Source organism: Zalophus californianus, chromosome 9, assembly GCF_009762305.2.
Source record: "Zalophus californianus isolate mZalCal1 chromosome 9, mZalCal1.pri.v2, whole genome shotgun sequence".
NCBI lineage: Eukaryota > Metazoa > Chordata > Mammalia > Carnivora > Otariidae > Zalophus > Zalophus californianus.
In genome coordinates, this window is record NC_045603.1 from 117,516,024 (window position 1) to 118,669,456 (window position 1,153,433).

Consider the following 1,153,433-nt stretch of genomic DNA (forward strand, 5'->3'; position numbering starts at 1 on the left):
GGATACATATGTATACCATATATATATGCCATCAAATTATCCATCCTTTGACAATTTGATTTTTACCCTACATCATTCTTTTGATATAAATTGTTATACATTGATGTCGTTAGTCATTTATTTTAACTGCTAAATGGATTTGCACTGCCTACATAAAACCGAATTCATCCATTCACCTACTAAAGAACAGGTTATTTCTACTTTTCTAGAAAGGTGTACTTTATACATGTCTGCTTATATATAATAGACAGAGCTTCTCTGGCCGGACATCCAGAAGTAGATTTTTTGTATAGTAGAATATGGGCATCTTCAACTTTCTGAGCCAGTGTCCTAAAAAAAATGTACTTTCCAAAGTGGTTATTCAGTTACTCCTCAGCACATATTTTATTGGGTGTTTAGTATATGACAGGTCTGTTCTAAGCTCTAGGGATATAGCAATAAACAGAAGACTTATTTCCTGTCCTTCTGAGGTTTACATTCTAAGCCGAGAAGACCGAGAATAAATAAAAATTTAAAACACCAGATGGCAATTAGGGCTTTGAAAAATTAAAGAAAGTATAAGGGGTGGACAGAGAGCAGTTGGGCTGGGGTGGGCTGAGTAAACATGGCAATATTTTTAAGCAGGTGGTCAGGGAAGACCTGTCCAATAAAGTGAAGTTTAAGCAAGAACCTGAATGAAATGAGGGAGAGAGACCCGGGGGGCCTCTTTGGAGAAAGCATAGTCTAGGCTGAGAGACTAGCAGGTGCAAACAGTAGGTGAGCTGCGGGAGAAGTGGGAACCAGCCTGGTGTGTTTGAGGAACGGCAAGGAAATTGGTACCCTGCAGGAGCAAATAGCCAGGAGGTAGATCAAACAGGGCAAATGTAAACTACGGTAAGGACTGTAGCTTTGTATCCGAGTGGAATGGGAAGCCAGTAGGAGGTTCTAGAAAAAAAAGTGACTTTTAGGACTTAGGTCCTAAAAGGGTGACCTTGGCTCTGGTGTCGAACAGCCCTAGAAGACTGTCATCATAATCCAGGGGACAGATGGATATGAGTGATAGCTCTGGAGGTGATCTGATTCTGGGTATAAGTTGATGTGAGGGCTGCCAGGGTTTACTGATGACCAGACGTGGGGAGTAAGAGAAAAAGGGCTTAGGGCTGCCTTGGATGTTTTAGTCTTTAGCTGTAGAAAGAACAGAATTACCACTTAATGTGGGAGGAGTAGATTAGGGTCTTAAATCTGAGACCCCTACTGGATGCTGAGGTGGAGAGAACAGTCATTTCCAATTTTTGCAGACAACGCAGGGTTTGGGACAAGTAGTATTGCCAGTGACTGGTTTTATGAATTTATTATTTCCCACCTGCAGTGTGTAAGAGCTTCTGTTTTCATCAACACTTCAACACTTGATGTTATCAGACTTATTTTTGCCAGTCTGATGGGTTTGAAATGGTCTCATTATCATTTCAATTTGCATTATCCTGATTCCAGTGATAGAGCATCTTCTATTATGGTTAGTGGCCACATGTGTTTCCTCTTTTGTGAATTGTCTGTTTATCTTTTCAATTTTATTTATTGGTTTATAGGGGCTTTTTATAAATTCTCAATATTAATCTTTGGTGGGTTCTATCAGTTGCATATCTCTTCTGCGAGTCTGTGGCTTGTCTTTTCGCTTTATTTCCAATTAGTTACTCAACCATCCTGTCTTAAATAATATAGGATTATTATTTCTATAAACCCCCATAACCAGTGAAGGAATTAGAGCAGTTAACACTTTCTTCCATTTCTCCCTGTTCCACCTCTCAAATGTTTCTGTATGCTCATTTTTGTCCTACTATATTATAGTTACCATATTATTACTTCTCACTGTAGTACTTTTCTTTCAAGATTTATGACATGTAAATTTTGTACCATCACAATAATAATCCCACTCTTTCAGCTGAAGCTTGTCCCTTCCATATGTACTCTAAATCACCCTTCAGTTGTTTACACAATCATATCATATAATTGCTTTGAGGACAGGTGATATGTTTCCCAGCTCTCTACATATTTGAGAGTGTCTTTCTGTCTTTCTGCTGCTTTTAAATGTGGATGACTACATGGTCGTGATCTTTAAGTCACATTCTTTTCTTTTTTCAAAACTCTTCTCAAGTCAATTAATGCTGACAAGAGTTCTGAGGTCAGTAGTGTTTTTCCTTTGGGTCAGAGGTCAGCAAACCTTTTTCTGTAAAGGGCCAGATAGAAATTATTTTAGTCTTTGCAGGCCCCATGGTCTCTGTTGTGATTACTCAACTCTGCTATTGTAGTGTTAAAGCGGCTACACACGTGTAAACAAGAGTGTGAATGTACTCTAGAAAACTTTATTTACAAAAATAGGTAGCAGACCGGATTCAGTCTGTGTGCCATAGTTTGCTTTTAGATGATTCACTTCGATTTGCTTGTAGGTTCTTTTTTATACTCAAAGTTTAATAATTTTCCCCCAAGTACTTATTCTCTGTTAATAATTTTGGAAACATGGTTAGTCGTTCTCATCTTTGGAATTGCAATAAAGTTTTTGCCTATCAGTTAGAACAAAGGCTAAGTTCCCATACCAAAAAGATCTTAAAAATACCATGGTCCTTATGTAAAGGAGTGGTGACATACAAAATTATGCCTTTTTTAGGTAACAATGCAGTAGGCAGTTGAGGCCTGCTGCAATGTCTTTGCCATCTGCCACAGGTGACTTTCCTCTCTGGGTCAAAGGCACATGGGAGTGTTCCCAGATAAAAAAAATAGGACACCCAGTTCAACTGGAATTTCAGATCAACAATGAACACTTTCTTAGTATAAATATGTCTCATGCAATAAATGAGATATACTTACACTAAGTATTTTTTCACTGTTGGTCTGAAATTCCAGCTGAACTGCGTACTCTGTTTTTATTTGCTACCTCGAAGCAACCCTTATCTACAACCACCAGGAAGGAGGAGAAGGACTTGGAAGGCACAGGTCCAGTCCTTCTAAGAGAAGACCTCCGGAGTAGCAGACACTCCTTCCTGCCCACATTTCATTGCCTAGAGTTTAGACATGTGGCCATACCTACTTAGAAGGAATCTTGGGAGATGTAGTCTAGTTTGTTGATCATGTGCTCAGCGAAAATGGTATTGTTGCAGAAGAAGGCGAGAACAGCTCTTAGGGGACATTTAGTAGTCTGCCAAGTTATATCCTCAAATACTTTCTTAGTTTCATTAGATGTAAAGTCTTTGTTGGAGACATCAATTTCTCTAAATTTGATTTTTGCTCTTTGTCCTCCATGTTTCTCGTCTCTTGTCTGATTACTTTAACTTCATTGTCCTTTTTCTCTGTATCTGATGTGCTTTCAAAAAGGTTATCATCACTGGGGCGCCTGGGTGGCTCAGTCGTTAAGCATCCGCCTTCGGCTCAGGTCATGATCCCAGGGGCCTGGGACGGAGCCCTGCATCGGGCTCCTTGCTCCGCGGGGAGTCTGCTTCTCCATCAACCTGCTGCTCCCCCTGCTGTGCTCTCTCTGTCAAATAAATAAATAAAAACCTTGAAAAAAAAAAACCCATGATTGTCATCCATCCCACGATTTTTCTGCCAGACATCCCTTCTTTTTCTGTCTCATTTCTAATCCATTTATTACTTCTACAAAGGTATGATTTTTTTCCTTCTCGATGTCTTTCCTTAGCTCTTCCAACTCCTTTTATATCTCATTTATTCTCTTGTCATTTCACTTTTAATGTATCTTATTTCTTTCAGGGTGTAAAACATTTGTCGCAATTTTTTTTCTGTTTATTATAAAGGGTGAGTTGTTTTCTATAATAAATCCTTTCTTTCTCATTTGATTAATATGCTCCTTTATTTCATCTTCTCTACACCCCCCCCATTTAAAAATGTTTACATCAGTCTTTTAATTTTCTTCCCATCCATCTTTGATCAGGATTTGCTATTTAGATTTTCTCTTTACATAAAAGAGAGTGGAGGAATTACTTTTGAGTACCTTGGACTTCCTGTTAGATCCAGCCTATGAGGAGCTTGGAAGAAAGCAAGAGGAGGGCTCATGAAATGTAATACAAGATTGGGCTCTCATGGTTGCAAAGTCTATTTTTTTTTTCCTTTTATGTGGCAATTTTTTAAAATTAAAATTTAATTGAAAAAATCTTTTAGGAGAAAAGTTATGCAAGCCTGCATCTTTCATACTTAAGCCCAGATGTGAATTGCCACATATTCCTTCAATCTTTCCTGTCTGGAGGAAGAACTCTTGGTTGGTTGACTTTTGGATTAGTAGGGAATGCAGGCAATTACAGGAATAGAGGAATGGATTCTACAGTGCTAGAGAATATTAAAGGACACCCAAAGTTTTACTGAATTAAGTAATGGAGAGGTTTTTAGATGTCTCTCCAATTTCTGCTCCATGAAGATGAAAGTGAAAGCTAGCTCATTTTTTTTCATTCTGTTGAAAAAGGTTTGGTTGCTCGGGATTAGGTCTGTAGTATCAAAGTCAATTGCCAGCACACTTTCTTAGAATGGTTAGGACTTAGCTTTCTATTCCAAGATAATAAAAGCATATTTCAATTTTCCAGTAATATGGCTTTCTACCCAGATTGCACGGTATTTTCACAGGATGTTCTAGCTCATAAGTAGTTGGGTGGGTGGAGACATTTAAAAAACGTGTCTCATATTTTAAGGAAAATTGGAATGCTTTTAAATGAAAATCACGATTCTTAGGATAAAATAAAAATGTATATTTTTATGCGTGTTTTTTTTAAAATATAGAAATACAATCTTAATAATGCTGTTGAATATGACTACTGTACCACTGAAGTTTAATTATGGAGATGCTGGTGCTGAAAAAGAATTTGAATCTAGAAGAAAATGTTTGATACAAGATTTTGGATAAACTATGGGCTAATATTGTATAGTAACTGACAAAATGCAAGTGACCTTAACTTTTGGCATGGTGTTGTGGCCAGAAAAGCATCTCAGTCACCAGAAGTGAAGTTAAGTAGAGATAGGATGTAGCATTTCTGGAAGTTGAGGGAAGAACTCTCTTTTGGACAACTCTTATAATTTATACTCTCCATTTTAAGCATATGCACACAGGCGTGTACACACATATTCTTGCACTCTGGAGAGTTGCCGGTCAGCCAGGAATTTCTTGAGGTATCACTATTTCTCAGTAATAGTGACACAACCATCATTCCATTCTTGAATCATTTTATAGTGATTTCTGTGTGTGAAAGTTGTAGTAGGTATTATGGGGGTCTGAGGAGAAGTAAAAGCCCCAGGAATCCTCCCCAAAGAAGTTTAAAATCTAGATAGAAAGGGAGACAATATTCAGTTACAGTTAAATGATAACATAAGATTGTTTATGATCAAGTAAGTAATTCATAGTAACAAACAAATAAACCAAAAAGAAAATCCCAAGCAGAATACTAGTCCAGGGGAGGAAAAGACCACAATAAGCTGAGGGCAGGGAAATTATTCAAAAATATCTATTGTATGTGGCAGTTTGCTAGGCCCTGTATACATTGAATTAAGTAGCGTCACTACCCTTTAGGTTAGAAATTAATAATTGATGATAATCATCCTGGGGACAGAAAGAATGTCATATATCTAGCTAATGCAGATCATTAAATTAGTAAATCATTTACATTATTATTGTAAAATAGGTGAAGAAAGAAGAATCTTAGAAATCTTGTTTATTATGGAAAATTACTCCGTTCTCTTGATTACAGTAGTGAATGCCTTGCTAGAGAGGTGTGTTTTCTGGGACTGTTCAATTCAACATGAAAGTCTTTTTCCAAGAAATATTAGCAGGTAATGTGTTTTTTACTGTTGTATGAAAAAGAAGGAAAAAGAAGTCCTAAAACTGAAAAAATGCTAACTCTTCTGAGGGTCATTGGTCTTAACTGCCGCAGACACATAGTTTTGCAAATGCTTCATCCCAAATTACACATTTCATCTGTGAAATTCACTGGCAAACACTTGTGCCTCCTAGAATTGCCAACTTCTATATTCAGAGTAGAAATCCTCCATAGTTTATAGCAGAATGACATTAGACCAGGGGTTAAGACACTTGGTTCTATTTCTGGCTTCGACATTTTTCGTTGATCGTGGTTCACCAAAACAGTATTATTATGCCATTAACAAAATCAAAAGTTATGTTTTAAGGATATAGTTTGCATCTTTAGAAATGTCTTGCCTACCTTGTCAGCATCATAGTGTACAAGATGGTCTTGTAGTTGTTATTAATATAGCTGTCTTAATTTCCCTGAGATTATTTCAAGGGAAACTCTAAGAAGCTAGGTTATTTTTTTTTTTTAAGATTTTATTTGTCAGAGAGAGAGAGAGAGCACAAGCAGGGGGAGAGGCAGGCAGAGGGAGACGTAGGCTCCCGCTGAGCAAGGAGCCAGATGTGGGACTCCATCCCAGGGCCCTGGGATCATGACCTGAGCTGAAGGCAGACGCTTAACAGACTGAGCCACCCAGGCATCCCAAGAAGCTAGATTATTAATTAGCTTTGCTCCAAAGAGGAAAATATTAGCTTTTCAAAGTAAAACAAAGGTAGAATTACTGTTAGCTCTTGCTTATCCATGATATTTAGGATAAAGAAGACTATCAAGATATCAACTGTGAAACCCACAGTTAATTCCAAACCTCCTTTCAGTTTACAGTGGTCCCCAAACCCATTGTTTTACCAAATATCTCACTGGAGCAGTTAACAAGTAGCCACAGGATTTAAGTTTGGCTCCTTTTCCTTTCTCTTGCCCTCCCTCTGGTGGAGGTGTTAATGAGTGAAATGCCGAAGATGGGCAGCTTGAAGGGAGCTCCAAGGGTTTACATTCTCCACTAATTACACCATCAGCCTTTGGAATGGCGAATGACTCGCTGATGTCTGCCACTTTATAGATGCCCAGATAGTGTCCACTTTGGTCTGCTTAGAATACATCTAAATGAGAGCTCAAACCGATAATAAAATATTATTATAGCTCATGCCTTCAGAAAGGAATTGACCTAATTTTTAGCTGGGTTAAAACGTTCCTAGTAAATAACAATAAAATAAAGAGTATGAAGAGTTCCTAGTTGGGGAAACAGGATACACACCTGCTTTATAATAAGACGGTAATCAGAATAATGTTTTTACATTTTGAAAGTTCCTTCACTTGTATTATCTAGTTTGATGCTCTCAACAGCCCAGCTAGCTTGGGAAGGTGCTGTCACAGAGGTCCCAGGACAGGGCCCAGATTTCCCCAATCTTAGTTCTGTGCTACTGTCTCTGTCCATTCAGATAGCCTCATACACATAGATACATATGATAGCAGTTTATCATAGTGATTCTTAAAAATATTCCCAAATTTTAGAACATCATGATCATTCCCATCCTAACAGAAATAAGATACATATAATGGCAACTTCTCATTATGGCTCTTAGAAACATTCCCCAATATGGAACATCATAATCATGCCTAACCCAGAGGTAAGATTAAATTAGTTACCCACAAAGCACAATAATTAGGACACAGTAAGCTAAGTAAAGGTTAGTTAATGTTGTTATTATTGTTAAAAAACATGGTAGAGGTAGTACAGTGTTGTGGAGAAAAGCATGGACTCTGGAGCTGACCTTCTGGGCTTATTCCTGGCTCTGTCACACAGTTATCTCATGAAGTTGTGTGTAGAGCTCTTGGAGGAACACCTAGCACAGAGGCCGTGCTATATAGATGGCAGTCAGTATTATTACTTGATAGCTCTAATACTTATACACGGAAGTAATAGTTTGCCTTAACTCACAAGGTAGATTGATGGAGCTAGACTGTAATCTTGAGTCTTCCATTTACCTTTTATAGAAATGTCTTTCTAGGTTATGTTATTTTCCTACAGTTTCTAAAATGTGTTTACCTCCTTTTATGTCTCCATCCATGGCCAATATTTACTCTCCTTTACCAAACTGAAAATCTTTTTCAAAATCAACATTTATAAAAATTTCCATTGCAAAAATCTTAACCCTAGATGTCCTCAGCTATGAAGACTCAGTTTAGCCATGCATGCTCATTTGCATTTGTAAGGAGCTGTTTTGTGCTTGAAATTGTTTTTTCTTTCTGGACATATTCTATAAGCCCACTAGAGGTACACTACTTGAACCCTGCATGTCTTTTCACTTCTTGTTAATTTACTCAACAGTATCTAGAACTGGATACTGCTATAGCTCAGTGGGCTATTCAGTAAATTACCAAATGACTGGCAGGCATTCCCTCTATTTTCTCTCTCCCTTTCTTTCTTCTTTCTTTCTTTTTCTTTTCTTCCTTCCTTCCTTCCTTCCTTTTTCTTTCTTTCTTCTTTTTTTCTTTCTTTCTTTCTTTTTCTTTCTTTCTTTCTTTCTTTTTCTTTCTCTCTCTCGCTCTCTTTCTTTCTTTCTTCTTTGTTGTTGGCTGACTAGTTTTGTCAGGGGCTGTCACGAACATGCAAATTTCATGGCCATACAAATATGATCCAGTCAAAGTCTTTCCTCTAATCGAGGCTGAGGATTTAGTTGTATATTCTCAATTCTTGACACCTTCCACTCTGAGGAATATTAAAAACTAAGGCACAGGTATTCAGGCTCCAGGGAGTGTGTTTTTATTTGTTTGTTTGGTTTTTTCCTCATGGAGAAACAGGACCCCAGGCAGCGGGCGGGGAGCAGGGGATGGGGAGGTGTCTTAAAATCTTCAGGGGGTAGTGTGGTAAGAAGGAATAGGTAAGCAGACCCCGTAGCTTCTTGGTTTTGTTCCCTTTTTTCCCTCAGGATGGTGGTGGCAGCTGATCAGACACAATAGCTGGCAGTCCCCCGCTGGAGTGAGGATACAAATGACCCTCAACAGCACCAGCAGGAGGACTGGGAAAGAGAGTAGGGGTGTGTCTGGGAGAGGGTGAGGATGAGGGTGACAAGGTGACAAACGCCGCCGCTTCAGCGGGCTACCCCACTCCAGCCCGGGGAGGATGCGAGCGGGTCGGTGAGCCACCTCCCCGGGGGTGGTGGGGCGGGGTGGGGGGTGGGAAGGGGAGACAGAGGGGCGGCGGCTTTTCCTACCAGGGGAGGGGCAAAGGGTGGAGGGAAGCCTGAGTCAGCAGCCCCTGATTGGCTCGTGTTCTCTCGTCGCGTCTCCGGATTGGGCCATTTGCAGCGGGAGATGTTGTGAGGCGCGGCGGGGCGGAGCGAGCCGCCCGGGGTCTGAGGCAGGCCCCGGAATGGGTGGGGAGGGGCTGCGGTTGTGCTCTGGTCCCGGAGCCGCTGTGACCTGTAGAGTGGAGCGGCGCAGCCACCTTTCCTCGGTTCCCGCTAGTCGCGCCGACTTCATTCAACTGTCTGCAGATTTAGAAAGGAAAAATAATTGAATGAACAACGCCTCGCTGCGACCCCCTTTCCCCAACACGAGAAACTATTTTGCTGTTGGGCGTGAAAGGACACTCCCTTATTATCTTGAAGTCGCACGTCGCATCGCCGCTTTTTTCCTCTCCCGCAGCCAAAAAAAAAAAAAAAAAAGCCAAAAGCAAAATATATCGCCAAGATCTGTTCCCCGCAGACTGGGACCTGTGACCCTTCAAATTCGCGAATCCAGCCATAGCATTGTCCCCCTCTCCGCCCCTGACAACCAAGCAGCTAGTCTTCTTCCCCAGTAGAAACCTCGGTTCCTGGCCGCTCCCGCTCTGCGTTCGGCAGACTGGAGAAGGCAGGGGAGGTTTTGTGTGGGCCTGATTTTGGGGCCGGGGGGTGCCGGCGGGCCACTGAGGGCTTGTAGGTCGGAGACGCCTTGGGAGGGGGTTGGCGAGTACCCCCTACCCGGGCTAATCCCCCTTCTCCAGCGTCGGTTCCCGGGACCGTATTATTCAAGACAGAAAATATTCAGCCTCAGAGCCTCCCCTGGGGAGGGGAGGGGAAGGAGGTGGAGTGGGAGGAGGTGGATCCAGGGAGGAAGAAGCGAGAAATCCGCCCCCGGGAAACAGCTCGGCGCGGCAGCGGAGCGAGGCACTTCTGTCACTTGGCGATCGCGGGCGCCCGAGCGCGGCCCCGGCCCGGCCCGGCGAGGCGAGGGGAGAGTCCGGCGGCCGCCGCCCCGCCCCACGCCCTCCCGCGGCGGCCGAGAGCCCGGGGCCGGCCGGGGCAGGTCGCGGCGGTGCCTGGGAGCGGCCGGCCGGGGGCGGCGGCCTCGGAGCGCGGCGGCGGCGGCGGCGGCGGGGCAGCGCCGGATCGTCCTCCTGCTCGGTCCGGCTCGCGCCGGGCGTGCGGGACGCGCTGCCTGGGGCCGGCCAGCCCCGAGCGGATCCACTCGCCCCCGCTTTCTCCGGTGCGTGTCTGTTTTACTTTCCGCCTTAGCCGAGAGGGCTCAGCGCCCGCGGGCGGGTGGAGAGCCCGGCTCGCCGCGGGCTCCCTCCCTTCCCGCCACCTCAGGCCACCCCGCCCGGCGCTGGCGCGGGGCCGGAGGGAGCCCGCGGCGGGCACCCGGCGGGGGCGGAGGGGCCGCGCCCGCGTGTGCGGAGCGAGGGAGGGCCGGAGGAAGGAGGGAAGGGCACAAAGGCCGGCGGCGGGCGCCGGGGTCCGGCCGGCCGGCCGTGGAGGAGGGGCGCCTCCCGTCCGCTCATGAATATTAACCGAGCCTGCGGCCTAGCGCGTCCCGGCCGGGCCCGGCGCCCGGCCCGCGTCCCCGCTCCTGCTCGCCGCCGCGCCTCGAAACCTGGGCCAAGCGGGCTGGGAAGGGTAAGCCCCTCGTTTTTTGTTTTTCCCCCGGGTCTCCCGACACCTTGTTTTAAAAGTACATATTTGGGTCTCCCTTCCCGGGAGATCGAGATCACCGACCCGCCTCTGGAAGGGGCGGAGGAAATAGTGGTAGGTGGGTGGTGGTTTTCTTTTTCCTTTTTTTTTTTTTTTTTTTTGTCTTCCCTAGGTGGCCCCAGGGAAAGGGAAAGATAGTGTGTCGAATGGTAGTTTGGGGAGCAGCAAGTAAATAAAAGTTGCCCGGGCTGCGGCTTCATTTCTGTCGCTCCAGAATAATGCCCCCGAGAGGGAGTTGCGCCCGGGTCCCACCCGCGGCCGCGCACACCTCCCCGCCCAGCCCCGCCGCGGGCCAAGCAAAACAGCCGCCTCCTCGGGGGCAGCCTCCGGGCGCAGGGGCACGGGTGCGGGCGCCCAGACTCACCCCGCCCGCCAGCAAACGCCGGCCGAGCCGGCGCTGCCCGCCTCCGAGGCTGGCTTTTTGTTTTTATTTTGGTGGGGGGTGTAGGGGAGTGAGCAGGGTTTTTGAAAAGTATTCCATTTTAATCTCGTGGGGAGAAAACTTCCGTTAAGTGTACGTATCTGGGTGATGCCCAAGAGCCTATACACTCTCTCTACTGCCCAGAAAATACATTAATTAAAATGCACTTGAAAAGGGAATTTTTTTTTCCTGAAGGCTGCACACCAACCAGGCGTGTTTGACGCAACCACCGTGCAGTTCCGATGCTTCTCATTTTTTTTCCTGATTTATAGGTTTTTCCTTTTTTCTTTCTGTTTTGTCTGGGAGGATTATTTCCTCTTTGAGTGCGTGAGGTTCATCAGCAGGGACCGAATAATCTTCCTAAGTGTTGGAACCGCGAACTTGGTGTAGACTTGTGGCAAGGCTAAGGTCAGCGTCTGGAGAAAGTTCATGCCCTTTATTCCCTGTTCCAGGAGAGATCTCTTTGGGAGCTGACGCTCGAGCCTTCGCGACCCACTCAGATTCCTCTTGGTCACGGAGTAGCGCTGGGAGGAGGAGGGGGACCGCTTTCTGCAGTTGGCCTCATTAGCTGCCAAGAAGACCCGTCTTCTTTGTTTTTTAAGTCTCGAGAAATGGACGAAGACGGTGAAGTCAGTTGAAGTCCGAAGAAATCAATCAGGGCGTTTTTGAAGGGGCCTCATAAAAACATTTCATTCCCCAGGCACATTACTTGTTTCACCAGCCCTGCACCTCCTCGGAGCCTTGTGTGGAATTCTTCCCTTTTTGGTGTGTGGTGGCATTCCGCCCCCCCCCCCCCCCAATGTGGACTCCAAAGGGTTGGTCCCTTCTTTGTAATTTGAAATGAAATGATGGCCACACGTCGGACTGGTCTACCGGAGGGAGATGGTGACAAGCTCAAGGCCTGCGGGTCCCCCACCTGTGAGGTAAGCACAGAGGCAGCATCTTTGGGCCACTGTCTACAATGTGTCCTGCCGGTGGGGTGGGGTGGGATGGGGGTGGGTCAGCTGCCATGGGCCTCTGGAGAGGCTTTGGGGCCTTTGGGCTGATTTGTGGGAGTGTCCCAGCTTGACCCTAGGGCGGTGCAACCTTGCCCATTTTTGTTTCCAGGAACTTCCAGTGATTCTTCTGCAAGAAGGGTTTCTTCACTTTGAAATTCCCCATCTTGCCCATGCATCACCTCAGAGTAGGGAATTCTCCCATTTCAGGTGACTGGGAATACTGCAAGTGTCTCTCTTTTCCTTCAGTTCCCATCCTCCGGTAGATTTGGAGTTGGGCAGGTTAGGGGATGCCTTTGTGCATTTTGTGGGTATGTATGCAAGATTGGCTACCAGAGGTGGAGAGAGGGCAGCTGGTATGCTTGTTGTAACGGGACCTCAGTCTCACTTTGGCTTTGGTGGGTATTCTGGCTTGCTGTTGATGTGGATCTCTGCTCTGGGTAGAAAAACAAGTCTTTTCCCGTGGACAGTTTAAACACAGCCCTGAAAAACAGATTTATAGAGTTGTAATTCCAACTCCCTGAAAAATCTCCTGACATTACTCTTCTTTTATTTATGCCCTTCTTTTCACTGCTCAGAAGTTCTGTGAGCTGCCCTGGGGTGTCAGGTGGCTTGCATTACCTTTAGACCATCATCTTTGGGAGGGCTCAGATGATTATATGCCAGGCTTCCTGAAATTTTTGAGCAGGCAGGACAGAAATCAGAAAATCCATTGATTTATGACACCCATATGCCCTGTTGCCTCTTATATTCTTTCTTTTCTTTATATATGTGTGTATATATATATTCTCTATATGTTATATTTCATTCTATAATGACTGTTTTGTGTTTACTTGGTTATTGGTTTCTGTAATTTCCTTGCTAAATGTACTAAATATTGTTACCCTTTAAACTTTACTTTTGAGCCATCTATATTTTTATTGAAGGATTGAATAGATTATAGTAACATCCCCCAAAGAGGCTTTACTCTCACTATTTCTTTTGTACCTTGTAAGTGTTAAATTTTTACTTCACGGCCATCGAAACAAGGTCTAGTTCTTGAGGGTGTGAGTTTTGGCATTTTAATAAAAATGAGTCAAGTTAAATTTTTGTTTTTAAAGCATGCAGAGAAACTTGCCTCATGTAGCTCACTTCATACTGGATTAGAAAGTTTATGCAGAAAATACAGGGAGGTGGGTACTGTACAACTCCTTGGAACTAGAAGTTTACAGTTAGAATCAGTGTTTTACTTTTTGACACCTGTAAACACCTGCTTGCAGGTAAAAACGTGATTAAGTATAACACCACAATCCTCTGATCATGGTAAACCATAATAACTCCTTTTGGAAGGCCTACCTCCAACTTGGTGATTGCTTAATGTGTATTGTAGTTACATAATAATATGTACTGTGGTCCCAAAGCCTCATTTGTCTTTGTCTTGTGAATACTTTAATTAGCATGCTATTTGCATTATATTTGCAAAAACAGTATTATTTGATTTTTTTTTTTTTTTTTGGTCATTTAAGGGATCGCCCCAAACCAAGAATTTATAATAGATACATCTTGTCCTTGGCTAGAGAGCAGTGTTTCCAGCTGCAAACTTCCTTATATTAACACTGACAGTTACGTATTTTTTTAAGGGCTGTGAAATTTGTTTTCATTTGACTGTTACTGCTGGCATAGGCATATTATTTGTAGTTTGGGGACCAAGAAAACATTATATTGCCTGTATTTTGCTCATTTAAAGATGATACACAGAACTTGAGTTTGGTATTAAGCTATCATATTGTTTGGATTTTTAAAGAATAGGTAGGTATTTTTTGCATAATATGTGGGAATGGAAATAAAGGGGCTGTATGCGGTCAGACAGCGTTTTAAAATCTCAGCTTAAGGAGTAATTATTGCCTGTTTCATTGTTGTGTATTTAGCTCTCATTGATACTTCTGATGCACTTTAAATCTTGTGAATATTTATTAGTGATAAAGAGAGAGTTACCACTGGAATACTTTGGGTTGATACATATTTAAGTCTTGGAACACTGCACTTAATTTTTGTGTTTAATTTTATTATAAGTATTACATTCTAGAGTTGTATCTTGGGATTGTACAGTTAGGATGGCATAGTTCTATTCATGCAGAGTTCTAGACTTTGCATGTCTGCAAATAATCGTATCATTCACTCTGAGCTGGTAAGTGTGTTTTGGTGTGTGCCTGTGTACAGTCTGGTCTGTGAAGTGTTCCGACATCTCACCTTGAGTGGCTTTGCTCACAAAATCGCTTAATTTAGACCCTGAATCCTTGGTGATGTGATCACCCCTTTCATATCCTATAGAGCTCATCCTTCAAGGTTCAGCTTGCCTCTTTTTTTTTTTAACCAAAGGTGAAAACTTATTCCTCAGCTTTTTAGACCACATTATTTTTCCCTTTTTTTTTTTAAGATTTTATTCATTTATTTGACGGAGAGAGTGAGCGCACAAGCAGGGGGAGAGGCAGAAGGAGAGTGAGAAGCAGACTGCCCCCTGAGCAGGGATTCCCTACACAGGGCTGATCCCAGGCCCCCCGATCATGACGTGAGCCGAGGGCAGATGCTTAACCGCTTAACCGACTGAGCCACCCAGGCGCCCCTATTTTTCCTATTTCTAATATTTATTTTACTTTTTATCTGTAGGCAATAGTATTGCCCAGTAATAGAATTTTTAGCACTTTCATTGTCTGTTGTTAAAACAGATGTGTTTACTGATGCTAATCAGTATAATAAGTAATTTATTTCATTTTATGTCTGGCTTCTTCATCTAGACTAAGATTATCCTATGACTAAGTATTATAGCTGATGAAAGATAATTGTAGGTTGACTTTGGAATAATGTAAGTAATACAGCAAGGCATTTTTCTGTGTATGAACTCATGAGGATTCATACTTTTGCTTTTCTTTCTGGAATACTGTGCACTTTGCTTTTATCCCAGACTCCCTTGTTCCTCCTCAGGCGCTCTTCTGCTCTCTCTCCCTCTCCCTGGGGTTCCTCTTCCTCTCTGCCCTTTCACATTGGCTCTATGTAGAGCCAGGCTTTTGCCATTCCTCTTCTCTTTTTCACTCTCTGGGTTTCATTTTACGCTCTCCCATGGCTTTAATCTGCATGCTGGGGACTCCAAATTTAGAGCTCAGTCCCAGGTTTTGTAGTTGATCTCCAGACCTATGTAGCCTTTTGCCTATTTACTAAACAGTTGTTTTGTTTTTTAATTGCCCATGGGCATTTCAAACTTAACAAATTCTCCTCTTACCAGCAACCTTCCCCTCTTGCTTCTTTTAGTGAGTAGCACCGCTATCTCCTTATCTGTCCTGGTCACACACCAGGTTATCATCCTTGACCCTTCTCTCTCCTCATTCCTCCCATCCAAAGTCCTGTCGAGTCTGCATTCCACATCCCACCGCCACTACCTGAGTTCAGGTCAGCTGCATCTCAGTGTTGAGCCACCGGCCAGCCAGCCTTCCTAACTACTTTCCCAGTTGCCCAGCCTTGAGCAGCACTCTACCCCTGCCATAGTCACAGTGCTCCTCCTGAAATCGAAGGCCGATTGTTCCGTTCCCCTGTGTAAAACAATTTTCTGGCTTCCCATTGCCTTGGGGATAAAGTTCAAACTCCTGAGAAGTCTGCAAGGACAGTAAATAATCTGGCCCACCCTTCTCCTACACTTCCTATGCTGTCCATTCCACAAGCCTCTCCACTTCGGGTCCTTGCAAATGCTGTTTCCTCCCACCCTTCCTGCCACCTGCCCCTCCTCCACCCCTCTCTCCTCCATGCCTGATTTTCCTCATCATTCTGGTCTCTTCTTCAACATCACTTCCTCAGGAAAGCCTTTCCTGACTCCAAGACGGGATTAGCTGCCCCAGAGCATTATCCCAAAACACCCTGTACTTTATCAGGAATAGTGCTTGCAAGTTTATTTATTTCTCTTCCCCCCCTGGACTGCAACCCCCGTAAGAACAGGCACCATGTTTGCTTCTCCTGTGTCGGGCTCATAGTAGGTGCTCAGTAAATAGTGTTGAATTAATGAATATGTAGGAAGGGCTTTAATTTTTATTCACTGTTCACTTAGCTTCAGTACCCGGTACTGTCTTGATTATCCGCCTACCTCATTGATCTCTCCTTCTCACTTCTCAGTACCTGGATTTCCTCAACTTTCTGGCCTGCTAAATCTTCATATACATCAGAGTTTGACCCTCTTTTCTTCTCTCTGTGCTCACTTTCATGACTTTAAACATCAAGTATATACTGATAATCCATATTTATGTCTATACATTTGTGTGTGTGTGTGTGTGTGTGTGTGTGTGTGTGTGTGTGTGTGTGTGTGTGTTGTCTCCACCCGTTTGGTCTCTGTATCCCTTGAATTCAGATTCCTACGTCCACCTGACCACTCAGTCTCCACTTGAGTAGTAAAGGGGCATATCAAAAACCGAACTCCTGATTCTCTACATCTCCTCCTGCCCACCTTCCTAGTTTTCTCCTCCTCTCCAGCACTAGCACTCCTGCCTTCCGGGTCAGGCTTCTTGGAGTGATCTTTGATCTCTCTCATGCATACCATGCAAATCTGGTTGACTGTCTCACAGCTTCAAGTGCTTGCCAGCCTCCAGTCTGTTCACACAGGAACCAGAGTGGACCTTCTGTAAATTGGAGCGTGTCACTCCTTTGCTCACAGTCCTCAGGAGGCTTCTCATTTCCCTCGGGGTTAAAAGCCGAAGTCCTTCCGTGCCCGGCAAAGCCTTGCACAATTCGCCCTCCCACCTCCCGAATCTCACCTCCTGCTGCTCTCACTGTCCTTGCTCTGTACTAGCCATTCTGGACTCTTGTGCACACACACTGAGTATGGCATCCCCCAGAGCCTTCCCGCCACTAGCTGTACCCTCCACTTGGAGCTCTGTCCCCGCTCAGGCATCCCCAGGGCTCGCTTCCTCATCTCCTTGAGGTTTTGGCCTTGAGGTCACCTGAGTGAGGCCTTTGCTGACCATTGAGTTGATTGAACCCCTCTCCCCTTCTCCCGCGACACAACCCGCCCTCCTTCCTTGCTGTGTTTTTCTCCCCTATTACTCTCCCTGTGACATGCTTATCCATCTGATTTTGCTTATTTGTTCGGGCAGATCATATATCTAAAATAAAAGTGCTAAGTGCAGTTCGTTTTGTTCACATGGTATTTTCTGTGCCTAGAAGAACGCCTAGCCCATTATTGGCCCACAAATATTTTTTCCAATGAGTGAATAATGAATCAAGACTAAGAATGTTACATTAAGACTAAAATGTTACTGAATTTGTATATGGGTACATAACATGTGAATACTTAATGTAGATTGTACAGAAGTGTGTAGGGTATGAGTATTTTGTCTTCTAGACCTCCGTTTCCATTAGGACTGCTCTTCACGTCTTTGGTGCCTTTTTTCTTTGCATCTTTCCTCCCTTTGGGAAGCTGGTAACCAAGTAACAGTAACCCAGTGTGTAGCACACATGTATGAAATAATTTGCACTAAGAGGTGAGATAATGGTAATTAACACACCAGTGGATGGGGAATCAGGCTGGTGGGGAAACTATAAAAAGATAATATGCCTGTATTGGTAAAATTTTTTTTCTTAAAATGAATGGCTAATGTACTAATGTTCTTTATTAAATATCTTGTAATATAAACATTTCATTACAAGTTAAAAATGATCACGACATTGATTATGACAAAATGTTAGCAGTTGTTAATTCTAGATGATGAGAATTTGGGGATTATATTATTTTTGTATTTTCTCTTTTTTGCTTAATTCCAAAACTATGATAAAAAGACACCATTTACAGATTTTTAAAAATAGGCAATATGTTACTAGTCTTGTGGAAATGTGGTTTCTAGAAAACCTACACTGCTTAAAATAATACTTAAATACTTTTTGAAAAGGATACACACTACTCAAAGCAATACTTGAGTATTTTTTTAAAAGCATGTGTTTTTTTTCAGGGGAGGCTGAGGATTCATTCTAGGCTCGTTGTACTACCATGTAATCTAACACTATTATTTAACTTTAAACATATGTTCCTTTGTATACCTGAGTCTGTATGTCAGAATACCATTGCATGTCAAAAGCTTTATGCTGCGGGTTGGGATTAAAGGTGAAGCCTGCCAGAATTCAGACTAGCAGAAGCAGCAGCAGGTATGAAGTGACATTTCAGCAGAAGTCCCGATTTGAATGGATTGGGTGGGACCCTGTCGCTAGATACAGGCCATCAACAAATGAGTACCCCTGGCCGCAGAAAATTTCTCCATACATTGTCAGTGTTCCTTAGCATTCATTTTTCTAAGATAAACATTTTGTGAGGTCCTTATTCCTTGGTTACAGAATCTCTGATCCTTTCTTCATTTCTTTAGTTTTTACCAGGTCAGATAATTCTAGTATAAACGTGATAATCCGTTTCTTTTGTTCTTTGCTTTGTGAAGGGACCTGTCATCTTATGATAGTTAACAATATGGTGATTTCAGCGTGAGCAATGCTAGTGTGGGTAAAGACGCACAGATGCGTTACTGAGTGCAGCTACTTTCTGTTACAGAAAGACCATATGGGAGGCACTTGTTTTTCTTTCTGGTTGATGTGATTAGATTAGTAAACAAAAAAGTTATTGGACTTAAAAATTGTCCTGTTATTTATCTAATTTTAATTGACCATAAATAATTAAATATGTTAAATCTTATGAGCCTTCTATATGTTCTGTTGGTTTGGAGTAGGAAGACATCTTCATGTAAAAGCTTCATTTTGGATTGCTTCCACCACAATAGTTTTTTAGTGAAGCTTCATATTCTTAAAAAAATTGAGTATTGTGCAAATAGGTTATTTCACAATAAAATCTGGAAGATGGCCTTTTGTACTTCTAAAATCATCTGAGAGACAAATGGATACGCTGTACTTTGTTTTAAAAACTAAATGTAATGGAAATTGCTTTTTGTAAGTCCTCTTTTTTTGAGTTATTTATTAATATGCAAGGAATCCCATTGTGTAGATTTGTGAATAAGGGAATAGATTGAGAACCCAAATTTGATATTTCTGAATGCTCACCTACCTTTGGGAAAGTTTTTAGGCAGACCAGAGCAAGCTATTATTATCAAAAAATGGCAAGTTAAAGAGTGTATTTACTTTTCCTTAGTCACACTGGCTGCTCTTGAGTCTTTCATTTGATACTGGGCGTGGTCTTGATTCAGAATTGGTTTCTTCTGCCTTTTCCCCTTGTCGCACACCCCTCTTCTGGATCCACATCTGGCACTCAGCAATAGTGCTACATATGGAGTGCTGCTCCTGATTCCGCAACTTCTTTTTCCTTCTTTTAACCAAGTGAGGACATAGTCTCAGTCTCTTGACTTACACTCTTGTTCACTTCATTAATCTTTCATATATCTTGACAGAACGTCTTAAGAAAATCAAGATGTTCTTTTTTCTTACAATGTGGAGAGTATCCTTAAGTATCAATAGATAGAAAGCTGGATTTGTGATTACATTTCTCCTGGATATGTCTTATCTCCTATGATCTTGGGGATTAATAGGCATCATTTTTTTTTTAAGCCTCAAGCTATCTAGGCATCTTTAATCCCCAGAAGTTTGCTAATAAGTAAAGATTCTATATTTAAAAGAACTTGTGTTAGCTTGGTCAGTGAGCCTTACTTTCTCCTCTGGGTTCTGCATATCGGCTTCTGGAAACATACCCACCTAGTGAATGTGAAGGGAAGGAAGTGCTCTGGGTACCAGTTTAAATCAGATATTTATTATAATGCTTTTAGGAAATGTTTTCAATTTACTTTTTTTTTCATTTAATGATATATTATAGACACTGTTTTCTGCCCATAGGGAAGATATATACAGTTGACCCTGAGCAGCACAGGTTTGAACTGTGTGGGTCTACTTACATGTGGATATTTTTTAACAAAAACAAGACAGTACTGTAGATATATTTTCTTTTCTTTATGATTTTGTTAATAACATTTTTTCTGTAGGTTACTTTACTGTAAGACTACACTATATAATACATATACAAAATGTTTTAATCAACTGTGTGTCATCAGTAAGGTGTCCAGTCAACAGTAAGTTTTGGGGAATAGAGAGTTATACAGAAATTTTGAACTATGTGGGTGGGGGTCAGCACCTCTTCTGTACATGTGGGTCTCTCTATGTAGATGGATAGTGGATAAATAGACATATACACACTTAGACACACACACGTATGTATATCTTAACCAATTTTGTAAATGGAGGAAAAGAAACTTAGAAAGCACTGTACAAAGGTATTATTTTTTAAGATTTTTATTTATTTATTTGACAGAGAGAGAGAGACAGCGAGAGAGGGAACACAAGCAGGGGGATTGGGAGAGGGAGAAGCAGGCTTCCCGCTGAGTGGGGAGCCCGATGCGGGGCTCCAATCCCAGGACCGTGGGATCATGACCCGAGCCGAAGGCAGACACTTAACGACTGAGCCACCCAGGAACCCCTGTACAAAGGTATTTTTAAGGATTGTAATATGGGAAAGAGATAAGATTTATTTTGTATGGCTATGAAGGACAGAGCTAGGATCAGTGGATAGATAGATGAGCCAATTTATTCAGCTCAGTATTCAGAAGAAAAAATTTTTTAATAGAAGGTAACAGACTGAATGTGTTCTTTGCAGATAGGTTGACCTTCACTTGGGGAATAACAGACAGAATTCCTGTGTTGGTAGGAATTTAAGTCAGGCAAATCTGGGTGATTATTAGACTCACTTGGACAACTTATAAAACCACAGATTCTTCTTTCCACCTTTAAGCTAATGAATTAGAATCCCTGGAAGTGAGACTGAAAAGCCTTAACTTTTAAAAAGATCCGCTGGTGACCTTCCAAGTTTGAGAAAAACAGGACTAAAAGACATTCATAGCTCCTTCCAAAGTCTGAATTCTTACGGTACCCTGATTTTGAAATTTTTCTGACCAAATTGAAATCAGTGTAAAGAAAAAAGGCAAAAATATGGAGGGAAAGTTTAAGTGACTAAACAAGTGAAAATTTCAAGATTAAAATTGTAATTATTTTTCTCCTATTTGTAATCATATGTATTTCTACATGTCATTAGTATTCCGAAGTAATATTCTTCTCGGATAAAATAAACTTTATGTCAAAGAGCACTTTTAAAATTCAACAGTGATACGTGTCACACATTTTTGTGTGTATGTTATACTTTGATCAAAAGTTAACATTTTTAAAGCGATAGAGCTCGGACTCTGGTCATATTGAAGCTGTAGTTACCTTTTAGCTGTATTATAAAAGTCATTTGTTTAATGTCATTTACAGAAGCGTATATTTAAGCAAGTAACTGTTAGAATAATTTCTCTAGTGCATCTTTTAGTCATTTGTTCATGTTAACTATCAAGAATAGGAAAAGTTACAATGGAATAAAATATGTATATACTTATTCTCTCTCTGTATGTGCCCTTTCATATTTGTCATTCATATATATATATATCTATGGTGCTCTTAAGTATACATTATGAAGGGTTTCAGAAGGTATTCTGACGTAATAATAACAAACAAATCATCAACAGAAGAATTCTCTCTACATACCCCCCCTCATCTAACACCAGCAGCTCTCCTGTCTGTCCGTTGAATCAGTCTTGTCTTTCAATCTCATGGAATGTGAGATACACTGGATAACACAATGCAAATACAATGTAAGCTAATTACAGAGTCCACTTGCCAATTCTGCAAAAGAAGCAGGATTTCTTGAAGTCATCGAAAGTGATGTTGGAGAAGGAGCAAAGCCACTGGCAAGATAGGGAGGATCTGGCAGAGTAAGACCAGTAAGCAAAATGAAGAAGGCATAACTGAGGTTGATAGGCATCTCAAGAGAGAATGATTTGAATTCAAAGGATTAAGAGAAGCCTTTGAGAAAACTGTGATGGCATATATGCGATGTATTTCTTGTCTTCTAGGAAGTGATGTTTAGTTTAGACCCCATGCTTGAATCTGTTTCAAGAGACACTAAAAAGCAGATATGACTATATCAATAGAAGAAGGAATGGCAGTGGTGAATGGATTTCTTTCGCTTTCTTTTCCTAGGATAAAGACAGTGCCTCTGAGTTAATAGGAAATCCCAGCTTCCCTAGTTGACTTGGATATAAAGCTGTTTAAACAGAGGTCCAGCGCTGCTTCTTCAAAGTTCCTCCTGTTGTACTAGGTGTTAGACACCCAAATATTTTAGAGTTCTGAATATTTTACATGCCTTTATTGAGGTATGATTGATATGTAAAAAGCTTACATATTTAATGTGTACAACTCTGGGTTTGGGGATAAGTATACACCATGAAACCATTCCCTCCATGAAGGCCATAAACATAATCATGACCTCAAGTTTCCTCTTGCCCCTGTATTAATGTTACTGCAATTTTTGTGTGTGTGTGGTAAGAGCTCTTAACATAAGATCTACCCTCTTAGCAAATTTTAAGTATACAGTATTGTTAGCTATAAGCACTAAGCTCTGGAGTAGGTCTCCAGAATCTTGCATAAGTGAGACTTCGTACCCTTTGACAATCACCTCCCCATTTCCCCTACTTCCTAGCCCCTCGCAATGTACTCTCTTCTTCTGTGAGTCTATTTCAGATTTCACATATAAGTGAGATCATATAGTATTTATCTACTTTTCCATGACTTGCTTATTTCACTTAGCATAATATTCTCCAGGTTCACTCATGTTGTCACAAATGGCAGGATTTCTTTCTTTTTTAAGTCTGAATAATATTATCTTCGAGATCCTGATTTCAGTTCTTTTGGATAAGTACCCAGAAGTGGGGTTGCTGGATCATATGATAGGTCTATTTTTACTTTTTTGAGGCGCCTCCATATAATGGCTCCACATTCTCAGCAACAGTGTGCCAGGGTTCTCTTTTTTTCCCCCATTTTCACTAACACCGTTTGCATTTTTTTTTTTTTTTTTTTAAGTAATAGCCATTCTAACAGGATGAGGTGATATCTCACTGTGGTTTTGGTTTGCATTTTCCTGATGATTAGTGAGGTTCAGCACCCTTTGCATGCGTATTGGCCATTTGTGTATCTTTGTAGAAATGTGTGCTTAGGTCCTTTGCCCATTTTTTAATTGATATACTTTTTTGTTTTGTTTTGTTTTTTTTAGCTGCCTTCATTTCTGCCTCTCTCTAGTTTTGGCTGCCTAGAGCACCAGTAATGCCTTAGCAAAATGTGCAGTTGATTAAAAATCACACTAGTAGGTACAGTTACACTATAGACTTAGTGGGAGAGACTAAGTACGCCTGGAGCCTTTTTGGGGTGGTATGAGCCAAACTAGAATCCCTAGATGAAGATAGTGACAGAACTTCATATTGTAATCATAGTTTATGGTTACTAGAACTGCATCTGCTCTAGACAAGAGATAATGCAAATTGTCTTCAGTTTTAGGTGAGGAATTTGGAAGAAGAGTCATTTTTCCCTATTTAATCCTTAGCTTCTGTCACCACTCTTGGCTGTCTCTGTTTGATCATAATCTGGTATCAACTCTTACTTTAAACTAGTTACTAAAATATTGTGTTTGGATCAAGTGGGATCTCTAGGAAAAAGGTTGGCAGATACTTAAGGCTCTGAACTTTTCATATATATTCAGGATGCATAAGGATACCAAAAACGCATGGCTTAGAAAGTGGATACTACTTGATTTTGCCAAACTGTGGTGAAATGTTTAGCATATTTTTGACAGTGTGTCTTTTCTAGTTGGCTTTGAATTGACAGCCGACCAGATAGTGACTTTATGTCAGTCTCTGAAAAGGATTTCAAACTTTAGAATTCAGTTCATGTGATTAAGAGGGAAAACATAAAATGCCAATAATCAGGAATAAGAGGAGGCATCATTCAGAGCCTGCAGACATTAAAAAGATAAAAAGGGAATATTATGAACAACCTTATGTCTGTGAATTTGACAATTTAGATGAAATGAGCAGATTTTGTGTAAGGAATCTGTACCCATTCAGATCTGTTTGTGTATATAGGGGGAGTGGGTTCCCAAACCAAGCCATTCTCCAACATCAGCTGGGTATTCTACCATTCAACTCAATTCTGACACTGTCTACTTGGAGATAACAACACCATAGCATCAGATCCCACAGATTGAGGGCTCAGTCCTATAAGACTGCCCCCTCACCCTTTAGCCACCAATTGCGAATCCAGGTTTGTTGCCTGATCCACCAGCTGTAGATGGCTGTAGATCGGAGGTTCCAACCACCCCCTCCTTGAGTTCAGTTAATTTGCTAGAGTGACTCACAGAACTCAGAGAAACATATTACTGACTAGATCACTGGTTTCTTATAAAAGAATGTAACTCAGGAACAGCCAGATGGGAGAGAGGCATGGGGCAAGGTACTGGGAAAGGTGTAGAGCTTCCATGCCCTCTCCAGGCACACTGCTCTCCCCAAATCCTCTCGGGTTCAGCAGCCTGGAAGCTTTTGAACCCCATCCTTTTGGATTTTTATGGAGGCTCCATTACATGTGCATAATTGATTACATGATTAGCCATTGCAAATGATTTGAGCTCCAGCCCCTTTCTCCTCCCCTGAGGTCAGAGGGGTGGGATTGAAAGTTCCACTCTCTAATCATAGGTTTGGTTCTCTTGGCAACCAGGCCCTATCCTTAGGTGCCGTCCAAAAGTCACCTCATTAACACAACAAAAGACACCTTTGTTGCTCTTACCACTTAGGAAATTCCAAGGGTTTTAGGAGCTCTGTGCTGGGAATGGGGATGAAGACCAAATATGTATTTCTTACTGTAAATCACAATATTACACCTTGAGAGATACAAATTACCAAAACTGCCTCAGGAGAAAGAAAAAAAAAATCTGACTAGTGCCATATATGTGAAAGAAATTGAATTTGTAGTTAAAAACCTACCCACAAAGAAGACTCCAGAACATGATGGCAGCAATGACATATTCTATAACATGTTTGAGGAAGAAATCATACCAATTCTATACAAACTTTTAAAACGAAGTGGAGGGAACATTTCCCATCTCCTTTTTATGAGGCCAGTATGAGCCTGGTAATTACCAAACAAGAACATTATAAGGAAAGGAATTCAGACCAATAACCCTCATGGTTGTAGATACAAAAATTCTTAAAATGTTAGCAAGTTAAATCTATCAATATATGAAGAGGATAATAATGTCATGATTAACTTGAAGTTATCCCAAAAGTGAAAGATTGTCATTTTAACATATTAATAATTAACAGTTTAACAGGATACAATAAAGGAGAAAATTCATATGATCATCCACTCATCAGTAGATGCAGAAAAAAGCATTTGACAAAATTTAACACTCATTCATCATAAAATCTCTCAGAAAACTGGGAATATAAAGAAATTTATCCAATCATACTTGGAGAGATATTGAATACTTTACTGCTAAGGTCAGGAACAGGGTGAGGGTGTCTGCTCTCAATACTTCTATTCAACAGTATTATGGAGTCTCTACTTAATGTAATAAATCATGAAAAAGAAATAAAAGGAAGGAAGGAAAAAGGGAAGGAAGAAGTAAAAATCTTTATTTGCAGACAGTGTGATTGTGCACATAGAACACTGTAAGGGATCTACCAAAAACACTTCTCAGAACTAGCAGATTTTTCATAAGATACAAGGATACAAGGCTACTGTACAAAAATCAGTGTATTTCTATGAAACAACTGGGAAATGAAATAAAAATAATACCCTTATTATTTTAACAGATGGAAGACAGCCTAAATAAATGGAGAAATATACTATGTTTATGGATTGGAAGACTCAGTATTATTAAGATGTGACTTAGCCACAAATTGCTGTATAAATCCAACTCAATTCCAATTAAATTCCAGCAAGGTTTAACAAATTTTTTTATTAGAAATAGATAAGCTAATTCTAAAATTTATTTGGAAATTCAAAGGACACAGAGTAACCAAAACAGTTTTGAAAAAGATTAGTTTTATATTATTTATATTATTATTTTATAATATGCAAAGCTACAAAAATTAAGATAGTATAGAATTGGTTTAATGATAGATACATGTAATAACGGAAGGCAGTGGAGAGTTGGGATACTCGTGTAAACATGATCATTTGAATTCAGTGGGGTGATTTGAGTGGTACTGAACAAGTAGATATCCATATGGACAAAAATGAACCTTTATGTCTACCTTACATTACAGAAAAGTTAACCCCAATTAGATCACTGACATACATGTAAAAGCTAAGACAGTAAAACTTCTAGTCAAGAACAAAATATATATGACTTTGGGGGTAAACAGTGAGTTCTGAGACGGGACACAAAAAGCACTAACCAGAAAAGAAACAAAAGGATAAATTGGATTTCATCAAAATTAAAAACTTGTGCTCTTTGTGAAACACCATTAAGGTGAAAAGTAAAGCCATAGGTGGGGAGAAAATATTTATAAAACATATATCTATCTGATCAAGGACCTGCTTCCAGACAACCCAGTTTTTAAAAAGGGTAAAAGTTGAACTACATAAAAGGAGATAGATGAATTGTGTATCAGCACATGAAAAGATGTTCAGTAGCATCAGCCAGTAGGGGAAAAAATGCAAATTAAAACTACAGTGAACTACCACTGTACTACCACTAGAATAGCTAACATTAAGAAGAATAAAAATACAAAGGGTTATTGGGTATGTGGGGCAACTGAACTCAGACATTGTGAGAGGGATGTAAAATGACATAGCCACTTAGGACAATATTTTGGCAGTTTTCAGAAGTGAAGCATATATTTATTATGTGGCCCACTCCTAGGGACTTACTCAAGGGAATTGAAAACAATGTCCACAAAAAGATTTGTACATGAATGTTCATTAACAGCTTTTTTTTTTTAAAGATTTATTTATTTATTTGAGAGAGTGAGAATGAGAGAGAAAGAGAGAGCACATGAGAGGGGGGAGGGTTAGAGGGAGAAGCAGGCTCCCCGCTAAGCAGGGAGCCCAATGCGGGACTCGATCCAGGGACTCCAGGATCATGACCTGAGCTGAAGGCAGTCGCCCAACCAACTGAGCCACCCAGGCGCCCCTCTTTAACAGCTTTATTCATAGTATTCCCAAATTTGAAACTGCCCCAAATCCATCAACAGACAAATTGTGGTATATCCATGTAATGGAATACTACTCAGGAATTTAAAAAGAACAAACTGTTGATATACTCAGTACCATGAATGTATCTCAGAATGCTAAGAAAAAAGCCTGAGTTGGAAGAGTACATGATTCTACTTACATAAAAATTGCAGAACTGAGTAAACTAATCTATAGTGAGAGAGAGTAGATCAGTGGTTGCCTGGAGCTGGGAAGCTTTGATTGCAAAGAAGCATGAAGGGAGTTGGGGAGATGAAAATGTTCTTGATTATATGGTGGCTGTGGTTCTATGAATGTGTACAGTGGCCAGAATTCATTGAACTGTACATTTTAAAGGGGTACACTCATATATAAATTAAACTTCACTAAAATTTATTTTAAAAAAGACCAGTTTGACCACACCGGATTTTGGTGAAGATGTAGAGCAACTGGACCTCTGATAGATTGCTGATGGGAGTGTAAAATGGTACAATATTTTTAAAAGTTCACCATATACCTACTTTATGATCTAGCATTTTCATTCCTACATAATTACTCCCAAGGGAAATAAAATACATGTTCACACGAGAGACTTGTTTAGGAATGTTCCTAACAGCTTTATTCATGATGGCTTCAAACCAGAAACAACTCATTGTGTATTAATAGGAAAATAGATTTTCATATATTCCTACTGTGGAATACTTTTTGGCAATAAAAAGCAGAAGATTATGTATACATGCAGCAATACGGATGAATATTAATATCAATAGCAAGATAAATGAATATTACCTCTGGGGGTAAGGGAGGAGACTTCCAGAATGACTAGGAGGACACACAGGAAACTTCCTGGGGGTGATAGAAATGTTCTGTCTCTTGAGGTTAGGGTGAATTACTTAGATACATGCATTTGTAACATATCATGAACTGTATACTTAAGAGCTATGCTTTATAAGTGTTAAACATTGTGCGCAAATATTTATGCCCCAATTAAAATATATGAAAAATACGAATTAAAAATTATATAAAACACTGCTCACTTGAGCAGCACATATACTAAAATTGGAACAATACAGAGAAGATTAGCATGGCCCCTGCACAAAGGTGACACATATCATATTTTTTTAAATGCAAAACCAGGAAAAAAGCCAAAATATAATGAGAAACAATGGACAAAACTAAGTAATGGCTGACATTAAACACCTTGGCTACTACTGGAATATTAGTTTTGTCTTCTCTCACTCTCAAATCCTCCAACTTTATACACACACACACACACACACACACACACTTAAAGATTTTTATTTATTTATTTGAAAGAGAGAGAGCACGAGCAGGGGGCAGGGTCAGAGGGAGAGGGAGAAGCAGATTCCCTGCTGAGCAGGTAGCCCAACGTGGGACTCGATCCCAGTACCCAAGGATCATGACCTGAGCCAAAGGCAGGTACTTAACCAACTGAGCCACCCATGTGCCCCCCTCCCACTATATTTTTTAAAAAGAAGGAAATCAAAATACTTTTATCTTCTGTGATTTCTAAGATCTAATTTCAAAGCTTTTTTTGAGAACGGTCAGGGAGAGAGTTGCTGTACCTTTCAGAAAGTTGCCTTCTTAAAATTTTAATTTATAGCTCTAATATCATATGTTAGATCATATCATTGGACTTCTCTCATCCTCCTAAGTAGTTTAGCAAAATTCTTAAGTTTTGTTTTTCGATAGAGAACATTTTTAATTTTTTTCCTTAATTGTAGGTAACATTGAAAACATATATAATTGAATATGAAAAATAGTTGAAAAATTACGTGTTCTATAGATTTTAAGTTACAAAATGTTGATATGTCTTGGGTTTAATGAGACTGGCATACAACTATTAGGCAATTTAATTTTATCTAAGCCTTTGATTCTTTTGGAAGCCTACCTAAATAAGTAAACTTCTCTGAATACAATTTGTAAAAAAAAAAAAAAAAAAAAAAAAAAATCGTAGTTGATTTGTTTGCTTATGAAGGTATTATACTTAATTACTATGGTACTAGATTCTTATGTAGGTAAAAGTTGTAACATTTCCCTTAACTATGACAAGTAATTATATTTTTTTATTGGTTCAGAAATTCTTGATTAACTTTTTTTTTATTGTGGTAAAATACACATAACATAGAATTTATCATTTTAACCATTTTTACATGTACAATTAACTGTATTAAGTACATTCACAGTATTGTGTAATGATTATCACTATTTCCAGAACATTTTCATCATCCCAAACAGAAACGTTGTACTCAGTGACTCATAATTCCCCATTCCCCCTAACCCCTAGTAGTCTCTATTCTGCTTTTAATATGCATTTGCCTATAGTAGGTATCTCGTATAAGTGGAATCATACAATAATTGTCCTGTTGTGCCTGGCCTATTTCACTTAGCATGAAGTTTACAAGGTTCACCTGTTACAGAATGTATCAGAACTCATTCCTTTTTATGGCTGAGTAATACTCTTTTGTTTGTACGTACTATATTTTGCTATCCATCTGTTGATGTACACTTGGGTTGTTTTCACCTTGACTATGGTGAATAATGCTGCTATAAGTATTATACCTAAGTTTCTGTTTGAGTCCCTGTTTTTTTTTTTAATTTTATTTATTTATTTGAGAGAGAGAATGACAGAGAGAGAGCATGAGAGGGGGGAGGGCCAGAGGGAGAAGCAGACTCCCTGAGTCCCTGTTTTTAATTCTTTTGATTATATGCTCAGACATGGAATCGCTGGGTCACATGGTAATTCTGTGTTTAACATTTTGGGGAACTGCCAAACTGTTTTCCACAGTGGCTTACTATTTTATATTCCTACCAGCAGTGTATGAGCATTGCAGTTTCTCTACATCCTCATCAGTACTTGTTATTTTCCATAGTGTCCTTTAATGCATAAATTTTTTTTTTTAAGATTTTTTTTATTTGACAGAGACACAGCAAGGGAGGAACACAAGCAGGGGGAGTGGGAGAGGGAGAAGCAGGCTTCCCGCTGAGCAGGGAGGCCGATGCGGGGCTCGATCCCAGGACCCTGGGATCACGACCCGAGCCCAAGGCAGACGCTTAACGACTGAGCCACCCAGGTGCCCCTAATGCATACAATTTTTAATTTTTATGAAGCCCAATTTATCTTTCTCTTTTGTTGCCTATGCTTTTGACATCATAAGTAAGAAACGGTTGCCAAATCCAAGGTCATGAAGATTTTTCACAGTGTAATCTTCTAAGAGTTTTATAGTTTTAGCTCTTAAATTTAGGTCTTTGATCCATTTGGGGCCAACTTTTCTATACAGGTATGATTTCATTCTTGTGGGTATCCAGTTTTCTCAGTACCATTTGTTTGAAAATCGATCCTTTCCCCATTGAATGGTCCTGGCACTGAATTGAAGATCAATTGACCAGATATGTGAGAATTTATTTCTGGGCTCTCTGATCTGTTCCATTGTTCCATAGATCTGTACTATGCTACAGATTATTGCAGTTTTGTAGTAAGTTTTGAAAGTGGGGAGTGTGAGTCTTTCAACTTTGTTGTTATTGTTGTTTTGTTGTTATTATTATTTTTTTTTAACATTACTCAGTTCTCATCGCGAAAAGTGTACTCTTCAATCCCCCTCATCTATTTCACCCATCCCCCCCCCCCCCATTCCCCTCTGGTAACCATATATTTGTTATCTATAGTTAAGAATCTGTTTCTTGGTTTGTCTCTCTCTCTCTCTTTTTTCTTTGCTCATTTGTTTTGTTTCTTAGATTCCATGTATGAGTGAAATCATAGGGTTATTTGTCTTTCTCTAATTTTGCTTAGCATTATACTCTCTACCTCTATCCGTGTTGTTGCAAATGGCAAGATTTCATTCTTTTTTATGGCTGGAATAATATTCCATTGTATATATATACCACATCTTCTTTATCCATTCATCTGTAAATGGACACTTGGGCTGCTTCCATAATTTGGCCAACCTAAATAACGCTGCTATAAACAGAGGAGTGCATGTATCCCTTTGAATTAATGTTTTTGTATTTTTTGGGTAAATACCCAGTGGTGCAATTACTGGATTGTAGGCAGCTCTGTTTTTAACCTTATTTATTTATTCATTTATTCATTCATTCATTCATTCATTTGGCTCCACACCTAATGTGGGGCTCGAATTCATGACCCTGAGAGCAAGAGTTGGATGCTCTACTAACTGAGCCAGCCAGGTTTCCCTATTTTTAAGCTTTTGAGGAACCTTCATACTGTTTCCCACAGTGCCTGCACCAGTTTGCGTTCCCACCAACAGTGCACCAGGGTTCCTCTTTCTCCACATCCTCACCAACACTTGTGATTTCTTGTGTTTTTGATTTTATCCATTCTGACAGGTGTGAGGTGATAGCAGATTATACTTTTGATTTACATTTCCCTGATGATGAGTGATGTTGAGCATTTTTTTTTCATGTGTCTGTTGGCTCTCTGTCTGTCTTGTTTGGAAAAATGTCTGTTGATGTCTTCTGCCCATTTTTAAATTGGATTATTTGGATTTTGGATGTTGAGTTATATAAGCTCTTTATAGATTTTGGATACTAGCCCTTAACTGTATATGTGATTTGCAAATATCTTCTCCCATTTAGTAGGCTACCTTTTAATTTTGTTGATTGTTTACTCCACTGTGTAGAAGCTTTTTATTGTGATGTAGTCCTGGTGGTTTATTTTTGCTTTTTTTTTTTTTTAGGATTTTATTTATTTATTTGAGAGAGAGAGACCACGAGTGGGGGGAAGGGCAGAGGGAGAAGGAGAGAGAATCCAAACCAGACTGTGCACTGAGCGTGGACCCTGCCACAGGGCTTGATTCCATGACCACAAGATTACGACCTGAGCTGAAACCGAGTCAGACGCTTAACCGACTAAGCCACCCAGGCGCCCATAGTTTTGCTTTTATTTCTCTTGAGATATATCTAGAAAAACTTTGCTATGGCCAATGTCAGAAAAGTTACTACCTGTGCTCCCTTCTAGGATTTTTAGGGTTTCAGGTCTCCTATTCAGATCTTTAATTCATTTTGAGTTTATTTTTATGTATGGTGTAAGAAAGTGGTCCAGTTTCATTCTTCTGCAGGTATCTGTCCAGTTTTCCCAATACCATTTGTTGAAGAGACTTTCATTTTCCCATTGCATATTTTTTTATGGTGGTGGTTTTGCTTTTCTCCAGATAGTGTTAACAGGCAAGGTCAGGAAAAAGTGAATTTGTTTCTGTTAGATTAACTGTGTATATTTCTAGAAGACTTTGTTTGCCAGATGGTCTCAAACCTCTAGTAGGAAAAGAGGCCAATTGGATTTTTTGGTTTTAGAGCAAAAATATAGACCATCAGAATGGATTCCTAATAGCTGGAAATAAAAGAGTAATTAAGTCTTCGCAAAGGGTGATATGGTTGTTAAAGAGCCATATAGTTTATACTTGTTTTGCCTAAAAATATATAATTAGTTATAACTATAACTATAAAAATAGTTAATTAGCAGCCCTTTGATCTCTAGCTTGGGATATTTATTTGTCTCCAGTTTTGAGTGTCACAGTCTTTTAATATTCTTTATTCCTGTTGCACTTTAGGTATTTATACTATTGACATTTACTAGCCTTTTATTTAATCTTAATATACTTTTGGTAAGTGCTAGGCTGTAATGTCTGTTTCCTGGAAACATACAGTGAGACAAGTAGATTTTAGATAACTTTTTAGGGTTTTAAGAGAGAACACTGAACCCTTATTAAGTACCTTAAAATTTTTATTTACCTCATTTAATCCTGACAGCCACCGTAAATCATATATAAAAAAGAAATGTTTTTCTGAAGAAAAAGTTCATTTAAAGCTGAATGACTGTGATGGGATTTAAAGTACATATACTTCTTCCACATAATGTCTTACTGTTCAACATGGAACATTGACTCAAAGCAAATGGCAGGTCCATCGTCCCTTGAGTATATGTGAAGTCTGAAGTGTTTTCATGTCTTTTCATGCCCATTTTGCCTGAAGTGCCTTTTCCATGTCTTGTCATTTAGGTAAATCCCACACTTCTTTCAAAATTTGGCTCAGATCTTACCCGCTTGTAGAGCTTTCTTTGACCTTAGTGACCTCAGGTGAAAAAGATGGTCCCAGTTCAGGGTTGATGGTCTTGCTTTCTGTGGTCTTCTTCCCCCGTTCTTTTTTTCTTTTGGATTCCTGCTGTCTCATTACCCTTATTTCCAGTGCTGTTTGTGCAGATCTATAATCTGTTATCCAAAATTCTTGGGTTTTTCAGATTTTAGAAATGTCAGATAATGCAGGTTCTCTCAGTAATTTCTGCTGAAAATGTATGACTATTTATCCTCTGGGGAATAAATAAAAGCTTAGACAGAGCTTCGTGTCAGCTCAGGTCAGGGCAGGTTTTGCCATCAATGAGTTAGAAAAATATTTCAGGGATCTTTGAATTTCAGAAGTGTCAATATGGGATTATAGACGGGTATTAACTAATTTTTTAGGAGTATAAACTGTATGTTGGGAAAGGAGTTCCACCTCCTTTCAGAGGTGGTCTGCGTGTGTATATATGTATTTATGTATTTATCTGCCTATCTGTCTAGTATTATTAGCTGGTAGGTGCAAACCTACGTCAAAGATTTCGATTCTTAGAGTAGCTCCAGTTCTATTTTTGACCAGTGGCAGCCTCTTCATGTTTTCAACTGAGTCTTTTTTTTTTTTTAATATTTATTTATTTGAGAGAGAGAGAATGAGATAGAGCATGAGAGGGGGGAGGGTCAGAAGGAGAGGCAGACTCCCTGCTCAGCAAGGAGCCCGATGCGGGACTCGATCCCGGGACTCCAGGATCATGACCTGAGCCGAAGGCAGTCGCTTAACCAACTGAGCCACCCAGGCACCCTCAACTGAGTCTTTTAGACATGAGCCTGATTGTCTTTTGTCCTTACTGTCAAGTGTGGTTTTCTAGCTCATCTTTTATGTATATTTCCTGCCCAGAACCTAGAATCAGCCATTTCTCTAAGAAGTCCTGCTTTCTTTTACTGGCGAATGATTATTTCGAGATCACATCTAGATGTTAGGGGTGTTCCTTGCTACTGGGTTGTAGTTGTTTATGGTCCATTTTATGTGAACTTTTAAATTTTTTTATTTTTATTTATTTTTTTTAAGATTTTATTTATTTATTTGAGAGAGAGAGAATGAGAGAGAGCACATGAGAGGGGTTAAGGTCAGAGGGAGAAGGAGACTCCCTGCCAAGCAGGGAGCCCGATGCGGGACTTGATCCAGGGACTCCAGGATCATGACCTGAGCAGAAGGCAGTCTCTTAACCAACTGAGCCACCCAGGCGCCCCTGAACTTTTTTATTTTGAAATAACTTTAGACTCACAGAAAAGTTGCAATATACTACAGAGTTGCCCTATATTCTTCACCCAAATTTCTTTAATGTACATCTTAAGTAACCATAGGACAATTATCAAAACCAGGAAATTAATATTGCTACAGTATTATTATTGAATTATACACTGTGTTTAGGAATGATTTCTAGAAGCTTGATTATAGGAATGATTTATAAAAGCTTGATTATAGTTGGGCCTTTAGTCTCTGAGTCTTATTTATTTATTTATTTTTGGTATGTACTTCTGTGCAGTTGTTCTTAACTCGTAAGGTCTGTCACTCACCTGGGAACTTTTGAACATCAGATGCCTGAAACCTTTCTTTCCCCTCTCTGAGGGGAATTCTGAACTTTTCAGAATCTCAAGGTGGAGATAGAATAGATGGTGTCAGTGTAGTATTGGGAATTTTGCTAGAATCCTGCCTGCTCCAACAGCTAATAGAATCATTGAGGAAGGGAGCAATTTGTGTTTTTGCTCACAATTGATAATAATGGCCCTTTGGTTCCCAGGATAAAAGTTCATCTATCTTAAAATGACTCACATTTGATGTTTCCAGTTTCAGAGATTACTGTTATGCTTAGAATTGTCCTTCCACTTTATTAACGCATTCAGAAAATATTTATTAAGTACCTTTTAAGTACTAGACATGAGGATGCACCAGTGAAGAAATACAGACATGGTCTGGTCTCTGCCTTCATGGATCTACATGAATAATGAGAAGGTCAAAGCATTGAACACATAATTTTAATAGAGTACAATGAATATTATTTTAGGAGAAGAGCAAGGAGTTATGAAAACATAGAGCAGACAGATCTCACCTAGTGTAGGGATCAGGGAAAGTCTTCCTGGGAAGATTGTGTTGAGCTAAGTCAGGTAGGAGTTAGCTGGGTAAAAAGAAGAATCTTCTGGCAGAGGAACAACCTTAGTCTCTGGATTATGCCTAGTGGTAACAGCTGGGGTGAATTTCTAGTATCTTTGCTGGAGAAAAAAGTACAAGACCAAGGAAGGAAAAAATGTAGAAGTGAGCAGCAGCCTTTTTTGAATCTTTTCAAAGCATTCAGGTTTTCACAGAAATACCGTCTCTCATTTTTACTCATATTTCATCAGTCTGTATATCATCTAAGCTACGTGATAACAGTAACACAAGTAAAACTGACATAAAGAGGTTTGCAAAAATAAACTGGTTGTGTCAAGTGTGGGTCTCATTTGGTGGCAACAGAAATAAGTGGCTAGAGACTGTCTTCCCAAACGTCAAGAGTTGAGCTTGCCATGGGCTCAGCCAGTGTTTATGCAACAGGAATTGAGAATTTTGGTTTGCCTGGCAAGTCATTTAGGCAGAGGTCAACTAAGCCAATGTCTACTATAATTATAGTTTGGGGAATAGATGAGCTCATTGAAAGAGATGCGAGGAGAGGGCCAAGGTCAGAACTCTTAGGGAACACCACCAATTAAGGGAAAGATAGAGGAAGGAGAACGAGCTAAAGATTTCAAGAACTAGTTTAAAACACGCATTCCAGGAGCCTTTGAATCTCATCTTCATGCTTGGACTCTGAGCAGTCTTGCAATTTTGTTTTGTGTTTAGCCCGGCTTTTCGCAAACTTATTTTGCATTGAAAAACTTTTTTCACTTAACTGATTCACATTCTGTATCCTAATAGAACAAGTAGGAACATTTTTTGGGAAACGCTGCCGTAGGCAGAAAGGGGCAAGGAAGGGATTTAGGCGGGGTAGTCATCGGATTAGTTTGTACTGTCAGAGATTCTTTTGGTAGTCCTCTGGAGGTGAGATTCCAGAAAGGAGTGAGACAGGGTGTTTGGGAGACCAGCTGGAGACCCTCGAGGTAGTCCAGGAGAGAGTTGATGGGGATCTGAATTTAGGCAGTGACAGTGGGACTGGCAAAGGGAAGGTTCACTCCACGTTTCCTTTTTTTTTTAAGTATCTTTTTTTTTTTAAAGATTTTATTTATTTATTTGAGAGAGAGAATGAGAGATAGAGAGCACGAGAGGGAAGAGGGTCAGAGGGAGAAGCAGACCCCCCGCTGAGCAGGGAGCCCGATGTGGGACTCGATCCCAGGACTCCAGGATCATGACCTGAGCCGAAGGCAGTCGCTTAACCAACTGAGCCACCCAGGTGCCCCCACTCCACGTTTTCATTGAAAAGACAGGATTTGGTGACAGATGTGAGTGAGAGGTAAGGAAGAAGGAAGGAGTCTAGGATGACTGGTTTCTGTTTCGGTGACTAAGGGGCTGAATTGTGCTGCCATTCTGCAGAGGAGGGGCTACGGAGCTGGTGCGGTTTGTGAGAGGGGAAGGTGAGTTTAACTGGGACATGTGGTGTAAGGTATTGAGATGAATGTGCTTATTAACAAGAGTTTAGACATGCAGATTTGGAGCTTGGGAGAGAGGGTGGGGCAAAAGAAAGGTTTGGAAATAATTCATAATTATAAAATCATGGGTCTGGAGGGTGACATCGTCTAGGGACAGCATAAGAAATGAGAGGTAGAAAGAATTCTGATGTGGACAGTAAGGGAAGCCCATCTTAAGAATATGAATAATCGTCACTTATCAGGTGTTTGTTAGACACTGTTTTTCTTTTTTTAAAGATTTTATTTATTTGAGAGAGAGAAAAAGCACGAGTGGGGTGAAGGGCAGCGGGCCAAGCAGACTCCCCACTGAGCGGGGAGCCCCATGCAGGGCTTGATCCCAGGACCCTAAGGTCGTGACCTGAGTCAAAGGCAGATGCTTAACCGGCTGAGCCACACGCCCCAGGTGCCCCAGTTAATGTTATTTTATTCCATACTAAAACCCCCCCTGAGGACAGGTGTTACCTCCATTTTACAAATGAGTGAACTGCAGCTCAAAAGTTAAGGTCAGCTCCTGGTCATATATCTGGTAGGTAGCAGTTGAGGAGGTGAAGTCTGTCTTATTACAGTCTAGGCTCTCTTTCAAGAAGGAATGGTTAGAGAAGTAGGGAGAGAACCAAGAGAGTCGTAAAAGGTACCCAGGACGAGAGGGAACTTACGGAGTTGTTAGCCTGTGAGATGTACTCAGAGATGAAGAAAGGATTCAGGGATACCCCTCAGATTGAACAAAGTCTGAGGGGCACGGGTGCTACGCCAGCTTTGCATCGGGAGCTGGTTTGTTGTGGGATGCGGCCAACACTGATTTATTGTACCACCTTCCCAAGTTGTATCTTCATTGACTATATAAATGCTAGCCTCTGGTTTCCAGAAAGAAGGAGAGAGCCATCATCTTTTTAAAAACGAGATGATAGTAAATATAGAATAAGGCTTTTGTGAAAAGTCTTCCCTTCATGATCTCATAATTTAAATGTACCGGTGTTTGGGAAGATGATGTAGTTCTGCCCATGAATTATTGCCGCTTAGGCAGGAAAGGGAGGGGAAGATCGGATTTGCAGCTCCCATCACTGCAGGGCTCTGGTTAACGGCGCTACGGAGCTGACAGGAGCTGAGTCAGAGGAGACATGCAGACTGTGCTATAGGCAGCCATGGCCCAGTTCAGGATTTTCGACTGTATGGTCAACCAGAATTGGAGCTTATTGTGCAATCTGTACTGTGCATGGAGCGGTCAGGTTTGTTTGATAAATATATATATATATATATATATATATAAATATATATGTATTTTTGCTTTTCAATTAAAAACTGCTATAATGTATAGACCAGAAAAAAAAAAATCAGTGAGAATGCTGGATATAACATCAGTGTCTTCCTATATGTTGAAATACTTGCTTAATATGGAGTATCTCGACTCTGATCATCTGAATTTCTCTACAGGAATTAAATTAACTCTTCAGTTGCACAGATGAGACTTTGTTTGTAGAGCTTTAAGTGGTGGGGGAGGGGTAATTAGAATGAATTACTTAAAAAATAAAACTAGGAAGAATTAAAGCAATAAAATTGTAAAACAAAGTAAATGTTCTGTATTTTTAAAGATGTTTCATATTATGTTTATAGGAAGGTAGGCAAGATTTTGGAAGGAGTTGCTTTTTAGCCAGCTTTTCATCTTCAATGAAATATGGTTCTCGATTTCTTTCACTATGGGATTAAATGGAAGTTCTTTTTTGAACTTATTCTGTTCCTGGACAGGCTTTTAGGAAATAGTTATTTTGCAATAGAGAAACTTTGCTGGGTATATTTTTTTATGATGGTTGTCATATGCTTTTGAATTTCCTTCCCTAAGAAGCAAAAATTCTTATTTCTCCCTTCAACCTTCAGTCAACTTTGTTATTATCAGGTGCAGACTGCTTTTTTAAGTCATAAATAACATCGTACATATTCAGCATAATAGCTTCTCTCACAAAACAGATACCCAATGGTAGCTTTGTTCTCGTTATCAATGAATCTTTAAAAACTATGAATTAGTTACCTTGTAGGGTTATTAATCACTTTGTGGGTATTCGTTTTCCTTATTTAAAAATGTTCTTTAGTATTGTTTGAAATTTCGAAGAAAAGCTAAAATACTGAAAGTAGTGAATGATAAATGAAATGTAGGCCCCCCCGCCCCCGAAACACAGCACCGTTTCTCAGTTCTCCCATAGCCATGGCATGAACAGAAGTTTATGAGACATGGATTTAGTTCCAAGTAGGACTTTTGGGTCTCTAGTGCTTTACTTTATGTCCTATTCTGTCTATTCAGGAATGGTGAAAGGATATTTTCATAATTCAGTTTGTGTACAATAGACTAACATATCAGAAATTAGAGATGGAGAAGGTCATTTAGTCTGTATTTCTTCCAGCATAAGATTGATTCCTCAGTGCACTTTCTAGTTCTCTCCTAATGGATTTACATTACCGTAAAAATATGGATTTTGAATGGCTACTTAGAGAATAAAAGAAGATAGATACTGCAATTATCTTTGCATGTAAAATTCATAATATCAGGAACTTACCAAAGCTGAAACTTAAAAAAAAAAAAAAAAAATCGAGTACTTAGGAACTGGTTTGCAGTTATTACTAAACTTATTAGGAAACTTTCTAGTTTGAGGTCTAGGACCTTGTCAAGACTTCGTTCTGGCTAATCCCAAAGGAATATTTGAGTTGTGACAGAATCTAAGGATGAGTTGATCCAGTGAGCCAGCAGTAGAAAGTGCTTTTGGACCTGCGTTGGCTTGGGATTTTGTGGGATTGCTGTGGCTGCCTTCCCTGTGGTTTACATTCAACAATAGGCCATTTAGTTGCTGACATCACTCAGAAGAGTTTGCAGAATTTAGCATAAAGTAAAAATGGCATGCGATCACGTCTCTTGGGGCCTTTATGCCGGCACTTAAAATATTTGGTGGAAGATACAAACTCATTGCTTTGGGGGCAAGGAGGCAGGTTCCTTAAGAGTGAATCAGAGAGTTGAAAAGAATCCGGTATAAGACAAGAGGGGCTGGTGGAGACTGTGGCAAACTGGAGAATCAGCTTCGGGAGATTGATGCCCTGTTGGACCTCCTATTGTCCAGTCATTTAGTTTTCAAGAGGAACTTAAATTTTTTTTGTGACTTCATCCTAATTTTTAAGTGTTGGGGACACATTCAAATTTTTCAAAATGCCAGGATCTCAGCAAAATACATCTGTGGCCAAATGTAGCATGAGGCTTCCAGGTGTGTAACTTCTGGTTTCCAGAAAACTTTAGGGCAGAAGTTGATTTTATTTGAGTTTTACTACTAAAGCTAAGCAGTGCCCAGGGATGCTGCTGGAAAGTTTATGATAGGTAGGTAGGGAAGTGTGGGAGAGAAATAAGGAGTAAAGGAAGAGGCGGGGTAAGGAGCAAGGGAGGCAGACTGAAGGAGCAGCAGACCCCATAAGTGATGTGATGGGAATGGGAGGGCGCCACAGTTGGCACGGTTCTCAGTTGGCACTTCTTGGGCATACCGCTGGGGAATTCTGATCGAGGGTCTCTTATTTATTAAATATTTATGCACTGCTGTAGGGAGGCAGCATAGTGCTATGGGGAAGAGTATAGACTTTCATGCCCCAGAGTTGGATTCAAGGCCCGGTGCTGTCCCTGGCTCTCTGATGGCCCCAGCGTTACTCACTTACCTCTTCTTTTTCATCTCTTGAGTACCTTCATTGGTGAATCTTTAAAACGCTTGAGGATTAAATCCGATGACCTGGATCCCGCATTTAACACAGTGCCTGGCACCATGGTACTTAATAACGTTTACTATACTTATTAGTATGTCCTAGGCTGATGCATATGTATAAGGGTGATATCGTATGAGATCCATATTGGAAATAAAAAGATGGGAGTAAAGAGGTCCCATTAATTTAATTTTTTAAATTATAAGCAAAATTATAAAAATTGGAAAATATAAGTTGATTTATAGTTCAATTACTCAAGTACAACTCTTGTTAATATTTTGATATGTTCACTGCAGTTTTTTTCCTGCCCGCATAATGCTGGTTTCTTCTGTGCATGTGTATTTTAAAAGTTGTAATCATAGTATGCACAAATTGTGACATCATTTTTAATGACTGCATAATATGCTAGCTAGAGAAAAAATGTATATCTAATATAATCATTAAAATATCTTTAATGTTTATTATCTATATATAGTACATTATCACTATAATGTATTTAATATTTTATATATTACACTATCAATATATTTAGTCATTTAACTGTTGCTGGACATTTAAATCGCTTCCAGTTTTTTGCGATTACAAATAAAATATGGTGAATACCTTTGTAATTAAAACTGATATCCTGTTTAGGATTGCTTGCATAGGATACCATTTCAGAAGTGAAATTACTGGGTCAGAGTGATAATACTTTATTTATTTGTTTGTCTATTTATTTTTTAGGGTGATATACTTTTAAAGGATAACTTTTATGAAATACATTTCTATATTAAGAGATACATTATCTTAGAGAGTGGAGTGTTCATGAGAGATGAGTGATTTTAAAATTTTATAGATTATAATACTGTCAGTTCCCATAACACCATTAGGAAGAGCGGACCCCGTGTTTCTCTCTTTTTTCCGCCTTGGTGTATGAAATTTCAAACATTCTAATCAGTGTTTAGAACCAGACGCTGAATGTTGGGTGATAGTGGAGCTCAGTCATACAAGAAGTTGGGCAGTAAGTCTTCACGTATATGACATATCTGATAACCCAGTTCTTAGTTTTCCCTCAGACCCTGTGACAATTGATATTGCACGGCCACATATCTAGGGAACTCCGAAGGACTACTGGGAAGCGCCAAGTGTGGAAGACCCTGGCATTGTCATCCTCTGTATACATTTGTAGAGAGCCTACAGTCTGTTTTCAGCTCAGCAGCCAGTCTGATCCTGCTAAACACTGGAACGTGTTACTCCACGCAAAGCCCCCCATAGACGGCCTGAGTCAGTCAGCGTAAAAGCCGAGGGCCCTGTATGATTTGCCCCACTCCGTTTCCACGGACATCACACCCCCCCCAACCCCCGTTTTCCCTAACCACACTGGACTCCTCGCTGTTTCAGTCCCAGGGCCTTTGCTTACTGTTGCCTCTTCCTGAAATGCTTTACTCCCAGACCTCTGCATGGCACGCCTTTTCATTTTCTTGAGGTTTTTACTCACATGTCCCCTTCTCAACGAACTGTTCTGTTCAAATTCGTTGTAAAATGTTACAAAGGGAAAAATAACCATACGCTAAAGAAGATACATTTTTTTCTTTGAAAGAAGATTGTAAAAATGATTGGAAACTTTATTTATTAGAAATAGTCATTCCGTGTAAGTTCATTTCAGGGAAGAAGAGCCAGAGGAATCTTGGATTAGATTCTTTGAATTGGAAACCAGGAGGTGGCCATACTGACGACCCAGGTGTACATTTTACATTCCTTCCTTGGGGAAACCAAATGGAAGACAGAAAGAGAGGCTACAGAGAGAACTTTTTTATTTTTATTTATTTATTTATTTATTTATTTTATTGCTCCTCCCTTGAAGCTCCTTCCTCTTCTCCAGCTCCTGTCCTTGCCCCTTTATTGTTAAGAAGCAGTTGGTAGGCTGCAGCTCCCTTTGTCCCTTCCAGCTGTTAGAACAAGTTTCTGCTTCTAATACCAGTTGAAGGAGTTTAAATTGATAAGCTAGGAAATTGGGAGTAGGCTTTTTGACACTTAAGGTCCCTTAAATTCTTGCTACTCTTTAAGTGTGATCCACAGACCAGTAGTATCTGTAGTATCTGTATGGCCGGGAAGTATGTAGGAAATGCAGATTTTCAGGTCCCACCCCAGACCTATAAAATCAGAATTTGCATTTTAACAAGATCCCCTGGTGATTGTCCTATACATTAAAGCTCTGCCTTAAATGATGGAGAGAGTTAAATGTGGTTTTGTTTTGTTATGTCTTTTTTTTAAGAGATGCTTAACTGTTTTTCTTTAAATATTACTTGATGTTGTATATTCCTTTAAAAATTAAGGGAAATGTGGGCGCCTGGGTGGCTCAGATGGTTAAGCATCTGCCTTCGGCTCAGGTCATGATCCCAGGGTCCTGGGATCGAGTCCCGCATCAGGCTCCCTGCTCCTTGGGAGCCTGCTTCTCCCTCTGCCTCTCTCTCTCTCTGTCTGTCTCTCATGAATAAATAAAAAGTTTTTAAAAAAAAAATTAAGGGAAATGTAAAGGATTATGGTGTTATCACTTACTAGATTATTTCAGTAATTATACTTATAAAAAACTCTAAGTGGTTAATTGCTCCTTCTTTTGTTTTTTTAACCAGGGAGCCTGAAAATGCGGCTTCCTGGTTAAGGACCCCAAGGGCTTAGCTTTGCTAGGCAGAATAGTGTAAATTGACTTTTGTCTTGGCTTGACCTCCAGGACAACCCTCTGTGCGGCTCTGTGGCATGCGTCTGAGTCATCTCTGTCCTCATTATGCTCCCTGCTCCCGTCCGTACAAATGGCCTTGTACTGGATGTGCGTTGGAGCTATCAGCCGGGAAGTAACCCAGGAGAAACTTGTCGGCCAGTGGGGGGAATAAGGGACTAGCAGAAACACTTACATGTGTCGGGATACACTCACCTTGCCACAAAGCACAGAGGGCTGACTTTGTGCAGGTAGAGAGGCTGGGAATTGAAGGAAGGAGACCTCTTAGTTATCGTGGGGGGAAATCCAAGCAGACCATGGCTACATTTCCGTCAGTAGGGCTGAAGAACCACTGACCTAAAACTTCAGAACTGTGGCTATCAGAATTATTGGTCTAAGGCACAGAAGGGAAAAAAACAGCTCTATGCCCTATGCCTAGCTCCGTAACACCGAGCCCCTAAAATGCTGAACAGTGTCAGAAGGAGCTTTAGGTCAGTGTTGCTTGAGAGAGAAAAATAGCTAACGTTTAGTGGATACTTACCGTATGTATGTCAGATACTTTACGTAGTTAACCCCCTGTAAATCTTTACAACAGCCCTGTCGAGATATGATTTTCACACTGCCACTTTTACGGGAAACAGATGAAACAGGGGGTTAAGTCACTTGCCCAGGGCCACACACAGCTAAGAAGCTGCAGAACAGGATGCGGCCCAGGGAGTCAGACTCTGGAGCTCTTGCTCTTCACGCCCACACTCAACTGCCTCTTTCCTGAAGGATATCATATAGTGTTCAGTGCATCAGCTTTCAAAACTGGTTAACTCTAAAGCTGTATTAAGAACGTAAAGTGACAAAAATTATGTATGTATATATTTTCAGTTGATGGCCAATTTCAGGAGTGATGGACAGGAGTGGACTGAAAAAAAAGGGCTAAGAGGAGTAGGGAGAGGGCAAGAAAGGGGTAGGAATGTCTGGAATGATAGATACACGGTACTGGGGGGGCGATAAAGGGCTAGAGAGAACAGGGTAAGACAGGTAAGAACACAGAAGGAGGGAGAACTGGGTTCTGCAATAACTATTGGTGGCTGTGAGTTTTAGGTGCCTTTTGTCATGTGGGTTAGCTGATAAGTCACTTAGCTCTTCCTTTGTTCTGATACTGAAACATTAGCGTTGCTAATACGCATGTTCGTATATGAATATACTTTGAGTTGGTGACCACGTTATATAAGCGAGGTAATTGTAAACTGAGCCTCTGTGAGCAGAGCTTAATGTTGTCATAAAGTTTTAAAAAGCAGCAGCATCATTAATGTCATTTAACAATATGCGTAATTGCTTCTGAGCCGAAAAGTGGTTAAGTTGGAATGGTAAGCAATTAGTTTAACTATGTAGTTCCTGTCGATGGTTAACATTGAGCCAGCTGCCTCTGGATCAGTAACTAGAGGGCCCAGAAGCAAACTCTGTCCTGCCCATGTTTGGCCTAGATACTCTGCCTGGGAGCTCTGGCTGCTGTGTCAACTCAGGTTTAAATGAATAAGAAAGACAAAATGGAACTCTCTGAAGGAAAAGACAGATTTGTAAAGGACAGACTAAATGGTGTATGGATGAATGGAATGGCAGACTCATCTGTTTTGGCCTTTTGATGATAGTTGGACTTGATGACAAGGAGAAAAGCACTAAAAATAATAGCTTTTGAATGTCACTTTTCCCCACTTTTGGGCAAAACCATTGGCTTGAGAAGCCGGATGGTCCGGTGCAAAGAGCGGGCTTCGGACTAAGAGTAGAGGCTCCTGCATGCTTGATGTGCTCTGCCAGGGCTTGGTTGTGTGATTCTGAACAAATCCGCTAATTCTCTGGACTTCAGCATTCTTATCTGCAGACTGATTAGGTGATTCCAGGGCTGCTTTCTTCCAGTTCTAACAAAAAGTGATTTTTCGAAAAGCAAGATATGTCTTACATGCCGCTATAGATTTGAGGAATGAAGTTTTAGCTCCTGTGTTGTGCCAGGTTTATTCAGGATTGAGGGGGAACATTGCTTATGTAGGGTACCATTCACGGTGACTTGTAGTTTAGGTGATGAATGGGAAAGTCTGTCATTTAATACAAACTTAACGGTAGGTGCATTGAAGTGTGCGGTACCCACTTTGCCCAAGGGTGTCCAAACAGAAACAAATGCAGGAGCTGTAGAATGTCCTAGTTTTACCAACACAGTGCCTTAGAATTTTCCCCCCAAAATGCAATACATAATCTTCTCAGACTCTAGGTTGAAGAATATAGTGTTCAACGTTTCGACTTTTAAAATGGGAATTATAAAGCTGCATTCATAATGTGGAAAAAGCATACATCCAAATGATGGCTGATTTAGGGAGTACTGGAGAAAATGTTGCCTGAACAGGGAATAATAGGAGCAGAGAGAAGAAAAGGTGGGATGGGAAAGTGGGGAGAGAGACGGAAGAAAAATAAGAAAACAGAAAGCTGAATAGGGTCTCTCTCTTTTCTTTTCCTCTTGTGGGAAGGCATCCTTTCCTTTATTGCCCCTGTTGTCACACACCCCCTCTTGCCCCTTCACGCATCTTCCAGCAGCTAATAGCTTCAGCTGTCCCCCTTCGCTGCCTTAGTGCGGTTTGTCTCTCTGGGACATTACTCCTGTCTTCTGCAGGGCCGGGTGAGAGCCAGTGACGGATGGCCCCGAGGACCAGCCTGTTTTATCACCTGTCTCTGCAGATTCTGGGTTAGGCCCCCTGGATGCCATTCTAATTTTGATACTCATTCCTGAATTTCTCTACCTTGACTCTCAAAGTTAAATGCTGCTGCCTGGGCTCTGCTGTTCTGTGATCCTGTCATCCTCCTTGCTCCTTAAGAAGCCCAGGTCTAGACAGAACGCGGCCTGCATGCGACAGACGGCGCCACGCTGCCCCGAGGAGCTGATGATCCACCTGCATCAGTACCGTCTCAATTGCCTTGGTAAATGCAGTGTCCTCGGGCCCTCCCAAGGACCATGGTCAGCTGGTTGGTTTTCTGGTCTGACCCATTAGACCCGTGTAGCATGCCCAGTTCTCTGGCCTTGAGATCCACCCCTTCTGTCACAATCGGCGGTTCTAGTATCTCTATTTCATTTAATATGGGATATCACGTCCGCCAAGCTTTTCGGAGCCATCCCTGTAGTGTATCCCAGCCTCTACTGTCTTATTCCTTGCCTCAGTGTTAAATCCTGTGTCAAATAAAATGCCTCATCTTAACCATTATCCAGCTTCCTATGCTACCCTTGATCTGACACCCAGCTCGACTCTCCCGGATAACCGTGTATATTGGCCTGTAGCTCCTTTGGCATATAATCCTTTCTCTTTTCTTTTCCTCCCCCCGCCTCTTTTTTTTTGAATCTTATTTTTAAGCCTTATTAGTGGGACCAGAGCAGCTTTAGTCTAGAGCTAATTTTGCCCCATTGGTGAGGCAATATACTTGGGAGCATTTTACCTGGTGCCCATGACTTATGGGGTTTTCCCTGCTCTGTCTGGTTGGGAGTTGGCACTCTTCCTGTCCCAGTGGGAGCTGCAGGGGTTGGTCCCTCCAGTTATTCTCCTGGCTAGTCTCCTCATAAAGGCTCATTAGTCCTAAGCTGAAGACTGGGTGGAGAGGGCCCGGACGGAGCTAGCTCCCCGCGAACGTTCAGAGCTCCCTCCCTGTGCCACTTTCTTGTACTCCTCCCTGTGACCTCTGGCCACCATGGGTACAGTGAACTTAGGGAGGCCACCAGGTGTGCCGCGGCCTTGACACTTTCTGTGTGGTACACTAGGGCAGTAATGCTCATTTTTTTCTAATTCTTTTTTTTTTCTCCCTGCAATCACTGTCCTTTGTTGTCTGATGTCCAGTGTCTGGGAAACCATTGTTTCATGTATGTTGTCTAGATTTTTAGTTGTTTTAGGTAATAGAATGTGTTAGTTATCTACTGTGGAGAAATAGATTACCTACCAAATTCAATGACTTAGAATAACAACATTTATTATCTCAGTTTCTGCTGGTTAAAATTCCAGGCGTCACTTCACCAGGTCCTCTGGCCCAGGGTGTCTCAGTGTCTTATGAGGCCATGCACAGGGTCAGCCAGAGCTTGCCTGGGGAGGGATCTGCTTCCAGCGCACTCACGTGCTTGCTGGTGGGATTCAGTTTCTCACAGGCTGTTGGGCTGTGAGGGCCTCCGTTCTTTGCTGGCTGTTAGCTGGAGGCTGTCCTTGGTTTCTTGTCACCTGGGCCTCTCCACAGGGCAGCTCACAAGATGGCAGCTTGTTTCATAAGAAGGAGCAAGGGAGAAGAGCTGGCGAGAGGGTGCGGGCAAGACAGAGGTCACAGTCTTTTGTAATCTAATCTTGGAAGTGACATCCCATCACATTTGCTGAATTCCTTTCATTAGAATTCACCAGGTCCGGCCCACACTCAAGGGGAGGGGATTATCTGTAGGCAAGAACGCCAGAAGGTGGGGATCACTGTTCTCTTTCTTCTTTTGTCTTTCTATAGTTGGGATTGATTATAATCCATTTCAGAATTGGTAAATATGTTGGGGATCCCCCCAAAAACCTCCTGGTTTGATGATGTGCTCAGAGGACTTACGGGATTCCTCATATTGCAGTACTAAACTGTGGTTCATAACAGCCAAGTACACAAAGCAAAATGAGCAAAGGAAAAGGCATATGGGACAAAAAGCTCAGAGAAAACCACACAAGCTTCCAGGAGTCTCCCCAGTGGAGTTAAACACGATACACTTAATTCCTTCAGCATCAAAATGTGATAGTATGTGTGAAATGTCTATCAGGGAAACGCATTTAAGACAAATGACCTTCTGCCTGGCATGGACACAAATTCCAGACTCCCAGAAGGAAAACGGGTATTCAGCATAAACCATGCTGTTTGCAGACACAGGTTAGACACAGTGAACCACTTTTATCAGTTAGGGAATGGTGGGAGCCCCCTCCTGGAATCAAATACTCAGATGACAATCCAGGACCTACCTTGTTAAGCAGGCCTCTCTTGAGGATGGCAGTCTCAGGCCTGCTGGATTAACTCTTTTCTGCACAGGAGGGAATGGGAATTTATGTTAAGCTTACCATAAATAATGGTAATCAGTCAAAATACTTTGTTAAATTGATGATTCTGGGCCTTCACCTAGCAGTGAGGAAGAAGTGATGCTTTTTCAGGCCTTGAAATTAAAGGAGCTTAATTCAGGCAGTAATCCTACTGTGTAGCCAGCTTAGAAAACAATGAAGTTTCAGTGGTGCATTGATGTACATCCGTTGCTTCCACAAATATTTATTGAGTACCTGGTTTTTACCTGGCTTCTGTGCTAGATATTAGCTATAAAATGCTGAGCATGTACATCTGTGTTCTCGGAGATTATAATCAAGTAGGGGAGACAGATTTAAACAAATAAAATAAGTAATACAAATATAAATTAAGTAATTACAAATACAAAATTTCCTTTATGGGAAAAGAAAATACTCATTTTCTATTGATTGAATACAGTTTTTTTATATGTACCTGCTTTGTGCTACTGTTCTGGTGTGAACAAAACAAAATTCCTGTTCTTATGGACCTAACATTTTAATGGTGGGGGCGTGGAACAGAAAATCAGTCAATCGATCAATCAAGCAAACGTGTTTCATATTGGGATAAGTGCTATGAGGAAAAATAAAGGAGAATGGAGTGTTGGAGAGATAGATAAGGTGGTCAGGAAAAGCCCCTCTGAACAGAGTAACTTCTCTGAATAGATGATGTGTAGGCAGAGTCCTTAAGGAATTAAGGAAGCAAGCCATATAAATATCAGCACTCAGGTAGAGGGAATTGCAAAGACAAAGCCCCTAAGATGGGAAAGAGCTTGGTGTGTTTGAGACTAGTGTGGCAGGAGCTGGTGAGCAGGGCGGACAGGAGGTAGGGAATTAGGTCAGAGTCCTGTCCAGGACCAAGGTCATGGAGGGTCTGTAAGAGTTTTGGATTTCCTTTCCAAGTGTGACGGGAGGCCTAATGTAGGGTTTTTAGCATGACAATAACATAATCAGATTTATGTTTTCACAAACATGTAAACATTTTAAAAAGAAATATAGCAATACACAGCATGCATAAATCATAAATACATAGCTTGATGAATTTTACAGAGTGATCACACCTGTGGATCATTGACCAGATCAAGCTATAGCATATTATCAGCTCCTTAAGTAGCCTCTGTTATGTCCCTTGGGGTCATTTTTCTCTCCTTTAAAGATAATCAGCATATATTGGTTTGCCTGTTTTGAATTTTATGAATGCTGTCACATCACATTGTGTGTACTCTTGTGTTTGACTTTTTTTACTTAGTATTATCTTTTATTTATTGATTTACTTTTTTTAGAGAGAGAGGGTGTATGTGCGGGGGGCTGCTGGGGGGAGGGGCAGAAGGAGAGAGAATCTTACGCAGGCTCCACACCCAATGAGCAGCCCCACATGGGGCTCGATCTCATGACCCAAGACCATGACCTGAGCCGAAATCAAGAGTTAGACACTTAACCAACTGAGTCACCAAGGCACCCCTACTTAGTATTATCTTTGAAGTTCATCCGTATTGTTGCATTAGCTGTAAATTTGTAAAATTTTATTTATAGTATTTCATTGTATGAATATACCATTTTTTATTTATCAATTCATTTGATGGACATTTGGCTTGTTTCCAACTTTTAGCCTTTACAAATAATGCTGCTATAAACGTTTTTGAACAGTTTTATATGTGTGGATTTCTGTTGAATCTATATCTAGGAGTGAAGTTACTGGGACACAAGATATACACATTTTATGGCCAAACTTTAAGAGATACTATAAGCAGTTTTTCTAAGTGGTTGTACCAATTTATACTCCCATCAGCAGTATCTGAAAATTCTTTTTTTTTTTTTTTAAGATTTTATTTATTTATTTGACAGAGAGAGACACAGCGGAGAGGGAACACAAGCAGAGGGAGTGGGAGAGGGAGAAGAAGGCTTCCCGCCAAGCAGGGAGCCCAGTGTGGGGCTCGATCCCAGGACCCTGGGATCATGACCTGAGCCGAAGGCAGGTGCTTAACAACTGAGCCACCCAGGCGCCCCAGTAGCTGAAAATTCTTGTTACTCTACATCCTTGCCAATAATTGTCAGTTAAAAAAATTTCTTTTAGGTATTTTGGTGTATGGTTAGTAGTATCTTATGGTTTAAATTTGCATTTGTCTGATGACTAATGAGGTTGAGCATCTTTTCTTAGCTTATTGACCATTTGGATTCCCTCTTTTGGAAGTATCTGTTCAGATCTTTGGCCCATCATGCACTAGCTCTAAGAACTTGTTACATAATATCTTTGAGTGTACAGTTAAAAAATCCATAAAAATGGACTAATGTCATCCAATTTTCAGTTCTTTGAGTAGTTTCTATCTGAATAACCAAAGCAAGTTAGTATCAATCTCAGGCCTTCATTTGTTAGAAGTCCTTAAGAATCACTTTTTTTTTTTTAAGATTTTATTTATTCATTTGAGAGAGAGAGACAGAGAGAGCAAGGAACAAGCAGGGTAAGGGGCAGAGGGAGAAGCAGGCTCTCCACCGAGCAGGGAGCCAGACACGAGGCTTGATCCCAGGACTCTGGGATCACGACCCAAGCTGAAGGCAGACGCTTAACTGACGGAGCCACCCAGGTGCCCCCTTAAGAACCACTTATTAAATACTTTACTCATTGACACTGTCTATTTGAATATAAGATCCTGACAGAGAGTGAGTGGTAAATCGGTTTTGAAAAAATAGGACTAGTTTATAAGAAGATAGACTCTTATTTCTTCCTGTGGAAATTATTATTTAGTCAAAATTTGAATTACTTCTACAACAACAGTACCAATATCATCAACAAAAATCTGGAAATTGATTTGGGAGATGGTCCAGCCAGGTAGTATTTAAAGAAATGCCCTGTGGCATCAATGCAATTATAAACACCTGCATTATAACCAAAGCAAAGGCGTGTAAAGGGAGTAGAAAGCCCTTCTTTTTTTTATATAATTTTTTATTGTTATGTTAATCACCATACATTACATCATTAGTTTTTGATGTAGTGTTCCATGATTCATTGTTTGTGCATAACACCCAGTGCTCCACGCAGAATGTGCCCTCTTTAATACCCGTCACCAGGCTAACCCATCCCCCCACCCCCCTCCCCTCTCGAACCCTCAGTTTGTTTTTCAGAGTCCATTGCCTCTAATGGTTCGTTTCCCCCTCCAACTTACTCCCCTTCATTCTTCCCCTCCTGCTATCTTCTTTTTTTTTTTCTTAACATATATTGCATTATTTGTTTCAGAAGTACAGATCTGTGATTCATCAGTCTTGTACAATTCACAGCGCTCACCATAGCACATACCCTCCCCAATGTCTGTCACCCAGCCACCCCATCCCTCCCACCCCGCACCACTCCAGCAACCCTCAGTTTGTTTCCTGAGATTAAGAATTCCTCATATCAGTGAGGTCATATGATACATGTCTTTCTCTGATTGACTTATTTCACTCAGCGTAACACCCTCCAGTTCCATCCACGTCATTGCAAATGGCAAGATCTCATTCCTTTTGATGGCTGCATAATATTCCATTGTGTATATATACCACATCTTCTTTATCCATTCATCTGTCGATGGACATCTTGGCTCTTTCCACAGTTTGAAAGCCCTTCTTTTAGTATATAATTCCTTTGTGGTTGTTCAGGCCAATTTGAATGAGTAATGTTTCTTACTTCTAACATAAATTTTTAGTAAAATTTATGGTATGTTGGATTTGTATTTTTTATGAGTATTGTATGTATTTTATAATACTTTAAGATCCTCCTTGTATGATATGCAGCTGGTGTATATGCCTATTTAAAAATTGTAACAGTTTGGGCGCCTGGGTGGCTCAGTTGGTTAAGCGACTGCCTTCAGCTCAGGTCATGATCCTGGAGTTCTGGGATCGAGTTCCGCATCGGGCTCCCTGCTCAGCGGGGAGTCTGCTTCTCCCTCTGACCCTCCCCCCTCTCATGCTCTATCTCATTCTCTCTCTCAAATAAATAAAATCTTAAAAAAATAAAAAAAATAAAAATTGTAACAGTTTGTATTTTTAAATGGCTGTAGAGGCTTTAAATTGTTTTATCTTTGCTTTTCTGAGACACTGTTAAATCATTTCTGTGTTTGAGCTAATTAAAGGACTTTTTTATGTGAAAATATTATCTATTAAAAATGATCCATTTTATATATGTAGTTTCCAGAAATATGTTATGTTGAAAGGCAGTTATATTTATAGGTCATAAGTTATGGAGTGATTAATTTATTGCCTTCCAAAAGACTTTATCCCAGGGTTCCTTTAAATAGGAAGCTCTACCAGTGCCTCTAAAATGTGGATAAAATACTTGTTAATATTTAATCATAACTTTTTGTGAACAAATTATAAAAGAAGGACCTCTTGCATTTGGAATTTTTTTATGTAGCTGTGTTTTTGAAATAAATAAAACACAATTGAGTTTGACCAAGAAATAGTGATGCATTTGAATGGACCATTACTACATTAGGAATTGGATGGCAGCCCACTTGCTCCATCTCTAAGCCCTGTCTTGCCCAGGGGACTATGGATGCTGTTAGATCACGTCATCTTGTTTCCTTTGCTGGACCTTGCAACTCAAAGCTGGATGTCTCTGCCTGAAGTTAGGGTACATCCCAGTGCTCAGATTGCTCTGAACCTGAGACAGTTTGGCTCTCCTTCCCTGAGCGCCTTGTTGTCTACTCTTTGAGATCTGGGGTCTGTTTCCCCACATGGTCGCTTCTGAGTTCCTATGTATTTTAAGCTCTCTTTCTAGCTCCTGGGGATTTGGCTTTGATTTCTACAACCATGGTTTAAGCTATTACTGTCAACCCTCATTTATAATCTTGTGTTCTGAACTCCAATGATGACATATTCTTTAGTAATTCAGTCTTAAGCTGGAGATTCTGTATGTTTTTTCCATTGTTATTTATATCATAGGTCTTTAAGAATAGGATGTTATATGCAAAGATGTTTAGTCTTACTACTAATGAAAGAAACAAAAAATTAAAACAATAAGAAACATTTTTCATTGTAGCATATTTGGGAAGATAAAAAAGTGACTACCCATTGTCTGCTGGAATATGGATACTGCAGGCTCAGATGTTGTCAGTGGGTTTGTGACTTTGTTCTCTGTTTTATAGATAGCACTTTGAAATTTTTTATGTAAAACTAAAACAAACAGTTTGAACCAGCAAATCCATTCTTAGAAATTTACCCTAAAAACTACTCATGGTTTTTCATAGGGATTGTCTATAAAGTGGTTGTAATAGTAATAATGCTAATACTAATAGTGGAATAAGAAAGTTTAATGAACAGCGTACAAACCTAATAAATAAAATAAATAAATAATAAATAAAATATGGTTTATTCATGTAATGGAATATTATGCAGCCTTCAATGTGCAGATAAATATATTAATATGGAAAGACATTCATAACATATTAAATAAAAATAAGTAGATTTGAAGAGCATTTTTCTAAAGTGTATATTTGTATATATTTACTTACGAAAAAGTCTGGAAGGAAATATATACACCAAAATATTGATGTCAGTTTTCTCTAAAGGAGGAATGGTAGATGAGTGAAATTATTTTCTATTTGCTTAGCTTTATTTTCTAATTGCCTTTAGTAAACAACACAGTGTTTAATAAACATAAATTATGAAAGGAAAAAGAAAAATAGGTTACCCATTAGCTGTTATCCCCAAACTGCTAAAACAGCCTATTAGTGGTGTAGTGTAGTGGAAAAGTTCCAGGATTAGGAGACTGGAAACATAGGTTCTGGCCCAAACTATGTCACTAATTAGCTATGAGGCCATCGGCAAGTCTCTCCGGGCCTCAGTTTCTGTATTTGTGAAATAAATTGGTTGAACTAGATCTCTGATTTATAAGCTCCTTAACAGACTATTGTAGTTTCTGTAGAACTAGCAGAATGGAGCAGGTTTCTGTACAAACTCTCCCTGCCCTTCTCCCCCAAACAGAGCAGCTCTATATATTTTGGTATTCTGTTTTAGGCTACCTTTCAACCAAAGGTAAGGGAAAGAAAAAAAGTACCCTATTTCTAAGATACAGTAATTCTAAGTACTTTTTATGCTACTTCCTTTATGCTTCACACCATCTTTCTATTCACTGGTGTACAAGTTCTTGGAGGGCAGATCTTACCTTATGTATCAGGATGCCCTTGCGCTCCTGGAAATAGGAGACTATGATAGGCTACATTCATTGAGAGCTAGTGAGGAAATGAATGCTTCATGTCTGATGTGATATTGTCTACTTCAGTTTGGACCCTAATGAATAGTTTGGGTCACCAGTAATTGTGTAACTTTTGGCAAGTTACCTAACCCCTTTGAGACTCAGTGTTCTATTTTATGAAATATGATGAATGATCAAGTTGGATTATATTAACTATGTTTCCTTCGAGCCCCATCAAATTTTGTGAAATTATATAGTCTCCGTAGTTCAGTCTAATGAAGTTGAGTCAACTACTAACATTAGTTGCCAGTGTAGTATCACTGATAATCCTAAATTAACTTAGATTTGGAAAATTTATTTGTATGTACATTTAACAAGGTGAGTCCCTGACATTCTAGATCATTATAGGGCTTCATATAGTAAAATTACACGATATGGTTTTGACCTTCTATACCTATGTCTTCTCTAGCCTGTGTACATGCTCAGAATTACTTGCATCTGCTCAGAGGGGACTGCATTATTCATTGATAGTTAGAATGAACTGAAATTTAAGCTTAAATTGGAGATTCCTGTCTGCCCAAAGGGTAAGGATATAATTGTTTTTAACCTAAAAATAAAATCTGTTCTCTGATTCAGAGTAAACAAGATTTTATTCATATCAAAAAATAAGTAGCTTCTGAAAATAACTCATGTTAATAAAGCTTCTTTATAAGAAAATATGTGTAAAAATAGACATCTGTATTTGAGTTTATGTGTATTTCTCTATCTTTGTCTATTTGATATGAAATAAAGCTGTATGCATTTACTGTCTCACTTGAGAAATGGGAAAAAAGTGAACAGGAGCAATTCCACAGCAAAATTTTAAAGTAATCATTTTATTTTATATTATTCCTGTTTTATGTAAACTCTACTCATTTAATTCTTTCTGCCAGGTTTTTGCTGGGTACTAGAATAAGACATAGACCCTCTCCTCAGGAAGCTGCTCAGTGATTAAGAAGACAAATATATAAACAATTATAACATGGTAGGCTATGTTCTACAGTAAGGGCGCTCTGTAGGATAAAGAGCCTGGGAAACTGCTTCAGATTACTGGAGTACAGTGGTTGGGGAGTTCTGCTGCGAGGTACTTTGGCACTGACAAGGGAGTGGACCATTTGGCACAGATGGAATTTTCAGAATACAACCTGTCAGCAAGGTACATGCTACACCACACTGAAGGCTGATGGGAGAAGTTATTAGCACTCATAAGCTTGTTCATTATAGAAAATCTATGAGTTGTGTAGAAACAAGAGGAAACTGGCCCTAGATTCCAAAGACTGTGTGTGTGTGTGTGTGTGTGTGTGTATGTGTGTGTGTGTGTTTAAAATAATTTTTATCATCCTCTGACTTTTATATCTTACTTTTTTCCTTAATGTTGTATTTTTGGGCATGCCGTTCATTTCCTATGCCATTAACAGTTTTTCATAAGCATGACTTCAGTAGCTACATCATGATTTTATTTAACCGTACCTTTCTGTCACTCTTGTTGGGCATTTAGTTTGCAGTTTGAGTGAATGAACAGCTTATTATATGAATCTTTGCCGTTGTCTCTTATTATTTTGCTAGTGATTAGGTTCAAAGGTATAACATTTAAAATATTCTTGATAAATATTGCCGGGTAGGTTTACAGAAAGGCTGTACTCCCGGGTAGAAGTGTATGGGAATTTTCATTTGATTCCTTCTACTATAACGCTGTAGGAGCATGTTGTTGTTTTGTTTTGTTTTGTTTTGTTTTGTTTTGTTTTTGTAGGTGGGAGGGGCAGAGGGAGAAGGAGAATCTTCAGCAGGCTCCACGCCCAGCGGGAAGCGGGACATGGGGCTTGATCTCATGGCCCTGAGAGCATTACCTGAGCTGAAAGCAAGAGTCAGACACTTAATCGACTGAGCCACCCAGGCGCCCCTGTTTTTAGTTTTTTTTCTGATCAATTTTAGTGTAGTATCTTTTTTTCCATGTCCTTCTCTATGCGGAGAGAATATTGTTAATAAGAGCCGTAACAAAACTTTAGATTAGTGAAGTAATTCCCATCAGAAATCCTTAGCAGAAAAGTGTTTTGGAAATTCAGGATCTTTCCTTTATGATTTGAAAATCTCATGAAATGAGAATTTAGTAACTGATTAACTTCATGTTTAAGAAGACAATTCTAGCAGTATAGTACTGTATTTGGAAAAGAGAGAGGTTTGTTTCTTGCCCTAAATGATCAATTCTGTCCTTGCATATTTATGATTAATAGATATTTTCTGGCAAAATAGCGGCAAATGAGGAATGTAACTAAAACTATGTTCCTTGATTTTGGTAGATATGTTTAAAAGGCAATGGATTATAAATTTTCAGTAGAGCTCAGATAGGCTTTGATGGTATGGGCAAAATGCTGGTCCTTGTATAAATTGTTTTAAACTGTGAATATTTGCGTGATATAATGCTCTTGTTTTATTGTTTAGATGTGTGCTAAATGTGATTGACCACTACCGTATTCTTTTAGCTGTGCATTTAGTAAATGATTTATTTCTTTCCATTCTTTGGTTCTCTCCTGCCTTTAGGGAGTTCTATATTTATTAAAATGCAGGAAAGGGAAAAGCAATTAAGCAGAAATTTTAGGAGAAGTACATGATTCTGTGCTCTTTTAGCTAAATAAACAAATAAGTTTATGTAAAGCAGATATAAATAATTTTGGCATTCCAGTTATCAGTCATTATTTGGTATAAATCTGTTCATACTATGCTCAGAAGGTGTTCAACAGTCAAACTGATAAATTTCTGTGAAGTATCATTTTTCCTGGGTATTCAGTTTGGAATTTTGCTTTCTGTAAAATCTAAGTTATCTAAGGCTTTATTAAAAAGAAAATGCTTGGGGGTGCCTGGGTGGCTCAGTAGGTCAAGCCTCTGACTCTTGATTTCAACTTAGGTCATGATCTCAGGGTCCCAAGATCAAGCCCTGCATCATGCTCTGTACTTGGTGGGGAGTCTGCTTGAGAGTTTGTCTCTTACTCTGCCCCTCCCCTGTTCTCTCTTACTCTCAAATAAATATTTTTTTTAAGAAAAGAAAGAATATGTTTGAAGTATATAGCAGGTCATTCTTCTGTATGGATTTAAGTATGCCATGTAACGTAAGGAGAAAATTTTAGTAGATTAAATAAATACTTGAGTTAGTTTAATATGTACTTAGTTTTATTTGCTATTAATAAATGGACTGATGAACTTTTTAAAAAATGAAATATTATTTAGAAGTCCTGAGTATTTTAAGGTTTAGCAAACATTCTTTATCTCAAAAACTTAGTCCCAGGTAAATAATTCAAAATTTCACTGGAATATATAAGAATCAGATTGGGTTATTTTACATTTTTGGATAGAGAGCTGTTTTTTAGAGAAAAAATCTCTACAATTGGAGTTTTATGTTTTATGACTGTGGGAAAGTCACTTTACTTCTCTGAGCTTCATTTTTAAAAAAACGTAAATTTATGCCTCTCAGAGTTGTAATAATAATTAAATATGGCGACACTGACAACACATGGGTGAGGCTCTGTAAATGCTCACTAGATGTTAGTTGAACTTTTAGCATCATTTATTCTCATATGTAACTGTAGTTAATATTTGAAGAATTTTTGGTATAATGATGTATTTTTAAAGATTTTATTTAAGAGAGAGAGCACATGCACTCGCAAGCAGGGGGAGGGGCAGAGGGAGAGGGAGAGAGAGACAAGCAGACTCCCCGCTGAGCATGGAACCCGATGGGACACGGGGCTTGATTTAGGACCCTGAAATCATGACCTGAGCCAAAATCAGATGCTTAACCTACTGAGCCACCCAGGTGCTCCAAAGATGTATCTTGAAGTAGAACTATTTCCACTCTATAAAGTGGAATTTAGGCTTTCATTTGTTTAGGAAACAACCCTGCAATGTGTGCAGTGTGTACAAAAATACTTTATAAAAACATTTTTCATTTTATTTCTTTTTCTTTCAAACTAAAGCCATAAATATTTTTTTTTTAATGAGAGATGAGTTTTAAATATTTCCAAAGATAGCACTAGGAGAGTACAAGTGAAACTTTGAGGGGGAAATATTGAGCAAAGTCTGAGTATGTTCAAAGGGAGATAGTCTCCTAAACCATACGTTTGGTGAAGTAGGCTGATAGGAGTAAACTATGGTAGTCTGCTTATGGCCATTGTCCAGATCAGATTTCTGAATTACACATTGAAATTTACTATATTAATAACAAGCCATCTTCTGGCATTAAGTTATAAAGGTAAATACCAGGTAAATACCATAAAGAAACCATCTAAATAGTATGTAAACCTATGTAAATGTCTTAAAGAAAGCAGGTAAATCCTGTGTAAATACTTTAAAGAAACTATGGTATAAAGGATGTCCTTCCAATGGGGAGATGTTCTTAGAGGCTTTTTTTTTTTTTTTTTTTACTGTTACAGCAAAATAACTGGGAAAAGCCCTATTTCCATTTATAGGATAATGATAAATAAATAAAATGTGCTATATTCACAATGGAATTTTATACATCAGTGAAAATCAGTGAACCACATCAGAGATTGGGTAGCTGTTCATCCACCCTTTTCCTCCTCTTTCTGGCCAATAGTTTAGTCACATTCCCCAGCCTCCCTGAATTTCTTTGATGAATATTTTAAATAACAGAATTAGAAAGTAATGTCAGAGACTGTTGAAGAAGAAAAAAATAGATGCAGAAAACATGTCAGTTAGATTCAGTCATACTTGCTTCTGGAATCAGAGTAGTAAGGAAGAATTCCTTCAAATTATAAAGAAAGTTTTACAAATGCCAGATGACATACAAGAATTTTCATTCCAGGTATTATTTTGAAAGTGATTTCTCTGTTTTAGCACACGAACTCAGACTTTTCCCCTGTTATCATGAAGACATTTTTTTATTAGTCAAAAGGAGAACCAAGGGGGGGAAATTAAATAAGTGTTATCTAAACCCATCAGCACTACTGATAAAACAACCTAGAGAATATACCCAGGAAATGGGTCTGAATGGGTCATTGGTTATGAAGAGAAGTATATTCTCATTTTTACCATCTTACCATTTTATGAGACTGATATTATTGTTACCAGGTTATATGTGTTATAAGTAAATTAGAAATAACTTTTCAAAGTCATAATAGTAGTTTAAGCTATTAAAAATTTCTAGAAATTTCACAACATTCTTTCCACTTTTTAAATTTATTTCAGATCTTAAAATAGCTATCTTTTATGAGAGCGAAGTTGTAAAATTGAGGAATTAAGAATTTTTATCATTGAAATGTTGGGATCTGAAAATCAGAGAGAAAGAAACTGAAGTGAGAAAAGTGCATCTAGGTAAAAAATTACATTAAAAACCAGAACTCTGAACAGGAAAGGAAATCACACACAAAAAAATACTAGCTGACTCAAAATAATCATAAATGAAACCATTTAGGCACAACAGCAGAAAGGATCCATATCAACAATCAGCATAGATAGGAGATACTATAGGAATGTCCAAGTAAATAATAAACTTAAAAATTAAGAGTTATATTTTAAAAACTAAGTCCAAGTGTTTAATTTGAAATATTTTAGACTAAAGTCATCTAGATTTTTCAATTTCTTTGCCATCATCTTTTATCTCTGAAATAATAAAATATCTACTGAAAACTAGAATTAATTGTTAGAAGATCACATCTAGATACATCTAATATTCAACATCAGAGTAGTTCCAATTGTTATCCTGGATTGGCAAAAAAACAAAACAAAACAACTTTAGGAGAACTCTATAAACAGAAGCTGTAAGTAAATAGTTGGCAGGCGTACTTAGCATATAAAAAAACTATTCGAGTCTTTAGCTCAATTGGAATTTAAATAAACCCCTAAAAACGCCATATTTCCACGTATGTTGAAAAACTTTGCATGTCAAGGTAGCCCAATATGTGAGGAATAATTCTTTATAAGATTAACTCTGTGGTATTAAGACTATAGAGGAAATACTTTAAAAAATAAGCAATATCTAGGGGTGCTTGAGTGGCTCACCCAGTTAAGCATCCAACTCTTGGTCTGGGCTCAGGTCATGATCTCAGGGTCATGAGATTCAGCCCTGAGTTGGGCTCTGTGCTGGGCATGGAGCCTGCTTGGGATTCTCTCTCTCCCTCTGCCCCTTCCTCTCCCGCTTGCGTGCTCTCTCAATGAATGAATGAATGAATGAATGAATGAATAAAAATAAGCAATATCTAAATGATCATTGTGGTTTCCTTTCTGCTCATGACATAGAGCAGAAAGAGTAGACTAGCTCTGTCACTTACTAGCTGTTGTTTTTGACTGTTTACTCAACCACTGTGAACCCATTTCTCCATCAGACTTGCTGTGATGTATGTAAAAATCTAGTAGGAAATTTAGTGGATATTCAAGATTTTGTTTTTCCCTTCGGACAAAACTGTTTTATATACTGTTCTCTTGAGTATCTGAAAAGTGTTTTCATGTACATTTTTGAAACAAACCATTACCTATTGGTCACCTCTGTGGGTTTTTTTTAAAAACAGTTGTTTAGTGCTTAGTATGTGTGACATACTGTTTTAAACACTTTATAAACTTTAACTCATTTAATCTTAAGAAGCATGTGAAATAGGCACTATTATTATCATCCTCATAGTAAAGATGAGGCACTGAGGCACAGATATGTTAGAGAACTTGCCCAAGGTCCACAGCTAGAGAATCAAGGACCCAGGTAGACTGGCTCCAGAGTCCTTACCCCCCTCCCCACACACACATGCCATCTCCCTAAGTGATGAAAGAAAAAAACATCAAGCCAGATGACAGCCTTAACTATGAGAATGCTTCAAATATGTAAAAGGAAAAAAAAAATCTAAGGACGCAGACGTTCAAATCTTGTGTTTTCTCAGCAAGTGACATCTTAAAAAGGCTTTGCTTCAGTTTTAAGAAGTCTGGCCCTAAAATAAGGAAGAAAATCTTACTTTAAACAACTGGTACTAGTAACATTGTCAGTGGTAAGATGAAATAAAACATTTTCAAAGAAGTAGGAGTAGGGCTCATAATCTTAGGTATATGGTAGAGTCTTTTAGGGTTAATACAATATGAATGCTTTTGTATGCTTTATCATGAATGATTCCTGGAATATACTAGGAAGCTATCTCTCTTCTACTTAAAGTACAAGTAGTTACCACAGATAGCTGAGGGGTTATGTATTTATTGTGTGTACAGGCATTCTTTCATACCTCTCATGTTTACTTTGATGACAGCCCAGGATAACATTTAGACTTTGTACATTTAACCTGAGCTTTTTAAAAATATCTTTATTGAAGTATAATTTACATACTGTAAAACTCACCTACTACTGTAAGTGTACATTTCAATTGTACTGAATTTATACAACTGTGAAGCTTTGATCACAGCCTACTTTTAGAACATTTCCATTATCCTAAAAAGTTCCCTCGTGCCAGTTTGCATTCTGCTGTGTGAGGTTTTAATTTCCTTTATTGTTATATGGTTGTTTCCCCCTTGTACCTTCTTTCACTCCTTTAGGTTGCTTTGTCTAATTGTTATATCTGGGTTTTATGGAGTTAGTTTTTGTCCTTTATTTTGGCTTCTTTTAACCTTGAGTTATTATTTATTCAATCAAGTGACCTTGTTATGAAGTCTTTTAAGGGGATCAAATGACAGTTCCTAATCCACAGTAATTTAACTGCTATTGTTCTAGTCGCTTTTTTACTTCTTGCATCTGATGCTGTTGGTACATGGATTGGTGCTCACGGTGGGGAGGTGAGACATGTGGAGAGGGGCATGGATTAGGGGTCTTCTTAGTGGAAGAATCTATAACTGCTGTGTCCTTCACTGTGTGCCGTGTTTTCCCTTATAAAATGCAACAGATCAAATGGCTCTGTGGGTAAGTAGAAGAAAGAGTAGAGAAGGCACATATGTGTATTTCTTTTCATCTTCTCTTTCTATGCGGAAAGAAGTATAACCCTCCCTTTTGTCCTGTAGGGAAAAGATAGGAGGCTGGAGAGGATTCAGTGTCATGTTCTGGGAAGATGGAATAATAGAAACAACAGAACTGTGTTGCATTCAAAAAGTCTTAAAAGTTTGTAGGGATCAAAAGAGAAATTGCTTATTCTTATTCACTCGCCATTTTAGTGAAGAACTCAGTAGAACAAGACATAGCAGGCTTAGTTCAGAGCTTGAAGTATGAAATCATAATACAAGAGGGTTATCTCTATATTCAAAGGAAAAGAAAAGAAAACTTGAATATATTTGGGAGCTGTGGGGCCAAGTCATAATAATGTACTCAATATAAAATTAAATAGATGTACAATTTTTAAGGTGCTAAAGTCGGAGTCCTGCAGGAAAATGAAATTTAAAAATATAATAAATTAGATCAAAGAGCTATTGGGGAGAAGAATCTGTGCAGGCTACAGAATAAAAGAGATGAAAAATAATATGACATAGAGGAGATATTCTAGCTTCAGATTCAGGAAATCATGATTTTAATTCTTACCCCGATATTAACCAGCAGTAATCTCAGATAAATCATTTAACTAATCTGGGCCTCAGTTTCCCCATGTGTAACATGAAAGGGTTTATTGATCTTAAGTCTTGAAGACTTTTGTACTTTACAATTATATAATGAGATGGCAACACATGAAAAGATGTTGATTATTAGCCATTAGGGAAATGCAGATTATAATCACAGTACCTATCACTGCACACCTGTAGCAATGGCTAAAATAGAAAATAATGACAGTACCAAATGCTGTTGAGGAAGCAAAGAAACTAGATCACTCATACATCCTGGGAGTACAAAATTGTATATTCACTCTGGAAAACAGTTTGACACTTTCTTACAAAGCTAACCATTGCAGTTACCTGTGACCTAGCAGTTGTGCTCTTGGACATTTATCCCAGAGAAATGGAAATTATGTTCACACAAAACCTGTACATGAATGTTCATAACCTGTTTATTCATAGTAGCCCCAAACTAGAAACAACGGAGATGTCCTTTAAACAAACTGTGGACATCCATACCACGGAGTACTACTCAGCAACGAAAGGGATGAGCTGTTGACACATGCGGCAACTTGGCTGGGTCTCCAGAGAATTATGCTACGTGAAAAGAGCAGTCCCAAAAGCTTACTGACTATATTATTCCATGTATATAACCCTTGAAATGACAAAATGATAGAAATATGGGAACGGAGTAGTGGTTGCCTAGGGTCAGGGACTGGGTGAGGGGTGAAGGGCAAGGAGGGATTTGCTTATGAAAGGGTCACAGCAGAGATTCTATGGTGATGGAACTTTTCTATCTCTTGACCCAGTGGTGAATATACAAACCTATACAAGTGATAAAACGGCAGCGTAGAACTGAACATAAACAGGATACGAGTAAAACTGCTCTGGATAAGATGAATGGATGGTATCCATGTCATTATCTTGTTGTGATATATACTATAGTTTTCCAGGATGTGACTCTTGAGGGAAATTGCCTAAGATTAAGGAGATCCCTCTGTGTTATTTCTTACAAACACATGGGAATCTATAATTATCTCAAAATAAGAAGCTTAATTTAGAAAACAAATTATGTATATTTTATTTACCCTCATATCCTCACTGGGTAGAACAGTGTTGGATACATAGTAGGTACTCAGTATTTATTTACTGAATAAATTAGGGGGATGACTTGTGTGCGTGTATAAAATGATTCTCTCATTTTGATTCACAAAAGGAGGATCCAGTCGCCACTTAAATCTTATTTGGGTAATTCAGCCCAGAATAATAACCTTTATCCTGCAGATTTTACCTAATCATATGATCACTTTGAGACTCAGCTTGACTCTCCCATGTTGATGTTTGCTGTTACTTCCTCTTTCTAGCAAAATCCCTAACTCCTAGAAGGAAGGATAAACTAAAATTCATTTATGATAAATTAGCTTCAAATGCACAGTCTTCATAGATGGCTTCAGTCTTGATTATGGTAGCTGATAAGTCTTGAAGTCTTGTACTGCAAGTACACCAATTTTGTTCTTTTTCAAATTTGTTTTGGCTATTCGGATTCTTTTCATTTTGAAGTGAATTTTAGAAACAGTTTGCTAGCTTCTAAACAGAAATCTCCTGGGATTTTGACTGGGATTTCACTGAATTTCTAGATCAATTTGGGGAGAGTTGACATTATAGCAATACTGAATCTTCTGAATCATGAACATGGTATAGCTTTCCATTTATTTAGATATTCTTTTAATCTCTCAGCAATGTTTTGGAGTTTCAGTTAATAGGCCTTGCAAATCTTTTGTCAGATTTGTCCTTATTTTTCATATTTTGAACTGTATTTTAAAATTTTTTCAGGTACCATTTGCTTATTGTTAGTATGTAGAAATACAGTTGATTTTTGTATATTGCCATACTACTTTCCTTTACATTCCACTGAGTAGAACTTGGTCATTGCTTCCCTCACTGCAAGTTTGGCTGGAGAATGTTACTATCTAGCTATCTTTCCAGAAAGAAAAGAAAATGAAATTAATAGATAACTAGTAACAGTCCATATGTTGATTATGTGATGAAAATATTCAGGATTTAGAAGTCTCTTGGATTTATTTTTCTCATAGTACAATAATTTTTTTCTCGTGCAAAAAATTGCTTTCGGGAGCATTTTTAAGTTCCAACACCTTCATATGAAGCAAATCATTGTGAAGGAATAGATAGGTTCACTAGTGAAACATAATAAAAAATAAAAGTTAAATTAAGCACATTCAAGTATTTGCTGTTTGATAAAGGTGACATTTCAAAACTGCTGAGATGAACTTGGAGTTGTAATTTAATATGATATCTTAGTAGCAATGCAGACATAAGTTTGTGAGATGCCTATTAGATTGGAAATTGGGGGTCACCTGTCTATAGATGGAATTCAAAGCGTGAGACTGGATGAAATCACCAAAAGACAAGTAGAGCTAGAAAAGTCCATGGACTAAGCCCTGGGTATTCCTAAGTTCAGAAGTTTAGCAGGTAAAGTAGTAACAAGGAAGACAGAAGAAATAGACCATGAGTTAGGAATAAAATCAGTATGGAAAGTCAAGTGGAGAAAAATTTTCAAAAAGGACAGAGCTATCCTTGAGCCAATTGATACGTCACCCAAGACAAGAACTGAAAATTGATTGCTCAGGTGAGCAGTGTGGAAGCCATTGGTGGCCTTGACCAGGGCTGTATCAGGGAATTGTGGAGACAAAAGCCCAATTAAAGGGGATTCAAGAGAAAATGGGAGGAAAAGAATTGGAGAGAGCAACCATAGTCAACTTCCAAGGAATTTTGCTCTAAAGGATCAGTAGACAAACTAGGTGGTAGCTGCAGAGGGCTCTGTGGTTCCACGATTTGTTGTTGTTGTTTTAAAATTAAAGAATTTATAAAATGTGTGTGTGCTGATAGGACTATAGCAGAGAAAATAGACGATGTGAAAGAGAAGGGAGAATTGTAGGAACCACATCTTTGACTATTAAGAGGGATCTAGTACACAAGGAGGGGCCCTAGAAGAAAGGGCCATTGGAGCAGGGTTGTCACGGGAAGGAAGGTAAGAGAACATGGACCCTGCTGCAGGTGGTAGTTGGATAGATGTGGCAAGTGATTAAGTTCTCATCTCATGCCTCATGTTTTTTCAGTGTAATAGAAAGCAGGGTCATTAGCTGCGAGTGAGGATGGAGGAAAAGGAATGAAATAGTAATCTAGCATGAATGGGCTGGAGAGAACTGTATTATTATTGACAGACAACACTAAAAGGCTCCCTTGAGGTTAGCGGTTATGAACTTAGAGTGAAAACAGCTTCGTTTGTTTTTTTTTTAAAACTCCACTCATGTTCAGGTGTCTAGGTACAGGTCCAGAGTAGACAGTGTTAATTATTTATCCAGCGTTAGGTTTTGTCACGCGACTTTGTGGAAGTACGAGAAAGGCAAAGGAGTGAATTGAAGCTAGCTTACCAGCGAAGTGAGAACATGGGGTGGGTGAGGGATAAGGAGGAGGTGGGAGGGGCAGCCCCAGATTGCAGATTTAGAAGAGCTGAGGAATGAGAGGGAATGAAGAGTGGGATCTTTGATTTGAAACTGCAGAGGGTTTTCAGTTATGATCAGATGAAAACCAAGAGTGGAGGAGAGGAGATCAAAATACTGGGTGGCCAGGAGAGTGGAAGGATTATCTAGGTGGATACTGAATTTGTGCTCAGAACTTGAAGGCCTTGTCTATTAGTTTCTAATTATCTTTTGTCTGTTGGACTCTGGTAACAGTCTTAGTGTTCTTACTTAGTAAGAGTTACATGTCTCTTTCATAGTTTCTGTTTTGTGAAACTAATGTTAGCTTCATTCCTTCTAATGCATTTTAAATTTTAGCCATTGCATTTCTAATTTCCAGGAGCTCTTCCTTGCTTCTGATTAACTTTCATAGCATCCCTTTCTAGAAAAAAAAACTTAATTTTTGATGATCTCCATGATTTGTTATAATACAAAGAGTCTGATTTTTTTTTCTCCCTTAGGTTTGTATCTGCGCTCAGGTTATTATATTTTTACATGTCATTTTTTTCTAAGTGACGAAGTGTATTGAGTTATCGAGTTAACTTTTAAATATCTTTTTATTTTAGGTATCAAAAAGTAAAGATGGAAAAGAACAAAGTGAAACTGTATCACCGTCCGAAGATGAAACATTCTCCTGGCCAGGTCCCAAAACAGTTATGTTGAAAAGAACATCTCAAGGCTTTGGTTTTACATTAAGGCATTTTATTGTTTATCCCCCAGAGTCTGCAATTCAATTTTCATATAAGGTAAGAGAAATAATTAAAGTAACTTGAAAAAAAACCCCACAAAATAGTTCTTCTTTTTTCTTCTGTCTTCTTCTTGTCTTCCCCTCAATCTCCCCTCCTGTCTTGTGTAGGAAAGCTCCATCCTTCTGGGAAAGGGCGTTTAATGAGATTATTATTGGCACACTTTGGGGAGGGCGGTTTGAATTGAGTTGAGCCTTGCTGTGATTTCACTAGAGTTTATAAATAAGTATTCATATATGGATATATTTTTTTACATTGTAGGATGAAGAAAATGGCAACAGAGGAGGTATGCTATAAAAATTTTAATTTTTCTCTGAATGTTTTTCTACACATCTTTCTGTTCTTTAAGTAATAATAAATGAGCTGATACAGTTTTTGAAGTCCAAATGTGTAACTGTTAGATGCGAGAGTCATAGAAATCAAATAATTTTACTGTCAACTTCAGAGTTCTATGGATCCCATCGGCTCATCATGATTTGAACATGCGATGACTTTATTGTTATTAGTATTTATGTGGGGGAACATAAACGATTCTGAGGAAACTAATGCTGATATTTTTATTTAATTAGTAATCTAAATTTAGTAATTCTCTTAGGTAAGAAATGCTGTGTGTTTTATCTGGTAGATTTATTGACCCAAATATTGAGAAGTAGAGCATTTTGGGTCTTGTAGTTAATCTTACTCCTGACTTAAGCATTATATTTAATGAGTTTAACAGGAGAATCAGGCTGGGGATAGGGGTATTTCTTAATAACGTCCACGTATTTTTGTTTTAATTTTATGTGACCTCTAATAAGCTAAAATTTACATATAATAAAATGCACCCATTTTAAAAACTTTTATTTCTAGATAATTTGAGACCAAAAAAAACTTGATGGAATAAGCACAGTTTCCATATATCTATACTTCATTTGACTTCCCCTAATGTCCAACAACTTGCATAAGCATGGCACAGTGAACAAAATTAAGAAATTAGCATTGATACAATACTGCTCTCTAAACTACAGACTTTATTTGGGTCTTACCAGTCTTTCCCCTCACGTCCTTTCTCTGTTTCAGGATTCCACTTTGCTTTCGGTTGTCCTGCCTTTTCAGTCTCCTCTAGTCTGTGACAGAGCCTCAAGTCTATCCTTGTATCTCATGGCCTTAACACTTTTGAAGAATCCCAGTCAGTGATTTCATAGATTGCCCATCAATTTGGCTTTGTCTGGTGTCTTCTCATCATTAGCTGGAAGTTACATATTTTTAACAAGAATACCATATTTGCACCTATTTTAAGTGTATAGGTGCCTTTCAATAAATACATAACTTGTGAAACCACCATCCCAATCAAGATATGATACCAAAAAGAACCTTTCAGTAGAATCGCTATGTTTTACGCCTGAAACTAATGTAACATTATATGTTAACTATATGCTTCAATAAGAAAAAAAATAAATAAACCTTTTCATCATCCCATAAGGTTCCCTTGTGCCCCTTTGCTGTTCCTAGACGATCACTAATCTGCTTTCCATCACTGTAGATCAGTTTTGCCTCTTTGAGGGTTTCTTATACATGGAATAATACAAGATGTATTCTTTTGTGTCTTTTGCTTGGGATAGTATTTTTGAGGTTCCACCACATTGTATGTGTAGGTACTAACAGTGCTGTCTTTGTATTTTTTGCTGAGTAGTTTTCCCTTGTTTGAATATACCACAGATTGTTTATCTGCTCACCTGTTCGTCCACTCAACTTTGTAATCCCCATATCTGATTTGAAGTCTCAGAATGGTTATGCTGAGGGTTAAATGAGAGGGAAAACCATTTCCTTTAGCATTATCAGAAGTCATCTGTGAGTGTAGGACCCTTCAGAGTTGTCTCTGTTGCAAGAAGGGCCAGTCTTGTATCACCATCTGTCATACGCTGGGGTTCAGGATGAATTCCAAATGTTACTTGGCACAGGTTAGAAACAGGTGTTAGTGAGGAAAGGGAAAACTTACAAAACCAGTGTCAGCAAGAGAAAAGAGGATGAGGGTCCTCTGTCTTCGCATCATCTTGCAGAATAATGTGCTGGTGCCTGGGCGGCCTACGACACACAACATCTAGAATCTCATGCCTGTCTTGTTCTGCTCTCCATTGGGAGAAATTTTCTTCTAATAAATGTAGAAAAACAGTTCTAAGACTTTATGCAGGTTATGTATCTGACATAGCTCACTGAAGTGAGTGGGTTTAGTTACTTGCTTTGACTAGAGAGAACAGACTGAAACACTTGGAGGGAAAACTAGATCTAGGTCTAACAGGAGCATGTTTGGAGAGGAGTGTTCTGCTGGGGGAATATTACAGTTTAAATACCTATGTTATTTATTAATGTTTACCTAACCTCATTCAAAAAAGGGTTTGTGTCCACATGAGAAATACATGTATTGTAATAAGATTTAAAAATAAGATTAAAAAGTTCCTGGTGAAACAAAAATGAATTAAACTGACTTTTGGGGAGATTTACTGCACATAAATGTGTGCTGTAGATCCTATACTGGGTTATAAATTTGCTTTTGAGCTTTTCTGGTGGCCAAAGAACAAACAAAAATATGGTTAGTTAAGGATTCACATTATCTATAAGAAAACAGCATCCTGTTAGCACCGAGGCCGAGAGAGATTTCCCCTATGTGCCCTCATGATGGAAAACAAAAGAGTAGTACAGTAGATAATATCCTTAATCCCATTCCTTCAGATGACTGTTTTTTTAATGTATCTTCAGTGTAAGGTGATTTCAAAACCCCAAGGTCCAGTCTCTTTAAATAAAGGGCTTCTCAGCTGGGGACAGCTTTGCTCCCCAGGGACACGTGGCAGTATCTGTAGACGTTTTTGGTTGTCCTGATTGGTGGTAGTGGGGACGGTGCTACTGGCATCTAGGGTAGAGGCCGGAGATGCGCAGAAAATCCTGTAATGCGCAGGTTAAATTGTGTTCATCGCCTGGTTGAAGACTTAATCCATGCCAGGCATCATAGTATATGTTACTGTCCTATTTCATACTCAAAGTAATACTGAGAGATGTGAGACAGTATCCCCATTTTGTAGATGAGGAAACCCAGGCTGAGAAAGATGTGAAATGACTGGCCCAAGATCACACCGCTGAGGACCAGAGCTGGACTCCAGACCAGGTGTCCTAAGTCCACCTGCATTTAACTCTGCCACCCTACTTCTCTTTATTTCTTTTCTTCATTTATTTTTGTTTAAAAATAATGCTGTCTTTTGGGCCGCCAGGGTGGCTCAGTCGGTTAAGTGTCCAACTCTTGGTTTCGGCTGAGGTCATGATTTCCGGGTCGTGAGATCAAGCCCATGGGTCAGACTCCACGCTCAGCAGGGAGTCCGCTTGACGGTTCTTTCTCCCTCTCCCTTTGCCCCTCCTGCTCACACGTGCACGCTCTGTCTCTCTCTTTCTCAAATAATCTTTAAAATAAATAATGCTGTCTCTTAAAAAACAGTTTGACTTATGTAAAGTTAAGAATTAGTGGATGAAATAGGATATATTTAGTATGGTATGAAATTATTCTGTGATATTTCTCTGCCCTGAGAAAGTTAAAAACAAAGAAGTTTAGGGGCACCTGGGTGGCTCAGTCGGTTGGGTGTCTGCCTTCGGCTCAGGTCCTGATCCCGGGGTCCTGGGATCGAGCCCCGCGGTGGGCTCCCTGCTCCGCGGGGAGTCTGCTTCTCCCTCTGCCTGCCTCTCCCCCTGCTTGTGCTCTCTTGCTTGCTCTCCCCCCCCTCTCAAATAAATAAAATCTTAAAAAAAAAAAAAAGACGCTTGCTCCATATTTGTCGTATTTGTGGATACCTAAGGACAAAGAATTCACATGAAAGTCAGGGATATCCTAAGTTTAGAAGCCGTGAACATTTATGGGAGCAGTCATCACTTATTACTCAATTCTGAACACCTGGCTAGCAGTGGACTCGGAAAGTTCATTGAGTTTAAGGAATGCCTAATGCTCTGCCTCCTTTGCCTCCCAGGACCAAGGTTTGCTCTTGTCATCCCAGTTGGTAGTGGGGTCACGGGTTAGTCCACAAGAGGCCTGGTTCACCAAAGTATAGCACTCATAATACCATTCCAGGGCGCCTGGGTGGCTCAGTCATTAGGCATCTGCCTTCTGCTCGGGTCATGATCCCAGGGTCCTGGGATCCAGCCCCGCATCTGGCTCCCTGCTCCGCGGGAAGCCCGCTTCTCCCTCTCCCACTCCCCCTGCTTGTGTTCCCTCTGTCGCTGTGTCTCTCTCTGTCAAATAAATAAATAAAATCTTGAAAAAAAAATACCATTTCAACTCAACCCATCAACCAACCATAAGTACATATTTTATGTGAAAACATTTCCTTTATAAATCATTTTTGACAATGCAGCCTATTTAGAGACAAACGACATTTAGTTTATTATTTTAATTCAACCAAATGTTAGGTTTTTTATTTTACAGTTTCATTTTCTCTTAAAACTTATTTTCAAGCCTAGTGAGATTACGAAATCCTTTTATGTAAATTTTGTTTTAATGAAATAGAATCGCAGCCTCCAGTGTAATGATCCAAGTCAAAGCCTAGAATCACTGGAGAGGAAGTAATTGCCAGAATTTTATTCAAACTCCTAAGAGATCCTGTTATAATGCCAAAATTCTGTGAAACAGTTGAAAGGGTTTGTTTTAGTGCTCTTTCCTTTTGGCAATTTAGTGGACTCTCTTTTGCCACTTACTTTTCTGATTATTCTCCTTACCCAGCTCTCCCATCCTATTGTGTTTCTTATATACTGTATATGTGTACTGTCTTGTGTTTTAAAACTATTTTTTTCTTGTTGATTAGCTTTCTGTATTACGGTGAAAGTAATATTTACAAGAAAAAGGCCATCAAAGTAGAAAAATATTTCTTGATGATAATAGTTGCTCGTAGATAATTGCTGTCTTGCTGCTGTCGTGTTGCCCCTTAAGTCTCTGGAGAAGATATTCATAAGTAATGAAAATAAGAACAATTGAAAGTTTGTAATTACGATTTTTTCTTTTCTACTTTTTCTTACTTACTCCATGTAAGTAAGCCCATGGGTCAGACTCCACGCTCAGCAGGGAGTCCGCTTGACGGTTCTTTCTCCCTCTCCCTTTGCCCCTCCTGCTCACACGTGCACGCTCTGTCTCTCTCTTTCTCAAATAATCTTTAAAATAAATAATGCTGTCTCTTAAAAAACAGTTTGACTTATGTAAAGTTAAGAATTACTTTTCTACTTACTCCATGAGTAAAAATTCTATCTCAGTTTAATTGTGGGGCCATTTCCAGTATATTAAAATGTGTTTAACGTTTTATTGGGTGCTCAAGTAACTGTTGGAGTTCTGCTTTGGGATTAAAATCTATCTTTAAGCATTAAAATAGAAAAAAGTAACTGAAAATATGATAAATTTTCTCAGTAGTAAAAATTTCCTTTGTGATTGCAGTTGTTTCTGACTGGACAGCTCTGTAGCCTAGGTTCGGGATTTTTTTAACCAAGGCTCTTGTAGTGGCAAGAAAAAGAAACTTCACGAAGCACCTCAGGAAAGATGTATTAATTCTAAAAAACCAACAGGGCATCTCCAAATTCAATGTCAAGAGCAACAGGATACCTGGGGAGCCACAGGCACCAGAACTGGGACCTGGAAGGCTACTAAATGCCAAGAGTAACAACAGAATCTTGGCTTTGATCTTCCAAAGACCCAAACTCTGGTATTTACTGGAGGATCTAAATGACTTTCATAGTTAATTTTGATTATACCTGATTTTCTCATGAGCTGACATCTGTATAAGGTACAGCCTTCACTGTATCTTCTTTTTCCCTTCCTCTCTCATCATAATACTTCCAGATTTCTGAGAGCAAAATCTAATTGGGCCAGTTCATCATTTTATGCCAGCTACACAGTACCCAAATGCTTAGAGACCAAACATTCTTCCATTTAATGAACAAGTCAGTTCTGGAAAGCTGAGAAAATTGGGTGTATTTTATGCCACTGATTTCCATTAATAGGCTGAAACCTGTTCCCTCAGAATAATATAACACTAAAAATGGACCTGAAAATTTGTTGTAAGGGGAAATTCTTATTATGGGCAGGTCCATGGTCTATAGTGTGGAATGGGGCAATAGAAGCATGTTTCGTTATTTCTGTACTGTAGCAATACTAAGTGAGTTCCCTGGGTCTCTACTGATGTCTTTGGGCATTAACTAAACCCCTTGGGGCCCATTTTTTAACTATATTGACAGTTTAAAATGATTTGAGTGTCTCTGGTAGGTAGGTAAATATACTAATTAGTTATGTATTTTTATTAATTTTTAATACCATTCAGTAGACTATCCACAGGTGTCTTGACATTATCTTGAAGATACCTTAGGAAGTAGAGATGTGATGATGTCCAGGAAGGAGGAGGAGGAGCTGTTGGCAGTGACGGCAGCTGACTGACAATGTGCCAGGCACTGTCCTGAGATTTTGCAGGGATTAACTCATCAGCCTTCTGGGGTGGATAGTATCACCGCCAGAAGCGGAGGCGGGAAGTGTTTAAGTAACTAGCAAGGGACAGTCTTGGACTTACAGACTCAAGCCATCTGGTTCTAGGGTTTCCTCCTGGTTTCTACCATGGCTTCTCAGACAATTCTTTACTCTCATAATTCATCCTTGGAAATGTGGAAGAAAGGGGGTTCTGTTCCCCTGAAAGGTAAGGAGTCTGAAAAGATCGTAATTCAACTTTTAGATACAGTTTTGGCTAAGCTAGTATTAGCATTTCATACTTGTTCTTTAATTTTCTTCTTCATCTTCCTAATTGAACATGTCCTATTGGCTTAAGTCTGTTCAGCACCAAAGGATACAGCACCATTGCTTTATTATTTGCAGTTCATTTCCATCTTTGATGTGGTTAATGGTTTTGATACCTATGCACTTTATGACTGATAGAACTGTTTTTGATATTTTTCACTTATTTTTACGAAATGGTAAGGGCATTCATAGGTATTTACCAAAGATAAATGAAACATTTGCCTGCAAAAATGTTTATGCCGGAACATTCATAGCTGCTTTATTCATAATCAGCAAACACTGATTCAATCTAAGTATTCATCCACATATGAATAGATAACCCAATTGTGATATATCCATGCAGTGGAATACACACAGCCTTGTGGATCAATCTCCAAAACCATTTCTTATATTGAGGTGAAATTCATAGAATATAAAATTCACCATTTTAAAGTGAACAATTCATTGGCATTTAGTACAGAATTAAAGGACATGTATGAACATCTCCCACCTCTGTGTAGTTCTAAAACATTTTCATTGCTCCAAAAGGAAGCCCATTTCCATTAAGCTGTCATTCACTGTTCTCCCCTCCCCAGAGTCCTGGATAATCACCAGTCTGTTTTCTGTCCCTTTAGACTCACCTATTCTGGTATTTTATATAACTTTTTTCAGATGGCTTCTTCATTTAGTGTAATGTTTCTGAGTTTTGTCCACGTGTGGCAGATATTGGGAATTCATTCCTGGCTGAATAATATTCCCTTGCATGTAAAAACCACAATTTGTTTATCCATTCATCCGTCGGTGGACATTTGGACCGTTTTCCCCCTTTTGGCTACTGTGATTAGTGCTGCTACCAACTTGCGTATGCAAGTTTTTGTTTTGAGTCCCTGCTTTCATATCTTTGGGGTATATATCTAGGAGTGGGATTGCTGTGTTTTATGGTCATTCTCTGTTTAACATTTGGGGAACTGCCAAACTGTTTTCCACAGCAACGGCAACATTTTTATATTCCTACCAGCAATGTGTGAAGACCCCGATTTCTCAACATCCTCATCAATGCCTGTTATTTTCCATTTTTGAATTATGGCCAACCTAGTGAATGTGAAGTGGGATCTCATTGTGGTTTTGCTTTGCATTTCCTTAATAACTGGTGATGGTGAGCATCTTTTTATGTGCTAGTTAGCCATTTGTGTATCTTCTCTGGAGAGATGTCTATTCAAGTCCATTGCTCGTTTTTTTTTATTGAGTTGTTTGTCTTTTTGTTTTTGAGTTGTAAGTGTTCTATATATATATTCTAGAGAGTAGATTATTATCAGATATGTGATTTGCATATATTTTCTCTCATTCTGTAGATTGTTTTTTCACTCTCTTGATAATGTCCTTTGATGCACAAAAGTTCTTAATTTTGATGAAATCTAATTTCTGTACTTTTTCTTTTGTTGCTCATGCTTTTCCTGTCAAAAACATTTTGATGAGTGAAAGAAACCAAGCACAAAAGAGTACAGACTGTCTGATTCCATTTGTATGAGAGGAAAGATAAATCTAAGCCAATTCATGGTTGCCTGACTTGATTGGGAAGGCACATAAGGGAAGTCTCCGGCACAATGGAAATGTTCTATATCTTGACTGTGGTTGTAGTTACATGGGATTATACATTTGTCAAAACTTAGGAAATGAGCACTTAAAATGGGTGCATTTTATCATACATAAGTTACACCTCATCAAAGTTGATGTAAAACAAAGAGAACATACACAACTTTAGTTAGATTTTCCCACAATGTTTAGCTGTTTCAACCAGTGCAGCTATGAGCATTCTTATACATGTATTTTTGGGCACATATGTGCTTATTTCTGGTGGTTATGTTTATCCAGGAGTGACATTGCTGAGTCATAGGTATGCACACAGTTATATTTAGTAGATATTGCTAAGTCTTTTTTCAAAGTGATTGTACCAATTTATGTACTCAGCCTTAGGGTGTGAGAGTCCCAGTCATGGCATATCCTCACTAATATTTAGCACTTGTCAGTCTTTTTAATTTTAGTCATTCTAGTAGGTGTACGTTGGTATGGAATATGGGTTATTTTTAATTTTCTTGTAAACTAACGGGCTTGATTACCTTTTATTTGGTTGTTAGGTATCAGTGCTCTTTTTAAAGAAAATATGTAAGAGTTCTTTAAAATATTCAATGAGGATTTTGTTAGTTATATCTGTATCAGATATCCTGCCTTTCAATGACTTGCCTTTCAATTTCTTATTAGTAATTTTGATAAAGGGAAGTTCCCAATTTTAATGTAGTCTAAACTGTCGGTCTTTCCTTTTATGGCTAGTACTTGGAGTCCTAACTTAAGAATTTTTTCTACTGTATGGTCACAACAGTATTTTCCCTGTTATCTACAGGATGCCGAATTGTATTATCATACACAGTTAAACCTAGAGTTTACCTGTAATTGGTTATGTTTACGTGTAGTATGAAGTCAAGATTAATTTTTTTCCCATATGAATATGCATTTAACCCTGCACTACTTAGTGAAAGTCTGCTCTTTTTACTGCTCTGTAATACCACCTTGATCATAAAGTATCTGTATATGTGTAGGTCTGTTTCTGGACTTTTCCTCTATTCTAGGGGTTGGCCTGTGTCTCACGTCTGTATAGCTTCCAAACTAAGAACAGTTCTATATTTTTAAACAGTTGTTTAAAAAAAGAATATGTGGCAGAGACTGTATGTGTTCTGCAAAGCCTAAAATATTTACTGTTTGCCTCTTGACACACACAGTTTGCCAACCTCTGCTCTATTCCATTGGTCACTTTCTTTGCGGCAAGATTGTGATCTTAATTACTCTAATTATTATATAATAAATGTTGCTCTTTGGTAGAGTAAGTCTTTCAGTTTTTCCTGATTGGATTGGCTATTTTTGTCCGTTTGCAATACCATAAACCTTTTTAGAATCAGTTTTTCAGTTTCTACACCTACAAAAAAATTCTGCTGGAATTTTAATTGGTTTTATATTAGTTACCGTATTTGATTATTTGAAAACATGTGAAATAATTGAATCTTCTAATCCATGAATGTTGTCTATCTCTCCCATGAGTAAGTGTTGAATTTTTCTGCATCTTTTGGCATAAACCTTTTATTTTTTTCCTTTAATCTCTTAATATAGTGAATTATATTGATTTATTTTTCCAACTGTTAAGCACTGTGTTACTGGACCAAACCAAGTTTCTTCATAATATGTGAAACTTTTCACATATTGCCAGGTTTGGTTTCTGTTGTATTTAGGATTTTTGCATCTCTGTTCAGGGATTGCCTTTACCTAAAGGTAGGCCTTAGTCTCTTTAATGTTTGGCTTAACAGTTCGAGTTCTCTGAGAAACAGATGCCAAAACAGGAACAGATGGCAAGACAGCATTAGACATGCCAGAGATTTATTGGGAGAAATGCCTGTGTGAAGGATGAAAAAGAAGGGAGCAGGGAGATGCAGGGGAAGACTTCAGACCACACTGCAGGTCTGACATATGTGAAAGAAGAGAGGGAAGGGAGGATTTGGTAGGAAAGATGCCAGACTGCAGCACAATGTAAGGAGGTCTCTGCGAGGCCACTGAGGAGCTCCCAAGCAAACACTGCCCTTGAACAGAATCCTGCTTTGGGCCAGAGTGGGGAAGTGTGGCCTCTGTGCAAACATGGTGGTGGATCTAAAGGTTGGGCAGCTGGGGCTGTCATTCAGCTGTGCTCCCCACAGCACGTTCTCTCGAAGGAAATCTGCACAGCACACCTGCATGCTTGACATGCTTGGGCTTTCTCTTTTTCACCCCTACTCACACAATGTAGTCCTTTGGAGGCCCCATCTGTAGTGTTTTCCAGACCCTCTTCCTTGGCTGGCCTCAGATACCCATTTTTGTCCTCCTGGCCCTTTGAGACCGATGGAAGTTCTGTGCAGCTCCTTAGTCTCTCAGCCAGTACCTTGGAAGCAGAAAGAACCTCAAGGTGAAAAGCAGTGCAAACCATTGAGCTCACCTCACTGGACTTCCTTCTCTTTGAGATCTTGTCCCTTTGAGTCCTCGTGCCTTGGAGGCTTTCTGTGCCTTCACACAAATGTTACCTGTACTTAGTCCAGCTTTTCTGGTTGTTGCTTATGAGTGGAAAAGCTGATTCTGAAACAAGGTAGTTCACCATCGTTAGATTTGGAAATTTTTGTCTGTTTACGTTTAATATAATTAATAACATTTATTGTTTAATCTCCTTTATTTTGAAGTTTCTGTTTTATTTTGAATTTCTTATATTTCTTTTCTCTTTTAAGATTAAATAATATATTGCAATTCTTTAGTGGTTATCCTAGAAATTATAATATGCAAGTTTATCAAAGTCTGGTGCTAATTCATATTTTATTCTCTTCTGAAACAATATATAAGGACCTTAGGACATGTTAGCTCTATTTATCTTCCCCCTACTTGCAAGTTACTTTTATGTTATGTTGCAGTCTCTTGGGGTTTTTGCTTGTTTTTTGTTTTTTCCTGAAAAATCTTTGTTTTGCTCTCATTTTTGGAAGAGATTGTTGTTGGCTACAGAATTCTATGTTGATATTCTCTTCCAACATATTGAAGTTGAAATATCCTGCTCTCTTTTGGCTTATGTTCTTGCTAGTATGAATTCATATTTTGGTTTATTGGTTTTTTGAAGGCAAACTTTATATCTGCTGTTAAGATTTTCTCCATATCTTTGGTGTTTGGCCATTTTGTAATAATGTGTCTTGGTGAGAATTTTATTTTTCTTGCTTGCAGTTCATTGAGCTTCTTGTGTCTGTTGATGGGTGTCTAGCATCAATTTTAGAAAATGTACAGCTAGTATTTCCTCACATATTATCTGTCTTTCAATGCTCCCTTCAATTCTTCTGGGATTCAATTAAACAAATGTTAGGTGTTATTATTCTGTCCCCCATGTCTTCTAAATTCTCTATTTTTTCCTCTTGTTTTTTCAGTTCTTCCTTAGCTGCATTTAGATGATTTCTTCCAATATATATCTAATAATTTTCTTCTTAGCGGTTTGGGTTTTAAATTTTGATTGTCAGAAATTCTTTAGGGTAATGCACCAAATTATACACAATTGCTTCTTATAGTTTTCTCTTTATCATGTTTAAGCTTTTTTTTTTTTTCTTCCTCTTCTTCTTCTTCTTCAAATATAGTATGCGGAGTTGTTTTATAATCTGCGTCTGGTAATTCCACTATCAGGAACCTTTGTGGGCCTGTTTCTTTTTTTTTTTTCCCCTGCTGGTTCTAGGTCAGAGTGAGTTTTTTGTTTTGTTTTGTTTTGGGTTTGTTTGTTTGTTGTTGTTTGTATATTGGACTATTTTGCCTTTGTTGACCTGCAGAAATTATTACGGGGAATTTTTTGAGATCTAGGATGAAAAAGTTGTTTTCAAATAGATTGGTGTTTGTTTCTATACAGAACCAGGCAATTATATGTTTAGCCTACAAGTCTATGTGAAGTTTGGTCCATAGTCACTTATTAGAGATTGGTTTCCTTCCCTTTTCCCCCCTTACCTTTCTTAGCACCCAGGTAGCCTTCGGGTTGGTGGGAGCATTATTTCTAGTTATCCTTATTATTAATGTGGGAGAATCTCCTAATAGATTCATAACTAGATAGGACTTGGGTTTTTCTTCTGCTTGCTGGGTGGAGAAACCCTTAAAATGGAAGGAGCTCATGTTCAGTAGCCTGGACATAGATTATGTTATTGATATTAATAGTATTTTGGGATCAACTTTCTAGCAGCTAGGCTTACATGTATATGCACTGTGGTCCAGATATAAATTATGCATTTCCCTGTAAATAGTTCAATTTGTTAGTACATTGATACTTCATTAGAAGTCTGCTGCCCAGGTATTTGTCTTATTAAAATACCTTTATATCCTGTCATCATAGATAAAATAAAATTACCAAGTTATTTGCAGTTTACTGTTATGGGCAATGTTTCCTAATATAAATATGTGTAAGCTTATATGCATACACATATACACACACACATACATACACACACATATATACACATGCACACCCATATACACACACACAGATAATAAGTGATTCTACATTTTGCTATTAACAACTTAACTTCAATATATTTATTTTATTCCTCTCCATTTGATAGGTGGGAAAATGGGAAATGAGGGCTCCTGGATCATCTTCTGATAAAATAGGACACGGCCAAAACACTGGGGAACCCCAGAAATAAAGGACAGTGATGGCAAGGATATATGTAAATTTTAAAACAATGCTGTGTAGTTTTTGAAAAGATTGAAAGAACTTGAAACTTTGGCTTGCCAAAGAGATTCTGAGGGCAAGAAAGTGATAGTTCCTCTCACAATGTTGGGCAGCGTACCTTGTACAAGATGGAATAAGTAGATTGTTTGATGCTTCATGGTTAATTTCTCTCATTCTCTTCCGGCAAATCCCTACTCATATTTTGGAGACAGTTAATTTGAGTGATTGTTCCTGCTACGTGATAAACAAGCAGAGACTTTCTGCCTCCTGCTCTACCTGATCCTAGGAGATGATGATAGCAACACAGATCTGATATGGGAAAATGCAGAAATGAGAGGCGCGATTATACCCCTTACCAAAAACTCATCATCAGAGTATGCAAACTGAAGTTTTCCCCCATACGTAGACTATTCATTGCGTTTATGAAAACTGTTTTTATGTATTACTTTAAGAACAAAGATCATTAAGGAAAGAAATTGTCTTCAATTGATGAATTTTCAGTGCCTAGTAAGTACCTGGGAGGAGCTCAAATGTTGTTGAATCAATGCTTTGAATAAAGGGAGGCACCACCACCTTAACTTGGCCCTGTTCCAAAATGACTGTTCCCAAAGCTGCACAACTCAGCACGTTCATGTCTGTGCCTCCGCTGTTGAGGAAGAAAATTGTCTCCTACCTGCCTTCCTTCCTTTCTTTCACCTTCCTCCCTTTTAACATAAAGCGTTAGAGAGCTTATTTCACCTAGCTGCTAAGTGTGTAAGATGGAGCAGTAGCAACAAAAATATAGTCATCCTGGACTTCAGTAGGAATTTGGGAAACCTCTTTGTAAAGTACACTGGTCAGGTGGTCAAGTTAGATGAGAGTTAAAAAAAAAAAAAATCTAACTCACTTTTAAAGTTCCAGGAAACCATTTTCACAGTTATCTAAAGTGAAAGGAATTTGATTGGATTAAGTAGGCACTGTCAGAAATCCAATTTTTTGGAGTTGGTTTTAAGACTTTGAAAGGCATGAAGTTACTTCGGCAGTCAAGAAAATAAATGCAATTTTAAGAGTTTCTGGAAGCGTTCTAAAACCTTTAAGAAATAGGAAATTTAGGGTCTCAGGGAGCTAATTAGGGATAGGGCTATAAAGGTGAAAAAGTCAAGGAAAGTACATGATTGGAGTAGTCATGTTCTAGGCTGTCCTCTGGAAAAACTTCTCTATAGAAAATGTTGCAGAGGTGACCCTGTAATTAGGTGTTTTTGAGCTCTTTTCCCAGCTGCTGCATGACTTAAGACCTTGATCACAGACACCATCTGACTGGATAGTCCCATTTTTTTTTTCCCCTGATCTCCAGCTTGTCTACATTCAAAGTATGTGATTCATAGATGCAGTTACTAAGTTAATTGTGATAGTTATGGTCCCTGCTTTCGAAGTTTAACATAATTTTCCAGAATAGGAATATTTGTATAGGAATGCTACGTACATTAAATCTAGAAATGGGTTTCCTGTTAATTCATTCACTTAGCAAATATTTGTTGAGTCACTGCCACAAGCAAGTCCACTAATCTCATTGCTGGGAAGGGAGCAGGAGGGCCTTTAACCTGGCTTTCTTCAGGTAGTTGTTCAGGTGTCACCTGTTAGAGAGGACTTGCCTGACGTGTCATGAGAATAGTCCTACAGCCCTGCCTTTCACTCTTAACCCCCCTTCCCACTCTGCTTATTATTCTCCCTAACGCTTATCACCACCTCTCATACTACTTATTTCTTCTTGAACATCATCTGCCTCAATTGGAATGTAGAACAGCAACTTTATTTTATTATTTTGGCTTAAAGCTCAGAACAGTTCCTGGCATGTATACATTTAACGGACGGATATGTAAGGTGAAGGCCCGGCTTCAGGGAGCCCCCACCCCGATGGAGGATGAAAGTGTCAAATAATCACGTATGTTCAGCAGCAGAGGCGAGTACATTGGTGGTGGGCCACAGCACCGAGAATCATCACCTAAGCACCAGGGAAGGGGGTCTCAGGTGGGATGTCCTTGGTGCTGTTGACAGACGACTCGGATTTCATCAGAAGGAAGGAAAACCAGTGTTCTAGAATAGAATTCAGAGATATCTGGTAGTTATATTTGCCCAGAGTTGCTGGTTGGACTCAGGGGTGGATTTTATGTCACCAACTCAGGATGATTTGTGAAGTTATGCTTAGCTTCTCTGGCAGGAATGAGTAGATAGATGGAGAGGCCATTAACTGCGGGGTTCTGGAGGGGAAACATACCCACCTCCTTCCTCTGGGGAAAACAGGATTAGTTTGGGATAAGTTGCATTTCTGATGCCTGTAGAATGTTCAATACCTAGTTAAGAATTTGGATGTGGATCCCATAGGGAAAAGTGGGGTTGAAAATAGATTTGGAAGTCATTATGAGATATGCTATAATTAAGTCCTAGACATAAATGAAACCATGCCCAGCGAGCATGAAAACATAGAATAAAGATAGGACCCTAGGGAAGATAACATCTAAGAAGGTCAGAGAAAGAAGAATCAGAAAGGAAGTCTGAGAATAAGTTTTGGAAGGTCTGAGGACAACCAGGGGGAGTTGATGACCTGCTAAGTAAGAAGTGATCATTTCTAAGGGGGGAGTGGATAACTTATCATTTGTCATAGAAATTCCATTTGGATGGGGACTAAAAAGCATACTGTTAGACCCAATTTGACAAGTAGCAAATTGGTTAAGTTACTGAGAAGAGTTTCAGTACAGTGAGCAGAGAGGGGCTACGGAATCCAAGTCTCGGTGGTTGGAACATGTATTAGAGGAGGGAAACTGAACGAGGATGAGAATGGGGCGGGTGGGAAGTTTTGCCCTGGAGGGGACACTTGTCAGTGTCTGAGAAACCCTGAATTTAGAAGTAAAGAAAGGAGAGTGTAGACTGTTCTTCAAGAAGTATGAAAAGGAAGGAAAGGAGAATAAGTGATGATAGCTGCATGGAAGGACAGGGAGAAGTTTTGCTGTTCTTTGAAGTTCAGGAAGCTTTTGTCTGTCTCTCAGAACATGTATGCCTGTCCAGTGGAGAGGAGAACAGAGATTGACTGAAGTTTTACACATGAGAGGAGACCGTAAGAGACACAGGGTCCTGAAGAAGGCCGGTAACTAAATCCTTACTTGAGGTAGAACAAAAGGAAGCAAGGATGGGCAAAGATAAAAAAAAGGATACAGCAGTGGAGGTACCGTGCCATCAGAGACAAGGCCGTCCCAAGAGTGTGAGGAGGTCAAGGTGGGATTAGCGAGGTCAGGAAGATCATTCAAAGTTTGAAACAGCTGCTTTGAGGGAATGGGGATTAAAACATAAGCAAGAGACTTTAGTGAGCAGTATTAAGAACTTAGCTGAACTTGGAAACTATAAATCAGTGGGTTAGGTGTTGTGCAGTTTTTATTCAACTAAAATAGCAGGACAAGAAGAGGAACAGAATGGGCATATGGACAGAATGCTCCATAGTCGGGAGATTGGCAAATTGAATGCTTTAAAAGGTCGAGGGAGGAAGGAGGTTGAGGTTGCTGGTGGATCTTGTTGAAATATTGAGTGATGGGTAATCTTAGTAAGAAAGAAAGTGATTTCTGGAGGGAGCCTGATAGGCTTGAAGAATAGGGAGGGCTAAAGGAGGTGGAAGGTCTTGATGAAAGTGAGGGGCGAGTTGAATTAGTTAAGGGGTCCAACAGTGGTAAGGTCAGAGATGGAAAGATAGTTGCTTGTGGTCAGAACACTGTAACAAATTTTCCTGGGTTTGTGGAGAAGTTAAAATCTAGCACAACAGGAATGGCAGGGCTGTGAATCCACACGTGAGACATACTTGTGAAATTCCTGAAACTTTAGAGAGAGAGAAAAAAATGATGCTGCATAAACTTCAAATACTCCAGAAGGCAGATCCCAGGACTGTTTTGTTCATTGCAGGATAATCGGCACTGGGCACACTTACGAGCTCAGTAAATACTTGTTGAATGAATAAGACTCTTGCAGAGTCTTTCTGGCCCAAGGAGGTTATCATGCCAGAAAATTTTGATTCATGTCTGACACCTAGTGGTATTTTCCTCAAACTACTATTAAGCGGCCCCATTTCCCTTCTACTATTTGAGGGAGACTCTAAACGTCAGTTACAGTACAATAGCTTTGTCCTAAAACAAATCTCCAACTTGGTTTTGGGCAGTTTTACCATTGACATGTTCCAGGGCTGTCATTTGAATAGGTCGGCAGTAAATACTTATTGATTACCTACTGTGTGCCAGGCACTGTTCTGTATGCTGGAGTTTTTCACGTAGTGTACGTTCTCCTGCACGTGTGACCTCACTGAATTTGAACACGTAGGCAGAGCATTCCATTGGGAATGGTTAACTTGATGGGAAACATAATTTAGGGTTCTGTTGTGATTTCACATTTGAAACCTTTCTAAATTTATTTCATAGCTTTTGGTGCTGTCATTTCTACATCGTGACATACTGCTTTTCATTAATGTTAAGTAGGCATTTAGGAAGATGAAAGTAGAAGGCAAGATTGCGTTGGTTGTCAGTTTATACTTATCCACACTGGAGAATACCACATACTTTGGAGAACTATGAGAAGGTTTTGTTATCTTTCCTTAAGAAAGAGTAAAGTTCCTATTTTTTGGTGATGCATAATGAAGTATTTAAAGTATTTATCCGTGTCCCTGCCCTCTCCCTGTCTCTCAAATAAATAAATAAATCTTAAAAAAAAAAGTGGGGGAGGTGCTTGGGTGGCACAGTCAGTTAAGCATCAGACTCTTGGTTTCAGCTCAGATTTGATCTCAGGGTCGTGAGATCAAGTCCCATGTCAGGCTCTATACCCAGCATGGAGTCTTCTTGAGTTTCTCTCTCCCTCTTCCTCTGCCCCTTCCCCCCTTCACACTCTCTCTTTCAAATAAATAGAGAAATCTTAAAGCATTTATGAGTGAACCGACATGATATGTGGGATTTGCTTTAAAACACTTTGGGGAAAAAAGTAAGTAGGAGTAAAACAAGATTGACAAAATTTTTGTAATTATTTAAGTTATGTTCATGGGGACTTATTCTGTTTTGTCTATTTTTTGTGTACACTGGACATTTTCCATAATAAGAAGTAGGCAAAAATAATTAGCTGGGTATGGGTTGAAGGAAAGCTTATCATGATTAAGTTAGAATATGGTCTGCTTTTTAAGATTTAACATTTTTTAAATTTTATTTTGTTCCAGCTGATGTTACTTGAAGATCAGGTTGAGTAGAGAATATGTGTTTGCTTATAATAGATAGAATTTGACTGAGATCCAATAGGCGACATTCTACAATGTCCAGAGGCTATTGGAATTTTGGGTTTGAAGCTCATAATTTTTGGAGCTATAGGTTAGAGGCTTGGGAGATGTAGTTTTAAAGTATTGGCCGTCACACTGGAAATGAGAGCATCTTTAGTAGGAATTTGGGAATACCTAGATTTAATAAACTGGCATATATTTTTTTTTAATTAGTGCTTCTGCCATAATCAAAGGAAATGGAGTACTCAATAATCTGCCATACCAGTCTTCTTAAATTGGATGCTGCTTCACAATGATACATCTCTGTTAGGCTCTTAGGATAATTTTGTATGCCATCAGCAAACCACACCCCCAAAATAAAGATTAGAAGTCTGTTTCCAACAATTAAAAACAGTTATGAAATATTTCAAGCAAACAAAATACTGGGGAAAATGTATCTTCCAAATGCTTGCCACCTGTCTTTATCATGTTACTATTTTACATCTTTCCCCCCAATACTAATCCCTCCCACCTCCCACCCCGCCCTGAGACATAAATGATTATAAGTACGGTTAGGGCCGTTTTATACCACTCCTTCCCTCTTCTCCTTTCCCAAAGGTAATCGCCAGCCTGAGTTTGGTGTTTATTTCTCCCCATTTATTTTCTGCCTTAAAAGAGTCACAATTCCTAACTTTTGCTCAGTAAATTCTTCTCCATGCCCTAATTTTTTTTTTCCTGTGGCAATCTATTACCCATCAAAAAGAAGTTGAGGTCATTTTTCATTATTTAGATTTAACTTTGATGTCTATTTCAGTCTGCATTGTGGTTTCACTTATTTTTGGTCTGAAAACTAAACATCAATTTCAATAAGCTATTTAATTGATTTTTCTTGAAATAATTAATGCTTTGAGCTTTAATGCTCCATTATGTGATGTGTCTCTTTAGTTTTCCACCTTTGTGGAGAGTATCCTTCTTCCAAGGCTTATATAACTTTCCTATGAAGCACAGTTTAATTTCAGTGGCTTTCTCTTATATAGATTTTTTTTTACAACAAAGATATCAATTAAAAGAATACTTTTAAAAATTAACTGCCATTATAAAAGAGAAGATTGGTTCCGTTTAAAAAAATTGTTTAGTAGCATCTTCAAGAACTCAGAAAAATTTAAAAAGCTTAATCTCAGTGACAGCCATAATTTTCTGTTGCTTTGTTTTTGTTTAAAACATGGGATGGTATTTATTTGTATAAAGTATATATTTTTTTCACTCTGTTAAGAAATATTTTCCTCTTGTCCCCAGAACTATAGGATTCTCTGACTTATACCTATTTCTCCGTGGATATTCATTACAGGGTCCTCTTTATAAGTGGCATACTTCAAAATTATCCCCTCCCCCCCCTTTTTTAAAGATTTCATTTATTTGAGAGAGGGAGAGAGCGCACAAGCACAAGTTTGGGGGAGGGGCAAAGGGAGAGGGAGAAGCAGACTCCATGCCAAGGCGCGGGGCTGGATCCTAGGACCCTGGGATCATGATCCAAGCCAAGGGCAGACGCTAAACTGACTGAGCCACCCAGGTGCCCCCAAATTGTCACTTCTTAATCCATTTGCTCGAGTCTGCTTTTATTCTAAGTTTAGATTTTGAAATAATTTAAATGTTGCAAGTGATTTTGGCTTTAGCATTCTCTATAGAAGAGGGTCATGCAGATTTAAATAATCTTTCTTAACTGACAAAGCCCACAGGCCCTCTGGGTTTGACACCGTTTCTTACTTTTGTCTACCTTCTTTTCTTTAGAGTTCTTTAGTCTTGGTTTATATTCCTCAATTTCCTCATATTATGACAGTTATATTTGTAGAGATACTCTTTCAACCAGTATTTAATTAAGCATTTGCAGAGTGACAAGCACCCTGGCCTCATTTATCCCTGATCCATACGTAAACCTTCTAAGTTTGTTATCAGACGAGCACAGTAATAACGTTTATTAAATACCTACTTGTATTAGACATTATATAAGCATTTTAATGGATTATCTCTTTTAATCCTCACAACAACCTTGCCAGGTGGGAATACACTACCATCATCCTCATTGTTCAGAGGAGTTAACTGGAACACAAGTGAATCATTTGTTTAAAATCACTTGGAGGTAAGGTTGCCAGATAAAATACAGGATGCCCAATTAAATTGAATTTCTGAGAGACAACTAATTTTTGCAACATTTGATAACCCTCCTTGGAAAATAAATGGCAGAGCTAGGATTTTAAACCATGTAATCTGTTTAAAAGGCCCAAGTTGTTAGCGTTATCCTGGATATGGAGAATAGAAGTCACATCGACCTGGATATTCATCCAGTATTTGGATGGCAACTACTGCCTACACGTTATTTATTTGTTTATTTATCTTTTATGCATTATTTTTCTCCCAACTGATTATATTTACTAGAATGTAAAAGTATGTGCTTTTTTTTCTGATTTCAAAGTAATATTCAACTTCCAGTAAATTCATATATGCTGTCTCTGTCCTCTTGTTTTAAGTCTTTACGAATTGTATGTTAAGTAGCATAAAATGGAACGTGTTCTGTACCTGGTCATTTTAGCTGTTGTCATTTAGCCATTTAGATTATTCAGATTGTTGTCTTTACTTCCTTTTCTCAATATAGAAAGATTTATCTGTGTGTGCTAAAAAAGACATATTTTCCTTTTTTTTTGACAGGGTCAAGGAAATGACACTTGAATAAGGTGTTAACAGTTCTTTGAAGCACGTCCTATGTATTCTCAAAAAAAATGAGAAATTATAGAACATGGATGTAGAATTAAAAGAGGCTTTTTACTAAGAATTGCCAGGGAAGCTATCTGGCCCTGCCAGATGATAATACAGGAAAGTAAGGAATTGTTTTTCCCTGTGAATTACCACAGTTCAGGATCAGACTTTTAGTTTTGAATATCCAGAGATTACTGACTTAAAAAATTAAAGACACAGGAAATGGAATAACACGCATTTTAAATTTGATATTTTTGATTTCCAATTCCAGTAGAATATATTAAAAAGACACTTTGCAAAATTATCCTTTCTTTAAAAGTTTTTGAAAATTTTTTAATTGAAGTATAGCTAACAGAATATTATATTAGTTCCAGGTGTACAATATAGTGATTTGACATTTACATACATTACGAAATGCTTGCCATGATAAGTGTGGTCACCATCTGTCACCACACAAAGTTATTACAATATTATTGACTGTATTCTCTATGCTGTATTTTTCAGCCCCATGACTTACTTATTTTATAACCGGAAGTTTCTGCCTCTTAATTCTCTTCACCTATTTCACCCATCCCCCAACCTCCCTCCCCTGTGGCAACAACCAGTTTATCTCTGAATTTACGTTTTCTGTTTGTTGTTATTTAGATTCCACATATGAATGAAACCATGTGGTATTTGTCTTTCTCTGACTTTTAAAGAGAAGACGCTCTTTTTTAAAATTTTTTTATTTAAATTCAATTTATTTCACATACAGTGTATTAGTAGTTTCAGAGGTAGAATTTAGTGATTCATCAGTTGCATATAGCACCCAGTGCTCATTACATCATGTGCCCTCCTTAATGCCCGTCACCCAGTTACCCCATCTCCCCACCGACCTCCCCTCCAACAACCCACCTCCCCTCCAACAACCCTGTTTGTTTTCTATGGGTAAGAGTCTCTTATGGTTTGTCTCCCTCTCTGTTTTCATCTTATTTTATTTTTCCTTCCCTTCCCCTGTGTTCATCTGTTCTGTTTCTTAAATTCCACATATGAGTGAATCATATATTTGTCTCTCTCTGACTGACTTATTTTTCTCTTAGCATAATACCCTCTAGTTCTGTCCACATCGTTGCGAATGGCAAAATATCATTCTTTTGATGGTTGAGTAATATCCCATTGTGTACATACACTACATCTTCTTTATCCATTCACCTGTCAGTGGACATCTGAGCTCTTTCCATATTTTAGCTCTTGTGGACATTGCTGCTATAAACCTTGGAGTGCATGTGCCCTTTGGAATCACTATGTTTGTATCTTTTGGATAATACCCAGTAATGCAGTTGCTGGGTCGTATGGTAGCTCTATTTTCAACTGCTTTCCAGAGTGGCTGCACCAGTTTGCATTCCAACCAGTAGTGTAAGAGGGTTCTCCTTAAGAGAAGACACTCCTTAAAATTAATGAACCGAGTGTTTAACTCAAGACTTAGGGTCAAAGAATATGAAAATTAGAAAGTATATTTTTTGGTGAAACCTGCCTATAATTAAGGGATATCAATTTTCTGTTGTCCAGAAGGAATTGGATAATATCTAGGCAGGAATAGCAAGTCAGATTTTAGAGAAAATTCAGAAAGGAAAGTGACAACAAGAATCAAAAGTATAATTCTCAGCAGATATGATAATTCTTGCTGTAAGATTGGCCCCTATTTTAATCTGTTCCACCTTCATATGTTTTCAGGCATAGTGTATTGAAAGATTTGTAAATGGCAGATTGTCTCTGATTTTATCATGGCAATCACTGCAGAATTAATATTTCTTTTATAGAAATTAAAATTATTTTGGACTATGTCTATTATGTATAAGTGAAATTTTCTGTCAGAATTTTCAGAATTTACTGCATTGCCACCCGGCCAACTTTTAACTTTTTTATAGAATTCATTAATGTCATTTACATTTAATATTTTTAAATATAAGTATGCTATAATCACCTTTCGGACATAGTACACTAGAAGACATTAATGAGGAAAGTGTTTCTTCTCTTTTATTATATAAATCTGTTATTATATAAATTCATGAAAGCAATGACTTGATTCAGTGAAACTTATTAAACCTTCAAATCTCTAGCTTAGAAAAAATAGACGATTTTCTTTAAGTGCCAACTCTTGTAAATGGTGAGTTGGCTACAGAGAGACCTAGCCTGATTACCAAAAGTAATTGCATTTTAAGTGACTAATATTGAAAAGAAAGCCTTTTTCTATTCAGAGTAATTATAAGTGACTGTCTACTTGTATTTAATAAAGCTTGACAAATGAATAAGTAGTTAAATTATTTTTGAAGTTACTGGGAACACCATGTTTGGATTCAGACTTGGGTTCAAATCCCTACTCCATCTCTTCATAAGTTACTTAGTCTGTTTCCTCCTACTTACAATGTTAATCTTAGGATCCTAAAGCCCATCTTGAAGGCTTGTTATGAGAATTAAACTAAATAACAAATTTATTCATTCATTGAATATTTATTGAATGCCTGTTGTGTACTAGGCATCATTCTAGGTACTCTGGATATCAGAGAACATGACAAAAATCCCTGCTCTTCATTTTAGTGGGAGGGACAAACAACCAAAATGCAAGCAAATAAAAATGCAATTTTAAGTAGTGAGTGATACATCCTATGAAGAAAAATAAAGCCTGGCACATACAAGAATTTTCTCCCAACTTGTCATTATAATTTTCGAGGTAGGGCAAAGTCCTTGTCCATCTTGGTTCAACAATTAACATGTTGCTGTATTTGCTTTATCTTTCTATCCACATGTGTGTGTATCCTGCGATGTGGGTATCTAGGTTTATTTATTTCCCTCAAACCATTTGAAACTTAAGTTGTGGATATAATTACAATTATAGAAATACTACAATATAATACAGTAATATAATCATAACAATTAGTCTCTAATTACTTTAACAAACATCTCTTAAAAATTAGGACATTCTTGTTTATAGTAGGGATTTAACTAACATCAGTTCTCTTTTTTCCTCCAAAGCTTCATGGAGAAAGCAGTCATGGCTATCTGTCATAACTAATCATTTAAGCACTATGAAGAGTGGAAATGTATATTTACTGAGGAATTACAACTGGAATAACCAGTCATGTGCTATGCTGAGTACTTTCACATGTTATCTCATTTAGTCTTCATGGAAACTCTTCAAGAATGTAAAAATATAGAATAATTATCTCTTAATATAGAAGAAAAAGTAATAGGGTAAAAATGTTTACTTAATTGCAACTGGACTATCAAGTGGCAAAGTGAGGATTTGGATCCATATCTACTGGCTTCTAAAAACAAGCAATTTAGGGCGCCTGGGTGGCTCAGTCAGTTAAGTGTCCTACTCTTGATCTCAGCTGAGGTCTTGATCTCAGGGTTATGAGTTCAAGCCCTGTGTTGGGCTCCATGTTGGGTGTGGAGCCTAGTTAAAAAACAACAACAACAACAACAACAACACACACAACAAAAACTTAAAAACAAGCAATTTTCACTATATCTTGTTGCATTATAAGTGATCGAATTAGCCATTCACTGCTTTAGAGGACTTGAGTTAGCCATTCACTACTTTAGAGGACTTCTTTCAGAGTAAATAGTTAAGTATGTAAAAGGAGCTACTGATGTATATTTCTTTAAGAAATTTCTTTTGAGCCACCTTTGTGATATACCATGTTTCTGCCCAGCATTGCAATTTAATGAGTATTATTATATTATTCCCTACAAATATCTGCTATATTTTCTCAGTCATGTTCTTTAAGAGTTAGGGCTGTGTCTCCTACTTCAGTGGTTCCCAAACATGAGTGTACATCACAGTCACCACCAGTTTCTGATTCAGTAGAGCTTGAATGGAGTCCCTGAATTAGCATTTCTAACACATTCCCTAGTTATATCAATGCTGCTGGTCTGGGGACTACACTTTGAAAACCACTGTCTACCTCTTTGCCCTTCCTCCCACCACAGTCCTCATCTTGGTGCTTATCACTTAGCTTAAATGCCCTCTCATCTGGGAATCCTTCCTTGACTTCTGTTTTATTGAAACTGTTGTTCTCAAATGTCAGTGTGTATAACAACCATCTGGGAGACTTGTTGACAAAGCAGATTTCTTATTGAACTCTGAAACACTGATTTTTAGTAAGCGCATTTAGTGTTAATGCAGATGATCCACGGCTAGCAGTTTGTGAAATATTGGCTTACAGAGTTGATACGTGCTCGTCATTGCCATGACTGTATGTCGTATTTGCCCATGATTGTTTTTTATACCATAGTGCCATTTTTTTGTGTGTATGTCTCTCTCCCACTAGAGTCCCTAAAGGAAAAGGACTATGTCTTAGTCATAATTATAACTTAGGGCTTAGCACAATGCAGTGTTAAAAAGCAATAGAGTGAATACTGTCTGTGTAATCTAGCTACGTGACCTTGAAAGATTTAATCTCCCCTAGCCTCAGTTTCCCCTTTTATGCAATAGTGGTAGTAAGTAACCCGTATGTGCTATGGAATTAGCTCTCAGGGTTTGTATAGTCTTTAGTGTAGTAATTTACATACAGAATGTTCCCACCAAATGGAGACCGTTACTGTTGTGGTGCTGGTTGTGTTACAGAAGAAACAAACTAATGTTTGAATTAATGAAAACTCCTAAGTTATGATTTTACCATCCAAATTCAGGATATGTGTTTAGCACTCCATTAAAAATCTTGTGCTTAATTGTCTAAAATATCATTTTCTATTTTGGTATTTTAATGAAATAGTGTGAAGTAAAATCATGCCTTGGGCTTTTTCTCTCCCGTAGGAAAACAAAGAAATCGCTTGGAACCAATGGATACCATATTTGTTAAACAGGTTAAAGAAGGAGGACCTGCTTTTGAAGCTGGATTATGCACAGGTGCTGATATTCTTCTTTAAACAATACCTTTAAATTTCTTTCTTACTTCATTTCTTCCTTCTTCCGTATTTCATTTTCCTTATTTTTCTTTATCTCCTTCTGTATGTTTTTTTCCTATGTCTTCACATCAGTTTTTACTATTTTTGAGACCTAGTTAGCTTTATGTTTCTTGATACCCAAATGGTTTGGACAGAAATAACTTAATATAAATTATAAATTAGGAGCACTTTGGTTACCACGTAGATAGTGGACTCTTGGAGGCCCTTTTAAAAGCACCTATTTTACATGCATTTAATTTTGACAAGGATTACAAAATAGCAAAATGATGAAGATATTTATTGACATAATTGAAATAATCTTGGATCTCTAAGTTCTCGAAGTGCCTTATCTGCCAGAGATGAATTAATTTGCACTGTGAAGGGTAACTTAAGTCTCTAACAACGCAAGGCAAGCCCTCCTGCATCTGTAGGTATCTCTGGATGTGGTCTGGTAGCTATTCTAAAATATTTTGTGATATGTGATTTTAATAAAACCTAAGTAGAGATTTAGTTTAGTTTAATGCACACACTAAAATAGTTACTCTTTTGTTTTTGAACATGAAATAATTGGGAATTAGTGAAAAAGTATGTTTTACTGCCTTTTGAATAAAATGTAGTGTTTTCAGCGATAAATATTGAAAGCAGCGGATGTCATTGCTGATTTACTAGGATGCGCTATTTATTATCTCTTTTGTCGTGGTTAATGTAAGCCTAATTGAATCTCATTAACATATACATAATATGTATATTGGTGTCCATATTCCATTACCTAGCTCGTATCACTTTTCATATTCTAAGCCTCACAAGGGCAGGAAGATGTGGGGATGCTGTGATAAGTACACCGAAAATACTTTTTATTTTTCTATTTTCCAGTTTTTCCTTATCTTTTTTCTCTCAGTCTTTTCCTTTCTGCTCCTGAGTTCTTATTGGTAATCCAAATGCCCTTTTCTTTATTAAAATGAAGAACAAGTTAATATGCATAAAGTCCGAACCATGTGCATACCCATATTTCAGTTCTGTAATATAGCACTAATGAATAAACTAAATAGGTTGGGAAATCAGCCAGACTAATGGTAGAAGACACCAAGGTAATAAAAACAATCAACTATTTAAGCCTGTTGAATGATGCTTTCCTATCAGAAATGACAGGGTAGACAGAGGAATAACCAGGAGTTCTGCAACTCAGAAAACAAACGATAGGGGCATAAATAGTATAGAATAGTATAGCCCTGGTCACTTGGTGACTATACCTTTTGGAGTTTCTAAATTCATTATTGTCCAGGGCTCCTAAGACATAGCTATATTTCATCAGAAGCTGTATGTATTAGAATTTAGATTCATATTTGTGAAAGATACATTAAAAAACAGCAAGCAAGAATATATAAAAAAATAAATACATTACTCAAGAAATATTTCAAAAGTAGTCAGAAATAACCTTTTAAGGAATTCCTCATGTGTTTTTTCACTCTTCTTTGAAGGTGATCGAATTATAAAAGTCAATGGAGAAAGTGTTATTGGAAAGACCTATTCCCAAGTAATTGCTTTAATTCAGAACAGGTAAGATTCTCAAAATATGATTAGATTTGGCCAAAGATGGGTATTTATAAATCAGTGGAGCAAGTAGATTCAATATAGTACTGTCTATATTCTGTAACGGGATGGGGAGCTGTGGGACTTTCCCTTCAAGGGGGTAATAATTTGAGAATTGCCAAGGATACTACCTGATTATAGCTTACTTGGTGCTTTGCTTCAGCAAATCTATCAGATTTGTGATCAAAGTCCTTTAGAATCTGAAAGCAACATATTTTAGATTTACTATAAGTTCCTCACTTTAGTTTGAAATGACAATGAAATTTATAATTTGTTTATAATAATAAAATAAATGCATATATAATTTATTTTAAAACCTCTTACTCAGATATCTTTAAATACTTTATTGAATAATACTCTTGGCTCAAATTTATTCATTTGTTTTAACAAAGACAGCAAGAAATTCTCTTTGAATTCATCTGTCTGCCTACGTTCTACAGAGTGATAGCATTTTGAGTTCTCAAGGCAAATAAATATGAACAGAGTAACTGTGAGACCTTAAAGATAACTTAGTCCTACTTTCTTTCTGTCTACCACACACCTGGAAAATTTTTCTTAATTATAAATAAAGAAATTGAAAGCCAAAGTGGTTACCATATTGAAGTCCTGTCAAGAGCAGGCCATGACTGGAGTCCCATTGTCCGGATCATCCCTTTGTAATTAAATTGAAGTTTATTATTTTCTGAAGACTTTTATCAAGTTCCTGTAACTATGTCTAAAGCAGTTCATGCTATAATCTAAGTTGTTTACACTAATGCCCTAATGCATTGTCATTTTTCAATTAGATGTGATTGTGATTTATTGCTGAGTATTCTTCTTACTGTTTTATTATATAATGAAATTCTTAGAGAAAGCAAATCTTAAATCTTGCCTCTAATGTTGGATTCTAGGTGTTCCTGACAGTGATCCCTATTTGATCTTAAGTATTGGAGAGAACAGGGGACTGGTGAAGAATTCAAAGCCACTCCAGAGGCAGTGGGGAGATAACCTAAATTTTTATTCCCTTAAAATAATTTAGATCATCATAGATACACCGATATGTTTTATCAACCTGTAATTTAAGGATTTTTTTTAGTGTATTTGTTAATATCTCTTCTTGAAAAATAGTATTTTCCCAAGTAACCATCACTTAATCTTTGTTTTCCTCAAAATCCACATTAATTTTTTGTTACTGGTGCAGTTTATCTCTTGGAGTAGTAACACTTTAGAATGACAATCTTGATTTTTCAGCTGATAAAGCAATTTGAAAAATAGAGAAATACTGTTTTTTCATTATCTTATTTTCTTTTAAAAAATTGTGTTCCTTTTGTCTGCAGTTGGTAGCAAATGGATAATGCAGCACAAAGCCATTGAGATTCTGCAGTGTATTAATGTAAAAATGTATCCTTGCAGAAGAATTTATCTAAACATCAGTATGTATTTTCTACCAACTCTAAATATTGAAATACAAGTACCTACATCTTTTATTAATAAAATTTATTTGAACCTGTGGTTCTTACGGTTTACTATTCTGAGCATTTATGAACCTGATGATAAGGTTCAAATCTAACAAAAAGTGACACCAGTAAAATTATTAGGTTTTGTTTTCTTTTTTTGTTGTTTGTTTCTTAATCTCTTGATTGTATTGGGGGAAGAAAAAATCTGATATTGTTAGGTTAGATACTGAATCACTTGATGGGGATAGTCCACTATCCTTGCCTTTTCTAAATGTAACTCCAGATCACAAGACTCAGCATAATTTATCCCTTTGTACTTTTTTAAACTTAGAGAAACTTCTCTATCATTTTTAACAGGACATTTATAGTACCAAAATAAAGTGAGACTTTGAGCTATTTCTGTAAGGGCTCTAAAATTAAGTCAGAGAAGAAAGCAAATAGTTGAGATGCTCTCTAGTGTGCAAAAATGAGTCATTTTGATAGTTGTGCTGGTGAACTCCGATTTCCTTCACTTCTGAGGCCAAGAGGGAATATTTCAAAATTTAGATGTTTAATATTACTTAAAATGTTAAATTTGAGCGTTCTTCGGTTATTTTCATGTGAATGTATTTTTAACTTGATAAATAGTGCAAATATGTGGTAAAAATTTATAATTTTTTCTGTGACCTGAATTAAAATAATAAATATATACTGAAGAGTTTGTTCCAGGAGTATAATACAAGTAATACACTTCATGTTCCTAAATTAGAAATATGTTATAAAGAAGATTTGCCTGCTTATGAATAGCTCAAACATATGTCAGGATGCCTTCTTTCATTCATAATTAGCTTTATATATAAAAGTGACTTCTTTTTATTTTAATGATTTGGGCTTGAAAAGTAAAGATTAAAAAAAAACAAACTCATAAACAAATGTAAAAAATACTTCTGAGCTAACTATATTTCTTTTGTCTTTTTGATACACTTTCACCTCCACTAAAATGATTTTTATATTCAATTTCAGTGATACAACATTGGAACTTAGTGTTATGCCAAAAGATGAAGACATTCTCCAAGTGGTAAGTTTTATTTACTCAAATATGCATTGTTCTGTAGTCTCGAATGTTAATAAAGATCCTTTAAAGATGGAGGGGGACTGAATATAAGATTCTAGGGGAAAAAAAACCCCGCTGGTTCATTTAGCAGAATCTGGGATTCTTGACATTTTACCAAAAGACAAGTAAACAAACAAAAAAACTATTTGTCAGTTTTTACAATTAAGTGACATAAGAGTATTTTATGGATTTGACAGTGAACTTCTGTTGTTGCCATTTGGAATGAGATTCCTAAAGAGTTTGCCCCGATGTTGCATCCTAGGTAGTCCTTTGGCCAGAAGCCAAAGCTCAGGGTACAAGGGTATATCCCCAGAAATTAGAATCTTTTTTTTTTTCTTATGAGAACAAATTTTATGAAAGCTGTTTCTTAATTTTTCAGTATGTATGACTGTAAATTAACCCACCAAGCAGTTTTGGAACAGTATCAATTCATTCTATTAGAAGTAAGGTTCACAGTGAATGGAGTCTATACCTTAAGGGAGAAATATGTCAGGGTCTTCAAGAGGAGATGAAACTATATTGAAGACTTTAGCATTTAGCTTAAATTTTCCCCTCATTTTTAGAGAGAAAATGAACAGAATTCTTAACTCCTTTGTTGAGCTTAAACATTGCTGAAAGTAAAAAGACAGTAACATACATAAATTTCATTCAAGAAAATAGTACTTTTCCTCAGTTGACATTGTAGTTCAGTAGAATCAGACAGCATGAGCAAAACTTTTCAAGTAACACATGAAAGCTGACCACTCGATCTAAGAAATGGCAGTGGCCACTGAAAGTTGTGTTTTTTTAAATTCTTTTTAGCAAATAATTGTTCTGTTTTGTTTTTTAATTCGAGTACAACAGGAAACTCATGGAATCTTTGTGATGGGAATGGAAATGGTAATCATGTTTTTCATTTGTAAGGCATTAGTTTGAATTTAATTCAACATAAGTCCTAAGTAATCTTCTGTAAACATTTTTTTCACAGAAATATCACTAAAGCTGATCCTCATGATTCAGTGTATTCATATAAAGTATAATTAACTGAAATCCATGGAGATCCACCTTGTGTTTTCAAAGCATGTGGATTTTATTTAGGAATGGCTTTTTAGTGCTAACAGATTACCCTTCTTAAGTACACAGTTGTTTTGTCATTGGGGCATCTCAACAAGGAAGGTGCAACTCTCCAGGGTAGTTTTCCTAGGCAGAGAGAGCTAGTTGTAGAGTACCTGCTCTGATAATTCAGCGGTTGCCATCACAGCCGGCTGTGTGGTTGATGAAGAGTAGTGGCCCTGGAAGCAATCATTGTCTCATTTCATGATCAGTGGGAAAGAAGGTTAATTCGTCTGTCATGTTATAGTTTAGTTATGATACATATATTTAAAACAAAGGCAAAATACAAAGTGTTGCAAACACAGGAAAAAATTGGCTCACTTGAGTGGCATGAGCACACAGATCTTCAGAGTTCCTTAGTAAAGGGTTTTAGTAAAATTGTAACAAAATTCATTTTTCAAACATGTTATTTGAATTACTTTAATCTTAAGAGATTACAAGCATATATGCCCTTAATGATAAAAGAAAACCTCGCTTTTAAACCCAGCCTTCATTCATATTTGAACGCACTATAATTTATGAGACAATCAAAGGAGTGTATATAATTAATGCCTACTATGCATTGTTCCTAAAGGACATTAGGACCTGGCAAGTTCTTTTCTGCATCAGTGTTTTTAGCTGGTTCATCTATGAGTGTCATTTCTTAAAGCTATTATAAAACGCAAAGAGAATGTGGGAATTCAAAAACCATATGCAGAAATTCTTCACTCTAACAGACTCTAGGGTTAAAATGTTCTGTAAGGGCCTTAAGTATTTATGTTGGTCTGTTACGCATAGTATGTGCTTTTAAAGACATATACTGTGAGGTTGAATATTCATTGTAAAGAAAAAGTAAACATGATCATTTGTACAGCCATTGTAAAAATTATTTACCCAAGTGGAAGCTTCTTGTAGTTTGTATGTGTTTAGTCTGGGCAATGGCAGGACGGTGTGTCCATGGACTTTTCTTTTCCTGAGTGATGTGTGCACCAGACTGTTCTAGAGGTGCTCAGCTCATCCTTGAGAGGTGACATGGAGAATTTAATTTGGTTTAAAGTTTGACTCATGTAAGGATAAGTATATAATAATAAATTTCTAATTACAGATGATAGTGATAAAATATTAAAAAACATGAAGTAAAATTAAGAATAATTCATTATGGTACTAAACTAGTGCTGGTAACAGTGCTCCTGTACGTGGCAGCTTCATTTGCTAAACCAACATATATTTTCTAGATTAACAATGTGAGTAGTATTACATTCATTTTTAGTCATTTTTGACAGTATTTTATAACAATATTTTAGACTCTGATATCTTAGACAGTTTCATGTTTTTAAGGTATTATTACAAAAGAAAAAACACTTTCTATTCCATTTTCAAAGAAACAGAATGGTTTCCTCACCCTTTCAAATGTTGGCTGTGCATGAATGAAATAGCCACCATCTTGGGGCACCTGGGTGGCTCAGGGGGTTAAGCGTCTGCCTTCGGCTCAGGTCATGATCTCAGGGTCCTGGAATTGAGTCCCATGTCAGGCTCCCTGCTCAGCGGGGAGTCTGCTTCTCCCTTTGCCCCTCTCCCCGCCTCCCTCATGCTCTCTCTCTCACTCTCTCTCTGTCTGAAGTAAATAAATAAATAAAATCTTTAAAAAAATTAGCCACCACCCATCAAGTCACCCAAAGAGCGATGCTGACTAAAGAAAACCCTTCCTCGAATGGGCTCACGATAGAAGTAGACATGGCCGTTCTTTTTAGTGGATGCATCACGATATTTTGTTAAGCAACTGGCTCAGTGGACTCAAACTTGAATTTTCAGTTGATGAGTTCTGAGAGCTGTAGAGATTGTTGGGTGTGTCTAGTGTTTGGCCAGGGCACTCTGCGCCTACTTCGTGCTGTTCTGTGTCAAACACAGCAAAGCTAAACAGCTTTTCTAGGATGACAGGGAAGAAGGCAGTGGCACCTGGACTTGACCCGAGGTGGGTCTGAGACTAAAGCCTGTACGTTGAACTAGACCACAGTCCTTTACTGTCATCGGGTGTAGATGAGGAGTTAAGTGCCTTAGCACAGTCACCCTGTTAGTCAGAGATGTTGTTCTAACTCATCTCTGGACTCCGAGTCCAGTGCTCTGCCACTCTGTGGATGTTATATAAATTGGAAAATGTAATTTGATCAAAGTTTTTCTTTAGATTTATTAGAATTACTTTCAAAATAATTATTTAATATGTTCCATAATCAGTATAATACTGTATTTAAAATTAGGTAGCCATTTGCCGAGTGTGCATGAAGGTGATCCTGCCTAGAGTAGGGAAGCAAGAGTAGGAATTCTGGAGGGCTCTTTCATATTTTGCGAGTTTGCATTTACTTTGTTCTTTTTCAAAATCGATTTTTAAATAATTATAAGAATAGTTACTGCTTGATAGAAAAGTTACAAATAATTTAGAAAGCTATAAAGTAGGCATACCATCCCCTTTTCCCACACCCCTCTGTGTCATGTTTGGCATGTATTTTATTATACAGACAGACATGTAATTATTTTTTATTTTATCATGAGTAATGGTATTAAATTAATAGATCAGCCTGTTAAAGGTGAAATGGTAGGGAGAAATTTCAATCTTACCAACTTAGTTATTCTGCAGGGTCTTTTTTGTGCGGTTTTTTGTTTGTTTTTACCCTTTATTAGACAATAATTATGTAATAATAACAGTATTATAGTAGTAATAGGCATGGTAATCGTGATTTTGATGCAACTCTACTAAAACTAAACTGGAAGATTTTTTTTAGGATTAAGTTACTGTTAGATACTATACCTATAATCAAGATCCAGACTGTTAATGTTAAATTTTATTTAATATGCTCTTTAAAATTTTAACTGCAAATGCAGAATTCTTTTTTTTTTTTTTGTCTTTTAGAAAGAAAGTATGTGAGCAGGAGGCGGGGGCGGGGGGGCAGAGGGAGAGAGTGAATCTTAAGCAGGCTCCACAGCCAGCGGAGCCTCACCTGGGACTCCATCTCACCATTCTGAGATGATGACCTGAGCCGAAATCAAGAGTCAGACTTATTTTTTTTTAAAGATTTTATTTATTTTTAGAGAGAGCGAGCAAGAGCAGGGGGGAGGTACAGAGGGAGAGAGAGATTCTCAAGCAGACTCTGCGCTGAGTGCAGAGCCCAACTCAGGGCTCGATCTCACGACTCCAGACGAAACCAAGAGTCGGTCTCCCAACCGACTACACCACCCAGGTGCCCTGAGAATGAGGAATTTTTAAATAATTAGATAAACAAGCTTTTTTAGTGTTCATGAACTGTGAGAATATGTAAGGAAATTCAGTAATGCTCTTGAATGAATTATGAATTCATGTTTTATTCATCTCAATTATATCTGCTTACGTTAGACAATAATACTGTCTGCGTAGGATATTCTGTTTAGTCTGCTGTTAATGCATGGGCCATGTGTATGTGTGTATGTGAGCACCCACTGGGCATAACTTTACTCAGAAGTGGGGTCCCACGAATATAGGCTATTTAGTATTTAGAGCTGTTACATAGGGATCTTAGAGATGTTTGAAGTATGTCAGATATTTTTTCAAGTTTTTCATAGTTCCTGTCATACATATACTTTTATTATCCCCAAATTTGAATAAAAGAGGTATCTCTAAATTATTAGTTCTAAAACAGTACTTCCCAGCAGAAATTTCTAGTTGTATTAAAATCCCTTCGGAAAAAAATGGGTTCTATGGCCGAATAAGCTTGTCATTTCCTTTTGAATTTTAACAACCGACATGAATGTAGTAGAGGTTTTGAGAAGTCAAGAAGCCTGCCAATCAGTTCTTCGCTACATCATTGAGCATAGAGAATGCTCTCTTCCTCCTCCCTTTTGGGCGATGCTTAATAAAACTGCACAAACACACTGTGGGAAATGCTGTACCAGAGTGTTCACTCATCCAGACACAATTTTCCTGCTGTGGAAAAGTCTTGGTGTGACTACAATCAGCATCAAAAAGATAGTCTTGTTATGTCAGTGGCATGGAACCCAACATGTATATTTTGACTGACTGTATTCATGCCTTAAAAATATTATGGCATGCATGTTTTCTTTTGTCTACTCATTCAGCTTTTCCACTGCATTCTGGCTTATGTTTTATAGTATTCAGTATAAGTTTTAAAGAATTCCTCTGGAAGTAGTATGTTTATGTCCATTCAGTCATCATTTTCTTAAGCCAGTAACACAGGACAAAAGGTACGGGAAAAGATCTTAATTTTTGAGTGAAACATAGTTAATCAAACAGTCATCCTCTCTCTCCAAATCATAGTGTAAAGACAGTTCCAGTCAGCTGACAGCTTGTGGTTGTGCTCTGATTTACAGGGGAAGGAGGAGGTTGTACTATTTTAAATGCATAATAGAGCATTCGGTTCGTCATCTGGAAGCAGAGATGGAAGAAGCTCAGGGGAAATGAGAGACATCAATGTTGCTCTTGTGGAAGGGAAGCTTTGGGGCACATCATCAGACAGCAGTGCAGAGTGAAGAAAATAGCCATTAGGAAAGCCTGTCACCAGATGTATTTTGCTTTCAGAAATGGCAGACACCCCAAATAAGAACCAGATAAAAGCCCGAGAAAAAGATGCTCAGAAGGATACTGAAGTTATTCTTTCTGCTCCACTGCCCTTTACTTCTCTTGGTACCTTCCAGAGAAATCAGTATAGATGTATTTTTAGCTTGCTGTTTCCAGCATCAATATGACAACATGATTCTGTCTTTATATCAGTAAGCAGCTTCTACTATGTTTTCCTATTTTCTGCTAGCTACAGTTTACAAAGGATGTCACAGCTCTGGTAAGAAATGCACAGAAGCCATTTCCTTGCTTTTTAAGTTCTGTTCTATAGAGATTTGTAATAAGCCAACCTATTAAAACTGTAAGTTTGCTTAGAGAAACCCCTCCATAGTGTGATGTTAATCTTACTAATTAGCAGACTGTGTTTGTGATATCTGATTTTCTTTATTTTTGGTTCTTACGTTTGGTTTCTTTTGAATCCTGTGCATAACTGGTGTTAAAACATAACATCTACCTGTATGTGGATTTTTTTTTTCTTAAGTATCTCCCCCTCTCTCTTTCCCTGGTATTTTGCTGTTATGTTGTGGCTGCACTTGAGCTTTGCAGGCTCTCTAATGCAAAGACAGGATATGATGATAGATGTGAATTAAGCTTGTTTTGATTAAGGGAGGATATGTAACATGATACCACACCTCACTGTCTCAGATGCTGACATTGTCCTCAGTTACTATCAATTAGTTCTGTTTTATTGCGTCTTTGTCTTTAATTTCAGTTATTTTGAAGTTTTGAAATACATTGCTAGATAGTTTCATAAATAATGGACAAAAAAGAATTTGAGCTGCATGCCTGCCTGTTAGTTATAGAGAAATGTCTCCTCCTAATAAGTAAAAGAGACCAAATAAATTTGTGCAATATAATTTTGCATTAGGTTAAAATAAAAAATAAAAATTATATACAGAAAGATGAATTACTTTTTTCATATTTTCATGCCTTTAATTTTCATGCTCAATTTAAGCATGCATGTTTTCTCTTATTTTTAAATATTAAAATATTTAGCATGGTTTAGGACTTAATTTATCAAAATGGCTTAGTTTTAAGGACTCAGTAATCATTAATTGATTAGACACTGCTCAATATGTCACATTTAATTTATGCCAGCAGTAGTGCTTGCAGTAAAAATGTATTTGGTTAAGATTTTTAATATCTTCACCGTCACTCTGGCAGAAGATCAAAATGTTCTTTTGCTGGGATTTATCAGGCAGCCATTTACCTGTCAAATGCTGAAAGATCATAAAACTTGAATGGGGAAGATTTTAGAAGCCACAAGGCTATCTCTAATTGGCTGGGGGAAAAACTGGTGTGTTTCAGTCCTTTGAGAAAACAGGCAGTTGTAATTTATTTCTGTTGCAAATTCTACAATGTATTTGATTTCTGAAAGACTAGCCCTTTTCTAAACTGTGGAGCATCCTTATGTTGTGTTTGCATGCTTGCTTTAGCGAATGTCGTTTAGGAATCAGGTAGGGCACAGTAAAAAAAAACAGCAGTCCATTGCAAGAATGGAAATTGTTGTTCTTCTTATGACTCTCAAATGACACTTTTTTTCTCCTTTCCACGTAGGCGTATTCTCAAGATGCCTACCTGAAAGGCAACGAAGCCTACAGTGGCAATGCCCGCAATATCCCTGAACCTCCACCAATTTGCTACCCCTGGCTGCCATCTGCCCCTTCAGCCATGGCACAGCCAGTTGAAATATCTCCTCCAGATTCATCATCGAGCAAACAGCAAACCAGTACCCCAGTCCTGACGCAACCTGGCAGGGCCTATAGAATGGAAATCCAAGTGCCTCCGTCACCAACAGATGTTGCAAAGTCCAACACGGCAGTGTGTGTTTGCAATGAAAGTGTAAGGACTGTCATTGTACCTTCTGAGAAGGTTGTAGATTTGTTAACTAATAGAAACAACCATACAGTTCCTTCACATAGAACCGAAGAGGTGAGGTATGGCATCAACGAGCAGACCTCTTTGAAAACAGTGTCAAGAACCACACCACCATCATCCTCGATTCCCGCTGCCCATCTAATTCATCAGACTGCAGGCTCCAGGTCATTGGAACCTTCGGGAATTTTACTTAAATCTGGCAATTACAGTGGACATTCGGAGGGAATCTCAAGCAGTAGACCGCAGGCTGTGGATTCGCCTTCTGTATCTGTTAATCACTATTCTCCGAATTCCCATCAGCACATAGACTGGAAAAACTATAAAACTTACAAAGAGTATATTGATAACAGACGATTGCACATAGGTTGTCGGACAATTCAAGAAAGACTAGATAGTTTAAGAGCAGCATCTCAGAGCACAACAGATTATAACCAGGTTGTACCAACCCGCCCTACTTTGCAGGTACGACGTCGAAGCACCTCTCACGATCGAGTGCCCCAGTCTGTTCAGATCCGGCAGCGCAGTGTGTCCCAGGAGAGACTGGAGGATTCTGTGTTAACGAAGTATTGTCCACGAAGTGCATCTCAAGGAGCACTGACCTCTCCACCTGTTAGTTTTAGCAATCATAGAACTCGTTCCTGGGATTATATCGAGGGACAAGGTGAAACCTTAGAAAACGTCAGTTCTGAGAGTCAAATACCCGATTCAAATGGAGAACGAAAGCAGACCTACAAGTGGAGTGGATTTACTGAACAGGATGATAGACGAGGGATTTATGAAAGACCTAGGCAGCAAGAAATTCACAAGTCTTTTCGGGGTTCAAATTTTACCGTGGCTCCGAGCGTTAATTCTGATAATAGGCGAGTGCCCGGCAGAGGAGTGGGGTCTGTGTCTCAGTTTAAAAAAGTGCCACCAGAGCTAAAAACACTGCAGTCCAGCAGAAACTTTCCAACCACTTGTGGAATGTCACTGCCTCGAGGTGTTTCGCAAGACAGGTCACCTCTTGTGAAAGTCCGAAGTAATTCTCTGAAAGCGCCTTCTACACATGTCACAAAACCATCATTTAGCCAGAACTCATTTGTTTCTGTCAAAGACCAAAGACCAGTAAATCACTTGCATCAAAACAGCCTATTGAATCAGCAGACATGGCTAAGAACCGAAAGTGCCCCTGATCACCAGGTGGAGACTGGGAAACCCCCCACTTTATCTGGAGCTCCTGTCAAGCCTGGCCCTCAGACAGCTGACAGCTCTGGCGCTTCGGATTTAGAATTATCCGTCACTCAGAGAAATCACGACTTAAATCTACGAGAGACTGAAATTCAGGAGTCAGATACTTTAGATAATAGAGAAACTGTCGTCCTAAGAGAAAAACCTCCATCCGGTCGCCAGACGCCACAGCCTTTAAGGCATCAGTCTTACATCTTGGCCGTAAATGACCAGGAGACCGGATCAGACACCACCTGCTGGCTGCCCAATGATGCGCGCCGAGAGGTCCATATAAAACGGATGGAGGAACGGAAGGCCTCGAGTACCAGTCCACCTGGGGATTCCTTGGCATCCATCCCCTTTATAGGTGAGCTCATGTGTCGTCAGTGGCTACTGTGTCAAATATGTTACAAATCTTTCCAGTAAGGTATTATTTTTAGTGGCAACAGGCACAAAAATTTTATACTGATTTTAAAACATTTGTCCTCAATTTCCTGAACTGGGCTAAATAAAGCCAGAGCCGTAAGCTTTTCCCCTCAAAGATTATTTCAAGTGACAGTTTTCCTTTTTTATTTTAATGTTAGGTACTCAATGCCTTTCTTTTCTTTTTTTTGGATGAAACAAATTTCCACTGTCTGGGGCCAAGGGACCCAGCAAACCAAATGGTACCTAGTTGATTATCCATCTGAATCAAAAGCCAAATAGAACAGTTTTAATAATTAGTAATCGGCCTTTTATTTAAACAGTGCTTTTGACTTTATTATTTCTTGTTTCTTTGGGCTGAATGACTAGACCTCTTCATTGTCAAGTTTTACTTTGTCTTAGAGTAAATCTTAGGATAGAGTTGGAAAAATCACTCAAATTACAAGCTTGTGGCCCAGAACAGCTGGTATATTTCCTGAGGCCTGAGACTGCTCCCACACACCCCAGGTGTATTCTCCACAACCGGCCAGTGTGGTGGTTTAAAAATGGGAATCAGATCATGCCGCTCCTCTGACCAGACCCTCTGTTTACTTTCTCCGTTACCCAGAATAGAATCCCAAATCCTGCCGTGGCCTGCGGGGCCCTCCATGAACTATGCCCCCCCAACCCCGCTGCACCTCTCTGAGCCCATCCCCTGTCTTCCGTGTTTGTGCATCCCATCTTCAGCCCATCTTCAGCCGCCCTGGCCTGCTTGCACCTGTGGAGCCTGCCAAGCATGCTTCAGGGCCCTGGTACTGCCAGTTCCCAGCCCTGGAACACATTCCACAGAGTCACAAGACTCTCCCTCGGGCCATTTGGGTCTGTGCTCAAGTATTGCCTTATCAAGGCGGCCTTTCCTCACCAGCCTATCTACAGTAGGTACCCCACACACATGCATGGCACCTGACATTCTCTGTCCCTTTCAGCCACTTTATTTCTCTTCATATCACTTGTTTCCGCTCGACGTGTTTTATATTTTTTATTACACATTTCTCTGCAGAGCTAAAATATAAGTTGCACGAGAGCCAGGCTTTTAGATCTTTTGTCCACTTCGGTAACCTTAATACCTAGACCACTGCCTGGCATATAGAAGGCACTCAGTAAATATTGCAGTAAATATTGGTTGAAATGATAAGCTAATGATAATTTTTGAGATGATGGTTAAGTGTCTAGCAAAATCAAAAGTTCTCATCATAGTTACTCTGCAGCTCCAAAACATAATCCGCTCACAGGATTATCGTATGTGTCCTTAGTTTTGCCTTTATTTAATAATGAGAAGTTTAAGCTGTAGAGGGGTTAAATAACTTCCCTAAAGTGACACAGTTAATAGACAGTAGAGACTGACACTTCGCCCGCTGATTCAGCCTCCTCCCGGAGCACAGCTCTGGAAGGCACCATGAATATAGATGCATTGTGAAGATCACCCCCTGGAGTTGTGGGATGCAGGGGCCTTCTCTTGAGGCCAAGGCCGTACTCATCCTCACCCTGTTACCCCATGAGTTCATGCAGAGTTCTCCATAATTTTATAGTCTAGTGTGCCTCTCTTTGAGCAACATTTCAAGGTTTTTCTTTCCTAGAGAAATTTTCTAAATCTACTGAGCTATTGGGCTGTCAGGCAACACTATCAGAGTCAGCTTTTGAGAAAGTTCTATGTAACTTACGTTTTTTATAAATATGATATATTCAAGTTGTAAACATTTGTGGGGAATCTCAACCTAAATTGTACTCATATGTATCTCCATACCCTTAAATCCAAGCTCAGAGAGTAGAACTTTGCCATAAATGGAATCTTATACATCATCTAGATATTTTATAGAAAGTAACTGAGGACTAATGATTGTTCTATGATTTTTTTAAACATAAAAGTCCCTACAACCTGTGACTGTATTTGATAAGCCTCTGAGATCTTGCCAGAATAATGGCATCATATTTTCTTCCTGCCTAATAAGAGCAATATAATCAGATTATATTGGAGTAATAAAGTGCTAACTATATCTGTTAATATTTCTTCCTAATTATCTGTCTATCCTTTGAATAGATCAATAAGTCAATCATTACTAAAGAGAGAACATTAGCTAAAGTATAAAATAAAAATGTATCTAATTCTGTATCCATATAGATTTAGAGAAATGACTAAACTATTTTGTTTATTCACTAAAAATGAAAATGCTCACTTCCTAGTTCTGATCAGATTCTACATTAAGTACTTCTCAGGACAATTTCGTATATACCTCCTAAAACCTTAATATATAGCATGTAATTACTGTGGTATGTCAGTTATACCATTACCAGTGGAATAGGGCAGGATAAAAACCTGAAATATAAACACAGAATTTTTTCACTCTGTTACCATATGTAAACATTGTCCATTGATGTAAGCATTCTTAAAAGTTTCTAGGCCCTCAGGTGGAATAATGCCATGCCTCCTGAGTTATTACAGCATTTTAATGGCTCTTATAAAATTGTATGCCATTTGAAGTAAAGGCATTGGAAAGAATTTTAGTATACTTGCCTTTTTACTGTGAAAATCTTTTAGCTCTTTGATTAACTAAAATCCTTTAACCTTGAAGTCCAAAAAATACTTATTAGACACTGTGTTGTTGAATATGTGTAAACAACCAGTCAATAAAAGAACTTTAGATTTCATTAAGTATAAGTTCCATAATTTAATCAATATTGAAATCCTTTTATTATTGAGCTTCAAAGTGTTCTCTGACCCGTAGGTGTTTCTCTTTCCAGTCTATTTTTTAAATTTTATATATATATATGAAATTTAATTATATATATATAACATATATATATAAAAGTGGGATAAACATCAGCATTGAAATGGAGTAAAAGAGACTATTTGCAGTGTTTCCCGGTGTATTTTCTAGGAACATTAATTCCATTTGATTAAGGAGAAAAAAAATCAGTGATCAAGTAAATTGAGAAATGCTGGGCTTAAATAAATAAGTTTTGTTTGTCTTTACCAAGGGACTCTTAGAATCATTAACATGCTACTAGATATTTTGTAGGTTTATTTTCTTTTTCTTTTTTTTAATTTAAATTTTTTAAAAAATTTTATTGTGTTATGTTAATCCCCATACATTACATCATTAGTTTTTGATGTAGTGTTCCATGATTCATTGTTTGCATTCAGTACGTGCCCTCTTTAATACCCATCACCAGGCTAACCCATTTCCCCACCCCCCCCTCCTGTCTAGAACCCTCAGTTTGTTTCTCGGAGTCTATAGTCTCTCATGGTTCATCTCCCCCTCGGATTTCCGCCCCCCTTCATTTTTCCCTTCCTATCTTTTTTTTTTTTTTTTTAACATATAATGTATTATTTGTTTCAGAGGTACGGGTCTGTGATTCATCAGTCTTACACAATTCACAGCGCTCACCATAGCACATACCCTCCCCAGTGTCTATCACCCAGCCACCCCATCCCTCCCACCCCCCACCACTCCAGTAACCCTCAGTTTGTTTCCTGAGGTTAAGAATTCCTCATATCAGTGAGATCATATGATACATGTCTTTCTCTGATTGACTTCTCAGAAGTATTTGACCATGAATCCTTTTCTTAAGAGGATCTCTGTTTAATATATCATAAAACACACTTCAGAGAATATACTTTATGCTATCACATGGAACATTTAAATTAAAGGGAAAGAAATTAAGGTTGCTTTTGTATTATCACATTCCAGAATCTTATATTCCGTGATTTTAATAATTATTTTTTTGTCATTTGGAAACATTTTAGATTAATGCAGGAAAAAAAAAAAAAAAGAATTAAGTGCCTTGGCTTTATTCCCAAAACACCAGAGAATGGAGCCAATTCATTTGTTTAGTTATTTATAATACAGAGCAAATGGTATGTCTTACAGAAAGAAAATTTTCCAGCATTTTGTTACACATTTAATGTCTAATACTGCTTTTGGTTCACAAAGATTTAGAGAAATGAAAATAAACCATTTTATTTGTTTTTAAATTAGGAGTATCAGTCATTGACAGTATTTTGTTTATCCCCCACAGGCAGTTTATAAAGCATCATAGTAAGTACTGAAAATAAATTTTTACTTCTTTTACGTGTAAACACAAAACACAAAATGAGTAATGAGTTCATAAGTAATTTGACATTTAGTAGCAGGATTTAAGATGTGTTCTACAATCTGAACTTCCTCCATTTCTTTTACTACTCTTAAAATTATTAATATAAAGAAACTATAGCTGTATCACCCATGCTCAGATTTCGTTTCAAATTCATTTTCCTCCTTTTTTCTTGCCATATTTCTAATACTCCTTCTTGTTCTCACCCCAAAGTTGGCCCATATGCATGTACTTAGTCTTAGCCTATGTAAAATTGAATTAGGTTGGTACAGTCTTATTGGTCCTGCCATTTTAAACCAACTTACAGGTTTTAAAGCTTGTGAGATATATACCTAGATTACAGTGTCTGAAATTTACCCAACAGCAATGGGAGTGGGTGACGGTCCCCTTATTCCCAGCTTCTTCCTCTGGAGGCTCTAGTCTCCTAATGCCAGCTGTGATATTATAGGCGGTGCACTGAGTACCCAGCCCCTCTTTTATACTAATACGTACTGAGTCTTTCTACAAAGCAACTGATCTATAAAGACAAAAATTACGCTCATCATCTTACAGTCTTTTCCATATACCAGCATTCCCACAAGATGTGACTCCGTTGGCACTTAAACTTAAAGATTTTTGCTTCTGTTGAGTAATGATGTGGAGTTCATTTTTAAATATAACAACGACAAAATCCCCAAACTTTTGTAGTATTTTATAACCTAACAAGTGTTTCATGTACCAATCCTCATAACAGCCTGGTAGGGAATTTAGGTCAGGAGTAAATAACCCACTTTATGGATAAGGAAAATTAAGTCGTTTGCTCAGGGTCTCTCAGCAGGTAACTGACAGAGTTGATTATCTGCTGGCTCCGAATCTCATATTCTTTGGACAATGCCCCCAAAATGTGCTAAAGTTCAAATCCTGGCCTTTTACTCTTTTAAAGCTTAACCTAAAAAATAATTCTACATTCTTCTTAACTCAGACTTTCCAAGATTGAATTAGCATCTTTTCAATAAATAAATGTTTGTGTTCCAAGTTGGTTCACAGTACTGTTCATCATGGAATAATTTTAGATGCCCATTTACCTTCTTTTGGTAGTAGCATTAGCTTTTAGCCTAAAGTATTTCAAATTTATCTACAGCACACCTTGTAGAATACTGATTAATTTAGGGGAAAAAATTTAACTTAGCACTGTGAAAACTACAGAATTATTTCCCTAAAGTTAGACTTTCTCGATTTTCAGCTAGTTCTTTAATGTTGAAAACAGATCTAATAGTAACTACACTCTCAGCTATATCTGGCAGTTTTTAAAATAAATCCAAACCTCAAAAGCCCCTTAACAAATCCCTGGTTTAGAAAAACCTACAGGTATTTTAAATTACTACACAAATGATAATTTTGCACCTTTAGTGGATTGATTATTGCAGGCCTCTTGATTAGAATTGACCTTTCTGGGGCGCCTGTGTGGCTCAGTCGTTAAGCATCTCCCTTCAGCTCAGGTCATGATCCCAGGGTCCTGGGATTGAGTCCCACATCGGGCTCCCTGCTCCGCGGGAAGCCTGCTTCTCCCTCTCCCACTCCCCCTGCTTGTGTTCCCTCTCTCGCTGTATCTCTCTCTGTCAAATAAATAAATAAAATCTTTAAAAAAAAGAAAAGAATTGACCCTTCTCATCCAGATTCTGTACTTTATAGGTAACAAATTTAATATCCAGGAAAACTAAGTGACTAAGTGGTTCTCACATATTCGAACAAGACAGGACCCCCTGCTCATCTTCCCTATTCCTAATAGTTTGCTTATTTTCTGTGTGAAAATTAATCATTTGAAAGAAAAATTGGTGAAATTGGTGCCTCATGCTTATTGACTGTTTTTAAAGTCACTGTTGAATTTCTTGAAATGAATACTTCCAGCATTTGTCAGCTAGCAAGCGGGGTCCGTTTTCATACCCACGTGCCCCCCCCCCCCCCCCCAGCCCACAAAATCTTAAAACCTTGAGTTAACTCATCTCATCTCTGGGACTGCAGAAATTCAGCAAAGTAACTGGAACCGTTATCTGTGGTAAATCTAAAAGTAGTGCTCCCACTTGCCCTCTTTAAATGTAGAGCACCTGCTGTGCGAATGTGGTTAATGCTGTCTTGCCATCAGGCTGACTAGCCCCAGCGCTGACCACTTGACTACACACGTTCCTGCTTCCAGTCCAGTTTCATCTCCCTCCTTCCTAGTATCTACTGTCACAACAGTTCCTCTTGGATTTACAGCCCCGTTCCCTTTACTTCAGCACCAACTGCCAATTGGTTATGGCAAGCAGGCATAGAGCATTCAAAATTCTCCTCACTTCCTAATCTTTTAAAAAATCATCTCTCTCCTAGGAAGATAGAGCATTGGATTTTTGGTGATGAAAATAACCAAATCTCAAAATGACTTTCACAAAGCCAAATATTTACCTAAATGCATGTTATGGAGCTGATTAGTAAAGAAGCTTGGCCATAATAAGTCATATTATGATAATGAGTTGAATTATTATAAAAAATGGGGATGTTTGAACCAGGTGATGGTAGCCCTTACCAGTTTATATAAAAGTTAATAGGACCTACTGTTTCCAGAGCTCTGTTTATAATTAATGAAGAGTTTCAGTAAGTAGAGATCTGTCACTTGATGATCAGAGAGAAGCACATGTTAATATATTATTGGCTTATTTTTTAAGCATTCTTTCTAACCATACCTTTTAAATTTAAGGTATGTGGAGTTTCTTGAACGTGTCATCTTTATCAACCTCAAAAAACCTGATGTTCGGTAACTGGTATTGATTGCTATTAGTAAGGTTGAGTAAAATTTGCCTAGGTAGTTCAATTTTTTAGAATGACTTCACTTCATTGTGGTTACATTAGATTAAAAAAAAAACCCTGTGGTATTACAAAGATTAATCAGTTGTTACTTGTTAGTACATAAGAAAGAGCTTATGCTTGCCTACTGGAAAGAGAATTCAGCCTGATAACAACTGCTGTCCATCTCCTTTGGTTTAAACTGAGTGTAAGTATCTCAGAAGGCAAGTAAAAAGACAGTTTTCCCATTTGAATTTCTTTTTAAGACAAAGAATCCATTAGCATTATTTTATTCTCCTTTTCCTTAAGGACAAGGAAAAATCTCAAAGATTTTTAAACATGTATTTTGCTTGAGGTATAGATTGACTTTCTAGGTCATTTGTAGTGAATGTCCCTTTTTGTGGACTTGGAACAGAAGCAGTTTGTTCAATCCATAGTTTTAGTAAAAATTATACACACACACTCATGTTATTTTGGAAATATGCCCATTGAGGGGTTTGAACTCCCAATCCTGAGATCAAGACCTGAGCTGAGATCAAGAGTCGAACACTCAACTGACTGAGCCACCCAGGCACCCCTTCCTATACACTTTTACATTAGCCACCATTTCTTCCAACTTATACAGATTTACTCCTCCCTTTGCAACACACAGTTTATTCTACCTTTGAATAGTATGCTGTTAACATTCCTTAAATGATAGTGTAATTTGGGGAGGGGTTAGGATTACCTCTTCCTAGCAGAAGTGAAATAAAAAGCAAAGGTACTTCAAGGAACAGACTGTTTAGCCATTGTCTATGCCAAAAATTACAGTAATTTCACAGAGTTTTATAAAATTATTCTCAACTATAATTTTAAAATACAAACTACGTTGATGTCATGCTTTCTTTGAGTAATTATTTGAATGGTGAGAAAAATTCGTCATAACCCAGCTCATTTTAGAAGAGGCCTGTTGTGCTCTGTTCTAACCTGCAGCAGTGGACTGTAGGTCTCCTGAGGAGTAATGCTTGTTTGTGAAGGGGGGGCTAGAAACACACTGTGTTCTACTTTTGTGCTGATTGGAATTCTCTTGGTTACAAATGATACAGAGTTTTTTCTTATTAGCTCATGCCAAAAAGGAATGTTGGCTCACAGTGAAGAAGTTTTGGAGTAGACCTAGTTCTGTGCATGGCTGGATCTGAATACTCAAGTGATTTGGCATCAAGATTGTGTATCTTTTTCTCAGTTTTGCTTTCTTCATTCTCAGATACTTTTTCTCCACATGGTAGAAAAGATGGCCGCTGGCAGCTCAGTTTACTGATTTTTATAGTTCTTGTTCCCCAAGGGAAGGGAAGAGAAAGACCATACTTTTTTCAGTATCCATATATGAAATCTGATGGAGAGACTTATGACGGGTCCTGACTGGATCATATTCCTTGCCCTTGGCCAGTCACCGTGGACTCAGTGCGTGAGGACCCTGTGAGGGGTCAGGCCTGGCGTGCATGCCCATCCAACAGAAGGGTGAGCCCTCTGGTGGCCCCGCCGTACCCCAAAGATAGAGATGAGCAGCTAGCAGCATGCGTTCTCTGCAGTCATCATGCAGAAGATGAAGAGGAACAAAGAAGATAAGAACATCATGAGATGAAAATATCTGCCAGGTTATAAGATGAAAAACAGCTGTCCTGTTTTACTTGGTTTCATTGTGTTATTTCATTAGTAGTCAGGTTTTCACAAGGTTTTTTTTTTCCCCAACATTTTTATTAGGCTTCCATGATTTGTCTCTTCATGTATTTCGCTCTTCTTCTGTTATGATTTTAGTTGTTCCTATTTATAAGAGCTCTCAATATATATTAGGGCTTCCATTTTTTTCTTTGTTGTTTGAAAAGTAAGTCTAAGAGTTATACATAAAGTTTCACAATATGCTTAATTGATTTTCTACCTGTCTATATTTTTCTTTTTTTTTTTTTTTAGATTTATTTATTTATTTCAGGGAAAGAGAGAGAATGGGGGGAGGGGTAGAGGGAGAAGGAGAGAGAATTCCAAGCAGACTCCACGCTGAGCAGTGTCCAGTGCAGGGCTCGATCCCAGGACCCTGAGATCATGACCTGAGCCAAAACCAAGAGTCGGATGCTTAACTGACTACACCACCCAGGTGGCCCTATATTTTTCTTGATTTGTGAAATCTTATAGATGTTCTGTTAGAATTTTAGTTGAAAGCGATAACAGTGAAAATTTTTTATTCAGATATGAATCATCAGCTTAAACATAATAACTTGTAGTATTCTCCCTTTGGAAAAAAATCCAAATTGAAATACGGAGTGTGTATTTTCTTTGAGAATTAGTTCTTTATCTATTTTTTGGAAAACAGTATTTTCCAAAAATAAAATAAAAATTTGGGGCACTTAGGTCTGTCTTTTTTTTACAGATTAAGAAACAGTGATCACTTTGAATTTGAGTATATAACAATTTCAGTGTCCTCTCCACCTTTTCTTTATTGTGAAGAGCTATGGGGCTTTTAGTGACTAAAGTAAATTAAGGCCTCAAATGTTCAGTCAGCCCTTTGATTATGTAGTTCAGTTTACCATGAGGGATTATGCCACATGATAATAGCAAGTCTACAGCCTTGATAGTTCATAAATGTGTTCTGCATGCATAACTTAACATCTTAATGTAGTATGTGACATGCCTCAGACAAAGATGATTGGTTATTTTCATCTGGCAGAGTATTTAAGTTTGATTATTAAAAATATAGAAATACGTTGAAAATCTGACAGCACACTGGTTTTCTCTTTGGACAACTAGATAGTACACATTTCCTTAGAGTGGAAAATGAGATATGCCTGAATTATTCTTGTTTGTACATAATCTACATATTGGTAATAATGAAAGCATATGTTAAAATTAGGGTTTTAAAATTCCTACTAATATTACAACAACAATGGTATTTTTAAGACAATAAAAAATTTCTCACATTTTTATAGGGAATGAAGAATTGGTTTTATTAAAGTATCTACATAAATGTGAGGTAGTGTAATTCTTTGTATTTTAAAAAGTATAGCTTTTCCTTGTCTCTCTTTAACATAGTAGTAAATATATTTATTCTAAAGAGTGCAACAGGACTGAAGTGTGTGAGCACAGGGTACTAGCCTCCCACCCAGGCCTCTCCATTCACCCTTGCTTACTGGAGCAGGTGGGTGTCTATTCCAGCCCTTTTTGCACACATAGGCTTAAAGCAGAGATTATTTCAACCCAGTGTAATACAGAAATTTCCTCCAAAATGTAGTAAGTCAAAAGAGATTGAATGCATACCTCTAGGAAGTCCAGAGTCATAAGAAAAAATTACCTTTGAAAGTTTGTTTAATATTTAATCCATGAACATTGTGAATTTCACTCGGTGATATTTAATTTTAAATAAATAAATGTAGAAATGTTTCAAATTACTTTGCAAGGCCTAAAATTGTCTTGAAAGGTTTCTCCCAGGGCATCTCCTAAGCACTCTTTGACACAAGTATTACCCACCACTGTTGGGAATGTTTTCTGTACGGAAATTTCTTCCTGCGTTAATACTCTCAGTACTGCATACACCAGATGATTTCTAAAGAATACAGTATTTTCCCATTCATAACCATGCATCTGAATTCATAACAGTTTGGTGGCCCACGCCGACCCCAGAAGACCCAACTTACTTCATACACATGTATCATTTGAAAAAGTTGGTTAATTTGTGGTAATTTACATCATAATGACAGTTTTAAAGAATATTATAATCTTTAATAAAATTAAATTTTTATCCTTATTCAGTTGACTAAAAATTATCTTCTTTTGAAAAAAGGAGTAATTGCATGCTCACCAACATAGGATATTTAATTGTCATATACTTAGTAAACTTGATTCATAGAGAAATTTTAAAAATGTTTTCTAGTGCTAAAATATAAAGAGCTGCTTTTAAAAACTTTGTAAAAACATAAAATAAGCTTAAAATAGTCAGAATTTACAGATTTTAGCTATAAATGTTGTAGCTTTGTTATCTTGATGAACTAACAATGACTATTATTAGTCATCTTGATGAAAATGCTAACCATTAAAATGATAGAGCATTCTTAGAATTTGGTCAAAATTAAAATAGTTTAATCTTTTAAATCAAGAAATCAAAAGCCTGTTTCATCATTATAGTATATTCTTTATAAAGGGCTTTGTTATGATTTTCTAAGACGTAGGGCATTTGATTTTAGGGAATATAGTTCTGGTATACTATTAAATTATAGTCTCCTGGCCTAGAATATTAGAATTTAGACCATTGATGTTTTTTATAAGAGTAAGAATTTTGAACAGAGCTATTACTCACCAGTTTGGAAAACAAATATAATTTATACTTCTAGAGCAAAAATTCTGGTATCAGACTCTCTGGGTCCACATTCTGTCCCTGTGGCTTGGTAACTTTACACAAGTTACTTAACCAGTCTGTTTTGGCTTCTCCATCTGTAAAATAGTACTTACTTCATAGGATTTCTTACGGATTAAATGAAAAATATGTTTAAAGTATTTAGAACAGTGCTGGTACCTACTAAGCTCTGTACATATGTTAGCTAGTGTTATTACGTATGCATGCATATGGCATTTCTGCTCTTGACAGATTGTGACAGGCTTTTGAGAAGCTTAAAATTCATAACATCTAAAACATCTATATTTCTACAGGGGTACCAGGGCATCTGCTCGAGGGGGCAAGTGGGGATTTCTCCTCTGGGTGAGGGCTGACATTTGCTTGGGGAAGAGGGCATGTATTCCAAACTACCGGTGGTTGTCTCAGTCCATTTGGGCCACTGAATACCGCAGACCGGGTGGCTTAAACAATAGCCATTTATTTCTCCCAGTCACCTTGCTTAGCTTCCTGAAATGAAGACATTTACAATTGGGAAAGTAATTCTTTTAGGGTGATTATTGTTCTGCTTTTATAGCTTTAGGTTCTGAATACCTGTAACTTTGGTATCTTGATTATCTGTTAGTGAAGTTATTAATTGTTGGTAAAGAAGCAACTTAATTTCTTGGACCACATTCTCAGAATTATTTGGAATTTACGAGAGTAATAACTGTATAAGATTTTTAACAGACAACTATGTTATTTATTGGTGCTTTAGTGGCTAAGTGTTAAAATCTGTATCTTTTTTTTTAAATAACGAATATTGATTATTAGTAATTAGGTCATTTGGCATTCTGATTTGTTTTTCTTTTTCTTAATTTTTTTTTTTTTTTAAATAAGCTCTAACCCCATTGTGGGGCTTGAACTCACAACCCCGAGATCAAGAGTCACGTGCTCCATCGACTGAGCCACCAGGCGCACCACCAACATTTATTTTCATTTTATTTTCTAGATGAACCAACGAGCCCCAGCATTGATCATGACCTTGCACACATCCCTGCTTCTGCTGTCATCTCAGCCTCCACCCCCCAGGTGCCCCAGGCACCCTCCATTGCAATGGTCCCACCCAGCCTCACCACGTCGGCTCCTTTAATTCGCCGCCAGCTCTCCCATGACCAGGGTATGTTCTCGTGAGTGGCTGTGCAAACCATCTCTCTCTCAGTTTTCCACTTAGAACGCTGTGACACACTGGGATCTCCTTCCTATGAAAACGATCTGGAAACCACTCGCAAAGGTCTACATGTTGGCTTTTAATTACAGAATCTGTGGGACCTCCCAGCCTGGATGCCCAGCCCAGCTCGAAGACCGAAAGATCAAAATCCTATGATGAGGGTCTCGATGATTACCGGGAAGATGGGAAATTGTAAGTCTCGAGCATATCATTTCATTTATTTATTTATTTATTTTTAAAGATTTTATTTATTTATTTGACAGAGAGAGACACAGCGAGAGAGGGAACACAAGCAGGGGGAGTGGGAGAGGGAGAAGCAGGCTCCCCGCGGAGCAGGGAGCCCAATATGGGGCTCGAGCCCAGGACCCTGAGATCATGACCTGAGCTGAAAGCAGATGCTGAACGACTGAGCCACCCAGGCGCCCCTCGAGCATATCATTTTAAATATTTGTTTGTGGGTGCTCAGCATGACTTTGACATATAAAGACTGAATTTTAATGATTTCTTTTATACTTTTAACTTTATATTAGAAATGCAAATAAAAAATAAAGTTGTTATTCCATAATATATTCAGGTGAATTTTTTAAAATTAGTATTTAAATATCAGTAACACATAAACATAATGCAAAAAATATGTGTATTAAACAATGACTGCTACTGGAAGCTTCTGGCCACCAAGGTCTCCTCTCAAACATATAACTTTGTTACTATTTTCTAGCTACTCTCTGCATAAAATCACATGTACACGTTTTAGGTAGCCTTATGTACAGAATATGTGTACATATTCTAATTATTTTTATAAATAAATGATAGATGCTGGGCACACTGATCATGGAGATCATCCAGTGTGTGTATTCCTGGCTCAGCTTTTTCATGCTTGTTTCATTTTCCGCTGAATAGTTGTACCAAAATATATCTGTCATTCTATAGTCTATAAGTAGACATTTAGGGTGATTGAATCTTATGCACTGCAAACAATACTTCAGTGATTATATTTGTACATAGTCCATTTAGTATATAAGTGAGTATGGCTGGAAGAAGGATTGTTACATCAAGGGAGTATGTATTTTTTATTTAATACACATTGTTTGCCGCTCTCCATAAAGCTTATACCAAATCACATTCCCACCAACAATGCACAGAAGTCTCTGCCCCTCACCGGCCCAGCATGTTATTTAACATTTGAATTTTTGTAAATCTAATGGTATCACATTGTGGGGATTTTTTTTTTTTGAAAATATCTTATTAATTGAATATCGTTTCATACATATTTAAGAGATATTTATATTTTCCTGTGAACTGCTTATTCATATCTTCTGCCCATCTCCCTACTGCTCTTCCTTACTGACTTCTGGGGGCTCTTTATATAAAGGAAACTAGCTCTTTTCTGAGATAAGTGTTGCAAGTCTTTTCCCAATTCAGTATTTTTCACTGGATTTTCCTACTTTTTTTTTAAACTGTGCAAAAATAAACTTTTTCTTTGCAGTTAAATTTAGGATATTTTTTTAAACGGCCTCAGATTTTGAGTCATATTGAAAAAGCCTTTCATCCAGAATTACAAAAGTCTTCTGTGTTTCCCTCTCAATGTTATGTTTTTCTTTGTCTTTTGTGTGTGTGTGTGTTTACAACTTTGATTCATCTGGAGTTTATTTTATTCCAATTAGTGAGATAAAGGGCCAGCTTTGTATTTTCCAATGTCTCTCAGTTGTCCCCAAAGCATCTATTGAATGTTATATTTTTCCCACTGATATTTCATCTTTTTTATATACTAAATTATTAAATATATTTAGTTTTATTTTTAGCCTCCATTCTGTTCAGTTGATTTATCTGTCTACTCATGTACACCAGATTCTGTTCATTGTAGTGGTTTTATAATGTTTTTATTATCGACGGGACCATTCTCTCATTACTTTATGTTTTTTCTAAATTCTCCTGGCTATTTCTGTTTATTTCACTACTTCAACTTTTAAAGTCAGTTTTCTAGTTCTTAAATTTTTATGGATAGTGTTAGTGACAGAGTGTTTTAATTTATACAATTAAGGAACATTGACATTTTATGATTTTGAACCTTCAGAGAACAATTTGTCTTTTTTTAATCAGTATTTTTGTATAGATTCTCTGAAGCTTCCATTCAATGATTATTTATAGTCCAATAATAGCAGTTCTTCCTGGACCAGCTACATGGGGGAAGTTTGTGTGGGGTGTGTCCACGGCAGTGGTCCAGACTAGCAGGAATTGTTCTGATGATGCAGTGTTGAATTTGTGAGCTCTTTTAGCCTTTACTTCTTCCTCACTAAAAAGATATCATAACTGCCGCATTTCAGAGTCTATTTCACCCTGCACCAACTGCACACTGCTTCCTGCAAAGATGACTGTGTTTCCTCCTTCGTTTTTATACTCCCTGATAGACGTGGTGCTGAGCGAGGCTCCTGTCCCCAGCTCTGGCACCCTGTTTCCCAATGTTCCAAACGGGAAAGTTTTGATCTTCAGAGGGCAGTGCACTGCAGTTTTGTCTAGAGATGTGCAATGAGCGGTGTCCCATCTTTCTGTATCCCTCCTTTCCTTCACCGCATTTAACCACCCGTCTTCATGTACGTGCATCCATTGCTGTTCAGAGTTACAGGTGTCTCCTGATAGTGCTGGAGATGGAGTTTGCATAGCTGTTTCTGGCTATCTTGTTTGGGGTGGTTTGAAAGGGGAGGGCAGTGCCATCCTCAGTCTCATCTTGCAATCCTAAATTCCTTAAATTGAATTTTGAATTAAAAAAAATAAATCTTTGTCCCCTACAGTTAAATTGTTTTGAATAGTTAAAGCGAACCTATGTTCAGAAGCCCTAAGCCTTTTCAGTGGCAGCAGCTGGTCTCACACCAAAGCATCCCAAATGTGGTTGGCAGGAGGAGTGGTGGGCCCAGACTGGCCCTCACTACGCTCTCCCTGCAGCATTGTCCATCGTTATTAATATTGTGGAAGCCCTTTAATAGAGCATTGCAACTATGGTTAACGAATCATTTATTCTAAAGCTCCATGTTTAGCCTGAGTAGTTTTTTCTTTCATCTAAAAGGAAGGATAAAATCTGACACTTCATGCAGAGACAGTTTAAATTTACCAGATCCACTAAGGAAGCTTTGATCGTGGAATCAAAACTTTAAGTACTTGCACAGTTAGCTGTTTTTCTCATTTGCATGGCACAGTGAACATTTAACATGGTAATGGTGAAATGTCAGCTTATCATTGACAGGTTACTTGTAATGTTCAAATTGTTTTTATTTCTTTAAGGTGTGTTACACACTTATTGCAAATATTTACATACTTCTTGCCAACAGGTCCTTCAAGCACGTCTCTAGCCTGAAAGGAATCAAGGTTGGTATTCAATATTTTTTAAGTATCAGCAAATGATAAATGTTTCTATTTACCTTAGATTATTACTTTGGCTCATTATAGGGAATTATTTCTATTATCGTATATTCTGTCAATTTCAGGTACATTTGGAAAATAGTGTTCTTTTCTAATTTCTAAACACATTCACAAAGTATATAATACTTTACACACATTAATGCTGATTTTTCTCACTTCATCGGTCTATGGCCAAAAATCTGACTACCCAGCAATCCTGTATTTGTTGTATGCTTGTTTTCTCTCCTCAAAATTCTTACTTCAGGCCTCCCCTCCACCTTTCTCCATGAAGTCCACCCCTGTCCTCTCCCATCGAGTCCTCCCTCATACTTCATTGAAAACATACACCAAAGGCTGTTAGACAGGAATTTCCTTGTTTTACATTCTCCAAAAATGTCAGCCATCTTCATTTGTGCCCCCAGTTTCTGCCCTCCACTCTTAGCGTGAGTGTCTGTACTTGGAACATGATCCTGTGAAAAACCTACATCCACATTTCTTTGATTCTGTCACTTAACTTTTTCAAGACCCCTCTCCTCTCTGCAAAATCGCTTTTGCCAGTGGCTCATTCACCATCACAGAAGCACATTCCACTATGTACTATTTTTTAAAAACCTCCCTTGAATCTACATCCCCCTCTATTTCCTATGCCTATTTTCTCTTCCACTCTTTTTTTTTTTTTAAAGATTTTATTTATTGATTTGAGAGAGAGAATGAGATAGAGAGAGAGAGCATGAGAGGGGGGAGGGTCCGAGGGAGAAGCAGACTCACTGCTGAGCAGGGAGCCCGATGCGGGACTCGATCCCGGGACTCCAGGATCATGACCTGAGCCAAAGGCAGTCGCTTAACCAACTGAGCCACCCAGGCGCCCCTTTCTCTTCCACTCTTCACAGCAAAACTCCTTGAAAAAATTGTCTATAGTGTCCACTGCCTCACATCCCGTCTTTCTCAACCCACACACGCCAGAATGACACTGCTCACACCAAGGTGACCAGGGACGTTCAGGTTCCAAAATTAATGGTTGTCTTCGATTTTTCACTTCTTTGACCTTTCAGTAGTCTCCAACACAATTTCCCATTCCCTTCCTAAAACATTTTCTTCTGCTGGTTTCCATTTCTGCCTCTGCCTAATTAAAATGGTGGAATGTCTATAACTGGTTCTGACCCTCTTTCTTCTCTATCTACGCTCATTGCCAACATGATCTTAACCAGGGGTCTCCCAACGTTTATACTGCTGGCATTGGCCTCTTCCCCAAGCTGCAGCTCACGTAGGCTGTTGTCTTTATGTGGGTGTTTAATAAGCAATCACGATAATGGCCAAAGAGATCTGGATTGCCCCCAGACATGTTTGTCCACCAGTTTTCCCCATCTCACTAAATTCACTTCACCCAGGTGTTCAGGCCCCAGATTTGGGCATTAGCCTTGTGGCTTCCTTTTCCTCCCTCCGTCATATCAATTATTATCCACTCTACTTTCAGGACACACCCTGAAGCTCTACATTCCTCCGTCTTCACTTAAGTTAACTTTAGTCCAGGCCACCATCAAGCCTCACCTGGATTCCTGCAGTAACATCTCTTCTCACGCTGGAGAATCTGTTCTCCAGGTGACAAGCAGAGTGACTTTTTTTTTTTTTAAGGCTTTGTTTATTTGAGAGAGAGAGACAGCAAGAGAGGGAACACAAGCAGGGGGAGTGGGAGAGGGAGAAGCAGGCTTCCCGCAGAGCAGGGAGCCCATTGCGGGGCTCGATCCCAGGACCCTGAGATCATGACCTGAGTCGAAGGCAGACGCTTAACAACTGAGCCACCCAGGCGCTCGCGGAGTGACCTTTGAACTGGAACCTGATTCATCACCTAATCGCTTCCCAACAGGCATCCTACCATGTCCTAAAAGACCCTAAACAATCTATTCATTAGCTGTTTCTCTCACACTGAACAGTGAACATTTAAAATTATAATGGGTAAGGGGCACCTGGGTGGCTCAGTTGGTTAAGCATCTGACTTCGGCTCAGGTCACGATCTCAGGGTCCCGGGATTGAGCCCCATGTTGGGCTCCCTGCTCCGCGGGGAGCCTGCTTCTCCCTCTCCTCCTGTCCCTACCCTCGCTCATGCTTTCTCCCTCTCAAATAAAATCTTTAAAAAAATGGATAAAATAAAATGATAATGGTAAACATACTTAATTCATTAGCTATACATTCTCCCTGAACTTTTCTTTTTCCTGACCTTTCATGGATGGCCCCTTTTAAAATTTTTCCTCCACATTTCATCTTAAATACTCTTTCTTCAGGAGGCCTTGCCACAGCGCCCCCAACTTCTAGCCACGACTCAAGTCATTTGTTAACTGCGTCTCCTTGTTCCTTTCCCAAATGGTACTAATCACAGTCTGATCATTTTCTTGTCTTTTTTATTCCGATTTGTCTTTCTCACTAAAATATGAGCTCTTGAGAGCAGAAAATTATACTATTTCTGTTATTTTTTAATGATTAAAAATTCCTGCAGACAACTTTTTAAAAAAAATGGTGGTAGTCAACTCACTTTAAAAAAAATAAATAAGACCAGAAATTTTTCTCCTGTAATTGATAAAGGTAGTATTTTTTCAAAAATAACCCTTCATTTGGAACATTAAAAGTGTCTTTTTCAGCAAAGCAATTTCAATGTGCAAATGTTGATAAAGGAAAAAGCTGGTGTTTTACTATATTTTCTTGGTCTTTTCTGTAGATCACAGACAGCCAGAAGTCGTCAGAAGACTCTGGGTCCAGGAAAGATTCTTCCTCAGAGGTTTTCAGCGATGCTGCCAAGGAAGGGTGGCTCCATTTCCGACCACTTATCACTGACAAGGGCAAGGTAGTGCGTTTTCTCAGCTGCTGCGGGTGTATGAAATGCAGCCCCTGCAAAATAGCACATAAAGTCTGTACAGATAAAATGGCAAATTACCCAGAAGAGAGAATGGAAAATATCACTTCTAAATAGCTTTTTCTACACAAAGGAAAAATTATTTTTTAAAAAATTCTAATCATTGATATAATTTTATTTTTTTTGTCCTATGTATTCAACTGTAAATGGAATATACAGTCTTATATTTTGCCAACAAAAAGGAGAAATCAAGGTATTTAGAAGGAACTCAGCTTTTTTTCTTAAATAGTTTCTTAGCCATAGATTTTCACAGAGTCTTCCTTTAGGAGTGGCAGTTCTTCATATTAATAATTTAAAATTTTTAATTTAGCTTTTCCCAGTTTTTTTCATTTAAATTGCCTTTATAATTTCCTCCTTTCACTTTGTTTTATAAATACTGCGTTATATAAATGAGTATCACAATATTTATATGCTTCATTAAGTAGATTTCAATACAATAAAAACTTTGCCATAAAATTTCTTATAATATTTGGGCAGATTATTTATAAAAAAATTTTAATACTGTCAAAAGAGTTTAATTTTTAAGAAAACCCACCTTGGATATGGATATTGTTGCTTGACCATATAAAGTTGATCAATTTTGTTAGTTTCATTCATGACTTGTACCTGTTTTTTGGGATCTCCTTATGTAGTTGTTTGTCATTTGCATGATCTGGGACTTGTCTTAAGCCTTACTCTCACTGAGAAGATTTTTCGGACGGATTTTGTTCTTATTTTCTATTCTCTTAGCATTTTTATATATTTTATAAATTTTGCTACTCTTCTTTTACCTTACTTTATTCAGTTTATCTTAACTACTTTGTTCATGAACAATACATTTTTTTCCCCAACCAGATTAAAGTTGAGATTTCACCCTCCTTGATTTTGATAGGAACACCTTGCCTAGCTTGGTTTATGCTCCAGTGTTTGTCATTCCTCTCCTAACAAACGTATATGATCGTGAAGCAGACACCCGCTATATCCACTGGGTGTACACGTGTGTGTGTTAACAGTGTTGCTTGATGTGTTTATCATGTCACCAAGAATGAGACAAACATCAAGTATCCCTGAACTGTTTCATGTTTCCCAGCGAGTTGGTGGAAGTATTCGGCCGTGGAAACAGATGTACGTTGTGCTTCGAGGCCATTCGCTTTACTTGTACAAAGACAAAAGAGAACAGATGACTCCATCTGAAGAAGAGCAGCCTATCAGCGTCAATGCGTGCTTAATAGACATCTCTTACAGTGAGACCAAGAGGAAAAATGTGTTTCGACTTACCACATCAGACTGTGAATGCCTATTTCAGGCTGAAGACAGAGATGACATGCTAGCATGGATCAAGACCATACAGGAGAGCAGCAACCTCAACGAAGAGGTGTGTGCTCAAAGTGATGTTGATAAAACCAGATTCTTTCATCACTTTTTTCTTAGGAAGACAAAGAAATCTGATACATTTGAAAAAAATTAAAATAGGCTGTTTCCACTTGAAAAATTTATCAAAAGGAAAACTCAGGTGTACCTCTTTTATATTATTTTCACTTATTTGAAAGTCACATTACTGAACTACGAAAATAGATAATTCATATATTTTGCCTATTTTCTCAGAAGCAGGATCAGGAAATCCTAGGTACTAGTCCTGGTCATTGCCTTTATGATTAAATCATTCCAGATCTGGTTCCTTATCTCAAAGACAGGATTATTGTGGGGCTTAAGTTAGAGTGAAAATATTTATCAAAACAAATTACTATGTAAATGCAAAGGGATAACAAGTATGAGGATTTTCCTTCATGGAGACACTTAGCTGAGAATAAATAGAACTTGCTGTAGTACAGTTACTGGCTTCTCAGAAAACCTGCATTGTCAGAAATCATGTGAAAAGCCAGTTTTTCTTTTTAATAGGGAATGTTTAGGGACTTGAGAGTTTCTGGCTCACAGATATCAAGATATTTTTTTACAACAGGAATTTCATTGATAATGCAGTATTTCTAGTGTATGTAATTATAAACTTGACAGAGCACATCTGGCAGTGATGAAGTCTAGCTTTTGCTCAAGAGTATCTTTTCATATCATTAACACAGTTTTTCTTACATGTTGTTCTCACTTTTTGTGCTCATTGGTATGGCAAAAAAAGCACACAACATTCTTTTCCCCTAACTCACGGGACACAGGGACACCCCTATTAACTGTAAGGTTATGCAAAGTATGTTCTCTAATATAGTCATTTCCACTTATATCCAATTCAAATTATGAAAACTTAGGTCATAGGTAAAATGACTGTGCCTTTTTCTCTGATAGTTTACAACCTACCATGTTTGTGGTTAAAAAATTAACACCAGATCCATGTCAATACAATCTTTGTTCTATAACCAGCACTGTAAAGAGGGCATCAGACCTGAATTTCTTCAAAGCAAACAGGGAAAGTAAGAATATTTTACATGAATAAGTCTCAGCAACCATATGAATGTGTCCTATTACTGTCATCACCATTTTGCAAACAAGGACAGTGGCAAAGAGAGGTTATGTAATTTCCATACGGTCACACAGCTGGTAAGTGTCAGGGCTAGGATTTAAACCGGGGCCTGCGATCTCACTCTAGATCTTAATCTCTCACCTGGTAAGTAGGAAGAGTATTTGAACTCGAAATGGTTTAACTCCAAAGCCTATATTTGTAAATTTTATTATTCATTATAATCAAAATGAAACAAACAAAAAAAGTTGAGGATACATGTCAGTGTATAATTAGAACTGGTAGAAAAAAAATCTTCATGGTGAAATCCGAGTTTACCATATAGCATTATAGAAGTTAATCTGTTGAGGTTGAAAAGCCCAGTTTTGAGCTTTTTCTCTTCTGATAATCTAAGTGTGCCACTTCTGATACTAAATGACCCTCTGTCTCACTACTCCTATAAATTCATCATTAACAGATTTTGACAGTATTTTTCCATCTTTTATCCAACTGTATTATTTTGAAATGCTGATCATTCTTTCTGGGATTAAAGAAAAAAACTGGCCCGCTGCTTCCCAGTCGTTTATAAAAAATGTCACATCAGGAAGTTTGAGCACCTGCTGCTTGCTGGTACTATTCTAGGGATTGTGGGGGTACAAAAAATAGAAAGCTCTTTTGGCAGTAGGTGGGGGGGCACTTGGATCATTTCCCGCATAGTGATACTGGATGGTGATGGGGAACAGAGATTTTAAAACATATCCATTGAGAGTATAAGAACTGTCCTAGCTAAGCAGCACAGTACAATAGAGAGCCTCAAAAAAGTAGGGATCCCGACTTACGTTTCAAACTGACTTTATATTCTTACCTCCTGTTTCTTCTGTAGGACACTGGAGTGACTAACAGGGATCTAATCAGCCGAAGAATAAAAGAATATAACAGTCTGATGAGGTGAGAATCCCACCACGCCTACAAGTTAATTCTGGATGTAAAATACACAGTTGTTAAGAAATGTTCATTTCTTTCAGCAGCAAAGCAGAACAGTTGCCAAAAACACCTCGCCAGAGTCTCAGCATTCGGCAAACTCTGCTTGGTGCTAAATCAGAGGCAAAGACCCAAAGTCCACACTCTCCCAAGGAAGAGTCAGAAAGGAAACTTCTCAGTAAAGGTACTGATGTTAGTGTTCCTGGATAAATTTAACAAAGATGATGGGTTAAAGTTGGGATTTTAAAGGTATTTCATGGGGCACCTGGGTGGCCCAGTTGGTTAGGCATCCGATTCGATTTTGGCTCAGGCCATGATCTCAGGGTCGTGAGATGGAGCCCTATGTCGGGCTCCATGTGGAGCCTGCTTAAGATGCTCTCTTTCTCCTTTTCCCTCTGTCGCTCCCCACTCTGTGTCTCCCCCGCACCCTGTCTCTTGCCCTCTGTAAAAAAAGTTAAAAAAAAAAAGAAAGGAAGAAAAGAAAGAAAGAAAGGTATTTCATGTTTTTCTGTACCATTTTTGCTGACCTCAGCCCATCGTGCGCTAGCTCAAAGGTCACCTTGGGCCCAGTCTAGGCTAATGGGGCTTTCCCTTAAGATGAGTCTTTGTCTTCAATAAAGATGAAGTGAAGGAGAATATACATCTACATAAAAGACACTAAAATTTAATGCAGAGGATCGAGGCACTGTTATTTTGAGATAAAACCATCATGTTTCCTTTTGCTAAAATCTCACTATTAAGATGTCACATTGATCCTATTTTCTTGACTGTTTTAAAGAAAACCATGGTACAGATTGTAAAACGGTAGAAAAGCATAACTGATTACATTAAATTATATGGGAGGTTAAAAGGAATGCTGTATTAGGAAGAGAATATAATACAGTATTTTGATAAATATAGGATCTATCATTTATAGTATAGGACTCTGATGTATATCAATCTTGATAAAGGCCTTTTAAAGTCATGATATAAACATGCTTGTTTCCATTTTCTTCTTCTTCTGTCTTTTTTTTTGCATAACAATCAAAAGATGATACCAGTCCCCCAAAGGACAAAGGCACATGGAGAAAAGGCATTCCAAGTATTATGAGAAAGACATTTGAAAAAAAGCCCACTGCTACAGGAACGTTCGGCGTCAGACTGGATGACTGCCCACCAGCACATACCAATCGGGTAGGAGACCCCAGCCGCCCGGACTCCCTCCGGTCATTAGTTCAGTTGTAGGCATTATAGGACCTGAGGACACAGCCCCTCAGATGACACAGAGTATCATTAATCTGCTGAGTATAATTCTCTTCATAGCCCACTCCCTCAGCATTGCTGACCCGTAAGGGTGTGTTGAACAATTTTATATATAATGCTCTTTTTCTAACATATTGACTCTGAGATAGAGTAATGATTCATCCATTAGGAATGTATCTGAAATGCTAAGAGTTCATTTTCAAATCACGTGTGTTTCTGCTTTTAGCACCTTAAAAGAAGGATGAGAACAGGAACCTGATTAAGAAAGTGTAATAAATGTAAATGTGCATGTGTGCGCGCGCGTGTGTACACCGTCCATGTTAGGATTCGTGTCATGAGTTGCTTGATGTTATTCTCTCCCCTTCTTCTCCTTTGGACTTTATTTCCCTGTATTCACCTGTGCTATTCCCACATTTCTCGTTACTTCAGACTTGCCTCGTTTCCTCTTCGACGTTCATCTCCCTGGGCACCCTTCTCTCTCTGTCTTGACCTGTTCTCCTCCCGCTGTCCCAGATCTCTCTTGCTGCTTCTAATCTATTCCTGGTTCCGCAATGTCTATATTCTGCATTTTCTCTCTATCAAATAGCAGCAATGTATGTATTTCCTCTTGGATGGAAAGGGCCTCTTAGCTGCAATATATATCTGCTAACAAATATAAACATTTGTGCTGTATTAAATAAAATATTTATTTCTTGTTTTGCAGTATATTCCATTAATAGTTGACATATGTTGCAAATTAGTTGAAGAAAGAGGTCTTGAGTATACAGGTATTTATAGAGTTCCTGGAAATAACGCAGCCATTTCAAGTATGCAAGAAGAACTCAACAAGGGGATGGCTGATATTGACATACAAGATGATGTAAGTGTGTTTATTTCTATTCAAATACCAGATTGGTGGGTTCCCCCCCCCCCCCTTTGGTGGTATTGACTACAAAAATGCCATGTTTCTATTTTGTACACCTAGAAATGGCGAGATTTGAATGTGATAAGCAGTTTACTAAAATCCTTCTTCAGAAAACTCCCTGAGCCTCTTTTCACAAATGGTGAGTGAACTCCCACAAAAGATACCAGTTGAAACAGTTTAAAATTACATTGTCGGAAAGCCATAGAATATTAATATTTTGTCAAAGAATGCAGGAGATTTTGTTTAGTTGTTACTTCTCTATAAAGCATAATTATGGCTATTTTTTGGTCATTCAGATTTTTTTTCCCTCCGAATAAATTTCAATGAAAAATGAGAATTTATAAAATTATTTAGGTTCAGTAAAACATAAGTTATCCTGTTCATCCATGTTTGCTTGTCAAGTTAAAAATATATTATTATTCTCTGTCAAAAGTGTTCAGACATAATAAAGTACAGTTAGTAGAAAAACATTTTTTCAGTCAAGCCAAATATTTAACTTATATAAGACACTGTTCTTGATGTTGTTGGGGGACAAAAGAGAGTGGAGACTATAAATATGGGACGGTACTCTCAGAGAACTCACATTTTAGGGAATTTTATTTGATGATAATAAGGCTTTGGAGGGTCATTAAAAATGATAGCTGTTTTGGAGACTTACATTTCAAAGGCCGTTTGGGGTCATTACTACATTTAAGTTTTTGTATTGGGTTTTGAAGTCAAAACTTAAAGGAAATCTCGATCACAACTCACCTAAGCAATTTAAGATAAACTTGTTTTATTCTTCTTATTGTTGTTGTCAGATAAATATGCCGACTTTATTGAGGCCAATCGTAAAGAAGATCCTCTAGACCGTCTGAAAACATTAAAAAGACTAGTAGGTATTATTTTATATTTTTGGAGGTGCAACTGAAATTCAGCCTCTAAATCCATAATGAAAATAATATGTTTCAGATTCATGATTTGCCCGAACATCATTATGAAACTCTGAAGTTCCTTTCTGCTCATCTGAAGACAGTGGCAGAAAATTCAGAAAAAAATAAGGTGCGTAAAGTACATATTGAAGAGGTGTGTTTTAGGGGCTTCCGTTTCAAAGATACATGTTGTTGCTTCATGTCAGTTAAAATAACGGTTATAATTCAACAAAAGCTCTAAAATACACCCTGTTGGCCAATGAGCCCCTCTAAAGATCACTCTTAATAGCAAAAGATCCCATATTATCATTTGCCACCATTTTTAAAAGACATTTCCTTTTACATTTATCCAGCAAGAAAAATGAAAAGTAAAAAATTTTACTTCATTTTTCATCTGTACATTTGCTATACTTTCGCACAATACAACAATCAAAATGTACCAAACAGTATACAGGGAAAACTGACAGACATTTTCTTTTTTGTTTTTCAGTTTTAAGCAGATAAGATCTTCTTGTTTGTTTAACAGCATCACATCACTTTAGTCAAACACACCAAAATTTGTTATCCATTAATATTATCTACTACTCAGTTCATGTTCAGTTTTTCCTGATTGATTTCAAGATATGTCTTTTCACCCCTGTTTGTTTAAATCAGTGTCTAAATGTGTGTGTTTGGTTGACATGTTATAATCTTACCTTTATATCATTTTTACCCGTCATTGATGATTGTTGCCTAAACCTGTGATATCTTCAGAGGTTGCAAAACAGTGATTTTCTAAATCTCGGGCATTACTTAAAAATATAGAAACAAAGTCATTTTGGTTTCTGGAGAAGAAAAAAAAACAGAGTACCACAAGCTCAGGAACACTGATGGCACCTTTTGCTAGGGGTCATGCCTGCTGAAGGTTGAGCAAAATGCATTCATTCAGGTCAGTTTAGAGGTCAGTTTAGTGTCTGCCATGTTCCAGAAGACAGTTGCTCATAGCTATAGTAAGGCTGGAGTATGAGAACGGGATCAACCCCTATTATGCAGATTGAGAAGTTTACAAGCAATGTTATAATATCCTTTAGATTCTCAATTTCCTCAACAGTGATAGGGCATAAAAGGAAAAAGGAAAAAAAGCGAGTGAGAGAAAGAAAGGAAAAAAAAAAAAACTATATCAATTAATTGTACTGTTTCCAGAAGTTCAGTAGGATCCAAAAAATTCTCAATATAGTTATAGCTGAAATATTTTCTAATTATTTCAGCATTTCCCAAAGTGCATTACATCGTTCATCACTTTTGCTGGTTGTTAGCAGTACAGGGGACATAGCATCTGATGGTCTAATTAGTTTAGAAAACGGTGAATTAAACAACATGTAACGGGGTTCTTTACTGTAGAATTTTTTTCGTGGCTTTACCATATGAACTAACACTGTGACTCTTGAGGAAGTGGCTAAGGGATATATATATATATCCACTATACTTGTGGAACGTCTTTCAAAAAATACAGTTTGCCTTAAGTAATTAATGAACAAATAAACGGTGCACTATTTATGTTATTAGTTTTATGTAGGAGCCAGCTAAAAACTCTATACACTTAAATAATAATGTGTTATCATTAGTCTACAAACTTAAACAAAATCATAGTAGACAAGAACCTAGTACAAATTTTGCGTAAGAACTTTGAGATGGATTTGATTTTGTGAGCCACTTTTACCAGTGTGGATGTAGAAATAAGATGCCATCTTCCAGAGGGAGAATAAGAAACATGCCTGTGTGCCCAGTTCAAGTCAGCCCTTCCTGCAGTCACATTTTCTTTCCACTAGGTCAACTGTCTGTGAAAATACAATGACTTTGATCACAATTTCTCCATATATCTCTGTCGTAAGCACAGGGTAATGATTCATGTATTACAATAGTTAACACACTAGATTGCTTCAGAATGGGAGATCTGTGCATTTTCCACTTTGCACCATACCTAAAATATGTGTGGGCATGTGCATGGCTCCCCCAAAATAGTATAAGTAGTGTGGTTCCCTAAACCAGTTTGACTTTTTGAGTTCTGCAGTGATCCCCCCCCCGCTGCTGTGGTATGTTTTCAGTGTTGGTTGAAGTTATTTGACATTTTAATCAAATCCTGACTTCAAAATATCATACCAGACACTATAAGATACAACAAAGGAACACAAAGGATCTATACTTTTGATAATTGTGTAATTAAACAAGGAATACAAAATACCGTGGAAATGAATGTCCAATATATCGAGGTGTTCAGATTGGCACAAGGATAAGCAAAGAGCTTTGGAAGTTTTTATTGAAGTAAAAATTGGTCAAAAAAGAATATTTCTGGACATTAGGTTTTTAAGTATTAGCACTTTTGATGTACTATGGGGGCAAATTTGGAAAATGTTACGTGTCTTTAAGTGTTTTTTTCTAGTTATTTTTGGGTTTTTGTTTTTTGTTTTTTGTTTTTGTTTTAGTTTTTGAGGGGAAGAGGGTTGCCCTAGTCTTTTGTGAGTTTTTTCCCTTTGATTTTAATATTTTTGTCAGTTACTGCAGCTCTTGCAATACTCATTTTGAACCAGATCAATTGCTTGAAACCAAAGACTTCATGGAAAAAATGAATGCCAGTTAAGCACGGTACATTGTCATTAAAGCGGGAAAAAGATGTTAGGTGTAGATTAGCTAATAGAAAGCCTAGCTAGGAAGCATTAGTTTTTTTATGCACAATCGGTCAACCGTTCTTCTTTGATTTCTTTTTCATCAAAAGAACCTTTCAGAAATAAAATGCCAGACACGCCAATGGGAATTTAAGCCTACTTTCTTAGGAAAAATTCTGATATCTTTCAATAACATCCTTTGTTCCAGATGGAACCAAGAAACCTAGCAATAGTTTTTGGTCCAACTCTTGTGAGAACATCTGAAGACAACATGACCCACATGGTCACTCACATGCCAGACCAGTACAAGATCGTAGAGACACTCATCCAGCATGTAAGTTCAGGCTTCGTCTCACCAAGAAAATACTTTTTTTGTGAGTAGCTGGTATTTGGTAGGACAGAATTTGGTTATAATTTTTTTCTCTAAGAAAACTACTTTTTTGTTTCCTATATTATCCTCCAAAAGATAGATATATTCAGGGGGTCCTTTAGTTTCTCTTTTCACCTTTTTTTATTTTAAATTTTAGCATGACTGGTTTTTCACAGAAGAAGGTGTGGAAGAACCTCTTGTAAGTATCGTCCGTCAGCCTTCGTACTGACTTGTTTTCATTCGGGACACACCTCCTGATGCTCCAACAGCGTCAACTTCCTGCTTTGTGTGCTCTTGTCTGCTTTGCACCCCGGAAGCAGGTCTATAGCTCCTCAGTTTCTGGTCGAATGAAAATACAAGTATGATGCTTATTTTGCAGTTAATGAATGACATGTAAACCATGTAAGAAGTTAAGCAACTGTGTTCCACTCAGTAAATGTGTCTTTTACTAAATGTTTGAATTTTAAAGACAGTGTCTTTGAAGAGATGATGAAGAGATCTTTGTTTATTAACCGTAGACAACAGTGCAGGAGGAAAACACAGTAGACTCACAGCCAGTGCCGAACATAGATCATTTACTCACCAACATTGGAAGGACGGGAGTCTCCCCGGGAGATGTATCAGGTAACTCTTGCCTGGGCAGTATTGATCTCTAGGTGAAGCTAAATTCTTGTAACATGAAAGAATGAATCAACCATAAGTAACGATTCACTATGATTTTTTTCCTTCTCTTCTCCTCCTCCTTTTTGTTTTGTTTTTTTTTTTCCCCTTTCTACTAATAAAAAACGGAACCTTCCTTTTCTGATTGATCTTACCTTCCGGTGACTAATGCCATTAGCAGTGCATGGAATTTTACTGCTTGTCAGAATGGAGATCTGAGGGAAATGAGCATGCAAACCACTGTTTTGTTCTTTTTTTTTTTTTTAATTCACAGTTTCCATGTAATAGTCATCACAAGGTAAAACAGATACATGCTACTGAATATGTGGTTGCTGTGACGGCAGAAAGTACGATCTAGACTGTATAAGTGGTTCTTACTCTTGAGCTCGATGTTCTGTTTAGGAGCAGCAAGTGAAGTATGTCGAACTGCTGATGGGCGCCATTTTCATAAATACAGTATATTATTTGTCACTAAAGATGTCACAGTAAAAATCGACCTGATTTGACATTTTCTTTCTGTTTTCTCCTGCCGAACGGTTGCACTAAATCTAGCATGTTGTTTCACACGCTGTTCTCCCTTTGTCTCTAGTTCTGGTTTGAGTCCTAAAGGGTTTTTTCAGCACTCACTGATACAGGCAAATCTATACTGATGTTGCGCAGGCGAAGTGGGAGGAGTCTATCACACGGTAATGTCGCTAGTGGATTCTGTGGTGGCCCTGATGGACAGCTGGAGCTGTAGGAAGAAGGAGGATTGCTGTCCACACTGTAGCTGCCTTGTCTGCAGAAACCCCCGATTCTTGTAAATGCAAACACGGTTGATCTGTGGTGTAAATTTTCTCTTAAAGATTATTGTAAACAGATCAATACTACTTTCTTAAAAGTTTTTCTGCTGTTTCTTGTTATTTCTGAAGCAGACCGTGAGGAGAAATAGCATGGTATGGTCTACCAGTTCTTAAAGTCATAAAGCATTTAGCCATGTGTTCAAAGGGGCGTGGCATGGGGCTCAGCTCATTAATTTGGAAAATCCATTTCCCTCAAGTTGAAAGACGAAATTCCACAATTGGTCTTCTCCTGAATAGTGCTAGCCCCTTCCTACCCTCTTTATAATTGTATAATCTGAGTTTTTGCCAGACAGTGAAAATTATGGTCTCCATTTTTCCATTTCCATAATAGCATTTGTGATAGATAACTACAAAACTGGTAGCAATTTAACCAAAGTAGTCAAAAGGATCCCTGCCTGCACGGATATGAAACTGGGGTCTAAAGCGCAAAGATCAACATTATTGAAAAACCAAAGTGACCTGGAAGCAGGGTTACCTAATGCATCCAGATGCATGCAAGTATATGCTTATAAAATTTGAGTTTGACAGTCTGACAAAAATCAGCGTGAACACACCGAGTATGAGTGTCTCAATTTGTAGCTAGGACAACCAACCGTCTTTGAAAGTTCTACATTGTGTATCAGTTTCAGATACAGGATGTGGTACATAGTACAATTCTTAAAAAGGTCTTCAATCTTCTTTATGGCTAGATTTAATATTTAGAAATCTTGATAAACACCAGTGTTTCTGTTTTTGTTTAGTACAGGGCTCCTTTGCCATTCCTTTCATTGAGCTGATTCTGCCTACAATTCACAGCATCCTTTCATGGCGGTGGCTTTCTGTGGTGCAGCTTGCATCTTTGTGAGCTCTGACTATCCACTGTGTTCTCTTGTTCTGTTTGAGTTTTGCTTTCTCATTTCATTCTGTGCCTGTCTTTTCCATAAGTTTTGCATTGTTTGTTGAAAGCAGTAAAGATTGACTAATACTGACCGTGTTTTATTTAACTTCTTACAGATTCAGCTACTAGTGACTCAACAAAATCTAAGGTAAATTGTTTCACACAATTCTGAACTATTTGACAGTGGGGGAGTTTCCTTTTGGCTGATTGTTACAATTAGGATACAGGTGCCTCCCTCTCAACAAAGTCTTTGAGAGGGAAAAATGACTTCTTAGACTGTGGTAGAACTCTAGACTGAGTTGGAATGTTGGGTTTTTCTCCACACAGTTAGCCTAATACAGAGGAGTAGACACTTTATTCATTCTTAAATATGAACATTTTCTAACATATACAAAAGCAGAGAAAGAACATTTTCTCACATATACAAAAGCAGAGAAAATGGTATAATATGAGTCTCCATGGAACCATTATCCATTCTCAACAGTTAATATATGGGTGGCCATCTTGTTTCATGTACACTTCACCTCAGTTCCCTCCCCCTGGACTACCTTGAAACAAATCCCAAGCATCATACTTCACCTGTAAATATTTCAATAGTAGTATAGATTTCATTACCACTACACATTCTTATGAAAATATATATTCTTGCCTTCTTTTCAGGAAAATCAGTATTTTTACATAATTTGTATTCCGTTGACACTACCAATTACACGTTTTGAGTAGTTCTGAGAAGTTCTTACTCTTAGAAAGTTTATTAATCCAATTTGTCCAAACTTTGATCTGCTGAGACAGTAGCAGCTAGAATTGTCAATAAATTTCTTACAACTTCATTCTGTTTGGAAATGAGACATATATATCATGCTTAAATATCATAATGAGGTTGTATATGATTAAATTATAATTCTTGCAGGAAATTTTAGAAAATATTCCAATCATACCATATCATTCATTATCACTTACCTTGTGATTTTTACTGGCTTTTTGCCCCAGCTTTTTATTTTGAAAAATTTTAAACCTAGAGAAAAGTTACAAGAATAAGAGTTAACACCCAAACCTTTTGCCTTAGATTCATCATTTGGTAAATCTTGATATATATAATTTTGGGGGGTTGACTATTTGAGAATTACTTATAGACATGGTAACACTTTACTCTTAACTGCTTCAGCATGCATACATTGAGTTTGGGCGCCGTTTTCATAAATACAGTATATTTGTCACTATAGATGTCACAGTAAAAATTCACCTGATTTGACATTTTCTTTCTGTTTTCTCTTGCCGCCCTAATGTCTGGTTAAGTAGCGGTTTTCAGAACAGGGCATTCTGTATAATCACAGTATAATTATCATACCCAGGTATTTAACATGAGTACAGAACATTACTATTTGTAATGGAGTTTTTACACAAATTTCCCCAATTGTCCCAATAATGTAAATGTAAATTGTTTTTTATTTTCCTATACAGGATGAAATTAAGGATCATTCCCTACATTTTATTGTCATTTTTCTTCAGGGCTGCTTTAATCTGGGACAGTTTCCTTTTCTTTCTTTCTTTCTTTTTTTTTTTTTTTTTTGCATCAGAAGATTCCAGATTTCGATTTCGATTTGGAGTTGAGATTTCAGACCTGTTTGAAATTTCCTCCTACCCTCTTATTAGATGCGTATTTCTTAATATGTCTTAGTCTGTCTTCAGCAGAAGGTGTTAAAATGTGATAACCAATTAGCAGTGTACTGGATAATCAGGAAATCCTTTCCTGCTTGTAGAAACAAAGCTCTGTTAATCTGCAATTTCATTTTGGTGAATCCTATTTACTACAACAGCATAAATTTTTACTTTTTCAAGACTTCAATATAGTAGTTTTAGTTTGTCTAGGATGTTTATGACCGTAGAGAAATCTACTTTCTGCTTCTATTACTCAGCATACTTCCTGACTTCCTGCTTGTCTGTGGTTAACCAGCAAGTGGTTATTGACTCCTACCACCACCATTCACTTAGCAGATAGGCATCATGAGCAAACTAATTAAATAGTTGTGATCAAGAACCTATTATGCATAGCTAACGAAGCCAGTAGAGTGCACTACAACTTTATCAATGATAGTGCTTCTGTGGTAAGGATTTAAGATATTTAATTGACCTTACGTTCTTTGAATTTTCTGATTTTGTTGTTACCTTGACATAAATGACCCATTACCAACCTGATTTGCCTAAGGCAAGTCTGAAGATCCAGTCTGGCTGAACTAATGGAAAACCAGAGAGTTCCTTAGTGAGTTTATCTGATACAATTATGTGTATCATTCGGTGTCCGTAATTAGAAAGTTGAAGTCAGTCATAAAATTATAGTAACCTATGTCCGGGTATTATACTCAGCTGTGTCAGGATATTAACTCTTAAACCTGTGTTCCAGATTAAGGAACCTGAAGAATGTGGAGCATCACAGAGGCAGGGGAAGTCAGTAGATGCAGGGAAATTAACAACAATAGAAGCGCTAGACAGCTCTAAGCACAAAATATGTTTCGGAGAAACAGATGTGTATGAGCCGTGACATAGCAGCTAGGTACCACCAGCTGCCAAGAAACGGAAGTAGTTAAGTGGAAATAATTTACCTCGTGAACAGGTTACAAGGAGGTATAAAAAACTATGTTCTGTCCGTGCTTCTAGAGCTTTAGTAGAGTTAACGCAGTAAGAAATGTTTGGGGGAGCACCTTTTCAGAAGAGGAACTCAGTAATGTCCTTGTGTTCACAGTCTCATTTCTCTAATTTCTCTCAGGGTTCTTGGGGATCTGGAAAAGATCAGTATAGCAGGGAACTGCTTGTGTCCTCCATCTTTGCAGCCGCCAGTCGCAAAAGGAAAAAGCCAAAAGAAAAGGCCCAACCCAGCAGCTCAGAGGACGAATTGGACAATGTATTTTTTAAGAAAGAAAACACAGAACAGAGTCACAATGACATTAAAGAAGAATCCACAAAAGAGAGTGAGACGTTGTGCAGAAAACAAAGGATCACCATTTCCAAAGAAAACAATGCCAAGAAGGACCCCGGTGCCCCGAAAGACGAGAAGACCCCGCCCCGAAAGGAGAGCGCCCCGTCGGAAGCGCCCTCCCCGCCGCACAGGGCGAAACACAGGCGGTCACCAACACTGAGCTGTCGCTTCCCTGCGCTGAGAGAGAGCCCTGGGTCGCCCGCGACCCCCAAGTCCTCCCACTTCGAAGAGACCGGCTCCGACTCTGGCACTTTGCTTAGCACTTCCTCGCAGGCGTCCCTGACCAGGTTTTCCACGCAGAAATGCACCAGTCCAGAGACTGGGCGCGGCGAGTTTTTGGCCGCCGTGAGCACCATCACGTCGGATTACTCCACCACCTCGTCCACCGCCTACCCGACCAGCCTGGACGGCAGCCGGCTCAGCCCCGACGTGCGCTCGGTGGCCGAGAGCAGGGGCGACGAGGCGGACGACGAGAGGAGCGAGCTCATCAGCGAGGGCCGGCCGGTGGAGACGGACAGCGAGACCGACTTCCCCGTGTTCCCCACGGCGCTGACCTCAGACCGGCTCTTCCGAGGGAAGCTGCAAGAAGCCAGGAAGGCGGGCCGCCGCAATTCGGAGGGCAGCGAGGTCAGCTGCACCGAGGGCAGCCTGACGCCCAGCCTGGACAGCCGGCGACAGCCCTTCAGTTCCCACAAGCTGATCGAGTGCGACACCCTGTCCAGGAAGAAGTCGGCCCGCTTCAAGTCCGACAGCGGCAGTCTGGGGGACGCCAGGAGCGACCGGGAGACCCCCGCCATAACCAGGGTGTTCGACGTCATGAAGAAGGGCAAGTCCACTGGGAGTCTGCTAACGCCCACCAGAAGCGAGGCGGAGAAGCAGGAACCCACTTGGAAAACGAAAATCGCAGATCGGTTAAAACTCAGGCCCCGGGCGCCGGCCGACGACATGTTCGGCGTGGGAACCCAAAAAGCCAGCGGAGAGGCAGCCAAGCGCAAAAACATCAAACGCCGGCACACACTCGGAGGGCACAGGGACGCGCCCGAAATCAGCGTTCTGAATTTCTGGAAGGCGCACGAGCAGGGCGGGCAGAGGGAAGCTGAGCTCTCCGCGGTGAATCGGCTAAAGCCGAAATGCTCCGCCCAGGACCTCTCCATCTCCGACTGGCTTGCCAGGGAGCGCTTACGCACCAGTGCTTCTGACCTCAGCAGAGCAGAAACGGGGGACCCCGCGCCCGAGAACACCGGCACCATCGAGAGAGCCACGGCCGACGCACCTTGGTCTTCTCAGCCCGCCACGGGCGGTTCTCCCGGTACCTTGGCTCCAGCCACCAGACCCCTTCTTTCCATACCACCACAGTCACCCGACCAAGTCAACGGAGAAAGCTTCCAGAACATGAGCCAAAATGCTAGTTCTGCAGCATTATAATGCCCAGCCTCATAAACTATCTGAAGCCCGAGGCAATAAAGCACAGTTTCATCCCTGTCTTTAAACTGGGGCATGTCCACTATAGCAAATAAAAAGCTACTGTTACACGTTCCAGTAACTCTGTAAATATTTTCTTGTACCAGAATTGTTATTATGCAGCCTTCATTTGGGCTGGTTTCATCATTTTGCACTGTGGAATAGCTTTACAGTGCATTACTACAGCCAGAAGAACATATATATATATATTTAAAAATATATTGGATAGTTGTACACAAATGAGCAAGGTATTTGTTGCAACTTACTACACAGTGTATACCCAAGATTACTGAAGCAAATAGCTGGCATAAGTGTGCAGCAAATTTGTTCTTTTGGTTTCATCACTAACAAAAGTGCCTCATCATAAACATCCATTTGGTTATTAGGGTGCCATATTGTTAAAATTAGATAACTTACATTGAATAAATGAATGCATTTTATTGGTAACAAATTTCATTACATTTACCAGTTTTAACACAGGTGGATACGGAACTTGCATTCTCTCGTCATTCCAGGTGGATCTCTGAGTTTTATATTCAAACTTTTAATACAGTTTTTGAGTTTTGTGTGACTTGAATTTTTAATCTTTCTGTAAAATACGTAACTTAAATGAACATATTATATGTGTATCTTTTCTTCAGATACCAGATTTGATATAAATGTTGTAACATAGGTGTGTAGATAGTGACCTGGATGGAACTGGCTTCTTTATCGAGAAGAATATAATTCTGCATGAGGACTTAATGAATCCAAACCTGTGTCATGCCTGTGTGCATACCCAATTAAACACTGGAAATAAAAATTGTTTTGGTGAACTTGGCGTGGCTTGAGACTTACTGTAATATATTTTTAAATGTTATCCATTTATAACTGCCTTAATTGGTCCTGATTTAAAAAAAAATATTACCTACTCTGGGGGCACCTGGGGGGCTCAGTCAGTTAAGCGTACAACTCTTGATCTCCCCTCAGGTCTTGATCTCAGCTCAGGTCTTGATCTCATGGTCGTGAGTTTGAGCCTGGAGCCTACTTAAAAAAAAAAAAAAAAATTGCCTACCGTATTTGTGTATTCCATCTCTCCTTTTTTTTTTTTTTTTTTTTTTTGCTATGGCTGGGCAGGGATCTCTTATAAATGTTTACAGTGGACTAACCTCACTTCTGTACACAATAATTTTTAGCTTTTCTTTTTTTTTATTATGTTAACGTTAATCCCCATACATTACATCATTAGTTTTTGATGTAGTGTTCCAGATTCATTGTTTGCGTATAACACCCAGTGCTCCATGCAGAACGTGCCCTCCTTAATACCCATCACCAGGCTAACCCATCCCCCACCCCCTCCCCTCTGGAACCCTCAGTTTGTTTCTCAGAGTCCATCGTCTCTCATGGTTCGTCCCCCCTCCGATTTCACCCCCTTCATTTTTCCCTTCCTGCTATCTTCTTCTTTTTGTAATATTTAGCTTTTCTAGCTAAAATAATGTGTTGTTTACTTTTTGTTGGAGATAGTAAGTGAAAAGAACATGCATTTGGGAATCAGACTGACTGACACTTCCTAGATATGTAAACTTGGACAAATTATTTAACTTCTCTGACTTTAGTCTTTCGTATAAATAATGATGATAGTATCTGTTATAAGGGTTATTGGATTTAAATGAGATACTATTCCAGATACAGTGCCTGCCACACATGACTTGCAAAATATGTCAAACCTGTTCTAAGAAATAATGGGTACTTAAAATCTCAGAATGGTAAGCCTTGGAAGGGCCTTGAAAATAATCAAATCTAGTGGTTTTCAAGCCTGCCAGACCCAATATTCTCATTCTATAAAGACTTTTTTAATTTCTCCTTTACTCTTCTGAAGTGAAATTCACAGATAATATAACCTACCTGTTTAATAAATCTACATGTAGAATATATACTTTATTCAATATAGTATGGAATGTCTATAATTGTCTTACTATTATAGAAAAGAAATAAAAGGAAAGTGATTTATAATAAAAATGTTTTAATATGTGAAGGAAGGTATTTGCACCAATATACAGAGTCACTAACAGTGCAATAACTTCATGTCCCATGAATAGTTTTGCGACGTGATTTTCTTTAAATGATGGTAAATTCCTAGTTTACGTGGTAGGTGCATTACCGGAAAAGCCAATGTGTTATTAAGATCATCAAAAATACTGGGGCGCCTGGGTGGCTCAGTCATTAAGCGTCTGCCTTCGGCTCAGGTCATGATCCCAGGATCCTGGGATCGAGCCCTGCATCGGGCTCCCTGCTCGGCTGGCAGCCTGCTTCTCTCTCTCCCACTTACCCTGCTTGTGTTCTCTCTGTGGCTGTCTCTCTCTGTCAAAGAAATAAATAAAACCTTTTAAAAAAAATCATCAAAAATACTTTCTTATATGTAAAAAAGAAGTTAGGTTCAAGGCTCAAATATATTTTATTCATCTCTGCTCTTATATTTGTTAGCTTCAATTTTCTTTGGATCCTGAGACATTTCCTAGATCATTGATTTCCAGCCTTTTTTTGTTTTTTGATACTTTCTTTTTAAGAGGCTGTTTTATTTTCATTTACTTCAAAAACATTTTCTAACTTCAGTTGTGACATTTTTTTAACCTGTGAGTTATTTAGATGTATATTGCTTAATTTCTAAACATTTGGAGGCTTTCTAGTTTATCTTTTAAAAAAATTATTTCTAGTATAATTCACGTGATTATCAAACATACACTGATAGTTTTAAGCTGTTTGAAATTAATAGAGACAGGGAAGGTTGGGTGGCTCAGTTGGTTAAGCGTCTGCCTTCGGCTCAGGTCTTGGGATCGAGTCCCACATAGGGCTCCCTGCTCAGCGGGGAGCCTGCTTCTCCCTTTGCCTGCCGCTCCCCCTGCTTGTGCTCTCTGGCAAAAAAAAAAAAAAAAAAAAAAATTAATGGAGACATCCATTATGTAAGCCAGCATATGGCCAGTTTTTATAAATGTTCCATACCCACTTGAAAAGAATATGTACTCTGTGACTGGCTGCTTTATTATGTTGACTGGGTCAGGTTTCTTAATCATGTTTTTCAGATCTCTTATATCCTTATTAGATTTCTTACTTGGCTCTCATCATTTCCGGAGAGGTGATAAAGTCTTATGCTATGATTACAGATTTATATGTCTCTTATTTGTCAATTTTTTCCTTATACATTTTGAAGCTAGTTTACTAGGTGGACATAAATTTAGAATTATTTTATCTTCATGGTGAATTGACCCCTTTTATCATTATGAAATGCCCTTCATTATCTCTACCGAAGCTGCTTGCATTAAAGTTCAATTTTATATATTATTGTGACTGTACCAGTTACTTTTGGTTAGTGTTTGCATAGTAAATCTTTCTCATCCTTTTATTTTCAACCCTTTTGTGTTTATATTCAGTTTTTCTCTCTTATGGCAGCATATAGTTTTTTCAAATGTAGTCTGATAATCTTCATCTGTTAACTGAAATATGTAATCCAATTACTTTTAATGAAATTCCTGATGTATTTGGATTCATAACTGCCATCTTAACATTTGTTTTCTACTTGTCTCACAAGTTTTATGCGCCTTTTTCTCTTGTTTCTTGCCTCTTGAATTAATCAAATATTTTTGTTATACCATTTTCCCCTTCTATTAGCAGGTTACTTATTTATTCTTTTACTATTCTTTTAGAGATGTTCTTCACCTAATAGAACCTAATTTAAATTAAACATTTACTGCTTTCCACATACTGCTTATTATAATTATATATATCTCCATACCTTGTAAGACATTATTTTTACTTTTACACTTGAATATTCATCTGCATTTACCAACAATGACCATTTCTACTGCTCTTCATTCTTTCCTGTATTTCCACATTTTTATCTGCAGAGTTTCTCTCGTTCCTGAAGAACTCTTAATTATTATGAGGATCTGCTAGTGAAGTCTGTCCGCCTATGTGTGTTTGGAAATGCCTTTATTTTGCATTCTTTTTCTGAAGGCTGTGCTTACTGCCTATAGAGTGCTGGGATTTTCTTTCAGCACTTTAAAGATGTCATTCTGTTTTCGTCTGGTTTCTGTCTTTACTGTTGAGAAGGAAGCAGCAAGTCTTCTGCTGCTTTGAAGGTAATTGTCTGGGTCACCCTACATTTGCAGGCAGGGACAGAGCTGGTTAAGGCAGGATCGAAGTCTCTGTGAGACTGGGTGTATCTCTGGCTCAGCCCCTCTCCTAAGGTGTTAACTTTTCAGGTATCTCAGTATTAGGGTATTTCCTACGGCCCCTCTTCCTTGGCATGTCCTGAACACCGCTGTTTGTCACCTTAGCCCTTTGAGACTGTACCCAATGCACCCATCTGTTTTGCAACTTGCTTTCAGCCTCTTAACCTTCTGCCCTGAATGTATTGGCAGATGCCTTAAAGGTAAAACCACCAAGTATAGCGTTCTCCCCTCTATGATTCACTTTTCTCGGGGATTTTGTTTCCTCAAGTCTTAGCTTACTTGGCATCCCGCATCCCTGCACACCTTTTTACTTATTTACTTCGCCACCCCCACCCCAGCCCAGGAAAATTGAGGAAAGCCAGCTTCTTAGCCCCTGTCCCCCAGTGCTCAGCTTTCATTTTGCCTCCCTGTCAACTGCCTTGACAGCTCTCCCGTTTGTTTGCTTATTGACTGACTGAATGGTTGATTGTATTTTCTCCAGCTTTTCTCATTATTCTCAGTACGGGTGTTTGTCAGCTATGAGCTATTCCACAGTAGTTGGAAATAGATGTACCCTAAACTCAAATCATTATAGATAGGTTCTTCACCTACACAGTGCCAGCCGGAACGATAAAACCCGCGTGAGATACAAGCTAACGCTTTATCGTGTGGGAATTTTGACACTGTCTTACTGGAGCCTCCAGGGTGAAGTTATGTTTATTCTAACAATAAAGGAATATGTACTGATACACTGAAATAGTAAAACAAAGTATTTTCTAAAGCCTTAGAAACAGTGGATCTAAAAGCACCCAGATCACCAGGTAAGCACCTCTTAATCTGATTTTCATCAATTTATAGTCATTCCAAATGCCCTCAACCTAAGTTACTCTGGTCTCACTTCAGTAAAAATGTAATGGTTAGACTAGTTTATCTGACAGGTATTGTGTCTAAATTTTGTTTCTACTTTTCGATGAAACTTCTATGGATTTTTTTGGTCTCATTTTGAAAGTAGTTTATACTGCTTTACTGAAAGCATTTGTTTTGGGTTCGTTTATTGAGAGACTGATGAAGTGCTCACTGAAATGCAGTTTCTGCCCTCTTACGGAGTAGACAGATGGGAATACGTAATTCCATGAAGATGCTGAAGGTTCCTACTTCTTGATTTTTTTAAATGAGATCATATTCTTTAAGCCTTACTTCAAACCTACCTGGAATGCTGCATTGGATGTTCAGAGTACCAGCGTACAGTCATGACCCGATGCTGGCCAGCTGTGTGACTTTAGGCAAGTTACTTTACTTCTCTGAGCCTCAGTTTTCCCACCTGTAAAAACGAGTTAGAACAGACGATCCTCAAGTAATTTCAGCTCTGCTGTTTTGATTCTTCTGGACACTCTAATGCTAGAACCTTGTAGACACAGCAACATTTTTTTATTTTTAAAAGAAGTAGGAAAAAATATTGAAAACAGAAGAATAAGGGGCACCTGGGTGGCTCAGTTAAGCATCTGCCTTTGGCTCAGGTCATGATCCCCGGGTCCTGGGATTGAGTCCCAGGTCAGGCTCCCTGCTCAGCGGGAGCCTGCTTCTCCCTCTCCCCCCTGCTCATGCTCTCTCTCTCTCTCTCTCTCTCTCAAATAAATAAAATCTTTTTAAAAAGAAGAATATGACACTTTTTTTATATTGCCCAGAATGAACAAATACTAACATTTTGTAATATTTGCATCAGCTCTTTTTTAGCAGGATAAATATTTCTGTTAAGTTTTTATTCCACTTTGTTACCCTTTGCACTCCCCTGCCCTTCTCTCCCTGTAGACAAACATGAGCATATCTTCCCAGGCACATTTTACTTTTATTATATACATAACCATAATTATGACAGTGTTATATTTTTAATTTACAGAAATCATAGCATAGTATCTAACTTGCTTTTTTTCACTTCATATGTTTTTGAGATCTGTCTTTATTGAACCGTGTAGCTCTATTCTGTTTTCCCATTTTCTCTGGGGTGGGCCTGGTGTTTGAAGGGCTTTCTTTGTACCCGCCTCCTTGTGCACACATACAAAGTGTCTTAAAGCCGCTGGGTGGCTACTGTGCCCCTTTTCAACTTCACAAGGTTTTGTCAAATTAATCTCCAAGTCAACGCCATCAGCAATGTGAGTTTTCTCGTTTTTTCACATCCTCTTTGATGCTAGATATTTTGGGGGTTTAACTGTGTTGTTTTGGAAATGGTTACCTGTGTGGTGATGTCTGACTGGTGCGCCTTTCCTACGTTACTAGTCAAGAGGGTGTTTCTGTTGTTGGCTTTTTCTCAGAGATCTTTATATAATCTGGATACTAACCCTCTACCTGTGGTGTAGATTTCAAATACCTTCTTTCGGTTTCAGTTTTTAAACTTTAAGGTAGTGGATTGTGTATTTTAAGTGTTTTATTTAATCCGAGTTACTAGCTTTTATATGTACATGTTGAGCCCCACCAAAGAAACCCTTCCACACCCACTGGCATCAGCTGACTTTGTTTTCGGATAGACTTAACCTGTGGTTTTCAATTTTAGGGGTTTACGTATCTGAGATTTATTTAATGGATGATGTGAGGTAGTATGACATTTTATTTCTCCTATGGTAGTTATTGCTGAGGTTTTTGCTACAAAACTCCAGATACACAGGAATTCCTTTTTTAAAAAAAATTTTTTAAGTATAGTTGACACACAGTATTACATTAGTTTCAGGTGTAGATCTAGGAATTCTTAAACAAGACAACAAAATGTCCCAACTGGTCACTTCACTGTTGCAAGGTGAAGAAATTGCACCCCGCCAGCAGGGATGATTTAGCAGCTTGTTTTGTGTCAGAGAGAACAGTAGGAGCTATTTGTAACATGGGCAACTCAGGTGGCTCAGAAAGGAAGTAGAGCTGGGGGAGGGAGCGGAACACCTGCTCCGTGCTCCCCCCCAAGCCCCGGGCCTCACGGTGACAACGAAGGTGAGGGCTAGAACGGTATTTTACAGGAGTAAAGTTGCCTTCTTTAGCTAACAAGGTTTGCCTTCTTAGCTAAAAAATGAGAGAAAGCGTAGTTCAAATACTGGGAAATGCAGACAGAGGTTTATCAATTGCCCGCTTGGCTATGGGGTTCCTAAAGATGCTTTCTTATAGTGAGCAAAAAAAAAAAAAAAAGATGTCTTGAAGCCTTTACCTTTTGAGAATAGGATAAAGATGACGGGTATGAGAACCTACCAACAGAATTGAGCAAAACACCAGGGTGCTCACATGCCGGGTGCTGAATTTCATAGAGATTAGCCAGCATTAGATTTTGAGATGTGGATCCATTTTTTCCAGTAAGTGAAATTACTATGCCCCAGTTCTTGACTGTACTATTTCTATACAGATGTTTGGGTAATTTTACAGTGATGTTCACAGTTTCGTGGTGAGTTTTTAAATTTATATTTTGAAATCAATCTACATTTTCTACAGAATTATCCAGCAAATATTTGAAGATCTTTATCATGTCTCCCAAACCTTATCTCTTTCCAAGTCTTCTAACTGCTTACCATGGAATAGTGGTCAAAAGTTAAAAGGAGGTGGATATTATGTCCATATGAGGAAGAGAGTTCTAATCAGTTCTAATTGTTTAAAGGTGAATTGAGTTGACTTGACAAAGTATAAAGCTGACCCCACCGCTGACAGCAACTCGGGTCCCCCACCTCGAACCCTTCATGTTTCGGGTGCATTAGCAATGCTGGATTGCTCTCCATTGTGTTTCCACTCAGGTTCTGGTCGTTGGACTGACAGTTAAGTAGAAAGTGGATTTTGGAAATAGGTTTTGGGCAGCAGGCTCTCACAGACGTGGTATCCTCCTTACTGAATGTTGTTCACGGAGAGTCCAGGACCTACACTCCCCTTTCTGCTTAGATCTTACCTGAGCAACTTGGGAAGCGTACCTTAACGGTCACTACCAAGGATGTTTGTTCACTTGAAGAAATAAGCAAATTCTAACATCCCGAAAAAAAATCCTATCTACTACTGCCTTTAGACTGTAAGGGTTTTCTTCTATCCATAGGGAATGATTTAACCTTTCTTTCATAGAAAGACATCTAATTCCAATTTAAATTCTTACATGCTGGCCATTCTGTAAAGCAATAGAATATCACTGCATCATGCTTCTTGTAATATTTATTATGAGTTTCCCCTGATTTGGCTGTGAGCTTCCTAGCATTCTGGCAATTCTTCGGACTTCAGCAGCCTCTGAAGTCTCCCTTTAACAATAGAGCTCAAGGACCGCGTATGTATTCCAGTAATCTCGTGCTGAATGATTAACCACTCCAGAATGCCACGGCTTAAACATAACAATGCTTAAGATGCTCCTGTATGCTTGTGTGGGTTGAATAGGTTCAGCCAGGCTGTTGCCGGTCCGGCGTCAGCTGGGGCTGCTCCCCTCTGAACACTTAACTGGGCTCCACATCGGAGAGGGCTCACTCACGGCTGTCAGCTGAGCTGGCTCTTGGCTGGGAGCTCAGCTGCACATGGGGACCAGTCTATGCATGGCCTCTCCAAGTGGCTTGGGCTTCACACAGCATGGATGCTGGGTTCCAAGCAGGAGCATCCTGACAGCAAGGCGCTCTCAGGACAATGGATCAGAAGCCGCAAGGCTACTCGTGACCTACCCTCAAAAGCCCAGAACATGGCTTCTGCTGCATTCTGTTGGTCAAGCAAGGCACCAAGTCCAGACCAGATGCAAAGGGAGGGGAATCAGAATGCACCTCTCAAGGCAAAGGACAGCAAAGTTTTTGTGACCTTTTTTAATCGAACCTAGTGAGCACTTTTGTGTGTAAATTCGTATCGCTGGCTTATGGCATTGCTATTCTTTTGCCTTAATGTTTCACTTTTGCTTTACTGTTTCACCTACCTACATCCTTGATTTCCTCAAATACTTATTTAATATTAGTATTCGTATTTTTGAACCCCCAAAAGATATTTTCTATAAGCAGCAAGACAGACAAACACAGTTTCCAGAATCACCCTTCTAGGCCCCTCCTCCCCCACTCACACGTTTCAAATCATAAGCTGGCTCTGTTTTCGTCTTCCAAAACTGAAAGCCAAGTAAGGATCTCGGAAGCAAATTCCCTCAGTAATCTCGATCTCCTTGCAGATCCAGCGAAGGTGTGTGACTTAGCTAAGAAGGTTTGCCTGCTAGACGACTCAGGATAAGCTAGATCAGGCTGCAAGAGGCAAATAAAAGCTCAGTGGCTCACAACAAGCAAGGCACTGTGTCAGCAGTAAAAAGAACAGGGCAAACTGCCTTGGCTGGAGAGGCCCTCGCTCTCAGTGGTCAAAGCTAGAGGTGCTCCTGGCTTCTACAGGGCGAAGAGGTCTCATCTCCAAGTGGGGCAGTGAACACCCTACCACTCGGCACTTGTCTTGTGTAGCTCATTACATCCCCGGCCGTGGTACTAATGCTCCCACCTGCCCTATGAGAGACGGAGTTTGCCGAAGGGGGAGTGCAGTTCCGAGCCTGAGGTTGTTTCAATAGAAATAACGGCCGTATTAATTTCCTAGCTTTGCTGTAACGAATCAACATAGACTTCGTGGCTTAAGACAACACCCACGTTTTCTTTCTCTTTCTGGAGGTCAGAATTCACTGGGTTAAAATCAAGGTGGCGGCAGTGAGGCTGCGCCCTCAGAAGGCTCTAGGGGAGAATCTGTCCTGGTCCCTTTCCAGCTTCCGGAGCTGTAGCCCCTGCATCTGCAGGCTCACAGCCCCCTCCTCCAACTTCCAAGCCAGTGGCATGGCACCTTGCTTCAGCTGTTACACCACCTTCTCCTGCAGTCTCCCTGCCTCTCTCTCAGAAGGACACTTGTGATTACACTTAGGACCTATGTAGAAAATCCAGGATACTCTCCTCTTCTCCAGATCCGTAATTTAATGACATTGGCAAAAATCTCTTTTGCCCTATTAAGGTGACATTCACCATTCAGGTTCTAGGACCTGTATGTCTTTGGAGGCCATTATTCAGCCTACCACAACTGTGGTCGACGAGACGGTTTTAAATGACTATATTCTAATGACATGCTTTTTTTTTTCTAGTATAGAATAACCTTAAATGTACCTAACAGAAGGAAGCAGGGGCCAAGAACTTGACTCATGCCTATTTTCTCCATTAGGCTTAAGAAGCTAAATCTCTATAACATACTACCATGGCAGCAAGTATGACAGTTCTGGAGGGAAGAACTTAATGGGCAGCATCAAAACAGAGTTCCAGCTCAATAGTGCTTTTCTTCAGCACTTCATTGGCCCATACGATGATCTTTGCAGCATTTCTCAACCAGAATTTCTCATCTGAACCACAGAACACAGAAAATGGGTTGAGTAGCAATTCTCTCAAGGTTGGACGGTACATGTCCGTACCATTCTAGATTCATAAAAAAGAAGTCAATTCATTATGCACTACAGATGTCTTAGGTTCATCTCACACACACACACACACACACAGTTTAAGATTTTATTTATTTTAGAGAGAGAGAACATGTGCACATGAGCAGGGGGAGGGGCAGAGGAGAGGGGGAGAGAATATGAAGCGGACTCCATGCTGAGCACATAGTCTGAGGTGGGCTCGATCTGAGGACCACGAGATCATGACCCGAGATTATGACCTGAGCCAAAACCAAGAGTCAGTTGCTTAACTAACTGAGCCACCCAGGCGCCCCAATCACACACATATATATTTAAGCAAAAGCATGGCACAACACACTTGTCACCAAGACCACAGGGCTAAAGGGCAGTATAATGTAGAAGTTAGTGCCTGGGATTCTGAGGGCTGGCAGACTTATTATTTATTTTTTTTAAGATTATTTATTTATTTATTCATTTGACAGAGAGAGAGAGACAGCGAGAGAGGGAACACAAGTAGGGGGAGTGGGAGAGGGAGAAGCAGGCTTCCTGCCGAGCAGGGAGCCCGATGCAGGGCTTGATCCCAGGGCCCTGGGATCATGACCTGAGCCGAAGGCAGACGCTTAATGACTGAGCCACCCAGGCGCCCCCTGGCAGACTTTAAGTCCTAGCTCTGCCGCTTACAAATAATAATAGCAGCTACCAAGGATTACGTGAATTAACGTCAAGCCTTACATGAGCTAATGTCAAGGCTTAGAAAGTGCCTGATGCATTGAAAGTGCCATATATGTTATCTACAAAACTAAGCCTCACAGGGTGGAGGTCTTTGTTTGGTTAACTGTTGTGTTCCAGATGCCTGGAACAATGGCAGGAACAAGGTGGACACACAAAATCTTTGTTAAAGGAATGAAGATCTTATTGAAAGCTTAGACTGAGGGAAAAAATATGGTTAGAAGTAGGATTATCATGTAATTTATTATCCAATGCTGGACACTTTTCTGAGTAAAGGATCTTGATCCATGTGGCATTGATTTTTGTGTATGTTGTGAAGTAAGGATTTATATTTTTTTATCCTATGGTCCCAGTACCATGTACTGAATAGAAAGCCCCATTTCCCCACTGATAGGCAACACCGACTCTGCCATATATCACATTCTTATGTGTGTGTGGGACTGTTTGGGGCTCACTATCCTATCCGTTGGTCTACTCTAGTCCATAGGTCCTGACTCCTACATACTTTATAAATCTTGATAGGAAAGTTTCCCTTCCTGATTCTTCTTATCCAGGCTATTTGAAGTACAATGAGATTCTGCATGAGTTTTATAATTCAATGTGGTGTTGTCTTTCATTTTTTTTCTTTCTTTTCATTGGGTGATATTTTATTCTATTTTTAATTTCTCAAGCTGAATGCTTAGGCTAGGGAGCTTAGCTCATTTATTTCAGTCTTTCCTCTTCTGTAAGGTAATCATTTAAAGTTGTAAATTCCTCTCAAAGTGGTATAACTTATATCAAATACATTTTAATGCTAAGTATTTTTATTTATTTATTTTTAAAGATTTTATTTATTTATTTGACAGAGAGACAGCAAGAGAGGGAACACAAGCAGGGGGAGTGGGAGAGGGAGAAGCAGACTCCCCGCTGAGCAAGGAGCCCAATGTGGGGCTCGATCCCAGGACCCTGGGATCATGACCAGAGCTGAAGGCAGACGCTTAACCAACTGAGCCACCCAGGCACCCAAATGCTAAGTATTTTTAAATATTCATTATGATTCCTTCTTGACACATGGGTTGTTTAGAAGTATGTTTTAAATTTTCCAAAGATATAGAGTTTGTCTAACTTATCTTTTTGTAATTTTTTCCCAAATCTAATTGCATTTGGTAGAGTATGTGGTTTATGTGATCCTAGTTCTTTGCAACTAGTTGAGGCTAGTATGCAATGTTTTGATTAATGTTCTATATGTGCCTGGAAAAGATGGTACTCTCCAATTGCAAGGCACCCACCATTCTATGTATGTCCACTGAGATTTTCAAATCTATACCATTTCCGATTTGGGGAATTCTGTCAATTACCCAAGATGGCTGCCCACTGCATTGATGTTATTTGTCACTTTCTCCTTCTAGGGTCTTTTGTTTGTTGGTTGGTTGGTTTTGCTCTTGGAGTCTTTTTGTGTCATCTTACAAGTTTAGTATTGCTATAACTCCCTGCCTCTCCCTCGGAAGGACATTTGTGATTATACAATGATTAAAATTTTATCATTTCCTTGTGATGTTTGTCATCTCTATTTTAACTTAAATCCTGTTTTGTATTTTGTTTTATATTAATACAGCAACCCTACTTTTGTTCTGGTTTGTATTTGCTTGGTATATTTTCCCCATCCCTTTATCTTTCACCTTTCTATGCCTCTCTCTATTAAGTCTGTCATAATGAGCACACAGTGCACTTTCTTCCCTTCCCTTCTTCCTGTTTTTAAATTAGTCTGATGAGCTCTATCATTTCACTTCTACAATTAGTATTTTTTACATTGCTGGTGCTTATTGATTTGTTTCTATCATCTGTTGGTTTTAATTGGCTTAAATCATCTATTGAATTGCCTGTTTTTTCTTGTTTTATTTTACCTTTATATCCTCACCTTAATTTGGATTGAATGATATTTTCCTCTCTTTCAATTTTCCGCCTACATCCTCTTAGTGGATTCCCCAGAAATATGCATACTAAATAAATTTAAATACTAAATAAATATTTAGTATGCATACTAAATAAATTTAAAGTTAATCAACAGCTGTACTTTCCTCCCGAGCTAGTCAAAGATCTAGGTATACTTTATTTCCAGTTGTCCTATCCCAACTTATATACTATCTTTTCCAGAACTTTATTTTTAACTCCATAAAGTGGACATCATTATTGTTGTTTTATAATGTCAATGCAATGCTGAGATTTATTTCCATATTTGCCATTTTCATTGATTACTATGCCTTCTTGCACTGCAGGCCTATCATCTGGGATCATTCTACCTGAGTTAGATATTTAGATCCTTCAGAAGTTCCTGTAGTGAGAGTTGGTTGGTGATGAACATTCTCAGCTTTTATTTATCTTTAAGTGTAATTATTTTGCCTTCACTCAGGAGAGATTGTTTTGCTGGATATACAACTATAGGTTGACAGCAGGATTTTCCCTCAGGGTCATGAGATATTAACCCATTCTCTTTGGACTTTGGTGCTGCTGTTGGGAATCAGCAGTCGGTCTGGGTCAGTGTAGGTAATCTGTTATTTTTACTCTCTCACTAGCTTAAGATTCTCCTTTTGTGTTTGGTGTTCTGACACTTTGCTACAATGTGTCTAGGTATGGATTTCTTTTTTCATTTTATTATTTTTTAAAAGATTTTATTTATTTATTTGAGAGAGAGAGAGAACAGAGGGAGGGGCAGAGGCCAGAGAGAGAGAGCGAGAGAGAATCTCAAGCAGATTCTGCTCTAAGCATGGAGCCCGATGCTGGTCTCGATCCCAAGACCTGGAGATCACGACCGAAGCCAAAACCATGAGTCAGATGCTCAACTGAATAAGCCACCCAGGCACACCTAGGTATGGATTTCTTTTTATCATCTTACTTAGAATTTGGTTCTCTGAAACAGAATTGACATCTTTCATCCATTCTATAAAGTTTCTCAGTCATTTCTTAATATTTGCTCTCCCCCTTTGCTGTATTATCTCCTCCAAGAGCTCCTATTAAATGTCTGTTGAATGAACGCACTCGATGCTCCCTGTCCCTTGCCTTCTTGCTCATACTTTATGCCTCACTTTCTCTCTGTTGCATCCGGGTAAGAGGCTACTTTCAGAGCTACTTTCCAGCTCATGGTTTTACTTTCAGCAATGTCTAATCTGCAGTGTTGTTTGTCCATTGGGTTTTTAATATCACTTTTCTCTCATTTTTAGAAGTTCTGGTTTTTTTTTAATTCCAAAACAGCCTACACAATGTTGAACTCCCTTTTTGTTTGAATCACATTTTATGCTTTCTTTTATTTCTACAAACTATTAAGCACATTTATTTTAGCATGAATTCAGGAACCGAACTCCCTGGCTTCAGATCTGGATGAATTTGAACAAGGCACCTAACTAACTTCTCTGTGTCTGTTTCCTCACATGTGGAATGAAGGAAATAATAATCCCCATCAGGTCTGATTCTCTTCTTCTTCCTCTTCTCCTCCTTCTCCTTCTTCTTCTTGAGATATAATTGACATATAACATTAGCTTCAGGTGTACAACATAATGATTAGATATTTGTATATATTGTGAAATACAATAAGTCCAGTAAACATCTATCACCACGCATAGTTACAATTTTTTTTTTCTTTTAAGATCTACTCTCAGCAACTTTAGGTCTGATTCTTTAATCTGACTCTTGCCTACAGTGATTGTTTTTTCATATGATAAAGCATACGTTTATAATTTCTATTCATCTAAATCACAATAATAGATTAATAATTTTATCATTATGGTCTTTGTGCCCAAAAGGTAAACATTTGACGAAGTGCATCCAGTTCAATATACCGAAGTGATATTTTGCTATTTTTGAGAATTCCCAAAGTCTGCTTTTCTGAGTATGGAGGAGGAGGAATCAGGCATTTTGATGCCCACTTACTCTGTGGCTTTGAAGGTCAACGTAAGATTCCTAGGAGCTCATAGAGTCACAGGAGCCTCTGGAGAGTTCTCTTAGAGGAGCCCTTACCTTAAGAATCAGAGAATAAAAGTCTATCAATAAGGAAAACCAGCCAGAGCCACTGTGAGGCCAAATGACCTAATATTTCACTTTTCTGTAGTTAATCGCAGGCTCCAAAAAAAATCAAAACCTGTTAACCTGGGCAACGAGCTTGACATTTTTAGACTATATTGTTGACCAACAAAATCAGGCTCCCTCATTTCATTTTTCAAGCAGCTGGAGAGAGCTTTAAATTTGTAATTTGTTCATTATCTGTATTCATTTTGGCCAAAGTGAAAGATTTGAAGAAACCTATTAAAATTTCCCTTAGGCTGCGTTGACATTTTTACATTTTAACATTTCAAACTTTTCCTTCGCATGAATTCTTAGGAGAAATATCCAATTATTTTCTTCCCATTTACCATGATGACCTGTTCTGAAAAGCTAAATAGAGCCTGTCAGGACCCCTTTGCTGTGGAATCAGGAGGGACGGAGACCAGGGCTTTGATTTCCAGATGCTCTCGGTGCCTGGTGGTTGATTAGTATTGATTAGCACCACTTCCCATCCCCATCCTGGGAAAACATCATTCGAACAGAGAAGGATTCATCCCCAGTCAAAAAAGGAATGAACAAGGTAACCTCCCTGTGTGTCTAGATTTCTCACCGGGGGCAACAGAACAAAAACTCAAACCAGGTAGCTTTGCAGACTCAAACACAAAAATAGAAATATGACTGTTCTTTTCCTATTTCTTTTTTTTTAAATAAATGCTATATTATATTTCTAGGATAGGTAACATTTTTAATATTGGGAAACAGTAATCTTCCCATTCCTCCAGCCCACCTGAGCAGACATCATGCAAACAAAACTTAAATCTTGACCTTGCCGCTTTAGCCATCGAACTTCCTTGCGTACCTTACCCCGCTGTGAAGCCTCTGTAGACCGAAGGACCGCGCCATAGGCCAACCCTGCTGAGCTGTCCCCCTGAGCTCTCCTCCTATGCAAGCTTGCCTCCCGTTTCAAAAGGGTGCCCTCCAGCCACGGCTCCTGATTGCTTTCTCAGCCTGCTCCTTACCTAATTATTTTCATCTCATGTGGTCTTAATGGACTGATTGCTAGCCTGTGGCCATAATAAGAATGGTCAAGGTGAACAAAAAGAGATATCACATAAACATCCAGATTTTTTTTGAAAACTGGAAGGCCCCACCAGTCCCACATTCCAGCAGACTAGAGACGGGGTCCTTGCCACCTGTAGACGGAGCTGGTGCTCTCCGGCCCACCCAGGCCCCACTGCCTGCTCCCCCCTCCTGCCCAGGCCCACAGCTGGTGCTGCAGTCTTTGCTGGAAGCCCGAGTTACCATCCTGACTCCAGGGTCAACTACATGTCCTGAATAAAGAAGCTACAATGCCTTGGCCTCTCTCTCCAGCCCCAATCCCAGAGTCTAATCAGGGATAAGAAAGAATAGAAAAGGGGTGCCTGGGTGGCTCAGTTGGTTAAAGGTCTGACTTTGTCTTAGGTCATGATCTTGGGGTCCTGGGATCGAGCCCCGTGTTGGGCTCCCTGCTCACTAGGGAGTCTGCTTGTCCCTCTCCCTCTCCCCTGCTCATTCTCTTTCTCTCTCAAATAAATAGATAAAATCTAAAAAAAAAAAAAAAAAAAAGAATAGAAAAGACCATTGAAGAGGGAGCTCTTTTGACGAGCATTTCCCCGAAGCCCAACCGCCTGTCTCCACCACACGAAGCTAAGAGCTCACAAGAAGTGAGCAGAGACTGGGGGTCAGGCAACCTCCGTTCTACATGTTTTCTATGCATGAACACACTGATCCTCACAGTCGCCCAGGGAAACAGATTGTGGCACCGTCTTGCTTATTTCCCAGCATCTGTCTGCAGACGGCACTTCCCAGCCCCTCTCCCAGCCAGGGGCAGCCAGATGACGAAGTTCTCGCCGGCTGTCCAGAAAATGCAGTTTACGCAACTTGCAGCAAGTGTCTTTAAAGGGAGGGGCAGGTGCTTCTACAAGCTTTCCTCTTTCCACTGTTGGAAGCCTGGAGCTCCAGAAGCCCTCTTACACCACCAGGTAACCCGGGACAGCGAGTCTCGCGTGGTGGAGGCTGGCACGGGACTCTGTGGACTGCCACACCCACCGTGGCCCCTACGTCTGGGCAGCGTGGACACAAGAGGAATACACTTGTCTCTGGTGTAAGCCATCTTATTTGGGCTTTTCTATCACATGCAGCTGAACCTCCTCCTAGATGATACAGGAGCATCCCATCCCTCTCTCACAGGTGAGGAGATGGAGGCAGAGGTGTTCAGCCACTGGTGTAAGAGTAGGCAGCTAGGAATGACAAGTGGTGTTCCATGCAGGTCAGATCCCCCCAGTGTGCTCGAATACCTAGCAGTGGCATTCCAATCCATCAAGTCAACCACAGTGGTTCCGGTTTTTGTTTTAGCAACACAGAATTTTAGAAGTTATAAGACTCAGAGATTTCGGGGCGCCTGGCTGGCTCAGTTGGTTGAGCATCCGACTCTTGGTTTTGGCTCAGGTGATGAGATCTCGGGGTCGTGGGATCGAGCCCTGCATCAGGCTCTGCGCTCAGCGGGGAGTCTGCTTGAGATTTTCTCTCTCCTCTCCCTCGGCCCCTCTCTCCCCGCCACCTCATGCTCTAAATGAATAAATAAATAAATAAATAAATAAAATCTTTAAAAAACAACCTCAGAGGTTTCTTTCCCTTTATAATTTGCACAAAAGTAAATGCAAACATCACGTTAGTATTACGCGTCTGAATAAAATCTGCTAGCCACTTGAGGATTTTAGATTGCAGTGTTATCAGAGGTTTTTCTAAAATGAGAGAATTTGCTGGGTGAATGAAGTTTGTCAAGCAAGTATAGAAGACATAGAGAACACAACTTTGGATTGTTTAAATACTTTCAAACATACAAAATTTAAGCATGATTTTAATTACTTGCAACTTTGGTTGCTACTGCTTTAGTTAGTTGCAATTTTTCAAACTACACAATACCGCCAAGCTCAATCCCTATTTGAAATCCAAACAGTCACTCCATGCACGCAATTTTTCTTTTTTTAAAAAATTTTTTAAAAGGTATGTATGTATGTATGTATGTATTTGACAGAGAGAGACACAGCGAGAGAGGGAACACAAGCAGGGGGAGTGGGAGAGGGAGAAGCAGGCTTCCCGCCGAGCAGGGAGCCTGATGCGGGGCTCGATCCCAGGACTCTGGGATCATGACCTGAGCCGAAGGCAGTCGCTTAACGACTGAGCCACCCAGGTGCCCCGTGCATGCAATTTCTTAAAAACAAGGCAGACAGACAGAGTGTGCCACAATCTGTAAAGATTAGAAGTGAGCCCAGGGCCATCATTCCCTTGCCACATTCTAGGACAATCTCTCTTGTTTTCCTCAATGCTTTTTCACTGACAATCCTCCGGCTTTGCAGATGTCCCCTGGATTCTTCTTGTACTCGGGCTCTCTTTCCCCTTTGGTGCTTCTCAGCTCTGGAAGCCACCACTGACGTTGCTGCCACTCTTCCTGACTTCAGAGCCACACTGGCCACCATGACATCACCCCCGGCACCTCTGTTCTCTTCAGCCTCCTCCCCCCCTCCTCTCCCCCATCCCTGGAATAATGGCCACCGCCCCCCAGGTACCATTTTCCAGCCCTTTTCCCACTGAGAAGGATAGGAGGAAAGGCCTTGGCGGAAGTAAGCTGATCTGGTCCCTTACTCAAGGCAATGCCTGGTCTTTTCCAATTCTGTGGCGGGAAGATCGCCAGGCAGAGAGCCATTTCTATTCCCGTGTTTCAGTGGCTGTCACTGAGAGGCGGGGCGGGGGGGCGGGGAGCCTGTGCTCCCAGCGGCCTGCACTGCCTTCACATGCGTGTAAGCTTGCTTGTCAGCTGGGCTGCCTGCCACACAGGTCTCTATGAGGGTGTGTGCTCTTCTTCCCAGAACAAGCTGGCTGTCAGCACCACAGGGCTTACCAGGAAAGGACAGTTCTGGCGGTGACCGGAAGGGGGCGCAGCTAGACCTCAGGGGTGGCAGATGGCATGGTCACCCCCAGAAGGGCGGTTCCTTGACACAGCTGGGAAAGTGTCAAGGCATTTGCTGGGAGGTCTGTCCTCCTTTAGGCTTTGGTGTGCCTGAACTTGAGAAAGTAATTGAGTTAATGTTTCAAAACCTTGGTCTTGCAGTTAAAAAAATAAAAGTGGTTGTTTTTTTTTTAATATTGTCAATTTTTCTCAGCGCCAGCAGCATCTGGTGTTGCTATGGCAACAGAATGAGGGGGGGGGGGGAAATGTGCTTGGTGCATACTGTCGATGGGATTCAGAGATTTTCCTCTTCTGAATCTCATCCACGGGCAAGCAGGATATTTTAATTTTGCAGAAGGCAGAGGTGGAACAAAGGGTTAGGAGAAGTGAGACTCTGGGCCACATGGAAACACAGTCTCCACACATCTAATTAGGCACCGATGGAGTCCTTCTTCCTATTAATCTCTGCGATCTGTCCCTTTAGTTGTTGTGGGCCCTCGAAAGACTGAGCCTCCACCCCCTTTCATCCCTACCCCACTTCCAAAATGGTTTTCAAGATGCAAGTTGTGTCACTTTCTTGTTTAAAATACATGAACATGGGTGCCCGGGTGGCTCAGTCGGCTACGCGTCAGCCTTAGGCTCAGGTCATGATTCCAGAGTTCTGGGATCGAATCCCACATTGGGCTCTCTGCTCACTTGGGAGCCTGCTTCACCCTCTACCTGCTCCCCCTGCTTGTGCTCTCTCTCTCTCTCTGTCTCTCAAATAAATAAATAACATCTTTAAAAAAAAGAACTGCCTTAAAAAAATCCACGAACACTTTCCTTTTGCCCACAAAGAAAATGACTAATTATGTTGCTTAGTATGCAAGACTTTTCTCATTACGGTTCCACCCTACTTTTATGACATCGCCTCTGCTCCCTCCCTAAGGCACCAGCCCAGCCAAATATAGTTTTTCCTTGCCTCGCTTCTCCGAGGGCACTAGTTTTCCTCCCCTGTGGGTGGGCGAGGGCCGTCCGGCTCCGTGCTGCCACCGCCCCATGCACCGAACCCGCCCTGCCGTGGTGTGTGTCTGTTCGTCGTCCTGCCTTTCCTGCCAGATGCTGAGTTCTCTCTGAGGACAGCCTTGAGTTTTCCCCCACAGGATCTCACACAATTGCCAGATAAGGAGGGACACCACAGAGCTGGTGACATTGCAGGTTTTGTGCCCTTGAGGCAGGTCAACGGTGCGGGAGGCCACACACTCTTTTAAGTCCCAAGGGTGATTTTAGGGGGCTGTGGCCAGGGCCTCCTCAAGGGCAAAGAGCCAGAATAACCGGAGGCTGGTCGAGATGAACTAATTATTAGACAAAACCTCTGAGCGCAGTGTCCAGGATCCAGTCTCCCCCTTCACCCCACAGGCTGCTCCCCAGGCTCCGCCATACCAGTCCTCCCAAGATGGCGCCCTTCGGCCGCATGTGTAGCATGAGGTACTTTATCCACCTCTTCGCCTCATGACTTCCGGCTCACCCATCAAGACTCTGCTTACTGCCCCTCTCCATGGAGCAGTTTCTGTATCTCGGGGTTCCTACAGCATTTTGGAGAGATCTCAAGACCCCAGGTCACACTGGGAAGAGATGATTCTCTTCTAGGCGAAGGGAATATTCTCAGGTCACCTGGCCCTCAACTCCCGGCCACACATGACTCAGAAGAGCAGGTCACATCCCACCCCGGGCTGATGAGGGAGGCCGGAGGTTCCAGTTAAGACCCTCGCGCTTCGTCCCCACCCGCCGCGGAGAGCCCGGCAGAGGGCGCAGTGCCACCTGGTGGACCGTCCAGGTAGCGCAGCCCCTCGTTACCTACGCGCTCGGCCTCTCGGGGGAGCTTCTCCAGCGCGCATGTGCCGGGCCTCCCCCCGCCCCCACCCCGGCCTGTGAGGTTTCCACGCCCCACGGCTGACGTCGCCTCTCTTCTTTCCTCCGCCGTTGGAGGCCACCTGGCCGCGACGGGGACACCGCAGGCGCCGAGGGGTCCTGGCTTTCACACCGTGAGCGCGGACATCGGAGGGCCTGGACGAGCCAAGGGCTGACAGCGGCACTTCGAAACGATGTCAGGGCAGTTGTCCACCTTTTTTTGGTAGCGCGTGAGCCCTTGTTACGGAGGGACATTCCCGCACCTCCCCCGCCATTCTCACGACAAGCGTTACCAAGCTGGGAGTGCCTGATCCACAGAGGCTGTCTTTGCTTTCCGCCACGGGGCAAAAAGTGTCCTTTTGGGGGGGGTGTAGGAGGTGTTGTCAGGGGCCGCTCAGCAGAGCCCTATGGGCCCCCCTAAAGAATTTGGATTTTATCTAAATGTACCTGGAATGATCTGTGGAGGCGAACAGGCGGAAATGTAACAGGGATACATTTTGTGTGCATTTGGGAGCCTCACCCTCATGACCTCATCTGACTTCATTCTCTCCCACCCTCACATGGAGGGGGTTCAGGCTTCAATCTCTGAGCAGTGGGGGGCACCCACTTTCTGTCCACGGGTCCTGCCCTGCGAGGCTTGGGAGCCGACCCCTGGATGCTGGGCTCTTCGCGTCCCCGCTGCCCTCCTCTCCCCTTGCAGTACTAGGAAGGGAGAGTCAATTTTCTCGTTCCTTAGGGGACCATCACTTTCCCCCCAAAGAGGAGTAATGAGAGGTCGTGAGTGGGTCGGAGAGACTCTGCGATGAGGGCCAATGCCACCTACCTCACACTTCCTGCCGGGGCCACGGCTGCACGCTGCTGGTGGGTTGTGCAGTTCTAAAACCGTGGCCAAAACAGATGAAGAAGTGGAGAGATGGGGTGAGAAGCAGAGCTCTCGTCAGTCCCTTAGAGGAAGTGCCAGGCATGGCCACCAGGTGGCAGCAGGTGAACAGTAGTTTGCTAAGACCATGCAGACTCCGGGACTACTACATCCTCGCTCTGGGTGACGTGAACGGTAGGACCAGCATGAGCTTCCCACTCCCTCTCCACCAGCCTGTGTCTCCACAGAGGAGCATGGTCCTTCGTGGGTTTTAGCAGGTCCAGCGCTGGGCCCCTCCGTGTGAACGCACAGACATTAATCCCTGTACTTACTGATTGCGCTGACCACTCACACCACCGTATAATTCTGACTCCCCTAAATGCAATGAAGAAGAGGGTGCTCCTAGCAGGAGCCCTGATCCAGACTTCCCGGAGAGGGGCCCTGCAGAAGGGCAGAGAAGAGCATGGCCTCTTCCTCTGGAGTCACTCTCTGAAAGAACATTCTTTCTCCAAAGAATGTGGAAAGTGTGTCAGACCTGGCAGAGCCCTTCCACTGCGTGATTCTAGTCCTCTGTGGAAATGGAGAAAGTCTGATTGCAGTCACTATACAGTGATCTATTTATTCCTGGAAGTCTCCTTCCCTGACTCCACTTCCAGGTTAGTGAACTCTTTTTGATGAGTAAAATATACCCTCTTGCTTTGGTTTTCTCCAGACGTTGGGGCAGAAAACACTTCTCAAGGTACAGGAGGTAGACAGGGCCCTCTGCTTCGGAAAGAACAGGGACCCTGCCTGGGAGGCCCTTTCTGTCTTAGAGGAGACCAGGGGTATGGAGGCAAGAGGCGCTGAGGCCCCACACTCTCGCGCTGGGGAGTGCAGTCTGATGAACACTAGATCAGCCGGGGAAAGACCCCCAGGAAAGGGAGCGGAAGCCGGTGGGCTTGGAGGGGTGGGGGGTGACAACCAAGAAGGTCTTCTCTGAAAGAAAGAGAGAAACTGGGGGCCGGGAGCTGGGCTAAGGTGCTGGGCCACCCTTCAGGGACAGACTAGGGGCTCTTGGGAGGGGAGAAGCCCTCTTGGCGTGGGCCTGGCTCTGCCTACATTTCTTCTTCTTTTTTTTTAAGATTTTATTTATTTATTTGACAGAGAGAGACACAGCGAGAGAGGGATCACAAGCAGGGGGAGTGGGAGAGGGAGAAGCAGGCTTCCCGCCGAGCAGGGAGCCCGATGCGGGGCTCGATCCCAGGACCCTGGGACCATGACCTGAGCTGAAGGCAGACGCTTAACGACCGAGCCACCCAGGTGCCCCTCCGCCTACGTTTCTAACCTAAATCTGGGAGACTACACACCACCCTCTGACCTTCTCACCGGACCGAGGTGGAAGTAGGAGATAGGCTTCTCCTGCTTGGTCCTCCTCTGCTCACCGTGGGCTTCTGTACTCTCCGCCCTGTCCTCAGATCCCGTATCACTCAAAGAGTTTTCATACCTACGTGCGTCACCCTCCCACGGGTCTCCTCCCCAAAAGGAGTGGTTCTGCACTTTGTTTTTGCTTTTCTTTTTGCTTATACTATACGTTCATGATATTGCAAACGGAGACCTAGATGCACCATTTGAAACCCATCACTAAATTGGAATTCACCATCAGGTGGGACCTCTGTAACAAGGGCACTTGAAATGTCTCATTTAACCAACCATTAGGAACCATTGTGGGGACTCGGGGCATCTCCAGAGGCTAAGGGAGGAGGTACAGTGTCATGTACCTTCACTCCAAAGGCACTTGAATACTCGAATTGTTGGCTACCTGCAAACAAACAAGCCCTAAGTGTAGCCAGTGTTGGGAGACCCGGCAGCACTGGAAAGGTCAAAACACGAGCAAAGCTCTAGGTCCACCGAGCCACACTGTCGGTTGGGAGGGAAAGACGATGTCCAGTAGTGAACTGGTTTGTACTGGTGACTTTCCAATTTAAACAGTTGGAAAGTTCGAAAAAAAAAATTGAAATACTTTTCAAGTTTGAATCTGCTATCTTGGGGTAATAGTCACCTTTTATTTTTAAGAGACAACATCTTCTCATTACTTCTGGGGCCGCTGCATTCTAGTGTGAGACCCAGGTTCTCAGCCCTGGCTTCCCATTAGAATCGCCTGGAAAGGTTTGATGATAATCCCCTGCACAGACAGAGCCTTTGTCCTCCCTGATTTAGACTCTCTGTGGGTGGGACCCAGGTCCCAGCCTTGTGATCACAGGGGGCAGCCAAGTTTGTGAACCTGGAACACGAGGAGAGTTTATCCCAAATGGAAGAGCGGGCTTTCTTAGGTTCTTCTGCTGCTAGGGTGTATCCCACTGGCCATCAGCCTGTTTCCCCCACTTTCATGTGAGGTGGGAGAGGAGATGGTGTCTGTGGCAAGGCAGAGTTCTGGTTCTAAATGACTCAGCACCTTGCTAATCCCAGAGCTTCAACGTTTAGAAGAGAGAAATCCATCCCCCCCCCATCTTCTTAAGATTTCCTGCCCCTTTCCTCCTTACAAATGCTTAGAGGTTGGGTTTCTTCTGTCGTTAATCACTTGCTCTTCCAGGCATGAATGGAGGGAGCATAAATGTGAGTATGGCTAGAGGTTTCGGGAACAAGTTCCAGAAATGGCAGGCCATTCAAGTGGACCCGAGCCCCGAGTGTGTCCCCTAAGTGTTGCCATCTTGTGGAGAAGGGCTCACTGGGCTGGAACTTCATGGCTGGATCCTTACCGCCCTTGGGGTTTGCCCGGACTTTTTCAGCAATGAAGTGTGTGTTCCTTACTACTCTATGCCCCGTGGTTCTCAGCCAAAGCAGTTCTGCCCTTTAGAGGCAAGTGTAGGTTATTTGTGGAGAGCTTGGAAGTTGTCCCAGTGATGAGGTGTGGCGTGGGTGTGGCCTGCCGTGGTCGGCCAGGAACGGCCCCCTCCAGCAGAACCTGGTGACGTCCCACTGAACATTCATGTGAGTGAAAAACCTATTTACAATGATCTGAGCCTTCAGGCCAATTCTGCTTTACAAATAAGCTTTTGGGCATTCTTAAAATACGCAAAAAACTTTCCAAGAAGGTGTAAAATGAGGGAGAATTTGCTTTGAAGCTTCAGAGTCATTCACTCTCTAGGGGAGAAGTCACATTAACAAAGCGTTCTTGGGGTTTGAGTCTCCAAATGAAGCAAATGCATCTGTTGCTGTGTTCTGTTCATGCGTGTGGCCGCGTGATGGCTTCGTTATATAACCGACGGGGCACTAGATTGTTTTGCTTAGTTTTTGAAACTACGTGAGTAGGTAGGATGTATCAACAAGAATTTTATTTCCTACAAAGCATTTGTAACTTAAAAGGGAGCACAGGATCCGGTTAAGACTGAGACCCTCATCCTCGCATTTCAAAGACTCTCTGAGGGGCTGAACTGCCCACTCGCAAGTCCCGTGCCTGGTGCCTGGGATGTGTCGGGAAATAAAACTCCTAGAAATGCCTTTGAGGGGCGCTTGGGAGCCCTTTAGGTCCGGGACTGAGTGGAGAAGGTGCTGTAGCAACCAGGTTCTGCCTGGGCAGAGGACTGAGGGCGAGGGAGAGGCGTGGCCTAGCGGAGTGTAGGCGGGGCAGGGGCGTGGTTTGAGTGGGCGGGGCGGGGGCCTTTCTGGCAGGTGGGTTGATTTCCCTACCGTCTGGCCCTGGTGCTTTCGGGTTTTCGTCCACCTGCTTAGGGAAAAAGAAATTGGTCATCCCAGGTAACGACCCAGCTTCACCTGCCTTCCAAGTGACGCTGGATGAGAATATTAACCCCCTAAGCTGAGTGCTTCTCTACCTGCCCATTTTTGAAGGTGAGGCAGCCAAAATTTGTCATGACGCCTAAATGAACGAGTTTTTGTTTTTGTTTTTGTTTTAAAGATGCTCTATCGTTTGGTCCAGGAATGAAAAACTGCTTGGCAAGTCCTTTCGGAGACAACCTGAGGGTCCCCGATCCCAAGCAGAACGGTCAGATGCCTATACGTCCGCCTCATCCCAAACGCGCGCCCTGTTCCTTTTCTCTCTTACTCAGCCCATTCTCTACAGCACGACGGGGAAGAGATAATGACAGTAATTTTTTCACAAGGTTTTTGTGAGGATTAAAAGGCGGTATGTGCAAAACCCTTCAGCATAACCTGGCCCATAATAGGCAGCAGATGGCAGTTATTGTTGATGTGTTCACAGGCGTGAGGACCAAGGACTTCCCCATCAGTGCTAGGCAATTAAACAAATTAAGCATTTTGTGTAAGTCTAGGAATGCACTGGAAGCTCCCCCGCCTTCTTCGTGCAGTGTGTCGAGCATAACTTGACCTTCTAACCTCCAGGTCATCAGGATGAGCTTTTGTTTTGAGCTAGATGGCTGTGAGCCCTGGCAGATCTGGGGTTCCCTCCTCAAAAGTGCTCACATGATCAGTTTCTTTCTTTGGGACATTATCTTCTCAGGAGCATAGATCAGAGCTCACTGTTGTCTGTGGCCCAGGGTGTGTTTCCCCAACAATGTCACCTGCTTGCTTCTGCAAAATGACCTCTAGAATTTTTGGTTGAAGCAGTCCGCATTCCTCCACTCCCTCCAAAAAAGCTTCTTGGTTGCTCTCAAATGCTTTCGCATTTTCAGAGCCATGGAGAGGGGAAGAAGTTAGTTTGAATTACAGAGTGGGGCACTTGGGAAGCAGACTGGGGACAGGCATGGCCAAAGCCGCTTTGGGAGCCCAGAGGACGTGTCTCCTTTTCCTCACGGGTCTTGCCCCTGGTACTCAGCTTAGGGGTGGACATCAACTCCTCCCACCATTTGGGGAGTCTGGCTGGGGTGATTTGGGGGTACACCTTCTCCCAATCCTGAAAACGCAACCTTGCAAAAGGACCACTCTTTCGTAGCCGTGATTCTAGGACCTTGGCTTATGTTGCAAGACGGTGTCAATCTTTTGTTTTGCTTTGGAAAGAGTCGGAGTCACAGGTAGCAGTGAAAGAAAGGCAGTCTCTTTAATGCTGCAGCGCTATTAAAAGTTCTGTATTGTACCAGGGAGGGCCAAATGCCATCACCTCGGTGAACCACCTCTCCTCTGGACTCCCGCTGCCCACCGTTAGGTTCGTCTGACTTCTCCGCCTGCCCATGTCTGTGCCACCCCTTCCACAACTAGATGGAAGCCTTTTAAGAACAGGAACAGTGTCCAGTTAATGAGTATAGCAGTGAGAAGGCCAACAGTCCTAACCTTTATCGAGTGTGCATCTGTGTCAGGCTTTTTTTCTTAATTTTTAAAAACATTTATTGATTATTATTTTTTTTGGAGGGAGAGAGAGAATCTTAAGCACACTCCACACCCAATGTGGAGCCGGATGAGGGGCTCAATCCCATGACCCTGAGATCATGCCCTGAACCAAGATCAAGACTCGCACACTTAACCGTCTGAGCCACCCAGGCGCCCGTCAGGCTCTGTCTTAAGAATTTTCCACACATCGAATTTAATCTTCTCAACAATCCTATGAGGTAGGTTCTGTTATTATTCTCCACTCACAGATGAGAAACTGAGGCATGGCCCAGGCTGCACAACCAGCACACAGCACGGGCTGATGGATTGTTGAATGAATCTGAGAAGCCCCTATGGTTTATTTCCAAGAGTATTTTTTTCAGATGCAACAATCTGTTAGTTGGATGATGAGCTTCAAAGATAATGTAGCGAGAGTCTAATAGTGGTTGAACAAAATCTGAAAACCTAGCAGCTCCTACCCAGCATCACCCATTTTAGCTGTTAAAGGAACCAAGGTGCCTTTCCGTTAAGTGTTGTCAGAGGCAGCCCGCACACACCTGGACTCAGTTTCCCTCAGTTTCCAAGGTCCTGAGGAGGCAGGCAGCACTTTGCTGGGTCTCAGGGTTATGCCTGAGCTGTGTTGAGTTGTTCCTTACCCGGGGGACATGTCCCATTCTTCATGACATCGGCTGCAATTGACCATCCCCTGTAGAGCCCTGCCAGCACTCTGGGAAGTTGGAGGGTAAACTGAGGATGGGAGCCACCACCTGTGGTTAGCTGCTTACAAAGAATTCTCAGCTTGTCCGTACAGAGGAGCAAATAAACTGGTGCGAGTCAGCTGGTTGCTGTATGTATTTTAACATAGTTGTTGAGTTGTGATGGGACATGATTGACGTGTTGCAACATTTTAGGCCTACAAACTCTAAGATGACGACTTTCCGAGCCCTCCCTGAGACCTGTGATTACAGTTCATATGAGGAGAGACAGAATATACTATTTCTGATGAAGGCATCCCAGCTCTGTACACTTGAAGCTGAGGACCACTAACAACCAGGTGCTAAAGTAATAATAATTTACCCTTTACATCAAACCAAGTTAAATATTTTGGAGGCAAAAAACAATAGGCAGCTCCCTGAGACTGTTCCTGTTTGTGATTCATAATTTTGGTGTTATTTGCACTAACTGTTCTTCCCATTTTTCAAATGAATACACAGAGTGTCATGTTGACTCGCATGGGTCTCTCTACCCGGACGGTATTTTTTAAAATTGAGAACTCCAAAAGATGACAGTGACAATGATGGTTTATTTCTACTTTACTTCTACTGGAAATTAAAAAAGAGAAAGTAACACGAGCCCCTCTGGTCAATGAGGGTGGAAACTTTGTCCCCAGGTTTGCTTTCTGGTAGGCAAGCCTTGGGTAAGCCGCAGAGATGAGTGTCAACAGGTTACACCAGAAGGCACCACGCTTGCAATGCATTTATCAGGAACTCAGCATGACTCAGAAAACCAGTTCGTGTCCGGTTACACGTCACCGACAATGTCCTCAAAACCCAAACCATTTAACTCGGTGATAGTTACGCTTGTTCTCTGACTAGGAAGTAGTTCGAGGGACGACGTACAAAAAAATAAGCATGCAGCCCTTTATTTAGTTTTGCAAAGTCTCTGCTTATAGTTCTGTATATTACATGACTGTGTTATACAAATACATTTATTTACAAAAAACACTCCAGCTGTGCAAACTTGTTGCTTTTTAAAAATGTACGGGGAGCCCCCATTTCTGCCCATCCCGAGATAGAGTTTTAAAGCATGCATAAAAATTAACTTTGGTGTGGGAAAACTACTCTGTGCTGTCACATCCAGTATTTCTGATGTCTATTTATATATGTACAAAAGTTGATCAGTTGACAGAACCGTACAGAAGTGTACATGTTAAAATCCACAATGCAATAGTGTGGGTTGCCAGGTCTCTGAAAACAAAGGAAGGGGTTCGATACTGCAAAGAAAGCAACTAGAGAATCCCAATATGTTAAAAAAGAAAAAAAAAAACCGAAAAGAAGAGAAAAAAAGAGAACGAAAGAAAAGTAAAGAAAGCTCGCTTGCTTGGGCTGCAAATCATCATACCTAATTTTCATGGCAGTGCAACAGGACTGATAAACTGCCTTCTACACGCGCCTCTGGGTTGGCTTGTGCAGAAGTTCAAGGGCATATTGTCTAGCACACTACTTTCACATGTACAATGCTATAGTATCAAAATGTTTTTGGCAAAAAGGATCTCGAAAGGAACCATGAAGTTCTGACAAAAATAGAAATCTGTAATAAAGCTAAATAACACTAAAATAAAAGGAAATATTATAGTATCTGTTTTACAATTTGTATAGTCACACTTGTGTATTTCTCTGTTCACGTCTAGTCTCCGTAATGAAAAATATTTTTGTACAAAACATACTAAAATTCTGGAATCATACATGTTTTACATGCTGAATACATCTCCCCCCCCACCCCGCCCAGTCTCACACTCACTCTTCTTTCCTGCCAGCCACTCTTTTGATAACACATGCTTACTTCATGTAACAGGTATGGAATAGAGACAGTAAACACTGTGTAATTACAACAGCAACAAAGTAAAAACAACAAAAACAAAAACAAACGAGCTTTACTGAAATCTATTCATCCAGTATTTAGCACATACTTAGCATTAAGCCTCACAGTACAGCAATATGGTACATTCTCTTGTGAAAACAGCTGTTGAAGACTGTTGAAAAAAAAAATATATTTTTTTTAAATGTAACTCCGACTTGTGCCTAACAGGATTTGGCCTTTAAGAGGTTTCCTTTGCTGTGGATGGGGTGGCTTTGCTTGAACTTCCATTCTGTGCCTTGTAGCTGGTGAGGCCGGGAGTATGGATGGTCCTGATGCTCTTGGCACCTTGATTCAGTGACGTGGGGGAGGCGGGGGAGGGCGGGGAGGAGGAGGAGGAGGGGGGGGAAGGGGCTGCTCGGCCGTTTTGAGTCTGCAGCGAGAATGAGAGATGGTGGCCTTTACCTGCATGAGTGAGGCTCTGAAACTTTAAGGAGCCATTAGAGACAGAGGGGATGAGGGAGGCAGAGGGGGCGGATCGTCCTGTCTGGGGGCTGAGAGGGTTAGAAGTAACCGATGGTTTAGTAGTAGGTGGAATAGGCAAGTTAGAGCTGTCGCCACTAGCAGAGGGCAGAGAACTGCTTTTCCCAGAGCTGGGAGAAAGGGCTGGAATCTTAGAAGCAGGTAAGGAGGGGAAAGTAGGCTTACAGTCCCCACCAGCTTTCTTAGCACTTCCATTAGCCTGTGAATAAAGATGGCGGGAGACAGTTTGTCAGAGAGCTGGTAACACGATCGATCCAGAGGGTCTGGCAACACAGCCCTTCTGAGAATCATTAAATCACAGAGACCAAACCAAACCGAACCAGTTCAAGGCCTGAGCTAAGTCCCGTTGTGCTGTCCTGGACCTGGCAGAAACCCCCAAAGCACAGAGCGCAGGATGTGCAGAAGAGGGAGAAAAAGGAAGAACAGGTGTCGTCGGTGAGAACAGGCACATGATCCCACTCCCCGTTCCCAGGTGCTAGGCTGGCCATGCGTCTGGGTGCTCACGGGGGTGGGGGTGGGGCTGGGGCATCGTGATGGACAGTTAATGTGCCTCGAATGCAATGCAGTCAGCATATCCGTTAGTACTGGTGACTTTCAGGGGAGGTCAAGGACAGGGGTGCCTCGGTTTCCCAAGGGGTTCTGATGAGCGACTCCCTTCACCAAAGAAAAGCCAATGGGCCTGGCACCCCGCGTTAACAGTTAAACTTTGGAGTCACATAGTCGTAAGCATGCAAAAGCGTGGTGGAAAGTTTAACAAAGGTTTTTTTAGACTTTCTTCATGCCCCAGATCCCGGATGTCTATGTAAACCGTATCTCACAAGGAAAACACAAGATTTGGTATAAACTAAGTCAGCAACTTGCTTCTTAACCGCAATAGCGTCCATCCGAAATTGGGTTTAAGGTAAAACTACCTGACGATATTGGCGGGGATCCTGCAGTTTGGATGGCTTGCCAGGCTTGTCCAGGCTTCCGGGTCTGCTCTTGGAGCTCATGGGGACCGGCATCCTGCTCGTCTGTGGGGTCCCAGCGGAGCCCTGGGGGAAGGAGCAGCGGGGCAGGGGAGGAAGAGAAGGAGAAGCACATGAGTGGGTTATCGCCGAGGGTCTCCCGCTGTGTGCAGAGAAGGTCAACGTGAGAAGCCACAGCCCTACATGCAGGACAGATCTAGGAGACGGACATCAGGAGACACCACTGGGGTTAATTTGAAGAATCAAACAGAATAAACTGCTCCACTACTGATCAAACGGATTTTAATGTGAGTATCAGAGCAATCATTTCAACAGCAAATGACCGGCCCAGCATCCTTGCGTTTACCCAACACCAATCAGCAACAGAGATAAAAAGAGAATCGATTAGCTGTTAGACACCTAGTTGTTGTTTTGAAGGTGAGGGAGAAAGTGTGAGAGAAAGGGATCGTGGAGAACAGACAAAAACAAAACAAAACAAAAAACAAAACACAACGAGCCACCTGAAAGGAAGCAAGTCAATCACAAGACACCTGTTGCTAATGGTGATTATGGCAGATGTAAGAAAGCAGCTGGGTCTTTTCACTTTCCATCAGACCAAGATACCTTACGTGAAGCCGAAGGTACGGACGAGGGGGGCTCTGGGGCAGTGGGAGCTTCATCCAGAACTAGCAGGGAGCGGGGAGAGGCCTCTGGGGCTATGTGGGGTGAGCTTGCAACAGAATCTCTGTTGGAAGAGCATGAAGCGTCAACTAGAGCTTTTGGACTCATTTCACTGATGGTGGTTTCAAGCTGTTTAATAGTTTGCTCCAGGCTGTCCAGCGTCCTGTAGGTATTTTTTCGAATTTCATCAGTTCTGGAAATCAGGGCTGGGCTCTCTGGACCGGGCGGCTCTGGTCTCCGAAGCATGCTTTTGGGGGTGTCTTCGGGTTGAGACCGAGTTATTTCAAATCGCTTGGCTTCCTTGTGCTGCTTCAAGGCGCCGTCTTCCTCCTCCTCCTCGTAGACCACCACCTGCAAAGTCTTCTTCCCCGTTTTGGTTCCTGTGCGAATCGCCTGAGTGAGAGCCGCCAGTTGCTTTTTCGGGAATTTGAACTTGAACTTCTTCTTGGGGTTTTCAAACTGGTCATCTGTCCCGTCGCCCTTGCTTTCTGAACTTGGAGAATCTGCTTGGCTGAACTTGCCCCACTCCCTTTTATTCATTTCCTGTCCTCGTGATGCGTCAGCCCTGGCCGACAGGCAGTGCGGCTGTAACTCCCCGTCAGCCTGCCGCGCCGGTCCAGGGCCGCCAGAGGCCACCTCTTCGGGGAACCTTCGGGAAGCATTGTTCTGGACCCCTGGGTCTCCGTTTTCCTCTTCTTCCTCCTCCTCTATCTTTTCCTCTGTCATCATTCTCTCTAATTCCTCATCGCACTCCTCGAATATGGTCGAAAGTCTCTTATACGCAGACCGGATGTCCATGGGTTCGTCAAAGATGATGATAACTGGTTTCTTGTCCAGGCACACGACTGGCTCTTCGTTTTCAGTTCCTCCTTGTCGGGAAGTTGTCTCTTTTTTGGCATCAATATTAACCGTCTGTACATCTTCCCCCTTTTTGCTCACTATGTCTCGGACCTCCCCACTGGAGAGAACCTGGACTGCGGTTTTGGTAATCATGAAGGCAATGTTGTCGGGGGTCGCGTTTTCCTCAGTGGGAGAACTCGGGGTCGACTCCCCATCCTCGCTGAGGTTCACGTTCACATGCCGTGCCCCCTTAGGTCTCAGAATGACCTGGCCGAACTCTGTCATGGGAACCTCTTGATCTTGAGTTTTGACATCACATGAGCTCAATTCAGTTGACCTAGTGGGAGAGTGAAGGTCACACCTATCTGTATTTTCTGGTCCTTCTAGACTCATCATCTCCTTTGTCTTTCCATAATTCATCTTCTGATGCTCAGTGTCACATAGAGGGTGCTGTGGTCCTGAGCTCTTAGGTCCTTTGTTTATTTCAACTTCCAATGGACTAGTGCCAGGGTAGCTGGAGTTGACCTTAGACACATTTTTCTGGGAGTAGTTTCTACTGTCTCTAAATAAACTCTTGTTGGATATGGAATTTTCCTTCTTTTGGATGTCTGTTTTGTACTCTAAGGTTCTTGATGCATCAGAAATACCATTCCCCATTGCTGTTTCCCACTTAGGATGGTCAAGAGGTGCTAGAGCCCCTGCGGTAACCTGAGAGGGACAATGAAGGAGGGAAACCACACACATTAATCAGAAATGGATCTGCAAAAGAAGGGAATTAATCTGCACAGTATCATTTGGAACACAGATCTGCTAAACTCACCTTTCGGGATTCCATTTGGGGGCCATTTTCATATTCAACATCAGATTTCCGTACGTCTTCATGGAAAAATTCCAAATTCTGGTAGAACAGTGTAGGACATGTTACTCCACAAAACCACATCCCCCCAAGGTGGACTATCACTAAATTGTTCCTTTAATTTAACACTTCCAAACCATGCGGGCCAAGCACATTTGTTACACACTAGTCCAAAGCCTATATAGCTCTGTTTACCTTGGGTTGCTTTGTTCTCCAACTTCCAAAAATGCCCTGTGTTTGCACAAGACGAAAATCTCAATTAGCAAAGTATTTTAAGTGTTTTGAATTCTGTGAGGGAGCAGTTAAGAGAATAAAGGGACCGATTCTGTATCAACACGTTCTCCTTCCAGCATCTGATTGTGAGCCTAGCGGAATCTAACACGGGAAGAGGGGCGTGGCGCTGTCGAAAGCACAGTATCTCAGCAGGCAGAAGATTCTCATTCTAATCCAGACCTGCCACTTAACTGTGTTACCTTCGCTTTTCTGGGCCTCAGTTTTCTTGCTTATAAGCCGAGGAACTAGACCAGGAGATTTTTCATGTCCCTTCCAGCTAGGTCTTTCAGTACTATCTCTGCTTCTCTTGCGGAAACTGTCCTATAAGGACTCTGCATTTGTTGGGTGTGGTACTTGGAGATGAAAAAATACCCCATAATTATTCCCCGGTCAAAGGGCAGACTGAAAAGGGACTTGCAGTTTTTTACTTGGACTCGCCACGTAACGTGTCACAACAACCTTTAAACTAACAATACCCAAGGCGATCATCAAATCCAAATTCAGAATGGTAATGTTGCCAAAATGTCTAAACATTTCCAAAGCAGACATGTGAGACTAAAATGATGGCCGTGACATCGTAATTCAGCTTTTAGTCTCTAAATCCTCCGACACGGAGCGAAGGTCCATTTCTGAGGCTCTCACCAAGATTCAGGGCGTGAGAAGCCAGCGGTGAGGGCCGGGTGTGGACAGTGCTTGACCAGGCAGCGTGGCCTTTTCCGGCACGTGTGTGTCTGTCCCCTCGGGCCCTGCCGTGATACTAACACTAGCCGTGTCTCATCATTTCCCAGGCACTGCTGCCTTCTCTTCTTGTTGCCGAAGCCCGAGAGGAGGAGGCGGTGATAGATGGAGCACAGTCCCAAGGAAGTTGTTTGGTGAAAGCAACGACACCGTAACAAAGCACAATAACCAGGCCCCGCCAAAGTCAACCCCGAGCAATCCCACCCCCTGTTACAAATGGAAAGAGCATCCAGACATCTTCAAGGGGTAACACACAAACAACAGAGTCAGTATTAATCACATGGAAACACCGTACAGGATACAAGGTACGTTAGCTACCCAACACCTGCCTCTTTCATTTGCCCTCGTCCCAGTAAGGCCTCCAAGTATGTGCAACGATTCAGCTGGTGGGGTTGAACAACGTCATGTCTAAGGTGGGATTTTAAACTTGGGTTATTAAACAACTAACACATCCAGTAAAAATGTCTGAAGAAGAATAAATGAGGTCTTGACCCCAAACATGGAGTTAGCGTACCATGCTAGGACTCGAGTGAGAAGTTACCCATGAACTGGACAAGGAATTGACATGTGTGACACCCGTGCAGCTGACGGGTCAGGTTGGCCTCTGTTCTGGTCGGTCCCAGCCCATGCCATACCCATTGTTAAGTATTTCAAGTGTCACCCGGGAACATACACATTTTAAAACGGATGTAGTAGCAGGCATACTCCGATGAAAGCCACTAAGATAAAGATGTCACAAGGGTAGGTTTCACATGACCTGTCATTTTTGTCACTGGGCTAGAAAAAAGAATGAGTGTATCAAAGCAGGTGCAAAACCCAAGTTTTCCAGGGTAGCTTGGTCACAAATGTCAGGTAATCTCACAATGACATCTTAGATACGCTCTCAGATGGCCAAGACTCTGTGTAAAAGGTAAGTAAGCCTCTTAATATCTGCTTATATAGGCCCTTAGGTTTGGATTGTTCAGACAACTGTGTAGCAGGCTCAAAATGCATATGGGCAATCAACCAAAATCATCAGAGACATAGTTATAGGAAAACTGCATACAAGTGAAGTACTTACTAAGCTAGCGCTTCATGACAATAGGAGAAAATTTTAAAAAAATATTTGATTTATAGAAGAGTAGATGAATAGACCACAGAGAGGTTAATAATGATACAAATTTGAGGACAAGTCCGATACTCATGGTTATTATGAAACAGGTCAATCTCCTGAGTATAATGATCTACAATAAAGCACTAATGTCCCTCCAAGGCTCTTACTACAGACCTGCTTATCTGAGGAACTCGACTGAGATGAACGGAACCGGAAGGATATGGCTTTCTAATCGCAGGGCAAGAAATCTCATGCAACTTTTTCGCCAATTAGCAAAATTCTGTGAGACAATGATTGTCCCTAGAGGGATCTTCCAGAACTTCCCGGTTCCCAGGCAGCACTTTGGCCAGAAACAGTCCCATTAGCCCAGGCATGCCCTGTGACCCAGGGTCTGCGACGGCCTTTCATGAGCTGGTTTTAATAAGGCCACGTAGGGCAATCCCAAGAGCAATGTATTTCCAGTATGGTGTCACATGGGTTCAATCCAAATTAACAGGAGATTTTCTTCATGAGAAAGATTTATCAATAATAGTCTCATAACCTCTGCTGGTGCACAGAAATTCCCCCTCACCTGGCCTGTAACAGTTCTATACGTCAGTTATGTGGCAGATGCAGTTTGCAGGAGGCCTCGTGATGGCCGTGAGACAGGGAGGAGGAGCACGGCCTCCCTGGCAGGGCCTCACGGCTGGGAGCTACAAGCCCCAGGACTGTATCTCTTGAAGGATTATGTTAGAACAGCCCTCTGACTTGGGATCCTCTATCTCCCATCACTGAGCTTTCTTATACAGGGAATGAGGTACCCACCTGGTGTCGCTAGTAGGCTACACGGCGGCTGATTTGTTTGACTTTATCTAGGGGATGCTAGAACCTTCGATTTCCGAAATAAACGTTCCTGGCGAAAAATGCTAGGACTTGAGTTGGTCATGATGTCCTGGTGTGTAAACAGAGGCTTCCTTCAGATAAGATGGCTCTATATCCAAAAATCTAGATGCAACTTAAAGAGTTGACGTTCAGACAATCAGGCCAAGATCCTTTCCCTAAAGTACTTAGGTAATGACAGCAAATTTTGTTTCAGAGCCTGGACATCTGTCTTGAAGCCATCAGGATGCCACGATGTGTATTAGCACTAAACCCAGACTGGACTTACTGTCTTGCAAGGTATAGTTTGAGAATGTGTAGTACCTAACAAAAATTCTGTCTGGCATTCTCGAACATGTGTGCAGATACATATGTGTACGTTCCCATGAGGACACACCTGTGGATGGTGGCAGGCATACAGCTCTGCCGTGGGTTTTCTTCCCTGAATCCAAGGTTTGCAGCTACTTCTGATGTAGGTGTGTTGAACCTAGAAGATCTATTAAAACTTGGAAAAAGTGCTACACACTCGACTGATGTTTCTATTTTTTCCCCGGAGTTCTAGAAAAATCTTGCAAGGCGTACGTATACTCTTCGGTTTGGGAAGATAATGCCTAAAATGCTGCACAGACTATTGCGTGCTGCATGCAGGAACACTGAGGTCACTGATTAATCTCCGATTAAACCTAAGGCTGTGTCTCCATTAGTTTAAAAAAAAAAAAAAGGCGAGAGAAAAAAGAGAGGGCACAGAAGGACAAACACAGGAGCGGTGTTAGTGTCAGGGCTAGGAAAGAAGGACCATCGGCCTGGGTGGCAAATGTGTCACCGCCACGTTACCTTCTTCTCCTTGGGTGGGACCGTGGCCCCCGGCCTAGTGTCTTTAACGTGACTGTCAGCCCGGCACTGCTCGGCATGACTGTTTGAATTTACATCCATAAAGGAACACTTCTGGAATGCCTGAGGGATTAAAATACTGAGGTTAACCGGGGATCCAGGTGCAGGGAGGAGGAAGGAGGCAGGAGGCAGAATCCAGAGACACGGAGACCTGAGCCCAGGCCTGCACGCAGGTCACACGGGGCCAGGGAGGCAGTGTCTGCGAAACGGGCTCTGCATTTGGGCCTCAGGGAGCAAAGCTGAGGGCTGAGCCAGGGGCAAAGGCTTCTTTCCTGTCTGCGCCCAGCAGGATTAATGGACAGAAGCCTTGAAAGGAATGCCCTTTCTTCCAGAACCTGATTTACATGTAATAGGGCTTCTTGCTTTGACCTTTAAAAAAATGTTGAATTTATAATTGAATTAAAACAAGAAACTATCTTTCTTTTTTCTTGGTCATTTTCTTTCTTTTCTTCTTCTTTTTTTTAACCAGCTTTCTTGAGGTCAGAGAAAAAAGGGCACAGAATATTGCAAACCTCTCAATCGTACAACAGAAGTAATCCTTACCAATTTACTGTCTGCCGTAGTGAGGGACTCCCATCCTCTGAGGGGTTCTGAAGTGCATTAGAATAAAGTGATGATGCTCTTTAGCACCCGGGGGGATTCTGAGCGGCCTCGGGGTTGCCTAAGCCTCTAGCCCTGTCCGTGAAAACTATCTGGTTTGGTTCTAGGAGCCCACGTCGGCTCACGTGAACATGGGGTGAGGAAGGCCAGTTCTCAGACGGACAGAAAGCACAGACTGTATCTCTGGGGCAGAGAGAGGGAGGGACAATATGATCGTGAAAGCAAGAAAGATGAAGGACCCCAGTGTCCAGCTTCTTGAAATCAGTGGTTCTCAACTCAACTACATGTCACCTTGTTAAAAAACAATTCTGTTACCCAGGCATCACCCGGAGAATAATTCATTCAGAGGTCTTTTTTTCTTTTTTAAAAAACTCCCCCAAATAATTTGAATGCGCACCTGGGACTAAAGACCAGTTATTTAAATGAAAAAAATCCCAAATAATTGCGTCGTATTTTCTTAATGTCAAGTATGCTCCTTTGGGAAGAACTCTGTAGGCAGAGAGAATAACCCATGCCCGCACCGAGCTGACCATTTCAGGACGGGTCCTAAAATATAAATGAAGCCAATGCCTGGGGCCTTGCTGGCCTGCTCTCCCCCTACTGCACTCGCTCTCCCCGTGCCTGAAGCGCTGGCTCCCCCTTGCAGTCCCTCAGACACCCCAGTCCTTGCTGGCCCTGGAGATGCCCACTAAGGCCACTCGCCATCTCCACTGGGCTGTCAGACCATGGACTTGGGAGCCTGTGGCTTCTTCTGATGCCTGGTACCCTGGAGCAGAGAGGTGCCCCACAGTTTCATTCTGGAGGTTGCACCTGCTCCTTGTCCTGCCTGGGGGCATCGAAGTCCAGAGCCTGCGACTGACCTTCTGAGGCAGCAGGTTGGGTCCCTGTCCCCCGCAGGAGAGCTGCCTGGCTTTGGCTAAGTTAGGCTTAGAGCACTTTATTCACCAGTATTACCAATACTACAACAAGGAGCCAAATACTCCAGCCTCTGAAAACTTTCAGTCAAAGAAAGCATCCGCGGTATGTAGGCCTCAGTGGAGGGAAATGGTCTCAAGCCACGAGCTCGAAGAAGCTGGAATAAAGAGATGACTTCTGATTGGGGGCTAGTGAAGGATTATTCACAAGCCTAAAGTCTCTGCTTCTTGGATTAGTAGTGACTGCTCACCTTGCACGGATTTAAAATCACCTACTGCTTTGTCGTCCATTTGAGCCAAACTGGGCCGTGATCAATTCTTACCATGCTTTGGGGCAGATGCTATAATGAATGGTCCCAGAACCTGCCTCCACATCTTCGGACAAGGCCCGATCCCCCAACAACCAGCAGGCTTGTCATTGCCAGTGTCCTCAGCCAGGGGGTCCTCACTGGATCACTGAGTGACAGACACCTCCACACTCTCAACTGTTGCATGCGTCCCTAACCTTAGCAATCTATGGTTCTTACGAATGACACTCTCTAACCATTCAGAAAACCTGTCTGGAAGCTGACTGGTGGGAGGGATGTCCCAGGCCAGTTTGGGAGTTTTAGTGAGGCTCGGAAGGGCTCACCCATATTCATAAATCAACCCAGCAGCCCTGTGAATCCAAACAGCCCGATTTTGGCAGTTACCACCAAGGAAAAACAGAACTGCCGCGGTAGAAATGACACGGTTTGCAAGTCTCTCTACTCCACGTGAAGAATGTGGATCTGTGGGGCCTTCACAAAAACCACGAGTACACTGGTGAACAGGCAACATGTTTTGGAGCCCTACGTGGTTGTGGTCTGACCATCTGACCATCCAAGGGGGGGAAAAAATCCTACAATAAGTATGGGTCAAAGTGAAATATTCTACGAACAGACTTTGGTCTGGGAATTGTGCATATGTCTCTGGTTCGAAAAGTTCTTAGAACGTACAACCAAGGTAGATTCACAGCCATGATTTGAATGTGGGATAAGCTTTGAGTCTAGTTTCTGTACCCCATCCTTAATCCTATGGATGGAGTCTGTCAATTAGTTAAAAAATAAAAATCCAGAACTAATACATAAAGTATCATTTCTCAAACAGGCCAAAGAAAATGGGAATCGTTCAACTTGTCAGAATATTTGAAAAGGTGACACTGACACCGAATGGGAGCCTGATATGGAGAGCAGAAGGCCTAAGGGCAGCCATTCGAGTATTAAAACCAAAGGATGGGACCCCACTTGAAGTGGGCCTTAGTCAGTCCTTAGGAAGACAAGACAATGGCTGGTATTTCTGATCCCTGTCTTAATTGCTTTTGAAATGAAGCCGAGTATTAAGACTAAAAGCAAGGAAAGCAAATCCTCTCAGCCAGAGCTAGGAAAACTTGCAATTGATCTTCTGTATAAACTTCCCGAGCTATTTTGTGAAATGATCATTCCTTACACATGTCATGAGGTACCCCGAGAGCCTAGTTCAGCGCCATCTTGGAAAAGTGGAAGCCAAGGCCAGAAGATGCAGCTTTTGGGGCCTAAGTCCAAAGGCTCCTGGCCAACCCTCTCTAGCTAATGAATCTGTGAGAGACACAGCCAGAGAGTCCTAGATATGAAGGCAAGGAGCCATAGTCAAGTCACCTCATCCACGTACCTGGAGTTCTGCCATTATTTTGTCTCCTTCCTCTTCTTCCTCCTCATCCTTTGAGGAGGAGGTAGTAACTGGTAGTGGGGATGGGGTCCAGGCAGAAGCAGGCTCCTCTGGACATTTTGTGGCTCTAGCCTGGGGGCTTGGTACAGCATCTTCACTGCTTGCCTGTGGAAGATTCAAATCACAGATACTGGCTTAACCCCTGCAGGTGCTGGTGAAAAGAGGGCCAATCACGAGAACACACGTTCCCTTACTGTCTGGTGCGTTGGCTTCCTAACTCTTCAAATCGAGTTCAAAGACTATAATATCCCCTTGCATTTAGTTTGGGTTTTTTGGTTGTACAAGCTGTCATTTTGGTGAATGGATTGAAGATTTTTAATAAAACTGTAACTACTCAACATTTGGTGCCTTTAAGAAAGGCCCGCCCATGCTACATCTCCTCGGAAATTGTATTTCACATTTAGCACAAAAGACAGAACTTGCCAAGTGAAATGGAAGCGGGAGCTCATTGAGCATCTTTCTGTGCAAACTCTCACTCCTATGTTAGCTAATCTCACTTAGCTTTGTAAGATGGTCTTTCTTTGGCTTCCTCTTCACCCCTCATTTTCAATCTTATGCCGCCTTGCTGGGGAAGTAGCTTGGGATTTGCATTTTACATTGTTGCAGCTAGAAGTCAAGTAAGGATAAAGCTCGTAGTGCTGAGTCTAGTCCAATAACACCAGCTGACATTTTCCCATCTGTGGGGCCTTCCTGTGATGTAGCTTAGTCAATTCTCTCCTTCTCTGCCTTACTACTTGTTGTGTTCTAAAGGAGAATAGAGAGAACCTTGTCTAAGGGTATCATTTGAATCCAGAGACCAGTTTACCAGCGCTTAACCCATCAGACCTTAGCAGTGGTGTTCTCCTTCCTGCTGGTGTAGACCACGTCGCCGGACCTCGTGGTGGTGAGCCCTGATCCTGGCAGGTAGCTCCGCCGAGGGGGCGGGGGAGGAGGAGGTGGGGACTTACCCCCCAGCTTGTCCAAGTCTTGTTCTGGATTTGGAGAGTCTTCTGGAAAACAGGGTATCATTGAAAAATAATCTCTTTGCAAGATAACGTCCAGAACAGTGTATTTCTAGAAACTCGATGCAATCTGACTTAAACATTTCTCTAGTCTCTCCCTAGTGTGATGATTAAAGGTATGGACCCTGAAGCCTGACTGACTTGAAATCTCAGAAAGATCCTGCACAAGTTCAATAACTTCTCTCTCTGCCTCGGTTTTCTCATCTGTTAAATGGGTATTATTATGATCTTCTCCACTGGGGTCCTGTGAGGATGCAATAACTTAATATCCGTGAAGCATGTGGAACAGTGCTTACTGGCTTATTGTAAATGCAATGCAAGTATGAGCTCTCTTTATTCAACAAAAAAATCTGGGTATTCCTTGGAGAGATGAAATATTGGAGCCTAAAGACAAATCCAGGGGTACCTGGGTGGCTCATTCAGTTAAGCAGCCGACTCTTGGTTTTGATCTCAGTGTTGTGGGATTGAGCCCCACATTGGGTTCCGCACTCAGCGTGGAGTCTCTTTGTCCCTTTCCCTCTGCTCCTCCTCCTGCTCCCTATCTCCAAAATAAATAAATAAAGTCTTAAAAAAAAGACCAATCCAGAGCCCCCCGCATAGCCTCTAAAGCCTCCATCCCTCAAGTCTGAAAGACAGTGTGAGCAGGAAGGGCTGGAGCAGGGGATGCTAGAAGAATCTGGCCACTGAGGGCCAGAAGGCAAGTGGGAGGCAGACGGAACAAAGTCAGGGAGAAAGTGGATTTTTGGTCCCAGTTGTGTGATTGGAAACGATTCTTTGCTAATGAAAGGAGGCAGTAAACACAGAACTGCAGAAGTATAAATGAGGACAGACACCAAAGATTAGAAAATGCAGATATCTGATTAGCATTCTTCAGAAAACTGCCCCCAAAAGGCACTTAATAAAATTTAAACGGTGGGTCCCATTCCTGCCTTTATCAATATTCCTCAGCTCTGCCCTTCACCAGCACTCAACCCAAGAGCTCACTAAAGCAGGAGAGCCAGAAATTCATGGTCCGGAGCTTCCAAGTGGGCTATGCCCCAGGTCTCTCTAACAACAACGTGCCCTCCTTGGAATGTGTTTGTCTCTTCTGGGCAACCTAGTCAGAGCTGTTTGAGGAGTTTCTACTTAAACGTATAATAAGGATGTGGGTAAATCATCGGGGTGAAATGCCCACGATTACGTGTAGTGGACGGTTTTAGTCTCATGCATGAGGGTGCCGGCTACAAGGCCCAAGCAGCACTGGGCCACCTGGCTGGTGCCTAAGCCAGCAGCCCGGCCTGGGGATGGCCTCGTCAGCTTCGTGGGTCCCTCCAGGGACTGGCACAGGCTGATGGGCCCCAGAGGAGGGCCCAGGTCTCCTCTCCTGTGTAACGACAAAGACAGGCTCTTTGTTTTTTTTTTGTCGTCGTCGTTGGTTTTGTTTTTGTTTTGTTTTTTTAAAGATTTTATTTATTTATTTGAGAGAGAGAGAAATATCGAGAGAGAGAGAGCGTGAGCAGAGGGGAGAGGGAGAAGCAGGCTCACCGCTGAGCAGGGAGCCCGATGCAGACTCGATCCTGGGATCATGACCTGAACTGAAGGCAGATGCTTAACCCACTGAGCCACCCAGGCGTCCCCAAAAGACTGCCTCTTTGACCAGCTTTGGTGAGGCTCCTCTGAGCCCTTTTCTCCATTAGGTTTGCCCTTGGTCAGCTCAGCCCAGTTTTAGCGAAGAATTCTACTAAGTCAATTTAGCAAGAATCCCCCGTTCTTGATATCTGATTGGGTTCTTCATTCCCCACCCTGGACATCCAAGCCCTTGGCCTGCCTTTAGCAAGAACCTCCCTATCCTTGATATGCTGCATTCAGAGTTGAGTTCAATTTCTCTCCCCCACTGCAGTGGTCTTGAATCAAGTCTTCCTTGCTCTTTTTAACACATAGCTCTGAGAATAATTTTTCTTTAACACAGAATGAGGCTATAGTCCCTAAAACTTTCCACTGATGTTTAAGAGCTCTCAGTCCATCCCCTTTATTGAAGTAGTCAGTGCACACAAGAGGAAATACAAAAAAGTTTTTTTTTTTTTTTGAACCCTCGGTGTAGAATTTTACCTCATTAGTAAACACAAATAAAAAAAATAACATCCATGCCAAATAAGTAACTCCCTCCCCGAGTGTCCTCAGCCCCAGTTTTGCAGTGTTTAGTTCCTAGTAAAAGCGTTTGGGTGTTCCTACATCTGAGCGTCGTGTGGCTTTAGTGCATTTGAAGTGAAAGCCTTTTGGGGTTGTTTGCAAACAGCCGTCTGGTTCTCATCATTGTGTCCACGGTCCCCACCTCATCCTGGGACCCTGTTCTCCCACAAGGACCCTTGGTGACCAGAAGCCCAGCCAGCCTGCAGGCTCCTGGATGAGGGAAGAAGCCTTGTGTATGGCAGATGTGTCTCGAGGGTGATTAGGCCCAAGGGCACCTGGTCCCTGTGCCAGGACCCTATACAGGTCACTTCCCTCTGGTCTGGTTTTGCCCCAGGTCCTGCCTTGATGAGCACCGTGTAAACCTCCTTGTGTTGTGATAATCGGGCATTAAATGACAACTCTGGACAAAAAAAAAAAAAAAAAAAAAGTGATAGAAACCAACGTTTGCAGGTAACGGCTTGTACCCTTATGCGTTTCTGGTAGCCTGTACATTAGTGGACTCTTTCTGACAAGAAATCAGGCCACGTGTTAAAAAAACCAAAAACAAGGGGGCATCTGGCTGGCTCCGTCAGTGGAGCGTGCGACTCTTGATCTCAGGGTCGTGAGTTCAAGTCCCATGCCGGGTGTAGGGTTTACTTAAAAATAAAATAAAAACAAAAAGAACAATAAGAGCATTTTAACTGAGTGAAAAATACTTTGGAGACTAATTTCTTAAAAATACTTCATGCAATTTTTTTAATCTGAAGGAATAAGAAGCCCAAATGTGGTAAATTAACAAAATTTAGTGTTATTATTTTTGCTGTATAATCATGGAGAAGGAATGGTTCTATTTATAACTATTTTTTATAATTTACTTGTGATTCTAAAACATCCAGGGACTATCTGACAAAATTAATAAAGGAAAGAGCCAAATTAGGCCAGATAGAAACGGAAGGGGATAGATCCTTACCCATGAGAAATTCCTCACGGGAACTCTGGGAGAAAAGCCGTCTTGGGGAGAGCAAAGACGCCCCTCCCAGGCCCCTTCCTTCCTAGGCACGTGCTGCCTCACCCTCCAGGTCCCTAAACAGGCCTCACGCAGCCGGCAGGTGGGGAAAGGAGGTAGAAAAACTTAGCACGGACTGATGGGGAGAGTTTCCGTGAGTGGGATTTTAGAGGAGTTTTGGGGAAGGAAAACCTGAGACAGGGTTTCAGTGGTTATAAACTGTATCTACTTTCATGTTCCTGGACATGCGAGTCAGGATGGCGATTCCTTTTCAAATTAATTTTAGTTCCTGGACGAGGCATCACTGAATGTGGCTCCAAGACACTGGGCTGCAAGTAAAATCATGTCTTTGTACACAGCTCTGAAATCAGAGTAAGGTGTGGTGCTTGTTGGTTGGAGATTTAGTAGGCTGGGTTTTCTAACAGTTATTTTATGTTGTTAGTGACACATTGATGCTTAACTTCCAGAGTTCAGTTGGTTTAATATAGAATCTAATAATTTTAATTTAAAAAATACAATTTTGCCTTATGATCTAATATCCCCTTGGGAGCTCATAAAGGCTGGCATTTTCTTCCTGCAGCATATGAAAAGCTCTTACTTTAAATGCAGCCCTCATAGTCTCCCAGCTGGTGCTGTGAAGTGTCATAAATTCATAGGAAATATAGAAGCTAGGGATCTAAATTTTACCTTACTGGGCACTACTCTAGGGCCCTAACACAGAACACAGTTTCCCTACTATGGTTTTGGTGAAAAAGTAAGAGTGAGAATCTAGTGATACCTGAGGATTTGTTCTTCCAGTTTCACAATTTTATAAAATTCTTGAGAAGTGAGAGATTGGTCCTGTTGGCCATCACGTGCTTAAGTGGGCAGCCAGCCTGCTCAGCTCGGTGAGCACCTCACCTGAAAGTTCGAGCTTGTCTCCTGGGGCATCGCCCTTTGGGTGCAGGCCCAAGGCTGGTGGCATCTCCAGGTTTGGAATTGACTTCATGATATTGGCCTGAGCTTCTTCTAGTAGCTTCTCAAACTCTTTCCCGTTATAGTGGTCCAGATTTTGCCTTTTCTCTTCCCATTTCCTTTCTGCTTTCTGAAGGAAAATCGCAAGTGAAGGAAGTTTAGCAACCAGAGGGAAAGCTAATTAGGGATTTCATGTCGGTGTAGGGGGGAGGTGTGACACAGGTAAAATGTTGACAAAATAAGGCTCTGGTATGTGTGCTGAGGGACATTTTTGTACCTCAGACCAACCTGCCTCTGTGCTCGCTGCCACGTAAGCCCAAGTGATTGATATTCATTCACAGAGAAGCAAGCTCAGAAACCCAAATTCATTCATTAACTGATTACTGAGCATTTATTGCTACTTTCCCAATAGTAGTAAAAAGGACACAGGGATACGCTTTCAAAAGTATGCATCCCATAACCAAGTTTCTGTTCACGAAACTGAATTTTCATCATAGAGGAGATGTGCAAACGGACAAGAACAAAACCAAAACATTCATTGGGAACAAAGACTCCTACACCTCCAGTCCACGTCTGCCTAAGAATTGCTATATGGCCTCTGGGTCAAACGTTCTTACATATAAAATGGGGGTTATTTAGATTACCTCTAAGCTCCACCAAGTTCTACAGTAGGGAGAAATACAAGAAATGCATTTTTAAATACCCATACATTTTTGAAAAGAACATTTTCGAAAAGAACATTTTCCTGTGATTTTTGGGGCAGCGCAGGAATCATTCCAGATGGGCCGAGGGGAAATCAGCAGCAGGATTACTAGGACCCCACAACGTAAGAATGGGAAAAGACAGAGGAGATCGCTTTCTCAGCACACTTTACATAGGAGATGCTAGGGCCCAGGGAGACAAGGATTTGTCCAAGAGTCACGCTACGTAAACCCGAGTCTCCGCCATCACCATCCTTACCAACCCCTCCTCCGCTTTCTTTGTCCTTCCTAGCATTTATTATCACCTGGCATACACTGGTTCTCGATCTCTCCCTACAAGCAGGTACGTTTCTTGAAAGCACGGGTTTTGTCCCTTCAGTTCACTGCCTGCGCCAGAGCCTGTAAGGACCTGGTTGTGAAGGAAGCTCCCCCTCATTCGTCAGCAATGGAGTGGGCAGAAAGGCCCAGGCCCCCTTTCTGCGGATCGGGGCATTTTTAGAGATGACTCGCAAGTCAAAACTTAAAATACACACACATCAATGATAACTGTGCCCAGTGGGTTCTCAATAGATATCTGTTAAATAAACGGGTCGTCCTACTGACATCATTTCCATATGGACACGTACGAAGGGGCAGATCCACTCATTCTCAGGAGGAAACGGGCTTCCAGGCTGCGCCCCTGCCCCACAGGGCAGGAGAGGATCGAATCATCGTCAGGCAATCACATTTCACCCCTCCTGTGAGATGCATTTTGTGAGTGGCTGACTTGGATTAGGGCACAGCTACTGACTTGGGAGCAGGCAGAAGCTACCTAGCGTTCAGAGGCCTGGTTGCCAGGACCGCGGCCGTGGCCATTTGAAGAGGTTATTTGTCTCTTGAGACCTGCATTATCCACCGCCGACCTGTGAGAGAGGCAGGAGGGTCAGGGCCAGGGTCCGGGGTAAGGAGTGGAGGACACGAGGGGGCAGGAGGAAGGAGGCAGCAAGCTGTGCTACTCGGGCATGGACACCAGCTCTTAGATAAAAAGAATCTTTAAAAACATGGCCTGTTTTCTGTTCTGTGATGTTAAGGCCTAGTTTTCTCTTTCCATTTTGACAGTCTCTGCCTTTCATCCCGAGATGAGGCTAACTACTTCCTATCCCGCACCCTTAATCCTAGACCCGCCCCCTTAATCAAGTCTGTACATTGTTTCAGAGTGATTTTCTGAAGATGCTATTTTTTATCGCCGGTCCAAGCAGCAACATTTTTCTGGATGCCCACACCATGACCCTGAGGCATCTCGGACTGCCCTGCAGCCTGTCTTGCCAGCTTCCTCTGCCCTGTCTTGTTCCCGTTACACAGGTTTCCTCGTGTCTCCCTTTGCTCCGGCTGTCCTCTGCCCCAGCCCGCCCTCACCACCCTGGTCGGCTCACCCAGAGTCTACTGATTTTCCAAGACCACTGGCAAACCCTCCGAGGGCCTGCATGCACCAGGGCTAAGCCTGGGCCCGCACGCACTGGCTGGGGAGCGCTGACTCACATTTCTCCCCAACTGCACGTTCCCCGACATCCTGCTGTAACTTGAAATCAGTGATCATGGGAGAATACACCACAGAAATGGGCAAAGTCTACAAATCAGGGCGTTCCCCCCCCCACAAGAGAGCCAGTGTTTAAACACTTCCCAGCACACCGGGGCTTCACCTTCCTACTCTTCTTGAAATCCGATGACCTTTCTCTTAATCTGGCCACTGAAACCCATTTTTAGGGCTAAAAATCTATCTTGGAGATAAATGTTTATATATATTTGACAAAAATTTATCTTTGATACATATACACGTGTACATATTATCTTTACAACCAGACGATAAATCTTCGAGGGAAAGGACCAGGTGTTATTCCTTTATGGGGCTACGAGAAAGGGAAATAGGACCCTACCTCAATAGATACCGCCCTATTCTTGGCACTCACGCTGTGGATTTCCTCGATGAACAAGCTCTGCATGGTGGAACCGTTCATGGGCGTCTGTGGGGACTGTGGAGCCTGAGCGGACAGCAGAGCGGAGGTCCCTTCCTGAGCGGCGGCTGGAGGGCTGGCCGGGTGGGGACCGGTCCCTGCAGGCAGATGGTGAGCCGGGTTCAGCAGGGCGGCAGAGAGCTGGGAGGGCTGGATGAGCACAGGAGAGCTCTGTGCGTGGTGAATGGTCAAGGGCACCACTTCCGACTTCACGTCGCCGGGGACTCCTGCCACGGGGAGGGGCTGGCCCGAGGTGTGGGGTGCCTCCTCCTGGTTCTTCAGGACTTCGGCGGCCGTGGCCTTCTCCATCGCCACATACTGAGCGGCCTGGGCTGCATCTGTACCTTTCAAGAGCCCGTCGGTGACGTGTCTGGGAGAAACCAGGCACAGCAACATTAACTCTTAAAATGGGTAGCTTCCATTTTATTTTTATGGCGTAAGCTCGAACGGTGTGTTATCCCAAAGCCAGGCAAGCTATTCTTGCAAAATTAAGACATTCAAAAACCCAGAGTAGCAGCTCAGGGTTGGGGGTTTCCATAGCAACTCCCTAATGCCCTCCAGCTGCCTCCCAGCTGGCTGATAGCTGCGTTCTCAGTCCTTCCCTCGCGAGATGGTCTGTCTCTTGCTTTCCACTAGCGCGGTCTTGCCCAGCCGGATGCCATCCTGTCACTATTTGTGTGGCGGTGCACAGTGAACATGGGACTCTAACAATAACTCCTGTAGCCAATCCTGGCTGGACAGCCCCTCAGGGAGGCTCACTTCCAACCCCCAAAACTTCCTGAGCCCTCCACGTTCTCCTCCTTGCACTGCCAAACCCCCGGGGAGGGCAGTTCATACAGCTAAGCCTTGAAAAGCGGGGGTTTAGGGGTCCTGACCCCCTACCCAGTTGAAAATCCACGTGGAACTTTCGTTGCCCCCAAAAAACTTAACTACAAATGATCCACTGTTGACCAGAAGCCTCACCTACATCATAAACAGTTGATTCACATATAGTTTGTATGTCATCACTGTATTCTTACAATAAAGAAAGAAAAGAAAATATTAAGAAAATCACAAGGAAAAGAAAACACATTTAGAGTACTGCCCTGTATTTATCGAAAAAAATTCCTACACAAGCAGACCCATGCAGTTCAAACCCGAGTTGTTCAAGGGGCAACGGTGTTCTCATTCCTTGTGCCTGCTCGTCATGTGGCTCAGCCTTGTGTGATCAGGCTTCCCCACCTGGACTCGACGGCGCCTTTCTGCAAGGTCCACAGTGACTTCAAATCTAGCAGCTGGGTTGGTCCTCGTTGTCCTCTGCTTTTTGGGGTCATTTGATGCCATTTGTCGATTTCCACCCATGGCGCAGTGGAAGGGACACGGCTTTGGGCTCAGCCAGACCTGTGCCTGTATGTCATCAGTCCTGCCACGTTCTGGCTATGATGTTGGGAACCTTAGATTTCTGAGCCTCAGACAGTTTGCTATAGAGTGTAATAATGATGAGGACGAGGGCAGGAGGATGAGAATGCTTCCTAATGCCTTCCTCGGGGGTTACTGTTAGGGTCAATGCAGTTATGTGTCAGACAATGTCAAACTTGACCGATAATCTTTAATCGGTGCCTCGTTTTCTTATTAAAATGTTCTCTCTTTTTTGTTTTGGAAAGGAGACATTGCATTTGGTGACTCTCCTCTGCTACTCCCTTCTGTTTCTTTTACCAACCCTGGATCAGTAAAACAGATCCCCAAGGATCTGTCCCCCGCTTTCTGTCTCATGCTACCGTGCCCTCTCCTTCACTGCCACTAGTCATCTTCATGAAGGCAACTTCCAGTTCTAAATCTCTCCTCCCACCTGCCACCCACGCCCCCGAGGTAGGCAGCACTGCGTCCCAAATGCTGTCTCTTGAACTTCGGTGCGCATTGCTCCTTCTAACTGAAGGCATCTGTGCTCCTGAAGGGAAGGAGGCTAGTAAAATATTGTGATCTATTCTTCAACTTTGAAGTGTTCCTGAAAAGAGCCACCTTCAAACGATTTTTTTAAAGAAATGTTTACTAGGTTTACTAATCTTAAGCCCTAGGCTGTGCCCATCACAGCCAGCCTGTGTTGAAGAATCAGGAACCTCCAGTCATAGTGCAATAGAATATTTGGGGTGGAAGGAGTCGCTGTCTCTCCTCAGGACGTTTCCCCACCCCTAGGGGAGGCCCAGTTACCTCCGCAACATGGTCAAGGTGTCGGTCATGCTCCGCACCCTCTGCAGGAGACTGTCCAGCCTGTGGGGCTCCTCCTTCAGGAACCGCACGGCCTCCACTTCTATGCGCAAGATGGCTCGCATCTTGTTTTGTAAGGTTGGAAATTCTCCTGCAGGCCAAGAACAGATGGTGAGTTGTAGCAGAAGCAGAACGAGGAGCCCCCACCCTGCACGCACACTGGATAGGCTTGGAAGCGTGGGGTTAATCGGCCACCGTGCTCCACACACATCTTCAGGAGGCAGACACCTGTCAGAGCTGGGTTCCACGTGACCTCGGGCAAGGGCAGGGGTCCTCTGCGCCTCATTTCCTGTCTGCATATTTGGGATAAAGGCAACTGTCCCTCAGGGTCATTTGTAATGAATTTGGCACCGGTGCCCTGGCACATTGAAAGAGCCCAGTGGAGAAAACCTGTCATTAGTATCGTTTAGTCCTAAGTCTCCTGGCACCCACTAAAATAGAAGGTCCAGTAAACAGGGATATTTGCCTATTTTGTTCAGTGATGCATCCCAAGTGCCTAGAACAGCGCCTGGCACACACAGGTGCTTGATGGCTACTTGTATGCACGTATGCATAAATGAACGAATCCTTCACTACTGGACAGATTTTTAAACACCCCAGGAGACAGGCTTCGGACTTCTCCCTTCAAGGAGGAGGCTCACCTTTCAGGGTAGCTACAGCTTCTCCCACTTGCCGCAGGAGGAATGCCCCGTCTTCCACATCTTTTAGAGTGACCGCTCGGCTGGCTGATGTAGAGTCCTTCTTCAAGTCTTCAACAAAGTCTTCCAGCTCACTGTGAGGGGGAGGGCAGAAGCAAACCAGCAGATGGGAGTGAACACCTTTTGTCCCCAAAAGGGACAGCTGCAGTAGCAAAGGGCTCGTCCCAGTCTCCCCTGGCCTTCTGCTAAGATGGCAGCTCACAAGGGTAGCTTGGTTTGGCTTAAATATTCTGCTGAGGTGTAAGGCAGGTGCAAGGAAGTTTTCCCAGGGCCTGTTCATGGGGACGGCCACGTTGGCCAGAGGGAAGATGGTGGCTGGTTGGCAAAGGCCCATTCTTTATTTTCGGTGGGGATGCTGATGCCAACTAAGGGAGGAGTATATGCACTTTGTAACGTGACAGAGGGGATTGAGAGTGCGTGCTGTAGCGGGGCAAAAGGAGGGGTCCCGATCGGGTTATAGCGGCCTGCTCAACTTGGAACTTGATATTTTGGGCTGGATAATTCTTTCTTGTAGGGGCCTGTCCTGTACACTGTAGGGTGTTCAGCAGCACCCCTGCCCTCTACCCACCAGACACTAATAGCACCTGCTGTGAGCCTGTGACAAACAAGGATGTCTCCAAACCCTGGGAAATGTCCGTGGGGGAAGGTCGGGGAGGGGAGGAAAGCAAACTTGCCCCTGTTCGCGAACCTCTGGCTTACAGTGAAGATCTCATCAGTAAGGACTGACTTTCTGCTCTAAGCTACAGAGGGAAGATGATCAGAGTCTGACTTCTGGTGTGTATGTGTGTGTAAGAGGGTGTGAGAGAAACGTGCACGCACACACACACCCTCTAAGGTACTGCTAGAGTTCCAACAGAACTGAATGAAGGTCTTCCAAACCAACCAACCAACCAATCCGACAATATCCTGTCTCCTGGGCACATTAATAACTGCATCCTAAAAACGTTTGTATCACTTCAATTTGCCTGTAAATCTGACAACAGAAAACGTCTCTTAAGGTGGAGGAAAAGGATGTTGAGAGATGAAAAGCCACTAGGTGGCAGCAGGTGACCAGCATTCCACCTGCCCGCGGCGCAGGGCTTAGAGCAGGTGGGGAGCAGAGAAAGATGACACAGTGGATCTGCAAAACAAAATGGCCTGCCCAGAGCCTTCCTGCTAAGTGGGCGTGCAGACGGGGGTTTCGGGGGTTTCGGATGGCACAGCCACTGCAGGAGGGATTCAGGCAGGATGCGATGTATATTTCACAAGGACCATGGGGCAAACAACAAATTCATCCACCGTAGAAAAGTGGGGTTTTTGGTGACGTCTTTCATTCCGTTATGGCAAATGGACCCAAACTGCCTGTGATCCCTTCAGAAGAAATGATGCAACTTCAAAACCAAAAGGGAAAGCCTCATCTGCTCCCTGTCCACATTTGTGAACTATGGAAAGGTAGCCGGTGTTTTCTGAACCCACCCACAGCAAATTTCCTACAGGTACCACATCCCTGAGGAGAGACTGTGTGCCATCCCTCATAAGAGCTCTAAAACTGGCACCTCTGTGTGGAAAAGTTATTTTCCATTTCATCACCAAACTGAAATATTTTAGTGTGCAGTCCAGTCCTTCCAAGTTTTGAGGGAAGAGCTAAGACCCAAATGTTATCACGGTTCCATTAACAACCCCAAAGCCTGCCAGGCTGCAATTAATACTCCTAGGGGCTATCATCTGACCAAAAGTCAGTCTGCCCAAAATTCTATTTTAGTCTCTTCTACACAGTGTGCCTCTTGGATTTCATAACTCTGCACACAGGAGGCCCTTAAATGTCACAGCTTTTCCTTTGTTGGTCAAAGAATATATACAAAAGTCTATTGATATTATTGTATACAACAATGTCACTTCTGTTCATATGCTTATGGTATCTGTTAGAAAGCAGTTGCATCAAATTTGTTCATTCACAGTGTAACATCAGCGAGCTAAAACGAACGCTGAAAACAAATTTTCAATATTACATAATCAATACGACTTGAGATGTGAACTCTGCTCAAAGGAATGCCAGATGTTCACGGATGCTGTGGTTTATATGTAAATCTGTTCTATTTGTGTAAGTTGCTTTTCCTTCTACCTTAGTTAAAAGGAAGCATCAATTTGTTGTAATATATTTCATCTGACTATTATTAGAAGAGGAATGATCTTGATTCAATTGCTCTCCACAGTTCTAGACCCAAATTTCATTTTTCTGCCATCTGAATGGCTCATCAGTAACTTACCCCAGCATGACGCCCAAGGGAACTTATTTTCGTGTGTGTGTGTGTGTGTGTGTGTGTGTGTGTGTGTGTGTGTGTGTGTGTGTGTGTGTGTGTGTGTGTAAGGGAAGAGCAGGGAAAGGGAGGGGAGGGAGAGGAGATAATTGTTTTCCTAATGTTCCAGAGTTGAAATTTCTGGCTGTCTTTTGTAACCTGCGCTCAACCGCTACTCCGATCCCTCTGCATTTCATTTCTCTTCCCTTTCCTAGTTCTACTCCATGATTCAGGCCTTACTGACTTTGGACTGGACTGTTACGCGCTTTCAATATGGCTTCCCCGATGTTTCCCCCTCCATCAGTCCTGCACGTGATCACCAGAGGGACCTTTCTGAAATAGAGCTCTGAATTTGCTATGTCCTTGATTAAAAAACTTCACTGGTCTCATCAGGCCGGCAGTAACTGTCAAATGTGAAGACACTTCAGAGTCTCCCCTGTAGCTTTGTAAAACACACATTCTCAAGCTCCATCCAGAGAAGTTCTGAATCTGGGGTTGGACCCAGGAGCTTCCATGAAAAGCCAGAGATCCAGGTTTCTGGATCCAGGTTTTTATGTGATCTTCCAATCTCGGTAAATACAGGCCCCACAGACGTCGAGCAGGCATGCCGGGCTGAGTGTGGTCTCAGATATGGGCAGTCACCAAACAAGCAGCAATGGCGTTACCCAGATACGAGACCTGATCGAGCATCTTGCACCCCACTCCTGCCAAAGCGGATGAGCCACAATTCTCCAAGGACACCTTGCACCTACCTTCCTGCTCCTGAGACGGGCTGGTTCACAGGCTCCCTCTCCCTGGGAGCCCCCCACCCCCTGCCAGCCTCCACTGATGGAACCCCACCTGTCCTCCAGGCCATCCTGGTTCAGTTTAACAAACCATTTGAGACCCCACTACACACATGGCCCCCCGCCCTGGGCCTGGGGGCACATGAAAAATAACTTATTTCAGGTTAAATCTTCTTGATCCCTGGGGCCCAGAGGGATCTCTCCTTTGTGGAGGTTCACCTGGCACCTGTGAGTCACCTGTGAGTCACCTGTTTTGGTCCATACACATACTCATAGGTTTGGCTTCGTGAGATTGGAGCCCCTCATCTGCTCTGTGCACGGCTTACCCGTGTGCGGCCACCCACAGAGTCCTCCCCACCATACGTCCCCCATTCTGCCTCCTACCTCACTCCTGGGCGGGGCTACTAGTCTCAGGCTAGTATTGACATACTAAAGATGCTTTTTCTAGGCCAGAAGCAAGACTCACCTCAGCTCCTCAAGAAACACAATTTTTAAAAGAAGAAAATTTCCTTTTCCATAATTTAATTGGAAAATCGATGAAATATTCTTAAAAGGCTATGTATTTTTACAGAAGGTTTCAAGAAGAATCTTAACACCAAGATTTAGACAACTGGGCTGTCACAAAAACATTTCCGACAAGCAACGGCCTCATCGCCTCACGGTGGGTGATCAACTGTCTACAAATGCATGAACTACATAAAATTTTGGAAGCAATTTTGAGATGTTGGTGAACGGTGGCCAAATTCCATTTTTGAGGAAAGTAAGAACTCTGATTTTTTTCCCCCTCTGGACTGCTACTGAGAGGAATATTCTATTTTTAACGAGACACGATGGGTTGGCATCTGAGGTGGTAGAAGCTCAAGTATCAAATAGGTGATAGAAAATAACTTTCCATCACGGAGACTTCTGGACCTTCTGCTCATAAGAATGTGAACGTTGCTTCTTTATAGTCCCAACTGGGTAGATTTAAGAAGTGAACTACCGACAGCAGGAGAACCCAGAAAAATTACTATTCATGATACTAGAAGGTGAAATCATTCTATGATAAATCTTCATTGCATAACAAAACATGTATTACCATAAAAGATGGGCCTGCCCTAGTGACTGGGGAGTAATTAAACTGCTCATTTCAATAGTGGGACTTGATAGATGCTTTCAATAACAACCTCACAGAAGATTGATAACATTCAAGGAAGCATCTTTCATTCCTGGATCAGACATACTTTACATCTGAATTCTTCTTTTGCGCTTCTAACTACAGTTGAATAATAGGAAGATAATTTTAACCCTGTTATTTTGGCTATTAGTTTTCATTTACTGAGATTAAAGGCAGACTTCCCATTTACCACTGGGTCTTGCCATTTGCTTCCTTCAATCTGATGTGTCGCTGAGCCCTACACAGGAGCATGGTGCTCAGGCTTTTAAAGAGATGAGCGCAGGTAAACTTTCTGGGTCTGGATGGAGGGGCGCTAAGGGTCCACGGATGCCCAGAATGGGCAGAACTCTAACTTGTATACAGTGAGTGCTCAATAAAGAGAACAGGAGAGATCACCATGGAGGAAGGGCCTCGTCGTCAGCAACACGCAACAGGTGCATGGCACTCACCATAGCTTCTTGACGATCCTCTCCTCCTCGTGTAGGTATTTCTGTCTCTCCTGTTCCACCAGGACGCGCTGTCGCTGTACGGGGTCCTCCAGCCTCTTCATTGTTTCAATCACTTTGCCACTGATTTCCAGCTCAGCCTTCTTCATCATCGCCCTCAGCAGCTCTTGGTTCTGCAGCTGTCGGACAAAAGAAATCAACCTCAATTGGCTGCGCCGGCCTGACGGAGTATACAGCTGACTGCCTGAGTCTTCCTTCAGAGGCGGGTCTGGGGAAACAGCCCTGCAGCTGAGTATTTATTGCAGTGAGAAAGGGAAGGAAGGGACAATTGGATATAATATCCCTAGTTCAACCGCCATCTGAGGTTTGGACGCCAACTGACAACCAGACGTTCGTGTCTCTGTCTGCAAAAAAAAAAAAAAAAAAAAAAAAAGGGAGCCTTTCTAGACTCTGGTCAGTGCCTCATGGACATCAAGCATAAACTCTCATTGACATGTTTTTATAGGGAGCAGCTGAAAGCACCAGCTTCAGAGCCAAGCACTTGTTTTGGATGGTTCTGTAGATCTGTAAATGCGCCTGGGAATCATTTGCAAGCCCCAAACTGAGACACAGAACTGAGCGTGTGATAACGCAGAACCCAGCGGCCCAACGCACCCTCCCTCCTTGAACCCATGTGACCTTAGAAACATCACTTTCTCTTCCTTTGTGCAAGACTTCAGCTGCAAGAGTGGAACGTTTAGGAATATGGTTTATGGTGTTAGGAGAACATCTGTAACGTTAGGAGAGGTACTCCCTGCACCAAAATATTTCTTCCTGCCTACTCTGGCCTCCTCCCATCATAGTGTCTGAAATACCCTTATTACTTGGTCTTTTAGATCTCCAAGATTTTTTTTTTTTAAAGATTTTATTTATTTATTTATTTGCCAGAGAGAGACAGCGAGAGAGGGAACACAAGCAGGGGGAGTGGGAGAGGGAGAAGCAGGCCTCCCGTGGAGCAGGGAGCCCGATGCGGCGCTCGATCCCAGGGCCCTGGGATCATGACCTGAGCCGAAGGCAGACACTTAGCTGACTGAGCCACCCAGGTGCCCCCAAGGCTTTTTTTTTTTAACCTTTGACCCCCTTCACCCATTTCTCACACCCCTTCCTCTGGCAACCACCAATCTGTTCTCTGTATCTATGAGTTTTTTTTTTTTTATTCCACCTATAAGAGAAGTCATATGGTATTTGTTTTTCTCAATTTGACTCAAATGAGGTATTTGACTCATTTCACTTAGCATTAAGCCCTCACAGTCCATCCACATTGTCACAAATGGTAAGATTTCATTCTTTTTTATGGTTGAATAATATTCCATGGTATATACACACCTAATTTTTTATTTTTCTCTTTAAATTTTTATTATTGAAGTAAACATCCAATGTTATATTAGTTTTAGGTGTACAACACAGTGATTCAACAATTCTATACACTCAACGCTCAATACAGTAAGTAAGTGTAGTCAACATACGCTATTATGACAGTATTATTGACCATTCACCCATTGATGGACACTTTTGTTTCCATAGTTTGGCCACTGCAGATAGTGCAGCAATGAACATGGGAGTGCATATATGTTTTTGAGTTACTGTCTTTGCTTTCTTTAGATAAATACCCAGAAGTGGAATTGCTGGGTTATATGGTAGTTCTATTTTTATTTTGAGAAACCTCCATATTGCTTTCCACAGCAGCTACACCAATTTACTTTCCCACCAACAGTATATGTGGGTTCCTTTTTCTCCACATCCTCGCCAACATTTTTTATTTGTTGTCTTTTTGATACCAACCATTCTGACAGGTGTGTGGTGATATCTCATTGTGGTTTTCATTTGCATTTCCCAGATGGTTAACAGAGTTGAGTATCTTTTCATGTACCTGTTGGTCATCTGTGTCTTCTTTGGAAAAATATCTATTTAGATCTACCCATTTTTAAAAACTGGACTGTTTGGTTTTTTTTGGTATTGAGTTATACATACTCCGAATACTAACCTCTTATTAGATACATGATTTGCAAATATTTTGTCCCATTCAGTAGGTTGCCTTTTCATTTTGTTGGTGGTCGCCTTTGCTGTGTAGAAGCTGTTTACTTTGATGTAGTCCCATTTTTTTTGTTGTTGCTTTTCCATTTGGTGTTAGTTTCAAAAATTCATTGTCAAGACCTATGTCAAGGAGCTTACCGCCTATGTTTTTTTCTAGGAATTTCATAGTTTCAGGTCTTATGTTCCAGTCTTAAATCCATTTTAGAGTTAAGTTTTGTGTTTGGTGTAAGACGGTGGTCCAGTGTCATTCTTTTGCATGAGGCTGTTCAGTCTTCCCAGCACCATTTATTGAAGAGACTGTTCTTTCTTCATTGTATATTCTTGGCTCCTTTATCATGAATTAACTGACCATATATGTGTGGGACCATTTCTCTGGGCTCTGTATTCTGTTCCATTGATCTATGTGTCTGTCTGTATGCCAATGCCATTCCATGTTGATTATTATAGCTTTGCAATATATTTTAAAGTCAGGGAGTGTGATGCTTCTAGCCTTGTTCTTTCTCCAGATTGCTTTGGGCTATTCAGGGTCTTTTGTGGTACCACTTTGGATCAAACCTCAAACCCTGGCTACTATGAGACTTTGCCATGTTACTTAGCCTCACTTGGTCTCCATTTCCTTATCTTTAAGGATGAGGATTCACCTCCCTTACCAGAGCTAGTCTGAGGGTTAAAGAAGATACTGCTTGATATAGAATAGGTACTCAACAAATGTAGATTTGGCTCTGGACTATTTGAGTGTATCAGTTAAAAGAGAATCTGTGTCTGTCTTGTTGATACAGGTCCATATACCCAATATCATGTAATCACAGGCCACTAAAACATGGTACTTGATGTTGATGGTTGCAATGATAATGATTCCAGATGAGCTCAAGGCTCTTGGCAATTTACTATCTTTCCCTGGATTTTATGTAGGCTGCTTGCATGCGTAATACCACAATATCCATATAATTTTCCAGAGCACTCTTGTTTCTTACCCCAGAGAGTATACGATCTGTGGTTTGCATCTGGCTTCATAAGAATCTAGTCAAATACCTGAATCCTGTTTTTAAGTCCTGTTATTAAGTATTTCTCTGGGGCAGGGCAGTTTTCTGATAGCATATCCAACAAGTGAATTTATTCAGTCAGCCTCAAAGACAGTAGTTACATTATACCTATTATATTCTACCTGAAGTTTCCCTGAAATTTCAATTAGCTGTTATTGGTTTCTTTTGTTTTCTGGTTTCATGGACTGTAGGACAACTATCATACCTCCTGGGGAGTGACGTCTTGTTCATTATTTGTTCAAATGCCATCTGACCATGCTCATGCTACCTTCAACTCAACACTTCATTATGTCGTCCAGTTTTGCTGAATAAAGATAAAACATTTCAAAACCAGCAACAAGCAGAGCCACCATCCTGTTCAGGCACCAGCTCTGTACTGATTACCTGGCCATCCAGAAAGAGATTGCCTGCGTCCAGTTTCTGGTTTTACCCCTTAGTAGCCATGTGACCGCGGGCAACTTATTAATCTCTCTGTGTCTATCCATAAGAAGGGGCAATCATCGTTCATATCTCATAGGCCAGTAATGGAGATTCAGTGAGGAAATAAAGTGCTTATCACAGGGTCTGGCACAAACCTGGCCCCGGGGGTGGGGCCTGCAGTTTTGTCTGGGAGGGAACCAAATAAAAATGTGCCACTCTTGGGTTACCTCCTCTGAATGACTCATAATTATGCCCTCATTGCTTTTGCTAATAATGTCTTTTTATTGTGGTCTTAAAAACAGCCAGGATATTGCAGAAAGTCACCATGTATGGAAACAACGCACGGAGGGCGAGTCCCTCCCTTGCTCTCTGCAGCTACAGCTCTGCCCATGAAGCACAGGGAAGTCTGGCCCTTTCCCACATCACCCGTGTCCTCACATTACAGGTAGCCGGCCATCCCTGCTCTAGCCACACCACCGTCCTTTCTGTCCTTCTGACTGGCTGGTCTCCCTTCTGCCACAGGGACTTTGCACCTGCAATTTCCTCCATGTCGTTAATTTTTGCTCTCCACAGAGTCTCCAGGACCCAGGGCCGCTCACAGCAGGTACTTGATAAATATTGATAAATGCATGAATTAGGCAGTAATGCTGATAATAATGAACAAAGAAGAATCCGAAATTCCTTCCTCGATGGTAGATGTAAGGGCTGACCCATGGGCTCAGATATGCCTTGGACTCAGCTCTCACTCCTGCCCTACTCTGACAGCAACATTGACAGCTACCAAAATGACGCGCTTAAATTCAGTGCCATGGGTCAAATCCTGCGGAGCTATTTCCTTCGAAGGGGTGGGGGGATGCAGGGTCACAGGTATGCATGGGATAAATAAGTAGATGATTAAGTGTGTTGAAAAGTGACTGACACCTGGGTCCTATCCCCCTGAGAGATTCTGATTTAATTGGTCTACTGTGCAGCCTGGGCATGGGGAATTCTTTCAAATTCTCAGATGATTCTGATGTGCCACAAAGGGTAAGCGTTATGGCCTAAGAAAAGGACTCTCGAATGGATAGATGATGTCACCATGCCACGAGCTCTGTACACAGCTCTGTGTCCCAAACCCTCCCGCCAAATCTCACAGACAAGCTCCAAAAAAGTTATGGTCCCATTAGCAGTGGGTATTCACAGTGGCTATTACGCTGGAAATTATTACTGGAATATTTAAAATTCTTAAAATTGAAATCTGGGAGATGGGCAAAGTGAAGCCCTGAGAGGTCACGTGACTTATTCTGGGTCCCTTGGTAATTAAGGGCAAAATCAGGGTGGGAACCGAGTGTTTTTAATTCAACCCGGTAATTTTTCAAGCACCCCAAGTTGCTCCTCTCACAAGGCAGGGACCTGTCTGTTTTATTCCCAGCCACAAACCCAGTTCCTGGCACACAAGAGGTACCGACCACATATTGGCCGTACACATGAATCTCAATCGAACATTACTCATAAGCCTACAGACCTAGCAGAAGAACACAACTGTATGTAATATTCGAGTTACTGGACTGGTAACATGGCAGACTGCATACAAATTATTCCACTTGAAGAGGAGGTTTGCCTGGAGCTCTGGGTTACATGATCCTCCTTCCAGAAGGAGGGGCTCACCAGAGCCAGCTGGAGGGAATAGCAGAGTGCCGGCCCCCCAGGCAATGGTGCGTTAATTGTGAAGGAATGAGCATGGGCACAGGTTCTCCTTCTATTTTCCTCTAGTCCCCCACCCTCCTGCCTGATGTTCTGGCCACTGTCCCCAGGACTCAGGACGCCCCTGTTCATCCGGCACTGTGTGAAATGCCAAGCTGAAGGCAAGATGCAGATCCACACCTCTCTCTAAATGCTTCAAATAAATTAGTCATTAGCAGTTCATATTATTACATGTATTTTTGCTTAGCAATGATACCTACGTGTCAATTAACTTAAAAACCCCTATATTTGATAGTTTACAAACAATCAAATATACCCATCTTAAGGGCACACGTCAGTGAATTTTGACAAATGTATAAACCAATGTAACCACCATTAAGAAGACAGACAGCATTTTTTTTTTAATCACCCTAGAAAACGCCTTCATGACCCTTGGCAACCAGTCCCCCCCAGCCCCCGGCCCCAACAAATCACCAATCTGTTTTCTGTCCCTAAAGATTAGTTTTTCTTCTTCTCCACGGACACATACATGAAATGACACAATATGTAGTCTCGTGGGTGTGGCTTCTCCTTTCAGTATGTAGTTTTTGAGATCCAGTGTGGTGTTGAGTGTCTTAGTAGTTCATTTTTGTTAATGCCGCATGGTGTTCCATTGTGTGGATAAATCAACTGCATGGATTTATATTGTATGTACTAACATTTTTATATGTTTGCATATTGCCTTGATTCTGGTGATCTTGCTTTAATTCACTTATTTCTGGTAGCAATTTTTGTAGTCTTTTTGATTCTATATATACACAACCATGTCATTTGTGAGTAAAGCCAATTTTACTTTCCTACTTTCTTTTTCGAGCCTTACTGCACTGGCTAGGATCTTCAATACAGTATTCAATAGAAGTGAGAGCAGCCTTCCTCGTTCTTGTTTCTGATTTTATGGGAAATGTGTGTAGTGTCTCACCATTAGCTGTGTTTTCTGTAGGTTTTTCAGACACCCTTTATCAGGTTAAGGAAGTGTCTTTCTACTAGAGTGCTGAATGTTTTTATCATCAGCACTGAATTTTGTCACATTTTTTCTGTATTTATTGAAATGATAGGATTTTTTTTCCCATTAATAGGGTTAAATACATTGATTCTTTTTTTTCTCATATTAAAACAATCTTGCACACCTAGGATAAAAACCAGGATAATATATTATCCTCTTTATATATTGCTGGATTCAACTGCTAATATTTTGGTAAGGATCTGTTATGTATATTTTCATGAGGGATATTGGTCTATGTTTTCTTTTCTCACAGCAAATCTTTGACTGGTTTTGCTCTTAGGATATTGCTGGATTCACAAAACCAGTTGGGAAGTGTCCTCTAGTTTCTGGATTTTTTTTTTTTTTTCCTTTCAATACTGTAAAGATGTCATTCCATTGTTTCCAGACTTAACTTCTGTCTTTCAGGAGAAGTGGGTGTTAATTCTTATTTATATTTCTCTGTAAGTAAGGTGTCTTTTTCCTCTCCACCTCTGGCTACCTTTAAGATTTTCCTATTAATTCCTTTTTTTCTCCCCTGGCGGTTTGTTGAACTTTTTTGGTCTGTGGATTTACAGCTTTCATCACATTTAGAAAAATTCCAGCCACTATTTCTTCTAATGTTTTTCTCTTTTCCCTGGACCACTTAACATTGTTCCACAAATCATTAAGTTTTGATTCATTTTTCTCCAGTCTTTTTTTCTTTATACTTCAGTGTGAGCAGTTTCTATTGCTATGTTTTCAAATTGACTGACTTTGTTTTGACAATAATAAATCTTGTATTAAGTCCATTCAGATACTGTGTTTTTCAGCCCTTGAAAGTTACACTTAGATTTTTTTTTATATCTTTCCTTTTCTTGTCTCATTGTGTTCATGTTTTTCTTTAAATCCTTGAGAATAATTATTATAGCTGCTTTAAAGTCCTTGCACTGTTCTTGTTATCCCTGCCATTAGTGGCTGCTTTCCATCAACTGATTTTTCTTAAGGGTATGGATCACATGTCTAGTAATTTTTGATTGAGTGCTGGACAGGCAGTTCTGGATTTTGTTTTCCTTTACTGATGGAGTTGCTCTGGCAGATGGTTCAGTTACTTGTGTATCATTTTTGGTCTTTAGGAACTTGGTTTTAAGCTTTGTTAGGGTGAATCTAAGGGTAGTCTTTACTCTGGGACTAGTTTAGTCCCAAGACTGGAACACGGTTCTTCTCTGATCTCTACTGAATGTCCCAGGTGACCAGTGAAGCCTCTTGACTCTTGCTTGTCAAAGTATGAACATCTTCCAGCCCTGTGTGAGCTCTGGGGACTTTTTAGCTTAGAGCCTCCCATTCTGTTTTTGCCTGGCTCGGTGGTCTTTCTCACTACACATGCTTGGTTTATTATCCAATGACAGACCACAGATTTATATAGTCTTTTCTTTGCAGAGCTTCCTCTTATTTGGTATTCTATTCCACAAATTCTAACTGTTTCAGCTCTCTACAGTTTGACCTTGTCTTCTCAATTAGGTGGTCGGTGCTCTGCCCGGTCATTCCTTTCTACACCATGATCTGAAAGTGCCCCGGGGCAGAAAGCTGAGTCAAGTGTAGGTTTCACTTTCTTTGTTTCTATTCTCCCAAGGGTTACAATCCTGTGTTGTCTATTATCCAATGCCTAGAAATAGTTGTTTAATATATATACATTTTTTATTTTTCAGTGTTCTAGTTGTCAACAGTGGGAAGGTAAGCACAGTTATGGTTACCCTCTCATTCAGGAAATACTAATTTATTATAAACGCTATGCCTGGACATTTTTATAAAAATACTCAGAAAGAATGTTCTTAGCCATTAAATATTTAATTAAATAACTTGTCCCTATCAATGTCCAGAGACTAGGGAACTACCTAAAACTAATTCCACCCACCTCAAAATGGACATGTACCTCACATACTAAATCCTGATTTCTTGGGTAAAACCTAAGACTATGACAGTGTCATATAATGGGACTGATTTTCTGTCCAGCAGTGACACTGAACCGTAGTTGTAGCATAAATCAGGAAGTTTCATGATGATAGCCAGACCCCAGAATGACTCCTGACTACCTGGTTAAGTTCCCTGGGCTGCAGGGAACAACGTATAAGATACTTGGTCACGACCACAGGTTATCTGAGAGATGACTCCCCATCTTAGACAGCCTCTGTGTGAAGGTCTATCCAGGGCTTGGTGAATTGTATGGCACTGAACTGGTCCCATTAATTATTTTTGCCCAGTAGGGAAAAATAGATCTGCTCAGCATAGGCCAAACTCTAGCATGCTTTTCTCAGGGATGCACAGTCCCATGATCATCTTTTTTGGATGTCAGAAGATAAATGAGACTCTGGCACATTTTTATGAGGCACTATCTTATTTAAAAAGACACCTTAAGATAACTGTATTGAATTATATCATTTCAAATACGAGGTCTCCGTGTACTGCTATGTTTCTTTTTTATGTTGATATTTTACTTCCTTCCTCTCTTAGGAAAGCATAGCAAATTCTCAGTAGTCTTAAAGGTTCAGAATAACCCCATTTTTTTTTTTTTTAATCAGGAGGCAGAATAAGGAAATAGGAACCAAGGGGGGGCGGAAATCCTGTGAGAATTTGAGAAGTAGGGTATATCCATTCTGTCTTTAGGGCAAGTCTCATCTGGCCCTCACAGAACTTGTACCGTATCTTCTAGAAGCTTCTCTCTCCCCTCAGCCCACAGACAGGGACAGAACTGCAATCACTTTGGTGGATATGGGATTACTTTGGGAAAATCCAAGTACTGTGGCATTTTGGAAAAAAAGATGTAGCTCATCATTTAGGAAAAGTAAGCTTTTTCTAAATCACACCAGAAAAGGTAATGGATAAAGATAATCATCTTTTGAAAGAAACAATTATTAGGTACAAGACCTTCACCTGTCCCTTGTCCATTGTTGCCAGCTAAGTGCTGACCCAACTTTTACCTTAGAATGGGAACATGACAATACGGAAGTTCTATACAGCTCTTGTATCTACTATAACTGAGGACAGAACACATCTCTTAGCCACTGGGAATGGGGTCCATCATCTGAAGTCAGGGTTTTGATGTCATCAGGTGTGTCTTTCATACTTACAGGGTGGTGGGTACGCCATCTGTTTCTGCTTCCCCCTTGTGATAGCTGAGATCTCAATATTTCTAAGAGGCATCTCCAAGGACTGAGCATTCATAATACCCACGAGAAACAGTTCTTATCCCAGAACATTCTAGAATCACCAGTGCCTGGCCTCTGGTTCACAACAGTGAAGTTAGACTCTAGCAGTGGTGCTCGGGTACCGATATTTTTGTTAAGGGCGTCAGGTGATTCTAATAGGTAGCCAGGATTGAGTACCACTCTCTTAGACCAATAATTCATGTGAAATTGGAGAGCAGGGAATTACATGAAGAGAGTTTTAGCGGTCTTCTTCATCTTCTGCTTAGGCTCCTTTTGCCTCCCTTGACATTCTTTTTGCCCTATTTAAACTACCCATCCCACTGTGTCCTCATCAAATTTCTCTTCCTGAGAATAATCCATCAATTCTGAAAATAAAATGTTCAAATAGGATATGCTCTACAGTCTAGGATTTTCCAGTGATTTAATTATCTAATTACTGGAGCCGGCTGCCAAGCACAAAAGATTTCATTCAGTTTCACTATTTTATAACACAGTTCAAAGAACATTTGAATTTCTAATTCAATTTTTGTTCTTTGGAGACTCTTCCACAGAGTTTCGTATATCTCTAATGATAGTTCCATTATTGGACTTATAATCACTTTGGAGTTGCACTTCTTTTTCAGTGTATAACACATATGCCGAAGGAAAACTGGTGCTGAGATGGCTTAATCATTCTACACTGTTTTTGTCTTAAATAGATAGACTCCCCTGACTGAAATGACAGAGGCCTGCCAGACGGGAAAGCTGATGGGGACACGGAAAATACAAAGACCAAGGTAGAAACAGCAGCCACCAGTTGGGAAACAAAGTGTTTAAGCTTTCCCTATGCCTCTGCTCTTTTAGAACTGCACGAACTTCAAAGCTCAAGAGCACATCGGCTTTGTTCTTTATACCCCCAGAGCGAGAGAGGCTGAGCAATCCTGGGGCAATAAAGGAACCTGTGTGGTTAAGATAGCATTCCCAGACCTTGACCAAAGATCCCGCATTGCTTGAGGAGCGATGATTCTGAAACCGAGCCACCACAGTTCAAGGTATGCCCAGAGTGGTGGGTTGTGGGGAACCACCCCCCAACCCCTCACCGGCCAGAGAACCAAATAAGGCCAGGGTGCTGCTACGGCCACACACATCAGCCTCCATATCGAATGTGCCACACTTCAGAGAAAGCCTGGTACTTAGGCTAAATCAATTCCACCTCTCCCCCCCCAATACCAACACCTGCTCACTTTGGAAAGCACAAAGATTTAGGAATTCTTTTTCTCGTGAGGGTCCAGGGAGGAGCGATAATTTCCATATGGCCAGCAGGTGGCACTAATGGGCAGAAGCAGCGTGAAAAGGGGCTTACCCTCCAAAAATCCCAGGGAAGAACCTGGGACCCGGCAGACCCATTCCGGCCAGCACATTTGTCGTTTGACCTGCAGGGTACTAAATCATTGGTTTTTAAATTACTTCCCAACATTTTTTAGAAAGAATACAAAAATTTCATATAAAACCTCTATGTCCAGAAAAGCCCTGAGCTCCAGTGCCGTTGGGTTGCGAACTGGCTGGAGGAAGCGGTGACTCTCCTTGAGAAGGGCCAACCTGCCATTGTCCTTCCTTCACTTGTTAAGTTGCTGCCTGGACACTGTGGGCATTGGACTTTGTCACCCTGGCACACACCCTCAGCCCGATCTGTACGCTTCCCTTCACTGCAGAGGGTCTTTGAAAATGCAAAGCAGGGAGAAGCAAATGGCGAAGGATGGGGAACGTCAGAGATGACGCGATTCAGAAGAGCACTGAAATGGCTTTGCGGGATGTCTAAAGTAGCTGGGGTGTGGCCTGAGACACAGCAGCCTTTGCGGACCTGAGCCCTGAGCAGTGTGGTGTGTACCGAGGGCCCTCACAATCCATGATCGGGCCCCAGGGCAGGGCCCTCAAGTTGCTGCCTTTCTGTTTGTTCTCTGGCACGTAGAGGGCAAAAGGAAATCACCATCTTAGCTTTCATTAGGTGGTGAAAAATGTAGGGCTCAGGCCATGAGTGAGCCGAAGGGAGAGAGAAACTGTGGCAGGAAGCCCTTTCCATGCTGCACCTCCCTTACCAGTTCCCGTAAGGGAGCTGAGGACGCCACCTGTTTAGATGATGAGCTTCCTGAAGTCAGGAAGATGCCCGGGTGTAGACTAGGCCAGCACTACATCCCTGATGGTCAACCTGCCCCAAAGGTAGGGGGCATGAGGCTGACACAGGAAGCATCTCATAAAGGTCTCATAAAGCGATCTCATTAAGAAATGCACGGCCCCAGCTCCTTATACCCAGAACCACATTGATACATTTTTCTGCTTCATCAGATTGATGGGACAGATTCACCAAGACTGGTGACACAAAAAGTCATTTTCAAAACCTCCCTTTCGATTCCCATGCAGTTCATATATTCCCCAACAATGGAAAAAGGTAAATATTATGCAACACACTCTCCAGATAAAATGCAGATGTGTTTCTCAACAGATCTTCCACGATGGCTTCTTTTCCTTATGAATTCATCTTCTCGTCTAAATTCCTATTTCTAAAGACATCATAGCTCCTTGCAAAGACAGCATAGCTGCCTGGCACACCTTCGCGCACACTCACTGTGGAGGACAAGGAGCCAAAACACTTGTAAGCAGGAAGTCTTAACTGGCTACTAGAATGCTCCACAGGCTCCTCTCTTTCCAGCTCTCCTCCAGAAAAACAGATGTTTAATGGTTTTTTCATTTGTAAAAGCATGCCTAGCTTCAAGAAGTGGTTATAGATCGACTCAAGTTGTGGTGGAAGGCTCTAGACCAATTTTATGTATGTGAGAGAGGAAACCATGGCTTTATGGGGATCCTCTTTAACGTCTTCAGTTTGCCCTTAGGAACAAAGGGTAGAGAGAGCCCCAGGAAGGTGCTGAGGGGCTAGGGATGTTGGCAGAGGTGAACAGGGGGGAGAAAGCAGATTCTGGGGAACTAAGACAAAGGACATTGTCCGCACGGAACTCGGTGGGTACCTGGAGCTGTCGCATCTGCTGGAGCTGGAGCCTGAGTTCGGCCACGCTCCGCCTCATGTCAAGCAGGCTCATGTGTATAGCTGAGGTGCTGGCAGGCAGGGGCTGGCTGGGTGGCCCCGAGGACTCCAGGGCGCCGAGAGTCTTGCCTCCAGAAACATGGAGCGTTCCTAGGAGAAAAGAGTAGCCAAGAACCTAAGTGTCCCAGGAAGTGTAAGCTCTGAGTCCCATCCCGATCCCGATTACTGGTAACTCCTTCAGTATGAAAAAAGATTTTTAATTATGTTGGTCCTCTAAATAGCAAAAAAAGAAAAGAAAAAAAGAATTGGGTTTAAATTATGGAACATTCATGCAAGGTTAGAGTATGCAGTCTGTAAATGTCATGTTGTGGAAGGCAGAACACAGAGCAGTATGCCACATTAAGGAAGCTAACTTCTATCTATCTATCTATCTATCTATCTATCTAAGTATACAAGTTTGCACAGAAAAGATTAGATGTATATATAACAAAGTGTTAACATTCTTTCTGGTGGTATTCCATGAGTCATATATATATATATATATATATATATATATTCTTTTTTTTTTTTTTCAAGTAGGCTCCACACTAGGCATGGAGCCCATTGCAGGGCTTGAACTCATGACCATGAGATCAGGATATGAGCTAAGATCAAGAGTTGGTTGCCCAACTGATTAAGCCACCCAAGCGCCCCGAGTTTTATATGTTTATATTACGACTTTTTGCATTATTAAATCTGCACATTGAATATCTGTAGTTTTATAATAGAAAAATAAATTCTTTAAGTCTGGGACCTAACTCAGGGTGCTTCCACGACTACTTCCTGCAGGCAGATGTATCCGGAGAACATGCACTTAGTTCTGGGCAGATTCAGCCCCATCACCGAGGGGAAAGTAATAAGAATGGGGTACTCTCATGAATCCCTTTGGGTTTTCAGACCAAAGGAAGCAGGACTTCTGCTCACATCTCCTTTAGTGAGAAAATCAAGCATGGTTCAAAAATTCTCTAGGAGAGGAATCAAAAAAGGCAGCAGAAAGAAACTCTTCCTAAATAGTTTTCTAGCTGCCATAAACTTGTGCTCCTTGGGTCCAACTTAAGCAAGCCTCATCGATATCATAAGTCCATCTGGGAAGGGCCTGATTCGACCAAGTATGCTTCAGAAAATGCCTCCAAAAGATCCCAAGTAGCACTTACAGGATTGGCAAGGTAGAGGAATCAAAAGGAAGTGCCATTGTCTTTATAGGACAATGGAATTCTCCGCAAGAGGCCTCCAGAGTAGACTCTGAATTTACATTACACACACACACACACACACACACACACACACACACAAGCACACACCCTCTTCTGGTTAGCTCTCTTTTCTGTAAAGGACAAAGTGGAAGGTTTGCAATAGGGTGGGCAGGCCTTCCAGGACTGAACCCCGTGGCTACTTTGCATACTCTAAAGTGGAAACGCACAGTGGCCTCTCTTTCCATCTGGGCTCAGCACCCAGGGAAATCCTTCCCCTGCGCACACAGCCCAGCCAGCCTCAGTGGCCCTGCTGCCGGGGGCTTGCTGGCATGCCTACGAGCCAGGGAGTGCTCACAGCTGTCCTCTCACTGGCTCCCAGCAATGTCGATGGGTGCCGATGGTACACCAAGTTCCTCACCCTCCGAGAACCAGCTTCCCAGCCCTCTCACGGCCCCCATGGGGCAGTCAGGAGAACAGAATCGCAAGCATTTTAAGGATTTCCAAAGGGACCCCAACAGGGCAGACAAAGAGCTGTTTGTTATTTGTACGAACTAATTGGCCACTCCTATCATCACAGGGCACGGCTCTGACCAACGTTTGGCTGCTCCCCCTGAAATCGAAATCACCCCCAGAAGAGCAAGATTTGCCATCTCTGCAATGGTCCCAAAGAATATTCTCCAACTGTGAAGGTCTTTGGTAAGAGAACATCCAGTCACATTCCCAGTAACCGCAGCATGTCAAAATTAACGAGCACCTTCGAGATCTAGGATTCCGAGGGCGATAACAATGAATTGGAAGTTTTCCTTTCAGAATCAGGCCACTTTAGCATCGCTTCACACCCACAGGCAGAGGGTGGACGTGCACGCCAACACACATGCATGCTCGCACACACGCACGCACTGACCGCATACGACATCAGGTGCACGACAAATGAGACCATCGAGGTATTTCTCCAGTGAAAATTACACAGGGTTCGCTAGCTACCTCCCATTTGGTATTAAGAACTGTTCTGCTGGGGGCGCCTGGGTGGCTCAGTTGTTAAGCGTCTGCTTTCGGCTCGGGGCATGATCCCAGGGTCCTGGGATCGAGCCCCGCATCGGGCTCCCTGCTCCGCGAGGGGCCTGCTTCTCCCTCTCCCACTCCCCCTGCTTGTGTTCCTGCTTTCGCTGTCTCTCTCTCTGTCAAATAAATAAATAAAATCTTAAAAAAAAAAAAAAAACTGTTCTGTTCTTCAGCCAAAGGAAGGCACACATTTCTTCTATATCCCCTCTTCTCCTTTTTTTTTTTTTTAAGATTTTATTTATTTGACAGAGAGAGACACAGCGAGAGAGGGAACACAAGCAGGGGGAGTGGGAGAGGGAGAAGCAGGCTTCCCGCCGAGCAGGAAGCCCGATGCGGGGCTCGATCCCAGCACCCTGGGATCACAACCTGAGCAGAAGGCAGACGCCTAACGACTGAGCCACCCAGGCGCCCCTCCCCTTGTCTCCTTCACACGGTGAGAGCAACAGGGCACCTCTCAGACCTTCCACGTTAACAAGAGACCTGAATCTAACATACCATCTGTTAGAGCTGAATGCCGATCACTGGTTTTACAAAGTTATCTTTCGCCACCAAACTTCTTTACGGAATCTACACTCATTTGTCAAATCTCTTCACCATCTAATCTACTACATCTAGTTGCTAACTCCATCATTCACTGGCTGGCTCTTTGTAAGACAGTCAGTGGTCAGTTGTCAACCCAACAGATGCGGGGCCGACCTGACATCATCTCCTTGGTGTGACGCGAGGCTTTGTCCCTCACTCCCTTCTTTCTCAGTTGATTTTAAACTCTCCTATCTCCATTCTTTTTACCTCTCTGCTGCTCCATCTTGGACATAGTCTTTTGTTCAGTTCTTCCTCAGCCAGTCCTTTAAATCCTGGTGTGTTTTCCTGGGAAGCTTGTCCTCTCACTGAACATGTTTTCCAGGGAGGTCGCTTCTACTACGACCACTGCGAACATCTCCCACATCTTTTGTCTCCAGCATCCAGGTCTCTTCAGATGCACATACAAAGACCTTGACATTGACCCGGGGCTCCTCTATAAGCAGGTCAAAGTCATTATTTCTCTTGCTCTTCCCTAACCCACTTGCTGTCTCTGGAGGCCTAATTTTAGCCAGGGGATTATCCACTCAATTATTTAAATGAGAATCTTGGAAATTATTCTCAGGATCCAATTCCTAGTGGTGTGACCTTGGGTAGGTAATGTGACCTCTTTCTCAGTTTCCTTATCTGTAAAGTGGGTCAATGGGCTATTGTGTAGGCCAATGGAACTAACACCTGTGAACTGCTCATCCCAGAGGCACACGGAGAACCTGCCCAGTGCAGGTAACTCTGATTATTTCCCTGAGCAGAGTGGGCAGGGGGAGCCTCAGCCAGCCTCCTGTCCTCACCTGGGAGTTTCAGCAAGTGGAAAAGCTGAGGCTGTGGCAATGGGCTGAGGTCTAGAGGCAGGGGCCCCGAAATCTAAGGACGGAGCTGAATTCAGTGGGTGGGAACCCTGAGTGTGAAACGAGTTCCCCTTCAGACGAGATGCACGGGAGCTGGGATGTGCTCTCCACACCCACACGGGAGGCGCTCGCGTTCTGCTCCCAGCATGCCCAGACGAGTCTGCACAACCTCACTCCTTTCTATGCACGTTGCCCTTCCCCCTCTCTCCTCCCAGATCTGCCTTAGGTCACGTACATTGTAAGATGAAATCTCATTAATGCAAATTTGATGTGAATTTAATGCATCCTGTCATGATAGAAAGAACACAGGCTTGGGAACTGGCGGTACTAGCCGTGACTCCCACTAGCGGTGTGGCTCGCATCTTCCTTAAAGACGTGGTACGTCTTTGAAACGGGATGCTTCTTCTGTCCTCTTATATCCACCGTAAACCCAATATTCCTAAAGTAACAGGAAATCTGGTTTTGCCTTTTTTATTTACCCTTGGCCCAAAGAGCTCCTTGATTTCTCTATAATTCCATGGACTTGTCTACAGGAGGAGAATAATACTATCAGTCTGGTAGCTTACTTCCTAGGATTCTGGAAGAATTAATACATTTTGTGCACTGTACAAGGCTGCTATGGCAACGAAAGCCCCGTGGACCACGTCTAGCTGTGACACATGAGAACGAGAGAGACCCAACTCAGCAGGGACATGGAGAACGACACATGTGCCATTGCCGGTGGCATCACGAACCGGCTCAGCCCTTGCGGAGGAGAAAACTGGCAGCATGTTGCCCATGCTACTCAAGTTCATCCCTCTGGAATTACTGATTCCACTTTGGGAACTACATCCCAAGGATATCACACCTGCTCCTTTCCCCTTGCTCCAAAAGAGACAATTACAAAATTTTTTACAACAAAGAAATGAAACAGCTTACGTATCTTTAAAGAGACTGGGGCACCTTAACACAAAAGAATGAGGTAAAGTGACAGGTGGGGGGGATGGACCATGTGGGTGTGTGTCCTACGTGCGGACACGCGTTTAGTCTTCTCATCTGGACATGGGAATAACAACTGTATCCATCCAGGGAAGATGCATCAGGAGTTAATGCGTTCCGGCATGAAAAGCACCCAGAACAGTGCCCGGCATATAGGAGACACTCACGAAATGTTTCCCTCGATTATGATGATGATGTCACCCAAAGTGAAAAGGAATAAAAGGAGAATGTAAAAGAGCGTGCGCATCTTGATTAGAACAATGGGCGCCTGGGTGGCTCAGCTGGTTAAGCGACTGCCTTCGGCTCAGTTCATGATCCTGGAGTCCCGGGATCGAGTTCCGCATCGGGCTCCCTGCTCAGCAGGGAGTCTGCTTCTCCCTCTGACCCTCTTCCGTCTCGTGCTCTCTATCTCTCATTCTCTCTCTCTCAAATAAATAAGTAAAATCTTTGAAAAAAAAAAAAGAACAATGGTATGGGTACTTAGTATTCCTAGAATAGAATCCAGAGGCATGGAAAGTTGTAGCTTTCAGTAGGCACCCTTTGTTCTTGCTGGCTTTATTACGCATAATTGACATAGAACACTGTGTAACTTTAAGATGTACTATGTGTTGATTTGATGATATACTTATATATTACAATATGATTACTACCGTAGTGTTAGCTAACACACCCATCATATGTCCTATAATTGCCATTTCCTTTTTGTGGTGAGAACATTTAAGATCTACTCTCTTGGCAACTTCCAAGTATAGAGTTGAGAAGTGTTCTCTTATAATCACAATGCTGTGCTAATATTAGATCCCCCAGAACTTGTTCATCTTCTAATTGGAAGTTGACACTTTTGACCAACACCTCCCCATTTCCCCCAGCCTTCAGCCCTGGCTGACCACCTTTCCACTCTCAGTTTCTGTGAATTCAATAGATTCCTCCCCCCGCCCGCCTGCCGTACGTTCATAATAGATGAGAAAATAAATGAATGAACAAACATCTCCCAAATAAACTGGCAACTGGTCTGAAGCCAAGTTTAGCAATTTCCACGAAATAATTCTCTGGCTTCAGCCAAGGTCACTGATTGATTTCTAAGTAAACCAACAAACCCGATGAGGACCGGAAACGCTGGATGCCCAGCCCTGCTGGCTTCACAGCTGAACCGCCTGTCCTTAGCTAGGGCGGAACCAGGTCTACCAGAGGTCTCAGCAGCAGCCCCAAGCTCTGTCCATTCCACCATGCTGTGTAACATGCTGTGGCTTCCCCAAATTAGGGGTTTCACCCAACTGGCCACATGCTTCCTGTGTAATTCAGTAGCTGAACATGTCCCTGGTAATGATTTCTATTTCTAATCCAACACAAGGGAAGATCTCATATTCTTGAGAGGAGGCCTGCCTTGAGCCTGCCGCATAAGACAGACATCAAATATACCTGGATATTGGTGAACTCCATTGGGAATATCCCTGGGGCTTCTTCTGCTGGCGGGGGGGGGGGGGAAGGGGGGGGAATGCTGGTATTTAAGAAGCTGGCCTGGTCCAAGCATACCTTCTCTTCCCACCTCGACCACTGTCTCCCTTCCGGTTCGTTCCCATTCTTTAGGTGGGCTGAGGTCCTTCCTCGCCGTAGAACCTTCCAATGGCTTCACTTTGCACTTAGAATAATATCTAAATTCCTTCCCACGGCATTTACACACACGTCCCTGCCCCCCCCACCCCCACCCCCGTGATTCTTCCTCCTCCCTCACTCACCTAAGTAGTGCCATTCATCCTTCGGGCCTCAGCCTGTCACTTCCTCATGACAATGTCTCGGTCTAGGCTGGATCTGTCGGGTAAACATTCACCCTGCACTCCTTCTTACCACATATAATTACTTGTTCTGTATCTGTTTCCCCTGCAGCCTCAGGAATTCTAGGCAGGCAGCCCTGTCTGAATGATGCCCACTGTCCTTGCCCTGTGCCAGGCACATATATATTTGCTGGATGCAGGGCCATATATGTAATAAATGAAAGAAGAGTCAATGAATGACTAAAGACTGAATGGAGAGGACCAAAGGGCTTAGGCCACACCCCTGCCCCCTCTGAATTAATTAATGACTAGTCTGGAATTTCAGCATGAAGCAGGGAAGGTGTGGTGGTGTGTGTTTGCGGGGGGGGGGCGGTTATCCAGAAAGCCTCTGCAATCACACCAATTAGGCGACTTAGAGAGAGGTTCAGTGCTCGGAAACCAGTCAAAGCAAATCAAAGGCAGCCCATGGAGGCTCTGAAGAACACTTACCTGCACTATCTGTGTGGCTCTTATTGGCTGTGGTTTTCATCATTTTCTCGCTGAATAAAAGAAAAAGAGAGTCAGCTAGACAGTTTCCAAAATGCTTTTTTTTTTTTTTTGCCCCTTCCATTCACTATTCTAAGCAATTAGTAGCAGCTAGTGATGGTATCAAGCAATGAGGGTATTTTAAGCATCAGCATCACTACTGGCCAGGATGGGAAGAGGCTTCCCAGGTGTGTATCTGCCACTGCGGGTGGAATGCAGCTGAGCAGCGCTCATGACTCTCAGATGGGGCGGACGTGGAGACGGGTGGATGGCGCTCGCAGGCACGGCGCGGTGGTCCGTGAAGCCACATGCACTGGGAAGCCCGTTTACCCTTCTTGGGCCAAAGCGTTACCTTCGACCAAGAATTACCAGAAGGAAAAAAACAAACAAACAAACAAACCATGATTCATAGAGATGGGGATATTGTCAGCCTTGAAATGATTACAAGAAAAACGGATTTGAATGAATGGATTATCGTCATGATTAAAGAGAAACAGATTGAATTATCTTTCATTGGTTTGCTTTCTTCTTTTTACCTAGACGCATCTTTGCTATTACTTGTAATGGGCCCTTTAAAAAGCGCCGACTGAACAAGGCCAGTTAAACTGGCAATCTGTTTCTCCATGGCTTGCATCCTCTCTCTGTAAAACAAGAGAATGGTTTGTTAAAGCTATATTGACTTTCAGACTGGTTTGTCTAGGTGAATGATCACCTGAGGGTTATAAAATGCACCACCCGGTAGGCTGCCAAAGTTCACCCCATCCTGGCTCGCGGAACGTGAAGAGCCTACAAATCCCTGCTGGGTTCAAGATTCGATGATCAGAGTTTAATATTAACCCAATGATCTCCTTGAAAAAAAAAACAAAAAACCAACAACAACAAAAAAAACAAAAAACACCAGACAGACGAGTGAGCACAGGCCTCCTGGAAACTGAGAAGTGCCTCCTTCGGAAAGGACTCTGTTTGCCCAGAGTGTTTTTGCGACTTTCTGCTCTGCAGTCGCAATTTTCTCTCTGGCACCAGAGAGGAGTGTCCTAGGCTAGGCTGTGGCCCGGTGGCCCAGACTTCCAAGCTGTCCTTGTCGGCTGGGAGGCTGCCGCCTGGTTTTGGTGTCAGTGATGGAGATGTTTGCCGAGTGTGGAGTGCTAACTGTTTCATAGCCCAAGAGCGATGCAAATGGGTGTCTCCGAAGGGAAAACAGGATTGGAATCACTGTCTGACTTGGGGGAAGGAGATGCTCAATCGAACGTCATAGGTACCTTAACCTGGGGGCTTTCACAGGATCCAGCAGGAAGACAAATATCCCTGACAACTTGACCATCTCAAGACACAAGGGAAAAATCCCCCCAATTAGGTACTAGATACTGCGCCTCTCTGTTCAGGGCTCTCTGAGGCTACAGCACAATTAGTTTGGCTTTTCATATAGGCTCACATTTCTGTGTCCCGGACAATGGCAGTTTTGCAGAACTATGCCCATTATTTTCATCACGTGATAAAAACGCCACCACAACATAGTGACTCTCCTGACTGAGGGTGAGTGGGCAGCACGAATGTCACTGCATGTGAATTCAATTACGCTTATGTGGTAGTTTAGAACAAGGGAGAGAGCGGAGAACAGTTTGAATGGGGGGGGAACCTCAACTGCCAGTGTAACCCCTCAGCAGGTGTCACGGCAGGGGTCGGCTCCACAGAGAAGTAACCCCACTCTTCACCGCAGGCCCCCACCCCACAGGCCCCTGGGAGTGTTAGCAATGGTGATTCCTGTACTACAAAGACTATATTCAGACATTGTGGCTTTTAAACACAAGCCAACATCTTTATCTGGTACCCCATGGAAAAAATCATGGCAGTCTGTTCTTTCACTAGAAAAAAAAATAACTGGTTAAGTTGGACTTAATTGAGAGATGATGTATCTGTATCTCAAACTTCTCAAGGGTAATTTTGTCTGTACACAAACTTCTGGCCTTGCGAGTAAAACCCTTAGTGCCATATGAGACACTGAGCTTAATTTCACAATTATGAGTTTCTGACTTCACAATTCCATGCATTTTCGTTAGTTTAAAACGGATGGTCTGACACAATCTTGAGTTTCTTGGATGTAAGTCATGCAGTCTGAATAGTTGCAGGTTGTGAACACAGTAAGGAAAAAATATCCAACTGACACGCTAAATAAATAGTATGATCTCTCTGTTCTACTGGTCGGGGGAGAAGAAATTGCAAATAGAGTGGAAATTCCATGGAGTGACTTTCCAGTTGCTTCCAGGCAGAGTAGTAAAGGCTAAACTTCTGAGCTGCACAGTGTTTTGAGTCTTACGTGTGCTTTTGGCCTCCTCTCTGCCATAAGACAGTCCATGTGCCAAACAGAGAACTTAGTAAGAAATTCTAATCAAGAAATCAGGTTAGTAAACTTCCAATGGAAATCCCACGTTTATCAGACCCAAGGGGCAAAGAAAAGATGGTGGTGGTCGATCATGCTGCCTGCCATGTGGGAGACACAGAGTTAGACAAATGGGCTCTTGGGAAATGAATGGCACCCCCGGAGATCTGCTGAGCACCCGAAGAAAGCTGCCTAGTGCCCCCATTCTTCCCACCATAATGCTGGAGTCAAGCTCATGACCGAGTGGAGGGGCATTCGGAGGCCCCTGGGATGGTACTAGTTCACTGCTCTTATTCAATCCTAGGCAAATGCAAAGGATCCCTCCCTCCCTCCCTTCATCCCTTACTTCCTTAAGTGGCATGACATTTTTAGAGTCTAGGCAGCTTTGGTTAGGAAATGGCTTAAAGGAGTCTGTGAAGCTGGAGTGTGGGATAGGAAGGCACGGTGACAACCTAACCAGACACAGACGACAGTAATGTTGAGAACGAGGTAAATCGACGACTATAGAGAACCAATGAGAATCCGACAGGAGGAAATGGCAGAAGGGATTCCAACATTGGCTCTAGGTGCAACCCTGATGAGGGCTCAGTCAGTGGTCTCTCTGATCACTCTCTGGTCAACAGCTTTCATGACCCAGTTTAACAAAGGAGAGCAACAGCATTAAAAAACCAAGCAAACCACCTGAATCATTCCAGGGTCAGAACACTGCTCTTCAAACTGACTTGTCACCATGGGTCCTCTCCATGTGGGCGTCCATAGGGCTTCATACATGCCTTTGGCTTTGTCCTCAGCTCAATGGGGACTTGGCTTCTCACATGGGCTTCCCCGGACAGTGGTTTTAGGATGCAGACAAACACGACACCCAAATCTCCCTCCACTCTTCCTTCCTCATCAGACATGATGTTGACATAATCACAGAACTGCCTGGAATAAGAGTTCGGATGCTCTGGAGCGAAGCCCTATACTCGGTGCTATACACACACACTTGGTTCTCCCTTTCTCTCTCTGAGGATGGTTGTGAACACTCCCTGTGTGACCTCCTTTGGGCTATGTCACTGGTGGGGCCACCGGGAAGGAGACATGATTTGTCAGAGCCTTGAGCATTCAGAACACTTGAGCCTGATGGCCGAGGGGGGCCAACTCTCCCCCATTGTCCAGGGAACAGCGGGGCCTGCACATGGCCAGGGCACGTGACCATACACGCGTGTTCCACTGCCTCGGCCAAAACCACTTGACAAAAATACAATTCTTTTGACACATGGTAATGAGAAATCTTTTCCCTTCCTATTTAATCATCAAAGTGTTTCTGGTTTCAGGATTCATTTGAGGGAGATTATCTGATTTATAAATTCATAAATAAGATTGTCTTTCCATTTCATGGTTGGTAATCTGGAAACAATTTTATGGTTTAACTAAATTACAGCAACTGGAAATTTATGCAGCCTTCTCCCATGATGAAATGTTATGAAGTACGTTTTAATGTGAAAAGGAAAAAAGAGAAATGCAGCGGAAGACGAGAAATTAAATACGACCCTGTCATTTCGTTGCAGTGGCAATCCTGTATGATAACCATCAGAATATTAGAGGTGCTTCAGCCAATTCTTGCTAATATTGCTTGGCTTAAGGTATTTCAGAACTGGTCTAATTACTGTTGAAAAGATGGTTTAAAAGTGATTTCATAAGCCATTTTGTATCATTCCATAAACCATATTTATGTGATTAGTATGTATGGTTAACTAGTCATTTAGTGCCATAAGTCAGCCTGGCTGAATGCATGTTCTTGGGGCCCAAGCATAATATTAATAAAAAAATCCAAGTCCAATCCAGGGAAAGTGCTGATTCCAGTATTTGAATTCCCTCTGTTACAACCAGCTTTCCTGGCAAGCCCGCATCCTCCTGTGATGCGGTGGTCCGCTGTCTTCAGAGTGCAGGGAAGGAAAGAGTCTGCATTTGTGGGGAATATGTTCATCCAATAACTCCATTTATCCAACTTTTGGATTCAAGTTTTCACCTTCAACATTTTTTGACTAGGGACTTGTCTCTGTGCTGACCAAGGCCTCATTAAACCCAAATTAAGTCCTTATCATTGACTATCTAAGTAAATTAATGGCTATTAAAAAACAAGTCCACGCCATAACAACTAGGAGACTGGAAATTCTATAATGAATCCCTAAAGATATGTTTTTAAATATCCAGAAGAAGTGTCAGGGAGCTGAGGGAAACCATTCACCCGAGCTGCAGTGATAGGCCCTGGGGCGTGGGGGGGTGGGGTGGCATTCGCCTTCCAAACCAGTTACCAACGCTGAAACCCACTGGTGCGGGATAGTCAGTAATGCCGATGGTTACAGGGGGCTGGCCTTCAGGGAGTGCTTCCCAGGGGGCCCATCAATTCATTTCCAGTTCTGATATTTTGTGATTTTTTTTTTTTTTTTTTGGTCTGGCTCCTGCTCATTCCCTGTCATCTCTCTCCCCCCAGAAAGTCATAAACGGCCGACAAGTCATCAGCAAACGTTTTAAAGCACTTACCATGTGGCTAGGCACAGAATAAGCTGCTGTGGACACGGCAGTGAATAAAGTATCATTCCTTTCTCAGAGTCACTTTTTTTTGTTTGTTTCTGGGAGAAAATCTAAGTGAACTAAAACCCTTTAGTCTTGGCAGTGCCAAAGGCATTTTCCAGAATTGATTAGCGAACAGGCTTACAGCTAGGCTGTAAGGCTTGTTTGCGCATGCCCTGATTCTCTGGTATGGGGGGGCGGGGGAAACCAAAGTAATTAAAGTCTGTTTTCAGAAGAGTTCAACACAACATTGGAATTCAAATGATCTGAATTTGTGGTAAAGCTTCAAATAGGACTCTGAGCAACGAATTTTCTATTTCTGCCCGATGTTAACCTATTGGTGAAAGAAGTGTATAACTAAAAACATTCCTCCGAAAACTCCCAATCAATTTAACTTCTCACTGAAACGTCTAGATTTATTGAGGAGACACTTGTGGCGTGGGCAGTAACTGTGGCTGCCGTGTTTTTTATACGCACTAAGGTCGCACGCGACCACGTCTGGCATTTTTTCTTGTGTTCTCAGTCCTTAGGCAAGAACTGGATACAGAGGGTCATGAAGAAATGTCATTGATAACACCGACCTTGAAGGCTGCTATCTCCCCCCCACCCCCACCCTGTCCTCTGCTCATGGAGAAGGAAGGCTGGGTATGTTCTATGTTTCCTATTACCGCTTCAGCCCATTGTTCTGTCCGGCCGCTCAACATCTGCCATCTTCTGAATTCTGACTTACTCATCCGCAAATGCCCTACCAGCATCTCGGTTATTCCCACATCCTTGGAGGACTTCAGCATGGAAAGCCGGCCTCCGCTCTGTCACATTCCAATTCATCAACTCTTAGAGCTTCAACATCTGCTCAGGTAACCCTTTCAAAAGCTGGCCATTACAAGACTCTCGACTCTTCTTCACAGACATACTCTGACCTTCAATTCTTACTCGGTATGGTTGTACTGCCTAGATCTGAAAGGTCCAGGTTTTCCCCGAGTCAAGAAAGAAACAGTGACCAAAGCAAAGATGTTCACCTGGAATGCTCTGTATTTTACTGAAGATAAGCTCCTCTAACGATGTCTGTAAAGAAACAGGCGAAAAATGGAGCCCCATTTATAAGGATTCGGGGAAAAAAAAGCTATTTCTAATCTTTCTTCATAAATTCACTGAGGCACTGAGAAAATGAAAGTTCATGATGAGATGTGAAGAGAGAATGCTGTGTTCTTGGAATAAATAGTTCTTCACATATTAGCTTGTAACTGGTGCCATTTCCCCGAAAGGACTCATGTGACATTTGATTGCCAACAACTTCAGCGATCACTTCTGTGTGAGCACTGTGATGGGCACTGAGGGCAAATGCTACCGGTCTTTCTTGCTGACCCCAGGCTTCAGATGACCCGGCTGGGGGGTGGGGGCTGGGCACAGCTGGCTGGGTTCTAGGAGGTGTGTCTACTCCTAGTGGTCAGGTGCCCCCGGACGACGGACACAGAGGGTCAGCTGGGCAAGAACAACTCCTGCTAGAAGGAGACATGTGAATGAAGCCAAAAAGGATAGGATTTAGCAGAGGGAGAGGGGGAAGAAGAGAGAACAGTGCTCTAAGTGGAGTCTGAGGGCAAGGGCAGAGGAATTAGACTAAGAACATTTCATGGGAACAACAATTCTGGAGCAGGAATTAATCTAGATTTGTTCTCTGGCTCCAGAGGTGGGCAGGGACAGGGTAGGGAGACCAGGTAGGAGGCCACGGTCGCAAATCAGGTAAGAGGGGTGGTGGCTCGCCCCCATGTGGCATCAGGGGAGCCCGAGAATGAGGGCTGGAGTCAGGGACAGCATTCTCTGGTTGTCCAAATGCGGAGTGTGAGAGACAGCAATCAAGAGGACACCGAGGCTTCTGACCCAAGTAAGGGATGAACGAAGCCGTCGTGTCTGAGATGCATACCTGAGACAAGAAGATAGCTTCTCCAGACACACGGGGCTCGAGCTGACCCGCAGCCGGCCACAGGGAGAGACAAAGCTGCACTCCCATGCCACGTCGTGAATGTCTCCGAGCCACCGCTTCCTCAACCGTCCAAGTAGGATAACAGCCTTCCCTGTCCCACGGGGCTGTCCTCCCACAGAGGTGTGTAAATGAGGACGAGGGAGAAAGTGTACGGCCAAGTACATTATCACCTGTGGGACATGAGGGATGTGCAAGGCTTCCTTTCCTTCCCCGCGCTTCACCCATCCAACAAATATTGTTCTGGCATCGACTGTGTGCCAGGCACAGATCCAGGAGCTGGGGATGTGGTGGTGAATAAAGCGAAGGGCTTGCTCTCATGGAGCTTACATTCCAGGGGGTGAAGGGAAGGGTACAGCAAACGGAGGAAGTGGAGAGATACATGTATGTAAGCATATAAACAAACATGTATGCTCTTATACAGAAACAGGTATTTAATTATACCATTCTGTGTGTGCGTGTGTGTACGTGTGCGTGTGTGTGCAGATAGCCAGTAAAGGCCTCACTGAGCTGACACTGTTGGAGTAAAAGCCTTGATGTTGGTGAGAAGCCAATAATCAGGCAGGCAGTGGGCCGAAGAAGAAGGCACGAGGCGGAAGAAGAGCAAGTGCGAAGTCCTGGAGGTAGGAAAGGCCCAACACGTTCAAACACAGGGAGCCAGGGAATGAGGAGCTCGAGACCGGTCACGTAAAAGGCTGAATGAACTTCTGGCACGCAGAGGAACCGGGGCCTTCAAAGGTTGGCACCCCTTGTTAAATAGAGGTGCCAATTTTCTTACGCCCAACACTCCCAGAGTATACCATGTCTGAAATGCGGCCAGACTTAGGATTCTAAAATTACAGAATTTTCTGGTTGGAAGGAACGTATTTAGGCCCCACAGTTTGCCTTTCCATTCTGGGTTAGTGATCTTGACAAGCAGAAAAAAAAAAAAAAAAAAAAAAAGGCGTGGCAGGCCCCACAGGTCACGTTAAGCTCAGCCGCACCCAGCTCCGTGCTCCCCGGAGAACAGTCATGCCTTGCTGTTCCAACAGCATTCTGCCCAGCACAGCAAATGGGCCTGGGAGTTCTCCAGGCAGCCTCAAAGCTAGTTCACAACTTGCTTTCCGGGTAGGCTGTTCTGGCTGGGACCAGAATACAGTCCCAAGTCAGGCACGAGGACACGCAGTCTCTCAGATCCAAACAGCCAGATCCAGTGGCCCTGCAGAACGGAGCCATGGACTGCTCTTATTTATAGAACCTTCCAGTTCACTTTCCAGTTTATACCCATGTTCATTTAAGCTGCGCAGAACCATCAAGAGGTCATACTACCATCCCCCTGTTACAGCGAAGGGCATGGAGGTTTAGCTAGGCGGAGGCTCTCCCAAGGACACACAGCGAGTTCACCTACAAACCCCCGCATCTAGTGCTCCCTGCCTCACATAGTGACTCACCATCTGGGGAGAGGCGCTCCATTTCCCAGGAGACGAGAAGCTTCACTCCCCAGAACGAGCCTACACCCTGGCTTGTGCAATCACCTATTTTGCATTTTCTTTCTCTTCCCCAAGGGTAATGTTTCATATTCATGCTCTGGAAGTGACATCGTGGATTTTGTACAGGTACAAACCAGTATGAATAGCCGTTCATTCATGTTCCAGCTACCTGACCAGGGGACCGTCATTTACCTTCCAACAAGAGATGGTGTCGGAGGTCCTACGGGAGCTACGGAAATAAGCTCTCCACTCCCACCTGCTTTTGATCTGGAAAACCTTAGCGTGAACTCAAAAGATACCAACTCAGGAGAAAGAAGGAAGACAATTCCTATAGTTGGCCTCACTCGTGTCTTTTTGTATTTTGTCTTCTTAGATATTTGGGTTTACTGGAGGAGTTAGGGACATATTGTTTTTATTACAAAGAAAATTTTGAAACAGTTTGATAGTGAAAACATCATTTGGCTGGAGGAGCTCCAGACACTGGGCCCTTGGGAAATCTCCTGTTTCTCCTGTAAAGTCCGCGATTAGCACAATGGTCTCTAAGACGCCGTCAGCTCTGAGGATGGCCGGGGAGGGAGAGGAAGTATTTACTACTCTTACCAGTTGGCCCTACACGAGTGTAGTGGGCAATACAGACTTTTGAAGACCCGCAATTTTTGAAAGTTTGAATTAATGCTTAGACCTGGCAATATTTTTGAATCACTTCATTCATGAAAAATAAAACTCGGAAAACTCAAGTAAAGACAACTGTAAATCTCCGTCCCAAGAGAGGCTAAAACATGGCCTGGACATCATCACATCATGAGGACCCAGGATCATCCAGCTCCTGGGCCATCGGGCTACTGAGAGGAACCCCATCTTCGGGCCGGGTGGTAACCACACGGACTCTACACTGAGCTGCTCTTGCCATAGGTCAAGGAGGCAGAACCCATCCCTGAACGTTTATTCCTCTTCTCTTTGAAGAAGGCAAGGGAAGGGGATTATCTGAATCGCACAGTATTTAGGTTACTCTGGCTTTGCTGCTGGCTTCAGACCTAAGGCACGAGATTGACAGCACCTCGTGAATATTCAAAGGAGATACAGGGGTGCATTTTAATTTCATCTAATTAGTGACAGATGATGGCTTTCCCTTTTGAGAAACTGGTTTGCTTAAAGTAACACAGACCTTGTGGCATCCATTCCACCGGTATTTCCGATAGACTATCCCTTGTGGAGGAGCAGAACTATCTTCATACATTTGTCAGTTGGTTAAGTATCATGTTTACCAGTCAGCTCTTGCCTGAATCTGGCAGCCTAAGAAGTGACACGTGAATATTACTTGACCATAAAGTTAGATTCCGGGGCATGAAGTAATAATTTAATTTATCGGCACTGACTTGACTTCTGAGACGAGAACTTCCTATCGAGGTGCCATGTGTATAGTACCAGAATGGCAGAAATACAGCAAATTTGGGATAGAGATCAGTCTGTCTCTCCAAATGACATCCTTTGATTTCACTGTGTATATCCCTTGAATTGTAGTCCATCCCGACATTCTCATGAAAGCTCCCAGACCGGCGCCAAGATCGGGAAAGGGCTCTTTTTTTCTGAATTCATAGCAACTACCGTCTGTATCACTTCTTTTGAATTAATTATGTACAAGCAGTCCCCAGATTATGACAGCCTTGTAATTGAAAAGTTTACTTGTACTTTCATTGTTTAGAACTTGGAATAAATGGTGGTTGGGTTTCCAGCTGGTCCACGGAAGCCTCTTCAACCTACAGTGTATTATTAGTGCGATCATTGTTCCTCATTGTTCTCAAGAAAAAACGTGTCCTGACTTTCCAGCTGGACGTGGAGATGTGGAGAACAGATCTCCCCCCTGGAGCTCCAGCCTCAGGGAGGGACACTTCCCCCCCTTAGTGACCTGCCATGGTGTCCTCCCTTCTCTCTGCTTCGCTAGGAGACGGTGACAAGAAGAGCATCCCTGGGCTTCACCCATGAATGAAATCCTACTGCTGTGGTTGTTCCTACGAAACAGCTGTTAAGCCTACATTTTTAGTTCAGAAGCTTCCTGTCCTTAACCATGGCATCACTTATAGGTTTGTATCATGCTTTTAATGTTTTATGACTATCTTCCCAGTTTATATCCCTTGTGCGTGGGGACCACATCGAGGTTTCTCTGTACGCTGTAAAGCATCCAGCCCACAGCTCAGCACTTAAGAGGGGCTCAATAAACACTTATTGATTCATTATTAGAGCTACGTGGGAAAGCAGAGCAGACAAGAGCTGAACCAGTCAGGCACCGTTAGGGAGCAAAACCGATGACCTAGTAATGTCAGCGCTACCTGGTTAGGCACTGATCTCTTGTTTAGTAGACTATTTTGCTCAAAGTAGGAACACACAACTACTTACCATATGGAACATACAGCACTTAATTGTAATGAGTTGTTCCAGCCCATGAGGTAGGTGCTATTATTATACCTATTTTACAGATAAGCGAACTGAGGCAGAGATGCAGTAACTTGTCAAAGGTCTCCACTGCTAGCAAGTGTTAGAACTGGGACTTGAACCCAAGCAGTCTGGCTTTGGAGTTCACGTTCATAAACACGGCGCATTGCTGCCCCTCAATAAACGGCTGATCACAGATGGATTGAATCAAAGGTAATAACAGCAAGTTCTCAGAATAATGAAGTTGCTTTACCAAGAGGTCAAGGGCACAACTGGGGTAACGATTGTCAAGATCCATCTTTTAAGAATGTCACAATTTATATTATTTGAGTGTGGGCTACTCTTTCGCTTCTCTACTTCATTAAGTAGAAGAAGTCCAAATTTCCTTTAGAGCGGTGCTTCTCAAACAGGAGCATTTGCGTCTGTCCCCCACCACAGGGGGTGCATTTGACAATGTCTGGAGACATTTTGAATTGTCATGACCAGGGCAGGGTTGGGGGCAGGTTGCTACCGGCATCTTAGTGGAGAAGAAGCTGGAAACACCACTAAACATACTTCAAAGCACAGGAGAGCCCCTCCGCCTGACAAACAATAAATTATCCGGCCCAAAATATCAATAAGTGCAGAAGTTAAGAAACCTTGTTCTAGAAAGATCCCAAGTCTAACCACTTAGGAAGGCCTCTGATGTGGCTCACTTTTGACTATACACTCAGAAAAGGAAAAAAAAAATCATTAATTTTAGGACAAAGCACAGTTTGAAAAGCTTCAAAGGTCTGCCAGTCACTGAACATTTTTCAATGACATAAATCTGAATTTAGACTTTCACTCAATCGATTGTTCAACCAAGGATGCATCCCACCCCTCAAAGCTACCAACAGAATAACATGTAATCCTCCTCCAGTAAGAAAGTGACTTGATGAACAACAGTAGCACGCAGGCTTCCTCCTGTATACAGAAGCTTCTTTCCTCTTCTGGGGGGCTTCTCTAAATTGGAGAATTCTTAGAAATTATGATGTGATCTCATATGGCTTTTCTTTCTCCAGACAGAGGTGCCGAGGCAAGGCAAGAATTTGCTCCCCAGTGGACTCTTGACTCATTTGTGGAATTTAGCTATCGTAGATGTGGAATGATGTAAAAATATGATCTCAGTTCAAGTTTACCATGTCTTGAACAACATTACATTAGGAGGAATCTGTTATACATTTGGAAAGGGAGCTATTAGTCACTTTGCAATGAGCATTCTTGAATTTCAATAAAGATATTTTACATTATAGGATCCAAACTATAAATAGAAAGTAGCAAAACATAAATGTCCTAGATTTTTACGATTCTTAAGGGCTGTTTTATGTGCCATGAATAGAAATAACGATGCTATTTAATGAAGGAATTTTGTAACATAGGGAAGACAGAGCCTCACACACTGAGTCATCTGTCACACACTGTCCACCCCCCCCACCCCCAGCACTCCCTCACAGCCACGTGGGCCATTCTCTTCTTGGGTTCCCAGCTGAAGGAAAATCATCTGGATAAAGCCACCTTCTCACTTGAGATCATTTTCTTTCTAGAAGCTCAGATATGAGAATTGCTGTCTTGAAAAAGTCGAAGTGGCTATAATCTGCTCCTCTAACCCCCAAATCGATGGCCATCTTGGGAGGAGAGCCCTACCGTCCTCTATGTTCTACTATACACATGATTTTTTCCCAGGTCCTCTATATATAATCTGTCATCACTAGATGCTTTGTGGAAACGTCTTTGTAAGACAAGAGAAGTCAAATGCGCTAGATCAAGGCACATGACTAAATACAAGGACCAAGATGAAATTACTTCATCTTTAACTCTTCATTTTCAAGTCAACAGCGTTGTTATAAAATCATGCTCCCCGCCACCCCCACCGCCCCCCGCCCCCCGCCAAAAAAAAGCTACCGCTGGAGGTTTCCTAAGTACAGATGGGAAAGAAAGAATTTTTCCTCTCTGATTTCAAACATCCTGCAGTTATTCGGGCTATTTCTTCTGAACAGCACCTGAATCCAGCAGGACCCAGAAGAAAGCCGTGCTATGGATTTCTCAGTCCCCCTCCTGCATTTTTGTAGCGTCACATTTTAGATGTAAAATTTCACTTGAGAGTTTCGTAGAAAAAGCATTCTCAAGATTTATTTGCTGTTTAATAGTACGAAAGGGCGACAGAAATTGGTTTGGCGCTTTATAGGGCTCTGCACTCAAAAGGTAGACTTTTAGGGGTTGAACTCTTACTCTTAAAATACACCAATTAACTGTATCTAAGATAACAGCATGGCATAGGCGCAAACAGTGGGCTCTGATTTTGTGCTTCAGTAATTGTTTCTGGTGCTCTTGTTTTGAAAAATTTTTCTTTGCCATAGTACTCGCATTCATTTTTCAGAAATGAAATCTATCAGAGATGCTCTTTCTTTCCCCATTGCTGCGCACTTGTGCTAATATACTAGCTGGAGCAGTATATTTTAAATGGCCTGTATATATTTAGCAGCATAATTATGCAAATGCTACCATGTCTATGACTGTAAATATCCTTCAGGAGCAGTTACTTAGCATCGAGTCCTGAAACAATTTCTTAAGAATTCTGGTTGAAGTGCTCAGAATTCACCCCTAAATTTACTTCTCTGCTGGGTGAAGGTGTGGCTCACAGGTCTCCCTCATCAGGCAGAATATTGCACAATGGTAAAAAGTATGGATTCTTTAATAGATACGGACATTCTATGCCACTCACTGGCTCTGTGACCTTGAGGAAGTACTTAACCTCTCTGAGCCTCAGTTTCTGCATCTGTAAACTAGGGATGATGAGGGGCACCTGGGTGGTGAAGTCGGTTGGGCGGCCAACTCTTGATTTGGCTTGGGTGGTGATCTCAGGGTCCTGGGATCCAGCCCGGCATTGGGCTCCGCGCTCAGCTGGGAGTCTGCTTCAGGAGTCTCTCTCTCTCTCACCCTCTGCCCCTCCCCCCCATGTGCTTGCTCTCTCTCTCTAAAATAAATAAATAAATCTTTAAAAAATCGGGATGATGACAGTACGTAGATGATACTATCTCTTTGGCAAGAAATGGGCAATACTGGTTCTAATAAAGTGCTGTGTCACTGAATATCCAGATTTTATTTCTCACATCCCTTCTGAATTCATTGATGACAACAGGTAAAATGCTTAACCTCTTTCAGACTCAGTTTCTTTGACTAGATTTTTATTATGTTGGCTTCTTTCAACCAATTTAGGCTAGATAAATTTCCTCTATCAAAATTAGCTCCCCTATTACCATATGAAATTTGGAGGGTCTTTAAAATGCACTGGGCTGGTAAGTTACACGCAAAAAAGGATGTATTAGAAAAGAAATTTAAATACTCAGAGGGTCTCATTCCCCAGAAGATTTTTGCTGATCTTAGTTACCACTCCTGAATGGGTATTAAATCTAAACCATCCTATTCTCATGCAAATTCAATGCTTTATCACCCGAGATGACAGAGAGTGACACATTCTTTCCATTTCCCAAGGCCAGATGAGAAAGCAAAATTGCACTCCGTAAGGAAAAACACAAATTGCCATTTCAGACGTTAAAACTTGAACCACTCACTCCTTCTTTTCAGTGGCAGATCAATTATCATGAGCTCCTGATCTATCTGTCCAAATGGTTTCTGCTGATCACAATTTTCTTGCCTTTTGTTCGGATTTACACTAACGATGCCGCTGTTCGACCCACGCTCTGCAGGCCCACACTGAGTGCGGTGTGCGTCTGCCCCCCTTTGGCACGGGTATTGGTCTGCGCCACTTGACCCCCATGGATTCAGAAACTCTTTGCAGACCAGGATGGCCTTTGATCCTACTCTGTGGCTTCTCCGTGTTGCCCGGGGGGCTCTTCCCTTGGTTTGACCCTGCAGATCAGCCCTCAATCACTCACAGGCACAGACCACCCTGGGCTGCCCTCACCACCTTACCTGGTCTCTCTATCTTTGGGTATGGTAGCCGTGCTGTAGGCAAACACTTGCTTCTCAACTAGAGGAGGGCCGAAGTCCACGATGCTGGCTAATCCTGGAGTGGTCCGCGGCTTTTCAATGTACACCAAGGTGCCTGGCTCCTTCTTGAAGGTCTGGCGGCTCGGGGAGGCCCGATCTGGCTGCAAGGTGTGAGGGGGCCCATGGGCGTTATGGTGGGCGTGCATGTCTACCATTCTCAGGTCGCTGACTCGGTGAGGAGAGGCGGGGGGTGTTTTGGAGCCCAGAGTGGGCAAGTGGCTATCTGGATATTTCCTCGATTTCTGTCTGTACAGCGACTGCTCCATATGCATTTCCGCTTGCAAAGAAGGGTTGCAGTAAGCACTTGCCGAGCGGATTGCTGTGCGGTGATACGCAATGATGTGATCAGGGACATCTAGCGGGTGTCCGCCATGGGAAGAGGCTATGCTCATCCGTCCCTCGTGATAAAGGTAAGGATCAGTATAGAAGCCCTCATTCCGGTACATCGCAATGTTCTTGCCGCTCATGTCTTCATCCGGCTTTACATCTCTTCTTTCCAAAATGGCGCTCGGGCTGGGTGAGATGGATCTGGAGACTGGCAGGCTGGAGAGTCTGTCCCTGGGGATGGTGGCGTTGCCAGGAACAACCAGGGGGCGGGTGCCCCCATAAGGAATTCTGGATGGGGAAGGAGGCATGGAATGGGGTACAGGAGTGGACGGTGGAGAATTTGGAATGGCATGGGGTGGATGAGCTGTGGATCCAGGTCGAGAGGCACCAGGGCCATCTCCTCTTGCATAAACAATTTCTCTCTGCATCTGAAAATAAAACAAGAAGTTAGAAAATCTACTTTGATATTCATGTTTTTAGAGAAGTCCCAGGGTGAGTGTGGCTTTCCTGCGGCAGGAGGCTGAACGGCCCCTCCTTCAGCAGCGTGTCCACACTCTGATCTCCGGAACTGATAACTACGTCACCTTCCATGGCCGGGGGGGACTCTGCAGATATTCCTTTGTAAGAATACTGAGCCAGGAAGATTATCCTGGGTCATCCAGATGGACCCAATGCTACCAAACTAACATGTGGAAGAGGAAGGAGAGGGCCAGAGTCAGCGAAGGAGGTGTGAGGACAGCAGCTGGGTCAGAGAGAGACTGAAAGATGCTCTGCCACTGATTGTGAAGCTGGAGGAAGGGCCCAGGAGCCCAGGGATGCAGGTAGCTTCTAAAAGCTGGGAAAAGGAAGGAAATGGACTCTCCCTGACAGCTTCCAGAGCGAGTGTGGTTACTGCTGACACCTTGATATTAGCCTGTAAAACCCACTCTGGACTTTTGACGTCTACAACTGTATGATAGTGGTTTTAAGCCACTAAGTTTGTGGTCGTTTGTTACAGCAACCACAAGAAACCCCCAATAAAGAGCTCGACATTGTGAGGTTTGGGGAAAATAGTGCAGGGGTTTAAATTTTTCAGGTCATAGCTTCTCTGAGACACTCAATAAATGTGGGTCTAATGTATGAAAAGTGCCCAAATCATATTTTCTAAAATTTCTCCTGGGCATATTTTCTAACATTAGCCCTGGAAAATAGTTAAAAGCATCTTTCCCATCCTTCCAAGCAGATGCAATCTAGGGACATGGCCAGGGAGGGTAAGAAGATGCATAGGGAAAACTTGGAGGTAAGTTTCATTCATGCACCAACTCTTCACTTGAGCCTAGGAGAAACCAGCTCCAAGACACTGGGAGACAATAATGATCTGGGAGATAACTATGCAACTGGAGGAAAAATTCATAGTGGGGAGAAAAACTGGAAGGAAATCTCAGGCATGGTGGAGAGAGGGAAACCTGAGGAGCCTCTCTGGGGCTGCCATGTCATAAGGAGCCTGATGGAGTCATCCGTCATAAGCCAGCTACTTCTTGCCCAGGCAGCAGTGACTTCTGGGCTGTGTCATGAGCATCCAGTTCAGGAGAGTGAGGACTCCCGCGGGGTCTTTCACTAGCTATCCTTTGGAAGAAACAATGGCTAAAGAATCAGTGACTCGAGAATCACAGACACGGAGAACAGATTGGTGGGTGCCAGAGGCAGGATATTGGGGTTGGGTGAAATGGGTGAAGGGGCTCAAAAGATATAATTTGCAGTTATAAAATAAAATCTCATGGGGATGTAATGTACAGCACGGTGACCATAATTAATAATACTGTATTATATATCTGAAAGTTGCTAGAGGAGTAGATTTTAAAGGTTCTCATCCCAAGAAAAAACGTGTAACTATATATGGTGATGGATGTTAACTAGACTTATTATCGTGGTGATCATCTGCAATATATACACATATTAAATCATTATGTTGTACATCTGAAACTAATATAATGTTTTTGTCAATTATATCTCAATAAAAAAAGAATCAAGTTAATGGGGCAAGGGGAAACTAATTTGCAATTACACTACTGTGTGTAGCAAGGGGCAGTTAAATAAAGAAATACAGATTAATTCAAAGTGTGACTATCTGATACTTTTTGTTTTGGTTAAAACCCAAGAGGGTAATAACTAACTCACTGAGCTTCTCCAAATGGCTGCAGGAGAAAGGATGGACAGCTATAAGAGGAGCATTCCCATCCAGACCTTGGGAGATGTGACAGACAGGGAAAGCATGAACGGGTGGGGGGGTGGGGGGGTGAGGCAGGGGCACGAGGAGAGAGAAGGTGGGTTCTAGTGAACAAAAACCGAAACAAGCAGTCAAGAGACCCATGGTGTGAGTGATGGGGAACGAGAAAAGAAAAAGCGGGGCAACGGGAGAAGGCTGAAAATGAAGCAGCGCCCACCGTTCTGAATACAAACCAATTCCTTATTTTACAAATTCATTCATTTAGCAAGCAATATTTACCATGCACTTGCTAAGAACCACGAATTGTTCTAGGATACGGTTCTGACCCCAAGTTCCTGCCCTTGAGAAGGTACATTCCTGTGTACATCTCTTAGATGCACATAGGGGAAGAAACCTCAGGAATCCCACAGCTTCCTTATCTCGTCTCTGGACGACTCCAGCAGTGTAGAATCCCTAGCCTGGGAGTTTTACACATCATGGTGGATTTCATCATGGAAAAGACCAATTAAAAAAAAAAAAAAAAGGCAAGCAAGATGCACATACGTAGCAACCAAAAGGAGCCCTTTCAGGGTGTTTTACCTGAGCACCACTGAATAGGCTCCTGTCCCCTTGGGAGGCCAACCATTTCCGGGGACCCGAGTATGCGTGCTCTTCGCGCGCAGTTACAATTTTATCTTCATTAGCCCCACATCCCCAACACACGCACTCCCACGATAGCCTAATCTGTGCCCCCCCCCCCAAATCAAACTTGGGCCATCCTTAGGCTGTCACCCCTGGGACTCTCTCCCTATATCCTGGCTCCTGTGGATCCAAACCAAGGCTGAGGGTCAAGATTGAGCCACAGGTGCATCTGCTCCACATGGCCCAGCCCCGAGGCTCTAGCCCACATGGTCCTCTCTGTCCTCACTCACTTGACACCCTCATGACTCAGATGCTCAGGCCTTAGACCAGGAGGGCAGTCCCAAGGTCAGTGTGTGATGGTACACCTGATTCTCCTCCCACAATGGCTGAGCAACCATACGACAGAAGCTTTGCAGCAGATCTGCACAGATCCTCTACACACACCCTTTATTCCTTCCTATCTTCCACAAGGCAAGGCTCAGTGAAAAGAAATGTGGTAACAAGGCAGGGCTTCACAGAGCATAAAATACAAGAGGGACTGGCTTAGGCAGCAGCACATGTCTGGCCAAATTCCCCATGCCATCAGACCACGCAATGCAAGATTCAATCCAAGCGAAGGTAAAGATCAATTCATACAGATTCATACATGTGTATAAGGCATAACACAGTGCTCAAGGCAAATCAAGTGCAACAAACGGTAGGTATTATTGTCACCATTGATATCAATTAAAAAAAAAAAGGTTTCAGATGTCTAGAACCCATTTAGGATAAACAATAATTCAAACTGCGAGTCCTCTTTATCTGGCTTCAGATTACATCAGGATTTGGGGGATCCTGAGCCCAATTAACACACAGTGAATGCCCCCCCCCAACTTTTCTGGCAAAAGAGTAGGAAGACATATTAAGAATCTGAGTAGTACAGAACTGTCTAGAAGGATAAAGAATATTAATGAAAGGAGAATGTAAAATTGATTTTAATTAATGAAAGTTGAGTACATTTCTTTTAAAACAACTGGGATGCCTGCATAGATATTAAAACAAAAAGATTTGCTGATGTGAAAAGAAATGGCTGGGCGGTACATTATAGAACTAACTTTCAAAATAAAACACAAAAAAATCTCATTGGACTTTCTTGATATCGTGTATAGATGAATTCAGAAAGAAATGTAAGAATTAACAATAATTCTGATACACTGTGCACTCATACGGGAATGCGGGCAATAGTCAAGATATTTAACATCCAGTAGCTAGTATTACATGGGTACCAACCGAGCAGAATGGGACTTTAGCCAACAAGGATGGATCCTAGCCATACACAATCAGCATCATGTATCTGATGGTAATGCTGCTTATCAGCCTTTGCCTGGTCCACTTTAAACTAATCTCGCCATCACCCAACAGGGTCACTGAAAGAATCACCATCCACCTGAGTCATCCACAATGGACGTGAATGCAAGCACTCAGCTATGACAGAACAGGCGGATCTCCATCAATCCGGGTGACTTGGAGGTTGGAAGCCTTTGGAAGAATTCTTACCTTGCTTTGCCAAGCTATGACTGACTTTCCAGGACTGAGTTTTAAAAAAGAACCCATGATAATTTCATCCTCAGCTCTATAGAGAGCCCAGAAAGAGAATGACACGATGTTTCCATTATACAGTGGGAAAATGTTTTAAACCTACGACAGTGAACCTTTAAAATCTGAAAACCTCGGTTCATACACTAAAGGATATGGATCGACCAAAGGCGGTCACTCTTAAAACGAGGGATGGGGAGATGGAAGATGAAAAGAGAACCTTTTTCAAGTCTTCACTGTGATTTCCCAAGGAGACCACTTGCTATTCTAATAAAAAGTAGGCTTCATTCATATACTCTGGGAGCTATTCACTGTCTGGTTGACAATTAGGATGATGACTAAGATTCTATGATACATAGTTTTTAAAAGTTTCAGCCTTATATGCTAGTGTTCTTCCCATGGAGATACCTTCCTGCAATCAGGCACCCACACAGTTTTGTTCTGTTTTGTTGTTTAACTGGTCTTTTTTTTGGCCAATGAGTACAGAAATGGCATTAAATGCATATTGAGTTCTTCCTGCGCTAGTCCTCAAAGTCAGACCTCTTAGGGGAAAATTATATCCAACTTTAAAGAAATTAGTAAAACACACACACACACACACACACACACACACACATCACACACAGTTCTTACCCACCTTAATATATCTGCCTCCCTTCTCCCACTAGTCTCTCTGATGTCACTAATCTTCTCCATCATTTCTCTCAAAATATCTGGATACGTTATGTCACTGACACTTTTGTCACGGAAGATTTCAACACTAATGTCTTTACGTGAGCCTTGAAGGATTTCATTTTACAGCAAGAAAAAGAGAACCGAAACCCAAGAATAAAGGTTCTTTTAACACCTTACCAGAATCCAACACAGATCTCTATTTGCCCGCGCCTCGGCCCAAAGAAAATGCTCATTATCTACACTAGACACAATGGCAATGTATGAACTAGACTGTTCTCCCTCATTCACCTACTTTGGAGGGCATGGTCTCTCCCTCCTACCATGACCACCCAAACCCCTGCTCCCTCTTGGTTGAGCGCTTCGAGTTCTTGTAAACAGCAGAGTTTCTTCCAGAGCTCAGCACCGTGCCTTTGGCTGAGAGTCGCTCTCCCTGCCCACAGCACAGACCTCAGCAAGCTGTCTGGCCCATACTTCCTAGAGGCCAGATAAAATCTGGGGCAGTTTCAAATTAATTATCTGAAATTGGAGTTAGGAATCCTAACATATATCTATATTTCATTTCTCCAAAACCCAGTGAGTTAAATCAAACATTGCTCATTTAGAAGTTTCTTGAATGTAAGGTAAGAAGGGGCAAAAATCTTAGAATTCTTTCTGGAAAGAAAAAAAAAAAAAACCTAGCATGCAAAATGTTTATTTCAAATCATTCTGGGAAACTGTCTCATGTAATCATGTCTCTGTGTGGACTATTTAAAATATATATATATTCTTTGCGGAAAGGGAGTATTATGCACAGTTTATTATATTTCAAACCCCACCCTTCCAAGTCTAGAATTTGTAAACATACCACTCAGTCAGACCACACAATGAAGTAACCAGACAAAACTGAAAAGGATTCTTATGAGACTCTTTCATCCTCAGAGAATTAAAGCCACTTACTTTGTCTTAAGGAAATCACCTGTATTACTAACGCCGTGAAAAAAAGCACATTGGCTCAGCTCCCAATTACGCGAGTCCTTTGTTTGCTGGCTTCATCTAAATCCTCAGTTCCACATTTGGATATTTTGGACAGCTTTCTCTTCAGGGAAGAAATCGCAAAGGCCACAGATCCTAAAATGTTCCCCGCTTGAGTGTTTACAACCAGTGAAGACCATTTTGTTTTACCCAGTCTTCCGAGTGAGACTGTCACAGGCGTGGATGAAAAGTAGTCCTCCCCATGATAAGCCAATTTCTCCTCCCCTTGGAAATTAGTCACTGAGTAACCTCAGCTCACATCCAACCACAGGCTACCTCATGGGTGACTCAGGCCTTTAACAATTGCTTACATGGAAAACACACACACCAACGAACAACCTCTGAGAGGCTTAGGTAAATGGGCTAACAGTGAAGGAAATACTACAAACCAGATTTGACCCAGGCAAACAGGATCCTTCCCAAGCAGACAACCAGCCACCGCAAAGGCGGCAGAAACCCCAGTACGCTCCTTACCACGTTGGGCCACCTCTCAGATTGTGTTCTGCTGGGAAAATCGAGATAGACCAGCACCCCAACACTCATCCCCCGGCCAGACTTTTGAAGTGGGCGGACTGGTGAGCCAAGGAAACACGAGCCTCTCCCCCTGGTTTAGACGAGCAGAAAGAAAACAGAAGGGTGATGAAGGCGGCTATTAATTAACCAGCCTGGTTCTACCAAGCTGAACTTTGGGTGGCAGCCACGCAGCAGCCCCACACTGCACCACGCCAGCAGCTACTGCAGTCCTTCTGGGACACATACCTGAAAGGAGAGGGAAAGGAAGGTGGGGGATGGGAGCGCGGCCAGGAGGGGATTCGAGAAGGAGACCAGAGGCCCGAGCCCGTGGGCCCCACCCTCAACAAGGCGGAGGAGGGGAGGCTGGGAGCCCTCTCCAGGGACACCGCTCCCCAGGCTACTGATGTCAATGCAGCCGTTCCCTCGAAGGGGGGCCGGCGCGAGAAGGTGCGAGAAGGTGCGTGTGCCCGACAAGAAGTGGCTTGTGCCGTGCCGAGCAGAGGACAGGCATTAACACGTTGCTAACAAAGGTGAGGGAGGAAAAGCATTTCCGTAGCTAGCGGGCAGGCTCTGCGCCATCACCAAGCCTCTGAGCCCTCAGGGACCGAGTGGGGAGCCAGCGCCGGGAGACGCGCGGGGCTGGGCTCCCACTGGCCTCGCGCCCCAGCCCACGACCAAGCTCTGGGAAGCCTGCGCATTTTTCAAACATTTTAAGGCTTTGCGAGGCTGTTCTCGCCGCCCCAGAGAATTCCATGACGTCTCTCAGGTTCAAATCTCATCGGCCGCGGGGCAGGCCTTCTTCAGCAACTGTTTACTGCGAACGAGCGCTTTGTGGTTCCGAAGGGAGGGGGACCGCGGAGCGCGGGACACCGCCCCCCTCCTAAGATGTCTCCTTAGAAATGATATTTGGACGAGGTGGTTGCAACGGACGCCACCGAAGAGGTGGGAAAAGAGCGGCAGGAAGGTGTGAAAACCCTTGTTTGGATTTTTGGATCGCAGCAGCCAGGGTTATGTGATTTCTCACCAGCGGACCGCAAGCACACACCCTCGGCCCCTGACGCATCTGGCATGCATTCGGCCCGTGTGGTTTCTTCAGCCAAACACACGCTTTCCAGGAAAGGGGGGTGTCGGGGCTCGTCTCCCTTGTCTGATTCAGCCACGATCCCACCCCTACCACCACGTCGCCAAAGACCCTGTTTTATGGCCTAAGGCGTCCTAAGCGGCGTGGCTCTCATACTCATCGACCTGCCTGTAAGAATGAATGAACAGACGCGCAGCGCCGAGGTCACGCTGGCCCCCCGAAAACAGACGCACCGCGCTCCCACCGCTGTTTCCCCAAGCGCGTCACGCCCGACGCAGCCCAGGAGCCCAGGCGCACCGCGGGAGAGACGGGGGGGGGGGGGGGAAGGGGGGGCTTCCGCGGACCGTGCTGCCACGCAAGTCAGGGGGCTGCAAGGCCAGAGAAAGTCCGGCTCACCTCTCCCTCTCGTCCTTCCTGTCCTGGTCAGAGCAATTTCCTTTCACCTCCCAAATGCTTCAGGGCACGGTCTGGAGACCGCACGCAGGGCTTCGCCATTAGGAGGGCTGTAATTCCCAGTCAGGAGCTGGAAAGCGGGCCCAATCCTGCGGTGAATCAGGATGAGTTACGCCCTCTGGTAAGAAGCACGCAGGTCATGCTAGAGGCCGGGGGCGGGAGGGAGGGGGGAGGGCTGTCACCATCCTGAGGTCCTAGAGTCCCAGCTGGGGGACCAGGCAGGCTAATTTCCGGGGCCATATGCTGGTGCGGGTAGAGACTCGGCTTCACCTGTCTGGCTCGTGCTCTCCAGAGAACAGCTCTCTCAGCCTAACTCCCCAGGAAATTTGGCTCAGTCTGGGTGTGGCCCACCACTAATTCCCCGCACGCTGGGCCCTCTCTTCACCAGACCCTCCCCAGCATGACCTACCCTGGGATGCTACAGCCTCTGTGAATCTGTTCTTCCCAGCGGTGTATTAAGTGTTCTACTATCGATTCTCCTTCTTCCTTCATTAACTGGCACCATAAGCAAAGTGGAAGCAATTTATTTCTTTTGAGTTAGTATTCAAAAAGAACATGCTAGTAAATATTCAGCATTACCTCAACAGGAAATAATTTTTATGCTCTGGTAAGGTTAACAGTCTTGTGAAATTTATTTCTATTTCCTCTCTCATTCATTTCTTTATTGGCTTTTTTTAAAAAAATTACATATGATAAAAGGAAATCTAAAATGTGCTTATAAGCATGAAGATGGCATTGTGAAGGGAAGTAATTATGGTGTCGGAAAATCTCAAGTTCATCTTGCTTACGCTGTTAAAATTGGACAGACGGTCATTTGTGAGGTCTTAGCGAAACTATTAATGTTTCATTTGATCATAAATGGAATGTCTCCCAGACACGAGACAGACAGACTGTTGCCAAAATTATTTAATTCTCAGGAAAGAGATGGTCCAGTCATCGGTTAGCTGATGGCTATATTTAAAATGAGCGTTATTCCCACAAATATTTTGACACGGGAAACTCCGCTGAGCTCTCCAGTAAAGCAGACCTGGCTGACTTAACACTGTACCCAATGGCGATTAAAGATGCGAGTCTGGAAGAGACTAAAGTAACGTTAAATAAATCATTTAACTTCCAAGCCACAGTCAGTAACTATGTGGAGCTGCAAGACAGATAAAAGAAAAATGTGCTTGTCTCACCGATACTCAATCTTGTTCTGGGATACTCCTGTATCACCCAGGCCAAGAACAACCTCCTTTTGTACCTAAAATAGTTAGTTTGTAAAAGGGTATCTTCTTTCTACCACTTGTTACAGATAGTGCAAATAACTTCTCGAGTCTCATCTCCAGGCCTCTGCACATCCCCTTGGTAATGTATGGACACTATTCTTTTATACAGGACTCCCTTTTGGAGCTTCTTGATTGTTGCTAGTGGTTAAGTCGTTTCTGTCACCCAAATACAACTTTTCAGTGCCTTCGACTTTATTTTTCCTTTTACGACTGTTCTCTAAACTCCTCTTTAGCTTGTCAACATGCACTCTGCAATATATAAGACATTGCTTTGTTTATGGACAGCATTTCTTGTTCTATAAAGGATTTTAGATGGTGAGGCACACTCATACACATGATAATCACCCGGCAGTTTGCAGCTCACACAGGGCTTTCAATTGTGATTTTATTTCAAGGGCCTCAGAACTCCGTGAAATACATAGGTCAGGTGTTCCTATCCCCGTTTGATTGGTTAGGAAATGGAAGCATAAGGAGTTAAGAACGCTGTCCAAGGACGCCTGGCTGGCTCAGTCGGGGGAGCATGCGAATCTTGATCTCAGGGTTGTGAGTTCGAGCCCCATGGTGGGTGTAGAGATGACTTAAAAATAAAATCTTAAGAGAAAGAAAAGCAAGCAAGCAAGCAAGCAAAACTTGCCCTATGTCACATGGCGACAAAGCAGAGAAGTAACAAGAATGCGCATCTTCAGCCTCGCCACTGTGTCGCTGCTTCTTTCACAGTGTAAGTGCGAAATCCCATGTCCTCCAGGACACTGCGAGCTGTTCTGAGAGGAATCCTGTCGCCCCCAGCCCCTCCCTGCAGGGACTACTAAGGGTTCATCTGCTTGAGCTCTGACCTTCAGTGTGCAGTGTGCTGAACTCTGCTGGAGAAGCACCTCACCTGCATCCCTCTCTGATCCAGATTTTCACAGCAAAGGAAAAGAACAGGAGACATCTCAGTGGGCTTAGGATCTAATTATCCAGACGCTCTCTTGATTACTATTAGATTTTATCTACTTGCCTCAAGATAAGTTACATGTAGGGGCGCCTGGGTGGCTCAGCTGGTTAAGCATTCGTCTCTTGATTTTGGCTCAGGTCACGATCTGGGGGCGGGTGTCGTAGGATCGAGCCCCATGTCGGGCTCCCCACTCAGCAGCAAGTCTGCTTCTCTCCCTCTCCCCCTCTAAAATAAATAAATCTTAAAAAAATGAGTTACATGCATGTTAGTACATATTATGTTTATATACATTACACTTCCATATACTTATATATTCTGTAGCGCTAATTATCACTATGTAGATATCACTATGCCTCATATGTTACACATATATATGTGTAAACATGTACACACACACACACACACACTTCCATTAGTCATAGACGCCAGATTACTTATGGGACAAAATGTCTAGTCTAATCAAATGATTAACATTCCTCACCACTCTGACTTCCACCCCAGCGCCAGGTGCCATTCCTGGGACCACACCTCTCAGGAGGTGCAGTAATCACTGGAAGATGCACTACGATCCTGTTACTATATCCTCTGCCCCCTAACCTTTCACTAGGGAAACTAATCGAGTTGATTATGTTATTAGGTGGAAAAAGTTGATACAACACTCTATAGCTTTAGGATGGTCCCAACAGTGTAAGAAGTCTTTTAAAAAAATATTTCAGTTTAATGCTGTAACACCCCCTCACCATATCTCAACTTAAACAGCAAAGTGATGACAATCTACGTAGGATTTTAGGCTCTACAGCCGCAGCTTAATGACAGGTATTTTTTCAGTAGAGAAAATGGTGGTGAACAAGTTGATGAGTGGAGGATGTCGAGCTGGAAACCAATGGTCCTTCACTCCCGGTCTGTCACTGTCCTGTCACATCCCGAGACTCCCGTGGCGGTGTCTGAGCAGTCTTCGTGTTCTAACACCCAGTGTTCCCTGGTAGGTGTCACCCCTTGGGGTCCACTCCGTGTCCCTCTGCACCTCTCTTTCTTTCCTCACAGCTTTTCTAGAAATGGACCCTGCGGACCCAGGTTACAATCAAGGCCCTTCTCACGGCATCACCCCCCCACCTGTTTTCATGTCAATCAAAGCAGGACACCTGCTGGCTCTGTGACCAAGTAATAGAACAAACACACAATACGAGGTGAGTTACGTCAGCAGAGCTCCAGTTTAAAAGGGGATCTTATAGGTAGCCTCTGATGAGAAGTTTTTTAGTTGTGTTGTTATTTTGACCTTCGGCTGAACAATATTAGCTAATGTGTCAAAGGCAGCAAGAAGCACGGGAGGGAAGAGCCCCAGAGGATTACACTGAAGGACAATAATTCACAAATCCACCAAGTTCAACTCGCCCTCAAAAGAAACACGAAAAACAACAATGCAGATCCAGCTCAAAACAGCCCGTGTGCCAATTCTTCGTGGGTTCAGAAGAGCCAACTGCTCTTCTTGCAGCAGCAACTTTCAAAACCAGAAGAGGTTCCATGGGTATTCCAGGTGTACCGAATGTGTGAACTGAGAAACTTCTCTCGTGTCAGACTGAAAATAGATACCATCTGTTGCACAGTTACAGAGGCTCATCCATTTTCCCAGTTCTCAGTAGTTATGGAAAAAATCTAAAAGATTTCAGGTTTATAAATTAAATGAAAAAAAAAAATTAAATGAATAGACCTTTGAGAACGCATCTGTTTTCCTTGGGTTTGACGGGAGTCTCTGGCAAAGAACATGAGAGTACCTGCTAATTTGGATGAAGCCAGTGGCCCTGAATGCCCCCAATTCGGGGTGTCTTCCTGCAGTCCATGCAGCATGGTGGAACCTGCCTTCTGATCCAGATGTTAACCTCAGGTTCACTATATATATATAAACAAGAAGTCTGATCTAGATGGTCTCTAAACTATCCCATTCTGTGACCCCATGGAATAGTTACCGAATAGCCCTAGGCATTCAAAGCCCGGGGTTAAGGCCAATGAGGGAACGAGGATCTTTAAGACAGACTTCTTACATTTTTAAGAGCTTACATTCTAGTAGGGATGATGAGGCATGTACCTGAATATTCAAAATCAGACAAAGCAAGAATAACTGGCAAGTGTTAAATGAGTGCAATACACAGATACTCTCGGAATCTGTACAAGAGTAAGATTCTTCTGGCTGAGAGTTGAGGAACACTTCTCCGAAGAGGTGAGATTTAAATGAATCCATAAATTATGAGGAGAATTTCAGGAGATAAGGAAGAAAAAGGTTAGGTAGTCCAGGCAGGAAGGAAGGCATGATTAGAGACAAGAGCGATGGATGCCAGGTATGCTGGGGGAACGGGTAGGCCTCTCACCCAAACACCAAAGGGTTCTCCAAAGTCAACATACATCAGAATCAGCCCGAGCACTTGCTCAAACACAGACGAATGAGCCCCATGTCCAGAGTGTCTGATAGAGCAGGTCTGAGAATTTGCAATTCTAACAGGTCCCCAGGTGCTGCGGAGCTGCTGGTCCCCGGAACTTCTTTAAGAACCACGGCTCTAGGGAGCAGAGGGGAGTGGTAAGCTCACATCAAAATCTCCATTCCACGGTGGGTTTGGTTAAATCCTAATTCCGAAAGCTGACCTTACTAAACTTTGGGTGGCGATGATAATTACCTAGGATTTCTCTATGAATAAATATTTTCATTTAAATCTGCCCAGAGAAGATGGAAAGATAGCGAGGGAACTGTTTGGAAACTTCCTATTTACCAAATGCTTTCCGCAATTACCTCATGTAATTCCCAGCAGATTCCCACCAGATGAACATTATGGTCCCCATTTTACAGATGAGGAACTGGGGCCCAGCGACATCAAGAGTCCTACCCAAAGGCAAGTAACAGGGCCAGGATCTATGAAGGGCCAGAAAAATGTTATACTGTAGCAGTAAGAAATCAGTGTAGAGGCTTGATCGTCTCTGAACCCTCTTCAAAGGAAGGCAGCGGGTCTAGGACCACTGAGATCAGTATTCTTTCCATCTCAAATCAGGTTCAGAAATACCTGAACAGAGTCATTGGTATTGAAGCTTGCAGAGACACAAGAGAACAGTAACGTGCTCCATTTCAAAGGAATACCTTCGTGTTTTCAGTTCAAATATCCCGTCAGCCAGCAAGCCAGTGGACATGGCTCGGAAATCTGAGATGGTCAGCAAAACCACCACTTCTCCTTATTTGGAGAACTAACAGCCTCAAAGACAAGCAGTTTAGGAGTCGTGCATACCCCGAGGCTGGGCTTGGCAAGCCTCTCCGCCCACGCCCTGCTCGGCCTTGCCCTTGCTCGACAGCTGGGGGAGGTTAGCCAGCCACTGCAGCTTCCCCACTAGGTTCCAACGCCGCCCGAAGCCTCCTCCTCGGAGATGAGATCTGCTTCCCCCCGTGTCCCAAGGACGGCCGGACTCGGAGCATTCCTACACTCGAGGGCAGCCCTGCATTCCCGAATCTGAGTAGCTCCCGAGAAACAAACGTAGGGCTACCAGCTCAGTGACCCCACGTAAAGAAGTCACTGTCTAGGTGACAAAGTGCCCACCTCGGGCCAGGGGGCAGACACAGTCTAGTTGTCCCCGCTCCCCCAAAACACTGAAAGGAAAGAATCCTCTGCCACACAGGAGGCAAGGCAGGGGAAGAAAATGCTCTGTAATCTGTGGAGCCTTTCAAAGCTCATGACTAGTGGCCGGAGCGTCCAGCTCACTTCAAGGAGAAACAGGCTCCATCCAGGTTGACCCCCAAGGAGCTCATCTTCCCCCACGGCCCGACCCAGCCTCAGGCTTCTTCTTCTTCCTCTTCTTTGCATTAGCCTTTCCCTTACTTGTCTTCCTTTGAAGAGCGACACGGGGACACACTTTCTCCCAGACAGGATAGGAAGACAAGGGTGAATAAACAGATACGGAGTTTCTTCCCATTTGCGCCATGAGACACTGGCTTCATTCTGATGACCCTCATCATCCTCAACTTGTCCTTCAATAGACTGCAGTCTACAAACTGGTTCCCCGCCCCCCGCCCCCCCAGACTGCTTAAAGGTCGAATCACCCTCTTCCATCAGCACTCCCCCCCACGGTGGTGGCCAAGGAAGGCGGTGGGTTGTGAAGGAAGGAACACTGGATTATGAATGAAAAGACTGTTTCCCCTCTGAAGAGCTCCTTGTTTGTGGTCTCACTGCCATGACCGTGGCTCTGCCTCCGGACTTTTCCGAGCCTCTGGTTCTGCTGCTATGCGGCTTCAGGAACACCTTCTGGGCTCACCCTCCTAGTTCTGTGAACTTCAAGTGAGCTGAATCATTCTTGTATGACTCTCGCATGCGGAGAAATGTGATCGGCATGGGTTCTTATTAAAATCGCTCACAAGCTGTGCATGGGCTCACTCAAATTGGGGCAAAATGAAGAGAATGGATAATATTCACTTTAAAATATTCATAGGAGCGTGATGAGAAGGACACACTCTCCTTTTGAGAGGCAAGAGCTCATGGGAAGATAGAACGGATTCTGAAAGTAGGAACGCCATGCTGTATGATATTCTAAAGACATATCCTTGAGAAAAAGGTCCAGTTATACGCTGTGGGCTCCCATGCAAGAAAGTGCTTTTCCTCATTCCCATTCCCGAATTGGCGATTCTGGAGCCAGATCAGGCAAGATGAAAGATTTCCAATCCCCTTTATAAGGATATGACAAGTATACCGAAGTATCACTTATTGCTAAAAATTATGGGATGGGCGATTACCCGCATCTCTGCTTTAGCTAAACACAAGTTTCTGGACGCTCTTAGAATTTCAATTACATTGTCCATTCTAGTCCTGTCCCACATTTATATTAAAAATAGTAAAATCTGTGTGCTTTAGGATAGCTCCTTGATAGAAAAACATTTAAAACATTTATCTTGCCGTACTGCTCAAAAAATAGTTTTTGGCTTTTCTTTCTCTCCCTCTTTTTTTTTCCCTTGGTATAGTGAAGTGTGGCAATTTACTTATTTGTTTTTTGCAAAGTGTGATTTAATGTAAACGTAGAAATGCTGTTTATTGAACTTACATGTCGAGATGGCCTTACACATACGTTCACTGTATCTACATTTAAAATGCAAAAAAAAAAAAAAGGTTTGGGTGCTTTTTTTATTATTAAGATGCACTATATATAGAAGCTCCTATCTCTGGATAAAAATTTTCTGTCAAAATTTAAAAAAATATCAGAATACCACATTTGACTAATTTTTATGCTCTAGTCACAGAGTGATACTGAATAGAAACTTATTAGCATTTCACTAAATTTCTTCAGATCATTGTTACGAATAATAAAAATACAGAAACATTTTAAAACAACATATTTCAGTCTTAAAATGGTCAGATTAACATAATTATAGCCTGAGGTGGCCAACAGTGGCACATTTCTCATTTTCATGAGAATGCAGAGGTTCTCCCAGATCGCAAGCTAATAGGCTCCTTGGTCTAAATATATACAATAAAATCTAAAGCAAATTTCCGAAGCATTAAGATCGGAACCCTGGAGATATCTAGTAAGTAATTTGCACCGCAGTGGAGCAGAGTTTTTTGTTTTGCTGTTACACAGCTGCTAGGAAATATATTTTTAGATTTGCTTTTAAAGGCAAGCAAAAATGGTATCCACTGTGTAGATATGTATCCAGAATGTTCCCGCAGTCCCTACTGCAAGGGAGTCCACCATGTACACAATGTTCTCTCCGTCGCCTTCCTTCTTGTAAGTCAGTGCAAGAACCGTCCTAGATGCTCACCCTAGACGAAGCTATCAGACCCTGACCATGACACCCAAGGCTTTGGAGGCTTGCTTTATGAAAAACATTGAAGTTTAAACAGGTCCCTGCTAATTCTGAATTACCTCATCATTGACATCGTTACGATTTCTTATTGCTGTTTGGGTTTTTGTTTAGCGGCTCTTCCTGTGATATCAAGGGCAAATGAAAATGTACCGGTTCAAAGAGTTAAATCAGAGCAAGGAAAAGCATGAACTCCGATTTCATAGGAAAAGAAAAAAAAATGTAAAGAAAGAAATCAAGTACATGTGTCCATCAACCAACTGAGGAAAACATATTTTCTGTATTTCAGGAATATGGAGTGAGTTAGTGCTGCTCCACAATAAGGAAGGCATCCTCCAGCTTAAACGCACCCTGGACAGTCACACCTTTTATCTGGAGAGGCCTCAAATAAATAAATCTGCACAGAAATAATTAACAAACAGCTCTTCTTTTGGGCCAAAAAACAAGGTGCTGGAGTTCTTGAGAAGCCTTAAACAAGAATTAGTTTTGATTCTGACGCTGAAACGGCTCATTTTTCTCAGTGACACAATCTTTAATGACATTTTGCTCTGTCTTCACAAGCCCCTGACTGATCTGTTGTCTTAAAGCCTTGGTTTTTACACTGTTCACCACTTTGGCCATTTCCTCACACCAACTGTGTTATTACGCCTTTAATGCTTTTCTTTAAGTCAAGTTTAAATTGACTTTTTTTCTTTTACTTCCTGTGATGAAGCAATAATATTCATTAACTCTCAATTCTCTGTGCTACTTACTTCTCTATTACTCATGAATACATTACGTAATTATTAAAATTTAAAAACCTTTTTTTCTACGTGCCACCGAAAATTACCGGTTCCGAGTGAAAAACAACCTCGAAAGTCATCTGAGCAGTAATACGTTAATGTTTCAAGCAATGTCATGGCAGGGGCCATTTTCCTTAGCAAAGAGGCTGACTTTTAAAAATGATGTTATAATACTACACAAGCCTTTTAAGCCAATATGTATTGTTTTATTCAAAGCATCTCATAATTTGAAGCAGCTGCTGTTTTTCAGTTGACTTGATGGCTTATTCCCCTTCAATAAAAATACTGGATCATCTAAATCTGGTTAGTTCACAATCCATTTATTTTTGGTCCAGGCCCATGCACTTCCAATTAATGAGCCCCGGTCCCACCATAGACATGTGCTGCGATGGAGAGGAGGGAAGCCCAGCTCTACTCATCTACAACAATGGCTGGCTATGAGAAGGCAGACAGACAACGTTTTCTGAGATCAATCAAGTGGGACCCAGAGGGGCCAGAACGAAAGCAAGCAGGGAAGCGGTGGAGATGGGCAAAGGCTGGCCTGAGGGACAGGCGGCTTGGGCTCTGGGCCTATCTTTGTCCCGCCCTTATTTTGTGATCTTGTCATCTCAAGTCATTCCAACCATGCTAGGCCTCCTGAGTCTCACTGACAGGCGAAAGGTTATAAAAGATGATGTCTAGGACCTTCTTTCCACCTCTGAAACCCCACGATTCTAAATAAGTCAGGCCTGTTTCTTGAGGTTGCACCAACTAGGTACCTCCTAGTCACAAATGTACAGTAGCAGAGTCTTGCTCCTGCAAATTATGCGCAAGCAAAGGAATCACTGACCTGATGGGGAGAAAAGCAGGGCAGAGAGGAAACATCTTACCACCAGGTGATATGTACCTTAAAAACATTTGTCTTCTCTGTAAAAAGCTAATGTGTGCCCCCCCCCAAAAGAAATTTAAATAAAAGTAACACATACTCACCTGAGGAATTTTAGAAAAAGTGTAAAGAGAAGAACAGTCATCTGGAAACCCTCTATAGGGCAAGATCCTGGACAGAGGGAGCCTGCCTGAACGGGATCAGAAACAATTTCCTAGAGTCTGAGTTACCCTGATGGGGACCCACAGAGAGGACAGAAAAACAAAACCCCAGGAAGAAAACAGCATGTAGGTGCAAGGGTTACAACCTGAAAATACCAGGACATATGCTCCCAGTCAAAGGCAATTTCCGCTAACATGTGTATTTACAAGAGCCAAGAAAAGGGATGTGGTTTGGATATCAAAGGGCAGGGAGTGTGGGGTAAACCTCTCCCGAACTCTCCAGCGCTGGCACAGAGCTCTTCGGGAATGACCCCACTACCTGCCAAAGGAAGGTCCCATTCCAATGGACTTTCAGTTGAGTTGGTTGGTTCACCAGCCCTGGATTTTATGGAGAAATGGGGTTGGACGCTAGCTGTGTTCATCCTGAAGCCCAAGCGCAGGGCTGCGATGAGCAGCTGTATCTCCTGTTGACTCTGTTGACAATGATTATTTCGCATCACAAGTCACCGGGATGTTTCTGTGGCCGAGTGGATGCCTCAGTCTCTGGGAGGGGGTGGGGAGAGCCCCAGTCCCTGGTCCCGAGGGGGCTCCACCAGCTGTGCTAACTCCAGAACCCTCCACCTTTGACGTTATTCCATGTTCTTCCTGTCCTCCCCCGCAATGGCTCTGCCGAAAGTCTGACAGGCTGGAGCCTGACATGTAGGCAGTTCTCTATTCAAAGACATTTTCTCACTTCCAGATCGAGCTCACGAGTAAGCTCCCCGCTCTGGGGCCACGAAAACAGTTTTCCAGCGACACAGCACATGAAGCAAAGAAGGAAGGAGCACAGAGGAAAGGGTAGTTTGCCTAAAACTCTCCCCACGATATGTACTGTTTACCATTCTCATTTGACGCCGAGGAAGTTGTCATCAAGTCTCTGGAAAGACAACCAGTCTGATACCAGGTTTTGGATGCTACACTGTATCTCAGCCAACCAACCAACCAACCAACCAACCAACCAACCAACCAACCAATCAACCAACCAACCAACCAACCAACCAATCAACCAACTAACCAACCAACCAACCAACCAACCAACCAACCAACCAACCAACCAACCAAAAAAAACCCCTCCAAAAGTGTACAAAATAATTTCTCGAGTCAAAAAAGCATTGCTTATTTGTAATTATTCCTTTCAAATTAAGTTGTCTGTATCTGATTCCAGACTTGGAGCTCCTGGCTACTGGTAAGAGAGTTGGCCTGGGTTTGAACTCCAGCTTTGCTACTTGCTAGTGTGTGATCTTGTTACTTAATTTTTTGGCCTCGGTTTTCCAATCAAAAAATGGGTCTAACTGTACCTATGAAGTCGAGTTATTCTGATAACTACATGAAATAATACATATTATTGAGACCACATTAGATAACAACTTTTCATGCACATGAACTCATCTCCGAATTGGGATAAAGGTATTCACAGGAATATGGATAAGCAGATCCATGCACATGTGAACATTTAAAGGGAAACAGACTGATTTAAAAGGACACTGCTCTACAGAATTCCTTTTTAAAAAATGCAAAATATTGTGACCTAACTATTCAAGAATAAGACAAAATAGTCATCTCAAGTACATATAATTTCTGCCAAAGCCTTTTTTCAAGCAGTCATTAAGCCTGACAAAATAGGATTATATCTATTATATAAAACTGCAGAAGTTTTAAATGTTACTCATAAAGCTTACAATATAAAAAAGTCAAAACCGAGACACAAGAGCTATTTGTAATTTAAAATTGAAAGTGTGTTTCACAAGGAAAAAACAACAAATAATTTTCCCTAGGATGTTGAAGGACACATACTCAGGTCCCCCTCCCACTGTTATCACATCTTCAAATTTTCTACATTTGTTTCAGAAACTAAATGCCAAGTCAACATCTTCATGAAAACACCGAAAATGGTCACAAAACACATCAGTGAGATCTGCACTAGCAGATAATGCTGACACCTTAAATCCTTTTTAAATTATAAGGTTACACAGAAATTATCACAGGATTTATAGATGGAAGACAGCCGAACAGAATTTAAATGGCTTTTAAAAAACAGACTATCGCCAATCACAAAGAAGTCTCCTTCTAAGCAGTGTGTTAAGAAGTGAAAATTAAAAACCTGGAATTTTAATTCCTCACTGAATTGAACTGAAATACGGAAGACCTAACTCAGTTGAAGGCAAATGTCCCACAGCATGACAAAAACAGTCTGAAAATTGTATTTTGTTATAAAGGTACAGTTCTTACCTTACATCTTCTGTGACCCTTTCTCTTCTAGAAGAAACTTTCTAGACTTGCAGAGACCTTGAAACCACCCATCTCTCGAAGGCTTCCAGCTCTGCCTGTCTTTATGGTGACTAAATGCAAGGCTTGGGGTTTTTTTTACAGAAGGAAGCTTTTAGTCAAAATATGTGGTTTAAAGGAGCAGTATCCACCCTTGTTAAAACCATTTCACGGACATTCAGAGGTTTTGTTTCTACTCTATGAAAGTTGAATCTGAGTAGGAAGGCATTTTTCCTGTCCCGGAAATCAGCATAACTAAAACCAATGCTTAGCTAACGAGAAATGTTTCTTCCATGTGTTCCGTCTGGCAGAAACTGCAAGCCATATCAAGGAAACACGTGATGTTTATAAATACAATATGGCTCATGTTGTCATAACCTCTCAATGACAAAAAAAAAAAAGTGCAAGGAAAAGCAAGAAGCCACACAGCAGGAAAAATGAGATCTGTATCACTTGGAAGCTGCTTATCAGATGTGCGTATATTAGCCTTTCTTGCTTCTTAGAAAATAAAATAAAGTCTAACTGGAAGCAGCTAGGGAGGGAGAAAATATCCCCTGTGTCCTGGATAGCCACTGTATTCAAATGTGTTTGCCTCGCTAATCATTTCAAGACGAGTAATTCCTTACCAATGGTAACATAAACATCTTTTTGCCTGTCAAAAAAGCATGATATAAAAGGGGCATGATTAGATACATCACTCGAGTGAGTTCCCTTGTGTTAACTCAAGCAAATAATAGAACGGAGGCAAGGATTTCACAGAGCCTGGAACCGACGTGGAGATATCCAGATGTCTGTATCACGACTGGTTATGCACTTGTGGATTATTGACTTCGGACCTTCTGCTGGATTCGAAGATGTGTGAGGGCACTTACCACACTTGCTCACTATTGTATCTTCAGAATCTTGCACCAAGAGCCAGAATCAGAGGAAGGGTGCGGGAACATAATGGTTGGATGAGTGAACCAGTGAACCTCGGAGCTACGTTAACTCGTCTAAAGTCATCAGTCCTACTTTGTGAGTTTGGAGTATTTGGAGTATCCGATAGGAAAACACTGACTAAACTCAATCTACAAGTAAGATTTGTCCAACTGAGTTATAAATACAGCAAAACAAGATCTGTCTTATTTAATTTAGTATCCAGAGGTTAGCTTACTTTCTACCACAGGTGAATTTAACTCCTGAAAAGAAATTTTTAAAAAAGCAGATATGTATGCTTTTCTGACAATCACTTGTTTTAATCTGACCAATCTGTTATTCTCGTCTTAAACTTGAGGGTTACTAACTGCTGTAAAATTATATTGATAGGATGGGGAATTTGTTAGGACAGACAGATACTCTTATTTCTCATTTTGGTCAGGAACTACCACCGAGATAAGCTCGGGAATGTGTTGCAAACTCAAATGTTCACATTTATACTTACAAATCATTGTACTGATCTCAGCAAAGAGGGCATTAACTGAAAGTCTGCGACAGGAAAAGTGCTGAAGTTGAACCTCTTTTTTATCCAGATAGTTAAGGAGAATTTGCTCATTGTTGGAGGGAAACACAGGGAGCAAGAAGATGAACTGAATGGGAACTTCACCCCAAAAGAAGCTAAGGGTTGAAAAGGAACTGAAGTTGTGTCCATGGCAGGCAGGAAAAGGTGAGTGGGCCAAGGGAGGGAGGTAGACAGCTGTGGTTCTGGGGAGGTTGAGAGAGGCTTGGAAAAGGGAGGAGGTAGGGGAAGTCTTGATGAAGATGGTAGCTTTTCAGTTAGGTCTTCACACATGGGTGGAACTCGGGCACTGATGATGAAGGCAGCAGAGTGGGGAAGGACAGTCGTGACCCCCAAAGGGAGCAAGAAGGCCAGTTCTTGGAGTTGGCCTGCCTGGCTCCCAATCCAATTCCACCACAGAAGAGCTGTGTGGCTTCGAGCAAGTTTCCTAACCTCTCTGATCTTCAGCTTCCACATCTAAAACCGGGGATAACAAGAATTCCCCTCACACTGGGTTGTTTTGAAAATCAGACGAGAATGAATACAAGCACAACGCTCAGTGCAGAGCCTGGCCTGGATGTATATTTTGAATGTCAGTCATTAATACCATGGTCACTGGTGGTGGGTCAAGGAAGAGAACCGTGAATGACTGAAAGAAGATTAGCTAGGAGTATTTCCAGAAACTTCCATTTCTATGGGATTCTCATCTCTGCCATTTCTTTTTATTTTATTTATTTATTTGAGAGACAGAGCAAGCACAAGCAGGTGGGGGGGCAGAGGAAGAGGGAGAAACAGACTCACTGCTGAGCAGGGAGCCCGATGCAGGACTCGATCCCAGGACCCTGGGATCACGACCTGAACTGAAGGCAGACGCTTAACCGCTGAGCCACCTGGGCGCCCCTCTTCTCTTCCCTTTCTCTAGGGTTACTTCATCCCTCCCCAAATCCCAGAACCCTCCTCTCAACCAGAACACTGCCCCATGGAGAAAACAGCTCTAAGGCATAGACATTTAGGCATACATACGAAATGACACATATACTTCTTCTTCTTTCATTTTTTTAAGGGGGGCGGTTGGGGGTATCTTTTTAGCCCGGCCAAAAGAGAACAAAATGGAACTAAGTTAAATATAAAAAGCTGCTATGAAATAGACACCTAACAGAGTTAAGAAGTGAAACAAATATTAAGAAAGGATACTTTATGGGCTCTAAAATTTCATCAGGAGCATCATTTCAAAACTTGAAAAACTTTAATAGAAATATCAAGGAAGGGAGGCTACCGCTGAATGGAGAGAATCAGAAAGAACTGGGTTCAAATCCAATGTCTGACATTTACCAGCTGCGTGGGCCTGGGAAACACTCATTGGCCTCAGCTGCATCATCGATAAAAATGGAGTCAGTATACCTCCTTGGTGGAGTTATTGGCTAATCAGTACGTAAAGTATTTAACACATTGCCTGCTGCGTAGATACAAAAAGGGCTGTTGTCTTACATCCAGAAAGACAATGGTCTAGAATGAATACTACTTGTACTCTGCCTCCTGACTCCACAGAGAAATGAATAGAATTCACAGAAATCATTACCATCTTGCCCCCCCCAAGTCAAAGTGGAGCATCTGACAAAAAGATGAAAGTAGGAAAACCAAAAAGAGAGGCCAGGAACGAAGCCAACACACAAAATACACGCCGCGAAGGCCTGTACGCTTGTTGTGGGCGGGCCACACGTTTAATTCTAAGCTTTAGAGTAGCAACACAAAGAGGGAAAATGATCACTTTCAAGATTCAAAGTGTCCATATGACAGAAATAAACCAGGAAAAGTGCAACTATTTCTGGTGATGAGAACAGAGAGATATTTTTACAGTGGGCTCTCATTAATGACGGAAAACGAATAATACAGCAATCGCGGCACTACGGTTTTAGTAGTGCATGCGTGCTGGGTTTACGCTCACCGTGGGTAAGACGTCGCGGCCGACTTTGGGCAGGATGCAGAGATGAACACGAGACGGTTTGCGCCTTTGCAGAATTTACAGTCTTGCCGATGAGATGCACATGCATCTAAATGGTTATAACACCGGGACAACGTGCCACATGCCCCCAGAGGGGAAAGGTGAATTCTGCCAGAGCATTAGGGGAAGCTTCGTTCAAGTAGGTGGTCTTTTATTTGGCCTCGAATACAAGTTTTTATGTTTTATCATCTCAATATGGAAATTTTCAACCATTCGGAAACAGAAGAGAAAATCTGATGAACTCCCATCATCCATCTGTGACATTTTTCAGCAGTTTACCAATTTTGTTTCACCTATGTCCGCTTTTTTGGCTTACTCTGCTGGGGTGTTTTTAAGCAAATCCCATTCATTGTGTCATTTAGCCTCTAAATACTAAGTCTTGTTTTGCAAAACATAATCACCAAGCCATTATTTTACCCAATGGAATGACCAGTTATCCCTTAACATCACCTGATTCCTTTTTTCTTTAAAGGTTTTATTTATTTACTTGAGAGAAACAGAGAGAGAATGAGTAGAGAAGGGCAGAGGGAGAGGGAGAAAGAATGTAAAGCAGACTCCACACTGAGCACAGAGCCCAACTCGGGGTTTGATCCCATGACCTCAAGATCATGACCCGAGCCGAAACCAAGAGTCGGACACTTAACCGACTGAGCCACACAGGTGCCCCAACATCACCTGATTCTTAACCCATGTTCAAATTTCCCAGAGTTTCAAAGATGTCTTTGACAGCTGGTTGTTCCAATCAGGATCCCAACATGGTGCACATGACCTGGGAAATGTACAGTGTCCCCGCCCACTTTTTTTTCAGGCCAGCGGTTTATTGAAGAAATCGGGCAATTGTCCTGTTGTATGTTAGATGGAAGGAATTTCAAAAGTCAGATGTTTGGGGAGGGAGAGGGCACTTCGGAAATCCGGAGCAAGAACTGTGAGGTGGCTCTGCTTGGGTGCTGGGATGCAGATGATACTGACCATCAGCCTGTGCTATTCTTTGTGTGTTGGGACGATGGGCTTAGGGGGATGGCTTGGGAAGCGGTTTTTGGACTGGGGTGAGGTGAGTTGGCAGCCTGGCTAAAGGCTGTTGCATGACTGATAGCTAGAAAAATACTGAGTGCTAGAACTAGAGCAGCAGAGCAGTGTTGCTAAGAGCCGGGGATCTGGAGCCCACCTGCCTGGGTTCAAGTCTCAGCTCTGCCACTCTCTAGCTGTGTGGTCTTGGGCAAATTTCTTAACATACCTAAGCAACTGTGTTCTGAGCTGTCGACAGGAGGGCTTATACCAATACCTGCCTCAAAATGTTGACTTTGGGATTAAATGAGATCACTCGTAAGAGTGCTTAGTAAAATACTCAAAGTTAGCTGTCCTGAGAACAGTGTTGCAGGCAATGGCAGAAGGGGCATCCGTAAGAGGCCTCGCCAAATGGCGTGGACCAGCTCTGGTGACTGGGGGATGTGTTCAGAAACAGGAGTTAGGCAATCAAAGAATCACTGATAACTCAACTTTTTAAATCTCTTCTTCCCCACCCCTCAAAATGCACACACACACCCCCTATCAATGTCACTCTACCTTGTCTAAACACAGAAAAAGCAAGCAGGAAAGGGACTTCAGAGGGAAAAAAAAAAAGATTAGATTTTTTTTTTTCTTCAATGGGATACAATGGAAACATTGGAAGAATATCCATGTGGAGACAGCCACTTGGAAGATGAACACTGGGCTGTTGAAGTCTAGAGAAATGGCAGAGGTGGGGTTGTAGTTCAAGGGTCATCCACATTGGTGTAACGGTTAAGTCAGCAGTAAGATAAAAACCACAAGTGAAAGGATGCAAATTAAAAAAAAAAGCAAATTCACACACACACGCGCGCACGCGCGCGCACATGTGCACATTGGTGAAGTCCACCTGAGCACACTGAAGACCATTTAGGGGCAGGAGAAAGAAGACTTAGTGAATGAAGCAGGCTGAGATGTGTTTGAACGTTAAGTAAGGCATTTAGAAATGGCAGTGTAAATAGAAACCAAGGTTTCTAAGGAGACCATTCATGGGTGTCAAAGGCAGAGCTGAAATAAAAGAGGTCTGGGAGGCAGTGACTGATTGTGGTATTAGGAAGTTATTTAACATGGATGTCCAGGCCTGGGGAGGGTGTTCTAAATGCAAATCTGGGAGCTGTCCTATATAAGTACAAATGAAAGACATACAAGAGGGAAAGAACTGAGTGATGGGAGCAGAAAATCTCAGGAAGTCACCTCAAAGTGTGCTGGAAGGTGGAAAAGCTCCCAAACTGCGAGAAAGCCTCTGGGTTTTGTGAACAGGAAGTCCCTGGTACCCTCTGAAAGCCCCCAAATGGAATGGCTTATCTCTGAGTTGTACATTTGTGAGTGACAAGCCCTGTGAGTGCATACATAATTCTGCAAGAGGGCCTCTTCCATATGGTGAGCTCAGTCCCTTGGGAACTAAACTGCAAAGCTACTATCTAGTTTTGTAAGGAAACAAAAGTCACGTGATTAAATTAGCTCGGGGAGATTGGCACCCACGTGCAAAGAATCAGGAGCCGGGTGTGCTCCGTTCCAGAAGAGCACCGCACGTCTCCGTCCACAGACGAGCCTCTGAAATGCTCAGCTAGACACTACCTGAAAACCTAGACACAGGTTTTCCCCACCAGGCATGTATTCGCTGCAGGCTCTGGGGCCCACAACCTCCAAGGTAATACTTCTGTCTAACAGGCTTCCTGAGTAACACCACTGCCATCATAAAATTGCTCTGGCGAACTGACCGGTGTAGATTCAGAGTGTCCCATTTTCTTTGGTTTCACAGGTTAAGATCTTCAATTCATTGTTTAAGGACAGTCTCAGAGGCCACTGAAGAGTTCCGGTTGTTGCCATTTTTGCGTCTCTGCTCCATCCAACCAATGTCTTTCCTGCTATGCGTGTTTACGGGTAACGAGTGGGCAGCAGGACGGGCTGTCCCAGGCTGCGTCTGGAGGCTGGTGGTTGAAGGCGAATGACATCAGGCGCGGGGCTGCGTCCCTGACTCAAGCGAGTAGTTATCATCAAATTCCTTCACGGCCACGGGCACATTGCAAACATACAGAAGGAGGGAGCTCCCCTAAACCCACCATGCGGCTTGGTTTAGTCTACAGCCATTGATCCTTGCTCTGTTCTCTCTTTCTCTTGTTCACCATAAGTGATGGGGGAAATGCAGCTGGGCTCCAGGCCGGGCTCAGCCAAGCCTCCTTTCCTTTAAAGGCAAGGCAGCTACATTCGTGGAGAAGGAGAGAGAATGTCAACCTCCACAGCCAAAAGGTGAGGCTGAAGGAATTCCATGTCTGTTAGCTTCTGGAATCTGTGACTAGGGGCCAAGTCACAAATTGCAGGCATGATCACACCTCATTGGTTTTAAAAACCACGTTCTACTTCTCGTGTCTAAGTAGTCTTCTTGGAAACCTAAAAGCGTGTCTGGGGGTTGGATGGTGAACATTTGTTGTCTTGTGATCTGGGGACAACAGCTGATGTCCTCACACAAAAAAATGCTGCTGGAAGGAGGCTGTGGGCAACACAGAAAGATCGCTAGGGTCTGGTCTAAAAGTAAAAGCAGAGCAACTTGACGGAAACCCATTGCAAACGTTCTGAATTCTAACAGGCTTTGTCCATATGGTTGATATTTGAGTTCTCTACGTGCACACTGCTGGTCCTTATGTTGGTACCACATCTGCTTAAGAGTTAAAACAGGTGTCCTCCCCAGCCATAAACAAGACTTTCAGAGGCGATGCTGGGGCCCCTGTGTGGGCTCTACGTAACAGAAACAGATCTCTGAGCGCCATGAAACTCCAGTTCGAAGGCTAGACATACCAAAAAAATAAAGATATCCAGGAGAACAAAGACTCTTAAGAATGTCATTAAGAAAGAATAACGAAATAATAAAAAGCAAGGGTCCTGTAACATTCAGTCCGTGTTTCATGATCAGCATGACTCAATCTGTCTTCACGTGGTGCTGCTTTACATTTAAAGTGTAACTAACTAAAAATAAGCCTCAAAATCCTAGATTTGCTCAAGTAGCAACACAGCCCTCACTTCAAATCGCAAATCATTTCTGACATAAAAAAAAAAAAATCGGCAATTGAGGACGTAAGAGGCCTTTCCCTCCCAAAGTGCGGGCTCTGATCCCACAATGTCATCACTCATATTCCAGTCCAGAATTCCCTAGAAATTCTTCCAGCACTTTCTATCAGACCTCCTGGCCTCTTGGTCCTAAACTCACACACCGTGTAGGGTAGGCAGAACAATGGTTCCGCCAAAGATATCTGCTTCCTAATCCACCGAACCTCTGACTGCACAAGGAAGGGGGATTAAGGTTGCTAATCAGTTGACCTTAAGACAAGGAGATTATTCTGGGGCACTGGGTGGGCCCAGCATAATCACAAATGTCCTTAAAATGTGGAAGAGGGAGGGTTAGAGATGTGATAAGGGAAGCCGGGTGAGAGAGAGGCTATTTGGCTGAGTCTGAAGGTGGAAAGAGGGGACCGCAAGGTGAGAAACCTGCCTGATCCCTAGAAGCTGGGGGAAAAAAAAGGAAACATTCTCTCTAGAGCTCCCAGAAAGGAAAGCTGATGCTCTGCTGCTGACCCCTTGAGTTTACAGCCCACTGAGGACCATGTGGGACTTCTGACCTTTAGAACTGTACGTCTGTGTCATTTTAAGTCAGGAAACGTGTATTAATTTGTTACAACAGCGATAGCAAACCGACCCATCCTGTCCGGGAAGCAGAGACAACCTCATCTCGGGGATGCAACCCCGATGCTAGGATAGGCAATGCCTGGGGCTTCTTTAGCAAGAAGACCTATTCATTTACTTTTCTCCCAGTTAAACTCCCAGCATCCAGCAGAGTGCTAGTCCTCAGAAAGGATGGTTATAAAATGGTGCAGCATCTTCTAAATTTGTGTGTGTGGTGGGGAGGAGGTACAGCTGGAGAGCAATGTAGCACTATTGTTAGAAACTCAGTCCCTTTTCTAGCGAACCTGCCTTAATATGACTTTAAAAATCTGTCTTTTCTGTTTCCCTGTTCTTTTCTCTTCAAAACACCCCTGGGTGCTTTGAATGTTTGGATAATCTTCAGCGATGATCTAAAGCTAGAGAATTTCAGCTGCCACATCGTGCAGATTTTTTGGACAATGCCTTCGACGGGATTCAGATAAGGTTTGATAATATTTAATACAACAGTCGTGAATTAGCAGGTGAAAAATTTAATGAGAATGCTAGGGCTTGCTTGGAAGAGCTGATGTAAGAATATTAATAGATTCTACATGGAATCGTACATGGGTTTTTTGTTGTCGGTGTTTGTAACTTAGTTTTGTTTTCATTAGAGAAAAAAATAGCAAGAGATCCTCTGAATAGGTTAATGCATATGGACCAAGGATGCTTTTAGGAAAAAGATTTTCAGGATCCCCTTGGAGTGAGGACACAACTCAACTCCATGCTTAGAGATAAATGAGGATGCGTCAGGCCCTATTTCAGCCCATCTGCCCCAAATATCCGGGAAATCTGATTTCTTTACCAAGGCACAAATCATGAGTCATCAGACAAGATGAGCGGTGAGAAGCCTTAAAACCCGGTGGTGGGATGTGACTGCATCAGGAGACACTGCCAGAAAATGGGATGGCCTGACCTATCGAATACAATTAAAAATAGAACAGGAACACTTACCCTCATGTCTCCGTTCACAGTTTTCGGTGTGTGGTTGAATGCATGTGCGGGGTCCTTGTTGTACACTTTGAGGAGCGATCTGTCCTGAATGTTCCTGGAATCAAAAACATCAATGACTATGGCAGATGAAAGGAGCCTTACTTTGGCCATTTCTTTTGCCTGCCCTGCAGAATCAGGTAAAAGACACCAACAGACAATTCAACTGTTGTCTACAGTCAACTGGGCAAAAAGTTCTTTCACCATAAAATGGGCAAAAATAAATAAGGAAAAGGAGAAAAGTGACTCCAGCTTTTCTTGCCCGTTTTTGTTCCTCAGGAAAGTATTCGTCTTTCCCTGCAGTCCTCCACCCACAAATATCAGTTAGCGTGGACTTTCTTTCAAGATCTGAGCAAGGAAAGCTAACACTTTCAATAAAGCTCCAATCCTTACACGACGTTCAAAGGGATTTGGTTAATATTTAAATATTTAATAGTTTACTTTGCCCAAACACCTGGTTTTCTGCTTATCTCATGAGTGCACACAAAGGAAAATGGTTTTTCCTTCAAACACTTTCGGCAAGGAACAGAAAATGTTATTTGCAGTCCGGGAAGAAAAAAAAAAAGTACCACCAAGATCAAAACGAGCATCTTTACGATGCCTTTTTTCTCCTTCCACAGTGGCTATTAAAAATACTCGTCTACGTACAAGTGGGCTGACTGGACGTGCAGAGTGTTCAGAAGGAATAGCAGCAGATCGAGTCTTCTGCTTGTCTCTTTCTCCTTCTGAGCCCGGCACTTAGAGCCCGGGAGTCGGTCATACCGCAACAAAGGACAGAAACCCCACATCTTGCTCAGAGCCTACCTTAGAATTATTTAAGAGCACAGGAATGTCTACGAAGTCCTTCTCCCTCCACATTCAGCTTTCATCAGCAGAACGGCCACCCCAAGCACTGTCAGCCCCGTCTACACTGCGTCCTTCCAATGCCGGCGCGCGGAGCTCGGGGATGTGTGTGCAGGGAGAGGCATTCCTTTCCTCCAGGTGCAGCCACACGTTCTGTGGGCTGATCGCAATCTCTGGGATTACTGGGTTATGTTTTGTTTTAAACGGAGTGGAGGATTCTTGGACTAGTCTTGCTTCCCTCCTTTAAGTATCTGTCAGTAATGGCTTTGAAGCAATGACTAGCCCAAGCTTGCAGGGCTGCTCCAGACTTCAAGGAGCTCGTTACGAGCCGGCGTACGGGGGAGCATGCAGCCCTTGTTATTAAAGGGGCTAGCTTACTATGAAGGCAAGAGCTCACAGAAGGTGAGGACATGGGGATTCACTAAAGGGACCCGCCCTCCCAGCTCCCGCTGTGGCTTTGTGGGGGGGGGGGGGTCACAAGTGACAATATGAAGAAAATGAAAACCTTACTTGAGCAGTGAACAAAACTTAGTGTGATTCTAAAGGTATTTAAAATACATGAAGTTGGTTTATGATTAATTTAGAAACAGGCTCATCCAAGATGAACCAACAGTAAAGGCCCAGACTGCATTTACCATGGCAACATTTACAACACGGAATTTCAACCTGAACGCTCCATAGCATTTCCCTAAGGAAAATATGAAGAACCCAACCCAGTGACGAAATAGTTAAATGTTTAACCAGTACACTCTCACTTCAAAAACACTGGATGTGAAAGGAAATTTGTCTCTGGGCTCAGAATATTGAAGCCATTGTCTTCAGTGACAATCTACATGGTCCACTTGTGGAGGGGAGAGAGAGAATCTATGTAATGTTGGTGGTGAGAATTTATTCTACCATTCATATAAAATATAATTGAGACATTTTATGCATTAAGCAAAGAGACAGAAGAATTCTTTGGAAAAGACAGACATAGGATCACCTAGCATAAACATTATATTCATCACCAAATAAAAACACTTCATCCACTGAAATATTTTTAGATCCATTTTCATAGGTAAATCAGAATACTGAAAAGTAAAATTAGCGACAAACTTATAAATCAATGACTTTCCCATTAAACATTTTAAATTAGATTTTAAAAACGACTTTCACAAATGTAAACATATTAACTGAAAATTATTGATGTTGAAAGAAAGGGTCCTGTCTTCTCTCAAGCACTATTTTCATCTGTTTTATCAACTGACTTTGCATCAAGGAGAATCATCTCAGTTCGAAAGTTGGGGGCACCTTTTCCCCTTTACCCTCCCTCCCATTTCTCTCTCCACAACCTCCTGTGACACTCCAGAAGAACTCCTGAAGGGAGCCCTAGCAGTAACACTTTGAGGTTTGGGAAAGGCTCTAGAAAATCATGACTCTATGCAATTTAAAAATGCTTGCATGAAAAAAATAAGTAAGTAAAAATGTTTGCATGGGCTGCGAGACAGTGGGGTCCAATTGTTCCTAATAACCTCATCAGGCTTGAGCTCCATAATCAAAAGTCACTTTATGCAGTTTCATATGGATTTATTATTACCATTTCTCTTCAGTCCTCTCACTGCAAAACACGGAAATTCAAGAAGATAGCTGTAAAACAGCATGCCCCTGTGAAAACGCTACATGGGACTATATGACCACAAACATACTCCTTAGATACACAATGTGATGACTTCATGTTTAAGTTCATGCTCTGTAAATTCCATTCTTTTTTGTGTGTGTGTGACAGGCTGATTAATAATTTATTTCAAAGAACAAACATGAATTTTCTGATACCCATGAATATTTAAACATGCTTTTTAAAGGTAGCAAGGTGGTGCAACAGACGTAACACCTATACCTTAGGGCATGCGTCAAACTTTGAAAGCCCTAAATTACTCATATACCTTGGCACACGCCTAAGTATGTCATTTGCGATCATTGTAAGATATTTATCAGTTCACATTTGTTATGCACTGGAGGCATACTGTTTAAAAGTGGTTTCTATTAATTTCCTAATGAAGAAACAGGGCATCCTGCTCTCCCCATGGGGAAGGGATCCCAAAGTCCAAGTTGTGGACCAGATCGGTTGGGCAGGGAATGTTCTGAGGGGATAAAAAAAAAAACTCCTCGCAAAAGGATGTGGGCAGTCAGGTCTGGGGCTGCGCTGGGAAATGAAGTGGCTGTAGGATCTTGAATAAGTCCCTTAACTTTTACGCATCTGAGTTTCCGGTCCCATAAAACGAAAGGGCTGAATTAGTCACTCAATACTTTTTAAGTTCTAAAATGTCTATGAGCTATACTAGCAACGCCTTGTTTGTGCCAATTCAAGTCTGGTTTGTCAGGCTGTTTGGCTGGGAGAGATCGGATGGGTCCCGTCTGCTCTAGACACAACACCATCATGGTGGATACAGATGCTTTTATTTCTGCACCCCTGCAGTAGCATGAATCCACCTGGCCTCATTTGAGGGTACATTCTCCTAGGGGCCCCGGAGAAAGCCCACCTAGAAAGTGAGATTTTTTGGTAAGGCCAGCTATTTAAGGAAAACATAGAGACAGAGAATGCTTCTCAGCCTCTTCTCTTATGGACAACAGCATTGGGTTCCCTGCTTCTACTCTAACCTGTTGGTGTAAATAATGGCCCAGTGGGATCACTACCTAACACGTTCAGAGTCTCTGTGAGGGAAAAAGCACTTGAGAAGGAGCTGGGAAAGTTCCAGTCACAAGCATGGCCTTATGATGTTGATCAAGCCTCTTCACCACCTTCTGGGCCTCAGTTTCCCCAACTCTTAAACAGTGGATTGGTTACTTCTTATATTCTTCTCAGAGGTAATAAGCAAAGATCTATGTGGGACAAGTCTGTCCTCACTTTTGTAAACCAGACCTTGTAAATGGATTATAGAAAAACAGGTCATGAATTCACACCTGGGTGAGATAAGCCTGCCAACCAGGGTAACAGATAGCTGTGCTTCCTTCGTGGGGACATGGAGAGATGAGGACTCACTACACACCAGAGCAATGCTAAATGCAGTATGGTGGACACACACACACACGCGCGCACACACACACACACACACACACGACATCACTACCTACCTTACATCATTTAGTTCATAATAGACATTTCTGCTTTCATCTTTGATGTAAATGGCGACACTGGGCGATTCTAGCATTTTCATGGTGAGCTGCTGTGGAAAGGCACTTACGAAGAGAGCACGGATTGTGTCTGCACTTGTGATTTCATTCGGCATCCTGAGCTGCTTGGTTTCATCTCCATACTGGAGATAGAGAACACCTGCATGCAAAATGAACACAGTTATCAGTCCCAGATCAAGACTCACGCAACATGCAGCAAAAGCTTAGCCACTTCTGTCTTAACACAGGCAGCAATGGTCAGGACAAGCTTGGAAAGCGTGTAACAAGAGATGTTCGTTTGGAATTTCCAAGGAATGCACTTTCTGGTTATCACAAGAATACTCACTTTTATTCTTTGGAGTCCAGGCAGGTGTTAAAAAGGCTAATTCCCAACTATTTTAAAACCAAAAGGACAAGAAGCTAACCTCTGGTAGCCTAAAGCAAAAGACAATACTTTATTCCCTTGAAAGGTATATTTAGGAATTTGACCCCATAGGGTGATTTTGCCCATGTTTTTCATTAGCTAACAACACAATCATTATAACGATGGGTAAGCTATATAGTTTAAGTCTTTGTAGTCCATTCAGAGACATTTTAAGTGGAAAGGCTACAATATTTCTGTGGCTCTAATACATATTTATTGAATGTTTATACCAAATGAAACTATCTACAAGAAAAGAATCTGACACCGCAATGTTTCAGAAAGAAAATGGAACAAGTCAGTTACATAAAGAAACACAGAAGCACAGGATTGTAGAATTTTAGAGTTCCGGGGGGTGTATGGCTTCCAATGAGCCATACTGCCTAGTATCCATGACCCGGGGGAGTGTAGTCCCTTCCCACATTGACTCTGGGCTTGGCCATGTGACTTGTTTTGATCAACGAGACATTAGCAAGTAAGATGCAAAATGGAGGCCTGGTAAGTGCTTGCACCCTAGACCTTGACCTCTTGATGTGTGGTCTTGGATGCTCCCTCACAGAACCAAGCTTCTGTGAGTCCATCTGAGCCACATGAGGAGGCCGCATGAAGAAGAATGAAAGCCCTGACTGACGGCCCCCACTAAGCTTCCATTCTATAGCCAGCACTACCGGCCAGTCATGTGGGTGAGCCACCTTGGGAGGAGAATCCCCAGCTCCAGGTGACCTGCCCCAGCTGCCATCACATGGAACCAAAATGTGATGCCCCCTTCCAAGCGCTGCCCAAATTACAGAATAAAGCCGGTAAGTAATTGTTGATTTAATTCACTATGTTTACAGTCACCTGTTATGCAAAAATGTATAACTGAAACAGGGTATCAAAGATCCTGACATTTAATTTGAATCCACTTCTTGTGAGAATCTGCTGAAGACAGACTAATATCACTAGAGTACGCTTTGGCAGGAGAGACTCAAAAAAAGAATAGAATATGACTTCTGGTTACAATAAGGCAATTTAGGTAACAAATTTATCTCTATCTCCTCCTGAAATTCCATTAAAGTGACAATGAAGAATAAAAAAGCACAAATCAAAGAATTAAAGGAACGAGAGAGGAAACAGTACCAGACAAGAAAAGGCTGACACCTGAGTCTTCAAGGGGGAGAACTCCAGATAAAACATGCAGGGCTAGGGAAGCTCCAGAAGCAAGACACCAGCTCCCTCTGAGGGGAGCAGTGCAGACTGAGTGGAAACCATGAGGCCTGACGGAACCTTCTTTTCTTTCTAATGGTTCTGCAACCTGTCCGAAGCTTTCTATCCCACTCAGCCAACTGACTCTCCACATCCACAGAAGAAGACCAAAGAGCCAGAACCAAACAGACTACATTCTGGCTCACCAGGCACAGGGCAGGGTGGGTGAGGTGCCTTCTCACAGAATGTTTGCAAAGGGGTGACCCTCAGTCAAGAAACTGGAGGAACCCCTCTAGGAAAGTTGACTGGCCTGTGAGAAAGGACCAATAAATAGATTTTTGAGGGTAATGCTCAAGTTCTGTTTGATCCTCATTGTGAAGTGGCCCAACCCATATATGAAAGCTTCCAGTTAGTATGACCATGCCTCACTCACGCATTTGCAGCCTACCCAGAATTAACAGACATTTCATTCAAGCCACTAACATGAGACACCAAAATAAACAGAAAACAGAAACTCAGAAATGATGAGAGAGTCCAAGAAAAGGGGAACATTTGGAAAGCAAGAGCAAGCTCTGGGAATCATGAGAGCAGGAATTAAAAATTCAGGAAGGAAGAGGGGTGCCTGGCTGGCTCAGTCAGTAGAGCATGTGACTCTTGATCTTGGGGTTGGGCATAGAGTTTACTTCACTAGAAAAAAAAATTCAGGGAGGAAGAAAAAGTTGATGAAATCTGAGAAAGTGGAGCAAAAAGACTAAGGAACAGGAGAGAGTGAAAAACAGTAAGAAAAACAGATAATTATTTCAGAGCATCCCAAGTATTACTAATGGGAATTTGGGTAAAAGAGATCAGGAAAAACAGAAGATTTACAAAAAGCATTATAAAAAAAAAAAATCTCCCCCAAACTGAAGGGCCTGAGATCAGAGACTGAAAAAGTTTATGAAATGCACAACATAATCAGGCTGGACACTGAGGCATCCAGACGGCAGGGGGGAGAACAGAAGATCCTCCAAGTCCCCAAAGGGTTGGGCAGAAAAGCCACAAACAAAGGAGTGGGAGCCAGAAAGGCATGAATTTTCTCAGCAGCAACCCAGAAACCAGAAGACAATGAGAAATAGCTTCGAAAATCCAGACAGCAATATTTTTGATCTACATCTATATTCATCCAGACCATCCTTTAGGTTTTTATGAAAGTCGGCTTCTCAGTGAGGCCTTCCTTCACTACCTTTGTCAAAATTTCAGCACCCATTCTTCCAAATACTTCATACCCCCCCCTCGTTTCATTTCTATTCCTCAGCATTTTTCGCATATACTATAATTCATATTTTAACTCTTGCTATTGCTTATCATCACTTTCTTCCTTTAGACTGTAAGCTTCATGAGGTCAGGGATTTTTTTTTTTTTAACTTTTTTGTTGTTGTTGTTCAACCACAGTACCCTGAGCACCTGTAGATACTGCTTGTTACACAGCAGGTTCTCAATAAATGTTTGTTGAGTGAATGATTTATCAGTCAGCCAAGAGGAGTGTTCATTTCGGGTCTATCCAAGCTACTTCATACAGCTTGGTAATCCTGTTCCCGATTTGTATACACATTAGAAATACTTTCTGAAGTGGCTGTTTCCTTGATTGGAGTCGTCCTTTTTTTTTTTTTATTATGTTAATCACCATACATTACATCATTAGTTTTTGATGTAGTGTTTCATGATTCATTGTTTGCGTATGACACCCAGTGCTCCATGCAGTACGTGGCCTCTTTAATACCCATCACCAGGCTAACCCATCCCCCCACCCCCCTCCCCCTAGAACCCTCAGTTTGTTTCTCAGAGTCCATAGTTTCTCATGGTTTGTCTCCCCCTCTGATTTCCCCCCCTTCATTTTTCCCTTCCTGCTATCTTCTTCTTCCTTTTTTTTTTTTTTTTTTTAACATATATTGCATTATTTGTTTCAGGGGTACAGGTCTGTGATTCAACAGTCTTGCACAATTCACAGCGCTCACGATAGCACATACCCTCCCCAATGTCTATCACCCAGCCACCCCATCCCTCCCACCCCCCCACCACTCCAGCAACCCTCAGTTTGTTTCCTGAGATTAAGAATTCCTCGTATCAGTGAGGTCATATGATACATGTCTTTCTCTGATTGTGGAGTCATCCTTTTGCACTGAGCATAAGCAGCTAAATTTCCCCTCGGAGGACATTCGGATCCTCAGCTTCTTCAGGGAGCTAGTTTTTCAAAATATCCACGCTGTTACACGTTCCTCAGACTCCAGAAAAATCCTTTCAAGTCTGTCTGATCACAGATCTTGCCAGTTTTTGCCCCAAATGGGAGATGCGGTGACTGTCCCACGTGATCGGTGATGCCACAGCTAACGGCCCAAACTACTCTTGAGGTCTGGGCCCTGACCATGCCTGGGCGAAGCCCCTGCCGATGGGCCACTTACAGCCTCACTACCGTCAAATATCACAGCCTCATTCCACCCAAGGGGCCTGGTTTTCATTCCTGCGTCCGCATTCTGTGCATGCGTGTGCTTGAAATCGAATTTGTAGACTCTGAGTGAAAAGAAATTAAAAAAAGGGGGCCAAAATGACGGTTACCTCAGGGTCTGGCTGGTACAGATGCCTGCTGGGTACACAAGTCCAGTTACAGATTGTGAAAATCCAGAGAAGACGGGAAAGATGGCTTTACGAACAGAGGAGAACAGTTTTCTACACTTGCCTCAGTTTGCTTTCTCAATTCAGGAGAGGTATTTAGAAATGCTTAAACTCAGAAGGAAATCTCTTAATATATGATGGCGGTTTATTGGCTCAGTGATGAGATTCAGTTCGCTCTGGCATTCTTTCCTAGCTCTGAGCGGTGCAGCCTGCTCCAGATTACGGGGGAAGTCTGAAGCACTTTGGCTCATACTGTCCCTTTTTATGAAGAAGGGAAGGGGACAGGGAAATGCATTTATAATGTCTGCTATGTGTCAGAAACGGTATGCATGGGTTTCACTTAATCAGCACAGCATCTCTTGTCAGGTAGGTATTATGGCCCCATTTCACAGAGAGGGAAAACAAAGCTCAGAAGGTCCAAGTAACTTGCTTAAAGTAAAAGCTAGTAGATCGCTAACTAGCTTATATATCCCATTCTGTGCATCCACAGAACCGAGGGTCTCTCCCTTGAAGCCTGTGGCCTCTGAAATCCTGCACTGAGCCACACCCATCTCCTCCAACCTCCCTTTCTGGACGCGCTTAGCTGTCCTCACACTTTTTGCCTGACTGTCTGCTTTGAAGATGTCGAAGCACGTGCTGAGGGGAGTGGGGGGTAGGCACAGAGCTCTGGAAGCAGCAGAGTGTTGAAATGAACCTCAGGACACTTGGAGCCCCTCTGAGAAGCCAGAATATTCAACAATTCTTCCACCTCAATGGCCCTGCAGAGGCAATGTGGATTTTTCACCAAGAACTCTTGATCACATTTTACCAAAAAAGTACACTTGGCAGGTCACGCTCGTGTGACACATCCTCAGAATCTTCTGGATCTCAGAATCAGTTCCAGAACATGGGACATCTTTCTCAAATATTCCTTACTTGATATGGTGTGCAAGAATTTTCACACTGTCACCTGGCTTGGACTGAATGTCTGTGTGTCCCTCCCCCTCCCAATTCTTATGTTAAAACCCTAACCCCCCAGGGTTGCTTTTCGGAAGTGGGGCCTCCGGGAGGTAATTCAGTCATGAGGGTGGAGCACCATGATGGGATTAGTGCCCTTCTGAGAAGAGACACAAGACAGTTTATTTTCTCTCTCTGCTCTCCGTTTCCCTGTGGGGAAACGAAGTGAAAACCGCCATCTGCAAACCATGAAGTCAGCCCTCCCCAGACACCAGATTTGCTGGTGCCTTGGTCTTGAACTTCCCAGCCTTTGGAACATTGAGAAATAAATGGTTTTAAGATGCTCAGTCTAGGGTGGGGCGCCTGGGCGGCTCACTCCTTTAAGTGTCAGACTCTTGATTTCAGCTCAGGTCATGATCTCAGGTTCCTGAGATGAAGCCCTGCATCGGGCTCCACAACCAGTGGGGAGTCTGCTTCTCTCTCCCTCTGCCCCTGCCCCCATCCATGCTCTCTTTCTCTCTCACTTTAAAATAAATAAATAAATCTTAAAAAAAAAAAAAAAAGATACTAAGTCTAGTTAATTTGTTATACCAGCCTGAATGGACCTGTCTCCTATTCCTGCCTTATTATCCCAAACCATGCCACATTCCCATGGCACTAGAGTTGTTCTGGAAATCCTGCTGTCCTGTGAACTTAGCAGGCACACTTAACACTGCATGCTGTGCCATCACCTTGGGTGATCTCTCTGCCAGCTTGCTTGGCCTGCACATGACCTCCTCTGAGCTATTTCCCCCACCACTCCTCCATCACTTTTCCACTAAGGATTGAGGAATTAATTTTTCTTGCATAAGTCCTCACATCGCGTTTTCCTGAAATTGCACGCATAGTTTTTAATTCCGCAGTATGATTAGCTGTATTCATCAGATGGGAAGATAGTAGAATATTAGGCACAAAGTAGATGCTCACGTATCTTTTAGCTGAAAAAAATTTAATTCTCCCTGTACTGTGGCCCAGTTAATATGTATGCTTGCCTTCTGGCATGCCTTCTACCACCTCCCCTAAATGACATTTTCCACAGGTAGGTGATGGTGACAATTCCAAATGACTTAAATTCCTCAGTTTCCCCAAATACAACTTAAGATTATGCAGATCAATATTTGCATTACGACTACTGCAAATGGCTAATGCCTTAAAAATATTAAGAGCTCTTATAGTACCTTCTGGTAGGAAACACACTCTTCAACTTACTAAGAAAAACATAAGTACTAAAATATTAACATACCTTCTTATACTTATCAAATTGGCAGAGGTCTTTACAATACAATAAACAATGCTGACAAGGGTCAGGAAAATGAATTTTCTCACATACCACTGTTGGGAAAATAAACTGACACCACTTCTCTAAAGGGCTACTTGTTAATAGATGTCAAAAGCCCTCTGAATTACACACATGGTTTGAGCCAGTAATTCCATTTGTACACATTTATGCACAAAGATATAGTGATGAGGATGCTCAACAGAGCATCATCTCTAAGAATAGTATGGGGGAATCCCAACATTAGGGGATTCATTTAATAAATCAATTCACTTAATAAATCTATTGACTGAATACTACCACTGTTATTAAAAGCAATTCTAGGAGAAGATGAGAAAAACGTTGTATTTTGTTAAGTGATAAAGTGTACTACAAAACAGAAAGGAACTTGATTTCCCCCTGATGGCAGTGATGGGTCCAGGTTTTGTATGGTCTGAAGCTTACACAGTTTTGAGGGACCTCTTTAAGAACAATAGTACAAGTTAGAAACATAAAATTCAGTATGAAAGTTAATTATTTGCCTGGTTCCATCAGGCTCATGGTAAGTCTACCTATTTGATGACTGTACACCAACATGACAAGACTGATTGTCTTTGGGTGATAAGCTCATGGTTGATAATGTTCTCTACGATTTTCTGTATCTTCTATTCTACATTTCCTAAAATAACTATGCTTTGATTTGATCATTTGAAAAGATAACCTCCACAGATCTAAAAAGACTGGCCAATTAGGGATTCTACTCAGTAAACTGAGTAATTTTTTTAAGCCAAAAGAGATGGGCTATGGGAGGCTGCTCCTACAGAAACTTACAGTGGAGTTGGCAGAATGTAAATTGGCATCTGAAATGGGAAAGACATTGGTACTGAATATAAACAAAAGATTCCAGTATAGTTAACATACTGGTGTACCCTTAAGAGACTGAATTCAAGAGTCTTTGGATTTAAGACAAAATGAATTGAGGGGGACCTGCAGGGATGCCTTCTTTCGTTCACTACATAAGCCTCTACAGTGTGCCAGGGCCTATACCAGGAATGGGAGGTACGACGGTAACCCTCTGGTCACCCTCTGTGTTCTAACCCCTCCAGCCATTCCATAAACGACACTGTTCTTTAGAAGTTAGCAATTCATACTTCACACCAGCTGACACTCTGTTTCAGACATAGCAGCGATTTTAAGACAAGTCTGCATGTGTTCTTTGAAAAGCTCAAGCATGCCCTCAGATGTCAGTAATGTTTTCCGTCCCGGAGAAGACCCATGCTGCTATGTCCCTTCCTATGGAGTAGCTTTTCAAGGAGGTGACAAAGCAGGCTGGTGACAGTTCCTTGTGAGGACGAACAAGATAAAAGAAAATTCATTCTCTATAGAAAGTCTGGATGCTCTTTAGTTTTGGAATAACCTGACTCTCAGATTTCAGTGTCTTTGTTTTGAGTAAACACCAAATCTTTGCGTCGTTATTTGGAAATGATGGTATCAATCAAACCTTTTCTTATTCCATCCAGATACCTGATATTTAAAGGCAATGTGAAACTTCGTTAAGTCTGTTAGCTAATTTATCTTCTAATAGTTATACTTGAGGAACTATGGAGACCCTCTGAGAGTCCCTATGGGAGAATCTTGATGAAAGGCTGAAAAATTCTAGGGAAATAAGTTGCAATTTTATGCCAAATTCTGGTTTAGAATGTGCTCTAAAGACCCTTAATTGTGGACCCACCTGTGTTAGCATCATGGAAGAACACGTTAAAGCAGTAAGTTTGTTGCAAGTTGAATGACAGAGTCTCGCCCCCTCAACAACCTGACAGACAGCAGTCACTGGACAGAGATTCTGCTTGGAGGCACTCATTCTTGACACAAAGTCTTATTAGGTTAGCATGTGACATGATAATACCATTGAAGTGAGCATCCCAAGGCATTTCTCTAAAAAAAATGCCTTGAAGAATCTGTTGATGACTTCTGGAATTCAAACTGTGTTGAAGTCATGAATGTGTCTGATGCTGATTTCTAGTACTGGGGCCATATTCATTCCCAGGGCATCTTACCGCCGTTTTCCATGGATAGTTACAAACGTGTCTGTGAAGAAGCTATAAAGCAAAGTCACTCAAGAACTTGCAGCCCAACGTCAACGGAGTCAATCATTTAATCTTAAAGGTTACTCCGCAATTAAGGCAGAAAGTGTACGAAAATGCTGTTGAGAAACACTATAATTGAGTATGGGTACCGTACAACTGTAACTGAATTCTCTCTTACACTTAAGGTGAGCTGTCAGTTAAATTAAACATCACGTTGTCCATTCATTTCATAAACTAGTATTCATATGAATAATAAAGTAGTAAGAGGAGAAACTTCAAGTTTAAATGCAAACCCCTAAATAAAATATTAGCAAAACCAACCTAGCAATGTATGAAAAAGTACATCACGACCAACAAGAATTTATCTCAGGAATATAAGGACTAGATAGTCTAGTCCTAATACAGTCTGCAATCAGAAGTAAGTAAAGAGGTGCCTGGGTGGCTCAGTCAGTTAAGCACCTGACTCTGGATTTCAGCTCAGGTCATGATCTCAGTGTTGTGCGATAGAGCCCTGAGTCCTTAGCATGGAGCCTAAAGCATGGAGCCACTATTAAAATTGTCTCTCTCCCTCTGGCCCTCCCCCTATTCGCACTCACTATCGCTCTTTAAAAAAAAAAAAAAAAGGAAATAAGTAAAGAGAAACTATATATGATAATCTTGACCGTGTCAGAAAAATGTTAAGAAAAATCCAAAACACATTTATATTTAAAAAAAAATTTAAGAATTAAAGAGAACTTTCTTAACTTGGTGAAAGGTAGCCAACCAAAAACCTCAAGGAAGGGTAATGCTTAATGATGAAAAATGAGAAGAATTCTCTTTAAAGTTAGATTTTTGGGGGGGCACCTGGCTGGCTCAGTTGGTAGAGTATGCGACTCTTGATCTCAGGGTTCTAAGTCTGAGCCCCATGTTGGGTGTAGAGATTACTTAAAAATAAAATCTTTAAACTCAGGTTTTTTTGTTATTGTTGCATCTGAAGTCAGTCTGACTAGCATCGTTAATACAAGAAAAAGAAATAAAAGGCATATGAATCAGAAGGGATAATCAAACCTGTGATTATTTTCAGGTGATCTAACAGAGAATCCATGGAAACCTGCAGACACTGTTAGAGCCAATAAGGATTCAATATGACGGAATGATACAAGATCAATATATAGAATCAACAGCAACCCCAAATACCAGAAAAAAATAGAGAATGCAGTTTAATAAAAATATAGAGCAACAACATGGCAATTTTGAAGAGCAACAGTAAGAGGGAGTCCTTGTTCTACCAACTATCAACACTATTAAAACTGTGGTTTGGGCACAGGGATAGAACAAACAGAACTATGGAACAAAACAGCCTGGAAAAAGACCGAGGTTTTATGAAAGCTTGATATATGACAGAAGGGGTGGTACAAATCAGTGGAGAACGTAACAATAAAAAAAAAAGAAAAAAAAAACAAATCAGTGAAGAGATTACTGTTTAATAAATAGTATCAGGAAGACTGGTTCTCCAAATGGAAAAATAAAAAACAAACAAACAAAAAACCAAAACAAACAAAAACCTTTCCTTACACCATAAGTAAAATAAATTGCCGATGGACTAAAGACCTGTATGTGAGAAGTTAAAACTGAGATTTGAAAAACAAAACAAAACAAAACAAAACAAAACAAAACAAAACATGGTGCTGTCTCCCAGCACATCAGTATAGGGACTTTTTAAAAGAAATAAAAACCAAAAGCCACAAAAAAATCTGCTTAATGACACTACATTAAAACGGATATTTTTACTGTACGAGACATTATCAACAAAGTAAGGAAGACAAACCACAGTCTGGGAGAAGTTATTTACAACTCGTATGCTCTACCAAGGATCAGTATTCAGAATAATTAAAGAACCTTATAAATCAATAAGAAAATAGAAAATGGAACGGGCAAAAATAGATATCCAAAACTGGACACAGAAAGGCAACTCATAGAGAAAGAAGCACCAGGAGCCGATAATCATAAAAGGCCCAGCCTCACTATTCATTATGGAAATAAAAATGGAAACAATGACATACTATTTCATACCCAACCCAGAGGCAAAAGTCAGTAAACCCAAGAACTTTAAGTACCGGCAAGGTCACGGAAATTATAGTCTGCTACTCAGTGCTGGTGGGAGACCTGGTAAAGCTGAAGACGTGCATCCCGACCCCCGGCTACTTCTTTAAATTATCCATCAGAGAGAGAAATCTCACATGCAAGCCCTTGTTCTAGGATGTTCGATGCAACACCACTTCCCACCAATTTGTTCTCAGTGGTTTATTCATACAATGGAACAATAAACAGCGCTTACAATGAATGAACTAGAACCACATCTATCAACAGGAATCAATCTCAGAAACATAATTTGAGGGGATACAGAAAGTTACAAAGGATACATACAGTATGTTCCCATTTATGTAAAGTTTTATAACACACAAAAATAATAGATACTATTTATGAATAATACCAGTAGAAGCACCAAAACCCTCAAGACAGTCACATCCTCCAACTTCAGCATGGAGTGAGCTCTGGGAAAGGAGGGGAGGGAACGGAGATGGAATTTTACATTTTAATTCTTTAAAAATGCCAGAGGGCTGAAGCAATTGGAAAGAGAGTTTTCCTTTTGGGGGCACCTGGCTGGCTCAGTCAGAGGCGCATGTGACTCTTGATCTTGGGATCATGAGTTTGAGCCCCATGTTGGGTGTAGAGATTGCTAAAAAGAAACAAACAAACAAAAAACTGAAAAAAAAAAAAAAAAGATAGGTTTCCTTTTAAAATTTGACAGGTACTGGGGCGCCTGGGTGGCAAAGTCGGTTAAGTGTCAGACTCTTCGTTTTGGCTCAGCTCATGATCTCAGGGTTGTGACATCAAGCCCCACGTCGGGCTCTGTGCTGATTGAGATTCTCTCTCCCTCTCCTTCTGCCCCTCCTGCATGTGCTCTTTCTCAAAAAAATAAATGAATAAGTTTTTTAAAAAATCTTAAAAAAATTTTTTTACAGAAACTTATAGAGTGTTCGCCATGCGCCAGACCCTGCCTGACCTTTTCAAATATTAACTCCTTTAATCCTCTCTACAGAGGTGATATTGTAATTATCCCCATTTCACAGAGGAGGAACACTCAGGTAAGAGAAGTAACTTGTGTGACTCTATTAATGACCGTAACCATTTTATGCTGTCTCTTAAATGTTAAGCAGAAGTATCTGTTTAATTTTGGTAATGTTTATTATATTATGTTTTCTGTCCTTTGCCATTCAAAAAAAACTAAAATATATATGTTTGTGTATATATATGAATGCCACGTAATGCTATCTAAATGGTGTCCTTTCCACAGAGCACCCAGGAGCTTATACCTGGATGTAGTTCTGGAAATTCAGGAAGTTTTCCTTGACTTGTGATAAAATGATGGGTACGGAAATTCTATAGTACAAAGCAAAGGATAAAGGCCACAAGAGGAAGAAGGAGATTTTCTTAAAGGTAAGAACAAAAGTGTAAAAGATGGTAATCATGGTCCCAGAAAAAAATTAATTGACCTTTCAGGGATATGAAAAATGTGACTTTTACAGTTTCCAATGCATGTTTTCAAGGGATCAGAAATATAATTCAGAAAAAAACCTAGAACCACCCCACTGGGAGATTTATAGATCCTGCATTTTCTTCAATCACAGGCACACAGATCATGGACATTAGTAAGAAACCATCTGAGTTAATCTGAAACTTTTTTCTTCTCTGCTAAATTATTAACATTTTACATAATAATAACTAGCAATTATTATGGATGAATATATCTTTAGAAAAGTTTTCAGTATGAAATTCTAGTTTTTATGTTATCTACATGTAGATTAAAAAAACCCACCAATATATAGTGTTAATTTTATTATTCAGAATTTCTTTTATTTTCTGTGAATATTATTTTGCTTGAAAAGGTAACAACCTGTTTGGTCCTCAAGCTGGCGGAGAAAGACATTGCAAGATGTTGATAAGATGAGCCTCTTTTCTCCCCTCATAAGCAAACCCCAGCATCACCAGGAATTTCCAGAGGAAACTTTCCAGGTAAATGGGAGCAATGTTGCTTCTTAATACTCGGACATGCTAATGGCAATCAAATAAAAACCATCCTTTGATGACAAATGTCATAAACAAATGCCAGTAGACCCAATCTCTAGGATCCCATTCCCTAGGGCAGACTCCCTCCTTTTTGAAACTCATGTTTAAAAAAGTAGGAAATGGGGGATGCTCGGACCCCGAAGAGCCTTGCCTTCTGGTGCCACCTCTCCCCACGTCTCTTCCCTTGCTGGCCCCCTTTCCCCGGCCGCACCCCTTGGTCTCCTGCTGAAGTCCAGGCTTCCACAGGGGCTCCCGTCCCCAGCCAGGCTAGTCTCTGTCGCTCTGTGACTCTCATGGACTCATCCACTCTCTACCAGCTCAGGGAAATATTTTGGGGGAAAAATGACCATCGGATAAATCAGTAAAATCACGCTTTGCCACCCCGAGGTCTCGGGATGCATCCGCTCATGTCACCGGGCCCAAAAAGAGGGAGCTGCCTCAGTCAAAGGGTGACGCTCTGGCCACAGGCAGCCACTGAGGGCTATTCAGGGATGCTCCTCCTTGCCCTTCGGCTCCCCGGGTCCGCTGGAGAAGGCAGAGCAGGGCGTGCGGCCAAGCAGGAGGGCGAGGCGTGCACTGGGCAGAGAAGTTGCTCCTCTTCTGGGCTGCTTTTTTCTCAGCTTCTTCTTAGGTTGTCTGAGGGGGAGGCTCAGAATTCTTTTCCAGAAAGTGGTGAGAAAGAGCGTGTGGGCAGTTTGGGGGAATTCATATCTCACTGGCCTTCATTTGGAGCTCTTAAAAAAAAAAAAAAAAAAAAAAAAAGAACAACCCAGAATTGCTGTTTCTCCTTTATGACCTCGAAACATAAGGCAAGCCACCCAATGCCAACTCTCATGGGAATGATCGACTTCCTTCATGTTTGTGATCAGATTCCACGGAAGTGTAGGGCTTATGTGCCTAAGTGCCCCTGCCCTGGGCACTATACTTCAGAGCTTCTCCAGCTCCAACGACAGGTGCATGCACCCCAAGTATGGAGGGGTGACGGAGGCACGGCTGTGTGCAGGGCACATGGAGGGCACTCATCCACGTGGGTTGGTCATGGCTCATGTTCGCACTGTGGCAACTAGGCCGAGGCGGGGGCTGCTACGGGCTGGGGGTGGGGAGGGCCTTCTCCATCTCGTGATCCAGCACAGAACTCTTGTGAGCATTTCGGAGAATGCTAAAATCCAATCTAGCTTTCTCTGTGGTCACAAACGTATATTTATCAAAGTAGGAGGATAGAACATATTTTACCTAACCATTTGCCAGCTTGATTTACAGCTTTAAAAATATTTAGACAGATGGTCTATGAGCCCCTCTGCTCCTGCCCCAAGCAGGCTGGAGTGTGACCCAGAAAAGATGAGACGCGTTTCCCCGATATCGGCTTCGAAGCGAGGGACAGGGCCTTCTCTACCTTCTGGCATTCAAGTCGGTATGCCGTCCACTCTATCAACAGGTGATTTTATATTTATCTTTTGAGTAGTCCTAATGGAAGCAGGTACCCGAGTGCCCTCTACTTACTTCTTCAGAGATTCGGTTACTTTATTTTTGGCTTTATGTTGGTTGGAAAGGAGTCACGCCGAGCTGCTTTTAGTATCTGCACATTTTATGCATCGGTGAACTGCTTTGGGTACTATTTAAGTTTTAAAGGTTTCCTATTACTATTACACGCTAGTTCTTCTGTTATTCATTCGCTACCTGATTCCTCTGGGCTTTCAGTTGACTTTGCCAGGGTGGCTGTAAAGGTCCCCTCCGCCACGACAGGCCACAGCCATCCTGTGGACACTCCCAGACACATCCAGCCAGGCTCCAGCCTCAAGTGGGCAGTGACGGAGCATGAGGCGGGGTCAGTCTGTTCCGAGGCTTGTCCCTGGCTTCCTGCCCACTCTTCCCCCCCAGTGTCTTCCCCGCGGCTCCAGGATCGCTCCTCCTGTGTCCTCGGGTCCACGCCAGAGGGTGTGGATCTTCTGGAAGCCTCTGTCCTTGCCCCTCTCCACACCCTGCCCCCGTGGGGAGATCTGGAATGTCCTCTCAGCTCCGGCCAGAAGAATAAAGGGGCCCCCGAGAGAGCTATTTCTTAGGAGAGTCCAGAGAGATGGCAGTGCGAAGGCCCCAAACAAGCCCCCAAGGCCGGGGAAGAGTGCTCAGGATCAGGGTCGTGCACACAGGGTACGTGAGTGGGAGAGAAGCTGAGACTGGTCTACCGGTCAGTGTTCTGATCTAGCTCCTTTGGTGGTACCTGCCCTGGTGGGGAAGGGGGCTTTTCAAAGTGTTTGTCAGGCTTATCTCATTTGCCCCAGGCTACCCTTATATGCCATTTTCTGCTTTAAGAGCAAGTGGGAAAGGACAGAGTTGCTGCTGGGGGAATTCCAGGTGCACAGGGTTAAGGATATGACGCTCTCCCCGCCCCCCCCCAGGCCCGCCCCCCGACACTGCCCAGCCCCCAGCGCGCAGGGGCTCTAAGGAAGGGACTGGCACTGGGTGCTAGGGGCCATGACGTCCATCTCCAGGACCGGGCTCTGACAACTGAGCTTTCTAACTGCCCTCAGAAGACCCCGAAAAGACGTTTTATTGTACCTTCACCTTCTGTTCCCCTCTGGTACTTTCTGAAGAGGCGTGGAAGAGACATCACACAGGGCTACTTCTCCCTCCCCGTCTCCCTTTGAAGTTGCAAGGGCTGCCTTTTAAGAGCAGCTTCTGTTCTCAACCACAAGATCACAATAAAGAACAAAAGTCTGAGGGTGGCTAAAGCAGCTCTGGGAGTGGTGGGTGGGGACCGGCCGCAGTGGCAAAGCTTCCCTGCTCAGATCCCTGTCCCTGGGCATCCTGTGTCACTGCCCATATAATATCATGCCTACTTCCAGATTCACCATAAATAACCCTTCACCCTCTCTCCCCACTTTCAGAGGTAAGAGTCCCCCCTAAAAGCCCCAAGATCAAAATGCCAATTGTTAACATTCCTACTAAAGGCATCGAGAAAGAAGCCATGAGCCCTGTAGCACCTGTACCCGCTTGGTTAGCTAAGGAATCAGTCAGGCCAAGTCGCTGTCCGGGGCTGCCCTCCTCGTAACATGCACTGGACACGTGGAACATACCTCTCGCTAGAGGAAACCCGGAGAAACAGGACCCAGCCCAAATTACTACCACTTACAGGCACCTGGGCGTTCTCTTGGCTTTATTTTCTATAATAGCAATTCACGTGGTATATAAACATTATGCTTTAAAACAATCGGAAGGGAGAGAATAAGAGACTCTGTCACTTTGCCACAGCACGAGTGACTCAGCTTAGGTAGTGCGCTTCTCCGAGTTAAAACAGTTGAACTAAAAGTGGAGCAGACTGATCCTTAAGGGAAAGCTTTAGGAACAGAGAAAGTTCAGGAAGCTCGGGGCCGTTTGAGATTTACAGAGCAGGGGCACGGTGCTCACGTCAGTAGAATCAGTATCATAAACGAGATTTCATTCACTCAAGAAATATTTATGGGGTACCTGCCACACACTGTTCTGAAGGTTGGGGATCTAACAGGAAGCTCAGAGGTCTTAGCTTCTACTGAGGTACGAGAGACAATAAGCTCATAGACAGGAAAGGGTAGAGTGTGCCAAGTAACAGAGAACCAAACAAAACAGGGTGTGGGGGACAGAGAGCCTGGGGGTGGGCGTGGGTGGATTGCTGTTTTATGCACAGTAGTTGGCTGTCCCGCTGGGAGATATCTGAAAGAAATGGGGGAGCCGGTCTTGGTCTTGCAGATGTATGGGCGAAGAACAATCCTGGCAGAGGGAACATCAAGTTTCCTCGAGGCAGGAGCATACCTGGTGTGTTCCAGGAACAGCAACAGGCTAGTATGTTTGCAGGAAAATGAATGAGACGGGGAAAGGGATGAGGGGAGACTAGAAAAAAAGCAAGTGGTCCGGCCGCGTGGACCCTTGCACTCTCAGTGAGCCGGGAGGCTGACAGAGGGCTCTAAGCAGATGAGATTTCCTTACCAGAGTTGCTGGGTTGAGAAATGAGTACCAGGGACAAGGACTAACAGGCAGGAAGCCAGGAGGGAGAGGGTAGTGGTTTGGACCTGGGCAGAGTACTAGAGATGGTGAGACGTGATCAGATAGCTGGACATATTTTGAAAGTAGGGTGAATAGGATTTCCTGACAGATTAGGCATGAAATGAGATCAAAAGAGGAGTCAAGGCGAATGGCAAGGTTTTGGCACGAGGAGGATGCAATTTACCGAGATGGGGAAGACGCTGGAAGGACTAGGTTTTGTGAGGGAGAAAGAGCTCAGTTTTGGACCTGTTATGGGGGAGATGTGACATATTAATCTGGACTTCAGGGGAGAGGTTTGAGCCAGCGGGGTCATTATCATTGTTGTGGACTGAAGGTTTGTGTGTCCCCCCCCCCCAAATTCATATGTGGAAGTTCCAACCCCCAATGTGATAGTATTTGGAAGTGGGGGCTTTGGAAGGTGATTAGGTTTATATGAGGACATGAGGGTGGGGCTCTTGTGGTGGGATTGGCACGCTTATAAGAAGAGACACCAGAGAGTTTGCCCCTTTCTTTCTCCACGTGAAGGCACCAAGGAAAGGCCATGTGAGGACATACAGGGAGGGTGGTCATTTGCCAGCCAGGAAGAGAGACCTTACCAGAACCTAACCATGCTGGCAGCCTGATCTTGGACAAACTTGTCCAAGCTTGATCTTGGACAAGCTTCCAAGCTTCCAGAACTGTGAGGAAATAAATTTCCATTATTTAAGCCACCGAGTGTACAGTATTCTATTATGGCAGCCCAAGCTAAGTCAATCATACAGGGGGACATCTGGCACCATGGGGCTAGGCCAGACCACCTAGGGCACTAGTATAATTGAGAACAGATGAAATCTGGGGGCTGAGGCCAAAGCTTACAGGTGAGAAAATGAGAAGGAACCAACACAGAAGACTGAAGAGGGAAAGTCAGTGAGGTAGGAAGATTGCCGAGTTAGAAGTGTCCAGGAAACCAGGGAAAGCACATGCCTTAAGGACAGAAAGTGGTCTAGCGTGTCAGGCGCTGACAAATCAAAGGAGGGCTCATTCACATGTGGGGGTCCTGGTCACCGTGACCAGAGTTGTCTCTATGGAGTGATGGGACTGAAGGTCTGAATGGGTGGGTCCAAGAGAAACCTCAAGAGAGGAACTGGAGACAGTGCTTAGAGACAACTCTTTCTGGTCATTTTGTCATAATAGAACAGTAGCCGGAAGGGGATTTTGTCCAATATGCGGAGCTTAAGCTAAAGCATTGGGTAATCCAGTCTCAAAATAGTCCCAAATGATTGCTGAGGACTGACAAGCAAGTCAGATGAGGCACAGCTCAAATGCCATCAGTAATTATAGAAATATTTTTAGAAGGTTCAGATTTCTTTGACCAAGTGTTTTTGCGGTATTCTTGCAATCTAAATGGAAAATTTTAACAAACAAAAAATTGCACAGGATCTTTCTTTTAGAATTCTGCAGACACAAATAAATTTTGGTCACAGTGATGTCTAGCAATCCAGCTCGAGCTTGTTCCTTTGCAGACATTAGTAACCAGTCCACTACAATGACTTCTCTGGCTTTATAAGGCACACTCTGTGCATGAGTTGGATGGTCCTTCCATGGTCTCTGTGCTATGCTTGGCCAGACGCAAAAGCACCAGTTTCGATCAGCAACTTCCTACTGATAGTATCTAGTCTCCAAATTCCAAAGAAAAACTAAAACGTTTCAATATTCACAGTTAGACGCAAGGAAACATACTAGTGTCTATTGAGATGTGAGACACGTTGCAAATGAAAAAAAAAAAGATCACACTGGAGTTTAAATTTTCCATTGTTTTCTTTCTCTCTGCCAGAATAAGGTTGCCTAAAATTAGTGATGCTTGCAAATATAATGAAAAAGGGTCCCGATTTAAGAAAATCATATATGTGTATGTATATTCACACACATACATATGCATGTACACACACATAATTTCTCATAATGGATAAACCAAGGAGTAATTATCAGTATTATGAAAGAATTCACCAAGCTACTCTTTAAGCAGCAGTTAGTATCCAAATGCACCTAGATTCACAATTATAAATTATTTGACCAAGGGTCTTGGGAATATAAGTGCAATAAAGGGGATAAACCAATAGATTTAAAAGGTAAAGATTTAGTAATAATTCAAAACAAAAAAACAGTCTTAAGAATCTCAAAAGTAGTATGCTTTCCTTGCAATACAAAATACTTGTGCATTTGTTCTGTTTATTCGAAAGTTAGGCTGACCTCTATCTCTGTACCCCTCTGTGTCAACGGATAGTAAGTAGGTACTCAGTAGCACACAGCAGGAAATTTTTTTGAACGGAAAAATACTGATCAATTTGAGAGCAACTGCTTTGTCAGGAACAGACTTATTAATTAAGGTGTGGCCCATTTGACCACAATAGACAGAATTTCAGCGCTAACTTAACCTGACATGCACATTTTGCTGGTATCTTTACTGGTTTCAGTTCTATCAGTATTGTTTTCAAAAGGTGGTGCCCCTCTTTCCTGGTAAATTAAAAAATAAACAGAAAACAGTGAGTCCTATATAGGTCAGAAGACATTTTAATGTACCTTATTCACAAGACAGGAACAGAAAACATGCACAAAGGACTTCGAGAAACACATACTCTTGCTAGTTTGGAAAGAAAAAAAAAAAGAGTTATAATTTGCCAATAAAAGATGGAAGGAAGAGAAATGTGGCTTTTATGCTGAAAAACAAAATTCTGGGGTTATCCAGTTTCTCATTCCTCTGCCAAAACTGCTGCTCTCAATGACCTCGGTCAAATCATTTAATTCTTTCAATTTGCTCATCTAAAAATTCTGTAAACCTGCAAGTCCTCAAATATTATCCAATTATTTTTGGTAATTTGATTTTTACTGAATGTAGGGGATGGAAACTCATATAAGTGATAGAAAGTACCCCCAAATGGTAGAATCAAAGGTCCCTTTTCAACAGAGAGGCATACATAAATAAATGTTATAGTAAATTGGGTGTTGTTACTGTTAAACACCCAACTCTCATTCGTCACCTGGTGGGCAGCGCAGGGAACCGGAAGAAACCCACCAGTGTGGGGTCTGGTCAAGCTTGGTAGGTTACCTAACATTTTTTTTTTTTTTTTTAGAACAGCTTTATTGAGGTAAAAGAACACACAATATATTCTATGTATTTAAAATGTAGGAATTTTGTGAGCTTTCATATATGCACACACCCATGAAACTATCACTGCAGTGAAGATAGTGAATATCTGCTTAACCCCCAAATGCTCCCGTGTGCCCTTGGTAGTCCTCACCATTGCCCAAGCAACCACTGACCTGCTTTCTGTCGCTGCAGAAATGTCTTTGGGATTTGGCCCATTCTTTATAGATGTTAAGTGTAAGCAAAGAAATTTGCCCCCCCCCCCCCAACTGTTTCCTCCCCTGCCAGGATTCCTACTTCATGGGATTTGATAAGACAGTAAAAATGCTTTGACAGTCACATATAAACTACTGTACCATCCCCTCCAGTTAAGTAGTTTAGTTAACATATATTTATTGAGCATCTACTATATGCAGGCACCATATCAGGAGCTTGGAAAACAGCAGTGAACAAAATAAGACACCTGTTCTTATGGACCTTTTATGCCAGTTGGCGAGAGACAAGAATATGTCAATAAACAGGTGATCACATACTATGTCCAGCAGTAATTAGTCCACTGTGGAGAAATAAGGCAGATAAGGGTAAACCGAAAAGAAAAGAATGGTGGATGGCCTTGTACTTTGAATGAAATGATGGGCCATGGAGCACAGGGAACAGAAGAGTGCTGTGATGTGACTTAAGGGTTGGAATCACCTCAGGCTGCTCTATGGAGACCACTGGGGGCAAGAGGGGTAGCAGGGAAACCAGGAGGAAGCGACGGCAGTAGTCCAAGCAAGAGGTGGTGGTGCATTAGGAATGGAAGAGGTAAGAAGTGGCTGGGGTCTGGATACGTTCTGAAAGTGGGCCAACAGCTCATGATTTCTTTTCCCCCCAGAGGCTTTACGAATGCTTCATAATGACAATGTTCCCTAACTTATGTAGTACTTACTACAGTACAAGTATAATACTGAGCAATTAACACGCATTAACTACTTTAATTCTCCCAACACTATGAAGTAGGTTCCTACTTTTATACCCATTTATATATAAGGAAACTGTGGCAAAGAGTAGTTAGGAACATGACCCACATCACATAGTGGTAGGTTGACGGAGCTGCTATATGACTCCAGGCACTCCGGCTTCAGAGTCGACGCTTTAACTATATGTTATATCACTTCTCAAGGTTACTGTGTAAGAGAAATAATAAATATTTTGATCCAGATGAACCTCATCTCATCAAAAAATTGAGAAACAAATATTATGATGGTCATTCACTGAAAGCTGAGGGTCTCAAACAAAAATTTCAGAAATAACCTTTTTATCTTTTGTGAAGAGCAAGATAAGCCACTTTTCATAGGTCCACTTGGATAAGGTCAAACTACCTGGCCACTATTCACGACCACAAATACATTCATGGTGAGCGCTGTTGACGGCTGCCCTGAAAAGGCACTCGACTCCAAGCATTTGGAAAAGCACTGACTATAAAATGGGGGCTGGGCATGAAGGATTCACAGCATTAGGGCCGTAACTGTCTGCCTTCTGATGAATTTTTTCTTTCTGATACTTTCTTTTCTGGTTTTTCTTTAGTATAAGAATAGCTATCTTCACTTTATCAAGAGCCAATGGTCCCCTACTTCACCATCACTAAGAATTTCTGGGAGACATTTCTGCTTTTCCTATTTCTCGAGTGCTGGATCTTCCTCTCAGGTCTCCTGGGAAACGGGCCGGGATTTTACGGACGAAGAAATTGAGGCCTAGGAAGAATAAGAGATTTGTCTAGGGTGTCTTGAGTTAATTCCATGACAGAGCTGGGATGGTAATGCTGAGATCAGAATGTTCCCCATGTTTTTATAGAAGGCTTTGAGCTCAGCCTGTGACAGGTGCTTCTGCTGTTTCATCAGATGAGTCTATTGTACAAGAGCTGGGCAAACACAGTGTGAAGTCTGCACACAGACGGGTGGGCAATCACACATGTTTTTAGAGTTTCGGGCTACATTTTGCTTAATGCTCTATTTGGGCGTACTTCAATACTTCCTGCCAATGCAGAAATCTATACACATTAGGGAAAGTTGGATTGTTCAGTAATACACCTGATTATAATTCTAACTTCAGGAGGCAACACATTTCAAATCTTTTTCTAGAACATCCGCTATAGTCATCCTAAGTACAACAGATGAGACATAAAATCTTTTATGAGCCAGTAAATAGAAGCTTCTGCGGCACAATGTTTCAAGTAAAGATAAAAGTACTCCTTCTTTTCAATCCTATAAAATGGAGAGCTTTAGTCATTTATTCCTGGCTAAAAGAAGGAGAAAAAGCCTGAGAGATCAGAGACAAATCCTCAGGTTTCTTTTATTCAAACCTGTCAACAAACACGAGCAACAAAGCCCGGACACCTATTACCGATGTGTCCGTGACTTCTCCCTGCCTACTCTCTGGACATGGGTGTGTGAGGATGCATCAGGACAGACATGGGCTTCAAGATCTTTTTAGCATCGGGGGAAACAGAAACAAGATTTACAGATGGGAAATTAACTAACAGTTGGAGAGGCTGGTGTTTTCCTTGATCTTCAAAATGTTACCTCCTTTTTCCCCATCCACACAGGATAAAATGAAAAAAAGAATTCATCTCTAAGCTCATTGCTTTCCTAAGAAAACACTAAACTTGAATGTTAACTGCTGCCCTTCATTCTCCCAGGTAACCTAACTAGTTGAACGAGCTCCTGTGACACACAGCTTCATGATGACTCTTCAGGGCTGACAAAGGAAAAGGCAAGATATGAAAGCTTTCTGTTTTGCAGTAAATTTTGCCCAAAGCTTGGACGAGGAAATGCGAAGGGTAAGACAAACGCTTTCTGTTTTGCCCACAGTTCGGAGAGGGATACCTATTGCAATCCATATAAGGTAAAAATATTTCACCTTCAAAACACACTGCAGGCATTCTCTTTAGAAAATTAATCTATTTCGATATTCATTTCGCATCACAGGGCATCATGGAATTAAAAGAACACAGGCTTAAGGTGTCAGCGAGCGTGGGTTCAAACGCAGGCTTCACCACTTACTGCCATGACTGTCGGATGTGATGCACCCCCAGGTAGCCAGTTTCTTCATCAGTGAAAAGGGGATCACACTGCCTTCTTTTAGGATTATAGGAGCAGTTAGTGATATCGCTAGGTTTCCAGACACAGAGCAGGTGTTCCACAGATGATTTTAGTATGAATTAAAATAACTTTGGTTGGCTTAGATGTCATTCTACCTTTTTTATCACAAAGACATTTCAAACATATGGTTTTCTATCCTCCCTACACAATAAGAAGATTTAGAATGCTTTCACTCTCATCACCCTCTCCGGTCTTATATGGTTTCCAGCCGGTATTTTTATGTTACCTTGCTTCTAACTCCCTTAAATGATTCATTAGGACTGATGCTTGTTTAGATTTTACCAAAAAAAACCCACACTTACCAGTTTATCTCCTCACCATCACCGCACACACTTGACCGCCTCCCTCCTAGGCTCATTACACTTCTTAGTAAAGTATGTATTTTTTGTAGCCTTTTGTTCGGAAATAATTTTAGATTCACACCAAGTTGCAAAAAAAATGTACAGGGAGGTCCCATGCCCCTTCACCCTGCTTCCAACAATGTTGACATTTGGTGTAACTATAGACAATAACAAAGCCAGGTCATTGAAATTGGGACAACGCGCAGAGCTTACTCAGATTTACAGAAGCACTGATGTGTGTGTGTGTGTAATCCTATAATATTGAACTGCATGTAACTACTACCCCAACACTGCTAAGTAATTGTACCACCATAACAAGGCTCCCTCATGCTACCCCTTCGTAGTCACCACCCCCAAAGCCCCTGGCAACTACTAACCTGTTCTCCATCTCTGTAATTTTATCTGTATGGCGTTTTATATAAACGGGATAGTACCTTTAGAGTTTGGGGGCTTTTTTTTTTTTTTCTCTGCATAATTCCCTTCAGGTCCAACCAAGTTGCTGTATGTATCAGTATCTTATCCCTTTGATTGCATTAGAATTCCAAAGCATAGATGTACCACATTTGTTTAACTACGCACCCAATGAAGGATGCTTGGGTAGTTTTCAGCCTGGGAACATTCATGTGCAAGTTTCTGGGTGAACATAAGTTTTCATATTCCTGAGATAAATGCCAAAGAGTGCGATTGCTGGGTCATATGGGAAGTCCATTTTTAGTTTTAAAGTTAACTGTAAAACTATTTTCCGGAGTGGCTGTACCATTTTACATTCCACCAGCAATATGAGTGACCCACTTCCTCGGCATCCATGCCAGCATTTGGTGTTATCATTATTTATCATCCTAACCATTCTCACATGTGTGTGGTGATGTCTCACTGCGGTCTGAATCTGTATTTCCCAAAAGGCAAATGAACATATTTTCCTGTGCTTATTTACTATCTGTATATCCTCTCTAGGGAAATGTCTCCTCCTGATTTTTTGTCTATTCTCCAACTGGATTGTTTGATTTTTTGCTATTGAGTTTTGAGAATTCTTTATATATTCTAGATACTAGTCCTTTGTTGGTTATGTGATTACAGAGATTTTTCACCCAGACTATGGCTTGTCTTTTCATCCTCTTAGCAGGGTCTTTTTTGGATGAGGCCCATTTTATCAACTGTTCCTTCTATGGGTCATGCTCTTGGGGTGATGGCTAACAACTCTTCACAAAGCTCAAGGGCCTAAATAGTATTTCCTATTATTTAGAAGGTTTCATAACTTTGTGTTTAAGCCCGTGATCTATTTCAAATAAACTTTTGTATAAGGTTCAAGACTTAGATTAAAGTTCTGGGTTTTGCCTGCAGATGTCCAATTGCTCCAGCATGATTTGTTGGAAAACCTATCTTTCCTCCATTGAATTTTGCAATTTGGCTAAAATCAGTTGGGCATCATTGTGTGGGTGTATTTCTGGGTTCTCTATTCCATTTCACAGACACATGTGTCTATCCCTCTGCCCACCCACACAGTCCTAATTAATGTAGCTCTATGGTAAGACTTGAAATCAGGTAAACTGATTCTTCCCTCCTTATCCTTCTTTGCCAAAACTGTTTTAGTTATTCGAGTTCCTTCACCTTTTTAATATAAGTTTTAGAATTATCTAAAAAAAATCTTGCTGTGATTTTGATAGGAATTGTTTTAAACCAATAAATCCATGTGGGGGAGAAGTAACATCTTTACTTTGTTGAGCTTTCTAATCTATGAAAGCAGTATGTATCTTCAATTATTAGGTCTTTGGTTTCTCTCATCAGCATATTGTAATTTTCAGCACGCAGATTTCCAATATACATGTTTTACTAGATTTATACCTAAGCGTTTCATTTTCTTTGAAGCAGTTATAAGTGGTATCGTGTTTTTTTTTTTTATTTTGCCTTCCATTTGTTTGCTATTAGAACACAGAAATGCAATGGATTTTATGTGTTGATCTTGTATGTTCCGACCTTGCTAACTCACCTATTACTTCTATGAGGTGGGTTTTGTTTTTGTTTTTTTGGTACAGTCTTTGGGATTTTCTAGTAGATAATGTCATCTGGAAACAAAGACAGTTTTATTTCTCTTTTCTAAATGACATGGCTTTGGGGTGCCTGGGTGGTATAGTCAGGTTAAGCATCCAACTCTTGGTTTCAGCTCAGGTCATGATCTCAGGGTCCTGGGACAAAGCCCTGCATCAGGCTCCGTGCTCAGCATGAAGTCTGCTCGAGATTCTCTCTCTCTCTCCCTCTGCCCCTCCCACTCATGCTATGTCTTTCTCTCTAAAATAAATAAAATCTTTTAAAAAAATGGCCTGGCTTCTATTTATTTTTCTTGTCTATGGCACTGGCTAGAACTTCTTGAATTATGTTGAGTAAGAGCAGTGAAATTGGACAGTCTCGTCTTGCTCTCGATTTTAGAGGGAAAACATTCAGCCTGTCATCATTAAATATGATGTTAGCTATAGGTTTTTTGTAGCTGCTCTTTGTGAGACAGTTCCCCTCTATTCCTAGTTTGCTGAGAATTTTATTTTTTCAAATAATGAATGGGTATTAGATTTTTTTCAAATGCTTTTGATGTGTCAACTGATGTGATCATATGATTTTTCTTCTTTAGCCTATTGATATGGTAGATTATATTGACTGAATCTCAAATATTGAAATGGCCTTGCATACCTGGAATAAGTCACTTGGTTGTGACATATTATTAATTTCATACACTGTTGGATTTGATTTTCTAATATTTTGTTGAGGATTTTTGTGGGAAATACATATGCTACTAGTTCTTTCAGCCAGAGTTCTGTGAATTCTAAATTCTCTTCATTCTGCTTATTTGAAAATGTCTTCTTTTCACCCTCTCTCCAGTAATAATTTTGCTGGTTAAAGAAATATTAGTTAAAAGTGATTCTCCCCCAGGATTTTGAAGATATGATCCCATTGTTTCCTGACTTCTGGGCTTATAAAAGTATGCTGTTGTCAAGTTTTCTTTTCTTTTTAGATAACCTGTCCTTTCTCTTTGTCTGCTTTAAAGATTTTCTTTTGACATTTGATGTTTTGAAGTTTCCCCACAGCGGGCCTATGCGTAGATTTTTTTTCTAACTCTTGCTTGGGTTTTTGTGTCGTGTTTCAATTTTAAGGCTCAGGTCTGTCTACAATTTTAGAAAAATTCTCATTTGTTATATCTTCTACTATCATCGTCCCCCAATTATTTCTAGTCTTGTCTTCCGGAATTCCTATTAGACACAGGTGGTCTTGGTTGTCTTATCCTGTCTCTGAACTGCCCTTCAACGTTTTCTTTTTCTTTCTTTTCTTTTTAATTTCTCCTCAGATTGTGAGATTTCCTAAGATTTATATTCTAGTTGATGATTTCTCTCTTCAGTTGAATAACCTGCTTTAGGAATTTCAGTGGTCCTGATCATTCCTATGTAAATTTATAGGTTTGGCGTGGTTGTCACTAATATTGTTCCACAGAAATATTCTACTTCTCCTCTAGGCACATTGCTGGCTTGCACTTTCTTTGTCCCTTTTGAGGTTGAGCACAGCCTTGTGCTGACTTTTAGCTGAAATATCCCTGCTTGCAGAAGCCTTGAGAGCCAGAGTAGGACGTGTCATGCTCCCTTTTCTGGCTTTAGTGATGCATTGAAATGAAGCCTCTATCAGCATGGGTCCCTGGGTGGCTATGATCGGCAGCTAATTCTGCACTGGACATGCAACTCAAGTAAGAAACAGACAATGGCAGTGATAAGTGCCACTGAGATCTGGGGATTGTTTGTTACCGCAGCATTACATAGCCTATGCTGACTGATATATTTGGGGATTCCTCTCGGATGCAGCTATTATGAGTTCAGGCTCCCTCCATGTGAGTGGTTCATAAACACCTTTTTCCTTCTCACCCAATGCTCGGGTCAGAAGGCAAACTTCTCTGTTGTTTTCCTGGGCTGCAAGGAAGGTTTTTCCCCTACCCCCATCCCATTTTAATAAATGCCCACCTATCTGGACCTCTAGCCTAGTTTTGTAGGGGCCGTTAGTCTATTTTTCTGTTGCTGTGTAAATATCAGAGTCCTAGCCCAAATGCCTGCAACCAGTACCCACTTCTGAAATATCTATGCTCACTGTCATTTCTACTTTGATATCCTTCCTCACTTCTGGAACCTAGAGATCTCCTTTATTGTGAACTCAGCTATGTATTAATTTTCTGTTGTTAATATATTTTATCTTATGCTTCCATGTGTTTGTAGGAAGAAGGGGACTGTTGGCATTCTATGCTCCTTAACCTTTGCCATATTGCTAGAAATCTCCCAAAGAATCTCCCTATAAACTTAATTCCTACATGTTCTGGACTCTTTCTGAAACACTACCCACATTCAACTTCACATCAGCTGTCTTCCTGCTGGGATGCCTGGGTCACACCCTTAATGCTGTGGAACAGAGGACTTACAGAGATGGATCCAGATAAATACTCAACTTGGGAGGGGAGATTAGAATTTAGAGACTGATGTCTAACAATCAAATAGGGAGGGAACACCATGGATGGGGTAGTTGCCTGCAGGGGGATTCCAGAAATAATACAGACTAAAGGGTAATTTAAAGGCACATGACTCAATGGAATGTTCCTCTGCCGCAAAAAAAAGAAGGAAATCCTGTCATTTGCAACAGCATGGATGGATCTTGAGGACATTATGCTAACTGAAATAAGCCACACAGAGAAAGACAAATACTGCATGGTATCACTTATATGCGGAATCTTAAAAAATAAAAAAAAAAAAGCCAAATTCATAGAAACAGAGTAGAAAGTAGTTTCCAGGGGCAGAGGGTGAGGGAAATAGGGAAGGATTGGCAAAAAGTATGAACTTTCACCTATAAAATATATAAGGTCTGAGGATCTAATGTGTAACATGGTGACTACAGTTAACAGTGTGTTGTGTAATTGAAATAAGCTAAGAGGGTAGAACTTAAATGTTCTCACACACACACACGAAAAGATAAATAAGTGACGTGAAAGATGTATTAATTACCTAGATGGGAGGGAGGAATTCTTTCACAATCTATATGTATATCAATTCATCATGATACACACAGTAAATAATTTACAATTTTACAATTTTATTTTTCAACTATACCTTAATAAAGCTGAAAAGAAAAAAAAATACAAAGGCATGTGACTGATGCAGGTAGCAACAATCAGCCAGCCTAAAATGTCATTACTGTAAAAATAACTTGTAACCAAGTAAGGGGAAATACAATGTGAAAGGGCAATGGTGGGGCATTTATTTTGGATCAGGAAAAAGTTGAGGTGATCCCTTTCATTAACTTTGTGAGTATATAAAGTTAGAAGCTAATATATCTCTGACAGGAAATGTTTTGACTTTCACCATTTTGATGTAAGTATTTCTAAATGAAATCCGTAATGTCCTACCTGAGAAAACAAAAGATGTAACTGGCATTCTGATTTATTACGCACCTCGCCATTATGAACATAGGGTTAACTGACAGGGTACTTACTATGTGCCAGGTGCCACATTAAGAGCATTGCCTATGTGATCTCAGTTGGTCTTTACAACTATTCTACAGGTAGGTATTTAGGGAAGGGGTTCAGGAATGGAACAGCCTGCCCAAAGTCACATACCAGGTAAGTAGTGGAGTCCTGAGGAGGTGGCCCCCTCCCCACACCAGCCACTTCTGTGACACTCAGTGTCCTTTGCTGAGGGGGAGAGGACGCCATAGCTACAGCTTTGACTAGCACGGGACAACGCTGAATACGGCAAACAGAAGCCACCCCTGGGGCTCCAGCCCAGCTTCTAGAGGAGTAAGAGTGTTCAAGGCCGGGTATCTATTATTCTGGTTACTGCCCTCATACAAGAGCCGTCCTTTTTTTCAAACAGCCCAACTTTTATTTATCACTCAAAGTCCAATTCAAAGGCTACTTTTCATTAAAAACCTCCCAAGTTACCAAAGTTGGAATTCCTTTCTATCTCTTTTCAGTATAGTGTAGTAGTTAAGCATGTGGGGGCTGGAGACAGCCTGCGGGGGTTCAAACCCTGGCTTTGCTGCTCAGTGTATTAGATACGGCCTGGCAGAGAGGAAGTGTTGGTTGGCATAGAGTCAGTGCTTAGCAAGCTTTAGCTACTCTGATGGCGTCTGCGTTCATGCTTTCTTATCCATATGCCACCTCCATTAGAGCACAAACTCCTGGATGGCAGGAAGCCATTTTATTCTCATTTCCAAACACCTGCACGATCCAAATTCTTCTGCTAACACCTTCATCTCCCTAGACTGTTGCAAGACTTCTAACTGGTCCCCCGACTCTGCCCATGCCGCCTTTAGTCTGTGCCAAACCCAGTAGCCGGAATCCAATCTTTAAAACTGAAGTGATGTCACTGCTCATAGTTCTCCAATATGGCCGTTTCCATTCCGATGTGGCCACAGCATGGCCCAATCTTTGCTGCTGTAAAACCCCTAAGTTACCCAGTCCCCATTGTCTTTCCAACCTCATTCCCTATTCCTCTGTTGCTTTGCAACTCCAACCCCGGTGGTCCCCTTGCTGTTCTGTGAAGGCTCCAGGCGTGCTCTTGCTCAGAGCCTGGGCGCTGGCTGTTTCCTCTGCCTGGAATTCTCCTCCCCCGGATACCTGCGTGGCTGACATCCTCACACACTCCAGGGCCTTGCTCAAATGCCATTTGCTCCGTGTTGGCCTCCCTGTCCATCCTTTTTAAAAACAGCAGCTCTCACAACTTCATCTCTTCGACACTCCCTGTTCCCATGCCCCATTTTATTTTTCTCCATAGCATTTAGACCATCTATTACAGATTTTATGTGCTTATCATCTGCCTCCCCCAACAGAATAAAAGCTCCAGAAGATCAGAGGCTTGTGACTGTTTTGTTGATTGCATCCAAGACTGCCTCAGTAGGAACTCAGTAAGGATTTGTTAAAAGAATGATATTCTTTCTTCCTACCTAATATAGCACATGTGCCCTGTGGGTACTTAAAATGTATTTGTTACATTGAACTCTTTTACAAAAGGCTCCTACATTACTTGATTTTTCTTAGGAAGGCAAATGGAAGCATAGGAGAGTACATTAACTCCAGAATCGTGCAAAACCAACCCAACTGCTGAACCAAAGCATAAAGCATCTTGTTCAAAGGAACTCACTTCCTCAGGAAAATCTTCAGCTGCATTGGCCTCATTCATTTGCCTCTGCCTTGTCAACACCAGGAACAGGATCAGTATCCAGGTGCCAACTGACCACGGCTGGGGCTGAGTTCCCCCGGGGCAGACAAAGACAGGACACAGGCAAGGGAACTACCTGAATTCCAGAAACGGGATGTCTGTACAAAGGGGCGTGGAGTCATATGAAAAGGTCAGCCACTCTTCCATTTTTGAGTCTACCTAAGCACGTCAAGATGGTGGACGAGAGGGTAGATAAAGGTGGTTCAGGGATCAAATAGGGATCAAAAATAGGGAATGGCAGAGAGTTGAAGGTGAAGCCGACCTAGTGAACAGGTTGCTCTGCAGCTCACGGCGGGAAGGATGTATATTTCCAGACCTCCTGTGAGGGCCGTGCTGGTGATGTGTGCTGGGATTAGATACTCTAGTTTAAGGACATTACCCAGGAGAGACATTTCAAGCCTCCGTATTTTCCTAACAAAATATAATACCTACTTCCCATCCCTTAGTGAGGACTGATTAAAATGCCCTCATGTGGGGCGCCTGGGTGGCTCAAGCTGGCCAACTCTTGATCTCAGCTCAGGTCTTGATCTCAGGGTCGTGAGTTCAAGCCCCGTGTTGGGCTCCATGCTGGGTGTGGAGCCTGCTTAAAAAAAAATGCTCTCATGTGGAGCTACGATGTGAAGATGCTTTCCACCTCTCCTAGGGCATCCTATGACCCTCATTTAGTGATCCACAGCAGCAGAAGCAGCCCTTGGGAACTTGTTTAGAGCTGCAAATTTTGGGGTCCTGCTCTAGATCCACTGAATCAGAAACCCAAGAAGTAGAGCCAGAAATGTGTGCTTTCACAAGGTCGCTGCTAATGTTTGAGAACCACTGTCCTCCGTGAGAAGTGTCATGAGAAAGAATGCAGGAGGGTAAGTGGATAGAGACCAGCAGGGTGGGAAAGCAGATAGAGACCAGTGCGGGGGTGGGGTGCTCTCTTACTCGGGGGAGGGCTCTCTGATGAGCACCATTTGAGCAGAGGTCTGAGTGAAGTGTGGAGGGGGCCGTGCAAATATGGGGGTGCCAGGAGCGAGGAACTGGACCCAGGCAGAGAGTAGCATGGGCATAGTTCCTAAGGAGGGAGACTGGACCGCTGGGACCGCCGGGGGGCAGCATGTATACTTTTAAGTCCTTACATGGTTACCATGTGTCTTTAGTTATACTGAAATTCCCTCAAACACAAGAACCAGATTTCATATATTTTCTAAATAACTCACCAGGGTACCTTTAACAGTGCCAGAAACTGAACAGATTCTTAATAAATGCATAAATACATAAATGGAGGGGAAAAAACTGGGAAGTGAGCAAAACTCGTGGGGGGAAAATGAAAGACTTATTTTGATCATGATTAGCTTTATGTTACTGGGAGACATGTAGCCAGAGATGTCTGAAAGCCAATTAACACCTCAGAAAAATTCTGAAAGTGAAAAGTTGGCGGGAATAACATTTTTAATGACAGTCACCAAATTTTCGAGCACTCAAACTCAGCGTGATGAAATTAGGAGCTTTTCTTGATGAGATACAGTTATATCAGTTTGATGTCAAACGACTTTCATTTCCTATACTGGAGGATGGGGTTTGGGAGACGCCAAACAGAAAGTAGTAACAGTAAGTTGAACTGGTACCGAAGGTTTTTCAATTTTTCCTTACGATGCTGAGAAACCAAGTTAATGCACTGTGCAAAGGTTGAAGAGGCTAAAATAAAACCGAACTAAAACAGGAAACTTGACAAACCTAATTGTTCTGTCTTGAAGAAAGAAACACTTAAAGTTTGTGGCACCTGCCATAAGGCTGACTGTCCCTTCAAATGGGAAAAAAAGTAGGAAGGAGAGAAGGGTGTCCCAAGCCCCTGTATCAGCTGCTAGGCGGCCATCACAAAGTCCCACAGACTGGGGGCCTTCACCATACAAGTTTATTTTCTCACAGTTCTGGAGGCTGGAAGTCTGAGATCAAGGTGTCCGCAGAGCTATTCCTTTCTGAGGCTTCTCTCCTTGATTTGCAGGTGACACCTTCTCCCTGTGTCTTTGCATGGTCTTCCTCTATGTCTGTGTCCTAACCTTCTCTTCTTATATGGGGGGCCGGGGGGGGAGGGAGGGAAGCGATTCGGCCAATAACAGCCCCTGGGAAAGTGGTTCAGACCGACAAGAAGCTAAGGATCATCATAGTGGTGCCTTGGGGCTCGCTGGGCTGGCTGTCATGCTCCAAAGCAGCTTCTGGATGGAGAGTGAGGCCACTGGTGGTCCACACAGAACATCATCTCCAGACTTTGAGGCTGTTTAGTTGCAATCCCATATCCCAGAGCTAACTCAAGAAATCTGGATGGGACTTCACCGGTTCCTTTGCCCAAGGAGACATATGTCTACGCTACATTGATGCAGAAGGGGTACCTTCCTATGTTCTTACACTCTGCCTGAAATATAAGAAGCTGCCAAAAATCTGTTTCCAGATGTCAGCGGGCAGCCCTCTGGAGGCCACTTCGGGAATGACAGCACCAAGGATGGAGTTCTACTTCGGTGTATGACAGATCTTAATATCGTTTTTAGTATTTCATAGAATATTCTTTAAAGGCTGGTGCAAAAAAATGTCTGGGAATTCTTATAGAATTAGATGAATGTAAAGGGTTATATTTGAAAGTCAGTTTTTAAAGAACAATGAACTTGGCAAGAAACTTTTAAGTGTGCAATGAATCTTGCATTTACCAAAAAATAGCGAGACTGAGCCCACAGATTTTTACATTGAGTTTTCACGGCAAAGAAAACAAAAGAGACATATTAACAAAAATCTTTTCCCCCAAACATAGTTCAGGCAACATCTCTGAACGGCTCATCTCTTATTCCAACCAAACCATGGCGGAGCACATTGGAATACATCACCTGAATCCAGATACTCCCAAACTCATTCCTGGAGAGAATATGGAGTAACAGCCAGTGTTATTAGGACACATTAAAAATTTGGACTTTTGTCTCCATGGGAGTGATGGGAGAGATTCCTTCTCTAAGTCTCATTTGTCATTCAAGCCTTCGACAATGACCGGCCCCTCAAATTTTCCTCTCCAGCTGCAATCACCCACCCTGACGAGATAATGAGTAGTCAACAGCCAGTCACCTAAGAGCAAGGTCAACTATCAAGACTGTATCAACTCACCCTGTGTATCACTCTAGATCACCAGAAACCTACAGAGTCCAAGAAAATGTGCCTTCTAACAACATGGCTTCATACTGGGTCCTGGGATTTTGAAATTTTACATAAAGGTGTAGCTATTTGAAAAAACCTTTTTGTAAAACAACTGTTATTAAATACAACTGTCTATTACATAACATGTTGTCAACACCATTAAGATGCAGGAGTTCTCGGGTTATAATGCTTTAGACTCTTCCTTCTAATGAGCTGGTATAGACCTCTTAAATAATGGAATCCATTTGACTCACTACATTTCCCCTTTTATCTTCTTTTTTGTCTTGGCTGCAATTATAGCCATTATCCCCATCTTAATTTTTCTGGCACACATAGTGAGCCCAATTGCTACTTGTGTTAATTCTTGTTTTAATGGTTCTTATATACTTTTATTGTCTTTGAATGAGCCAAATCAAATCTATTTTGAATGTAGAGAAGTATAAATAACAGATAAAACTTGCCTTACTTTCTTCTGTTGCCTTATGAAACTTGACAAAGGGTTTGCTTTTTTTAATAAGAGTATTTTTTATATCAGAAAAGAAAGCAAAAACATCATCTAGGTGTGTGGGTTAGGGTGGGGTATCACAGCTGTGACAGAGAGAAAGAGAGATCTCACACCGGCTTACTGACAGCTTGAGTTCCTGAAATAGCTCTGGAAATTGAAGGCACCTTTCTAGTGATCTAACCCCATAGCTCCACCTGCAGTATCGAAATGTTTTATGTAAACTTTACAAGAAGGTGATCTGCCAAATCCAGGTTTAGCAACACCCCAGCTGTACAGGGGGAAACAGAAACAGCAGATCCCAAGTCTTCTGCAGGACCCCTCAATGTTATGACCTAACCAACGACAGACCCTATGGAATCATGGTGGCGCTGGTCTGGGGGGGCTCTGACTCTGAGAAGCAATCACATCTTCTATTCACCTCCGTTGATGTTTTTCTTACCAACCTCCTATCTGCAAAGTACCCTCAACATATTGTTCAAGGACCTAAATCTCCTCAGGTAGCCTATTAACTAATGCTTTCTTCAAAGTCTGAGAAATCTATTACAGGGTTTCAACCCAGGAGTTAATAGCTAGAGATTTCTAAAGACACCTGATGAACTTTATTTTTTAAAATAAGCACAAGGGGTGCCTGGGTGGCTCAATCGGTTAAGCGTCTGACTTTGGCTCAGGTCATGATCCTGGGGTCCTGGGGACGAGCCCCGCATACACTGGCCTCCCTGCTCAGCGGGGAGTCTGCGTCTCCCTCTGCTCCTCCCCCCGCTCATGCACGCGTGCTCTCTCTCTCAAATAAATAAAATCTTTTAAAAAATAAAATAAAATAAGCACAAACCAACCATGAATCTACACAGTAATCTTTTACAAGAACATTCTTTCTTAAGGGTGAAATGAGAGCCAAGAGGGTATAAACTTGGATAAGTGTACTCCCCTCTTTCAGAAAACCTCATATATGAAAACTCAAGCTTATAAAGGAAAATTGGGAGTGACTACTTGCATCGCAAAACCATGCTTCACTATACCAGAGGGTTTCTTTTTTTTTCTTTTTTTTGGGGGGGGATTTGATGTCTGATCGTATTTATTTGTCACTCATAGAAAATCTCATTTTTGACTGGACTCAGACTTAGACGTAGAAGCTCTCAGAGAGGACAGCCTCCGTCTCTTGGCAATCTGTTCCTGGCGTTTTTCTTTGGCCTCCTTCATTCTCTTGGCCAAGAGTTTAGCATATTCCGCAGCCTCTTCCTTATTTTTCTTAGTGCGCTGCTTCTTCAAAGCAATACGCCGCCGTTGGTGCTGGAGGACACGTGGAGTAACAAGACGCTGAATCTTAGGCGCTTTGGTTCTAGGTTTCTTCCCTTCTTTGTTTAGGGGCTTTCTCACAACATACTGGCGGACATCATCTTCTTTAGAGAGACTGAAAAGTTTGCGGATTCTGCTGGCTCTTTTGGGCCCCAGGCGACGAGGCACAGTAGTATCAGTGAGTCCAGGAATATCCTTCTCCCATTTTTTTACAACGACCAAGTTGAGAACACGGAGATTGGCATCCACAATGCAACCCCGAACAGATTTGCGCTTTCTCTCTCCAGTCCGCCTTGGTCTATAGCAGGAATGCCCCTTACTCAGCAGCAGGCGGACACGACCATGGGTCAAGACACCCTGCTTCATGGGGAAGCCTTGTCTGTCATTGCCACCACTGATTCGGACCACATAACCCTTCCATTCTTCACCCAGAGCATCAGCAGCAACTTCTGTGGCCATACGCTTCTCATAAAAGGTACGAAGTTTGCGTTCATCGTCCACTTCAATGAGTTTCTGGCAGCCAGTAGCTGGGAAAGAGATGTTCAGCTTCATCCTGAAGCAGCCTACCACCTCCGAGGCGCCACGAAAAAGAGCTATACCAGAGGATTTCTTGAAATATTCCTTTCTGTGGCTAATTCCCAGCCCCAAACCCAGTTTTTTTTCTTAGCTTAAAGACTGATTCCGTTTACAAAAAACTACGTTTCGTGACATTCATTACATCGAGTGCAAACAAACTAAGAGGCAATCCTTGTGAGTCCCCCAGTATAGCCAAATTAAAGTACTCAAGGACTTCTGTTGTATAGAGGCAATTTCTTCATCTTTCCTTCCTTTTTTCCCTTCCCCCATGCCCCGGTCTATTTAATGCTTTTACTCTGTGTGTGTGTGTGTGTGTGTGTGTGTGTGTGTTTGTGAGCAGTTTAGCATAGCTCATTTTCAAATGAAATCTTATGTAAAGCTGCACTATTTCGTGAGAAAACACCACAGAACTCTACAGTTCTAAGAAACAGTCGAAAAACCGTATCTCCAGGTCATTCTCCAGTTCACTGCCAAGTCTCTAGAAGTCATCAGTTTGTACCTACCGGTCTTTGTATTTCCTGAAACACACAGAACAGGTGGAACCACATTTTCTACAAATATAGGAAATCAGTTCCTTTGGATCAGGCAGCCTTCAGTTGCAGAGCCTGAACCGACTCCGGCTACTTTAAGCAAAAACAGATTTGCTAAATGGCTTGCACGATCATTGGGCTGACTTTTCACCACAGAACTGGGACACGGCAGAACCTGTTTGACAAGGAGGAAGTTTCCTGCCTCCCTAGCCCTCTGTAACTCCGAAGCCTTGCTGCCTTGAGCAGGAAGCTAGCTATTCTAGGGTCAGAGAATCAGGCCCCACTTGTGCCCTTGGCACTAGAAAAATGGGTGCCTTGCACTTTGACTCTCAACGCTAGTTTTAGTGACTACACCCTGGGACAATGACCAAGAAAATCAAAAGCCTCCACAAATGCCTTGGTTCCTACTTTGGGAACTCAGCGCATTTGACATTCTAGAATGACTCTGCATTCCAGCCCAGGAAGTGAAGGGAAGGCACGCTGGAAGGCTGCAGTGAGCAATGCCAGTCAGCCACCGGGCCCACTCATGCCTGTGCACTTGGTTCCATGCTAGAGAAAATACTCTCCTGTGCTCACACCCCAAAAAGATCAGGAATGCACCCCAAACCTACTGACCTGCTACAAAACTCTCTTCTGTAAATTTTTGTTTTTATATTACATTTCAATCACTCCTGGCGCTTAGAAAAACACATTTCATAAACATTGCACTTATTCCATAGAGCAATGTTTCTTTTCACTTGTCTGAAATTTATTTCTCTTTTAACTGTCCAAGGGCTAACCTTTCATGCTCAAATCACTGAGTCCTCAAATGTGAGTCTTAGCGTCTCTGCCCCAACTCTTCTTGGCTTTCTTCTTTGTAGGATGGGGGTGATTTCCTCAATCCTTTACTTGTACAGTGCACAGGAGGGGAGATTGTGGCAAGCATGAACCTTTCTCCCCCCCTCTCCCCCCCCCGCCAAATTGTTCTCAGAGAATGATCGCCCTCACTGTTACCATTTTGGAATAATAGAAGAACAGACACGGAGATGCTCAGCAACTCACACGCGCCGAGAAAATTCTCCCTCAATTAGTCTAAAATCCTCCCGAGCCACTTAAAGTCATTCTTGTTTGTTGAGGCTGAGTCTTTTAAGAGGCAATTTGTTACAGAAATGGAATGGCACCACCTCTGGCTGCCGGGCTGGTATGGGTTGGTCTCTTTTCTAGAGCGAACCATTCAGAATCCGGTCAACAAAGGCATCTGGCTGCAGCCAGAAGGAAGTTGCTACTGCTGTTCTTGTTTTCACAGGAGTTTTATTTTCAAATTCCTGAGGGCACACAGAAGGGTGGGAACATCTTGTGGCTCCCCTTTCTGCAAAGCCAACTGTGGAGCTGCCAGACCCCAGCCCCTGCTGCTGGTGGCATTCCAGTCGGGCATTTCCAAGACGGCCGTGATGAAAAGCCAACGACTCCATCATTAAGACCCAGACCTAGTATCAGCGGGACATTTTTTTTTTTCATGGAAATGATTTCTGAAACCAAACTCTACTGCAAAGCGGTTTTGACTTTATTTTGTAGACTTCCTCTTGCCTCATCTTCTCTATTTTCACTGAAGAGAGCAGGAAGGAGAAGCGGCGTCAGTTCCACCGAGAAAGATCTCATCTGGGCTCCGGGTGGGTCGTGTGGGTGGGGAAGGCACCACAGCAGGATCACTTGAGCATACGGAGCTGGGACCTCGTTGGAAGCTGGTCATGTTAATGAATCGGAGACCCTGAGCACATTTCTCTCTTCGCCTCTCTGCTTTGTAAATCTCCAAGAGTGGCTAACTTTGCCCTGGGCTTGGGAAAGGACTTGTGGGTTTTGCTGTCACTTGGCCAGACCTGCGGTCCCAGAGTCCCCTCCCTGATAGGCAGCGCACATCCTGCACGCAGGGACAGCGTCACACAAACACCAGCGATGTCTAACTTCTCTGTGCTGAGCAACGCCTTGTGCCCACCCCGCCCCCTTCCCCCTGCACCGCCTTCTCCATACAGATGGTGTGTGCTACGCCTGGGGTGACACGCGGGTCAGCCACTGGCGGGAGGAGAGTGCAGCACGGTCTCAGGTGCAAAACTGAAGGGGCCTCCCAAAAGTGAGTCATCAAGCTAAATAGTATTTTCATGTGATATTTCTTAAAAATTAAATGCCAAAAATCCATCATGAACAAACTATGCAAGTTTTAAATAAAGACAGGATCAACAGAGCTTCGGGAGAGATCTTACAATTCTGCCGATGAACAGAAAATGACAGTGTCCAGATCCCAAAAATTACGTGGGGCTTCCAAATGGCAGCGACAGTGGGTGTGCAGGAGGTCGCGGCTCAGTCCCCCTGCTGGGGCAGGTGGAGTCATAGTGGTGTTCCTCTGTAACTGCTGGGGGGCACCCACTGCTCCTGGTTCTGGGCTCTCTGGGGAGCCTGCTCTTCTCCGGAGCCTGTGTGTGCATATTAAATAAATGCAGGCACACTCGGGATTTTCCAGAACACAAAGCTGAGCACGGGCCCCTGGCAGGGAGACTGTGTTTAGACTCTCCCTGGCTCACACTTTCCTGTTTATTTCCCATCCCCGGCTCAACTGAATTACGCCACAAGGCCAGGTGCAGCCAGGAGGACATTCCCGAATTGGCCACAAAGAGGCGGTCAAGGGCAGCGCCAACCCCACTGGTCCCAACCCAGCCGCATTTCTTGGAACCATGGATCCTCTTGCGAGGGCAAACTTCTCATTCCTCTCCTCTCTGCTCGCCGTATCCCTTCGTTTCTGCCCAAGAGTTATAAAAATCACAGGCCCAAAAAGTGCCTCGCAGAGCTAGAAGAATAAACACCTTGGATACTTTTTTAAAAATCTGCTGTGACTCTGAGCTCACCAGAACTTGCACAGCAAGGTGTGCTCAGTAAAACTCCAGAGCTCTGCAGAAGCGCAGCCACTTGGTGAGGAAACACCAGCCACCCTCGCCAACCCGAGGGCAAGGCTGCGACCAGCTCCGGCAGCCTCTCTGCCCCAGGCTTCTTCCTGAACTGTCTGATCTACCTGCACGGCCCGCCGCGCTCGGCTGCTGGAGGAAACTCCTGCTGGTGAGACAAAGGAGCTGTTATCCCACAAGCTCAGTGATCCCCAGGTATGGGGGGAGGCACCGGGGCATTTATTCTTATCCTCATTTTATTTTGCAAAGCACAGCCAATCTTTTCAGGGACCCGAAGCTCCCTCATTTCCTGCAAAGCACAAAGGAGAAATTCCCCTCCCGGACTGGCTCCTGCTCTCGCAAGCTGAGTGGGGCAAAGAGAGCACAGAGCTCTGAAATCCAGATGGAACGCCCCAACCTGGGGATCCTGTGGTCTTGACCCTGTCCTGGCCCAGGATGTTACTGGGGGTATCACACACCCCTGTGTGTCTTACTCCTTCAGTTGTATAGGAAGAGAAGAGAAACTGGAGGCCCACTTCTGCCATCGAACTATGTGACCTCAAAAAACAAAAACAAAAACAACCCCCCCCCAAAAAAAACAAGAAAAGAAAAGAAAAAAGCAGATTTCTTTGTGGTTTTCTTCGAGGACCCTGGATTATTAACCTAAAAGGATCTATATAAAATTTAACGTTAAAATGTCACATTGATAATACAAATAATAATAGTTTGGGGGTTTCTTTTTTTTTTTTTTAAGGCCAGCTAGGAGGATGTTTGCAACCAGTCTTCTTGTCATCTTCAACCAAGCGAACAAAATCAGCATTCCTCCCCCCAAAGCTTTTACTGCTCTTTTCCCCTTCAAGCAAGGCATTTGCTAGGTTTTATGTGGCATCATTTTGCTGTCTTGTGCAGGGGCCAAACCCCGAAGCCTCCTGTGGGTTGATCCTGTTCCTGTCCCTTCATACCCCGTGCGTGACCCCATCTATCTGCAAAAACAAGTACTGGTGTGGAACCTTGAAACAGCAGGTTGAGCTTATGAAATCGGCAGAGAGGTCTAAATCCTTATGATCTGTACATTTTGTTAAAGGGCCCAAACATTTTTTTTAAAAGCAAAGCGACCTAGAAATTGAATTTCCAATATAAAAAAAGAAAATGGTAAGTGGTAAAGGCAGAACAACAGAATCCTTCTGCTTTCCTTAAAAGCTTGTTGAAAGGAAAAGCTGTAGCAAATTGCATGCCAAGCCCCTCTCTCCTTCCTTGGGTGGTGGGAATATCCCTGTGTTTATAGCCCCACAGCCAGCCTGGATGTGCTGTTTTTTCAGCTTGATGTTCAATTAGTCAAGTTTCTTAGTACTTGCGTTTTCACAAAACAAGATCTAATTAACATTTGGACGCAGGGGTATAAAAATACATACATGCAGTAAAAAAGGGGCATCAGAAACTGCCCTCTGAGGCTTACCCAGAGATCTTTCTTTCGTCTGGTTGGTCGACCTCACCACGGGAAGGCTCGCTCGAGTTCGGCTGCCTCTGGAAAAAGGACTCGGAGCTTCTCCCTCAGACATGGCTTCCAAAGAATCACCAGACGTCTCTGATAAATGCTCGACAGGGTCGCCCAAACTGGGAGGTTGGGGACTATGAGACAGTTTGGGGCTTCTTGTCTGCAAAAGGCATGTGAAAGAAAAGTACGAAAATAAATGACTATGAATTATGCAGAAAATATTTTCAATGCCATCAAGCCCTGCCAATCTGGGCAAACAATATGGCAGGGGAAAAATCCGTCGGAAGGACTGGACACAGAAAACTGAAGATCCAGTGGGTCAAAGTATCAGTTGTGAAAGTTACTGGAAAAATAAAAAAACAACTATATTGCCCCTGAGTATTCCATTAAGATTTTTATCACTGTGCATCTACTGTACAAATACCAGCTTGAACAAGCAGTTGAGGACAAGCCACACCATAGGAAAGAATAATGGCAAATCAATTCCTTTGGCCTGACAAATTTTAACGGCTGTTATGACAACCGATGGGATTGTGCACGTTTATATATACCTAAATGGATGAGGCACTCACACCACAGTAAACTGAATACAACCGGTCCTTCAAAGTCATCCATCAAGACTGTTTCCAAAATCAGTAAACCAAGATTGTAGGGAGACATTTATATCACAGTTGAATTTCTTCCTTCGAGCCAGAAATCCCATAGGTAAGATTATGTCTAGCTTCGGTTATTACTTACTCTCCAGTCAGCAGAAAGTATCTAGAATAACTTACACACACACGACACATAACTGAATTCTTAAGTTATCTATACTGTAATGGCAGGAAATTTTATGTGTAAAATGCTCCTGATCATTCATGTCAAGATCATTCAACTTCGAGAACATTCCTTGAACATGGACTACTGGTTGAACATTGTGGGAGATGGAGAAAAACAGACAACAGGTTGCCTGCTGGCAACGAGTTTCAGAACTAATTGGTGCAATAAGTGAAGAGCACAAAATAACACAAGATAGTGGATAAATACGTGTAAAGTAGGGACTGTGTGGGTACATCCATTCGTCCTTCCAACAGACACGTACTGAGTACCCGCTATGTTCCAGGCACTGGTACTGGGGCCAGAAAGATGCAAAAAAGAGGTGTCGCCTTGCCCTCCTGGTGCTCACAGTCTAGTCAAGGGACCAACACTGAATACAAAGTGAAGGTGTGGTGAGAGTGTGTTAACTCCGACTGGCAGGGGTGGGGTGCTTGAGTGGAGAGATGGGAAGACTCAGAAACTGTGTTCTCAAGAAAAAGGGAAGCTAGGAGCGGATAAGCCAGAGGGTAGGGATAAAGAGAGGGAAAGGCATTCCAGGTGGAGGGGACAGCAAGTGCAAAGTCCCCGATGCAGAAAGAAGTGGCAAGCAGTGGAGGCTTGCAGGGGCTTGTCCAACAGAGATCAGATCTCACAGACTTGGAATCAAGGTGAGGGTGCTCAACTGAATTCTAAGGTACCAGAACTCCAAGGAGGTATCTGAGACATGGCAAGAGGTGAGGGGGCCAGGATCAGATACATTTTTTAGAGGATCACTCGAGCTATTTTGTGGAGGTCAGAGATTATACCCATGAAAGATCAGAGAAAGGGAGTCAGCGAAATTAGGGGATTAGGCTGAACGAACATGTGATCTGAGCTCTCCCATCTCGAACTGCCCACCGTGACTGGCATTACCTGATCCCGGGCACTTTCTGGAAGGCAAACTGATCGGAATGAATCAGGCAGGTGAGTTTTCTCTTACTAAGTAAGATGCCAAAGGTGCTGAGGGGCTGGTGCTGGGCTACAGGCAGTCCATGGTAGCTAGTTTTTTGGTTTGTTTGCATTCCTTAATTTCCTTTAAGTCCTCCTAAGGAGGCCACTGCATTTTGCAGTTAAGCACCATTTAACTCTCAAGGCAGGAGCAGCTTTGTGGGGGTACCACCTATGCCCCACACTTAAAAGGGTTCCATGCTTGGTTTCATGCTCTACTGTGGCTGTCTTGAAATTCTTTTTATTTTAGAGAGTGAGAGAGTACTTGGGGTTGGGGGGGCATTTTGAGAGGGGAAGAGGAGAGAGGGAGAGAGGGAGGAAGAGGGAAAGAGGGAGGGAGGGAGGGAGAGAGAAAGAGAATTTAAGCAGGCTCCATGCTCAGCACGGAGCCCAATGCAGGGCTCGATCCCATGAGCCTGAGATCATGACCTGAGCCGAAATCAAGATTTGGACGCTTAACCAACGGAGCCACCCGGGTACCCCTGTCTTGAAATTCTTAACGATTTTTGGAACAAGGCACACTGAAAAATATGTAGCCTGATATACCAGGGAACCCTTTTAAGGAAAGAATGATCAGCTTCTTTCCCCTCTCTCCTGCTGAGAGTACAAGGAGACCCTCTTGGCAGGAGCACTATTGCATTATCTATACCCTCGCTCCTGGCTACAGCTCTCAGCTCCTTTCCACAGAGGAAAACCGGAAAAGATAGATCTGTGCATAGATCTGTGCACTCCCTTAAGTGGGGGACGTGGCTTCAGGGAGAGGACCAACCTGGTTGCTCCCTACGAAACTCTCAGCTCAGATTACATGGCAAAAAGGACACCCGTTAACAGTTAAATTGTCTCTTTGGGTTAATTTTTCTGCGCAAGCCCCCAAAACTGGTTGATTCTCAGATTTATTTTCCATTAAGTCTGCTTCTGTAATAAAGATTGGGATTGGGCTCTGGCACTCGGTGAACATACTACTTGACTAGAAAAATCCCTCCATCACTGCCTGGCCCATCGAGATCTAGATAAATTCACAGGGTCTTCAATGAAGTAGCTACCTGGTTGCTACATTCAGCAGAATATCAAGGGAAGATGTCTTCATTCGGACTTAAAAAAAAAAACAAACAAACCTACGCACTCATTTTAGCAAAATAGCCAAGAAATAATATTACTTTAAGCAACAGGGCCACGTTCCTGGCTTCTGCTGTTTTGGTCATCCCTGCAGCCCATGGCAGATATAATACATTTGATGAGTTGTCATTTTCCATTGCAAAAGGCAATAATCCTTGAAGAGAGTCAGAATCAAATTTCTGCTTCTCGTTCAGGGTCACCGTGGTGGTAATATGTATAAAAATAGAGTTGTACTGGCTAATCTTTTTTTTTTTAACTTCCTGTACACAGCTACTTCGTTCCAAATATAAATTTCCCCTCTTTTTTTCCGTGTCATTCACTTCCCCCCTGCCAACTATCATTGCAGATTAGCAGTCTCCTCATAGGGTCCCCTCCCCCGAAGCCAGCTTGCTGCTGAGACATCATATAGTGCAGAGAAGAGACAGTGGAAATTGCTGATAATAACGAATGTCAGCTACCCTGTGATTTGCTATATGAGAAAAGAAAATGCAAACGGCATTTGCAACAGGGACTCTGCACTGAGCACAGTGCCAGGCTCCCGGGGTTAGAAGCGTTGCATAGGGTTCTTGAGCTCCTAATGCACTGAAGGTATATTTTGGGGCCAAGGATAATCCATGCATTAACAGTTGGACAAAAGAGCTGAGAGGTGTGTCACTGTGAGCGCAGAAGGGGTTTGGGGGCAGGACTGCTGGAACTGAAGGGTGGGTCAGGAAGGGGGGAGAACAAGGGTGAACTGAGCAGTCACACACCCATGTTCTCAGGTCTCTGTGCACTGGGGGGAACCCAGGGGGAGAACGCGGGACAACTGCTGGCCTCTCAAGGGACATTTTCCCCTGTCTCTCAGCTGAGCTAACAGATACATCATCCAAATCAGTGGAGTACCAAGTTGTCTCTTCCTATCGGCAACCTTGGGGCAGGATTTTGCCTCCTGCTAACCTCTTCAGCAATACCGAATATGTGAAAAAGCTTCACTTTTATTATTTGATTGATGCTCAGCAATCTTTCAAAGAGTTCCCGCCCCCAAACAATGTCCTCCTCCTCTGTGGAATTCCTCCCTGCCCACTTGCCTAAGCCCCTGAAGCCCCATGTCCCATATGGTGGGGTGAGGGGGAGGGCATACATTGCAGCTACCCGGGACACTCCTAGTTTTGCACCTGTTGTCCTAACGTCATTATTCGGAGAGACCCCCTTTTACTCTCAAGCGTATACTGGTTTGAGCAGTTAAGTGCAGAGTCACCGCGCCCAGCCCAGCTGGAGCTGACTGAACCAAGCAGTGGCCACACCTGATCTTGACTGGACCCATTATATTCTCTCCCTGAAAAATGGAGACCTGGGACAGAGGAGCTATTTTGTGTGAGGTCATATGAAGTCGTGGCTGATGTGGACAGGGAATGTGAAACAGAAAGAATACAGAGAACGGATGGGGCAGATCTGTTCAGGAAAACAGAGATGAGAGATCCCCATGACCCGGAAGATGGAGAGGAGCTACCTGGGCCACTGGGCAGCCCAGTTCTTGATTCCAGCACACTGAGGGGCATTTCCCATTAATTCCTTTCAATTAATTCCATTTTTGTTCTTAAACTGGTTTGAGATGACTTCGTGCCTTGTAAGCAAGTCATCACTGACACAGACCAATTCTTAACAGCTCCCCGCCTTGAGCTGTTACGATGCTGGCACATTTATAATATTAGCAATAATACACATATTTCACAGATGAAACTCTCTTTAAAAAAATATGGGGGAAATTATGATGTAGGGTTACTAACATGGTATTTCGCAAAGTTGGGGGCACTCAAATATGTCCTCTCTACTGAAAATTTTACTATGTATGGTATCATTATTACATGGGAAAGGAGATACTTTAATTAGCAAAAAAGGGGTGTGGGATACTCACACAATTTCAGATTTGGCCTAATAAAAAAGTCTTTACGTTGGGAGCTATTCTCATTTTGGCTCAGGCGAAGCCTTTTTCTCCATCAGGCACTGTCTACAGCATGGCTTTTGGAGCCTTTGCCCCAAGCTGCTGAGTGGAGAGCTGCCCCTCCCCGGGGAAGACACGTGGCCCCATGAACGGTGGAAATGCTACGTGAGCCAGAGGAGCACGACTCAAGGGTTTGGAAGGCTGGATTTCCCTCTGCGCTCCATGGGGACCCAGGATACCAACCCATCTCCTTTTGTTTCCATCACAACTTTCTAGATGTTTTCCCTAAATCCCCAGGTGGCCCCTAAACCTATAAACCCAAACAGGAATTCCTTTGGGGTCATGCACCCCAAGGGGTGGTTTGTGTAAACCAGGTCACCTGAACTCCCTTCATCCTTTCCAGCCTTCCCTTCTTCAAAGAGGGCTTTCTATCACCAAGAGATGCTGGGGTAATAGGCCTCATGCAGGTCTCCCCTCTGCTTCATCTGCAACATGTGCAGACTGGTCCTCTTGGAAGATTCTCCTCCTAATGAAGGGATAAGGGGAGAGAGCCTGCCGCTCCAAGACTGACATACGGCATTCTCATTTAAACCTCACCGCAACTCATGATCCTGGTCGCCAATGAGAAAACAGATTGTTTAAGCAACTTGCCTGAAATTCTAGCAAGTGAAGGAACTGGGGCCGCGTCTGTAGGATTCCAGAGCTGACAGTCAGTGGTAAAGTCATTTATTTAAGTGGGAGTCTATGGACTAAGGACGAAGATTTCATAACTGCGACATACACACCACACAAAGAAGAAAAAACCACGTCACCCAGGTCGTAGTATTTCTTTCAAATTATCTACCCTACTGCACTTGCTTGGTAGAAATATGCGGCTTAGCTACAGCATGACGACCAAGGTTTCTACATTTCTGTCCTCAAATGCATGCAACATAGTTGCACAGCATTAATTTTTAAAAGACTGCCATACTTGCATTTTATCATCATGAACAAATATTTGCTGAAATGTTTGCCATGAGCGTTATGCTGTACTAGGAGATCAAATTTATTCTTATTCTTTGCAATGCTGTTGGTATTTGGAGACCAAAGCCAAAGAGAAAAGAAAGGTTAAGCTAGAGGCACTGATGATGTGCTTTCATTCCCATTCTTTGGAACCCTTAAAGTGAAAATTGAAACACTGAGGTCCAAAACACGAAGCCTGCAAACGTAGCTTTACGTAACATGGTAGCTGTCGGGAACCGTGAGGTGTCTGGCTAGCCAGCTTATACACTGCACTTCAAATTAGGTTATCTTTTGAAAACAAAACTCAACGTTGCCTTACAGAAGTTTTACCTCATTCTAATTAATTTCCAATTTCCACAGAGGATTCGGAAATAGGACGCTTCTCACATGCGAATGTATCTGGGGTGACTCATTATCCTAATACAGTTGACTTTTTTTTTTTTAAAGATTTTTATTTATTTACTTGTGTGTGAGAGAGACAGAGAGCACAAGCAGGGTGAGTGGCAGGCAGAGGAAGAAGCAGACTCCCTACTGAGCAAGGAGCCTGAAGTGGGGCTTGATCCCAGGACCCCAGGATCAGAACCTGAGCCAAAGGCAGACCCACTCACTCCCGAATTTTTTTGATAAATATGGTACAGTGCTGTAAGTGTATTTTCCTTTCCCCCTGATTTCCTTAATAACATTTCCTTTTCTCTGTATCGTGAGAGCACTGTATATAACACATATAACATATAGAATATGTGTTACTCGACTGTTTGTTATCGCAAAGCTTCTAGTCCAGAGTGCGCTCTTAGTGGTTAAGTTCTGGGGGAGTCAAAAGTTATACACTCACTTTTGACTGTGTCGGGGGTCGGCGTTCCCAACCCCCACGTTGTTCAAGGATTAACCGTACTCATTAACTGAAATGGTTAACTTAATCACGATAGTCAGACACTTTAATCCCATTTCTTGTACTTAGGAAGCTTTCGACTCAAACCTGGTTAAAATTCTGACTTCAACTGAAGAGAACTTTCTAGGTGTTCAGTACTCTTGTGAGAGATTCAAGAAACAAAATATTAGAAGTTAACAACAATGGATCATCCCCGGACTTCTGTTTACTCCACCATCCCTGCTCCACCTTGGCCTCAGGAAAATTAAGAGTTGTCACTAAGTTTAAGCGTCTCCTTTGCTTAGAGTCCTTTCTACAAACCACTGTGCAGTCCCTTGCCTCTCTTCTTTGCCTCTCATTTCCAAATCCTTTTCTTTTCCAAATCCTTTGCTTTTCCTTCATTTAAGTAATATCTATGTCCAACATGGGGTTCAAACCCACGACCCTGACATCAAGAGTCGCGGGCTCCACTGACTGAGCCAGCCAGGCGCCCCTCCTTGCTTCCAAATTCTAAAGCCTCTGCTGGCTTTGGGCCTGGGGATGGGGAGAATGACAAGAGCTCTCCTAGGCATATCTGGCTTCCATCCTGCCTCCGTCCTTACATAAACCCAAGGCAGGCGGCCGCATCTGTCTAGGCTGACATCCTCTCCCTTTAGGTGGCCCACCTGCCACTCTCAGCTGAGTCTGGGACCCACAGCCAGGTGCGTTTCAGAAGCAGCAGGCCCTGGGCTCCGCAAGGCTCCTTGGCTCCTTCCCACCACTTCTGTGGCGGATGGCCAGAAAAGCAAAACCCAGGCCACTCTCTCCTCAGGGTCATTCTTCTGCTGATGGCCAACCTGGGGAATAGGCAGAGGACATCCACTGTTCTAGATGACAGGTGGAGGTAAGCACCAGAATACAAATGTAAGAGAGAATTACTTGGTTTTATAACAACGGTGAAACCTTTGGGTGGGTCTGGTGGTAAAGACTTAGAGGGGAAGAAATCAGCTTTTATTTTTAATAGAAAGCTTGAGTGCAAGCAGTACATGGTCCTGCTATGAGTATAAACACACACAATTGACTGTTTAGTGCCTAGCTGTGTCCCATGCAAGGAGCGTGTGGACACACCCCAGCTTTACCCGTGATCAGGAACTCCTGGGCCTCACAACCAGAAAGACAGATCGGCACAAACCCCACTTTAATGCCAACACCCAACTGTGCATACCTGAGATTCTCAGAAGTTTCTCCTGTCTCAAGTTTAGCTCTGAAAATCAGTATTTCCCTTCCTCAGCTCGGACGCTGGGGGACAGCATTTTCTCGGGGACTTATTTTGATGAGCTCCCCTTGATAAACTGAGTTCATACCCTGTTTCTTCAAGGTAGTATTTCAGCCCCTTCCTCCCTCTTTCCACCAAAGGAGTACCCAGACATTTTTCATGATTTTCACCTGTGAAAACAGAAAGCTGTTTGGTCTGGAGGAAAATCAGACGATTCAGCAGTAGAGCAGAGTACAACTGTGTTTTTTGTTTCCACATTTTCCTTCCCTGTGTGTGTTACTTCATTATCAGATCAGAAAGGTGAAAAGGCAGTGATCAGTGATGCCAAGTAGTCACTGCCCGCTGCCTTGCGGTCTGGAGCCAGCCACAGGCACCCATGCGGCGAGCCACGCGGAACCCCTCCGCCAGCCGCCTCCCACCATGCAAAGCCCCTTCTACAGATATCAAGAAACAAATGACGAGGGCACCCGGTGCCGAAAATGATGCTTCTTCATTATTTAAAGAAGCACCACGCTACATAGATACACGCCTTCAAGCTATTTCTGTGTCGGATGACTCTTTTGAGATATTATTAATTTATCATGTCCTCGTAGTTGTCAGCAACAAACAAACAAACAAAAAATCATGGAACATCTAATCCTAACCCCTATTTCCTGAAACAATTGCCAAGCCTTTGTGTCCTAAGGTCTTCCCAGGGGAAGGTCTGGTAACAGTGTCTTTATGATACACAGGCCACCAGGAAGACCCTCTCCCTAGATTGGGCTTAGGAGGTAAAGACGTTTGGAAAATAAATACGGTGGGGTCCTCCCACCTCGCAATGGAAGAGGAGAAAGGTTGCTAATTGGGCAGGAAAAAGCGGGTGAATGACTTTGCAGGGCCAACTAGAGAGTGCTAGTTTTGTTGTTGCTGGTGGTGGTGGTGATGGCCAGGGTGTTCTTCAAATTGTGGAGACCTGGATTCCGTTTACAAGGAGTGGCCCCACTGGGCAGGACGGATGTGTGGCATGCTTAGAGTGGCTGAAATCGGTGCCCACGCTTAGGAGGCTTGGCAGACAGCCCCATGAGCCCACCTGCAGACGGACTGCTAGAAGGCCGTTTACTGGGTCCCAGGAGACTCAGAAACCTTGCCCAGTTTTATGGGACTAGATGCTCTCCTTAGGATTTATGACCCCAAAGCGATGAGAATAAATTTCTCAATAACTGCTGAAGCCAAGCCAGGTTAATTTGATTTGCAAAAATTAGAAAGGTGATACTTCCTGCACTAGTGGGCTGGGGAGGAAATCTGTAAAGATGACACCTGAAATAGAGAATAAATAAACCTAGAGTCACACGGAAGGCTCACTAACAAATTACCATGGAACCAAACCATGGACTATTATACAGTCATAATCAGGGTCTTTTAAGGATTTTTTTTTTTACATATAACTTGAGAAATGGAAGCAATATACCCAAATATTAGCATTGGATTTCTTTATAGGGTAGTATCATGAGTAACATACTTTCCTCTTTACTTCTCCAAAATGAGAACAGACTGCTTTTGCAAATCAGACAATTACTAAATAAGCATATTTTTAAAGAGCAGATCAGAGGAAGAGAAGACTATTTCACAAAACATTTAGAATCCAGAGAGATTCTTGTCTATGGTGACCTGAAGATACACTCCTGCTCATTCCTGTCTTCTCAAGGGCATCCCGTATGATGAGGTTCCAGGTAGAAGGACTCATCCTTCTAGATGGTCCCTGAAATTAGGACAGGAATTCATGGCGGAAACAGAGGGAATGAAGACACATTTCCATTTTCATGCCATGCAAAATTGTGCAGGAATCCAGAACTGCATGGATTTCCACTTCCAAAAAAGATTACAGCTAAGGAAGAAGAGCCAAAAGCCATCCATTACATTCTGGACATGCAGATAATGAGCTTTACCTTTTAAGGAGACAAGATTCTCACATCTGTTAGCTCTTCCCCCGCCCCCCAATCTGTTGTTCTGACACCATTACCAGAACTTTAAAGCTCTGATTAAAAAATGACTCCAGGTAAATTTTAAGTTTTAGCCATGTTTTACAGTCTCTTGAATATTTTCTACATTTCAACCCCTTCACAGTACGCGGATGATCTGTTTCTCATTTTTTTCCTTGAAGACAGCTGTCTGTGCCTAGAGGAATAGCTAAAACCAGTTACCCTGCAGATGGGCCATGGGCCCCTCACAGGTCAGTGTGGGGGGCAGCCTTTGTCACTTTCAGGATTAGAGGCCAACCCGCCACCCGGCTGCTTGGTGTCCTACCTGTAATATGACCCAGACTCACTTTCTGAAGCAACACCTTGAATTGGCTGTTCTCGGACCTCCCTCCAAAGCCGGAAGGAGACCAAGACTTTTGAAAGAAGATAAGGACGAGCTGGCCTCCCTGCGTCTTCAGCGTTCTTCCATGGGGATAGAAAGTTACACCATCAGCAAGCACTAAATCTGGATCTCGTTAGCTCAGCCCTCAACCCCTTTCAGACACACACTCCTGCAATTCTTATTCAGTGTCCTGCTTTCCTCGAGAAGGAGTTGATACAAAATAAAAGGCCAACTGAAGGATACGGCTGTTTCCTGTCTCTTGCGTGGATGGATGCCCCTCTTCCGAAAGCATGGTACGTCTACAATTTCAAACAAGGAAAATAATTTCACCTCCTGAAGGAGTAATAAGTAGTACTCTATGCCATAACGGGAAGGGTGTAGAACATATACAAAGTGTCGCATATATCAGAAAGGCTGACGGTAAATTTAATGTTCAAGCCAATCACAGTTCACTGTACCCCTACATTTGTCTCGTCCTCCTCTGAGGTTTTGCCTCTGGATTTTAATTTATCCACCTAAGGTAGAGGTCTCCTTATCACAAGCTGCCTTGAATCAATCACTCAGTCTCTCTCTCTCCCGCTTTATTTTGCAAGAAGAAGGTGTGCCTTATAAACACACACGTTTCACAGGCTGGGGCTCCTGCCATCCTTACTGGGAGAAGCCTGAGTGAAGCAGCAGATGCCATTACACTTCCGAGAGCCAGGAATGCACTTAAAAGGCTGCAGGATAAAAGGTGTCCAAGTCAGGTCTGCTGTTATTATGGTGATGAAAGGGAAGGGGCCTGCTAGCAGGCTTTGAAATCGCAAGTAAAAGACAACCAGCACAACACAGAGTGCTAAACAGGCCCCAGAGAAGGCCTCCTAACAAAGCCATTTATAAGTTCATCCCCACGCCCAGGCTGCAGTGGGGCCCCTGCAGCTGAGCTGTGCTGTTAGGAAACAAAGAGGCCTTCCCTGCTAGCCGCGGCCCCTCCTGGGCCTGTCCTGGGAGATCTGAAGGTGCCCCCACCACTGTGAGGAAGGCCCCAGGTAGCTAGGCCAGGGTGGGGGGGGCACTGGGGTGCCTGAGGCCGCCATGCTTGTGCTTGTGGCCAGACCCTCTTGAGACATCCTGAAAGGAGAATTTGCTGAAACTTTCCAACTCACATTCACACACACACACACACACACACACACCCATCACACCACCATCCCTCCATCACCACCACCAGCTGCCCTCCCAATGTCCCTGGAATGCTTTTCGAATGAAAAAAGACCTTTGAAAGTTCTAACTTCAGGCTAAAGGTTCTTTTTCCCTCTAGAGCTGCCCTAGGAGAGCACATCAGGGTTTGGGAAGATGGAAGACAAGATTTAGCATGAGACCCTTTTCCTTTTTATCACACTATTCTTACAGAATCTGCGCAGACTCCAATCCTGCTATGCACGGGCAGCGCCACCCCATGTGAAGGCTCTCTCTTCTACAAAATAATCAGAATATCTACTTGATGTAGTTGTGGTGAGGGGTCACTGAAAAATAATACACAGGAATCTATCAACTATAAATGAGGGTGGTTCTAGATGTGGTCCTGCGGAGGTCCCTTGGCTTGTGGGTTCCTGCGTGAGAGGGGAGAATACGACTAACCTTTTTCTGTGTCCACCCTGCCTGATGTGGGTAAATGGTTACTTCCAATTTCCAAACGGAGAATTTGACATCCTCAGAGGCCGAGCGTGACTCCTCTACCCGAGAGGAAGATCATCAATTTCCAAACATTATACATCCCAGCCCTCCAAAATACACTACTGTCATTATAACTTGTGTATAAATGCTTAAAAAAAAAGCCCTTGAAAAAAATTCTCAAATATCCCATTATTGGCTGATATATCACAAAAAAAAGTTGGTGCTGAAAATTGGTTTTAAGCGTAAGAAAAAAAGAATAGTGAGGTGGACCCCAAACTGCACGATTTGTGATGGAGAATCCCACATCGTGAAGTCAAATCTCTGTTCTGAAAATAAAAAGGCACAGTGAAAAACGGCGGCCGATAAAACTGTAAGGAGGAGCCACGTGGCATTCTCCTCCCTGTCTGCACCCCTATTTAGTGCACAACATGCATGCAAGGAAAGAACCAAGCTACCTCTCTTTTCGATGAGCTACAGAAATTACAGAAACGTGAAAACGGGGGCACCTGGGTGGCTCAGTAGGTTAAGCATCTGCCTTCAGCTCAGGTCATGATCCCAGGGTCCTGGGATCGAGTCCCGCGTTGGGCTCCTTGCTCAGCTGGGAACCTGCTTCTCCCTCCCCCTCTGCCACTCCCCCCGTTTATGCTCTCTCTCTCTTTCTGACGAATAAATAAATAAAATCTTTAAAAAAAAAAAAAGGAAAGGCGAAGAACTTAGTGTGGTCACTGAGGGCTGACTGAATGGGAGGGAGACCACTTTTGTACAAAGGCCAGTCTGCTGGATGCTTCCTAAGCACTGCAAGTTGAAGGCCTCACAGCAGGGAACAAACGCTTCAGACCTGTGCATGCTCAGGAGACGAGAAAGAAACAGGCCACGTTTGCGGGTACAAAAAGGGTGTGGATGGCGATGTGCCAAAGGGTCAGTCGGCACAGTGTCCAACACCGAGCCAGGTATGTAAGCCCTGGAAACTCTCCCCACCCTTTTCAGTTCTAAACTGACCCATCATGACCTAGAGAACAAGAGGATTGTGGGTAAATAAGGAATATGCTGAAAGCTGGCTCTGGGACCAGACTGCGTGGGGTCAAATCCCAACTCTGTTATTTATTAGAACTATGTGGCCTTGGGCAAGTCATTTAACTTCTCTGTGCCTCAGTTTCCCCATTTGTAAAATGGGCACCACAGCATGCCCACCCCATGGGTTGCTGTGAGAAGTTCATACTTGTAAAGCACTTGTAACAGTGGCTGGCACACAGTAAGTTCTAAATGAATGTGTCCGTTCCTTTCATTTTTATTATTAAGATGCACGTCCGTAAAATGGCCTGGACCCGACACTGGACGTGGAGCTGAGGGAAGGAAGAGCCATAGTGCTCTGAGGTAATCCGAATGATACAGCTTCTTTTCGACAGCCATGACTATTGTGCCTCAAGCAAGCTGGGGAGGAGGGGGTCCTGATGGAGAACCCCACTCTTCAGAGGACTGTGCCATGATCTCTGACTTACCGCTGCATCACTGCCCATTCCACAGCCCAATTTGTGGAAAGTAAATGAAATATTTGGAAGCAAGCATGCAATGAGTGTTCACCTTAATATTAACTCTCACAATTAAAACACACACAGACACACACACACACACACACGTTTCAGAATGCGGCAAGCATTTGGCTTTGATGGGTTTAAGTCAGGGCTTGGGGGAAAAGGGCAGCCGATCGGGTTTAGTGGCGGACGCTGATTAGAATGCCGCACGCAAGGGAACGCAAAGGCAGGAGGTGAGGTACAACTCGATGCAGAGAAAGAAAAGGTGGAGTACTAACTCGCTGAGATGATTCAATTTTCATCAGGTACCTCTGAATGTCAAGTTCTGCCTGAAGAGAGATCAGCATGCACTGCAAAGCCTGCGTGACAGGAGAAAAAGAGAGAGAAAAAGACAGAAAAGAAAAAGGGTGAAAACATGAAGAGAAAAAGAACAGGTGGACCAAAACGGACTGACCACCTATTCATTCATGAGGAAAATGTAGCACAGTTAACCCCTGTCCCCCTCAAGGAAGGAGAAAATGGTGGCAGTCCCAACCTTATATTTCAGAAAGAAATGTTGAAAGCGAGCAATGAGTTTTCCCTAAAATATCTTGCAACAGGCATATCTAAATTCACCTTGTCATTTGAGAATCTGTCACTTGGGCCGATTGTCCTGAGGTTGTCCCAAGGCTGCGGGGAGCTCCGGGAGCTTGCCGAACCAGACTGAAATACCTTCCTTAGTCTGAGTGCGGTTGGGTGGGGTGCCCAAGCCCGCCATCTTGATTGGCACCGGCCACTGGGCTTCTCCACAAAGACTGGCCTGTGAGCACAGTGCTCTGCGCCTGTCCTCTGCCACGCAGGATGACAAGACTCTCGTGATTAGACCCAGTATGAGTACTTACAGGAATGGAAGGCAGGATTATGACTGAGCGAACCAATTTCGTCACCGAAACCTGGGTGATCCTGGAGCATGTGTCTTCGGTTTACTCTGCTTCCCGGGCCAGTACTTAAATATTTCAGTTGTCATTGATCCACGGATTAGTTTTTGGACTTTATTTTTTTTAAAAGACCATGATGGAAAAATATTTTTTGTGTTTTAAAAAATGAAAATTTCCATAATCCTCATGAGCAAATGACTTACTCTTGAATCCAAAATCAGCCAGTGAGAATTGAAAGCGGGGTCTCAGAGGCATATATCCATACACACATGTTCACAGCAGCATTATTCACAAAGGCCAAGTAGTGGAAGCCGCCCAAGTGTCCACCAACGGATGAGTGGATCAACAAAAGACGGTATATACGTGTCACAGAACATTATTCGGCCTCACAAAGGAAAGAAATTCAGACACATGCTACAACATGCACGAGCCTTGAGAACACTCGATGAGGTAAAATAATCTGGACACAAGAAGACAAACACGGTTAAGAGTCCACTTATAGGGGGTGCCCAGAGTAGTCAATTCAGTGACAGAAAGTCGAATGATGGGTGCCGGGGGCTGGAGGAGCGGGGAATGGAAAGGTGTTGCTTCATGTGGACAGAGCTGCAATTCTGCAGAATGAAAAGAGTGCTGGGGATTGGTTGCACAACCCTGTACATGTTCTTACACTAGCGAACTATACACTTAAAAATGGCCAAGATGGTAAACTTTATGTCACGTATATCATACCACAGTGAAAAAAGAAAAAAAAAAGGGAAAAGTCGGCCAGTGAGATTTCCCGGCTTGACGGCTTCATCATCCATTACTTACTGCATGTGCCTATAGATATCTCGGTATAAACCACCATCATGTACGGAGCCTCTAAACCTCGTCATAATCGAATCACATAGTATCCGTGATCCATCCCACCGTTGTAGATACAGAAATAATATGTATATATAATATGTGTATTTCTTTTATTTCTGAATAATTTTATATTATTTAGAACCCCGTTTCGCACATATCTGACACAAATCTCTATAAGAAAAAGAATAGGGGCGCCTGGGTGGCTCAGTTGGTTAAGCGTATGCCTTTGGCTCAGGTCATGGTCTTAGGGTCCTGGGATCAGGCTCCCACGTCAGTGGAGGGTCTGCTTTTCCCTCTGCCCCTCCCCGCTGCTTGTGCACTCTCTCTGTCTCTCTCGCAAATAAACGGATAAAATCTTGAAAAAAAAAAGAACATTTGAATACGGATGGCGACATCCCAAAGCCAAAAGACAGGTCTCCAGATAAGAACGGTACTAAAGTAGTCTATCCAGAATGCAATCAAAGGTGGGACATAAAAAAGGAAAAGAACTCGAAGGGACTTTTAAGAGAAAAGAAGAGTGACATCATGAGAAGAGCTATTAGCTGGACTGACTTCATAAAAGCCCTTTGCTGGGTGAATATATTCTCCTTAGAAAGGTGAGGCTTCCTGTAGGGGCTCCAATTCTTTACAGGCTTCATCAACTATGAAAGAAACCCCCCCCCCGAAGTGGATCACAAATAACAAAGCCCCACAGGTGCATGATAAATAAATGTGCAAGATAAAAACAGGATGATAGATTTGAAGAGCTGCTGTGGACAAGCAAGGGGAAAGGGTGCAAAAAACCCAGAGCTGGTAGCACAAGGACACGGAGAATAAAATGGGCTGAGGGCAGAGAACCCAGGAGAGAGAGACAGCCCTGCTCAGTGCCGGGGGTGGGGAGCAGGAGAGGGTGGGGGAGACCGGCACCTCAACAAAGAGGCTGCCAGGAGGGCAGAAACCCCAAGCTCTCTCCGGAGGGGGACTCTCAGCAGAGGAAGCTGCCACAGTAATAACAGAATACTCGTACAAAGGCGGACAAGGAACATTGTTAAAGCAGCTGCGCTACGCAAGAAAGGTCTGAAGCTCGAGAAAGTTGGGGGAGAAACACAGGAGAGGTCAAAGGCTTTGAGCTTGGGACGAACACCAACTCCACCGGTTGCATCTTTTCCTGCCTTCACTGACGGAGGTCAAGGAAACACAGAAGCCGGGAGAATCCCTCTGCATCAGAACAGGAAAGGACCCTGGGGTGCTGGAGAGGCAGGAGGCCTTCCTTTCTTAGAAGATGCAGAAGCTCCTACAGAAAAGGGGCTCCAGGAACTCGAGCTCTGGAATGACAGGTCCATTTTCTCAGGATTACAAAATTAAACTCACAGAAAACCTCCTCCCTTCTCGGCAGGCTCCATACCTGTGTGAAATGTTTGGAGCTCTACAGGTTTTGAGCCCCCCAGTAAGCAAGCAGAGAGGGAAAACCGGATCTTATTAGGCCACTCACATACTCCGGTTAAATCAAGTGTGTAGAGCTCGGATGTCTGATTTATAGATTTGACCATAAAACAGAAAATTGTTCCTAAAAAAGAAAAAAAAAATCAATGCGGGTGGGGAAGGAGCGTCTACGAGTCACTTCGGAGAATTTTAATGGTGATCAGTCGTTTATGGACATCAGGAGGCTACATCAAGCTAGGGGAATGTGCCTGGGAAAACGCAAGCCTCACCACCTCAAGGAAAAAGCTGTAGCAACAATCATAATAATGCCATGAAAATTAAACGGAAGGACATTTTGATTATTTCCAAGACTCCTAATAAACCCATGGCTATCATTAAGAGGAAAATGGTCGGGACGCCTGGGTGGCTCAGTCGGTTAAGCTACTGCCTTCAGCTCAGGTCATGATCTCAGGGTCCTGGGATCGAGCCCCGCATCGGGCTCCCTGCTCAGTGGGGAGCCTACTTCTCCCTCTCCCGCTGCCCCTCCCCCCCACTCATGCTCTCTCTCTCAAGTAAATAAATAAAATCTTAAAAAAAGAAATAAAAGAGGAAAATGGTCAAGGGAGACTACAGAGGGGGTTGCTCCAAGGAAGGATGCTTGAGATCTCTTCCAAAGACTAAGTGCAGCAGGAAGAGAAAGAGGTTCAAAAGTTTCCTCCCTAAGAATACAGACAGTGCTGATGAGCCTGAAAAGGGCAAACAGGAATAGCAGATACTGAGGAGATGCTTTTTGCTCTGGGTCTTTCTGAGTTTTCTAGGGTAACGATAATTACACAATAATAATAGGAAAAGAGAAGAGTATTGGTAAAGGTGGCAAAAGGGAAATGTAGGTCCCTGGGGAGTAAGAACGAGAGAGAGAGAGAGAGAGAGAGAGAGAGAGAGAAAGAGAGAGAGAAAGAGAGAGAGAGAAACCATAAAGGACTTTGGAGATTTGCCAAAACTGAAAAGCTCGCAAAGGTTCTGGTTTTGCCCAGAAATTGAAGATTTGCTGATACACTTTCCTTCTAGTCAACTGTCGACTAATCGGGAGCAATTTAAACAGTCTGAATACTAACTGTGGTCAAAGAAAATGTATTCATGAAAAAAAATGACAAGATCTTGTGAAAACATGTCTGTATTAGGAGTTCCCCAGAGTTTGTAATTATACAGTAATCACCGAGCTGTCCACCATATCTTCTCCTAACAAGAAGATCTAATTGCCAGAGCCTTAACTTAGAATTTTCTTCTTGTTTCTAAATTTATGGACCTGTACTTCCTCTTCCTCCTCTCTTATTGCCAACACCCTTGTTCTTTATTTTACCAATGGAGAATCATTAGTATTAGTTTCCACTTAGTTCAAGATTCAAGGGATGCAAAGGGCTATTTTTATCTAATTTCTGAAAGCCTTCTGTCTCCCTGCTTTTGAAACCACAGAGCAGCTACTTCATTTCTGTAAGCCTGACTTTGCTTATCTGGAAAGTGAGGACAATAATAGTATTTACTTCACATAGTTGTTATGAGGATCAAATGAGATCAAGGCACGGAAACCAAGAGGCACAATTCCTGGCACAGGCCAAGAATGCAAATGCTGGGAACTTGAAACCTTTATTAAAAACAACTGCATTCCCCCAAAGATGCTTTGCTGACAATAACGAGGCAATAAGTCTCTAACGCCTTAAAACTGTGCATATCCTTCTCATTCGGCCATTCTATTTCAAGTAACTGACTTTAAGGAAATAATCTACAATAACCCACAATGGAACCAACCAAACTAAGCAAGTACAAACAATGATGAAGGAGCAGAGCCTGTAACAACACAGAATGAAATTCATACATATAATTCAGTGGGAAAAATCATGGTAGGCAAATGGCGTGTGTTTGGTTTTCCTTGAGTCTATATTCCTGGAAAAAAATAGTACACCAAAATGTTAATCCATGTGGGCTGTCAGATCATGATTTTCGCTCTTTATCTGTTCTTCTAGCATTTCTAGAATACACATGTATTACTTTCGTACTAAAAAGAAAAGAAAATATTTTTCAAATCATCCAGGATTTGGGATTTGTGCTTGCTTTTCTGATTCATGTCTCCTTCCCCCAACATGAAGCACTGATTATGGTATAAATAGCTACAGACAAATTTTAAAAAAATCAGAAAACAAGATTTTATTCATCTGATAGCCTTAAAAGTGGGAAGAACAGTTAAGATCATGTCTAAACGCACAGCCTTTTTACCACTAGTAAGCTTGTCAGCATTTTTTCTCATGCTGACTATGTATCAGTCGCACCACGAGGGGGCACCTTGAACTTAACGAGTACCATAAATGCAGTCCCTGGCATGAGGGAAGGAAGCCGCTGAAATCCCAAACTTGGGAGGAAACAAGACACACTCCACGCTGAATGGCTTTGACTCAATCTTCATCTCTTCAAAATGCCTCAGAGTTCCTTGTATAGTGCACTTTGGCTGTATGCAACCAGTCAGAAAAAACTACAAGGGGGCGACCGTTTGTGTTGTTAACACCAATGACAGCAGTGAGCTGATTTCTGCAAGTCGAATGAAGCTGCCACTGAAGAAAGAAAAATGAGTAGCCCCCATGATGCAATACTAAAGAACACAACAAAACCAAATGTTGGGGTAACTGTCTTAGAAGTAATTCTATCCTAAAGACACACAGTTCTACCAGTAACTTGGGGACCAAAGCAATTTCAGGTTATCTGGGGTAAAAACGAAAAGTTAACTCAGTTGAGAGACCCAACTGTAACATAATTCCTTTCTAAAAATGTTTAAAATATTAAAGATGGAATAAAACCAGGTAGCCTTGGGGCGCCTGGGTGGCTTAGTCGTTAAGCATCTGCCTTCGGCTGAGGTCATGATCCCGGGGTCCTGGGATCGAGCCCCGCATCCGGCTCCCTGCTCGGCGGGAAGCCTGCTTCTCCCTCTCCCACTGCCCCTGCTTGGGTTCCCTCTCTCACTGTGTCTCTCTCTGTCAAATAAATAAATAAAAAAAAAAAAAAAGCAAGTAGCCTTGTGAGACTTTGTGAGTCATGGTCAGTGTTATAGCTGATTAACAATAACCTTAAAACATAAGATAAAGTCTCAGGGACTCTCAAGAGTAAACAGACCAAAAAAAAAAAAAAAAAAAAAAAGGCTGCAACATCTCAAAAAGAAAAAGATTCAGGGTAGAAATCCTAGGAATTTCAAATTTCCTGAGAATTCCAAGCAATTCTACAGTGAATTTAGGCCAGTGATGGGGGATATAACTTTTGGAAAGAGAGAACTAACCTTGAGCCTCAAGTTCAACTCTTAACGTCTTGGGCACCTCACCTTGGAAATGCTGCCGTGGTCATGGGTCATGTGCAGTTTCCTCATCCTTAAAGTGGTAAAAATAGTAATAATAATATTTGTATTACAGTTTTGTTGTATGAAATGAGATTAGGTCCTGAAAAACGCAAAATCTGCGCCTCGCATTAGGATGGGCACACCTCCTGTGCTGGTGTTCTCGGCACTCCAACGGAGGTAGGGAGTCTGTCAACTTATGCATACAGTGGAGTGCTGGCTTTCAGAACAGTGGGTTTACATGGTTACACGGTTACACGGTTATTCCTACAACCTTGCCATGGCCTGCAAAAGCAGACTGCAAGGTAAGCAAGGAAACCTGACCTACTCCAGGTAGACATCGGAGGGTCCGTGCTCCAGCCACACCAATGTGTTTGTGGCCAGTGTTCCGAATGGGGCAGCCCATGGCCCAGCAGCCGTGAAAGACTGTAGTATTAACCCTACTCATTCTTCAGTTCTGGAGTTTCCAAATCCACCCTTCTTAACTCACAGTATATGAGATGAAACAATACAACAGACCTTTGAGAGATCTGTAGAGATTAGGTCTCATGCAAAGGGAAGGCATAGTGAGGATAAACAAATGCAGCGGCTGCCAGTTGTAAGATGACCGATGGCTCACTAAGCAGATCTCAGAGGGCCTTCCTAAGAGGTCCTTCCTCCACATTTCCGCTTAACAAAGAAGGAGAAGGAAGCGCAGTGCCCCACATGGTGTTAGAGAAAATGTTGGGGAGGGTTAAGCCGGGTCAGCTCCACAAGGGTGACAGATATCTTGGAACTGCCCCAACCAGAAGTAATCTCTGGACCTCGGGATGACCAGTTCCTTGAGAATTCTGCCTATTTTTCTTCCATAGCACTTAATGCTACCTGACACACTAGATACCTCACGTACATGCTTGTTTCTTATCTGTGCCCCTTTACCCCCCAAGTAAGCACCAGGAAGGCAGGGATGTATCTCTCCAGTGCTCAGACTTTACTTCCAGAATGAACAGAAAGGCTGGAAGGAGGCACTGGTGCTCAGGGAGGCTTGGCTTTGGCAGCCGGCTTGATTTGAGGGCTTACCTCCTGTCCCTAAACTATCTCAGGTCCGAGGAGCCAGCCCAGAAACTCCCCAAAGCTCACATCGGCCTCTTCAGCCAACCCGCGGGACTGTCCCCAGCCCCTGCTCATGCTCCATTGAGAGCATTCCAACCCAACACCCTGACTTCCCCCACGCTTTAATGCTTCTTGGCTACTCTCACACCTTCTTGGAAGGAGGAAAATCTCCATCTGATATGGAATTTCTGTTTGGCAGGATTTCCCTTCAGTTTCCACCAAAACCCTCCTCCCCTGAACACTAAACTCAAGGGAAACAAAAATAGTCAAAACTAAAAAAACAAGGGGCTTCTGAACCCCAGATTTCTATTTCTCCCTTATTATTCCGAACCTTTGTGATACACTCCACCCTTGCTTCAAAGGCTATTGCTGCAGGGAAGTGACACTTCCTGCTTGGGGGGGGGCGGCAGTGCCCGCTGACACCTGCCTCAGTTAGGCCATGATCTGACCAGGCCTTGCTTTAGAAGCAGAAGTTGTTGCACTTGACGCGTAACTAAAGGTATGAATTTTAATGGGGGGGGGGGGAATAACTGAATTTTAATAGAGAAAAAGGTAGGATAAAAAATGGATCGTTTACTGAAACCAGTCAGGAATGCACTGCACTTCAGATTCTCCCTCTTCTCCCAGAGAAAATCGTCACAGAGACTAGAATCTCTTAGATCTCGACCAACTTGCCCCCGAAGCAAGGTGATTCACACCACCCAGACCAGCTGAAGGATGCCTCTGAGCATCCTGTCTTCCTCTACCTACAATGGGGAAGTACTGGTCTTTTCACACAACATCTACTCCAGAAGTTTCCATAATGGTTGGAGGTGATATGAATGGGGCGTTTGCAGAATAACGGCTGACATCACTCTATGAGGGAGATGTGAGGCTCAGTGGTCCAGAGAGCACTGGGCAGAGAGTCCGAGTCTGGGTTGTAGAGGTTTCTCCGGGCATTCATTGTAACTTAGGCATCTGTCTGGTCCTCAATTGCCTTACGTGTAAAATGAGGCGTTAGATTCAACCTCTATGGCAGACCTTAGCTTTGGGTTGCCCTAGGGGCATACTGCCTCCTAACATCCTTGGCCACACCAGAGTGCTCCACTCCTAGTCATCACTGAGGAAGGCGTAGCGGGTAGGGCCAGAGCTCCAAGCACAGGTGGGAAGAACCTGGGTACAAAACCTAGGTTCAGCACTCGTTCACTGTTCTGCTTTGAATGATTTACTAAGGCTGACATTAGGCTTTGTATTGGGCCCGTTAAACCACTAAGGTTCACTTCCCACGCCTGCAAAATGTCAACAACCATCCCGCCTCCCTCACAAAGTCACCAAGAAGCGCAAAGGAGGTAAATCGGACAAAAGCACTGTTGAGTGTGAAGCTCTAGTAATAATAAAGCAGTGGTGTTTTTCTTAAGGAGAAGGAGCTGCAGGCATGCACACACAGATCGCAGTTCCTAGAATGTTCTGCTGCTAAAGGATGAGGTCTGGCTCTGTGCACTCCAGGCCGCTTAGCTGCAGGGATGGCAGACCTTCAACACGCAGCTTCAGCTGATGAGCAAATAAGAATTATGGTGGCAAATGTTAGCATCCCCATCCCCAGCTGGAGGCCTGGGTCCTAAGACCGGCTGTCCTGAGGCCCTAAGGCCCACCTGCCTGTGGGGCTGCCACGTCCCTGACCCCAAGGCACATTGATATTTTGATCTCCAAACCTCTATTGCCTCAGGTGTGCTGAGCTCCATGCACGGGGCTCAGCCAACCCGCCCGCCCTCTTCAGCCCATGCTACCCAAGAGCTCAGTGCTGGAGCCTGGCCTCATTTCCCACTTTCTGGCCTATCATTCCCCAGAAACAGCCAAATATACTTTTGGGGTTGAAAATTATTGTGAAAGCTCTAAGTTTTATTGGGATAAAAATGCCTTAATACACAAATACTCTTCTTGACAGTTCCATTCACTGCTAACATCAATTAAATAAGCAAATGGTGCCATTTCTTAAATTCAAAGATGGATTGATATTATTTAAACAGACAAGGGCCATCATCAGTTGCTAGTTTGTGTGATAAAACATTATAATTATAATTATAATTAATACAACATAACTGGGGCCATAATTACAAATTAGTATTTTTAACATTGCAATTAAGGAAAATAATCTGTGGCGGGGTGAAAAGAAATTAAAACAACCAGCTATAGCTCTCTAGCCTGATTTTGAAGCTACTAGAGTTCATACATTCTTCCAGCTGGAAGAATACTATTTGTTGTCATTTTTAATATCCAGGTAAATTTTTTGTTCATAAAATAAGTGAAGATTTCAATCTGTTGAAACAACAGGCTGGGTTCTAGGAGTTCGTGTAATAGGCATCCCCTGATAACAATGAATTAAAATAGAATGTGTGCACCTAACAATTCAACGCTAAACAGACTTTGCTAATTGCCTGGAAAGAGCAGGAGCAAAAAGTTGAAAATAGTCTCTAAGTACACGAACAGCCTCTGGCCCTACACTGAAAAACTGAGAGAGCGAGAGCAAGAGAGAGAAATGAACCCCTCAGCAAAATTAAAAGTCGTATAGCTCCTGTTTAGCATCCTCAGTACGGAATTTCTGGAGCTGCGGTACAAATCACAGTTCGAAAATGATCAGCAGGGCACTGGCTGGGGCCATTAAAAGGCTCTCAAAAACCAGTTAAGATTTTCAACTGTCCTTCCAGGAGAAGTGCAAACTAAAGTTCCTGCAGAACCTCCCAGACACTCTTCCCCTCAAAACTTCACAGAAATAAGTTGGAAATATAGGACGGAACCAACACAGTGAGGAAGACATTGACAGAGAAAGGAAAACGAAAATTGTTACTTCACAAGCAAACTACGGTGCCATTGTGAAGGCGGTGTTCCACCAGAAGCAAGCTCCAAATGGGTGTTGGGGTGACACTAGGAGTTACCAGGCATTTCCAACTGGACCGTCTACCTAGGCGGTCCCATCTCGCATCCTAAAGGACCAGCAGGCAGGTGCAATAGTGGAATGTCAACCCCATGGGGTAAAGTGGCTTTCTTTCCCTCCTCTGAAAGACGTCTGGTTCAGCAGTTGTGAGGTGGAGTGAGGGGAAGAAGCGACCCTCTGTGAGGGAGCAAAGAGGGTTCCGTATCACCGAGATGAGCATTCCCTGTTGGTCTGAGCACAGCCCACATGGAACATCGCTCTCCTCTTCCATCTGGAAGACCCGGGAGGCCGCTGTGGGTCTGAGGCTGATACGGAGGTAATATAGGATCATTCTAGAGCTTTCAAGGAGGTCTTGACACTATTTTCACCCTTTAGTACTCACTGTAGAACCCCACAAGAAATTGGCCAGCCACCAACCTCCCACCCCCAAATCCCTGCAAAGCCATACTCCCTCTTTTGGTGTGCACGCTCAGGCATGAGGGTCTAGGACGAAGTTGAGAAGATTACTCATCATTTTCAAACTATTTGCTCCACGGTATTTTGACTCTTAGCCAGCAAGGTCTGGCAGGGAACCTCCCTCTTTTTGACCCTCTGACGCCCCACTCATAATTTACCAAGTATCATGATGACCTTCTCCTTCCTTCCCAAAGCTAATAAATCCTACTCGCATGTATGCACAACAAAAGCACAGCATGGTTCCTCTGCCTCTGGGAATGGAATGCAGTCTTTGAAGGCAAGAGTGCAGAGCAAGAATAACCTCGATTCTTCGTTTACTCCTACTTGGACAATGACCATCTCAATATAAGGCTGACTTTGAGATGTCACTGAAGAGCTTTCAGATCCAGCATGGGGGACAGAGTTTAAACAGATAGAATATTTGACTGGTTGGCATGAGAAAGCATTATATTTTCAATGGAATGGTGGTGCTCTGGCCACCACAATCTAAAATAGGCAGATTAGAGCCCGTTTTTGAGAAGGGTAAAGCACCGTTTTTAAGTTGATACTTCAATTATACACACACACCTTGCAATTAATGGCATGGAAATGCAAAACTATGATGTGGCCCATGATTATTCCATGTGGAACGCTGGAAAGAAGGCCGACTTTCTATGGATGCAATCTCTCTTTCAAGCATTACCTCAGTGAGTCACCTCTCCTCCCCATTCATAATGCAGTCACCTCTCCTCCCTCATTCACAGGTCAGCTGAAGAGACTTATGGGGCAAGTGTAATCCAATGTTTGGCTCCGATGCAGATCCGTTTACTGCCCTCTTTCCCAGTCCAGTGGAGCAAACGGTGCTGCAGAGGGGGAAGGCAGGCTTTGACTGTCCACACAGAACAGTCATGCTGATGGCCAGCACTCGCCGCCCTGGGATGAGGCAAAACAGCCCAGCTGGGCAGGCGATCCATCCCAAGGGCGACCAGAAGGCCCATTCCTGGCCCTGGGCTCTATTACACCCCCAGGCAGGAGAGCACAGGTCTTCCATGTTACCAGCCAGCAGCATGTGTAGACTCTCTTCCTTTTTATTAACCACAAGGACAGGGTCAGCTCTGTGAGCAGGCAGGATAGTGGCTTGTGGTTGGGCTGTGGGGGAAGAGGGTGATTTCATGGGAACTAAGGAGCCATCTTGTTCCAGGAACACTACACCAGCTGACTGCAAATCCACAGCTCCTTGATTAGCTAAGCAGGGGCTTTGGGCTGACTCCATTATTAAAAGTACAGAGACCCCTGGGAGAGATACAGCAGCAGGCTTATCATATAGGCTTAGTATCAATAATTTAGTAGAGCCTTTGTAGAGAGGAGATTCTGATAGGATGCAAGAAAAGGGATCCAGAAATGAAATAAATTGTGCAAAGGCAACTGTTCCTTACCTCACTGTTTTTCATGAGTTCATGAGCCTAGGCACAATGTGAGGAAAAATCCTGTATTCTCACTGGCTCCCCAGCTCCCCCTCTCCTACGGGACGAACCTCCCATTTCACACGGAGCAATAGGCTCAGACGGTGGTTGAGACTCTGCTGGTGTGTCCCCTGGGCAAGAGTGGCGGAGCACACCTACACTCGCCCAACACTGTCAAATGACCAAGCAGTCATGAAGACACATCCGATGACCTTAGATTGTGCTGGGAAGGGCATGGTTAAAGAGACTTCAAGAACTCTAGAAAAGAATGAAGCCCAAGGCAGGGAAGAAAATGAAGACTCTAGAGGGGAAGAAAGGAAGCCAGAATTGGATTCCAAAGTCACGTATCTACTCTTCCAAAAAGTAACAGTTGAAATAACATGGCCCATTAGGTATGATCAACCATAAAAGTCACCTACCTACTGTCAGCTAGGTCCAATGAATATTGGAGGACGGGATTTGGAAACAAGGCTCTATGAAGTTCCTTTTGTTTCTATCACTTCATCTCATGCTCACATGAGTAAAACTGAGACTCACTAGCATACTAGAGGAAATACATATCCTATTTCAAGGTCAACTACTAATGGCTAAAAAGAGCTTATTCCATCCCTCCAGAGATGTCAAAAATTAAATAATGGAAGCAGAGTTCCCTTGATTCTCCTCTGAAGGAGAGTTTTTCTTAATTACTGGTGTTTTATGGCTTGGGTAGTCTGAACTGGTCATGAAAATACATCAAAAGTCTGTAATCAACACCAAGAGACCTTTTAAAAATACTAACAGGCAAGACAGGTTTATCCACTTTACTGTCTCTGAACTAGAACACAATACAAATTAATCTTTACATACGATGGAAATCACACTAAATATCTTTCTTGGTTAGTTCAGGATCTAAATCGGACTGCCTCCCCTCCCCTCCCCCTAAGTTGGTGAAGACTCCCCCACAGCTGCTACTGGAATTACATGATATGGAAGAATAATATCCTTCAGTGTTGATGTCATCATTGTTTAGAAGCCAGGTCACAGTTTTAAAACCAGGAAGCATCTGCAGCATATAAAATTACTTTTAACTTCTGAGGCTTCTAGGCCTAAAGCCAAAAGGTAATGAGTTACCTCAAAAATATTTTCTTCTCTTTCTTTAAAAAAAAATTATTTGGGGGCTAAGGGGTGAAACAAAAGCCATTTCCACCACCCTTACTCAGGGGTGAAGGGTAACCACCCAATGTGCCTGCCTTTCGTCTCTTCATTTTCTGTTCCCTGCCTTTTCCTCCAGGACCAGAATTCTTTTCATGCCCCCATTCTGCATCCTCTCAACATCGTTCCCCAAAGGCCTGCTCTTCAGCCCGGGGCGCTAAAGCCGTTCTGAGTCCACAAGCTTTTCATTACTGCTTATATTTCTTTTCTGCTGACCATGATGCACATGAACTTGCCAACAATCTCTACTCAGAAGAGAGATTCTTTTTAAGAAGAAAAATCATTTGGTACTTTATTTCTCCATGAAGCTCTCATAATCAAAAGAAGTGCAATGTGTCCAGCAAGTGACTCATTTTCTTTAATGGCTTTCAGACATCGGCATGCACATTTCAATACCGAAGCAGAGACGGTAAGACTGCCTCAGGTTATACGAGGGACGCTCTGTATCAGTGTGTCTGGTAGAGCAAGCTGAGAAGGAGCAGGTGCCTGTTTTGGAAAGGGCACAGGCTTGTGCTAGATATACTGTCTACCAAATAACAGCCCAACTGAGCCTCAGTCTTCTCATCTGCAAAATGAGAATACCACCACGTAGCATTTCAGGGAGGAGTTCTTACAATAACTTTCAGGCCCGGCACATGGTCCATGTTCTAAATATTTTTGATTTGCTCATTCTCCAACCTCTCTTCAAATATCCTCCTAGAATACACACAAATAGATGGTAGGGTTCCCCAGACTAGGGGGGAGCTGTTTTCTATATTACACACTGGCTGATTCTGGCAGTCATTATTTTTTTTTCTTTCAAATGACCAAGGTTACATGTCCTTCACAAAATGCGAAGTTAATATTCGCCTAGTGATAATCAACATAACCTCCTATAAAAATGTGAGACCCCAGATTACTCTGCATGCTTGGATCTACACTGTGGGAGCACTAACTTGCTCTGAACACCACCTTCTCTTTGCCAGAGCTTCACGTTTCTCCCTCAAATCTTTGCTCTTCACTGAACTCACTGCTCCCAGAACAAGTATGAGAATTCAGTCTGCTTATTCTTGAGATCTCTTAACTTAGATTTTTCTGGTTTCCATTATCTACAAGATCATACAGAACACGCAGGAGGTAACTTTTGTAATATGTGTACAATATCTCTTCTTTTACTCTAAGACCTCACAAAAGTCTCATTTAAAAAAATATAACTCCCTTTATCTTTAGGTAATTTTTACCAAAAAATTCAAGATAATTTTTAAAAGATCTCTTATATCATAAATACAGAGTAAAAAAGAAAGAGATAGCTGCTGTTGAGTATATACTCAGAGCTAAAAGTCTATTCATTTGCTATACTCTGCTAGATATGATGCTATTCTAAAGCTACTGCATCCACTAACAATAAAAATGGCAGGGCGCCTGGCTGGCTTAGCTGGTAGAACATCCACTCTTGATCTCAGGGTCATGAGTTTGAGCCCCACCTTGGGTGTAGAGATTACTTTAAAAAAAAAAAACCCAAACAAATGAAAGTCTTTAAAAAAAAAAATGGCCATGCACTTACATACTTGTAGTTATTTGTGATTATCAGGCTACCCGCTATGCCCCCCACAAAGTTACATATAAGTCAAACAAAATTTTTTTTAAAGATTTTATTTATTTATTCATGAGAGACAGAGAGAGAGAGAGAGAGAGAGAGAGGCAGGCAGAGGGAGAAGCAGGCTCCCAAGCAGCAGGGAGCCCGAGGCGGGACCCGATCCCAGGACTCTGGGATCATGACCCGAGCTGAAGGCAGACGCTTAACCATCTGAGCCACCCAGGCACCCTAAGTCAAACAAATTTTAACGGAATTATAGTTTTTTCATTTCTTAATTGGTTAAATATTAGGATTATACTAATGCTTTTATTTTCCTTTGTAATTTATTTTCAGTTAAGGTTTTACCATTTAACGTACAGCTGTCAAATAAGGTCTATTATGTGAATATTGAATATTGAAATGAACTAAAGTAACTTCTATTTTTGAAGTAAATCTACTGGTGATCCTTTTAGGATAAGAACAATCATACTCTAAGTACCTCTTCGTTATATGGACATTTTCTTCAGGCAAGGAATGATATGCAAATAGCATATGCCTAGGGATAGCATCCTGTTCATTCACCTCAAAACTCAAGGCATTTCTTCACAAAACTGAAATGGAATTTGGTTGCATCTTTGTGTCTTTTTTAAAAAATCAGTACTCTCTCTTTTATTCTACTCTATTTTTTTTCATTCTCCCTACCTTCTGCCAATGGAGTAATCCCCAGCTATGAAAACAAATGTTTTAAAAACAAAAAAGCTGTGATGTAAAGCCTTATGGCTTTTTCCATGGCATGATCCCAATCACTCATCTCCTGCTCACCTAGTGCCAAGAGTGGTCAAAGCTGGCATGTATGTAAAAAATAAATGTACCAAGTTTCCATTTCTTTTTTCCTCTGCGAAACGTGAGGAAAGTGTTGAGTAAGGAAAGTACTCCAGGGCGAGAGGATGTGAAATAATCTAAATGACTCCCCTTTCTCCCATTTTCCGGACCTTGGAGTGTTTATCCAGCATAGCCTCTGAGACAGTCTGGTGAGAAAGATCACGTACTGTGTCTTTAAGGAAATAAATCCATATCCCAAGCTTAGAGGACTGAAAATGTCCATGAAAAACACACCTTTCTGGACGCCAGGTACAGGGAAATCAATTCAGGAAAACAAACATCTCTTACCAAGTGGTTTCCACCTTTGTCCTTCAGCTTTTTTTTTTTTTTTTTTTTTTGGATCCTGCAGCTGCCTGAACTTGGAAGTGGGAAGATGTGAAGTCTCAAGACTAGCGATCAATTGTTGTAATTCACTTCTCAAGTGATCATTTCTACTACTATTAACACTCACTAAGCCAAATCACAGTTATCAACAACAGTAGAAGTCTAACTGGGAAGTATTTTCAAATTTTAAAACTATTTTGTTGAGGCATACTCATGTGGGAAATGGTAGCACGTGTACATTGTATTGATTAAAAGTGAAAAAAAATCCGAAGTCCATTGACAGATGACTGGACAAACAAAATGTGGTATATCCACACAATGGAATAGCACTCCGCCCTTAAAAGGAGTCCTTAGAAAGGAAGGACATTTGGGGCTAAACCTTGAGGACGCTTATGCTAAGTGAGGTAATAAGTAAGACACAGAAAGACAAATACTGTATGATTTCACATAATGATTTCACCACTGAACTGTACACTTAGAAATGGTTGACGGTAAAAATTTTTGTTGTATTCATTTTACAATTTACAATAAAAATCGTATTAATAAAATACTGTCAACAGTCAAATAAGAGAGCAAAATAAAGTGAGTAGAAAGAACAACTCCTAGCCTGGGTTCTCTACAAAGAATCTAAAGATATGAGGAGGGCTCAAACGGCAAATTATTTTTAGCATATCATTTGTGGTGCGAGGGTAATTCCTGGCTTGGGTATTCAGTCAAAGCTAGGTCTTATCCGAATGGCTCTCTCCAGAGAGGAATGGCTTTGGACTCAATTAAATTTGAATGAAGATCTTTGCCACATTTCATTTCACCTAATGGTTGCTTTGGTATTTTCCCAATCTTCTGATTCCTTGAGCTATTTAACCTCAAATGCTGGACTGTATACAGATGCCCTCTGGCAGGCTCGCTGAGGTAGACTGTAGGTGGTCTAGGCTGTCTTTTTTGTTCAGGGAGAGCCTTCTGTGTAGGCAAGCACTGCTGTATTCCTACCAAGTGGGCAGCTCCACTTGAGGCTGGATGCTGAGGAGAGGTCAAGCCAAGCACTCCAACTTTCGCTCCAGTGCCTTCTGCCATGGCTTTTCCCAAGTCCCTGCTTAGGTACTGGAGGAAGACATAGCTGTTCATTTTCCGTCCTAATGTCAGTGAAGAAACCACTATGCTTGGTGTCTCAAGTGAGTAGGACTGCAAAAACTTTTTTCATATTTGAAGACAAGCCTGTAGAATATACCTTTTTTTTTTTTTCACACACCTACATTGCTTCTCTGACAGGATCTGGGACAAATGAGCGCCTATGTTTGTTCAATTGAAAAGAAACAACCAAACCGCCCATTCAGCTCAAGATGGATCTACCGCCTGCACAGTTGATAACTGATTCTCTGAGATACTCTGCGGAGTTGATTCTGAAGTAAAAACAGTTCTTAATTGTAGCAACTCATTGAATCCACAATCAGTTTTAACTCAAAATAGGACCCAGGGCACAATCCTACCATTAAACATATGAAGACAGAAAGAAATCTCATTTATTTTCTCTCCACATAAATAGTAAGGTTCCTCCTTTGAAATACAACATGTACAAATAAGGAGATTTTAAAACAGAGACCATTTTCCGACCGTGTTTAAGCACAGATCTGTGAAAAATAACAAGTTAGGCTCCTATTGTTGAAAGTTCATCGTCTTTTAGAAAATACTTAATTAGTACAGGGAAAAAAAGATCCTCCACTATTCACATTATTAACTAAAGGAAGGCTTTAGGTTTCCACATTCCCCAACAATAAGATCAGAACAGACTCTTGGATTCTACCCCAAAACCGCAACTTCCTGCTCTACAAGATTTACCTCAGAAAGTGAATAGGTCCCAACTGCTGCCAAAGCAAAGATCTTTATATAAAATCAATCAGATCAGGACAACCCATAACTCTATTTGATGTGCCACATACTAAAAGACAGAGCACAAGAAATACTAATACTTTTCTGACTGATCTCCTATAAATGCGTGCATGAATAGATACCATAATGTTTTATTTATGGACCGGTGTCACAGAGGTGAGATTTCCAGATACGATTTAAAAAACATCTTTTTGCATGCTATTTTAAAAATAATCTTGTTTATTTTTAATTTGGCACATAGTCAATCTTTTTAACCTTAGTATAATAGCAAAAGTTAATTTTTTCAGATGACACACTGTCATCATGAACATGAGTAAATAGAGAAAATTGAAAACAGACGTCTCTTCATTAAGTAGGCACTAACCAGTGTGCCTATGAACTGAGCAGAACAATGGCTAATCTTCCCCTTGCTTGACTCATGTCTGAAATTACAGTACCTCAAACATACTGGAATCAGAAAAGGGAAGCACAGTTCAATGGAACCAAACATAGAGCTCAGAAATAAACTCAAATACAAACAGAAATTTGGGTCTCACAGGGTGGCATTTCACATCAGTGGGGAAAAGATTAATTATTCAGTCAGTAGTAATGGCACCGCTGACTAGCCACTTGGAAAAAGAAATAAAGCTGAAACCTTATCAAACTTCCTACCCCTAAAATAAACTTCGGATGGATCAAATAGTGCAGCCTAAGAAAGTTAAACTCTCAAAGTGCTAGACTAAAACACAATTTTGTAGTATGTAATATCTGAATGCAGAAGGCCTTTTGAAAAACACAACTCTAAAAGGCAGAAATACAAAAGGAAAGATTTCCAAATTTGATTATGTGAAAATTTTAAATTTCTAAGGGAAAAAAAAAACACTTCACAAACTCCAGACAGACCAGAAAAAATATTTCCAACAAGTATGATGGAAAGTTAATCCCTAATTTATGATGCAATCTTGCAAATCAATGTAAAAGAGTAATCATCCAATTCATAATGGACAAAAGCCCACACTGGAACCTTATTCACATACAAAAATCAACTATAATTAATAGGAAACTATACCTTAACATCATTTATTTAAAAAAAAATCAAAACAATGAGTGCCTTTTTTTCACTTACCAATATCCAAAGGTTTTTTTTTTTTTTTTTTTTTTAAATTGGTATCCAGGGTAGCAATAATAGAGAAAATAGCCTTCTTACATGTTGCAGGGATATCGACATTGGCACAACCTTTCTGGTAGAATTTGTAAACATGTTGAACAGTCAATTTTACTTACAGCAATTAACCCTGGTAGAATAGCTGGGGGTAAAAACCCAGATATATTAACAGGATGTTCAATGTAGCAGCTTTGCGTTCCTGATAAAGAGAACAATGACCAAAACGCAGGTGTTGCAGGTTGAGAAAAGTGGAAACAAGAGAAATGATTATTTGATTTGCATAGGAGATGGATTTAATAGTATGATAATCTCTACAGTGGTACACAACATAGTAACTAAGGAGTTAGATCTGTATGACCTGACGGGTGTGTTGAAGATGCATCATTAAAGAAGGCGGAAGGCACAGAACACCCATACATTCTGATCATTTATATACATGTAAAAAGAAGCTACATATAGTTCTACTGGAATATGTATCTACCATTTTGGGAAAGGACCTGCCAAGTAACTATTAATAATGCTTACTTTTGGAAAGAAGGACTGAGAATTTAGAGTAGAAGCTTTTAATTTTGTGGGTGTGTGTAGAGTGTATGAGCTGAAGATTTTACCAGGTACAAATATTACCTTTAACTTAAAATTTTTAATTAAAAAAGTGGTCTTTTCAACCACCTTTTCTGTCATCATAATGTTCTACAAAATTCATCAAGTATGTGGGATAGGTGGTTGTCTCTCTAAAATGCTTAGGCTTAATGGCAGTCATTTGTTTCTGGACGGTCCTTTTCCCACATCTGGATTTATGGCTACATTCCAGATGTTTTGGGCTGTTGTTCTCTGTGATTGTGGCCTGACCGTATTTGTATACAGAGCCCACCAGCTCCCTGCATGTCCACAGTGGGTGGTGTTTCTCAAAACCAGCTGACTGCCTGAAAAGGCCACAGTCCTGTGCCTTGAAACATAACTTCATGCTAGCAAAAGTGATCTGGCAGACCTCCTTAAATTTTAATTATCTGTCCAAGATCTGTGTCTGGCAGTGCTTTCAAACAACATCATTATTATAAAGGACAATCTCTTAGGAACAAATAAGGGTATTTTTACTCTATGCAACTATCTTTTTTTCAGAGTCCCAGAATGCTGACGCTAAAGGAACCTTCAAGGCCTTTCAGTTCGATCCCCACATTGTAGAGATTAGAGCTAGACAAGTTAATTAATTGCCTTATCTAAGGTCACCAGTTAGCAACTGGTAGAGCCGGTGGGAAATCCTAGATGTCCTGAATACCAGTTTCGTGCTTTTTGCTCAAAAAACCACATTGAGGAACTCTAAACTACAACCTCAGCTCACAAAAATAAATAGTAAAGGAGCCATATGACATGACAAAGAGTATGAGAGGCAATATACTTTGTTTTCTTGATTCAGTTTCATAAAATTTTCCCAAGTTGGGTTCAGACAGGGGAGATGCTACACGTATCTAGAACTGGAAGTAATGAAATAAACATCAAATCTCCACTGAAAAGGAAGCAAAAGGAAGACTCAAGTCCAGATTGTGATGAACAAAACGAATTTAAATGAAAACAACTTTGTGAGGTCTCTTTTTTAGGGATGGAAAAGAAGGACTCATCCTGGCATGACAGCCTTCCAACTGATCCCGACTACCATCCCTGACAAGGGGTTTAGTAAATATTTTGCTTACATGCGGAAGATATGAAAAAGGAAATCTTATGACATGCAACTGCAGGAAGCTTCCAGAAAGACATTAAGAGAAGAGTTCATTTGCAGGCTGGGGCACCAAGTCCCACTTTCACCCAGGAAGAATGCATCTGTTGGTTTTCCTTTCACACCTCGATGGCTGATGATTTTGACAGGAGCGGTGGAAAGGGACTAAGCAGCTCTAATCCATGTAGACTTGGAGCCTATTGAGCACAGCACAATATCTACGGGGAAGGAAAGAGCGAAGCAATCAGAGGAAGGGATTTGCATTTCTTAGGATGACACGATAGAGAACTATCTCCACCTAACATGTGTCAGACACATTTACAGACACACACTGCACACACGCTCAAGGAATTTCCCACCACCAGAAAGCTAGATGGAAGGCTGAGTGTTTCTGCTTACTTGAAAATAACTTCCAAGCAAATTCTGTGATTCCTTGTGAGGTCGATCTCTCAGAAGAGAAGAGCATTCAACTCAACGCGAGGTAGTTAACTACAGACGGTGGCCGTTTCCAGCCAAAGCAAGCTCTCAGAGTAGACTTCACGGGGAGTCAGTCTGCTCGAGCCAGGGGTGCCCTCCCTGGCCCCCACCCCCGGATGGGGGGATGGGCACTACAGGGATGGGCAGGGAGAGGTGGGGGCTGGTGGCACTAAGGACAGGAGAGCAATCATGGCAGTATCGGCTTCATGTGCCTCCCGGTCAGAGGCCGAAGCAGGCAGTCCTCCTACTGACCCGATCCCAAATGCCTGGAGATCAAGTCCCTATTTGCTTCTTCTTTCCTTCTATGTAGAACTGTACAGCCTGCAATAGGTTTTCTTCCCTGACACCATGACTCTAAGATACCTTGGAATCAGCTATACGTAACGACAAACTCTAAACAATCAACCTGTTTTTCCGGCAAGCAAGGGAGAGTGGGAGAGAAAATGGAGTCAGAGGGGGAAAAGAGAATCTGTTTTGTGAGACAGCTTTAATGTTGGCTCTGGCGGGATACTAAGTTCCATATGTTAAGAGATGTCACCTCATAAGCATGACCCCTAAGTGCAATTAAACTGTGGAAAATACTAAGAGTGGCAGACAGGCCTGAGTGTGACACTGAACCAGAACTTTCTCAGCGGGCCATCCTGAGTGAGCTAACCAACCTCTGCAGGCCTTCATTTCCTCTCCCATAAAACACTGATAATAATACCACTGAAGAGTTATGAAGATTAAAATGTGAAACGGATGTAAAGCACCTGTCCTCGCTCCCAGCCCACAGTAGTTAGTAAACAAATAGGACCCAAATTCCTAACTACCACCTCACCCTAGAGGTTGCCATTTTCTCTTCACCTGGTAACTCAGCGGATCCGTGTAAGGTTGAATCCAAGGCCCAAACATGCTACTTTGGCCCTAAGAGAGTAAGTCCCTTACAACGAATGGCATGAGATTTCCTTCCATTTCGAAGGCAGGTTTTCTTTAGACTGAAATTAGATAATACCGAGTGAATTATAAATGAGGACTTACTCGAATGGCCAAAAAGTGGGTGACAGTACCCACAAGGGGGAAAAATATACTCAGTGACTGAACTGCAGTGATTACAACCCAAAAGAAACATATTTTCTGTGCTAATAAAGGGATATCTAAAAAGAGGTGAAGTAGAGATACGTAAGAAGGTACTTCAGACAGCTATTTGAAGTTATGTGTACCCGATACTCATCAGGTCCTCGCCCATGTAGCATTTTAGTCAACCCACACAATGACACTGAGAAAAATATGGTGTCTTCAATTTTACAGGTAAGGAAAACAAACCTCAAAAACTTGTTTTAAAAAGCTGCTTCAGGCATAAATCTGGATCTACATGGGGGTCACTTTGACTCAGTGTTTTTTCCTTCTCTATGTAAATGGAATTTATTCCAGAAACGTTAGTTTATATTTTTCTCTGTGTCCTTCTATAAGATAGTTTCAACATGATTCTGCTAAGATGAAATTCCCCTTTCTTAAGAGTCATTTGTATTAAAAGAATCAATTGTACCTAAATTTCACAGCCACAAGAAAAGAACCAAGGAAATAAACTAAAAATGCCTTCAATTGACAATATTTCAAAAGGAACATGTATTACTTCTAGAATCAGGGGAAAAAACATATAAATTTATTTTATATGAAAAGAAAACTCATTCCAGACAAATTTTAGGTTCGACACAGGGCAATATCTTGAACGCCAAGGTCAAAATTGTAAAATATGCTCCACATTTTAAAAACTTGACAGCTGCCTCTCTTTGAAAGATTAAATTCAGCCCACCTCGAACACATGAATAATTTCACGAGGTTCTTTCCAGCATGTCCACATCCTATAGGACTTGAAGAGTACCTGTCAGTCTTCTAGAAGGACAAGGCTCGTTGATATCATTTGTTTCAGGGCTGCTTAGGTGTGATCCTCCAGGACTGGGGGACTTGGGCTGAGAAGACTGCTTAAGGTCCAGATCCCCCATAATGGGATGTTAAGTATTCTAAAAGGTACAAAGGCCCCGCACTACAGACACCAGGATGACCCGGGAAGGTACCCTGTAGGAAGCCTTGACAGAGAAACTAGATAATTACCCACACTGGGACAAATACTATTCCTGACTTCTGGCCTACAAAGGGACTCCAGGGGAATTGAATGAAGCTGGTAGGATGTTGAGACTTATGCCGGATTGGGCATTTGTCAGTTGCCTTCTAGACTACAAACTCACTTAAGTGAAAAACATTTTCAGGGGGATTACAATGCGTCATCTATTTTTGCTGAAACTGGCAACAAGTCCAGCAAAGAGGCAAATGCAAAAATGTTCAGTCTGAAGACTAACATATTGCGATGTGTCATGCTCCCAGGAAGTAAGGTACGCATGGGCAGTCCAACCCAAGGTGGTAAGCCATAGGTCATAGAAGAAATAATGTCATTTATTGACAGTTTCAATTTTCGAGACCCCTTTCCAAGCATCAAAACTGCGTTCCATCGTTATCAAGAAGACTCTGCTTTCCACTAAGAAATAGGTCATGAGACATAGTAGTATCTTTCAAAAATGCATTATTTGTAAATACATTTTTAAGTTACTGAGTCAAATAAATTAATATTAAAAATTATTAGAAGAGCAACAAAAGGAACAAAATAATACTATGAAATCTCAGAGTTTGGCTCAGATGACGATTAACAAGTCCCAAGTTTTTCAATAGTGTATTAAGCACTACTGAAAATGTTGTCAATTACTGCTTGGTTCACTCAGTAATCCTGAAGTAAAAGCTATAAAAGAATCAACGTGAGGCAATGCTTGCTGTGTTTGCTATATTCTAGAAGAAGCAACTGAAGACAGTTATGCTTGGGTGGGTAACAGGAGCCTTTTATGGCAGACTTCTGTCTATATAAATAAACACTATTATTTTAAAATAATAGTTTTGTATTATAGTAAAAATACATAACATAAAATTTACCATTTTAACCATTTTCAAGTATACGATTCTGGCATTAAGTACATTCACATTAAGTGTAACCACCACCACCATCCTTTTCATCTTTCCCAGATGGAACTCTTTCCCCTTTAAAAAATATTTTCCCCATTCCCTCTTCCCTTAGTCCCTGGTGATCAGCATTCAACTTTCTGTCTCTATGACTCTGACCACTCCAGAAAATGCATAAAGTGGAACCATACAATATTTGTCCTCTTGTAATTGGCTCATTTAGCATAATATCTTCAAGGTTCATCATGTTTTATCATGTGTCAAAATCTCCTTCCTTTTCAGGGCTGAATAATATTCCATTGTAGGTACACACCAAATTTTGCTTGCCCATTTACCCAGCGATGAACACTAGGGTAGCTGCCATCTTTTAGCTACCGTGAATCAGGCTGCTATGAACATGGGTGCACAGATACTTGTTTGAGTCCCTGCTTTTACTTATTTTGAATATATACCCAGAAGGAACTTTGCTAGGTCACATGGTAATTCTATGTTTAATTTTTTGAGGTACTGCCATAGCATTTTCCATAGTATCTACACCATTTCACATTCCCATCAGCAATGTCCGAGGATTCCAATTTCTCCACATCGTGTTGAACAACACTATTATGATTGCGCGCTTTCTCTCCCGGTCTTTCTCAGTTCCATCTCTCTCTCTTGCCCTTCTTGCTTCTTTCTTTCCCTTCTCCCTTCCTTTAAATAGCCATCCTAATGAGTGTTAAGTACTATCTCACTGTGGTTTTAGATTGCATTGCTATAACAAGTAATGATGTCCACCATCTTTTCATGTACTTATTGGACACCTGTATGTCTTTTCTGGAGAAATGTCTATTCAACCTAAAACATAGTAAAAAATAATACATTATATGTTAAAAAGAAAAAAGAAGAAGAAGAAGAAGATAGCAGGAAGGGAAAAATGAAGAGGGGGAGACGAACCATGAGAGACGATGGACTCTGAGAAACAAACTGAGGGTTCCAGAGGGGAGGGGGGTGGGGGGATGGGTTAGCCTGGTGATGGGTACTAAAGAGGGCACGTACTGCATGGAGCACTGGGTGTTATGCACAAACAATGAATCATGGAACGCTACATCAAAAACTAATGATGTAATGTATGGTGATTAACAGAACATAATAAAAAAAAAAACATAGTAAAAAATATCTGTTTGGTCTCTTCCCCCTGCTTCTGTCTAGAGCAATTTCCTAAGTGATAAGAACCGTAAGAGCCTTCGCTATAATATTTGGTTTGTGTCCCCAGCTCCTGAATCAGCTTCAGAATAATAAACATTATTCATCAAAAGCCCCTTTCAACCACACCTGAGTTATGTTAATGAGGTGATTTTGGAAATCCCCTAGGATGACTGCCAAAGAAAACAACCTTGCAATTAGAGAAATGGAACTTTCAGTCCCACCCCTAACCTCCATGGAAGGAAGAAGGACTGAGGGTTGAATTTTTACCAAAACCAATGATTTAATCAACCACACCTATACAATGAAACTTCCATAAAAAACCCCAACCAACGGAATTTGAAGAGCTTCCGGGTTGGTGAACAAGAATGCATTCATGTTCCAGGAGGGTGGCACTCCACAGGGATTAAAGTTTCTGTGCTCAGGACTCTTCCAGACATCACCCTGTGCATCTCTTCATCTGTCTGCATATGTGTGTCCTTTAATATATCCTTTATTACAAATTGGTATTAGTAAGTAAACTGTTCCCTTGAATTCTATGAACCATTTTAGTAAATTATCAAACCTGAAGAGGGGAGCATGGGAACCTCTGATTTGTAGTAAGGTCAGATAGAAGTTGTGGGTAATCTGGAACCCACTACTTGTGACTGGAGTCTGAAGCAGGGGGCAGTTTTGTGGGGCTGAGTCCTTAATCCATGTGAATTGCACTAACTCTAGGCAGTTAGTGTCAGAATTGAGTGAAACTGTAGAACAAGCATTTAGAATCTGAGAATTGCAGAATAATTCGATATAGAAAAACTAACACATCTGGTCAGAAGTGAATGAAGTATTGAGAAGAAAGTGTTTTTCCTTTTATAAGTCCTGTGCGCATTTTTGAATTTTTTTTAATTGTTGTTGCTGTTTAGTTGTAGGAGTTCTTTATATATACTTGATTATCAACCACTTTTTAGATATATGAATTGCAAATATTTCCTCCATTTTCATGGGCTGCCTTTTCATTCTATTGATAGTGTCCCTTGTTGTACAAGTTTTTAACTTTGAAGTCCAATTCCTTCTTTTGTTGCCTGTGTTATTGGCATCATATCTAAGAAATCATTGTTAAATTCAGTGTCATGAAACTTCCCCTATGTTTTCTTCTAAGAGTTAACAGTTTTAGCTCATATGTTTAGGTTTTTGATCCATTTTGAGTCAATTTTTGTACATGGCGTAGGCAGAGCTCCCAACCTGTGTATGCTGAGTTTTCCCAGCACCATTTGTTAAAAGATTGTCCTTTCCTCATTGAATAGTCTTGACACTCTTTTTGAAAATCATTTGAATAACAATTTCTTAAAAGGCATTTTCTAAGCAAGCAACTCTGTTAAACTGATAATAGAGTCTGCGCCATTTCTTTAAGCAAAATGTCCCCTGACCTTGATATTTAAGTATAGGTACTGCAGTAAGCATCTGTGGTCCTCCTACCATGCATGAACCAGGCCCTGGATAAACACAGCACTGAACAAGAGGAGATCACAGTTACTCTTGCTCATGTTGTGAAGGTTGAGAAAGACACAAAAACCCACACTTAAGATCTTTTGTGCTAAATGTAAGATCAGGAAGTCTGCACACATTCTAAGAGGAAACAGCAACACTCTACAATGCTTGTTTTGTAGAAAAGGCATTTGCCAAATACAATTCTTAAAGACACCTAGAAAAAGGCAAAATTAGACAGTAGAAAAACTTTTGAATTTTGTGCTCTCTGAACTCCATATTCTTCATATGCTCTCTTTCTTGTTAGAGGCCAATCACCATGGTGCCAGGTGCCCCCATGAACGTACACATTTAAAGCATACAACTTAATGGTTTTTAGTATACTCATAGGATTGTCAACAGACTTATAAAAGTCCTCTGATTGTAAACTGACATGGCAGTTTATTTCAGAAAAATTTTATCACCCTAGAGTGAAACTCCATGCCAACTGGCAGTCACGTCCCAGCTCCTCTTAACTTCCTCAGCCTTAGATGATCACCAATCTACTTTTTATCTCTATGGGTTTGCCTGCTTTGGACATTTCATATTAATAGAATCATATAATATGTAGTCCTCTGTGACTGCCTTCTTTCACTTAGCATAATATTTTCAAAATATACCCATGTTGTGGCATGTATCTGCACTTCATTGACTTTTTTATTGCCCAATATGATTCTATTGTATGGATATACCACCTTTTGTTTACCCATTCATTAGCTGATGGACATTTGGGTTATTTCCACTTTTGAGTAATTATGAATAATGCTGCTGTGAATAGTCACGTGCAAGTTTTTCTGTGGATTCCATTTGCATTTTAAAAGAAGATGATTAGAGAGGAAGTTCTTTGATGCAAATGACACACAATTCCAGCAGTGTGGAGTTCAATAAGATGCCCAAGATTGAGAAATACATTATGATGCTATTCCAGTGCCCAAGAAATCATTCCAAAAATGGCAGCTTTCTAAACCATCCTTCTTTCAATATCATCATTCCATTCTACAAATATTACAAGTGTGTACCAGATAAGGTGTTGGAACTGGAGTTACAATGGTGAACAAGATAGACATGGTCTGTTTACAGAGCTGAGAGGCACCAAGTAGAGTGTTGATTTTTTAATCTTTATTTATTTATTTTTAAGTAATCTCCATGCCCAACGTGGGGCTCCAACTCATGATGCTGAGATCAAGAGCTGCTGAGCCAGCCAGGCGCCCCGAGAGTGTTAATTAAGCAAGCAAATATAAAAACTTATACACACTACCATAAAGGAATTACATGGTAATTAGAAAAGAGCTAAACACACAGTTGTAGTAGGAAGAGGAAAATGCCAATTTAAACTTTTTTACAGAAGACTAAGTCCTTCAAGACAAATACAAGTTTCAACATACAGCTGAAGGAGATCAGAGGGCTCATCTCCTTCATTGCCTACTCTAAGTCCAAACTCAAACATCTTATAAATGTCTAAAATGTATTCATCCCCAAAATATAATTGCTCATAATTTTAAAGATCTCTAGGAAGGAGACACACATCCTTCCTCACTACCTTACCTCAATGTTTAATAAAGGCCACCTATCTTCTTCTAAATCCTTTCCAAATCCTTTATTCAGGTAAGTCTTTGCCCTCTTAGTCTGTCATCAAAAGAAATATAGAGCAGATATTACCATTGTGCTTTTAGGATTCCTTCTGATACTTAACATTAATAACTTATCACTCAACATTTTTCCACATTGAATTCAAGTTTTGTTTTACCTGGAAGCCTTATTTTCGCAACCTGTTGACCATCTTCACGATGCTTTTCAATGTTTCAAACCATCCTTTACGTAGAGCTAAGACTAGATTCTTCTTTACCTAAGGATAAGGCCAGAACTTAGTACAAAGTACTTTGTTGCTTGACCTTGTAGATTGGCCTGTTGATTTTGAGCTTTATACCCACAAGGCCTTCTCTTAACTCTACTTAGAGGACAGTAGGTCCAGAAAGGATCAACTTCTAGGGCCCCAAAAAGAAACCAACTCAATACTGCTTTAGGGAAAAAATGCCACTATCAGATAAACTCAAAACGTTTGTATGCCTTCTGAGCATGCATTCAAATTATGATCATATCATCATGAACCTTACATATAAAAATGTAAGCATTTTCTTATGCCCCACACCCTTCTGCCCTTGACATTACCTTCTACTACTTTTTTTTTTTTAAGATTTTATTTATTTATTTGACAGAGAGCTAGAGAGAGAGCACAAGTAGGCAGAGTGGCAGGCAGAGGAAGAGGGAGAAGCAGGATCCCCGCCGAGCAGGGAGCCGGACGTGGGGCTCAATCCCAGGACCCCAGGATCATGACCTGAGCTGAAGGCAGCCGCCCAACCGACTGAGCCACCCAGGCGCCCCCTTCTACTACTTTTTTGACCATGCCTCCAAACGGCCACAATCATCTGACTTAAATCCTTCCCTCTTCCCCATCCCCACCAACAGCCTGGTCATTTTGTGTGTGTTTCCTGCACATCTATAAAACATTCTATAGCACACTGTGACTAAGCACGAGATTTAGTGCTGATCACTTCAAAAACATTTCTTGTGATGACCCTGTAGACCATAACATCAATTCCTAATTAAGCATACTTCCAACGTGTTGCAATGAGGGAGCCCCTCATAGAGTTTTACAGTATAATCACTTGTTTGAGGTCCCGTAAGCGTGATCAGTGGAGGACTGTCGTCAGCCTTCCTAAAATCACTCTAGATCGCTTCTTCCACTTTCCCTCAGCGTACTGGGCTGCCGCTGCGTCACACGGAGAGACCGCATCAGTCTGACGGAACTTACTTTCTTTCAAACCACACTGGTTATATATACCTGCCGCCCTTCTGCCTGCAACGTGTTTCCAAATTGATTTGCTGATGCTATCCGATACTTCTCCCCGAATCCCCCATTTTCTTCCAGGTCATAAACACTCTCAGATGTGTCATCTCAAGGTTCTTCTTCTTCCATGGTAGGAAGAAGAAATGACATATTGCTTCTGTTCCAGTTCCATATTCTCTCTACAACCGGTGCTCTGTGAGGGTTTCATTCGGAACAACTGCTTCCATATTCATCGGTGCCTACAGATTTTAATCTAAGTAATCTGCTAAAATAGAATTGGCCAGGTCTTCTCACAATGTTGCTTCCTCCCCCTACTCCCAGTCAACACTACCAGACTTTTTTTTAAAACAAAGAAGTTTTGCTTTTGAAAAAAACAAAACAAAGCAAAACAGACAACTTGACCCTATTGCTGTCATTTAAAATCGGCTCCCTCCTTTACCCAACAGAGAGACGACATTTCCCTGTCCTGTCGCTTCTGATGTATTTAAAGAATGTCTCCCTTGATGTGTTTTTGAAGATTGCTTCTCATTTCCTGCTTGAGCTTTCCCGATTTTCCTCTGCTGCTATTTTTTTGTACTCCTCCTTGGCCCTCTGCCATCCCCCCCCCCCCCCCCCCCCGACTTTGTTGTTGTAGCATTCTTGCTCTTGTCTCCCGGCTATTCAAGCAGTTCTTTGTTCCTCCTGTTGGGTTTCCTCCTACCTTCCCTACCTTAGTTAGAATGGCCTTTCATTGTTTCCTTTACCCGAGTTTCATGAAAGCATAGTCAGCACTTTCCTCGTAGATGCCTGAAGTCACTTCACAAATTCAACTTCATTAACTCGACTTTATCTTTTTCGCCACTGAAGATCCTGAGAAATACTACCATCTTTCATAATTGATACCAATTGAATTCCTACATGTGTAATAGTGAATTTCAAATATGGCCTCCATCCTCTTTGAATCTTCTTGCTGTCCTCTCCAAAAGGATTCCCAGTTTCTCTGGCAGTTCGTTTCTAGAAGGTAGAAGAGGGCACGGAGATGCCTAACACCATCCAGGTCTTTGACTTGGTTAGATGGTCAGAAAGTCTGCCCACGGCTTCTCTTAAATGAGAGATCTACATAAAAATTACTTGAAAGGGTTCCCTTTGCTCTTTCTAAGCTTTTACTTCTGAAATCACAAACTTCCTAATAATGATCTCCTTTTATGAACTCTTAAATGACAAAAAGAACTGTGCGAATGGTGACACACCCTTACTTTTCAAGTCCCCACCTATTCTTCAACAGTCCACACTTTTGAATTCTGAGGTAAGTTATACATTAGACAAGTCAAGCAGGGTCTAAGTCAAGAGGAAGGAATTCCTGGCCCCCATTTTTCCTTATTTCCTATACTTTAGGCAAACTCATAAAACAGTGCATCTGCAGAGCCTCCTGCCACTATGATTTCTTTGCTGACGGTGGATTCTCCGAACCTGTTCAAGTTCCTTACGGTCCTTTACTAATGATCAAAATATAACCTACCGACTACTAACTGATTCCCAGTAAATAAAAAATAAATAGATACATTGACATCTCTGTGGGCTAGGGCTGTTTCACTGCTCTGTGGCCCAGTCTGGGTCACACACAGACAAAACATTAACACTCCGCCTTCAAAATAGGGTGCACCATGATAGTATTTAGCAGATGAAGAACACTAGGGCCCAGAATCCTGGGAGGAAGGAAACAGCAGCATACATGATTACACTCTCTGGAACTAGAGTTTGTTTTTCTTTTTTTTCTTTAAATAAGCTCTGTGCCCAACCTGGAACTTGAACTCACAACCCCAAGATCGAGAGTCACATCCTCTACTGACTGAGCCAGCCAGGCGCCCCAGGAACTACAGTTTGCATCCTGGCTCTGCCATTTGTTAGCTGTGATCCCGGGCAGGTCATACATATCTTCTACGCCTCTATTTCCTCATCAGTAAAATGGGAATAAAAAACCGAATTACATATCTCAAAGGGTATTTGAGAGGCATTAATACATGTAAAGCACGTAGGACTCAATAAGCCATTCCAAGTTTACACAGAAAGGGTAGACTTTACATCAATTAATAAGAGAGCAAAAACACACTTAAAATCACACAGGTAACCAAACTTGGGGAGAGACTATTAAACATCTCATGTATGTGATATGCCAAGACTGGTCTGAGTATCACAGTGATGCTAGCCTGTTGAACTTATATTTTGGAAACATCCATATTTGGCATCTTATCTAACTTTGCGAAGACAGCACCCATGAAATGGTTTTCTAAAATGTTGACAACACCCAGGCTAGTTCTCAACAAAGGATAAGCAATACCAATTTGGAAGACTACACCTAACTTGCATCCATTCCAATAAAAATGTGATGAGTTTGCACTTTTTATCTTATCTTCCAGAAAACAGTTCAAAAACAAGTATTTTATGCTGTCTTTTGAAAATTACAAGCAGCAAATATAATGTGATGAAAAGAAAACCAAACGTGGTATGCACAAAACATTTCCAACAGGGACAACAATTTATCACCTTTCTTTTCCTAAATGATGAAGCATCGTTTATAAACCATCATCTGTTTCCTATCATTCTCTTCCCTAGTTAGCATCAAAACACCATTCTACTTCAACAGTCCTTTCCTCTGCAGAAGAACTTTAAGGGCCAGTATTAATTCATATAATTGCAAAAGGGACCAAAAGCAATTTAGATTTCCATTCTTTACTGGAAAATAAGAATGCCACAAGCCTTTTAGTGCCTAGCCCCGTTGAGAAAATGCAAAAGCGTTAAGAGTAGGAAAATCCTTTTTTTTTTGAGATAATGCATGACTGGCAAATCAAGAAGCATGACATTTAATAACACAGCACCATTCACATCTATTTATTTTTGGTAAGCAAGTCCTTTACACTTTCAGATTTGAGAAATGTTAGAACATACTGGAAAAAATGAATTATACAACTACAACACCTGGGTTATGAAGAGCTTTTGTCCATTTTTCTCAAACTAGGTTACTTCAAATATTTGTATTTCATGAGCTAGGCCAAAGTATTGTGCCACCAAAATTGCAAAGTAGCATTCTTTTTAATTCACAGAGGGTGAGGGAGCAAAGGAAGCAAGCAGAATTTTTGTGATTTAAAGTTTTATCCTCTAAGATGTTAATTTCAATATCGTGGGTGAAATGAATGGTCTTGGGAGATATAATGAGTAAAATGATAGCCTGTAGGAACCTTTACAACTTACAACATTTAACAACGTCAACACATCTACTTTTCCAGGTATCTGAAGCCCTCATAATGGCACTTTCTTCCATACAGTTCTGGAACTTTCTGTAACAGAAACGATGCTCCCAACAAAGTCTTAGCTGGGCAGGTCATGGCCCCTTTAACTGGTTTACATACAACTTAAGATAGTCTTTTTCTGGGGTTCATTACTGAGTTATCCATAATATAAATGTGAAAAGATTTTAATGTCTAATAATAATAATTTCATATATTAAAAAAATTAACACAAATACCTTACAGCCATTAAAAATAAAATGGCAAGACATTATGTAATAGAAACTATATAAAAATCTGCCAAAAAATGAAAGACATTTCTGTCTGTCTGTAGGATAGGGTTTTTAAAAATGCTTTCTGAACTTCCTGTAATGGATGTGATTTACTTTAAAAAAAAAATGATCTCCAGAGGACTAAATATTAATCCTCATCTTTACTTACGATTTACTTTCAGAATCAGTTTAAAAAGAAGTTTTAAAAAGGGACTTTTAAGAAAAATCTATTAAAAACAACTGAGCTTCTAAAAAATTATGAACCCCAAATTGAATAAAGGCTGATAAACAAACCAAAAAAACCTTCTGACAGCTTTCAAATGCTAACACAATCTATGAAATAGAAATCCTGCTACCAAATTTTCCCCACGTATGAGAGTTTGGCTATTGGACCTATAGACATGCATCCTTCCCACCGCGCCCCGCCCCCCCCACCATGAGCCCTCAGGACAGCTGGCTAGGCTATAGGGCAGAGTTTAAACAATGTAGTCATATAGTCAGATGGAAGGCATAAAGATTCAGCCAGTCAAAAGCACTTGGCTGACACCCCCTTTCCATGACTCTTTGATCCCATATCAATCCTAACCTTCAATCCCAATCTCCTTCCACTTCATGGGCTCACTGTCCTTCATGCCTAACTTAGATTCTGTGGTCCAACTTTATGATCAATTCCTTGCAAATATCTTCATCTGCCTTGCCTGTCTTTTCCACCATTGCGCCAACCTGGCAACCAATATAGGTTCAGCCTAACTAACCATTTACAACAGAGCAGCTAAAATTGCAGGAGGGGAAAACACCCCACACAATCCACAGCTTCATGGTCTTATCTTAAATTCGTTACTGCAAATCCCAAATTAGCACTCAACTCTGCAAGATGGTTCTTCTACACTTTCCTTGTTATTTCGCGTTATAATCTTCTGGGATGACCAACTATTTCATAGCTTTCCCTCTCTCGTCAAACTTCCAACATACTCTTCTTTCTTATCCTCTAATGCACCAAATTTACATCCCTAGGTATTATGCCTTTCCTCCTCTTAAGATGGAAAAGTCTCTGCTCCTGGGGCCAGCCCTTCCACTCTCCAGTCCTTTGTCTTCCTCCCACACTTGTCCCCCTTTTTCTCTAGATCATTATCATGAGCATACAAGCTTGCCTTAATATTGCTCATCTAAAAATGATCGTTTTATGTTCATGTTTCCCTTTAACCATACGATGCAATAACACATATGAACATATATGCAATTATATATATGTACACACACACACACATATATAATAGATTAAGTGAAACCAGAAATTTTAGCTATGTTGAAGATGACCTACCCTTCAGCTCTAGCTCTAACTACATGAAAACCAAGCACTTTTCAGAAAATTACTTAGCTGGAGAATATGCTATTTCATGAACAATGTAACATAGAAATGGAACGAGGCTGCATACAGTATGAACAAAATTTAAAACAAAAATGGGAGTGTCATTATTTGGTGTTCCCAAAGGAGGTTTTTCCTTTCAGGTTCATTGGTGTGATCATTTAGAGAGAGCAGTTCTCTCTCAAATGCATGGATGCCTTGATGGGTAAATCTTCTGAGAAGGAGGCAGGACAAGTCCGTGGGGAGACTGGGAAAGGCACCCTCTGTTCCTGCTGGGTTGATGGGTCTAGGAAGAAGGAACAGTGGTATTCTCTTAGAAAACCTCTTGAGCAGGCTTGGGATTTGGACCTGCCTGCCCCCCCTAGGGATGCCTGCGAAAGAGACAATCTTGAAAGATCCTGGCATACAGAGTGTGCCTGAAAAGAAGACTGGAGGCGACAGCCCATGACTTATGAGAGACAAGAGACCTGCAGTCCAGACAAGGGACGAGGGGAAGAAGTTCATACCCTGGGATTCATCCTTATGCCAACTCCTCCAAATTCCACTTTAGGGAATAACGTTCATTGCTAGGATAAATGGCTTTTGTTAATAAAAGGATCACTAAAATTTAGAGCCAGTTTTTCAGGCACATGTAAACTTGGTATAACAAGTTCTACAAATAACACCTGTTATTTACTATATGCTGCTTTTTATTTCAAGGGTCCTGTTTTCTCAAGCAATGTACCGAGAAGTAATCCAAGAGTGTGCTGGGGAGGGAGGTGAGCGATAACCTACTCTTGTTACGGACAGCCACAGTTGTAAATCGGCAATGCAACCAACTAGAGTGGGCACGAGACTTAACCACTAAGCTCAAATAATTCTATGAACTCTGGATTTGAGGAACAAGAACCCTAAATTTAGTCCTACAGAACCCAATCCAAAGAGCGTAAACTCATACAAGAAAATGGCACAGGGTAAAAAGACGACAAATAATCGAAACTGAATTTAGGAGAGAAACCAGCAAATTGGCCAATTTCTTCATTGTCTTCTCTTCATCACCCCTCCAAGGTGTACAAACACGTTCATACCTGTCCCTGCTTACCCAGGTGCAAAGCAAAACTTCCGCCCCATTACCTTCTACTCTGTTTTCCTCACTCTGCATCAAGAGCATCATTTTCTCTAATCTTATAGCCAGATCAGACAAATCAGTGAATTATAGGATCAACTGGCTGCTTATAATTAGCCTTGCCTGAGAAGTTTAAGAGAATCCATCCATACTGGAGTGTAAATGGTGGCTGAGAAGACGTCTGGAGGCTAAGTTGCCATTAAACAGCTGAGACCTTGGCTGAGAGCACTCTGTTCTCTCCAGGGCCTCATCTATAAGTTGAAGGGCTGAGACTGAAATGACCTTCCTGCTCTCATGCTTAGATGCCCACCCAGGGACCAAACACACCCTTCCTTCTCCACTTATCTTATTTCCAGGTATTCCCCCTAATAACTCCCAATTTATCCATAACTCCAGGAACTGATGCCAACAGAGAGAGTTGAGATGCCACAGCCTGCCTGAGCTTTCCTCCTTGAATCCATGAGCTAAGCTCCAAACCCGAAAGGGAAAAGAAAATCCCCAATACAAAACACCACCTCCAAAGAACTTGCAAATCACTGCCCCGCACATGTTGAAAGAATGAAGACATCAGAAAACTGAGCTTCAATTTAAATGTACTGCTTATTTCCAGGTGGCTTTGGTATTGCTCTTTGATAAATGGAAATGGGATTATTTGAAGCTGAGAAGGTAACAGCCGACCAGCACCTCAATGGTCACTGCTTATACCTTCTCTAGCTCAAGTTCCACACAGTCCGTATCTCAGGGGTCGAGCTCATGATCAACCTAGGAAGGCAAGGCTCTTTTAAACAATCCTGTAATAAAAGCAACTGTAAGCATTATTATGAACACATGATAATCTTAGGCTCCTCTCCAAGATGTTAGCACAAGAGCACTACAAGTTTGCAAGACCTGACAAGACCAGCATACAAACAAGTATCAACACCATCTTTTTAAGAAGTGAGGGTCTGAGACACAGAGATTACTGAAGAAGCAGAACTACAAAACAAACAACTAATGAGCCACTGTTTGGGAAGTCAAATCCAAGAATGCTTACTACCACTCCCACTTTGGGCCCCAAAGCATCCATATTTTCCTTTCTCTATTTGCAGTGGCTCCTTAAGATCTAATGCTTAACTTCGTGACATTTTATTACTTATAATAAAATTATTTACATTTTATGACAAAAACCATTATTCCCCCTTTGGTTCTCAGGAACTTTTTGTTCATAATTTTAATAGTAACTAAAGCACATGAACTCTTAGGTACTAAGAAGTACCACACACGTGCGCACGTGCGCGTGAGCAAAAAGCCATTGTCATTTGACAATCTTGATGCCACACAAATTTTTCTTCCAGAGAAAAACATTCAGTCTATACTTTTTTCCTTCCTCGCCCAGCTGGATTTTACAATAGCATTCTAAAGCAGATAGAAGGCTAGTGACCAAAAGCCAGAGGGTTGATTAGACTGTTTGCAATCTGTATGTCACAAATAAAGGACTATTACTGAAAAGTAAAGGTCACCCGAAATGAATTGCATTCGATAAAGAGCTTGGGTAGGGATACCAGGGCTAGCTATTATTGATTGCCATAAAATTCCTCGCAAAAGGAGAAATGCTGCCTCGTGAGGGATTTTTCAGGGCATAGAAGGATTTACTCAATTGAACTGTGGTTTGTCCTACTTGGTGAGCCGCTGAAGCATGCATAAAACTCTCTGTACAGGTGTTATCAATTCAATGGATACACAGGTCACTCCATTAATCCAATGTTCGATAAGGTGCTGCTGGGCCGGGAGAAGTCCAGGCTCATGGAAAAACAAAAGGACGGAAACCACGTCCACATGTCATAAATAAAAGCAGGAAGAACCACTGATAAGCCACATCACCAAGTTGCTCTTGTAAGCATCGAAACAAGTTGTTTTATGGAGTCCCGAATCGCTGAGATGGAAAGCAATATGGTCTGCTCATGTGGGGCCTCTCTTCTATCTCTGCTTCACCAGAGCAGATGCATATCCACTATGGTCGAGATTCTTCGGCATGGCCAGCCAGACAAGACCCAGGACGGAGCTGGTGCTTCCTGGTGGCATGACGGACATCTATGGACTCTGAGTGACTTGTAGGATGGCAGCCTAAGTGTGACTGAAAGACCCTTTGGCCCATGGACACAAATTATTCACACCACCTGAAAGTTCCCTCACTGGAGTCTTTGGCCAAGGCAGGGTGCAAGGCTCTTCTTACTTGTTGTAGAAACTTCTCCCTGCCCCTTGCACTGACATCTTGACTTTCCCAGTGCTTGGCAATCCCCTCGCACTACTTGGCAGAGTGGGCCTCCCACTACTGACTGTACCCTTGGGTCTGATCGCTCCAGAGAGCACCCCAGGCTTTTGGCCAGAGTCACTGCAACTTGGCGCTGGCTGCAGATTAAATGGGACTGAATTTCTGTGGTAGAGCCCATTCCTCTATAGTTTTGCTTTTTCAACTGTGGTAAAAGGAACCTGATATACAATCATCATCATCGTCCACTTCAGTGGCATGAAATCCATTCACATGGTTGTACAGCCGTTACCTCCATCCATCTCTAGAGCTTTTGCCACGTGGCAACACTCAAACTTTTCGCCCATTAAATAATTATTCTCTCTTACCCACTCCCCGCCAGGCCCTGGAAACCACCATTCCACTTTCTGTCTCTTTGAATTTCACTACTCCAGGTACCTCATGTAAGTGGAATCATACAGTATTTGTCGTTTTGTGACTGGCTTATTACGTAGCATAAGGTCCTCAAGGGTCATCCGTGTTGCAGCATTTGACAGGATTTCCTTCCTGGTTGAGACAGAATATTATTCTGTAGTAGGGATGCTGCACACTGGCGTATCCACCCTTCCATGTGGCTTATGTCCACCTCTTGACTACTGTGAATAATACGGCCATGAACATGGGTCTACAAATATCTCTTCCAGTCCCTGCTTTCAGGGATGCCTGGCTGGCTCAGTCAGCAGAGCATGGTAGAGCTGAGTTTAAAAAATAAAATAAAATAAAATAAAACAAAAATACACATTCAACTTTTTTTTACAAGTCCTTGCTTTCAATTCTTTTGGTTATATCCTGAGAAATGGGATTGTTGGGTCAGAGGGTAATTCTGTTTTTAATTCTTCTAAGGAACCACCACACTGTTTTCATAGCAGCTGCACCATTTCCTCTGTAACTAAGATGATTCTTAGCGACTCCGGCGAGAATGAGAATGTAGGGAACCAGTGCTGGGTCCACTGGAACCATCTCCACCCCACTCAGGGAATGAAGGGAGACTCGCCACTGGTTCGTGTTTTTGTGTTTACACAGTAAAAATGGCTGTGCTTTCTCAGTCATCCAGTGCTTCTGGTTATTCCAGTAAATGGACAGGTGCTGTGGTGCAAAGAAAACTGCCCCAAGGCATACTTACCATTTAATATGAGCCTCCTGAAGACAATACTTTACCCAAAATGGAACAGAAAGTGTACACCAGGATTAGGGAAAATTTTAAAATGAGCCGTATGCTTTTGGAGTCATATTTCAAAAACGGCACTGCCAGCCTAAGATCTAAATTGTTAATTGTACACAACAGACTGAGGAGAAAGTAATCAGCACCAAGCATATAACTTACATCCGTGATTAGCCATTCTATGTCTGATTTATGGCTTTTGGGTAGATGGATACCAATTTATTTTTCCTCTACAGGGCTCCATGCATGAAGTGTAATTACAAATTTGTTTGCATTCGCTGTGGTGTGGAATTAAAATCATAACCTTCTTGGAGACCTGGAATATAGTATGCTTTCTTGTCCTTCAGTTTTTCCTTAAAATAAAAATGGATACCGGACAGTGTTTTATATTGGACCCAAAAGCCCACTGGTTCCAGCCACATGATCCTCAGAATCACTGCCTCTACCTGAGAAAGATCCAAGATGACAGTAACTGCAGAGAATCCAGAGTTCCATATGCTTAATGGTGTCGCCTTTTCGTTTGGTCACGCTCGATCACACATATGGGCTTTAGTTTTCACACAGAAACATTTTGCCTGAATGTACAGTTAACAAAGCTGGATATCTGAGTTTCCTTGGAGGTAAAATAATTTCAAAACGCCAAGCCCCTTCAGGGGCTCTGGCCAACACCAGGGGTTTTGGGGCTGGCTTGAGAAACTTTGGCTCTGAATGAAAGCAGGGCCACACGCCGTCAGGGCAGGCCCCTCTTGAGGGCCCGCTGCTGGGGTCCTGGCCGAGTGCTGCACTAAGGCTCACGGGGGTGCTCGTCCTGGCTCGGCCCACCTGTGCCAATCTCACGCCCTCCCCAAGGCCGCTCCAGCCCCGCGTCTCTTCCACCTTCTGCTCTGGGGCTCCCGGCCTTGGCTTCTTTCCACCGCCTCACGAGAGGGCCTTGGGCAAACCCACTTTACACTATACCTCCCCAACTCCACCGAATGTTTCATGAAGAAAAGCAAACCTGGAAAGACGTATTTTCTGTCACTCTCTTGCTTTAGTATCTGCCCCTACCTTTACTGCCTTCCACAGCTCAGTGCCAGAGCTCAACAGAAACATGGTGCGTGAAAAGGAAAACCAACCCAACAAAAAAGATGGGCCGTGTGGAGTCACGGGAGAGCTAGACAGCATTTTTTACATATATACACAACGAGGAGATACAGATTTTTAAAAATTGGGAAAGAGAGAAAGGTAAATGTATTACCTCAGCCCCACTGTCCCAACTCCACCAACCATGTAAGATTCATCTAGATTGATTTATGAGCTGTAAACATACTTCCCTTGCTCTGCTCAGCTAGTATCCCATTTTTCTCCCCGAGTCTCTAGATTCCCTTTAGTCTCCTCTCAAAAGCTCCTCTTGTGCTGCCTCCTCTCCCTGGAGCTCATCTCTGTTCTCTCTGCCAGAGTTAATCTATCCCCGTGACAACAGCCACCACCTGTGCCTGCAGTTCCCAAACCGTGTGCCGAGGTGCCCTGGGATACCACAGCGAACTCACAAAAGCACTGAGGGATATATTAAATTTCTGAGGGAAACACGGCCATATTTGATTCTTGTTGGACACTGTGAAAAATACTAGCTTGAGGTAGTTCACAGTGTCAACATGAGATCACCCACATTCCTTTGAAAGATACCGCCTTTACAAAGTGGGGTTCTCAGAGGTAGTCGTGATAAAATACTGTACAAAAATCAGAGTGGAACAGGAAATGGGGTCCAGTCTGGTTCTAAGGTTTGAGAAGTTGTGCAGTGCCCAGCATGTGCGTACAACCCACATGTTCTGTAAGTGTATCAACTGGGGTTCTCCAGAGAACCAGAACCAACAGGGTGTGTGTGTGTGTGTGTGTGTGTGTGTGTGTGTGTGTGTGTGTACACAAAGAAAGAGAGATTGATTTTAAGCAGTGATTCTGAGAATCATGTGGCTGGAACCAGTGGACTTTTGGGTCCAATGTAATGGCATGAAGATGGTGCTTCATGCCATTAATGGGGACAGGCAAGTCCAAAATCTGCAAGGCAGGCCAGCAGACTGGGGACCTAGGGAAGAGCTGATTTTTGCAGCTTGCATCTGAAGACAATCTGGAGGCAGAATTCCTTCCCCTTTGGCAGACTTCAGAAGTTATCTCTTATGGCCTTCAACTGACTGAAGGAGGCCCACTCACTGTATGGCGTTACCTGCTTTACTCAAAAGTCCACTGATTCAAATGTCAATCTCATAAAAAAGAAAAAAATGCCTTCACAGGGCGCCTGGGTGGCTCAGGCGGTTAAGCGTCTGCCTTAGGCTCAGGTCATGATCCCGGGGTCCTGAGACTGAGCCAGAGGGCGGCAGGCTCCCTGCTCAGCAGGGAGTCTGCCCCTCCCCCTGCTCATGTTCTCATTCTCTCTCTCTCTCTCTTAAATAAATAAAAATCTTTAAAACAAAATAAAAAATAAAAATAAATTAAAAATACCTTCACAGCAACATCCAGACTGATGTTTGATCAAATATCTGGTTACTACGGCCGAGCGAAGTTGACTCCTAAAATTAACCATCACTTAGGAATGAAAAATACGTATTTTTTTCTTCCCAATTTATACAACTGTATCGTTAATCAGCCACTAAATTGTTAGGACATAAACATTTATTGAGTTGTTTGGACTCTACTACTTAATAAATGGAACTGTTAGGTATTTCCTTCGGCCCACAGGCACTGAGAAGGCCATGAACAGAAAAAGCTCAAGAGCGTCTGACCTGTATGCAGATGCCTGCAGCCCAGCTTGTCTTCCCAAATTCTCTCTTCGTTTTTTTATTCCCAAATTCTTGACATGCACATTCTACATGCTTGTCAGTATGCATCTATTCTAAATGCATTTCAATATGCATGCATATTCCAATGCAATATATTCCAAAGAGAGGAATTCCCAGTTACCTTCCCTCCGATGTTCCAAACTCCGTTTCTTATTTTCTCTACCGAACCTACTTCAATCTGATTTCCAGAAATGTATTTTTAATCTCACCCACCCCTCCTCCCCATTAACCACTGCCCTCTGCCCCACCATGGAACTCCTCTGAAACATAATGCAATAATTCTTACCCATGTGATATATGTTATTATAGAAATAAAATTATATGTAGACAGATTAAAGCCCCTGTCACAAATTACGGGTTCGTAATTTTTCAGGGGGAAATGTTTTTATTTTTAACTTCTCCCAAGTCTTCATATTTAGAAAAAGCAGTCAAGATAGGGATAGGAAAAGCACACCGCCCATGGATAAATTAGTATGTTTTGATAAGGGAAATTCTCCTTGATTTGAAAAAACAAAACAACACTTCCTCTAATGAAACATTTTGTAGGCAGACATTGCATTAAAATAAGTCTTGATATGATGAGGCCATCCCATCATAATAAACTTGAGCCAGCCTCTGTCCTAAGGATGAGCTCAATCCCACCCAAAGAGCTGGGTATGTGGCTGGCTTAAAAGACAAGTGTACCCTTGACCTTATAGGGCAAAAACCAGGGGCAGAAAATGTTAAAAAAAATTTCATGTATCTATTTCCCCCCAAGAACACATGCACCTAAGAGTAACAGATAGCTAGCGATCACTGCGCAAAGCACTTTGACTGCAAACTCTCTTTTTCACTTATTTCTCATAATTAAAGCTGGAAACTGCTAGAAGTTTTTCCCCTCTATTATTTCATTTTTGTTGGCAATATCTGCTCTATTGAATAAAGATGCTGCTCCATCATGCAGAATAATATTTATGTAACTGTATTCCTGAGATACCGAGGCAATGTGATTTTCCTCTCTCAAGGAGGGGAACTCGTTATTCATTAAGGGCAGTTGCTTTGCCATGAAAAGAAGCCAGCCCATTCACACGGGGCCTCCGGCTCCAGCTGAGTGAATGCTGCTATCACCAGCCCTCCAATACCTATGCGTGTCCGCAGCCCCGTGGAGAACTCAGGATTCTAGCGAAAACAAACATCAAGAGGCTAGAAAAAAAATGACAGCTCAGGAAAGGTCCATACAATATGTGGTTAATACTAAAAACCAGCAACTATGATGATTTGAACGTATTTATCTAACAGAAAAACAAGTCCATGCTATGAGACTGACAATGAAGGTAACAAAATTAAATAAACTCATAATTGGGGGTTTGGGGACAAGCAAGAAATCTGATCTAAAAATACATTTGACAAAAGAACGGTACAGTTAAATGTATTTATATTTCTCTGTGAGAGTACTTTCTCAGAGTATACATTTTGGGCCAATGAACTCAGGGAAAATCTATAGGCTAACTTATGTATTGTAATTTTGGTACATGAATTTCCCCACTGGTCAACGTTTATAATAATTTCTAATTCCAGCACTTTCTAGACTACACAATCTTACCGGCCCCCCAGTCAGAATAAACATAACCTGAATTTTCCAGCACTATTGCTAAAAATAAAAGGACCACCCAGTGAGTATCTCTCACTATCATTAAGAACTATTTGAACAGGCGGCTTTCTTTAAATTCATTCCATTCAAAGCCTTCAGAAAATTAGCAATTCTCCATGGAAGACCACAGAACGTTGGAACCAAAAGGGGTATGCGGGCATCTAGTCACTGGCTTGGAAATATACTATTTTTTAAAATTTGAGTTGTAAAGCCTTTCTCCTGATAGATAAAAGTGGTGACACCCTGCTTAAAAAAGAAGGTGACAGGCCAGGGGACAGAGGTGAGGACCCTGATTTCTAAGCCCGCCCTCGGTACTGGTCTGCAGGAGCACAGAGCCACTGAAGGGGAATGAGACACACTCTGAAACCATTCTGGGGTTCCTTTCTAGGAGCAGAATTTCAAGAGCCAATAAAGTCACCTAGGCATGGACATGGAGGGTTTTGGAAACAAGTCCACTCCAAATGGTAAGATATGTTTAGAAACATTCAGAATGTCAACCACTTAATAGTCTGAAATGTGATGCTGAAGTTTATGGTCAAATCCATTATCCCACAGAGAGTGACAATTCATCCCCATTTGCTTCCCCAGTTTGAAAACTGGAAGTCCCTCATCTTGGAACCCCTCCGTGTTGGCAAATGGAGACAGGCCAGTTGGTTACCCTACCGTCCACATAAGACTATAGTATGTAGCAGGTGATCTCACTTTGAAGTGACTCAAAGCACAGTAATTCGGGAAGAGATAAATACCCAGAGTGAGGAATACCTATGGGGGTAGACACATCACCCGATGCAGGGAAAGGAAATCTGGTGTTTCCAACATCATCCTGGTGTTTAGTGAACATATTAAAAGCACAGCTAAAGCTGTTCTAGACTGGGCTCCAAGTTCATCTTCCAGGTAGAAAGAAACAGCTTACGTATATAAAGAAAGAGATTCTAGCTTAGCAGATTAACTATCCTCTTTATAATCTTCATTATAACAGATCTTTTTCTGATAAGCTTTTTTTTTTTTTTTAAAGATTGTATTTATTTATTTGAGAGAGAGAGAGTGCACAAGTGGAGGGGTAGGGACAGAGGGAGAGGGAGAAGCAGGCTCCGTGCTGAGGGCCCCGGGATCATGACCTGAGCCGAAGGCAGACCCTTAACCAACTGAGCCACCCAGGCGTCCCTTGATAAGCTCTTTTATCCGCCTCCCCAATACTGGATAATATCAAGATAAACTTCCATCCACTTACTTTAAATGATCAAAAGTCAGAATCATCATAAATAACAAAAAAAATGTGAGCATAAACGGATAGCATTTCACTGTTCTCGTCTTAAAAAATATTTAGCTCTCATTCTGGCAACAGTGAGAATTACAATCACTTCCACCAGTGACTTTTGTACTTGAAAACATACTAAGGCTCAGAGCCCAGGAGCGGGAGATCTGGCTGATGTACTGGACCAGCCAGGGACAGGAGTGAGTCTGTCTCCTTTGGAAGGAGAAAAGTGCTGTTTTCGTGATTAGTCAAAACTCCACCTCTTGGGCGCCTGGGTGGCTCAGATGGTTAAGCGTCTGCCTTCGGCTCAGGTCATGATCCCAGGGTCCTGGGATCGAGTCCCGCATCGGGCTCCCTGCTCCTTGGGAGCCTGCTTCTCCCTCTGCTTCTCTCTCTCTCTCTCTCTCTCTCTCCCCCCCTCTGTCTCTCATGAATAAATAAATAAAATCTTAAAAAAAAAAACAAACTCCACCTCTTTCCTTTCAGGTAACTTCCAACACTCAGAATCCCTCTCCAGCAAACAGGCAGAGAGTCATGTAGCTTGCCCCGTGTTTCTAGCTCCTTGAACTAGAGGATTTCCATTTCTGAAGCCGAAGATCAGACAAAGACAGGGACCTCCTATTTGTGGGGGAAATCCTGTGGGAAATTCTTGGGCTCTTTCCACTCAGTTTGGGCCTCAAATTTCATCCTCCCTTTGTTTTAAGGTAGACACATTTCGGTGCTCCTGGTTGCTACGGACCACCTCCTCTTTGTAAGCTTCTGGTACCTTATCCCCCCAACCTTGTCCACGCCCCTCCTTTCTCTGTGTCAGCTTTCCCAAGATGTCTCAGGGCATCGTCTCAGGGTCCCATGGAAGACCCCCATGCTAGAGGTTGTCAGCCCCGAAGGCTAGGTGGAGAGCCACCCAAAAGATACATGGGGTCTTGGGCCAACAAGGGGTTTATTTGGTAGCTGGTAGTCATCATCGAAGATCACATCCAAAGGAACTATCTGATGCTCTAGGACAGCTGCTCATGCCACACCTATGCTCACGGGACCTGTTCAAGTGCTGTCTTGGACAGAGCACACAACTTTGCTGAGCTGAAGGTTATTCCTCAGCAAAATGGTCCTTAGCCACTCTTATCTCAGTCCACACCATGTTCTGAAAATGCTTAAATTTTAGGCAGAACTGTTGCCAGAGCCTTAATGGGGCTAGTCCTCGGCAAAGCCATGGAATTGGTTCTCTTCATTTTACAACATGTCAGTAGAATTACACTAAGAACTTCGTGAGAGCTAACAAGGCAACACAGATTTCTTTTTTAAATGAAAGAATGGAATCATAGGTGTTTTGGAAGCGCTCTTGCTGAGGATTAAGTTGTGTTTCAGAAGTGAGTAAGACTGGCTCCCTTGATCCATGGGGGTGCCTGGGTGGCTCAGTCTGTTAAGCATCTGCCTTCGACTCAGGTCATGATCCCAGGGTCCTGCAATTGAGCCCTCCGTCAGGCTCCCTGCTCAGCGGGGAGTCTGCTTCTCCCTCTCCTTCTGCTGCTCCCCCTGCTTGTGCTCTCTTGTACTCTCTTTCATTCAAATAAAATAAAATAAAATAAAATAAAATAAAATAAAAAAGATCCGCTCCATTGATCGCAAGGATGCCCACCAAAATCGTTACCAGCCATTCTATAAGCCAACACCAAGCTCTAATATCGTCGCCTATCTTGAGCCTGTCAGCAATTCCAAGCCAGGCGTTGTCATCAGATGGGAAAACACCCATCTAAAGAATCCTCTCTTACAAGACAGTTATACCAGCTTTCTGCAATCTCTCAACAGTCAAAATAAACACATTTCTGCAGGTGGTATCCCAAAGAAGCAAAACAATCATTATCTAAGACCACCCTCCTCTGTAGGAGGGCATCTGATACAAAAACACACAAGACTTTCATATCGACTGCATACTGAAAAGCCCCATTTGGCTCTAAACCCAGACAGCTTTAGCAGCACAACCCACTGATATTTCCACGGACACCCTCCCTTTCCTCTTAATTACACTGTTGATGAGCCTCACACTCCACATAATGGGCTCTTCTGCACACAGCCACACTGCTCCGTCTCAAATAAGAACACTTGATCACCTGGCTACTCTTCCTAAAACCTACCCATGGGAGCTCACTGTCTCGTATTCATGTCAGTGGCTGTCAGTGAACAGAACTACTTCATCGTTAGCTCTGCTGACAACCTGGGCCCAATCACCATCTCCAAAGAAACAGTCGCAAGGCTACTTTCCCAGGTCCCCTAAGCATCCAGAGCAAAACTGCAAAATACGTCCCCCTCTCCTGTTGATTTTCCTCAAGAGGTTCATCGGAGGAGGTCACGGTGGAAGCGGGGGCGGAGCGAAGGGGGACGATGGTGATGCAAAATTCTTCTTCTTATGTTCTTGAACCAATGGATTGTTCACCAGTTTCCATACCTGCTGTCTACTCAAAATAGTAATTTTCATCCAACCTATGATTTGAGCTTCCTTTTTCATCTTCCTATAGCAGAAAACACATTCAGCCTTCCAGGTATTTCTACTTACATCCATTTTTCCTGAAATGACTTATGGATGCCCTCCCTTTGCCCCCTACTATGCCGTGCTCCTCCCCTTCTTGCTTTTGTGCAGAAAGGCTCAGAGAGCTAGCAGGCATCTTGGGCATCAGTAAGTGTCCTTGAAGAGGGGGCCCAGATTCCACAAATAAACTGTCATGCTGCCATCATCTGCTTCTCCTCGTGTCACCTTATGTATCCAGAGAACCTAACACTGGCCCAGGGAGGAAAACAAAATCCCGCTGCCAAAGAGTCCACTTTGCTGGGCAGGGAGCTTCCTATCCGGGGGTCACAGGGCCCGAGAGTCTCACAAAACCAGCTGTGGAGTTGCTCTCTTCCTCCTGTCTCTGCTGCCGAGCTGAGTTTAAGTGTCCCCCTGTCAAGCCTCTCTCTTTTCTAGTCTACAAGAAGCCGCCGCTTCAACCAACCGCATTTCTCTTTCATCTGCAGAGAGTAAAGAGAATTTTTTTCTTCTGTAACTTCCTGGAAGCGCTATTATTTTATTTATTTATTTATTTTTTGCCAGTTGACAAAAAGTCCCCGAGTGATTTATGACACCCTGTCTCTGGATCCGTCCATATCTCTTAGTGAGATAAGGAATCTGAACTCAAACTCAGAGGCCACCACTGCAGTACCGCCCAACAAGGGATGAGTTATCAGGGTTTGCAGGCAATTATCCCAGGTAATAAATAGAAATAGTTGCGTAGAGCTGAAGTCACGGGCTAAGAAAAGTACCGTCGTCAGTGTCACTGATCCACTCAGAGAGCAGCTCCGGACGGCTTCCTTGGGTCTTTTGCCCACCTTATCACTGCTTCCCTAGCAAATACCGGAAAGCACACAGTGGCTACTCAAACATCTGCTCATGCCCTCTTCCAGTATTTCCTGCTGGACTCCTGCATGCAAGGCAAAGTGTGAAGCTCGGAGAGGAGTCCAAGACCCATTTACAGCCCTCGAGATGCTCAGAGAATAGCTGGCCAAAGAAAGGTTCCTTTGTCCCCCCTCCCAATACAAGCCAGTCTCACTCATTCTCTTAACTGTCACAGGGCACAGGCCAGGACCCAATGCATAGCTGATCCTGGGGCCACATTATGCACACAGAGCCCAGAGCTCTGAACTTGGACTCACTGTACAACCACTCCCAGAGAGCCCGGGGTCCCCTGTTATGATTTCTGGCACTGGGAAAAACAGCAGTTTTTGACTTCAAGGAGACCCCTGCTCAAACTTCAAATATTTAAATTGTTAGTAGTAACTGACATGTGAATATTTGACAATATTCAATTACGCCCTAGTTCATGAAAAGGGCTGAGTTTTGGAGGAACTTTTAGAATGAGGTCCCTGAACTGAGGAATACTCCACTGCATTCTGGTGACCTTGCTTAAAAACACAGAAACCAGAGAGGAGGATGCCTAATTTGTGATTTGTAACTTTGGGGTATGTGATAGCTAATTTTACGTGTCGATATGACTGGGCCACAAAGTGCCCAGACAGTTGCTCCAAAATTATTCTGGGTGTGTCTCCCAGGGTGTTCCGGGGGAGATTACATTTCAATCCGTAGACACTGCTCCCTCTACTGTGGGTGGGCCTTATCCAATCAGTTGAGGGCCTGAACAGAACAAAAGGGCTGACCCACCCCTAAGCAAGAAAGAATTACTTCCTGCGTGACTGCTTGAGCCAGGACATTGGTCTTTCCTGCCTTTGGACTTGAACTGAAACATCAGCTCTTCCTGGGTCTAAAGCCTGCTGGTCTTCAGACTAGAACATATACATATTTCTACACAAGTTATGTGTGTGTGTATATACATGTACACTGTGGATCGCACAGTGTGATATAGTAACACCTGTCAGACCACAGAAACCTGTGTGTGCATGCGTTTGTGCGGAATCTGTCGTGGTCCACCGCTCTATGGGATAATACAGAATTTGGTAACCCCACACTCAGATCATACTGATTTCCCCAGGGCACTGAGGGCATACTCTTTTTTTTTGAGAGAGAGAGAAAGAGAGAATCCCAAGCAAACCTGACATCAGACTCCATCCCACGACCTGAGATCACGACCTGAGCTGAAATCAAGAGTCTGATGCTCAACCGACTGAGATACCCAGGCGCCCCTATTCCCTACTCTTAAAACTAGGATTTGTTGTTTTCAGCTTTTCCTCCAATAACTAACATATTCCCTGTTTTTTTGACACCACTGTTATTCAGTCACTCATTCACTCATTCATTGACTCATTCATTCAACAAGTACATTATCCTAGACATTATGCCTAAGACAAAAGAAATGAAGGAGTCGCAGGCATCAACTGACATTTATCAGACACAACCAAGAACTATTTCAGAACCCCGTTTCTGAAAGAGAAAGACAAAGGGGATAAAAGAAGTCACCGTGTGGATGTTTATGATGGATAAGCACAGGTTTTTCTGGCTGGATTCAGTATCTTTACCCTTTTCAGAGAACAAAAGACAAAGCTCAGGGCCCATGTTTGGATTAAACCCTAAGAAAGTTGATGACTTGCCCTGTTCTCCATTCAGTAGACCTCACCTCATTCTAAAAGGGTAGGGGGAACCGTCTGTGATTTTGAACTTGGCCTTCGTCCAGTTGTCCAGACCACCCTATTATGGCTTCACTGAGTCAATTATATTAGCTTCACAATTCCTTTGATTCCTTTCCAATCTAAATTCCCCCTTTCTAGGGGGACTCAGGACGGTCTAGCCAGTGTATTATCTCACAGCGTATGGAATTTGGAATGGTATTTCCATACAAGGGCCATACACATTCCTTCTCCAGGTTCCCTTCTGAACCACACGTGCTATCAGTTAGCACAGGAGGCTGTGAAGGGACATGGCGGAGGAAATGATGGGGAAGAAGAGCCAAGAGTTCAAAAGGAAGGCTCCTCATTGCCTAGCAACAAAGAACATAGTCCCCAAACAATAGTTTTTACATATAATAACAGATACAATAAATTGGTTTATTGTACCCAATTATCTTAGGCTATAGTTTTCTTTCTCTGACGATTTTAGAGGTAATTGGACAGTGAAATATGGCTGCCGAGAGCAAGAAGGCCTTCTGATGGCTCAGGAGGTGACTTAACATTTCTTTGTTTCCCTATCAAACCACTCAGTAGTTACTCCGTCAGGTACACGGGAGGTGAGTCTCTACTGTGAGGGAGAAAGCCTGCCTGCCCCGGCGTGCTGGGCAGGGATGTAAACCATTCTGTCACGGCAGGGAGGAGGGAGTGTGGGGTCATGCAGTGTTTCCATGAAGGCGGTCCAGGTCTGACAGTGGGAAGCTTGACACAGGAAGTAACACCATGGGCAGCCACATCTTTCAATGATTAATAACACCCACCATCCACCCCTGCATGCTCACGGATGTAGGCTTTATAACGTAAGAGCGCTCGGGAAGGAGCTCCACCTCAGGCTAACGAGAAAGAACTTACATTCACTAGTCAGTAAAGGTTTCATGCAGGAGACTTGTGAAGAACTTCTAAAAATCTAAAAGGTGATCTGATATTTTGTAGGACATGCATCTATTATCAGAACATAGAACCTGAAAGAACTTTCCACTGACAAGGGAATAAAATAAAGTAAGACTTTTAAGAGAATCGTCGACATGAAAGTTGCTGCCCAGCAATTAGACAGCGTGGGCCTAAAAGGGAGGGGAACAACAGAAATCAAATTATAAAATCTATGCCAGCTAGTGCCTGGCAGGTGGCTGACAAACTCCCGCTGTTTGGACAACAAGCATGAGGAATGCAACACCAAGTATGCAAAGGGGCGAGGACGCTCAGAACATTTCGACAAGGGACAGACAGACAGACAACTGGATTAGCGAGACCAGAAACGTCACATTCCAAACTGTGGAAGACAAGATGTTCCTTTGTAGGATACCAGCAGAGAACAGGAAGTGAAAGGGGAAACTTGGCATCAGGGCGACTGACTAAGGCCGCGTTATTTTTATCACTTGGAAGATGCTGCCGCCAAAAGTTCTACCTTCCACACACATAGGTGATATGCACCCAGCCTTCCCTGACCCATTCTGTGGCTTCAGAGAATAACCCCTGGGACGGGATGCTAGCTGCATTGCCTGAAGGGTATGCAAAGTTGGTATTTTTTTTTTTTCTTAATAAAACACAACTAACATAGTACTTTCCTGGAACAGTCACAAGTTGGTTAGCCAGAAAATTTTAACGACCAGCTAAAACAACCAGAATCTGAAGGTAACTCTCTTCTCTTTGTAAAATTCAACCGTGGTAAAACCAGTGGCACCACAAACTCTCAAGTCCATGTAGAGGACTTCCCCAGGACGCCATTTTTGACTTACGTCCTCGTTGTGCTTTCTCCTTTCCTGGGGTGATCTCTTTCATTCCTATCTAGATGCTGAAGACTTCTAAACACATTCCAAACGTGTTCCCACAGGTCTCAGCTGAGCCCCAGAGCTATATTTCCAGCTGCCCAAGGGATGCTCCATGGGCTCCACAAGGAGGACATGTCCAGACAGAACGATGACCCCCTAGTCAACCTCTACCTAACCCCACCTGCTCCTCACCTGGGAATGATATTGTCATTCATCCAAGAAGATGCTGGAATCCAACCTGTAACATATCTCTCGAATATGGCGTTCTCCTCCCCATCACGAATGTTTCTGCTTTCATTTAGTTAAGTTTATTTTATAAACATCGATACAGCGCTGACTGGGCCAGTCACTGTCCTAAGAACTTTATGAGACTTTCATCCTTTGCCTTCATCATCAAGAACCCTCTCACCAGTATCCCTCACCTTCCATCTGTTCTTCCTATGGCAGCCATAGCAGCTTTGCCTAAAAAAACCTATCTCGTCACAGTACTTCTAGACCCTTCTGACACTCTTCATTTTCTAGACTACTTGGCATAGCCCATGGCGACCTTTACTACCTGCCTGTCACCCGTTCGCTCTGCCCCATGCTGCAGCCACACCACGTTAGACACCTGCCTTCTCTTCCTTCTGCCCATGAGGCCTTTCTCCACCCGGGACCCCCTCCATCCTGTGCGGCTCAACCTGGTATAAAAAAGTCTCCTGAGAGAAGCATTTCCAAACTTCTAAGAGGAGCTGCCTGGAGGGCCCCAAAGCTGATACTAAAACCCCGAGTGGACCTAAAACAAAACCCCACGTGAAGACAAACGGAAGGGTGAACAGAATGGATGACAGTTGCAAGACTTTTCCTAACCAGATGGGCAGGCCAAAAACCAAAAAAACCGGGAACCTAACACAAAATCGCAAGTGCTGGGGCCGTGGCAAACTGCACTACGTCTCCCGTGCACGAACGAGGGGTGGGGGCGGGGAGGATGACACAGCTGTAGCCACAGAAGCAGCTGTGGAGTCAGCCAATTCGGGCGAGAGAGAGACACGAAAATCAGGGAACGATGATGTAGGCTAATTCTCTTGTATTTGGTCTGAGTACTCTCCAGTTCCCTCTTCCAAACCTCCTGTCAGCATCATTTCCGGTCCTACCCATTTTCAGCGACTTGCATCCGGCCATTTTCTCCCCAGTCGTCTTTTCTCCGCTTCTACGGATGACCATGAACGAGCACATGGAGACTCAAGCGAGACCGAAGGCCACTTTCTGAAAAGCCCCCGCATTCGAATCTGAATTCTGTTCAATCAAACACGAGCGATGGGTGTCGTGCGCAAGAACCTCCACCAACTAAGCGGAGAAGACAGAGATGAGGCAGCCATGAACCTAAACTCAAGGACTCGTGGTTTTGAAAGGGAGGCTCGCAGCCAACAGCTTTGGGGGTCCAACAGGCACTTCAGAGGTAGCACGTCCAAAACCCAGCTGGAGCCTGCCCCCCTCACACTCGAGCCCCCGCTCAGTCCTCCCCCATCTCCCTAAGTGACAACACCTGTCAGCCGCCAAGGCCACAAACCTTGGTTGCAATCGTTCCTGATGCCCTTTTTCTCTCAAGGCCCTTTACGGTCAGGGCAGCACCAGATCCCGCCACTCCATGAACAAGATCTGCGACTGCTTCTCACCCCGGAGGCCACCACGCTAGTCAGGAACCCTGCTGCCTCTCACTAGGCTACTGAGGAGCCTCCTCAGGGGTCTTCCTGCTTCCAGGTTTCACCTACCTGCTCAAGAGTCATTCTTTTCGAAAACAGTACGCAGGGCCTCAAAACCGCCAATGACCTCCCCTCTTTAAGGAAAAACTCAAGTATTTGCCCCTGCCTGCTGGCCCTCCCTCACCTTGCCCAGCTAAGTCCCCAGCGCCGCCCCAAACCGGTTCTGCCGTCTGCTCCAGCCACACTGCCTTCGGGGCACCCTGTCCCCCAGACGCCCCTGGGGAACATCCACCTCCGGGCCTTTGCCATCTCCTCTGCAGACTGGCCTCTTCCTCTGCCTGGGCATCCCCATGCCCGCCTGCCTCCCTCCCTTCTCCCTGGGCTCTGCTCAGATCTTCTCTAGGCAAGCAGCCCAATCTCTCTACATCCCTTACCCCCCGCCTTATTTCTGTTCACAGCCCCGAGACCACACGTACTATTTTGGATTTGTTTATTGTTTGCCTGTCTTCCCTGAAATGTTAGTGCTAAGAGGGCAGGTACTTTGTCGTGTCCACACCTACACGTGTCCTTATTTAAATATATGCTGAATAAATGAGGGGCTGGAGGAGAAGCAAGACATGTACACAATAACTGTAATGCACATAATAACTGTAATGCAGAGCACAGGTACTTCATTTAGGTAGGGATTCTTCATGCTACAAAAAAAAATCCTTTGCCTCCCCTGAAAGCTTCTTTAAAATAAAATAATAATAATTACCTCCTCTCTCTCTCTCTCTCTCTCTCTGTCTCTCTCTCTCTCGTAGAACTCACATGCAACTCCGTAAGTAGCGCATGCATGAGTGATATCTGATTAATCATTCCAAAGTCACTGCGGAGTATCTGACAGGCAGTGCACGAGGCACGCAGGAGAGGGAAAGATCAACCAACCAGTCCTCCTCTGCCTTCAAGAAGTTTATACTGCATTATATTCAGGAAGATAAAGCATGAATATAAAAGATTGAATGTGGAAACTCTGTTGCCTTTTTTGCAAGCAAAAAGGCTTCTGGGAATTCAGAAAAGGGCAAATAACTTCCGGCTGGGGTCATCTCGGGCTGGCTCCATTTTCCGCAGTGGAGAGGGCAGGGCTTTAAGGAGCAGTGTGGAGAAGACCTAGGACTATCTGGAGAGTGGGAGTGGAAGGTGCTTACAGCACTGAGGACTCAGCTGGGCATGTGGTGCTCTGGTGCAGACTGCAATTAAATTCCAATTTTCCAGATACTGAATACCTAGATCTGGAGTCACTCAATCTGCTTTACAACCAATTTATATTAAGAAAGAGATGTGAAAGGTTAATACCCTTAATATTAAATGCTTCGGGAAATGTTCTGGTCATTTCTAGGGCCCTTTTTTTTTTCGTGTTCTTAACACTTTATTATTTAGTGCATTATGAAAATGTCACTGATAAAAAAATAATGACCTGGGTCTAACTTTAACACACCAAGACCAAAGCAAACTGTCAGAGTAGAGGGCATTGTCTGCCCCAGATGCACTGGATGTTACTGTCCAAGATGCTGAAGCTTAGAAGCAGCCTCAAGAAGGTAGATGCCTCCCAAAACACACACAACAGCTTAAGGGAGCCATGCACAAAATGCTAAGAGCGGCCTTCGTCAGAACAGAAGAGGGATGGATTTCTAGCACGCTTAAAGACAATCACGCCAAAGACAAGAATGGGAGGAACTTCTGCAACCCCTTTGGGACAAATGAATAAAGAGGCAGAGAAGAAGAGAGGGGAAAATGGACAGAAAGGTTAGAATAGACTCAAGGGGCCACAAGGTCACCTTTTTTAATGACAACCATTTAACGTTCAAAAGAAATCTGAACTAGTTCTTCCAAAAGCAAACTGACTAAGCAGTGAGCCCTTTGCACTACAGAGCAAGGATTCCGTTCAGTCTTACCATTTAAAAGGAGTTTTAATGCAAAATACCTAACTCCCAGGGTCTTACAAAGATTCTCCATTAACCTCCCCCCCCCCCACCATGTCCTAGGGAGGAAGGTGAATAGGTGGCGACAGATCCCTATTTGCGTGGCCTCAGTAAAGAGCTGGTGACTACCCTCCCCCACCCACCCCCACCCTGTTAAAAATAAATCCTTTCTTAAAAAGACCTGAAATAGTTGGGAAGTCCATCCTTCTTGTACCTGACATTAAACTAGTGAAGAACCCTAGCAGAAAAGTTGGCACTGGATTCAAAGTTTGCCTAGGTTCTGGGGTCATAAAGAGAAGGGAAACAGAAAGGCCTCGGTGGGGGAGGGAAGCCGGGGTGGGAGGAGGCATCTCCTAAGGAGCTGACCAGTGGAATCCAGAGACAAAGCAAGCGGAGCTGCAGGATGGAGCGCGGGCACCCAGGGGGTTCTGGGATGATCGAGGGCTGCCAGAGAGTGCGCCAGGGACACTACTTTTTCTCATCTCCTTTTCCTGCATACAACTGCAGGGACTGGTAAAACAAAACAAAAAAGGAAAAACGACTAACTTGTGCCGAAGACACTGAAGCTGCCCTGGAAAAGTCACAGGATTTCTTGAGGCCTTGTAGGATCTGTGTGATGTTTGCTGGAATCTGAGAGAAGGGTCCCACACGAGCAAAGCAAGAGTCTAGGGGATTTTCAGGGGAGAGAGTGGTTCAAGTCAGGAGTTTTGCCTGCAGTTGGCTGGTAGCGTCCTAATATCCTAAAGGACCTGGATTTGCGAGCCCCGGCCCAATCAAGCCCTGAGGAATCCTAGAAAACCTGGCCAAATTCTCTGGAAGCCAGTGATCCGGCTTCTTTATCATCCCATTTTCACATATTAGGGTTATTTATATTATACACACATATATAAATTACAAAAACATATATATTTACAAATATAAATAAAATTATCTATAAATAATATATATAAATATAAAATATTATTTATAATTACGTTTGCACCTCTATACCAAGTGTTTCAAGGTCATTATCTAGATCTAACGTCCACTCCGACCCTGCAAGGATCCCCAGAAGCCTGAGTTCAGAAGGTTGACCAAGGCCACCCAGTAGTAAGTGGCAGGGGAGAGCTTGGCGCTCGAGTGTGGTTACCTTAGAGCCTAAGCTCCGTCCCTTCTGCCCAGCCCAACACACGCATCCCCTGCGCAGTAGCCCCAATCCACGCTTCTCATCACATGGGTTGTGACTCTTCCTATGCATACACCCTGAGCCTGAGCCTTTACTTCTCCTATCTTTAGACAAAAACTAACAAGGCTGGTTCTCAAACCTATCGGATCTGACACCTCTTTTAATATCCTGAGATGTAATTAATAAAAAACTTGCCTAGTCACATACATTTAAAAAAAAATCAAGATCATGTCCTAACTGTTATATAAAGGAGAAACAAAAGGGAAATTTATAACAAATAAGATGCACTTCGATACACAAATACTCTGATACAACTACACCAGAAGACGTAAGAAGGCAGATGCTTGAACCTCTAGGTAAGATCAGAGCGAATTCAACAGCTACGCAGGCAGAGTGATAGGAGCGATGACATTATTTTTCTGAAATAAACATACGGTAAAGTTCTAAACAAAACAAAAAGAAGCGATATCCTCTCAATTAATACGACGGTTGCCTTCCTGGAAAATTCAGCATGTATTTAAAAAAAAAAGAAAGGAAACCATATATATGTATGTGTGTTTGGTTAGATTATAGGAATATAAATCTTTTTTCACCCCAAAAATGTCTAGCTGGATGCTCTCAAGCTGTGGCCTCCTACAAGACCACTCCTCCCAGTGCGAGACAATGCACTTCGTTGCAGGGCACCCAGCATCCCTCGCTTGGACTCCTGTGACAGTGTTACTCCCCAATTATTCTGACAAGCAGTGGTGGCCCAATAAATTTCCACCACCCACTGGGTGGTACTTCCGACTGCTCTAAGCTGTAGGCGAGACTCCTCCTTCCTTTACATGGTCTCCCTACTCTCCTTTTATTCCTGGACAGCTAAGGATACTGTACTATCAAGTCTTCTAGTGCTTGAATACTCCCAGCATATTATACTGTCATCTCCTTCTGTGGTTATTAGCAAGTTATATGTGAACTGGATCGCGCAGCTTTCCAGGAAATGACAGAGAACATCCTCCTAACCTGTAGCTGCCACTTACTTGGTCCCAAAGATTGTAGCTGCTAAGATGACAAAAGCGACATGCCATACAAGTGCTTATTTTCAGAAGCTAGCAATTGTTTTTTGCACATAATCTATATTTGGACCCAATTAGCAAGTTTCTCCTCTGCACTTCTTCCCCTACGGCCCAATACTGACCTACAAGGGGACGGAGCAAAACAGAAACAAAAACGAAAAGAAAAAAACCTCAAAAAATGACCTGGAAGTAGCAAATCAAAGATTTTAAAAGGAGAAAAGGGTCTGCATTGGTTTAAGGCTGAAACTGGTCACAGAAAAACAATGTATGCCAGGTTACATTTTCTACGTCTGATTATGCGATAATCTTCCCATAACTCAATGATAATGTCAGCTCTTAATGTTATTCATTTATTAGTCATTCAACAGATATCCATGTAACATAGAGGGCTTCTGGAATTTTCATGTGCATTGTAACCACCTTGGGGCCTTGTTACAATGTGGGTTCTAATTCACCAGCTCTGGGATGGGTGGTGAGATTCTGGATTTCTAACAAGCTCCCAATGTGACGCTGATGCTGCTGGTCAGCAGACGACATGTGGAGTAATGAGGCACTTCAGAGAATAAAATAATTAAATTAAACATGGACTCTGCCCGCAAAGAACTTACATTTTAGATAAGGGGATATATGCCTTTCAAATAAACAGAAGAGTTATGTGCTGTTAAGACCCATGTAACAGGCAAGGTGTGATTCAAGATCAAAGACTGACTCTTGGCTGGGGGGTGGGTGGGTGTCTTGGAAGACATGATGAAGGTGACTTTTCGGCTGCTTCCTTAGGGAGGGCAGATTGGTCATGTAGCCATAGGGAGGGAAACGGACCAGTGTCAACTAATGGAGAGAATTAAAAAGCGTGCCCTGCTCAGGTGAAGAGGGAGAAGTCTCATTTGGAAGGAACGACCGTAGATGTGAATAAAACAGTGGGAGACGGGGTTTAGAAGTCGGCCTGAGAGAAGTCTGGGAAGCACTCAAGACACTGAGTATGTGACCCCAAAATTCGCCACTTTGGCATGTGGACTAGTTTAAGCTGAAGGCAATCAAAACCCAGCAGACTCAGAAAAAACTTCTACCCTTCCCTTAACTATCTAAAAGAATTCAGATAGGGGACCTGTACCAGAAAAGGAGCTATTACCAGAGATAATTTTTTTTTTTTTTTATCTGAATGACCTATCTGTATGGCAGGACAAACATCTAATTACCAAACATCTGCTTTTCTTATCGTCCTGTGAATCACCCACCCAAGCTTTGAAGGCCCGAGCCCCTATCTCATTTTTTAGCTCAGGATGGCATATAAGCCTCCATTGCCTAACTTGCCCTTGGGTCTCATACTTTTCACAGGGCTCCCGTACATTCATTATTAAATTGGTTTTCTCCTGTTAATCTTTCTTACGTCAATTTAATTAATAGACGGGCCAAAAGAACCCAGAAGGGTAGAGTAAAAATTTTTTCCTTCCCTACAATACCCAGTCAGGAAATGGAGAACTGAGCTTAGGCCAACTACCCACAGAGCAGCAGGAGGGACAGAAGGAAGAGGCAGAGGAAGAGAAACAGGCTGACAGACCACTGAAGAGGCTACTAGAAGAATCCAGGAGAGAGAACATGAAAGCCTGAAATAGAGACAGTCATAAATCTTTGATAAGAAAAAAAAAGAAAGCTGAACCATTTATATCTTAATTACCTAGACTGGGTTTTACTTTGAATAATGATCTACTTTCTGATTTGACAAGCAAAGGACATGCATTTCTTAAAAGGGTCTGGAAAAAAACTGATAGAGTAATTAAAAGTTACAACATGATGCTCTCGGAGTGCTCACTTCTGGAATTCTGTTGTAATTTGTTTCAGAGACGTTAGAGTGAATTTAAGTTCGCTGTAAATGAATAATGTCCCACCTTATACAAAATACTCATTCTTCATTTTCAGAAGAGGTGGTCTGAGCGTCATTAGCCACCTTTCCTCTTCCTCCAATTCTGGGTGCTGTGTCAGTTTCAGGTCACCCCAGAAAGACATCTATTTCCAGAGGAAAGTATCTGGCTCTGAAACAGATTATCAGAGGCAGCCTCCAAGACATTTGTTTACAGAGTGGTAGAATGCAAGGTGTTCCAAGGTGGAAAATAGTACAAGTTTAAATACCCCAAGGCAGGTAGAGGATCAGGTAGGGTCTAAGTGATCTGATACCCTAACACTGTGGGCCACATCCAATCTGTGCCCACCTTTTGAATCTTAAAAGTTTCAGACCCCTGACTCTCCCCATCTCAGTGGGAGACAGCAGAAGCCCCCGAAGTATATGCAGCAGACCAAATGGAAGGTCTTAAAGTTTCCATGTTCCTTTCTGAATCCTAATTAAGTGAAAATTCTTCTAAGGAATAATTTCACTCCAGAGCAGTTTGGTGAATTGTACACTGCAGCAGAACTCTGTTCTGTTAAGGAAACAGATGCACCGACTGCACTTCTGTTTACGAAATACATATTCAGTAGTCTATTTCCTCCTCGGGGTGCGTGTCGATAACGGCCATTAACGTGCACAGCAAACGTCACACCCCCTGACGGATGGGGAATGTGCCAAGTCAGTTACTCAGTCTCTATCTCATTGATATAAAGAAAAAACAAGAAAACTGGAGTCTTGAGCTGACTGACTATTAAAAGAAGTATAGCGCTGAGGAGGCAATCACATTAAGCCCTGAGCTGAGGGAAACTAGTGGAGGCAAAGAGTGAAATGTACATGGGCCAAGTTGGCAAATGTGGAGCCCCAACGTGGCCAGTCCCACCCGTCCTTTGGTGGAAGGGGATTATAGCAAGGGCAGCTGTGGGGGACTCTTCTTGCCACAACAGGCCAGTAATGGTGGCCAAACAGATCTCGCGTGGGATTCTGTGTCCCAGATGTTAGTTTCATTACCTTATTAATTGAAGACAGCGCTGATGATGATGCAGTCTAACCGAAGAGCAGACAAGAGAGGGCTTCGGAGTTTGAAGCACACACACTAAACATTCTAGAGCTCTGAGCCCCGTGGCACACGCTGGGGGTGGAGACCAAGGACAGAAGCTTTCAGGCTAAGCTGCTCCTGACGGCGGCCAAGCCCGGCAAACACACTTGGTTACAAGTTAGAGGAAAAGTCCCTGAGTATGTCTGTCATTTCCTGGGTATAGGACAAAAGATGCAAAATGCCAGGTGCTTTCCTCTGATGTGTGGGCAGGAACGGGAGGAGAAGGGGGGCAAGGAGGCTGTGAGTTCAGGGTTAGCCAAGGCAAGAGAGTTCATCTGGTTGCCGCCATTACAAAAGACTTCCTTGAGCATCTACAGTCGGGTGCATTCTGAAGGACAGCGGGAAGCAAGTAGGAGTCAGATTTCTGATTCATAAGATGCTACAACTGAAGACCTAGATGTCTGTATATTTCCAGAGATTCCTTAAATAAGAGTATTTTAGACCTTTTTTTTGTTTTGTTTTTCAACCCAAGGCGTCCCATGCATCTCCTCTCCATCCACCACGAAGAACACTGAGAAGTGGTTGCACTAGGCAGTGGCTCACACTCAGGCTGCAAATCCTAAATGTTTAACTTGACTCAGACTTTGATCTCTTTAAACAGTCCGCCTCAACCACGAGTGGTAGTTTTTCCTTATCAAGAAGATAGAGCAGGGACGCCTGGCTGGCTCACTCGGTGGAGCATGCGACTCTTGATCTCAGGGTTTTAAGTTCGGGCCTCATGTTGGGTGTAGACATTACTTACAAATAAAATCTTAAAAAAAAAAGAAGAAGAAGAAGAAAACAAAGCAGTGCAATGGATTTCCCTACTTTTGGAGTCAGCACATTAGCTACAAAGCAAAATCTGTAGCAGATATGAAGTGCGCCATAAATAGTCTGGGGCAAATGCTGCCAGGGTTTTAAGACGCTATCAGGGTATGTTTAACTCTTGGTAGAAACGTAAGAACACTCAGCGCTTCCCCCGCTTCTCCCTAACCTGTTCACGGTTACACAGAATAAACTCCTTGTACTTTTGACAAGTGAGGGCATTGGACTTCCTTTAGAGCCAGAACCAGGGCACCTGGGTGGCTCAGTTGGTTAGAGCCAGAACCACAGGGGCTTGGGGAAAGTGTGCACAACCAGCCTGAGCTGCCAGAGCAGAAGAAGGGGTTTGGGCACCGGCAGAGTTTGTGACCAGAGGAATACAGTGGCTGATACTGAGCTTCAGGTTATTATTGATCCAAACTGCTCCAGTTAAGTTCCTGGGCCCATCTTCTGGAGTTTTCCATCAGTTTAAACGTCTATAGCTAACCCTGGTGACATTTCAGCCCTAACTCCAAACTAATCAGTTTATTCCTTTGGGATCCCCCTTTTTAAATATCACCATAATAATCCAGAACAATTTTGCCTTGTTTTGACTGTTTTATTTGTTCACGCATGTCTCCTTTAATTTTCCAGTGAGCTGTTTGTGATTAGAAAAGCACCAGAGAACTCACCAAAGCAGCTCTGTGACAGTGATTCAAGTATTATTTAAGTCTTCAAACAAAATCCTCCAATGTTGTTTCAGTTGATTTCAGGATACAGACTCTCCAGGCATGCCACAGAGGTAGAGATCACGTATTTACTGTTTTACCCAAGGCCCTGCGTGTGTGTGTTGGGGGGGGGGGCGGAATCTGACATGTAGCCAGAGTCTTAGACTTTTGGGATCCCTTGTGTTTAAATAATAGCTCTTGATTTGAAAAAATCTGCAAAGGAAACATAATCCTTAACAGGGTTCTTTTTCAAATTGTGGTCAAAAAGCCAGATGCGATAGGTTAATACTGTTTGTCAGTTCTGCAGTAGGACACAGAAATGGTGCCGTTTGACCAAAAGCATGCTTCTGATAAAAGCTTGTAAGTGGACAGGGACACAAGTCACTGTCCCCACAGACTGCCCTAGAAATGTACGCACACGCCAAAGAGGAACGGGAGGAGCAGAAGTGAAATAGCTGGCCAAAGTTCTCTAAGAGAAAAGCTGGTGGGAATCTCCCATGGGAGAGGAGGCTCTGAAAAGTGCCCCCGGTATATGGCAAGAAAAAGCAGACTGGGTCTCTCTGTCCACAAGACCACCTCAGGGGGCTATACTTCCTATCCCAACAACCACTGCAGTCAATGCAGGAGGAAGGGTATGACATAACTTAATATATAACAGAAGAACCTAAATAAGTGACAGATGGAAAACAAGCTTTAAAAAGAGAAAACAACTTGCTATCCCTGCTAGATATATTGTACTCCACCAGCCCTCCCCCGCCTCAAAAAAAAGATCTTAGGAGAGACAGATACCTGTTCATATTATGCTTGGTTAAAGCTTTCTTTCTGTTATATTACGGTGGTAGGCTGAAACTCAGCAAAGGAGAAAGAACCATCTCCTTTTTTGTTTTTGTTTTTGAATCTATAAAACCCCACCTGAGAGATGAATGACAGAATATTTACAGGGATCGTTTTCAGGATACTTTAAGAATTCCAATAGGCTCTTATTTGGGGGCACTTTCGACCTTTTCCAAAATCCTCAAATCCATGCTGAGAAACTGTGATTAAGTAAGAAGCTTTCTTCTACAGAGGAGCACATTCCACACGTTACACTGATCTTGACTCCACTGTTCACAGATGACCTGGGAGCTCCCCTCCTACCCTCTGTCTTTACTCGGATTTCTGCCACCACCCTGGGCAGCTTCAGGGACCTGAGGACGTGCCTTTCACTCCTCCTTTGGCCACTTACCTCAGAGTATCCTTGCCTGCACTCCATGGGCATTCACAGCCATCCCCTGGACCTTGGCATTGCTCACAAGTGCTGCTCCACGTCTGAAATCTTTAGCCCTACTCCTCACTTCCGATCACAAGCTTCCAGTTCTCACAACCCCAACTCTACCCACATCTTGTCTCTCTGTCCCCTTGCTGTCACCTGCCCATTCCCAAGTAGATCACGTGTCATGATCTATCACTTCCCCACATTTCTCTCAAAACTTTCAACTCCTTTGACCTCTTATCCTTTCCCAAAGCGACACAACCACAACTCTGCCTCCACTCAGTTCTGGATCGACCTCCTCTGTTCCTGGCCACTGCCAAAAAAAAACCTCCTCAGCTTGATGCAAGGTGCCACCACCTACCTGTGGTCTCTAACCTTGGCTGGGCTCACCCGGTGGCTTGGTGATGATCCTTCTCCACATTCTTCTCTCCTTCACACACACACACATACACCCCACTCACACCTTGTCCGTTCTCTTCAAGCTCCTTCCTCACCAACATCCTCTAACACTCTCAGGAGAAGATCTTCATGGAAAAATCCAAGGCAGGCAGCAAGCCTTCTCCAACTCACCACACTGCCCCAGACCAGCTCATCTGTATTCAGCCCCAACCTCCAGTCTTCTTTCACTGACAGTGGAAAAGATCTTTGCATCCCGCCTCCTCCTCCTTCCGCCCCTGAAAGCAGGTCCACCTGCCAACTTTCTCCAGGCCTTCAGGCTCTCTCTTCCCAGGCTTCCTTGGGGACCACACACTTCTCCTCTCTCCTTTGGGGAACTCCTTCCTTTCACAGTGAGGCATCCAGAGAGAGCAACTATATTCCCCACTTCACCTTCCCCTGGAGATGTCCAGCAATTCCTGACCCACCGCCCCTGTCCCTCAACTAAAATGGCTCTTCCCACGGTTGCGTGACTTCACCAACGCTGAACCCAACAGTGATGGCCATATCCTCACCTTAACGCTGTAATATTATTTTGTTTATGTTAACAAATATTAATTTATAAGTAATTGACTTTATTAAATATTAATTTATATTTGTAATAAATAAATTAATGCCAGGCTTAATCCTGCTTATAAACTTGGAAAGGGATGAGGGAAATAAGAGCCAGTGGAGAGAAAGGGGTCAAGAGTAAAAAAAAGAGTATACAGACATGCCCAGGCAAACAGTAGGGGATTAATACATGGCAGCTATCTAAGTGTGAAGAGCATTAGAAGCAATTTTTGTAAAATGAACCTCAAACCCTCCTCATGGACTTGCCTAAAATGCAAATTTGATCATGTCACTTTCTTAATGATAATCTTTCGTTGTTTCCCATTGTCCGCAGGAGGAAGTCCAAGATTCCTTTTTTTAAAATTTTTTATTATGTTAATCATCATACATTACATCATTAGTTTTTGATGTAGTGTTCCATGATTCATTGTTTGCGTATAACACCCAGTGCTCCATGCAGAACGTGCCCTCCTTAATACCCATCACCAGGCTAACCCATCCCCCCACCCCCTCCCCTCTAGAACCCTCAGTTTGTTTTTCAGAGTCCATCGTCTCTCATGGTTCGTCTCCCCCTCCGACTTACTCCCCTTCATTCCTCCCTGCTGCTATCTTCTTCTTCTTCTTTTTTTTCTTAACATATGTTGCATTATTTGTTTCAGAAGTACAGATCTGTGATTCAACAGTCTTGCACAATTCACAGCGCTCACCATAGCACATAACCTCCCCAATGTCTATCACCCAGCCACCCCATCCCTCCCACCCCCCACCACTCCAGCAACCCTCAGTCTGTTTCCTGAGATTAAGAATTCCTCATATCAGTGAGGTCATATGATACATGTCTTTCTCTGATTGGAAGTCCAAGATTCTTAACGCGACATACCTTGTACTGCACTGACCCAGCCCCTGCTCCTTCACGTCCCAGTAACCCCCACTGCTCATTAAACTACTTACAGGCCCCTTGGACACACCATGATCTCTTTGCTTCCAACTCACTCTTTTGTGTCTGGCAAACTCTGACTCATTCTTCAAGAATCAGCTTCAGGGTCAGCTCCTCTGGGCAACCTTCCCTGATCCAAATTGCCTCCCATCTCCTTGCTCCCTCCTGGGTTAGGTGCCCTACCCCTCGGGTGTTGCTGCACGTTCTGTCCCCTGAGTCAACACCATGTCCTACATAACAATCTTGTGCTCTCTCTCCCACATGCTGAACCCTGTCCATATTTGCAGTTCCATTTGCTGGGCCGTGGTTGCTGTCCAATATATACATTTGTTGAAGGAATGGTAAACAGAAATAGGACTCGGACAAAACACTGTAGAGTCAGCTACCTTGTACGGATTGCAGTGAATGTAAGAAGGTAAAGCTAAATGCTGGCCTAGCCCTGGGAGTTAAGCCCATCAAAATCATGTCCCTCAGTTTACAAATCTGTGAAATAGGAAAACACTTGGTAATATACTCTGACATTTTCAAAGTAAATAATACACAGAAAAAAAGGGACCAATATATGTGGTCCAACCTCCGTCCCAGCATCTCTCTTTTCTTTTTTTTAAAGATTTATTTATCCATTTATTTATTTGAAAGAGACCAGGGTGGGGGCGGGGGGCAGAGAGAGAGAGAGAGGGAGAGAGAGGGAGAGACAGAATCTCCAGCAAACTCCCACTGAGCGGGAAGCCCGACTTGGGGCTTGATCTCACGACCCTGAGACCATGATCTGAGCTGAAATCAAGAGGTGGACGCTTAACCGATTGAGCTACCCAGACGCCCCCAACCCAGTATCTTCCAAATAAGCAAGTCATCTTGGCAAATAAGTAATGAGAGGAATATGGGGACTAAGTAACATGGCTTTTATATTATTTAAAACTCCTGCAGTATTTTCTAGATGAGAATAAATGCCAAAGGCTGGCTAAATTTCAACTGGCAGGATTATATGCTGCCAACTCACTTCTTCTGCAGGTGTTCAAAATTGACCTGAAATACCCCTCCAAACCCGGTATTTCTCTGAAGGCTACTAAATGCCAGAGTTCACACTTAAAAAGAAAAGCAAACAAACAAACAAAAAACTTCTCACATTATTGAGATACACTTTATACATCTGAATTCTAAACAGTTCGGAGAATCGAATTATGGTTTTATTTCATCAATTCGCTACTCGTAAAACTTAAAGCAATTCATTGATGACAGAAAGAGAGATGTGAGATGAAGATATCAGAGGTCAGATGTCTTATTCAGTTAAATCATGAACAAAGCAAATATTTTCTTGAAAACCGTTAAGCCACTTCTACTCACAGACTAAAAAATCCTTTTAACTAATTTCTTTGATTTCAACAAAAGCCATTTCCATATTCACAGCAGGAAGTTACAGAGTTCAGGCTATAAGCATGGAAGAGTATAGTAATTTTTTTTTTTTATAATGAGCTTGGGGAAAAATAAAGAAGACAAACAAGCTTCCCCCAAAGAAAAGTGCCTTTAATTGCATCTACAGTAGTTGTGATTATTTCCTGTAATTAAAAACTTGATTTGTCAGCCAAAGTCTTCTCAAATATGAATGTGGTCGTTTTTAACTCACAAAAGTTGTCAGTGACCTAAGCATCCTAAGTGAAACCAAGTAAGAAAAACTTCGGAGAGGTAAAGTGCAGGCTGCTATTAAATCCAAATCCATAGGCACAGACTGGGGAATTTTGCATTATTTGATTGCATCAAATACAATCCCTGATCTTTGGCATAAAGTGAAATAAATAGGCTGACCAGGTAGGTCTTTCAATTGGTGGTAGGTAGAAAAATCGAGAGAGCGTGGGTGGTTTTTATTCATCAGTGCTTCCCTTCCTGGAGATAACAGAATGACTTGGTGAGAAACTACATAACAGAACCTTAGTGCTCAAGAGTCTGGAGTAACACAAAATTACCCCAAATTAAGATTTTTTTTAACATTCCCTCGGAGAATGCAAAACTGTCTCAGAAAGACTTCTAAAGTCTCTAATCCCAGAATCAGCAAAGGGTGAAGAGGATATTAAGGGGATAATGTCCTTGAAACTTTCTGCCTCATTTCCCATCAAATTAAATCTATAATAATACCTCCCATTGAATCTTCCTTCCTGAATTGTAAACTTCTACAAGTAGGGTCGTTGTCTGGCCCATCTGATGTGTGCAAATATATATATATATATATATATTGGTTGAAACTAAGTGAATAAATCTTCTAACCTGTACTAATGGAGGAAGGGTAAACCTTATTCTAAATTGGTAAGAAATCTTGTAAAATTAAGAAGCTGATGATAGAACTTAAGGTCTCTTAAAATACACAGGGTATTTTGGTTGTAAAAAATAAGTAAAATTATACAGAGAACTCTCAAAATTCAACATTAAGGAAAAACAATTAAAAATGGGGGAAAGATCCACACAGACATCTCACCAAAGAACATACAGATGCTGAATGAGCATACTGAAATTATGCCCAACAACGTTTGTCATCAGGGAACTGCAAATTAAAACAACAACGAGATACTACCATGCACTTATTAGAATGGCTAACACACAAAAATCTGACAATACCGACTGCTAGCGAGGGGATGCAGAGCAACAAAAACTCATTGATGAATTCAAAATGGTACAGCCGTGTTGGAGGACAGTTTGTCAGTTTTTTACGAAGCTAGACACAGTCTTACCATACAATCCAGCAATCTCCACCCTAAACATTTACACAAATGATTTGGCAGCTTACGAACAACTGTACAAACAACTCCTCACTAATGTTGATGATAGCTTTATCCATAATCTCCAAAACTGGAAGCAACAAAGTTATCCTTCAGTATGTCAATGATACCGTGTACACTCAAACAATAAACTGTTATTTACCATATAATATATATATATAATATATAATACACCATATATGTTATTACCATATAAAAAGCTATCAAAGAAGCAAAAAGACATGGATGAATCTCAAATGTATAATGGCAAGTGAAAGAAGCCAGGGTAAAAAGGCTACATGGGGTACGATTCCAATTATATGACATTTCAGAAAAGGCAAAACTACAGAGATGATAAAAAAAGACCAGTGGTTGCTGGGAGTTTGGCCAGGAGGGAGGAGAGCAGAACAGGTAAAGCACTGGGGATTTTTTTAAGATGGTAAAACTACCCTGTAGGATACTATGATGATGGGTAACATTACCCTACACATTTGTCAAAACCCACAAAACTTTAAAGCACAAAGGGTAAACTTTAATGTGTATAAATTTTAAAAACATCATTTAGGAGTTTGGGAGACCCCAGGATAAAATACAGAATGTGACAAAACAATCTAACTGCATTACAAATGCAGGAAACAATCTCACTGAGGGAGTGGGGGAGGTGCTAACCTAATTAACTTTGGGAAAGAGTGAAATCCACAAAACTGAAGACAGAAGAAACTGTACATAAGCACTGTACTCTGGTTGATAAATTCATTTCCCTAGGGCACTGGCTAACATTCTGATACCATTAGTCATGTATACTGGAAGTGAACGTTCAAGTAAATGAAGGACAGATGGTGGGAGGAGGGTTTCTCCCTGTTGGAGTGGAAGGTTTATAGATGATCAAGGGGAAGAATAATCCATGTGGTAATGGATGACAGTTGGAAACATCAGTATGAACTCATGTTTACCTTAATATCTATATAGATGATTACATACAGATATGTGTATATTCATGGGTTAATGTCCACACATATATTTCCCTGCTATGTCATGAAGAAACCCTAAAAGAAGCAACCCCCCAGGAGCAAAAAGCAAACCTTGGTCTCTAATACTATATTCCAATAAAAGGAACCAGAATTCCTTAGCTGGTTCCAGGACGGTGGCAGCAAACATATAAGATGAATCTGGAGCTTCTTTTAGTGTCATAATATAAAGAAGTTCTCAAAGCGCGCACGCGCGCACACACACACAAACACACACACACACACACACACACACACACAGGGATAAGAGTCTATCAAAGGAACACAGAGACCAACTGAAAGAGCTCCCAGTGGCCAAAGTTGGAACAATTTCAGCAACACAAGGTAGTATTAGATTAAAACCCAAAGTATAAATAAATATCCATGAGTCTAAATGGATATAAATAAATGATTAAATAAATGAAGAAGAAGAGACAAAGTTCTCATGCAGAAGAAATACAAATAATGTATACAGATAAATCAGATGACCTCGGGCATGGTGATGGCTTCTTAGATGTTACACCAAAGGCATGATATATGAAAGAAATAACTGACAAGCTGGACTTTGTTAAAATGAAAAACTTTTGCTCTGTGAAAAACAATGTCAAGAGAATAAGAACACAAGCCACAGACTGGAAGAAAATATTTGCAAAAGACACATCTGAATGAAGTACTTATTATCCAAAATATACAAAGAACTTCTAAAACAACAATAAGAAAACAGATAACCCAATAAAAAATGAGCCAAAGACTTAGACAGGCAACTCACCAAAGAAATGACACACATGGCAAATAGCATGTGAGAAGATGTGCCCCCTTGTGTGTCATCAGAGAATTGCGATACCATGACACACCTATGAGAATGGCAGAAATCTGAACACTGATGACATCAAATGTTGGTGAGGATGTGGAGCAACAGGAACTCTCATTCATTGCTGGTGAAAATGCAAAACGGTATAGCCACTTTGGAAGAACAGTTTGGCGGTTTCTTATAAAACTCAACAGACTCTTAGAATATACTATAGCAAGTGTACCCCTTGATATTTACCCCAAGGAGTTGAAAACTTATGTCTACAGAAAAACCTGCTTATGGGGCACCTGGGTGGCTCAGTCAGTTAAGCGTCTGCCTTGGGCTCAGGTCACTGTCCTAGAGTCCTGGGATGGAGCCCCACATTGGGCTCCCTGCTCAACAGGGAGCCTGCTTCACCCTCTCCTTCTGCCCCACCCGCCACCCACTCGTGTGCTCTCTCCCTCTCTGTCTCACTCAAATAAATAAATAAAACCTAAAAAAAAAAAAAAAAACCCTGGTTATGGACATATACAGAAGCCAAAACTTTGAAGTAATTAAGATGTCTTTCAGTGGGTGAATGAATTAGTGAGCTGGGGGACATCCAGACAACGGAATTTTATTCAGTACTAAAAAAACTGATCTATCAAGCTATGAAAAGACATGAAGGAAACTTAAATACATATTACTAAGTGAAAGAAGCCAATCTGAAAAGGCTACATACTGTATAATTACAAATATATGACATTCTAGAAAAGGCAATGTTATGGAGACAGCAAAAAGATCAATGGTTACCAGGGGTTGGGAGTAGGGAGGACAATGACTGGGCAGAAGACAGAGCATTTTTAGAGCAGAGAAAATACTCTATATTATCCTGTAATAGTGAATACATTTCATTATATATTTGCCCAAACCCTCACAATGTACAACACCAAAAGCAAACCATAATGTAAGGTGTGGACTTTGGGTGATTATGATGTGTCATTATAGGTACATCAACTGGAACAAATGTACCACTCTGGTGGGGGATGTTGACACTGGGGGACGCTGTGCATGTGTGGGGGCAAGGGAGATATGGGAAATCTCTGTACCTTACTCTCGATTTTGCTGTGAACCTAAAACTGCTCTAAGAATTGTCTTCATAAGAAAAAAACAAATTCTGGGACGCCTGGGTAGCTTTGTTGGTTAAGCATCCAACTCCTGATTTCAGCTCAAGTCATAGTCTCAGGGCCGTTCAAGCCCCATGTTGGGCTCCACGCTCAGCCGGGAATCTATTTGAGATTCTCTCTCTTTCCTGCTTCTGCCCCTTGTCCCCCCACTCAAATAAATAAATAAGTCTTAAAAAAAATTTTTTTTAATGCATCAAACATGTCTTGTTTGAGGGAGAGTACACAAAATACCTGACCAGTACTCCTCCAAATCACCAAAGTCATTAAGAACAAGGAAAGTCTGAGAAACCCCGTGACACCCCACAAACAAACTAAAGAGACATGATGGCTAACCATAACGTGGGACCCTGGAACAGAAAGAAGGTGTTCGGTAAAAACTATGGAAAGTTGAATAAACTGCAGACTACAGATAATAATATAATAATAATATATCAACCCTGGTTCATCAATTGTGACAAATGTACAATGTGAGATGTTACTAATAACGGGAATCATGTGGGGGGCATATGGGAGCTGTAGTACTTTGTAATTTTTTCCATAAATCCAAAATTATTCTAAAGTAAAAAAGTTTTTTAAAAAATATAGAAATCAAGTTTAGGGGCACCTGGGTGGCTCAGTTGGTTAAATATCTGACTCTTGATTTCGGCTCAGGTCATGCTCTCAGGGTTGTGGGATCGAGCCCATCATCAGGCTCCATGCTCAGTGGGGACTCTGCTTGAGATTCTCTCTCTCCCTCTGCCTCTGCCCCTCCCCCCTCAAATAAATAAATAAATAAATAAATAAATAAATAAATAAATATTTTAAAAATATATAGAAATCAAGTTTTGAATATTACTTGTTTCCTACTAAATATTGTTTATTGGCAGTCTAGTTTTAATAAATTAAAAATGTTGATTTGAAATAAGCTATCAATGTACCAATCTAAGGAATATTGTCCTTCACATGTATTGAGATTATCCTATTTGAATATATATACAAATTTCTCTCAAATATTTGCTAACTTTGTTTTCCTAAACAGAAAAATATACATCTAAATTGAAAGACTATAATTAGATTCATTCTTCTATTGAAATAGTTCATGGAGGGGGTCATTTTCAACCCAGAAAGCAGGCAAATTTCAACTTAAGGGGTGAGTTCAGTACCTTTCATTTTATTTCATAGCATCCTGTCACTTCCCAGCACCCCACCAGAGAGGTGTATTTGTCACAGCCGATGAATCTACACTGACATATCATGATCAACCAAAGTCCAATTTTGCACCCCAGACTATTCCAGAAGTGGCAGCAAAGCAAAAATATTCTGCTTCTTTTGATTTTGTTACCTTCTTGCAGACACTGTTTTGTCCTTAAAACATGGAACCTCATTACTTGCCAACTCAGGCAAGTCATGGTCTTAGTCCTGTTTACAATTCATTAGCATGATGGGGCGCCTGGGTGGCTCAGTCAGTTAAGTGTCTGCCTTCAGCTCAGGTCATGATCCCGGGGTCCTGGGATAGTCCTGCACTGGGCTCCCCGCTCAGCAGGGAGTCTGCTTCTCCTTCTCCCTCCTCCCCAACCTTGTGCTCTCTCTCTCACTTGCTTTCTCTCTCAAATAAATAAAATCTTAAAAAAAAAAAATTCATTAGCATGAACCACATGCAACTGCAGGTATTTGCCTGTTTTTGACATGTGTAAACGTCCATGTAAATGACTTCAACATTCCAAGTCAGTCACCAGTGGCCAATGATTTAATCGCTCATGCCATTTAATGAAGCCTCCCTAAGAAAATCAAATCATAAAAACCCAAAAGGAGGGGGTCCAGAGAGCTTCCGGGTTGGTGACCCAGAACCCTTCCCCTTGTCCCTGTGCAGAGCTCCAAACTCCATGGGACAGAGCTTCTTTGTTCCAGATCTCTTCATCTGGCTGTTGATCCATGGCTTTTAATATACTCTGTGATAAACTGGTAATCCAATGAGTTCAAAAAAAAAAAAAAAAGCATTCCTTTCTAGAGAAGCGTCAGTATGATCAACTTGAGCACAGAGAAACCACATCTACCTCCTCAAACCTATCCCCATGAGCCCAAACTCTCCATCATGTAAAAAACGATAAGGGCCCACATGTCCATTTTATCTCAGGGAGTCATTTCTTCACCAAAATGAGTCTTCACTGAGCCTTGCATACCATGAATTTTCAAATTAGATTTTTAAAAAGTCAAATATCAAACCTGGAGACTCAAATGACAGATTTTCCTTAGAACATGAAGGCTGCAATCACCAGATGAACTTGAGCCTTCTCAATACCTCTCACCATTTTTTCTGTCCACTAGTAATACTATTTTCCCTTTTTTACCATAATACCATGTTTAGCACACAACTTTTCCCTCTGGCACTAAACAAAGAAGCAACAGGCTTTAACTGGAGTTAATTGGTGACATTTCATTTTTTTTTAGATTTATTGCATTTTTAGTTTTATGAGTTTTCACATAAATTTCAGATTCTTACTGACTCTAATTTAATGACTTTGTCTAAATGTAATAAAGTAAATATTTTAATAGCTATTTATATTTAATATGCAGAATTCATAAGCCTTTGGTTTGGAATATCTTTCTCATATGCTGTTTTGCAAAAATCCTTCATGCCTTTCACAGACACTTAATTTTCCAGATAAAATTTTCCACATACTCATTAATCAGCAATTCCTCCCAGTTGAATGGTAACAACTCCACTTGATTAATATTGTGGATTGTACAGTGATGTGTTAAACACAATTATGACTGAGTCAGACATCATCGATGCCAAAGGACTTCGAAATCAAGGATGCTACGATGCTCTGGGTTCCAGCAAACTATATAATGGACACTGCAAATTTATTTTGGTGCATCTACAAAACACAGATATAAAGGACTGGAAGGAGAAAGGGTAAGTCCCTAATTCCAACTCTGTCTTTTCCCCAATCAACACCATGAATTTGAGCCCATCCCCAGCAGATTCAACTGTCTCAACTCTTCATTAGTGATGCCTTTGCATGCAGCAATCTCCAACCTCTTTTTTTTTTATTTATAAACAAAGAAGTTGGTGGCCAATTGATGGAAGTGAGTATCTATCTAGTATGACATTGTAAAGCATGCTGGTAGTAACACCCAATTCATTTTACAAGGAAAATCTGGCTGTTGGAATTAGCAGACTCAAAAATCATTGCGCTCTGGTTCAATCCTGATCTTCCAGAACATACGTCATAGCTTGAGCGAGCATTCGTGTTTTACATTAGCCCGTGCCCACCTATGTGTGATGGAGCCAGGTACTGCACTGGTTCCTGTTATATCAAAGTCATATATTTGAGGGAGTAAAACCAGGAGCTCATCCACCTACAGTGGTAAATCCTTGAAGGCAGAGATTATGCAGTAGTTTTCCTACTGATCAGGGGATCATGGGTCCCCAGGCACATATAAATTATGTGCCTAATTAATGCTTTCTGATGGAGATGGTGACAGTCATGACAGGCTACATATCCAGCTGGGTTTCTCAACTGAATGGAAACAAACAATGTAATTGTCCATCACAAGTTAACCTGGCATCTCTAGTATAAGTGAAAAAGAAGAATTATAATTATTCTTAAAGGTGTTATGACAAGGTTATTGTACAGTTATTACTCGAAGACAGTCTCTAAAGTTGGCATTTGCTAGGCATCAGCAAAGAGATATGAGCTGAAATACAATGAATTTTCAGTTTTAAGAGGACATGAATGAAGTTAAAATTGTGTATCCCTTATTTTGATGACTTGAGGATGTGCTTAAGAAATGTCGACAAATTTAAAAGGTTAGAGTGTGCCAAAAGATCCCACTTTTGTCTAAAAATATCTGTGCATAGATAAAATACCAAAAATTACAAACAAAGATGTAAACACGGATTATTTCTTGGGGATGGGACTAGGAGGGAATAGTTTTCATATTTTTCCAGCATTTTAACCAGAATAAAGAAAATTTTAAAAATTAGTATTTATGCCATTCCACAAAACCTGGTGATGTCCCCCCTAACAAAACTGACCCTTTGGATTTAGTACAATTCCTTTTGAAAGGCATATTATGTTAGGCAGGATGGATCAGAATAGAAAGGATGCACACTTAGATACAGAGTGTGGGAGGGTCAAAATCAAACCCTCACATCCCCAGCACAGGCAGATACAGAGTGTGGGAGGGTCAAAATGCAAACCCTCACATCCCCAGCGCAGGCAGATGCTGGTAAGATGACCAATGGCTTTCAAGAAAGCCCACGGCATTTCAGTATTCTGTCCAGACGGAACTGGCGAATTGCTCCCATCTATGGTATACGAGCAGATATCCTAAAGTCCACAAAGCTGCCTAAGGCTCTAGAAAGAGTGTGCATGGCCTCTTAGTCACCAGAGCCTCAAACATAAGTAAAGGATGTAGCACCACCTCATCTCCAACCTGTTTATTCATCTCTAATTGTATAAACCAACACCGGCACTATAACTTAGCAAGATGTTAAATCCCTTCATGTCATGGTGCCATTAACTTGGAAACTGAGGCACAGTGGGGGATTAGGGCACAGGGCCTTCTAGCCTCAGTTACCGTGCTAAGAAATTAAAGGGTGTGTTGGACACAGCACTCATTGTATATTCTTGGCTTTCTCTGGGAGATCTAGATCATTAACTGTGCCAATTTCCTCTGCAGAAACTACTTTAAATAAAGTGTCTCAAATAGAAATGCAATTTGGAGATAATAAGATAAGAGTCAGTTTTTCAAAGACGGAACATAGTTTTCCCAACGTGCATTTTGAATGGCTCTGTATAGCCTTTCCTGACCCAGGGACTGTAGCGCAGCCTTTCAAAAATGTTAAACTGAACACCAGTGAATGCTGAGAAGTCTCCTTTCTTGTGCACACAGAGGATGTATCCTTGTTGCTAATCATACAGGAAATCTTTGCAAAGCTGAGAGGTGAACATAAATGCCAAGAATCCCAAACATTAATTTTGATTCCTGTACCCTTTCTGCAAACCTGGAGAGCTCAGAGGTTTAAATTAAAATGTCCTTCATATTATCGAAGAGAACGCTTATACAATTAGAAACAACTGTATTTACCTACAGAATAAAGCCCTTTTGGTTCCATTTTACTTGCGAAGTAAGAGATGCAAGTGAGGCATGACTAGGAGGGCTCAAATCGTACATCCTGAGAGGTAAATTTCACAATCCCCTAAAGAACAATGTTTGATCGCCGAGTTCTTCAGCACTTAGACATTAGATTTGCTAGTGCTGGGCCTTGATCTATGCAAATAATTTCCCTCAGAAATGTCTTACTTTCTTAGAATATGCTGTCTCTATAAAGTCCTCTTCACTATGTTTCTACTCATGAAAATTTGCTCTACTGAAATACAGTTTTTGGTTTTTTCCTAGCCAACAAAACAAGGTAGAAAATTCCCTAACCTTTCTGTTTACCTTTCCTGGCTGATCAGTATAACTAAGCAGAAGTGGCAGAATGCAAAGAGATCTCTGAGAAAGTTTTCAGCTTTTCTGGTGGTGCCTCGCTGTGTACAGGGTCTGTCCTACGACCACATCTCCTTGCTCTGCCATTCCACAAAAATGGCTACCCCATCCACTCCGCCCTGGACTTCAGATGATCTATATGTAGGTGACTCTCAAATCAATCCCTCTAGCTCACATCTGTCTCCTGGGATTTACCCTGTGCTGTGGAACTGCCTAGTAGACATCTCCCCTCCAGTGTCCTATGCAATCCCAAACACAGCCAAAACCAAATTCCTTTTCTACTTCAACCTCTCAAACCATTCCCTCATTTGTGAAAGACACCATCATCCACCCTGATGTCTATGCTAGAAACTGGAGTCACCTGACTCCTCTTTCTCTTTCTTCGAGCTCACCTCCATTCTCTCTCTACCCACTTCCAACAGGGCCCTGATACCCATCACATCCTGTGACACCTGTGCTCAGTGCCTTGAACCTTGTTCAGTTCCACTGAAGACCCACGTTCTTTTCCCTCCAGGCCTCTGCATTATGTGCCTGTGTCCCTAGAAGCCCAGCCCTCTCTCTCCTCGCCTGGCTACCCCATCTTTCTCAGCTCGGTGGATGTGTTTCTTTTTCAAGGAAAAGTTTCCTACCCCACAAGTATGGCTTAGAAACCCCTTCTATGTGCCCTCATGTTGCCAACTTCTTCTTTTATCCCAGAACTTCTCACAGTCTATTTTCACTACCTGTTTGTTTGTTGTCCCACTAGACTGTAAACACCAGGTTACCCTGTCTCTTTTATTCCTTTTGTCTCCCTAGTGCCTAACATAACACCCAGACCAGAGCCAGCAGCCAAACATTCATTGAAAGGATGAATGAGACTCAGTATAAGGGTGCTGCCATTTACCTAATGCCCACTGCATGGCGGCAACCTGCCAAATGCTCTGAATAATCTCTCATCCACATGACTCTGCAAGCTCTGTATTATTTTTGAAAATTTTACACATGAAGGTCAGCAGAATTAAACAGCTTTCTCTAAGTCACGCAGCTCATAAGTGAATTGCAAACCAGGTCTGCACAGTTTCAAAAATTCCTGCTTATCTCCCTGCAAACACTGCCTCTCTCTGCGTGCACAATGACCAGAGTTCCTATGCTTCAGGCCTCCTGGGGTCATTCTAATCCATCTTCTACCTGACAGTCGTACACAAATGAAGACTTCCCAGATGCTGCCGGGTTAGGTTGACCTTCGCACGCCCACCGTGGCTTGAACCCCCGCGCTTCTCCATGGTGCGTGCAGCCCTCCCCAGAGTGGCTCATCAGGGTCCTGCTTCTCCTGGCTGTTTTCACACAGAGCCAAAGAGACAGCGTCACCACGCTTTAAAGCATCTCACCCGTGTCAGCTTCCTTGACCGCCAAGACCTTGCATCAACAGGACAAAAGGCAGAAACCACAGAAAGCCACAGAGATAGTAGGTAGGCTTCCGCCTGACGAGTGCAGTGCCTCCCCCACTCTGCTGATGAGGCTTCCCTCTAGAAGGGAGACCTGCTACAGACGGGCTGGCTCCATTGCAGATGGGATCCACTCCAGGTCTACCTCAGAAACATATGAAAAATCATAAATTCAGCGGCGCCTGGCTGGCTCAGTCGGGAGAGCATGTGACTTTTGATCTTGGGGTCATGAGTTCGAGCCCCACGCTGGGCGTAGGGCTTCCTTAAAAATAAATAAATAAATTCGGCAATCCGGAAAAGGCCATTTCCTGGAATGAACAAATCCAGGCTAAGAGTGGATGTGGTCTCCATTTGAAAAGTCACCCCCTTTTAATCAGGTTAGAGTTAAAACTTGGTTTGAAGGAAACGGAAGATTCCCAATCCGCAAAACCAGGGATGGGATTGTAAGGGAACAACACATTTGAATATTGGTTGAAAAAGTTTTTGAACAACTCAAACCCAGATTTCCACAGGATTTGGTAGCTATCTCAGGAACAGTAAGGGATGCTCTCAAACCAAGGAGAACTAGATGGAATTTTAAGTCGTGCTGTCTTTTACATTTCTGAAAAGACCTTCTTTTCTCAAAGGATATCAAAGCCGAAATGCCATGTGATTTCCTTTGTGTTTCTGCGATCTGTTCAAATGACATCAATAAGATGGATGAGCAGCAAATAGCATCTAACTCCCTTTGTACTATTATTAGAATAACATGTAAAATCATACGAAATGAAACAACCCTGATTCCAATGACCTTGCAGCCCAATTCAATCACAGTTTCACTAAAGGAGAGTAAATCGACAGCACTCAAGCTGTGGAATTTATGAATTAGATTCAACCTCTCTTCCATACTGGAGCAGGCCTGGGTGGACAGAGAAATGGGGAGGACTGGGGCAGCATTTGCCTCCCCCTTAATATTCATGGTAACACTGTCAAGTTCACCGGAGGGTTGAATCTGAAAGAACAGATTAGAAAAGAATATCCCAAAAAAGCCAAGAAGGCAGAAGGGATGGGCAAGGCTCCTGCTGTAGTCTGCTCCCGTCACATCATAATTGCAAATAAACTCTACTTTGGAAAATTCAATCAAAAATCAAATTACACTGATGCTAAAAATAAACAAGGCCAAGAGCATCAATCTCACCTGTATTTTTTTTTTCCTGGTCAAAAAAAATTTTTTTTATTGAGGTATAACTGACAAATAAACTTTTTAAGATATTTAAAATGCATACATCATTCATTGTAAGCATTGTAAGCAAAGGCTTAATGGGAAGGAAAGCTACTAGAAACTACTGTATATTATACAACCAATCCTCATTATTCACAGATTCTTTATTTGCAAACTCGCCCACTTGCTGAAATTTATTTGTACCCTCCCCACATGAATAACCTCAGCACCTCTGCAGTCATTTGCTGGCAAGCAAAGAATGAGCACGCCCCTAGCTGACGTCCAATGAGGCCACATTCCGCCTTCTTGTTTTAGTTCTCATACTGTAAAAAAAAATCCTTCCCCCAGACCATTTAGTGCCATGTTTCCCACATTTTTTTTTTTTTTTTTTGGAGATTTCACTATTTAAAATGGCCCCCAAATGTGCTGCAGCTTTGTCTGGGTTCCTGTGTGCAAGAAGGCCACAGGTTCAATGTTAATGAATCACCGATGCATATGACATAAGGTGGTTTTAAACAGAAATACATATAAAACAAGGCTTTGTGTTGACCGGTTGACAAGAATGTTGCGACCGGAGGCTCACAGGAACCTAACCTTGTATTTCCCCCTAGGAAATCCAGTATTCTCTAATAAATTCAGTATTCACCTATCCAGTGTCTTTAGCCGTTTATAAAACTAACCACTGCAGATAACAAGATAACATAACTACTGCAAATAACGAGAATCCACTGTGTCTTCAAATTATAGCAAAAACATCACCAATATGTAAGACAGCTCTTTTTGGAGGGGGAAAAGCCAAGGATATTTACAGGTAGTGGGGTCATCTTTTTTACTTTTTTGCAGACTTCCGAATTTGACAATTGCTGACCACTGGCTTATGTTGGATACTCTAAACTGTGATGTTTTATTAGAAATCAGTCATAATTGTTATGATTAACGCCTAGACATAAAGTATATTTTCATCTTAAACCACCTGTAAAATGGACTTCCTCGAAATGAGAATGTCACAGGTGTGATACTCATAGTCCCTGGGGAGTTAAGGCGTCCAGACCTCAAATCCAGTCTTACCTACTCTGCAGATGAAGACTAGGCCATGCTCACTCTGCAAAGCTGCTCTTTACCTAAAGCAATAGGAAATGTTATTAGGCCGCTGCTTCAACCAGGAGCATTATGCTTATTCCATCTATTATCCAGTCTAGGCCATGTGGCCTTTGTGATCCAAGGCCTATCTTTTCATGGAAATCTAAACTTCAACAACCAGGTTATTAGAAGAAAACCAGACAAATCCTCTTGACGTAGACTAAGAATCAGTTCTTTAACACAATGTTAACACCTTTGTCGCCATTTACGTTTGTCTGATTTGGGTACCGCTTTGTTAAATGGATTTCCAAGGTTTTTAAAAGAAAGCAATATTTGGGTTTTCTTGTCACCACGTCTTAGAAAGCATTAGTTACTCCCCCCAAATTACCCAATTATATTGGACCAATCTGAAAATAAGCATCAGTCACCTCAGGTCTTCCCCTGACTTTAAAGTTTCTAGTTATTTACATAAGATTAATTCACAGATACGTGAGCTGTCAGAATTACTCTTGATGCTATGTGGCGCACGAGCCATTACCTTATTATTTATGAGATTTCAACAGTTTTGTTTTTTTTTTTTTTTTTTTTTGGTTTAGGATACATATTTCTAATTCATTTGTACTGTATTGGAAATTTGGCTGCACTAAGTGCCTGCTCCAACTGAGCTCAAGATCTTACATTTTTATGTTTGGGAATATTATCCACATTCTTAAATTGAGATAAGGATGAGACACCCCCAGGTCACCCTCAAAGACAATGTGGGGTTCTAATTAAGGATGTGGTGTGGTGTCGACAGTAGTACCCAGAGAAAAGCAAAGGGTCTTTATGTGGGATCCTCATTGCGTTGGGATAGCAAGCTGGATGTGAGAGATTCTGCCCATGTCATTTGCCTCAAGTACTCCAAAAGGAAGAACCTAAAAGCAACCACGAAAGGGAAGTTGCAAGGGTATAGATGGTTAATGCCTCCCCTCGCCTAAGAATGCCTCTAGAGAAAGGGGAATGGGAGAAAGAGAAATACTTAACTTGGTGTTTATTTTTCAAGTGTTCTTCCCTGTTCACACTTTGCAAAAGTTAGTAAGAGTCTGATCTCTTGATAGGAACCACAGGGAACTTTACCAGTTTCTCAGCATAATTCTTACTGTCTCGGTCTCTGGAGTTGGGCAAAACGAGGCATCTTACACACACAAAAATACCAGCTTCTCTCTCTTATGTATTTAGTGTGGCTAAAATAATTCACTGAACTTGAAATAATTTTTAATATTTCTTGCTTCACAAAGGCTGCTCTCCATAAATAGTCAACAGACCAATTGTCTAAGGGGCAGAAGGGTGTAGACTTTTTACACAATGGGAGTCCCCTGACATTCCTCCAGCAGTCAGAGACTTCTTTCTCAGAGCCCTCATCCCAGAGAAAGAGTCAGACTGGAAGCTATTCCCATGTTTGCTCTTTTTATTAAGACTTCTCAAAGAACACTTTATTTGAATGTGCATTTAGAAGAAAAGGAAAGTTAAGAATTTTTCCTCCAGGCAAATAACTCATAAGGGGGAAAAAAAAAAAACCCTTCAACATGATTTATTTCACAGGGATCACTGAGGAGGGTGTGGAAACAGATCTCTGATGAAATTCCAGGGTGGCTGTTAATGGTTGCCTTGAAGAAAAAATAAGTAAAAAAATTTCAAAGACAATTATTAAATAAATCCATTACTATTGTAACAGCTATCTCAATTTGGCTAGAATATGGCGAGACCTTGTGGATGTGCATTCAATTTGACTGGAATTGGACAGTCAACCTCAGTATTTTATTCTCAACAACAGTGGAGCGACTTGGTGAAGGCAGGGTTTCCCAGAACGTGGCTCTGGAAATTCATGCTCTTCTCAATGGGTTGCTCACTCAAGGAATTTTGGAGTTAAATAAATCTCAGACATCGTTTCCTCCTGCATACAACCTGAGCATCTTTTCCAAAAGATAAGATTACCAAAACCAAAAAAATTAAGGGACTGAGGTCACACATCGAGGTGGGAATAGGATTGGGCTAGACTGGAGGCCCCCCAGCCCCCACCCCCGCCTGGGGCTCCTAGCGCCATCTTGGGCCTGAAGTGAGCATCGCTGCCATCCCAAAGTGGGTAGTGACCTTCCTGGTGGTTCTTCCCTGTCTAGTTTTACTGCCTAAACACCTTGCATCTGTTGCAGGAATGGGACCCTAATCGTGTGGCGAGAAAGGAGTAGGGGGCCAGAGAGAACTTCTAATGTCACCACTTGGCTAAGGTAGAAAAATGCCAGGTTAGCGCCCCACCCCAGGCCCCCTCCACATACCCATCACCGCCATATTTTTAACTCTTGTGAGTGTCCCCACGAACCCTGGTCTCTCTCTGTTTCTTGTGGCCAGCCTAAAACAGAGGTGAGCTCTGCATGAACCTGACAGTGAGCACTCTTTTGTCCGGTGTGAGGGCAGGTCACGTTTTTGAATGAAACAAATGTTCATGGAAGAGGCGGAGGCAGGAGGTAGCCGAGGAAGAAAGACAGTTAGAATGAGACACGCGCAGGGGAAAGTTTGTTGAAAGGACTCCGTGAGAAAAATTTCATTACCCCTATTCTTAATTCCCTAATCAAAAGCAAGTAATAACTGATGGAATGGTTGTCCTTAGCACCAAAATTCGCACCTGTGATCTGGAATCTCAACCAAGATGCAGACAGTGTGCTGGTTATATTGAGAGATCCTCCCAATACCTACTGCCTCTCAATATCATTCTTAGAGAAGTGATTACACAACCCCATTTAACCGGAGCGCCTTATGGAGATATGTGTTAATATTTTCCCCTTCAGGATGACGTATTTCTATGTCAATCAAAATAGATAATAATCCTAGAATTAAACGGCATTTTTTTTTTGTAATTTTGATACCAAATGGAAAAAGAAAGCTTCAAAAGTGCTTTGAGTGGAACCCAAGTATGAATGAAAGGAAAAACGAAAGACAAATTAAGAATATGCTTTTTCCAATGACACTGAACCTCAGTCATTTTCTCCATGAGGATTTGAAAACCCTGTAATTCTCATAGAAATCTGGCAATCTCACCCATTTTCCCTCAGAAGAATAAATAGAGAGCTATACATTGTGGCTTGTAGTTCAAAGACATATGGCTTTAAAATGGAGATGGGTGGTGGGGGGGTGGTACATGCCAGGATTCTCTTGTGTACCATCAAAAAAAAAAAAGAAAGAAAGAAAGAAAGAAATCTAAGCTACACTTCTCAATGCAGTAGCTTCATTTACCCCCTTTATTTTTCATGCTTGTTAACTGGCGAAAAGATGAAAATAACAAAAATGCCATTCTTTGTGCAATTTAGTGACAGTGTATTCTATTTCAATGGAATGTGTGCGCATGAATTGCCTTCACAGTGATGGAGGAATGGTCTGGAAGTATTTTAGCACCCGCTTGTAACAGGAGGAGAGCATCATCAGAACCTGGTAAGTGGGTAAATGTGAACCGCCTATTCGTGCAAGTGTCACAGAGCTGGAAGAGACGGTGCTCAGCAGCCACATGTACTCTTTACCTCAACAACAATCTTGGGTATTGATCCAGGATAATCGTTCAAAATGTGAAAGATTTACTCAAAAAGATGATGCAAACTGATCGTTCTCTTTCGGAAATGAAGGAATGTATTAAGGATTTTCCATCACCGACACCTCCCTTCTGGAGTGAGGGAAACAGAGCAGCCCAGTGACTTGGGGAGACCTGGAACCAGAGCTTAGCAATCTAATTCCATCACCTGCTGCTCTCCTCCCCGCCACCCACTGCAACACCCCAAGCTGGGGGACACTCTTCCTTACTTGCACGGATTTGGGTGTGGGTCTATGGCAGATCATGAAATGAAGGGAAGAGACAAGGGCTACTCTCACCATCTCTTACAACCACAGAAGAGAGATTTATTATTTTATATAGCATGGGGCCCCAAGCTTTGGGGGAGGGACGGTTTGGCAGTCTGCTACTCCTAAAAGGGCCCCTTGATAAGTATCTGCATTGTCTGAACATTATCACAGAACGTGAGGTAACTAAACATAACCTCTGGTGGTAGGTTGCACAGAACGAAAAGACCAAGGGTTCTTTGTCCCAATTTCTTTGAGAGAAAACCAACGCCATGCATTTTGCCTTCCGTGTGGTAAGCCCTGAGTGAGTGAGTGCTCAGACCCAAATATGAGCTTTCGTGTTTCTGCCAAAGTACAATTTGCTATAGGCTTTTTTGATGAATGTTTAAAGCAGTCCTTTATATAAATGGACGAATCTTGGCAGGAGGTTAGCAAGTCAATTAATTGGCAGGGAGAACGTGCAGTGCAGTTTTACACCTCATTTTAAAGAGGAATTTCAGTGGTAACAGGTTGTTGACATATTGTACACAGGGAACTGTTAGTCTGTCCAGTTTTATGAAAATCCAATATAGGAAATTGGATCTTTCTTCCCAAATGAACTAGGGAGTGATGACTTGCCGCAGAATCCTTCCCTGTTCGCAGACAGCATCTTGTTTCTGCTTTTGTTTTTTTAAATTGTGTTTCTCCTGGTAACTCACCATTAGACTAAGTGCACTGATGATTAACTAACAGCTAGCGAAGGAAGCTTTAGGGCAGGAGAAGAGAGCTAAAGGGTGAGCTACCACTGCCAATTACAGGGTAACCAGAAAGCAGACCATCTCTTTAATTAAATGTAAGATAATGGGAATTGCGTCTGATTTACGAAAATTCAACCTACATCCAAATTTCAAGGCTCCCTCTATTGCGAAATGTTAGGCAGACCATTCAGCGGCGTGCGCCAAATATTAAGTTCTTTCTACATCAACACATGCCAAGTATCATGCCAAGATGAAAGGAAAACAGGTCTGCTTCAACAGGTGCTTTTTCTCTCTTTAAATCATTCTCAAGCATATTAAGCATTAACTACAAAAATAATTTGGACCGTTTAAAAAAGCCTACTTAGCTATATTAGCAGTCTATCATGCTTTTATGATCAATTCAAATACCCCTGCTTTCTGAAGCGCTTCTAGGTTCTCTCACCCAGGGAGAACTCTCCTCCTCTGGGTTCCTATAATGCCTTACCCATATTCCCCGCAGAAGATTTACTCCATCTATCGTGTGTGTGTGTGTGTGTGTGTGTGTGTGTGTGTGTGTGTGTGTGTGTGTCTGCCTGCCACTAGACTGGAGATCCTTAAGAACACAAACCATCTTTATTAATCTTTATGTTCCCATGAGCTTCGTGAATTCCTGGCTCTTAGTGGATGCTTAATGAGAACTGATTATTGTATTTATAAAGAAGAGGAAGAGCATCAAGTTTAAATAATTCAATGTCATTGTTATCAAAACTGACAATTTCTACTCGAAACTCCTCACCTCCAAATACACCTAGTTACATGATCACAGTAGCATCCTACCAGGGTTTTCCTTTGTTTGTTTTGATTCCTGTCATCCAGCCCCAGGGCGGGGAGTTGTTGATGAACAGCATGATCCACTAAAGTAATGGTATCAGAAGAAGAGAAAAGATGAAGGAAATATCTGGACAATCAACAAAAAATGATCAGTCTTTGATCCTATTAATAAGGTAGGAAATCACTTTTAGGTTGGTGTTCATTATAAACAAACCCCTTTATGGTGGGATGTAGTGTTAATAATGGGGTTATCTAAAGTGATCCAGCAGTCAGGGTGACGCTCTGAGCCGGCCCTCCCTGCCTGCTGGCATACCTGCTTCCACCCTCCTTCCCCACAGTGAGGAACCTCCCCCCCATCCCCTCTGCAGCAAGTTTCATCATCCTCATCTGCACAAAGGAAAGGGAGAGAGTCAAGTGACCTTTCTGCTCTGAAATTCTCAGAAAGAAGGAAGGCCCCAGTCAACTCAAGCTGGGACCAAGTTTGAACACCCACAGATGTGGGCCGTGTGTTAGCATCATCCTCCAGATGAGGAAGCTGAGGCTGAAGCTGCTCAGAACTGAGGAGTCCCTTGGGTGCTACGGTTTAAAACCAAGTGAAGGAGCACGATGTTACAAATAACAATGCAATCTCAATAATAAGAATAAAATTTGGGGGCGCCTGGGTGGCTCAGTTGTTAAGCCTCTGCCTTCAGCTCAGGTCATGATCCCAGGGTCCTGGGATTGAGCCCCGCATCGGGCTCCCTGCTCAGTGGGAAGCCTGCTTCCTGCTTCCCTGCTTGTGTTCCCTCTCTCACTGTGTCTCTCTCTGTCAAATAAATAAATAAAATCTTCATAAAAAAAAGAATAGAACTTGAAAATTAAAAAGAAAACAATCAGTCCTATTAAGGAATACAGGTAGGGGCGCCTGGGTGGCTCAGTCGTTAAGCGTCTGCCTTTGGCTCAGGTCATGATCCCAGGGTCCTGGGATCCAACCCCGTATGGTGCTTCCTGCTCTGCAGGAAGCTTGTTTTTTTTTTTTTTTTCCCACTCCTCCTGCTTGTGTTCCCTCTCTTGTTGTGTCTCTCTGTCAAGTAAATAAAATCTTTAAAAATAAAAAATAAACAGTACAAGTATCCTGATGAGCTGAGTAATGTATAGAATTGGTGAATCACTACATTGTACATCTAAAACTAACATAACACTGTATGTTAACTAAAATTAAAAACATAATAAAAATATTTTTTCTAAAAAAAAATTCAAGTCTTCACATATCCACAGATTCAGAATTGAATATAATGTGGCTTCCAAGGTTCTGCATAAAACAAAGCGTCTTTTGCCCTTTTTCCCTTTGGATTTGTACTTTCTCCTTCCTGTTCTCTGAAGATCTCTCTGGCTTTTGCTTCTTCATACTTTCCCAACTCCTTATCCCACGCATGGACAATGTCAGTCCCCCGAATTTAACCTCCCTAATCTTTCCTTAACACTCACCACAGTTGTAATTATTTCATATTTGATTCCCCCCCGTAAGAAGATGGAAACCATCTTGCTCACTGTGGTATGTCCACGCCTCGCACTGTACCCAGTAGAAAGTACACACTCACAGTGAATGCAGGGAAAAGGGGAAGGAGGGAAAACATACCTTTCAGAGGGAGGAAGACAGGCGAGACCAAGACATTAAGATGGGAAACAGACAGCTATGGCTGGTGGGCCAGTGTCTCTTCACCCTCCACTGTTCCGACTGAGTTGCTTCACCAAAGAAGTCTTTGTTCAGAGTGTCTTGGGATAAAGACAAGAACTTCAGCAAGAAAGCTAAGGGGAAGGCTGAATACGCAGCAGTGCATGTTGTGGGATTAAGGAGTGTGGGCTAATAGGAGGAGGAAGGTCATGGTGTTGTCAGTTAGAAAAGATTTTTTAAATATTTTCTAAAGGACCATACTCACACATTGCGGCTTTACCAGGATGACCGTTATTTGACCCGAATGCAACGTAGGTGGATCTGAGACCATGTATAGGATGAATTTAAGCATTACTTATGGTCAAAGACATGAAGTCTTCAAGTTTAGATAAATTATGAAGGCCATGGCACATGTCTGTATTTTAAATTATCAAGACCAACACAGTAGTAAGTCCAGATTAAAATAACTTCAGAAAAACTTTGATGATACATGTGTCAGATATCCGCTTTCCATTTTTTTTTTTAAGATTTTATTTACTTATTTCAGACAGAGAGAGAGAGCGAGAGAGAAAAAGAGCATGAGTGGGGGGTGGGCGGGGGGGCACAGGGAGAAGCAGACTCTCCGCTGAGCAGGGAGCCTGACATGGGGCTCGATCCCAGGACCCTGGGACTATGACCTGAGCCGAAGGCAGACGCTTAACCGACTGAGCCATGCACGTGCCCTGCCGCTTTCCCTCTTCTTTACAAATCCCCCACATTGTTTTCATACTACAAGTCTTATCCCAGCTATCCTGTGAAATAAACCTTCGAAGGAAGAGACAGAAACATGTTATCGCCCACAGTTCAGTGATTTCCTGGAATGTTCTGGGCCACTCCTTTTTTGTGTGTGCTTTTCTCTTCTTCTTCTTCTTCCTTTTCCTCCTCCCCCCCTTCAGCCCCCTCCCTCCGCCCCCTTCCCTTCTTCTTCTTCTTCTTCTTTGAACTCTAAAGCTGGTATTACTAGTTCAACACACTAATACAAACCTCAACTTTCATCTCCTTATACAACTGTGGAAATCTGGTAAAATCTGAACCCGTCTGCTTTGGTTCCTTCTTGACTACTCCCTTCCCAAATAACCCTTCGGGTTTGTGTTCACTAACAGATCCTTCCACAAGGCAGCTTTTTCCTGTCCCTCTCTATGCCTCAGAAATACAACAAAATAAGGAGAGACTGAATTTCAAGCACTCCAACACAGTTTTGACCTTTATTGTGTATGTTCTACCTGGCCCAGAGATTTATTGTGTATGTTCTACCTGGCCCCAGAGAAAAGAAAGACAAATCACTCTATACTTGCCCTATGGATCTGAGGTGTGTGATTGAGAGTACATCTAGCACTAGATCTATAATTACCCTACAAAATTATAAATACTCCCCCCAAACCTACTATTCAGTGGACAAAAAAAAAGGGGGGGAAATATTTTCATAATAAAAATGTTAGAGGCTCCACACAGAAATGTAAACGTATGTTCATTCAGTTAGGTAAGGGCAGTCAGCAAGTCCAATCTCAGAGAGAAACAGCCTTTCAAACCTGAAGAACTAAACGCACTTAAGTGGTTGTTAGTCTCACAAACACACATGGGAAACAAAAAACGAACTATCTTTGGCTGGCAAACGAGGTATTGAGAGATTAAAATGCCTTATCAGAGTCAAGATGAGTCAGTGATGGCAGAAGTGGCAGGACTTTGGCCTTCAAAAACCCAGAATCCCTCCTATATGACACTTAAGACACCACCCAGCCTCTCCCGGAGGGACCGAAACCCAGGCAGGAGGCGATGCAGTAGCCTGATGTGGCAAGCGTGTCCCACAAGAGCTAAGCACAGTGGAGTGACCCAAGTCGTGCCCCCCTCCCCCAAAATGGCCTAGCATTTGGCACATTTTCAATTCTCAGCTTTGGGTGAAGCCCTTGCACGCACATGCGTACACTCGCATATCGCGTATGTCTGGGGCAGAGAAGCAGGAAGACCAGAATGGGTGACCTCCGCACAAGGAGGTGCCGAGACACAGACAGAAGAGTATTCCTCTCGGGAGCACTTTTTATGTGGGTGGATCTTTGCCCTGGTCCACGATATGGAAGTTACTCAAGAGTACTTTCGTAAGGTGTTTCATCTTCAAGGAAGCCACAGGAAGAGCTCCCACTTTCCCTAGCCCCTTCAATTAGGGCTTCTGTGAACATGTACTCTTAAGACTGATAACCACCCAGTCTCTAAAACAGCCACCACCTACCTACTAATTGGTACCAGAGGTCACTGTTTCGTCACTACTTGGTCAACCAATATTTCACCTTAAGGTCTTGTTCTCTTTGCGTGGCTCTGCACTGTGAAATAATGTCCAAATCCTCTTCAGGGCAACCCTTTATGTAGTTCAGACAACAAACCCGCCACCGTCAGCCTTCTCTTCAGCATGAACCCATTTCTTTCACCCTCCCATTACTCTAGCGTTTGTCGCCTTTTCCTCCCTGAATCCTCTGTGGTAACTACAATGGGCCTGAAGACAGTGACAAAGATCCAATACGCTGTAATGATTTTGTATGTTGATTTTTCCCCCATAAACACACAAGAGTTCGGGGAGCTTCATTCTCCCATGAACCTGGATCCCTGTGTATCAAAAACTGGATTCTCAAGGGCCAAACCACTCTATCTACTCTGTCTTGGCTCAGTTGCCAGAAGGAGCTCAGGTCTCTAAATTTACATTTTTCCCATGGCTTAGCTCAGGCAAACATCCTTTCCATGCAATATGCATGGTAGCAGAACCTGCAACTCTTCCCGGCCACCAATTGCCCCCCAGTCGATCTTCAGGGTCTTGATTACAGTAACCAGGCTTACACCGCACCCCAACCTCCGCACAACAGCTCCACCTATCCCTCCTCACCGGCAGAGTCTGCGACCCCTCCCCACAACCCCTCACAGACCACTTGAGAAATTTCTTCTTCCTGCCCCATCGTACAACCCAGAAAAGCCCTTGCTAGGAACACAGCCTCTCCACCCACAGCAGAGGTGAAAGAAAACCCTCTCAGGCCATCATGGCCTGGGAAACAAGTACTCACTAAGTCCCGAAACAGCATTAGAACCCAGAACCCATTTCCCATTGAAACAACAGAAAAATCAGAGCACAGTAGGTCAGCAAATTCCCAGATTAAAGGAACTTCTGTAGGACTCTAGAACGTGGGTGCCGAATTCCACAGAACCGGCTTAGAAGATAAATTTTTATAGCCATAAACAGTCATTTGGGATAGGACACACGTACAGTGGCAGAAAGGTATTGATACATGGTTTCCGTGGCTCTGAGACCACCATTTGGAACTGATGATATTAAACAATTACTTCATATGACCTATAACTCTCTTTTTTGAAGATGCATTTTGACGCTCCCACCTCCAATACTATAAACCTATTGTTACCTCACCTTTCCTCATGAGAGTCCTAGGGTGGACATCTCTATTCACAGAACAGGTGAGGCAAGACAAGCAATAGGATAGTCCAGTATTCAACAATTTCTGGTGAGTCTAGAGGAAAGGTAGTAGTCTAGATAAAGCTGTTGGCAGACTATTCTATATCTCAAAAAAATTTTTTTTAAGATTTTACTTATTTATTTGCGAGAGAGCGAGCGAGTGCACATGCGAGTGCACACATGAGCATGGGGAGGGGCAGAGGCAGAGGGAGAAGCAGGCTTCCCGCCGAGCAGGGAGCCCGATGCGGGGCTCGATCCCAGGACCCTGAGATCACGACCTGAGCCGAGGACAGATGCTTAACCGACTGGGCCACCCAGGCGCCCCTATATCACAAAATTTTTTCAAAAATTAAATATGCTCGTGTCTTTTGTGTGTGCCGACTATGCAAGTCAAATGCTGACTGTAGCTTGAATGAGTACTACTGGAGCTAACGAGGACTTTGTTTTTTCATGGTATCTTTCCTAGTCCGAGGGTCCCTGACTCCTTTCGGGGAGCCTTTCTGAGGAACATGTATGCAAACATGCTGCCTAAAATGTAACTGCTCCTCTTTGCATCTCCCTCCTAACCCTTCAGAGAAACGACTCTCCTCTTCATTTTTGCAGCTCGCACAGCACACATGTGAAATCCAGGCCTAGGACCCTACAATAAGAGCACTTTGATTTAAATTACCGTTCCTTCCCGCTCAGGCCCTCACAGCCAATGAGGCCTAAACCCTTCTGCTTTCTTTACAGGGTGAGAAAAACAAACCCGAGGAAGGCCCCTCGGTTTCCTGCAGGGGACAGAGCTGCAGGTCGAATCTTAAAGCCATGGGAAAATTCTCAATTTAGACACCTGAGCCCTGCTGAGCAACTGAGCCAAAACACAGACAGAATGGTTCAGCCTTTCAGAATCCAGTTTCACAGGAGAAAGAATCTCAACACTGGGGTGTGAGTGTGTGTGTACGTGTGCTGGGGGTTGGGCCGGGGGGGCAGGGAAGGAAGTGGAGGTTTGTCTGCTTTTCCTCCCATGCTCTCATTCCTCTCATGTTGAGGGCAGCGGGAAGCACTGAGAACATTCTGCATTATGCCTGGACGTGAACCCTCTGTATACGGAGGTGGGACCCCAGCAAGGGGGCCATCACCAGGCTACCCGGTGAGGCTACCATCTTCAGGGGTGCGCAGGCTCTTGGAAGAAGGGAATGAGGGTAACAGAGAGTTCAGTTCCAGACTCCAGGACTTTCCAGAAGGGGCCCCCAAGTGGGGCCCATTTTTAGCACTAAGTAGTTTGACCAAGTTCCTATTAGGGTAATTCCAAGTGATTTGGCAAGTATGCTTTCAGTTAAGAAGGGCTATGGAACAGCCAAAGTTTAATTTGTGAAAAAAATCTGCACTCTCACTTTCCTATTGAAAGACATACTCGCAAACACACACAGACAGACTACTCTATTTTTAAAAATTACCAGCATCTCTTGCACAGTACATTGATTACTGACTTTAGCTGGAAATCTCATCGCAATTGAACATGGCAGAGAGAGCTTAACTCCCCCCACCCGCCCCTTTGCATCTGCTAGAATCAGATAGTGGTTCGTCTTTAAGAGCTGCCCCTGAGCCCTGGGCTTTAAGAGGGAAAACAGCTTGCTAGAAAAAGCTATCACCGTCGTGATGACACAGTGCTGATAGGCATCTACAGGCTCATTAAAATGTAAGCCCCCGGATGACAGGAAATGCTTTTCAGCATTGTTTGCAACCTGGGCTGGCTCCAATATTAGTCTCCAGAATGCCTGACTTCAACAGACACAGGTCCCCAATGTCAGCCTGGATCTTTCCCAAATTAGCTTTTTCTCATCTGGCTTTTACTGGGGCCACTGTTGGCCCCAGCTTTTCACAGCCAGTCAGGATTTCAAGTATCTTGTCCCATGGCTGTCTATGTGTGTTTGTGTGGGTCTCTGCATCTGGAGTTTGGACAGCACGGTAAATAATCAGGTATAACATTCTCCTTTTCACCGATAATCACTTTCCTTTCCCCATCCCGAGCCTGTCCAGCATATAGCACTTGTCAGAAGTAATACTCATCACTGGAGTTTTTAACGGAGTGCTATCTGGGCACTGGGCAACATGCTGTCTGGGAGGGAACACCACTCATCTCCTCCAGGCTACCTGGCGTGGTCCACTGTAGGAAGAGCAAGAAGACGAGGCAGGAGCCCAGCCAGGCTGGGCGTGTTGGAAATCAGGACACCAGGATAGAGGAGAGCTGTCGGGGGGGGGGGGGTGTGCCCAAGCCACCCAGAACTCCTAACTTACCCTGCCTTACCCAGAGCCTTCTGCTCTTCCTCAAAAAAGCAGCATAAACCAGCAGCGGGGAGGCTACTCTCAGGAAGACTGACATGACCCTGAATAAGTCACCTACGTTTTCTGGTCCGAGGGATCTCACACGTCCTTTGAGGATGGCTGGATATACCCCGCGGCTCCTGTGTTCTCTGAGTCTGAGTTACATTTTGATCCGAGTGAGTTTTGATACACAGCTCAAGACTAGGGAGATTAACCAGGTGGTAGGTAACTCAAGAGGAAAGGGTCTTGGGAATGTGTGAGGGCATCAGGAACCTAGTCCAGGTTCTGACTGGCTCAGGGGATTTCAGGGTGTGGCTCCAGGGCGCTCCCCATCCCATGCCACGCTGTCCTCCCTAAGAATGAGCCTAGCAACTGCTTGCCAGCCACTTCTCCAATAAATGAGATCTTCCTTTTCACTTCCCCCTAGACCCAAGTTTTAAGAAGCCACTAGAAAACCAGGTAGAGGGGCGCCTGGGTGGCTCAGTCGGTTAAGCGTCTGCCTTCGGCTCAGGTCATGATCCCAAGGTCCTGGGATTGAGCCCCAGACCCAAGCCCGGCATTGGGCTCCCTGCTGAGCAGGGGGTCTGCTTCTTCCTCTCCCTCTGCCCCTTCCCTTGCTCATGCTCACGCATGCGCACTCTCTCTCCCTCTCAAATAAAATCTTAAAAAAAAAAAGAAAGAAAAGAAAACCAGGTAGAAACTGAAGGAGCTTCTCCAAAATGGAATGCTCTTACATCCTCTCTTCTGGGAGGGACAGAACTAAAGTCTCCACGTGGAGGTCATTACCCTGTCCTTCCTTATCATGCCACCAATGCCATGACTGTGCCCTTCCTCACCTTCCTCCACTCACACCCTCTTTGAAAAAAAGGTTTTGCTGACCATCTTGGGTAAATACACTTATATGTACCCAGACACCTCTGTTCTGCCCAGTCCAAATTTTACTTCATGTTAATGACCAGAATCTGTTTTCTCCTGCCTGGGAGCTTGGGAGCTTGTGTGTCTCGTCCTGTAGTGATTCTCCACCGACCCAAACTCTGACCTGCTATCAGCTCTGTATCACCTCAGCCCAAAGAAGTCTGAATGAAGCACGCCAGGCCAGGGAGTCGACGTCCAAGGCTGAGAAAGCAGAAGTAGTCTAAGCCGAAATGTTCCAAGGCTCACGCACAAAACAACACACACACACACACACACACACACACACACACACACACACACACACACCCCAAATCCTCATATTGCCAATCATTTCTATTAAAATTTCAAGTGCAGGCTTTCTGCAATCACAGTTGGTTCAGTTCTTTCAGGAAAATTCCTTTTTCCCCTCCATTTTATTCCTACACCAAACTCTACCACTGTGATACATTCCCTAAGGTCTCTTTTTAGAACCTCCTAATTCTGGCGGCAGGACATCAGCACATGAAATAACAGATCAGATACAAAGACTCATCAAACGAATTACCTGTCCTAGGGCTTTTCATTTCTGAAGCCTTTTTTCTTTCAGTGGGCTCCAGCCCATGTCTCTGTGCTCCCCCCACTGTCTGAAAACGTCTTCCTCCAGGGGAGGAAAGCTGGTCAACTTCTCAAGCCCTGGGAAGAGTGGAGCTGTCTCCCGACAAAGCGCTGCAGACTCCCTGGGCAGACCCACAATGTCTCCGAGGAGGAACTCAGCCAGGAAGGAACACGACAGGACATGCCAAACCTCCTCCACGCTTTGAAAAGGTGATCCAGACTGGTTCAGAAGCAGCCCTGCCTGTTGTTAAGAGACTCCTAACCAACATGTTAAGGGGGAGGCAGGGGGGGAAGGCAGCTTTTTTGGTTTCTGACAAGATTCTTAAACCTGGAAGCACTTTGGTTTTCTAATCTTTGTGCCCCTTCCAAATCAGGATCCCCAGGACTCATCATTTGAGGGCCCGGCGCTGTAAGATGGATTACACCTTACCTAGAGACGTTCTGTATAATCAAAAAAAAAAAAAAAATGCTTCCTGCCTTTCTCCAGAAAATGAAGAGGTCTTTCAGAATAAAGAAAAGCAATTTAATTATCATTAAACAACGTTTAACTGCTGGGGGCAATCATCCTCTGCACTGAAGCATAATTTAACTTAAAAGAAACCACAGTGACCCACAGCCCTCTCTGGCCCTCACTTGACAATCAGTGGCCAGGAGCTGCTCAGGGCAGGCGGCCAGCAGGTGAGAAACCCCAGGGAGGAACGGCAACCCCCAGAATCGTGCCACTGCTATACCTTGCTCTTCTCTGCTGCGCTGCAGAGCCCCCGACAGCAGAAACTCAGGGCTCCACCTTCCTTTCCAGGTCTTTCTCCAGGAGGGCAGACAGACAGCTCCATATCGAGACGGGCAGGTGGACATCAGCAGTCACCTGCTCGGCCCCCAGGTGGAGGGACCTTTCCCCTCCACGCTCAGCTTGCCTTCAGCTGGGCCCATCCTTCCCCAAAGCTGGTCTGGCACACCCGAAGGACACAGGCCCAGGATGTGCAGTGTGATTCATGGATAGAAAATACCGGTTTTTCACTACTACGCAAATGCAGCCTGGGTGGGGTTTAGGTAAATCCGGATGTGGACACCGAAAAGGAGGGCAAGAATGCTCCTCTTTCCCGTGTATTCCACGCGGCCCCCACACCTCTCATTAAGAGGAAACTCGAGTCGCCCTGGGTGAGAAGGGGCCAGCAGACATTTGGGCGGCTGACGTCCCCGTACACTTGCAGATTAAAAAGAGACCCATCTGCGCTTAGTTCATACCAAAACTTATTTCTCACATCATGAGGTGAAGACCAAACGGCCTGCTGTCTCCACACCAGTGTTTGCTCAAATTGATTCATCCTGAAGAGAGTGCAGTCATGGTGAATGCCTCTCTGCCCCATAACCCACCAGGCCTGCGCTTCTAGAACAGAAGAAGAACGAAAGGGGTGGGGGTGGGGCTATGATATCCGAATGCTTGAGAACCACCCAGAGAACATGCCTCCAATTTCCTGATGGCACGGCCTGTGTCACCTGCCCCATGGGACCGCCCTCAGAGCCTGGGCTCCAAAGAACATGTGCTGGTGTGCAAAGGTCACTGGGTCACTGGGACTCAGAAGCCTGGATCGCAGAGCGGCCCTGGACCTCATAAGCTGTGAGGCTGACCCAAAGCACAGCCCCTCTCTGAAGCTGTTTTCTCACTGGCAAAATGAGGGAGGAGAATGCTATCCACTGACCTCTCTGGCATTTCCGAAGTTTTTTGCAAGCAAGTCCACACTGAACAAATGCCCAGCATTAAAGGCGCTGGGGGGACCCGCATCCTGTACACGCCATGGGCACCCAACCTCAGCTGGGTGGGATGGGAAGGCCCAGCCCGAGCTCCGAGCAAGGGGAGAGCTGCCGGTGGGCTCCCCGTGGGAGCTGCTGGATTCACCTGCTAACAACATCTGACCTCGAATCAATGACCACAAAATGAAAAACACTGGGTTGGACTGAAATATAAATCAATGATTTCTTTTTGTGATTTGCAGCAGATGAAAAGGCAAAGGTTACATGTATCACAATGCCCCTGGGAAAAGCCCAACTTGGGGACTTAAGACATGCTTATCCCATTTCAGACACTGTTGCATCGACTTAGACCTTTTTTTGTGGTCAAGATGAAACATTTTAGTGGATACTCTGAATGCCTGAGACCTAATGGAAGTGTTAACAATTAGGGAAAAAAAAAAACAAACCAAAAAGAAACAAAGGGGCGCCTGGGTGGCTCAATCCGTTAAGCGACTGCCTTCGGCTCAGGTCATGATCTCAGGGTCCTGGGATCGAGCCCCGCATCAGGCTCCCTGCTCGGCAGAAAGCCTGCTTCTCCCTTTCCCTCTGCCTGCCCCTCTACCTACCTGTGCTCTCTGTCTCTCTGTCAGATAAATAAATAAAACATATCTTAAAAAAAAAAGAAGAAAAATACCAGCATTTGGCCTTTGGGTTAATGACAAGCACAATGGCTTTTTCTGGACCCCAGGAGTGGGGACCCCTGGTGAGCAAGTCACAGATTCTCAGGATTCTGTAAACTGCCTCTACTGGGGGTTTCCACAGTGACCATCTAGCCCTGGAGTGACAAAGGACACTTTGGGGACGGTCACCGGGAGAGGGAAAGGAGCCTGAGGGCTTAGTTAAAAGCCCCCCCCCCACCCCTGCAAAGGGGCTTCCATGTAAAACAATGTTTCAACAAAAGCTAAAAATATTCTAAAATGTTCTAAACCCCTTTGCATTACACTAAGAATAAAATCCAAATTCCTTTTAGTGGCTTACTAAGCACCCCCCCCCACCTCTCCCAGGCCACCTGGGTCTTAGTCCTTCACTGGACAAGCCCCTTCCTGCCCTTGGGGCTCTCCGCGCTTAACTCCTCCTCTTTCTGAAAGCATGCTGCCCCTGCTTTGTTTGCCTGGCTGTTCGAGACTGGCTGCCTCTCACAAAATCCTCTTCGCTGCCTTCATGGCACGTGTTTCAGTACAAAGTCATCCGGACGTTGGTTTTCTCCTGGCTTCCCCCAACTAGCACCCGAGCTCCGTGTAGGCAGCAGGGCTGTGAGTCTGGCCCAGGGCTGTCCCCCCGGTGCCCCTCCAGGACCCGTCCAGACCAGAGCCTTTCGGGGCTCAGTGATGAACGGCAGTTCCTTCTCTCTAACTCTGGTGACCCCATGCAGCTGTACACCCCTTATGCTAACCGAAATTACCTTCTGCTCACACTTAATTCAAACAGCACTTTCACAGACTTAATCTTCAAAACTACACTCTGACGCCTTTTCATGGGTTGCTGGAAAGTCTCTGGCTCTGGACCTGTTTGCCTTTAAGTCACTGAGTAAGCCTGGACTCGTCAACTCTTGGCTTTCGATTGCTCTTCCAGAAAATGAGGGTGTTTCCGGCCGCAGGTCCAAGGCCCCTCCCACCTTGAACAACCACGAACATTTAAGACCCCGCTTGGCAGACACTGATCCTTTCTCACAAAATGCTTTAGATGTTTACATGATAGCTGCTTCCATGTAAGAAGCATACCAAGCCAGATAGTGGGTTAAGTACTTCTCATATTCTGCCCCAACCTGTAAACTACCTGGCTGCAGAAATGGAAGATTCTTTAGACTGAGTGACTTGCCCAATGACCACAGAAACAGTAAGTGGTAGAACCCGTTTGGGAACGTTAAGTCTGTCCAACAACAAAGGCCAGATGGCAGCCTCCTCACCACAGGGCCTCATGGAGAGCAGGCCTACACACAAGGCCAGGCTAGCTCCCACAGGAGTCAGGCGGGTAAGGGAGACAGGTGTGGGATACGGAGTAGGGGTGCCGAGGGGAACCTGACAACCAGAACCCCGCCATCTTAATGGGGCAGCTGCAACTTAGCTCTCATACAACTTTTGCCAAAGAACCTGGAGCCCAGTGTTTCCTGGGCATCTGATTTTTTTTTTTCCTCCCTCAAAATGTAAGAAATTTGATTCTTCTGTTAAAACTCCCGATTCTACAAAGTTCTGGCGGCTTATCAAGAGATGCAGAGGCCACGGAGCAGGCCTCTCTGGAGAGTGGGCGCCCAGGTCTGGCGCCTCTGATCTACACTCACTCGGGCCGGCACAAGGAATTACCTGTGAAAGTTGCCCAATCTGTCCCTTCAATTCTCGTAAGACCGTTTGCAATCACACGGAAAAATAATGGCAACAGGAATGCAGTGCGTTTGGGGGCTATTACACAGAACAGCATTTTGTGAAGCATTTTCTATGAACCACTAAGTATTCTTTCTCTGGGGTGAATTCTAAAGGTCTGCTCCCAGAGCACACTGAGGGTAGAGATTTGATCAAGGCATGCAGCTTGGAAGAAGGTTGCTTAATAAAGGCATTCCTGACAAGTTAGCTCCAGGCCTGACTTAAGAGGGATTGCTCCCAAGGAGCAAACCTACTGTTGTTCCAGCCTCCTCCATGTCCTCGAGTCCACCCTTTGGGGTAACACTGAAATGGCAAAAAAAAAAAAAAAAAAAAAAAGAAAGAACGAAAGAAAGGGAGGAGGTACATACGAGGACTTAAGGCAACAGAGGTAAGAAGTAAATCACTCCCTGCATGATTATGTTGTTTGGAAATCCATCCTCATAAAATGAACAACAGTTTTCACAGTGATCACCTCAGGGATCCCAGGAAAATGCCGTCAGCCTGAGTCACAAGTGCTCTGCTGCCTGGAGAGCCAAGCTTCTAGAATCTTCTGAGCTTTGGTTTCCTTATTTCTAGGCATGCTTTCCTAAGGGATCTTTGGGAGGATTATACAAGATAATTTGTGTGAAAGTTTCCAGCAGATAGCAAGTAATCACACTTGTGGGCATTCTAGTTCTTATCTGCAGTGGTTCTGAATGCATACAGACAAATGGTTTACTGCACTGTGTCAGGATACATGATGACATTTGGGACTTGGAGGTACCGTGTATGTCTTAAAAAGCCATGGGTATTAAATTTGGGGAGGAAGGGAATACTGTATGTACCCCATGATATAGGAAGTTTGGTCCATTTTTCTAATGCTATAGAAAAAGTTCAATTAGCCTTGTAAGTGACGTGCCACCACCTGGAGGCTATAATAATTATATTACCTATAAAGAAATTGCTTAAAAGAAAGAAATCGCTTAATCACAGCTTTCCTTGTTTTGCACATCACAGCCACAATCCTCTTAACTTTTTTTCCTAGCATAGTTATTTCTCTTTATTTTTTTTAGGTTAACCAACTAATGTCAGATGTTTGTTTATTCACAAAATACCACATTAAGAGGCATTTGTTTTATATTGGTTCCCTTTTGCAAACATTTGCAGTTAGCTACAGAACTGAGATATTTCATGAATTAAAAAAAAAGATTATATCTAGGGAAAAAGTGAAGTTTCAAAAGCAGCTTTTGAGAGGGAGAAAGGAAGAAAAAAATCTAATTGTGAAAAATATGCACCAATTCGCGCAAAAGGAACACATAAATCTACCACCCTTGTGGCTTAAATGCATTCTGTGCATCTGAATTAAAAAGGATTTGGAGTTTAAAATGTCTAAAGCTTTCTTCAATGATTTGAGAGTATAAAAAGTGTCATTTCTTTTCTTTCAAAAGGTATCCTGTGACAGTATGTCTTCTAGTCTTGTCTTGCGGTAAAAGAAGTCTTTACAAATCTACATATTCTGTAGATTTTTCACTTAGGAAACTGAATTATAGTTCTATAGTTACAGACTTAGCATGAAAGCTGAAATACCCTTTATCCAAAACTGATCCCCAGCAACTCGGCTAGGGGTGAGGTTTAGTTATAGAGTACACTCATGTGAACTTGAAGTGAATGTTTTGACAATGGATCTGAGGATGGCCTGACCCAGGAGGGTGAATTTACTGCTTTTGTTGAAAAGTAGCGCCTGGCTGGTTCAGTTGGAAGAGCATGTGACTTGATTCTTGATCTCGGGGTTTTGAGTTCGAGCCCCATGGTGGGTGTAGAGATTACTTAAATAAACATGTTATTTATTTATTTTTTAAAAGATTTTATTTATTTATTTGACAGAGAGAGACACAGCAAGAGCGGAAACACAAGCAGGGGGAGTGGGAGAGGGAGAAGCAGGCTTCCCGCGGAGCAGGGAGCCCAATGCGGGGCTCGATCCCAGGATTCTGGGATCATGACCTGAGCCGAAGGCAGATGCTTAACGACTGAGCCACCCAGACTCACCAAACATATGTTATTTATTTATTTATTTTGTATTATGTTCAGTTATATGCAACTAATGAATTGTTGAACGCTACATCAAAAACTAATGATGTACTACATGCTGGCTAACTGAACATAATAAATAAATACACTTTGAAAGGAAAAGAAAAGTTTAGGCAACTTAAATATATTTAATCCAAATACCCCTGATAGCTCAGAACCAGCATTTATTTAGAAAGGTGGGATCCTGACTGGAATAAACTAGTTTAGGGAAGATTCTGTTAGAAATGAGACCTGTTCCCATAAAGAAGAAGGAAAAAAAAAAGAGATCACTTCCTTCTTCAAGGGACAACTACATCAAAACACAAATACGCTCCTGGGCTGGTGTATGAGACGCAAAAGGTCATTTTCTCAGACTACATGGAAACTGCTGGCTGCCTCTGGGAGAACACAAGCTATGCCATGGGGCAACCGTTTCTGTTGGAAACTGGTTTTTAAATTGTAAAGTGTGATACGTGTATGATAAAACTATGAATAGTAGGGAGGTCCAGAAATTCAAAATAAAAGCTTCTTTGGGTGCCTGGGTGGCAGAGTCGGTTAAGCATCCGACTCTTGATTTCAGCTCAGGTTGGGATCTCAGGGTCGTGAGATGGAGCCCCTCATCGGGCTCCCCACTCAGCGTGGAGTCTGCTTGTGTCTCTCTCTCTCTCTCTCTGCCCCTCTCCCTGCTCCTACATATGTGCTCTCGCTCTCTCTCTCAAAAAAAAAAAACTTTAAATAAATAAGTAAATAAATAATAAAAGTTTCCCCCCTCCCACTAGTTGCCCTCTCTGATTTATTGGGCATTCTTCTAGAAAGTGTTAATGTATAGATAAGTACACAGGAAATGCATATGCTTTTTCACACACCTGGGATCCAGCCTTTTGAAAATAAAAGGGATCATGCTCTCTGTACTGCTCTGTAAACTATATGGCTTATTTAACGTGACTTGGTAATGTGTTCACACTTGCACATAGGGTCTATTTCACATACTGTCACGAGTACAGTGGGTTGTAGTAACTGAATGTGCCGTAACATACTCTCAAAGACTCCTGTTGACTTAACTGGTGAGTCTTTTTGAGAGAAGATTAGACAGTACCTTTCAACGCTAGTAATCCTGGTAAACTAGCAGTAGTAAATTAGTAATTTGACAGGTAGGAGTTTGTTCTTCGTATTTGCTGGCATGTGCAGAGATACAGAGAAGGCCACTGCAGCACTGTTCATCAAAGGGAGAGAAAAAAAAATAAGCAACTGAAACAGCTGCTTAAAGGGGTCAAGTTAACGTATTATGGAGCCACTGCTATCTTTGCTCTGAAGAGAGAAGAGTTTTAAACCAGAGTTTGTGCTATTCTCATCACAAACACAGAGACACACAGACACACACACACTTCACGAAGAACAAACTGAAAATTGTCCTTTATGAGGCGGTCAGCCAGGGTTGCCTTCTTCTGCGGTCTTCAAACTTACCCTGAAAAGGGATTCGAATAAAGCGACAAAGGTGAAGGGGGTCCATGCAACCTATCCTTGCGCAAAATTCAAGCAGATGATTTAAAAAAAAAAAAATTGTTCCTCTGGAACAAACAGGAGGCTGAATGATGGCGGTGGCATGTGAACCGTACTGGTGACAACTGTGAAAACGTGATCTGACACGCGAGTGTCACTGTGAGGGGCGTTTACCAAGCTTCTTAATGTCAAAGACTGAAAATGACCAAGGGTCCATCCGAATAGCTGTTTTCTTAGCCCTTCCAAAAAATACGTGGGGCAGCAGCCTGCTTTGCTGGAGTGGCAAGAAGACAAAGAAGGTCCTTTCTGAAAAGTGTGCAGTGCCACACGATGGACCAATAACATCTCGTGCGGGGGGACATGGCTCTGTCTCGTACCATCCGAGCCAAGCGCAGAGCAAGGCAAACAGGCAGGGAAGATCCACGGCTCCGGGGACAGTCCCACCACTGGGTTTATGGGGGCAACGTGAGGACGTGCCTTTATGAACCTCTGTAAAACCAATGGTGGGAAACAGCATTTTCACTTCCGTTGCTTAATCATGAGCCAGAGGACAGACAGGAGCAGAGGAGTACCAGGCAAAGGAGCACAGGGGTGTGAAGTAAAACCACACTGGAGACTCCCGGACCTGGAAGCCACAAAAGCTACCACCACCTCCCTTCACTTTGGACTGACTGTACTCACACCCTCACAAAAAAATCATCTGTGCATTCCTTTCCAGATGATCTCTATTCTCTACATGGATAATACTCTACGTGCGCTCTTTTCAGGAAGGTAAGTCGTTCAAAATTCTTCCTGCTACCTGTACATTTGTGGTCTGGAAGTTAACGCAGCAGAGCCCCCTGTCATTAGGATTAAGTTCAGCCCAGTCTCCATCCTTTGTTCCTCCCTGGTCCTTCCCCCCGCATCTAAGCTTGCCCTGAATTCCACAGGTACCACGGCCTCTGGTTGTTCAGATGCCACACAATGGTCATCACAAACCAAGGAGAACTCGTTTTGGTTTTATAGGGGATGCCAGATTTAGCAACCTCAGACTTCAAAAAGGAAAAAAAAAGCAAAAGCTAAAACAAAAATTCCTCTCTCAGAAGGGGATCGATATTGGAATGAGCGCGCAGGAAATTCCACTCTGAAATACGGAAGGGCCAAAATTCGTAGGCAGAGTCCAGCCATGCTGCTTCACCACTCATAATAAAAAACATAAATAGAGACAGATGGCGGCTACACTTGTGGTGTGGTGAGCACAGCATAAAAGCAGAGGTGTCGAATCACTACACTGCACTCCTGAAACGAACGTTAACAACCTGTGTCAACTATACTTAAATAAATAACTAAATACACGCACACGCTCTCTCTCATGCACACTGAAATTTGGCGGGGGGAGGGGACCAAAAGGTTTGGGGATCCCAAACTCAGGTTCTCTGAGGAATTTCAGCTTCCACTAAATTACATTTCTACCTGCCTAAGAGAAAGTTAAGAAAAGAAAACCAAAAGGGGAACCTGGTTGCTGGAAGAGGGAAGCACCTTTCCCATTCCACGTGCTCACCCCTCAGCAGCCACACACCTGAAGAGAAGCCACGTCATCTGAGAGGGCACCATTTCTCAGGTTGAGGCTTTTAAAAAATAGATGTTTGAAAACTGCTCCTGGCCAGTTTCAAACAGGAGCATTTCCAATGACGTTATATTGACATACAGCAGTGACAAAAGCCTGAGCTTTAAGCAGCTACTGGATAGTTTCCCTTTCACTGAGGAGAACTCTAGGATGGATCAGGGCTGGAGGAAGTTCTACCTCCATTTCCTGAACTGGGAGCTTGCAGTGTCTTTCTTTCTGAACCAATGATTTCCATGGAAATTCCAAAGAAAAATTTTTAAGAGAAAAACATTATTTGAAGACCACTAACTCCTTTACTAAGAGGATTTTTAAATTTGGGTGCTATACTTTATTTGGAATATGAACAGACCCATGTACGGTCTTCAGAGGGAAATCTGTGCTACTAATAAGTAATGGAGGCAGGACTCGAACCCAGGCAACGTGGCTTTTGAATCCCTGTTCACCCAGCCCCTCTGACTCAACGGACCTTTACTAAACCCGCAAGATGTAAAACACCCTTCTAGATGTAATCACTGCTTCTTAATCAACAGATAATCTCTGAACAATGCAACAATTAAGTGTAATAAAAAGCTTTAATTGACTTTTAAAAGTTCATTAAAAATAGGTAGAAAAATGTAGAAAAATATGCAGTAGTGATTCTGAGCCTATTTGGAATTTTGGCACCCTACATCTGTGTGATTTCATGACTCTTTTCTACCTTCATCTTGCTGCTTTGTGGTTCATACTTGGAACTGAAACTCTGAATGAAATAAATATTTGCTTTCAGACTCACAGATCTGCCCTTGAGATAACCAGAGCTTTTCCGGATGCCCCAAACCAGTGCTGGGAACTGCAGGCCACAATGCAGTCTGATGACCGCATTTAATTAACTTACTCATTGTCTGGCACAGAATGAGCTCAGCCTCAGCAGCTCGGAGATCAGAACGCCGCCTTTAGAATCCCACTGGATGAGCTACCCAACATTCCTGCTAAGAACCCTCTTCCAGGAGTGTGGGACCTGAACAATCCTGAGCAGTCTGATATGGAAAATTTGGAAAAATTGGAAAAGTCATCAGGAAAACCCTGGAACTAATAGAGTGTTTTCCCTGGCTAGAAACAACTGCTGCTAAAAATAACACAATGAAAAACATATTTGTCTCTTACATACAATGGATGTAGAACATAATTATGGGCTGTTCTGGTCTGGGATATAGGCAAGGGAGGGAGCTGCCAAAGTCTAGAATACAAAAGGAGAAAAGACATTGTGTCCAAACCCTCGCTCCCTGTGGCGATTCCCACAGCCCCTTGGTGACTTGGTTTCCTGCTCAGGATATACCTGTGACAGCAAAACCTGACTCTTCTTGGGGCAGGTAAGAGTTACACCTGTAAGTCTTCAAAATGACCTGCGCTCCCATCAGCAGGTGCCAGCAAAAAGTAAATCAATATAACTCCTCTATGCCTAGAAAAAGAGTCACAAGCATAACTAATACAAAAACATGGATATCCCAACTCCTCTGATACGTTCACATTTTCTACTTTAATTCATTTATAGAAATAATTGTTGCATCTGGGGCTTATCTCAGTAGCACATTAACTTCTTCCTAAACCCCTTGGATGAGGAAAAAAAAATAGCAGAAAACGTAGAAGGATAGTTCATTGTGTTGGAGATGTCCGTGCCTCTCTGAGCTGTGATCTCTTCGTCAGTAAAGTAGGACTAGAAAGAGTCTGCTAATCTTCCTGGACTGTTGCAATACGATGACGGCTATAAAAACACTTAATGAACACTTGGGTTCCACATAAGCAGTGACTAAGAACCACAGCTAACACGTGCAGCAAGAATTCTGAGAGCCACACTACGTATTTTCTCAGTCAGTCCTCACAATGCTGCTGTTATCACCCCCATTTTATGGAGCAGAAAACTGAGGCTGAACGACGTGAATTTACTTTCCCAAAGTTAACATGGGGAGTAAATGGTAAAGCCAGGAGTCAAAAGCCAGGCGTTCCAATGTGAGGGGCACGGCTCTTTGTCAAGGGGTTCCACGGTGACTTGTGGTAGCCGACCATCCACCGCCAAGAGCAGCTCTAGGGCTAATCCACATGATCGGGCTGCAAACTCTCAAGGGGTTGGCATTTAGAAAAAGATTTTGCCGGCCCATCTGCTCCTAAGTAGTCTGGGTTTCAAAAGCCCAAATTCCCAAATCACAGGTATCTTTCACTTATTCTTAACTCTGCACCTGAACCTTCAAGATTGTTTTTCATTTCTTTTTGAGCTTGGTGGACCAGACTACTCGCATCGCAGCCTGATGTCCCCAGACTAACCCCTGTAGGTCAACTTTGCAGGAATCCAGCTACCTTTAGTGATCACTATCACATCCATATCTCTGGCAAGACTGTTGACTCTGTCTCACTAGGAACCGATGCAAACAGAAAAGCCCCGTCCCACCACAGCGAGGCTGCCTTTTGAAAGCATGCTTTCAAAACTACTTTTATCAACCATTCCCCCTACCCTGGAAACCTTTACCTGTCTTCTTAGAATTTACAAATCCTGCTTCTCTTAAGTCCAGAAACTCTGATATCTCAAACAGGATATTTTTCTAGTCTTGTAAAATGCCTCTGTGCGAAAAGTACACAGACACCCTTAAAATGAAAAAGTGCAATGTTCGTGAAAAGTTCTGTAATATTCCATAGGTTTTACCTTTGGCATTTTACAACTTGAAAATGCAGAAATACACGTAATCCCAATTTCAGGTCTGGTCTAGGAGTCAAACAAGAAAAAAAAGAAAAGAAACCAACATCTGGGACTAATCCACAAACAGAGAGTACCTCCGACTGTCTTTCTAACCCTTATCTACAGACTTTATAGCATTATTTGCAGGTCATAATCAGCATAATGCATCACTTGTTTTTCAGACCTCTTCAAAAACCTCAGTTCATTCAATAAAAATGTCCTGAAAACGCAGCCCTGAAACACGAAAATTTGGTGTGGGAAAGCAGCACTTACTGATTTAGTTCTTCCTGCCAAGGGAACAATGCAGAGAAACAGAACTAGGTGCTTCCAAATAATTTTTGGCAATAACTCAGAAGAAAAAACAAAACAAAACAAAACAACCTCATATTTACCTGTACCCAGAGCTCCACAGGTGAAGCAGCAGTTAAAGTAAAAATATCTAATTCGTCTTCTGGAAGCTTCCGTCTCTAATGGACTCCAGGGTCATCCTTCCGAGCTGTCAGGTAAACCCCCCTCCATGTCTCTGCTGTTTTCTTTTTGCAGTTTTTCCCAGTGAAACTCTTGTCATTTGCATAAAGCCTACTTCTAGCCTATAGGACTTTTTGAGTAGCTACTTGTTAAATTGGTTGTCTTGACATGCTCTTTCGAGCATGACATCATAAATCTCCATGGAAACCTTAACCCCACCTGCCTACATGCCAACGTTACCTGTCAGGCAAAGACTTAAACAATCCTCCAAAATTGTTCATTAATGAAACCTTTTTAGGGGCTTTGGATCTCTGCACAGTATAATTTGTGCTGTTGGCAGAAAGTTAGCCAAGAACCATGGCTTCATTTTCAAAGCCTGAGCTGTTTTGCAGAAAACAATGATCAAAATTATAGGCATTCGTTAATCTGCCCCTCCCTGTCTAACAATGCACTTAATCGGTTAAAGAAAAACCTACAGTGGCCCATATACCTCTCTCTGCAGAATGAAGTTAGGCTGAAAACGGAGGGTTTGAAAAACTTTCAACTGATACTTCTAAGGTTTTTTCACTCTCCAGCAACCCCCTTCCTACTTTTTACCAGCAAAACTTGCAAAACAGGTTCCTTGCTGGAATGCGTGTGTGTGTGTGTGTGTGTGTGTGTGTGTGTGTGTGTGTGTGTGTGTGTGTGTGTGTTTGCATTTTCTCTTGGCCTCTGTGGTTGCAGAGGAGGTAGGAGGTGTTGAGCATTTCTTAACTCTTTGGTAACATACTCCTATCTTTCGGCTATTTGTTCTAATTTACATAAGTTACCAGAATAACACTGAAATCGGTCAAATCAAATTTTATAGAATCCATAACGTTCACATAAAGCTCTGGACAAATTTCTGCTCAATTTGTGCCCAGCCCTCTTGGTGACCCTGGGCTCAGCACTCTTCTCACCTCTAACTTTACTGCAGACACACCTTGAAATCCCAAGTCTAAGATTGCTGACCCTGAGGTGCCAGAAAAGTTTGAATGGGACCTGGTCCAAACCTGCGACACTTCACAATGATGTTACCACGGAGTTCTTCAGCGGGGCTGGGCAGGGAGCTGGGAAGCATCTGAAGGCGGCCTCCAGCAGAATCCCCTACCACGCTGCAGAATCCCATAAGCAGCAGCAGAGGGAAGGAAGTGCAGCCTGCTTTAACTTGCCACAGAGCCTGCTGTAAGGTACAAGAAAATCAGCAGCATCTTTGAAAGGTCAGAGAGCATACTTTAACCCCCACACATGGCTGAGCCTACCCAGATGTTTGCAGAGAGAGCATTCATAGGTAAAAGCACTCCGAATGGCTCTTTTCCTAGAAAGAATTGTAAATGCTCCTGATCCCCTCCTCTGACTATTCTGAGAGTTTTGCATTGCCACAGTTCACAGTCAACAGATGGGACATTACCTTCCAAGGGAACCAAGAGCTATCCCGGTTTAATACAGCAGCCTGAGTTGCAACACTCCTTGGAGGCAAGACTATTGTCAGAGATTCAATTACTGCCTCTGTAAGATGAAAATACCTCCAGATGAAGCCCACGCCTGTGCTCTACCTGGTGGGGCACAAACACAACGTGAAACAAACAAAAACGAAATATAACCAGATAGAGGCTCTATTCCGTGAAATCCACAGACGGGATGGAGGCACTATTCAATCATAGTCATTCCTCAAAGTTCCATTAGAGAGGGGAGCGTGCGGAAGTTGCTTCAGCAGTCAGAGAGGTTCTAAATTATGCCAAAGCTTCCCTTTGGGTTATTTAGGAAATTACAGTATCTCAGCTTTTACCTACTGAGTTCAAGCTTAGAAAAGCGAGTGAGTGAGAACAGTTGGAATCTGAGAGTCAGGCAGGCAAATGAAGAGAGTCACAGAAATAACTCAGATGTGAAAGCAACCTGGTTAACCCGAGGGTCCGCAGGCAGGCAGAGGTCAGCACCAAAAGAAGAATCTGTAACCAGCAACGACATCATCACGATCACGGGGAATCGTGACAGATTTAGGGTGGGGAAAGTTTGGAAGGACAACATGGGCTGGGCAGAAATGCCAAAGCTTGCTTAGAGGTGACCAATCCGGTAATGATTTCTCCTACTGTCCCCAAATGAGGAAAATGTGCAACTGGACTGGAAGAGCATCATGATTTGCCCAACAGCAACCCAGCACCACACCGACCCAGTCAGAGCTCAGTAGGGGCATGCAGAGGGGCTATTCTGTTTCTAAATTTAGCCACATCAGAGGTATCCACGATTCACTTGGATAGCAAATTAAGATTCTTTCTCTTGAATTTGTTTCAAGAAAACTTTTATAATAGATATAGAAACTGCTTGCTGAAAAAGGCCATGAAAATATAAGACAGTGGAAGAGGTTGGGTTATGGCCTGAGTTTTTGTTTCTTAAAAAACAAGAGTTAGAAGTTTCACGTGGAAAAGGGATGCTTCTCTAGGTAGAAAAAGCAATACTTTTATCATTAAAATAAGCAATCATTACCTCATTTAAATCTCATGACAAAAGATGATATATGGTTATTAGCCCCATTTAATAAATGGAGAGAGGGAGCCTCAAGAGTTTAGGTAATCTGAGTAAGTTTACACGCCTACTAAGTGTGGGAGTGTCCATTTTAATCCAGGCAGGTAGACCCAAGATTGGAATCCAAAACACATGTGCCTAACTGCTGGGCATGTGTCATTCTGGTTTAATAAAATTTAGTATCCTAATGGTTAATTAGGATCCTAAAATCCTAACTAACCTAAGCCATGCTAAGAGGATTTTTTTTTTTTTTTTAGTAGACTGACCTGAAGGTACATATTGGACCACAAAGGGTAAACAGAGACCTTCTGCAGATCCTCCCAGATACACCGGCTGGGCGCTGGAAGGGTCCAGACTGAGTGGCCCATGAACACAGCAGCACTGGTAGAGAGGTGCATTTATTTAGCTTCAGGCTGTGTGGAGGACTGCCCACAGCAGGATTAATGGGCCACAACTTGTGACCCCAGGACAAACAGACCACTAGCATGCAGATAAGGCTAATGAAACAGCAGACTCTCAAGAAGGATCTGCAACCTAAAGTTCTGGTCTAAAGAAAAACTGACAAACATTAAAAAGAAAAAAAAAATCAAGTACCCATTTCACAAGTCAAGGACAGATGGGATGCATCACCAAAAGAATAAGGGCACTTTGATTTCTGAATAAAACAACGAAGGCCAACTGCGGTAATTCCCTAAAGCTTGAACGTTGGCTCTATTTTTGTTTGTAGTCATTGTTTGCTTTAGAAATTATCCATCTACATTTGGTCAGCTTTTGCTACGGTGCTGGTTAATTTCATGTGTCAGCTTGGCTAGGTTGTGGGTACCCAGCTGTTTGGTCAAACACCTGTCTGAATGTTGCTGTGGAGGTATTTTTTTTAGATGTCATTAACATTTCAATCAGCAGGCTCTGAGTCAGCACACTCTGACCAGAGTGCGTGGGGGGGGCCTCATTCAATCAGTTGAGGGCCTTAAGAACAAAAACTGAGAGTCCCCGAAAAAAAATCTGCCTCAAGACGGTAACATAGAAACCCCGCCTGAGTTTCCAGCCTGCAGATCTTGGACTCAAGGCTGCAACATCTACTCTTCCCTGAATTTCCAGGCTGATGGCCTGGCCCTACAGACTTCAGACTTGCCAATCCCCACAACTGTGCGAACCAATTCTTTAAAGCAAACTAAATCTCTCTCTCTCTCTCACTTTTGCTCTGGCTCTTCCCAACCTATTGGTTTTGTTTCTCTGGACAGCCCCAACTAATAGACCAGGTAATGCCAATATATATCTCCAGTCCTCTCCTACCTCCATATTGTTGTCTGACACTCATTTTTACTTAGAGCACCCACTGTCATTTCAAATATGGCTTGTCAAGACTGAAACTTGAGTAACTGTTTAGATTTTACTGAGCATTAACTGAATTTAATAAAGAAGAGACATACTTGCTGTCAAATTAAGATGAAGAAATATAATGCAGTTCACCGAGTATTACACTAAATATCAATGGACTGAATTCCTCCATTAAGAGACAAATAAATTGGGCTAAAAAAGCAAAACCAACTTATATGTAATTTCTAATCAACATACTCATTAATAAAGAAAACTTGAAAATACATGAGTAAGACATACCAGACAAATGCAAACAAACATAGAGCAAAAGTGACAATATCAATAATAAGAGAAGTTAAAAAAACACTAAACAGAATACAGAGGTCATTTGATAGTGTAAAAAGACAATTTATGAAAAAGGAATGATCATCATAAATTTGTTTGCAACAAATAAAACAACTAAAAAACTATAAAGAAAAATTCTTAGGAATGCAAGAAGAACAGGACAAAAATATGTTGATAGTGAGAGACTTTGTGATACTTTGTTTAAAACTGAACAGTGCTGGGGCACCTGGGTGGCTCAGTCGGTTAAGCATCTGCCTTCAGCTCAGGTCATGATCCCAGGGGCCTGGGATCGAGCCCTGCGTCAGGTTCCCTGCTCAGCAGGGAGCCTGCTTCTCCCTCCCCGTGCTTGTGCTCGCTCTCTCTCTCTCTCTCTCTCTCTCTCTCTCACACACACACACACACACACACAAATAAATAAAATCATAAAAAAAAAAAAAGGAAAGGAAGAAGGAACAAAGTAAGGTGGGGGAGGCACAGAGGGAAGACAAAAGACCCCAACGATGGAATCCGTCAGGAGTAATGACAGCGCGTAGAGCCCGTTCGTGTCTCCAGACCACGCGCTATCCCTGCACCACCACCGCATCCACACGGTCCTCTCCCTTCAGCATCCTGGTGTTGTTTAAGATTGGTGACTGCCCCGGCTGTGACCTCAGGAAGTGCTCGCACATTCCGTTAACCCAAAAATATTCCTTGGGTGCAAGGCTGACACCACTAACTGCAGTAACCTGCGTCCACCCCCACACTGTCAAAATCAACGCCTCGGTTCCAAGTTCCAGGCGAAAGCCCCTGAACATGACCCCCTGTTCACGACCCACCTCCACACCTGCACAGCGGCTGGAGCATATACCTCGGATTAGGGGAAGGAAGAGGAAAGGACAGGCCTGACCAAACAAAGATGTCAGGAGGGGAATGCAAAAGGACACTGGCGCTAACCTCTGACAGCGCTTCAAAAGGAAGACCCTACAGAATTTTGTTGGAAAACCCACTGAGCTCCACACCAGATTTTTTTCCTCCTAGTTCCATCCCTATCAGCTGATCCAACAGTTAACACCGTGGTGCCCCTTTCCACCCACTCCTCTTGCGACAATGACTCCCGTGCTTCCGTGGCCGTCCGCTAGTCTTTGAGGGGTTCCACACAGACGGACAGATGACACAGACAGCTTAGTGACATGCGCAAGGTCCGGGTGCAGGGAGGAACTGAGTACGTGGGGTGCTCACTGGGTATCCTCACCTTTCCCACAACCCCAGCTGCAGCCCTTTGTACCTTCGTCCCTTTCCAATCAGACACCAAGTCCTTCCCATTCTTCTTCTTCTTTTTTTTTTTGTAAGATTTTGTTTATTTATTTATTTGACAGAGAGAGAGACAGCGAGCACAAGCAGAGGGAGAGGGAAAAGCAAACGCCCCACGGAGCAGAGAGCCCACCAGTGTGGGGCTTGATCCCAGGACCCTGGGACCATAACAGGAGCCAAAGGCAGACAGATGCTTAACCGACTGAGGCACCCAGGCGCCCACCCCTCATTCCCATTCTTCTTTCGAATATCTGAGGGGGCATCCTTCCACACTGGCTGAGCTCCATTCCCGAAGCCACTACCCTGGGCCTCAGCACTGCATCCTGGACTCGGCAGCCACTTCCAGCTGGTACCCAGGCTCTCCTTCATAGTCCCTCCTACACAGCACCCAGCAGCTAGCTAGCCTTTCGACTTTGCTGTTATTCTGCTTCTCAACTCAAGCCTGCAAGGCTGCTCTGCATCTGCCAGTCCAAGCTCTCTGCTGACTTTCAAGGTCCAACACAACCTAGCCTTCCTCCACCTGACGTCACTGACCTCCCCCTCCTCCGAATGACACTGCCACCTCACTTCCCCTGGCCAGCCCACTGATTCACAAGGGACCCTATCCTTGTCTCCACATTGCCTGTCGCCCCATTCCATCACAACGCACCCATGGCTTCATCCTATTCATTCAAATCATAATCCATCAATAGCCTCGCTGAACACCTACTGTGCCCTGGGCAACGAGGAAACAGACCATCACGACAAGTCTCCTGCCTCCAGGAGACCTCTATCTTTCCAAGAGACACCATTTGAATTTTGATCTCCATGTGAGATCTTCCCTCTCTGCTCTCCCAATGCTCTGGGCTCCAGCAAGATGCTGCTGCTGCTGCTGCTTCTTCTTCTTCAAGATTTTATTTATTTATTTTGAGAGCGAGAGAGTGAAAGTTAGAGCACGGGACGGGGGGGGGGGGGGGGGCGGTAAAGGGAGAGGGAAAAGTGGATTCCCCACCGAGCAGGGAGTCGGATGCTGGGCTCGATTCCGGGATCCTGAATCCCAGGATCCTGAAATCGTAACAGGAGCTGAAGACAGACGCTTAACCAAAGGAGCCACCCAGGCGCCCCTGAACTCCAGCAAGGTTCTGAGGTACATACGGCCATTTCCTAGTGTGTCTCACAAAATAAGAGTCCCCGGAACAATAATTCTGTGGTCAAATAGGCTTGGGAAGCATTACACCTTTCATTCCTCACCCACCTGCTCCCAAACCTCCAAGTGAGATTTACAATGCCTTGTTTAGCATATTAAAAGATCCGATTGGCCCTACAGTGTAGAAATTCATTTAACTTTGGTTAACCAAAAATATCCCCAAATCAGAAACCCTCTCTCCATTTCCCAACCAGCTACTAACAGCCTGAGGACCTAGGATTCCACGGAGCATATTTTTACAAAATGCTGGTCTAGATCATTGCCCATTTGAACGGACCCTGGCACATGCTGCCCTAATGGGTACAGCCCTCATTTCTCAGTGATAAGGCTCTCCTTAATGAAAAGGGCTTTGACAGGCATTCCACAGTTGCTCTGTATTTGATAGGATGTATCATCTCATATAATCCTCCCCACAATAGTATTGTCGGTCTCATTCCTGCAGTTACGAAAAAGCCTCCGGAAAACAGATGATTCACCTACACTCCACAGCTAAGAGTGTCCCAGCATATAAAAAACTCAGTCATATCAGACCCCAAAGTTGGTACTCTTCCCACTAAACAGATGGATCCTTGGCTGGCCAGGTATTGTGCACTCTATACATACTGCCTGATGTCGAGCCCATAGTGTAGGTCGATGATAAACTACCATCTGATTGAATAAATGCAAGAAAACACCTGCAGGAAGGATGATTAATGGCAAAGACGTAAGCTTGAATCGTGAGAAGCGGAAGGACAATTTAGACACTCGCAATATGAGTTCTGCATCGATGTCCTGGACTGAATCGCACTGGTCTTTTTTGGGTTCCTCAATCCTGAGGCAGTTTTCTTCGGTTCTGCTGATCCAGATGTCTCCTGCCACCGCATAGCTACACTTTGGTTTCTGACTCCCTTTGCTGTCCACCTACTCCCAGACACTCCTTAGCAGGTTTTCCAGCAGAATTTTATTTTGATTTTTTTCAGAGCTCCTCTTAATATAGCACTGTTCTCCTGCTCTTCCATAACACTAATTAAAATGAAAGCTAATGCAGAGGTTGGTGCTACCCAATTAAACATGGATCAAAAGCCATGTGTTATGAATGATCCCCATTTAGGAGTCTTTTTCTCTTTTTCTGTATCCTCTATGATTAATGTCAACTTCAAGTCAATTCTGCAAGTAAAATTGCAATCTCTTGAATTTAGTCTTTTTGATCACTGAGTGCCCCCCGCCAACAAGATGTCCTACTATGTAATATTCCAAATCTTCAGAAACGCACCTCCCTCCCCTTTAAGACACAAATTCAAAATATCAGATCTCTGGGAAACATTTCCAGCTAGCTCCTTCATCTGGTCCCTTGAGTAACATCATCTGTTAAGTATTAGACTGTTCTTTCTGCTTATTTTTTCCCCATTGTTCTTCATCACGCCCGAATTCAGATGACTATTGTTTCTGATCCTATTCCGACTTCTCTTAGACGTAGCAAAGATCTGGAACTTCTGAGGATCGTTTTTTTAATACCGAGTCTTTCAATGTTATCATGGTCTTTATTCACAGACTCCAGCATTTCATTAAACACACACTCACAGATACGCTAATATAAATCCTCTAAAGGCAACTTGTAATCTTCTTACGACACCACGATCCTTCCATTCGGAGGTGTGGCTCTGCCAGTAGTAACATCTTCTCAACATTTACGCCACGTAGGTCCTTATCGCTATTTACCTCATTGTTTCTTTGGTGCCAAATGCCTTTTCTTCCTGGAATCACTGAAGAACAATCTAATTAGGAGGCAGGCATTTCAGCCACTCTAGGATCACCACCAAATGTCATATACTTCCTTGCCACTGGGCCAAACTGGTCCCCCCATTCTAGTCCTTCCCCATTTTCCTCAACATTTTATATAAATGTCCTTCAGTTTTGCCATTCATCAGAGACATGGTGTGACCTGGAGGTAAAAAGCAAGAACTCCCCCCCCGCCCCCCCGCACCGGCCAGATCACAGGATTTAAATCCCAGCATTGCCACACTGACGTGCTGTGTCACCTTGAACAAGAGCTAACTACACTGTGCCTTGGTTTCCCGTTCTGTTGAGGAGGGTTAATTTCGCCTGCCCTGCTGTGCTGTTGGGAGGATGAAATATGCCAATACGTGCAAAGAGCAATAGTGTCACAGTTTTAGCTAATGCCAATAATATGTTCTCCTTGCAGCCTTTTCCACTTTTTCACCACTGTAAATAGTGGTTGAGAAAACAGTGCTAAAGAAATGCTGAACATCTAGCTAACATTCTCCACGTTCACGGCCATCTGCATAAGGGCATTTCTGCCCCCGTCCTACTATGGCTTGTTGGGAGTACTTGCTCCGTATATATTGTATCAGATTTCTTAATTGCCAAGAAATTGTTTCCTTTCCCTTGAGGTTTAGGCAAGAAATTGGTCTGTGAACACATACTCCGACACTGGTTCAAACAGCTAACTGGTTCTCGCTACTGAACGTGGCTATACTCTCACCATTTTCCTTTTGGGATCAGAATCAATTAATAGCTTCAAAGAGGAATTTCTTAGCTAGGTCTATTCCTTTAGGATAATCTTTAAACCTTTCATTTATGTATTTACATATTGACAAAACACGTATAATTGTTAAAACCTGCCCCCTCTACAACTTTAGCTTCCTTATCCACATGTTCACCATGGCCGAAGGCTTCCACTAATGACAGTCTATGGTCTTAGTGCCCCTTTAATTCTAATTCCCCTCACTTTCCAGGCTTCACTGACACACATATCCATGAACGCAGATGCCTATTTGGGAATTTCGAACATTTCACCTACATAGGGTGATTGGGTTAGAACAAATGTGATAGAAAAAAAGTCTGATTGGGACGCCCGGCTGGTTTAGTCTTTAGAACATGTGACTTTTGATTTTGGGGTTGTGAGTTTGAGCCCCACAATGGGTGTAGAGATTACTTAAAAATAAAATCTTTTAAAAAAAAGAATAAAGTCTGAATAATTTGGAGTTTTCATACATGACAGAGGGACTACATCAATTCCCCAAGATATCCACTGATACCCTGAGATCTACTGCATGAGGAGTAATCCAGTGCGATTGAGACTCTACTATAATACAATGCAGTTCATCAGAAGTCAAAAAATGCCACTACATATAGGTGTAAATATGTGTTAATCCATTTATATGAGATATAAATGTGACCGATGCTATCATACAGAGAAGTATAAAGTGCTATGTATGGATGTACTATGTGCCAGTAAAGCCATTTGGGAAAGTGGATATAAGAAAATGGGGGAATTTCTTTCCTAAACTAGATTCCACATCCAAAATCTGGGTAAATCAAACATCTGAGTAGAACCAAGATGCTAGAATAAAGGGCAGTGACATATGAGTCAACATATTTAAGAGCCTGTGTAGAACTGTTCGCACTTTCTCCCATGCCTGGAGACTTGGAATCTATGTGTTAAGACAGCATCATCACATGATGGAGGTAGCCCGAATCACTAAGTCACTGTCAGGACAGCTTCTCTGGAGAGTTGCCAAAACAACCAACACTGCATGTGTGAGAAATGAAACATTTTTGTGTCATGGCACAAAAAGCCCCCACGGGGCTTATTTGTTCTGCAGCATAATCACGACCACCCTGACTAATACATCAGTTTAAAAGTATACATCTCCTATTGGCTTCTTTCATGTTACGACTCCCATTTGAATGGGGCTGGCTAGCTACTGAAAATGAGCAAAGGAGGAATCAGCAGAGGCAGCTCGCACCCTCGTCTCTGGTTTGTGACATCAAATGCCCTCTCCACAAAAATATGTTACTTGCTTGCCCTAAAAGTGTGTCACCCTCACTCTTCAGTTTGTGGCATTCAACGTCTGTGGGGCACACAACAAAGCCCTTTATTTTATTTTATTTTTTAAGATTTATTTATTTTGGGGGGGAGGGGGCAGAAAGAGAATCTCAAGCAGACTCCCCACTAAGCACTCAGCCCAACTCGGGGCTTGATCTCACAACCCCAAGATCACAACCCAAGCTGAAACCAAGAGTCAGCCACTTAACCAACTGAGCCACCCAGGCACCCCAGCAAAGCCCCTTAAAACACAGGCCTTCTGTGACTGGATGTGTTGTGATCTGGTAATCATTGTCTCCTCTCTTCTACTAACTCTTTTCCATCTGGAAAGCTTCACCTGTTGCAAGGTGAGGACAAGATCATACAAATTGTCGGTAGCAAACCTCCCTCCCTCGACTCTGCTTCTACTTTCTACATTCTGTCTACACTGGGCCTCCACAAAGACATTCTCTAGTCTCCCAAAGCCATTCCATGGGTCCTGATCATTTCCTTGCTTCATTCAAGATGGAGTATGTTTCCCTCTCGCTTTCCACTGTTAATACCCTTAACTTTTTTTTTTTCAGTGACTTTTGAGGGAACAGGAGTAAGAATGCCTTTATACTACCAACTTGAGGTAGTGTTTGCTTCTCGAGTGTTTGATTCTTAAGACCTGCTCTTCTGATTCCAAATGCAGTTAAGACTTCTCTTGTTCCCTGTCTTAAACTGGGCAATTTTCCATGATTCTTGATAAAATCAAGGCTATACCTTCTGAAAAGGAGATGTCAGTCAAAAGAACAGATAATGCTGAGTCTGACCCCAAGCCTACAGTTCCAAATTCCATAGAACAACTCTTCACCAATATATAAAGTTTTCTTGGAAGTTGTTAAAAAGAGTAGAATGAGCCAGAACTTGGGGTACTTATGAATAAACAGTCTGGTAAATATTTTCCTTCTTTTCATTTTCACAATTGGTGGCATGTATTTCAGCACCAGAGGCCCTGGACTGTGGTAGATAATGGTAGTGGGGCCAAAGGAGCACTGAGAAAACGGCTCCAGTGTTATTTGCAAACAAGCACAAAGGCGAGTCTGGTTGATGAGGAGGCACCAGGGAGCCCTGAGGGGCACTGAGACAACACGACAACCCTGGCCTGAGGGAAGGCCTCCCAGCCTTCCTGACCCCGTATCTGATAGTTTTATTGTTCCCGTTCTTATCTCCTTATTTGAGCCCTCCACAATGTCTTGTCAAAAGGAAATCTACCTTCACCTCTCGCTTACTCTCTGTATTGAATGGAAGAACACAGTAAACTTTCAAGGTAAGACGTATTACTTTTTCCTTCTCAAGTTCCACTACATTAGATTTAAGACTACACACAAACGAATTGTGACCACAAAGCAGGTACTATAGAAATTCTATGTGTAACTGGAAATAAAAATTGAAACATTATTTGCAGAAAGGTTTCTGAGACTAGGAGTGGAAAGCTGGTTTCTGTCGGTGACCGTTAGACGGACGTTTGTCTGTTAGTGAAGACATACAAGAAGAGCTTTTCCAAACTGTGTAGTTACACAGTGACCATGACTGAGAGCTTGCTGAACCAAAGGCCTTTCTGAACTCAGAGCTACTTCAAAAAAGTAACTGCCTTTCAATGTAAAATAGATACAAGAATCTATTTTCTATGGTTATCTCATATGCTCTGGAATTGAATAAGATTTATCTTTTTAATTTTTATTATTTTTTAAAGATTTATTTATTTGAGAGAGCGCGAGTGTGTGGTGTGGTGTGTGTGTGTGTGTGTGTGTGTGTGTGTGTGTGGTGTGTGTGTGTGTGTGTGTGTGTGTGTGTGTGTGGTGTGTGTGTGTGTGCTTGTGCTGGGGGAAAGGGCAGAGGGAGAGGCAAAGAGAGTCCTAAGCAGACTCCTCTCTGAGCACCGAGCCGAAACAGGCTCACAACCTGAGCCAAAACCAGGAGTCGGATGCTCAACCAGTTGCCACCCAGGGACCCCAAGATTTATCTTTTTTAAAGAAAGGGCAACGGAATGTCTCTACTGCTTGACCTACTGTAATCTATGTAATTTTGTTACCAAAACTTTAGAAAAATTAAAGGTGGAGGAAACAAACACCAAAGTCAGTAACAAATAGAAAGACCATGGACTTGAGGAACTGTGACCTTGGTTCAAATGCCACCATTTGACTTGAGGGAAATTACTTATCTTGTCTTAGCTTCTTAGGCTCAGTCTCTTCTAACTTCCCAAATTGCAAATGATCTCTTAATTCTTGGATTCTCCACCCATCTTTATCACTCAAATGGGAACCAACTTTATCACTCAAATGGTACCTATCACATTCGAAATACATTGTCTCACTCATCATTCATTCATTCATTCATTCAAAACAAATTGATCATGCTTCACTTAGGTTGCATACTCCCTTAAATGCTGACTTCACAAAAGTAATTAAAACAAGGTTCTTGCCCTCCAAAAGCATATTCTATATGGGAAAGAGAAAGACAAAGTACAATAAAAGCATGATTAGATTACTACAATATAGGTACTGCAAGATGTTATGACCAACTCAGAAGGTGTGACATTTGGGCCAGATCTTGAAAGATCGGTATCTGTACATGAATGCCTTATTTCTTTTACTGACTTGATGTCAGGGACCATGCCTCAACACGCTTTTACCATGGTAGGTGCCAAATAAATATATATGGGATGAGTAAGTGAAAGAAGTCCAAATTTTAACCTTTTAATGACAGAAACATACAAATACGTTTCAGAAATATAATGAAAGTATGCTCTGACAATGGAAAAAATAATCTTCAGGTATTCAAATACGTGTTGGTAAAAATGTAAAATGAATTTAAATACTAGTCTGCAAAGAAGAACCGCTGAGACTCTTCTTTTGCAATACCATAAACCAGAATATTGTAATGCTGGGAGCTGCCACTGAAACAGTAAGAAGATCCATCACTTTCTTTCTCCGTACTTTGTGGTACTGGTGTTATTGTCCTTTGACAAATGAGGGACCTGGAACAGAAGCCATTAGCTCCAATCATACAATTAGCCCATGGTGGAGGCTGGATTCCTTTCCAGCCCTGCCTGGCCTCATTGTCAAACACCTAGCTGCTAGGTGATGTAGCTTCATACTTTGATTGCCCCACACAAGCATCAACTCTGGGGGGTCAGTACCATTACAGCTCCTACTATGCAGATAAGCATTACGCTGCAATAAAGGTCATCTGCATGACAGTAGAAGGGAGTTAAGGAAACCTCTTTTCAGTAATTCAGACTGGAGAAAATTCTTGACTGACTGACTTTCAAAGGCTCAAATACAAGTTTTCAACCATGACTCTCCCAGTGTTTGAGCTCAGATTTTGAAATGTAAGATATGCTCTAAATTTTTCTTTGGTTTAATCCCAAGGGATTGGAATCTAGCTTCCCTCAGTACCCAGATAGTTCATGTGAAATGCTAGATGCAGCACGGTTACCATCTTACTCTTACACTGCCCCAGCGGCATTCTTTTCATTAAGGCCACTTCTCTGGGAGGCAGCCAGGAAAACAGCCACCAGAAGAGTATGTGGTATTTAGAACCTCAATATTAGATTAAAGTGGTCGGACGTGTCTATTTGAATTCCTCCTTATGGCTGGTCATACGATCTTCCAACAAAGGAAGCCGAGAATAATCTACTTTAAGGTCAGGGAGGAACAAAGGGTGTCCTGGAGAAGACAAGAAAGACGAAACATACAGTAGGAGAAAAAGAATGGAAAAGCCAGAAGATGAAGGGCTGTCCATAGGAATTTCCCAAACCATTAACTGCCTGAGCTTATCTCTGATGTTCACAATGCTGATCAGGGTTCATCTGCAACCCAACAATGGAAGGAACAAACGTATACACAAATCCACGCATCAGAATCTTTCCCCCTTTAAATAGTCAGCTTGGAATACCCAAGAATTCATCCTGAATTACCCAGCAAAGGGACAGCTGACCACCCATGGTCAGAAGACACCTGTGGCGGAGATGTATGTGATAGGAGATCAGAGGTGGCGGCCACTAAGCCACAGTCATTATTCCCTGTCATCTGATCCCATGCACCCTTCAGGTTATATTTAGGCTCCCCATGTGAGAGTTTTTAGCCAAAGCCCTCATCATCACGGCAGTAGCAATAATTATGAGCTCACGAATAATAACAGTAATGATAATAACTAAAATATTTTTAACATGGAAAATTTACCATTTTGAAATACTAATTTCTCACTTTCTCAGCAAAATGAATATATTTCTCACTTTTAAAAAATACATTCTCCCTCCTCATTCAATACACTATCAATTTCTTAACCTCCTTTACCCTCACCCCTGTCCCCATAGTCACACACACACACACACACACACACACACACACACACACACACACACACACACACACACACACACACACACCCTCACCATGTCCCTTACACCCCATGTACAGACTGTTGGGGAGGAAAAAATTTCCTTTTACCCTTCCAAGTTTTTTGGCTGGTAAATTGATATAAGGCATATTAACATGGAAAAAACAAAGTTAATTATGTATGTATGGGAGCCCCATAAGAATATGAGACCCAAGGACATGAGGGTCAGTTATATGACATCCTGAGCTAAGGGATGGAGTAGGGGCTTGGGGCTTCAAAGGGGAGGAGGGTGATTCACAGGACAATAAGAAGAGATGTTCGATAATCAGATGTTTGCTCTGCTGTACAGATAGGTCTTTCAGAGAAAAAGTAATCTCTGGTAATAGCTCTTTTTTTGAACCAGGCACACTATCTAAATTATTTTAGGTCATAACAACTTTATCCTCAATTATTATGCTTTTCCTGGTAACCTCCCATAACTGACTCCCACCCCCAACATCTTCTTTTGTCTTTAGCTGAACATGGTATTTAAGGTGATGGCTTTGGCCATTCTGGGGAGTTACTCAGTTTTCCTGGGTCTCTCCCATGTACACACAGGAGGTATACATATAATTAAACTTTTGTTTGTTTTTCTCCTGTTAATCTGTCTTATACCAATTTAATTATTAGATGAGTCAAAAACCTAGAAAAGTAGAAGGAATTTTTTTTTTCACCATACTATCTGCTCTATAGGCAAGGATCAACTTCCAGAACAGTGGGATAAACAAGGATTCTGAACTCAGACTTAACCAGATTCAAATTTCAACGTTTCCTTAGAAAACTGCATGATTGCAACTATTCTAAGTTTGAGTTTTCTCCATCTGAACCACTTTGGATAAAGTATGGTGTCTCATAAAAACATGACACATGACATATAGATACTGACTCTACTAACAATGAAAAAACAGGGATATTTTTATATATGTCAATATTATCTTAATAAAACTATGGGACAAAAGTAAGTAAATAAATAAAATAGGGTATATTTTCTATATACACTTGAAATGAAAAGAGTCATCCTTTTCTTAATTACTAAAGAATTTATCTGCTGTACATCAACCAGGATTCCTGGTTCTTCTCTCCTCTTCTGGGTCTGCCGCCTTTTGGTAATGTGAACAAAAAGCCAACATACAGTCCATAAAGCTCATTTTATATTTTTAGGCACTTTAATAAAGATTTCGGAGAAGAGAAGGTTGAATTTAAATGCATAAAATGAGACGGAGGATGAAGCAGAAGTTCAAACTATTCAGGCTAATGCCAATTTCCATTTCCACGGATGACCAAAAGCTGAGTTAGTTAGACATCACTTTTGTAGCCAGTTAACTGGCAAGTCATCTGACTTAAAACACTGAATGTGCCTCTCTACCTGGAGTGTGGAAACCAATAACAGCCCACCCTCTTCCCCGACCACATCTATCGCGGAGTGGGCTCTGTTTCCTTTACCATGTTCTCCATCCTCAAAGGTCAATCTGATAACATGCCAGTGAGGGCTACAGAGGAGGCCTCCCATCCCCCGTGACCCCCAAACTGCACTGTCTGCTAAAAAAGTCATTGAACATGGCCGAGAAACAAAAACATCCCAAGCCACAGCTGGGTGACAATAAGTATAGCTGTCAAGATAACCTGGGAAAACAGGTAGCTAATGGCAGCAGAAAGCCAAGAATGCAAAAGGGAAACATCTGTGATTAAAAGAAAAAAGGAGAGAGAGCAAAAGCAGAACCCTAACGTCAGCTTCCTAAGGAAAAGGCATTTACCCTAAGTCTCTCCCTCTGTGCTCCACTTTACCCTCAAAATGTATTGATGTATGTATCCATGTATTCATTCACTGTGCTAAGCACTCAAGTGCTATCTGAGTGCACAGTAATTGATCCGAGGCTTCACTCGGGAAAGTAATAGCCCCTCACTGCTTGCACGTCAGATGTAGCTGTGGCTGAACATCGGGACACTCCTTTTGGGTGAACTGCATGCTCTCTGGGTCTCCCCTCTCTGGCATTCCGACAAAGAGAACTGAGCTTTCAGGTCCAACCTGCAGGCTGCCTTCTCCTCCCAAGGCCCAAAAGAAATCTGGAACAACCCAAAGGCAGGCACAATCCACTCAACTATTTCTTCCCCTTTGAACGGCCGGTCACTTTGCTTTCCCTCGTATTCATTTCAGAATGAGCTGTGCATAGCGAAATGGGGACCTGTTCCTACCTGGTCTCTCAGCCTCTCTTGGTGGCCCATGATTGCGGTAGCATGATGTGGGTATTTCTGCTTCAGATGTTCCAGGAAAGCTTCTCTCTTCCTGTCCATCTCAGACGTTTGCATTCCCAGGATTTCTTTGGAACTTCGGGGCCCACCTAGAGTGTGTCTCCTTGGGATATTGCGGGAAGACCTAGAAACTGAAACACGGCTGTTTCCATTAGAAAGGCGTTCCTTGGTTCTGCGGCATTCTGCATCTTCTAATGACGTTACATGTAGATTGCTTTTTCCTTGTTCTGAAAGACAAAAAGAACAAAATACAGTTCACAATTAATGATCTCACTAGAATCTCATTTACAGAACACCAAAAGGGTTTGTGGCGGCGGTAAATGTGTAAGTGTAACCTAACAGACTTTTTTTTTTTTTTTCAGGCAAGAAGGGAACAAAAAAAATCAACAATCAAAGGAAATACGAAAAATCGCACTAAAAGGAAAAGTTGCAGAAAAAAGTCGGCTATTTCTGACTCCTTCCCTGAGGTTATTCAAAACGAGAACACTTGGTCAGACTAGTTTGCAGGCAACTTACCCCTTACCTTCATCTGTAATTATAGAAAAGTTAACTCCAGTGGTTCTGATTATTTCTTTATTTTTAATTACAATTTCATGCTGGTAACAGGACTTTTATATTTCTACAATCTGAAGGTGGTTTCTGAGACACTTATTTCATCCCAGAGGCCAAAAATAGCTATTATAATCACGGACGTGTGAGCTGCCTAAAAATTCCAGTCCCCCCTCCCATTAGAACAAAGCAAACAAGCATTAGAATATTATTAGGTTAACATTATTATCAGGTAAGAATGGAGGGGATGTGAAGGCTTAGACATATTTTATGTGAAGTGGACTTTAAAACACACAGTGAAAAGGGAAGAGATATGGTATGTGTGGACGGCCTTGACCTAGACCCTTGGCCTTGACCCTGCCTCTGACCTGGCCTTTAAGGGACAAGTTGATTTCTACATAGAAGGGAGCAAGTGAGCCAGACAATGACAGTGTTTCACCTGCAGGACCTGGATAGGGAATCCCTACTCATTCTCAATGGTTGGCAAATGGGGTGTCGGGTTCACATATTACAGTTAACTGAAAAAAAAGGCACTTACTTCTTAAAAAACGAGACCAGAAAGAGAATGTTATGAACATTCAGATTCTCTTCATGAGGAATAGTTCTTACATCCTACACAGATGCAGGCAGAACAGAGTGGCCCTGTTCACTGAATTCCTGGGGAAAAGCCCTGAGTGGGGGTCTCGGGAGTTCTGCCTTTCACCCTAGACTTAGATGTCTCTCAGCCTCACCGTCTTCATTAATAAAATGAGGATGGTGGACTAGTAATAGGTATGCAGTCTTCCAGCTCTACATCCTTTAAAATCTACTCTAATTTATTTTTTAAAGAAGTTTCCAAGATGTGCTCATTTGCTAACTATGTATCCTGAAAAATTATGTGCAGAAAAAGAAATCCAATATTTCAAAGTTCTAGACTGGAGTCTCAGATAGAGAAACAAGACTTTACACCTGCGATATCCAGAGTGTCCAGTTGATGCATAAACTAGCTCATCTAAAGGCAACGCCACCAACGCATGCTCCACCTCACTGTCTAGAAACGTCTCTCTATAGAACTCTAGGTACAACACCCTTTGGTTAGGCATAGAAAACATTTTAAACTCAGGCTGGTTTTCCATCCCTAGAAGAGTGTTCTGGGAATAATTCTTCTTGTTTTCTCTTCACTTCTCGTTACCTTGCTAATTATAGCATCTCCATCAGACACCGATGAGGAAAAGGGAGGGAAAAATAGCCAAATTGGTTAATTCTCCTACTTTTCATTAGTTTCAGCAGTAAATTTAGAAGGGGAAGAAGATGGAACTATCGATTAGGAAGATATTGAGGAATTAACTGTATCCTTTATTTAGGTTGCCTTCTCATTGCGTGGACTCACATGACGACTACCTTTTCTGTGGTGTCTCCTCGAATAAAACAGAGTAACAGGATCTGCTGAATGAAGCTAGATGCAGAAGACGCCATATGTCAGGCTGGTAAATACGCGTGCAATCTGGTTTAGCTTTAGCTTTTGGAGTGTGTATGTGTGTACATGAGTCTTGTATTAGCCAAAAACCTGTATACTTGGCATAACACTGTTGACTTTTATACAGATTCTTACGATTACTTTTGACATCATTAACATATTTTTAAAATTATCCAGGACAGCTAGATTAATTAGCAGGGTTGAATCTCTGGGAAGGTCACTCCTTCACACGGGCACACACACAGACCCCCAGATGGCGCCTCCCATACCAGCAGGGGCAGAAAGGTCCATTCTGCCTTGCTCTGCCACACAGACTCACAGGAACTATTTTGTTTCATCCAAGGATCCTCAGAATAGGTCAAGGCAGCCAGAACAGTAGCCCCATGGAGACTGAAAAGAGTTCCACTTTCTTCCTTCAGATAAATTGGGAAAGGAACAGGAGGGGGAGGGGTGGCGTTCAGAATCCATCTTCTGTCACCATTCACCTTTGAGCAGCTCCGACTTGCTGACTCTCTAAACCCCTATTTCTTTTCCTAACACTTTGCACTGGAAGGTCATGTCAACCTTACGGTACTTTGCCGTTTTTTTCCTTTCTTGTGGATTCTTCGAAACTGTCTCCAGTTGCTTAACAAAGTTTAATGTGACTTGGAGGAAAGCAGCCAACAGCACCAATGGCTAATGCACCGATGACCAGATGCACCGTCCCTTGGCGGACATCCAATCGCCGGCGGGGCTCACTCTTCCCCGTGTCTCACCTTCTCGCCCTCTACCGCCCTCAGCTATGGGCCCCATCTGTTTCCCATCCCACCACCAGGCACCTGTTCCACCCTCACAGGCACCGCCGACCACAACCCACCACCACTTTCCACACGAAGCCACTTGACCACGCATCCCAGTCACTGGAGCCTTCTACTCAGGGAGGCTCAGCTCCTGGGAGCTGCCAACTCCCAAGCAGGAAGTAGAGGGGACAATTCCACCATTCCCGTCTATCAGGGAGAATGTGACCTCTCGGCTGAGGAGACCAACTAAGCAGGGATAGAAACAAACAAGAGGGGACCAGGCAAAGGACACTGAGTCACAGTTCCACAGCCGTGGAGCCAGGGATCCGAGTCCCGGCCGATTCTCATTATCCACAATGCCATCAACACAGAAATACAGCTCTATTTCTCGTCTGGAACGCGCCTGGGTGCTAACATTTAAGTATGGGTGTGAACATTTAAGTATGGGTGTGTCTAGCGGCTTGCTATTCTGGGAATCCGTGTCAAACAAATAACGAAGCTGTAGCATGAACACACGGCTTTCAGTTTCCCCTTCCTGCCGCTCCCAGCCTCTGCCCAGCCCAGGGCAACTCCTCCTTTGTAGGTCACTCTCAGCAGGGCAAAGAGCAAAAGAGGAGCTCCGCGCAGAGAACAGCCCCTCCAACATTCCCTGGAGCAGAAGTAGGGGTGAGGAGGGCAGAAGCGCCCCCGAGAGAGAATTTCAAAGGCTTCCTGGCTGAGATGCAGCAAGTTATCCTGCAGGCAGAAGACCACGGGAGCTCCGATGGCTTCCGCCAGGTCCGCTGACTTCCAGCAAGGGGTCTGTGACCTTGCATCATTTGGACATGCCATGCCCGCTTTCTACCTGACAGCCAGCAACGACACTTCCCTGAGATTTTTACTCCTGAGCTAAGACTAGGTAAGCCACAGCCTCTTTGAGAAGGAGTCCCTCGCTTCCTTATAGTGGGTCCTGGTTAGCTATCTCTTAGGGGTAGCTTTTAAAATTGTGCCAAGTTCCTCTCTGGTCATAAGACCATCGTGAGGAGTTGCTGTTTTGTCTGGCTGTCTATTCGGACCTACCGTGGCAGTGACGCCGTTCTGTCCTTCTGTATCTTCAAACTATAATGTCCTTCTGCTGCACACATAGAAAGACTGTATTTTCCAGGATCCTTCATCCAGATGGGGCCTCTCGTACTAATTCCTCTGGTCAATGCAAGTCAGGTGAGACACCTTTAGTCCCAGGCCCCCAGACTTCCTGAATAATCGTCCATGCTCTTTCTCTTTCGTCTTTGGCTTGTTGAATGCAATAGCTCCAGTGGAAGCTGACAAAGCCTTGGGGAATGGGGTCCCAGAGTCAGCCTAAAGATGGGCCCCCAGGAGATCCACCTGGCCAGGAATGTCCGCATTCCACTGTGTTCAAACAATTAACATTGACTGTGCTAAACCACAGAGATTTCAGGGTTGTTATAATTAGCCTATCTGACTAATATATATCACATATTCTGCTGGGGGCCCACAGGGTTCCTTGGTTGGCCAGTTCTCTTGTTAATATCCTACAGATCACCACCATACACGAATTGGCACAGAAATTGCAGCTGAAATCAGACCATGATAACGATTCACCTAAAAAGCCTGAAAAATTAAATAACTGACAAAGAAGCTTTCTGGTACAGATTTTAGACGAAAGAGGAACAGTCCCTCTGCTCCCCCCAAAAGTATTCTCATCTCAAGTGTTGGTCAGATGATTCATTCATTCATTCTTGAAAATATGTATGAGTGCCTGCTCCGTACACTAAAAGGAGTTAGGAAATGTAATGAAGTTGTGATCAAGATAGACATAATCTCCTTGCCTCCCAGAGGATCCACATTATAATTAGGGATGCAGACAACAAACAAATAATACGTAATAAGTGCTCGGGAGGATAAAACAGGTAAGGGATAGACTGATGGGGCAGTTTTAGAGTTCTGAGCAAAGACGTGAGTATCTGGGATTCCCCAAGCTTGCGCTCCGTGGGGGCTGCCAATGTTATTATTTTTTTTGCAAGTTTAAGGGGTACAGTTTGATACATTTATATACTGCAAAATGATTACCCCCCTCCCAAAGCAAATACTATCTTGAAACATTGGTGAATCAGGGGTTGGGGGAGGCAAGCAGGTGGACTGATAACACTTCACCTGCCCAGGGGTTTCAAGAGCTCAGGGGCCTGAGGAAAAGCAGACACCTCGGGGCTGCTGTGGGCTGATATATATCCCAAGGAACACCCCAGGATCACTCTGAAAAGCCCCTGGCCTTCAAAGGGAGTGTCAGATTTTTAGACTGCAATTCAGCCAATAACTACTGAGTGCCTACTCTGCACGGTGCACCTCAAGGTACACATTCACACTGTTGTTGATCTAAGCAGGCTGCCTATTCAGCCATGGAAGCCTCATTGATTAGAGCTATTCCTGAGGCAACCATATGCCCCAGTTTGCCTAAACAGTTGTGCGTTACAAGTGCTGTCCCAGCAAAATTATTTATAGGGTGCCTTTTCACTCTCAAAAGTGTCTCCGTCTAGACAGTAAGTTTACATGATCACCCAAGGGATCCTTATCTATAGTAGATTGGCAAACTCCAAGCCCTCAAGTGGGATCATTAGCCTTTTGTTCAAGAAATATTTATTGAGTGCTTTCTACGTGCCTGGTGCTCTGTTAGGCGCAGGGAATGGAAGGATGAAGACTACCCGGTCTGCCCTGGCATACTACGCTGTAATTGAGTGAAACAGATACAGAAATGAATACCATCAAGAGTGCCAGGCTGGGAGTGGGCATGGGTTATCATGGGTGATGTGAGCAGAGGCCTGGCCTCCCTGTATGGTCCTCATGCTGACCGAAGACCTGGAATGGAAGCCATTCTCCTTCACAGCCTTGCTTCACCCAGAACTCAGTGGGACCCTACACATCTAACCTGAATACTTCTCACCCTTACAATCTCTCCAGCCACCCCTCCCAATCTCCCTGACCTCTAAATGCTCAAGCGCCCCAGAGCACACCATGACCTGTACACACAAACCCAATCCTAGCAGATCTGCCACTGACCCTAGACTTTTCTCCTCAATTCCAGTGGAGAATATCCACGCGGCAATCAGCATCCCCCTTTAGATGTGAGATAAACATCTCCATCCTAATCTATCCAAAGGACTTCCTGTTCTCCTCCTCCATTTCCAAACCACAAACACCCTCTCCTCTCAGCCGCACTCAAATGCTTTCCCATTTACGTAGATGGCAACTCCATTCCTCCGGCTAGGCAGACCAATCATTTCTGAAATCATCTTTTGACTCCTCCTTTTCTCTTATGTTCCACATTCAATCCCTCAGCAAATTCTTTTGGCTTTACTTTCATTATACATCTAGAACCTGTCTTCTTAACACCACTTGTCCTACTACCCGCTGGTCCAGGCTTCTGTATGGTTTCCTACAGAAGCCTCTGAAATGGCCCCCCTGCCCTTCCCCTACCCCCACTTGGCTTATTCTCAGTATAGCACCCAATAGTTCCCTTTTATATAACAAGTCAGACGGGCTCCCTACCTCCTTTGAAAAAAAAAGCTCAAATCTCTGCCAGAGTCTCATAGCCCCGTGTGATTTGGCCTGGGATTACCTCTTAACCTCTTTTCTCCCACCCTTCTCCCATGTCCTTGCCGTTCTTCGAACAAGTTCTTGCCTATTGCCTCCCTTGCCTCTTCAGATGTTTATTCAAATATACACGAGTGAAGCTCTCCCTGATAACCCTATCTACAGTTTCACCTGCAACCATACGTACTCCCTGTTCCCTTTCCCTGCCTATGTTTCCCTATAGTCTGAATTCCATTTAGTAGAGTTGCTAGATAAAATATGAAATGCCCAGCTAAAATTGAATTTCAAGTAAACAATGAATAATTTTAGCATAAGTATATCCCAAATATTGCATGGGATATACTTATACAAAAATAATTTATTCGTTGCTTATCTGAAATTCAAATTTAACTGAGCATCCTGTATTTTTATTTGTTAAACCTGGCAACACTGCCATCTAACATGCTATATATTCTGCTTATCTGTTCATTGTCTCTCTCTCCCACCCCCTTCCCTCCAAACTTGGCTCTTAGAACCTAAGTTCAATGAAGGCAAGTATTTTCCATCGACTTTGTTCACTGCTGGGTCACCAGCAGCTAAAACAGTAACTACTACATTAACAGATGCTCAATATTCATTGAGTGAATAAGTAAATAAAGTGATCACACTCCCTCAGCCCAACTATCTCCAGCCTCTGAAGCATCTCTGAATTGCCGTGGTAGTTTGGAAAGTTATTTCTTAAATTGGTCCCACTAATTGCTCCTCTAGATTCTGTGTCATTTATTTCAACTGAGGCCCAAAGACTGAATCCCTGCTATAGGATACTGTCCTAACAATTAAGGGAGGGAAGGAAGCCTTATCTCCCACCGGACCCCACCGACCAGGCGCCCTCAAGGAAGAGTGCTCTGTTTTAGAAGCACAAACAGATACCTAGACTGATGGCTGTAAAATGGGGGCTTCTCGGGGGTTTACTAAGCTTAAGGTTTCCTGAGTTTCACCGGGCGGGGGGAGTTAAGGGGGTAAGGGGGATGGGGGTGTTCTCTCTCTTGTAATTCCTTTTTCTTCAGTCTAGCTTAGTTTTGCATTTTCAGTGTGGATGAGTCATTTGTTACTTCCCTTTTGCCTTTTTAAAACACACCTTTTCCCCTGTGCATAATCCCTACTCCCACGCAGAGCACTGCAGCCCCGCAAGCGCTTCTTTCAGTTCCTAACTGGCCCCTGGATGAACCTGGGGTACGGTGGGCGGGGATGGTTTCGCATTGTGCGGGTTTCGGAACATGCTGCCTATATGATACCATATGATAGGCTCTGGCATCATAGACGTCAGAGACTGGAGAGCAGAGAAGTTCTTTCTCCACCCAACGCCACTGTGAAATTTCTTTGGAACAACATAAGCTTCTGGAAATTCCCTACGGAAAAGACAAGTCTATCACAAACACAATTAAAGGAAAACTGCCTGGAGAAAATTTACCAAAATTGTCTAACAACTCCCAACTTTTGAATTAAAGCATGCAGAGATCCACACAGTCCCATCTATCATCCGGATGTACCCGTGCTCCCCTGCTGTTCCGATCTGTAAAATAAAACATCTCTACACTCTGTAATTTAACCCTAAAATTCCGCCAAACTTGCGAGCAGCATGCCTTTGCCTCATGGGATCCCCCAACCAATGAATGAGAATGCTGCCGTCCCAGAGACAGCTTCCCAGAAACAGCTCCTCTCTCCCACGGCTGGGGCAGCGAGTACGAAAAGCTGCTTTCAGCGATCTGTATTTTGTCACTGCCTAGAGACAGAACACATACGGACTTGCTCACTGTGCCACACATGGGGCATCCCCACGCCACTTCTTTGGCTGCTTAAGAAAAGCCTGCCTGAGATAAAGTCAGACCCAAGAGATCACAGCTCTCCACGCAGTTCTGAAAACGCACACCACCCCCCAAGAAATGCGCGTTCTCTCTGCCCTGCGCCGGCGAGGAACCCGCGTAACTGTAACTCCATCTTTGAATGAGTCTGTTACTTACCCTGCTTCTGTCTGCCGTCTGCTGAGTGAGGAAGGCACGGCTCACATTTCGGGCTTTCATTTTCCTCCATTGTCCCTGCCTGCGGCACAAGCTCCTCGCTGCTCTTTAAACTTCAGAGCGCAGCTCGGAAAGCTCCCAGAAAGCGCCTGGAAGGGGGCCCGGCGGGTGGGGAGGAGGGGACCGTGCGAAACCCCACCCCAAACTATTCTCCACTCCGGTGCAAAGTCTCTCTCGCCCGAGAAAACTGCATTCCAGCGTCGGGCCGCCCCCCGGCCCTCCGGCCCTCCGTGCCTGCGTCCCCGCGTCCGCGCGCCCGCCCGCCCGCCGGACTGTCCCGGAGGAAGGCGGGGGGTGAAGGGGGGGGAGGCTGTGCTCCCCGAGCCGCCCGCTGCCCCTGCCCCTGCCCTGGGCCAACCCTGCGCCGCGCGCGCCCGAGGCCCCAACAGGTGATGGGCTTTCTGACCCAAGACCCAGACCGCCTGTTTGCACCGCTGCAAACCGCCCAGATTCCGCAGCCGGGGGCAGGAAAACATTTCACACGGGATCACCGGCAGGCACTGAACGCCGGGTCTCTGGTTCCTTTAATCTCAGACACAGAATGAGCCTCCCAAATAGGCTGATAGACGCGTTACTAAACAGCCAACTGCTGAACATAGCAAATTTCGGAGAAATCCCTTAAAAAAAAAGAAAGAAAGAAAGAAAAACAAAGGTGTATGCTGAATATTGTTAAGTAAACACTTTCTGGCACTGTTTAGAACCTGATTAACACATACAAAGAGGTTGTTTACTTTTCACACAATTTCAGTCACTTCAACTGAACTTTAAAAAGTTTGTGCTCATTTGCCTGGGCTTTGACTCCGCCCCTTTCCCCCAACACACACACACACACACACACACACACACACACACACACACACACACACACACACACACACACACACACACACACCCTTGGTCACAAATCTGAAAAGTAAACTAGTAAAATCAACCTTCTGAAGTTCTCAAGTGAATTACTTTAAAAATATCTGAAAGGCAATAAAATTGCTTTTCTTTGGATGGGCAGAGTGGCATCCAGTATACTCTTTCTCCTTTTAAACTATGTACAAATATTTATTTTGTTCTTTACCCAGTCCTTGAAAAACTGGCAAATTTCCCAGAAAGTGAAAATAGGAGGCAAAATGTCCACACACACACAAAAAGATGGGAAAATAACCTAAGCAACATTAGCTCTGCCATCCTAGCCATGTAACAGTAACACAATCACTAGTAGGAAGAGTGTGGTATTTTCATCTGCAGCGGCCCCAATCACTTGAAGGGAAAAAAAGAACAATGGTTAGCCTGCTGACTATACCTTGACCCAGTTGAACCGGCCACTCGGGCAAGGTTTTAGATTAATTTAGATCAAGAATCCACCAGAACAATGGCTGGCCTATCCTCCAGATTCTGACCTTGAGTCACCTGTGTGTTTTGGCAGTCTGGGGGACATATTTTGGCCATTTAGGGCAAAACGATGTGGAAGCCCCTAAAGGACAAAGGATGTAGACGAAAAGGAAAATGACCATGCCAGAGAGTGAGCCAAACTCACGTCAGGAAGGGAAGAAGAGACCTTGAAACCCCTCACAGGATTTTTCTTGAAAGGCAAGAGGTGGTGAATCTTCTAGAAAGTTAGAGCCACGCCTGGCAGCGTGCATACAGGCAGTTGAGTTGACAGAGCTCAAGGTCTCCGTGACTTTGCAACAGAATTACCTGGTAATCTTGCTTTAAGGAGGAACTAATCTTACACAGTTTCTGTACTGATTTCCCGCAGGCAAATGCCAGATGAATCTTGTTTTAACCTTACTGTTCTCTCAGATACAAAATGTTCAGGAAGGAGGGATCTGTGTTCAGCCCCCAGGTCCAGATTATCCTGATCCTTGTGTATTGTGTAGTTGTCTGCAAATTATTAATGCCAGAATTGATTGGGGCGGGGGGAGGAGAGGGAGAGAGAGAGAGGAGCCAATTCCTAGCAGCTCCTACCTGACACGGTATAGTGTCAAAAGCCCCAGGATGCAGGAGACAACAGCGTACTTTCAATGGCAGTCCGTAACAACCAACAGCACCCAGCCTGCTGGGAAGCCTTTTCATCCAGGCTGGGAAAAAAAATCCATTTTTAGACGTAGATTTTGCTTTCCTGGGGCTGTTTGGAAAGTGTGAGGGCAGCCCTTCAGGGCCCTGTTGATCCCCAAGCGGGCAAAAGAGGGGCTGCTCTCCCGCCAGTTCTAAACTCTGGTTAGTTTCCAGCCGGCCCAAGGAAGCCCTTCTGCCCACCATGTGTTCCAGGGGCTGGGACCCTCCCCTCCCCCACCGGCAAGGCGGATGGCAGGCCGTGTAGATAGTCCTCCAAGCAAAACTCTTTGTGGAATGCACAAAAGAAAAAGGCATTACCAGTGAAGAGAATTAACATAAATCATTAAGGACCATGAAATCTAGACACATATTTACAGTAAATCATGTTCTCTTGAATAGTTAAACTTTCTGACCGTTCTATGGGGGAAAGCTTCTACCAGACTAGTTACTGGCCCTTTGTTCCTTCTCCTTGAGAACAAGAACTGAAAACAGTTCGAGAAAGCATTGTATTAATGCCTTGGCACTGGCTATTCCGTAACATCTCTCTCCAGAGCACACAGACCTTACTAGGACCTGATTACCAGCTGATTGTCAGCTTCTCTGAGAGGGGTCTCTAGAAAACACTGTTTTCTGCAATCTCCGTAAGCTCAGTAACTCAGATCTTCATGAAAAATACTATTATTGTCATTGCTGTTACTGTGGAAATGTTCTTTCTGGAAGAAACCCTATTTGAACTAGAAGCACACCGTGCTTTTAGGTTTAATTTAATTTCTAGGTTTAAAAATTGCTATTGCAAACCAATCTGCCTACTGCCATACTTTTGAAATTTGCTGTGATAGGCAGAGGGAAAGCGGGAGGAACTTGAAATGTGATTTTCCTGCAGTCGTACAGAGGGCTACAATAATGATACCAGGGGGCTAAACTTTCAACTCCATTTCTGTTAACCAGTGAAGGCGCAAGACTATTTATTGGTTAATGGCTCCATGTGTTGGCAATTCATGCCTCAAAATGAGCTAACACACACACAAAAAAGTGTCATTTCAAAGGAAACACAAGTGATGGAGATAAGGGAGCTAAAGGGTGATTTTGCAGGCGGAGCTAACCTGTTACAGAACTGGACCACTACTGGTTCTGATAACGCTGGTTCTAGACAGCCGCCCCAATGGGCGTTCCTCACAAGGGTCAGAAACTATTGCATGTGACTTCTTAGCAGGCCTATTTAATTACAGCATGTCAATGTCCTTGATGTAAGCTCTTCAAGGGAGGAATTGCTAGCATCCAGTGTTCGTGGAATTGTGCTGATACGTTTCAAATTCTTTTTTATTTTAAACCCTATTAAGAGCAAGAGAGCCGGGCGCCTGGGTGGCTCAGTTGGTTGAGCGACTGACTGCCTTCGGCTCGGGTCGTGATCCCAGAGTCCCGGGATCGAGTCCCGCGTCGGGCTCCCTGCTCGGCGGGAAGTCTGCTCCTCCCTCTGACCCTCTTCCCTCTCGTGCTCTCTATCTCTCATTCTCTCTCTCTCAAATAAATAAATAAAATCTTTAAAAAAAAAAAAAAGAGCAAGAGAGCCTACCCTGATCGGACAATCAGGACACGAAAGAAATAATTCATGCTTGCGGAAGCCATAACATGTAATTTGCAAAGGCACTGGTAACTGAACGGAAAACGACACAAAGTCAGGTGAAAAACAAACCAAAAATGTTTCAACCCGAGCCCCCTCAGGCCTTGATGTGTTGTTACACATCCCCTTTCCTAAGCGAACACTGCTGTGCTTCACCATGGAGTTCAGAAGGAAAAGACTCTTGCAAATTGGGAAAACATTTGCTTAAATGGATGATCTGGTGAATGAAATGTAGGCTCTCCCATCCTACCCTTGCCAGCAGCGTGTCAGCTGGAGAGGGCGACCTTATTCTTTAACTATAAACCAGAGCACTTGTGACAGGGAAAGGGGACACTATTCACAATCGCAACGGGACAAGATGCAGAAACCACGACTGTCCCTGGCTGGGCAGCACAGATGGTCACCTATGCGTGGCCCAAGATAAGCCCCATGTGCTCCTCAGGTTTCCAAATGCAAAATGAGCATAAGTAATGCTGTTCGAGGTTCCCTACGAGGAGCTTTAAGCATTAATTAAAGGTGTGAACCTCGTCCGAGCTGTTTCACAAGCCCCATTCCCAACCTCACATCAGAGAATACAAATTCCACCATAGGATATTCTGTATGATTCACCCATCCAAACAGAATTTTCCTTTCTGCGTTAAGGGCAAAGATCTCACAGATGTGACCAGAGAACCATTTATATCTCCGGCATTCTCTCCAGAGGGTAACCAATCTTCCTGATCTTACTGGAGTCCTTAAAACCCCAGCTGCTCTGAGGAGACCGGGCCAAACAAGGAAGAAGAAGTGAGTCGGCCGAAAGCTTCCCCCACTACTCTAGTCTATTTCGATGTCTTGGAACTTTCTTCCCCTACCCCATAAAACTCTTCAGGCCATTATAACTAGGAACTACCCTCAGATCCAATGTGTTAATGCTTTAAACGTATTTGCTTGCTTTTCAAGAGAATCCATTGATGTTCATTTTTATCGGGGTTTCTTTTATCTCTTTTAAGTTGGAAGATGCTGGAAAGCAAAGACCACGTCTGCCAAACGGTGTAGCCGGAGCTGCAATGTGTGAAGCATGTCATGTGAAGCATGTCAGAAACCAGCGCTCAGCTCTGACTCGGGTGGGCACTTGCAGACCAAGTCTGGATCCCAGGTGGCAACTTTTAAGTATTGCAACTTGTATAGATAGGTTCACCCCTCGCATCCCAGAGCTGGCTAAACCATGACATCTTCTATTGAGTTCTTAAAGGCCCAGGGTGGAGCCCACGAGAATGTGAGCGCTCCCACAGATACCAGCACCCTGCTTGTTCCTTGCTTTACCCAGTGGTGCTAGAGTGAACCCTTTCATTAGAGAGTATTTGGTGAGGCCTCACTGGGGAGGCATTTCCCTGGCCAACTTCTGTCCTTGGGCTTCTCCACATGCCCTGCAAAGCTGTAGTGAGCTGTTGGGGGGAGCAGATACTAGGGGGAACCAATCACAGGGCCAGAAAATTGGGATCAAATGTTAGCTTCTATTGCCCTCTCCCATTTTGCAGATGAGCAAACTGAGGCCCGGAGAGTTAACGCCAGTCAGCCTCCCTCGTCAGCCATCACTCTGTTGAATTTGTTTCATGCTTAGGATCTTTTGTACTCTTTTCTCACAACTACCCTAGGGGACCCTTCAATTATTCTCATTCCTTTTGCTCTATTGCAATGGACAATACAGTCACGGTTGGTCCAGGGGAGAATAGACCTATTTTCTAAAATCCCTCTCCCCTCAACCATAGGATTGGGTCTGGTATTGTTTCGGGGTCTTTGCTGAACAGGCCACAAGGCATTAGGCATTCGTACCTTCTCTGCTCATTGAGATGCGGCATGCGCTGTGTGTGATGGGTGCGCTTACCCGTGTGCTGGTTCTATAATCCCATGGACATCCCAGGTACCTGGGGGCAGGGCTTCCTCCAGGAGGTGCGGCTGGGACCAGCCAGCAGAGATAATGAAGGCGAGCCTGGACATGGTGTGATAGGGGAAAGAGCCTGTGAGGTGAGTGGGGGTACAGGCATGGTCCTGTAGGCTGGGGGGGATGGAGTACAGTAGAGGTGGGGCGTGGGGGCTATGACCTTGGTACAGCAGAAAGAGAGGTCTAAGACATGCCTCCTAGGGGCCTGAAGGGGGACTATTCTTCTTGCTGCCCCCTGAAGCCTTTGCATTCCTTGCCCCCCGCCCCCGAAACTCAAGAGCTCCTTGCCTTCCCTACCAGGCAGGGGAGAAACCTGTGCAACTGCACTGATTGTGTCTATATGCTTCTCTGCCAAGTAAACACTAACCTAGACTTTGTTTCAATCACGCACCTAGTTTTTTTGCTTTTTCGTGTTTTCTTCAGTTCTTCGTTTTAGCGAGTAATAGCCACAAACGTTATTTGTGAGAGCCGCAGACAACAAAGAAGGGAAGGGTCAGTGCAAACCCACTGCCCTTCTATCTCACCCCCAGGAGGGGGGTGGGGAGGGGGACCCTGCAGGGGCAGGGGTGCTCGGAGGGTGGGCCACTCTCCAGTTTCTCCACCAAGCCCCCCTCAGCCTCAGGTTTTATGGGCAATTCTTGAAAACCAATCACGGGCTTCAGAACTTAAGTATTTTTACAGTGATTTCATTTTTTCCCACCCCATTTGAGGAGAGGGGATAAGTTAGGTCCCTTTGCAGATGAAATAAAACAGTTTTCATAATGAAGGACCTAATTTCAGGAGCCAAGTGAGAGTTGGAAGAAGACTGGGGCCATTTACCAACTGTCCTGTGGCTTTGCTTCTCCCCGCCGCCCCCGCCCCAGGTGAATTCTGTGTTCCCCCATGTGCTACTAGAGCTTAACATTTTCTTTCCCGGATTATACTGCTTTGCTTTTGAAACACATTCTTTCTCAAACTTTATAATTGCTCAACTGGGCAAGGTTTTAGTGGGATAAAATATTTAATTAGAGGTTGGGCCAAGTTTTCCACAACACTCTGTGAGGAGTCTAGCTTATGTGAAGTGACTGAGTTCATGAAAGCAAAAGAATAAGATGGTAAGTAGTTTCTACCTGCTCCTCCACCCCAACACACACCTCCTTCCTTCCACACACACCCCCAACCCATGTGCGTCAGAACCCAAATCCTTGGGGCGCCTGGATGGCTCGGTCGGTTGAGCATCTGACTCTTGATTTCAGTTTGGGCCATGATTTCAGGGTCGTGGGTTCGAGCCCCGTGTCAGGTTCGACGCTCAGTGGGGAGTCTGCTTGAGATTCTCTCTCTCCTTCTCCCCTTCCCCCCCCCGCTTCTAAAATAAATAAATGAATCTTAAAAAAAAAAAAAAGCCCAAGACCCTAATAAGTTGCAAACTAGTGTAGTAAAGTAGGCCAAGGAGGAACTGATAAAATCTCCAGTGTGCCCTGCTCAGGAGCCCCTTCTGAGGAAGGGAGTGGGGAGCTAGAGCTCTCTGCTGGAGAGCTCAGGGAGCTCTGGGCTGAAGAGGGGCTCAGAGACCAGTCAGATCTTCCCTCTTCTTTCTTACAGAATTTGAATGAGGTGTAGAGAAAAAGGAGTTACGGTGACCAACAGGCCAGGTTTGCCCAGGACTTTGGGTGTTACCAGGATGCAGAAATTTCTTTTTTTTTTTTTAAGATTTTATTTTTTTATTTATTTGGGGGGGGTGGGAGGGGCAGAAGCAGACTCCCTGCTGAGCAGGGAGCCCAATATGGGGCTCGATCCCAGGACCCTGGGATCATGACCTGAGCCGAAGGCCGATGCTTAACCCACTGAGCCACCCAGGTGCCCGTGGATGCAGACATGTCTAAGCTAAAACCAGGAAAGTCCTGAGAAATCTAGGTGCAGGTGGTCACCCCAGATACTGACAGTATGGCAGCCAAAGCAGAGCCCCACAAACAGGTATTAGCCAAGAGGCAGCAAGAGAAAGGGATGGGGGGAGGGAAGGTAAAAAGGGAGGGAGGGGGAGTGCGAGCCCGCGCACACTAACGATGGTAGAGAACGAAGCTGGCAGGGATGCAGCTGAGTGAGGGGCAAGCACAGGTTTCTGTTGGTTTCCCAGAGTGGCTCCAGCTCTATCCTCAATGTCAAAGGACCATGCCCATCTGCTCAAGAGGTCTGGGAAAGCCACTTCCTAATCTTCCTGCTTCCTCATATAAATAATAACCCAACCTATGGGTAGGCCTAGTCCTTGTCATCTGAGGAGGTCACGGCCTGTGAAAAGCAAGACACTCAAGTGGAGAGTTTGCAGAATCACTTCTGAGATAAATAATAAATATGGTTCATCTTCAAAACACAATGTTCTTTGGCCTACCCTTTTCAAGATTTAAACTAAATAGTTCATAACTGCCTTTGCTTGCAGGTTTTTGCAGTAAAATGATTTATTTCAACACATTCCAAAACTTCTAAAGATAAATTCATGTAGACTGGATTCAGGAAAAGAAAAAAAAAAACACTAAGGAAAAGGAAACTGAAAATTACCTTGTTCAGGTCAGTGTTTCTCAAACATCAGCAATTTGTTTTCTGATATCAAGTTGCTACACTTTATACTAGGATTGACATAATATTGACTCACTTAAAAAATTTAAGCTTTTTCTCCTTGATAGTATTGTTAAAATTATGGGTTCGATAAAACAGTGATATATCTTCTTACTTTTCTTATAGTATAGGAAGTACATAACTCTTTTTAAAAAGTAAAATATTTTGTTCTTGTCATTGCTTTATAAGACACTGCAGTCTGGAGAACATTGGCTTGGTGTTGGTAACCAATCCATCCATCCCATCATTCACTCACCCTTTCTTTTAAAAAAAATTATTGAGCACAGGGGGCCCTGGCTGGCTCAGCTGGGGGAACATGTGACTCTTGATCTCACAGTTGTGAGTTCGAGCCCTGCGTTGAATGCAGACATTACTTAAAAATAAAATCTTTAAAAAAATTACTGAGCACTAATTTGGCACGCGAGGATGCTAAGGATGCTGGCATTAATAAGACAAGCCATAGGTATGTGAATGTTTATCATTGCCCGGTGTAGTATTTATCGGCTTATGCATGAGCCCCTCTCATGAGATTGTGAAGTCACAAAGGAGTAAGACTAGCTTTGGTCATTTTGACACCCCAGCCCCTACCACAGCTCTGCGCGCACTGAGATGCCGAGTAAATGTTTTTTGCCTGGTGGCATCAATGAAGGAATGATGAAACCATATAGACTAAGAAGATAATGTCTATGTTCACTTAATCAGAGAAAGAAGAATAGAGCTCTAGCTGAGATATAAACAAAAAGCAGAGAAGGAGGAGTGGCCACGTTGGTCAAGAACAGGAAAGCTTGGGAGAAAAGGTAACGTGTGGTCTCAAAGCACGAATAGAGTTTCACCAGGTGCATCCCTGGGGAAAGAGCGTTTCAACCCAAGGAACCTCAAGTGCAAGGGCCAATACCTCGAGAGAGTATGAGTGGGGCGTATGTGTTTGGGAGTATGGGGAGAGATGGGTTGTGGCAAATAATGGCAGAAAGTAAAGACATTTTTAAAAAAAAATTGATGATGGGGATCGGAACTGGCAGAAGATGGATAAAATAAGCAAGGGCCAATTTTGAGGGTTCTTGCATTTCAAATGAGAAGTCGAAATCGTATCCAGTAGGCGACGAGGAATGAGTGGACCAAATCTGTGCTTTAGGAAAATGATTCTGTTGGCACAGTGTTGGCTGTACTGAATGGGGGGCAGGGGGAGGGCTGGAGGTGAGCAGCCGCGCCTTTAGTTAGGAGCTGTGATACACGCACTGTATTTCACGGTGTGTGTCTGCTGGGAGTCACAGTCAATGTCCCCCCCATTACTCCCTCCCGCCTTCCCCATGTATTTGCTCACAAGGGCAGGTGCCCTGCCACCTGCCACCCCGGTTTAAATATTCTCCCAAGTTCAAGCTTATCCTTTACACTCAAGTCCGAGGCACTTTTGCACAGAAATCCTGTGGACGATCAAACCAGCATCTATGTGTGTCCAATTAGAGGAAAAGATAAACATCACATGTAGCCTGGTGAGCTAAAAATAAAAAGATAACAACACAGAGGCAGGCAGCTAGGAATTAACAAAATGCTGTTTCATTCAGGTTCTCTATTTACGCAGAAACCACCTTATGCTCACACTCGAGCTGTGTGATCTTGGATGAGTGGTGATTTAACTTCTCTGGGCTTCTCTGGGCCCTGGGGTTTCTCATCTGTGAAATGAAGGCTCTAGGCTACAGACACGCGGACACTCCTCTCAATCATAACCTTCTGTCTCGGTTCTTCTAGAGCTTTGCGGAGGAGCCCGGTCCATATGGGTAAGGCGGGGGAACCCAGGCTGGGGACCGTTCCCTCCCCAAACAGTGCTGCCATCCCCTACCCCAACCTCACTAATGGAAGGGAAAAGAGGGTTACCTATGTTTATTCTGTGTTCTTCCTTCATACAAATCCCGACTGCATAGACAAGGTCTATGCTTGAAGGTCAGGGGAAGAACACACTTTAGCCGCTTTGAGCTGCTACTATTTCTCAAAGAATGTCAGTGCGGACGGGGCACAGAGTCTGGAGTCCAAGCCCAAATCCTGGCCTCCAAGACCTTAGGGTTGCCGGGAGGAGGAAAGGAAGACCGTACCCAGCACATCCTTAAGTGCCGTGTAAGTGTGGTGAGTGAATAGAAAGAATAACAGGATAGGCGGTTCTATCCATGTCGGTCACCACATGACCCCCCACCCTCTACTATCCCAATGTGGGTCATGATCTCTAAGGGATCCAGATGTGTGATTAAAGCTGTTGGACGTAAGTCGGTAGTGCCATGGCTGGACAGATGCGCAAGGGCCCTTAGTATTCATCAGCTCACTCCCACGCGGTGATATGTCCTCTCCACTTCACAGGGTATTTATCTTGGCACTTTTATTCAATGTCTGCAGTGCTCTACACGAAAATAAAATGCAGTGACCTCAGTCATCTAAACATAATAGATCTGGATGAGGCATGCCCAGTGGCATGAAGTTTGCAAGACTGGTTGGGAAAGTTAAGTGTAGGAAGCATTGGCCAGGGAAGATCTTGCTCCCTCAGAAAGACGGCAGGGGGGGGGGCGGGTTTGGGAATCCCCACTCTCACCCCATCAGTAACATTTCATGAGTGGGTGAATGAATGAATGAACCTTTGCAACCAAACTATTTCTTCTATGTGCAGGTTAAAATCCAATTGAACACAACGCCCAAAGGAAATTAGCCAGAGAATGCTACACAGCTGAGGCATGGGGGGAGGGGTGGGCAGGAAGCCTCTGGAATCTGATGAGCATATTACAGTCAATACAGCTTCATGACATGTGTAGAATGGGGTTTGGTATCCTCTGGGCTCGGGTTTTATGAAGGAGAAAACGAAAACCAAGAGAGCACAGAAGTCGATGTATGTGTTTGGACAGTCATTGAACAGGTCCACACACCAATTCAGGGCACCCACAAGACACTAGCAGGGACAGGCAGAGAGGGATGATGGAGTGATGGGGGTGTGTGGCTAGACAGGTGACAGTTCCATGCATTCGACGCACAGAAAGCTTGAACTTTATCCTATAAGCACTGTGGAGTCATGAGCAGGATAAAAACAGCAACGGTATGGTCGCATTTGTGTTTTAGATTAATTGGGTGGAGAATGGATTTGAAAGAAGCAGGAAAAGGGACTACACTCAAGTGTCCATTGTCCTAGTTCAGGAAAAAAGATGTGAGAATCTGAACTAAGGAGTTGGGGAAAATGAAAAGACGAGGCAGATTTGAGAAATACTCAGGAGGTAAGCTTGGAATGGTGTACAGATTAATAGAATCTGGGGTGGCAGAAGTTGGGAAGATGACCCCATGTAGCTAAACAGCCTCAGATGACACATCAACATCTCACCGAGGTTTTTAGGTGGATTTAGTTTGGTCAGTCCTACCACTAATAGACCAAACTATTTCCAAAACAACTTTGTTGCCCAAACAGGTTACTGTTGGTGTATTCTTTTAATGTCAGGAATGACATTGCACATTCTAGGAAAACAAAAAGAAGTTAGTATTTTGCCAAGCCTCTCTTTTTTCCCATAAAGTTAGGAATGAATGGTTCTAGGCCCATGGCATTAATTTTGTATTATATGCAATCTGATTGATTACTATGTGCAAAATTGTAAAGAGCTGTCAAGAAGTCCAAAGACCATTTATCAAAGAGACATTGTATGTATGAGTAATAAAGCAAAGATGTGGCAGAAAAATTAAAACTGTGTTACTCATGTAGAACCTTTTACAAATCTAAAATTCCTGTGCCTAGTGATGTGTTCAATTGGCCTTAGGTACAATGTCTAGAACTCTGCCAAGTCCTTGGTTTAACTCAAAATCATCATGAAGTATGTTGTTATGTTTTAGGTGTCATGCCCAGCACCCAGCACAGTGCCTGGCCCACAGTTGGCACTCCAGGAACTTTTTCTGGTAAATGAATGAAAGTAAAGGTAACCGTGGACAGATTCAGTCCCGGGGAGGTGGGGGGTGTGGGGGGTGGGGGGTGGGGAGTGGGTGGGTGTGTGTCAGAGACCTGGCCCTGGAGCATGCTGAAGAAGCAAGAGGGCCACAGGAGAACAGCAAGCATTCTCCATCTCTTTCCTGGACCCAAGTGCCTCTTAGGCTGGGTTTAGGATCCACCTGCATCTGCACCTGCCCCTTCTAGTCTCTTCCTTAATCACTTCACTTCCTGAGAGTCAAAGCAGTCCCAGGGGAGGACAGAGTTGAAGTAGGAACTCAAATGCCTGTTTAGGCTTTCGGCCACTAGAGGGCGAGAGAGTCAAAAGCCTGCTTCTGAATGTCAATGCAGCTCCGCAGGGCGGAAACTTCCAGGCTTCCTATGTAGCATCCTTAGCATTTCCTTTTACTAATAGTCCCCCCAATCCTTGGTACAGCAGGACTTGTAGTACAATTTCACCCCTGAAAAATTGGAAATGTCCACCTTTGGCAATCCTTTCCTATTTTTTTTCCTAATAATAATTTTAAAACGAAGACAGAAAACAATCAGGCAAATTTCCTAAGACTGACCAAGCAGGACTTGGTAAGGCCACTACCTTGAACTGACAGCACCCGTGCAATCGCTCCAAAGCTGTGAGTCCAGATGCGCAGCTTAGAGCAGCCAGGAGGTATGCCCGGAGTCCCTATGCATCAGGTAAGGGCACCAGGTAAGATACAGCATGCCCAGTTAAATCTGAGTTTCAGATAAATAATGAATAATTTTTAAATATAAATCTCCTCCAATCAGGGAGGTAATCTGTTATTTTTATTTGCAAAATCTGGCAATCTTCCCTGCATGGGGCCCTAGGGTGCTTGTTTTTCCTGGAAAACGTCTGGTGACATTCACAGTTCCGCCTTCCCTCACTCCATCTCCCGCGTTTGGAACATTCTAGCATTCCAGTGTAGTGTGTAGGGGATGGGATGGGTGATTTTCAGAGGGTGCCAGAAGGGAGGGGACACATTTGAGTCACCTGGTGGGGAGGGGGGGCTCACTCCGAAGGTTCCTCTACATGAAAGCAAAAGCAAGGTTGGAAAACACCACTCCAGATTACCAGCCCCTTGGGGGCGGGGCGTGGATTGTGTTTGTTGCTCTTCTTTGTGTCTTCTCTGCCTAGGACTCAGACTAGCTCCCAGCAGAAACTCAGCACAGTTACGTATTTTTTGCAAAGCCCTAACTCTTTGCGCTGCACCCCTCTCCTCCTTTTCCCTCCCTGCTTCTCCATTTCTTCACCTACACCGTGGAGGAGAACGCTCATTTGATGACTTGCTGTCATCAGGTTTTCTGCTCCCTCTGCCCTCTGCAGAGAGCAGGAAGTCACAAAATTGGGAAATGCTGTGAAGCCCATAGTGTACACAGTGCTGATGATCCCGGAGGGATAAAATGGGTGGAGAGAAAGAACAGGTATGTTAAGACTGGGGCCCCTGGGTGGCTCAGTGGGTTGAGCATCTGCCTTCGACTCAGGTCGTGATCTTGGGGTCCTGGGACTGAGTTCCACGTTGGGCTCTCTGCTCAGTGGGGAGTCTGCTTCTCCTTCTCACTCTCCCTCTGTACTCTCTCTCTCTCAAATAAATAAATTAAATTAAATTAAAAAAAAAAAAACACAGGTTGCCTGTGCTAAGGACCAAGTGAGATCGACAGACACCACATTTGAGAATTGAGCAGAGGGTGAAAGGCCAGGATTGGCAGGGAAGTTTCACAGAAGGGTTGGCAAGTTATTTATAGTCTCCTTGGAGATGATTTTTAATAAAAACAAATAGCCAAGTATATAGCACTTCTTCCTTCAGTCCTTCAGAAACATTTGTTGAGGGTGTCTTCTGTCCCAGGTCAACTAGGGAATGATGCAGGTCAAGCATGAAATGTCCACAGTTTAATTGTAATTGCTCACAACAAATGATCGAGTTGGCAGGGGGGCACTCATTTCCCATTCCTTGACCTTCCAGAAGGACAGATTTCCCCCCAAACCTTCTTACCCCTCCCCTTACCCTTTCCAAGAAGGGCACAGTCCAACTCACTCTCTCTCTCTCTCTTTCTGTCTCTCTCTGGGCCCCCAGGTTGGGAGGCCTGTAGTGGTCCACATGTATCTGGAACAAGTAAGAAAGTTAGCTTAGGGTTGCCTGGGTGGTTCAGTTGGTTAGGCGTTTTGCCTTTGGTTCAGGTCATGATCCCAGAGTCCTGGGATTGGGGGGGAGCCCTGCATGTCATTGGCTCCCTGCTCAATGGGGAGCCTGCTTCTCCCTCTCCCTTTGCCTCTTCCCCCACTCGTGCTCTCTCTAATAAATAAATAGAATCAAGAAAGAAAGAAAGAAAGAAAGAAAGAAGAAAGAAAGAAAGAAAGAAAGAAAGAAAGAAAGAAAGAAAGAAAGAAAGAAAGAAAGAAAGAAAGAAAGAAAGAAAGAAAAAGAAACTTAGCCTAATTCTGGGGTGTACCCTACTGTTCCCCTGACCCTAAACTATATTTTAGCATTGACTTTATCAAGTAACCAAACTGATGTTTTAGTCTCTTCCTTTGTCTTTAGTTTACCTCTTAATTTGCTCGGAACTTGGAGATAGGGAAAGTGGTATTGTATTGGGGGCCTTTTTAAAACCACAACCTATCCCCTGGTATGTGGGGATCATTGTTCTAAATTCTTTCCATATTTACTTCTCACTATGTCCGTAGGAAGAAAGTTTCATTATTATTACCATATTTTTTTGCAGATGAGAAAACAATACATTCATCAGTGGCAAAGGTCACACACTTAAGGAGGGGAGAAGCCAGGATTCAAACTCACTGCATGGCTGTTGAGCCCAGGAACTACCTCTAGGCTTTGCTGCCACTGCAAGGCTTTGTTTTGTGGTATAATCCTCTCAGGCTTTTCTAGCCAAGTTATTTTAAATTCTCTTTAAATCAACAAACCAAAGTCCATGTGTGTGACTATTCTTTTTGCTAAATAAACGCTGAAGGAGAAAACACCAAGACAAAAACCATGCCCTTGCTGAGAGCTAAGATCTGCTCCAACACCTCAAATGTTAAGAATCGAACACTTTTTCTCATCTGTTGTTGACATAGGTAGGGCTATCTGGATTAGTGCACCTAGCGGCTCACTTATTTCCTCAAGGAGAGACAATTTAAAACTATCGTTCTTGTTCAGGTTAGATAGCAGCAATTTAGAGAATTCTCCCCTCTAGCTAAGGGAAGACGAGCATTAGGTGACCTGGCCACGGAGAAGATGAAGAAGTCCTTAATACTGTGTTTATAACTCAGCAGGACAGATGGCAAAGCATGTGGCAGCAAAGACCCTACTGTGTGCACAGGAACTCAACATTTGGATCGTTTGGACCCTGGCATAAAATCTTATAACAGACATTGACTGCTTCAAGGCAAATACTCTCTCCGGAGAAGTCACAGGATTCCGATAAAACCAGAGCTATTAAGATTTGTCTGAGGCAAAAATTTACCTGAGGGGAGTTTTGAAACCAGAACCTTTTAGCCACTTTCAACAGAAGCTTCCAAGTTCTTGCTGTAAGCATCGCCCCCGCCATTGTTCATGTCACTTCCGGTCACGAACCCAGAACGACCCCATTGGACCTTATGCTTTTCTCCAGTCCATTAGAGAGCTCGCCAGTCCTAATCTGGGTGTGACATTTAGCTCGGGGTTAGAGGACCCTAGCACGGCCCCACGTCACCTGTCTCAAATGTGCTTCTCTTAGAAGTCTGGGCCTGAACAAGGGGGATGTGGAGCACTTAACCTTGTGGGAATAGCTTTGGAAAATAAGGTCACAATGATTATTTCATGCCTTGGACTTTGATCCTCATCTGGACTTCTTTTGCAGGAATTTCAAAACCATAAATACTTCTCCTGGATGGAGAACTTTCCTACTCTGCCCATGAAATGTTTCTAACTCTCACCCAAACCAGTCGGTAAGAATGCGGGTGTTTAAGTCACATTAAACGGAGTAAAATGGTGCTTTGAGAAAATAGACTCCATGGTGTAAGGTTGCCTGATAACTTTTTTAAGAGGACAGTGTGAGAGACCTACTTCCTTGTTCACTCTTTCCTGGCCATGAAATTGTGTTCATCAAGCACGTAACTGATATAGATTATACATTGTTTTCCTATAGATGCTATCCATATGGTAGCTAATTGGAGAGTTCTGGCTGGCGTTTCCTGGAGTAGATGCCAAAGGATGAGAAGATGTTAAGAAAATAACTAGTCAGCAGCCTGCCTACCCTTAAACATGACATTCTCAATGGCTTGTTCTAATTCTGGAATTCCTAGATAGCACTGGGCTCTCCCAGGACATATGGAGGAATGGGGGAAATCTGTGGGTAGGAGAAACTTCTGGGCTCCTTATGTTTGTCAACCAGGGCAATCCTGCTATGGGAAAGCTGGAAAGCTAACTTCTAAAGCTCAGTGGGAGTCCAAGGCTGCTCACCATTCTACTCTGAGGTAGGTGGTTCAGCGCCCCATGCACACGAAGCTACTGGGGAAGTTCAGGCTCTAGAAGTAAGGAGAAACGACTGCAGCACAGACCTGTAGGCCAAACCTTCCTCCTCTAACTATTTTACTATTTCTGGGTGGGAATATATATGCATGTGTGTATGGGAGAGATGGGACAAGATTTTTAATTGTTATATTCGTTGTGGAAATTTTGGAGTTTCACACAAAGGCAGTTACTTATTGTCTAGAGCTGCTACCTAGATTTTGGGTCACATTTTCAAAGTATTTTTAACCAAAATGGTTTGGGTTCATCTCACAATCTCTCTATTCCTTCAGTCAAGCATTTAGTAGTAAGAACAGCAGTGATTTAATGAGAGCATACTTTGTCTCGGGATTTATGTTGAACACTTCCATGTATTCCTCTCAACAACCCACTAAGGTAGTATTCTTATTTTCCCCTTGTAACAGAGGAGGGAAATGAAGCCTTGGCGAGTCAACGGACAAGTCCAGAGACACACACAAACGTCAAGGGTGATACCAGGGTTTGCAATCAGGCATTTTGATTACAGAGCCTGTGCTCCCAGACAGTCTGTTGGACTCCTTCACTGAGGCTCAAGAAAAATGTCTGGTCTCCTTGAGGCTGGAGGGGATGACCTGAAACACCTATTTCAAGAGCTGAGTCTTGGCGATCCCTGTATGAACACACACTACAGTGGATTCCTTAAGCCTTCACCTTGATCTTCCCTTCAGTACAAAGAACAATTGTATTTTAGTTAGAAGGCACCAAGAATAAGCTAAAATAGGCAGTGGCTTATTGAACATGGAGAAGAAATTTCCCAACTTCAGTTCTAGTCAATTCTACAAACAATTATGTAATGACAAATAGGCATCTGGCACTGTGCCAGACATATGGAGATTCAGAGATACAAATGAGGGGCCCTTTAAACTTGTGGTTTATTCAAGATTGAGATCCTAAGACCCCTGAGGATCCCCACTGGCATGCTAGAAAGTACTTGAAACATTATTATGGCTTATCTCTCTTGAGGCTTCAGTTTTACTCAAAGATTGGAGATAAGGTGCGGGAATTAAGCTAAGTAATGATAGCTAAGTGATTTAGACCACTTGCCACAAACATTTAAAGCAAACACAGAAATCATGGAGTTGAATAAAAATATTGCCTTCTTTTAAAGATAAAGCACAGGACTTCAAAGAAATTGCATGCATGAGGTCAACCCCCTCAGGGCTACACCCTTGAATTCCCAACCTTACTTGTTCCCTTTTCTCGGCTCATAACAGGCTGCTTCACAATGAAGTGGGGACAGGGTAAAAGCATAGAATGTATTAGTGAAGGGAGACAGACACCTATAGACAGTGGTATTTTCTAGAAACTGAGAAAGGAATCATGATCTAGGAGGCAGGGTAGAGGGTGAAACTGTGAGGAGCTCACTTATGGTTAGTCAGCTATACAAGTTATATGAACAAACGTAAAAGAGGAAAAAAGGAAAAAAAGGGGCTTGATGAAGCCATGATGTTGTGGCAAGGAAGGAAGCTCAGGTTAAGGAAAATTTGAGTGAAAGATTGGATCCCTAATCAAGTCTTCAGAAATCACTTATGAACAGATCCTAAGGACATGAGCTGGGCTGGTGGTTCAGGGTTGTAATGAAAGTTTCAAAGGCACCTAAATAGAAACAGCTTAGATATGAGGCGAGGTTGGAAGAGGAAAAGAGGAGAGATGATGCTGGAAGCACAGTCTGAGTCAGAGAGTGTATAGTTGGGGAAACAAAGTAAAATGAGCTGGGGGTGGGGGGCAGTGAAACTGAAGAAGTAAAACTCATAGCCAAGGAAAACGAAGGAGATCCAACTTCTAAATAACAGGCATCTCTGGAGAAACCCAAGTAAGAGAAGAAGATATGATTATATCCAAAGCTAATTCAGGAAGCTTTCCTAAAATAAAAGACTTGAATCTACAGATTGAAATATAGACGAAGACAAAAATGGATACAGGTCAAATCATACAAGGAAAAAGGTCAACTCTGGAAGGCAGTGTGTAACAGTAAAAAGTCTTCAGAGAGGTCAAGTGTGACTCAAGAATTTTACACTTCACATTGTCATTCAAGTAAAAAGGAAAATGATTTTCAATTTAAGAACTCAGAAAAATAATTTTTGTGAGCCCTTTGAAAGAAATATGGGACCTTTCGGAGAAATATTGCAAGACCAAACCCCAATCATCCAAGAGAGGATTTAAAAAACCGGAGGAAGGGGTTGCCTGGGTGGCTCAGTCAGTTAAGCGTCTGCCTTCCACTCAGGTCATGATCCTGGAGTCCCAGGATCTAGTCCCAGAATCGAGCTCCGTGTCGGGATCCCTGCTCAGTGGGGTGCCTGCTTTCCCCTCTCCCTGTGCCCCTCCCCCTGCTTGTGCTCTGTCTCTCTCTCAAATAAATAAATAAAATCTTTAAAAAATTAAAAAAAAAAAAAGCTGGAGGAAAAGGGCTGCCTTGAGGACAGAACACATTTAGTACTAAAACAAAGACAACTGTAGAAATTATAATTTCAGAACTTAAATTTTATGAACAATGGCCACTTAAATCGAACAATATTGCTCACATGTATTGGGAATAGAGAATAGAAGTTAGACTAGTTATGTTGATCTCCTAATTCTTCAAATGGGGGGTCAAAAGGTATTCCTGAAATGTGGTAAATCAGGTAATAGAAGTATGAATTAGTATTCTCACTTTTTTTAACCTGTGTGCAGGTTACTTATTAAAATAAATGAAGAAAAAAATAACAACAACAGAAAAAGAATAACAAAATAACAGATAGTTGCAACAAAAGAAAAGGTCTTGCAAGGAGGATACTACAGAACATGTCTTGGAAGAGATTGGTAGCAAGCATTGATCAACCAAACCGTGGAAAGGAGTGGTGACCTGGTAAATGCACTTGTAACTTACCTCAACTGGAATTCCTTATGTTGCACGGTTGACACGAGGCATATCTTTTTGGAGCATCAATACTGCTCAGATACCGGAATGTTACCTGTGGTTTTATAGGGTACTCAGTGAAAGGAGGAAGACTTTTACAACAGTGACAGTTGGGAAAATGGTGATCCCAAGAGTTCACTATTTAGCAAAGAATTTCCCCTTTCAGATCAATGATAAATGGAAACAGAGATTGGAAAGGGAGCCTCTTCCGGAGGGTCTCGTCTTTCATTTCAGGTCAGGCTCTTAAGATGGTGAAAACTCCTACTTCGGTGTTGTGTGTCTTTCTCTTTCTACGTACAGAAGCACTTACTTTAGAAATGCTACAGATATCTGTTTATACAGATATAAACTCTATTGTAATAAGAGAACTAGCTTTTTTTCCCCTGAGATAATAGTTTCTGCCCCCACATTAGCCAAGACCAGGATTTATCACCAGCATGTCTGTGATTTCATAGTGTGAATGATTATCTGGGGGGCCCGGGCCCCAAACCTGGGAGTGACGATATACAGGAAGAAGAGCAATCTTCTGCTGCTCCTGGTTTTAAGTCTAATATGGCCAGCTATGGGGTCAACTTTCCTGTTTCTATCAGACACTCTCTGTTGACCAGTGACCTCCATGTTAGCTGTAAGCCGGCACTGGGAGTCTCATGCACAAGAAAGAGGTGTCGCTGCATGCAAAACCGTACATAACGTTGAGTAGAGGACCAGGCCCTTGGAAGGTGCTTAGCAGTGTGGGTGACAATGTGAACATACTATACAAAAGGTAGCCCATTTGCACTAGCAAAAAAATCTGGGCTTTCATAAACATCTCTTGGTGAGAAGGATTTTGCTAGGTATACTACAAAAAACAAAAGCAAAACAAAACAAAACCCAAACTCTCATATACACCCGTATGCGTGCACACACACACACACACACACACACACACACGAAAACTATACCATCTAAAATGAACATCTGTTATCACAGCTTTTCCTAAAAACAGATTAAGGTACAGCTGTCACATGAAAAGTGAAAAAGGGGAACATCTTCCCATTTTACTCAGAAGGAATTTAAAACACCTCCCATTTATTAGCCAGCAATTTCACTGGGATTCAGCCCATGTCTAATGCCACAAATGAAAAACCGCTCTGTTATAAACCAAACATAAATACTCCACCAAGCTTGGAATGTCTCAGAGCTCTAAACACAACACACATCCCACACTTCTTTTGGTCCCCACTCATTGTCCTCTGTTTAAAATGAAGTGTTTGTCATGGAAAGAAACACAAGACCCAAGACCGGCAAAGAGGCAGGCACCCTGCCGTGCAGGGCTCTCGTGGGTGTGGGTGTCACTCAGAAAGGGGCGATTGCCTTGTGAGAGGGCCCAGGGGAGACTCCTTTTGAGAAAGATGGTGAAGAATGCAGAAACTATGTCCTATAAGAAATGCATCTGAGGGAATTGGAGACATTTAGTTTGCAGAGGAGAATGCTTGAGGAGATGCGGCAGTTGTCTTAATACATTTGAAAGGCTGTCACACAGAATATAGAATAGGTTTATTCTGTGTTGCTGAGAGGTGCAGAACAAGTGTCAAGTGTCGGCGAGTGGGCTCATTTTGATTCGTTGCCGAAAAGATATTCTGTCTAATTAGATTTAGTAACACAATTAGTTTATTCTTAAAATAGAGGGGGAGCTCCCTGCCACTAAGAATAACCAAGTAGAGTCAAGCTGAGCATTGCTCAGGAACTGTGGGGAGAGGTTTCTCACACTGAAATGTAGGGCCAAGCCAATGGCCATGTTTTTACATTCTGTATTCAGGCTTGGTTATAAAGCTTTTTATATCATTTTTGAAACTTTGAGAACAATGACTGGGAGTAGTTATTTTTAGGACACAGTGATTTCGCCACTTTGCTTCTTTATTCATTATTCTCCTTTGGGGAGATGAATGGGAAGCAAGTGATGAACAGAAAAACGGAAGGAAAATCAAAGCAAGAGGGAGAAGAGAATCCACAGCTTTCTATGATCTGCTCTTTCTTGGAAATTAGGCTACATTGGAAGAGTCATATCAAATGTAAACCATGGCACACCTAGAGTGCACTTTCATCAAAGACCCATTCACCCTTGCAAATAGTTCTAAAATTTCTCACTGGATGTGAATTTTCACCAGCAGCCCTGCAATGTCCGTACAGAGCGACAGAGTTCTTGTCTTCACTTGTCCTCTTCATGGAAGTTCTCTGGTATCTTCCAGTATGTCTGAGCTCATCCACAGCTGGATGACACAAGCTGTGTTTACAGATTAACTTGAAAGACTATGCATACCTCCACTAAGCTCCCCTCTCCTCAAATAAGCATAAATACATGCAAAGAACCCCATTGACCCAACCTACTTCCTAAACAAAACCAAATTCAAACAAACAAGCAAACAGAGCCATCATCATCTCCTTATAGAAAAGAGTCACTTTTGAAGATGGGTTTTAAAAATACAGAACTGTGAACTCAGCTTTATCAAGTAAATAAGAAAAAAACCCCCACCAAGACGGATCAGCATATATGTGGTCTTCTAACGGAATCCCCATTGGTGCTAATCTACATTTCACAGTTCGTTCAAAGCCCACTTAAATCCCATTTTTTCCATGAGAATTATGAAAAAGTCCATGGCAGTTTCCACCTGAATGTTTCATAGGTACTTCAAAATCTCTGCATACAGAAACGGACTTGTAATTTTGTCCTCACAACCTGGTCCTTTCTCGGGGTTCCATGGCTCCAATCACTGTTACCAAAACAAGAATGAAAGACATCCTTGACCCCACCTTTGCTCTCACCACAACCTGCAATGAATACCTAAAGCCCGCCTCATCAATCTCCTATGTACCCTTTGAATTCATCCCACCAGTACTCTGGACAAAACCGTCATCACCTCTCTCCCGGACAATTACAAAGCCTTCCCAGCTAGTCTTTCCAGGTACACGTTTGCTCCAATCTAGAGGTGACATGATCCAGAGGACAAAAGTGATCATGCTGCTCCCCTCCCATGGCTGCCCTTAGGATACGTTCCAAACTCCTCAGCCTGCCCATAAGGCCCTGCACGATCTGACCACGCGTTACTTCTCTAACTCTTCCTCTCTCATTTATGCCTGGACGCTCAAGTCCTTAGCCAAGTCCTCCTCCTCAGGTCTCAACGCCATCTCAGCAGGGAAGCATTCTCTGATAACCTGTCACCGCCACATCTGGCCCCCTGCTTCAACGCTCCCACAGTTCTTTTCATCTCACCTTGCAACCCACATCTTACTTTTAAGTTCTTCTTCATTGTCAGTTTCCCAAAGGAGGCTAGAAATTCCTAGCTAACAGGGACCACGTCTGCCTCCATCGGTGCCGGATTCCATGTACCTCACACCTAATTTGTGCTTGAATCATTGTTGAATGAACACACAAACGAATGAATGACGTGCTGTATAAATCGATGATTCACAAACTTCTCTATGCAGAAGAATCCTGGGAAGCCAATTTAGCAGATCCATGATCCGCCCCAGGAATGTACCTTTTTGACAAGAGCTCTGGAGGATTTTGGGCCAGATTTTCCTTGGCTCACACTTTGAAGAACAATACTCCAGGATACAAAGAGCGGGGGTGGGAGGGGGAGAGAAGCAGAATTGAGGTTAAAGAGACAAACGGAGCACATAGAAGATTTATGTGATGGTTCAAACAACCGCTGAACATCTGAAGGACTAAATGATAGATCGTCAAATTAAGTCCTCAGGCCATGAGAGCCCAACGCACTCAGGAGAAGAAGAGAGGCTGGCAGTCTGGGGGGTGGGGATGGCGAGAGTGGTTAAAATAGGAAAAGAAATTTGAGGGTAAGGTTGGAAGGGAGAAGGGGGGGAGAAATGGTATTACAGACAGACAATAGGAGCATGAGTTCAGAGGAAGGGGGGAGAAGGTAAGAAGTGAAGCACTTTGCTTGAAAGACAGTCCAGAAACTGAGTGGTTGGGATTTTGATTAGAAATATAGAGAAGGGCCTGACTGGAGAGGGCCTTGAAGTTAATGAAGGGGGTCAGGATATGCCACCCTAAAATACGTCACTTTGGCATAAGGATTATTTTGAGGTGAAGGCAACTGAGGAGCAGCAAATGCAGGAGGACTTCTCGGCCCACTTCTTTTCTGTCTTAAAGAAGGGCATACATTTCTCTTTGTAAAGGTGTCCTGCTTCCCCTCTCTCCTACCAGGAAGAGTCGAGAGGACTCTCATCACTGAAGACGGCACCAACATGAGTCGGCCTGACAGACCTTACTAAATCCTCACTTTCCTCAGCCCATGTCTTCCCTTAGCCTCCCGCGTATATTTACTTACCCTTCCACAATCATCTCCTGTGGAAGCCCAAACCTTTGTCCTGTCACCTCTCTACCATTTGCCACCTTTTGTTAAAATAGTATAAGTTTCCAGGTCCACTGGCTTTTAGGGGTTTTTATGTTTTTATTTTTTTTAAAGATTTTATTTATTTATTTTGACAGAGAGAGAGAGAGACACAGCGAGAGCGGGAACACAAGCAGGGGGAGTGGGAGAGGGAGAAGCAGGCTTCCCGCCGAGCAGGGAGCCCCATGCGGGGCTCGATCCCAGGACCCCGAGACCATGACCTGAGCCGAAGGCAGACGCTTAACGACTGAGCCACCCAGACGCCCCTTTTAGGGGTTTTTAAATGCCTTTTTTTTTTAAGATTTTATTTTTAAGTAATCTCTACATCCAACATGGGGCTTGAACTTACAACCCTGAAATCAAGAGTGGCAGGCTTCATGACTTAGCCAGCACGGAGCCCTAGGGTTTTCACTTCTTTTATGTGAGGTCCCCTACGTGCATAGGAAAGAAACCTCTTCCCCTGTGACTCTGCCTCTTGTCACTGTAATTCACAGGTCCCAGTCACTGAAGGTAAGAGGCGAAGTTTTTTCCTTCTCTGACATTAAGCAAAGGAATGACAGCCAGAAACTCCCAAAGGTAATACTTGACTTGCCACTTAAATAAAAGGCTACAGTTTGAGATACTTAAAAAAATACTCTGTTTTCATAATATTCCCCATTTTCTTGAAGTACCAAAAGACTTCTCCATAATGTAGGCTTCATGTATGTTGTAAAAATATAGGACCAAAAACATCAAGGCTAAAGAAGAAGGCGGTGTGTATATCATGTCAAAGAGGCACTTAGTTCTAAGACCATGAGTGCTGAGGAATTTCAAAAGAAGCGGAACAACTGAAATCTAAGTCTAACTGTGAACTCAGCCAACATAAGAGGAGTCCTTTTTTCCACCTTACTTATTTCATGTCTGCTTTGATGAGCAGTGGAGAGGGATTGAAAGGGATCAGGATATTCTACCCCAAAATATTCCACTTCGGCATAAGGATTATTTTGAGCTGAAAGCAATTAAAGAACCCTAAGAGCAGACACAGCAGAGACTCTCTGTCCTCCTTTTTGCTTAAAAGCAGGGCATAAATTTCCCTTTGTGAAGGTGTCCCCCTGTTCCCAGAAGAAGAGAACAACTCTTATCACTGTAGAGAGTCAGCACTGAGATGAGTCTGCATAAACACATCTTACTAAAATAACCCTTATCTTTCATTAGTTCCCTCCATATTTTTTCCTTTTTTAAAAAAAAATTATTTATTTATTTGAGAGAGAGAGAGAGAGAGCGAGAGAGAGCGCACAAACAGGGTGCAGGCATAGGAGAGGGAGAAGCAGGCTCCCTGTTGAGCAGGGAGCCTGATGCGGGGATTGATCCCAGGACCCCGAGATCATGACCTGAGTCGAAGGCAGATGCTTAACCAACTGAGCCACCCAGGAGCCCCCTCCCAATTTATATTCTAGTCACTTTCGCACAATTTATTGTCCTCAAAGCCCAAAGAAGGGCCTTTGTGAAAATGATATATAAATCCATGAAACCACTTCTTTGAGTTTCATTTCTTTCCCGAGAACTCTCGTCCATGTAAAATATTAATAAAATTTGTTTTCCTGTTCTCCTGTTAATCTGTTCTTTCTCAGCTAAATTTGTCAGGCCCCCATACACTGAAGGCTAAAGGAAAAGTTTTTCCTCCCCAACAGAATCTACTTGCTGAAACCAAAATGGCACAACCCCAATATATGGTGGCTGACTGAATCTAACAGGGATTGTGGAAAGGAACAAAGGAGGGGCGCCTGGGTGGCTCCGTGGGTTAAGCGTCTGCCTGCAGCTCAGGTCATGATCTCAGGGTCCTGGGATCGAGCCCCGCATCGGGCTCCCTGCTCAGCGGGGAGTCTGCTTCTCCCTCTCCCTCTGCCCCTCCCCTTCCCCCTGCTCATGCCCTCTCTCTCTCTCAAATCAATAAAATCTTTAAAAAAAGGAACAAAGGAAAACTCCAGAATTTCACCCTGACTAGATTCTGTCAGAGTACCTACAACTAGCTCCTGAATATATGGATTTGTAGGTGGTTCCGTGATGGAACTGAAAGGAGCTGGCTTTATGTCCTGGGTCCCAACACTTCAACGCCAGTTGGATTTACCTCAGCTCGGCTGCAGATTCCTCATCCGTGAAACAGAGGTACAATTTCTTGCCATCTTTATAGGGTTGTAGGGATGTAGTGTGAAAGCATTTGTGAGCTGTAAGTGACTTCATAAATAGAAAGCCTTGTGAAATTCTATCAATAGAAAAAGCAATAAATAGCTCTAGAGTTGATTTAATCTTTTTTTTTTTTCCTTAAACCTCTATGCAAGTGACATGCAAGTAAGCGTTAGTTGTGGTACATGATGCAAGGTGTACTGGTAAAATGATTCTGAATGGTACATAACATTCTTATGTATACATGTCATCTTTTTGGCCTCACTTCTCTTGCTTTCCTGAGAATAAACATCTTAACCCCAAGCAGTACATCAGTGTTACTCTCCGAAGGCTAAATACTGCAGGAATTTATATCTGATATTTAGGAAGAGTGCCAAACCTGGCGATATCTGTACACACATTAGATAAGAGATTCAGCAAACAGATGCTCCTTCTTGCAATCAGCCAAGAACTTCTAATATTCTGACAACTTGTTAATCAACCAACATATGGTATCACTTTTGTAAACACAACACTCAGATTTTGCTTTTTACAGGGCATTTTCTGAGAGAAGTAATGGTCCTGACTCATCAACACTATTCACTGGAAATCAAGTGAAACTAGCCTCCACCACCACCTTACATTTGTTTAATTACTTGGGGAAAAAATAAATATAGGCAGTGATTAGGATTTTATGCATTTTTTTTTCCTGAGTTGAGATTTTCAAAACCTCATCCTCTTAGACATTTGTAAAAGTAGTAGAAAATCTTCTTTATGTAGATTTATGTGTATAGATAGATGTATTTGTCAAAAAATGTCTATAGTTCCTATATTGGTTTCCTAAGGCTGCTGTAACAAAGTATGGAAAACGGAATGGCTTAAAAAAAGATAAATTTAAAAAAAAACAGAAAAAAGAGATAAATTTATTTCTTCACACTTCTGGAGGCTGGAAGTGTGAAATCAAGCTGTTAGCAAGGCCATACTTCCTCCCAAGCCTCTAGGGAAAGATCCTTCCTTCCCTCTTGTGGCTTCTGGCAGCTCTAGGCCTATTTTGGCTTGTGGCACATCTCTCCAGTCTTGGCCTCACCTTCACATGGCCACCTTCCTTCTGCATTTGTGTCCAAATTTTACTCTTATTATAAGGACACCAGTCATATTGGATTAGGGCCCACTATACTCCAGTATGACCACATCTTAACCTAATGACATCTACAAAGATCCTAGTTCCAAATAGAGTCACATTCACAGGTCTGGATGGGGGTTAGGACTTCAACATAGCCTTTTTGAGTACATAATATCTAAACAGCACAAATCTGACCCCATCAGATGATCCTATTAGGCAATTGTGAGCTTTTTCTCCCAATACTATTGCTATAGGGGACAGTCCTCCTTGGGTTCCTTGAAGTGGGCCCAGCTGGCTCATACAAATATGGACCTGATGCTCATAAAAACCCTTCTTTGAGGTGCCTGGGTGGCTTGGTTGTTTGAGCAACCGAGTCTTGATTTTGGCTCAGGTCATGATCTTGTGGTCGTGGAACTGAGCCCCACATGTGCCTCCACGCTCAGTTTGGAGTCTGCTTGAGATTCGGTCTCCCTCTGCCCCTCTTCCCAGCTCATGTTCACTCTCTCAAATAAATGAATGAATGAATGAATGAATGAATAAATAAATAAATAATTTCTTTGTACATCTCCCTCCCCTCTCAGGAATCTCTTCTCACCATCTCTTCTTTTCGAGTCCACTTTTCTCCTAGCTTCTGGCTCTCCTTCCAATTGCCCACTTTAGTCCCCAGTCCTTACCTCTATGGTCGACCTCAGCGTATCTTCACTCTTTCTCTGTAGTGCCACCTAACTGGGCTGCACCTCAGCTTTCCGACCAGACCCCAAACAAACCCAGTCCCCGACTCCACCCCAGTGCACCAAGCTGTGCCAGTACCTCTGAGAGGTGTAAGATGCACTCCTTTCTGTGCACAGTGAACCAGCCAGGCCCTAACCAGGTGAGAGCGGTGCAGTGGAGAGGGGTGGGGTCAGGTGGGAGATTACCTTTTGATGGGCTTCTCTGAGTCCACTATCCCAATGCTTATGTGTACAGTGATGGGGTTAACAGCATCCTCATGGCCATTCCCCGAAGTTCTCCGGTTCTGAGATTTCAGGAATAATGTTCATTCCCGACATTTCAGAAAATTATATATTTCCTGTGCTTCGATGACAACAAAACTACCTCCTTTATGAGATGTTTAAAAGCTCTATCCAGGGGTGCCTGGGTCTCTCAGTTGGTTAAGCATCTGCCTTCAGCTCAGGTCATGATCACGGGGTCCTGGGATCAACCCCTCATCGGGCTCCCTGCTCAGTGGGGAGCCTGCTTCCCCTTCTCCCTTTGCCCCTCCTCCCAGCTCATGTTCACGCTCTCTCTCAAATAAATAAATACAATCTCTTAAAAAGATAAAAAGAAAAACTCTACCTATATTCAAGATGACCAGGATTACAGAAAGACACTAAGACCCCGTGTGATTTCTCAGTCCCGATTTACAGTTGGAACCTGCGGGAAAACCTCCACTAAGAAGACTGCATAGGTCCCTTTTCAGTGTTGCCCTCAGGCTCTCATCTCTACACCCCTTTCCACTGAAAGCCCTCTTGTTTAAGGACGGTGTGACCAACCTCACCTTGACAAAGCCCATAGCCAACTCAGCCCTGGTCTCACTTGGCCTTTTGCAGCATTTGAGATGCTTGATCACCTCCTTTCTCCTGAAATCCTCTTTTTACTGGCTTCTGGGACACCACCCTCTCCTGGTCTTCCTTCTCCCTGCAGATCCCTTTCTCAGGCTCCTCTGCTCACTCTCCTTTGACCCCCAGATTTGCACATCTGCCTCTTCAAAATTTTCAGTTAGGTATCTAATGGGCTCCTCAGACTTAACATGCCCCAAACAAAATTCCTAATTTACCACTCCTAGCCCCTCTCCTTCCAAACCTGGTCTACGCATAAGCCCACCTAGGTCTGTGACGCCCCCATTCACAGGGCTACTCAGGCCGTAAATTACTTTTTTTTTTTTTAATTTTTTTGCAGCTTTATTGAGATGTAATTGGCATTGTATACATTTTAGGTGTACAGTGTGATAATTTGATACACAGATATATTGGGACATGATTACCACATCTATTACCTCACATAATTACCATTTTTGTTGTGTTGAGAACATTTCAGCCTTATTCTCTAAACAACTTTCAAGTATACAATTCAGTATTGTTAACCACTGTCACTGTGCTACACACCCGATCCCCAGAACTCACTCATCTTCTAATTGGAAGTTTAGACCCTTTGACTAAAATCTGCCCCTTTCTGCCATCCCCCCAACTCCTGGCAGCCACCAATGTAATCTGGTTCTCTGAGTATGGCTTTTTTAGATTCCCCATAAAAGTGATCATACAGTATTTGTCTTTCTCTGTCTGACTGATTTCACCTAGCGTGCTGCCCTCGAGGTCCATCCATGTTGTCACAATGGCAATAGCTCCTTCTTTTTTATGGCTGAATAATAGTCCACCAAAATCACGTTTTTCCTCTAAAACTCCATATCCAATTTACAGAGTACAATTTATAGAGATCTTTTCAGTCTACCTTAAAAATAGATCCCAAATCTGACTCCTTCTTCACTGCCCCCACCTTGTCAAAGTCACCATCTCTTCCCACGTAAACCTTTGGAAGAGCCTGTAATCTGTGTCCCTCTGAAAACGTTTACAGGGACTCCTTTGTAAAGAATATCATGCCAAGTCACCAGTATCCCCTCCCTAATTTATGCATTCTGTGTGTGTACGCGTGCATGTTGGTGGGTACATATCAGTTTGTTCTTTCTAAAGGGTTTGCCTGAGACTACACCCTAAGCTTTAATAATCAAATTAATTTAATCAATTAAAGTTACAAGCCCTTTATAACTCCTTAGAGACTTGAATTTAATTGTGGCAGACAATGGGCTTTTAATCAATGAAATGTAAGCATGGAAAAGAGAACATATTACAGTAGTGCCTGAATGCAGATATTTCAGATTAAGGTGTTTGGTGACCTGGTTACATAACCTGAATATTTTAGCCACGCTGTGACCCCAAATGTACTATGTCGGAACAAGCTGTTCTCATGTAAATTGTTTCTTTGATGGCCAAGAGGCAAGAACATCCTCTTGTTGGAACGACATGGTTTCCCTAAGAAGGACGTGGACTTCTCACTCTTTAGTCTCCTGGAAGAATCCTCCCCTATAATAAGAAATTAGGTTTTAAGGTATAGCTTTAGTCTTGGGTATGTAGGTGTGGCCTGTGTGTGCAGGCATGTGATGAAGGTGGTGGGGAGGGACACCTTCCTCTCCCCTAGGGTCTGGTGGTGTGGTGTGGATTCTAAGACATAGAGGTGCCTGGGGGCCACCCTGAGGTGAAGGGTGAGCTGGCCAGGTCACAAGGCAGCAAGCTGGAATCTGTGAATTACCTTGTTAGTTAACTTTACTGAAACTTACTATTTTGGGTGCAGAACAAAGTAAAATTCCATGGTTCATTTAAGAGTGCGCCGGGAAGGTGAGAGCAGGTCTGAAGCATCACATCAAAGGGGGAAAACAGGAGTGAACAATGGACCTTAAATACCTTTAGACCAAGGTGCATGAGAGCCTGAGTTTGAACTTGTGGACAGGAAGCGAAGCACGAATAGCACTGACGTCTTTGGTCAACTATTAGGTCTTAGACGAGGAGTATCCCCACGTGGGCGCTAGTAATAGCCAACACTTTATAAAGTACTTACAGTTGACCCTTGAACAACATGGCCTGAACTGCGTGGGTCCACTTATATGTGGATTTTTGTGTGTGTGTGTGATAAATGCAGTATAGTACTGTAAATGTACTTTCTCTTTTTTATAGTTTTCTCAATAACATTTTCTTTTCTCTAGCTTACTGTAAGAATACAGTATACAATATATATTATATAATTATATATTATTTGTATGTTTTATGTATATATAAACATGCAAATATACAAAATATGTGTTAATCGGCTGTTGATATCATTGGTAAGGCTTCCAGTCAACAGTAAGCTAATGTAGTTAAGTTTTGGGGAAGGCAAAAGTTAAACAGGGGTTTTCGAATGTGTGGGGGTCAGCAGCCCTAACCCCCACATTGTGCAAAGGCCAACTGTATGGTGTGCCAAGTGTGCTCTAACCACTGGACAGAGGTTGATTCTAATTCTCACAACAGCTCAGAGAAATAGGTGCTATTATTGTCTCTGTTCTATAGATGAGTAAACAGAGGCATGGAGAAGCTAACTTTCCCAAGGTCACACGCCTTGTATGTATTAGGACCAGAACGTGAACTCGGAGAGTTTGACTCCAGAGTTTGTGCTTTTAAGAACTACACAGAGGGGCACCTGGGTGGCTCAGTCAGTTAGGTGTCCGATTCTTGATTTCAGCTCAGGTCATGATCTCAGGACCGTGAGAAAGACCCCGTGTCGGGCTTCGCGCAGAATGATGAGTCTGCTGGAGAAAGTTTTCTCTCTCCCGCTCCCTTTGCCCCTCCCCCCGCTCCTGCTAGCCCTTGTGCACGTGCTCTCTTAAAAAAAAAAAAAAGAATTATACAGACTGCCTCTCAAAATTGGGACTGAGCTGTCTTCTTTCAGAATCTTGGAACAGTCTCTTTATCCTGTCTCTGAATCTGGACAGAAATAAAATACCTTCTTGGTCTAGTGGTAGTAGGAAAATGGCTCCTCTAGAAATGGCAACTATTTGTTTTTCTCCTTTTTCACTACCTCAGGGCAAGTTACAGCAAAGCCTTAGCTCCCATTCCAATGGTTGCTGCCTCAGTAGAAATTGAGAATTTCAGATTTCCTCAGGTGTGTTCTGTACCCCACTGTGTGATTTACACATTCAGTACAGCCCCCCACCGTTTAAATTCCGCTTCCATCACGTGCCAGCTAGATGACCTTTGTCAGGTCATTTGTCCTCTCAAAGCCTCAGTTTCCTCTTTGGTAAAATGGAGATAAAAGTAGCACTGACCTCGGGGTGCCTGGGTGGCTCAGTTCGGTTAAGTGTCTGACCTTTGGTCTTGGCTCAGGTCATGATCTCAGGAGTGTGAGATGAGCCCTGCATTGGACATCGGGGTCTGCGCTGGGGGTGGAGCCTTCTTTAAGAGTCTCTCTCTCTCTCTCTTCCTCTCCCTGTGCCCCCTACCCCTGCACACACCCGTGAGCTCTTTCTCTCTCTCTCTCTCAAAAAAAAAAAAAATAGCACTGATCTCAGAGGATGTCATGAGGATTATATGAAAATAAGTATGTAAACTGTTCCTCATAGCTACTAGATTGCAGGAAGCTTTCAGTAACTCCTGGCTATTTTCTATGATTTGGATTGTGGTGTTGATCATCATTGAAGGGAAAACAATATTTTATTGTAAATAGTTTCAGTGCTTTTTATTAAGATTTTTTAAAGATCATTTATTTTAAAATATAAATGCCATGAAGTCTTCATAAATATCTAGAGTAGTGAAGTCCTTTGCAGTCATGTCTATTCCTTATTTATGAGATCTTTTCAATGGAAATGTCTCTTGGAACGTTTCTTGTCAGGGATGTATGTTTTGGTGTTATAAGTTCACTATAAAATGATGAAAGTGATGACGCTGATGATGCCCATGACCAACTTTATCGCTTGGAGCATTCACATTCCAACAGTGCCTAATTCGGCTGAGGATAATTCCGATGGAATGAAGTGAAGTCTCGGAGTGAATGAAGTGCTTTATGCCTTGTTTGTTCTTGGCAGATTGAGCCTGCCGATCTGAGCTGTTCGCTATCCCACACGGGTTGGTAAGGCTCAGTTTTGCTGATGCCATTCAGAGAAAAGAGAGTGTTTATAAAACTACATTGGAACATTGCTTTTCCATGAATCATTACTGGGCAGAACACTACCCTGTAACAAGCACGTCCATCTGGCACCCCCTGCGGAGGATTTTATAGCCAGAGCACCCAGAGGACACGAAGCCTCTTTACCCACAAGGTAGTTCCAGTGAGGCTATCTTGCAATTACAAACCGTACTATTTTTAATTTTTCTAACTTTCAATCCATACAGACTTTAACTTTATAGAGCGTCTTTTAGAGTCACGCAACTCCGGTCAACTCAGAATAGAAGTGGATGGGGCCAACTTCCATTTTTGTTACGTAGGCGGGTAAAAGGGATATGAACAAAAAGTCAGAAGTGGTGAGGGTCTTTTGACCACCATATCCATTCACCACTGCCTTTGTCCTCTCTCTATTATAGAACTTGGATTTACTTACTACGTCTTCCTCCCCAGACTGAAGTATGAGGAAGATTGCCAAAGAAGAGCCTCCCCTGGGAAAACATCCAGGCAGTGCATTCCGGCAAACCCCATGGACTCTCCATTTCACAGCCAGGAAAATAACGGAGTCTCCAAATGAGGCAAATTTCACACAATGGACATGGGGACAGATAGAAGAGGGTCTCTGTTTCCTTTAAAAACCAAAGAACAGAGACACCTGAAAGAGACTCATTCATCAAAGACAAAGTCCTGTTCCCCCTGGGACTCCCACCTTCCTCTCCTGCTTTCAGGATCGACTCTATTTCCCTGCTCTGAAGTCTCAACTTGCCACCAGGCAAGGAGCAGTAAATGCTGCAAAACATTGAACATGAAATAGAGTCTTTTCAATGCTGCTGTATTTAGGACAGAGACAAATCAGCATTAAAAAATGTTGTTCTTAATTCGTGTTTTTGTATAAAGCATGGATACAGGTAGATAATTAGACCCAATAGTCCCTATACTGGGACAAAATCTGTACATTTTCCGTGGGTAGCAAAGGGATGGACTGGCATAATATATTCAATTATTGCTATTAAATATAGCTTGTTTCTGGAAAAATAATCCCTTAAAACTTTTTGAATATTAGTAAATCATCCTCCAAAATGGTGGTGCAGGGAGCTTAGATGTTTACTGTTTTAGGAGTGTAGGTTATTTTATTTTCTATAAATTGTTCAACATCACAAGCGCCCTGAGTGGGCTGCCATGAAAGCAAGATGGCGACCAAAACTAGAAGAGAAATTTATCCTGTGAGAAGCACCCTTTCCCTTGGAAGGGTTTTGGCATCCTGGGATGCCTGAAGGCTGTACGTTCTCAGCACAGGACAGGTTATGTACTCAGTAAAATCTGACTTGCTGCTTGATTACCACCGTCTTTTCCAATCTACATTTAATTTATTTATCATTATTTTTTGGATTTATTGAATAACTGCCAGTCATTGGGATACAATTGGGAGCAAGATAAATTTCTTATCCTCGTGGAGATAGGCTTCTGGTGGCATAGATGACAGTAAACAAAGACTGCCAAATGCAGTGAAATAAAAAAACAAAGCAGGACAAGGGGTAGAGAGTGATGGCAGTGTTATTTCAAGACTGATGATCAGGGAAGGTGTCTTTGTGGGAGGTAATATTGATGCTTAGGGACCTACATGAGGTGATAAAGAGAGCCCTGGGGTTACCCAGAGGAAAAATATTCCAGGTAGAAGGATCAGTAAACGTGTGCAAACATCCTGAGGCAAAGCATGTTTGATAAATACTCAGAGCACCAAGAAGTCTCTAGAAGAGACCGGAACAGAGGAAAGAAAGGCGAGAGTATTAGAACATGGTCAAGAAGGGCTGGCACGGGCCAAACCATGCGGGTCTTATACAATTTTATACCCAGTGTGATGAGAAGTGCTGACATGTTTACTGAGAGGCATCTTGCCTCAAAGCTCTGAGTTTCAATGCCCTTGGTAATTTAAAAACAAATAAAGATAATAGTGGACACAGCACGAAAATGTGATGTGTGGAAGATTTTTGGGAAATGTTGCTGTACCTCATGCTTCTGGAGTTAACTCCGCTCACTCGGGCAGCCAGCCTTCCTGCCTGGCTCACCAGGCCCTGTTGGCAACTGGAACCTTGTGACTCACGCCCCTGAAGGAGCCCCTCCAGCCCCTGGATCGCACGCTTGGCAAGCACCCCGGTGTGGAAACACACCCTCAGAACTGCGGCTGGATGATCCAGATGAAAAATGGTTTCTTTACTGTGAGGTTTTCTTTTGTTTCAAAAATTGGAAAAACAGTTTCTCCAGGAACGGAGAGGTGGGGTGCCCTGGAAAGCAGGGTGTCCTTGGAGGCTAATGCATGTGAGCACTGATAATGTCAAGCGGTGGCCAGGGAGAGCCCGAGACTAGCTTTGTGGGGGGCACTAAACGGGGGCCTTCCCTTCTGCGGCTGCGGGGCAATGTCAGGAAATCCTCTGACATATTAAATCCTCCGACGTACGGGCGAGTCTGCTCGTTCTTCCCACCTCACTTTATCGCACAGAGAAGAACCCAATTCTCCAGTAATCAGCTCTTCTGTCATGTTTCCCCAAAACACAAAATGCAGGGATCTTTGAGGGAAAGAATTCTGTACACCCCCAGCCCTCGCCAAAGGTCTCCGTGGCACAGAGGAAATGGCCCTGCAATATTTCAGCTTCTGCTTACACGTTTTCTTTGGAACGAAGCCATATGCTCTAGGCGGACAAACTCGGACCGAAGCCCAGCTTATCTGCTTATTTGCATGTGTCCTCGGGCAAATGACATACTTTCTTCAGGCCTGTTTCCTCATCTGAAAAAAACAGTAATTCCCTCCTTATTATTTTTTAATTTAAAACGTTTTAATGTTATCTATAATTATTTTTATTATGTTCATAAGCATGCTTCAAGGATTGGGAATTGCACACTTAAACACCTGTATTTATACTTTTATCTGCATACTACCTGGCTTCTAGTAGAAAGCTAATTATTGATGGTCGTAGGGTTTTTGTTTTTTTTTACTATTATTAGGAATTCAAATCTTACGATTTTTAGTTCTCTGTGCCACCTACCCCCAGAAACCCCCAGGATTCAATTTCAGCAGCAGTCTGAGAGTGAAGAATCTGCCAGAATTAGGATCCTGATGTTGTATCTACTAACAAAGGTCAAGGTTCCTTTTTTTAAAGTTTTTTATTTTAATTCCTGCATAGTTAACATGTAGTGTTATATTAGTCTCAGGTGTACAATATAGCGATTCAGCTCTACCTTAGTGCTCATCATGATAAATGTTACTCTTCACCCCCATCACCTATTTCCCCCACCCCCCACCTACCTCCCCCCTGCTAACCATCAGTTTGTTCTCTAGAGTGAAGAGTCTGTTTCTTGGTTTGTCTCTCTCTCTCTCACATTTTTCCCTTTGTTTGCTCGTTTTGCTTCTTAAATTCCACATATGAGTGCAATCATAAGGTATCTGTCTTTCTCTGACTGACTTATTTCGCTTAGCACTATATACTCTCTAGCTCCATCCATGCTGCTGCTGGAAATGGCAATATTATTTCACTCTTTTTTATAGCTGAATAATATTGCATTGTATATATACCACATCTTATTTATAACAAAGATCATGGTTTTAAGGGAAGAAATAGTGTCTAGACAGGGAAAGACAAATGCTTTGTAAACCTGTTGCCACTCTGCTCTAAGACCTTGTCGATCCATCATATTGCTCTTTACCACTGAATCCTGACCAGAATCCTGCTCAGAATCCTTCTCAACACAGTACCTCTGGTACCCTTTCACAATAGATAGCAACTGTGAACAGAGATAAAGCCCAGTTCCTATAGTTGGTCTAAATGATGATGAGAAAATAGTGTTCTTATAAAGTAAGGGAAGGGAGTAGGGTCAGTGAGGCAAGGGGCTGGTGGATGGATGTAATCATATAATAGAAGGCCAGTGAGTTTTCCACAGTTGTCGGTGTTGGGCAAAGGTGGAAAAGGCCTCAGGCCCCGGAAGTGAGATGGCCTGGCCTGGCCCCTTGCAAGACTGCCTCTCCGTGACTTCCGGAGAGGGTCAGAAGGCCATTCCGTCTCAGGCTAGGTCTTACATAGGCTGTCTAGAACTGTAGGGAAGATAAACATGCTCTAGGCTTGCAATGTTAATCAACAAGTGACTTTACAAATGAATTCCACAAAATTATTTTCAGGACATGTACGAGGCTTTAGTTTGCTTTACCTTTATGTTACACCTAAAGTAATATACACTTACATGCACATACCTACACACAACACACACACACACACACACACACACACACACACCCGCACACACACACATACAGCCTTTCCAATATCTCTAGGTGGGTGTTATTCAGTTATCCAGTGCTTTTTTCTTTTTTTTAAAGATTTTATTTATTTATTTGAGAGAGAGAGAATGAGAGAGAAGAGGGTCAGTGGGAGAAGCAGACTCCCTGCTGAGCAGGGAGCCCGATGTGGGACTCGATCCTGGGACTCCAGGATCATGACCTGAGCCGAAGGCAGTTGCTTAACCAACTGAGCCACCCAGGCGCCCATATCCAGTGCTTTTGATCAGGTAGATGGGAGGAGTTCCTGAGAGCAGAGCCACCATTAAACAAAGGTTAGAGAAGTCTGAGCAAGGCGGGGTTTTACTGGTTTACTATTCATTAGATATCTTTTTTTTTCTGTTAAAAGTAAGTGAATTTTCTGTTTTGTTTTATACTACCATTCAAGAAATGTATTCTCTCTCTCTCTCTCTTGTTTTCAAGTAAGCTCTCTACCCAATGTGGGGCTTGAACTCATGACCCCAAGATCAAGAGGTGCTTGCTTCCCTGACTGAACCAGCCTGGTGCTCCATACTTCCTCTTTAAAACTAGATTACATAAAACTCAAAGCTGTAGTCTTAACTTTTAACTTAATCAACATCATTCCTTTCCAAAAACATTTCTCCCCCAGCTATCAACAGCTAAACTGTTTCTTCTGACGCAGGCTCTTCTGAGCTGAACAGAGATTTCAGTAGGTCTTCCCGTGTGCTAGCCTTCAGAAGCAACAGAAAATGCCCTTCCAGGGTGTCCACCCATTCAGGAATAGTCTCACACGTTTTCCTAGTGATTTATTTATCAAGTAAGAAGGATAGGAGTGTGGTGTTTTTCTCTCATCCAGCCACTCAGTTTTAGTAAAAAGTAGCTTTGAAATTTTAAAAATGATTTGCCCAAAGGTTTAAAAAATCCTTTGAGGCTGCAAGAAAATGAGTTTCAGAAAATTAGCTTTGAGTCTTCTCATAGGAGAGCACAAAGAAGAAAAACGGCAACCGAGTCTGCAGTACGCAGCGTGAGTCTTGAATCGTGGATTTTATGAACTGTCTTGTCACATTACCCTCTGACAAAAACCAGCAATAGCTCACCCAAAGGAAAAACAAATGCCTGAGAAACTCGCTTACTCAAAGGCCACTGAATTTTTCCTCCTGTAACTAGGTGACTGGATAGTTTGAACTCCGTGTTGAAAGCACAGAATGGTTTAATTTCTTTTTCCCAGTTACTGCCTTCAGCCATGCTGTCGAATACCGTTTTTCTGTCCCTTAATGGCATCTCAGCTACATCCTGTAAACTTCTGGTCATGGTCAGTTATGAAAGTCCAGGCTGGCCTTAAACTTTAATCTTGTATCTGATTTAAATCTCATCTCCTTCCTTCCCCCCAGCATGGGCTGTGGTTCTAGGGATATGCCACTGGGACCCGACCTCATCTGCCTCTAGGCGCCTCTTCCCCGCCCTCCTCCAAAATCTCTCTCTCCTCAGTGGGTTTGGGGAAGTGAGGAGGTATCAGGTGAATCCTCTCTGCGTGCTTTTTTTTTTTTTTTTTTTGCTTCTTGGGCTAACGCTGATAATCTCTTGGCATCTACTATGTGACAGGATCTACATGTGGCTCGTTGGTGCCTGACTGGCTGGTTTTGGAGGATCTCCACAGTTCTTGGAGGCAAACCATCAGAATCCTGGTCAACATCTCCGACTGCAACACAGCTCCCCTACCAGAAGCACTCTCTCCCAGCCCATGCCCAAGCATTCTCTTAGAAACTCAGGAGCCTTTGTGTGCTAGTGGAGAACTTTCAACGTGGTGCCAGCCCACCCCTGGTCCATGCAAGGATCTCATCCATCCTTGCCACCACATGCCCCCTAACTACCTCCAGCTTCCTAACCAGTTCTTTGCTTTGCCATGCCATTCCTTTTTCCTATTCCCTTTCCCCGAATCAGCAGGGCACAGGAACCCATCTGCTGGTCTGTTCCCCGAGCAGAGGTCCAGCCAGCAAGAGATGTGCCAGTGTTCTCCTCTTGCTAGCACTTTCTCATCAAGGCAATTTTCCCTTGGCCTTAAGAGGGGAGAGCACCCCTACCGTCCCCACAAAAAGACTCCCAGTAACAGTGAGCACTGCATTCATGGAGTGGTGCCAGTTAGTTCAAAAGACCCCCATCCTTTTTTTTTTTTGCCTTCCTGGGCAGTGTTGTTGTTTCTAGTAGCAGGGTGAATTCTCTCAGAGATTTGGGGACAGTGTCTGCCCCCAGTTGTTGGAGGTTATCTTCAATGTGTGGAGTACCTGAAACCTCTTCGTTCTCAGATTCAGTCCCTAGTTGCCGATTCCCGACATCTCTTAAAATTGACCTCTATCAAACCACAAGCCTTTCCATTCATCCATTTGATAAGGATTTCTTGAGGGCCTACTCAGCACTGGGAACTGTTACAGGCACTGGGGATATGGCAGCAAACAGGACAGGCAGGCTTCCACTTCTCAGTCTACATTCTATCGGAGGTGAATACCTTAGACAGGCATGCTGACAAGACGGTTTGAGATGGTGCTAAGTGCTCCGAGAGAGCAGAATGCGGGGTAGGATAACTGTGAGGGAGGGCCACCACTTGAGCTTGATGGCTGGACAGGGCTTATCTGAAGGGGAGGTCACTGAACTGGAATAAGTGATTCCCAGGCAGGGCACATGCAAAGGCCTTCAAGTGCGAGCTTGTTCGGCATGTTCAAGGAATTAAAAGATAAGCGAAGGAGTGGTTTTTCCATTCTTGTCTCAGAGTTGAACCCCCCCAAGATGCTTTTCCTTGTCCTCTGCTTGCTCCGGGCTAGTACATGAGATAAAGATCTCCACTGCTTATTCTGCTGCTAGTCCACACTGCATATGCTAGGCTGTTGCAGCTGTCTCTCTAGCCTTAAAGAACTGAGACATGAAGAAGCCTTTTTAATTCATTTATGTGGGTCATGTACCAGGGAGTTTTCTTATCAGAAAGCTATTGTAACTCTGGCCAAATTGCCACCCATGGAAACATCAGCCACCAGGCAATGGAAAAACAGAGTTAGAAGGCTTCCCATGTCCAATTTCTTCCTAATGGGATTTATGGATGAGTTCACTTGCATATTAAAATGTGTGTGTTACACCTTAAAGCCTTATATGATTAAAAATATGTTATTGTGAGGCTTACCTACTAGAATAAAGTATGTATAATGAAGAGAAAAAGAAATAAGGTCCAAGAAAGCTCAAGGGTGCCATTTCTCTCATTGGTTTATTACTCTGAAATAAGAGAAAGCTCATTGGAATTGCCATTTTGTTAAACAAAATTGCCTATATAACATTCATGCCCCAAATGGCATATTTCTTTGTGGCATGGAATTTTAGAGCTGAAAGATATCTTTGAGATCATTAATAACAACCCTCTCATTTTATAACTGAGATAAGATATCCATAAGGTTAAGAAGCATTCCAAAATTGCATAACATTCATAATTATAGAGTTGAACTTTAATCCAAACCTCTTTACTCCAAGTCTACTAGTCTTGCCACTACATTTCAGAACCTCTAAGCTAAGACATGTTACCTGATATACATTATGTTGAAGACCAGAGCCAACTATGTTCTCAGCACAGTTAGATTAGAGGTATTATGGTTGGTAGCCTCCAAGATGGCCCCCAATGAGCCCTGCCTCCTGACATTCACACGCCTGTGTAGTCCCCTTCTACTTTATACCACGTTTGGTCTGTGTGACCAACAGAATATGATAGAAGTGATGGTATGTCACTTCTGAGATTAGGTTATAAAAACCTGTGGCTACCATCTTGGTTTCTCTCTCGGATCACTTACTCTGGGGAAACCAGCTTTCATGTTGAGAGGATGCTAAAATAGCCTATGGTGAGGAAATGAGACACTCAACGAACAACTAGCAAGAAACTGAGTCTTGCTAACAAGCACAGAAGTAAGGTTAGAAGCAGATCCTCCAGCCTCATGTGAATCCAGCTTCAGGCGACAGCTTGACTGCAACCTCCCAAGACACCCTGAGCCTGAACTACCCAGCTAAACAGAGTCCTAATACAGAAAAACTATAAGATAATAACTATTTATTATTTAGGCTGGCATTCTGGGGAGTAATTTCTCTGGGCATTGAGAGATAACTAATACAGGCACAGTGCTTTAATTCTTCTAAATCACCCTTGGTACCATGTGATGAGCTGCATTACTCAGAGACAACTCCATCTTCTCACCTCTTCTCACGCAGGGTAGAGACAGATACTTGCTCTGCTCAAAGACCTGTCTCAGCTCAGTCTCTGCCAACAGGGATGAAGAGGTGGGAGGATGGCCCTGCCAAACGCCAACAACGCCTCTTCAAGGACAGTGCATGGCAGATGTTAGCCTGTGTTAAACTTTTGTTGGAAAACCTAGAACAAAGGCATGGGTGGTAGTTTGATGTTCACAGAGAGGAGTGAATACAAAGCATGGCTTTAGGCAGACTTCCTTTAGACACGCACAATCTTTGCTGCTATTTTCATGCTTTAGGAGAACTTGAAATTTTCAGAGGATGCCCTTTCCCTTGCCAGGATTTGGTAGAGAAGAAAGAGTTTTGAAGATGTCAGTGAACTCAAATTTCATATTTTCTTAACCTGTTCTAAGGATGTGGACTCGTTAAAATACTTTTGATTTAGGTATGGGATACACTTACGATGGTGTGTCTGCGTCTTAAAGATACCACTTGGCACCTGAGTCATCCCACCTTTGTTTCTCTGCTAGACTATTTCTCTCTCCCTGTTCAGAGTTGTGTTTGAACTCACTAGATTTATAAAGCACCTTTAAGGTGATTCTACTGAGTTAGTATCATTTCTTACCCACCACTTTTTCACCACTAATCCTCATGTGTGAGTACAACTGAGTTTGGGTCAATGTTTCCCTTGTCTCTGTGTCTCTCTTTCCTGGTTCCCCACATTGATTCTCTGAATTGAAGGACATTCAAGACTTTGAACAGACTTAATAAATGTCAGCAAAAGATGTCAGTGCCTAAGAGGCTAGCATGGTAAGGAAGGAGTTAGATAATGGTAGTAATACTAACTGAACCTAGACATGAACTTTCTTTAGTGTGACTTTGCATATCATGTTCTATATTCTCAACTTTTTTTATGAGAGAAGTATAAAAAAAAGAAAAAAAAACCCACAAATCCATGATCCACTGTTACATAGTTGGGATTTAAAGTCAAAAAATTCTTGTGTGCATTAGTAATGTCTTTCAGGAGTTAAGAGTCTATCCTTCACATAGTGAGAGGTGAGGGCTGGATCAGAAGTACCAAAAGGTATGATAAACACGGAGATCTGTGGGGATGTCAGAAGGCTTTTTATTCCCCTATTTCTTTCCCTCCCACAATGCCTGAAATCTGGCATTACAATAGAAGTCCCTACATTTGCATTATAGGCTTTTGAAATACAAATACTCTTAAGAGTGTTACCTGTTCTCTGTTCTTAATATTTTATGCTGAAATAGTTTACCAGGCATGTTTCCTCAGGGTTCTGAGAGAATAAATGTTTTATGGAAGAGAAAGAGATAAGATCCAGCCAAATTTAGACCATGAGACACCTCCTGAGGACAGCTATTTCTTTGGGGAGACAGAGCTGTTGACTCATTCCCTATAGGGATTTGATGTCAGAGGTGAGATTGTTTGCTTTTTGAAAAGTTTACAGGTAAGGCTCTAAATGTGAAGCACTCCCAGGGATTACAAATAGAATAGTTGAATTTTTAAATAAGAATTTATAGATTTTGGGGGGGCCTGGTAATTAATGCTATTAAATTCAAGCACTTTGGGGACCACTTTAATATTTCAATTTAAGCCATAGTAAAGTCAGGGAGTGCAAAAGTTGAAGTTCTCATGGCAAGAGTAATTCATCCCCATTACACATTCTTGACAGAATCCGTACAAGCCCTAGAAATTTGTGTCTCTAATATACTCAGTTTGCTGAGTTGCTTTTACAAAAGAGGACAGCACAGTTAGTTCCTTCAGGGCAATGTGGTTATCATTTCGGTCTCGTTATAGGACTCTTGGCATTTAGTTTGAAAGGCCAAGAGGAAAATCCATTTGTAGAACTTCTTGAGAGAGATAGGGGCCAAAATAGAACAGGAAGACCATTGTTTGTCTGTTCTCCATGGAAACAGAGCAGTCAAGTTTGATGTAACAAGGCTTTTTCCAATTGGAAATTGAAATTAAAAAAGACTATTATTCACATAGCATCAAAAATTTGAAATACTTAAGGATCAATTTCACAAATGAATGTGCAGAGCATGTACACTGAAAATTATAAAATAGTGTTTAGAAAAGTTAAGAGCCTTTATAAATAGAGAGGATATACCATTTTCATGGGTTGGGATATTTACTATTAAGATGTCAGTTTTTCACAAATTGATGTTTTCTAATCAATATCCCAGAGAGTTTTTTGATAGAAATTGACAAAATGATTGTATCATTTGGAGATATCAAAGTGGAGAGGACCTATCAAATCAAATGGAGAGGACTTAAAATGGCCAAAACAGCTATAAAAAAGAAAAAAAAGAAAAACAAAGTTGGAGGACTAACACTATCTGACTTCATGACTACTATTAAGCTGTAGCAACCCAGACAGCGTGGAATTAGCAGAAAGATTAACAAACAGATCATTAGAACAGAATACAGAATACAGAAATAGACCTACATATATATGGACAATTGATTTTTAACAAACGTGAGAAGGCAATTCTATAGGAAAGAATGGTCTTTTCAACAAATGGTGCTGAAAGAATTGAATATCCATATACAAAAAAGTGAACAAATTTCAGTCGGTATTTTGCACCAGATAGAAAAGTAATACTATAATGTATCATAGACTTAAATGTGAATCCTAAAACTATAAAACCTCTAGAAGAAAACAAGGAGAAAAATCTTTGTGACCTTGGGATAGCAAAGTCTGACACCAAAAACAAGATCTGTAAAAGAACAGATTGGCAAAATGGACTTCATCAAAATTAAAAATTTTTGCTCTTCAAAAGATACTATTAAAAGAACCAAAAGATAAGCCAGATACTGGAGGGAAAATCTTTGCAAGCCATATATACATCTGACGAAGGATTTGTGCTGGATTATATAAAGAGCTCTCAAAAATCAGCAATAAGAAAAATGACAGTAAAAAAGCAAACAAAGGATTTGAACAGATGCATCTCCAAAGAAGATATAAGGATGGCAAATTAGCACACACACAAAATTCAATATAATTATTCATTAAGGATATACAAAGTAAAATCACATTGAGATACATATTGCTTAAAATGGCTAAAATAAAAAACACTGATCATGCCAAGTGTTGGTAGGAAGTAGAGCAACTGGAACTCTCATATGCTGCCACTGAGAATGTAAAATGGCACAAACATTTTGGACTACAGTTTGGTAGTTTTTAAAAACTTAAACTTATATCTACCATGTGATCTAGCCATTCTGCAACTAAGATATACTCGGGAGCAATTAAGGTATTTAAAAAAAATTTTTTTTTTTAAGATTTTATTTATTTATTGGACAGAGAGAGAGGGAACAGAAGCAGCAGGAGAAGGAGAGGAAGAAGCAGGTTTCCCGCGGAGCAGGGAGCCCGATGCGGGGCTCGATCCCAGGACCCTGAGATCATGACCTGAGCCAAAGGCAGACGCTTAATGACTGAGCCACCCAGGAGCCCCCAAAAATGTACCTAGGCGGGGGTGCCTGGGTGGCTCAGTCGGTTAAGCGGCCTACTCTTGATTTCAGCTCCGGTCATGATCTCAGGGTCCTGGGATTGAGTCTGTGGTGGGCTCAGCGCTCAGCGGGGAGTCTGCTTGAGGCTTTCTTTCCCTCTCCCTCTGCCCCTCCCCCACTCTCAAGTAAATAAATAAATCTTTAAAATGCACCTAGGATTTGTTTTAATTAAGTACAAAAGGACCCATAGAAATGACTGTTATGAAGGAAGAAGTTTTACTCACAGTTCCCTAGAAACAGAAGGCATGACGCACTCACAGGGGCACCACAAGGGGGAGCACCGGGGTCAATTAGGAGGCAGAGGGAGTGAGGGGAAAACCTGCCTTTACTGTGGTTTTTGCAGGAAGGAATGGGGAGTCAGGGTAAGCAAGCTAAACAGGATTAGGATTTGCTAGTTTGAATGATTTTAGTAAGCTGTAGGGTGTAGGGGCTGTTCCTAGTTATCTGATACATAGCCCTGGATGATTAGAGCAGGTGGATGGTGGTCTGGAGTATAAGAGCCCCATAAGAGAGGAAGCTGGGGGAGTCTGGGTTCTGTATTGGTTAGTTTGCATATAAAAGGTGCACTTGAACAGACCTGGTTAATACAGAAATCACATGTGCATACAAAGGGTTCACATGAATGACCATACCAGTTTTGTTTGTAATAGCCCCAAACTGAAAACAACCCAAATATGCTTACATGCTAACAGCTACATGGATAGACAGATTACGGCATATCCAAACTATGGACTATTACTCAGGAATAAAAAGGAATGGAGTATTGTAGCATAGATGAATCTCAAAATAATTATCCTGAGTAAAAGAAGGGGACAAAAATGGAGTATGTGTGATTCCATTTATTATAGAAAATACCAACTAATTTATAGTGACAAAACACAGATCAGTGGTTATTTGTGATGAGGTAGGATAGACATTAAATAAAGAAACAAGGATACACTAACAATGAATTTTCTGAAAAAGAATAAAGAAATTGATCCTAATTACTGTAGCATGAAAAGCAATAAAACACTTAGGAATAATTTTTACTAAGTCGTGAACGATCTGTACTCTGAAAACCATAAGACATTGATGAAAGAAATTGAAGAAGAAACAAATAATTGGAGAGGTGTCCTATGTTTATGTATTAGAAGAATAAGTATTGTTAAAATGTCAATACTAATGAAAGCCATTTATGGATTCAGTGCAATCCCCATCAAGATTCCAGTAGCATTTTTAATAGAAGTAGAAAAAAATATTCCTAAAATTTATATGGAACCACAAAAGACCACAAATAGTCAAAGCAATCCTGAGAAAGAAGAACAAAGCCCGATGCATCACACTTCCTGACTTCAAACTACACTGCAAAGCTACAGTTGTCAGAACACTATGGTACTGGCATAAAAACAGACACAGACCAATGGAACGGAAGTGAGAGCCCAGAAATAAACCCATGCACATATGGTTAACTAATATTTGACAAGGGAGCCAAGAATACCCAATGGAGAAAAGATGGACTTGTCAATAAATGGTGCTGGGATAATTGGATATTCACATGTAAAACAATGAAGCTGGACCCACATCCTATACCACTCACAAAAATTAACTCAAAATGCTTTAAAGACTTAATGTAAGACCTGAAACCATGAAGCCCCTTGAAGAAAACAAAGAATAAAGCTCCTTGACGTGGGTCTTGGTCATGCTTTTTTTGGATATGACATTTAAAGCACAAGCAACTAAACAAAAAATAAACAGGTAGGACTACATCAAACTGAAAAGTTTCTGCACAGTAAAAGAAATCATCAACAAAGTGAAAAGACAACCTATGTAATGGAAAAAAAAATATTTGCAAACCATATATCTGATAAGGGGTTAAAAATATCCAAAACATAAAAAACCTATCCAACTCAAAACAAAAGAAATAATTCAATTAAAAAAATGGGCAAAGGATCTGAATAGACATTTCTCCAGAAAAGATATGTAAAAGGCCAACACATAGATGAAAAGATGCTCAACATTCCTAGTCATTCAGGAAATGCAAATTAAAATCACAAGGAGATATCACCCCATACCTGTAGAACGGCCATCATCAAAAAGACGAGAGAACAAAGCTGGTGTTGATGCGGAACTCTTCTGCACGGTTGGTGTGATTATAACTTGGTGCAGCTACTATGGAAAATAGTATGGAGGATCCTTAAAAAATTAAGAATTAGAATCACGAGGGCCACCTGGGTGGCTCAGTCGGTTGAGTGTCTGAGCCTTGACCTTGAGCCAAAGCTCAGGTCATGATCTGAGGGTTGTGAGATCGAGCCCCACGTGGGGTCCTCACTCAGTGGGGAGACTGCTTGAAATTCTCTCTCTCCCTCTCTCTCTGCCCCTCCCCCCACCAGCTCATGCAGTCTCTCTCTCTCAAATAAATAAATAAATCTTAAAAAAAAAAAAAAGAATAGAACTACCATATGACCCGGGAATATCTGCACCCCCATGTTCATGGCAGCATCATTTACAGTAGCCAAGTCATGGAAACAACCTAAGTCTCCCCTGGTGGATATATATAAAATGGGATGTTATTCAGCCATAAAAAAAAATTAGGCAGTCTTATCATTTGTGACAACATGGAAGGATCTTGAAGGCATTATATACTAAGTGAAATAAGTCAGAGAAAGAAAAATACTGTATAATCTCACTTATATGTGGAATCTGTAACCAAAAAACCAAAATCATAGAAAAAAAGATCAGACTTGAGGTTAGCAGAGACAGAGGGGGGTGATGGGAATTGGGGGAAGGTGCTCAGAAGGTACAAACTTCCAGTGATAAGATAAATGAGTACTGGGGATACGCAACATGATAACTAACAAAGCTGTATGATATATAGAAAAGTTGTTAAGACAGTAAATCCTAAGGGTTGTCATCACACACACACACAAAAACGGGAAAAGAAAACTTTTGGGGGTGATGGACATTCATTATCTTAATTGTGATGATGGTTTCATGGTTGATACATATGTCGAGGTTTATCAAACAGTACAATTTTTTTGATGTGAAATATATCTTTAATAACCTCTGGTCGAGAAAGACTTTCTGAACTTCAAAGTGGGAGAACAGATCACCGCAGAAAAGATTGATGAGTCTGACTGCCTAAAGAGTTGAATATTCCATATGTTTTCAAATAGCACAATTGAAATGTGTGCAGTTCCCATAGGCCATGTACACCTCGTCCATAAAGCTATTTACAACAACTGCCCGTCGAAGGAATGTTTTATATTCTAGTCTCTGAAATGATCTGATGAGAGTATAGAAAATTTTTAGCCCAATTTGAGGTCACAGAGTGGTCCGGGGCACCTGCAGATGCAAGATTTCTTGGGAAGCAAACTGGACTAGGAGTTAGTGACCTTAGATTTTGACTCCATACCATTTTCTGCCACTGATTCGCTGTGTCATTTTAGGCAGAAACCTTCATTTTTCCAGACGTTAGTTTTCTTGTGTATCATAGAACAGTGTGGGCTTTAGACGTTCTCTGAGCTCATATCATCTCTGGTAAGGTGTGATTCTGTGCTTCTGACCAGTGGGTACAGCTTCGCTACGTAGGGTTCGTGGGTCTGCCCAGTCAGAGAGCTCCAGATAACCCTTGGTCAGATCTCCAGCGACTGTCAGCCCTTTGCCAATGCAACAAGGATAGGAAGGGAGGCAAAAGTGGCAGATTAGCCAAAGTTGCCTCAAAGCACTAGTGCTTTTTATTAGTGTTGTTATTGCGGTAGAATACAACACCACGGACTATCCCACCGACGTCATCTGTAAGTGTACAGTTCAGCGGCATTAAGTACGTTCACGCTCTTGTGCACCCATCCCCCATCCCTCTCCAGAACATCTGGTAAAACTGGAACTCCATACCCATTAAACACTAACTCCTTCCCCCAGCCCAGGCAACCACCACTCTCCTTCCTGTCTCTATGAATTTGACCACGCTGGGTGCCTCATATAAGAGACATCATACAGCACTGAGGGCTCTTCTATTATCTCATTTAATCCTGTCGATAGGCCAGGGGAGAAGGATTATCCTTCCCCCCCCCCCAATGATATACAAACTAAGGCTTTCATGGGGAGCTCTATACACACAACGAAGAAATCACTGGGCCAGGATTGAAACATCCGTCAGCTAGTTCCGAAGCCCTGATCCTTCCATTCCTGTAACCAGATAACAGTGCATTCAATGAAAAGTCCGTGACCTAGCAAAGGGAGGACAGAAGTCCAAGGACAATAGATAGGTCAGTGGAATTCATTCAATACCCAGTCCTGATTCCATTGGCTAACATCTGCTGCTTAAACCTTCAGTGGCTCAGTGTCCCCATCTCTATAAATCATGTGTGTGTTTATTTATACTACTTCATTCCCAAAACCAAGGTGAAATAAAATGAGTATCTATCTCAGCTGCAGTGTGTAAAGCTCCAAGCTCCTTCCGAAAGAAGTACAGTTCCATGCAACCACAGTATATGGTTTTATTACTTCCAACGTTTAGAGTTAAAAGTCTCTAGAAAACACAGAATCGGATTCCAGACAGACATAACCACAAGTTGTGTTCTTACCCTCAAAATCATAAACTAACCCCTTCCCGGTTGCTGTTTCAGCTGGTGGTGAGTCCTAGGGTGTAGGAATTTGCAAGCCTTAATGTTATAAGAAGGGACTTTTGCTCCCAAGACCAGCTGTAGTCAATCAACCCCAGAGTGAACCAGACAGCCCCACAGCCAGACTTCATGGTGGAAAGGATAAAAGCCCTACAGTGGGCCAATACTTGAGGCTAACAGTTCCTGATTTGACAACTCGGTCTGCAACCCAACCACAGTGCATTTGCATCCAGCGGGCACGATCTGAGTTAAGGCAGCCCTTTGGACGTTCAAGGATTTTTTGTTTTTTTTCCCAAACAAAACTATTCTTAGGTTTATTCTCAACTCCAAAATGAGTGAATGTCTTCCCTTTTCTATACTGGTCATTGGAAACTTACACATTCATTATTAAAATATCTCGAAAGCACTCCCCAATTTCTAGGAGCAGATTGTTTTAAATGAGGAGAAAAAAAACACATTCCAACTTTAGAGTCGTCCCTTCTTGCTCAAAGATTTGGCACTGTGTCTAAGATAAATCAATATCATCTTTCTTTACGAAGAAAACTTTTTACCTTTTTTAAGAGAACAGAAAGTACAAGATAGTAAAGTTTATTTAAGTGTTAGGCAATGGATGAAAAAGGCGTAATATGTTCTGCTTTATTTAGTCCAAAGGGAGATTTACTGGATGTGGAGCAGGATTTGGAAGTTTCACAGAAGTCACATAATCTCTGCTTTGTAAAGACCATCACTGCACTTCCAGCCACTGTGTATGGCTGTGTACTTCGTGCATGAAGGGATTGAAAATGCTATTTCACAAAATAAGAAGGTTTTGCAATTCATTAACTTTCAGTTTGGACACATGCAGCAAATATTTTTCATACTGATTCGCACAGAAAGGTTTTTAAAAGGCTAAGTACTTAACCAGTAAATGAGAAGGAAAGGAAATGGAGGTGGGAACAGACACTCATTCTCTATCTGTGGATATTTACTACAATAACCACATTTTATTTTTATAGCACCTCGCTATCATTTGTAGTCTGGGCATTTACAGCAAATGCCTACTCGTCAAACTGGAATTTAAAATACATAAAAATCACATCAGAAGAAAATCATATACTCATTGCATGATACACTGAAGGCTGAGGGAGTGAGAGACCGGGAGAATGAGAGCTTATTGTCCATTCCAAGAAGCAAAGCATTCTTGAGACAAGGAGGGCTAAAAAGAAAGCGGGAGGGAGGGAGGAAGAGAGAAAGGAAGTTTGAAAACTATTCTAAGCTCCAACGTTAGGTCTGAGCTATGGTCACAAAATGGAACTACTTTGGTTCACAGCAAGTCACTGCTGTTTTATTTGGATATTTAAACGTGAAACTTGAAAGGTTGAGGTGTGTTCTTTAACGCAGGATTTGGAATTAGATTAGGGTCAAGTTTTAGCACTGCTACTAACGTGCTTCGTGACCTTGAGTAATCCAGGCATCCCCTGTGGCCTCAGTTCTCTCACCTGTAAGACGAGGGGATTGGATTAGCCTCTCTAGGCTTTTGTTGGGTTTCTGTAGCTTTCACAGGCTATGAGTCTCTGGTAAAGCAACACAGAAAGCTAGGTGTGCATCTAGCAAGGGGCCCTCAATGAATTCTAGAAAACTCAGCAAAATTTAGGGAGGAATTCGAGCAGGGAGGAAGGCAGACATACTCTTTCCTGAGGTAAGAGAGCCTTCTCTCTCCAGGGAGACTTTAAGTCCTCATGAAGCACTCACGCCCAAATGACATCACTTCCTGTAGTGCTGGGCCGGTGCCTCAAGGGACATACCACGGCAGCGTATTGTCAGGGGGTCCTCCTGGCACGCATCACAGAGGCCCAAGCGTGACTGGCACGCCCTAGGTGCTCAGCGAACGAACTCCAGGCAAATCCGTCCTCTGGCCAGGTTCTAAGCCCTGTCTGGTACCAGTGACAGTGGACAACTTTCTTAGTCCCTTAAAGTGTCAGTCTCCTTATCCTTAACATGGGGATAATGATAACAGTCGGTAATTCTAAGGTTTGTTTTAGTCAATGAGATAAACATGAAATTCAGTCTGAGTAGCCCCAGGCTACCGTGAAATTGTCGAGCATGCAGTATCTGTCTCTAAGCAAGCGCTTCCCCCCACTCTCTACAATCAGAAAGCCAACAAACAACAGACAGAAGACCTGGGACATTTCTATACTCAGTTCCAGCAATCCCCTTCAATGAGCCTCCTTCTGAATTTATTCTCTCTCCCTGGTCATCTCCAGATACCCCCTGGCTTCTGACCCTTTGGCTTTGTCTCCTAAAATTGGAAGTCTGATCTCAGCTTCTCCAGCCTTCCAAGCTTCACTCTCTAGGTCATCTCACTCCTAGCCATTTTGGACAATATGGGCTTCTATTTCAGGGGTGCGCTCGAACCCAGAATTGACAAGGCTGCCAACCAGGCCAGTCTTCCCTCTCCCTCTCCTGAGAGGAATAATACTCTTCAGTTCTAATTATTAAAAACGTCATGCCCCCCCCCCCCTTTTAAACTGTCAGCTCTATCGGATCATGCAGTTTTTGAGAATGAAGCCACCGGAAAAACACAAAGAGCCTACAGATGGAGACAGGAGAAGAGATTCCCGATGACAGTGACCTTGGAGATAGCCAGCCCTGATGATGATATAACCCTCCTCGTTTTATTGCATAACCAATTGATTAACTTTATCCCAGCCCACAGCCAGGCCAATTTGTGCTGATTTCTGCTCTGAGAGATGTCCTGAATAGCTTAACCTCCATCCCGACAGTTGAAAGCCTGCATAGAGGAGTAAAGGAAGAGAGAGAGGAAAAGACAGACCTGGGAATTAGTGGATTGCTTCTAAACAAGCCCTTCCACGCCCACGGACCTTCCCCGGGCTGGCCCACACTCCCCAGGGAAACTAGAATAGTAGCAGTCCCTGGGGATCCGAGGGTGAGACTTGACCGTTCCCTGCAATTCTCAGTGTTGGCTTCTTCTTAAATAGGGACACCCTAGTGAATGAAATCTTACTGCCTTCTCAGAAATGCTTACGAATGTTTGAGAAAAATACAGAATATCTTGCAATTCTATTTAAAGAGAAAAATCTGTTCCTAATATATATTTTTTTTCTTACTTCCAGACACTTCAAACTCACACACATAAAATCCAGGATCTGTTTATAAACAAACTGCCTCTAGTTTCTTACATGAAAAAAAAAAAAATACTGTTCTTGAGGAGAAACATTTAGCTGTTGATACTATACCCTTTTGTAAACTGTCAGTTCTATCAAACCATTCACACCATGCATCGATCAAATCGAGGAGGCTTTAACTATGATTCCGTGGGGGAACACAACGCCAGGCAGCATACGAAACCCAAAGATTCTCACTTGAGCGCAGAATGAAGTTATCTGTTATCAACAAAACTAAAAACTCTCTGCAGTTTCCACAGTATTTTAAGACACATAAAACAGAGTCAGCCCAGAGGGTCAAGAATGAGCATTTTACAGAAATGAAAACATATATTCAGATAAACAGAATACATCTTTTCCTAGTACAATTAAATATAAGTACATGGGAAAAATACTAAGTTTAACTTCAGTTTTTTTTTTCTTTTTAGCTTTAGGAAACTGTCTTTTTATTTACATGTAAAAGATGAGCATAAGAAGTAGCAATTCTTCTACATAATACTACATAAGTAATCTGTAAAACTCAGCTCAAATATGCACAAGAAAAAATTAAAATCTATTCGTAGTAATGAATACTGTAGTTAAGAATGCAAAATAGTCTTGGTAATCTAAAATCAAGAGAGAAAAAAGTCTCCTTTAGGGATAAATATTCCATATATGGTTTTAAGTCAAAGGCAGTTTATTTTTAGGCAGTTGGGAAAAAAAAAAAACCTTCTAGCTCTTTTGGACTTATATGTTCAAAAGTGACTATATTTAAAACAATATTTTAACTTTATATTTTTATAAAACTTAGTGTTTGGATAATACATATGCTAAGTTTAATAGCTTTTCTTTTACATTTCTGAAAATACATCACGGAAAAGTGAATCCAGGCAGAGTAGCAAGTTCATTTGTCAAAAGACTAAATGATTTCGTTGACCATGCATTTCTGACATTACGAATATTTTACCACTGTTTAGACATGGTGCAGCTGTTGGACAACCTACTCTCTGAAACTCTGATACATTAACTGGACCCTTCCAAGAATTCTCAAAGTAGTGCTTTCAAGGTTAGGAGAGGCTCTCTAGGAATCGACAATATAGATCACTTTGAAGAGTTTCTCTTTCCCTGAAAAAACAAAATGTGTTTAGAGAAATAAAGACAAGTCACTCTTCACCCTCCCTGAATTACAAAAATAAAAATATTAAATTTACCAACTGTCAAAAGGAAACAAGGGTGTGCTTGATCTCTGCAATGAAAACACTGCAGAAAAGAGCAAGATGCTCCACATTTATCCACCTGCAGAAGCTGTTACGCAGACCCTTCCAGAACCACAGAGAAAAGGTAATTAAAAATGCTGATCCTGGGGCCTCACCAAAACTTCTGAACTGGAATCAGAATCTCTGGGGGGATTTTTTTTTTTTCTTAAATAAGCTCACTAAGTGATTCTTAGATACACTGAAATTTGCAAGCCACAGCTTACGATGTTGAAGAGATGAGCAGCCCTCAAATCTCATAGAAGCACCAAGTATTTCTAACTAACTCTCTCAAGACACTTTTCTTCCCCTACATGTCTCCTTTCTCCCTCCATGTTTGGGAGATAGGGTAGGGGGACGTTTGGGAGGTAAAGAGGTGGGTCATCCTGGCCTATATCCTTCGAGGAGGGTTTAGCCGACAAAGGCTGGGACCACTCTATCCTTCTTGTTTGGTATTTCCGTCAGGGAATTAATAAATGCCTGGTAATGATCAGATCGTGTCCAACTACGGACTCTGTCCCTCAATAGACCAGGTTGATAGTCCGTGTAGTTGTGCCTTGGATTCTAAAAAGACAGTATTTCTCTACATACCTCATAGAACTTAGAAACTTAGCCCATAAATGAGAATGAGCGAATCTGAATTTTCTTCAAACTTCAAAGGCTATTCATACCAAATACTTTGAGAAGTGTTAAAATTTTTTTAAGTGTACGTGCAGAGGAGCATTTATATGATCTAGTCATTGCATCTTTCCCGACCAGATGTCACAAATGCAATATATAATGGTTGATTCCTGTTACAAGCAGAAGCTTGTCTCCTTTCATTGGGAAAATGCTAAATTTCTTACAAAGGCCTAAAAAAATTCATATGCTGGTTACTCAGTGAATACTTATTTTCTGGCTTTGCCTTTCTTGTGGTCTTGTTTATACAATTCTTTTATAACAATTAATTGCCGGAATAGCTCTTGTAGGAGATTCACATACATAGGTGTGTATAATACTTAATTGTAATTTAAGCACCTAGACCTGTTTATTAGCAAGGCCTCGAAGTCATGGTGAGACAGACAAGGAAGAATGTAACAAGTTATTCTTGACCAAATTGTTTAAAATTGTTATCCTGATTTTCTAGCAATTCAAGACCTGTTTGTGTAACTGCTGGAGATGGGTCAGAGGTAAAATAAATGTGAACCACAGAGGTAGGCTCTTAGAACATGAGCCAGTTCATGTGGGGTCACTTTGCATTCTTCTCCCTGGGCGACTCCAAAATACAGCCTCTAAAATGTTCAATCTCATACCAAATCAAAGTGTTCCAAAGTGCTCTTTGATCTGCAGTGAAAACCCAAATAAGATGATAATCATTAACTCGAATAGGTTCCCTGTTTACAAAACCACAGTGACCACTTGGCAGTTGTAAACAAAACTTCGTCTAGGATTGAAAACCTCACAGAGAAGCAGGATATATAAATTATAAAGAATGTGAGTGGGGAAGGAGAGGGGCTTAAAGAGAGAAAAGCAGATGCACTGAGCAACTTGGAGGACACTAAGATGCAGGCTCCGGGACCCAAGGAAGAAATAAGCACAAAACATCTAAAAATAGCAGGATTGTAGGAAATGGTCCTAACGATATTGTCTGCCATTGTATTCCAAATCCTGCTACTTCAAGTTCAGATCTATAAAAGGCATCTTTTAAAAATGCATCATCTCCTTCCTTGCTATTCAGTAAAGATACTGATTACATATCCTGCTTTATGCTGCTTGGTCTTTACGCCAGGATTTCTTAATGTCTTACTTTCAAAGGTTAGTCACATGTTACATCGCTTTCTCTTTGTGAATTTACACAATGCAAGACTTGTGTAGATGCAAATCGTGCATCTCTCCTCTCAGCAGGGCTCACTTTACATTACTTTTTGCTTAGTGTCTTTCCTTTTATTTGCCACTGCCTTTTGCTTTCCTATAAAATTGTTCTCCTGGTCCGCTTTCTTAACATTAATCAATTAAAAGCTTCTGAATGACTGATGAATCCTAGATGATTGATAAAATGAGACACAGACTTTGAAAGTAGAGGCCCTCGTTAAATATTAAAAAGTACTTTAAGATTTGAATGGATGTATCAATAAATACAAAACCCTTTATGTAATAACACTTCTGATCAATTTAATTCTTGTTATTTATTGCCAGTCCCTTTGTTTTCTCACTTTTCTATCCAGATTATGGAGATTTCCATCGAGCCTAATGATGCAGACAGCCAACATTACTTTTTCCAGAGTTGGATTAACAGACTTGACCCTAAGTTGGCTGAGATGTCCACGACCCTTTGAATGTCTGCCATGCCCAGGACTCCCCTCTGATGACACCGATAGTTCTTTTTTTTTTTCCTTTTAATTTTATTTTATTATGTTATGTTAGTCACCATAAAATACGTCATTAGTTTTTGATGTGGTGATCCACAATCCATTGTTTTTGACACTGATAGTTCTTTAAAAAGGGCAGATGCTTTGCACCCCACAACTGTGAGGTGCTGGCCAGAGCTGTTTTCAGCAGGAATCGGTTCCTGATAGGAAGGCTTGCTGGTAGCCCAGGCCGAGGCTGGATATGTGAACAAGGCCACCCATCGCAGCAGGGACTGGCTGAACCAATCACACTCTGGTTCTTAGTGAGACTGAGTAGGGGCTCACAGGGAAGGCTAGTTAATAAGCTATAACAGCAAAGTAAGGAGCCGGAGCAGAAGGTAGTCTCCAAAATGGTAGGGCACAGGTGTAGGAGAAACGGATGCCCGCTGCTGAGGGGATGGCAAGGTCACCCAGGTCACTGCAGCTGGGGTGTCCGGAGCAGTGCTGCGAGGCCGGCTGCATCCTGCATAGCTTTCCTGTTCCATGAGGTTTCTGTGCAGCTACTGAGACACTTCCGTCCTTATTTCTCTACTTCGTTTCAAACTTTATTCAACGAAGGTAAACTGAACCTCTCTCTGTCATTTGTAACCCTAACGAGTCTACAATCAGAGCTCCTTGCTATTTCTCCTCTCTGTCCTCTTTTGTCTGGTGTAAGAAAACAGTTTCAGCTTGATAGAGACTCATGTCTTTCCCCTGGTGTGGAATTATTGTGGTTTTAATCTTTGACATAAGTAATAAATTCTTTCTCTCTTCCTGTATATATACCCATTTTTTTAGGATCAAGAACAGTGCTCAGGTGTTCCCCCCACCCCCAGTCATTTTTTGGTATTAAACCTATAGGGACAACTGTGATGTTTCTTGGTAACTCTTATTGGTCACATGACACCTTGGGAGGCCAAACTGGTTTATCCTTTTCAAACTCCCAGCAGTGTTCAAGGTTGACAGCCACTCTGTCTCCTGCCATCAGTAGTATTTTTCTTTTTCTTCTATTTCTAACGATAGACCTTAGCACCCTCTTTGCGAAGTCTCTGTTCTTCTCCAGCTCTTCTGTGTGTCCCGTTTATTTATTTTCTCATCTTTCTAGACACGGGGGAACCGCTATCTACATGGCGGCAACGCCTCGACTGCCTCTCACCATGGGAAGACCATGCCTACGAATGTTGAATTATATAATTGAGCACAAAAATAGAGCCACAGACTATTAGACCAGGAAGAGATCAACTAGTCCAGGACCCTTAACTTATAAACCTCTATCTAAAAACTGATACTCTAATTAAGTTATTGGAAAACTTTGAGCTTTGTTTGGAACAACTTGCCTCTGTGTATCTGTTTTAAATTGCGAATTTTATGAAATCTAAATATAGATCAAGTATTTCTGATGAAAATTTAATGTCTCAATTGAGCTATGCTGGAAATGTAAAATACACACTGGATTTTGGAAAGAGTGGAGATAATGAGATATTTCTCATTAATATTTTTAATAATATTTTTCATTAACACTTTTTAAGATCGACTGCATGCTGAACTCATAGTTTGGACATATTGGGTTAAATATAAGATATTATTAAAATTAATTCCACCAGTTTCTTTTTACTTTTTGAATGGGGCTACGAGAAAATTTTAAATTGAACACGGGGCTCACATATTACTATCGACACTGCGAAGATAGGAAAGTCACAGTACATGCAGAGGATCTACCTGATCCTAAATGGAAATTGCCTTTTTTTGACAGGTAAACTGACCCCAGTCCTGAGAAATGGAAGAATATTCATTATGACCAAATTTTAACCTCAATATATAAATTGTGTGTGTATTTTTCTCTCTCTCACTTTTCTTTTCCTCAATCAAATCACCACTATCTTCAATAGGCTAGTTTCTGAACACTCCCGAATCAAACCTTAGTTCTTAAATATCTAGGATCACACTTTTGTTCCTGGTCAGTTTCCAGTTCAAACCCAATAAACCACTTTATTGAGGAGTTAGTTATATGTAAAAAGCTGTACATATTTAATATATACAATTCAATGAACTGGAGTATAAGTATACACCATAAAACGATCATCGCCGTCAAAGCCACAGACATATCCATCACCTCCCAAATTTTAATAATTTAATAATTTAAATTTAATAAAATTTAATAAAAAACTAATAATTTTAATAATATTTTAATAATTATTATTTGTGTGTGCGTGGTAAGACCACTTAACAGAAGATTTCCCCTTTTAACAAATTTTAGGTATACAATACAGGGTTGTTAGCTACAGGCTGTACGGCATACCCCGTTTTATTGTACTCCCAAGATATTGTGGTTTTCTTTCTTTGTCTTTTTTTTTTTTTTTTTTTTTTTTACAAAATGAAGGTTTGTTGCAAGTCTATGGATGCCCTTTTCTCAGCATTTGCTCACTTTGCGTTTCTGTGCCACATTTTGGTTAATTCTTGCACTATTTCAAACTCTTTCATTATGATTATTTGTTACGGGGATCTGTGATCAGTGATTACAACTTGCTGAAAGCTCAGATGGTGATTAGCATTTTTTAGCCATAAAGTATTTTTTATTAAGGTATGTACAAGGCTTTTTTAGACCCTAATGCTATTACACACTTAATAGACTACAGTATAGTGTAAACCTAACTTTTATATGCAGTGGAAGCCAAAACATTCATTTGATTGCCTTTATTTCGATATTCACTTTATTACAGTGGCCTGGAACCAAACCCACAGTATCTCTGAGGTATGCCTGTATAGATTTCCAGAACTTATTTATCTTGCGTAACTGGAACTTTGTACGCTGGGGTGGTTAATTTTATGGGTCAACTTAACTGGGCCTAGGGGTGCCCAGATAAGCTGTTAAAACATTATTTCTGGGTATGTCTGTGAGGGTGTTTCCGGAAGAGATTAGCATGTGAATTGGAAGACTGAGTGGGTATCATCCAATCCATTGAGGGCCTGAATAGAACAAAAAGGTGAAGAAAGGGCAAATTTGTTCTCTTTGCTTGAACTGGGACATCCATCCTCTCTTGCTCTTGCCCTTCAGCGTCCCAGGCTCAGATTGGATCACACCATTGACTCTCTTGGCTCTCTAGCTCGCAGATGGCAGATCAGGGCATTTCTTGGCCTCCATAATCACATGAACCAATTCCTATCATAGATCTCCTCTTGTATGTATCTCTATATATCCGATTGGTTGTGTTTCCCTGGAGAACGCTGACTAACATGCCCTTTGACCATCACCTCCCCTCTTCCTCCCTTCAGCCTCTGGCATCTACCATTACCCTTTGCTTCTATGAGTGTGACTATTTTAGATTCCACATATAAGTGAGATCAAACAGTATTTATCCTTGTGTATCTGACTTATTTCACTTAGCATAATGTTCTTCAGGTCCATCCATATGCTCACAAACAACAAGATAGATAGGTAGATGGGCCACATTTTCTTTATTCCTCCTTCAGTAGATGGGCATTTAGGTGGTTTCCATATCTGAGCTATTGCAGATAATGCTTTAATGGGCGTGGTAGTGCAGATATCTCTTCAAGTTCCTCATCGCATTTCCTTCAGACAAATACCCAGAGGTAGGATTCCTGGATCATATGGTAATTCTATTTTTAAATTTTTGAGGAACCTCCATACTGTTTTCCACGATGGCTGCACCAATTTACATTCCCACCAACAGTGTATCAGGGTTCCTTTTTCTCCACATCCTCACCGATGCTTCTTATTTTGGGTTTTTTGATTTTTTTTTTTATAATAGTCATCCCAACAGTGCTAAGGGTGATCTCCCATTGTCATTTAGATGTACATTTCCCTTATGATTAGTGATACTGAACAATGTTAATATACCTGTTGTCCACTTGTATGGCTTCTTTGGAGAACTGTCTGTTCACATTCTTTGCCCATTTTAAAAATTGGCTTGTTGGTTCATTTATGTATTTTTCTTATCGCAAACTCAAAATCTTGAACAAAGATTCCTTCTCCCTCAGGCTCATGCGATTTCTGTCAGGTTCCCATTTGCCAAACCTTTTCAAGATCACCTGCATCCATTCTCATTCTCTATCATCTGGCCTTCCCACAGGATTGTCCTCTTTCATTATGGAGTCCTCCCCATTAATGCAAAACACAAACAAACAAACAACAAAACAGTTCCTACACTCTTACTTTTTGAAATGGCCATAGCACCCTGGAGTACATAAAATATATGATGTTTAGGAAGGCAGGACCCGATTTCTGAACCATGCAAGCTCATGAAGACGCACCAAAGCCCCACTGGCTCCCCTACTACTGGAATCCCTACAACAAGTACCAGGTCACAGAAGAGCTGGAGAGAAACCTTGTCCCCCACCTGCCACTCTCCGCTGCCCTAGTCCTCACTGCTTGCTAAGGCCCTTGAGGAAACTACTCTCAGGTTCCGGTTCTGCTGCTGGGGCCAACGTTGTGGGAATGGATCAAGGAAGGACTAGAGGACAGAATGGAGGGAACAGGTCTTGATTAAGAGCAAGACCCTAGTGATATCTATGGGTGATTCAATATGAAAGCAATGCTATGCTTAAAGAAATTCTGCAAAATTTTAATTTTTCCCATGAGTGTCTCAAAACTTTATATCATACATATATATATATATATATAATATTTTTATCAAATTATTTTAAAATAAGTTTGTCTTCGTCTGTTCAGGCTGCTATAATAAAACTACCAGAGACTGTGTGACTTATAAACAATGGATGTTTATTCCTCCCTCTCCTGAAAGTTGGAAGTCCAGGGCTAGGGCACCAACATTGTCGGGCTCTGGTGAGGGCCCTCTTCTGGGCTGCTGACTTCTTGCTGTAATCTCTAGTGGGGGAAGAGGTGAGTTAGCTCTCTGGGGTCTTTTTTATAAGGAGACTAATCAGTCATAAGGGGTCAGCCCTCATTACCTAATTACCTCCCAAATACCCCACCTCCTAACACCATGGCCTTGGGGGTTAGGATTTCAGTAAGTTAATTAGAGGGAGGCAGTACAAATATTCAGACCCTGGCAAAGATTTCAGTGTTTCTGCTTTGTCTACACCCTCAGGAAACGTGTAGTCTGTCCGGGGGCAACCCAGTGAGTGTGTGAGGGGGCCGTTCTCTAGCTGCCTGGATGGAGAGATGTGTGCCTTCTATACTGGAATTCATTTTCCAAGAGAAATAAGGTTGTGAGTGGTGATAAGTTTCAGTGGTTCAGCTATATTATGGAGTAAACAGAATCTCTAAGGATAGCCTAAGAATCTAATCATTTTTTATGTTAACATCATTGTTAAGGGTTACTTGGTTCTAAGTTTTAATAGGTCAAATAAAATAACCTTTAAAAAGTAAATGTAACAGATATGTAAGCTTGTACTATATGCGGATGTTGATCTTGGCTCCTTCCAGATGATCAAAAGTAGACACCGATTCAATCTGCTTTTATCATCTACGCCTCTTTGGCACTACAAGTTTGATGAGCCCAGAGCCATGACTGAACTTAATTAGACCACAGCTGTTCCATCCAGTGACTGGACTCAAGTCAGTGGAAATACTCTGCAGTCACGATCTGCCCCTTTGCAACTGCAATCATTTGAGGGTTAAGAACGATGCTAATTTACAATGCTAATACCATTTGCGGGTTAAGAACAATGCTAATAAAGTCTTTACCCAACCAACACGGATATTTAAATGCTTTAGCAAGATGAATGCTAACTCTCCCTCCCTCTTTTTTTTTTTTTTTAAATCCTTCTGTTCTGTGTGTGTTGGGGGGGGCACCTGGGTGGCTCAGTCAGTTAAGCCTCTGCCTTGGGCTCAGGTCATGATCCCGGGGTCCTGGGATAGAGCCCCACATTGAGCCCCACATGAGGCTCCCTGCTTAGCAGGGAGCCTGCTTATTCCTCTCCCTCTGCCTCTCCCCCGGCCTGTGCTCTCTCTCTCTGTCAAATAAATAAATAAATAAATAAATAAATAAATAATGAAATCATAAAAATAAAAATCCTTGTGCTCTGGGAAAAAGAGTCATTTCCATTCTTGTCTACTCTACATCTAAAGCTCATTTTTTTCATTGAGCTATTTGTGGTTTTAAAAATAAGCCAAAATTCCATACCCAAAGGTTTAACATTCCCTCAAAGACATCGAGCGATTCTCATTTCTCAGAGTGGCTGCCACAAAGTCTCAGAGGTCCCTGGAGACTACAGAGATCACAGAGGTGCGAGCCTGTAGTTGCCCATGCCAGAACTCAGAGAATACCAGATGCCTCACCCAAGCCAAGTCCTCCAGCTAGAATACACTCCAGCGGAGATTTGGAACCACCTTTCCCACTAAATAGGCTGTGGGCTCGAGTCCACAGCCAGGGCAGAGAACCATTTCATTTCAGTGTGAGAATCTGTACCTAAGTCATCTTTTCTCTCTCCGAAAATCCACCCGCTATGTAATTCTGCACCAAACAGGTGGGATCATTCTTCAAAACTATGGAAACCTCTTCTTTGAATGGGATATTCTTTGACACAGAAATCATTCCCCTTGGGTTCCAAGACTTTTACCTGCTCCGTTGCTCTACCTTGTCCACAGACCTCCGTCTGCTTACAATCTGGGGAGGCAACATTCCACCCATTTGTGCATTGGATCATTTTTGTTCCCATTACTAAAGGAACCCTCAGGAGACCCTTGAAAAGAACTTAATTTCTTAATCAAATAACTATTACTGTCACCGAATTTTACATGCCAGCACTCTTCAGTGACTACATGAAAAAGATTAGTAGGAATGACTACACAAATTCTATGATCTCCTGAATACTACAAAATAAAAATTCCTCAGTCGGAAAGCCTGGGGTGGGGGGAGAACAATTTTTTTTTCCTGCAAAATTGGGGATATTGCTCTCAAATATGATGTAAACCATATTATGAAGTCAACTAAAATTCTAGAACTCCTTTAAAATTGTTTATGCTGTCATAATTTAATAGTAAAATTAACTTTTCTCATAAACATCCTGGTACTTAGGCAGACTCCAATATTTATTTTATTTTTTTAATTATCATACACTAAAACTGACTTTGGGGTGAGTATGTGTGTGTTCTATGAATTTAAACACATGGATACCATATCAGGCATCAAAATTCTCTCCTGCTATCCAGTTGTAGCCACACCTCTAATCCCTCACCACTGAACTTTTGTCACTATATTTTTGTCACTATTCTTTTGGAGAATGTCCTACAAATGGAATTATATAGTAGGTGAACTCTTTCATCTGGCTTCTTTCAATTAGCACAACTCTTTTACAATTCACACGAGTTGTTGCATGTATCAAAACTTTATTCCATATTATTATGGAGGACTAACCGCCTGTCTGTATCAGGTTGTTTAACTATTTACCTTTTGAAGAAGCATTGTGTTGTCACCAGGATTTGGAAATTACGAATAAAGCTCCTATGAATATTTGTACAGTAGTTTTTGTGTGCACACAAGTTTTCATGTCTCTAGGGCAAACACCTAGAAGTGGGATTGCTGGGTCATATTGTAAGTGTATTTTTAACCTCCTAAGAAACTGCTAAGCTGCTTTCCAGAGTGAGTGGCTACACCGTCCTGCATTCCCACCAGCAGTAAGAGTCTCGCTTGCCCTACATTCTCACCAGCACTTGGTATTGTCAGCCTTCTAAATTTAATCCATTTTAATAGGTGCCTATGGCATCTTATCGTGGTTTAATTTGCATTAATTAATTTGCATTAATTAATGTTGAACACCTTTTCACGTGCTTATTTGTCACCCCTATATGCTTTATGGTGCAGTGTCTGTCCAAGTCATTTGCCTGTTTTTTAATTGGGTTGTTTGCTTTCTTATTGTTGAGCATTAAATGATTTTTATTCATTCTGGATACAAGTCTTCTGTCAACTACGTGATTTGCAAATCTTTTCTTTCAGTCCACAGTTTGCCTTTTTATTCTCCCAACAGTGATTTTTTTGCAAAGCAGAAGTTTTAATTTTTGATAAAGTCCAATTTTTAATAGTGGTTATTGTTAGATTTTTTCTTAACTTCTATTTTTCTGCATTTTTCAGGTTACATTAAGAATGTATTACTTTCATACTTGAAGTTGCATTATTTAAAGTAGGACGAACGTCCTTTGCAATTAAAAAATTCCCAACAGAATTCATTTGTGCATTTGAAAGAACTGCTGAATATGACCTGACATGTCTACTTAAACCCTTGTTTTTTAAGATCATGGGTAGAAAAGGAGTGTTTTTAATAAGATGTCATGACATCAGTTTAATAAGGGAATAAACAGATAATTAAATCTTAATGCTTCATAGTTATTAGGATGAATAGGATATTTTTGGTGCTGAAACCTTCCAAATACAACATACTGTCTTCACTGTTTTCATGTTCAGGCTTGGCACATCCCGGTAGAGTTATAAATGACTTATGATACTTTCTGTAATAATATAATTTTACTCGATGTTTTAAAACTACATGCTTAAAAGATGAACTCAGCTCATAACAATTTAAAACAAAGTCTGGGTAAAAAGTTTTGTCTCCCGTCCCACATTCGTGATGCTCGACATCTCAAGAAAAGCAGGTTTGCTCAAATGTGGAGGCTTTCAAAAAAGGTGTAAGGGAAGCAGAAGATAAATGTTATTTGCAAAGTGTCATTCTCTGTTCGGAATCAATGCTGGGAGAGAACTCTGCTGAGGGTCTAGGGACGTTCTGCTGCAAGCCTGGGCTTCTGCAGTCATTGGGTCTCAGCAGGATTCAGTCTCGACCCACCTAGCTGAGAGCTATGATCCTGGCCACAGCAGTGAAGGTGAACTTGAATCTCTGCAATCTTCAGGTTTCACCGTAGCCTCCAATACAATGATGGTGGCAGCAGATATTTTTACTTTTGCAGAGGAATTAATGTCAATGTTCCCTCAAATATGATTCTATGCCATGCATTTTAAAAACAAATATGGCGGAATTGACATAGTAAATGAGTGTTGTCCCCTTCAAAGGAGTGACTTTCTCTTAATGGTGCTGTCATCACTCAAGCCACCACTGATACTCCACTTGGGACACTGACACCAGGGTTTATGGCACGTTTATTTACTTATTTATTTTATTTAATTATTTATTTTTTGAAGATTTTATTTATTCATTTGACAGAGAGACACAGCGAGAGCCGGAACACAAGCAGAGGGAGTGGGAGAGGGAGAGGCAGGCTCTCCTCTGAGCAGGGAGCCCGATGCAGGGCTCGATCCCAGGACCCTGGGATCTTGACCTGAGCCGAAGGCAGACTCTTAATGACTGAACCACCCAGGCGCCCCTTTATGGCACATTTTAAAGTCTTCTCAATGGTGGCTAATGATTTGACCTGTAGGACAGGTCTAATGTTTTCATAAGCCATTGAAAAGTGAATAATATGGATAATTCAGCTTCACTTCGGGGCTAATTTCAAGAGCCAGCCAGTGTCTCCTTATGGTATAGAGTTAAGTGCTCAGCCAATGTTTCTAGAAGAGCCATGTTCAACATATGTTGTCATTGGTGGTGGTGGTTTTCTTTGTAAATAATAACTCGAGATTCTAAATTAAGGAGGGTGTGGCCTTTGTATCATCATAAACTCATGAAAAAGGCCATATAGAAAATACATACAAATCACAAAAATATTTTCAGCAATAGCAGGATCCTAAAGTACAAGTTTACAGTCTTCCGAGGTGACTGATTATTCATTTGACTGTGTTCTGTTCTATCTGTTTCCTTTCTTTTTTTAAAGCAGCCTGCATATTTTATAGTCACAGCGGGCTTGTGTAAGAATACTGCGACCTACAAAAGACAAATACTGGATAACCGAATGTTTATAGAATGAAGACTTGCCTCTGGAAAGATCCAAATTTTAAAAATTCTATAATTTTGAATAGAAGTTTAAAAATGTACTCCAGTCCCCTCCCTGCCTTGTTTACAAATAGAGGTTTCTGGACATAATTTATCCATTTCTTGATAACTCAGAATTATCTTTGCAGGCACCAATTACTCATTATGTTTGCAGATTCCAGAAACTATAGCACAATACAGGTAGGCCCCAGAGCACGTGGAGATGTATATGTTCTTTATCCCTACACTAACTGGATCCACATTGCTATTTTAAAAATAACAGTTGCTTTTTTAAAAATCTCCTCCTTATAGTGGGCTCTCCACCTGTTTGTTCTTGTGAACAGCTCACACTCTAATCCCTCTTCGATGTGCATCTTGAGTTCTCTGGGAAGAGTAACTACAATGTCAGATGTATTAAAATCATGTCCATCTAAGTATGTAGTCCTGATGAATCAGCTGCACCGGGGTACTTACTGTCTCATGTTTTCAGCATGAAGCTTGGAATTACGTTGACACTGGCTGCCCAAGGACCATTTTTATTTACTCTTCTGTTTTGGCTGAATTTTGGGTGAACCAAGTTTCAGATCACAGACTTTGGGTAAGTAAAGTGTCACCCTGAACCCATTTGATGGATGGAGAAACCAAGGCTCAGAAAGCCTCACAGCAGAGTCATGCCTAGAGCCTCTGTGTCCTGACTCTTACCATTCCTGCCTCAGGCCTTGTACCGTGCTAATTTCACTCCCTGGGCTGTCCCACTTGCTCACCTTGGCATCTACACAACCGCATGGGCACATAACATCTCGGGTCTCTCCCATTTCCAGCCTTGTCCTCCTTAAAGGCCTGTGAGTGCATCAGAATAATGTTCAAATTCTTTGGCTTGCACATCTCCCCACTCTCCATTTTACCTCTGTCTCCCAGACCACCTCCCAGACACTAAGGATCTGGGTGGGACCTGTAAACTCAGCCCCACTCAGTCCCTTAGCCAATTCCACCCAAGGCCAGCAGACTCAAAATTGCCATAGGGTGGATGTTTCTTGCCCTAAGCTTGATATTGAGGGGATCTAAAGATCCCCTGATCTACAGCCTCTCCCTACGCTCTCTGTTGCCTTGGTCCAAGAAAAAGCAGCTGTTGTGGCTTCTGGATTTTTTTCTCTAGTTCCCTCGCTGAGGCAGGGACCGTCAACGGAATTGCAATCTGCTTATCAAGAATCTCCATCATTCTCCCCTTAAAGGAAAGCGAAAGGAGTTAGCTCTTGGTCTCTATAAATGTGCCAGGCACCCTGCTGAGCAATCTGTGTGTTGGTTGTATTATTATATATTGTTACTACTCCTTCATAGATGGGGAAACCAAGGCTTAGGGAAGACAAATTACTTGTCAGAGGTCACAGAACTGGTGTGTTGGAGCTTCCTGTTTGAAAAGAAGCTTTTCTTATCTATATAGATTTCACTCCCAAACCTACTCTAAGATGAAATGACCACCCTCAAGTACAACTTACTAAATTTATCATCCCTACTGCCTATAATTCCTTGTTTTCACACCCTATTTATCACATCAGTACCCCCTTGGATATCAGCCTCGTCTGTCTAGGTAAAAATTAATGCCCCATACCTCGCTAGACACTGTATGGTAGACATTTGGCTACCTCCCATGAAGGTCCGCCTAACTACAAGGATTTGCCTTCTGCCTTGGTCACCTGCCTCATCCTTGATGCCTTGCCTCTTCTGCAGACTCCCTGCAGAGGTTTCAAGCATGCCTCATGCCTTTCACTCAAGCTGGAAGCCAACACTTTCTACCTTAATTTCCATTATTGCCCCATGCTTGGCTGCAGCCAAATGGAACTAATTGCTATTTTATATTCATCTGCTGTGCTTTTTCTGTCTCCATGCCTTTTTTTAAGACAATTTTTTAGAGCAGTTTTAGGTTTACAACAACATTGAGAGAGGTACAGAGATGCCCAATACTCTCCAACACACACACACACACATAGTGTCCCCCATTATCAATGTCACTCAACAGGACTGCACATTTTTTACCAAGGATGAACCTACATTGACTCATTTCTTGCCTTTTTACATTGTTTGCTCTGCTAGAAATGCTTTTAACAAAGCACCATCAGCCAACGAATCCTCCCTAGCTCATCCCAAATCTCCACTTCCACTCCAGCTAGAAGCAAGCACTTTTTATTTGACCTCCCAGAGCACTTTATTTGTATTTCTCCTGGGGCACTCCACCAGAATTCAAAAATAAATGGCACATTGAACAATGCAGCTCTGTCAGCTGTAGTCATAAAAGAACATTCTTTTTGCCTGTCAATGTCTCTTTAAGCTCGAGCAAAAGGATTAGCTCTTCCCCTGCCCCTGACAAAAACTCTGAAATGATCACTCCTAGTTAAGAAAACGTTCTATGTTCTCTGCAGATTACAAAACACAGTCTCAGTTCAGAAATGAGAATGGCCAGCCCAGTATTCATGAGCACTTGAACCATCACTCAAAGCTAACCCTTCTTCACCACCTCCCAGCCAATGCTGCCCTCAACATAAAGAGTCTTCAACGTAAAGAGTGCACTTGGTGTCCTCTATCTTTCTCATTCCTATTCTCCTTCACTTACTTCCTGCTCTTTCTGACCAACCTCCATCCTCATAGCTGAAGTAAGGAAGAGAGATCAGAGGGACAGGAAAGATCTTTTTGACTCACAGAATCATAAGGGAGCTTATATTTAAATATTTAATATTTAAAGGTAATATTTTTAAAAAAGATCTTATTTGTTTGAGAGAGAGCGAGCCTGAGCAGGGGGAGGGGGAGAGGGAGAGGGACAAGTAGACTCCTTGCTGAGCGGGGAGCCCAACCCGGGGCAGTCTCGGGACCCCGAGAACGTGACCTGAGTCGAAGTCAGACACTTAACTGACTGAGTCACACAGGTGCCCCTAAAGCTAATATTTAAAGCTAACTCTTTCTAAGACCACTTTTATGGGTTCTTCAGAGGTTCCCCACTCTGTGGTCTCCTGACTTGCTGACTCAGGCAGCATGGGTCTAGCTCAGCTTATGACTTCTCCCCCAGCCCCTGGGCATCTCGCGGTCCACCTTCAGCTTCTCTCTGCTGAGGACCCCTCTGAGTGGCCATATTGGACAGAATCTAAGAAGTCCTCAGTGCATCCTTTGGTTGAACAAACTCGAGAGGCAGGATGATTTCAACTGCACTACAACCTTCCTTTGCTCCTGCCATCAGAATGGTAGGCAGTATCCTCCTTCAAGCTTCTCAGATTACGGAGAGACATCAGTCTACTGTATCTCCTCTCTCAACCTTAGGCGATAGGTGTCAAGTTCTCAAAATGATCTTGTTGAAGTCAGTCATACTGAAATTTAGATGAGGTAGCAGATAGTCCCACAGCCCTCATCCTTAGGGAGATAGGTAGAAAACAGCAGGATTAAAAATTTTTTTAATTTAATTTTTTAAAATAGAAATCCTCATGAAATTTTTTTCAACTTTCACTCTCAGGCACCTTCCCTATCCTCTCTGTAGCTGTAAAAGTTTAGATCATAGAACTCTTTCTTGATTTTCCTTTGAAAATCTGCACCTTGATCTGATACCCCACTTTGGAATTTCCTATCTATTAGAAGGAGGGGCGTCTGTAGAAACTTCCGATTTAATGTCCTATTATACAAGCTAAAATATAGCTAGTTATACAGATAGCCTACTCCTTTAGGAGACTGTATACTGCCTCGGGGGCAGAGACAATCTCCAATGCATCTTATTTCTCTCACAGCATCTAAAATTGAGCACTCTCTTTAATAGGCAGCATAAAGCTACAGCTTTCTGGGATGGGCATGCTGGTCCTATATTTTCTTATAGTTGCTAACACCCAGGACCAACCCTGGGGCTATTTTCTCATACCCTGTCAATTAACCCCAGTTCACAACTACTAAAGATGTAACAGAGGCTGCTCTGTGGTCCTCAAATCCTACTCTATCTCCTCTTTGCTGCCACCTATGTTTCATTTCTTGGTCTCCCTTGCAGTTAGTGGCGGTCATGTGGTTGCGTGCTGGCCAACAGGCTGAGGCAGTGGTGACATATACCACTTTCAGGCCTGGCTCCTGAAGACCTCCTGGGAAGTCCCTTGAGATTTTTCTCTACTTGGTCAGCTGAATGCAGAGAAGGGAAGGGTTCTAGAAGCTAGCAAAGCCACACACTGTAAGTAGCCTGGGTTCCTGATGGACTGCCTAGAGTAGAGCCCTTACACCATCTTCATCTTCACTCCATTGAACTATGTTGTGGGTAATACACACACTTTTATGGTGATGAGGCACTGAAATGTGGAGAGTGTTTATCATAGAACTAAGCCCACTAACAAAGAGGGATAGAGTTTAATAATAATATGCTCATAAAATCAAGCTAGGGAAATTCTCCTAGGAAGAACCTTCTCAACTCCCCTGAGAAAGTGCCAAAAATGCATTTTCTCTGGGTTCCAGGTAACACAGTCTATTCCTTTCTGCGACAGTTTCCATGCCCCCACCTGAAATAGAAGTCTCACTGCTTTTTAGGTTAAGTGACTTTATTTTTAGTTAAGAGAAATGTAGAGCACATCTTTCTCTCTCCCATGATTTTCTCAGAAAGAACGGGCTTGTAGGCTTAGAATTCATTTTTAATTAAAAAATTGTTCCTGGGTATGAAGGTGTGGAGTGGGCATAATTATGGAATTCTAACCTAGGGACTTGGTCTCTTTTCTGAAGGGCTGCAGTGGTAGGATGTGTTAGGCTGTATTTCTGGAGTAGGAGAAAGACAAGACAAGTTCATTCAACCATGCAAATTAAATTACAAGACTTGGAATCATTATTTCTGTGAAAATGTGATCTCCATACTGTGTTAGTTCTGACATTCTTTTCAGATTTTCACCATAACAGTTCTACTTGGCCTTTAAATAACACAGGATCAGTAAAATGCCTCTGGCAGAAGAGAGGATGTATTAAGCTCCAAGGTTGAATTTGAACATCTTTGCTTCAATGTTCTCAAATTAAAAATAACTCAAAAGAAACACCATGTAATCAAAGAACAAGGTAACTATTATTGATAAGTACAAAATCTTAAGTCCATTGAGCTTAAATCAATCTCCAAATCCACCTTGGACCTTGGCATGTACTCCTATTTTTAATAAAATATAAGAAAAGTGATGGCATATCTCCCACTATTATCTGTTTCAATACTCAGTAACACTGAACTGTAATAACTCTTTATGTTTTAACTGAATCATTCATTAGTAATCTCTCATTTCTCTATGAGGAAGAACTGTACTCACTGCTTTATCAGTCTTGAAAAACTTCAACTTTCGTTAAAGTTAAAGTTTGTGACCTCCAGTTACTGTATTGATTTCATAATGGCCGCTAGGATTCTTAAAGTAACCCTAAAATAGCTAGAGATTTTATAGAGAAATTGCTGGAAAAGTTAATGAAGGTGATTAATCACCTGGTGTTGAAAACATAGTCCAATGACAGTACATCTAATACTTATTGAGAACTTACTATATGCCAGTAACTAAGTGCATAAAAGGGTAATTTCAACAGATATTGTTCTGATTTTTATGAGCAGCTGGGTGATTTATCTGTTTTGGGTGGTTCTTGGATACCTATTTCTGTATAATTTTTGATCTTTTTAAGTATAATGCAGGGACTCCATGGTATTCTGCCAACTCTATGTTCTAAGTATCTATTTGCTAGAAGTCCATTTTACATAGAGAGTTGGATACCACTACCATCATTAATTGCTGTGATATTGATTGTGTAAATTAAGGGTTCATGGGTTTTCACACATGATGCTACAGGACACGAAACCTGGTAATTGCCTTAAAATAGCCAATAATCTGGTATCCAGCAAGATAATGAGACATAGCCTTCCTATTGCATTCCAATTACCCGTGTTTTTGTATAGGAAATAACTGCTCAAGTTATAGCATTATCTTTGAAGCCAGTAACACTTCAGATAACCAATAATCTCAATCAAGGAAGTTTTCATTGTACGGTTGAGTTCTAACTTACACACTGGAGGTGGAAGCAATGTGAAGAGACACACTTTTGTGTAAGAGTGGGAGTCGGGGGGAGTCAAAGGTAATGTGAGACGGGGTATATATGGGCAGAGACTCATGAGGTCTGTGATCATGAATCTGGACTTGATTAAGAGCAATAGTGAGCCGACTGAATGCCACAAAAGGGGAAAGAAAGAAGAGCTCCGTGAAAAACTGAGGACTGAATGGCCAGTCTGGACAGGATGAAAGGACATTCAAGCTAATTTTCCAGGAATGTGTAAATGGAGTTATAAAGGAAATGAGATGGATGTGTAGAAATGATAGAATATGGATATATATACAACAAGGAATAGTAGAGTCATATGGTAGAGAAATGGCTTTTTAAAATAAAAATCAACAATTGAAGTGGCAAGAATATAACAGTTTCAAAATTAAGAATTAATTTTTGTATACTTCAAAGACTCTACTTAAAGTATTTTTATTGAGTATGCCTTCAGAGTCACTTACGCCACTTAAAGTGTGAAGTCTATTATATACCAATGGCCAAATGAGACCTTCAGCTGTCCTTTCAAATATCAGTGCTAAGGTCTTAGGAAAGGAACACGAGCCGCTCCCTGGTCCCAGCAACTTACTGATTTTTAATGACCTAATTTATTTGACATTCCCAGCCAAATAGAGTAAATAATAGGTAAGGGCTATGAGTTCTTTGTCCTGCTTCTCCTCTAATCCGCGTATTCCTCCATTACACTGCAGGCAAGGCACATAATTGAAATTTTAAATTAAAAAAAATAGCAGAAATCCTAAGGCAGAACCATCTGCATCAAGATTTTTTGCACATTTCTTACCAGCTCACTCACTATGGCCCACCTCCAGCACTGACTTCATCCCACATGACCTCAGGAAGAATGAGATTGCTTCTCTACACAAAGAGGGGCAATTACTTGGAGAAATAGCCTCAGAGACACTTTAGGTAAAGCAGGGTTAATTTGGATTCTCCCGAAAAGAGGTATGTCGCCTTTAATGACCAGGACCAGGAAGGACCTTGGCTACAATAGGTCGGGTAATAACACTAAATGTGCAGTTTAATTTGGCCAAGGATTATTAATGCAGTTTATGAAACTCTCAGTGACTGTTTTATCTCAAGCCTTTGGCCTTAGCTTCTCTTGGTTCAAGCTTGATAAGCCTGGGGCTTGAGCTCATCTTAATGGGTGGTGGGAGACCAGGCTCCATTTCTCCTGGGACTTCATGCTCATTAGTCACAGCCGCCAATTAAAAGCTTTGTTAGAGAACTGGAGAAATGTGGCAGAGCACATGTAGAGGCCCGGAAGCCCCTTCCACATATATCATGGATGAATAAGTCTCTATGGCATGCCAAGCCACACATCAGTAGATCGTGTGCATCAGCAGACAGGATCAACAAAAGCAGTACAAAAATTTCAAGGTCAGCTCTTTCTGGAGCCAGCCCTTCGTGTTCCGACTGATAAGGCTTTAAACATTTTCATTAGCCCTGCTGATCCCATTCATTATAAATGACAAACACATTCTAATTATTTTTAGACAAGTTACATAATCTAGAAGGCAACCCATGCTCTATAGTTTTCTAGAAATGATTTTTGACCCTCGTTTCTCTCTCCTGTGACTATGAGGGGTCAAATCGAGGTTAATGTTCTGGCAAATGACTTGGGATCTAGAAGAACAACTGTTTTGTTAGGGATTACTGCCATTGTAAACCACTGACAAGGGTTTGGAATGGTAATTCTTAATTAAGAAAATAAAAAGACTCAGCGTCTGTGCTCTGATCATGCAGCTAACAACTGACTCCACCTCAATCCAAACACAGAATAAAATTCAGCAAAGAGATGGATTTATTTTTGTAATAATTTGCTTTAGATATTTAATCTAAAATAATATGGTGAGGCTTCAGAAATAACTTTGGGTATCGAGTGTTGAAACAATATTTGCTGTATTTTTTAAATGAAGCCTTTGTTTTAATTCCAACTGTGTCTTATTACTAGCTTGTTGCTTCCAAAGAGAATTTTGGGACAAAATATCTCAAAATTATAGCATGTTCAGTGGAAGTAATAAAAACTTCCAACAGTGTGTATTTCAAAATATGTCATGTTTAGATAACATTCAATAACCAACATTCTCTTTAATCAACTCATTATTTGTTTGGGAGTGCAGTCTTTGACATGTCATAAAAATTATATGTGGACAAATAAGATCAAGAAATATTAACAACAAAAAATTTTGAATATGATCCACTTCATATCTATGGACTTGCTGGGGTACAGTGGTGAGTGGTAGGGAGAACCAGAGAGTGTCTTGAGAAGATTGCACACCTTTGATACCTAAGATTTGGTTACAAAACTGCAAACAGGCTACATGATTTGTTGGAAAAATGTCTCAAGGTAGTAGAAAAATCACAGCACTCTAGAGCTAGAAAGGGCTTCGGGCTTTTCATTAGAACCTTTTAGAAAATATGACCTCCCAGTGTCTCAATAAGGAAAAGCAAAAGACATCTGTACTATTTCAGAAAATATTATTTGTTCCCCATCGAACACTTCCTGAAAACTTTCTCAAAGTAGGATACAGCCCCTCCTCATCACCAGCCCGTTATTCTCAACACACCAAATTGTGGCTGAGTTTATGGTAGAAGTTCAAAGGAATGCAATTCCTCAGCAGTTATATAGCAAAACGTCAGGATTACATTAGTTTAATAATTTTTGAGCTGATATTTGGACAGTCTGCATTCCTATAGAAGCTAGCAAGAACGCTGCATGAAGAATATGATTTGTGAAATTCTTAGACTTTTTTTTTAAGATTTTATTTTTAAGTAATCTCTCTACCCAATGTGGAGCTTGAACCCATAACCCCAAGATCAAGAGTTGCATACTCCACTGAACAAGCCAGCCAAATGCACCCTTAGATTTTTTTTTATGTCAAAACACCAAAGTAAGACTTCTTGTTCTAAAACTTTCCTCAAGAAAACCTGACCATTTTGCCACTACAAATGCTTAGAAATAACAGATAAAAGAACATCATTCTTTCAAATGCATTACTGAGCTTGCCAAAAAAAAAAAAAAAGAGAGAGAGAGAGAGAGAGAGAGAGAGAGAGCAACAGTGAAAGAGAAAGAGAGCGAGATCTAAAAAGCAATGTGGTAAGGATACAAATAGACTCTGATTTGTATTGAGGGGGCTTGCAAGTCTTAGTAACCTAGAAGCTTAGGTTTAATTTCCTATGTAGGAGAAAATGGACACAGTCATGATGGCTATCTGTCTCTATCAAGATGCCAAGTGAAGGGAAAAGATAGCATCTACTCAGAATTATAATTAGGGCTAGGTGTATGGTCTAGGAAAATCTGAATCAAGAAATTAGCCTAAGGACACATTGTAAGATACTAAGCAAAAACAAATGCAAAATGTTTCTGAAGGGTTGGCTATATCCACTCTGGTTACATATTCTTATAGTGTTCCCTGTTGATGATGAACTCATAATCTAAATTACAAAGCACATGAAGAAACGATCCACTAGAAGAATCACATCATAGACATAATAAAGACTCTGACTCCTAAGAAATTTGAATGAATGAACAAAATAACAGATTTTAAAACTTTTTTAAAAATGATTTTATTTTTAATTAATCTCTGCACCCAATGTGGGGTTTGAATCCACAACCCCAAGTCAAGAGTTGCACATGCTCTACCAACTGAGTGAGCCAGGCACCCCTAAACTGTTCTAAATTACTAAAATGAAAGGGAATATAAGCTCTATGAAAAGGAAAGCACAGTATTAAAATGATCACAGACCATCTAGAAACAAAAACTATAGCAACTGAATGAAAAAACTCAATGCATAGGCAAAGTAGCTGTTTAGACACAGATGAGACATAAACAATGATCTGAAAGAGAGATTTAAGGAAAGAACTCAGAATGAAACACTGTGAAATAAAGGGATAAATATAAAGTTAAGAGACAACATAAAATTAAAAAAAATCTCAATATGTCTAATATAAATTTCAGTAAAAGAATTATGGAAGCATCAATACTCAAAGATATATGCCTGTATATGTCCTAGAACTGATAAAATATATGATTCCTATGGGTTAAGACAAAATCTAGATGAATAAAAGACAAATCCATGATGAGATACATTTTGGTGAAAGCAACCAGAGAGAAAAGACAAATTACCTATCAAGGGATAACAATTAGACAACAGTAGACTTCTCAAAAGCAAAGATAAGTAACAGAAATTAATGGACTATTTTTAAAAGAATGAATGAAAATAAATGCCAATCTGAAATAATATACCCACCTAAATTATTGTTTGACTGTCAAGGGTATTTGCCAATCACTGACGGAGAGATTCTAGAAAACAAAAAATTGTTTCTTTGAGAAAAACCAACCAGTAAAAGAGACAAAATTTGTGTAAGATTAATTTAAGAAGAAAGGAAAATGACTATATTAGTACAAAGAAAAAGAAACACAACTACAGCAAGGTAGAGATTTTTTAGCAGAGAATTATCAAGAACCATTTTTTATGTCAGTGCGCTTGAAAATCTAACCAAAATGGTCAATTCACTGTAAATGTAACTTATATTTACTCAGGAAGGAAGAGAAAACCTGACCTGACCAAATTAATGAGAGAAACTGCATCACTAGCAAAAGTCTGTTCACACACACACACACACACACACACACACACACACAACCAGACCCAGGATTCTTTCAGACAAGTTTTGTCAATTTTCAAAGTAAAAGTAGTTCTAATCTTGTATCAACTTTTCCATAGAAGAGACTAAACTGACGATCTTTTTTTAAAAGACATTTATTTATTTTAGAGAGACTGGGTAATGAAGAGAGCGAGTGGGGAGAGGGGCAGAGGGAGAGAATCTTCAAGCTAACTCCCTGCTGAGCATGTAATCTGACGTGGGGCTCGATTCCACAACCCATGAGATCATGACCTGAGCAGAAACGAAGAGTTGGAGGCTTAAGCGACTGAGCCACCCAGGCGCCCCTAAACTGATAATCTTGCTTAAAGCTCATTTTATGAGGTAAGATAAACTTGACATAAAATAAGTAAGAAAAATTACGGGCTAGTCTCATTCATGAATATAAAAATTTTAAGTTAAATATTAGTAAACTAAATTTCGAATGAATATCTTAAAAATTGTAATCAAGTAGGAGTTATCTCAGATTAGAAAGATGGTTTAATTTTAAGAAAATTGATTAATTCATCATTTAACACATTAAAAGAAAATCCGTAAGTACATCTCATAGATGCAGGGAGTGTTTATAAAATGCAAAACTCTTTCCTGATGAAACCTATGAGCAAATAAAAAATAGAAACTTTCTTAACCTGATAAAAGATATTATTCACTGAAAACCCAAGAAAATATAACACTCGATGGCAGCAAATCAAAGGCATTTCATCTAAAATCCAAATAAGGTAGGATGCCTGCTGTCAATGCTTCTGTTTAACAATGCACAAAGAGGTGCTAACTGTAATAGCAAGCCAGGGGAAAAGAAATAAATAATAAATATAAATATATTAAATATATACTAAGATAAATAAAATAAAATATATAAATATTACAAAATAATGAACATAATTATCATTAGTTACGTATATAATGATTGCTTATTTAGAAGATCCAAATATTTTTTTCTTTTTTTCTTTCTTTCTTTTTACTATGTTATGTTAATCACCCTACATTACATCATTAGTTTTTGATGTAGTGTTCCATGATTCATTGTTTGCGTATAACACCCAGTGCTCCATGCAGTACGTGCCCTCTTTAATATCCATCACCAGGCTAACCCACCCCCCCACCCCCTCCCCTCTAGAACCCTCTGTTTGTTTCTCAGAGTCCATCGTCTCTCATGGTTCATCTCCCCCTCCAATTTCCCCCCCTTCATTCTTCCCCTCCTGCTATAATCTACGAACTTAAAACTAATAAGCAGTTCAAGATGATTGGAAACAGAGTTAAACAAAAATCTACTCTATTTCTATAAACTACCAGCCAATAATTACACTATTTAAGAAAAAAATAAAATTTACAACAAAAACAAACACTTCAACTATATATAGAAGGTACCTAGCAATAGCTCAAACAAAAATGTGGAAAAGTTTTGTAGGGAAAATTATAAAATATATTGAAAGACATAAAAGGAAGCTTTTTAAGTTTTTTTTAATTTTTTTTTTAAAGAGACAGTGTGGAATAAGGGACAGAGGGAGAGGGAGAAAGTATCTTAAGCAGGCTCCAGACCCAGTGTGGAACTTGATGCAGGGCTTGATCTCAAGACCCTGAGCTCATAACCTGAGCTGATCAAGAGTTGGATGTTTAACTGACTGAGCCCCCCAGGCACCCTAAAGTAAGCTTTAAATAAATGGAGAGCTAGATCATATCCATGAAAGGGGAGACTTAATATTTAGATATAGAAATCATCCCCAAATCATCTAGCTTTCATTTGTTTATTTTTATTTATATTTATTTTTTCAACCCCAAATAATCTATAAATTCAATGGAATTATAAACAAAATCCCAACATTGTTTTTCATGAAAACCTGAAATGGTGATTCTTAGATTCATATGGTATAGTAAACATTTAAGAATAGGCAAGACACATTTGAACAAAAATAGTAAAATAGGGTTCATTATATTACAAGACTATTAAAACTGTGGTATTGGTACAAGGATAGATTGGAAAACAGACATATGGAGGCTCAATAGCATTAAATGTGACTGGGAAAAGATGAACTAATCAATAAATTGTACTGCTTATTCATACAAAAAAAGAAAGATAGAATTTGATCAGTACATCACACCATACAGAAATATAAATCCGAGGTAGTTTAAAGATCTCATAGGGAAAAAGTATTACTGTAAAACTTTTTGAAGAAAAGATGAAAAATAGTTTTATTAAGTCGTGTGGGAAAATATTTCTTAAGATTCCCCAACATACAAACCATAAAGGAAAATACTGACAGATTTAACCAACATTAAAAATTTTAAACTTCTATGTAATAAATGATACTACAGGTAACTGAAAAGGTAAGTTATTGCCTGGGGTAGATATTTGCAAATCATATAGCCCCTCTCCCAATTACTGTCTAGAATATATATATATATATATTCATCTATTTATTAATTTATAAGTATATATATACATATAAAGTGCCTACAAATCAACAATAAGAGACAATTGAAGAGAAAACACAAGTAAAATATATTACAATTCTCCGTGGAAGGTGCTGGAGTACTCAATACCATTACACAAATATACTCAGCTGCGCCCATAATTAGAAAGTCCTTATATCCAAGGTAGGAGCAAAAATAGAATGTCTGATAATATCAACTATTGGGAAAGACATAGGGAAACAGAAATGCTAAATCAATGGTTCTTAACCCTTGCTGTGCATTACAATTCATCCGGGGACCTTTAAAACAAATAGCATTCTTGGGTCCCATCCCCACAGTTTCTGATTTAATTGGTCTAGGGTGGGGCTTAGGCATTAGTAATTTGAAAAACTCCCTAATTGATTCTTTTGTCAGCCAGAGTCTAGAACTGCTGTTCAACATGTTTGATGGCTGAACAAACCAGTCCCATTTGGAGGGCAATTCAGCAATACCTAGTACAGATGTGCATCCCTATGATCCAACAGTTCAGCTCCCTTCCAGGGTAACTCCCTCCAAGAAATTCTAGCACAAATGTAAGAAGACATGTACAAAGATCACTGTAGTACTGTTATAATAGCAAAACTACAAGGACAACCCAAATTTCCCTTAGTAGATGGATAAACCAACCTTGGATTATTTATGCAATGTGATACTATCCTGCAGTTATAATAAATGGACTAAACACCTACGTATCAACATGCATACATCTCCAAAACAGTGTTGAGTTAAAAAAAAAGTTATGGGGGTGGCTGAAGTTGGTTAAGCGTCTGCCTTTGGCTCAGGTCATGATATCAGGGTCCTGGGATGGAGCCCTGTGTAGGACTCCGTGCTCAGCAGGAAGTCTGTCTCTCCCTCTCCCTCTGCCCCTCCCCCCACTCATGCTATCCCTCTCTCTCTCTCAAAAAAAAAGTTATGAAAGAATATGGACAATGCTTTGTATACCTTAAAATCTGAACACAAAGGAATAGTATAACCACAAAGAGATATAAGCACCTATAGATATATTCAAGTCTGGATCTCCCCACAACACAAACACATACACACACAGTAAAAGTACTAAAGTATACACGGGGATGACAAAGCGATTTTAGGATAATGATCTGTTGTGAGGCAAGGAGTGGAAAAGAAGGAAGTAGTGTTTTAACTGTATTTGTATCGTGTTTTATTTTATAAGTTATCTGAACTGAAGTTATGGGTTTGCAGATAACTAATATATCATTTTTGTATGTTTGAGATATTTTTAAAAGATTTTATTTATTTATTTGAGAGAGGGAGAGGCAGAGAGTGTGTGAGAGAGAGCACGAGTGGGGGTGGGGGTTGAGGGGAAGGGCAGAGGGAGAGGGAGAAGCAGACTCCCCACTGAGCAGGGAGCCCGATGTGGGGATGAATCCCAGGATGCCGGAATCATGACCTGAGCAGAAGGCAGACGCTTAACCAACTGAGCCACCCAGGCGCCCCGTTTGAGATATTTTATCTTAACATACTTAAAAGGCAACAGACCAATGCAATTGATCATGGGGGCATATCTTTATTATTCTTAATCACTGAAAAAATTACTTTAAAAACATGGAACTAAAAAGTAAACATACAGGGCACTGGATTTGGAGGCTAGAGGCTAGAATTCTCATCTGAGTTCTGCAGCTAATTAAGGATGTGTAAATCATTTCCCCACACTGGCTTCAGCTTCTTCATACATAATGTAAAGGCATTGGATAAGATGATCCAAAATCTAGTCTAGTTTCAAATTTCTCTGAATCTAAAGTTGTGGGAGGATAATATACCTGAATTTAATTTTTCTCTTTTTTTGGATACCATCTTCAAAGTATATACTCATTCATGGACCATTCTAGAAAGCGCTGCCCTAACAGATATTCAGTAAACCATCACTGAATCAAAGATGTAATAAATGTGGCAAATTAGCTTAAAATGTTCTCATGACCCAGATTAAGAACAATAGAAAAACAAAGAGAAAATGTTATTAAATCTTCAATGCCTACCATTTGCAAATTTAAAAATGTATTGTTCTTTATTAATTTTCTCATGATTTCATATGCCATGTCTTCAGTGATCATCTACAAACCAGCTTCTCCCAACTTGTCATATGTTAATAAAAACTTCATAATAGGAGATAGTATGGTAAATTTTACTTAAAATATATGTTTTATAGTATAAAAAACCTGAACCCTCTCCTTTCATGGCCCCCACCTTCTGGTACCTTGAATTAACGGTTCTGTCTTCTGTTTATCTTATTCGCTTCCAGTGAGAAACTGGCTCAACACAAACAAACAACTAAAACACATTTATTTACTCACTAATACACTGTTTTCTCCCCAGGATTTCAATGCTTTTAGCCAACAAGGTTTAATTATCTCCATAACCCTGCAGAAGTGAAGCACAAAGAAGCATGACGTGGGGGTGAAGTCACACTTTACATAGAGGTTAATCAGATCAGAGGAAAATGAAATCCATTTCCAATAGAGGTACAAAAACTCACTACTGAAGTCCTAATTTCTCCTCCCACTGCACGCCAGCCTGCTACCCATTCTAGGCTACCAATTTTCTGCTAGAAATGCCGCCCATGAAATAAAGTACTACAGAAAGGAGTCTGGACATGCCACAACCTTGGTTAGACACTTGAACGAAAGAAACATCGACAACAAACAAAAAGAATATAGGATGCTGGTTGATAGGCACATTCTTGGATCTTTTTTCTTCCTCATCGATTAAAATAAGTGAATGAGGCTGCCTACTTTACCTGCATTACAGGTTAAGTAAGGAAGATTTAATGTCATAAGTGTCATAGAATATTTAGTATCACATGTGGCAAAAGATGGCAGTCAGTATTTGCTAAATGTCAACATCATCATCATCATCACCACCACCACCTTTTAGCACCAGAGGATTATGGGACCTCCAATTGTTCTGGGACATAGGCTTATAAAAGAACTGTTTTGGTTCTTTTATAATGGTACTTATGAAAGTCACCATTCTCTTTACAAAGGAGAGTTGTCCAAGGTTTCTGAGATGACCTGATACTCTGGCAAGTCAGCAATATAATTTCCACTGGGGGAAAATGAAGTCGTGGAGGCTCGCTCTCACTTAGCAGGTAGATAACAGGCCACTTTACAAAGGCAAAATCTATGGAACATTTACATTTCACAAAAAGTGAAATTTGTATTCATATTCTTCATGGCTGTCCTTTTTAAGAGTTGAGCCCCGAAATTGCCATAGCTGATGAATAGCCAGCAACCATAAGGGTGCTGCTGGGGCCACACAGTGTTGCCCTATAGAAAGAAGCACAAATCCTTAAGCACAGCTAAATCAGAGAGCAAGTAATTCCTCTAAAAGCGACGGCCATCCAGGATGGCAAAGACCAGACTTTCATCTGGCTTGATTTTTCAATGTTCCAGGATCACCCCCTCCCTCTCGGGCCATCCAAGATTGCACCATTACCGCTAATGCTTTCAAAAGTGGGACACGGATTCCCGTTGTTCACAACAGGACTTCAGCCTTGGACTACATCTAGCTCCCACACAACATGGAGGGGAGAATTTAAAGGACACATATAGCACTGAAATAATATACTCTCCGAAGTGAAAATAACAGATGGACTGGCAGGGATAATGATCTTTAACTGACAAGCTAAACAGTACCAGGGCCAATTCCAGGAGCCCTTGGTTTGGCAACCAGGAATGATGTTTGCCAGGGCGAACAGCAATCATGATTCTTGGAGGACAAAGCAGACGGTATCTAAAGACTTGGGGAAGTTGGAGGGGAGAATGCAACTCTCCATTCGAGGAAGAGGCTTTCAGGGATGATCTATTTTTCTTCCGAATGCATCATTTCAGATCAGCCGGTCTGCAGAGAGCTATAGTCTCGATGATGACTTTAGTGGTGAAGTGGGGAAGCTGGGGGTCCAGAGTAAGCATAGATCGTTCCTCTGTTCAGTCTCGCCCAAATATCAGCTAAATAACACTTTGAAGCATCCAGCTCTTCTCCTAAAAGATTGCTGGGAAAGGTACCACGACCCCTCTGGTAGTAAACGCATGATTTACAGGAACCGCAGAAGGAGGAGAGGACTGAGACGTGGGGGTGAAAATTGGGAGTCTGGAGGGGAACAGAACACTGGCCACTTCTAGTCCGTCTCCCTGATTACTTGTGCACTGTCTAACCGCATCCAGCTAGATCAGCATGACAGCTCTGATTCCTGAGCAGGTACCAACATATGCACGGCTATCGTTCAATTTAACGGTATAATCCAAGGAAAGGTAAAAGCAGCTGAAATGTCTTAACGTTTCAAGGCCCTTTTGCCAGAGAGTGACGTTTTCCTTGCCTCAGATCTGCAACACCATTTCATGGCATTTTCAAAAGGGGTTCACAAGAAGTTACAGTGTTAGTGGATTTTACTCTCGGGATTTACAGGTTCGTCAGCAAATCTACCTAAGTATTCCAGAGAAGTCGGCAGAAGTTGATTTGTGATTTGTTTGCTATAGCAACAACGCTCTTTTCGGAAGAAAATTTTACATGCTCATTTTCCGATCTGAAATACAGTTTATATTACTGGAGGGATGGAAGCAAAAGATATTCACCTGAAACCTTAATGAAATTAAATGATTCCCGGCAATAAAAACATAAACATTACTGTAAATATTATCTGCTAAATGGCGTTAAGAGCAGGACACTCCCTATCTCATCTTGCAATTAATTTATGAGTTGGCAAATCTTTTCACTTAAACTTCAAGTAGTCCAACTGATAAATTCATTGAGATTACAATAAGCAAAAGATGCTTATTGGGGGATTAAGACGGAAGAGAAGAGAACAACAAAGACAAACTACTTACCTGCAGTGATATTTTTAAAGTATTCCTGAATTTCAAACTTGGCTTTTTTTGTTTAAGAGCAAAGACTGATCTGAGCTATAATCCTTGGGTCCTCAGAGCATATTCCATTCCTCCATAGGACACATCTTCAGAAATCTTCCTTTTCTATTTATTTCTCCAAGTAGTCAAGCTCTACTAGGAAGTAGTAAAACACAAAGACTATCCTTAAAAACAAAACAAAACCCCCACAAAATCCAGAACGTAAGCAGCAAAGGAAAAAGAAAACCTCCCCAAAACTAGTATCTACTTCGGAAGGGTAACTGCTCCCCTATCTCTGAATGAGCCCCCTCGTCTTCCTGGTGACATTTCTCATCAGCCAGCCAGTGCTGTTTTCCAGCAACGTGAGGATGTTTGAAGAGACATGAACTCATGCTCTGAAGTTCCTTGTAGTAAAGGAAAACATATGGAGGGTTTCCTGCTGAGGACTCCCTGCTGAAGCACAAATTCGAGGGGGTGTGGAATTTACTTGTTAAGGCTCTCTGTTTTCTAGACTCAGCAGTATCTGCTCAGCACTGAGCCCTCACGAACCACTGCTGCTCTGAAGAGAGCTCTGGGATTCTGTAGGAACCCTTCTGGCACAGACGACTTGTAGGGAACAGGTCAACAGTACGTTAGTGCCCTGTTTGTCCCCGTCCGTGGTTCAGTCCCATCTTTCCTCCAGGACCAGATAACTGTAGGGAGGGGCATTCTGCCAGAACGCAGGCTTCTCATCCCACTTGCTTCCTCCCTGTCTCCTCACCGTCACCTCCTGATTTCTTTTTTTTTTTTAAAGATTTTATTTATTTATTTGAGAGAGAGAGAATGAGAGACAGAGAGCACGAGAGGGAAGAGGGTCAGAGGGAGAAGCAGACTCCCTGCCGAGCAGGGAGCCCGATGTGGGACTCGATCCCGGGACTCCGGGATCATGACCTGAGCCGAAGGCAGTCGCTTAACCAACTGAGCCACCCAGGCGCCCACCTCCTGATTTCTTATCAGAGAAAAGCAGTGTCCAGATGCATGCCCTGTGTGAGGACGCACCCGAAAATTAATTTAAAATGTTACCGATGCTTTTCTTTTCTCCTTCTACTCCTTCTAAGTACTCTTCTAAGGATGGCACATTTCGAAATACGTTCTGAAGTCTTGGAGATAGTCAATGGCAATTATGATGAAAACAGCATTCGATGGAGGCCACTCACCACTACATGATTTGATGCTTTTTAATTTGAAATACAAAAATAAAAAAGCAGATAATATCAAGAACTTACCTTTAAAAGCACTAGTTGGGCTACTTTCTACCCCATCACCAACAGGGAGGGAGGCTCCTTCTGCGCATCACGGAGATCCTCTCCTATTAATCTGGCAATCCCATTGTCAAAGCTTTAACCATGTGTTAACCTCAATTATCCTAATAATTCACTCTAACTCCATATCCATCTTTTATATTACAAACTGGTGTTAAACATCCTTTAAAAATAAGTTCCACATGATCTTTCTTTCCATTCCAATGCCTTTATGCAAGCATTTCTTTTGTGGAGCAAATGTTTCCAGAAGCCCAGCTGTGTGACAGAATGAATGATTAAAAGCAGTAAAGATGGGTGTGCAGATGCGTAAGTTGTATCTGGAGCTCTGGCCTCTCTGGGTGGTGGGGGCAAAGCAAGCTTTGGGGGGCTTAATAAAAAAACTTTCAGTATCATCTGGAAAGATCTATCACATCCGGGATCCACACACTATGGCCCACGGGCCAAAAGAAGGTTCACTGTCAGTATTTGTAAATAAATTTTTATTGGAACACGGGCACACCCATGTGTTCGTCCATTTGTAGTATCTGTGGCTGCTTTCATGCAGAGTTGAGTAGTTATGATAGAGACTGTATGTTCCACCAAGCCTAAAATGTTTACTATCTTATCCTTTACAGAGAAAGCTTGCAGACCCCTCTTCTATGGAACTGAGGGCCACTAGATAACTATGGATCCCCAGGCTTTTTCTCCTGAGTCGTGCAGTCAGAGGTATCATAGGATCATATTTAAGGAAACGCTAATCACTCAAATGTCCTCCCCCCACTCCTAGAGTGGATGTGATAAGAGAGTTGCTTGGGGGTCTGGGGAGTGGGTGGAACCCCAAGCTCCCAGGAAACAGAATGGATCAGGCCGTACTGGAGTGTTGTAGGATGGCAGAGGCAGAGGCAGAATTCAGACATCATCAGGGAGGGAAGCCAGAGAAGCAGGGCCCAGAGTGAGAACAGAGAAGCACAATAAAGCCATAAATGGAAGGAAAAATAATGAAGATTGGTTACATGTCAGGATATGGAGTATGAAATGACTGGAAGAAGCTGTCAGGACTAAGACCTTGAGCAAAAAGGAAGGATGTGGACATTTTCCTTCTGGTGGCCTGGTGCAAAGATGACTAATGTGTCCCAATTTGGACTCATCTGCACCTTTCTCAGTCCCAAGGAATCTGGAGAATTGGCTGTCCTACTTGCTGGTGCTATGCAGAAAGCCCGGGGAAGGCAAGTGGAAAAGAAAAACCTGAAAGCCATGCCTTCCCATTGCTTACTACCTTCCGACTCTCGAGAGCTTTGGTAAGAAGCAGGGGGCCACTCCAGCGCTACTGGGGGCCACCACGGGCCACTGGAGAAAGACAGGGTCTCTGTTCTCTGCGTAAGGGATCTCGCTGGGAGAGCTCGCACCATGTGAACAGGAAGGGGATAACCTCCAAACAACCCGTGAACAAGTATGAGATCGTCCGTCCTATTGGACAGTTTTGCCCTGGCGTTTTCACCCTAAAGCCAGCCTGAATTTTTTTCCAGAATAGCTGACCTGCATGATTTGATTATTGCCTGTTACTTTGAACTCTCTGCTTTAATTTTCCCAAACTCGACTGCCATCCCAAAATATTGCTCAGGTTTTAAGTTTAATTTCTTCTGCCTAAAATGATGAATGGGTGACCCGGCTTTCTAGGCCTGGTGAATGTATCTATTTTTTCATCCATTGATTTGTCAGTAAGTCTACCCATCAACAAGTATTTCTTGAGCTGCTAGTATGTGCCAGGCACTGTGCTGAGCTTGGGGTTAAGGACTCAAGCAGATAGGCAAGGTCTCTAGCCTCATGGAGAGGAAGGAAAACCCCCAGACATATAAACTGGATAATTTCAGATCATGATAAGGGTTTTGGGAGCAATAAACAAAGTGCTATGATATAGAGTAACTGTGGGGTGGGGTGGGAATTCTGTCCTAGGTAGGGTGGCCAGAGAACTTTCTGAGAAGGTGACACATTAGCCAAGCTGGAAGGGGAGAAGGAGCCAGCTGTACCAGACTATGAGAGCTGTGAGTTCAAAGACAGAGGTAGGAAGGAACCTGGCATGTCCCAGAAAGCAGAAGGGACACTGGTGTGGCAGAGTGGCTAAGGGGGGAAAGGGTTAGAGATGGGAAGAGACCAGATGGTGTGTGGTCTTGTAAAGAATAATGAGAAGGTCTGGATTTTTTTCCAAGGGCAAGCAAAATTATGAGAAGGATTTAAGCCCAGGAATGTCTGAGATCTAATTTATGTTTTCAAAGGGATTTCTCTAACCTTGCTGTTGGGAATGGTTTGGAGGGGGTAAGAGTGAAAATCAGGACATCAGTTGAGAGGTAGGTATTGGCTGGGATAAAATGCTATCATCAGTGTTCAAAGGAAGAGAAGGGTTTGGAATATAACAACTCTGCCCCCGGAAATGATCATCTGAAAAAAATCTCATTTAGTTGTTTACATGTTAATTTTTCATTTCCACCCCCTTGAAGGAAACTCGAGAGATCAAGGACCTCACCTTCTTTCTTCACCACCATATAGCCCACCCAGAGAAGGGATGCATGTTATTCTGTCTGCTGTATGTCAGGTATGAGAAGCTAAGACTGAGCTTGGTGGGCCTTGAAACCAGTGTGAGAAGAGAACACATAGCTCTACAAAGTTTCCTTTACTTCTTGCAGGCCTGAACATCTAGGTGGATATAGTCCGTGGCTCACTTAGCATCTTTTCTAGCTCCTTTTTTTTTTTTTTTAAAGATTTTATTTATTTATTTGACAGAGTGAGGGAAAGCACAAGTAGGCAGAGAGGGAGAAGCAGATTCTCCACTGAGCAGGGAGCCAGATGTGGGGCTTGATCCCAGGACCCCGGGATCATGACGTGAGCCGAAGGCAACCGCTTAACCGACTGAGCCACCCAGGCGCCCCTTTTCTAGCTCCTCCTAAAGTGCTTCCTTCAACAGGAAAGCCTAGGCTCCTGAGAAGGACATTTCTCAGTTGCCCTTGCAGCCAGGGTTCTGCCAGTCTTGCCCACTCTCATAGACTTGAACTCGGTCTTGTTAGTGGGGAAGAGCGACAGCACAGGATGTATCCCCTTTGCAAGTGCAGATTAGCAGGCCAGCACACTGCTCTGCAGGCAACAGCTGCGGCCGGCTTCATGGGCTGTGACCGCAGTGGTCACACAGGACCCCATGCCTACAAGGGCTCTGTACTGGGTCTGCTTCTCTGTGGTCACTCTCTTGATTCTTACTAATTTTGAACAAGGGGCCTGCATTTTCATTTTGTACTGGGCTACACAGATCACATAGCTGGTCCTGCCAACAGTTCTAGGCTCGGCCTCCTCCCTTCAGGGGGTGATGTGCTCCCAGAGCCAGCAGATGTGGCAACAGCTTCCAGTTCCCTGGATGTCACCTCAGGTGGCGTGGCTGGTCTGGGGAGTAGACCCTGGCAGGCCAGCTCGGCACACAGGAGGTGGCTCGGGAGCCAATTTTGGAGTCCCAGCTTAGATCCTGATCCTCCAGATTTGAATGATGCTGCGGGCAAAATTCCCTTTCTGTTTCAATAGGGTGGAAGCCATTATCCTCAACACCACTCATACCTAATTAAGGACACTCTTAGAGGAACAAGCTAGCTTCCTTTGGAGCTTTTTTCCTGTTTTGTCATCAGACTCTGTACTCTTGAGATGGCAGAATTTAGCAGCAATATTGAGATTCTGCGTTCTGGACACGCTGTTTATTAGGTGGTGAGCCTGAGCTGCTGTTGAGCTGTTGGTGGACTTGGGCACATTAGTTACACCCTTAAATTGTGAAGATGCACTCTTTTTCTCGCAGATATACTGTTGATTTCCCACTGGTGGGCCGAGAAGCATCAGCCTGTCTACAAACTCACTTGGATGCCCGTGTGACAGGAGGAACATGAACAAGCTGTCCAGCTGTATTGGTTACCTGTGGCGGCCATAACAAGTTACCACAAACAGAGTAGCTTAAAACAATAGGGATTTATTCTCTCATGGTTCTGGAGGCCAGAAGTTCCATATCAAAGTGCGGGAAGCTTGGTTTCTTCTGGTGGCTCTGAAGGAGACTCTGTTCTATGCCTCACTCCTGGCTTCTTGGTTGCCAGTCAATCTTGGCTTTTCTTGGCATTCCATACGCCAATCTCTGCCCCCTTGGTCTTCTCATGGTGTTTTCCTTTGTGCATCTCTGTGTTTTCTCCTCTTCTCATAAGGACACTAGTTGCTGGATTCAGGACCAATCTTAATCCACTGTGACCTCCTTTTAACCTAATTATACCTGCAAAGAGCCTACTTCCAAACGGAATTACATTCTGAGGTTCTGGGCGGATGTAAACTTTGGGGGAGGAATACTATTCAACCCACTACACCTTTCAAGCCAATGGAACAATGTAAGGCCATCTGATCCACACAAAAGTCAAACATCTTGCCCTTCTTGCTGTCTGTTCCTGGCCAGCTGAATGAACCAGCCACAGGCATGTGAGGTTGGAAGGACTTGGAGGTAACCATGCTGGTGTGGAAGAAAGTGAAAAGACATTGCACTTTGTGTTACCTTCAGACATGTCCTATCATCCACAGTACCTCTGCATATGAGGTGACATCTTGCTCCCTTCCAATGCATTTGTTGTCAGAGCATCTTAAGGATAGAGAAAAATGTCCATAATTTACCCAAAAGAAACCATCAAAAATATCAACCCCTTCATCTGAAATTTTTTTCCCTCCGTGAATGCACCTCTCTGATTTTGTTCTGCCTGGGGAAATTTCCGTGGTACCATTAGCAAAGGACAAGTGTTTGTACAGAGGAGAAAAAGTCGGGCAAAGTCATTGAAATGAATGTTGCTTCACTCATGTACAGTGACGACTTTTTACATTTCACAAATCAAAAAACAACTTAAGCTATTTTAGATACTTTTTTTTTCTAGTTCAATGGCATCTAATTCCTTAAAGCTGAAGAAGCATTTCCCCCCAAAAATGAATACCTAAAATGACACTACAAAATATAGCCTAAGGATGGAGATATCTTTTTTCTATGGGCACAGAAAAGAAAATTGCATTACTGAGCTAGACAAAAAGCCATTCCATCAGAACTGTTTTATCGTTTTTCACTGTACATATCTTTCCAGAAGAGAATTACATTTATCAGGCAGCACTGAAAGCTATTTATTCTCTTCTTATTCCATTAATTAAACTATAATACAATCACTTGGGTTACCCATAACCAATCTCTGGAAGATTAATATAGGATGCTATTCTTTTGCTCATATTTGTCTTCTGCATGATAATGAGACAGCAATAAAGTTTATGTTCCCAAAACATGTACGAATTACATTTTGCACCAAATAGCTAACATCAAAAATAACCACTGGTATAAACAAACCACATAACACAATCATTCTTGGCACACATTAATGTGTCATTGAAAATATTAATATAATAGCCCTTGTAGCTACAAAAAAATCTGAATACTTAAGTAATAAGAATGCATTAAAAATTACCAAAATGTGTCACATCTGAAAAAAATAATTTGAAATAGATTTTGGTGATTAGCTCTCAAACTAGCTCATTTTTAATACACATGCTGAGGAAACTAAAACTTGCATTGTTCTAATCTGAGTATTTGTCCCCATATAATTTAAAATTCAAATTTACAATGCAGAAACATTGCTGGTATAATAGGCACTTAAAACCTATGCCATTTTGCCATTTAGCCACATTTACGTATTTATCAATGAATTATTTCTCACGACACTTCTCAACAAAGTTTCATAATCCATTTGCTTTAGGTGGAGAAATTAAGACAAAAAAACATTTTGAGATTTGTATTTCAGGTCCACAGAAGAATCAGCCCCACAGAAAGACAGAAAAAGAGCTATTGGTGAGAACTTTGCATAAACACGCCTCAATCTATATATTTGTCTTCTCTAGCCAAGTAATCACATCCTTTGATTTCACCAGTGAAGGGATGCCAAAGACCTTAATTTTGTGTTTTTATTGTCTAAACATAGCGATCATTAATAGTGAACACAAACTCCTTTGGAAAACAAATCTTCATGTTTTTAATTCTTGTTTTTGCTTCCCCAGGGCACTGAATAAAATCACAGACGATCCTACTTAATAGCTCTCTTACATGGATGAAGGAGGACTCTGAACATCTGGGCTGCTACTTCACTTTTCCTATGCCTAATACAGATATACAACAAGTCCATCTTCATACGGAAGACACAGATGGACTGATTTGCCAACAATGACAAGGCAAATTGTGCACCATAATTCTCTTATAACGAGCTCCAGTAAGTAAGACAGTCCCAAAGCCCAGCTCTCATTTAAGTGAGACCAGAGCCATTCTGCACTGGATGGGCATGTAAACAAATTTTGAATGGGGGCTCCTGGGTGGCTCAGTCGGTTAAGTGTCTGATTCTTGATTTCAGCTCAGGTCATGGTCTCAGAGTCATTGGATCGAGCCCCGTGTCGGCCTCTGTGCTCGGCGTGGAGTCTGCTTCTCCCTCTCCCTTTGCTCCTCCCCCTGTTCCCCCCCTTCTCTTTCTCAAATAAATATTATAAAATAATAGAATAAATAAATAAAATAATAAAATATTTATTTGAGAGAGAGAGAGCATGAGTGAGAGAGCACAAGCGGGGGGGGAGGGGCAGAGGGAGAGGGAGAAGCAGCCTCCCCGCGGAGCAGGGAGCCTGACTCAACGTGGGGCTCGATCCCAGGACCCTGGGATCACGACCTGAGCCGAAGGCAGATGCTTAGCCTACTGAGCCACCCAGGCGCCCCCCAAAAATAAAATCTTTGTAGTTATCACAATGAAAAAAATTAAAATGGCAACTGGGAAGACAAACAAAAGAGTCAGTTTCTTTCTGTTTATGACATTAAATAATTTAAACACCCATAGTAGCTTTTTGTTTGTTTACTTTGTTGTTTCTCCTGGTGTTGAGCCACCTCTCTGACCATTAATGAAAAGAGTTTCAAAGTGAAATTCAAGCTAGAGCCAGTTTTGAGAGCACTTCACTTTCCCTCAAGCCTCCCGCATCATTCCTCATTAGGTGTTGCTTAGATTTTCCTCTACTTTTTAATCTAGGGAGCATATTTAGATCGTGGCAAGTTTGAATTGACTTACGGAGTAAAAGTCATTGACATGGCAATAATGGCTTCTTGAAAGTTCAGATATATTACATCCACTGTATTCTCCTTGCCCATTAATTTTATCATTCCATAAAAAAGCAATTGAGTTAGTAAAACATGATTTCTGCTCCTCATTTTTCTAACCTTTAGTTGGCTTAAAGGTTACTCTTCTCTTAACATTTGTTAAACGATTTCACAATGGATTTAAGCTACACTCTCTGGGCAGCAAATTCTAAGAGGTATTTTGCTAACATCTTTTAAAACTAAAAATACCATTTTTTTTCTTTTCCCTCCGGTTCTTATTTACTATCCAAACACTATGTCTTTTTAATCTTAAGAACCCTTCAGTCATTGAATTCTAGTTAATAACGTGACTGTCAGGTGTCTTTATCTGTTTTTGCCACCTAAATATTTTTGGCCATGGGGTAATCCTAGCATTTCCATCCCTGCCCTGCCTCAGTCAAGGTTAGTATTTTTCCGAAGATGTGTGATTTCCTTTATATGTATATAATTCTCTGGTTACATAGTTGCTCACACCTAGCAAATAAATTAAAATAGCCTGCCTTAGGATGAGAGGTCAAATCTGACACCTGCAGGCTTCCAGAATCTTCCTAGTTGTTTATACCTACCGCATCTCTCTCTCTTCTTCCTGCTTCCCTGCCCGGATATGTGAGGTATCCTGAGACTCTGTACCTGCTCCTAGATGAGCCCCAGACTCGTCTTTGCTTGGGGAACTCCATTCCACCATCTACTATGTCGTGGAATATGTGATCAAACCATTAAGTTTTTGTTTATCTTTTTTTCTCTTTTACTTTTTAGCTCCACGACTAGCAGAAAGCAACTTATAGACTGATACCCCAGCCAGCACCTTGCCAGTACTATCTTTCCCCTTTGAAACACTAAGCAATATTCTTCCTTCCTTGTATGAGCTGGAAGGAAAAAAATCTGGGATGTTGTTCACTATTGCTGGGAGATTTGATGTGGCAAGACGTTCACTTGCAAAATATACTATTCGAGAACAAATGAAATAGCTGGGTGGACCCTTCAGGAGGTTTTGGCCTCATTCTCTACATCAAGGCAGAAAAATATGTAAACTGGTCACAGGGATGTTGGGATGTATTCTGTTGTTTACCTGGCACAGAGGACATGATAACAGAAAGGCAAGACAAACTGGGACACTCAATGACAATCTGTTTCCTTGTTTCTCATTAAGCTAAAGGTAACTGAGATCCCTCACCCCCATAGTTGGAGCATAAACACACAAGACTTTTATTTTGGCATATGAAAGATGTCAGCTCATAGGCAATTCGGGCCTTGACTGGGAGAGCCACACAATCAGGGACACAGTCACATTTTATAGTTTAGTATCTGAGAGTGGGCTTTCAGCCTCCAATTGTCTCATGGTCTGAAATGGCTACTGGAGCTCCATCCATTTGATCTACATTCTAAGCAGGAGGAAGGAGAGAGGGAAGAAGATGTTCTTGGCTCCCCTCCCCCCCCACTTTTAAAGATGCTTTCCTGAAGTCCTCCGCAATACACCAAGTATATCTCATTGGTTAGCTATAGTTGTGTGGCCATAACTCATTTTGAGGAAGGCTAAAAAAATGGAATCTCTTCTCCAGATGCCATTATGCTCAGCCAAGAGCCAGACAGAGTTCTGTTGGCAAGGAGGCACAATACAATGATAGATAGATCACTAACATCCCTGACACCCTCGTGTACGGGAAGTGGTTACAAAGATCATGTTACATAAGCTGCCATCGCCTGATGGGTGATGAGGATGTTGGTAAAACTCTGGCACAAAGCTCCATCCCCCCGTGATGTTCCCTGGGCCAAGAATTGGTCTCCAGTTTCCTAGTGACTCCTACTCTTCCTTCAGGCCTCAGCCCCTCACCGCTTTCCGGGCGTCTTCTCCGCCCGGATGGAGGTCCTCCTTCTGCACTGCAAAGCCCCTCTCCTCTCCCCGGGCTCTGCCCAGGGCAAGTTTTCCACATGTGCATGTGTCTCGTGGTTTGATGGCTGCAATGGTTTCCATCCTAGGCTGAAAGCCCCATGAAGGCAGGGATTTTCTTCTCATGTGTTTCTTCACCATCACATCCTAGAAGAGCACCTGCAATGTAGCAGGTACTCCAGAAAACTCACTGAAGAATGAAATCAGGCCGTTCTGCACAAGGCAATGCAGCCCTGCAGCCGCTGCAAGCACAGGTTTCAGTGGGGCTGGAATAAAAAGAATCTCAGGCCTAGATGAGAGCAGACACTACTGGTTTCTCAGGCAGAAGGAAACTAGAAGCCTATCTCCATCTGGCCCAGCTCACTGCTCTTAAGGGCTCTGTCCTCACCTACGGGATAAACTGAAGGAAGGGCTCATTAAAAAGCTGCCATCTTTGGCACATGAATATCTCTGAGCACAAACCCCTGCTCCACCTGCCCTTCCCTCTCCTGAACCCACTCCATCTGGCTGACCCTTACACTGCCATTTTCTATTTTGGCTGTCCACTAGTGTTCCCCGGGATGTGATACTTTGTACCACCCCGGGGTTTCCTGAGCCTGTTTTTCTGAAACTCTGTCTTGCGTTTCCTCTTACTTAATCATTTTTAAAAAAAAATTTTTATTATGTTATGTTAATCACCATACCTTACATCATTAGTTTTTGATGTAGTGTTCCATGATTCATTGTTTGCGTATGAGAATGTGCCCTCTTTAATCACTTTTCTTTTTGCTTCTGTGAGCCCCTAGAATTTCAACCGGGACCCGAACCTAGAACTTCATATATGTATTCTAGTTAGTTGGCCATGTGTATTTGTTTTTACATAACTATAAAATAAAATGTGTATAATTGTCATCCTATAATGGCAAGCGGTTAGTCATTGTCAACACTTTCTTTGGTGTCTTCATAACATTCCAAATAGAAAACTATTCCAAAAATTTAAACAGATAGGAATGTGTCTTAGGGGAGCCCCTCTGATTATTCTAGGCAAGACTATGCAGCGGGTAAAGTGAGATACACAGCACCCTCAACAAAATGTTACTTTGCCAGTTTAAAAAATCAAGCTGACCATTTTCTGTCTGGGTATGTATAAATTTTTAATAGACTTTCTTTTTAGAGCAGTGAGGTTCACAGCAAAACTGAACATAAAGTACAGAGCTCCCATATACCTCCTGCCACCATATGCATGGCCTCTTCCACAGTCAACAGTGACATAAGAATGGGGCACTTGTTACAACTGATGAACCGACCCTGACACATCATTATCACTCAAGTCCACAGTTTATGTTAGGGTTTACTCTCGGTGTTGTACATTCTATGGGTTTGGACAGATGTATGATTACCACCACTATCTGATCATACAGAGTAGTGTCAATGTCCTAAAAATTCTCTGTGCTCTGCCTTTTTATCCCTCCCTTTCTCAGCTCCTGGCAACCACTGATCTTTTCACTGTCTTCATAGTTCTGCCCTTTCCAAAAGGTCATATAATTGTTATCATATACTAGATAGCCTTTTCATATTGATTTCTTACACATAGTAAAATTTGTTTCCTCCATGTCTTTTCATCACCTGATAGTGCATTTCTTTTTAAACCTGCATAATATTCGATTGTATAGATATACCACTGTTTATCCCCTTACCTGCTAAAGGACATCTTGGTTGTTTCCAAGTTTTGGTTATTATGAACCAAGCTGTTGTAAGGATCTGGTTTTTGTGTGGATAAAACCTTTCAGCTAATTGGAGAAAACACTGAGCAGTACAGTTGTGGGATCGTATGGTAAGAATATGTTTAGTTTTGTAAGAAGTTGTCAAACTGTCTTCCAAAGTGGCTGTACCATTTTGCATTCCCACCGGCAGTGAATGAGAGTTCCTGTGGTTCTACATCTTCTTCAACATCTGATGTTGTCAGTGTTTTGGATTTTTGCTATTCTAATAGGTATGTAGGCATTTCACTGTTTTATTTTGCAATTCCCTAATGATATATGATGTGAGCATCTTTTCATATACTTTTTACCATTTGTATATCTTCTTTGGTGAGATGTCTGCTCAGATATTTTGCCCATCTTTAAACTGAGTTGTTTAGTTTCTTATTATTGAGTTTAAGACTTCTTTGTATATTTTGGATAATGGTTCTCTATTAGATGTGTCTTTCGCAAATATTTTCTCTTAGTCTGTGGTTTGTCTTTTCATTCTTTTAACCTTGTTTTTCAGAGAGCAGAAGTTTTTAATTTTAATAAAGCCCAACTTATCATTTATTTCTTGCATGGATCAAACCTTTGGTGTTGTAGTTAAAAAGCCATTGCCAAACATAAGGTCATCTGGATTTTCTCCTATGTTACAGTCTAAGAGGTTTATAGTTTTGTGGTTTAAATTTAAATCTACGATCCATTTGGAGTTAATTTTTGTGAAGGGCGTAAGATTTTGTCTAGATTTATTTTTTGCATGTGGATGTCCAGTTGTTCTAACACCATTTGTTTTCTTCATTGTATTACCTTTGTTCTTTTGTCAAAGATCAGTTGCTTTACGTACATGGGTTTATTTCCAGGCTTGCTATTCTGTTCCACTGATCTATTTGTCTGTTCTTTTACCAATACTACACTGTCTTGATTACTGTAGCTTTCTAGTAAGTCTTGGATAAGCAGTTGTCAGTCCTCCAGCGTTGTTCTTCTTCAACAATGTGTTGGCTCTTCTGGGTTTTTTGTCTCTCCATATAAGCTGTCGATATCCATAAAATAACTTGCTGGGATTTTGGTTTGAATTGCACTGAATCTATAGATCAATTGAGAAGAACTGACATCCTGACGGTATTGAATCTCCCGATCTGTAGACATGGGATATCTCTTTATTTATTTATCTTTTTTGATTTCTTTCATCAGAATTTGTTATTTTCCTCATATAAACCTTGTATATATATTTTGTTAGGTTTATACCTGAGAATTTCATTTTTACAGTGTTAATGGTAAGTGGCATCGTGTTTTTTTAATTTCAAATTCCAATTGTTGGTTGATAATATATAGGAAAGCAATAGACTTTTATATATTAACCTTATATTCTGCATTTTTGTTATAATTGCTTATTAGTTCCAAGACTTGTTGTTGTTGTTAGTTCTTTTGAGTTTTCTACACAGATGATCATGCCATCTGCAGACAAAGAGTTTTATTTCTTCTTTCCCAATCTGTATACCTTTGGATAATTTTTAAAAATGAAGATATAATTCATATATCATAAAGTTGACCCTCTTCAACTGTACAATTCAGTAGGTTTTAGTATATTCACAAAGTGGGCAACCATCACCACTATCTAATTCCAGGCCATTTGCATCACCCAGAAGAGACATACTCGCTAATAATCACCTCATTCCCCACTGCCTGAATGAATCACATTTTACACAAGGAACCCAACATCCAAGATAAATAAACTACTGTGACAAAATTTAAAAGTACAAAAGGAAAAAGCAAACAAAATACAATTCAAAGCACAGTATGACCAATTTCCAAGTGAAAAACATTAGGCTAAACATTATGAAATTGTCATTTTTATAAATAAAATCGCCTACTGGTGGCAATTTCATATGACTCAACCTAATATTTGCATTGGTATACTTGAATCACTGAATTGTTTGTAGCCTTGATGACTATAGTCTTCACCTTAACTTAGTTGCCAAGCATAGCAACAATAATGTGTAAGCAAAACATAAATAAATGAAAATTGCAAACATTCTAAAAATCACATTCAAGTCCTGGACTTAAGTATCCTCCAGTGCTGCTGACCTAACTCTATGAGGGTAGATGCCTTGGACAGTTTCCTAAACATGCACAGAAAGGGGATCCAAATACTTACAAATCATTTTATTTATTTATGTAAAAATTTTATTTATTTGAGAGAAAGAGAGAGAGCACGAGTTGTGGGGAGGGGCAGAGGGAGAGGGAGAAGCAGACTCGCTGCTGAGGAGGGAGCCCCGTGTGGGGCTCGATCCCAGGACCATGACATCATGACCTGAGTCCGAGGCAGACTCTCAAACGACTGAGCCACCCAGGGACCCTACGTAGAACTAATTTTAACAAAACTTTTGTACAGTATTTACAGCTGTCAGAGAATTTCAGGAATAACTCAGAAATGTATTCTAAAACTCCACTAATCACCATTAAGGAAAAGAAGCATGGGACTTGAGCCAGGCCCGTGTGCCCGTGGCGAGGCCTCTCCTCCTCAGGCGTCCTGTGAGCTGGATTTCTGCAGCAATGTATGCTCTGAACACCCGGGTGCTGTTTTCACCAAGCTGTGACTGTATTTTGACCTTGGCTGTTATTGCGATTTGTTTGGACAGAATGCATTTTTTTTTTGTTTGTTTGTTTTAGTTCTTTTGCGCAATAGTTATTATGTGGATTTTTTTTTTTTTTTTTTGAGGAAAAGAAAAACCGTGAAAACTTAAAGAATGCTTGTTAGAAGGGCTAAAATGTCCAACCAAATGGCCAGGAAGTTCCTGATACTAAACATTCACCGGGTCCCTTGGACATGTTTTTGCATGTGTTTTCTTAGGGCAGCTACTAACAAGGCTACCTAGCTGAAACATTCTTTTCCTAGGCCATTTCATGAAGAAAATATCAGAAAAACAGTTTGCTTAAAACTGACACTAAAAGGGAGAAAATGAAAAAGCAAAATATCTGGGATAATTGACATCTGAATAATATAAACTGCACTTTGCTAGAAATATATCCTTTGTTATCTGAGTTATATATTTTAAAAAGATTTTTATTTATTTATCCGAGAGAGAAAGAAAGAGAGCAGAATGAGAGGGAGAGGCAGAGGGAGAAGCAGACTCCCTGCTGAGCCTAATACGGGACTCCATCCCAGGACCCTGGGATCATGAACTGAACCAAAGGCAGATGCTTAATTGACTGAGCCACGAAGGCACCCAAGAATTCATATATTTAAACAATAGTTTGGGAAGAGAAGAGTTAATGATATTTCTTCCCTTTAAAGGCAACTTTCCTAAACTGGGCCAGGACACAAACTAAATGATAGGCTTGCTAAGAGCAATATTCACTCTATATATTAAGTGCTAGCCTTATGTAAGACACTGAGTGAAAACGCATCCTATTTACAGTAAAAATTGAGGACTGTAGACTAGAGAAGGACTACATTATAGCGTGGCAACATCAAATTATGTTAATTTTGTTGCTGGTATTTTTGGGGACAATTTTCAGGCCCAAAGTATGGCATATATTGGGGGGAAGCGAATTTTGTCCATATTATGAGTGCACTATGGTGGTCTCCTCAGCTTAGCACTAGTAGTTACAGAGAGTTCTCTCTGGGTATCATGAGAACATTCACCCAAAAGGCTGCCATGTGCACAGAAACCTTTTATTCCTCGTCCGTGCGATGGATGTGCACCTTGCTGCCCTCAGAAGTTATTGGCCAAGTAGAGTAACAACTTTGGGCTTGTTACCAACATAACTACCATAACAGCACCCTCATGCCCCTGAATCCTGGTGGGGTGATGAAGACAACCTAAAAGGTTTGAAAACCACTGAAATAAGACACAGAGATCTGGCAGGTTGTTTGCTGGCATGAGGCAGGCAAGGAGGGGACAGAGACAAGGGCTGTCCCCATGATGCCCGTCTATGAGAGCGTCAGCAGCTGCAATCCCCTCTTCTCAGAACATCTTCTTACCTTTATGCTTTGGAGTCTAGAACCCCTCTTTACTTTTCTGCTCGGTTTAAGTTAGGCAAAAAACAGTTCCACCTCCTCCACACTTGGGCGAGATCTCGGCCCCTAAGCTGGACACGTTTCTGGAAACTCTCTTGCTGTCCCAGCTTCTCTGTGTCCAGAGAATCTCATGTACCTTATCGATAGCTGCTCAGAAAAGCAGAGTTTACCAGGTCTGTAAGCCACACTCTCACGCATCACTGCATTATTGTCTGGGGTTAACTGTCCTTCATTGTGGGTCACCTCTGCCAGGGATGGGTGGCAGCTCGAGGGAATGCAAGCAGAAGAGATATGCTGTCCCCGGAATAAGACAATCTGCAGCTTACAGTCCCAGGCAGTCCCCCAACGGTGTATGAAATGTGGTCTGGCTTCACACAATGCCCCCACAAGACAAGGAGACCACCTGCAGAGAAAATGATCTACATAAACAATGATTTCACTTCAGCTTCCCTTGCAGATGGTCCCGATTTGGAAAAGGTATGCAGACAGTCTTTGAAATATGACTTTGATGTTGTCGGCCACTTGGAATTCTTCTGTGTAAGCCTCACAGTCCCCATGACAATTTATTGACTTGATATCATTAGCTTCCTCTGTAACCCAGTTCGTTTTTCTTAATTTATTTTTATTTCACAGATCAGCAGGCCTTAATTTCTGAATTTACTTTTTTCTCTTCTCACTTTCAAATACAATTGTTCATCAAATCCTATATTTTTTTTTCTCCCCATTCCTACTGTCACCATTCTAATCCTGATGCTTATGACTCCATGCCTGGCCTATTCCACTATAATCTCCATGTTTCCCTAAACTGCCCTGCACATGACTACCAAATTAGTACCATTTAACACATTTTCTCCTTGTCTTTGCACGCACTGATGCCTTCAGTCGCTCCCCATTACCTATATATTATGTATTGTGCTATGCATTATTACACTTATTAATTTGGTTTTTATTTCCTTCCAACAGATACTGACTGAGTACCTGCAATATGTTCCACATCATCCTTAGCTCTTGGGAGACAGCCATGAACTAGCCAGGTCCATTTCCTGCTTGCTTTTTTAGAAAAGGGGGTGGATATTAAAGATGAATGCTCAGAATGAAAAACTATGAAAACATGTAATGAGAGAAGCAAAGCTAGTCTCTGGGGTCCTGGGAGGCTTTCCCGGAGTGACATTGAAGGTGAAGCCTAAAGGGTGAATATTGATTAGCTAGTGGACGGCAGGTGAAGGGGACAGCATATGCAAAGGGCCTGAGGTGGGAAAGAGCCTGATGCGTCTGCGGGAAGAAAGAAGGCTTGGGTAGCTGGATGCGGAGAGTGGGGAAGCACAGTGGGGAATAAAGGTCATCTGGGGCCAAGCCATGCAGAGCTTGGTAGGATGTGTTGAGGAATTTGGGCTTCATTATAAAAGCAATGGGTTCCTCCTACATTGAACAGACGCGGTAGAGGACTCACCCACGCATTTTGGAATGTGACGGTCTGTCCCTCTTCAGGAGTTGACAGCAGGCATGGGGTGAAGGAGACACTACTGCCACCTACCCCTGACAACCCCCACCCCCACCCCATGGCTTCCCCCGTTTTGCATCACCACCACTCCTAAACCCATATTTCCTGAATTGTCTGAATTTTTTTTAACAAAACTAAAAAACGTAAAAAAAAAAAAGCAATGGGAAACCACAGGCAAATTTGAAGCAGGGGAACGAAACTTACTGTGTTTTAGAAAGATCACCCCAGCTGCATGGCATAGAAGGTTGGAAGAAGGTGCTGCCCATGACCAAATAGAAGTGTTGAGGGATAGATAACAGATTGGTGGTGGCCTGGACCAACGTGGTGCCATGGAAGTGAGTGGAAAAGGTGGATTCAAGACGGCATGAGATGTGGTGAGCAGCAGTGAGGGAGAGAGGGGAGAGACAGAGGGAGGTTAAAGTTCATGGCCAAGTTCTCAGTCTTCAGTGAGTTGGGGGCCCAGGAGAGGAAGTGGGTGTGGTCATAGGGAAGGCCTTGTATGCTAAGTTGAGTTTGGGATAATTTAGTCCATAGTGGATACCTTTAGTAGGTGGCAGCATATGTCAGTCTGGACCTCTGAAGACAGGACCCCGTGGGAGACATAAATTGGACATTCATTGGAATATTTAGTAACTGTGATCATGGGAGTGGATGAGGTTGACAGGGAGAACCTGTGAGGTAGAATAGTGAGTAGAGAAGGAAGACCTTGCCAGAGAGTCTGAGAAAGGGAAGCTAATCAAGTAGGAGAAATTTGGAGGAGGTATGACCTGGAGAGCTAAAGGAAAAAGGTATGCAAAAGGACGGGGGTGTTAAATGGTATCGAATGCAGCATGCTAAAGACTACTAAGTCCCCATGGAGCTAAGGAAGCCATGAGTACCACTTTATGTTTCCATGTGTTAGTCTGGATTCCATTTGGGGGAATCCCCTCCATCCTGGTTGCTATTCAAAAAGTTTACATATAGTAAGATACACTCTGTGCTTTAGAGTTTTCTGGGTTTTAACAAACGCATAGTCATGCATCCACCACCACGGTCATGATACAGACCAGTCCCATCTCCCCCACCCCCCCGCAAATATCCTCATGCTGTCGCATTAGCTCAGCCTTTCTCCCTACCTCCTGGAAACCACTGATCTGTTTCCATGCTGAGAGTTTTGTCTTTTTCTGAATGCCATACACGGACTCACACACTATGCAGCCTTTGGGGCCTGGCAAAATATATTTAGGGATCATTGATGTTATTATTGATTCCTATGTGAATCAATTGCTCATTCCTTTTCATTGCTAAGTAGTATTCCATTGTGCAGCTATAACCACAATTTGTTTAACTGTTCAGAGGTGGAAGGACATGTTGGTTACTTTCAGTGTTTGTTGATAATGAGCAGAGCTGACACACATATTTGCATGCGGGTGTTTCTGAACAAAAGTTGTCCTTTCTCCTGGGAGTGAAATTTCTGGGTTGTGCAGGAAGGCTATGTTTAACTTTATAATCACTAACGTCTTTTTACTTAAGATTTTATTTATTTATTTGTCAGAGAGAGAGAGCACAAGCAGGGGGAGCAGTAGGCAGAGGGAGAAGCAAGCTCCCTGAGCAAGGAGCCTGATGTGGGGCTCGATCCCAGGACCCCTGGGATCATGACCTGAGCTGAAGGCAGGCGCTTAACAACTGAGCCACCCAGGCGCCCCTATAATCACTAACGTCTTAATGATTTTGTAGTTTTGGTGAGGTGGTAGGATCAAAACAAGATTAGAGAGGGTTAAAAGTAAGAGGGAGGTGGGGTGCCTCAGTGACTCAGTTGGTTAAGTGTCTGACTCTTGATCTCAGCTCAGCCCATGATCTCAGGGTCCTGGGATCGAGCCCCAAGTGGGGCTCCCTACTCAGCAGGGAGTCTGCTTGTCTCTCTCTCCCTCTGCCCCTCCCCCTCTTCACTTTCTCTCTCTCTCAAATAAATAACTAAATCTTAAAAAAAAAGTAAGAGGGAGGTGAGAATGTGCATGCATTATGTAAAAACAGGGCTTTGGAGGATTCTGGCTGATGTGCAGATAGTGAACTGGGCTATGGCTGCAGGTGGCCACCAGGTTAAAGGAGGGAGGTTTGGCAAAAAGAAAAAAGAAAAAAAAGAAAGACCCGCTTATGGTTAATGAGGGCGGGAAGGAGAACGCAGACGGGGAGAGGTTGAAAATAAAGGAAAGAGCAGAGTGTGGGGGAGGAAGGGGTAATCAGGCTTCCGAGAGGGTAGGAGGGACTGGCTTTTGGGTACAAGGAAGTAGCCCCTGCGTTTTACTGAGAGAGTAGGAAAGCAGTGAGGCTCTCAAAGCCCTAGTATGACCTTAATGTGACCTCATAGGGCACAGTAGAAGACAAGTTCAGACCTTTCAAACCACCTGCCTGCGTAAACCCTGATCCCACCAGTGTCCTGATGACACCCTGCTCATGGTGTTCTTTAAGAGCCAGTCAGTGTGTGGAGGAGGCAGTCCTCACCTCTGCCTGTCCAGCTGTGATGGAGCAGGTGCTCAGGACAAGAAGCCAAGCTCCCAGTTCAGCAGACTGTTAGTATTTATCTACAGAGGTATTTTTGTTTTATTTTCTACCAAAATACACTAATTTGCAGTTTGATCTCCATGTCACAAATAACCCCCAATTCACCAAATAGCCCCTGGGTCACAAAACCTGAGTATGCACAAGGACTTGAGGACGGGTGACCTGGTCATAAAAATTTCCCTCAGTTTGTACAATCTGGCATATTAGCTAGCTTTCTTGATAACATAAACGTGTTTTTTTCCTATGGCCCCTGACGTTGACCCCTGATAATTAGAAGGTGTGGTGACGTTTCCTCTCACTCATTCATGAGTAGAGCAGGATAGATTTTTTTTCTACTCTTAAAAAAAGAAAATTGTGGTAACAGTAATGACACAATAAGAAAAACAGCATTTGTGTTAGTTTAAATGATTACAGTGCAAGTTTGCTGAGCATGTTGTTGAGGAAATTATGGTTCTAGGACCTCCAGGGAATACCTGAAATGACTTCAGCGAATCATTTGGATTCTAGAAAACCTCGTTCTGATATGCAGCAGAGCAATTTGTGAGCCAAGACTGATAATCACACAGTCAGTTGCTGGATATCAGATTTAATACCTTAAAAACTCACAGGAACCAATAAATGTTTTGTGGAATAGTTCCATACAAAAGAACTTGCCTTGGTAATCTCATCTCAATGTACCTGAAAAAGCCAGGAGTCTAAAGTCAGGAAACATGATTTCTTGGTTTGGGAAAAAGGCTTGGAGACAGTCATAAGTCTAATATAATCAGGGACATATTCTGCAAGTGGCATGTTGGGCTGTAAATCCAGAAATAATCTACACAGGTGACTAGTGTTTTAATGACTTTTGGTTATTGTGTTGATTTTTTCAGCCACAGTGTTATATATCACAGGGCTGCCATAGTATAAATAAATTTGCTTGTACTTTTGAGAAATTCCTTCTAGAATACTTAACATCTTTAAAGCAGGGCTAAGAATGTTAGGAAGTAGCTTTGTGATTATAAAGTTGTTGCCTGATTTTGAATCACTCACAGACTTCTAGAGAGCAGCCACTCTACACTAGGGACTGGGGAGCCAGTGTGGATTAGAGATGTCCCTTCCATCAGAACACTTACCGTCCCTCCCCACACATGCTCTCTGAGAGAGATCAGAAAGCAGAGGTTAGACTCCAGCGTGATTTGTGGCATTGAAAGCACAGGAAAAGGAATATTAGCTCTGTTTAGAAAATCTAGAGAAGACCTGTTGAAGAAAACTTTCGAAGTCTACTGAATCTCAGGGAATGAGCAGGATTTTACTGTTGGAGGAGGCAGGGAACAAGGCAAAGACAGAGCGGCCAAGATGGTGCTCAGACACACAGAAGCCAAGAACATGGGCTGGGAAATGACTCCTCAAGCCTGACATCCCTGACTTCCCAAAGCCAGAAGCCTCTTCTCCAGGGAAAAAAAAACAACCACTCTCTACCTAATCCTTGGGGTTTATCCGGTGCAACAGAGCTGCAGGGCTGCTGAAGGATGCGGAGCGGGGAATGGAGCAGTGAGTCCAGAGAAAAGACACGCCGACCATCTTGTCAAAAGTGGACAGTCCCTTTCCTCAGCTTGGGAAACCAGTAGCTGCCCTGCTCTGTTTTCATCCCATCATGGTAAGGCCTGGGAGCTTTGACACAGCTCTGGTCAGCTAGAAAGAGAAAATTACTCACAACATACTCTTTCTAACCCCCATGCAGCCAGGAAGCTCGTCACCTTCTCACTCCTAAATGTGTAGATGTAAAGAGTGCTGAGATCTGTCACCGTGAGCAAGAAGACTATGCCAGGATGGGGTAAACCCCTTGCCACATAGCGTAATATGCTTTCTTTTGTGGCTATTATGAACTGAATGTGTGTGTCACTCCAAAATTCATATGTTGAAATCCTAAGCCCCAGGGTGATGGTATTAGAGAAGGTAAGGCCTTTGGGAGGTGACTCAATCATGAGAGTGAAGCCTTCGTAAATGGGACTAGTGTCCTTCTAAAGGAGACCCCAGAGGGTTCTCTGCTCTTTGCACCGCGTGAGAGATACATCATGAAAAGGAGATAGTCTGCAACCTAGAAGAGGGATCTCACCAGAAACTGACCTTGCTGGCAGGCTGATCTCAGACTTCCAGCCTCCAGAACTGTGAGAAATAAATTTCTGGTGCTTATAAGCCACCCAGTCTGTGATATTGTGTTATAGGATCCTGAACTGACTGAGATTGTGTGTGAGTATCTGAGATTGTACAAATGGGCCTCTGCAGGTGCCATTAAGGAGACAGTCAGAACTAGAGAATCTGTCTCCACACATGGAATAAAATGAGGGCAGCTAAAGGGAATGAGGATTGAATCTCTGGCCTTTGGTCATTCGTTCATTTGCTAATTCATTCATTCAAACGTGTGTTATGCTTGCCAACCAGTGTGTGAGTAGGGAAAACCTGGGGTCAAATGTAACAATCAGAAAATGTCACATATTTGGACTCCTTTAGTAAGGAATTTGAGAATCACTTGGAAAGTATGTAAAATTTACCACTGAAATAAACACCTAAGAAATCAGTGAAGAACATACAGTTGTAGAGGAATGCTCAAACCGTAAGACAGTACTTTCCAAGAATGCTCACCTTAGATGCACCTTTAGAAAAGCATATAAACGGTATATTAAAAACAGACTATTCTTAATGATTTGTCCAAGTAGCTTCTTAATGACTGGCCATTAGGCCCAGATTTAACCCGATCCTGGTTACTATACATCTTTCCAATTAATAAAACTACATTTCTTGAAAATTGTCTATGATTCATACTTTCAACTAAATCAGGCTGATTCTTTCTGCCACCCTAAGTGACAGTTGATATTAAACCTTTTCACTTAGAGACGAACAGATTTGCTGATATGGATACCATGAATATCCCGTACTAATCTCCAAATTCGATGAAGGCCTCTATCCCAAGCCTTAGGGACAGTGGGTGATGGGATGGACCCAGGCCCGTGGCGTTGCAGGACTGCCACAAAAGTGCCACACCCACAGGAGACCCCAGTGCCACTTAAGCGAGGGAGTGCTACCGTCCCCAGGGAACACACGGAGGGACCAGGCATGAGGCAGTTGAACTGCTCTGTCAAGGGCACTGTGAGTCCCTCATGGGAAACTGGAAGCAAGAATCAGGCTGCGTCTGTTCTTACGTCGGTGACTATCTCCCTCCCGTTCCCAGGGATAAGAAATTCCTATTTTTATTGCTAATTTTGATGTTTTTAAGCTTGAGATGGCATTTCTCAGTCATTCTCTCTCCTCTTCCCTTCATTAATGTTTGGCATATCCATTACATAAAAACACACTCCCTATTAAACAACAAAGTTATGACATTTATGGAACATTAGCCAGAAAATAGGAAACTAAAGCTTTATTCCAAGTTCAATTAGACTGCATCCTTGATAAAATTCAGGATTCTTACAGGAACAAAAAAAGAATCAATCTGGACATACTCCTTATTTAAAATCTTGTACACATGGGAACTTCCAAAGAGGATATAAGAAATAATTAGGCTAACAATCATTCAAATGTCTTTGTTGACATTAAAATATTCTGGCTAATGTCAATCTGATAATGAATGAGTATCTGTACTCTCCATAACTGAGGGAGGCTATCCAGTTTTAAAATACTGTCAGAAGCAAAAGGAATGTCTAATTTGCTCGACTGCCGAAGGCAGAGTTGGCCCTGGGAAAAAAGCCTCCTTTGTCGAAGCTACTTTTTAAAGTCACTTCCATCCTGTTTTTAGTAATCTCCTCCCTTTAAAGCTTTACTCTATTAACAACCAACAACAGACACCAGATCACAGAGACTCACCTGCCCGGTGTCAGGTGTGTGTGTCCTGGGCAGGAGGAAGGGGGGCAACAGTGAGGGCAGCCAAGAGATTTGCCTGAAAGTAACCTAACAAACACATTTTGAAATTGCGATTGTATGACTGTATATCTATTTGTGGCGTGGGATGGGGAGATGGATGAAGATTACCAAAGGCGCTAAAAACTTTTCAGACTACTCTTTGGCACCACTGGGAGAGCTGTTTTCTCTGCTTCAGTCCAGACTTCCAGAAAAGTGAATCATGGCAAATGGAGCGTGGAGCAGCAGGGCAAATCACAGTGTCCACAATGGGGCAATTTATTGGTGGCAAAGGACTGAAACCATACCTTTTCCAAAAAGATTTCTGACTTGCACTGAGGACCGCAAGCCAAACCAACACAAGTGATCTTGTGGTCTGGGTTTCATGTCTCCTAAACGATTCTTTTTTTTTTTTTTTTAAAGATTTTATTTATTTATTTGAGAGAAAGAGAGTGAGCGAGAGACAGCACAAGCAGGGGGAGCAGCAGGCAGAGGGAGAGGGAGAAGAAGGCTCCCCGCTCAGCAGGGAGCCTGCTGGGGTCTCGATCCCAGGACCCTGAGAGCATGACCTGGGCCAAAGGCAGATGCTTAACCGACTGAGCCACCCGGGCGCCCCTCTCCCAAATGATTCTTAATTTAGTCATTCCCTGTGCTTGGACTGCCCTCTCTGAACTGAGCACAATGACTAGATGGTTGCGAGGAGTCTAATATTTCAGTGACTGATTTCTTCCCCTCAAATGTTACCAGTTCTCGACATTCCAAAGTCTGGGCACCACTGAACTGTATACCAATCATCTACTTTTGGCTTAAAAGTAAACTCTGCCATTTATATCCTGGCAATATGCTTTGTCTGAGGAGATCTCAATAAAAACAGTTATTATGGTATAGTTATTATAGAACAATACTTATTTTGGTAAAAGCCTTGTCAGCAGTGAATCTGGATCTGGTGCAGCAGACAAGGGTGGCCAGACCACACATACAATCTCTCTCAATCACTTCGGGCTCCTTACCTAATCCAACTTCTCTGTAGCATCCGACAGCTTTGCACATTTCCTCCCTCTTGGTCTGTCTGCCCTACAGCAGCCTGTTTTTCCTGCTGCTCTGACTGGCTTTTCTTGTTTTCCTCTGTGGGGTCTATTTCCACAGTTTCCTATGTCTAAAAGGACGATGTGCTTTAGCTCTTTGTCCTAGATCCTCTTCTCTTTTTCATTAACCACTCTCCCTGCAGATCTCATTCATTTTCCTGGGTCTTATTACTAACTATACACCTACATCCCCTAAATTTAGTTTTCTCGCCTAGATCAGTTGCGATGCTACATGTAAAGTACTTAGTATCTGGCATACATAAGGGCTCATCTTCTCACTTGGAAACTATTTGTTGAGTGCTTATATGTACCAGGCCCCATTCTAGCAGCTGGGGACACAGAAGTAAGCAAAACAGGTCAAAATCCCTGACCACATGGAGCATACCTACATGCTAATAGGTAGATTAATCATAAGTGAAATAAAAACACAAAAGTAAGTAAAAGAAATAGTAATTTAGATAATGTTATGTATTATGGGACAAATATGATACAGAGAAGGTACAAGAAGTGCTTCAGTAGGAGGCATTTGCCACTTAAAATTAGGTGGCCAGGAGAGTCTTCCTGCAAAGCTGACATTTGAGCAAAGATCTTAGAGAGATGGGGAATGAAGCGTGAAGGTAGTTGCAGAGTGTTTCAGACAGGAGGGATGGCAGGTGTAAAGACCTGACAATTCTTGACTATAACCTATTAGCTCTTAGATTTCTCTCCCAAGGCCTAGCCTCGAATTACACGTGCCTTTTAGATGTTCCATGGACAAAGGACACTCAACAGGTCCTCGAATACAGGCACACCCTGGAGACATTGTGTGTTCAGTCCTAGACCACCACAATAAAGCCAGTGTCACAATAAAGCAAGTCAAACAAATTCTTTGGTTTCCCAGTGCATAGAAAAGTTATGTTACATGATACTGTAGTGTAATAGTATTGTGTCTAAAAAAACAATGCACATACTTTAGTTAAAAATACTTTATTGCTAAAAAATGCTAACCATCATCTGAGCTTTGAGCAAGTCATACTTTTTTTGTTGATGGAGGGTCTCGCCCTGATGTGGATGGCTGCTGACTAATCGATGTGGTGGTTGCTGAAGGTTGGGGTGGCTGTGGCAATTTCTTAAAATAAGACAACAATGAAGTTTGCTGCCTCAATAGACTCTTCATTTCACAAAGGATTTCTCTGTAGTATGCAGTGCTGTTTGATAGCATTTAACCCGTGGTAGAACTTCTTTCAGAATTGGAGTCAGTCCTCTCAAACCCTGATGCTTCTTTTTCAACAAAGGTTATATAATATTCTAAATCCTTTGTGTCATTTCAACAATCTTCACAGTATCTTCATCAGGAGTAGATTCCATCTCGAGAAACCACTTTCATTGCTCATCCATAAAAAGCAACTTCTCATCTATTCAAGTTTTATCATGAGATTGCAGCAATTCAGTCCCATCTTCAAGCTCCACTTTTAAAAAAAGATTTATTTATTCATTTCAGAGAGAGAGAGAGCAAGATCATGCAAGTGGGGGGAGGAGCCGAGGGAGAGAGAGAGAGGAGAGAAGCAGACTCTCCACTGAGCGCAGAGTGACGCGGGGCCCATCCCATGACCCTGCGGCCATGACCTGAGCTGAAATCAAGAGTTGGTCACTTAAATGACAGAGCCACCCAGGCACCCCCAGGATCCACTTCCAATACTAGTTCTCCTGCTATTTCCACCCCATCTGTAGTTACTTCCTCTACTGAAATCTTGAATTACTGAGAGCCATCCATGAGGGTTGGAATCAACTTCTTCCAGACTCCTTTTCATGTTGATCTTTTGACCTCTTACCATGAATCACAAACGTTTTTAATGGCATCTAGAATGGTGCATCCTTTTCGGGAGCTTTTCAATTGACTTTGCCCAGATCCATCAGAGGAATTATCTACAGCAGCTAAAGCCTTACAAAATATATTTCTATAAGAAATATTATAGAAATATCTATTTCTATAATAAGTCTTATTATAATAAATAATGAGATTTGAAACTCAAAATTACCCCTTGATCCATGGGCTGCAAAATGGGTGTTGTGTTAGCAGACATCAAAACAACGTTAATCTCATTGTACATCTCCATCAGGGCCCTTGGGTGATCAGGTGCATTGTCAATGAGCAGTCATATTTTGAAAGAATTCTTTTTCTGAGGAGTCGGTCTCAAAAGTGGGCTTAAAATATTTAGCAAACCACAGATGTGGTTTGTGAACAGATGTGCTATCATTCAGATATTGTTGTTTCATTTACAGAGCATAAGCAGAGTAGATTTAGCATAATTCTTAAGAGCTCTTAGGATTTTCAGAATAGTAAATAAGCATTGGCTTCAACTTCAAGTCACCAGCTGCATTAGCCCCTAACAAGAGGGTCAGTCTTTCCTTTGAAGTTTTAAAGGCAGACATTGACTTCTCCTCTCTAGCTATGAGAGTCCTAGATGGCATCTTCTTCCACTATAAGGCTGTTTTGTCTTCACTGAAAATCTGTTGTTTAGTGTAGCCTCCTTCATGAATTATCTTAGCTAGATCTTCTAGATAATCTGCTGCAGCTTCTACATTAGCACTTGCTGCTTCACCTTACACTTTCATGTTATGAAAACGACTTCTTTCCTTAAACCTCATGAACCAACCTCTGCTAGCTTCAAACTTTTCTTCTGTAGCTTCCCCACCTCTCTCAGCCTCCACAGAATTGAAGATTTGAAGAGTGGCAGGGCCTTACTCTGGATGAGGCTTTGGCTAAAAGGAATGTTATGCTGGTTTGATCTTTTCTCCAGACCACTCAAACTTTTTTCATATCAGCAATGGGGCTGTTTTGCTCTCTTACCATTCATGTGTTCACTGAAGTAGCACTTTTAATTTCTTTCAAGAACTTTTCCTTTGCATTCACAACTTGGCTAACTGGTGCAAGAGGTCTAGGTTTCAGCCTATCCCAGCTTTTGACTTGCCTTCCTTGCTTAACTTAATCATTTCATTTTGGTGCCCCAAAACAATTACAGCAGTAACATCAAAGATCACTGATCACAGGTTATCATAATAATGAAAAAGTTTGAAATATTGCAAGAATTACCAAAATGTGACACAGAGACATGAACTGAGCAAAGGCTGTTAGAAAAATGGGGCCAATAGACTTGCTTAATGCAGGATTGACACAAAATTTTAATTTGTAAAAAAACACAAAATCTGCAAAGTGCAACAAGGCAGGGCACAATAAAATGAAGCATGCCCGTAGACTGATCGTCGAGCAGTGTGATGAGACTTCCCCTGTGATCCCTGTCTGGTGAACAGTACCATCATTCACTCACTGCATAAAGCAGAAACTCAGGGCAGCTCCAACTGCACTCACGTCCTCTCCCCTCTATCTAGCTAGTTGCAACTTCTTACTGTTGCAACTGCTAGTCATTTTAGATTTACATTTGGCTGTTAATTTACTTCATCACCTTACCTATTAAGCAAGCATCATTTAATTAACATTCAATGGACAAAATATTGAGAGATGTGTGTCCACATACTTCAAAATGTAAAGTGTTATTCCTCTATTGCAAAGAAGTGCTAGACAAGACACGGAGACTGATTCTCTCCCAGGATACATAGGGGTCCATACGTTGCCCTAAAGCTAATGTCATGAAGCTAGCTAGTGATTATTGAGCACTTCCTGTTATTTAATTTTATTTTTCATAAAACCAAGGCCTAGAGAGATGTGGTAATTTTCCCGAGGGTGTACCAATAGTCAATAGTGGGGTCTGGATGAGAACTGAGGCAGAGTGACGCCCAGCACTCTGTACCAGCCACGTGCCCACTGTGATCAGGAGGCCACCACTGGAGGGGAGCACAGAGGCAGACTGTGTCACCACAGGCACTGGGCGGGGGGGGAGAGGCTGGCCTTATGCCACCAGCTCCTGATTCTTTCCTATCTTTCTTTAGGAAAACTTGATTTTGGTATCCCACATATGCTCATTTTTATGTAAGATAAAATATTGCAAAAAGGAAACAAAGGTGCCAAACAAATGACAGACACACTCGACAGTGTTGAAGCCCATGAGAACTGGGACAAAGGCTGGTGCCCTGGGCTAGCACGATAGATTCCTGGCGGGTGAAGTTACCCATGCCCATCAGTCATTCCTGTCCAGAGGCTGAACTTCAAGTGGGAACAAAGTACCATGGCCTTCAAGAACAGAAAGTTTCTTTTCATCTTCCTTTACTAACTGGCCACGTTAATGCTATGTTTAGTCCTGTCTTGACCACCTGGGAGATCTGCCAAGGGCACGCTTCTAGGAGACTTGACCCCATGAAGTCAAAGATGTACTTCCGGGCCCAGTTGGGCACGGCTGCACCTTCTACTTCTGCAGGAAGGAACACAGGAATGCACACAGTTTCCAAGGGATTCTAAAAAAACTTGCCTTAGTTTTCAGGCATGCTCTATCCTACTGGACAGTGCAGATGATTTTATGGGCTCATGTTAAAAGCAAGGCAGGAAGCTGAAAGCATCCAATGTAACAGGAAGGGAGAGGAACCAGGTAGGAGGAGGATTCTCTGGAAGATGAATGGCCAGTGTGAGTCAGACTCTCTCCATCCCCCCCCCCCCCAGAAAATAAAAACTCTGTGCCTCGATAGCCCAATGCAGCGCACATCAGGGGATCTAAAGGGACATTCCTGTAAGCTTGAAATTAGTGTAGTTGTAGAAGACATCTCTATTCATAATATCAGCTTCGGGCTTCCCAGCTCATTTTCTTGAGATTTCACATACAGCAAATAATCAGGAGAAATGATTTGGGGCACCAAACATCCTCTCACAGGCTAATTTGCATGTACCCTCATCTCTTTATAAGTTGGAACCATGGCCTTAAGATCACAACATCATCAAACATGGAGGAGAAATGATTTTCAGCACATCTACCACACAATCATTCCACTAGACTCTTAAACAAATCACTTCATTTTCAACTGCAGCGTAAATCCCTTGGAAAGATGTGGGAAGCTTTAAGACAGGTTTTCATGACACTCTAACTCATACCATTTGTTCCCCCAATCATTGTCATATTGATCCAAAAATAACAATAATATCTGCAATTCTGACCCTACTTGTTTAAAATAATTTTGACAAATGTTAAGATTAAGGTAATCATTATTTTTTCAATGGGGAAAAGCAGGGTCTAAACTATTAATACTGTAAGAACATAAGTAGAATGCTTAAATTGCCTGCCTGAAAGAGCAAGCTGTTCCAAAGACCATTTACATAACAAAAATGCACATATTGAGTTGATGTGCTATCTAGACATAATTTTTATTTATATATTAAGTCAAGTATACTTGGTTAACTTAATTTAAATCACTGCAAAGTTGGAAGAAATGAAATTGTTGCTTCTTTTAGAATCTTAAAATTGAGACCAGCTTTTCTTTCCAATTATGGTTAATTAGTGAGGTTTTATTGTAACAGTAAGTCATGAGGGAAGCTTCTAGTTTCAATGGGTGGTTGATGCTGATTCTAATCAAGATTGCTGACCTAACACTTGAGGAAGGATTGGCTGCTTCTGGAAGGCCCTTTTAATGACTTAGGTAAACAAATGGGCTACTAAGCAATGCCAGTCATGCCCAGGACAGACTGTCCCTTCTTCCTCCTCCATCCTCTTAAATAAAACTGAGGATAAACATTGACCAAGGAGGACCAGATAAACAACTAAACAGCTTACGGTACCATCAGAGTTTGAGGGAGCTTGCTCAGCCAGCAGCCATTACTAGTAAAATGAATGTGCTTTCATCTCCCACTCTGCTAAAATTTCACCAGATCCGACACACCTACAAGAAGCCTTAGACAAAAATCAGAAAGGGAAAGAAGTCTTGGAAATCAGGATATTTCATTAGGGACCTTTTGGTTTTAAGTAACAGAAATCCACTCACAATTTTAAACAATTGTTTAAATTTGCAAATAATCAGCAAAAAAGGAGAACTTACAGAATGTGGGGGTATGGTGTTCAAGACACAGGCAGGAAGCACAAAGGGCCACGTGACTGTCTGGGCTCAGCAGTCTCACCTGTCTGTCCCTACTCCACATCTCTGCACATCTCTTAATGTTTTCTCCCTATAAACTACGTTGTCTGATTGCCTCTGCACTGAGCCAAATGGGGACATGCCAGGATGTTCTGGTTTAAGTACCAACAGAAACTTCCTACCATCTCTTAGATCTAATTTTAACTTTTCAGAAGAGAGTATCTGTTATATGAGCATTTCGTTACAGCTGGCCCATCTAGAGCCTGGCTTTGCAGATGCAAACATTGCTACAGGGGGCCATGTCTGTGGGTGATGGGGATATAGATGTGGTTGCGCCACTGTCCCAAATGTTATCTACAACCTGTGTCAGGGGTTGCATTCTTCTTCGAAAAATGACTGATTTTTCTAGGTACAAGAAAACGTTCTGTCATGGAATAGGTAATTTCTTATCCAAGATCGACCATAGATCTTTTACAGGAAGCATGTGTCAGTATTTCAAAGAACTGGGAATAATCAGATACTTTATTTGTATTTAAATAGGCTTATCTTATTTCCTTTTAACGATGATATAATACCATGGGGGGGTAGATGGTATTATTCCATTTATTTTCTAAGGGAAATGGAGATTGTTATCCTGCTCATAGAGAGAGAAAATGATAAGAGGTAGCCATTTGATAAAGAGTATGCCAGGAGAGCTTAATGGTGTGGCCAGAAAGTGCCCAAACCCAAGTCTGGTGCTCAGAATAGCTTGTGGCCCTATGATAGCTTCCTATGGCTCCCCATGGGAGCAAGGGTGACTGCTGCTTTCCCATTGCCCCTAAACTGTGCCTCGGCTCCAAACCTCACAGTTACACATCACAGAGGATCTCCTCTTCTCTGCTTTCAGTGTTTGTTTTCTTTACTCATGTATCTTTCACAGTTGCCTTTCCCCACAATCCCTGCACATCGTGGACACTTGACAAATCCTTTCATGAGTCAATCCATTAATGGAAGGGTGAAGTGGGTTAACATAACTCTCCAGTGTGCTCCATATGTAAGAGGAACCCAAAGTGCCTTGGCATTGACTACTCATGGAGTAAGAAACCTGAGGAAGGAAACCTGGAAAGCAGTTAGCTACTGTGTTCCTGCACTTTATAAGAGAAAATTTAGGTTCAGAAAGGTGAACCATCACTCAGCTAGTCAGGAGAAATACTGAGATTAGAGCTCAATCATTTGCTCACACATCAGCATCACTGGTGAATGTTCAGTATGAAAATTCTCATTGAGAGAGAAATAATGCTGTCTAAAGTGAATGGATTTGCTGCAGAGAAATCCTAGAAAGTTGTTGGTCTAAGTTAAAGCTATGTAGTGAGAAGATTTCCCACTTGATTGCTCATTGCTTCTCCAGACGCCATGACTTCTCAGGGTCCTCAGAGCACCACTCCATCTGGGCTTCTCCTCTGTCATAGTCGCCAGCCCCCAAACCCCAAGGCCAATTCAAATCTTTGGGCCACATCTTCCCTAAACGACATTTTTTCCTTTAACTCTCCTAGTACTTTACATCTGAATCTTCTTTAAATAGTATTTTTGCTAATAGTTTTTAAATAGTGGTTTTAGCTTATTAGGTCTGAGAGCATACTACCATCCTTTTCTTTTAAAAATCTCTGAACACACAAGAAGTCAAGTCTTTCTACTTCTCTTTCTAGTATTCTCTTAGCATAGTAAAGAGAACAGGCTTTTATTTTATGTTATTGGTCAGGGCAGGGGAGTGCATGGATGCTGGAGACGGAGGTCCCTGAGTTTGGGTCATACCTCTCCAGTTTTGAGACCCTTAGATAAGGCATTTAACTTTTCTAAGCTTCAGTTGTACATGGGGTTGTTGTGGTAATGGAAAGAGCTACTTTGTACACATGGAAGCGAATATTCCTAGAATTGTCAGGAGGCAAAAACAGTTCCCTAGGAGAGAAAAAGAGAGGTTCGCCTACCACCATCCCAAGGTTCTTGGACTTTCAGTTCCAGAAACACAAGGATGAGCTGGCTGGGCTCCGGGAAGAAGCCAAGATGACAAATCCTTAGGGTAAGTGCTATTTCTTTATGGCCACAATTTAAAGGTATCTGTATATCTGTTAGTCACACCAAGTAATGGGCAACCCCTATGTTTCTACTCTGCTGAATATCAGTAAGTTCTCTAAGCAGTAGACGCTGAGTGTTCAGGATTAAACATGGCATAATTACTCAGTATCAATCTTCAGATGAGCTCAGTGGGAAAATGAGCACATAGCCTATTATTGACTCATGGGCCAGCCATGCTAGTCTGGAGTGACTGGAGGATATCACAAGCTGGCTACCAATCTTTGTCTCAGGTCTCGACGACACCAGTACACGGACAAGGTCCCACTCACTGCCAGTCTTGCCCTCTAGGGCCCTGCTTCCCACAGGTGGCTCCCCATGGAAAATGTCTCCTGGAAGAACAGAAGAATTCTCACGCTTCTCTTAGAGGATAGAACCATTTTTATTTTTATTTTTTTTATTTTTATTTTTTTTAAGATTTTATTTATTTATTTGAGAGAGAGAGAATGAGAGAGAGAGCACATGAGAGGGGGGAGGGTCAGAGAGAGAAGCAGACTCCCTGCCGAGCAGGGAGCCCGACGCGGGACTCGATCCCGGGACTCCAGGATCATGACCTGAGCCGAAGGCAGTCGCCTAACCAACTGAGCCACCCAGGCGCCCGGATAGAACCATTTTTAGTAATGACCTCTCAGAATTGTTTTTTGAAAATTAAGGTTGTTTAATAAGCATAGTAATGAGAATGGATGGAATGCCTTAAGATTTGGGACAGAACCAAATTTTTGAAACACTAGGGAAACCATGAAAGAGACATTAGTACGAGCATAAAATAATCAGATTGAGGACCTACGTTTTTGAATAAATATAGATACTAAATCTCTGACTGAAGTGACTCACCATGGTGACAATTAAGGAGAGGAAGAAGAAACTAGACAGGACAAACTCCAAGTAAGTTGTAAAAACGTTGATAACATATCTTCTTACCAGAGGCAGAAATCCTAGGAGATATGCAGTGGTGGCATTTGAAGACCAGCAGGAAAGGGGCAGAGAGGCTCCAATCCCGTATCCCTGGCCTCCTTCCCTTCCCCCTCCTTAAGTTTCAAGGTCCTTGGATTATCTCCCGTGTAAAACAACAGCAACAACAACACAGTTCTTAAAGACATGTAACATTCATTCACACAAGGCATAAAAGGCCAGTAATAATTTGGAAAGATGTGTCATCCAAGATGGCGTGTGTTTTAGCAGGAGGACTGCCTTAATGAAGTGCCTACTTTGAGATTTCAGGCTGCGCTCAGCACATGAGGAAAGGGTGTGTGTGTGAGTGAGAGAGAGAGAGGGTGTGTGTGTGTGTGTTAGGAGGAGAGGAGGGACATTCTCAGCTTCCCTGGGCCCACAGGAAGGACAGGCAGCCCTGAGACAGCTGAGTAGAAATGCAGAGTGCTACCCAAGAGGCAGTGCAGGAGATGAAATGAGAATTTCAGATAATATGAACAGAAAGAAAAAAAAAGACATTAGGGCTCAAAGAAATGTCATATGACCTGCCTCTCCTCGCTCTTCTCTTTCTTATTTGGTTCCTTTGACATTTTTTTTATGGGACAAAAACTGAGTTTGTTACTGACAGGCTCTTATGGAGAACCGTAGGAAGAGAGAGGAGAAATCAGAGAGGAATAGGGTAACAGAGGAAAATATACACAGTAAATGAAAATTGAAAACCAGAAGCGTTTGTAAAAGTCTTTTAAAAAAAAAAAAAAAAACAACCTCAGATACTCCTTTATAGGGACAGTCCACTTATTTTCTGTTACGCAGAGATCTTGCTGTATTCCGTTCTGTTAGAGTACACCGTCTATCGCAGAACCTGAGAGTAGAAAGAAGCAGGAAAACCCACATAATTCTGCTCCCAGCTACACTCTGCTCTGCCTTGTCCCCCATCTGGCGGAGGGACCCGAAGCTCGCTACTTGGTGAGGTGGCCTGATTGTTGTGGTAGTCCAGTCACCCACTTGGCTTCTTTCCTATTAAGCTCAAAGTGCCCTCCACTAACTCGTCCTGCTTGGCCCCAGCTCTGCACCAGAAGTGGGGGAGCCCAGCCTTTATGGATCACACTCATGCTAGGGTAGCATCCACCTCTCAGTCCTCCCGTCCTCCCAACCACTTCCCATATCACAAGGTTGCTCCAGTTTATCGCTGCCTCTTCCAAAGTGTAGCAGCCAGAGTTAAGACCATCTCAAATCCCCAGCCTCCAGCCCTCAGCCCTCGACATGTTTACAGGGCAATTTTATCTATATCCAAAATGCAAATAAGCTGACAACTCCCAAATTTGTGTATGTAGCCCAGAACACTCACATTTCAGCTCCATATATCCAGCTGGCTCCTGGACATCTACTTGGGAGCTCCCCAGACACTTCTAACTCAATATGCCCTGACTATTTCTAGCACCTTCCTCCACAGAGCTGCGAGGTCCTTCCTATTCCATGGCTGCGGGAATGGCTCACCACCCACTTGGTCGCCCCAGGCAGACACCTCCCGTATCCCATCTCCCATCATGGAAAGTCATCAACTATGTCTCCTTTATAGTTCGCTTCTCCCACCTGCAGCTCGTTCAGTCATTCAGAACTCTGCCGAACGTTTAAGGAGTGCTTGATTTTACTTGCCCAAGGCTGCTGAACCTTTGAGGAACAGTCTTCTTTTCGGAGGGGATTCTGTCTTTCTTTCTTAGGTTCACTTCCTCCCCGCCTGTGTTCTTAATCTTCATCCCCTTTCTTGAAGCTGCTTCCAAAATGCCTTGATCATGTAAATTTGATCGTGTCACTCACTCCCTACTCAAGATTCCCCCAAATCTCGCTGGATTATCAGTGTTCTCAGCCTAGTTTAGGCTTCTGAGGTGGTGGCTGCTCACTCATGACCCTTGCCATTTGACATAATGACACTTGAAGTTATTTGACCACATTTGTCAGGCACACACCCTGTGCCTCAATGGATCCTATTAAGGCAAAACATAATTGAGAACCTGAGTTTAAACTTCTAAATAGTAGCACAAAAATGATCATGTGATTATTTTTATGTTTACCTTATACATTTAGGAAAGAACATTATTTCTTCTTTCCTGATTGATTGACCAAGCTTCCATTTAAAATATCTGCACTAAGGCAGTGCTTTCCAAGATACTTCTCCTCTGGAATTGGGTTTTTATTATTAAAACATGATAAGCACTTTCCCTTTTTGCTTTTCGGTAACATTCATTAAAGATAATGCTGAGGAAGACCTTTGTAATCAGGGATTCTGTAGACTGACTTAAAAGGTGGTGAAATAATAAGCAAAGTAATATTCCATTATTTTTGTCATTTTCCAAATATATTTATCTCATCTCTCTTCTCTTTCTCCCTCTGTGACATACTCCCCATTCCTTCCTCAACACTTGCCATATTTTTCTCCTACTTTCTGACAATGATGGCCAATAATGCCTTTTCAGGGTCATTGTTGCAGTCATAGTTCATGTTTATTGTCATCTGGTAACCGATGGCATTTAGTTAAGTGTTCAGCACAGTGCAAATATACTCTTCATCTTATGTAAGTCCACACCAGGCTGGACTTGATTTTTGACTCACCGTTTGGCATTCTAAGATCAATGGAGCAGAAATGACACTTCCTTAAACATGCTTCAAAATCAGAAAGCATTAAGTATAGCGTCTAATTAAATAGTAAGTTATAAAGACAGACTTCAAAATACTAGCCCTCTCCTCTTTCTTTGCTGATTTCACTGAGCAATTAAGACTCTGACCTGGAGAAATACTAAGATTATCTGTGTTTAAGTGGAAAGAGAAAGACTAGCCCTAGGATAGCCAGTGTTATATGCATTAGGTTTAGCCGTATGAAGTTTTAAATATGTAAATGAATCAGGCAAAGGTACTTCTCAAACCATTGCATTTTCCCTGAAGAAGGTTTTATAAACAAAACTTACATTATTTTTTCCACTCCTGATTCACTCATAGAGAAGAGGGTTATATAACTATCTGCATAGATTTTAGATTTTCTAGCAGTTTAAATAGATAACTGGAAAAGAAACAAGTTTTGTATTATCTTCAGTAATTGAAGATTATCAAATGAAGGAAGTTCTAATTTCCTTGATGATGACACTATGTTCCCTTCAACTGGTTTCATTAGGCATGTTAGCAGATACAGTGATTTATTTAGTAGATACAGTACCTACTTTCTTGAACATTCAGGAAATGATGATTATGGAGATATCCCTGAAAATAGCAGTAAGACTACAAAGTCATCCACGCAACATGAATACTGGTTGAATCCCGTAAGACACACTTTCAGTGGCACATATACAGTAGTCCCCCCTTATGTGCAGTGTTGCTTTCTGTGGTTTCAGTTACCTATGGCCACCTGTGGTCCAAAAGTAGATGATCTTCCTTCTGACAATATGTAACCCAACACTGCATCACCAAGCCTGTCATTCATGTCACTTGAGCTCATCATGTAGGGACTTTCTCATTTCACATCATCACAAGAAGAAGGGTGAGTACAATACAACAAGATATTTTGAAAGACCGCATTCACATAACTTTTATTATAGTATCTTGTTATAATTGTTCTTATTTATTATTGGTTGTTGTTAATCTCCTACCGTGACTAATTTATAAATTAAACTTTATCATAGGTATGTATGTATAGGAAAAAACATACTATAGATAGGGTTTGGTACTACCTACAGTTTCAGATGTCCACTGGGGGTCTTGGAATATATCCCCCCATGGATAAGGGGGGACCACTGCACATGCTGTAAATATCAGAATTCTATTTTTTAATGCCTATTTGAGTATCATTCTCTAAATAATTATTTCCTTTTCTTCAACCTTTCTCTCAACTGACATGCAAATGGAAGTGAGCTGAACATTTTCAGCAAAAATTGAACAAATGAGCACTGATAATCCTCCCTCTCCCTTCATGGGAAAACAGGTAAATAGCTATTAAACTTCATGTTGAGAGTTTTAACTATTGTATTTCTGGTTGGTTTAAGAAGTAAGATGTGGCTATAAAACTCACATTTCTCAAATGTTATTTGCCCGAATTATAACAAGAATTGGTAACTAATTTACATAATCCAGACAGTCTACAGAGTTCAAATCAAAATTGATGATGTGTAATATACCAATCTATTAACTGCTGTTTGATCACAACCCTCCATAGAGACAAAAATTGAGCAATTATTTATTGCTATTATATGTCTAGGTGTAGGGTTTTTTTTTGTTGTTCTTGTTGTTTTTATTATGTTATGTCAGTCACCATACAGTATGCAAACAATGAATCACGGAACACTACATCGAAAACTAATGAAGTACTATATGGTATAGGGTTTTTCTGTTTAAATTTTTTTTCAGTGTATCTTGGGAATCGTTGGGTTTCCTGACTTCAGATATTAATGGCCTTTTATCAGTTTTGGAATATTCTCAGCCATTATCTTTTCAAATAATGCTTCTCTCAGTGTCTGTATGTTCTCCTTCTGGAAATCCTGTTAGACTTATGTTGGGTCTTCTCACTCTACTGTTTTACATCTTTTAACATCTCTTTTGTCTTTTCCATCACTTTGTCTCTTAGTGCTGTATTATTAGAAATTTTACAAGTCTATCTTGCAGTTTACCAGTTCTTTCTTCATTGTATCTACTTTGCCATTTAACAATACACTGAGTTTTTACCTTTAGTTATTATATTTTTCATCTCTAGAAGATCTATTGTTCAAATATTACAGGTTGCTATTGTTACAATCTGTTCTTAAAACACATATAATGCATTTATTTCATATTCTGCTTCTAATAATTCTAATATTGGCAGTTAATGTAGATCTCATTCTGTGATTCTTTTCCTTTGCTGACTTTTGTCTATGGTCATTTGTTTCCCTATGTATGCAGTGAATTTTTATTGTGAGCTCATGTTTTGGACTTTTATCTATGGGAATTCTTACAGGTTTGTTTATAAAATACATTCTTTGCAACAGCATTTTCGTCTTCTGCCACCAGGCAGGCAGAGACACTGACAATCTGGGACGATTAAGTAATATTTTCAGCTTTTTTGGGGGGGGTTGGTTTTTTTTTTCCTATTCCACAATAATATGACTTTAAGCCCCAAGACGATGTGAGTGAAGACATGAGGTTAGACATTCTCAGGATATTCTTTTTATTCATCTCCACCCAGAACTGAGGTTGAGTCAAGAGCTTTCTCCAAGATGTCCCTCTACAGGGCAGCCTTCCTTGTGTCAGCCACTGAAGATATTACATTTACTGAACACAGAGGGCTTTAATATGACTATTATCTCTCTTCTTGGCATCAGGAGTCACTTCTCTACTGAATGTATCTATTAAAATTCCCTAGACCACAAGGAATTGACAAAGACCACTATACAAATCATGGTTCTAACTTTTACTTACTCTTTTGTATTAAAGCTTTCTTGTTTGGCTTTCTGTGTGTGTGTGTGTGTTTTGGGTGTTTTTTTGTTTGTTTGTTTGTTTTGTTTTGTTTTTGCCTTAGGGGAATTTCTTTAATTTACTGTCAAATCAACTAGGCATTTCAAAAGATATATATAATTTTAAAAAATCTAGTGTTTTTTGTTTTGCTCTCCTGGGAGGGTGTTCTCTGAACATCTATTATGTTGTTGACAATTCTAGTTATAGCTATTTAAAAATCCTTGTGAAGTAACTTCAATAAACAGGGCACAAATAAAATAGATCTGAGGCTCTCCTAGTGTATTATCTTTAAATATTCAAGATGCTTCTTCATGAATCTCTAAGAATGTAAATAGAAGTTTCATCATAAAAAATTCACATTATGTTGTGCTAGAAATTGCAGTAACAAATTAGTCCTCACCTCCTGAGAAAGAAGTTCTTAATCAAAACCAGAAAACTCAGGGATATATGAAGGATAGCCAAACAAACACTAACAAACTATATAAAATGGTTATGTGATGCAAATATTAAATTACAAATAGGAACAGAAGGATGTTGAAAGCCTCTTAATAGCTCCCTATTTCTGAGACTTTCTTCTTCAACTGGAGTAGGAAGGGTTACCTCCAGTGATATGTGATAGTCTTTTGTGGATACCTGAAGCTCAAATCAAACATTAAAGGAAACATTTTAATTTTGATGATAATTCAGTTAAACATGATGTTATATTAAATAAATGTTATGGGTTAGATTACAAGACTTGCCTCATTTTAAATATAAAAGCTTTAAAACAAAATTTATATTTGGACTATTTGTTTGCAACTACCTAAGGGGCATGAATATATTTGTTTCTGTTGGGAGGAAATGTTTCGAATACTCTGGACTAGAGTTTTAAAATAAAGTTCTCAAGTTAGCGTATACATGCCTTAAGATTTTGGCCAACCCCTTCCTCCCACTTTGACCCTTGAATGTTGCAGTGTCCCAGGGTTCTCAGACATGGGCCATATTCTCTTTTCTATACTTTCTTTTTTTTTTAATTTTATTTATTTTTGAGAGAGAGAGAATGACAGAGAGAGAGAGCATGAGAGGGGTGAGGGTCAGAGGGAGAAGCAGACTCCCCGCTGAGCAGGGAGCCCGATGTGGGACTCGATCCCGGGACTCCAGGATCATGACCTGAGCCGAAGGCAGTCGCTTAACCAACTGAGCCACCCAGGCGCCCTCTTTTCTATACTTCCATCCTACCATCTCCCTAGGTGATTTTATCCAGTCCCATGGCTTAAAATAGCATTTATAACTGGTGACCTACTGGTTTGTTATCAGTAGCCTCCGCCTTAACTTAATCTCCAGATCCACATTTCTAATTTCCTACCTGAATACTTAATAGCTGGACCGCATTCACATCACAAACACATCTTTTGACTTTCTCATTTCCCAGCACCTGCTCCTGCCTTGCTTCCCATTACTTTGTATCACTTTGCGTTGTTTAATTTTTGTTCTAGAACCCACATTAACAGATAAGCCCCACAGAGCCACAGCCTTCATCTACCATGGTTGATTAGAGCCTAGAACTTGCTTCAACTTGCTTAGAGCCTAGAACAACACCTGACACCTAGTAGGGGCCCAATAACTATTCATTGAAGGAATGGAAAAAATGAACACACTTTTCTCTTTTGAAATCATGCCTAATAGACTTCTCCCCACCTCCATGTCTTCTCTCACCAGCTTTCTTTTACCCCATTAGCACTGCTCTGCTTTGTCATTTCTTAAACGCAACAAGGTCTTTTATGATGTTTCCTCTCCCCCCTGCCCAACCTGGCAAACTTTCATTACTTGAGGCAAATAGCCTGCTCTGCTTCTTCTATGCACTCATACGATTTTGTACATAAATCATTTGGAAAATTACATTTAGACCTCCAGATAACCAGGATATCTCACTCCTGTAAAATCCTCCTCAAGGATAAAGACCATGTTTTACTTAATTTTTTAAACTTTCTAGTATTTAGCAAAATGCCAGATACATAGTATATAGTCAATGACTTTTTGGGGGGGTGGGGGCAGGGGGGTTGTCAGTAAAGTCATGGTAGCAATTATATTTTCAGTAAACAACCTCATCACCAGAATCAATTATTAAAACATTGGCTCAGAAAAAAAATCAATCTAATGTATATTTAACTTATATTCAAATGGAACTTCTTAGGTTTATTAATTTAAAAATAACGAATATACATAATTGGCAACATACCAGTATATTATATATATCATAATGTATATGATAAACTGTCAGATATAAACACAATATTCCGTATTTTGAATAAATAATTGTTTAAAAGTGAATTTCCTTTGAAGTTTATCTTGTGTAATGTATCTATAAATATGAATTGTCAAGAAATATAAAACAACAACAAAAATCTGTATCCTTGACATATATTTGACTGATGTTTCTTGTATATAAGAAAGGATTCTTTACCTATTTGTGGTGTTTTCCAGTTTATTTTGGTAATGTCATTGTACATTTTAGAAACATGGGAAGATAAAGGTAACCTGAACCCATTTGAGATTTTTCCTCTTGCCAAAAGGGGACAAAACCATAGAGGTAGAGTTTTTGACTTAAATTAAGACCCTGGAGATCACTAACTCAAGAAACCATAATAGTTAACCTGGCACAGCAGCATCATTTTTTTTTTAAAGATTTCATTTATTTATTTAATTGACAAAGAGAGAGAGAAAGTGACAGCGAGAGAGGGAACACAAGCAGGGGGAGTGGGAGAGGGAGAAGCAGGCTTCCCGCTGATCAGGGAGCCCGATGCGGGGCTCGATTCCACGACCCTGGGATCATGACCTGAGCTGAAGGCCGTCGCTTAACCAACTGAGCCACCCAGGCGCACCGCACAGCAGCATCATTAAGAAGGTTTTTCTTCTGTCTAGATTTTCAAATTCCCAGACACTCACCCTTCCCTTATCTGGCCATGAGTTAAGAAGATTGGTATGATGTGATTATACAAGAGGTAAGCAGCCTTCGAGAAAGCCAGACAGGTGGAGAGGTTCATGGTAGTTTGCTCCTAAATGGTCAAGATTAACGAAATTATTCTTAAGAACATACACAGCATAGAATGATACATGGACATGATTTACCTGCTTGGAAGAATTATTATAATACCCCCAAATAAAAAGGTAACCACACATTTGTTCATCGATACAAATTCTGATTATTTTTAAATGCCCCAATTCTGATTGTTTAAATGAATCTAACAGAGTAGAAATATTTTGAAGAAAAGGTGGCTCATTAATGCAAAAACTTAAAATTGGAAGCAACATACATAGCAAAGTAAAAATCTGAGTACGGGAATGAAAGTTTAAGTAGTTCAGGCAGCAAAATCTTCCACTGAGGTTAGCAAAATTCCTCACTTGTGGTTGTATACAATCTCCTAAGTTCTTTATAGAGGAAAGTTTTCACTGGCACACAGATGAAATTTTGGAAGGTACCGAATAATACAGATTTTAGAAAAATATTTGTACAAATAGAGTTTGTTACTTTCAACCCTAGTTAAAGGAGAAACAGAAAACCATTTTATGATATTTTTAACTTTATTGAGCTAAGAAATATATTCTTTTATCAGGCCCATTAGAGATAAGCAACCAGAAGCAAAACTCTGTATTATAAACATAGTAAGAGACACTATTCACAACTTTCCAGCATTAAACGAACCCTGATTGTAATTTAGTTACAAAGATAAAATCTGATAAAGAATCAACACAACAAGTGAGTTGTGACTGCACTACGCACTGCCCAGGGATCTTGAACTTGGAGTAAGTAGGCAAGTAACAACGGAATACCAGGACTGTGGGTGGCACAGAACAGGAGATGCTATGGATCACAGGTCAGTAGGAGTCCATGTCAAGGAAGTTGAGCATTTGAAGGGAAACCTGCAGGTGTTCTAACAGTTTTTGCCTTTCTGCTTAAGATATATGGAAGGATAAAAAGCATCAAGTTAGAAGACATTGGCTCAAGACTGCGCACCTTTAGTCTTGATCAAAAGAAGTAACTAGACTTTTTCCACATATGTCAAAAGAGAGAGATGAATTAGATGATCTTTAAGTTTTTAGCCCACTCTAAAATTCTAAGACTGTGAATTCTCTTTTTCCTCAGCAGCCCATGCATCTCTGATGCAGGTGCATTTAATTTTTCAGCAGACTTGTGAGTTATTGACCTCTCTTGGCTAAGTGGACTATGTCAAAGTAACTGAAAATACACAGATTAGTTCAGAGAAAACCCCAGATTAATTTAAAGAGGTAGTCTCACACTCCTTTCCCAACACATTGAATTTTAACAGAATCGAGTAAGCAATATGAGAAATATGAGAACACACGTTACTTATATTTCTTTCTTCTCATCTATTACTGGGTAGAAGACAAATATAGATAAGATTAATAAAGGAAAATAAAGAGAACTCTAGAAATAAATGTTAATTTTCGATATTCACACAGTCATAGCTCATACCATATCTAGTTGGAGAAAAAATTCCCATTAAATACCGGTAAGCAGCATTAAGTATGTTTCATTTTTATTTGTAAAACAACTTCCAGGGTAAGCCATGTGAGTTTCGGTAATAGGATGGAGAGAGACTTATTGGCCTATACAGATGTGTAATGTGTGACTCTGGACTAACTGGTATCAACAATGAGCCAAAACTACGAATTTAATGACTGTAGGTATAATAGACCATTGCTCAATTAAAGAAATAATACGCCCTTCACCTTAGCTCTCCTCAAAAATGAGTCGATTGGTCACAAAGGCAGTCAGATAAAGTAATGTGCATGATCAGTACAAATCCACTGCTGCCTCTGGAAAATACTAGAGAAAGTGCAGGCCCTACCATTGGCTATTGACTATTTACTGGTATCAGCAGTTTGTTACGGGAAAAAGCAGTAAAATGAGTAACCCTTTTAGAGGCACTGCCTACCTATAGCCACAATCACCTTCTCACTGTGCAAGGGCCTAATGTCACTGCACCCATCAGTAGTATCCAGAATGAAACTGAGCCCTACGAGAGAGGAAAAAACATACTTTTTGTGCTCCGGTTATTAATATTTTCTATTTATAGACGGGGACAACTGAGTTCCAGGTATTCACAGACAATCTCAATCATCCTGTGGGATGGCAAACAGGACGCATGTGATATTACCCTTGTGCATAAAGAATAGTTTAGAGCAAGCATCAGAGGTTTATTGTGGAGCTTTCCTGGTGTAGGTGCATGATATTTGTGAGAGAGTAAGTGTTTACCTTCCATAGCGATTGAAGGTAAAAAGAGACCACATTGTGCTTAACTTAGAGTATCCATGTAGGACATGTGCTCTTGAAAGCACTGAATACACATTAAGTCATTAATCTTCACGACTACTTCCCCCCATAAACCACGTATTATTATTCTTTAATGGTTAATGAAACTCAGTCAAGAAGGATAATGGCTTTGCTCAAGGCCACAGAGGGAGACTGTGTTAGAAAGAATGAGACTTGCATGATTTTTGGCCTGCAGGCTTGTACTTGGACCACCAGGTCATGTGTGATGGAAGAGCCTTTCTTGAATTGTATGCAGACTATTTGTGTTTCTCTGTATGTGTGTGCACATGCCTGTGCACACTCAAGTCTGTGGGCATGAGTATACATATTGGAATTGCAAGGTCCTGTATTCAATGTATCCTTTCATTTCTCACTATTAGAAAAACATTTATAGTATTGTGATAAATTGATTAACTGAAATTTGTTCTCTTCCCTTTTCATTTCTTTTGTTGAAGAAACAGAAATCTAGGGTAACAAGTAAAAAGGCAGAAACCAGAAGAGCATTTTTCTGAACTACAGAAAGTCACCGGATTTTTTTTTTCAGGGACCAGACTGTCCAATCAGAAAGTTTTAAATTATAGTAACTTTTTTGACAGACAAATTGTTTTTCTTTATAGAAAGGTGCTCTAGCATAGTGGTGAAGTGTGCAAGTTCAGGAGTATAAACTTCCAGAACTAGAACTCTGTTCTACTTTTTCCTGTCTGCATGATGTTGGGCAAATAACTGAAGCTCCCTGTCTCAGTTTCCTCATCTAAAAGGGATAGTAATAGTACTCCATCATAGGATTGCTGTAAGGATTATACAAGAGAAGACAATACATTTATAATGTGCTTATAAGTGTGATGGGCAGGGGCGCCTGCGTGGCACAGTCGATTGAGTGTCTGACTCTTGGTTTCGGCTCTGGTTGTGATCTCACTCATAGTCATGAGATCACGCCCTGCATGTGGGCTCAGCACAGAGTCTGCTTGAGACTCTTTCACTCTCTCCCTCTGCCCCTCCCTCTCTTTCCCTCCCTCTTTCTCTAAAATAAATAAATAAATCTTAAAAAAACAAGGAAGTGTCCCGGGCACATAGGAAGAGCTCATTAGAGCTGATATCATTATCATCATCATTACAAATATGCAAGATACGGAAACTATATTTTCAAACTAAGCTACCAGGCAATGTTCATGCCCACTTCTTAAAAAATGTATTTTTCTTTATTTAGAACAACAGTTAAGAGGTCAAAGAAATAAATAGATAAAACCAGGACAAAACTAATTTTGCGGAAATATACCTAAAACAAAATTCAGGAGAATACTTCACTGTGCAAGGGCCTAATGTCACTGCACCCATCAGTAGTATCCCGAATGAAACTGAGCCCTACGCGAGAGAAAAAAAACATACTTTTTGTGCTCCGGTTATTAATATTTTCTATTTATAGACGGGGACAACTAGTTCCAGGTATTCACAGACAATCTCAATTGTCTGTGAGAGAACACTCAAGAAGAAACGCCACATTCTCAAACGTCAACTTAGACCCTCGTCCTGAATAAAATTTGTTGGCACACATCAACACACACTTCAACATTCATCTTTCATTTGGTGGGTTTTCATCATGAAGAGAGTGTTTCATGGGTGAAAATTAGATATGAAATCTGTTGTCCTAAAGTTTATTGATTGACAGTGTCTTTGGTTCTAGGAACTCATCTAGACCATGGCTCAGAATAGAAAGCGCACCAACATTACAGGGATGTGGCTGCATCATTAAACATGAATGTATGGTACCATCAAATATAACTGTAACAGGTAAATAAAGCACACAGATCTACTGCTTATAGTCAGAAAATAACACCATGTGTTTTGGTCTCAAAATAATCAGAGTAAGAAAATCTTCTTGGAAATTAAAAATATGATCAAAATTAGAAGAGTTGGAAGATAAGGTCAAGAAAATCTAGATAACATAGAGCTAAAAAAAATTAAGGAACAGATAAGGATCAGAAAATTGATGCAGTCGATTGGAAAGCCAACTCATAGGAGCACTGTAATGAGAAAAGCCAAGCAAATACAGAAGAAGAGTTTATCAAAGAATTAATAAAAAAGAATTCACAAAACTGAAGGCCATTACTCTTTAAATTGAAAGTGCCCATCAAAGTATTCCATCAAAATAAATGAGAAAGACCCACACTTTAACATACATCAGTGACATTTCAGAACATCAAGGATAAAGCGAATATCTTCAAAGCTTCAAGAAAGAGAGAAAAAGTCACCTGCAAAGCAATGCGTGAACGTGTGAACAACATGGGACTTCTCGTCAACACTTCTAGATCCCAAAAGGTAACAGAGAAAGGCCTTTAATGTTATGGGGGAAAAATTATTTTCTTTTTTCTTAAAAATTTTATTTATGTATTTGAGAGAGAGAAAATGAGAGATAGAGAGCACGAGAGGGAAGAGGGTCAGAGGGAGAAGCAGACTCCCTGCCGAGCAGGGAGCCCGATGCGGGACTCGATCCTGGGACCCCAGGATCATGACCTGAACCGAAGGCAGTCGCTTAACCAACTGAGCCACCCAGGCACCCCGGGAAAAATTATTTTCTGTTTTAAAAAATCTATGCTATCCCAACTATCACTGAAATGTAAAAAAAGAAAGTCAAGATATTTGTTGGGCAGGTAAACACTCAGAAAGTTTAGTTCCCATTTTCCTTTTCTTAGGAAGTTTCTTGGGGATGTGCTTCAGCCAAATGAAGAAGTAATCTAAGAGAGACCTGTCCAAGTGTTGGAGAAATCAGTCAGGACAGAGGAGGGCAGAAGAACCGAGGGACACAGAGAGAAGTGCCTGGAAGAAAAGGGAGTTCTGTGAATACGATCATATCTATACCATCCTTGGAAGAATTAGAAGCACTGAGGAGGGAAAGATTATAAGAGTAATGATTATAGCACACTTCCTTGGCTTAGCAATAACATTATGGGGCCTCATTAGCTATACACTTTATTGATTCGCAACTTATAGAATTACCTGTCTGTAGATAAGCCATGGAAGACTTAATTATGTTAACCAAAGAATAACTACTATTAACCTTTTTAATATGGAAACAAAAGTACAGATGACAAAATTTAAGAGGGGGGAGATGTGGAAAAGCAGTGTAGGGAAATGTCACTGCATTAATTTATGAAATAAACTAAATGAAGACAAACTTAAAAAAAAAGTTTAAAATTACCAGAATATACTTATACAACTAAACAAATGACACAAGGGGGTGGGGAACGAGAGTCAGATACATGAGAAACTGTACAGACTAAATTAAACCCCGTCGGCCAAATGAAATATGCATTCTAAAGAACCAACACTGAGATCTTAATGTGATGGGCAAGAACCCACACAAACTCAACACAAGCCTAAGATGGCACGATTGTTGTTTGGATTTCTTGATCATAATGACCACCACCGTAAGTAAAAGCCTAATACAAGACTGGGCTATCCTATAGAGTCTTCATCCTGTTCTCCAACAATGAAAGGTTTCTATTGGTACTGTGTGATATGATGTGTGTGGCTATGAAAAAAAAGAATTCTGATTAAAAATAAATATTTAAAATGTTCATAAAATACATATTCTGATGAGTGTTGTCTCTCAAAAGCATCCAGTCCTGCTGCCAATTTCAGGACTTTTGTGGTAGAACTCTCCTTTTGGACAGCCTGAATCCTCTCAGGGAAATGCAAAGGAAACACCATCTTATTATTATGTAATCTGCTCCCAGTTCATTTTATTTTAAACAAAAACATGCATTATCTATACTGACCTTGCAACTTGATAATCATCCTTGGTTTCTAATGACTTTTAACTAAACCCCAAAACAAATCTGTTTTCAAAGAAACACTATTTTCATCCACTAAGTCTATTCAAAGATTTCCTCACAGGTTGTCAAAAGAAGGTATTCTGAAAAATCTTTGGAATAGCATCTAGTTTTAGATTGTTTGTTTAAAAAGTCCCTCCCTGAGCATATCTTACTCAGACGCAGATATATACACCATTAAATGTCTGGATACTTTTCAACTTGAGGTGGCTGAAATTCTTTTTTTGGAAGAATTTTTTTCAGACTTTTACACATATTACAATATCAAAGGGAACTTCTTTTAACTAGTCAAAATTCACTCTATTAAGCAACTATCATCAATACTTCTAAAGTCCTTCAGTGTTCATTATATGTATCTCTTAAAAAGTATTTTGGTCAATAAAATAGTTATTGTCCAAGCATTCCATTGACCAAAGTGGATAAAACAATAATAAGCCAAGTTAAGAAAAAAATTAAAAATTTTCCAGACATAAGTTTGTATCTTTGAACTAGTACATGGCACAAAATTGTATCACTGCGTATTCATTTGTAATAGTTTTTAATAGAGAAGAGGTCAGGATTAAAATTATAAAATGAACTTACTATTTTCTATAAAGTAAAAGCTTCCAGTTATAAGAATGAGAATATTAAAACAATTTTTTTATTTTACTATAAAATCACAGTGTCAAAAATACCATTTCTGAGTGAGAGTTCAAAATGTAATTAAAAAAATAACTAATATAAACGTTGCTTGGTGATTTAATATGTAGTTCTTGGTATAATGGAGAAAATTATTATTATATTTTAAGCTGTGGATTCATTGCCCTCTGTGATTATGGACCCTAAAATAATAAAAGTTTGGTCACCATATTTCTCAATTCCAGGTCAAATAGTCAATAATATTATTGCTAAGTGATATGCAGCTCAGAACCCTCACCTAAATGTTCCAGGTAACAATGTTAGCAGAGATTTTGGTCATGCCTGGCAGGGAATCATGTGTTAGATTATCATTTCAGACACAAATCCATTTTTAAAAGAGACTGCAAAAAATTAAGCATGCAAAAATTATTTGGCCAGTTAATGATGTGGTTTTAGGACACGTCCCTTCTTTTTTTGTTTCTTTTCATATAGAAAAGCAATAAAAAAAGAAACTTCATTAACTGGACTATGACAGACTATGAAACACAACCAAGAATAAAATCTGTCCTCCTCAAAAAGAAGTGAAAACACTCAGTTTTTCTTTTATCATTCTTTAATTAATGAAGGAAAGTTCTATTACCTCCATCTTCCTCATTATTGGTTATTTTAGCAACAAACTCCAGGATTTTAGAAGATGTCACACTCACACCATCAGATAAGTTTCTGAAACCGTAAAAAGTCTCCTTCATTTAAGTTATCTGGCAGTATTATTAAGAAAGAAGTATCTAAGCATAAGCTGACAAAAGCAGCGGATTTAAAATATTACCTTTGTGTGGTGAAGCCTTCCGCTGAGCAGGAGTGACTGCCGTTTGCACCTGCTGCTGTTTGACCAAATTTCCTTCACTTCCAGTTCTCAAAATCTTCTCACCTACGCTGGTTTTTTTCTGTTTGCTGTTCAAATCGTCCCTTCGAGGTGATGGCAGCTTAGAAGCTGCATTAGCAAAGAAAGGTCTAGCCAAGCGAGAAGGTTTGGACATTTTAAACAGCAGAAAAAAAACCACAACAATAAAAAGAACCAACCCCAGAATGTTACCTGCTGGGGCAGCAGATTCTAAAAATTCCTTTGAGCTTCACTCTTCAACTGCCACAGTTAACAGCAGAAAGTGAAGCTGTATAGAAAGTGCTGGGCTGCCACTGGATTTCTTTTAAACAAAAGGCATCATGCAGCCACACAGCCCATTTACTAGACCTGTGGAATGTAAATGTGTGTTTCGAAGACCCCGGTGGCAGTTTTGCAATGGGAAATGCTCCAAGTTGGAGTGAACGGCAGATGCTAGAATATGCAACGTAAAAGACACACACACACACACACACGGAACTTCCTAGCATGCACAGACTAGACACTGGACGGACAGCTGAGAAGAGGAAAATGAATGTAAATACTACCCCACCCACTCAGGTACGATACACAAAAATGAACCAGATGTGCGGTTTATATTACTATGAAGTACATACCACATTCTATTTCCAGGCATTAGTTCAAGCAAATATTTCCTTGCCTTAGCACATTCTTATATTATACTCCAGAAGTTGACCATGTAGCAAATGCCCACCTACATAATTACTTCTCCTGCTGTTTATAGAACATGCATAGCACCATAGAAAAGAAGGAAACAGAAGAATATAATTTCCATACCTGTCTGGGCTACCATGGGGTACCTACTGATCAATAAGAAGAGTTGCGTGTCCTTGTGACATTGGACGTGTGTGTATGTGTATGCATTGTGTGTATGTGTTTGTGGTGAGGTGGGGGGGGTCTGGGGAAGAGACAGAAATTATTTTCCTTTTTTTTTTTTTACAATTTTTTATTTATTTTAGAGAGAGAATGCGAAAGGAGGGGCAGAGGGAGAGGGAGAGAGAATCTCCAGCCGACTCCCCACTGAGCTTGGAGACTGATGCGGGGCTCGATCTCACAACTCTGAGATCGTGACCCTGAGATCATGACCTGAGTCAAAACCAAAAGTCAGACACTTAACCCACTGCACCACCCAGGAGCCCCATAAATTATTTTACTTTTTAAAGAGCTTAGACTTAATTCTAATGAACAAATGAATACTTGTAATGACCATGCTTTCTAAAAGACCAATAGTGATATGAAAATAAAGCGTTCAAGGGGTCATATTTTCTAAGATGGAAACATTCCTTCCACCAACTGAACACATAGCTGGTACCAGGAGCACACAACCCCTTCCCCACTGAAGGTAACCATTTTCCTCTTGGTTTCCCCTGTCAGTGGCTTTTATGACTTGAGGTTAAGCTGTTTCCAACCTCAATTATTCTGTGTTCCCTTTGGGAGAGTCTACACAAACTCTCTCTGAACTATAAAAAGGGTCTGTGAATATGTGATCATACGACTCTACTCCAAGTGTAAATACCATGCCATTCCCCATTTATAGTTGATAAATGCACAGCTACTTAGCACTTTATCGGAGGCAGAATTATGTGCTGGAAAGAGTATACATTTTGGAACCAATTGGGCATGAAGTTACTTCTAAATTCTAAATTGGGCTCAGCCTTGGGCAAGTTTTTTTCTCAACAATAAAATTGAGACAGTGATTCAACCGAAGTGACAAATCCGCACCTTGTCTGGCACATGGTAGCGCTCAATAAATGTGAATTTCTTTACCCTGACCTTCCAAAGATTCACAGTCAGCCACACTCTGCCTTAGAAGCTAGAGTGATCGGTATCTTCCCAGTGCCAGTACCTTGGTGTTGCAGACAGAGGGTAGGTTTTCCTAAATTCTACCTTTCCAACCTGCAGGATATCCTTTGGGTGACTGAGAAGATGTACATGACAATTCACATGCAATTAAGGATGTAGAAGCAACGAGTACCATAAAGACAAAAAAGATACCGCTCAAGATGAAAACTATAGGCTGCTACAGGGCACCAGCTCTCCTCGAGACAGTGATGATCATGAATAGAAATGGTTAACACTCACTGTGTATTTATTACATACCCAAACTGTTCTAAGTCACCCTCACAGCCACCTTAGGAGGGAGGTACTCTTGTGATCCCATTTAACAGATGAATAAACTGAAGTACCCACAGGCCCAGAAAGTCACCCAAGATCTCATGTATAATTCATAGCAAAGCTGGGATTTGAACTCAGTTATTTTGACCCCAGGCTCTGCTCGCTCTCTTCTCTAGTCATCAAAAAGTCTGGCTGCAATCCATACCACGCACTGCGTGTGGACATTCAGTGATTGTTCAGTCACAGCCATACCTGGGAAAAGTGCCTCTGCCCTCTCAAACGTCATGTGCCGGACGCCCAAATGTGTGGCCACCCTGTAGCCACAAGAGCTGGGGATAGGGTGTCTGCCTGAGTTTAGCATCATGGGGATCAAGCAACTCCAATCTAGAAGCACAACATCCTGTGTTGGGGAGCAGATGGAGAGAGTGGCAGTCTGGAGGGTGTGAGCAAGCAGTTTTATGGGGAGCCTACTAGCCCGTGGAGGTCAAGGTCAGTGGAAGGGCTTGATGGTGGTGGCAATGCTCTCCTGGGGACTACAGGTGGCTCAGCCTCAGCTTCGCCCAGGCCTCTTGACCTTCCCATCCTGCCTCCTGATTTGGCTTATCTGGCCAGGTGTCAAGCAAAACAACTTGGTGAGATCTGTCTGACTTCTAAGCTCACCATGTTCATACACCTAGGAACGGATACTCTAATTTGTTGTGTAACCATAGAGAAGTCATTTCCCCCCCCCATACCAAATCACCTTAAAGAAGGATCATTGTATTTGCTCTGGTTATTGCAACAATCAAGTGAGATAATAAATATGAAAGTACGTGGATGATTGTAAAATAACACATGAATTAAAGATAGTAATCTGTATGGTTATAAATGATCAATTTTCCTATTTGTCCTGACTAAACATTGCTTTGGTATCCTAGCAAAATCTTTCCATAGCTGTGATCAGCAAACTTTTTCTGTAAGAGGCCAGCCAGTAAATATTTTCAGTTTTGTGGGCCATATGGTCCCTGTTGCAACTATTCAATTTTGCTCTCAGAGTGTGAAAGCAGAAATGATTGGGCAAGGCTATGTTCCAATAAAACTTTATTTACAAAAACAACCGGCCAGAGAAAGTTAAACATAGTTTGTTGATCTCTCCTCTATAGCAACCAATTAACAATTTGTGAATGACAATACAATTCTGAATCCTGTCTCCTTGACTAAAACCTGCTGTATGGATCCCTTGCCTCCCTCTATGTCTAGATGAGTGCACTTTGTGATCTGGCTCAAAAATAGATGTGAACCACTTCTCAAATTGCCTCACTCTACTATTTGGACCTTACATCACATTCAGGGACTTGAGGAGAGTCTCAGATGGACTTCATGAACACCCAATATTGATTCTCACTTAATTACAAAATGCAGGACAGGAGTAGCACCCACCTCTTTGGCTAGCTGGATTATATCATGTTTTGCCATTTTCTACCAATAGTTAATGAACATAGGTTGCCACATGGAGGGAGGCATGGTTTGAGTACAAGGGTAACCAATTCTATAGTCTGAACTTTGCTTGAAAAATTTTTCTTGCTTCATAGATTTAAGACAAAGTCTTGTAAGTTGAGATTCCTCAATTTCCTGGTTAAATGCTACAAAGATTTCTTGATTTAACAACTCTAATTTCTAGGAATCCTTTAAAAGGCATTTCTTATGAGTCCAATAAAAGTTGCTTTACACCATGATGTCACCCATCTGTACTTTTGTATTGTAAAAGAGTCTCAAAATTATAAGACTGTCAATGCCAAGAAGAACTTCTCTGGGTTTTATTGCAAAACACTCCCATACATAGAAGACTGAATGACTTACTGAAATAACAGTAGATTTGGAAGCAGCTTGGAAAAGTTGTACAAAAATGTGTTAGACAGCCAGGTTGTGTGATGGAGGCTGGAATTTTGTAGTCACAGAAGGTTTTCCATGTTCTATTTTAAGAGCTGTATCAGCTCTAAGAGCAAGTTAAAATTTTATACTTAAGAGTAGAATCCTGAAGTAAAGAGAAACCATTTCTTATTAGGCTGGACTTCAGTGATATTATTGAAGGTACAACTTAAGGTATAACCGCCCGAAAATGTCGGACAATCTAAAAGTCATTCTTATGAGTAACTTAGTAATAATAGTGTATTCAGATGTACCCACAAGGTTTTAAATACTTGTAATTCTAACGAGTAGTACCCTTTACTCACTCCAAACTGCAAACAAGGCAATGCTGATAGAAAACCACACCCCCTTCCTTTGAAAAGAATTCTAATTAGAACTATGTCATTCTGAGGAGGAAAACAACAGAGAAAACTGAAGACTTCAAGGAGTGAAGCAGCATCACAATGATTGTTTGACAAGTGGGTGAGCTTATGAAGTCTCTTGCTGTAACTTAAAAAGGTGATGGGTCTTCATTTGTCTAATTTCAAATTATCTTGCTCAGGTTCTTAATTATTATGAAACATACAACATATTGAATTTCTTTTTTTTAAAGGTTTTATTTATTTATTTGACAGAGAGATAGAGAGCACAAGTAGGCAGAGAGGCAGGCAGAGGGAGAGGGAGAAGCAGGCTCTCCGCTGAGCAGGGAGCCCGATGCGGGGCTTGATCCGACCCTGGGATCATGAGGTGAGTGAGCCAAGGCAGCTGCTCAACCGACTGAGCCACCTAGGCATCCCAAATTTTCGAGGTTAATTAAAGCCAAATCTTAAAAATGAAAAAAGTAAGAAGAGGTTATTTCAGAACTTGTAGGCACTTGTGCAAATATGGAATGACATTTAGTTCAACAGATGAGTAGTGCTTTTCTGAGATACCTTTCTAGTTCCCATAGGCTTTGATTTAGTGGCAGTAAGGGGGCAGAACTAATTGTGATGCGAAAGAGCAATATTGAATAAAATTAACAATGTGCTAAACCTTCTGGGGAAATTCTACATGTTCAATTAACTTTTTAAGAAATTTGTTAATAACTTCTAATCAAAATATGAAGATAAAATAAAATCTTAGTGTTCTGTGCAATTAACTTTTTAAGAAAGATTTTATTTATTTTAGAGAGAGAGAGTGCAAGTGGGGGAGGAGCAGAGGGAGAGAGAGAGAAGGTCTTAAGCAAACTCTGTGTTGAGCACAGAACTGGACATGAGGCTCAATCTCACGACCCTGAGATCATGACCTGAGCTGAAATCAAGAGTTGGATGCTTAATCTACTGAGCCACTCCAGCGTCCAATGTTCAATTAACTTTTGATGAAGGGTGAATTAAGAGAAAGTGCATCCTTTAAACATGAAAGTCTTGTGATCTACCAACAAAGGCAACACACATTATTGGCTTTCAATGTGTTTAAAGATTACATTTCCTCTTTCTCTTTATTAAAACCTCAGTAAATTTTATGGAAAAGTAATAAAGAAACCTGGCATCAAAAAAAGTAGTAAAATTAAGAAATGGCTCTTTTCTTTGAATATTAGATCACATAGCTTTAAAAATTGAAAGATGCAACATCACAGATCATTAGGGAAATGTAAATCAAAACCACAAGGAGATACCACTTCACAACTGTTAGGATAATTACGGCCAAAATATCAGAAAATAAGTGTTGGCAAAGACGTGGAGAAACTGAAATCCTTGTGCAATACTGGTGGGAATATAAAATTGTGCAGCCAACTGTGGAAAATGGTGGTTCCTCAAAGAATTAAACGTATATTTACCATATGATCCAGTAATTCCATTTCTGAGGATACACCCAAAAGATATGAAAGCAGGAACTTGGGCAGATATTTATACACCCATGTTCACAGCAGTATATTATTCACAGTAGCCAAAAGGTGGAAGCAACCCAAGTGTCCATCGATGGTTGAGTGGATAAACAAAGTATGGTACATGCATATAATAATAATGGAATATTATTCAACCTTCAAAAAGCAGGGAAATTCTGGCATATGCTATAACATTGTGAGTGAACCTTGAGGACACTATGCTAAGTAAAATAAGCCAGTCATAAAAGGACAAATATTACATGATCCCATTTACATGAGGTACCTAGAGTAGTTAAATACTTAGAGAAAAGAAGAACACTGGGGCTGGAGGACGGGTGGACTGGAGGATGAGCACTTTGTGAGTAGAGAGTTTCAATAGAGGAAGTGAGGAAGTTCTGGAGATGGCTGGTGCTGATGGTTCTACAACAATGCAAATGCACTTTAATGTCACAGATCTATACGTTTAAAAATGGCCAAAATGGGGGCACTCGCGTGGCTCAGTCAGTTAAATGTCTGACTCTTGATTTTGGCTCAGGTCATGATCTCAGGGTCATGGGATTGAGCCCCATGTCAGGCTCCATGCTCAGTGGGGAGTCTGCTGGAGATTCTCTCTTTCTCTCTCCCCCCTCCCTTGAGCCCTCCCCCTGCTTGTGAATGCTCTCTCTCTCGAAAAAAAAAATCTTTAAAAATAAATAAAAAATAAAAATAAAAATGGCCCAAATGGTAAATTTAATATTATGTATATTTTCTTGCAAGAAAAAAATAATTCAAATTCCTATTTGCATGCATTTGATACTCTATTTCCCCTTCGTGAACCTAGGGCTAGACAATAGTCTACCTTGTCTGTCTCTCCAACTTTCTGTAGCTTGGGCAATGCAAATTCTTTTTTCATAAGCTGGATTTAAGGAGATGTCCAGAGTCATCCTGCTACCAGTGAACAGACATGATTTTCTCACTGCAGCCTAAGCATGGCTGCCTGGTAGACCCAACATGACCCCTTGCACTATCACACCAGTCACAGTGCAAAGCAGATAATACAAACCCTTGAAAGGAAATTTAATTCCATTCCTTCTCCCCAACAGTCTTGAAAAAGGCGAACACAAAACTACCACTCAAATAGCAAGGAGTAAGAAAAGTTAAAGATGGATTTGTCTCAAAAAGACTCTGAAGCCACCTTTCCAAAACTCATCACCTGGCTCTTTGGTTCTCTGGCACTGGCCTTTGGCTCTCCCTGGAGAGCATCTCTTTTTCTTGGAAGGCATAGCAAACTCTCCTCAAAATGGGAGAGAGATTATCCCCACAGCTTCAGAATCCTTCCTAGCAAATCCTTTGGCCACTGTTTTCCAAAATTTGCAGTAAATTATTCTATAGAAGCTCCTGCAGTAGAGTGTTTTCATTTTTTCTAAATAAATAAAGACCCACTGAGCACCTTGCACTTGTTTTTCTGGAACAAAAGAAGTTCGCACGAGACCCTGAACACTCTTTAGAGTGAATGAAAGGAAGAATTTACTCCATGCTGTGTGGGAATAGTCTATAACCCTCATATCTCTGCAGACTCGTGCTCGCAAACAAGGCAATATAGATATCTATAGATATCAAGTTTGATGTTTCTCCTCTTTAACACTTCTAATTTACAAAACCAGATGAGGTTCCAAAGATCTCTTTTGGAAGTGTCTTCCATCTTCATTTGAAGGAAGGATTGTTCATATGATTCTTTTCCTCCCTAAAACAACTCATAGACAAAAAAAAAAAAATGTATTCACTTATGGGCAGTTAAGAAAACTGTGAAATACAAGTTTATTTTCCATTATATTTTAATGTCACTTCATAGCCTTGGGCTCCTTTCACTTCCTGCTTCTTCCTTGACATCTCTTTTTATGTCCTCAGGAGACCCCTAATTTTAACCCAGCGAAAGCCTGCTTTCTGGAAAGGCTCTTCATGGGAAATTTATAACTTAGAATATTGTTTTGAGGTTAAGGCAATTTTAAAATAACAAGTATAACACTTAATGATGGAAGCAGCAAACTACTGATATGCCAAAAATGATATCTAGATTTTTTTTGTATTCCTCAGATAATTAAAAACAAATTTTAAGTACAGCAAGTATAAAGAGGATATATACGAAAGTATATAGGTCAAAAGAGTACAAGAACACACATGTACCCATTGCCATGCTCTGGAAATAAAACACTACCTTTGAAAATTCTTAAGTTTTCTACATACTCCACCTGCCCCTTGAGCCCTGAAGTGACAGCTTCCCTGGACTTAGTTTCAATGATTCTTTTGTTTTTCTTCATAGTTTTACAAATGTGTCCCTATGTCTAGACAATATATTGCTTAGTTTTGCTTTTACTTTATGTAAATGACTTCAAATAGGATTTGCCCTTCTGTGACTTACTTTGAGGCTTGGCATTATTTTTCTTGAGATTTATATGTATATATCGAATATACTGTAATTCATTCACTTTCACTTTGGATAGTGGTCCATGACATGAATATACCACAATGAATGAACATAACACATTCTGCAGTTAGTAAACATTTGTTTGTTTGTTTGAGATTGAGGAAAGGATCTGTTTTCACTTTTTCCATGTGGATAATCAATCTACCATTTCCGATAGATCTGAAGAATCAGCTTTGTCATTTATTAGTTTCTATTTTTGTGTGAGTCTTTAATGGGTTCTTGGACATTTTTAAAAATATCTATTTGTCCATCTCTGTGCTAGGCTGTCTTAATAATCAGAGCTAAATCATAATAAAAATAACTAATACATGCTGACAGCCAAACACTGTTCTAAGCACTTCTCACATGGTAACCAATTTAGTCCTCATCATTACCTTGTGAAGTGGGCACTGTCATTGTATGGATGAAAAAACTGAGGCTCAAAGAAATAAATTATAGGTACCTAGGTAGCTTGAGAAACCCAATCTATCCAGGGATTGTTCAAATCTGACTCATTATAAATCATGATATCTCATTGAGCAATGAGTCTTTTTCTCTTTTAAACTTGAGTGTAGTCGGCACAGAGTGGAACTTTAGTTTCAAACGTACAAGACAGTGATTCAACAACTCTTGTTAGGCTGTGCTCACTACCATCTGTCACCATGCAACACTATTACAATACCACTGACTATGTTCCCTATGCTTTACTTTTTATTCTCCTCACTTATTCATTCCAAAAGTGGAAGCCTATATTTCCTACTCACCTTCACCCATTTTGACTATCTCCCCACTGCCTTCCGCTCTGGCAACTGTTGGTTTGTTCTCTTTGTTTATAGGTCTGATTTTGCCTTTTGTTTGTTGTTTTATTCTTTTGGTTTGTTTTTTAGATTCCACATATAAGTGAAACTTGTTTTTCTCCATCTGACTTATTTAATTTAGGACAACGGGTCTTCTTAAGGTGTGCCTTGGGTATTCTTAGACCTTTGCTCTAATATGCAAATTTTATAAACATCTTGCTAAGTTCCACACAAAGCAAAAACCATGACATTTTTCACTGGTCATAACAAAGAAAAGTTCAGGACCAGAGGGCTTCATAGGTAAATTTTACCAAACTTTTGAAAAAGATTTAATACCAATTCAACTCACACTCTTCCAAAAAAGGAGAAGAGGAGGGAATACTCCCAAACTTATTTTACAAGGCCATCATTATCCTAATACTAAAACCAGACAAAGACACTACAAGAAAAGAAAACTATAGACCAATATCCTTCATATACAGAGGCAAAAATTAGCAAACCAAATTCAATTATATATTAAAGGGATCATATGCCACGATCAAGTGGGTCATATTCATGTGATGCAAAGATGGTTCACCATTTACAAATCAATCACGTGACACACCACATTAACAAAATAAAGGATAAAAATCATGTGATCATCTCAAGTGATACAGAAAAAGCATTTGACAAAATTAACATCCTTTCATGATAACAATTCTCAGTAAACTGGGTATAGACAGAATATACCTCAGCATAATAAAGGCCATATATAACAAAGCCACAGTTACTATCATACTCAACAGTGAAAAGCTAAAAGTGTTTCTTCTCAGATCAGAAATAAAACAAGAATATCTATTCTCTCCACTTTTATTCAACATGTACTAGAAGTCCTAAACAGAACAATGAGAAAAGAAAAAGAAATAAAAGCCATCCAAATTGGAAAGAAAGAAGTAAAATTGTCTCTATGTCAGACAACATGATATCATATATATGAGAAATTCTGAAGACTGTACCAAAAATTGTTAAAACTAATCAGTGAATTCAGTAAGGTTGCAATATACAAAATCAATTAAAAAATCCATTGCATTTCTATGCACTGACAATAAACTACCAGAAAGAGAAATTAAGAAAATAGTCCCATTTACAGTGGCATCAAAAATAATAAAATACTTAGGAATAAATATACCCAAGCAAGTGAAAGACACACACAATGAAAACCATAAGACACTGATGAAAGAAATTAAGAAAGAACACAAATAAATGGGAAGATATTTTGTGCCCATGAATTAGAAGAATTAATATTGTTAAAATATCCAAAACTATCTAAAGCTATCTACAGATTCAATGCAATCCCTCTCAAAATTCCAGTGGCATTTTTCACAGAAATAGAGAAACAATCCTAAAATCTGTATGGAGCCACAAAAGGCCCCAAATAGGCAAAGCAATCTTAAGAGAGAAGAACAAAGCTGGAGGCGTCATGCTCCCAGATTTCAAACTATATTACAAAGTTAGAGTAAACAAAACAATGTGGTATTGGTATACAAACAGACACATGGATTAATGGAACAAAATAGAGAGCCCAAAATAAACCCACAAATATATGGTCACTTAATTTATGACAAGGGAGCCAAGAATATACAGTGGGGAAAGGACCGTCTCTTCCATAAATGATGCCAGGAAAACTGAACAGCCATATGCAAAAAAATGAAACTGGCCCACTGTTACAACATGCACAAAAATCAACTCAAAGTGGATTAAAGATTTGAATGTAAGACCTTCAACCATAAACCTCCTAGAAGACAACAGGGTATTAGCTCCTTGACACAGGTCTTGAATTTGACCCCAAAAGCAAAGGCAACAAAAACAAAAATAAGCAAGTGAGACTACACCAAGCTACAAAGCCTCTGCACAACAAAGGAAATGCTATGGTCGTAATCTTTCTGCAAAATATGTTTGTCAAATGAACATGTTGTATACACAACTTACACAATGTTATGTGTCAATTTCATCTCAGTAAAGGTGGAATTTTTTTTTTCCTTTGTGGTATTGCATTCAATCTACAGATAAATCTATGCCATTGAATCTTCATATTCATTACATGATATTTTTCTCCATTTATTTAGGTATTAAATAATGTATTTTATCAATTTTTATAATAGTCTACAAATCTCATGTCTTTTGTTAGATATATTCCTAGATATCTTACCTTGTTTCTGCTACTAAAGTATCATTTCAAAGTTACATTTTTTTGTTGCTTTGTGTGGAAACAGAATTGACTTTATTTTTTTATTTTTTTTTTAAGATTTTATTTATTTATTCACGAGAGACAGAGAGAGAGAGAGAGAGAGAGAGGCAGAGGGAGAAGCAGGCTCTCAAGGAGCAGGGAGCCTGATGCGGGAATTGACTTTAAACAGTTATTGGCTTGTTTCTGACAATCACTGAGTAAAAGGAATCAGATTTATCCTTCTTTCCCAAACACATAGGAAAACAGACAAAATATATGAACCTATGGTGTTCAGACATTGTACAGTGGATAGCACAAGACAGTGATTTTCAAGAGAATAAAAACAAATGTGGGTGAGCACAACAAATGACCCCGGGTACTGTTTGGGGGAGTTTCCGGTCCGCAGTGAAAAGAAGGGACACTCACATAGAGGCCGGCTGTCTCTGAGTTTAAGAAACACAGTTCAAAGTTCAGGGAGGCAAAGGCATAATTTTCAGGGCAAAAAAAATCACAGGATGGTGCAACACAGAGTTCTGGAAACACATGGAATATTTTCTCTGATCACAAAGGAATTAAATTAGAAATCAACAGCAGAAAGATATTTGAAAAATCCCCAGTACATTTGGATATTAAACAATAAACATCTAAATAATCTATGACTTACAAAAGAAATAACAAGGAAAATTATACAAACGTTTTGAACTGAATAAAAGTGAAAACATGACATAAAAATCTGAGTGATGTTGCTAAAGCAAGCTTAAAGGGAATAGTATAGTATTATAGAATTTATATAGGATTATATTGCAGGTATTTTGCCAGAAAATAGGAATGATCTAAATTTCCAAAAAAAAAAAGTTAAATAAAACATAAGAGCAAGGGGAAAAGCAATAGAGAACAAAAATCAATGAAATAGATAAGAGAAAAGCAATAGAGAAAAATCAATGCAAGCAAAAGTTAGTTGTATGAAAAGATCAATAAAATTTGTAATAGTCTAGCCAGCCTAATCAAGAAAAAAAGAGAATTACACAGATTATCAGTATCAGGAAGGAGAGGGCATCACCATAGAAAGGAACTGTTATGAGTAACTTTATATCAACAGATTCAACGCCCTAGATGAAATGTACAAATTGCTTTAAAGATACAAACTACCAGAACACACTCAAAGAGATATAGGCAGTATTGTCATATACATATAAAAAAATTCAATTGGTGATTAAAACTTTACCATGATGAAAACTCCAGCTGGAGATGGCTTTATTGGTGAATTATACCAAATATTTAAGGAAAATAGAGCGCAAATTCTACCCACAGTTTTCCGGAAGATGGAAGCAGAGGGAATATTGCATAACTCATTCTATGAGGCCATAATCACTATGATACCAAAACCAGACGGCTCTATAAGACAAGAAAACTATACATCAAAATTTATCACGAACATACATGTAGAAGTCTCTAAGAAAGTTTTAGCAGTTTAAATCTAGCAATATATAAAACGATAATACATTATGGCTAAGAAAGATATATCCCAGAAATGCAAAGTACTCTTAACATTTGAAAATCAATCAAGGTAATTCATGGTTTTAACAGACTAACAAAGAAAAACCATATCATCATCTCCATAGAAGCAGAAAAAAAAATCTAAGTCAACATTCATTCATAATAACATATTTTAGTAAACTAAGAATCAAAAAGAACTTCTTCAATCTGATCAAAGACATTGATAAAAAATATTACAGCTAACACATTCATGTTGAAAGACTATTGTATTTAGCTTCACAGATGCTGACAATTAGTTTGCTTGAATGTTGTAAAATTCTATTCTTTACTCAGCAAAGTATGAGAATGACAGTTTCTTCACCTTCTCAGCTGTATTTGCTATTAAAAGTTAACTTTGCAGCTTGATCTCACATGTAGCAGTTTTACTAAATTGCCTTGTTAACTCTAGTAACTTATGGATTCATCTGGATTTTCTAGGTAGATAACAAGCAAGTAATGACATTTTTGTTTCTCCCTCTGGAAACCTTTACACCTGTCTTACTGTGATAGCTAAGCTTACCAACAGTGCAATGCTGAAAACAAATGGTGATAGTGAGCATTTGGTCTTGTGCTTCACTACAAAGATAATTCTTTTAATATTTCAACGGTCATTAAAATATTTGTTATAGGTCTTTTATAGATAGTCTATTTTCAACTTAAATATATTTCTTCCTTTAATTCCCAGTTGTTAACAGTTTTGACCATGAATGACTATTGACATTTACCATGTGCTTTTTTGATTTATTTTTCTTTTTGGGTCTTTTGGGATCTAGTTTTTCCCCTTTAAGCTGTTAATGTAATGATTTACATTGATAGTTCATTTGTATTGATTGCGATTATTGATATATTTTGATTTATTTCTTTTTTCATATTGTCCTTCTTATTTAGTTTGATTTTTTTGTTCCTTTTTCTTTTTTTTAAAAAAGATTTTATTTATTTGAGGGAGAGAGAGAATGAGAGAGGGGGGAGGGTCAGAGGGAGAAGCGGACTCCCTGCTGAGCAGGGAGCCCGATGTGGGGCTCGATCATGGGACTCCAGGATCATGACCTGAGCTGAAGGCAGTCACTTGACCAACTGAGCCACCCAGGCGCCCCTGCTTAAGCAGGGCGCCTGTTTTTCTTGTCTGTTCTTGTAAACTTTTCTACTATAAGTTTAGGAATATGCATTCTATTTTTTATGTTTACCTTATACATTTGACATTTAATGTTTATCCTTAAAAATTCTAAAATTAATCAATGTTTTCCCCTCCCCTTTATTTACAACAAGTACAAAGCTGCAGAAAATATAATTTCAATCATCCCTTCCTTACTCATATGCTAGTGAGGCCCAAGATTTAATTATCCCTTCACCTTTAAAAAAAAACTTACAAGTTAAACATCACTGTCATTGTAATTGTCAGTTCAAGAGTTTACAGTCGTTTTTTCGATGATGTCCACGTTAATTTAAGACTTAAAATCTGTTAATCGTGTTTTATATTATGCATCATTTGTTATAGTTATAGATCGATTATATTAAATGTACTATAGAGAATGATATCATTTTTATATTATTTGTTAGTGTTATACAGAAATATAATTGACTTTCAAACTTCCTAAAGTCAACCACACATAATAAAAGAAGCAAATTTTAATTCTCATATCACAAATTGTCATTCTGAGATATGCAAAGTGCATCCCTTTGGTGAGGTCTTGTTGGTAAAATATGTTTTGAATTTTTTATTATTTTGAAACAAAGTCTTCCTTTATTCTCATTCTTTTTGTTTGTTTTTGCTTTTTAAAAATTGCTTATTTTTAATTCTGGTAAAATACATATAACATAAAATTTACCATTGTAACTATTTTTTAAAATTGAAATGTAATGGACATACAACATTATATTAGTTTCTGGTGTATGACATAATAATTCAATGTTTGTAGATAATATAAAATGAATACCACAGTAAGTCTAGTTAATATCTGTCACCATACATAATTATGGATTTTTCCCCAATGATAAGAACTTTAAAGATTTACTCTCTTAGCAACTTTCAAATACACAATACAGTATTATTAGCTATAGTCACTACATTGTATATTACATCCTCATGACTTATTTTTTTAATTAGAAGTTCATGCCATTTGACAACTTTCACCATTTTTCCCCATCTCCACCTTACCCACCACCTCTGATACCCACCAGTTTTTTCTCTATCTCTATGAATTTGTTTTGTTTTAACTCCCCATATAGCTGACATCATACGGTATTTGTCTTTTCCTGTCTGACTTACTTCACTTAGCATAATCTGTCTCGTTGCAAATGGCATGATTTCATTTTTTATGGCTGAATAATATTCATTCAATGAAATAATTATTCAATGGAATAATATTCCATTGTGTATATATATATGGCACCAATTTACATTCCTACCAACAGTATAGAGGTGTTTTCTTTCTCTCACATTCTTGTCTCTGCCTGCTGTTTCTTATCTTTCTGATAATAGCCATTCTAACAAATGTAAAGTGATACCTCATTGTGGTTTTGATTTGCATGATTAAGGAAGTTGAGCATCTTTTCATATGTTGGTCATCTATATGTCTTCTTTAGAAAATGTCCATTTAGATGGGAGGAGCAAGATGGCGGAGGAGTAGGAGACCTAGATTTCGTCTGGTCTCAGGAATTCAGCTGAATAGGGATCAAACCATTCTGAACACCTACGAACTCAACAGGAGATCGAAGAGGAGAGTAGCAACAACTCTCTGAACAGAGAAACGACCACTTTCTGGAAGGTAGGACGTGTGGAGAAGTGAATCCGAGGCGATATTCGGGAGGATAGACGGCGGGGGAGGGGCCTCCGTCAGCCGCTTCTGGCAAGTGATAGAGCCGCGGAGCACAAAATCGGACCTTTTAGAAGTCGGCTCCGCTGAGGGACGTCGCTCCAGTGGCTAAGCAGGGGGTGGAACCCTGGCAGGACAGTGTGGTCTCAGGACCCTCGGGGTCACAGAAAGACCGGGGGTGCCTGAGTGCGGCAGAGCTCCCAGGTATCGGAGCGGGGAAGCCGGCTGCAGAGACAGAGCCGAGGCGCGGGCTCTCAGCTCGGGGTCGCCATAAACTGTGATCCACAGCCCAGTCGGGCCACTGCTCCTCCAGCAGGGACCCAACAAGTGGCAGAGCCGGGGAGACTCGCCGTCCTCCCCCGGGAGGAGCGGCGCGGGAACGCACCAGAGGGATCTGCTGGGTTTGGAGACTCCGAGCGGGGTCGGGTGCCAGACATAGAAATGCTCGGTCACAGGCCGGGTGAGCACGGAGTGCGGCCAGAGACCGGGGAGACGGGAGTGACTGCTTTTCTCTGGGGGCACACTGAGGAGCGGGGCCCCGAGTTCTCAGCTCCTCCGGGCGGAGATTGGGAGGCCACCATTTTTGCCCTGGTCCTCCAAAGCTGTACCGAGAGCTTGCAGGGAACAAAAGCTCCTGAGAGCAAACCCGAGCAGATTGCTTAGCCCGGACCGACAAGGGCGGGGCAATTCCGCCTCCAGCAAAGACATTTGGGAACCACAGCAACAGGCCCCTCCCCCAGAAGATCAGCACGAACAGCCAGCAAGCCAAGACCAAGTTTACCGATCAAGGAGAACAGGAGAACTCCAGCGCTAGGGGAATACTGCACACAGAATTCATGGCTTTTTTTTTTTTTTACCATGATTCATTAGTTCATCAAGGTTAATTTTTGTTAACTGTTTTTTTTTTTATTTTTCTTTTTCCCTTTTTCAACCAACATCTTATCAATCCCTTTAAAAAAAAAAAAAACATTTTTCATTTTTCATTTTTAGAGTCATATTTTATCCCTTCATAGTAGTTACACTTATTTTTGGCATACATATATAAGTTGTTCTCTCTTTAAAATTTTGAGATACAGTTTCTTCTAACAGATCAAAATATACCCTAAATCACTAGTGTATGGCTTTGTTCTAGTCTCCTGCCTGATCACATTCTCTCCCTTTTTCCTTTTTTTTTCTTAAATCTTTCTTTTTTCAAACAACTTATCTTATCAAGTCCTTTTATAAAATCTTTTATAATTTTCATCTTTACAGTCATCTTCCATCCCTTCATTGTAACAACCCTTATTTTGTACATATATGTCTTTCTTCCTTTAAAATTTTAGGAGGCACTTTTTTCTAACACACCAAAATACGCCCAAAATCTAGTGTGTGGCACTGATCTATGCACTAGCCTGATCATATTTGATCATATTCTGCTTTTTTTGTATTGTTCTGTTTTTGTTTTTATCTTTTTTTCCCCTCTCTTTCTTTTTTCTTTCTTTCCCTTTCTTTTCCCCTGGTTTCAGGTCTTTTCTGATTTGTATACAGTATATTTGCTGGGGACGTTGTAACCAGTTAGCATTTTGTTCTCTCATTCACCTATTCTCCTCTGGACAAAATGACAAGACAAAAAAAATCACCTCAGCATAAAGAACAAGAGGTAGTACCGTCAGCCAGGGACCTACTCAATATGGACATTAGTACGATGTCGGACCTAGAGTTCAGAATCATGACTTTAAAGATACTAGCTGGGCTTGAAAAAAGCGTGGAAGTTATTAGAGAAACCCTTTCTGGAGAAATAAAAGAACTAAAATCTAACCAAGTCAAAATCAAAAAAGCTATTGATGAGGTGCAATCAAAAATAGGGGCACTAAATGCTAGGATGAATGAGGCAGAAGAGAGAATCAGTGATATAGAAGACCAAATGATGGAAAATAAAGAGGCTGAGAAAAAGAGAGAGAAACAACTACAGGATCACGAGGGCAGAATTTGAGAGATAAGCGATACGATAAGACGAAACAACATTAGAATAATTGGGATCCCAGAAGAAGAAGAGAGAGAGAGGGGGGCAGAAGGTATATTGGAGCAAATAATAGCAGAGAACTTCCCTAATGTGAGGAAGGAAACAGGCATCCAAATCCAGGAGGCACAGAGAACCCCTCTCAAAATCAATAAAAATAGGTCAACACCCTGATATCTAATAGTAAAACTTACGAGTCTCAGAGACAAAGAGAAAATCCTGAAAGCAGCTCAGGAGAAGAGATATGTAACCTACAATGGTAGAAACATTAGATTGGCAACAGACCTATCCACAGAGACCTGGCAGGCCAAAAAGGACTGGCAAGATATCTTCAGAGCACTAAACGAGAAAAATATGCAGCCAAGAATACTATATCCAGCTAGGCTGTCATTGAAAATAGAAGGAGAGATAAAAAGCTTCCAGAACAAACAAAAACTAAAGGAATTCGCAAACACGAAACCAGCCCTCCAAGAAATATTGAGAGGGGTCCTCTAAGCAAAGAGGAGCCTAAAAGTAGCAAAGATCAGAAAGGAACACAGACAACATACAGTTAACAGTCACCTTACAGGCAATACAATGGCACTAAATTCATACCTTTCAATAGTTACCCTGAATGTAAATGGGCTAAATGCCCCAATCAAAAGACACAGGCTATCAGATTGGATTAAAAAACAAGACCCATCAATATGCTGTCTGCAAGAGACTCATTTTAGACCCAAAGACACCCCCAGATTGAAAGTGAGGGGGTGGAAAACCATTTACCATGCTAATGGACACCAAAAGAAAGCTGGGGTGGCAATCCTTCTATCAGACAAATTAGATTTTAAAACAAAGACTGTAAGAAGAGATGAGGAAGGACACTATATCCTACTTAAAGGGTCTATCCAACAAGAAGATCTAACAATTGTAAATATCTATGCCCCGAACATGGGAGCAGCCAATTATATAAGGCAATTAATAACAAAAGCAAAGAAACACATTGACAACAATACAATAATAGTGGGGGACTTTAACACCCCCCTGACTGAAATGGACAAATCATCTAAGCAAAAGATCAACAAGGAAATAAAGACTTTAAATGACACACTGGACCAAATGGACTTCACAGACATATTCAGAACATTCCATCCCAAAGCAACGGAATGCACATTCTTCTCTAGTGCCCATGGAATATTCTCCAGAATTGATCACATCCTAGGTCACAAATCAGGTCTCAACCGGTACCAAAAGATTGGGATCATTCCCTGCATATTTTCAGACCACAATGCTTTGAAACTAGAACTCAATCACAAGAGGAAAGTCGGAGCGAACTCAAATACATGGAGGCTAAAGAGCATCCTACTAAAGAATGAATGGGTCAACCAGGAAATTAAAGAAGAATTAAAAAAATTCATGGAGACCAATGAAAATAAAAACACAACTGTTCAAAATCTTTGGGATACAGCAAAGGCAGTCCTGAGAGGAAAGTATATAGCAATACAAGCCTTTCTCAAGAAACAAGAAAGGTCTCAAATACACAACCTAACCCTACACCTAAAGGAACTGGAGAAAGAACAGCAAATAAAGCCTAAACCCAGCAGGAGAAGAGAAATAATAAAGATCAGAGCAGAAATCAATGAACTAGAAACCAAAAGAACAGTAGAACAGATCAACGAAACTAGGAGCTGGTTCTTTGAAAGAATTAACAAGATTGATAAACCCCTGGCCAGACCTATCAAAAAGAAAAGAGAAATGACCCAAATCCACAAAATCATGAATGAAAGAGGAGAGATCACAACCAACACCAAAGAAATACAAACAATTATAAGAACATATTATGAGCAACTCTATGCCAGCAAATTAGATAACCTGGAAGAAATGGGTGCATTCCTAGAGATGTATCAACTACCAAAATTGAACCAGGAAGAAATAGAAAACCTGAACAGACCTATAGCCACTAAGGAAATTGAAGCAGTCATCAAAAATCTCACAACAAACAAAAGCCCAGGGCCAGATGGCTTCCCAGGGGAATTCTATCAGACATTTAAAGAAGAATTAATACCTATTCTCCTGAAACTGTTCCAAAAAATAGAAATGGAAGGAAAACTTCCAAACTCATTTTATGAGGCCAGCATTACCTTGATCCCAAAACCAGACAAAGACCCCATCAAAAAGGAGAATTACAGACCAATATCCTTGATGAACATGGATGCAAAATTTCTCACCAAAATACTAGCCAATAGGATCCAACAGTACATTAAAAGGATTATTCACCACGACCAAGTGGGATTTATCCCTGGGCTGCAAGGCTGGTTCAACATCCTCAAATCAATCAACGTGATACAATACATTCACAAAAGAAAGAACATATGATCCTCTCAATAGATGCAGAAAAAGCATTTGACAAAGTACAGCATCCTTTCTTGATCAAAACTCTTCAGAGTATAAGGTTAGAGGGTACATACCTCAATATCATAAAAGCCATCTATGAAAAACCTACAGCGAATATCATCCTCAATGGGGAAAGGCTGAGAGCTTTTCTCTTAAGGTCAGGAACGCGGCAGGGATGTCCACTTTCACCACTGCTATTCAACATAGTATTAGAAGTCCTAGCCACAGCAATCAGACAACAAAAAGAAATCAAAGGCATCCAAATCGGCAAAGAGGAAGTCAAACTCTCACTCTTTGCAGATGATATGATACTGTATGTGGAAAACCCAAAACACTCCACCCAAAACTGCTAGAACTCATACAGGAATTCAGTAAAGTAGCAGGATATAAAATCAATGCACAGAAATCAGTGGCATTCCTATACACCAACAACAAGACAGAAGAGAGACAAATCAAGGAGTCGATCCCATTTAAAATTGCACCCAAAACCATAAGATATCTAGGAATAAATTTAACCAAAGAGGCAAAGGATCTGTACTCAGAAAAGTATAAAATACGCATGAAAGAAATTGAAGAAGACACAAAGAAATGGAAAAACGTTCCATGCTCATGGATTGGGAGAACCAACATTGTGAAGATGTCAATGCTATCTAGAGCAATCTACACATTCAATGCAATCCCCATCAAAATACCATCCACCTTTTTCAAAGAAATGGAACAAATAATCCTAAAATTTGTATGGAACCAGAAGAGACCCCGAATAACCAGAGGAGTCTTGAAAAAGAAAAGCAAAGCTGGCGGCATCACAATTCCGGACTTCCAGCTCTATTACAAAGCTGTCATCATCAAGACAGTATGGTACTGGCACAAAAACAGACACATAGATCAATGGAACAGAATCGAGAGCGCAGAAATGGACCCTCAACTCTATGGTCAACTGATCTTTGACAAAGCAGGAAAGAATGTCCAGTGGAAAAAAGACAGTCTCTTCAACAAATGGTGTTGGGAAAATTGGACAGCCACATGCAGAAGAATCAAACTGGACCATTTCCTTACACCACACACAAAAATAGACTCCAAATGGTTGAAAGACCCAAACGTGAGACAGGAGTCCATCAAAATCCTAATGGAGAACACAGGCAGCAACCTCTTCGACCTTAGCCGCAGCAACTTCTTCCTAGAAACATCACCAAAGGCACAGGAAGCCAGGGCAAAAATGAACTATTGGGATTTCATCAAGATAAAAAGCTTTTGCACAGCAAAAGAAACAGTCCACAAAACCAAAAGACAACCGACAGAATGGGAGAAAATATTTGCAAATGACGTATCAGATAAAGGGCTAGTATCCAAAATCTATAAAGAACTTATCAAACTCAACACCCAAAGAACAAATAATCCAATCAAGAAATGGGCAGAAGACATGAACAGACATTTTTCCAAAGAAGACATCCAAATGGCCAACAGGCACATGAAAAAGGGCTCAACATCGCTTGGCATCAGGGAAATCCAAATCAAAACCTCAATGAGATACCACCTCACACCCGTCAGAATGTCTAAAATTAACAAGTCAGGGAACGACAGATGTTGGCGGGGATGCGGAGAAAGGGGAACCCTCCTACACTGTTGGTGGGAGTGCAAGCTGGTGCAGCCACTCTGGAAAACAGTATGGAGGTTCTTCAAACAGTTGAAAACAGAGCTACCATTCGATCCAGCCATTGCACTACTGGGTATTTACCACAAAGATACAAATGTAGGGACCCGAAGGGGTACGTGCACCCCAATGTTTATAGCAGCAATGTCCACAATAGCCAAACTGTGGAAAGAGCCAAGATGTCCAACGACAGATGAATGGATAAAGAAGAGGTGGTATATATACACAATGGAATATTATGCAGCCATCAAAAGGAATGAGATCTTGCCATTTGCAACGACGTGGATGGAACTGGAGGGTGTTATGCTTAGTGAAATAAGTCAATCAGAGAAAGACATGTATCATATGACCTCACTGATATGAGGAATTCTTAATCTCAGGAAACAAACTGAGTGTTACTGGAGTAGTTGGGGGTGGGAGGGATGGGGTGGCTGGGTGATAGACATTGGGGAGGGTATGTGCTACAGGGAGCGCTGTGAATTGTGCAAGACTGTTGAATCACAGATCTGTACTTCTGAAACAAATAACGCAACATATGTTAAGAAAAAAGAAAAAGAAGAAGATAGCAGGAGAGGAAGAATGAAGGGGAGTAAGTCAGAGGGGGAGACGAACCATGAGAGATGATGGACTCTGAAAAACAAACTGAGGGTTCTAGAGGGGAGGGGGTGGGGGGATGGGTTAGCCTGGTGATGGGTATTAAAGAGGGCACATTCTGCGTGGAGCACTGGGTGTTATGAACAAACAATGAATCATGGAACACTACATCAAAAACTAATGATGTAATATATGGTGATTAACATAACAATAAAAAATTTTGAAAAAAAAAAGAAAATGTCCATTTAGATCATCTGCCCGTTTTTAAATCAGATTGTTTTTTGTGCTATTGAGTTGCATGAGGTCTTTGTATGTTTTGGATGTTAATCCCTTATCAAATATATTATTTGCAGATATTTTCTCTCATTTAGTACATTGCCTTTTCTTTTTGTCAGTGGTTTCCTTTGCCATACAGAAACTTTTCATTTTGATGTAATCCCACTTGTTTATTTTTGCTTTTGTTGCCTTTGCTTTTGGGATCAAATCTAAAAAATCATCACCAAGACCAAGGTCAAGGAATTTACCACATGTTTTCTTCTAGAGTGTTTATGGTTTCAGGTCTTACATTCCCATCGTTAATCCATTTTGAGTTGATTTTTGTGTATTGTGTAAGAGAGCTGTCCAATTTCATTCTTTTGCATGTGGCTGTCCAGTTTTCCCAGCCTCATTTATTGAAGAGAAAGTCCTTTCCCCATTGTATATTCTTTGCTCCTTGTTTGTAAATTAATTGACCACATATATGTGGGTTTATTTTTGGGCTCTCTATTCTGCTCCACTGATCTATGTGTCTGTTTTATGTCAATACAATACTGTTTTGATGACTATAGCTTTTGTAATATAGTTTAAAATCAGGGAGCATGACACCTCCAGCTTTGTTCTTCTTTCTTAAAATTGCTTTGCCTATTTGGGGTCTTTTGTGGCTCCATAAAAATTTGAGGATTGTTTTTCTATTTCTGTGAAAAATGCCACTGGAATTTTGATAGGGATTTCATTGAATCTGTAGATAGTTTTAGGTAGTTTGGATATTTTAACAATATTAATTCTTCTATTCCATGAGCATGGAATATCTTTTGGATGTTATTTTTGATAATGTTCTTTTTGATGCTATTGTAAGTGGGATTACTTTTTCTGATAGTTCATTGTTAGTGTATAAAAATACAACAGATTTTTTCATTGATTTTGTATTCTGTAACTTTGCTGAATTCATTGATTAGTTCTAACAGTTTTTGTTTGTTTTGTTTTGGTGGAGTCTTTAGGGTTTTCTATATATAATATGTCATCTGAGATAGAGTTTTACTTCTTTTTTTCCAGTGTGGATGTCTTTTATTTCTTTTTCTCTTTTCTAATCGTTCTGTCTAGGATTTCCAGTACTATGTTGAATAAAAGTAGACTGAATGGACATTCTTGTTTTATTTCTGATCTTGGAGGAAAAGCTTTGAGCTTTTCACTGTTAACTATGATCATAGCTGTGACTTTGTCATATATGGCCTTTATTATGTTGAGGTGTGTTCCATCTATACCCCATTTGTTGAGAATTTTTATCATGAAAGGATGTTGAAATCTGTCAAATGCTTTTTTCTAGATCTATTGAGGTTATCCTATGATTTTTATCCTTCATTTTGTTAATGTGGTGTATCACATTGATGGATTTGTGGATCCTTGGGATACCTTCCACTTTATCAAAGTGTATGGGTCTTTTAATGTGTTGTTAAATTCAGTTTGGTAATATTGTGTTGAGGATTTTTGCATCTATGTTCATCAGGGACATTGTCCTGTAATTTTCTTTTCTTGTGGTAACTTTGGTTTGGTATCAGGGTAATGCTAGCGTCATAAGTGAGTTTGGGAGTATTTCCTCCTTGTCTATTTTTTGGAAGAGTTTGAGAGGGACTGGTATTAATTTTTTTGTTAACGTTTGGTCGAATTCATCTATGAAGCCATCTACTCCTGGACTTTTATTTGTAAGGAGGTTTTTAATTACTGATTCAATCTCTTTACAAGTAATTGGTATCATCAGATTTTCTATTTCTTCATGATTCAGTCTTGGAAGTTTGTTAAAAATTTATTCATTTCTTCTAGGTTTGTTTGCATATAAGTGTTCATAGTAGTCTCTTATGATCCTTTGTATTTCTGTGGTATTGGTTGTAATGTCTTCTCTTTCATTTCTAATTTATTTGAGTCTTCTTTCTTTTTCACTTAGTACTTTTACTTTCATTCTTGAAAGATTTATTTGCTGAGTACAAAATCCTAAAGTGACAGTTATTTTTTCCTCAGATCTTTAAAGATATTGTTCCACTGTTTATGGCTCCCATTGTTGAGATAATCAGGCACAGTTAAATATTTCTTTGGGTGATCTGTCTTTTTTCCATTAAATATGCCACTGTATTTCTTTTTGAAATTTGCCAATATAATTGTTAAGTTGTCTCTTTTTCCTTTTAATCTGCCATTTTTTGCTTCACATATTTTTGGTTTTGGGTGTTAGAAGCCTGTGCATTTATAATTGTTAGATCTTCCTGATCAACTATTTTATTATTATGAAATAACCATCCTTTTCTCTAGTAGCATTTCTTTGTGTTTTATGACTGTGGTCACTTAAAATCTCTTATGGTTACTGTTTGCATGGTCTGTCTTTCTCCATTCTTCTACTTTCAGTCTATTTATGTCTTAGAATCTAAAGTGAGTCTTTTATGTACAGTATATAGTTGGATCCTTACTTTTTTTTACTTTGTGATTAGTGTCTAGTTTATTCATATTTAATGTATTTATTAATAGGTTTAGGTGTATGCCTGCCATTATTTATTCTCTAAATATTTCATGTTTTTTTCTTCCTATTTTCCTCCTTTACTATCTTTACTGTTTAAGAAATATTAGTATACCATTATTAATTCCTTGATTATTTTTAAAACTTTATTTTCAAGTTATTTTCTTAGGGACTGCTCTAGGGATTATAATATTCATTCTAATTTACCACAATCTACTTCAGGTTAATACTGATTAAATTCCAGGAAAATACAGCAATTTTGCTCCAATATAGCTTTATCTTCCCCAGTGACTTTGAGCCATTATTGTCATATATATTGCCTGTATATGTGTTATAGTCCCAATTATAGAGCATTAAATTATGTCATATAATTTTATGACTTTCACATAAATTAAGAGAAAAAAGAAAATATTTTAACCGTTTTTATATTTATCCACATATTAAGCATATTTGATCTCTTCATTTTTTCCTTTGATTTTAAATTACTATCAGATGTTACTTCTTTTCAGATGGGAAAAATTTGTCTTTACTATTTCTTATAATGGATGTCTGTAAGCAATACATTTTTTGTCTTTGATCATCTAATAATGTCTTTATTTTCCTAGCATTTTGAAGGATAATTTTGCTGCATATAGAATTCTTGTCTAATAATTTTTTTCTTTCAATACTTTTAAGGTCATTCCACTACTTTCTGGTCTCAATTGTTTCTGATGAGATGTCATATGTCAATCATTTTGTCAGTCCTACTGTATGTGATAAGTTATTTTTCTCTTGCTGCTTTCAAAGTTTTCAACTTTGGCTTTCTCAGCAGTGTGACTATGATAGGTCAAGGTGTGGATTGATTTCTCTCTCTCTCTCTCTCTCTCTCTCATCTAGTTGGAGTTCATTTAACTTCTTAGATCTGTAGGTTAATAGTTTTCATCAAATTTGGGAAAATTGACCTTTAATTTTCTACCTTTTTCACTCTCTTGTCTCTCCCTGGGATTTGCATTATACATATGTCAGTATAACAGATCACTGAGGCTTTGTTTTTCTTAAATATTTTTTCTATCTGCTATTTAGATTGAATTATTTCTTTTGCTCGATTTTCAAATTCACTGATTCTTTTCTCTACCACCTCAAACCTGCTGTTGAAACCACTCTGAATACTTTTCATTTTGATTACTTTTCAAATCTAGAATTTTCATTTGAGTGTTTAAAAAACATTTTAGAAGACTTTATTTTTAGATAATTTTTAAGTTTACAGAAAAATTAGAAACTACAGAGACTTCCTATATACCCCTTGTTTCTTGCACACAACTTTCTCTATTATTTTTCTAAATTTTTCTCTATTTTTAATATCTTGCATTAGTGTGGTACATTTGTTAAAGTTGATGAATCAATATTGATACATTATTATTAACTGAAGTCCACAATTTAAATTAGGATTCACTCTTTATGTTGTGCAGTTCTATGGGTTTTGTCAAATGCATAATGTCATATATGACATCACAGTGTCATACAGAATAACTTCACTGCCTTAAAAATCCCCTGTGCTCCACCTATTCATCCTGAGTCTCCTCTTCTTTCCCTTTTTGAACCTGGCAACTACTGATTTTTTTAATGTTTTTATAGTTTTGCCTTTTATAAAATGTCATACAACTGGAATCATACAGTCTTTTCAGTCTCCATGTCTTTAGAGTTGATTTCTTCTTATTGCTTGCCATTGTGTGTGTGTGTGTGTGTGTGTGTGTATATATATACACACACACACACACACACCACATTTGTTGATCCATTCACCTATTGAAGAACATCTTGGTTCCTTCCAATTTTTGACAATTATGAAAAAGAAAGGAAATTAAAAATTAATGTGAAGATTTTGTGTGGAAATAAATCTACAACTCATTTGGGAAAACACTTATAAATGTGACTACTAGATCACATCATTAGACTATGTTAAATTTTGTGAAGAATTGCAAAACTGTCTTCAAAAGTGGATGTACCATACATGCTCCCGCCAGCAATGGATAAGAGCTCCTGTTGCTCCACATCCTTGTCATCATTTGGTATTATCAGTATTTTTAATTTTAGCCATTCTAATAGGTGTGTACTGGTATCTTATTATTGTTCTAATTTACAATTCCCTAATGAGAAATGATGTTGAGAATCACTTCATGTGCTTATTTGCCATCATGTATCTTCTTTGGTGAGGTGTATGTTCAGATCTTTTTCTCATTTCTTAATTGGGTTACTTGTATTCTTATTAAGTTTTAAGTGTTCTTTGTTTATTTCAGGTGCAAGTCTTTTATCAAATATGTGTTGTGCAAATATTTTCTCCCAGTGTGTGGCTGGTCTTCTCATTATCTTGACAGTGTCTTTCACTGAGCAGAAGTTTTTAATTTTAATGAAGTACAAATTATGATTTGTTTCCTCATGGACCATGCTTTTAGTGCTCTATCTTAAGTGATTTAATTAAGATTTAATCTTTTTTTTAAAGAGATATATGCAAAGCCAAGCTTTATTTAAAAAATAATAGAAGGTAAACCAATGAATGAAATTGTTTCACTACCCACCCCCCCAAAAACCAAGTCTAATTGCGAAGAGCTGAGAATTAGGATAGTATCCTAGAGTCCTTAATATGAATTTCTTTTGTTAGAAAAGAAATTTTTGCTTGAGATATTTTTCTTTAACTGGATTGAAAATTATATGCGGAAAACTCATTTTTTATTTATTTTATTTTTCAAAATTTTTATTTATTTATTTATTTTCCAAGATTTAATATAAATTCAAGTTAGTTAACATATAGTGTAGTATTGCTTTCAGGAGTAGAATTTAGTGATTCGTCACCTACATATAACACCCAGTGCTCATCACAACACGTGCCTTCCTTAATGCCCAGCAAACATTTAGCCCATGCCCCTACCCACTCCCTTCCAGCAACCCTCAGTTGGTTCTCGATAATTAAGAGTCTCTTATGGTTTGCCTCCTTCTTTTTCTTTTTTTATCTTATTTTATTTTTCTCTCCCTTCCCCTATGTTCATCTGTTTTGTTTCTTAAGTTCCAAATATGAGTGAAATGATATGGTATTTGTCTTTCTCTGACTGACTTATTTCACTTAGTATAATACACTCTAGTTCCAGCCATGTTGTAGCAAATGGCAAGATTTCATTCTTTTTGATGGCTGGGTAATAATCCATATTATATATATACCACATCTTCTTTATCCAGATGTCAATGGACATCTGGGCTCTTTCCATAATTTGGTTATTGTTGATAGTGCTACTATTAATATTAAATAATTAAAAGATTTTCTCTTGTGTTATCTTCTAGAAGTTTTATAGTTTTGGGCTTTAGATTTGGGATTATGATCCAATTTGAGTTAATATTTGTGAAAGGTGTGAGGTTAGGGTCTAGATTCATTTTTTTGTTATATGGATGCCCAGAAGTTGAAAAGACTATTCTTTCTCCATTGAATTGCCTTTGTCAATGATGAATTGACTATTTGTGTGGGTCTAATTCTGGGCCATTCATTCTGTTTCATTGATTTATTCTTCTGTTCTTTCACTAATGCCACACTGTCTTGATTACTGAAGTTTTATAGTAAGTAATAAAGATGGGTAGTGTCAGTCCTCCAATTTTGTTCTCCTTCAGTATTGTGTTGACTCTTCTTGGTCTTTTGCCTTTTCATGTAAACATTAGAATTGGTTTGTTGATATCCATAAGATAACTTATGGGATTTTGACTGGTATCACATTGAATCTATAGATCAATCTGAAAAGAAATGACATCTTAACAATATCAAATCTTCCCATCCAGGGATATGGAATCTCTCTTCCTTTGTTTGGATCTTCTTTGATTTCCTACATCAGAGTTTACAGATTTTCCTCATATAGATCCTGTACATATTTTGTTAGATTTATACCAAGTATTTCAGTTTTTTGATGCTAATGTAAATGGTGTTGTGTTCTTACTTACAAATTCCATTTGTTCATTGCTAGTATATAGGAAAGCAGCTGATTTTTAATAATAATCTTGTATCCTGTGACCTTGCTATAATTGCTTATTTGTTCCTTCTTTGGGATTTCCTACATAAATAGTTGTTTCTTCCCCAAAAAGTTTCTATTTCTGTATTGAGATTATCTTTTTTTTTTTTCTCAAGTAGGCTCCATGCCCAACACAGGGCTTGAACTCACAATCCTGAGATCAAGAGTAGGATGCTCTACTGACAGAGCGCCCAAGTGCCCCTTGAGAATATGTCTCTTTTTTTAAAAGACTTATTTATTTATTTGAGAAAGAGAGAGAGCATAGGGTGGGGAGGGGCAGATGGAGAGAGAGTCTTAAAGCAGACTCTGCAGTGAGCGCAGAGCTCGATATGGGACTCGATCCCACCACCCAAGATAATGACCTAAGAGGAAACCAAGAGTCGAATGCTTAACTGACTGTGCCAGCCAGGCACTCCAAGATTATTATCTTAATTAATGTTGTGATCTGTGTGAACTGGAGGAAATATATTGGGAAAGATTTTTAGATTGTAATAAAAGACTCTCTACTTCATTAATCAAAAATATTCATTACTTCTTTTAGTAAACATTTGTTGTGACCTACTGTGGACAAGCTTATATACTAGCTGCAGTAAAGAATTCAAGAAAACAAGGTCATAGTTCTTGCTTGTATTAGTAATTATATTAAACATCTCCCAAGGACTCATTACATGTGTCTTAAATGCTTACTGTTCTCAGTGCTTTATATACTTTAGTATGTTAATCATCATAACTAATATATGAGATAGGCACTTTAGTTACTATGCTTATTTTTAAAAGACAAAACGGGGTACAAAAAGGTTAAATAATTAGATAACGTAAATACTAGTAATGAAAACAAGATTTAAATCCTTGCAATCTGACGGCATAGCCCATGTCCATACTGTATGATATGATACTATGTAATGTTACACTACACTACAGTATACTACACTATCATAGAAAACATAGAAAACATAGAAACAAACATAGAAAGAAAGCTTAGAGTCTAATAAGAAGGTAAGGTAACCGATACAATACATAAAAAGGAAAGAATAAAGAATATGAAGAAATATTTGCTAAATCTCACTATAACAGGGTGTGGTGAGATGGTCAGGGAAGCTTCTGGAAGACTTGGAACTCAAGCTGTCCTTAAGACTAACCTCAACCGTGTGCTGAGATACATAAATTATGATGTCCAATTATGCCTTTTTTCTCTTTTAATAAATTGGTAACCCCATTTAATGGCATGCTAAGAAATAAACTGAGCATACTGGAAGGTTTAAACTTTTTTTATCTCTGAAGAATCAAGAAAGTATATCCTGTTTCTTTTCCCCATGTAAACAGGAAAAAAACACTTCCAAGAACACCCTGAAGTTACATTGTGACCTTGGGACTACATTCTGGTCTAAAGAATGTGAGTGGAAGTTATGTTGCAATTTCTACACCTGGCCATAAACCTCCCAAATACACAAATTCTATCCCTTCCACTGAGACTGGTGAAACTCTAAGATGAAAGAAACTATTTAAAAGAGAACCCCCAGAAGAGCCACCTGATGGTTATGTAACTATGACCTGAGAAAGAAAGAAATCTTTATTGTTTTAAGCTACCTAGATTTGGAGGTTGATTGTTATAGCAGTTATTTTTAATTACTCTGACTAATGAAACATATGAATGCTCATCTGCAAAATCATTGCACAGTACCTTATAGGAAATGTCTTGGGTGATTCAGGAAAGTGTGTTTGTCACCCTCAAAATTTCTTTTTGCCTCATTGCTTCCTATTGTTTTTTTGTTGTTGGTTCTGGGGATTTTCAAGAGTGACACTGAATGTATGATAGTCAAAAGAAAATACTTGGTTTAAGGCAACTTTGATAATTATACACTATTTTAAGGTTAACATTTACTATAACAACAGTATTATTATAACAGTTAATACTCATTGAACAATTTGTATTAATTGTTATTGTATGTATTTTACGTGACTTACATCGTTCAATTTTCAAAAAAATATAAGATGGGCACGACTATTACTCTTTAGCAGCAGTTCAGTGTGATTTTAACATTGCTTAAAAAAACTCAGTACTCAAAATGATTTTCAAACTTCTGGAAAAAAATAGTACATTTTTCATGTGTGAAGATATAACTTGGCCATATTTCATCAGCACTGATTTTTGCTAAAGTTTTGAGAATCTTTCCTGAAATACTAAAAAAATGCTTTTCTATCAGACTTGAGATTTGTAACTGAAGCTCATGAGTTAGATGCTGTATTGATCTAATATACCATTAAGTGGCAAAATAGTACAATTTATCATGTTCACATGGGATTATGGGAAATTCTCTCTACTGCTTTGGGTCCCTGTATATATTTTCTCATTTCCTTACATAACACACTGATGATAGAGGAGTTCTCATTTCAGTCTTTTGTTTCCAACAAGCAAATGCTTGTAAACAAGCAATTATTTTTGAAGTAGTGTACTTTCTTCTACACTGTTTAAAGCAATGATTTGTTTATTTCAAACTGTAAACTCTATTTTCTGCCTATAAAACAAATTACCTTTTGCATGAATATGAGAACGCATATGAGAACACATAGTTTCTCTAAGTTAGTTGGTAAAAATCTCTCTCTTGCCTTAGTGTATTAAATAGGTTATTAAATTCCATTAACTTAAGTGCATGCAAGTGACTCTGGCTTAAGAAAAACATTTCCACAGATGCTATTTATCCAAAATCAAAATTGTCCTTTCTGGGTAGCCATGAAACAAAGAGTCATGACTTTACATGAAGAAGGAAAAACAAAGAAACAAAACTCAATTTACATAAAAGTGATGTCATTAAGCTCTGCAGAATGTGGTGATATCTCATCTACTCCTCTCCAATTATATATGAAATCATATATATGTGAAATGACATTTTATGCACATTAATTTGCCTGTTCAATACTTCAGTGGGAGCAGTATGTTGATTACTCTCAGACCAGGACATATCCAAAGATTAATGGCGTTATCTTGGGTGCCGTCTTTCAATTTCACTATGAGCACACTCACATTCTTCTCTACGTTCAGATGTCTCTCTTCAGCTTCTTTTTCTATCTCCACCTCCCTTCCCTTCCCTTGCTATGCCCATGGCCAAATTTCCCTTCTCTCCCTACATTCCAGAACCAGTTTCCCTTTCTTTGTCCCACGTGTGAAATTCACGGGATCCTCATCCAGTCTCATAACTCTTGAACTTATTTGAAATTGCATCCTAAACATAGCAGGACATTTCTGAGTCACATTTGAGATGAGAAGTGGACACTATCTACAAACCACAAAACCACTCAAGTCAGCAGATGGTACCAAGCTTTCAGTCAAATACAACCAATTTTCATTATTTATGGTAGTTATAGTCTATAATATCCAGTCACATTTTCACCAACCGATCAATATATGACCTTGTTTTATGTGTGTTTCTGTTTAAGGACATCTTATTTAATATATATTGTTGACTGATTCACATGGTATGCACAGCCAACAGTTCTGTAACTCATGCCTGAATGAAGGGTATTTAATGTCCATATTTTCTCTATAAGGCACAACACAGCCTTTTTGTGCTTTGGAACGCAACAGAGCACTCTGCCCTATGCTTGGGGTTATTTTTAACAGTGAAACTACCAAACAAACAGCACAAAAATTAGAAAAATGTGGCACTAAATAGACCGTGAAAAGGACACTTATATACGGTATGAGCTGAAACAAGGAGGCAGAGCATCATCTTGTTTGACCTCTGCTGGGGAAAATTCAAATTATTTGCCACTCTGTGCTTTCTGTGAATGTTCACAAAAGCACTCTAAGTATTGATCCTGAGAGTACAAATAAATGTTAGTGAGTTAGAGATTTTGCAAATACAGAATCTGTGAAGATTGACTGTACTTAAATCATACAAATATTATGGGCTAGGATGCTCTCAGTGACCCCAGAAAAAGTTCCATTTTTAAAAGGTACATTTTTTTGTTGACTGAGTCATTTGGACATCAGTGACAGCTCAATCCAACCCAAACTGAAATTTTTGTTAAAACCGCATTTAAAAAACCTTGAATTCTCCTGTCTCTACAGAGTGCTTCTAAGTTACAATTCATCATAATGGGTATTATATTCCAGCTTCCTCTGAAGGCCCTGACCTTTCTTTATATCCCAAGCCTGCAGGGTTCCAGCAACTAAACATAGAGGTCAGTATTGTCTTTAGGGAAATCCTTCATTCAAAGGCACAAGGTAGAATTCTTTCCACCAATCCTGAAGGAAAAGACAACTATCTTACCATTAAACACCACAGTTTTCTGTGACGGGGGATACCATTCTCATGGATTTCTCTTCATCCTGAGAGATTTATGCAAAATGGCATTCTTTGAACTGAGTTTTAGCAGGGTCCAGGAAACCACAGGTTTGGTGTCTGTGGCAAGAATGTGTATACAGGTAAGTCTTGCCTTGGAGAACTTCTGGAGGCATGAGCTGGGGTTTCAAATCGTGAGGTTTAGTCTGGAACCAAAATCCTGGGTTTACCTGAATGGGTTTTTTCTTTAGGATTTACATTGTGTCCCATTTCAATGGGAGTTTAAAATCATGTTTCAAAGTCCGTTGTGATGATGAATCCTGGAATATTCTCAAAAGTCAACATGATCTTTTTCACAAGGATTCAGAAGAACTACAACCAGCACCACCTGTCTGCAGAAACACCTGAGGTCTGCTTTAGATCGCAAAATGAAAATAAGTTGTCAAAGTGTTTTTCAAGTTGCCTTTGGGTTTTGTTAAATGTAGAAACATTTCTTTCTTTCTTCTTTACTTTTTTTTGGGGGGTCAAATGAAGTGTCACTGTCAATTCTTTCTGAACACAGAGTCCTGGATACTTGGGGAAAGAAAGCCCACATGAAACATTTACCAAGAGGTTATGGGAGAAATGCTGGTTTAGAAAAGTCTTTGTTCTGTGGCTGAGGCTGCCATGGTTCTTCCATCACATCAATTTTTACTCACACAGTTTAATGAATAAGAACACACTGACAGACAATCCACAAAAACAACAGACTACCAATTACTAAGAACAGAACTGCCTCAGTGAGAGGTGAAGAAGGGCAAAACATCATGAAATGAGTTGAAAGTGTCTTAAGTAGAGCTCTAAGCTGAGAGTTTCATTTTCCTTGTAGTTGATTTCTTTTGCTCCAAGAGAAACCCACAACCTATTTGAATCTGGTTTCTACCATGTTAACATAGAGGCAGAGTACTTGCTAGCAGCCTTCCCCTTTGGATGTTTGGTGGCTCATGGGAATGCTTGTTGAGGACAACTGCCCAGAAGAAAATACCTTTCCAGTGTCTGGAGGTCCCATATGTAATGTTGCTAAGAGGCTTTATTATTCACCTCTGCCTGGCTCACTAGCTATGTGACCTTGACCAAATGACTTAGCTTTCTAAAGTCATCTCCTCAATTGCAGACTGGAATTTATTACCAAAGTTTATTACCACATTTAATTGTTACTAGATCTTAATAAGAGAATGGATTTACAGCCTTTGAGTGCCTTGCATTCAAGAAGTACTCACAGTTGATATATTATTTCTGCATCATAATCCCCTCTTTTGGTCATTCTGCACTTCCTGTGCCTTCCCCCATCAGCCATGGCCAGCTGGAGCCCACATCCCAGGGAGGGAGTGGCTGGGCTGACAGATGCCTCAGGAGCAAGGGAACTTGTCCAGGGCCAGAAAGACATCCAAGGACCAGAGGGGAAAAGAAGTTAGCAAAATGCGAAGTGTCTTTATTACAACTCAACTGGTTTTAAGGTTTCCATTTCTTTTCAGCAAATGTGTTTTCTTCCTCTCATGGAACTCAGAACATATGTGCTGCCTGGCAGCTGATTTCTGCAACTCTTAAAGTCAGGATTGGAGAAGGCTGACTCACAATTTCTTACACTGCACGTGTGAAAGCTTTCAAGAAAATGTGGAGGCGGGGAAGAGCCATAGGATTTTGGATGATACTCTCAGTTGCTTTTCAGTTAAATCGGTAAAAAAGGATTCATTGATTATTTGCTTCTATTTCTGACTTATTTATATCTAGAGAGAGTTGGAGGGGGAGGGCAGAGGAAGAGGGAGAGAGAGAGAGACTCTTAAGCGGACTCCAACCGGAGCATAGAGCCTGACGCGGGGCTCGATTCCATGACCCTGAGATCATCACCTGAGCTGAAATCAAGAGTTGGATGCTCAACTACTGGCCACCCAGGTGCCCCTCTGATTTTTTTTAAACTACTATTACTGAAAGCAGCATGAAGAGACGGGTTGAACAAAAGGTAGCATCACTGAGAAGAACAGAAAAAAGGTAGCATTTGTAGAGCATTGTGGTTTTCCATTCATCTTACTTATTTGATGTTATGGCCTCCTTGTGATGCAGGTTTTATCAGTGATAAGGACAAAGGCTCCCAGGGATTACATGGTCCCTGAGACTTTAGCCACTGGGATTTTATTGACTCGAGGCATCGGGTTCTTTGCATTATATCCCACGCCTTTTTTTTCTTCTTTTTAAGATTCACACAACTCAGCTTTGATTAAAATTAAAGTAACATAAACTAGAACATGATATCTGTTAAAATAATACATTTCAGGAAATGTTCTTCAGTTATCACTGTAACTGATCAGGCATGTGACAGATCTTTTACAAGATACACAGTTCCTAACATCCATGCAGAAAACACCAGATCAAGTGTTACTACTGATGGGTGGGTGAGGTGTCAGTGACCAACCCAGATTACCTATGGACGAGAGCACAGTGACAGGGCCCTCACATGGACAAACTCGTTCAGTGCCTTGAGTTTTCTTTCAAAGAAAGTATTTTTCACATTCTATACAAGTTAAATAAGAAGTCCAGCACGGGTCCTTTATTGCCCTTGAAACAGGCAAAAGACCTGACAAAGTATTTCCTCTAAGCAATTTCTTCATCATGCTCCTGGCAGAAGGCCTGTGTATGGTCAGTGGCAATTCTAGAAGCCAGAGTAGGACGGTGTGGAGAAGGGGAATAAGAACACTGGAAAGGAGGACTTGGAGGTGATCTACCCTGGCCGGAAGAGCGGCCATCATGGATGGAGATGATCTACCCTGGCCGGAAGAGTGGCCATCACGGATTGAGATAGCTCTTTTGTGAACAAAACTCCCAAGCTTGGCCATCAAAAGAGCTCCAACAACTCCTGCGACAGAGGCCAGGAGAGGGGTTGGGAGCCAGACACACTAACTACAAGCTAAGTTTCTGCTTCATTCCAGAGTTCAGTTCAAATCTTGGGCTCACCACTTAATGACTGCATGACTTCGAGCAAAGCACTTAGATGTTGTGGAGTCCTGTTTCCCTGTGCATAAATGGGGATAACAACGCCTCTCTGTGTGATTGGAAGGATGGAAAGATACGGCATACACTGCACAGCACGCGACACACAGTAGACATTGAATAAATAGTAGTTATTATTTTGTATCATTGTGATTATCCACAGTCCTGGGATTGTTAACACCACCGATGCTATAATTTAAAATACATGTATTCTTCACATTCTAGCAAACTAGTTCAAAGCCCGTTTTTCAAATACATTATCTAGTTTGGGCTTTAAAAAAAAAAAATCCTTGTATATGTTCTGCTCTGCTTATCAAAGGCTCTCCGTAATGCTTACCCAAGGGTAAGTCAATTACGCAGGGTACTGTTCTGCCTTCTATTATTCTTCTTGAACCACATTCCATGTGGTAATGGGTCAATTTCTTTACTTCCTCTTTCCTCCTACCACATACCATACCTTAAAAAGATGCCAGTTAAGTTTTAACCCTCCTTCAAAAGTGAATTTTCATTTCTCTCTCTCTCTTTTTATTTTTTTACATTATTTAAAGTTATTGCAAAGGTCTTTTCGTGCCCTCCAACCCCAATCCATGCAACAAAATAGTAACAGGAGAAAATTATTTGTGCTTTAGCCAGAGTCCTCCTGCTGAGCACGATGACTTTGTAATGAACTATGCATCCATAAACGGTTGACTCTTTGATCTCTGGCTGCTTGTACAACTCTAAAGAGAAAGGCATTCCAGTCCAAACCACACAAAGAGAGAGGGACACAGGTTATTTATGGGAGCCCACTGACTCTAAGTTTAGCCTGGCTCTTTCAAGATTCAAATACACACATCATTTTGACGGCCAGATCTGCTCCCTCCCCTTATGGTGTCTAATGGGGCTGTAGTATAGGAATGCCTGATCTCTGGCTTCTCTCTGGGGTGAGAAAGGTAGCTAGTTTGGCAGGGAGACAGACACAACAGTATTTATAGAGACAGTAGAAAATCGAATCCATATGCCTACAACGGGAAATCGGAGTAAATCACCAGGAGCTAAAAGGACTTCTGAATCCCCTTTCTGAGGCCAGTTCAGTTTCTGGCCGAGAATAAACAGGACCTACGAACTAGCTCTCTAGCTGCACAAAATCCAGCAGCCACATGCCCTCTTTCAACTGACAGCGTTCTACTGACACTGTCACTCTATGGAAAGAAAAGAAATGTCCGCTTCGGTTCCTTCAGTTCAGAGGCGATTTTGCAAGTCGGACTCTTGCATTACTCAGTGTAACTTTCTGTGTCAGAAGCCATGAATTCCTAATTTAGGCATTGGTGAAGCTAAGTTCAATGACTTCTTGTCAGTGATTCTCAGATCATGATGTTCTTAGGGGCTCTGCAATATGGCTGGGTACTGATTCACACTGCTCAATAAAGCAAAAATCAAGTTGAGCAAAGACTGTACTGGGATAGGATATATCTCTTCTCTTTTCTAACTCCCTCTGGATCAACTATCAAAATTTTACAATGTGGTGTCAGAATGGGGAGGGCTGTATGAGGACCTCTGTAATGGGGGAAAACTCAAAATGGAAATTGCTTTTCTTAGTGCAGAATATTGAACTAATGGATTTATGATCAGAATTTGGACCAAATAAATACAGCTGAAGCTGGGGCTCAATCTGGTCATCCCATTCACTCATTCCAGACACTCAAGTCCACCTACAGGAGGCTGTCTTGGGCAAAGCAAAAGGACCTCAATGAAATTGGCAAATTTACTTTGCTACTTTTGTGGGAGCCTGATTTTGATCAACGTCATATTATGGGGCAGGCCTAAAAGGGACTCTTATATTTTATTCATTCTATTCAGTCCATAGACAAAGTCATCAGATACCTACCCAGGACCACATATCATTTGTCAAAAGTTCATGGTCTTTGAATATTCTCTTATTCTTTAGTCATTATGATGGCTTCGAGCCAGAGTCTGAACACAAAGACAGGAATCTAAGGGAATATAAAACATGCCCTGAAAAACAACATGTATATTGATGGCACTGCCTGCAAGCCCAAAGAAAGAATGGTTAAAAAAATAAAACAGCTGCATAGCAGAGCAAATACACACTGGAGGGAGACCGCAAGGTGCAACACAGACATTTTATTCCAGTGGGCTCAGGGAGGAACAAATCAAGAAACCAAGTTTTACAGATAGGCCTTTAGTTCATAATTCCTTCACTGTTAAGATGATGAATGTTTCTTTTAGGATTTAATAGAAAGAAAGACCTTACCTAAAAAGAAAATGAAGAGGAGTCTTCCACTGATAAGTAGTGCAATCTTTTGAGGCAATACCCAAGGGCTCTGGATTGGGGCTCCAACTGTCTCCGAGACACAGCATACACAGTGAGATCAGTACAAATTTAGGACCTTAGTCTCTCCACCTGAAAAATACAAATAATAATGTCATTGTTTCCACCAAGCAACTGCTAGTAGCTAGAAATTCATGCTGATTAAAAAACACAGGAAGAACAAAGAGTAAGATGCATATACAACGTGTAGCACAGAATGCCTTGTAATCACACATACACCTTTGCAATATATCCCAAGTTAGAGGTTTTAACTTCCAGTTTTCCACAAAACATTAGGTGCACACTACAAAGGAAGGTAAACATGTAAAGCTAGATCAGCCATGAAAATAAGAGCAAGTTTATGTAGTTGGGGGTAGAAGATAATCAGGGAAAGCCAACTGAGAATCAGAGCGGCTGAATGAAAGGCAGAACCACCTCTGATTCACCTCTCTGCTCCCTTTGTTGGGAGGTGATGCTCAGGCATGATTGCTGTATCCTTGTAAGAGCCTACTATGTAGAGCTGCTTGGATTCCCTTAGTCCTGCTGTGCCCAGTGGGAAATAACCATGGGACTTCGGGAGGGTGTGGGGTGGTGGTGGCAGAGGGGGGTGGGGTGAGTACTCCAACAAAGAACGTGAGTTGCCCTACATAGAGATTTTGAAATCATGGACAAGGCCAAGAGGCACTTCTTCTGTGAAGGACTATTCCAGGATCACTGCGGAGCCCCAGAAAATCAAACTTGACATTGCATTCTTCCCCTGCAGTGAGCAGATTCTTAACGCTTCCAGAAACTGTGGTGAGTTTAGTTTATGTCCATGAAATGAGTGCACGCGGGATAGTACAACTCTTTAGAACATTTCCCCAAAAGGATATCTGTTCATATCAACCTTTATTAAGATCCAGAGAATCACATTTCTAAGTGGAAGGAAAATCATGGATGAAACTATGAGAAAAGTCATTGAACACAATTAAAATGTGTCATGGACAGATGGAGTGTTGACACTAAAATAGCTATGTTATTAAAATTTGAACTATGCCACAATTAAAATAGATCACAAACATTGTTGAGTTTTGACCCTGAATAGCCATGTTATTAAACTTTTAAAATATTGGTTATGTCCATACCATTTAGATTATTTCCTGTGTTGAGTTCAAGTAGTTATAAATGCTAATATACTGGAGAACAGTCTTCCAACTCTGCTGATCTACATTCCAGGTTTTAATGCTGAAGCTACTATCAGTTTATCATGACATTTTATGGACATTCTTACTTCGTCTGGGTTCTTCCTTTTAATACTTGCTCCATTTACCACACTAGGCTCTGTTAGCCACTGAATGACAAAAATTATGAAATGCTGAGAATTGAAAATCACCACGCCAACTACCTTAATAAAGAATCCTACTAAGTCTAGTAGTATCACTTTTAATCCTGACAACAGCTATCTGAGAAAGGCAGAATGGATCCCCCATTCTCATAAGGAATAGGAGTCTCCACACTAAAAATTATATTCTTATTGAGTAGTGGACCAAGGATGTGAACTCAGGTCAGTCTGACTTCAAAATCCGAGATCCTTCCACTATGTAAACCATGGGCCAGGCCAAGGAGTGACTGTTTTACCAAATAAAACATTTTTAACATAGCTACTTAATTGCTTTATTACAATAAAGACAAGAACTAGTTCATATTGAGTACCAAGCACTGCTCCCCACACATTAGCTCATGTGATCATCACTACCCTATGAGCAAGGAGGCATTATCAGCCTCATTTCACAAATGAGCATATGGAGGCTCACAGAAGTTAAGTAAGTTGTCCAAAAAGCCTATGGTAAGTGGCAGAGCCTGATCTCAAATCCACATGAGCCTAACTCCATAGCCCTTTCTCTCAATGGCTACTGTTTCTGTATTTGTCATAGTTTGCAATTCGGTGTGAATACATTTACTATTGGGAAAAAAAATTGCCAGGCTCTCCATTTTTCTTACATCTTGTCATCCAGCCACCCCAGTCTGGCTCCCATGACACCACACCAGTTTCTAGGTCACCCCTGGTTCTAAGGCTTGCAGCCCTACCTTCCCTCGGATCTGCCCAATTCCAAACATTTGTATTAGTCTTCTCTGCTCCTTCTCCCAAAAGGTAAATTGTGTGTAAACAGAGTAGATATTGCAACAGAACAGGAACATATATCCTGAATTATTTGCTGGTCACTGGGGATTGTTGGGAAGTAATCATCATCATCATCATCATCATCATCCATTGCTTAGATATCTTTGTAGAAAAGTTCTCTAGGGTCAGATGTGGTGAATTCAGACTAATTGGGGCAGGTCATTAAAAAGTGTATTATAGCATATTTTCAAATAGATACAGTTTTTTTTTTAACAGGGAACCACATTTATTAGTTTTGCATGCAGCCATCTGGAATTTTCTTTTTTTGTTTAGAAAGGGAGGGGCAGAGGGAGAGAGAGGGAATCTCAAGCAGACTCCCTGCTGAGCATGGAGTCCAACAGGGGCTTGATCTCGCGACCCTGAGATCATGACCTGAGCCAAAATCAAGAGTCAGATGTTTAACCGACTAAGCCACTCAGGCACCCCTAAAAAGATAAGAGTTTTATTACTTGTACACAAGGTAACTTCAGCTACATTATTAAATATGGCCAAATAGAAGCCTTTAATGGATTTTTCTTGTAATGAATGAATAAAAACAGTTGCAATCATTTGGTTGTTAAAAGAGTAAATGAATGCTTTGAAGGTACTTGGTGTTACTTGAAAAATCTCATCTTCAAATAAGATTAAAAGGCCTCTGAAATATTTTGAATATTCCTGCCTAGTTTGTAAGATTTTGGAAGAGAGATTTTACTTAGGTGAATATTAACTTCAAACCTGCTGAGTTCCAGTATTTCAAAATTTAAAGATTTTGAGACAAGAAGAATATAAAAACTATTAAGTCTGATTGAGTGAGATTTTGTTGACTACTGCAAATTCCTATTAGTGGCAGAATTTTGGAAAACACCCTGTGATTCTGAGTGGCATGTTAATCCTTGGTCATCCTATGCCAGCACCATCTTTATGAGAAAAGCAATTGTGAAACTTGCCCCTTTTTGCAACAGAATTTCTCCCTCTGGTCCACTGGCTACCACTCAGATTTTCTCATTTGAGAAATCCAAACTGGCTGCATAATTTGATTGAATACAAGAATATAAAATGAGATTTCTCCTAACTATGAAATAGTGGATGACATTGAGTTAAAGAAATACCAATGGAAAAGTATAAAGGTCAGGAGGTCTTACTAATTTAGTTGCTATTAAATAAACATGTAAATTCTTTGCTAGTTATTGCTGTTTTCATGTGAAGCACGGGAGAGATCTAAAGCTGAAAAAAATGACATCATCCCCTCCAACATGCAAGTTGTATTCCTCAATGCCTGATGCCAACCGTATAAAGGAATACTTTACTGAGTTGTACTTAAAAATGCTAGAAGTTATTACAATATATTAACCATGCTTACAGCAGTGTTATGAAATCTATAGTAGCCTTAATAAATCAACAGAGGGCATGTGGAGTTTTTATTAGCCAGGGTTTTCTAATACATTTTCTCTCTATAATGAATATGGGAGGGAGGGGTTGAGCGGCAGGGGGAGCTGTCCAAAATCCGAGGCCCCTGAAATATTTGGGAAACTCTCTCCGCTGTACAGACTTCAGGTTTGATTTTATTGAATTAACATTTTAGAAATAAAGGTATTACAGGATAGGGCCAGAGAGCAAAGTACATAAAAGTCAGGAAGTGGGTCACAAAGAAAGAAAAGCACCAGGGTAAGAACACTTGTCTGAAGACTTTGGTAAGGTTAAGTCCTTTTTTTTTTTTTTTTTCTGATACAAATGAACTTACTCATCATGTTTGGAGGCAAAGGAGAAAGAGCCAAATGGAGGATAAAATTGAAAATAGTTGAGAGAAAGTTCCTGGGGGACTGGCATGGATAGGATCCAGAGCACTGGCAGAGAGATTGATTTTAGAAAAGAAAATGAAAGCACCCCTTCACTTTTCCTCTTGCCTTCAAGGAACCATGAACCACACCAGTAAATGTCCCCAAAGGGCAGTCACTCCGGGCATATTTGGACATGGTTTTCCCCTCCCTCCCTCTTCCACTAGCCCCTGTGTCTCCCATGCAACCAAATTTGCAGGGGGAGGAAGAGAGGCAGAACAGAGAAACAGGGCCCCAAAAGCAGATTCTCTGTAAGGAAATACATGGCTACAGATGCTTGAAGCCTTTCATTCCCTCCATGAAAGAATGCCCCAGAAATATTGTCAGACAGTCGAGGGCCTGAGCCTATTTAGTCTGTATATCAGGAATTAGATGTAAAATATATGTTTGACTTCCAAGGAATAAAATGAATTGTCATGGTAGAGAAAGTTTCATGGAGGAAATATTATCCTGAAGCCTTCCAGCTTGAGCCTCTCCCTTATAACTCACCACCACAAATTATTTTCATAATAAAAATGAGCTCCGAGAACAAACTAATTACATGGGAGAGCAACTTATACTTCACTGCAGTTTTCACAATATATTTTTTTCATCAAATATGAGTTAGCCAAAGTAATTAGAAAAAATGATTAACAAAGCTCTTTATTGAATATGGATCCAAGTCATGTAAAAAAAAAAAAAGCATTTCTTCTTGAAAATGGCTTTAAACCTACATTTTCTTCTAAGCAGTAATCTCTGTTCCCTTCCACAATAGCTTTTTGGGGACATGTGGTAATCTGAGAGAATATAACTCTTCTCCTGAAAGAATACCAACTTCTTTCCTTCTTTCAAACTAGAACTTTCTGGTACGTTGGTAGAAAATCAAGAAATGTGGCTGCTTCTTCCTGCCAGAGCACTGAAAGAACAAAACTGTTGAAATCCCAGTACAAACCAGCTATAGGTGAGCCTCTGGAATCCGAGATTTGAAAAAGCTTGGACCACTTAGCTATGCTGGTTTTCAGTTCTCAAGTAACACTGAGCTTCTTTCTACAAAATAACAGTAAGTTTTAAAGGCATTTGCATCTACTCCTCATATCTTTATATTTTGAAATATTTGGGATGCTTAGGAGTAAACGGGAATAAAGTCCATCAGGCCGAAATTACATTTTCCCATGTAAGCAACTTAGGTTTAGTTGGAAATTCCCCAATGTAAGTTTAAACCAGCATCTCTCTTCATTTTTGTGTGTTCTGGGCACTCAGGCTTATAGAAAAATTTGACTGCTAAAAAAAAAATCCAATAAACCAACAGAGATGAAAGTTAAAATTCATTTTTTAATTATTAAATTTTTATTTTATGTGCAAATTTAGATAAAATTGATTAGTATTACTTTCTTTTGTTTTGTGATTATTTTATTACTTAGATCTTCCTAGAAAATGCAGCTTCTAAGCACTTCGGTGTGGCTATTAGCATTTCCGGTGAACCAGCTGAATTTTTCTCCCCTTTTCCTTTAACAAACCATCGCATGGCTACTTTGTGCCAGGCACCGTGCCAGTTGCTGGTAGTAAAAAAGAAAATTGGTTCTTCTTTTCATGCTGTCTAGTGAGGAGAAACCTCTTGCAAGAAGTACTGGCCCAATGCTCTCCTTCTCCCATAAAGAAACTGTCTCCTTCCTACATGATAAAGCCACTTTGTCTCTACAGTCCCCAAATCCTATACCTTCCCAATCAGCCTGAGGCAAGAAGGGGGTATAAGCAAAACTATAATAATTTGACTTTAGCAGTCCTTGTTTCCTGAAGAACATAAAGGTAAGGACATCTTCTGAATCTCTCTGAAATGACTGTGTCTGCTTCACATAAAGTCAAGAAGGGCTGGATGACCTTCTGGACATGGTCAAAGGTGGACATGAGCAAAAGAGCAAAGCGGAAGGGTTCTTTCTCTGGGAAACCAGACACATGCTCTTTGCTACGGGTTCACATCAGCACTGCAATACAACTGAACTTGGGAAGTATATTTCCATCATTTGTGACATTCACCACAGCATCCCAGTGAGATGGTCCATTTTATTACTTCCATTTTACTCCACAGAAATAAGAAACAAGAGGTTAAATGACTTTCCCAAAGTCAATAATAGACCTGGGACCAGGATTAAGAGTTTATAAATCCCTAACCTGTGCTGAGCGCACTCAACCATGCACTTAACCTTGCCAAAAAATAAAGGCTCAATTTTGCTGTTTAACTAATTAGAATCAAGACACATTAGGCAAGAACGTAGCACCTGGCTCATAACACAGCGACATTATTTTATTGCTGTTTCAATCTAAAAACTCAATGTTCCTCCAAACTCCTCAGTGCTTTTATGAGACAGTTCCTGGATTATCAACTCAACTGGTGTCTATTCCCGTACATCATATATTTGCAAAACTGCCCTAAGAAAATATTGCTTGGGAAACAATGAAAATTGTAGGAAAGAGGAAAAATGCTCTCTTAGTAAAGAGGAAGCCATTTACCCTAATTTGGTTTTATACACACACACACACACACACACACACACACACACACACACAAATAAAATGGTTTGGTATGTATGCATATATATTATATTTACATATATATAAAGTATATCATTATAATATATAATATACATTTGGCATTTGACGGATATTACCCCCAAATCTGAGATTATGAACATGTCAGTTTCTCTAAGCTGTAATGGTTCCGGAAATGATTCTATTGTTTCTTCTTTCCATTTTCCAAATTGACCAGTTATTCCCTAAAAGCTAACAGAGTGCTAGGGAACTGGGCCTTCTGCTATTTTGTCTGATCCCCTGGGAGACCTCAGCTCTTTGAGGGCAAGAGCTGAACAAAAATTAATCTGAATCTGAATCATCTCTTATATATCATGCTATCCTTGTATACTTTTAAATTTTAATAACGTGGATTGGAGGCAAAGCTTTACAAGACACAAGAAAGCAAGTTTTCTATTTTACAGCTTAGGGCAGGGAATTACATAATTTTAAATAATGAAACCAGTGAAAAATGGCCAATTCAGATGAGAAAATGAATGGCGACATACTTCCAGTAAAATTGAATTTGGTATTGGTTTTAAGGGAAAAATCCAACCTACTCTTAATGGTGCTGTCAGATTTACTAAACATTCCCACAGCTTTGAAGTTTAAATGCCACCTAAGGGCTTTCTGTGAAGCTCCTGTACAGGGACAGGAAAGGTTGGATTCGATTTTGGTCAAGACTGAAACAATGAGTAATGGACATAGCTTCATACTGCCCCCTGGTGGTGTCACGCTCAGCTGTGCTCAGAAACTTGATCAATCTTGGACATTCTCTTTGGCTTCCATAGCAACACCTTCAAGAAAGAGCTTAGACTTATAAAAATTTAGTCTCAGGCCCCTCCTCAACTTTCATATATTGCCTCTGTTCCGTTCTGCGGAGCTTGCCCTGGGTAGCAGGCAGGAAGGCAAACTACTCATGAGGGGGGGTGCTAGGATTCCAGTGGAGAACCCAGCAACCCTAATAGCCCGTGTGTGGGATGGCTTTGAGCAGTGGGATTGTCCTAGATCTGAAAATCAGCACAAACGAAGTTTCCTATCATCAGTCATCCCCGAGCCCTCATTCTTCAGACTCCCACATAGCCACACTCCAATCCAGCTATGACACAGCTGTTGAAAGACCACTGAAGTCAGGTTTAGCTTCAGTAGTCATGAACTTGTGGTTTATAAAAAAAAAAAAAAAGCGTTTTCAAGGTGAGGGTTTGTCTAGGCCAGGTTGGGTTGGGAACCCAACACACTCATTACTAGGCTAGTCCAAAGGGCACTGGTTATACCACTCACATCGCTCCATTTCCCTGTAAGTATCCCCAGATCTGCTCAAGAGCTGGGACAGTTGTTAAACTCGGTGTATGTCTCCAACCACCAGATCGAGAAAAGCAGGAGGGTTTTTTTTTTTTTTTTTTTTACCTCAAGACCATTTCTTTGGTCTCCTGAATGCCTAGGAGCCTGGGATGAGACCCAGGTAAACTCAGAAGACTCTCCTCCATCCAGTATCTCCTTAGAAAAGGCTGCCTACACATAGCCAAACACTTGAATCCCAAGATGCCAAAATGGCTGGATAGGTGCCCAGGTACCAGAGCCTAACAAGGAGTTCCCGAAGGTGTTCACTGCTTCTCGCCAAGATGAGGAGGCTGGGCATATAGCTCAGGACAAGCAAAGAGGAAAAGCCCTACAGGGATCCATGAAGCTTGCTATTTCGTCAACTTACACAGGTGGGTATGAGATCGAAGCTTTCAGAATCCATAAAGAATGACCGCAAGTGGCTCTTAAATGGCACACACACAAAGCAGGGTAAAGTAGAGCTGGCTATGACATTCCAGAGTCTCTTGTCCAGCAGTGTGGTTTCAGCTGGTCTGGCTGGTTAAGTGGGTTTACCTTCCCTTCTTCCCCCAACCCAGTGCCCTCCGCACTCCAGATGTGTCGTTGCTGGAGTTGCAAGCTCCCTGGAATAGGACAACCTGGGTGACCCGGCCACAACCCCCAAACAGGCTCGTCTGGTCCATTTGGAGGTGCCAACGGGGGCGTCCAGCCTAGCAGTGATAGGGAATGATGGGAGCCCATGACACCTCACATCCTGACATCAAAGGCTCCTTCCAGACCGTTGGCTCAGACATGCTCCTTCTTATCCCAGCATGAGGGCCTCCAATAAAGAATGATGGAACTGGGTTCCCTTGACCTTTGTTATCTGCCACATAAACATGTCTCATGTGGACCGTCCCTTATCCTGGTGGCTTCACAACCTCAAATCAGGCCATGCGCATCTTCCAAGGGATTTCCTTCAGTTCCCTTCCTTTGTCAGCTTTCATTATTTTCCTGTTTTTCTCCGATCTCATTTTGACCTTCAAGAGGTGGCTAAAGGGTAGGCAAGGTATTGTGTCTCCTTCTGGTCCCGTCACACAAAATACGGATATATGTACTAGCGATTCACGCCTCTTTGTTTCTACTTCTCTGTTGTTCTGTCAGATCCACTACATTTTTAGTTTCTTCTTTTCATAAGTTTTTGCTTTTTGAATATACTTCTGAATATGTATTTGCCTCAACAATTTCCACAATGAAACAACAATAAAGACTTATAAATTCACACGAGGAGGGCAACTCAAAGCACTAGCTCTCATCTGTTTCAATGTTATGGTATAAAGAGTACTCTCCTATATTGTTGCAGAGTCAGAAAAGAATTTTACCAGAGGAGTAGCTCATAAAATTGGGTTTGGGGGAAATCAGGCAACTTGGCTTCATGTCATATGTTAATGGATCACAAGGCAATTTATCTTCTCTATTTTCCATCATGGATAGGCTGTTTCATAATTGGCTTGTGATGGATAGGACTGTCGTATCGAAGGAGACAAATATCCAGGGCCTCAGGTTGGTATTCAAGCCCCTGTAAAACAGACCTATCTAACAATTCTTCATCATGAATCCCTGCTCTCCCAACAGATTATTTTCCTTTCTGATCCTGATATATATGATGCTTTTTTATAAACTTAAAGTGGGTACACATGCTGTTCCTTCCCTAAAATGCAGTTTCCTGTCTTCTGCACACATCTAGAACCTATCTACATTTCCCGGTCGAGCTCAGACGCAGGGCAGTCAGTGTATGAAGTCACCCCTTTTGCTGAATCAGAGCTTCGTACACATGCAAGCACATGATCTGCCACTGCACTTTTTCACTCAACTCTTTATTTCCTAATTAATTAGATTGTAAGTTCCTAAAGGACCTTGCTGTGTACTTTGATATTCCCATTAAACACTGAACCCCGGGCCCATGCATCTCTTGGATGCTTTAGTGACTCGATCTCAGACTACAGGAAAAACAAGAAAAGCCCATGTAAATGGGATTGCAGGAAAGTAGTTCCTCAACACAAAACTGAGCTGTGTGTGGTCTTAAAAGGTAGCCGCAGGTTTGCGGGGCCTGGCCTTCACTTTCCCGTAGACACACACTGGGTTCCAAAAGCACAAATTTTGCTAAAAATTAGGAAAATTCCCGAGTAGTTTGATGACCCAATCAACACAGCACAAGTTGACAATTCTGCTTCTAACCCTAATTTAAGCAGAGAGAAGGCTTCCATGTCTCACTTTGCTTTTCATGTGCAAATGGGGTCATAGGTAACTCTTGAATTTTCAGGGACAGGTCTCAGTTTTATTGTCACTATATCTCACCTGCCTGCAACTTCCTCATTTATAAAGCAAGGGATTTGGAATATTTGATCGTTCTCCAAGATTCTTTGCACCTTTATAACACCCTTTCCTACAGCCTTACAACCTACTTTGTTTCCCTAGGGCCCTTCTTTCCTCTCTGGCTTTCACTCCATTCATCAGTTAACAAACTGATTAACACCCACTTAACACCCATTAACACCCACTGCACCAGGTTAAAAAAAAAAGCAGTCATCCTATCTGTTGGTCAGAACCTCTTGTAAAAAAGATATAGAGCAACAACTAAAAAATAATCAAAACACACTTCCTTAGTTTTCATTTGATCATGGCTCTGTATTCTTCCTCAAGTAACTTCATTTTTATAAATCTAGTGGTACTTTAAACAAATGTGCCTCCTTTCGGAAAAAAGAAAACTCAGAAAAAAATGAAGTATGTGCTTTTCTCAAATATATTTTAGATAACCTCTTCTTTTTTCAGCACCCACAGATATGACTCATCATTAGCAGAGGATAAAGGTACCCATAGAAACTGAACGAAGAAAAGAATGTGGATTGAATATAAACAAAAAGACCACCTCATTTTTTAAAAAGGTTATTAATAATGCTGAAGGATATTATATTAATGTTTACTGGAAAGAGATAAAAATGATTTTTTAAGGCTTTAATGAAAAAAAGCTGAACAGGGAAAGATTTAAGCAGCATTTAAAAATAAAAAGAGGAAAATCCAATCCCTTGACTTGTATCGTGATTTTTTTTTCGTTTTTCCTTTTTTCTTTTTACCCGGTGCTCCATGCAGTACCCTCTTTAATACCCACCACCAGGCTAACCCATCCCCCCACCCCCCTCCCCTCTAGAACCCTCAGTTTGTTTCTCAGAGTCCATAGTCTCTCATGGTTCGTCTCCCCCTCCGATTCCGCCCCCCTTCATTCTTCCCTTTGTATGGTGTTTTTTTTATAGAACCTGCTTAGTTGGGAAATATGTGCCATGATTCATTCTTGAGGTTAGGAGACAATACGTTTAATCAAATAGCTCTTCTCTTCGTATTGCTCATAACCAATGAATTAATACCAATAAATAAATTGGCAACATGCCCAACTCCTCAGTACCTTCTAAACCTCATTATATGTGACAGAATGAGAAAGTGGACATAGAATCAACTTACTTTCAGAGCTTGCGCCCAAGGTGAGTGCATGAAGGAATTACTATTTTTATGTATTTACTGTGTGCCAGTACTGACCAAGGCATGTACCATTCATTCACTGGATTAGCCCCTGCTACAGTCCTAGCCATTAGGTACGACATCTTTGTCTTGTTGATTAAGAATCTAAGGCTCGGGGCACCTGGGTGGCTCAGTCGGTTAAGCATCTGACTTCAGCTCAGGTCATGATCTCAGGGTCCTGGGATCGAGGTGCACGTCCGCCTCTCCGCTCAGTGGTGAGTCTGTTTCTCCCTCTGTGACCTCTCTCACTTTCACTCTCTCTCAAATGAATAAATAAAATCTTAAAAAAAAAAAAAAAGAAGAAGAGCGGAGGCTCAACAAGCTTGAGTAACTGGCAGTTACTCGTGTGTACAACAGAATTAGATTTCCCTGAAGCTTAGCACTGTCTTCTTAGGTCTATAGGACAAATTGGATATGAGTTACTTGCTTAGTAAATTACAGTTATGTGAAGGTAGATCTGATTCCAGATTTCCTTCTATTACGGCCTTCCTAAATAAGAATCTCTAATTAAACACGTAAGAAAAACACTTTTAAGTTTCATCTTCACTTTCTTTAAACGCCATTTCCTCTAAAAGTCTCAAGTGGGGGAAATGCTCTCTTGAGGGGTGAGATTGGGATGGGAAGAACTTGCAACCCTCTCTGAGAAAGAATGTAGACTTATTCAAAAGTACTTACAATGTTATAGTAAAGTTTATATTCAGGAAAAGATTCAAAGATCTATTGTTTTCATAAGAAAAATTCCAGAGCGTTGAGCTCTGGGAATTCTCCATGGCCAGTGGGTCTTGGGCTGCATTAACTGCCCTAGAGTCAAGGCCGTAGTTGCATTCCGGATCAGTCTGTCCGTAGACAAGTCACTAGCCCTATCAGTTTTTGAAATCTGGAAAATGAACTGGTGTGGTATTTGACTTCTATTGCTCTTTCTAATGATAAACATGTGCACCTCTGTGTCACATTCTTTTATCTTAAAGACCTTAAAAGACAGCTTTAAGTCTCAGAGATATCTGGTTCTAACACACACACACACACACACACACACACACACACACACACGCAACCATTTTATCTGATGAATATAGCTGCAAATTTTATGTCTTCCTTACAACTTTGGTAAAACATTTTAACTAAATGATTACTGGTGGTGAACACTGCTCATTTCTGCAGAGCTGAGGTATGATATATTTCACTGCTGCAACCTCAGGTTTCTGCCCCAGTCATTAGAAGTTGTGTTTCATAGGACTTAGATTGTGCTGATATTTCTAGAAGAGTTAAGGAAGTAGAATATTTTTCAGAGATGAAAATAAAAATTAATGGAAATTTTGCTTTTCATTAATCACATCAGCAAATCAATGTTTTATATCAAGCTATTATGTAACAAGATTCTAAATTATGTTCCCAAGAATTTCTGTGTAAAACATTTCCATATGGTAAGATCTGTAAAATTCTGTAACACATTCACAAATCATTGTGACAAGGAACACTGGTATTAATTTCTTAAAGTCGATGTCACTTTTCCAATATAATTTTATGATTTTATTTCCTCATGCCTTGAAACTTAAAGAAAAAACCTGCATGACTTCTTAGAAAATAAATGTTTGTAATCACCAACATAAATGAACAGATTATATAGTTCTCACATATACATTTGTAACCTAAGGTAAAGCCTCTATTCTTACTCTATATTACAACAATCACTTATTTCTCTTATGGTATTTATCATAGTCTGTGTGTGTCTTTCATAATTTATTTGTTGATTTGGTCTTTGTTTGACTTTCTAACTACAAACTAACTGGTTCGGGAAGACAAAATCTCTCCAGGTGTTCTGAGCAGAAAGGGACATAAATAAAGGAATTTCATGGTTGCAAAAATGTCAAGAAGGTAGAAGGAGAGCAATTAAAGTTTGCCACTAGCTTCAAGAAAGTCAGGAAGTTTCTGAAACTATTGGTGATAATCATAGCTGCATGAATCACTGAAACCAGTGATTATAGCAATACCCAGAGCTGCTGAAAAATCTCACATCTGCTGCAGGCTGGACACCTGCCCATGGAGTAAGGATTTGGCTTCTAGTTTCCAAATTTTGTGAGAATGCATCTCATTGGCAGAATCTAATCTGGGACCCTCCTGGCAAGGGGTTCTAGGAAATGAGTTCTCAGGCTTCCAGCCCCTGTGATAGTAGGTGGTGCATAGCGGGAGTAAGTGTTGCTGGGCGGTCTGCAGAAAATTCGGTGCAAGCTCCAAATGGGAAGGAGCCATGCTGCTTTCATTTACCCTCATGGTAAATGGTCTCAGGATCCTCTACAATCTTAAAACTTTTTGAGGATACGAATGGGAACTTTTGTTTATCCATCAATATTCACCATATGGGAAAATAAAATTGTGAACACTTAACAGTGCTAATTTATTAATTCATTCAAAAGTAACAATAATAAAATCTTACATATTAACTTAAATATAGTATTTCTTAGGAAAAAATGACTGTACTTTTCCAAAATAAAGCAAAAAATAGTGGAATGCCTGGCTGGCTCAGAAGTAGAGCATGTGATTCTTCACCTCAGGGTTGTGGGTTTGAGCCCCACTTTGGGCATAGAGATTACTTAAAAATTTTTTTAAAAATAGCGAGAAGAGTGGTATTGTTTTACATTTTTGAAAATATTATTAAATGTCTAGCATAATAGGCAATAGCTTCTTTACCTTCTATTAAGATACTAAACACAAGACCAAAAAATACAAAGAACTTTTTAGTATTGTCATGGAAATAGTTTGGTTCTTGAAGACCCCCTGGGAATTTCTCAGGACACTCAGGGTCCCTAGACCACACTTTGTTAGCCATTGCATGATCATATCATTAGCCACAAGCACCATTATCTGACACAAAATAGATATGTCAAAGATATTTGTTGAATGAAAGAGTAAAAGGACATTGTATTCTTGTATTTTCTTTTTCTAGTACACATAGGCAACAATCTGTACATGTTTTCAAGGGAAGACTTTCTCTTGAATTCATTTTGTCTTTCTTGTAGTTTTGTTGCTAGAAGACAAGGAGCATGTGAGGCTACATTTCAGAAGTGACATAATTTGACTCAGACCAGCCTAAGGCAAAATTATGAATTGAATAAAGTATTCAGTGTCCTTCACAGCCCTCCACTCCATCCCTTGTCATAGAATCAGAATATCCTTATTGGACCATTGTCCCTTCCAATGCTTGAGGCACAGTTTTATGAAGCTCTGCTTTCCAAATTGGACAACATGTACCTCTAAGAGGCACTTGGTAGAGTGTCAGGAGTATTTAAAGCCATAATAAATGGAAGGAATAATCCTAGAATATTGATTTTACTTGACGTCTTCAGGACAACAATATTTTAATAACTGCATTAAAACAAAGATACTTTATGAAATGCATGATAAATTAGAGTGTCTCAATTCTTCCCCTCTTTCTGCCACATGGTCCAAAGGAAATGAGGAGGTATGTGGAGTCGGCTTGAACCTAACCTAAAGCCTAAAGCAAAACTGGAGAGCCATAAAGAAGAAAAATACTTGCTCTTTTACCCCTTGAGATTTTGATTTTGTTTGTTACATGGCAAACACTGATAATACAGGAATTGGTAGCTAAAAGTAGAATGTTAGTAACAAATCTCTACAACACTGGCTATGAGATCAGGAGACAGGAAGTAAGGAAATCATTATAGGATAATGGAAAAACTGTGACCTCTGATATGTAACTGACAAACCGTTTGGTCAGATTGTCCTCTATGGTAAAACTCAAAACTCAGAAAAGATCCATAATAACCTGTGGCATTGGGTGAGAGTTTTGAGGCAAAGTATTGCTAGAATGAGCTGGCTCCTTTGGTAAGGTACTATAAGAAAGGTAAGAATTCAGAAAAGACCGGTTTACAAAATAGAATAGAAAGCTCAGAGATTTGAGGACTTGAGGGGTTGGAAAATGAAACTGTTTCCTATCAACTCAAAGATGAAGCCATTAAGACGCTGCCTCAGGAAAAGATCTCATCCAGGGCACTGTCATTAAAATGCACTCTCGAGGCAAACACTAACTCAAGACTCAAGACTCTGGTAGTCACACCTTTTAAAGACACCTGAAAGGATTAAAATGGCTCCTAGGGAAAGTTTTAACTAGAAAATAGTTTCTACATAGATTAAAGGTATGGTCCCCTAGAAGTCTATTAAGCTTAAAGAACTTATAATTAAGTCTATAGAAAGATCTATGTCCAAAAAGAATGGTGGGTGTGGCTTTGGCACATGGGATTGACTGGAATCAAATACATGGAAAACTGCAACGCTTTTGAGATAATTATATTGGCAGAACTACTGTCAGACTTAATTAAAAGAACCTATAATTGGCTATAAAAAGACTTAAGGGCAACCAAGAGTCAATAGGCAGGAATCAGGCCGGGAAAGCTGCTCAGCTACCAGGAAGAACATATTCACCACAACCCTTTTCAAATGTGGCCATGAAAGATGATCAAGAAGGAAGGACTTTCTGGCAGGTAGAGCCAAGAGCAATGGACAACATTGTACTGGGGGCTGCTCCCAGGGAGCAAAACCAGGCCAAATCAAGGAACACTCTTTTATCTCTGCCCTGGCAAATTTTCCCAGTGGGATTTCAGAATTGCAGTGAATTAATAACTGCTATGTGCCTCCCATTCTTGATGTGCTGAATGTTTTTGGCATCTAAGCTTTGCCTCTTCCACCATTACATACTGATTATGTAGTGTGCATATGGGTATAGGGGATGGGCAGGTGACTTGTCTTTTTTGTTTATAAGTCTCCAGAACTTATGAAGTTGCATCTGGACCCATGTCAATCATGATTTGGATTCAGGATTTTAAGTCTACTGTTGGGATCAGAAGACACTTTGTGGAGTCTTAGGGTGGAGGTGAATATATTTTACAGGTGGGGGTAAATAATTGTGTCCAAGAGGGACAGCTGTCGTTGATTGGATTACTTTTCTCAATTTTTCATTTCCTCTGTCATGTGACTTTGCAGTACAGTAGAGCAAACAGAATATACATCTTGCCCTACTGATTTTAGGCTCAGCTATATGACATGCTTCAGCTATCAGAAGGAGGCTGGGGGGTGACAGCTGCCCTAAGAGGCGTTACTTCTTTCCACTTGTTCTTCTGATCTGTTTTGGGCCGTTGCTGGTTGAAGGGAATGAGAAGACCTTTGGAGCACAGCTGAACCCCACACACAGCCAAGGGTCAAGTTGGGCCTATCTTAGCCAAGCCTACACAGTCATGGTGAACCCAAAGACCCATAAGTGAGAATAGAAATTGACTATCTTAAGCCCTGAGATCACTGAAGTTGCTTGTTACAAAGAAAAAACAGAGTAATACACAGTGAAACACAAACCTTCACTGTTTTTTAAGATAAAACAAGACTTCTGAGAAAATGTCACACTTACTTTAGGCCTCTTGAGACTACACTTTTCGACTTTGGGGCTCACTGGCCATTTCCACTGTAGTTATGAGTATTTTAGGGGATCTTTTGAAAAACACTGTCTAGCAAAGAGCCCCAGCCTAGAGTCAGGAAACTTGGATCCTAATGCTGGTTCCACTTTTTATCATCAGGGGTGTGATGTTGGGAATGGTCACACTGTTTTTCTGGTACCCAGTGTCCTTCTTTATAAATTATAACTTCTACTTCACAAGATTCAGAGGATTATTGACAGTCAAGGAAAGGAGATAATGGATATTAAAACATTTTGAAAATAGTTGTGTGCTACATAACTATAGGGGAGCTATAGTTATTATAGCATCTCTGCCAGATTTCCTCTAGCATCTGCATGAATAATTCAGGAGCATGGCTCACTACCCTTAAAAAGCAGCCCCTTCCATCTCAAACAGCTCTGAGGGATTCCCACTTCCTCTCTACCTCTCACCTCTGCAAGAGCTAGATAATGTTTTCCATCATTGCTTTTTGGTTTGGTCCCATTACAACTTACCTATCCTATGGCCCTGTGGAATTCAGTTGTCCTAAATACCCCAAGATAGCAGTAGCTGAAAATGTTACTAATATGTTTGCATTTTAACTGGAACTTTCATGAGTAAACCCAAGAAATGACTTGTAATGAAAAGTTCAGGACCATGTACAGTTCTCTGCTGGGTTAGGAGGCCTGCAAGTAACTTAGAGGACAGATTGCTTGCAAATAGGGCTGGTCCTGGGGTGTGTGAAGAAAGACATCAGGGGCGCCTGGGTGGCTTGGTTGGTTAAGCGACTGCCTTCGGCTCAGGTCATGATCTCGGGGTCCTGGGTTCAAGTCCTGCATTGGGCTCCCTGCTGAGCAGGGACCCTGCTTCTCCCTCTTTCACTCCCCTTGCTTATGCTCTCTCGCTCTCTCTCCGTCAAATAAATAAATAAAATCCTAAAAAATAATAAAATAAAATAAAAGGAAAGGAAAGGAAAGGAAAGACATCAATTTCCAGGAGGAAAATGTAGGTGATTCAGGCAGAATAACAAATCCGTTGCTCTGAATTATAAAAAACTAATATTGCAGTCTTTGTAGAGAATAACACATAGTTTTTTGTACCTTATTAAATTATTATCTATTCTGAAAATAACCCTCACTTGCTTATAGATGTGACAAAGCCTTGCAGAATCAAAATTAACCTCTGAATTAAAGGTCACCAATAGCCCTTTTATGTATAAGGAGCATGAGATAAAGTTTAGGCTAACTAAATCTAGTGGAGGCTTTCTAAAGAGGAAACTATGGCTATAATTCTGAGATGAAGTTGTTAAAACTTCAAAGAAAATTATTTCAAGAAAATATTCCCTAAAGCAAAGACAATATAAAATGCTATAATTCAAAATGACTCTGAGTTAAATAAAATTTCCTTATAATTTTAAAAAGTGGCAAAACAAATCTCATATAAATGTTATTGATAAATGTCTTCACCAGTTTAAAATCATTACTGTCTCAGCAAGTAACAAATTCTTGGCTTTTTTTTTTTTTTTTTTTAAGGAGCCACTGGTGCATAAATAAGATTTCTCTATACTTTGGTCTAAATATAATTTTACTTAAACATTTTAAGCAACCTTGAACAATGAACCATATAACTGGTTACTTTATGGAGATATTGAGAAAGCAAAAGTAGCCTATTGATACCAGATTTAAAGATAACAAGATAGCTACACCCGTTTATCTCCCTTCTTTCTTAACACCTAAAGAGGCATTAAGCATATGGACATGGAAAATTGGAGGCTACAGCAATGGAGGAGAAGTTTTAACACAAATTGGGAAAGGAAAAGAATGGAAGAGTAGTAACAGATTGAGCAGAGGAGAATTATGGCTCAAGTGCCCACTGAGCGGCATGCCAATAAACAGCCCGCTAATTCTCCCTGCAAAACCGTGAAGCTCTTGGAAGCACCCAGCAAGCAGGAAGGTGGGGTGGAAGTGGGGTTGTGGGGCGATACTGAAGGGGAACAAGGCCAAAGCTGAGGGATGGCTGAAAGAACAGTGGGTTTCTCTGATGCCTTACAACATGTCTACCCCCTTCCTTCTCTAGCCACCCACCCCACAACACACCCCGCCCACACGAAAGCTGAAGTATACTCTCTGGATGACTCAGGACTCAGAGCACCAGGCAGACTGAAGGACTGTCAGAGAGAGAAGAACTCAAAACAGGATGAAGTGAAACTCCACATGTTTAGTGGTGGAATCCTTGGACACCTTCCCTGTCCTGCTTCCGGAGTGCTGGCTGCCAGTTAAGTTAGATGATTCTGCTCTGAGGAAACGTAAGATCTCAGAGAGACAGTCTCCAGATAAGGCCATCTGTCACTTGTTTGATTAGTCCCCTGATCACCTGGCAGCGCAGATCACCTGGCAGCTTAGCCAGCCCTCCCAACATGAGCCTTCAGTTAAGTTTGCAGCCCCCAACCCCCTCAAACAGGACAGACAGCAAAGGTCATCAGACACTGAGCAAAGCCTCCTGTCTGAAAGAGACAGACCAAGACAAACACCAGGAAGAAAGATCACATAGGAAAATGAGAAACTGCAAAGCATGGGGGAAAACTGAAATATATTTGAACCTATCACCAGACAGAAAGAGCAAATACATATCTATAAAATAAACTCAGGATACTATAAAAGAGAAACAATCAATGAGTAAGAAATAATTCCTGGAAAATAAAATTAAAATAGTCAACACTTTTTAAAAATTGATAATCAGAAGATAAAGTTAAAGAAACCTTCCCGAAAGCAGAACAAAGAGATGAGGAATAAGAAACAAAGAATATTTTTCAAAAATAAAAAATCAGTTGAGATCAACAAAGGAATGTCCCTGGTTGAAAGCTTTGCAGAGCCTATGCAGAGACATTAGGGTTGGTGGGCCCAGGAAGGAGTGGAGTTCATAGCAATCTTCTGAGTTCATAGCAATCTCCAGTAAAGCATCAGTTGGGAGAGGACAGGGAAGTGTGGGGAGAGAAGTAGGGCAGAGAAGGGCAATCGCACCTAATCTGCTGAGGGTCCGGCAAGAATGTTCTCAAATCTCTTCTTGTGTTTTGTGTGGTTTTCTGCATCTGTATTTCATTTTACAATAAAATGTTAAAAAAAAATCTTAAATCAGAAAAAAATGGCACATATGAAACTTTATTTCAGTACATTTTCCCTTAAGAAAGGCATGAAGAGAAAAAGAACTTAAGGGGGCATAAAATGTGAGATTTTTCATGCCTTGGGAATCCGACACTTCTCCATCTTAAAATATAAATTATTCTAGAATGAGAATGAGCATAGAAGGATTTGAGCATAAGACCTGCCACCCACTGGGACTGGCTATGTAAACTTGGGCATAACATGTCATCTCTCTGGGACTCAGTGAGAACACCTATAACATTACTTCTAAGACTCCATTAAAGTGAGTCCATAACTCCAGAGAATGTTGGGAAGAATAATATTTTTTCTCCTCTTCTATTTTCTGTGGTTGAAATTGATTTTTTACAGGAATATTTTAATCAAGACGTGTAGTCATTTATTTGAGACGTGCCTTCGAAGGAAAGAGAGTTGGGTCTTTAATCCCACTGCTCTTTGCCTGACATTCCAGGTATTTAGGAACATGAGGCTCTGCCACCATTCATGTGCCCAGCTCCCTTTGCTACTCTGGTAACAAGCAAGTAGAAATAATTCAAGATTAGATCTTCCTTGACTTACAATTGGTTATGTCCCAATAAGCCCATTGTAAATTGAAAATATTAAGTCAAATATGCATTTAATACACCTAACCTATTGAACATCATAGCCTAGCCTAGCCTACCTTAAACGTGCTCAGAGCACTTATATTAGCCTACAGTTGGGCGAAATCATCTAACACATAGACTATTTTATAAAAAGCATTTGAATATCTCATCTGATTTATTGATGAGATATTATTTATTTATATATATTTGTTTATTTATTGACTGCACCGAAAGTGAAAAAACAGAATGGTTGTGTGAGTGCAGAATGGTTGTGAGTGTATTGGTTGTTTACCTTGGTGCTCATGTGGCTGACAGAGCTGAGGCTCCCTGCCACTGCCCAACATTACAAGAGAATGTCATAAGGCACATTACCAGCCCAGGAAAAGATCCAAACTCAAAATTCGAAGGATAGTTTTTATTGAATGCGTATTGCTTTCATTCCATGTAAAGTCAAAAAATTGTAAGTTGAACCATCCCCTAAGTCAGGGACTGTCTATAAAGCACATTAAGATTGACCTCCCTACCATATGCCAACAGGGTCATTAGAGAGAAAACAGCAATTAGAACACAATGGTTAGTCCAATGACCTCATAAAGACTTTAAAACCTTGGTTAAGGAAAGACTTAAGATGATCTTTTAAAGGAAAAATACAACTCCTATTTATAGTTATCTCACATTTGCTTTGCATTTTCTATGCATAGATTAAAATGGTTTTTTTGTGTATTAGTGTATATTTATACAGTAGCATGTGTACATTATATATATATATACATATATATATATATATGGGGTGCCTATAGGAGGCTTATTTCTACAGCTACTTCATTAATTCTCCATTTTGTTGTGCTTCAAAAGCAAACTTAGAGATTAACTGGAAAGGGAGCAGGCACATACAAAAGCCCGACATGAATTCAACATGAAATGTTCACTGCACTTGAGGAATTCTACTCTAAGCTAATTTATCAGAATAACTTAAAACCAGTGTCAAAAAGACACCCACACATTTCCCTTGTTTCCTGTCCAGAGAAATAATTATGTCTCTGATGAGAGGGGGTTAGCCATGAACCTGGGAACATTTAGGAGGTTCTCTTTCCTTGAGGGAGGTCAGGCTGAAGGCTAAAGCGGGGTGGGCTGCAGCCTCAGTTCTTCCAGAATAAAGACATGACTTGGAGAGTTTGCAAAATCTTGAGGATGCCTCCGAATGCTAAGCCTAGGCTCTCAGACTGAGGACGTTATCATTCTTCATCTGCAATCACCCCGATGATGATCATTACCATTTTATGAGCAGATCGTGCCATCCCACTCCCTTACCAGTGCTGGAGCAAGCAGTCATGTTTAAGGAAAATGTTTAAAAAATGAAGAGTGGAAGAGAAACTCAGTGGGAGTATTGCGGTAATGGAATTCTATTCTACAATTACTAGGAGCCCACAAGTTTTCCAAAGGATGAGAAATAGAGGATGTTATTCTTAAGGAGTAGCTTGTGTGCATCTAATGACCGCCAGAAAGGTCCCACAGGTAGTAACTGCTCCTGAAGCTCTCTTTTCAAATGAGAGGGCTGCTGAGTGAGCAATGTGAGTTGCTCCTCTTGGTCTATTTGGTCTCTTCCAAATTGCCTGGCATCTGCATTAATTTAAAAGGAAACATCACTGGGAGCAGCTATTAATACAGAAAATAACATTAACTTTAAATTGTGGCCCCAGAGAGTGGGGCAATGAAATCTTTTACAGGTGTTCATTAATTTTTCATTTTATATAACACTGGTGACGGCCTTAGAACATATAAAAATGGAGCCAATTTTCTTTTCCCACTGTTTTACTTTGCGGAAGCTGGGTTACCTTAGCAAGTATCTCATCAGTCCTAACCCTTGCCTTCATTACTTACTTTCCCCTTCCTTCCTTCTAATGCTAGGCCTAATTTAGTGTGTGACAGAAAGCACTGGATGGAATCAGTGAAGACTTCTCTTCTCATCTAACTCCGCCACTTATTAGCTGTATAACCTTGGGAAAGTCACCTAACGTCTCTGAAGTTTAGTTTCTTCATCTCTAACATGAACATAATGATGATACCGGCCCTCTTCCTCTCTCAGTGGGGGAATGCCAGTCCTTTATAAACTTCAGAGTTATATAAATTTATAACATTCTAAGAGCTAGGGCTGGAAGACGGCATTTAATTCATTAAAGAAAAGAAGTTTGACAAACTTGGAAACCATTTCAAGATGTGCTTCTCTTCTTACAACTACATCAAAATTCTTTTCGAACCTCGAGTCACAAATCATCCTTATGGAACCAAGAAGAAGCTAATTCCAGAGGCAACATTTTTTCCAAGGACATCCATCGTTCCATTTAGATATAACACACACATGAAAAAGATCTCTGTCAGCAGAAAAGCTCACAGACTAAAAGTCATAATCATCTTTAACTTTCAGCTATTATTCTGCTAAGAAAGAAAGTGGTGTCTCATGGGGTTTTATTAGCTCTCTGACTACAAATGACTTAGCTCCCGTACTCCTTTCATACAAATTAAACCCACACACAGAGTCTTGATTTAAGCAATGTAAAGCATTTTTCATCTTGAAACATCAGGAGTTTTCCCTTGACCTGGGCAGCATGATATAACATTGTCTCAGTAAGACTCTACATCAAATCTCTGCCCCCCACAGCCACTGATACTTTAGGATCCAGCATGTTTTTGAGAGCCAGAGCCTTTGGACTTAACTTCTTGTGTATTTCCTCCATAGGCATCTTTAGTCTTCTAAATCTGTACTGACAACTTTTTTTCCCCTCTAATCTCTACAGCACCTAGAAGAGGGCTGAGCGTACAGGAGATACTCATTAAATATGCACTGATTGAGTATTAAGGAATATTATCTTGTATACGAAATATTATGTGAGCCTAAGTCAAGAGGGAGAATTTTGGCATAGATGTATGTGTCATCTGCCTAGAAATAGGAGTTGTGCCTTTGGGCACAAATTATCATATTTTAATATACCTAAATTGTTATTAACAATTTAACAGTTGCAGTTCATTTGAGAATAGACCATTTACAATCTTGTAGAGCAAGAATATGTCCAGCTAAACTGCTACTCAGTAAACTCCCAATGCTTCATAACAAGAAGAGGGACAGTTTGGAATGATGAAAAGTGATCCTGATTTCTAGTCTCGGTTTTGCCACAAGCTGCTTGGGTGACTGTGGATTATTGCTTTATCTCCCTAATCCTCAACTCAATCCTTCATCTAAAAATGAGTGGGTGCAACTGGGTGATCTGGTTAAATTCTGACATTAAGCTGGGAGCCTCTGAAGTCATTCCGGATCTGTGGATGATGAGTCAAAAGATAGGCACAGAATGCTAGTGGGAGCAGTCCCTACATAGACAGGGGAGTTTCCAGAATCTGCATGGCTAACTCTGATAAGTTGTCTGAAAGTGGGTGCAATGGATCAAAGAAGGAATTAGGCATGGGATCCTAACAATCATGTGAAATCATCTCTATTTCCAGATAAGTCATTCATATTAACAGGGATCCACTGTAACATTTTCAAAAGTGAAGGAAAGCCAAAGGAACAGAAATTCTTTACTCCAGGAGCTCAAACACAATACGATGTGTTGTTCAGTGGTAGCGTGGGGGCCTTTGAACATGTGAGGCTCAGAGTATCATTGTTGGAGTCTCAAAGTTAGCTAAGGATAGTTGACCTTCACATCTCCTCCCGCCAAGAGCATCTTCCACGGGAAGTCATCTCTACCTTGATAAATGATCTGAGTTCCTTTTGACTCATACAAGGAAGTTAAAGAAGCATTGGCCTGTGCGTTTTAATCAGAACCAAGGAAGTGCTTCATTTTTTTTCCTTTTTATTTTCCAGGGAACTTTCAGTATTTCTAATTTCATTTTGGGATAGAAAGTAAAAGCTGGAAGGAGATGCTGCAGGGACAGCAGGTTGAAATCTTAATCTCAGATACTTGCTTTTTATAAAACGTGTCCTGCCTGCCTGCCTGCCTCCAAGCATTTCCCTGAAAGTAGTTCTCATTTCCAGTTGGAAAGGGATGTGGGGAACCAGACAAGAGGAGTGAAGTTGTGGTAAAATCAGCTGGCAAAGAAAGTTTTAGGGGCTGACTTCTCCTGGTAAAAATAGTCTCTGCCTCTGGAGCCAGTGGCTTCCACGGAGATTCTTAATTGAAAATGCACATTTTCCATGTAGGGAGAAGGGGTGCTAGCAAGCCATTGCCCCAGCTCCTTTACTTCTGTGTGTATCAGCTATGTGAGTCACTGACCCAGGAAAGGCATACTTTCTGCAATGGGCTTTGAGTAATTAAACTGATAATACTTCTAAGCAGAAAGTAATAACACAGCTACACCCAGAACTCATGGAAAGGAGCCAGAAGTTTTCTACAATTACCTTATGGCCAAAGGGAAAATGCCTGTCTTCATGGGGAAGGATAATCATTAAACACAAATATTCTTTCAAACTAAAAGTGAGGAGAGGGGAGTAATCTGTACGGAATTCCTGCTACATGGTAGGCATTATAGTAGGTGTCTCACCTAGTAGGTACAATAATGATAATAAACAAATGGTGCATATATTTTTTAGCATAGAGTATGAGCCAAGTTTACTTTTATGTGTTTTATGCATGTTATCTCACTTAATCTTCACAAACCCTTCATATTAATAATCCCATTTGTAGAAGAAAAATCTGAGGTTCAGAGAGGCTACCTGTTTATCCAATATCACACAGCTGATAAGGGAAAGAAATAGGATTTGGACCCTGATATAAAGAAGTGTGAAGCCCAGGCCCCTGATCTCTGCATCAGACTACATATTTAACAGTTCATATCACCTTCATTTTATGGACAAGGAACTGAAATTTGGAGTTTTGTAATTTCTCCAAGGCTAGCTTCTTAGAAATTGTTGAACATAGATTCAAGCCCAGTCCTTCACAACCTACACTTTTACTCCTCCACCCGATATAAAATTTTCACTCTGCGGTACACTTAATACTGAGATGCCTTAATGCCAAGGGCTAAGCCCTAACACTAATCTGTGGTTTGCAGTCTCATTTGCACAGTCAATGAAAATGTTTTTCTGTCTTTTCATCAATGAATTAACCCCAAACTACCTTCTATATTCAGTCGCATCTTTTTTCATTTTCAACTTTTAAAAAATTGCTTATGCATATGCATATGCAAATATGCTATTTGATCAACATCTGATTCTAGGATTGTTCCATAGAGTTGAACATGCAAAACCAATAGGAAATGGGACTGCATTCCCTTCCAGAGTTGAAATAGGAGTTTTTTCCACATCATGCTTTCTGTCTTCATCAGAAGTTGGTCTCATAGGAAGAAAAAAATTGCGACTGAGATTCAGCTGAGAAGCAAATAGGCTGCCAACATGAACCACAGTTTCTCGTTACCTCTGATTGCCTGGGATAAGGAAAAAGCTCTGTGGAAGGGGGAAGTGTGCTTGTTTGAAGCATTTAACAAGTTATGAATTTGCTAACTGGTCTGCCTAGATCAGGTAAAAGAGTTGTCTTTTATCTGGACAAATACATGAATTTATTCTCCTAGGACATGATGCCATTTTATCGAATTTCAGCATGAGTCATCTGTAATGCTGGGCACCGTTTGAACTTGAAATTCAGGTAGACCTGGCTTTGAAGCCCAGCTCTACCATCTATAAATAGTGTGATTTCAGGGATATTACTGACTCTTTATAATCTTAGTTTCCTAATCTGTAAAATAGGTTGCTTCGAGGATTAAATCAGATAATATATGTAGTGAAGAGTAAGTGCTCAATAAACAGTAGCTGTGATTATGATAATCTGATAATCAGGATAAAATTCTTCAATAATTCCATTTTCCTTCTCTAGAGCTATTTCCCCCCCTCCAGTTAATTCTCCAATACCTAAATGACAAGGATCTAAAAAACATTTAAGTCATCATCATCAGCTGACAAAGTGATATCATAATTTTACAATAGAGAAAAATCAAAAACATATATAGCCTTTCAAATTGAGCCTTTTCAATTCGAACAGAACCTTACAACTGACAAATGTGTCTGAAAACTGGAGGGTAACAAAAAGTTAAGTGGTAAATTTTTCATGAAATGTAATGTAAATTCTCTGTAAATTCACTCACAAAGAAGAAAATTTTTGCTTAATGAAAAAGTCATAAAAATTCATCAACTATCAATCAACATTTGACTCTAGAATATTCAGTAGGTAATACTGGCAAGATAATTCAATGTGGGAAAGAATAGATTTTTCAACAAATGGTGTTGAATTAACTGGATATTCACATGCAAAGAATGAAGTGGGACCCCTTTCTTTCCCCTAAGTAAAACTTAAATTAAAATGGATCATAGATCTAAAGAGCTAAGACTATAAAATCTAAAAAAAAAAAAAAACCATAGAAGCAAATCTTTCTGACCAGGGATTAAATGTTCTTTGATACAACATCAAAGCATAAATGACAAAAGAAAAAAATAGATAAATTGGTGTTCAACAAAGCTAACTTTTTGTGCTGCAAATGGTTCCATGAAAAAAGTGAAAAGACAATGCAGAAAATAAGAGTAAATATTTGAAAATCATATGCTTGATAGGCATTTGTATCCAGAATATATAAAGAACGCTTACAATCCAATAATAAAAAGATAAATAATCTAATTGAAAAATGAGCAAAGGTTCTAACTAGACATTTAACCAAAAGATATGAAAATGGCCAATAAGCACCTGAAAAGATGTTCAACATACATCATGAAAATGCAAGTCAAAACCACAATGAGCTATCCCTTCACACACAAGGGGATCATCAAAATAAAGGATAACAAATAGTAAGTGTTGGTGAGGATTTGGAGAAATTAGAACACTCATGCATTGTGATGAGAGTGTAAAATGGCATAGCCATTTTGGAAAAAACATTTTCCCAGTTCCTCAAAACATAAGAGTTTCTTTGTGACCCAGACATTCCACTCTTAGGTGTGTATGTATAACTCCATTTATATAAAAGGTCCACAATAAGCACATCTATGGAAACAGAAAGTCAATTAGTGGTTGTCTAGGGCTGCTGGTTGGTAATGGGAGTGACTGTTAATGGCCACGGGACTTAAGTTAAGGGAGAAAAAAAATGGGGTGATGGTTGCACAATTTTGTTAATATACTAAAAACCACTGATTTGTACACTTTAAATGAGTGAATTGTATGACATATGAATTACATCTCAATAAAACTATTAAAAAGAACAACAAAAAAGGAGATAAGCAGGGTGCTTTCCAGAAGTCAAATTATATAAGGCCAATCTACATGAGCCAAGAAATGAAAGGAAATGAGCCATATCTTTTGGAGCGCCTTCCCCATTAAGCATTTACATAGCAGCTTCATTCATTGTTAAACAGCTTTGTTATTCTTGTCTATAACTGCATCATCATATACTTAACTATTTTCCTTGTCATGGACACGGAATGCTTCCAGCCTTGAATTTGATGTTGCAGTAAATGTATGCATATATATTTGTATTCATATTTATTTATACATTTATACATACATATTTTGGTATACTTTGGGCAACATCTATTTATGAGTATATCCATAGGATAAGTTCTTTGAAAGGGAATTATAGTGGCAAATTGTCCCGCAAAGTTGCACCGATTTACATTCCTACCAGCAATGGAGGAGAATGTCTATTTCCTTACATCTTTGCCAATACTATCTAGACTTCTAATAAGTGAAATCTAATATATGTCTGTTTTTTTTTTTTTAGATTTTTTATTTATTCATTTTCAAGAAAGACAGAGAGAGAACAAGCAGGGGGAGAGGCAGAGGGAGAGGGAGAAGCAGACTCCCTGCTGAGCAAGGAGCCCGATGTGGGACTCGATCCCAGGACCCTGGGATCATGACCTGAGCCGAAGGCAGACGCTTAACCATCTGAGCCACCCAGGTGCCCCTAATATATGTCTGTTTTAAATGGAATTTCTTTAGTTATGAAAAAGTCCAAGCATCATTCCACTTATTTACTGACCGTTTGTATTTCTTTTTCTGTGAACTTCTAGTTTTTAATTATTTTTTTATGGAAAATTAAAGAAATTAATGCATTCCCTGATATATGCATTGCAAATATGTCTCATTTTGTTTTGTTTGCTTGTTTTTTGTAATCTGCCATATACATTTCTAAAACTTTGTTTTGTGTTTTTTGTTCATCTTTTCCTTTATGGTTGTGAGTTTTGTATCTTCTTTAACAATGGTTTCTCCACTTCAAGATTAGAAATAAGCAAACCTAAACTTTCTATTGATACTTTGTGGTTTTACTTTTTATAGTTAAAACTTTGATGCATATGGAATTTGCTGTGAGGTAACAAATGGGATATTTAGCTTTATTTATTTTTTAAAATGCTTAACGTCTATTTCAACTTTACTCAATTATTTGAAATTTTGCTTTTAGCCTGAAGAACATTTCATAAACTCCATAAATTTGGGTCTATTTCTCAACTATTCTATTCCAATGATTTTCTAACAACTTTGTTTTCAGCACTAAAGTATTTTAATTCTTACATATTTTGAAATTAAGTAAATTAAGTAAAATTAGTTTTAATTCCTTAATTACTTGATTTCCAAATATGACTATTTGATTGTTCTCATTATTCTTTTCCAAAGATATCCTAGCTAAGATCACATGTTTATTTCTCCAGATTCATTTTGTTAAGGTCCCAGAAAAATATTTTGCTAATATACTGGTATCTGAGAAGAATTGATATTTTTAAATAATGATTTGTCCTAAAGATAGGATGTGTCTTTCATGTATTCAAATTTTCTTAAATAATCCTCAGTAGAATTGGTAAGGTTTCCTTCCTCTAAATCCAGCATATTTCTTTTGAAGTTTGTTCTTAAGTATTTTTGTTGTTGTTAGTGCAAATGAAATCTTTTCCATTTATCCATTATATTTATCCTCTGGTGATTGGTTTGAATATGGGGAAGTCACATGCAAACTAATGTTTTATAAGATAAATGTACAACCAGTCCTCTTTCTGAATTACCTTATTGATGTTAATTTTTTCTGTTGATTTTCTGTGTAATCAAGTTTCATAGTCATATACTATACATCCATTAAATAATTAAGAATTATTCTCCATCCTAACATATATATCATTTATATATAATAGATGGCATATATACATATTTATACATTATTTACATACATTACATTTATATGTAATATTTAAGTTCTTCGGTCTAGTTACCTTGGCTAATTTTTCTGAACTAGTAGTAGTATGCAATTTCTTGAATTGTTTCAGTCTTCAATAAAAATCCCACTACATTTTATATTAATCATAAAATCAGCTTAGTATCGGTGTTGTTCTGGAAAATCTTCAACTGTTGTTATACAAACTTCAGCTTCTCACCCTGCAGAACATGAGAAAGTTGCCCTATGAGATATAACTTTCTCTCTCATGCCTTTGCATTGATGTAAGGCATATTTTTGAAACCATTGTTTGTTTTTACAACTGTTCTGGAAGATGACTGCCTTCTCCTCGGGGTATCTCCCTGGAACTATATAGCTTATAGTGTAGTCATATGAATCCCAAACAATTTAAATCCCTTTAAATTCAGTAAAAATCTTATAACCTTTTCATCATGTATATGATAAAAGGCGAAACTAAGTTTTGTTTGCTTACGTTTTATAATATTGAACCATCCCTGCAATCCTGGGATGAATTTCATTTGGTTTTGGTGAGTTCTTTCTTCTTCTTCTTCTTTTTTTTTTTTTAATTTTATTTTTAAGTAATCTCTACACCCTACATGGGGCTTGAACTCACAACCCTGAGATCAAGAGTCACATGCTCTATCCATAGAGCCAGCCAGGCATCCTGTGGTGAGTTACTTCTTTAATGTACCACTGACTTACATTTGGTAAGATTGTAGTTCATATTGTACATTCATATGTATAAAGATAAATGGTCTACAGATTTCTTTTTGGGGTTTGACATTATGTACAGGTTTTAGTTCTTGTCCCTATGAGAAGAATTGGTAGTTCTTTTTCTATGCTCTAAAAAAACTTATAGAGCAACCATATTATATACTTTTATAAGGTCTGAAGAACATAAGTGTGAATTCATTCAAATTTAGTGTGATGATATTTATGTGTTTGGAGGAGAGGGAGATGCTTTGATAATATTAATTAATCTCTTCAGAGTGTGTTGGTCTATTTTTCCTGAGGTCAACTTTGGTAGCATTTATTTTCCTAGAAAATTTATCTTACCTTTCATATTTATTTGTGAAGCCATGTATTTTTTATTTTATTTTATTTTTTAAGTAGGCTCCATACCCAATGTGGGCTTGAACTCATGATCCTGCGATCAAGAGCCAAATGCTCTACCAAAAGAGCCAGCCAGGCACCGTTTGAAGTCATGTAAATTACTTTTTGATTAGCTGATTATTTTTCTGTGTGCTTTATTTCTCTTTTATTCATTTCTAATCTTTTCAATTATACATCTTTCTTTCTTTTCTTGATTAGGCTGGCCATTGCTTTATCCTTGTCTTTTATCTTTTTAAAAAATCTATTCTTGGGCTTATTTATTAATTCTATTATTTTCTGTTTTCTTATTCATCCATTTCTGCTTTCCTACCATTTTCTTAGGCTCACTTATAGTTATTTTTCTATTTTTTGATTCGGACTCTTAATTCACTTATTTTCCTTTATTTGACATATATGTGTAAGCATTAGGGTTATAAATGTCTTTATGATTTTTATTTTCTACCTATTTTGTAATTTGTTTTCTCTTTCTTTGAACAGTTCTTTGCAAGAGGGTTTTCTACATCTCAAGTAGTTTTAAAAATGTATGATTGTTTGCTTTCCACAAAATCAAATTTTGTGAAAACACCAGACTGACAACTTTTTCAATATTTATTTAGTTTTAAAATAGAGGGGTCACCTGTCAAATCAAGTACTATACATCTTTTGAAGAGGTACATGGCCTGCCTAGTGAAAAGAATAAAAAAGAAACTGCTGGTGATGGTTTAATATTATTCAATTCACTGCCATCCCTGCGAGGATTCATTATGTAATTATGCTGTCATTTCATAAGTTTTTACTACACCATCACTTTCATTGGGATGAACCGTTAGAGAGGATTTCACCATAATGTCCAGCCTTCTTCATGTTTCTCTGGAAGCTTAAAGAAGGTCTAGCTAGGGAAGAGAGGAGATGGGTCAACGGTCATTACTGCATGTGAGAAGGGATGAGAGCACCTTTTTGATTCTCTTGCTTCAAACATTCACCTCACGGTTAGCAAGAATGGAGGCCACAGACAGCAGGGCGTGGCAGCAGAAGAGAGTACCCCATGAGCTGAAGACAATCAGGGCAGTCTGACTGCTACTTCTTGAGAAGGCAGAGCAGGCTCCAGGGGGTCCTGCTGGCCCCAATCCACTCTGACGAGTTGGGTGGATACCCTGACCACCCTTCTTTTCCCACATGAGCTCTTCTGTGAAGCTTCCACAAAACACTCCCCTTTGACAGACTTGAGTCACATTATCCACACACCTCATCTCTGAGCTTCATTTCAATTCCATAAACAATGCTTCCAGCTTTTCTTCAGACCTCCTTAGAGATGGTCCCCACAGAGCCTTGTTGTCTGTCAGTCAGTGTCAGCAATGTAATCTGCAGGCCCCAGTGGAATATGAGAACGTGAGGCCCTTGTGAAAAAATTAAGAATCTCCAGATGGAGACAGCAGAGCATTAAACCAGGCACGGGATCTTTTTAAGCACAGAGCTCTGTGAGACTGCTCAGGTCACACGCCCAGGAAGCCAGCTCTGCTGTCACAGGCCTCCCCACCTGCTCTGCTAACAAACAACGTCCTAGGAACCATGCTGGCTAAAACATGCCCTAATGCCAAGGTTCAGAAAGGGTCCTGGTGTGTCCACGATAAGCCATTAGATCAATGTCTGTTACTAGGACGCTGTTACCTTCCCTTGCTGTAAATGAATGGGCATCTTTTAAAAGACATTAGGGTAACAGGATGACAAACACTCCAGAGGTCCAGTGGGCACAAAGCAGGGTGTTTCCTTCCCACATATTTTTAGTTTTATGTAACTCTGGAAGGCAGCACTCCCACTTACACTGTGCTGAAGATGTCTAGGTGTGGATTATAAGATTTTATTTATTTATTTATTTATTTATTTATTTATTTATTTATTTATTTATTATTTGGGGGGAGGGGCAGAGGGAGAGAGAGAATCTCCAGCAGACTCCTCGCTGAGCGAGGGGCCTGATGTGGGGCTCGATCCCACAACCCTGAGGTCATGAGCTGAGCCAGAATCAAGAGTTGGACCCTTAACCGACTAAGCCACCCAGGCACCTCAGTTGTGGATTATTTTAAACTGCCACTTGCTACTATTGCCTTTGCTCTATTCCTTTATTCCCCCATAAGCACCCTTGTTGTGAGTTTCTGATGTGATCACGCCCATATGTTGAAGAGTGCTGGCTGCTTATACCTCAGTGCAATCCCAGCCTCTCACACACAGCTATAGGTTGATATCCAGGCCCAGGCGATAAGCTAGAAATTAGTTGGAAACAAGAAAAGGCACCCAAAACACAAGGCCCTCTATTCACAATGACTAAACCAACCTCTATTCTGCTGCCATTGACTGACCTAGGAGCAGGGAGCTTTGTAGAGTTTGTGCCGATGAGAACACACACAGGTAGGTATGAGACATACGTCAGTACAGTCCCCAGCCTCTACAGGTCACAGGTTACCAGAGGACATGCGCAGAGGCTCTTTCCTGGATGGGGCATGATGCTTGCTCAAGCTTCTAGGCACAATTTAAGTTCTTCCTGAAAAGACCTTCTAAAATTTTAAATGTGTGTGTGTGTGTGTGTGTGTGTCATTTTATCTTTACTAACTCAGGTTGGTCTTAATCACAGAAATCATTTTTACAATATTTAAAAATCTCAGTTTGAGGAAGTTTCAAACACAACAGTGAAGAGTTCATGTTCCTCAACCCCCCCCCCTTAACACAGAGCTGGGGTTGAAACTATTTTTGTCCCTTTGCCACTAGAAGAAGTGATCCCATGTAACCATGAAACTGCAATTGTTGTAGGTCAAAAGAGGTCAACTATTGTAAGTTTCACTATAGTTCAAGTTACTACTTAAATGAAGAAGATCATTACCTGGGACCTGAAAATCTTTTCTGTTTTGTCTTTAGAAATTATATATATATATATATTTAAATTTATTTTATTTTTTAAATTTAATTTTGTTTTGTTATGTTATGTTAGTCACCATACAGTACATCATTAGTTTTTGATATATTTTAATCAAATTTTGTCTGTAAAATACTCAGTATAAACAAGGCAAGATTTGAGCCTGGACGCACTTCCTCGTATGTTCTGTCTGATGACAGGCAACTAGCAGCCATGTTTGAAGGGGATCCATTGTTTCTCAGATCTAAACGACAAAATCTTAACCTCAAGCCAGGCATCTTGTTTTGTAACAGACACAGAGAAGGGATAACAGACACAGAGAAGTAGTAGAATCTAGACTAAAATATCTAGTCCAATTAACTTATGGTCCAATCTTGTGTGCACAAAATAATTTTTTAAGTCGTAGATGGAATCAGAATTGTTTATATGTACTTCCTGGGGTGGGGGAGGAAACCATTGGGTCTGCCACTAGTTTTCTAAATATCATCAGATTTTAGGCACTGTACGTAGTACCTTTCATTCAAAGTTCCTTGAGGCATATCCAAGCTACAAATACTGAAATAGATGAAGCGGACTCCTTTTTTCTTGTTAACACAATTATGAAAGGTATCATGGGAAATTTCCAATAAAGGAGGGCAGCATTAACAATAGGCAAACAACATGATAATAAAAATCATAAGAGGAGGTACTCTATTTATATGAGTGGCTATTTATTCTAGTTACTAAACACTTTTATGGATTATATTATGTAAGTCTCAGAACACCCCATGAGGCAGGTTCTTTTTCACCCCTATTGGAAAGATGTGGAAGCTGAGATCAGGTGAGGTTAAGTATTAGTTCCCATCAGACAGGTAACAAGTGTCAGAAGCAATAGCTCAATCTAGGTCCTGGAACTCTGGGACCTATACTCTTAACCACTGTCCATGAGAGTAATGGCAACAACATTCTTGACCAGTGCAGGCCTGCAGGGTCAGACAGGCAGGTCCACCTATCTATTATGAATCTAATTGGGTGGCCCAGAATATGACTATATTTGGAGATAAGGTCTTTACAGAGGTAATCAAGTTAAAATGAGGTCATTAGGGGGGCCTTTAACCCAGTATGACTGGTGTCCTTATAGTAAGGGGAGACTTGGACTCAGAGACAGACAAACAGAGGGAAGGCAATGCAAAGAGACAGAAGAAGAAGACGACCATTTGCAAGCCAAGGAGGGCGACCTGAAACAGAACTTTCAGGTACAGCCCTCAGAGGGATCCAACCCCACTGGCACCATGATTTTGCATTTCGACCCTCCAGAGCCGACACAATAAATTTCTTGTTGTTTATACCACTGAGTCAGCACTACTTTGTTATACAGCTTTAGCAAACTAATACACCATCTTAGCTCAGCTGCTGCCAAATTGTATAGTTTTTCTAGGCATATTTAGGTCCGTTTAATTTGATTCACCATGTTAAAATAAGAAGGGTAGGGGTTATTTTTAAGATAGGTTATGGATGTAATAACACGTGAGAAAGTGTGCTTTTACCAGCCAACCTGCAGTATACACAGGGAGAATGAGGACTGCAATGCTTGCCAATTTTTTTAAATTACAGAAGCTGTCATGAAATTTGTTGCTATGTAATCGTCTTATTTAGAAATGTCTGAAAGTCTCCATTTCAACCTGCTCTCAACCCATGGCATGGTTGGCTGATAGCTTCACAGAAATGTTTCTCCGTGCCATTTCAAATATTATTTTTGGATAACATGGTCCTCAAAAGGCCACATGAAATATAGTGAATGTACAGATTTATATCTGAATATAACCCTAAGAAAGTAACATAAAAAATAAAAGATGAGATGATTGTTAGGTTATGGCTAGAGGGAAGGCACAAAGATAAATAAACTAAAATGTATTAATATAATATTTTATACAAATTGCACTTTTATGGGGCTCTACAGAAGTCCTTAGTGACCCAGGAAAATTCCTACCTTTTAAATGTTTTATGGAATTCCACAAAGTGGCTTCCAACGCAAATTCTAAAATTCCCCGAGGCTTTGCAAAAATCTTACAATTTATACTCCATAAAAATATAACTTGAACATTCTTAATGCACTGTAATTTCGTATTTTAGTGGCTCTGATTTCCTAAGAATATCAAGATATCTCTTTTAAATATAATGTGCTTTAAATGATCTGCCGTCAGGTTATAGTTGCTCAAATCCACAGCTGTCGAGCCCTACTTTACTATTATAAAATAAATAATGTAAGAGTGGTTACAGGAAACGTAAGATGAACTATTAAGCAGTTAGTCCATATTCATCTGTTTTTTTAATACATTATTTTGAACTTCTTTGGAACAAAGACTTAATGAAGCCATTAGGGTGTGTCACTGAGTTAGATTCCCAGAACTGTAATGGGTATTTGTTTTGCTCTGTTTAAATTTCTTAAGAGAAATATTGGTTCCGTTTATTTACTTCCCCTTGGCTAGCTAGGACATTATTCAACCATGAAGCAAGGTAGAATCAGAAGAAGCAGAAACATTGTGTTCAGCTATTTCCTTTTCTACACAAATATTCTTTTATTTCTGGAATGAAGAGTGCTCTCCAACTTCATTAAAAGAACATAATCTTTCCGTTAACCAAACCCAAGATCCATAAGAGGGAAAAAAGAGAAGTTTTCTGTTTTCTTCCAATTGCAAGCAGGGCATGCTGGAGATGATATTTTAGTTATTAGAAGACAAGGGAATGAATACCAAGAAGAGGTATGTGAATAACTCTGTGTGGTCCCCAGATATGTATCAACATTGAGCACTTCAGATACTATATGCCCATGGTATATGTAATAGACATCTATTGTTTTGTCTGACCAGACTTTTTCCTTCTTTCTACAATGGAACCCCTTTTCATTAGAGGTCCACCCCAGCAGACAATGTCAGGTCTATGGTCCTAGTTGAGGAACTAGCACAGAACACCTTCCAGGCCCCAGGAGTGAATGTGCTGCCCAACTGTGTCGCTGAGAGTCCGTCTTTAGCCCCTTCCTAATAGCATCTACAGTTAGCACGGTGACAAACAGCAAGAAAAAGCTCAAAAAGTACCTGTCTGAGAAAGTAAAACTGATACCCAAAGTAAAGCAAACATGAAAGATGACAAGAAGGAAAGAGAGCCTCCAGCAGTGAACTGGCCTTTATATGGCATGACAGCCAATAAATCCCCAATTTTGCCTAAAGTAGTTGGGTTAAGGTCATCTCTCTTGCAACCAGAACAATCAACCAAACAATCTTTTTCTCTCTCTTTCTCTCATTTCCTATAGAAGTTAGGAAGAGCCATTTCAGATGAATGAATCGTTCACAGGGGAAAAGTTATAGTTGTTCTAAAAAAAAAAAGCTCTTATTTTAAACTTGTATTTGATTTCAATATGAAAAGAACACATGACTTTTGCACTATCTCTTGAATTGGTTCCCTGCTTTTGTTATTCTCACAGTTTGCCTGGTTCAGGCTTAAATGTTTTTGCCTAGATTTTTCCTACCCACCCATAAAGTGTTGCTGAAATCATCTGGGGTCATGCTTTTCTCCTTCACAAAGACAGTGAAGGCTTTTATCTACAGCCTTGCTCCTACTCTTTGGTGTGTCATTCAAGGCCACCTTCCATTCCACACTCCCTTCCTGCTCTATATCCACCAAAGCCCCTTAGCTTTGAGCTCTACTTGCCTTCTCATCATTCCTTAAGATGACATGTGCTTGTCTGTCTTAGGCCTCATGCTTTTCTTTGAATGGGAGGGACTTTCCCTCAATTCTGTGTATCTTAATTTTGCTTATCCTTAAAATCCATTTCAGTCTATGGAGATTTCTCCAGCCGCACTAAAGGAATGAATGATTGTCTTATCTCTCTTCCACATTGTTTCTTTCTTCTAATTTATGTTAGTTGCAAATATTCTTCTTCTAAGAATAGTAAGTTCTTTCATTCACTCATTCAACAGATATTTAGCATCTCTGTCTAGGGGGCACTGCGTTTGACACGAGGATACAGCAATCCCCACCTTCTCAAGAAGGTTTGTGAGTTTGCTTTTGTGGAACTTACAATTTCCTTCTACAACTAATATGTAAATAAACTGGGAGGATAAAGTCATAGGTGAAAAAGTACAGAGTGCTCCAAAAGAGTACAGGAGCTAGCCAGATGAGGCCAGGGTGTGAAGCTGTGCACGCAGAAGTAGCAGATGTGGGAAAGCTATGGGGCAGGAAGCAGGGGCTCCTGGCAGGAAATGACTAAGAGCAATGGCTCTGGAGAACCGTGCAGCTGGAAAGGGAATGTGGGCATGCTGGCTGGGGCGCCGAGGGCAGCTCATGCAAAACCCTGCGGAGTAGGAGGTGAGTTTCGGTATCGCGCTGAGAGCAGCTGAGTTCTCAATGGGGGAGCAGCAGGATGAGATTTACATCTTGAAGGACAGACTGCTATTTAAAGGAAGGGACAAGGCATGGGGGGGGCAGGTGAGAAGCTGGTGGGGTGCTGCAGACCTCGGATGATGGTGACAACTGGAAGACAGTGGGGTGGCAGCAGGTGAGGGCAGGGATCCTCTTAGCAGAGTCCACGGGATTTGGTAACAGATTAGATGGGGTTTAGGAAGAGAATCAAGGTGACTGCTGCAGACATCTTTTTTAATGCAGTGAGGTAATTAACCTACTGCCTTGAACATAATACAACCTCAGTGATATATATTGAATTAAACTCCTGTAATGTTCCCATAAGTTACCAAGGGCACCCAGCAATTCATATGATATGCAATTATGCTAAAAACATGTGCATGTGTGCATGCATGAGCATGTGTGTACTGTATATATTTTTAGGTCTTAAATTTGGGGTAAGAACATGTCAAAAGATATGTGAACACAAAAATATCCTGAAAGACCGCTTTCTCACTGAACCCCAACTTTTACTTGTTTTATTCAGTGTTCAAGAGGAAGAAGATTAAAATGGGGCCATTAGAGAACGTTGGTAAGTTGTAGCTCCCTTATGGATTCACCTAACAAAATGACTCTGGGAGTTATTTGTCTTCACCGAGTCTGTGCTTTTGCCTGAGGTTTGGAAAATATTTTCGCAGTAACTTACCATGAGTGCTCTCTGTAGTCAATGTAGTTCACCATCTTTCTGTTCAGCTAGCAACTAGTTCCCTCTTTCAGTGTTTCCTCCAAATTCATTATATGCCATATCTAATCTAAAGATTTCAGGCCTTTCACATTTTCTCTCTTTGTTCCTGACCACTTAACTGCTCATCTGAAAATAGACCTTCTCTTCATCTCTTAGATTTCTGTGATAAGATGAACAGAAAGGAAATGAGAACCATTCTTAACAACTCGGCCTAACAACAGGAATAAAAGGCTAATCAATTTAAGGGCATTATAGTTAAGCTCTCTATTAGCAAAAACCAAATATATGATAAAATCTTTAAGCAATTATACCATCCAGCTACCTTAGCCTTTGATGGATGGTCTTCTCAAACGCCATGCTTTGACTCTAATCTCCTTGCATGTCATCACCCACAGACTTCCCACAGTCGACGATTTACCTGCTACAGACCAATGGAAACTGGACAGTCTCATCCCAAATTTGATTTCTTTTAGATTAGAGAAATTGCAAATGCCTGTTCTATGGAAGGATAGAATCCAAGACAATAGGAAGGGTGTGAGAGGAGCCTTTGGATGGATAAAGGGAGTGAGGAGTCATTCATAGTTGAGCCAATGGTTAGAGGTCCTCGGGCTAGATCACCCCTTCTTGGAGAGAAGACACCCCCTTAGAAATACTATCTCGGTATTGCAGAGTACAAAAGTGATGATGATAATGTGCCCTGGCATGAGCAAGCACTGTACTTTAAGAGTTCTCATGTTTGTTCCTTGAAGCATTATTACCTTGAGCAGAGGAGAGCTAGTAGCTAAAGACTCAGACTCGGTAGCCAGAATGCTTGGGTTGGAATTCACACTCTGCTCCTTACCAGCTGTGTGACCTTGGGCAAGTTGCCTAATCATTGAGTATTTCAGTTTTGTCTTTTGTAAAATAAGGATAATAATGTTTACCATCTCAGTCAGATAGTTGTATAGAGTAAGTGGGTTAATATGCATGAGGTACATGCAGAGAACTTGACACAGTAAGCTGTATGTAAAAATCCCTGCTCAGGGGCGCCTGAGTGGCATAGTCAGTTAAGCATCTGACTCTTGGTTTTGGTTTAGGTAGTGATCCCAAGGTGGTAAGATTGAGCCTTGTGTCAGGCTCTGCACTCAGCACAGAGTCTGCTTAAGGCTCTCTCTCCCTCTCCTTCTGCCCCTCCGTCCTCCTCTCATCCTCTCTCAAATAAATAAATAAATCTTAAAAAAAAAAAACCTGCCCCAAAGTCCTACATAAGTGTTAGTTGTTATTGTTAGCATTATTATCTTCATTATACAGGTGAATAAACTGGATTGTGTAAGTTAATTGAGATGCTGTGTTGGTGAGTGGAAAAGCCAAGATTCAAACTCGGCTCATTCTTACTGCAAAGTATATATTCTTTCTGTTATTTTCCTCCCTTCCCTCAAAAGCATGGTTCAAATCTAAACCATGCCAATTACTATCTTTGAGACTTTGGTCCAGTTACTGGACCCTCCTGAGACTGAGTTTTCTCATGTCTAAACTGAGGGATAGTACTGATTTCACAAATTTGCTATGCTGATTAAATGAAAGAACATGTCAGGTGCTCAGTGCAGAGCAGGTAATCAGTATATGTTCACTGAGGCTCTTGAGCCAGTGACCAGGTCTTCTAAGAATTTTCCTGCCTATTGGGTATATCTGCTTAATCTTTGTGGCAATTGATTCACTAGAAGAAGAAAGATCCAGATGGTTTTAAATACAAACAAAACAGCCATATGGAAAAAAAAAGTCCCATCATGATCTTGTTAGATAGATGTAGAAAAATGACCAACCCTTCAAAGAGCTGACATCTTATCACACAAATGCAATTTCATCTGGCTTTTGGATAAAATTGACCTAGGGAGCACTGGTTTCACAGCAAGAGAAGAATTTTTGTCTAGACATTATAAAACTCATCACGTTTTAATAGTTGTTGGGGAAAGAACTCAAAGCCTCCTGGAAATAAACTGATTCTTGTGCTGAAGGCTTTCCATCAAGTAATTCAGAGATCAGCGATGGAATGTCTTCATCAACTCCTAATACAGTTGACTAATAGGTCAATAGGTTAATCAGTAGCAACAATAATAACACCTAACATTTATTATGTACTTATTCTGGGCCAGGCATTATGCTAAGCATTTTATGTACATTATCTCATTTGATCTGCACAATAGTCACATGAGGTAGAAACTATTTTACTTCTACTTTATACCTAAGGAAACCTAACTTGCCAAAACTCACTTGGCTAAGAAAGGGGTGGAACTGGGTATGGTAGAGACCCCTAATGCTTCTCCTTGTTGGCTCTCCTCTTCTTCCTGGTAACATGGAAAGACTACACTACCCAAACTCTGGTAGTCAGGCAAAGCCACAAGACTTTCCTAGCCAATGAAACATGGATGAAAATGCTGGGTGACACATGGAGGCCAAGGCATTCACATGCTGGAGTGTCAATTTTCCAGTAAGTCTTTTCCTGGCCTTGGCATATTTGGAAGCCACATGTTGAGATGGCAATGTCTTAAGCTGAATTCCTGAGACACTGAATAGAAAACCGTTAATGAGTGTACATAGAAGACTTTACATAAAAGATAAATAAACTTACAGTATGTTAAGCCACTGATATTTCAAGGTTAACTTGAAATATCCTGTAGGTGTAAGTTAGTACAAACCCAACTAAAACATCATGTTAGAACACTGGGCAGACTTCCCAGCCCAAACACTCAAGCATTATGTGATACCTTCTGGACCACTTACCTCATGTCCGCCATGAGCCCAGTCCCAAAGTTAGTTTTTTAAATAATATTTAAGATATGCTTGAATAGGAATATAGAATGCATCACCTATCAGAAAGTAGACAAGAAGGGCACCTTGGTGGCTCAGTCATTAGGCATCTGCCTTCGGCTCAGGTCATGATCTCGGGGTCCTGGGATTGAGCCCTGCATCGGGCTTCCTGCTCAGCAGGAAGCCTGCTTCTCCCTCTCCCACTCCCCCTGCTTGTGTTGCCTCTCTCGCTGTGTCTCTCTCTGTCAAATAAATAAATAAAATCTTAAAAAAAAAGAAAGTAGACAAGAAGTGATGTTAATAGAACCCCTCGTGTGAAATCACTGGAATCGGTGTGGTTGCCCTTCTTCACTTTTGTGAATTAAGGCAGTCAAAGTGATCTGGAGGTACTACTGACACTCCGCAATATAATTCTACATCATTGAACCAAGTCCTCCTGCTTGAAAGGACGGCTAGTCATAGTGACGTTTAATGAAAACACTCAAGTAATTGTATCTAAAGTGGTGGATGATGATAATAATATTAACAGCTTACGATTACAGAATGTCTATGGTTTATAAGTTATGTTCACACATTATCTCCTATTTTCCTCATGATAGCACTATGAAGTAGGAAGTCCAGTGTTACTATATCCATTTCACAGATCAGGAAATTGAGGTTTAAAAAGACTAAGGAATCCTGAACTGCAGAGCTAAAACTGAGGTTCTGGTTTTCCAAGCCCTAGTACCTTGCTCCTAGGTAGGTGAAAATGGCCAAGAAGAATACTGAAGAGTCTTGTTAGTACTGCCATAATAGAAGAGCTCTTGAATCACCAGCAGGTTACTCCACATACTTAGAACAGCCCTGTTTGTAGCATTTGGTCAGAGGCAACTTCTCCCAGCAGTGGGCATTCTTACAGTACCCCATGGTTTCAGGAACAGATCACAATAAGGTTGCCTTCTACAGACCTGAAGTTCACTATGGTCTACCTTTGTGAGATACCTGCTGAGCGCACAAAGATGAAGGGGAGACAGAAAGGTCTAGAGCACATGAGAGGTGACAGTTAAAGCAGAAATGTAAAATAAGAGGGTAGAAATATTTCCAACTCAAAAAAAAAAATGTGGTTCCATGGGCAAGAGCAAGTAAAGTCTTCGGAAGAAGGCAAAGCTGGCTAACAGGTAACGTATGATGAGTATTGTATATACAGATGATAGTGGTTGGACACAAGCCCGAACTTCCACCAATTAGTCTCTGCTTATTACAGGCATATCTTATTTTATTGCATTGTGCAGACACTGCATTTTTTACAAATTGGAGGTTTGTGGCAAGCAAGTCTATCGGCACCATTTTCTAACAGCATTTGCTTACTTTGTGTCTCTGAGTCACATTTTGGTAATTCTCACCATATTTCAAACTTTTTCATTATTATCACATTTGTTATGGGGATCTTAATCAATGATTACAACTTGCTGAAAGCTCAGATGATGGTTAGCATTTTTAGCAATAAAGTATTTTTAATTAGGATATATACATTGTTTTTTTTAAGACATACTGCTATTGCACAATTACTAGACTACAGTATAATGTAAACATAACTTTTATATGCACTGGGAAACCAAAACATTCGTTTGACTCACCTTATCATAATACTTGCTTTATTGCAGTAGTCTGGACGTGAACCCACAATATCTCTGAGGTATGCCTGTATGGCATTTGCTCCAACAATTGTTAAGCAATTATTCTCTTGGAACAGGGATGGTAATCCCTGTGTACAAGCTATTTCCCAGGAGAAAATGAGCTTTCTGGATGGTGCATGAGTTCTTCTCTCCTTTTAAGCAACATTCATTAAATGGACATACTAGTGCACACAGTAAATCTCTGGGGTCCTAAGAAAGTGAACACAACTTCCTGTATGTTTAGCTTGGTCCCAGTCTATTGCACATGAGAAAAAACAGAAAAGTTATTAACTTTGTGGCTCTCTGAGGAATATGTTAAATAGTAAGAAATGAGACTAATGTTTTCCATTTGGAAAACTATTGCCACATAAGCAGGAGGAGGGCATTTGAGACACGAGGAGACTCTGGTCCATGAGGTCACACACATGTGGCAGATTGGAGGAGCTGTGGCATTCTGTGATGACAAAACTGAGCTGGACTTTTGATTCAGCATAACTTATGGACAGTTATATATTTCCTCATTGCTTCCTTTGCCTGGAATATCCTTCCGCTCAACTTTTTGGCTGCTCCTGTGTTGCTTTAGGTCTCGGCTTAGACGCTCTTATCTCTTCTAGGAAGGCCATTCTCCCTCCCTAGGACTGCTTCCCTAATCCCTAGGATTAGGTTCACGGTATCACACAGATGCTTCTGGAATTCCTCCTTCACAGTAGTACCTTTCACATCAATGGTAGTATCCTGCTTACGTGTTCATCCTTCCACTGCAAATTTATTAAGAGCAAGGGCAGTGTCATTCATCATGGACACCCCAGCACTAATGAAATGACTGGCACAGCAAAATGAATATTAAGAAAGCCTGCCTGCCTTCCTTCCCTCCTTCCTTCCTTCCTTCCTTCCTTCCTTCCTTCCTTCCTTCCTTCCTTCCTTCCTTCCTTCCTTCCTTCCCAACCTCCCTCCCTCCCTCCCTCCCTCCCTCCCTCCCTCCCTTCCTCCCTTCCTTCCTTCCTTCCTTCCTTTCTTCCTTCCTTCCCACCCTCCCTCCCTCCCTCCCTCCCTCCCTCCCTCCCTCCCTTCCTTCCTTCCTTCCTTCCTTCCTTCCTTCCTTCCTTCCTTCCTTCCTTTCTTCCTTCCCTCCCACCCTCCCTCCCTCCCTCCCTCCCTCCCTCCCTCCCTCCCTCCCTTCCTTCCTTCCTTCCTTCCTTCCTTCCTTCCTTCCTTCCTTCCTTCCTTCCCACCCTCCCTCCCTCCCTCCCTCCCTCCCTCCCTCCCTCCCTCCCTTCCTTCCTTCCTTCCTTCCTTCCTTCCTTTCTTCCTTCCCTCCCACCCTCCCTCCCTCCCTCCCTCCCTCCCTCCCTTCCTTCCTTCCTTTCTTCCTTCCTTCCCACCCTCCCTCCCTCCCTCCCTCCCTCCCTCCCTCCCTTCCTTCCTTCCTTCCTTCCTTCCTTCCTTCCGTAGATCAGTATTTATACCTACTATACGTTAGGCCTTGTTTTAGATCCTAGAAATGTTAACTGTAGAGAAAACAAGAAATAGGGGCCCCCTGGGTGGCTCAGTCAGTCAAGCGTCCTAAAACTTGATTTTGGCTCAGGTCATGATCTCAGGGTGCTGAGATGGAGCCCCGTGTCAGGCTCAGCAGAGTCTGTTTGAGATTCTCTCTCTCCCTCTCCCTCTGCCCCTCCCCCAGCTCGCTTGCTCTTTCTCTTTCTCTCAAAAGAAAAAAATGAGAAAACAGATAATCTGAACCCTCTGGAAGCTTCATTTTAGTAGGGAGAATGAGACAATCAACGAATAAGTAAAATCCGCAGTATGTCAGATGGTGATACACTGTCTCCAACTTCATTCCATCTTCACCCCAACTCAAAGCCATCTCCATCCCATCCTTTTCCACATCTTTGGGCCCAACTTCAGCCCCCATCCCAGTCTCTAACCCTATTGCATTTTCATCTACACTTCTCCCATTTGAAATTCATTTCCATCACTATCCCCAACCAATGAATGAATGAATGAATGAATGAATAACAGAATTATTTTGTGTGTTGTTTGAGTTAATGCTAGGAAAGCCTCCAGCACAGGCCTGGCCCTATTATGTACTCAGTAAATGTCCCCTCCCCTTCCCCAGCCTCCTGTCTGCGACTGAGTCTTGCCATTTACTTCTTTAAAGCCTTCAGGGAGTCAGAAATAATGAGGTTTAAAGCTAACATTATAAAAACATGTAAGAAAAAACTGTTGAAAGACTCCAATATTCAGCATTTGAATTTATCTTAGCTGCTATTTTCTCATACAGCATTCATAGAATTCTCACAGCTCTTCAATGTAATGATTACCAGGGACACCTGGGTGGCTCAGTCGGTTAAGCATCTGCCTTCGGCTCCGATCATGATCCCAGGGTCCTGGGATCGAGTCCTGCATCAGGCTCCTTGCTCAGTAGTCTCCTTGCTCAGCGGGGAGCCTGATTCTCCCTCTCCCTGCCGCTCCCCCTGCTTGTGCTCTTTCTCTCTCTCTCTCTGACAAATAAATAAATAAAATCTTTTTAAAAAATGTAATGATTACCCAAAAAATCCTGGTAATCTTATGGGGGATAAGCCCCAAGACATATGGACAGAGGCTGGATCATTGCCGTGCTTACAACTACTATGTAACCACTATCTGCCTGGTGGGTCAACAGAGTGGGTCCAGGGTCCTTCAGGGTGGTGGGGTTTTATAGGGAGAGGGACTTGTTTCAAATTTCTGCTCTGCCAATTATTGGCCCTGAATATTGCAATTCCCTTCATGCCTCTCATTGGACTTATTCATCTCTACAATTGAGATAATCAAATCATCAACTTCCCATAGTTATTAAAAGGATCCAGTGAATTAAAACATGTCTTAGAAGAGTGTCTGACATATAAGACGTGTTCGGTAAATGTTGGCTGTTATTGTTCTGATTCAAGATTGTCATGCTGTCCCACTTTATGCCCTTCATAATGAGACTGGAGATGCTTTAGCAAACAAACTAGAGAATTTTAATTATCAAGAAGTTATTATTTTCTCATTTTGATATTTCTCGATGACTTTATATGTACGAAATTGAACATTTTTCAAAAAGCTTTTTAAAATAAAAAATTCCTTCACAGTACTTGCATTATCATGATCATAAATGACTTTCAGTAGAATTGTTTTTAAGAAAAAAACTAGACAATCTTGTCTTCAATATTATAAAGATTAAATCTAAAAAAGGGAAAAAATAAAGAACTGTTGATGTCTACTTTTCTGGTAAATGAAATTTATAGCTGCAATTTCTTTTGGGTATCTGGATTTAATGCATGTGTAATGTTATTCCGTACAAATATAAGTAATCATTGTCAGAGAAAAAAATTCTCACTATGCATATATCAAACAATCTTGTGTATTTCTACAAATTAAATAACATACATAACTCTGAGAAGTAACAAAGCAACTGGAAATGTAAGTATATATATGAATCAACTAAAAAATAATCAGACTTACAAAATCTCATCAGAGGGCCCTGGAGAACAACTGTCCCCTCTCACTGCTTATTTGCTTTTGTACACGAGGGCATCTTAATACACTTGAACTCCCCATGCATTCTCTGTCAGGGTTTCACAGGGTTTGTGAACTTGACAAATATCTTAATTTTCAAAAGATTTGTGTAAGGATACTTCATGGTGGGACTGCCTGAATCAGCCCAAGTAGCCCTAAAAGGTAAAAGACCGGTAAGAAATCTCTGATTCTACCAGGTCTCTCTCTCACTTTACAATTCCTACCTTCTATTTGTTCTTTCAGAATACCTAGCTCTTTTTACTTTGTGTTATTTATTTATGTCCCTTTCCTATCTATGCTGCCAAATTGTGAACTTGCTGAGGGCTCACAGTTGAGCAGGTTAAATTTGATTTGAGAAATGATGAGTAAAGGCAGACAAAATAAAGTGCAAAGCTTAATGCAGAGGTTTGCTGGCAACTATTCGGAACGCTCAGACGTTTTCCCCTCAGTGGCCTGGGGTTGATAGAAGTCTGATATTTGGATAAACATGTCCATTTATATTAACCTGAAGTCAGATTAATAACTAGCAATAAGTCCATGGTCATTAAATGCCGCACTATCCATCTTTTGGTTTTCTCAGCTTTGAGACAGACCAAGAATTCAATACACACAAGAGGTATCATCACTCTCTCTGCTCTGTCACTCATTTCCTTATAGAACATAGACCTTACTTATCTTAACAAGATAGGCCACCAATGTGACAGGAGAATATATGAATAGTCCATGGACTTTTACAGTAATCAATTCCATATTCTGGTCAATATTCACAGTAGACATTATCTTTGGAGGTTGGATGGATTAATGTGCATTCATTCTGAATATGTTTTATCCTAGAGAACTCAAAAAATACATTCAAAGATGACTTAATAGTTCGGTGAGCAGAAATTTATGGAACTTTAGGTCCTTAGAAACCCGATGATCATTAAAAGTGTAATGATTTTACAACTGAAGAAATAGAGAGATGAGAGACTTGCTCTAGGCATAAGAGTTGGTCACCTAGCAAAGAGCATGTTCTGTATCCCCAGAATCCTAGTCCAAAGCAGAACGTTCATTTCAGAAACTAACTCAGCCATCCCGTTGAAGAGACTGTTGCCCTTTGAGGCTTTTCAAACAATATCCTTTCGTCTGAAATTCTATCAACTTCAATCATCAGCTCTCCCTTCAGAGTGTCATTAAACAGCTTTCAGGGAAGATATAAACACAGAATATGTACTAACAGACCCTAGCTCCACAATATTCAGCAAAGAATATGTTGATTTTATTATACAGGAAATGGAATGGGCAAATAATAGCAACCATAAGCAATGTTGAAATGCTAATACAGTGTCTCTACAGCACTTCCATTATAAATCACCGGTAGTTCTAGGTAATTGACTAACTAATTGTTTGTAACAGTTTCTTATGATATTCAATTTGCTTGTCAAAGTAACAATAAAAAAAATGGCATTACTTATAAATAGGCTGAATTTTACCCTAATATTTATTAATTCTTCTACACAACTATATTCGTTTATTTATTTTTGCTTCGTCATTATCACAAGTGTTAATTTAGGCCAACACACTTTAAAGGGAATCATTTCAATGTGCAACAACCTGTGAACCAGACAGTAATGATTAATACCATCTATTTGTCTATTTTGAAGACAAATAACACCTAATGAGTTCAGAACTCATGTTTTTTAGTGGAAAAATATATATAAAGGGTAAAAGGTAAAAATGATGCTAAAATATTACTATCTAAAAATCATAAAGAAAATTCTCCATGAGGTAAGATTCAATGGTCCCTGACGGAGTTCTGTGTGTGTAAAATTTTATAGTTATTCCACACTCCCCACGTATAAATTTCTTCAAAGTTGCATGTTAGGTTCCTGGAACTGATGATGCATTATATAATTCAAGGGTCTTTGAAAAGTTAATGTTTCCAAAATTCTCTTAAGTTGCATTTTAAAGACTAGAAGAATCTGGCTCAATTTATATACTTTGCCTAGCATGGAGGAAACCATCGACAACTGGTTGTTGAATGAATGAATACTGAATGGAGTAAGCGAGAGCTATCCTATGTCATCAGCACAGTTTTGAACTATATAGGTATAGGCCCGGCTTTCTGCACTCTCGCCTTCTGCACCTTATCTGCATCCAGAAGACTGACTTTAGAGCTGCAGTAAGGGATCCCGTGTGCCTTGGCTTCCAGTTACCTTCAGCCAATAAGAGGAGCAGTGGGAGATAGAAGTGGGAGAAAGAAGAGGCCAAGGTGGTCATCTGTTTGCTCTTTCTCTGCGGTTTTCTTCCCTCAACGGCCAGCCATGGCTCTTGCCAGCTGGTCTTCTCCATTCAGCTCTCTCTCTGGAGTCTAGCACCTGCCCTCTTCCCTTGGTGCCTTTTCAGGCAAAGGGGTGATGACAGCCCCTTCAAACCTCTAGCCCTGGAAGACTGCATGACCCTTCACTGAATACAGTCAGTGTGTCAGGCACTGGGCAGGGCACAGGAAACCTATGACCCATAATTTCTGTCTCAAGTTGTTTACAGTCTAGTTGAGGCTCTAGGTAAGTGTTAGATAGAGTAGCCTTGAGGCAGTGAGTCTTCTTTCTCTTAGTATCTCTAGGAACAGGGATGAAAGGCAAGAGCATTAGGTGAATAAGATTGTGTAGATTCAAATCCCAGCTTTGCTATTGACTGGATATGTGACCAAAGATAAGTTACTCATTCTGTCTGAGACTCAGTTTGTTCATCTATAAAATGGAGATGCTAATGCCATCCAGGGGTGTTGTAGGAATTACTCAAGGCAGACAAGAAGAGAACTTAACATGGTGTTTGATTCTTAAGAAGCACACTATAAATGCTACTTGTTGTTATAGGTGATACCTAATAGGAGTAGGCAGAGTGGGTTACCTCATAGCCTAGAAATAAGGACTGTGGAAAAGTACAGAAAAGCATTTAGTATAATATTCTGCTGCTACATTCTTTTTTTTTAAGATTTTACTTATTAGAGAGAGAGAGCCCAAACAGGGCGGAGGGATGGACGGAGAGATAGAAACAGACTCCGGGCTGAGCAGGGAACCGATGTGGGGCTCGATCCCAGGACACCGGGATCATGACCTGAGCTGAAGGCAGATGCCCAACTGACTGAGCCACCCAGGCACCCCCTGCTGCTACATTCTATACACTGATGCTCCCCCCAGACTTAAGACATCTTATTTGTCTTTTAATTTTGAAAAAGACAGTGAAGTATTTGAAGCAGAAGATCCATATAATTGGCTGGATCCTTCAGAGAACAAAGGGAGGGACACATCTGGGGAAGGACAGGGTCAATCCCAAGGGGCCATGGATGGCTGTGAAGCACACAGGGCAAGTGACTGTTGAAGGCATGGAATCCAGGCTTTAATTTTAGGAACACCATCTTTACACTGAGTTAACTTGCAGGAATCAGACAGAGCTAGAGTGTAATGAAGAAAAGGGTGGAACATCCTTAAGTGTCTAACTCCTTCCCAAGGAGCAATGCATACACCAGAAAGATCTATTTCACCGACTCTGGATCCTGCTGAAACTGTGAAGAGCTCAATTTTCATACTGCCCAGCAAGATTGCAGAAACTGCAACTTCTAAAAGACTCTGACAGTTATTTTGGTGGCATCTACATGTACATCTTGATTGCAAGATGCAAACCAATTTCAAAAACATTCAAATGTGAGAAAACGTCTGCCGTAGAACTGATAGCAGAGAGTGTACGATACAGAACAACTGCTCTTATGAGGCGTTACCACCATGCACTAGGAATGTCAACCATTCTCTGGTGGGAATGTTCAGATAATGACTATGTAAGATGACGTAGAAGCAGATGTCACAGGCTTCTGTGACATCTTTCTGTATTTATTTTGAAAGATCCAGGGGTTGGTTTTAAAATGCTTTATTTCAGGGGCACCTGGGTGGCTCAGTCAGTTAAGCATCCAACTCTTGATTTCGGCTCAGTTCATGATCTCGGGGTCATGGGATCAAGCCCCACATGAGGATCCACACTCAGAGAGGAGTCTGCTTGAGATGCTCTCTCTCTCTCCCTCTGCCCCTCCCCCTGCTTGTGCACTCTCTATCTCAAATAATCAACAAAATATTAAAAATAAATAAATAAATACATAAATAAAACGCCTTATTTCAGTGTGTCCATTTTTTTCCTTTCTCACTGGTGCAGACTTCATAGTGCTTAGTCATGAAGAGAAACTGTATGAATAACCAACAGTAAATGAAAGGTTTTTGTATTTTAAAGTTTATTTTATTTTGGGGGGCATAGCAATTTTTAAAAAAAAAATGTTCACACTCCTTTTCTTGGCTTACAAAGCCTTATCTGATTTTGGTCCCTGCATAAACACCTCATCTCGTGTTCTTTCCCTCCGACTTGCCAGCCACACTGGGCCGCCTTCTTGATGCTCCATCGCGCTGAGCTATTAGTGCCTTAGGGCCTTTACACATGGGGTTCTTTGCTCCGGGCTTTGCACAGCTGACTTCTTGTTATTCAGACCTCCGCTGACAGGTCAGCTCCTCAGGTAGAGAAGCCTGCTAAGACCTCTCAATCCAAAAGGGCCACTCAGGGGCTCTTGCCTCACCATATTTTAATTTTCCATGTGAGGTGAAGAAAATGGGAGTCTGAAGCTCCACCACACCGGTGTTCAAGTTCCTTGAACTTGAGTGGCAAGGACCTCCATTCTCTCCTCTATCAAGTACAGATGATGATGGTAGCTACCTCATAAGGTTATGGGAAGCTTGACACATGGCAAGCATTTTGTGTGTGTGTGTGTGTGTGTGTGTGTGTGTGTGTGTGTGTAATTCATGGTTCATTGACTGTTTTCTACACCTGAAGGCTCTTAAGTTCCACGAGAACAAGGACCTTCTTATGTCCTGTTCAATACTCTATCCCCAGGACCTAGAATAATGCTGGCACATAGTAGGCATAACTACTTATTAACTAAAACTGTACACATTTTTATAAATAAATTAATAAACAAACTGACCACTAAATACGTGGCCACTTGTGAACAGAAAGCTCTATCAGGATAATGAAAACTAGATTTGCACTGCAATTTCTGGGAAGCTACTTTATCAGGTATCTGGTTTTCAAGGCAACGATTTCAACTAGAATGTGTTATTTGTTTTGAAAATGAAGAGCTGGCAACCACGTAGATCTGGATCATGGCCCTCCCAAGCTTAACCTGCTCCCATGGGACCCTGTGCAGCTTGGCAAGAGATTCCAGATGTGGCTTGTTTGCGAAATACAAAAGCACAGTGTCTCAAAGAGACACTGGATTGCTTGATGACTAGGCAAAAGCCAGCTAAGCCTACAAAAGTAGACAGTTGAACCATTTTTTCTTTTAAGTGATGCTTTTAAACAGAGAGCAAGACACCATGCCAGGAACTCGTGTTGGCTGGTTTGCTGGGGACCAGTTGCTGCATCTGCCTTAATGTTCAGCAGCACCAGGCCTCGGTGATTGGATTATGCAGGTTTATGGTTAAAAAATTTTTTTTACCATTTAATTAGTGGTTATCATGATATTTATTTTCATATGTGAGTTCCCAGTCTTAAAATGTGACATTTGGTTGACTGCACACTAGTTTCAGAACTAAGCCTGAATAAAGAGGCCATAGTCTCCAGAGGCCAGAACAACACATCTGTTTATACTTGCATCTGTGCTACAAAACCCATGATACCAAAAACAGGTGACATTCAGGGGACACAAAGCAAGAAACCATTCAAAAGTATTTATTTTGGAAAAAGATATAGGATTTGTAAATCCCATCTTGAAAAGCTTTGTCCCAAAGCTTAGTGCATCACCATTTTATCTTCCTTAGGATTTTACTTTTGTGAGCTCATACTCACTGTGGATCACATATGAGAATCTCAGCATGGTACCATCCTTCTTTCTTAGTAAAATTTGGTTTTGATGCCTCAAAATTCCATCTCTAATTTATTAGAAGTTTTATACAACATTAATTCTCAGATGACTTCCATGTTACACCTTAAATAAAATAATTATCAGGGGGTGCCTGGGTGGCTCAGTCGTTAAGCCTCTGCCTTTGGCTCAGGTCATGATCTCAGGGTCCTGGGATCGAGCCCCGCATCGGGCTCCCTGCTCACCGGGAAGCCTGCTTCTCCCTCTTCCATTCCCCCTGCTTGTGTTCCTGCTCTTGCTCTCTGTCAAATAAAGAAAAATTTAAAATAAAATAAAATAAAATAAAATAATTATCAGGGCATCTGGGTGGTTCAGTCGGTTAAGCGTCTGCCTTCGGCTCAGGTCATGATCCCAGAGTCCTGGGATGGAGCCCCATGTTCCTGCTCAGCGGAGAGTCTGCTTCTCCCTCTCCCTCTGCCCCTCCCCACCCCCAGCTCATGCTCTCTCTCTCTCTTTCAAATAAATAAATAAAATCTTTAAAAAAATAATTATCAGTAGTATTACAAGAGGAGAACCTTAACTTACAGATAACATTTGGCTACACACACACACACACACACACACACACACACACACACACACACACCTTTCTTGTGACTTGCTAGGGAAAGCCAGTTAAGAGAAAATGGTACTATTGCTAGAGCAGAAATACATTTGGAGTAAAAATTTCCAGGCAGTTAAAATAAATAGGAGAGATTCTTTTCTCAAATAACTTCCTCTAAACAGAGGAAGAGAGAGGTTGAAGGAAAACAAGGAGGGAAGAAGAGGGAGTGGGGAAGGGACACAGGCAGGTAACAATTTTTCAGGTACTTCAATAGGGAGTATTTCCTAGGTGCCTCATGGTCATCATACCCATGGGAGATGAGTATTAACCTCATTTTAAAGATGAGAAACTCAGGTATTAGACTTCTGTTGACTTCTGCTTCCTTCTATGTGCAGGGAACTACAATGGTTACTCTCCTGGTTTGTGAATACCCCTTCCCCCTACGCCCCAACCTCCACCTGGCCATGGGGAGGAGAGGTGATTCAGGCTAACTGAGAAGTAGGGAGGAGACACTAGGCCTGTCTGGATCTTCCCCTTCTTCCTTCTCTTTCCTGAGGACTGATGTGCCTGAGCACAGGTTTTACCCTGCTTGCCCAGGAGCAGGCTCTGTCTCAGGGGGAGGAGGCTGGCTGGGTCCAGTGCTGCTGTGATGGGGTGTGGGTAAGTAGAGATATTCCGAGATTCAATATCAGTCTCCCAGCCTGAAGATATAAGCCAAATCATCCTGTATCATCTTTATCCAGAACTTAGGTGTTGCTTTGACACCCATCTGCTTTACCAGTTTGTTTCAATTCTCAACTGATCAAAACTGAGGCAGAGGGGCACCTGGGTGGCTCAGTCCACTGAGCTTCCAACTCTTGATTTCAGCTCAGGTTATGATCTCGGGGTCATGGAATTGAGGCCCGTGTTGGGTTCGCTGCTCAGCGCAGAGTCTGCTTGAGATTCTCTCTCCCCTCTCCCTCTGCACCTTCCCCCCACTTTCTCTCTCTCTCTACAAAATAAATAAATAAATAAAATTAAGGAAAAAAAACTCAGGCAGAAAAGAGGAGTGCTATTTTATGGGTGCTCCTCAAATCCCAAGCCCTAGGCTTAGGGATATTCAGTAACTTGTCCAAGTTCACACAGCTAGAAATAGAAAGGGAGCAGATATTAATCAAGCCTGTTAAACTCGCCCAGGGTTCCTTCTGCTTTTTCACTCCAGGGCTAGGCAAGGGCAGCGTTGCCATCAGAGATGACAAATTCTGAAAGACTGTCCAGGGCTCCTGAGACGACAATGCTTATGCCTATGAAACATGAAACAGCATCAAGGCTACTGTTAAGCAACAATTCACTCAAGAAGTTCTTTCAAAAACTTAGAAAATGATTAAACAAACTGGAAAAAGCCAGAGCCAGTCAGAAGATACTGATCCTGGCAAAAGGCAAGGTGGAGGTGGGGTGGGAGAGGAAGGAAGGACTTAGTGTCTAGCTTCTCTTACCATGTCTATGATTTATTGCGGGTAAATGGAGAGAAGCTGCAGCAGTTTTGCTCCTGGATGCCTCTCCAGGGACTGACCCAGGGCCTGACACCAACATCATAAACATTGTTGAATGGGCGCATGCCTGTGTTTGCTGGAGGAAAAGAAAGAGAGTGGACCATACCATTCTTTGTAAGTTGTTTCCTTCCATTTCTTTTCCTTCTGCTGCTGCCACTGATTCTACTTCTCTTCTTCTTCCTTCTCTTCTGGCTCTGCCTCTTTCCCTCCCTCTCCTTCTCTTTCTTCCAAATTTCTAAATAATTTTAACATTTTGGGGGCCAGAAACTTGGGGGATATTTTACCTCAAAGTCGTTTCAGGTCAAGAGAAAGGGAAAAACATGTCAAGTTTCCAGATCTCTCAGAATAATGCTATTGTGCCTACTGGATTAAAAAAAAGTCTTCTCTCGGTAAATCTGCTTTTTTAAATGTCTAAGTTTAAAGAATATTTCAAAATTCTTTGCTATTCACTCTTACCCTAACAGCCCAACTTCACACCCTGATTTAGTAGCATTTGCAAAGAGCAATAATGTCCTACCGCTCCCTCTTTCAGATCCAATAACAGTTATAATGAAAACAAGAATAATGAAGACCTGGTGACTGTTACTGAGCACTGTGCACTGACTCATCTATAGCATTTCTCCTTTCATTATAGGTTATTTGCAAACTTTCAAATGTCACGGATCAGGAACGAAGTCCCTGGAGGGACGTGGAGTCAGGAAGCAGAAGTGTGGTCCCAGCTTACAGTGGCCTGGCTGTGTAACTTTGGACTATTTCCTGAAGCTCTCCATGTCCAAATTCTTTCATCCTCAATATGCGAGGATGAACAAAGTGAACTTCAAGGTAAAGTTGAAGAATTTGGACCTTCAAGGTCACTTTTTTCTGAAATACTCTGATTCTACCAGTGTTCTCTGGTCTCGCTTTGTCACAAAATGTGTATCATCTTTACACCTTCCTCTTCCAGTGTAAGGTACTAAAAATCTTACAGTTTCTTCTCATGCAGACGTTTCCTAATTCACTTAACACACCTTATGTTCATGATTAGAATTTTCTATTTGGTCTTTCTGGTAATTAATTTTCTCTGATCAGGCTCCAAGATTTTTAACTTTCCTCTGATCACCAGAAAAAAGTACATGAAGGTATGTGTATTGGTTCCCTACTGCTGCTGTAACAAATTATACCACACACTTAGTGGCTTAAACCAACGCCAATTTATTATCTCCCAGCTGCAGAGGTCAGAAGCTGGAGTTAGTTTCACTGGGCTCAAGTCAAGGTATCGGGAGGGCTGGTTTCTTCTGGAAGCTCTGGAGGAAAAGCCATTTCCTTGCTTAGTAGCTCTTAGGGGTCACCTGTATTCCTTGACTTGTAACCCCTCCCTCCATCTTCAAAGCATATCACCCATGTCTGCACATCCTCTGTGTGGTCACAGCTCCCTCAGTCTCCCTCTTATAGGACTGTCAAGATGACAGTTAGGGCTCACCCAGATAATCCAGGATAATCTCTCCCTCTCAAAACCCCTCATTTAAACATAGCTGCAAAGTCCCTTTTGCCATATATACTAACAATCACAGGTTCCAGGATTAAGGTGTAGACATCTGTGCAGATCATGATTCAACCTACCAGAGTACGCTGTTCTCATTATTCTGGGCAGGGTTCTTATTTTAAAAAGACTCAGTTTACCTGATAGTCTGCATCAAAAATAAGTGCTTTACGCTATTTTCAAAAGTATTGTTGCTTATTCTGTTATTCATACACCAAAATCCTAACCCCCAAGGTGATGGTATTAAGAGATCGGGTCTTTGGGAGTTGATTAGGTCATGAGGACAGAGCCCTCATTAACAGGATTAGTGCCTTTATAAAAGAGGCCCAAGAAAGTTCCCTTGCCCCTTCTGCCATGTGAGGACACAAGGGGAAGTCAGCATTTTGCAGCCCTGATCTTGGACTTCCACCCTCCAGAACTGTGAGCAATAAATTTCTGCTCTTTATAAACCAAACTAGTTTATAATATTTTTGTTACTGTAGGTAGCTCCCTTAGTTTTGGCTGTTTATCTTTACTTTGCCCCCTCTAGACATATTCTTTAGCAACTTCTGTCGTTAAAATAACCCCCTTAGACTCTTTAGTACCTGTTAAATTCTGATGTTCTCAAGTCTTGAGTCAAGGATACACATAGTCACAACCTGGCAAATAACAACATTTAGCTAATAACAAGTTAAGAGTAGAGCTATAAACCGAATGCCCTGGCACCTGTTGTGACAAGGAACAGGCGTGTCTCTGTAACCAAACAGCCAGCTGGGAAAATCTGCTCTTCTGTAGGCATCCTCCCAGAAGAAAATCACTGAACTCCACAAAAACTCTGCTAGGTACACATCTCAAAATATCACATGTTTTATTTTTATTTTTTTTTAAATTTTTTATTGTTATGTTAATCACCATACATTACATCATTAGTTTTTGATGTAGTGTTCCATGATTCATTGTTTGTTCATAACACCCAGTGCTCCATGCAGAACGTGCCCTCTTTAATACCCATCACCAGGCTAACCCATCCCCCTACCCTCCTCCCCTCTAGAACCCTCAGTTTGTTTTTCAGAGTCCATCATCTCTCATGGTTCGTCTCCCCCTCTGACTTACTCCCCTTCATTCTTCCTCTCCTGTTATCTTCTTCTTTTTCTTTTTTCTTAAAATATGTTGCGTTATTTGTTTCAGAAGTACAGATCTGTGATTCAACAGTCTTACACAACTCACAGCGCTCACCATAGCACATACCCTCCCCAATGTCTATCACCCAGCCACCCCATCCCTCCCACCCCCAACCACTCCAGCAACACTCAGTTTGTTTCCTGAGATTAAGAATTCCTCATATCAGTGAGGTCATATGATACATGTCTTTCTCTGATTGACAAAATATCACATGTTTTAAACAGAGGCTATTTGAACATTCTGGCACCTGGACTCTGATTTCCCTGGCAAAGTTTAAGAGGTCTCCTTGCACTATGCATGAAATATCTATAAAACAGCAGATAAGCAACACGAGAGAAGGAAGTGACGACAAGGTGCCTGCATCTCAAACTAAATCTTTCAAGCAGATGGAGCCAGGAAAAACCAAAATGCTCTCTCTGATGGCATCTGCTCACTGGATTAGAAAATTGGGCCAAAAAAGAGCCCAGAGTTGTCTGCTTTGGACTCCAGCTGCCGAGAAGAAGTGTTCTGTCTTTCTGACCCAATCCCTTAGAGAAATCAGTCATTTCCTGTGAGGTGCAGGAATCCTAACACAAGCACTTCACCAGAGACAAATGTGCCAGTTGCTGAAATGGCCCCCCATAAAGATGAAGGTGCATTGTCATTAAAATGGAAACAAGTTAAGTATACACTGAAACTGGGTTCCCATAACAACAGAACTTACATTAGAGCTATCAATGGATTGGGCTTTCTTAAGGTAAAAAAGTGCCCACCACTGATGGTGTTCAAAAAGAAGGCAGATCAGGGGTTGCCTGGGTCACTCAGTCTGTTAAGTGTCCGACTCTTGATTTTAGCTCAGGTCACGGTCACACAGTCGTAGGATCGAGCCCTGCATGGGGCTCTGTGCTCAGCTCGGAGTCTGCTTCAGATTCTCTCTCCCTCTCCCTCCCAGTTACTCTCTCTCTTTCTCTTTCAAATAAATGAATAAAATCCTTAAAAAATAAAAAAATAATAAAAGAAGCCAGATCACTACCTCTTGGAAAGTGATTTAAGCAACAAATAGGGGGATGGAGGAGATGATCAGCTTTAATGTTCTCAAAGGTTCTTGCCAGCTTGATGTTTAATTATTCTAAGGCTGACTCTGAAGGGGTCTGACGACTCATCTTTAGTATCAACCTGAAAGACCTCAGAGAGACCAGTGAATTCTGCGGTCAGCCAAAAAGCTCAAGGTGCCTTGAAAGCAAAATGTTATAGGTCCAGAAAGAGAGTGCACTTTAGCAGTCCAGCCAGTCAGGGACCTTCCCAAAGGAGAGGATAGGGTGGGACAAAATGGCTAGAGGCTAACAGAGAAAGGGTCCAGTTGCCACACCTGAATCTGCATCCCCAAGGTTGGCCCAAGTGAGATCCTGGAAGAGAACATGTAGGCCCTCTCCTCCTCATGTGAATCCTCCCTAAAGTGGATCAAGGCAGAAATGGCCAGGTTAGTGGGAGCACGGCATGAGGCAGGGTCAAAACCAAGGATCTTCCTGTGCTCGAGCTGTTGAATGTGGAGTGTAGGGTTAATGACTTTTGGTCCACGCGGCAAGGCCTCTTTAAGGTCAGTCCATTTGGAGTCTTCTCTTGGAGGACAGAGCCCTGGATTGCTCTTTCTTGGAAACTCTTTCATTCTGGACATGTCCCAGGATACTCCCTGCTTCTGAGAGCTGAGCAAACTCTAGAAAGTGTTCTGCCCTGGAGAAGCCATGTAGGAACTAGGTGGTCAAGAGGCAAGGAGGCAGGGGGCAGAAGTTTTGGTCTTTCCAGTCTTGTCACAGAGACTCCTCCAGATTCAGGTCCACTCTGTTTGCCAGTGTCAGAAAAATTAGGTTTGGGACTGAAGTCTTGGGTTAGTAAACATTGTCATTTGTTCCTGGAGCCCAGGATGGTGCCTGAGCACTCAGTAAGTGGGAATGAACATCTGATGAATGAGTAAAGGAACCTACATAACCATAGTCTATTAGGGATTTAGTGGATGGTGGTTGTAGCCAAGGTAAGTGAATACATTTTGCAAAGGTTGTGACTCTAGCTTCAAACATACATGGCTGACATTTGACATTTGGTTAGGGATTCCCATATTACTATGCAATGACATTAAACCTTCACCCAGATGGTCCCAAACCAAGTACAATAAACACTAAGTAATAGGGGGAGGAGGAGTCATTTCTATTTCTCTCAACATGATAGACTGGAAATGAGTCATTTCCATCATTTGCCAGGACCACACGGCCCTGCTCTCTTATTCCTCTGAGACCTGGCTTCAACTCGCAGGGGTTGTCAGACTGTATGGGGTGGCACCTAATTAAGCTCAGGGACACCTAGCTCTGACTCTGTAGCAGCCCCACCGGTGCAAAGACAACTGTCCCAACATCTGTTCTCAGAAAATTTACCCTCAAAAACTAATGATGTACTATATGCGGTTAATTGAATATAATTAAAAAAAAAAGAAAGAAAGAAAACTTGCCCTCTGAAGGCATTTGGTTTGGATGCTGTTATTGACACTGACTGTACATTTTTCTTTAGCTTCCTGAAGATCACAAAACTACCACTATATATATGGAATGTAAAGTCATTCATGTTCCATCCAATGCTGGGAGCACTCTGGACCTAGCTGTCTTTGTCATGAGTGGAAGCTGGTGGCAACCTCATAATGGCAGTAGGTCTGCGATGGAGAAGGACTCAGGTGGCCTTCCTGCTGAAGCCACAGTGGGAATGGTGACTTTCCCAAGGGGTCTCAGCCATGACCCAGCACCGGAGCAGACCATATGCAAAAGTTACCATGGCTTAAATCAGCTTCCTGAAGGGACTGGCCAAGGGTCAGTTATGCTACATTATTAAGACAAGATCCATTTACAGCTGGTTGTTCTTCCATTTACTTTTCACTTGGATGAGATGAGCCAATTTCTCATTAGCCTCTTGGGATTTTTCTCTAATTGCAGGATAAAAAGCATATCCAGGGGTGCCTGGGTGGCTCAGTTGGTTGACAGTCTGACTCTTGATTTTGGCTCAGGTCATGATCTCAGAGTTGTGAGATGGAGCCCCGAGTCAGGCTCCATGCTCAATGGGAGTCTGCTTGAGATTCTCTCTCTCCCTCTCCCTCTACACCACCCTCTCCCCCAACTCACGTAAGCATACTCTCTCTCTCTCTCTCTCAAAACAAACAAACAAAAAAACATGTTGTCTCTCAATTGAAAGAAGAAATCCTATTTAAAAACATTCAAACTAAAACTGATCCAGCTGATTATATGTACACATTATCTATACAAGTATACATAATACACACCTCAACATAAAAACAGAGTGGTCAAGTGATCAAACCTCACCAAAGGCAAGATAGAGTCACAGGTCCCCTTAGCTTTAGGCAATGGAATAGGTCTCTTCATCCTCTCTTGTTGATCATACTTGGAATGAGTTTTGGGAGCAGGTGCCAGACATCACTTGTCAGTGACAGCTGGTTGGACAGTTGAGGAGAGTCCTGTGTTACCTCCTTGGGACTCTCTAGCTGGCTCTTTTTTGTTGACCTTTCCTATTAGCTGTGACAGACAAGCTCTAGGAAAGAACATCTCACAGCTAAAACTCAAGTCGCTTACCACTCACACACAATCTCTGATCTGCTACTCAGTCCTGCTGCCCCTCTTTCTCTCTGTGGGTCGAGGCTCTCAAATACACCTGTTCCTTGCCCCCGCTTCCGGGCAAGTCAGAATCCCCACCTCCTGTTTCTACTATCCTCCTTTGACCAGACTGTAGGCTTTTTGCAAGTACTCTCACAGGAAAAGCACTCTTAAGAATTTTACATGGAGAAATAAGGATCTATGTATCCCCCTGTCCTGCAAGCCCTACTGATCTAGCCACTGGCTGGACTGAAATCATACTGGCTCCTTTTTGGTAAGTAACAGTGGTTTTGGAAAGTGCAATTCAGCAACTTTCATTCTGCATGTTGAATTAATTTTAGAGTCTCTGTGCAATGCCATCTTTATCTGCACTTTCCTCCAGTATTTCCTGTTTAATCTGGGCATGATAGCCACCACACGATCATTAACATACTAAAATGAACAGGAAATATGATCTAAATTTTTTAAATGTTAAAATTTAGAGTCTCACTAGTATACAGATATTCTATTCTATAAGAAGAGGCGGGGAAAGGAATATTAAGCTAAACATTTTCAATTCTACTTTACTAGGGTGTAAGGATACGGTTTTAAGCTACATGGGTAAGAAACTCTCCTGGTACCACTTCTAGTAACTTTTATAAGGAAGCGCTTTTATATTGATCATTTGAAAGTTATGATGTATTTATTTTAATCTACCTCCAAAGTATTAAATAAACATGTGATTGCAATGCAATGAGATAATATGACTTCTCGTTGAAGCATATACAGTGCTGGTGTTCAGTGAAGAAAGTGACTAACACTGCCTGGGTAGGATGTTGGGGAGGTTGGGCGGGGGGGGGGGACCCTCTAAGTGTGGTTGGGTCAGAACTGCTCAGAGCCAAAGAGGAAAGCAAGGGATGATGAGCATTAATTTAACTTCTTCAAACCCACAGTTTTAGTGTAGTTTAATGGATGCACTCTGTACCAGTTACTATGAATCTAGACAATTGAAAGTTTAGCTCACCCTCATTAGACATTAGTCAATCTATAAAAGCCACTTTTATTTTTTATCATTTTATTTTATTTTTTCATCATGATGAATGTACTTTTTCATCACCATCTCCCATTTCCCCTATCCCCCTCCACCTCCCCCCTGGTAACTATCAGTTTGTTCTCTATAGTTAACAGTCTGTTTCTTGGTTTGTCTCTCTCTTTTTCTTTTTCTTTGCTCATTTGTTTTGTTTCTTAAATTCCACATATGAGTGAAACCATATGGTATTTGTCTTTCTCCGACTGACTTGTTTCACTTAGCATAGTACCCTCTAGGTTCATCCATGTCGCTGCAAATGGCAAGATCTCATTCCTTTTTATGGTTGAGAAACATTCCATTGTGTATACAGACCACATCTTCTTTATCCATTCATCGATTGATGGGTTCTTGGGCTGCTCCCATCGTTTGGCTAATGTAAATAATGCTGCTTTTCTCTAAAAGCTACTTTCAGTGAACTTTTTCATTAGAATTGAGTCAGTCGACAATCTGACAACAGCAACTTGGACTCTGGTCTATACAACCAATGCCTGAATGTTCTTAAGTGGCAGAATAGAATATCAGTAATCGGCAAACAATAAAGTTCCTAAAAGCCACCCATGGCACTCTGATATTCTCCACGTTGCCCCAGGCATTCTTTCTGTCCCATTATATTCTGTGGCTTTTAAAAGAATCTCCACTGTCCAAATCTTCCATTTCCTTCCTCCCTCAATTTAGCCAATGATAGGACCTTTCCTTTGTCAGAGAAAGATGCCATCTAGAGATGGCCTTGAACTTCGCACTTCTATAAATGCACTCGTCCCTCTGCCAGACCTCCCTCCTCTGTCTGCTCATGGCCCTGCCTTCCTACTGGTCTTGCTCCTTTCTCTCTTCTTGGTCTCTCATTAGAGGCAACTTCCCAATACCTCATTTTCAAAATAAACTTTTGTTTCGAAATTGGTTTAGATTTCCAGGAAAGTTGCAGAAATAGCACAGAGAGTTCCCGTATACACTTCACCCCGCTTTCCCTGATGCTAACATCTTACATTACATGGGCATGCCTGTCAAAATTAAGGTACTGAAGACACTGGTCTGCTACTATGAACTAAACTCCAGACTTGACTCCGATTTCTCCAGTCTCCCCTCATCTCTATTTTCTGTCCCCCAATAGCATTTTAACATATCCAAGTCCATTAAAATATTAAAAACATTAAAATATTAAAAATATTAAAAACAAATAACAAAAACTGTCCCAAATCCATGACTTCCTTTGGTTATGGCCCTCACAGATTAACTGCTGTTCACACGTCGGCCCACGGCCACTGCTAAAACGAACGAATGGCCTTTCCCAGGTTGTGGATGGCCCATGTGTTTCTAAATCCAGGGAATGCTCCCTTTTCCTTAGCTACATGATTTCTCTGCAGCCTGGACCACTTCCCTTAGCTATTTGCATCCTCCCTTCCAGCTACAGGTTTCCCTTGCTTTCCGGAAAGCAAAGCGTTCTATGAAAACTTTGGTAAACTGCAATGGGGTAAAGCAAAGAAACAATTACCTTTCATTTATATGAAAAAAAAATTTGAGCATCCCCAGACCCCCAAAATAATGTCTCTGAGGCTTTTCTGATACCTTAGGACACATTTTGTTAACGGATGCATAAAATATACCGAGATAAAGCACAGATGCTCACAGACACTGGTCAAAACCGTGGTGGGTTCATGCTGAGTGAAGTTCCCAGGGGAAGGAGCTTAGCAGTGCCCAGGGTGCACGGTGCCTCTATGATGACTCGCTGCAAAACCAGCACTGAACACTATTTTTGCTTTTCACCTTTTTTCATAAAAGCGAAAATCCTCTTTGGATTTCTTGTGGATAGTTAAAATGGTACTAATGTAACTCTTTTGTGAAAACAAAGTGGCCCAGTATGAACTTTGAAAAAATGGGGGATACCTGTATTTCTTTTTCTTCCTCTCTCCTTCCCTCCTCTCCCTGTCTCCCCTCCCCAGTACCACCACCCCTCCCTTCCCTTCTCTTTTCTCTTGTGAGGTTTCCCTTCTCCTGCCTTCCCTTCAGTATTGGTTATCTCGGGTCGGATCTGTAATTTCTTTACTTCTCACTCAACTCATTTTAGCTGAAGAACTTCCTTAATTCTCCAAGTAATAAATAGATCAAATGACTCAAACCTAGTCCACACTGCTAATCTCCCTTGAGCATCAGGGCATCAGAGTATAGCTCCATAGACCCCACCTGTTCTCCAAGTAAGCCCAGCTCTGCCCCCTCATCTGCCTGCTCCCTTCCTGGGTCCAAGCCCCACTGCCCCCTAAACTGAGATATTTTGCCATGCCCTGTCTTGCATTGGGTTGGGAGTTTGGATTGTATCTAAGTTAGATACAGTGGCTGCCACACAGAAGAGAAGAGGCAGCTCACCAGGAAACTATTTCCTCCTTGTTTGAATGGATTTGACCCAAAAGGAGACTCATGCTGGACCTAAGCACAGAGGGTTGCACAGGTATTCACACTGTCCCCAAGCCCAGGCTGGGGTCACTGAGGGGCAAAGGTGGATAACTTGCTGTGGCATCTGATTATGCCCTCAAAGCCATGGTGGCTAAGAGGTGACATCAGGGTTTTGTTCTATGATGGAAGAAAAATGTGGAAGTCTATACACTGGTGACTGGCCTGTCACATCCTCATGCAAGCTTCATCCTGCCTTTCAAAAGTTTTCTTGCATCTGGAAAGATCTTCCCTATCAAGAATCCTGGCCAAGGCCCACCCATCCTACAGAACTTGACCCAAGTTTCACCTTCCCAAGGCAGTTTTATTTGAGTCCTGAGGCTAGTTTGGGTCCCCTCTCTTCTAACTTAGCTCTCCTTCTGGGTTAGTGTTGGGTCGCAGTCTTCCATCGGTGCAGGGAATATTTCCATGTTAACTGATACATCACCAGCAGCTACGAAGTGTCTGGGGTTCTGGGGGAGGTTCTAGTGAATTTTGATTAAATGAACGAAGGGCAAAATGGGTGGGTACAGACTGGCCAGCTCTGCCTTCCATGTGTGAGGACAACAGACCAAAGGAGCCGGAAGCAGTTATCTCCTCCCCCAAATCCTGATGATGTTTGTCTGTTGGCCTATCTGCCTCCCAAGTGTGTAAAGGCAGAATTAGAAGAGGGATAGAAAGAATATTTTTTAAAGTCTATTTGAAGAATCTGCGCATTTTTTTTCTCTCTTGGAGTACAGGCATACCCCATTTTATTTCACTTCACAGATACTGTGTTTTTTTTATAAATTGAAGGTCTGTGGCAACCTGCAACAAATGGGTTGCTCAGGGTCATTTTTCCAATAGTATTTGTTCACTTTGTGTCTCTGTGTCACATTTTGGTAATTCTCCCAATATTTCAAGCTTTTTCATTATTATTATTATTATTATATCATTATGGTGATCTGATATCAATGATTATGACTCACCAAAAGCTCAGGTGATGGTTAGCATTTTTAAGCAATAAAGTATTTTTTATTTTTTTAAAGATTTATTTATTTATTTGAGAGAGAGAGAGAGAGAGATAGAAAGCCAGTGAGGGGAGGGGCAGAGGGAAGACTCTTTCAAGCAGACTCCCTGCTGAGTGGGGAGCCACATCCGGGGCTCGATCCCCCACCCATGAGATCACAACCTGAGCGGAAACCAAGAGTCAGATACTCAACCGACTGAGCCACCCAGGCGCCCCTAAAGTAATTTTTAATTAAGGAATGTACATTGTTTCTTCAGACATAATGCTATTGCACACTTAATAGACTACAGTACAGTATAAACATAACTTTATATGCACTGGGAAACAAAAAAATCAATTTGTTTTATTACAGTGGTCTGGAACCAAACCCCCAATATCTCTGAGGTACGCCTGTGTATGCCAACCAAGAATGCCAGCACTATTTTGGAAGCTGGAATCTCCCTGGCAGCCTGCCTGAGGCTCTACCAACCCCGGACTCGCCAGCAGCCTCTGGATATGCCCTCACTTATCTCTCCATTCCAGCCCCTAGTCTTCTAATTAAATACATCTCCCCACTCTCCCTGCACCCCACCGTCATCTAAGAAGAACCTCCAGGCGTCCATGCAAGTTCATAAGGCAGGTTGTGGGGCCAGGGGTAATAATGGAGCAGGGGAGAGCCTCCTTTTCTTTATGCAGGAACAAAAAAGCATTGGGTAAAAAAAGCAGTGCGACGGAGCTCTGCTAGTCTTCCTTGCCAGTGTAAATTCATGTACTTGATAGGATGTCTGTTCTCTGGGCATGATTCAGTATGACAACTCCTTTATCTGCCCTGTAGTGAAGGAGGCTAATGCGGAGCCTTTGGGGGAGTACTCCTCAGTGAAAGGAAGTTCTCCATTAAGACTCTGGCTGACTGTCACAAGTCATTGTGAATACACAAGCTGTCTTAAGAAAGAAGAGTTACCAAGGGTGACCTTTGTTCCTGAGGATAAATGAATAAAAATCACATTGCTTTCGTTTTTCTCCTGCTGGTCATGCTGCGTTGGATGCACTACAGACAACTCAGGAGAGAAAGTGACGCTCTAAGGAAGACACCAGTGACACACTGGCCGAAGCAGGGCGAGACAGTGTCACTGTATTTACGAAGGACAGCAAAGGGGCTCTAAGAGGGTTGGCATTCCCAGTCTCCTCTTGCTGCCAGTGCCTAAATGTCTGCTCTGTGTTTCTGCCTCTCAAATTCTTTCCAGCGAAATGTGTATTATGTTCCTCCAATCACACTGAAGTCTTCTCTATTTTATTATGCACTGCCTTAAACTTTACCTTAAAGACTCATAGCAGTTCATCCTGGTGCTGCCAGACCTTCTTTAATGGGCTCATTTCCATCTGGATGCAGAAAGGTGGGCAACAGCTTCCAAAGGCTCAGAACCTGAGGCCTAATCCTCTGGGAACCATCACCTCTGTTGTCAATTTAGGTCAATGTGTTACCTTCCTCAAGGGCATCTGCACTTAAAGCAGCTCTCCTAAAACCTGAGGAGGGAGGGGGGCGGGGGCTTTAGTCTTTGTTAACGGAATCCATGGCGGGAATGAGTGTGTAGATGGGGAAAGAAGCCTGGCAAGGAACCACACCTCCCAGAAGGGAGCAAAGGGCTACCTCCTATGAGGATGGGAGTGGCGTGGTGGAGGGTTTGATTTGTGCCCATCCTGCCCACCGTTCATCATTACCTGAAGCAGCCAGTGCTACTGCAACTCAGCTTGCGAATGCGCAGAGCTCAGTGGTTATGGACAAAGAAATCCTGTCCCACCTACCCGCTGATTGCAAAGTGCTGTTCTGCACAGATGTCAGAACTGAAGACCTCAGCCGACCTTTCTGGGTAATCGTTAACATTGTGCCTCGACGTTCACCTTCACCCTGGAAGGCAGGACCAGCCTTGCCAGACCACTGGGTGATGGCAATCCAGTTTTACCACACCTGTAATAAAATTCCATTCTCAAGCTTACTATGACTTTATTTTTAATCTCGGGGGAAGGTAGGGGAAGAGAATGGTGTGACAGAGAAACAAAACCTCCTAAATACACACACACACACACACACACACATACACACACACACCTTTGTTTCTTACAGCATCTGTTCTTACATGTGAAGGTAAAATGAAAAGGGTGAGTCTTGTGCATTTCAATGGTAGAGGCGGTGAAGCTGTCAGTGATTAAAACAGTTCTCATTTGAAATACCCACTGGGCAAGAGTAGAGAACTGAAGTTGTTTGGGGTGACTTTTTACCATTTAAAAGTGATAAAGGGCCCAGAGGCAGGCAAATAGTAAGGTCAACAGTGACAGTTACATAGCCATGGAAATACCTCTGAACCTGAAGCCAGATGACCTGACTCCTGGCTTTTCATTCGGAGATATGACCGTGGGCTGGTTGCTTCTTCAACTTCTAATGTTCTCAATTTTGAATTGGATCCTGATACATCACAGGGATGGGATACTTGTGTGGATGAAATCAAATAATCTATGGAAGTACTCGACATAGTACCCTGCATATTTTTTATATTCTTTAAGTGTTGGTTGGATCTATTTACATTGTGTCAGGGCCCAGAAATGGCCATCCATATCCCTGAAATTCTAGGCTACATATCACAAGAAATGTTCCATCCACCAAACTCCCACCCTGCTCCTTAGGCATAAATCTCTACTTTTCCTTGTTGTATTTGGAGTTGAGCCCCCTCTCTCCCTTCCTACTGCAAAGCCCCACTGCAATAATTCTCTTGAATAGTCTTCTTGACCATCTTTAACTTGTACATTTCCAGCTCTGATCCTAGGTAGTACAGATCAAAAGACCTTTGGAGGAGTCTTGAAGTCTACCATCTGCAAATCTGTGCTGCTGGACCCATCAGATTCGAGCATCTTGCTCGTAGGGGCTTTCTATTCTTCCCCATCCCTTCAAGTCATGCCTTTGCTCACTTTCCTGTCTTTAAAAAAATTTGACCTTTAAAAAAACCTTAAGCACATTTTTCACTTTCACTTCTTTCCTCTGAGTGCTTGTTGGTTGCCCCAAACTCTGTCTTCCTCATCTTGGACTTCCTCCACCTCAAGGGTGAATCCAGGATGTCCCATTCACCTTCATGTGCTGAGCATAGGGCACCATCTGACACACTGTAGGTGAACAAATTCTTAGAACAAGCTCTTCAGTGAAGCTACCTCTGGGGAAGAGCTGGATTGGTGACAGTAACCCACAAGATGCCCTACTTGTGTCTCACAGCCTTGGGAGGAAGAGGCAGGTATATGGTTGAGATGAAGCAAGGACAGAGCATAAGGGTCACTCAGGAGCTCTAGCTCCTTTAGGAGTAGGGGGACATTGGAAAGGTTGACACTGAAAAGAGTAGACATCTCCCAGTGGAGCTGGTCCATAAGCTCAGCTGAGAAGTCAAGACTGGGTTAGAGAACTAATGGTGTAGAAACCATGGTTCAAAAGAGGTCCCCCAGAGAGGGGGTTTAGAGAAAGGAAGAGAGTCAGTGAAGGAGAAGAGGTAAAGAGTCAGAGAGGTGGGAAGAAAAGGAGAGAATGATGCCACCACCATCAGGGGGGTAGGGACACCAGTTCTGAAGGGGAAAGTATTGGCTTTTGAAATTGGAGGAAGTAGAGCTGAGAAGATGAAATCCAAATTGTGAAAAAATGCTGAAACAAAACATTATACCAAGAACTTCTTAAACCTGAATCCCTAGCAGCGGACACCACCATGTGAGATGGATCCTGCCCACCCCTCATCCTGGCCCTGCCATTGCTCTTGTCTTTGCTCCAGGTCTCAACTAACCTTGTCCCCTGCCTTCTGCCTTTGTGTCTGCTCTTCACTCCTCCTGGGATCCTCTTTCCCCAGGTCTTCTTGTGGTCTGGGCTCACATTTCAAATGCAAACTCCTCAGAGGCTCCTTCCCTGACTAACCAACCCAGCATCACTGCCAAGCCCTAAGTCATCAACCACACGGCACTCCCCACCCCCTAAAATGATCTTTAGACATGTGATGCTGTGTTTCCCCTTCACTCTCAAAGGTTACCTCCATGAGAAGAGAGTTATACCTTGTTCATGGTTGTTTCCCCAGGGCCTAGAAGAGGGGAAGGCCCACAGAAGCCCTTGGTAATTATTTGTTGAAGAAAAGAAGGAAGGAGGAAAGCTGTAAGGAGAAAAGAAAAAAGGAAGGAAAGAATATAGATGCAGCCTATTTGCTGAAGAACTCAAACAAAGCAGCAGCCCAATAAAAGGCCCTTAGGCCATTTGCTTAAATACACATGGGAGAATGGTGTGCAGTTTTCATGTCAATTATTTATATATAGAAATCCATAAAGGGCTTTATGTTGCCTCAGACAGCTTCATATACACTGGTGTTCTCAGTACCTCAGTGTACAAATATTTGAGTCATTGAGAAAGGCAGGTTTCTTTCCTCATAAACATTCTCTCTGTAATAGAATTTATCCCATTACATTGCACATGTTCTCAAGGAAGATATTCATAAAATGTAAGAGAACACTGTCATGGTGGCCCTTGTGTGTATGATCATTAATAACAAAGAAACGGAAACAGGGTGGGGGGATTTGACATCAGCCCTATAGCAAGACTTCTCTCCTCTGTTGACGTCACACATCTGTTGGGCTTCAGTAACAAGAACTGTGTGCAGTTTTTCTTATCTTCTCCTACACGCTCTCTCATACACTCCAGGCTCATTACCTCTTAGCAATCATGAAACGAAATGCATGCTGGGATTTAGTCCTGGAGAAGATGAATTTTCTTAAGGAGTCCACCCAGACCTATTTTCCTAGACACAATTCTATAAGAAATTATAAAGTGGGGAGCTTATGAAATATTTTTGGTAGTAGGACTACTTTGCATAAAGCAAAATAAAAGTTCACCCTAATTATGGTTTTACTCCAAACAAAAAAACTAAGATCGTACATAACCATAAAAAATTCCCAAACATCAACAAAAGTAATTTCTTTCTCCACTTTCCATTTGTTGTTTAAGCACACTCCATTTTACATGCGGCTCTTCTAAGAAAGTAGTGAGTAATGAAGAGATTAGGAACATAAGAGATCATGAGAAAAGCCTTGATTACATGTTTTGTGTGTGTGTGTGTGTGTGTGTGTGTGTGTATGCATGTGCACATTTATTGGTACTTCCCTGCCGTGGCAATCTGTCTTGGAATTTTGGAAGAATGGCTCATATTTGCTTTCCAGTATTTCAAAGTTGTTGGGGGTTGATAATGACACTGCTATCTAATGAATGAGATAGTCACTAACTCCTCCCCATTTTCAGCAAAGAATAGGCTCTTTCCAGCTGATGGGTGTAACCCCCCCATCTCTTATCTGCTCTCAGAAGTCTGTGACAAAGCATTTTGTGGGGCCCCTTTAAAGAGCCCCTGTGGTACAAATGGAAAGAGTCTCCCTGAGCTCGTGCAGTCCTGAGATCTCCCCAACCCCCTTAGTTCTTTGACCTTGGGCAAATGACTGAACCTTTTCAAGAATCTGCTATCATTATCTGTAAAGTAGAAAGCACCCTTCAGGTCCCTGAAGGAAGGTCAAGAGAGGTCAACTAATGACTGCACTCCTTCATCTCCAGGATCCTAGGCTGTGGGAGTGGAACAGGTGCCACAAGACACTTAGAAAGCCAGTCCCTAAGTGGGAAGACCTACAGGGACTCATTCTACTCAGACCCTTAGCAGCCAGTGCATGTGTTCCAGAGACCTGGGCACATTTTCTCCCACTCCACCTAGGAACTTTCTCGGCAACAACATAGTAAGCAGCCCCTTCCTGACATCAGTTTCAGGTACAACTACATACTTGGCAATATGGTGGTGACTCTGCAAAGAACCCAAAGTGATGTGAAGTCTGTTCCTAAACACACTCTCTCAGCCATAGACTCAACACTGTCTATTGGATGAGAAAAATAAAAGCTATGGAGTTTGAAGGCTGGGGTCAAATGCCGGTCCATTTCTATTAGTTGGCTGGCTGTGGGTAGGTTAGTTAACCTTTCTGATTCTTTTTTCTTTCATCTGCAAAACAAGATTACTAAAATTTTGAACCTCATAGAATTCTTTGAAAGATGAAATGATATATAAGATAATGTAGGTGTGGTGATGTTACTGCTGCTCACTAATATTTCATTTTCTCATTTCCTTCTGTGTCACAGGATGGTACTTGCCCACTTCCATGAGGTTAGATGTAGCTACATGGCTTGCTTTGGCCAATGAAATCTGACTAGAAAGGCCACATGGCACTTCTAGGTGGAAGCATTCAAAAGCCAATGCATGATTTTTCATGTTCTCTCTTTGCCGGCTGTGATGACTCTGGTAGGACTCTGGTAGCACACAGAGATATGGGAGTGCCCCAGGCAAAAGCAATCCTGACCAACTGTCTAGAGGGCCATCTTGCCCTACAGCTGACTCTGCAAGAATGAGGCATAAACCTTTGTTGTGTTAAACCAAGAATATTTTGGAGATAGTTATATGTACAACAAAACTTACCCTATCCTGACAAATACATATAAGAAAAATTTTGCTAAATATAACACACTCAAAAAAAGTGAATTCGGTTATTACAGGTATCTATTAAGATGATGTTAAAAACACTAATAGAAAACATACATGATAGCTTCATAGCATCATAACATGATAGCATGATAGCATGGTAGCATGATAACATATCTGGACTATAGCTAAAGTAGGTCATTCTCATCATCTCATTGCCATCATCAAAAGTCTTATTATTATTCCAGGTAATATATATGCAATATTTTATTTCTGGTGTTAAAATATCTTAAATACCAGGTGCATTTACATTTGGCATACCTTTTGAAAACATAATGATGGTCCATCATCAAACCAAAGACTCATACTAAAAAGACTTTCACTTTGTAGAACATTCCAGGTTGCTGTTGGGTGGAGAAGAGCTGAAAAAAATATTTCAGAATATACAGAAACATTGTCCTTCAAGAGCTACATGGAAATGAATTTGTATATTCTAGCACAGGAATTATAAACTTTATTTGAGCAAATTAGTCTGCCAACTTTTGATAATTTGAAGATACTCGGCTGATTTTGTATGGAGTTATTTCTCCTTCATTTAATCTGAAGGAGGCACCATACACCATGTCCCCAAATCCCAGGACTAGAAAGAGTTTCTGGAAGTTTTTTCCTAATATCCAACAAATCACCCACACCTGATAGAAATTAAGTTCACCATGTGTGAAGGTTTTAAGGAACACCAAAACTTAAAATGACTCCATTTTATAAATTAACAAAAACAGCAACAAACTAAAGGGTTGGGAGAACGATCTTCCTTACCTTCATTCCTTATTTCTGGCATTTGTGTGGGCTGGTGACAAAAATTATGGTAAGAGAATGAGCGTCATCATTTTCCTATGCACATATATTCTTTCAGAGCCACATAGAAACTGGCTCCAATTGCAAGTGCTCCACATTACTTTAAGGTTCCTCCTGTCACTAACACCCCCGCCCCTGCCCCTCAAGGCTTTCTCTCTGGCACAACTTCAGTCTTTTCCTCAGTTCTTGTGCTAACATCCTCCTTCCACAACATCCTCTCATCTATGGGCCATTTGTGCCTTAGGATGAAGCTGAGCTCAAAGACCATATTGTCAAATCAGTGGGGCTGTTCTGCAGCTATACCCAGACCCTAGCTCTGCTGAGTGATTCTTTCTTCCTGTCTTAACTCCACCGCACTTCAACAGCTGGTTGTGTGTTGTTGTCAGCAAAATTAAATTGTAAATGAGCTCTTTTGCAATATTGTTGGACTGAGTGTAAGGTGCAGCCTTGTCTGCCGTCTGATGCAGCCTCTTAAGGAATGCTATAAACTTCAGGAGCTCAGCATGGCATTCATGTCCTCCTTCTCACACTCATGTCTAAATTCATCATATGCAGAGAATACATCATAAACAAGAAGCATCAGCTGACCCCAGCCCAGGATGGCAAGGTGCTCTGAGTTGTGTTTCCAGTAATGGCGAGGTGTTCATGCCAACCCATCCTGACTTCTCACTCCATCTCTACGAGATTAGAGGCTTACATTTGATACTTAGCTGCAGGTAAAAATACAACTCCCTCACGGCCGTGGGTCAGAGGGCTGTAGACCAGTACACAGAGAACTGAGAAGAGATAGGTAAGGCCCACAAGTACTGTACTTCATGACTCAGTACAGAAACTCTTTATATTCACCTGAAGTTTACCCTTATATATTAATCTATATGTATAAACCTAATTAAATCATATTAATATTAATACAAGATAAATATATAATTATATCATATTATATATAATATTACTATTATAACCATATTACCCTTATGGTTGACTCCATTAGCTTGATTTGCACCTAGATACACTAGCTCTTTAATATTCCCCTTCCTAGTTGATTAGTGAAATAGCACAGTTACAGAAACAAGGTTCTATAATAGATTCAATCCTAAGTCGTACATTAAATTTTGGAGCTAGGGGTTTGATTTCCAACATAAGTTAGTTCTGCAACACTTACATACAGTTTCTCATGTTTGTGTTCTTGGGCACAGGCTTTTATTCCTGCTTTGTATCAGTATACTTTAATTTCTGAAGGACAATATCAAAGATTTGTCAAACTTGAAACCAGCTGAAGTGAAGACGGTCTTGTGGAATTTTTTTAAAGTTCTTTATATTAGCAAACAAGATGGCAAAATGGTTAAGACATCAAACTCCCTGGGTACAAACCCTTCTGCACTGTGGTGAGATTTTGAGCAAGTTACCTAAATTTTCTCAACTAGATATATATAATTATCTTACAGGGTTTTAGCAAATATTAACTGAAGGAAAATAGTCCTACAAAGCTTTTCTGTCTGATACAAAGCAAGCATTCAATAAATATTAGTGTTCATTATCATGGTTAAAAAAACGTATTAGAACAAGATGGGTCAAAATGGAACAAATATTTCTTCAATGAAAAAAATTGTTACCACTCACAATAGTTAAAATAATACAAACATTATTTTACTTAATCCCCCACAGAAATTTCATGATATGTGCATTATTGATTCATTTTGCAGAGGACTGGTTGATGGTTAGAGAAGCTTTGTGACTTACCCTTACCCACACCAACCAGACATGATATGGCTAGAATTTAAACCATGTCTTTCTCAATAGCACAGAGGATATTAGGGGAAGTAAGAGAAAACTGAAGGGGGTGGAAATCAGAGGGAAAGACAAACCATGAGAGACTATGAACTCTGGGAAACAATCTGAGGGTTTCAGAGCGGAGGGGAGGAGGGGGATGAGGTAGCCCGGTGATGGGTATTAAGGAGGGCACGTGTTGTAATGAGCATTGGGTGTTACAAGCAAATAATGAAACAGGGAACACTACATCAAAAACTAATGATGTACTGTATGGTGACTAACAACAAACCACGTCTTTCTCTAACCAAGGCCTGTGCACTCACTCCTCCCTACCTCCTAGACATAAGGCCCATTGTCAAGCACTTGTAGATGTTACCCAGATGAATACTACACCACTCCTGCCTTCAAGGAGCTTCCACTTCAGCAGGTGACAGACCTCATAATTTTATAAGATAGACTGACATAAGTCCAACTTATGACTGACATAAGACTGACATACTAAAACTATGCAAAATGAACTTTGTGAAAGGAAGTTCTTAGGTAAACGGTTTTGTTTTTGTTTTTTTGTAAACCGACATGAATCTCTGGTGATCACCTGTAGCATTATCAAAAGTTCTGTGATATGTGCAATAATTCTTCATTGTTTGGGACTGTGACATACGTCACATCTCTGGTTCCTGGCCAATAAATGCATGAAAGCCCTCACAAATATCCAACACATTCCCTGGAAGCAGTACTGTCCTCATTGAGGACTGTCACATTTTTGGATTGTGAAATCAATATAGTTGGTGCCAACCAGGAAGGAAGGAAGGAGGGAAGGAGTGAGGGGGGATGTGGGAGGGGGAAGGGAAAGAAAGAGAGAGAGAGAGAAAGGGAGGAAGACAAAAAGAAAGGCTAGAATAAATTAAAGTAAAAATATCAAAATATATAATAGTAAATGTATTACTCTATGAAATTTTGTTTTATTTTGTGTGTTATTTTTCTACATGTTTTACATAAATTTGCACACACACACTTACACATTCACATACAGTCAAAAAAGTTACACTCTGATGCCCTGAGTTTTCTCATGGCCTACCTAGTAAACCATTGTGATTCTTTTTATTCAAAGGTTCTGAACAGCATTGGAAGAACAGAAGTAGAGGAGAGGGCGTGGAGGAAGGGTGAAATGGGTGAAGGGGGTAAAAAGGTACAAACTTCCAGTTATAAAATAAATAAGTCATAAGAATATAACATACAACGTGGTGACTGTAGTTAATAATATTGTATTGAATATTTGAAAGTTGCTAAGGGAGTAAATCTTAAAAAGTCTCATCACAAGAAAAAATGTTTGTAATTATATGTGGTGATGGATGTTAACTAGACTTATTGTGCTGATCATTTCACAGCATATACAAATATTGAATTATTAAGCTGTATACCTGAAGCTAATATAATTTTATATGTCAATTATATCTCAATTAAATAAAGAAGAAGTCATTCAACAGGGGACTTAGAGGCAGTGCTCATTTTATATATGTAGACTGCTCTAATGGGGAACAAAGCTGCCAGAGTTATGGTCAGTTATGGAGTTATAGAGTTAAGGTTTGGATATAGAGTACTTACTCTTTTTCTCCCTTGACTTGTATTTCTTCTCCATTAATCCAAAAATAAATTTGAAGATTCAAATTAGACATACAAAAAATACCCCAACTTCATCAACAACCAGAGAAATGCACAATAAAGCCAAAATGAGGTTATTTCCCACTCATCAAACTGGCAGATATTAAAATTTTTGACAATGCCATGTACTGGCAATGATACAAAGCAACAAGAACTCTCATATAAAATTGTAAATCACTATAAACATTTTGGGACATCAATTTGGCATTATCTAGTAAAGGTAGCATGCATCTACCCTATCACTCAGCACTTCCTTAGGTTTATACTTTAGAGAAACTCTTGCATAGGCACAAACAACATGAACAAGATGCCAGGAGCAAATGGCTCCAGGGGATTGGTTATAAATTTTAAGAACTCTGGAAACAACTCAAAGTCCAGAAAAAAGAGAATGGGTAAATAAGTTATGGAATGGTTCCATAATGGAATAACATAGAGCAGTGAAAATAAATCAAGAGGAACTATATTTATCAACACGGTTTGGTCCATGACTATAATGTTGAATGGATCAAAATAAAGTTGCATTCAGCTTTAAAAAGGAAGAAAATTCTGACACAGGCTACAATATGGATGAACCTTGATGATATCATGTTAAGTGAAATAAGTGAGCCACAAAAGAACAAATATTATATGATTTTACTTATATAAGCAATCTAAAGTATTCTCATTCATAGACACAGAAAGTAGAATGATGGTTTCTAGGAGCTGGAAGGAGGAGAAAATGGGGGAGTTGTTTAATGTGTATAGAATTTCAGTTTTGCAAGATGAAAAAGTTTTGAAGATCAGTTGCACAATACTATGAATAGAATGTACTTAAGAATACTGATCTGTTCACTTGCAAATGGTTAAAATGTTAAATTTTATATTATATGTATTTCACCACAATTAGATTTTTTTGTAAGTTTCAGAAGAATGAACAAGGTATAATTTGATTTTTATGAATCTCAAACACCTAAAAACTTACCATATAATTCTTAGAGATACAAACATTCATGGTAAAGCTATAATAAAAAGTAAAGAGCACATGGGGTCTTCAATGATGATTGCTGTGTTCAAACCCGTGAAGTGGGTATTGGATACAGTTTTATGGTTGTACATATATCATACATACATCTTATAAATATATAAACTTTTTCTTAACCAAAAAGCTCTGGTCTGAACGCCATAATTGAGATCAGTATAATGGAGTATATGAAAACAAGTTCCAGGTTAGAAAGTCATTCTGTTTGCAATAAAGTGCCCAATCTCCTGGTTAGAGTCAGAATTTATGTGCAGCCTGTTCAATAAAATATGAGTAGCCACTGTTTTTTTATACTTGCTTAGCAACAGCTAAGCACTGGCACTGAAAAAAAAAATAATAAAAAAATAAAAAACAAAAAACCAGCCATATCACAGATGCTCTGGCAGTTTCTCTCTAGACTATTACTATTAGCCTAACCCAAAATAGAATTCTATTTGTAAAAGAAGAGGAATTGAGGATCCAAGAGGAACTTTTTAAAAAAAACAATTTAAAGATTATTTACTATTCAGTAAAATATGTCATGTCAGATTTTTCTTAGTAAATTAGATTTTTGTAATACTCTATAGAAATTCAAAGAGTTTGAATACTTAGAAAAGAATAACCTTTTGGTTACACATAGAACAGTGATTTGTCCTCATGTCAAATAAAACTAAAAATCGTTGCTCTACTATTATTCAGAGTTTTGTGAAGGTTGAAGACAATGGCAGGACTCCATGCTGCCAGTTAGCTTTCATTCCTCTTGGTTCCAGGGGCCTGATGGGAAACCTCTTCAATATAGAAAGGACTGCGATCCACCCATGCACCCTGGCTCCATAGCTGGTCAAATCCGCAAGGGTTCACAACTTCCACCCTCGGCCCTGGCCACCATGAAAGGCTCATCAGCTGAAACCTAAGTCTGCTGTTCCTCCTACATGGATGAGCATTAACAAAGCCTGTGGATGGTTCAGAGGGCAGCCAAGAGCAGAAAGACAGGGCAGCAGATATACAAGGGGAAAATCAAATCAAGAAGTGACATTGAGAAAATTTTAGGCATGTCAGACAACTTGGGCCACTGTTGCAAATAAAGAAGCAAAACAATTTTAGTTTCATTTATAAGTAAAATGAGAATGAAAGAAGTTGATGGAAACCCCCAGATCACATGCTTGACTTGATGAGCTGACCAGGTCATTTTAAATCTATGGTATCTGTTAATAAAGAGTGGCATTATTTACATCAGAACTTTATTTCTAGCAATGAGGTCCTAAAATCAATCCTGAAAATTTTAACTACATGAACATCTAGGAAGGTTCATATACTTACCTTCCAAAAATTCACCACTTATTTCCAAAAAGGTTATTAAGGAAATGTAGAAATGTCTCTAAAGTACTACACTGACCACAACTGTTTCTATCAAAATGGAGAGAGGCCAGTCAAAAACTTAAAGCAGCAAAATTCTTAGGTGTCCACTTTGAGTTGAGTTTCTAACCTCTATAACTTATAAATCACCACCCACCCTTAGTCAAAGCTTCAATGTACAAAGTCTATTCTCATTTGATTCAACTTTGCAAAAACAAAACAAAACAAAAACCCAGGTCTGGGGCAACCTCAAAAATTTGAAAATAATAACTGATAATGGAAAACATCTCAAGTCCAAAGATGTTTTTGCAGAGAATGCAAGTGTTGTCCAGGTTCAGCTACTCAAGACTTCCCCCAATCTTTGGGATGCTACTCCCAAAATAATCTACTGCAGCACTAAAACATGAGTTTGTTTTAAAATTATTCTTCACAAGTCCTCATCATCAAACTGTATATTAGGCCAAAGATATCAAGAGGCCAAAATGAAATCAGATATGATTTTCAAAGAATAAACAGCACTGTGGAGGTCACCAGCAAGAGCACTATTCACAGCCTGAAGCTAAGACATTACAGTCAGGTAATGACTTTCTTAGGGTGAGATGATGGTAGGGGAAGGAGGAGGAGAGAGGTGTACAGCAGGAACTTACAGTATGTGGGGTATGAGTGCTGATGAAAGTGTGACAAATTCATTCAGAAGTATTTTTTTCACTTGTTGAAATAAAATCTAAAGTTGCATCTAATGGACACTGGATGGTGTGGATGATGATTATACCATTAACACAAACAACACAAAGTGAATTGGAAAATGGACACAAATGGTCCTGTAAATCGAATAAAGAAATATAGAGTCATTTGTCTTTGATTATTTTTCCACTTTTCAAAGAGACTTCAATGTCATGTTATGTTTTCTATACCATAAATCAATCAGGAGGAATAGGGATTCTCTTTTACCGGAAGGTCATGGTTTGTTGATGACAGCATTACTTATTTTAAGTTGTAGGTTAATTTTCTTTTTCCCAGTTCTATCAAAATTCTTAACTGAGGCATCTTTTCTTTTACTTATAACACTGAACAAATGAATAAAATTAAAAACTAAGGCATCATTATTAAAAGACATTTAACACAATAAATGAGGTACACTGTGGAAATTGTCCATGAGATTCCTCCTCCCTGGAGGAAGTGAAAACTGATGCTTAATGCATGTCATTAATAACTTTTAATTCAAAGGCTGATTTCTGTTACTGAGAGGCTAACATTTGTCAGCAGACTCCTAGTCCTGAGGCCAACAGACACTGAACATATTATGAAAGATGACTCACTTGGCTATACCAGTTGTACCACAAAACTCAACAAGGCTTCTGAAGCATCAGTGACAGCTGATGGGGACTAGAAAGCATGCCACTGGGGACTAGAAACAGCTTTCCAGCTTACTGTAATGATAATTTTATTTCCATTAGTTAGAAGAAACCAGACTAAAAGAAAATCTCATAAAAGGTACTGTTTGCTTAAATGTTACCCGCTTTCTCATAAAAGAAACCTTTATATATTGTTACCTGACAAGCAATATTTAAAAGGTAATTTTCAAATAGGACATTAAAGCATTTAATGATTATATTTTCTTTATATTTTGATTAATGATTTGTGTAAATGAATTGCATTTACTTTCCAAAAATCAAATTATATATATAAAATTATACACACACACACACACACACATACACACACTCATATGGTTTTCATTTTTTAAATCAGGCAAATAAGAATTCAGAGGGAAATAAATTTTTAAGTTAAGAAGTGTAAAAATAATATTTCCGAGAATAGAAAGACAATGGAAAAGTAATACATAAGAGAAAAATAACACGTGGAGGTAAAGGGAAAACAGATAAAAGGAACTTACAGAAAAATTTAAGGACCTCAACCTCTAACCTCAACAGGACCAAGTCTTCTTCCACAAACAACTAGCCAAAATACACAGGCAATAATATTTAGGCAATGGACAATAGGAATCACAAGAATGCAATACCTGAAAGAAGAGAAACCCATGAGGTGAGCCCCTAATTACCTTAGGACTCTGCCTGAGAACAATTTCCTGACTTACATGAGGGGCTGGAGCCGAAGCAAAGCACAGCAGGTCTGCTGATATGAGAAGGCAAAGATCAGAGTTTGAGGTTGTTTAAACTGTTGAAATTTGAATTGCTGGGTCCTGGAGGGCAGAGAACTGCCAGGATGTGTGGGAAATAGACTCAGAATTCCAAATATATGTTTCCCACAAGTACTTTGCTCAGGGTTGCTCTGTGCATGCACAGAGCAATACTCAAGGCTTATCAGAAGGCTGCTGTTACCAAGTTGAGAGCCAAACACAGACAGTGAAATCAAGCAGTGCTGGGAAATTTTGCTATTCTGGCTCAATCAGATGAGAAAGACCTTGGTGACATCCTGACGTACAATACTGACACTGCTGAAACACTAGAAAAGCTATGTCTTAGGAGAAAGTACCAAAACTTTAAATAAGGCTTCCATTATGCCTGTCTTTACAAACTAAAACTACAACTCATCAAGATCCAAAGGGGAGACAGAGTTCAGAGATTTGTCAATTTGAAGACCTTAGGAAACACTCTGAGCTTTCCAAAGATCCAATCTTACAGAGTGTAAGAGAGTTTAATACAAGTCCAAAATGATTATTCAGAAATTAAACTTTGTATAAGACCAAAAATCTATATATTTTAGAGAAAGAAAATAGAATCCAGTTTCTACAGCATATCATTTACAGTTTCCAGTATCAGTCAGAATTTATTGAAGAAAGAGGAAAATGGCTCCCATTGTCAAGAGAAAAAATAACCAATACAAACAGACCCTCAGACCACCTACATGTTGAAATTAACAGATAAAGATTTTATAGCCACTTTTTAAAAAATACATTCAAGAACATAAGAAAAAGATGATCATAATAAGTCAACTGAGGAGAAATATCAGAAGAGAAATGGAAATTATATGTTAAGTGCTGTTGTAGAACAGAACAATACAATGACCAAAATTAAAAATTCACTAGATGAAACATTCACAGCATTGGAGATGGAAGAATAAATGGGTTAGTGAACTTGAAGAGAGACCAGTAGAAATGATCCAACTGAAGGAACAGAGCATGAAAAGATTTAAGTAAAAAAAAAATGAACAGAGTTTCAAGAACTTATGGAACAATATAAAATAGTATGTCATTGGAATCACAGAAGAAGAAAATGATAAAAAGCCAAAAATTTTTTAATAAGAATTAATTATTGAATTTTGTAGCTTTGAATCATATAAGAATATGTACGTTACTGTGCGATTCCAAGTATATATACAAGATAAACAAACAAAAAACAATTGTATTTCTGAACAAAACAAAGGGATCAAAACCCTTTTGACTTAATCTGAGGTGGACAAAAGTTTCTTAGATAGGGAAAAAAAATAAAATAAAATGTTAGCCATAAAAGAAAACTTGATATAGTGGACTCCATTAAAATTAAATGCTTCTGCTCCTCAAATGGTATTTTTAAGAAAATTAAATGCAAACCCCAGTCTGGGAGGAAATATTTGCAAAACACATCTACCACATAAATTGTGTGTTTTTTTTAAAGATTTTATTTATTTATTCGACAGAGAGAGCAGGAACACAAGCAGGGGGAGTGAGAGAGGGAGAAGCTGGCCTCCCACTGAGCAGGGAGCCCAATGCTGGGCTTGATCCCAGGACCCTGGGATCATGACCTGAGCCGAAGGCAGATGCCTAAATGACCGAGCCACCCAGGCGCCCCGATCTACCACATAATTTGTATCTAGAATATATAAAGAACCCTTACAAATATGTAATATGAAGACAACCTGATAAATGGAGAAAAGATGAGAAGAGACATTACACAAAAGAAGGCTTGTAAATGGATAATAACCAAAAACGATACCCATCATCTTTAGTCACCAGGAAATGCAAGACAAAACCACAATGAGATACCAATATATACTCATTATAATGTCTATAATCAAAAAAACCAACCATACCAAGTGTTGACAAGAATGCAAAGCAACTCAACTCATACATTAGAAGTAAGGGTGTAAAATGGTATCATAACTTTAGAAACAATTTGACAATTTCTTTTAAAGTTGTATGTGCACTTACTCTACGATCAAGAGTATTCACCCAAGGGAAGTAAAAACATGTCAAAACCATAGCTTGTTCTAACGATTCAGAGTGGCTTTAATCATAATAGCCCCAAATTGTCAACTACTCAAATGTCCAGAAAAGGTGAACTGTGGTATTTCATAAGACAGAATGCAGTAGTTCCCCTCCTAATCTGCAGGAAATACATTCCAAGGCACCCCCCCCAGTGGATGCCTGAAGCCGTGGATAGTACAAACCATATATATATATATATATAAAATATATACACTATGTTTTTCCTGTACCTACATACCTATTATAAAGTTTAATTTATAAATTAGGGAAAATAAAAGTTTATCAACAATAACTAATAATAAAACACCAGAATTATAATGATATACTATTATAAAAGTTATGTGAATGTGGTCTCTCTCTCTCTCAAAATATCTTACTGAACTGTATTCACCTTTCTTGTGATGATAAGATAAGATGCCCATGTGATGAGATGAAGTGAAGTGAACGACATAGGCATCATGATGTAGCATAGGCTACTACTGACCTTCTGACAATAAGTCATACAGAGGATCATCTGTTTCCAGACTGTGGTTGACTGTGGGCAACTGAAATCCCAGAAAGCAAGACTATAGATTAGTGGGGACAACTATACTACTGCTTTGGTCTCTTAAGGCTGCAATAACAGAATTATCATAGACTAAGTGGCTTAAAAGCAACAGAAATTTATTACTTATAGTTCTGGAGGCTGGAAAGTCCAAGGTCACAGCACTGGGGAAATTCTGTGTCTGGTGAGAAACTGTTTCCTGCTTCACAGACCACTGTCTTTTCTTTGCAACCCTACACTGTAGGAAGGGAGTGATAAGTGCTTAGGGCCTCTTTTATAAGGGCACTAATCCCATTCATGAGGACTCCACCCTCATGACCTAATCACCTCCCAAAGGCCCCCACCTCTTAATAGCATCGCTTTGGGGATTAATTTCAACCTGTGAATTTTGGGGGTGGGGTGGGCACAAACATTCAATCTATAGCAATAATCACCAATAAAAAGGAACAAACTAGTGATACATGTCACAAAATTGATGAATCTCAAAAGAGTAATACTGACTAAAAGAAGTAAGACACAGTCGAATATGTACATTACTGTGTGACTCCAAGTACATGATGCTCTAAAACAGAGAAAAACTAATCCATAGTGCTAGAAATCAGATCAGTAATTGCTGGGGGTGGGGAGAGGCAGTTGACTGACTGAAACTCTGCAAGAAAGAACTTTCTGGGTGATAAAGACATTCTATATCTTGATTTGGGTGTTGCTTACATGGACCTATATAGTTGGCAAAATTCATTAAATTATACATTTAAAAACAGTCTCATTCTCATCTGCCTCTGCACAATAGCTGGCTTTCTATACTCAAATTGTAAGAAAAAGCCTAGCTGAAAATTAAATGTGAAACAACATACTTAATATTATCCCTAAATTTCAAAATCTAGACAGATGATTTTTTTTTTTTTTTGAGAGAGAGAGAGAGCAAGAGAGCAAGCAGGTGTGCACATACAACATCTGGATCTTCATGGAAGCTGGACAAAGTAGATTTTTTTTTAACAGAAACTAAGAAATGTGATATAAAAAAGACAACCAAAAATGAGTGCTCTTACATCCTGATTATAATCAGTATAAGTAAATTTCCAGACTGCCTTATATTCACAGATATAATTTTGTTTTTCTTGGGTAACTGTAGATATTGACCCCTCAGGACAGAGATGCGAAAGCCTTATATTCTTGAGACACAGATTCTAATTTATCCTAATGGCTGCCTATAGCTGTGTTTCTTTCTTTCTTTACTTTGTTTTTTTGAAACTCTGTTGTAAGAACATCAGTAATGGAAAAATTTGAAGGGAATGTGATTTAGAGACTAAAAACAAACACCACCCCCCATCAGTTACACAATGTATTTTTTGCATCCATATCCTGCCTTAAATAGAAACACTTACATAATGCTTTATACTTTTAAGAAATACTCTGACATACTTTATTGGATGTGATCATCAATGGGTGAGATACCATTATCCTTCTGTCTTTTACAATTGGGGAAACTGAGTTCGGTGGGGTTAAATGATGTCCCCAGTGCAAGAAAGTTAGAAACTGGTAATACCAAACCTAAAATCTAGGACTCCGGAGTTTGAATCTATTTCTCTATCAAATATAACTAGAAATATCTTAATGGCAAAGATTAAGTTAGGAGGGACCTCAAATCCCTTCCATTACTAGTAGACTTATAAGATGAGGTATTGGAACATGTTCTCTACTGGTCCAGCAGTTGAGGAACTTGAGTCCAAAATTCAAGGTGGTTAACATTCCGGCTACACTTTTCTTTCAAAATTAAAAAAAAATTAAAAAGTTCTCTTAGCTCCTACTACCTTAATAACTACTAATTTGCTAACAAATCACCTTTTTAGGGGGAAATATACTTTTAAATTATAATAAACATATAACCACCCCATCTCAGAGAAGTGAAATTAGTAACAGAAGACTTATCTTTTCAGATAATGAACACATGTAACATGAATCTGAATCTGAACTTTGAGTCTCCTCCGGTCATACGACGGTCCTTGATTTAAGTCAGTTGTTTGGCTTCCAGTGGTGGAGAACATCAGTTCCAGGGAAAGCACACAATTTCTCACTGCTGCACCCTAGCGAGCATGTTGAAAATGAATTAAATTTACCAAAGCCTGGCAGATTCCTTGGTCTGACCTAATACTAGACTGATAGGGCTTCTCCTGCAATCACTTCTCCCAACCATGCTTAACACAGAGCTTTTGTCTTTCGGGTAGGGCTTTGAATAACTAACAATGACTGGTCGACTCAGGCACCCATGTAAACTGGTGACATGCTTTTGAATGAAATATGAGACACCAGATTTTCAAAGAAATGTGTTTTAGAGAAATACTGTTTTCTGATTCAAATACAAAGATACCTAAGTTGACATCCACTAAGTAAGCAATAAAAACTATAAAAGCAACACTTGCTGCTCCCGGCTATTAGAAATCAGGAAAACTCACTACAGTGTCACTAAAGTGTCAGCTTTTCTTCTTTTTTTGACTCTTTGTAAAATCTAGGCAGGTGATAAACAGGAGCCAACATCACAATAATGATTTATCTACTAACAACCACAGATGCTACAGCCACCCTCGGCACAGAAGGCTTCACCATTGCTAACATATCCAGAGTGGAATCAGAAATACAAATCATTACGTTTCAAATAGCAGCAATGCTTCACATTTGTGAAGTGACCACAGGAAATAGCTATTTTGTCTGAGTCCCTTTGATTACACAAATAATCCACTAAATATGGGTACAACAACTGCTAATATTTCAATGATTTGAAAGACAACTCAATTTAGAGTCAATTGTGCAAATGGGTTATATAAGCACACAGCTTCCAACAGGGATATAGCAGAAAGATATTTGGAGACAGAAGCCAGGATGAGAAATTTATTTCCTTCTTTCTCCCATTGCTCCATTTTCAATTGACTCAGTCACTAACTGTTCACCATCCTTGGTTCAGCTGTGTGCATTTGTGTTCTATTCAGTGCAACAAATATTTATCAAGTACTTCCTAAGGGCCAAACACAGGACTATATGCTGAAGATACAAAATAAAAAAGGCACTTTTCCTGAACTTACGGAGGTCAAGTCTATAAAGGATCATTTGTCTATAGAGAAGCATTTGTCATTCTTATTTGCTCCCTATATTGCTTCCGCCTAACCCTCTTCCTTGGTGAGGTCCCTCATCTTCAAGTCTACTTTCCATCCTTGTCCTCATCTAGAAATTTCAGCTTAGGTGCTTAAAACAGTACACTGTGAAGTATAAAACTCAGAAAACCACCCAGTTTCTTTGACTGGCGGAAGCAAAAATGCTTTCTTCCACAAAATAGCAATTTAAGCAACCAGGCGAGAATAGTGTGGCATGATAAGACAGAGAGGAGAGAGGGAAAGGTGGCAGGGGTGACCCACCCTAAAGAGTTCTGTTCTAAGTTAAACTTTCAGGCAATGAGTTGAAGATGGAGTGCTAGGGTTAATGAGTAACTGTGGAGACCTGGGATTATTAGCATCCTGGGGAAACCAGCAGGTGCCAGACCCTTTACTATTCCAAAGAACAGGATATAAAATATAGGAATTACGTGGAACAAAACTGAAGCCTGCAGTGAAGGGCAAATCTGCTGGAATAATTCCTCTAATTCTACCATGTATCAGTGCCTGTGATAGGATAATTAAAGAAGCAATTGCAAAAGCAAGAGATTATGTATTGTAGTGGCTGAATTTTATTTTTTCCTGGATAACAGCCTGGCCACTGGTGAGAAAGAGGCCTCCTTACCTTGAAAAATAATTTCCTTCTGAGACTATAGAACTGACAATGCATTACCAGGCTAAATTGGTTTAAAAGATGACCAAGTGAATGAAAGCTATGGCATGTCCACTTGCTGCTTTAGGAAGGGACAAGTAGGCAGTCACTAGACTGACAGCACATTCCCCTTTCCTGTTGTCAACATGTTTCCAATGGTCAGGCATCTCTGATCACTGACAGAGACACTTTCAGGCTTCAGAGTAATCAAAAATGGGTAAGAAAAGCACACCAATATTTTCTTTTGTATCCAGCAACCAAAACTCGGGTACAATACTTTTTTACTTTAATTTTTTAAGCTAGGGGCAAAAATGGCTCCCCTGCCTCCTACCTTTTATTCTGCACAATTTAAAATGTAAAAGTTAGAATCTAAAATATTAACTAGTCTCATGCCCTTCCTTTAGGTTATTTGCCTGAAGTCAAGAATGAGTTAAGACAATGACTGAACAATGACTATGACAATGACAATGGAATTGGAATAGTAAAGGGTTTGGCAACTGCTGGTTTCTCCAGGATGCTAATAATCCTGGGTCTCCACAGTTACTCATTAACCCTAGCACTCCGTCTTCAACTCATTGCCCGAAAGTTTAACTTAGAGAACAGACTGTGCCTCTTAATTTGGCTCAGTTCAAGATTCTGTGATTTTAATAAAGCATAGTATTATTTGATTGGCTCTTGAAGTGACCATAATAATTCAAGGAATATATCTGTCCCTGCCTTTGATGCTTTGATCGTTTTTTTTTTTTCTTAAAGGGAACATGAGCTGAAGCAGCTATTACTATAATGCAAAACACTGTCGGTAAAAACATCATATGGCTTAACAGAGAAATCCATTCTGAAAGAGTAAACTCTCCCGACAAGACTGTTACTCTGTCTCATCATCTCTGCCCAAACTTTCTGAATTATTTTCTAATGAATTTATTAATTGTGACATTCATCACAGTTTTTTATTCTTCAGCCCACTGTCATGAAGAATCACACAGATGTTTTCCAATGTATACGATGCCTCACAAAGAAGAATTTATAAACATACTTAAGCCCAAAATGAAGTAAGAGGTGTTCCAGTACTTAATACTTAGCATGAGAAATATTTCTGGGAGTAATTCTCCAAAATGCCATTTGCTGCTCCAGACTGATCTTATTTGAAGACAAAAGAATGGTCAAAAGACCTGTACTTGAGAATCTGGAGAACAATAATGAGTACTTTTAATTTCATCTCGAACATAGTGCCATTGGTATGGATGGACCAAGAAAATGAGTGAGGGAGAAGACGGAGGGCACAAAACTCCAAAATTGAGAAACAGAAGCAAACACTGAGTCATCTCAAGCAAACACTGAGTCATCTCATCCTAGCCAGAAATCCAGGAAACCTCAAAATTGTGTGCGTGTGTGTGTGTGTGTTGGGGGGGTTGTATGTGATGTTATTGTTTTAAAATGTGTTCAGAGTTTTTGTCTGATATTAATGGTGGTGAAATTTACAACACTTTTGAGACCATGAGGAAGCATTTTGTTTTTCAGAATTGGAAACCATATTTTATCCTAAAGAAAGAGGTAAAGAGCACAAATTCATGTTTCCCTCATACCTGTCAGGTGATTATATCTTGGTGAATGGATGGGGGGGGCGGTTTCAGTAGCAAACATGAGAACATAAGCCAGGACCAGATAACACAGAATTGGTGGAAACTGACCTGGCCACAAGATTGTCACAGGAGGGCAGCTGTACATGGGTCCACCATGCCAGGTCCTCATGCTAGAAGAAGTTGGCACTCTTCATCCAATCAGGGAAGCAGGGCATGGAGCAAAACCCCCAAGCCACCCCCTCCAGTCAGTGGAGTGAAGTCATTAGATTAGGTTGTCTGACAGCTAAATCCCCATTCACACATAGAAATTCTGAAGTGTAATGGACAAACTCTTCTCAAAGTCAAGCATTTTATAGCTCTAGCATCAGTCTTATATAACACAATTTCATCAATTACATTTTTGAAAAGTGTTTCTTAGCCATAGTAAATCCCTTTTCAGCAATTTAGCAGAATTAAAGTGATTTACAAAATAGACGGAGAGATACATTATGTTGTTTGTCATCATTTTCCCAAACCACTGGGGTTACAAAGAAGCATAAATATTTAAAAAGTGCTCAGGATAGTTTAATTCTGTCTGTGGCAATTTATTATTTTACAAGAGACAGATTACTGAGATGTATTCTAGCAATCACTAATTGTTTTTAGATTATACACTAATATATTCATTTCATAATTGTAAGAGAAAGAATGAATACTAATGTTCAAAGCTGTGGTCCTTTTGCATAACTTAACTAATTTTAATGGTTGAAACTTAATTAAGTAGATTTAAAGTGAAATCAGCTTCAGTGATGAATTTGTTTACCTTTCATCAAAATAGACAGTGGTTTTGTGGCATAAAAGAACTACTAGAACTATGTCTTCAGCAATTTCCTGACCCTATTCAAACCTCTAATCCATTAATCCTACCTCATTTTCATTATACTTCTCCATGGTGTCGTCACTTTACTCCAACTAGCCTAATTTGGAGGGTTCATCATTATAATCGCACCAATGCAAATAACTCAACTTTGTGGCCCACTCTCTCTTTATTCATCTGGCAAAAACTCCATCTTACTTGAGTCCAGTGCTCCAGATCGTGTGCATCAGGCAAGCAGCTGAACATGGCTGGAAAACACACACACTGCCTTGTTTCTGGTCTTACCCTAACCCATGATCCTTAAACTGCCAATCAAGTCATTTCCCTTGTCCATTGACTTATTTTCCCTATGTGTATTCCATGCTTTGCTCTCTCCCTAAGCCTTTTATCCTTCTTTCCCATTCCCTCTCTCATCTGAAGAACTTGCTTCCTATTTTTCTGAGAAAATGGAAGCACTCAGAAGACAATGTCGTTCACACCTGTCACCAGAAGCATCCACCTATCTGCAAACGGTCCACAAACTCTAACATCCCCTGTTACTATGGAGCAACCAGCCATGCTTCCATCCAGAGTAAACCATCCACTGCACAAACATCCTCCTCTTCCCTACCCAATTGTTCCAACAATTCTTTCTTCTTTCTCCTACATCATCATTTCCCTTCTCTACCGGACCATTTCTAAGAGCATACAAATGTCCTATTTGTATATGCTATTATTTTTTCCATCTTAAAACAGTAAAACTCTCTTACTCTCATCTCTCCCTCCAGCTAACTCCCCAATTCTCTGCTCCCTTTTATAGATAAACTTGTCAAAGGGGCAGTCTATGAGGACTCACTCCAATTTCTCTCCCCTATTCTTTCTTGAATCCATTCCAATCAAACTACCACCCCTGCTGAGCCATTGATACAGCTTCCATGAAAGCCATAGTGGCCTCATATTGCTAAATCTAATCGTCAGGTCTCAGTCTTCACTAATTTAACCACTATCCACAGCATTTGATAAAGTTGGTCACTCCCTCCTCCTCAATACTCTGTTCACTCGGCTTCCAGAACCCCTCACTCTAGCAATTTTCCTGCTGCCTCACAGTAGCTCCTTCTCTTTGCTGGTTCTTCCTCATCTCCCTGGCCTCTAAATGTTAGCATGCCCTGAACTCTGTCTTGACCTTCTCTAGCCACACTTATTCCCTAACCTACTCTGCATATACTAATCATCTGGAGAGGTTTTACAATGTCTGGGACCCATCACAGACCAATTAGAGAAGAATTTCTAAGGGTGGAGGTAGGCACTGATTGAAAATCACTACCTTAGATGATCTCATCCAGCTTCGTAGCCTTGAATGCCATCTAAGAACTGATACCTTGGAATATATGTCTTCACAGAACTTACCCCAGGACTCCACACTTGAGTATCCAACTGCCCACATGACTTCTGTACTTGGATGTCTAATAAGTATACCAAACTTTATAGAGCTAAAGCAGAATGCCTAATCCTACCCTCTCCAAACTTGCTTTTGTGGTCTTCTCCATGCCAGTAAAGGATAATTCCATCTTACAGTTGCTCCAGCCAAAATCCTTGGAGTTATCCCTGATCATTTTTCTCTCATATCCTACATGCAGTCTGGAAGGAAATTCTGTCATTTCCACCTCCAAAACAGTTGGAGAACCTGTCACTTCCCACCACCTCTGTTACTACCACCCTGCTCCAAATCCCATCACTTTCCCCCAGACATGCACGTGGCTTGCTCCCTACTTCTTTCAGCATATTGCCCAAATATCATCTACTCAGGGAGACCTTCCCTGACCACTCTGTTTTAAAAGGCACCTTTTCCCATACTGCATGCCCTATTCCTGCTCTCTGCTTTATTTTATTCGATTGCATTTATCACAATGTGACATGCCACATCTTTTACTTATTTGTTTATTAATTCTGTCACTCTCTTCAAATACAGACTCAGAAGGGCCCAACATCTGAAATGGAACCTAGAACATGAACATAAATATTTGTTGAATGAACCATTGAATCTTATATCCTAGCAGACAAACCCCTCTGGAAATAAACTTCTATAACTAAATCAAGATAAAAACAGTGTGATCATTTTAAGCAAGAAGGAAGAGTTGACCCAAACGGTGGTTGGAACACCACCTTTTGATGCCATCCAGTGGTTTGGAGATACCGAATAAACATTCTGGCACGTAACGATGCCTCCTCCAAAAAAATGTCATATATGAAGAATATGTTATTTCAATATAAATCATGTCTGGGTTTTTTCTTGCTGTGATCTGACTCAATGTCTCACACTGCTCAGAGCCAAGCTGTCTCATAAGTCAGTCTTCGTGTTTTAGAGCCTTCCTGCCAGGAAAAAAAGCAAAGGGCAAATGTGGCTCTTTACTGTGACAATATGCATCTGTGTTACGGTAACTCCCTTGCACTTGCTGTAGATGCAGCTGAACTGTGTGCCCTGGGCAATCTGGTTCCCATGGTGTCTCTGCAGGAGATGGACAAGAAACAGTGGAAAACGTGTGCCTTTATGTGGCTGCAAATCAAGATTTCTCTGTCTCCGTGAACCCCTCTATCAGGCACATTGGCATCCCAATATGAATCTTTTATATACCCATGTTTATTTGGTATGTAACAAAACAGATGATAGCTGAGTAAGAAGAGAGATTTTTAAAGCCTATTTTATATCCCAGTGTCAATTTATATCTAGTGTTAAAGTCTTTGATAGTGAACATTTATTCAGAAGCTATCAAAGAGAATCAGCTTCCTAATTTTTAAAGACAACTGTACATATCTGACAGGGAAAAAGATATACAGATCACGGAAACCTGTCCATGTACTCGCAGGGAAACTGTAATTACTTTAGGCAAAAATATATTAACTTCTCAAGACACCAAGTCATGCACATTGTTAATATAAACATGTCAATATGGAGTTGTCTCACTCACCCAGGATTCAGTATCTCTAGCTACGAAAAGTTTTGCTCATGGATGGAAAATGTTAGACTGAAGGTCAAGGGGAACTGTCCTAGAAATGTTAAACATGATAAATAGAATTTCACACATAAGGACATATAAAAACCAAATTTTGTCCTGTAGATGCAGAAGCCTATATGAAATTAAAGTGAGGAATCAATCAGGATGCAGCACCATGGCTGGGACTTATTAAGTTCCTTGGTCTAACGCCTGCTCTGGGGAAGACAGTCACTGGGCTCTCTGCCTCCCGTGTGACCCCATCTCATAGAAGTCTTAGAAAATCCAGTACCAATTAGAGAGGAAAATTACACAATCCATCTGTTAGCCAAGGAAACGCAGCTAGTGAAAACTGTAGAACCTGACTGATGAAAGGGACCCTGGAGAAGATCCTGTCACCTGCTCCCATTCCACAGTTCTGAAAATGGAGAGCTTTTACAAGTTAAAAAGAAGGCTGCAGGATCAAATTGCTCAGTGGCAGAGTGAGTCTAATTTCCAGAAAGAGGGACGCATAAGCCAGTGTCTTTACTGCTCTATGCCGTCTCTCACCCTAAACCTAACTTGTCATAACTCACCCCTTATTGTTGTCATCAAATATAGCTGTAGAATTTCATGATGGTCTCAGCCCTGAGCCCATATTGCTTTAAATCCAACCATTTCTTTTTTTATGGGAAAAAAGGTAAAAGTTTCAGTTAAGAAAAAAAGCACTGAATTATAGATTCCAGTTCAACTGCTACAAGATGGCTTTCCAAGGAAGTGGAATTTACGAAAGGGGAGGCCATACGACATGGGACACAGGTCAGTGTTGCAACAGATGTGTGCATGCCTCATGTTTGTGGAGTGTGTTCCAACAATGTGGACCCCAAAGCATATTCATAAAGCATACTCAATGTCCACCACTGTGTCTTATAAAACCAGAGATGTGTTTTCCTGGGGAATACTCAAATTTAAACAGTGGTTAAAATGGAGACCAAACACTCTTTTTCTTGCTTATTCTGGAACTCCACCAGCCAAGCCTTTGAAGGACTACATTCTGTACCTAAGTAATAATGGCTCCTTTATATGAAGCCATGATCTCTTCTTCTATTAGCTACCTTCCTCCTATCATACTCCTGGCCCCTTACTTCTATAAAAAAGCATCTGAAGACATCTTCCCCTTTCCCTTCTGGCTGTTTATTTGTAGTAGTGACCAGTGGAGACACCAAAGATAAAATCAGGATGCTTTAGTGAAGACCAGTAGTTCTTGGTTCCAGCTGCACATTTGAATAATCTGGAGAATTTTTGAAAATATGATGTTGGATTCCATCCCCAGATTTAATTGGTCTGGAGTGGGGGCCCAGTATCAGATATTTTCCAAATGATGGTATAGAGAAATATATATATATATATATATATACACACACACATATACATGGTGGTATATATAATTACAACACTTTTCTAGAAAAAGGAAATATAAGCAGGGATTATGGAATCACAATGGGTATGAATTGAACCATAAAATAACACAATTTTAGAGCTGGAAGGGACATTAGAAGCTTAAGGACCACCCTTTATTATAATGACGAGGAAACTGAAGTCAAGGAATACTAACTGAATAAGTCAAGATCTCAGGGGCAACTTGATGGCTGTCTGTTAAGTGTCTGATTCTTGATTTTGGCTCAGGTCATGATCTCAGGGTCATGAGATCAATTGAGCTCCTCATCAGGCTCCCCCTGGGCATGGATCTTACTTAAGATCTGTCTCTCTGTCTCCCTCTGCCCCCACCCCTTAAGCATGCACACACACACTCTGTCAAAAAAAAAAAAAATCAAGATCTCAAAACTAGTGGCATAGCAAGAACTCTGGTCACATGACCTCATGAACTGACTAAACAGTGAAGAGATCTTCCTTGACATCTAGGAGAGAACATTTAGAATATAAATAAAAGGAAGTTATAGCTTTACTCAGAAAATACAAAACATAGCAATCAAGAGGTGAACGTCATAACACCATTCAAGGATATATTATTAGATAAATCCATTATGGCTCACAGCAGACTCGTAGAAGAAGCTGGAGGCTTGACATATGATAGCAACTATGAGTGGTGAAAGTCAAGGTAAAAACCAAACATGATTTGGTTAATATCAAACAGAATACAGGTTTGGATGAATTACAAAAATGATTCCATAAATTTTGCATATTTTCTCACCATGTAAGTAAAGGTCATATTGGATATGTTCTTACCATGTACAGTGTAGTGCTTGGCATACAGTAAGTGCTCAATTAGTGATAGGTGCTGCTTCACTTCACTGCTACCACTATGTAAAATTCAACTGAATTGGATGGTGGTAGTTCATATAATTGGAAAGCATTACTATCATACTGGGTATGTACTCAGGTTTTCTTGCCTAACAGTGGCATAACACTGAAAATTTGTAATCTCCATTGACCTAAGGCAAAGAATATTTTAACTTTCAATTCAATTTTGAGCAATGAGAGAGAAAGAGAAAGAGACAGAAAGATTGGTTGGAGGACCAAAAGAGGTTAGCAATGGGGCTCTCCCTTTTTTCCCTCCAGCCTTCTAGGTTGAACTTGCATAGGATGAGATTAGTAACTGGAGAAGAGGGGTTGACATCTTGGATTGGTCCTGGCATGCTCAAACACTGCTTAAGTCCATTCACCTTATGAAAATGCATTGCCCCATCTTAAAACTGAGGTATAATACCTAACTTACAAGATAGGATGTACCATGCTCAATGATATATCCTAATGCATCATCTAGCATCTTCACAGAACTATTCCACACAAATCCATTTTTCAGATAAATTTTATACCTTTGAGTCATCTTTGAGAAAAATACTATTTTTATTGAATTATGTATGAAGAACATTAATCATGACCCTGTTTTTCTTAGTCTATGCTAAAGCTAATTTGATTTTATTCTTGAGAAGAGTATGATTAGCAATTATTTTATTTAAAAGATATGGTGCTCAGAAAGGATGTTAAGGTATGGAAAGTTATTTGTCCTTGCATTTAATGGCCTCAGATTATTGTCTTTATACTGTGTTGTTCTGAGCCTGATTTCCACTATCAGAATATCCTGCTTTTAATTTGGTTCTTTCTTTCTTTTACATGATTTCTAACCCATAAGAGGCTCTACATTCCTGGTGGGATGAAATGCATGAACTTTTTAACAGATTTTTGTCACTTACTGGTACTTCACTTTAGACTGTTCACTTGCTTATTCTGGGTTTGCTTCATTCTGCAAATGCTGGAAATCTGATCTCGAATACTGAATGTCATTGACAAACTCCAGGAAGAACAACTGAAAATACATCTCCATTTCTATTCTAAAAATTAATTGTGAGTACAATAGCCAAACTGTGGAAAGAGCCAAGATGTCCATCGACAGATGAATGGATAAAGAAGATGTGGTATACATACACAATGGAATATTATGCAGCCATCAAAAGGAATGAGATCTTGCCATTTGCAACAACGTGGATGGAACAGGAGGGTGTTATGCTGAGTGAAATAAGTCAATCAGAGAAAGACATGTATCATATGACCTCACTGATATGAGGAATTCTCAATCTCAGGAAACAAACTGAGGGTTGCTGGAGTGGTGGGGGTGTGGGAGGGATGGGGTGGCTGGGTGATAGACATTGGGGAGGGTATGTGCTATGGTGAGCACTGTGAATTGTGCAAGACTGTTGAATCACAGATCTGTACCTCTGAAACAAATAATGCAATATATGTTAAAAAAAAAAAGAAGAAGAAGATAGCAGGAAAGGAAGAACAAAGGGGAGTAAATTGGAGGGGGAGACGAACCATGAGAGACGATGGACTCTGAAAAACAAACTGAGGGTTCTAGAAGGGAGGGGGTGGGGGGATGGGTTAGCCTGGTGATGGGTATTAAAGAGGGCACGTTCTGCGTGGAGAACTGGGTGTTATGCACAAATAATGAATCATGGAACACTACATCAAGAACTAATGATGTAATGTATGGTGATTAACATAACAATAAAAATTTAAATAATTAATTGTGAGTAAATGTGTAAAGAGCCTCCACTGAGTACAGTCCTTAGAAATTAAACTGTCACTTTAGTTGGCTAGCTTTTTTCTGCAATGCTATATTTTCACACCTTGCATTGAGAACCCTGGAATCAAGGTTGGTGAGCATATAAAAGTGCTTAGGCTACTGATCAAGGCAAAGTGACTTTGAAAATAGAAAAGCCAGGAAAAAAAATAATTAATTGTTTCCCTTAATGTGAACATTAGCTAGTGGAGGTATTTAAACAGTGGTAAATGAAGCTCTCTTCGGTCTTAGCAAGGCTGGCGCAACACAGTCTTGGGGGGATTGTCCCCGTGAGGCTGATGGTACAGTTGGCCCCTGAAACTTCTGCTCTCCAGAAGCTGAGGGCAAACTTTTTCTCCTATAAGTTGAGAATGAGGCTTAGTAATAATGTTTAAATGCCTTTCATTTTCTATCTACTTCTCCTAAGTACTTCCCCTAGACTAAACCTAATAGTCCTTTCCAGGTTCATTCCAAGAATGTTTTTCTCCTTTCATCTGCTCCTGGGACATGTTTGCCTTTTTGAAGGTACTGATGCTGACTTTCCTACACTCCTTTTATATTTCCTAGATTGAAGAGACCATGATTCAAATCCGGGCTCCTTCACTGCCTGTCAGTATTTCCAGCCACGTGACCCTAGTCACATTATTTAATTTCACTGATCCCTGGCTTCTTCAAAGAGAACACTGAGATAATAAGAGCGATTTCACGGGATAGTGATGTGAAAGTAGTTGCAGAAACGCCGTTAACTTATAGTGCAGATGATGTGGCAGAGAAGAGTGGTCAAGAGCCTTGATTTTGGAGGCAGACTGAGTGTAATTCTCAGCCAACAGCCACCTGTTCGGTGAGTTACTTAAATTCTCTGAGCCTCAGCATTCTCATCAATAAAATGTGGCTATTAATGCCTATCTCACAGAGTTATGCAAATTAATGAATTAATGTGTGGAAAAACCTAGCCCCCTGTCTGGCACAGAAGAAGCAATAAGTAAGCCCTGGCCCAACTTGGGCTAAGTTCTCACTATGCTGGCTTTTAGCACCACTCCTTGGTGTTGTCGTGTCCCTTTACTGGTGTTTCTCTAAGTATGTGTATTTGGTGGGAGCAGGTGGGCTAGGGGTGGAGTGGGGTGGGGTACGAAGGAGATTCATCACGGCTCAATTCATATCACATAACTTTATGACGATGCCTCGAGGCAAAGAAAACCTAGAATGTGAAAATATGGAATGTGAAACTGAAAGTACTAGAATGCAAGGAAATCCGTGTCTGTGATCAAGCAGCCAGCAGCTCAAAGCCAGAATCAGAGCAGCAGAAACATTCCAGAGATGCGTCTGCCTCCAGATACATTCCCACCTCTGGACCTAGTTAGCATCTTCTCCCTCAGCCGCCCGACTCTGGATGTATGAAAGTCTTCACTTGTTACTGCGTAGAAGGTAGTTAACTGGAACGAATACAGGGGAAAATCCAGCCCAGCAGTTCACACATGGTGGACTACATTTAAGAGACACTGCCTTCCTCATGCTGTGCCCAGATGTTGACAAATACTGAGAAAACATGCACAAGAAATATTTGTATGAAAGCAAGGCAGATGACCCGAAACTTAATGGGTGTGGTATCCATGAAAACATTTTATGGACATGTAAATAATGAAATTGGTTGTTTGGACGTTTCTGGTGGTGGTAACACTTGTCTTACCAGTATGGCAGCCACAACTCACACTCTTCTCTCTCTCTCTCAAGAAGCCACTTCAGAAGCCACGTTGGTGAGAATGACATCACAGGGCTAACTAAACTTATCTGTGCTACAACCATAAATTGTTTGCAAACGTCAGGACTTTATTGCTAGTAGCATAAATTACTTAACTCAGAATCGACTGAGACATGCCAATGTGTAAAATAATGTGGTTTAGAGCTCCCAAATAGTCAGATTCTTCCCTTTTGTAGTCGATAAAAGTGATGCTCGGAAAGCATAAATAAGTTGCCTGAGGTTACACAGCTAATAAGTAACAAAGCCACCACCCACTCAAAATCAAAGCTGATGATTTGAGTCCAATGCTCTTTTTACACAACACATCACATTTCCCTCATCACAAACCTAATGTGTTATTCAAGTGAATAACCATTTAGGAGTGCTGGATATGACTCACTTTTCCTCCAAGACATATACTTCCTTCCCACTAGGAAGAATCATCTAACTCTCCATTTAGCCAGTGAACCACGTTTTTACAGGGCTATACGACTATTTCAAAATATATGCTACTCATGCTAAAATGTCCGTTTCATGTTCATACATTAAGTTGCAAATATATGTTCCCTGGACTGAAAATACATTTACAAAAAATTGGGGCTGAACGTTGCTTAGACAAAATTTGTGTTTTTACAGAATTATTTATTATAACAGAGAATCTTTAATTCCAATGACAAGATGGCCTGCAGCAATGTTTAATATTCATTCACTTTTATTCAGGCAGAAAATTGACATTAGAATAGGTCTATTTTTATAAAAGGCATTCTAGCTTTTCCAAAGGAAAGATGCTTTTTCAAATGTTATTCAAAAATACGCACTCAAAGTGTAGACCCAACTTGTGATACTAAATGCTAACTTTTTATTAGCTACTACATCCAATAAAGTGCCTTTTCAAACATCCGGACCATGCAACAGGCCTGATTGCTGGAAGACTCTGCTAATAATGAGAATAGACAGCTCAGGCCCTGCCATGTGTCTTAGACAGAGGTCACGAGGATATTCCCTCCGAGTGAATTGACAGCCAGTTATTTGCTCAACATTGAGGCTGCAGATGTTAGAAAATGTCAACCTGCAGAAGGAACAAGGAGTAACCACTGCAGCTTGACTCAGGCAGACTGCCAGGAGAGCCATGTATGGTTTGGTGACAGATGGACATTTTTTTTTAATATCCATAAAAAGAGAATACAGATCAGGACAGAGATATAGGCAAATACTCTTGCCCATTCTTCCCAGAGCCTCGGGCACAATGTAAGCAGTGGGTTGAGTGTCATGGTACCCTTGGGTCAGGGCAATCTTTGCCTAGGCTCTGCTCAGACTATTTGCTGGTCTGTCTTGGAATCCTTCATGCCAAGACTGGCTTTAGCTGAGCAGCCATCTATCTGGCTGCTTTCTCAGTGATGAAGAAAACCATGTTGTCTGAAGTCATTTTATGGGTTGAGAAAGGGTAAAAAGAACACAAAAACAAATGGGCCTGAACCTGAGGGAAATGAGAAAACACAAGGAAGTGCATATCAAGATGGCACCAAGGACAGGAGCTCCGGGGTGCCACGGCTCGCTCCTGTTGCCTCTGCTGCAGCATGATGGCTTGGGACCTACAGCACGCAAAGTCCTGAAAACAAGTGTGGCCAGGCCAAGGAGGCTCAGGTGAACCAGGAAGGTGAGGGAGAGCAGCATCCGAGAACCTCTCATGGCACCTTCCCTTCTAAGCCTGGGTAGGGTACACAGGAGGGTGGGGTCCCCCTCCCACTGGAGGAAGACATGCCTGGGGCAAGGGTGCAGCTGCACGGAGGAAATCAGCAGCCTCCCCAACAGCCCCCCACCCTTGCCCTTGATATCCTATGACTCTTGGGGATTTCTTACTCTTTGGAATACTAAAGAGTGGATATACTGGCAGGAAATGTTAGGTCCTTATCTAGCAAAGAGAGAAACTTGCAAAAATATAAAATTTTATTTTACTAAATTTCACCTATTTTTATTTTAGTGCTTTTAAATCAATGAAATAGAATCATCCAGACCCAATGGAGGCGTCCTCCTTGAGACTTGATCAACTTGAAGTAACTATTATGATATTGGTTCAGCAAATAAGCAACTTTTATTGAGATGGGAAGATTTAATATCGTGAAGACAGTAGGGTTTCTCCCTGAAATAACATGTAATGCGATTACAAGTAGAATCCTAGAGGGTTGCATGTTTGGTTTAGTAAAATAAGGGCTATTTTATTTATTTTAGTTTTGGAACTGGGTGAAGTAATTTGATGTTTGCATGGAGGAATAAACTTCCAGTAGTATTATGAAAGTAAAGAAATATAAATAAAACATAATGTGTTTGAGGCTGAAGAAATTGTTGATTTACCTTACCAGCTATAAAACTTTAAATTTTAAAGTTTCTTTGATCAAAGCAACATAAAAGTGACAAATAAATCAATAAAAGTCCAGAAAAAGATCTGAATATCCTTGGGAAATTGACATGGGACAAAAATGGTATTTTAATTTAGAGGAGAAAGGATGGCTTACTTAGCCTTGTCTCCTCTAAGTTAAAATTTAATAATTATTTTTCAGAGAACTTCAATTGTTTGATGAATTTGGCTAGCATAAATGACTAACCATTTTGAGGAAAACAAATTTAGTCCTGATCCCACACCAAATACAAAAATAAATTCTAGGTGAATTAAAGACTTAAATGTTTAAAAATTAAAAAAAAATGAAACTTAGAGTTCTTCAGCAGAACGGGGATCTCTAAAGCTATAACCCAAAGCTATAAAGGCAATTTTGATTATAAAAAGAAATTTAAAAAAACATTTGGGATGATAAATGATTCCACAGTGTCAAAAGACAAATGACAGACTATAAAAATTATTTGCAAACCACGTGAGAGATTGAGAGTTCAATTCTATAGTATATAAATTGATTTTTAAAAGGCACATAAATCAATCCAAAAATGGGAAAGGAATACAATGCAATTCTCAAAATACAATTCACAAAAGACAATCTAAATGGTTAATAAGCGTAAAAAAATGCTCGGCTTCACTCTAGTCTGGAAAATACAAATTAAAGGTACTGTAAGATGTCATATCCCATCCATTAGATCGGCAGTAATTACAAAAAACACTAGTCCCCTGTGCCAGTCTTATACATGGCTAGTGGAAACATGGATACTATAGTTTAAAAAAATAATCTAATGATATCTAGCAAAATAATTGCAATGTGTAGCATTATTTGTAGTGACCTCCCTCTCTGAAAATAGAGGAATGTACTCAGTTAAAATAACCTGAATCAACTGACAAAAGGTTAAATAAATTATGGTGCAGGATATTGTTAAAAATATGTAGAACATGAAATGTTGTGTAGTTATTAAGAATAAGTGAAATCTGTAACTACTGACATGGAAGGATGTCAATGATACCTTGTTTGTGAGAAAGATCCAGTTATAAAGAAATGCACTGTGATGGTTAATTTTCTGTGTCGGTTTGCCTAGGCTATGGGTGCCTGGATATTTGGTCAAACAACAGTCTAGACGTTGCTGTGAAGATCCTTTTTTAGGTGTGATTAACATTTAAATGAGCAGACGTACTTGAGTGTGATCTGTTGTGTATGATTCCAGTGCCTTATCTATAAAATGGGATTAATAATAATACCTCCTTCACAAACCTTTGTGAGTGAGTATCCAATGAGATTATAATATGAAAGGCACTCAGTATGCTGTATGCTGACACAAAGTAGTTACCTTTATTACTACCATAGCTTTTGTTATTGTTATTAGAGATAGCGTGAGATTACTGGGGGACCATGGAAAGAATCCATCAAAATTTGCAAAGAGTAGTTCAGTGGTTGGTAGAGTAGATCAATACAGCCAGAGCTACCTAAGGAAAGGGATGTGTGTGTGTGTGTGTGTGTGTGTGTGTGTGTACACAGCCGACACACTTAGAGGGAATGAGTGGAAGGGAGGACTTCAGAGGCAAAATCTGCAAGATTAATTCAATATTAAAGATGCCACCAAGGTTCCTGGAATAGATAGCATTGTTAGCAAGGGAGGAGAAGCAGGTTTGGGAGAAGGGTATAAGATAAAGAATTTGGGGGGCACCTGGGTGGCTCAATCTGTTAAGCGACCAACTCTTGATTTTGACTCAGGTCATGATCTCAGGATCATGAGATACAGCCCCGTGTCAGGCTCCATGCCTCTCTCTCTCTCTCTGCCCCTCCCCTGCCCACTCTCTAAAATAAATAAATAAATAAATCTTTAAGAAAAGAAAAAAGTTTGATTTGGGACACAATGATAACTAATATTTATTGAATGCTTATCTTTTATGACCCTGACAACACTCTACACAGTTGTTACAATTACTTTCCCCATTTCACAGTTGACAAAACTGAAGAACAGAGACATTAAACAACTGGCTCAGGGTCACAGAACTAACAATCACTGTAACTGGGTTACGAATAGATGAGAGTTTCAACATGGAGGCCATGGTCAAAGGCTAAATTAAGGGTTGCCAGAAGTCTGGAAGAAAAAATATTGAAAAAAGACACTGGGTTTGGCAATCAGGAGGCAACCTTATCCTTATTAGGGTCTGAGTTCGATAGCTTTAAGAGCAGAACATACGTAAAAGGAAATGGTTAATACTGACTAATTTTTTTCAAGGAATATAACAGCCAAGGACAAAAGCTAGATAGGAAGGCAGTTATAATGTCTTGCCCCTACTCGAAACCCTCCAAAGGCTCCTTAACTCCCTCAGAATAAAATAAAATCTTTACATTAGCCTACAAGGTCCTATCTGATCTGGCCCCCACCTATCTCTTTGGTTCCATCACCTGCCAATCTCCCCCTGACCAGCAGGGCTCCAGCTTCACTGGCCTCCTCATTGTTCCTGGCACACACAAGCCCTCCTGTCATGGGGACACTTTACACTCCACTATCCCCTTGGCCTGAACCACTGTTCCCCAGGATGTTTGCTCTGTCTCCCTTGTCAGAAACCTCCCCTGATCAACTTATTCAAAACAGCATTCCTTCTATCCCATCATTTTCCATTGTTTTTATTAACAACAAAAAAAGATTTATTTATTTATTTGAGAGAGAGGGAGAGCAAAGGTGGGGGTGGGGACAGAGGGAGATAGACAGTCACAAGCAGACTCTGTGCTGAGCGTGGAGCCCAACTCGGGGCTTGAGCTTACCACCCTGAGATCATGACCTGAGCTGAAACCAAGAGTCAGTTGCTTAACTGACTGTGCCACCTCGGCGCCCCTCCATTGTTCTTTTTGTTTTGTTTTTCTTCATAGCACTCATCACCATTACCATATATTTATTTATTTAGCATTTGCCTTCCAACACCAAATATGAGCTTCATGAGAAGAGAGACTTTGTTCCTTATAGTATCTTCAGCAACTGAAACAGTTGTTGATACATGATAGAAGCTCAAAAAAGATTTGTTAGGGGGATTGAATGAGTCTGAGAGACTGTGTACCTTTCAGGAAGCCCATAATTTAATTGTGTGTATATAATGTGCACACACACAAAATATTGAAGTACCACAAGTTAATGTAGTGCAAAAACAGAGCACACAAGTCTCATAGAATAGACAGTAGGTTGAGATCAAACAGTAAAGGGGCTCAAGTCAGATTTGGGGGGAAGAAGACAGAAAGTTGCATTTGCAAAAAGGGAAGTATAAGTGAGGAATGAGTAATGTTTTATCTGAAGACAGCGGGTGAAGGAAGATTAAAAGAGAAAGTCATGTGGAGATAATTCTCTGAAGGGCTCAAAATACATTATTAATGATTTTTCTCTCTCATTCTCTCTTACACACACACAACACTGAAGAAATTCCTCTAGCAAAACTGGGATTTGCCCTTTAGTTTTATTTATATATGTCTTCCTCCAACAAGTTTCAAGAAATTTTACGGCGGATCATTCAGCATTGATGTGATTTAAAAAACACTGATGACGTTTTCCATCGCTTATACTTAGGAGGCATGGAAAGCCCATCTAAGTTACTCTTGTGTCACCTAATGCCTTAGCTCCTGGCTCAGCCCCTGCTTCACAATTCTAATTTCACTTTATAGTCACTGGGAGAGCTTTAACGAATACTTATGGCCAGACCCTGCCCTAGCCAATTAATTCAGAAACTTAGGGTGTGGTCTGGGCACTGATAGGTTCACAGAGTTCCTCAGGTGCTAATAAAATGCATCCAGACTGAGAACCACAGGGCTAGTGCATTCACCCCAAATAGAATTCCCGAGCACCCAAAGATGGTGATGCTTTAGTAGCTTTAAACAACACAGTTTGTTTCTCATGGTTCCATTTGATTCCCTTGGTGCTCATGGTCGGAAATCCTAGTGGCTTGATTGGTTTCTCTGCTCTGTGTTTCCAAAGGTGGAAATCAAGGTGTCAGCTGGTCTAGACTCTTACCTGGAAGCTTGGGGGGTAGGGGAGAATCCACTTCCAGGCTCATTCCCATTATAGGAAGAGCTCATTTCCATGTGGCTGCAAGATTGTGGCCCTCCTTTCCATGCTGTACCCCCATCATAAAACCCCCTCCATCTCAGAGCCAGCAACAGCAGGCTCTCTCCTTACTTTTTTTTTTTTTTAAGATTTATTTATTTATTTGAGAGGAGGGAGGAAAGGGGCAGAGGGAGAGAATCTTTAAGCAGACTCCCCACTGAGCGGGGAGCCAGACGTGGGGGTGGATCCCAGGACCAATGAGATCATGACCTGAGCCGAAACCAAGAGTCAGACGCTCAGCAGATTGAGCCACCCAGGTGCCCCAGGCTCTCTGCTGATACTTTGACTCTCCCTTCTGCCACGTCTCTCTGACTCCCGCCAGAGCAAATTCTCTGCTTTTAAAGATTAATGCAATTAAATTGGGCCCACTCAGATAATCCAGGGGAATCTCCCTATTGCAAAGTCTATAACCTTAATTATATCTGCAAAATCTGCATTGTCACGTAATAGGACATATTCACATTTTCCAGGGATTGGAGCACGGACGTTTTTGGAATCGATTCTGCCTACTCACTGCTCCAGCCCATAAAATGATGACCATAACCCCTCCCCCACCCCGTGTCTCTGTGTGTCATCATTCAACCCCAGTTAACTTGAAATTTGCAAAGTGTGCCTTCCTTCATGCAGGTTTCATGCCTGTGTTATCAGACAAGATCCATTCCATGGTCCATCTGCTAGGGCTGCTATGATAGAATACCATACACTGGGCGGCCTAAATAACAAACATTTATTTCTTACAGTCTGGATGCTGGGAAGTCCAAGATCAAGGCCCTGGCAGATCTGGTGCCTGCTTCCTGCATAGATGGCCATCTGTTCTCTGTGTCCTTACCTGGCCGAAGCGGGGAGGGAGCTCTCTGGAGTCTCTTTTATGAGAGCACTAAGGGATGAGAGAGCTCGCTGGAGTCTATATATGAAAACACTAATCCCATTCATGAGGGAACACTCCCAAAGGCCCCACCTCCAGATACCATCACAGTGAGGATTAGGTTTCAACACATGAATTTTAGGAGGACACAAACATTCTATCTATGAATCCTACCAAGAACTTTGAAGAGTCAGATTCTTTGTATAACACAGGAATAGTGAACACTTACCCGGGGGGTGGCGGGGTGAGGGGAGATAAGAAAGAACATTTAAAAAAAAATTAATGTTTCTTGACCTTTACTTTGCCCATAGCAAGTTGAAAGCAAACCATAAAGATAGTTATAGTGGGCGCCTGGGTGGCTCAGTTGGTTAAGCGACTGCCTTCGGCTCAGGTCATGATCCTGGAGTCCCGGGATCGAGTCCCACATCGGGCTCCCTGCTCAGCAGTGAGTCTGCTTCTCCCTCTGACCCTCCCCTCTCTCATGCTCTATCTCATTCTCTCTCTCAAATAAATAAATAAAATCTTTAAAAAAAAAAAAAGATAGTTATAGTCTGCATGATTGGTGCTATTTTATTACTTTAATTACTATAGCTGTAATGTATTTGAATAGTTTAAAAAAATGGATGCCTAAATTGTTTATAAATAAAGGAACATCCGAAGTACTTAGAATAAGAATTCTTACCCCTAAAACGGTACTTGTTTAATCTATTTATTTTATACTTGGTTAGTCCTGCATAGAGACATTCCATTACTACATGTAATATTAATGTCATTAAACGATATACTTCTTACAGGTGGCAAGGGAATCCTGCCAGCTTTGATGAGGGTAATATCATGGAAACCACACTAAAAAAAGGACCAAAGCGAAATGAAATAGTTTCCAGGTAGGGTGGAAACAAGGAGGAATGATATTAAATTAGAACCTAGGAAACCAGAGGCATAAACTTTTAAAGGTTTCACCATTAAGGTCAGTTAGAGTTTACTGTCAAGATGAAAACATGCACTTACTTCAGCTGCACCAGGGAGAAGAAAGTCAGGCAACACAGAACAAAAGCAAGCAGGACCCTGTGCTGGGCCGTGAGACCTAGTCTGCGCTTCTCCCTAGGGTGAAAAGAAAAGGCCGTGGAAGTCGGCACGTGGGGGAGGTGGGGCTGCTTGAGCGCCTCAGTCCTCCAGCTCACCCTCACCCCTCTTCTCCTTAGACGAGTGACACTCAGCACAGTGGCTGCAAATGCCATTAGGCAAATGAGCATATGGCAGTGAGCATATCTGCTGCTGAAAGTCTATATGCTATTCTAAATCAGAAGCAAAAGCCTGATACGTCCATGACCCTGAGTGATTGTTTTCGTACTGGCTGCCAAAAAAAATCAGAGTAAAGTCATTTTAGACACTTCAGTCCAACCACAGTGATGCTTTTATGAGGCTAATAAACCCATCTCTAAAATGTTGTAAATAGGTGTCTTTGGAAATGCTGCTGTAAGCATATAACCTTTTCTGAAGTACGCACTGTACTTGTTTTTTGGATTGAAAGCTTGGCAACATGCCATAGCCAAAAGTAATAAAGTTCAGATTTAAATGTGAAATATTAAACAGCTGCTTATATGTGGAAGAACCCATGAAGCACTAAGCCACGGTCTCACTGTTGTAGGCATTGGTTATCCCTTGGGTATGGGAGCAAAGAATGCCCCAAGGCACGTGGTTAGTGGAAGGTTGTTGCCATTATTTTTCCAGATATCATTCTGAATATATTTTTATTTCACCTCAGGTTAGAAAACCAATCAACCAACGAACAATGACAATTCTATCCAAAGTTGCTCCTGTCATTACACATGGAGAGCTCAGTGCCTATTTCTAGAAGCGCTAGGTTGCAGCAGCTCTCAGTCAAGGTCAATGACAAAGGGCAAAGAGATCCTAAGAGCACTAAGAGCTAGACTGGATCTTCGAGATCCTCTCATCCAGAGGAACCCAGTCCATGGGCTTCCAGCTGCTATCATAAGAAAGGAACTATAAATCCTTAAATGCAACAAGCCTCATATATATATAGTACATGAGTGCATGCGCGCGCGCGCGCACACACACACACACACACACACACACACACACACACAAATACATCCACACGTACTTATTACATTTTTAATTACAAGACACTGAAATCATCTGTGTTTTCTTCTTTCCAAGATGGTAGTCAGGCTCTTTGTACAACATTGGCTCAGAATAGGTTAGAATTTCTTCCAGGTTTTTTATATCTGAAACCCTAAGCTCCCTGAATGAATTAAGTTATAAGCAGGGGAGAGAGGCGGGAGCTTTAACTCAAAGGACGGTTTTCTATCCTGATAAAGATATGAACGTCTTTTGAGATTGGACAGTAGACTGGGAGAGCAACAGAATCAATGTGGTAGGGAAATTTTCTAGTTTTCTAATATGACTGGTGTGTCTGGGAAGGCATGCCAACTGACAACCAGGACTTTTAGGCTTGGCAAGGTTGATCATTCCCAAGAACCAGCAAATGATACAACTATAAGAGGACTAAGTGGTTTTGGACACTGAGACTTCAGTGGTAATCAGTATGGTAGAAGATTGGAGGGATCCTAGGATTGGAAGGGGGACCCCCAACAATGACTGAAATTAGATAAATTACTATTCTGGAAAAATCATTTTTGTGATATTCAGAGCCAGATTTAAGTTGTTTTTAAAAAGTGATATTTCATATGTACCAGAGTTTTTGGAATAATACCAGTATCTGCTATAAACACATTATACAACCTCTCTGACAATGCATATAGATGATATTGTGGTAAACGAAATGAAATTTAATTAAAAGAAGTGCTATGTTTGTCATTCTTCAGGTATCATGATTTTTTTAAATTTTTATTTAAATTCAATTTAATTAACAGATACTATATTATTAGTTTCAGAGGTAGAATTTAGTGATTCATCAGTTGCGTACAACACCCAGTGCTCATTACTTCAAGTGCCCTCCTTAATGTCCATCACCCAGTAACCGCATCCCCCCACCCTCGACCCCTCCACAACCCTGTTTGTTTCCTATAGTTAAGAGTCTCTTATGATTTGCTTTCTTCTCTGTTTTTGTCTTATTTTATTTTTCCTTCCCTTCCCCTATGTTCATCTGTTTTGTTTCTTAAATTCCACATATGAGTGAAATCATATGGTATATGTCTTTCTCTGACTGACTTATTTCACTCAGCATAATACCCTCCAGTTCCATCCACATCATAGCAAATGGCAAGGTTTCATTCTTTTTGATGGCCGTGTAATATTCCATTACACACACACACACACACACACACACACACACACACACACATGCCACATCTTCTTTATCCATTCATCTGTTGATGAACATCTGGGCTCTCTCCATAGTTTGGCTATTGTGGACATTGCTGCTATAAACATTGGGGCACATAGGCTTCTTCGAATCACTATGCTTATATCCTTTGGCTAAATACCTAGTAGTGCAATTGCTGGGTCCTACAGTAGCTCTATTTTTAACTTTTTGAAGAACCTCCATACTGTTTTCCAGAGTGGCTGCAATACTGTGAATTTTTCAATCAATGGTCACTAAAACGACAATGACCATCATGCTGGTTTCCTCACGAGGACATAAAAACGATGATGTGGAAAAACAGATTCTCATGCTGAATTGAAAATCACTGCTTTTCTCTGTCCCTCTCATTTTTTAGGAAAGGAAACAGGCTTGGCAGGATTAAGTTACTTTCCCTGAACAATCTGGCAAACTACAGTCTGAGCTGTCATGGAACCCAGTTTGTCCCACAACATCATAGGTGGAGACAGGGGAAGAAGGGGATTTGGCCCTGGCTGCCCCTCTGTGACTGGTCAGGGAGATCCTTCTCTGATCATTCTTCCTACTGCATCCAAGAAAAAGCTACCAGCGGCACTCCCTGATTGTCTTGCCCTATCTCATCTCTACTGCCGCTTGCTTGAAGTCTTTTGAACTACTGCCTTCTTTCCACCAGATTAAAGTTTAAAATTTTTTGACATAAACTTCATAAAATTTTTATTTTCCCTGAACTTTTACATCAGAAGAATTTTTACCATATGCATAGCTTTCTCTCAATCAATCATGAAATTGCTTTTCTCTTTCAGTGTATTACAACTGATTCTTTGTGAAGTTTTCTTTTTCTATTTGGATATAATTGACACATAACATTATATTAGTTGGTGTACACCATGATGATTTGGTATTTGTTTATATTGCAAAATGATCACCACAGTAAGTCTTGTTAATATCTATTGCCTCACATAATTACATTTTTTCCTGTGATGTACGATCTACTCTCTTAGAAACTTTCAAATATACAGTAGAGTATTATTAACTATAGTCATGCTGTACATTACATCCCCATGACCTTTTTTTTAAGATTCCACATATAAGTGAGATTGTATGGTACTTGTCTTTCTCTGCCTGACTTATTTCACTTAGCATAATGCCTTTAAGTTCCATCCATGTTGTCAAAAATGGCAAGATTTCTTTCTTTTTTATGCCTGAATACTATCCCATTGTGTATATATACCACATTTTCTTTATTCATTCATCCATCAATGCGAAGTTCTTGAGGAAAGACTCACCACTCCTTCCTTAAAGGAGAGGGTATGGCACTCCACTCATACTGGATATGTTTAGAGGCATGTAGTTTCCTAACTAGCTGTGCTTCAGAGACAGGTGAGCCACTTATAAAATGTAGATTCCTGGGTCCTAGCACTAGATCTTCTGATTCAACATCTTTTACTTGAATCCATCACTCCTCAGGTGATTCTGATACAGACACAGGCTTGGGGACCTCTACTCCAAAGCACACAAGTGTGAATAAATCTACAAAATAGTTTCGATCAAATAAAGATCATTATTAATGACAGAACTTTGCTTCCAGCAACTGCCTTCTTTAGTTGACCATTTGATTCCCACTCCTTTCTATCTCTGGCCTCCCGAATTCAGTCCTGTCATTGTCCCTCTAATAAATAAAGTGAGCTGATCGACTCTATTGGACAATATATTCAGTAGAAGTGACAGAGGAAACTCTCATAGCCTGAAGAATAAAATTTACTGATCCCTGAAGTCCATCATAAGTTAATAAGGCATTAGGACTTTACCCATCTGAGATCATAATTTGTTAATTGAAAACATTGCAAAATCTTATGTGAATTTTATTCAACAAATATTGATTGAAAGCTTATTACATTTGATGTACTGTATAAGGTGAATTAATCTTTGGCCCTCCTTCATGAAGATCACAGCTTAGTAGCAAAGAGAAGGCTCTTATCCTTATTTACACTTCTGCATTGGTTTTCTCCTACAGTGGTATTGTCAGCTGGTGTCCTTTGAGATTCATATTAAAATAGTGTCTGGAGAAAATAAAAGAATTGAGACCATAATTACTTTTTTCTTTGTTACTCTAGGAAACTTAAAGAAATGAAAGTAAGGAGCTGGTAACACTTCAAACAAAATTACCTTGGCCTCTAATAGCCATCCTAGCTCTTTCCTAGGGTTAATTCTGTCAGGAGGACATTAACCATGGAGCCAACTCTTCTGTTTCCTCCAAAGGCTGCTGAATGATCCTGTACGCTAGAACAATGAGGCATCTGTGTGTTGTTCTTTTTAATTAAAAACTCTTTAATGGAATGGACTTTAAGGCATTTACTTAGGGTAAATTCTAGAATTTGGTCCACCTCATTTTCCAAAGTCCAATTTGTAAATTGTGTTTAAAAATAGCTTCCAGGTTTGAGCACACAATAAAAAAATCACAGTAGTCCCTGAAGTTTGGATATGCAGGCTCTTCAGATGAGAAAGCAAGCAAGATTGCAATGTGTCTGTTGTAGGCATGAATGTTCATAAGTGCCTAGAAATTAGCAGAAGACTCCTGAGAGAAGAGAGAAAGGTCAACTAAGAAGAGACTGTCACATCGGAAGGCCTTAGGCCATCACAGCAGAGAGTGAATTTGAAGAGAAAGACTTCTGACTGATCTAGGGAATGAGAGGGGAGTTAGCAGAGCTGGAAGGTCAAGAAAAGCCAGCAAGAGCAATTCTTAAGCATTAGTGATGTGTGAGGCTCAGCTGTATTTTAGAGAATGCTATCTTGATATGAACTTTCAGAATATCCCTTAAGAGGGATTGATGGAGTAACATGCTATTAACCAAGTGCTACTCTAGGTGATTTTAGAACAAATGCCTCACTTCCCCTTATTTCAACACAGACCCAGAGTGCTTGTCCTGAGAAGAGGGTGAGCAAAGAACTTTTCACAAGAACTAGCTGCTATTGAAGTTCCCTAAACATCAGAATTTAGATGGATGCCGATTGCATGTGTAAATGAGAACTGGTTCCCAGAAAATTCAACTCACTGCCAGGCTCTTGCTCATTTCCAACATTAATTTCTACTTCTTGATTTAAAATTTACATATTTTAAGGCTTCCATTTGTAAAATGCTATAAATTATAGCATTTCTACCAATACTTATGGCTACCTATTTGAGGAACTGTATCAACAATAACATTAGGTTTTATGTTGTCTTTTAGTGTCTATGAACATATACTTTCGAGTTCTTTCTATGTGCTAGGATTGTGCCAGGGGATACAAAAATAAACACAATTTCTCCCCTACTCAAGCTAAAAATTGAAAGGGAGGAAGACATTAGGTTAATAACTAAAAGGAATGTATAATTACCAACTATGACATGTATAGTATTAGTCGGGATGGGCTAAATTATGTTCTGACCACAAACAATCTCCATATCTTATTGCTTGCAACAACAAAGATACATTTCTTGTTCACAAAAATCTGCTATGGAACCATTCAATTCTCCAGGCAGACAGCAAGTGTCCTCTAAATAGTAACTCACTATATAGATGGGAGGTAAAACAAGAGAAAATGGAGATGTATTAGACATGTAGGGTGAGAAATAGGGTGGTGTCAAGGATGACTCCCAGAGACTTGTCAAGCTACATGGCTGATACTGTCATCTACTAAAGTATGAAAAGCTACAAGACATCTATGATTTGTTGACAGATAGTACATGTGTTTCATGCATGTTGCAAGAGATGCTAAGTTTAGTTTTGGACATATTGATTTTGGGTTCTCTTGAGACATTCAAATAGACATGCTGGGTGGGCATTTGGAGTTCTGAGGTGATACCTAGTTAGAGAGATAAATTTGAAAGTCATGAAGAAATGGGAGAAAACTAAAGGCAAAATCATGGATTAGGATGTCTATGGAAATGGTATATAGTGAGCTCAGAAGAGGACCTAGAACTGAGCCTTGAGGCACTCCAACATTTATTAGCTTAGGATATTGTGAAGGAGAGGACCAAAGAGAGAGAGAAAACCAGAAGAGTGTGCTATCTTGAAATTCATAAGATAGACTCTTTCAAAGAAGAGCTGTCAACATAATTAAATGCTACTAAAATATCAAGTAAAATGAGAATGAGGTCTGCATTTCCGATATGACACAAGTCATTAGTAACTTAGCAAGGGATATTTTAGTGGTATAATGGAGACAGAAATGGTATCTTGAATAAGCTGAAAGAGAGTGAGAGACCACCAGTTAAAGGTGGTGGGTTGAAACAGACTTTTATCCCACTCTCTTCCAAAACCCCACTAAAACAGAAGTAAAAGAATTTTTTAAAAGGCATAAAATACAAAGACAAAAGGAGAGAAGATAGAAACCATTGGATACTCTAAAAATCTGGACCCTAACCTGGTAGGAAAAGCAAAATAGCAACAGAAATTACATCTCAGATTATGCCAGAAGTCTCAAGAAATTATGACACTGGGTCCCTTTGGAAGTAAGGATGAAAGGATTGCTAAACATAGAAGAATTGGTGGAAAATAATTTAAAAGCAATTAAATCTTCATTTGCTCTTTTCACGTCATGTAGCTATACAGTTGTCTCTTCCCCATGCCAACACACAAGGAGATATTTATTCTCTGCAGAGTAAAACAAGAACTCTGGACTGGTGGACTAGACTCAAAACCGGAAATAGAGTACCATGTTGAATAAAAGAAGACTTGAGTCAAAATTTATGGAAAGCCCTCTTCCTTGATTTATATATTGTTGCCAGGCTTGTATGGTTAGGAAGAGATTAGTTGAGTCTTCTTTGGGAAATCTGCCCAGCCCACAGAAACTGACATTGGTTTTCCAGAAGGAAAAACATCAACTCATGTTATCCTACACTGAAGAACACGGTAGACAAGAACCTGGCAAGTTCCCCCTATCCCCAGAACTTAGCAGGTGTTTCTTCTAGACATGGTTTTCCCTCTAGTCTCATATTACAGCCTCCTTCCCAATATTCAATGACTCAACCTTATGAAAAAATAACATTTATAAGAATTGTTAAACAGTCCTACATTTATCACAAAGAACTAATACTAATAAAAGTCATGTACATTGTGCTTACCATAGCTAAAATCTATACCCACGTACTTACTTAATCTTCCTATCAACTTTATGTACATATACCATTATTATTTCCACATTGTACATGAGCACATGGAAATACACACAGGTTAAGTAAAATTGCCCAAGGACCTATAGCTAGTAATTGGGGGACATGAAAGTTGAATTCAGGAAGTCTGGTTCTGGAGATCATGCTCTTGATTACCATGCTGTTTCCTCTTAAAATGAAATATGGCTAAAATGTGACTACCAGTAGAGTAATATGAAGAAAGTCAACTATTATCAGCTTTCTTGAATTCTTCCTATCTAGGAAACTTAAATATTTCATATTGTCTTAATGACTATGTCCATTCCCATGAATTTCCTTACAGATTGAAGATGGTCTGCAAATACTTAAGAATTAGAATAATGTATTATAACTTACAATAAATGTACCTTCATCAACTAAAAAAATCTAAAATGTACTGAGGATTAAGATGAGCTTAGCATGATGAGCACTGAGTAATGTATAAAATTGTTGCATCACTATACTCAATACCTGAAACTAATATAATACTGTATGTTAACTATGCAGGAATTAAAATAAAATTTTAAAAATGTACTAATAAGTGAAAAACTTTCATCCATAAAAGTTCAATCACGTTTGTTTTTTGTTACATGGAAGCTAATGTAAAATGATCACTAATTCTTCATTCTATGTATCTTTCTCTTACTAAACTTACTTTTGTATTGTATGGTGACTAACATGACATAATAAAATAAAATTAAAAAAACAAATCCTATAACTTCTAATAAAAACAGACTTCCATGTTAAGATGAAGAATAGCTAGTAGTTTCCTATTCACCCTTTTCTCCCTTCTCATTGAAATGCAACCACACTGTAAGAGAAACATCATTACAAGAGCACTGGCAGTAAGGAATACTGGTGAATAATATATCAGATATACTGACCAAGCATTGACAGAACCCAAGGAGAAGATATTAGGTGATTTCTACCACTGCCCATGAAGCAGAACTGCCTCAGGTTTAGGAACATTCTCTGGATAAAATGAGGGAAGCCATCAGCTAAATGCAGAAGCTGTGGTGTGTAGCCCCAGGATCCCTTTCCCCACCCACTTCTATCAATTAAAAGTATAGCTTTTCACACTTGTTTGGACGCATGCATTTTCAATAAAACTATTTGACTGGGATGGAAAGGACAGATTTGTGGAGCATCAATCCTGGGATACAAAATCTATTGTACGAGGACAAGAGAGAGCTTTCAGGAGCCATGCAAACTGGGGCGGTGATAGTTTTCTCACACTATTTCTGGAAAGGGATGATCACCAGAGAATCTAAGAATAAATTCTTCTTCACGTTAACAGACAATGGGAGAGCAGAAGATCCTCTTGCAGTGCAGCACGATCATACTGTATACAAATGACCACCAAACTCAGGAAATTAAGAAAGGATCTGTGTAAAATATCCAGGCTATTATTATGTGAGAGAGAAATTCTAAGTCTGACAGAGTGAACACTGCGAGACACCAAAAAGAACTCATTCACCCTGTCTTGACAAAATCAGACCTAAAGAGTGAACTCCTCATTAAAGATGAGCAAACAGGAAAAGAATAAAACCAAAACAAAAAATTCTGCACCTCGAAATAAAAGCAATGTCTTATTTAAAATCAAGAGGAACTACATGCTTCAGAAAAAGGTCAGCTATAAAACTCACAAGATTTCCAGCAATATAGTTTTGTGTTGCCAAAATTTAAACAGGCTGTGAAACAAGAAAAGAAATGAGTAAGACATCGAGAAATTAATAAGAAGCTCTTTAAGACATAAGAAGAAAAGAAAAGAGGACTAGATAAAATAAGGAGATGTTATAAGAAAATTAGCAATGTATTGGCAGAATTAAAAATCTGCTTGAGACATTATAAAAAAAAGAATTAAAAAATACAAAAACATCAAGTTAACATGAAAAAAAAGTGGAGATGATCTTCCAGAATACAGAGGAAAAGGATGAAGATGAACACTGATAAAGAGTATGACAAATATAAAATAGAAAAAAAATCCCTTCTGTATGTATAATCGGTAGTCCTAAAGATGCAATAAGCAAATAATAGATTATTGAAACAATAATCAAACTCATACTAGAACATTTATGAATTTAAGAAAGTCCTGAGTCACCAATACATCAAATAATAAATGAGAAAAAGATTTCTTATAAAATCAATAAAAAACCCACACACCTGAAATAGAATGAAACAAAAAAAGAAACCCAAGAAAATGAATTGTCAATAAACATATAAATCTATTATCTTCCTAGCAATAAAAGAAAATAATATCTTATAGGTATTATTTTTCATTCAGTTAGTTGATTAAAAAAATTTAAACTCACTTTTCTCAACTCTGAGAAATTTATAGTGAAATATGTATTCTCATACATCAATGATGAAAAATCATTACAAACTCACTGAGAGGCAATCAGATATATTTTGAAAGTCTTAAACCTTTCGATCCTAAAACTACACTTCTAGGAATTTAGTTTAATCAAAGAAATACACAAAGATATATGTACAATGAATGATACTCATCATAGTCTCATTTAATAGTAAAAAGGGAAATAATCTCCGTATATTCAATCATCATTAAACAAATTATAATGTGTCTCAGTTGCCAAAATAGAGAACATGGGCATTCAGATCCACCCATGTTTGGTGTTTGCTATGCAGGTGCAACAGAAAGACAACAGAACAAGAAGGTGAGGGCTGCCAGTAGAGCTTGGTTGAAGGAATGGTCCTGGAGTCTAAGCTGGGTAAGGAGGAAGTCATGGAATACCTTGGTAGTACTTGGCTTGAGTAGAGTGGAAGAGTGGCCTCAGGATGATTAAACTGAATGAACCATTGTTACTGCCCTTGTAGCTAGCCAAGAGGAAGGCAGGACATTGGGTGGAATAGAAGGTCTGTGAACTAAGTGCCAAAATCTTTTGTGAATGGGGAGGGGGGCAGTATATTAATCTGCTAGAGCTGCCATAGCAAAGTACCCTATACTGGGTAGCTTAAAAAACACGAATTTGTTTTCTCACAATTCTGGAGGCTAGAAGTCCAAGATCAAGGTGTTGACAGGACAGGCTTCTTCTGGGACCTCTGTCGTCGGCTTCCAGATGGCTGTCATCTCCCTGGATCTTCACATGGTCTTCTCTTTGTATATGTGTGTCCTATTTTCTTTTTCTTGGAAAAACACCAGTCATATGGATTAGGGCCCACCTGAATGAATTCATTTAACCTTAATTACCTCTTTAAAGACGCTATATCCAAATACAGTCACATTCTAAAATGCTGGGGGTTAGGACTTCACCATTTGAATTTGGGGAGGGGGACATAATTCAGCCCATAACAGGCAGTGACCAGGAGGTTGATAAGTGACAAAAACTAGGAGGAACAGAGGGGGCAGTATCAAATGAGATGAGCATAAATGAAGGAGAAATGACTTTTAGCGGCCCTGTGGTGCAGTGAAACACAAATTTCACTAATCCAATTGTACATGGAATGGGGAAGAAAAAGCATCTCCATTTGAGAAAGTGACCACAAAAATCACATCCTCAATGGTGAGTCAGATAAGGCCAAAAGATGAAAGGGATATTTAGTAAAGAAGTTAAAGATTTAGCAGAAAGAAATTTCAGGCAAAATAGCCTACTAGGTTCATACTTTCTAACACTCCTACTTTTCTAAACACATGCCAATGTGATCAAATAGAAAAAGAGCAAACAAAGACAACACAGGCAGGCTTTTAAAGAAATAAATATCACTCTGGACAAGGAACAGAGCAGAAACATCAATGGCTAAAGCCCAGCCCTGCTGAGTGCTAATGCAGATGCTAGCAGGCAGTGGGGTGTTCATCACCTCTGGGAATAAAAATGCTCCAAGGATTGGGGATGGTCTCCCTCCTCTCCTTAGAAAAGTTAAAAAAATATCACTTAGCTTTTATGAAGGTTACCAATAAGCTCCATTTAACTAAATCTAGCAGTCAGTTCTCAAAACTTCCCAGTCTTTTTCCTATTATTAGTTTGACTTCCCAAAGACCACCCCTTCCTACTTGTTGTACTTCACTGGCCTCTCCTTCTCATCTTCTTCATTGATCACCTCTACACTTAGGCATAACCCAGAGCTTGACCCTCAGCTCAGTTACTCTTGTCTCTGATTTCATTCTCCCCCTCCATGGCTTCACCCATCTCATGGCTTAACTACCACATGTTCGAATTCCAGGGCACACATCCAGCCTTGGAAGTCACATCTCCACTTGGATATCTAGTAGGCATTCTAAATGAATATTTCCAAAATGGAACTCATGCTCTCTGCCCCTTCCTGTCACATGTGGCCCAACCTCACATGGCCCAAACCTGTTCTTCCCAAGGTTTTCATAGTAAAACAGCAACCCAATCATTCCAATAGCTTAGAACACAATTATTAGAGTTGTCCTGGATTCCTCTCTCTCTTCTTCTACATCTAATCCATTTGATTTGGTCATGTACTTCTCATTTTACCTTCACTGCTTCCAGCCTGATTGCTTACTCCACTCCAGCCACACTGACCCCTTTGCTGTACCCCAAGTAGACAGAGTACTCCTGCCCCAGGGCTTCTTACTTGTTTCCTCTGCCTAGAATTCTTCCCTCCTTTGTTCTTTGCTCAAAATATCACTTTTCTAATTAGGTATTCCCTAAGCATTTTATCTAAGATAACCAGATGAGGACCATCTATCAGACCTAGAAAGTTATCAGTCCAAACTCCAGTAGGAAAACAAAGGACCTAAAGGGAAATGTCTTCAAGTATAACAAACTGGGCTATTAGTGAGCTGGATGATGCTAGAAATCAGGTGAAGGTAGCCGATTATTTTTATGTCAACAAGAAATGCTGCGGTTTGCAATGTCAATGACATTCACATTGATAATGTGTAAGTCAGGCACCCTGGCTGACTAAGGCAGATGTTTAGTGAAGATAGTGAAGAGCTGAAAGTTAGCAACTGCCCTCACAGAACACTACTGGCCATATTTATTGAGAATTCACTAAGTGCCGGGTTCTTGCTAAATACTTTAAATGTATTCTCTCATTTTATCCTCATAACAGCCTTATAAAATAATTATCCCCATTTTACAGATACATTGAGGAGTCTAGATATAGTGCTTAAGGTGGGTGCATTAGGAGAAAGAGATTTAAGTATGTTATTTAGAGTTATAAAGTCGATTAATAAATGGATCATTAATATGAATAAAATCTTCTTAAGAGATGGGAGCAATAGAACAAGTATGCTAAATTTGTAATCTTTCATAGCAGGGAATCAATATCTACTGCTTAAAGTTGATAAATCAAAACGTGGAAGTACCAGCACATTACCTGGGATCACTACAGATTTAACCACAAGAAGAACTGAAAACAGAAATGGGAGGAGATGGAGGATAAGGCTGGGGGAGGGATATTTACTTTCTGTATTCTCGTTTCTGTACTATTCAAATTTTACTATCAGTGTGTACATGACATTTATAATAAAAATCCTTCAAGTGTATAAGCTGGATATAAAACAGCAGCTGTGGGGACAGTAAAGGCATGCAGAAAGCAAGAGGGTCCCTGGTTGCCAGAAGAAAAGATGCCAATTGCCCAGAAATCAGCACAGAAGCAAGTTCAAGAAACAGGGGGCTCAACTCAGCTCAGGGCTCTAGAGAGTAGTGTCTCCTGCCCCTTTCCCTCACTGCAGCCCTGTGCCACACTCAGTACCTGTGGACATTGGAGGACACTTGACATGGAGAAGCATTGACATGAAATCTGCAATTGTCATGTCTGTTTGGTACTTCCTCTGGTCATTAAACATATATACATACATATGAATCATATATACATCTATGTGGATATGTGCGTACATACACCTTCATTACACATGCCTGTAAGGGGAAGACTGCATGCTGGCCATCCGAAGACTGGCACTAGGGGTACAGGTAGGAGTTCAGGCAGAGTGGAGGCTCCCAAAAGCAAAACCCCAGACCCTTTACTACAAAAACAGGCAAGCACACAAACTTCTACCACTGAATTCTCCTCAGACATCCCTGGACAAAGTCATCTTTCTATCAAGGCTGCATCATTTTGATTACATGCAACTGGAAACAACTCTCTAATTATCACATGGGACTACAATCTTTGACTCAATCGTTAATGAAGAATTTGCACCCCAGCACAGGGCTCCATAAGTGGAACATTTTACCCCCCAAAAATTTGAGTGCTGACAACTCTTCTTTTTAAGGGAGCAAAAAGAACTGCTTTTCTGCGAAGACCCATGAATTGATAATTTACCTTAAGAATAAAGAAGAAGGGAGACTTTACAGAAGATTGCAACTATAGAATCATTCTGTCGTTAAATCAATTACTGCATCTGATTAGTTTTCCAGTAACACTCGGAGTAGAGAAAATGTTGTTGGCAAAATAGTGAAAATCTGGCTGCCCAGAGTTTTAAACATTAGCAGCCGTTCAGAAACAGAGGCAACTTAGTACAATGGAGAAGATTCTTTTGATCTAATTACTTCTGCTAGTAAACCCAGCCATTTTTCTTCCTACTGATTTATTTGGTTTCACAGCACGAGTTCAATTAATTTCTCTTTACTAAGAGGTTATGTGAATTCATATCTTCACTAAAAATATTTTGAGATATCTAACAACTATGTAATGCTTTGTTAACACTTTGGTACCAGAAATCACCACATGTACAAAAAAATTACAAATACAATACTTGGTACATAGAAGGCACTCAATAGAGTGTTATTTAAATTATAAGATATAATTTAATCATATCAAATTACTAAAATATCAGCAATAGTTTAGAAAGGGAGAACATGTTTAGACAATCCAATGAATAAACATAAAACAGTTGGATTAGATGTCAAGCCATGCAGAAAATTGTAAATGTGTGAATAATTCAACTTTTGAATAAAAAGGAGCAAATAGACCATAACTGAATATTACTGAAACTCCAGATCGCTGTGAAGGCATTTTGTTTCTGCAGTTCTCCCCTTTTGTGTATTTGAACTACAAGTTCTCATCAAAGAAATCTCTGTGTTTCTCCTGTGGAGACGATACCTTCAAATAGAATCCACGGAGCCAATAGTTTATCCTTCCCTTCAGGTACTTTGGACAATCAAATGGCTAGGTGTAAACTGATTCAAGCCCCATGCAATTATCTAGGTATCAGGGGCAGAAGTAGATGATCAAAGAACATACTTAGCAAATCCCAACACTTGTTTTCATAACTCTGTTGAATTCATCCTAACCTTCTAAGTTTTGTTTCACAGAAGCAGAATCATCTTATAGCCACTATGTCTAAAAACATTCCTTGGAGCTGAGTAATCGGATATGCAGCCTTAGCTGAAATTCCTGCCAAATTGAATAGCTTTATATTTTCTTACCCCTTTATCCGGCATTCTTAAAGCAAAAGTACTCAGGAGGAAGGATTTAATGTATAGCAATAAGCATTATAGAAGAATAGAAAAAAAGGGACAGCATTTTTCTTCCTATTTATTTGGGGCATTTTATTTATTTTCAATCTGTTTTACCTTAACTATTCACCAAATCCTCTACAGACACTATGAGATATGTATGTAAAATAAGAAAGCAGAGAAAATTATCAATTTAATAAAAAGCCCCCTTCCAAAAATGGCCCAGCAAGGTTGTTACACACTTGGTTTCCAATGCTACACACTGGGTTCAAATCCCAACTCTGCCAGTTACAAGCCACACAATTTGTAAAGCAGATTACTCTAGAATGATATGGCATATTTCAGAAGGTTGGTGAGAAAAGTAGGTAAGTAGTAATGAGAAGTAAAGATAAAACTCAGAGCATTTACTATTGTAACTCAAAAAATTTTAGAATTTGGAACCTGGTTTACTCTTTGCTTTAGACAACAAGTTGTAAGTGGTGGTTAAAATTCCAGGTTAGGATACCAAAGCATATTTTACTCATAATGTTTATAGCCTGGCATTGATAGTATTATAAGAACAACCTACCAATTTCTTAGGATCACCAGCTGTTACCTCTGAGAGCCAACCCCCATGTCCAATCTCCCAGACCAGACTCTACCTCCTTCTAGAGCCTCTGGATGCTTGGAGATGGGAAGTCCCTGCCCACCTGCCAGGGCTGGATCAGGGAGAGGTGATCTTGACTACATAAGCCAGAACTCTGTGCCTTTCCTGCAGAGACACTGCCACACCAGGGTGTGGCTTCAGAACACTGAATCGAAAAGGCCTCTGGGCTCTTGGAAGACTTCCAGAGCTTGGCACCACTCTGCTGAACCAAATAAGAGCTCAGAGCCAGATCCAGGAACATCCTGTACCTTGAGCAGTTTGCCACTCTCTTTGTGCTCAATACTCAGAACATTGTAGAAAATCAATAAAAGTTAATTAACTTAAATTTACAAAAGGCCCCTCACAGTTGGCCTCCAGTCTCCTCAATGTGCCCTATTCTTTCATGTCTCCATGAATTGACTTGCAGTCTTCCTTTGCCTGAAATGCTCTCTCTCCTGTTCCCTCTGTGTGAGCACAGCTATCCTTGAAGACCCATTTCAAAGCCCACCCCATCCCAGTACCGTCTTTTGGCTCCTCAGAAGTCAGCCTCTCTGTTGTGGCACCTGTAGTACTCCTTGCAAGCACCATAACTTAGCACTTTCAGGCTTTCGTGAAGACCCATTTCAAAGCCCACCCCAGCCCAGCACCGTCTTTTGGCTCCTCAGAAGTCAGCCTCTCTGTTGTGGCACCTGCAGCGCTCCTTGCAAGCACCATAACTTAGCATTTTCAGGCTTTTGTGTGCACAGGAATCATCCAGGCAGTTTGTGAACAGAGAAGATCCCTGGACTTCAACTTCAGAGACTCAGTAATAGGCTGGGTAGGGATCCAAGAGCGTGCTCTGTTAACAAGCTTCCCACATGGTTCTGATGGAAGGGAAAGGATGGTGTGGAAAACAGAAAGTATCCAGGCAGAGACTGGATTGCACTTGCTGCCCTAGCCCACCACTTAGTACAGTGGCCCAAACATAGTGGCTGTTCAATAAATGTTTGTTGTTAAGGGACAGGGACATTTAAAAAGTGGGTATTCCTCTATCAACAAATGTTTATTAAGTACATCCTAATTATACAAGGCCTTACCAACACTGAAGTGGGCAGCCATCAAAATCCAATATGTACCATGAACACAGGTGCATGAAATCAACAAAAACAAAGGTGTCTAAGACTTTAATATTGTCCTGCTGCAGAGCCAGTTAGAATTAGAATATGTGAGGTCCATGTTTAGGTCAGTATTTCTCAACTAGATCTGCACGCAGGAATCACCTGGGGACTTCAAACTACTGATGCCTTGACCTCCAGCCTTAGAGTTTCTGAATATATCTGGGATTGAGCATGTGGACCAAGATTTTTAAAAGCCTCCCCTCCCCCAAGTGATTCTTCTGGATAACCAGGGTTGAGAGGCACTGCTGTAGGCTCACACAGCACACCACTTGTATCTCTCCTACAGTACTTAGTTTATTTGCCTCACTTTCCTGAATCTGTTTCCCAATTCCCCCCCAACACACATACCTCTCCCCAGATTCTAAGCTTCTTCAAGTCAGTTATCAAATCAGCTTCACCTTTTATTTCCCTATAGTGCCTACTTAAGAGGTATGATATATAAGGAGAAATATATATTTTGTCTTCATCCCCATTTCTGGCACAGAGCCCCCCAAATCCTTGGAATTTCCTAAGTGATGACAGTGATAAATGTGTCCTTTGTTATGTTAATGATGTGACTTTTGGAAAGCTGCTAGGTAAACCAAGCATGGTAACTAATTGCCTGGGACCCCACCATGTGATTAGAGGTTTGGAACTTTCAATCCCACCCCCTGACCTCAGGAAGGGAAGAGGAGCTGCAGGTTGAATTAACTGTCAATGGCCAGTGATTTAATCGATCATGATTATGTGAAGATGCCTCCATAAAAACCCAATAGGACAGGTTAGGAGAGCTTCCAAGTTGGTGAGCACATGGAGGTGCCTGGAGAGTGATGTACTCAGAGAGGGCATGGAAGTTCCCTGCCCTTTCCCCATACCTGCCCTATGCACCATTTCCATTTGCCATCCCTGAGTTATATCTTTTATAACAAACAAATAATCTATACTTTTCCTCTGAGTTCTGTGAACTGCTCTAGCAAATTAATGGAACCCAAGGAGCGGAGTCATTGGAACCTGGGATCTGTAGACAGTTAGTCAGAAGCACAAGTGACAATTTGGATTTGCTGTTGGCATTTGGCATCTGAAGCATTGTGAGTGTAGTAGTAGTGTGAGAGTAAAAGAGAAACACAGGAGGATGACTGAGATTTTACCAAATAAGAGGGGATTAGTAAAATTTTGTGGAATAAATGAATGGATACCACTGTAGGGGACTTGAATTTCAACAACCAGGAATGAGCTGGGCCAAGAAACATTTCAAAAAACTCAATCAAGACACTGAATAAGAGTGTTTAAAAAATAGTAACCAGGAACAAATGGGCCCTTTGAGCATTTGAAATGTCTAAGAAGAGCTTTAAAATGACAACAGACCCAACACAGAAGAACAGTAGCTACAAACTAAAGGGCACTCTTTATGTGCCTGGCACCCTGGACCAGCAAATATTTAAACTGGAGCACAGCCTATCTGGAGGTCAGTACCATGGACAGGGGCATCTCAAAGGCGTGATAAAAGAGGCACCAAAAGAACCATAGGGAGACTAGGGCCCGGCTCCCAAATCACCAATCAAAACAATTTTCTTTTATTCCAAAAAACATGTAACAGATTTTTGCTACTCTTCAGAAGAATGACTAACATTAAGCTCTTCATGGTAAGACCTTTCAACGAGGAGCATTTGCTATTGAAATGACAAATCTAAAGTAAATAATAAAATTCTATTGTTTCTGGCCCTGTTATGAGATTCCAAATTTCTAATCTTTTTAAAAATGCGCTTTTTATTGATTTAGCAAATGATCATATAAAACACTTAAACTTCTTTTAGTAGACCCTGAGGGTGTAACTGAAAGAAAACATTCAAATACAGTAAAACTATATTAAATTAAAAGGATATTAAATCTAAATAGACCAACTTTTTCATCACAAAATTAGGGTTTCAGTTCACATTGGGTGACAAAAAGAACTTAACATACTAGTATACTAGCCACCCCAAAAGACAAGATGGTAACTAATAATTTTTGAGCCCTGACTATCAGCAACAGCATTAGGGATTCCTCATTAATGTCATTTAACCCATATCAACCCTACCTGCCCAGGTTGAAACTGATGTCCTCACTTTCTACATAAAGATATTGAGTATCAGAGAAGATAAGCACTTTGTTAGTCTCAAGTCACATAACTGCTAAGGACCCAAACTAGCATTTGATCTATCTGCCTAATTCCCACGTTTGCTTTATTTTACCACATTGCCTTGTTACCAGACCTGCGCAAAGCATGTCATGATAATCTATGGCAAATTGGATATTTCCTTTAACTGCTATTTCCTAAACGCATTACAAATCAGAATAATGCCCAGATTACTCATAACTAAACTGCAAAAATCAATTTTACTTAAACCAATATTGAAACCATCTCATAATCAAATAACCAGTCTTGCTGAGTGTAATAACTATAAGGCAAGAGCTTTATATGTTGTTTAATAACCAAAAGCAACCTGAAAAAGTCTCATTAAAGCCAGAGTTAATTTTTCTGTTGGTCACCTGCTCTTTTATTTATCATCATAATTTATACATGTGTTCATCAATACATATTAATTAGCAGGCAAACATGGATATGGCTTCTAAGAACTTAAATCATTTAAAGTGCAACCAAATGACAAGGAAAAGCTGAAATTTTAATGTGGAAAAACCAAAAAACTAGAAACATATTTTAATATCTAAGAGATAATAAGTTTTCATTTTTCTCCTTCCAAAAAGCATAAGATTACATTGTAAATTGTGTGTTACACGATGATATACTGAGGAGAGGAATTAAAGAAAAAAAACACAGTCATTTTCTAATACCACTAATAGAGCTTACAGACTGTTAATGTTAGAGACAAACAAACAATAGATGAAGTCAGTAACTAGAAACTTGATTCAGGGACCTGAGTCAATTATTAATGAATGTCATGCGTTTTGAAGAATTCTGAGACCAAAGGCACATGGAACAGATGCTCTGATACCATGTTAAAAGCTACAAAAAGTGGTAAAAAGATAATGTACCTTTCAGATGGAATCCTATTAAGGGAAGATTACTCTGTAATACGTGGTCCAAATCAGGACACTTATGAGCATGAAAGGATGCTACTAAGCAAATATGCCAGGACAACCATTGTAACCTGGAACTGTCTTGGTACGGTCACCCTAATAGATGACAAATGCCCTAAATGCCCAAAAGATCTTCAACTGACCTTCATTTTACAGCCTATTGAACTTTATTTACATGCCTTCAGACATCTTTCTCCTTTAAATATTTTTATATGATCTTTCTCTTTTTTTCAGTTTTATTGAGGTATAATTGACAAAAGCAAATTGTATATTTTTAAGGTGTAAAATAGGATGGTTTGATGTATGTATACGTTTGTGAAGTTATTACCACAATCAAGTTGATTAGTACATCCATCACCTCGTAGTTACCGTTTTTTTAATTTTTTTTTTTTTTTTTTTTTTGGTGTGGTGAGAACAGTTAAGACCTACTCTCTTGGCAACTTCAATATATAATACAGTATCAACACTACTCACCATGCCTTACATTAGAGCCCCAGAACTTTTTCATCCTATACCAAAGTTTGTATCCTTTGACCAACCTCTTTACATTTTCCCCACCCCATGCTCCCACCCTCTGGTAACCACTGTTCCATTCTCTAGTTCTCTGAACTTGATGTTTTTAGATTTTACATATAAATGAGATCATGCAGTATTTGTCTCTGTCTGGCTTATCTCACTTAACATAATGTACTTCCAGTTCATTCATGTTGTCACAAATGGCAGGATTTCCTTTTTTTTCTATTTTTTATTTCATTCCTCTTTATTTCTCTTTCAATACTTTTTAAATTTTTTTATTATGTTCAGTTAGCCAACATATAGTACATCATTAGTTTTTGATGTAGTGTTCAACGATTCATTAGTTGCATATACCACCCAGTGCTCAGTACAACACATGTCCTTCTTAATACCCAACACCCAGTTACCCCATCCCCCCACCCCCCTCCCTTCTGTAACCCTCAGTTTGGTTCCCAGAGTCCAGAGTCTCTCATGGTTTGTCTCCCTCTCTGATTTCTTCCCCTTCAGTTTTCCCTCCCTTCCCCTATGGTCCTCCGTGCTGTTCCTTATGTTCCACATATGAGTGAAACCATATGATAATTGTCTTTCTCTGCTTGACTTATTTCATTTAGCTTAATCCCCTCCAGTTCCAGCCATGTCAATGCAAATGGTGGGTATTCATCCTTTCTGATGGCTAATATTACATTGTATATATAAACCATATCTTCTTTCTCTGTTCATCTGTCAACAGATATTTAGGTTTTTTCCATGTCTTGGCTATTTACAATAATGTTGAAGTAGACAAAGGAGTGCAGATAGCTCCCTGACATCCAGATTTTATTTCTTTTGGATAATTATGTATCTTTCTTAACCTTTATATATTGTCCCTCCTTTTCATCTTCTCTTCACCTTTACTTCTAGCTCCACCCCTTCCTTTCCCTTTCTTTTTCCTTCCTTTTCTCTCCTCTCTTTCCATGGCTCTGCCCTTCTCCATCAATGAAGCTCTCTCATTCTTCCCTCTTCTACCTTTTATTTATTTATTTTTAAAGATTTTTATTTTTTTTAAAGTAATCTCTGCACCCAACATGGGGCTCAAACTCACAACACTGAGATCAAGAGTCACATGCTCTAGGGGCACCTGGCTGGCCCAGTGGGTTAAGTGTCTGGCTCTTGATCTCAGCTCAAGTCTTGAACTCAGGGTTGTGAGTTCAAGCCCTGCATTGGGCTCCACACTAAGTATGGAGTCTGCTTAAAAAAAAAAAAGAGTTGCACACTCTACTGGCTGAGCCAGCCAGGCACCCCATCCCTTTTCTTCATTTTAAAACAAACTCTGTCTTCTAGATTCTATGTTGCCTCCATCCTGCCAAGCCCATCCCAATTTGCCATTACCTGGGACTGAAATAAAGTTTAAAAATTTTTCACTTTTATGGAATAGTTTTGTGTTCTTTGTTTTTTAACTTGAAAGCAGCTGAATTGAATGTTTCACATTTCTTTTTCTAAAAAAAAAAAAAAGCATTTTGGTAGGTAGAATGACCCCCCAAAGATATCTATATCCAAATCTCTGGAACCTATGAATACGCTAAATTACATGGCAAAAGGGACTTTGCAGGCATGATTAAGGTTATAGATTTTAAAAGAAGATTATGTTGGATTATCTGGGTAAACCCAACTCACTTACATAAGCCTATAAAAGTGGAGAAATTTCTCCAGCTAGAAACAGAAGAGACACAGCAAAAGAGAGAGCTAAAGATAGTCTAAGCCTGAGAAGGATTCAAAGCTGTTGCTGGAGACGGTCACGTGATGGGATTGGCCATGTGCAAGGACCAGAGAGAGCCTCTAGGAGCTAAGGGTGGACCCCAGTTGACAGCAAGCAACGAGACAAGACCCCAGTCTTACAACCACAAGAACCTGGATTCTACCAACAACCAGAACGTGCTTGAAAGCAGAAAGGAACACAGCCTTGCCAACACCTTGATTTTGGCTTTGGGAGACTCTAAGTGTATGATCCAGTTGAAGCAGGCGGTATCAGGACTTCCAAGAACTGTGAGATAATAGATGGGTGTTTTAAGCCACTATAACTTGTGGCAATGTGTTACAGCAGCAACTGAAAACTAATCGAGTATATATACATTATATTTACCCTGTTTAATTTAGGGAGGAGTGGCTCATGGTTAGTGGCTCCCATAAATAAAAGAATTGCCTCTCTCATCTTTATTTTAGGCTGTTTGGACATATGGTGCATGTGCTAATTGATTTTACGATCACTGTCATGTTTTCAGATCAAAGAATAAACTTAGTAATCTAAAGAGACTCATTCTCAAAACACATATCATTACTGTCAACATTTAGTTGATTATCATTCTCATAAAATTTTTCAGGAAAAACTTCCTCATTTGGCTTTTTCTAAATATCTCTTCAAACTTTTAAGAGATGTAAGCAAAACATTTTGTTTCTTCAAGTATTCAAGGGACATAATATCCTCCACCACACTACCAAAATGGAAGAATATTTAACCTAAATTTATAAATAGAACAAAGGTTATTAGATCCATGATGCAGAAACAACTAGTTGATTCTGCCTATTGACTCAATTTTTCAGTCACATTGACCTTAAGAAAATTCTCGTGCCTTATAACATCAAATAACATCAACAGCAATGATAAAAACAAATCAAAAACTTTGCCAATTTTCTCCAGTAAAAACAATCTTGTTTTTCTTCTCATCTGCCCCAAATTCATATAATAGATATATGGCAAGATAGTCTATTAAAATAGGAATTTATATTCTCATTCCTGCTACTGCAATAGGACCTAGGAGAAAGAAGGTAAATTTTGCACCTTCGCCCCATTTTCTAAACAGAAAATGAGTTCTGAATTCAGGGCTTTCAGAGTTCTGAATTCAGGGCTTTCAGAGATTTTAGCATTAGGAGATGAAAACAGAAACTGCTAAAACCCCTACTCATGCCTTGGAGTCTGTTACTAGCCAAAAAGATGGATGTGGCTTTGAGTTTAGACGGTGAAAATGACATCAAAACTAAAAGAAGACAGTGGTAAGTGCAAGGAGCTGCCCCCAATTCCTGTTTACTGTCCAGGATGTCTGATGGGATGGTCTGGGATGCTGGAGTCTGAGCACAGGAGCTATGGCCTTGGTTGAAGTGGAGAATGATGCCCATATTTGGTACTGCAGGGGAAGGGCCTCCTGCCTTGGAATTGACCACAAGGGATTGAATAGCATGCATCTCAGCAGTAATCAAAACTGCCTAAAAAGTTGGAGGTCCTCCTCAATTTTTTTAAACTGCACAAGACCATTGGTCTCTTGGGCCATTCTCAGGGGCAGGGACCTCCAATGATGACTGGTATTGGGTCTCTGGCTACCCTAGCCAACAGATGCTAAAACAAAGATTTAATTAGAAATAAAAACATAAAGCAATGTGGTGTTTTTGTATATGATTATTGCAGAGAAATTCATGTCAGCTATGTTGGTATGCATGGATCGGTAGATGAGAGTGAGTAAATGAAAGGAATCCAAGAAATTAGCTATTTAAAAAAAAAAAAGAGGAAAGTGGAAGGCCTTGCTTTCTTCTTCTTCTCAAAGTTTTCTCTGTTGTTTGTGTTTGCTGCTATGCATGGATATTTACGAGGCACAACCAAACAAGATTGCAGAGAAGCTTGAAAGAAGACCAAGGAAGAAAAACTTCCATGGCTCTGATAGAAAACACAAAGCAATACTAACATTGATTTGTAGTGTGCATGCAACCCTTTCCATTTGGCCAATCCAGTTTGCTGGAGACAATTTGTGATGTGTTATGGGAACATGTGGCTATGTGCTTTATTCCCGTGATAATGTCCAAATCAGTGCTTAGGAACTGTCATGACTCTGTTGGGCTGGTTTGTGCTGCAAACAGAAGAGGCTGGAGCTGACACTAACCACCATGATGTTTTTTCCATTTCCAATATCAATGATAATTTTGGTGATGATACACCCAGGTAAATACACTGCTTGTGATAAATCAGCTGCCTACTTATTTTCTTCATTAAATACCACACACACACACACACACACACACACACACACCCTCAAGAAAATTAAGCCCATGAAGATACTTTATTAGTAGAAAGTCACAGTTGACTTAACTTTCAAAAGTCAGGGAATTCTAAGTTCCTTCTACAACTTTATCTCATCCCCACCACATAAGCACACAGTGAAGCATGAAACCTAAATATGCAAATGGAATATATTTTATGCAAAGGGGACACATTCTTGCAGTGATGATTTTGCCATCCTTTCCTCTGTTTCTTTAAAATGACTTCCACCAGAGTCGTACTCTCATTCATCTGTCTTTTACATGAGCTCTTTTCATACTCCAAACAAACACTGGGCTAAAAGGGAGTATTTCATGACAACAAGAGAGTCAGGGCAGAAAAAGAACGGCAGGGAAATTCTCAGATGGTACTCCTCACAGATCCATCCTACACCCCACTGCAGCCAACCTGGCCACCATCTGCCCACACCACTTGATCATTTTTACTCAGTCTCTTTGCAACTACCATGCAGCCCCTTTATAACGACTTGACCACTTCTCTAACAACTCACATTTGTCACCTCTCTAGAACTCTGGATCAAAACTCATCTTCTCCAGAAAGCCTTTTTTTCTGATTTAACTATTCCATGAATTCTTCCAACACGTGAGTATCTGGTTAGAACAGAATCTTTTGCCCTTGTTGACATGTAGCTTTATAAGAAAGATAAAGCACAACTAATGTTAATTAGAGAGAGGTTGAATGACTGTTATCACAGCAAACATATCAATCTTACATGAGTATAACCAAGTAGAATTGTATCTTGTGGCACAAATAAAATTTGGGGGGTTTAACAAGAGCTCTATAAACCACAAAGCTAGTAGACCTCTGTCAATTAAATATGTGGAGTTCTGTTAGAGAAGGAACATAGACGAGATGAGGTAGCACTGAGACAAGATAGCCCTGAGATGAGAGAGCATGAAATAGCATTGAACAAGGAGCCAGGAGACACAGGTCATTCAAAATCCTGTGGCTTGATGTTTGCCCAGTTTTTCTACACAATTAAAAAGTAAACACCTTGAAAATAAGCTTGTGGCCCTCCTCTCCCAACCAACACACACACATATCTCATACGATGCAAAGCTGGTTGATCATCTGCATATACCAAGCATCGGTAAGTCTTTGTTACCACATACTTGCATACGTAGCTAGGGCCAATCAATTTTAGGGGTTTTAAAAGGAAACAAGCAAGGGGCGCCTGGGTGAATCAGTTGGTTAAGTGTCCAACTCTTGATCTTGGCTGAGGTCTTGATCTCACGGTTGGGAGTTTGAGCCCTGAATTGGGTTCCACATTGGGTGTGGAGCCTACTTAAAAGGACATAGGCAATTTTATAAATTTATAGCTTACAGAGTTTGGAAGAATTATGGAGAATACTTAGCTAAGAATTTTTATTTTAGAGGGAGAAACTGAGGTCAGGATGGCTTATTCAAGAGCATAGCACGGATAAGTGACCCAGATGGCACAGAATTCAGGCTCCTGAACCCTCTCAAGACTCCCCTTACAGCATGTAAGAGGAAGTCAGGTTCAAACACTCAATATTATGTCATAAAAACTTTCAAGCCTCCAGGGCAAATTGACACTTAAATGATGTCATGTTTTTTTCTGTGTCTATTGGCAAAGGCTTTTGCTTGATGATTCTTTGATATGGGCTAAATATCTTTGCATAATATTTTAAGATGTGTATTGTTTAAGATTATCTTTGGCTGAACATATCCAGAGATCCACAAGGAATAATTAAAAGTGACATTCATTTTTCTGTCACCTAAAGAAGTCCAGCAGCAGGGGACCCAAGACTGGTCTGAGCCATGTCCCTTCTGCTCCAGGTCTTTCTCATATTTTACTTGAGCTTCAGTTGTTCCTGGAGCTTCATCCATGTCCTCTAAATTCAGCCAGCAAGAAGGAGAAGGGGCAGAGAAAAGGCACACCTCGGTCCTTGAGGAGATCTCTTGGAGTTCGTGAACAACAGTTCTGTTTACATCATCTTAACTATAACCTAGTCATGTGGCCCCACCTGGCTGCAAAGGATCCTGGACCATGTAGTCTTTTATCATGGGGGTCACGTGCCCCACTAATATCAGGGTTCTGTTACTAGGCAAGAAGGAAAGAATAAATAGGAGGAGCTACCAGGATCCTTTTTCACAGAATTTCTGCTCAGCAATCCCCTTCTTGATAAAGTTAAAGAATACCTTAATATTATGCAAATAATCCAGGTACTAAAATAGAATGCTATGATTTATAGGGATAAAGTAATATGAACTAGCATAATAACAATCATTTGAAACACATTTAGTACATAAGGAATATTTTATTAGAATGCAATTATTATAAGCTCACATCTTTACCTTATTGATACTAACAGCAGCAAAATAATCCCAGGGCTATTAGAAAATCGTTCATAGGGCAAGAAATTATTCACCAGGTCATGACATTTGTCAAGAGAGCTTCCAGGAGTGTGTAATTTCTTCAAGAGTCTGGCCAGCCCCTTCCACCCACCTCGTCTGCCTCTTTCCTACTCCCTTCAACCCTGCCAAAGGCCAAATCATTGCCAAGGCAACGGAGGCTCTTCCTTCTCCCCAGCTGATTCTGGTCGCCCGTGTCCAGATCAGACAAGCACTTCAAAGCAAGAAGTCACAGACTAGGATTTGGTTTCTGCCTCTGTCACAGAATGCCCTGTGTCTTGGCGTCCATATCCAAACTACAGAGACTAAGACTGGATTCTTCTTTCCTAGTCCTCATGCTGGGGATACTACCAAGAGGGGTCTGGAAACTATGTTACTCAAAATTTAGGTTTTAAATAAATACAAAGTATTTTCCACATTGGACCTAATCAGTCCATTTAAGCCCTTCCCAGATAGCTGTTGAGCATAAGAGGTTGACCCCCATACTTCATATAAAAAACCCACATTATTATCAGCCAAAAAACTGCTGAAATATTATCTCAAAATGAGACTAGTATTATTTTAACATTGTAACCAAAATCAGTGAAGTACTCTTTCTCCTAACAACCTGGTTCCTTTTCTCTCTTGCTCCCATCTCCAATGTCCCCCTGTCAATACTGAAGAAACTAAAACTCCTTCAATTTGCTTCACAATCAATTCTATGAGTGACTGTGATCTTTCGGATTTCTGAAGGTTCCTTTTAGCCCGAACTGACTTTATAGTCTTCAAGTTACCTAACCTCTCTGGATCTCTATCTCATTTGAAAAAACTGAATGCTTTATAAAAGATAGTCCCCAAAGCATGTCCCAGCTCAAACATATCCCACGATTCTACCATAGGATTCCCAAACAGCAAGGTCACAGAATGCAAGTGAAGCTTTAAACTTCTCTTGCAGTGTTTCAATAAGAACTACAGCCATTTAAAAATAATTTGACAATTCTTCTGGATGAATTCTTCTGAAGAAGAAATCGTTTGTATACATCATCCTGTCTTATCATACTTTCACAGCTGCTGCTGAGTAGCAATTCCTGAAGCCATTTTGGGGGAGTTGGTGAAATGAAAGTGATATAGACTCCCAGGTAAGTACCAATTAAAATTATTTCAAATCATTTAAAATTGAGTGTTATGTAATAGTCTTAGAGTACTGCTTTGGAAGAACAAGTACTCTGTCTTTTTGCAAAGGGAAAAAAATCATCTTGCTTCCCAACTATGCAAGATAATCTGATGTCAAGCGCTTATGCAATACATACTCTGCAGCATTCATTATTTCAAGTTCATAGAGCAGGGAGATCAGTATAAGTGGTAGCCTGAGAAGAGCACAGTCATCTTTTTTTTTTTTCCATTTCCCTTTATTTGCTCATGCTTCCTTTCCAGAATCTGTGAGTGCCCCACTCAGATGCAGAAAGAATAGTGCCCAACTGGATGATTTCCAGTGTTCCCCTCTTGAGTAGGGCCTCTCCAGTTATGACAAGTGATACAAAAGCTTTAACCTCCAATCATTTGTCCATTTGTCCTTCAAATTACAATGGTAAAATGTAGTTTTTCTAGAGCTCTCTAAAGTGGTTTAGATTTCTCACCCCCCACCCCCCCCTTCAGGTCCTCCAAATAGAGCTGGACAAAAAAAGAGTTATATTTTAAACAGAGTCCACCCAAAACTGAGTGTGGGAAACTGCTCCTCCTAAGGATCAATATTTGCAAAAAAAAAAAAAAAATTGCAACTTAGTGTTTGCTTTTGTACATTAAAAATGTCACTCCATACCTTGCATACAGTACTTTTATAGCTGAAGGTAATGTGAATGCTTGTTACTGGGAAATCACTTTCTTAAATTTTTGCTTAAGGGAAACAGCAGCTTAACTTTAAATATGGGATCCCATGGGAAAAAGGAGTTCCCAAAAGATTTCATTAACCTTTATTAATTCCAGTGTAAATTAACTCCAGGAAATACCATACCCTCCTTATAAACAGTTCTCCAAAGGAAGAGGCCGTTCAGTTAACTGACCATAAGCGTGGAGGCTGGGAACTTAAACTTTGTGGGGCTTATGCAGCAAAAACATTTGCAAAACACTGAAATGATCGATTCCAAGGAAGCCTTCATAATTGAAATTTCTCATTTCAGATTTTTAAATTTACGTTAGGACAATAACATTTAAAATGCACTCAAACTCATTATAAATAAACTATATTAACGTAAGTTTACATTTTCTTGCATTGTGAAGATAAATAATAATCTTTTAGGAACATTGTAAATTTTAATTCTTACCATCCATTATTTTTATATAAAGTAATAGGACTTTAGTTTTAAATAATGTGATCTTGACAAAGTAACTTTACTCTTTTTTCATATATAGAAATAAGATAGTGGGACCACAAAACCCCTAACAATCCCTTTAGTTGTAAGATCTTATGATTAAAAAAAAAAAAAAAACGACTTTGCCTCAATTCTAACTTCTTCAAATTTCTGTTGTGCTTATATCATCTACATTATAATAATCATGTTTTAAATTTATAAAACTACTTTTCTCGAGGCACTTTCAAATCCATTATCTCACTACTCATTGGAAAGATGTGGTTGGGAGAAAGGATCTTCATATTCTCACTCCATGTTCTTCACTGACAACTGCTAAGCCTGGGGAATTTATCAGAGCCATAAAATCCTGACCTGGAAAGGTCACTTAATTTATACCTTTTTGCAGTCCTCAATAAAGCCGAGGGTCAGAACAACACTGTATTTTTCACACTTCATCCTGTGCCTCTTGATTAAATCAGACTCTAAGTGATTTTTTTTTTTTTGGTGTTATCTGTTAAATGATTTAAAATAGAAGAACTAAAGCACAATGCATACCCCTGCAAGAACAGAAACACAACAGGCTACAAACAATGGTTTATTTAAGAATAAAATCTCACCACAGACCCTAAATGGGTAATAGCCTAGGGAAGCTTCAAATGTGAGATGGCTCAAATTTGGAATGGAGATTATGAGTGGCCTATAATATGGAAATTGGAAGGTTTCTTCCATACACACTCTTTTTAGATTTTTCATAACTTATTCATTTATTCATTAAATAATTGTACTGTTATCAGCTATCTCCAGTGCTTGTTGTCCTTTTGCGGATACAGAGATGAAGAATAATCAAAAATAGCTAATATTTATGAGAAGGTAGTATGTGCTTAGCTATGCTAAGTGCTTTGTATATAGTTAAGGCCAGTTAAGGTCGAACAGCCAGAAAATAGTTGTGTCTGGTTCTAAAACACGGATCTGCCTGCCTAGAGGCTATGTTGTTAAGGGCCTCTCATTATAAGAGTAAACTAGTACCCCTGCCTTGAGAAGAATCACCCAGATCTAGTGAGCAGGATGATCCACTCATTCCTGCCATAACCCAATACTTGCCTTTAAATTGTTCATTTTTGTTAACTATCCCTGTCTCATCCTCCACCTGTCTCTCCAAAATAAAACACCAGCTCACAAGCCATTTCTAGAAAAGCTTTTTTGAAACTCCTTGAAAAAAGTGCTTGCTAATGACCTGGTAATTGTTTTATGCCTTTTTAAATGAAGTGTGAAGTCACCAAAAAGTCATGGAAATATTATAAAAGCTTTGGCAGAATTTATGGCTTCCCAGGGGGACTGCATCATACTGGAATTGGCAGCTGCATTCTCAGCTTTAAATAAAGGAAGGGACTGCAAAGAAAAGAAGTATCCTATAGTCACCACTTGATTTTTAAAAATAACACTCATACTGATGAAGATACAATGAAGCAGGAACTGACTAGGAGAGGGTAAATGGACACAACTTTCTGGAGAGCAATTTGCATTCAGTCTAAAAAATGATGTTCATGCCCTTTGCCCCAGTAACTCCATCTCTTAACTAGAATCTATTCTAGGGAAAGAAATAGATATTTACACCAAGGTATATTTATATGCATGTTTTCTAACTCTTTATAGAAATACCACAACATTGAAAGTAGTTTATAAATGTGTAAGAATATGGAAATGATTAAATACATTATAATGTATAATTTACATAGCAGGATTTACAGCCATTTATGTGCTCCTTCCAAATATTTTTAATGATATGGGAAAACATTCACTACAAAATTTTAAGTGGGAAAATATACAAAAACATACAAACTATTGTATGCATGAAGACCTTTTCCAAAAATTATTACAGAGAGGGAAAAGGACAAGGTTCACATGCATTTAAAAAAAACTAATTAAACAAAAACAAAAAAGTATAAAAGTAACCAAAAAGTGGGGTGCCTGGGTGGCTCAGTCACTTAAGCGTTCAACTCTTGATTTCAGCTCAGGTCATGATCTCAGGGCTGTGAGATGGGGCCTCATGTTGGGTTCAGCACAGACTCTGCTGGAGATTTTTTATTGTTATGTTAATCACCATACAGTACATCTTTAGTTTTTGATGTAGTCTTCCATGATTCATTGTTTGCATATAACACCCAGTGCTCCATTCAATACGTGCCCTCTTTAATACCCATCACCAGGCTAACCCATCCCCCCACCCCCCTCCCCTCTAGAACCCTCAGTTTGTTTCTCAGAGTCCATAGTCTGTCATGGTTCATCTCCCCCTCTGATTCCCCCCTTCATTTTTCCCTTCGTACTATCTTTTTTTTCCTCTCCCTCTCCCTTTGCTCCTCCCCCTGCTCAGGCACTGGTGTGTTCTCTCTCTCTCAAAAATAAATAAACAAAATCTTTTTTTAAAAAGTAGCCAAAAGTAATAAAAGTTATTTCTTAAAAAATCAAAGGAGAATTAACTTGGATTAGGCAAAATTTTTTAGATATAACACCAAAAGCACCAGCGATAAATGAAAAAATAAACATCAGCAATATTTTGTGCTTCAAAGGATACCATCAAGAAAGTGCAAAGACATCCCACAGGATGGGAGGAAATTTTTGCAAATCATGTCTCATAAGGGAATTGTATCTAGAATATATAAATAACTATTGAAGCTCATTAATAAAAGCCCAATTTTTAAAACAGCCCAAGAAACTGAGTTGTCCAAAGAAGATATATAAATGTGTGATAGGCACATGAAAATATATGCACATGATTAGTCATCAAGGAAATACAAACCCAAACCACAATGAGATACCACTTCACACCCACTAGGATGCTATAATCAAAAAGTCAGATAATAGCAAATATTGGGGAGGGTGCAAAGAAATTGGAAGCCTCATACACTGCTGTTGGGAATGTAAAGTAGTAAAGCTACTTTAGAAAACAATCTGGCAATTCCTCAAATGCTTTAGCAGTTAAGTTACCATCTGGCCCAGCAATGCCCAGCAATTCCCCTCCGGGGTATCTACCCAAGAGAAATAAAAACATAAGTCCACACAAGAACTTGTACATGAATGTTCATAACAGCATTATTCATACATGAATGTTCATAATAGCATTATTCATAACAACATTATTCATGAATGAGTAATTGGGAAACAACCCAATTATTCATCAACTGATGAATGGATAAATAAAATGTGATATAGTCATGTAATGATGTACTTGACAATAAAAAGAAATTAAGTAATGATCCATGCTACAAAAGGGGTAAATCTCAATAACATTATGCTAAGTGAAAGAAGTCAGTCTTAAAGAACTATATATTGCATGAGTCTATCCATACAAAATATCGAGAATAGGCAAATCTAGAGAGATGGGAAGTAGGTTGGTGGTTAATAAGACTATGGTGGAAGGTGGATGGAGGGAAGGGGTGTTGGGGGAAGTGAGAGCAAACGGGTATGGGTTTCTTTTGGGAGTAATGAAAAAGTTCTAAGAGTGATGACGGTGATGGTTACACAATTTTGTAAATATATTAAGAACCACTGAATTGGGCACTTTACTTTTTTGGTTTTTGTTTTTCTTAACTACAACGTTTAATTTTTAACTGTTTTTAATATTTTAAATTTTTTTATTCAAGTATAATTAATATACAATGTTATATTAGTCTCGTGTATAACACTGTACCTCATACAATATGATGAATCAACAATTCCTTCTGTATATTTCTCTAAACTTTAAATGAGTAAATCATATGATATGTGAACTATATCTCAATAAAACTGATTTAAAAAACCAAGGGAGCAAGACTAATTATTCTCATTATTTCATCCATCAGTCCTATAACAAGCTCTTACTATGGCCTGTGCTAAATGCAATGAAAGATTCACAAATAAAATCAACCCCTTTGCTTTCAAGTTTACATGATTAACTCTAATCCATGCTATCACCACTATTTTAACTTCTATCAACTACAGACAAATTTTGCCTATTTTTTAATGCTACCTGAGTGGAAATAAATTAATAAAGTGTATGTGTTCTCTTTTGTATTTGACTTCTTTCATTCAACACATCTGTGAGTTTTATCCATGCTGCTAAGTGTAGTAGATAGTAGCTATTTTTCATTGCTGTATAGTGTTCCATTTTATGTATATACTCCATGGTGGACATTTGGGTTGTTCCCAATTTGAACTATAAGTAATAATTTTGCCATGAATATTCTTATACATGTCTTTTGAAACGTATATGTATGTAATTCTGGTGAGCATAGACCTAGAATGGAACTGGTGTGTCATTAAGTCTATGCATGTTCAGTGTTAGCAGATACCTCCAGTTTCTACCTTTACAATCCCAACAGTAGTAAATGAAAGTTCTAGTTGCTCTTCATCATAACCAATATTTGGCATTACCCCTCCCCTTTTAAAAAGCCATTATGGTGGGTCTATTTATTTCCCTGATAAATTATATTAAACACTTTTTTGTATACTTATTGGCCATGTTGATCTTCTTTAGCAAAGTGCCTGTTCTAGTTTCTGCTCAGCACTTATTGGGTTGTTTTCCTTTTCATACTGATTTGTGGGTGTTCTTGATACATTTTAGATATTAAACATTTAAGAAATACATGAATTATAAACATCTTCCACACTTTTTATTTTCTTAATCATAAGAGTAAACAGAAATTCTTAATTTTAATGACATCTAATCCATCTTTCCTTATGCTGTTTTTCTGTACCCTGCTCAAAAAATTTTCATCTATATCATCAGGCTGTTTTCTTCAAGAAATTTTATTCTTGTACTATGTAGATATATGATTGACTTCAAATTCATTTTGGCATATGGTATGAATAGGGATCAATGTCTATTTTTCCATAAAGACAGGTGCATCTTTACTGCACTACAGTGAAGCAGCACCTTTGTTGCAGATCAGGTGACTGATATATAGAATCTGTTCCTGACTCTCTTTTTTGTACATTAGTCTATTTATCTATGTTGTGCCAACATCAAGCTCTTTCATTTACTGTAACTTTATAAAAAGTCTTGATATCTAGTATTATTAGTTCTCCAAATTTGTTCTTCAAAATTGTCTTATATATCCTTTTCCATTTGCATTTTTATATAACTTTTGAAATCAGTTAATTCCATTTCCATAAAAATACTTACTAGGATTATTATTTGGTATTTCACTGAATCTATAAATCAGTTGAGGAAGTTCTCACTTCTGTACAATATTGAGTTTTCAAATCCATGAACTTGAAATGGCTTTTCATTTATTTAGTTTTTCTTTAACTTTTCTAAATAATGTTTAATAGTTTTCTAAGTGAATGTTGAGCATACCTTTATTAGACTTATTCCTTGGTATTTGAATTTTTTTGATACTATTGTAAACTGGCTTTTTTTACCTTTTTGTATTTTTTATTGTAATAAAATATACATAATACAAAATTTACAATTTTAACTATTTTAAGTGTATGACTCTGTGGTATTAATTATATTCACAATGTTGTTCAAATATCTCCACATAGAGAGCTTTTGGTTTTTCAGATTAGACATGTAAAATATAACAATGATATTATTAAATGGATCTGTATTTTCCAGAAGAAACTGTAAACTGAAATATGGGGGAAGATGAATTTGAAATCAAGATTCATCATTAGCAACTAAATGTGGCTAGAATCACCTTTCAGAGCTTCATGCACAGAAAGGAGAAGAGGAGACCAGTGTCATTAATAGGAAAGGTTGGAGAAAGTTATTGATGAAAATTGTAATAAATAATTTCTGAAGAAAGCGTAAAAGTTCAGAACAACTTTGTTCACAAAGAATAAGAATAAGTTTCGCCTAAGTGAGAGGGAGTGAAAAAGAGAATAGCACATGTAAGGGGTGGCTAAGAAGTAGAATTTTATAATACAGTGAGGCCAGGGAGAAGAAACAGGGACATTCCTAAGAGTTGAAGGCAGAGATATGAGTTTGGTGGGGAGTAGAATTCAGTGGAATTCGAGAGCTAAGCTGAAGGAATAAACAGATTCAGAGGAACCTGACAAAGCAGAAATATTTGTGTAATTTGTCAGGTCCCAAAGAGAGAAGAAACTACTTTAGAAACATTTCTTTAAAAAAATATATTAATCTCCTAAATCATGTAGAAAACGAAAAGTAGAGTTGCAAACCACTGTTACAATACTAGTGAGTTTTTACCTTTGTGTAGCCTTTACCTTTTTTGTGTTTACCTCTACGGGATCTTTATTTCTTCATATGGCTTTGAGGTTTTGTCTAGTGTCTTTTCATTCCAACTGGTAATACTTCTTTAGCATTTCTTGTAGGGCACTCTAATGGTAGTGAAATCCCTTAGTTTTTGCTTATCTGGGAATGTTTTCATTTTTTTTCTTCACTTCTGAAGGACAGTTATGCAAGATAAGGGATTCTGGGTTCGTAGTTGTTTCTTTTAGCACTTCAAATATATTGGCCCACTGCCTCTGGCCTCCAGATTTCTGAGGAAAAGAACTCTGTTGATAATTTTATTGAGGATCCCTTGTATGTGATGAGTCACTTCTTTCTTGCTGCTTTCAAGATTCTCTCTCTGTCATTGGCACTTTTTTTTTTAAGATTTTCTTTCTTTCTTTCTTTCTTTCTTTCTTTCTTTCTTTCTTTCTTTCTTTCTTTCTTTCTTTCTTTCTTCTTTCTTTCTTTCTTTCTTTCTTTCTTTCTTTCTTTCTTTCTTTCTTTCTTCCTTCCTTCCTTCCTTTCTTTCTTCCTTTCTTTCTTTCTTCCTTTCTTCCTTCCTATTTATTTGTTTATTTATTTATTTATTTTTAGAGAGGGGGGAGAGTAAGAGAGAGAGAGGGAGAGCAGGGGGATGGGCAGAGGGAGAGGGAGAGAATCCCAAGCAGACTCTCTGCTGAGTGTGGAGCTCAACACAGGGCTCGATCTCACGACCCTGAGATCATGACCTGAGCCGAAACCAAGAGTCGGACACTTAACCGACTAAGTCACCCACGTGCCCCTTTTTGTCTTTGGCTTTTAAAAGTTTGATTAAAATGTGTCTCAGTGTGAGTTTATATGAATGTTTATATTCATGTATTTCGTCAAATTTGGGATGTTTTCAGTCATTATTTTTTTCAAATATTCTCTCTGCCCCTTTCTCTCTCTCTTCTCCTTCTCGGACTCCCACAATGTGTATATTGGTCCACTTGATGGTGTTCTATGGGTTCCTTCAGTTCCATTCACTTTTCTTTGATTTTTTTTCTATTCCTCAGATTTGATCATTTCCATTCTTTTTTTTTTTTAAGATTTTATTTATTCACCCGATAGAGAGAGAGACAGCAAGAGAGGAAACACAAGCAGAGGGAGTGGGAAAGGGAGAAGCAGGCTTCCCACGGAGAAGGGAGCCTGATGCGGGGCTCGATCCCAGGGCCCTGGGATCATGACCTGAGCAGAAGGCAGACGCCCAGTGACTGAGCCATCCAGGTGCCCCGATCATTTCCATTCTTATCTTCAAGTTGCTGATTCCTTCTTCTGCCTGCTCACATCTGCCTTTCATTTCCTCGAGTGAAATTTTCATTTCAGTTATTGTACTGTTCAGCTTCAGAATTCTTTTCAGTTTCTTTCTAAGTTTTCTCTTTATTGACATTTCCATTTTGTTCACACATCATTTTCTTGGCTTTGTCCACATCTTCTTTTAGATCTTTAGCCTCCTTAAGACAATTGTTTTAAAGTCTTTCCTAGTAGATCCATTATCAGGTCTTTTTCAGGTATAGTGTTCATTAATCTTTTTGTTTTCTTTTGAATAGGCCATACTTAGCTGTTTCTTTGTATGTCTTGTGATTTTTTTTTTTGTTAAAAACTGGACATCTATACCTAATAATATGGTAAATCTAGAAATCATCTTATCAGTCAAGGGTAAACTTCTTCAGGGTTTGCTGTTTTTTGATTATTGTGTTTGTTTTTTGTAGGTTGTCTCTGTGCTGAGGATTAGCCAGAGATGAAATTTAAGGTCTTCTCAGGTCTTTTCTGAGTCTATGCCTTTCCATGGGCAAGCACAGTGACTTTCTAATTTCCTCTCTATATGCAGTTACTTTTGAATGTCTTAGTCTTCAGTGTCTGACTCCCAAAAGGGGAAAAAGAGAAAAACAAAGGGAAGGGGAATAAAAAGGATCTGCTCCTTTAAACCCCCTGGAAATCACTTGGGCCAGAGAGGAAGGGCTTGCAACAATGAGAGGAGATACAACAACAATGACTGCCTGCCTCTTTATTTATATCTCTGAGATAAGAAGCAACAATTAGCATCATAGCACAGATCCCTGATATTTGAAGGAAGGGTCCTTTCCACCCATACTGGCTGCCACAAGCTGGAAGCAAGCTGCTCGTGGAACACATGACTGCCGTCGGGTAGGTAGCTGCTACTGTGCCAAGAGCTGAAATTGATCAAAATTGACCAAATTTTATCACTCAACTTCCCCTGGAAGTTGTAAGCCTTCCACAGACTCCAGAGTCCCAAAATAGTTACATTAGACAGATCCTGCCAGTGTAGTTTGTTGTCCAGGTGGGGAGACATTCTCGGTGCTCCCTACTCTGTCCTCTTCCTAGCAACCATTGTCTATATTATCTTGCAAAATGTATTTTGTTGCCATTATGTATTATATAAATACAGTTTTTGTATACTGAACTTCAATTTAGTGACCTTTTAAAGTCCTAATAATTTGTAATTCTTTCTGAGAGATTTTATCTTTTACAAAGTCTGCTTAAAGTACTTATAGTTACTGTGATTGCTTACACATTTAGCCTTACTGTGCCATTTTGTGTTTTGAACTTACCTTGCTTTTTCTTTCTTTTCTTTCCACCTTCTTAGCCCACTTTTGTTGAATTAATTTTTTTATTCCTTATTTTTCTGCTACAATCTTGTTTCCCAAATTTATACATTCCACTTCTTATAATATTTACCTTTAAAGTTTTCACATGTAATCTTAATCTTTGTATGTCTATATTTAACCTGTGTCTCTAAATCTCCTTCTGAGTAACAAAGGACTTGATTCTCTGTCCATCCCCAACATCTTATGTTATTACTGTTCAATGTCTACCTTTTTTGTTAAATCACCATAATTAGATGTTTTAAATATTACTTTATTTGCATGCCTGTTTATAAAATTCCTCATTCACCATTTTTTTTGAATTTAATTTCCTTCTTTCTGAATGATATCTTTCAACTGTGGCGTGAGAGAAGTAAATGCTTTTTCCTTTGTAAGTCAGAAATTATCTTTATTTTACCATCACTATTAAATAATTTATCTGGGCATATTATTCTAAGCCGACAATTATTTTTCCTCTGCACTTTGAAGACATTATTTCATTGTTTTATGACATGTCTTATTGCAGATGCAAAGTGTCCTGTTATTCTAACTGCCCTTCCTTGTTAAATGTTTACTTTTCTCTCTAGAGCTTTATAAAATTCTCTTTATGCTATTGATGTTCTGTATTTCACAGTCATGGGACTTGTGTGGGTTTATATTTTTATTTTATTATCCGCTCTCCATATTCAGTGCTCCTTCACTTTAAATCTGGAACATTCTTACCACTCCTACTTTGAATATTGCTTCTTTCTCATTCTTTATTTTCTCTCCTCCAGTACATGTATTAAATGTGTGTTGATTTTTCTCAATGAGACCACCATTTCTCTAAACTTCTATTATATATTTTTCATCTCTGTCTTTCTGCACTGAATTTCTCCATGATTTCCTCCAATTAATATCCCTGTTCACCCCTTTTTTGTATCTTTTTTGATTATGCAACCCATTTTTACTGAAATGGCTACAGTTCAAATTTTAGAAAGTCTATTGGTTATTTTCAAATAAGCCTACTTGTATATAGTTCCGTACTTGCCCTATGGTGTTTCTGATTTCCTTTATTTCTTTGAACGTTCTAAATATATTTATACTGATGTTCCTGGTTATTTTATCATTTCTAGTTTTTAGAGCTTACATTGTCCCATTTGTTGGGTCTTCTAGTTCTCTCTGAAGCACTTTGTTACTTGTATGGTTTATACTTTTTATGAGCTCATTTTCAGTGGGAGTTGTTTTCCATCAGAGTTCTGTTGGGAAGAATACCAATGTGATGGTTGTGGAAACCTCTGCCAAAGGTCTACTAATTCCTCCTCCTCTAGAAGTTTTCATGTTACTTTCTCAATATTGGGTTCTCTACCCCATGAATAGTGTAAATCTGTAATAACAATAGCCTGGAGTTCTCAGTTTTCTTGGGTGATATTTTTCTCTGTGCCCCCCGATGTACAGCAAGATTTGTCACAAATTCTCTGAGCCTGTGTACAGTTTTCTTAGTCCTTTTTTAATGGGCTAGGCAGCCCTTTGTGATTCCTGGTTTGGTACATGTAGCTTAGATCTGAGACCGTGGCCTGACCTACCTCTCCACGGGACTTAAAACTTCAGTTGACAACAGTTAAGGCCTACATCGTTATTGCTTTCTCTCATGGCCCATTTAAGCTTCAGTTCCTGCTCACTGATCTGGCTTTGAGTTCTTTATTTCTGACAGCTCAGGATTTCCATTTCTTGATTTTGAACCTGGGCTAGTTATTTACATTTTTTTATATTTTCCTGAGATTCCCGTGTGTTGAAGTGAAAGGCCAGGAAGCTGTTTCACATCAACTCCATCATATTCATCCTAGCTTTCTAAACACAATGTGATCACATTGCCTTTAATGGGTACGTATTTGCTTGAAGAATAAAGTCAACCTCTTTTTCTGTCTATTTTTAAAACTCCACATCCAGGGAGGATTTTGGCTCCCAAACTTCACCTGCAATCATATCTCTAACTCCCACACCCCCTACTTCAGCAATAATAACCCAGAGTTCATTCCCCAATATTCCATGTAACATCACATCTTTAAGAAATGTCACTGAAGGGTGGCTTGTAGGTCCAATTTCTATTTCAAATAATGATATTTTGTTACCTTCATTGAGACTGTGAACTTTCAAACTCTGTTAATCTTCTATTCCAGAAAATATAAATTGGGGTTTAAAAGAAAGCTGACTATGTCATCAAGGTCACCAATGCAGCAAAACTAAACAAAATCCAAACAGGACAGTGAGAGTGTCCGTTCAAAAGGCCAGGAAGGTGGTGAGCTGACAGGAGCAGCTGACCCAGCCAAAGTGAGTTGCTGAGTTTCATTCAGATGCAATCGTCCCATGAAGACAGTACCTTGGAGTTCATTAAGTTCTCAGGGCTGAGCTCCCTGTTCTCAGGGAATATTCATTCTGCCCTCCTTAGAAAGGGCAGCCTGCTGAGGAGATAGCAGTTATATTTTGTGTGCTTCATTAGAGCAAGGAAATATAGTTCACTGTGTCCAAACAAATCCTAGCTGCTAATGGGCCAAGATGTTGTGACTGTGGAGTTAGAAATGCTGGGACATCAGAGAACTGAAGGGGGGAAAAAACACCTCAGGAACCAAAGAAATTGCATTTGTAAGCTTCATTTATATACCACATAGCAAGTGAATCAATAACTTGAAAATGTACAGTGAGGGCCAAAAAGGAGTTGATTGCAATCTTCAAAGAGTCGGCAAAAAGAAAAAGTAGCAGTGCAAATTAAACTCATTCAAAAGAGTAAAGACGGTTGGTTCAAACCTAAGAAGATTCAACTAGACCAGCAAAAAATCATTCTTCCTAGAAGAGATGACAGAGGAAAGTAATAGAATATGAAATGTGAATACTAAAAAAAAAAAAAAAAAAAACCAAAAACACCCAGATGTTTGTTTTGAGAATTTTTTTCATAGCATGATTCATAAGAATGCAGAATGGTATTCTTAGGAAGGCTGACGAATGTTAAAATAGAAGGTCAACAGAAGGTAAACAAGAGTTTTAGTAATTAGAGCAGAATCTGAAGAGATGAAAAATTACTGACTGGGCTCCAGTTTTATGCTATTACTTAAAAGTAGAGTCAATTTTGTGTAAAAAAAATTATTCCCATTTATCATTCATTTCTTATTTATTTTCCTATTTGGACCTGTTTATCCAACACTTTTAATTTGCACTTAGATATGCATGCTCTTTACCTGGGGGAATATTGTGGTATAACTCATCAATGACAAGATTCTTTTCAACACACATTTCCATTCCATCCCTTCTCACTCTTCTTACACACACACACACACACACACACACACACACACACACACACACACACACACACTTCGATCCACTCTCGGGCACCTCTGGGTTGAAAATCTTAGGAATTCCCAAGATGGTGAATTCCATCTGATCAGATGACTAGAGATTTTTTTAAAGATTTATTTATTTATTTTAGAGAGAGAGAGAGAGAGAGAGAGCACAAGCAGGAAGGGCAGAGGGAGAGGGAGGGAGAGCATCTCAAGCAGACCCCACGCTGAACGTGGAGCTAGACAGGGGCCTTGAACTCACGACCCTGAGATCACCACCCCAGCCAAAGCCAAGAGTCAGATGCTCAACCAACTGTGCCACCCAGGCACCCCCAGATGATCAGAGATTTAACTAAAATTATTTGCCTTACAGTGTCTTCTTTCAAGGCCCCAGTCTTGAGTTCAAACGGAGGTTTCATTCAATACATGAGGATTGGTTAGTTGACTAGAGGACTAATGGGAATGACATTATCTGGTCCACGGTCTGAGACTACACACTTGCGTCCAGACAGCTACCTCCCAACACATACCATCAGTTCAGGGCACACTGGCGAGGGTGGATACCTGCAGCACTGCCCTGGAAAAGTAATACAGAGCACAAAGCCGAATGACAGGAGCACCAAGGACAAGAGTTGTGTTCATGTGCCCAAGCACATAGTCTCTGTTTAAAATTTTTTTTTAAAGTTTGCCTAAGTGAAAAGGCCAACATTTATTCATATAGGCAAGAAATCTGGTTGTGTGTCATGTTAACAAAGACAAAGCATCGAATGACCGGTTCCTCTGGCCTGCAGTCACACAAAGAAAAGAAATTCAGAATGTTTAATGGCACCTCTCACCCAACTCCCTATCACACTTACCTCTACAGAAAGCAAGCCACTTGACAAGGGGTTCAGGAAGATTTACTCACTGCCCTGCAGGATTTTGCAGCGTATCTACCGCATATAATTATACCCTTCTCTGAAGTATCCCAGCAGTTGATTTAAGCCATATTTGAACAGTTTCACTTCACCTGTTCTCCTAATAAAGGTGAAGTACCAGCAGTGAAGAGAAAAAGGAGTATGGGCCAACAACAAAAAGCCATATCTATATCCTTGGCTATATTCTTGTTTATAAATCAACGTTCTGTTTATATTTACATCTATATGTCTATAGAGCCACACACAATGATTTTGTGTTTGCAAACCATTTTTATTTTTATGTCTATATTTTTGTCCATGTTTATATCACTAGTTCATGAAGTTATATATAATAATTTTCATTTTATATACACACACATATATTTGTATGAATCTGTATCACTGTCTTGGTCCTTTAGGGGTGTGTGTGTGTGTGTGCGCGCGTGTACAAATCACCAAGTAAAATCATAGTATTCTCATGGTAGTCTTATTAAGCTGCAATTGAAGATGTATTTCTTCCACAAAGCAGTGGAATACAAGAAAAATAAATTTATCCATAAAAAACTGATTTAGTAGACATCCTATGTGAAATGAGGGAGCAATCTTTCATTGATCTAAAATTGAAGAAGGGAATATTGTAAACAAGACAGATGTCATAGGTTAGGTTCCCCGAGAAGCAGATTCTGAGATTAAAATGTGTCTGTGTGATGTTTACTGGAGAGTGCCCATGGGAGTAGCACCTTTATGGGGAGTGAAGACACCAGGATAAGGAGAGGTTGGAAGTGAATGGCCATTCAGTTTCAAAAGGGGGCTGGGTTCCTGCACCTCTGCCTTGGCCAGTCTTCAGATGTTGGCTGTCCTTGGTGATAGGGTACAACCTTGGCAATGCTTGGGGATTGACTCAGTTCTGAGCCATTGGCAGTGACACACCAAGCAGCTGGGAAAATGCAAGCTTTGGGCCTGAAAGGGGGTGGGGGAGACATGGGTGGTGTATGACAGCATCACTACAAGACATTCATGGCCCGTCTCATTTTTTTTTTTTTAGATTTTTATAATTTATTTATTTGAGAGAGAGAGAGAGAGAGAGAGAGCACATGCACATGAGATGGGGAGAGACAGATGGAGAGGGAGAGGGAGAAACAGACTCCCCACCCTCGTAGGGATCCCAGCGTGGGGCTCAATCCCATCACCCTGGGATCATGACCCAAGCCAAAGGCAGACACTTAACTGACTGAGCCACCCAGGTGCCCCCATCTTATTTTTTTATTAGGGCCATTGCTTCTCACCCCAAATTATAAGTCCACTCTTCTATGAAATATCCCTCCTAAACTTTATGATTTTTCTTCTTGATAATCTTACTTCTTAGATTAATGAGTCAACTGTAATCCAGATTTTCCACATGGAAAAGTGCCCTCGATCATCTTGTAGGGAAATCTGACTGGCATAAAATGCTCGCCCACTTTGTGGAATGGGCTTCAGTTCCTTTATCTGTAACATAGGGTTGGTAATAATAGTCCTTACTTCATGGGGTGTGCAGAATAAATTAAATTATCCATGCAAAGGTCTTAGAAGAGCACCTGTCACACAGTTAGCTATAACCAGCATTATTATTTTTGGAAAACTCTCTGAGCTCAATATCACTTCATGGTTACTAATGCTTATTCAGAATCTGCTTCACAAGCCACTTCAAGGGTCAGAGTCAGAAGTCTGCTCAGTCTCCTAGCATTTTACATTCCTGTGATGTGTTTCCCACCCACCTCTTTTCTGGTGGTAGCCCAATGATTGCACACTGCCTTTGGTTGACTTCCATGGCACTAATAAGAAAAAAGGTAAGTTTCTCCTCTGTTCTTAGTTTTATTGTCAGGAGACATGGCTTCAAAAGATAATTGAGAATAGAAGAAACGATAGCATCAGGTCAACTATTTTAAAGCCCAAACCCATCATCACTGTCAGATGTCCCCCAACCTTGAATGCTCATATGCACTAATTTTATGCAATAGGTCAAGTCAATCAGATACCTGGGGGCCCAATTTAGAAACAGTTATCTAGGGAGGTTGCCAGGAAATAGCACCATTTAAAAGGAAGATACACTGTGGCTGGTTTCTTAAAATTTTCTTATGGCCACTTTGTGCTACTGGAGCAATATTTCCTGGCTAAAATGATTATGTTGGCAAAAAAAGTGCCAGGCCTCAATTACTCATTCATCCATGCATTGAGGAAGACACTGAGCATGTTGATGCAGGTATTCCTGGACCAATTATGTCCACTTATGGAGCAAGAATGACCACCCACTCAACAACCATCGTCAACTTTCCTGAGAGAACTCTCGCCTTCCCCCTATCTTACCTGACTGTAAATGCTCATGGACGTGTCAATCTGCAACTTAGCATGTCTGTTTCACGAGGCCTGACATTGACCAGAGCCCTCGGCTTTCTGCTCCCCAGTTACAAAGTCCTAATGAGACAAATATTCCTGAAAATATTTGAATGACAGTCATCATTCAGTCTTCTCAAGTGGGAGCTTTTACTGTATTTGTATTTGGGGGAAATTCAGGGAATATGTGAACACCGTAAAGATGAGGTGTGCATTTTTGTGTTTATGTCCATGCATGTATTTTTCTAGAGAGACAGAGTGACGATTTTCACCAGGTTATCAAAGGGCTTGTTACAGGCAGTTCTGTATGGTGGTTAAGGGCAGGCTGAAATCAGACTGCCTAAATTATACCTACTTCCCCTACTGTGTGTCTTTGGGCGAGTTACTTATCTTTCAGGGCCTCAAATACCTAATCTGTAATAGGAGGATAATAGTAGTACCTATGCTTGGGGTTGCTGTGCAGAATTAACAAGCTAATCTCAGGTATCTGGGTGAGCCACTTCAAACAATGCCCGACCATGGTAGGTGCTCAGTTTGTATTGCCATTATTCTTCTTACTGAAGGAGTCCATAACTCCAAAAAGATTCAGAAACACTGCTCTGGATATTCTTAGTTAAAACTTTGATAGAGTTAGGCCATCAGAAAGTTTTGATTTGCACTATATTTTTATAGCTCCTGCTTTTTTTTAAATTAGGCCTTAGTATTATACTGTCAGCCAACCACATGGCACCTGCTACTTATCTATTGGCCGTGCCCATCTTCGGGAGAAATCTCTCTGTAGGCCAGGAAACAGGGAAGCTGATCCAATGAAGAACTCATTAGCTTTATTATCTTAGAAAGTCCAGCCACTTTGTGATGAATGCCATGACCTCTGAGAAGCTGGGAGCATCGGAAGGGAGCTCCAGCAAGGACACATGACCCTGTGCTATGCATTTCACTATATTAAACCTACACCTAGTTTATAATTTCAACCCCCATTTTCCCTCCCTGGGCCTTGTTACTTCAGTTGTTATTTAATCTTGTAATTTATGTGGTTTTATGAACCACAACAAATCTATTGAGTAATAAAGGCATTATGAACCTAAACAGAGCAACAAATCTATATAGAATGGATGAGTGTCTTGTTTCCTATAATGCTATTTGCTCTGTTTTATGGGTGTTCTCCACCTGTTTGATGAATTTGGATCTTCTACTGTGAAAATATAAGAGGCTAGGGTGGAGGACTGGTGGGCTATAAGCAGATGAAAAAACAATCAAGAAATTTCTAAGACACCCGGTGGTGATAGTTTTCAAAGCAAACAAGATTGCTCCCAAAAAAATATTATACAGGCAAAGAAAAAGAAATCACTTTAAAATTAATCTTGTTTATATCTTAGAAAGGCATAGAAAGTAGGGCTAATATATTCTTTTGTTTGTTTCTTTTTAAAGATTTTATTAATTTATTTGTCACAGAGAGAGTGTGCGCACAAGCAGGGGGAGCGGCAGGCAGAGAGAGAAGCAGGGTCCCCGCCGAGCAGGGAGCCCGATGTGGGGCTCAACCCCAGGACTCCAGGATCATGACCTGAACCAAAGGCAGACACTTAACCGACTGAGCCACCCAGGCGTCCCTAAGTTTTGTTTTGTTTTGTTTTGTTTTTTTGTGATGTAGTGTTCCATGATTCATTGTTTGTGCATAAAACCCAGTGCTCCATGCAGAACATGCCCTCTTTAATACCCATCACCAGGCTAACGCATCCCCCCACTCCCCTCCCCTCTAGAACCCTCAGTTTGTTTTTCAGAGTCCATCGTCTCTCATGGTTCGTCTCCCCCTCCGATTTACCCCCCTTCATTCTTCCCCTCTTATCTTCTTTTTTTTCTTAACATATATCGTATTATTTGTTTCAGAGGTACAGATCTGTGATGCAACAGTCTTGCACAATTCACAGCGCTCACCATAGCACATACCTTCCCCAATATCTATCACCCAGCCACCCCATCCCTCCCACTCCCCACCACACCAGCAATACTCAGTTTGTTTCCTCAGATTAAGAATTCCTCATATCAGTGAGGTCATATGATACATGTCTTTCTCTGATTGACTTATTTCACTCAGCATAACACACTCCAGTTCCATCCACGTCATTGCAAATGGCAAGATCTCATTCCTTTTGATGGTTGCATAATATTCCATTGTATTTATATACCACATCTTCTTTATCCATTCATCTGTTGATGGACATTTTGGCTCTTTCCACAGTTTAGCTATTGTGGACATTGCTGCTATAAACATTGGGGTGCACATACCCCTTCAGATTAGGGCTAATATATTCTTAATTCTTAGTCTACTATAGCACTATCCTCTTTGCTGCTTCTTTTAATATAAACCCTTTCCTATATTTTCAATCTGACATTACAAAAAAGGTGGTCCTCAGGCTTTTTCATTTAAGGAGAGAATGGAAGCTGCTAGATTTCCTTTAACAGAACATTTCAATTTCATACATAAGCCCAGTGGCCTTGAGTATAAGAGTGAGTCTTAATAAGTCCAATAAAAATTCTGGAGGAAGTTTCTTGAATTCCCTTAGAAAATCAGAAATTAATTAGTAGATCCTAATTCTTAAAAGAATATGCTAAAGGCAGCATTCTCTCTCTCTCTCTCAAAAATCCTATAGTAGCAGAAGCATTTTTGCCTTCTTCACATTTTCCAGAGAGCACCAGCCTGCTCTGCAATGTCCAAAAATCAGAGGAAAATTGGAAGAAATAGGCTGAGAAACTTAAATACATAGCAATTACAATAGCAATAGCTCACATCTGTGTTGTACTTCACAGTTTGTGAAGTGCTTTCATAAACATTATCTTACATAATCTTAATAAAAGCTCTGATGACAAAGTTTAAATTCCCCTGCTGGTTTACAAGGCTGCTATGGGTTGAATTCTCCCCCACGCCCCCAATAATCCATATGTTGAAATCCTAACCCCCAGTACCTCAGAATGTGACCTCATTGGAAGATAGGGGTTTAGGGAGGTAATCAAGTTACAATGAGGTCAACAGGGTGAGCTCTAATCCAATATGACTGGTGTCCTTACCAAAAGAAGAAATTTGGGGACAGATGCATACACAAGGGGAAATGCCATGTGATGACAAAGGCAGAGATTGGAGTGACACTTCTACAAGGCAAGGAATGCCAAAGATTGCCAATACAAGAGCTGGGCAGGAGGCAGGGAACAGATCCTCCCTCATGGCCCTCACAAGGACCCAACCCTGCCAACACCGTGATCCTGGCCTTGTAGCATCCAGAACCATGAGACAGTAATTTTCTGTTGTGTAATCTGCGGTTTGTGGTACTTTGTTACAGCAGCCCTTGCAAGCTAATACAAAGGTTCCCCATGATCTGTCCCTCTAGCTCTCTCATCATCACTCATCACTCCATCCAGTGGACTCTACATTCTAACCAACCTGAACATCCTAGTCAGGACTCTGTCTGCAAAGAATCTGCTACCTGTTACTATGATGTTAATTCATAGAAGTAGAATGCTCTGCTCAGCAGGGATCACTACATGTTTCAGAAGACTTGGGGACACATAATCTGTACCTGTTTTTTCCAGTATCATGAGATAGACCAAAAACTCTAGGGACCCTACCTTCATCACACCATTAAGTTTTCTGTTTGGTTCATAGCTGAAAATTGCTAAATTCAAGGGATAGCTTACATCTTTAGCTCCAACAGCTTGGGATACATCTTTTTAAAATGACCTGAAGTGGTCAGAGGGTCAGTTGCTCCAGCCAATGCATGGAGGTGGTGGAGAACAGAAGCACAGCACGTAGCTCCAACAAATGGTTCTCTGCAAGACGTTCTGTGACACTGCTTCTATCTAGAGGTGGGGCCTCCCTCCTCCTCTTGAGTCCGAATGAGTGCTGTGAACATCTGACCAACAGAATATAGAATGCTGGTTTCCAGGCCAAGCCTTAAGAGCCTGGAAACCTCCTCTTCTGGCCTGGTATTTTATTCCCACATGCTAATGGGTTGTCTTTCACATCACACTCCAGAGACCATGGTTCTAAAGGAAGAGACAAAGCAAGGAATAAAGAAATCCCTTTCGTGAGCACACAGGTTAACTTGTGGCTGAAGAACTGGATTCATAACCCCTCAGAATGCTGTAAGTGGCAATGAACTGAAAGGTCTTCTTAATTATATCACTCCTCTGAGTTTAAATTTCCTTCTATGGTTCGAGAGAACCAGTGGATGTAGGAAGTACAGATGTTATTTGTCTGCTAAGATGAATGACAATCTCTACCCTAACTTGCAATAAGATGACCATGAATTGGAGTCAGGCATACATAAGTTTGGAATCAGACATACTTCTAAATTGTGTGACCTTGAGCAAGTTGCGTAATCTCTCAGAAATTCTGGTTTCCTTCTTTCTGAACTAGAGATAAAAATATTTTATCTTCAAGGTGGTTGTTGAGTAGTAAATGCAAAATGAATATAAAGTGCCCAGTAACACCACGGGTGTTCAATAAAGACATCCCTATCAACATCCAGGGGAACAGAGTTCTTCCCTCTCAATCTGTCAAGCCTGATAATACCCTTATGTCTATTCAGCACCCTCACAGGGAAGGGTGATATGGCTAAAATATTCTAGACATACATGATAACATGGCCAGTATTTGTATTGGAATATACACTTTACAAAATGCTCAAGTCATTGTATTCAAAGTACTCTGCTCCTCCAAAGAAGGTTCCTGTCCTAAGCACATCAAGGGTACAGCTGTTCTGTAATCCCGTAGCCATTGCGCTGAAGGAGGAGACTCTGGAACAGATCTACCCTCCAGGATATAGGACTTGGGCAGGGGGAGGGTGGGGCGGGAGAAACAAACATGGTAGGCAGCTTCTGAGGAAGGCAAAGCCTGTGATGTTATCTCCATTGGACAAATGGAGAAACTGAGGATTAGAGAGAGGAAATGCTCTTCCCTAACCCACCACCGTGCCCCTTGGGCACCTAAGCCAATATCTTTGTGCAGCATGTAACAAGATGGAGATAATTTTATATTACATGTTTCCTTTGGAAAATATCTAGATAAACACCAAGGGTAGAGGTTGAAAACCTCAAGGGGACTAGTGAGGCCTGAGTAGAGGAATCTGCTTCTTCGATAAGTGCAGAGGAAATGGATTGGGAGAGGGTGAGGTGGAGCCAAGAAGACACAGACGAGATCTTCTTGAATGATCCCTCCCCGCTTCCCCCAAATCACCAATAAGGGCTACTCAAATCAGGAAATGTTATCAGTGGGGTTCTTCTCATATAACCTGATTGGGAAAGAGGCTGTGTTCTGTGGCCAGGCAGGGCCCGGTGAGGCAGGAACTGCTGCACAAATCTGGGAGCTCCAAGGCTGAGAGTCCCCTGAGGAAGGAAGCCCCAGGGCCTCCCAGCTCTCCCATAGACTTTGGGGTGTCACAAGCTGGGGAGTGAGTCAGGCCAGAATAAGCAGCTCTTCAGAGAGTATGAGGCCCCACTGACATGGTGTTGCAAGGGGAGGGGGGTAAAATCAAGTGATAGTCAAGTGTCCTCTGACAATTAGATAAAAGAATATATCTTTATATTCTTATCAGCAAAAGAGACATGCACATACCCATTAAAATCAGCACACATTTCCCAGGGCATTTTCAGATCATCCAGGGATCCCTAGTTCTCAGGTGAAGGTAAGTCATCACACATTTATTTTAACTTCATCACCTTTATATGTCTGGTTTATACTACATTGAATGAATCATGCATTCCATGTTTATTTCGGAAAATCTAAAATTTTGTTCTGAAATCTGACAAAATGAAAACCAAAGCATGTATTATATATGAAATGACTCACAGTTGTTAACAAAAATCAAATACTCCCTAAAATAGATAACTGCAATTTTGTCAGCTACATGAAAACACGAACAACAGCTTTTTCTGCTTTTGTAAGCAAAAGCTTAAGGAAAAATGTGTTCCTCTTTAGTGAAAACTTGAGCTTTGCTTGGTCCCTTATAATCAGAAGGGGGTAGAAAGCAGAACCAGCCAGGCAGATGCCTTACTACTCAACTCACCCACAAGTCAAGCTATTGTAAAAAAGATTTTTATCTCCCCCCAACATTCATTTCTTATGTGTTAAGATATTCCCCCAAATATTCAAGTACTTTCTTATTAGTGATAATGACCATCAATAAGAAACGGGCACCTCAGAAGAACTGGACAATGCATAAGCACCCATTTAAAAAAGCAACCTCCCAAACAGGTGGGAAGAAATGATGTATTTCTCTCTGCACCCTGGCCTATAAATGAATGGCTTAAAAGCAAGTTGTGAAGCAGAGTTTAAGAAGCTCCAGAAGTTCTATGATTTTATGTTGTTAAAGGATTTTTTGAAAGATTTTACTTATTTTTTGAGAGAGAGTGAGCATGAGAAGGGGGGAGGGTCACAGGAAGAGGGAGAAGCAGGCTCCCCACCGAGCAGGGAGCCGGATGCAGGGCTGGATTCAGGACCCCGGGATCATGACCCTAGGCACCGCTAAAGGATGGTTTTTAAATTGAAGACTATGTGAAAGCCCAATAATTTCCTCTAAATAGACATTTACTTACTTTTAAAAGCAATGATTTTATTATAATAATCAAAATGCCTTTGATGAATGACTATACAAATTAATTTCACCTGATTTGAACCACGGGGAGAAAAGGTCAAAATGAAATAATCTCCTTTGCTTTTAACTGCTTTTACTGACAGAAGCCTAAATTACCTCTGCCGGCCTTGAGACCACAGCTCACACAGGCTATGCATCATATTTGTCCATGGTTAGTCTGTGCAGTAGGTCAGAAGACGGCGGCAGCAGCTCCAGCACCAGAGAGAGCAAAGAAGCCAGACCCAGAAACAGGTGCTTCCAAACTAGACACTTTATATGCAAAACTGTGCATGGTTAGGAACTACCAGAGTGTTTCAGGCAGTGAATTGCCGGCCAAGGCACTGTTTCTCTTGCCAAGAATGTTCTCAGTGGAAGTACATTTAACAGTGCTAAACCTTCACCGAATGACTGAATTTTCTCCCGGAAGCAGTGCATACCAACAAGGAAGAAAACGGGACCATGACTGGAAGAAAAGAAAGGAAAGAGGACAGAAGGCATGAAAGGGAATGTGGCTACTGGCTCACACAGACATCTAACCCTTAGCGAGGAAGTCAGAAGCTCCTTGGGATAAACAACAAGCAAGAACACCAAACAGATATTGGGCAGATGCTATCTGGGGATGGCATAGGAACTCCAGGGATTAGCTCACCCTGTGAGCTGCTTGCCCATGGGTGGAAGTGGGTTCCTTGGGCCAGCCGTGCTTACTGCCGGGGTTCTCTCTGTGATGACAGTGGGACAACTGAATAGAGCTAGACGTCTTATTCTGATGGTAGGATATGTAGGCTGATGGGAATACAATACACACAGTTATTAATCAGAGGAAGAGAACTGTCCACAAGACTTCACTCATTTCTTCCATGACTTGGTCTAGAGCCTAAATGACCTTGCATCCCTCCTGCCATCACTTCTCCTATGTGGAAGTAATGGTTTCTGGACAATCACTCAAATCAAGCATCTAACGTCTGTAAGGCATCCAGAAATAAAGACTCTGCACCGGCGCCATGACAGTCTATCACTGGCCCAGAGAAAAGAAAGCAAACTGTTCTCAGGGAAACACAATTCTGTAAGATGGAGCAGTTACAACACCATAGAAGCTTGGAATTTTTATCCATATCCATTTTCACTTCAGGACAAACAGTAAGAATAGGATAATATTTTAATAGTAATGTCATTCAAATAAGATCCATTTGGAAAAGCCTAATATATGAAAGCTTACTATAAGAGAATTAAATTAATAATATTTGTTCAAGGTTCAGAACAATGTATTCCTCACTTCATGAAAGATTTCTCTGTAGTTCTCCATAAAAAGCCAGCTTCTGTAGACATTGAAAGCATGGCTTTACTCTGAAAGTATGATTTACCTGCAAACATTCCGGAATATCTATGGCAGAAAGTGAAGAGGCTGGCCCTTTTCCTAACCCTGCTGGACAGGTTAAATGTTTGTTTTGCCGTCTAGTGTCATAGTTTGCAAAGACAAAGTATCCTAAAATAATCACCCAAAAGATAAGAGTTTGTGTTTAATTCATTCCTAGGGTACTCAGCACTTTTAGAGATGAAAGTCATGAAACCCTCCATAGAACTGTAAAATTCATGTACTAAGATATATTTTTCCATACTTTAGGTGGTATAATTCTACTCTCTAAGAGGCAATTGCCAGAAATTACTATGGTATATCACATGAACAAAAATTCACAGTAAAATTGTTTTTATATAGTATATTTTTAAATTTTCCTTTATTCAAAAGTGGTATTCTCAAACTGTCAAACAATATGCATAAAATAATTTGGAGAAATTTGAGAACTGACTGGATATTTGATGATGTTAAAGACTTTAAAACTTAATGGCTTTAAGGTGTGATAATGGTATTGTAATTATATTACCATCAAAGAGTCTTTATCCTCTGGTTATAAATTCCTAATTATCTAGGAATGAAATGATGTGATATCTGACATTTGTTTCAAAAGAACCCAGTATGATGGGGCAGGAGGGAAATGAGTGGGGATTTAGATGAAACAAGACAGCCCCCAGTGTAGTGGAGTGATGTCAGCAAAATGGTGGTATAGAAATTTTTATCCCTTGTCTTCTTTTAGAAACATCAACTTAAACAGCTATCCATTCATGGAAATACTTTCACAAGAGCTAAGTATTCCAGATGAGGGATTACAGTACCTGAGTAAAGCACAGAAATAAGAAAAGATGCATTGAAGAGGGTAGGAAAGAGTTTGCATTTCTCCCATCACCTCCCCCAAGCCCAGGGAGTCCAGAGTGGAGAGAGATCCTGTTCCCATAGGGAAAGGAGACTGAAGTAAGCACCTGACTTCACCACAGAACCCATACCAGTTCCAGGCAAACTCCTGCAGCCCCAGTCTCTCAGCCCACCCCAGCACCAGGCCAGTTCCCATGGAACCAGGCCCTAGGTTCTATGCAGGCTCCTACAACCTGGGCTCACAGCCCACCCCAACACCAGGCTGGTATTCACAGACTTAACTTTCAGACCAGATCCTGTGAACCCAGGCTCCCAGCCCACTGTAGCTGCAAGCCAGCCCTGGCAGACCAGGTTCCAGGCCAGTTCCTGCAGCCCCAGGCCCCAGGCAGCTCCCATGAACCCAAGCTCCCAGTTCAACCCAGTGCCAGGCCAGCCCCCACAGACTTAGCCTCTAGACTTGCTCCTGCATACCCAGGCTTCAGACCTTCCTCTATGGCCTTCCTCTATGGACTTCAGTAGGTCCAGGGCTATCTCAGCACTGGGCCAGCCCCATGGAGCCAGGGTCCAGGTGAGCCACACTGGCCCAGGTTCTATCACCATAGATTCAAGCACCTGGCCCACTCCAGTAATTGCAGGTTCCAGGCCTGCCTCCAAGTTTCCAGGTACCAGGCCTGCCCAACCGCTGACCCAGGCATCAGACCTGCCCACCTGAGAACTCCATCAGTAAGCCTGCCCACAGACACCACCAGACAGCCCAGTGATTGGTGAAGGGCTTTCCCTACTGAATCCAGTCTGTAAGAACTGGAAGAGGTGCTTACTTCCTCAAACAGAAACCAACACAAGGCCATGAGGATCATGAATAATCAAGAAAACACCAAAGGAAACTAATAAAGCTCTGATGACTGACTCTAAAGAAACGAGGATCTATGAACTGACAAAGAATTCAGAATAATCTTCTTAAAGAAATTGAGTTAACTATAAGAAAACACAGGTAGACCACTAGAAGAAATTAGGTAAACAATGCATGAACAAAATGAGACGTTCAACAAAGAAACAGAAAACATTAAAAAAAAAATTGAATGGAAATTCTAGAGTTTAAGAATACAATGACTAAACTGAAAAATTCCATAGAAAGCTTCAGTAGCAGACTCAACCAAGCAGAATGAATTAGTGAACTAGAAGATAGGTCATTTGAAATCATCTAGTTAGAGGAACAAAAAGAAAAAAAATAAAAAAATAAGGAGAGCCTATATAAATTACAGGATATTATTAAGCAAAACAATCTATACATTATTGGAATCCCAGAAGGCAAAGAGAGGGAGAAAGGGGAAGAAAACTTATTTAAAGCAATAATGAAGGAGAACTTCCCAAATCTGGGAAGGTGTTTGAACATCCATGTTCATGAAGGTAATTAGTCACCCCAAAATTTCAACCCAAAATAATCTTCTCAAATGCACAATTAAAATCAAAGACAAAGTGAAAAATTTTAAAGCACCAAGAGAAAAAAATTCCTCACACATACAGGAATCACTGTAAGGCTATCAGCAGATTTCTCAGCAACAAAGTTAGCCAGAAGAGAGTGGAATGATATTCAAAGTGCTGAAAACAAAACAAAATAAAACAAAACAAAACACCTGCCTACCAATAATACTTTACCTGGCAAAGCTGTCCTTCAGAACTGAAGGAGAGATAGTTTTCCAAAAAAAGTAAAGGATGGAAGAATTCATCACCATGCCTTAAAAAAAAGTTAAAGGTAGTTCTTCAAGCTGAAATAAAAGGATGTTAATCACTATCGTGAAAATATAAAACATGCTGGTAAATGTTACTATATAGTCAAATTCAGAGTGCTCTAATACTGTAAGATTGCAGTGTGTTAACCACTTAATTATAGTGTAAAGGTTAAAGGATGAAAGTGTTAAAGCTAACTGTAGTTATAATCATTTGTTAAAGAATATACAATATAAAAAGAGGTAAACTGATACCAAAAACATAAAATGTGTGAAGCAGAGATATGAAAAATCATCAATTCACAAAGGAAAACAGCAAATAAGTAAGAAAGAAACAAGGGAACGACAAAACAGCCAGAAAACAATTAAGATGTCATTAGTAAGTCCTTATTTATCAATAATTACTTTAAATGTAAATGGATTAAATTCTCCAACCAAAAGGTACAGAGTGACCAGATGGATTTAAAAACAAGGCTCAATTATATGCTGCCTACAAGAGAATCACTTCAGCTTTAAGGACACAGATAGGTTCAAAGTGAAGGGATGAAAAGATATTCCATGCAAATGGAAACTAAAAGAGAACAAGGGTAGCTATACGTATATCAAGTAAAATTGATTTTAAGCCAAAAAGTGGTAATAAGAGACAAAGATACAGATCTGAAGGGAGATATAGACAACAATACCATAACAGTGAAACTGTAGTACCCCACTTTCAACAGTGGATAAATTATCAAGACAGAAAATCAATAAAGAAACATTGGACTTGAACCATACTTTGGGCCAAAATGATCCTAAAAGACATATACAGAGCATTTCATCCAACAGTAGCAAAATACACATTCTTCTCAATACATAGGGAAAATTCTCCAGGATAAATTACATGTTAGATCACAAAACAAGTATCAGCAAATTTAAGAAGATGAGATCACATCAAGTATCTTTTCCAGTCATAATGGCATGCAGTCAATATTATTATCAATAACAGGAGGAAAATTGGAAAATTCACGAACATATGGAATTAAACAACACATTCCTGAGCAACCAGTGAGTCAAAGGAGTAATCAAAAAGGGAATCAGAAAATATCTTGAAATAAATTAAAGTGGAAATACATCATACCAAACTGTCTGGGATGCAGCAAAAGCAACTGTAAGAAGGAAGTTTATACTGATAAATGCCTACCTTAAGAACAAAAAAAAGATCTCAAATAAACAACCTAACTTGACATCTTAAAAACTAGAAAAAGAAGAGACTAAACCCAAATTTAGCAGAATAAAGAAAATAACAATGATAAGTGCATAAGTAAATCAAATAGAGAACAGAGAAACAATAGAAAAGATCAACAAAACTAAGAGCTGGTTTATTGAAAAAAATGAAGAAAATAAACAAACCCTCTGCTAAACTAGGGGAAAAGGGGACTACTCAAGTAAATAAACTCAGAAATGAAAGAGGAGACATTACAAATGATACCACAGAAATACAAAAGATCATAAGAGACCACCAGGAACAGTTACACACCAACAAATTGGAAAACCTAAAAGAAATGGATAAATTCCTAGAAACATGCAACCTATTGAGATTATTCACAAAGAAACAGAAAATCTGAACAGACCAATAACGTCAAGGAGATTGAATCAGTAATCAAAAACTCCCAACAAAGAAAAGCCCAGGTCCAACTGGCTTCACAGGTGAATTCTACCAAATATTTAAAGAATTAATGCCAATTTTAGTACTGTTTGGTCTAGTTCTAGGAAAATGTTGGTATTTTGGTAAGGACTGCATTAAACCTGTAGATTCTGGGTAATATGGACATTTTAACAATATTAGTTATTCCAATCCATAAGTATGGAATATCTTTCCATTTGTTTGTGTGTCACCTTCAATTTCTTTCATCAGTGTTTTATAGTTTTCAGAGTACAGGTCTTTCCCCTCCCTGGCTAAATTTATTTCTAGGTATTTTACTGTTTTGGTGCATTTGGAAATGGGACTGTTTTCTTAATTGCTTTTTCTTCTACTTCATTATTAGTGTAAAGAAATGCTGAAGATTTCTGTATATTAATTTTGTATCCTGTGACTTTACTGAATTCACTTACCAGTTCTAGTAGTTTTTTGGTGGAGACTTTGGAGTTTTCTATATATAGTATCATGTCATCAGCTAACAGTGAGTTTACTTCACTTACTTTAATTACCAATTTAATTTATTTACTTACCAATTTAGGTGTTTTTTATTTCTTTTTCTTGCCTGGTTGCTGTGGCTAGGACCTCCAATACTACATTGAATAGAAGTAGTGCAAATAGACATCCTTGTCTTGTTCCTGATCTTAGATGGAAAAAAAATCTCAGGTTTTCATCATTGAGTATGATGTTAGCTGTAGGTTTTTCATATAGGCCTTTATTACGTTGAGGTATGTTCCTTCTAAACCTTCTTTGTTGAGAGTTTTTATCATGAATGGATGTTGTACTTTGTCAAATGCTTTTTCGGCATCTATTGAGATGATCATATGATTTTTATCCTTTTTCTTATTAATGTGATGTATCATGTTGATTGATTTGCAAATATTAACCCACCCATGCATCCTTGGAATAAATCCCATTTGATCATGGTGAATTAATTTTTTAATGTATTGTTGAATTTAGCTTACTAATATTTTGTTGAGGATTTTGGCATCTATCTTTATTAGAGATATTGACTTGTAGCTTTCTAAATAATACTAAAATTTGCACCGATCCACAAAAGACCCCAAAAAGCCAAAACAATCTCGAGAAAAAGAACAAAGATAGAGGTATCACAACTCCAGATTTCAAGATATACTGCAAAGCTGTAATAATCAAAACAGTATGGTACTGGCAGAAAAATAGACACAGAGATCAAAAAAGTCAAGAATATACAATGGGGAAAAGACAGTCTCTTCAACAAAAGGCATTTGGAAACTAGACAGCTTCATGCATAAAAATAAAACTGAACCACTTTCTTAGATCTCAAAATGGATTAAAAACTTAAGTGTGATTAAAAACTAGAAGAAAACACAGGTAGTAACTTCCTTGACATTGGCTATAGAAACATTTTTCTAGATATATCCCCTTAAGCAAGGGAAACAAAAGCATAAGTAAACTATTAAGACTACACCAAAATAAAAAGCTTTTGCACAGCAAATAAAACCATCAACAAAATGACAAGGCAACTTACTGAATGGGAAAAGATATTTGTAAATGAAGTAACTGATAAGTGGTTAATATCCAAAATATATAAGGATGCCTGGGTGGCTCAGTCAGTTAAACGGCTCAGGTCATGATCCTAGGGTCCTGGGACTGAGTCTCACTTTGGGCTCCTTGCTCAGCAGGGAGCCTGCTTCTCCCTCTGCCACCACTCCCCCTGCTTGTGCTCTCTCTCTCTGACAAATAAGTAAAAACCTTAAAAATATATTTTAAAAATGTCCAAAATATATAAAGAACTTATACAACTGAACACTAAAGAAAAAAAATAATCTGATTTAAAAATGGGCAGAGGACCTGGACAGACATTTTTCCAAAGAAGACATACAGATGGCCAACAAACATGAAAAATTGCTCAACATCACTAATCATCAGAAAAATGCAAATCCAAACCACAATGAGATATCACCTTACACCTGTCAGAATGGCTAGAATCAAAAAGACAAGAAATAAGAAGTTATTGGCAAGGACGTGGAGAAAAAGGAACCCTGTACACTGTTGGTGGGAATGCAAATTGGAGCAGCCACTGTGGAAAGCAGGATGGAGTTTCCTCAAAAAATTAAAAATAGAATTACCATATGATCCAGTAATTGCACTACTGGGTATTTACCCAAAAAAACCCACAAAAACATTAACTTGAAAAATATATGCAGCATTTTATGTTTATTGTAGCATTATTTCCAAAAGCCAAAGTATGAAAGCAATCCAAGTATCTAACCATAGATGAATAGACAAAGAAGATGTGGTTTGTAAATATACAATGAAATATTACTCAGCCATAAAAAAAATGAGATCTGGCCACTTGGAACAACATAGATGGAACTAGAGGGTATTATGCTAAGTGAAATAAGTCAGTCAGAGAAAGACAAATACCGTATGATTTCATTCATATGTTGAATTTAAGAAACAAAACAAATGAACAAAGAAAAAATGAAACAAACAGAAAAACACTCTTAAATACAGAGAACAAACTGGTGGTTATGGGAGAGGTGGGTGGGGGGATGGGTGAAATAGTTAAAAGGATTTTAAAAGTACATTTATGATGAGCAATTGTTGAGTCATTATATTAGATACCTGAAACTAATATAACACTGTATGCTAATTATACTTCAATTTTAAAAAGAAGAATTAATGCCAATTATTCTCCAACTTTTCCAAAAAATTGAAGACGGATCACTTCCAAATTCATTTTATGAAGCCAGAATTACCCTGATCCCAAAACTAAATAAGGACACTGTAATAAAAGAACACTATAGGCCAATATTCCTGATGAATATAGATGCAAAAATCCTGAAGAAAAATGTTAGTGAAATGAATTCAACAGCACATTAAAATGATCATAACCATGTTCAAGCGGGATTTATCCGTGGAACACAAAGATGGTTCAACATATGCAAATAAGACAATGTGATACACAAAATTAACAGAATGAAAGGTCAAAATCATGTGATCACGTCAATAGATGCAGAAAAAGCATTTGACAAAATTCAACATCCTTACATAATAAAAACTCTCAACAAATTGGGTATAGAAGAAAGGTACTTCAACATTATAAAGGCCATATATGACAACCCCACAGCTAACATCATACTCTATGAAGGTTAAAAGCTTTCCCTTTGCAATAAAGAACAAAAGTACCCACTCTCACCTCTCCTACTCAGAATAGCACTGGAAGTCCTAGCCAGAACAATTAGTCAAGAAAAAGAAATAAAAGACATATAAATTGGAAAGGAAGAAGTAAAATTGTCTGTTTGTAGATGACATGATCTTTTATGTAGAAAATCCTAAAGGCTCCACCAAAAACCTGGTGGAATTAATAAACACATTCAGTAAAATTGCAGGATATAAAATCAACATACAAAAATCAGTTGTGTTTTTATACACTAACAACAAACTATCTGAAAAATAAAGAAAACAATCTTATTTAGAGTACCATCAAAAATACTCATATACATATATAAATAATAAATATTTATAAATAAATTTGGCCAAGGAGGTAAAAGATCTGTTCACTGAAAATTGTAAGACATTGGTGAAAGAAATTGAAGAAGATATAAATAAATGGAAAGATATCTTTTGTTCATGGGTCAGAAAAATTAATGTTGTTAAAATGTCCATACTGTCCAAAACTATCTATAGATTCAGAGCAATCTCTATCAAAATTTCAATGGCATTTATTCCAGAAATAGAGCAAACAATACTAAAATTTGTATGGAATCACAAAAGACCCTGAACAGCCAAAGCAATTCTGAGAAAGAACAAAGCTGGAGACATCACACTTCCTGATTTCAAATTATATTACAAAGCTATAGTAATCAAAGCAGAATGATATTGGCATAAAAACAGACACACAGACCAATAGAACAGAAATAAACCCATGCACATACGATCAACTATGTTTGACAAGAGAGCCAGGAATACTCAATCAATCAATACTCTTTGATAAATAGTGATGAGAAAACTGGATTCTCACATTCAAGAGAATGAAATTGGAATCCTATCCTACACCACACATAAAAACTAACTCAAGGTTCTAGAGGGGAGGGGGGTGGGGGGATGGGTCAGCCTGGTGGTGGGTATTAAAGAGGGCACGTTCTGCATTGAGCACTGGGTGTTGTGCACAAACAATGAATCATGGAACACTACATCAAAAACTAATGATGTAATGTATGGTGATTAACATAACATAAAAAAAAACTAACTCGAAATGTCTTAAAGACTTAAATGCAAGACCTAAAATCAAAGGAAACAAAAACACTAACTTGAAGAGATATATGCACCTCTATGTTCATTGCAGCATTATTTATAAGAGCCAAGACATAGAAGCAATCTAGGTGTCCATGGACAGATGAATGGATAAAGAATAAACACACACACACACACACACACACACACACATTATTCAGCCATAAAAAGAAGGAAATTCTGCCTTTTGCAACAACATGGATGGAACTTGAGGGCATCATGTTCAGTGAAATAAGTCAGATAGAGAAAGACAAATACTGTACAATCTCATTTATATGTGAAATCTAAAAAAGCCAAACTCATAGCAAGGGAGAGTAGAGTGGTGGATGCCAGCGGCTGGGGGTTGGGGAAACAAGAAGATGTTCATCAAACTTACACCTACGACATGAATAAGTTCTGGGGATATAATGCTCAGCATGGTAACTATAGTTAACAATACTGTGTTACGTGCTTGACTTTTAAATCTTAACTGTTCTTACCCCCCGACACACACACACACACACACACACACACACAAGAAAATAATAATTATGTGACATGATGGAGGTGTTAACTAACCTTATTAGGGTAGTCATTTCACAATATATGCATATATCACATTGCACATGTTAAACCTACACAATATTAAAAGCTAGAAAAAAAACAATAAAAAATTTTAAAAAACAGTCCATGTATAATTATAGAGGTTGGATGATATATATATGGAGGTTTATTATACTATTCTGTCCATTTCTGCATATGTTTGAACTTTTCAGGCTGCAAAGTTTTTAAAAGCAGCATTCAAAGATTTGTTTATTGTCCCATGACCGGCTCTCTGCTCAGCGTGGAGTCTGCTTCTCCCTCTCCCTCTGCCTGCCACTCCATCTACTTGTGCTCTCTCTCTCACTCTCTCGCTCTCTCTGTCAAATAAATAAATAAAATCTTTATAAAAAAGATTTGATTATTATTATGAGCAGAAGTCATAATATTATTATTAGCTTAAGGATGTCTACATCAATAAAGCAAATTAACCAGGACCTTTGAAAGAAAGCTATGCATCAAGAGATTTACAGATGTATCAAGCAGTCCTTTCTCCCTCATTTTACTTGGTAATACGATGAGAAAATATCACTTATTCTTTAAAAATGAGCTATTTTCACCCTGGAGTACCTGGGTGGCTCAGTCAGTTAAGCATCTCAGCTCAGGTCTTGATCTCAGAGTCATGAGTTCAAGCCCCATGTTGGGCTCCACTCTGGGCATGGAGCCTACTTTAAAAATAAATAAATAAATAAAAATAAAAATGAGCTATTTTCACCCCCAAAATTTCTGCATAAAATTTACTACAAATATCACCAATATGATCACTTACTGACAACTTAGTAAATGTTAGAGAAATAGATGCTTTAGCATTTATAACTGAAGTTGGCCATTTCTCAGTAATGGGATTCAGGGTCACTGCAGTTATGAAAGCTTAAAATATCAAAGGCAATCTCGAAAGTTTTAAAAATTCTACCTTGCCAGTCACTTTATATTTTGATAGCAATTACTGAGTTCTTATGATGGTCTGTCTAGGTACCTTGCTGAGGGGCTTTATCCACTTTATCTCATTGAATCCTCCGAGTCTGTGATATGGACACTATTTTTTTTAACCAAAGAGAAAAACAAAGTTGCATTTTATTTCATTGACTGATAGTTAGTTGCAAAGCAAATTCAAATTTTGTCTTCAATATTGTGCCACAGTGATTTAAAGAATATGCACAATGTGGGGCGCCTGGGTGGCTCAGATGGTTAAGCGTCTGCCTTCGGCTCAGGTCATGATCCCAGGGTCCTGGGATCGAGCCCCACATTGGGCTTTCTGCTCCACGGGAAGCCTGCTTCTTCCTCTCTCATTCCTCCTGCTTGTGTTCCCTCTCTCGCTGTGTCTCTCTCTGTCAAATAAATAAATACAATCCTAAAAAAAAGAATTAAAAAAATATGCACAATGTACCTCTTTCCAACTAAAAAACAAAACCCGAGATTTTTAAAAATATGCACTCTGCTTAGAAAGGTACTAAGATTCATTTAAAATATGTGTTTAGGGGCACCTGGGTGGCTCAGTCGACTAAGCGTCTGTTTCCGGCTCAGGTCATGATCCCAGGGTCCTGGGACTCAGCCTCACATACGGCTCCCTGCTCAGTGAGGAGCCTGCTCATGCTTGGCTCTCTCTCTGTCAAATAAATAAATAAAATCTTTAAAATGAAATAAAAATAAAATAAAATATGTGTTTATATGTAACAACATGCAAGTGTTCATATGATGGCTTAGCAAAGATGCTAGGGAATTTTTTTTTTAATACAGACACTATTGTCATGCCGATTGGGCAGGTAGGAAAACTGAGCCTTAGAAAGTTTAAGTAAACTTACCTAATGTCTTTCAGAGGTTGAGAAGTCCAGCTCAGAGAGGAATGCACAGATTTTCCATGTTTCTCCCATCAGGCTATCTACAAGTGGTGAGGAAGGGGATCTTAATTTTTCCTCAAATAGCCAACGATGTTTAAAAGAGGATTTACCAGTGACAAAATCCTAAACACAAGTTAACTGACTTTTCACAAATTTCTGTCCTAAAGAATATACTCCAGAAGGAATGAATTATAGTAGATTAACATTTTATTTTATTTATTTATTTTTAAAGATTTATTTATTTATTTGAGAGAGAGAGAATGAGAGCGATAGAGAGCACGAGAGGGAAGAGGGTCAGAGGGAGAGGCAGACTCCCTGCCAAGCAGGGAGCCCGATGTGGGACTCGATCCCGGGACTCCAGGATCATGACCTGAGCCGAAGGCAGTCGCTTAACCAACTGAGCCACCCAGGCGCCCTATAGTAGATTAACATTTTAAAAATCATTGCTTCACCAATTAGTTTAGAAGCAAAATATCAGTCAAGGAAGGCTATTTCTGCTCCAGAAAATACAATATGTATATGGCACATTGAACATGGAGCATGGGCAACATGATGGATTCTGGTTTGGTTGCTTTGGTTTTCTCACAGCTCCTTAACAATATTGCTTTTTATCACCTCTGAGCCTCTGAATGTGCTGTTCCTTCTGTCCCAGAGCATTCCCTCTCAATGGGGTGTCTTCCAGGATCTTTCCTTGACCCTCAAGATTGGGTTATGTGCCCTCGCGCAAGCTTCTAAACACTCGTGTTTACCACTCTCTTTACCTGCATGGCCCAGAATTGTGTGGCCCTGCTTGCTTCTCCTGACCCTCCCATGACAGTATTATATCCCCAACATTCAGCCTAGTAGCAGACACAGCAGCAGGTAACTCGGAATTATTGAAAGCTGAATAACATAAATCTCTTAGAATCTCATATACTCTCATTCTATTGTCAAGCAAGAGGATTTTCCATTTATCAAGTCCTGTATTTAAACTGCCTCCAGGGAATCAATGTGATTGTTGAACATTTAGAAATATGAGATAATACATGATAATCAGGAAATTGTTTTCTTTCCTAACATTTAAAAAATATATTGAACTTCCCCTTTTACTGTCTCTTATACAACTGCTTATAATACAAAATGATTCAGGAATCTACTTCAGATTTTTAAAATGTTACTAGAAAGAAAAAGATCATGCTATTAAATGTTAAGACTTTAAATGTCTATAAAACAAAACATTTTTCCTTTCTCATTGTCATACTCATCCTCCTCTATCCAGGACCTGTGAGTGGCACACACACATAGCTGTCATGACCATTTAAGATTAAACTTTGATGGTTGGTAAAGTATTCTTTATTTATTGATTTATTTATTTTTAGGAACTCAGGCTTCTGAGCAGCATGAGCAGAAAGTGCAATGCCATGTGATCAGCTGTGGTCCCATTTCAGTCTCTATCTGGGTTTGCTGCACCTGCTGATCTCAGCACCTCATTTAGCCTTTGGTTTACTCTGGCTAAAGAATTTCCAATCGTCCATTAGGCAACAAGGCTATGAAAACTCTGTCACCTCCAACACTTGGGAGCTCCCCTCCTAGTCCTCAGGTTCGGTGCATGTAACAAGGCTGGAGTTAAAATAGTCACCGATCACATTTGGACTACTATTCTTTTGGTTACTTCTGATTATATTTTTAAGATTTTGGAGGGGTGAAAATGGTGTCTGGTGGTCACCATAGCAGTAGAAAAGCCAAGACGAGAGAATAATACATGTTTAATTTGTAGGATTTGTGGCAACAGTGGTATGCCCATCCTCATTGTGAGCCATCAAAACGGAGTTGTTTGGCCAAACAGAATTCATCGCAGTCCCCATATACTCCTCTCCACTCTTCACTTTACCTGGAATGTTCCCCTCCTCATCCTCACACACCCCAAAACCTTGACACTTACCCACTTTCTCTGAATCCTCCCCGTCCTCAAGGCCCAAGTAAGTTTGTTTTTCCCTTCCCAGAGCCTTTCAGCTAGGTGGAATTTATTCCTCCTCTGAAGTCCCAAAATAACAGTTAGAAGAAGAATTTTAACTGTTCTTCTGTTTGCTCATTTATGTATTCATTCAGTAGACTTTTACAGAAGGCCTTATTGCCCCAGACAATTCTCACCCCTTGCTTTGCAGTTCTGTGTAGACTCGTGTTTTAATCACCCTTACTAAAGAGTTCCTCGGGGGCAAGTTTCGTGTCTGATTTAGTTTTATATCCCAGAAACATTTTTGGTGTGGGCACTGTTAGTTGCCTACCCAGCATCAGTTTCCTCATTCCAACAGAATTCCAGTGTTGGTTAGGTATCCCCCTCACCTGTACCGATCTCAAGAAGTGGTTCATACTGTTATAGGTTCCTTTTCCTACCCCCCCCCCTTCTGCCCCCTTCTCCTTCCCCTGTCCCCTTTTTCCTTCCTCCTTCCCTCCCCACTCTTCTTCCTAGTTCATTTCTTTCTTCCTTCAGGTTGGTCAATAAACACCTACTGAGCTAGGTATTCCCTGGGTGCTATGGATAGAAAAAGGAATCCAGAGAAATGGCCTTATTCTTGGTAGATCTTTGGTTCAGATTTTCAATGACTTTTCCAAAGTCTCCAAATCTAACTAGGCTCAACTTCTTCACAAGATAACTGAAGCTTTGAGGTTAAGTAGCATGTCCAAGTGCAGAAACCAAGTGGCAGAGAGGAGCTAAAGCCAGGTACGTGTATGTATGTGTGTGTGTGTGTGTGTGTGTGTGTGTGTGTGTGTGTGTGTTTGCATATATGTATATATGTGTATATATTTTTAAAATTTAAATTCCAAACTATGAAAAACAAAAATAGATTAACATTTCCAGTTTCTGCCCTGAAAGAGCCCGCAGTCTAGCTGGGGGAAGCAAACATGTTCTCAATTACAAAACTCTTTGGCACATGTAGGCCCAGCGCACAGAGTGGGAGGGGGGATCCTGATCAGTGGGCAAGGGAGTAGGCTCTGGAACAGTTTCACAGAACAAGTCATTCTGGAGGTGAGTCCTGAAAGGTGAGTTAGTCAGATGAATAGGGGAAGGAGGAATATCCCAGGCAAGGGGTCTAGGGCCCTCCCTATGGTATCAAGGGGTGCAGCTGGGGAAGAGGGCCGCCTGGTGTGCGGCTATGCCGGAGAGTGCCAGAAGGGGAGCTTCCAGAAAAAGCATTCTGGTCACAAAGGGCCTTTCATATCAGACTAAGTAGTTGTTAATTTATCTTACAGGTGATAAAAGGCCTCAATGAATTTTAAGTAGGGGAATAATTATATTTTCATTTTAGAAAGATCACTCTGATAGCAGTTGGAAGAATAGACTGACGGGCACAAGCCCAGAGACAGTGAGATTCCTTATAAAGTGGCTTTTTGTTTTGAAAATACAGGCAAGAAATAATGGAGGCAATGGAATATAAAAAAGGGAACAGGTTTGTCGGTTAAGAGATTGGATTTTTAAAACTTGGTCACATAAACAAGGATCGTAAGTTCATATTTTTCCTATCGGGTATGTTTTATTTATTTTTTTACTGTTTCTTTGAAATAAATATTTTCTGTTCACATAAGCGATTATCTGGAGTGAAGAGAAAAACTATGAAAATCCTAGAAAGCACATACATATAAAAGGTTGTAATACAATATTAATACTCAATACACAGTAGAACTTTTCAAGGAAAGGGTAAACATAAAATAAGTGTGTTGACAATTATTCAGTACAAAGGGTTCATCTTGGAACTTGCAGTCAATTTAACTTCTAGTTAAGTATCTACTAGTCACATGGCCTTGACCGAAAACATTCACACTCAGTAAGCTTTATGTGATAACGTCCTGTACATGCCACACTGCAGGCTATTTATTATAATGGCTAGCTTAAGGAGATACCTATGCTGGTAAAGTGGTGGAGTTGCCATCCTGATTAATTTCAGATGAAAAGAAGAGAAGGAGGAAGAGAAAGTGGGACTCGTATTTTTGCAGGAGGAGAAACTGTGATTTTTTTTTTTTTTTTTTTACCAGAAGAATGTAAACACCAGGCAAATGTGATTTGCTGGCCTACCTCTGTAGGCTCTAGAAGTCCCAGATAGTGTTTACTAATTCTAGTGATCCTGAACATTACATTTGACCAAAGGGAAAGACAAGAAGTCATCATGTCTTTCATGTCCAAAAACCAAAAGGAGACATATAGCAGGAAAGTCATGGTATGAAACATTCTTTCTACAAACAGACATGAATATTAATTGCAGCGGTATTCATAATGGTAAAAAGCTGGGGTCCGAATTTATCAATGGCACGATGGATAAACATTATTGTATACTCACACACTGAACTATCATTCAACAGGTACACAGACATGAATTTGAGGCTTGTGTATCATGAGAGACAGAACATATCAAGAGACAATGGCCAAACCATATATAAAAATAGATCTCTGACCAACAACCCAGCTAAACAACCCCTTATCTCCTATAAACAACCCAGGAAGCCAGTCTGCTTTAAGTCAGACTTTCAGGAAGCCAGACTGCTAACAACAGGGACCACCCACAAGGCTGCACAATAATTTCTATAACAATCAGCCCATGATGGCCAGGACTTGATTAATAACTTTTCTAATTTCTGTCTTGCTTACCACTTAGGACCGACCAAAGAAAGCCAAATATACACCTCTAACCAATCACAGAGGGTGCCCCACTACTACTCAGCCCACCTACACTTTCCCCCCTGCCAACAGTTTCCAATCGGGGCATACCTGAACTCTCTTTTCCTAGGATAAAATGTAATATTTTACTTAACACAAACACAGTATCTGAAGCAAATCTAGCAAAATGCCACGTTTTGACAAAGCTGGATTATGGGCTGATGGTTATTCCATTTTTCTCTATACTTTTTCTTGTGCTTAAATCTTTAATGATTAATAAAGCAATTGTAATGGTAATTCTCCCAGTCATGAAGTGAAAATATTTCTCATGCAGGAATTGATGCTTCTACTTGCCACAGATATATCCTTAGTTAATATTTGGTAGTTGGTGACTTTTAAAGACAGAAAGCAAGTATTTTCTGTAATTCAACTTTTTCCCACCCTACAAGGATGGTGAGTATTTACAGTTGCTCTCTCTTATTTTTCTTTTTCTTGCCTTTATTTCCTTTTAGTGAATGCATGAGCCTTCATACGACTTCTTGTGATTTCATCACTCAGTTCCTCAACCATATATGTCCCTTACGCATTTTGTTTCTTTCTTTTTAATTCATAGCTTTCTTTTTCCCAAATGTAAAAACAGTAGGTTCACTGAAGAAATTTTGGAAAATATAGGACATTGTATAAAGGAAAAGAAAAGTTTTTTGTCATTCTATTCAGTGTACATACTAGTAATTCCAATGTATTTTTCCTAGTAATTTTATCTATACATCTTAAAATATAAGTAGGTCTTTAGAGTTTATGAATATTAATATTTTATTGAGATACTAGCCCCAGGTAATGTCTATATCCAAATATGCCCCTTGTGGTGTATATAACTGTCACCTGGAAGAAGAGCCTAACATAAGAGAATATTATGAATAAGTATATGAAATAAATGTGTGAATAAAGCAATAATGAGCTAAGCACAGGAATATCATCATCTACATTCTCCTAGGTAAAAAGTTTTAAATGTATAAACATTTATTTATGTGTACTAGATACGTACATATATATATATATATATATATATATATATATATATATATATATAGGGGGAACCCAATAGTTCCCCAAAGTTCATATCTTTCACATTGACTCAATTCCTTAAAGAATCAAGTTATAAACCACACTATTATCAGGACCTTTTAGAAAAGAATCTGAAGAATCAGACTCATCCTCAAGCTTGCTGTCAGGGACTGCTATATCAAGGAGACATGATTTAGATTCAGGCTCCAAAGGAAACCAGATTATCATCTTCAGTGGTCTCTCTTAAGAATCTGGGCACTGATCCAATGTAATTCCTCTACTTAATATTTGATTCTTTTCCGAACATGGCCTGCCCTATAATTTTAAAAGAAATCATTAAAGATCTTTACCTGACTCAGTGAAAGTCATTTTGGTTCAATGTTACTTTCATAACATTATCTGATATGTCTGAGGGATAATTATGTTTTATAGTTATAGAAGCTAACAGGGCTACAACATAAAATGGTTTAAATTAAGACTATATAAAATACAGAGAGAAGCCACTGATCAGTGGGAAAAAGTCTGTGATGGAAATGCCTTGCATCAATTCTATCAGTTACATCAAAGGAAGAAAATGCAGATATACCCTATTTTCATGCAATACTTATAGAGAGTTAATTTAATCACACTGAAGCTCCATATAATATGAAATACTAGCATGATCTAAAATGTTAAGTCTGTCAAAAAGTTAAGCTGAAAATCTTGAATTAACTCAAGCATTTATAGTCTATTTAGTCAAAGTGATCATTAATGTTGGCCAACCCTCACACACAACAACATAGATATGGTTTAAGGAACGAAGAAGGATGAAGGTCTGAGTGGAGCGCTGACCTCTCCCCGAGTACGTGCTCCATACTGCTCACTGACTGCATCACTCCTGCCCCTGCATGTCTTAGCGACACCTCCAACTCGGGGTTCCTGAAACTGAACTCGTATATGTCCCCCTAAACCTCCTCTGTTTTCCAAATTCCACCAATGGCACTGCCATCCTTGCAGTTTCCCGGACAACAACAAAAATAGGCCCTCTCAATCCCCCCTGAGTGCTGTTTTTCTAATAGCCCGACGCCCATTCTGTCAGTCCACCCATAAACCTATTAATCTATCAGCAAAGCTCACTGATTCCCACCTCATAAATGTCCCTTAAACCCAGAATCTCCGCATCATCATACCTTCACATTCCCGGCCTCTCCCACAGCCTTTCCTCAGTTCCTCCTCATCTGTGAGCTAATCAACTGCAACAGCTTCTAATCGGCTCATTGCCTGAAGGTCTACGCCATCCACACCTCACCCTGACTCCAGGGTTGTCTTTTACAAAAATTTATCTTCTTAAAAATGTCTGTTGACTCCCTGCTGCTACTCAGCATGATACAGAAGATTTTCATCATTTTGCAGCACTCTATCTTATCAGCTTCATATTCTGCAAGAAGCCTGCTCTTTCTACTTGCCGGCCTAGGCAAGAGCAGAAATGGGGGCCCATATGCCATAGGTATGAAGATTAAAACTTATAAATCAAGTTTATAAACTGTTAAATATGCTCAAAGCTTCTATCTTAACAAACATGACTGCTTAAAGGACTTGGAGACCAGGGGGGTGGGATATAGAAGGCTTGAAGTCCTTGCATGGAAAAGAGCAGCATAGGAATACTCTGGGCCCTCAGTCTGCACCCCATCACTTCATTCCCCTTTGCTTCCACTCCTGGGTTCCCTTCATGAACGATCTTGTGGGCAGGGTGTGGACACCCCTGGCTGATGTCAGAGGTCAACCACACACCCCTGAAAACAGCCACCTAGGCCTAGAGAGGCTTACATCCACCGTACATTCCCACCCACAGGAGAACTGCCAGTAGAGGTCTACACAGACCTTGGAAGTGAGTGTGGGGGCTGTCTAAGCAGGACATCCTGGGGTACCCAGTACCTGGAGCATAGGGAGCATACTCCAGGTTGGCAGGTTACCCCAAGCCCCATGAACCTCTTGCCAGAGTAACACCCCCTAAAGTGCAAGACCTAAATCAAGGAAGGGTGCCTGTCACCTAATTATAAGGGCAGTGCCATTCTCCAGCACACACCACACACCAGCAACATGGAATGCCTCTTGATTCCTGGAATATAGCAAGTCCTTTCACTTCTTCCTGTCTGGACAAGCTGTATGTGAAGTCTTTTCCCAAGGAAGTTAGAAACATTTTGTGGTTCTTTTTTTATATATTCTAACTCTCCTCTTCCCTACTAGACTCCCAGGCCTTGCCTGTTCCCTCCTCTTTGAATCTCCCCAGTCTACCAAAATGCCTGGTACATAGCACCCTTGGTAACAGTTTAATGAATGAAAGAGGAAATTAATGAATGAATTGATCAGTTATGTCCTTATCTCAGCCCATCCTTGTTGCTTGCCTCCTTAATTTCCATTCTCATATTTGGATTTCTGAATCCATCTGGGGTTCCAGAAGGCAAAAATAAAACTGCACTACACTGATGGGAGTGAAACAGGCTGTTTACAAGAAGACACGGAGGAAAGGGAAACTAGAAAGTAAATTAGGGCTCTAGTTCCAAAAGTATGAAGAACTCACAAGGGTGTGTCTTCTTGGTTGTACGTAAAGAAAGTTAGAAGGCGGCTACTTGTATACCAGAGATGAGTTTCTGAAGAATTATATTGTCACCACAGGTAATTGTTAATTATCTTAAATGATTAATTCTAGAATGGGGCAGCATGAAAAGATTGCTTTCATTCTTTTATGAATTCTTGCAGAATTCTTTTCTGCAATATCCCTAAATAGTTTGTAGAATGTCCATTCTAAATTAGCACTGTGGCATGGCACGATATGGTGGTGTGTGGCCTTCTACCCAGAGTAGTATGTTTCTACACCTAGAAAACGAGAATAATAGTGGTACATTCCTACCTACCTCAGAGGGTTAGTGTGAGAATTAAAAGAATCAATGCAATGCAAGGGCTTAGAACGATGCCAGGTGCTCATAAATGTTAGCTAATCTTTTCCTTCTGTTCTTCCTTTGTTTCTTCTTATCCTCTTCCACCTCCTGATTACTATTATTCACATTCCATTTCAGTGGTATTGACTTTTAAGTACATTTCCAACACTGACCCTGATACTGCCACTTAATGGGTGTTTAACATTGTTTTAGAATATAAAAAAGATTTTAAGTTAGAAATAACCATGGACATTAAGATGAAAGTACATCAGTCATTAAAATCATCATTAGAGATTCTGATGCATGTAAAGAAATTTGTGATTGAGGATATACTTGCCCAGGATGGTGGATATTTCTGTCACCACATAAGGTAGAGAGCATTCACTGTGTCAATGGCAGAAATACGTTATGATTCACTTTGCCAGCCAACTTTGAAATTATACAATTTAGATTACTTTTAAATTTGGCATATTTTGGTTTTTTTCAAATTTTACACATAAAATGAGATTCTGCTAATATTTACTAACATTTAAATCACACTTTTTAAATTCACATAGTTTAAAATTCATAAAATTTGACAGATTGTATATTTCTAAAAGCTTTCTTAAATTTTCAACACTTGGGCTACTCTGCCAAGTTTTACGCTGTAGAAGGAAAAAAGACAAATTGCAAAGGAACGGAGAGAATATGAAGGAAAAGAGGAAACAATTGTGACAGAAACAGGCCAGTCATGGACTGCGGCTGTGTCTTCTACAGCTGGACTCCAGTCTCAGTTTTCTTTGCACTTGACTGAATTCTGGCTAAGGAAATGTGAGTCAGAAATTATGTGTGCCTCTTGCAAGCCCGGTCCTGGAACACATGCAATCCTTTGAGCCCTTTCCTCTTTCATGATAACATGGCCACAAGAAGAGAAAAAGCAGAGTCTCCAAATCACTACTTGGAAGGGTACTGTCCGCTAATCAGGAACACACACTATGTGACTGAGAAATAAACTTTATCTTTTCAGCCCTTAAGATTTTCAATTTTACCTTTTGTACAGTGGTCAGGCTTGCCATACATAGCATAAACATTACAAAGTATCATCAAGAAGCACCATTACCCTCGATGCACAAATTAATGGCCCGAAGTAGAGTAATATGATTTGGAGGATTTGGTAGTAAAACATATATTTTTCCAACTCTATCTTATTCATGCTAATATTAAAAGTTTGCTTGCATTTCCTAAACCAAAACCTCTAGCACAAGGAAGCGGTTCAAAAGCACCCTATATGAAGAGGAAGAACAACTAAGTTCTGCAATTCACTGCAGAAACTCTACAAATTGGGTAATTTGAATTAGAAGAGAGCTTTGTTCAACCTGTACTACATAGGAGGCAAAACTACGTCTTTGGAAACCATCCCTGGAGTAGATCTAACAGTGGCTTAAGAGAAACCATTATCATACGGGCTGGCATCCTTACAATAATACTTCAGCTCTTACGGAGTACAGTTCCTTAGAACTTTGAAAAACTCAAGGACTTCTATCAAGGCGATGAAAGGAGAGAAAGGCTGATCACCAAAAGAACGCTGGGTTGATAATATGCTAATTTTGCTGTCATATTAAGGAAGTGACTCAAACTTGACTAGAAGTACCTTGAATGTGCAGCACTAGTATTGCCAGTCATAAAAAGGTGACTTGTGTTCTATAACCAGTATATTCCTTAATCCCATCAGGCTTCCCACTCCACTGAGTTCCACGACACTGGAAAAACAGATGGGCTCTTGGAAAACTCCGGAGACACACAATAGGCAATCTACGCACAGAAGCTAGTCCTGTCTTTCCATTTGTTTGGGGAAATTGGGAAGACCCGTGCATCATGGAGATTCTAGAGGATCTAGATTGACTCAGTGGTGAATAAGGAAAACCACTATCATTTTCTCAAAAAGATCATTGGAAACTGACTTTTTTTTTAAACATAGTTACAATTTCTTTTCTTGAAATAAGAACTTTTTAGATCTCTTCTCTTAGAAACTTTTTAGATTGGTGCTTCAATACAGTAACTTTCTTTTAGAAAATAACATTTTTGATTGCTGATTAAATATAACTTTCTTCAAAGGGTCTTCTCCATCCTTGAAGGCTAATGTAGCAATATTTTGCTCTTGTTCTTGAAGTGATATGTCACCCACTCCTGTCTTTTTCCCTTCCATCACCACATCTGAACTCAATGAATGTTGCCTACTAGTGAGTAGTTGGTGAAAATTAAGCTTAGATGAAAGGATCTTTGAAACAATCATAAACAATGTGAAACTCAACTCAATTTAACTCAACTGCAACCTGAACGAGGAAGATAGCAAGTATCACGACTCTCCCAGCATGTAACTATTTGAGAAACGGGATTTGCAAATTTTAGTACAGCCTCTGGCACAGAGTTTGGAGCACAATGAGAAAGATGGCTCTGTCTCTACCATACGTCATTAACAATAGTGGAAACCACACAGCAGGTTCCCCATGCATGATGTTAGAATAGTTCTCCCCAGTCTCCAAAGGGTTTTTAATCTTCTCAGAATCAAAATTATCTTCACTTACTTGCCATTGTACATGGGGAGGAAAAGAAGCATTGATTGATTACCAGTTAATTAAGTCTGATTACCCATTTTGGTTTCTGAAAATATAAATGCCTATAATTAATTTTGAGTTTAAAGGGAGCCAAGCTCCCATGGCATGCACTGATTGCATATGTCAGAGCCAAATGTGCTCTGGTGTTCTGAATAGAGCTTCTTAGACTCCAAAGTCATTAAAGCAAAACCTGTGAGAGAGTTGGGATGAAAGAATGATGTAGAAGTAATCAATCCCACTCCTTTGATAAAACACACTTGCTGGCTCACCTCCTTCTCCATTACCCTCAGTCCTGACCAGACTTGAAATTCTGTGGGAATGGGGGTTTATGCATTGTTCAGCTGAGGATACCCAGCCCTTAGCAGTGGGTACCACGCAGTGTAGGGATCAGTGCTCACTGACCTCTCTGGGCTGGGTCTGGACGATTGTTTGCTGTAGTTCTGTGTGACTGCAGAAATTTCAGGCAAACCTGCACCACCTTCAGCTCCAGCAAGTTCAACCCACAACAGCCCATGGGCAAGTCAATGATCCTTGAATTACCCCATTTCTGGGCTGTAACTAGTAAAGAGACATGTTCAGGTATTTTTTTTTCAACCCTTCATCTCTTGTGATACTGAGCACAGTGAAAGTCAACTGCTCTGTTAAAAAATCAGGACCAATTTTCCCTATAGTCTTAAAATGGCAGCTTGTGCTTTCCTTATACAGAGTTCACAAATATACCTTTGTTCCGGAACAATTAAAATCGAAGTATCTTTCAGTAGACAGGAGTAGTCCAAGAAACTTTACTCATAGATTCAACAAATATTTACGGAGCACTAAATATGTGCCTGAGACCATCCTAAGAGCCAAAAACACAACCATGAGCAAAACCAGGTTTGATCCTTGCCCTCGCCTGGCTTTTGGTCTAATAAGAGAGGCAAGCATTAAACAAATAAGCAGGGAGAAAACTATGTAATTGCCAACAGTGGCAAGTGCTCTGAAATTCAAGAATAGATGTAAGGTGTTGATGAAGGAATGAAATAGAGATACTTAATTTAGATTGAGGTTTCTGGAGAATGTTCTTTGAGGAAGTGACATGTAAGATGAGCAGGTGTTAGCGGGTAAAGAATCAGAAGTATGAGGGGAGAAAAAACATGAGAGACTCTTAACTATAGAAAACAAACTGAGGGTTGCTGGAGGGGAGGTGGGTTGGGGGATGGGGTAATTGGATGATGGGCGTTAAGGAGGGCACATGATGTGATGAACACTGGGTGTTATAGACAACTGATAAAGTATCGAACACCACATCTGAAACACCAGGAAATGATGTACTATATGTTGGCTAAATGGGCGTTAAGGAGGGCGTTAAGGAGGGCACATGATGTGATGAACACTGGGTGTTATAGACAACTGATAAAGTATCGAACACCACATCTGAAACACCAGGAAATGATGTACTATATGTTGGCTAAATGAATTTAAATAAAAATAAAAAGAAGTCTGAGCACAGATGTCAAGTCCCTGAGGCAGGAAGGAGGCTGGTGCTCATGAGGCTCCAGCTCCCATCCACCTTTCCCAGCATCGAGGAACTTGGCTGCTTTTATCCCCATCACCCCCTGCACTTCCAGCCTTTCCTTCTCTTCTTCCTTTTGGTGTGCACACAATCTGTCTTCTCCCTCCCACTATCCATCCACACCCTAACAGTTCCCTGTGGCCCCTACTTGAGAACTCCAACGGGCACTTTTGATCTGTCGACAGTAGTTTGCCCCCTTCCTCTTGACACTTTTGGACACTTCCTCATATCTTGGATTCAGTAATAATGTTTTCTCCTGCTTTTAATTACCTATTGAGACACCATTACTTTTGTCTGTCCCTTAAATACTGGCGTTCCCACGTTCCATCCTCAACACACTTCCCTTCTCATTCATGAAACATTCTTCTCCGGTGACCTCTCCCATTCCCGCATTTCACTACGACGAACGTTCGGATGACTTCCTAAGCAGCTTTCTCTCCAGAGCAAAAATCCCTGCCACGTTTCCTCCTGGCTGCGTCAGAGCCTCCAGAGTCACTGTGTCCAGTGCTGGGGTAGCTGGGTGAAAAGGAACATGCTTCTGTCACTGTCCTTATGCCTGTACTTCTGACCGTAGAAGACATAATGTTCCCGCTGCACTGTTCCACCCCCTCACCAGTTCTTCCCAGAGGGAAAAGTTACAAATCTTATTGGTCAGCTCTTGAAATACTAACTGAGACTCATTTTTGAGGAAGTGTGGGATTTCTGTTCTTTGGAGACAGAATGAGGCTTCATTCACATCGCTATCACTTTCTACTTCAGAGGTAACTTTACTCCTAAATCTTGCTCTCCCAAGGTTAGTACTCCCTGGGGGCAACAAGCCAGCCCACTTCTTCTGGTCTCCTGAAATAGAAGACCCAGCATCTGCTTCCCAGATTCAGCCATCCCTGTTCGAGGAGGAAGGAGAAAGTCTTTCTTAGAGTCCCAGACTTAGGCCTCGTGTCTGGGCTTACTTTGGGGTGTAAGTTGCTTGCCTGATTATTACGAAAGCAGTGCTTTATGTCTCATTCGCACTTTTTCCTTGTGTATACACTTCTATGTTAGGGAACTACAGAAGGGAGAAGGGCATTAAAATGCCATTCCCTCCCGCAATTCATTGCCAGCCCTTTGTTTTCTCAGTGAACCGTGACTCCCCAGTGCCCAACCCAAGTGGTCCTATGTCCTTCTTTCCCCTTACTCTCAGTAGGTTACCTTGCCCTTCCAATTCTTTCCTGGTAGAATGTAAATATGTCCTTCTCATTTCTGTTTCCTTCATTGGGGCCTTAGCACCTCTCACCAGGAAATGTGCAAACCTGATCATATCACTCTCTTGCTTGGAACCCTTCTGTCTCCCCAAAGCTTTCAGAGCAAAGCCCAACTTCTTCATGTGCCACACCTCGCTTGTCCCATCTTCTCTCACTCTCAACTGTAAGTTTCGGGGGACATTACACACATGTTCAACCTCTTCCCACTCACTGACCACCCTCTTTGTCCATCTCTTTTTAGAAACCACTTCTGACCCTCCTTGCTCACCAGTATCCTAATTATTCACTGCTTCTCTGTGCTCCCACAGAACCCTGAACTTTCCTGCATCTCCCGGCTAATCCATAAGGTCCTAAGGAGCTAGGATTCTGTATGCCTACCTCTGTATCTCTTCTGCTTAGCACAGGATAGGCTCTGGATGAATGTTTGCTGAAAGAATGACTAACAGAAATGTGAATAAGAATGGCATGTTTCTGGAGAGGCCACATGAGCACAGAGTGATAACCACGCCTTTGCCATCATTGGCTTCTGCGAACCTAAATATTTGCTGAATCAACTTCCACGTAACATTGGGGTTGAAAAATAAACCATTGTTCTTTGCTGTTAAGCAGTGCCTAGAAGAAATCACATCATAATAAACTTGATCAAACTATGGTAATTGTTTGAATGTCAAGATCACTGCCATAAATAAAAGCTATTCTTTAAATATTACAAAAGCAAAACCAGTATTTGTTATATTCACCCTACCACACCACTAGTGACAATTACAGGGCATACAGAAACCACCCTTGATTTAGAAGCTGTAAATGTCTCTTGGGGAAGGACCCAGTTTTCTTTTACAATACATGATTTTCAACTTGTCATCTGACTCCAATCTCCTACAGAGTAGAATAATACTGAAATCATTGCTAATTAAAGAAATTTAACTGCTTTCTACTTCTTATTAGCCACATTTTCTTATGCAAGTCACCTTCAAATTCTCCCTTACTGTAAATATTCAAAAAAATTAAATTACTGAGTAGCCCTGATGAGACACGGAAATCTGAAAGTTGCAAATGTTAGGTAGGATAGTGAGTGAATGCTTTTTATTCCAATGTTTAATACATATTTCTGGGGTTGGAAAAAAGTGATAAAGAGAAGGAAAAGAGTTTTCTATCCAACTGTCCTGCAGTGTTTATCATAACTAACACTGCAACAACTATTAATAAGGAAGTTCAAAGTACATGGCTTCCCGATTAAATTTTTAAAAATCACATTAAAGTTTTAGTGACTGAATTTGAGACTAGATCAGCTTTGAACATGGATACTTATTCAACTCCCTGAGCTTTTCTTTCTTTACCAACTGGTAAACTGCCTCAACATAAGCATATGCAGAGCCTGGGTCTAACTATTAATCTTTGACTCATTGTCTCATCCTTTCATGTTGCTACCTTTTTTGGTTCCTATTGCCATTCTTCTCCTTACTATTGGCAAACAAGGTTTTTAAAAAAATCCTTGGGCAACAGTTGTAGACATTCAACTGTGGCTGCTGGAGTTCAACCTCTGTACCACTGTTCATTCCAATCCCCTTTGGATCATTCCTGAATATTTCCACCTCAGTGTATGTTGATGCAACCTTAGGATGTCACAAATTCTTTATTAACTTCGCTTTCTGTCCTATTCAGATTGTATGGGAACAATGAAGACTAGTCTAAATCAACCAGCACTGAGGTGAAAAGGACTATTTCCATTTGCCCCATGTCTGATCATGGCCATCATCATGGCCAGTGCCCCTTTGCCTCATACGCTCCGTGCCTCAAATGAAAGGGAGCCTGACCCATGGAGGAGCAAAAATATGGTGGCAAAAATATGGCAAAAATATTCAGCTTCTCACCCTCTTGTTTGGATTCATGTATGTCTGTACTAACCTGTGTGTGACATCTCCTGAAAACATGTGTGATGGCCTAGACAGTGAGTTAAAACTTCCCTAAATCAGAGAAGAGAGAAAAAAGCTCAGAATAAAATAAAATTGGCCAGTTCCTTAATAAGGTGCTCATGAGGCAATGGGAGAAGGGAGCTAAGTGAGAATATGGTATCAAATAAAAGGAAATAATTCCCTCCTCCTTCTACTCAAGAAGCACAGGAAAGTAATGCACTCTTCATACATGCATTGCAGGTATGGATGGAGACTTTTGAAGCACATGTACAACTTTTTGAGGGAAATTCCACAGACATGAAACCGGTGGCTCACAGAAGTTAAGCACCTTGTTCCAATCTGATATCCAGAAAACAGAAGAGTTGTGAATCAGCCCATGGTCTGTCAGACATAATTATCCTCTCTCTACACCACTATCAAATCATCATTAGTATTACTGTTGTTTCTGTTGTTGCCTTCTACTCAATAAAGCTACTTGTTCTGAAATCAGGCCTTCAGAGACATTGTAACATTCAAAATTAAGCATTAATATACTTCAACACAATAAAAGCCATACATGAAAAACCTACAGCAAACATCATACTGATGGTGAAAGTCAGAAAGCTTTTCTCTAAGATCAGAAACAATGCCACTTGTATTCAACATAGTCCTGCTTTTTTGCTATTTATTTGTATGAGTTCTTTATATATTCTGGGTATTAATCCCCTATCAGAAATATGATTTGAAGATATTTTTTCCCGTTCTGCAGGTTGTCTTTTCACCTTGCTGATGGTTTCTTTTGCTGTGCAGAACCTTTTTATTTTGATGTAGTCCCACTTGTTTATTTTTTATTTTGTTGTCTTTGCGTGAGGTGTGATTTCCAAAAAATCATGACCAAGAGCCATGTCAAGGAGTGTTTTTCCTATATTTTCTTCTAGAGTTTCATTGTTTCTGACCTTCATTTAAGTCTCTAATCCATTTTGAGTTAATCTTTTGTGAGTGGAACATGGGCAAAGGATCTAAATAGAATTTTTTCCAATGAAAATATATGAATGGCTACAGGTATATGAAGATGTCCAACACCACTAGGGAAATGCAAATTAAAACCATAATAAGATATCACCTCATTAGCATATCACCTTATTAGAATGGCCATCATTAAAAAGGTAAGATATAACAAATGCTGGCCTAGAAGTGAAGGAAAGGTAACCCCTGTGCACTCCTGGTGGGATTATAAATTGGTAGACCCATAATGGAAAACAATTTGGAGGTCCCTCAAAAATTAAAATAGAACTGCCATATGATTCAGCTATTCCACTTCTGGGAACATAGCCAAAGGAAATAAAAGCACTAGCTTGAAAAGGATATCTGCACCTCTACATTTAAAGTAGCATTATATACAATAGCTGAGACATGAAGACAACGTAAGTGTCCATCACCAGATGAATGGATAAAGAATTTGTGTACTCACCCTTTTACATCAACATGGTTGGGACTGGAGGAGATTATGCTAAGTGAAATTAGTCAAGCAGAGAAAGTCAATTATCATACGGTTTCACTTATTTGTGGAACACAAGGAATAGCAGGGAGGACATTAGGAGAAGGAAGGGAAAAATGAAGGGGGGGAAATCGGAGGGGAGATGAACCATGAGAGACTATGGACTCCGAGAAACAGACTGAGGGTTTTAGAGGGGAAGGGGGGGGATGGGTTAGCCTGGTGATGGGTATTAAGGAGGGCACGTACTGCATGGAGCACTGGGTGTTATACGCAAACAATGAATCGTGGATCACTACATCAAAAACTAATGATGTGCTCGGCATCAGGGAAATCCAAATCAAAACCTCAATGAGATACCACCTCACACCCGTCAGAATGGCTAAAATTAACAAGTCAGGGAATGACAGATGTTGGCGGGGATGTGGAGAAAGGGGAACCCTCCTACACTGTTGGTGGGAATGCAAGCTGGTGCAACCACTCTGAAAAACAGTATGGAGGTTCCTCAAACAGTTGAAATTAGAGCTACCATTTGATCCAGCAATTGCACTACTGGGTATTTACCCCAAAGATACAAATGTAGGGACCCGAAGGGGTACGTGCACCCCAATGTTTATAGCAGAAATGTCCACAATAGCGAAACTGTGGAAAGAGCCAAGATGTCCATCGACAGATGAATGGATAAAGAAGATGTGGTATATATACACAATGGAATATTATGCAGCCATCAAAATGAATGAGATCTTGCCATTTGCAACGACGTGGATGGAACTGGAGGGTGTTATGCTTAGTGAAATAAGTCAATCAGAGAAAGACATGTATCATATGACCTCACTGATATGAGGAATTCTTAATCTCAGGAACAAACTGAGGGTTGCTGGAGTGGTCGGGGGTGGGAGGGATGGGGGTGGCTGAGTGATAGACATTGGGGAGGGTATGTGCTACGGTGAGCGCTGTGAATTGTGTAAGACTGTTGAATCACAGATCTGTACTTCTGAAACAAATAATGCAACATATGTTAAGAAAAAAGAAAAAGAAGATAGCAGGAGAGGAAGAATGAAGGGGAGGAAGTCAGAGGGGGAGACGAACCAGGAGAGATGATGGACTTTGAAAAACAAACTGAGGGTTCTAGAGGGGAGGAGTGTAGGGGGATGGGTTAGCCTGGTGATGGGTATTAAAGAGGGCACATTCTGCATGGAGCACTGGGTGTTATGAACAAACAATGAATCATGGAACACTACACCAAAACAAATGGTGTAATATATGGTGATTAACATAACAATAAAAAATTTTAAAAAAAAGAATGAATAAAATTTAGCTTTCTAAAAAAAATAAAAAAAATAAAAAAATAAAATTAAAAAAAACTAATGATGTATTGTATGATGACTAAGAACATAATAAAATAAAATTAAATTAAAAAAAGTTGTGGTACACATGTACAAAGGACTATTGTTCAGCCATTAAAAAATGAGGAAATCCTACCACTGGTGACAATAAAGATGGACTTTGAAGGCATTATGCTGAATGAAATAAATCAGACAGAGAAAGACAAATACTACATGATCTCACTTATATGTGGAATCTAAAAAAAAAACCAAATAGGTACCAAATTCATACAAAAAGAGATCAGATTTGCAGATTTGTGGTTACCAGAGGTGGGGTGTGGAAGAGAGAATTAGAGGAACATGGTCAAAAGGTACAAACTTCCAGTTGTAAGATAAATAAGTATTAGGAATATAATGGTGTCTATAGCCAATACTGCTTTATGGTATACAGGAAAGTTACTATGAGAGTAGTGAGAGTAGATCCTTACAGTTCTCAACACAAGAAGTTTTTTTTTTTCTTTTCTTTTCACTGTAACTATATGAGATGATGGATGTTAACTAAATCTATTAGGGTAATCATTTCACAATATTTCTGAATCAAACCATCATGCTCTCCACCTTAAACTTCACAGTGATGTAAGTCAATTATTTCTCAATAAAATGGAGGGGGGGATTTAAAAAAAAATAAAACAGTACTGGAACTCCTAGTCAGAGAAATTAGGCAAGAAAAAGAAATAAAAGGTATCCAAATTGGAAAGGAAGCAGTAAAAATATCTCTGTTCATATGTTTTTATCTTATACGTAGAAAACTCTAAAGATTCCATGCAAAAAAGTTAGAATTAATAAAAAGAAATTCAGCAAAGTAGCAAGATAAAAAGTCAACACACAAAAATCAATTGCATTTCTAAACACTAACAATGAACAATCTGAAAGGAAGATTAAAAAAATTATTTCCATCTACAGTAGCATCAAAAAGAATTTCCCTCCTAATAACTGAACAAAGGAAGTGAAAGACTTGTTCAATGAAAGCTATAAAACACTTTTGAAAGAAATTAAACAAGACATAAACAAATGAAAAGACATTCCATTTATTTATGGGTTGAAAGGGTTAACAGTGTTGTTAATACTAGTAAATCTGCAATGCAGATTCAGTGCAATCCATATCAAAATCCCGAAGACATTTCTTACAATAGAAAAATCCATCCTAATTCACATGGAATCATAAGGGACCCTGAATAGCCAAAACAATCCTGAAAGAAGAACAAAACTGGAGTTCTCAATCTTCTTGACTTCAACTTACCACAAAACTACAGTAATCAAAACAGTGTAGTAATGGCATAAAGAGAGACATACATACCAAGGATATAGAATAGAGTCCAAAAATAAACCCGCACTCATATGGTCCAATGATTTTTGACAAAGGATGTCAAGACCATAAGAAATCTTTTCAACAAATGGTGCTGGGAAACCTGGATTTCCATATGCAAACAGTTTTACCTAAAACTGTATATAAAATCAACCTAAAATGGATCCATGACCTAAATGTAAGACCCCAAAAGAGAAAAAAAGCACTCTTAGAAGACAACAGATAACAGGGCGCCTGGGTGGCTCAGTCGTTAAGCGTCTGCCTTCGGCTCAGGTCATGATCCCAGGGTCCTGGGATCGAGCCTCACATCAGGCTCCCTTCTCAGTGGGAAGCCTGCTTCTCCCTCTCCCACTCCCCCTGTTTGTGTTCCTGCTCTCACTGTCTCTCTCTGTCAAATAAATAAATAAAATCTTTAAATAAATAAATAAATAAAAGAAGACAATAGAGAACAAAAGCTTCACAATATTTGATTTCTTGGATATGATACCAAAGGCACAGACAACAAAAGAAAAGTAAACAGGTTGGACTCCATGAAAATTTTAAAATGTGCATCAGAGGACACTAACAATAGAATAAAAAGGCAACACACGGAATAGGAGAAAGTATTTGCAAATCATATATATAAGAGAGAATTACTAAAACTCAACAACAACAACAAAAATAAACAGCCTCATTCAAAAATGGCCAAAGAATTTGAATGGACATTTCTCTAAAAAAGATATACAAGTGGCCAATAAGCACATGGAAAGATGCTCAACATCACTAATCACCAGGGAAATGCAAATCAAAACTATAATGAGATACCACCTCAGACCCATTAGAATGACTATTACATTAAAGGAAAAAAAAAAAACAGAAAAGTTTTGGCAAGGATGTGGAGAAAGGAATCCTTGTGCATTGTTAAGAATGTAAAATGGTACAGCCATTGTAGAAAACAGTATGGTGTCTCTTCAAAAAATTTAAAATAGAATGACCACATGATCTAGTAATTCCTATTCCAGATATATAACCAAAAGAAGTGAAAGCAGGGTTTGGAAGAGATATCTGTATACCCATATTCAAGCTGCATTATTCACAACAGCTAAAATGTGGAGATAATTCAAGTGTCCAACGAACAGATAAAATGTGGTATGTAAGTACAATGGCGTACTATTCAACCTTAATAAAAGAAGGAAATCCTGCTGTGGACCACAACATGGATGAAACTTGAGGACATTATGCTAAGTGAACTAGGCCAGTCAAGAAGAGACAAATACCATATGATTCCACTGGTAAGAGGGACTTGGAGCAGTCACAACCACAGAGACAGGAAGTAGAATGGTGGTTGCCAGGGGCTGGGGGAAGGAGGAAATTGGGGAGTTATTGTTTAATAAAGTATAGAGTTTCAGTTTTGCAAGATAAAAACCATTTTAGAGATGGATGGTGGAGATGGCTGCATAACAATATGAGTGTATTAATGCCACTGAACTGTACACTTAAAAATGGTTAAGATAAATTCTACGTTATGTGTATTTTCCAATAAAAACTGGAAAATGTAAGAAAATTTCAACATTTATAATCTGAAAATCAACAGCAATCCTTTAAAAAACAAACACTACAAACACCATATATTTGACCATCAAACTTATCTTTAGCATTCCCAATACAATTTTTCAAAATATTAACCCACACCAATTCCTATTCATTTATCTACAGGTTTCTACTTTTTTGTTCTTTTCTAAAAATTTTTAATTGAAGCATAGTTGACACATAGTATTATATTAGTTTCAGGTGTACAACATAGTGATTTGACAATTATATACACTACAAAATGCTCACCATGATAAGTGTAGTTACTATCTGTGTCACCATACAAAGTCATTACAGTATTGACTATATTCCCAATGCTGTACTTGTCAGCAAGTACAGACTCACTTATTTTATAACTGGAAGTTTATACTTCTTCATGCCCATCACCTGTTTCATCTGTTCCAACCACCAGTTTGCTCTCTACAGTTATGAGTTGATATCTTTGTTTGTTTGTTCATTCGTTTTGTTGTTTTGATTTCATATATAAGTGAAACCTCTGGTATTTGTCTGTTTGACTTATTTCATCTAGCATAAATCAGCCCAGGTCCCATCCGTGTCATTGTGAATGGGATGATCTCATTCTTTTTTGTGGCTAAGTAATATTCCATTAATATTCCCTTGTGATATATGCCACTTCTTGTTTGTCCCTTCATCATTCCATTGTAAATAAGGCTGCAATAAGACTAAAATAGAAGTACCATACAATCTAGTAATTCCACGTCTGGGTATTTAGCCAAAGAAAATGAAAACACTAATTCACAATGTTTCCATTTTTTTAACCTTATACTTCTTTAAAGCAGGCCTCAGAATCACACAGTAACCACAGGTAATATGAATCCATGTGAACCAATAGAGAGTAAAAAGAAATATCAATGTGCTAATATACTGCTTCATAATCATAAACGACAGGAGGTGTAGATGGTTACTTGAGGCACACTGAAATGCTTTTTGTAATCATTAGCTCACAATCAGTCCATCAGGCTGTCAGTGACACACAGCACAACCAAACTTCTTGTGTTGACTATTGACTTTTCTCTTTTTTCCCTGCTGGTATTGGTACTTTCTACAAAACATATTAAATCTTCTCTCCCTCTAGGCTTATTATTTTCTGTTTCTCCTCTTTTTTTATTCCTCATTTGTTTTTGCTTTGCCTTCACGTGGTTGTATTTCACTCCTCACTCGAGCAGAAAAGATAATCTCCATTCATCTCTACATTGCACATTCTGAATGCTCTCACCAATAGGATCACAGAGGTATTGAACTTCAGCACTATTAGGGACTATTCTGATCACTGAAGATGACAGAGATTGAGAGATTTGGATAAAATTATATGGCCAGTTGGGTAATAAAACTGAATTATTCAACTGTATTGGGACTACACCAGGAGTCTTCATCCACTGGATCTTGGCAAAAGATCCAAGGTTAGGAACTGCATATAAACACTTAAATAGTCTTTCTCTATCCATAGACTTGGGTTCTGAAGATTTCCTTAGGATTTTAATTTCTTTTAGCCAATTCCAAGGATCCAAGCTATTTTCTTTTCCAAACGTTTTTGTTCCATTTGCTCTGCAGCTCAGCAAAGAATGTGGGCCACAGCCCGAGGCAGCTGGGCCTTGAAGAGTCTGCGTGGGGGTGGTACAGCTGCAGACCTCTGGATCGGAAGTGTCAACCCTGGCAGTTACACAGCCTGTGATTTGCCTGAGTATTTGTATAACGAGGACGAAATTCAGTTTGTATTTAATTATTGTTTTGATAATATCGTGGTTCTAAATCATTTGCCAATGGTATTTTAAAATTCCTTCTCCTTTGATTCTATCCTTCCTCTTAATGCAGCCATTAAATACCACCTATTATGGCTCACAAGTGGAAAAAATTAGCAATCCTCATTTAAAAAAAATTGTAGGAAATGGTACAATGGACCCAACAGCTCCTTCCCTCAGAGTATGCCCAGATATTAAGGAAACATGAGGAAGCTACAAAAAAGGAGCATTTGGAAGCTGAATATCAGAAATCAAGGGCCCCAAAGAGAAGATGGAGAGCAGAATCACAAGGGGAGGGGTGTTGTATGCTTGGGGCATGGGGACATTAAGGATGAAAGGGATAGAGAGAGGAGGAGGGGGATATGGAGACAGCAGCCTTGACATCTACCCCCCGCCCTCTGAGGCCTCAACCGTGCCCCATTAAAGGCTGTCAGGATCAGACTATCCAACAAGATTCGTCAAAGATCATAACAAGAAAGGAGGGAGAGTCTGTCTATCAGGCTCTCTGGGAAAATACTGGGAAGGTTCCTGAGCAGAACCTCGAAACTCTGCATTTTAGAGAAGCTTCAATCTAAAGAAACTCCTTCCGTGGGTCACATGGTGCCAGGAGCACCCTGCCATGAGCGATTACCATGCATCCTTTAAAACAGAGATTAATCAGTAATGGGATCCTTCTGTCTTTGTAGTTCTTCTGGGAAACCTAACTTCCCCTTCCTTTCCTCTCTCTTCTTTGATATGATTGTCTCCAGTACACACACACACACACACACACACACACACACACACACTTTGGCTACCTTGTGCCACTGATTCATTTGTTCAACAAACATCGAATGCCTCTTATGTTTCAGGAACCGTACCATACCCTGAGGTTTCTGAAATGAATCCCACTCCTCCCCAGGCATTCCCAGCTCAGCACAGGAGATACCCAGGAAGGCTGGTCATTAAATAGTATAGAGGACATCTGGGAGGCATTAACTCTGATGGGGGCAGGGAGGAGGGAAAAGTGAGCAAACAGTTGGGGAGAAGATTCATAGATGAGGACACTTAAGCTGGGTCTTGCAGGTAAGTAACAGTTTGCAAGGAAGACAAGGAGGGAATAGAAAAATTAAGCAGCAAAGGTGAAGTTGAAAGTCTGAAAGTTTTATGATCTATGTTTCCTTTATGTTCTGAAAAATAGATGTCTTAAAACTCAGGTTGGTATATCAGAAGATCTTTATTATTTTTCATTGATCAGCTGTTGAGATTAGAGTTTGGACATATGGTGCTTTCAATCATTAAAAAAGATTAATTTGCTTATAATGAATTAGACTACCATTCTGTTCTCCAACATTCTTCTAGAATCTGGAAGCATGGATAACTCTTGCTTCAATCAATGAGATTCCTGTTCTCAAATGTTTTGAGAGTACATTATAGAGAGTTGGGTCAACTCAGCTGCATGCAAACTGCAAAACCCTAAATTTAATTCCCAGCTTGCAACCTAAATTTTCTAAAACTATGCTGTTACTTCAACCAAGAAACAGATGGATAGCCATTTGACTTTTGGTTATGTTCACAAGCAAATATACAGATGAAGTAGGCATAATAGATAGAACGTGTTGCAATCCAAAGCTCTCAAGTTATTTCTATTAATTGTGAATTTAGTGGTCATGCTACTTTGGGTACAATGATCTCCTACTCCTTGTACTGAGGATTTTATCTTTTCTTTCTATAAGCCTTTTAAATGATGACCGTGGGCACTCTGATTATAACCAGTGACACTGGTCTTAGCCAGTTTTTCCTCTATTATTGTTCCTCTATTATCTACTTCATTGGCACCACTGTTTATCAAATCTGTAATCTTTTTCAAATAAGCAAAAATAGTTTCTGTATAAGATTTGAGCTCCCTTAAAAAATAAGAAGCATTAAACTGGTGAATAGGTTTGCGGAGCATTTATCACTAATGTCAAAGCTCTATGACCCCAAACCCATCAATATCCAAACCTGGGTTAGGTACTCAACCTCTTTGTGCCTCAGCTACCTTCTATGGAAAGTGGAGATGATAATACTTTATAGGGCTCTTATATGGTTTAATGCAATAATATATGTAGCATACATAGCTTAGCACAGGGCTGACCCACTGAAGGCACCCAGCAAATAACCTATTTACTTTGGCTCATGATGACTGTATTTTTTTAAAGCCAACAACCTAAAGGCACTGAATAAAATCTAATACTTAGGATTTAAAAAAATGTCTCTCCTTTACGCTTACATTCATTAGCAACATGTCATAACTAATACTTTTGAAATAAAAGGATGAAAAATTATTTCAAAATAAATGTAATCAAACATAAAATATCTCAGGGAAATAGAGAAAGTACAATATTGCATGAATAGTGGAAAATTATATCTATAACATGCCTCTTAACTCTGAGTTAATGAAAATAAAGGTGAATGTCACACGTGGTTATTTTAATTAAAGCTTATATCAAGGTGGTTAAAAACAGTCAAATTTTCAGAAACAATTCTTCAGCATTCAATTAACATTTGGATCAAAGTACAATGTCCTCCCATGCAATTCAAAGCAATAAAATAAACCTACCTTTGAAGCAAACAAATATTTTGTTCAATGATTTCTACTCTTAAAAGAAAAGGGGGGGCTTGCTTAACCCTACAGCTAAAGAGTAAATAAAATGTAAATGTCTTAGGAACCAAAAACAAAAAAAAAAAATCAAAGTTAATACTATTTCAATTCATTAAATTGCTCCTGACACATAACACAACACTTCCCACTGCTAATTAATGACATTCTGAGATTTCAGGAATTGATGAAAATGTTCACAGTGAAACTCAATCTGTTTCTTTATGAATGAACTATCTTGTGCTTAACATACGCCATAGGATAATTGAACACGGCTAGCCAGCATCCAGCTGGCTCTAGCAAGGGCTCACAAATACTCACAAACTGCCTCTGTCTTCCCTCTAACCTGAGGGATGTGAAACACAGAATCCGCCGTCAAAAGCAAAACAAATAATAACACAGCAGACCCACTTTTTGCCTATAAAGACAATTTTCCAGAAAATGTATTTAAAAAGGAGACACAATAAAATACATTTGCTGATGTTCCCTCCTCTCAACATTTTTCAAAACCTGAACCTGAGCTTCCATTGCCCATAATTAGTCACAAATACTTTCAAGACACATAATCTGACAGGAAGCCCCTGGAGATGGCTCTGAATATAGTAAAGGAAGCCAGGATGTTAAAACTCCTTCTTCACATTTTTCTTCAACCAGATTTGCTAAACCAAGGAAATTATTTGATTTGCAAGACCATTAGCCACACTGACAAATTAATTTCATCAATCACGGTAAAATGGGATGAAATTGAGTATTTTTTTTTTCATACTGAAAGTAAATTCAAGGGCACTAGGGAAGAGATGGAGAAATGGTATCTTATTATCCAAAAGACATTTTAGCTCCTGTAAGGACCTCATGACTCATAATGTGGAGAAATGGGAACTGGAAGACACGGTTTCCGCTTACATTTCAAAATGCCTCAGCACATAGAACTCTCATTGGTTTAAATTATTAAAATCTGTGAATGAATAAACCTCCCAAACAATACATCCGTTCCTGGGCACGGGATGCCACACACAGCATTGCAAGAGGCACTCTAATAACCAGCCTGTTACGGGTGGGTAAGAAAGACAAGATGCATGCTTGCTGATGAAGCACTAAACCTCAAACATTTCCCAGCTCAGGAAGTACTTGGATGTATTAATGTTAATATAAAACAAGACCGAGTTCATTCTGCCAGGATGCTGCTACTGGAACCCTCCCGCATTTATGCCACCATTAGTCCATCATAGCTTCTCATTCACGCTCTTAAATTAGTCATTCATTTATTCAGCAAGTATACTCTGGGTTAGATTTTGAAAAATTGTTGCAGGTGAGGCCAAAAAGTTTAGACTTTTATGAAGGGCAATGCAGAGGAAGTGAAGGGTCTTAAGTAGGAGAATGACACATCAGATTTTTATTTTAGAAAGATGACAGTTGGGGTGCCAGGGTGGCTCAGACGGTCAAGCATCTGCCTTCGGCTCAGGTCATGATCCCAAGGTCTTGGGATCGAGCCCCATGTTGGACTCTCTGCTTAGCAGGGAGCCTGCTTCTCCCTCTGCTGCTGCTCTGCCTAATTGTGCTCTCTCTCTCTGTCAAACAAGTAAATAAAATCTTTTAAAAAATTTAAAAAAATAAAAATAAAGAAAGATGACAGTTTGGATATTAGGAGTAGATGCAGCTAGGATGCAGTTAGAAGTAGATAACTAGAAAGCAGCTTAAGAAGGACTGTACTAGCCCAGGCAATAAATGTTGATGGCCAGAAATCTGTGGGAGTGAGATTCGAGAGAATGAAATAGAATCAAGACATACAAGGAAGGTTAACAAAAAAAAAGGGGGGAACAAAGCAAATTTGGAGAGATGGTTGGGAAAAGATGTGTTCAATTTATAACTGGTTGCATTTAAAGTCAAATGTACAGTTAGTCAGTGCAGAACAGTGAGATTTCTATCTGGACCTCAGAAGCTGGTGGAAGGGGGATCTAAATTTGGAAGACATCTCTAATACAAATGATTATTCAAGGGGTGGCAGAGACAGCACAGGTAGAAACTTCAGGGTTAAGAAACAAAAGCTCAGAAGACTAAACACTAAGAAAGCACCCACATTTTAGAAATGGGCACAGAGGGAAGAGAATAAAGAGAGAAGGAAGAAACTATAAGAGTATGTATAGAGAAAGCCAAGGACAAAGACTTCAAGAAGGCAGTCATGGTCAAAATTGGCAAGTGCTGCCAAGTTGTCAATTGAAATAGAAAAGTACAGTGGATTTAATAAAAAGGAGAAGGATGATAGATGAGTTGGGAATCTTGGTTGTACAAATGCTCAATTGGACTGAATTAAGATGCACTTGGAGGTGAGGGATTGGAGATGAGTGTAAAGAACATTTTCATGAACTGTGAATGTCCACTTCTAGAAATTTCCACCAATGAGAACAAAAATGTCAGCTGTGGCATAATTCCAAGTGATGGTGGGGCACTGAAGTTACTTTAGACTTGGTGTAGCAGCAAGGCAGGAGCCAGAGAGCAAAGACTTGATGACACGGGGGACAGAAGTGAGGACATCTGTTGACAATGATGGGGGAACAAAGGGGCCTCAACCCCCACTTCTGGGTCTCAGAACATACACTGTGGCAAATGAGCAAATTCTACATTGATTCATTCATTCATTCATTCATTCATTCAAGAAGTATTTCTTGAGTAGCTGCTACTCTGGGGGCTATGCTAGATGCTAGGAAGATTCTTGAATAAACCATCACATATGCTTCCCGCTCTCCCAGAACCCACAGTAGGGAGGCTGCTGTAAATGTAGAAGGCTTGAGATGGAGGTAAATGTCAATTAAGACCCAAAGGTAGGGGTGCCTGGGTGGCTTAGTCAGCTGAGCGTCTGCATTTGGCTCAGGTCATGATCCCAGGGTCCTGGGATGGAGCCTTGCATCGGGCTCCCTGCTCAGTGGGGAGTGAGCTTCTCCCTCTGCCTGCCACTTCTCCTGCTTGTGTTCTCTCTCACTCACTCTCTTTCAAATAAAAAAAAATAATAAATCTTAAAAAAGAAAAGACCCAAAGGTAATAGCTTCCATTGAAAAGGAGGGCAAAAGAAGGGACTTTTGTTCACTAGGAAACTGGTTCTTCATAAAGCTCAGTACATAGGTTTTGGAGGAAGGCAGTGGCGGCGGTCTAGTTAGGAGAAGGAAGTACAGAGCAGGCTGGACTGCACAGAAAAGGCAACCTACCTTCTAGGGACTTTCATTTTGTAAAGCAACTAAGAACATCAGGGGTATGCAGCCTAGAGGAACTGGCTAATAGGCCTTGGGGTTTCCAGTGGAATTCATCCCAAATGGGCAGGTCCTGATTAATAGGGTTTCTTGGGGAATTCAAATGGGCAACACAATGGTAGCTTCTGGCACTTGGTTCTCATTACAAAACCAGGCTAGACCTGGTTAGACTGGGGACCCAGGGAACCTGAGTGTAGGACAGTGGGAGGCATGAGGATTTTTTTCCCCAATGTCCATTACAGAAATAGCCCTGGGGCTCGGAAGGAAGCTGGACCTTTCGTAAAAGAGCCAGCCAGTTCTAGATTGGGGTTCTTAAGGAATCCACCTCTGACCTCGGTATCTTTCAAACCTTTGTATCTCCTTGACGCTCATCTTCATCATTTTCTTCATGATATGTGACTCTTCCTCTGGGATCCAGTTTTGATTCTTTCCTAATGAGGAATATGCTCCCATAATTATCTCCACTACCATGGTCTTAATAGTCACCCCATCCTGACATGTTCTCACCTCACCAAGATGCTGATCTGCAGTTGTGTTGGTAGCATATTTTCTTGAAACCTTCTTTGTTGCCTAAAGACCACAGTCTTTAGTTCACCACACTGCTCATCTCATAAAACCTCTGAGGGCCCCCAGGGTCAGAAGACCAGAAAATGAAAGATGCATTACCAGGGCTCCTGGGTGGCTCAGATGGTTGGGCATCTGCCTTTGGCTCACGTCATGATCTCCATGTCCTGGGATTGAGCCCCACATAGGGCTCCCGGCTCCGCAGTGAGTCTGCTTCTCTCTCTGTCCCTCCCCCGCTGCTTGTGCTCTCTGTCTCTCTCTCTCTCTCAAATGAATAAATAAAATCTTTACAAAAATAAAAAAAAATGCATCACCATCCTCATCCAAATTCTAGAAGAAATAAAATGCCAATACTTCCTCCAACACCTTCATTACCTTCTTTTCTCTTTTATTCCTCAAGACAAAACTCTAGCTACTGCCATCCCCTCAGCCGCCCTCTTGTTTCTTGCTAGTTTCATCTGCAGAGACACAAAGAGGTCTTTTTTCTTGCCAAATATTTTGATCATATCACATCCCTATGAGCGCTATAAAGTGCTCTTCAAAAGAGATACTCTTATGAGTCAGGATGGTCCTCTGCGCCCTGGAGTCTTTTCCTAAGTGGCTTCCTCAGGTGGCTGCAAGGCCTTCTGCAAGCTTTCTTGCTGTGCTTATTGTCTTTCACTTTCCTTCACTCCAACCAAACAAATATTCTTTGGCACTTTGTTTCACCCTTCCAACCCCATCTCCAGACCTCCTTCCCCACTGCAGCTGGCAGAGAATAATCCTCTGATCTATCACCCTGGCCCCTCAGTTTTCCCACAGAAGTTCTCACACAAATTCTAACCCACACAAATAATGTTGCCACACCAGGTAGAAAAGGTGAACACACACCTCTGCCCCAAACACCTATCTGGGATGTAGGTGAATGGAGGGCAGGCAACAGGGTGGTGACTGTTCAGTGCAGTCCTTAGAATAATGTCAGTGTTGACAAAGGGTGCAAAATAATGGGAAAACCTGAACCACAAGAGAAATATAAGCATGCATCAGTCTTCTCTTCATTCACTTGTAGACAAAATCAGAAGCAGATGTTTTTATTCATTGCCCTTTGCACTGGCACCCACTGCCTGATGAACTTGTTCTTGCCAGCATGCTCTCCCTGTGCTTAACCATCCGTGCACGGGCTGCAACTTAGCACTCATTTTACCACGGGTTCTGTGAGAGTTTCCCCCCTCGTCCATCTTGTGTTCCAAGACTACCCATGATGTTGTGTTCCAAGGCTACCCGTGGGCAGGCCAGGTACAGTTACAGATAGCCTTCACAAGCTTTGCTAGTGAGGAAAAGACAATACATCTCTCTTTGTATTTCAAAGTGCTATAATATATATACAGCTAAAATCACTGAAATTCCTCAGACTGTTCATTGGGGTTTCTCAGTGGGTGGAGAGCTGCTCAATGGGACCTGCCAAACCACAATGCAAGGAAGTGTATTCCCAGTATCTCCATGGTAATCAGCAACACGCAAAAAGTTACAATCAATTTCTATAGATGCCTAATTTACGTCGGGGAAGATGCAGAGGCTCAAGCGCAACATACGGAGCAGCTCCATGCAATCGTATTACGTTAGCACAAACATTCTAGCCAGGATGGAAATAACTATCAGTTTCTGTGTTTCCAAATAATTGAAATCAAATGTTTATTCTATTATTCATTCATTTATATAACACTTCTTAAGCATTTACTATGTGTCAGGGAATACTACTGGTACCAGGGATACAGCAACATGGAAAAAATAATAAAGAATTCCTGCTGTTTTGTTGGCAAAAAGATGATAAACACTGAGTTAGAGAATCCTCATTCTACATCAGTCTTTAGAGGTTGGGTTGGTTAACGGTGCCCAGATATTTTGTCAAACATTATTCTGAACGTTTCTGTGAGGGTGTTTTTGGGATAATATTAATATTTTTAAAGATTTTATTTATTTGTTTGTTTGTTTGAGAGAGAGCTGGGAGGAAGGGCAGAGGGGGAGGTAGAGAGACAAGCAGACTCCTTGCTAAGCACAAAGCCCAACCTGGGGCTTGATCCCACAACCCTGAGATCATGACCCGAGCCAAAATCAAGAGTCAGACATTCAACCAACTGCACCACCCAAGCACCCAAATATTGACATTGAAATCACTGAACATTGAGTAAAGCAGATTACCCTCCATAATGTAGGTGGGCCTCACCCAATCAGTTGAAGGCCTTAAAGAAACAAAGACTGACCTCCCCCAAACAAGACGGAACTGCAGTAGATGACAGCCTTCAAATCTGAACCACAATATGAGCTCTGTCCTGAGTCTTCTGCCTGACCTGCAGATTTTGGATTTGTCAGTTTCAGTAATCACATGAGCTAATTCCTGAAAATCTCTCTCTCTATATATATATATGTGTATATATATGTATATGTATACACACACACACACACACACACACACACTTCTATTGATTCTCTGTCTCTGGAGAACCCTGACTAATACAGGGGTATTCTGATTTTGATGGGAAAGTCTCCAGTCCTAACATACCCATACTCATATTAATTTCCATTCTGGCATCCCTCACATACTTCCCAGTGCTGATGCTGCAGGAATTGGTTATACCTGCCTCTCCCCTGACAGCCTTCATGGTACACTCTGGGTGTGAACCCCACGTGGTCTTTGGAAGTTGGACCTGCATACCTACCCCTGGTACCTCCTTAACCTCACTCATTCCAGTGTGTTCTCAGAGAAATCACCCAGTTCAGCTGGCTCTGAAGGTCACCTACAAACCCTCGCAAGACTGAAAATCAATCCTTAGTTCTGAGCCACACCAGTTTGCATCCTCTGCTGGGTTCATGCAAATGTCAAAGCAGCAGGAAAATGCCACAATAGGAAATGGCAATCAATCCTGCCCCAGAGACAGCAGGCCATCTAGCAGCTCACGTACTTGCTAACTAGAAACTGTGGACACCCCAAAGGTCTGCTCCTGTCTTTAAAGTCCTTAATTCCAAGGTATACATTTTCTCATTGGGATTGGCCTGGATCCAAGCACCTTGGGCACTTCCACATGGCCTCAACTTTGCTCATGATTCCCCTCTTCGTGGTATGCTTTATTCCATTTTTCTACCATAAAACTATCCATTCTTCCAGCCTGGCCTCAAATGTTTCATTTTTTTCTGAAGTCTTTCCTGACCCCTGCCAGGAAAAGTTAATTACTCCTTTAACTGTGTTCCCAGAGACATTTAAATTTCTTCTGAAGATTAGAAAGGACACATCAAAAACATGGTCATATTAACCAAATATTCAGACATCAGCCCAATGAAAGCTGTTTGAGAAAACTAGTCTAAATATGAAAAGATGCAAGTTTTACTGGTTCTGTTCTATTCTCTCAGGACCAGGCTTTAAAAATGTAATTTGTAAACAGAGGCTCATAGCACTAGATAGCTCAGTAGCAGGCTACTTTCCAGAGATTAGTTAGCTCATAAATCAGACATAACCCTCAAATATTAGAACTCCAAAATATAATAACTTATTTGCAGTGCTCACGAGGTAAGTCCTGGTGTGAACTCCACAATTATAATTGTTTATATTATAACCACCTTCATTACCTCTATTCCTCAGATCCTTCAGCCCTAAGAGTAAACGGAATTGTACTATCTTCAAAATAGTTCAAGTAGCTATTAATTTATTCCAGTGGAATATCCTAATAAAATGTCCCCCAAACTTTCCAAACCAACACATGTCAAATCCATTTAAATGCCAGAGAAGTTTTCCACCCCCCCCCCCGGGCTGACTTTAGCACATATCAAGTGCTCAACTTAAAGGTGATGTGCAGGGGCACCTGGGTAGCTGAGTCGTTAAGTGTCTGCCTTCGGCTCAGATCATGATGGGATAGAGCCCCGCATCGGGGTCCCTGCTCGGTGGGGAGTCTGCTTCTCCCTCTCCCACTCCCCCTGCTTGTGTTCCCTCTCTCGCTATGTCTTTATCTGTCAAATAAATAAATAAAATCTTTTAAAAAAGTGATGTGCAAAAGAAGTAATAAATATGAGCTAATCATGGAAATAGACGTTGGATAGGATTGCCAACAGACTGTGCTAAGAACTACCATAAACACTCCCTGATTTTTGGAAAGTTCATCTGTCGCCTGGAGCCCCCAGGGAGGCAGCTTCAGTTCGGTGCCCAGCTTAACATTCAGGTTTTCAGGGCAGGTCACATTCAAACATTATATTGACGTAATGAGATAATCTTAATCTTCCTGAAACTCCCAGCAATCTGTGTTTTTCTCCACCACAGCACTAGTGGTACCATTTTGGCTTTTCCACCAGATAAGCCAACTCATCACTTGTAATACTTCTCCAGAGGCAGCACTGGGTTCGGGCAGCTTCTGTACGTCCTGCTCTGCATTAGTTGTTGGCAGAGAAGAGGGACTGCCCCTTCTACACTTTGTCAAGAATCAGTCCCTGGCTAGAGTGTCTTCCACCCCTCTCAAACTTGGCCTTGATGTTTATGATGATAAAGGTAAATCCAATGACTATTTCCCACTCCGATTATACCTGGCCACTCAGCAATATTTTATACAAATCCCCCTTCTCCTGAAAATACTCAGGCACCTGGTCCCCAGGGCGCCACACTGCCGGAGTGTCCTGCTTTGTAGCAGCCCTTCTCAAGTCTAGAAGCCTCTTCTTTCAGAACTTCCTGGAGCTCAGGCTTCCAACTTCCCCACACTTACACCCCAGGACCTCTCATCCAGTTCAACTGCCTTAAATCCATCTGGACGTCACTGACTTCTTCAAGTATCTCCTTCTCTGGCCTCTCCCCAGAGCTCCAGACAAATCCACACAGCAGACATCCCCTTCAAGCTGGACATATGGAGCAGCTAGCACAAACAGCAATCATACTATGCTAGCACAAACAGTACTCGAACAGAACTCTTTTACATCCTCTGTCAGAATGTGCCCCTTGACTTCCCCATATCCATAAGGGGCACAATAACTTACTCACTCAGGCAATATGAGACTTATGTCATGTACTCAAACCCCATGACTATTCCATCAGCAAATCCCATCAACTTTATCTCCAGCTTTCTGATGACTCTCTGTCACCACTGCCTCTCCCCTGGACCATGGCGTCAGCCCCTGACAGTAGTGATGGTTTTAAAGCATAAATCGAATCACATCACTTCCCTGTTCAAAGCCAGTCCAGGGGTGCCTGGGTGGTGCAGTGGGTTGAGTGCCAATTCTTGGTTTCAGCTTAGGGTTGTGAGATCAAGCCCGCCTCGGGGCTCCATGCTCAGCACGGAGTCTGCCTGGGACTCTCTCCCTCTCCCTTTGCCCCGCCCCGCCTCAAATAAATAAATAAATCTTTAAAAAAAAAAAAAAAAAGCACCGACCTAAAGCTCCTCATTACCCTCAGAAGTGGTTTGGTTTCTTTTTTTGAGGGGGTGGAGGAAGGTGTGGATAACAGGGAATTTTATTTTTGTTGTTGACAATCTTAAACATATTTTTTGGGGGGGGAAATAACAGACACTTCTACTATATAATCCTCCCTTCCTCTGGTTCCAAGTACTATATTGAGATGGAGACCCAACCATATCCTGTTGCAGCTTAAAACCCTTCCATGGCTCCTCATTGCTCTTGGACAAATACCAAAATCTTGCTGTAGCCTGCAGACCCTGCTCCATTCCCCTCTTCCCTCCACCAAGCCCTCCAAGGCTATAGTGAAGCAGAAAGAGGCCTAGATGGGGAGGGAAGAGCTCAGGCCAGCATTCCTGGCCCTGCTGCCTCCTCTCAGCAGCCCTCCCTAATTTTACCCATATGGAGTTCCTCTCTGCAGAACATCCCAAATCCTTACCTTCACACCCCAAGGCTGGACAGAACCAGGTCCCTTCACAACTCTGACTGCCATTCTTCCCATCCTTCACCCTGTTCTCCCCCCACACATACCAGCCTTCTGGCAGTTGCTCACACAAGCTCATTCCATCTCAGGGCTTTATTTCCTCTGCCTGGACTGCATCCCCCCAGATCACCACATGTTCACACACTTTGCTCTTATGATCTTCGAAGACATCTCCTCAGAGTGGCCCTTCCTGTCCATAATTGGGCCTGAGCTCCCTGTCCCCTTTTCTCCTTTATTATTTAAATTACATTTATTTCTTTGATATCTGTCTCCTCCACTAAAATAAAAACAGGGAGGAAAGGACTTCTACAAACTCATTCACCGCTGACCCCCATTCCAGGCTTGGCTGGCAGCTCAAGCTGACCAGAGCTGCTTCTGCACACCCAGCCTATGTGTCTACAGAAAAACATATCCTGATGCTCCTTAGTGATGGCATGTCTGAGATACAGAAAAAAGAGTTTATTGAGCATCTGAATGTGTTTCTTTAGTTCAATGAACCATTTGTAAGGACCTTTATTTCCCACACCTGTGCCTGAGGATTGCCTGAAGGATTGAACAGGCATGAAATTATTACTATTCCAATTGCAAATGCACAGAAAGCCAATTCCAAAAAGCATATTCCAGAAAGAAGGAAGGAAGGGAGGCAAGGAGGAAAGGAAAGGAAAAGAAAGGAAGGAAGGAAGGAAGGAAGGAAGGAAGGAAGGAAGGAAGGAGAGGAATAAGAAAGGAAGGAAGGAAGGAAGCAAGCAGCTGTCCAACGGTGACTTCAGATATGGCTCAGAGCAAGATCTTTAAACAATGTTGTTAGGGCACATTTCTCTCCTATCTCTCACCTCACTTCTCTTTACAAAAGCTGTATTTTCTCCTGCTATAAATATGCTCCCTCTATGCAGTAAGGGAGTAATAACTGTCAATTCCAGGACTGTATTAATTAAGTAATTCCAGTGGAAAGAGGATTTCTTTCTTCCAAGAGCCTTTTATCAATCCCAGGAATGACTCGAGGGGCCTGTATGTCCACCACTGGACAAATTCCTTGTCCAGGGATACAAACTTGAGTGCATTGCTCACCCCCATGGTCTAGCTGCACAGCAACAGAGCTGGGGCTGGACAATGTGCTAAGCAACCAAACTGAGGGAGTGGGAAATACATATCTAGTAGAACAATCCAGGATTTGGGAATGTCTCTCTTAACCCAGGTATGATAGATGTTTTTCATACCAACCTGCACACATCTTTAGGTCTAGAAGAAAATCTTTGCACTCAGCAGTGATGAGGTGAGCACAAACCTCCCACTCTCTATCTGCTCCCACATAGACCCAGATGGACCTTCTATGTTCACAAAACAAAACAAAACAGAACCACCCAACATGCTCACAAACGCCACAGAAGCCCTAAAGCCAATCCCCCAGGACAACTTCCCTTTACATAAGTAAAGATCAACAAGCCAAACTCAAGAGTGAATTAAACAGGCGAAAAATGTCAGCACACTTATTTATCTACAGATTCCCCTTTGGTGTTTAAAGGCCATTCATCCACTGATAACTCTCAAGTCACTTCTCCAGACTGACCTCTCCCCTGAGCTTCACACTGGTGAGTCCAATTGTCTACATGTCAGCTCTGCTTACATATGCAAGAGGCATCTCAAACCTATGACATATAAAACAGAAGCCCTCCTCTTCCCAAACCTGATCCTCTCTCTGTCTTCTGCTCAGAGGTGGCAATGCCATTTCACTTCTCAGGCAAATAGCCTTGAACTTGAACTTATCCTGATTTTTTTCTCTCTTCTACCTGACATCCAAAGCTTCAGACAATCATGTTATCTCTCCTTCAAAATATATAAAAAATCGAGCTGGCACTTCTCCACTGCTACCACCTGGCCCGAGTCACCAGCATCCCTTACCTGGGCCACTGCAGCAGCCTCTCAGCTGGTCTTCTGGGCTCTGCACTCAATGTCCAACCCAGAAACCAGAGTGATCCTGTTTAAAAAAAAAAAAAAAAACCAAACACAAAAAAGTAAGATCATGTCACACATCAGTTCTCAAATTCTCTGCTGCATGCCCATCTCATGAAGACAAAAGTCAAAGCCCAGGAGCCCTGTGTGATCTGGTCCCTGGTGCCTTCCTGACATCACTTCCTGCTACTGGGGCCCTCGCTGGTTCTACTCAAGTCACCTTGGCCTTCTTGTCAGTCCTCCTATACACCAGGCATGCTCCTGCTGAAGGCTTCTGGACTAGCAGTTTTTTTCCACTGGAATCCTCTTCCCTAAAAATCTTTACCTTTTTAGTTTGAAAGCAGCCCCCACGCACCCCCATGCAACACTTCCTCTCTCATTTCTTCACTTTATTTTTCTCTAGATCACATCTCTCCACTGATGTGTAAATGTTTTGTTTGCTTATTGCCTGTGTCTCCCTGATAGACCATAACCTCCATGAGAATGGGGATGTGTGTGTGTGTGTGTGTTTATGCCTATTTTGTTCACCGCTCTATACCCTGTGCCTGGAACTGTGCCTGGGATGTAGTAGGTGCTCAGTAAATACGTGCTAAGTTAATCAATTATCTATCCACAAATTTCTCTTGCCCAAGAAAAGAAAAAGCAAAGTATATGGCTTAAAGAAAAATCCTCTATTGCCTTCTCCTCATTCTCTCCCTCACACGGACTTTAAGAAACAGAAAAACATTTTCAAGAGTATCTGCTTTTTGGGGCACCTGGGTGGCTCAGTTGGTTAAGCGACTGCCTTCGGCTCAGGTCATGATCCTGGAGTCCCGGGATCGAGTCCCGCACCGGGCTCCCTGCTCAGCAGGGAGTCTGCTTCTCCCTCTGACCCTCTTCCCTCTCATGCTCTCTATCATTCTCTCTCTCAATAAATAAATAAAAAATCTTAAAAAAAAGAGTATCTGCTTTTTGAGTCCAATATGATAAAAGAATGTATTAAATAAGAACTGTTTGAAATAAGTTACAAGCATAGCAAAATGAAATATGTAGTAACTGAAATAAAACCAGTAGGTATACATAAAATCAATTCATATCATAGAGAATTAACTTGAGAAACATCCCCAGAATAAAGGCCAAATGAATAAAGTTGTAAAAAAAATATGCACAAAGGGAATAGCATACTTGGAGGACAAATCTTAGAGAGAAAACCCACCAGTAAAAGAATAAATGTATGGATGAGAAGCAATAATAGGAGGTAGGAGAGGATAAAATATTCCAGACCTAAAAAAGCAAACTTGACATCAGAAATTGATAGTTTAACATCTTCCAGAGAAACTTAATGAGCAGAAATAAATATTATGGCATAGCCTCATAAAAATTTAAAACTTAAAGAATATGTTTATGGAGTCCTAAAATCAACCAAACTGGGGGGAAAAATCGACTATAGTTTCTTTTCCATTATCTCCTCTATAATAATAAATGCCAGACAACAAGGCAGTTTACAGCACATGGAGGAGGAAAGTTATGATTTAGGAATTTTATAAATATCCATGTGTTATTCAGATGTTAGGACAACATCTGTTAAATAACTACACCTGCAAATGAGGAATGTTATAAAAAAAACTCAGCTAGCAGATGAAAAAAGCTGATAAATTTACCACCCAATACTTTTTTTTTTTACAAAAATTGATTGATGATATATTCCAGCTCACCAAGAGGTTAATAAAACTGTAAGTTCAAAAAATGAAGGCCTTTAATAGAAAATAATTACCAGTAGACATCCAAACTGGTTAACTGCCAAGAGATAGTTCAATAAATACATTAATAGTTATGAGAAAAATAATATAGTCTAACAAATATTTTAATATAATCAGAGTAACTGAAACAGAATGCAAAGCATACATTTATTGAAAAAAAGGACATGCTATTCCAAAAGATTTGTTTTTTTGTGTGTTAACTTCCAGATTGAATTCATGGAAGTGTAAATCTGTGTGTGCACTGAGGGAGTGGATAATGGGAAGGAAATTTGAAAAGCAAGAGACAAAATTCTTATTAAAATGATAAGTACTAGTAGAATTTAAAAGAGACTATCTCCTTCAATAGACAAAATTTTGGAATAAACCTAACAAATGTGTGCAAAACATGCATGGAAAAAAATGCAAAACTCTTTTGAAAGACACTAAAGACTCAAATAAAGAGAAAGAAATGTCATGTCCATGGATCAGAATACTCAATTTTTTTAGACATTTTGTTTCTTCTCAAATTAAACTTTGAATTAAATGAAATTCAATCAAAATCTCAGAAATGCCTTTTTTAATAGAACTTGGAAAGTAAATTCCAGACCGTATATGGAAGAGCAAAAATCAAGAACAGCCCTTGAAGAGAAAAAAGGTAAAAGGTTTTGCACTATCAGATCTTAGGACTTATAATAAAACTGTAGTGCTTGATCACCAAAGTGTGGCACTAAGGGACAGACAAATGAAACAGAACAGAGATGATACTCTGAGCTCTCATACATGAAAATGTGATGTATGGCAGAGGTGGCGTTGAGGATCACAAGAGAAAGGATAGATGTTTATTTCTATATTTTTATTTTTATTTATTTTATTTATTTTATTTATTTTTTTTTTATTTTATTATGTTATGTTAGTCACCATACCATACATCATTGGTTTTTTATGTAGTGATCCACAATCCATTGTTTTCGTATAACACCCAGAGCTCCATGCAGTACGTGCCCTCCTTAATACCCATCACCAGGCTAACCCATCCCCCCACCCCCTCCCCTCTAAAGCCTTGTTTGTTTCTCAGAGTCCATAGTCTCTCATGGTTCACCTCTCCCTCCGATTTCCCTCCCTTCATTTTTCCCTTCCTTCTCCTAATGTCCTCCATGCTATTCCTTATGTTACACAAATAAGTGAAACCATATGATAATTGACTTTCTCTGCTTGGCTTATTTCACTTAGCATAATCTCCTCCAGTCCCATCCATGTTGATGTAAAAGTCGGGTATTCACCCTTTCTGATGGCTGAGTAATATTCCATTGTATATATGGACCACATCTTCTTTATCCATTCATCTGTTGAAGGGCATCTCAGCTCTTTCCACAGTTTGGCTCTTGCAGACATTGCTGCCATGAACGTTGGGGTGCATATGGCCCGTCTTTTCACTACATCTGTGTCTTTGGGATAAATACCCAGTAGTGCAATTGCTGGGTCATAGGGTGGCTCTATTTTTAATATTTTAGGAACCTCCACACTGTTTTCCAAAGTGGCTGTACCAACTTGCATTCCCACCAACAGTGTAAGAGGGTTCCCCTTTCTCCACAACCTCTCCAACATTTGTTTCTTTCCCTGTCCATTTTTGCCATTCTAACTGGTGTAAGGTGGTATCTCAATGTGGTTTTGATTTGAATTTCCCTGATGGCTAATGATGATGAACATCTTTTCATGTGTCTGTTAGCCATTTGTATGTCTTCTTCAGAGAAGTGTCTTTTCATAACTTCTGCCCATTTTTTGACTTGATTATTTGTTTTTTGGGTGTTGGTTTGAGAAGCAACAGCAATCAGACAACAAAAAGAAATAAAAGGTATTCAAATTGGCAAAGAAGAAGTCAGACTCTCTCTTTTCGCAGACGACATGACACTTTATGTGGAAAACCCAAAAAGCTCCACCCCCAAATTACTAGAACTCATACAGCAATTCAGGAATGTGGCAGGATACAAAATCAATGCACAGAAATCAGTTGCTTTCTTATACACTAACAACGCAACTGTAGAAAGAGAAATTAGAGAAATGATTCCATTTACAATAGCACCAAAAACCATAAGATACCTTGGAATAAACCTAACCAAAGAGGTAAAGGATCTATACTCTAGGAACTACAGAACACTCATGAAAGAAATTGAAGAAGACACAAAAAGATGGAAAAATATTCCATGCTCATGGATCAGAAGAATAAACATTGTTAAAATGTCTATGCTACCCAGAGCAATCTATACCTTCAAAGCCATCCCAATCAAAATTCCAATGACATTTCTCAAAGTGCTGGAACAAACAATCCTAAAATTTGTATGGAATCAGAAAAGACCCCGAATCGCCAAGGAAATGTTGAAAGAGAAAAACAAAGCTGGGGGCATCACGTTGCCCAATTTCAAGCTATATTACAAAGCTGTGATCACCAAGACAGCATGGTACTGGCACAAAAATAGACATATAGACCAATGGAACAGAATAGACAGAATAGGGTCTCTATTCTGTCCATATCTGGACCCTCAACTCTATGGTCAAATAATCTTTGACAAAGCAGGAAAAAACATGCAATGGAAAAAAAAACAGTCTCTTCAATAAATGGTGCTGGGAAAATTGGACAGTCACATGCAGAAGAATGAAACTCGACCATTCTCTAACACCATACACAAAGATAAACTCAAAATGGATGAAAGACCTCAATGTGAGACAGGAATCCATCAAAATCCTAGGGGAGAACATAAGCAGTAACCTCTTTGACATCGGCCACAGCAACTTCTTTCAAGATACATCTCCAAAAGCTAGTGAAACAAAAGCAAAAATGAACTTTTGGGACTTCATCAAGATAAAAAGCTTCTGCACAGCAAAGGAAACAGTCAACAAAACAAACAGGCAACCCACAGAATGGGAGAAGATATTTGCAAATGACACTACAGATAACGGGCTGGTATCCAAGATCTATAAAAAAAAGGATAAATGTTTAATATATGATGCTAAGACAACTTGTGGTCCACATGGGAAAAATAAAATTGGAATCCACATCACAGCACACTCACCACACCAAAGGATTAAAGACTTGAACTCAAAAGTCAAAACCTACAAAACTTAAACATATAGAAGAATATCATTATGGTGTCAGGTAGGGAGAAAGTTCTTAACATGAAAAAAGAGGTAATGAAAGAAATTATCAATACATTCAACTACCTTAAAATTAAGAACTTCTGTTCATAGAAATATACCATGATGAAACCCTCATACACTGCTAGCTGGAGTGTAAAATAGTACAACTACTTTGGAAAACAGTTGGGCACTCTCTTAAAATTTAAATGTACACCAAGATCATACGCCCAGCCATTCTACTGCAAGGTATGCTATGAGAGAAAGAAATACATGTTCATCCAAAGACTTCTGTGAATGTCTTTGTTTTTAATAATTAAAAAGGGAAACAATGCAAATATACAACAAAAAGGGAATGGATAGGGACACCTGGGTGGCTCAGTCGGTTAAATGTCTACCTTCAGCTCAGGTCATGATCCCGGGGTCCTGGGATTGTGCCCCGCATGGGGCTCCCTGCTCAGCGGGGAGTCTGCTTCTCCTTTTCCCTCTGTCCTTCCCCCTGGCCTTGCTCATACACGTGCTCTCTCACTCTCTCTCATATAAATAAATAAAACCTTATTTAAAAAGGGGAGGATGGACAAGCAAATTGTAGCATATCCATATAATTGAATATTACTCAGCAATAAAAATGAATTAACTATATATGCAACAACATGTATGAATCCAAAATAATTGCACTAAGTGAATGCAGCCTGACAAAACTGAATGGACACCGTATGATTCCACTTGTATAAAACTCTTAAAAAATGTAAAATAATCTACAGTGACAGAAAGTAGATCAGTGGGTATCTGGAGATGGGGAGGGTAGGGAATGAGAGAAGGATTACTAAGAGGTACAAGGAAACTTTTGGGAGTGCTGAATAAGTTCACTATCCTGATTGTGTTGATGACTTCATATGCATGCAGATGTCAAATTTTATTTAGTTGCACATTTAAAATATGTGAAGTTTATTGTAGGTTAACCAAAACTCAATTAAGCTGTTTTTTTTAAAGATATCATAAAGAAAGTAGAAAGACAAGCCAAACACTGGAAGAAGACTATATGCAACACATATAACCATCAAAGGAATAGTACTCATAATATGTATTTTTTGAACTCCTTGAACCCAATGAGAATAAAGCAAGTAATACAGTAGAAAAACAGGCAAAAGACACAACAGACATTTCGCAGAAAAGGGACCACAAATGGTAAATAAACTAATGAGAAGATGCTCCATCAATTAGTAATCAAGAAAATGTAATTTTAAAATCATAATAATGTACTATTTTACTTCTGCATATTTATAAACAATTAAAAGCCTAACAATACAAAGCAGAGGCAAGGATGCAGATCAATAAGAACTCTTACACATCACTAGGAAAGTTAAAAGGTACGCCACTTCAAAAACCAAGGCAGCCTTAACATTAAAATTGAAGATCTTCATACCCCAAGCCCACTAATTCTGTTCTCAGGAACACACTATAGAGAATTCCTGCACACGCACATTAGTAGACACCTACAGCAGCATTCATAGCAGCATAATTTATAATAGTCACAAATTGGAAAAAACTCAAATGCTCATCAACCAGAGAAAGATGAATAAATTGTAGTATATTCTCTCAACAAAAGTTTATCGGGATAAATATGGATATACTATATATAAATGCAGCAACACAGGTAATTCATAGAAATATCATATTGCAGAAGAAGTACCAAGTTGCATAGAGTGGGATACAATTTTTAAAAACTAAAAAAAGCAAAAGCAAACAAAGCATTACTTTAAAATGCAAACATATGTGACAAAACTTTAAAAATAACTTCAGTGTGCAAGTCTTTCACCTCCTTGGTTAAATTTATTCCTAGGTATTTTATTCTTTCTGGTGCTATTATAAATGGGACTGTTTTCTTAATTTCTCTTTCTGTTGGTTGATTAGTGCATAGGAATGCAACAGATCTCTATATATTAATTTTGTATCCTGTGATTTCACTGAATTCATTTATTAGTTCTAATCACTTTTTGGTGGAGTCTTTAGGGTTTTCTATATATATAGCATCATGTCATCTGCAAGTACTGATGGTTTTACTCCTTACTCACTGATTTGAACGCCATTTATTTCTTTTTCTTATCTGATTGCTGTGGCCAGGACTTCCAATACTATGTTGAATAAAAGAGGCAAGAATATGCATTCTTGTCTTGTTCCTGATCTTAGAGGAAAAGCTTTCAGCTTTTTGTCTTTGAGTATGAAGTTAGCTATGGGTTTGTCATGTATGGTCTCTATTATGGTGAGATATATTCCCCCTATACCCACTTTATTCAGTTTTTATCATAATTTGGAGTTTTTATCATAAATTGATGTCAAATTTTGTCAAATGCTTTTTCTGCATCAATTAAGATGATCATATGATTTTTATCCGTCATTTTACTAATCCCTCATTTTTATCCCTCATTTTACATTTTACTAATGTGATGTATTACACTGATTGATTTGTGGATATTGAGCCATACTTGCATCCCTGAATAAATTTCATTTGGTCATGGCATATGATCCCTTTAAGGTATTGTGGAATTCAGTTTGTTAATATTTGTATCTATGTTTCATCAGTGATATTGACCTGTACTCTTTTTTTTCTGTACTGTCATTGTCTGTTTTTGGTTTCAGGGTAATACTGGCCTCATAGAATGAATATGGAAGCATTCCATCCTCTTCATTTTTTTTGAAAAATTTGAGAATACATATTAATTCTTTTTTAAATGGTTGGTAGAATTCACTTGTAAAGCCAACTGTCTTTGACTTTTGTTTGTTGGGATTTTTTTGTTTTTTTAAGATTTATTTATTTATTTTAGAGAGAGAGAGAGCAGAGGGGCAGAGGGAGAGGGAGACAGAAACTTTACCAGACTCCTTACTGAGCTTAGAGCACAATATGGGGCTTGATTCCATGATCCCCCAGATCACGACCTGAGCTGAAACCAAGAGTCAGATGCTTAACTGACTATGTCACACATGGGCCCCAAGAGTTTTTTAATTACTGACTCTATTTCATTACTAGTAATCAAGCCGTTCAGATTTTCTATTTCTTCTAACTTAGTCTAAGAGAATGATAAATCCCAGAGACTAGTGCTTACCAATGAAGGGAAGGCTAGGAAGAACATACCAGTGGATTGATTAGGGTAAGATTCCATTAGATTGAATGCTGATGTTCTGGTTAAGCTGGGTTCCAGTTAAGTTGCATGGTTCCAGTTACCGTGGTAATATAATAACACAGATTTATTTTTATAACGTACATGTGTGCTTCAATATTTTGTATGTATCAAATGCTACGTGATAAGAACATTTGAAAGAAAAATTTTGCATTTCTTAGTATGATAAGGAACAGTCAGTTAAAATACAGATATATAAGAAAAATGTTAGAAATGCAGTAGATAAATTGTCAGGTAACAAAGAACAATTTACAAAAGACCAAGTGCACCCAAAAAATGAACTTGAAAAAAGATTCACTCTCACCTAAAATCCAGAAAATTGCCTCTTGAAGCCACATAATACTGCCAATTAAATTATCAGCCATTGTATAGTTATAATTCTATTGTACACTTAAAATCCTGGAAGTTTTATAGCCTAAGATACTATTGAAAAGTCAATTATCAAAACATTTTAGGATCTGAAAATATTCTTACACTTTAAGCCAAATATCTTAGTTTTGATAATCTTTATTTTTATAGTTTATCCATCATAGTGAAAAGTAAATATTCAACAACATAAAAATATTTTAAAAATCATCATTATCTCCTCAAAGGCATAAAAGTTGACAGTTTTGAATATTATATAACAAAAAAGCAATGTTAATAAACATTAGATGAAAAAAACATAAGGATGTATACACACCATGATGACAACTATACTTTTAAAAAGAAACAAGCCTATAAAGTCATGGAATTAAACACTCCAGAATTATAACACTAGCTTTTTTGGGCTGATAACACTACACGTAATTTTTTACTTTTCTCTATATTCCAAGATTTTCATATCTGAATTAAATTTCTTTTATCATTTAAGAAAGTAAGGAAATGAAAAACTAATGCTTAAATATTAGGCTTACCATTTACAAACAAATTAGTTTTACCCTCCCCAAAGTCATAGGAACATTATCCAAATTGGTACTAAAAAAAAGCAAACATCAAAAACATAAAGGATAAAAAAAGAAAACCTAACAAAGTGAATTTAAAACCCCATAAGAGTTAAAAAAAAAAAAGAAAACTAAATTTAGTTGGAATGGTGGATAAAATTAATAGAGAAATATTTCCTTGAATTCATATAAAAGGACAACACAAAGAAAAAAAGTTGCAACAACGTTTTTCTCTCCACACAGAGTGGTTCATTTTTTCAGAGTGAGCAAAGAAAAGAACACAAACCCCTAAAACATATTTTTCAAATGAGAAAGTGCATCCATTCGAACTTGACTTTTAAGGTACACACATTTGTAAACAACAGTACACAAAGGTGGGGAGTTAGTGTGCATATCTATTAGCAGACAGCTGCTTATAATTTTGGTTTAGAGTTAGAACACTATTTTTGGAATAACCAACTGTGTTCAATTTATAACAGATGTAACCAAGTGTTTATTACAGTAAAATGCTAGTTTCCGTAAGTCAAAAGTTCAATGAATAAATAAGTCCTGTATGTAAGCAGAATGACATTTATTGTTCCGAACCAAAGAATTCACTCTAATCAGTGGTGGACATTAATTATTCCATTAACTACAGTGCTCTTAATTTTATTCTACTTGGAAAAAAGGGAGAAACTAGCTCATTTGTTGTTTTGTATCTAATTATGTCTTATTCTCATAGATCCCATACATGTTTGCAATCATAAAGTTAAACACAGGGAAATACCTAAACATTTCACATGAATCGGCATTTCGCCCACATAACCATCTTTAATCTAAAGAGGGAAAAAGTCTGATTCAAGACCTAGTTCAGTCTCTCTATAGTCCTTACACAGTAACATCAAATCATGCCAGCCTTCTTGCCAAAGAGGCTCTCTATGTGCCTTTTAATGGGTATCCCTAATTATGCTGTTGCCCACTGAAGCCCCTTTCAGAGACCATCTTCAGGGCTATTTCCAGAAAAACTCTGAGTCAGTCACACCATTTTATGAAAACCTTCAGTTTTCAGTACTGCTCTACGGAATGGGCTGAGCTAGGGTGCAGACAGCAGGGTAGCTAGAGTCCAAAACCAGGGTTTAGAAGGGTAGAAAAAATACCAGAAACATAGAAGCAGTTATAGTTGAAGACATAAGAGGGAAGGAAGATTGGTGAGGTCAGCAGGCTGGAGGCAAGGACTTTGCGAGAAAAGCTAGTGTAAAATATTGGGTATAGGAGGGATCCCACTGGGTTAAACTGAGGCAGACACAATGGCTTCAAGTAGCTGGAAAAATGGACTTGGAGGGCTTCAACTTCCACCCAGGACCAAGGTCATGGCCAGATGTGCAAGTTCTCCTGGGTGTGGGACAGTCTGAAGGCAAAGTTATCAGATAAACAGGGCATGTCTTCCTGGTACATCAATTAACTCAATGACAAGTAATCAAAGCATAACTCATATTAAAATAATTACACACATATTATGGAGGGGAATACAAAAGTACATGAATTTTTAAGTTGCAACACAAGGGCTTAAATAAATTTTTATTTTTTATTTTTTGGACCATTTAGGGCTAACTACCCAAGTTTGGGATTATGCCTTCATTCTCTTCCTCCTTTAGGGATGCTTACTTAGGGGTAAAATTTTACTTATTTATTTGAGAGAGAATCTGCTAAGTTACCCAACATGGCAATAAAAATCTTCCACAATCAGCTTATTGTCCACGTTTCAACCTTATCTTCCCCTATAATAAATAAATCATCCCCTGTAATATATGATTGATAGATAGATCGATCTAATAACACTGTGAAAAGAAACTTGGACAACATCTTAAGAATGCTAAAAATTCTAATTCTATTAATTCTGTGTAAAAAATGTACAAGTATTGGGGTGCCTGGGTGGCTCAGTCGGTTAAGTGTCTGCCTTCCGCTCAGGTCATGCATAATCTCAGGGTCCTGGGATCGAGGCCCCCATCAGGCTCCCTGCTCAGCGGGGAGTCTGTTTCTCCTTCTGCCTCTGCCTATCCACCCCACTCCTGTTGTCTCTCTCTCTCTCAAATAAATAAATAAAATCTTTAAAGTTTTTTTAAATATACAAGTATTATGTTCTCCTTTCTACAACTTCAAATATTCACAATTAGAATTAAAGTTTTTTTAAATATACAAGTATTATGTTCTCCTTTCTACAACTTCAAATATTCACAATTAGAAGTTACTCATGAGCCAGTCTCAACTATTGAGAAACTTATGAAGCAGGAATAAATGTGCAAAAATGAATGTACACAGCAAAAAGTGATGATGCAAATTAAAGCTCACACATTTTTGTTTTAGAAGAGACCAACGTGCCCTTACTATTTGTCTATTTTTATATTTGTATATAAAGCCCTAACAAGGTGACTTTTTTTTTCATTTTCCCAGGACATAGCAGTTAAGAAGCAGATAATTAAATAATCAGAGGGGTGATGGGAATAGTGCCGGCCACAAGTGCACAGACAGAAAGTGGAAGCAAGAGTTAGAAACAGTGACAGCAAGAGTTAGTTAGAAACTAATCAACCAGATACAATCATCAAAAAGCAAGAAAGTGTAGGGCCATTCATTGCAGAAACAGATCAAAGATATCAATAGCCCTAAGAAAGTGGCATGGTCCATGAACATCAGACAGGCGGACGGTCCTGGTGGTGGATTCCTCAATATCCACTTGACCCCAAATTATAACAAGTTCATCACTCTCTGCCGGCCAGTGACGGGTCTAAAGACGGGCGTGTGAACCAATCCTGGCCAATGAGTTCTGTGGTGAGGTCTGTGTGCCCCCAAGAATTCACTGGCCATTTGCCACAGCCAGAGAATGGTGCCAAACACAACGGGCCGGGCAAAGTGAAACAAGGAACAGAAGAACAGCTAGACCCAGGACACGAGACGTGAAACCTGCCCATCGGGACCCGTAATATATGAACTAGAGTATCTACTTGTTGAAGTCTTTTTCAACTGGGATTTCCATTCCATGCAGTCCAAACTTTCTCATTACACAGACTAAGCTCAAGACCTGGCTACAGCACGGGGTGACCTGGAATAAGGCACTTAATTTTCTTTGAGCCTCAGCTTTTTCATTGATAAAAAGTTTCCTCATTGATAATTGTGAAAATTTAAGGAGAAAACAGCAAAAGCATACTGCATCGTATGGAGGTCTGTTCCTCCAAAGGCTGGCACATCCCCAAAATCAAGACTATAAACAGACTATATTTAAGAAGCTAGATCATTTGGAAAATATTTTTATCCAGATTTATTTTAATTTTAAGGTAATTAAAAACAAATACTAGGAAGTTTTTTCTTAAACATTACAATGAGTATCCTAATCTAAGAGCTAATAATAAATTTAATGGCAAGTGCTAAAACAATTTATATATATTTTTAATTTATTACATGTAATTTTAATTGCGGTAAAATATACAACAGAATTTACCATCTGAACCACTTTTTTAGAAGATTTATTTATTTGAGAGAGAGAGAGAGCACGAGCATGAGGAGGGCAGAGGGGGAGGAAAAGAGAGTCTCAAGCAGACTCCACACCAAGCCTGGGGCCCGATGTGGGGCTTGCTCTCAAGACCCTGAGATCATGACCTGAGAGGAAACCAAGAGGGGGATGCTTAACTGCCTGGGCCACCAAGGCGCCCCAACCATCTTAGCCATTTTAAGTGTACTATTCAGTAACATTAAGTACCTTCACATTGTTGGGTTATCATCACCACCATTTATCCCCAGAACTCTTTTCATCTTGCAAAGCTGACACTCTGTACCCGTTAAACACTAACTCCCCACTCCCCCTCCCCCCAGCCCTTGGCAACCACCATTCTACTTCTGTCTCTATGAATCTGACAACTCTAGGTGCCTTATAATTGATTTTTTTTGGTAACTGGCATCTTGCACTTAGCATAAGGTCCTCAAGGTTCATGCCTGTTGTAGCATGTGTCAGAATTCTCCTTTTTAAGACTGAATAATATTCCACTGTGTGTGTGTGTGTGTGTGTGTGTGTGTGTTTATTACATTTTATTTATCCATTCATCTGTAAGTGGACACTTGGGTTGCAATGGCAAAATATTTTTAAAGCAAAAAAGATAGGAAATCTGAATAGAAACAAGAATAATAAAAGAAAATATAGGAAACCTTGTGTACCTGATTTAACGCAAAGGAAAATTACAAAATGTTTATTAGAAGCACCCACTGTATGTGTTTAGGCATCAGGGTTGATTTCTTTTCAACTCTGAACAGGTGGGTTTATACTAATTTCTCCCATTGTCCCAGAAGGCAAATACTCTGATTCCTAAATGAGGGAGATTTTTCTGGAAATTTTTAACACTTTATTTATACTAAAGGTAACATACTCAGAGAACATTCTTAATTACCTTTGTTGGTTTGGATCGGTTTAGGTAACCAAGAACAGGGATTATTGATTTACTTATACTTTTATAAGCACTGAAAAGGAATAGCATGCCCCAGCAGTGAAAGTAATAGCAGGATTTCATCATGTTTTTTCCAAAAAGGAATAAAAGATGTTATTTATAATAGTGACCCTGACTCCAACAGATAATAATGCTTTACCATTATTTTACCCACATGCTGGGCAGTGCATGGGGTCTGTCAGAGTCAGGCAGGTGAAAGGTGACAACTCTAAGACATTAAAATAATACTGGTAACAGGAAGCCCTAACCCACTTTCAAATTTGCCTCATGGTTGCACTTTCTGGGCAGAAATGGTCAGGATGGGATGAAGGAGTGGATTCTGATGGCAATTTGGAAGTTCTATCTGACTTCTCAAGGGCAGTCCCTCAGGGAAACTGGCTAATTTCCCAGATGTTTTATGAAATTCTCACATATTTCATCCTAAAAATGATTTTTAATGGGCCTTAAAAACTAGGACTTAAAGACAACAAAAGCCCACACAAAATCGGGTGCATAGAAGCTATTATTAATGCCCTGAATCCAAAAATATTCCTAGGGTCTTTGATAAGTTAAAAAGATGTCAGTGGAATTCATACTTTTTCATTTTAATTTTCTAAGCAAAACCCAGACTCACAGGTTTTTCATCCCTTAGAGAACATGAGCCATTTCTATATGGGTGACTTGTGAATGCTAGTGAAATAATTCTAGGCTTATAGTGGTTAATATACTTACATTGGATTTTTATCTCTGAAATTTTGGACGGGTTTTCCTATCCCAGAACAGAGTATTCTTACAGTATGTCCAAGAGGTAGCTTTGAGATTCCAATATCCTTGTTTTATGTTTAACCAAATGGAAAATTGAAGGCAAAGAGCAATGTTTAGAGCAGGTAAAAACACAAAGTGGAAAGGAGGTAAAAGAATCTTTTGGATTCCTGTTACCTCTACTTTCGCCTTTGGGGAAGTCCTTTCTGTGATGCTTCAGCCCCGTCCCTCTGCCTGTCTCACCTCCTTCTGTTTCCCCTGGCAATTCGGCAATTTGTTTCATCCCTCTCTTCAGCTCACCCTCAAAATCCAGCTCAAAGGTCATTTCCACAAAGAGATTTTAAAAAATAACCCTCGGTATTCTAATTGGTTTCTTTACTCAACGCTTCCCCAGGATCTAGATATTTCATTACTGTTTCCTGTATATTATTACAAAATCTTGGTAAGCAACACTTCTTCAAAATTTTAATTTTATTTTATCAAGTCACACAAATAGGCTAAATAGGCTAAATGCTTTCGCAAGGTTTAAAAACAAAAATGCTAAGACACTATCTCACCAACTCCCCAAACCGCCCCTCTTCTGCCCTGGAGGCAAAGACTTTTCAATTTCTCAGCTGTTCGATCTGGCATTTACTTATCTCCTCATTTCCACATAATATGTATATATGGCTATTTCTTGATTTAATGAGGTAAACTTCACATAACACCAAAATTAACCATTTTAAAATGAGTAACTGAGTGAAATTTAGTACATTCCCAGTGTTGTACAACCACCACCTCTATCCAGTTGCAAAATAGTTCCATCAACCCAAAGTAAAAGCTCTTACCCATTAAGCAATTTCTCCCCACTGCCCCCATCCATGGCAACTCCCAATCTGTGTTTGGTCTCTATGGATTTAACTATTCTGAATATTTCCTTTAAATAAAGTCATTCAATATATAACTTTTTCTGTCTGGCTTCTTACCATAACGTTCTGGAGGTTCATCCATGCGGTAGCACGGCTTATGACCTCGCTCCTTATCATGGCTGAATACTATTCCACTGCTTACATACACCTGTGTAAATACATGTACTTGTTTGAATACCTGTTTCCAGTTCTTTGGGGTATATACTTAGGAGTGGAATTGCAGGGATATATGGTTAATTCTATGTTTAGCTTTTGGAGGAACCAGCAAGCACAGGCACTATCTTGTGTGCACATTCTAACTAAGTATATTGAAGGGAAGGCCTGATTTTTAATTTAAGTTTGCATTTTCTTGCTTGTTTTCCTTCCTTCCTTCTCTCTCTTTGTCCCCAAGTTATGTGGCTCCTGATATACCTTCCTCGATGCTCCAAAACTACTTATTCAATAGTTACTTCATCTACATAAACCTAGAGACTGCTATAGGAAAATATTGTGAACAATACGGTCCTTTTTAACAAAGAGAAATCCTATCATTTATCTTCTTTCGCTAAACAGATTTCAGGTTTTAAAAAAGTATAGATTTTCCTTACTTTCCATCTCTGTACATTTATTCTGTATCAGACTAGTCTTGATGCTTCTCCACCCACATATTCTTCTCCCCAGATAAAGGATTTATCAGTAACTAAAAAATAATGCAATTTTAAAACTGCTTTAAGCTTGTGATGAATAACAAAGCAAGCAAAAAGAATTATTTAAACGTGGAAAAAACAAACTTGAGACAAATCCTGAAGCATAAAATATTTCCCTGTGACAACAAAACTTGCTTATAAACAAATGGCTCTTCAGAGTATTTCCTGCTATCCTATATACCACATTTAATTATTTTGAAAAAGAAAACTGTTCTTTTAGGCACAAAGATATTTAACAGACGAAGGGCCATTTCAGAGGCAGTCCCTTATGTTAACTCCTGGCACCACACTATTGAGGATACAGGGTGAGGAAGGACAGAACATTCACATTTATTCTGCACCTACTGAATCATACCCTGATGAGGCGAAAATGGAAACAAAGAGGATTTATGCTAACCAACAGGAAAGCCTGATCATAATGACTCTGACACTAAAACACAGCTCAAGAAAGTTAAGAAACCCATATGAAAAATGTTTTAAGAAGACACACATATTTTAATGGGATTTACACGTAATTCTCTATGATCCCCTCTATGGGGTTCTGGGTCTTATAATCAGGATTAGCTGCACTTTTCCTCAACAACGGGATGGTTTTTAGATTGTAGACACAGCGAATCGTGTCGCTGATGATGTTTTTACCTTTGCCTTGGCTGCTAATGAGCTCAGAGCCCCATTTTCTGACCCACATATCCAAGGAGGAGGATTTCAGAGCATACATTTTGTATACTAATCTCATCTTCGGGTCACTTTCTTTTTATTCCTGTTTCCACTCTCATTGTATGTATCTTTATTGCTCTGGCTTAAAACCTAAGAGGAAAAATGCAAGAACATAAAGAAATCAGCATCTCTAGCCATCCCACTCCAAACCAGACTTGTGATTTTAGGGCTTTAACCTTATTTGGTATATTTGGTATATTTCCCGCAATCTATAATCATTCAAGTTTGGGGCGATCTTAGGGTGACCTTTACTGTCGAGCTTGAAAGCACGGGCACAACTTACTGGGCTTCGTTTTTCCTCAATAATCAGTGGGCAAAAATTCTTACCTCACCATGTGGTTGTGATGCAAAACTTACACAATCCATGCAAAGAGTTTAGCACTCTGCCTGGACCGTACTAAGTGCTCAATAAGAATCAGCTCTTGTTAGCTACTATATATTAACAAGTCCTCCTGTGAGCTTAATTTAGAGCAAATTAAAAAGAATCTGAAAACAGAATCCAATTTACTTCATTTGAAAATGCACTGGTACGGGGGTAACCAAGTATTTCTTAATACCAAGAAGCATTTTGAGTTCAGAGAAATCTGGAGGTGAAGATAAGGTGGAGAGGTAAAGACAGTGAGTGCAGGCAACTCTCTCAAAAAGACAAGTTGCAAAAAGAAAGGCAAAATAGACAAAGAGTTTAGTATTGAAGGAGAAATGCTATTTTGTGCATGGTTTCTGTTTATTTGTTTAATGTGTGTTTGTGCATGTGTGCATGTTTCAGACGGGTGAAACATGCGGGGCACCTGGGTGGCTCAGTCCGTGAAGAGGTGGACTCTTGATTTTGGCTCAGGTCATGATCTCAGGGTCATGGGATCAGCCCTGTCTCAGGCTCTGCCCTCAGCCAGGAGTCTGCTTGAGATTCTCTCTTTCTTTCCCTCTCCCTCTGCCCCTCCCCCACCATGCTCGTGCTCTCTCTCTCTCTCCCACTGGGAAAAAAAAAAGGTGAAACATGAATATACACCACGACAGGTGCTGGGACAATGACAAGTATAAACAAACTTTACATATGAGAAGTTGAAAATGCAAAGAAAATGAAAAATAAGAGCTAAAAGAACTACAAATTATGTCAAAGATTTAAAAAAAAAAAGCCACATGTCCATTTGTGTCCTTTTAATTTACACAGTAGATGCAGATATAAAAAGCTGCTCCTAGTAAGCTAGATCAGCTTTCCCCATTGGCTTACAACATCAAATTTTGCTATGTGTGTCCAATGCTGGGCCAGACTGGAGGTGGGGAGGGGAGAGAGTCTCCAGATGGAGAAGTTGGTTGTAAATTACCCTACTTGGGAAGGTCCAGCAAATTTCATTTTATTTGGGAAAAAAACAAAGCAGGTTCATCCTGTAAGGGCAGGAAATCCTAATTGTGTATACTGAATTTGTTTTAATTTGTAACTTGTAATCCAAAATTTTTACATATTGAGTTGATTTAACACAAGGGATGCTAGGGCAAAGGGTGATGAGTTTACCTATTTAGAATCACGACAAAATGTATGCATAAGAATTCAATACAAAGGGAATTTGATAATCAAACTAAGCCTTATATCGTAAATCAGCGTTTTGTTTTAGACAGATTTAAATAAAGGTGTTGTTCATTTATTTCATAAGGAGAAACTTTCCAAATGCCCTGAGCATACTTTTGCTTTATTTTTGTGCACAGTTCATATATTTTAATGATACATTCTCATCCAACAGAAGTATAAGCATAAATTTCCTATATATGGCATTAGTGAGAATGCTCCCATAAAACTTACTTAAGAAAAGAACAATAATGCCTTTCAAAACAGAAACACACCATTTGTATCATTTGTGCCACAATTTCTGCCTTCTTATCACTGTTAAAGCAAAAATACAACCATTAACTTGCAAATTATGGGAAAGTGTTTCCCTTTAAAACAAAACTTTTTTTTTTTAAAGATCATGTCCTTCAACGGTCATTTTGGTGAACTTAGTAATGCCATTTATCCTTTAAATAAAATATTGTAAAAGTTAAAGTGTCACGTCAGGTTTGCTTTCCTCTCATGTTAAAATTTAGGTAATGTGATTACTTCCCTTAGAATCAGTTTTACCTTATTTTTTTTGGTAAATATAATGTCTACAGATGAGAGAAAATGAATATATTCATTTTGACACTGAAATTCCCAAAGTTACATGATGGTCATCTGCTTCACGCTCATTTTAAATCTCCCTGGTATATTCACATTGTGAAGCATAAAATAAACGTAAAATCTTATAGCTACATCAAAGAGACTCCAAAATTAATCAATTTTTGCCATTAGGTCGCATAATGTTCAATAGTAAAGGGGAAGTAAGGTAAAATAAGGAATCACAGGCTCATCATAAATAAATTATTTAGGACATTCTATGTACAAACTCTGGTCATAATACTTTCATCAAATTTATTTACTTCTTCACTCACTTCATTGACTGAATAAATATTGGGCTAACTGCCAAAGGGATAAAAATGAACAGACCTCGCCTCTCTCCTCTACCATCAAAAGGGAGAGACAGACATGCAAATAAGTTACAATATAATAAAATAACTGTTATACTAGAAGTGGTACTTATGCTGGGAGGACATAGGAGAAGAAGCTACCCTGGAGATAGAAGGACCACCCCATGCCTTAATTCACAGGTCTTAGCTACTGGTTGTACATGGATAAGGACAAAGAAGAAATCTGAGAAGTTCAGATATCTGACTTGGACAACTAGCTGGCATCTCTGAGTAAGCAAATATAGAATGGGGAGAAGATCTGGAGAAATGGAAGAAGGGGTGATACTTCCGATTTGTACGTATTAAGTATGAGGTACCTGTGACACAGCCAGGTGGGGTACCTAATCATCAGTGTATATGCAGGTCTGGCTTCAGAAGAGAATTCTAAGCTGAACAGATTTGAGAGTAAGTTTGAAGCCAAGGAAATAAAGGAAATTGCTTAGAAGTACCAGACATAGGAGATCATGAAGCATTAATTTTGTGGAGGGCTGGAATAATCTAAATTGACTATTTTTTTTAGAATATTTTCAACCCCAGAATCACATCACATATTCTAGTGGGAATTAAAGCCAAATTTTATTAGAGATACTGAAGAGTTTTAATGGGTGCCTTGTGTAAGAATAACTCCTACTGCTAACGATGATAATGACAAAAATATCACCATGCAAATCAACACAAACTCCTAGAAGGAGAAAAATCTGGCAGAACCTTAATAATTAGACCATAGAAGAGCAGAACTTCAATATTAACTGAAAACATGATCCGTAGAATGGTCATGACTATTGAAATGATCATTCCTATGATGCTGGTAAACAGGAAAAGGGCTTTTAAAATGTTTGCTGATTGATGCATTTTTAGAGAAGAATGGTATTTGGATCTGCCTTCTGGTCCATGATAGTTTGCCTGGGTAAGAATCAAATGAATCTGCTGGAAGTACAAAAACAAAATTTCTGATGATAAAATAAAACTGAAATGATTAGTCACTGTGCATGGAAACCAACAGCTCTTGATATTGGCCTTCCGGTCTTAGAAATGGAGAAATGTCTCAGTATGAGAGCCAAGGGCAAAAAGCCAAATGAACATGGTTTTACAGACCAGAACCTGTGCCCAATGGGCTTGCAACAGCCATCCTGGGTAGCTGAGCAGGTAAACACAGTCCAAAGTATGATAGCTTCAAACAGTACTATTCAGTGATCCCCTAGCAGCTTGCTCTCTGCACTCCTATCATCTGCTATGTCAATTAATCCATGACATATCCTTCCCTCACTCTTTTCCAAACCTTTAGATCACAGTTAGAAACCTTGGCTTGACTTGGCTTCCCTCCCTGCCCAATTTGTAGAGACTCCTACTGACCTCCTGCTGTTAACATTGGCTGTTCCACACCTTCATCCTCTGAGATTACATACTGAACCAAATGCCTACCTGCTGCCCTCCACCCCAACCACCCCTTTCTTTGCTGCTTTTAGCATACCAGGAGCAATTCTATACTTTTAAGAGGCAATTAACGATTGAATAGGTAATATGCAAATCATCTGAAAATACTTGGTTGAGAGCAATAAGAAATAAGGCATGCGTTATTTAATTAAATGGTATTTATAACTATTAATAATTAGATTACAGTTACATGTGCAACTTCATCAAATTTTAAAAGTAGAAATAATGGCGTAACATTTGATCTTTCACAGTAAACACAGAAGTTCAAAGGCCCTATGAAAATAAAAGCCAACTGTTTCTGACACTTGCAATGAATATTAATTTGGCTTAAATTATTTGTTAAAAGCTTCAAAGAAAAATGCCCTTGAAATAATGTAGGTTCAGAATAGATACCTGCTAAGTTGCAGTTACATTACAACACAATCATTTTAAAATTACCCACTAGCATTCAATTTCACATCCACCTCCTCTCTCTTTGGGACAGAATTTACTGCACAGCTCTGCAGTAACAAAGAATTTGCCAGCCCGTTCATTCACTGGTCCCATAACGGTGGCTACAGCCCCACCCCAACAGGTCAAGAGAACAAAGGAGCTGGGGGTTGGAGAGAGGGGTATGTACACTCCTTTTTCCACGTTCCTCCCTCAAACTATACAGAGGCAAACAAACTTCTGCCACCATTTTGCCTTCACCCTCTGTGCCAGTGGATAACCTTGCACGCTTCAGCCCTTGAGCTTCAGAGGGGTAAAGTCTAGAAGCTACACTTCTCCCTTGCCTGCAAAGTCCCTAAGAAAAGTTCACCACTAAGAGGACCTCAGATGAAATTTGGAAGGTGCGAGGTATTGCTTTTGGATGGCAACCACAGGCCGGCTCATGGGTGTCAGCAGACAACAGAAGTGACACTTGACCCAGAGATCTGCCATTTCCAGATTTCCTGATAGTGATCCTCCTGGGCTTGGCTCTCCCATCTTCTAATGGTCGTGTAAGTCTCTAATTCCCAGAGTTTAATTTGTCCCCATTAAAGTCCCTTAATCAGCTTCCATTTTCTCACTCATTCTTTCTGAAGAGGGAAGAGTGGTTGGTTTGATCTGTTGAAGCTTGCTATTCACTGGACAATGTTTCACTAGTGGGTAGGGGCACATCATCTTTCACATGGACCCAGAGGACTCTTCCTTATTTCTTCTTCCATGTGGTAGGCACATCTGGACAGCCCCCTGCCCCAAACCTTCTGTATTGGCTTTTTATCATTGCTGTAAAAAATGACCACAAAGTGAGTGGCTTAAAACAACAGAACTTCATTATCTTAGAGTTCTGTAGGTCAGAAGTCTCAGAGGGCTCAATCAGGGTGTTGGCAGGGCTGTGTTCCTTCCAGAGGCTCTAGGAAAGAATCTGCTTCGTTCCCTTTTCCATGTCCTATAGATGGTCCACATCCTGCAACTTGTGACCCTCCATCACTTCAATGTCTGCTTCTGTCATCACATCTTTCTCTGTGACCTTCTTGCTCCCTCTTAAAAGACCCTTGTGATTATAATGGGGCCACCTGAATAATCCAGGATAATATCCCCCCTCAAGATCTTTAACATAATCATATCCACAAAGTCTCTTTTACCATGTAAGGTAAAATATTCACAGCTTTTGGGAATTAGGATGTGGACACTGGGCGGGCAGGGGAGGGGCATTGTTCTGCCACATCTTCCTCTGCAAACAGCCTGACAGCCTCTTCCACATCCAAGCAGGTGGTATCAGGGTCTGCTCTGAATATCTAGTCCCTCCATCCCTCTGCAAGCACACTTGAGCTTGTGGGGCCCAATTCTTAATAAAGAGTAGAAGTAAAAAGTCCCACTTGGAGTGAAGCCTAAAGCACATACTCTAATACAGATTTCACAAAACTCTGCATTGAAGATTATACAAACAAAATCCCTACTTATATTTTCCATCTGGCCAGCAATCTTACCCGGTTGGTTTGCATTATTGATCAGAATCCTGGAGAAGGAGAAGAGTAGATGGTGACCCAGTCCCCTAAACTCATACCCGCTCCATAGATATTTGATGAACTACCCAACTATTCTTTTGTAACAGACTTTGTTTCTAATGTATCTATTCTGCAATGTGGGTTTTGTAAAACATACTTCTCAAAATCAAGGCACACCTGTATAAATCTGAATTTGAGTGAAAGTTCAACACATGAATCATCTGCAAAATATAATGAATTTTCCAAAAACACTTTCACTATTTGACACCAAAATACAGTAAAATCATAACACACAATATTTTTCAATTTCATATCGGTACAGGACAAAAAGCCTGTGAATGCTGATCGAGGCTATTCTCTTCATTCACACGAATTAACAAGCATGCACTACATTGTTCACATTGCCAGTTTCTTCAGCCAATACAATCCTCATTAGCTATAAATAAAGTTGTCTTCATGACATTCATAACTGAATATTTAAATCAATATCAGATGCAGAAATGTCCTTGGTGACAACAGAGCAACTGTGTTTAAAGAGCATAATACCTGCCAGAGCAGGACCTTCATCATCTGTTTAAATGAGAATAGCATTATTTGATTAGAACACAACAAAGCATTAATGGAAATTCTAAAACAATATGAGGCAAAGCCAGAAATTATGCTGGCCTGAATTATAATGCAGCTCAGGGATTCTGTGGCCTAGAAAAATGCAGGCTGCAGAAGGTTAAAGAAAGGCCCTATTCTACTCCTGCTACTTTACTTTCTTATTCCCTCAGACATCATTCATTCATTCATGTTCATTCATTCATTCATTACCTCATTCTGCATCTATTATAGGCCCAACCCTGAAGACGTGAGTGTAAATAACACCATCCCTGCCTTCAATTTGTTCACAGAAAAACATTCAAAAAATTAACTCTTCACACAATATGCCAAGAGGTCACTGGAAGCAAGAGGAGTCAGTAATTCTACACAGAGAGCTCCCAGCAAGAAGCAACACAGCCAAGTGGCTAAGCATGGGTCTGTGGAACCAGGCCACTTCTTGGTGAATAATCTCTCTGTGCTTCATATGGCTGTGTATTTTTTTAAGATTTTATTTATTTATTTGAGAGAGAGTGCATGGGGGGTTGCAGAAGGAGAGGGACAAGCCAACTCTGCGCTGAGTACAGAACCCAGAGCCAGATGCGGGGCTCGATCCCAGGGCCCTGAGATCATGACCTAAGCCAAAGTCAGAAAGTCAACCGACTGAGCCACCCAGGAGTCCCCATATTGCTGTGTGTTAAACAGAAATCATGATAGCACTTTAGGCACAGTGAGAGCTATATAGACATAGTAACAAGGGCCAGATAGGCATCATAAATGCTATAGAAGTGTTACATAACTAAATTGAAGTTTCACAGAGAGGTAATATTTGAGACAGGCTTTGAAGAACAAGCAAACATTTGTCCATCACAAAAGAAAGAAGGGCATTTCAGGTGGACCAAAGTTTCTTTTTCCCTGGGAATTTTCCCCCACTGCTGTTGGGGTAGCTTCAGGGAGAGCCTATACATCTACTTCCAGAAAAACCTAGCTCCCTCGGGAGGATCCGCACTGCCTCTTTCTCTAGTCTAAGCACATCCAACTTCCTCTGGGAAGTCCCCTGATGCCTTAAAGCTAACATCTGCAAGTCCTATCAATTCTTTTTTTTTTATGTTATGTTAATCACCATACATTACATCATTAGGTTTTGTTTTCTTTCTTTTTTTATATATATTTTTTATTATGTTATGTTAGTCACCATACATTACATCATTAGTTTTTGATGTAGTGTTCCATAATTCATTGTTTGCATAAACACCCAGTGCTCCATGCGGAACATGCCCTCTTTAATACCCATCACCAGGCTAACCCATCCCCCCCACCCCCTCCCCTCTAGAACCCTCAGTTTGTTTTTCAGAGTCCATAGTCTCTCATGGTTCGTCTCCCCCTCCAATCCCCCCCCTTCGTTTTTCCCTTCCTCCTATCTTCTTTTTTTTTTTTAACATATAATGTATTATTTGTTTCAGGGGTACAGGTCTGTGATTCAACAGTCTTGCACACTTCACAGCGCTCACCATAGCACATACCCTCCCCAGGGTCTATCACCCAGCCACCCCCTCCCTCCCACCCCACCCCCACTCCAGCAACCCTCAGTTTGTTTCTTGAGATTGAGAATTCCTCATATCAGTGAGATCATATGATACATGTCTTTCTCTGATTGACTTATCTCGCTCAGCATAATACCCTCCAGTTCCATCCACATCATTGCAAATGGCAAGATCTCATTCTTTTTGATGGCTGCATAATATTCCATTGTATATATATACCACATCTTCTTTATCCATTCATCTGTCTATAAGTCCTATCAACTCTAACTGCAAACCAAATCTCTTGTCTGTCCACTTCTCGCCCACGCCACCTTTCACAGAGTCATACCTGGATGGTCTACCTCTGCTCTGGCCCCATTTGACTTCTCCACAAAGTAGCAAGTCATCTTCCCAATACGTCAATCTTTTCACGTTACTCTTCTCCTTAAAACTATTCACGCTGGGCTCCGACTAGATCCACACTCCTTACCAACCTCCAAGACTCTTTGTGAGGAGGCCCCTACCTCATTTCTCCCCTGACGTCTCCCCGCTTGTGCTCCAAACAGAGTGGCCATCTTTGATGTCTGCATTCAAGCTTTCTCCTGCCCCAAGGACTTTGCATATCAGCCCCTCTACCTGAAGCCTCCTTCCCTGCATTCTCTACCTAACCAACAGCTTCTTTCCTTTAGAGCTCAGCTTGAGAAACAGTGCCCATCAGAGGAAAAAGCACTCAAAAGGGAGGCAGGCAGGTGGAGTGGGTGTCCCAGCTCTGCCGCCTCAGGCTAGGTGAGCAGGGAGGTCACCCGATGTTTCTGGGCCTATGTGTCCACCTGTAAAATCAGGGGAGTGGGCCAGATGCATGCTCATTCTTCCTTCCAGCTCCCATCCTTTTTCTTCTGCCCTAAACAAACATAACCTTGTCATCTTCTCTTTCTCTCTTCCTTCTCTCTAAGACCAGCCTGAAACCATCTTTCCATCCCTCATTCTATTCCACTTCCCCCTTGTCTCCATTCTGAGCCTCATAAAAGTAAAAACCTAAAATAAATGGAAAGAGCAGAAATAATGAGTGGTATTTCCTTCTTTCAGGGAAATGTGAAACAAGAATATGAGTGATGAATCCAGACAAGGAAATTTAAAAAGTGAAAACATACCACTTGCTCTGAGGATAATGATACAGGACTGTAGCCCGGACTTGCGGGCCATGGTGGTCTGGCTCATTCTACCTGCCTCCTGACCATTGTTCCTCCTGCTCTGTGCACTCCACCCACACTGGCCTCCTTCACTCATTCCCCAAGAGGAGCCCTCAGGCACACTGTTCCCACCACCAGAACACTCAACCAAATTCCCTGATTACCCACTCTCAAGGCACCAGAACTCTCCCCTTCATTGTCTTAAATACAGCTGTACTGTTATATTTAATTTGTGATTATTTTATTGTATCTGCCTACCCCTTTTAACCTCTGTGTCCTCATAGGATAGGAACTACATCTATTTAAACTTATAAATAAATGTACTTCTCTCACACCTATTAATATTCTGAATGAACATATGCATAAAGAGAACAGAATAGAACACATCCTATACATAAGATATTCCCAATAGTAAGGCCCAAGCTTGGTGTCCATGTGGCAACCAAGAATCCTGTGTCCTCTGTAGATCCTGTTGGGGTTTTCTTCCCCAGATCCATGCTGTTGTCTGGGATCCACAACACCCCTGACTCCCTCCTCTTCTTCTCATCCTGCATTTGTACTGTCCCTGAAGTGGTTAGAATAGCAGTATTGAGAATGAAAGACAGGAGAGGAGAGGCCATTCTTATACTGATACCCAAACGAGATGAAGATATCACTAGGAAAGAGAATTACAGACCAATATCCCTTATGAATATGGACACAAAAATCCTTAACAAATACCAGCAAACTAAATGCAGCAACATATAAAAAGGATCGTACAACATGATCAAGTGGAATTTATCCCAGGAATGCAATGTTGGCTTAACATCTGATTAATGTAATATATCATTTTAATAAAATAAAGAACAAAGATCATATGATCATCTCAATAAACACAGAAAAAGCATTTCCCAAAAATCCAATACCATTTTATAATGGAAACACTCAACAAACCAGGAAGGGAAAAGGAACTTCTTCAACCTGATAAAAGGCATCTATGCAAAACCCACAGATATCATTATACTTAACAGCAAAAGACTGAATGCTTTCCCCCTAAAATCAAAAAGAAGACAAAGATATCCAATATCACCCCTCTATTTAACATTGTTCTGCAGGTTCTAGCCAGGGCAATAGAAAAAGATGAAGGAAGGAAGGAAGGAAGGAAGGAAGGAAGGAAGGAAGGAAGAAAGGGAGGAAGGGAGGGAGGAAGGGAAGGGAGATGGGAGGGAGGGAAAGGGGGAGGGAGGGAAGAAGAAAGCAAACATACAGATTGGAAAGGAAGGAATACTAAGAATAATTTAACAAATAGGTGTAACACTTACGCTCTTAAAATTACAAAACATTGATGAAAAAATTAAAGACCTAAATAAATGGAAAGCCATTCTATGTTCATGTGTCAGAAGAATTAGTATTGTTAAGATGGCATTACTCCCCGGATCGACCTACAGATTTAACACAATTCCTACCAAAATCCCCACTGGCTATTTTAGCAGAATTTGACAAACAGATCCTAAAATTTATATGGAAATTTGAGGGACTCAGATAGCCAAAACAATCTTGAGAAATAAGAAGCAAGCTGGAGGACTCACACTTTCCAATTTGAATTTACTACAAACCCATAGTATTTAAGACAATGTGGCACTACATAAAAAGAGACATATAGATAGATAAATGGAATAAAATTGAGAGTCCAGAAATAAACCCTTCCATTTATGTTCAGTTGATTTCAGCAAGGATGCCAAAACAATTCAACTCTTCAACAAACAGTGCTGGGACAACTGGATATCCACATGCAAAAGAATAAAGTTGGGTGCCTTCCTTATACCATATACAAAAATTAACTGCAAATGTATTAGACCTAAATTAAACAAGAGCTAGAATTACAAAACACTTGGAAGAAAACATAAGAATAAATGTTATTGAATTTGGATTTTTTGCACAAGTGACAAAAGAAAAAAATAGATAAATTGTTCTTAATCAAAATATCAAAACTTCCGTGCTGGAACCTAAACCATCATTAAAGTGAAAAGACAACCCACATAAAAGGAGAAAATATTGCAAATCATATCATCTGACAAGGAACTTATATCTAGACAACTTACAAACCAAAAATAAAAAGACAACTCTTTTGCAAAATGGACCATGCGGAGCACGTGGATGGCACAGTCTGTTGAGCATCAGACTCTTGATTCCTGCTCAGGTCTGGGTCTCAGGTTGGTTGTGGGATGGAGCCTGCATCAGGCTCCCTGCTCAGCGGGGAGTCTGCTTCCTCCTTCTCCCTCTCCCTCTGCCCACCCTCCCTACTCTCTTTCTCAAATACATAAATAAATAAATAAATAAATAAAAGATAATGTGTTTAAATAGGCATTTATCTATTGCCATTAGTCATTAGGGAAGTGCAAATCAAAACCACAATGAGATACACTTCACACCCATTGGGATGGTTGTAATCAAAAACAAGAGCCAAGTATTGGCGAGAATATGGAGAAAATGGAACCCTCATATACTGCTGGTGAGAATGTAAAATGATTCAGCCTTTTTGGAAACCAGTTTGGCAGTTCCTCAAAATGCTAAACCACCCAACAACTCCATTCCTAGATATCCATCCAAGAGAAATGAAAATGTATATCCATACAAAGACTTGTATACAACTCTTCCTAACAGAACAATTTGTAATAGCCAAAAATTGGAAATAACCCTGATATCCATCAACTGATGATTAGATAAATAAAATGTGGTCTATCCATGTAATGGACTATTATTTGGCAATAAAAAGAAATGAAGTATTGATACAACACAGATGGGCCCTGAAAACATTATACTAAGTGAAAGAAGCCGGTTACAAAAAGCCACATATTTATGATTCCATTTATATGAAGTATCCGGAATGGGCAAATCCATAGAGACAGAAAGTAGGTAAGTGGTTTCCAGGACCTGGCAGAGCAGGCCAAGCAGGCAGGTAGGAAGGGAATGGCAAATGGTATGAATTTCTTTTAGGGGAGATGGAAATGTCCTAAAATGAGATGGTAGTGATCACTGCATAATCCTATGAATACACTAAAAAAAAAAAATGAACTGTATACTTTAAATGGATGAATTTTATAATATATGAATTATATCTCAATAAAAACTAGGTTTTGTTTTGTTTTGTTTTGTTTAGAAAGAGGGAAGAATAAAACATACCCAGAGGCCATGCTTTTCCTTATTTACCACTGAGCTCACCATCTTCAGTGTCCTCACCTCTTCCCACCCCCAATTCCCAGAGACTTCATTCTTCCAACAGAGACCCAAGCTTGGGTCCTATAGTGAAATGCTCAGGATAACTTCACCCAGTCTGGATTTTTTTCTCTGAAATATATGTAATATAATGTACATTATATATTTTTAAATTATACATTTATAAATTATAAATTTTAAATTTCTGAAATTAAAATTTCCAAAGATCTACCCTGATCATCTATTCCAGGGGTCAGTAAACTAAAACTCACAGGCCCAATCTAAAAGTCAGCCTTTTTTTTTTTTTTTTGGTTGTTGTCCTGCCCTGTAGTTTAGAATAGTTTTTACATTTTCAAAGGGCTGATTAAAAAAAAAAAAAAAAGTATATGACAAAAACTAAATGTGGACTGCAAAGTCTAAAATATTTATTTATTATCTGGACCTTTATAGGACAAATGTGATGACTCTTGGATCTATACAATTTTTTTCTATGATTCATTGAGTGAAAAAGGCAAGGGTCCGGAGTGGGGGAGTTGTGGTTAGGAGCGGGAGAAGACAAGAGGAAAACTTATATCCTACATATGACTGTTCACAATGAAATAAGTAGACTGTGGAAGCCAGCTTGTACAGATTCATAAGAGCTAATTATTATATTTTCAAGAGTTTTGTGAGCCAGTTGATAGCACGGTGAAGTTGACTACCATAAAAATATTTACAATTTTCCCTCTTCCAGAGACCAAGCACACCTTTAAATGAAAACCTTCTGAAAATCTTTTTCAGAAAAGAGAGGGTAAGGAAGAAGCTTTGAACCTGCTTTCTGGTCCACTGGGAATGTGTAGGTAGGACACCATGGTACAAAGCTAGAAATGGAATAGATAGGGAATTACATAAGGCGACGTTTGGGGTTCTCACAGTGACTGTCTCTGATCCCCCTGCCCCCTTCCCCTACTCTGCGGGGACACCCATTCTATGCATGAGTGTTTGCCAGGAGAATCTCCAGGCCCGGGTATCTGGACGCTGCTGTGAGTTGAAGGACCCAGCCACTGCCAAGACTGCAGTAGGTAAAAACAAGCTCCTGGTGTTAACCTAGGCAATGGATTGTTAAGAAAGTCCATTTTAAAATGTTCTCACCACAAAAAAAGAAATGGTAATTGTGTGGCATGATGAAGATGTTATACTTTGTACATATGAAACTTACACAATGTTGTGTCAATTACATCTCAATAAATCTGGGGGCAGAGGGGGAGGCAATGGGAAGGGAAGATTTCCTGATCACCACTAGAGGGAGGGCAGATCCCACTTTGCATAAAGGTACTTGAAGGACCAGGATGCTGAGGCTTAACCAGAAAGTGAAGCCAAAAGAAAGGAGAGGAAGACTGCAGGACAGAGGGAAGGAGGACAAAGTAGAGAGAAGGACAGAGAAGGAAGAAGAAAAGGTGAGCAAAGAGGACACAGGTGTGATTGAGAAAACTGGCATCAAAACTCTCAGCAAGTTTTCAACAAACTAAGCACTTTATCCTGTGCAGAATGGGGTCACAGCAGAGGCCTCAGAGTGGGAGGCTAGGAGAATATCCCAATTCCCAACATCAACACTGATATTTGCCTTGCACAAATCTTAATTCTCAATGATGTCTACACACTTCGTGTCGATAGGCATTTTTAAAATTTATTTAGGCTTTGTTAATTTAACATGATTTTATAAACTTGTCTTTAAAAACTTATAGATAAATAAGACACACAGTTGACCCTTGGACAACGTATGCTTGAACTGTGTGGATCCCCTTATACACAGATTTTGTACTGTATAGTACTAGAAGTGTATTTTCTCTTCCTTATGATTTCCTTAATAACATTTTCTTTTCTCTAGCTTCCTTATTGTAAGAATACAGTACATAATACATATAACATACAAAATATGTGTCAATTGACTTTATGTTATAGGTAAGGCTTTCATCCAACAGCAGGCTATTGGTTAAGTTTTGGAGGAGTCAAAATTATATGCAGATTTTTTACTACATGGGGGTCAGTACCCCTAACCCCACACTGTTCAAGGGCCAACTGTATTCTGTTCTGCTGAACAAACCTGTAAGGAGCCAAGAGAGAGACTACTTAAAAACTGCCAACCTAGATCTTCATGGTGTAACATGATAGAAATTAGGATTTTATTCATTAGAAATTAATACTCATTTTCCCATATAAAAAAATCGAACCATAGTATCATTTTTTAACGCTCAGCAATGAATTAAATAGGCTTTTCCCAAGGCATCTGGGAACCTAAATTCCACACGTAACATTGTTTCTATGAGAAAAACATTTCCAAACAACCTACTTATGAAAACCATTCAGAACAAATTGTGTTTGTAAGCTAGGCAAAAAAACTAGGTGTATACCAGTTGTTTGAAAAGCTAAAAGTCACTCCCTCTCTATTTTCATTGTTATGATAGTTTGGGTTTCTCTCCTTGAGTTAGAACCACCACCAACTGCTCCCCCGCCCCACAACACACACGCACACAGTCTCTCCTGAAGAGTTGCTTTGGCTGCATCTTTCATAGTTAAAAGAAAATGGATTTCCCACGGCTATAGTTCAAGGTTGTTGGCCCCATTTTTGCTGCTGTGGTAACTTTTCCTGGCTCCAGAAAAGCTACTCTAAACTAATGTAAATCGGACAAGGTCACAGAGAGTGCTAAGAACAGAACTTGTAACCTACAAGCACTAAACCCAAGGCTCTCTTTCTATTTCTAGAGCAAAAAAAAAATGGGCACAATATAACATTTTTCTCCGTTAAAGCAAAACCATTATGAGCACTTAGGACTGAAAAGACTGCCTGTTAAGTCAACTTTACAAGTTGCCCTGAGCTCAAGACTGCTCTGAGCTAGTAGGTATTACAAGCTGCAGAGTTTAGTATGGTAATTTTATAGAAATATAATAGTGTACCCAACTTTAACACACAGGCACCATATCTGCTCACAATATCTTGGTAGAACCCATAAAAATAACCTATCAGTTCAGCCAACACTGCATTAAACAGGTACAGCCTATTTTTAAGCAATTAAGGAGTGTTACTTAGCAGAGGCTGTTTCTAGCCCTTGGGATAGCTTTACAGGAATCGTTTTATTTAATTATTATTTTTTCATGTAGTGTCTCATTGGTTAATTGATATGGCTTCATAAGTCCTCCTCAGGACAACCAGGGAGAATAGTCCTGTCAAGACGAGACAAAAACCCAGTAGCAAGAGACAAGAAAAAGAAAAGTAGTGAAAATCCAACTGGGTGGTCAACTAGATGACATATCAAATCTCTCTCAGTTTCCTCTTATGTTTCTGTTCTTTTTTTAAGATTTTATTTATTTATTTATTTGTCAGAGACTGAGAGAGAGAGAGAGAGAGAGAGAGAGAGAGAGCAAGCAGGGGGAGGAGCAGGCTCCCTGCTGAGCAAGGAGCCCGATGTGGGACTTGATCCCAAGACCCTGGGATCATGACCTGAGCCAAAGGCAGATGCTTAACCGACTGCACCACCCAGGTATCCCTCACGTTCCTGTTCTTAATCCTGACTTCAGTAGGTGACTCCATTAAGAAAAATTGTTCCAGAAACAGTTCTGTTTTCCAATTTGGCCCTGATCTCCACTTTTGACACCTGGAATGCCACTCTTCCCAGTCTCCCACTGACACTGCCATTTAAGAAATACAATGTGATCCCTTAGAAGAAGACCCTTGCCCCATTTAGGAAGGACTTGCCTGGACAGCATGATAAAATGTGATATGTGACCCCAAGGATGGACCTTACCCCAGAAACCTTCCAGAAGCCCCAGGTCAGAAGGTATTTCATGGAAATGATTAGGCCATATCTTGGAGAGATAACTGCATTTTATTTCCTAATTATTTCTAGCAGCAGATGTAAACAACCCCTGGGACTCCTTCAAGGTCATTTCCAAATATAACAGCTGAGGATCCTGGCATCATTCTGCCTCAGATCACAATCCTAGTCAAAGGAGAGGCTAAAAGGCCAGGAGACCATAGATGACACCATAAGAATAATGTCTTATACTAATTAAGCATGTACTACATGCCAGGTGCACAGAGAAACACAAAACATACTTGAATAGGATATATGGTATTTACAGTCACAAGAGCTAAAAGGGAAATTCGTGCAAGAAAGAGGGTTGAAAGTTAGAGGGGTGTAATCTTAAATAGGGTAGCCAAGAGAAGCCCTAGTGAGAAGAGGAATTCAAGGAAAGATTTGAAGGGGAGCACCTGGGCTCAGTCAGTTAAGCAACTGACTTTTGGTTTCAGCTCAGGTCATGATCTCAGGGTCATGAAGTCAAGCCCCAAGAGGGGCTCCACGCTGAGATGGAGGCTGCTTAAAGATTCTCTCTCTCCTCTCCCTCTGTACCCCACAAGACCAGGCTCAAGTGCTCTCTCCCACTCTCTCTCTCTCTCTCTAAAAAAAAAAAAAAAAAGATTTGAAAGGAGTGAGAGTGCCAAGCAGGTGTTTAAGGGAGAGCATTCCAGCCAAAGGGTAGAACAAGTTCAAAGTTGCTTAGGAGAGCGCATATGTGGTATGTTGTAGGAACAGGAAGGCAGGAAGACATTGGACATGAGTATGTATGGTAGAAACACTGTGATTGTGGGGAAGCAGGAGAAGTCAGAAGGGCTAGAAGGGGATAGATCATTTTCTTTAGTCTAAAAGAAATGGGAAGGTGTAAATGAAATGTAACAGTAAGATGGGAGGATGTAAAATGTAAGCAGAGGAGTAGTGTGACCTGACTTCAGTGTTGGTAATATTGCTCTGGCTGTGTGTTGAACTTAGACTTTGGCCTGGGGCAAGAATGGAAGCCGAGAAAGAAGGAGCCACTGCAGTAATCCAGGTGAGAAATGGTAGAGGCTTTATCTAAGCTGGTAGCAGGGCAGGTGGTGAGAAATGGTCAGATTTGGAATATATCTTGAAGGCACGGCTGCAAGAGTTGGGAATGCATCAAATGCTGGCTGGGAAAGAAAGAGGAGTCAAGGCTGACTCCAAAGGTTTTGGCCCAAGCCACCAGGAAAATGGAGCTGCCACTTGCTGAAACAAAGAGTGAGGGACAGAAGTGGGCTTGGGGAAGGGGCATTTCAGGGTCCCATCTATCCAGAAAGTGATATGCAAAGAGGACAGCATTTTACATCTAGAATCTTTAGAAGGACATGGCTGTCATATTAAGAATTCCAATTCTACCTAAGTGATACCTCCCTCCTTCACTCTGTCATTATATACTCACTTACTCAGTCATTCATTCATTCCTTTATTCAACAAATGTTTACTGAGTGTTTTTTGTGTGCCAAACAGTACACTTTGTCTTGGACATGCAGCAAGCAAGAAATACTTGGTTCCTTTCCTTATAAAACTTACAACCTAAAATGGAAGCAATAAACAAACAATTATGCAAACATCCATACCTATATACAAAACAAAACAAAAATTTGCTAGTAAATAAACAAAGGCATCGGGAACTCAAGTAATTGCCCGCAGTTGCAGAACTGGGGAGAGACAGGGTTAGAACGTAAACGCAAGTTGTCTCTCTCCAGAGCCCACATGCCTATGCTAACCGAGCGATAAAACACCAGCCTGTGCTGTTCAGTGGAGACAGAACATAGCAGCCAAGGAGAATCAGAACTTGACCTGAAGTCCTGCACAATGGCTGTGATAGGACTGTCACAGAACCTTTTCCAGGACAGAGTGCCCTCATCTATAAAACCATCTATGTAAAGACCAGATGATCTCTAAATCCCCTTCTGGCTCTGAAACTATGATCTACGATGCGCAGTGGGGTCAAAATGTAGGAAAGTAGATGTGAGAAGCACCCAATCTAAACTTGACTCACTCCACAGTTTTGTCTGGGTCTAGACCTGTGTGTGAGGCTGGAAGTCATGGACCCCTGACCAAGTCCTTCACTGCTCTGTCCTGTGAAGGACCTGGAAAAGCAGCAGGAACAGGGAGAGGAGGTTAGCAGGTAGGACCCCTCTCAGAGGTGGGACCAAGGAGAGGATGTGAGCTGGAGAGAGAGAAAAGAGGAAATGCAAGGATAGCAGATCCATGAAGTTGCCCCTGTGTTGAGGTGCCCTGAGGGCACGAATTCTTGTCAAGCCTACAATGGACAATATATGGGACGCCTAGGCATATGAGTGTGACACTGGGAAATTTAGATCCTTCACCTTTCTAGGTCCCAATTTTCTCATCTGCGAAAACAAAGCTAGATAATTTCTAAGCTCAGTAATCTATGACTTCACACTCTTGTAACCTCAGCATCTTTGCACCCTAACTACATTTCCAAAATAAAGTCTTGCCTTCTAGAATGTACTCCTTGTCAAACCTGCAAGTTTCAGTCTAAGAGTCACTTGATCTAACAATGCAATTCTTATAATAATTCAAGTCAGATATCCACCACAGAAGAAACATTTCTGTGTTTGATTAAAGAATCCCAAAGTTGAGCTACCCTTTTTTAGTATTTATTTATATTTTCTTCTAAAATACAATTTTTAATCACCATACATTGTCCACAATCACAACACTCTTCCTAGAACTCTGATAACATCCTAAAACACCTTCAAAATACCGAATAATGGAAAATATGGGCTATTTTCTATTTATTAATTACAAATTGCTCGTCAGTTTGGTATACTAAATTAATGACATCCACCACAGAATACAATGTCTAAAATTAGCATGCTCTACATTGACATATTGATTTTAAATGCCTAATTAAATCATTTAAGTAAAATAATCTTATTTCCTAAGTAGAGAAAATGAAGTTTATAAAAATTCTAGGATGGCCCCAACTCACATTGCAGTAAAAAGTTTCCAATAACTAAATCTAGGATTATTGCCTATAAACTCTTGACTCAAATCACCAAATAATTATTACTGTTGACAAATACTGGTTTTTAAAAAAAGTAAGTATTTCTGTTGTACACATAATTAAAAAATATGAAGTTTTAGTTTCCTGGTAAAAATAATAAAATTAAATTAATGGGGATAAAACCCTTATCATTCACCTGGAAATTTCCCACCTTCTACCTGTGTAATGAGTTCAATTACTTAAGCCAAGGGGAGTGTGCATGTGTTTAATTTTCATTGGTAAAACCTATGTATAAGTATTTTAATCAAGTTTAAATTAAATAGGTTAAAATACACAAGTAGAAACTTGCACAATAAATAGCAAAATATTATAAAACGTTTGAAGGAATTGTTTTGGTAATTCTAATGCATGCTTTCATGCTTTCATCAACCTGTTCCACTACGCTAGACACATCCAAATCACCATATTATCAACATATCCACATGAACACAGCATCATGACCTCCATATGGTAATTAACAGAGGCCTTGCTCTAAAGAAGTTATAATCCAAATATCCACAGAGATGCATGTATTTCAGAGAGAGAACGCAATGAGTTGGGTGCTGCTAATTTCCACTGGGTTAACATGGAAGACAAAAGTTGTTTGTTAAAGAATATATACTTCCAAATGCTCACGAGCCCTACCTTTTTTTTCTCTTGCCCTCTCCAGCTCCCTTGATTTCTTTCCCTTTCAACTCATTCTCTTTCTTCTTTAATGTCCCCCCAGACAGTAACCTCCCACCCCTTACACATAGGTTCACTTTCCAAGGCTTCAGTCACCCACAGAGGTTTGGTCAAAAGGTCAGTAGGAGACTAATGCCATGTCACAATGACTTCATCTCATTGGGTGGGTATTTTATCATCTCACATCTTCCCAAGAAGAAGGGTGAGGACAGTACAGCAAGATATTTTGAGAGAGAGAGAGAGACCACATTCACATAACTTTATTGCAGTATACTGTTATAAGTGTTCTATTTTATCATGTTATTGTTAATCTCTTACTTGCATAATTTACAAATCAAACTTTATCATAAGTATTATGTATAGGGAGAAAACAGTATATATAGGGTTCATTACTATCTCCAAAGTTTGAGACATCTACTGGGGCTCTAGGAAGTATCCCCTCCTCTGCTGATAAGGGGGACTACTATACAGCATGATTATCTTTAAGACACTTTTCACTATGAATAATTTATCCTTTCATCCATTCTATGTGCTTGGCACAGTGTTGGCCTCTGAGCATCAAACATGAGTGAGTGTCCCTGCCTTCAGGGAGGATGAAACATAGCAGATGCTGGGCTCCACAGTTAATGAGCCCGAAGTGAGTCACTGTGGTGAAAACCAGGTAGCACCTGCCCTTTCCTGTAGGACATGTATTTTTCCCATCTTCTTTCCAGACCGCTGCTCTCACAGACTGGGAGCTCCCTGAGTACTGGAATCATACATCAGTCATTTCTATTGCCCCGGCATCTAACACAATGCCTGGCACACATTGGGCCTCATAAAGTGTTTTGCATGAATAAATGAATGAATCTGAGTAAATGAAATTGGATAATCAGGATGCATCGGGAATGACTTTTTAAAAGATGGGATTTAGTTAACCATCTCCTTCTTCCCCCAAAGCGGATCTACCCTTGGTCCCAGAAGCTGGGTGGGATCCCGGTTTCCTAGGCACAGTCCTACTCTGGAAGAAGATGCCTCCGTTGCCTTTCCAGAATAATCGCATCACATTTTGCACAAAACTCCCTGAGAGCCCTCCCCAGGTGAGAAGAGGGTAGATGAGCCGGCCCTCGGCGCCCTCGCCTGCCCTCTGCGGGGCTCTGCTCCGAGGGAGGCGCGCGGCTTCCATGAACTTTTTTTCCGCATTAGAAGTTTGGTCTGTTAAAGGACAGAACCTCCTTCGGGAGTCCGGTTAGAGATGCGAGAGCCAAAAAGAGCTGAACGTGCCCCGAGAACGAGTGAGCAGAAAGCTAGGGTCTCCGGCAACCCCGGTAGCGCCCGGCCCTCGTCGCGGCGGGGAAGAGCCTGCAGACTCGGGGGGACCGGCGGAGGCGCAGCGGGGAGCAGCCGGGGGCCCGCCGCCGCCGGTCAGCCTGCTCCGAGCGCGCTCGCCCTCGGGGAAGCCGCCCAATTACGAGCACTCGCCACCGAGGCTCCCGAGACGCCCAACAGCAACTGCAGCGACCTGAAGCTTCACACCGGCCTCCTCCCTTGACCGGGGTCTCCTCCGTCGAGGTTGGAGGGTCTCAGAGGACCCCAAACCTCGCGTTCCGAGCGGCGGGTCCGGACTCGCCGGCGTCCCCACCCTCCAGCGTCGCCGCCTCGCGCCGGCTTCTCGCTCCTCTTGCCCCCGCCGTCCAGCGTCCGGAAGCGCGATGGCCTCAGCGCAGCCCCGGGTGAGAAGCCACGCAATATCCTAGTCGCACTGTCTGCAACCTCGGACAAGCCCCCGGCTCGCCACTCCACGGGGGCACGCCAAGGTCACCAGAATAGGTGTGACTACCTCCACCCTCACTTCCCCCACCCCGTTCCCCCCCATCCCTCCCTTTCTGAGATCTCCTGGGTCGGGTTCCTTTCGCGTCCCTCACCCCAGCTGGGGTCTCCTCCTCTGGCACCCCTCACCCTATCGGGGTCCCTCCCTGCCTTTGCCCTCCCGGGGTCCTCGCCCCCTTCTGGTAACGCTCACTTTCACTCCCGGGCGAGGCTGTCTCGTTAAGTCTGCCCTCCGTATCCTAAGAGAACAAGGGGAGGAGATGTGCCTCCCACTCGCTCAAGGGGAGCGGCGGGGAAAACGACGCAAACTTCTGCTGCACTTACTTCGGGCCGAGGCTGCCGCCCCCTCGCCTCGCCTCTCTCTCCCACAGGCAGCTGCTCGGCGGCGACCTGGAGCCACCGCGCGCGCATTCCCCACACCGGCGCAGCTGCGAAATGCGCAGGACTGGGGGTCTCTCCCGGGCGAGCGCGCCCAGAGCCGGAGCGCCGGCGCCGAGGTCCGGACGCCGCACTCGGCTGCGAGCTGTGCAGCGGCCGCCTCCAGCAGCCCCGGGAGGCTGCGCACGGCGCCGCGCGCCCGCTCCTCCGCCGGGTCGTTTCTGTCCGAGTTGCAGTTTTCAGTGCATGCCAGGACTGCAGCACCCCTCTCCGTCCTCCCCCGGAAACGACTTTCAATTCACCTGGAGGCTCGCGATGCTCCCCCGCGGGCGGGCAGCGTGACAGCGGGTGCAGAGGAGAGGGAGGAGCGCGGGAGCGGCGCCTGCCCGAGTGCGCCTCCAGCTTTCTAGGCGAGGAGCGCGCAACCCTCTCCAGCCGCTCTCCTCGGGACTGCAGTCCTGACGTCACCCCACCCCCCACCCCCACCCCGCGGAGGAGCGGCTCGGAGGGTGGGGTGCCGGGAGCGAGGACGCGGGAGTGTGAGCGGGAGTGTGAGCGCGTGTGTGTGCACGCGCCCGTGTGCCTCGAGAGGCCGGGGACTGGTCAGAACCGCAGCTGGATCTGCGACGAGCCAGAAACCGAGCTCCCTGCAAACAGGCGCCGAGGGGCTGCCGTGAACAGCCGGGGGCGCTCGCTTCCAGATTGGGGCGAGGATACTACCCACGGCGAGTTTGAACGAAACGGATTAACGCGATAGGGGCCGTGGGAGAGCGGGAGTTGGACACTCTCTTTCCCCAAAGTTGCAGGATGCTCTGGACGCCTTTAAAAAGCTGAGCTGGAGGTTTAGGAGGAGGAGAGGAGTAAACCCTGCCGGAGGGCTGATTTTCATCTCCTGTAGGAAGGAGGCGGGGTGGGGAAGGGTCCTCTCAGGGTCCTCCACTCCCGTCGACAGGTCCTAGGAAGGAACCCGCTTTGGTCCGCCAAGGGTGCCTGTCGCCTACTCTGAGCAGACGTCCAGGCCGCCACCGTGTGTACTGAGAAGTTGCTGCAAAGGAATCAAAGGGACCGGGCCTTACCCACCTAATTCCCCGCCCTGCGTGAGCCTCGGGGATTTTCCGCCACGGCTGGACGAAAGTGCCCGGAACCAGAGAAAGGGGTCAAGGCCCAGACTGGGCTCTAGATGCGCAGTACCCTGCCCTTGGGTTCTGGATCTGAGACTGCGATGGTCAGAACTCTGCGCAGAGATCCTAGAGATCATCAGTGTTAGGCCCACAGTTTGAGTCTTTGCCACACTCCAGATCCTTACTCTTGAAAGAGACCTCAGTAGCCACCCAACTTTCCCCGTTCTCTGAAGTTCTCCTGGGGACCAAAAATAGAAGACAATTTCTGCGGAGGAACCACATGAAGGATCTTCAAGAGGTTCTGGGATGGCTGAAGTTGTCCCTGGAGCGTTTGTCCCAGCCATCTTTGGGGCAGAGTGCTTGGCTCCGTGCGCCTGCAGCGCTCTGCAGCGCTCTGCACCGCGAGGTTGTGCCCTGCTGGGAGTGCCCGCCGCCCGCCGCCTCCCGGCTGGAGCAAAATGTGCAATGCGCTCCCTCCGAGGCCGGATCCGCTGTCAAGCAGGGAGACGTCGGGTGCGCACTGCAGTGACCGCAGCAGCCCCCAGCAATCTTGCCCCCCGTTGAGTGGCGGTGATTTTTTAACGCCAGCGTCTTCCTTCCTGAACATTGATTTCCGAGATGCCTGGTAGTCATTAAAATACTTGTTTAAAATGGAAAGGGTGAAGGGTGGGCAGCTGGAAGTAAACAGAATGGGAGAAAAAGATCCCCTGTCCACAAATACTTTTTTAACTTCAGCTTCTTAAAGTTACTAAAAGTAGGTTCAGCCCTACTTGAAGCAGCAGAAAGTTTCATTGCATTCTTGAATCTCAAATGGAAGCTTATCAGAATAGAAGGAAGTTTGGGATCTTGGTCTACCGCCTTAGATATAAAAGTCTCAGGAATTCCCACATTTGATAATCAGAATTCTAGCTAATCAGACAATATATGGATATTATTAACTGTGAGTCGGATTTAACAAATAGAATAATTAAAATAACTAAAGATGCAGCATGTTCCTAATTAAAAGAACAGGAAGTTTTCAGAGAAGGACATAGGGTATCACCTTCCAGGTCCTCTGGTAATGGTCCTTTTTAAAAACTATATAAGTTGGAAAACACCCTGTCATCACAAAACAATTACATAACTAGATCCTAATTATGCATGTTTCAGAAAAAGTGATTCCTTAGTAGGAATGACTGTTCCTGAAAATGTTAATTCAGATAACAGTGTGGGAATGAGCTAGTCATTGACAAAGGAAATGGTTTGAAAACAAGATTGTGAAGTGGCAGCTAAGCTGGTATGTATGAACCTTCTAAGTTGGGGCACAATTTTGCTTCCTAGTGTTCAATGTCAACAGCTAATTAGTAATGCTATCTTAGCAGGTATGGAAGCTGGCTGAGGGTAGCCAAGGTAAGTAATGGCTATTTAATGGGGCAGGCCTAAGTACTCCTTCCTTGATTTCCTATTATATTCTGTTCACAGCTCCAAGATAACTTTTTTTCATATTCTAATGTGATTGGTTGTTTGCAGGTCTGTCACCCTTTGAGATTTAAAATCTCCTTCAGAGCAAGAATTTTGTCTTTCTTTCCACAGGACCCAGCACAGTGCCTGGTAAATGATAGGCACTTAATAAATACATGTTGACCGACTTAACTGCTTTTTAGAGTATAAAATAACTACATGTTAAATCTATGTGTTCCAAACTCTCATGCCAGCTATATGAAACAAAATATTTCATATTTATATATGAAATGAAAAGAAGAGGACAAAATCATTTCTCAAAAGGATAACTGTCAATGGCTGAGTTTGAGTTTAAATTGTCCAGAGAAACATTCCTTGCTGATCTTATCCTATGAGAATCCTTTCATGTTTGTCAATTGACATTTATGTGTTTTAAATTTGGTGTGTGGAGCAGAAGCACTGTGCAAAGTGCGTTACAGATATTTTCCCACTGGTCAGAAAGCAACAAATCATTTACGTTGGGTGTATGCATTTCTGATATGTTAAGAATTGTTAGCTCAGCTCGCCCTGGACTTTGCCCTAGTCAGTGTGAGGACAGCTCACACAGGTCCAGGCACTGCTATATGGGCCAATAGGCTGTGGGCCAATAGGCTGTAGGCCAATGCTTCTGTGACCATGCTCTCAAACACAGAACACCTATGGCCAGGCAGTTCAATCATCAGGCACAGTCCAGGGACCAGGTGGAAAATTATCTACATGTACACACCAATCCATAGCTATTATAGAGCAGAATATCATGTTTACAAAGAAGGAATAGCTCTGTTGGGAGTCAGGGTGGGGGGTTTTCAGAGGGGGCACTTTTTAAATATAACAGTGGCCTTTTATCACACACTGTGGTAGCCATTAAAGCCTCTAAACCAAACCTTTTAGCAATTAAATGTTGGTAAAACCATGGAGACTCATAATTCTGTTTTACTGGAAGCCATCTCCTGACCAAAACAAACTCTATGATTCAACTTCTCATTTTCTGCAACAACAAAAAAAAAAAAAAGGAAAAAGAAAGGAAGGAAGGAAGGGAAAGGGGGAAAAGGGGACAAGAATGAAGATTAAAATTATTTCGTATAGGAAAACAGTATGGAGGTTAAAAAAGTTAAAAATAGAACTACCTTATGGCCCAGCAGTTGCACTACTGGGTATTCACTCAAAGAATAAAAGAACACTAATTCAAAGGGATACATTGCACCCCTATGTTTATTGCAGAATTATTTACTATAGCCAAGATATGAAAGTAGCCCAAATGTCCACTGTTTGATGAATGGATAAAGAAGATGTGGGATACACACACACACACACACACACACATACACACAGTGAAATGTTACTCAACCATAAAAAAAAGAATGAAAACTTGCCATTTGCAACGACATGGATGGAGCTAGAGAGTATAATGCTGAGCAAAATAAGTCAGAGAAGACAAATACCATATGATTTCACTTGTATGTGGAATTTAAGAAACAAACAAGCAAAGGGGAAAAAATAAGAGAGAGAGAGAGACAAACCAAGAAACAGACTCTTCATCATAGAGAAGAAACTGATAGTTACAGAGGGGTGGTTGGCAGGGGGATGGGTGAAATAAGTGATGGGGATTAAGGAGTGTGCTTGTCCTGATGAGCACAGGGTGATGTGTGGAAGTGTTGAGTCACTATATTGTACACCTGAAACTAATAGAACACTATATTTTAACTAACTGGGATTAAAATAAAAACATAAAAAAATGAAAAATGAAAAAAATTATTTCACATAGGGCTTACCTAAAAAGCCAGTTAACACATATATCTTGTGGGCGCCTGGGTGGCTCAGTCAGTTAAGCGTCTGCCTTCAGCTCAGGTCATGATCCCAGGGTCCTGGGATTAAGTCCCATATTGGGCTCTGTGCTCAGCATGGAGTCTCTTTGTCCCTCTTCCTCAGGCCCTCCCCCCACTCATGCGCGCCTTCTCTGTCTCTCTCTCTCTTCAAATAAATAAAATCTTTTTAAAAAGCCCACATATAGCTTGTATATATTTATTCTATGCATTTATAAAGAGACATTATGGTCAAAATAATTTTAACAAATCCGTCCAATTATGTAGATACATTTTTAAAAAACGTAAAAAGAGCCTAAAATAGCCCATGATAAAGAGTATCAAAAATTGTAAACATTTGCTTTCAGGACATAGCAAAATTGCTATAAAACACTGGAATTTTCCTGTAACTTCTCTCAGGACTTGGATTTGCTCTTAATATTTTATGCCTTATGATATATTAATAGCTTTGTATTTGAACTGTATAGTTTTATATAGTACCTTCTAATCTTAGTAGAGTTAACCTCAAAAACAAAATCTAAGTGGCTGATTTCTTTTAAGAAGTTAAAGTCCTAAACTGATAAATTCAAATTTCAAAAATATCATAACCAAAACAAGCAGTTGGCATAATATAGTTATAAATAGTACTTCTAAAGTACTATTGCAGATCAATAATAACTTTGTGATAAAAATTGAATTTGGCTGGTGTTATTATATGTTATATTTATATGTATTATATATATGTATTTTTATATAATATATATTTATATGTATTATATATGTATATAAAATATTACAACATTTAACTTACACATGTGTTCATATATTATAACGCTACTCTACCATAGCTTTTCAGATAGGATTTAGACCATCCCCTGGATCTGCTTTTTCATGAATTATGGACTACTCATCCTAAACAGACTACATTGACATCAAAGAACATTTTTGTCACATTATAAAACCTAATGAGGAATAGTAAAGAGTCAGTTTGTTGTTTTCCGTTCAAATTTTGGGGAGGGCTTCCTCGAGGGGTAGGTTTTAAGGGTTTTTATAAAGGGTGTTTTTATATGTAGATTTGCTTATATGTGAACATAATGCTGCTAGCTACTGTTTTCATTTTTCCCATCACTGGTATCAAGTCAAGAAAAGTCTTGGCCAAAAGAATAGATTTGGAAGGTCAAGTACCTATCAGACTTGGTTCCTGCCCTCAAAGAGCCTACCGTCTGGTAACTTTTCTGCTTTCCATGTGACTCCCTGTGAGTTATGCTGGGATCTAGGGATGCAAACATTTGTACCTGGGCAAGTAGGGGAGGACTGAATTTATAAGAACCAATTAGAATTTCCTAAGAGGTGTCAGGAAGTCTTTTTAAGTGGATGTAGTTACAGTGCTTTGATTCTCCCTGAACTGTGTGGAGCAGCTTCAACCTAAGTCTGAAAGTGCACTTGCTTTAATCCTTCAGTCCTTCTAGAGCTCTTTCTTTCTTTCTTTCTTTTTTTTTTTTTTTTTGTATGACTTTAATCTTATGGAAACCAGGGAAGTTTCTTCCTTTTTCTTTTTTTTATTATGTTATGTTAATCACCATACATTACATCATTAGTTTTTGATGTAGCGTTCCATGATTCATTATTTGCGTATAACACCCAGTGCTCCATGCAGAACGTGCTTTCTTTTTTTTTAATAATTTTTTATTGTTATGTTAATCACCATACATTACATCATTAGTTTTTGATGTAGTGTTCCATGATTCATTGTTTGTGCATAACACCCAGTGCTCCATACAGAACGTGCCCTCTTTAATACCCATCACCAGGCTAACCCATCCCCCCAACCCCCTCCCCTCTAGAACCCTCAGTTTGTTTTTCAGAGTCCATTGTCTCTAATGGATCGTCTCCCCCTCTGACTTACTCCCCTTCATTCTTCCCCTCCTGCTATCTTCTTCTTTTTTTTTTCTTAACATATATTGCATTATTTGTTTCAGAAGTACAGATCTGTGATTCATCAGTCTTGCACAATTCACAGCTAGAGCACTTATTTCTTTAACCCCATTTTCTGCCTGGTCTCCTCTGACTTTTGCACAGAGTATTTTTGTTGTTTTGTTTTGTTTTGTTTTGTTTTGTTTTCGTTTAGATTGTCTAATGCAAGCAATTAGAACTTAGGTACCCCTGGGCAGAGCTCTTGTCTGCCTACGTGTTTATAAAGCATTATGTATACTTAGAGCACTTTATAAATAATAATAACAGTAATCACCCTCCATACAAAATTAGAATGTTAACATATTCAACCAGTCTAGTGTGCTGATTTGCTTTAGTGCTTCATGATTATCTCATGAAACCAATGGTATAATGGGCACTACATTATACAATCTTCCAAAAATATGTTCCTATATATTCTGGCAGAGAGATGCACCTGTGGTTTTCCTCCACCCACCTCTACGATCCAGAAATGGCAGGGTGATACTTAAGTTGTATTCATGTTGCAAACTATTCAAAGGAATCTCCTTTTCAGCCTTTTCCTCCCCCAAAGCCAGCCAGCATTAAGTATGGCTAAGATATATGGGTCCTAAAGGAGTAACTTGAACAAGCAAATGGGAGTGTATAATTTGCCCCACATAAAGGACAGGATGAGAGTTATAGATTGCCATACTCACTCATTGCAGGAAGTCTAGGGCCTTGGGGCATTCCTGTAAGCTTTAACCGTTGGTAACTACCCACGGCCACAGCTGTAAGCTCCTTGAGGTTTCACTGTCAGATTAAACAGCAACCAGAAAATTAGTCTGACTTTGTTGTAAAAACAGTGAACTGCCTCGCATTTTCTTTCTTTTTAAAAATTTTATTTATTTATTTGAGAGAGAGCATGCCGGAGATGAGGGAGGGGCAGAGAAGCAGACTCGCCACTGAGCAGGGACTGGATCCCAGGACTCTGTGATCATGACCTGAGCCAAAGGCAGATGCTTACCCAACTGAGCCGCCCTGCCTTGCATTTTCAAACTCAGAGGAAAAGAGCAAAGAAATTGCAGAAAACACAGTTGATAAATACCTCTTCGTTTGCAATAAGCATTGCTGATCTCTTCCTGCAACAAACTTACTAGGTTGAGGTCATTGAGTTAGTCCCACAGCTTCAATCATTAGGCAGACAGGTTACATGCCCAAAATACGCATGGCATTTGAAAATAGTGTTGAAAGAGCAGTACTACATAAAACTGAAAACCTCACACCATTCTACTACCTAAGAAGAGGGAGCTCCCTGCCTTGCTTGCTTTTTTGCCCAGGGGTTTTCTTCTAATCCAGTAATGTTATTTTAATGTGCCAGAATGGGAACCTTGGCCAGAGACTTCTGCCATCAAAAATTCCAGTGTCTCGGGCTGTATTTTTAGTCTTCTGAATTAATTGGATATATCACCCTATAGTAAAAATCCCTTTGACACTGCCGCAGAAATACCTAAGGCATAGTTCCCAGAAAGAACCACTGGCTGGCCACAGAGTTGAGAGGTTCTGTCTGGCAAGGCCCCTGAAATCTGCACTCAACAATCCTGGCTCTCCAAGTTCTTTCCAGCAGAGCAAAACCCATTGATTTTTACAGTACACAGAGCTGACTTTGGAAGATGTTATCATTTGAAACATTATCCAATCTACCAAAATAATCATTAGGTGTGTATGTCTTCACTTGCAGCTGCTTAAAAAAATTTTTTTTAATAATAAAAAGCCATCTTGACCTAATCCTCAAACTTGTGTGTAAAAGACCATGGCAAATGAGAAATACAAGTCAAAATGCCCTCTGGAACATTCCCATTAAAATGATTAAAGGTAGCAATAGCTTCTGAAGTTTTAAACTATATATACTCTTATTTAAAACACTGTCGGAGGATATATACTACTCAGTGCTGGGCAGGAAAAAATATATATATCCAAGGAGAAATATTTATAGTGGCAAAGGATAGGTAGGTTTAAGGTGAAACACGTTCCAGCTTGAGTTTAAACTTGCATCCCAGAGGCTGACTTACAAGATGGGTGTAGAAACAGAAATTATTCTGGATGTTTTGAGAAAGCAGTGACTCAATGTCCGGAATTAGGGCTCACAAAATCAGTGGAAGATCTAGAGGAAAAAGTTCTGACCTGAGATTCCAGAAATGCCATAAAAAAGTACAGAACCGAACTTCCAGGCCAGCCATGACCTCGGAGGCTGTCACTGGAGTGATGAGTTCAAAACTATGTTCCTCCTCTGCCGTACCCCTGCAGGTGTTTCTGGACATTGAAAAAGCAGGAGATGGCCAATGTAAGGAAATGGTTATTTCCATGCCTTTCTCTGCCAGCAGAAATACCCAAAGCTGGGAGGAAGGTGGCCCCTGGCTCACGGGTCACCTCTTTGGACATGTTTCAAGAAGAGTTAGGGCTTGGCTCTTGGGGCTTTTCCCTTGCCTGGTTTCTTGATATTGTTGTTTTTAAAAGATTTCAGAAGTTCTAGGAAAAAAAAATTCAAGCACTGGAGTCATTGTCAACATCACTGTTATAATTTAAGGCATTACTGGCAGTCTTGGGGAACAAATAAGCAAGTAGGCTTTGAAAGAATAGTACATTTCTTTATGGGTGTCTTGGCTTTAAAAAAGCCTCTTGGCTTAAAAAAAATTTTTTTTATATAGCTTTAAGTGGATGTAGTCTAAAAATATGTAATCTGTATGTCCAGACCATCATAAGAGTAGAGACTTAATAGGTGCACGTGCACATACACACACACACACACACACACACACACACAGCATTTATATAATTCCACCCCCACACTTTATTACAAGACTTTAATCCTCCACCTAAAGAGCATTCCTTGCATCGTCCTGAGGGGTCCAGCTCTAGGCCCGAATCCTATGTGGGATCTTACAGAGCCAATCAGAGGAGATTACAAAGGCTCTGCCGGGTAGGCCCCATGGAGGGGGTGCTGCCCTGTCCACACCAGATTGTGTGCACAGCCACTGCATTGCAGTTTTCCAGAAGGAGTTGCAATCTAAGACTCAGGGCCCCCAAGGCCAGCCATGCCCACCCTCATACCTGTATTCCTCGTGTAAGCCCCTCCATGTAGAAGCTTCCTTATGGGGACTCCGACTGAGGCACTGTTCTCAACTCTGAGTCAGTACTTTTCCATTCCTGGTCCGTCCTCCCCTTCCTCCTCCTCACCCCGCGGGTGACTAAAAAGGCAGAAACCTTTTGTTCAGGGCTCCTCAACAGTGAACCTAGCTTCCCCCACCTCCAATCAGCAGCCCCTGATCCTATATGCCGCAATTATTTCTAAACTTCTGCAGGGTTCCTTCATGAAAGCTACTCTCAACTACCTTGGGGAGCATGTGGTTTCCCTTTTCTCTGGTTTCTGGATGGTCCAGGGGGCCGGGGAAATGTCCTCTGAACCGCTGTTGATGGTGCTGGAGCCAACTCCCAGTTTGTCAGATCTGCCATGCTGCCTCGGCAGATATGGCTGGTGCTCTCTCTTGCCAATGGTATTCGTAGTCAATCCTACTTCTGCTGTGTTTCCTGTGAAAGGAAGTTCCCTCCCTCATGTATATAGACCTCATTACTGAGGCTCATAGCAGGGCTGCTTCATGTGCCTAGGGACTTGGAGAGAGTTCCACGAAATGGCTGAGTCATTTTTACTAGAATTCTCTCCAAGTCACTGACACAAGGGGACGCGGGCAACAGAATCATCTGAGTGATAGACATTTATGGTTCTCAAAATGACCCCTTCCTTGCTACAGCGCAGCTCCTTTAGACCCCCTCCTCTCTCTGAGAATGGGGTGAGCATATGTATGAGTTCCTTCTTGGCCACTGGTGGTTGGTACTGTCCATTGACTCACTCATCCATCTTCCCACCCCCAAAGAGCTGGAGAGGCTGGAAAGCTACAAACTTCATTTCCCACCATTCCTTTACCTAGGCTTCAGGATTCAAGGTAGGGCTCACTGATAGATACACTCCCCACACGATTTCCATGTCTGCTCATGGGCTAACTGCATATGGTCCCCTGTCTCCATTGTCTCTGTGACTCCCTAGAAAGCAATGCAGATTGGATGAGGGGAAATAGGTCTTTCCTTCTTAGATTTTTGCTGAAAACTCTCCACATCCTTTAGGCTATGTTTTATTCTTATATGCTGTCTTTCTGACTGCCACCTGCACGCACATTTTCAGAAGCAGAGATGGATGTACACCCTGGATTCTTGTCTTGAGGACTAACACAAGGACTCACATACTTCTAATGTAGGCAGTTTCTTTTAAAATACAGCTAAAGTCCAATTATTTTATGGTGATTATTTTTAGTATTTGGCTTATATATGGGACATATGTCACATTTCTGACTTCCCAAAACTTTCCAACACCTTTCTAATTTTGGGAAATGTTCCACTTTATGAGTTTCACCTTTTCAAGATAAAACATGTGGATGTATCCTTTGCTCAGCCTCCTTTGCAACTAGAGCACAGGCAGGTAACTTGGTGCTGGTAGTGTGTTACACCCCCAGGAGACTTCAGTCCAAAAGTGAGCAACGTGAGAAACTACCTCTGTCAGAGAGTATCCATTACTGGAGAGTGTGGTGGCAGAGCCTTTTGGCTTTTAGCAGAAGCTATGATTGCAAAGCAAAGTCTTTACAAGTGGAATCAGTGCTGGCAGGAGGAACAGTTGAGGCCAAGTTAAGTTGCAGGCAGCCTTGCCAAGTCAGGTATCTAGTGTAATGGCAACAACGGCTGTATTTCTCCTCTAGCACATTCTACAGTGTGGCTTAAACATGTTAGTGGAATGTTAGTCCAGACCTTGTCGTTCTACGCTGGGATTATGTGGAATCTATAGATCAATTTGAAGAGAACTGATATCTGATGGGTTTTAAGTCTTTCAATATATGGGCGCAATCTATCTCTCCTTTTACTTAAACCTCCCCAAAATTCTTTTTAGCATGGTTTGTAGTCTTGAACTTTGCTCATCAGACTCATCCCAAATATTTCATAATTTTGGTACTGCTGTAATGATATTTTTTTAATTTCAATTTCTGATAGCTCATTGCTAATACACAGAAACACAATGACTTTTGGATATTAGTGTTGTATCCTGCAACTTTTCTAAGTTGTTATTAGTTCTAGTAACTTTTTTGTATATTTCCCTCAAACTTTCCCCATAGACAACCATGTCGTGTTTGGAAAAAAAAAAAAAAACTAGTTTTACTTCTTCCTTTCTGTTCTTGATGCCTTTTATTTCTTTTCCTTGCCTGGTTGCACTGGCTAGAAACTCCATATGATGATCTACAGAAGTGGTGAGATTGTGCATCGTTGCCTTGTTTTTTATCTTAGGGGGAAAGCATTCAGTTCACCATTAAGTGTGATTTCAGCCATAGATTTGTCATATGTGCCTTTTATCAAGTTGAGAAAAAAAATTTCAACCAGAAATGGATTTTGTCAAATACTTTTTCTGTGTATATTGAGATATTCATATGGCATTTCTTTCTCAGTTTATTAATATGATGAATTATATTGATAGATTTTCAAGTATTAAACCAACCCCTGTATTCCTGGGATAAGCCTTGCTTGGTCATAATGTATCTTTTTAAATATATATACATTGTTAGGTTTGATTTGCTCGTTTGCTTAAGAATTTTACATGTATGTCCTCTAGGTATATTGCTTTGTATTTTTTTTTCTTGTAATTTATTTGTCTGGTTTTAGTACAAGGGCGTATCATCCACACAGAATGAGATGGAAAGTATACCCTACATTTCAGTTTTCTGGAAGACTTCATATAAAATTTGTATTGTTTTTTCCCCAAATGTTCAGTAAAATTTACCAATGAAAATAGGATTTTTCTTTTTAGGGAGGATTTTAACTATACCTTCAATTACTTTGATAGATATAAGGCTATTCAGGTTAACGATTTCTTCTTGAGTGAGAGCTTTAGTGCTTTGTGTCTTTCAAAGGATTTGTTCATTTCTTCAAAGTTGTCAAATTTATTAGCATAAAATTCTTCATAATATTTCTTTATTACCCACTTATTATCTGTAAAATCTGTAGTTACATCTCCTCTTTTATTCCTGATACTGGTAACTTGTTTCTTCTCTTTTCTTTCTTTTTTTTTGTTTCTAATAAATAAGGTTATGAATTTTATTTATTTTTTATCTAAGAACCAGCTTTTGATTTCACTGATTTTTTTATTGTTTCTTTGTTTTCCATTCTAATCTTTAATCATGTCCTATCTTCTGTTTACTTTGGGTTTAATTTGCGCTTTTTCTAGTTTGTTAAAGTGAAAACTGAAGTCAATGATCTGAGAAATTTATTATCTAATAATATAGATATTTAGTGCTATAAATCACCCTCTAATAACTGCCTGAATAGCATCCCACATATTTTGATATTTTCTGTTTTCACTTTCATTCAGTATAAAATACTTTATCATTTCTTTTTGATCTCTTAATTAACCCATGAGTTATTTAGAAGTATGTTACTTAGTTCCTAAATATTCAGAAATTTTTCAGAAACTTCCAGTTATTAATTTCTAACTTAAATCCACTATGGTCTGAGAACTTGTTGAGACATTTTTATGGCCCAAAACTCAATCTATCTTGGCAAATGTTCCACATGCATTTGAAAGGAATGTGTATTCTGTTGCTGCTAAAGTTTTCTATAAATATCAATTAGGTCAGGTTGATTTAAAGTGTTATTCAAATGTTCTACAGCCTTACTAATATTTTGTCTACTTATCCTATCAGCTAGATTTAATTCTCTGATTACATTTGTGGATTTATCTCTTATCTCCATGCAGGTTTTTGCTTCATGTATTTTGAAACTCTTCTACTAAGTACATACAATTTTAGGATTTCCATGTCCTCTTGGTGAATTGAAGTCTTTATCCTTGTGAAATTATCATTTACCTAACATAATAGTCTTCGTTCTGAGGTCCACCTTGTCTGTTATTAATAAACCACTCCAACTGTCTTTAGATTGGTATTAGCATGGTATATCGTTTTCCATTCTTTTACTCTTAACTTGACTCTAACATATTTAAAGTAGGTTTTTTGTAGGCAGTCAAAGGTAGGTCATGCTTTTTGGCCAATATGAAAGTCTCTGCCTTTCAATTAAAGTTTTTAAACTCTTTACTTTTATGTGATTGATTATATGGTTAGATTTAAATCTTGTTATTTGTCCCAGCTTATTTGTTCCCATTTTCTTCATTTCTCATATTTTTGAATTAATAAAGTATTTTTATAGTTCTATTTTATTTCCTTTGTTGGCTTATTAGATATTATTCTTCACTTGGTTATTTTAGCAGTTGCTTTAGGGGCTTTAGTACTCATCTTGAACTTATCTTTAATATATACCTTTAACTTATCTTTACCCTCAAGGGATGTTATACCACATCACATATTATAAAAAAACCATAGCAGTATACTTCCATTTCAGCCAACCTGTCTTTTATCATACGTTTTTATTTCTACATATGTTTTAAACTCCATAATGCCTTGTTATTGTTATTGTTTTTGTGTAGTCAATTATCCTTTACAGACATTTAAGTAAACAAGAAAAAGTCCTTTTACATTTACAAACATAGTTACTATTTCCAATGTTCTTCATTCCTTTGTGTATATCCATATTTCCATCTGGTACTTTCATTCTGTCTAAAGGTCTTCTTTTAATAGTTTTTGTATTGTGCCTCTGTTGGGATGAATTCTATCAGCATTCATATATTGGAAAAAGTCTTTACTTCATATGTGAACTTAAAAGTTATTTTTACTGAGTGTAGAATTCTCAGTTGACAGTTTTTCTTCCAGTAAACTTTCTAGATGTTGCTCCACTGCCTTTTCTTTTGTGTTGTTTTTGTGAAAAAAAAAAAAAATCTGCTGCAATCTCTATCTTTGTTTCTCTCTACTTAATATGTCTTTTTTCCCTCCGGCTCCTTTTGAGATTTTGTGCTTATCATGGTTTGAAGAATGTGATTTTATGTGCTTTGATGTAGTTTTTGTTATTTTGTTTGTGTGTTTTAGTTTGTTTGGGATTCATCGGTCATCTTGGGCATATGGGTTTTTAGTTTCCTTCAAATTTGAAAAACTTTCATTTTTTCAAATATTTTCTGTCTCAACCTCATTGTCTTTTCTTCTGTAGACTTCAAGTTCACATATTGAACCCTGGAGCGATTCCACATCTTAGTGATTCTCTTATTCTGTTTTTTTTTCATTTTGCCTAGTTTCTATTGCTGTGTCATCAAGTTTAGTAAATATTTCTTTTGCAGTGTCTAATCTGCCAATAGTTCTATCAGTGACTCTTTCCATCTCTGAGATTTTAGTTATCATCTTAAAAGTATGATTTAGGCTTTTTATTTATATCACATCTCTACTTGTTCAATCTTTCCTCCAGCTTTTCAAACATCTGGCATACAGTTATAATAACTGTCTTAATGTCTTTGTCTGCTAATTCTAGCATCTGTTTCAGTTCTGGGTCCACTTTGATTGGTTCGGGTTTTTATCCTCATTATGAATCATATTTTCCTGCTTCTTTGCATGCCTGGTAATTTTTTGATTTGATGCCAGGCGTTAAGAATTTTATCTTGTTGGGTACTGGATATTTTTGTATTCCCATAAATCTTCTTAAGCTTTATTCTTGGATGAAGTTAAGTTATTGCAAAACTGTTAGATTTGTTTGGATCTGGCCTTCCTGATTTGTTAGCAGGTTCAGAGTAGTGCCAGTCTAAGGCTAATTATTTACCCAAATTCTTAGCAGGAGCTGCCTGAGTGTTCTATCATCTCTCCCAGAATTGAGTTTTCCCATTTTGGCTGGTGGCAACAGGCACTATTTCAGGCCCCATGTAAACACTAAGTACATTCATTTTAATCTTTTTAAGTGGTCCTTTTCCCTGCCTAGAGTAGTTTTCTCATATGTATGTGTTTATCCATACCCTAAAGAATACTGAAAAGGTACTATCTGGAGATCTCTGGACTTCCATCTCAATCCAGATCTCCGGACTTCACTCTCAATGCAGCATTCTCCTCTCTAGCATTCTATTCTGCAAATTTTTGCAGACTTCACACCCCAAGATATTGAACTCCATCATGCATAATGCTCATCTCATATGTTTCCCATTTCTCAAGAGAAACTGCTCTTCATTCATTGATGCACAATGTCTTGGAACCCATTGTTTAACATATTTTTCTAGTTTTTTTTATTGATGTTGTTTCTACCAGGAAATAATTCCCGTTACTCCATCATGACCAGAAGCAGGAGTCCTAAGTCAAAGTTTGTTGGAAATGCATGCTGATTTAGGACTTTTCCACAAAATTTTCTTGACTACACCTAAGAGCCTCTGAGAGGTATCTTACATGTGTCCTCCACAAATATTTGTACTGCAATCCCAATCAAGATCCCAGAGGAACTTTTGTAGATAGCAACAAGGTGATTTAAAATTTCTGTAAAAAAACAAAAAGAGAAGGACCACAACAATTTCGAAGACACAGAAAAAGTTGGAGGCCACATACAATCTGACCTTAAATTTCACTATAAACCAACAAAACAGTGAGATATTGGTTCAAGGATAGATAAATGGAATAAGACATAAAGTCAGAAATAGACTCATACAAATATGGTCAATTTATTTTTGACCAAGGGGCAAGGAAATCCAATGGAGAAAGAATCATCTTTTCAACAAATGTTGCTGGAAAAATTAGACATACATATATGAAAAAAATAAACACTGTCTTATACTTCACATCTTTACAAAAATTAATTCAAAGTGGGTTATAGATCTAAATGCATGTAAAACAATATAATTTGTATAAGAAAACATAGAACAAAACATTTATGACATTGGTTAGGCAAAGAAATCTTAGATATGATACTAAAAGCACAATTCATATAAGACAAAATTGATAAATTGCACCTCACTAAAACTAAGAACTTATGCTCTGTGAAAGCCACTATTAAAAGTGTGAAAAGACAAGCCACAGACTAGGAGAAACTATCGGCAAACCAGATATCTGAAAAAGCAGTGATACATCCAGAACACATAAAGAAGTCTTAAAACTCAACAATGAGGAAACAAACATCCTAGGAAACATGGGCAAAATATTCAAAAGCTATTCCACCAAGTAAGATATATAGATTACAAATAGGCATGTGAAAAGATGATCAGCATGATAGGTCATTAGGGAAATGCGAATTAAAACCACTGTGTGATATCACTATTCACCCATCAGAATGACTTAAAAATCAAACAAATCTTAATACCAATTCTGGTGAGGTTGTGGAGCAACTGAAACTCATACATTGCTCATGAAAAATGCAAAATAGTACAGTCACTTTGAAAAAACAGTTGTCAGTTTTTTACAAAGTTAAATATGCATTTACCATATGATCTTACTTCTAGAGGGTGGGATTTAAATGGAATCTTTCATACATAGACCTGTAGGCAAATGTTTATAAAAGCTTTATTTATCATCACCAAACACTAGAACCAATCCAAATGTCCTTCAACAGGGGATTGGATGAACAATCAGTGATACATCCATAGAATGGAATACTAATCAGTGAAAAAAAAAATGAACGAACTGCTGATGTGTGTAATTGGATGGATGAATCACAAATGCATTATCCCAAATGAAAAGGTAATGATTTCATGAATATGATATTCTGGCAAAGCAAAACCTTAGGAATGTTTAAGACATCAGTGGTTGCTAATGGTTAGGGCTTGGAGGAGAGATTGACTACAAAGGGCAAGCATGAGGGTATTTTGGAGGATGATGAAACTGTTCTATTTCTATTGTGGTGGTGGTGGTTTGTGACTCTTTGCATTTGTCAAAACTCATAAAACTATAAACCACAAAAAGTGAATGCTACTGTATGTAAATTTAAAAATAAAATTTAAAAACCTATATACTGAATATTGAGACACCCACCACTTTTCCATGACTCAACCCCAAGAATGCAGGCAACTAGGCATATTCCCTAAGGCTGGAGACTAGATAATTCTCTTCTCTTGAGATATAAAAAGATTGAGGGGAGGATGAGGGAAAGATTTGCATATGCTGACATTTGATACTACTCACTGGAAGAGGTGGGCCTCTGCTATGCAGCTTTCCTGAAGCCCCAGCAGATATGTCCTACCTGTACACACATATATTCCAAACAGCTTCTTAATATAAAGAGACATCCAAGAAGCCAGTGGCATTCAGAGGGAATGAAAAAATGCAAAAAGTTGAAAAAATATTAAACCCGCATTTAATATCCACAAATAGCTAGGAGAAGATATTGACTTGATAAAATAATAATAATAATAATAATAGGGGCATCTGGGTGGATCAGTCAGTTAAGCATCCAACTCTTGGTTTTGGTTCAGGTCATGATCTCAGGGTGGTGAGATCAAGTTCTACCCCTGTTGAGCTTTAGGGGAGTCTGCTTAAGACTCTCCCTCTCCCTCTGCCCCTCCCCCAGTTCATGCACGCACTCTCTAAAATAAAGAAATCTTTTTAAAAAATAATAAAAACACAATCAGAGAAAAATAAATAATTCTTGGAAATTAAAAACAGGGTCAACAAAATAAAAAATATCAGAAGGACGAGAAGATAAATTGAGGAATACTTCCCAGAACATAGACCCTAAGAAAAAGATAAGTAAAAGGAAATTTTGGAAAATTGCATGATTAATTCAAAATTCCACATCTAAATAATAGCTAATGCAGAAAAGAAGAACAACCACAATCAAAACAAGCAAACAAACAACAAAAAACAGAGAGGAGCTTTGGTTAATAAAAAAATGCAAAATAGGGACACCTGGGTGGCTCGGTCAGTTGAGTGTCTGCCTTCAGCTCAGGTCATAATCCCAGGGTCCTGGGATCCAGTCCCACATTGGGCTCCTTGCTCAATGGGGAGCCTGCTTCTCCCTCTACCTGCCACTCCCCCTGCTTGTGCACGCTCTCTCTCTCTCTCTCTCTGACAAATAAATAAAATCTTAAAAAAAAATTCAAGATAATTTCCTCACATTGAAATGATAAGCCCAGCAAAATGAGTAACAGAGGACCTAAGCAAAGCATGTCATTACAAATTAAAAAAAAATAGGGGCACCTGGGTGGCTCAGTCATTAAGCATCTGCCTTCGGCTCAGGTCATGATCCCAGGGTCCTGGCATCGAGTGCGGTATCAGGCTCCCTGCTCGGCGGGAAGCCTGCTTCTCCCTCTCCCACTCCCCCTGCTTGTGTTCCCTCTCTCTCTCGCTGTGTCTTTCTCTGTCAAATAAATAATAAAATCTTTAAAAAAATTTTAAAAACACCAGAGATTTTCTTAAAAATCCATCCAAAAGCGTCCAGGAGAAAAGATTAGTTACCTTCAAAAGCTAAAGAATCAGAATGACGTTAGGTGATCTTCTTCTTCTTCTTCTTCTTCTTCTTCTTCTTCTTCTTCACATTAGACTTCTTTTTAGAGACGTTAGAAGCTAGAAGACGATGGAGAAATCTGCAGAATTATGAAAAAAAATTAGGATCCATATCCAGCCAACCTATCAAAAGTACAAAGGTAATATAAACACATTTTTAGACATCCGAGTTCTCAGAAATGTGACATGGCAATTCCCATGCACTATATCTCAGGAAGCTACAGGATGATGTTACGCAGCAAAATCAGAGAGTAAACAAGAAAAACAAAGAAAGCAAATCTAAGGTACAAGGGATCTAGTACAGAAGTGAAGAAAAGGGGAGTCCCATCTCTGCAATAGCCAGATCACACCACGCAGATTAGAAGAGGAGAATAGAAGGATTCAAGAAATATGTCTCCAGGGGAAAGCAAACTGGAATGGATAGATTATCTGCAATGTTTTACCATGTAGGAAAATATTTTAAATAGTAGCACAGGTATTATAGCTCTTGTGAAGAGTTTGAAAAGGATTTGTGATAGGAACATAAAAAAAATAATCTAGCAAATAAAAATGAAGCAGTGTCAATTCCAAGGAAAATGGAAAGTTTGATTAAAAAAAAACACAATCATAGAACGAGATTTTGCTCAGCAGTAAATAAAACTTTTATAAGCACTAAAATGTAATATTGATTATTGATTTTATTAAAAAGTGTTATATAAACATATTGGGAGTATAGAGAAAGGAGGAAGTTGGGTGGGGGTGATCTCATAAGAGCTCCAAGTGCTCATCCTTCATACAAAGAAGTCAAGAGACAATGTGTAAAGCTGAAAAATCAAAGTGAGAGTAGTATTTAAAGTTATATAGGTAATTACTGGTAGAAAGAGTTGAAAAAAATGAACAGGGTGCTTTTAAGAAACCCAACTCAGGTACTGGGGCAAAAGAGTACTCTTTTTGATTGGCATGTTAATTTTTTAAAACTCCATGCCTGTTTTACTTTGATAAAAAAAGAATTTAAACATTTTTAACAGCCATTGCCTATCGTGAGAATGTCAGAGTGGAAGTCTGCAAGATAATATTTTTTGGAGAAAAGGGAAGCTGTTTTCTGTTTTTCAAATCTGCCTAGGTCTAGAGCTGGCCCTCTGAGTTTCCTTCTGGGGAAGGAAAGAAGCACAGCATGATTCTTAAGTTTCAGACCTGCCTCTTCTTACAGCATTTTTTTTTTTAAAGGAAGCAAAGGCATAAGAACTCCTATATTTTAAAGTTTTCTTTTTAACTCTATTTTCTTTTTTGTGGTCTTTCAAACAGAATTTTTTTCTGCCAACATAGATAGTCACCCAGCACTTTAATGCCAGTAATATTTTGCTGCCCTAGACAGTTGACGACCAGCCTATATAATAAGATTGGTCCTGACATTAGGAAATTGACATAACTAAATGTCACTACAGACAAAAAATGTGGAATCAGATTCTAGTAAAGTCAGCCCTTAGGCTCTCCAAGAAAGAATTCAGCCCTCAGACCAGGTCCTAGAATAACATCTCGAGGCTGAAATCCTCTGCCAAGATCCACGGTGTTCTAATAGTGAAGAGCTTTGTACAAGTACTTGGTCAAGTGGTCAATTTTTTGAGATACAGAGAGACTATTCAAAGAACTGCAAGCTGACCTAAAATATCTCACACTCCCAAGACAGTGACTGATGAAATAAAAACACGCTTCTGAAAGTCTCCAAGAAACTTGGAGGCAAATTAATTCTGACTCTGTGACATTTGTTGGCTCAGACATCTGTGAATTTCTATTATGTTAGGCACCTGAAGTACACGGAGTAGACATAATTAGGATAGTTTTGCACAGGCAAGCCAGGTGAAGAAAATGTCCATCAACTTTTACTTATAAGCAATATGTAAGTGGACTTTTGGACAATTAGACTATCAATCTATGCTTTTAACATTCACTGTGGTTCTTCATATATTTGGCTTTATTTCTTCTATCTTATTTTGTCCATTTTGTTTCCTAAAGTTCACCTTTTTTCTTTCTAGTCTTCTGAGTTGATTTTTTTCTTTTCATTTCATTTTTTTTCTCCCCTACGATGATCCAGAAGATACACATTTATTTCTAGTCTTCAGGTGGTTGTCCTTGAAATTTTAACATGCTTACATTTAAAAAAAAAAAAAAAGATTTTATTTATTTATTTATTTAGAGAGAGCCTGAGCAGGTGGAGGGACAGAGGGAAGAAAGAATCTGAAGCAGTCTCCATATTGAGCAAGGAGCCCACTGCAGGGCTTGATCTCACGACCCTGAGACATGACCTGAGTAGATCAAGGGTTGAAAGCTTAACCGACTGAGCCACCCAGGTGACCCTAACATGCTTACATTTAAAACTCTGACAGTAATCAATATCTTTAGCTGCATACTGAATAATATAAAGGCTTAGGATGCTTTAGTCCAGTAACCGATGCCAAAGCTTACGTACCATTGTCATCTAGCTTGTTCTGTTTTATTTTATTTATTTTCATAACTACACTTATTTATTGTTCATATCTGGTTTGGATACAAGGCTAAACTGGGCTCACAGAATGAATTTGGGAGTATTGTCCTTTCCTCTCTGGTATCTGGGAGAGTTAGCAAAAGATTGGAATGGTCTGTTCTTAAAAGTTTGGTAGAGCTCATCTAAAAATCTTTCTGGTTCTGAGAAGAGTTTTAGCTATTGCTTTAATTTCTTTAATATTCACTCACTCTTTAATACTCAGTTCTTTAATACTCACTCAGTAAGTTATACTTTTCTAGGAACTTTCCCATTTCATTTGTTGTCAAAATTTATTGGAAAAAATGTTATTGGTAGTATTGTTCCATCTTCTCTTTCTATATCTCTCTAGTTGTGTCCCTTTTTCATTCAGAATATTATTTCTTTGTGTTTTTTCACCTTTTCTTTAATAAGATTTCTCTGTTTTTATTTTTCAGACAACCAGCATTTCACTTTTTTAATTCTCTCTACTGTATCTTTGTTTACTTTTTCATCGACTCCCGCTCTTATCTTACTGCTGTCATCTGCTATTGCATTTCCTGACTTTTGAAATTGGAAATTGCATTAATTTTTAACTCTCTCCTCTTCTTATATACATTTTTGCCTATAACTGTCTCTTGAAGCCTCTCCTTGGTTGCATTGTTCTAGTTTCAATATATGGGGTTTTCATATCATTTCGTTTCTAACTATGTTTAAATTTTCATTTTGATCCATCCTTGATCCATGAGTTATTGAGTTATTTAAAATTTTCAAATACATTGAGATATTTAAATTCATTTTTTTGTTGTTAACTTTTTACTTAAGTGTAGTCAGAGAACGTGGTTTATATGATAATTGTTTATTAAAATTCATTGAGGGGCACCTGGGTCGCTCAGTTGGTTAAGCATCCGACTCTTGATTTCAGTACAGGTCGTGATCTCAAGGTCATGAGATAGAGCCCCATGTTGGACTCTGTACTCAGCAGGAAGTCTGCCGGAGAGTCTCTCTCTCCCTCTCCCTTTGTCCCTACCCCCCCCCACTCAAATAAATAAGTAAATAATCTTTAAAAATAAAATAAAATAGAACTTCTGGATGGCTCAGTTGTTTGAGCATCTGCCTTCATTCAGGTCATGATCCCATGGTCCTGGGGCCAAGTCCTGTGTGGGGATCCCTGCTCAGTGGGGAACCTGCTTCTCCCTCTCCTTCTGCTCCTCCCCACAACTCGTGCTCTCTCTCAAATAAATAAATAAATAAATAAATCTTTAATTAAAAAAATAAAATAAAATTCACTGAGACTTGTTTTAAGCCCTAGTATGTGATCAATTAGTAAACGTCCATGTTGTTAAAGAATATTCATATTATTTAACTTAATTTCATATTGTCCGTTGAATCAAGCTTGATAATTGTGTTGTTCAAGTTTTTGTATTTTTGCTGCAATTCATGATCTATAAATAATGAGAAGTATGTTGAAATTTTCCACTCTGCTGTTGTAAATGTCAATTTATTCTTATGGTTCTGTTAATTTTTCCTTCACATATTTTTAGTCTGTTATATTAGGTGTATATATATTTAGAGCTGTTGTAACTTTCTAGTGGATATACTTACCAACTTTCTAAATAATACACAGAGGTTTATTTTATTTCCAACCTCTGCCAACCCATCCCCCAGCTTACATTCAATTTTTGTCCAGTCTTTTAGCTCTATATCGTTTATTGTGAACCCCCCAAATTAGGCATTCTTGTTTTATACTCTTAATACTGAGTAGATTCAGTGATATATTTATGATTTTATTCATGTGCCATTTTTCCTATAGCTCAGAAGTTCTTTTGGAGATCTCTTCCTTCTACTTGAAAAACACCCTTGGCAAATTCCAGAAGTGACAATTTGTTGGTGGTAAATCCTCCCAGTTTTATTATACAGAAAATATTTCCCTCTTGTTTATAAAGATAATTTTTCAAAGAACACAATTCCTGTCTTACAGTTGCTTTCCATCAGTACTTGGAAATTTTAATAGTCTGTCGTCTGCAGTCCCCATGGCTGCTGTGGAGGGACTCAGACTTCCGTCTGCTTATTATTCCTTTTTGGGTTAAGCGCCTTTTTTTCCTCTGGCAACCATTACTGCTTCTCTTTAGTTTTTGTCATCTGCAGTTTTGCTAAAATGAGTTTAGGTATGAATTTCTTTCTATTACCTAGGTAGAGATGTGTTGGTCTTCTGGACTGGAGATGTGTTTTGCAACAATCCTGGAAAATCATCAGGCATTTTGACCTCCCGTTCATATTTTCTGCTGTTTTAATAATATGTAGTCCTCATAATTCTCTCTTCAGCTATGTCTATTTGGTGATTTAACCTTTCCATTAAGTGTCTCATTCAAATATTTTCCCTTTTCTAGAATTGTAGTCTGGTTCCTTTTCTAATCTGACTGATCATTGTATAAGCTCTCTTTCCTCACTCCTTTAAAAAGTTACTTTGTCGGGGCGCCTGGGTGGCTTAGTCAGTTAAGCATCCAACTCTTGATTTCGGCTCAGGTCTTGACCATGCTGGGCATGGAGCCTAATTAAAAAAAAGTTACTATTTTATTTCTTTAAAAGTATTAAGCCTACCTGCTTTATTGCCTCTGATAATTCTTTGTGGGTGCAGTTTTGTGCGCGTTGTTTCTGCTGAGTGTGTTTAAGGGCTCATGGTTATGGGAACTCCCTTTTTGGGAGTGAAAGTTCTAAGTGGAGGGTGCATTCCCAGAGGAAGAATTTGACTTTATTCTGAGGTCATATGAGGTAATGTCTAACGAGGGCCGCCTTTACCTTGGGGTTTTATACATCACACAAATAGTACATGTTCAAAACTTACGCCACTTGCCATGGCTGCGGGCCCTGAAATCTTGAGGGAGATTCTTTTTCATCCCTACTCCAAATTGAGGCTGAGACGGTTTCCTTGCTGTCTGAGTCTCCCAGACTTATTTTCTTCTTGTTTTTCTCGAGTAGCAACTGTTCCTAAAACTCCTTTCAGGAAAGTGCTAAGCATGAGGCTGTCTAGATGTTCCCGGGGAGTGTAGCAGTTTCAGCAACCCCTGCTTTCCTAGGACTGGCTGTCTCCCTTTGTCTCTGCCCACAGTGCTTTTCTTGACTTTCCTTTGATAGGGTTGTTTTTTTTTTTAAATAAAAATCTCCTGGTATTTTTAAGTGATTCATTGTTGCAAGATTTTGACATATCTAGTCTACCGTATTACTGTAATAACAATAACTTGGGGTCATTATATGAGGTTCAGAGACTCTTACAACGTCCTCATGGACTATAGCTCCTACCTGCCATTCTTAACACCTGGGAATTTCAGAAAAAACTCCCAAGTTTTCAAGAATATTTTAAACATCCTTTTTCCTCAGATTCTAGAAGTTATGGAAAATTCCTTTCTGCTCCCATTGTCTGATTCTCAGAAACTCCTAGTCTAGCTCTGACCTTGCCTTCTTTTGCCCACTTCAACCCCAATGGGGTATCTTTCCTCTCATTCCCTTCTCGCTTCTTTATTTTTCTTCTCCTCCAGTTCCTATAAGCTCAACCAAAGTTCTTGTCACCAAAAAGTGGTTTCAGCAGCATAGGCAAGTCCCAGCCATAGCTCGTCGGTAACTCCAGGTCTGTCACCAATAAGAAGAGGCTGGCCTTGATCCCCGGACTGAGAAGTCTTCACCTCACGAAATTTCAAATGAATATTGAGATTTTCTTGTTTGTGTTTGGTTTGTTCTGTTTTAAGGTCATAGAACAAACTGAAATCTGAGACGCCTCTTATATAAGCAAACTATCGCAGAGGGGGGCAAAAGACCTTGAAAAGCGTACACAGGTCTTTAGAAAGAATGAATGAGAATGTAGCAACTTAAAATGATATTATTTCTGCTTTGAGTCAGCATATTATCCATAAGCATTTAAAAGCATGTTCATTGCTTAGCTGGGTAATGCTCTTAAAACATTACGCCCGAAGGAATAGGATTAGCTGTGGCTAAACATGCTGAGAATTCTTTATCATTTGCAGAAGGAATTTTCTTTCAGTTACAGTGCTGCAAATACAGCTAACTTACTCTCACTGGCTTCCACATTTTAAGTGAGATAATGTGTTTCTGAGCAGTAAAATTAAACAAGGAACCTGTATAAGGCATGAATACGTGGAAAAACAGGAGAAAGGTAAGACCAGAAGACCTTAAAGTAGAGAAGAAAAGTCTAAATCATTCCATTAAAGTATATCTTTCATTTCTTGGATTTGGACCACTTCACTGGAACCTCACTGGGACATTCTGTGCCCTAGATCAGAGTTTGTTAAACTATAACCAAAAAGGTATAGTTACTGAAATATCCACCTGATAAATTATTCTCACTTATAAGCATAGTAGTCATATATCTTAGGCTTTTCTGGGACAATTCCAGTGTAAATTTATTTTATTCTTTCCTGCAAAGGCTGTGCATTCAATGTTTAGCCAAGTGTGGTTTCATATTATTCAATTTAGAGATTAGAAAACATCTATTGCTGGACCACGTGTTCTGATTTTAAGTTTATAAAATAAGGCCACCATGAACCCTCAAAAAAATGTTGTAGTGACATTCTGCCATGTTTACAATATTTAGAAATCTAAGCTAATTTAGCTTAGATTCACAAAATCACTGGAATGTAAAAGCACTTGTAAGGTAATGTAATTTATCCTTCTCCTTCAGGTAAGCAGTCACACCTGAATCATCCGAGACTAATGAGAATTTATCCTGTTTCTCAAGATGGTCAGAAAAGCAGATCAACAAACTTCTTCCGTTACACCCTCCCTCTTTGAATGCATAGCCCTGGGCTGGATGAGAGAAAAAGTAAAATCTTTGACCTATTCATCCCATACCTGTGTGAAAGCGGTTTGCCCTAGTATCTAACTGGTGATAGGGTCTAAATTCTGTTTTATTCCTAAAACGTTTCCAAAGTCAGCAAAAATGATTACATATCATACTAGCAAATTTGTCACTCTATCAAAAGACTGTCCCTTTGCCATCATTTCTCCTATCTCTCACTGGTCCCCTCACTGCTATATAAGCCACAGGCCCTCTTGAATCTCCAAAGCCAGTAAATAAGCTTCCTGACATCATTAAGTTGGTGACCACTCACTCCATCTCCTTCCTTAACTGAAACCTGTTGCTACTCTGAAGGGCACTGCTTCCCCACCAGCCCTAGCTGCTGCAGACCTCGCATCTCCCAACAGTGTTGCTCCAGAGTCAGGAGGTAGAGTCGGCATGATTTTTCCACCTTCAGATAAAAAAGTCTTTTTTTAATGCTCCTGTCACCTTACAGTGGCTCCTTCTTCTTCTCTTTCCTCTGCATGTTTATTTCTGAGGTCCTGATAACGTCTCTCATTTTTTTTTTAACTTCTCTCACTTATCAGTGACATCTGGCTCACATCATCTTTCCCTAGCCCAAGTCTTGCCATATTGTTTATTGTTAATATAGATGCCCCTCAACACCTCAACTCCATTGCCTTTCCCTAATCCTTTGCAGCCCTGTATCAATCACCATGGCCACACCATGGATCTTGTGGTCATCTACAAGCAGGCCTCTGACGTCTTCAACTCCGATCTTCTACTTTTTAATCTAACTTACTCTTCTAGATCTTTCAGAACTTCAAGTTATTATCTGAAGCACTCCGTCACCAGCTTACTTAATTTCCTTGCACCCCAGGCCTTTGGCAGCAACTGCTTGGGGTTACAACTCTGGATTCCTACTACAATACACTATCTTCCATTTCATACCCAGATGAATAAACCCTTCTGGAACTGCAGATTGGAGCTATTTAAAGCCAGTGTTCAACCTCAGCTGTGCGTCAGTCCCGCCACCAGGAAATCCCATCACTTACCATTGGTCAGTCCCAAGTGATGTTTCAGACCAACGCTCCTCTCCTCTTCCTGGTCAGTCCCAAGTGATGTTTCAGACCAACGCTCCTCTCCTCCTCCCATCTTCCTAGAGCTCTACTCATCTCCCAAGCCCTCCATTTCAGTAGACAAACTGGTCTCTTGCTACTTGGAACAAATGAATCTGATACGACTTACCTTAATTTCCCTTCCCTTCCCATTGCCTTTTTATTTTTTATTTATTTTTATTATTTTTTTAACATCCCATTGCCTTTTTAAGCTGTAGCTTCTCTCACACCCGCCCTGGCCCCATTTCCTCTCATCCCAGGCGATGAGATGTCATAGTCCATGGCCAAGCTCTCTACCTGTACCCTTGAGCTTATTTTTTTTTTTCATGCTAACTTCAGGACCCTGAGCCATCAGCCATTCCGTTCTTCTTTGTTACCTACAGGACGAAGGCCATACTTTCTATCATGGCTTACTCCTCCCTCATCCCGCTCTCATCTGTTCCTTTATGCTCTAGAACTACACTGACCAACATGGTACTCACTGGCCATATGTGGCTATCTAAATGTAAATTAATTAGAATTAATTAATTACAATTCAGTTACTTAGTTATACCAGTCATTTTTCAAGCACCCAGTAGCCACATAGGGCAAGTGCTCACTGTATTGGACATTCCCATCACTGAAGACAGCACTGTTCACTTTTACTGAACGTTTTGCACCTTTTTTTTGTGTTATGTTAATCGCCATACAGTACATCGTTAGTTTTTGATGTAGTGCTCAATGATTCATTGTTTGCACTTTTTTGAAAAAACCAAGTTTTCTCATATCTCTGGACCTTTCTTCACACACACAAAATGCAACAACTATTTCTACGTCACAGCACTCACTCTGGCATCCAACACATATTGTTCTGTGGACATTCACTTCCAGAAGCGATTTTGGTGTTGTCACCAACAAACATGGAAATTCTTAACACCAATCTTTGTGGGGTGGTTAGTGTACCCTTAAGGCACACATGTGTTTTTCTGTTTGGGTGAAAGTAAAGACTAGGAAGATGTACTAATGGGGAGATGGAACATTATACAGCAAGAAGGGCTTTTAGATCCCATTGTGCCAGTCTTTCAGAATCTCCACATAATCACAAATTAAACTGTCATTGTGTGATAAAACGATCATCTTACCTTCAAGCTTATTACAGCTTCTCCCTAGAAGACCTTTTTTCAATGCTTTTAAAAAAAAGAACCTACAATAAACTCCCTAATTATCTTTGCCGAAACTTTGTTTTTAGTGCATCCAAATGATTAAATTGTCATGCAGCAGAAAGAACACTTGGACATTCAACCGCAACACTATTTTAGGAAAATTTCAAGGGAGTTGCAGTGAGAAAGAGGAAACAAGTGATTTTTTTCAACTTCTGTGTATCCCCCTAAGTCCGGTCTTGGCTGTATGACTTCATTCTTCATTTAAAGTGGATTCCTAAATGCACCAGTAAATAAAAACCAGGAACAGCAACATTTAAACACAAGTATGAAGCCAATTCCAAAAACCAAATGTCAAGTTTGTGGCAATTACTTATCACTTTGAATATGCTTCATAAATACCAAACTGGAGTAATAGACGGGAAACTGGCTGTGCTATTAGCTGGCACAGCTCATGTATGAAGTAAGAGAATCAGAACCGGTTCTCTCTCTGTTCCTTTTCCATTCTAAAAGCAATGGTATTGGGGCACCTGGGTGGCTCAGCTGGTTAAGCATCTGCCTTTGGCTCCGGTCATGATCTTGGGGTCCTGGGATCGAGTCCTGCATCGGGCTCCCTACTCAGCAGGGAGTCTGCTTCTCCCCCTCCCTGTGGCCCTACCCTCCACTCGTGTTGTCTTTCTCTCTCTCTCAAATAAATAAATAAAATCTTTAAAAAATAAAATAAAAGCACTGGTATTGTTGGCTTTTAGGTGGGGGAAAGGGCATTCTTTAATATAATTAATAATTTCTCAAAATTTGTAAAGAGCTCTATGAAGCCAGCTTCCAGTTCTCCTTACTCTATGGCCACCACTTAATTCTTTGTGCTGAGACATTCTGGAGTCTCCATCACCTAAAATTAGAGAAATAAACATGAGTGCAATGCATCTACAAGAGCAGTTTAGGGAGATGGGGAGGGAGCAGTGTAGGCGGAGGACATTGCAAAAGAAGAGAATTCCCAGGCTGGTGTGACCTCATTAATATCAGTGGGCATTGCCGTCTGTCTCCAAATAAGACGCATTTGCCTTTAGCAGTACATAGCACTTCTCTTGTTCACCTTGGTTTATTGTTCATAGAAAGCCACGTCTCTAGCATGAAGTACTCTTTTAAAAATATTACAAATATGCAAACATTATTTGTAAATATAGTTTCAAAAACACTTAGTTGTTTCAGTGTCTTTGCTAAGACCACAGAAGGCCCTGTACGCGGGAACTTGTAGAGACTCACGAGTTTCATCTTGGACGTTGGAGGCAAGAAGGTTAGACGTGAAATGCTGCTTTGGTTTACTATTTTTCAGCATTACAGTGATAAATGAATGGAGAAAAAGACACACACCAAGGTGGAGGAGAGAGTATATTTTCTTCGGCAATACGAAACTTTTAATTCTTTTAAATGCGTGACTTAGTCAGCTTGGAGCCAGTCCATCTCAAAGTAAAATAAAAAGAAATGAAAATTGATGATAGAACGGTTCAGTGACTAAAAAACTTAAAGTTATTACAAATAGAGTATAAAAACCTCTCTAATCCAAGCAGGTGCAACTTCTGGGGTGTATGTGTGTGGGTATGTGTCAGTGTGTGTGTGTGGGGGGTATGTGTTCAGTTAAAATATCATTATGCAGATTACTTTTATTGTCTTTAAAGACAAAAATAAGGGTTATTTTGACTGTGCTTTACAGATACATAAGTTCTTTAGAAGGCTTTCTATGTCACACATTTATTTAAGGAACAATTGTACACAAACTACATTTACCAACACTTCATGCTCCAACTCCCTCCTCTCCAAACAAAAACAGAGAAGGCTGTTTTGCTCAGAAATGATTCTGAATTAGCACTCACCAGCACGTCCAGCTTTCCAAATGCATTGGTGAATCCATAAGCTCAGGAGGCCTCTATATTTTGCAAAGTTTTGTAAAGAGTCCAAATCTAAGGAGGAAGAGGTGAAATTTCTACTTTTAAAAAGTCATCACCATAGACGCGTAGATATAAAAAGCACAACATATAAGCTACTAAATTTCCACTCATACTGCATTGATTAAATAAATTATGATGCAGACCAGCTGTGGAATACCACACCACTCAGTGCTGAAAGGAATAAGATGAATAAAATGATCTGTTAAGGATAAGTGAATAAATATATTATTAAAATTTTTTAAATGCATACTAACATTCCTTTTAGTAAAAATACAAATAAATTATTATAGTATAGTGTATAAACATGCATATTTGTGTGTGTGTGTGTGTGTGTGTGCATAAAATATAAAGTTGATACCAATGGTTATCACTGGAAGAAGGGTGTGTGAGAATAAAAGAGATTCTTACTTCCCATCTATTTTTATATGATATCATTTTTAAATGACCATGTATTATTTTTATAATCAGAATAAATATTAAAGGGTTTTTTTAAAAGATTTATTTATTTATTTTAGAAAGAGAGGGCATAAGCGGGAGGGGCAGAGGGAGAGGGAGAGAGAATCTCAAGTAGATTCCATGCTGAGCAGGGAGCCCAAGGTGGGGCTCGATCTCACAACCCTGAGATCGTGACCTGAGCAGAAACCAGTTGTCAGCCACCCAACCGACTGAGCCACCCAAGCACCCCTAAATATTAAAGGTTTTTAAAGAAACTTCATTAGAGACTGTAAAAAAGCAAACAAACAAACAAACAAAACCAGTTTCCACCCCCACGTGGAGCCTAACACAAGGGTTTGAACTCACCACCATGAGATCAAGACCTGAGCTGAGATCAAGAGGGGTTGCTTAACCAACTGAGCCACCCCGGTGCCCCTTCATTAGAGAATTTTTGAGGCAAATATTGCAGCCTGAGCTTATCCATCTTACTCCTTCCCTCTCCTACTTTTCCACTGGGGTGAGGGAGCCATATAGAAGGATAAACTGCAGGGCTCTGACATAAACCACAGCATGAGGCTAGCCTCTGTGCAGGGACTGAGGGCTTCTCAGGGAGATCGGCCGGTGAAAGCAGGGAGGGACATAGTGAGACAAAACCACGGCCAGCCCACCGCTGTCCGTTGCCTTGAAGTCTGTCAGGTCAGTTAAGGGGCGCTGCCCTTCCCTCTCCACAAGCTCATTAACATGGGCTAGGACAAACCCAAGATGAGGTTAAAGTTGAGTCCTGAATTTCAGTCTCAAGTTGGAACTCACAGGGGAAACGTTTCAAATCAAAGTTTAATTTAAGACATTTTAATTTATCAAACTAAATATAGTGAGGCGTACTATGTATTCACAAGATATGGATGTGGAGCAGGAAAAGCTGTAGTGGTTATTACTCATTAAGGAGAAGGTGTCTATCTCAGCCGAATTTGGAATGCCAAGGATAGTATGTGAACAAACGTGAAGGTCCTTACCTGCCCCTTTTTTGGTCCCTAAGACAGCAATAACAAAATCAAAAGCGGGGTCACTTATACCTTTCCTCATCTTACTGCGTAGATCTGAAAAGAGGAGCTGAGGCAGCCAGGGAGTTCAGAGAAGGAAGCTCTGGAAGCAGTATTTACTAACCATACAGAAGCATTTAAATATTCTGACCTCAGGTATGGCCTACCTCTGTGAGCCAGCAGACTAGCTCAGATCTGTGAGCGGGCGGTCAGCAAGTGAAGCTCATGAAATTTTTCTCATGACCTGCTTGGGTCTAGCCTTTGATATATAACTCAGAAAATAATCTACTTCTGGATATGTATTTGCCTTCTCTGTCCAAGTGCTTTTGCTACAAATAATCATCCATGATCTTCCCAGATGTCGTTTCTGTTGTCATAGTATTTCACCTGATATTCCTCTGACCAAGGAATTCATTTTATATATTTTTAAATGAGACAATGGACTTATTTTTATAAGATTTATGGATCTTAACTCTGTATCCCAACACCTTATACAATGGTGAGATGGCCCACTGAAAACTCATTTATGCATCAGCTAAAAGATAACTCCTTGATATTGGGGATGTCTTATAATACGGTGCTGATTCCCCTGTCAATAAAATATGAGGGTCTGGGAATCAAGAGGGCAAAGTGTGAGTGGTTCTCTCGCTATTATAAAACTCACTTGCAAAATGTTGACTTCTCTTTGCCATGATTTTTGGACTCTACTGGCTTAAATTTCTTATTTCCCCATGGATGGCTACTTCCACCTATGACACAGCAATGATTTCACTGAACTAAAAAATGAGTTAGTCAGCTGGCCACCTTTGGATTCTCATGCTACTGAAGAACAGAGAACAAAGACAAAAAAGGGATTTTCTGCTCTAGCTTGAGTGATTGACCTTGATTATAAAACAGAAATAGAGTTACTGGTACATATCAAGGGCAGGGAGGAGTATTTACAACCCAGAGAATCCCCTGGAGTGTTTCCTAATACTTCTATATCCAATACTAAAGATTAATGGAGGACCACAGCAACACAACACACACAAAACTCAGGCACTTATGGAAGGAAGACTCAGGTGACCCCTGCTAAGATATAGAACATCGAATTGATGACTGAGGGCAAATTGACCCATAAGATTGTTAGTAGACAAAGCAAGTTATGAACACCAGTTATGTTTTTCTGACCTGTTGCAGGATTGGAGGACTATCACAGCTGTACATGTTTTTCCTGCTTGCTTTATTATGTGTATATTTGTATGTAGTAACCAATTTTCTATTTTCTCTTCTCCTTTTCACTTCTATATCTATGAGGTGATGGGTTAACTGTAATTTAGTTTTGAGGTTATTGGATACCAAGATGGGTACATGACTGAACTAGAAAAGGACTGAACGTCTTCAGGGGTAGATAGAGCATTTAATGGGATTTGTGCCTTTTCTTTGGGTACAGAGTGTGTTTTGTTGGTGTGAGGCATAGTTGCATGTTAGGTGGGAGTAAGTTGTTGCTATTGTGACTGTCTGGAAGGCTCCAAATGCATAACTACTTGCTTATGGATATTGGGTAGGCAAAGCTTTACACTGTGATAGATTGGTTTGACTCTCTCAACTCCTAGCTCACCTTTTTTTAATTAAATTTTATTTTATTATGTTACGTTAGTCACCATACATTACATCATTAGTTTTTGATGTAGTGTTCCTTGCTTCATTGTTTGTGTATAACACCCAGTGCCCTCCTTCATACCCACCACCGGGCAAACCCATCCCCCCCCACCCCCCTCCCCTCTAAAACCCTCAGTTTGTTTCTCAGAGTCCATAGTCTCTCATGGTTCATCTCCCCCTCCGATTTCCGCCCCCTTCACTTTTCCCTTCCTACTATCTTTTTTTTTTTTTTTACATATAATGTATCATTTGTTTCAGTGGTACAGGTCTGTGATTCATCAATCTATAGAAAAGCCAAAAGATTCTCCAGACAAATAACTAAATTACTAAGGGAAGCTAGCAAGGGTTAAGCAGATCTAATATCAATATATTTAAAAATAATCTTGGATACACTATCAATAAATAGTTATAAAAGAAAATTTTAAAGCTACTTTATAGTTGTAAAATCTTATATGGAACATCATCACAGTAAATCCAACATTGTATTAATTCCAAAGTTGAATTTTCTCTGAGAATTTATTAATCAGTCAACTTTAGGAAATCTGCTCAGGTGACTCATTACTTAAATGGGTTAAGTGAGAAAAATCCTATGAATATTGCCACAAAAATACTTGATAAAATTCAATATCCAATCCTTAGGGGGAAAAAATTCTTCACAAATTAAGGAATAAGAGGCTATTCCCTTAGTGTAATAAAGAGACTCTATTAAAAACAAGTAGTCAAATCATAGTTCAGAGTAAAATATTAGTGGCACCCCCACTGAAGCCACGATTAAGACAAGCATATGTTACCTCATTCTGGAATTACCAGCAATAAGATAAGAAAATAAATAAGGTAAAAAATCATAAAATAAAGCAACAAAACGAAAATTATTTGTAGATATAATTTATTACTAAGAAAATACAAGGGAAACAACTGAAAATAGAATAAAAGTTCAGAAGCCTGCTGAGTGCCAAAGATAAAAATAAACATATAAATCTCAATAGATTTCTTATGTATCAGCATAAAAAAGGGGGGAATGGAAAAAAGATCCCATTCACAAATTCACAATAGCAAAAACCATTATAAAATGCCGAAGAATGAAATAATCAAGGCCTATACCGAAGAAATAATAATTTCCTGGGCAATATAGAAGCAAAAAGCAAAAAAACTTGAATTAATGAAGATACGTTAGATGTTCCTAAATGGGAAGATTCAATCTTGAAAACACTGAATTCTCTTTCAATTTAGTCTATAAATTAATTGTCAGCACATAATTGTTTCCTGTTTGAAAAATTATTTTTGAGGTAATTGTGTAGTTATGGAAAACCTGCTTTTTCCCAAATTATTTGAAGTAAATTGCTTTCCCTGTTTCCCTATCATCTAAGACTCCCATGTGTGTTTCCTACAAACAAGGGCATTCTACGAATTGGGAATACAACCATTCAAATACGGAAATTATTGCTGATATATTAACTGCCATCTAATTGTTAAATTTCATAATCAAATTTCATCAATTGTCTCAGTAATCTTTTGCCGCAAAGATATCTAGTTCAGAATCATGCATGTCATTTAGTTATCTCTCTTAATCTCCTTCAGTCTTAACAGTTCCTTAGTGTTCCTTTGACTTTCATGACCTTGATACTTTAGAAGACGATAGGCCAGTTTTTTGCAGAATGCACCTCAATTTGGCCTTGTCAGAGGTTTCCTCATGATGGAATTCAAGTCATGCATCCTTAGCAGGAATGCCATAGATATGAACCATGGGCTTTTAATTCCCCCGCTAGGCTGTCCGCACCTTTGTGGTTGTCCCGCAGGCCCTACTCAGGCTTTGACACCTAATACCAAGAGACGGTCCTGCATGATTTCCCTCTTTACCCTACTTGCGCCCTGACAACCCACTCCAGACTCCCCCCCTCCCCCATATGAACATCATCCGTACCCTGCTCCGGCTCTGCTATCCTTGGAAGGACTCTATAAATGTAATGCAATCTCATTCGTAATTTCAAACAAAATCTATTTAGAGCTTTAAAAAAGGATGCTAAGATTCTACTTGAAGAGCAACTTGAGATGAGCAAAGATATATTTGAAAAAGACTGAAAAGACTTACTTTATCATATATTGTAAAACCACAGAAATTAAAACAATTAGATGCTGACTCAGGAATAGACCAATTCATGAAAAACAAAGAGATTAAAGAAACAGATTGAGGGCGCCTCAGTTGGTTAAGCGATTGCCTTCGGCTCAGGTCATGATCCTGGAGTCCCAGGATCGAGTCCCACATCGGGCTCCCTGCTCAGCAGGGAGTCTGCTTCGCCCTCTGACCCTCTTCCCTCTCGTGCTATCTCTCATTCTCTCTCTCTCAAATAAATAAATAAAATCTTTAAAAAAAAAAAGAAACAGATTGAAGAATATTGTAGTATTTATAGTCAGTATAGATATAGTAAATGAGATGAACAATGGTGATTTGGAGAAAAGCATTAATTGGCATTCTACATTATGAAATACCCAAAAGTTTAAGTGTAAATAAAGAAAATCATAAAGTAATATCAATTCATAATATTATAATTCTGTGCTGGGAAATACCTTGCTGGATATAGCAAAGGAAATAAAGATAAAAAACAGCCTATTTTTAAATTAAAGTGTCCTATATCATAACAAAACACTGACCATTCCAGTGCTCTATTGCATGTCCCTTCGTATGGAAAATGAGGGCTTTGGATAGACGATTTTGGATATCTCTTCAAGCTCTGAAATGATGATTCTCTATATTTTATGCATATAGTTGGACTTAAATTGTGCCCGTGTCTATGTTGCATCTTTCATATGCTGGAAACTCCTTGAAGGCAAGATTGCTATTTCACTTTCGCGTGCCTTCTACACAGTTACCCCAGCTGTGGTCATTGTTGCGAATTGAATTGTGTCCCCAACAAAGGACATGGTGAAGTCCCAACCCTGGGCACCTGTGAGTGTGACCTTATTTGGCAATAGGGTCTCTGCAGATGTCATCAAGTTAAGATGAGATCATATTGAATCAGGGTGAGCCCTAAATCCAAAGACTGGAGTCCTTAAAGGAGACAGAGATTTGAAGACACACTCCCAGGGAAAAAGCCCATGTAAAGACACAGAGAGAAATTGGTGCCAGGAGGCACCAGAAGCTAGGAAGAGGCAAGGAAGACATGTTTCCCAAAGCCTTCTGAGACAGCACAGCCCTGGTGACACTTTAGGTTCAGACTTCTAGGCTCCAGAACCATGGGATGATAAATTCTGTTGTTTTAAGTCACACAGTTCGTGGTCCTTTGTTAAGGCGGCTGTCACTTAAATCAGGCAATTTCATTTCTCTAGGTAATCATACAGAGCACTGTCACTTAGAGCCCTTACGTTTGTCCATTAATGCTTCAGTGATGGAACCCAACATTTTCCTCTTCTCAAGTGTGTTCTCTCTGCTGCTCAAATACAAAAAGTCCTGGCTCGCTTTCTTCTAATTAGAAGTAAGTTTCATCAGCCTTGCAGCCTCACTATTTTTCAACAGTTTGCCTCCTCCATCAGAAAGCATCTTCCTCAGCACCTCCAAGTTTTGCTCGATCTCGAACTGAGTCCAAGTCCATCCCATCCTCATCCCAGAGGCTTCTGTTTACCTCAGACTCAATCATTTCCCTGAAATGTGACCCTGAAGAACTTTTTTCTTCTTATCAGGTGGTAAATTCTACCTGCATGATATATTGTAACTGCCAAGGTCTGTTGTATTTACACACTCATGGAAACTATAGCCTACTTCAGAGAAAACTGCAGTATTTGTAGATGAAATCAGTAAAAACAAGAAAGAATTAGTATTTTATTGTGTTCAGGAGATTATACATTCATATGCTTTTTACAAGTCTGACATTCCATCATTAGATCCATCTTTTCTCTGATTCTCTATGTGCTGTCATTTTGGATGCAATCCTATCTTATTATTCCTCCTTAATCCCTGTTTCACTTGCCAGCAATGCTTCTAAGAACACATCACATTTTACTACAATCTTTCACAAAAAAAGAATACTGCTTTGCTCCACAATAGATTAACTCCCAGACAAATGGATTATCTGTTAATTTTATGTCACCTTACTGAACTAAAACTCTCACTATTGAATTTTACTAATTATATATTACTGTAAAGTAGCCACTTACAAAGGCATTTTAAATAAGGCATTTAGATCCAGAAATCTATTATAGTTACTTAAGCCCAGAGAAGAGGACAAGAATAGTGTCACTCACCTGCTGCAAAATGTCTGTCCGTGGGTCTGAATGGAACATGCCCAGTGTGCTTTTTTCGGTAGGCAGAGTGATTTTAAAACCAAATATGAAATAGTTTCAAGATTTAAAAAGTAGCAGAGCTTACCAAAATAAATTCTTCTTTCTGTCTTTTGGGGAAAAAATCAGAAAAGAATGTCCAGCTGTTCTGGACAATCTCTTCAATAAATGGTGTTGGGAAAACTGGACACACAAAAGAATGAAACTGGACCCCTCTCTTACCCCATACACAAAAATCAACCCAAAATGGATTAAAGGCTCAAATGTAAGACCTGAAATTATAGAATTTATAAAAGAAAACATAAGCAGTAAGCTATTTGACATTGGTCTCGGCAATACTTTTTTTTGGATTTCACACCAAAAACAAAGGTAACAGGAGTAAAATACACAAGTGGGACTACATCAAACTAAAAAGCTTCTGCAACCTCTGGAATGAGAGAAAATATTTGCAAACCACATACCTGATAAAAGATTAATTTAAAAAACTATTTAAAGAAAGCAAAAACAAAGAACCCAATGAGGAAACGGCAAAGCACCTGAACAGACATTTTTTGTCAAAGACAGACAAAACGTCAACAGATACAAAAGGAGCTCAACACCACGGATCAGGAAAACGCAAATCCAAACCACAACAAGAGGTCATCACCTCACACCAGCTGGAATGTCTGTTACGAAAAAGACAAGGAATAGCAAATGTTGGCAAGGATGCGGAGCAAAGGGAACGGTCGTGTGCTGGTGGTGGGAATGCAGACTGAGACAGCCACTGCAGTGAACAGGGTGGACGTTCCTGAAGAAACGGAAAGTGGAACTCCCATCTGATCCAGCACTTCCACTTCTGGGGATAGATCCAAAGGAAGCCAAATCATTACCTTGAAGAGAGATCTGCACTCTCACATTCACAGCAGCATTATTCACATAGCCAACGGAAGCATGGAAACAACCTCAGTGTCCATGGACCTGTGAATGGATAAAGAAAAGGCGAGATTGAAGTATATATGGAATATTAGTCAGCTTTTAAAAAGAAAGAAATCCTGTCATTTGTGACAACATGGAAAAAACTGGAGGGCAATAATACTCACTGAAATAAACCAGATAGGGCATCGTTTATATGTGGAATCTAAAAAACAAAATGTCGAACTCATGGAAAAAAGTAGGAAAGTGGTTGACAGGGCCTGGGGAGTGAGAGAGATACGGGGAGAATGGTAAAAGTGTGCCCCCCAAAAAACCTCTTCTGAGTATTTTTGTACGTGTCTTTTTGTGGAGATTTCTACTCGTATCTGTTGGACAAAGACTTTGGAATAGAATTACTGGGAATCCAAAAGTAGGTATCCATTTAGTTTGAGTATAGAATCCTATCTTCCAAAGTGTTTGTACCAATTTACATTCCCACCAGCTATGGGTGAGAGTTCCAGTTTGTTCATGTTGTTGCCAAACTGGGTGTTGTCCATCTTTTTTTTTATTTTAGCCATTCTAGTGGGTGTGTAGTTGTATCTCGTTGTGGTTTTAATTTTCATTTTCTCCATGACTAATGATGTTAAGCATCTTCTTATATGCTTACCGTCAGTAAGATATGCTCTTTTAGAAAGTGCCTGTGAAAGTCTTTTGCCCATTTTTTTAGTAACAGTTTTACTGAGATTTAATTCACATACCATAAATTTCATGGTATTCAAGTACAAATCCATTAGGTATTAGTATTTTACAGAGTTGTACAATTATCAGCATCGTCTAATTTCAGAATATTTTCATCACCCCAAAAAGAAACCGTATTCCCATTTGTAGTCACTCTGCGTCTGCCCCATACCCACCCCCAGCCCCTGGCAACCAGTGATTTACTTTCAGTCTATATCCCTATTCTAGACATTTCATATTTAAAAAAAAAAAAAAATCATGCGATGTGTGACACTTTGTTACTAGTTTTAGGGGATTTTTGGTGTTGTTGTCCTTTTCTTACTGAAATAATGTCTTCAAAGTTCAACCATTGTTTTTAAAGATCTTATTTATTTATTTGAGAAAGAGAATGAGAGACAAAGAGCACGAGAGGGAAGAGGGTCAGAGGGAGAAGCAGACTCCCCGCTGAGCAGGGAGCTCAATGTGGGACTTGATCCCGGGGCTCCAGGATCATGACCTGAGCTGAAGGCGGTCGCTTAACCAACTGAGCCACCAGGCGCCCAAAGTTCAACCATGTTGTACCATGTACCCATATTTTTTTCCTTTTTATTGTTGAACAATATTCCTTTATATGGTTATGCCACTTTTTTTTTTCAATGAAAGGGAAACTTTATTGAAGCTCCCTTGGGCCCTGGGCCTCCTGCGGGCAAAGGAAAAGTAGGTGGAGGGGCCTTATTTGACCTTCTTCTTGGGGCGCAGTTTGGTAGTATGGCCTCACTCCTTGTGAAAGCCTGGGAATACAGGTGAGCATAACACTTGGGGCAGATCATCTTGTTGCAGTTGTATTTCTGGGTGAGCTGGTGGAGGGAGCCTTGATGATGCTACCCTGCTGGCGAAGCACCAAGTACAGGGTGGACTCTTTCTGGATATTATAGTCTGAGTGCATGGCCATCCTCCAGCTGTTTCCCTGCAAAAATCAGATGCTTCTGATCAAGCGAGATGCTCTCCTCGCCTTGGAGTTTGGTTTTGACATTCTCAGTGGTGTCACTGGGCTTGACCTTGAGGGAGATGGTCTTGCTTGTCAAGGTCTTCACAAAGATCTGCATCTCTGTGGCCACTCTACTACCTGGTTGAAGAGAAAGAACATGTCACTTTTTTATTTTTTATCATTACTTGAGGGACATTTGGATTGTTTCCTCTCTTTGGCTCTATTGATAATACTGTTATGGACATTTTTGTATGCATGGTTTTTTTTTTATTTTTTTAAAGATTTTATTTGTTTGAGAGAGAGAGACTAGAAGAGAGAGTGAGCAGGGGAGAGGAGCAGAGGGAGAGGAAGAAGCAGGCTCCATGCTGAGCAGGGAGCCCAACATGGGACTCAAACCCAGGATCCTGGGATCATGACCTGAGCCGAAGACAGACGCCCAACTAACTGAGCCACCCAGGTGCTCCTCTATGCATTTTTAAATGAACATCTATTTTCAATTCTCTTGGATATATACCCAGGAGAAAAATTGCTGGGTCATATGGTAACTCTATGTTTACCATTTTGGGGAACTACCAAACTTCCAAAGCAACTGCACTATTTTAAAGTACCACAAACAGGGACACCTGGGAGGTTCAATCAGTTAAGCATCTGTCTTTGTCTCAGCGACCCTTGAGCTCCCCCTCAGGCTCCCTGCTCAGTGGGGAGTCCGCTTCTCCCTCTCCTTCTACCCCTCCCTCCTGCTCCTGCGCGTGCGCGCTCTCTCTCGCGCTCTCTCTCTCTCAAATAAATAAAATCTTAAAAAAAAAACAAACCACAAGCAGTTCTTCCTACATGCTCATCAGCACTTGTTATTGCCTGTTTTTTTTTAAAAAGTATTGCCATCCTAGAGAGTTTGACCTGGTATCTCATTGTGATTTTCACTTTTCTTTCCTCAGTGACTAATGATTTGAACATCTTCCCACGTGCTTAGTGACCATTTGTGTACTTTCTTGACAGAAATGTCTATTCAAATTCTTAGCCCTTTTTTAACTTGGGTTGTTTTTCTTTTCACTGTTGAGTTAAATCTATATATTGACAGATAATATATATATAATATATATGTGTATATCTATATACAGATAATATATCAATATATCTATATTGACAGATAAATAATTTGCAAATATTTTTCTCCTATTCAGTGGGTTGTCTTTCACTTACTCGATAGTGTCCTTGACACACACATGTTTTTGATTTTTATGTAGTCCAATTTATTCGATCTTCCTTTTTTCTTCTGTGCCTTGGGTATTATACCTAAGAAACCGTTGCATAATTTAAGATCTTAAGATTTACTCCCAAGTTTTCTTGTAAGAGTTCTGAAGTTTTAGTTCTTACATGTATTTCTGTGATCCATTGTGAGTTAGTTTTTGTATATGGTATAATGGGGGTCCAAAGTTCATTATTTTGTTTAGGGATATAGTTGCTACAACTCCAATTGTTGGAAAAAAAAAAAAAACCTGTTCTTTCCCTCTTGAATTTTCTCAGTATCTTTATCAGAAACTGATTGACCACAAATATAAGGGTTTGTTTCTGTGCTCTCAATTTATTCTATTAATCTGTATGCCTATCCTTATGCTAGTACCCCATTTTCTTGACTATAGTAGTGTTGAAGTCAGTTTTGAAATGGGGAAGTGTGAGTCCTCCAACTTTCCCAAGATTGTCTTGGCTAGTCTAGATCCCTGGCATTTCCATATGAATTTTAAGATTAGTTTGGTAATTCCCGGAAAAATTTAGCGGGGATTTTGATAGGGATTGTGTTGAATCTGTAGATTAATTTGGGGAGTATTGCCATCTGAAGATTAAAACTTCTACCCCATACAAATAGGATGTCTTTCTGTTTACTTAGTTTTCTTTCATTTCTTTCCACAAGATTTTTAGTTTTGATTGTACAGACACTGCATTTCTTCTGTTAAGTTTATTCCTAAGTATTTTATTCTTTTGTAAATGGAATTGCTTTCTCAATTTCATTGTCAGATTCGTCATTGCTAACAAATAGAAATACAATTGACTTTTGCATATTGATTCTATATCTTGTATCTTGCAACCTTGCTAGCCTGTTTACTAGTACTAACATTTTGTGTGTGTGTAACTCCTTAGGATTGTCTCTATGTAAGCTGGTGTTATCTATATATAGAGATAGTTTCATTTTTTTCCGTTCTAATCTGGATGGCTTTGTCTTTTCTTACCTACATGCAATGGCTAGAACCTTGAGTACAGTGTTGGATGGAAGTGACAAAAGTGGATATTCTTGTCTTGTTCCTGATCCAAAGGAGAAAGAATTGTTTTTTCACCATTAAGTGTTAAGTTGTGGGATTTTCATAGGTGGACTTCATCAGTTTCAGAAATTTCCTTCTACTCCTAGTTTGTTGAGTGTTTGAGTGTTTCTATCATGAAAAGGCATTGAATTTTGTTGAATGATTTTTTTTTCTTGCTTCTATTAAGAATATCATGTGATTCTTGGTCTTTTATTGTATTACTTTGGTGTGTTACATTGGTTGATTTTTGTTTGTTAAATCGACCTCACATTTCTGGGATCAACCCACTTGGTCATGGTCTATAATTCATTTTATGTGTTGCTTTTATTTTATATTTTTTATGTTTAATTTTATGTGTTTGCTTATATTTCCTTGAAGACTTTGTGTCAATATTATAAGGTATATTGATCCATAGTTTTCTTTTTTTGTGATGTCTTTGGATAATCCTTGGATTGTTGTAAGCCTTTAATTAATTTCCAGAGTTCTGAAAAAAGTTTTATTTTGACAATTTTAATCTGCCTGCTTTCACGGAGGAGTGAATGTTTTGAGATCCTTAATCTATCATTCTAGATGTGCTTCTGCCATTTATTTTAATTCTTATTGATTTATAGAACTTTTCCGTTTAACTTTTTAATTGATTCTGGATACAAGTCCTTAGTTAAATGTATGCATTGTGAATATCTTCTCCCAGTTCATGTCTCACCTTTCACTTTGCTGCTCACCTTGTACTTTGCTGCTCAACCAAAAGATTTTGTCATATAGAGGAAGATTAAGCACTTGCGTTCTCCTGCCAGGTAGTCAAGAGTATCTATTGGCTCAAGTAGAAAAGGGTGGGAATTCCTGGTCATCGTACTATGTGGTATGATTAAAATTCTTCACATCATGTTATTTTATGTTCATATTTTTATTACTTAATATATGAATACACTCTCATTATAAAAAAACTAAAATGAAATAGAAATAAATGAAAAAATGTAACAATGCATCTTCCCTTTCTTCTGCTCATAGCGTAATATTGGTTGCCAATATTTGTGGATCCTTCTTAAACCTTTCCTGTGAATATATACACAGACACCCACCCACCCAGACATACACGTACCTAGATAAACAGACACACATAGATGTTTAGGTGGTGGAAGATTTATAAACGGGATCTACTAGCTATATATTTTGTGACTTGATGATTTTCTAGTGTTCGTTTCAAAGGCCCCATAGTATTCAATAGTAACAGAAATACATATTTTGCTGAAGATTTAGATTATTTCCAATTCTTTATGCTAAAAAGCAATACTGGAACATCTTTGTACATATGTTTCTACACTTAAGTGTAAATGTTCCTGAAGACTTGAATCCCAGAAATAGAACGGATGGGCCAAATCCTAGGAACTTTCTATCATTTAGGTAAATGGCAAATTGCCTTCCAGAAGACTATATCAAGTTATACTTTCATCTACAGTTTATAGAAATGTATATTTTCCTGCATCCACACCGAATAGTGGAGATGAGCATTTTCTGCAATTTGGACATTTGGATGGTTAAAATCTATTTTAAGGTTTTGTCTGTATTTCCTTGATTACCTGTGACATTAAGAATCTTTTCATTTATCCCTTTTTATTTCCACTTCCATGAATTGTTTATATATTTCAACTAATTTGAGTTTTTTATTGATTTATATATTCTCCTTACATGTTTTGGATGGTAATCTTTACCTAGTAAATATGTTGTAAATATGTTCTTAATCTTATTGTTCATATTTTAATTCTGCTTATACTGTCTTTTTATATTAATATTTTTATATTAATAAAATATAATTTATTTATTAAAATTTATAATAAATATTAATAATTACTATTTTATATTAATTTTTAAGAAGAGATTCTCTGATTTAACTTTGTGTTTCTAAAATTTTTGTCTTGTTAAAGATATAAATGTAGGGATCCGAAGGGGTACATGCACCCCAATGTTTATAGCAGGAATGTCCACAATAGCCAAACTGTGAAAAGAGCCAAGATGTCCATCGACAGATGAATGGATAAAGAAGATGTGGTATATATACACAATGGAATATTATGCAGCTATCAAAAGGAATGAGATCTTGCCATTTGCAACGACGTGGATGGAACTGGAGGGTGTTATGCTGAGTGAAATAAGTCAATCAGAGAAAGACATGTATCATATGACCTCACTGATATGAGGAATTCTTAATCTCAGGAAACAAAGTGAGGGTTGCTGGAGTGGTGGGGGGTGGGAGGGATGGGGTGGCTGGGTGATAGACATTGGGGAGGGTATGTGCTATGGTGAGCGCTGTGAATTGTGCAAGACTGTTGAGTCGCAGATCTGTACGTCTGCGACAAATAATGCAACATATGTTAAGAAAAAAGAAAAAGAAGAAAATAGCAGGAGGGGAAGAATAAGGGGGAGTAAGTCAGAGGGGGAGATGAACCATGAGAGACGATGGACTCTGAAAAACAAACTGAGCGTTCTAGAGGGGAGGAGGGTGGGGGGATGGGTTAGTCTGGTGATGGGTATTCAAGGGGGCACGTTCTGCATGGAGCACTGGGTGTTATGCACAAACAATGAATCATGGAACACTTCATCAAAAACTAATGATGTAATATATGGTGATTAACATAACAATAAAAAATAAAAATTAAAAAAAAAATTTTTGTCTTGTTAGGAAGGCCTACCTCAACTCAATATTATAAAAACATTTTCCGGGGCACTTTGGTGGCTCAGTGGGGTAAGCATCCAACTCCTGACCTTGACTAAGGTCTTGATCTTGGGGTCATGGGTTCAAGTCCCATGTTGGGTTCTATGCTGGGCATGGAGCCTACTTAAAAAACATTTTCTGGGGGTGCCCAATCTGTTATGCATCCAACTCTTGGTTTCAGCTCAGGTCATGGTCTCAGAGTCTTGAGGTCTTGAGATCAAACCCCACCTCAGCTCTGTGCTCCATATGGAGTCTGCTCGAGTTTCTGCATGTGCCCTCTCTCTCTCTCTCTCTAAAATAAATAAATGAAATCTTTAAAAAAACTTTTTCCTATATTTCCTCCTACTAATTTTAGAATTTTGCTTTTGTAATTTTGTTTTCTCATTTTTTCTGCAAAGTGAGAAATTGCCTTCCAAGAGGGATTTTGTTTCCTTCTTAAATACCTAACTTGTAAATGTATGGACTTTATAGCTTTATATTTTTTCAAATTGTGGTAAATTATCCAGTAGCCATTTATTAAATTGCTTGCCCTTTATCTCCTATTTAAACTGCTATCTATATCAAAACTTAATCTCCATATTTATAGGAGGAGTCTGTCTTAGGATTCCCATGTGTCTATTTCTGTGCGCTGCCTCACTGTTTTATTTACAATAGCTTTACTAGGCATATTTTCCTGCCTGGCAGGGAAGATCTACCTTTTCTCTGTTTTTCTTTTCCATAAATTTCTCTGTTACTCTTGTGCATTTTTTCTCTTTCATGTGATATTTAGAATAAACTTCAGATTTCTAACAAAAATTTGGATGGTATTTTGATTAGTGTCATATTTATTCATCAATAAATTTGAGGTAGATTTGATGTCTTCATAATGTTGGATATTCCCATCCAGGATATAGATAGATAGATGCCTTGATATACCTTGATACAACTATATAGATACCTCTATATAACAATATATATATATATACACCTTGGCTTATGTCTTATACATTTTTTTCATTTTATTAATATAGTTCTAACATTTCTCATCAGGTATTTTAAAGATGTATTATTTTATTCATTACATTTTCTAATTGGTAATTGTAGATGCCATCAATTTTGTATGTCTTGTTTTTATCCATATTTTTAATTCTCTTATAAGTCCTCCTTAATAGTTTTTCCAGATCATTTACTTGATTTTTTTAATTTATTCCAATAATTAGAATGACCAAAAAATATTGAATAGCGACAGTGACAGCGGTTAGCCTCATCTTGTTTGCCAATTATAGTGAAAATGGGTTTTAATGTTCCATCATCAGGTTTATATGGGGATTTAAGGAAGTTCCCTTCTATTCTTTTTACTGTGTTTCAAATAATCATTATCATGATTTAGGGTTGAATTTGGTCTCTTTTTTCATTTGCTATATCATGAATTAGATTAATGCGTATCCTGATGTTGAACCACCTTTCTGTTCATGAGATGAAACCTACTTGGTCACCATGCATTTTCCTAAATACTACTGGATTTGATTTCTTAATACTTTATTTGTGTATTTGCATCTGTATTTTCAAATTGGATTGTAATTTTTGAATGCCCTGCCTTTCCAATTTTGAAATCAGGTTTATGCTAGTTATATAGAGTAAATAAAGAAACCTCTTCTTTTCTTTTTTAATACTCTTCAACAGTTTAAAGTATTAATTACCTGTTACTTGACAGTTTGGCAGAAGTCATCCATAAACTGGATATATTGCCTTTTGGGATATGCTGATATTTGTCTACTTTTCACTATCTACTATAGTTAATGATCTAAACAAATTTTTCTCTTTTTTGAACCAATGTTTTTTAGGTTATCCTTCACTTCAGCTGGATTTTCTAACTTTAAGTATTGCCAAGTAGAAAGGTATGCAAAAAACTAAAGACGAAATGTTTCAAATAAATGAACCAATGAGCATTTTGGCGGGGCGGGGGGGTGGGGGTGATAAAGATGACATTGTTTCTTTCTTCTTTACAATGGAAAAAAAAATCCCAGTTCAGATGAATAGTTGGAGGAGCTATGATTCAAACCATATTTCTCTATTAAGCAACTTATAAAAGAAAACAATCCAGTTTCAAATGCTTCTTGCTCAATACTAAATTGTGTTCAAATTGGCATAAGATGAACTTGTATGTCCTGATCCTATAGTTTCTTAAATTTTAAGTGAAAAATTAAGCCCTTTAATAATGAAGAAACAATTTTTAAAAAGCGCTTGAAAGTAGATGCAGACATTGGGATTCCTGACAAATGATGAACACTTTAGAGATGTGGCCATCTTGTTGGAGTCACAAGCTCCAAGAGCATGTGGCCACAGGTTCTGCAGTGAATCTGCCATTCCCTAGAGCTGCTGTGTCACCACAGAGAACATGTGTTGACTTTGTGGCTGTTTCCACAGTGGCCCCTGTAGTGTCCATCCACTTTCTTCTGGCTGCAGGGGTGAGACCCAATAAACCAATCGAGTCAATCCCATCTGCTCTGCAGCTAAGATTAGTTCTGATAACCAGACCAAAGCAATTCAACCCATGGCATTTTTATGTAACATTTATGGGGCCGAATTTTTGCAATTCTGCTCTGGTCTCGAATTAATATGTTTGTGTCTGTACCTCTAGGGTTCCGGATAATATTTGAACAGCCTTATCAGTGAAGTTCAGCATTGGGCTTCACTAGTGGTCTCTCCTGCTTTTTTGTGAAAGGACATGAGAATTTCGTAGTCTCCTGGGCTCAAGTGCTGACTTTAGAGGCAACAACTCCAATTAGATAAGAATGGGGCATCTGGTTTCCGGCACTATCTAGATAAGATAGGGACTTGAATTTGGGTTTTTAGGGATGGGATTCTGGGGTTCTAAAACATGCTTGAATTATATCCAAGATATGTGTATTTTCGTGGGAGAGGGTTTATTGTTTTTCTCAGATTCTCCAAGGTGTCAATGAATTTAAAAGTATTACTGTATCAGTCAGGGTTCTCCAGAGATACAGAAGCAGTAGGAGATATATATATATATATAAGGAAGAATTGGCTTACGTAATTACTAAGGCTAATAAGTTCCACAATATGGAACTTGTAAGCCAGAGACTCAGGAAAGTTGGTGGTGTAAGTCAGCCCAAGTCGGAAGTCTTGAGAATCAGGAGAGCCAATGACATAAATCCTAGTTGGAAGGCAGGAGAATATGAGATGAGAAGTACCAGCTCAATTGGTGAGGCAGGACAAAGGGAGACACATTCCTCCTTCCTCTGCCTTCTGTTCTATTCAATTCCTCAAAAGACTGGATAAAGCTCAACCACTTGAGGAGGGCAATCTACTTTACCGAGTCCACTGGTTTAAATGCACCCTCACAGACACACCCAGGAACAATGTCTAATCTGGGCACCCATGGCCCACTCAGGTTAACACATAAAATTAACCATCACAGTTAAGAACCGTGGTAGAGGTTTTATAGGTCATTTTCCTTGAGTTCAGGCAAAACCAGGGATGCAGCCATCAGAGACTCACTAGAATTACAAGAGTAGAGGGAGATTCGTACTGTAGGTAAGAGATAAGAGATGGGATGTAGACCTCAGCTATTCTGGCAGGGGTTTTCCATCTTGGCTGTCCTGTAGCACTTCTGCGGAATGTAGAAAAATTCCTGATGCCCAGAAAAACACCCAGGCAAATTGAATATGACCGCATTATTATCTAGGTTGGAGGTGTTTGCATTTATGTCACTTAACAATTCCCAACGAGAGAACCTTGAGCAGATTCACCCAGAGAGGTCGTTTCTGCCTTCGGTTCTGCACTCCCATAACAGATCAGGTGATAGTTCAAGATAAACATCCCCATCCCTCCCAGTAGATAGAATAGGACAATTTGTACGTCTAAAGAAAATTACTTTGGGAAATAATTACTTGTTTACTCACAGACACCAAAGTCTAACCTGCTCAGGATCTAAGAGATAACATTAGAAGTGTGCTTGATAATATTCTTGAATGGTATTTAAGAAGCACTGGGATATTTCCTGCTGAATAAACAGCCTCATAATCACATTGGGGCTTAGCAGATATAAATACCCAGGACATTTACCTGTCCCCCAAGAAGGCTTTCACCCAGTCTAAATGTTTAAAACCTTATATTTTCTTGATATTTGTCCCAAGTTTTCTGTTGTTTCATTTCATCTCATTACTTCTGGTTGTAACCCCTTTATATCATAACTATCTCAACAAATTACTCATCTAAGAAACAAATTATTTCAGAGAGAATTCATTCAGAACAAAAGCATTTATTTCTAAAATTGTCATTCTCTTTGTGGCCTGTGAAAACTTATTATCATAATTAGGCATAGTCACTATTTAATTCTGATTAGTGATCTACAAAATAAACTGTAGAAACACGAAATATCCAAATCAGGATACAGTCTGAATGTAAGTCATGTTAGCAATATACTATGGTAAAATATTTAAAAGAAGTTTATTGCCTAGCTATTTTAGCATTTATCTTAATTATTTAAAAACCTATTTTTAAGCATTAAATAACGTTTCCTGCAAATTCCCCTTTGGTTTAGAAGGTAAGTAGGCATTAACTCTTATTGCAGATGGTAACAAAAGCTTGAAATTAACGGCCCCATTCCACACTCTCTGCAATTTTCCCCCTGGCTCCCAAATATCTGCCTTTGAGTTCCTGATCCTTCTTGCATAATACATCAACTAGAGTTGGCATTTTTTTTTAAAAAAATGAGAAATATCAAACAACCTGGGGGTTTCAGAGGGGAGGAGGGTGGGGAAAGGGGTAACAGGGTGATGAGTATTGAGGAGGGCACGTGCTGTGATGAGCACTGGGTGTTACACTTAATGAATGAATCATTGAACACTCATCAAAAACTAATGATGTAATATGCAGTAGTTAACTGAACATAATAAAAAATAAAAATAAAATAAAATGTGGAAATAAGGCAAAAAAAAAAAAGAAATACCAAACAAGACAAGACAAGACTTTGGTGAGAACTTCATCAAGCACTTGCATTTAGTACAGTAATTTGTCTGTCTCTTAATTCTAATCAGATGAACAGTTTCAGATGACCAGTTTAGGAACTGAATGATAAGGGTGGTTTAAGTAACACATCTAGGAAGCCTAAGAACTCTGCATCCCAGAGTGGCTCTTCACTCTCAAGTTTCTAGACGTTTGAGGTACTGGACAGCAGCTCTTCCTCTGAGCTGTCCTCCCTGCTGTGAAAATAGAGCAGCAGAAAGGGCACAGACTTTAGAACCATCCATGGGGCCCTGGTTCAAATCCTCTTTATGCCACTTAATGCCCTGTGACCTTCCTGAAGGTCACAAATTCTGGGAAGATCAGTTTCCCATGGATAATGTGATTACTAACATCCACCTCTGAGGATTTTATGAGGCATACATAAGACACTGGCTAGGGGTGGGGGAAGTCTTCAAGAAGCAGAAATGATCACTGCTGCACGTTCCTAGAGTCTATGAACATTACCGCATTTTCTTTTAACAAATAAAAACGTACTGAAATACCTTTAAAAATACTCGCTTTTATATAATTTTATTTTCTAAGCCAATAACTAATACTTATTGAGTGTCTACATGGCATCAGGGATGGAGTTCAGTACTGAGGACAGAGTAGTGAAGTAGATACTCGCTTGTTGTTCATGCATTTCACGGGTAATGAAACCATCCGCTTTGTTCATCTTCAATTGTTTCAGCAAGAAGTGTAATAAGCCCAACTAATCTGAAAAGTCACAAAAAGTACAATTGACCTTTGAACAACATGGGTTTGAACTCTGTGGGTCCAATTATACATGGATTTTTTTCGACAAATATAGAACAGTCCTGTAAACTTATTTTCTCTTCCTTATGATTTTCGTAATGACATTTTCTTTTCTCTAGCTTACTTTTTTGTAAGAGTGCAGTATATAATACATATAACATACAAAATATGTGTCAATCGACTATGTTATCAGTAAGGTTTTGGGTCAACAGTAGGCTCTAAGTAGTTAGCTTTTGGGGAAATCAGTAGTTATATGTGGCTGTCTGACAGCACATGGGATTTGTGTCTCTAACCCCTGCATTGTTTAAGGGCCAACTGTATATTATTCCTTTTAGATGATAAAAACCTGAATTTGCTGAATGCTAACTATAATAAGCATTTATGGACTAACTCAACTATTCCTCACAATTATCCTATGAGGCAGGTCTATCATTATTGCCATTTTACAGAGGAGGAAACCAAGGTTCAAAGAGATTAAGTGATCTGTTCACATTGCAGGGTGAATATATGGCCAACCTTGGATTATGGACCCCGGTGGTCTGGCTGCAAAGCCTTGGCTCTTAGCCTTCATTCTATGCTGTTTTGCCCAGGTAGACCGAGGCCCAGAAGCGGCCTTGTCTTCTTGGCCTCCAGGGCACATAGGACAAGTAAGCATGTTGTGCCCAGTGCCGTGGATACCGTTTTGACAAATGTCCAGAGGCTCCAGGAAAGAAGACCCAAACAAATGATTGCTATCAGCTGGTTCTAGATTTAAACTTGTCCAACATGGTGGAAGAGGTGGGCAAAAAATCACCCCTATACTTCCTGGGAAGGGTTCAATATGCAAAGAGGACTCACGCTGAGATGTGCCACATTGTCCTGAAAACTCATTATTGCCTTCCTCAATACAGGGACTTGTATTGACAAAGAGTGGGTGAAATGAACGTTTCTTTACTGGGGACATCAGAAGTAGCAGGGCATTCCCACCGTGGGCTTAGGACGTAAATTGTGGCTCTGAAGTTGAGGGGTTTGGGGGTGTTTGGGGAGGAAGACCATACAAGAAAGAAAGAATTAAATTAGGATCTGTCACCAGATCACCGCAGCGGTGACCCACAGAAGAATGGCTCTGAGAAGAAGGGCTGCCATCACCATGTATGGAGCCGTGCATGGTCCCCATCAGCAACCGTCACACCCATGGCCCCCTCCACACCTGTGGCCCTCATTCTAAAATGTAGTACTGCTTCCCATAGGTGGCTGGACTGGGGCTGAACACACAATTCACAGAGCTTTCTAGGCTGGTCAGCCGTTCTCCTGGGGCCTGGCAAGAAAGCTCTGTCACAGGACGGTGATTGACGGGCCTCACTGGATCTGTTTTTTAGGAAGTTTGTGTGTGACCCAGAGGGAATCAGCACCAAAGGAGGCAAAGAAAAGTGGAGAGAAACAGCACAGTAAGGAAAAGTCATAACATAGAAGGAAGTTCGCTATTAGCCGCGGGGAGCAGCGGAAGAGGCAGATGGTAACGGAGACACCATAACCATGGAGTTACCCCTAACCAAGCAATGATAACCAAGGTGAAGTTTACAAGACGAGCCACGGAGGCATTAGAAGAAAATATTAGAACACCTATTTACATTTCTTTATCTCATGGTTTCTTCGTTGTTATTATTTATGTACATTTTAAAAATACATATATTGGCGCACCTGGGTGGCTCACTTGGTTGAGCATCTGGCTCTTGGTTTTGGCTCAGGTCATGATCTCAGGGTTGTGAGATCGAGCCCCAGGTCAGGCTCCACTCTCAGTGTGGAGAGTCGGCTTGGGATTCTTTCCCTCTTCCTCTCCCTCCCCCTCTGCCCCTCCCCCTGCTTGCTCTCTCTGCTCTCTCTCTTCTCTCTCTCTCTCTCAAGTAAATTTTTTTAATCTTAAAAAAAAAACACGCATTGGGGAAAGCAGGTTCAAATGTTTTCACTGGTGAATAATTCAAAACACTTGCGGCCACTGCAGATACGTATACAAAGCAGCAGACACCCACTTCTGCAAGGGACAGCTGCCGGAGTGATGTTGCATCCTAAAAATGCTCCTTTTTTGCCATGAGGCCCAGAGTTGGGGCTGCTGTGTGACCTTCTTCTCTCCCTGTACTTCCTCACATTCAATCTCCACTAGCGAGTCACCCCAAGGGTGTCCCTGGAAAAATGCCCGACCACCAGACAGAGGCTAATTTTGGTCTATACTGCCAAGAGAACAATAGCCTTCTGTGTCAAGAGACTGAGGAAGGGAAGATCAGAGCCACAAGCGTCGGGGGGTGACTCAAATGATCACAGAGAGAGTGTGCAGACCGTCCTTGGACTCTTTCAGGGAGAGGAGGGATTTGGAATTGAGGACTAGCATCCCACTGACCTGGATTAAAAATTGCATCTTTTCGTGATTCGTTCTCTTTTGGATGCATGCCTCCAATGTGGTTAACTTGAGTATTCTAAATTGAACTTCTAGCTAGGTATGCAGTGGAGTTCCCTAGGGATCATTTAACATTAAACATTTTAAAACATAAAGAAATTTCAAGGAAAGGTGTCTGAAAGTAATCAAACTTTCCTAGATTTTCATCAGATTCCCAACTACTCTATAAAGTCTGGTAGCTGGAAATTTTTTTCCAAGAGAGAAAATCACAGAAAAAACTGTAATAAAGAAATGATAAGACACCCACTAAGAGATAAAAAGAGAAGAAATTTCCAAAACAAAATATTGAAAGGATTTTAATGATTGGATTCAATATCATCAAGCAAAAATGAAACAATTGTAAACATAAGTTAACATGGTATTTTATACCTTTCATGCTCTAAATTCTATAGTTGCTGCTGCTGATAGTAGAATTCATGAGCATGGTGGAGTAGATCAGTGGATGATTAGCCACCCTTTCCGTATTCTATACATGTGAAAACACAGCTATGTTTCCTCATAAATGATTTTTCTTGCAAAAGGAGAAAATACAGCAGTAGCGTTCGGCTTGTAGATAGAATCTGTCTTTGTTGATTCCATTCTTCCCAACTAAAAGTATCTTAATATGTTGAAGTACTGTAAGTTGCTGTTATTATACAATTCAAGACAATTTTTTTCCAAAAGACCCACCCAACCTCCAAAAATTTGGTCAGGTTTCTTCCAAACACCTCTAAGCTCTGGTTAAGCGCCCATTTCTATTCAGCAAGGCTGTGGACAAACACAAAGCAAAATTAATCATGGTCTCTGGGCTGGAAGAGCTTGCACTCTAGCAGGGGAGACAAAACATGCTCATAAATAATTATAATACAAAATCAAATACGCTATAGACTGCAAAAATTGCATGAATAAAATGTGGAAGGGTATCAGAAAGGGAATGCTCACTCCTAGGAGTGGGGGGGGGGGTTATCAGGAGGCTTACAGAGAAAGGTGCATTTGATCCAGACATTGAAGAACAGGTCTGATATGGAAGCCAACAGGGGGTGAGGAGAGGGGAATCCAAAAGAATCAAATTTTCTAAGACAAAGAATGGACAAACTTGGGGTCCAGTGAAACGATAAGTGATAGGACAGAGTTTTAACTTCAAGGTAGTTAGAGGCAAGTAAAGAAGCAGGTTATAAAGAAGGATAGGTTGGTTGGCTAAAAGGCTAAAGTCTGGTTAAAACAGTTTCTCTTATCTTTGCCTATTTTCTTCCTCCAGCCCTGTTTGTCCTCACCCCATTTGAGTTCTCCCGTAAACTACTGATTTTATTTGTTCACTTCTCTGACTCTTCCCAGACCAAGAGCTCCCTGAGGGCAAAGCTGGTGTCCTATTCTCTGGGTAACCACAAAGCCCAATGTGGAGCTTGGCACATGGGTGCCAGTGGGACGAGTGAATGCCATGCTGTAGGAACCATCTCTGTGAAGGAGCAGTCTGGTTATGTTCCAGATTTTGCAGTGTATTATGATGTCTTAGCGTTAACAAGGGCACAACACAGGACAGTCGCTCAGCATGCCCTCTGGACTGTCAGACCGACTTGGGTTGGAGTCCACCTGTGCCATTCTTTCAGTCTGGGTGAGACTCTCCACAAAGGCTTTCCTGATGAACATGCATGACTCTTACCTATAAAATGATTATAATAACACTTAGCTCACAGGGTTGCTGGGGGGATTAAATCAGCCAATGGGTGCTGGACCCTGAGCACGTTGCCTGGGCCATAGTAAGTTTTTTATTTATGTAAGTTATCTTATTAACATTAAATACAGGTTGCCAATGACGGTTGGAAGGCTGCTCAAGATGTCAACGTGACATTGGCTTTTTGTTTCAAAGCACAAGGCTGAATAATAACTGCTTTATTTTGGAGTCTAAAATAATACCAACATGATTCTCTTTCTGGGGTGGATATATACATACATATATATATATATACATATATATTTTATATATATATGTATATATATATATATTTTATATATATATACATACATATATATATATATACATATATATATGTATGTATATATATATTTATTTTGACATATGACACACATGCAGAAGAATGCAAAAACATTCAAATATACAGTATAGTGTATGATTATTCAGTAAATATGCTAGCAACCAATGTCCAAGATATAAAATGAAATATCTGTTGCTCCTCTGAAAGCCCACACTGTGTCCCTTCCTAATTGAAACCCTCTTTCTCTTTTTAGAGGTAACCACTGCCCTGATTCTTAGGGTGATTCTGTCTTAACTCTCATAGTTTTTCTTTATAATTTCATCCCCTATGAAGTATTTTTCAATTTTATATCAGTTAAGAACACACTGTATACATTCTTCTGTGCTCTGCTTCTTTTGATCAATATTGTGTTTGTAAGATACTTCCCCCAAAAGAAGCTCTAGTTTTTTTTTACGTTGCTGTAAGAATTTCAGTGTACTAATGTACATACCACAATTTATCCATCCCCTTAATGTTTATGGCCATTTTGCTGTTAATGGACACTGGGTTCATTTACAGTTTAAGACTATTATCAAAATTCTGCTTAGAACATTCTTACACATGTCTTCTGAAATGCAAATGCATGTATTTCTCTAGGGATATACCCAGGAGTGGGATTGCTGTATCATGAGTTATGTGTAGCTCCAATTTGATTAGAAAATGCCAACCGTATTCTAAAGTAATTATACTAATTTCTACTCCCACCAACAGTGCACGAGAGCTCTCATTCCTCCTCATCCCAGCCAACACTTGTTTTTATCAGATTTTTTATTTTGCCCCTCTTGGTGTGTGTGACATTGGCTTTCTGCTTATGATTTGGCTTGTACTTCCTGATAATTGGTGGACTTAAACATCTTTGCTTATTCCTTTTAGCAGTTTGGATTTCCTTTTGGTGAAGTGCTTATTCAAGTCTTTTGCTCATTTTTTAATTGGGTTGTCTGTCTTTTTCTGATTGACTTGTGGATACAAGTTCTTTGTGGATTCTGTGTTGCATATATCTCATTCTGTGGCTTGTATTTTTACACTCTTTAAAATAGTGTCTTTTTATTAACTCAATTACTTTAATGTTATTATACTCTTTTCCTTTCCTATCATCTTTTAAAATACTGCCCAATGTCCTGAAGATATTTATAAATATATAAACACTTAAAATTTTCTTCTTTCACATTCAAGTTTACAACCTACTTGGAGTTGACTTTTGTATATGGTGTGAGGAAGGGGTCCAGTTTGATTCTGTTCCCACTTAGATACCTAGTTATCTTGGCATCATTTAATGAGAAGACAATCATTTCCCCAATTGTTCTGGAACATTTCCTGTGTCATATATCATATCAAGACATAGATGAATCTGTCTTAGGTATTCCTATTCTCTGGGTCTATTTACCTGTAACAATATCACACAGTCATAATTGCTGTAGCTTCACAAGTTTTAATATTTGGCAGAATAAATGCTCTCTCTTTGATACTCTACTCCAAGAGTGTCTCAAATATTCTTGGGATTTTTTTTTATTTCTTTACAAACTTTAATATTAGCTGGTCAATATGAAAGTCAGTCTATTGAGATTTTTATCAGAAGTGCATTGAATATGTAGTTTAATTTGGGAAAAGTTTAAATCCTTAGTATATTAACTCTTTTAATCCATGTATATGGAATATCACCCCATTTATTTAGATCTTCCTTAATGTCTCCCAATAAAGTTTTATAATTTTTATAAAGTATTTGTGCATTCTTTCCTAGATTTTTTCACTAATGTGAGACTTTTTTTCCTTTTTACTGTGATTTATCAAGTCAGTTATAATATCTTTCATTTATTGGGCCCTGCTGTTTTTCAGATATCATTTTAACCACTTCAAATATACTATGTGTTGTATTCCTCACAACAACCTTATTAGGAACTCCTATTGTTACACTCATTTCACTTACGAACATGCTGATGTTCATAAACGCTTCACCCAAGTTCTTACAGTTAATAATTATCCAAGCCAGAATTTGAGCCCAGGCCTATCTGATTCCCAAATCATGCTATGCTACCTCAGTGGGAGACATGCTCTCAAGGAAGTGAATGCATGCAGCAATACTTTGGTGGGTATGAGGCAAGAAAGATTGGTGATGTGGGACACTGGCCAGGAAGGGTAGAAGGCAGGGAGTGATCTCAACACTCAGGAAACTGAAGCGAGATGTTGAGGTGAGCAATGATGGGAGATCACATAAAGTAGGGAGGTGCTGAAAACAAACATCCCCCAGTGACCATTTTTCTTAAGGCAAAGAAGAGTCAGTCAAATAGCCTGGGAGCTGTTAGGTGTCAGATTTGCTTTAGTGACATCATTCCTGGACACACAGAGTCCATATTACTAGCTTATATTATTCACTTGCTGTTTCGAAACTGAGTTTTATTACTGTTTCCCAGTCTCTTCCAACTGGTACCTTTCATTCGGATTTTAACCTTGACATTTTTCTCTAATGCTTGTGGCAGTTTGCTCAAGCCAATTTTGGGGCTAATTTTGGGCAAACACATCTATATTGAGTACACAGGACATATGAGAACATTGCTTGCTCATATAGAAGATTTTATGAACAAAAATCATTTGACATAGTTCCTAACCATTGATCTGCATTTTTAAAATATGATTAAGAGTACAACTGGCCAAGAACTCTAAGAAGCAGGATAACAGTACAGATGGTCCCAGATTCTTAATGTCTGCCACTAGAGCTCAAAATGATGCTATTTAATGGTGTTGATGAGCCTGCCTGTTGAATTCCTCAGAAAATGCATGTTGCATTGCAGTTGATTTTGAAGAGAGATATCTGTGCTAGGTGAGCAGCCATTAAATGCAGCTTTGGAATAATTGGGCCTTACTCCATTGTTCAGTTTATAGTAGCTGCAATAACTCAGACTGCTAAAATAGATCCAATTATGTAGAAAAATATTAAAGAAACACCAAGCATTTCCTTAGCTACCATACCTTGCCTAGAACATAAGCAAGGATTTTTTTCTTTTAGTTTGTGACCATACATAAATTAAAGGCCCAATAAAAAATACCGAAGTCCAGAAATAAAAATACAGAAGAAAACCCCACTTCACACGGGTTCAGACAATACTGAAAATGACAAAAGCTAGAGTACAATGAGATATTGCAAGACCGTACAAAGTAGGAGGTTTGATCGGTTTTATTAATTTAAAAAATTGGACACAATATTTAGCACAGTATAAATTTGTTTCAGAAAAAATTTGTAGTACACATTTATGTATCTGTGTCTAGGGCAAATACATAAAATTTTAAATGAAAATAAATTAGTGGGGTGCCTGGGTGGCCCAGGCATTAAGTGTCTGACTCTTGATTTTGCCTCAGGTCGTGGTCTCAGGGTCCCGAGATTGAGCCCCGCGTCTGGCTCTGCACTTGAGCGTGGAACCTCCTTGAGATTCTCTCTCCCTCTCCCTCTGCTCCTCCCCCACTCATGTGTGCGCTGTCTCTCTCTCAGAAAGAAAGAAAGAAAGAAAGAAAGAAAGAAAGAAAGAAAGAAAGAAAGAAAGAAAGAAGAAAGAAAAAAGAAATTAGTAAAATAAATTCATATATGTGCATTTTATCTTGTGGTAAATGCATGTTATTTGAGATAAAGGCTGGTAAACAATGTAGTAAATTTGAGCATTAATGTATTTTATAAATTACTTAATTGTTTCAAAGTAAAGTGAGCTTTTTTGCTCCCTTTTGGAGCCATTCCTAATCTCATTTGTCAATTGTTTCATTCCCATTTGGGGAAATTTGTTAGATTCTTTTGATTTTCCATAGCTCTTTAACTTTAAGCTAACCCCATCTTACGATATTTTGCTAAAAATGTAAAAAATAAATTTTTAAGAAATTGGGAAGATACTTTTCTTAGAGAAATTTTGTTGTTCGTGGTTGTTAGGTCCTCAAGACAGTTCATTAAAAAACAACCAACCAGCCAACCAAACAACCTATTTCTCACAAACTATTGCTGGAGTTTAGCTCCAGTAAAATGTAAGAGTCTATGTACCATTTCTTATAGTTATATCATGGGAAATAAATTCTGTTTCAAGCTGAGGTGTCAGAAATGCATTTTATTTCCATGCTGAGGTGAAATGCGAACATCCTCCTCATGTGTCCCTTCTCCCATCTGAGGTCAGCCCGTGGTGAGAACTTCTACAGCCCAGAACACTTACGGAGGCTTCTCTAGGCCAGGGCAGGCCGCTGGAGTAGGCAGGACTAATGACGAGACGCGTGGGAGATGAGGCAGTGAGGCAAGGCCTAGAGTAGAAGTTTGGGGGAAGAGATACAGAGTTTCAGGGTCAATTTCCTGGTTAAGTCACTAGCTTCACTATGACTCAGACCAAAGTCTTATTTCTGATACTGTTCACAAGGAGCAGCCAACCAGAATCTCTTCTCCTTTCCACCCCGTGTTTCCTCCACCCAAGACGTCATTCCTCCCTAACCAAACATGAACAAGATCAATCTACCAGGCTCTCCCCTCTAGCCCTCAAGCAAGGACACAAGCCCCTTGAGGAGTTCTCAGAGTTTCGAACACCGGTGGTGATTGAGAAACACATGGGTGATAGAGTGATTCAATTCCCTGCTTTCTCTCTGTCCTCTGCATTCCCCCCGGAACATGGAAAGGGAGATCCAGTCTGCACATATATGTTAACATATATGTTAACAATGAGTCTTGCACATAAAGGGCTAGAGTCAGAGTTCGCACGTCTCATAGGGTCTGGAAGAAAGCTTTCTGGGTCTTTTTTTCACAAAGGAGCTAATAGCTGCGCCTTACAGGAATGCATGGAGGATGAATCAGATTAATGTGGGTAAGAGTACTTAGCACACTGCTTGGCACACAGTAAGTCTTTAATAAATGATCATTTCTTTTCCCCTGATGGGGTTTTTCAAAGTTTGGTCAAATGAGCAAAGCAGTTACTTTCACAAAGCCAACAACCCCTTGGCAAGTTTAATTTGAAAATTAACATACAGTGTGTATTCTGCAGATCCCGTTAACAGCGGTTGTCAAATAGGGGGTCCACTGAATTAATTACACTCGACATCTTTAACAAGTAAACACCACATGGCAATTTGTAGTCAATGGTAATCTCAGATCAAACTATTTTAGCATCAAAATTTGACTTATTATGAATTAGTCTTCTCAGTTTTGAGTTTGCTTCTGTGTAGAAATGTTTGCTCATGAATTCACTGAATACAAATAAACCCCAAAAACTAAAGCGTATTTTTTGCAGTTAACAATAGGACAAAAGCAAGCTAATCTATTTGCCATAAAGGGCATTGTTTTAGGGGGAAAGTTCATAATACGGGAAAAATTACAATATAAATGATGTTGTCAAGTCATATTTTTCAAACCATTACTCTTTGTTTCGTGTTGCAACAGAAACAAAATGAAACTAACAGTTTCAGGGGAAATTCTCATGAGAGAAGTTCTGGTTTGTATCACTTCTGAGTACATCAATTTTTGTGCACTGCAAAATGGAAAGCCACTGTGAGGGGGCATCATAAACACAGAGTGAGAATGGGATGAGAGAGACCAAGCAAAGATGGAAACAACAAGCCACTAACGTCAGGAGATCCTGGGTTTGAATTCCAGCTCACCACTCACCAGCTCCATGATGGTGGGCAATTTAAACTCTGCCAATCACAATTTCTTATTTTAATTTATTTTAATTTACTTTTTAGTAAGAACATATTTCTATAATGCTTACTATGTACTGGGTACTATCCTAAACGCTTCACAAATAACTCTTTTAATTCTCATAACAACGATACTATAGTTGTGTCTACAGGTACTATAATTTCTGAAAAGGGTTATTGTTTTCTCTCTCTTACAGATGAAGAAACTGAGGCACAGAGAGTGAACAACTTGCCCAATTGGCACAGCAGATGAGTGATGGGGCCAGGTTCAAAGCCTGGCCATCTGGTTTGCATTTAAATCCTATACATGTTGTTTTTCATAATAAAACAAAAGAAAAAGTTCAGCACATTCTTCATTGTCAGAATTTCATTACCAAGGGTGAAATATAATGTAAAAGGTATCAAAGGAATGTGCACATACAAAAAAAGTTTATTAAAAATAAAATAGTTTTAAATATGCAGAAAGAAATGTGTGCCTTAGGGATCTGGGGGGGAAAAGGGAGAAGGTGACATAAGAGGAGAAGGGAGAGGCAGAGGCGTGGGGTAGTAGGGCAGCAGAAGAAGAACGCTAAGGCCAAGGTTGGGACATCATTTACCTAACTCCTCACAACGGAAACTGCTTTCCTACCCCGCAGGAGAGAAGTGTTTATGGCAGAACTTGTCCCCAGCTTGTAGAAAACTGTACCATTGCCCCTGAATGCCACTGCTTCTCCTGAGTCATGGATATTTCTTTAAAATAAAACTTTCTGGGTGCCTGGGTGGCTCAGTCATTAAGCGTCTGCCTTCGGCTCAGGTCAAGGTCCCAGGATCCTGGGATTGAGCCCCACATCGGGCTCCCTGCTCAGCAGGAAGCCTGTTTCTCCCTCTCCCTCTGCCCCTGCTTGTGTTCCCTCTCTTGCTGTGCCTCTTTCTGTCAAATAAATAAAATCTTTAAAAATAAATAAATAAATAAAATAAAACTTTCTAACCTAACAGAGCTCTGATTCTCTAGGGTCATTAACTGAGTTACTGCTACGTTAAGAGAGAAAACTGCAGGGTGTTGTAATGGATGCTCCCTCCAGGATGAAGGACTGGGCATTCTCCTGGCAGAAACCTCTCAGCTTTCAGGTCCTTTGGGAGCTGCGTCCATTAACAAACCACCCTGCCCTTCAGGATGGATCGATCCAATGACTGACCAGTGGAGTGTGAAGGGACGGTACCCTGGCTCCAACTGGCTCAACACGGAAGGACCACCCAGCATCAAAGCTTTGCAAACCATTTGCCCAATCCTGCTGCTATCCCTTCTCTTCCATAGAGACTGATTCCAAGTGTGCTGATAAGCATCCTGTAAACTACCTCCATGTTAGAGTTTATTCTCCAAGAAACTAACTTGCAACAAGTTTCTCTTTCATGCACTATCTTATATCTATGTATCTCTATGTATCTATGTAACTATCCATCTATCTATTTGCCTGGTGACCCCAAGTTCCAATCACCGTAGCTTTAGCAGATTTCCCAGTCTCTTCCTTCTACACCAGCGGGACACCGTTGAGGGAACTGATTAACTTGGCCATGTAGAAATGATAGCAGAGGCCCCCTCAGGCTTGGGTCACACTTTGCAATCCTCACTGATAGAGGTGTTCCGTGGGTATTTCAGAAGACTGAGACACTTGAAGACACAGACATGACATCATAGCCCTGACTATCTCTGGGCTGGAGATTTCCCTGGATGCTAAAAAATTCTTAATAAAATATGTTCACTGGAGAGAAAGCTAGTTTTATTCTGGAATAATATTAGGAATTATAGGGATGGGCTAAGGAAGTAATAGACTTTTTTCTAGTTAACTGGTGTGTGTGTGTGTGTGTGTGTGTGTGTGTGTGTGTGTGTGTTTGCGCATTTGATTTGTTTTTTGTTGTTGTTTTGTTTTAGGCAACAAAGGGCTGCACAGACTTTACAAGCATGTCTTTGAAACGAAGCTGACCAAATTTCAGGCCTGCACATTTCTGTGGGTTCAATGATCAAATGGAGTGCTACTATTTTAAGAAATGATTAAGAGCAGCTTTTTTTAGACCCAAAATTTAATCGACATTTTTCTTGCTTTTGTCAATTGTTCTCTGACAAGCGAATTCATTTCCAAGTACATTACGCTGAATGAGCTTCCACGAGGCCCATGAATGTCCTTCCAGATTCCGTCTCAACAAGGGGGACAGTGTAGTCATCCAGATCAGAAAGCCCTCTTCAGAAGTCACATGTCACAAACCTGCTGGCAATACTGAAAGCTGGTTGAGATCTTGCCAGGATGCTGGCGAGAGGCCATGGCCCAAGAATTCAAACATACAAAACCGTGATCTAGTCCTTTTCCTCTAAGGACAGCTGAAAGACACGAAATCTCTTTTAAAGTTCAAGTTGTTATTATATATTACAAAAAAGGAGAAGATAGTAGGAAGGGAGAAATGAAGGGGGGGAAATCGGAGGGGGAGACGAACCATGAGAGACTACGGACTCTGAGAAACAAACTGAGGGTTCTAGAGGGGAGAGGGGTGGGGGGATGTGTCAGCCCGGTGATGCGTATTAAAGAGGGCACGTTCTGCGTGGAGCACTGGGTGTTATACGCAAACAATGAATCATGGAACACTACATCAGAAACCAATGATGTAATGTATGGTGATTCGCATGACATAATTAAAAAGAAAAAAGTTCAAGTTGTTGATCTACGGACAGTAGAGCCTTCCTATACTTCCTATACTCTGCTCTGTCACCTTTTCCATTTGGATGCTTGTTAAATAAGCATAAGCACTAATGAAAACTGACACAGCTCCTTTCTGAGAGCAGGTGCACCAGTGTGAAAGGGCCATCCTCTACCTGGAATAGTTCTTAAGGATGATATAACAAGGTGTAGTAAAGCATATGAGACATGAAATGCAATATTCACGTTCAAAACAAATATAAGGCAAGAGATTGTGACAGTTAAGAATTCCTTTCGTGTTCAATAGATCTAAAGAAATCAGTGCATAGAAACTGACCTTAAGACTGATCATAGGATACTCAAAAGTCTCATTTTTCCACTAAGAAAAAAAGGATATATGTGACATAATTTGAAAAAAACTCTAATGCACCAAATTTCTTATAAAAAAAATACATATGAGGGTGGATTAGGCAGGTTTCAAGACTTCGTCCCCTCACTTGCCTGTGGGGTTGGGAAGTGCGGGAGAGGAGTGGACACATGATCTCCTCTCCAGAGAAGCGAGTCTTCAGGGGGTGGGGATAGGATGGGGTGGGGATCTGGTCCAAATTACACACCAGGTTGTTGGAAGGCAGTCTAGCGCTGACCATGGGCATATCAGTACAAATTTGTCCCTGCTGAAGAGCCCAAAAATTTCTTTCACAGGCTCAAACCTGCAAGAAACCTGCCTGCAGGGATCGGCATTCTCAAAATCTCCCTGGTAGAAGCCCCCACGTTTGAAAAGCTTAAGCTTGTCTCTTTCTTTCCATTTTCACTGTCCAGCATTTCCCAAAGCACGGTCTACAGGATGTTAAAAGGTATTACCCAGTAAAAATCTTCCATGGCCAAGTGCATTGGAGAAAAAAATGGGTTTGAGGAAAGCACAGATTTCCTACAGCAGAGGGCTGCAGATTCTACAACATGCTAATGTTCACTGTGACTCTCTAAGGGAGAAATAAAGCATTCACCGTGCCCCAGATTGATATGACCGCTTAACTTCTTGTTTCCAAAGAACAACTTGGGGGCCTCGTGTCACGAAGAATGTATTTTGAGAAATGTTATAGTCATTTTGGGAAATTTTATTTAAAAATCTTACAGTTCTTTGTCAGGATGCTCATTTTGTATCCATATTTAAGAATTCTTGGTTCATGCATGTCCTATATGTATTCTTTTATTTGACAGTGTGTTGGCAAATATTAAAGAAATCTAATTAAGGTATGTGCATGCTTAACTGACCTAGCATTTAGAAAAAAGGACAATTTTGTGTGCTCAAAGGCAATACATTTTTAAGGTTTCTGGAAACTTCAGTAGAAGGTTTCAAATAAATAATAGGCAGTATTAGCATAGTTTTAGGGCTTTGAGTTAAAGACACCCATTTATAGAGAGCAAACTAGTTAATCCTTACTAACGTCTCATCGCTGTGATGGAAAGGAATGCCCAAGTTGCTCGCTCTCTGGGAGCCAAAGCACTCTCTATTTGATGAAGCATCTTTGATCTGCAGCCTCTTATAATGCCTATCAACAGCCAGCAGCCAAATTTGATACCTGCTGAAGGGAGAGGTAAGCCGCTTTAACTTGAAAGGATCAGAAACAATTACAAAATCAAATGAGGTGTTACTGACATGGCAGGAAGATGTGCATGAAGAAGTGAAATATCAGGAACATGAATTAATCAACCCCCAATGCCAACAAGAATCCCCCCAAACTCATGCAATAAAACCAAACAAATACCATTGCAAACAAGAAAACAGCTAGTGTGCAAAAAAATTACTTAGCCAGTCTCCATGCCATAGTTCCATAATCCTTAAAATGAGAGCAGGCTTATTATAAAAATTGAAGATAATGTACATAAAACATCTAGCACAGTGATTGGCACACAGTAGATACTCAGTAAATAGTACTGTTTATTATTATTAGAACATAAAAAGGTGAATGACCGAATGCTGTCAAAATTCTAGTAATTGGCTAAAACTGCCAACAATCATCAAGATGGCCTAGGCATGTTATGAAGACATAAACACTAGAAACTAGTCAATGAACACACAAACATCACTCAAAAGAGAGGGATGGAGCAAGTAAGTTACAGATGGGATTTCCATCCAAGAATCCGTGAGATTACATTTTTCCAAGGAGGACTCAGTTTTTGCCGTCTACCGTGTTGTCCTCATAAGGGCTGACAGTTGTTATTGAAGTCTCCTGAGACTGGTGTTTCATATAGAGATATCCACCAAACAGTAAAACAAAGCAAATTTGTGAAGATGTGCCTTTGAATTGCAGATTGTCTATTGCAAATTGCCTGGGAAGGAATCAGCATGAAAATGTCATCCCAGAGCATCGGGTGAAGTATCTTGGTTTCAGACGCCCCAAGAGATGTCATAGAAATAGATTCCGAGGAGCTCCTACTGGTTACCTCGTCTTCTGTCTTGTATGTAGCCCACCCTTCAATGACCATCAACACAAATGAGGCATTATACTCTGCCCCCACGTAGAGCATATTGAACTATTTAAGGACAAACCCCTGTTTAATTCCTGCTGCCATGGAGACTCTTATGTGTTTTTCACCCTTAAGGCAGATGGGGTATTGAGGTGGAGAAAAAAAAAAAAGATTATTTGCTTCACACTAAATTCCCATTTTTATCCTCAGGGTTTTCTCTCGTGATACAAAAGCATCAGGGTTTTTGCTGAATTCGAGTGAGGATCATTTTCCCTCAGTAGAACATTTATACTAATCCTTGGCCATTCATGTATCTCAACGTCTACTTATTGGACAACACATTCCTGTAACCATAAAATATTCTGTCCCCTTGGGACACCAGTTGTCTCCAAACCGGAAGACTTGACCTTCATTTCAGCAGGGAACTGGAAGAAATGTCATTTTCCTTTGGTCTGTTAAACAATGTGACATCTTGTTCTGTCTCGGCCTCTGGCTTCAGCCCATCCCACAATACTCAGAATCACTCACTCTGAATCACTCACTTTTTTTCTTTCCTTTCTAAAAATCGGTGGTGGATAATGATGCAGGAATGTTGTCAAATTCCTTCTAGAAATAAAATACTGGTTTTCAACAATCGGAGGGGGCTCAGTCCTAGAATACTGGTTGTTGACAATTGGAGGGGGCTTAGTTCTAATCTGAAGATCCTATATGATGAAGAAAGCCTCTGTGCAAAGCCAGCATATCCTTGCAATAAGAACATGCCTCTCTGGAAAGCAGCTACTCTGCTTTAGCCAGGAGTGAGGCTGATAATAGAAGAATATAACTGAAGTTGACACATTCTCATTAGAGTAGCTGAAACAAAAGCACATATGGATCTTTCTGAATCATTGAACACACGCTGCTTGATAAATTATATTCTCATTTGCAGAGACTCCGTCTCAGAATGCCTTAGCAGGTAATAGCCATCCTTAGCTCAGGTTGCTACTTTTCACCACCAAAAAATGGATTCAACAGGCAGGTAGGAAGGGATCAGGAAAAGGGAACTATCAGCTACTGGCAAGTTCGTCTTCGACAAGGCCTAGTTAAATAAACCCCAACAGTGAACCTCGAGACACGGTCCCTTTTCCAGAACTATCAGTCTCCAAGAAAGAGTAAGTATTCAAGTAATGTTGAAAGGGTTGGAAAGAGTGGCATAAATCTTCCTTGAAATTACGCCTCTTTGACTCTGTTTCCTCTGAGGTGTTGGTGATTACATCATTCTCCCTTGGGGTACTTAGGCAAGCGAAGTGTCCTGAGAGAAACCTGGTGCAAGGAAGCAGGTCAGATGTTAGAAAGGCTGCCCCCGGTCCCCAAATGGATGCTTCTGTGCTTTTTCACTTCAAGATCTTGAGGTCCAAATCTCAGTAAAAGCCTGTCAGTGAGGATTGTTTTCTTAGCAACAGAAACCCACTCTGAATGATTGAGGCAGAAAAAGAATGTGCCAGAAGCACATCGAGTGGCTCCCAAAATTGGCCTGGCAAAGCCAGGGAACCAGGACCAAAAATACGTGTGGGTCCCCCTCTGCTGCTAGTCCCATCTTCGCAGCTCTGGGTTCTGAGCCTGGCTACTGGCACCACTGCCCTTGGCAACTGGAGATGCCCTGCTTTTTTTTTTTTTTAAGATTTTATTTATTTATTAGAGAGAGAGAGAGAGAAAGCACAAGCAGAGGGAGAAACAGGCTCCTTGCTCAGTCCCGCCAATGCAGGACTCGATCCCAGGACCCTGGGATCATGACCTGAGCCAAAAGCAGATGCTTAACTGACTGAGCCACTCAGGCGCTCCTGAGGATGCCCTGCTTTTGTGCAGAATTTGCTCCTAATTCAAAGTTCCAATGAGAGCATGTGATTAGTCAAGCTGAACCGTTTTCTCAAATTTGGCTGGTGGAAGTGGGGTGGGAACAAGTACCTGGCTTCTTTCAGCTTCTTTGGTGCGAAGTAAGTGAGCAAGTGAGTTCAGGTGTTCAACACAATCTCTCCAAAAAAGAAAAGAAAAGAAGGGAAGTAGGAGGAATCTAGAAATGTTTACTCATTTGAGAACCTCTCAACATTTCTGACAAAATGCAGCCTAAACCACTCTGTAGGAAAGGGGCCACTGTCTTCACATTATCACCTTCAAGCCCCTCAAATTCTCTCTTGCCCTTACTCAGCAAACATAGTTTGAAAAAGACCCACTGGTAATTCAGATATAGGAGCTAACCCTAGTCCCCCAGCCCCCCAGGGATTAAGTGCCCTAAACATTTATCCAGATTCTTCTGCCGTACTAAAGTTTTACATTGCCTTTTTTCTAAGCTGAAGGTTATTTTAAAATAAAACTGTCTGAATTGCTTAAAAAAGAAGAAGAAAGAGGAAAAAAGTAAAAGCTATTTGTGATTTTTGAAGAGCAGTAATGAAAGTAACCTCAAATCTCCAATTTTCCTTCTACATGAAAAAAAAAATGCCTCTAAGAATCTTAATTTCTCATTTCTCAGAACAGCTTTTAATTTTGTTTTTCTTCTCATTGGCATACTTTAATGGGAGCCCAACAGGAAAAGATAACAAAAACAAAGCTAAAAATATGTTTTAGAATCATGGCACAGAAAATGTTACCCTTCTTTTTTTTAAGTAGTAGGATGGATACTATTCTGATTATAGAATCTGCATAAAGAGAAATAATCTTAGAAAAACAAAACAGAAAATATCTCCATGGTCTTTTTTTGAGTGTATGTCATTGCCAAATCCCCTGAGAAATGAAATCCCTGCTGGTTTTGCTTCCAGATGGGCGATAAACTACATGACCCCTGAAATTCTTTTTAGTGAGCCTCAGACATGAGTTGTTAACTAATGCAACACATGGCCAGGCTCCCCCGCGGAAACAAACAAAAAATTGGGCAAATTCCAGAGGATTCATCCTCAGCACTTCCCCTTCCATGGCTGTAAAAAGTAAGCTCATTTGAATTAATTGCTTTTCTTTACTTGTGGAAATCTATTCATGAAGAATTACTTTATAACCCCAGGATAAATATTGGATTTTTGCTTTGCCAGTAGTAATGTTTTGGATTTTTGGAGGGAGAATATACTCATGTATCACAAGTGTAATTAAACACTGGTTTTTATTTACTTTTTTCACCTTTCAATTTTTTTTGACTTAAAATGGATGAAAGACCTAAATGTGAGACAGGAATCCATCAAGATCCTAGAGGAGAACACAGGCAGCAACCTCTTTGACCTCAACTGCAGCAATTTTTTGCTAGACATGTCTCCACGGGCAAGGGAAACAAAAGTAAAAATGAACTATTGGGACTTCATCAGGATAAAATGCTTTTGCACAGCAAAAGAAATTGTCGACAAAACCAAAAGATGACCTACAAAATGGGAGAAGATTTTTGCAAATGTCTTATCAGATAAAGGGCTAATAGCCAAGATCTATAAAGAACTTATCAAACTCAACACCCGCCTCCAAAAAACAAAAAAAAATCCAGTCAAAAAATGGGCAGAAGACACGAAAAGACATTTCTTCAAAGAAGACATCCAAATGGGCAACAGACACATGAAAAAGTGCTCAACATCTCCTGTCATCAGGGAAATACAAATCAAAACCACAATGAGATACCACCTCATACCAGTCAGAATGGCTAAAATTAAGAAGTCAGAAAACAGAAGTTGGTGAGGATGCAGAGAAAGGGGAACCCTCTTACATTGTTGGTGGCAATGCAAGCTGGTGCAGCCACTCTGGAACACAGTATGGAAGTTCCTCAAGAAGTTAAAAATAGAGCTACCCTATGACCCCGCAATTGCACTACTAGGTATTTACCCAAAGGATACAAACACTGTGATTCGAAGGGGCACATGCACCCCGATGTGTATAGCAGCAATGTCCACAATAGCCAAACTGTGGAAAGAGTCCAGATGTCCATCAACAGTTGAATGGAAAAGAAGATGATATATGTATGTGTATATATATATATATATATATATATACACATACACACAATGGAATATTACTCAGCCATCAAAAAAGATGAAGTCTTAACCATTTACATCTACGTGGATGGAACTGGAGGGTATTATGCTGAGCGAAATAATAAGCAAAGATAAACTTTGTTTATTTTATTTTATTTTATTGTTATGTTAGTCACCATACAAAACACTGGTTTTTAAATGGTAAGAGTTACATAGTTTAGATTGTTTTTGCAGTAGTTAAGTAAGGAAGATCTGTATGAATTGCCCATTTTGTGATGGTTGTATTGATTATTGATGATAAGAATAAGCAATCTGATAAGTCCGTGTGTGTTGCTCTAATGCAGGTGTAACTGTTGGTTCTTTCAAACGTTGTCCCAATTTGGGAGCTTTTTTTGAAGTGTGGTTGTCACTTAATCTATGCATTACAGCACCCAGAATTTGACTACACCTATGGGTCAAGTCCACCTGATCTAGGTACCGTCCTTAATAAAAACTGACTAGAATCTTCAAATTTAAAAATATATAACATAACTTTTGGTTGAAAATAATTAGACCTTATTACTTTGTTACAAATATAGGCAGCAAATTACAAATAATTTATGTCAAGTCAAGCCTGGTTGTGGGATTAGATGGGCTACCCATCTGTTCTCTCTTGGTAAAGACCTTGGCCAAGAACAATGGAGCCAGAATGATGTCCTCACTGCCCCATCTCATTGTCTATTTCCCCCTCTCCATCTTCAACTCACATTCTTTAATCATGTGCTCCTCACTGGGGAGTGCTGGTTTGGTGGCTTTTCAGGCACTGTCATTAAGATGTCAATGCAAAGAGTTCTGTCTTATCGGCAATTGCCCAAAGTCCAGCACTTAGAGTACCATCTTTTGTCTTGAGCATTCTTCATATTACTAATGGCTGTTCCACAAGTCTGTACAATGTACCAACTGCAGAGACTATGGCTTTTCTTAGAACTTTCAGACAAGAGAGCAATGCAGTGTCACACTTAAGAGTCTTTGGTTTCAGACAAATTATATGATCTCTCAGAGCCTCAGGAATGTAAAGTCTGTTACTGTGATTGGCACCCATGAAATGATAGCTGTTACTATTATTTCAGCAGAATGTCTGCTCATGCAGATGTGGGAATAAGTTAATGGAGATGTAAGGGCTTAGTTGAAAAATAAATATTGCCCAGATAAATTGCTGCCTATAGAATATTTCCTATTACTCCAAACCCTTTTTCTTTTCATTTCTTTTTTTTCTTTTTTCTTTCCTTTTCTTCCCCTTTCTTTTCTTTTCTTTTTTTAGGAGAGAGAGAGAGAGAGAGAGAGAGAGCACCTGAGTGGGGGATGGGAGGGAGGGGCCTAAGAAGAGGGAGAGAGCAAATTCGAAGCAGGCTCCATGCCCAGTGTGGAGCCCCACACAGGGCTCGATCCCACGACCCTGAGATCATGACATGATCCAAAATCAAAAGTTGGATGCTTAACCAACTGAGCCACCCAGGCACCCCTTTTATAGTTTTTATTAGGGAAATTTGCGAATAGTCAAAAACAGAGAGTGTATGGTATAATAAACCTACATATACCTAACTTCAACCATTGTCAACATTCTGCTGTTTATGCTTCATTCCCTCCACCCTTGTGTTTTTTTTTTTGCTGCAATATGTTAAAGTAAACCCCAGACATTGTGTTATTTTATATCTAACACTTCAGTATGTATTTCTAACTAACAAGGTCTCCCCCTCCATTTTTAAAAAGGAAACATGCCTACCTTGCCATTATCACAGATAATAACACTAACAATAATTTCTTTAATCGCATTTAAACCCAAATAATATTTAGATTTCCCTAATTGTCTCAAAAATGTCTTTTTACAGTTAGCTTCTCTTTTTACTACATTCCACACAATGTCCACACACAGCATTTAATTAATATGTTGGGTGTTCTCTATCTTACAACCACACCCCTCTCTCCCTCCCTTTATTTGTACCATTAGTTTGATAGAGAAACTGAGTCATATTCTCGGAATGTCACACATTCTGAACTTGGCCAGTCGCTTCCTCATCAAGTCAACTGTTTCTTCTCTCCTCCATATTTCCTGTAACAGAACTTCAGATCTAGAAAAATGATTAGATTCAGGTTGCATTTTGAAGACAAGATTACTTCAAGGATGATGCAAAGTCCTATTCCATCATATCACGAGGTGTGTAGCACCTGGTTGTACCTGTTCTTTTAGTGATGCTAATACTGGGCAGTGTGTCCACATGGTATGAATTTAATGTCTCCATTATGAAGTTTGCTGTCAACTTTCCTCCAAATGAGCACCTTCTCATTACATGTTTAATGACAGGAGATTTATTGTCAATGAGTAATGTACTCAAGACTTCTTGACCCATGCTTATTTCAGATGCATCCCTGGTTCCCACGCCACTCCTTATTCCTAGTTTGGACAACAGTTTTATGCTTCAAAAAAAAAAAAAATGGCACTTTCCTTGACAATGTTCTTAACTCTCCATTTCCCCCAATATGCTTACCCAACCCTTTTTTTTAAGTTGACAGATGGTTTTTTTTTTTTTTTAAGATTTTATTTATTTCTTTTAGAGAGAGAGAGCACTAGTAAGGAGGAGAGGGAGCAGAGAGCCAGATGTGGGGCTCGATCCCAGGACCCTGGGATCGTGACCTGAGCCGAAGGCAGACACATAACCAACTGAGCCACCCAGTTGCCCCAACAGATAGTTTTCTTCACCACCTCCCCCCTCTCCCTACCAAATGCAGATTTGTCTGTGTTTTAGAAACAGATCTCTTAGTAAGGTTCAGGACGCTCTTTAACTTGCTCTCCACTGCAAGATTGCACAATTACAATGTGGCATCATCTACTTGATAGGCCTGCTGGGCCTTCGTCTGCAAGGTCTTGTGGATTCACATAGGCTACTTGGAGAAACTTCAGTGATTTGTCAGTGACCTGGTAACACAGAAGCACCTAGAATCTTCCAGGTGATGAATGCCATTAAATAAATTATTTCTAATTAATTAATTACACATGAATTTTCACATGCCCATTGTTCACGTGGTAAACAAATAGTAAATAGCATATATTCTTATATAACCCATGGAGCCCCAGTCTTGAAAGCAAATGATTTCTTTGCATGGGAAGAAATTTAGGGTAGATTCAGAAAATCATTAAGAAAAAGGGTTTGGGGGGCACCTGGGTGGCCCAGTTGATTAACCGTCTGACTCTTGATTTCCCCTCAGATCATGAGGTCATGCCCCCAGTTGGGCTCCACACTGGGTGTGGAGTCTGCTTGGGATTCTCTCTCTCTCTCTCTCCCTCTGGCCCTCCCCTTCCACTTGTGTGCACACACAGTCTCTCTCTCTAAAAAAACCAAACAAACAAAACTGTAAAAAGTGTTTACTTTCCCAATTATCGGTATATTTAGAAATGGACTTAAAGCTTTTAAAATTCCATTTATTGGGATGCCTGGGTGGCTCAGTTGGTTAAGCATTTGCTTTTAGCTCAGGTCATGATCTCTGGGCCCTGGGATTGAACCCACGTCAGGATTCCTGCTCAGCGGGGAGTCTGCTTCTCCCTCTCCCTCTCCCTCTGCCCCAACCCTGCTCATTCTCTCTCTCTCTCTCTCAAATAAATAAATAAAATCTTTTTTAAAAATTCTGTTTGTTTACAACATACTGGAAATCATATTTAAGCATCTTAGTCAGTTTGGGTAGCTATAACAAAAGCACTATACACTGGGTGGCTTTTAAACAACAAAGATTCAGTTCTCGCAGTTCTCAAAGGTGGGAAGTCCAAGACCACAGTGCCGGCAGATTTGGTGTCTGGCAAGAGCCCACTTCCTGGTTCACAGATGACACCTTTTCCCTGTCAGCTCACACAGTGGAAGAGACAAGCTAGCTCTCTCTTGGGTCACTTTGATAAGAGACCTCATGACCTAAGCACTTCCCAAAGGCCCCACCGCCCACTATCATCACCTTGGGGGTTAGGTTTCAACATATGAATGGGAGGGGGGCAAATATTCAGTTCAGAGCAAGCTGAAAAGTAAAACTTTCCCCTAACTGTGGGATCCAAGAGCCAAACTTTGGAGGTAGGAAAGTCATCAAGATCTGGTAGTTCCTTGGGCATAACTGATATTCACATGGACTTTAAGCATCTCATGAAAAGAATACATATAATCAGTCTTCCTTGAAATGTCAAAGTGAACCTTTGTAATCTCTTCATGATAAATGTACTCTTTGTGTCCTAGAGACTTTACTAGAAGTTGGAGTGGCCCTGGCAAAAATTGACTGGTTTTGTTACCAACATGCTGATAAATTAGAAGCACTGATTTAATCAAATACCAAATGGGGGAGAAAAGCAAAAGGAGCCATACCTTTGAAAAGGAGATATTTCCAACACTGTCTGTCCCACTATTATCCCTGGTACCAATGAAAGATCAGGCTCAGCTGTAGCCTTCAGTTTAATATGTTAAATGTTTAAAAGATTAGAAAGTCTAAGAAGAAAGAGTAGTCTCTACCAAAAGATAGTAATACCCCTGTCACCCCGGCAAGGCACACAAAGAGGAAAAAGATTGGACATGTTTCTCAATGACCACTTTACAGTGAGGACAGGGAATGGTCAAGTCTAGGATACTAGGGGGCATGTCTCTGGCAAGGAGCATTACTTTATGAGGTCAACTGAAGTGTGTCTCCCAGCTTGACATACAAATGGAGGCTATCTCAGACAAATACAAAATGGTGTTGACATTTCCAAACAGAGTCAATGAATGAGGAATAAGATACAGGCATTAAGTGCCCTTGATGGCTGTTTTAAATATGCATAGTGGTGTTGCTGTTAGGAATGACCTATGTAAATGCTCCCAAGGTCATTTTTAGTATCCTCAGGTCTCCTATTATCTCACTCAGTCCAATGGAAGAAGCCCTGCCAAAGGGCTCCGCTTTAGGGACAGAACTAACTACCTCATTTCCAGATTGTTATAAGCTAATATTAAGACCTTCTGTTAACTGGAAGCTCATAGGGGGCACCTGCGTGGCTCAGTTTGTTCATCGTTTGCCTTCAGCTCAGGTCATGATCTCAGGGTCCTGGGATCGAGCCCCACATTGGGCTCTCTACTTAGAGGGGAGCCTGCTTCTCCCTCTCCCTCTGTACTTTCCCTCCCTCCCTCTCTCTCTTTCTTAAATAAATAAAAATAAATTTAAAAACCGGGAAGCTCATAGTTGGTAGACCTTAAAATGCAATATGAAGAAAGGAGATGCCACCATCTACAACTCAAGCCACATCAAGTTATCACAGAGTAAACTTATATCACTTGGAATTTCTCTCCTCATAGTTTATACCTAGTAGGGACACACTGTATTTGAAAAGAAAGAATGAATTTTCATAAAGTTTTGTTTGTTCTTGATAGCACATCCCATCCTGTGCCTACTTCTGGGCCATAGTCATCATCTCTTTCATTACCAAGTACCTCCTGAGTATTCACTATATTCAAGCACTATCTTAAGTTTAGGGAGGTTTGTAGTCGAAGAAGGATAAAGTATATGCTCTGCCACATGAGAAACTGTCTGTGCCTGTCCCATAAATCCTCAAAGCACCCTATCTTGTCAAATTGTAACAGTATAGGTTTTGCATTTAAAGAGTTGCCCTGCAATGATACATTCCAAAGCCAGGTCTTCATTAAACTGATGTGAACATTCACTGGTGACATCTGTCACTTGGAATTTTTCCCTTAATAAAATTGATTGTGAACAAGTAACAAAGGCTTATTGCTTCAGGACATCTGGCATATGGAAGTGGCTCCTTGCAAAGAACCGAACGTTAAACTGTTTTCATTAAAATGGGACCCTACCTGAGCCACATACAAGTTTTGCTACAGTGAAAGACTGTTTCCTCCATCCAAGCAAAGTTGGCTATCTACTGCTCATGTGGCACAAGTGTTTCATGGGAGAATGAACAAATTATGTCTCTGAAGAGTAGCTGGATATTTATTCTGACACAGCTTCCTCCACAGGACAACCAGCAACCTCATTTGAAGTAAATTCCTTAGTCTGTTCCAATAAGAATAATTGCGTTGGAACTCTGCTCCCTGCTGTAAAGAGGGCAAATCCATTTACTGCTGTGGAAAAGTCTCTGGGATGGATCTAACCAATTCGCTTTGTGGGTTTTAATGCTGCTGAGTAAGCCAATGATATTTCAAGTTGGTGCTGGTTTGGACACAGTCGAGAGAGCTCTGTGGAGTGTTTTTTCTTCAACAACTCAATCATGACTGCCAAAACACAATCAGTATCAGAGACGTGGAGTAGTAACTCGTCTTGACAGCAGTGAACTAATGAACATCCATCATTAGATTGTTCGAACATTTTCACAATGGAATATCTGACTTTAAAAGAAATTGTCGGACAGTCTTCAGCGTCTCCATAGCATTCATCTGGAGCAATCTGCAGTGTTTATCTGTAGTTTAAATGCAAAAAGAAAAGAAAAATCACTCTAATGTTTCATGCAAGGCAGCTTCTGGAACAAAATTAATAATGACTGCAATTTGCAGAATGGTTCTCTCATGTTGTGTAGGCTAAATCCAACTAATTTAATTCCTCTGCAGTAATGGCTTAAAATATTGCAGAAGAAACATTCAAACCACTGTGAACGTGAACAGCTCTACAGTCCTGTTTACCAATCTCCTTTAGAGAATGCCCACCAACATTATTCTTGGCTCAATGACTTGTTTGCTTTCCCCCATAAATCCAACACTGTTTCTCCAGATTCATCCACTTTCATTTTTGGTGAATTCTAATTGGCTCCCACTGAGGCTTGGCAGCCACCAAACTGATCATATGCCATTTTAATTGACTCCAGGGATATTTAACAAATTGTTCACTATTTCACTGTGCACTGAAGGCTAGCCATCACTACTCTTTTTTTTTTTTTTTCTGTCACTATAACCGTTGAACCATTATGACAGCCCTGCACATGACTTATTTTGTGGCGTAATTTTCTGTGCGGGACAAATAATGCTTCACCACCTCCATCTCTTCTACCACTGAAAATATGATGAGATTAAAGATAGACTCCTGCTTTTACATGAAAAATAATGATTGCTAGCCTGTCAATTTGTAGAGCACATTGTGATTCAATTCCATATAACACTGGCCACCTACAAAGAGGTATTGAAATGAAATCATTGTGTGATAATTCATTCCATCCTTCCAAAATGAACATTCAATCAACTTTAAAAAAAATGTAATAGACCTATTCATCAGATGTTTAATGAATGAGTTTTAAATAACACGGGATCATAGGAAACATCTTTAAAATATTTGAATCCAAGTTTTGTTTCTTTAAAAACAAATCCATTAGAGGGGGGGAAATCACACTTCATCATATTGTTTATAGACTACAAAGATTTAACTTCCTGGTAATAATTTCTAAGGCAATGAAATAAAAATATGCAAATTTCCAAGAAGCATTCAACAGAGCAGGCTTTTCTTGTTTAGAAGTTTAGGTTCTTTGACCCTTTCAATCCGGTGAGTTAACGCTGAGCACCAAAGACATCCCACATTACAGAGTGAACTGTGAGTTATGGCTCTGGATTTGGGCAAATGCACAAATGGGAAGGACAGATGGGGGAGCAGCATGCAAAGATCAGGAGAGGCCCCTCTTAAATGAGAACACGCTATAATCAGAGATGGGAAGAGCATTCTTCTGCTGACCTCTGGGAACAAATTGCATCGTGACCATTACATTGTCAATGAGCCCAAAGGCCAAATGGCAGAAGGTGCAGGGAGTTGTTATAAATTTACAACCTAATCTGCTTTCCTCAAATGAGAGTTTAGAATTATAAAGCTATATTTTCATGCAATGTGCACAAAAGGGCATTTCCCCAAACCTTCAGTAATCATCTATTCATTTCTTCACATTTTTTTGTCTTTTGCCAGCCCTTGTCTTTCTTCTTTTTTTATATAATTTTTATTGTTATGTTAATCACCATACATTACATCATTAGTTTTTGATGTAGTGTTCCATGAGTCATTGTTCATGCATAACACCCAGTGCTCCACGCAGAATGTGCCCTCTTTAATACTATTCACAGGGCTAACCCATCCCCCCACCCCCCTCCCCTCTAGAACGCTCAGTTTGTTTTTCAGAGTCCATCGTCCCTCATGGTTCGTCTCCCCCTCTGACTTACTCCACTTCATTCTTCCCCTCCTGCTACCTTCTTCTTCTTCTTTTTTTTCCCCTTAACATATATTGCATTATTTGTTTCAGAAGTACAGATCTGTGATTCAACAGTCTTGCACAATTCACAGCGCTCACCATAGCACATACCCTCCCCAATGTCTATCACCCAGCCACCCCCTCCCTCCCACCCGCCAGCCCTCCAGCAACCCTCACTTTGTTTCCTGAGATTAAGAATTCCTCATATCAGCGAGGTCATATGATACATGTCTTTCTCTGATTGACTTATTTCACTCAGCATAACAACCTCCAGTTCCATCCACGTCGTTGCAAATGGCAAGATCTCATTCCTTTTGATGGCTGCATAATATTCCATTGTGTATATATAACACATCTTCTTTATCCATTCATCTGTCGTTGGACATCTTGGCTATTTCCACAGTTTGGCTATTGTGGACATTGCTGCTATAAACATTGGGGTGCATGTACCCCTTCGGATCCCTACATTTGTATCTTTGGGGTAAATACCCAGTAGTGCAATGGCTGGATCCTATGGTAGCTCTATTATCAACTGTTTGAGGAACCTCCATACGGTTTTCCAGAGTGGCTGCACCAGCTTGCATTCCCACCAACAGTGTAGGAGGGTTCCCCTTTCTCCGCATCCCCGCCAACATCTGTCGTTTCCTGACTTGTTCATTTTAGCCATTCTGACGGGTGTGAGGTGGTATCTCATTGAGGTTTTGATTTGGATTTCCCAGATGCCAAGCGATATTGAGCACTTTTTCATGTGTCTGTTGGCCATCTGAATGTCTTCTTTGGAAAAATGTCTGTTCATGTCTTCTGCCCATTTCCTGATTGGATTATTTGTTCTTTGGGTGTTGAGTTTGATAAGTTCTTTATAGATTTTGGATACTAGCCCTTTATCTGATATGTCATTTGCAAATATTTTCTCCCATTCTGTCAGTTGTCTTTTGGTTTTGTGGACTGTTTCTTTTGCTGTGCAAAAGCTTTTCATCTTGGTGAAATCCCAATAGTTCATTTTTGCCCTTGCTTCCCTTGCCTTTGGCGATGTTTCTAAGAAGAAGTTGCTGCGGCTGAGGTCAAAGAGGTTGCTACCTGTGTTCTCCTTTAGGATTTTGATGGACTCCTGTCTCACGTTTAGGTCTTTCAACCATTTGGAGTCTATTTTTGTGTGTGGTGTAAGGAAATGGTCCAATTTCATTCTTCTGCATGTGGCTGTCCAATTTTCCCAACACCATTTTTTGAAGAGACTGTCTTTATTCCACTGGATATTCTTTCCTGCTTTGTCGAAGATGAGTTGACCATAGAGTTGAGGGTTCATTTCTGGGCTCTCTATTCTGTTCCATTGATCGATGTGTCTGTTTTTGTGCCAGTACCATACTGTCTTGATGATGACAGCTTTGTGAGAGAGCTGGAAGTCCAGAATTGTGATGCCTCCAGCTTTGCTTTTCTTTTTCAATATTCCCCTGGCTATTCGGGGTCTCTTCTGGTTCCATACAAATTTTAGGATTATTTGTTCCATTTCTTTGAAAAAAGTGGATGGTATTTTGATGGGGATTGCATTGAATGTGTAGATTGCTCTAGGTAGCATTGACATCTTCACAATGTTTTTTCTTCCGATCCATGAGCATGGAACGTTTTTCCATTTCTTTGTGTCTTCTTCAATTTCTTTCATGAGTATTTTATAGTTTTCTGAGTACAGATCCTTTGCCTCTTTGGTTAAATTTATTCCTAGGTATCTTATGGTTTTGGGTGCAGTTGTAAATGGGATTGACTCCTTGATTTGTCTCTCTTCTGTCTTGTTGTTGGTATATAGGAATGCCACTGATTTCTGTGCATTGATTTTATATCCTGCCACTTTACTGAATTCCTGTATGAGTTCTAGCAGTTTTGGGGTGGAGTCTTTTGGGTTTTCCACATACAGTATCATATCATCTGCAAAGAGTGAGAGTTTGACTTCCTCTTTGCCGATTTGGATGCCTTTGATTTCTTTTTGTTGCCTGATTGCTATGGCTAGGACTTCTAATACTATGTTGAATAGCAGTGGTGAGAGTGGACATCCCTGCCGCGTTCCTGACCTTAGGGGAAAAGCTCTCAGCTTTTCCCCATTGAGAATGATATTTGCTGTAGGTTTCTCATAGATGGCTTTTATGATATTGAGGTATGTACCCTCTATCCCTATACTCTGAAGAGTTTTGATCAAGAAAGGATGCTGTACTTTGTCAAATGCTTTTTCTGCATCTATTGAGAGGATCTGAAGATTCTTGTTCTTTCTTTTGTTAATGTATTGTATCATGTTGATTGATTTGGAGATGTTGAACCAACCTTGCAGCCCAGGGATAAATCCCACTTGGTCATGGTGAATAATCCTTTGAATGTACTGTTGGATCTTACTGACTAGTATTTTGGTGAGAATTTTTGCATCCATGTTCATCAAGGATATTGGTCTGCAATTCTCCTTTTTGATGGGGTCTTTGTCTGGTTTGGGGATCAAGGTAATGGTGGCCTCATAAAATGAGTTTGGAAGTTTTCCTTCCATTTCTATGTTTTGGAACAGTTTCAGGAGAATAGGTATTAATTCTTCTTGAAATGTTTGGTAGAATTCCCCTGGGAAGCCATCTGGCTCTGGGCTTTTATTTGTTGGGAGATTTTTGATGACTGCTTCAATTTCCTTAGTGGTTATAGGTCTGTTCAGGTTTTCTATTTCTTCCTGGTTCAATTTTGGTAGTTGATACACCTCTAGGAATGCACCCATTTCTTCCAGGTTATCTAATTTGCTGGCATAGAGTTACTCATACTATGTTCTTATAATTGTTTGTATCTCTTTGGTGTTGGTTGTGATCTCTCCTCTTTCATTCATGATTTTGTTGATTTGGGTCATTTCTCTTTTCTTTTTGATAAGTCTGGCCAGGGGTTTATCAATCTTGTTAATTCTTTCAAAGAACCAGCTCCTAGTTTTGTTGATCTGTTCTACTGTTCTTTTGGTTTCTATTTCATTGATTTCTGCTCTGATTTTTATTATTTCTCTTCTCCTGCGGGGTTTAGGCTTTATTTGCTGTTTTTTCTCTAGCTCCTTTAGGTGTAGGGTTAGATTGTGTATTTGAGACCTTTCTTGTTTCTTGAGAAGGGCTTGTATTGCTATATACTTTCCTCTCAGGACTGCCTTTGCTGTATCCCAAAGATTTTGAACAGTTGTGTTTTCATTTTCATTGGTTTCCATGAGTTTTTTAAATTCTTCTTTAATTTCCTGGTTGACCCATTCATTCTTTAGTAGGATGCTCTTTAGCCTCCATGTGTTTGAGTTCGCTCCGACTTTCCTCTTGTGATTGAGTTCTAGTTTCAAAGCACTGTGGTCTGAAAACATGCAGGGAATAATCCCAATCTTTTGGTACCGGTGGAGACCTGATTTGTGACCTAGGATGTGATCAATTCTGGAGAATGTTCCATGGGCACTAGAGAAGAATGTGCATTCCGTTGCTTTGGGATGGAATGTTCTGAATATGTCTGTGAAGTCCATTTGGTCCAGTGTTTCATTTAAAGTCTTTATTTCCTTGTTGATCTTTTGCTTAGATGATCTGTCCATTTCAGTCAGGGGGGTGTTAAATTCCCCCACTATTATTGTATTGTTGTCAATGTGTGTCTTTGCTTTTGTTATTAATTGCCTTATATAATTGGCTGCTCCCATGTTAGGGGCATAGATATTTACAATTGTTAGATCTTCTTGTTGGATAGACCCTTTAAGTAGGATACAGTGTCCTTCTTCATCTCTTATTACAGTCTTTGGTTTAAAATCTAATTTGTCTGATATAAGGAATGCCACCCCAGCTTTCTTTTGGTGTCCATTAGCAGGGTAAATGGTTTTCCACCCCCTCACTTTCAATCTGGGGGTGTCTTTGGGTCTAAAATGAGTCTCTTGCAGACAGCATATTGATGGGTCTTGTTTTTTAATCCAACCTGATAGCCTTTGTCTTTTGATTGGGGCATTTAGCCCATTTACATTCAGGATAACTACTGAAGGGTATGAATTTAGTGCCACTGTATTGCCTGTAAGGTGACTGTTACTGTATATTGTCTGTGTTCCTTTCTGATCTATGCTGTTTTTAGGCTCCTCTTTGCTTAGAGGACCCCTTTCAATCTTTCTTGTAGGGCTGGTTTCGTGTTTGCAAATTTCTTTCGTTTTTGTTTGTCCTGGAAGCTTTTTATCTCTCCTTCTATTTTCAATGAGAGCCTCGCTGGATATAGTATTCTTGGCTGCATATTTTTCTCGTTTAGTGCTCTGAAGATATCATGCCAGTCCTTTCTGGCCTGCCAGGTCTCTGTGGATAGATCTGTTGCCAATCTAATGTTTCTACCATTGTAGGTTACATATCTCTTCTCCAGAGCTGCTTTCAGGATTTTCTCTTTGTCTCTGAGACTCGGAAGTTTTACTATTAGATGTCAGGTTGTTGACCTATTTTTATTGATTTTGAGAGGGGTTCTCTGTGCCTCCTGGATTTTGATGCCTGTTTCCTTCCCCACATTAGGGAAGTTCTCTGGTATTATTTGCTCCAATATACCTTCTGCCCCTCTCTCTCTTTCTTCTTCTTCTGGGATCCCAATTATTCTAAAGTTGTTTCGTCTTATCGTATCGCTTATCTCTCAAATTCTGCCCTCGTGATCCTGTAGTTGTTTCTCTCTCTTTTTCTCAGCCTCTTTATTTTCCATCATTTGGTCTTCTATATCACTAATTCTCTCTTCTGCCTCATTTATCCTAGCAGTTAGCGCCCCCATTTTTGATTGCACCTCATTAATAGCCTTTTTGATTTCAACTTGGTTAGATTTTAGTTCTTTTATTTCTCCAGAAAGGGTTTCTCTAATAACTTCCACACTTTTTTCAAGCCCAGCTAGTATCTTTAAAGTCATGATTCTGAACTCTAGGTCTGACATCATACTAATGTCCGTATTGAGTAGGTCCCTGGCAGACAGTACTACCTCTTGTTCTTTTTGCTGAGGTGATCTTTTTCGTCTTGTCATTTTGTCCAGAGGACAATAGATGAGTGAGAGAACAAAATGCTAACAGGTTAACAACGTCCCCAGGAAATATATTCTATACAAATCAGAAAAGACCTGAAACCAGGGGAAAAGAAAGGGAAAGAGAGAAAAAAAAAGAAAAAGAAAAAGATAAAAACAAACAAAAACAGAACAAAACAAAAAGAACAGAATATGATCAAATATGATCAGGCTAGTGCATAGATCAGTGCCACAGACTAGATTTTGGGCGTATTTTGGTCTGTTAGAAGTAAGTGCCTCTGGGGGAGACGAACCATGAGAGACGATGGACTCTGAAAGACAAACTGAGGGTTCTAGAGGGGAGGACGGTGGGGGGATGGGTTAGCCTGGTGATAGGTATTCAAGGGGGCATGTTTTGCATGGAGCACTGGGTGTTATGCACAAACAATGAATCATGGAACACTACATCAAAAACTAATGATGTAATATATGGTGATTAACATAACAATAAAAAAATAAAAAAATAAAAAATAAAAAGAATATAAACACCAAGAGTGAACTCTCAGGTAAACTACAAAAAAAAAAAAAAAAAAAAAAAGGAAGAAGAAAGCGCCTCCTAAAATTTTAAAGGAAGAAAGACTTATATATGTCCAGAATAAGGGTTGGTACAATGAAGGGATGGAAGATGACTGTAAAGATGAAAATTATAAAAGTTTTTATAAAAGGAATTGATAAGATAAGAAGTTGTTTGAAAAAAGAAAGAAGATTTAAAAAAAAAAGAAAAGAAAAAAAAAGGGAGAGAATGTGATCAGGCAGGAGACTACAACAAAGCCATACACTAGTGATTTAGGGTATATTTTGTTCTGTTAGAAGAAACTGTATCTCAAAATTTTAAAGAGAGAACAACTTATATATATATGCCAAAAATAAGGGTAACTACTATGAAGGGATAAAATATGATTCTAAAAATGAAAAATAAAAAATGTTTTTATAAAAAAGGGATTGATAAGATGTTGGTTGAGAAAGGGAAAAAGAAAAATTCAAAAAAAAACAGTTAAAAAATTAACCTTGAAAAACTAATGAATTATGGTAAAAAAGCCATGAATTCTATGTGCAGTATTCCTGTAGCGCTGGAGTTCTCCCGTTCTCCTTGATCGGTAAACTTGGTCTTGGCTTGCTGGCTGTTCGTGCTGATCTTCTGGGGGAGGGGCCTGTTGCCGTGGTTCCCAAATGTCTTTGCCGGAGGCGGAATTGCCCCGCCCTTGTTGGTCCGGGCTAAGCAAGCTGCTCGGGTTTGCTCTCAGGAGCTTTTGTTCCCTGCAAGCTCTCGGTACAGCTTTGGAGGACCAGGGTGAAAATGGTGGCCTCCCAATCTCCGCCCGGAGGAGCTGAGAACTCAGGGTCCCGCTCCTCAGTGCGCCCCCAGAGAAAAGCAGTCAGTCACTCCCGTCTCCTCGGTCTCCGGCCGCACTCCGTGCTCACCCGGCCTGTGACCGAGCGTTTCTATCTCTGGCACCCGACCCCGTGTGGAGTCTCCAAACCCAGCAGATCCCTGCGGTGCGCTCCCGCGCCGCTCCTCCCGGAGGAGGAAGGGGAGTCTCCCCGGCTCTGCCGCTTGTTGGGTCCCTGCTGGAGGAGCAGTGGCCCGATTGGGCCACGGATCACAGTTTATGGCGACCCCGAGCTGAGAGCCCGTGCCTCGGCTCCGTCTCTGCAGCCGGCTTCCCTGCTCCAATACCTGGGAGCTCTGCCGCACTCAGGCACCCCCAGTCTTTCTGTAACCCCGAGGGTCCTGAGACCACACTGTCCCACGAGGTTTCCACCCCCCCGCTTAGCCACTGGAGCGACGTCCCTCAGCGGAGCCGACTTCTCAAAGTTCCGATTTTGTGCTCCGTGGCTCTAGCACTTGCCAGAAGTGGCCCACGGAGGCCCCCTCCCCCGCCGTCTCTCCTCCCGAATATCGCCTCGGATTCACTTCTCCGCACGTCCTACCTTCCAGTAAGTGGTCGCTTTTGTATTCAGAGAGTTGTTGCTATTCTTTCTTCGATCCCCTGTTGAGTTCGTAGGTGTTCAGAATGGTTTGATCCCTATTCAGCTGAATTTCTGAGACCAGATGAAATCCAGGTCTCCTACTCCTCCGCCATCTTGCTCCCCACACCAGCCCTTGTCTTTCTTCTACCTCCCAACCCACGCCACGATTCCAGTGTTCACTGCTCTGTTGGAGACCTGGTTGCACTGGGCATCTGACGTGTTGCTGGAGCTCATCAATTTTGGAGACAGCTGCTCTAACATTCAGTGACATTATTAAGGCCAATGGAATGGCTCCTGCAGCATCTTCAGTGGCTCTGTGTTGCCAGCTATAAAAATAATTTACTGAGTGCCTACTCTGTGCTTCTCACTGTTGCAGGCACTTACAATGCATTAGGGAACAAACAGACAAGGGTCCTGAGGAGTCCACCCCAGGTCAAAATTCTATGTGTGATCTTTCAGGCCTGACCATAGCTAATTTTAAGGTTTTAGCCTGGCGGGCTTCCCAGGGAACCTCCTGGTGGCCGGGAGGGTGCTGGAAGACCTCTTCCTCCGCTCTGACTCATACTCAGTACTTTTCCACTCCTTGCCCTTCTCCTTCTCTTGCCCCCAATTCCCCCTTCCACAAAATGGCAGGAGCCTGTGGTTTAGTGCTCCCTCAGCAGTGTGCTGGTCTACCCTGTCCTCACTCAGCTCCATTTATGAGTACATGGAACAGTGGGGAAGCTAGCACCTTCTTCCTCTTTGTGGCCATTTGCTGACACTACTGCAGGAAGTGAATAAAGCCTTGAGTGTTTGGCTCATTGTCTTAATTGACCATTTTGACACCAGGCAGCTTTCTAATTAGTCCTTGCCCTCCTGAAGTTTACATTCTAGATGACTCTGTGATTTGGGTTAAAAACTCGGTGACTGGGCGCCTGGGTGGCTCAGTTGGTTAAGCGACTGCCTTCGGCTCAGGTCATGATCCCAGAGTCCCGGGATCGAGTCCCACATCGGGCTCCCTGCTCAGTAAGGGAGCCTGCTTCTCCCTCTAACCCTCCCCCATCTCATGTACTCTCTCTCTCTCTCATTCCCTCTCTCAAATAAATAAATAAATCTTTAAAAAAAAAAAAACTCGGTGACTTTCAAAAGTAAATGTTAGAAGAAAGGTAGCACACTAATTTATTATCAATAACTAACAACATAACTCAAGTTTTTATTTCAGGACTGGTCGTTAGAGAAGGTACCAAACAAAAAATGTTGTCCAAGTTTACAGCTTTGGGTAAGCATGTCCTGAAAGGTCTTAGTAGTGTCTTAGTTGCCTTGGGCTGCTATAACAAAATACCACAGGCGGGGTGGCTTAAACAACAGACATTTATTTCTCACAGTTCTGAAGGCTGGAAGTTCAAGATCAAGATTCAATTCCTGATAAAGACCTGTTTCCTGGATTGTAGACAGCCGCCTTCTTTCTGTGACCTTACATGGGAGGGGTACTGATCTCTTCTTAAAAGAACATTACTCCCATATTGGGAGGCCCATCCTCATGACCTCATCTAAACCGAATTGCCTCCAAAAAGCCAACCTCGAACTACCATCACACTGAGGTTTAGGGCTTCAACGTATGGATTTGGGGGGAATACAAACATTCAGTCTGTAACAGTAGCCATGGGGCATTGTTATAGGTACCATATTTTTGAGAGTGATGGAGCACATTGAAAAAGGAGTTAATTGGGCATTTGTTTTTGTTTTGTTTATTTATTTTGTTTGGTTTCTTTTTTTGTTTACCCATCATTTTTCCTTTCAGAAACTGCTGCTCCTTAGTGGTGGGTACCAGAGTTAGACAAAGTTAAGGTTAAGGGCACAGTCCTCTAGACTACCAAGTCTCCTCAAAACTTCAGACACCAACTATCATGAGTATGCCAAACTTCAAAGTCTGAAGGAATAGTTCCCACAAGCTTACCCTCACCTCAGACACCAACCAGAAGCTCAGAGTTTCCCTGGGTCATCCTCACAACAGACCAGCTGGCTACAGATTTAAGGGCTCCCATGACCACCCCCAGTTTACTAGAAGTATGGTTTTATTCTAACAAAATGGTACAAATTAGAACCAGAGATGCAGAAAGTAAAGCGTGAGAGGGTTCTAAATATGAAGGCTCTATCATACTCAGGGAGGCATTATGCTCCCAGCATCAAACTGTTACAACAATGAAAGAAATTGTCATCAAGGGAAACTCACCCAGACTTTGGTCTCCAGAGTTTCAGTGGGATTTCATTACTTAGGCATGCCTCATTGAATCACTGCCCATATGGCTGAATTCAATTTCTAACCACCACCCTTCCCCTGATTTTAAGCTGATATCTCATGGCTTCAAGTCACACCTTTCTCATCAAATGGCTAATCTTTCTGGCGTGGCCGTACCCTCACTTTGAATCACCTCGTTAGAATAAACCATCAGATGTGGTCCAAGGGGCCAACCACGGATAACAAAGACACTCCCATCACTTTGGAAATTCTAAGGGTTTAGGGATTATGTCGCAAGAGCCAGGACCAAGGCCAGATCTCTCTTTGGGTAAAGTTAATTCATTATTACACAGTGGGATTGCCAACCACCTTACTCACATTGGTCAACTGGAACATCCCATCCTCTGACAATGCTCAGTGAGTGATTCAGGGTTGAGCATACCTCAGACTGGATTTGGTAGAAATTGTGCATGTGTGCATGAGATGTAGAGACAGACAGAGATATTTGAGTCTCTGAATTCAGCCACATGGGAGATCTTCTAGACTTCAGTTACAAGAGCTGATAGATTCCTTTTTTTTTTTTTTTTTTTTGGCTTAAGCTACTTCAAGTCAGTTTTCCGTCACAGTCTAAAGAGTCTTGTCTAATATTTGAAAAATTTTTGTGAGTGTTGAAATGGAGACAAAGGATGGTTACAGACCATCTCGACATCCTTTGTGAAGCTGTCCATGATAATTCCTACTGTCTAGTTTTCTAAAAGTACCCCATGGCTTGTTTTTACTTGAAGTTAACTAAGAAATTCAAATTGATCTATACCCCACAAGAAAGTCATGATAATTGATCAATTGATAATTCGATTACTTAAAAAATAATATAAGGTACTATTTCAAACCACAAAGGAGCATCAGGACCAAGTTTAATCCCTCCCCCTCCTACAACCAGGCACTAAAATCAAAGGGAATAATCCTATCATTAAGTTTTATTGATAAAAACATTTAAGAAGCTGAATGAAAGGTTATTCTCATTCAGAACCAGCTTTTAGAATTGTAGTTCTCAATCTTAGTGAGCCACCGTCCCATGTTATAAACATGGGTAATGCATAATGATATATATGTATATTAAAAACTTTAGTGGTAAAGTACCCGAAGTTGCAAATTATTTATCATGCAAAAGGTTTGAGAGTCAAAACATAAGAACTATAAGCTTCAGTTGACAGGCTTCTGAAGTGTTATGTTTCTTTGCCCAACAAAAATAAACTTTTCAAAGTCTTCTGACTCAGTTTTAAAACATTTTCCATTCAGGCTTAAACATCCTCTTATGTATAATTTTATTGAAATTTCACAACAGATAGCTCTATTTTATGAGGCACCTCAGATTCTCTCAGATATACTGTCTCCCAGCCCATTCTGCTACCAAGTGTTGGTTGCTAGGGGTCAACCAACACTTGTTCTACACATGCCAGGCCTGAACAGCAGCTGCTCAAAGTTTTTGGCTTCTCCTAGAACTTCTACACTTGGAGAAGCCCCACATTACAGAGGCCAGATGATGCTACCTAGAATTAATTTCCCATCAGGTTTTGTGCTTTCAAGAACTGGCCCAAGAATGAGGTTTGGAGGAGAAGTAAGTGGCATTCTGGTGTGAAAGCCATGCCCCAAGATGGACCACAGGGGGATTCTAGGGAGATTTGTTAGGTGGACAAAAGGAAGATGCTATTTTGTAGCTGACATGTATTGCTAATTGGATGACTTACTGCATTGGCATGAAGCAGCAGCTGGGCCTGCAATCGTCCTACTTTCTCAATTCACCTTCAGTGTTTGTGAATCCTAGGCCATGGGTGTGTGTTAAGCTCGATGACAAAAAGCGCCAGCTTCTGCCAGACCACCTTCTTCACAGAGGTCAAAGGAAGCAAGAACAGATGTAGGCTTTAGTCCGTCCTCACGGACTTTCAGCCTGCTCATGATCATCTCTTCCAGACCACCTGCCCTGTGGACTTCAAGCTCCAGCATCAGATATGGAGACAGCTTTCCGGGACTGTCAAGCAAGCCCCCACAATGGCATCAGCCAATTCCTGTAACAAACCCATGGGTAGAGGCTCCCATTGGTTCTGCCTCTCTGGCTACCTGTAACTGATATACCTGGGGTAACCCTTACTAATGGAGAACAGGAGATGGGAAAGAACAGGCAAATGAATCCCTCCACTTCCCTCCACTTTTCCCACAGACTATTCCAAGGCATATTGCTGTGCTGCAGCCCATCCAAGAAGCCTGTGTGGACGTCCTTTGTGCCAACCTCCTGGGTTTATTTCTGCTCATTATGAAATGCAGCAAGTGTGGAGAGAGTCCAGTCTTCTCGGTAGGTCTAACAAGACCCTTTCTGATCTGGTCTCTGCTGAGCTCACCAGCCATTATCGTCTCCACATTTTGTTATTGCTCTAATGAAATTCTTTCTGTGCCTTGAAGGTCACTTGTACTCTCTCCCCTGTGGGCCTTCACACAGGAAGTTCCCAAGAGTACTTTTCTCATCTCTGCCCTTCCCAACCCCATCCTTCAGTTCTCAAATTTGGCATCATTTTCTCCCAGAAACCCTCTTGAGTCCCTTAGGCTAGGGATGATGTGATCCATAACTCCCCACTCTTTTCCTTGTGTAACACCTGTCACATGTGATTATAATTGCTTGTTTAATCATTTCCCCCACCAGACTGTATAACTTGTTTGTCTTCACTTACTGCTGTGTGCCTAATGCAAAATACAAGGCCTGACACACAGGAGACACTATAAATATTTGATGGATGAATGACCGTCATTTTAAAGAGATAGCATGGCTCCCAGGCAGGGCTAATTTCACAATGATATGATTAAATATATTGATATGTCTAAATAAAGAATGTATAAATCATTAAAGGAGCTGGTCAGTTAGGAAACGTAGAAGAAGGTGAGTCACTGAGGTAAATGGTAGAATGCCTATCCAAGCACATCCAGGGATGAAGGAGAGTTAGCTAATGGACTTCAAGTATTGTGGTCCCATTAGTAAGAACATCCCTTTTATGAAATGGATACATTCAACTCTTTTAGCCAGATGCCATTAACTCCTTAGGTTCTAATTCCATTCTCATATAGCAATTTTGTAATGATTATTTGACTTCCCATGTCAGTCTGTCCACGAGGAGAAGGACATGTAGATTCTAAGTATTTCAAATCTCTGTGACAGTGATTCCTCATTATGAATTAATGAATTACCTTCGGGTCGTAGCGTGCACTGATCATGAACTGAGGTGGATGGAGTCCCATCCACTCTTTGCTCTGTGGACATTTCAACTGCTCTTACTTCACTTCTCAGGTTCCATGGCCAACACTTTCAGGAACAAGGAGCTAGAGGCCCGCAACAGGAAGTGAAAAGAGTTAGGACCAGGGGCAGGGGTCATGCACCGTAACTGTCAATTCTTTCCAGGCCTCAGTGGACTCCTGGCTAGCTCAGGATTCTTTGTCAAAGAACCACAGCAAATCAACAGGCAGTTCTTGTAACATTTTGTTCTTTGGCACATGGAGAGAGTTATCTTAAAATTTGCTCCTCAACCTGAGTAATTTCGAAGTCACACTGACCAAAAGAACACCAAAATGAAAGATTTTTTAAAAGCAATTTTTTGAAGTAACCATGTGAAGGTAGCTAAAAATAAAGACTCTTGGATCTGATACTCCAGAGCAATGTTTTAGGTTCATTTAAAAATCACAGAAAATGAGAGCTCATATCAAAATAAAATAGATGGTCTTCCCTTGTTGCTGAAAGAAAAAAGAAGCAGAAAATTCTAAGAACCCTTATTTCCATAATCACTATGTATGATAAAGATTATTTGACAAGTAAAATACAGTTTATTAGGTTTCCGTATATTTGAAGGAAAGCCTAATGGTTTAAATTTCAATTTTTGTAAAAGAAATGAAATTAGCATCATCAATTTGGTAAAAGGACTAATGCAAGAAACCCAATTAAAAAATTGTACAATTGACACAGGAACCTTGTAGAAATATATGCATTACATCTCACGTACACTCTTCAGCAGCATGTAAAAATGTCAGCAATTAATGCTCTGTTTCATCCAGGAAGGTACAACTCCTCATTTAGATCTTTGTCCTTTAAAAGCAAAAAGGACATGAGATAACTGGAAACAGTCTTGGAACCCGGCTACTTATGAATTTTTCTGTGAGTGGGTGTTGGTCTCTGGCCTTCTTTCTGTTCTTACATCTGAGAAGGGGGTCCAGTTAATTTAATGCAAAGTACAAAAATGTTTAGCATTAGACTATACTTTTCATTTCTCTGATGGCTTGAGCAAAGCATGAGTTTCCTTTAATTAAAGTGTGCATGGGGAATGCTAATGAAAATTTTGCTAAGGTTACAACACCTTTTGAAAACAAACCTAATCACACACTGAAGAGAACACAAAGAGAGAAGGAAGAAAAGAAAAAAAAAATTTGAAGCTAATCAAAAAGAAAGGCTAAAAAAAACTTTCATCAATCCCTTGACATTTGGCACCCTGAAAACTATAGCTTAGCATTTCAAGAGGAGAAGAAAATGAGATGAAGATGTTTCACTTGCTAATAAAAACAGAGGTAAGAATGACATTGCAGGATGCGGCACCTGGGCGGCTCAGTCGGTAAAGTGTCTGCCTTCGGCTCAGGTCATAATCTCAGGGTCCTGGGATCCAGCCCCAAGCTGGGCTCCCTGCTCAGCAGGGAGTCTGCTTCTCCCTCTTCCTCTGTCCCTTCCTCTGCTTGTGTGCTCTCTTTCTCTCAAATAAATAAAAATCTTTTTTAAAAAAATGACATTGCAGGAATCTGAAAAAACAAAATGTATCAGCTCATAATCACTCTATGAGTAGGGAGGTAGAAGCTCACTCTTTAATGTAAGTGGAGGCAAACACAAGATTGCAAACTGTTTTATCGTTCGTTTCCCACTTTTTTTTTTTTAACCTCCTGACTCTCAGTCTTCCTCAGACGAGACATGACGCCATGGCTCTCTTCGTTAGTATGCTGGAAATCATTCGTAGAATGAGTGGCGCCCATGGAAGACTCATGGAACATTAGTGTTAAAAGGGACTGTATTACCTAACTTTTGTTTTGAAGGTAAAAAGTACCACCACCAACAACAGGAGACCAAAGTGAGAGCCCGGAGTGCCCATCAGTCTGCAGCTGGGGACGGGTCCCCTGTTTCCTCCAGCACATGTGCTCCCACCATCCCTCATAGTATAGCACAGAAATGACCCTGGATCAAGATCGAGATCCCTAGACTTGAGATCAGTCTTTGCTGCTCATCACATGTGAAATTTGGGCAATTTGTAGGTGGCTCTGGTGGGCCAGTTACAACCCAACCTTTAAAACAAGGGGAGGGCGCCTGGGTGGCTCAGTTGGTTAAGCGACTGCCTTCGGCTCAGGTCATGATCCTGGAGTCCCAGGATCGAGTCCTGCATCGGGCTCCCTGCTCAGCGGGGAGTCTGCTTCTCCCTCTGACCCTCTTCCCTCTCCTGCTCTCTATCTCTCATTCTCTCTCTCTCAAATAAATAAATAAAATCTTCAAAAAAAAAAAAAACAAGGGGATGAACTTGAGGTCTGTAGGTTCCTATCCACATCTACATTAATCTGATCCTGTGGTAATCGTCCAACTGTAAACAGTCATCTATCCCCTCTTTTGTGTATCTCTCTTTTAATGAAAGTAAATTTGGATTTATATCATAAAAGAAGCTTCTGGTTTTACTGTTCTTCATCAGTGACTCCTTCTTCTTGGATGGCCCTTGCCACACCCAGAAGATTTCATTTTCAGAGTATGCATCTGAATCTGGTTAGACCTTGGGACACCACCCTCAGGAAGTCCTCCCTAACCCTGGGAGGTCCACGTGGAATCCTTAGTTCTGGGCTGAGTTGGGGACCTTGGACTTACTAGAAGCTTTAAGTTCATACATGAAGTTCACTCAGACTTGAAGTGCCAGGGAAACCTGTGAATGTCACCATAACATCATAATCATCTACAGATGATTTAGGACTTCCCATCTGAGATCACCTTCTCCTAAACTAAAATCTCCACAGCCGCCCATGCTAGGGCCAATGAACAGGCTTTCAAAGAGAGGTACCTATTCTTAGTCTTCCTAAAAGGTCTCTCCAAAGGGGCTAAAAATGCCCCCACTGAAAGGAAAAGGAAGAGGTACATGGTTTCTTTACCATATGGCTCAAAAGAGTAATTGTCAGACAAGACATATTATCAGATGGTTTCTATTATGAGCTGAATTGTCTCCTCCCCCCAAGTTCGGATGTTGGAGTCCTAACCACCAGTACCTCAGAATATGACTGTAAGAAAAATAGTTTCTGTTGTCTAAACCACCTAACCCATGGCACTTCGTTATGGCAACCCTAACAAACTAATATAGTTTCCCCTTTTGTTTCACTAAGAGTCCTCTTTGTTATAAAAAGAACACATTTTCAGTGGAGAGACCAGATGCTCTGTGAGGGCAGTACTCTGTCTGCTTTATTCACAACCTTATCCGTGGTGCCCACCCTGGGACCCTGGGTATCCATGGTACCCACCCTATGCAGCTGAGGCCCCAGAAGTATTTGTTGACTGGTTACAGACAAATTTAAAACCATTATTTTCACATAGTATTGTTTCCTCTCAGCCATTAAATATTCCTCAAAAACATGCTCTGCATCTCTTGGAGACACCTGACTGAAACTCTAGTAGGCAGACAAACCATAATTTTTAACTACTTCCTTACTATTAGGTATTTAAATTGTTTCCATTTCTGTCATTATAAAAAATACCATGAAAGATATCCTTGTAAAACATATTATTGTGTCCTGTTTCCTCCCAATAGATTTCTAGAAATGGAATGCCTAAGTCAGATGTATACTTATTATTAAGGTTTTAACATATATGTCAAGTTTTTATTATGTAGGGTTTTGCCAGTTCATACTCCCCCATTAGAGTGTTGGGTTTCTAGCTTCCAACAGTAATTATTGTAATTCTAATATCAACTGAACATTTACTCTGTGTCAGATGATATACTAAGCACTTTATAAGCATTACTTCACTGAAATCTCTCAAAACCCTTGTGGGGTGGTTACTAATATTATCTGCATCTTACAGAACAGGAAGTAGTCTTGGACAAAATAAATGACATGCCCGAGTCCCCTTCCCTAGAAAGAGGAAGAGCTAAGAAGCAAAACCAGTCTATCTGATTCTGGTAGCTCCCTAGCACCTTTTGCCAACACAGGGAATTACTGTTTCTCTTACCTCTGCAAACTTGATAGACAAAAATAGATTGCTTTCATTTGAATTTTAGGCTTATGAATGCGCTTGAACCCATTTTTCTATGTTCATTATTTTATTGTTTTTCAGAGTGAATTGTCTGTCTCTGTTCTTCGCTTTCTCTGCTATCGATGTGCGACACCACAGCAACTAAAAGGGGAAGTTGCCATGTACTCATGACATTCCTGCAGACTCCCAGAAACCTAATCTTGTTCAGATTTGGAACAGATACTTCTGATTAGTCATTGCAGTCAAATTTTCAAGAGAGTCTCATCATCTCGTCAGCAATATGCATTTGGAGATAACCCGCCAGCCACTAATTTTATTTTATCCTTTTTAAAAAGGTTTTATTTATTTATTTGCAGGAGAGTGAGGGAGAAAGAGAGAGCATGAGAGGGGGGAGGGTCAGGGGGAGAAGCAGACACCTCACTGAGCAGGGAGCCCCATGCAGGGCTCTATCCCAGGACCCTGGGATCATGACCTGAGGCGAAGGCAGACATGTAACCGATTGAGGCACCCAAGCGCCCCAATTTTTCGCCATTTTCCATTGCTAACATTGTAAGGTATTTCAATTGAGTGATTTCCTAATTTTTTTCTTATTAAATCCAATTGTATTGCACTTAACAAAATCCTGACACCTTTCCCTCCAATTGTGGAAGGAAAGAAAAAAGGGGGGAGAGAAGTCACAGCTAACCTTTCTTCAGGCTCACCGTTAGCGTCCTGTGATCATTGCAGGAAAAATGTGAGGGCCACCCAGGCCCAAGCACACACCACCCAGCAAGGACTCCCGGGTCCCTGGTGGCCGACAGGGAGCAGAGAGAGGAGGATTGTTTTTATACTGTGAACCAGCGTCAGCTGCGCAGAAACGTTTACCTTGGAGATAGGTTCAGTGTGTGGGATGGATAATTATATATTGAGGAGCTTAATTTAGGATAAGAGAAGCCCTAAGTCTTGGTAGTCGCAGCGCCCTGCTGAGGCTCTGTGCTATTGGGTCCAAATGCTCCATGGTGTGCGGCCGAGTCAAGGACCAGTTCATTAAGTGTAGATCATGTCTGCAAACAGACTCCTCGATTACCCAGAAGCTTGAGTCGGGAGAGCAAGAAGTGCTTCCTTATTCAGTATTTTCCATTCCAAATTTAGAGTTAGAATGTAAGAATGACCGTTAACTACCCCCCCCCCCCGGCCCACAACTGCTCTGTGTTTGTCTTTGCTAATATATATATTTTTTTTTATTTTTAAAGATTTTATTTATTTATTTGAGAGAGCGAGAAGGAGAGACAGTGAGAGAGTACAAGCGGGGAGGAGAGGGAGAAGCGAGCTCCCTGCTGAGCAAGAGCCTTATGCGGGGCTGGATCCCAGGACCCTGGGATCATGACCCGAGCCGAAGGCAGTTGCCTAACCGACCGAGCCACCCAGGCACCCCTGTCTTTGCTAATTTAAAGAGAAGGAGAAAACTTCTCTCCCTGAGACCTAGGTCTTTGGACCCCAGAGGACATGTGCCTTAAGACGTGGTGATCCTTTAATAATCAAGAGCAGTCTCCGGATTGTTGACCTCCAGCCTTATTCAGCTTATCAGCAGCCCCAGTCAGCAGTGTCTGTGGGAAAACCAAGCCGAAGGAACTGAAACTGTTTAGGCAGCAGCATTAGTGCTGACTGTGACGCATTCCCTGGCCTGTGGCTTCTTCACCTGCTGATGAGCTGCCATTCACAACAGCCAGGTGGCTGGGAAAGCATATGCATGGGAATTCCTCGGTGCCAAAGTCCCCCCAGGGTGGCTGGAGGAACTGTGTCACGTTGGGAGCTTCAGTTGAGATCACTCTGTAACCACCATCAAATCATACAAATACCAGAGTTGATGCCGCTTTAATCAAATTCCAGAGGAAGTATTATTAATATGCAGTGTGAGCAAAAGAATATGTAGTTAGTCTCTTTGAAAGGCTTTATAACACAAAGTAGCCAATTAGGGTGACCTTAAAGTAGTTCTAGAAAGCAGTTCACACTCCTCATTAGTGCCTCCAAGAGCGAGCTGGCAGAAAAACATGGCTGACAGAAGCATACTGTCCATAGGGCAGCGGCTCCATTTCATCCCCACAGCCTTACCTGAAGGCCAGGGAAGGAGCCATCACTACAACACCCCAGCAAGGTGCCCTGGCGCTTCTGCTCTCCTCAGCAAGGGCTCAGGGAGCCACACAGCTGCCCACATACTCAAAGAAGGATCAGCTAAAGGCCTGCTCAGCCGCGCTCTTCTGTTGACCTGGATAAATCCAGATAACCACTTCATTTTCACTAAGGGGATAAAAGGAGACCTGCTCAGACACCAGCTGAATGCCGTAGCCCACAAGCAGGTATTACTGGGGTCCGTGAACATAGATGGAAAGGGACACTATGCTCTTTTTGTCCAGATGTCAAATATGGAATAATTAGGATTCTAAAAAGAGATTAATCTAATAAATGGATCCAAAAGGCCAACTCATTCAAATCCCTCTCCAAAGAAAAGGTTACTATATCCTAGATTGATACCAATTTTATCCAATGAACTTTTGTTGGATACCATTATTTTTTTTAAAACCACGACCTGTGTTGTCAATCATCTTTCATAAGCAAAAACTACTTCATCTTTTAAAACAAAACAAAACAGCCTTTTTTTCCCCCTCAGAAGATAAAAGCACTGTAGGTTTAAATAAATCGTTCTAAAATTGCTTGGAAATTATAAATATAGTTGAATTTAACCGGGGTAATCTTCATCCAAAATTATATCAAGTATGAATACCGTGACTAAATCCTAATTACCAGGAAAAAGTAATTATATGCTAAACAAACAAAGCTAATCGAAATCATTAGTAAAACCTGCTAATCAATCACTCAAACCTATTTGGCCATCCAGAATCCCAAGAATGTGCAGAGCAGGCGGGATGGGACATTAAATAAAAAGATACTTCTGAGAATCCCAGAGATTGACAAAGGGGTGACAATGTCCATGAATAATATTTGCAAAAGTGAAATTAGAGACAATGCTATCAGCTGCTAACATGCTGGTTTCTAAAATATCATGAACAAGGCCAGACCTTTCCCGATGGTTCTTTAAGATGCTTCTGGCAAAGTTTATCTATTTATAGCTTATGATTGCCACAACACCATTCAAGTGGCTTAAGACAGGGAAATATGACCTCAAATAGTTTTGCACTATTTCCTTTCCTCAAAGGAAATGGGTTTCAGTCTTCAACATCAGCTCCTCAGCCAGTCTCTCCTATTGACCCTTCCACAGTCAACTTGAGATGCCCCCCTGCACCCAGGGGGAGATGCCTCAGGTCAAGAGGCACTGACTTACAATTTCAGCACTTTAACTTAACCCCCTCCTTGGTTGTTGCTTATCTTAAAAGCAACATGCTCTGAAAAGACAGACAAACATTCAGAGGAGTAAACAATGAGAAGCCAAGGAATAGAGGAGGAGCAAGAGAAGCAGAAAATACTGGAATAAAAAAATCGGAAAAACAGTAAGTGTGCATATGAAAACTCACCATGAGTGAAGATAGAGCATCTAGGCAGTTGCCAGGCCCAGACAGGTGAAGACTTACTTTAAATAAAAAAAATCATCAGCAGGGAGAAGATAGAAATGAAAAATTCAGAAGTTCATCAAGGAAACTTAGTCGTATCTTTTCTCTAGAGACAAGGACTATATATATTTAAACATATGAATATACCCCACTGAGGTGAGTATCAGAGGCCTAATGGAGGGTCAGAAATTTCACCCCTACCCAACGGTAAGGAGTCCAGCCCCATTGCAGTACCCGTGCAGTCCACATGGGGAGCCAGAACTCCCATCCCGGCTCAGTTGTAACAGGCAGCCTCTCGGCGCTGGTATCAGCAGGGACCCAACAGAGAATCTGGGCTGCTATCTCCACCTAGCAATAATATAGTAGTGCTTCCCCTCTTCCTTCCAGAGAACTGTCAGAAACTGTCAATTAAAACAGAAGATTTAAATAAGATCCAGAGACTCCTAACATTATATGAAAATGTCCACATTCCAATCAGAAATCACCCATCATACAAAGAACCAAATGCAAAGATCACAAACCAAATGCAAAAAGGCATTCAATGATTACCACCACCAAGTGACAGAGATGTTGGAATTATTTAACAAATATTTTAAAGCAGCCACGATTTAAAAAAAAAAAATCCTTCAAAAGGCAGTTATGTACACACTGAAATGAAAAAACAGAAAGCCTTAGCAAAAAAATATTGAAAGTCTCAGAAGAGAATTAGAAGATAATAAAGAAGAGCCAAATGGAAATTTTAGAACTGAAATTTATACAATAACTAAATAATAAGCCCAGTGGATGGACTCAACAACAAGATGAAGAGGACAGAGGAAAGAATTAGTAAACTTAAATTTCCAGTCTGAACAACAGAAAAAAACTGGAGAGACTCAGACCTGTAGGACTGTAAGGAAATATCCAATATTCATGTCATTGAATCTCAGAAGGAAAAGAGAAAGAAGTTTGGGCTAAAAATGCCCTTGTAGAAATAATGGCTGAAAACTTCCCAAATCCAACAGGAAACATAAAGCTACAAATTCAAGAAGCTGAGTCAACCCCAAAAGAGATAAACTCAAAGAAATTCATGCCAAGACGTTTGATAATTAAACTTCCAAAAACTAAGGCAGAGAAAAATCTTGAAAATAGCCAAAGAAAAATAACATTTTACAGTTAGGGGAAAACTATTCGAACAACAGCAAATTTCTTATCAGACACTATGGAAGTATGAAGGAAGTGACACATTTTTCAAGTGCTGAAAGAAAAGAATTGACAACCTCAAATCCTACATCCAGCAAAGATATCCCTGAAGAATGAAGAGGAAATCAAGACATTCTCAGATTAAAAAAAACAAAAAGAATTTGTCACCAGCTGACCTGCCCTAGAAGGATGGAGAGAAAAAAATTCTCTAAACAAAAAAGAAATGATTAAAGAAGGAGACTTGGAACATCAGTAAGGGAGAAAGAACAAAGTAAGCAAAAATATAAATAAATATAATAAGCTTTTCTTATCTCCTTGAGGTTTCCAAATTGCTTTATGATTTTAGCAAAAATCATAACACTGTCTGATGTGGTCCTAAATGTATGTAGAAAAAATATTTAAAGCAATTATAGTCTATCCTCATTGTTTACAGATTCTATATTTGCAAATTCATTGGCTCATTAAAATTTAATTAATTTTTACAGTATTTTCAGACAAGTGCTGACTAGCAGAAAATTTGAGTCATTGACATATGTGTTCCAAGCTGAGGTCAAACAAGGTGACATTCTCTCTTCTTGTTTCATACTGTAAACAAATGCTTTCTCCATCTACCTAGTGTGACATTTTTTATGCTTTTTATTTATGAATAAATGCTGTTTAAAGTGGCTTCCAAGTGCGATGCTGAAGTTTTGTCTTGTGTTCCAAAGTGCAAGAAGGTTGTAATGTGCTTTATGGAGAAAATATATGTGTTAGATAAGCTTCATTCAGGCATGAGTTATAGTGCTGTCAGCCATGAGTTCAATGTTACTGAATCAACAATATATATTAAATAAGGGTGTCTTTAAATGGAAACATACATAAAACAGTTATGTATTGATTAGTTGATGAAAACTTAACCTAGGCTTGAAGGAACTTAACTCTGTATTTCCCCTAGGAGAAGTGATTTAGTATTTGCTAATTCAGTGTTCACAGAAACCTTATAAAACATAACTACCGTGATGATGAAAATCAACTGTATGTTATAGATAAGGGAAGGTGAAGGAATGTGAAGAGAGGTAAAATTTCTGTACTTCACTTGGACTGGTAAAATGATGACACCTAATTATTAAATGTAATGCCTAGAGAATAACAAGAAACTACACAAGAAGATATACTCAAAAACACTATACAGAAAAACAAAAATGAAATTTAAAAATTTTTTTCAAGTATCCCACATGGGAAAAATTTGAGAAATGGAAAACAGAGAACAAACAGAAAACAAAAAATAAAATAGAAGTCTTAATCCCTAACATAGCAATTAGTTACATTAAATGTAAATGGTCTTTTAAAAACAATTAAAAAACAGAGATTGGCAGAGTGAATTAATAAATGACCCAACTATTTGCTATCTATAAAAAACTCACTTCAAGGGGTGCCTGGGTGGCTCAGTTGGTTAAGTGTCTGCCTTTGGCTCAGGTTATGATTCCAGGGTCCTGGGATTGAGCCCCAAATTGGGCTCCCTGCTCAGCAGGGAGTTTGCTTCTCCCTCTGCCTCTTCCCCCAACCACCCCCGCTTGTGCTCTCTCTCTCTTACTCATTTTCTCTCTCTCTCTCTCTCTCTCTCTCTCTCAAATAAATAAATAAAATATTTTAAAAAAAGAAAAGAAATTCACTTCACATATAAGAGTATAAGTAGGTTGAAAGTAAAAAGATAGAAAAGAAATATATATACATTAAATCAGACTAAATAGATTTAACAAAGAAAATTACCAAAGACAGATGGGGAACATTATATAATGACAAAAGGGTCATTTCACCAAAAGGACACAGTAAGCCTAAATGTGCATGCACCAAACAACAAAGCTGCAAAATGTGAAGCAAAAACTGACAAAGCTGAAAAGAGAAAGACAAATTCAATTTATAGTCAGAAACTTCAATATCTCACTTTCAACAATTAATAGAACAACTAGACAGAAAACCAGCAAGGATATCAAAGAACTTAACAACACCATCAACCAATAGGATCTAACAGACATTTATAGAACACTCCATCCATAGCAGCCAAATGTACATTCTTTTCAAGTCCCCATGAAAGATAAATGAAAAATAGACCAAATCCTGGGCAATAAAACAAACCTCAAAAAAACTTAAAAGAATTAAGTTTTACAGTGTTTTCTCCAACCACAATGAAATCAAACTAGAAATCAATAGCAGAAAGATAACAAGAAAATCTCTAACACTTGGACACTGAACAACACATTTCTAAGTATTCTATGGGTCAGAGAAAGTTTCAAGGTAAATTAAAAAATACATTGCACTAAATAAAAATGAAAATGCAATGTATCAAAATTTATAGGACATAACTAAAGCAATGTGGAGGGGAAAATTTATAGTACTAAATATAGACATCAGAAAAAAAGAAAAGTCTCAAAGTAATAACCTAAGCTCCCACCTCAAAACATAGACAAAGAAAAGCAAAAATAAATCCAAAGCAAGCAGAAGGAAGGGACTATAAAGATAGCAGAAATCAATGAATTGAAAACAAAAAAAAAAAATAGAGAAAATAGTAAAACAAAAAGCTTGTTGAAAAAAATTGGCAAACTTGTAGCAAGACTGAGAGAGAGACACAAAATACCAATATATGTAGGAATGGAACATGGACTATAACTACAGACCCTGCAGACAGTAAAAAAGTAATAGGGGACACTATCAACTCTTCACACATAAATCTGACAACTTAGATGACATTAATTACTTCCTTGAAAAACACAAACTATCAGAATTCACTCAATAAGATATACGTAATTTTTGAACAGTCCTCTAACAATTAAGGAAATTGAATTCACAATATTGTCTCCAAAAAAGAAATTTTCAGGCCTAGAAACTTCACTGAAGAATGCTACCAAACTTTTAAAGAAGAATTAACACCAATTGTATCACAATCTTTCATATAATAGAAAAGGTCAGAACACTTCTTAATTTATTTATGAAGCTAGCATTACCCTAACACCATAACCAGACAAAGATAGTACAAATAAAACTACAGAATAATATACTGCATTAATATAGATGCAAAATATTAGTAAATAGTAATATATAAAAAGAATTAGCTACCATAACCAAGTGGGTTTTATTCTAGAAATGTAGGGCTAGTTCAATATTTTAAATCAATCTACATATTTCATAATATTAACAGACTAAAGAAAAAAGTTACATGATCATATCAATTGATGAATAAAAGGCTTTGCCAAAATTTAACATACGTTCATAGTAAAAGCCCTCAGAATACTGGGAATAGAGGGAAACTTCCTCTACTTAAGAAAGAACATCTGGGGCACCTGGGTGGCTCAGTTGGTTAAGCAACTGCCTTCAGCTCGGGTCATGATCCTGGAGTCCTGGGATCGAGTCCCGCATTGGGATCCCTGCTCAGCAGGGAGTCTGCTTCTCCCTCTGACCCTCCCCCCTCTCGTGTACTCTCTCTCTCTCTCTCTCATTCTCACTCTCTCAAAATAAATAATAAATAAATCTTTAAAAAAAAAAAGAAAGAACATCTAAAAATAATCCAGAGCCAGCCTTATACTTAATGGTAAAATACTGAAAGTTTTCCTAAGACTGAGAAAAAGAGGAGGGTGTTCACTTTCACCAATCTTATTCAACATAGTGCTAGAAGTTCTAGCCAGTGCATTCAGACAAGAAAAATGAAAAAAATAAAAAGACATAGAGATCAGAAATGAAGAAATAAAGCTGTCTATATTTTCAGATGACATTATTTCTATATATAAATGTCACAAGAATCTACAAAAACGACTCCTAGAACTAAAAAGTGAGTTTAGCAAGGTCACTGGATGTAAGGTAAATATATGGAAATTAATTATAAAAAAAGAACAAAACAAATTTATAGAAAAATAGATCGGACTTCCAGTTAGCAGAGGCAGAAGGTGGCAGGAGGGGAAATTGGAGGAAGGGGGTCAAAAGGTACAAACTTCCAGTTATAAGATAAATAAGCACGAAGTATGTAATGTGCAACATGATGACTATAGCTAATACTGCTGTGTTACATATAGGACACTTGTTAAGAAGGTAAATCTTTTCTCTTTTCTTATTTCTTTTGTTAATTGCATCTATATGAGAAGATGGATGTTAGCTGAACTTATTGTGGTAGTCATTTCACGACATATGTAAATCAAACCATCATGCTGTATGCCATAAACCTAAACAGTGATGTATCTCAATTATTTCTCGATAATGGTGGGAAAAAAAATCAAGTGTATTTGTACATATAAGCAATGAACACATAAACACCTAATATAAAAATGTAATATCATTCACAACCTCCCCTAAACACTAAGAGTAAATCTAACAAAACATGTATGGGACTTTTACAATAACAACTACACAACACTGATGAAAGAAATCAGAGACGATCCAGATAAATGGAGAGATATACAGTGTTCATGGATTGAAAGACTCAACAGAGTGAAAGTGTCAGTTCTCCCCAGATTGATTTAATATAATTTCTATCAAAATCCCAGCAAGATTCTTTTGCAAACATTATACAAGATTATACCAAACCTTATATATAAAGACAAAGGAACTGGAATAGCTCAAATAATTTTTTAAATAAGGAATAAAGTAAGAGGAATGGGTCTTCCTGATTTCAGGACATATTATACAGGTATTGTAATCAAAACTGGGTGATACTGGTGAAGGAACATACACATAGATCAATGTAACAGACTAGCGAAACCAGAAATAGACCCACACAAATATGCCGCCCAACTAAATTCGCCAAAGGTGCAAAAGCAGTTCAATGGAGAAAAGATAAAGTTTTCAAAAATTGGTGCTGGAGCAATTGGACATCCACAAGCAAAAAAAATAAATTTCAATCTGTCTCATACTTTATAGAAAACCGAACTAAAAATGCATCACAAACTTAAAATGTAAAACTGTAAAATTTTTAGAAAAAAATTGGAAAAATTCTTCAGGACTGAAGTAAAGATTTCTTAGACTTGACACCAGAAGCACAATCCATAAGGTAAAAATTGATGAATGGAGCTTCATAAAATTTAAAAACTTTTGTTCAATAAAAGACTCTGCTAAGAGTATTAAAAGACAAGCTTCAGACGGGGGGAAAATATTTGCAAGTGATATATTTGACAAGCGACTAATATCTAGACCATGTAAGGAATTTTTAAAACTCAACGGTAAAAAAACTTAAAAATGCGAGTAGAACATGAGCAAAAGACATGAAGAAATATTTCACCAAAGAAGGTATAAAAATGACAAATAAGCATATAAAAAGATGTTCAACATCATTAGCCATTACAGAAATGCAAATTAAAGCCATAATGAGATACCTCTACATACATATCAGAATGGCTAAAATAAAAAATAGTAACACCAAATGCTGCCACAAAAGCTAAGAAATTTAATCATTCACACATTGTTAGTGGGAATGTAAAATGGTACAGCCATTTTGGAAAATGGTTTGGTAGTTTCTTTAAAAAACAAACAAACAAACAAAACTAAACATGAAACTACCATATAAGCCAGCAATCAACATTCCTGGGTATTTATCCCAAAGAAATGAAGACTCAGGTTCACTGCAAAACCTATACACAAATGTTTATAGTCGATTTATTTATAATAGCCCCAAACTAGAAATGGATGGTTAAACAAACTGCAGTACAACCATACCACAGCACTAAAAAGGAATGAACTACTGATACACATAGCAACCTGGGTGAATCTCCGGAGAATTATGTTGAGTGAAAAACACCAGTTCCCAAAGGTTACAGACTATGTGATTCCATTTATATAACCATCTTGAAATTGACAAAAGTATAGAACTGGTGAGCAGTTTAAGTTGTTGCCAGGGATTAAAAAGGGGGTGCATGGGGTGGGATTTGGACGTAGCTATAAAGAGCAATAGGAAGGATCTTGGTGGTGATGGAAATGTTCTCTCTCTTGACTGCATCCATGTCAATCCCCTTTTGTGATAGTGTATTGTAGTTTTGCAAAAATATTACCATTGGGTGAAACCGCATGAAGAGTATGTGGATCTCTGTGTATTATTTCTTACAAAGTGCATGAGAATATACAATTACCTCAAGATAAACATTTTAATTATAAAAAAATATCTGAATATATCGTTCTCCCCTAGGGGGAAAAAAAAGGAGAAATAACCAACACAATCCATTTCAATAAAAAAAACATTGAAATGAATTTTTCTATAATAGAAAACCATTCCAATGTTCCAGAACAAATTTTAAAAAATTGTTCAAGGCAACAAAATTTTTATGCATCCGAGAGCTTTCAGTAGTCCCTGGCAGTATTGGGCGCCTGGGTGGCTCAGTCGTTAAGTGTTAAGTGTCTGCCTTAGGCTCAGGTCATGATCCCAGGGTCCTGGGATCAAGTCCCACATCAGGCTCCCTCCTTGGAGGAAAGCCTGCTCTCCCTCTCCCACTCCTGCTGCTTGTGTTTCTGCTCTTGCTATCTCTGTCTCTGTCAAATAAATAAATAAATAAATCTTAAAGTAGTCCCCGGCAGTATATATTGTGTGCAACACTCTATTTCCAGTCTTGGCATATAGTTGGTTTGTTCAATATTTCTTTGCTTCTATTAGTGAACTAATTGATTTTCGTATGGTAATTTGAACTTAAAAATAAAGCACTTCATAAGCATGGTGATCCCTGATTGTTTCTTGCTTGTGTGATATTAGAATCAAATGGTGGATTTCCTCCTGGCCACCCTGAACACCATCAGAGTGGACTCCAGGATTCCAATGAGAAGAAAGAAGCAGAGACAGCCATCAAGTTCACGTGCAAGGTGAGCCTGCTCAGATATATTGGAGGTGATGGGCAGGAAGATCAAAAGGAAGGGGCAGAGAGACCCAAATCTAGGCAGAAAATAGAAAGGACTTCACAAAAGGGTAGTTTACCTGGAGCAACAAATGAACATAAAATTATGAAATTCAGTCCTACGTTAAAAAAAGAAAAAAAAAAACAGATTTTCTTCAGCGCCTCTTCATTTCACTTTGAATATCCCCTTTCCTTCCACTGACTTACTTATTCATTCAACAAGCATTTATTGAACGCCTGCTAGACACAAGGAAGGCACTCTGAGGAAAAGTCAGAGATATGAAAGGGAAGCTCCCTTCCCTTGAAGATTTTATAGCCTAGTGGGAATGGCAGAAGTATGAAAACAGTAATGTCAGAAGAAGGCATAATTGACCCAAACACCAACTGAAATATAAACAATGTTCTGGCAGCTTGGGGTAATAAATAACCCCTCACCAGTAGTTGCTCAGCCCCGGTACATTACCCACTTCTTCCCAAGGGTTCTAGTCTCCCGCTCTGACTGGTTCTTCCCCAAACAACTTACCGGGGGACTGTACGTTCTGCCAGTGTTAGTCAGATAAATTAATGCCAATTAAGGTACGAATGCCTGATTCTCGCTTCATCTAGGACTTTTCCAGATGACTTCATTCATGGAAATAGGTAGATGAAAGCTTCGATCACCTCATAGTTACATCACAGGAGGGAGGAGAAAGAGCAGGGTGTTTGAGAATTGGAGGGTTTCTTGCCAGCCCTGAAATTGCACCATCGAGGGGGCTGCCCCCAACACAGTTAATCAGAAGATGAGAATGACCTTACCTCTGAGAGAAAAGCTCTGGGTAAAGGCCAATTCACTAGAACAGACTTTGAATTTAATGCTGTTATTGCACAAATATTATTAAATCAACTCTAGCTAAAAACCAGAACATTTTCATTTGTCATTAGCTTGAGCTGATTCTATAATGTGACTCATTAATCTTTTTCACTGAACTAATCTTAGGTTGCAAAATAATTCCATCTCCTGGGTATCAGTCCGATCTTCAGGCTGTAACTCCATTTCCAAAGACTTCCTTAATTGTAACGAACTCTTTCCTTGCTGATGTCACCTGCTACATAAACAACAGAATCGATGCAAAATAATTACTTGGACATAAGGCATATCTGAAAATAGCATAAAGGTCAAGGGCATTTGTTGAACACGTAATGCATGCCAGCCATGTTCACATCTATTATTTCATTCAATTCATTTAACTACCCACTGAGATGGGCGTTAGAACTCCACTTAGAGCTACAAAAAGTAGGATTTGGAGAGGTTAAATGACTTGCCCAAGGTCACACAGCTGATAAGTGGTGAAGCCAGGGTTTAAACTCAGGTCTGTCTGACATCAGAGCTTCTATACTTTCCTTTACATTCCATTCCACATGCAATTTGGAGCAGGGAGGATTCAACTATTTGTCATTTTCACTGCAGATGGAACAGGAATAAATGACTTAGGTTTCAAAACTCAGAAAACTCTTCCTAAATAATAATGCCTGTGAGACACGGGGCTATGTAACCACAGGAATCTTTGAGATAGGCATTAGATTGGAATGGACAACTGACTGGAGGTCCTCTCTGAAAGCTGAGGTTGACTTAGAGCAGCATGCTTCTCAAGTTCATGTCTGATACTCACCTTTCTATCTCTTCCTACTACTGTGCGACTCTTTAAAATCATCAAGGTGGTACTCTCTAAAATTATGTCTTATGTTCTCAGTGGCTGAGATAAATCTAAACCAGAGAAGTCATAATAAATGTCATCCACAGCAGGTCCTGCAGGCTTGGGCAGCTGAGGGCACCAAACCTCTTCATCCTTTTGAAGTAAAGAGAAAGACAAATACAGGGAAGGTAGTTACCAAAAGGCTAGCTACTGGATGAGAAGAGGAATGACCATCCAGGCAACCTCTCCAACAACTTCCTACCACTCCTAATTAAAAAAAAAAAAAAAAAAAGGATGAGCCAAGAAATAATCTGGGCTTTTTTGGCCTATGGCCATAATTTTCTCCATGTTCTATCCATTCCTGCCTTCACACATTCCATTAGTTTGAGCATCAAATTATCAATATAATTTATATAGTATTTTATTATACATTTAGTCATATGCTATAATAATTCCTTAGTTTTAAACAATGTATCATTTTCACCATTAAGAGAAAACAATAAAGTTTAGTAGCAAAAGCCATATACCCAAAACAAGTTTGTCTCTTTCCTTGCAAGTATGAGCAGATGGACACAAACCTACTAGGATGATTCAAACTTAATGCATGATTCTGAATCATTTCCTTAGATGAGCAGAAAGGGTTCCAGCTTGAACCTAAACTGTAGTCATCCTAGGATTCAGACCGTCTGGTCATATCTGGAAGGTCCCGGTGGTGGGACAGCAGAGGTCCGTGGATGTATGGGACCAAGACTGAAGATGTTGATACACAAGCTTGGTTCAAGGTCAGGGCCCCACACACAGTTGGACAATTGGAGAGGAAGAAGATGTTGGGTGCAGTGCAGTCACTTAGCACATCCAGCTACCCAATCCAGTGCAGACAGGTGTTTGTTGAGAGCCCAGGACAGCTCTCCTCTGGCCCGATAAGAAATGTTACATGGTATTTAGAGAAAGAGGAAAGCATATGGCCATTTTGGTAGAAAATGCAGCAGGGCTTTGGTGCATCTGCTGCAGCATCTTTGACACACCATGTTGAAAATCAGTGTGGCTCAACTAAAAGGCAACATGACCCTATGCTGGACACAAAACAGGACATGGCCATGAGTTACCAGTCAAGAGTCTTGGTGGACATCAGAGAACAGTGCATTGGGTCACCATGGCAGAGAGGGAGAGATGTCAGGTTCTGCAAAGAACCTAAGAGGACAATGCTTGGAAATCCACCAAGATACCCCTGAGGGTTTCCTGAGATATTGGAGGACTGCACACTGGGAAATTAGGTATCTTACAAGAGTTCATGTGTACAGAGAAGAGAAACTGGCCATCATTATCTTCACCTTCATTTTAACCACATAGGTTGCCTGGGAAATTCAGGTTACCATGGGCCATGCTGAAACCTGGGATAATGGAAGGATACAACTGCAACCAGATCTTAGAGTAAGGCGGGCTGTAGAGAGCATGGCCAGCCATGAGCTCAAGAATTATTTATTCCAGTAGCCATTCAACATGAGCTAAGTCAAATTAAACAGTTAATTGTATTTTGTTTCCCCTTTATTAAAAAAGAAATTTGCAACTATAGGATAGAAGCTCTGCTCTTTTCAAATCTAAGGTTTTCAAACATTCTTGGTCCAAACACCATATTCTCCTTCAAAAGACCTCATGGATCATCTGACTTCCCGTTGCCATTCCTAAAAAGTCACCAAAATAAATGGTGCAGCATTCGGTGTGTGCATCTTCATCTTCATTTCTCATTGACAATTTCAGGCAGAATGTATCGAAGCAGATCTCATTATCTTCTTATCAAACTCTCCTCCTCCCTCTGCAGCTCCTACCACGGTAAGTGACCTTCTTATACATCAATAACCAATTAAAAAGTTAATTCCAGGTGGAATCTCTACACTCCCTCTAATGAATAAAAAATACAGCTATAAATTCCATAAGAATATAGGAAAACCCAATATTATAAACATGAAATTTCTTCAAAGATTGATCTACTATACCAATGACAATTTAAGCAGGATTTTAATGAAACGCAACAAGCTGATTCCAAAATTTCAAGGGAAGGGAAAAAATGTGGAAGCATAACCAAGAAAATTTTGGGAAAAGGAAAATGAGGGGAGAGTTGGCCTACTAGGTAGCAAAACTATACTGCAAAGCTACAGCCCTTAAAGCCATGTGATCAAGGCACAAGAATAAACAAATAGAGTTCAGACACAAGTCCACATATGAGTGGGGAGACATTGGGCTAGCGGGGAAAATATGGACTGAATCTTAAATGATATTGTCACAACTGGCTATGCTTTTTAAAATACATATATTTAGATAAGATATATATGATTATTTACCCAATTCATACAAATCAGTAAATTCCAGATGGACTTGGGATCTAATTCTAAAAATATGAAGCTACAACATGGATAGAACTTGAGAACTTTACGTTAAATGAAAGAAGCCAGTCATGAAAGACCACATATAACATGACTCCATTTATACAAGTCCAGAATAGGTAACACTACAGAACCAAAAAACAAATTAATGGTTGCCTCCGGGGGGAGGACAAGGGAGTGTGGAGGGGAAATGGAGAGTGACTACAAATGGATATGGGGGTTTCTTTTTGGGTTGATGAAAATGTTCTAAAACTGGTTGTGGTAATGGATACACAATTCTGTGAGTATGCTGAGAAATACTGAATGGTATACTTTATTTTTTTTTAAGTTTTTATTTAAGTAATCTCTACGCTCAACATAGGCTTGAACTCACGGCCCCAAGATCAGGAGTCACATGCTCTTCCAACTGAGCCATCCAGGCACCCCTGAATGGTGCACTTTAAATAGGGGAATTTATGATATGTAATTTATACCTAAGCTATTACAAATATATAAAGTTAAAAATTCAAGGAAAATGTGCTTATTTTTTTAAAGATTTTTATTTATTTATTTGACACAGAGAGAGAGAGACAGCGAGAGAGGGAACACAAGCAGGGGGAGTGTGAGAGGGAGAAGCAGGCTTCCCGTGGAGCACGGAGCCCGAAGCAGGGCTCAATGCGGGGCTCGATCCCAGGACCCTGGGATCATGACCTGAGCCGAAGGCAGACGCTTAACGACTGAGCCACCCAGGCGCCCATGAAAATGTGCTTATTATCTTGTATTAGACAATGCATTCATACACACACACACACACACACACACACACACACACACACACTACACAAGAAAAGTCCATATAAACGAAGATAAAAATCAAACTGTAAACTAGAAAAAATATTTGCAATGTATATAAAAGAACAGGAATTGCTATATAGGCACACTCATCTTCACCATATACAAAAACACATATAAAATAAGCTACAGTCAATAAGGAACCCAATAGAAAATTAATAATAGCTGTGGATGAAACATTGAAGTTTGAAGATCATTTCATTATTAATTATAATATGAATTAAAAATGGCATTTTTTTCACCTATCAAATTGGTAAAAATTATTTTAGACTGATACCACCCTGTTGGCAAAGGTATGGCAAGATGACTATTTTCCTATATTATTGTAGGAATAGGGACTTGTAAAACTCATTGGAAGGTTATTTTGCAGCATTTTATTAAAGCTTTATTTGTGTGTACTATTTGGCCCTGTAACTCCACTCTTGTTATCTGTTTTAAAGACATAGTCATACATATACATAACAAGCATGTATAAAGATTTTGGACTAGCATCTTACTTACAAAAGTGAAAATTTCAGAAATGTTTTACGTGTCCATAATTTGAGACATGGTTAAATCATGATATGTCTACATACAGTAGCTTCATTTACTGATGTAGAAACTAATAGCAGTTGTTTGTTTTTGAGGGGATTGGTGTGGTGAATAGTTTTGCTGTATCTGTATAGATTTTTACCAAAAAATTATGTATTACTTATATAATTAAAAATAAATGAAAACAAGAATGTGTGATATATTAGGGAGGAATACTCTGAGAAAATAATCAAAACCACAATTTGTATTGGTCTCAAGTATAGATGACCAACTTTTTCAAAGTGGACCCAGTTTAATTAGAATAGGAGTATTGAAGGATCCTGTGATCCTGCTTTTTGGAACTTACCCTGTAGAGAAAAATGAATGTGTATTTAAAAAAAAAAAAAATGCACCCATAAGGATTTCCATTCCAGAATTTTTAATTAGAAAAATGGACACAAATTGAGTCTACATGTAAGGAGATGGTTATATAAACTATGATAAATACATTAAATAAAATGCACTATACTCATTTTAAAAGATGATAGAGATCTTTATTTTTGACCTGGAAAATCTTACAACATACAGTCAAGTGAATAAATCAGATAACGGAATAACATGTATAGTTTAATCCCATTTATGTGAAAAAAATGGTTTCCATGTCTTCATGAATTTACATACATAGACAGGTATCTGAATGGTTGTCTAATGAAATGTTTATATGATAATTAAAATTATAAAAAACATTTATTTGAACTTTCATTTAAAATGTAATGTATATTGAAACTATGTTAAGTAATGTGAAATCATTATTCCACTTGATATTCATTACCCTGTAAATTGAAAACTATTGTCTTCATTTTTTAGGTTAAAAAATGAGGGTAAAAAAATTTATGCAAGATGTCCCCAACTAGTAAGTGATGGGACTGAAATCTGTCTTTCTAACCCTGAGACTCTTGCTTTTTAAACATTAGCTACTCTACTTCTCTGTTCCGGACATTTTCTTCCTGGTATTTAACAAGTACTTTATGGATTGGTGGTTACTATGTTATTTCTAAGCCTAACAGTTAGCAGACATTAAGAATGTGTTTGGGGGTCCACTTAAAAATTCAAATTGCAACTTAACATAATCCTTACAACTGTATTGCCCATCCACCCCAGTCCTGTTGGATAAATGCATAGCAAGTTGGCTGGATTTCCCATGGCTAGCATGGATCCTATGGATGTAATATAGCTGGATTTTAATAAAACATCTCACTTAAAAGCTCAAATAATTAGACATTTAATACAAATGGTTTCTCAAAAGTTCAAAATGAATTGAAATCCTCTCCTCCACCCTTTCCCAAGAAGAATGATGGTAAATATCTGAAGTTAGGAAAAAATGTATGGCAAGAGAGAATAATGGAAAATACAAATACACGGAGAGATGGAATAATAAAGTGACTGCTGCCGGAAGGACTATGAGGTTCATTTTGACTAAAGCACTAAGTGGACAGATGTTATCTTGGGAAGAGTAGTTGAAATTAAGATGTATGCATTCGTAACAGTACAGGTATTTCTTTCCTTTGTGCCCATCTGATCCCAGGGTAGGAAAAAGCTGTTCATAGTAGAGACCTCTTGTTGCTACACTGATGACTTTGGGGGTCGTGGAGGCATAGCAGCAACAGACAAGGAAAGCGAGGCCAAGGGCTCTCTGTCCCCACACAATGTTCCCCTCAGGGTCAGTGAGCAACCATTCTGAGTCATGGTGGGTGGTTACCCAGGGAAGCCTGTAGCTTGCACCCTGCTTGAAAGATGAACTCAGGCCGAGGTATAAAAAGCCCACAAGGAAATATAGAATACTAGGAAAAACAATTATTTGATATTATTTTGAAATAAACCCATGTTTAAATATAGTACGTATATTTTAAAATAAATATAAGACAAAAAAAAACATTTAAACAGAGGAGAAGGGAATAATATTAACCGAGCACCAACTATGTACCAGACACTTTATGACCATAGTTTCACTGAATATTCTCATCAGCACTGTGAAGTGTCATTAACCTCATCTTGCAGACAAGGAAACTGTGGTCCAGATAAGTGACTCACACAAAGGGAAAAGGGCAGGAGACAGAGATAGAACCCCAACCCAGGCCAATCTGGCTCTAGAATCCATGTTTTTTTCATGCTCTGGCATCATCTCCTCAGATCAGGCCTAATTTTCCTGATGAATAGACATGTTTAATGTATATCAGTGTAGTTGTAGCAGGTACTAATGTAAAACCACTCATTGGAGTCCATCTAACAGAACCTGTAGTTGAAAAGAAGGAAGAGCATGAACACAGCACTTTGTTTCCATTTGTCCCTTACAACAATATGAAAAATCAAATGCAATTATTTCTCATAACTTGGCTTTCTTTTCCGTAATAAAATTTTTATAAGGAACAAAATCAACCTCATAAGGAAATACCTTGAAGTGAGTAATTATTGAAAGAACATATGCCCTGAAAGCTGTGTATTAGGGCGCTGGGTGGTACACGCATCCTCCGGCAGAGTAAGCATGCTTTAAGGCCCTCAAAACCCTCCTTGAAAAGCCCCAGGTGCTGAGATTGTTCTAAAGCAGTGACCAAAAAAAAAAAAAAAAACCTTCCACCTAATAATTTGTTTTAACCTCATGACCACCCTGAAAATTAATGCCATTATTCGCTTTTTAAAGATGGGGAAAGGGAGGTTAGGAGAGATGGGGCAGCCCAAGGTCTAATATCAGAATTCCTCTTACTTAATAGCTAGAGAGACAAGGCCCTATCTCAATTTGGGTAGCCCCTACGACATCTGTAATGCATATGCTGATGAATGAGCCACTAGTAGGGTCTGGCAGTTGGAGGATGATCTTTGATTGGATTTGCTTTGCAGGTAGGAGTGTGCGTCTGTTGGCTTGGAGGAAGGCAGACGGCGAGAAGAGTGGATGTGGATGGTGTGAGTCGAGTCTGTCATTTTCCAAATGGTTGCTGCCAACAAGAGAAAAACAGCTCATGAAAAGCATGTGTTTCAAGTAAGGAGACCGGCAAATACTTCTTTTGTTTTAAAGACATCATCGTTTGTCTTATTTGCAGTGGAAAAATCTCTTTTTCAAAAAGAATATAATACCAAGAGGCACTATGTAATAAACCACATTTTATAGTTACGTAGCTCACAAGGTCAGTAAAAGACAAAAGAAACGAAATTCACAATGTCTTAGTTAACAACAAAAGTTATTCAAAGGCACAGCATCATAACAAGATGCTGCAGTGCATGATGCTATGAAGAGCTAGAAACTTCAGGAAAATAAATTCATTAAGACTAGCAAAACAGGGGCACCTGGGTGGCTCAGTTGGTTAAGCGACTGCCTTTGGCTCAGGTCATGATCCTGGAGTCCCAGGATCGAGTCCCGCATCGGGCTCCCTGCTCAGCAGGGAGTCTGCTTCTCCCATTGACCCTCTTCCCTCTCGTGCTCTCTCTCTCTCATTCTCTCTCTCTCAAATAAATAAATAAACTCTTTAAAAAAAAAAAAAGACTAGCAAAACAGGGGCACCTGGGTGGCTCAGTCAGTTAAGCATCTGCCTTTGGCTCAGGTCAAGATCCCAGAGTCCCAGGATCCAACCCCGCATGAGGCTCCCTGCTCAGCAGGGAGTCTGCTTCTCCCTCTGACCATCTCCCCTCTCATGTTCTCTCTCTCTTTCTCTCTCAAATAAACAAAATCTTTAAAATTAATAATTAATAATAAAAAAGGTATTTAAAAAAACGACTAGCAAAATAATAAGAGAGAAAAGGAGAAACACTTCAAAATATTAACACTGAGAGCTCCCCTACAAATGACCCAGGTGACGATGACCCCATGGTGAGTGTCAAAGTTCACAAGCCCCAAGCACATTTGCAGAGACTCTAATCAGAGTTCTAGTTCCCTCCTCTTGATTATGAGCAGACAAACAAGGGCAGACATATGGGGAAACCCTCAAAGGTAGAAGATAAAGATCAGAGCAAACAGAAAAGAGCAACTTGGAGAAAGCTGAAACAATCCAAGAAAAGGAAGGCTTTAGCAACAAAACTGCAACTAGTATCCTCTGAAGCACAAGAAAAGATACTGCATTCCTGAAGCCAGAACAGAATCCTGTAAAAAGGAGCTTTCAGAAAACAAAAAGTGTTCTTGAAAATTAAAAACATGGTAACAGAAATTTTAAAAAAACCTTAATGAGTTAGAAAACGGGGGAAAAGATAAACAGAAGGACAACTAGAGACATGACAATTAGAAAACAATTCCAGGAACTCCAATATCAGAATTATCTGTTTACCAGAAAGAACAGAGAAAACGGAGGGGAGGAAGTTAGAAGCCAAATTTCCTAGAACTAAAGACATCAGTTTCCACACTGAGAAGCCCACTAAGCACCCAGCACGGGGACAGAAATAGAGCCACCCTAAGGCACATCAGTTCAGAACACTGTGGACAAAGAAAAGCCTCTGCACGGGCTTGGTACTTCCCAACACCAGCACCAGAATCTAGAAGACAATGGAGCAAGGCCTTCAAAATTCCAAAGGAAAATAACTTCCCACTTAGAATTCAGTACCCAGCCATAAATTAGAGATGAGGTGAAATTCGAACTGTTTTAGAAATGTAAGCTCTCAAAAAATTTTCAAGATGGCGGTAGAGAGATTTCTAATGCTAACTGGGCACAAGTATAAGGAATGAATGAAATAGTGTGATTGGAGAGATTGGCATGGCAAAGGCTGCTATCCTGATTCCCTCTGCTACTCTAACACCTACTAGATGAAACTACTAGAGAATGTTCTTCAATAAAAAATAAGAGAGGTGAAAAAAATAGAGCAAGATAGGGGTTCCAGGCCTGGAATGGGAGCAAAGGTAATCCAGAGAAGACCACAGTCCAGCCAGATAGGAGGCGCAGACGGTCAGAGTCTCAAAAGCAGGAACTGATAGTTACTGTGTGTGTTGTGATTGATCTTTGTGGAGTGTTTCACTGAAAGGCCATTAGAAGAAATTGAAATAATTGAAAATAGATACAAAGAAAACTCAGCAAAGGAAAGACAAGCATTATTAATTTTATGGAAAATACAAAGGAAGGAAAAATAACCATGGCTTGTGACCATGCTCAGTTATAAAGAATATGAGAATAATCCTAATATTAATTTCACCAAAATTGTAATAGAATTATATTGGGAAGTTGAGAAAGGAGAAGCAAAAATGACAGCAGCATAAAGAGCGACCTCTCTCTTCCATGATAGGAATTCAATAGAGAATGTCTAAAATTGACGATTAAAGAAATAGCAATATATACATCGTTTGTAAAACTTGGGAGAGTTGTAAAGGCCAGGAGGAGCTTTAAAAGAGTTGAGGGGCGTCTGGGTGGCTCAGTCGTTAAGTGTCTGCCTTCCGCTCAGGTCATGATCTCAGGGTCCTGGGATCGAGCCCCGTGTCAGGCTTCCTGCTTGGTAGGGAGCCTGCTTCTCCCTCTCCCACTCCCCCTGCTTGCATTCCCTCTCTCGCTGTGGCTTTCTCTGTCAAATAAATAAAATCTTTAAAAAAAAATAAAAACAAAAAAATAAAATTTAAAATGGGTTGGGACGCCTGGGTGGCTTAATCGGTTAAGCGTCTGCCTGCCCCGCATGGGGCTCCCGGCTCAGCGGGAAGCCTGCTCTCCTTCTCCGACTTCCCCTGCTTGTGGTCCCTCTCTTGCTGTCTCTCTCTGTCAAATAAATAAAATCTTTAAAATATATATATAAAAAATAAAATAAAAGAGCTGAAAGCTGCTGGCCTTGTGGCTGGGGACCAGGGAAATGAGAAGGGGCAAGTCAGGAAAGTAAATTTTGTAATAGCTCTTTTATTACTATTCAGATTTTTAAACTATATGCCTGTGAATGATTTTAAATTCAAAAAATTAAAAATTAAAAAAAAAACACGAAAATGCTGTACTTCCAACAGAAACAGGTGGTGTCTCAGGTGATTTATTTTGAACATTAAAAGGAAATGTGATATTATTTGAGTGTGTCTCCTGGCTGGGGAGAGGTGTAAAATAGATTACATCCGGAACAGCCCATCTGTTTTCCCCTTAATACTTTCACTTGACTTCAGTAGTGCTTTTATTCTTTTTAGTTGTTTGAGTAGTCAGGGATCCAATCTTCTCCAGGATCCCGAATTTCATCCACAAGCATAACAGGATCTGCTGTGTGTGCTCACGTAATTTCTCTGAAACACAATGGTACCAGTGATGATCATCAGCCTTTCCTGGGGAATAAGAAGATACTCCTCATTGTATATGTAACCCTCACTGCCTTGAATAATCCAAGTCCCTCGGAGTTGTGTAGTACTCCGGAGTTTTCAAATTACTTTCTCGTGTTTCTATAAAGCCCTGCCACCATCCTGAAAGGTAGGAAGGACAGAAGCTCAGAGAGTTTGAGTGACTTCCCTAAGGTCGCTCAGCTGGTAACAGCCAAGCCATGAATAGAAACATCAGCTCGTGACTCTCTCCACCTACCATGCTGTGCAGCAGTCTTGTTTTCAAATTTCATAAAATCTCCATTTGTTTAATAGCTCCAGTTGCAGGCAGCCGAACGACCAGATGGTGGGAAAAAGAAAGAGGGAGTATGTGAATTTCCTTCTTGAAAGCCCAGCCACTCTGCCCAGAGCCAGCTTTAGAACAAATTGCCCTCTGCCCAGAAGATTAACCCCAGGTCCTGGCTTACAAACAACACAAATTTGGGGTCTGAGGACTTTTCCACAGCTGAGGGTCTCTTTCCAAATTGGAAATGCCCCTGAGAAATAGAGAAATCCTTAGACAGGGTTGGTTGGCAGCCAGCTAAACATAAGCCTGAGATAATGTAAGACGTTTATGGAGGAAGAGAGAGGCACCAATTTATCCTAATTCCAAATTGTTCCCAGGGTTAACCTTGGCTATCCGAGCCAGAATTATTATAAAAGACTAGATTGGCTGAAACGCCATAAGGTGCCAACCCTTGTTTTGTCTACCGGTGAATATATGGAGTGATTGGAAAAACAAGTGAAACATAAAAATCCCCACTAACCCCAGGTCACTAAGAAATGTTTAGGATAAACTGGCCTTAGAATCCTAACAGTTATTTGTGCATCAATTTAAAACCAGTTGGACGTTTCATCTTGTTTGTCAGGGACAAGATTTTCTCTCTATTTTTAGCCAAAATTGTGAGCCCAGCACGTGCCGCCTTTGCTAAACAGAATCCGAAGCGGGGTTTCTTCCAGAGCCTCACGGTGGGCGAGCAGGACAAGGCTTAGAGAAGGGCAAAATCACGCACAGGCTGCGATTATCACTTGGAGATATGATAACCGAACCACGGGCCAGCTCCACTCTGGCGTCCAAGCTGGTTATTAGCACGCTACTTTTTTTACATTATTAATGAGTATTACACACACATTGAAATTTATGGCCTATTAGAATCCATTTGTGCGAGCGCCGTGTAGAATGAGGAGCGAACTCTATGCAGATTTAAATATAGAGTAAAGGATAATCGTCAGAGATCTCAATCAGGGTTTCTGCTATTCTTCACATATTTTAAAGGCATAACACACAGAGGTTACATAACTGCCTTTACGGAAAATCCTGCATTCAGAGTTGTTTTGGAAGCCTGTCTGCAGCTGAGTGTTTACTAAATCAAGCACTAAAAACTAGATTTACACTGGTTGTTCGAAGCTGAATGCCGGCTACAGTTGCCATTAGAGCAATTCAATTTCTTTTTTATAAAGCACAAGTAAGGCTCAATTTACTAAAGTTTTATTTCCTTTTTATGCATCCCATATGCTAGGGGGAAAAATTAAGTTTATGAGATTAAAAATGAGTTTCATGCTAAATGTTTACAAAGTTTCAGCTGGTTGCATTTGCAAGCCCTCAAACCCACTAAGTTCAGCTTCTGTTGCCCCCCCCCCCGCCACCGCCCCGTTTCCATTCTAACAAAAGAAGGTCTTTGTGTTTGCAAAAGGGAATGGCCCAGATCCCCTCCTCTGTCCCCATCTAGCTCTAGCTTCCTCTTTCACATCATACAATTTTATAAGAGTTGAGGTAGACAGATAAGTACCTTTAGGATGTCAAAATCTTCAGAAGGAATGCTTTTTTTAATAGTTCTCTTTTTTTCTCCTCCATTCCCTGTCTTGATTTAGCTAGTCTGGTGATGTTTTTCATTTCTGTGATCATCTCTAAAAAAGCAATATAGCTTTTACTTGATGGGAAGAAACATCTAGATAGCTAACAGCTGCTGAATCTGGAGAAGCCTGCTTTTCATCACCTAATTACAAACCACAGTAGATTAGAAAAGGTTGAATGTCGCATTCGTTTCCTTGCTCCAAAATTAATGGGCACAATGAATACTTTTTTTAATTGTACATATGTCATTCAGATGAACCCAGTATATCTGTTATAAATAGATTTCACAATGCAAATTCTTCCTCCCTCTGAAATACACTGGCCTTTCTTAGGATTGGTTTTTTAAATTACTCTAGTTCCGATTAAGCTATCAGAGAACCTGTCATCTTGGGAACATTCGTTGAAAAAGATGGGGAAGAGAAATCTAAAAAATGAGAAAGTCTTCTATTATAAGGTCAGAGAATCCATCCAAATGACCAATGGAATGAGTCCATTTATATTCACCAACTCATCCTGCCTCTACTTAACTATTAAAAGGTTGAGTTTTAAGCCTTCCTAGTAGCAGCAAAGGAAATTCTAGGGTCTTTACATTATGAGATTGGAAAAGCAAAGAGAAAAAAATCAATATGTAGACATCGCAGGAGATGACAGATGGATTGGGTCCTGTGAGAACAAGTTGTTAATTGTTGTTAAGGGAACTCAGCTATGTTAAGGGAACTCAGCTATGTCCAAACATGTCACAGTGTTCTAAGGAGGGTTCTCGGCCGGAAGGAGCTCACAGCTCCAGCACTGAGATTCCTGAACAAAGAATAGGAATGAAGATCATCTTTCAGGCATCGCCCTACACGTTGGAAGAGTTGACGTGGCCCAGGTTAAGCCAGAAATACTAGCTAGGGGTCAGTAGATTGGAATTCCCTTGGCACATGAACCAAATTACCCCACCCAACAGGCAATTGTTGGCAAACAGGATGGTTTATACCAAAAAGAACAAGAAGAATGCCGATCATATGGAAACGAAAACTCACCAGAAGGAAAGTTGAAAGATGCCTACAGAGCACAGATCAATTTTATTTATTTATTCTTTTATCAAAGAAGAAGCACAACAGAGATGCTCCTGGGCACTTCATCTGAAGTGCTTCTAGCAGCAAAGGAGAGCACGGGGGCCCTGCCAGGAGAGGGAGGGACTTGAAAGTTGGGGTTGCCCCGATTGTACAGTAGGGGGCTTAGAGAATAGATTACTTTTTGTTGGCATGTTAACCATCCCCCACACTGCTTTAATTGTACCCCTCCAAATTGTTATAGCTTAGAAAATGGGAGTCACCACCCCCAAATTACTAGAACTCATACAGCAATTCAGTAATGTGGCAGGATACAAAATCAATGCACAGAAATCAGTTGCTTTCTTATACACTAACAATGCAACTGTAGAAAGAGAAATTAGAGAAACGATTCCATTTACAATAGCACCAAAAACCATAAGATACCTTGGAATAAACCTAACACAAGAGGTAAAGGATCTATACTCTAGGAACTACAGAACACTCATGAAAGAAATTGAAGAAGACACAAAAAGATGGAAAAATATTCCATGCTCATGGATCGGAAGAATAAACATTGTTAAAATGTCTATGCTACCCAGAACAATCTATACCTTCAATGCCATCCCAATCAAAATTCCAATGACATTTCTCAAAGTGCTGGAACAAACAATCCTAAAATTTGTATGGAATCAGAAAAGACCCCGAATCGCCAAGGAAATGTTGAAAAAGAAAAACAAAGCGGGGGCACCACGTTGCCCGATTTCAAGCTATATTACAAAGTTGTGATCACCAAGACAGCATGGTACTGGCACAAAAACAGACACATAGACCAATGGAACAGAATAGAGAACCCAGAAATGGACCCTCAACTCTGTGGTCAAATAATCTTTGACAAAGCAGGAAAAAACATGCAATGGAAAAAAGACAGTCTCTTTGAAAAATGGTGCTGGGAAAATTGGACAGCCACATGCAGAAGAATGAAACTCGACCATTCTCTAACACCATCACAAAGATAAACTCAAAGTGGATGAAAGACCTCAATGTGAGACAGGAATCCATCAAAATCCTAGAAGAAAACATAGGCAGTCACCTCTTTGACATTGCCCACAGCAACTTCTTTCAAGATACATCTCCAAAAGCTAGTGAAACAAAAGCAAAAATGAACTTTGGGGACTTCATCAAGATAAAAAGCTTCTGCACAGCAAAGGAAACAGTCAACAAAACAAAGAGGCAACCCACAGAATGGGAGAAGATATTTGCAAATGACACTACAGATAAAGGGCTGGTATCCAAGATCTATAAAGAACTTCTCAAACTCAACACCAAAAAAACAAATAATCAAGTGAAAAAGTGGACAGAAGATATGAAAAGACAATTCTCTGAAGAAGACATACAAATGGCTAACAGACACATGAAAAAATGTTCATCATCATTAGCCATCAGGGAAATTCAAATCAAAACCACATTGAGATACCACCTTACGCCAGTTAGAATGGCAAAAATGGACAGGGAAAGAAACAACAAATGTTGGAGAGGTTGTGGAGAAAGGGGAACCCTTTTACACTGTTGGTGGGAATGCAAGTTGGTACAGCCACTTTGAAAACAGTGTGGAGGTTCCTCAAAAATTTAAAAATAGAGCTACCCTATGACCCAGCAATTTCACTACTGGGTATTTACCCCAAAGACACAGATGTAGTGAAAAGAAGGGCCATATGCACCTCAATGTTCATAGCAGCAATGTCCGCAATAGCCAAACTGTGGAAAGAGCCGAGATGCCCTTCAACAGATGAATGGATAAAGAAGATGTGGTCCATATATACAATGGAATATTACTCCGCCATCAGAGAGGATGAATACCCACTATGTGCATCGACATGGATGGAACTGGAGGGGATTATGCTAAGTGAAATAAGTCAAGCAGAGAAAGTCAATTATCATACGGTTTCACTTATTTGTCGAACATAAGGAATAGCAGGGAGGACATTAGGAGAAGGAAGGGAAAAAGGAAGGGCGGGAAATCGGAGGGGAGATGATCCATGAGAGACTATGGACTCTGAGAAACAAACTGAGGGTTCTAGAGGGGAGGGGGTGGGGATGGGTTAGCCCGGTGATGCGTATTAAGGAGGGCACGTACTGCATGGAGCACTGGGTGTTATAAGAAAACAATGGATCATGAATCACCACATCAAAAACTAATGATGTATTGTATGGTGACTAACATAACATAATGAAATTAAAAAAAAGAAAAAGAAAATGGGAGTCACACTGATGAATCATTAACCATACTCTTGAGGGCACCTGGGTGGCTCAGAAGGTTCAGCGGGTGCCTTCAGCTCAGGTCATGATCCCAGGGTCCTGGGATCAAGTCCCGCATTGGGCTCCCTGTTCAGTGGGGAGTCTGCTTCTCCCTCTCACTCTAACCCTCCCCCCTCCTCTTGCTCTGTCTCTTTCTTTCTCTCACTCTCTCTCAAATAAATAAAATCTTTAAAATATATATATATTAAAAAGTTTTAAAAAGCATACTCTTGATTTGGGGATCTTTATCTATCAGTTAAAGGAGACAAGGCACATGTTTATGAAAGATCTAGAAAAGACTTAATTGGTAAGGTGTTATCCACAGTTCAGTAGAAACTTGGGAAGATAGAGGGACCATGTACATAGGCATGGTCAGATAAATTTTTACCAAAGAGATGAGTCTTGAAGGATGTATAGCATTTGGATAGAAGACCAAAGAAGGCATTTCAGGCCTGGGGAAGGATATGAACCACAGCATTTGCTGCAAAGATGAGTGGTATGTTTATAGAAAAGGGAACAAGAAGGAGGAGGCCAATTGGAGTGAAGGGCTAGGAGAGCTGCAGAACAGAACATTTGAAAGAGGGATTAGACTCAGGATTTGGAGGACCATTGATAATAGAATGAGAAGCAATGACAAGCCTTTGAAGGTTGTGAGAAGAAAACTCACAGAGAGAATGTGGCATCTTAGAGAGTCTGGTCTGGTGATAGGGTAGCAGGATGAAGTGGAGGGAAATGAGGTTAGATCATTGAGGAGGCAGCCACAATGATCCAGGCATGAGGCAGTGAAGCACAGGTAGGAAATCAGAAGCCATGAAGAGAGGGAGTTGGGGTATTTATTCTCTTCATCCCCATGCCTTACTGGCACGTGATCCCACTTCCATAGACCCAGCTTTCTCTGGACTCCCATAGCATTGTTCACCCCTCTTGCCCTTTCAAGACTAAGGGTGATGACAGCATCCCAGTGTGTTAGCACCTGGGAGCTCTGCCATCCCTTGCTGGTTTCCTTAACCATACCACTGGGTTTTGTTGGTTTTTGAATAGGCCATTTGTGCCTTTGCAGACCCTGACTTACAAAGACACCAAAAACATCTTGAAAGTAAAAAGCTATGAATTGGCCTGGAAGAAAAGAACATTGATGAATACAATTTTGACTGTGAGAAATCAGAAAACATGGCATAGAAATATCAAGTGTTGTCCAGGAGTAAAGATTCTTAGAACTGCCTGGGGTGGGGGGTGCGGAGCAAGATGGCGGAGGAGTAGGAGACCTGGATTTCGTCTGGTCTCAGAAATTCAGCTGAATAGGGATCAAACCATTCTGAACACCTACGAACTCAACAGGAGATCGAAGAGAAGAATAGCAACAACTCTCTGAACAAAAAAGCGACCACTTTCTGGAAGGTAGGACGTGCAGAGAAGTGAATCCGAGGCGATATTCGGGAGAACAGACGGCGGCGGAGGGGGCCTCCGTCGGCCGCTTCTGGCAAGTGATCGAGCCCCGGAGCACAAAATCAGAACTTTTAGAAGCCGACTCGCTGAAGGACATCGCTCCAGTGGCTAAGCGGGGAGTGGAACCCTTGCAGGACAGTGTGGTCTCAGGACCCTCGGGGTCACAGAAAGACCGGGGGTGCCTGAGTGCGGCAGAGCTCCCAGGTATCGGAGCGGGGAAGCCGGCTGCAGAGACGGAGCCGAGGCGCGGGCTCTCAGCTCGGGGTTGCCATAAACTGTGATCCGTGGCCCAGTCGGGCCACTGCTCCTCCAGCAGGGACCCAACAAGCGGCAGAGCCGGGGAGACTCCCCTTCCTCCCCCGGGGAGGAGCGGAGCGGGAGCGCACTGCAGGGATCTGCTGGGTTTGGAGACTCCACACGGGGTCGGGAGCCAGAGATAGAAACGCTTGGTCACAGGCCGGGTGAGCACGGAGTGCGGCCGGAGACCGGGTAGACAGGAGTGACTGACTGCTTTTCTCTGGGGGCGCACTGAGGAGCGGGGCCCCGAGTTCTCAGCTTCTCCGGGCGGAGATTGGGAGGCCACCATTTTCACCCTGGTCCTCCAAAGCTGTACCGAGAGCTTGCAGGGAACAAAAGCTCCTGAGAGCAAACCTGAGCAACTTGCTTAGCCCGGACCCACAAGGGCGGGGCAATTCTGCCTCCGGCAAAGACATTTGGGAACCACGGCAACAGGCCCCTCCCCCAGAAGATCAGCAAGAACAGCCAGCAAGCCAAGACCAAGTTTACCGATCAAGGAGAACAGGAGAACTCCAGCGCTACGGGAATACTGCACATAGAATTCATGGCTTTTTTACCATAATTCAGTTGTCTTTCAAAGTTAATTTTTTTAACTGTTTTTTTTTTAATTTTTCTTTTTTCCTTTTTCAACCAACAACTTATCAATCCCTTTTTTAAAAAAACATTTTTATTTTTCATTTTTAGAGTCATATTTTATCCCTTCATAGTAGTTACCCTTATTTTTGGCATATATATATATAAGTTGTTCTCTCTCTAAAATTTTGAGATACAGTTTCTTCTAACAGATCAAAATATACCCTAAATCACTAGTGTATGGCTTTGTTGTAGTCTCCTGCCTGATCATTCTCTCCCTTTTTTTTCTTTTTTTTTAAATCTTCTTCTTTCTTTTTTCAAACAACTACTTATCAATTCCTTTATAAAATCTTTTATAATTTTCATCTTTACAGTCATCTTCCATCCCTTCATTTTATCAACCCTTATTTTGTACATATATAAGTCTTTCTTCCTTTAAAATTTTGGGAAGCACTTTCTTCTAACAGACCAAAATACGCCCAAAATCTAGTCTGTGGCACTGATCTATGCACTAGCCTGATCATATTTGATCATATTCTGCTTTTTTGTTTTGTTCTGTTTTTGTTTGTTTTTATCTTTTTCTTTTTCTTTCTTTTTTCTTTCTTTCCCTTTCTTTTCCCCTGGTTTCAGGTCTTTTCTGATTTGTATGGAGTATATTTCCTGGGGACATTGTTAACCTGTTAGCATTTTGTTCTCTCATTCATCTATTCTCCTCTGGACAAAATGACAAGACGAAAAAAATCACCTCAGCAAAAGGAACAAGAGGTAGTACCGTCTGCCAGGGACCTACTCAATACGGACATTAGTACGATGTCGGACCTAGAGTTCAGAATCATGACTTTAAAGGTACTAGCTGGGCTTGAAAAAAGCGTGGGAGTTATTAGAGAAACCCTTTCTGGAGAAATAAAAGAACTAAAATCTAACCAAGTTGAAATCAAAAAGGCTATTAATGAGGTGCAATAAAAAATGGGGGCACTAACTGCTAGCCTAAATGAGGCAGAAGAGAGGATCAGCGATATAGAAGACCAAATGATGGAAGATAAAGAAGTTGAGAAAAAGAGAGAGAAACAACTACAGGATCACGAGGGCAGAATTCGAGAGATAAGGGATACCATAAGATGAAACAACATTAAAATAATTGGGATCCCAGAAGAAAAAGAGAGAGAGAGGCAGAAGGTATATTGGAGCAAATAATACCAGACAACTTCCCTAATGTGGGGAAGGAAACAGGCATCAAAATCCAGGAGGCACAGAGAACCCCTCTCAAAATAAATAAAATAGGTCAACACCCCGACATCTAATAGTAAAACTTACAAGTCTCAGAGACAAAGAGAAAATCCTGAAAGCAGCTCGGGAGAAGAGATATGTAACCTACAATGGTAGAAACATTAGATTGGCAACAGACCTATCCACAGAGACCTGGCAGGCCAGAAAGGACTGGCATGATATCTTCAGAGCACTAAACGAGAAAAATATGCAGCCAAGAATACTATATCCAGCGAGTCTCTCATTGAAAATAGAAGGAGAGATAAAAAGCTTCCAGGACAAACAAAAACGAAAGGAATTTGCAAACACGAAACCAGCCCTACAAGAAATATTGAAAGGGGTCCTCTAAGCAAAGAGAGAGCCTAAAAGCAGCATAGATCAGAAAGGAACACCGACAATATACAGTAACAGTCACCTTACAGGCAATACAATGGCACTAAATTCATATCTTTCAATAGTTATCCTGAATGTAAATGGGCTCAATGCCCCAATCAAAAGACACAGGCTATCAGGTGGGATTAAAAAACAAGACCCATCGATATACTGTCTGCAAGAGACTCATTTTAGACCCAAAGACACCCCACATTGAAAGTAAGGGGGTGGAAAACCATTTACCATGCTAATGGACACCAAAAGAAAGCTGGGGTGGCATTCCTTATATCAGACAAATTAGATTTTAAACCAAAGACTGTAATAAGAGATGAAGAAGGACACTGTATCCTACTTAAAGGGTCTATCCAACAAGAAGATCTAACAATTGTAAATATCTATGCCCCTAACATGGGAGCAGCCAATTATATAAGGCAATTAATAACAAAAGCAAAGACACACATTGACAACAATACAATAATAGTGGGGGACTTTAACACCCCCCTGACTGAAATGGACAAATCATCTAAGCAAAAGATCAACAAGGAAATAAAGACTTTAAATGAAACACTGGACCAAATGGACTTCACAGACATATTCAGAACATTCCATCCCAAAGCAACGGAATACACATTCTTCTCTAGTGCCCATGGAACATTCTCCAGAATTGATCACATCCTAGGTCACAAATCAGGTCTCCACCGGTACCAAAAGATTGGGATTATTCCCTGCATGTTTTCAGACCACAATGCTTTGAAACTAGAACTCAATCACAAGAGGAAAGTCGGAAAGAACTCAAACACATGGAGGCTAAAGAGCATCCTACTAAAGAATGAATGGGTCAACCAGGAAATTAAAGAAGAATTAAAAAAATTCATGGAAAGCAATGAAAATGAAAACACAACTGTTCAAAATCTTTGGGATACAGCAAAGGCAGCCCTAAGAGGAAAGTATATAGCAATACAAGCCTTTCTCAAGAAACAAGAAAGGTCTCAAATACACAACCTAACCCTATACCTAAAAAAGTTAGAGAAAAAACAGCAAATAAAGCCTAAACCCAGCAGGAGAAGAGAAGTAATAAAGATCAGAGCAGAAATCAATGAAATAGAAACCAAAAGAACAGTAGAACAGATCAACAAAACTAGGAGCTGGTTCTTTGAAAGAATTAACAAGATTGATAAACCCCTGGCCAGACTTATCAAAAAGAAAAGAGAAATGACCCAAATCAACAAAATCATGAATGAAAGAGGAGAGATCACAACCAACACCAAAGAAATACAAACAATTATAAGAACATATTATGAGCAACTCTATGCCAGCAAATTAGATAACCTGGAAGAAATGGGTGCATTCCTAGAGATGTATTAACTACCAAAATTGAACCAGGAAGAAATAGAAAACCTGAACAGACCTATAACCACTAAGGAAATTGAAACAGTCATCAAAAATCTCCCAAGAAACAAAAGCCCAGGGCCAGATGGCTTCCCAGGGGAATTCTATCAGACATTTCAAGAAGAATTAATACCTATTCTCCTGAAACTGTTCCAAAAAATAGAAATGGAAGGGAAACTTCCAAACTCATTTTATGAGGCCAGCATTACCTTGATCCCAAAACCAGACAAAGACCCCATCAAAAAAGAGAATTACAGACCAATATCCTTGATGAACATGGGTGCAAAAATTCTCACCAAAATACTAGCCAATAGGATCCAACAGTACATTAAAAGGATTATTCACCACGACCAAGTGGGATTTATCCCTGGGCTGCAAGGCTGGTTCAACATCCACAAATCAATCAACGTGATACAATACATTAACAAAAGAAAGAACAAGAATCATAGGATCCTCTCAATAGATGCAGAAAAAGCATTTGACAAAGTACAGCATCCTTTCTTGATCAAAACTCTTCAGAGTATAGGGATAGAGGGTACATACCTCAATATCATAAAAGCCATCTATGAAAAACCTACAGCGAATATCATTCTCAATGGGGAAAGGCTGAGAGCTTTTCCCCTAAGGTCAGGAACGCGGCAGGGATGTCCACTCTCACCACTGCTATTCAACATAGTATTAGAAGTCCTAGCCATAGCAATTAGACAACAAAAAGAAATCAAAGGCATCCAAATCGGCAAAGAGGAAGTCAAACTCTCACTCTTTGCAGATGACATAATACTGGAAAACAGATGATATGATACTGGAAAACTGATGATATGATATGTGGAAAACCCAAAAGACTCCACCCCAAAACTGCTAGAACTCATACAGGAATTCAGTAAAGTAGCAGGATATAAAATCAATGCACAGAAATCAGTGGCATTCCTATACACCAACAACAAGACAGAAGAGAGACAAATCAAGGAGTCAATCCCATTTACAACTGCACCCAAAACCATAAGATACCTAGGAATCAATAACCAAAGAGGCAAAGGATCTGTACTCAGAAAACTATAAAATACTCATGAAAGAAATTGAAGACACAAAGAAATGGAAAAACGTTCCATGCTCATGGATCGGAAGAAAAAACATTGTGAAGATGTCAATGCTACCTAGAGAAATCTACACATTCAATGCAATCCCCGTCAAAATACCATCCACTTTTTTCAAAGAAATGGAACAAATAATCCTAAAATTTGTATGGAACCAGAAGAGACCCCGAATAGCCAGGGGAATATTGAAAAAGAAAAGCAAAGCTGGAGGCATCACAATTCTGGACTTCCAGCTCTCTCACAAAGCTGTCATCATCAAGACAGTATGGTACTGGCACAAAAACAGACACATCGATCAATGGAACAGAATAGAGAGCCCAGAAATGGACCCTCAACTCTATGGTCAACTGATCTTTGACAAAGCAGGAAAGAATGTCCAATGGAAAAAAGACAGTCTCTTCAACAAATGGTGTTGGGAAAATTGGACAGCCACACTGCAGAAGAATGAAATTGGACCATTTCCTTACACCACACACAAAAATAGACTCCAAATGGTTGAAAGACCTAAACGTGAGACAGGAGTCCATCAAAATCCTAAAGGAGAATACAGGTAGGAACCTCTTTGACCTCAGCCACAGCAACTTCTTCCTAGAAACATCGCCAAAGGCAAGGGAAGCAAGGGCAAAAATGAACTATTGGGATTTCACCAAGATGAAAAGCTTTTGCACAGCAAAAGAAACAGTCCACAAAACCAAAAGACAACTGACAGAATGGGAGAAAATATTTGCAAATGACATATCAGATAAAGGGCTAGTATCCAAAATCTATAAAGAACTTATCAAACTCAACACCCAAAGAACAAATAATCCAATCAGGAAATGGGCAGAAGACATGAACAGACATTTTTCCAAAGAAGACATTCAGATGGCCAACAGACACATGAAAAAGTGCTCAACATTGCTCAGCATCAGAGAAATCCAAATCAAAACCTCAATGAGATACCACCTCACACCCGTCAGAATGGCTAAAATGAACAAGTCAGGAAACGACAGATGTTGGCGGGGATGCAGAGAAAGGGGAACCCTCCTACACTGTTGGTGGGAATGCAAGCTGGTGCAGCCACTCTGGAAAACCGTATGGAGGTTCCTCAAACAGTTGAGAATAGAGCTGCCCTATGACCCAGCAACTGCACTACTGGGTATTTACCACAAAGATATAAATGTAGTGATCTGAAGGGGTACATGCACCCCAATGTTTATAGCAGCAATGTCCACAATAGTCAAACTGGAAAGAGCCAAGATGTCCATCGACAGATGAATGGATAAAGAAGATGTGGTATATATACACAATGGAATATTGTGCAGCCATAAAAAGGAATGAGATCTTGCCATTTGCAACGACGTGGATGGAACTGGAGGGTGTTATGCTGAGTGAAATAAGTCAATCAGAGAAAGACATATACCATATGACCTCACTGATATGAGGAATTCTTAATCTCAGGAAACAAACTGAGGGTTGCTGGAGTGGTGGGGGGTGGGAGGGATGGGGTGGCTGGGTGATAGACATTGGGGAGGGTATGTGCTATGGTGAGCGCTGTGAATTGTGCAAGACTGTTGAATCACAGATCTGTACCTCTGAAACAAATAATGCAATATATGTTAAGAAAAAAAAAAGAAGAAGATAGCAGGAGGGGAAGAATGAAGGGGAGTAAGTCAGAGGGGGAGACGAACCATGAGAGACGACGGACTCTGAAAAACAAACTGAGGGTTCTAGAGGGGAGGGGGGGTGGGGGGATGGGTTAGTCTGGTGATGGGTATTAAAGAGGGCACATTCTGCATGGAGTACTGGGTGTTATGCACAAACAATGAATCATGGAACACTACATGAAAAACTAATGATGTAATGTATGGTGATTAACATAACAATAAAAAATTTAAAAAAAAAAAGAACTGCCTGGGTTGAATCTTGGCTCCTCCACTTTTTGGCTATGTGATGTCAATTGGGGGAATATTGCTTTAGATCTCGAAGCCTGAGTTCCTTCATCTGTAAAGTCAGGATGATAACTGGAATGGTACCCGGCTTAGTGTACATGCAGCATAAGTGTTTTCTATTATTATTGTTCTCATGAGAACTCACATGGGAAATATTGATTATGAACTAAGGCCTATTCACTTTGAGCCTAATGGTGGCAGTGGAATCCTTAAGTGGGCATTTCCAGGAAGCACTTGGAAATAAATACATTTGGGCAAGAGGAAATGACTGAGGTAAAGATAGATATAAAGTAGCCAGTAAGAAAGGAAAAGGTGAAACTTTAAAAACAGATGACCTTGACGTTTCCAAAGGAAAGAACTCATGGAAAGAGAAGCATCATTCTAAGAAATACCCATTGGACAAGCCCACAGAGAGTGGGTAGGAGGAAGATGAGAGATGAAAAAAGCAGAAGAGCTGGATCTCACAGTAATACAGAAACTAAAAGAGCCAGAAGCAATGAAAATGACAAATGCCTTTGAACTTCGAAAAGATTACCTGGAGCTTCAGGAGACAAACCTTGAGGAAGTGAAGTGGAAGTGGAAGGAAGAAGCAGATCTTTCTAAAAAGCTAGAGGAAGCAGCCAAGGTTTATTTCCCCATGATGCAGTAGACATGGGCATCCCTAATGGAAAGAAGAAGAAATTAAGAGAGAAAAGCTGCAATCTTTAGGGAAAGACAAAAACAAGTAAGGCTGCAAAATGTTTCTGTGAAGAGATAAGAGGCTAGGTTTAAAAATCAAATCAGAATTTCTTTGGAAATGGGAAATTAACATTCCAAGTGTTTGCAGGGTTTTCCTACTCCAGTGGTACTCTTCCCATTTATAACAAAGCTCGCTGCTCAGATTTTAATTATTATTGTCCAGCTGTGAATTTGAGCTAAGCTGTGAGTCTGAGCTAGTTTTAAAGCAAAACGAACAAGATAAGACAACCTATACTGTTTCATTTCCAAATCACTTTGTGGTTAAAAACACAGTATCCAGAGTAAGACTGGCTGAGTTTATACCTCCAACTTCGCCACTGAGTGGCTATGTGCTCTTGGGCAAATTAGTTTATCTATACCCAAATTTCCACATCTCTAAAATGGAGATGATAAACAGGAGAGACTTCACTGGGCCACTGTGATGAATAAATGAGACAACATGAATAAATTGCTTAGAACAATGCCCGACATATAGTAAAGATTCGATAATCCTTGGTTATTATTATTCACACATATCCACCTTATACACTAATTATATATTAATTCTTTCTCCTCAGGGCAGAACTCTGATTTCCTTCAACTCCGAGAGAACATTATTGTAGAAAATTCCCTTGATAATCATGCCTCAGGATAATGTAAATTCAGATACAATGCAATTGAAAATTGGCAAGTGTCTTCACCTGTGCCCAATACCACTTTTCAAACAGAGCAGGCAAAACTCTCCCTTTCTGAAAGGAAAACAGAAGGGACAAGGAGGTAAAACTGGGTGGAGAGACTGTAGCAACCTTGTTTTAGGAAATAAGGCTGTGAGGGGAGCATGTCGGTATCCCCAGTAATCACTCAGCCCAATTTCCCCTCACTGGACTGAAGAAAGGGGTACAAGTGACCCAGAGATCTTCGAATCCCCACTGCTGCCTGAAAACCCAGCCACGCCCACCACCCAGAATCATCCCTATTGATACTTAACCAGAGGACAGACACAATGACCACCGAGTGGTACCAAATTGAGTTTGGGACCCGGAGGGATTTAAATGGTGTCATCAAGCCCAGAATTCCCAGTCAATTAGCTGCACTGACTGGCCTCCAGAAAATTGTTCTGGGTTAATAGCCTTTCTTTTATTTAAATTATTTTTTTAAGGTAGGCTCCACACCCAATGTGGGGCTTGAACTCACGACCCAGAGATTAAGAGTTGCATGCTCTACCAGTCGACTGAGCCAGCCAGGTGTCCCTGATTAATAGCCTCTTAAACCTGTTAGTTTTTCTGTCTCTCTTGGCTGAACTCTAATTTCCTTCAGGGCAGGGTTCTTTTTTTTTTTTTTTAAGATTTTATTTATTTATTTGAGAGAGAGAGAGAGAGAGAAACAGCATGAGAGGGGAGAAGGTCAGAGGGAGAAGCAGGCTCCCCGCTGAGGCAGGAGCCTGAGGTGGGACTTGATCCCAGGACTCCGGGATCATGACCTGAGCCGAAGGCAGTCGCTTAACCAACTGAGCCACCCAGGCACCTGGGCAGGGTTCATTTTAATCAAGTTTTTCTTTTTTTTTTTTAAACTCCCCACAATGTCCGGCACAATTTACTAAGGAAACACTTACCATAGTAACACTAACAGGGGGCTCTGAAGGGATTTAGCTTCACCCTACCATATCTTCATAATCTCCATATCTTCCTCAACCCCTTCTTACTCCCCTTTACTAACAAACTGTGCCCCAATCCTCTTTTTTATAGAAATTCTGAAGAAACTTTTGAGTTGGCTCCAAATAAATGTTCCTGAAATTTTCTGTTTGACCAGTATGATAAATCCCTTGCTTTATGTCCCTCAAGTGTGTCTCTAGCTCCCCTTTGTGGAGGGTAAAGACCATGGTATCTCCAACAGGTAGTTGAGCTGGCTTGGGGTCCCAGGAGAAAAGGGGCAAAATTCCTACAAATAATTTAGTTGACCTACAAAGAAAAGCAAATGCTATTTTGCTAAATGTTATCAAGACAGAAAAAGCCTAAATAGATAAAACAACAGGAAACAGACTGAAAACAACTACCTGGCCAATTCCTTTGAGTTGGGAGCATAAAAATCCAAAAATCTGTTCTTCTCTTTGAGTCCTCATAGGACTCCACATAGCTCCTCTTCTGTCTTGCTTCTAGAAAAGCTTTTTCCAGAGGAACCTGGGTGGCTCAGTCGACTAAGCATCGGCCTTCAGCTCAGGTCATGATCCCAGGGTCCTGGGATCGGGCCCCTTGCCGGGCTCTCTGCTCAGCGGGGAGTCTGCTTCTCCCTCTCCTGTTCCCCCGGCTTGTGTGTGCTCTCTCTGTATGTGTCAAATAAATAAAAAAAATCTTTTAAAAAGAAAAAAGAGAAGCCTTTTCCAGTCTTTTTGGGAGGAGAATCAGAAGCTTTCAAAGTTCTTCATTCAGACACCTGCCAATGTTCATTGGAGCTGCTTAAAAGTTAACAATGGAGCAGAGTCTCTATGCAGGTTTTACTCTATCAGAATGAAATGACTGCCTTCCTCCCACCCTAACTTATGTCAGTTCAAGTTACCAAATTTCATCTTTCTCATGCACCAGTCTGTTCTGCTAGAAGTGGGCAGAGATAATGGCAGGAGGATCCTCCTTTGCAGTCTTTTGTCAATACTAATATAGCACGGCCATCTTCATTTTTCTTATTGATTGCTTCAGAATTGATGCTGCCCTGAGGGTAAACTCCAAACAGAATAATTAGTAAATGGGTCATGGTTTTATTCATCTTTGAACTCATCGATTGGATACAAGACTCTATTTGTTTATTCATTCAATGGCCAGGTGCTGGTTTTAGCTTCGAGGAGTTTCACAGCACATTTGGGAAGACATGGGAGTGAGCAGATGATAGCACGACACTGTGATAAGTCTGTGGTAGGACTATCCACAGAGTAAGAAGGTTAAGAAAGCCTTTCCGAAGAAGGGAGTGGTGGGGCTGAACTGGGAAGCAGTATTCACAGAAGGAGCTGTGAATACTGAGGCAAGCAAGTGCACAGCCCATTCAGGGTACAACTCGCACAGCTGGGAAGTAGAAGAGTAGGAAGGGGCTGGCTAATGATCACGTGGGAGGAAGAGGAAAAGTCATACAGAAGGACTTATAGTCCTTTGGCTGGGGGGTCATGCAAGATTTTTTAAATGACACTATGAGATCTTCAATTGAGGAAGTTAATTCCAGAAAGGAGAATGATATTAAGTGGTGAATAACTCAGGGGCACCTGGGTGGCTCAGGCTCCCTGCTCAGTGGGGAGTCCGCTTCTCTCTCTCTCCCTCTGCCCCTCCCCACCTCTTGCTGTCTCTCTCTCTCTGAAATAAATAAAATATTTATTTTTTTAAGATTTTATTTATTTATCTGAGAGAGAGAGAATGAGAGACAGAGAGCACGAGAGGGAAGAGGGTCAGAGGGAGAAGCAGACCCCCCCCGCTGAGCAGGGAGCCCGATGTGGGACTCAATCCCGGGACTCCAGGATCATGACCTGAGCCGAAGGCAGTCACTTAACCAACTGAGCCACCCAGGCGCCCTAAAATATTTTTTAAAGTGGTGAATAAGTCAAGCCTGGGACAAAAGTTAAGAGGCTGTTATCATAAGCCACACAAGAAATAATAAGGATCTTGACTAAGGACATAATGGTGGGGGTGGAAAGAAAGAGATGCATCTGAGGAATAATAAAGAGATGGTGTGGAAAAATCATACATACAATAAGATATAGGGGTCAAAAACTGAAAGAATCACCAACGATGCATATGTTTCCGGCTTAAGCACCCAGGTAGATAGTGATACCAACTCTCCGTCCCAGGGAATATGAAGAATTCAGGAAGAGTTTACTTGTTAGATGCATTGACTTGGACATTTCCATAGAACTAAGAAGAAATGTCTGATACACAATTAGATATACATAGCGTGAGTTCAAGAAAGAATTCAATAGTAGAGATACAAATTCAGGAGCCATTAGCAAGCACATTGGTGGGGGCTAAAATCGTGAGAGTAAAGAAGTTCATTCAAAGAGCCCATGAAGAATGAGAAGTGGGTGGGGGATCAAGGCCAGATCGGACATGAGCAGACCCTAGCTCTAGCTGATGTCTCCCACCCTACGTTAACAACGCACCTAGAACAAAGGAAAGTTCTCTTCCTCCATATTCTCTGGATGGGTTTACTCGCTGTTCTAAAGTTCATTTGGGGATTTGTGTTATTTCATGAACACTACATTTTCAAATTTGAATTTGTCTAAGGAGCTAAGAGTGGGAGTTTCGATGAGGATGCAGATGCATAGGTCACCTGAGACCAAACGTGGCTGCACGGGACCTAATGGTTTTAGGAAAGGAGCTATTGGGCCATTTTACTCAATGCGGCTGTGGTCATAACATGCACCAATACTGATAATAGCTAGCATCAATCCCAATCCAGAACTAGTATTAAGTACCTTGGTACTTTGCTACTTGTAAAAGTTAGTCATCATCACAATGTATTGGTAGAAATGTCAATGGTGAAAAAAGAAACTGAGGAAACATACGGTCTGTAATGAGCATTTCAGGGTTGATGAAAATTCCATATGCTCCAGCAATCCTTCAAACACCGATACGTGCACACCTTATGTCAGTGTTTTATGAATATCGCATGAGGTGACTGACCCTGTGTTGTTCAACACCAGTCTGGGCGGGCTCTTCTGGTCATTATCTATCTGATTCTCAGGGCTCTGGAACCTGGTCCCTTACCTTACAACACATACTATTCGCTGAAATACTTGAACACACTTGTCAGTGTGCAGGCAGCATCTACTCTGAATTAAGCAGAGCTCTTCAGGTTGCAAGTGACAGAAACCCAAGTCAAACTAAGTGAGGTTCAGACACTCTTCCTCTCCTGTGTCTCCATAGCTTGGCTTCTGTCTCTCCTCTCTCGGGCTGATTTTCTCAAAAGAGCAAAAAGAAGTACCCTAAACCACCCAGGTTTCCCCCAAAGACCATTTCAGACTCATCTGCACTGGTCCCAAGTTCAAAATGCCTGAGAAAATTCTCTGGTTGGCCCAGCTTACGCAACATGTCTACCCCACGACCACACATTCTGTCCAGAAAGATGGCATTCCCAGAAGGGCAAAAGAATAGACATTCCCCATATGCTTACAGCAGAATCCTCCCTCTGGCACCTCATTCCCCCCATCAGATCTGCCTGGGGGCCTTATATATCAGGGAAGCCGCTCCTCCTTTAGAGCCGATTTCATTTTTATTCTGCTCATTCACTCCTTAAAGGTCTAATTGGCTCTCAGTCTGACCCTCTTCACTCCTCTATACTTCTGTAGGCACCTTTGCTTCTAGGAACCACTCATGAAAACTACCTGTCTTCTGCTCACCTAATGCCAACCAAATGAGATGGGGGGGGGGGAGCAGAGTTTACATAAAGCTGGATCATCCAAAAGAGAGAATATTTGCCCTACTGGTTTCATATTATGACTTTGCAATCCTACTAAGTAAGAAGCTTGGTGAATTCAAAGAGGACAAATCTATCATTTCGTTGTGTTAATTCTGATTTTTACGTTTTTTTTTTAAGGATTTTATTTATTTGTCAGAGAAAGAGTGAGGGTGGGGAGGGGCACAGCAGGGGGTGCAACAGGCAGAGGGAGAAGCAGGCTCCTCACTGAGCAAGGAGCCCGATGTGGGACTCGATCCCAGGACCCTGGGATCATGACTTGAGCCGAAGGCAGACCCTTAACTGACAGCCACCCAGACATCCCTGTGCTAATTCTGATTTTTAAACACACACACACACACACACACACACACACACACTCTCTCTCTCTCTCTCTCTCTCTCTTTAGAGACATATGGCAATTTAAGAAAGCAAGAAACCAAAGAACCTGACATTCTTGGAACAACAGATAAAAAGCTCCTTAATAGTTAACAAGGCAAAGACGAATGTGGATTCTAACACGTGAAGTTAGCAAGTATTTTGTGATTTGGCTCTGCTGGAAGTTATTGCACCAGAACAGAGCCAACGTGGAAACTTAGTTTGAGCTGCGATTCCCAGTTAAAGAAATCTAAAATTAGTCACTGTGCAATCTGGGTATGGAGTATTTCTAATGAATCACGAAGCAAACTGATAATGAACTCTTGTTCTTTGAATGTAAGACATGAGACTAATGATATGCCAGAAGACAGACTTGGAAAACATGGCTATATCCAAGACCATTTGTCCAAGGTTACATTTAAATACAACAAGTTCTAAAATGTATTAGTCATTTTAGTTCATTAAATGTTTGATAACTAGTTCTTTGTTATACATGTTGAAAACTTCCCCTTCATCAATTATTTCATATAATTTTTATTTTCTTGGCTATGTTTTCTTTACTAGAAGAAACAAAATAAGCAAAGAGTTATGTTTTAATAATTTCTTTGTTTAATTTATAAATTAATAATAAATGCATTTATTAACAAACATTGATGCTAAATATGTAGATTGAATATCATAAAATAATTATAAAAACGTAACACTTTGCTTACTTTGCTAATTAATTATAAATGTATTTGTCTATTAATAAATACATATTAATTTGGAAATCTGAATTATACAATGGTGATAATTCACTTTATTTACTTCAGTCCTATTAAGTTGGAAACAGTTAAAAGCTTTTATATTAGTTTTCAGTATAAGGAATCATATCTTACAGATATTACCACTAGGTGGCTCAAGTGGCTAAAATAATATACGTGCAGAAAAAACCAAATACTTAAAGATTTATATCTCTTTCTGCAGTTATATGCTTCGTATGAAACTTTAATTTTCTACAAACTTTTACTCTATTTGTAGATTATCACTATAACACTACACATGGTAGACAATTACTTGAATATAGGTCATCATCATGTATGTCATTTTTATGAAGGAGAGAGAGGATTAATGGACAAAATGAATGAGTTCTGTTAACATTTTGTCATAAAAATGTAACAATAAAATAAATTAAAATCTTACCAGTTGACTGGGAACACAGTATTCGATGGGGTCTGAAGGGCTGCAGTCTTGGGTTGTATTTCATTTTAATTTATTCAGAATAGGCATTTCTAGAGATTACCTGCTCTATTTCCTGGCAGCTGTGGTTATTTATGTCTCTTCGAGGCAAACAACTTGCAGCCAAGTGCTTGAGCTCTCTGTAGTCCAGGGACCTTGAAAATCAAACCATTCTTCCTTAATAATTAGTTATTGAAATAAAGGATACAGCGTCCATTATATCAGATGGCTTGGGACCCTCTACTCCTTCTGATACACATAAAACAAGAGCAGAAAATGGTTATTTTTTCCCTCAACTTTAATAAGCATCTTATAATTCTGTTTGTTCAAGATAGAGTGCCAGGAGGTGAAGAAAAAGGAGGTTGTCTACAAGCTGCAAAGGAAAGTATTTAGCCTATAGATTCTGTACCTGGTTCTCTAGGCTTTCTTCATACCAACAGAAGCTCTTCCCTTCTAGTTTAAAATTTTAGGGCCACTGAAATCTTAAAGAAATGCTCTTTCAAGGTATTGGTTTTATCTTTGGATTATTTGTCTCTATCTTTGACTTACTTGTCATTATAATCACCAACAATCAAAACTTCCATTCTAAAAGTTATTTGGTTGACTCTACTTCAGGAGAGAAATAAAATCCTCTATACGGGAGGAGCTTAAGGGGTGATTTTTCTAGCTCTTGTAAGAGGCAAGTAGCATTTTTTCCTAAATTTTTAGCCTCTGGGGAGGTATTTTAAAAATATTTTCCTTGGGCATTTATTATTTGTCATTTGGAAATACATAGAGGAATCTGAGCTTGGCTTAAAAGAAAAGTACTGATTCTCCCTGAGGGAGCCATCATTTAGGTTCAGCTGCAGTAACAGCAGGTCTTGATATTTTTATATTTGTACTCAGGCACCTGGCATTTAGGTTTTATTTGAATACAGAGTTTTAAATATAACATGAACTAGTTATCACATAGCTCTTAAACACTGAGATCTAATTACTTCTTTCCAAGTGTAACAACTACTCTTGGTCAAAATTCTAACCAGTTAGCTTTTGGAGAAAGAGAATCCTATCTTCCCAAATTATGGCCATGAATGGTTTCCACTGAGCGATTAAAAAAAATAATAAATTAAAAAAAAAAAAACACCAAAGTGACTGAAACAATAAAAGAGACTTAATGGCTTACATGACCGAATGCTAGATGTAGGGCTGGTTTCAGGGGTGATTTGACTCAGTTACCAATGTCATCCAAGACCAGGTGTACTTCTGCATCTGTCTGCCCTTGACCATGTCAACTTCACTTCCAGTGGCCCTCCTTTGGCTATCCCCAGCTGCCTGCTCCCATTCATATCTAAGGAGAGAGAAAGAAGATGGTAATCCAAAGTTTTTCCAGAAGAGAGAGGACACTTCTCTCCCAGAAGTTCCTCAGCAAGCATGGTCTGTAGGCTTACTGCCCACCCCCGATGCAATAAGTCTGGCCAGGGAATGGAACCCCACTGGTACTTTCGACCCAAGCTACATGCCCCACCCCACCCCCAAGTAAATGAGCCACATGCAGGGGTACGGATACCAGTGTAAAAGCAAGGCTCTTAAGGGAAAGGGAGACCATACCAGTTGCAGTGGGAGGGCAGAAGAAGGTGTGTATGCGAACTCTTACACCTACCTGACTATATGTGGGGAACTCTGGAACCAAACTGCTTGAGTTTGAATCCCGGCCCTTCCACCTGTTAGCCATATGACCATGGGCAAGCCACTTGTCCTTTCTTGTCAAGGTGGGTCAAGGATTTGCTTCATTGCTTATATCACAGAGTTTTTCTAAAATCCATGACCATTAAACCACACATTCATCATCTTCTTCCTTTGTGATAGGCACTTAGAATTGGAAAGAACATAAAAGTGAGCAAGATGATGTTCTACTTCAAAGAGCTAGCAATTCAGGAGAGGACATAATTGCCCAGAAGTGGTGGTTAAAGATGAGATAAATTACATTTAAAAGATGTGTTTCTTAAAATGCATTTTTTTCTAATTAAGTATTTTGTAACAGCACGCATGTTTTCCAGTGTTTTACAAATCCTTTATGAAACTGATATAATTTTTTCTAGATAGTCATTCATTCACGATAAATGTCAACAACAATTAATCAGACAATAAAACTACCAAACAACGAAAACAACAAGAATTACCAAACAAATCAACTATAAAGTGTATAAAATATAATGTTTTAAATTCTCTAATATTTAAGATAATGGAGAGGAGCAGAAGTGAGGACAGTTCAAAACTCACTGGAATTTTTCCTTGGAAGTATTTTTGTGCTTACAGGAAGTCTGTGGCTATGAGGTCACAAAACGAAGCTCACTATAGAAATCTAGGAAGCTGCCATTTCCCGGCCCCCACTCTGGCTCAGCTCTTTCCTGGAGTGGGAATGGACAGATTTCCTTTGTCCTAAATAGAGTTTCTTCTCTTGGAGCAGAAGTGAAGCTAAAATTTTGCTTTTCAAACACCCTTAACGGGTCAACAGTGTGTCAGCAAAGTAATTCAATAACATCACCATCAGGGGGCGCTACTGCGCCTTTCACTCCGCTGACGTTGACCTCTCTCCTTTCATTTCAGGGTGGCTCCAGGGCTCACAGACCTCGCAGGCACTGCTTTCGTTCCAACTCCAAGCCCTCAGAATTGTAAACACCCTACTTTTTACTTAATGTTTTCCCCATTGTTAAAAAAAATATAGCCACAGTAAGATAACAGTTCTGCCAAACGGAATAGCCCAGCTGAATTAATACCAGATGGAAGGTCCGTATTATCTTTGCTCCAAAAAAGCAGAGAAAAATTTTCATCACCATGCGTATTCACTGATCCTACTGGTAACTTCCTTATATCCTTTTGGAAATCCATAAATGAAATTTGCGGGGTGGGAGAGAGAGGTAATGTTCATGAACACGTAGGGTCTTTAAAGTGTTATCTGCAGCAATCGAGGTAACTGGCCTTTCTGCTGAGCTGTGTGAGCCTGGGGGACAGAGCTTTTCCAGTCTGTCCGTGTCCCCAGGGTGTGGCTCAGATGAATACCTCAATAAGTGCATGCTGAGTCGATTTCAATGTTTCCAGAAGGTTTGTAAACCAACCCAGATTAGATATGAGATGATATGAGAGATAAAACCCAGAAGACTGAGGTGGAGATGGGAGAAAACTGCGACTGAAACAGTCTCTCAAGAAGGGAGTGGCTAGGCAGGGCTTACGTAGAGCTCCAAGCACAACCCGTACTGGAAAAAGAAAAAGTTCACAGCACTTCAGAAATGAGAGTTGCAAAAGACCGACTGGGTCCTCTTGGGTTGACCCTTGATTTTACAGGTGAGAGGAGATGTCCATAGAGGGAAGCAACTTGCCTACTGTCTCTTAGCTGATTAGGGGCGAAGGTGAGACAGTGAATGATTTACCCACCCCCCCCACACACACTCCCACACATGCACACACACACACACCTACATACATACACACACACACACACACACACACACACACACACACCATGAGTCCCAACTGCTCCCTGTACCAGTGGCCACCGGGATGGCCCAGGCATCGGGAATATGCCTGGTTTGTCAGAAGAGAGGGTTCTTGAAAAACCAAGCACCACCTCAGAGTTCATGTCAGAGCCTCGCTGAGTATTTTCAGGACTGGGGCAAATGGCACGATGTCCAGTTAGAAATAGAGTACAATAAATAAATAAATAAATAAATAAATAAATAAATAAATAAATAAATAAAATATCCGTTAGAAATAAGGAACCGGTGAGACTCTTCCCATTCACACTTTGCCCTGACGCACCAAAGTCCAATGTGGGAGACCATGTCCAAAGCCCCTACAAAGCAAGGCCAAGAGGGGGCCTAGCTTCTCAAAATTCTTCCTTTAGGTGTTTTGAGGACTCTTGGCCCCAGTGTTTCTAAAAGACCTGGATCATTAGAAATACTTTCCTGGTGTAATGAAAGTTTAAATCAGAAGGCATCTGAATGAGGAAAGAACATATTGCCACACACAGGTATGAGATTCAACATAAGGGATGACATGCAGCAGAAACCAGCAATCCTGTCAAACCACCTAGTCATGGGATTTTCTCACATTCTAGTTCCAATATATTAAATACCTACAAACTCCTAAATTGTACAGGACCAACAATGATCATTTTTAATATACCATGAAGCACATAAATGTGTGGCTACAGCTCCCATTAGCGTATCAGGCACCGCGCTTGTAATAACATGAATAAGAAACAATCCTTTCCTCCCCGACCTCCAATTCCAGACAGGATGGTAGAGAAGAAATCGAATTACTACGTTGCAATGAGAAAGTGCTTTAGCAGGAGGATGGCGGTGGGGTCAGAGGGGAGGGGGGCAGGGGGGTGAGAGAATCCTCTCTGGATATCTGGGGGTGTTCATTCAATCAGAGTTCTGGTGCCAAGGACTCCCTGTTGACTCATTTCATAAACTAAAAAGCGGGGCGATTTTCTCTTTAATGGTAAAACTTCCAACGACATTAATTCCAAATTTCCCTAGTTACTACTTAATAAACACTTGTAGAATTGAATTTTGCCTTTCCCTCCTTCTCTCCACCTCTTTTAACCCAACAAGACCCTTGTTTATCTTGTTAGCCATAAGAAAATGCCCTTATAAATTAGCACAATTATACATTATAGCCTGAAATAAATAGATTTCCTTATATGGTCAGAAAACTGGAAATACGTATAGTTCAACTGTTCTCTAGTAATCAGAAGAGTTTCCAAAGATGGTTATATATATATTTTAAATTTTTTGTCAAGAGGCACCTGGCTGGGCTCACCTGGAGGAGCATGGATGGGACTCTTGATCTCAGGCTCATGAGTTCTAGCCCCATGTGGAATATAGAGATTACTTAAATAAATAAAACTTTTCTTTTTTTGGGTGGGGGGAGGGAGAAAGAGAGAGAGAATCTCAAGCAGGCTGCCAAGCATCTACGACCCTGAGATCGTGACCCGAGCCAAAATCAAGAGTCAGATGCTTAACCGACTGAGCTATCCAGGTGCCCCAATAAATAAACCTTTTTAAAAAATTAATGAATAAATAAACTCTTTGTCAAATCTTAGAACAGGGGGAATTTGGAGATCTCATAGACCGACTTCCCCATTTTTAGTCCAGTAAAGTGGGACCAATACTGACTGAATGAAACAGACAATCTCATAAAATTAGCATTAGAAGGTACTTGCAACCTTTAATTATTGTCAGGGTTGACAGAACTCTGGGTCACTGCTTCTCATTCACTCAAGGTTTTAGAGCCCACACACGGCCAACAATACTCCTGTCATCATTCTTGGGGATTTCCATACCCCCTATGGAAGATACATTTAACTCATCAGCCTACCAATCTTTGACTCTTCACCAGCAGGGATCTGCTTCCCTCTCACCTCAGCCCCACCCCTCTCCATGCTCACACCCTAGTCCCCATCATTGCCAACAAGTGCATCCCATCCAAAAGCCCACTTTCTTTCCTCCCACCGGCTCACCCTCTCTTAAACCCCAACTCCAACAGTGTTTGGCCCTACTGGCACCTCATTTTCATTGTTCATTCCTCTCCCCCATCCTCACTTCTCTTCACACTCAGGTCAAACTTTATGATCAACGGTGTAAGCACTCCTTGCAGACACCCCCAATGTCAGTTTCCATCACTCCTTTACCCGTAACTGCCTAAAAAATTCCAACCTTGACCACATCTGCCTCTCTCTCCCCACTCCTCACCTGCGCCCGTGCAACTAAGGAAGACACAATCATGCTGACTGCTCGTTCTCTAAAATCACAACCACAAGCAACAGGTTGGTCCTCGTGTTGCCTGCCAATTCTTGGGTGCTTTTAGAAAGTCTTCTCTCCTAAACAAATATTCCACAACTTCTTCTCTCTTCTCAAACCTCCCAAACCCCTTACTCTCTGCAAGATCAGCTGACTGCTTCTTATTTCAATGAGAAAAAATAAAATCTCTGTCCACAAATCCACTAACTTTTTGCACCTGTAGCAGGCATATTCCTTGTCTTCCCTTTTGTAACAATGAACCTGGTCTTTGTGTTTTAGATCCCACGCCCTCTATCCCACTCAGCAACTTCAACTCTGCAAATATCTCCTTTCTCCTGTATCACCAACTCTTCTTTCTCTACTCAATCATCTCTGTCAGCATTTACCCATGGTTCCATCTTAGAGTATCTCTACTGTCCCCACGTTTCCCTCTAGGTACTATATCACCTCTTTGCTTTCATCAAAGTCACCTATGACCTCTACATGATCAAATCCAATCATCAATTTTTATTCGTTTTCCTCCTTCTCAGCAGGATTTGACACATATGACCATGTTTCCTTCTTGAGATATTTCTTCTCTTGGTTTCTGGACAACACACTGTTGCTTTCCTCCTTCATCGCTGGCCACTCAGTCTCAACTTCTCTGATGGATCCTCTTCTTGCCAACTTATAAATGCTGAAATGTCCTGGGGCTTTCTTCTTGGACCTCTTCGACCACTTCTGTGATTATCTCAGTCTGCTGGCTTCAAATGCCATCTAAATGCTCATGACTCATTAATTTATATATCTAGTCCTACCCTGAACCCCAGACATATCCATCTAACCTATATTTCTACTTGGAAGTTAGATTAAGCTTTCCAAAACAGAACTTTAGCCATGAATTCTCATTTTCTTCCCCATCTTAGGAAATACCAACTTGGTTCATTTAGCTGTTTGGGCTAATCCCCAGGACTCCTTCTTGATGTATTTTTTTCTGTCATTGCAGCTCACATCCAGTCTATAAGTAGATCTTGTTGACTCTACTTTCAATCCATTTCCAGAATTCTATCAATCCCCATCACCTCCAGCTTACCCCCTGGACTATATAAGAGCAGTCTCTTAGAGGCTCTTCTTTCACTCTTGTCTTCCGAAAATTTTTTTTCCCACAGAACAACCAGACTGAGCCATTTAAAATAAAGTTTAGGGGGCACCTAGATGGTTTAGTCTGTTAGGTGTCTGACTCTTGATCTCAGCTCAGGTCTTGATCTCAGGGTCATGAGTTCAGTCCCTACTTAAAAAAAATAAATAAAAGAAAGTAAAATAAAATAAAATAAAATAAAACATAAGTTTAATGAATTATGTTACTTCTCTGTTTCAATAAACCCTTTCAACAACTTCTGTATCTCTCAAAGTAAAATTGAAAGTTTTTATAATGACTTCTAAGCCCCAACCAACATAATCTGACTTCATCACCTACATTTCTCTGGTTCACGTACTCTGATTCATCATGGGCTGCCTTGCTGTTCTTCAAATTCACCAAGCCTGCTCCTCTTCTTGGGCCTCTCAAATTTTTTTTTTTTTTTTTCTGTTGCCTGGACAGCCCTTTCCTCAAATAGCCAGATCCCTGGTGGAATGTTATCTTCCCAGAGTAGCTATCCCTGACTTCCCATCATCTGCTGTGGGAACTGTCCCCTAACTGGTGATTTACACAAATTACTATTATCTCTTATGACTCTGGGGGTGGAAGGTCTCAGCTGGGAGGTTCTCACTTGGAGCACTCATGCAGTCGCAGTCAAATGGAGGCTGAAGCTGGAATCATCTGAAGGCTTCTTCATTCAGAGGTCTGGTGTCTCTCCTGGAGCTAACTTGGGCTTCCCCACAGCACGGGGGTTTCAGAGTAGTCAGAATTCAACACGGTGGGGCAGGTATTCCATTTCAAGAAACAGTAAGGGAAAGCTCCCAGTCTCTTAAAGGCTGGGCTCAGAAACTAACATAGTGTCACTTCTGTTATATTCTGTCGGCCTGAGCAGTCTCAGAGCACCCCTCACTTCCCAGGACAGAAGAGAAGGTGATACAGATCCCATTTGTTGATAGAAGGAGGGTCAGAAACTGTGCAGCCATGTGGTAACCAGCCTCCAAGATAGCTGTCCATGAGCCTCTCCTCCTAGTACCAACAGCCTTGTGTGGGCCCCTCCCACACTGAGCCTGACTGACCTGTATAACCAACAGAATACTGTGGAAATGACAGTGTGTGGTTTGGACACTGGGTCATAAAGAACATGGGGCTCATGCTTTGATCTGTTTTGGATCATCTTCTCTGAGGGAAGCAAACTGCCATGCTGTAAGGACATGAAGCAGCCCTATGGGAAAGTCCACATGGTGAGGACTAAGGCCCCCTGCCAACTCCAGACCTAGCCCCCCTTTCAGATGGCAGTCGCCTCAGCTAACATCTTGGCTGCGTGCTCATAAGAGGCTCTGAGCCAGAACCACCGGGCTAAGGTACTCTGGAATTCCTCACCCACAGAAATTGTGTGAGATAACAGTAAACAGTAAACATTAACAATAATATTGTTTTAAGTTCAGGAGAGGTTTGTTACACAGCAATAGCAATAATTTACCAACACACCATGCTATCTAAAAGAGCCTCCCCTACCAAACCCCTAGTACTCTCTTTTTTTTTTAAAGATATTATTTATTTATTTATTTATGTGAGACAGAGAGAGAGAAAGAGAACACGAGCAGGGGGAGAGGGGCAGAGGAAGAGGAAGAATGAGAAGCAGACTCCCCACTGAGCAGGGAGCTGATGGGGGGCTCAATCCCAGGACCCCGGGATCATGACCTGAGCCAAAGGCAGACGCTTAACCGACTGAGCCACCCAGGTGCCCACCCCCCAGCACTCTTAATCTCTCTCCCCTACTGTATTTTTCTCCATTGCGTTTATCACTATCTGACATAGTATATATTTTATTTGTCTCCTTCCCCTTCTGCCCTCTGGAATGTAAACTTCAAAAGAAAAAGGATTTTGTCTGTATTTTTCACTGTTATATTCTCAGTGCCTATAACTGTGCCTGGTACATAGTAAACACTAAATTAAATAAACCATATTACTCATTCTCTTTATCATCAACATGTATTTATTATTGTTGACTACTTAAGACAGCATATTATTACCCAGTGACTTACTATAATAACCATTTATTTAACAAATATTTACTGAATGCAGTTATAATAATAGGTAATATTACTTGAGTGCTTACCATGACAGATAATCCAAATACAATATATGCATTGCTTCACTTGATTCTCAAAACAACCTCATGACAGATATTATCAAGGGTCTAATGTCGTACATACTAAGTTTGAGCTGCCCATGAGACATCCAAGTGGAAAGGTCAAGTGGGCAACTGTATTATGAGTCTGGAATCAAGGCAGAGACCCAGGGTGTGGAAATAAACTTGGGAGTTACAAAAACATTAGATGGCATTTAAAGTCATGGAACTGAATAAACTCCCTCGGGAGGAAGCATGGTTAGAGAAGAGAAAATGTTCGCTGGAGAATCACTGAAGAACTGTAATATTTAGCAACCCCAGAGGATAGGGAGGGGTAAGCAAAGGAGACTGAGAAGCACTCGCCAGCAAAGTAGAAAGAAAACCAGGAGCTTACAGTGTCTTGGGAGCTGAAAGAATATATTTCAAGGAGAAAGTGATCAACTGTGTCAAATGCTGCTAAGAGGTGAAGTTAGATGAAGACAGAGAACGGACCATTAGACCTACAATGTGAAAGCCTTTTTGGTGGGCTGGTGGGGGGAAAGGAATGAAAGATGAATTGCAGTGGCCGGAAGGACAGGAAAAGAAGAAAATGAATGCAGACAACTCTTCTGTGTTTTGTTTGTGAGTGGTACAGAGAAATGTGGCAGTACCTAGAGGGAGATGTGGGGTCAAGAGAGGCATTTTAGGATGGAAGAAAGGACAACATGTTTCTTTGCTGATAGTATTAATGTATCAAACAAGAATCATTTGATCATGTATAAGAGAGGGCAAACACTGAACAGTTTCTTGAGTACGTGTAGGAAGGGAAAGGATCTGCTACGTAAGAGGGGGTGTGGGGTATGACTTTGGATAGAAACCAAGACAGTTCTTCCAGAGAATCAAGAGGACTACATGGGCACAGATGGAAATGGGAACATGCGAAAAGTCTTCTCTTTTCTCCTACCTCCTCAATAAAATACTAAGTCAGCTGAAAGGGAGAAGGAGATGTTGGGAGTTTGAAGGGAAAGGAGAAAGTGTGGAAGAGTTATCTGGAACAGGTGGGAAGGAAACAGACTCCGTAACTATGGTGGTCATGACCGACAGACCTCACTGAAGTTTCATGCTATGGTATGAATGTCCCCCAAATTGATAGGACGTGATAGTATCAGGAGGTAGGGCTTGTGGAGGTGCTTAGGTAATGAGGGTGGAGCCCCTCTTGCTCTCCTTCCACCATGTGAGGCCACAGCCAGAAGGCACCAGCTACAAGCCAGGGAGAGAGCTCTCATCAGAGCATGACCGTGCTGGTACCTGGATCTCAGACCCTCCAGCCTCTAGAACTGTAAGAAAGAAATTTCTGGTTTATACACCAGCCAGTCTGTGGTATTTTGTTTTAGCTGCTGGAATGGGCTAAAACAGTCCATGAATTTAACAAGCATGTTTTTCTCAAGCCCTGTCCAGCTGCAGTGGGTGAAGAGTTGAACTTTTCACCAGGGAGAAGCAATGCAATGGATGATGGGTGCACGCCTGGATTCTCAGCTGGACCGAGAGCAGACAGAGAGAAAGTGCTATTTGAGGTCCCAACAAGATCAAAGAATTACTGGAGTTAGAATCCCAGAGGAAATGAGTTGGACAGATACAAGATGATGGCTAGAGAGTGGAGATGCTTAAAATGGTAACAAACTGGGAGATCAACGAGTTAAAAGCATGGACATTTATATCACAAAAATGATGTTGTGTTAAAGTTGTGAACTTGTATTAACGGAGTTAGTGTGCCAGAAACTAAAGTCCTCAAGGAATGGGCAGGAATGACCCATGGTCTGCATCAAGGAGCAGTCGGGGAAGGCTGTGTCTCTGGATAGGAGAATCAGGGCTCGGAGTATTAGGGCAGAGGGGAGAAGAAAGGTCTAGAAGTGGCAGTGTCGGGAAAAGGAGGATACCCACCCACTCTTTGTGCCCAAAGGGATACAGGGTGTAGGCAGGAAAAGAGCATCCTTTGGAAGGTCTGCCCAGGAAACAGTGGCCTCAGGGAAGAGCGAGGTTTCCCTCAGAGCAGGAAGACGTGAGGAATGGTTAGAGAAGGATTTGCAGATATGGAGACATGAACATAGTGAATTCCAAAAAGCCCAAGTGTCAGGGGTTGGGGGAGGGGCAGGTAATTGGGAAACCATGCCCCATAGGGTTAATGAGGTTAAAACTGTCACCAGCGAGACCTTGGGACCGTCGCTGACCCCCAGCCCCTTCTTCATAGGAATGTGACCCTTCTCTTTTGGAGGCAAACAAGGGGAAGAGCTCTGGACCCATTTGAGCTCAACCACTGACTGGCACCTGTGCAGACGGACCACGGAGTGCCCGACAGTTACCTCCACCTCGCTATAACATCACAGTCTCCACCCAAGGAGGAGCACAAGCCTATAGGCTATATGCAGAGGCATGTTTTCTAAGCACACCTGTGCAACCTGGTGCCCTCCTTTACCTGCCACCACAAACTCCCCTTTCTGAATGTTCGTTCTAACCCCAAATACAAGAAACCCACTCACCGCCCACTCAGGGAGTCATGGCTTTGGAAGTTATTCCCCATGATCTCCTTCTTTGCTGCAAATAGAATTTCCTTTGCGAGACAACTCTACCTGGTGAATTCAGTGTCTGCCTGTCACTCCCCAAGGAGCAAACTCCTGTTAGTTCGGTCACAACGGGGACCAAGAAGGGCGTGTTCAGAGCTGCATGGAGCTGTCCCTGACATGGCAGGATCTGCCCGGGCCTCTGCTGCACCCGCACTTCCTGGGCCCCATTCTGCGGCCTTCCCTGCCCCTTCCCACCGCCCCCAACGCTGAAGGAAGGCCCTGCGTGAACCACCTGTGCTCAGATCTCCTCACGGAACTCCATCTGTGACGCCAAGGGCAATGGTGACATGAAGCCCGAGATTCTTGAAACGAAGAGCAAGGGGAGCCTGGGGGTGTCCCGAAGGAGAAGGGCCAGGTGGGGGAGTCTTGCCAGGAATTCACAGGCTCTGAGATGCCCTTTTCAACCCCAGGACATATAGAAAGCTGAGGCTGTACTTCCTGTAGACTCTTTGATATGCTTTAAGGGAAGAGAAGACAAATATGATTAGCTTTTCTCCCCTAAGACCTTGTGTAAGTCTCCATTTTGATATTGAACCCTTAACAAAAGCCGAATAGCCACGGTAATAGACCGTATTTTTGTCACAGTGTTGTTCTCTGGATTCCTAACCAGGCCTTTCCCTCCCACAAGTCTCTGCCAGAGGAATATACTTCCTTCCCCAGATTTGGCCTCGTGACTTGCTTGGCCAATGAAACGTGAGGGAAACATGAGTCAAAGTGACAGGTGCCATCAGAGTTTGAGACAGGGCAACCAAGGGGACCCCATGAAAGAAAAAGGGGTTTTTTTCCCCATTCTTCTGCTTCTATTCTTGCTAGGACCTGCACCCCCACCTAACTCAGGCCTTGATGGATGTCCTCCTCGTAAAGGTCAAAGAGTTAATGATTTCTCTGTGGAGTCTTCCAGCACAATAGATAATATCTGAGGAGTGACCAAGCAGGTCATCGGAAATGTTCTCTAAGACCACTGGCTATAAATACCTTGACGCCAAGACCCCTGGCTTTGGGTAATGAGTGACTTATGAAGGACACCTGGCCCCTGTCCTTGTTCTGACGAGTTCCTGAATGCCTTGCCTGAGAGGATGCTTGCATTAGACCACAATTACCAATAAAAACCCCAGACCCCAGGCAAAGAGGAGGCTTATGCTCCTTTTCCTTTCGGAGTCTCCCAAATGGCCCATCTGTATCTGCTGTCTCTCCATCTTCAGTAAACTCTGCGCTCACCTGCTGCTGGCTCCCATTTGATTTCCACCCTGTGTGAAGCCAAGGACCTTCTTGGCTGATCCTGTGGGACACCCTCTGGGTCCCCAGACAGCATCAGTTTTAGGAACGATCATGATTCTGCCTTCTCTCTTTTCCCTTTTTCCTAAATCAGCACTACCCCTTATGGGGGCTGCTCCTTCAGCCCCAATCCTGGAGTGAAACATCAAAGCTTAACCCTCAAAAATGGCCTCAGGTGAGTAAAAAGTGGCCCTTTGTGGTAAGCCACTGAGGTTTTCCATCATTTGCCACTTGCAGCATAATGTAGCTCCAGTGAATTAGTGCAAACACCTAGAGCCGGGTCTGCAAACTCCGTAAAGAACTAGAAAGTAACTATTTTAGGCTTTGCAGGCCCAACAGACTGTTGAACTCCGCCATTATCATTCAAAAGCACCCAGAGGTTATAGGCAAACAAATGACCATGGAACTGTCCCAATAAAACTTTCTTTACAAAAACAAACCGCAGACCTGATCTGACCCTCAGGGACGGTTGGATAGATAATCCTGAGGAGGTTCCTCTAGTAATTTAGCCAATGGCTAAAAAATTCTACAGGCAATCGCCTAAAATCACATGTTAATCTTACCCAACCTGTATTCTTTTGGTAAGTTTTGTATTCAAGAAGACAGGAGAACGTTCTTTGTTGTATTAGTTCTGTTAAAAAGCAAAAATTCAACAGGGTAAATTTGAAGATCCCACTGGCTCTATTAAACAATTTCGTGAATTGGGTAGCACCCCAGCTAGCAAATAGAGGGGAGCCCTGAGGAGTGGTATAAAATGGAAGGTTTTTATAAGGAAGGAAGGTGGGGCAAGAAAGTTATTAACAAAAAAAAAAAAAAAGGAAAGAAAAGGTTGTTCAGGCAAGATCACCTTCCCTTAGGGGAAAGGGCAGAGAGTTTTATTATATAGATTATCTCCTCTTCTTCTCTGAATGGAGAAGGCCCAGAGACAGAAACCTCTTTGGTGAGTAGCAGGAAATTCCCGACTGATTGGTTAAGACTTCTGTTTCTGGGGTACAATGAGATTAGGCATTGAGCCCCGGTTTACTGACTTGGGCCTTCACCTAAGCGATGCCGTTTGGGGCCTGTGGTTTTTCCTTTTAACAGTCCCCAGAGCCCATTTACTAAGACTCAAAATGGGTGAAAAGGCAAAGGATAGCAGCTTTAATATTTCTGGATGGGGGGGAAAAAAGAACAAGAAGAAATGCTATCTCTGCTTGCGCAGTCTTTGAAAGCAATTGGGAAGACTCAGAAAAAATCAGAAAGGAGAGAGAATCCGATGAATTAAGAATAAAGAGAAGAGAAACGGAAACTAGCTAGAATTCCTGTATTCGCTGTTTGGGGTTTTTTTTCTCCCAGCAGCAGGACCAGAGAATATGCTTGCTCTTCTACTGCCACCTTCAGCTCTTTCAGGATCCTGGTTTTGGTTTTGCAAGTCCCACCCACGGGGTTAAACCACCCAGGACGCAACTCTGATGAGTGATTATGTTGCTGAAACTCACAGGGGTTCAAAAATGGCAAGACTCGAGTCAGGGATGTTTTGAATGGGCAGGGTGCGGGAGGGGGAGAGGACAGGATCAGAGACTGAGGATAACTAGGGGCCTAGGTTAACACCGGGGTGGGGGAGACACTGAGCAGAGGTGGGGGATGGAGGCAGAGGTAGTTTGCAGACAGAGCCTAAGTCTAGAAATTAAAGAACCGGGGTTGCATGCCGCCGGGCAGTTCCACAAACGTGGCGTGGTAAAATGACAAACTATTAATTAGAACCTCAGATCTGGAGGTGTGAAATGCAAACCAAATGGTGGCATGACAGACAGTTCTGGAAAGATCTTGGAGAGAAAACCAGGGCCTGATGATCTCGCCTGCACTTTATCAGGCCTGTCAGGGAATCAGTGGTCATAAGGTCACAGGAATATAATCTTTTCGTAAATTAGCCAAATCCACTCTATCATTGCATTGTGAATACCTATTTCAGAGTCTGTCTGCATTGTGAGTAACTTGAGGCAGAAATAAGTCTTTTTTCACCATCATAAACCCAGCATTCACTGTAGTAGCTGTCCAAAAATTAGCACTCAATGAATTCGTGTTGAATTAAATTGTTTCCTTTCCATAATAACACCAAGAGAATTTCCTACATTTCTTGTAAGAAATCGTCAGTTCATTGGCATGCGGATGGAGAACGCTCTGTCCTGGGAATCTCTGAGTGTTTGCCACTGATTTGCCATGCCTTCACCCTAAAGCTACATTCCTTCATTTCAATCCACTTTTGCATTCTACCACTCACCAGTTCGGAGCCCAAAACGAATGGTCAAAGCTTCACAAGGCAGTTATAAGGTGCATTTGGTTTCATGCCGGCGTCACACTGAAAATCAAGCTACAGCCACTCTAAGTCTCTCCCAGTTGGTGTGCTTCCTGAGCACAGGAAATGTCCATTGTCATCTTCTCATGGCATCTTTTCCTGGCAAGTCAGGCCCAGGTCGGGAGTGGATGATGGAGCATGCACTCACTAGGTGTCCATTGTGATGGGTAACATCTAAGTTATTCAGAAGGTAAGAGGCTTTTGCTTCTAAAAATGACACTGTACATAATAGGAGAGGCTGTTGTCAAGGGAATAAAAATTAAACAGGGGTGCCTGGCTGGATCAGTTGGTGGAACGTGCAACTCTTGATCCTGGGGTTGTGGGATTAAGCCCCACGTTCGGTGTAGAGATTACTTAAGCAAAAACTTAGGATAATTAAATGGAACAGTTTATTACAAAAAATAGCCATGCCTGCTGTGTTCCTAAGTTTTGCTTTTCTCTGATGATTGAGAACACCTCACTTGGCTAACACACATGTAATTCCCTTCTTTTTTTTAATGGAGACAAGGTCGACATATAACATTGTGTAACTTTAAGGTATACAATGTGTTGATTTAATATACTTATTTATTGCAATATGATTCCCATCATGCCTCAGCTGCACCCTGCAATTCCCTCTTTACTCAAGTCAGAGTTCCCTCATCCAGGACCCCTTCCTGACCTTTTCCCCGACGTTCCCACAGTTGGATCCATGCCCCTACTCCATCCACATCACACTCACCTATTGTACTGACCTCCAACACCACCCTGTGAATTCCTTCAGGGCAGAAACTATTTCTTAATTGCCTCTGTCACTTCAACCCCAGCACCTGGTAGACTCTCATTAAGTGTTTTTAAATTCATCATTCATTCCTTGATGATTTATGGAGTCAAAGAAATCACGAATTCAATCCTAGGGAACCTGGCAGCTTTGCAGTCTTGCTAGTCAACTCACCTATGAGAGAAGCAAAGTGGTCCCACAGACTTTTCTATCACCCTTGGCTGTTGGGATCCCATGGACCTCTCAGGCATTGGTGAGAGAAATGTCAAAGAAGCCATGACAATGCATTAATGGATATTTGCTCTTCTGTCTTCATACTCAAGAGATGTCATTTGTGGCTTCAGAGCCACTTCCCAAGCGCTTAAGGCCATGGAAAGAGCAATGTGGAGATTGCTTGTGCTCTGGTTTGCTTTAAGGTCACAAAGACCTGGGAAGAGATTTCCTAAGATCTCGTTTGCCCCAAGAAATTGTTATTGTTACTTAATCCTTATACCTAGAGGTCCTGTAGCCATTAAGGGCAGAGAAAATTTCTGGTATAGGCATAAGATAAAGTAATAATGAAAATGGTTTATTAATATAATAATAAAATTATTTTCTAAGTTTTGGTTATTTTTTTCTCAAAAGAACACTTCATTTCAAAATCCCTTAAAGCAATCTTTCAGGAGAGGTATACCCAAATGAAGGACATTACTCACCATACTCTTTATGTCTCAGCCAAATCAATAGATGTAAATGGGTGCTTTTATGCATTCTCTTGCCAAACCAAGCTTGCCCAACTGGAAAAGTTAATTTTCTAGAAAACTGGTACAAATAACAGGATACTGTTTTTAAGGGAACAAAATGGACATACACATATGTATGATTGTAGATAAGTCTATTGAGTCTTCCCTTGAGTCATAATTACTTGCAAAAAGAGATCAGATCAGATTCAGACTGTGAGCCCTTTGAGTTCCATTAAGCTGCATGTCCAGTTAATAAAGAACAATGGGGCTAATTTCTTTTAATTGGCAGCAGTTCATGACAACGTTGTCAAAATTCCAGCACCACTTAATTTCTTTTTGTTTTGTTTTAAGGAAACATTTTTCTTATAGAAGAGCTGCACTACATTGGTTGTCATTTTTTCCAATTCACACATGGGTTTGTTTATCTCTTGGCCAAGAGAGAAATAGGTCAGTAGTCAATACACTGAGGTGCATCCCATGCTGTCATGCAGATCACAAACACTTAGTACTAGCCTGTTGAAAGAATAAAACCATGTTCAGTCAAGGGCAAGTTATTTTCCTGAAGATACAGTCTAATGCAGGCAAAATCACAATACCAATTTTTAAAGTAAACACATTTATATTATACTCTATGATTATTTGGCTCTATCACTGGTTAAATCATTAAGAACCTCAAGTTCTGGTTACAAAGACATGCAAAACCCTGTTTAGTATTATCAGTCTCTTCTTACTTTCTAGTTTAAGTGTTTCAGTCATTTTTGGCCACTGTAGATTTCTCTTGCATAATTAATTACCTTTAGTTTTATAGCAGGAGCACTTCAACTCCCAAACTGCCAGGAAGGGAAGTCTGTTTTGCATGTCTTTGTAACCAGAACTGGAGGTTCTTAATCACCACAGGAGTAACAGATAATGTCTGGTGCCTTTCTGAGGCAAAGAAGGTAGAACTGAGGAACCTGAATCAAAAAAGCTTCCAGAAGGTTTTACCCCCCTATAAGGTAGACTGAAAAAACAAAAAACAAAAAAGCCACCCTAGAAAAGAAGACTGCTTATCTTGGCCTAGGCTTTGGGTGGAAAAAATAATTATCTCCCCCCAAAATGTATAATCACGCACCTGTTCCATTGTCTAGAGATGTCTGAACCAAAAAAGGTACCAAATAAACAAAAAAAGTCCCACCAAGCTAGAAATATCCTTGGCAGGAGGAGATTAAAAATTGCTCTGGAGGCTGTGCAAGATTCCCACCAAGAAGTCCCACTTGAGATGATTTCACAATCCCAAACTCACAAATAATCAAAGAAACCACACTGAAGGACCAACCTAAAATCAACACATGGTGGAAGAACTTCAGATAACAAAAGTATCAGAGACATAAAACAAGTATGCCAAAATAAAGGCAAAAGAAAAATTGAACACATGAAAAAACACTATTTAAAAAGATAAGATATATTTGAAAAAGACTAAATTACAAGTCATACAAATGAAAAATATAATCATTGATATTAAAACTTAGAAATGTTAGGCAGCACATTAGACACGGCTGAAGAAAAAATTAGTAAGAGAGAACTTAACTCAGAAGAAATTGCACAGAAGGCAAAACAGGGAATCAAGAATGTGAAAAAGAGGAAAAAGAAGTCAAGAAACTTAGAAGACAGAAGTTCGAACATAGTTCTAATATGAGTTCCAGAAAAAGAAAATAAAGAGAATGCAGGAAAGAAAATATTCAAAGAGATAATGTCTTATGTTTTCCCAGAATTGACAATAATCTGATCCCTTAGTTTCAAGAAGCAAAACAAACCTAAATAAGATTAATAAAAAATCACCTATTCCTAACATAGCCAATTCCATTCAATAAGTTCTACTTGAGGGGCGCCTGGGTGGCTCAGTCGGTTAAGCCTCAGACTCTTGATTTCTGCTCGGGTCATGATCTCAGGGTCCTGAGATCGAACCCAGCATTGGGCATGGAGCCTGCTTAAGATTCTCTCTCCCTCTCCCTCCGCCCGTTCCCCCCCCCCACTCATTTTCTCTCTCTTTCTCTCAGAAAATGTTCTACTAGAATAATTGGTTATTTGCATGAAAAAACAAAATAAAATTAGATCCCTATACCACATGATTTACAAGATAAATTAAAAGCTGGGGCCCCTGGGTGGCTCGGTCGTTAAGTGTCTGCCTTTGGCTCAGGTCATGATCCCAGGGTCGTGGGATCAAGCCCCACATCGGGCTCCTTGCTCTGCGGGAAGCCTGCTTCCCCCTCCCTCATTCCCCCTGCTTGTATTCCCTCTCTCGCTGTCTCTCTCTCTCTCTGTCAAATAAATAAAATCTTTAAAAAAAAAAAGATAAATTAAAAGCTAAATGGAGGGAGGGGAATCCTTTATTATAAAGAACTCCTGGGGCACCTGGGTGGCTCAGTTGCTTGGGCGACTGCCTTCGGCTCAGGTCATGATCCTGGAGTCCCAGGATCAAGTCCCGCATCAGGGTCCCTGCTTGGCGGGGACTCTGCTTCTCCCTCTGGCCCTCCCCCCGTCATGCTCTCTCTCTCATTCTCTCTCTCTCAAATAAATAAATAAAATATTTTTAGAGAAAGAACTCCTATAAATCACTAAGAAGATAAACAATTTTTTAAAATGAGCAAAACAATATAACAATGTAATTCTCAGAACAGGAAATGTGAATAGACAATAAACATAAAGCAGATTGCTCTGCTTTAACGAGCAATCAGGGAAATGCCTACTAAACAATAAGGAATATGATTTCATACTCATCAGATTGGTCAAAATAAAAAATTCTGTTAAGTGTCAGCAAAAATGCAGAGCAATAGTGACACTATTCAGGAAAACCATAAATGGGCACAACCACTTTAAAGAACAATTTGGTCCTAGCTAATCTGGATAAAGGTGTGCATACTTTATGTCCCAGCCGTTCCACTCCTACATATTTATCCCTAAAGAGATTCTTCCATAAGAGATATGGAGAAATGTTAAAGAATGTTTAACATGATATCTTTTGAAATAGAAAACTTTGAAACAACCCAACAGCAGCAGAACAGATGAAAAAAAAGCTTTGGTCTATGCACCTAATAAAATACCAAACATCAGCAAAAGTGAACAAAATGGAATTTACATCTGCCAACATGGTTAAATGTCAAAAATATATAGACAAACAAAGTTTTTGAAGAAGGACATATGTAGTATGGTACATATAAATTTAAAGATATGCCAAAAATATCAGAATTTTAAGGCTATTTATGTATATAGTAAAAGTATGAAAACTTTTGACAGGGTTTCATGGGGACCTCAATTGTATTTGTGATCTTCTTAAACCAGGTGACCAGTACATTGAGTATTAATTATCCTGTCATCTATACTTCTTACAGGTCTACAATAGTTGGTAATTTAAAAAAGTAACTGAAAAGGGATGTGAACACCCTCACTCTTTCAGATGAAGCCCTGAAACAATTTCTGAACTGTGCTGAATGAGTGGGTGTGTACTCCTGGGCCTTGTGAAGCTCTCGGGAAAAGTGAAGGAGACATATCGGGAACAGCTTGGCTTATTAGTAAATGAACCCTTAGTGCTTTAAATCATTTTACCTGTTTCATAAAATATTTTAGATTTTAGCATCCCCATTAAAGCTCCCTGACAGCATTCAAGCCTAACAAACCAGGGGGGAGATAACTGTACTAAGAAAATTTCTTGGTTTTTGCATTCTGATAGGACTTAAATCTTCTAGGTCCCCAAACCATAATGATAAAATGAAAATAGAACACTTTAAAGAAGTCATTTGCTCGAGAGTACCTATGAGCTTCTCTCACAGATAAGAGGGCCACATTTTCACTTAAAATATTTATTGAACACACTATGCAATTTATTTATGTATATAGGTATCTCCTCTCTTCATCTCAAAGAGTATCTGAAGCAGCTAAACCTTTATTTTGAGTGTAATGAACTCAGGTACTTGGGCTAAGACAACATGTATTAGACAATGCTTACCCCGAGAAGTTTATGAAATAATTTACAAAACCTTTGATCCAAACACTCCAAGTTCATGCTCTGCACGTGTAGACTATGTGCACACTTAAATGGCTGGCTGCTGGAAATATACAGGGAGAAAATCTCATCTTCAGATGTAATATCCGTGGGCTCATTTATTCTCCAGAGTTTCCCAGTTACTGATGGAGTCAGAATTACCCTTTCTTGCTGATCATTTTGTCAGCCCTAGAATACATAAAAAATCCAATTTCCCAATTTCACAGCCACCTCATAGTCCATATTAGTAATTTTCTTTGCATGCCCTCTCTCCACGGTTGCTAACCACCCAGAAAAATGCTGTCATGATCATGTCTGGAAAACAACCCTATTCAAAGTATTATCAAACTGTCCCTACATTCGCAATGGACAATGACAGAAGAATCCCAGACAATACGCCGACCAGTCTTACCCAGATCAGTCTGATCCTGCCCAGGCTAGAATTAAAACCTTTCCCTTCCATGAAGTATTACGAGCCCAGGAATCTTTCTGATGAACTGGTTTGAATGTTGGGAGTCTCCAAGAAGTAAATAACAGCAAAGCCTGCTTCAAGTAAAGTGAGGGTGGGGATAGGTCAGCCTAGACGGCATGGAGCCCAAGGGGAAGTCAACTGTGATAGTGGCTTCCGGGTCACTAGATCCAATCTCCTTGAGATTGTTGAGTGGAAAGGATTTCTGTCAAATCACTTTTGTGATCAGTACGTAAGAAATATGTTAGCAGCCCTAGAGTTAGTTAACTTCTTCGTGACTGGGGTCATGTGTATTAAATGTGACGTCACACTTTGAAGGAGTTTAGAGGCTCATCCAGCACCCTCATTTTACATAAGGGGGGAATGGAGGTCCATGGAGGCCAAGGGACTTGTCCAATTACAGTAAAATTGTAAAGCAATTAGCAAGACTGTTGATGGCAACAAGGGATTCTTCCTGAGTCTTCATCCCCCCACCGTACTGGTGCAGACATATGTGATGAGCTGTTGGAAGAGTCTCACCTGCAGGCTGCAATAGCCAGATGACAGACACCCGAACGGGAAACAGTGACCATGGCAACATTTCTAAATATATATCTGGAGGAGGCTTTGTGATTCTTTGATTAAAGAGGTCCGTTCAGAAAAGGATCTGTCCATACATGCTTAAAGAGGCCAACAACATGCCGTCTTCCCAAACGAAGGCAAGAATTGAGAGAATGCGCAAGAAGTAGAGTCCCTTCTACTTCGAAGTGAACCCTGAGTTTTGGATGGGAGAAAGTAGCTTCCTTCAAAGGCTGCTCAAGTTGGAGCTTGTGCTCAGAGATGACAATAATCCAAAAGCAAACACCTAGTTCAAGGAAAGGGAATTAAGAGGGTTGTCCCTGTCTACCCTGGCCACCCAGTGGGAGACACTGTCCCCACAAGAAGGGCCCTCCAAGCAAGCAAGATAGATGTCAGTCATGATATGCCCTTCACATCATGGGTGGCCTCCTCTGCACCAGTGTTCTCCAATCTGCCCCTTCACTGCTGAGTTTACCTGGCTGAGTTGTCTCAGCCTTTTTTTTTTTTTTTTTTTTAAACTCTTTGCTGACAGCTGTGGGAAGAGGACTTACTCCATTTTCCCTGCTAGGTAATAAATATATTACTTTAATTGGGGGCTTATTCTCTGGTGGGTATAGTTCTAAGGGCTTTACATGCATTGATAGTTAATCTTCATAACAACTCTATAAAGTACGTACTACTATTATCCCCATTTTACAGATGAGACACAAAAAGATTATAGTTTTATAAACCTTTTTGTTCCAGGTGACTTAGAAGAAGGATAGTGCCACCATTAGGCTGTAAAAGACTGTATCTATATCTGTCTTGGAAGCTGCTGATGGTTCTCTCATCTTCTGTGGATAGCTATTAAATTTCACCTACACACAGGGCTGACTTTGGGGGAAATCTGAGTGTCTGTCTACTCTTGAGACCTCAAACGGCTAAAGAATAAGAAGAGCATAGCTTCACCCAGTCTTCATGTTTACCCTCAGGGAGAATTGCTAGCCATTTAAAAACCTCAGCTAGAATATTCTTCAGACAAAAGAAAAACCCATAAATCATTTCCAAAACGTATTCCAATTCATAGAAATTATGTGATATCAGCAAGATCATTTTATCTTAGATACTAATTAGTATCTTGGTGATGTATTAGTCATTTTATATTCTGTCTGGTTGAAAAAGAAGTTCAGCCCCACTAGCTTCATGTTTAATATGCTTTTCATTCTCTTGGCTCTACCTGTTACATATTCGGGAGATCAGTAATAAATCAGCTAGGAATCTTTTTAGTCCCGCTGCAGAAAAAAAAATCTGTAGTCATTTATAAGTCATCTCTGCTGTCACTTCAAAACCAAAAGATAAAATGAGTTCAGAGCAGAAAGGAAATAACATTTTACACTATCTTTTCTATGAAGAAACTGACCCATATGAATCAATAACTGGATATTTCATTTATTTTGGACAGCTCTCTAAACACTTCAGACACCTAAATATAATAGAGTTGATTTCCTTAGTGTGAAGTGTTAAGAACTTTAGCTCCTCAGCACTGAAGCTCAAACTAAAACTGAAAGCCATTCAAGGAATGCTTTTAACACCACCTTCACCACCTCACATATCACATGCACACGAGCAAAAGAGAAGTAGCCCAATCTAGCTTGATAAACGACAGAAAAACCGGTTCTTATGTAAGAGGCAATGCACACCTCACCCAGTTACATAATTAAGCATATTTGGCAGGAGAACGCTGACAGGACTGGAATACCCTGCTTGTTTGTAGGTGTTCCAACAGAAGTAGGGATGGGAACAGACATCAAGAGACACCAATTTCATATATTCAAAACCCTCGGAGCCACCTTTTAATGGACCACGTCTGAATAAACAACCCACCAATTTGCATGGGCGCAGTCTTAGCTGGGGCTGCGCTAATAAAATACTAAAGTCTGGGTGGCTTAAACAACAGACATTTACTTCCTCACAGTTCTGGAAGCTGGAAGTCTCAGGATGGGGCGTCAGGATCGTCCAGTTCTGGTGAGCGTCTTTCTCCTGGCTTGTAGATGGCCACCTTCTTATTGTGTGCTCACATGGACTTTTCTGGGTCCGTGTACATGGAGAAACAGACATCTCTCTCTTCCTCTTCTTACAACGGCACCAATTCCCTCATGGAGGTCCCATATTCATAACCTAATCAAAACCTAATTACCTTCCAAAGGTCTCACCTCCAAATATCATCACACTGGAGGTTAGGACCACAACTTATGAACTTGGGTGGGACACAAAATTCAGTCCATAACAGGTGCCTATATATATTAGGGAAGACCCTAATCCTCAAAATATGATTCTCTTGTCTTTTTCCTTTTAAAACCAATCTTCAAAAAGCAGGTCTTCACTCATTGCCTCTTCTTCCTTGCCCTCCGCAGTTGAGGGACTTACACCATCAACCAAAATACTAGAGGCTTTCTTTTCAGACAGCAACTCTAAATGACCTTTCTCAGCCTTCTTGCTACCTGATCCTTTTGCAGGATAGGACACTAAAGCCTACCCTCCCTTCTCAAACACTCTCATCCACAAATATAATAGAGTTTAGAAACTGACCAACTGGGGTTCAAATTTGGGTCCTCAACAAGGTATTAATTTGTAATTAATTACAAATTATTTAATTTCCAAATCTCAGTTTCCTTCCCCATTGATAAACATATGAATACTTTTTGACTACCCTCGGGAGACCTGTGGGGATTAAGTGAAACAAGGCAGTGAAGGCATCGACCACTAGGTCATCAGTAAGTTACCAGTTTCCTACTCTCTACAGCCCTGTTCTTGCTCCTGAGTGCTGGTCCATAATTTCTACTTGCCTTTAGCACACTTCTACCTGGATGTCCAACTTAACTCGTACAAATCTAAACTAACACATTCTTCTACTCCTGCCAACTCTCCCATAGCTGATTTGGGGCTAATGGCATCAGCCCTCTTCCCATCCCTAGGGCCAGAATTCCAAAGATCATGAAATTAAGTGGAGATGTAAGACCAAAGGACTTAGATTTGGAACACCTATGAGAAGTCCCTGTCTGTGTCTATCAGCCACAGAAACATTCCAGTACCCAGACAAGCCCTATGAAAAGCATCCCTCTGAATGTTTAAACTAGTGGTTTTCCAGGTGGGGTTCCCCAGGCCAGAAGAATCAGCATCACCTAAAAACTTGTTAAGAAGGTGAATTCTTGGCCCTCCTGAGGGCCCTGAGCTCTATCAGGATAAGACCCAGGATTTTCCAGACAATCAAGGTACAAACTAAAGTTGGAGATCTAGTGGTGTAAACAACCCATTATCTTGGGCAGTAGAAGAAAACAAGTATTTAAATATTGGAGTACATGAATATTTAAACATTAGTGTACATTTAATTCAATCAGTATAAAACCATTTATAATTGTATAAGAATTTATAAAACAGACATTATCTTGGTCTATTTTATTCCATCATAAAAAGCTCAGATATAATCTTGGTGCTACAAAAACTAAAAATATTTCCATTTCCTATCCATAAATGCAAATATTTAGAAAAAGACTGAAAAGATACTTAGCTTAACTCTGTGAGAGGAGTATTCTTAAGAAACTAAAGGTAACTTACAGAAGCAGATTCCCACTTGAATCTGTTATACAGCAATAAAATAAAATTAACTTTTGGAATGGAAAGTCTGAATTTGTTTTTACTTTAATTTGAAACACCTCCTCCCCATGATCTAAATAGCATGGGATACACATGATCAGTGACATTTCAGAGGCCTGGATATGCAGAGGAAAAACTGAGCTATCTTTTTTTTAACTTAGCTACTTAAATATACTATGTTAATTGCTGTCTCAAAGATATTAGGCTAAAATAATTGGTACATAAAAATGCCTTTTGAGACTCGGTAAATCTCAGATCTACTTTCCAAGAGTAGAACAAGGAAGTATTGACAAGATAGATTTAAAATGGAGAGCTGCAAGTTCCTACACAAGATAATGGATCATACAGCAAGTGCCAAAGCAACATCACCACCCAAGGCAACATTGAAATATCTTGGCGGGAAGGGGACAGGGGGCGCTGCTAACCACAAAAAGTGCCCCCAGTCGACAAAACCGGTGAATGACAGTCAACGGTGAAAGGCTTCAGTACAATGAAATCAAACAAAGAAACATGGCCACCTACTGTTTATGAAAGCTTGTTTTCTGAGAGGATTGTTATCTAGCTGAAAATCAAACAACTAGAGAAGATTTTACCTTTTAAAGGTCATTCAATTATTTCCACACACAGGATTATAAAACACGTAGTGCAAGTAAATGAAGGCCCATGTCTGCTACAATGTACTCGCCTTCCATTACTGCTGACTTCAATTCACCAAGCAGTGAATATATTTCAACAATATCTACTTCCTGGTTATTTTAGCCCTGTCTAGCCTTTCTAGTTGCATGTATTTAATTTAATTTAATTTTGTCGCAAGTATCAAACGGACCCTTTCCCTTGTTTCACCACAGGTCAACAGAAAGCAGGCTATAACTTCGAGTCTCGCTGTAGTTTTGGGAACACCGGAAAGAAAGAACCACAGGCAGAATTTCTACTGCGCATGCCAAGGGCATATCCTCGGTCTCTAATAAGGCTGGTTTGCTCCCAGCTTCCCCGGTGTAGCCATTGTTGTTACTTCACTGGAAATGCCCTGAAATCCTCAGAGTATAGACTGAAGGAAATTCTGGTATTAAAGAGAAAAAAGCCTTTCACCTCTCCTCAGCTTACTGTCCAAGTTTCATGCTCTGGGATTGATCACTCCTAGGATGACATCTATCTATTTCAGGAGAAACTATAACTTCAACGAAGTACGTGATTTGACCATATGCCCTCTAAAATGAAATCAACCAAAACTCAATCAGCAACGACTGGTCGGCCTCTTGTTATATCAGCACAGTGTAGGGACCATCCATTGCCCAGTGCAGGTCAGAAGGCAGATCTTAGCTGTTTCTTTTTTCTTTTTTTTTTTTTTAAGATTTATAAATTATTTATTTGAGAGAGAGAATGAGCGAGCAGGGGGAGGGGTAGAGGGAGAGGAAGAGAGAGTCTTAAGCAAGCAGACGCCTTACTGATCCGGGAGCCCAACACAGGGGTCCCAGGAGCCTGAGATCATGACCTGAGCCAACATCAAGAGCCAGAGGCTTAATCCCCTGAGCCACTCAGGCACCCCATTAGCTGCTTATTTTCAATCTCACTATATCAAGCATTCAAAAACTACTAGGGTTTAACCTTACAGCACAGTCCAGTGTACTATTTAAAAGTTTAAAAGAAAGTAGTATCAAAAAGAAAATTATTATCTTGTCTTTGCATAGAATAGTCTGGAGAGGGTTGATGCTGGAAACGGGGAAAGCTAGTTAATAGCAGGAAAAGCATGGGGCCCGAACTAGGATGGTAGAGATGAAAAAATATTTAAGTGGCAATATTGACAGGAATCGATGACATATTTGGGTATAAAAATGGTGGTGAATATTCAAAGTGACCCTCAGTTTTCTAGCTTATGAGAGTAAGTAAATGGCACTACTTTAACCCAGGTAGGAGAGGCAACTAGAGTGTGTGTGTCGGGAAGGATAGTGAGTTCAGTTGTGGACATGTGGAGTCTGAGATAGCTGGGGTATATTCAAGCAGAAATTCCTAGCAACAAATTGGATTTGGAGCCCAAGAGAAATGCTAAAGGGTGGTTCAGGCTGGGAAGTTGTTCCTGAGGTTAGGGCAAAAGTCAGGGTTCTGGATGAGATCAGTGCAAAGAGTGAGCACAAAGAGAACAGAAGGCAGCTGGGAAGCATTCGTGTTCAAGACATGAACAGAAGATGAAGAGCCCAAGGAGAGGCTTTCCAAGAACGAAAGAGCAACCCAGAAGAATGGGGCTACGGAAATGAAGGGAATGGTGACAACCCCTCTCAGTGACTGCTCATTTCCTGTGGGCTGGCGACTGAGTTTAACCCATGTTAGCTATAACCATCTGGCAACCCTACAGGGAGGATGTCGCCATGCTTCTTTAAGATGAAGGAAACTCTCACACCCAGAAGAAAAGAAATTTCAAAGCCAGGGCCACACAAGCCATAAAGGCAGAATCCAAACTGGCCTTTCTGATTTTGAAGACTTTCCTCAGTGTCACGCTGCTCTATTAGAATGCATTGTAAATCCTTCCTTCAGCTGACCTGTATCAAGATGGAATCTAGACTCCTGCCAACAGGAGTTCTTCTTCTATTGTTCTTCAACAATAGAACAGATGGCTAGCTGGGTCTTCTTGGTACAGCTACATCCACTACCTCAGGAGCCCTCTCTTTGATATCCCGTAATTTTCTCTGGTTCTAAGACCAATGCTTTGTTCTCCTTGGTTGGTACTCATACCCTATAGATTGTCAAGTGTGTTGTATATTACTGCTGCAAATAACTGAGGGAGCTAGGTAACATTTACAGATATACACTCATATATCATAGGGCACATCTCTGATTTCCCCAAAAATTTATTTTTTGAAGAAAGTAGCTTTACTTTCTGACTTAACAAGTAAAACTAATTGAAAGATTAAATTACAAACAATTTTATAGATCATTAATAATCTTTTAAACAGCCAAAGAAATATGTAATATTTTGAGGTATCAAGTAATTCCAGGATGTTCCATTTGGACAGAATAGAGGTAAATATTTGCTAATGGATTAACAAGAGAGCACCAGTTAGAAATCATACAGTTCTGCAATGTAAAACAGCCAAGACATAGACATCATAAATATCTTATGGAGCGTGGAAAAAAATTAATAAAATATTATGGTGGAAGTAAAAAAAAAATTCAAGGACACAGGTGATCATACCTAGTTTCTTAAACGTTTACTGAATTTCTCTGTGATTGGTAGATTGAGATGCAAGAAAAAAATTCTGAAGCCATATTTCTCTTAAGACAGTAAATTTTGGGTGCATGGGTGGTACAGTCAGTTAAGTGCCCGACTCTTGGTTTTGGCTCAGGTCCTAATCTCAGGGTTGTGAGATTGAGCCCCGCAGTAGAGCCCCACGTGCAGCCCTGCACTCAGTACGGAGTCTGTCTGAGACTTTCTCTCCCTCTGCCTCTCCCCCTCTGCAAAATAAACAAATAAATAAATCTTTAAAAAAATAAGGAGATAGTAAATTTCAACATACGATACAAGTGTACAGAAGTACAGTAGCTGAATCCAAGATACTTAATTATTTTATCCCCTCAAACAGAATCATACCAGTTTTCTTTCCTACTTGGTAAGATTGATCTGGGCAACTCCACATTTATGATAAGAATTATGCAAGGAAGATTTCACAGACTTCGCCAACACTCCAGGAAAGTGACTGAAGAACTGATCAGGAATCCTCATTTCCTGACTCACTTAGTCCCTTCCTGTAACTGCAAGTCATATAGTTCTTTAAAGAAATAAAATGACTGACCCAGGAACCAGGACCCTAAACAAATATAACTATGTTGTGGTTAATGAAGATATACAAGACCAGGGACCACGAGGTCTCCAGAAACCAGCGATATAGGAATACCAAAGAAATTGGTTCCAATTCTTGATACAGTGTTATTGCTTTTTTCAAAATCTGTGTGTGTGTGTGTGTGTGTTATGGCTTTTAATACGAAGAGTCAAAAGTATTCAGTGAAAATAAAAAAGCAAACTCAAAACAAGTGAAGGGAAGAAAGAATAAGTGATGGTAGAGAGTACTTACTCAGTCTTGCAAGAGCAAAAGGACACATTTATGCCAGGGAGATATCTATCTATCTATCTATACATCTATCCATCTAGAGATAGAGATAGACGTCTAGCTGCCATGACTTTTCACAAAATATTGAGAGATACTTGGCAGAATCTGACAGATTAGATTAGATTAGATATACATGTTTTTGTTTGCGTTTTGAATTTTAAAGTAAAAATTTTAAATGGCCTAGGAGCCAACTTTCATGACAAAATCAAGATGTACTCTTAAGGGAAGACATCACTACAGGGCTTTTTGGAAAGTGAGGGTTCATTCTACATCAATTCTGGATGAAACAGGACAATGAATGCCATACTTCTAGAATTCTATAACATTCTTTCTGACTCTAAGATCTCTCCTCTGTCATGTTCTTCTTGGCTGACTCTTCTCACACCCCAAGAGAATTTATTAGTTCTGAGAAACCTCTTGCCACCTTGGTGCAGCTGAAAGAACCCTGGCTCCCTGCTGCCCCCCATTGCACTATGACATAGTAACCCCCACTTTACCACCAGCTTCTGAACTCCCATATGAAACTACCTAGACAGAAGGCTTCTGGCTTTCATCGGTTCTCTACTTGTATTGATTTTTTAATAGACTTTCTTTTTTAGAGCAGTTTTAGGTTCACAGAAAATCTGAACAGAAACTACTGAGATTTTCCTACCCCCACACATGCATACGCTCCCCCACTGTCAGCATCCTACATCAGGGTGGTATATTTGTTACAGCTGATGGACCTCCATCGTTACATCATTATCCCTCAAAGTTCATAGTTTGCACTGGGGTTCACTCTTGGTGTTGTACATTCTATAGGTTTTGACAAATATATAATGGCATGGGCCCACTATTACAGAATAGATTCACTGCCTTCATTTTGATTAATTTTTAAGTTAGAAAACCTACCAATCAAATTTAAGTAATCGAAAGACACCTGAATAATAAAAACAAATTGCTTAAGCCACTGCCACCTGGAACAGAGATGATTAAACAATATGAAATCAGAAAAAGCCCATTGGCTTACCTCACTATCAAATTATTCTTTGTAGGTAATATAATTGTATAGGGGATTTACAAGGTCTTAACTAAAGTTCAGCTGCTAGCAAATTGCTCATAGCAGAGAGCTGATTGCAGTCTAGAATGAAAAAAAGAAAGAACCATGGGTGAAAATAAAAAGCACGAATCAGAGTTTCATGCATTCTAAGGCCATGGCCTCCCCTAAAATAATCACATCATCACTGAGAAGGTCTATACGAACTTCACTGATCAGTAGACACCACTGAAACCACACTTTCCCTGTTCCGCTTACACTTGACAATACGTCTCCACTCAGTGTCTTTCCTGATCATTATGGGTTAGAGGCCTTGAAAATGCTTTTGACCTTTTCATTCACTGTTTCCTGATCCCTGAACCCGAGAAGTTTCTCTGCCTCCCAGACCCCTTGCTCATTCAGCGCTTCTCTGAGGTTACTCCCTTCACCCGAGATGCCCAAATCACCAGATATACAAACCTCCACTTCATCAGCTGTAACTCAGGTTAATAATATTTGCCTTTAAAGGTGTGTGTTGGAGCATTAAAATAAACAACACACATCCCTATTTCTTTTTTTTTTTAAGATTTTTATTTATTTATTTGACAGAGAGAGAGAGACAGCGAGAGAGGGAACACAAGCAGGGGGAGTGGGAGAGGGAGAAGCAGGCTTCCCGCCGAGCAGGGAGCCTGACGCGGGGCTTGATCCCAGGACCCTGGGGTCATGACCTGAGCTGAAGGCAGACACTTAATGACTGAGCCACCCAGGCGCCCCAAGTTTTTATTATCTTCTGAGCTTCTAAATTTATCTATAATTATTTTGACAAGTATTACAAATATTTATTTATTTGTCCCTCCCATTAGATTGGAAGTTTCCTGAGGGCAGGATCTGCTTTGCTTATCTTGGTATCCCCTTAACACATAGCAAGTTTAAGCACAAAATAAATGCATAAACACCGCACTTAGGAACTGTCAGAGTATCAATTCTCTGTAGCACACAGAAGGGAACCAAGTTCCCCAGGACAGAAAATGTGCTAGTTACACATTAACCTGATTCAAACTTCGTGTCTCATCCATACTAAGAATAATTTCCTACAAGGTCCTGATAGTCCAATTACACAACACAGGACTAAACGCAATTATTGATCTAAGGATGTTGAGCTCCAAAAATCTCCAAACTAATGGAAGATTAGGTTGTAAAATGCATGAACCACTTGAAATTCCCTTTCTCTCTCTCACATAAGGATGTGGCTGAAGTTCATTAACAACCACCAGTGTGTGAGGTGGTAGTGGTGTGCAGGAAAGAGGCCAAGACTTGGAATCTGACAGCCCCATCTATGTAGCATTTGTTTTGTAACGGGGTAGAAATGACAATCTCTGTCAAAGCCATAGTTTTCTCATTACTAACATGGGAATAAAGATTTGCACGTCAAAGATTACCATAAGAATGAAATGACATGGCACACATGGATGTGCTTTCCAAAAATTCCAAGATACTGTTAATATATATGTAACATGGGATCATAATTCTCATCCAGAGAAGTGTATTTTTTTAAGATTTTATTTAGGTATTTGAGAGAGAGAGAAAGAGAGCACGAGTTGGGGGGAGAGGCAGAGGGAGAGGGAGAAGCAGACTCCTGGCTGAACTGGGAGCCCGATGCCGGACTCGATCCCAGGACACGACCCGAGCCGAAGGCAGACACTCAACTGACTGAGCCACCCAGGCCCCTGTATTTTTATTTCTTTAAACATTCCCTTCAATAAATTAATGTGCTGTCTGGGACTTGCTTTATAACAGAGATGGGGCAGGAGGTATTGGATAAGAGAGGAAGAGGGCTGGCCACATGCTTGTCAGCGCTGGGTGATAGATACATATGGGCTCTGACAAATTCTATCCTGAAAGATGGAATTAGGCAATGGGATACCTATTAAGAATTAATTTTAGGGGCGCCTGGGTGGATCAGTCGGTTAGGCATCTGACTCTTGATTTCAGCTCAGATCACAATCTCAGGGTACTGGGATCAAGCCCTGAGTCAGGCCCCAGGCTGAGCATAGAGTCTACTTGAGATTCTCTCTCTCTCCCTCTGCTCTTCCCCACCACCCACACTCTCTCTCTCTCTCAAAAAAAAAAAAAAGAATTAATTCTAATATAATTTGAGAAGCAAACCTTGGCTTCTGGAACGCTGCGGAAGATCATTTTAGAAAGTCAGAGAAACATATTTGAAAAACTGATGAAATATACATACAAAAACAAAACAAAACAAAACAAAACACAGTGTAGTCTTTTTTTTTTTAGAGGGCTCTCCAGAATCCTGCAGCCCAGCCAAAGATGCCCCTTGGACTCTGGTCTCTAAATTGTCATGGACTCTGGTCAAGATCCAGTTCTGGTAAGCCAATCTTTTTATTTTAGAATAAAATACTGCTCTTCTGGAAGACCTTTGGTCCAATGCCCCTGTATGAGCCTAGGGACCCTGATATTCAGCAGACCTCCCCCCCCATCATAGGGAGAAAAAAATGGAATTAACAAACTTTAATACTCTTAAGCAACTTACCACAAGGCTCTGCAAGTTGTTTCCCAAAAGACAAATATTGCAGCAAGGGAAGAACATGTTATGTTTGCAAAATGCCCGTAAGAATTTTTCTGTCGCATAAAATGTGTGCACCTTTGCCAATTAAGGTAGTTATTAGAGAAAATCTGCCCGGCAGACATGCCTCCAAAGGGAAGAGAGCCATGGTTGAATGTCTTCTCAACAACATCTTCCATTCTAGAGGAGGTGGTAAGGGGTAGAACACTGCTGCCCTTCGGAGTAGAAATGCACTCAGGGTCATAGAGCTCAGCTGTGTGTTGCAGGCAAATTCCTTTGTATCCACTTTTGACCGAGTAAATAAGAGTTCGGGATTGTTCCAAGATTTTATGAAGAAATATCTCATTTGTCGATGCCCCCAAACCAATGAGAGTAATATCTAGATATTGCTTAACATGGTTTTGGGTAGAAAACAAAGGGGACAGTAGAAAAACCCTTTGACTTTTGGTGCTCTGACAGTTGCACTCCTCGTTAACCCTAGAGAATCAGAAGTATGCTTTTGGCAAGATCCCAAAGCAAATACCTTTTAAGGTCAGGCTACTCTGCAAAAGCATGCTCATAATCAATACATGTTACATGCATTGATCTTAATCCTACATTCTGTGTTTCTCGAACTGTGCAAGTAAAATGAAAATAGAAAACAAAATATTGTGACTTGCCAAATACCATGGAATTACATCATATACAAATTAATTTAGGAGACTGTATCAAGGGAATTGAAACATAAGCCTTTGGTATGGGGTAAAAAAATGGGAAGAGAAGGACAAAAAAGCAGATGGGTGATGAGGAGAAGGAGAACGGGGAGGGGAGAGGAGGAGAAGGGAAAGGAAAGGATGTAAGTAGCACAGATGATCACTCCCAGTGGCTGCATGAATGCATGGAGGGGAGGTCAAATGGCACCTAAGGAGTGAGAACTTGACCCATCTGAGACAGTAGTCCTGGCCAGCAGGACATCCAGGGATTCACAAATAGCTCATCCAAGAGCTAAATTTTCCAAAAGTAACTTTCACTAAGTGTTGCCATTAGAACATGCAAAACACCTCACTATTGAAATTAAACTTGGTGGTAGTATCTGGCACTACTTCCTGAATTGTACCACTCAGTGCCAAGAATATATGCCTATTTTTAAATTATTAGGAACCTTTTTGCCACAAAATGAATAATCAACAAATTTAAAATAACCCTCAAAGTGTACACCATATTTAAAAGGCAACTCCTCCTGGGTGCCTGGGTGGCTCAGTTGGTTAAGCGGCTGCCTTCAGCTCAGGTCATGATCCTGGAGTCCCGGGATCGAGTCCCACATCAGGCTCCCTGCTCAGTGGGGAGTCTGCTTCTCCCTCTGACCCTCCCCCTTCGCATGCTCTCTATCTCATTCTCTCTCTCAAATAAATAAATAAAATCTTAAAAAAAAAAGGCAACTCCCCCTGAAATTACCATTGTACAGACATATGCAAATTTTGGAATGCCAAAAGGTCAAGAAACAAACTCCTTTGGTGTGTGAAACACACTCATAGGTCCCAAATCAAAGCACACTTGGAGGTCTTCATTGGTCCTTTGCTTTGTCTTGAATTATTATGGGAGGAGGGAGACAAAAAGCTGGTTATAATGTCTATTTTCTCTCTACCCTGATTAACATGTTATATTTTAGTTGAAGCCAACAGTGGTATTTTGAGGAACCAGTGGCACATCTAGTATATTATCCATATTGGACAGTCAGAGTGGATTAGGTTGTTTTTTTTTTTTTAAGATTTTAATTATTTATTTGAGAGAGAGAGAGAGAGAGCACGAGTCGGGGGGAGGGGCAAAGGGAGAAGCAGACTCCCTGCTGAGCAGGGAGCCCGATGCTTGGCTCCATCCCAGGACCCTGGAATCATGACCTGAGCTGAAGGCAGACGCTTAACCGAATGAGCCACCCAGACGCCCCAGAGTGTATCGGTTTTAACATCCCCTTCTTCTATATGCCAAAAAGTAATAATTGTGCAATAATCGGTAATAATCACTGTTTTCTTGATTTGTTCTTTAGTTGTAAAACAAATAATTTATGATTAAATTTTTTAACATTTCAAATTTAAAGATAATATTCAAATTCAACAAAATATTTCACGTGTGACACTGAAACTTGCGCTTACCAAACAAAAATACTGCACCTTGCAGTTCATGCTCTTTTCCACAATTTCAAAATTTTAATGCAAGTAGAAACCCCAAGGGGTCACAGAGAATGACAGATCTGAAGTAAGTCATTTCTTGTCCTCACAATGCCTGTGTTATCACTCTTTATTTTAAGCCTACTGTCAAATGAAGGAATATGGAATACCACAGGGCTTGGAAAAAGCCATTCAAGATAGCTCCAGAGATGCCAAACCTCCACAAGTGTGTTCTGTGAATAAAAACACATAGAGCGCCCACTGAGTAACCGGAAGTTCTCCAAATTAACTTCCGGGTATAGTGCAATGGCGATTGAAGGGTATGTAATGAAAATGTGCTCATTGGAAGCTCATGCCACAGTTAACTCAGCAAGAACCACAGCAATTGTTCAGAATTGATTTTTTAGGGGAGGCGCATTTTATTACTAATATTATTTAGAATTGCCAGCATGTGATGATTTTTTTTAATCACATCAATTTTTGGTTCATTTGATCACTGTTTGTGAATTCTCTACATCAATGGATTCCTTTATTGACTGCATCCAGGGCTGATCACCCTGAACTTCTCTCCCTTGGTCCCCAACTCTGAGGATTACCCTATATCTAAAAACTTAAATTTTTTCACAACCTAATAGGTAAATTTTATGGTAATTCATAAGCTGAATATGAGGTATGCCTGCTTGCTTTTTTTTTTTAAGATTTTATTTATTTATTTATTTGTCAGAGAGAAAGGGCACAAGCAGGGGGAGTGGCAGGCAGAGGGAGAAGCAGGCTCCCTGCTGAGCAAGGAGCCCGATGCAGGACTCCATCCCAGGACTCTAGGATCATGACCTGAGCTGCAGAAGGCAGATGCTTAACTGACTCACCTAGGCCTCCCATCTGCTTGCTTTTTAATATAAATAAGTAGCCCCTGAGAAATGTTTCAGACAGGCCTCCCCATGCCCTGCTCTGCATTTTTCAGTACTGCTCATTCAACCTGGCCTAATAATCCCTCTGCCTCAGGCGACTTCTGTTCTCCTCTTGGACACATTAGGGACACTCGATGTGCTCAGACACATGCAACATCCTTCACACCATCAAGGAATCAAGTGGCTCAGGAGGTGAGGCGATCCTGCCATCTCCTTTTTTTTTTTTAATATTTTTAAATTTATTTATTTGAGAGAGAGAGAGAAAGGGCGAGAGACCGCATAAGGGGGGGAGGTGAACAGCAGAGGGAGAGGGAGATGCATGACCCTGGCTCTGGGATCATAACCTGAGTCGAAGGCAGATGCCTACCTGCCTGAGCTCCCCTTAAAATAAGTGTCTCCTTAAAGAGACTCACCGACTGAGCCACCCAGATGCCCCAGAGTGTATCAGTTTTAATATCCCCTTCCATATGCCAAAAAATAATAATTGTGCAATAATTGGTAATAATCACTGTTTTCTTGATTTGGTCTTTAGTTGTAAAACAGATAATTTATGATTAATTTTTTTCTTTCTCTTTTTTTTCTTTTCTTTTTCTCTTTTTCTTTTTCTTTTTTTTTTTAGAATTTTTTTTTTTTTTTATTCTGCCATCTCCTAAGACAATCAGGAGCTGAGGTGACAGGTAAGAACCAGGAGAAAGACAGATCCCCCCTCCCCCACTGTGGACCCATGATCTTGAAAAGGCCTTGGAGAGGACCACAAAGGATACTGTTCCCCTCATCCTGACTGTGAGATATTTAGGGAAAGAAGAAATAAATAGCCCCAAAAAGGGAAAGTCGCAGTAGAGTGAAGAAAGTGAAGAAAACAGTCCAAGATAGTTGGAGGCTGAAGGGGATGTGTTGATCACAGAACAGGAGCTCTGGCGGGGGCAGGGAGGGCTAGCAGGCTCACCGGAAGACAGCTGGATCAGGAAGCTGTTTGGGGCAATGTCAGTTCCCTCCTGGGGACAGGAGGGAACTGGCAGAGATCAGGGAATCCAGGAGCTACATCCCAGGCTAAGGCCAATAGGAACAGGCTGTGAAGCCCATGGGTATATGCCCCACCGAGGGCCCCTACAGGAGGGACTTCTTAGGCCCACCTGGAAGAAAGCCCTAGTGAGGCCCTGAATGGCAGTTTCCTTTATCTGGGCTGGCTGATGTAGGCAGCCCCAGAGAGGGGGCAGGTCTAGAAACCTGGAAGCCGGAATGAGCCAGCCGGAGCTCTGACTGAGGCTCTTCACTTGCTTTGGGCCTCTCTTTTTTTTAACCTTGTGTTTCTCCAGGGACCAATCCTGCTCTGAATTGACACATTTTTCCCTAAGGTATGTAAATACCAATCAAGCTGCCTTGCTCTGGGGTAAGGTCTAATAGGTCCTAAACCAGGGTACACCACAGACTTGCCTAAGGAAACTGAAAATACACAGAGGCACAGGCCCTACCCCAAACATACTGATAAAGAATTTCAGCAGGATAAGCGTAGGAATCGGAATTGAAAGATACTCACCGGGCTCCCCTTCCAGACCCCAATAATTTTGATATTTGGGCCAAGAACCAAAGTTTGGGAATAGCTGACAAGAAGTCTGTGAGTCTCTTTAAGGAGATATTTATTTTAAGGGGAGGGAGGCAAGCCCCTTTCCCTCACCATGGGTATCAGAATTACCCTGGAATCATAAAAATGCAGATTCTTCACTCCCACCCAGGACTCTAAGGGTGGAGTACCTAGGGGAGCACCCAAACCCTGAGAACCATTGCTTTAAGGTGGCGTTTTCTAAACTAAGAGAAACTGAAAGAATTCTGGGACATTCGCTAAGCATACAAAGTCCACTTTCCCTACCCTTCTTTAGGCCAATTGAAATAGAATCTTCGGTGAGGGGCCCGGAAATCTTCAAATTCAACAGGGCCCTCCACGTGTTTTTGTTTTTGTTTTTGTTTTTTTTATCACTAGGCAAATTAGGAAACATGTTTGGAGACAATAATTCACATTCACTGAATGCACACTATGCACAAGGTTCCACCTTTGCTCATTTACTTTGCTCATTCAGCCATATTGGAATTCTCAGTGTTGAAGCTACTTTGTTCATTGCCATTTACTCATTTACTTTGCTCATTTCCTGACCGCAACTGTCTGCTAGCGTTGTCCTTCCTTCACAGACCACCCGTCCCTCTTCACCAACCCGCAATGGGTGGATTTTTTCCACTTGAATCTCAGGGTAATCTCATTTCACATATCCACAGCCACTTAGCCTAGAATCTGAGTTCTCTCAGTCCTTAAAGACGAAGCACTGATTTCCAGATCTCTCTATTTTACAAAGTGTGCCATATGCTTCACTGGGGAAGAGAGGAGCTCCGTACGTATTGTTGCTTCTAAGAAATCGGAGTCATTCTGCTTTTTGTCCCAGTGCATTTGGCAGCATTTAAGAGTCTACCTTGATTTTGAAGATGTGGAGACAGGAGTTGGCAGGAAACCTGCTCTGAAAGCAGAGACCTTTTGAGTTACTCTGGCTGAGAGTCAGAGTCCTGCAGAAATTCAACCAGGAAAAGGAACACAGAAAGATCATCTGGTTTGGCTGGCCCTATGAGCCCGGATGCTGGCCAGGGAAGAGAATTTCAGTGCTGGAGAAAGGTAATAGATATTTCCAGTTTCCTGTCACACCCTTCTCCCGCAAGCTTATCCACATTCTGATCAGCCTTCTAAGACTAATAGTTTCCAGCTTTACTAAAAGCCTACATTCCTCTTTCCCTCTCTAATTCCTTTTACACTTGCCTGTACCGCACAATTTGCCCATTTTAGGCTTCTCTAGTCTGATTATTCAAAAGCAGGAAAGCCAACACTCCCATTCATCTCCAACCTTGAGACAATTACAACAAATGGATATGCTAACTGTTTTCTTATCTTTTCTTATCAATGGTTATCCTAACTCCTTCAACACGAGGATGCTCGGTTTTTGTTGTTGTTGTTGTTTTTTCCTCTGAATTCAAAATTTCTTTCTTGAATCTCAAAATATGCATTAAGTACCTATTACTGTTCACAGTTTTCTTTTTTCTTTCTTTACAAAACAAACAAACAAACAAAAAAATCCATTCAGGTTTTGTTATTTAATCCTAGCAAACTGGAAGAAAAAAAAGAAAAACTCCATTTTTTTTTTCTTCACATAAAACTAAAAAAGACGATAGGGTTAGTAATTTGCCTGAAATCATGCAGTTGGTAGGAGCAAGAAGCAGGGTTTGAAGTTATGGCTAATTTCAAAGTCTATGCTCGTTCCACCATATTGGAATTCTCAGTGTTCAAGCTATTTTGTTCATCGCTTTTGCATGTTTATCTGTTATATCATCAAATAGATGAAAAAAAACATGTTCACAGAAAACGCAGTGCCTCCTTGTACTGGTGTGGTGCTAAACAGTCAGTAGGAATAACACATAAGAAGGAGGCGGGTGGGGGGATGGGTGAGCCCGGTGATGGGTATTAAAGAGGGCACGTTCTGCATGGAGCACTGGGTGTTACACGCAAACAATGAATCATGGAACATTACATCAAAAACTAATGATGTAATGTATGGTGACTAACATAACATAAAAAAAAAAGAGAGAGAGAAATAAAAAAAGAGAGAAAAAAAAAGATGGCTTCTCTCCTCAGCCAAAGCACCCTCACTAAATCATTTCCTGAAAGCTTCAAATCAAAAATCTCCTCAACCAAACTGAACTTTCAGGATGTATATTAGAATCACAAATCATTTGGTGACAGGCCCAAATATTGTACTGCTGCTTAGACAATCTCAATGTCACCTGTTGGCCTTCCCATACCCTGTGTGACCTCCTTGCCCACTGCATCCCCACTCAGGAGAAAATTGGCTTCAGCAATACAGGAATTGTGTTCTCACCAATTATCTTGGGTCATTCAACAGGGAGAAAGCTTTACCTAACTCTCTCCATTGAAAACCACTCCCCTGAAACTTTAAATAGTTCTGTCAGGACACCATTTTTAAATATTTAGTTGTGTGTATGTTCTGTTCTGTTTTGCATGCCCAGTCATACAGTTCTGTTCAGACACTTAACTGTAGAATGGATGAGATGGCGTAATTTGTAGATCTTTTTCCAAAACTTCAGGTTGAAGAATAAAAAGAGAGGCAAGATCATCTTCCATCTAAGAAAGGAAGGTCTAGGTATTAAGTGGAGTTTAAATTCTCTGTTTGCTCAACTACCAGCTTCTAGACTATACAACCTGAGGCTGCCAACTTCTCTCCATTGCTTTTGACCCATCCCCAATTTACACTGCCATCCTTTCTGGCCTTGACTATTGCCATAAGCCCTTAACTCTTGCCTTACTGCAGTTTATTCTCTACTCAGCCCAGAGATATTTTTACACAGTAAATCAAATATTTTCTTTGTTTACTCTCCTGTTTAAAACCCTTCAATTTCTTTCCAGTTTGCTTAGAATTAAAGCCCAAACTCCTTGCGGTTGCCTACAAGACACTACAAGGCCTGGCTCCTGCCGCCATCTCCAACCTCATCTCCTACTTCGTTACATAAATATCTGTTGAATAAATGAATACTTCTCTTAAATTTTCAGGTATATGCCAATTCACAAAAATCATAGTGCTGGAATATAACAAGTTTATTTTCATGTATTCATTTGGACAGCAACTAATTGGTAAATGTTACAGGCAAATATGTCTATTACCAATTTTATCTCTGCTGTGTTCACAAAAAAAGTTCAGAGCCAGTAGCCCACAGGCAAGGGGTCATGGGTGGCCTCTTGGGGTGCGCCTCACTGCCAGCACTGCTGAGCAGCCCACGGGGCCCCTGGTGCCTGCGGCAGTGACTCCTTGTAGACATTATTCTGAGCTTTGAGAAAAGGGGCTTCAAGCTGATGGAAATGAAGATGCTCTGGTTCTCAGGCACCAGAGAACATCCTTGCCGAGCACCGTCTTGAGCTGCAGAGGAAGCCCTTCTACCCAGCCTCGTCAGCTACATGAGCCCCGGCCCTGTGCTGGCCATGGTCTGGAAAGGCCCCAACGTGGTCTGCACCTCAAGGACCATGCCAGTGACTCCATGGAGGGGGCCCGGAGGGAGACCAGCTGTGGTTCCAGAGCAGTAAGCTGGTGGAGTAGGCAGACGAAGGCCACCAGAGCATCTATAGGCACCCAGGATCAACTACCTGTGTCACAAGAACTTGAGCCTACTCCCATGGTCTGCCCCTCTGTCCCAGACCACTTCCCTGTCCGCTTCCTGCCCCACCCCAGCCCGGAGGGGTTGAGCAACCAACTTTATGTTCCTTTGAGTATCCTCAGTCAGCAAGAGAGGAGACCAAACCCTTTCTGTACTAAAGTGCCAGACAATCTTTGGGATGTCTCTCAAAAAAAAAAGTGTGTGGTGTGACCTCCCGTCCCCCAAAGGGGGAGGACATTAAAATTCATGTGTTGTGGGGGGGGGGGCGGATTGCTTAGTACAGTTTCTGCCATCTCTGAGGTAAGGATGAGGACTTTATGCAAAGTTGTAAGAGTTTGAGAGTAGAAATAAAGCTTAACCTCTTGCAAAAAGAAAAAGAAAAAAAATTCAGCTTTACTCCAACCCTACCCTCGTAGGTATTTTGTGAAAGACTCTTACTTTTTTTTTCTCTTTTAAAGTTTTTATTTATTTATTTGACCGAGAGAGACACAGCGAGAGAGGGAACACAAGCAGAGGGAGGGGGAGAGGGAGAAGCAGGCTTCCCGCGGAGCAGGGAGCCTGATGCGGGGCTCGATCCCAGGACCCTGGGATCAGGTTCTGAGCCTGAGCTTAACGACTGAGCCACCCAGGCGCCCCACTTTTTTTCTTTTTGACTGACAACTAATAAGACAAAATCTTGCAATAATATCCATAATATGTTAGCCAAACGGTCTATTCTGTAGGGGCATCCTATTTGTACTAAGGGCCCTCAGTTGCTTGATACCTATTAGCTAAAATCAATCAAGTAGTAGTAGCTGTTCTGGTAATGACAGATTTGATTGTTAATTGATTATTATATCAATTAGAGGGTCTTTAAAATTCATATAAAGGTATTTTTTAAAGACTCTGCTTTTGGAATTTAAGTAAACAACCATCATTTATCATTTTTCAAAGCTTACTACCCTTTTGTTCTACTAACAACACCTAATGAGCTCAATAGCCAGGAATTAGTGAAATTTAAAGACTGAGAAGTGTCAACACAGGCATGATCTGTGACTAGTTGACAACGCTCAATTAATGGATTTCATGGGTGGGTTTATTAATATGCTGATTCTATTCTGGGAGCCCTCGTTAGAAGACACCACTTCATCCTCAGCATGTCAAACTTGCTTCCAATGGATGAATTATCATGATACAAAAATAGATTGCAGATAAAGCCCTCAATTTTACTTGGGCAAATCCACGAATAAAGTAACCCAGTTTGTTACTTAAACTTATATTTAAAGAGGTAAGAGATTTCAAGTAAAAATACAAAATTAGCTGGAAAACATGGACTATTTTTCTAGATTATGATTTTCTTACCTATCACTTAATAAATATTTACTTACACTGGGTTAGGCAGGTAAAAGAACTATCGGGATTCTAACAGTAGACTCTCCAAATCATGCTTAAAGGCTCAAGCTGAGTACTTACTTAAACAGACCAGGGATATATTTTCAGGCCCAGTAAGAGGTATGGTCCACAATATCTGTCCTTCATCCCATTTTGTTTACTAGAGTTGCCCAAATCTCACGATAGCCCATTCAGCTAGAAAATCCACTTTCACATATGTTATAAACCAGCTAGGTTATCTCTCAAAGGAAAATGAAAAGCATGCAGTGTCATATTTCTCAGAGATCTTTAATCTAGACTAAAACTAAATCCAAAGGCTTAAGTATTTTAACATAATTGGAAAGGATCATTTAGTTCCTTACTTTCAAGATATGATTTTTTATATTTAGATCTGAATGACTCAAGTGTGCAGAATCAGCAAACACATGCAGAACACTAAGATAAATTTACATTAACAGATTTTATTATATTAACTGAAAGTCATAAGAGCTTCACATGCTCTAATAAGCCCAGGGAATGCACAAGAGCTAACAATGCCAAGAACAAATTAAAAAGTTCAGATGTCAGACTGAGTTCAAAGACATCTTTGGAAATGGTTTGTTTTCAAGTTGAAAATTTTCTGACTTGAAAATAAATCTTACCATTATTTAAAGAGAATTTGTAAAAATAATCGTTAGCACAAGGAAAGGTCTTGGTTTAAAAAAAAAAGCTAAAGTCTGATGTAACTCTTTTTTTGAAAAAATCAAATGAAGAAATAAAAAGATGGAATATATTCTATAGGCCATAAGGACCTTGGGCACAAATTAAGCATTCTTAAAAATTGAGGCATAGACTGCTCAACGATGATACTCTCTGCTCTAGGGGTAAAGTGGCCCACTATATTTCCTTTCCTTCAGAGGGCCACAACACAGCTTGGGCATAAAGGGGAAAACTGTGTCAGCAAACTGTCATCACACTACAATTTCTCTTCTTCCAAAATCCATTCTGCATTATGCAAAAATGTTAATACGGTGAAACATGAAAAAAAAAACTTAAGTAGGTATACAGAGTGAATTAAGACAAACTTTTCTTCCCAAAGTCAATTTGGTGAATTTGAAAAACCAAGCAGGAATAAACTACTGATACCTAAAGGAGCTGTATGCTGGCTCCCACTTTTTCCTCAAGCCAACGTATTTAAGGTAATTCTGCATTTTAAATGAGCATTAATTTATTTTTTAAAATAAGCTTACAGTTTAAAATGTCTTTAATGCAAATTGCTACAAAGAATTTTTTTTAAAGATATTATTTATGAGGTGCCTGGGTGGCTCAGTCGGTTAAGCAGCTGCTTTCGGCTCAGGTCATGATCCCAGGGTCCTGGGATCGAGCCCCACGTCCGGCTCCCTGCTCAGCAGAGAGCCTGCTTCTCCCTCTCCCTCTGCCTTCCACTCTTCCTATTTGTGCGCTCTCTCTCTCTCTCTCTCTCTCTGTCAAATTTATTTATTTATTTGACAGAGAGAGAGAGGGGAAAAAACATAAGCATGGGGAGTGGCAGGCAGGGGGAGAAGCAGGCTTCCCACTGAGCGAGGAGCCCCATGTGGGACTCGATACCAGGACCCTGGGACCATGACCTGAGCCGAAGGCAGGTTAACCCTAACACTTAACCAAGTGAGCCACCCAGGCACCCTTACAAAGAATTTTTTACTAAGAATTATTTCAAAGCCAAAGAAAATAACCCCCACTGTGGGAAAAGGATTTAGTCATCATTATTTTTTCAATTAATACTCACCAACCTACTTACATTTCCCCCATCTCTAGATTCTAGATAACCTAGAAGTAGTCAGCGACTTGGCCAGAAAACTTCTGTAAAGTCCAGTCCTTACTCATTACCAATCCAGAGAAGCATTATGAGACCTGGCTCACTCTTGAATGGTAAGGTCCATCTTGCATTAATTAGAACTGATTTAACTCCAAGCATCACAACAAAATAAATGTATCCCTGAAAGTTGGAGCATTCCACCACCTTGAAATAAGTTGGAACTTTATAAAACATCTTCATGCTTTATTTTTGTTCTAATCTCAACCTGGAAAATTCATAGTCCTTAAAAAAGATTATCTATTGATAGCCAGTGGTATGCTCATTAACAACAGCTCTGTAGAAAAGAAGGAGGAGACAATGGCTCTAATTTGTAGCCCTGCCAAATGCCATGATGTAAATACTCCCACCGTGGCTGATTTCCTGCTGCCAATTTGACGTTGGCAAATGCAGAGTTGCGAATAGATGCATGGTATTTCCACTCTACAGATGCAATTGACATAAATAAACTCAAGAGCGTATATAGTAGTAAAATGAACTAAATTAGTTAAGAAATGATGACTTGAGTAGATATCACTTTTGTTTTTAGCACAAGTTATTAAAGTTTATCTAATGTGATTCTTTAATCATGGCTATTTAACAACCTCCCCAAATTCCTGAAAATCAACTGAGCAGCCAGGAAGGGTGGACTCCAGCACACCTCTGCTATTTTGGTAACCTCTTTCCTTGGGTGTGTTTTATGTTCTTTTTTCTAATCTCTTAAGTAGAATACTCACTTTAGGTCTTTTTACTTTCTTTTTTTGTTTATCAAGACCATTAAGGAATTTAATCAGTTTTTGGAAGGAAGTTTTGGCTGCATACCATGCAGATTTCTAAACATTAATTTTCCCTTTTCTCTTACTTTGTAAATAGTCTGTTGTTTGTATTATTGACCAAATGCTTCTTAGGAACATTTGTGGTTTTTGTTTTTGTTTTTTTATCCATCAAGTTAGAGTGTTTTCTTTAAAAGTATTAATTTCTAGTTTTACTGCAGTGTGACTTGAGAATGTGGCCTGTATAATTTCTAAGGCATACCTCAGACATATGTTCTAGACCACTACAATAAAGCAAATATTATAATAAAATGAGTCAAATGAATTTTTTGGTTTCCTAGTGCATATAAAATTTATGTTTACATTAAATGTGTAAGAGCATTATGTCTAAAAAAAAACCAACGGACCTACCTTAATTTAAAAACGTTATATTGTTAAAAAGTGCTGACCATCATCTGAGCTTTGAACAAGTCATAATCTTTCTACTGATGGAGGATCTAGCCTTGATGTGAATGGCTGCTGACTGATCATGGTGGTGGTTATGGACGGTTGGGGTGGTTGTGGCAATTTCTTAAAATAAGGCAACAATGAAGTTTGCTGCATAAATAGACTCTTCCTTTCACAAATGATTTCTCTGTAGCATGCAGAGCTATATGATAGCATCCGACTCACAGTAGAACTTCTTTCAAAATTGGAGTCAGTCCCCTCAAACCCGGCTGCTTCTTTATCAACTAAGTTTATGTAATATTCTAAATCTTTTGTTGTCAGGTGAACAATCTTCACAGCATCTTCACTGGGAGTAGATCACATCTCAAGAAATTGCTTTCTTTGCTCATCCAGAAGAAGCAATTCCTTGTCCACTCAAGTTGGATCACGAGATTGCAGCAACTTACATCTTCAGGCTCCACCTCCAATTCTGATTCTCCTGCTGTTCCACCCCGTCTGTAGTTACTTTCTCCACTCAAGTCTTAAGCCCCTCAAAGTCATCTGTGAGGGTTGGAATCAACTTCTTCCAAACTATAAATGTTGATATTTTGACCTCTTCCCATGAATCGTGAATGTTCTTAATGGTATATAGCATGACGAATCCTTTCCAGAAGGTTTTCAATTTATTTTGCTGAGATCCAGCAGAGGAATCAGAGTCTATGGCAGCTATATGCCTTATGAAATGTATTTCTTAAATAATACGACTTGAAAATCAAAATGACTCCTTGATCCATGGACTGCAGAATGGATGTTGTATTAGCAAGCATGAAAACATTAATCCTGTACATCTCCATCAGAGTTCTTGGATGACCAGTACATTGTCAATGAACAGTACCATTTTGAAAGGAATCTTTTTTCCCTGAGCAGCAGTTCTCAACAGTGAGCTTAAAATATCCAGTAAACCATGTTGTAAACAAATGTGCTGTCATCCAGGCTTTGTAGTTCCATTTATAGAGCACAGGCAGAGTAGATTTAGCATAATTCTTAAGGGCCCTCGGATTTTCAGAATGGTAAGTGAGCATTGGCTTTGACTTCAAGTAACCAGCTGCATTAGCCCCTGAAAAGAGAGTCAGGCTGTCCTCCAAAGCTTTGAAGCCGGGCTTTGACTTCTCCTCTCTAGCTATGAAAGTCCTAGGTGGCATCTTCTACCAATAGAAGATGGTTTCATCAATATTAAAAATCTGTTATTTAGCATAGCCACTTTCATGAATGATCTTGGCTAGATCTTCTGGATAATTTGCTGTGGCTTCTACATCAGCATTTGCTGTTTCACCTTGCATTTTTGTCTTATGGAGATGGCTTCTTTCCTTAAACCTCATGAACCAACCTCTGCTGGCTTCAGACTTTTCTTCTGCAGCTTCCCCACCTCTCTCAGCCTTCATGGAATTGAAGAGAGTCAGGACCTCGCTCTGGATGACGCTTTGGCTCAGGGGAATGTTGGGGCTGGTTTGATCTTCTCTCCAGACCACTCAAACTTTCTCCATACCGGCAATAAGGCTGTTTCCCCTTTCTTATCATTCATATGTTCACTGGAGTAGCATTTTCAATTTCCTTCAAGAACTTTTCCTTTGCGTTCACAACTTGGCTAACCGTTTGGCTCAAAAGACCTAGCTTTTGGCCTATCTCAGCTTCTGACATGCCTTCCTCACTAGGCTTAATAATTTCTAGCTTTTGATTTAAAGTGGAGACATGAGACTCTTCCTTTTCACTTGAACACTTAGAAGCCAGTGTACAGTTATGAATTGGCCTAATTTCAATATTGTTGTGTCTCAGGAAATAGGAAGGCCCAAGTAGAGGGAGAAAGACAGGGGAATGGATGGTCCGTGGAGCAGTCAGGACACCCACATTTATCAATTAAGTTCATCATCTTATATGAGTGTGGTTCATGGCACCCCAAAACAATTACAGTGGTAACATCAAAGAGCACAGATCACCATAACAAATATAATAATAATGAAAAAATTCAAAATTTTGCAAGAATTACCAAATTGACAAAGAGACATGAAATGAGCCAATGCTATCAGAAAAATGGCCCCTGTAGACCTGCTCGATGCAGGGTTGCCACAAACCTTCAATTTGTAAAAAACATAATATTTGCAAGGCACAATAAAGGAAGTGCAGTAAAGCAAGATATTCCTATCCTTTTAAAGTCCATTAAGATTTTATTATTATGAAATACCTTTGTTAGTAATACCAACTTATGGAGTATAACCCAGAAACATTATATCCTCTTTAATCCCCTTGAGAATCTGACATAATAGTATCTTAGCTCAGAATATACATGAAATAAACCCGAGGCAGAGCCTATATGCATGCTTTGTTGGTGGGTACCAGCCCTGGGCAGCAAGACTGGGGACTGAGGAATAGGGAAGGAAGGAAAGCTATTATGACAATCACACAGTCACACAGGATACCTCCAGGGAGAGCATGTGCAATCAGTGCACCTCAGAACAGTCCAACGGGGAGAAAGAAGACAAAGTGATTGTATGATCTTTCTGTTCTATCTTCTAATCATCCAAGTTCACCCCAGTAGGCATTAAAGCTCTGTGGTAGAGTTTGCAAAAATGGCCACAGTAATTCCTACCATTCTTGTATACATCCTTGTCCGTATCCCTTTGTAATGCGGCTTTGCAGCAACTCCTATCAAGAGCACAGGTCTATTTCTCCACCCCTTGAATCTAGTTTTGGCCATATGACTTTCTTTGGCCAATGGGACATTAGCACATATGATGCTGAGCAGAGATTGAAAAGCTCACATGCACTGGGGCATGCCCTCTCTTGCAGCTCAGAACCTAGCCACCATGTACATAACCCTAGGCTAGTCTGTTGCCACAGACGGAAGCTACATGCAATTGTCCCAGCTAACACTGAACCAACTGCCAGACATGTGGGTGAGGCCCCACAGACTGACCAGCTGCCAATTGACAGGCCTGTAGCTCCATTCTATACTCTCCAGCCAGAGGAGCCAGTGTAGACCAGAACAGCACAGCCACCCTCGGAATTGTGAGAAAAAAAACGATTTGTTGTGTAAAGATGTTACATTTTGGGGTGCATAGCAAAAGCCATCTGATGGACTTGACCACAGTAGAGATTGGATTAGCTGGCCCTTTGGGCTCCTGCTGGAGAAGCGAGATCCTGTGATCCATGGTTCAGTGTTTCCTTGGAGTCCAGAAGGGGTGGGAGAAGCTGTGGCTTCTGGGGCTCCGATCCAGCGTCACTGAAACCATGACAGTGCCCCCCATAATGGGTGTGATGGGTGCCATGCTGAAGCTGCACGACGGGGGGCAGCAGAGGTAGCCAATGGTACCAGGAGAAGAGATGGTGACTGGGATCTCCCGCCCCGGAAGGGACCAACGTCAAAATTTGCAGGTAAAGCCAAGCAATATGGGGAAGTGCGTAAGCTATACAAAGAGCTATTTTTATCTTGTGTGAGTTAAGACTCTTGTTTTTAAGTCATTGAAAACTAACTTGAATTAGCTTAAGGGAAAAAGTTAACTTATGACGAGGATGCAGGAAGGCAGCAGAGCCTTCGAAAGAGGTCAGTGCTGGAAATGAAGATCTGGAGATTCTCACTCCATCACCCAGATCTCTCACCGCTTTATTTCATTCTTCTTCTTTCTGCAAACCAGCTATCTCTTCTGCTTCCCCAGGAATCTATGGAAGAGGTTATACCCAGGGCCTCCTAAATTCAAACGTTACCATCCCAGGCCCACAAATATGCCAAATTTCCAAAAGAACAAAACTGATAAGTGCAACCTCAGCCAGATGTGTACCCCAGAGCAGTGGGAGTGTAAGGCTTCCCAAGAATTGATCCCTGCAAATGGGGGCACAGGAAAATTTCCAGAGAAAGGGGGAGGGAACTGAGAAAATCAAAAGGTGTCTACCACATTTGCCCAACTTAAAAGATGAAGAAACCAACCAAAGTTCAGGAAGGATAAGGAACTCTCCCTAAGGTCACAGACTACCGGGGCAATGTCATGACCTTAGCCCAGATCTCATTTCAAACCTCAAGCTTTTCTACTTCTAACACAACTGTCCCATGAGACTCTATCAAAAAATACCTAAGATACATGTATTTTCTATAATTAGCATGTTTAATTCTATAATAAGAAAAAAGCAAACTTCTATATTAAGCCAAGATACATCAAGAAAAATCACTCCCTTGTTTTAAAGTTGACCATCTTTAATGCATCAATTTTAACCTCTTCTTCCAGACTGTCATTATCTTCCGTAATGTTGCCCCACCCCACCTATCCAACCATTTCCCCAGTGCTCCACAGGAACTCCTCAAGGTGACATAGAACTGTTTTTCTACTGATCTGAACGCACCACAGTCTTTGTAACGTCCGGTGTTCAGGGGTGTGTGGTCCCAGAGATGCCCTCCCCTCCTCCCTCTTTACCACTCGAATCCTTTCTCCCTTCCCGGTCTGCTCTGAGTCCAGCCTCCTCTGTGAACCTCTTTTGACAACCCAAATCTTGCTGATTTTCCACTTTTCTGAACACCAAGCATCAACTTACTCAACAAAAAAAATTTATATTTGTGTTCTTAAAATTTCTTTATTTTTTATTTTAGAGAGAGAGAGAATGAGCAGGTTGAGGGGCAGAGGGAGAGGGAGAATCCCAAGCAGATGCCTTACTGAGTGTGAAGCCCAATGCGGGGCTCGATCCCAGGGCCCTGAGATCATGACCTGAGCTGAAATCAGGAGTCGGATGTTTAACCGACTGAGCCACCCAGGTGCCCCTAAAATTTTTCTTATTTTAGTATCTTATTATAGTGTCCCCACTAGACTATTAATTCTTTAAGTAGGGGATGATGTCTTGGTTTGCATCTCCAGGGGGTCACTGAAAGTTTCTGGCTATGTGAATACAAGATCTGCGTGAGGAGGTATGAATTTTCCAACCACCAGCTCTCAGATGCCTCAGGGACTAACCAGTGATGACCACTGCAGGGGCTTAATTACTCCAGCATGGAATCCACAGTCTGCTGGACATGCTGGTTTCTTTTCTCTGCCATTTCTCTTGAAATTTCAGTTACTTGTATGCCCTGAGCATATGTTTTGATTTGTGTTGACGAGACCTGAATCTAGCTTCATTTAAATATAGACTAAACATAACTTTATTCATTGCTTTCTCTCCCATTACACACAGATCTCTCATTTATGCCATTTCCAGTATCAGACACTAGTACAAGAACTCGGGCTTGATCATCATAATATAGCATTAAAAACGGTGCTGAACAACTCAAACGTGGAACACAGAGCTTGCAAGAACCTGTAATATATTGAATTTACTCTGGAATCATTATTTTTATTGGTTCTATATATTCAGACTTTTGAAAGTCAAATAGATCAACCCAGTTTAAAATGAAAAACAATAGTTCCCTGCCACAACCTCCCCCCTCCACAGACGTAGCTGTTTCTTCCTTTAATCTTTATTCTGGCCTATGCCTCATATTTAAAAATAATGTGCTTACATTATTATGTGAATTTTTAATATAAATGTAATTTATACACAATAAATATATAATGTAGTTATATTTAATAAAAATATTTTTAAACTTCTTGGTTTTTATTTTTAGATAGTAAATACTGATTTTCTATTATGGAAAAAAAAATAAGATTTTAACTCTCCTACACACATACACATACTTCCCCTCCACCTCATCTTCCCAATTATATATTTCATTTTTGCCAAATCAATATCCAGGCCATACATCTTATGATTATGTAATTATGTCTCACAGTTGAGTATAAACATTTCATATTTTGGTTATATTTCCTTTTCTCGTACAACTTTTTGTTCTCCCTAAAAATAAGGAGATATCTTATATATCTTACATATCTTTGTTTTCTGTGTTCCTGTCACTGATCTATCCCCAAACTATTCAACAGCAGTGTCAATTCCCCTCTTGATACTCAGGCAGTTCTCAGAGGCAGCCCGCCCAAAGCCCAGAGCCCCCTGCCCCAGCTTCTCTGTAGACCAGCTGCCCAGATGTCAACTTGAAGTTCCTTCCACCACCATTATGCGGGGTCCCTTTATCTCATCTGAGATGGAGGCCTGTTTCCTAGACCCTATGTCTTCATTTTCCTTGGTTTACACCCTCATGGAGGTAGGACGCATGCCAGGAGATTTCTAAGAAAGGCCAAGGGGCTGGTATGTTTGTTGAGACTTCAGTGTCCGAAAATACATTTATTCTACCCTCATTCTTAATAGTTTGGCTGGTATAGTAAATCTTATTTATTTCGGTGCTACCCAAGATCTTCTGGTCACCTTCACCCTTGGTAAAGGTCGCACATCTTGAGTCTCACTTTTCCAAGGTAAAATCTAGAACATGCATTTGGCTGGTGGGGTTAGGGAAGGAGCTATGTAACCTAAACTCTTCCAAGGACACACACCTGTGTAATTTCAGCTCAGAAGTCAACAACATGAGACAGTGGCTGTTTCCTTTTTTTTTTTTTTTTTTTGGTAAACTGTGGAAACAGAGACATCTGCTCCATAGGGGAGGGAAGGCTCATAGCAGAGCTTACTCATTATTGCTGCTAGCCGTGGCGTTGTGGTGTCTGGACCTGGTGTGCAGCCCCCACGATAGACGCTGGGTGTGGATCCTGCCAATATGGCAGGTAAGCCTGCATTCTCTTGCTCACCAGAGCAGTCCATAAACACACGAAACAATGTAAGGTCAGTAAATGTCTTATCTGCTTCAACTAATAATATAGATTCTGCTGTTTACAATTAAGAGTACTGATATGGCTGGGTATAGAATTGTAGCTTGGAAATCATTTTCCTTCAGAATTTGCAAAGCGTCCAAGTTACAACGTTTCTGTTGAGAAGTCTGATACCATTCTTGTTCTTAAGGTTCTGGATATAACTTATTTTTCCTCTCTGAAAGCATTGAGGCTATTTTTTTAATCCCTAATACTTTGTGAAATATCTATTCAAAATGATACGGTGTGGGTTGCATTCATTGGGTTGCCACACACAGTTGTACATGTTGTGCGCTGCACCACTCTGGGGCGTACTATTCCCATCTTAAGCCATGGACACAACCTATGTGCCTGTCCCTGATGACACTGTGGACATCCTGTGGGACCTTACAGTCAAGAGACTGCTATCCTTGAGTTCTAGGAATTCAGTTGTATAATCTTTCTTCTCAACCACTGTCTTCATTCTAACTCTCAAATACCTATTTGTCAAATACTGGGCTTCGCAGATTAGTCTCCTCATTTTCTTATTTGGTTTTTATTATTCATTCCATGTGTCCTTATTCCACTTTCTGAGAGATTTCCTCCACTTTATCTTCCAAACTTCTACTGAATATTTAACTTCAGCTATGCTATTTTTAATTTACAAGAATCCTTTTTAAAAATAGCAGCTCTCTGTTCTCCTGGATCCAAGATCTTGTCTTATTTCTCGGAGGATATAAATTAGGGATTTATTCACTTTTTTTCTCCTTTTAGATTTTCTTGTATTCACTGTATTCGGTTGCCTTTCTCTTTCCTTCTCACTTACTGTTTCTTTTTCACTTATTGGCATCTCGCTTTTATTTTCAAGATGATATTAAATGCCTTGTGATCAATGGCACTGATATTTCCGGGAGAAAAGCTGTTTGGAATGTGTGTGCAGGGTGGCTCCCCGTGGTGGCTTCCTTCTAAATGACCTGGCGTGCCTGTTTTCCTGAGGGTCCCAACTGAGAGACTCTGGAGGTCTTTTCTCTGGTCTAATCTATTCTCCCGGGAAGAAATCTGCCTACGGTTGGGTGTGGCAGGTAGGGAAAGGTCTCAGCCTGGTCAGCCGGGACTCTCAGGTCTGAGCGCAGGCAGGGGCTGTGCTGTCTCTCCATGTTCACTGGTTTTGGCCCCACCTGCACTGTCACCAGCAGAGGTAACCAGTGTCTCTAGTCTTTGCTCTCCTCTGCAGAGCGGGGCTGCTTCTGGACTTTTCCCCCTGAGTCTGGTAAGGTTTTTGACTCTCCTATCTGCTAAATTATTTACCACCCCTCTTTCCAGTGTCCACACTTTTATTATTGTCATCTCTTTTTCCAGGTTCTTTGTCCTTGTGAGATTATTTTTTTCCCCCATCATTTTTCAGGAAGCATTTTGAGAGGGAAAGGTGGAAAATATGTAGAAAATGCCATTTTTAAAAAACCTAATATTCCCTCTATACTTTGAAAAACTTATGTAAGGCCAAATGTATGCCAGGCACGCATCTCTTCTCTTCCTCACTTATACATAACAACATAGTACTACTGCATGGGATTATCCTGGGGAGTAAATGAGAACAGCAGGTAAAGCACTGAATTCGACTATGATAATTGTGACAACAATGGGGACCAAGCAATGCATAGCAAACAGCATGCACCAAGCCCAGAGGAAAAGGAAAGTTCTTCCCTGTGGTCCTGGGACGACCAGCAGCATCAGCAGCACTTGGAAACACATTGGCAATTCAAATGCTTGGTCCCCACCCCAGACAGACAAAAACAGAAACTCTGCAGGTGGCTCCGAAATCTGTCCTGTAGCAAAAAAGTCAGATGATTCTGATGCCCACTGCAGTTTGGGACCCACTGATCTGGAGACAAGGAAATGGACTCCCTTTCACTGGAGGTGCTATCTGGGGACCCCCTTCAGTCACTGGATATGTCTCATGTACTAAGGAAGCATGAGGCCAGCAGAGGTTTGTGAGATGAAAGCCAGAGAAGAGACAGACTTGTACAGGGAAGACCTCATTCCAGGCCCCGAGGACCTGGTCTTGCAGCTGCGTCTTCAGCTCTGTGAGCTACACCAGGATCCTGCCCAGCAACATAGGTCGGTAGGGCCCCCCTCCCCTTGTTTGTTTTGCTGAAGCCAGTTGGAATCAAGTGTCCGGCATTTGCAATCCAAAGAATCCTGACTAATATCAGACCCTTCCTTTTAAGAAGCAGAATGAACCTGACCTTCCCAGTTTGACCATTTACAGTGTCATAGGAGTTGTGGCAAAGGGCAGCTCCCCAAGGCAGGCCAGCTAGAAGAGCCTGCCAACGGGCTCTGGCCCTGACAGGTTTCACAACGCTCTGAATTCCGTGTTTCCTCTGCTTACATATCATGGACAAATATGGACATAATTACACACGCAAGAATCAAATTGAATCAATTTACATCATCTTGGTATTTCAAGATTTGTGAGCGCCTCCATACTCATCCTGTTCATAACATTCATGAGTTTATGAATTTTCATCAGACTCCTTATTCTTCCTCTTATCTCGCTTGATCTTTCCCAACTTCACAGAGCACTTGCTCAGTCATGGAGTAAGATTCATAAGATCTGCCTGTAGTTCAAGGGTCCCTAAACCTAGCTGAACATCAAAATCACCTGGGAGATTTATAACCTATAATAATCCCCATGCCCCACTCCAGACCCAGCACACCACTCTGAGCCATATTCTGTGCATGCACACACACACACACACACACACACAAATACAATAAACATATAATACATATATACCTACATATTAAAATACACACACATACACATATAGATATTATAATAAAGATATATAAATAGAGACACATACATCCATCTCTTGGCGAAACTAAAGATCCCCATCTGTGTGGCTGTTTGCATTGCCCTGAAAATTATGTTTTCTTAATACCAACAATTTCATTGTCTGCTTCCTTAACAATGGAACAGTGAAATTTGAAGCATGAATATTTATTTTTTCTGAGAGTTACAAAATTAAACACAGCTAATTCTTCATAGAGAATCATTATAACTGAAGCTCTCCTCCCCTACTCTGCAAGGTAGCTGCAAGAAAGGGCACTAGGCCACATGGTCTAACGTGGGAAGAGCAAATATCTGTCGTGTGGGCTGCCATTTCCTTCTGCTCTCATGAACTGTGGACTCTCCCCTACCGAGCCTGAGCGTGGCCTTTACTCAATACAGGGCCCCTGGCAGCCACTGCCAGTCCATTGGGGAAAACACATAGGCTGTCACCAAAAACTTCGGGTTTAAAGTAAAGAGGCCTTGGTCCTAGACTGAACACTTCCACTGGCTATGAAAAGCAACTTCTCTCTTTTGACTTCATCTTTTTTAGAACAGAGATTATCCCTCTTTTTCCTTCCTGTTCAAAAGGTGGGGAGGATAAAATGAGATTTGCAAATCTAGGAAATTCAAAATCGTACCCCCCAAACATGAGATCGAATTTGGTGGGTGAGACATTATACTAAACAGGATGCAAGCAAAGCAGAATGTTGTATCAAAGGAAAGGATCCCACAGTTCGTCTTTTTTTTTTTAAGATTTTATTTATTTAATTGAGAGAGAGAGAACGAGAGCAGAGGTGCAGAGGGAGAGGGAGAAACAGACTCCCCGCCGAGCAGCGAGCCCAATGCGGGGCTCGATCCCAGGACCCTGGGATCATGACCTGAGCCGCAGGCAGACGCTTAACGACTGAGCCACCCAGGCGCCCCATTAAATTTTTTGTTTATTTATTTTTGAGAGAGAGAAAGCGTGAGCACAAGCAGGGGGAGTAGGAGAAGGAGAAGCAGGCTTCCCGCTGAGCAGGGAGCCCGATGCGGGGCTCGATCCCAGGACCCTGGGATCATGACCTGAGCCGAAGGCAGACACTTAACTGACTGAGCCACCCAGGCGCCCCAAGAATCCCACAATTCTTAAGCACATGTACCAAGATGGTCAAAATTTCACTTAAAACTCCGTAGTCCAAGGAAAAAAAGTGTATCCATTTCAAACACAGTTTTGATATTTTTCAGGCAAATGGAAGCTATCAACAAGTATTGACGAACGGAAAATATAAATGTCACAAATATGGAGCTGTACAATAATCACTGTTTTCGAAAGCACTCTTCAAGTTTTGAAATAGAATTTGGATATTAAATATGCCAATGCAAAAATATTAAAAGAAGGTATTTGCATGAATAAAGAAAAGCAAAACCCTGTTCATAAATAATAATGAAGCATAATAGCAGTCAGCAATCAATACTAAAAAATCATTTAAATCAGAATAAGCATAAAATAGAAAATCAAGATTAAACCTGAAAGGAAAGCTAGAAGCCAGGTTCAATGCACATAATGAACCTGTCCTGTGATTCTAAAGGTAGTAATTCTAGAAGTAGCTAACATTTACTGAGTGCTAACTCTATGCTTGAGATATATACATTATACATTATTTCTAATTTAATCCTTACTCAACCTTCTGAAATAAATATAGTAACTCTTTCCATTACACAAATGGACGCAAGGTTAAAGAGGTTAACTAACTCACCCAAAGTCATGCCTACAGTAAGTGGTTCACCCTCAAACTGAACCCCAGCTAGCTTGACTCCAAAGACCTCTCAGGAGCAAAATAATTTACATAAGATATGATTATGATAGCCTCCAGTTTTTAAAGATCTATTACCATATAGCCTGTGAGTTTACCTACTACTTAGCACAGTACTTACTCGCAAGGCACTCAATATTTGTTGAATGAATATTTACTGCGTATTTCCAAGAAGTATTTTCCTTTATTTTTCTTATCTATTCGGTATACTAGTGTGACTTGCCCAGAACACCTTCTCACCTAGATAAATGCAGCCACATTGACTAATGTATTCTTTGGCTCTTTTCTCCAGTCATTGTACAGACCACTATCCTTCTCTTGTGACAATACATTTCTGCAGCAAGACAGACAGACAGATAGATAATTTGGGTATGGACACTTAAGTCAGTTATGGCTTTCCTTACATCTGTTTTTTTTAGAGGGGGGGAGGGGTAGAGGGAGAGGGAGAGAGAGAATCTGAAGCAGACTCCACGCCCAGGGCAGAGCCTTATGCAGGCCTTGATCTCACACCCCTGAGATCATGATCTGAGCCGAAATCAAGAGTCGGTCATTTAACCGAGTAAGCCACCCAGGCGCCCCTACATCATCAATTACTTTGATTAACCCCTGCCAAGGCTATGCTTGTAATATAGCTGCCCTGATTCAACTGGGAGGGCCCCCTTCTCAACGAGAACCTTAGTGACCATCTCTTGGGGTGGGTTATGCTTACAGTTGGCTGCTCTGACCCATTTATAGGGATTCTTATTAACCTTAAGAAAGTGAATATGAGTTACAAGAGTTATACTGAAGGTAAGCCTCATCTTTTTTTTTTGTTTTACAGATTTTATTTGAGAGACAGAGAGAGAGAGAGAAAGAGCATGGGGGGGGGGGAGAGGAAGAGGGAGAAGCAGGCTCCCCGCTAGCCAGGAGCCAGACGTGGGGCTCGATTCCAGGACCCCGAAATCATGAGCTGAGCTAAAGTCAGACACTTAACTAACTGAGCCACCCGGGCGCCCTGGTAAGCCTCATCTTACGGGATGAGGTGAGCTTTAGACATTTTCTTTAAAAGACTGAGTAAATTAATAAAATCAGCAAATTAGTAAAACTTAGTAAAGACCACCTTATTTTAAGCACAGTAGACCCCATACAACTTTTCTAAAAGAAAACCAAGCAGGACAATGTAAATAAAAAAATAACTGGAAAACAGAGAAAGGGAGAGAAGTAAAACCAGCAGTATCCGAAAGAAGCAAGATCTATAAAAACATAAGCGGAAAAAGTTTTATATTGTTCTTTCTGAAGAAAACCAGGGCTTGCGTTGAAGGCCAGATTTTCAGGATATTTCTATATACTAAGAAACAATTAAGAATGGAAAGGAACTAGAAAAATAGCAGCCTTCTCAAAACGTGGAAGGCTTTGCACATGTATATATTTAGCCTGCGACAAACACTTTGTTGAGGAGCTGATAAGGAACCCTAAGTTGTGGAAACGATTAATCCCACTTTTGCGGCTTCGTAATGTGAAACAAGTTCAGGCCGATTTTATTCCCAGATACTTTCATACTATCATTTTCTTCTTAGAGATATTTTCACCCTAAACCATTCCTGACGAATAAAGATTTGGAGAAGATTGCTATTTTCCTGCCAAAAATCCATTTACCCTTCTTCCTGGGAACAGTCTGGATGATATTCCCCAGTTAGATAAGGCCATCTGACAAAATTCGGGCCAAGAGACAAGAGCAGAAGCGAAGTGTGCCACCTCAGGGTGTGTGTGCTCTTTGTAGGAGCTACGGGGCAGGCAGGGTGGTGGCCCCGGCTTCGATCTCGCACACGATGACAGTGTCCTGGGGAATGTGTCTTCTCCGGACCACAGCTGCCCTGACAGCCTGGCCTGCTCCCTTTGGAACAGTCAAGTGAGAGAGAAATCAGCTTCTGTTACAAGCTTAGCTAAACTATGAAAATCGCACTGTCTATTCCTGTAGGTTCCCAGTGCTTTCTAAACCCGTCTAATCATCTCTGCAAATGGCCGCAATTCTGAGCAGCACTGGCTTCTGCCAACAGCCACGATTGATAATGTGGAAAGGTAACGAAAAATCTGTCAGGGGAAACGACTTTATATTGAAACGTTTGACGCACACCTTCAATCTCTCTTCTAATTCCGTCCTAGAATTCTGTGGAATAAGCAGTGACCGAGGTTTCCATTTCAGGCCTCTCGTGTTTATTGAGATAGGAGTGTTGTTTAGATTTTAAGTAAAAAATCTGTTAAGTCCCCCTAGGTCTGGCACTTTTCGGCAAGACAACAAAGAGACAGTGAAGTGACAGCTAAGAATTTCCTCACGGTGTTCTCCCAGTTCTTCATTCCTATTACATCACCAGGACAGGTCAAATTTCACTGTAAGAAACAAAAGGTGTGAATGTCTCCTGTTGGTCATTAGAACTGAAGGCTTTATTTGAGTTTATTTTACAAATTGGCTGCACAGTGTTACGCGACCCATTGGTATAAATTTCCTTCACAATTACCTACTTTGCACACCACACAACCACAGAGTCTACATTTACCCAGTGGAGACATAACACACATTCATTACAGGAGAATACAAGAAGGGAGTCCAAAAGACAGCTGTCACGTTTGTACTAGACCTACCTATGTGTACTGGAATTTGGGGTCTTCAGTGAAGAACTGATACTTGAATGACTTCATAATTAGCACATCTTGGTGAACCAGAAAACTAAATAGGAAAGGCAAAAGGAAGACACTGGCCAGTACCTACTCAAAAGCATTACATACGGCAGAGAGGAAGCAAACTATTAACCAGGCAATGACAAATCAACTGCAATTCAAAGGACTAAGATAGCTAACCTCAAGTTGTCTCGTCTTGTTTTGTTTTAATACGGCAACGCACTCAGAGGTCCCTTAAGGGGACAAATGCAGCATTTCAGGATACCACCACAGAATGCAAAAAAGAAGACAAAGACGAAAGCAAAGAAAGCTCTCTGGTTGACCAAAAACTAAAGCTTAAGCATGTTACTCATAGCCGAGCATCCTAGTCTCAAATTAGAAACCCATTTCCTATGATCTTAGAGTCAATTCTGACAAGCACACTTGTTGGTGTGTTTAAGTCAACGTAGGAAATCGGATGGGCTGGAGGGAGGAGACGGGAAAAGTATAAAACACAATGCTAACAGTCCTAGCGCTCTGAGGTCCTTTAAAGTACAAAGGGACTGTCACACTTCAGCACTCCGCCAAGGCTTCCGGGCCATCCAGCCATGCCCATCGCGAAAGCCCTTGGTCATGAAAGAAGGAAGATTAAACTGTATTCAGTTATTTTACAAAGGCAAATCAGTGCACCACAGATTGTTTCTTAAAGAATTTTATCAAAAGCAGTTTTGTTTTATATTTTACACAGAAATGACTGTTCAATTAGAAAATTCACTTGTGAAAACCAGGCTAGATACGGTTTTATCTGATGACAGCGAACTCTCTCTCTGACCTCTCCTCATGGAGTAACTGTCGCTGACCTAATTTACACCATGAGGAAATAATGCTGCTCCTTTTCCCCCAATAGATCTATTTGGATTTGATTTGTGCGACTTGCCCAGGCCCCACTGACCAATGTCATAAGGCTGCAGCCCGTCCTGTTGAACACAACAATCCTAAGCATGCTTGAAATTGGTCCAGCATTTCCTTCCCAACCAGGCTATAGAAAGAACACACAGCAGAACTAGGGATCGCTGTACACTGGCCTTGAGGTAGGTGTAACCCCTAAAGCAAGTCAGAGCAAGTCAGACAAGGCCACACCTTCACAGTCGCTTCAGGTTAATGGAAGTTCTATTTTTAAATAAGTTTTCTTAGTTTAGTTCTCAAGATGTTTGGAAGATGACACAAAGATAGCATCAAATTCTACTTTTGGGGTTTCAAAATCTATTTTTTCCATTACAGACTTTACTGTCTTTAACACCACTTCTCTTTAAAATGCTTGGGATTACTTTGTTGGTGGTAACTCCCAATTAATTGTCGACTCCACAATCACTTTTATTTAATTTCACATCCACCAAATATTTCCCAAAGCTCCTGCTTTCCTTCAAGTTATTCTTTCATTCAACAAATACTGAGTGTTTGCTCTGCTAGTTACTGGGTTGGAACCAAGGGATTCAGCAGGAAACTAATATATAGTCCTTGTCTATTGCACTTAGTACATTTAGGGAATGAAACCGAATTAGATGCCATCAAGTTCCTTGGTGCCTCTTTGAGATGGTTATAGACACTCCAGGAATGTCAAAAATAGTAATAAGGTCTGGGCTTAAGATTTCATGTGACAAGTAAGTGTTAAGTGTGAACATGTTACAAATTTGAAATATACACTTGAATTTATCCAGTATGTTTACCTGCATATTAAATTATCAGATGTCCAAAGGTTTAAATCTGTTTTTATTCTGTAACACTTTTCCTCCACATGAGCACACTGAATACCATGGTAAAATTTTAAGAGTTCAGCTTTCTCACCTTTTAGGGAAAGAGGGAAAACACATAAAACAAGTTTTAATGAAATAGTGAGATTAGCTCAAGATCCATTTTTTTTAAATACCAAAGTTATGAAGAAAACAGTGCAACATAAGGACTATTTACCCAAGCTGAGGCTAACCAATTCTGATGTTCAAGGAATCCTAAGGCATCTCCTCTCCTTCACAGAATGTGGTATCTGAAGAAAGGCTTTGTGCCTAATGAAAATTTTGCATATAAAGCACATGGGCTACAAGTTCAGAAAAATATAATTAAAGAATCACATGTAAAAAAAAAAAAGAATCGTATGTACATGTCCTTCTGGCACTTATCAATAGGTTTACTGCTTAGTCCAATTAAAATGAGTACATCTTATCTTACAGAAATATGAATGGAAAATGAACCAAAGATTCAAGAAATTAGGTTTTTGCCAAAATGTTGAAGTATTACGCCATTTAATTCTTAAAAAAAAAAAAAAACAGTAATTTTTAAAAAAAAAAATCACACTAATAGTGATTTGTATCAGTTTTTATCCATGGACCACCCTAGTAAAATCTTCAAGTTAACAGTATGATTTTCACACGAATTTACCTGAAACCAGTTGGACTGACTTGATTTTATCTTCCTCCTGCAGACTCTAAAGAAACTTTAGCTCACAGCCATCAAGTGTTTGAGCCTCTCAGCTGCTATAAAGAGTATCTGAAGGAATAAACTTTAATAAAATCTGTTTGCTGAAAAGGAAATTAAGAGTCAACCACATTTCCACCTCTTCAGCTGCTCGTCTTCAGGGATCCAGGATGGCTGCTAATACATAGAATTGGTTCGGCCGTAGAGAATACACACTGAACCTAAGGGAGAGGCCAATACTACATTTCTTCTTCAAAAAACCAAACCATAGAAAGAGGACAGGAAAGACATAACAAACCTTTTAGGCAAGACAACTAAAAAAAAAAACAAAAAACAAAACAAAAAAAAACACATGCTGCCATGCAATACAATCTTAAGATTCATTAAAATTTTTCAAACACATCACCCTTGAGAATCTAAATGAAGGACTTGGGATTCTAATTGGAAAATGAAACAGAACCCAGAAGAATTTGTTTCTTCAAAAACAGTAATGAGGTTACAGATGGCTTTTTAGGAAATTCTATCTAATTTGTCTATTCATTTATGTTAAGTTTTAAGCATACCCAAATTTTATACATGTCTAAATTAAAGGGAGAAGAGGGAAAGAGGCATATTTAGACAGGTAATTCCAAATAATTTCTTTCCCAAGTTAATCGGTGAGGCCATGAAGCAAACCTCTTCTTACCCAAAAACCAGAGATGCATGATTAGCTAACATTTAAAATAAATTCATTAGTTAACGTTTAAAGGAAATTGTCCTGATAACCAATATGGCATTCTTCCAAAAATGTGGTTAAGCAATGAACTCAAGCTCAAATGTGTCTATAACCGTGAAATATAAACATACGAACTATCAACTGTAAAGTAAAACATCCAAACTAGCTGTTTTTATTCTGCAATAAACAACACACCCAGATTATGTCTACAGGTGTACTTATCCACTAAATCCACTAACACATCCCTAAAAATAAGAGATTCCCGTGGTCTCAAGATGCCAGACTGGATAAAAATTAGGACACTGTTTTGGTTACTCCCTGAAACATTTAAATCTGTGCTGAGAGTAAGTGAAACACGAAACTATAATTAAACGCTGTGCTGCTTAACACAGTACTTGCTCTTCCTTGTTTATTAGCCAACAGGTACCTCTATAGTTTTAGACAGGAATTATAACTAGAAATAATAAGAGCAATGTCCTGAGTTACTCCATCTTTAAAAGTATATTTAACTAAGACTCATCCTTTGAAATTACTAATGATTATCCTACCCTGTTCATGTGAGAACTTAAGAAATTTCCCTCTTAATTCTGTGACATCTTTACACATGAGAAAAAATGGTATACATGTAAGAGACGCTCCTGCAAGTGTCATGTCTTAATTGAAAAACCACCTTGGCCAAAAAGACGTTGTAAAAGTAAAATTACGCATTTTATTCATTCATTCCATCAGCTTAGAATCGCTCTATTGTACAAATACAGTATTGTACCAAAAAATCACAAAATGTTACAAAATAAAAAAAAGTACAAACTGCAGTACTTAATAAATATGACTAAAAGTGGAAATGAGATAGATTTTAGGTTGAGAACATTGTTTGACCCAGCAAACCATACAAGATCTGTTCTTACAGACATTTTTATTTGTACATAATACAGGGCAATCCTATCTTGCCTTTTCAAAGAATTTAAAAGGAATAAAATATTCAGACCACATTCTCCTGCTATAAAACAACTGCCAACGCTGATTCGAGGCATTTATGCTAGTAGTTTCTTAAATCTCTTAGTTGAATTCAAGAAGCTATATAAAGCAGGAGGCTTATCTTGTCACAAGGTTAAAATGCTTTTATAACAAAATGACAAATATAAATAAAAACAATCAGAGCACCAGACAATCTACTCTAAATGCCAACCAAAGTACAGAATAGTCATCACTCTGCCATCAGCAAATATCAGACTTTCATTCAAGTAAGACCTGGTACTATCCCTTAAAGAAAATTCTTCCCACAACCTTCCCTTAAGTATTTCTCTTTAAAAGGTTGAGCATTTCTAGAAAAATAATTATTTCCAAAACAACAAATTTTTTTCATTAAAATGGAATGGGCCAATCATCTGGTAACACAAATGCATCAATATCCATTTGAAATAATTACCTAAGAATCGTAAAATTCAAATCGAACAACATAAAATAACTACTAAATCACAAACTCTGTTCAAAGTAATAAATTTCATATAAAGCACTTCTCTGGATTTATGCTGGAAAGCTGTTTGTCAAAATGGAACACGTCATAGATGAAGGTACACCAATTTTTAAAAATGTGCAAAAATACATTTTTATAGAAAACAGATTACCAGGAATGAACAAATTTACACCATGAGAAACTAGCTTGCAAATTAAGTCGTGGCTAACTTTATACAGCAAATTATAAATAGCAGTAGGATCACCCAAAGCCATCATGAAACATCATTTAGGTGCCCAGCAACCTTCAGCTCTGAGGAGAAAACATTCAAAAAAATGATTAAGGCATTACACCTACGGTAAATCTACTAGGAAGTTTAAAAGTGCTATTACCCTGATTAGAGTTCATAATTCTCCCAACACAAATTATGTATGCAATTCTCCCAGGGTGTAGGTTTTCAGACACTTCAAGAGCATGCATTTTGTTCAATATACATCTTGGATAGGGATATGGCCATGGATTTGGCAAGTTCTTCATCGCGTTTTCTTTGCACTTGAGTCTGTTTGCACCAATTGTCATACTCTGGGTTGGGATAGGAGTGATCAAACACCGCATCGTAATGTCCATTACTGAGCCAACTGAGCCAAATGCTAGGCCTTAGGGAATCCTCTGGGCCCAAATAGTGAATCATGGTAGACACCGTGGGGCTCTCCAACCTCCCTCCAGTAGTTAAATGTATATTCACATTCAACATCTGCCCCATGGCCAGCAATTCCGGGTAGCCGGCCCACGCCCCGTCTTGAGCAGCAGCGATGATGAACTCCCCCACGTCGCCCTCAATCAGGGGGCTAAAGTGGTCGAGATGATCGGCGATGTAATGCACGGTCTGTTCCCTCAGCTCCCGGTGCAGGCTCTGGTCTCCGTACACCGTCTTGCTGACCGCTCGGTAGAGGCAGTTGCCGTCGGGAATGATGTGAAATCGGTACTTACTCCTCTGTCGCAGGTACTTGTCCTGCCTCTCCACCTCCGCCAGGTACAGGGCCAGTTTCTCGTCTCTGGGATCCGACCTGGAGACGATCACCGCCTCGGCCGCGCCGCTCGGGGCCGCGTCGCCGCTCCGCGCCGGGGGCGCCTCCGCCTCCGGGTCGGGCCGCCGTGCCTCGTCCGCGCCGGGAGGGTCGCTGCGGTCGCCCGCCCTCTCCCAGCCCCGGAGGCTCCTCTCCGCCGGGTGCTCCTCGCCCCACGGCCCAGGGCTGGGCTCCGGGCTCCCCGGGGGCGGCGCGGGGCCTCGATGCTTGGCGGCGGCCAGGGCCTGGCGGTGCTCGCTCAGTCGGAAGTTTCTGTCGGGACCCTCCCGGGCCGCGTCCAGGCCCGCGGGCTCGGGGCAGTCGGGCCTCAGCAGCTCCTCCAGGAGCCAGGCCGAGGAGCCCCGGCGCGGCGGGACCGGGGCGCCGGGCGCCGGGGCCAGCAGGAGGCAGCGGCTGCGCTGGGCGGCGGGCGCCGCGGCGCCGGGCTCGGGCCCGTGCAGCAGAAGCCGGTCGGCGCCCAGGGCCCGCACGGTGATCTGCGCCGTGGACGTGTAGTGCGGCGGCAGCGGCGGCTTACAGGACCCGCCGGGAGGGCAGGCGGCGGCCGAGGCGGGGGCGGCGGCCCCGGACACCATCTCGAAGCAGGAGGAGAAGGCGGGCATCTTGGCGGCGGGGGCGGCGGCGGCTTCTCGGGGCTCGGCGGCCGCGGCAGGCTGGCACTCACCGGTCTCGGGCTCTGGCTCGCCGCTGGCGGGTCCCGGAGGCTGCAGAGAGACCTTGAAGGGGGCGGTGGCTGCGGCGGCGGCGGGGGGAGCGGGGGCTGCGGCCGTGGGACCCGGTCCCCCGGCTGGGTAGTGGGTGCAGACGCTGCTGTAGAGCTGCATGTCCCTGCCCGCCGCTCGGGCCCCTTATAGGCGCGGCGAGCCCGGCTGAGGGGGACACACCCTCCGGGCCCGGCGGAGGGGGCCGGCCGGGCGCGATGACCCAGTGCCCCTAGAATAGAAATGATCGAAGGGCCACCGGCCGCCGGCGCGTCAAGAGCCGCAAATAGCGCCCGGGTCCCCGCCAAATTCCTGCTGCGCCACAACGCGCGGTGGGGGCGGGGAGGGGACGCGCGCTCGACCCCGGCCGGCGCGCTCGGCCCGCAGACCCGGGGCGCTGCGCCCGCTGCCGCTGCTCCGGCCACGGCGGCCGCTGGGGACTCTCGGAGAAAGCCGCCAGCCCCGCTAGAGCGCGTCCCGCCGGCGAGGAGCAGTGCAGGGAGCGCGGAGGGGCCGGGAGGCGGGGCCGCGGTTGTTTACCTCAGGCCGCGCGGTCGCGTCACGTGGGCCCGCTGGAATGTGCGGCTCGTCGCGGCGCCCCATTCAACAGCGCGGGCTCGCCCCGCCCCCCCCGGCCCGCGCCCCGCCCCGTTCGGCGGACGTCACGGGCGTGGCCCGCGGCGCTGGGGGCGGGCGCGCGGGTGGGGGGCGGGCGCGCGGGTGGGGCGCGGGCGGGAGAACGCTGCGGCGCGGGCGGCCTGCGGGGGCAAGGCGTTCCTGGCAGCTGCGGGCGAGGAGGCGGCGGCCGTCCCGCGCTCCCCGCTCCTCCGCGGCGGGTTTCGGTGCTGCGCCATTGTGCGCTGCTGCTGCTGCTGCGAATGGTGGCGGGTTGGGCGCTGTGTAGGGAAGCTACTGGGGGAAGCTAGGGAAGCGCTGTGTAGGGAACGCACGCCTTGACAGCGTGCGTTCCGAAGGAAGCTTCCGGGCTCGGTTGCAGTACGGAGCGCTGCCTTAAAACCTCCATGCCCTCTGCAGGGCCGTGGCACCACTGCCGACTTTTGATTCAGTTCTTCGGATTAAAATGTTAAAATAGCGTGACGCCTCGCGTCCTGCCCAGGACCTTGCTACCCTACTCAACCGAAAGCAACTTTTCTGCACCCCTATCCCATATCGACTGGCAAATACGTGACTTGGGCGAAGGAAGCCCTTCAGCCAGCCTTTCGAAATGCCGGATGCCTAACACCTCGGGCCTTTGGAAGATAGGTTGCAGCTGCTAACCAGGGGTCCGAGTCAGGTGATGCACACCGAGGCCGAGTAGAATATTGAAAAGAGTTATGGGCAACTGTGTGTGTTGTACCCTCTCCGTAAAGGAAAGCCAAAGTATTCATATGATCAACCATGTACTGACTTTACAGTAGCGGGCAGCTTTTGCTGTATTCTGAACTTTGACCAGTAACAGGCCCTAAACGTTCAAATTCAACCTGGAAGCTATCCCACCTTTCGTAAGAAATGGGGAAATAGCTGTAGGCTATGGTGTACGCTTCCCCCCGCCCCCCTTCCCTAAGCCTTCCGTTGACATGTAAATTCCCTGAATGAAAATACTTTGTCCTGTTTGCTCTTTTGGTGACAACCCCCCCAGCACTCTACCTGGCGTAGAGTTAGAGCTAATATTTACTGAATGAAGTAGTTAACGGAGAATGAGTGCCCAAGGTTTTTCAGTTTGGAGAAATCAGAATTGGGATCCCGGTCTCCTGACGCTGGCCAGGGCTTTTAATTTGCCATGGCGGAGGTGGGACATCGGTAACTGGCAGGATCCCAGCAGTTAGCCTTTTGCTTAGGTCGTTCCAACCTGTTCCTTAAATCAACTCAGGAGGAAATAAAAACTTCTGGTCACTACCCAGTTGGGATCTGGTAGCCCCCATGGCTAACTAGAAAAGGGAGACTACTTAGATTTCATCACTGCTTTTGAGGGGTATCTGTTGCTCTGTGTCTTAAACACCACACTGAGCTCTACCTTTAGCCTTTCGGTAGCTGGTGTTCTGAAACAGAAGACAAGACAATTAATAAAATAAATCTCAAATAATATTTACTAAGTACCCATTATGTGCCTAGCACAGCTAGCATAACAGGAACCTGGAGGGAGATAAGGAAACTTCCATTTAAATCCTAAAACAAGATGAATTTTAACAGGTTGGGGTAAACACAGGAAAAATGTACCAAGTTAGGAACAGACAGATATAAACAAACATATGAAAATACAAAATTTTAACATACACGAAGGCTCTTTTTTTCCCCATTTTATGTTGTGGGATTGGGGGGAGGAAGTGGTGGGCTGTGTAACTCTGTCCACTCTATATCTTAATCTGGAAAGTCTTCCCCGGGTGAAATGATACTTCAGGAAACTCAAAGCAGAAATGATTGCCAGCCTTGGAAATGGGAATTGTTTTCTGCCCTACGGAGTCCAGAGAACTTGCAACTCCTTGCAAGTGATAGCAAAGAGATTAGGGTAGGAAAGAGAAGGGCAAATCCAATTCCTTGATACTCCATCTGAAAAGAATTCCTAATGATTCCATCCTGGAAAATCATCTGTCTAGCGTGTTTTGGTGCTGTGACGAAAACTGGCAGAAGTTTGGGAAAATAGGATTCTAAACCAAAATTACAGTTATTGAATAGGCAAGAAAAACAGGAAATTTTAGCAACTAGCAACCAAAGGGTAGCAACAAGATGAGCAGTAGGGGGGCTCCATGCTCAGTGAGGAGTCTGCTTGAGATTCTCTCTCCCTCTCCCCTGCATCCCTCCCTCTGCATCCACTCTTTCTAAAATAAATAAATAAATAAAATCTTAAAAAAGAAATTACTACAAAGCTATAGACATCAAGACCATGTGGTACTGGCATAAAGATTAACATAAAGATCAGTGGAACAGAGCCCGGAAATAAATCCATATGTTCGTGGTCAATTGACTTTGCAGGCTGCCAAGACAATTCAGTGGGAGAAAGAATAGTCTTTTCAGCAGATGGTGCTGGGACAACTGGATATCTGCATACAAAACAATAAAGCTGGACCCTTACCGCACAACATATATAAAAGTTTATTCAAAATGGATGAATGTAAGAGCTAAAACTATCAAATCCTTAGATGAAATTAGGAAATCTCAGTGCCTGAGGATCAGGCAGTGATTTGTTAGATGTGACACAAAAGCACAAATGACAGGGCGCCTGGGTGGCTCAGATGGTTGAGCGTCTGCCTTCGGCTCAGGTCATGATCCCAGGGTCCTGGGATCGAGTCCCGCATCGGGCTCCCTGCTCAGTGGGGAGCCTGCTTCTCCCTCTGCTTCTCTCTCTCTCTCTCTGTCTCTCATGAATAAATAAATAAAATCTTAAAAAATAAAAAGCACAAATGACAAAAGAAAAAGTAAATTGGACTTCATCAAAACTAAAAGCTTTGTGCTTCAGAGGACACCATAGAGAAAGTGAGAAGAGAAACTGAAGAATGAGAGACTCTATTTACAAATCATGTATCTGACAAGGGACTTTAAAATATATAGAGAATAGATAACAAAGTCTTAGAACCCAGTAATTAAAAGACAACCCAGTCCTTTAAATAGTCAAATAATTTGAATAGACATTTCTCCAAAGAAGATATTCAGACAGCAATGAGAAACAAAAAACCCAAATCATTATCCATTCGGCAAACGCAAATCAAAAACCACAGTGAGATATACTTCACACCCATGAGGATGGCTCTAATAAAAAAAATCGGATAATATCAAGTGTTGACGAAAATGTGGAGGAAACAGAACCCTTATACATTGCTTGTGGGATTTTATAAAGTGCACTCTGTAAAACAACGCTTCCTCAAAAGGTGACATACACATAGAATTATCACATGATCCAGCAATTCCAGATCCTAGATGTATAACCAAGAGAAATGAAAGCATACGTCCACACAAAAACTTGTAAGTCATCTTTGTCATGGTAGCATTATTCATAATACCCAAAAAGTGCAAAGGACCCAGTATCCATCAACTGATGAATAGATAAAATGTGGGATGTCCACAGTGAAATATTCAACCATAAAAAGAATGATGTACTGATATATGATACAACATTGGTGAACCTTGACAACATTCTAAGTGAAGGAAGCCAGACATGAAAAGCCACATGTGTTGCCTAATTCCATTTATATGAAATATCCAGAATAGGCAAATCCATAGAGATAGAAAATAGATTAGTTGTTGCCGAGGACTAGGGAGAAGGGTGAATCGGGAGGGAGTACCAATGGCAGTGGATTTCTTCTTGGAGTATTGTAAATGCTTCAAATTAGATTATGGTGAGGGTTGCACAACTCTGGGAATATACTAAAAAACAGTGAGTTGAACATTTTAAAAGGGTGAATTTTATGGTACGTGAATTACATCTAAATAAAGCTGTTTTTAAAAAGCCTACTATGAGTCACACATTTTATGTGATTTTTCTGACAAATTCATGGTACTTGTATAGTGGTACATGGTACTTGTATAGCAGCTTAAATGTAATTGTTAAAATTATATCAAGGAGTTGAAGCTTACTGAAATCAAATTATTTAGGGCCAGGTGAAAGGATATTTGGAAAGCTGGGCTATTTGAATTTATAATTTTGTTTTGGTCTTAAACTTTTTGTGTAATCATCATAGTCTAAAAAATAATTTTACATTCTGTTCAACAAGCAGTTATTGAGAACTAATATGCACAAGGCATATGGAAGTATGTCCCAACTCAACCATATATAGAAACAACCAAACTTAAAATATGTAGCATGCTGTGGAAAAAGATTCTGAAAAGTACCTGAGACATAGGAGGCTCTCAATAAATATTTTCTAAATATTGTCAAGGAAAAATGGAACTTAAGAAATAATGGCAGGCATCTTGGGAAGTATTGTGTGGGTTGACATATACTCATTCTATTATATGACAATTTAAAGTGAACAAATAAATAAATAAAGGGCACGATAGCATGCAAACCACCTCAGTGTTCTTTCCCCAGCACATTTAGCACTGCTGACATGCCCCTGGCTGGAAGTGAAATTTCCAGGCAGCAGTGAAAGCTCGTTTTAATTATTTACACCTTATAGCTCTTCTGAAATTGTATTTATTAGTATCACTGAAAATCCCATTATCTAACGATCTCATAACTCCAGGAAATCTAAATTAATTTCGGATAACTAGATCAAGTAATCAGCAGATTTTTGCTTTTTATAGGAAAAAAAGAGGATAAGGAATGGAGAGAAGGCTGGGAAATATGTGTAATCATTTCCTAAGCTTAGGCGTGGAAACTGTGCAGACCCTTTTGATAAATAGTCCAACAGTTCCCCTAGTGACTAGCAATATGGCTCAGGTCCCTCCTCATGCAATGGCATTTTTCTTGTGGATTCAATGGACTATTGAGAGAACAGAAGGAAAGCCAGGTCTGGTATTCACAGGGGGGTTCAGATGACATAATCTGAACAGAATAATACGTTCCCACACACAGCTTTGAATCATTCCAGCACAAAGGGGAGGAACCCAAACACTTCAGGTGTTCCCTGAACTCTGTTCATCAGATCCGGTATTATATTAGCAAAGGAGCGGTTAGACCAGAAATATCTTGTTCTGTGCTCTGTTACCTGCTTCTGATTGCCTTCACCGATATGATGATCAGGTCTACTAACAATAACTAGGCCTGCTAGTTGGAGAGGGAGAAATGAAAATATAAGATATGGCTCCTAATATGGTCTTGATATCTGTGCCCCCCGGAAATTCTTATGTTGAAATCCTAACATCCTAACCTGCAAAGATGATGGTATTAGGAGGTGGGGACTTGGGGGAGAATTTAAATCGCAAGGGTGGAGCTGTCATGAATGGGATTAGTGCCTTACAAAAGAGGGTCCAGCGGTCCCTGGCCCCTCCCACCATGTGAGGACACAATAAGAGGTCTGTGACCCGGGAAGAGGCTCTCACCAGGTCTGACCGTGCTGGCACCCTGATCTCAGACTTCCAGCCTCCAGAACTGTGAGAAATAATCTTTTTTTTTTTTTTTTTACCGCATCCCCTTTTTTAACCTGCCCTCCCCTTTAACCCCACCCATGAGAAATAAATTTCTGTTGTTTACAAGCAAGCTATCCTCACTAGTCTACGGTATTTTGTTATAAAAGCCCGGACAGATTAAGATAGCCCCTGTTTATAAAGGGTTTTACATAAAGTAGCAAAAACAAGGCATTACACACAGGCGCATGCGCGCGCGCTCACACACACACACACACACACACACACACACACACACACACACACACACACATAATTAACAATGCACTAAGTGCTGTGATCTGTTGCCAAGGGTGGTTCTAACATTACTCAGTCATCTGGTTGTATGCCCACACTTTAAATATCCACAGTCTCCATTGTTTACAGCTAAATATCCGTAAATAAGTGAACATGATAGCAATATGGCTCACTGGCTCACCCCTCCTAGGGACCAATGGGGAGCAAGGAGGTACCTTCACGTGTGCCTCTACATAGGTTGAAGGTCAGGATGGGAGACGCACCCTTATTGACTAAGAGGTCACTTGTGAAAATGCCCAGCCGTTATAGAACTCTATTGCCAAAATTTAAGAAAAGGAAAAGATGGAGGATAGACATTAAGCTACTTCAAAAGTGCTTTTAAAAAAACAAGTGTGTTATAAAAGGAACGCCTGGTGTCTCAGTTAAGTGTTTGCCTTCAGCTTGGGTCATGATGCCAGGAACCTGAGATCAAGCCCTACATCAGGCTCCCTGCTCAGTGGGGAGTCTGCTTCTCCCTCTCCCTCTGCCCCTTCTGCTCATGCCCTCTCTCGCTCATGCTCTCTCAAATAAATAAATAAAACCTTATATATATATATATATATATATATATATATATGTGATATATATATACTTCTATAGCATTTTTCTCTGAGAGCATTTTAATAAATCAGTTATCCTTAAGTCTCTTAGAAGTCTTGTCACATCTTTACGTAAAGATGTCTGTAAGTGCCAAATAGTTTTTGCATCCGGTGGATCTGCATTGTGTTATCTGCTTAATTATACCTTGAAATATGACGATAACTAAAGAATATACCCTTTAAGGTGATTATTGCTTCCTCTGACTCTATAATTATAGTGAAAACTTTAATATTTATTCTTTACCATGTCTCAAAGCCTGTCAATTTTGGTTACCTTATTGATACAGCCAATTCATCTAGTAGCTCACTGCAAAGTGGTATAAACTATCATGAGCTTCCATATTCTTTTTCAGAGTTGTTAAAGTTTTGGATTTCTTTATGCAGTGGCTTTCCCACTCGTTTTTTTACTACAAACTACAATAAGAAACAGGTGTTACGTTGAGACCACATATTCTACTGTGTATGTACATATAATTGAAACAAGTCTCATAAAATAATGCTTACCTTTACTATATACATGCATTCTCTTATATTCCTTCTTTAATTTATTTAAAGATTTTATTTATTTGAGAGAGAGTGCACACACAAGTGGGGGAGAGGCAGAGAGAGAAGCAGACTCCCCACTGAGCAGGGAGACTGATGTGGGGCTCATACCCAGGACCCTGAGACCATGACCTTAGCCAAAGTCAGACACTTAACCGACTGAGCCACCCAGGCACCCCTATTCCTTTTAAATGTTGATTATAACCCTAAATTCATTTCATGGCCCACCAATGGTGGTGGCTTGGAATTTGAAAACAATTATGGCCTCAGTTTTACTCTGATTAATCCTTGTATTTACAGTGTATATTCTGACCCTTTTACCTTGATAGATTTGTTGAGCAGACGGAATCATTGAAAAACAATACAATTTTTCATTAAGTTAACTAACCTATAATTTATGTTCCAGCACATTTTTAAGAGTGAAAGGGGTTCCTCTTCAGAATTATTCCAGTCGTCAGGGATAAACTAAAAGTGTCCCAGACAAAATAGCAGGAGGGGTCATCCTATCAATGACTGACAGAAGAGAAAATAGTTATTTTCATATTTTTCCCTATTTTCTCCTACAGTACCCATTCCTCTGTCATACCCATGAAAATCTAGGATCTCTGATGTTTGGTGTATGAGTCTTAAAATTTGCTAGTATATGCTAGAACCAGGAGCTTTGGTTTCTACTCTCAACTTCAAAACTAAATGATTGGCTTTGAACAAATCTTTATATCTCCCTGGCCCTTAATTATTTCATGTATAAAATGAGGGTTTAGTGATCTCTACGATTCCTTTCAACCTTAATTTTTTTAAAGATTTTATTTATTTATTTGACAGAGAGAGAGAGCAAGCACAAGCAGGGGGAGTTGCAGGCAGAGGGAGAGGGAGAAGCAGGCTTCCCGCCAAGCAGAGAGCCCACGTGGGGCTTGATCCCAGGACCCTGGGATCGTGACCCGAGCCGGAGGGAGAGACTTAACCGATTGAGCCACCCAGACCCCCCCCCCTTAACCTTAAAATTAAATGACTTTGGGGCACCCGGCTGGCTCAGTGAGAAAAGCATGTGACTCTTAATCATGGGGTGGTGAGTTCCAGCCCCACGTTGGGGGTAGAAATTACCAAAAAAATAAAGTGTACAAGACATTAAATGACTTTATGCCACAGGAAATTATACGAAAACAGCCTTAAAAAGCCTACAGTATAAATGGGGTAACTAGGTCATGTCGTACCCTAGCTTTCCCCCAAAACAGTGTTTCTTAGAACGTCTCAATATAAATGCCTGCATAAGAATAGCTGGGCTGGGCTCAAAGAATTAGCAGCCAGATATGTAACAGAATTGGAGGCCTCAAGGGTGTCCCTTCCTTTATCCACCCAGCCACAATTCCAAAAAAAGACAAGATGATTAGGTTAGAATAAGTTTCTCAGATGAAACACAGAAAAACATGTAGGAAGAAACAGAGTCTGGGATTGAAGAAAACCATGCGAAGAAGTTAAATGAGAGTTAACATTATTGATGTCACAATTTTCTTAAGAGTAGATCCTATTTAAAATCTTGGTTACAACATTGTGTGTCAACTATCATTTAAAAATAAATAAATAGGGCGCCTGGGTGGCTCCGTTGGTTAAACAACTGCCTTCAGCTCAGGTCATGATCCTGGAGTCCCGGGATCGAGCCCCATCGGGCTCCCTGCTTCTCCCTCTGACCCTCCCCCCGTCATGCTCGCGACTCTCTCATTCTCTCTCTCTCAAATAAATCAGTAAAATCTTTAAAAAAATAAATAAATAATAAGATAAAATCATGGTTGCTGCACAAGTTAATCCTCATAATTTTATGGAAATTAAAGGAAACACAACACATATGGTTTTAAGAGTTACTGACGACAAGAGGGCATTTGTCATGTTTGTCACTGCCCAACATCTTTTGAAACATCCTTTTTATCTGGTTAAGAGCCCTTCCTCCCCAGCCAGAAGGCTGGATTCATTCTCCCAGCTCCCATGAAATGAGGTCCAGGATTTGACCAAGGTTCCAGCCAGCCATCAAACACACCACAGGCCCAGGACTTAAATTCAGAAGAGAGTAACAGGAACAAACAGGTGCATGGGGGAAAGCATCTCTTGCCAGGGTTGCCGGCATCATCTGTGCAAGTGTAGCGCCCATGTGAACGCTCACAGGGCGATGGAGGCCTTCCCAGGAGCGGCCCCTGTTAAAATGTGGGCTGGTTCCAGCCCCCCTCTGACTTGCCTGGGGGAGTCTCTGAACCTCCTGAAGTTATGCAATGTATTCAAAGCTACTTAGAGTAAATGCTGTTGTACCACTAGCAACACTGAGGAATATTGTAACTCGAGTCTGTTTGGTCTAACAAAGATTTACTAAGGAGATAAGAGATTAGTTTTGTCCTAAAGGACAGAAGTCTGGGATGAGACAATGAAGACCCTGTTCTGGACAAGGAATATGCTGGGGTGGGAGAATAATAAGGCTGGTTCTGGGGAAGTCAACGCACAGCTGATAGAAGACTCTTGAAACCTAAGCCAACATATGTGTTTACAATTTGGAGAGCAAAAGGTAGTCATTGTAGAGATTTCCTCCCATGTGAAGTGATTAGAACTGATGTTGGCAACAAAGACATGCACACGTTCACAATTAAGTTTAAACACTTCACTTCAGTGGTCTCAATATTATCATTCCATTAGAATTCCAGAAAGATGCATCTGGAAGAAAACTCAAAAGAAGAAATAACAATATCTTGGGAACAAAGAGAAAGTTGGGAAGAAAAGTGATTTAAAAAAAAAAAAAGGATTTTTAGATCCTAAAGATGGGCAACTGTATTGCGGAATCAGAATCTGTGCATGTAAACTGTCATGGCCAAGCTGGTGATTTGGCTGCATTAATGATCAACATGTATCATCACATGATGGTTTCAACTATATAAATGATGCTTGTAATATTACCAGGATTCCTGGGTTAGGCATCCCACAGTCTGTTTAGTGATCTCACATATATACTGTCCATGCTATGACTGTCACTATGGATGGGAAAGATGGAGACGATACAGGAGAAAGTATGTTTTGTATGTGAAGTTTAATCCATGTGTTCTGAGAATGGATTCTCAATCTCTCTCTCTTTTGGAATATATAACTTTTACAAGTGTTATACTCCCATGTATATAGTGAGATTTGGCGGTGGGAGGGTGTGGGTATGAGGAAGTAAAATATGGAAGTAAATTTTTTAATCCCTACAGCTATTTTTTTAGGGGGGGAGGGGCAGAGGGAAAGGGAGAGAGAGAATCTTAAGCAGGGTCCGCACCCAGCTCGGAGCCCAACTTGGGGCTCAATCACACAAACCTGAGATCATGACCTGAGCCAAAATCAAGAGTTGGATGCTTAACTGACTGAGCCACCCAGGCAGCCCCCGACAGCTATTTTATTTTTTAAGGAATCTCTATACCCAACGTGGGGCTCGAACTCACAACTCAAGAGTCACATGCTCTACCAACTGAGCCAGCCAAGCGCCCCTATCCCTATAACTATTAAGGATGCATTGCAGCTGTTTCTCGTAGGTGAGGCAAGCTATGAGCCATGAGTACTTCTGTCTTGCAGCCTGCAACAGGGGTCCTTTCCCTCCCATTTATGAAAACAAACTGGGATAAATTAAACAAGAAAATTCTGTGGATAACTTTGAATCCACTCTAATTTATATATTCAAAAGAAATAATTCCTAAAGAAACTTAATATTATTAACAGCTGATTGCAATTGCATCAGTATCATCTGTCTGGAGAGAACTACTTTGCACTCCACTCATCCTGACTAAAGAATTGTAATGATTCACCCAGGAAAATGCACAACAAATACAGTGGAAGATATGAGGAAAGAAATGCATGACTATCCCCCCAAGTACAAAGATTAATAGTATATTAGTTATCTATTTCTGTGTAATAAATGAGCCCAAAATATAAGAGTTTAAAACAGCAGCACACATTTATTATCTCTTACAGGGTGGATAGAACATAATAAATGCAGTTGGTAGTTCTTAAAATCAGAGTCAAATTGTGGTGGAGGCAAGTTCAAGAAGACTTGTCTGGGGCTGGGGGATCTGTTTCCAAGCTGGCTCATTCACATGAATAATTGTTGCTGGCTGTTGGCACATGGGCTTTTCCCAAAAGGTTTCTCATGTCTTTATGGCATGGGGAAAGGAATCAAAAAAGGAGGAAAGCAAAAGCTTCTGTGGCCTTTATGACCTAGCCTTGATGTCACACACCATTATCTTCACCGTAATCTGTGAATCACATGCATCAGTTCTGACTCAGTGTGAAAATAGACTATACAGAAAAGTGAATACTGTGAGGTGAGGATTGTTGGGGGCCATCTTGGGGACAACATATTATAGAAATAAGGGAAATAGGATTAGGAAAAGAGCCGTGCTTCCCCTTTAGGTAATAAGAGATGAAAGATATCTTAAGACTGGCATATTGAAACTGTCGGGAAGAGTGGAGAAAGAACTAGAAAGGGTCTCCGGAACCTAGGACCAGGATAGAAGAGAAAGGAGCCTGGTCCCCAGGGAAGCCTAGTTCCTAGGGATATGTTTAGAAAAGTAGAATTTGGGGGAGAAAGAGCAGAACACCTGGCAATGTGGGATTTGTACCAGACTCTTCCTCAGAGCTTAGATCCCAAAGGGATCCTTCGCATTTCCTAGAGAAGCTTCCTTTAGGTCATTAAACTCATTTCATCAAAATACAAAGGGATCCTGGGGCTCAAGGAAGAAACTATTTAATAATAAAACTTGTGAAATAATAAAAGTAGTAAACCAGTCAACCCCGTGCCTTAGTAAACCTCATGAACACATCTTCATGGATGTGGCACAGAATGAAGAACAATAACTAGATTGGCACCACATGACTGTTCTTACACCAGATCTGCATTGTTACCTAGCTGGGCACTCTGTAAGCATGAATCCCATGAACACTACCAGGCCACCATTGCATGAAGACGGGTAGGGAAGAAACTAATTACTGTTGAGCATTCCAACATGTGCTGGGCACCAGGCCAGGGGGTTTCTACACACTGATTGTTTAATACAATTCTCTGCATTTCACAAAGGTGAAACTAAGGATCAGAGAACCTCCATGGTTTCAGCTAGGTACATAGCTGGCCAGCTAGAGACTACAATTCTCAACCTCCCTTGCAGCTAGGTAATAGCCAAGTTGATTCAATAATAATCAATGGAATGTGACCAGAATAGATGTATGTAACTTGTAGGTCATGCCTTTTGAAGGAGTGCCTTCCACTGACCTATATTTCCCCCATTCCCAGCAGGCGGAAACATAGATGTGGAGCTGAGTCAGCTTCCACCATGCAGATAAGACCACAACCTTATTATGGCATGGCAAGACCCAAGTTCTCAGATGACCACATGAAGCTGCCTATCAGCTCGGACTGCCTGCCATCTTGGACTTTTAAGTGAAAGAGAAATAAAGTAATACATTTTATGTAAGCCACTGTTATCTTGATCTCTATGAAAGCAATTAAACCAGTACTTCTAACCAACACTTGAACTTGTCAGAGATCATCCAGCCACAAGTGGCAGATTCGAGAGACATGTTTGCTTTCAAGCTTCTACTCTATCACACTTTAACAGAGAAGGTGTCCTTGTCAAGGAGAATGTTACTTCTTTCTTTAAGTAATCTCTACGCCCAACATGGGGCTTGAACTCACAACCCTGAGGTCAAGAGTTGCATGCTCTACCGACTGAGCCAGCCAGGCACCCCAGGAGAATGTTACTTTTGCTCTTGATGCTCTAGGGTATTCTAAGAGCTCAATAAATATTTGAAAATGGGAGAGTCCATTTGGACAATTTTATGTCCTTATTTAGTGAAGAACCAAAACTATGTTTCCTTCAATGTTGAGCACAATCTATCTCCATTATGATGAATGTTACACTTTTTAGAATTTGGGCTCTGCTTATGTTCTGTTTTGGGGTTCTGACTCATTTTTCTTTGGAACAGAAGTCTATTTGAAGGATGTTAAATTTACTGATTGTTTTCAAATGCAGTGTTCTCTGAGCACATTTTTCTGTAGCTTATACAGATGCCTACCATCTTGCCATCTTTATATAGCTCTTCCTATTCATACTAAAAATAAGAACATGTACAGCTAATATTAAGCCAATCAATACCTACTGGTGTGATCATACTGGTTGCTAAGAAAATATTGAAATAGTTCCATATTCCTTGGTAAACAGCCAACGCCCTATGACCTGTGAGGTTTCCCAGCTGCTCTAGCATCTATGGTCTCTCCTTCAGCACCCCTAGATATTCCAGCACCCAGAAACCAACAGGGAGCCTCCAGCTCCGTGGCCTGAGTCTTTTTGGATTAATTGGTGCTTATATCCTTTTGGTTACTAAATATTTTTAATGGCACTTTTGGAAGCATGTCCAGCCTATGGCTTGCAAAGTAACTTTATGATCATTTCTAAAGCTCTTCGTTTCAACAATGCCTTTGAGAAAACTATCAGTATAAAGATACTATTCTGCTGATAATTTTATGTCTTCTCAAAGACTTTATGTATATTTCCATAATTCAAGGTGTACATTTGTAACATTCTTCCAAGGCCTTCCCACCAAATCCCCACTTACCTTACTACGCGCACACACACACACACACACACACACACACACGTCATTAAGCTAACACGAAATGGCACTATGGGGAAATAAATTAAACATAATCCAAACTTATTCAAAACTACTTCGTAGTTTAACCACTTTTCCCAAATAATTCTATGTTCTCAAAATGAAAAGTATCCTGTTTGTTTACACTGTCAAATGATACTCTTTAAAGCTGGGGTCCACACATCACATAAAGCCTCACTTGTGCTTGTAATCATGGAACAAAGCCCTATTTAAATAAAGTACAATGTTTCTCCTTTCCACTTTCTGACAATTATAGCATAATATATATATATTACATATATATGCAATTATAGCATAATATATATTATAATTTTATTGTCAGCTACAGTAATTGTACTTGAAAAATGTATTAGGTAGTGTTTGATACAAAACATTTAGCATAGCGTCGGACATGTGATCAACACAATAAATATTAGTCATGAGGATGATGATGACGATGCTATCTCTAAACTGCAAATCTCATCCTGTTATCCTCCCATATCTCCCCATTGCTTTTCTCAGCACAGATTAGTGGGGTTGGTGGCTTTCTTTTCAGCTCTCATCTCTCAAAATTCATGCTCTGTTTCCCCTTTACCTTCTAATCATAGGAAACTTCATTAAGTCCCCTAATTGGACTCTGTCTCTCTTATCAGTAGGCTTTGTCATATGCTGCTTCTTTTGCTCGAACACTTCACCTGGGTAACTCTTATTCATCCATAAGGTCTCAATTTAGATGATGCTTCTTCCTTGCAAGTTCAGGTTAGATGCCTCGTGTTGATACTTTCACAGCAGCCTGGGCCTCATCCACTGGTATACCACGTGGTTACTTGCCCATTTCCTACATCACAAGCTTTGTGAACATCAGGAAAAAACCGCTCCCTTTTCCCCATTGCGTCTCTATTCGGGCTGTGCATTAATACCATAATTGTTGAATAAGTCAATGTTTAAAGAGGAATAGGTGCTTCTCCCATAATGACAATAAACCCTTTCACTTTGAGGAAGTTCACATATAACTACAAAGACTGAAAACAGAAATCTGTATTTATATTTAATTACTACGTGTAAATATATCAATATGCCTCTTATGTTTTAGACGGCAACCCATGCTTTCATTTCATGGCCTATAAAATGGGGTAAGAATATTTACTCAATTGAAATTGAACTTTGAGGACTGTGGAGCAGAGGAGATTAAAAATGCTGTGTATTATAAATTATTAATTTTTAGTAGCAAGCTAATGCTCATCTTGTATACATTTTACATTCTTTCTCCTTAAACACATCCTCAATAAATATTTTTGAGATTAATAAAGTGCCCAGAATAGACTGAGTTATATTTTAAAAATATAATCTATATTTAATTTATCTCTTTCTTAAATCTCATGATTATAGTGTCCTTAATTAATTTTGCTATATGGTATTTTTTAAATCCAAGCAACCTGTAGTCAAATCTATCTTGTCACAAGATAAAGACAAATATTCCTATTTACCTTTAGAACTAAAAGGGGAGGATGAATCTTAAACCTTCAAATAAGTACAAAGAACTAGTATAATTATGTCATATTTAATTAGGAATCTTTTTTGAATGAACTTATATACACCATACATACCTGGCGGTATTTCTACTCTTGAGTGGTAAAAATCATTCTGTATTCTTGATGAAAACAATGTTACGAGCACTCAAATAATGACTTACTTCAAAACTAAAGCCCGAAAAGGAGAGAGGGCCATCAGCCTTCTGAAGAAAAAAAAAAAAATTGAACCAAATGTCTAGAACCCTTTCTCAAGCAGAAAATTAAATAAATTCCTTGTTACAAATAAAGAAGCGTTGTTGCTTTTCGATGACTGGCTTTCATGCCGCAATCGGAGGTTGCATTTTCTGATGGAAGCCAAAGCTTTAGGGCAGACAAATTTACCAGAACTACTTGTTTTTAGGGGAAAAGAGGTACAGAGAAGTGGAAATGGATTTTTAAGGCTGTCTGCATGGAAAAAAAAATGGGAAAAGATTTGCAGGTCAAGATGCTCAACCAAGTTGAAGGAAGGAGAGGGCAGTCAGATCTGTAGATGCAGCCTCAAGCTCGATGGAAGATGTGGAGTTTCCAGGAATAAGGAGTGGTCTAAAGAAATAAATTACCAAGTGAAACAACAACCGGGGGATGGGAGAAAAATATTTGCAAATCACATCTGTGATAAGAGACTAACCCAGAATGTCTAAAGAACTCTTATAACTCAACAATGACAAGCCAATCCAATTTTAAAAATAGGCCGTGTTTAAATAAACATTTCTCCAAAAGAAATGTGGCATGATTAATAAGCACATGAAAAGATGTTTAACACCATTAGTCTATACAGAAATGTACATCGAAAGCCACAATTAAATAAAACTTCTTACTGGACTGTCTTTAAAGAAAATGAGCACAAATACATGGAGACGGGAAGCAGATGAGGGAAGGGTTGGAGGAGCGAGGAGTTGGAGAGTCACAGCTACTGGATGAGGCTTTCTTCTGGGGTGATCAAATGTTCTAAAATTGGCTGTGCTAATGGTTGACAACTGTGAGTATGCTAAAAACCATTGAATCATACACTTGGAGTAGGTGAATTGTACTGTACATGAATTATATCTCAATAAAACGAGAAAAAAAGACAATAACACATGTTAGCAAGTATTTGGAGAAATTAAAACCCTCATACATCACAGGTGACAATATATAGTGGTGAAGCCACTTTGGAAAACAATTTGGCAGTTCCTTAAAAGGTTAAATATAGTTATCAGATGACCCAGCAATTCTAGTCCCAGAGATCTCTGCAAGAGAATTGAAAACATATGTTCCCACAGAAACTTGGAAATGAATGTTCACAGCAGCATTATTCATAACAGCTTGAAAGTGGCAACAAACAAAATCAACCATGAATGGATAAATAAAGCAGAGTATACCAGCACAACGGAGTATCAGCAATAAACAAGAATTAAGTACTGATACCCGTTACGACATGGATGAACTTCAAAAACATTAAGCTAGGTGAAAGAAGTCAGGCACAAACGACCACATTTGTGGAATCCCATTGATATGAAATGTTCAGCATAGGCAAATTTATAGAGACAGAAAGTAGATTAGTGGTCACCCAGGACTGAGAGGTGGGGTGAGTAAGGACGCCAGTGGGGAGTGATTGCTACTGGGTACAAGATTTCCTTGGAGGATGGTGCAAATGTTCTAAAATTAGTGTATGCTAATGGTTGCACAACTCTGTAAATATATTTAAAAACATGGAACATACACTTTAAATGGGTGTACTCCATGGTATGTGAATTATATCTCAATAAAGCTGCTAAAAAAGAATCAATTGCTAGGCATAATTATCAACACTCAGTTTTCAACCTCTTATCTCCTTAAAGTGTGGCTTATTCCCTTCACTGGTTATCCTTCTCCAGTAGGATGTTATGTTCCTTGCACCTAGGGAACGAAGTTGAACATGTTCTATTTTTTGCATAAAAACCAAATAACTCAGTTGGCATGTTGCTTCTTCCTCTTTCTGGTGTCAGGGATTACGGTTCTACAATTTAGAGTCGAAATGAAGCAATCTCCAGAGAGATATTTGAGTAATCCTGCGAGAATAGGCAAGTCATTCTTACCGTTCCACGAGACTTTCTAACCTACACTGCACTGAATTTGCTTGCGCTGCAAAATTTCTGCTGTCGCTCTGTAAATCTCCCTAATGTAAGGATTTGTCATTCGTTAAAAGAGCTTCCGGTTGGACATTTTGGGATTGCGAAATCTTTTTTCTTTTCTTCTTCTTCTTTTTTTTAATCTGAATGTGATCTCTCCTTTCTATTTCAGGCACTCACACTCCTCCAACGTTAAGCAGAGCAAACAAAAGATCACAGGAGTGGGGAAACAATCTCAAAATTGTTGGTGGAAGATAGGGACTTCTCTTTTTCCAAAGGGCTTGGTTTTGACTTTTTTTTTCTTTTCTTCCTCTTTTATTTTCAAGAGAGAAATTTCCCCTCCCTCTGGCTCTTGAAGTGAGGTCAGAGCCTCAAAAATACCATACTGTATCATTTACTTGGACATTTTCTTAGAACAGGATTAACTTTGGGAAGAGTTTAGGCGGTTACAAATGACTCCGAATGATAAAAGATGAGTCACCGAGCATTGCTAAAACTGTGGCCTCTTCACTACAACCTTAGGGATATTGGATTTCTTTGCAGCTTGGCAACCACAAACATATATTGATTAGTTTAATGGATTCCTTCTGAGTATGGTAATGAAGACATAGGCGGAAGGTTCTTTAGTACACCAATAAATTCTATCAGTCGTTTTTTTGATACTTGGAAAAAAATACTAGACTCAGGAAGCAAAGTTCAACCACATGGCAATTTTTGCATTACTGGAAAACCCTCTAAGAAGCAAGGCACTCTCAGTTGGATCTCTGCTTACTCAATAACATGCAAAGATCAAGTGATCTTTATTAAAAAAAAAAAAATTTTTTTTTAAATTTAGGGGGGAGCCTATTTCTTCCAAAGCCACTACTTGAGAAATTATCGGATTATCGCTATTTCAGGAAATATCTTTTTAACAGAATACTTTTGGATAAAACCACAGAATAATGACTAACAACCTTAGTATGTTCTAGGCACTGTTTAAGAATTTTGCATATATTAGCTCAGTTCAACCTCACAGTCCCTGCACGAGATAGGTACTATTATTACGGCCACTTTACAGAAGATAAAGGAAGTGGCAGGACAGGGCCTTGAACTCAAGGCAGTCCCCCTCCAGTGCAAACGTTCTTCATTGCTGTGCCATACTGTTTTTTCAGGTTCTGGTCTTTCATGGGAAGAAAGGAAATTCCATTTTAGTCTCACAAATGGATCTTTGCGGTGAAGCTGAGTCCAGTTAGTGTTCATTCTGAGGGTCTTTTGGCCCTTTTTTTGAGTGAAATTTCTGGGATCCAACTGAAATCTTGTGCATCAAAAGGAGAATGTGTGGCTCGGTAAATGTGTTTATCTAGTTGACTCGGAACGATTGTTCATTGCTGGGATACCCAAGTAGATGGAGTAACAACATCTGTCAGGAATAAAGAACAGGCTCTTAATACATAGTTCTTAGAGAGTATCTTCTTTTGAAGAGTGACTTCAGAGGCGCCTGGGTGGCTCAGTCGTTATGCATCTGCCTTCAGCTCAGGTCATGATCCCAGGGTCGGGGGACCCAGCCCCGCATCGGGCTCCCTGCTCCGTAGGAAGCCTGCTTCTCCCTCTCCCGCTCCCCCTGCTTGTGTTCTGTCTCTTGCTGTCTCTCTCTCTGTCAAATAAATAAATAAAATCTTTTAAAAATAAATAGGTAAATAAAGAGTGACTTTAAATTAATTCCAGTGATAATTGGAACTTTGCATCCGCGATCATCCAAAAGGAAACTGAAAGGACTTCAGCATCCGGGGCTCAAGGCTGATGAGGGCTTGCCTCACTGCAGGTGTACACGCAGTATCGCTTAACTCAGATGTTTCCCAACTTCAAACTAGTTTGTTATGTTTTTCCTCATTTTAGAACTGATTACTAAAACCCTTACATATTTAAGACATTTTTTAAAAACCACAGGCAAGTCATAATAAAACTGGGAATAGAGATTCTGATCTCTTGGGACATTGGTGATATTTGCTGAAATTTATGACATAACCGGTGGTTTCCACCAGGAGTCCAGGGATATAATAATAAGGAGTTAGAGCTACTTTTAGTATTCTTAAAAGATGCGTAAAATCATAATTCTGTAAAGTTACACAAGCCAGTTAAATATCAATGTCTCTATTTTTTATTGGACTATATCAATGGTAATTCACTATGAGTTCTTCAGAAAGGGCCTGTTTCTTTCATCTTTCTTGGGACAGTGCTCAGAACATGCCTGGCACATGGCAGGAAGTAAACAGTTATCTAGTGAGGTGACTACATGCCAACAAAAGCTCTGATTGGCTGCTGATGACATCATAGAGATTCCGGGGATTTATTAAATGGTGCAGACGGTTACCAGAGTGTTTCAACATGCTAGAGACTTTTTTTTAACAACCCCAATTTTATCAATCTAACACATAATTAATGTCATGCATAAATAAATTTTAGTGAGCAATAATATCCATGAAGAGCGCTGAAGTGTCTGGATGTTACTTACATTATTGCTTGTTGGTGTCAACTAACATTTCTGTTTATTAGCATCAGAACCACAGCACTGATCTGTGCCTTCTTCATGTTTTAAAATTTGTGATGATTTTTATCTGATAAATATGTGGCTCGATTTTGCAAGGGAAAAAAAAAAGAGATACACTATTGAAACCAGTGCTCCCCCATTATATGCATTGGGCCAGAGGAATTCATTCAAAGGACTGCAGTTTATTGGAGAAGATAATAAAAGGAATAACCAAGGGTGGAAAAGGTGTTTTTGGTGGTGATGGTAAAAATCCTGGGGTAGGACTATGTATATATTTCTGAGCCTGCTGGTCCTGGCTATGAAGTCTTGAATTGTAAAGCCATCCACAGAGTGGTAAGAGCTCAAGACTTGGACTGTTTGTTGTCAGAGAGACAGGAAGCACCCCCCATCCCCCTCCACCCCTCCACCCCTCCACCCCTCCACCCCTCCACCTCCATTCCTGTCCCCTCTGGCTCTCTACCCCTCTCTGTCCCACTGCTCTGTCCTCACAGCAAACTCAAACCATCTTTCCCCCAGGCTCTCGGAAGCTCAGGCACAAATAATAAAGAGAAATTGTTTTCTGTGGCCATTTTTCGAGGCGGGTTGTGCAGGCCTAAGAGGCAGAAAAGGCAACTGGTTCTTCAACAGAGCAGGATTCTGGCGTTCCTGAGTCTTCTCATGAACACCTTCCAAGTTCCTTTCTTCACCACTTAATACAACGTAATTTTCATTGCTCTTTCAAACTCTAAATATTTAAACATTGAGTCTCCTTCTGCAAACCATGAGGTGACATCAACTTGAACCTGGGGAAAAGGAGCCTGCTTTAAGAACAGGACATGGCTTTATTTTCTTCTTTACATTTGTCTATATTCTTTAACATTTCCAAATACCAAGTTCCAAATACCAAAATAAACAGTTGCTTTTGTAATCAGAGAGAAAACCAATGAAACATTAGAAAGAAAGAGACTATGGGTGGGGGACATAAGCAAACATCTTCACAGCAGTTGTTGGGATTCATTGAAATCCAAACTCTGGAGGAAAATTTTTATTACCACTAAGTCAAATGTTATGATAAGAGTGAGTACAGTTTACAAAGTGTTTGTATGTCCATTTTCCAGTGTATGTTAGTAGTTCCTAGCAAGAGGCTGATTACTACCTAAGTGCTGGTTTCCTTGCCGTATAGGAGAGATGTGAAGAATCCAAGGAATATGAATCTAGTCTCAATTTCCCCCGTATTCATTCATTTATTCAGCAAATATTGAACTATATTCCAAATAAAGACCAGGTATTTTGAATATAATAGGAGACAGGATAGACTTGGTCTCTGTCTTCTGGAAATCTATCTTCTATTTGAGGAGAGAGGGAAAAAAGTAAACATAAAATAATTGAAACATTTAGTCCACGCTATGGGGGTCAATTCTACCCAGCCAAAGACCATCCAGAACACACTTAGAGTTGAATAAGTTGGTTTATTACTCATCGCAGTGAGGAGAACATACCATGTGGAATCGTGGGGTGTCTCAGTGACAGAGTGTAGAACTGAGTTGGGAGAACCTGGTTGGGTGATTTGGGGGAGGGCCTAAAGAAGTAGGGTTTGTCCCACATAGGATGCTGTCAGAAAGTGGGGAGCAAGTCTGTGATTGGGTACAGAAGCAGCAGACACTCATTTAGTAAGAGACGGGAAAGTTTGGTATTTGGGGAGTTTTACTTACGGTGGTCTGGTTTTGTCTGTGCTTAGCCAAAATGATAAAGTGGCCTTGCCTTGTCTCATCTTACCCTGGTCTCAGAGTAACCTTGTCTGAATCTGATAGTCGGTGAGATTGTTTATGTCTCCAAGCAGAATAACACGGCCTAGCTGTGAATGTCAGGAGAGCTTCCGAATATCAGCTGCCCCTTTTTTCTCCCCAAAGTAAATGAATGAGGAACTGCAGCAGCAAACAACAGGGAGAAATCTATGTTCACTGGGGAGTGATCAGAAATTGCTATTATCTCCCCCAGAATGGTACGTGAGGAATCCTTGGAAGGGCTTCCAAAAAGGCACATGCTTGGTGGTATAAGACAGTATCTCTTCATCTCATGTAGAAGAGGTAGTGTGTGTGTGTGTGTGTGTGTGTGTGGTGTGTGTGTGTGTAAAAGGGAGAGAGAAAGTGTTGTGTTGAAGGATCTGGGCTAGGTGATTTTAAAGTCCTTGTAGCTCAGTCCGTGCCCCTGACAAGACCATTCACGCTTGTGTGGTGACTGAGTGACTGTCTAACTGATCAGTAGGGAGTTTTGAGGGTCCTCTATCTACAGCTAACAGGAAAACAGGCCTAAGAAACAGAGGTAAATAAGTACAGTGACGACCTATGATGGCAGCTGTCCTGTTGGCTGCAGTTAAAATAACGGCATCGAAAACGGTAAGAAATACAACAAAGTATGTTTTATTTGCCCACTCCCCTCAGCTGACTTAAAGTCAGTGCTCTCTCAGCTTTCTATTTTTCTTGGAGAAACTATATTAGGAATAGGTTTGTGCACCATGAACGCCGTCTGGAGTGCTATCGCAACAACTTGCTCTTAGTCAGGCGTTCTATGTGCGGATCATACATTTCGAAAATGTTTAAATGATGCTGAAAACGCTGGGTACATCTCAGTAATAACTTTACATGTGGAATTCTCTTGCTCAGAGCACCACACAGTTAAACATAAGGGGCAGCACGGTGGGAGATGAGGAATTGATGATGCTTCTGGAGAGAAGCTTAGTGTCTTTTACCAACACCAGAAGCCTCCACACATTCTACTATTGGCAGATACCCCTTCCACCACCACCACACAAATGTCTGCAAGTATCCAGACAAGTGGTAAATGACTGGCTTTGAGTCTGGAAACATGGGTTCCACACCCTGGCTCTGCTACCGAGCACGTGACCAAGAGCTGTGTGACTCACCTGCCCTATCTGGACAGGGAAGAGGTTGGTCTAGAAGTGGGGTTTTCGACCGCCCTGCACGCCCGCGCCCTCTGCAACACGTTGCGCGCCGCTGCGCTTGCCGCCGCTGGCCTCGGGCCCCGCCTGGGCCGCCGTCTCCTGTCGGCCGCCACCGCCCAGGCGGTGCCGGCCCCCAACCAGCAGCCTGAAGTCTTCTACAACCAGATCTTCATAAACAATGAGTGGCATGATGCTGTCAGCAAGAAAACATTCCCCACCATCAATCCATCCACCGGAGAAGTCATCTGTCAGGTAGCCGAAGGAGACAAGGAAGACGTGGACAGGGCAGTAAAGGCTGCCCGGGCCGCCTTCCAGCTGGGCTCACCCTGGCGCCGCATGGATGCGTCTGACAGGGGCCGCCTGCTGAACCGCCTGGCTGATCTGATTGAGCGGGACCGGACCTACCTAGCAGCCTTGGAGACCCTGGATAACGGCAAGCCCTATGTCATCTCCTACCGGGTGGATCTGGACATGGTTCTCAAATGCTTCCGTTATCACGCTGGCTGGGCTGATAAGTACCACGGGAAAACTATTCCCATCGATGGGGACTTCTTCAGCTCTACCCGCCATGAACCCGTCGGGGTGTGCGGGCAGATCATTCCGTGGAACTTCCCGCTCCTGACGCAAGCCTGGAAACTCGGCCCAGCCCTGGCGACCGGAAATGTGGTTGTGATGAAGGTAGCTGAGCAGACTCCACTGACTGCCCTCTATGTGGCCAACCTGATTAAGGAGGCTGGCTTTCCCCCTGGCGTGGTCAATATTATTCCTGGATTTGGCCCCACAGCTGGGGCCGCCATCACCTCCCATGAGGATGTGGACAAAGTGGCCTTCACAGGCTCCACCGAGGTTGGCCGCCTAGTCCAGGTTGCCGCAGGGAGCAGTAACCTCAAGAGAGTGACCCTGGAGCTGGGGGGAAAGAGCCCCAATATCATCATGTCAGATGCAGATATGAACTGCGCTGTGGAGCAGGCCCACTTCGCCCTGTTCTTCAACCAGGGCCAGTGCTGCTGTGCGGGCTCCCGGACCTTTGGGCAAGAAGATGTGTACGCCGAGTTTGTGGAGAGGAGCGTTCCCCGGGCCAAGTCTCGTGTGGTCGGGAACCCCTTTGACAGCCAGACTGAGCAGGGGCCACAGGTAGATGAAACTCAGTTTAAGAAGATCCTTGGTTATATCAAATCTGGGAAGGAGGAGGGGGCGAAGCTGCTGTGTGGTGGAGGGGCGGCTGCTGACCGTGGCTACTTCATCCAGCCCACCGTGTTCGGAGATGTGCAAGACAGCATGACTATCGCCAGGGAGGAGATCTTTGGGCCAGTGATGCAGATCCTGAAGTTCAAGACCATAGAGGAAATCACTGGGAGAGCCAACAATTCCAACTATGGGCTGGCTGCAGCTGTCTTCACCAAGGACTTGGACAAGGCCAATTATCTGTCCCAAGCCCTCCAGGCTGGCACTGTGTGGGTCAACTGCTATGATGTGTTTGGGGCCCAGTCCCCATTCGGTGGCTACAAGATGTCCGGGAGCGGCCGGGAGCTAGGAGAGTATGGGCTGCAGGCATACACCGAAGTGAAAACCGTCACGGTCAAAGTGCCTCAGAAGAACTCCTGAAGAACTGTGCCGACTCCTGGTGGAGGTTGACATCAGCAGCAAAACCAAGAAAAATGACACTTGTACACTAGAAGTCTCGAAAGAGAAATTCTCTCACAAAATCTCTTGATCAAGAAAGTCTCAGGGGCTCCTGGGTGGCTCAGTTGGTTAAGCGACTGCCTTCGGCTCAGGTCATGATCCCGGAGTCCCGGGATCGAGTCCCGCATCGGGCTCCCTGCTCAGCAGGGAGTCTGCTTCTCCCTCTGACCCTCTTCCCTCTCGTGCTCTCTCTCTACCATTCTCTCTCTCTCAATAAATGAATAAATAAATAAAATCTTTAAAAACAAAAAAAGAAGTGGGGTTTTCTTTCTTGAGGCCCTGCTCTCAAGACCTTTCCTCCTATGTCTTTAGAGATAATGCAGCACAGTTAAGAGTTCAAGCTTGGAATGTAAACAAGCCCGGTTTAAACCCTGGCCCAGTCCCCTTACTTGCTGTGCCTATGTTCTTGAGAGGTTCTTCATTTGTGAAATGCATCTTATAATAGTAACCACCTCATAGGGGTGTTGGGTGGATAGACATGAGTTTAATATTAGCACCTACCTCATATATTATGTGGATTACATGAGACAATACACATGAAACTGACTTAGCTCTGTGCTGGACCCATCCAAAGCAAGCAACAAACATTAGCAAGTATTAACAAACTGAAAAGGCATCTTTCCCTTTCGAGTGCCCTTAATGGCACAGTCAGCCAGCCATAAACCCTCTAAGATAAAGAAAATCTTGAGATACCAAGTATTTGCAAAATTTTTACATTTCTTGAACTGTCTTGAAATAATTTAACATCCATTGCCTAAAGTTAATTGGTTCTTGCCACAGAACCTCACCCTTGGGATCAGTCAGGCCTGGGTTCCAGAACAAATCACTCTTTGCATCGCCATCTAAATAAATGACTCTGTGATTGTGTCCCGGTCAAGATAATTTGATAATTTCTAGCCAGTAAAGGTTTACCTGTCAGCTTTTACCTTAATCTCTTAATCAGAATGTTTACTTTCCCTAAAAGTAGGCTTGTTATCTTTATATCATTTATCTCTTTTATATCATGTATCTCTTTTTCGGGCACTGTGACCTGCACACATGGGTGGACTCATATCTGCACGGTTTGACCTCAGGTGTATACAGCCTGTCAATCAGGTGTATACCACTGGTCAGTTGTAGTAATATATAATAGCACTATATATTAAACTCATATTAATATTGTGATTCCTTCCCATCCCTCTGAATTTAGTTTAAGAAGACGATTACAAACCTACCTGTTGGGGCGCCTGGGTGGCTCAGTTGGTTAAGCGTCTGCCTTCAGTTCAGGTCATGATCCCAAGGTTCTGGGATCAAGCCCCAAATCGGGCTCCCTGTTCAATGGGGAGTCTGGTTCCTCCCTCCTTCCCCTCCCCCTCCTTCTGTTCATGCACGTGTGCTCTCTCTCAAAAAAATAAAATCTTTTAAAAAAATAAATAAATAAAATTTAAAAAAATACAAACCTACTTGTGTGTATATGACTTATCGAGTCACAAAATTATAGGTCACATTAAAGATTCAAACATTGTAGTGTTAAAGAAAAAATGTTTTGTGACACTTATCGAAGATGGTAAGGCAGACTCTTTTCAAGGGGGGGGGCGGGCCACTACAGTGGAGCTTTGTAGTAGGGGAGACTCTACTCCAAAAAGGACAAGTGGGGCATTATATGCAAGGAGCAGGCTGGAGGTCAGTGGATGGAAAAGAGGAAATCTCAAAGGTAAAGGGATTCTTACCAGACCTAGTAGAATTTCCACTGAAGGCAAGCCACAATGATAAAATGGGGGGGGGGGGGGGGGGCAGATGAGGAATTTTGTCAGATGCCAAGGGTGAGGGGTTTTCTTTAAACTGACTTAGCAAGGTTCTTGCTTGAAACTGGATTGTGCAATCCAGGAGAGAGAAGCCCCAGATCAGGCTTAGTCGAGCAGAGGGTTTAGAGGCACCAGATTACAGTTAGGTCCAGGAGAGAATCTTTGTCAGTAGAAATAAATATCCTAAAAGGCTAGTCTCCCATAACCCCACCCAGAGACAGTCTCTATTCATGTAGGTCACGGTCCTCTAAACCTGTTCTCTGCCTGTACTCACTTTATTAGGATAAAGATTAAGCCGCTGTAATTACAAAGGAACTAAGTGACTTTAAAAGCACTGAGGCTTATTTCTCTTTCACCTAAAAATACCAACGTGAGAAAAAAGCCATAAACTGCACGATTCCAAATATATGACATTTTGGAAAAGGCAAAACTATGGAGACAGAAAAAGATCAGTGGTTGCCAGGAGTTGCTGTGGGGCAGGGAGAGGGATGAAGAGGTGGACATTTTTAGGGAAACGAAGCTATTTCGTATGATACTGTAATGGTAGCATATGTCATTATACGTTTGTCAAAACACATACAATCTATAATATAAAGAGTGAAACCGAATGTATCCTATAGACTTCAGGATCATCACCCACTGTGATACATATACCACGCTAATGCATGATGTTACTAATAGAGGAAACTGGAGGCGAGGGGGAGGGCTTACAGGCAATCTCTGTACTTTCTGTTCACTTTTTCTGTAAACTTAAAACTGCTGAAGAAAATAAAGTGTTGGGGTTTCTTTGTTTGTTTGTTTGTTTTAAATGTTAAGGTAAGAATTCCAGGCTGTTAGGGAAATTCTGCTCCATATGGTCATTCAAGGACCCAGGTTCCTAGTCACTGCTCTGCCATCCTTGAAACATTGTCATTGTCTGAATGTTAAGAGATAGGTCCCCATCGAATCCAGCTTCCAGTTGGTGGGGAAGAAGAAGAGAAAGTGGAAGTATGTCCACTCTCCAAGAGCCTGGACCTACACACTCCCCTAAGCCATGTTCTATTTTGAGAATTTAGTCATTGACCACACCTAAACACAAGAAGAGCTGGGAAATGTCTATAGAGATGCCCAGGAAGAAGGTAAGAAGAAATTATGGTGAATAGACAGACAGACAGACAGACACACACACACACACACACACACACACACACACACTCATATTTTGTTTCATTATGCATTTTATATATATAACTACCTATTGTAATTATTTTCATTTACAGAACTAGGATAATACTACAGCACATACTATTTTGCAACTTGTTTTTTCAAATTATAAATAATAATTATAATTTATTTTGGACATATGTACATGTTTTTCAGCTGCCTAATTCTTTATGACAGTTATATGTGATTCTGTGTATAGATTTACTATAATATGTTAACCTATCTCTGAACTTTTAACCTCTCATGAACTTTATGTTGTTTCAAATTTTTTTCTATTTCACTTCTCCAAGCTGGTCTACAACCTTTAATTACATGTTCTCATAGTGGCCCATTCTCTTTTATTTGGCATTAAACTGTATTGATTTAAATAATTTGAATAATTTGTCACTGTTTTTTTTTTCTTGTAAATTAAATGTGTAACAAAATCATGAATTCTGTGACTTGTTTCATATCTACGCTCTCTTCTGGCATAGAAACTTTGTGAGAGTCCCCCATTAAAGTTGGACTACACCTCTCTTGTTCACTAATATATCCCAAAACCTAGCCTTGTACCTACTACAGAGTAGATCTCAATAAATACATGTCAACTGAAAGTTGAGTGTATGAATGACTAAATATCAAAAATGACTTAGACTTCTCAGTGTATTTCTGGGATAACTCTTTTTTTTTTAAAGAGAGAGAGAGCACACCTGTGCACAGGAATGGGGGTTGGGGAAGGGCAGAGGGAGAGAGAGAATCTCAAGCAGACTCCCCACTGAGTGAGGAACCTGACTCAGGGCTCATTGATCTCACAACCCTGAGATCATGATATGAGCTGAAATCAAGAGTCAGACTTTTAACCACCTGAGCCACCCAGGCGTCCCCGTGGGATAATTCTTACAGCAGAGTTGCTTGATCAAAATCGTGAACATTTTGTATTTTTATAGATATTGCCTCCAGAAAGTGTATACCAACTTAGTTTTTAAGATCTTTACAACAAAGAGATGTAAGATCGAAGAGAGGAGTTATTTTAAAATTCAATGTATTATGCCTCTATTGTGAGATGAGAAATGTTATTTTTCGTACAGGTTTGAATTTTAAAAAGATAAAATAGAGTCCCATTTAAATGAGAGATCTAGGTCTATCAAATTTTGTAAAATTTTCAAACATTATTTGACCTTTGCAACACCTCTAATATGTATTTTCGCGTGTGTGTGTATGGTACACTATTGCAGTTGCTCAATTTTTCTTCAAAAAAAGTGAGACTAAATTGTGTTTCAAACTGTATATTGAAATTTAATACAAAAAAGTGCACATATCATAAGTCTTTGGCTTACTGGATTTTCACAAACTGAACACACTCACTAACTAGCTCCCAGATCAAGAAACTGAACGCGATCAGCGCCCCAGCAGCCCCTCACGTAACAGTGTTAATCTATACAGGCACTTGTCTCTATTATGTCAAGAAATTGATTGTATGTGTAGTAATCATAGCAGTAAGATGCATTTACATTAATATATTTAAAATACATTTGTATGTACTTACATATATTATTGCAAAGGGGTTCATGCCAAAGTTTTCTCCTGAATTTCCTTCATCGTTACACTCCATATTTTAAAGACAGGTCAGTGGAGATACATAGAAGATCCCTCACGTCATGCGTAGCTAAAATTAAAAGCACTGATTACCCTGCACATTCTTAGCGGTTTCCAGATCGTGTTGAAAGCCAACCACACAAGTCGTGGAAACAGCTGAGGATTCTGTATGACAGCACAATGACGCAGGATGATTCAGGTCCACAGGCTATTATTAGAGTAAGCAAGTGTTGTATGTGTAAACAGGCTATTAAATAATCCCTCTTGGAAGAGGAAGGAGAAAAGGAAAAGTGAATCTGAGTCCCTGGCACTTGGTCTCTCCACACTGTACTAGTCACAATCCAAATGTCATGTCAGCCAGGATTGGAGTAGCTCAAATTCTTGGACTCTGCATGTCTGTTGCAGAATTCCTATGGGCACAGCCAAGCTCCATGTGTCTGCTTGTCCCTCTGAGTAGACTCAAGGTCACTGCTCTTCCTTCCAGACACTTCAGTCAGCACATATATTTCTCTTCCTCAGATCTTCTGTCATATTTTACTTTGACTTCGAGTAGGATCACTATTTTCTTTGGCTTTTAAAAAGAGCCAGAATTGACATGGTATTTTATGAGTTTGTTTGGGCAATAACTATCTTACATTTGAAGGCCCAAGGATGAAAGGTAAGCATCTGTCAGCAGCATAAATGGAATCAAAGCAGAAGCTAATATAACTCTCCAATAAAAAACAAAACCAGTCACACAACAATAAAAAAAAAAAATGAGAAAAATAACTGTCCCGGATGTACCAAATAATTACACACAGATTTGATTTTCATTCGGCAGACTCCAAGGACATTCAAAATATCCCAGTAAGTTAGAGAAATTGTCACTTGAATGAAATTCAATAGAATAATATTACACTGAATAAAACTCAATATAATTTTGAAGTATGACACTTGAAGATAATCCCCTTCCTGCATGACAAACATTTTTGCATATTTTTCTCATTTAATCCTCATAAAGGTGCAATGGATTAGTTACTATTAGTATTGCTGTCTTATAATTGAGGACACTGAGTGTCAAAGAGGTTTAGTGACTCATACTCAGGTATATACCTAGTAGGGGATAAAAAGAAACCAGAACTCAGGACTATTTTGATACCAAAGGTTCTTCTAAATGTTATGTTCTACAAAATGACTAAATATTCTTTCAGCTCAGGCATTCTAAAATCTTGGCCCAAGATGTGAATGGCAATATGGAAATGGCTCAAAGACAAAGATTGTTGACTTACAAGTCACTTGTCCCCATCACTGTCATTGAGCACCAGTTTACGTACCAGATATGATGATGAAAGGTCTTCATCAATCAGCTTCTAGATGAGCCTCAGCGAGGGTCAGAAGCTTGCCCACAGTCAAGGAGGTAAGGGGTGTGGTGGTGGGGTTTGAACCAGGTCCATCAGTCTGACTCCAGATTTCTATGCAGGTGAAGCACATCAGAAAAGTCACACTCAGACTTGTGTACCTTTTTTACAGGGGTGATCCTGATGAACCTGGGAGAGGCATGGTTCTCTATAGTCTAACCTGAGGCTGCCCCTGTTACTTGTGAGCTAAGGGCTTGAGTACAAATGGAGGTTCACATACCATATGACGAAGTATTTAAATATAAATCAAATTAACATTTGTTAAATACATTATGTTTGATCTTCCTACCTAGATGAATATACCCTTATGATGATCTGGAAGGCCAGATTTCAATTTCGGATTCTCTGACTCCTTGGAATTGCAAGCCAGAAGCCGACTGCACAGGGCCCAAGCTTGTCTTACCCTTCCCACATAGTGAAAGGTCTTGTGCTGGGCTCCTCCCAGTCCACTGGAACTCTGTGCCCTGCATCACCTGCAGGGTCCTGGGTGCACATCTAGCTGCTGAATCTGCTCTTGGGAAGAAGGGCCCAAAAATAAATCAAGGACAAGCCCTGTAAATCAACCTGAGGTCATTTGGGCAGGAAAATCTGGGGTCCTGGGTGCTTTGGTGCATGATCTAGAAGGAGGAGTCAAGGGTATTGGGTGAACACATCTCATTGGCCCCGTCTCTTCATCTACAGGTTACCGCTGCATGAGATGAGAGTAAGGCTCCCCCAGGGGCCTCCTTATGGGTAGGAGGTACTCCTTACAGTCCCAGAGACTTTCAAAGAAGCATCCTTCAAACGGCCAACATTACTTTTTACAACAATTTCTAGTCTTCTAACCTTGCCTAAGTTCTAAAACATCAAAGGCCATCCACTGCATAATCCCAGCAATAATTCTTAAAACCTCTTTTCTCATGTATACAATTGTATACCACCTCGAAAGGCTCCAAAGCCCCACCAACCACACAAGAAAGAAAGAAAGGAAGACAAACCCCTCCCTGCCCAACACCCGACTGTTTGGAACTTGGCCTCCATCCTCTTATCAGTCAGAAAGCACTTGTTCCCTGCTCATATCTAGCTAACTGCCTACTCTATCAAATATATTTTGTCCTTTCTTTTGGGGGAAAATCCCTCATGTGTACACTGAAAATCTGACTTACAGCTTTAAAATTCAAGAAAATTATTAAATATGTATGATGACATTCAAGTAATATTATTTTTTTACTGATTACTTTGATATCTTGCCAACTGTGTGTTTTTGTATCTATGTTTTGTTTTTTAAATAACAATAGAAAAATCATTTTTAGAAGTCAGATGCACCACTAATTCTTCATGATGCACAGCTCGGGCACTCCAGTATATATTACTAGCTACATGACACTGGAGGGAGAGAGGATTAACAAAGCTTCATTTTGTTCAGTTCAAAGGAGTTATCAATGGTGGTTTTCCTTTTATGTCTTGAATATTTTTCTAAATGCTAAATAATACAAAACTATTTGCATTGGCACTTAGCTTGTATGAATGTTAATATTTTAACTAACAAATATCATTTTCCTTAAAGCATATGCTTTCAAAGTTGACACATTAGTAGGTGAGCTTGCTCTCTTACTGAGAGTTATGTTTTTCTTCCTGGCAAACATCTCTTGAATTTCATTTTGAATGACACTGAGAAGATAAGGATTGATGAATAGGAGTATGTTTTATAGATAATATTTTAAGAATACATTAGTAGTATAAAATAAGGTATACCTGTCTTCTTTTAAAGTTTTTAATCTGTGTTCTGAGGAGAGATTTATGTATCTGTTGTAGGTTTCTTACAAAACGTTGCTAAAAAGGGGACATCTGCCTCCTATAAAGTGAAGCCAAAGGCAAGATTTTTCACTATGACTTATTTTCTTTTTACAAATGAAACACACTTATTATTTTTTAGCATTAAACGTTGTAAATTTATATTCGATAGAAACTGAAAACCCTGTAGTTCTTCCCAGAACAGTCACTGTGAATATTTTGGTACCCATTCCTCCAGATTTGAATACTTTGGCAAATAGAAATGGATCCTGTTCTAACCATTGTTTTACAACTTATTATATTCATGTCAAATGTGTATTGACATCTTACCACGCATATATGCATGGTAGTTGGAGTGTGCCAAATTGCCTCAAAAGATAGAGCCTAAATACAGTGGCTTAAAGAATTTATTTTATTCTTGCTCACTTAAGAGTTCCAGTTTTCAGGGGAAGGGAGGAAGGAGTTGGCTTCGGTCATCATGAAGTCATTTAAAAACTTAGGCTGATGGCAGTTCCAACAATTGAATTTCAAGGTCACTCTGTGCGTCGCCCCAGTCAGCCAGGAGAAGAGCTTGGAGGTCTGTGCATGGGCAGGTGAAGGGCAAAAATATCACCTCAGCCCCCGGGCCACCAGGGAGAACTTCCTCCTACAGCCAGAGTTAACTGTGGGAAAGGCAGCCAAACGCAAGCCTAGAGAAAAGGGGAGGAGGCATGTGGTCAGTTGATGTCTCTCCCGTGCCATGTCATTATGGAGCATTCTATATCATTCTGACTGCTGTAGAGCAGTGGTTTTTAAAGGGTTCTCCTGGGGCCAGGAACTCATCTAAAAATGGTGGTCCCTTCTTCTGATTTTGTGCATGAACATTGTACATCTTCAGATTTTATTTTTTTAAGATTTATTTAATTTATTTTTTTAGCAAGTGGGAGAGAGAGAGAATGGGAGGAGGGGCAGAGGGAGACTCCCCTCTGACCACAAAGCCTGACCCAGGGCTTGATCTCATGACCCTGAGATCATGACCTGAGCAGAAACCAAGAGTCAGTCGCTCAACTGACTGAGCCACCCAGGCGTCCCCAGAGAACTTCATTTTAGAAGAAGAATGCATTCTACCCTTTTCATTTTTTTGAATGAGTTCTACTTTTAGTACACTATTGGAGTGCTGATATTTTAAAATTCACAAGGCATATAACATAGTAGTTATAATGGGTGGGAAATATTTGGGGAGGAATCCCCACTATGACATTTGCTAACCATGTGTCTTTGGGCCTCAATTGACTCATCTATAAATAGGGTATAATAATAATAATACATCCCTCACAGGGGTGATATGATTCAAAAGAGAAGATGTGTAGAAGGGCTCAATAGATTGCCTGACACAGAGTAAGCATTCAATAAATGAAGCTTGGCTAATATTACTAGAAAGAAAAATGGACATCTTGTTTGAGTCTACCAAGGAAAGTCCTAGGTAATCCACCAGGAATTTTGCCTGCTCAGAAGTGTGAAGCAATGATGTCAAAGCTCCCACTGTAAACATACACTCACAGATGCTTAGGCTTTCCACAGTTTTCCAGGAAATTACTTTTTCTTCAGGCCAGGGTCAACAGGGTTTTGACATCCTTGTGATTTTTAATTTCTATCATCTTCCTTTTAAGCGTAAAACGCTCCAATGTGGCTTCTTCAGAATGAGTGCAGTGCCACTGTCGTGGGTGGTTGGGTTAACCCTAGAGTGAGCGGTGGTGTGAATTTGCATCAGCACTTTGGGCCTGTCATGTTGCAATAACTAGACCTTACGACATGAACGCATTATGGCTCGAATTATGAGTTCTCCTGACACTTCATTCTAGGATCGGTTTCTGCAATTTGGAGGAGCTTTTCCCAGTAACAGGCGTTTTGTCCCACTAAAGTGGACCATGGTGAAAAAGAGTTCTAAAACATGATATAATATTCAAGACTGCCCCTTGGAAGCCTTGTTGCTGTTGCTGCTGTTGGAAATTCTGAGAGTTTTTGAAAACCATTAACAAATCTTAGAGCGCAGCATGTAGGGACCACGTAGCAATTGTTGGTACTAATCATATCCTTTCAAATACTGTATTTAATTCTGGGTTTTGTATCTAAAAGGAGACAAAGAACTTGGAGAGAGTTTAAAGGAAAGCCATAAAAATGATTAAAGGTTTAGGAAACAAGACCGATGAGGAAAAGCAAAAGAGAGGGCGCTGCTTCTGCCTACAGCACATCACTGGAGCCCAAACTGGAGAAAAGCTTTCAACTGGAGGACAGCTCTCATGTCTAAGCTACCCACAGAAAACAATTTAAGTTAAATATGAAATATCTTGACCATGGGGAGTACTTTACCCAGAAGGCCATGGTGCAAAAGGATATTACAAATAGGGTAGATTTGCAGCTGCCAGGAAGGAGAGTTGGGGCCCACCTGATGGTAAGAAATACCCACGATGTCCTTTTGAAATTTCTTTTCAGTCTCATGATCCTAGGCTTGTTTCTGTTTCTGTAAGTGACTAGCCGATGTTAAGGTGCAAATGGTGAGATCCCAACCTCGGTTGTGTTTAAGTTCTGATGATCCAGATGAACACTATACCTTGTGGTAATTCAGTGAATGTGACTCAAAAATGGTAATGACCATATCGATGAAGGTAAGAATCCAGTTCTGTTGAGGTTTAGACCAATTCATTAATTATTGGAAGATTTAACCTTCCCAGTCACAGCCCTGCTCCATTGATAACTCTAGAAAATTAGGGAGAAATCATAGGGAATTGTGTTTATTTTATAGGTTTAATTGCAAAGATCGATAACTCCAATACAGGTACCTGGCAATTTTAATAATCAAGAAAAAGTGGTTAAGTTTGGAATGTCATAAGCTAACATGTACCTGTATCTATAGTTCTTTTTTTTTATTTTATTTTATTTATTTATTTATTTGCCAGAGAGAGAGAGAACACAAACGGGGAGTAGCAGGCCGAGGGAGAATCAGGCTCCTGCTGAGCAAGGAGCCCAATGCAGGACTTGATCCCAGGGTCCTGGGATCATGACCTGAGCTGAAGGTAGACACTTAACTGACTGAGCCACCCAGGCAACCCATACCTTTATCTATAGTTCTTTACTTGTTATTTATTTTGATCATGTCCCTCTTAACAACTTTGTAGACTCACTGAGGTACGGATGATAAGCTGTACAAACATGGCCATAAGTGATCACTATGTGAGCCAGAGTAAAAAACTATGTATGGTGAGCATTTGCTTGGTATTAGGAAGGTTTAAAATAAAAGTCTACAGAACACATCCCCTGTCCTTACAAAAACAAACATGCTAAAGAAACATGTTGTATTTACTAGTAGGACCAAGCTATTTATAATATAAAATAATTTTTTAAATCAAACTGGTTTAAAGTCTTGATACACCAGAATTTGGAAGAAGCCATAATATCAAACAAAGAAAATTCAAAATTTGACTTTAAATGTTGCTTTGACAGCAACATAAGTATATTTGCCAAACCTGATTAGTCTAAATCCAATAATGAAGAAACAAGTGGAGAAATCCAGAATGGGAGACACTGGTCAAGATTCTTAGGGAAAAAAGTCATTAGTGTAGAATATTTTTTTAAGGCAGGGAAACTGTTTTAAGTAAGAACTAAATAATAACCAAATGGAGTGTACAAACCTTGGTTGAAACCCAGATTAGGAAAAAAAGAAAAAGAAAAAGAACAAAAACCCAGCTATAAGACATTTTTTTGGAACAACTGAGGAAATTCAAATACAGACTATATATTAAATGGTATAATACAATTAAAGTTAATGTTCTTAAATGTGGTCATTCTATTCCGATTGGTTATGTAAAAGATGTTCTTTGTTCTCAGATGATTCTTCCTCTCTTTCCCTCCATATTTGTATGTATATATGTATGAATAGCCAGCTGAATTCCTTTTTTTGTTGTTAAACAAAGAACAAAGAATTTAATCAATATACACATGTGCATAGATAAAGCAGATGTGACAAAATATAAAAAAGTGGTGAAATTGGGTAAAGAGTATGTGTTCATTGTACTGTTCTTTCAACTTTCCTATAGTTTTTTAATTTTCAAAGTAAAAATGGAGAAGGTATAGAATTGTTTTAAAACAGTGCAGTTAGCAAACCCCAGTATATGATGAAAAACCCGTAAAGTATTTGAAGTAACAAAAGAAGTGAGCTTCTTTTTGTGGTCTTTATTTTCTTGCAGCCTCTCTTACTCTCAAATTAATACTTGCCATTCAAGAAGTATTTGCTTTAAATACAAAAACTTCCAAAGCTAAGAAATTAAGGGCTGTGGAAATTCAAAGGAAGCAAACAAACAAAACCTAAGTCATTCTCCGTGTATGTATGTCAAGTCATTATGTGATTTACCTTAATTTTATACAGAGCTGTATGTTAATAAAACTGGAAAAAAAAAATAAGTCCTATAGAAATTCAAATATATAGCCGTTGTCTCGTGATTCACAATTCCCTTTATCCCTGAGTTTTCAGACCCCCCATCTGTGTTTGCCTGTGTGATCATATCTAATAGTGGAAAAGTGAATAAAAATTAGGGGCTTAGTTATAAAAATGCTTTGAGTTCATATTCTTTAAGTTGCCAGAATATAGCCCCTAGGCTATAATTTTAGTAAGAACCTTAATAGTACATGAAGTTTATTTAAGCAGATTGCCCACTGAACTGATCCCATTAATCCAAACTGTCACAATTTTAAAATGTTTTTATGTCCTGATGTCCTCGAGTGTAAATAATCGATGAACTGTACCAAATTCAATTCAATTTGCCTGCATTAGCCTTTTCATTGTCTCGGTCCATCACAACCCTCCCTATGTTCATGTGTGATCTGCCAGATTAGTTGTAACTTGCATATTTTATATTTAGATTAGGGAATCCTTCTGGAATGCTACAGACTTGTTTTGCTTTGTTCATTGAATTCTTTGTTGCATGTCTTGCAAAAAAAAGGATTCAGCTGGATCGTAAAGGGCTCCACCCAGTAAATGCTTCAGAAACACAAGTAGGACAGAGCATTTTGTTTTCTGTTCTGAGTCACCAGATGACTTGTTGGGTCTTGAGAGCCTGCTGAAGCAGAACAGGCTTGAGGCATGAGTCAGAGCCACTGTGCTCATGGTGGGCTCATTTCACATCAGGTTCAGTAAAGGGTCTGTGGATTTTTTTTCTTGTGATCTTCATGTTACAAGATTTCCTTTGAAGCATTTATTATTGAAGCAATATTGAAATTCTTTTGTGTTATCATATAGGTACCAAACAATTCGGGAGAGTTGGAGTCCATTAAAGTATTTCTGGGAACATGCAATCCATTCTTGCAGCAAGAGGGGAAACATTCTACGATGGCCTGGAAGTATCCCTTCCCTCTATGCTTTGTGGAAGGCAGGTTCAAAGTTCTCTGATTAATCACCAAAGAGAAACCTTAGTAATTACAGCATACTGTCATTCTGGGTAAAATCAAGAAGGTTTGTGTCGTGGATACATTTGCAGCTAATCCTGTGTTATATAACACAATATGGACAAGATCTGAGGAATAACGATTTTGCACAGAAATGTGTTCAGAAAGGTCCACTCTTGCCCACATAGGGTTTTGGTATCACATTCAAAGGTCACAGAGAAGAGTTTCATTAATTGAACATCATTTCCCCCCGTGGGTCATTTTGACATTAGTGGGTTAAGAACAACTCAGAAGGAGTCACAATAAACATACTTTCCAAAACAGAACAGACATCTCCTTGTCATGTTTTATTCAATATTGTCTTTGTCAGAGTACCTTATACACTGCCTTGCATATGGGAATGTCTCAATAAATGTTTATTAGTAATTGATCGGGAAGAGAAAAAAATGAGAAAGTGAAGGATAATTAGATTCCAAATAAAATATGTTTCCTGGCCCGCTGAGACAAAGATGGAGCAAGATCACATCATTCTGGTACCACTTGGAGTAGCTTTCCTTTCCTTCAGGTTCTTTATGAGCGAGTGAAAATGGCCCTTCAATGTCCTTTCACTCTTCTCTCTTCTGCCTCCCAGAACTTTTGAGCTTTGTATTCCGGGAAGCAGTGCATTTCTGGGGCTGCAGGAAATACTGGGAAGGGACTCAACTTGTAAGCCAAGTGGGCCCCCTCTGGAAGAAGTACTTTTTATCTACGTTCTTTAAAATAAGTTGTTTTCTACTTCACTCTATCTTCTAACGTGGGTTTAGAGAAACTCTGGGCCGGATTGCTCCTGCTAACGCAGTGCCGCCAACTCAGGGTCGCTGGTCCAGAGGGGTTTTCCGAGGGTCAGCTCTGGTCCTCTGGCCCATTTCCTTGTGAAGTTTGGAGGCTTCCCGAAGAAGAAATAAAAAACCATCTCCTCCCCACTAGTCCTTCATCCGTCATGTGGTTTTGCAAGAGACCTTCTTCTGTGTCCCCAACGAGTCCCCTAGCCCTATCATTACTGAGCCCAGACAATCTAATTTTTTTAAAGATTATTTACTTATTTATTTATTTATTTATTTATTTATTTATTTGAGAGAGAGAGCATGAGCAGGGAGGAGGGGCAGAGGGAGAAGCAGACTCCCTGCCGAGCAGGGAGCCCAATGCGGGGCTCAATCCCAGGACCTTGGGATCATGACCTGAGCCAAAGGCAGACGCTTCACCAACTGAGCCACCCAGGTGCCCCCAGACAATCTATTAAAACTTTCTCCAGTAACCGAACATATTTTAAAATTTTACTACTGTTATTTTTTTAATAATACTGTCACTTAGACTAACTTCGAGGAGTCATATGCCAACAGTTTCACACATAAAAGTGATTCACCAATTTCCCAGAGCACCTCCAGGTAATTATTGAAACAGTGCTTATTCTTATTACTTATTACTAGGACTGTTCAGTCCCTATGAAAAGAATTCCATTTAAAAAATGTATCATTTCCAGGCAATGAGGTATACTGATGCTAAGGTACCCTGCTTAGATCCTGCCAACCATTTCAGGACTGACGGACTCGTTCCTCCAGCTGCTGGAAATGTTGGTGCCGACAACTCCCACGTGAGTCCCTTTCTGGATGTTGCCCTTGTTTTTACCGTGTCACTTTGCCCCTGGCCCGGTGATTCCTTGGTCACGTGTGTTTCTTAGAATGCTATTGCGTTCTACCTGTGTTGGAAGCAAATTCTGGTTCTAGGAAAACATGGTCTATCAATGTTGTCTGCGCTCCTGCTTACTCAGTCCTAGCCATAACCCGCTTTGAGTCTCACTGAACTCCCATGCATTGTGGGTTTACTGAAACTCTGTATTTATGGGACACCACCAACACTATATGTGAACTGGGAGATAGACAAAAATCTGTAGTGGATGTGCGTATTGTGTGTATCTCCTCTGCTCCACACACGTGTTCCTTTGTCCATCAGATTTCACTCACAAAACACGGGTTAGGAGATACGATTAAGACAGTAGAGCATTAAACCAAACATGGGTTCTCCTAAGCATGAAGTCGTGTGCTCCTTGCAGATCTCATGTCCATAAAGCCTCCCGGGATGGGAAACGGAAAGAGATGCGATGTTTTCCAGACCCTAGTCCCAAATCCTCATCCTGGGTGGGGCACACGCATTCCTCCCCATCAGTTCCTTGGGACACCTGTTCCAGGGGACAGATTCAAGATGGACCGGAGCTGGTTGTATAGCTCACACCCAAAACTCTTAATGAATATAATGTTCACATAGTGGCCTTCGTTTTTCCCAATGAAGAATCTGAATTGTGTCAGCCTGTATTTAAATGGGAAGCGCTTGTGATATCTCCAATGCTTTTCAGTGGTCTCTCGCTGGAACTTCTCCAGCTTCACTTTATTTTTCTCCAGATGCCGTGAAGGTAGGAGCACACTGTCTGCTAGACAGGGGCATCTGGCTTAAGCACAGGGTCGAAAATCAGTGCTATGTGTGCTATTCCATATACTTTGTGGATGGATGCTGCACACTTTCTCATCTTTCTTTCAATAGTTATGAAAACTAAGAGCCCAGGCTCTGGTGCCAGGCTGCCCAGATTTGAATCCCATTTCCACCATTTGCTTACACAAATGTATGCCTCAGTTTCCTCATCTGTAAAATGGGAGTACTAATAGTCCTTACCACATAGGGTTCTTGTGAGGATTAAAAGAATCCCTATACGTAGAGCACTTGGAATCTTTTTCTAAGGTTCCAATATAAATGAGATCATACCATATTCATCTTTCTCTCATTTATTTCACTTAACCATAATGCCTCAAGATCTATCCATGTTGTCGTCAATTTTATTCTTTCTCATGACTGAATAGTATTCATATATTCATATATATATATGTATATACACGTGTATACACACATATATATCACATTTTCTTTATCCATTCATCCATCAGTGGACATTTAGGTTGTTTCCATGCCTTGGTTATTATAAATCATTCTGCAATGAACATGGAGAGAGAGCATGTGCAGATACCTTTTTGAATTAATGATTTTGTTTCCTTCAGATAAATACACATAGAATTTGCCGGATTATATGGTGTTTCTATTTTTAATTTTTTGAGACTCTTCCATACTGTTTTCCATAGCAGCTGCACCAATTTACATTCCCACCAACAGTGCATGAGGGTTCCCTTTTCTCTACATCTTTGCCAATGCTTCTTATTTCTTAGCTTTTTGGTAATAGCCGTTACGACGGGTACAAGGTGATACATCATTGTGATTTGCATGACGATGAGTGATGTTCAGCATCTTTTCATGTGCCTGTTGGTCACCTGTATGTCTTTGTTAGAAAAATGCCTATTCAGAACCTCTACTCATTTTTAAATTGGATTATTTGGTCTTTTGTTATTGAGTTGTGTTGACTTGTATGCTGTATTCTGGATATTAACCCCTTATTGGATATATGATTTGCAAATATTTTTCCCATTCAGTAGGTTACCTTTTCATTTTGTTGATGGTTTCCTTCACTGTGTGGAAGCTTTTTACTTTGATGGAGTGCCAGCTGTTTATTTTTTCTTTTGTTTTCCTTGCTTCTGGAATCAGATTTAAAAAAAAAAGTCAGTAAGACTGGTGTTGAGGAGCTTACCGCCCTATGTTTTCTTCTGGCAGTTTTATGGTTTCAGGTCTTACATTCAAGTCTTTAATCCATTTTGAGTTAATTTTTATATGTGGTGTAAGATAGTGGCCTAGTTTCATACTTTTGCATGTTGCTGTCCAGTTTTCCCAACACCTTTTATTGAAGAGACCATACTTTCCCACTGGATATTCTTGCCTCCTTCATCATAAGTTAATTGACCATATACACATGGGCTTATTTCCGGAGTCTCTATTTTGTTCCATGAAGCCTGATACCCCAGCTTTGTTCGTCTTTCTCAAGATTATTTGGGCTACTGGCATCTTTTGTGGTTCTTCTGTGGCCTCTCCTTAAAAGCTTTTTGAAACAAACTATTCTGTGATGAAACCCTACAAGTATAACGCATCAGAGCTGAAGGGATCCTTATAGATCTCATCAAAAGCTCCTTACCAGGGGTGCCTGGGTGGCTCAGTCAGTTAGTTGAGCATCTGACCCTTGGTTTTGGCTCAGGTCATGATCCTGCGGTGGTAGGATCAAGCTCTGAGCTCAGCTTGGAGTCGGCTTCAGATTCCCTCTCCCTCTCCCTCCCACTCCCTCTCTCTCTCAAATAAATACATAGAATCCTAAGAAAAAAAGCTCCTTACCAGAGGACCCTGGGATTCAAACAAAACATAAATGATTTCTGTCATTTCCCCTTTGTCCATATTTATTTACCATCTCAAATAACTTTTAGGGACATCTGGGTGGCTCAGTCGGTTAAGCATCTGCCGTCGGCTCAGGTCATGATCCCAAGGTCCTGGGAGCCTGCTTCTCCCTCTCCCACTCCCTCTGCTTGTGCTCTCTCTCTCTCTGAAAAATCAATTAATAAAATCTTTAAAAAAAATAACTTTTAAATTAAGACTTTATTTCCCCTTATGTTAAAATGTTTCTTTCTCATTTCAGAAATTGGAGCCAATTATTTCTGAGAATGTCATTGTATGTGTGTGCTTGTGATACAACAGGTCAGATAAAGCTTTGGTATTTCTTAAGTAATTGGAAGTTCATATTTTAAACACCAAAAAAAAAAAAAATATGCCATGATTTTGTCGTGTGAGCTGACTCCAAACTAAAAGGTCAGGTAGACAAGCTCTTCTTCAAGTTTTTCTATTTCTGGGAAGCTCGGGTTAGCTCTGTTCCCTGGGTCAGAGAGGAGGTAATAAACAAACTCACACAAAGCCGAGTGATTCAGTGCTTAGGAGGCTGTATCAGAAGGCATGACTTCATACAAACAATGAACTGCTGATACTGAGAAATTTGGCCATCAGCCAGAATAGGAGACGTTTCCAAGTTTCACATCAGTTATTTATTCTATAACTATTTACTGATTACTTTCCATAGCTAGACTGCCGTAGCTGTTGGGGATACTCAGAAGCTTTTGCTTTCAAAGAGCTTGTGATTTGGTAGCAGAGACAGCAAAAAGACAGTTATAAAACGTTATAGTAGCCTAAGAGCAAGTACACAGACATGCCCACCATGTGGGATGTCAGGAGAGAAACACAAGAACAGAAATTGTGTTTGCCAGACATCCTCTACACCTTTTTCTCTTTGGGTAGCAGTCGTAAGGTCAGAGGTCAGAGGGCTGATCCCAGCTGGGGGTGTGGGGTGCCGGGCATGGGATGGGGGCTGAGGAACCTAAGTCACTCAGAAGCCACAGGCCTCACACTACATGCAAGTCGTCGCCTGGGACACTGGTCTGGGTTCATGTGTCACAGTTCAGGCCATCCAGAGCTTTTCTGAGAACTTTGGGAAACAAGTGTTCATGCTCTTATGTTGCTATTAATTGAGATATAATGTGCACACCGTAATACTCAATTAACCCTTTTACAGTGTACAATTCAGTAGTTTGAGTATATTCACAAAGTTGTGCAACCATCACCACTATCTAATTCCAGAATATTTTCATCACCCCCAAAGAACCTTCATACTCATTCTTGTTTCCCTGCAGCTCCTGGCAACCATTAACCTATTCTCTGTGCCTTTAGATGATTCTGAATATTTCATATAAGTGGAATCATATAATATGTGGCTTTTTGTGTCTGGCTTCTTTTGCTGAGCATAATGCATGCAGGGTTCATCCACACTGCAGTGTGTATCAGTGCTTCATTCCTTTTTATGATGGAATATTCCATTGTGCAGGTATCCCAACCACATTTGGTTTATCCATTCATCAGTTGATGGGTTGTTTTGTTTTGTTTTTTCACTTGTTGGCTATAATGAATAATGCTGCTACAAACATTTTTGCCTAAGTTTTTTTGTGTTCACATGTTTCCAGTTCTTTTGGGAAGATACCGAGGAGTGGAATTGCTGGATCGGATGGTCAATTTAGATTCAACTATTTGAGGAACTACCAGATTGTACCATTCTCCATCGCCAACAGCAATGTACATTTCTCCACATCTTCGCCAACGTTTGCTATTGTTTGTCTTTTTGGATACAGCTCACCCAGTGTGTGTGAAGCAGTATCTCATTATGATTTTAATTTGCATTCCCTTAATGACTAATGGTGTTGACCTTTCTCTGTGCTTATTGGCCATTTGTATATCTTTGGAGAAATGTCTATTCAAATTCTTTTTCCATTTTTAAATTGGGTTATTTGTCTTTTAATTTTTAAGTTGTCAGAGTTCTTTATATATTCTGAATACCAGACCTGATCAGCTATATGATTTGCAAATATTCTGCCCTCTCCTGTGGGTTGTTCATGCCCTTTTAAGAGAACTCTTGCACGTGACCCCCTCTCCCTATGCATCTCGATGTTAACCGAGGCTCCAAGTGGCGGCAGACATCTTGCTACTGGCCTGAGAATGAGCTGAGGGAATTGCAGAGACATGGACTTGGAGCTACTAGACTGAGTGAATCCTTGGGAAAACTTTTTCTTTTATCTCTCGACTCCCAAGTTTACGAGCCAATACATTTATTGTTTAATTGGGATGTTCAGTTACCTGCTGCTGAAAGTCTCCTAAATGACACAGGTACCAAACCCAGGCTGAGGGAGAAAAAGTCTTGACCATTCCTTCTCCTCGAGTCAGACCATAGAGTTCAAGAACTAACATTCAACAATCTCAATAGCAACATCCGGGAGTTTATCCAAACATCGTAAGAGCTGTGAATAGTGTCACCTCAAAGACAGGAATAGGGGTGCCTTCTCAGAGGTAGTGGTTCTAGACATTACTGTTGCATTGCTAATTAAATGTTAGTTTAATTAACTTTTATCGCTGCATCTACTTTCCTGAGATATAATCTATATTTTAATGGACTTTGAGCAGATCAATGAGGGAAAGCCCAAATGGATAATTTACCTCCCAGTCAGAAAAGCATTCTGACTAAATGGGTTTCTTAATAGAATCCAGCTCCCTAACCTATCTCCACTTCCTCTCCTTTGACACAAAGGAAATGTTCAGCTGCTTTGTTTTCAAAAACCTCAAGGTGTATCAGTTAACCAACTGTCCTGAATGTGGCTTTGCTGGTTTGTGTACTGCTACAGAATGAATTATAAAAGGGAGAAAGAAAAGAAAAGAAAAGAAAGAGAGAGAGAGAGAGAGAGAGAGAGAGAGAAAGAAAGAAAAAGAAAAAGAAAGAAAGAAAGAAAGAAAGAAAGAAAGAAAGAAAGAAAGAAAGAAAGAAAGAAAGAAAGAAAGAAAGAAAGAAAGAAAGAAAGAAAGAAAAAGAAAAGGCAAGCTGTGGAGAGAAATGATCCTAGTAAATAAATACATGCAAAGCACCAATGGGTGAATTTTGTTCTTATTTAGAAACTCTAGTGATAGTAGATGCCACTCAATACCTGCTTGATTTTTTTTCTCTTAGAACTCCTTTGCTTCAGGAATCAAAATACCTAATCATTATTATCAAAACTGTGTCCTGTGCGTCTCCCTCAGTGCATTTTCTCACAAGGATTTAGTAACAAAAGATCTGGTTAGATTTTCTCCTAGATGACACTGAGTCAGATGGTTTAAATGCTTCACCTACACCTGGGTGTCACTCGAACATCTGAAGGAAATGCATGGCTCTTTCAGACAAAGTGCCGACTCAGTGGGCCTCAGCACCAGACACTTAAAAAAGCACATTTCCCTTGCAAAGTCACAGGGAAGCCAGCACCTGATCCGATCTAGGGATGCATCGAAGACTGTGTTCTATTTTTTTATGAGTCACAGGTGCATTTAGTTGGTGACATCGTGTGCTTTGATTAGTGCTGCTCCCCACGGGGAGCCCGCCCCGGACCACGCAGCAAACCAGCCAAAGACAGAGCAGAGGTACTTCCAGGCTAACTTACCCTGGTGTTTAGAGCAACAACTCCTATGCTGTGTAAAATGACCTCCCAGGATATTTTGCTGTTTTTACCCAGGTCTGGGCTCCCAGGAAGCCTTAATAAATATTTGCTCTAAATTTTTCTGTTCATATAATTTTAATTGAATCATTTGTTAATGGGAAAACTTTCCTCAAATCATCTGTATGTATTGTTTGACTTAATCCTCAGCTGTCGCAAATCACTTTTCTGGAGAAGCCTTCCCTGGCCACACTAGCAGAAACAGCAGAAGCTCTCCTCGTTCTCCATTCCTCTAGCCTGCTTTACTCTTCACAGCACATATCACCTGGCAGGTTACACGTGCACTTGTCAATTATCTCGTGAGCAGCTGCGCACATGCGCATGCGCGCGCACACACACACACACCCGGGCACATGCACGCGCGCCCACGCACACACACTGCTCTGAGCTATGTGACAGAAAGGAATTATTTCACCTTTTTCCAAATGCCTAGAAAAGTAGATGGACAATAAATTCCTCCTGGGATAAATAATTCGATGAATCTGCCTCTTTATTCACTGATTCATCTCTTTAAAACAACGTGCACCCAGGTTAGGAGCAGGGCTCAGAACACAGGTTGAATTCCAGTCCTCCCACTTATAAGCTGTGTGATCTTGGGCAATCACACAACTTCTCTGTGCCTTAGTTTTGTCACGAGTGCAACAGGAGTAAGAACCATATACATCTCACAGAGGTGTTATATTAAATGAGATGCTATACATAAAGCACTGGGAACAATGTCATATCTAGCATATAAGCACAAAGCCTATAAACTCTCTTGTGCTCAATAAATGTTAACAATCTTTACTTATTTATTCAGGCAATATTTATTTAATGTTTACTATGGGCCAGGTGCTGTGCTAGGTGCTGGGAATACAATGGTGAATAAAACCAAAAATAGACCCTGCCCTTATGGAGCTTATAATACAATGAGAGAGGAAGCTATTAATTACAGTAACCACACAAGTAAAAGTGGCACTAACAGTCTTAAATGTTAGGAAGAGATGGGCAAGGTTATAGTTACAGGGGGCATTTGATCTGGTCAGAGATGGAAGATCAATATTTCAGGGAGAAGTTAGCTAGGTATGTGTAGTGGGGTAAAGAGGTATACAACATCCAATTTCCAGTTGTTTTGTGTTATATGCTGTTCTATAATCCTCTCTTTTTCCTCAAAGAGCCTGCAAGATAAGAGTGAGTTAATAGCCTTGAGTTAATTATGATTTTTACATTGAGGAAAAGGCTGGTCTCTGCTTAGGGAGAAGCTGTGCTGAGAATGGACCATAACCACGGGCACATGGGCAAGAGAAGAGCATAAAACCCTCTTCCCCCACCCCAACCCCACATCTCTGCTGGGAATTAAAAAAAAAAAAAACTACAGGAAAACGTTGGGATGTATAATTAAGCCATTTTATTTGGACATAAAAGGAAAGTCAGAGCCCAGTGTCTAGAGGAGTTTTGAACATCTGGTTTGATTATAATAACAATGTTCAGAGAAAATTCAGAGGAAAGAATAAGTTCATTCATAATCCCACCTCCGTAAAACATAATCGTTTTTCCTTTTTGGTTTTATTTTGTTTTCCCTTTCATTCTTGGGCTATTATAGCTGTAGGCATTTTTAAATGGTTGTATTCACAGGGCACAAATAATTTCATGTCTCCCTTTTATGTGGTGGTACGTAGTCTTCATAATTATTCATATTAATCCTCATCCTCTTTTTATAGAGGGGCAAAACTGAGCCTTGGAACCTTGATGATTTCTGTCTTTGACAAATTAAAGGCTCATGGCCATTTGTCAGAAAGGCAAGTCCTTGGACTAAAGCATCCAATAGCTAAACTTCATCCCCTGAACTAACCCAGCACTTCAGTCGAATGATTAAGTAGGTACATATTAGAGATGGAGGTTAAAGAACCTAAAGAAAAATTCGTCCCGTGTCTTCTACTCTCAAGACTTCACTACACACTGCACTTTTGACTTCAGAAGTGTGGGGTTTCCACACATCAAGCAGTTCTGCAACATGGGCTGGGTGTTCTACCATTTAACTCAATTCTGACACTATCCTACCTGGAGATGCTTCAGATCCCACAGGCTACGGGCTCAGTCTCACAAGAGTGCCCCCCCCCTTCAAAGGCCAATCACACGTCCAGCTTGCCATTTAGGTTTCTGAGTGACCAGCTATAAATTGGAGGTCCCCAAACTCCCTCCTCAGGTTCAGTCAGTTTGCTAGAGGGGCTCACAGAACTCAGGAAAATAGTGGACTTACCAGATTCCTGGGTTAGTAGTAGCAGCCAGATGGAAGAGATGCGTGAAGCCAGGTGTGGGGAAAGGGGGGTGCAGCTTCCATGCCCTCTCTGGGCACGCCATCCTCCCAGCACCTCCATGTGTTCACCAGTCCAGAAGCTCTCCAGATCTTTCTTTTGTGGGTATTTATTTATGGAGGCTTCATTACAACAGGCATGATAGATTAAATCCTTGGCCTTTGGGGATTCATTCAACCTCCAGATCCTCCTCCCTCTCTGGACAATGGGATTTGAGGCAGAAAGTTCCAACCCTCGCATCCTCATTTGGTCCCCCGGCGATCACCCCCGTCATCATGCTAGCCAAAAGTTCCCTCATTAACATACACTGGTGGGTTGAAAGGGACTTGTTATGAATAATGAGACACTTCTATCTCTTCTCTCTTGGGAAATTTCAAGGGTTTTTGGAACTCTGTGCCAGAAACTGGGCAAGACTAAAATACGTATTTCTTATAAATCACCATATCACAGGGGGTAAGGGAGCAGTCCGTGGCCAAGGTAGGCAGAAGGTGTGAGACAAGCCACGCTCATGATCTTGGACAACACTGGCCTCATTAGCTTGTTAATTGAGCTAAGCAGCCTGAGAAAATAATGAAAACAAGAAACAAAAACTACAAACTGTTTCAAGCTTTAGAGTGTGAACAGAGTTTTTAAAAGCGAAAAATAATAATACATAAGACCATGTTGACATCAAGATAAGGAGGGGTTCAGTTAAAATTCATTAAGACACAATAAGAAACTCTAGGCTTCTTGCGGGTAAAAGGAACTTTGCCAATGAATTATTCAAGAAGAAATGAGCTGAATGAGGGAATCCTGTCTTGGCTTGGCAACGGTTCCAACTTTCTCCCCAGGTAATGGTATAACAAAAAGTAACAAAGAAGCGGGTTTGTTACTTGAGTGCTTTGCATGTGGTACAAACCAATTTGGCATTAGTCTTCCCATTATAGTTTGAGTGTTTCATAAGTTTGAGTCTTTCTCCTTTCTCAACGGAGAAAAAAACATTAGGAATGCAATCTTCCATTTTAAAATCAGCAACAAACAGCTTCAAGAAAAGTTTGGAACCTATGTGAATTCCTTTTTCTATGCTTCTAAGCAAAAATTTTAAACCAGGGGCACCTGGGTGGCTCACTCATTAAGCTCATTAAGCGTCTGCCTTCAGCTCCAGTCGCATCGGGCTCCCTGCTGAGCGGGAAGCTTGCTTCTCCCTCTCCCACTCCCCCTGCTCCTGTTCCCTCTCTCGCTGTGTCTCTCTCTGTCAAATAAATAAATAAAATCTTTTAAAAAAAATTTTAAACCATAAGAATTAAACAGTTTTGAGCACTGTTTAGCTACCAAATGCAATGCTTATTCCACTTATATAAAGATCAATAAGGCCCTTTCCTTAAGGTATAATAATCCAGTGGGATAGAAGTGCATCTACATAACTAATAACACACATGGGCATGCCACAAGGCATGCCACCTTCCCGGGAGCACAATACATCTTGAGCCTTTGTTCATGCTGTTTCTAGAATGGACTCCCTTTTCCTGTTCAGCTCTCCAGACTATACTCAGGCTTTAAGTCCTGAATCTCCATCAGCTTTTGCATGAAATGTTCACTGAGTATGCCTCCTTCTTTTCTTTCTTAGAATTTACTTTCCTTCACATTTCCTATATTTTTTGGAGGTTTCACTGGACGAAACAGCACTTTGTTATAGACCATTTTATAAGAACGTGTATCATGGGGCACCTGGGTGGCTCAGTCGGTTAAGCGTCTGCCTTCAGCTCAGGTCATGATCTCGGGGTCCTGGGACTGAGCCCCACATCGGGCTTCTCCCTCTGCCTGCCACTCCCCCTGCTTGTGTGCACTCTCTCTCTCTGACAAATAAAATCTTAAAAAAAAAAGAACATGTATCATTTTACATGTATTAGTTTTGTCTTTTTCAATGATGTATAAATTTCCAGAAGACCACACCTTTCCTCTGTATTCTGTTCTGTGACTTTTTATTTATTTATTTATTTATTTATTCACTTATTTATTATTTTTTAACCATCCCTGGACTAACTTAATACCAAATACTTGCTGCATGATTGGGTCTGTCATTCTCATTTGGCTACCTTTGCTCCTAAAATCCTAATTATTAAGTTTTCCCACAGATCAGCCAGGATTGGTTCATTTCACAATTGTAACTTTTTTTGTCATGACTTAATCCCTTAAATTTCTAGCCCAGATGTGATCTTTCGAATGTAATAGCGTCATTACATAACACTTAATACTTTCTATTAGGAACATGTGATTTTTACTTTGCTTTACATTAATATAATAGATATTGTGTCTATATTTATGCACCAGACATGTTTTGTTGCAAAATAAAAGGGTGCATTTGATTATAAGTAAAGGAGTCATAATTAGAAACCAGTTCCACTATTTCTTTACTTTTATGAATGCTTGTGCTTTAAAGCTCTTCTGTAGTGAATTCTGGGAATGGGTTTCTCATGTTGGCCTGTCCCTGGATGAGATGTCTCTTCCATTTTTCCTCCTCGGGTCTTCTTTGGCTCTGACTAGACCGGCAGTATTTCATCTCCTAAAGACTCATTTATAGGATCCTAAGCAAATCACTCCATTCAATTGGACTTTCTCTGAGCCTGATTTTCTCATGTGAAAAAGATGATGTTCTTGCACAAGGCTGAGTTAATAATGTAAATGAGAGAAGCATTCTCTGGACTTTAAGGACCTGTGCAGATATCAGATATCATTACCATTGTCACCGTTGGTGTTATTATCCCCATCACTACCTTGAAATTTGCAAAGTTGTTTAAGAAGGGTGATATAACAGAAAGAACACTGGTAGATATTACTAGTGTTCACTGGTACCAGTTTCCTTCCACTTCCTGAGCGCTTGCAAGAATAGATTTTCCAGTCCTCTCTGCAGTTGGTAGAGCCATGTGACTCTTTCTCGTCAGTGGAGTGGGCGGAAGGGGTAAATGTATTTAATTGTCAGCACTTGATTCTTTCTCCTTCCTTCTCTTCATAGTTTCTTTTTTCTTTTCTTTTTTTATTTTAGAGAGCAAGAGTGAGCGAACGGGGGGGAGGGGCAGAGAGAGAATCCTCAAATAGACTCCGCACTGAGCACAGAGCCCAGTGCGGGCCTGGATCCCAGGACCCTGAGATCATGACCTGAGCTGAAACCAAGTGTTGGATGCTCAACTAACCGAGCCACCCAGGCGCCCCAAGAAAAAGAAGTTTCTATCAACTGGATCCCTAGGTAGCGGTGTGGAGCAGAATTCCCTGCCAACTCTGTGGGAATGGAAAATGAGTGAAAACATTTTAAAATTAAAAAAATACTTAAGGAAACGAAATCCTAGATGTAGCTATGGTCTAGCTACTTATATGCCCTTGAGTGACTGGACTAAAGTATACTATTTCTAAGGTCCCTTCAGCTCTGAGAACTCTTGACATTACAACAACACAAAGCAATCTCATGCGAGTAACAAAGAAATGTCACCTTTTGTTTAAGGCATAAAATGAAATTTCAGTTTTATTAAACCATCTCAGAAAATGAATTCAGCTAGAGTAACTTTTAGAATTGAAACACTGTTTTATGCACACACCTGCCTTTTAAAGAGAGTGTGTTAAACATAGTTGTATTAAACCTAATCAATGATTCATGGTCATTATTATGAACCTTAGTTATTTTATAGTGATGTCCTCAGGGCCAGTGACAAGTGGAGCTCTATTTGCTCCTCACAATGACCTAAACCTCTCATGTTGTCCAAATTTTTGCTGTGGATAGTTTTAGACTTTCAGTGCCCTTGTACCAGCTGATAATGTAGTGATCATCTTTCGGTAGCCCATCTCCCCACTTCTACTGTCTGCAGAGATAGAAAGCAGAGGAATTGTACCTAATGGTAAGGATATATAGGGTCTAACTAATAGGTTAAGAAGCTTTCTTAGGAGTAAAGCGATTAAGATTTAGGCACTTTGAACTTTGTAGCCTCTTTAGGCACACATATCTTTTGCTTAATTTCTTGTTCTCATGAATATCTCACAAAGGTAAATTTCTCTGATAACCGGCCTCCAGTAATAGAGGGGGTTAATGTGTTTGATTCTCTACAGCAAACCCAGCAACTCAGATTCATAATTAAGTTGCTAATATGTGCTTGACAGCTTGAGAGGTACTCTGTAGGCTATTGCAAAAACTAACATTATGGGAAGAACTGAAATAATTTGCTCCTCATGACAGTTCAGTGAGGCAATATAGCGTAATGATTAAGCATGTAAGTTCTGGAACAAGACTATCTGTGTTCAGAGCCTAGTTTCACCCCTGCAAACTGTGAACTTGGATGAGTAAATCACCCTCTTGATGTCTCCATTTTCTCATTTTTAAATTGTAGGTAATCAAATGATGTGTTAAGTGCCTAGAAAAAATTCCTGACACATAGTAAGCACTCAATAAATATTGATCTTGTAATGATTATTTTTCTCAGTCCTATAAATATATTTGCTATATTAGTCAGGGTTCTCCAGAGAAACAGAATCAATAAGAAAGATTTATTATGAAGGGTTGGTTCATGTGACTATGGAGGCTGAGAAGTCTCACAACCTATTGTTTGCAGGCCGGAGGCCCAGGAAAACCAGTGGTGTGGTTCCAGCCCAAACCTGGAGGCCTGAGAACCAGGAGACCTTGGTCTAAGTCTCTAAGTCCAAAGGCCAGAGAACCAAGAGCATCAATGTCGGAGGGTAGGAGAAGATGTATGTCCCACCTCAAGCAGAAAGCAAAGTAGCCCTTCCTCCACCATTGTGTTCTATACAAGCCCTCAACAGATTGGATGATGCCCACCCACACTGGTGAGGGGGATTTTCTTTACTCATTCTACTGATTCAAATGCTAATCTCTTCCAGAAACACCCACAGAGACATATCCAGAAATAATGTTTTACCAGCTATCTGGGCATCCTTTAGCCCAGTCAAGTGGACACATAAAACTAACCATCACATTCACTGTTATTGGTATTAAGAGCTGCAAAAAATATAAGGGTATCCTTTGATTAATTTATTAATTTTTCATTGGTCACTGTGTTAGCTGGAGTTCTCCAGAGAAACAAAACAAATAAGATGACTATATATAATATATAGATAGATTTATTTTAAGGAATTAGTTTACACGATTATGGAGGCTGCCAAGTCTAAAATCTGCAGGGTGGGCAGGCAGGCTGGAGATTCAGGGAAGAGCTGATGGTGCAGTTCAAGTCCAAAGGCCACCGGCTGCAGAATTCCATTTTGCTCAAGAGAAGACAGTCTTTTGTTCTAGTCAGGCCTTCAACTGATTGGATGAGGCCCACCCATATTATGGAGGATAACATGCTTTAGTCAAAATCTACCTTTCACTGTTCATCTCATCCAAAAACACCACCACAGAAACATCTAGAATAATATTTGACCAAATATCTGGGCACTGTGGTCCAGCCAAGTTGACATATAAAATTAGCCATTATAGTCAAGCACAATTTTTCCTTACTGGGCCAATGTTTTCCATCGGTGGCTTGAACCTAGACCTAGAATGTCCTGATGGAAAATTATCCTTGCAAACCTTCCCTTCTCTTCACTTATGCATTGATCATGGGCGTTTCCTTCTTCATAAAGAATGAGGCAGCAGATCACCAGGTCTCTCTGGCCCAAACATCTTCTCCCACTACTGTGGGGTGCAGCATTTCCTGCAGCCATCAAACATTGGCAGCTTGAATTAATCTCTCCCCACCTAGAAATAGCAGCCAACAGTATTTTCCTGCCTAGCTCTCCAGTGCACCCCACTGAGGTGCATGATGCTTTAAGAATTGCTCTTTTAAGGAACTTCTTCAGAATTTCTCCATCAATGATTCATTTGACAAATATGTATTGAACACTTACTATGTGGGTGGCACTAGTCTGGGCTGGGGATACAAGGATGAATTAAACAGATACAGATCTTACATATCAAAATCAGTTATATTAAAGAAGCTTTTATTCTTTTTTGTGGCTTCCTAGAAAACTGACCTAATTTGATCACATGCAATTCTTTGCATTGGTGCTGTATCCTTCAAAGAAGTTTGATGAAGGTAAAGATTAGCTGTTTCCCCAACACCTTGCTCTCAGCTTATATTGAAAGCCAGTCTCCCACATTTATTTTTAAAAACACTCTTGTGCAAGCAGACCCCAAACAGCTTATGCAGCCTGTTTGTAGAGGTCCCCAGAGCCCGACCTTTCTGTCCTTTCAGGTGAACTACCAGCAAGCGTGAATGATTCCCTTGAAGCAGGTATGATAACATTCCAGAAGCAAGATCCTAGGTCTTGTTAGTAGGCATCAAGCAATTATAAAGTAAAGGCTGGATGGAGGACTGGCAGGGCATCAAACTCGAAGCCCCATCACTCAGGGTTTAAGTTCCAGCCTCCATGAGACTCTTGCTGACTGTTCCTGCAAGGTGGGAGGATTTCTGAACTATTTTGGCTGACCTAGGTATCTTGGAGAGCTTTAAACTCACCAATTCGAGCCCACTTCTAACACCTACAGTACTAGTCAATAGGCCACCCCATTCACCAATAAAAACCTACTGCTAAAAACTTTGGTATATTAAGGAGCACAGTGGTGGCTTATTGGTCTAGAACAGTTAAGAGCAGAGCTTGGAGTAGTCCCTTCTGAAGCATGGACTTCCTGATTTGAGTAACAGTAGGTGCCCATTCCTGGACTATGCACTCCTTTTTTTTTTTTTTTAAGATTTTATTTATTTGAAAGAGAGAGAGAGAGCATGAGCGGGGAGAGGGAGAAGCAGACTCCCTGCTGAGCAGGGAGCCTGATGTGGGGCTCGATCCCAGGACCCTGAGATCATGACCTGAGTGGAAGGCAGACGCTTAACTGACTGAGCCACCCAGGCGCTGCTTGACTGTGCACTCCTTATCAGGATGTTGGTATAGCAGAACCCATGTAAGACAGGTCCTTCTGAGTGGACACTGAAGCATTTCTAGGTAAATAATCAGGCATAACAATAACAAACCCGAATTTCACAATACCATATTCTCCTATGTCCAATATTTCCCATGAGTTCTCAGAATTGCTAAATTAGAATGTTTTGTACCATATTTCTGAGATAGAGTTTAAACTGAAGGACAATGAAGGGTATTAATGTTGTGATACCAGGAATACTAGTTGGAGAGCCAAGCTAACCGTCTAGGCAAAGCCTGACCTGGTGGTTCGTTTTGGGAAATGAGTCTAGTCCTCCTGTGGAAGGACTAAATACTGTATCTTATCAGTTCACTTGGGTCCAGATACAGGGGAATACTCACGCTAACCAAAACCACATGTTCGCTGTCTAGATTAAGTCTTTCTTGTGAATCCACATACCCGAGAATCTGAATTACCTTGTGGCCCTGGAAAAAGAACAGAGCACTACATGGTCCAATGTAGGTAATTTATGGTGGTCTGATGAATGTTCTATTCCTCATGAAAGTAAAGCCCTCTGCGGTCTGATGCAATGGAGCCCCCAGAAAAGGTCTTTGGCTCATAAATTCTTATTATTTATTTCACTGATTCTAAGATCCACATCTTTATCATCTTTGGATGAAATCTGAGATTGCATGAACTACGGTAATTGTCTTATTACTCTCCTTCAGACCTCTACCTTTCCCAAACCACTCACTGCATATTGCAATGTATGCGTTGCAGATTGGCTAGGTTATGCTCCAGGCATGCAGATCCACTATGGTCGGTTGACCAGACAGAGAGATTTCCCGAATTTCCCTCAGCAGCAGGGTCACAAATCTTCTCGCAGGTGGACTCACTTCTGCAGAAGGCTAAGCTCTACCATTTTCTTCACATTTTTATTCACCTCCCTTTTAAACATCTAGACTAGCTCCACATAGAAGATAACCTCTAACGCAGTGCTCAAGGACATTTGGCAGTAAGATCCAAATTCCACATCAAGACTGCTCCTGCCCAGACTCCCCTCGTGCTCCCCATCTTGGTTTTCAGCTTTAGCCACGTGACAAACACTTACTGATGGATTTTTACAAGAGTGGATATGTCATGTCATTGCCACAAAATTTAAGACCTTAAAATGATCTAGTCTCAGGAGTTCTTCCATACAGGATTTAGTCGCATGATATTGTCCTGGCTAAAGACTTGCTATTTCCTTTCCCAACACTTTATTTAAGAACTTTGGTTATGGATGAAGCACAACACGAAACAAGTTTACCTAACAGAGCCTGCACCACATAATCATAGATTACAGCTGGTGATAAAAGAAAAATAAGCACTTTACATATGATGACTCCAGAAAGAATTTAAATTACAAACCTAACCTGAAACCTCTTGGCTTTTATTAGACTATAGGACTGATACTATCCACCTGGAATATATAAATTACTATGTTCAGAGTCAGCACTTGACTCGTAATCAAATCCTCATGCTATTTAATCTGAGATGTTATCACTTTTAATAATTGGTAGGTGATCTTTTCAATATAAATACACATTATATTTATACCTATATCAAAGAGGCATTTGAAAATTTAAAATCGTGCCGTAAATCCTGTTAACTTAAAAAGTAAAAATTATTTTAGCATATGAGACATTCAACTTTTAAGAAATGGAAGACTTTAAACGGTGTATTCCTTAGTTGTGGTTTAGAAAGGAGGAACACACTGGTTAGTATTTGTCTTGTGTCCTGCATGAGTTGTGTGCTTTTCTCGCTTTATAGATTACTGCCAAGCACCCTGAGAAAAGTTCATTATCCAGTTTTTACTGGTGAGAAAAAAGAGGCTCAGAGATGTTAAATAATTTGCCCAGTGTTCTAAAGCAACTAAATTTCAGGGAGTCTTTCTTCTTTTTTTCCTTCCTTCCTTCCTTCCTTCCTTCCTTCCTTTTTAATGTTTATTCCCAAGCTCATGAGCTTTCCACTAAAAACCATCAATTAATTTATCATGTGATACAAAGAGCCTGGATTCAGTATGACAGATGCTTTGACAGTGCCAAACCCAGTTGTTATAGGCAAGAATATGATCTGAAATGAACAATTTTATAAGGCAGAACACCTGAGAGGTAAGCATAGGTAACTGACAACAAGAGAAGTGTTATGTAGTTAATAGTTTCAAAAACAGTCATGCTCATAACTTGGTATCCCAGACACTGAAATCTGAAACTCTGTGATATGTTATAGCAAGGCTTCAAACAAAGAGGTTTTGTTCAGTTCATGTTTTTGTGGGAGGGTGTAACTATGCAGTCCATATCAGTCAACAAATGCTGCACAGAGCTGACCAATGACTCATGAAGTCTATGGTGAGACCTCCCTCCTCAGTTTCAAAATACACACTTCGAACAGCATTAGTGAAAGAGCCAACAGCTTGTCACCGTCTTTTCACTACCTTGGCCTGGTCCTAACCAAATTAGGTTTTTAATTTTACCTTGGAATTTTCCTCTTTATTTAAAAATTTTTATATGTATTGTGGTAAAAAAAAGTCACTTAAGAAAAGATCATTTATTATAGATTTATACATTTCTCTCTTTTAAAACACTTTTTGATTATACGGCAAAATTTCCCTCAAGAGACTTAGAAGTTCGATTTTGAAAACAAAAATCTATGTAGAGTAAAAGTAACTCTTTTTCTTCTCTCTTCATCTTCTCAAAGGAAAACAGACCTTTACAGAAGATCATGTTGGCATTGGTTACATTTTTTTTGGGGGGGGAGGCATTTGGGGCTTTCCATCTTTGTCTTTAAATACAAGAGTTGTGTTAATGCTACAGTCATTTCCTTTTTGTATTCTGAGCTTCCAATATCAAACTAACTTCGTTTTCACATAATCATAAGAAAGAAAATCTTTTGTTTTCCTGTAGACCATATATTGAAATGCAAATATGGTATACTTAGTTCTAAAACCAGCAAATGACATACTGATGATGTTAGAAAAGATACTCACCATTGTCAATACATGATACATAATTTGAACAACCGTTTCATGATCACGCAGCAGCTTCTCTCACTATTGTAGAAACCTAGTAAGAATAAATTCCACACTACCCTGTACAGCTTAATATTTAACGCCTGAATTCTGACCTTCATATTAAATAGAAATGTAGGCTGTTTAATCTCTGCAAAGAATTTTTTTTTTTTGTCCATGAAACGCCTATGTCTGTGGTCAAGTGGCAGGTGCAGGCAATTCATCAGGCCGCCCGCTTCTTTCCTATTATGGCTTTGCCCCTGGAGCCAAGGCTCCTGAGGTCCTAAGCATGGTTGCTTATTGCAAGGGTGCTCTATTCCTCCTCCCCAGGCTGCCCTGTAGCACAGGGCGGAAGGCCACGAAGGCGAGGGTCACCCCTGGCGTGGGGAGGGGTGTTCGTGTGAAAAGGAAGATGCTCGAAATCCACGCGCCCCCCCGCCCCGACCCCCGAGGGCGCTGGCCGGGAGGGAGGCTGAGCGCAGAGGCTCGGGAGAAAAGAAGGCGAGGAGAGCTTGGGGGCGTGGAGGCACCTCGCAGGGGTATCGAGACGGGTCCCGCTTTCGTGGGGACATTTCAGCGGCGGCCTGGCCCGCGGGCGTCCGGGACAGAGCGCGCGGGGTGGGGCAGCCCCGAGGCAGGCGGGCAGGGGCGGGTCCGCCGCGCCCCCCGGCCCGCCACTTCCCGCGCTCCGCCCCCCAGGGGTCGCCATGGCAACGGACGCCGGGTTCTGGACTCCCAACTCCCCCGAGCCGGCAGCTGCGCGGGAGGCGCCCGGCCCCAGGGGCCAGCCCCCGGCTCCGATGGAGAGCGAGGACGACACGTCCAAGACCGAGGAGTGCCGGAAGATCCTCGAGAACCTCGAGTCGACTATCGAACAATTCCGGTTCAGCCCCAGGTGACCCGCGCCAGCCGCCGCGCCCCGCGCAGCGCCACCTCCCCTTCCTTCGGGCCACGCGCCCCTTTCCCGCGCCTCCCGCCCGCGCTCCAGGCCCCAGGCCGGCTGATTTGATTTCTTAAGTGTATTCACATAAACTGAGAACACGGACTCTGGAGCCAGAGTGCCTGGGTTCAAATCCTTCGACCCTCTACAGGGCCCCTGAGTTGGGCGAGTTCCTTAAAAACTTCTGTCGCAGTTACCTCGTGGGGAAACCGCCGTGACGGCGGTGGACGGTGCTACTTCGTAGCTGAGAGTGAACATGAAAGGAGTGCATGTGCGTACTGTGTTTAGACGAGCGCCGTACATATATACACAGAGTACCCTGGAGGTGTTTGCCAACGTCATTGTTAACCCTTGATCCTTTCTTTACATTTCCTCCCTTTCATCATCCTTTGCCCCCCTCTGCCCGTATTGTGTCTGTTCGGATAATATAGAGCTGAGGTGTCTGGGAAAATGTGTTTTTCCTTCCAAAAACCCTTTAAAATCAGTAAGTGGCCAGCACTGGGTTAGCTACTGTGCAAGCACTTAGAATTCCCTAAAGCAAGGGCTTCATGGTGCCTGGTAGGCTGGCTTGGAGAGGCAAGCCCGGCACACTGAGGCTCCAGAGTGAGAAAGGACCAGCCCGGTACTTGCCGCATGGTGGGGACTGACCCAGTGAGACAATGCTGCCAGCTCAGCGTAAGTGGGTGCATTTGTGAAAATAGATCAGGGTAGACACAGGCCCTGGTTTATTGGTGGTTGTGGAAAGCACATATTGGCAATGGCCCATAATAACACCATGGGCACAGTGTCTAACCTGTTCTGCTTGTTTACTGATAGGAATGACTTCCTGCCTTGGATTCCTTGGCATTGCCTGGTGTGGAACTCTCCAGCAGAACACACTGGCTGCGCTCAGTGGACAGAATGACAGTGCCAGGTGCTCAGTTAATGCACGGTGCCTGAACAAAGGAACCACTGATGCCAATGTTAATTTCTCTCTCCCGCCCAACCCCCAGCGCTAAGGGGGCTGTGTTGGTGCTCTGGGAGGAATGGGAGAGGCTGGAGTACGGATGCAGTTCTGGATTTCGGGCAGAGTTTGGCACTGGGCAAGCAGCAATCTACAAACCGACTGAAGGCCCGCCTTTGTCAAGTTTACATTCTAGTCAGGAAACCAATGATAAGCAAGCAAGCTATGTAATAAAGAAGTTAGTGGTACGTGCTAAGGAAGGAACAGCAGGGAGGGAGCAGAGGAACTGGTGTGTGGTCGAGGAAGGCTTCTCAGAGATGACGTTGGGGTGAAGACCTGTAGGCTTGATGGAGGAACCATTCAGATCTATCAAGGAACAAAGTGTTCCCCCGAAAGAACAGGAAGCAGGAAGGGGTGGGCCTGTGTGTCTCAGGCTCAGCAAGTAGCCCTGTGTGGCTGGAGCAGAGGGAGAAGGGGAGAGCAGCGAAGAGGTCAGAGGTAAGGGGACAGTGCCAGATAGTGGCACTGACTAGGTGTCCTACAGTTTAACTCAATTCTCTGCTACCTAGAGACAGTGTCGGATCACACAGGTGAAGGGTCCAGTCCAACAAGACTGCCCCCTCCTCCTTCAGATGCCAATCGCAAATCCAGGTTTTTAGACCTGTGCTTCTCACCATTCAGCCTGAAGTTAGAGGTTCCTATAACCCCTGCCGTGGGTTCAATTAATTTGCTAGAGCCACTCATAGAACTCAGAAAACCAATTTACCTACGAGGTGACTGGTTTATTACAAAGAATATTGAAGGATACAAATGAATGGCCAGATAAAGAGATTCTTAGAGTGAGGTCTTGAAGGATCTGGAGCACAGAAGCTTCTGTCCCCATGGAATTTGGAGTGTGCCACCCTCCTGGCACCTGGATATGTTCTGCTTCACCCACCCAGAAGCTTGCTGAAACTTGTAGTGCAGAGGTTTTTTTTATGGAGGCTTCATTACGTAGGCCAAATTGATGAAACCATTGGCTTTTGGTGATTGGGTCTACCTCCTGCCCCTCCAGAGGAGGATGTGGGAGTGGGACTGACAGGTCCCAGCCTCCATCCTTAGGGGCTTTCCAAAAGTGCCCCCATTAACATCGACTCAGATGTGGTTCAAAGGAGTTTGTTATGAATTACAAAAGACCCCCACAGTTCACCTTTTTTCCACACTGAGACTATCTCAGGAACTGAGGACAAAATACCAAATATAACAAAAGATGATCCCATTGCTCAAATCACTTAGGAAATTCCAAGGATCTTGGGAGTTTTGAGGCAGGAACTGTGGATGAAGACCAAAATATATATTTCTTATTATAAATCACACTATCAAAATGGGAAGCCGTGAGGGGGGATTGGTGCAGAGGAATGATTTGGTATGATTAATCTTTCAACAGGATTACACTGGCTGCTGTTTTGATAATAAATTATAATGGAGATAAGGGCAGAAACAGGGAAACCAGCTAGGAGATGGGGGGAAATAATTTTTCCCTTACCCTTGTAGGTTCTTGGATGAGACCAACCCCATGATAAAAGACAGACTAGTAGCGGAGGAACAAAACAGAAATTTAATAGCATGTATGCCTCTTGTATACATGGCAGATACCCAGGAAAACTGAGTAACTCCCCAAAATGGCCCAAGCCACCACCTTAAATACCATCACCTAAAGACAAAGGATGGGGATTGGATGGGGGGAGGGGAGTGAGTTATGGAAAGTTGCCAGGAAAAGCACAGTAAGCAAAAGTATGGCTGTTACACAGTTTGGTGCCTTGTTTATTGATAATATTCTCCTGTGATTTACTCATCCTTTTCTTCCTGGTATAGAGAGGGAGACACTTACAAAAGGAGATATCCTTTATCAATATAAATTTCTCCTGCAAAAGAGTAACTTCTACTTTGTTTTCAGAGCTTCTCCTGTGTCTGCGGTACTCAAAATAATTAGCTCAAAATAATCCTGTGCCAAAGAGGCATGTTTTGGGGTGCGATATTCTGCTACCCTTCAAATGGAGGATGTTCACAAGAGAGGTCCAGGCTGGCTGTATCAGTTTGGGAGTAATTAGCACAAAGATGGATGTAGGGGTGGAGGACCTGAAGAGGAAAAGAGGGAAGCAATGTTTTATTTAAAATTGAACAGTACACCATAGTGAAAGTTTAGCACACCTAACACCATTTTCTTTGACTAATTCGTTAATAAGCAGTTGTTATGATAAACTATTCTAGGATCCAGTGAGAAGTGTCACTGCATTCTATTAATAAATATTCATGGGTCTGTTTTCTATACTAAATTTACATGTTAATTTTGTATCTAGTTTGTTCAAAAAACATAATTGTCATCTTTCCAAGACTGTATTTTATGCATAACAACTAAGCCATTATTCAGAAATCGAATTGCTGAGACTATAAATAAGGCCTGTGTAGGAACCACTTAGCTAATTTGTTGTGATGTGGTTTCCATTCTAGGCAAGGAGGTTGCCATTTAAAATCAGAGACATTTGGAATTTGACGGAAAACAGAAGAATGAACCTTCGTGTTTCACTTAGATTCTGAATGAGCCAGATCTTTCTGAGTCAGTTATACAAAAATTTAAGACTCAAGTGACCTTAGAGCCCTGAGTCTATTCTCCCGAGGGATGGAGAATTGGGATCTGTCCCTTCAGGCTTATGATTTTAGAAGAATTCTTTCCTCTCTTCAAACCCCGGTTTCTGTATCTTTGAAACAAGAAAGTCAGTCTCATAATTTTATGAGATTATTGGGAGGAAGACCTGAAGGGAAAATGGGTGTTAGTGCATACATCTTAACGAACCACATGGCACAAGTTAAGCACTCAATAAATAGTGCTTAATATAATTTTTAAACACTCTGTAGGAGGTATCTATAAAATTTTTGGACTTGATTTTAAAGCATTGTATTGTAGTGTTATAGTATTATGATACCAGAAGGAATAACTGAAAACATTCCAAGTTTTTAAGTCATATCCGGAAAATATATGTATTTGGGGTGGTTTTTTTTTTTTACACTTTTAACTTTTTTTTTCAGCTTTATTGAGATGTAATTGACATGTAACATATATTCATAATAGCTACCCACATTCCATAAACCTATTGCCCACAATAGATTTTTTTGCTTAAAATGGAAAAGAAAACATACATGTTCAAGCTTAATGAAAAATGAAGCTGAATAGTTAAAAGGAGCTGCTTGGCCCTGAGGAGGGTAAAGGATTGTATTTCTAGACAGGGAGGATGAAGCATGAGGTCTGTTAAATGTACAGTGTTATAGAATATAAAGAAACAGGTTAAGTGACCATTTGTATTTATTATGATGATCTAGCACTCAAGATCTAGACAGGAGTCAGAAACCTCGCCAGTATTTAAATGGGGGAATATTATCTGTTCCTTATTAAATATTAAGGAGTATTTTTTTTAAAAAAAGCATTTTTAACTAGTAAAAGGCAGTAGAAGTGGTAAAAGAAGACTCTAAGCAGTCTTGTAATAGCAAACGCAAAATGGTGCTGCGATCCTCTTCCAGAGGCAGAGGGAGAGTAAACACGAAAGGAAGTAAGAACTCAGAAGACCCTCACTCCCCCTCACTCCCTCTCACTCCCACCCCCATCCAAGGCAGAGATTAAGACCTCTTGGGAGAGGACGTGGCTGGTGGCAAAGAAACTTGTCAGAGGGTGCTGGCCAGAGCTGGTCCATGGGGATGACTTGTCGCGCGGCTGGCTGGAAGATGCGGACCGACTGAGGTTCTTCACCCTGCTGGGAGATCCAAATCTTCATTCCTGAAAGGTTCTGAGTTCTCTAAAAATAACTTTCCTGGGGCACCTGGCTGGCTCATTCGGTGGAGCATGCGACTGTTGATCTTGGGATTGTGAGTTAGAGCCCCATATTGGGTGCAGAGATTACTTAAAAATAAAATCTTTATAAATAAATAAATAAACAAACAAACAAACAAACAAATAAATAAATAAATAAATAAATAAATAAAAACTTTCCCTCTACCCTTCAGGCTCTTGGCTGAGACTCCCTGTAATAAGACATCAACAGGAGAAAACCAAAGAGAAATTTAATAATGTTTATACCTCCTGTGTACATGGAAGATACCCAGGAAAATTTAGTAACTCCCCCAAATGGCCCAAGCTACCACTTTAAATACCGTCTCCACCTAAAGACAAAATAAGATGTTAGAGGGTGAGGGGTGGAGCCATTATGGGAGGTTATCAAGCAAAGCACCGTAAAGAGGGCACGGTGGTTATGCAGATTTAAGTACTTGCCTTATCCACTGTTAAGTTTCTAGAGATTTAGTCTTTCCTCTCTTCCTGGTTCAGCTAGGGAGACTCCCTTACAAATGGAGATACCCCTTATAAATGTAAATGTCCCTTACAAAAGGGCAACTTCTACTCTGTTTTCAGAGCTTCTCCTTTGCCTGCTGGTCTTTAAAAGTAACTAACTCGTGGGCGCCTGGGTGGCTCAGTGGTTAAGCGACTGCCTTCGGCTCAGGTCATGAACCTGGAGTCCCGGGATCAAGACCCGCATCAGGCTCCCTGCCCAGCGGGGAGTCTGCTTCTCCCTCTGACCCTCCCCCCTCTCATGTTCTCTCTCTCTTTCTCTCATTCTCTCCTCAAATAAATAAATAAAATCTTTAAAAAAAAAAAAAGTAACTAACTCAGGACAGTCCTTAAGCCAAAGAGGCGAATTTTAGGGTGGCAAATTCTGCTCCCCTACAGCCTTGTAGAGAGCAAAGTGGAGTCTCTCATGTCAAGCAGGGGCCTATGTCAAGCAGTGACACAAGCAGGTAAGGTACTGCAGCCAGGAGACATCGCCGGGACCCACGTCAATTGACAACAGAGGAGGGCTGCAGAGACCCACAGCCGATGAAATCCCTTTAAACAGGAAAGGATTTTGGCAGCAAGCTGTCAGTCTCTTCAGACCTGACCCCTCTATGTCTGGCCATTTAAAAAAGGCAACTGCCACCGAAGACTCTGCCGGGTGGATCTCCGAACAGAACCGAGATCCTTGCCTGCTTGAACATCAGAAGCAGGCAGTGCCCAGGGCTGACCCAGACCAGACCGAGGCCTTGTCTCAATGGCGCGCCCCAGACTGACTTTGCGTTTGGTTCGTGAACTTCCTACACCCTTCTGTTTATCTCATTTGCTGTGTGGCTTGTCCTCTGTCCTGCTTTGTATGCTGTGTAAGAAGCCAAGTTTAATCACATGGTGAAATGTCATTGAGTTTGAAATCCTGAACCTGCTTTATAATTGTGATTTAACTTTGCTTTACGATTGAATAAAGCTGACATTGTGGAAAGACACAACTCTTGTGTGTGCCTTTATAGCGTGCTCATGACAAGTATGGAAATGCAAAGAAGCACCCCAGAGACTCCCCTGGGCTCCAGACATAGTCTTCGCTGACTCCATTGTATACCAGCAACCCACTCGCTCCTTCGTTATCAGAATCAATCACTACAGCCAGACCCCATTCTCCGCCTTCTGGTTCAATGGCCAAAGGATCCCCAAGTGGCCAGGTATCGGTTCAATTAAATCTCATCTAATTCAATGGAACTATAGCTGTGTTTCTGTGTGGAAGTATTCTTCCCCTGAGAACTAAGATCTCCAAGTCAGCAGATCATAAAGTTGCTGGGACAAGAAGCGATACTTTTGGGAGTGGGTTATTAGGCAATAATGGTGAGAGGAGCCACTTCCCTTCTGTCTCCGGGTTCCTGGACCTCTGGTCGTGGGAGAGATAGTACCACATACTGATTCAAAGCACACATTGCATCCTGTGAGACAGAAACACATCTTTATGGATCTGTCTCACCACTGCCATAATCGAATCTCCAATAAGCTATTTTACCCTTCCATTAGGCTAGTCAGTACTGGGTGATGGGATATGTGGTAAGACCAGTCATTTCCATGGGCATGAGCCCATTGCTGCACTTCTTTGGCTGTGAAATGAGTACCTTTATCAGAAGTGATTATGTGCACCATATCACAAGGGTGGATAAGGCATTTTGTAATGATGGTGGTTCTGGCAGACACATTATGGTCAGGGAATACAAATCCATGTCCAGAATACATACATATAGATAGGTAGATAGATAGATAGATAGATATGTCTTTCCCAGTGAGGATGATGGAAGAGGTTCAGTGTTATTAGGCTGCCACCAGGTGGCTGGCTATCCCCACTAGTTAATACTGCCATATTAGGGACTCAGTATTGATCTCTTGGTTGGCTGATGAGGCACTCCACTTGTAGCAGTCAGGCCGGACTCAGTAAGGGGAAATCCATGTTGTTGAACTCCATCCCTGCCACCGTAGCTGTTTCATTCAAGGGCCATTGAGTGAGCCCTGGGATGGTGGCTGAAACTAACTGCTATCCACAGAGTGTGTCATTTTACCTGCTTGATCATTGGACACTTTCTCTGTGGTGGATAACTTTGGTGAGAATTCACATGAGGCACAAATATCTTTATGGCCTGTGCCCCCTTTTTTTTTTTTTAATTTATTTGGAGAGCATGAGTGGGGGGAGGGGCACTTGAAAGCACCTCAAGAAGACTCGGCACTGAGAACGGGAGCCTGACATGGGGCTCAATCTCAGGACCCTGAGATCTTGACCTAAGCCAAAATCAAGAGTTGGACGCTTTAACTGACTGAGCCACCCAGGCGCCCCTAGCCTGAGCCCCTTCTTAAAGGGTAAAATCTTAGTAAAATCCACAGAACTCTTCCTCAGACTTTCTTGTCACTGATCTCTCAGCCTTCTTCCTTCCTTAAAACTTTAGCAACAGTACATAAATTAATACAGATATGCAATTCTGGCTAGCTCTCATCCAGAAAAAGTAAACAAGAAAATGTACTACGTCAGTTCTATTCAGTGGAAGGATTTTCCTTCATGGCTGTCCTTCAAGGTCACCTCTGAGTGCAGCTGTGGGACTATAGGTATCCCCCTTCTGATGGCAGCCCCCTCCCGTTAACCAGGCTTGAGTCTTTTCTTCCTCAGTCAGCTGATCATACAGAACTTCCCATGAGGCTGTAACTATGGATTGAAGGGGGAAGAGGAATGGAGCTGGAGCTATGGGCTCCTGGAAATGTCCTTTCCTTCTGCTTGAGCCTGGTCTCTTATGTCACTTCCGTCTTAAGAGATTGAAGCTGCTTATGCCCAATTTTATGGTTTGGTGGGTCAGAGAAAACCCAATTTATTGTGGAAAACTCAGGCCTGATGACTCATGTTTATGCATTCAGTCTTTTCCAGGCTTAATAGCAAGCCAGGGCTGTTTCTCAAAAGGATAATAGTCATCTATAACAAGAAGGCATAAGATTTGCTCTAAAACCCTAGATGTCTCTCCTGTGATTTTCTTCATGGTGCTTGCCAGAAGATCAGAGATAATCCCATTATTTGTCATAGACAAATAGTGCCATTACCTGCTGGATCATAATGTCCAAGTGGAAGGGCAGCTTGCGCTACAGTCTAGATTTCTTTTATTCCAGGCTCCCATAAAAACTGGCAGCCTTACCCGGGACTTGGAAAATGGGTGAAGTAGCATACACAAACGTGGTGTATGCTGCTTCCAGTCCCCTTTGACCAACATCTCCCCATTTCCCCACCCCTCAGCCTCTGCAACCACCAAACTCTGTTTCTATGAGTTTGGGTTTTTTAGATTCCATAAATAAGTGAGATCATACAATATTTGTCTTCCTCTGTCTTACATATTTTACTTAGTATAATGCCCTCAGTGTTCAACCATGTTGTCACAAATGGCAGGATTTCCTTCCTTTTTTATGGTGGAAGAATATTCCATTGTATATAAACATTACATTTTCCTTATCCATTTATCCATTAATGGGCACTTAGGTTATTTCCATGCCTTGGCTCTTTTGAATAATGTTTCAATGACCCTGGGGGTGTAAATATTGAGGTAATGACTTAATTTCCTTTGGATATATACTCAGAAATGGGATTGCTAGTACATAAAGTATTCTATTTTTACTTTTTGGAAAAAAAATTTCCTTTTCTTAATCCAAATTCCACTGACCAGCCTTACCTGTCATTGATAACTCCCACCTTAATGAGTCACCTCTATGGTGGTTGCCAAAGGCTGATGCTCTGTTTTCCTCATTTTTTTTTTTTTTACATTTGTTACATTTATGTACCCAGTCTCCCAATCATGCTGGCTCTGTGCGGCTGCTCCTATCTGTCACACTCCCCTGCTACATTCTTGGCTACTAGGCCTGTTGGCCTTTGCCTCTGCATAGCTTCCAACCTTTCTCATCATGGAGAAATTCACTCATGTCATTGACCACCATGTTGATTCCTCCACCCTGGCAAGGGAAAGGAATGGAAGGAATAGGAAGATGGAAAAGAAAGTGACTACATATGGTTTTAGTAAGCAGAACTGTGGGATGACTGTATCTTAGACCGACAGTACTGCCCAGGTAGATATATTTTCAGAACATTTAATAGGTAAGTATGGTCCATCAGATATATGTAATGAGAGATGAGTTTACCAATGCCTCATATTTTTACATAATATATTTTTATTTATAATTTATAAATTACAAAATAATTTATAATAAATTATTAATACATATGTATAAATGAATATTTATAAATGTATATAAACTTATGTAAAATTTATATAAATATTTATAAATAAATAATTTATAAATAATAATATGATAATATTTATAAATAAGATCTGTAAATATTAATAAATAAAATATAAAATTATAAAATAAATCAATAGTTTATTTATAATATAATTTTATATAATATAACATATTTTTGTTTACTTGTTTACTGGTTGTCTCTCCCTTTAGAATCTAAGTTCCATGAGAACAAAGACTTTGACTTGTCCACTCCTGTTATCTTTGGTACCAGAAACAGTGCCTGGCAAACATTAAGTACCCAGTCATTCTTTGTTAAATGCATGAAGTTCAGACAAGGAGCTTGCACCTATATTTTGGAGGTCAGAATAAGAAGACTGAATTTAATTCTCTTGGACAAAGGAAGGCTATCAAAGTCCTTATAGCAGGAGAGTAAAACAACCTGAGTTTTAGTAAGATACCTCTAGGGATCATGGGAATGATAGATTAAAAAGACGAAAATTTGGAGGCTTATAGTAATTTTAGGAAACTTTTATTGTCTATATTTTGAGGGACACTTGTTTGAAAGTATAAGGATTTTATTTTTATTTCATGTTTTAAAGGATTTCCAAATGTATAAGAAAGAGAATTTCTGTAAAATTTATAAAACACATGTTCTAGAAAAAAACCTGCCACATGTACAATTTGTCGATAGTAGTTGCCATCCTTGAAAAGTATCAAACACATTTTCCCTGAAATTTTATGTCATCACCACTTAAAAATCGGTTTTCTCTTATTTCTTATAAACTGCTTTAAAACGTTATGCTTTAAAATTTTATCATAATTGATCATATGATTCGGCCATTTCTATAGTGTAGTCCAATATCATACTGAATTTTAACATAATAATTATAATTTAGTGGTGGTTTTCACAAATGATTTTCAAAAATGGTTACAAATTTTAGGTAGGCAAAATTTTAAATATTGATGATCTTTTTAGTTAATTACTATACCTTAGTCTTAAAAATTTCAATACAGGGATGCCTGGCTGGTTCAGTCAGAAGAGCTTGCAGCTCTTGATCTTGGGATCATGAGTTTGAGCCCCATGTTTGGCGTAGAGATTACTTAAATAAATAAAAAAACTTTAAAAAATAAAATTAAAATTAAAAAATTTTCAATACCACAAGCATTTATTGAGAGGATTTTATGGGTTAGGACTTTGCAGTGTTTGAGATCTTACCCTACTTACAAGTTACAAGTTTGCTTGTTTCATGGCCATTCACAGAAGACACAAGACTCCTGGGTCAGAGACAAAGGACTTTATCATCATTGCAAAAACAGTATCCAGACCTTCATATTTATTTGTGTTGATTTGCCATGCCCCCTCAGGGCCAAGAGGGTGACAGTAAAGACCCATCTTGGATACCTGTATACACAGTGTGTTGCATTAAAGGAAGTGATCCCTGAGCTCACCACTTTCATAGTAAAGATTATCAGCCTGCTTCTTGGCTGAAGAAAGGCATTACCTCATCCTTTAAGGCTGCTCACTGCAAACACAATTCTGAGGAATGGCCTGTGGAAAGAGTGGTCAGGATTTTGCATTCTTGGCATATGCACAAAGAATGTGCAGGGACACTCAGGGTCCAAGGAGATTGCCTCTTCTAACAGTACTCTGGTAGTGAGAAAAAAAAATATATAGGCTCCTAAAATGAAATTAGAGCAAATCTAAAATATAATTTTCTGTGGAAAAACACCAGAAATACTAGTTGAAACTGAGATATACAACATTACTGCTGTTCCCTCCCCATCTGGATAATGCTACTGATGAGATCTGTCATCACTATGATATTAAGGAGTGTGTAGAAGCTTAGTTGAAAATTGAGTGGGGTTAATTGAAAAATCATTATATTAAGTGTTGAAAATTTTATAAATTTAAACTTAGTCTTTCTTGGTTGAATATAACTATACTTCAAAAGTTTTTTTCCAAACCAGATGAAAAAATATGATACTTCAGAACACAGTAGTTGATAGTAACAAGTACCACCACAGCACCAATACCAGGTAACATTTCTTGAGAGCTTACTAAGTGACATGCATCATTCAAAGTACTTCTAGATATTAACACAATAATCCTGACAATAACTCTAGGAAATAGGCACTATTATTTTTCGTAAGAGGAAACTAAGGCATAGAAAGATTAAGTAATTTACATAATGTCACATAGCTAGGATATCTGCATGCTTTCAGCTCTGACTGACAGACGCTCTCACCAATTGGTGCGTTTATTACATGACATTGCAGGAAGGCCAGAGGTATGACAGGTTTTAGAGCTAGTTGAGTCAATGGCTAAACAAAGTTGGTAGTCAAAATTATTTCTGATTTTTTTAAAAAGCTCATCATCGGGGCGCCTGGGTGGCTCAGTTGGTTAAGCGACTGCCTTCGGCTCGGGTCATGATCCTGGAGTCCTGGGATTGAGTCCCACATCGGGCTCCCTGCTCAGCAGGGAGTCTGCTTCTCCCTCTGACCCTCTTCCCTCTCGTGCTCTCTATCTCTCATTCTCTCTCTCTCAAATAAATAAATAAAATCTTTAAAAAAAATAAAAAGCTCATCATCTATGTACTGGCATTGCCCTTTGGCTGGCCCCACTTGTGGTCACCAGATGGCTGTGGCACTTCTTGGCATCACTTCCACACATGGCAATGTTCAGAGTCACAGAGGAAAACTCTCCTCTGGTGCCCCTGTGTAGGAACATAAAAAGCTTTACCCCAAGCCCCCCAGAAGATCTTTCCTCATGTCATTCTTGCCAGAACCAAGTTCCATACCCACCCCTAAAACAATCTGCCCAGAAGAATGGGATCTCTGTGATGGGCTGAGACCAGACAAGACTTACCTTTGGCAGTGGGAATATGATCACCCTGCCCTGAATTCTGTGGGACATAAACCTGAGACTCTGCCAGCAAATAAACAGGAGGGAAAAGGTTGCATGGGGTACCCCCATCAGGGTCTGCTCCAGCTGGTCAGCAGACAAGAGAAGATAAAAGCACACTCTGTCTTTGGAGCCTGCACTGAAAAGTCTGCTAATTCTTTTCTTTTTTTTTTTTTAAGATTTTATTTATTTATTTCAGAGAGAGAGTGAATGAGAGAGACAGAGAGAGAAAGAAAGCACAAGCGGGGAAGGAGCAGAGGGAGAAGTGGACTCCCCGCTGAGCAGGGAGCCCAATGCAGGGCTCAGTCCCGGGACTCCAGGATCATGACCTGAGCTGAAGGCAGATGCTTAACCGACTGAGCCACCCAGGCACCCCAAAAGTCTGATAATTCTACTTTGGCTTTCGTGGCTTTGTTTTTTTTAGCTGACATTTCAGAAGCTGGTAGTTGTGGGAAGTTTGATCAAATTGACGAAGAGAGAGCATCCGGAAAATTGGCTTTCTTTTTACTATTTGAGAGGCCCATCATTAAAGGTCTGTAGGAAGAGTTTACAAATACTTAAACTCCTTGCCTACTCAAATTGTTCAGGAATAGAATTTGAAAATCAAATACAAGATGGTCATATGATTATCTCAAGGAAGAATCCTCAAATTTTTTGGTTTCAAGAACTTTTATAGTCTCAAAAATTACTGGGGATCTCAAAGAGCTTTAGTTTATACATAGTAACCATATTAGAATTTTAAAAGGAGAAATTAAGAATATATGTATGTTAATTCATTTAAAGTAATGGTAAGCCAATTATATGCTAATGTAAATAACATATTTTAAAGAAAATGAACTGTATTTTTCCCAGACTACAGAAACTCGGTATGAGTATAGTGTCATTGCTTTACATTTTTGCACATCTTTTCGATGCTTGGCTTAATGCGTGATAGCTGAATTCTCATATCTGCTTCTCCATTCACGTCCTGCACTCATATCATCTGTTGCTTCTGGAAAACTCCCCTGAACACTTGTGAGAGCATGATAGTGGAAAAGGCAAATAAAATATTAATACTATTATGGAAGTAATTTTGACCTTGTGGGTTCCCTGGAAGAGGATCCTGGAACCCCAGGGGTCCTCAGGCCACACTTTGAGAACCACTACCTTAAAATATTTTTACTTGATATGCCCTTGCATAATTTATGTTGGCTTTAAGCAGTAGCCCAGGTAAAACGGTAGATAGGATATTAAAAGGAGGCTCAAACTGATCATAACTCAGAAAATGGAAACAAGATGAGTAACAGAGCAATATGCCACAGGGCAGGGAAAACCCCAAATCATGAGCAGACAATTCCGAGCTTTTTTCACTTTACCAGTCCCTTTGAATCTTTAAAATATAACATTATTTACACAAAACTATGTGCAATAACATATTGTAAAGGAAATGTCTATTCTATAAAGCACTTTTACTCTCCATTTTTTTTCCAGACTTAATATTTCAGATGATTTGAAGATTGGCTTTTTCTGCACAGACCATGCTACTCAAACAGATTACAGTGAAATTCTGCCACTAAAAGAGTTGAGTTCATCTACAGAAAAGCTAATACGGGTAAATTGGATTTATTTTCAAACTTCTGAGATTATTTTGGGTATTGTTTGCCTTGATGTCTCTTTCCTTTGCAGAGTTGAAATGACTAAAAATTTTTAGATCTTAACGTCTTTTAGAAGCTGAATTGGACGACAGTCGTGTTTTTAAAAATAATTTGTTATCAACTACTGCTTATATTTATATCATGCTTATATATGTTAACTGGTTTGGTGAAGTATGTTTTTACTCTCTTTGGAATTTTCTATTTATGCTACTTTTTAGAAATTATGAAATATTTTTGGATTGTCGAAAAATGTGGAGAGTAATATAATGAATCACTGTGTTACCCACCATTACAGCTTTGTCAAATCTTGACTCTCCACCATATTTCCTTTGGATCTTTTTTGATTGTAAAGAAACAGAACATTTCATACACCTCGGATATCAAGAGTTATTAAAATCCCTAATCAATAAAACCATTGAAAATCATCCCGTATTGGTAGTTTCCTCGTCATTTTCACAAGTGTATCCATCATAAAATGTGCATCATTTATTAAGCTACGCCCTTATTAATGGACATTTTGGTTGCTTCAAACCTTCTACTGTGATGAAGAATTCTGTACATATTCAGAGGCCAGCCAATCTGTGGCATAAACTTCAAAGTGGAATTTCTGAGTCAGAAGATGTATGCATTAGTCATTTTGAAGGATATTGCCAAATTGCTCTCCATGGAGGTTGTACCAATTTACACCCCCACTAGTAACTTTTGGAGGTGTCTCTTTTCTTACATACTTGCCAATTTGTTGCCTTTTCTAGTAATACCTTCGGAAAAGTTTTATAACTTTATTTCTTTGCAACTGGGCATGTCCAAATGACTAAGTTCTGGTAGTAGAATTAGACTGAAATATTATGGGGCAGCTTTGGGAATCTTCTTTAAGAAACAGCTCACGTGCACTTACTGTCTGCTACTTCACTTCCTCTTCCTCTTCTCCCTTCCTCCCTC

The 1,153,433-nt window shown here is 40.9% G+C and overlaps 6 protein-coding genes, 2 long non-coding RNA genes, 1 other non-coding gene and 2 pseudogenes across 33 annotated transcripts in view; 7 read left to right on the forward strand and 4 right to left on the reverse strand.

Moving 5' to 3' along the window:
- The first annotated feature begins 10,245 nt into the window (after positions 1-10,245).
- ARHGAP21 (Rho GTPase activating protein 21) lies at positions 10,246-142,657 on the forward strand. Its single transcript, XM_027592366.2, is given in 27 exon segments — positions 10,246-10,301; positions 11,660-12,130; positions 67,338-67,517; positions 67,779-67,803; positions 93,331-93,423; positions 94,940-95,018; positions 97,490-97,544; positions 103,445-103,474; positions 104,812-106,705; positions 119,037-119,204; positions 119,345-119,447; positions 122,579-122,615; positions 125,359-125,484; positions 126,623-126,907; positions 128,862-128,926; positions 129,007-129,143; positions 129,990-130,132; positions 130,905-131,060; positions 131,166-131,244; positions 131,906-131,979; positions 132,057-132,146; positions 134,867-134,992; positions 135,186-135,227; positions 135,547-135,652; positions 137,524-137,555; positions 140,172-141,800; positions 141,802-142,657. Coding segments are annotated over 26 exon segments (5,901 nt in total). The 5' UTR covers positions 10,246-10,301; positions 11,660-12,052; the 3' UTR covers positions 141,871-142,657.
- LOC113923225 lies at positions 28,322-28,415 on the forward strand (annotated as a pseudogene).
- Positions 142,658-163,112: 20,455 nt separating the features above from the next.
- LOC113922603 lies at positions 163,113-179,371 on the forward strand. Its single transcript, XR_003519999.2, has 4 exons — positions 163,113-164,544; positions 167,781-169,383; positions 170,056-170,198; positions 176,650-179,371. It is a non-coding gene; the product is annotated as an uncharacterized LOC113922603 (long non-coding RNA).
- KIAA1217 (KIAA1217 ortholog) lies at positions 170,758-873,846 on the reverse strand. Of its 18 annotated transcripts, none has more exons than XM_027594700.2 (24): positions 873,768-873,846; positions 834,778-834,853; positions 626,816-626,965; positions 445,191-445,474; positions 307,117-307,315; positions 266,114-266,312; positions 262,124-262,217; positions 232,282-233,114; positions 218,054-218,158; positions 217,482-217,531; positions 210,508-210,674; positions 198,090-198,265; positions 193,367-193,497; positions 192,669-192,816; positions 190,404-190,851; positions 187,736-187,919; positions 183,506-183,669; positions 182,624-182,785; positions 179,385-179,504; positions 175,784-175,819; positions 175,553-175,630; positions 173,836-175,440; positions 173,176-173,298; positions 170,758-172,463 (listed from the first exon to the last, which is right to left on the reverse strand). In XM_027594700.2, exons 4-24 carry the CDS (start codon positions 445,302-445,304, stop codon positions 171,963-171,965), a joined length of 5,637 nt encoding a protein of 1,878 aa, XP_027450501.2. In that variant the 5' UTR covers positions 445,305-445,474; positions 626,816-626,965; positions 834,778-834,853; positions 873,768-873,846; the 3' UTR covers positions 170,758-171,962. The 18 variants fall into 18 exon arrangements, with proteins under 18 accessions (XP_027450501.2, XP_027450500.2, XP_027450494.2 ...); XM_027594699.2 differs by lacking the exon at positions 873,768-873,846 and adding an exon at positions 873,412-873,500; XM_027594693.2 differs by lacking the exons at positions 626,816-626,965; positions 834,778-834,853; positions 873,768-873,846 and adding an exon at positions 453,620-454,144 and having other exon boundaries at positions 183,506-183,666.
- On the reverse strand, positions 301,405-302,206 carry LOC113922601 (40S ribosomal protein S6-like). The gene has a single exon (XM_035721892.1). The coding sequence runs from the start codon at positions 302,192-302,194 to the stop codon at positions 301,445-301,447; it is 750 nt and encodes a 249-aa protein (XP_035577785.1). The 5' UTR covers positions 302,195-302,206; the 3' UTR covers positions 301,405-301,444.
- On the forward strand, positions 399,145-399,217 carry TRNAK-UUU. The gene has a single exon. It is a non-coding gene; the product is annotated as a tRNA-Lys (tRNA).
- Positions 448,620-488,562, forward strand: LOC113922604. 2 transcript variants are annotated; one of them, XR_003520001.1, is made up of 4 exons: positions 448,620-448,929; positions 457,989-458,129; positions 458,336-458,481; positions 487,033-488,562. It is a non-coding gene; the product is annotated as an uncharacterized LOC113922604 (long non-coding RNA). The 2 variants fall into 2 exon arrangements; XR_003520000.1 differs by lacking the exon at positions 457,989-458,129.
- LOC118357363 lies at positions 563,996-565,986 on the reverse strand (annotated as a pseudogene).
- A 198,406-nt stretch (positions 873,847-1,072,252) lies between the features above and the next one.
- Positions 1,072,253-1,079,642, reverse strand: OTUD1 (OTU deubiquitinase 1). 3 transcript variants are annotated; one of them, XR_003520160.2, is made up of 4 exons: positions 1,077,733-1,079,642; positions 1,074,431-1,074,548; positions 1,072,689-1,072,773; positions 1,072,253-1,072,436 (listed from the first exon to the last, which is right to left on the reverse strand). XR_003520160.2 is itself a non-coding variant. In XM_027595606.2 (1 exon), exon 1 carries the CDS (start codon positions 1,079,250-1,079,252, stop codon positions 1,077,807-1,077,809), a length of 1,446 nt encoding a protein of 481 aa, XP_027451407.1. In that variant the 5' UTR covers positions 1,079,253-1,079,640; the 3' UTR covers positions 1,076,577-1,077,806. The 3 variants fall into 3 exon arrangements, 1 of the variants encoding a protein (XP_027451407.1); XR_003520159.2 differs by lacking the exon at positions 1,072,689-1,072,773; XM_027595606.2 differs by lacking the exons at positions 1,072,253-1,072,436; positions 1,072,689-1,072,773; positions 1,074,431-1,074,548 and having other exon boundaries at positions 1,076,577-1,079,640.
- Positions 1,079,643-1,102,478: 22,836 nt separating this feature from the next.
- On the forward strand, positions 1,102,479-1,104,060 carry LOC113922238 (aldehyde dehydrogenase, mitochondrial-like). Its single transcript, XM_035729291.1, has one exon. It carries the CDS (start codon positions 1,102,721-1,102,723, stop codon positions 1,103,987-1,103,989), a length of 1,269 nt encoding a protein of 422 aa, XP_035585184.1. The 5' UTR covers positions 1,102,479-1,102,720; the 3' UTR covers positions 1,103,990-1,104,060.
- Positions 1,104,061-1,138,202: 34,142 nt separating this feature from the next.
- C9H10orf67 (chromosome 9 C10orf67 homolog) overlaps positions 1,138,203-1,153,433 on the forward strand; it is a 155,326-nt gene continuing 140,095 nt past the window's right edge. For all 5 annotated transcript variants that reach the window (XM_027594210.2, XM_027594212.2, XM_027594213.2 and 2 more), the window contains exons 1-2: positions 1,138,203-1,138,341; positions 1,152,331-1,152,451. In XM_027594210.2, the coding sequence (XP_027450011.1) occupies positions 1,138,247-1,138,341; positions 1,152,331-1,152,451 (216 nt within the window). In that variant the 5' untranslated portion in view covers positions 1,138,203-1,138,246. The remainder of the gene's footprint in view (positions 1,138,342-1,152,330; positions 1,152,452-1,153,433) is intronic.

Coding starts and splice junctions, on each gene's coding strand:
- KIAA1217 (XM_027594691.2), bottom strand. CDS start 453,689: ATGGAGGAAAATGAAAGCCCGAAATGTGAGCCGTGCCTTCCTCACTCA. Junction 187,920..190,403: donor ATAGGGCGGTATCTATTGAG/GTAGGGTCCTAT, acceptor ATTTTCCTTCAG/AAAGCAGAAAGGAAATGGGA. Junction 175,441..175,552: donor CCCAAATGGAATCCCGAAAG/GTGAGTTTAGCA, acceptor TGTCCCTCTCAG/GTTACCGCAGGGGCTCTAGC.
- OTUD1 (XM_027595606.2), bottom strand. CDS start 1,079,252: ATGCAGCTCTACAGCAGCGTCTGCACCCACTACCCAGCCGGGGGACCG.
- LOC113922601 (XM_035721892.1), bottom strand. CDS start 302,194: ATGAAGCTGAACATCTCTTTCCCAGCTACTGGCTGCCAGAAACTCATT.
- LOC113922238 (XM_035729291.1), top strand. CDS start 1,102,721: ATGGATGCGTCTGACAGGGGCCGCCTGCTGAACCGCCTGGCTGATCTG.